Source organism: Ranitomeya variabilis, chromosome 1 (genome assembly GCF_051348905.1).
Source record: "Ranitomeya variabilis isolate aRanVar5 chromosome 1, aRanVar5.hap1, whole genome shotgun sequence".
In the NCBI taxonomy this organism is placed as follows: domain Eukaryota; kingdom Metazoa; phylum Chordata; class Amphibia; order Anura; family Dendrobatidae; genus Ranitomeya; species Ranitomeya variabilis.
In genome coordinates this window covers 476,606,970-477,760,402 of record NC_135232.1, presented here as the reverse complement: position 1 = coordinate 477,760,402, position 1,153,433 = coordinate 476,606,970, and the positions used below count along the sequence as shown (strand labels likewise).

Below are 1,153,433 nucleotides of genomic sequence, written 5' to 3'. Positions count from 1 at the left end.
CATCTGTGTACAGCACAAACGGTTGGTCGTATTCGGGGTAAGCCAGTACCTCTTCCCCCGTCAGCGCCGACTTCAAGCAGGTGAAGGATTCCTCCAGCTCTTCGTTCCAATCAAAGGGGGTTTTCCTCCCCTTGGTCTTCTTTGGTTGGCCCACCAGCAGATTTTGCAAGGGTGCGGCCTTCTTGGTGAAATCCTTAATGAATCTCCGGTAGTAACCTACCAACCCGAGGAACTGCCGGACTTCGTGGAGGTCACTAGGCTTTGGCCAGTCCTGGATCACTGTGACCTTGTCGGGGTCTGGGGCCACTCCTTCAGCGCTCACCACATGGCCCAGGTACTGCACTTTAGGTTTCAGCAGATGACACTTGGACGGTTTCACTTTTAGGCCGAATTTGGACAAGGCTTCAAACACCTCGGCCAGGTGCTTCAGATGGTCTTCGTAGGTTTTAGAGAAGACTATGACGTCATCCAGATATAGCAGCACGGTTTCAAAGTTCAGGTGTCCCAGGCAGCTCTCCATCATCCTCTGGAACGTTCCGGGAGCATTGCACAATCCGAAGGGCATGTAGTTGAACTCACAGAGGCCCATTGGCGTCGTGAAGGCCGTCTTTTCCTTGTCCGCCTCCGCCACAGGAACCTGCCAGTACCCACTGGTGAGATCTAAGGTAGAGAAATAGTTAGCAGATTTTAAAGCAGCCAGAGACTCCTCTATCCTGGGCAGTGGGTATGCGTCCTTATGTGTAATGCGATTCAACTGTCTGTAATCAACACACATCCTCATTGTACCATCTTTCTTTTTAACAAGGACTAACGGAGCCGCCCAGGGGCTACAGCTGTCTCTCACCACCCCAGCCTCCTTCATTTCCCGCAACATGTCCTTGGCACACTGGTAATGAGCTGGGGGTACAGGGCGATATCTCTCTTTTATGGGTCGATGATCTCCCGTGGGGATGTGATGTTGGATCCCTTTCACCTGCCCAAAATCTGAGGGGTGTTTGCTGAATACCTGTTCGTACTCGTGTACCACCCTGTAAGCCCCCTGTATTTGATGAGATGGGGTAGAGTCAGTGCCCACATGCAATTCCCGACACCAATCTTTCGAGTGCTCTGCAGAACCTTTGTTCTCCGCCACGTTTGACGGGCCCAAGGGTTCAGGTGTCTGTATTACACTATTATTGACAGTGAACAGTTTGGCGAGCGTAGTATACTTGGTTAGGTGGACCTCTTCCTCCCCACAATTGAGGACACGTACAGGCACTCTCCCCTGTCGGACGTCTACCACCCCCCGGGCTGTCAGAACAGTAGGCCTATTGTCTGAATATACAGGTTCTACCAAGGCCTGGTAGTCCTTACCCCTGAGGCCTATGGCTGCTCGACACCATATTAACATTTCACTCTTGGGAGGTATCGCGATGGGGTTTGAATCACTTACAGTGACACGACCAATCTCACCACCAGTCAGCTCTACCTGCTGTCTCTGCATCAGAGCTCTGATTTCCTTCTGCAGGGCACGTTGCTCACTGTGGCCAGCGTTTTCTGCCACCTGTTGCAACAAAACAATCACTTCTGCAAGACAATTTTCTATAACATTAGTACCAAGAGTCATCATGGGATTACATTCTCGACGATCAATATCTACAATCACAATCCCTTGGGCTTTCAATTCCACCCGGCCCACTTTGATGGTGACCTCCTTATACCCCACTTGTGGCAATGGCTGACCATTACTGGCGATTATGGTGAAATCATCATCAGGGCCACGAGTAATATCAGCGTCCTCCCAATACCGTTTGTAGAGCACGTAAGGTATAGTCGTCACCTGAGAACCGGTGTCCAGCAAAGCATTCAAGGGGATTCCATCAATCACTACAGGGAGAACTGGTCGTCCTCCAATATACTTGGTTCTCCAATGCTGCGGGCCTGACCGTCCTACTCCTGGGGGTTGGCCCTTTGCCCCAGGGGTTGCTCGCTTAAAGGACAGTACCTTGCAAGATGGCCCACCTGGTGACAGCGGCGGCAGATGGGTCGTCCATCCTGGTGGAAGCGATCGTCGGGCCGGCTCCTGGTCGGCGGAGTCCTCCTCTGTCGCATCCAAGGGACATCCTCCGGGCTGGAAGCCAACTGGATCTTCTCTTTGGGGGCCTCCTGTAGGGACTGCACCGTCCGGGCCAGGGCAGCAACGCTCTTGGTTAGCTCTTGCATCTGGAGACGAAGTCCTGCAGGGGAGTCGTCCTCGAAGCTCTGGGCGTCGGCCTCCGCGGCAACTGGGGTATCCGATGCCACCTCCTGGTGGTATGTGAGAGCGGGGCGCCTGGGTGGTACTGCGCGGCTGGGCTGTCGCTCCTGCAATGCCTGGATAGCTTTATCTTTAAACTGCACAAAAGTCAAGTCTGGATTTTGCATGGCCAGAAAGTGCAATTGGCCCCGCTGGTGACTGCACAGGAGCCCCTCAATGAACCGCTCCTTCAGGATTTTATCTTCATCCTGCATGCTGCCGGGGTCACTCTGCTTAATGGCCCGCATCGCTTCCTGGAGATTAAGGGCATAGTCCCGCAAGCTATCCTGTGACTTTTGTTTGCATCCATAAAAAGTCAGTTTAATCTCTGTAGCAGTGCGAGTGTCAAAGGTGGCTTTAAGCTTGGCAAAAATCTGTTGTGCAGTTCCTTTATCCTCAGCGGGCCAGGATTTCAATTCCCTCAGAGCCGCCCCAAAGAGTTGGCCGGTTATCATATGGACCTTCTGGGGCTCGGTTAGGGGATAGAACTCGAGCAGGCTGCAGAGCCCTTCTTTAAAGTCAGTGAACGTATGCGCCTCCCCAGAGTATCGTGGGAGCCAGGCCGCTCCGGGCAGGTAGGGCATGGAGAAGGGCATTATGGCTTTTGCATTAGCGGCAGTGTCCGACTGGCTGATGGGGGCAGCGGGTTCTGCGGCAGTCAGTGGTGGTATTAGGGCCGCGGCTTCGCCCGCTGCGGGGACCGGAGCTGCCCCTGCGTCCGCGGCTGCGACCGCCACCTCCTCTCCTCCCGACTCGGACATGGCCGTCCCTTCCTCCCACTAACCTGCTGGAGGTTGGAGTTCCTCTTCCGGGATTGGCGCCTCACCGCGCTTTCCGTTCCGCGCTTCTTTTGGCTGATCCCGCCCACGTAGCTAAGGCTCCTCCCTCCGCGCGCGGCAATGGCGAATTTTGGCGGCAAATGGCACAGCACAGTCTTTTTAATAAAGTACAGTCCAAGCACAATAACTCACAGTTCCAAGGCACACATGACCTGATTCTTCAGGCTTAAGTAAATCCTGTTCGTGACGCCAAGTTGGAGCGCCCCCACACCGCCGCAGGGCCGAGGGGTACCCGGAGCCGGGCCTCTAGGTCTCAGTCCTGGGGTTGTCACGGTGGCTAGACCCGGTCCGTGGCCCTGTCTGTCAATGGGGGACGTCCGGTGCAATAAGTGGTGTGGTAACGGTGCAGGTCGCGGTAAATAACGAGGACACCAGTTTGCAGTCTCTTTACCTCTTTACTGAAGATGTTGGAGACCTCAGTCCAGAGCGCTGTTAACTGGGTTTTCAGAGACCGGCCGGTCCAACGACACATCAGGAGTCCTCCTCACAGGTGGGAATCAGTATCTACCTTCTAGCGCTGTGTGTTGTAGTTCTTCCCTGCTGAGCTCCCGGGATAGTCCTCACAACTGTTTCTTTCTGTCTCTACTGTTCGTTCTCCGTCCTCCAGGTGCTATGGTAGGACGCACCCGTATGACGGGGTAGGCCTGGAGTTCTTCCGGGACTCTAGAGTCGCCCCTCTCCCACAGCTGCCTCCGTTGTCTGCTTAGGTGTTAAGTGAGACAGCCAACCTGTAATTAGCTGTTCTGCCGTGGTTTGCAATGTACTTAAAGTCTCTTACTTGCTCGGCGTTCCGGCCACCGATTGTTTGCGCCTCAGCAAGGTGCTGCTTCTTTCAACAAAACCCCTGCTGGTATTCTCCTTGTCTGTATTCCCGTTGTTTGCTGGTTAGTTCTGCTCTGAGGAGTCTGCCAGGATCCCCATCCCTGACAGGTCCTCTCACTAGCTCTTCCCAGCTACTTCTCCCTGTCTTCCTGTCCAACCCCCAGTTTTACCAGAGTTGTGAGGAGTGGCCTACTAGATAGGACCACCCCCCCTGGTGGCCGGAGTGTGAAGTGTGGTGAGAATGTACCTGGTCAGAGAAACTCCTTAGTGCAATCAGACGTACCATAGCTCCCCATAGTGGCGGAGCCACAGTACTGCAACAACCAGGACTCTGGGGTGCTGCACACTGGCCTCCCCTCAGCTAAAGATAACAGTGAACTTGGTTATACAGAATGTCTTTCGATTGCATGGGGTTCCGGATGAGATCATCTCTGACCGTGGAGTACAATTCACTTCAAGATTCTGGAAGGGGTTTTGCTCTGCACTCAATATTAATGTCTGTCTCTCTTCCGCTTACCATCCCCAGACAAATGGTCAAACTGAGCGTACCAACCAGACGCTGGAACAATATCTAAGATGCTATGTCAGCCATCTCCCGGATGATTGGTTGGAGTTGCTGCCGTTAGCCCAATTTTCATATAATAATTCTCAGAGTGCCTCCACTAAATTCACACCTTTCTTTGCCAATCTGGGTTATCATCCGTGTATTTTACCTAGGTCTCCAATTATTTCTCCAGTTCCGGCAGTAGAGGAAAGGCTGACTGCGATGAGACAAAATCTGGAGGTTCTGAAGGAATCCCTGACCACAGCTCAAGAACGTTATAAGAGATCGGCTGATAGATTCCGTAAACCTGCACCCATGTTCAAGGTAGGAGATTCCGTGTGGTTAGCAACTAAGAATCTGAAGTTAAACATTCCTTCACAAAAACTTGGACAGAAATTCATTAGCCCTTTCAAGATCAACAGTATTGTGGGCTCTGTGGCCTGCCGGCTGAAGCTGCCTAGGACTATGAAGGTACACCCAGTTTTTCATGTATCTTTACTAAAGCCTGTATCTCCTAATACCTTCCAGGGACGTGTTGTGCCACCTCCGCAGCCTGTGGTGATTGATGGGCAAGAACAATTTGTGGTGGAGGAAATTATTGATTCCAGGATTCGCAGGAATCGGCTCCAATATCTGGTAAGATGGCAGGGATATCCCCCTGAGGAAAACTCTTGGGAACCTGTGGAAAACATCAATGCCCAACAGAAGATTTCTCGTTTTCATCAGAGATTGCCTGAGAAACCAGGTCCAGGATTGTCCTGAGGCCGCTTCTAAGGAGGGAGTAATGTCAGGACTCTGAACATTTTTTACCTTTTGTGTACTACTGCCCTTTTCCAAGATGGCGTCTTTGGTCTCATGTGCACTGTGTCTTCCTGCTATAAAACTCCACCCCAGCCTTCAGTCTGTGCTAGAGTATTCTGCCTTGCATCCAGCTCCTGACCTCTGATTACTCCCTGGCTATATACCTGCTCCTGTGAACCTGTGTGGTGATCCTGCTACTCTGCGCTGAGTTCCTGCTGCATACACCAGTTTCCAGTAATCCTCCTTCATCTGCTACTCGTGTTTACTTCCATCTGCATTTGCTGGACATGTAAGCTGTTTCTGCTCTGCAAAAACCTGAGACTATTAACCAGGCCTCCCTGGTTGAGCTAAGAAATGATTTTAACTGCCTTATAAGCTTATCTATCTGTGTTTGGACTAAGACAAGGATTTATTCCTGTCAAGTATCCTCAAGAATAACTGTGCTTCATAGACTTTCTGCTTGATTGCATTTTCCTCTGAAGTTTCCTATAGACTGCTAAGCTGCGTTTAATATTTACACCAAGTGTTGTGGACTTGAGTTTCTCTCTGCACCTCTTTGAATCACCGTGTGATAATATAGACTTTACCACTTATAAAACTGTGTCCTGTAGTTGTCTTGTTCCACGCAAAGAGTCTCCTGAGTTATCCCCTATAATTATTACAGCAACGTAGTATACAGCACAGAGCCACGTAGTATATTGCCCAGCTACGTAGTATATTGCCCAGCTACGTATGTCACAGGTTAAAAAATAAAAAATAAACATATACTCACCTTCCGATGGCCCCTTGTAGTTCTGTCACCTGTATGCATTGCAGGCGGCATCTTCTGGTCCCAGGGTGTGATGACGTCGCGGTCACATGACCGTGACGTCATGGCAGGTCCTTCTCGCACAGGCGCGCATGACCTATGATGACGTCACGGTCACATGACCGTGACGTCATGGCAGGTCCTTCTCGCGGGTAGGCGCGCAGGACCTATGATGATGTCGCGGTCACATGACCGTGATGTCATGGCAGGTCCTTCTCGCGCAGGCGCGCAGGGCCTATGATGACGTCGCGGTCACATGACCGTGACATCATGGCAGGTCCTTCTCGCGCAGGCACGCAAGACCTATGATGACCTCGCGGTCACATGACCGTGACGTCATGGCAGGTCCTTCTCGCATACCATCCTTGCCACCGGAACCTGCCGCTTGCATGGAGCGTTCACCGGAGCGTCACGAGGAGCGGGAAAGGCGCCGGAAGGTGAGTATATCATGATTTTTTATTTTTTTTATTATTTTTAACATTAGATGTTTTTACTATTGACGCTGCATAGGCAGCATCAATAGTAAAACCTTGGTCACACAGGGTTAATAGCGGCAGTAACGGAGTGAGTTACACACGGCATAACGCGGTCCGTTACCGCTGGCATTAACCCTGTGTGAGCAGTGACTGCGGGGAGTATGGAGCGGGCGCCGGGCACTGACTGTAGGGGAGTAGGGAGGGGCTAATCGGACTGTGGCCGTCGCTGATTGGTCGCAGCAGCCATGACAGGCAGCTGGCGAGACCAATCAGTGACTTGGATTCCATGACAGACAGAGGCCGCGACCAATGAATATCCGTTACAGACAGACAGACAGAAAGACAGACAGACGGAAGTGACCCTTAGACAATTATATAGTAGATTGGCAAGAAGAAAGCCATTTCTCAGAGACATCTATAAAAAGTGTTGTTTAAAGTTTGCAACAAGCCATGTGGGAGACACACCAAACACGTGGAAGAAGGTGCTCTGGTCAGATGAAACCAAAATCAAACCTTTTGGCACCAATGCCAAACGATATGTTTGGCGTAAAGGCAACACAGCTCATCACCCTGAACACACCATCTTCATTGTCAAACATGGTGGTGGCAGCACCATGGTTTGGGCCTGCTTTTCTTCACCCGGGACAGGGAAGATGGTTAAAATTGATGGGAAGATGGATGGAGCCAAATACAGGACCATTCTTGAAGAACACTTGTTGGAGTCTGCAAAAGGCCTGAGACTGGGACGGAGATTTGTCTTCCAACAAGAAAATGATCCCAAACATAAAGCAAAATCTACAATGGAATGGTTCACAAATAATCGTATCCAGGTGTTATAATGGCCAAGTCAAAGTTCAGACCTCAATCCAATCGAGAATCTGCTGAAAACTGCTGTTCACAAACAATCTCCATCAAACCTTACTGAGCTCGAGCTGTTTGCCAAGGAAGAATGGGTAAGAATTTCAGTCTCTCAATGTACAAAACTGATAGAGACATACCCCAAGCGACTTGCAGCTGTAATCGCAGCAAAAGGTGGAGCAACAAAGTATTACGTTAAAGGGGCCGAATAATATTGCACACCCCACTTTTCAGTTTTTGAATTTCCACAAAAATTTAAAATAACCAATAAATTTCGTTCAGCTTCACAATTCTGTTCCACTTGTTGTTGATTGTTTACCAAAAATGTACATTTGGTATCTTTATGTTTGAAGCATGATATGTGGGAAAAGGTTGAAAAGTTCCAGGGGGCCGAATACTTTCGCAAGGCACTGTAACTAGTGTGACAGTAGGTGGGGCCATTCCAGGCGCGGTAATATCAAATGTGTACTTTTTGTGTTTTTACATAAATATACAGTTGAAACCAGAAGTTTGCATACCCTATATAAATAGACACATATTCCTTTAATTATTAATATTTGCCAAATGCCAGAATAATATGAGAGATAAAATGTTAAAGCATTTTTATTACTGCAAAGTCAAAAGTTTACATACATGTTATTAGGTACCATTACCCTTAAACTGAATGACTTGGCTCAAACGTTTGGGGGGTGGGAATTTGGGGCCATTTCTCCTGACAAAAGTGGTGTAAATGATTCAGGTTTGTAGGTCGCCTTGCTCGCATCTGCCCTTTCAGCTTTTCCCATAAATTTTCAATAGTATTGAAATCAGGGGTTTGTGATGGCCACTCCAAAACATTGTCTTTGTTATCCTTAAGCCACTTTGTTACCATTTTGGCAGTATGCTTCAGGTCATTGTCCATTTGGAAGACCCATTTCCTCCCAAGCTTTAACTTCCTGGCTGATTTTTTGAGATGTTGCTTCAGTATTATCACATTATCTTTTTTTCTCATGATGCCTTCTATTTTGTGAAGTGCACCAGTCCTGTTGTGAACTCTATTTTTGGGCTCCCTCTAGTGGTCACAAGCGGTACTGTGTAGTGTTGTCTTTCTGCAGGTTGGCTGCATCAGCTGGTTCGTTATCCTTGGTTGGTTTCCTATTTAGCTCACCTGGATACTCAGTTCCTTGCCTGCTATCAATGTATTCAGTGCTCTTCAGATTCCTTGTGATTACCTTGCTCCCAGCCTCTCCAAGACAAGCTAAGTTTTTGTCCGTTCATTTTTTGATTATCAGCATTCATCATGTTTCTTGTCCAGCTTGCTAAGATGTGATCTCCTCGCTTGCTGGTTGCTCTAGGGGACTGAGTTTCTCCCCCCACACCGTTAGTTGGTGCGGGGGTTCTTGAAATCTCAGTGTGGATATTTTGTAAGGGTTTTTTACTGACCGCACAGACCCCTTTACTATTTTCTGCTATCTAGTATTAGTGGGCCTCATTTGCTGAATCTGTTTTCACCCCTGTGTATGTGCCTTCCTCTTACCTCACCGTTATTATTTGTTGGGGGCTTCTATATCTTTGGGGATTATTTCTCTGGAGGCAAGAGAGGTCTTTCTTTCTCTCTAGGGGTAGTTAGTTCCTCAGGCTGGCTCGAGACGTCTAGGATTTTTAGGCACGTTCACCGGCTACTTCTAGTGTGTTTGGATAGGTTCAGATTTGCGGTCAGTCCAGTTTGCCACCTCCCTAGAGCTTGTCCTATGTTTGTTACTTAGCTGGAGTAATTCGTGATCCTCAACCACTAAGGATCATAACAGTATAGCAGGCCAAAAAAGTGTTTAATGCATCGCAGAAGTGGGATAAAAAGAAGACCTGAGTACATTTTTTTTTTTCCTCCCGCTTTTCCTTTGCTGCAGTCTGTTTAGCTTCTTTCATCCCCTTGAACTCTGGGTGGTTTTGAGCTCAGCTGCAGACATGAATGTTCAGACTCTGACTTCTAGTGTGGATCATCTTGCTGCACGGGTGCAAAGTGTTCAGGATTTTGTTATTCATAGCCCTATGTCAGAACCAAAGATACTCATTCCTGAGTTGTTTTCTGGAGATAGATCTAGGTTTCAGAATTTTAAGAATAATTGTAAGTTATTTCTGTCTCTGAGACCTCGTTCCTCTGGTGATTCCGCTCAGCAAGTTAAAATTGTTATCTCCTTGTTGCGTAGCGACCCTCAAGATTGGGCTTTCTCTCTGGCGCCAGGAGATCCTGCATTGCTTAATGTAGATGCATTTTTTCTGGCTCTTGGACTGCTTTATGAGGAGCCTAATCTTGAGAATCAGGCAGAAAAAGCATTGCTGGCTATTTCTCAAGGCCAGGATGAAGCAGAGGTGTATTGTCAAAAATTTCGGAAATGGTCGGTGCTTACTCAATGGAATGAGTGTGGCCTGGCTGCAAATTTCAGAGAGGGTCTTTCTGAGGCCGTTAAGAATGTTATGGTGGGGTTTCCCACCCCTACAAGTCTGAGTGATTCTATGGCTTTAGCCATTCAGGTTGATCGGCGTTTGCGGGAGCGCAAATCTGCTCATCCTTTGGCGGGACTTTCTGAACAGAGACCTGAGTCTATGCAATGTGACCGAACTCTGACCAGAATTGAGCGACAAAGTCATAGACGTCAAAATGGGTTGTGCTTTTACTGTGGTGATTCTACTCATGTTATCTCAGCATGCTCTAAACGTTTAAAAAAGATCGCTAAACCTGTCACCATTGATACTATACAGCCTAAATTTATTTTGTCTGTTACTTTGATTTGTTCTTTGTCGTCCTACCCGGTTATGGCTTTTGTGGATTCGGGTGCTGCCCTGAATCTGATGGATTTTTCGTTTGCCAGGCGCTGTGGTTTTGTCCTGGAGCCTTTGGAATTTCCTATTCCTCTGAGGGGAATTGATGCTACGCCATTGGCTGAGAATAAGCCTCAGTATTGGACGCACATTTCCATGGATTTTATTTCGGATCTTCCAGTATCTCAGAAAATGTCTGTCATCTGGGTGGTGTGTGATCGTTTTTCCAAGATGGTCCATTTGGTGCCCTTGCCTAAGTTGCCCTCCTCCTCTGATTTGGTTCCTCTATTTTTTCAGAATGTGGTTCGCTTGCACGGCATTCCTGAAAATATTGTGTCTGATAGAGGATCCCAGTTTGTGTCCAGGTTTTGGCAGACTTTTTGTGCTAAGATGGGCATTGATTTATCTTTTTCGTCGGCCTTCCATCCTCAGACTAATGGCCAAACCGAGCGAACTAATCAGACGTTGGAAACTTATTTGAGATGTTTTGTTTCTGCTGATCAGGATGATTGGGTGACTTTTTTGCCATTGGCCGAGTTTGCCCTTAATAATCGGGCTAGTTCTGCTACTTTGGTTTCGCCTTTTTTCTGCAATTCTGGTTTCCATCCTCGTTTTTCCTCGGGTCAGGTTGAGTCTTCTGACTGTCCTGGGGTGGATTCTGTGGTGGATAGGTTGCAGCAGATTTGGAACCATGTGGTGGACAATTTGAGGTTGTCACAGGAGAAGGCTCAGCGCTTTGCCAACCGCCGCCGCGGTGTGGGTCCCCGACTTCGTGTTGGGGATTTGGTGTGGCTGTCTTCTCGGTATGTTCCTATGAAGGTCTCCTCTCCTAAATTCAAGCCTCGCTTCATCGGTCCTTATAAGATCTTGGAAATCCTTAACCCGGTGTCTTTTCGTTTGGATCTCCCAGCATCGTTTGCCATTCATAATGTGTTCCATAGGTCTTTGTTGCGGAGGTATGTGGTACCTGTGGTTCCTTCTGTTGAGCCTCCTGCTCCGGTGCTGGTCGAGGGAGAATTGGAGTACGTGGTGGAGAAGATTTTGGATTCTCGTATCTCTAGACGGAGGCTTCAGTATTTGGTGAAGTGGAAGGGCTATGGTCAGGAGGATAATTCCTGGGTTGTCGCCTCTGATGTTCATGTGGCCGATTTGGTTCGTGCCTTCCACGCGGCTCATCCTGATCGCCCTGGGGGTCTTGATGAGGGTTCGGTGACCCCTCCTCAAGGGGGGGGTACTGTTGTGAACTCTATTTTTGGGCTCCCTCTAGTGGTCACAAGTGGTACTGTGTAGTGTTGTCTTTCTGCAGGTTGGCTGCATCAGCTGGTTCGTTATCCTTGGTTGGTTTCCTATTTAGCTCACCTGGATACTCAGTTCCTTGCCTGCTATCAATGTATTCAGTGCTCTTCAGATTCCTTGTGATTACCTTGCTCCCAGCCTCTCCAAGACAAGCTAAGTTTTTGTCCGTTCATTTTTTGATTATCAGCATTCATCATGTTTCTTGTCCAGCTTGCTAAGATGTGATCTCCTTGCTTGCTGGTTGCTCTAGGGGACTGAGTTTCTCCCCCCACACCGTTAGTTGGTGCGGGGGTTCTTGAAATCTCAGTGTGGATATTTTGTAAGGGTTTTTTACTGACCGCACAGACCCCTTTACTATTTTCTGCTATCTAGTATTAGTGGGCCTCATTTGCTGAATCTGTTTTCACCCCTGTGTATGTGCCTTCCTCTTACCTCACCGTTATTATTTGTTGGGGGCTTCTATATCTTTGGGGATTATTTCTCTGGAGGCAAGAGAGGTCTTTCTTTCTCTCTAGGGGTAGTTAGTTCCTCAGGCTGGCTCGAGACGTCTAGGATTTTTAGGCACGTTCACCGGCTACTTCTAGTGTGTTTGGATAGGTTTATATTTGCGGTCAGTGCAGTTTGCCACCTCCCTAGAGCTTGTCCTATGTTTGTTACTTAGCTGGAGTAATTCATGATCCTCAACCACTAAGGATCATAACACAGTCCCCCCTGTAGCCAAACAACTCCACAACATGATGCTGCCACCCCCATGTTTCACATTTGGGATGGTGTTCTTAGCCTTCCAAGCTTCTCCCTTTTTGTCCAAACGTAACGATGGTCATTATGCCCCAAAAATTCAATTTTATTGTCATCAGACCACAGAACATCTCCAAAAATTAAGGTTTTTGTTCCTTTGTGCATTTGCAAACATTAATCTGGCTTTTTTATGTTTGTTTTGTAGTAATGGCTTCTTCCTGGCAGAGTGGCATTTCAGAACATGTTGATACAGTACTTGTTTCACTGTGGATACAATCTTACCTGCTTCCCCCATCATCTTCACAAGGTGTTTTGCTTTTGTCCTTGGGTTGATATGCACATGTAGGACCAAAGCACGTTCATCTCTGTTACACAGAACCTGTCTCCTTCCTGAGTGGTATGATGGCTGGACATTCCCATTCTGTTTGTACTTGCATTTAATTGTTTGATGAACGAGGCACCTTCAGGTATCTTGAAATTGTACCCAAGGATGAGCCAGACTTGTGCAAGTCCACAATTCTCTTTCTGATATTTTGGTTGATTTCTTGAGACTTTCCCATGATGCCACACTAAGAAGCAGTGTGTTTCAGGTGAGCATTAAAATACATTCACAGGTGTGTCTCTAATTAACTCAGATGTTGCAAAAAAAAAAGCTGTCTGAAGCTTCCAAACACATGACATCATATGGGTAGTCCAGAATTGTTTAAAGGCTTAGTAATCTTAGTGTATGTAAACTTTTGACTTTGCAGTAAGTAATATAAATGCCTTAAAACATTATCTCTCTCTCTCAATATTCTGGCATTTGGCAAATCGTAATTGACCTGAAAAACTTGCATATGTGTCTTTATGTAATGTATATAAACATCTGGCTTCAACTGTACATATTTATTGGTTTAATATTTTATCTTTTTTTTTAATTATGTTTTTTAATAGTATTAAAACTTTTTTTTACTTCGTCCCTGTATGAGACTTCAATTTTTATTTTTCAGATCATTGGTCTCATGCATTACAATACACATGTGTGAAGAATATTGGAGATATAATCCATGTCAATCATCTGTATCTTATTTGCCATCTGATTATTAAACGCTTTCAGTATGTGCAGTGGTAACATGACACCTGGCCAGCTTCAAACAAAAGATTCACACCCCCACTAGCTAGCTGGTGTGCAACCTTCTACAGGAAGACCCCTTGTGGATCCAAGCTATGCGGCCTAGGTCATTTGTTCAGCCATCTAGGATTTCATAAAGGAGTTATGGAAATACTATACATCCTACATGTACATCATGTATATTTCCAAGATTCCCAGAACAGGGCAAGCACCCACCTGAGTCTTGAGCCATTCTAACATGCATGGGAAGGGAGATACATCGAACAGCCAGTAGCAGCTAGGTAGCAAAATTGTGTTTAGTCTTTGAGTACAGCAGAGTAGCAGGGGCCCGGCCAGATCTGATTGGGCCAGGACCGCTGCTCTAGGACCACCCAGAAAGGAGTTATGATCTTTTGTAGGTCTTAGGAGATTTAACACCAACCCTCCAGAGGAGGGGATTTAGGTTCAGCCCAGAGGGCAGAAGGGGAATGACCCAGAGGGTTAAATGCTTGTGTGAAGCATTTCTGTCACGATCCATGTTTGGATCTGTGGCATATCTGGTTTCCCTCTGATTAAAACCTTTTTTCCTTTCTGGTCATCGGGGGTTAATGCAGTTTCCCCCACGGTGGCCACTGGTGTTACTGCATTGCATTGCTGCTGGGTCAGCTGATGTTGGTGGTGACCACTCCCACCATTCTTCATAAGGTCACCTGATGCATCAGCTGACTGTTGGTTATACAGGTCCTTCTGGATATCAACCAAGCAGGTGGAAGTAGTTTTCTGAGTGCAGTGGTTCTTCTGCTGAATATTCATACCTGGTGCATTACTCTGCTGTGTGGTGCATTGCAGCAGGGAAAGCTAAGTGTTGTTTGCTTATACCTTGTCTGTCTAAACTTTCCCTTTGTGTTTTATTAGTGCAGCGGTGGGACCAGTGCTCTCACTAGCCAATTACCTACCCAGGGATAGGTGCAGGGCGAGCGAGGGCTAAGGTATCCTGCTCGGTGACAGGTTGAAAGAACCTGTATAGGGACGTCAGGAAGATTAGGGCACATCCTTAGGTGAGTGCAGGAGGTGTCCATTTCCCTGATCCCTATCGCAGGGCCCACCGTTGTTATTTTGTCCCTTGTGTTCCCTTGTGAGTCTCGCCACTTTGTGACCGACCACCCGTTGGGTCGTGTCACGCTTGGACAGTCACTTTGTGACAATATCCTATTGCTTTTTCTCTGGGAGTTCACGAGGACACATCGTGTGAGTAGAAGTCACATACAAAAGGGGACCACAAGCCTCCCATGTGGCAGCCCCTCCCCAGCAAGCCAGGCCTTTCATCTAGCTAGTAACTGACTATATATTCTGCTTATATCGCGATCCACCCACGCCTATTAACTAGTTAAGTGCCGCTGTCAAACTGACAGCGGCGTTTAAATTGTGCTTCCCGCCATCGGGCCGGAAATACGCGCACCCCTGACCCCCGTCACGTGATCGGAGGTCATCGGTTCATCGACATGACAACCAGAGGTCTCCTTGAGACCTCTATGGTTGTCAGTGCCAGATTGATGTGAGCGCCACCCAGTGGTCAGCCCTCATAGAAAGGCTGTAATTCTATTACATAGAGGCGATCTGAGAATCGCCTCTATGTAGCAGAAGTTGTCGAGTTATGGCACTTTCTAGCCTCCCATGAAGGCTATTGAAGCATGAAAAAAAAAAAAATGTTTTTAAAAATATTATAAAAATAAAAAAATAAAAGTTCAAATCACCCCCCTTTCGCCCTATTCAAAATAAAACAGTAAAAATAAAATCAAACATACATATATTTGGTATTGCTGAATTCAGAATTGCCCCATCTATCAATAAAAAAAGCATTAACCTGATCGCTAAACAGCATAGCGAGAAAAAAGTAAAAACGCCAAACTTAGGCTTTTTTGGTCGCCGCGACATTGCATTAAAATGCAATAGCGGGCGATCAAAAGATCATATCTGCACCAAAATGGTATCACTAAAAATGTCAGCTCGGTGCACAAAAATAAGTCCTCACCCAACCAGAGATCACGAAAAATGCTACGGGTATCAGAATATTGCGCAATTATTATTTTTTTAGCAAAGTTTGGAATTTTTTTCACCACTTAGATAAAAAACAAACATAGACATGTTTGGTGTCTCTGATCTAGTAATGACCTGGAGAATCATAATGGCAGGTCAATTTTAGCATTTAATGAACCTAATGGGGGAAATCAACAACTGTCTACAAGAAGCACTAAAAAGTAACATTATAGATCAAGAGCTAATGGAATATTTATGTATTGAATTTCCGAGAACCCCTGTATTGTATATAACCCCTCCGGGTCGACCAATAATATCGGGGGTGGATTCTGTATTCAGCAGAATAGGTACTTTTTTAGACAGGATCCTCAACCCTCTTGCCAAAAACTCAAAATTCTACATTAAGGACACCACTGACTTCTTAAATAAACTTGAGTCAATACGATTAGAGGGGGTAGTGATTTTGGCATCATTCGATGTCATCTCACTTTATACCTCAATTGAGCACAATTCTGGAGTAAGAGCAGTTGACAAAAAGTTAAATACAATTGGGATAACTGTGGAGGGCAAAATATTTGTAATAAAACTGTTGGAAATAATTTTAAGACGGAGCTACTTCCTATTTGGCGATACCTTCTATTCACACTAGTGAGGTACAGCGATGGGGGCCAATATGGCCCCCGCATATGCAAATCTTGTCATGAGTGTCCTGGAGGAAGACCTCGTCTATGTGTCCCACCACTTTCAGCATGTGCTTGTGTGGTGGAGATACATAGACGATGTCTTCCTCCTATGGAGTGGTACAGAGAAAGAATTGGAAGATTTTTACCAGTACCTGAATGAAATAGATGAGACCATCAAATTTACTTTAAATTTCTCCAGGACCAGTATACAATTCTTAGATGTCTTCATTAGACAAAAAGATGGAGAATTGACAACTACCTTATTTGTCAAGGAAACTGATAAAAACAATCTCCTTACGTATGACAGCCAACATCCCCGTAGCATGGTTAGGTCAATACCCCTTAGCCAACTCTTGAGGGTACGTAGGATTGTAAAAGAAGATATTGAAATAAAAGGTGTTATAGATACCCTAGTAAAAAAAAATTTGAATAGGGGGTATCCACAGGAAATAGTAGACATTGCAAAATGTACAGTCCAAAAAAGAGACCGAAAGGAACTACTTGGGAAGAATGGTCAGGTAAAGAAAAAAACATTAACCAGAATACCATGTGTGATGAGATATACTGAGGAGAGTGGAAAGATAGCAGGGATTATTAGAAAGCACTGGGGAATGCTTGGCAATTGTTTACCAGGCATTAAAGAATTCAGGGAGCCCCCACTGTTTTCATATCGTAGGGGCAGGAACATTAAATACTATGTAGTCAAATCAGATATTGGTCCCTTAAGAAATCCTTGCCAAACAACTATTACCGGGGTGAATCAAAAAGGCTGTTTCCCCTGCCTATCTTGCGTGAATTGTGCATACATGATAAAAGGGTCCGCCTTCAAACATCCAGACACAAATAAGATATATACAATCAAACAATATTTAACATGTAATTCTGACCATGTTATTTATTTACTAGAATGCCCCTGCAAATTGTGGTACGTGGGGGAAACGACCTGTGAATTAAAAGTACGCATAAACAATCACCGACATTCGATTAGAAAAAAGCGATTAGATCTCCCGATCTCAAAACATTTCGTAGAAATGAAACATACAGAGAAAGATCTCAAATTTAGGGTAATTGATAAGATCCCTGTCATGATCTCTGCAGGCAGAGATCATAGCAAGCCTATAGAGGGACAAGCTCTCGGAAGATGGAACTATACTGACCATGAACTAAGCCTGCCGCGCAACTAGAAATAGCCAGGTAGCATTTCCTATTTATCGCTAGATGCCCAGCTCTGGCCTAAGACCTAAATAGCTAGCAGAGGGAAATATAAGACCTGGCTCACCTCTAGAGAAATATTCCAAAGAAGACAGTAGCCCCCCACATATAATGACGGTGAGTTCAGATGAAACAACAAACGCAGCAGGAAAATAGTCTTAGCAAATTTGAGGTCCGCTTACTAGATAGCAGAAGACAGATAGTATACTTTCATGGTCAGCAGAAAAACACTAACAAAACACCATCCAGAGATTACCTTAAACTCTGGCATTAACTCATAACGCCAGAGTAGCAATCCCTGATCAACGAGAGCTTTCCAGACACAGTAACAAAACTTCAGCTGTGAACTGGAACAAATAGGCAAAACAAAACATGGACAAAAGTCCAACTTATCTAGTAGTAGTCTAGAAGCAGGAACAAGCACTGAGAGGCATCAGATAACATTGTTGACCGGCAAGAAACCACCAGAGAAATGAGCTTAAATAGCGACACCCACTACTGATGGAACCAGGTGAAACAGGAAAGAGGATGACAAGTCCAATTCCACAAGCGGCCACCGGGGGAGCCCAGAATCCAAATTCACAACAGTACCCCCCCCTCAAGGAGGGGGCACCGAACCCTCACCAGATCCACCAGGGCGACCAGGATGAGCCCTATGGAAGGCACGAACAAGATCAGAAGCATGAACATCAGATGCATTGACCCAAGAATTATCCTCCTGGCCGTAACCCTTCCAGTTGACCAGATACTGGAGTCTCCGTCTGGAAACACGAGAGTCCAAAATTTTCTCCACAACGTACTCCAACTCACCCTCAACCAACACCGGAGCAGGAGGCTCAACTGAAGGTACCACAGGTACCTCATACCTGCGCAATAACGACCGATGAAAAACGTTATGAATGGAAAAGGACGCAGGGAGGTCCAAACGGAAAGAAACAGGATTAAGAATCTCCAATATTCTATAAGGGCCGATGAACCGAGGTTTAAACTTAGGAGAAGAGACCCTCATAGGGACAAAACGAGAAGACAACCACACCAAATCTCCAACACAAAGCCGAGAACCAACACGACGATGACGGTTGGCAAAACGCTGAGTCTTCTCCTGGGACAACTTCAAATTGTCCATAACCTGCCCCCAGATGTGATGCAATCTCTCCACCACCGCATCCACTCCAGGACAATCCGAGGATTCCACCTGACCGGAGGAAAATCGAGGGTGAAACCCCGAATTACAGAAAAACGGGGACACCAAGGTGGAAGAGCTGGCCCGATTATTGAGGGCGAACTCTGCCAATGGCAAAAAAGCAACCCAATCATCCTGGTCAGCAGAGACAAAACACCTCAGATATGTCTCCAGGGTCTGATTAGTCCGCTCGGTCTGGCCATTAGTCTGAGGGTGAAAAGCAGATGAAAAAGACAAATCTATGCCCATCCTAGCACAGAATGCCCGCCAAAATCTAGACACAAATTGGGTACCTCTGTCAGAAACAATATTCTCAGGAATACCGTGCAATCGGACAACATTCTGAAAAAACAGAGGAACCAACTCAGAAGAAGAAGGCAACTTGGGCAGAGGAACCAAATGGACCATTTTAGAGAAACGGTCACAGACCACCCAGATGACAGACATCTTCTGGGAAACAGGCAGATCTGAAATAAAATCCATCGAGATGTGTGTCCAAGGCCTCTTAGGAATAGGCAAGGGCAACAGCAGTCCGCTAGCCCGAGAACTACAAGACTTGGCCCGAGCACAAACGTCACATGACTGCACAAAGACTCGCACATCTCGTGACAGGGAAGGCCACCAGAAGGATCTTGCCACCAAATCCCTGGTACCAAAAATTCCGGGATGACCTGCCAATGCAGAAGAATGTACCTCAGAAATGACTCTGCTGGTCCAATCATCCGGAACAAACAGTCTATCAGGCGGACAACGATCCGGTCTATCCGCCTGAAACTCTTGCAAGGACCGCCGCAGATCAGGAGAAACGGCCGACAAAATTACTCCCTCCCTAAGGATACCTGTGGGTTCAGAATTACCAGGAGAGTCCGGGTCAAAACTCCTAGAAAGGGCATCTGCCTTAACATTCTTAGAACCCGGTAGGTATGACACCACAAAATTAAAGCGAGAAAAAAATAAAGACCAGCGCGCCTGTCTAGGATTCAGGCGTCTGGCAGTCTCAAGATAAATCAAATTTTTGTGGTCAGTCAATACCACCACCTGATGCCTAGCCCCCTCGAGCCAATGGCGCCACTCCTCAAACGCCCACTTCATGGCCAAAAGCTCCCGATTCCCAACATCATAATTCCGCTCTGCGGGCGAAAATTTGCGAGAAAAGAAGGCACAAGGCCTAATGACGGAGCAGTCGGAACCTTTCTGCGACAACACTGCCCCAGCTCCGATCTCCGAAGCGTCAACCTCAACCTGAAAAGGCAGATTCACATCAGGCTGACGCAACACAGGGGCAGAGGCAAAACGGCGCTTAAGCTCCTGAAAGGCCTCTACAGCATGAGGGGACCAATTAGCAACATCAGCGCCTTGTCTGGTCAAATCAGTCAGTGGTTTAACGACATCCGAAAAACCAGCAATAAATCGGCGGTAAAAGTTGGCAAAGCCCAAAAATCTCTGAAGACCCTTAAGAGAGGAGGGCTGAGTCCAGTCACAAATAGCTTGCACCTTGACGGGATCCATCTCAATGGAAGAGGGAGAAAAAATATACCCCAAAAAGGAAATTTTCTGGACCCCAAAAACGCACTTAGACCCCTTCACACATAAAGAATTAGACCGCAGAACCTGAAAAACTCTCCTGACCTGCTGGACATGAGAGTCCCAGTCATCAGAAAAAATCAGAATATCATCCAGATATATTATCATAAATTTATCCAGAAAATCGCGGAAAATATCATGCATAAAAGACTGGAAAACTGAAGGGGCATTAGAAAGACCAAAAGGCATGACCAAATACTCAAAGTGGCCCTCGGGCGTATTAAATGCGGTCTTCCACTCATCCCCCTGCCTGATCCGCACCAAATTATACGCCCCACGAAGATCAATTTTAGAGAACCACTTAGCACCCTCTATACGAGCAAACAAATCAGTAAGCAATGGCAATGGGTATTGATACTTAACAGTGATCTTATTCAGAAGCCGATAATCAATACATGGTCTCAAAGAGCCGTCTTTTTTTGAGACAAAGAAAAACCCAGCTCCCAAGGGAGAAGAAGATGGACGAATATGTCCCTTTTCCAAAGACTCCTTTATATATTCCCGCATAGCAGCATGTTCCGGCACAGACAGATTAAACAAACGACCCTTTGGATATTTACAACCCGGTATCAAATCTATGGCACAATCGCACTCACGGTGCGGAGGTAACGACCCAAGCTTGGGTTCGTCAAAGACGTCTTGATAATCAGAGAGGAACTCAGGGACTTCAGAGGGAATGGACGACGAAATAGAAACCAAAGGTAAGTCCCCATGAATACCCTTACATCCCCAGCTCAACACAGACATTGCTCTCCAGTCCAAGACTGGGTTGTGAGACTGCAACCATGGCAATCCCAGTACCAAATCGTCATGTAAATTATACAGCACCAGGAAACGAATAATCTCCTGGTGATCCGGATTGATACGCATGGTTACTTGTGTCCAGTATTGTGGTTTATTATTAGCCAATGGGGTGGAGTCAATCCCCTTCAGAGGAATAAGAGTCTCCAAAGGCTCTAAATCAAAACCACAACGATTGGCAAAGGACCAATCCATAAGACTCAGAGCGGCGCCAGAGTCAACATAGGCGTCCGTGGCAATGGATGACAAAGAGCAAATCAGGGTTACAGACAAAATAAACTTAGACTGAATGGTGCCAATGGAAACAGACTTATCAAGCTTCTTTGTACGCCTAGAGCATGCTGATATAACATGAGTAGAATCCCCACAATAGAAACACAATCCATTCTTCCGTCTAAAATTCTGTCGCTCGCTCCTGGACAGAATTCTATCACACTGCATACTTTCTGGCGTCTTTTCCATAGACACCGCCAGATGGTGCACCGGTTTGCGCTCCCGCAGACGCCTATCAATCTGAATAGCCATTGTCATGGACTCATTCAGACCTGCAGGCACAGGGAACCCCACCATAACATCCTTAACGGCATCAGAGAGACCTTCTCTGAAAGTTGCCGCCAAGGCGCACTCATTCCACTGAGTAAGCACAGACCATTTACGGAATTTTTGGCAGAAAACTTCAGCTTCGTCTTGCCCCTGAGATAGTGCCATCAAAGTTTTTTCTGCCTGAAGTTCCAAATGAGGTTCCTCATAAAGCAAGCCCAAGGCCAGAAAAAACGCATCCACATCGCGTAACGCAGGATCCCCTGCTGGCAATGAGAAGGCCCAATCTTGAGGGTCACCCCTGAGCAAGGAAATCACAATCCTAACCTGCTGAGCAGGGTCTCCAGCTGAACGAGACTTCAGGGACAAATAAAGCTTACAATTATTTCGGAAATTCTGGAAGCTAGCTCTATTCCCTGTGAAGAACTCCGGCAAAGGAATTCTCGGCTCAGATACCGGAGCATGTACCACAAAATCTTGTAAATTTTGTACTTTCGTGATGAGATTATTCAAACCCGCAGTTACACTCTGGAGATCCATTATTGTCAGGTGCACACAGAGTCATACAGAGATTAGGAGGAGAGAGAGAAAAAAGACTGCAGCAAGGCAGACTGGAGGAAAAAAAAAAAAAAAATTCCAGCAGACTTCTTATAACTCTCCTTTCTCAACCTGGGTCTTTAACACTTTATTGGCCGGTCAAACTGTCATGATCTCTGCAGGCAGAGATCATAGCAAGCCTATAGAGGGACAAGCTCTCGGAAGATGGAACTATACTGACCATGAACTAAGCCTGCCGCGCAACTAGAAATAGCCAGGTAGCATTTCCTATTTATCGCTAGATGCCCAGCTCTGGCCTAAGACCTAAATAGCTAGCAGAGGGAAATATAAGACCTGGCTCACCTCTAGAGAAATATTCCAAAGAAGACAGTAGCCCCCCACATATAATGACGGTGAGTTCAGATGAAACAACAAACGCAGCAGGAAAATAGTCTTAGCAAATTTGAGGTCCGCTTACTAGATAGCAGAAGACAGATAGTATACTTTCATGGTCAGCAGAAAAACACTAACAAAACACCATCCAGAGATTACCTTAAACTCTGGCATTAACTCATAACGCCAGAGTAGCAATCCCTGATCAACGAGAGCTTTCCAGACACAGTAACAAAACTTCAGCTGTGAACTGGAACAAATAGGCAAAACAAAACATGGACAAAAGTCCAACTTATCTAGTAGTAGTCTAGAAGCAGGAACAAGCACTGAGAGGCATCAGATAACATTGTTGACCGGCAAGAAACCACCAGAGAAATGAGCTTAAATAGCGACACCCACTACTGATGGAACCAGGTGAAACAGGAAAGAGGATGACAAGTCCAATTCCACAAGCGGCCACCGGGGGAGCCCAGAATCCAAATTCACAACAGATCCCCATACAAAGAAGAGGAGGGGACAGAGTATGCCTCTTGAAAAGACAAGAACTTAGATGGATCTATGAACTTAATACTTTGAAACCGAAATGACTCAATGTGGAATTTAAAATTCATACTGACATGTAATAGCCTCGTTAGGATATACCTGTGAATTAGATGTATATGGACTCCTGGATAAAAAGCTTTGAGGCACGGTGTATAAATGATGTTTACACAGTGCTCCAATTTTAATTATGTTTTATCTTGAATTATTTTAGGGATATCTTCACGGCTAGCAACCTATATATGGCCTTCGGCATGCCGGCGCATGGAATAACTGCATGGAGGATGGAATGCATCTAAAAAAAATTATTTCTTATTTTTTTGTTATTATTATTTTTTATTTTCCTTAAAAAGAACGTTTTCCTAATTTTTTATATATTGGATAATATGCCATAACTGTTGGCCAATAATAATGATTTGCTTCTCAACAAAATAAATGCATAGAAAAAATAACCGTATAAGTAAGTCTGCTTTATAGATATGTAGATACCTGGCAAGAGATATAATCACTTATATGTATCATCCGATAGAGATGTTGCGGTCTGGAAAGGCTCCACATCAATTTGGAGGTACATTGACCAATGGAGACAGCCTGAAGAAGGTGTCGTCCCTTGAGTCAGAGTGTAAATAAAAGCTATTAAGCCAATAGGTATCTACAAGTAAGGATATATAGTGCATTGGTGGCGCTATTACAGTGTGTGCTTATCGCCATGCAAAGAGACTGCATAAGTGTACTTATGGGCTGAGCGCACAAGAAGGCATCTAGCCACACCTAAGATGGCGCCGAGGCACTGATAGAATGACAGTGCGCAAGCGCAAAGGAAAGTAAATCGCATTTGCAGTCTGATTGGCTGACAGAGTATGACAGGGCGGAACGACCTTAGGACATGCGCAGTAGGTATGATACAAAGCCGATAATGGCAGATGCAGCGTCCTCCATGTGGCTTGACCTGTATACTGCATGGTGAGGGTTATAAGTTGATATAGATGTAAATAATACGTGACATATGCTTATTAAGAAAGGAATTATGAGAGCACATTATAAATAATAATAATAACTGTGAAGATACAGGATCTTATTGACACGTTAGCACATTGCACTTTAATGTATATGGATTGCACTCAGATTTTTTGTATATGGTATGGTAAACTATGTATGTATTAATGGCTATTGTAATATGCAAGTGATTGTAGATTATGCCTATAAAAGCACAATTGTTAGCAACACCCACTGCTTGAGAAAGGCTCAGTGGAGCCGAAACGTCGCACAGAGATGTGGGTTGAATAAACTTCACACTTTTTTTCACCTTGAAAAGGACTTGGAGTGCTGCCTTCTTTTTTCTATTTTGTATACATGGTGGGTAGATGAGTGGACCATATTCTATCCAGGAGGCCAGGCACCCACTGGTGAGCATTGTGCTGTTCCATTTTTCCTATATATATATATATATATATATATATACATATATATATATATATATATATATATATATATATATATATATACAGTACAGACCAAAAGTTTGGACACACCTTCTCATTTAAATATTTTTCTGTATTTTCATGACTATGAAAATTGTACATTCACACTGAAGGCATCAAAACTATGAATTAACGCATGTGGAATTATATACTTAACATAAAAGTGTGAAACAACTGAAAATATGTCTTATATTCTAGGTTCTTCAAAGTAGCCATTTTCTGCTTTGATGACTGCTTTGCACACTCTTGACATTCTCTTGATGAGCTTCAAGAGGTAGTCACCGGGAATGGTCTTCCAACAATTTTGAAGGAGTTCCCAGAGATGCTTAGCACTTGTTGGCCCTTTTGCCTTCACTCTGCGGTCCAGCTCACCCCAAACCATCTGTCCAGATTCTTCTGGATCCGTGGAAGTGTGTATAACGCGAAACGGCCGTCGTCCTGTTTCTCGCCTGTACCATCTGCCCTGTACCTGCTCGCATTACCTTGTCCATGCAAATTGCTTGAAATAAAGGATTAAGGTTTTTTGTCACTGGGATTTGAAGTGTTGCTGCATTTTTTTTTTCTTTCTATTGGATTTCTTCATGTGCATTGCATGGCATGCACCTTCAACACTGTGACCAGTATTCCTGCATTGATGCCCGTGATTCAGAGTCCACGTTACCATACCAGTGAGTACAGCACGCCACTCAGTGCCGTTCTTATTTTCTTTATTTTTTACCACATTCACACAGTACAGCCACACTCACGCAGTACAGCCACACTCACGCAGTACAGCCACACTCAGCCGCACTCACGCAGTACAGCCACACTCAGCCGCACTCACACAGTACAGCCACACTCAGCCGCACTCACAAAGTTCAACCACACGCAGTACAGCTACACTCAGCCGCACTCACACAGTACAGCCACACTCGCACAGTAGAGCCACACTCAGCCAAACTCACGCAGTACATCCAGACTCAGCCGTACTCACACAGTCCAGTCACACTCACGCAGTACAGCCACACTCAGCCACACTCACACAGTACAGCCACACTCAGCCACACGCAGTACAGCCGCACTCACACAGTAAAGCCACACTCACACAGTCCAGCCACACTCACACAGTACAGCCACACTCGCACAGTAGAGCCACACTCAGCCGCACTCACACAGTACAGCCACACTCACGCAGTACAGCCACACTCAGCCGCACTTATGCAGTACAGCCACACTCAGCCGCACTCACACAGTACAGCCACACTCAGTCGCACTCTTGCAGTACAGCCACACTCAGACGCACTCACGCAGTACAGCCACGCTCAGTATAGGCGCACTTATGCAGTACAGCCACGATCAGTGTAGCCGCACTCAGGCAGTACAGCTGCATTCAGTATATCTACACTCAGCCAGTAAGGACAGCCACACTCACGCAGTACAGCCACACTAAGCCGCAATCACACAGTACAGCCACACTCGCACAGTACAGCCACACTCAGCCACACTTGCACAGTACGCCACACTCAGCCGCACTCACGCAGTAGAGCCACACTCAGCCACACTCACGCAGTAGAGCCACACTCAGCCGCACTCACACAGTACAGCCACACTCAGTCGCACTCTCGCAGTACAGGCACACTCAGCCGCAATCACACAGTACAGCCACACTCGCACAGTACAGACACACTCAGCCACACTTGCACAGTACAGCCACACTCAGCCGCACTCACGCAGTAGAGCCACACTCAGCTGCACTCACACAGTAGAGCCACACTCAGCCGCACTCACACAGTACAGCCACACTCAGTCGCACTCTCGCAGTACAGCCACACTCAGACGCACTCACGCAGTACAGCCACGCTCAGTATAGTCGCACTTATGCAGTACAGCCACGATCAGTGTAGCCGCACTCAGGCAGTACAGCCACACTCAGCCGCACTCAGGCAGTACAGCCGCATTCAGTATATCTTCACCCAGCCAGTAAGTACAGCCACACTAACACAGTATAGCCACACTCAGCCACACTCACACAGTACAGCCACACTCACACAGTACAGCCGCACTCACACAGTACAGCCGCACTCACACAGTACAGCCACACTCACACAGTACAGCCACACACAGCCGCATTCACACAGTACAGCTACACTCACACAGTACAGCCACACTCAGCCGCACTTGCACAGTAGAGCCACACTCAGTCGCACTCAAGCAGTAAAGCCACACTCATCCGCACTCATGCAGTACAGCCACACTCAGCCGCACTCACACAGTACAGCCACACAGTACAGCCACACTCACACAGTACAGCCACACTCACACAGTACAGGCACACTCAGCCACACTCGCGCTGTACAGCCACACTCAGCCGCACTCACACAGTACAACCACACTCAGCCACACTCACGCAGTACAATAACACTCAGCCGCACTCACGCAGTACAGACACACTCAGCCGCACTCACTCAGTACAGCCACACTCACACAGTACAGCCTGTTATGATCCCTAGTGGCTGAGGATCACAAATAGACCAGCAAGTGATTAAACTAAGGACGAGCTCTAGGGAGATGGTAACTGGACTGATCGCAAATCTGAACCTATCCAACACAACTAGAGGTAGCCGGTGAACGTGCCTAAAAAATTACTAGACGCCTCGAGCCAGCCTGAGGAACTAGCTACCCCTAAAGAGAAAGAAAGACCTCGCTTGCCTCCAGAGAAATAATCCCCAAAGATATTGAAGCCCCCAACAAATATTAACGGTGAGGTAAGAAGAAGGCACATACATAGGGATGAAATCAGATTCAGCAAAAGAGGCCCACTAGTACTAGAAAGCAGAAAAATAGAGCAGGGGTCTATGCGATCAATTAAAAAACCCTTACAAAATATCCATCCTGAGATTTCAAGAACCCACACACCAACTAACGGTGTGTGGGGAGAAACTCAGCCCACCAGAGCAACCAGAAAGCGAGGGAATTACATTTTAGCAAGCTGGAACAGAAAACATGATAAACACTGCTGATCAAAAAATGAGCAAACAAAACTTAGCCTGTCCTGGATGGACTGGGAGCAAGGCAGTCAGAAGGAACCTGAGTAGCACTGATTACATCGACAGCCGGCAACAAGTGAAAGTAAAACAGAGCTATATAGGAACCTCCCAGAGGATAATAAACCAGCTGATAGCCAGAGACCAGCAGGATAACAGACAAAGCCACCAGGGGGAGCCCAAAGCAAAAGTCACACCATACCACCAGTGACCACAAGAGGGAGCCTGAACACAGAGTTCACAACAGTACCCCCCCCCTTGAGGAGGGGTCACCGAACCCTCATGAAAACCACCAGGGCGATCAGGATGAGCCACATGGAAGGCACGAACCAAATCGGCTGCATGAACATCAGAGGCGACAACCCAAGAATTATCCTCCTGACCATAGCCCTTCCATTTAACCAAATACTGGAGCCTCCGTCTAGAAATACGAGAATCCAAGATCTTCTCCACCACGTATTCCAATTCTCCCTCAACCAGCACCGGGGCAGGAGGCTCAACCAGAGGAACCACAGGCACCACATACCTCCGCAACAACGAGCGATGGAACACATTATGAATAGCAAGCAAATGATGCTGGGAGGTCCAGACGAAATGACACAGGGCCAAGGACTTCCAGAATCTTATAAGGACCGATAAACCGAGGCTTGAACTTAGGAGAGGAGACCTTCATAGGAACGAAACGAGAAGACAACCACACCAAGTCCCCAACGCGAAGTCGGGGACCCACACAGCGACGGCGGTTGGCAAAGAGCTGAGCCTTCTCTTGAGACAGCTTCAAATTGTCCACCACATGATTCCAAATCTGATACAACCTATCAACCACAACATCCACTCCAGGACAGTCAGAAGACTCCACCTGACCTGAGGAAAAACGAGGATGAAACCCCGAATTACAAAAGAAAGGAGAAACCAAAGTAGCAGAACTAGCCCGATTATTAAGGGCAAACTCGGCCAACGGCAAAAAAGTAACCCAGTCGTCCTGATCAGCAGAAACAAAACATCTTAAATAAGTCTCCAAGGTCTGATTAGTTCACTCGGTTTGGCCATTCGTCTGAGAATGGAAGGCCGACGAAAAAGACAAATCAATGCCCAATTTAGCACAAAAGGTCCGCCAAAATCTAGACACGAACTGGGATCCTCTGTCAGAAACAATGTTTTCAGGAATCCCGTGCAAACGAACCACATTTTGAAAAAACAGTGGAATCAACTCGGAGGAGGAAGGCAACTTAGGCAAGGGTACCAAATGGACCATCTTAGAAAAACGATCACACACCACCCAGATGACAGACATTCTCTGAGAGACAGGGAGATCTGAAATAAAATCCATGGAAATGTGCGTCCAAGGCCTCTTCGGGACAGGCAAAGGTAACAGCAAACCACTGGCTCGAGAACAGCAAGGCTTAGCCCGAGCACAAATTCCACAAGACTGCACAAAGGAACACACATCCCGCGACAAGGAAGGCCACCAAAAAGACCTGGCCACCAAGTCTCTGGTACCAAATATTCCAGGATGGCCCGCCAACACCGAAGAATGAACCTCGGAGATGACTCTGTTGGTCCATCTATCCGGGACAAACAGTCTCTCCGGTGGACAGCGATCAGGTCTATCCGCCTGAAACTCTTGCAGCACACGTCGCAAATCTGGGGAGATGGCAGACAAAATCACCCCTTCTCTAAGAATACCAGCCGGCTCTGAATCTCCAGGAGAGTCAGGCACAAAACTCCTAGAAAGAGCATCAGCCTTCACATTCTTCGAACCAGGCAGGTACGAAACCACAAAATCAAAACGAGAGAAAAACAATGACCAATGAGCCTGTCTGGGATTCAGCCGTTTGGCCAACTCGAGATAAATCAAATTCTTGTGATCAGTCAAGACCACCACACGATGCTTAGCTCCCTCGAGCCAATGTCGCCACTCCTCAAATGCCCACTTCATAGCCAACAGCTCCCGATTACCGACATCATAATTCCGCTCGGCAGGCGAAAACTTTCTTGAAAAGAAAGCACATGGCTTCATCACAGAGCCATCGGAGCTTCTCTGCGACAAAACAGCCCCCGCTCCAATCTCGGAAGCATCAACCTCCACCTGGAAGGGAAGTGAGACATCTGGCTGACATAAGACCGGAGCCGAAGAAAACCGACGCTTCAGCTCCCGAAAGGCCTCCACAGCCGCAGAAGACCAATTAGTCACATCAGAACCTTTCTTGGTCAAATCCGTCAAAGGCTTAACAACACCAGAAAAATTAGCTATGAAGCGACGGTAAAAATTAGCAAAACCCAAGAACTTCTGAAGACTCTTAACAGATGTAGGCTGCGTCCAGTCATGAATAGCCTGAACCTTGACTGGGTCCATCTCAATAGTAGAAGGAGAAAAAATGAAACCCAAAAAAGAAATCTTCTGGACTCCAAAAAGACATTTTGAGCCCTTCACAAATAAAGCATTGTCACGCAGGACCTGAAAGACCATCCTGACCTGCTTAACATGAGACTCCCAATCATCCGAAAAAAACAGAATATCATCCAGATACACAATCATAAACTTATCCAGATATTCACGGAAGATGTCGTGCATAAAGGACTGAAAGACTGAAGGAGCATTAGAAAGTCCAAAAGGCATCACCAAGTACTTAAAATGGCCTTCAGGCGTATTAAATGCAGTTTTCCATTCATCACCCTGTTTTATACGCACAAGGTTATACGCACCACGAAGATCTATCTTGGTGAACCAACTAGACCCCCTAATGCGAGCAAACAAATCAGTTAACAATGGCAAAGGATACTGAAATTTGACCGTGATTTTATTCAAAAGGCGATAATCAATACAAGGTCTCAGGGTACCATCCTTCTTAGCCACAAAAAAGAATCCTGCACCAAGAGGGGATGAGGACGGGCGAATGTGTCCCTTCTCCAAAGACTCCTTTATATAACTCCGCATGGCAGCATGCTCCAGCACAGATAAATTGAAAAGTCGTCCCTTAGGAAACTTACTACCAGGAATCAAATCTATAGCACAATCACAATCCCTATGAGGAGGTAGAGAATTGAATTTGGGCTCCTCAAATACATCCTGGTAGTCTGACAAAAACGTAGGGACTTCAGAAGGAGTGGACGAAGCAATTGACACCACAGGAGCGTCACCATGAATTCCCTGACAACCCCTACTTGACACAGACATAGCTTTCCAATCCAGGACTGGATTATGAGTCTGCAGCCATGGCAGACCCAACACGACTACATCATGCAAATTATGCAGTACAAGAAAACGAATCACCTCCTGATGAACAGGAGTCATGCACATGGTCACTTGTGTCCAGTACTGAGGTCTATTCGTAGCCAATGGTGTAGAATCAATTCCCCTTAGTGGAATAGGGAATTTCAAAGGCTCCAAATCAAAACCACAGCGCCTGGCAAACGACCAATCCATCAGACTCAGGGCAGCACCTGAATCCACAAAAGCATTAACCGGGTAAGATGACAGGGAACAAATCAGGGTAACAGACAAAATGAACTTAGGCTGTAAAGTACCAATGGTGACTGATTTATCAACCTTCTTTTTGCGCTTAGAGCATGCTGAGATAACATGAGCTGAGTCACCACAGTAAAAGCACAAGCCATTTTGCTGTCTATAATTTTGCCGTTCACTTCTGGTCAGAATTCTGTCACATTGCATAAATTCAGGTGTCTGTTCAGAAGACACCACCAAATGGTGCACAGGTTTGCGCTCCTGCAAACGCCGATCAATCTGAATGGCCAGAGTCATTGACTCATTCAGACCTGCAGGCGTAGGGAACCCCACCATGACATTCTTAATGGCTTCAGAAAGACCTTCTCTGAAATTTGCAGCCAGGGCACACTCATTCCACTGAGTAAGCACCGACCATTTCCGAAATTTCTGGCAGTACACCTCTTCTTCATCTTGCCCCTGTGAGAGGGCCAATAACGCTTTTTCAGCCTGGTTCTCAAGATTAGGTTCCTCATAGAGCAATCCAAGGGCCAGAAAAAACGCATCCACACTGAGCAATGCAGGATCCCCTGGCACCAATGCGAAAGCCCAATCTTGAGGGTCACCCCACAAAAAAGAAATGATAATTTTAACTTGCTGAACGGAATCACCAGAGGAACGAGATTTCAAAGAAAGATACAACTTACAATTGTTCTTGAAATTCAGGAACCTAGATCTATCTCCAGAAAACAACTCCGGAATAGGTATTCTAGGCTCTGACATAGGACTGTGAACAACAAAATCCTGAATACTTTGAACCCTAGCAGCAAGATGATCCAGACTGGAAGCCAAGCTCTGGACATCCATGTCAGCAGCTGAACTCAGAGCCACTCCAAGATTAAGAGGAGGAGAGAAGCCAGCCACAGCAGCTAGACACACGGCAACAACACACACAAAAAAAAAATTCTCAAGGCTTCTTTTCTCCTGCTTCTGCCATGCAATTAACACTTTGCTGGCTGGCTGTACTGTTATGATCCCTAGTGGCTGAGGATCACAAATAGACCAGCAAGTGATTAAACTAAGGACGAGCTCTAGGTAGATGGTAACTGGACTGATCGCAAATCTGAACCTATCCAACACAACTAGAGGTAGACGGTGAACGTGCCTAAAAAATTACTAGACGTCTCGAGCCAGCCTGAGGAACTAGCTACCCCTAAAGAGAAAGAAAGACCTCGCTTGCCTCCAGAGAAATAATCCCCAAAGATATAGAAGCCCCCAACAAATATTAACGGTGAGGTAAGAAGAAGGCACATACATAGGGATGAAATCAGATTCAGCAAAAGAGGCCCACTAGTACTAGAAAGCAGAAAAATAGAGCAGGGGTCTATGCGATCAATAAAAAACCCTTACAAAATATCCATCCTGAGATTTCAAGAACCCACACACCAACTAACGGTGTGTGGGGAGAAACTCAGCCCACCAGAGCAACCAGCAAGCGAGGGAATTACATTTTAGCAAGCTGGAACAGAAAACATGATAAACACTGCTGATCAAAAAATGAGCAAACAAAACTTAGCCTGTCCTGGATGGACTGGGAGCAAGGCAGTCAGAAGGAACCTGAGTAGCACTGATTACATCGACAGCCGGCAACAAGTGAAAGTAAAACAGAGCTATATAGGAACCTCCAGAGGATAATGAACCAGCTGATAGCCAGAGACCAGCAGGATAACAGACAAAGCCACCAGGGGGAGCCCAAAGCAAAAGTCACACCATACCACCAGTGACCACAAGAGGGAGCCTGAACACAGAGTTCACAACAACAGCCACACTCACGCAGTACAGGCACACACCCGCACACACGCAGTACAGCCACACTCAGCCGCACTCACGCAGTAGAGCCACACTTGCACAGTACAGACACACTCAGCCGCACTGACACAGTACAGCCACACTCAGTCGCACTCTCGCAGTACAGCCACACTCAGCTGCACTCACGCAGTACAGCCACGCTCAGTAAAGTCGCACTTATGCAGTACAGCCACGATCAGTGTAGCCGCACTCAGGCAGTACAGCTGCATTCAGTATATCTACACTCAGCCAGTAAGGACAGCCACACTCACGCAGTACAGCCACACTAAGCCACATTCACACAGTACAGCCACACTCACACAGTACAGCCACACTCAGCCGCACTCACACAGTACAGCTGCACTCACACTGTACAGCCACACTCACACAGTACAGCCACATTCACACAGTACAGCCACACTCAGCCACATGCAGTACAGCCACACTCAGCCGCACTCACACAGTACAGCCACACTCACACAGTACAGCCACACTCAGCCGCATTCGCACAGTAGAGCCACACTCAGCCGCACTCTCACAGTAGAGCCACACTCAGCCGCACTCAAGCAGTAAAGCCACACTCAGCCGCACTCACGCAGTACAGCCACACTCAGCCGCACTCACACAGTACAGCCACACAGTACAGCCACACTTACACAGTACAGCCACACTCAGCCACACTCACACAGTACAGAGACACTCAGCCGCACTCGCGCAGTACAGCCACACTCAGCCGCACTCACACAGTACAGCCACACAGTACAGCCACACTCACACAGTACAGCCACACAGTACAGCCACACTCACACAGTACAGCCACACTCAGCCACACTTACGCAGTACAGCCACACTCAGCCGCACTCACGCAGTACAGCCACACTCAGCCGCACTCACACAGTACAGCCACACTCACACAGTACAGCCACACTCAGCCGCACTCACACAGTACAGCCACACTCACACAGTACAGCCACATTCACACAGTACAGCCACACTCACACAGTACAGCCACACTCAGCCACATGCAGTACAGCCACACTCAGCCGCACTCACACAGTACAGCCACACTCACACAGTACAGCCACACTCAGCCGCATTCGCACAGTAGAGCCACACTCAGCCGCACTCTCACAGTAGAGCCACACTCAGCCGCACTCAAGCAGTAAAGCCACACTCAGCCGCACTCACGCAGTACAGCCACACTCAGCCGCACTCACACAGTACAGCCACACAGTACAGCCACACTTACACAGTACAGCCACACTCAGCCACACTCACACAGTACAGAGACACTCAGCCGCACTCGCGCAGTACAGCCACACTCAGCCGCACTCACACAGTACAGCCACACAGTACAGCCACACTCACACAGTACAGCCACACAGTACAGCCACACTCACACAGTACAGCCACACTCAGCCACACTTACGCAGTACAGCCACACTCAGCCGCACTCACGCAGTACAGCCACACTCAGCCGCACTCACACAGTACAGCCACACTCACACAGTACAGCCACACTCAGCCGCACTCACACAGTACAGCCACACTGAGCCACATGCAGCACAGCCACTCTCAGCCACCCTCATACAGTACAGCCACACTCACAGTTGAGCCACACTCAGCCGCACTCACGCAGTAGAGCCACACTCAGCCGCACTCACGCAGTACATCCACATTCAGCCGCACTCACACAGTACAGCCACACAGTACAGCCACACTCACGTAGTACAGCCACACTCAGCTGCACTCACGCAGTAGAGCCACACTCAGCCGCACTCACGCAGTACATCCACATGCAGCCGCACTCACACAGTACAGCCACACTCACACAGTACAGCCACACTCAGCCGCACTCACACAGTACAGCCACACTCAGCCACACGCAGTACAGACGCACTCACACAGTACAGCCACACTCACACAGTACAGCCACACTCACACAGTACAGCCACACTCGCACAATAGAGCCACACTCAGCCACACTCAGTACAGCCACACTCAGCCGCACTCACGCAGTACAGCCACACTCACGCAGTACAGCCACACTCACGCAGTACAGCCACACTCAGCCGCACTCACACAGTACAGCCACACTCAGCCGCACTCGCGCAGTAGAGCCACACTCAGCCACACTCACACAGTACAGCCACACTCACTCAGTATAGCCACACTCAGCCGCACTCACGCAGTACAGCCACACTCATCCGCACTCACACAGTACAGCCACACTCGCACAGTACAGCCACACTCAGCCACACTCGTGCAGTACAGCCACACTCAGCCGCACTCACCCAGTAGAGCCACACTCAGCCGCACTCACGCAGTAGAGCCACACTCAGCCACACTCGCACAGTACAGCCACACTCAGCCACTCTAACGCATTACAGCCATACTCAGCCGCACTCACGCAGTACAGCCACGCTCAGTATAGCCGCACTTAGACAGTACAGCCGCGCTCAGTATAGTCGACCTCAGTCAGTACAGCCACACTCAGTATAGCCGCACTCAGGCAGTAAAAGCACACTCAGCCGCACTCAAGCAGTACAGCCACGCTCAGTATAGCCGCACTAAGGCAGTACGGCTGCGCTCAGTATAGCTGCACTCAGGCAGTGAAGCCGCGCTCAGTATAGCCACATTCAGGCAGTACAGCCTGTTGTGAATTCTGCTCTTGGGTTCCCTCCGGTGGTTGTTGGTGGTAGTGCAGTTGTCCCTGGGTTGCAATCCTGGGCAGGTGTCCCTGCTGATTGCAGCTCTGACTTGGGTATTTAGGTGTGCAGGATTCATTAGCCCTTGCCAGTTGTCCATTGTTCTTGGAGGTTTTGCATCTCTGTCTGGTTCCTCCTGACCTGCTGCCAAATCAGCAAAGATAAGTGTCTGGTTTTTGTTTCCATAGCACACATGCTGTGTGCTTTACAATTCAGTGCTATTCATTGTTTTTTCTTGTCCAGCTTAGACTGTGTTTGGATATTTCAGTCAAGTTGGATTCTCAGGAGATGCAGATATACATTCCATGTCTTTAGTTAGATGGTGGAATTTTTGTATTATCTGCTGTGGATATTTTTAGTGTTTTAATACTGACCGCTTAGTATTCTGTCCTATCCTTTCCTATTTAGCTAGCGTGGCCTCCTTTGGTAAATCCTGATTTCTGCCTGCGTGTGTCTTTCCTCTAATACTCACAGTCAATATTTGTGGGGGGCTGCCTATCCTTTGGGGTTCTGCTCTGAGGCAAGATAGAATTCCCATTTCCATCTATAGGGGTATTTAGTCCTCCGGCTGTGTCGAGGTGTCTAGGATGTGTTAGGTACACCCCACGGCTACTTCTAGTTGCGGTGTCAGTTTAGGGTTTGCGGTCAGTACAGGTTCCACCTACTCCTGAGAAAGTCTCATGCGGCTCCAAGGTCACCGGATCATAACAACAGCCGCCCTCAGTATAGCCGCATTCAAGCAGTACAGCCGTGCTCAGTATAGCCGCACTCATGCAGTACAGCCGCGCTCAGTATAGCCGCACTCATGCAGTACAGCCATGCTCAGTATAGCCGCACTCAGGCAGCACAACCACACTCAGCTGCACTCAGGCAGTACAGCCGCGCTCAATATAGCCACACTCAGGCAGTACAGCCGTGCTCAGTATAGCCGCACTCAGGCAGTACAGCCGCGCTCAGTATAGTCGCACTCAGGCAGTACAGCCGCGCTCAGTATAGCCGCACTCAGGCAGTACGGCCGTGCTCAGTATAGCTGCACTCAGGCAGTATAGCCGCGCTCAGTATAGCCACATTCAGGCAGTACAGCCGCGCTCCGTATAGCCGCACTCATGCAGTACAGCCGCGCTCAGTATAGCCGCACTCATGCAGTACAGCCACGCTCAGTATAGCCGCACTCAGGCAGTACAGCCATGCTTAGTATAGCCGCACTCAGGCAGTACAGCCGCGCTCAGTATAGTCGCACTTAGGCAGTAGAGCCGCGCTCAGTATAGTTGCACTCAGGCAGTACAGCCGCGCTCAGTATAGCCACACTCAGGCAGTACAGCCGTGCTCAGTATAGCCGCACTCAGGCAGTAGAGCCACACTCAGCCGCACTCAAGCAGTAAAGCCACACTCATCCACACTCATGCAGTAAAGCCACACTCAGCCGCACTCACACAGTACAGCCACACAGTACAGCCACACTCACACAGTACAGCCACACTCAGCCACACTCACACAGTACAGCCACACTCAGCCACACTCGCGCTGTACAGCCACACTCAGCCGCACTCACACAGTACAGCCACACTCAGCCACACTCACGCAGTACAGCCACACTAAGCCGCACTCACGCAGTACAGCCACACTCAGCCGCACTCACACAGTACAGCCACTCTCACGCAGTACAGGCACACACCCGCACACACGCAGTACAGTCACACTCAGCCGCACTCACAGAGTACAGCCACACTCACACAGTACAGCAACACTCACACAGTACAGCCACACTCGCACAGTAGAGCCACACTCAGCCGCACTCACGCAGTACAGCCACACTCAGCCACACTCACGCAGTAAGCCACACTCAGCCGCACTCACGCAGTACAGCCACACTCAGCCGCACTCACACAGTACAGCCACACTCAGCTGCACTCACACAGTGCAGCCACACTCACGCAGTACAGCCACACTCAGCCGCACTCACACAGTACAGCCACACTTGCACAGTACAGCCACACTCTGCCACACTCGCACAGTACAGCCACACTCAGCCGCACTCACGCAGTAGAGCCACACTCAGCTGCACTCACGTAGTAGAGCCACACTCAGCCACACTCGCTCAGTAGAGCCACACTCGCACAGTACAGCCACACTCAGCCGCACTCACACAGTACAGCCACACTCAGTCGCACTCTCGCATTACAGCCACACTCAGCCGCACTCACGCAGTACAGCCACGCTCAGTATAGTCGCACTTATGCAGTACAGCCACGATCAGTATAGCCGCACTCAGGCAGTACAGCTGCATTCAGTATATCTGCACTCAGCCAGTAAGGACAGCCACACTCACGCAGTTCAGCCACACTCACACAGTACAGCCACACTCAGCCGCACTCACACTGTACAGCCGCACTCACACAGTACAGCCACACTCAGCCACATGCAGTACAGCCACACTCAGCCGCACTCACGCAGTACAGCCGCACTCGCTCAGTAGAGCCACACTCAGCCGCACTCGCACAGTAGAGCCACACTCAGCTGCACTCAAGCAGTAAAGCCACACTCAGCCGCACTCACACAGTACAGCCACACAGTAAAGCCACACTCACACAGTACAGCCACACTCACACAGTACAGCCACACTCAGCCGCACTCGCGCAGTACAGCCACACTCAGCTGCACTCACACAGTGCAGCCACACTCAGAGATGGTATGTCACTCTCCATAAGGAGAAACTATACCCCTTAAACCCCAGTCCAGAGCCTCTCACCTAGCCAAATCAGTTCTCATGCTTTGCACTGACGAGGGTCAACAGCCCGAAACACCGTGTCTGCGAATTGAGATACTGATTTGGCTTTTATCCTAAGTCATATTGCACGACTCGTTAAAGGGTTGATTGTGACTTGTAGGATCGCTACTTCCAACAGGTGGCGCTATAGAGTTTAAGTCGTCTTTTTTCCCAGAGGAGGCAATTTGCATATTATATTTCCCAGAGGAGCATTGCACGGCGAATAAGCCTCCTTACCTTGACAAGCCAGAGATGGTATGTCACTCTCCATAAGGAGAAACGATACCCCTTAGACCCTGGTTGAGATAAGACATTGCTCGAACTGCCATATAAGCATATCTATCTATGTTTGGACTAAAACAAGGATTTATTCGTTTCAAGTATCCTCAAGAATAACTGTGCTTCATAGACATTCTGCGTGATTGCATTTTCCTCTGAAGTTCCCTATAGACTGCTAAGCTGCGTTTAATATTTACACCAAGTGTTGTGGACTTGAGTTTCTCTCTGCACCTGTTTGAATCACCGTGTGATAATATACACTTTACCATTTATAAAACTGTGTCCTGTAGTTGTCATGCTCCACGCAAAGAGTCTCCTGAGTTATCCCCTATAATTATTACACACACAGTACAGCCACACTCACACAGTACAGCCACACTCACGCAGTACAGCCACACTCAGCCACACTCAAGCCGTACAGCCACACTCAGCCGCACTCACGCAGTACAGCCACATTCAGCCGCACTCACACAGTACAGCCACACTCAGCCACATGCAGTACAGCCACACTTGCACAGTAGAGCCACACTCAGCCGCACTCACGCAGTAGAGCCACACTCAGCCGCACTCACGAAATACATCCACACTCAGCCGCACTCACACAGTACAGCCAGGGCCGCCATCAGGGCATTACAGCCGTGACTGGCGTATGGGGCCCGGTGGGCAGAGGGGGCCCGCATCAGGCCCCGTCTCATCTGCTCACCGGGCCCCTACCGGCAGCCGCAGGCTAAACCGGGCCCTTAGCGGCGCTGCAGCTGTTCAACGCTATTGACGTGCGGGCCCGTGCCTGCACGTCAATAGTTAACAGCCGCCAGCCAATCTTAGGCTGGCAGCTGATGTCAGTCGCAGCATGCATGTCGCCGGCGTCTGACGTCATTGTCAGTCGCCGGCAAGTGCGCGCTTCAGCTGCGTGGAGAGAGCAGGAGCACGGCCAGGTAAGCAGAACTTGTTTTTTTTTTTTATTATTGAGAGCGGCGATCCGGGGGGCCCAGGGCAGAATGCTGGACACAGGGGCAGAAAGCTGGACACAGGGGCAGAATGCTGGACACAGGGGCAGAATGCTGGACACAGGGGCAGATTGCTGGACACAGGGGCAGACTGCTGGACACAGGGGCACAAAGCTGGACACAGGGGCACAAAGCTGGACACAGGGGCACAAAGCTGGACACGGGCAGAAAGCTGGACACGGGCAGAAAGCTGGACACAGGGGCAGAAAGCTGGACACAGGGGCAGAAAGCAGGACACGGGCAGAATGCTGGACACACAGGCACAAAGCTGGACACAGGGGCAGAAAGCAGGACACGGGCAGAATGCTGGACACACAGGCACAAAGCTGGACACAGGGGCAGAATGCTGGACACAGGGGCAGAATGCTGGACACGGGCAGAATGCTGGACACACAGGCACAAAGCTGGACACAGGGGCAGAACGCTGGACACAGAGGCAGAACGCTGGACACAGAGGCACAAAGCTGGACACAGGGGCAGAACGCTGGACACAGGGGCAGAACGCTGGACACGGGCAGAACGCTGGGCACAGGGGCAGAACGCTGGGCACAGGGGCCAAACGCTGGACACAGGGGCAGAACGCTGGACACAGAGGCACAAAGCTGGACACAGAGGCAGAACGCTGGACACGGGCAAAACGCTGGACACAGAGGCACAAAGTTGGACACAGAGGCAGAACGCTGGACACAGAGGCACAAAGCTGGACTCAGAGGCACAAAGCTGGACACAGGCACAAAGCTGGACTCAGAGGCACAAAGCTGGACACGGGCAGAACGCTGGACACAGGGGCACAAAGCTGGACACAGAGGCAGAACGCTGGACACGGGCACAAAGCTGGACACAGAGGCACAAAGCTGGACACGGGCAGAACGCTGGACACGGGCAGAAAGCTGGACACAGAGGCAGAACGCTGGACACAGGGGCACAAAGCTGGACACAGAGGCAGAACGTTGGACATGGATAGAACGCTGGACACGGGGAGAATGCTGGACACAGGGGCAGAACGCTGGACACAGGGGCAGAACGCTGGACACGGGCAGAACGCTGGACACAGAGGCACAAAGCTGGACACGGGCAGAAAGCTGGACACAGGGGCAGAATGCTGTAGAGACCAAAAGAAAAAAGCATCACTCAAAATATACACACCACATATATAAAGAATAAAGACATAATACTAAATGATATGAAAACACAAAGATTTTTATTGCCACACCACATTAAAACATAATTAAAAACAACAACAAAAAAGCCCCGTCCATAACAGTCAATCAATGTTCAGTACAAAACATTTGTGCATAATGCAATACATAATATGACCTGAAACATCACATGCCTGTCCATTAACCCAAAATGAGTAAGGGCTATACATGGCCAGCTAGAGAAGCAGAACCTGGCAAAAAAAATTAATATATATATACTAGATGGCAGCCCGATTCTAAAGAATCGGGAGTCTAGAATCCATATATACTTTATTTATTCAAATGTAAGAATAATACAATTAATAAATAATAGTAAGAAAGAACAAAAAATGGCTGCACTCTGGTACCAGCTCTTGACAATTCTTGTTATTTAAGGTACAGTTACACAGGATCCATGAACATGCTTATGAGGGGAGTGATGAAAGACATCAGACAACAACTTTGCGTGTTGTGGCAAATGCCACAACAACGGTTCTTTGCTTAAGAACAATAATGTAAATAATAAATAATATGTATCAATAACTATGTATATTGGTATGTTCTATGACATTTTAAAATATTTCATTATTATGTGGAAAAGCTCTTAGTACCCATACTGGCGCATACTTGTGTGCCCATCAGGTATTTTCACAGTAAAATTTTCACCGGTGGGGCCCCTCGTCCTCCGATTTGGTGGGCGGGGACCCTCGTCCTCCGATTTGGTGGGCGGGGACCCTCGGCCTCCAATTTGGTGGGCGGGGACCCTCGGCCTCCAATTTGGTGGGCGGGGACCCTCGGCCTCCGATTTGGTGGGCGGGGACCCTCGGCCTCCGATTTGGTGGGCGGGGCCCCTCGGCCTCCGATTTGGTGGGCGGGGCCCCTCGGCCTCCGATGTGGTGGTCGGGGCCCCTCGGCCTCCGCTTTGGTGGGCGGGGCCGGGCCCCTCGGCCTCCGCTTTGGTGGGCGGGGCCGCTCGGCCTTCGATTTGTTGGGCGGGGCTCCTCGGCCTCCGATTTGGTTGGCGGGGACCCTCGGCCTCCGATTTGGTGGGCGGGGACCGGCCTCCGATTTGGTGGGCGGGGACCCTCGGCCTCCGATTTGGTGGGCGGGGACCCTCGACCTCCGATTTGGTGGGCGGGGACCCTCGGCCTCCGCTTTGATGGGCGGGGCCCCTCGGCCTCCGATTTGGTGGGCGGGGTCCCTCAGCCTCCGATTTGGTGGGCGGGGCCCCTCGGCCTCTGATTTGGTGGGCGGGGCCCCTTGGCCTCCGATTTGGTGGGCGGGGCCCCTCGGCCTCCGATGTGGTGGTCGGGGCCCCTCGGCCTCCGCTTTGGTGGGCGGGGCCGGGCCCCTCGGGCTCCGCTTTGGTGGGCGGGGCCGCTCGGCCTTCGATTTGTTGGGCGGGGCTCCTCGGCCTCTGATTTGGTTGGCGGGGCCCCTTGGCCTCCGATTTAGTTGGCGGGGCCCCTTATCCTCCGATTTGGTGGGCGGGGACTCTCGGCCTCCGATTTGGTGGGCGGGGACCCTCGGCCTCCGATTTGGTGGGCGGGGCCCCTCGGCCTCCGATTTGGTTGGTGGGGCCCCTCGGCCTCCGATTTGGTGGGCGGGGACCCTCGGCCTCCGATTTGGTGGGCGGGGACCCTCGGCCTCCAATTTGGTGGGCGGGGACCCTCGGCCTCCAATTTGGTGGGCGGGGACCCTCGGCCTCCGATTTGGTGGGCGGGGACCCTTGGCCTCCGATTTGGTGGGCGGGGCCCCTCGGCCTCCGATGTGGTGGGCAGAGCCCCTCGGCCTCCGCTTTGGTGGGTGGGGCCAGGCCCCTCGGCCTCCGCTTTGGTGGGCGAGGCCGCTCGGCCTTCGATTTGGTGGGCGGGGCTCCTCGGCCTCCGATTTGGTTGGCGAAGCCCCTCGGCCTCCGATTTGGTTAGCGGGGCCCCTCGGCCTCCGATTTGGTGGGCGGGGACTCTTGGCCTCCGATTTGGTGGGCGGGGACCCTCGGCCTCTGATTTGGTGGGCGGGGACCCTCGGCCTCCGATTTGGTGGGCAGGGACCCTCGGCCTCCGATTTGGTGGTCGGGGACCCTCGGCCTCCGCTTTGGTGGGCGGGGCCCCTCGGCCTCCGATTTGGTGGGCGGGGACCCTCGGCCTCCGCTTTCGTGGGCGGGGCCCCTTGACCTTCGATTTGGTGGGCGGGGCTCCTCGGCCTCCGATTTGGTTGGTGGGGCCCCTCGGCCTCCAATTTGGTTGGCGGGGACCCTCGGCCTCCGATTTGGTGGGCGGGGACCCTCGGCCTCCGATTTGGTGGGCGGGGACCCTCGGCCTCCGATTTGGTGGGCGGGGCCCCTCGGCCTCCGATTTGGTTGGCGGGGCCCCTCGGCCTCCGATTTGGTGGGCGGGGACCCTCGGCCTCCGATTTGGTGGGCGGGGACCCTCGGCCTCCGATTTGGTTGGCGGGGCCCCTCGGCCTCCGATTTGGTGGGCGGGGACCCTCGGCCTCCGATTTGGTGGGCGGGGACCCTCGGCCTCCCATTTGGTGGGCGGGGACCCTCGGCCTCCAATTTGGTGGGCGGGGACCCTCGGCCTCCGATTTGGTGGGCGGGGACCCTTGGCCTCCGATTTGGTGGGCGGGGCCCCTCGGCCTCCGATGTGGTGGGCGGGGCCCCTCGGCCTCCGCTTTGGTGGGCGGGGCAAGGCCCCTCGGCCTCCGCTTTGGTGGGCGGGGCCGCTCGGCCTTCGATTTGGTGGGCGGGGCTCCTCGGCCTCCGATTTGGTTGGCGAAGCCCCTCGGCCTCCGATTTGGTTAGCGGGGCCCCTCGGCCTCCGATTTGGTGGGCGGGGCCCCTCGGCCTCCGATTTGGATGGTGTGGACCCTCGGCCTCCGATTTGGATGGTGTGGACCCTCGGCCTCCGATTTGGTGGGTGGGGACCCTCGGCCTCCGATTTGGTGGGCGGGGCCCCTCGGCCTCCGATGTGGTGGGCGGGGCCCCTCGCCCTCCGATTTGGAGGGCGGGGACCCCCGGCCTCCGATTTGGTGGGCGGGCCCCTCGGCCTCCGATTTGGTGGGCGGGGCCCCTCGGCCTCCGATTTGGTGGGCGGGGACCCTCGGCCTCCGATTTGGTAGGCGGGGCCCCTCGGCCTCCGATTTGGTGGGCGGGGACCCTCGGCCTCCAATTTGGTGGGCGGGGACCCTCGGCCTCCGATGTGGTGGGCGGGGACCCTCGGCCTCCGATTTGGTGGGCGGGGACCCTCGGCCTCCGATTTGGTGGGCGGGGCCCCTCGGCCTCCGATGTGGTGGTCGGGGCCCCTCGGCCTCCGCTTTGGTGGGCGGGGGCGGGCCCCTCGGCCTTCGATTTGGTGGGCGGGGCTCCTCGGCCTCCGATTTGGTTGGCGGGGCCCCTCGGCCTCCGATTTGGTTGGCGGGGCCCCTCGGCCTCCGATTTGGTGTGTGCTCTGCCTGGGGCCACTGTGCTCTGCCTGGGGCCCCATATGCTGCCTGGGGCCCCTGTGCTCTGCCTGGGGACCCATATGCTGCCTGGGGCCCCTGTGCTCTGCCTGGGGCCCCTGTGCTCTGCCTGGGGCCCCATGTTCTGCCTGGGGCCCCTGTGCTCTGCCTGGGGCCCCATAAGCTGCCTGGGGCCCCTGTGCTCTGCCTGGGACCACTGTGCTCTGCCTGGGGCCCCATATGCTGCCTGGGGCCCCTGTGCTCTTCCTGGGGCCACTGTGCTCTGCCTGGGGCCCCATATGCTGCCTGGGGCCACTGTGCTCTGCCTGGGGCCCCTTATATGCTGCCTGGGGCCCCTGTGCTCTGCCTGGGGCCCCATATGCTGCCTGGGGTCCCTGTGCTCTGCCTGGGGCCCCTGTGCTCTGCCTGGGGCCCCATGTTCTGCCTGGGGCCCCTGTGCTCTACCTGGGGCCACTGTGCTCTGCCTGGGGCCCCATATGCTGCCTGGGGCCCCTGTGCTCTGCCTGGGGCCCCTGTGCTCTGCCTGGGGCCCCTGTGCTCTGCCTGGGGCCCCATATGCTGCCTGGGGCCCCTGTGCTCTGCCTGGGGCCACTGTGCTCTGCCTGGGGCCCCATAGGCTGCCTGGGGCCCCTGTGCTCTGCCTGGGACCACTGTGCTCTGCCTGGGGCCCCATATGCTGCCTGGGGCCCCTGTGCTCTGCCTGGGGCCACTGTGCTCTGCCTGGGGCCCCATATGCTGCCTGGGGCCCCTGTGCTCTGCCTGGGTGTAGGACACTGGTGACGTCACTTATCTCCGGACATTAGCTCCGGACATTAGCTCCGGACATTAGCTCCGGACATTAGCTCCGGACATTATCTCCGGACATTAGCTCCGGACAAAGCCACGGAAGTTGGCACAAATTGCAGGAAGTAGTATTCTCGGCAATTATATATTATATATATATATATATATATATATATATATATATATATATATATATATGTGTGTAAAGCCCTATACCACCATAGGTATGTCACAATGAGCATGGGACAACAAAATGATGCCTAGATTTATTGCAAATCCTATTTGGCTCATGGGACAAATATGTGCCAACCTAACTAATCTGTACCAGAGGTCCCAGAATGACCATATAGTGACCAAATGAGGCCCAGTAACGCCGAGAAACCCCAGAAAGTGCTGAGGTCGGTTTACCTAGTACAAAAGAGGTTGTCACAAGAAGGGTCCGTGGTTAGGCAGGTAGAAAGGACAAGGGCCAGTGCAGCCCCACGCGTATCGCCCTCACTGATAGGGCTTCATCAGGGGAGATGATAGCGTGTGTGAGGATAGCGTGTGTGAGGATAAGAATGCGCACGCATTCTTTGTGCGTGCGCGGTAAACGGAACCGCCGCTGGCTCACAGGTTTGCTGCCTTCTTTAATTACTAGGTGTATATATATACAAGGATTTAGACACACGCTACTCCCCTGATGAAGCCCTATCAGTGAGGGCGATACGCATGGGGCTGCGCTGGCCCTTGTCCTTTCTACCTGCCTGCCCACGGACCCTTCTTGTGACAACCTCTTTTATACTAGGTAAACCGACCTCAGCACTTTCTGGGGTTTCTCGGCGTTACTGGGCCTCATTTGGTCACTATATGGTCATTCTGGGACCTCTGGTACAGATTAGTTAGGTTGGCACATATTTGTCCCATGAGCCAAGTAGGACTTGCAATAAATCTAGGCATCATTTTGTTGTCCTATGCTCATTGTGACATACCTATGGTGGTATAGGGCTTTACATATATATATATATATATATATATATATATATATATATATATATATATATATATATATATATATATATATATTTTGCCAGGTTCTGCTTCTCTAGCTGGCCATATATAGCCCTTACTCATTTTGGGTTAATGGACAGGCATGTGACGTTTCAGGTCATATTATGTATTGCATTATGCACAAATGTTTTGTACTGAACATTGATTGACTGTTATGGACGGGGCTTTTTTGTTGTTGTTTTTAATTATGTTTTAATGTGGTGTGTCAATAAAAATCTTTGTGTTTTCATATCATTTAGTATTATGTCTTTATTCTTTATATATGTGGTGTGCATATTTTGAGTGATGCTTTTTTCTTTTGGTCTCTACAGTTCATTTATCACTCATTTGCACCCCATATTGTATATGGTATAGTTTATGTACTTTGCATATATGGCTGTGGTGCGCCTTGGCATTTTGTCTAGGGGCAGAATGCTGGACACTGATGCAGAAAGCTGGACACAGGGGCAGAATGCTGGACACAGGGGCAGAATGCTGGACACGGGCAGAAAGCTGGACACAGGGGCAGAATGCTGGACACGGGCAGAAAGCTGGACACGGGCAGAAAGCTGGACACAGGGGCAGAATGCTGGACACGGGCAGAAAGCTGGACACAAGGGCAGAACGCTGGACACGGGCAGAATGCTGGACACAGGGGCAGAATGCTGGACACAGGGGCAGAACGCTGGACACGGGCAGAATGCTGGACACAGGGGCTGAATGCTGGACACAGGGGCAGAAACCTGGACACAGGGGCAGAAAGCTGGACACGGGCAGATTGCTTGACACAGGGGTGGAATGCTGGACACTGGTGCAGAATGGAGAAATGGGGCATGATTGGAGACACAGGGGGCAGGATGACAGACATGGCGGCATGACTGGAGACACTGGGGCATGACTGGAGACAGATGGGGCAGGATTGGAAACAGATGGGGCAGAATGGAGACACGGGGGGCATGATTGCAGAAATGGGGGCATGATTGGAGACGGGGCAGAATGGTGATACGGGCATGATTGGATACACTGGAGGCAGGATTGGAGACATATGGGGCAGGATCATGGGGGAGGATGGGGAGATCATATGGGGCAGAATGGATACTCATTAGGGCAGGATGGGAGAACATATGGCTGACGCCAAATACGGACCGTATTTTTATATGTTGTGTGTGACTCCTGCCTCAGACTGTATAAAGTATAAGGTCCACCCTTCATCCCGTGGGAATGATGGCACCTAATTGCCAATTTTAATCATAAATATTCAGGTGGAATAACGGAGAATCAGTTTAGGACAGAATTGTAAAAATAGATGAAACAAGCTTGTTATTTAATGGAGAATACAGCTACAGTGACATGTAAAAGTCTGTGCACCCCTGGTCAAAATTACTATCATTGTGAACAATTAAGCAAGTTGAAGATGAAATGATCTCTAAAAGGCCTAAAGTTAAAGATGACACATTTCCTTTGTATTTTAGGGGAAAAATTTCTTCATCTTTTACATTTTAAAAATTACAAAAAGGAAAATAGACTGATGCAAAAGGTTGGGCACCCTTGGAGATTTGTGTGCTCAGATAATTTTGACCAAGGTTTCAGACCTTAATTAGCCTGTTAGGGTTATGGCTTGTTCACTATCATCATTTGGAAAGGGCACGTGATGCCAATTTCCCATCTTTAGAAAATCCCAGCCTCCTCTAACCTTGTGCCAAAACCAGCAGCCATGGGATAATTTAAGCAGCTGCCTAGCACTCTGAAAATGAAAATGGTGGAGGCCCACAAAACAGGAGAAGGCTATAAGATAGCAAAATGTTTTCAAGTTGTCCTTTCCTCAGTTCAAAGTGTAATTAACAAATGGCAGTTAACAGGAACGGTGGAGGTCAAGATGAGGTCTGAAAGACCAAGCAAAATCTGTGAGAACGCTAGTAATAAAATTCAGCTTCAGAAATATTCAAAAGAACATAAACAAAGCCTGATGCATTTTGGAAACAAGTCCTGGGACCGATGAGGTATGTGTGGAGAAAAAAGGGCACAAAATTTCAAGAATAAAGCATCTATCATGCGTTGGGGTTGTGTTGCAGCCAATTACATGGGGAACATTTCACAAGTAGAGGGAAGAATAGATTCAATTAAATAATAAAAAAAAAAAGCTGAAGTTGAAAAGAGGATGGCTTCTACAAATGGATAATGATTCTTAACACACATCAAAATCCACAATGGACCACCCCAAAAGACGCAAGCTGAATGTTTTACAATGACTGTCACAGTCCCCTGATCTGAACAACTTTGAAAATCTGTGGCTAGACCTCAAAATAGCAGTGTATACAAGACAACCCAGGAGTCTCACAGAATTGGAAGAATTTTCCAATGAAGAATGAATGAAAATTCCTCAAAAAATAATAGGAAGACTCTTGGCTGGCTACAAAAAGCATTTACAAGCTGTGAAAATTGCAAAAGGGGGTGCTACTAGGTACTCACCAAAGGTGCCCAAACTTTTGCCTTGGCCCATTTCCTTTTTGTAATTTTTAAAATGTAAAAAATGAAAATATATAATTTTTTGTGCCTCAAATACAAAGGAATGTGTCATCTTTAGGCTATGTGCACACGTTGTAGATTTTGATGCATTTCCGCTGCATTTTTGGACGCGTGGAATTGCATAAAATCCGCAGTGTTGTGCACAGCCAATGTTAGTCAATATGAAATTGACATTTGTTGTGCACATGCTGCGGAATAAAACGTGCGGAATCGCAACTTTTTTTTGCAGCATGTAAATTCTTTTGGAGGATCTGCAGCGTTTCTACACCCATTGACTTTCATTGAGTCAGGCACATCCACAGCAAACCCGCATTTGTAAAAAAGATCTGCAGTTTTGCTGCAGATGAAGCGCTGCAGATTGGGAGGACGGAGTGTTTGGGCGTTGACTATGTGCGTGTATGTTTGTGCATGTGCCCCTGTATGTGCATGTCTGTGTAGGCATCCATTGTCTGATAGGACTACTGCTCCTTTCGGGCAATAAATGCTCACAATGACAGCATTGCTGATGATGGGAAAGTAGTCCCATCAGACAATGGCTGTGTTCAGTAGTAAAAAAAAAATACAGCATAGAGTACATACTTACCAAACATCTAGTTCCCGAAGCCATTGATTCTCCTGTAATATAAATAACATAATAAACCAACCTATACTTACCTTTCCGCCGTAGTTCAGTTAATAACAAGTGTCCCACGACGATCTCCCATGTAGAATAGTGACATCGGGCGATGTCAGCGCTCTACAGGGGCCCTGCCATGAACTGACAGTGGGGGTAATCCTCCTGATGTATATCCCTCCACCGCTGCTGGGAGAGAGGTCACTTAAGTTCATTCTCTCAATTGCCACGCTGTGTGAGAAAATTCCCACGCAGCATTGCCGTAAAGCGAGAAAATCAACTATGGTAACTAGTGTTGAGCATTCCGATACCGCAAGTATCGGGTATCGGCCGATACTTGCGGGTATCGGAATTCCGATACCGAGATCCGATACTTTTGTGATATCGGGAATTGGTATCGGGATTAATATCAATGTGTAAAATAAAGAATTAAAATAAAAAATATTGCTATACTCACCTCTCCGACGCAGCCTGCACCTTACCGAGGGAACCGGGAGCCTTCTTTGCTTAAAATGCGCGCGTTTACTGCCTTCCGTGACGTCACGGCATCTGATTGGTCGCGTGCCGCCCATGTGACCGCGACGCGACCAATCACAAGCCGTGACGTAATTTTCAAATCCTGAATGCCTAGAATTAGGCATTCAGGACCTGAAATTACGTCACGGCTTGTTGTGATTGGTCGCGTCGCCGTCACATGGGCGGCACGCGACCAATCAGATGCCGTGACGTCACGGAAGGCAGTAAACGCGCGCATTTTAAGCAAAGAAGGCTCCCGGTTCCCTCGGTAAGGTCCAGGCTGCGTCGGAGAGGTGAGCATAGCAATATTTTTTATTTTAATTCTTTATTTTACACAGTAATATGGATCCCAGGGCCTGAAGGAGAGTTTCCTCTCCTTCAGACCCTGGAAACCATCAGGGATACCGTCCGATACTTGAGTCCCATTGACTTGTATTGGTATCGGGTATCAGTATCGGATTAGATCCGATACTTTGCCGGTATCGGCCGATACTTTCCGATACCGATACTTTCAAGTATCGGACGGTATCGCTCAACACCAATGGTAACCTCTTCAGTGATGCACTGCAGGAGCCATTGTCTCCTGTCAGTGTGTCACTGGAGGCCCTATAGAGCAGTGACATCTCCTGATGTTACTGTTCTATAGGGGAGATTGCCGTGGGACACTTATTATTAATTGGACTACGATTAATTATTTTTTATTTTTGCAGGAGATGGCTTCATGGAATAAGGCATGGTTATAATTATGGTGAAATTAAGAATATTAAAATACTTTTTTCTGGCTGTCTTTTTTAAACTATTTCACTACTATAGGATTAGTAATGGATAGGTGTCTTATTGATGCCTCACCATTACTAACCGGAATTGATGTCACCTTACAATACAAAGGTGACATTAACCCCTTATTACCCCATATGCCACCGGTACAGGGCAGTGGGAAGAGAGAGGCAAAGTGCCGGAATTGGCGCATCTTAGAGATGTGCCATTTCTATGGTGGCTGTGTGCTGGCGCTTGTAGCCGGGGGGGGGGGGGGCAATATCCATGGCCCCTTCCTAGGCTATGAATATCAGTCTACAGCTGTCTGCATAGCCTTTCTGGCTATTAATTATAAGGGAACCCCATGTTTTATTTTTTGGTGGCCCCCCTATTTTAATTGCCAGTAAAGACTATGCAGACAGCTGCAGGCTGATATTCATAGCCTGGGAAGATCCATGAGTATTAACCCCTTCCTAGGCTAAAAACATTGGCCCCCAGTCGCTGGCTTTCCCACTCTGGACTTGAAAAGTGTGCGGGAGCCCAAGCAATTTTTTTTCCATTTTTTAAAAATTAAACAGATATTGCGTTTAAGGCCAGGGTCACACCTGCGAGAAACTCGCACGAGTCTCGCACCTCAATACCAGCCACTGCCACTGGCTCTTGGGACTGGAGTGTGCGGCTGCATGTATTTCTATGCAGCTCAACACTCCGGTCCGAGTGCCAGCGGCAGTGCCGCGTATTGAGGTGCGAGCCTTGTGCGAGTTCCTCGCAAATGTGACCCCGGCCAACGCAGATTTTGTGTGTGTATGTCTTTTTTTAAGTCTTTATGTACCATTTTATTATGTTTATTACTAAACGTCGCGCTTGGTATTATCTATCTATCTATCTATCTATCTATCTGTCTATCTATCTATCTATCGATATATCTAGAAAAAGAAAACAGCAAAAAGCAGCACCAAAAGAAAACAAAGGGTGCAAAAAGTTCTCCCAGGTATGTACCAAACCTCATGCTATTATCCAGAAAAATGAAGGCAGCACTCCAATAGAAAAATGCGATGTTTCAGTCCAAGTTTCAGTTGAGAAAGGTCCACATCCTGGACTGAAATGTCGCACATCGGCCAATAAATCACATTTATTTTTCCTATTGGAGTGCTGCCTTCATTTTTATAGATCTATCTATCTATCTATCTATCTATCTATCTATCTATCTATCTATCTATCTATCTATCTATCTATCTATCTATCGATCATCTATCTATGTATATATCTATCTATAGATATATCTATCTTTCTATCTCTGTGTGTATAAATATTCTACAATGGAGTATGTAAATGAAGAGGTTGGACAAGAAATGACATCAGCTTTCAAAAACGCATACAAATCTGCATGAAAAACGCACCAAAAACGCGTCAAATACCCACGGATTTTTACCTGCATTTTCTGCCAAGAGATGCAGAATCTGCACAGAAAATTCCACAGACAAATCCGCAACATGTGCACATAGCCTTAACGTTAGGCCTTTTAGGCTATGTGCACATGTTGCAGATTTCCTGTGGATCCGCAGCTTTTTTTTTCCGCGCAGAAACGCTGGAGATCCGTAAGTGATTTACAGTACAATGTAAATCAATTGAAAAAAAAAATGCTGTGCTAATGGTGTGGAAAATTCCACACTGAAAACGCAGCGGATTAAAAGAAGGAGCATGTTATTTCTTTGTGCGTTTCTGCAGCGTTTTTGCACCCATTCCATAATAGAAATCCGCAGGGGTAAAAACTCATTAAATCCACACAGAATCCGCAGTAAATCCGCAACAAAAACACACAAAATCCACTTAAAAAATGCACAGATTTTGACCTGCGTTTTCTGCCAGGAGATGCAGAATCCGCACAGAAAATTCCACAGGCAAATCCGCAACGTGTGCACATAGCCTTAGAGTTCATTTCATATTTGTTTACAATAACAGTAATTTTGACCATGGGTGCCCAAATGTTTACATGCCACTGTATTTACTAAAAGAGGTAGAGCCTACCAGTCCTCTTTGATGACTGTTTTGACATCCTGAGAACATGAGAAATACACATTGCTATTCCCAGGTGCAATCGAGAGGTCACGTGCCCTCATGTATTCGATTTCCATACTTGCGGTCACATGCCGACTAGTCTCATCTGGCTTCTCTCAGTTCATTTCTATTGAAAAAGCCAAATTAGTGCAATGGGCATGTTGCATAATTGAGGCCACGTGACCACCTGCTTTTACCGGGAATACCAGTGAATCATGATGGCGTAGTACTGCACGCTCTCATGATTCATCCGTATGCAGTCAGTCTGGACAACCTCTCTAACACCTTACCAAAATCCACCATATATGTATGACGCAGATAAACTGCAGGTGTATGAAGCGGACTCTGGATCTGAGCCCACCCCATACTCAGCAGTATAAGGCTGCCGTCACACTAGCAGTATTTGGTCAGTATTTTACATCAGTATTTGTGAGCCAAAACCAGGAGTGGAACAATTAGGCCGGCGTCACACTAGCGAGTTTTACGGATGTATGAGAGGCTTAGAAAATACGGATTGCAAACATTACAATGATTCTCTATGGCCAGCTCCTATCTGCCGTATTATACGGTCTTGTACGGCCATAGAAAATCGCAGCATGCTGCGTTTGCCAGCGTATTGCGCAAAAAATACGCCAATGAAAGTCTATGGGGCGAGAAAATTACGGATTACACACGGACCATGCGTGTGACTTGCGAGAAATACGCCAGACATCTCCAGGTGCCAGGAAATGTGCCAAGCCCTCAATCAGGAAGTTCAGACATGCTAATTAGCTCAAAAAGCCAGACAGACATCCCGGAAGTCTGGCGCTCGCCTCCACGGAGTTGCAAGCAGCATGGCAAACATCATCAATGTGAATATGCTCCTCATCCTGGTCCAAGAAAGGCCTGAAATCTGGGACCAGCAGGATCCAAATTATTCCAACCGGGCCAGGAAAGAGGCAGCTTGGAGGACCATCTGTGGGATCCTATTCCCAGATTATGCCCAACGGCCACGTGCGGAGTAGACAGAACTTTGTAAGTACACTCATGTTGCGACATTAATTAACCTTGAAAAATGTTTTACCTACATGATTTCTTGCAGATTTTTTTTTAAAAATTTTTTTAAAAACATTTTTGTACAAAAACAAAGATCATGAACATGAGAAAGTGTTTACGTACATAGATAATATAGATGTTGTGTTGGGTACTATTTTTGTTAACGCCAGACTGGTACAGAGGGGAGTGAACCCTGTCCTTGTGTTGTTTCATTTTCTTATGTATAATGTACTTGCTGTTGTAAGCAATTTAAACTTTAGGGCAATCATTTAAGAAGGCATTTTCTTAGCATCCACACAATATGATCAATCAATGGCAATTGTTGTAAACAATGTGCAGAATGAGCTTATATAATATTTGTTAACATGTCATTGCAGTGGATGATGTTATGATACGATGGCGCAGCATCAGGGACCAATATCGGCAGGAAAAGCAGCAGCGGGCAAGAAGTGGCTCAGCAGAAACAACCAAAAAAAGAAAGTACATATACTACGATCGACTTTCATTTTTGGATCCCAGTATGGATCTAAGACAGTAAGTAAAAACCATACAACACAATTATTATTCTTATTATTATTATTAGAATTATTTGTTATTGTTATAGCGTCATTTATTCCATGCCGCTTTACATGTAAGGAGGGGTATACAGAATCAAAATAAGGTAAATAATCTTAACCAATACAAGTCAGAACTGGTACAGGATGAGAGAGGACCTTGCCCGCGAAGGCTCACAATCTACAAGGGATGGGTGGGAATTCAGTAGGCAAGGGTAGAGCTGGTCATGCAGTGGTGTGGTCGATTGTTGGTGAATGCAGGTTATATGCTTGTGGGAAGAGGTGGGTGTTCTGGCCTTTTTTTAAGTTTTCAATGGTAGGCGAGAGTGTGATGTTTTGTGGTAGAGGGTTCCAGAGTAGGGGTGATACCTAAGATAAATCTTATATACAATTGTGTGCTGAGGAGATAACAGAGTATTAGAGAAGGTTATCTTGTGAGGATCGTAGGTTGCGTGTAGCTAATTACCGTGATACGATGTCACACATGTCGAAGAAACTTATGTAAGAAAATGACTGTACTATTTTTTTTATGTTTTGATTTTATTTTTTTCATACCAGAACACAGTCCAACCTCACTGAGAGGGAGACCGGGTCGGACTCGGAGGTTGTAATAGATCCAGTTGCTGTTGATGATGAGGTGGCAGGCCCATCTTCTATATCCATCCTCCCTGGACCATCGGCTTCTGCATCACAACAGACAGCAACAAGTGTGGAAGATGCAGCTCCAACTACATCAGCAGCACCTGATCCTGTAAGCAGGAAGAAGAGGATTGACAGAGCAGCAGCCCTACTGTCCCACTGGTGTCCTCCCCACAGGCATCTGGGCCTTTACGCAGAGGCCGCAGAAGGAGAGAGCTGCAAGCCACTAGGAGGGAAGTGGACGCTGGGGTCCTCAATTATTTGGCCAGGGCAGCCACAGATGATGGTGAGGAGGCCTTTGCTCGCAGCCTGGCCCGGTACCTTCGCCCCCTTCCCCCTGAGGTGAGGCTCCGTGTGAGAGGGTGTATTCAAATCCTGATTGATTTAAGCACCGCCCCAAATGACCCCTATGAGGTTTTTGAATTTATTGAAAGAAGGCAGCTTTCACAATATAACCTCTCGCGCCTTCCACGAAATCAACAGGTGCATGGTCAATCAGGATTTGAAGCACCTCCACGTGTGCCTACACCTCAACCCCTCCCTACCCAAAATCAACCAAGGCCAACACCGCACCATATGGCAGCCTACAACCCACCTTCCCAATATGGCCACTTTTCCAGACCCAGTGCTGTAGGCTGGTCCCAACCTGGGTTTGGACGACATGGCCATTTTGGGGGTGGGTATGAGTCCAGCCAATATGTTCCTCAGCATGAGGGCCAGAGACAAATCATTTATGGCCAATACCCAACTGGCCAATATGAACAATGCCTGTATTTTGATCCGCCACACACAGCATCCAAACAGGCTGAAGGACAATTGGCCCAACAAAGGCCACCTGAGCAGGACCCTGAGCTGCCGCCATCACCCCAACCAACTTACAGAAATCTATAACCAAAATGTATATTTTTTTGTTATTTGTTACGTGTAACCATGTTTTGGTTACCTTTGTGCTGTAATTGCAGTTTGTTCTTTATTGTTCTTTACAAACAAAAAAAAAGGCAAAAAAAAAAACCATATGAAACAAATATGGTTGAAAGTTTACAACAAAAGGCTTTTGCTTTCAGTAAAAAATGTTGTCAAAAGCCAATTGACGTTTGTGGGACAATCATTCTTACATCACACACATATGCTCTGTTCATAAGCATCTGGTAATTAAGTAAATACAACACACACAGTACAGTTTCTGTATGAAACAACATTTATATGGTGCAAATATGTTTGTAAAATAAGAAAATCACAACTGAGAAACAGCATAATCTTGCCAGGAAGTAGCACCGAGGAGAAACAAAATAAGTTGTGAAAATATCTCTCACTTTGATTCCAGAAAGGGGACGGTGCGGAGGAGGGACATGTGGTGTAGGGCTAACAGCCAACGGGCAATCATGAAGTCTTGTAAAATTGTGCAAAACAACACACGCTTTTATAACTTCATTAATAGTAGCCTCACTCAGCTGAATGGCAGACTGGGGGAGACGCCATTTGGCACACAGAATCCCAAAGGCACACTCCACCAGTCTACGCGCCCTGGAAAGCCTCAAATTAAAAACACGCTGCCGGTGATCCAGGTTTCGCCTGGGATAAGGCCTCATGACATTCCTTGTCAATTGGAAGGCCTCATCCCCCACAAGAACATATGGCACCGGTTGAGCATTGGAGCGTGGGAGTTGTGGTGGTGGGAGGTCTAACTGGTTTTCACGTAGCCGCCGACTCATAATGGACGAATTGAAGACCCTTGAGTCTCCTGTTCGCCCATAGGCCCCAATGTCTAGAATTATAAACCTGTAGTTACTGTCAACTACAGCTAATAGAACTACAGAGAACAACTGCTTAGAATTGAAGAATTGGGACCCAGAGTTCGGCGGCTTACGCATCCTGATATGTTTCCCATCCACGGCTCCAATGCAGTGTGGAAAGTCACAAGTGTACTTGAAACCACGGGCTATTTTTATCCAATCACCCATTTTTGGCTCAGGCATGACCAGTTCATGTAGTTTCTCCCATATTTCAATGCATGTTGAGCGCACAATGCCAGAAATCGTGGAGCGACCAATGAGAAACTCCAGGTGTAGTCCCGCTTAAGACAAACCAGTTGACAGGATGCTGAAAGGACCAAAAAATACATATTAGTTATGTAACAATAGTGTTGAACAAACATTATAAAGCGCAAATATGTTGTTTAAGAAAAAACACTGGAATATTAATGAAATTTAGCAATATTTAACTACTGTTCATACGTACAACATTAAAAATATATCTTTATCTTGTGGTTTGCTCCTAAGTAGCACATATTTGGTCAAATAGCTGATAGCAAACAACCCTGAAAAAAAAACCATCATCAACATACAGCATTTGAGGATGTTGAATACATACCGTAAGGTAAGGAGAAGACGCTCCTCTGCGGATATGCTTTTTCACATCCTGGTGTCCTGCGACGGGGTCTGTTCCGCAGGACTGGCGCATAGCAAATGTGGTGTGTCATGTTCTCAATGGCAAGAGAACATAGCATCAGCATATATAGGAACTAGCTCTTGGAAGATGGGAACTGAGCTGACCATGAACTAAACCTAACGCACAACTAGCAGTGGCCGGGTAGCATGCCTACGTTGATTCTAGATGCCCAGCACCAGCCGGAGGACTAAATAATGCTAGCAGAGGAAAATATTAGTCCTAGCTCACCTCTAGAGAAATACCCCGAAAGGAGACAGAGGCCCCCCACATGTATTGGCGGTGAATTAAGATGAAATAACAAACGTAGTATGAAAATAGGTTTAGCAAATTTGAGGTCCACTTACTACATAGCAGAAGACAGAAAGGACACTTTCATGGTCAGCTGAAAACCCTATCAAAACACCATCCAGAAATTACTTTAAAACTCTGGCATTAACTCATAACACCAGAGTGGCAATTCCTGTTCACAAGAGCTTTCCAGACACAGTAACGAAACTACAGCTGTGAACTGGAACAAAAATGCAAAAACAAACATGGACAAGAGTCCAACTTATCTAGTAGTTGTCTAGGAGCAGGAACAAGCACAGAGAGGCTTCTGATAACATTGTTGACCGGCAAGCAACTAACAGAGCAGCAAGGTTATATAGCGACTCCCACATCTTGATGGGAACAGGTGAACAGAGAAGATGAAGACACCAGTTCAATTCCACCAGTAGCCACCGGGGGAGCCCAGAATCCAAATTCACAACAGTACCCCCCCCTCAAGGAGGGGGCACCGAACCCTCACCAGAACCACCAGGGCGATCAGGATGGGCCCTATGAAAGGCACGAACCAAATCAGAGGCATGAACATCAGATGCATTCACCCAAGAATTATCCTCCTGGCCGTATCCCTTCCACTTGACCAGATACTGGAGTCTCCGTCTGGAAACACGAGAGTCTAAGATTTTCTCCACAACGTACTCCAACTCACCCTCAACCAACACCGGAGCAGGAGGCTCAACGGAAGGCACAACCGGTACCTCATACCTGCGCAATAATGACCGATGAAAAACGTTATGAATAGAAAAGGATGCAGGGAGGTCCAAACGGAAGGAAACAGGGTTAAGAATCTCCAATATCTTATACGGGCCGATGAACCGAGGCTTAAACTTAGGAGAAGAGACCCTCATAGGGACAAAACGAGAAGACAACCACACCAAATCCCCAACACAAAGCCGAGGACCAACACGACGGTGGCGGTTGGCAAAAAGCTGAGTCTTCTCCTGGGACAACCTCAAATTGTCCACCACCTGCCCCCAGATCTGATGCAATCTCTCCACCACAGCATCCACTCCAGGACAATCCGAAGATTCCACCTGACCAGAGGAAAATCGAGGATGAAACCCCGAATTACAGAAAAACGGGGACACCAAAGTGGCAGAGCTGGCCCGATTATTGAGAGCGAACTCTGCCAATGGCAAAAAAGCAACCCAATCATCCTGGTCAGCAGACACAAAACACCTCAGATATGTCTCCAGGGTCTGATTAGTCCGCTCGGTCTGGCCATTCGTCTGAGGATGGAAAGCGGACGAAAAAGATAAATCTATGCCCATCCTAGCACAGAATGCCCGCCAAAATCTAGACACGAATTGGGTCCCTCTGTCAGAAATGATATTCTCAGGAATACCATGCAAACGAACAACATTTTGAAAAAACAGAGGAACCAACTCGGAAGAAGAAGGCAACTTGGGCAGAGGAACCAAATGGACCATCTTAGAGAAACGGTCACACACCACCCAGATGACAGACATCTTCTGAGAAACAGGCAGATCTGAAATAAAATCCATCGAGATGTGCATCCAAGGCCTCTTAGGAATAGGCAAGGGCAACAATAATCCACTAGCCCGAGAACAACAAGGCTTGGCCCGAGCACAAACGTCACAAGACTGCACAAAGCCTCGCACATCTCGTGACAGGGAAGGCCACCAGAAGGACCTTGCCACCAAATCCCTGGTACCAAAAATGCCAGGATGACCTGCCAACGCAGAAGAATGAACCTCAGAGATGACTCTACTGGTCCAATCATCAGGAACAAACAGTTTATCAGGTGGGCAACGATCCGGTCTATCCGCCTGAAACTCCTGCAAGGCCCGCCGCAGGTCTGGAGAAACGGCTGACAATACCACTCCATCCTTAAGGATACCTGTGGGCTCAGAGTTACCAGGCGAGTCAGGCTCAAAACTCCTAGAAAGGGCATCCGCCTTAACATTCTTAGAACCCGGTAGGTATGACACCACAAAATTAAACCGAGAGAAAAATAATGACCAGCGCGCCTGTCTAGGATTCAGGCGCCTGGCGGTCTCAAGATAAATCAAATTTTTGTGGTCAGTCAATACCACCACCTGATGTCTGGCCCCCTCAAGCCAATGGCGCCACTCCTCAAAAGCCCACTTCATGGCCAAAAGCTCCCGATTCCCAACATCATAATTCCGCTCAGCGGGCGAAAATTTACGGGAAAAGAAGGCACAAGGCCTCATCACGGAGCAGTCAGAACTTTTCTGCGACAACACTGCCCCAGCTCCGATCTCAGAAGCGTCGACCTCAACCTGAAAAGGTAGAGCAACATCAGGCTGACGCAACACAGGGGCAGAGGAAAAACGGCGCTTAAGCTCCCGAAAGGCCTCCACAGCGTCAGGGGACCAATCAGCAACATCAGCACCCTTCTTAGTCAAATCGGTCAATGGCTTAGCAATATCCGAAAAACCAGCAATAAATCGACGATAAAAGTTAGCAAAGCCCAAAAATTTCTGAAGACTCTTAAGAGAAGAGGGCTGCGTCCAATCACAAATAGCTTGAACCTTGACAGGATCCATTTCAATGGAAGAGGGAGAAAAAATATATCCCAAAAAGGAAATCCTCTGTACCCCAAAAACACACTTAGAACCCTTCACACACAAAGAATTAGACCGCAAAACCTGGAAAACCCTCCTGACTTGCTGGACATGAGAGTCCCAGTCATCCGAAAAAATCAGAATATCATCCAGATACACAATCATAAATTTATCCAAATAATCGCGAAAAATATCATGCATAAAGGACTGGAAAACTGACGGAGCATTTGAAAGACCAAAAGGCATCACTAAATACTCAAAGTGGCCCTCGGGCGTATTAAATGCGGTTTTCCACTCATCCCCCTGCCTGATTCGCACCAAATTATACGCCCCACGAAGGTCAATCTTAGAGAACCACTTGGCCCCCTTTATGCGAGCAAACAAATCAGTCAGCAACGGCAATGGGTATTGATATTTAACAGTGATTTTGTTCAAAAGCCGATAATCGATACATGGTCTCAAAGAGCCGTCTTTTTTTGACACAAAGAAAAAACCGGCTCCTAAGGGAGATGACGATGGACGAATATGTCCCTTTTCCAAGGACTCCTTTATATATTCTCGCATAGCAGCATGTTCAGGCACAGACAGATTAAACAAACGACCCTTTGGGTATTTACTACCCGGGATTAAATCTATGGCACAATCGCACTCTCGGTGCGGAGGTAACGAACCAAGCTTGGATTCTTCAAAGACGTCACGATAGTCAGACAGGAACTCAGGAATTTCAGAGGGAATAGATGATGAAATGGAAACCACAGGTACATCCCCATGAGCCCCCTTACATCCCCAGCTCAACACAGACATAGCTCTCCAGTCGAGGACTGGGTTGTGAGATTGCAGCCAAGGCAATCCTAGCACCAAATCATCATGTAGATTATACAGCACCAGAAAGCGAATAATCTCCTGGTGATCCGGATTAATACGCATAGTTACTTGTGTCCAGTATTGTGGTTTATTATTAGCCAATGGGGTGTAGTCAATCCCCTTCAGAGGAATAGGAGTCTCCAAAGGCTCTAAATCATACCCACAGCGTTTGGCAAAGGACCAATCCATAAGACTCAAAGCGGCGCCAGAGTCGACATAGGCGTCCGTGGTAATAGATGACAAAGAGCAAATCAGGGTCACAGATAGAATAAACTTAGACGGTAAGGTGCAAATGGAAACAGATTTATCAAGCTTTTTAGTGCGCTTAGAGCATGCTGATATAACATGAGTAGAATCACCACAATAGAAACACAACCCATTTTTCCGTCTAAAATTCTGCCGCTCGCTTCGGGACAGAATTCTATCACACTGCATACTCTCTGGCGACTTCTCAGTGGACACCGCCAGATGGTGCACTGGTTTGCGCTCCCGCAAACGCCTATCGATCTGAATAGCCATTGTCATGGACTCATTCAGACCCGCAGGCACAGGGAACCCCACCATAACATCCTTAATGGCATCAGAGAGACCCTCTCTGAAAGTCGCCGCCAGGGCGCACTCATTCCACTGAGTAAGCACAGACCATTTACGGAATCTTTGGCAGTAAATTTCCGCTTCATCTTGCCCCTGAGATAGGGACATCAAAGTTTTTTCTGCCTGAAGCTCCAAATGAGGTTCGTCATAAAGCAACCCCAAGGCCAGAAAAAACGCATCCACATTGAGCAACGCAGGATCCCCTGGTGTCAATGAAAAAGCCCAGTCTTGAGGGTCGCCCCGGAGCAAGGAAATCACAATCCTGACCTGCTGTGCAGGGTCTCCGGCAGAGCGAAATTTCAGGGACAAAAATAATTTGCAATTATTTCGAAAATTCTGAAACCCAGATCTATTCCCCGAGAAAAATTCCGGCAAAGGAATTCTCGGCTCAGATACAGGTGCATGACAAACAAAGTCTTGCAAATTTTGTACCTTCGTGGCGAGATTATTCAAACCTGCAGTTACACTCTGAAGATCCATTACAAACAGGTGGACACAGAGCCATTCAAAGATTAGAAGGATAAAATAAAAAAATAAAAAATCTCAGCAGACTTCTTATTTCTCTCCTTTCTCAGCCAAGGATTTTAACCCTTTAGCGGGCCGGTCAAACTGTCATGTTCTCAATGGCAAGAGAACATAGCATCAGCATATATAGGAACTAGCTCTTGGAAGATGGGAACTGAGCTGACCATGAACTAAACCTAACGCACAACTAGCAGTGGCCGGGTAGCATGCCTACGTTGATTCTAGATGCCCAGCACCAGCCGGAGGACTAAATAATGCTAGCAGAGGAAAATATTAGTCCTAGCTCACCTCTAGAGAAATACCCCGAAAGGAGACAGAGGCCCCCCACATGTATTGGCGGTGAATTAAGATGAAATAACAAACGTAGTATGAAAATAGGTTTAGCAAATTTGAGGTCCACTTACTACATAGCAGAAGACAGAAAGGACACTTTCATGGTCAGCTGAAAACCCTATCAAAACACCATCCAGAAATTACTTTAAAACTCTGGCATTAACTCATAACACCAGAGTGGCAATTCCTGTTCACAAGAGCTTTCCAGACACAGTAACGAAACTACAGCTGTGAACTGGAACAAAAATGCAAAAACAAACATGGACAAGAGTCCAACTTATCTAGTAGTTGTCTAGGAGCAGGAACAAGCACAGAGAGGCTTCTGATAACATTGTTGACCGGCAAGCAACTAACAGAGCAGCAAGGTTATATAGCGACTCCCACATCTTGATGGGAACAGGTGAACAGAGAAGATGAAGACACCAGTTCAATTCCACCAGTAGCCACCGGGGGAGCCCAGAATCCAAATTCACAACAGTGGTGCCAATATTCAAAAAGGGCTCTAAAAGTGAACCTGGAAATTATAGGCCAGTAAGTCTAACCTCTACTGTTGGTAAAATATTTGAAGGGTTTCTGAAGGATGTTATTCTGGATTATCTCAATGAGAATAACTGTTTAACTCCATATCAGCATGGGTTTATGAGAAATCGCTCCTGTCAAACCAATCTAATCAGTTTTTATGAAGAGGTAAGCTATAGGCTGGACCACGGTGAGTCATTGGACGTGGTATATCTCGATTTTTCCAAAGCGTTTGATACCGTGCCGCACAAGAGGTTGGTACACAAAATGAGAATGCTTGGTCTGGGGGAAAATGTGTGTAAATGGGTTAGTAACTGGCTTAGTGATAGAAAGCAGAGGGTGGTTATAAATGGTATAGTCTCTAACTGGGTCGCTGTGACCAGTGTGGTACCGCAGGGGTCGGTATTGGGACCTGTTCTCTTCAACATATTCATTAATGATCTGGTAGAAGGTTTACACAGTAAAATATCGATATTTGCAGATGATACAAAACTATGTAAAGCAGTTAATACAAGAGAAGATAGTATTCTGCTACAGATGGATCTGGATAAGTTGGAAACTTGGGCTGAAAGGTGGCAGATGAGGTTTAACAATGATAAATGTAAGGTTATACACATGGGAAGAAGGAATCAATATCACCATTACACACTGAACGGGAAACCACTGGGTAAATCTGACAGGGAGAAGGACTTGGGGATCCTAGTTAATGATAAACTTACCTGGAGCAGCCAGTGCCAGGCAGCAGCTGCCAAGGCAAACAGGATCATGGGGTGCATTAAAAGAGGTCTGCATACACATGATGAGAGCATTATACTGCCTCTGTACAAATCCCTAGTTAGACCGCACATGGAGTACTGTGTCCAGTTTTGGGCACCGGTGCTCAGGAAGGATATAATGGAACTAGAGAGAGTACAAAGGAGGGCAACAAAATTAATAAAGGGGATGGGAGAACTACAATACCCAGATAGATTAGCGAAATTAGGATTATTTAGTCTAGAAAAAAGACGACTGAGGGGCGATCTAATAACCATGTATAAGTATATAAGGGGACAATACAAATATCTTGCTGAGGATCTGTTTATACCAAGGAAGGTGACGGGCACAAGGGGGCATTCTTTGCGTCTGGAGGAGAGAAGGTTTTTCCACCAACATAGAAGAGGATTCTTTACTGTTAGGGCAGTGAGAATCTGGAATTGCTTGCCTGAGGAGGTGGTGATGGCGAACTCAGTCGAGGGGTTCAAGAGAGGCCTGGATGTCTTCCTGGAGCAGAACAATATTGTATCATACAATTATTAGGTTCTGTAGAAGGACGTTGATCTGGGGATTTATTATGATGGAATATAGGCTGAACTGGATGGACAAATGTCTTTTTTTGGCCTTACTAACTATGATACGTGAGTCCTGGACGTACTGTCTCCAACAAGATATCAAATGTTGGTATTGTCATTCGACAGTATACGTAAAACTTATCAGGATGTGCACGCAGATCTGTATAGAGCCTCTTAAAATGGCCTTTAGTGAGGCGTTGGGTCAAAAGAGGATGCACCCACATTCTTCTTCTCCTCCTTCGCGGATCTACAATCACAGGGTATGGCAGCCCAAACCAATGCGACAAGACCCAGTTAAACAAAACCAGCTGAGCTGGGGTGAAGTGTAGTAGGTCAGACATGGTGCAAACGTTAACACAACACACCAACAGATGCACAACCACAAAATGGCCATATGGTAGGGTGCCACCTGTTGTAGAGGCCTTAAATAGGGTTGCTGATGGTGATTTAAATTAATTGCAGACTCAAAAAACGTTAAATGTCCATTTTGTCAGCTTGCGTGAAAAAAACGCATTACGGATGTCATACAGATTACATACGCAACATTACATGAGCAAAATACGCGACCACACCTTGCCAACGGATTGCATACGGATCACCATTTCTGGATTTTTGATGCGTATTACGGCCGTAAAATACGGACCGTATTTCCCTACGCTGAGTGTGACGCCGGCCTTAGAGGAAAAGTATAATAGAAACATGTGCACCACTTCTGCATTTATCACCCGCTCCTGGTTTTGGCTTACAAATACTGATGTAAAATACTGACCAAATACTGCTAGTGTGATGGCAGCCCATACAGCCAGCATCTATTGTTAACCCCCTTTAAAGGGAACCTGTCAGCAGATTTTGCCACTATAAGGCCTGTTTCACATGTCAGTGCCTCCGGTACGTGAGGTGTCAGTTTTCTCACGTACCAGAGACACTGACTCACGTAGACACATTTAAATCAATGTGTCTCTGCACATGTCAGCGTGTTTTCACGGACCATGTGTCCGTTTGAAAAACACGGAGACATGTCAGTGTTCGTGGGAGCGCATGGATCACACGGACCCATTAAAGTCAATGGGTCCGTGTAAAACACGTACCGCACACAGATGCTGTCCATGTGCCATCGGTGTGCCATGCAGGAGACAGCGCTACAGTAAGCGCTGTCCCCCCAGCTTGTGGTGCTGAAGCCGCCATTCATTTCTTCTCTCCAGCAGCGTTCGCTGGAGAGAAGGAATGAAAAAATCAATGTTTTTTTTATTATTTTTGTGTTTAAAATAAAGATCCTTGTCATCTGCCGCCTCCCACCACAAAAATAATAAAAAAAAACATTGATTTTTCATTCCTTCTCTCCAGCGAACGCTGCTGGAGAGAAGGGATGAATGGCGGCTTCAGCACCACGCTGGGGACAACGCTTACTGTAGCGCTGTCTCCTGCACGGTCCGTGTGGTACTCATTCGGCACACGGGCAGCACACGGCTGCCGCCTGTGTGCCACACTGATGTGCCACGTGAGCTCACGGACACACAGACACGGATAACTCCGGTACCAATTTTTCCGGTACCGGAATTATCTGGACGTGTGAGACTGGCCTAAAATGCAGCCACCCCATTTCAGGGCTGATATACAGCATACTATAATGCTGTAGATAAGCCCCCAATCCGACCTGCAAGTGAAGAAAAATAAGTTTTATTATACTCATCCCAGGGGAACAATAAATTATTGTTGGATTTAATCAGTTATATCGTTCAGACTGTTCTCGCCTTGCGTTTTCTGTGTGTTTCTTTGGTCTCCTGGATTACAGATATCCAAAGTGCAGCCAGTTCCGGATCATGTGCTCATAGCATAATAGTTTTCAATAAATTAATCTGTTTATTTCAGTTCCATTTTTTCAGAATGTAACATTGTTACAATTAGTTGTAGACTATCCATTAACACATGCAGACAACTGCAAAAATCAATTCAGTTGAATATTTTATGAATATAAACATCCATTACTAGAAGGTCTGCACACTGTCTATAAATATAGCTTTCAGAGAGAGAAATGTGTTTTTTTATTTCCTCTGGGAAGCTCTTGACCATGCCAAACATTTACCTGATGCTTTCCAAGGTTTGCCACAACTGTATTTTAGCTGTGGCCTCACCCTCTGTCCTTAGTGACGGCAAGGCTATGAAGCTGTAAGTGAGCATATGCTTGTACTGCGGAATTCATTGGATTCTTATCTGCTGGATACAAGTTACACATAGAGTGGCATACTGTATTAACTATTGAGGATTTAAAGTAAGACTTTTCTTCTTTTTTTTTCTCCCTTGCTTCCATTTTCCCGAAAACAATATTTTTTTACATTATTTCCCTGCTAACATATTAGGGTTTTTTTTCCCAGACAAGTTGTAGGGTAAAAAAGTAGTTCCGCAATTGTTATTTGGGATTTGTAGTTGCAGTGGTGTAGTTGTGTTTTTTGTAAAAAAAAAACAAACAAACAAAAACCATTTGGTTTGTTACCATTTTTTCAATGCCGCAATGTTTTCATTTTGTACATTTAACCCCTTAGTGACAGAGTCAATTTGGTACTTAATGACCGAGCCAATTTTTACAATTCTGACCAGTGTCACTTTATGAGGTTATAACTCTAGAACACTTCAACGGATCCCGCTGATTCTGAGATTTTTTTTGTGATATATTGTACTTCATGTTAGTGGTAACATTTCTTCGATATTACTTGTGATTATTTATGAAATGGAAATATGGCAAAAAATTGTAACATTTTGCAATATTCAAACTTTGAATCTTTATGCCCTTAAATCACAGAGATATGTCACACAAAATAGTTAATAAATAACATTTCCCACATGTCTATTTTACATCAGCACAATTTTAGAAACAAAATTTTTTTTTGTTAGGAAGTTGTAAGGGTTAAAAGTTGACCACCGATTTCTCATTTTTACAAAATTTACAAAACCATTTTTTTTTAGGGATCATCTCACATTTAAAGTCACTTTGAGGGGTATACATGACAGAAAATACCCAAAAGTGACACCATTCTAAAAACTACACCCCTCAAGGTGCTAAAAACCACATAAAAGAAGTTTATTAACCCTTGACGTGCTTCACAGCAACTGAAACAATGTGGAAGGAAAAAATGAACATGTAACTTTTTTTTGCAAACATTTTACTTCAGAACCAATTTTTTTTATTTTCACAAGGGTAAAAAGAGAAAATGAACTACAAAATTTGTTCTGCAATTTCTCCTGAATACGCCGATACCCCATATGTGGGGGTAAACCACTGTTTCTCTTGGAAGAGAAGGAGCGCTGTTTGACTATGAACCCCCAACTGCTTCTCAGAAGTTTATAATGTAGAGCCATGAAAATAAAAAAATCATATTTTTTCCACAAAAATGATCTTTTTACCCCCTGATTTTTACTTTCACAAGGGTAACAGGAGAAATTGGACCCCAAAATGTATTGTGCAATTTATCCTGAGTACGCTGATACCTCATATGTGGAGGGAGGGGGACCACTGTTTGGGCGCATGGCAGAGCTCGGAAGGGAAGGAGCATCGTTTTGGAATGCAAACTTTGATAGAATGGTCTGCGGGCGTTATGTTGCGTTTGCAGAGCCCCTGATGTACCTAAACAGTAGAAACCCCCACAAGTGACCCCATTTTGGAAACTAGACCCCCCAAGGAACTTATCTAGATGTGTGGTGACCATGTTGAACTCCCTAGCGCTTCACAGAAGTTTATAATGCAGAGTCGTGAAAATATATACTGTATATATTTTTGTTTCCACAAAAATGATTTTTTTAGCCCCCATTTTTTTATTTTCCCAAGGGTAACAGGAGAAATTGGACCCCAAAATTTGTTTTTCAATTTGTTCTGAGTACGCTGATACCCTATATGTGGGGGGACCACTGTTTGGGCACACATCATGGCTTGAAAGGGAAGTAGTGACGTTTTAAAATGCAGACTTTGATGGAATGGTCTGCGGGTGTCATGTTCAGAGCCCCTGATGTACCTAAACAGTAGAAACCCCCCACAAGTGACCCTATTTTGGAAATTAGACCCCCCAAGGAACTTATCTAGATATGTGGTGAGCATTTTGAACTCCCAAGTGTTGCAGGCCCCTTCATATAGTATAATGCAGCCCCCCATAGAATACAATGTAGCCCCCTCATAGGGCTTAATGCAGCCCACCATAGAATATACTGTAGCCCCCTCATATAGTATAATGCAGCCCACCCATAGAATATAATGCAGCTTCCTCATAGAGTATAATACAGCCCCACATAGAATATACTGTAGCCCCCTCATATAGTATAATGCAGCCCCTATAGAATATAATGTAGCCCCCTCATAGGGTATAATGCAACCCCCCATAGAATATAATGTAGCCAACTCCACATTATTGTGGCCATAGTACTAACTCACTGATATATATTTATAAAAAAATAATGCTCACCTCTCCTCCTCATTCCACCACTGATCCCGACTCTGCTCCGGTCTCAGCAGGTGCACTGTTGTTTGCCCAGCATGGTACGTGATGAATTGACGTCATCACGCACTGGCAGTGTCAGAGGCAGAGGGGAATTATGGGGAGGGAGCATCATCTGACACCCTCTCCTTCATTATTGCTTTCAACTGTATAGGCATCTATGATCCCAATACAGTTGAATGCGGCGTGCGCTGGGGGGCAGCAGTAGTGGAGCAGCGGGTGACAGGAGGCGGGAGCCAGCTGCTGCAGCGAAAGCCATCGCTCGCTGCTAAAGAGAAATGAATATTCACTGCTGGAGAGGAGTGAATATTCATTCTCTTTAGTAAAGAAAATGAATATTCACTCCTCTCCACGCCCATCGATGTGGGGAGCAGTGAATATTCATTTCTCTTTAGCAATGGGCACAGGCTTTAGCCGTAGTAGCTGGCTCCTGCCTCTTGTCACCCTCTGCTGCTCCACTGGTGACATGTGGACCCCCCTGACTCACGGGCCACAGCAGCTGCATAGTATGCTGCTATTAGCAGCATCTTTAGCGTGGATAGATATTTATTCAATGTGCATCCATAGAGACAAAAGTTGAACGTTTTCGGTCCACATCTGGACCTTCAGCAGAAAAATTATACTGGTATACTGGGAAATACGTATATCCAAAACTGTATGTTAAAACTGGTTCCAACAGAGTTTTCAAAATAGCCTAGATGCGAAGAGGAATCCTGAGTATGTCCGCGCCCATGGAGGGCGACAGGAGTCGATATTCAGTCATAGGGGCGTCGCCGATCAGTCACGCTGTGACTATACAGAGCAGCTGCTGTAACCACGTCACTGGCCCTGACTGACAGCCGGCCTCAATTTAGAGCCACTGTCAGTCAGGGCCCGGGTGCACAGTTACAGCGGCCGCTCTGTATACTCATGGTGGATGTATACAGAGCGGTGAATAAACCAGCCCCGGCGCTACCCCTATGACTGAATATTAAATGCTGCCGGGGGGGAAATAAAGATAATTTAATAACCCCTGTATTCGACTGCATGCAGGCACCAGACAGCATGATAGCACTGTTAACCTGAAGATTACCCTCATATCTGCAGGTTAACAGCGTTCTACCTGGCGACAGGTTCTCTTTAAAGACATACTGGCTAAACTTGGTGATTTATTAATGTTCTGATGGTGGTTCCAAAATGTGCTTTTATGTTAAGACTTAAAAATCCTTAAAACTTAAGAGTTTTGAGATTATGGGGAGAATTTGCCAAGATTTGGCTCAGTTTCTTCTCCAAAAACTTAGTGTAAATTAATGTTTGTTAACACTTATTTTGTGGAGCAGAAAAGGAGCAGAATCTCTCCAAATCCTCCTCAAATACTCAAACTTTGGTTCTGGTGATATAGAAATACCTTCAGTGCTTCACCTTGGTTTATGCCGCATCAAATAAACAAAGGACATTCCTAAAGCTACAGTATTCCCTTGTCTATCTCAGCGTACAGCCAAATGAGCCAATCTGCCACAGGTGATGTTAGAAGGGTGAGCAGCATTCCGAGCGAACACGTGTGACGGCTACAAGAGGTACTCCATCTCCTGGGTGAAGGAAGCCACAAGCCAGCGTATGATATCAGGCAAAATGAAGGACCTGCTCAAATATCTGGTCAAGCGCAGCAGCAACAGCATCAACAGCAATTACAGCAGCAACAGATGGCTCAACAAGAAACCAGTAAGCTGGTTATACAGCAGATGCAACAGCAACACCAGCAGCAGGTTGACTTGCTCGCAAAGGCGGTACTTGGAAGGCCAGCAGCCCCTTCCCCAAGTCCAGGTGACGACACATACATCTGGAAGGTGGCAAGACGTGCGATACAAAAAATGACCACGAGTGATGATATGGAAGCATTTTTTACTGTGTTTGAGTGGGTAGCAGAGCGTGAGAAGCTACTGCCAGAGCAGTGGGTGGAGGTGTTGGCCCCTATCTAACTGGCAAACCCCAAAAGACTTATTATGATTTGGCACCAGAGTGTCGATTAAAAACGAGCCAGGGTACAGAATCCCATGAGGTCGGGGCAGTCAAATGTTTGCTACACCCAATGATAATCAGGGGTGACTTCAACCTGTTCTGGAACTTGTGGGGAAAGGCGGGGATACCAAGTGATGTAGACAAGGAGCCAGATCAATCCTGGTGAAACCCCGTCGGAGGTGGATGAGTCCCCCTTGTATATCCTGGCTGGTGATGAGGACGAGACTGTGACCAGTGAGACCAAAATTCCTGAACGGTGTGTTTCTGTGAGAAATTTTCAGACTGCTCAAATGCGGGATCTTACCATAAAAGGACATTTAAATGTGTCTGTGATAAATTGGGTTGCCCAAGAGCCAACACCAGGTTCCCCTACTTTTCAGTTAATGAGGAGTTGCTCTGTCGGTTCATTAAACAGCGAGGGGAAGTATTAGAGCAGCTGTTAGTCCCAGGACCCTATAGACGTAAGGTACTAGATCTGGCCCATGTTCATGTCTTGGGAGGGTGGGGGGACATCTAGGCATAGAAAAAACCCAAGAGTGAGTCAATCAAATTTCTACTAGCCTGGGTGTCATAGGAACATTGTTAATTTCTGCCGATCCTGCCCTTCCTGTCAACTAACTGCTCCCGTATCCCACTCCTGCAGTCCCCTAGTTCCGTTACCCATTATAGAGGTCCCCTTTGACTGGATTGCCACGGACCTGCCTTTTGACAAATTAGACATCAGCAGGATATTAGAGCTCTGTCTGGCTGTTCACATCCTCTTGACATCGGATACCTCCTTTTTGTTATAAAAAATACAAACTGCCGTTGCGTTGGTGTTTATAATTGTCTGCATCTCTGACATCACGTCAACAGCGCTGTAGCCAATCAGTTAGCTGCTGAGCTCCTAGATTGCTTACAGCGCTGTCAACGTGATGTGACATCAGCACTACAGGCAATAGCTGACCTAGGGAGAAGTCAGTAAAACACTGTTTCAAACAACCAACTTGGGGAATAGATTTCCAAAACTTGGAAAACCACTTTAACCCCTTAACCCCCAAGGGTGGTTTGCACGTTAATGAACGGGCCAATTTTTACAATTCTGACCACTGTCCCTTTATGAGGTTATAACTCTGGAACGCTTCAACGGATCCTGATGATTCTGACACTGCTTTCTCGTGACATATTGTACTTCATGATAGTGGTAACATTTATTTGATATTACCTGCGTTTATTTGTGAAAAAAATGGAAATTTGGTGAAAATTTTGAAAATTTCGCAATTTTCCAACTTTGAATTTTTATGCCCTTAAATCACAGAGATATGTCACACAAAATACTTAATAAGTAACATTTCCCACATGTCTACTTTACATCAACACAATTTTGGAATTTTGTTAGGGAGTTATAAGGGTTAAAAGTTGTCCAGCAATTTCTCATTTTTACAACACCATTTTTTTTAGGGACGGAAAATACACAAGTGTGACATCACTCTAAAAACTGCACATCTCAAGGTGCTCAAAACCACATTCAAGAAGTTTATTAACCCTTCAGGTGTTTCACAGGATTTTTTGTAATGATTAAAAAAAAATGAACATTACACTTTTTTTCACAAAAATTTAATTCAGCTCCGATTTGTTTTATTTTACCAAGAGTAACAGGAGAAATTGTACCCCAAAAGTTGTTGTAAAATTTGTCCTGAGTACGCTGATACCCCATATGTGGGGAGGAACCACCGTTTGGGCGCATGGCAGAGCTCGGAAGGGAAGGAGCTCCGTTTGGAATGCAGACTTAGATGGAATGGTCTGCAGGCGTCACATTGCTTTTGCAGAGCCCATGATGTACTTAAACAGTAGAAACCCCCCACAAGTGACCCCATATTGGAAATTAGACCCCCCAAGGAACTTATCTAGATGTGTTGTGAGAACTGTTCACCCCCAAGTGTTTCACTACAGTTTATAACACAGAGCTGTGAAAATAAAAATTCTTTTTTTTTTCCACAAAAATTATTTTTTTTAGTGGGACAGTTTTATAGGTTGGGTCGTTACGGATGCGGCGATACTAAATATGTGTACTTTTATTGTTTTATTTTTTTTAATTTAAATAAAGAAATGTATTTATTGGGACAATATTTATTTATTTTTTACACTTGTGAATATTATTTTTTTCACTTTATAACATTGCTCCGGGGGGACGTCACATTATAGTGACAGATCGCTGATCTGACACTTTGCTGTGCACTGTGTCAGATCAGCGATCACACAGGCACAGCAGGGAGGCTTCCTGGCACCTGCTCTGAGCAGGCGCTTGAAAGCCACCTCCCTGCAGCACCTGAAAGGCCCCTCGCAGCCATTTTGAATCCGGGCCCTGCAGGGAGGAGGAGGTAGGAGACCCTCGGAGCAACGCGATCACATCGCATTGCTCCGAGGGTCTCAGGGAATGACGCAGGGAGCCCCCTCCCTGCGCGATGCTTCCCTATGCCTCCGGAACACTGCGATCATGTTTGATGGGGGTTAATGTGTCGGGAGCGGTACGTGACCGCTCCTGGCACATAGTGCCAGATGTCAGCTGTAATAATCAGCTGACACCCGGCGGCGATCGGCCGCGCTCCCCCCGTGAGTGCGGCCGATCGACTATGACGTACTATCCTGTCACTGGGAATTAAGTCCCAGGTTACCTCGACGGGATAGTATGTCATATGGGATTAAGGGGTTAAAGGGTATGTGCGCCCAAGGTATTTTAAACTAAAGTAAAACCACCAGCTTTTTCAAGCAAAAGACACTGAATCATCTGTGTAGCTTTACAGTCGTTTTCTGATAAATTTGGCCATCTTTGTTTTTTTTTCTTTGTGTTTTCCCACTGTTTTTATCAAGTGTTTTTTTACTGTCATTTTCTGTGTTTTTTTTTCCATTGAATAATGAGGAAACCAATTATATTTTTTTAGCAAAAGCCTCCGGGCGTCTTCCAAGCCTTCCCATTGACCTGCATTGTAACAGAGTGTTTTTGAAGTGGAAAACTTCAGAAGAATGGACCGGTCATTCCTTTTAACAGTATCTTGTTTTTTTTTAACCTGAAGTGGTTAAAAGATGCTCAAAAGCCTGAACATGTGCACAGCAAACCGTTTTTTGATATAGATTCTTATGTTCGTTCTTTTGAGTATTTTTCATAGCGGTTTCAATGACTGCATCTGCTCCCCAAAAGTGTCATTTGGACATACCCTATGTGGTATGTACCCAAAATTAGCACCAGTGAAAACTACAGCTTTCCGTCCATCCACACCCCACCCCACATGAAAACCTCCCTATAGGTTATAGGTCTCAAAAATATAAAAAATTGTACATGATGAACATAGTATATACATTTGCTATTGTCACAATTAAATTGGCCGAATAAAAATAATATGTCAGTTATATCTTTTACATTAGAGCGCCACTCTAGTGTCTCTTATTTCAGCGCTGAAGTGGTGCCACTAATCTAAGCTCCCTGACCCTTGTATTATACTCACCAGCGATCGTCTTCAGCTCTTCCCAGCGCCGCTCCAGTCCCACGGCACCCTCTTGTGACTGCAACTTCTGACTGACAGTACATCACAGGTAACAGTCATAAGCTTTCAGTGTAAGTCTATGAGAGCCTCGTTATCCCCTCACTTTAGCTCTCATAGACATACATTGAGTTGTGACTTCCAGCTCACTCGGCAAGCACTGAAGTGATCTTGCAAGTCACAAAACTGGAGAAGCTCTAACAACAGATGACAACGGCGGCTGGTAAGTATAACGCTAGGGTCAGAGGTCATAGATTTCTGAAGTAAAATAAAAACTGCTGGAGTGGTGCTTTAAAGGGAATCTGTCAGCATGATTGTGCACAGTAACCTACAGACAGTGTCAGGTTGGCACCGTTATACTGATTAAATGATACCTTGCTTGATGAAATCCGTCTTGTGGTTGTCTAACCTGTTTAAAAAAAAAAATTGCCTCCTCAAACATGGCGCCATCGGCCCCTGCGCAGTAGCATCTATTGCCGATAGCCAGGGGTGGATTAAGGGTAGCCAGGGCCCCGGGCTGTTCAGACACTGTGGGCCCCCCCGGTCATGTGACGGGGGTCATGTGACGGGGTTGTCATGTGACGAGGGTCATGTGACGGGGGTCATGATATACCTGAACCAGATTATTCCAGAAAAATGGCCGGGCCCTACTCTACTGTAACCTATTAAATATTTGTTAAAATATGCAATACAATTTAGGTATATTTTGACCAATATCACATACAAGGGGCAAATACCACCGCACCATGACCAGACCACAAATTATAACCACAGTGATTGAATAATATCACATACAATGAACAAATACCACCGCACCATGTCAAGACCACATATTACTACCACTTGGTGACCAAATAGCACATACAAGGGACAAATACCACAACACCATTTCCAGACCACATATTACCACCACATAGTGACTGAATACTACAATACTGATCAGTAATAAAAAAAAAAAAAACAATACTATCACCATAAGTGCCAGTATTCACAGGAGATCTGTACTTAGTATGCAGTGTCTGTGTAGAGGTAATACAGAGATCACTGGTGGTATTATACACAGGAGCGCTGTATATAATGTATAGGTAATACAGTGATCACTGGTGACATTGTACACAGGACCTCTGTATATAGTATACAGTGAATAGTGTCAGTGTTTAGGTAACACTGACTCACCAGTGACGTCTCTAGGTGAAGTCCTTCATCTTTCATCCAGCACAGACCGCCATCATTTCTTCCAGCCAGGACTCGTTTCTGCAGGAAATAACACAGTTATCTCAAGCTCCGCTTGCAGAACACATTACTTAATTTTTCACAACTTCCAAATTACACCACATGAAGAAAAAAAGGCGATATAGTGTCACTCTGCACAGTAACAGGACCGCCCCCCCATTTAAAACAGTATACTCAAAAAATAAAATAAATACATCACTGCAGTAATAATATCCCTTAATTAGCCCCTATGGTAATAATATTCTCCATCCTGGCCCCGTTTATCTCATTCCTGGCTCCAGCCATATGTTCTCGCATCCTGCCCTCATGAGTATGCATTCTATCCCATATGATCTCCCCATCCTGCCCCATCAGTCTCCATCGTATCCATCCTGCCCCATGATCCAATCCTGCCCCATGTCTTTCATTCTGCCCCGTGTCTCCAATCATGCCCCGTATCTACATTCTGCCCATGCCTCCAGTCCTGCCCCCAGTGTGTCCAGCAATCTGCCCCAGTGTGTCCAGCATATTACCCCCAGTGTGTCCAGCATATTACCCCCAGTATGTCCAGCATATTGCCCCAGTGTCCAGCAATCTGCCCCAGTGTGTCCAGCATTGCCCCCAGACAGTGTGTCCAGCAATCTGCCTGTCATGGTTCCCAATGGCAGGGGAACGTCAGGACACATAAATAACGAACGAGCTCTTGGGTGATGGAATCTCGAGCTGACCGTGAGCTAAACCTACCACACAACTAATAGTGGCCGGGGGGCGTGCCTAAGTTTTATCCCTAGACGTCTCTCGCCAGCCGGAGAACTACCTTACCCTAGTAGAGGAAAAAACAGACCTGGCTTACCTCTAGGGAAATTCCCCCAAAAAGGAGACAGAAGCCCCCCACATATATTGATGGTGAGTTCAGAGGAAAAGACATACGCAGTATGAAGGTAGGTTCAGCAAAGCGAGGTCCGCTTACTAGATAGTAGAAAGATACAAAAGGGAACTGCACGGTCAGCTGAAAACCCTTTTAAAATACCATCCTGAAATTACTTTAAAACTCATGTGTCAACTCATGACACCGGAGTGGTAATTTCAGCCCACAAGAGCTTCCAGCTACAGAGAATGACTTAACTGTAAACTGGAACAAAAATGCAAACAAACTTAGGACTAATAATAATAATAATAATAATAATTTTATTTATATAGCGCCAACATATTCCGCAGCGCTTTACAACTTATAGAGGGGACTTATACAGACAACAGACATTACAGCATAACAGAAATCACAGTTCAAAACAGATACCAGGAGGAATGAGGGCCCTGCTGCTCGCAAGCTTACAATCTATGAGGAAAAGGGGAGACACAAGAGGTGGATGGTAACAATTGCTTTAGTTATTTTTACCAGCCATAGTGTAAGGCTCGGGTGTTCATGTAAAGCTGCATGAACCAGTTAACTGCCTAAGTATGTAACAGTACAGACACAGAGGCTATTAACTGCATAAAGTGTATGAGAACATGATGGAGGAACGTGATTATGTTGTTGTTTTTTATTAATAGGCCACACAGGGATAATTAGGTTAATGCGTTGAGGCGGTAGGCCAATCTGAACAAATGAGTTTTTAGTGCACGCTTAAAACTGTGGGGATTGGGGATTAATCGTATTAACCTAGGTAGTGCATTCCAAAGAATCGGCGCCGCACGTGTAAAGTCTTGGAGACGGGAGTGGGAGGTTCTGATTATTGAGGATGCTAACCTGAGGTCATTAGCAGAGCGGAGGGCACGGGTAGGTTGGTAGACTGAGACCAGAGAGGAGATGTAGGGTGGTGCTGAGCCATGGAGTGCTTTGTGGATGAGGGTAGTAGTTTTGTACTGGATTCTGGATTGGATGGGTAGCCAGTGTAATGACTGGCACAAGGTAGAGGCATCGGTGTAACGGTTGGCGAGGAATATGATCCTGGCAGCAGCATTCAGGACAGATTGGAGCGGAGAGAGTCTGGTAAAAGGTAGGCCAATTAGTAGAGAGTTACAATAGTCCAGACGAGAATGAATAAGTGAGACAGTAAGAGTTTTTGCAGAGTCGAAAGTAAGAAAAGGGCGAATTCTGGAAATGTTTTTGAGATGCAGATAAGAAGAGCGAGCCAGTGATCGGATGTGGGGGGTGAATGAAAGCTCGGAATCAAGGATGACTCCAAGGCAGCGGGCATGTTGCTTTGGAGTAATGGTGGAACCGCACACAGAGATGGCAATGTCGGGCAAAGGTAGGTTTGTAGAGGGAGAGAACACGAGGAGTTCAGTTTTTGACAGGTTCAGTTTCAGATAGAGGGAGGACATGATGTTAGAGACAGCGGTAAGACAATCACTGGTGTTTTCTAAAAAGGTCGGCGTGATAACAGGAGAAGAGGTATATAATTGGGTGTCGTCAGCATAGAGATGGTACTGGAAACCAAATCTACTGATTGTTTGTCCAATAGGGGCAGTATACAAAGAGAAGAGGAGGGGGCCTAGGACTGATCCTTGAGGAACCCCAACAGTAAGGGGAAGGTGAGAGGAGGAGGAACCAGCAAAACAAACAGTGAAGGATCGGCCAGAGAGATAGGAGGAGAACCAAGAGAGAACGGTGTCCTTGAGGCCGATGGAGCGGAGCATAGTGAGGAGGAGCTGATGATCCACAGTGTCGAATGCTGCGGAGAGATCCAAGAGAATTAGCATGGAATAGTGACCATTAGATTTAGCTGTTAGTAGGTCATTAGAGACTTTAGTGAGGGCAGTTTCAGTAGAGTGTAAAGAGCGGAAACCAGATTGAAGAGGGTCGAGAAGAGAATTATCTGAGAGATAGCGGGTAAGACGGGAGTGGACCAGGCGTTCCAGGAGTTTAGAGATGAAGGGAAGATTAGAGACAGGTCTATAATTAGCGGCACAATTTTGATCGAGGGAGGGCTTTTTAAGTAGTGGATGTATGATGGCATGCTTAAATGAGGAGGGAAAAATACCGGAAGTGAGGGAAAGGTTGAATATTTTTGTTAGGTGAGAGGTGACAGCCGGGGAAAGGGACTGGAGGAGATGCGACGGAATGGGGTCGCTGGTGCAAGTGGTCGGGCGAGAAGATGCAAGGAGCCTGCTTACTTCTTCTTCTGTAACTGGTTCAAAGTCAGAGAGTGAACTAGATGCAGTGGGGGAGGGAGGACAGTGCTTGGTATGAAGAGATTGGGAAATGATTTCCTGTCGAATGTGGTCAATTTTTTCTTTGAAGTAATTGGCCAGATCGTCAGCGTGGAGATCTGTGGTTGGGGCCTGCTCTCTTGGGTTGAGTAGGGACCAGAAAGTGTCAAAGAGACGTTTAGGGTTATTGAACAGCGAGGTGATGAGGGTGTTGAAATAGGTTTGTTTGGAGAGGTGAAGGGCAGAGTTGTATGTTTTTAACATGAACTTATAATGGATGAAATCTTCGGGCAGATTAGATTTTCTCCACAGACGTTCGGCGCACCTGGAGCACCGCTGCAGGAAACGTGTTTGCAGCGTGTGCCACAGTTGTCGCCGTCTGTGCCAAGTTGTTCTATGTATAGGAGGTGCAGCTTCTTCCAGGGCACTTTGCAGGGTTTCATTGTAATGCTTCAGAGCAGAATCAGGACAAGAGATGGAGGAGATTGGGGCCAATGAAGACTGCAAGTTCTTCATAAGTTTCTGGGTGTTAATGGCCTGTATGTTTCTATAAGTGTGGAAAGTGGGGATGACCTGAGCGGGATGGCAGTTCTTGATAGAGAATGAAAGAAGGTTGTGGTCAGAGAGCGGGAGAGGGGAGTTTGTGAAATCATCCAGTGAGCAAAGCCGGGAGAAGACCAAATCAAGGGAGTTTCCATCATCATGTGTTGGAGAGTTAGTATGCTGCAAGAGGCCGAAAGAGGAGGTTAGAGATAAAAGGTGAGAAGCAGATGGGGAGAGGGGAGAAGCAATTGGGATATTGAAATCACCCATGATGAGGGTGGGGGTGTCATAAGAGAGAAAGTGTGGAAGCCAGGTGGCAAAATGATCCAGGAACTGGTGAGAGGGGCCGGGAGGACGATACACCACCGCCACTCGCATGGAGAAGGGGACGTAGAATCTGACAGCATGGACCTCAAAGGAAGGGAATACAAGTGAGGGTACTTGGGGGATAACTTGGAAGGTACATTTGGGTGAAAGGAGCAGACCAACGCCTCCACCTGCTCTGTTGTCTGATCTTGGGGTATGAGAAAAGTGTAGTCCACCAAATGAGAGAGCAGCAGCAGCGGTGGTGTCTGACTGCTGGATCCAGGTTTCAGTAAGAGCCAGGAGATTAAGAGAGTTAGAAAGGAAGAAGTCATGAATGAAGGAGAGTTTATTACACACAGAGCGAGAATTCCAAAGAGCACAATTGAAAGAGACAGAAGGCATGCATGGAATATTAATAAGGTTAGAGGGGTTTCTGGGTGTACTGGTTGGACTAAGAGTCCAACTTAGCTGATCAGTAGTCTAGGAGCAGGAACATGCAACAGAAAGGCTCTAGTTACATTGATGGCCGGCAAGGCAATGACTGAAGAGCAGGATTAAATAGGAACACCCCACTACTGATGAAAACAGGTGAACTGAGAAAGAAAACAGACCCGAGTCACCAGTACCACTAGCCACCACCAGAAGGAGCCCAAAAGCAGATTCACAACAGTACCCCCCCTCAAGGAGGGGGCACCGAACCCTCACAAGAACCACCAGGGCGATCCGGATGAGCCCTATGAAAGGCACGAACCAAATCAGAGGCGTGAACATCAGAAGCAGTTACCCAAGAATTATCTTCTTGACCATAGCCCTTCCACTTAACCAGATATTGTAGTCTCCGTCTGGAAATACGGGAGTCCAAGATTTTCTCTACAACATACTCCAATTCACCCTCAACCAGCACAGGATCAGGAGGCTCGGTAGAAGGAACAACCGGCACCTCATACCTCCGCAACAACGACCGATGGAAGACATTATGGATAGCGAAGGATGCCGGAAGGTCTAAACGAAAGGATACAGGGTTAAGAATCTCCAAAATCCTATAAGGACCGATGAATCGAGGCTTAAACTTAGGAGAAGAAACCCTCATAGGGACAAAACGGGAAGACAACCACACCAAGTCCCCAACACGAAGACGAGGACCAACACGATGACGGCGGTTAGCAAAATGCTGAGTCTTCTCCTGGGACAACTTCAAATTGTCCACCACCTGTCCCCAAATCCGATGCAACCTATCCACCATAGTATCCACCCCCGGACAATCCGAAGACTCCACCTGACCGGAAGAAAAACGAGGGTGAAACCCCGAATTGCAAAAGAAAGGAGAAACCAAAGTGGCAGAACTAGCCCGATTATTGAGGGCAAACTCTGCCAACGGCAAAAAGGCAACCCAGTCATCCTGATCCGCAGACACAAAACACCTCAAATAAGTCTCCAAGGTCTGATTAGTTCGCTCAGTCTGGCCATTAGTCTGAGGATGGAACGCAGACGAAAAAGACAAATCAATGCCCATCCTAGCACAGAATGCCCGCCAAAATCTAGACACGAACTGGGTCCCCCTGTCAGAAACGATATTTTCCAGAATACCATGCAAGCGAACCACATTTTGAAAAAACAGAGGAACCAATTCGGATGAGGAAGGCAACTTAGGCAAGGGTACCAAATGAACCATCTTTGAAAAACGGTCACACACCACCCAGATGACAGACATTTTCTGAGAAGCAGGGAGATCAGAAATAAAATCCATAGAGATGTGAGTCCAAGGCCTCTTCGGAATAGGCAAGGATAACAACAATCCGCTAGCCCGAGAACAACAAGGCTTGGCCCGAGCACAAACATCACAAGACTGCACAAAAACTCGTACATCTCGAGACAGGGAAGGCCACCAGAAGGACCTAGCCACCAAATCCCTAGTACCAAAGATTCCAGGATGACCTGCCAATGCAGAAGAATGAACCTCCGAGATGACTCTGCTGGTCCAATCATCAGGAACAAACAGTCTGCCAGGCGGGCAACGATCAGGTCTATCCGCCTGAAACTCCTGCAAAGCCCGTCGCAGGTCTGGGGAAACAGCAGATAATATCACCCCATCCTTAAGGATACCTGTAGGTTCAGAATCACCAGGGGAATCAGGCTCAAAACTCCTAGAAAGGGCATCTGCCTTCACATTTTTAGAACCTGGTAGGTACGAGACCACAAAATTAAACCGAGAGAAAAACAACGACCAGCGCGCCTGTCTAGGATTCAGGCGCTTGGCAGACTCAAGATAAATCAGATTCTTGTGATCGGTCAATACCACCACCTGATGTCTAGCCCCCTCAAGCCAATGACGCCACTCCTCAAAAGCCCACTTCATAACCAAAAGCTCCCGATTACCAACATCATAGTTTCGCTCGGCGGGCGAAAATTTTCGAGAAAAGAACGCACAAGGTCTCATCACGGAGCAGTCGGAACTTTTCTGCGACAAAACCGCCCCAGCTCCGATCTCGGAAGCGTCGACCTCAACCTGAAAAGGAAGAGCAACATCAGGCTGACGCAACACAGGGGCAGAAGAAAAGCGGCGCTTAAGCTCCCGAAAGGCCTCCACAGCAGCAGGGGACCAATCAGTAACATCAGCACCCTTTTTAGTCAAATCAGTCAAAGGTTTAGCAACATCCGAAAAACCAGTTATAAATAGTGTTGAGCGATACTTTCCGATATCGGAAAGTATCGGAATCGGAAAGTATCGGCCGATACCGTCACAGTATCGGAATCCAATCCGATACCGATACCCGATCCCAATGCAAGTCAATGGGACGAAAATATCGGAATTAAAATAAACCCTTTATACACTTGTAGGTTCATTCTACATGAAGGAAAACAACTAAGAATAATGTAGGATGTATTGGGGGACGTGGCGGAGACATTAAAGGCACAGAGGTTTAGCCCAATCTAATAGAATAGCAGGATTTTTTTTTTTTTTTTATGACGTTCGGCGTTAGAAAGAATTTGACTATGTTATTTTTTTTTTTTATGTCAGATATTGATGTTTCACTACTTCCACGCCCTTCACCTTCTTTTTTACTTCTCCCACGCTTTCTTCTTCATTATCCTCATCATCAGCTTCTTTGACATCAACTTCTTCACCTTCTTCATCTTCTTCTTCATCTTCTACCTATTATTTTTTGGGTTACATTGTTCATATTCTTTTTATTTTACTATTATCTTCATCATATTCTACTTCTTCATCATATTCTTATTTGTGACAGGCATTCCCGTAGTTGTTATCTATAAAAGTTTGAAGATTACACCTTCCGTTCTGCCTGTCACAAAACAGTTACATTTGTCCGCGTTCAGTTTGGCCTGCAGCATCAGGCTTTATCCAGGGGCACCACGAGGAGGAACGGACTCACCCCCATACACTGCTTAGTCTTCTTCTGCTTATAATTTACATAATATTTTTTGCTCTGATATTTTGTGTTATGCTTAATGTCCTTCTGCTCTTTGTTCTGCAGCCTCTTGTTCTTCTGCTTCTCGGTCTTCCAGGTCGTCGTCGTCTCCAGGGTCGTCGTCTCCGGGGTCGTCGTCATCGGGGTGGTCTCCGGGGTCGTCGTCATCGGGGTGGTCTTCAGGGTCATCGTCTCCAGGGTCGTCGTCATCACGGTGGTTGTCGTCTCTGGTGTCGTCGTCATCTTAGGGGTGGTCTTCCGGGTCATCGTGTTTAGTCTCTTGAACTTGGAAATGCAGCAGAAGGTACAAGAAGGCTGAGAGAATGCCGAGAACCAGCTGATGGAACTGGAGCTCAGATGGCTACCCGAAGGTCCAAGAGCCAATGGAACGACCGAGGACCAGCTGACGTTACTGGAACCCGGTTACTAAGCAGGAGGTACCCGTGCTGAAAGCACTACCAAGGACCACCTGACGTTGGTGGAACTCAGATACCCAGAGGGAGGCACCTAAGCCAAAGGCTCTGCCCGGAACCAGCTGACGGTACTGGAACCAGGATGGGGAGCAGAAGGTACAAGAGCAAAAGACACTGCCGAGAACCAGCTGACGGTGCTGGAACCCGGATGGGTAGCCGAAGGTCCAAGAGCCAATGGAACTACCGAGGACCAGCTGACGTTACTGGAACCCGGTTACTAAGCAGGAGGTACCCGTGCCTGAAAGCACTACCAAGGACCACCTGACGTTGGTGGAACTCGGATACCAAAGGGAGGCACCTAAGCCAAAGGCTCTGCCCGGAACCAGCTGACGGTACTGGAACCAGGATGGGGAGCAGAAGGTACAAGAGCAAGTGTCTGCGTGGCTTTTGCAGGACACGATGCCGGCTGCACAGCAGGGGAACAGCTGGCGGTGCTGAACCCCACTGACACATTGGCTGGTGTTTTTCTCTGTGCAGCTAGCACATCTGGGCCCCAACTGGCGGTGTGTTAGAGCCCAGGGACAGCAGGAGAAGGAGGAGGAGCAGGAGCAGGGGGAGGGGAGTGTAGGCCGAAGCCTGCACTGGCGGCAGCTTTGGGTGTGTTGTGTCTGCGTGGCGGTCGCAGGACACGTTGCCGGCTACACAGCAGGGGAACAGCTGGCGGTGCTGGACCCCACTGACACATTGGCGAGGTGTTTGGCTCTGTGCAGCCAGCACTTCCGGACAGCAACGAGCGGTGTTGTAGCCCGGGCTCTGCAGGGGGAGCAGAGTGTAGGCCGAAGCCTACTTGAACCAATTTCAAAGGTAACCTTTAACCCCCCCTCAGGGGTTAGAAAGTAGAAGAGCCACAGCTTATGCAGCAGTAGTGCTGCGCAAGTCAAAGGTTGCTCTTGTAATTTTTCTCCTTGCACACGCTGAATGGAACACGTATAACATTTAGCCCTTTATACAGTCAAACTGTGTAATGGAGGCGAGAGTTCCCTTTGTAATGAGACGCAGCACAGATGTCAAGAATCCCACCTTGGTGCTGGGTGCAGCCTCCTGAGCGTTGTTATTTGCTGTACAGGAGTCTGCGCTGTCGTGTTATCCCCTGGCCTAGCGCCGTTAGCGCTGCCCATCTTCTGACATCATTTAATGTCGGCCGTTGCGGTTCGCGATCACCATGAATCCCAGCCCCGCAGTGTCTTAACATTGTTAAAACACTGCGGGGCTGGGATTCAGGGCCTGGCGCAGCACATATGTTCGCCTCTCACACGCGGGTCCTTACACCCGCTTCAGACTGTGCGGCGTCATCTGATCCCTTATCGCATGCCACGGCCATGAAGCCGCACAGTCCGAAGAAGGCGGAAGGAGAGGAGGGACAGGCGAACTGATGCACTGATCCTGCCCATCAATCACACCCTCGCAGTCCCAATAAATAAGACACCGAGGGGCGTTGTGTGGGTCAGGGCGGCCGCAGAGGCGCAGCCAGCCAAACAATGATGCCAGAAGACGGGCAGCGCTACCAAGGGGGTTGCAGCGTGTCATTACAAAGGAAAGTCACACCCCCGGGACGGTTAAATGGTCACACAGAGGACACATTTCAGACGTGTTTTCAGTTCCACATGTGCGAGGAGAATACGTTTATGAGCCACCTTGCACACATGCAGCATTACCGCTGTACAAGGTGGCTGGATAACGTAAAAACGCCTGGGGGAGGGGGGACAGGTTCCCTTCAATTTCAGTTCTTGTGTCTGCGTGGCTTTTGCAGGACACGTTGCCGGCTGCACAGCAGGGGAACAGCTGGCGGTGCTGGACCCCACTGACACATTGGCTGGTGTTTTTCTCTGTGCAGCTAGCACATCTGGGCAAAAACTGGCGGTGTGTTAGAGCCCAGGGACAGCAGGAGGAGGAGCAGGAGGAGGAGGAGCAGGGGGAGGGGAGTGTAGGCCGAAGCCTGCACAGGCGGCAGCTTTGGGTGTGTTGTGTCTGCGTGGCTTTTGCAGGACACGTTGCCGGCTACACAGCAGGGGAACAGCTGGCGGTGCTGGACCCCACTGACACATTGGCGAGGTGTTTGGCTCTGTGCAGCCAGCACTTCCGGACAGCAACTAGCGTTGTTGGAGCCCGGGCTCTGCAGGTGGAGCAGAGTGTAGGCCGAAGCCTAATTGAACCGATTTCAAAAGTCACCTTTAACCCCCCCTCAGGGGTTACAAAGTAGAAGAGCCACAGCTTATGCAGCAGTAGTGCTGCGCAAGTCAAAGGTTGCTCTTGTAATTTTTCTCCTTGCACACGCTGAATGGAACACGTATAACATTTAGCCCTTTATACAGTCAAACTGTGTAATGGAGGCGAGAGTTCCCTTTGTAATGAGACGCAGCACAGATGTCAAGAATCCCACCTTGGTGCTGGGTGCAGCCTCCTGAGCGTTGTTATTTGCTGTACAGGAGTCTGCGCTGTCGTGTTATCCCCTGGCCTAGCGCCGTTAGCGCTGCCCATCTTCTGACATCATTTAATGTCGGCCGTTGCGGTTCGCGATCACCATGAATCCCAGCCCCGCAGTGTCTTAACATTGTTAAAACACTGCGGGGCTGGGATTCAGGGCCTGGCGCAGCACATATGTTCGCCTCTCACACGCGGGTCCTTACACCCGCTTCAGACTGTGCGGCGTCATCTGATCCCTTATCGCATGCCACGGCCATGAAGCCGCACAGTCCGAAGAAGGCGGAAGGAGAGGAGGGACAGGCGAACTGATGCACTGATCCTGCCCATCAATCACACCCTCGCAGTCCCAATAAATAAGACACCGAGGGGCGTTGTGTGGGTCAGGGCGGCCGCAGAGGCGCAGCCAGCCAAACAATGATGCCAGAAGACGGGCAGCGCTACCAAGGGGGTTGCAGCGTGTCATTACAAAGGAAAGTCACACCCCCGGGACGGTTAAATGGTCACACAGAGGACACATTTCAGACGTGTTTTCAGTTCCACATGTGCGAGGAGAATACGTTTATGAGCCACCTTGCACACATGCAGCATTACCGCTGTACAAGGTGGCTGGATAACGTAAAAACGCCTGGGGGAGGGGGGACAGGTTCCCTTCAATTTCAGTTCTTGTGTCTGCGTGGCTTTTGCAGGACACGTTGCCGGCTGCACAGCAGGGGAACAGCTGGCGGTGCTGGACCCCACTGACACATTGGCTGGTGTTTTTCTCTGTGCAGCTAGCACATCTGGGCAAAAACTGGCGGTGTGTTAGAGCCCAGGGACAGCAGGAGGAGGAGCAGGAGGAGGAGGAGCAGGGGGAGGGGAGTGTAGGCCGAAGCCTGCACAGGCGGCAGCTTTGGGTGTGTTGTGTCTGCGTGGCTTTTGCAGGACACGTTGCCGGCTACACAGCAGGGGAACAGCTGGCGGTGCTGGACCCCACTGACACATTGGCGAGGTGTTTGGCTCTGTGCAGCCAGCACTTCCGGACAGCAACTAGCGTTGTTGGAGCCCGGGCTCTGCAGGTGGAGCAGAGTGTAGGCCGAAGCCTAATTGAACCGATTTCAAAAGTCACCTTTAACCCCCCCTCAGGGGTTACAAAGTAGAAGAGCCACAGCTTATGCAGCAGTAGTGCTGCGCAAGTCAAAGGTTGCTCTTGTAATTTTTCTCCTTGCACACGCTGAATGGAACACGTATAACATTTAGCCCTTTATACAGTCAAACTGTGTAATGGAGGCGAGAGTTCCCTTTGTAATGAGACGCAGCACAGATGTCAAGAATCCCACCTTGGTGCTGGGTGCAGCCTCCTGAGCGTTGTTATTTGCTGTACAGGAGTCTGCGCTGTCGTGTTATCCCCTGGCCTAGCGCCGTTAGCGCTGCCCATCTTCTGACATCATTTAATGTCGGCCGTTGCGGTTCGCGATCACCATGAATCCCAGCCCCGCAGTGTCTTAACATTGTTAAAACACTGCGGGGCTGGGATTCAGGGCCTGGCGCAGCACATATGTTCGCCTCTCACACGCGGGTCCTTACACCCGCTTCAGACTGTGCGGCGTCATCTGATCCCTTATCGCATGCCACGGCCATGAAGCCGCACAGTCCGAAGAAGGCGGAAGGAGAGGAGGGACAGGCGAACTGATGCACTGATCCTGCCCATCAATCACACCCTCGCAGTCCCAATAAATAAGACACCGAGGGGCGTTGTGTGGGTCAGGGCGGCCGCAGAGGCGCAGCCAGCCAAACAATGATGCCAGAAGACGGGCAGCGCTACCAAGGGGGTTGCAGCGTGTCATTACAAAGGAAAGTCACACCCCCGGGACGGTTAAATGGTCACACAGAGGACACATTTCAGACGTGTTTTCAGTTCCACATGTGCGAGGAGAATACGTTTATGAGCCACCTTGCACACATGCAGCATTACCGCTGTACAAGGTGGCTGGATAACGTAAAAACGCCTGGGGGAGGGGGGACAGGTTCCCTTCAATTTCAGTTCTTGTGTCTGCGTGGCTTTTGCAGGACACGTTGCCGGCTGCACAGCAGGGGAACAGCTGGCGGTGCTGGACCCCACTGACACATTGGCTGGTGTTTTTCTCTGTGCAGCTAGCACATCTGGGCAAAAACTGGCGGTGTGTTAGAGCCCAGGGACAGCAGGAGGAGGAGCAGGAGGAGGAGGAGCAGGGGGAGGGGAGTGTAGGCCGAAGCCTGCACAGGCGGCAGCTTTGGGTGTGTTGTGTCTGCGTGGCTTTTGCAGGACACGTTGCCGGCTACACAGCAGGGGAACAGCTGGCGGTGCTGGACCCCACTGACACATTGGCGAGGTGTTTGGCTCTGTGCAGCCAGCACTTCCGGACAGCAACTAGCGTTGTTGGAGCCCGGGCTCTGCAGGTGGAGCAGAGTGTAGGCCGAAGCCTAATTGAACCGATTTCAAAAGTCACCTTTAACCCCCCCTCAGGGGTTACAAAGTAGAAGAGCCACAGCTTATGCAGCAGTAGTGCTGCGCAAGTCAAAGGTTGCTCTTGTAATTTTTCTCCTTGCACACGCTGAATGGAACACGTATAACATTTAGCCCTTTATACAGTCAAACTGTGTAATGGAGGCGAGAGTTCCCTTTGTAATGAGACGCAGCACAGATGTCAAGAATCCCACCTTGGTGCTGGGTGCAGCCTCCTGAGCGTTGTTATTTGCTGTACAGGAGTCTGCGCTGTCGTGTTATCCCCTGGCCTAGCGCCGTTAGCGCTGCCCATCTTCTGACATCATTTAATGTCGGCCGTTGCGGTTCGCGATCACCATGAATCCCAGCCCCGCAGTGTCTTAACATTGTTAAAACACTGCGGGGCTGGGATTCAGGGCCTGGCGCAGCACATATGTTCGCCTCTCACACGCGGGTCCTTACACCCGCTTCAGACTGTGCGGCGTCATCTGATCCCTTATCGCATGCCACGGCCATGAAGCCGCACAGTCCGAAGAAGGCGGAAGGAGAGGAGGGACAGGCGAACTGATGCACTGATCCTGCCCATCAATCACACCCTCGCAGTCCCAATAAATAAGACACCGAGGGGCGTTGTGTGGGTCAGGGCGGCCGCAGAGGCGCAGCCAGCCAAACAATGATGCCAGAAGACGGGCAGCGCTACCAAGGGGGTTGCAGCGTGTCATTACAAAGGAAAGTCACACCCCCGGGACGGTTAAATGGTCACACAGAGGACACATTTCAGACGTGTTTTCAGTTCCACATGTGCGAGGAGAATACGTTTATGAGCCACCTTGCACACATGCAGCATTACCGCTGTACAAGGTGGCTGGATAACGTAAAAACGCCTGGGGGAGGGGGGACAGGTTCCCTTCAATTTCAGTTCTTGTGTCTGCGTGGCTTTTGCAGGACACGTTGCCGGCTGCACAGCAGGGGAACAGCTGGCGGTGCTGGACCCCACTGACACATTGGCTGGTGTTTTTCTCTGTGCAGCTAGCACATCTGGGCAAAAACTGGCGGTGTTAGAGCCCAGGGTCAGCAGGAGGAGCAGGGGGAGCGGAGTGTAGGCCGAAGCCTGCACTCGAGCAAGTTGAAAGGAAACCTTTAACACCCCCCCCCCCAGGCGTTTGTAGCTGAAAGAGCCATTGTGTACAGCACTAATGCTGGAAAAGGTAAACTTAGCTCTTTTAATTATGGTCCTTGTACATGCGGAACCAAACATTTATGAAATGTGTCTCCTCACAGCGTTAAACCGTCCGGTAGGTGGAACTTTCCTTTGTCGTGTGACGCAGCACAGCCATCATTTTTACCCCCTTGGCGCCGTGCGCCCACTCCTCAGCGTTGTTTGAATCTGTCCCGGAGCCTGCGCTGTTAGGTTAGCCCTTGGCCATGCACACATGTTGCGCTGCCCGTCTTCTGACCTCATTTGGTGTCAGGCTGGCTGCGCCTGTGCGGGTGCGCTGGCCGAGATCCCGCCTCGCAGTGTCGTCTAATGTAATCCCACCGCGGGCCTGTGATCCGTGCCCGTGCGCAGTGCATATCCTGTCCTCTCACTCCCCTCCCTACGGCTTTTTCAGACTGTGCGTTGTCACGGCCGTGGCATGCTATTAGGGACCAGCTGACATCGCACAGTCTGAAGAAGCCGTAGGGAGGGGAGTGAGAGGAGAGGATATGCACTGCGCACGGGCACGGATCACAGGCCCGCGGTGGGATTACATTAGACGACACTGCGAGGCGGGATCTCGACCAGCGCACCCGCACAGGCGCAGCCAGCCTGACACCAAATGAGGTCAGAAGACGGGCAGCGCAACATGTGTGCATGGCCAAGGGCTAACCTAACAGCGCAGGCTCCGGGACAGATTCAAACAACGCTGAGGAGTGGGCGCACGGCGCCAAGGGGGTAAAAATGATGGCTGTGCTGCGTCACACGACAAAGGAAAGTTCCACCTACCGGACGGTTTAACGCTGTGTGGGGACACATTTCATAAGTGTTAGGTTCAGCATGTGCAAGGAGCATCACGAAAAGAGGCACTTTTTCCCTTTGCATTATTACTGCTGCACAAGGTGGCTCCTTCAGTAACAAACGCCTGGGGGGGGGGGGGGTCAGGTTCCCTTACATTTAACTTGTTGTGTCTGCGTGGCGGTCGCAGTACACGTTGCCGTATACACAGCAGGGGAACAGCTGGCGGTGCTGAACCCCACTAACACATTGGCGAGGTGTTTGGCTCTGTGCGTACAGCACTTCTGGACGGCAACTAGCGGTGTTGGAGCCCAGGGACAGGTGGAGGAGGAGGAGGTTGGAGGAGGTTGGAGGAGGTTGGAGGGATTGCCACACACACAGCAGGGGAACAGCTGACGTTACTGAACCCCAATAACAGAGGAGGGACTGTTGACTGTGCGTACAGCACTTCTGGACGGCAACTGGCGGTGTTGGAGCCCAGGGACAGGTGGAGGAGGTAGGAGGAGGTAGGAGGGATTGCCACACACACAGCAGGGGAACAGCTGACGTTACTGAACCCCAATAACAGAGGAGGGACTGTTGACTGTGCGTACAGCACTTCTGGACGGCAACTGGCGGTGTTGGAGCCCAGGGACAGGTGGAGGAGGAGGAGGTAGGAGGAGGTTGGAGGAGGTAGGAGGGATTGCCACACACACAGCAGGGGAACAGCTGACGTTACTGAACCCCAATAACAGAGGAGCGACTGTTGACTGTGCGTACAGCACTTCTGGACGGCAACTAGCGGTGTTGGAGCCCAGGGACAGGTGGAGGAGGAGGAGGTTGGAGGAGGTTGGAGGAGGTAGGAGGGATTGCCACACACACAGCAGGGGAACAGCTGACGTTACTGAACCCCAATAACAGAGGAGGGACTGTTGACTGTGCGTACAGCACTTCTGGACGGCAACTGGCGGTGTTGGAGCCCAGGGACAGGTGGAGGAGGAGGAGGTAGGAGGAGGTAGGAGGGATTGCCACACACACAGCAGGGGAACAGCTGACGTTACTGAACCCCAATAACAGAGGAGGGACTGTTGACTGTGCGTACAGCACTTCTGGACGGCAACTGGCGGTGTTGGAGCCCAGGGACAGGTGGAGGAGGAGGAGGTAGGAGGAGGTTGGAGGAGGTAGGAGGGATTGCCACACACACAGCAGGGGAACAGCTGACGTTACTGAACCCCAATAACAGAGGAGGGACTGTTGACTGTGCGTACAGCACTTCTGGACGGCAACTGGCGGTGTTGGAGCCCAGGGACAGGTGGAGGAGGTAGGAGGAGGTAGGAGGGATTGCCACACACACAGCAGGGGAACAGCTGACGTTACTGAACCCCAATAACAGAGGAGGGACTGTTGACTGTGCGTACAGCACTTCTGGACGGCAACTGGCGGTGTTGGAGCCCAGGGACAGGTGGAGGAGGAGGAGGTAGGAGGAGGTTGGAGGAGGTAGGAGGGATTGCCACACACACAGCAGGGGAACAGCTGACGTTACTGAACCCCAATAACAGAGGAGCGACTGTTGACTGTGCGTACAGCACTTCTGGACGGCAACTAGCGGTGTTGGAGCCCAGGGACAGGTGGAGGAGGAGGAGTTTGGATGAGGTTGGAGGAGGTTGGAGGGATTGCCACACACACAGCAGGGGAACAGCTGACGTTACTGAACCCCAATAACAGAGGAGGGACTGTTGACTGTGCGTACAGCACTTCTGGACGGCAACTGGCGGTGTTGGAGCCCAGGGACAGGTGGAGGAGGTAGGAGGAGGTAGGAGGGATTGCCACACACACAGCAGGGGAACAGCTGACGTTACTGAACCCCAATAACAGAGGAGGGACTGTTGACTGTGCGTACAGCACTTCTGGACGGCAACTGGCGGTGTTGGAGCCCAGGGACAGGTGGAGGAGGAGGAGGTAGGAGGAGGTTGGAGGAGGTAGGAGGGATTGCCACACACACAGCAGGGGAACAGCTGACGTTACTGAACCCCAATAACAGAGGAGCGACTGTTGACTGTGCGTACAGCACTTCTGGACGGCAACTAGCGGTGTTGGAGCCCAGGGACAGGTGGAGGAGGAGGAGTTTGGATGAGGTTGGAGGAGGTTGGAGGGATTGCCACACACACAGCAGGGGAACAGCTGACGTTACTGAACCCCAATAACAGAGGAGGGACTGTTGACTGTGCGTACAGCACTTCTGGACGGCAACTGGCGGTGTTGGAGCCCAGGGACAGGTGGAGGAGGTAGGAGGAGGTAGGAGGGATTGCCACACACACAGCAGGGGAACAGCTGACGTTACTGAACCCCAATAACAGAGGAGGGACTGTTGACTGTGCGTACAGCACTTCTGGACGGCAACTGGCGGTGTTGGAGCCCAGGGACAGGTGGAGGAGGAGGAGGTAGGAGGAGGTTGGAGGAGGTAGGAGGGATTGCCACACACACAGCAGGGGAACAGCTGACGTTACTGAACCCCAATAACAGAGGAGCGACTGTTGACTGTGCGTACAGCACTTCTGGACGGCAACTAGCGGTGTTGGAGCCCAGGGACAGGTGGAGGAGGAGGAGGTTGGAGGAGGTTGGAGGAGGTAGGAGGGATTGCCACACACACAGCAGGGGAACAGCTGACGTTACTGAACCCCAATAACAGAGGAGGGACTGTTGACTGTGCGTACAGCACTTCTGGACGGCAACTGGCGGTGTTGGAGCCCAGGGACAGGTGGAGGAGGAGGAGGTAGGAGGAGGTTGGAGGAGGTAGGAGGGATTGCCACACACACAGCAGGGGAACAGCTGACGTTACTGAACCCCAATAACAGAGGAGCGACTGTTGACTGTGCGTACAGCACTTCTGGACGGCAACTAGCGGTGTTGGAGCCCAGGGACAGGTGGAGGAGGAGGAGTTTGGATGAGGTTGGAGGAGGTTGGAGGGATTGCCACACACACAGCAGGGGAACAGCTGACGTTACTGAACCCCAATAACAGAGGAGCGACTGTTGACTGTGCGTACAGCACTACCAGGCAACAACTAGCGGTGTTGGAGCCCAGGGACAGCAGTAGAAGCAGAGGAACACAATGTAGGCCGAAGCCTGATTGGAGAAAGGGAACCTTTAACCCCCCCCCCCAAGGCATTTGTAGCTGAAAGAGCCAGCTTGTGCAGCTCAAAAGATGCAAAAGGAAAAGGTGGCTCTTTTAATTATGCTCCTTGCAAGCACAGAACTAAACACTTATAAAATGTGTCCCCTGAAACCGTGAAACTGTCCCGGAGGTGGGACTTTCCTTCGTAATATGACGCAGCACAGCTGTCATTCCTACCCCCTCGGCGCCGTGCCCCGGCTCCTCATCGTTGTTTGATTCCGTCCCGGAGCCTGCGCTGTTAGGTTATCCCTTGGCCAGGCACACTTAGCGCTGCCCATCTTCTGACATCATTTGGTGTCAGGCTGGCTGCGCTTGTGCGGCCGCGCTGTCCGAGAGCCCGCCTCGCAGTGTGGTCTAATGTAATCCCACCGCGGGCCTGGGATCAGTGGCCATGCGCAGTGCATATCCTCGCCTCTCGCTCCCCTCCCTACGGCTTTTTCAGACTGTGCGCTGCCACGGCCGTGGCATGCTATTACGGATCAGCTGGCACCGCACAGTCTGAAGAAGCCGTAGGGAGTGGAGCGAGAGGCGAGGATATGCACTGCGCATGGCCACTGATCCCAGGCCCGCGGTGGGATTACATTAGACCACACTGCGAGGCGGGCTCTCGGACAGCGCGGCCGCACAGGCGCAGCCAGCCTGACACCAAATGATGTCAGAAGATGGGCAGCGCTAAGTGTGCCTGGCCAAGGGATAACCTAACAGCGCAGGCTCCGGGACGGAATCAAACAACGATGAGGAGCCGGGGCACGGCGCCGAGGGGGTAGGAATGACAGCTGTGCTGCGTCATATTACGAAGGAAAGTCCCACCTCCGGGACGGTTTTACGGTATCAGTGGACACATTTTATAAGTGTTAAGTTCTGCGTGTGCAAGGAGCATAATGAAAATAGCTACCTTTTCCTTGTGCAGCATTACTGCTGCACAAGGTGGCTCTTTCAGTAACAAACGCCTTGGGGGGGGGGGGGGACAGGTTCCCTTACATTTCAGTTGTGCCAGCGTGGCGGTCGCAGGACACATTGCCGGCTACACAGCTGGGGATCAGCTGACGTTACTGAAACCCAATAACACTGGGTCGTATGTTTTGACTGTGCAGATGGCACTTCTGAGCCTCAACTGGCGTTGTTGGAGCCCAGGAATGTAAGTTCAGGTGGTTGAAAGATGAACACAACAGGAGACCTGGATAACGTATACAGTGACCTAATTATTTAATCAGGAGGAGGAGTGGCAAATTCCTGCGAGATCCAGGCCTTGTTCATTTTCAGGAAAGTAAGCCGGTCAACGTTATCGGAGGATAGTCGCATGCGACGGTCAGTTAGTACACCACCTGCAGCACTAAAGACACGTTCCGATAATACACTGGCCGCAGGGCAAGACAGCACCTCCAATGCATACTGGCTTAGCTCTGGCCATGTATCCAGCTTTGAGACCCAAAACTTGAAAGGGGAAGAGCCGTCTGGGAGTACAGCAAGAGGGCAAGACATGTAGTCTGTCACCATCTGACGGAACCGTTGCCTCCTGCTGACTGGAGCCGTCTGTGATGGTGTAGACTTTTGTGGGGGGCACACAAAACTGTGCCACAGTTGGGCCATACTGGTCTTGCCTTGGGCAGAGGCACTGCTTCTGCTCCCTCTTTGTGCAGAGCCTCCACCACTGCCTGGACGCACTGAGCTGCTTTGGAATGCACTAGCAGCACTTCTCTCAGTTGGAATGGAGAAGATGATGGAACTGACCAGTGTGTCTTGGTACTCCCGCATTTTTCGCTCCCGGTTCAACGGTGTGATGAGGCTTTCTACGTTGTCCCGGTAGCGAGGATCGAGGAGGGTGAACACCCAGTAATCAGACATGTTGAGAATGTGGTCGATGCGGCGGTCGTTTCTCAGGCACTGCAGCATGTAATCCACCATGTGCTGCAGACTGCCAACTGCCCAAGAAACGCTGTCCCCAGCTGGAGGCGTGATCTCTGCCCGCTCGTCATCACCCCACCCTCGCTGTACACACTGAGTACTGGACAATTGTGTAACTCCCTCCTCTGGACGGATGTCTTCCTCCTCCATTGACTCCTCCTCATCCTCCTCACAAACTGTCCCCTGCCTACGCGTTTGTGAGGAACCACGTGGCGCTGACTGTCCAGAAGATGATGGAAGTGGTGAATCCTCATCCTCCACCTCTTCCACAACATCATCCCTTAGCGCTTGCAGTGATTTTTCAAGCAGGCAGATAAGGGGGACAGTCATGCTGACTAGTGCATCATCTGCACTCGCCATCCGCGTGGAATAATCGAAGGGACGCAAAACCTGGCAGACATCCTTCATAGTGGCCCACTCTGTGGTTGTGAAGTCTGTACGGCGCTGACTGCGACTTTTGTGCGCCTGATACAGCTGGTACTCCATTACAGCTTGCTGCTGCTCACACAACCGCTCCAACATATGTAACGTGGAATTCCACCTGGTAGGTAGGTCACATATGATGCGATGTTCCGGCAGGCGGTGTCGGCGCTGCAGAGCCGCAATGCGCGCTTTTGCCGTGCTGGAACGCCGCAAGTGAGCACACTCTAGGCGGACCTTGTGCAGCAGTGCATCAAGATCCGGATAGTCCCTCAAAAAACTCTGCACGACCAAATTGAGCACATGTGCCAGACATGGGATGTGAGTGAGGTTGCCGAGGCCCAGGGCTGCCACCAGATTTCGGCCATTATCACACACTACCATGCCTGGCTGGAGATTCGCTGGCTCAAACCACACATCGCTCTCCTGCTTGATGGCATTCCAGAGCTCCTGCGCTGTGTGGCTACGATTCCCCAAAAAAATTAATTTCAAGACGGCCTGTTGACGTTTGGCCACGGCTGTGCTCATGTCGGTCGTAACAGGTACACGTTCATCACGGGTCCATGTGGAGGTGGACTGTGACGGCTCCTGCAGCGATGATTCTGAGGAACTGGTGTAAGAGGAGGAGTCAATGCGTACAGAATGGATTCCTGCAATCCTTGGAGTGGGCAGGACACGTCCTGCGCCACTCGCACGGTCTGTACCCGGCTCAACTACATTAACCCAATGGGCAGTGAGGGAAAGGTATCGCCCCTGTCCATGTTGACTGGTCCACGCATCGGTGGTGAGGTGGACCTTGCTACTGACGGCGTTCAGTAGCGCGTGTTTTATGTGTCCCTCCACATGCTTGTGCAGGGCAGGGACGGCTTGCCTGCTGAAGTAAAAGCGGCTGGGCACACTGTACTGTGGGACTGCCAATGACATCAAGTCACGGAAGCTGTCAGTCTCCACCAGCCTGAATGACAGCATTTCCAGTGACAGAAGTTTGGCAATGCCTGCAGTCAGAGCCTGTGCTCGTGGGTGGTTTGACGAGAAAGGCCGCCTTTTCTCCCATGCCTGTACTACCGATGGCTGTAGACTGGGCTGGGAGTGTGTGGTTGACTGGGAAAGTGGTGCTGCGGGTGGAATTACAGCGGGTCTCTGGACAACAGGGCCAGAGGTTCTTCCACGGCGATCCTGGGAGGAAGCCGAACCAGCTGCGTGTGAGCTAGAGGAAGAGGCAACACGAGCTGAAGAGGTGGTAGCTGCCGCTGTTGGTTGGCCTAGCTCTTCAGTGTGTTTGTCTAACTCCGCCGGGTGCCTGTTGCGCACATGTTTCCACATGTTGGAGGTATTGAGGTTGGCGACTTTTTGACCTCTTTTGATTTTTTGATGACACACCTTGCATCTGACATAGCAAATGTCATCTGCAACTGTGTCAAAAAAGGACCAGGCACTGCAAGTCTTGGGAGCCCCCCTTTTGACTTTTGGAAGAGACATGCTCCTTACGGGTGCCAAAGCGGAGGCTGCAGGATCCGCAGTCTTCCCCCTCCCTCTCCCTCTTTGGACCGTACGGGGAATCTCTTCCTCAGAGCTGCTCCCACCACCTTCCTGTCCCTGACGCCAAGATGGGTCAAGGACCTCGTCATCCACACTACCCTCTGCCCCCAACTGCTCCTCCCGGGTAGTCTCAGCAGCAGAGCACGCACCAGTAAGTGGCACCTGAGTGTCATCATCAGCTGATGCGGCCTGCGATGTGGTGAACGGAGCCACTGGCCCACCCGCCTCTTCAGACTCAGAGAGAAAAAGCTGTTGGGCATCACTGCACCCTGCCTCTTCTTCCATTTCTCCAATGCTGCTTGGCTGGCCCCCTGTTTCCAAGCCAAGAGATTCAGAGAACAGAAGTAGAGACGGCTCCTGTCCTGGGCTCTCTGTCTGCCTGGGCAATTTGGCAGGTGGTGAAGAGACAGATGGCTGCTCTCCAGTGCTCTGTGTCTGAGAGGATGTGGCACTAATGGAAGTTGATGCATTAGCTGCCATCCATCCCACAACGGCTTCAATTTGGTCTTCACGCAGCAGCGGTGTACGGCGCTCGGCGACAAAGCTGCGCATGAACGACTGTTCCCTCGTGAAAGTGGGTGCTGATGAGTCACCGGTGCCCGCAGCGGGCACAGAATCCCCACGTCCCCTCCCTGCTCCGCGCCCACGCCCACGTGCCTTACTCACTGCCTTCTTCATCGTGGTTGACTGATAAAGAAAAGCAGAAAAGTACTAACGGCTTTGTGTGCTTATTCCTGAAAAACTCCTCCTAACAGGTATAAGAAACACTAATTAGCTAAAGTGTGGACTAGACTTTAATATGAGTTAATGTGGCCTACACAAATGTAAAGTGGTGTAACTGGTGTGTTTGGTGAACTTTATTATTTATTTCTTTTTTGGGGGCTGAACTGACAACGGATAGAGCTGCAGTCACACGGAGACCGTGCAGACAGACGTTAACGGCGCTGTAAGGCCCAAAAACCCTCCTCTACTTTATCCTATGTAGTGTTTTTCCACAAATTAGCTGGAGACGGGTGGAAAGACACTAATAGGATTTTTTTAAATTAATTAGCAGCAGACTACAGTACTTGAAAAAAAATTAAAATTGATTTGGCGGTATGACGCAGTTAACAACCCTGAGCTGGAGACAACCAAGCTACGGCTGCTCACAGACTACAGGGCGAGCTGCAGTCACACGGAGACCGTGCAGACAGCCGTAAACGGCGCTGCAAGGCCCAAAAACCCTCCTCTACTTTATCCTATGTAGTGTTTTTCCACAAATTAGCTGGAGACGGGTGGAAAGACACTAATAGGATTTTTTTAAATTAATTAGCAGCAGACTACAGTACTTGAAAAAAAATTAAAATTGATTTGGCGGTATGACGCAGTGAACAACCCTGAGCTGGAGACAACCAGGCTATAGCTGCTCACAGACTACAGGGCGAGCTGCAGTCACACGGAGACCGTGCAGACAGCCGTAAACGGCGCTGCAAGGCCCAAAAACCCTCCTCTACTTTATCCTATGTAGTGTTTTTCCACAAATTAGCTGGAGACGGGTGGAAAGACACTAATAGGATTTTTTTAAATTAATTAACAGCAGACTACAGTACTTGAAAAAAAATTAAAATTGATTTGGCGGTATGACGCAGTGAACAACCCTGAGCTGGAGACAACCAAGCTACGGCTGCTCACAGACTACAGGGCGAGCTGCAGTCACACGGAGACCGTGCAGACAGCCGTAAACGGCGCTGCAAGGCCCAAAAACCCTCCTCTACTTTATCCTATGTAGTGTTTTTCCACAAATTAGATGGAGACGGGTGGAAAGACACTAATAGGAATTATTTGAAAAAATGTGCAGCAGCCTGCACTACTTCAAAAAAAAAAAAAAAAAAGGACAGTATGAGGCAATGAACCACCCTCCCTGAACTGAATACAACCAGCTATGGATGGCCTATGTGGCTGCACTCAGACTAGAGAGTGGGCTGCACTCACACACACACACACAGAGAGACCTTGCAGATCGCTGTGAAAACAGCGCTACAAGGCAAAAGCAAGGTGAATAGTAGGTGAACACAGCGGTTGCTAAATTAGCCTTTGGAAAGCACAAAGAAGCAAATCGCTATCTCTAAACTGTCCCTCAGTCAGCAAACAGCGTCCTGTCACTAACTGAATTCACAGCAGAGTGATCGCAAAATGGCGCCAGCGACTTTTAAACTGCATCATGACATCATTTCAGCAGCCAATCACAGCCTTGCCAGTACTTTCATGCCCTCCATGCTAAACAGGATGTGCCCACACTTGGAATCTTTCTCATTGGCTGAATTTCTGAATTTTGAATCATGGAACTTCCGATTCCGGTATCCGATACGCGCCAAGTATCGGAATCCCGGTATCGGAATTCCGATACCGCTAGTATCGGCCGATACCCGATACTTGCGGTATCGGAATGCTCAACACTAGTTATAAATCGACGATAAAAATTAGCAAAGCCCAAGAATTTCTGTAGGCTCTTAAGAGAAGTAGGTTGCGTCCAATCACAAATAGCCCGAACCTTGACAGGATCCATCTCAATGGAAGAAGGGGAAAAAATGTACCCCAAAAAAGAAATCTTTTGAACCCCAAAAATACACTTAGAACCCTTCACACACAAGGAATTAGCCCGCAAAACCTGAAAAACCCTCCTGACTTGTTGGACATGAGAGTCCCAGTCATCCGAAAAAATCAAAATATCATCCAGATACACAATCATAAATTTATCCAAATATTCACGGAAAATGTTATGCATAAAGGACTGAAAGACTGAAGGGGCATTTGAAAGACCAAAAGGCATTACTAAATACTCAAAATGGCCCTCGGGCGTATTAAATGCGGTTTTCCACTCATCCCCCTGATTAATTCGCACCAAATTATACGCCCCACGAAGATCAATCTTAGAGAACCACTTAGCCCCCTTTATTCGAGCAAACAAATCAGTCAGCAGTGGCAAAGGATACTGATATTTGACTGTAATTTTATTCAAGAGTCGATAATCAATACACGGCCTCAAAGAGCCATCTTTTTTAGATACAAAGAAAAAACCGGCTCCTAAGGGAGATGAAGAAGGACGAATATGTCCCTTTTCCAGAGACTCCTTAATATACTCTCGCATAGCAACATGTTCAGGTACGGATAAATTAAACAAACGACCCTTTGGAAATTTACTGCCTGGAATCAGATCTATGGTACAATCGCAATCTCTGTGAGGAGGGAGTGAACCAAGCTTAGGCTCCTCAAAAACATCACGATAATCAGACAAAAATGCCGGAATCTCAGAGGGAATAGATGATGAAATGGAAACCAAAGGTACGTTATTGTGAAATTGGATTCTGGGCTCCCCCGGTGGCCACTTGTGGAATTGAACTTGTGTGCATCATCCCCTCTGTTCACCTGCTCCTATCAGGATGTGGGAGTCGCTATATAACCTTGCTCCTCTGTCAGTTTCTTGCCGGTCAACAATGTAATCAGAAGCCTTCTGTGCTTGTTCCTGCTACTAGACTACTCCCAGCTAAGTTGGACTTTTGTCCTTGTGTGTTTTTGCATTTTGTTCCTGTTCACAGCTGCTGTTTCGTTACTGTGTCTGGAAAGCTCTTGTGATCGGAAATTGCCACTCTGGTGTTATGAGTTAATGCTAGAGTCTTAAAGGAATTTCTGGATGGTGTTTTGATAGGGTTTTCTGCTGACCATGAAAGTGTCCTTTCTGTCTTCCTGCTATCTAGAAAGCGGACCTCGATTTTGCTAAACCTATTTTCATACTACGTTTGTCATTTCATCTAAAATCACCGCCAATATATGTGGGGGCCTCTGTCTGCCTTTTGGGAAAATTTCTCTAGAGGTGAGCCAGGACTGTCTTTTCCTCTGCTAGGATTAGGTAGTTCTCAGGCTGGCGCTGGGCATCTAGGGTTAAAAAACGTAGGCATGCTACCCGGCCACTTCTAGTTGTGCGGCAGGTTTAGTTCATGGTCAGTATAGTTTCCATCTTCCAAGAGCTAGTTCTCATATATGCTGGGCTATGTTCTCTCGCCATTGAGAATCATGACAGTTTGACCGGCCCAAAAAAGGGTTAAATTACTGGCTGAGAAAGGAGAGAAAAAAGAAGTCTGCTACAATTTTTTTTTTTTTTTTTTTTCCCTCTAGTTCTGAGTGTGCTCTTAATTGAATCACTTGCTAGTCTGCCTATACTGCAGCCTTCCTCTCTTTCTCTCCTTCTAATCCTTGAATGGCTCTGTGTTCACCTGTTTCAAATGGATCTTCAGAGTGTAGCTACAGGTTTGAATAATCTCGCCACAAAGGTACAAAATTTGCAAGATTTTGTTGTTCATGCACCTATGTCTGAGCCTAGAATTCCTTTGCCTGAATTCTTCTCGGGGAATAGATCTCACTTTCAAAATTTTAAAAATAATTGCAAATTGTTTTTGTCCCTGAAGTCTCGCTCTGCCGGAGACCCTGCACAGCAGGTCAGGATTGTAATTTCCTTGCTCCGGGGCGACCCTCAAGACTGGGCTTTTGCATTGGCACCAGGGGATCCTGCGTTGCTCAATGTGGATGCGTTTTTTCTGGCCTTGGGGTTGCTTTATGAGGAACCTCATTTAGAGCTTCAGGCGGAAAAGGCCTTGATGTCCTTGTCTCAGGGGCAAGATGAAGCTGAAATATACTGCCAAAAATTCCGCAAATGGTCTGTGCTTACTCAGTGGAATGAGTGCGCCCTGGCGGCGATTTTCAGAGAAGGTCTCTCTGATGCCATTAAGGATGTTATGGTGGGGTTCCCTGTGCCTGCGAGTCTGAATGAGTCCATGACGATGGCTATTCAGATCGATAGGCGTCTGCGGGAGCGCAAACCTGTGCACCATTTGGCGGTGTCTACTGAGAAAACGCCAGAAAATATGCAATGTGATAGAATTCTGTCCAGAAGCGAGCGGCAGAGTTTTAGACGAAAAAATGGGTTGTGCTTCTATTGTGGTGATTCAACTCATGTTATATCAGCATGCTTTAAGCGTACTAAGAAGCCTGACAAGTCTGTTTCAATTGGCACTTTACAGTCTAGGTTTATTCTGTCTGTGACCCTGATTTGTTCTTTGTCATCTATTACCGCGGACGCCTATGTCGACTCTGGCGCTGCTTTGAGTCTTATGGATTGGTCCTTTGCCAAACGTTGTGGGTATGATTTGGAGCCACTGGAGGCTCCGATACCTCTGAAAGGGATTGACTCCACCCCATTGGCTAGTAATAAACCACAATACTGGACACAAGTGACTATGCGTGTTAATCCGGATCACCAGGAGGTTATTCGCTTTCTGGTGCTGTATAATCTACATGATGTTTTGGTGCTGGGATTGCCATGGCTGCAATCCCATAACCCAGTCCTCGACTGGAGAGCTATGTCTGTGTTAAGCTGGGGATGTAAAGGAACTCATGGGGACGTACCTTTGGTTTCCATTTCATCATCTATTCCCTCTGAGATTCCTGAATTCTTGTCTGACTTTCGTGACGTTTTTGAAGAACCCAAGGTTGGTTCACTACCTCCGCACCGGGAGTGCGATTGTGCCATAGACTTGATTCCGGGTAGTAAATACCCTAAGGGTCGTTTATTTAATCTGTCTGTGCCTGAACACGCTGCTATGCGAGAATATATAAAGGAGTCCTTGGAAAAGGGACATATTCGTCCTTCGTCATCTCCCTTAGGAGCCGGTTTTTTCTTTGTGTCTAAGAAAGACGGCTCTTTGAGGCTGTGTATTGATTATCGACTTTTGAATAAAATCACGGTTAAATATCAATATCCGTTACCACTGCTTACTGATTTGTTTGCTCGTATAAAGGGGGCCAAGTGGTTCTCTAAGATTGATCTCCGTGGGGCGTATAATTTGGTGCGAATCAAGCAGGGGGATGAGTGGAAAACCGCATTTAATACGCCCGAGGGCCATTTTGAGTATTTGGTGATGCCTTTTGGTCTTTCAAATGCCCCTTCAGTCTTCCAGTCCTTTATGCATGACATTTTCCGCGATTATTTGGATAAATTTATGATTGTGTATCTGGATGATATTCTGATTTTTTCGGATGACTGGGACTCTCATGTCCAGCAGGTCAGGAGGGTTTTTCAGGTTTTGCGGTCTAATTCCTTGTGTGTGAAGGGTTCTAAGTGTGTTTTTGGGGTTCAAAAGATTTCTTTCTTGGGATACATTTTTCCCCCCTCTTCCATCGAGATGGATCCTGTCAAGGTTCAGGCTATTGGTGATTGGACGCAACCCTCTTCTCTTAAGAGTCTTCAGAAATTTTTGGGCTTTGCTAACTTTTATCGTCGATTTATTGCTGGTTTTTCTGATGTTGTGAAACCATTGACTGATTTGACTAGGAAGGGTGCTGATGTTGCTGATTGGTCCCCTGATGCTGTGGAGGCCTTTCGGGAGCTCAAGCGCCGCTTTTCTTCCGCCCCAGTGTTGTGTCAGCCTGATGTTGCTCTTCCTTTTCAGGTTGAGGTCGACGCTTCTGAAATCGGAGCTGGGGCGGTGTTGTCGCAGAGAAGTTCCGACTGCTCCGTGATGAGACCTTGTGCTTTTTTTTCCCGTAAATTTTCGCCCGCCGAGCGGAATTATGATATTGGGAATCGGGAGCTTTTGGCCATGAAGTGGGCTTTTGAGGAGTGGCGTCACTGGCTTGAGGGGGCCAGACATCAGGTGGTCGTATTGACTGACCACAAAAATTTAATTTACCTTGAGTCTGCCAGGCGCCTGAATCCTAGACAGGCGCGCTGGTCGTTGTTTTTCTCTCGGTTTAATTTTGTGGTGTCGTACCTACCGGGTTCTAAGAATGTTAAGGCGGATGCCCTTTCTAGGAGTTTTGAGCCTGACTCCCCTGGTAATTCTGAGCCCACAGGTATCCTTAAAGATGGAGTGATATTGTCTGCCGTTTCTCCAGACCTGCGGCGGGCCTTGCAGGAGTTTCAGGCGGATAGACCTGATCGTTGCCCACCTGGTAGACTGTTTGTTCCTGATGATTGGACCAGTAGAGTCATCTCTGAGGTTCATTCTTCTGCGTTGGCAGGTCATCCTGGAATCTTTGGTACCAGGGATTTGGTGGCAAGGTCCTTCTGGTGGCCTTCCCTGTCACGAGATGTGCGAGGCTTTGTGCAGTCTTGTGACGTTTGTGCTCAGGCCAAACCTTGTTGTTCTCGGGCTAGTGGATTGTTGTTGCCCTTGCCTATCCCGAAGAGGCCTTGGACGCACATCTCGATGGATTTTATTTCGGATCTGCCTGTTTCTCAGAGGATGTCTGTCATCTGGGTGGTGTGTGACCGTTTCTCTAAGATGGTCCATCTGGTTCCCTTGCCTAAGTTGCCTTCTTCTTCCGAGTTGGTTCCTCTGTTTTTTCAAAATGTTGTTCGTTTGCATGGTATTCCTGAGAATATAGTTTCTGACAGAGGGACCCAATTCGTGTCTAGATTTTGGCGGGCATTCTGTGCTAGGATGGGCATAGATTTGTCTTTTTCGTCTGCTTTCCATCCTCAGACTAATGGCCAGACCGAGCGGACTAATCAGACCTTGGAGACATATTTGAGGTGTTTTGTGTCTGCGGATCAGGATGATTGGGTTGCTTTTTTGCCTTTGGCGGAGTTCGCCCTCAATAATCGGGCCAGCTCTGCCACCTTGGTGTCCCCGTTTTTCTGTAATTTGGGGTTTCATCCTCGATTTTCCTCCGGTCAAGTGGAATCTTCGGATTGTCCTGGAGTGGATGCTGTGGTGGAGAGGTTGCATCAGATTTGGGGGCAGGTGGTGGACAATTTGAAGTTGTCCCAGGAGAAGACTCAGCTTTTTGCCAACCGCCGTCGTCGTGTTGGTCCTCGGCTTTGTGTTGGGGACTTGGTGTGGTTGTCTTCTCGTTTTGTCCCTATGAGGGTTTCTTCTCCTAAGTTTAAGCCTCGGTTCATCGGCCCGTACAAGATATTGGAGATTCTTAACCCTGTGTCCTTCCGTTTGGACCTCCCTGCATTCTTTTCGATTCATAATGTTTTTCATCGGTCATTGTTGCGCAGGTATGAGGTACCGGCTGTGCCTTCCGTTGAGCCTCCTGCTCCAGTGTTGGTTGAGGGTGAGTTGGAGTACGTTGTGGAAAAGATCTTGGACTCTCGTGTTTCCAGACGGAGACTCCAGTATCTGGTCAAATGGAAGGGATACGGTCAGGAGGATAATTCTTGGGTCACTGCCTCTGATGTTCATGCCTCCGATCTTGTCCGTGCCTTTCATAGGGCTCATCTTGATCGCCCTGGTGGTTCTGGTGAGGGTTCGGTGCCCCCTCCTTGAGGGGGGGGTACTGTTGTGAAATTGGATTCTGGGCTCCCCCGGTGGCCACTTGTGGAATTGAACTTGTGTGCATCATCCCCTCTGTTCACCTGCTCCTATCAGGATGTGGGAGTCGCTATATAACCTTGCTCCTCTGTCAGTTTCTTGCCGGTCAACAATGTAATCAGAAGCCTTCTGTGCTTGTTCCTGCTACTAGACTACTCCCAGCTAAGTTGGACTTTTGTCCTTGTGTGTTTTTGCATTTTGTTCCTGTTCACAGCTGCTGTTTCGTTACTGTGTCTGGAAAGCTCTTGTGATCGGAAATTGCCACTCTGGTGTTATGAGTTAATGCTAGAGTCTTAAAGGAATTTCTGGATGGTGTTTTGATAGGGTTTTCTGCTGACCATGAAAGTGTCCTTTCTGTCTTCCTGCTATCTAGAAAGCGGACCTCGATTTTGCTAAACCTATTTTCATACTACGTTTGTCATTTCATCTAAAATCACCGCCAATATATGTGGGGGCCTCTGTCTGCCTTTTGGGAAAATTTCTCTAGAGGTGAGCCAGGACTGTCTTTTCCTCTGCTAGGATTAGGTAGTTCTCCGGCTGGCGCTGGGCATCTAGGGTTAAAAAACGTAGGCATGCTACCCGGCCACTTCTAGTTGTGCGGCAGGTTTAGTTCATGGTCAGTATAGTTTCCATCTTCCAAGAGCTAGTTCTCATATATGCTGGGCTATGTTCTCTCGCCATTGAGAATCATGACAGTACGTCCCCTTGAGCCCCCTGACAACCCCAGCTTAACACAGACATTGCTTTCCAGTCAAGGACTGGGTTATGAGATTGTAACCATGGCAATCCGAGCACCAAAACATCATGTAGATTGTACAACACAAGGAAGCGAATCACCTCCTGATGGTCTGGAGTCATACGCATAGTCACTTGTGTCCAGTATTGTGGTTTATTACTAGCCAATGGCGTAGAATCAATACCCTTCAGAGGTATAGGGACTTCCAGAGGCTCTAGATTAAACCCACAGCGCCTGGCAAAGGACCAATCCATAAGACTCAAAGCGGCGCCAGAGTCGACATAGGCGTCCGCGGTAATTGACGATAATGAACAAATCAAGGTCACAGATAGAATAAACTTAGACTGTAAAGTGCCAATTGAAACAGACTTATCAACCTTCTTTGTGCGTCTAGAGCATGCTGATATAACATGAGTTGAATCACCACAATAGAAGCACAACCCATTTTTTCGCCTAAAATTCTGCCGTTCGCTTCTGGACAGAATTCTATCACATTGCATATTCTCTGGCGCCTTCTCAGAAGACACCGCCAAATGGTGCACAGGTTTATGCTCCCGCAAACGCCGATCAATCTGAATAGCCATTGTCATGGACTCATTCAGACCTGTAGGCGCAGGGAACCCCACCATAACATCCTTAATGGCATCAGAGAGACCCTCTCTGAAATTCGCCGCCAAAGCGCACTCATTCCACTGAGTAAGCACAGACCATTTACGAAATTTTTGGCAGTATATTTCAGCTTCATCTTGCCCTTGAGATAGGGCCATCAAGGCTTTTTCAGCCTGAATCTCTAAATTAGGTTCCTCATAAAGCAACCCCAAAGCCAGAAAAAATGCATCCACATTGAGCAACGCAGGATCCCCTGGTGCCAATGCAAATGCCCAATCTTACGGGTCACCTCGCAGCAAGGAAATTACAATCTTAACCTGCTGTGCGGGATCTCCAGCGGAGCGAGGTCTCAGAGAAAGAAATAATTTACAATTATATTTGAAATTCAGAAAACGAGATCTATCTCCGGAGAAAAACTCTGGTATAGGAATTCTAGGTTCAGATATAGGAGCATGTATAACAAAATCCTGTAAATTTTGAACTTTTGTGGCAAGATTATTCAAACCTGTAGCCAAACTCTGAGGATCCATTTTAAGCAGGTGAGATCAGAGCCATTCAAGGGTTAGAAGGAGAGGGAGACAAAGACTGCAATTAGAGCTGAAATGCAACTGATTCAACTATAGAGCAAACACAGAGGGCAAAAAAAAAAAAAAAAAAAAAAATTTGCAGACTTCTTTTTCTCTCCTTTCTTCTGCCAACAGTTTTAACACGTGGCCGGCCATACTGTCATGGTTCCCAATGGCAGGGGAACGTCAGGACACATAAATAACGAACGAGCTCTTGGGTGATGGAATCTCGAGCTGACCGTGAGCTAAACCTACCACACAACTAATAGTGGCCGGGGGGCGTGCCTAAGTTTTATCCCTAGACGTCTCTCGCCAGCCGGAGAACTACCTTACCCTAGTAGAGGAAAAAACAGACCTGGCTTACCTCTAGGGAAATTCCCCCAAAAAGGAGACAGAAGCCCCCCACATATATTGACGGTGAGTTCAGAGGAAAAGACATACGCAGTATGAAGGTAGGTTCAGCAAAGCGAGGTCCGCTTACTAGATAGTAGAAAGATACAAAAGGGAACTGCACGGTCAGCTGAAAACCCTTTTAAAATACCATCCTGAAATTACTTTAAAACTCATGTGTCAACTCATGACACCGGAGTGGTAATTTCAGCCCACAAGAGCTTCCAGCTACAGAGAATGACTTAACTGTAAACTGGAACAAAAATGCAAACAAACTTAGGACTAAGAGTCCAACTTAGCTGATCAGTAGTCTAGGAGCAGGAACATGCAACAGAAAGGCTCTAGTTACATTGATGGCCGGCAAGGCAATGACTGAAGAGCAGGATTAAATAGGAACACCCCACTACTGATGAAAACAGGTGAACTGAGAAAGAAAACAGACCCGAGTCACCAGTACCACTAGCCACCACCAGAAGGAGCCGAAAAGCAGATTCACAACACTGCCCCAGTGTGTCCAGCAATCTGCCCCAGTGTGTCCAGCAATCTGCCCCAGTGTGTCCAGCATATTACCCCCAGTGTGTCCAGCATATTACCCCAGTGTGTCCAGCATATTACCCCAGTGTGTGCAGCATATTACCCCCAGTGTGTCCAGCAATCTGCCCCAGTATGTCCAGCATTGCCCCAGACAGTGTGTCCAGCAATCTGCCCCAGTGTGTCCAGCATATTACCCCCATTGTGTCCAGCATATTACCCCCAGTGTGTCCAGCAATCTGCCCCAGTATGTCCAGCATATTGCCCCAGAGTGTCCAGCATTGCCCCCAGACAGTGTGTCCAGCAATCTGCCCCAGTGTGTCCAGCATTGCCCCAGTGTCTTCAGCATTGCCCCAGTGTCTCCAGCAATCATCTGCCCCAGAGTGTCCTCCAGCATTGCCCCCAGTGTCTCCAGCATTGCCCTAGTGTGTCCAGCAATCATCTGCCCCAGTGTGTCCAGCATTGCCCCAGTGTGTCCAGCATATTGCCCCCAGTGTGTCCAGCAATCTGCCCCAGTATGTCCAGAATTGCCCCCAGACAGTGTGTCCAGCAATCTGCCCCAGTGTGTCCAGCATATTACCCCCAGTGTGTCCAGCATATTGCCCCCAGTGTGTCCAGCAATCTGCCCCAGTATGTCCTGCATATTGCCCCAGAGTGTCCAGCATTGCCCCCAGACAGTGTGTCCAGCAATCTGCCCCAGTGTGTCCAGCATTGCCCCAGTGTCTCCAGCATTGCCCCAGTGTCTCCAGCAATCATCTGCCCCAGAGTGTCCTCCAGCATTGCCCCCAGTGTCTCCAGCATTGCCCCAGTGTGTCCAGCAATCATCTGCCCCAGTGTGTCCAGCATTGCCCCAGTGTGTCCAGCATATTGCCCCCAGTGTGTCCAGCAATCTGCCCCAGTATGTCCAGCATTGCCCCCAGACAGTGTGTCCAGCAATCTGCCCCAGTGTGTCCAGCATATTACCCCCAGTGTGTCCAGCATATTACCCCCAGTGTGTCCAGAAATCTGCCCCAGTATGTCCTGCATATTGCCCCAGAGTGTCCAGCATTGCCCCCAGACAGTATGTCCAGCAATCTGCCCCAGTATGTCCAGCATATTGCCCCAGAGTGTCCAGCATTGCACCCAGACAGTGTGTCCAGCAATCTGCCCCAGTATGTCCAGCATATTGCCCCAGTGTCTCCAGCATTGCCCCAGTGTCTCCAGCATTGCCCCAGTGTCTCCAGCAATCATGTGCCCCAGTGTGTCCTCCAGCATTGCCCCCAGTGTCTCCAGCATTGCCCCAGTGTGTCCAGCAATCATCTGCCCCAGTGTGTCCAGCATTGCCCCAGTGTGTCCAGCAATCTTCCCCAGTGTCTCCAGCATTGCCCCAGTGTGTCCAGCTATCATCTGCCCGAGTGTGTCCTCCAGCTCCAGCATATTGCCCCCATCAGACAGTGTCACTGACTGTCCAGCATTCTGGCCCACCCGGATTGCCGTTAGGTTAGCAAAAAAACCAATAAAAAACCGAGTTCTCCTCACCTGACCAGCGCTCCAGGTGGCGAGCTCCCTCCAGCAGCGCGCACTCGCCAGCGACTGACAATGACGTCAGACGCCGGCGACGTGTGCGCTGCTGCGCCTGCTGCCGGCTTCAGCTGCCAGCCTCCAACAGGTCACGCAGGCACGGCTGAGACACAGGGCAGGCAGGCACGGCTGAGACACAGGGCAGGCTGGTGTGGTGCATGATGGAACAGGTAGAGACCTGTTCACACAGCGGATGCTAGTACTGATACAAGCATGAAGGAATGTAGTATGGAGGAATAGGTTGGGACCTGTTCACACAGGAAGTGTAGGTACTGATGCAAGCAGGAAGGAATGAAGTATGAAGGAACAGGTTGGGGCCTGTTCACACAGGATGTGCAGGTACGGATACAAGCAGGAAGGAATGAAGTATGAAGAAACAGGTTGGGACCTGTTCACAAATGAGGAGAACCGCAAGGCTGCAGATAAGAGCTGTAGAGCAGCAAGAGGTTCTGCAGCAGCAGAAGTAAAGCAAAGCGGAACCGCAGGGCATGCGGAGAGGAGCTGCAGCAAGAGATTTCTGCAGGTTCAGAGTGGAACGGAGCAGAATCGCAGGAGTGCAGAGCAGAGTTAGAAAGTGGTACAGAGAGAACACAAGGAAAGGCACACCAGGGAAAGAAGCTACAGACGAGACATGGAGATAGAGGTAGGACAAAGTTCAGACAAGGTAATGGAACGAGACAAGGTACCAGAACAAAGACACAGGGACCAGGATATTCTGCCTCCTGGATGGCAGACAGACAAGATCAAGGCAAGGAGAAAAGCCTCCAGAGAAGGCAAAACACAGAGCAAGGCCTTTCAGCTCAGAAGCAAGACACTAACTGAGTTTAGACATTGCACAGGCAAGTTAGGGTGGAGCTGCCCTAAATACTAGAGGCCTCTTGGTAAATGGTCAGGGACACATTAGACAGGTGCACCCAGATTCCATAAGAACCAGAGAGTTCTGGTGCCACCCCCCTATGCACACAGCCAGGAAGCATGCAGAGAGCAGGCAGAAATCAAGAGACACAGCCTCTGGACACTACGCTGACAGACACAGCAAACCTTCTTGCCACAGCTCGCATTGATGTGCCATCCTGGATGAGCTGCACTACCAGAGCCACTTGTGTGTGTTGTAGAGACCGTCTCATGCTACCACGAGTGTGAAAGCACAACCAACACTCCAAAGTGACCAAAACATGAACCAGAAAGCATTGGTACTGAGATGCGGTCTGTGGTCCCCAGAACCACTCCTTTATTGAGTGTGTCTTGATAATTGCCAACAATTTCCATCTGTTGTCTATTCCATTTGCACAACAGCATGTGAAATTGATTGTCAAACAGTGTTGCTTCCTACGTGGACAGTTTGATTTCACAGAAGTTTGATTTACTTGTAGTTATATTCTGTTGTTTAAATGTTCCCCCTTATTTTATTTTTTTTACAATATATGCAATATTCATTATGTAATTCAGGGGGCAGGTTACATGAGGGATCAGCGATCTGCCAGAAGCCATACAGATGAATACCTAATTAGAGCACCACATGAAGACCCCCCACAGGCCACCCAGAAGCACGAGCATATCATTAACTCAAAACTGAAAATAAAGATTACACAACAACCACAAGATGGATTTCATCACCCCAAGTAACATTTTAATCAGTATAACGGAGCTGACCTGACACTCTCTCTGCTGACAAGTTCCCTTTAATTGTCATTGCACAAAACTTTATTTGTAACTGTTTTTGCACTGTCGTGCTTTTCATGGCAAGTTATTACTTGGTACAACAATAAAAAGATTTTATGGTTTTCTGGTAGATAGATGTATTCAATAATATTTTGAATAATATTTTTAAACTACTCAGGCTATTTCAAGTCATTGATAAAGGCATATCTGTAGAATAGGTGATCACTATTGGCTCAGTGGGTATCTGACTCTTTGCCTCCCTGCCCATCAGCTACAAGAAGAGGCCGCAGCACTATGTAGAGCGCAGAATCATCATTATCTACAGGATGGGAAGTTCTTCTCCATTTATTACTTGAGACAGCATGGCTCCCAAGCCAACTTCTGACGTATCCATCTGGACCACAAACTCTTTGCTGAAGTCTGGTGCTACCAGAACCAAATGTTTACATAGAGCTCTCTTCAGTTCCTGGAACGCCATCTCTTTGTCATCAGACCATTTAACTATTGTCGATTTGGTGCCTTTAAGAAGATCTATCAATGGCGCGGTGATCATAGCGAAATTCTTAATAAATCGCCGATAGTACCCCACAATTTCAAGAAACGCCCTCACTTGCTTCTCGGAAAGCAGAGCCAGGATGTGATACATTGCCCTCTGGAAGGTGGCCAGGGCCCACTACAGACCGAAGGACATCCTAGTGTATTGAAAGCACCCATCAGGAGTTGAGAAGACTGTCTTCTCCTTGGCACTCTGGGACATGGGGATCTGCCAATAGCCCTTCATCAGGTCCAGAGTTGTAATGTACCTCGGGCATCGGGTAAGCATCTAAACTAGAAACTTCATTCAGCTTGCGGTAGTCATTGCAAAACTGCCACTCACCATCAGGCTTCGATACAAGGATGATGGGGTTCTACCATCCACTTTTCGACTCCTCTATCACCCCGAGATCTAGCATACTCTTTACCTCATTGGATATCACCTCTTTCCTCTGCTTCTGGAATTCTATACAGTTTGAGGTTCACCCTTACGTGCTGTTCTGTCAACGTGTCATGCTCAACCACCTGTGTATGCCCCGACAACTCTGAAAATAGGTCCCGGTTCCGCTGCAACAGCTCCCGGCACTGTTGCCTCTGGGCCTGTGTCAGAGTTTTTGTAATGTGAATTTGGGGCTGGCTCTCAGGCAAGGGCTGTCCATCGATTCTTGGTCTCGCCAGGGTTTGAGCAAGTTCACATGATAGACCTGGTGCTGCTTCCTTTGCCCCGGCTGGTGTACCTTGTAATTAACTTCTCCCAGTTTTTCCACCATCTCCAATGGGCCTTGTCACTTGGCTAGGAACTTGCTCTCCACCATGGGGATAAGCACTAGCATGTGGTCCCCTGGCTGGAACTGCCTCAGCCTCGCTGATAGGTTATACACTCTTGCCTGTGCCTCCTGAGCCTGGAGAAGATTCACCTTCATGATAGGCATCACTGGGCAGCATGCTCTATGATGCTCCAGTGTGGTGTTTTCTCAGCTTCCCACATTTCCTTGGAGATGTCCAGGAGTCCTCGTGGATTTTGACCATACAGGAGCTTGAATGGCGAGAAGTCAGTAGAGGCCTGGGGAATTCTCTGATGGAGAAGAGCAAAAATGGAAGCAGGTAGTGCCAGTCTTGACAATCCTTCTCAATGACCTTTTTTAGCATGGCTTTCAAGGTTTTATTAAAGCGTTCTACTAGGCCATCGGTCTGTGGATGGTACACTGAGGTGTGCAGCTGGGAAATCTGGAGGACGCTACAGAGTTCTTTCATGACCTTGCTTATAAAGGGTGTTCACTGGTCTGTCCAAATCTCCTTTGGCAGGCCTGTCCTAACATAAATATGGACAAGTTCCTGGGCGATACTCTTAGCCGAAGAGTTCCTTAGCGGTACCGCTTCAGGGTACCGGGTCGCATAGTCCATGACCACTAGGATATATTGGTGCCCTTGTGCATACTTAACTAAAGGACCTATTAGGTCCATGGAAATTTGCTCAAATGGGATCTGTATTACCAGTAATAGGACTAGAGGACTTCGGAAGTGCGAAGAGGGTGCGGTTATCTGGCAGGTGGGGCAGGACCTACAATAATTCAGGATCTCCCGGTAACATCCCAGCCAATAGAACCTCTGCAATATTCTCTCTTGTGTTTTCTCCCTCCCAGATATCCCCCCAAAACATGTGAAGGGCCATGTTTAGAATCTTCTGCTGGTATGGCCCTGGAACCAACAGCTGCGCCACTGTTTCACCTCCCCTCAGTGTAGTCACTCAATACAACAATGCCCACATTTCCCTGGCATCAACTGGTGGGGAAGCGTGGCCCTCATCAGGGTCACCAAACTCCCAGAGTCTAAGATTCTTGATACCAGTACTCCGTTTATGGTCATGGGGCATGTCTGCGGCCCCACTCCTGGCTGATAGTCCCCACTGCAGGCTGGGTAGGCATAATACGAGCAGCACCTGTCTAAGCTACAATCCATCTGCTCGGAAGACATAGGACAACGGGCCGCTATGTGTCCATAGGGTGGGGGAGAAGGCAATGATGGTGGTAGTAGAAAAGACAACGAGGGAAATGGTGGGAATGGTAGGGAAGGAGGCAATGATGAGGGTGGTGGAGGAGAAGGCTGTGATGGAGGTGATGAAAAGGGCAATGATGGGGTGGTAGGGGAGAAAGCAATGCAATGATGGAGGTTGTGGAAATGGCAATGATGGGGTGGTGGTGGAAAAAGCAATGATGGAGATGGTGGAAAGAACAATGGTGGTGGTGGAAAGAACAATGATGGTGGCGGTGGAAAGGGCAATAATGGGGGTGGTGGGGAGAAGGAAATGGTGGAGGTGGTGGAATGGGCAACGATGGGAGTAGTGGGGGAAAAGACAATGATGGGGGTGGTAGGGGAGGAGGAAATGATGGAGGTGGTGGAATGGGCAACGATATGCGGTGGTGGGGGTGAAAGCAATGATAGTGGTGTTGTAGAAGGCAATAATGGAGGTGGTGAAGAGGGCAATGATGGGGTGGGGTAGAGGACAATAATAGGATGCGGGGGGAAGAGGACAATGAGGGGTGTTGGGGATTGGGATGGGAGGAAGGGGGACTTATAACGGACATAGGAATAGGGGGAGGTGGAGGAATAATAATCTTTATTTTTATATAGCGCTAACATATTCCACAACGCTTTACAGTTTTGCACACATTGCTGTCCCCAATGGGGCTCAAAATCTAAATTCCCTATCAGTATGTCTTTGTAATATGATGAAAACCGGTGTACTCCAGAGTGGGGTGGTGTCCCTAAAGGGGGTGGGGTCCCAAAACGGAGCGGTTAGCCAAATAATTATGGTTAGCCAAAAAGAGGGCCGAACATCCCAAAAAAGGGTGGCATCCCAAAGGGGGGAAGCTTCCCAGAAGGGAGTGGAGTCTCTAAAGGGGGTGGTGGCCCCAAAGGAGAAAATGGCCCAAAAGGGGGTGGTGGCCAAAAGGGGTGGAATCCCAAAAGGGGGCAGAGTCCTAAAAGGGATAGTGGCCCAAAAGGGGTGAAGCTTTCAAAAGGGGCAGCACCGGTTACCTCAGTGGACATGTCTGGGGAACAGTGGTGTTTGTGTTTTACTTATTCCGAGTGCGGCATAGACTTCCCGTATGATGATAGGCAGCAGGTGTGTACCGTGATGTTAGGCTGGTTTCACATTTGCATTTAAAAACGCAGCGTTTTTAACGCAAACGCATTTGGTGCAAAAACGCATGTAAACGCGTTTAAACGCTGCGTTTTTTAGACGCATGCGTTTTTGCATGTGGTAAAAAAAACGGCGTTTTGACGCGTTTACAAGCGTTTTTTCCTGCGTTTGCGTTTTTGAAACGCATGATGAGAAGTGTATGACAGCTGCCAATCATCAAAATCAACTAGAAAACCCACTATAAACAGAAATAGCTAGGGTTAGAGTTAGGGTTAGGGTTAGGGTTAGGATCCCTAGTAACCCTAGGGATCCTAACCCTAACCCTAACCCTAACCTAGGGATCCTAACCCTAACCCTAACCCTAGGGACCCTAACCCTAACCCTAACCCTAGGGATCCTAACCCTAACCCTAACCCTAGGGACCCTAACCCTAACCCTAACGATCCTAACTCTAACCCTAACCCTAACCCTAGGGTTCCTAACCCTAACCCTAACCCTAGGGATCCTAACCCTAACCCAAACCTTAACCCTAACCCTAGGGATCCTAACCCTAACCCTAACCCTAGGGATCCTAACCCTAACCCTAACCCTAACCCTAGGGATCCTAACCCTAACCCTAACCCTAGGGATCCTAACCCTAACCCTAACCCTAAGGGTTAGGATCCTAACCCTATCCCTAAGGGTTAGGGTTAGGATCCCTAGGGTTAGGGTTAGGGTTAGGATTCCTAGGGTTACTAGGGATCCTAACCCTAACCCTAACCCTAAGGGTTAGGATCCTAACCCTAACCCTAAGGGTTAGGGTTAGGCTCCCTAGGGTTAGGGTTAGGGTTAGGATCCCTAGGGTTACTAGGGATCCTAACCCTAACCCTAACCGTAACCCTAGGGATCCTAACCCTATTCCTAACCCTAAGGGTTAGGATCCTAACCCTAACCCTAAGGGTTAGGGTTAGGATCCCTAGGGTTAGGGTTAGGGTTAGGGTTAGGATCCCTAGGGTTACTAGGGATCCTAACCTTAGGGTTAGGGTTAGGATCCCTAGGGTTACTAGGGATCCAAACCTTAGGGTTAGGGTTAGGGTTAGGATCCCTAGTAACCCTAGGGTTAGGGTTAGGGTTTTCTTGATTTTTCTTGTGTTTTCTTGTGTTTTTCTATAGAAACACATGTGCTTAAAAACGCATGTGTTTACATAGACAGCAATACATTTTTTTGCCGCGAAAAAACGCATTCATTTTTTGCGGCAAAAAAAACGCCGCTAGAAATTACTACAGGTTGCATTTCTGCAACAAAACGGAAGCATAAAAAAAGCATGCGTTGCCAAAAACGCGTCAAAACGCATGCAAAAAAACGCATGCGTTTTTAATGTTAAGTATAGAAAAAAAACGCATGCGTTTCTTAGCGCTAAAACGCATCGGCAAAAAACGCAAGTGTGAAACCAGCCTTACATCGGGAAGGAGTCTCTGGACTGCTGGACTCAGTCAGGTGACTGACGGGAACTCCTCTCGTTCTCTGTCTGACCGAGAAAAAGGTCAAGGTTCGCTGCATCCATGGGGTCACTGTGGACTATACAGTGGACAGAGTGATGATTAATATGTCCAAAAGTGTCGAGTGCCATGTTGGCGGTATAACACCGAACATATTGTACCCCTTTGAGAGGGGCCGGGACTTTGTGTTCTTTGAAGATCTATGGGAAGTGGATGAAGTGTATGGTTGCTCAGAGGAGAGACGGAACGGTCGTATGGAAGCCCCACTATAGCAGCAGGCTGTGGGGATTCTTGTTAATGAGATGTATAAGGAGGAGGAGGTAGCGCCACCTACAAGCAATAGTCCAGAGTTCCGGGTGAGCGGAAGAAAATGTGGGTCCGACACCTGTTTAAGTGGGGACTTGCTGTTCCAGGATGACAGGATGAGAGGGGGTGATTCCTATTCAGACTGTGATTCAACGCAAAGGAAAAAGAGTGCAGTATGGGAAAGCTGAGTAAAAATGACAGATCTTCGTCTGGTCGCGGGGGCTGTGGAAAGGCGGGACAGGCCCGCCCTGAAAAGAGAGATGATGAGGAAGAGTCAGGGTCAGGTACAGATCAAGTTACTCTCCTTGATAAGGAGGTCACTTTGTCTGTGACAAATCCCAGCACAGAGGTAGGGCTGGAATTAAAACATACCTGAAGTAGACACACATCTGCAATGCACAGAAAGGGTGAAGTGACTAAGTATGATGAAGGCTCCAGAGTACCTGATGCTGAAGAGATGGAGATCTCTGAAGTTACCAAGAGTCGAGAGGTACCTAAGAGTGAACAGACAGAGAGCACCGCAGAGACCACAGAGGCGGATGCAGGAACAGGTGGAACTCTGAAGAGGCAGAGTATGGGTGGACAAGAGAGCCCATTTGAAAATCTAATTAAAGAACTGATGGTGCAACATGTGCTGGCCAAAAGAGAGCAGGACCATGACATAGAGCTGCTTCAAGAGACAGTCGAGCGAGAAAGATTGAGCACAGAGTGGATGAGCTGGAGAAGGGAGTCTCTGAGCTCAGAGGTCACCTACCAGCATGTCAAGCCATGAACAAGGCCATATTGAAAGATATGGAGGTGCTCAGAGAAGCCCAAGAGAAGCATCAGCAGGAGCTTCTCCGGAGAGAGGATGTGTGTCACTGCCTGGTAGAGGAGCAAGATAAAGTTCTCAGAGAGCTCAAGATAAAAAAGAATAATCCTGAGATCCAGAAATTCATGGATGACCGGGAAATCAAAATGTTACACTCTTCCGATCTGATCGCAATGAAGGAGAGTGAGGTGCAGAGGCTGACCAAAGAAGAAGCCTCCACGGAGGAAGAAATCCAGGGAAGGTGCCACGCAGATGGCCATACAAAGGATGTCAATGTCTTGGGAAACTGCACTGAGTCTAAGGGCGAAGAGGTCCAACGGTATTTTCATGAAGGTGAGCCTTCTGGTTTCAAGTGCATAATAGAGGTACCCGAAGACATGCGCGAAGCATGTGACAGTGAGGAGGTGCATGAGGCCTATAAAAAGGTGGTCGATGCATGTATGGTGCACTGGGTGCCTGAGACTCAACAACTGGTCATACTGTCGACTAGGAAAGTCACAGTGAAGCGGATGGCTGTCCTGATGGATATGCATCTACAATGCCTCGGCACAAAACAGATGATCATGCTGAAGAATGAGGAAGCCGCTCGACGTCTGAAGCCAGCGAGAGAAGCTCAAAATCGTCTCGGCTTGATGGAAGACATCATTCTAGTACCTAGAAATTTGGTGGGGAAAGTCATCGGAAGGTTTGGGAGAGTGATGTAGGAGGTTGTAAATAGATCTGGTGTGAAGAGACTGAGGATTCTGGCTGATGACAAGGCCCAGGTCATGGGTGAAGATGGGATGGTTCCATTCCTTGTTGTCGGATCCATTGAGAGTCTTGGGAATATCTGGGTGCTCCTGGGGTATCGCGTGGTGTACCTAAAAGAAGTCGAGCAGTTAAGACTTGTGTAGCGCTGTAGCGCGATATCTGTAGCGCGTAGGTGGCAGGGAAGAGAGTGGACCCTCTGGACCGCTGAAAAGATGGAAAAGACCTACCCCTGGGCGAGCTGACCTAATGAGTCCGACCCCTATACAGGGACCATCAGGGGCAAGCCCAGAGGAGCCTAAACCACAGTGGCCATACTAAGAGGGGCAGCTCTAGAGAGAAGGAAACAAGGACTGAGGGGAAAAAGCCGAAGGAGGGTGGAGAACAAAAAGGATAACAAGGAAGACAGGACCGATCCACTGGACTTGGAAGACGGACGTCAGACCGGAGTGGCTGGGGAGCCGAGACAGGAGAAGGCTGCAGGGAAAAAGAAATAATGAAGGGCTAAATAGGTACGGTGAAGTAGCTGGGAAAAAACTAACAAAAACAAACCACACAGGGACGAAGCAGACAGGACGAAGGCAAAGAGCTCAGACTACGCAGTACACAAGAGAAAGACTGAGAGCACCGGTAGAGTGAACGGGCCAGATGCACAAGCAGAGGCTATATGACAATCAGGCACCGCAAAGCAGGAAGGACAGCCTCTTATAGGAGAAGTCTTACCCAGATTGGCTGTCACTGAAGAGTTCTGGGGAAGGAGGAATAGCAGAGGAATGCATGCGTCCTTTGAAGATCCCAGAGTGCCTGCGCAAACACCGGACGCTCCTGACAGAGCGAGATACCAGAAGTGAAGAGAAGATCTGAGGATGAGTGCACTGTGGCTTGGAAGAGGAGCGGCGGGGACACGCAGTGGCAGGAGGATGGGACACCGCACCGGAAGAGAAGCTGGCGCGCTGGGACTCGAAGGAGGAGTGGTGGCGGTGGCACGCAGCGACTGGAGCGGTAACAACGTGAGAGGGAGCAGATCAATATAGAGCTGCAGGAAATGGCAAACAGATTGCCGCTACCCTCATCTCGCGGGATAGAGAGGCAAAGAGGTTCGCTTAAGACTGGAAGTCCTCAAGCTGGAGCTAACAGAGGACATAGAGATAAGTGGAAAGACTGCTCTCCAGTCTCCAGGCAATAAAGACCATAGAAGAAGTGGCCAACAGACACATAGCAGAAGGTGGCCTAAAGGAAGAGGTAGAAGTAGTGATGCCTCAGTTAGCTCAGGGCTGAGTGACCTAGGCGGGAGACTCTGTAGTGGACGTGATTACAAAGAGTCTGACCAGACAGGAGGTATGGGTACAAGGGAATCGTGACACCATACTGACCGCCGGTGATGCGGGTGGTCTGACAAGGGGTCATCTCTATCAAAGGACGTGATGAAGATGGATGACTGGTGCCTGCAAAAGGGTTCAGTAGCAGGGCCCGACTTTGACAGATGGTTTGACTGGCAGAGATGACCAAGAAGGATCTCTGGACCGGTAATAGAAAGTGCCAAGCCACACGGCTTTAGGCAGAGGGGGAATATGTGGTATGGTGACTGGTCATGTGATTAATGGGTTGTATGTATCACAGAGGTGGGTGGCCCTGTGATGGAAGCCTGGGCATGTTTTGCTCAGCAGATCTACTGCTGAGGGAAGGCTTCCAGGTGATTTGGAGAGATGGGTGGGTCCAGTCACCTACATGCCCACCCAAAGGGGTGTGTCTGAACACCTAAGATGGTTGTGTGTTTAAGGACCTGCGGTGATGTCACGATCACCTGACTAGCCATGTGCTAGGTACCTGGGTGTGGTTACAACCATGTAATGGAGGTGTGTTTGGCATATGTGAGTGAGTGTTTGGGAGTCTGCCAGTGTGGACAGACTTCCATGTGTCCAGGCTGGACGTTACAGAGTGGTCTGTGTCTTGAGAGGGAGAAGCCTTTCTGTGTCCATGGCTTCAGATAGAGCCTGAGTGCTGGACACTGCACGGCCTGTGTATACACCGGCCTGAGAGAGCAGAGCTCTGCTATGGACATTGATACTGTGTCTGCCTGATGAAAAAACTGCTTACCTTTTTGTTGGTGACTTGATGGTTTATGAAGCAATTAAACCCACTTGGCATTGAAGAGAATGTGCCTCCTGTTTCCTCCTTGCACCTGAGTGAGTACAATCCTTACAATATATATATATACAGTATATATATATATATATATATATATATATATATATATATATATATATATTGCCCCTGCCCAGGTATAAATTGTACTGGCATCTTACAGAACCAAGTACAACTGAGCCTCTGACTGCTGGGTCAGAGCGTCACGTGCAGCGTGATCAGATCATGTGATCATGCTGCTGACATCACTCACTCGCGGTGCAGAGGCGAACACTGGTGGTAAGTGTTCCAGTGTAGCTGAAGACATCGAACATTAAGTACATGGGAGGGGGACAATTTGAGTGGGGATGGGGGGATTTATTATGTGTGGGGAGAATTTGAGTGGGGATGGGGGGATTTATTATGTGTTAGGAGAATAGGAGTAAGGATGGGGGGATTTAATGTGTGTGTGGAGATTTGGAGTGGAGATGGGGTTATTTCTTGTGTGTGGGGAGATTAGTAGTGGTGATGGGGGGATTTAATGTGTGGGGGAGATTTGAGGACACAAAATGAAGAGCAAAGGGGGAGATGGGGGCATATATGAGGGAACAGTACAGGGGAATGGGGGGCATGTATGAGGGAACAGTATGGAGGAATGGGGTGCCATGTATGAAGAAACAGTATGGGGGAATGGGGAGCATGTATGAGGAAACAGTATGGGGGAATGGGGAGCATGTATGAGGAAACAGTATGGGGGAATGAGGGCTTGTATGAGGAAACAGTACTGGGGAATGGGGGCATATATGAGGAAACAGAATGGGGGATGGGTACAGACAGTATGGGGAGCAAATGGGGGAATGTATGTGGTCAAAGTATGAGTAGCGATGTGAAAAATGTATGTGGGCAGAGTACGGGGAGTGAGGGTGATGGGATGTGTGCAGACACAGTATGGGGAGTCAGGTGAGCAGGCAGTATAGAAAGTGAGGGGGTAAATATATGAGGAGACAATATGGTTAACGGGGATGTGAGAGGAGACAGTGTGAGGAAGGAGGGGAATAGTGTGAGGAGACAGTATGGGGGGAGAAAAGTGAATGGGCACAGAATAGAAACTGAGAAGTGGGGGCGTAGCATGGAGGGACAGTGTAAGGGCACAGCCAGGAGGGGACAGTATACCAAGGAGGGGGGAGTGTGATGAGAGTACAGTATAAATACTGGGTCCTATAGCGGGGTCATAGTATGAGAGGACAGTATGAAGAGGGGGCCGGTATGGAAAGGAGAGGTCAGTGTAAAGAGCATGTACCATAAGAGTGACAATGTGGGGGTCATATTTTGTGCAGACAATATAGTGTGGGGCAATTTTTTATTAGGAGCATTATAATGACACTTCTATCTTTAACCCCTTCTCGACCTGTGACGCCATGTAGGGGTCATGAAAGTAGGTGGCAATCCGACCTGCGACGCCTATGTGGCATCATGAAGGGATCGCATCCCTGCAGATCGGGTGAAAGGGTTAACTCCAATTTCACCTGACCTGCAGGGACAGGGGAAGTGATACTTCAGCCCAGGGAAGGTGGCTTTGCCCCCACGTGGCTACGATCGCTCTGATTGGCTGTTTCACTTTCAACAGCCAATCAGAGCAATTTGTAATATTTCACCTATGAAACTTGGTGAAATATTACAATCCAGCCATGGCTGATGCTGTAATATCATCGGCCATGGCTGGAGACCACGATCTGCCCCCTCCACCGACTGACAGCGGCGATCTGCCACCGCTGTCAGTCTTTCCTCCCCTCCGTTCTGTGCTCCGCTGCCCTCCTCTCCGCCTGCCCCTGGCCTCCCCTCTGACCCCCGCTGTACGATCCCACCCCCCCATTACTTACCAGTTCCCGGTGTCCCTCCCAATGTCCGTCCGTCTTCAGCGATGGGTGCCGCCATCTTCCAAAATGGTGGGCGCATGCACAGTGCACCTGCCGAATCTGCCGGCCGGCAGATTCATTCCAGGAACATTTTGATCACTGTGATAGGTTATATCACAGTGATCAAAATAAAAAAATAGTAAATAAAGCCCCCCTTATCACCCCCATAGGTATTGACAATAATGAAATAAATATATATTTATTCTTATTTTTCCATTAGGGTTAGGGTTAGAACTAGGGTTAGGTGTTGTGAATTTGGATTCTGGGCTCCCCCGGTGGCTACTGGTGGAATTGAACTTGTGACATCATCTTCCCTGTTCACCTGTTCTGATTAGATCTGGGTGTCGCTATATAACCTGGCTTCTCTGTTAGATGCTTGCCGGTCAACAATGTTATCAGAAGCCTCTCTGTGCTTGTTCCTGCTCCCAGACATCTACTAGATAAGTTGGACATTCGTCCATGTTTTGTTTTGGTATTTTGGTTCCAGTTCACAGCTGCAGTTTCGTTACTGTGTCTGGAAAGCTCTTGTTGATCAGGAATTGCCACTCTGGTATTATGAGTTAATGCCAGAGTCCTAAAGTAATTTCTGGATGTGTTTTGTTAGGGTTTTCTACTGACCATGAAAGTATGCTTTCTGTCTTCTGCTATCTAGAAAGCGGACCTCAAATTTGCTAAAACTATTTTCCTGCTGCGTTTGTTGTTTCATCTCATATCACCGCCAATATATGTGGGGGGCTTCTGTCTCCTTTTGGGCATTTCTCTAGAGGTGAGTCAGGTCTTATATTTCCCTCTGCTAGCATTATTTAGTTCTCCGGCCGGCGCTGGGCATATAGGGATAAAAAGTAGGACATGCTACCTGGCTACTTCTAGATGATGCGGTAGGTTTAGTTCATGGTCAGTACAGTTACATCTTCCAAGAGCTTGTTCCTATAGAGGCTTATGCTAGTTCTCTGGCCATGGAGATCATGACAGTTTGACCGGCCCACTAAAGGGTTAAAATCCTTGGCTGAGAAAGGAGAGAAATAAGAAGTCTGCTGAGAGTTTTTTTTTTTTTTTTTTTTTTTTTCCTCTGTGCTCTTAATTGGATCACTTGCCAGTCTGTCTATGCTGCAGTCTTTCTTTTTTTTCTCTCTCCTTATAATCTTTGAATGGCTTTGTGTTCACCTGTTAATAATGGATCTTCAGAGTGTAGCTGCAGGTTTGAATAATCTCACCACGAAAGTACAAAATTTGCAAGATTTTATTATTCATGCTCCGGTATCTGAGCCGAGAATTCCTTTGCCGGAATTCTTCTCAGGGAATAGATCTAGCTTTCAGAATTTTAGAAATAATTGTAAGCTATTTTTGTCCCTGAAATCTCGTTCTGCTGGAGACTCTGCACAGCAGGTTGGGATTGTGATTTCCTTGCTCCGCGGCGACCCTCAAGACTGGGCTTTTGCATTGGCACCAGGGGATCCTGCGTTGCGCAATGTGGATGCGTTTTTTTTGGCCTTGGGCTTGCTGTATGAGGAACCTCATTTGGAACTTCAGGCAGAAAAAACTTTGATGTCCCTATCGCAGGGGCAAGATGAAGCTGAAATTTACTGCCAAAGATTCCGTAAATGGTCTGTGCTTACTCAGTGGAATGAGTGTGCCTTGGCGGCTACTTTCAGAGAGGGTCTCTCTGATGCCATTAAGGATGTTATGGTGGGGTTCCCTGTGCCTGCGGGTCTGAATGAGTCCATGACAATGGCCATTCAGATCGATAGGCGTCTGCGGGAGCGCAAACCTGTGCACCATCTGGCGGTGTCCACTGAGAAGACGCCAGAAAGCATGCAGTGTGATAGAATTCTGTCCAGAAGCGAGCGGCAGAATTTTAGACGGAAAAATGGGTTGTGTTTCTATTGTGGGGATTCTACTCATGTTATATCAGCGTGCTCTAAGCGTACTAAAAAGCTTGATAAATCCGTTTCCATTGGCACTTTACAGTCTAAATTTATTTTGTCTGTGACCCTGATTTGCTCTTTGTCATCTATTACTACTGACGCCTATATCGACTCTGGCGCCGTTTTGAGTCTTATGGATTGGTCCTTTGCCAATCGTTGTGGGTATGATTTGGAGCCTTTGGAAACTCTTATTCCTCTGAAGGGGATTGACTCCACCCCATTGGCTAATAATAAACCACAATACTGGACACAAGTGACTATGTGTATTAATCCGGATCACCAGGAGACTATTCGTTTTCTAGTGCTGTATAATCTACATGAGGATTTGGTGCTGGGATTGCCATGGCTGCAGTCTCACAACCCAGTCCTTGACTGGAGAGCTATGTCTGTGTTGAGCTGGGGATGTAAGGGGACTCATGGGGACGTACCTTTGGTGTCCATTTCATCATCTATTCCCTCTGAAATCCCTGAGTTCCTGTCTGATTATCGGGACGTCTTTGAAGAACCCAAGCTGGGTTCACTACCTCCGCACCGTGAGTGCGATTGTGCTATAGATTTAATTCCGGGTAGTAAATACCCAAAGGGTCGTTTATTTAATCTGTCTGTGCCTGAACATACTGCTATGCGAGAATATATAAAGGAGTCCTTGGAAAAGGGACATATTCGTCCATCGTCATCTCCCTTAGGAGCCGGTTTTTTCTTTGTGTCAAAAAAAGACGGCTCTTTGAGACCATGTATTGATTATCGGCTTTTGAATAAAATCACGGTTAAATATCAATACCCATTGCCGTTGCTGACTGATTTGTTTGCTCGCATAAAGGGGGCCAAGTGGTTCTCTAAGATTGATCTCCGTGGGGCGTATAATTTGGTGCGGATCAGGCAGGGGGATGAGTGGAAAACCGCATTTAATACGCCCGAGGGCCACTTTGAGTATTTGGTGATGCCTTTTGGTCTTTCTAATGCCCCTTCAGTCTTCCAGTCCTTTATGCATGATATTTTCCGCGATTTTTTGGATAAATTTATGATAGTGTATCTGGATGATATTCTGATTTTTTCGGATGACTGGGACTCTCATGTCCGGCAAGTTAAGAGGGTTTTTCAGGTTTTGCGGTCTAATTCTCTGTGTGTCAAGGGTTCTAAGTGCGTTTTTGGGGTTCAGAGAATTTCCTTTTTGGGATATATTTTTTCTCCCTCTTCCATTGAGATGGATCCTGTCAAGGTTCAAGCTATTTGTGATTGGACGCAGCCCTCTTCTCTTAAAAGTCTTCAGAAATTTTTGGGCTTTGCCAACTTTTATCGTCGATTTATTTCTGGTTTTTCGTATGTCGTTAAGCCATTGACCGATTTGACTAGACAGGGTGCTGATGTTGCTAATTGGTCCCCTGATGCTGTGGAGGCCTTTCAGGAGCTTAAGCGCCGTTTTTCTTCTGCCCCTGTGTTGCGTCAGCCTGATGTGACTCTTCCTTTTCAGGTTGAGGTCGACGCTTCTGAGATCGGAGCTGGGGCAGTGTTGTCGCAGAAAAGTTCTGACTGCGCCGTGATGAGGCCTTGTGCCTTCTTTTCCCGTAAATTTTCGCCCGCTGAGCTGAATTATGATGTTGGGAATCGGGAGCTTTTGGCCATGAAGTGGGCGTTTGAGGAGTGGCGCCATTGGCTCGAGGGGGCCAGACATCAGGTGGTGGTATTGACTGACCACAAAAATTTGATTTATCTTGAGACCGCCAGGCGCCTGAATCCTAGACAGGCGCGCTGGTCATTATTTTTTTCTCGGTTTAATTTTGTGGTATCGTACCTACCAGGTTCTAAGAATGTTAAGGCGGATGCCCTTTCTAGGAGTTTTGAGCCTGATTCACCTGGCAACTCTGACCCCACAGGTATTCTTAAGGAGGGAGTTATCTTGTCAGCTGTTTCTCCAGACCTGCGGCGGGCCTTGCAGGAGTTTCAGGCGGATAGACCGGATCGTTGTCCGCCTGATAGGCTGTTTGTTCCTGATGATTGGACCAGTAAAGTCATCTCTGAGGTGCATTCTTCTGCGTTGGCAGGTCATCCTGGAATTTTTGGTACCAGGGATTTGGTGGCAAGATCCTTCTGGTGGCCTTCCCTGTCACGAGATGTGCGAGGCTTTGTGCAGTCTTGTGACGTTTGTGCTCGGGCCAAGCCTTGTTGTTCTCGGGCTAGTGGATTATTGTTGCCCTTGCCTATTCCTAAGAGGCCTTGGACACACATCTCGATGGATTTTATTTCAGATCTGCCTGTTTCTCAGAAGATGTCTGTCATCTGGGTGGTGTGTGACCGTTTTTCTAAGATGGTTCATTTGGTTCCCCTGCCCAAATTGCCTTCTTCTTCCGAGTTGGTGCCCCTGTTTTTTCAAAATGTTGTTCGTTTGCATGGTATTCCTGAGAATATCGTTTCTGACAGAGGAACCCAATTTGTGTCTAGATTTTGGCGGGCATTTTGTGCTAGGATGGGCATAGATTTGTCTTTTTCGTCTGCTTTTCACCCTCAGACTAATGGCCAGACCGAGCGGACTAATCAGACCCTGGAGACATATCTGAGGTGTTTTGTGTCTGCTGACCAGGATGATTGGGTTGCTTTTTTGCCATTGGCGGAGTTCGCCCTCAATAATCGGGCCAGCTCTGCCACCTTGGTTTCCCCGTTTTTCTGTAATTCGGGGTTCCATCCTCGATTTTCCTCCGGTCAGATGGAATCCTCGGATTGTCCTGGAGTGGATGCGGTGGTGGAGAGATTGCATCATATCTGGGGGCAGGTGATGGACAATTTAAAGTTGTCCCAGGAGAAGACTCAGCTTTTTGCCAACCGTCACCGTCGTGTTGGTCCTCGGCTTTGTGTTGGAGATTTGGTGTGGTTGTCTTCTCGTTTTGTCCCTATGAGGGTCTCATCTCCTAAGTTTAAGCCTCGGTTCATCGGTCCGTATAAAATATTGGAGATTCTTAACCCTGTTTCCTTCCGTTTGGACCTCCCTGCATCCTTTTCTATTCATAACGTTTTTCATCGGTCGTTATTGCGCAGGTATGAGGCACCGGTTGTGCCTTCCGTTGAGCCTCCTGCTCCGGTGTTGGTTGAGGGTGAGTTGGAGTACGTTGTGGAAAAAATCCTAGACTCCCGTGTTTCCAGACGGAGACTCCAGTATCTGGTCAAGTGGAAGGGATACGGCCAGGAGGATAATTCTTGGGTCACTGCATCTGATGTTCATGCCTCTGATCTGGTTCGTGCCTTTCATAGGGCCCATCCTGATCTCCCTGGTGGTTCTGGTGAGGGTTCGGTGCCCCCTCCTTGAGGGGGGGGTACTGTTGTGAATTTGGATTCTGGGCTCCCCCGGTGGCTACTGGTGGAATTGAACTTGTGACATCATCTTCCCTGTTCACCTGTTCTGATTAGATCTGGGTGTCGCTATATAACCTGGCTTCTCTGTTAGATGCTTGCCGGTCAACAATGTTATCAGAAGCCTCTCTGTGCTTGTTCCTGCTCCCAGACATCTACTAGATAAGTTGGACATTCGTCCATGTTTTGTTTTGGTATTTTGGTTCCAGTTCACAGCTGCAGTTTCGTTACTGTGTCTGGAAAGCTCTTGTTGATCAGGAATTGCCACTCTGGTATTATGAGTTAATGCCAGAGTCCTAAAGTAATTTCTGGATGTGTTTTGTTAGGGTTTTCTACTGACCATGAAAGTATGCTTTCTGTCTTCTGCTATCTAGAAAGCGGACCTCAAATTTGCTAAAACTATTTTCCTGCTGCGTTTGTTGTTTCATCTCATATCACCGCCAATATATGTGGGGGGCTTCTGTCTCCTTTTGGGCATTTCTCTAGAGGTGAGTCAGGTCTTATATTTCCCTCTGCTAGCATTATTTAGTTCTCCGGCCGGCGCTGGGCATATAGGGATAAAAAGTAGGACATGCTACCTGGCTACTTCTAGATGATGCGGTAGGTTTAGTTCATGGTCAGTACAGTTACATCTTCCAAGAGCTTGTTCCTATAGAGGCTTATGCTAGTTCTCTGGCCATGGAGATCATGACAGTTAGGGTTGCAATTAGGGTTAGTGTTAGAATTAGGGATAGGGTTGCAATTAGGGATAGGGTTGCGGTTAGGGTTAGAATTAGGCTATGTGCACATGGTTCGGATTGGCCGCTGTGGTTTTGTGGCAGTTTTCCATCACGTTTACAGTACCATGTAAACCTATGGAAAACAAAATCCGCTGTGCCCATGGTGCGGAAAATACCGTGAGGAAACGCTGCGCTGTATTTTCCGCAGCATTTCAATTCTTTGTGTGGAATCTGCAGCGTTTTACACCTGTTCCTCAATAGGAATCCACAGGTGAAATCTGCACAAAAAACACTGGGAATCCGCGGTAAATCCGCAAGTAAAACGTAGTGTGTTTTAACTGCGGATTTTTCAAAAATGGTGCGGAAAAATCCGCACACGAATCCACAACATGGGCACATAGCCTTAGGGTTAGGGCTGGAACTAGAGTAAGGGTTGGAATTAGGGTTACGATTAGGGTTAGGGGTGTGTTGAGGTTAGGGTTAGGCTTGTGGTTAGGGTTATGGTTGGGATTAGGGTTGGTTGTGTGTTGGGATTAGGGTTGTGGTTAGGGTTGGGATTAGGGTTAGGGGTGTGTTTTGGTTAGGATTGTGGTTAGAGGTGTGTTGTGGTTAGGGTTGTGATTACGGTTATAGTTAGAGTTGGGATTAGAGTTAGGGGTGTGTTGGGTTAGTGTTGGAGTTAGAATTGAGGGGTTTCCACTGTTTAGGCACATCAGGGGGTCTCCAATCACGACATGGCGCCACCATTGATTCCAGCCAATCTTGCATTCAAAAAGTCAAATGGTGCTCCCTCCCTTCCGAGCCCCGACGTGCGTCCAAACAGTGGTTTACCCAAACATATGGGGCATAAGCGTACTCAGGAAAAATTATACAAAAATTTTGCGGGTCTAATTTCTTCTGTTACCCTTGGAAAAATTAAAAAATGGGGGCTAAAAATTATTTTTGTCGGAAAAAAAATGATTTTTTATTTTCACGGCTCTGCGTTATAAAATTCTGTGAAGCACATGGGGGTTCAAAGTGCTCACCACATATCTAGATAAGTTCCTTGGGGGGTCTAGTTTCCAAAATGGGGTCACTTGTGGTGGGTTTCTACTGTTGAGGTACATGAGGGGCTCTGCAAATGCAACGTGATGCCCGCAGACCATTCCATCAAAGTCTGCATTTCAAAACGTCACTACATCCTTTCCGAGCCCCGACGTGTGCCTAAACAGTGGTTTACCCCCACATAAGGGGTATCGGGACAAACTGGACAACATCTTTTGGGGTCCAATTTCTCCCGTTACCCTTGTAAAAATAAAAAAGGCTAAAAATTAATTTTTGAGGAAAGAAAAATGATTTTTTTTATTTTCACGGCTCTGCGTTATAAACTTCTGTGAAGCACTTGGGGATTCAAATTGCTCACCACACATCTAGATGAGTTCCTTGGGGGCTCTAGTTTCCAAAATGGGGTCAATTATGGGGGGTTTCTACTGTTTAGGCATATCAGCGGCTCTGCAAACGTAACATGACGCCCACAGACCATTCCATTTCCATCAAAGTCTGCATTCCAAAACATCACTACTTCCCTTCCGAGCTCTACCATGCGCCCATATAGTGGTTTACCCCCACATATGGGGTATAAGCGTACTCAGGACAAACTGGACAACAACTTTTGTGGTCCAATTTCTCCTGTTACCCTTGTGAAAATAAAAAATTGTGGGCTAAAACATAATTTTTGAGGAAAGAAAAATGATTTTTTATTTTCACGGCTCTGCGTTATAAATTTCTGTGAAGCACTCGGGGGTTCAAAGTGCTCATCACACATCTAGATGAGTTCCTTGGGGGGGTCTAGTTTCCAAAATGGTGTCACTTTTGGGGGAGTTCAAAGGTTTAGGCACACAGGGGCTCTCCAAACGCGACATGGTGACCGCTAACGATTGGAGCTAATTTTCCATTCAAAAAGTCAAATGGTGCTCCTTCACTTCTGAGCCTTTCCGTTTGCCCAAACAGTGGTGTACCCCCACATGTGAGGTATCGGTGTACTCAGGAGAAATTGCCCAACACATTTTAAGATCCATTTTATCCTGTAGCCCATGAGAAAATGAAAAAATTGAGGCTAAAAGAATTTTTTGGTGAAAAAAAGTACTTTTTCAATTTATGGATCAATTTGTGAAGCACCTGGGGGTTGAAAGTGCTCACTATGCATCTAGATAAGTTCCTTGGGGGGTCTAGTTTCCAAAATGGTGTCACTTGTGGCGAAGCTCCAATGTTTAGGCACACAGGGGCTCTCCAAAGACGACATGGTGTCCGCTAACGATTGGACTTAATTTTTCATTCAAAAAGTCAAATGGCGCTCCTTCCCTTCCGAGCCTTGCCGTGTGCCCAAACAGTGGTTTACCCCCACATGTGAGGTATCGGTGTACTCAGGAGAAATTGCCCAACAAATTTTAGGATCCAATTTATCCTGTTACCCATGTGAAAACGAAAAAATTGAGGTTAAAATAAATTTTTTGTGAAAAAAGGACTTTTTCATTTTTATGGATCAATTTGTGAAGCACCTGGGGGTTGAAAGTTCTCACTATACATCTAGATAAGTTCCCTGGGTGGTCTAGTTTCCAAAATGGGGTCACTTGTGGGTAAGCTTCAATCTTTAGGCACACAGGGGCTCTCCAAACGCGACATGGTGTCCGCTTAAGATTGGAGCTAATTTTTCATTCAAAAAGTCAAATGGTGCTCCTTCCCTTCCGAACCCTGTCGTGCTCCCAAACAGTGATTCCCCCCACATATAGGGTATCGGTGTACTCAGGACAAATTGTACAACAACTTTCAGGGTCCAGTTTCTTCTTTTACCCTTGGGAAAATTAAAAAAATTGTTGCTAAAAGTTCATTTTTGTGACTAAAAAGTTAAATGTTCATTTTTTCCTTCCATGTTGCTTCTGCTGCTGTGAAACACCTGAAGGGTTAATAAACTTCTTGAATGTGGTTTTGAGCACCTTGAGTGGTGCAGTTTTTAGAATGGCATCACTTTTGGGTATTTTCAGCCATATAGACGTGTCAAACTGACTTCAAATGTGAGGTGGTCCCTAAAAAAATGGTTTTGTAAATTTTGAGTCTGCAGTCATTCTTTGTGACTGCAGACTTCTAAATTCTCACATTTCATACTGCACACTGTTAGGATTCTCTCGTGCTGGCAATTTACATACATGCAGTCATGCGCTGACTAGACATGTGTGGCCTCACTCAATGAAAATGAACTGAGTGAGGCCAGGCACTCCTAGTCGGAACGTGTTCAGAAGTATACAAATCACATGCTTGTGCTGACATGACTGTCTACCAGCCAGGGAGAATCCTAAAAGTGTGCAGTGCATTAGTTGTGAGAATTCAGAATCCTGCGATGTCAGGATTCAGCTCTGCAGGTTCCAGTAGTCATCACATGGACACTTCACTCATATGTGACTTTCATACTTATTGTCCTGTGACAAGTTTCTCTTCCTGCTTCTCTCAGTTTTTCACTGAACATTGAGACCATTAGGGAGAGGAGCTTGTAGGTACATGAGTAAGTGTGCAAATCGCCTATGTCTTTGGGGGGATTGGGGTGCCAAAATGAATTCTTGCCCCGGGTGCCAGAAAACCTAGATACACCTCTGGCTATATATAATCTTCGGCGGTTTACATTATTATGAATATAGCTCTGGGAAGGTGAAACAAAAAATAGTTTTGTCTGTCTGAACAAGCATGTAAAGGAGTATAGGTGCGAGAGCCAGAATGAAGCTTTCATAGACTTGTATTGAACTGTGACCTCCAGGCAAAGTCGGACTGGGGAGCTAAGAGCCCACCAGTAACCAACTTCAGGGCCCCACTTTTCAGCTTCATGCAAATGTGACATTATCCTCAATCAGAAATTTATATAACAATGAACTGGGTAGATTGTTAAATGAATAAGATGCTGCATGTGTCTGTATATAGCGATTCAAGTACTGTATATTGTGCCAAGTACTTCTCATATAAGAAGGTGGTAGCCCGTTCCTGAACAGGGGCCCACCGGAGGATTCTCCTGTTCTCCTATGGGCCAGTCCAAGCCTGCCTCTATGATGCTCCATGAAATAATGAAGCAGCTGGAAGGTTACAAACTGCTGAAGTACTGTACAACGCGAGTGGCGGCAGGGCTGCCACTAGGAATTTTGGGGCCCCATTCTGGCAAAATTTTCGGGTCCCCTTGAGACTCCGCCCAGGTTCCACCCCCTCGAACTGTCCACTACCCTATCACTCTCTCTTGGAAAAACTCTACTTTTAACCAATCACACATTAACAGTTCCCATCACCAGATCACACATATAGCCCGAAGCTTTTGTTTTGCCAAAATATTTTTTTAAGCCGCCACCACGATAAGGTAGACTCTTTTGGCCGAGCACTACTCTACTCTATCCTAATAATTGTTTGTTAAAATATCCAACACAATTTTGGTATATTTTTATTTATTTTTCAATTTTTAAAATGACCAATAATATCACATACAAGTGACAAATACCACCGCACCATGACCAGACACCATATTACCACCACATAGTGACCTATAATACCACATACAAGGAACAAATGCCGCCACACCATGTCCAGGCCACATATTACCACCACAGTGACAGAATAATATCACATACAAGGAACAAATACCACCACACCATGAACAGACCATATATTACCACCACATAGTGACCAAATAACAGCACATACAAAGAACAAATACCGCCACACCATGGCCGGACAACATATTACTACCATATAGTGACTGAATACTACAATACTGATCATTTAAAAAAATACTAATATCACCATAAGTGCTATTACACACAGATCTGTACTTAGTATGCAGTGTCTGTGTACAGGTAATACAGTGATTACCGGTGACATTATACACAGGAGCTCTGTATATAGTGTACAGGTAATACAGTGATCACCAGTGACATTATACACAGGAGCTCTGTATACAGTATCGGTCCAGTGATCAACAGTGACATTATACACATGAGCGCTGTATGTATTGTACAGGTTATACAGTGATCAATGACATTATACACAGGAGCTCTGTATATAGTATCAGTGTAAAGGTAATACAGTGATCACTGGTAACATTGTACACAGGACTGCTGTATATAGTATACAGTGTATAGTGTCAGTGTACAGGTAACACACTCACCAGTGACATCTCTATGTGAAGTCCTTCATCTTTGCTTTTCATCTTCACCCAGCACAGACCACCATCACTTCTTCCAGCCAGGGCTCGTCTCTGCAGGAAATAACACAGTTATCTAGAGCACCGCTTGCAGACCACATTACTTAATTTTTTCCCAACTTCAACACTACACCAGATGAAGAAAAAAAAGGTGACATAGTGTCGCTGTACACAGTAACAGGACCGCCCCCTACTTAAAACAGTCCTTAAACAAATCCTAAAAAAAAATAAAGTAAATAAATGACTGCAGTAATAATATCCCTTAATTAGCCCTTATGGTAATAATATTCCCCATCCTTGACCCCATATGTCTCATTCCTGGCTCCAGCCATATGTTATTCCATTATGGCCCCATATGTTCTCCCATCCTGCCCTCATCAGTATCTATTCTGCCCCCCTGTGATGTCCTGTGATCCTCCCCCATCTACCCCATGATATCTGTCTCCATTATATCCATCCTGCACCATGATCCTGCCCCATCTGTCTCCATCCTGCCCCATGAGTCTTCATCCTGCCCCATGATCCTGCCCCCTGTGTCTCCATCCTGCCCCATAATCCTGCCCTATTTGTCTCCATTCTGCCCCTTGTCTCCATCCTGCCCCCTGTGTCTCCATTCTTGCCCTGTGTCTCCATTCTTCCCCCTGTCTCCATTCTTCCCCCTGTGTCTCCATTCTTCCCCCTGTGTCTCCATTCTTCCCCGTGTCTCCATTCTTCCCCCTGTGTCTCCATTCTTCCCCGTGTCTCCATTCTTCCCCCTGTGTCTTCATTCTTCCCCCTGTGTCTCCATTCTTCCCCCCTGTGTCTCCATTCTTGCCCCCTGTGTCTTCATTCTTGCCCTCTGTGTCTCCATTCTTCCCCCTGTGTCTCCATTCTTCCCCCTGTGTCTCCATTCTTCCCCGTGTCTCCATTCTTCCCCCTGTGTCTCCATTCTTCCCCCTGTGTCTCCATTCTTCCCCCTGTGTCTTCATTCTTCCCCCTGTGTCTCCATTCTTCCCCCCTGTGTCTCCATTCTTGCCCTCTGTGTCTTCATTCTTGCCCTCTGTGTCTCCATTCTTCCCCCTGTGTCTCCATTCTTGCCCCCCGTGTTTCCATTCTTGCCCCCTGTGTCTCTATTCTTCCCACTGTGTCTCCATTCTTCTCCGTGTCTCCATTCTTCCCCATGTGTCTCCATTTTTCCCCGTGTCTCCACTCTTCCCTGTGTCTCTATTCTTTTCCCTGTATCTACTGCCCTGTGTCTCCATTCTTCCCCCCTGTGTCTCCATTCTTGCCCCCTGTGTCTTCATTCTTGCCCTCTGTGTCTCCATTCTTCCCCCTGTGTCTCCATTCTTCCCCCTGTGTCTCCATTCTTCCCCGTGTCTCCATTCTTCCCCCTGTGTCTCCATTCTTCCCCCTGTGTCTCCATTCTTCCCCCTGTGTCTTCATTCTTCCCCCTGTGTCTCCATTCTTCCCCCCTGTGTCTCCATTCTTGCCCTCTGTGTCTTCATTCTTGCCCTCTGTGTCTCCATTCTTCCCCCTGTGTCTCCATTCTTGCCCCCCGTGTTTCCATTCTTGCCCCCTGTGTCTCTATTCTTCCCACTGTGTCTCCATTCTTCTCCGTGTCTCCATTCTTCCCCATGTGTCTCCATTTTTCCCCGTGTCTCCACTCTTCCCTGTGTCTCTATTCTTTTCCCTGTATCTACTGCCCTGTGTCTCCATTCTTGCCCCCTGTGTCTCCATTCTTGCGACCTGTGTCTCCATTCTTGCCCCCTGTGTCTCCATTCTTGCCTCGTGTCTCCATTTTTGCCCTCTGTGTCTCCATTCTTGCCCCCTGTGTCTCCATTCTTGCCCCTGTGTCTCCATTCTTGCCCCCTGTGTCTCCATTCTTGCCCCCTGTGTCTCCATTCTTGCACCCTGTGTCTCCATTCTTGCCCCCTTTGTCTCCATTCTTGCCCCGTGTCTCCATTCTTACCCCCTGTGTCTTCATTCTTGCCCCTGTGTCTCCATTCTTGCCCCTGTGTCTCCATTCTTGCCCCCTGTGTCTCCATTCTTGTCCCTGTGTCTCCATTCTTGCCCCGTGCCTCCATTCTTGCCCCGTGCCTCCATTCTTTCCCTGTGCCTCCATTCTTGCCCCTGTGTCTCCATTCTTCCCCTCATGTCTCCCATCCTGCCCCCTGCCGCTTTTAATAAAAATAGTAAAAACTTTCCCCTAACCTTGCCGTGCTCCTGCTGCGAAGTTCTCTCCACGAAGTTGAAGCGCACACTCACTGGTGAATGGTGATGACGTCATACGCCCATGATTTGCGCACTGACTTCAGCTGCCAGCCTCCGAATAACTGGCGGCTTTTAACTATTGCCGTGCAGGCCCGTGTCTAAATTCTTGCCCCCTGTGTCACCATTCTTGTCCCCTGTGTCTCCATTCTTGTCCAGTGTCTCCATTCTTATCTCCCGTGTCTCCATTCTTGTCCCGTGTCTCCATTCTTGTCCCCTGTTTCTCCATTCTTCCCTGTGTGTCTCCATTCTTGCCCCCTGTGTCTCCTGCCCCCTGTGTCTCCATTCTTGCCCCGTGTCTCCTGCCCCATGTGTCTCCATTCTTCCCCCTGTCTCCATTCTTCCCCGTCTCCATTCTTCCCCGTCTCCATTCTTGCCCCCTGTGTCTCCATTCTTGCCCTCTGTGTCTCCATTCTTGCCCTCTGTGTCTCCATTCTTGCCCCCTGTGTCTCCATTCTTGCCCTGTGTCTCCATTCTTCCCCTTGTCTCCATTCTTCCCCTGTCTCCATACTTCCACCTGTCTCCATTCTTCCCCTTGTCTCCATTCTTCCCCCTGTGTCTCCATTCTTCCCCCTGTGTCTCCATTCTTCCCCCTGTCTCCATTCTTCCCCCTGTGTCTCCATTCTTTCCCCTGTGTCTCCATTCTTCCCCCTGTGTCTCCATTCTTCCCTCTGTGTCTCCATTCTTGCCCCCTGTGTCTCCATTCTTGCCCCTGTGTCTCCATTCTTGCCCCCTGTGTCTCCATTCTTCCCCACATGTCTCCCATCCTGGCCCCCTGCTGCTTTTAATAAAAATAGAAAAAACTTTCCCCTTACCTGGCCGTGCTCTTGTGGCAAAGTTCTCTCCACGCAGTTGAAGCGCACAGTCACTGATGAATGGTGTTGACTTGATACGCCGGTGATTTGCGCGCTGATGTCAGCTGCCAGCCTCCAATTAACTGGCGTCTTTTAACTATTGCCGTGCAGGCCCGTGTCTCCATTCTTGCCCCTGTGTCTCCATTCTTACCCCCTGTGTCTCCATTCTTGCCCCCTGTGTGGCCATTCTTGCCCCCTGTGTCTCCATTCTTGTCCCCTGTGTCTCCATTCTTGTCCCCTGTGTCTCCATTCTTACCCCCTGTGTCTCCATTCTTGCCCCCTGTGTCTCCATTCTTGCCCCGTGTCTCCATTCTTCAACCCTGTGTCTCCATTCTTGCTTCTGTGTCTCCATTCTTGCCCCGTGCCTCCATTCTTGCCCATGTCACCATCCTTACCCCCTGTCTCCATTCTTCCCCTCATGTCTCCCATCCTGCCCCCCTGCCGCTTTTAATAAAAATAGTAAAAACTTTCCCCTTACCTGGCCGCGCTCCTGTGGCGAAGTTCTCTCCACGCAGTTGAAGCGCACACTCACTGGTGAATGGTGATGACGTGATACGCTGGTGATTTGCGCGCTGATGTCAGCTGCCAGCCTCCAATTAACTGGCGGCTTTTAACTATTGCCGTGCAGGCCCGTGTCTCCATTCTTCCCCCCTGTGTCTCCATTCTTGCCTGTGTCTCCATTCTTGCCCGCTGTGTTTCCTGCCCCGTGTCTCCATTCTTGTCCCCTGTGTCTCCATTTTTGTCCCGTGTCTCCATTCCCCGAGGGCCCAATCTTGCCCCTTGTGTCTCCATTCTTGTCCCCTGTGTCTCCTGCCCCCTGTTTCTCCATTCTTGTCCCTTGTGTCTCCATTCTTGCCTCATGTTTCCTGCCCCCTGTGTCTCCATTCTTGTCCCGTGTCTCCATTCTTGTACCCTGTGTCTCCATTCTTGTACCCTGTGTCTCCATTCTTGCCCGTGTCTCCATTTTTGCCCCCTGTGTCTCCTGCCCCCTTTGTCTCCATTCTTGCCCCTTGTGTCTCCATTCTTGCCCCCTGTGTTTCCTGCCCCGTGTTTCCATTCTTCCCCATGTCTCCATTCTTGCCCCCTGTGTCTCCATTCTTCCTTTCGTGTCTCCCATCCTGCCCCCCTGCCACTTTCAATAAAAAATAAAAAAAATGTTCCCCTTATCTGGCCGCGCTCCTGCGGCGAAGTTCTCTCCTTGCAGTTGAAGCGCACACTCGCTGGCGGATGACGATGATGTAATAGGCCGGCAACGTGCGCGCTGACTTCAGTCTTGCACGCATGTTCAGTATGTGCACCAGCAGAATCCTGCTGCTGGGGCCCGATAACCAGAAGAGACGGGGCCTGATGCGGGCCCCCTCTGATCAACGGGTCCCATACGCCAGTCAGGGCAGTAATGACATGATGGCGGCCCTTAGTGGCAGTGATAAGATGAAGACGGAAGAAGGAGAGTATAAGACAGGTGCAGGGAACTTAAATTTGAAGTACCACTCCAGCATGTACAATTGAAAAAGAAAACAACCCATTGGAGTGACACTTTTAAGATTGCATTCAGAAAAATGCTATATGTTGGTAAGATAAATCTGTAGATAAATGTCTTTTGCTCATCATGATCGGTTATTGGAGATTGATAATAATTAAAAATAGCAGGAGCATTCCTTTGCTAGTGTTAAGCAATAAGAATTTTGAGTTGAGAGTATCACTAAAAATTTGGTGCTAATGCCCAGTTTATAGGTACATGGTTTACCAGGCTTTATGGACTTGTCTAGTCTCAAAATCAGGGCCGGACTGTGACAAAAAGCATCCCTGCCATACAAATCCCATCAGCTCACATACTACGGGCTGGTGAGTGGAAGGTGAGTACGAGACAGGGGGCAGCAAACTTCCATTAGAAGTACCACTCCAGTGGTGCAATAAAAAAAAATGCTGGAGTGGTGCTTCTTTAAAGGAGTAATTTGAGGAGCCACAGGTGAATGGTGCCCAATCAGAGCACCACATGAAGACCCCCCCACAGGCCGCCCCGTAGCACGAGCATATCATTAACTCCAAACTGAAAATAAAGATTAAACAACAACTACAAGACAGATTTCATCAACCCACATATTATTTTAATCAGTAAAACGGCACCAACCTGACACTTTGTGTAGATTACTCGGCACAATCCTGCTGACAGGTTCCCTTTAATTATGCTGTTTACGTCTCACAGGACACGCCGGGACACATGCACGCTCACGCACATTGCAAAACACACGCACATGCACGCTCACACACATACGAAAACACACACATATGCACGCTCACACATAGGAAAACACACTTGCACGCGCTCACACACATTGCAAAAGACACATATGCATGCTCACACATAGGAAAACACACACACATGCATGCTCACACACATTACAAAACACACACATGCATGCTCTCACACAGGAAAACACACATGCACACTCACACATAGGAAAACACACACAACGTACATAGGAAAACACACATGCACGCTCACACACATAGGAAAACACACATGCACGCTCATACACAGGAAAACACACACATGCATGCTCACACACATTGCAAAAGACACACATGCACGCTCACACACATTGCAAAAGACACACATGCACGCTCACACATATTGCAAAAGACACACATGCACGCTCACACACATAGGAAAACACACACATACACCCTCACACATATAGGAAAACACACACACATGCACACCCACACACATTAGAAAACACACACACATGCACGCTCACACACTCTACAAAGCACATGCACACATTGGAAAATGCACACACATGCACGCTCACACATTGCAAAAGACACATGAACCCTTACCCACCTGCAAAACACACACACATTGGAAAATACACAAACATGCACTCTCATACACATAGCAAGACACATACATTGGAAAAGACACACACGCTCTCACACATTGCAAAATACAAACATGCATGTTCACACACATTGCAAAAGGCACACACATGCACACCAACACACATTGCAACAGACACACACATGCACGCTCACACACATAGGAAAACACACAAACATGCACGCTCACACACATAGGAAAACACACACATGCACGCTCACACACACAGGAAAACACACACATGCACACTAACACATTGCAAAAGACACACATGCGCATTCACACACATTGCAACAGACACACACATGCATGCTCACACACATAGGAAAACACACACATGCACGCTCACACACATAGGAAAACAAATGCACGCTCACACATAGGAAAACACACACACATGCATGCTCACACACATAGGAATACACACACATGCACGCTCACACACATTGCAAAAGACACACAAGCGCGCTCACACACATTGCAAAAGACACATGCACCCTCACACACATTGCAAAAGACACACATGCAAGCTCACACACATTGCAAAAGACACACATACATGCTCACACACATAGGAAAACACACACATGTACGCTCACACACATAGGAAAACACACATACACGCTCACACACATGGGAAAACACATACACATGCACGCTCACACACTTAGGAAAACACACAAGCACACTCACACACTTGGGAAAACACACATGCAAGCTCACATGCTTAGGAAAACAAATGCACACTCACACGCATAGCAAAACACATGCACGCTCACACGCATAGGAAAATGCACATACCCACATAGGAAAACACACATGCACGCTCGCATGCATGCACGCTCACACATATTGCAAAACACACACATGCACGTTCACACACATTGCAAAAGAAACAGATGGACGCTCACACACATTACAAAACACACACACACACACGCTCACACACTCTACAAAGCATATGCACACATTGGAAAATGCACACACATGCACGCTCACACATTACAAAAGACACATGAATGCTCACCCACCTGCAAAACACACACACATTGGAAAATACACAAACATGCACTCTCATACACATAGCAAGACACATACATTGGAAAAGACACACATACACGCTCTCACACATTACAAAAGACACATGCATGCTCAGACACATGCATGCTCACACACATTGCAAAAGACACACATGCACGTTCACACACATTGCAAAGGGCACACACATGCACACTCACACACATTGCAACAGACACACACATGCATGATAACACACATAGGAAAACACACACACACATTCATGCTCACACGCATAGGAAAACACTCATGGATGCTCACAAGCATAGGAAAATACACATGCACGATCACATGCATAGGAAAACACGCATGCACACTCACATGTATAGGAAAACACACATGCACACTCGCATAGGAAAACACATACATGCATAGGGCAACACGCATACATGCGTAGGAAAACACACATGCACGCTCACACGCATAGGAAAACACACATACTCAGGAAAACACAATGTAACCTGCCATGTTTAACCCCTTCCCGACCTTTGACGCAGCGTATGCGTCATGAAAACCTGTGCCAATCCGACTTGTGACGCAGCATATGCGTCATGGTCAGATTGCGTTCCTGCAGGTCCGGTGAAAGGGTTAACTGTAATTTCACATGCCCTGCAGGGACAGGAGTTGTACTTGAGCCCAGGGGGTTGGCTTCGCCCCCCTGTGGCTACGATTGCTCTGATTGGCTGTTGAAAGTGAAACAGTCAATCAGAGCAATCGTAATATTTCACCAATGAAAATTGGTGAAATATTACAATTCAGCCATGGCCGATGCTGCAATATCATCGGCCATGGCTGGAGACTGTGATCTGCCACCGCCACCGATCTCCTCCCCTCCGTCCTCCACTGCCCTCCTCTCCTCTCCATCCTCCCCTCCGCTCCCCCTGCCGTCCGATTTCACCCCTATGGTCCGATCCCACCCCCCATACTTACCGAGTCCCGATGTCCCTCCCGTTGTCTGTCCGTCTTCTCCATGGGCGCCGCCATCTTCCAAAATGGCCGGCAGATTCGTTCCAGGTATATTTTGATCACTGTGATAGGTTCTATCACAGTGATCAAAATAAAAAAATTGTAAATAACCCCTCCCTTTATCACCCCCATAGCTAGGGAAAATAAAGAAATAAAGAAACTATATTTACTTTTATTTTTCCACTAGGGTTAGGGTTGCAATTAGGGTTAGGGGTAGAATAATAATAATAATAATTTTTATTTATATAGCGCCAACATATTCCGCAGCGCTTTACAAATTATAGAGGGGACTTGTACAGACAATAGACATTACAGCATAACAGAAATCACAGTTCAAAATAGATACCAGGAGGAATGAGGGCCCTGCTCGCAAGCTTACAAACTATGAGGAAAAGGGGAGACACGAGAGGTGGATGGCAACAATTGCTTTAATTATTTGGACCAGCCATAGTGTAAGGCTCGGGTGTTCATGTAAAGCTGCATGAACCAGTTAACTGCCTAAGTGCGTAGCAGTACAGACACAGAGTGCTATTAACTGCATAAAGTGTATGAGAACATGATGCGAGGAACCTGATTGTTTTTTTTTTTTTTTTTTTTAATAGGCCACACAGGGATAGTTAGGTTAATGCATTGAGGCGGTAGGCCAATCTGAACAAATGAGTTTATAGGGCACGCTTAAAACTGGGGGGATTGTGGATTAATCGTATTAACCTGGGTAGTGCATTCCAAAGAATCGGCGCAGCACGTGTAAAGTCTTGGAGACGGGAGTGGGAGGTTCTGATTATTGAAGATGCTAACCTGAGGTCATTAGCGGAGCGGAGGGCACGGGTAGGGTGGTAAACTGAGACCAGAGAGGAGATGTAGGGTGGTGCTGAGCCATAAAGTGCTTTGTGGATGAGAGTAGTAGTTTTGTACTGGATTCTGGAGTGGATGGGTAGCCAGTGTAATGACTGGCACAAGGTAGAGGCATCGGTGTAACGGTTGGTGAGGAATATGATCCTGGCTGCAGCATTCAGGACAGATTGGAGCGGGGAGAGTTTGGTAAGAGGGAGGCCGATTAGTAGAGAGTTACAATAGTCCAGACGAGAATGAATAAGTGAAACAGTAAGAGTTTTTGCAGTGTCGAAAGTAAGAAAAGGGCGAAATCTAGAAATGTTTTTGAGATGCAGATAAGAAGAGCGAGCCAGTGATCGGATGTGGGGGGTGAATGAAAGCTCAGAATCAAGGATGACCCCAAGGCAGCGGGCATGTTACTTTGGAGTAATGGTGGAACCGCACACGGAGATGGCAATGTCAGGCAAAAGTAGGTTAGTAGAGGTTAGAGACAGCGGTAAGACAATCACTGGTGTTTTCTAAAAAGGTCGGCGTGATAACAGGAGAAGAAGTGTATAATTGGGTGTCGTCAGCATAGAGATGGTACTGGAAACCAAATCTACTGATTGTTTGTCCAATAGGGGCAGTATACAAAGAGAAGAGGAGGGGGCCTAGGACTGATCCTTGAGGAACCCCAACAGTAAGGGGAAGGTGAGAGGAGGAGGAACCAGCAAAACATACAGTGAAGGATCGGTCAAAATTAGGGTTAGGGCTAGAATTAGGGTTAGGGTTGCAATTAGGGTTAGGGTTTCAATTAGGGTTAGGGGTAGAATTACGGTTAGGGTTGCAATTAGGGTTAGGGTTAGGGGTAGAATTAGGGTTGCAATTAGGGTTAAGGTTGAAATTAGAGTTAGGGGTAGAATTTGGGTTAGGGTTAGGGGTAGAATTAGGGTTAGGATTGCAATTAGGGTTAGGGTTGCAATTAGGGTTAGGGGTAGAATTAGGGTTAGAATTAGTGTTAGGGTTGCAATTAGGGTTAGGGTTGCAGTTAGGGTTAGAATTAGGCTATGTACACACAGTGCGGATTTGGCTGCGGATTCGTAGCAGTTTTCCATCACGTTTACAGTGCCATGTAAACCTATGGAAAACCAAATCCGCTGTGCCTATGGTGCGGAAAATACCGCGTGGAAATGCTGTGTTGTATTTTCCGCAACATGTCAATTCTTTGTGTGGATTCCGCAGCGTTTTACACCTGTCCCTCAATAGGAATCCGCAGGTGAAAACCGCACAAAAAACACTGGAAATCTGCAGAAAATCCGCAGGTAAAATGCAGTGCATTTTACCTGTGAATTTTGTCAAAAACAGTGCGGAAAAATCCGCACATGAATCCGCAACGCGTGCACATTGCCTTAGGGTTAGGGTTGGAATTAGAGTTAGGGTTGGAATTATGGTTAGGGTTGGAAATAGGGTTAAGATTAGGGTTTGGAGTGTGTTGGGGTTAGGGATAGGCTTGTGGTTAGGGTTATTGTTGGGATTAGGGTTAGGGGTGTATTGGGATTTGGGTTGTGGTTAGGGTTGGGATTAGGGTTAGGGGTGTGTTGGGGTTAGGGTTTTGATTAGGGTTATGGTTAGAGTTGGGATTAGGGTAAGGGGTATGTTGGGGTTAGTGTTGGAGTTAGAATTGTGGGGTTTCCACTGTTTAGGCACATCAGGGATCTCCAAACGCGCCACGGCGCCACCATTAATTCCAGTCAATCTTGCGTTCAAAAAGTCAAATGGTGCTCCCTCCCTTTCGAGCCCCGACGTGTGCCCAAACAGTGGTTTACTCAAACATATGGGGCATAAGCGTACTCAGGAAAAATTGCACGACAACTTTGGGGGTCTAATTTCTCCTGTTATCCTTGGAAAAATAAAAAATGGGGGCTAAAAAATTATTTTTGTGGAAATTTTTTTTTTTTTTTTCTTGGCTCTGCGTTATAAAATTCTGTGAAGCACTTGGGGTTTCAAAGTGCTCACCTTACATCTAGATAAGTTCATTGGGGGGTCTAGTTTCCAAAATGGGGTCACTTGTGGGGGTTTTCTACTGTTTAGGCACATCAGGGGCTCTGCAAACGTAACATGACGCCGGCAGACCATTCTATCAAAGTCTGCTTTCCAAAATGTCACAACTTCCCTTCTGAGCCCCAACGTGTGCCCAAACAGTGGTTCCTCCCCACATATGGGGTATCAGCGTACTCAGGGCAAACTGGACAACAACTTTTGGGGTCCAATTTCTCCTGTTACCCTTGTGAAAATAAAAAAAAATTGCAGGCTAAAAAATAATTTTTGAGGAAAGAAAAATTATTTTTTATTTTCATGGCTCTGCGTTATAAACTTCTGTGAAGCACTTGGGGGTTCAAAGTGCTCGCCACACATCTAGATAAGTTCCTTGGGGGTCTAGTTTCCAAAATGGGGTCACTTGTGTGGGGTTTCAACTGTTTAGGCACATCAGGGGCTCTGCAGACGCAACGTGACGCCCGCAGACCATTCCATCAAAGTCTACATTTCAAAACGTCACTACTTCACTTCCGAGCCCCGCCGTGTGCCCAAACAGTAGTCCCCCCCACACATGGGGTATCAGTGTACTCAGGACAAACTGGACAACAAATTCTGTTACCCTTGTGAAAATAAAAAATTGCTGGCTTAAAAATAATTTTTAAGGAAACAAAACTGATTTTTTTATTTTCAGCGCTCTGCATTATAAACTTCTGTGAAGCACTTGGGGATTCAAAGTGCTCACCGCACATCTAGATCAGTTCCTTGGGAGGTCTAGTTTCCAAAAGGGGGTAATTTGTGGGAGAACTCCAATGTTTAGGCACACAGGGGTTCTCCAAACGCGACATGGTGTCCGCTAATGATTGGAGCTAATTTTTCATTCAAAAAGTCAAATGGCGCTCCGTCCCTTCCGAGCCCTGCCGTGTGCCCAAACAGTGGTTTACCCCCACATGTGAGGTATCGGTGTACTCAGAAGAAATTGCCCAACAAATTTTAGGATTAATTTTATCCTGTTGCCCATGTGAAAATGAAAAAATTGAGGATTAAATAATTTTTTTGTGAAAAAAGGACTTTTTCATTTTTACAGATCAATTTGTGAAGCACCTGGGGGTTTAAAGAGCTCACTATGCATCTAGATTAGTTCTTTGGGGGGTCTAGTTTCCAAAATGGGGTCAATTGTGGGGGAGCTCCAGTCATTAGGCACACGGGCTCGCCAAACGCGACATGGTGTCCGCTAAAGATTGGAGCCAATTTTTCATTCAAAAAGTCAAATGGCGCTCCTTTCTTTCTGAGCCCTGTCGTGCACTCAAACAGTGGTCCCCCCCCACATATGGGGTATCTGTGTACTCAGGACAAATTGTACAATAACTTTTGGGGTCCAGTTTCTCCTTTTACCCTTGAGAAAATAAAAAAAAATTGTTGCTAAAAGTTATTTTTTGTGACTAAAAAGTTAAATGTTAATTTTTTTCGGCTGGTGTGAAACACCTGAAGGGTTAATAAACTTCTTGAATGTGGTTTTGAGCATCATGAGGGGTGCAGTTTTTAGAATGGTGTCATTTTTGGATATTTTCAGCCATATAGACCCCTCAAACTGACTTCAAATATGAGGTGGTCCCTAAAAAAAATGGTTTTGTAAATTTTGTTGTAAAAATGAGGAATCGCTGGTCAAAATTTAACCCTTATAACTTCTTAGCAAAAAAAAAAAATTGTTTCCAAAATTGTGCTGATGTAAAGTAGACATGTGGGTAATGTTATTTATTAACTATTTTGTGTCACATAACTCTCTGGTTTAACAGAATAAAAATTCAAAATGTGAAAATTGCAAAAAAATTGCAAAACTCACAGGAGCTTATCCTTTACCATGCGCTATGCACAACTGATACTTTCCCTTTCACTGCAATCCGTCTGAGGAAGGTCTAAGTTATTGACCGAAACGTCATGAATGAATTTTGGATTGCATCTGAATAAATCTAAATTGCAGACGATTTGAGTGCCGGATTGTTTTGATTATATGTTTAAAGGGGGTGGTATCCCTCTCCGAGCACCACCTGGTTACAGAGTGACGTGCATTATATTGTTACTTGAAAAATTAACATGGCCGTCAGCTGGAAAACTGTCTGGTGGCCCCCAAGAGGTGGCACACTGCGACCCACTGGGCAACTGCCCGAAAGGGCAGATTAACAATCTGGCCCTGCTCAAAACACTGCAGTGGGAAGATGTATTTGAGACACTTATGTTTTCTATTGAGATTAGAGACCGAAATAGTGGGTGTGAACAGAAAAATTGTAGGTGAATTGTTGCTTTCCTTTTTCAAGGTATGTACACTGCTCAAAAAAATAAAGGGAACAATTAAACAGCAGAATATAACTCCAAGTAAATCAAACTTCTGTGAAATCAAACTGTCCACTTAGGAAGCAACACTGTTTGTCAATCAATTTCACATGCTGTTGTGCAAATGAAGTAGACAACAGATGGAAATTATTGGCAATTATAAAGACACAGTCAATAAAGGAGTGGTTCTGCAGGTGAGGCCACAGACATTTTGTGTCAAGAGAAGTTATCTGTGAAGAGACTTTCATATATGCTGATGAAGTATTGCATGGAGAGCAGTGATTCTGTGTTGTGTGAAAAGAAGCTTGAATGAAACCCCTGTGATCAACTCTAGATCAGAACTGTGTCATAGCTGTGTGCCTGTAAACCATTACCTCCTCTCTATTGTGAAAAATGATAATTAATAGTCGCCCTGAGTAAGATTTCCCCAGGATTCTGAAAAGACCTCATGTTTCCTTTGTTTCGCCCTCATATACTGAGTGGCGTGCATACAACACTTGATCCTTGAAGATAATACACACGTATGGCTGAAAAGAACCTTCGTATGGAGGACTTAAAGATGATCTCGAGATCTGAAATGAACTGTACAAACAATAATAGCGAAAATTGAATTACATGTGTACTTCTTTGTTTTTCTTTTATATGGCAGATGCCTTTTAATAGGTATTCTAAAGAACAGGCAGAGGAAATGACATGCATAATCTGATAGAAATAAAAAAAAATTCTGTAACTGTTATTGATTTATCCTATTTAATTAATACATGATAGTATTACTCTGACTCTGTACAATAATGCATTCTCTCACTCTATTAAGCTAGAGCATTGAGGTGTGTAGGTGAAAAACTGGTAGTATGGGGCTTCCAGTTCTAGCTTTGTGAAGACGTACAGTACAGACCAAAAGTTTGGACACACCTTCTCATTTAAAGATTTTTCTGTATTTTCATGACTATGAAAATTGTACATTCACACTGAAGGTATCAAAACTATGAATTAACACATGTGGAATTATATACTTAACAAAAAAGTATGAAACAGCTGAAATTATGTCTTATATTCTAGGTTCTTCAAAGTAGCCACCTTTTGCTTTGATGACTGCTTCGCACACTCTTGGCATTCTCTTGATGAGCTTCAAGAGGTAGTCACCAGGAATGGTCTTCCAACAATCTTGAAGGAGTTCCCAGAGATGCTTAGCACTTGTTGGCCCTTTTGCCTTCACTCTGCGGTCCAGCTCACCCCAAACCATCTCAATTGGGTTCAGGTCTGGTGACTGAGGAGGCCAGATCATCTGGCGTAGCACCCCATCACTCTCTTTCTTGGTCAAATAGCGCTTACACAGCCTGGAGGAGTGTTTGGGGTCATTGTCCTGTTGAAAAATAAATGATGATCCAACTAAATGCAAACCGGATGGAATAGCATGCCGCTGCAAGATGCTGTGGTAGCATGCTGGTTCAGTATGCATTCAAGTTTGAATAAATCCCCAACAGTGTCACCAGCAAAGCACCCCCACACAATCACACCTCCTCCTCCATGCTTCACGGTGGGAACCAGGCATGTAGAAGTCCATCCGTTCACCTTTTCTGCGTTGCACAAAGACACGGTGGTTGGAACCAAAGATCTCAAATTTGGACTCATCAGACCAAAGCACAGATTTTTACTGGTCTAAGGTCCATTCCTTGTGTTCTTTAGCCCAAACAAGTCTCTTCTGCTTGTTGCCTGTCCTTAGCAGTGGTTTCCAATTAGCTATTTTACCATGAAAGCCTGCTGCACAAAGTCTCCTCTTAACAGTTGTTGTAGAGATGTGTCTGCTGCTAGAACTCTGTGTGGCATTGACCTGGTCTCTAATCTGAGCTGCTGTTAACCTGCGATTTCAGAGGCTGGTGACTCGGATAAACTTATCCTCAGAAGCATAGGTGACTCTTGGTCTTCCTTTCCTGGGGTGGTCCTCATGTGAGCCAGTTTCTTTGTAGCGCTAGATGGTTTTTGCCACTGCACTTGGGGACACTTTCAAAGTTTGCCCAATTTTTCGGACTGACTGACCTTCATTTCTTAAAGTAATGATGGCCACTCGTTTTTCTTTACTTAGCTGCTTTTTTCTTGCCATAATACAAATTCTGACAATCTATTCAGTAGGACTATCAGCTGTGTATCCACCAGACTTCAGCACAACACAACTGATGGTCCCAACCCCATTTATAAGGCAAGAAACCCCACTTATTAAACCTGACAGGGCACACCTGTGAAGTGAAAACCATTTCCGGTGACTACCTCTTGAAGCTCATCAAGAGAATGCCAAGAGTGTGCAAAGCAGTCATCAAAGCAAAAGGTGGCTACTTTGAAGAACTTAAAATATAAGACATAATTTCAGTTGTTTCACACTTTTTTGTTAAGTATATAATTCCACATGTGTTAATTCATAGTTTTGATGCCTTCAGTGTGAATGTACAATTTTCATAGTCATGAAAATACAGAAAAATCATTAAATGAGAAGGTGTGTCCAAACTTTTGGTCTGCACTGTATGTGGCACCTGCTCTGAAGCATCACACAGCAAATTGCCTCACCTACAAATTCTGTAACCATTATACTGTTCAGAAAGTTGTTTGTAGACTTCTTAAGCACCAAGGTCCAAATTGATGGATTGTTACTTGCTGAATAATGGGTCTAAGGTTCAATCTTTGTGAGGGAAAATGAAAGCACATCACTGATGAGGAAGGAGATAGCGTTGTTTTTGACCTCCACACAGATGCCCAGTCCACACAAAAGCCCAATGTCACAATAGTGTAAGTGTGGGTGTCATTGCCTCTGCAGTGGACTACAGAAGGCTGGCGACGGAGGTAGCCAGAGATCTATTGCCTTATGTTAGGGCCATACCAGAAACTACAATAGCAGATGCCTTCTGAAAGCTGCAGGAAAAGATTGAGTCTCAGGCTGCTTTCACACTAGCGTCGGTACGGGGCCGTCGCGCTGCGCCGGCCCGACGTACCGACGCATACTGTGCAAAAAATGCCCGACGTGGGCAGCGGAAGTAGTCTTACGACGCTTCCGCTGCCCCATTGCAAGGTCCGGGGAGGAAGGGGCAGAGTTTCGGCCGCGCATGCGCGGTCGAAAATGGCGGTCTCGACGCACAAAAAAAGTTACATGTAACTTTTTTTGTGGCGGTGGTGCGCCAAAACACGACGCAACCGTCGCACGATGGTTGCAACGTGTGGCACTGCGTCGCAATGCGTCGCTAATAAAAGTCTATGGAGAAAAAACGCATCCTGCGGGCAACTTTGCAGTATGCGTTTTTTATCCACAACAACGCATTGCAATGCGCAGTGCGTGCAGTGCACGACGCTAGTGTGAAAGTAGTCTTATGCCGTCTAGCTGACTGAACTAGAAAACAGGGTTTTGCTCTTGGACGTTGAGATTCAGGTAGATCACCAGTAGTTTGGCATTCTCCTGGTATAGGGACTGCAACTAAGGGACTGCATAGTTGACCTTGAGAACAAATCTCTAACCTGCGTGTGGTGGGACACCAATAAGCAATTTCCCCAAAAGAAGCTTAAAGAGTAACTGTGATATTTCGATTTCATAAATCAATAGTACACATGCAAATAAGCAACGTTAACATCTTACCGGATAAATATAAGGTACTTCTTTTACCTCCTGGATAAAGATGAGTAGATGGTTAGATTGAATTTCAAACAAGTATTGCTGAATTTTCCCAAAGAATTTGACTTGTGATGAATTACAATACTGAAAAGCCTGAAATTGACAGAAAAATGTTTCTAATGCTCTGTGTTTTTCTAGATGTCTATTGAACCTGTATTTGCGTTCTGAAATGCAAACACAGCCTTATTAATGTCTACGTGACCTCAACTTATCTGGCTAGGGGAAAACTGATGGTAAGCAGTGGTAACCAGTAGCCGATTTAAATACACACTACAGCTGCAGACTTTGAAGGCTTCAAGAAAAATTGTATAAACAGTCCAAAAATTATCACTTTTTTGGGCCAGATGCCTGCCTTGCTCGTGTTTTATATAAGAGTAGTGCAAATAAGAGAAACTGTTGCTTTTTCACATGGGGAGTGCAAAACTGATCACTGTTTGAGGAGTATCAAGAGATCTAGCTTTTTCATAATCAGTCTGAAAATAATTCCTTTATTTATGGAGATAACCTGATTTTTCTCACCATCTCGTCCATTGCCCTTGCAACATTTTGGTTTATCATACCTTTTTGACACAAGTATAATGTTTAATTCATGTTCAAAACTTTGTTACAAAACTTCGCCAACCTATGGAAAATATGAAATTTAACTGGAAACCGTCAGCATTACATGCATGAACAATATTGGAATTGGGCTAACTTTCACTGCCAAATTTAATTCACAGGGCTGCTACCATAGTACACTTTTTGTTTTGCATGTGGGAAAGGGTTCATACCTTGGAGGAGCTGTCAGTGCAGTAACATCACTGTGCACTTTCAGAGGCTATGCAGACAACTTTTTGTAGTCTTTGACAAGTTTTAGAACAGTTCAGTGCACCTTACTGCCTACTTTTGTTTTTTCCCCTCATCTATCACCTTCCTTCTCTGGCTCTATAAAGCCAGAGCTGTCAAACAAAAAAGAAGAGTGGTAGAAAGAGGGAGAAACAGGTAGGTGAAAGGTGCACTTAAATATTTGGCGATGTTGTGTAGAACCGAACGACTGTACTTGGTATAAACAGTCATTCTGTGCTGACAGAGGTCCTCTAAACAAATTGCATAGGGTTGCCTTGAAAGTTCATGTCACACTTTAGTGAATGTAGCTGGATTTTTTTTATCAGCTCCTCCTCAATATGCTCCGCTCCATCTGCCTCAAGGACACCGTTCTCTCCTGGTTCTCCTCCTATCTCTCTGACCGATCCTTCACTGTATGTTTTGCTGGTTCCTCCTCCTCTCACCTTCCCCTTACTGTTGGGGTTCCTCAAGGATCAGTCGTAGGCCCCCTTCTCTTCTCTTTGTATACTGCCCCTATTGGACAAACAATCAGTAGATTTGGTTTCCAGTACCATCTCTATGCTGACGATACCCAATTATACACCTCTTCTCCTGTTATCACGCCGACCTTTTTAGAAAACACCAGTGATTGTCTTACCGCTGTCTCTAACATCATGTCCTCCCTCTATCTGAGCCTGAACCTGTCAAAAACTGAACTCCTCGTGTTCTCTCCGTCTACTAACCTACCTTTGCCTGACATTGCCATCTCTGTGTGCGGTTCTACCATAACTCCAAAGCAACATGCCCGCTGCCTTGGGGTCATCCTTGATTCTGAGCTTTCATTCACCCCCCACATCCGATCACTGGCTCGCTCTTCTTATCTGCATCTCAAAAACATTTCTAGAATTCGCCCTTTTCTTACTTTCGACTCTGCAAAAACTCTTACTGTTTCACTTATTCATTCCCGTCTGGACTATTGTAACTCTCTACTAATCGGCCTCCCTCTTACCAAACTCTCCCTGCTCCAATCTGTCCTGAATGCTGCAGCCAGGATCATATTCCTCACCAACCGTTACACCGATGCCTCTACCTTGTGCCAGTCATTACACTGGCTACCCATCCACTCCAGAATCCAGTACAAAACTACTACCCTCATCCACAAAGCACTCCATGGCTCAGCACTACCCTACATCTCCTCTCTGGTCTCAATCTACCACCCTACCCGTGCCCTCCGCTCCGCTAATGACCTCAGGTTAGCATCCTCAATAATCAATAATGTGCCGATTCTTTGGAATGCACTACCTAGGTTAATACGATTAATCCCCAATCCCCACAGTTTTAAGCGTGCCCTAAAAACTCATTTGTTCAGATTGGCCTACCGCCTCAACGCATTAACCTAACGATCCCTGTGTGGCCTATCATAAAAAAAAAAAAAACAACCCATAATCAGGTTCCTCGTATCTCATACACTTTATGCAGCTAATAGCCCTCTGTGTCTGTACTGCTACATACTTAGACAGTTAACTGGTTCATGCAGCTTTACATGAACACCCGAGCCTTACACTATGGCTGGTCCGAATAACTAAAGCAATTGTTACCATCCACCTCTCGTGTCTCCCCTTTTCCTCATAGTTTGTAAGCTTGTGAGCAGGGCCCTCATTCCTCCTGGTATCTATTTTGAACTGTGATTTCTGTTATGCTGTAATGTCTATTGTCTGTACAAGTCCCCTCTATAATTTGTAAAGCGCTGCGGAATATGTTGGCGCTATATAAATAAAATTATTATTATTATTATGAGCGGTTTTACATAGTTGTCAACTATCCTGGTATTTTCTAAGACTCCTAGAGCCCAAAAGAGGTTGGTTTTATGTCAACCCCACCAAAAAAGATTTCTTGTAGGGTGGAGCACAGGCATTCATGGGAGGATTTGGGTTGGGGTGGTAGTGAAGAATCTGTGGAAATTCGGACAGCTATAGTTTTACAATTTGGCTTACTCTTTGCTTAACACTAGAGTATTATGGTGTAGTGCTATATACAGTGCTCAGCATAACTTGGTACACTCCAACAGATATGTCAAAACCTTACTTTCCCTTTGAGAATCATCATTTTCTAGTGGATACCATATTACAAAATACTACTGCAAATGTGGGCAAACAATTTCAAACAAGATTTGTTACTCTGCACACTCAAAAAAAACCACACAAAAAACATTTTTCCTAACAAATTAATTCAAGACAACATTGCAAAAAATGGTACACCCCAATGAAAGTCTTAAAAGCAACGCCACAGTATAGCCTACAACATTCTAATAAATAAGCATTAAACCACAAGCAAGTCTTTATTATTCATTAAATAAAAGGCTGCTACTTGACAAAAAAACCCTTCTCATTTCATGCTGTCAACAATGGCAACACATGGAAGAGAAGTGTCACAAGAAAGGTGAAGACTATAAAAAGATTCACAAATAGACATCCAAGTTCACTGCGGTTGGTTAAAGAAGTAGAATATCTAACTGGGCAAGTGTTTGCAATAACACAATATGGAGTACATTGCATTACACTGTAATGATATCAAGATCAAATATTAGAAAGGTATAAATTATAATTTTATTATTATTATTATTATTCATTTTTATAGCGACATTTCTTCCATGGCCCTTTACATGTGAAAAAGGGGCATACATAGACAGACAAGTACAATAACCATGAGCAATACAAGGCACACACAAGTACAGAGGGAGAGAGGACTCTGCCCGCGAGGGTTCACAGTATAGAGGGGAAGGGTGAGGATACATTAGGAGAGGGTAGAGCTGGTCATGCGGTGGTTCAGTAGACTGAGGATCACTGCAGGTTGTAGGCTTGTAGGAAGAGGTGGGTCATCAGGTTCCTTTTGAAGGATTCGGTGGTAGGTGAAAGTCTGATGTGTTGGGGTAGAGAGTCCAAGAGTATGGGGGAAGCAAAGGAGAAGTCTTGTATGCGGTTGTGGAAAGAAGAGATAAGAGGGGAGTAGAGAAGGAGATCTTGAGAGGATCGAAGGTTGCATGCATGTAAGTACCGGAAGACCATGTCACAGATGTATGGAGGTAACAGGTTGTGGATGGCTTTTTATGTCATAGCTAGGGTTTTGAACTGGAGCCTTTGGACAATAGGAAGACAGTGAAGGGCTTGGCAGAGAGGAGAGGCTGGGGAATAATGGGGAGACAGGTGGATTAATCGGGCAGCAGAGTTTAGGATAAATTGAAGTGGTGCAAGAGTGCTAGACGGGAGGCCAGAGAGTAGGAGGTTGCAATAGTCGAGGCAGGAGATGATGACGGCGTGCACAATTTCTTAGTCAAGGAATGTAAGGATCCGGGAAATATTTTTGAGTTGGAGGAAACAAGGGCTTGGATATGTGGCTTGAAAGAGAGGGCAGAGTCGAGGATCACCCTGAGGCACCAAGCATGCGGGACTGGGGAAAGTGAGCAGCCATCGACATTGATGGTTAAGTCCAGTGGAGGGGTAGAATGAGATGGGGGAAAGATGATGAAATCTGTTTTGTCCGTTTTCAGTTCTCGAAAGCGAGCAGAAAAGAAAGATGAAATAGCAGATAGACATTGTGGGATTTTGGTCAGCAAGGAGGTGATGTCAGGCCCAGATATGTAGATCTGCATGTCGTCGGCGTAGAGATGATACTGCAAACCATGGGATTCTATGAGCTGTCCCAGGTCGAAGGTGTAGATGGAGAAGAGTAGGGGTCCTGGAACTTAGCCTTGGGGAACACCGACAGACAGACAGGGGGCAAGGTGAGGAGGTGGTGTAGGAGAGAGACACTGAATGTCTGGTCTGATAGATATGACGAGATCCAGGATAGGGCCAATTCTGTGATGCCAAGACATGAGAGAAACTGTAATAAGAGAGAATGGTCCACAGTGTCAAAGGCAGAAGACAGGTCCAGGAGAAGGAGGACAGAGTAGTGTTGTTTGCCCTTGGCAGTTAGTAGGTCATTGGTGACTTTAGTTAGGGCAGTTTCATTTGAGTGATGCGGTCGGAAGCCAGATTGTAACTGGTCAAAGAGGGAGCAGGAGGAGAGGTGGGAGGACAGTTCAAGATGGACATGCTGTTCCAGTAGTTTTGAGGCATAAGGGAGAAGTGATATCGGGAGATAGCAAGACACAGAGGATGGGTCAAGGGAGGGCTTTTTGAGAATGGGTGTGATAGAGGCATGCTTGAAGGATGAGGGGAAGACACCATTTGCAAGTGAAAGGTTGAAGAGATTGGTTAGGTTTGGGATGAAGACTGTGACGAGGTTAGGGATGAGGTGGGTCGGGAGCGGGTCAAGAGTACAAGTAGTGAGATGTGATCTTGACAGAAGGGTGGAGAGCTGATCTTCTGTCATGGTGGAGAAGTTGGTTTTGGAAGAAAAGGGCTGAGCAATTAAGAGGAGGGGCATGGGGGGCTGCGGGACAAACCTTTCTCTGATGTTATCAATCTTCTGCTTAAAGAAAGAGGCAAAGTCTTCAGCAGAAATTAGAGGAGAGGGAGGAGGTGCTGGGGGAAGGAGTAGAGAATTGAAAGTGTTCAAAAGCTGTTTAGGGTTGTGAGACAGGGAGGATATGAGAGATGAGAAGTAAGTTTGCTTTGCTACAGTGAGCATGGACTTGAAGCTGGCGAGTAACTGCTTGTGTGCGATAAAGTGCTTGGCAGAACGAGAAATCTTCTATCTCCGCTCAGCAACCCTGGAAGCCCGTCTCGGTTCTTTGGTCAGGCTGGTCAGCCAGGGTTGCCTGTTGGTTGTACGAGTTTTGCCATGCGTGAGGGGGGCAGCCGAATTAAGTGTTGCTGTTATTGTGGTGTTATAAAAAGTGGCAGCAGCATCTGTATCATGTAAGGAAGCTATGTCTGTAAGAGGGAGAAGGGAGAAAGGACTTGGAGAGTGAGTGTAAATTGAGGTGTTTGAGATTTCTGTGAGGGTGAGTGAGTTTGTGGAGTAGGGGTTGCACACTAGGAGAGAAGAAGGAAGAGAATGTCAGGTGTTTGAGATTTCTGCGAGGGTGAGTGAGTTTGTGGAGTAGGGGTTGCGCACTAGGAGAGAAGAGGGAAGAGAATATCAGTAGGTTGTGGTCAGACAGGGGGAGGGGTGATTTACTGGGATTAGTAAGGAGACAGAGGCGGGTGAAGATAAGGTCCAGCATGTGGCCATCATTGTGAGTGGCCGCGTAGGACCATTGAGTGAGGCCGAACGAGGCAGTCAGTGATAAAAGTTTAGAGGCAGCTAAGGTGGGAGTGTCAATGTTGAAGTCACCCATGATGATAGTGGGGATGTCAGTAGAAAGGAAATGAAACAGCCAGGTGGTGAAGTGGTGGAGAAAGTTAGAGATAGCTAGTTCTGGGGGGCGGTAGATGACAGCCAGCTGGATGTTGGAGGGGGAGTATGTGGAGCGCCCCCAGACACAGGGCCGTGGGGTACTCAGTATCGGGCCTCTCAGTCTCGGTCCTGGGGTTGTCACGGTGGCTAGACTCGGTCCGTGACCCTGCTAAGGGGCGTCCAATGAAAGGTGATGGGGTATGGTGCGAGGCGCGATGAATAACGAGGACACAGGGTTGCAGTCTCTTTACCTCTTTACTGTAGGCTTCGGGATCCGCAATCCAGAGTACTGCTAACAGGGCTGGCTGAGACCGGCTGGTCCGAAGGCACATCCAGAGTTCCCTTTGCAGGTGGAAATCAGTGCCTACCTTCTAGCACCTGTGTGTTGTAGTACCTCCCTGCTGAGCACCACGGGATAGTCCTCACAACTGTTGTGTCTGTTTCTGATGTTCTTTCTCACAACTCATATCTGTTCTGATGTTCTTCTCCATCCCCCAGATGATATGGCTAGGATGCACCCGTATGACGGGTAGGCCTGGAGTTCTTCCGGGACCCTAGCGTCGCCCCTCTCCCACAATTGCCCCCTATGTCTGCTTAGGTGTTTTAGGTGAGACAGCCAACCTATAATCAACTGCCCTGCTGCTGTTTGAAGTACTGCTTGGAGCTCAATACTTCCTCGGCGTTCCGGCCACCGGCTACGCGCCTCAGTAGGATGTTGCCGATCTCGGGGCACGACTCCTACTGGCTTTATCTCCTTTTAGCTGCGATCTCGTTTGTCACTTCTCCACAATATATCTCGCTTCGTTTCCTTTCTTAAGATGCCACCGCAACGGGTGCAGGCGTGGCTCCATAACGTTCTGTCCTGTTCGCTAGGTCACTGTCAGGATCCCACCCCTTCCGGTACCGCGGGTCCCGCCGCTCTTTAATACAGGGACAGAGACGCCACAGGGCACCGGCCGTCACAGCAAGGCGCAGGAGCGCCGCTCACAACACAGCACCTCCAGGTAATGCCCTGACCCACCAGTGCTAGGACAGCCTTTGGTTTCATGTTACACATGACCGGGGCACTCTACATCATATGTTACTGGCTCACATATTACATTTCCCCCAAAGGTCTCCTACCCATGGTCCATTTGCCGTTTGCCACTACCACATACAGCGAGTGTGGAGCCACATTTATGCAGGTATTATTATTACTTTTTAACGCCGTTTAAAGCACCAGTCCCTATGCATATCTCACCTGACCCATACCTCTGTGCCTGCACAGGGCTCTGGTTTCCACTTTCTTATAGCTGCAGTCACCCACCTACTGGTACAGCCAGAGGAATCCTATTAGCAGCCTTATACCATCAGTGACTCTAGGTAATTGTCCATGTGGCCGTCTTCTGTCCAACACTTCTTTAGTATACGTATACATTTTAACCTGGCGCATATATAATAGGCAATACCAACGATACGCTGGATCCAACTGCGATCCATACTCCACACGAGGCTAAGTTTCCCATAGAGCCTACCAGGTAATACTACAGAACATGGTCTATTTTACTCACTACAAACTATTGTCACTCTAATAAATCCTAAATTATGCGCACCCTGTACAGGACTTGCTTCATGGCACAGCAGAAATACTGCAATTTTTGAGCTACAGACGTACTTCTCACCATAATTAGTAGGTAAAAACGACTCGTGGGCTACTATCATTCCGTTATGCCATCCCATGTGTCTGGCTCCACTATACATTCCTATTTCATTTATCCCTGGCAGACTATACTTGCGGTTCCTACAAGAGAGGCCACTTGCCCATTATTTATACTATTTGTACTACTTTTCAAGGCAAAACTCTCCAAAATTCTCCCTATACTTTAGAACATTTCTGCTTTTTATGTACGACCTTTACTAACATCTTTTATCCTTTATAGATATTCTTTATACCACGAGGATACTATTTTTGCTATACTACTATTCACCTTGCTAAGGTAAACGTCACTTCGGTCTCTTCTCGAACTCTCCGTCCTCTGAACTATAGGAAATCACTTCCAAACCACGCGGATTGGCACCTTCACCTTTAGGAGAGGGATCTTTTCACCTGAGACAGGATCGAATACCTGTGTTATGCTATGTCTCATATGTGTATTTGTTTATATTGTTATCCTTTTTTTCTTTTGGGTTGTTATGTGCTATTATTTTGCATGTAAAATATGTATATATTTGATGTATGTTTACTTACACTGGTTTGTTCTTTCCAGCGACCAATTTGATAAAGACTCGGGAAGAGTCGAAACGTTGTCAGTTTGACTTCTGGTCGCACCTTGCATTGTTGAATGATATGTCTATAGCACCTCAATAAATTGCTAATTTTCACAAGTGATATACTTAGAGTGTGCGGTGTATTATATCTAGTCATAGGATCCCACCCCTGACAGAGACCCCCCTGAATCTTCCCCCGCAACACCCTCTGCCACAAGATGTTGCCTGGATCCAACCCAGTCAGCTTCTGTCTAACTTCTTATCCAGCCCCCAGTTTTACCAGATTGTGAGGAGTGGCCTAATACATAGAACCCTTTGCTCCCCCTGGTGGCTGAAGTGTGAAATGTAGTGTGTGACTGCGATACCTGGTCAGGTGAACTCCTTTTGTGCAATCAGACGTAACATCACTCCCCTTAGTGGCAGAGCAACATTACTGCAACGACCAGATCTCTGGTGCGCTGCAGTCCCCCCGCCGGTTAAATCCAGTACTCCTGGACTGGGAAGAAGAACAACAATACATGTCAGCATAAGACATACAAAATTTTGGAATGCAATAAACAAGTAAATATAACAGCGCTTCCCTTTATGGGAGGTGAGGACTCTTGAACGTTACAAACAGAAACATGTTTAAATATTTTAAATAACATACTATAAATAACTTCTATTACCCAGCCGGGTATTCTGCAAAGTGGAAATTCTGAACAATAATTTAACTTTTTCCTTTAAGGGCGTATAGGCTGAACCCACTAAAGGCTTACTATAAAACTCTGAAATATAAATTAACTTTTTCTTTACTTCTCTTTTCTAAGTGCAACATTTTCCTTTTTACTCTCTGATTTTTCATATGCAGGACCGCCTGTCTATCTGCCCAGGCCTACTGTCTCTTTTCTTAGTACAGGATCAATGAACCATCTCTCTATGGCTCTCAGGAGGACTCACTAACCAACCCCCACGGGTTCACTTTATTGAAATTCGACCCGTCCTCAATCTCTAGTAACATCATTAAACATTCTCTATAACTATCTAGCTAACTACATACTACTTCTATGTAAAACATTATTACCATTCAACGTTCTTAAGACAACATTATACTCAAGTGCAACAAGTGAACATTCCCTTTAAGAGGGAACTAAGTCTCTTCGAGGTAGTGCAGACTCTCTATCTGCAAGTCCGTTTAAGGCAGGAGCTTCTGTGCTGCATTCAGGAACAGTCTCTTCAAAAAGCTCTCCTTTTTGTAAAACCAATAAAGGGCACCTTTAAGAAGGTGTGAACTATTTACAATACAGTTTGTGAACCATTCACTGTCCATGATTCGGCAGTCTTTGTAACCATTGATGAACAAAAGCAAAAATAAAAACAAGAGCAAAAATAAAAAGCAATAGAGATCCCGGGTAAACAAAGGGATCCCTTTAAGAATAACCCTAGTCGGGTTGTTGCAGCGAAACAGGACAAACAAACGAACAGTTCCAGAAAACTATTTACATACTCGTGGTTCCGAGGTTTATCCTCACAGGAGGTTACACTGCATCAGCTGGTGGCGGACACTCCCCGACCGGTAAGGCTGCGGTCCTCTGTTCTCGGCTGATGCGGGATCGGTATCATTGGTTGGCCTCCCAGGCACGGTCAGGTCACCCGGCGTCTGGATTCGAATGTCAGCTGTGGTTGCAAGTTCAGTAGCGGCGATAATACACACCGTGGCGACAGTAGTAGCGTTTGTTAAGTCAGGGTTAGCCGTGGTCAGGACAGTAGGTGGCGCCACCGCCGGTTCACATCGTTGGATATCCTGAGCGCACCACCCTTGCGCACTCCGATAGCGGGTGTAGGTCACCTGGTCCCCTTTACATAGTTGATTGTCACATCTGTTGCGGAACGGGGTCTTCACATTGTAGCTGGTAAAGAAGACTTCAGTCGGCCGTCCCGATTCCTGTATGGAGCCCCAACCCCACTTCGGGTGAAAGGCTAGTACAGTCCCCTGCCTTACCGAGTTCCTCTTATTGTGTTCAGTCTTTGGTCTTTGTACTTTTGGTGGGTCATTTGGATCTGGCTCTTTTTGGCTTTGCCATTGTAGAATTAAGCATTGTTTATATTGTTCCCAGGTGAGCGCAGCAATGCTGAGGCCTTCCTGCCTGGCCCCGTCTGGCCCAATCCGTTGAGTGTCCCATTGGAAGATCACCCCCTCTGGGCTCACATCTAGCGGTATCCCCATAGTTGTTGGTAACAGAGGCACCAGCTCCTCCATGGTGCCTGGGGTTATCACTACCAGCTCAGCGGTGAGGACTCGGTCATTGTCAGGCTGGGGAGCAGTCACGGGAGCAGGATCGGTCGGGAGAGCAGGGACGCTTTCCATACCTGCGTCTGATGTGGTTCCACCGATGCCGGTCTGTTCCGCTGACGAGGACACTGGAATCGGCTGCAGCCCGGACCGCGGTTCCTCCAGTGCGACCCTCTCGCACGGCTCCGACTTCCGTGGCTTCACAGCGGCTGGCTCCACGTTCGGGATAGGCCGGCTCGGCTCCGCCGCCTGTAGCTCCGAGAAGTCCAGATCCTCCAGCTGCGGTGGGTTCGGGTCCATCTCCGGTTGGCGAGGGCAGGCCGGGATCACTTCGCCGTCGCTCTGGGACTCGCTGGTCGCCATCCCTGCTCCGGGATCTTCTGCGGCACATGCACGTTCCTCCTCCATTTTCTGAGGGCGTAGCTTCTTCTTCCTCTCGTTCCCGCCGTTGCAAATCAGGGGGCAGTTCTCCTCTGCTTCTGGGCAGGTCGTCGTCCCGCAGCAGTAGTCGGAGGGTGCGGTCGCTGCTTCAGGCGCCATTTTGATAGTCTCCTCCCATGGCACGCCCTTCTTCTTCTTCTGCGCTCCCCGTGGCTGTTATGACCTGGTGGTTATGGAGTGGTACTGAGATGACCTGGTGGGTAAAACCAATCATGGACAAGCTCAGAGGAGGTGGCAGCTCTACAGACAGTAATCACCTATATGACCTAGTGATTACGGAGCAGCACTGAAATGACCTAGTGAGTAAACAAATAATGTACTAGCTCTGAGGAGGTGGTAACTTTACTGACCGCAATCCCTACTCCTAACACCAACACTAGAAATAGCCGTGGAGCGTTCCTATCTCTGCCTAGACGCCTCTTCACAGCCTAAGAACTAGCTACCCCTGAAGATGGAAACGGAAAACTATCTTGCCTCAGAGAAACCCCCAAAGGAAAGATAGCCCCCCACAAATATTGACGGTGAGTGAAGAGGGAAATGACAAACTCAGAAATGAAACTAGATTTTAGCAAAGGAGGCCACTACTATCTAAATAGACAAAGAAAGAAAAGGCTACTGTGCGGTCAGTATAAAAATGAAATGTCCACGCAGAGTTTACAAAAATAATCTCCACACCGACTCACGGTGTGGAGGGGCAAATCTGCAACCCCAGAGCTTCCAACTAGCCAGAATATTTCATGATGACAAGCTGGACAAAAGAGACATAACTTAAACTGAACAAAAGGTCATAGGCAGGGAAACACCCAAAAACTAGCAGAACTTATCTTAATCTGAAATGGACTGGCCAACAGAGAACTTCCAGGAAAGGACTGAATCCACAGGAAGGAACATTGACAGCTGGCATCAACTACAGCCTAAAGCCCAGTTAAATAACAAGGCCAGGGCACCGATTAGTGAAAGCAGCTGCTAAGTTCCACTTGAAACCACCAGAGGGAGCCCAAGAGCAGAACTCCCAAAAATACCATTCATGACCACAGGATGGAGCCCAAGAACGGAATTCACAACAGTACCCCCCCCCCCTTGAGGAGGGGTCACCGAACCCTCACCAGAGCCCCCAGGCCGATCGGGATGAGCCAAATGAAAAGCACGCACCAAATCGGCAGCATGGACATCGGAGGCAAAAACCCAAGAGTTATCCTCCTGGCCATAACCCTTCCACTTGACCAGATACTGAAGTTTCCGCCTTGAAAGACGAAAATCCAAAATCTTCTCCACCACATACTCCAGCTCTGTTATGACCCCAATGGCAGAGGGTCTCAGAAATAGTTACCAAGTCTGCAAACACAAAAACCAGCTCATAGGGCAGTGGTAACTGGGCTGACCATATATCTAATCCTAGCACCACAAATAACAGCAGCCGGGGAACGTGCCTACGTTGATTCTAGACGTCTCGCGCCAGCCGGAGAACTAACTAACCCTAGAAGGGAAAAGAAAGACCTTTCTTGCCTCCAGAGAAAAAGACCCCAAAAGTTGGATACAAGCCCCCAACAAATAATAACGGTGAGGTAAGAGGAAAAGACAAACGTAAGAATGAGCTAGGTATTTAGCAAAGAGAGGCCCACTAGCTAATAGCAGAATATAGTAAGATAACTTATATGGTCAGCAAAAACCCTATCAAAAATATCCACGCTGGAAATTCAAGAACCCCCGAACCGTCTAACGGACCGTGGGGGGAGAACACCAGCCCCCTGGAGCTTCCAGCAAGGTCAGGAATCACATTTAGTACAAGCTGGACAAAAAAGAGAGCAAGCAAATAACTGAAAAAACAAAGAAGCAGGACTTAGCTTAATTTTCCACGAACCAGGACCAGCAGATAGGAGCAAACAAAAAGGATCTGATTACAACGATGCCAGGCACTGGACTAAGGATCCAAGAGGTTAATATAGCAACACCCCTGGACTAACGACCCAGGTGGGTGCAAACTGAGGGAAGAAAATCCCAGAGTCATATCACTAGTAACTCACAACAGTACCCCCCTGTTGTGATCCGCTTTTTGGGCTCCCCTAGTGGTGGCTGGTGGTACTGGAGACTTGTGTGTTGTTTTCTGCCTCAGCTCACCTGCTTCCATCAGTTTTGGGAGTTCCCTATTTAGTAAAGCATAAGAAAAAACTAATAAGTACAAAAAGGGAAATCAACGAACATGTGACATAAATTCCCCTTAAAATTTTTAATCTTTAATAGAATATCTTAAAAATACCACTTCCCAGTGAGAACAGAAAACACTATTGTCATGGAATACAAAAATGCTAGGTGCACCTAACCTAGTAGATGGCCCTCCACTATCCTGCTGTCCCTGCCTAGCAGTGGAGGTTGGCACCCTGATAGAATGTTTGGCGCCCCCACTCCGCGGCGGCTATAACCTGCTGGCCCTGTTAAATCACTATCCAGCTATAGGTGAGAAAACAATGAGCGGTTTAAAGATATGAAGAAAGCAGGAGTGGAGAGACTAAGGTGCACACTAGTTAGAAACAATGTCAGCCTCCTTTTTTTTGTCTTTGAAAACCCACTAGAGACAATGTACTGGGGACGTATAACCAATTTAGCTAATAAAATATTGATATGATTGTCCTCAGTACAATAGAAAAAAAGGCATACAAACTTTGTGCATAGCTAGGGGGAGAAGAACATATTTTTGTTTTAAGAACAATAGGAGGAAGAACATAAAATATAAATGACCTGGTTCAGTCCAGATGACAAACTGTGCATACCCACACCATCTAGCAAATGTTACACATTAGTTCTGATGACTGCATATATATATATGAACACTATTGCATAAGCACCTGCAGTCAAACATAACTCAGTATAGGTGCAAATGAACGATAATAGCAGGTGATCAATAACTACACCTGACGCACAGTATAGCGGACTATAAACATAGATGATATGAAAAACAGCCAAGAGCAAGAAGGGGGGGGAATACTCCCCAAAGATAAAACACTTAGCTGTCAGTAGGACGCCCCGACGCGTTTCCCCGTTATACGGTTCCTCAGGGGGCAGGAACGGATACAATGAACCGGAGGTCAGAGATGTAGGTGCCCTGATGACGGGACAGACCTGACTGGATCCCTGGAGAGGGGACCTATATAGTGAAAAAGACCCCCCGCTGACCAATCAGCGGGAAATTCAAAGTCCCTCCTCTCCCCAGATTTCCGGAAAACACCGGGTATGGTACAGCCCAGAAATGTGGCCAAATGATGTATGTCAGCTAATAAGCACATGTCCATGTAGACAGGGAGCTCCCACCCCCAATAGTCAACAGATCATTGATAGCAAAAATAGATAAATACCGCAACAATTACTGCATCCCTGATGAATTTCATGCCACATGGAGTGCAGCGGGCGCCGCCATTACACACGCAGAGGCGCTAGACAGCGCATGCGCGCGATCCTAGTGAGAATCCAGGGAGGCGGCGTCTGTGCGCAAGTGCTGAAACACTAGAGCACAAACTCAGCGCCGCCATCTTTGGTATGTTACATTACTCTGCGCATGCGTCCGGTCACGGCAATATCATGAAGCCGGCAGAGAGTGGGCCAGAGGATAAGATAGAAAAGGCCAGTGCGCATGAGTCGTCCGCAAATCAACAGATCGGTGCAAGCGCTATATGGACACTATAAAAAATAAAAACTCCGCTGGCAAGAAAAAATAGAAGTGGCAGAATATAAATAATGACGGGAGTGTATGTGCGATAATCACAATAAGGAGATAAATACAGTTAGATATTAGTCATAATTGACAACTACAGAAGCACTGTAGAAGAATGGTATGGCGGTATAGAATCCAATAGCCCCAAGGTTCATGCACCGTGAGTCAAACGCAGTAAATGCCGTCTATTAGCATATATCAAGTGCCAGGAATATGCTGTCTTACAGAAAACAAGAATAAGTAAGGGATTCATTCAGGCCTCTCGGTGACACCGATTGCATCCGGAATATCCATTCCGCCTCCCGTTTGAGGAGGGCTTGATCAAAGTTACCTCCTCGAGTCCTAGGTTTTACCAATTCAATCATGCACAGAGTGATCCCTTTCAGGGTGCCACCATGTGTCTGGTTCATATGTCGGGCAAGCGGGGTATCCCTGTTGTGCCTGATGTCACCGAGATGTTCCCCAAATCTCGTTCTTAACTCCCTTTTAGTTTTACCAATATAGTCCAGGGGACAAGAACAGGTGATCTTATACACTACACCCGTGGATTTACAGTTGCCAAAATCTCTTATGTCAAACCGTCTGCCATTACCCGCACTTATAAAGTATTTAGTCTGTCTAACATACTGGCACCTTGAGCAGTTTCCGCATTTAAAGAAGCCCACTGGTCTCCTTTCAAGCCACGTGCCCGGTGTCTGCGGTCTTTGATAAAGGCTATGCACCAAGCGGTCCCCAATCGATCTCCCCCTTCTGTATGTGATACTCGGTATAACGGGGATAAAATCCTTCAGATGAGGGTCAGCTAGGAGTACACCCCAGTGTTTTCTGATGATCTGGTAGATTTTATCAGACTGATTATCAAAAGTCCCCATAAGTCTAACCAGATCTGAAGTCTCCCCAGGTTTTTCCCGAGTTCTTAGTAGGGTTGACCTGTCACTATCAAGTGCTTCCTTATAGGATTTGAGGAGAACTTCAGAGGGATATCCTCTCTCTCTGAATCTACGGTGTAACTCACCAGCTTGATTTTTGAACATATCTAACTCGGAGCAGTTCCTGCGAATCCGCAGAAACTGCCCCTTGGGTATACCGCGCTTAAGGGGGGTCGGGTGATGACTGTGCCACTGTAGAAGACTATTTGTTGCGGTAGGCTTACGATAGGTGTTGGTACTGATACCCCCATTCTTGTTTTTCGAGATAGTGAGGTCCAAAAAAGCGATGGTACATTCATGATGTTCAGACGTGAATCTCATACCGATGTTATTATTATTGATCTCTCTCACGAATCTCTCAAACTCGGCCCCTGGGCCAGACCAAAGAACGAAGATATCGTCAATGTATCTGGCCCAGAGTCCAATATAGGGCTGCCACCACCTCTCCTCATCCGGAAAAATAAATGTTTCCTCCCACCAGCCCAGGAACAGGTTGGCATACGTGGGGGCACAAGGGCTCCCCATCGCTGTGCCCCTGAGCTGGTGGAAGTACTTGCCATTAAAGATGAAAAAATTCCGGGTAAGGGTAAAGAGAAGAAGCTGCTGGACAAAATTGTTATGTTCAGCACATTCAATGGCTCGTGTCCTCAAAAAATGGTCAACTGCCTTGATGCCAATATCATGGGGGATGCTGCTATACAGCGCCTCTACGTCGATAGACGCCAGTATCATATGAGGTTCCATAACAACATCCTCCAGCGGGCCCAGAAGATGCAAAGTGTCCCTCACATATGAGGGAAGTGATAAAACAAAGGGCCTAAGGATCTGATCTACATAGATACCAATATTCTGAGATATTGAATCAATCCCTGCCACAATCGGGCGGCCTCTTAAAGGGTCCAAGCCCTTATGCACTTTAGGGAGGGCATAAAAGGTAGGCACACTGAGGAAAGTAGGAGCAAGAAAGGAATACTCATTTTTGGATATCAATCTCATGTCCATAGCTCGATCCAAAATAACCATAAGCTCATCAGAGTAATCTTTTGTGGGGTCTCCAGATAAAATTTCGTAGGTTTGATGATCATTGAGAAGTAAACCACACATCTGCAGATATTTAGAATGATCTAAGATGACAAGGTTTCCACCTTTATCAGATGCTTTAAAGATAAGATTGGTGTTTTTTTCCAGTCTCTTTAAGGCGATGGACTCATTTGATGGCAGATTATGATCCCTACACAGATGGCTATTAGAGATTTTACACAGATCAGCTTCAACAAGTTTAACAAAAATGTCCACACTCGTGAGATCACTAATAGGTGGCATTCTCTTGCTCCTCTTCCTCAAGGATGTAAAGGGTCCTTCCCCCCTTCCCCTCTCATTTTCGTGTAAAAGGCCTACCAGGGCATTATATCCTTCAAGGTCCTCCTCATTAAGGCCCAACTCCCTGCATTTCTCCAGATCATTTTTTTGGAAGAACAGTTTCCATTTGAGGTTTCGGCCGAAAAGATTAACATCCTTAACCCAATTAAAGCAATTATAGGTATTTGTAGGGACAAAGTTCAAACCCCTCCGTAAGACAGCATATTCCTCCCTTGTAAATGAAAACGAGGTCAAATTAATAATCTGGCCCTGTGCTATTGGGGCCGTCTCCTCAGATCGTATTTCGCTGAGGGTCTGTTGTCTAAAAAAGACGATGTTCCAAAAGATGAGGAGGAGGAAGAAGAAGCCTGGGGTGTAGAACCAGAGCCGCCCAAAGGTCCCCTTGCACCCCTTCCCCTTCCACCCCTTCCCCTCTGTCTGTATTGATTCTTGTTTGGCCGCCATTTATGAAAAGGGGGTACCCCTTGTTCTGACCGTTCTGTGTCAGACGTATCAATGTCAGAAGAGGAAATATCAACGGTATTCTGAGACTGATAATCGTAGGCCTTGTTATCCTTGAATTCGTTTAAATCTCTGGAAAACTGTGAGTGCTTCCTCTCTTTAAGCCTATTCTGAAATTTTTCCAGAGATGTTTGTAGAAAATTTTCCCTTCTAGTGTACTCAGGGTCCGATTTTTGTTTTTGGACCTGTTCAATTAATAAATTCAATTTACTACTAGATTCCTCAAAGAGTTTATTCTCCTCCACAAGTATAATCTGCATGAAACGAATAGAGGAGTCAATCGACTCCTTTGTCCAGGCTGCCAACACAGATGGGTTAGCGGTACGAGGGGAGGGTCTAATCGGAATACGCAATCCCTTGGGCACAATCCTGTTTTTAATATAATTTTCCAGCCCCTTTATCTCCCACCACGATCTAATGTTATCTTTATAGCACAGAAAGATGTCCTTAAAGAGGTTCTGAAGGGAGGGATTAGCTGTATTCAGAGGGGGAGTATCACTAATAGAAAAGACTATATCTGCGTCCTGTGCCCACACGTTGGTGTCAATTGGACCTGAGAGGAACCCCGCCATACCATAGAGTCAGTAAAGCATAAGAAAAAACTAATAAGTACAAAAAGGGAAATCAACGAACATGTGACATAAATTCCCCTTAAAATTTTTAATCTTTAATAGAATATCTTAAAAATACCACTTCCCAGTGAGAACAGAAAACACTATTGTCATGGAATACAAAAATGCTAGGTGCACCTAACCTAGTAGATGGCCCTCCACTATCCTGCTGTCCCTGCCTAGCAGTGGAGGTTGGCACCCTGATAGAATGTTTGGCGCCCCCACTCCGCGGCGGCTATAACCTGCTGGCCCTGTTAAATCACTATCCAGCTATAGGTGAGAAAACAATGAGCGGTTTAAAGATATGAAGAAAGCAGGAGTGGAGAGACTAAGGTGCACACTAGTTAGAAACAATGTCAGCCTCCTTTTTTTTGTCTTTGAAAACCCACTAGAGACAATGTACTGGGGACGTATAACCAATTTAGCTAATAAAATATTGATATGATTGTCCTCAGTACAATAGAAAAAAAGGCATACAAACTTTGTGCATAGCTAGGGGGAGAAGAACATATTTTTGTTTTAAGAACAATAGGAGGAAGAACATAAAATATAAATGACCTGGTTCAGTCCAGATGACAAACTGTGCATACCCACACCATCTAGCAAATGTTACACATTAGTTCTGATGACTGCATATATATATATGAACACTATTGCATAAGCACCTGCAGTCAAACATAACTCAGTATAGGTGCAAATGAACGATAATAGCAGGTGATCAATAACTACACCTGACGCACAGTATAGCGGACTATAAACATAGATGATATGAAAAACAGCCAAGAGCAAGAAGGGGGGGGGGAATACTCCCCAAAGATAAAACACTTAGCTGTCAGTAGGACGCCCCGACGCGTTTCTTCGTTATACGGTTCCTCAGGGGGCAGGAACGGATACAATGAACCGGAGGTCAGAGATGTAGGTGCCCTGATGACGGGACAGACCTGACTGGATCCCTGGAGAGGGGACCTATATAGTGAAAAAGACCCCCCGCTGACCAGGGCACCTACATCTCTGACCTCCGGTTCATTGTATCCGTTCCTGCCCCCTGAGGAACCGTATAACGGGGAAACGCGTCGGGGCGTCCTACTGACAGCTAAGTGTTTTATCTTTGGGGAGTATTCCCCCCCCCTTCTTGCTCTTGGCTGTTTTTCATATCATCTATGTTTATAGTCCGCTATACTGTGCGTCAGGTGTAGTTATTGATCACCTGCTATTATCGTTCATTTGCACCTATACTGAGTTATGTTTGACTGCAGGTGCTTATGCAATAGTGTTCATATATATATATGCAGTCATCAGAACTAATGTGTAACATTTGCTAGATGGTGTGGGTATGCACAGTTTGTCATCTGGACTGAACCAGGTCATTTATATTTTATGTTCTTCCTCCTATTGTTCTTAAAACAAAAATATGTTCTTCTCCCCCTAGCTATGCACAAAGTTTGTATGCCTTTTTTTCTATTGTACTGAGGACAATCATATCAATATTTTATTAGCTAAATTGGTTATACGTCCCCAGTACATTGTCTCTAGTGGGTTTTCAAAGACAAAAAAAAGGAGGCTGACATTGTTTCTAACTAGTGTGCACCTTAGTCTCTCCACTCCTGCTTTCTTCATATCTTTAAACCGCTCATTGTTTTCTCACCTATAGCTGGATAGTGATTTAACAGGGCCAGCAGGTTATAGCCGCCGCGGAGTGGGGGCGCCAAACATTCTATCAGGGTGCCAACCTCCACTGCTAGGCAGGGACAGCAGGATAGTGGAGGGCCATCTACTAGGTTAGGTGCACCTAGCATTTTTGTATTCCATGACAATAGTGTTTTCTGTTCTCACTGGGAAGTGGTATTTTTAAGATATTCTATTAAAGATTAAAAATTTTAAGGGGAATTTATGTCACGAGTTCCCTATTTAGCCTTGCTCTCCAGTCACTTCCTTGCCGGTCATCATTGTAACCTGAGTCTTTCAGTTGCATGTTCCTGCTACCAGTCTGCTGATCAGCTAAGTGGACTCTTGTCCTTTTGTTTTGCATTTTTTGTCCAGTTTACAGTTTGTCATTTCCTGTTACTGGAAGCTCTTGTGGACTGAAATTGCCACTCCTGTGTCATGAGTTGACACAGGAGTCTTAAAGTAATTTCAGGATGGGTTTTTGAAAGGGTTTTTCAGCTGACCGTGAAGTCTTCTTTTGTATCCTTCCTCTATCTAGTAAGTGGACCTCGCTTTGCTAAATCTACCTTCATACTGTGTATGTCTTTTCCTCTGAACACCGTTAATATATGTGGGGGCTACTATCATCTTTGGGGAATTTCACTAGAGGTAAGCCAGGTCTGTTCCTTCCTCTTCCAGGCGTAGTTAGTTCTCCGGCTGGCGCATGGCATCTAGGCAGCCGTAGGAATGCTTCCTGGCTACTGTTAGTTGTGTGGTAGATTTAGGTCACGGTCAGCTTGAGTTTCCATCACCCGAGGGCTAGTCTGTTATTTTGTGTTTCTGATGTTCCCATGCCATTGGGGAATCATGACAGTATGACCGGCCACTGTTAAAGTAATTGGCAGAAGAAAGGAGAGTAAAAGAAGTCTGTAGATTTTTTTTTTTTTTCCTCACATGTTTGCTACTTAGTTGGCTCAGTTGTATTTCTGCTCTATTTACAGCCTTGCCTTTCTCTCCTTCTAATCCTTGAATGGCTCTGATCTCTCCGGTTTAAGGATGGACTCTCAGAGTTTGGCTGCAGGTTTAAATAATCTTGCTACGAAGGTTCAGAATTTACAAGATTATGTTATACATACTCCTATTTCTGAACCTAAGATTCCTACACCAGAGGTATTTTCCGGAGATAGATCTCGGTTTCTGAATTTCAAATGTAATTGTAAATTATTCCTTTCTCTCAGACCTCACTCCTCTGGAGATCCTGTTCAGCAGGTTAAGATTGTGATTTCTTTGCTGCGAGGTGACCCTCAAAATTGGGCATTTTCATTGACACCAGGGGATCCTGCGTTGCTCAATGTGGATGCGTTTTTTCTGGCTTTAGGGTTGCTGTATGAGGAACCTAATTTGGAGATTCAAGCTGAAAAATCTTTAATAGCCCTGTCTCAAGGGCAAGATGAAGCTGAGATATACTGCCAAAAATTTCGTAAATGGTCTGTGCTTACTCAGTGGAATGAGTGTGCCCTAGCGGCAATTTTCAGAGAAGGCCTTTCTGATGCCGTTAAGGATGTCATGGTGGGGTTTCCTACGCCCACAGGTCTGAATGAGTCCATCACAATGGCGATTCAGATTGATCGGCGTTTGCGGGAGCGCAAACCCATGCACCATTTGGCGGTATCTTCTGAAGGGACGCCAGAGAAAATGCAATGTGACAGAATTCTGTCAAGAAGCGAGCGGCAGAATTATAGGCGCAAAAATGGCTTGTGCTTCTACTGTGGTGATTCCGCGCATGTTATATCAGCATGCTCTAAACGTACTAGGAAGGTTGACAAGTCTGTTTCTATTGGCACTTTACAGTCTAAATTTCTTCTGTCTGTAACTCTGATTTGTTCATTATCAGTTATTACCGTGGATGCCTATGTGGACTCTGGCGCCGCTCTGAGTCTCATGGATTGGTCCTTCGCCAGGCGCTGTGGGTTTGATTTGGAGCCTCTGGAAGTTCCTATACCTCTGAAGGGTATTGATTCTACACCTCTGGCTTGTAATGGACCACAGTTCTGGACGCAAGTGACTATGCGTATGACTCCAGACCATCAGGAGATGATTCGCTTCCTCGTGTTGCATAATTTACATGATGTGTTAGTGCTTGGATTACCATGGTTGCAATCTCATAACCCAGTACTGGACTGGAAAACTATGTCTGTGTTAAGCTGGGGATGTCGGGGGGCTCATGGGGACATACCTTTGGTTTCTATCTCGTCATCTATTCCCTCTGAGGTTCCGGCATTTTTGTCGGATTTTGGGGATATTTTTGAAGAGCCTAAAATTGGTTCTCTCCCTCCCCACAGAGAGTGTGATTGCGCCATAGATCTGATTCCAGGCAGTAAATTTCCAAAGGGTCGTTTGTTTAACCTATCTGTACCTGAGCATGCTGCCATGCGAGAGTATGTTAAGGAGTCCCTGGAAAAGGGACATATTCGTCCTTCTTCATCACCTTTAGGAGCTGGGTTTTTCTTTGTCTCTAAAAAGGATGGCTCGCTGAGGCCTTGTATTGATTATCGACTCCTGAATAAAATTACTGTCAAATATCAGTATCCGTTGCCACTGCTTACTGATTTGTTTGCTCGCATAAGGGGGGCTAAGTGGTTCTCCAAGATTGATCTCCGTGGGGCGTATAATTTGGTGCGAATTAAGCAAGGGGATGAGTGGAAAACCGCATTTAATACGCCTGAGGGCCACTTTGAGTATTTAGTAATGCCTTTCGGCCTTTCTAATGCACCTTCAGTTTTTCAGTCCTTTATGCATGATATTTTCCGTGAATATCTGGATAAATTTATGATTGTGTATTTGGACGATATTTTGATTTTTTCTGAGGACTGGGAGTCTCATGTTCAGCAGGTCAGGAGGGTTTTTCAGGTCTTGCGGGAGAATTCTCTGTGTGTAAAGGGTTCTAAGTGTGTTTTTGGGGTTCAAAAGATTTCCTTTTTGGGGTACATTTTTTCCCCTTCTTCTGTTGAGATGGACCCTGTCAAGGTTCGGGCTATTTGTGACTGGACGCAGCCTACTTCTCTAAAGGGTCTTCAGAAGTTCTTGGGCTTTGCTAATTTTTATCGTCGATTTATAACTGGTTTTTCTGGTGTTGCTAAGCCTCTTACGGATTTGACTAAGAAGGGTGCTGATGTTGCCAATTGGTCCTCTGCCGCTGTGGAGGCCTTTCGGGAACTTAAGCGCAGCTTTTCGTCTGCCCCTGTGTTGCGCCAGCCTGATGTCTCTCTCCCCTTTCAGGTTGAGGTCGATGCTTCCGAGATCGGAGCGGGGGCGGTTTTGTCGCAGAAAAGTTCCGATTGCTCAGTGATGAGACCTTGTGCGTTCTTTTCTCGAAAATTTTCTGCCGCCGAAAGAAATTATGATGTCGGTAATCGGGAGCTTTTGGCCATGAAGTGGGCATTTGAGGAGTGGCGTCATTGGCTTGAGGGTGCTAGACATCAGGTGGTGGTTTTGACTGATCACAAGAATCTGATTTATCTTGAGTCTGCCAGGCGCCTGAATCCTAGACAGGCGCGCTGGTCGTTGTTTTTCTCTCGGTTTAATTTTGTGGTCTCATATCTACCAGGTTCTAAGAATGTGAAGGCAGATGCCCTTTCTAGGAGTTTTGAGCCTGATTCCCCTGGTGATTCGGAACCTACAGGTATCCTTAAGGATGGGGTGATATTATCCGCTATTTCCCCAGATCTGCGACGTGCTTTGCAAGAGTTTCAGGCGGATAGACCTGATCGCTGTCCACCTGGTAGACTGTTTGTTCCTGATGATTGGACCAGTAGAGTCATCTCGGAGGTTCATTCTTCTACGCTGGCGGGTCATCCTGGAATTTTTGGTACCAGGGATTTGGTGGCTAGATCCTTCTGGTGGCCATCTCTGTCTCGAGATGTGCGTGTTTTTGTGCAGTCTTGTGATGTGTGTGCTCGGGCCAAGCCTTGTTGTTCTAGGGCTAGCGGGTTGTTGTTGCCCTTGCCTATTCCGAAGAGGCCTTGGACGCACATCTCGATGGACTTTATTTCTGATCTTCCTGTCTCTCAGAGGATGTCTGTTATCTGGGTGGTGTGTGACCGTTTTTCTAAGATGGTTCATTTGGTGCCATTGCCGAAGTTGCCTTCCTCGTCTGAGTTGGTTCCTTTGTTTTTTCAAAATGTGGTTCGCTTGCATGGTATTCCTGAAAATATCGTTTCTGATAGGGGTACCCAGTTCGTTTCTAGATTTTGGCGGGCATTCTGTGCCAGGTTGGGCATTGATTTGTCTTTTTCGTCTGCCTTCCATCCTCAGACTAATGGCCAGACGGAGCGAACTAATCAGACTTTGGAGACGTATTTGAGGTGTTTTGTGTCTGCGGATCAGGATGATTGGGTTGCCTTTTTGCCGTTGGCGGAGTTTGCTCTTAATAATCGGGCTAGTTCGGCCACTTTGGTTTCCCCTTTCTTTTGCAATTCGGGGTTTCATCCCCGTTTTTCTTCTGGTCAGGCGGAGTCTTCGGATTGTCCTGGAGTAGATGCTGTGGTGGATCGGTTGTATCGGATTTGGGAACAAGTGGTGGACAATTTGAATTTGTCCCAGGAGAGGACTCAGCGGTTTGCTAACCGCCAGCGTCGGGTTGGTCCTCGCCTTCGTGTTGGGGACTTGGTGTGGTTGTCTTCCCGTTTTGTCCCAATGAGGGTTTCTTCTCCTAAATTTAAGCCTCGGTTCATCGGTCCCTATAGGATTTTGGAGATTATTAACCCTGTTTCCTTTCGTTTGGACCTCCCGGCATCTTTCGCTATCCATAATGTGTTCCATCGGTCGTTGTTGTGGAGATACGAGGTGCCGGTGGTTCCTTCTGCTGAGCCTCCTGCTCCTGTGCTGGTTGAGGGTGAATTGGAGTACGTTATAGAGAAGATCTTGGACTCCCGTATTTCCAGGCGGAGACTCCAGTATCTGGTTAAATGGAAGGGCTATGGTCAGGAAGATAATTCTTGGGTAACTGCCTCTGATGTTCATGCCTCGGATTTGGTTCGTGCCTTTCATAGGGCTCATCCAGGTCGCCCTGGCGGTTCTTGTGAGGGTTCGGTGCCCCCTCCTTAAGGGGGGGGTACTGTTGTGATCCGCTTTTTGGGCTCCCCTAGTGGTGGCTGGTGGTACTGGAGACTTGTGTGTTCTTTTCTGCCTCAGCTCACCTGCTTCCATCAGTTTTGGGAGTTCCCTATTTAGCCTTGCTCTCCAGTCACTTCCTTGCCGGTCATCATTGTAACCTGAGTCTTTCAGTTGCATGTTCCTGCTACCAGTCTGCTGATCAGCTAAGTGGACTCTTGTCCTTTTGTTTTGCATTTTTTGTCCAGTTTACAGTTTGTCATTTCCTGTTACTGGAAGCTCTTGTGGACTGAAATTGCCACTCCTGTGTCATGAGTTGACACAGGAGTCTTAAAGTAATTTCAGGATGGGTTTTTGAAAGGGTTTTTCAGCTGACCGTGAAGTCTTCTTTTGTATCCTTCCTCTATCTAGTAAGTGGACCTCGCTTTGCTAAATCTACCTTCATACTGTGTATGTCTTTTCCTCTGAACTCACCGTTAATATATGTGGGGGCTACTATCATCTTTGGGGAATTTCACTAGAGGTAAGCCAGGTCTGTTCCTTCCTCTTCCAGGCGTAGTTAGTTCTCCGGCTGGCGCATGGCATCTAGGCAGCCGTAGGAATGCTTCCTGGCTACTGTTAGTTGTGTGGTAGATTTAGGTCACGGTCAGCTTGAGTTTCCATCACCCGAGGGCTAGTCTGTTATTTTGTGTTTCTGATGTTCCCATGCCATTGGGGAATCATGACACCCCCCCCTTAAGGAGGGGTCACCGAACCCTCACTACGACCACCAGGGCGATCAGGATGAGCAGCGTGAAAGGCACAAACTAAATCGGCCGCATGCACATCAGAGGCAACCACCCAGGAATTATCCTCCTGACCATAGCCCTTCCACTTGACCAGATACTGAAGCCTCCGTCTGGAGAGACGAGAATCCAAGATCTTCTCCACCACGTACTCCAACTCGCCCTCAACCAACACCGGAGCAGGAGGCTCAACAGAAGGAACCACAGGCACAACGTAGCGCCGCAACAAAGACCTATGGAACACGTTGTGAATGGCAAACGACACCGGAAGATCCAAGCGAAAGGAAACTGGATTAAGGATTTCCAATATCTTGTAAGGACCGATGAAGCGAGGCTTAAATTTAGGAGAGGAGACCTTCATAGGAACAAATCGAGAAGACAGCCATACCAAATCCCCAACACGAAGTCGGGGACCCACACCGCGGCGGCGGTTGGCAAAACGCTGAGCCTTCTCCTGTGACAACTTCAAGTTGTCCACCACATGATTCCAGATCTGCTGCAACCTATCCACCACAGAATCCACCCCAGGACAGTCAGAAGGCTCCACATGTCCCGAGGAAAAACGAGGATGGAAACCAGAGTTGCAGAAAAATGGCGAAACCAAAGTAGCGGAACTAGCCCGATTATTAAGGGCAAACTCAGCCAACGGCAAGAAGGTCACCCAATCATCCTGATCTGCCGAAACAAAACACCTCAAATAAGCCTCCAGAGTCTGATTAGTTCGCTCCGTTTGTCCATTAGTCTGAGGATGAAAGGCAGACGAGAACGACAAATCAATGCCCATCCTAGCACAAAAGGATCGCCAGAACCTGGAAACAAACTGGGATCCTCTGTCAGACACAATATTCTCAGGAATGCCGTGTAAACGAACCACATTCTGAAAGAACACAGGAACCAGATCGGAAGAGGAAGGCAGCTTAGGCAAAGGCACCAAATGGACCATTTTAGAAAAGCGATCACATACCACCCAGATGACAGACATGCCCTGAGACACCGGGAGATCAGAAATGAAATCCATGGAAATGTGTGTCCAAGGCCTCTTCGGGACAGGCAAGGGCAAGAGCAACCCGCTGGCACGAGAACAGCAAGGCTTAGCTCGAGCACAAGTCCCACAGGACTGCACAAATGACCGCACATCCCGTGACAAGGAAGGCCACCAAAAGGACCTAGCCACCAGATCTCTGGTGCCAAAAATTCCCGGATGACCTGCCAACACCGAGGAATGAACCTGGGAAATGATTCTGCTGGTCCACTTATCAGGAACAAACAGTCTGTCAGGTGGACAAGAGTCAGGTCTACCAGCCTGAAATCTCTGCAACACGCGTCGCAAATCAGAAGAAATGGCTGACAAGATAACTCCCTCTTTAAGAATACCAACAGGTTCTGCGACTCCAGGAGAGTCAGGCACAAAGCTCCTTGAAAGAGCATCAGCCTTCACATTCTTTGAACCTGGTAAATACGAGACCACAAAGTCAAAACGGGAGAAAAACAATGACCAGCGGGCCTGTCTAGGATTCAGGCGTTTAGCAGACTCGAGATACATCAAATTTTTGTGATCAGTCAAGACCACCACACGATGCTTAGCACCTTCGAGCCAATGACGCCACTCCTCAAATGCCCACTTCATGGCCAGCAACTCCCAATTGCCAACATCATAATTCCGCTCAGCAGGCGAAAACTTCCTAGAGAAGAAAGCACATGGTCTCATTACCGAGCAACCAGGGCCTCTCTGTGACAACACGGCCCCTGCCCCAATCTCCGAGGCATCCACTTCGACCTGAAAGGGAAGTGAGACATCAGGCTGGCACAAAACAGGCGCTGAAGTAAACCGGCGCTTCAACTCTTGGAACGCCTCCACGGCTGCAGGAGCCCAGTTAGCAACATCAGAACCTTTCTTGGTCATATCCGTCAAAGGTTTAACAACGCTAGAAAAATTAGCGATAAAACGACGGTAGAAGTTAGCAAAACCCAAGAACTTCTGAAGACTCTTAACTGACGTGGGTTGAGTCCAATCATGAATAGCTCGGACCTTGACTGGGTCCATCTCCACAGCAGAAGGGGAAAAAATAAACCCCAAAAAGGGAACCTTCTGTACTCCAAAGAGACACTTTGAGCCCTTAACAAACAACGCGTTCTCACGCAAAACCTGAAACACCATCCTGACCTGCTCCACATGTGAGTCCCAATCTTCAGAGAAAACCAGAATATCATCCAGATAAACAATCATAAATTTATCCAGATACTTCCGGAAAATATCATGCATAAAGGACTGAAACACTGAGGGAGCATTAGAGAGCCCAAAAGGCATCACCAAGTACTCAAAATGACCTTCGGGCGTATTAAATGCAGTCTTCCATTCATCTCCTTGCTTAATGCGCACAAGGTTGTATGCACCACGTAGATCTATCTTGGTGAACCACTTGGCACCTTTAATCCGGGCAAACAAGTCCGACAACAGAGGCAAAGGATACTGAAATTTAACAGTGAATTTACTCAGAAGACGATAGTCAATACAAGGTCTCAAAGATCCGTCCTTCTTGGCCACAAAAAAGAATCCCGCACCAAGAGGGAAAGAGGATGGACGGATATGCCCCTTCTCCAGAGACTCCTTGATATACGAACGCATTGCGGCATGCTCAGGTACAGACAGATTTAATAATCTACCCTTAGGAAATTTACTACCTGGAATCAAATCTATGGCGCAGTCACAGTCCCTATGAGGAGGCAGAGCACTGGATCTGGACTCGCTGAATACATCCTGATAATCAGACAAATACTCAGGAACTTCCGAAGGAGTAGAGGAAGCAATAGACACCGGCGGGGAATCAGCATGAATTCCCTGACAACCCCAACTTGACACAGATATTGCCTTCCAATCCAAGACTGGATTGTGGGTCTGTAACCATGGCAGACCCAAAACGACCAAATCATGCATTTTATGCAGAACAAGAAAACGAATCACCTCCCGATGTTCAGGAGTCATGCACATGGTTACCTGCGTCCAAAACTGCGGTTTATTTTCCGCCAATGGCGTAGCATCAATACCTCTAAGAGGAATAGGATTTACCAACGGTTCAAGAACAAAACCACAGCGCTTGGCAAATGACAGATCCATAAGACTCAGGGCAGCACCTGAATCCACAAACGCCATAACAGGGTAAGAAGACAATGAGCAAATTAAAGTCACAGACAAAATAAATTTAGGTTGCAAATTACCAATGGCGACAGGACTAACAACCCTTGTTAGGCGTTTAGAGCATGCTGATATAACATGTGTAGAATCACCACAGTAAAAACACAACCCATTCTGACGTCTATGATTTTTCCGCTCATTTCTAGTCTGAATTCTATCACATTGCATTAAATCAGGTGTTTGTTCAGACAACACCACCAGAGGATTAGCGGTTTTGCGCTCCCGCAAACGCCGGTCAATTTGAATAGCCAGCGCCATGGAATCATTCAGACTTGTAGGAATGGGGAAACCCACCATCACATTCTTAATGGCTTCAGAAAGGCCATTTCTGAAATTTGCGGCCAGAGCACACTCATTCCACTGAGTAAGCACGGACCATTTCCGAAATTTTTGGCAATACACTTCAGCTTCATCCTGGCCCTGAGAAATAGCCAGCAAGGCTTTTTCTGCCTGAACTTCAAGATTGGGTTCCTCGTAAAGCAATCCGAGCGCCAGAAAAAACGCATCAATATTTGCCAATGCCGGATCTCCTGGCGCTAGCGAGAAAGCCCAATCCTGAGGGTCGCCCCGTAAAAAAGAGATAACAATTTTAACTTGCTGAGCTGAATCTCCAGATGAACGGGGTCTCAGAGAAAGAAACAATTTACAATTATTCCTGAAATTCCTAATCCTAAATCGGTCTCCAGAAAACAGTTCAGGAATAGGTATTTTAGGTTCAGACATAGGACTACTGGTAACAAAATCTTGTATGCCCTGCACACGAGCAGCAAGCTGGTCTACACTTGTAATCAAGGTCTGGACATTCATGTCTGCAGCAAGCACAAGCCACTCAAAGGTAAAGGGGAGGAAGAGAGGAAAGAAAAAAAAACAAAAAAAAAACTCAGAATTTCCTTTCTTATTATCCCACTTCTGCAATGCATTAAACATTCAATGTAGGCCTGGCATACTGTTATGACCCCAATGGCAGAGGGTCTCAGAAATAGTTACCAAGTCTGCAAACACAAAAACCAGCTCATAGGGCAGTGGTAACTGGGCTGACCATATATCTAATCCTAGCACCACAAATAACAGCACTTGGGGAACGTGCCTACGTTGATTCTAGACGTCTCGCGCCAGCCGGAGAACTAACTAACCCTAGAAGGGAAAAGAAAGACCTTTCTTGCCTCCAGAGAAAAAGACCCCAAAAGTTGGATACAAGCCCCCAACAAATAATAACGGTGAGGTAAGAGGAAAAGACAAACGTAAGAATGAGCTAGGTATTTAGCAAAGAGAGGCCCACTAGCTAATAGCAGAATATAGTAAGATAACTTATATGGTCAGCAAAAACCCTATCAAAAATATCCACGCTGGAAATTCAAGAACCCCCAAACCGTCTAACGGCCCGGGGGGAGAACACCAGCCCCCTGGAGCTTCCAGCAAGGTCAGGAATCACATTTAGTACAAGCTGGACAAAAAAGAGAGCAAGCAAATAATTGAAAAAACAAAGAAGCAGGACTTAGCTTAATTTTCCACGAACCAGGACCAGCAGATAGGAGCAAACAAAAAGGATCTGATTACAACGATGCCAGGCACTGGACTAAGGATCCAAGAGGTTTATATAGCAACACCCCTGGACTAACGACCCAGGTGGGTGCAAACTGAGGGAAGAAAATCCCAGAGTCATATCACTAGTAACCACCAGAGGGAGCCAAAAAGTCTAATTCACAACACAGCTCCTCCCCAACCAACACCGGAGCAGGAGGGTCAACGGAGGGAACCACGGGCACCACATATCTCCGCAACAAAGATCTATGGAACACATTATGAATGGAAAACGAAGCTGGAAGGGCCAAACGAAAAGACACCGGATTGATAATTTCCGAAATCCTATAAGGACCAATAAAACGAGGTTTGAACTTAGGAGAAGAGACCTTCATAGGAACATGACGAGAAGACAACCAGACCAAATCCCCAACCCGAAGCCGGGGACCAACGCACCGACGGCGGTTAGCAAAACGTTGAGCCTTTTCCTGAGACAATGTCAAATTGTCCACCACATGAGTCCAAATCTGCTGCAACCTGTCCACCACAGAATCTACCCCAGGACAGTCCGAAGACTCAACCTGCCCTGAAGAAAAGCGAGGATGAAAACCAAAATTCCAAAAAAAAGGCGAAACCAAGGTAGCAGAACTAGCCCGATTATTAAGGGCAAACTCGGCCAACGGCAAGAAGGTAACCCAATCATCCTGATCAGCCGACACAAAGCATCTCAAATAGGTTTCCAAGGTCTGATTGGTTCGCTCCATCTGTCCATTTGTCTGAGGGTGAAACGCCGAAGAAAAAGACAAATTAATGCCCATTCTACCACAAAAGGACCGCCAAAACCTAGAAACAAACTGGGTACCTCTGTCAGACACAATATTCTCCGGAATTACCATGCAAACGTGCTGGAAAAACAAAGGAACCAAATCAGAGGAGGAAGGCAACTTAGGCAAAGGTACCAAATGGACCATTTTAGAAAAACGGTCACAAACCACCCAGATGACAGACATCTTCTGAGAAACAGGAAGATCAGAAATAAAATCCATGGAAATATGCATCCAGGGCCTCTCAGGGATAGGCAAAGGCAAAAGCAACCCACTAGCACGAGAACAGCAGGGCTTAGCCCGGGCACAGATCCCACAGGACTGCACAAAGGAACGTACATCCCGTGACAAAGAAGGCCACCAAAAGGACCTGGCAACCAAATCTCTGGTACCAAAGATCCCAGGATGACCAGCCAACACTGAACAATGAATCTCAGAAATCACCTTACTAGTCCATCTATCAGGAACAAACAATTTCCCCACAGGACAGCGGTCGGGTCTATCAGCCTGAAACTCCCGAAGCATCCGCCGTAAATCAGGGGAGATAGCAGAAAGAATCACCCCCTCCTTGAGAATACCAGCCGGCTCACGGACTCCAGGAGAATCAGGCAAAAAACTCCTAGACGGGGCATCAGCCTTCACATTCTTAGATCCCGGAAGATACGAGACCACAAAATCAAAACGGAAGAAAAACAAAGACCACCGAGCCTGTCTAGGATTCAACCGCTTGGCTGATTCAAGGTAAATCAGATTCTTATGATCGGTCAAGACCACAACACGATGCTTGGCTCCCTCAAGCCAATGTCGCCACTCCTCGAATGCCCACTTCGTAGCCAACAACTCCCGATTGCCGACATCATAATTACGCTCAGCAGGCGAAAACTTTCTGGAGAAGAAAGCACACGGTTTCAACACAGAGCCATCAGAACTTCTCTGAGACAGAACAGCTCCTGCCCCAATCTCAGAAGCGTCAACCTCAACCTGAAAAGGGAGAGAGACATCTGGCTGACGCAACACAGGGGCAGAAGTAATACGACACTTAAGCTCCTGAAAGGCCTCCACAGCCGCAGAGGACCAATTCACCACATCAGCACCTTTCTTGGTCAAATCGGTCAGAGGTTTAACCACAGTAGAAAAATTAGCAATGAAGCGGCGATAAAAATTAGCAAAGCCCAAAAACTTCTGAAGGCTCTTCACAGATGTGGGCTGCGTCCAATCATAAATAGCCTGGACCTTAACAGGGTCCATTTCAATAGCTGAGGGAGAAAAAATGAACCCCAGAAAAGAAACCTTCTGAACTCCAAAAAGGCACTTAGACCCCTTCACAAACAGTGTATTAGCATGAAGAATCTGAAATACCATCCTGACCTGCTTCACATGAGACTCCCAATCATCGAAAAAAAACAAAATATCGTCCAAATATAAAATCATAAATTTATCCAGATACTCCCGAAAAATATCATGCATAAAGGACTGAAACACAGATGGAGCATTAGAGAGCCCGAAAGGCATCACAAGATATTCAAAATAGCCTTCGGGCGTATTAAATGCTGTTTTCCATTCATCACCCTGTTTGATGCGGACCAGATTATACGCCCCTCGAAGGTCAATCTTGGTAAACCAGCTAGCCCCTTTAATCCGAGCAAACAAATCAGAGAGCAAAGGCAAAAGGTACTGGAATTTGACCGTGATCTTATTGAGAAGGCGATAATCTATACAGGGCCTCAAGGAACCATCCTTCTTGGCAACAAAAAAGAATCCCGCTCCCAACGGTGACAAAGACGGGCGAATATGCCCCTTCTCCAAGGACTCCTTTACATAAGTCCGCATAGCGGCATGCTCTGGCACAGACAGATTGAAAAGTCGACCCTTAGGGAACTTACAGCCAGGAATCAAATTAATAGCGCAATCACAGTCCCTATGAGGAGGCAGAGGACTGGATTTAGGCTCCTCAAATATATCCTGGAAATCCGACAAAAACTCAGGAACTTCAGAAGAAGGGGACGAGGAAATTGACATCAGAGGAATGCCACTATGTATCCCCTGACAACCCCAACTAGTCACAGACATAGATTTCCAATCCAGTACTGGATTATATACCTGTAACCATGGAAACCCCAGCACAACCACATCATGCAAATTATGCAACACCAAAAAACGAATATTTTCCTGATGTGCTGGAGCCATGTTCATGGCTAACTGTGTCCAGTACTGAGGTTTATTCTTGGCCAATGGCGTAGCATCAATCCCCCTTAAGGGAATAGGACTCTGCAAAGGCTCGAAGGAAAAACCACAGCGCTTGGCAAATTCTAGGTCCATTAAGTTCAGTGCAGCGCCAGAATCCACAAATGCCATTACAGAAAAGGACGACAGTGAGCAAATCAGGGTAATAGACAAGAGAAATTTAGGCTGTACAGTACTGATGGTAACCGAACTAGCAACCCTCATAGTTCGCTTCGGGCAATCAGAGATAGCATGAGTAGCATCACCACAGTAAAAACACAGCCTATTCTGACGTCGGAACTCCTGCCGTTCTGCTCTTGTCAAAACTCTATCACATTGCATAGGCTCAGAACTCTGTCCAGAGGACACCGCCATATGGTGCACAACCTTACGTTCACGTAGGCGCCGATCAATCTGAATGGCCAGAGACATTAATTCGTTCAAACCAGCAGGTGTGGGAAACCCCTCCATAACATCTTTAAGAGCTTCAGAAAGACCCTTTCTGAAAATAGCCGCCAGGGCATCCTCATTCCATTTTGTAAGCACAGACCACTTCCTAAATTTCTGACAATATATCTCTGCTGCTTCCTGACCCTGACACAGAGCCAGCAACATTTTTCTGCCTGATACACAGAATTGGGTTCGTCATAAAGCAATCCAAGTGCTTGAAAAAATGAATCTACATTGAGCAATGCAGGATTCCCTGGCTCAAGAGAGAATGCCCAATCCTGCGGGTCACCACGCAGCAGAGAAATAACAATCTTCACCTGCTGAATGGGGTCACCAGAGGAACGGGGTCTCAGAGCAAAAAACAATCTGCAATTATTTTTAAAATTCAAAAACCTAGATCTATCCCCAGAAAACAAATCAGGGATAGGAATTTTAGGCTCAGAAACAGGAGTTTGAACAACATAATCTTGGATACTCTGTACCCTTGCAGCGAGATGATCAACACGCGCAGACAGACCCTGAACCTCCATATCAGTACCAAGCTCCTGCACCATCCAAAAATCAAGGGGAAAAAAAAGACGAAACAAGCAACAAGGAAAAAAAAACAATGACTCAGAACTTTCTCTTCCCTCTTTTGAGATGCATTTAACACTTTGCGGGCCAGCTGTACTGTTATGACCTGGTGGTTACGGAGTGGTACTGAGATGACCTGGTGGGTAAAACCAATCCTGGACAAGCTCAGAGGAGGTGGCAGCTCTACAGACAGTAATCACCTATATGACCTAGTGATTACGGAGCAGCACTGAAATGACCTAGTGAGTAAACAAATAATGTACTAGCTCTGAGGAGGTGGTAACTTTACTGACCGCAATCCCTACTCCTAACACCAACACTAGAAATAGCCGTGGAGCGTTCCTATCTCTGCCTAGACGCCTCTTCACAGCCTAAGAACTAGCTACCCCTGAAGATGGAAACGGAAAACTATCTTGCCTCAGAGAAACCCCCAAAGGAAAGATAGCCCCCCACAAATATTGATGGTGAGTGAAGAGGGAAATGACAAACTCAGAAATGAAACTAGATTTTAGCAAAGGAGGCCACTACTATCTAAATAGACAAAGAAAGAAAAGGCTACTGTGCGGTCAGTATAAAAACTAAATGTCCACGCAGACTCACGGTGTGGAGGGGCAAATCTGCAACCCCAGAGCTTCCAACTAGCCGGAATATTTCATGATGACAAGCTGGACAAAAGAGACATAACTTAAACTGAACAAAAGGTCATAGGCAGGGAAACACCCAAAAACTAGCAGAACTTATCTTAATCTGAAATGGACTGGCCAACAGAGAACTTCCAGGAAAGGACTGAATCCACAGGAAGGAACATTGACAGCTGGCATCAACTACAGCCTAAAGCCCAGTTAAATAACAAGGCCAGGGCACCGATTAGTGAAAGCAGCTGCTAAGTTCCACTTGAAACCACCAGAGGGAGCCCAAGAGCAGAACTCCCAAAAATACCATTCATGACCACAGGATGGAGCCCAAGAACGGAATTCACAACACGTAGCACTGCAATGGCGGCGGTTTTGGCGGGAACTTTTGGCGGCAAGTGGCAATCCACAGTCTTTGCAATAAATCACAGTTCAAGCACAATCCAACACAGTTCCAAGGCACACATGACCTGATCTTCAGGCTTAAGTAGATCCTGTTCGTGATGCCAAATTGGAGCGCTCCCAGACACAGGGCCGCGGGGTACTCAGTACCGGGCCTCTCAGTCTCGGTCTTGGGGTTGTCACGGTGGCTAGACTCGGTCCGTGACCTGCTAAGGGGCGTCCAATGAAAGGTGATGGGGTGTGGTGCGAGGCGCGATGAATAACGAGGATACAGGGTTGCAGTCTCTTTACCTCTTTACTGTAGGCTTCGGGATCCACAATCCAGAGTACTGCTAACAGGGCTGGCTGAGACCGGCCGGTCCGAAGGCACATCCAGAGTTCCCTTTGCAGGTGGAAATCAGTGCCTACCTTCTAGCACCTGTGTGTTGTAGTACCTCCCTGCTGAGCACCACGGGATAGTCGTCACAACTGTTGTGTCTGTTTCTGATGTTCTTTCTCACAACTCGTATCTGTTCTGATGTTCTTCTCAATCCCCCAGATGATATGGCTAGGACGCACCCGTATGACGGGTAGGCCTGGAGTTCTTCCGGGACCCTAGCTGTTGTGAACTCTGTTTTCAGGCTCCCTCTTGTGGTCACAGGTGGTATTGTGTGACTTTTGTTTTGGGCTCCCCCTGGTGGCTTTGTTTGTTATCCTGCGGGTCTGTGGCTGATCAGCTGCCTCGTTATTCACTTGGGAGTTTCCTATTTAGCTCTGTTTCACTTCCACTTGTTGCCGGCTGTCAATGTATTCAGTGCTATTCTGATCTCTTCTGACTACCTTGCTACCAGTCTCTTCAAGAGAAGCTAAGTTTCCGTTTTGTTCATTTTTTGATCATCTGTGTTCAATATGTTTCTTGTCCAGCTTGCTAATATGTGATTTCTCAGCTTGCTGGTAGCTCTAGGGGGCTGAGTTTCTCCCCCCCACACCGTTAGTTGGTGTGGGGGTCTTGAATTCTCAGCGTGGATATTTTGGTAGGGTTTTTTGCTGACCGCACAGTTCTCTATCTGTTTTCTGCTATCTAGTATTAGCGGGCCTCATTTGCTGAATCTGTTTTCATTCCTACGTGTGTCTTTTCTCCTTACCTCACAGTTATTATTTGTTGGGGGCTTCCTATATCCTTGGGGTTATTTCTCTTGAGGCAAGTGAGGTCTTGCTTTCTCTTTAGGGGTAGTTTCTCAGGCTGCGTCGAGACATCCAGGATTTTAGGCACGTTCACCGGCTACCTTTAGTGTGTTTGGATAGGATCAGATTTGCGGTCAGTCCAGTTACCACCTCCCTAGAGCTTGTTCTTTGCTTAGTAACTTAGCTGGTATTTCCTGTGATCCCCAGCCACTGGGATCATAACAGTACAGCCGGCCAATAAGGTGTTAATTGCATGGCAGAAGCAGGAGAAAAGAAGCCTTGAGAATTTTTTTTTTTTTTTGCCGTGTGTCTAACTTCTCTCCTCCTCTTAATCTTGGTGTGGCTCTGAACTCAGCTGCTGATATGGATATTCAGAGTTTGGCCTCCAGTGTAGATCATCTTGCTGCAAGGGTACAAAGTATTCAGGATTTTGTTGTTCACAGTCCTATGTCAGAGCCTAGAATACCTATTCCGGAGTTGTTTTCTGGAGATAGATCTAGGTTCCTGAATTTTAAGAACAATTGTAAATTGTTTCTTTCTTTGAAACCTCGTTCCTCTGGTGATTCCGTTCAGCAAGTTAAAATTATAATTTCTTTCTTGCGTGGTGACCCTCAAGATTGGGCCTTCGCATTGCCGCCAGGGGATCCGGCATTGCTCAGTGTTGATGCGTTTTTTCTGGCCCTTGGATTGCTCTATGAGGAACCTAATCTTGAGAACCAGGCTGAAAAAGCGTTGTTGGCCCTCTCTCAGGGGCAAGATGAAGCAGAGGTGTACTGCCAGAAATTTCGGAAATGGTCGGTGCTTACTCAGTGGAATGAGTATGCCCTGGCTGCAAATTTCAGAAAAGGTCTTTCTGAGGCCATTAAGAATGTCATGGTGGGGTTCCCTACGCCTGCAGGTCTGAATGAGTCAATGACTCTGGCCATTCAGATTGATCGGCGTTTGCGGGAGCGCAAACCTGCGCACTATTTGGCGGTGTCTTCTGAACAGACACCTGAGTTTATGCAATGTGATAGAATTCTGACCAGAAGTGAACGGCAAAATTATAGACGGCAAAATGGGTTGTGCTTTTACTGTGGTGACTCAGCTCATGTTATCTCAGCATGCTCTAAGCGCAAAAAGGTTGATAAATCTGTCACCATTGGTACTTTACAGCCTAAGTTCATTTTGTCTGTTACCCTGATTTGTTCCTTGTCATCTTACCCGGTTATGGCTTTTGTAGATTCAGGTGCTGCCCTGAGTCTGATGGACTTGTCATTTGCCAGGCGCTGTGGTTTTGTTTTGGAGCCTTTAAAATTCCCTATTCCACTAAGGGGAATTGTTGCTACGCCATTGGCTACGAATAAACCTCAGTACTGGACACAAGTGACCATGTGCATGACTCCTGTTCATCAGGAGGTGATTCGCTTTCTTGTGCTGCATAATTTGCATGATGTTGTCGTGTTGGGTCTGCCATGGTTGCAGACTCATAATCCAGTCCTGGATTGGAAAGCAATGTCTGTGTCAAGTTGGGGTTGTCAGGGAATTCATGGCGACGCTCCTGTGGTGTCAATTGCTTCATCCACTCCTTCTGAAGTCCCTGTGTTTTTTTGTCAGACTACCAGGATGTATTTGATGAGCCCAAACTCAGTTCTCTACCTCCTCATAGGGATTGTGATTGTGCTATAAATTTGATTCCTGGTAGTAAGTTTCCTAAGGGACGACTTTTCAATTTGTCAGTGCCGGAGCATGCTGCCATGCGGAGTTATATAAAGGAGTCCTTGGAGAAAGGACTTATTCGCCCCTCCTCCTCCCCTCTTGGTGCGGGGTTCTTTTTTGTGGCTAAGAAGGATGGTTCTCTGAGACCTTGTATTGATTATCGCCTTCTAAATAAAATCACGGTCAAATTTCAGTATCCTTTGCCATTGTTATCTGATCTGTTTGCTCGCATTAAGGGGTCTAGTTGGTTCACCAAGATAGATCTTCGTGGTGCGTATAACCTTGTGCGTATTAAGCAGGGTGATGAATGGAAAACTGCATTTAATACGCCCGAAGGCCATTTTGAGTACTTGGTGATGCCTTTTGGACTTTCTAACGCTCGTTCTGTCTTTCAGTCTTTTATGCATGACATCTTCCGCGAATATCTGGATAAATTTATGATTGTGTATCTGGATGATATTCTGGTTTTTTCTGATGATTGGGAGTCCCATGTTAAGCAGGTCAGGATGGTGTTTCAGGTCCTGCGTGCCAATGCTTTATTTGTGAAGGGCTCAAAATGTCTTTTTGGAGTTCAGAAGGTTTCTTTTTTGGGTTTCATTTTTTCTCCTTCTACTATTGAGATGGACCCAGTCAAGGTTCAGGCTATTCATGACTGGACACAGCCTACATCTGTTAAGAGTCTTCAGAAGTTCTTGGGTTTTGCTAATTTTTACCGTCGCTTCATCGCTAATTTTTCTGGTGTTGTTAAGCCTTTGACGGATTTGACTAAGAAAGGTTCTGATGTTACTAACTGGTCTCCTGCGGCTGTGGAGGCCTTTCGGGAGCTGAAGCGCCGGTTTTCTTCGGCTCCGGTCTTATGTCAGCCAGATGTCTCTCTTCCTTTCCAGGTCGAGGTTGATGCTTCCGAGATTGGAGCGGGGGCTGTTTTGTCGCAGAGAAGCGCCGATGGCTCTGTGATGAAGCCATGTGCTTTCTTTTCAAGAAAGTTTTCGCCTGCCGAGCGGAATTATGATGTCGGTAATCGGGAGTTGTTGGCTATGAAGTGGGCATTTGAGGAGTGGCGACATTGGCTCGAGGGAGCTAAGCATCGTGTGGTGGTCTTGACTGATCACAAGAATCTGATTTATCTCGAGTCGGCCAAGCGGCTGAATCCTAGACAGGCTCGTTGGTCGTTGTTTTTCTCTCGTTTTGATTTCGTGGTCTCGTACCTGCCTGGTTCGAAGAATGTGAAGGCTGATGCTCTTTCTAGGAGTTTTGTGCCTGACTCTCCTGGAGATTCAGAGCCGGCTGGTATTCTCAGAGAAGGGGTGATTTTGTCTGCCATCTCCCCAGATTTGCGACGAGTGCTGCAGGAGTTTCAGGCGGATAGACCTGACCGTTGTCCACCGGAGAGACTGTTTGTCCCGGATAGATGGACCAGCAGAGTTATTTCCGAGGTTCATTCTTCGGTGTTGGCGGGCCATCCTGGAATATTTGGTACCAGAGATTTGGTGGCCAGGTCCTTTTGGTGGCCTTCCTTGTCGCGGGATGTGCGTTCCTTTGTGCAGTCTTGTGGAATTTGTGCTCGGGCTAAGCCTTGCTGTTCTTGTGCCAGTGGTTTGCTGTTGCCTTTGCCTGTCCCGAAGAGGCCTTGGACGCACATTTCCATGGATTTTATTTCGGATCTCCCTGTCTCTCAGAGAATGTCTGTCATCTGGGTGGTGTGTGATCGTTTTTCTAAGATGGTCCATTTGGTGCCCTTGCCTAAGTTGCCTTCCTCCTCCGAGTTGGTTCCGCTGTTTTTTCAAAATGTGGTTCGCTTGCATGGGATCCCTGAAAATATTGTTTCCGACAGAGGATCCCAGTTTGTGTCTAGATTTTGGCGGACCTTTTGCGCTAAGATGGGCATTGATTTGTCTTTTTTGTCGGCCTTCCATCCTCAGACGAATGGCCAAACCGAACGAACTAATCAGACCTTGGAAACCTACTTGAGATGTTTTGTTTCTGCTGATCAGGACGACTGGGTGACTTTTTTGCCATTGGCCGAGTTTGCCCTTAATAATCGGGCTAGTTCTGCTACTTTGGTTTCTCCTTTTTTTTGTAATTCGGGGTTTCATCCTCGTTTTTCCTCGGGTCAGGTGGAGCCTTCTGACTGTCCTGGAGTGGATGTTGTGGTGGATAGGTTGCATCAGATTTGGAATCATGTTGTGGACAATTTGAAGCTGTCACAAGAGAAGGCTCAGCGCTTTGCCAACCGCCGTCGCTGTGTGGGTCCCCGACTTCGCATTGGGGACTTGGTGTGGTTGTCTTCTCGCTTTGCTCCTATGAAGGTCTCCTCTCCTAAGTTCAAGCCTCGGTTTATCGGTCCTTATAAGATTTTGGAAGTCCTTAACCCTGTGTCATTTCGTTTGGACCTCCCAGCATCGTTTGCTATTCATAATATGTTTCATCGGTCGTTGTTGCGGAGGTATGTGGTGCCTGTGGGTCCTCCGGTTGAGCCTCCTGCCCCTGTGCTGGTTGAGGGAGAATTGGAATACGTGGTGGAGAAGATCTTGGATTCTCGTATTTCTAGACGGAGGCTTCAGTATTTGGTTAAATGGAAGGGCTATGGTCAGGAGGATAATTCCTGGGTTGTCGCCTCTGATGTTCATGAGGCCGATTTGGTTCGTGCCTTCCATGTGGCTCACCCTGATCGCCCTGGGGGTTTTGATGAGGGTTCGGTGACCCCTCCTCAAGGGGGGGTACTGTTGTGAACTCTGTTTTCAGGCTCCCTCTTGTGGTCACAAGTGGTATTGTGTGACTTTTGTTTTGGGCTCCCCCTGGTGTCCTTGTTTGTTATCCTGCAGGTCTGTGGCTGATCAGCTGCCTCGTTATTCACTTGGGAGTTTCCTATTTAGCTCTGTTTCACTTCCACTTGTTGCCGGCTGTCAATGTATTCAGTGCTATTCTGATTTCTTCTGACTACCTTGCTACCAGTCTCTTCAAGAGAAGCTAAGTTTCCGTTTTGTTCATTTTTTGATCATCTGTGTTCAATATGTTTCTTGTCCAGCTTGCTAATATGTGATTTCTCAGCTTGCTGGTAGCTCTAGGGGGCTGAGTTTCTCCCCCCCACACCGTTAGTTGGTGTGGGGGTCTTGAATTCTCAGCATGGATATTTTGGTAGGGTTTTTTGCTGACCGCACAGTTCTCTATCTGTTTTCTGCTATCTAGTATTAGCGGGCCTCATTTGCTGAATTTGTTTTCATTCCTACGTGTGTCTTTTCTCCTTACCTCACCGTTATTATTTGTTGGGGCTTCCTATATCCTTGGGGTTATTTCTCTTGAGGCAAGTGAGGTCTTGCTTTCTCTTTAGGGGTAGTCAGTTTCTCAGGCTGCGTCGAGACGTCCAGGATTTTAGGCACGTTCACCGGCTACCTTTAGTGTGTTTGGATAGGATCAGATTTGCGGTCAGTCCAGTTACCACCTCCCTAGAGCTTGTTCTTTGCTTAGTAACTTAGCTGGTATTTCCTGTGATCCCCAGCCACTGGGATCATAACACCTAGCGTCGCCCCTCTCCCACAATTGCCCCCTATGTTTGCTTAGGTGTTTTAGGTGAGACAGCCAACCTATAATCAACTGTCCTGCTGCTGTTTGAAGTACTGCTTGGAGCTCAATACTTCCTCGGCGTTCCGGCCACCGGCTACGCGCCTCAGTAGGATGTTGCTGATCTCGGGGCACGACTCCTACTGGCTTTATCTTCTTTTTGCTGCGATCTCGTTTCTCACTTCTCCACAATATATCTCGCTTTGTTTCCTTTCTTAAGATGCCACCGCAACGGGTGCAGGCGCGGCTCCGTAATGTTCTGTCCCGTTCGCTAGGTCACTGTCAGGATCCCACCCCTGACAGAGACCCCCCTGAATCTTCCCCCGCAACACCCTCTGCCACAGGATGTTGCCTGGATCCAACCCAGTCAGCTTCTGTCTAACTTCCTATCCAGCCCCCAGTTTTACCAGATTGTGAGGAGTGGCCTAATACATAGAACCCTTTGCTCCCCCTGGTGGCTGAAGTGTGAAATGTAGTGTGTGACTGTGATACCTGGTCAGGTGAACTCCTTTTGTGCACTCAGACATAACATCACTCCCCTTAGTGGCAGAGCAACATTACTGCAACGACCAGATCTCTGGGGTGCTGCATATGTGCAGACGGAGGGTGGAAGCGGAATTGGGGTAAAGGAGCAGGTAGCGGACAGGAGCAAGCCAACTCCTCCACCACGTTTGTTGCTGGGGTGAGGGGTGTGAGAAAGATTGAATCCACCATAAGAGGGTGCAGCTGGAGAGGCTGAGTCAGAGGGGGTGAGCCAGGTTTCAGTTATGCCAAGGGAGGAAAGTTTGTTGGTGATAAAGAGGTCATGGATATACGACAGTTTGTTGCAGACAGAGCATGCTTTCCATAGTGCTTCAGGTAGAGGGCCCGGGGGAATGGGGGCTGAATGAATGGGTATGAGATTATCATGGTTGTGAAAACATGTAGGGCAGTGTTTCTCAACTCCAGTCCTCAAGACCCCACAACAGGTCACGTTTTCAGGATTTCCTTAGTATTGCACAGGTGATAATTTCATCACCTGCTCAAGCATTAATTCCATCGCCTATGCAGTAGTAAGGAAATCCCGAAAACATGACCTGTTGTGGGGCCTTGAGGACTGGAGTTGAGAAACACTGGTGTAGGGGTTCGTGGCAGGTGGTTAAAAATAAGTGTGGGGATGTGTTGAGGAGGGCCAGGGACTAAAAGTGTGAACATATTCCGTATTTCTCGGATTATAAGATGCACTTTTCTCCCCCAAATTTTGGGGGAAATGGGGGTGCGTCTTACAGTGCGAATGTACCTTACCAGTACCGTTGCTGCAGGCTGGGATGAAGGGGTGTCTGGCGGTGCTGCGGGTGTCCGGCTCTGCTACCAAGTGCTCTGCGGGTGTCTCCGGTGCTTGGCGGCGCTGCGGGGGTGTCTGGCGGTGCTACTGCGTGTCTTTGGTGCTGCTGCCCGATGGTCTGCTGATGTCTCCAGTGCTACGGGTGCATGGCCAGCACTGCCCGATGCTGCTGTGGCAATCTCCGGTGCTGCCAGGCCCCACTCTGGCAGTCCCATGGTTTTCTGTGCGGTGGACCCTGGAGAATGGCTGCCGGGCAGGGTGGCACAGGAGAAGTTGGAGATCTAGGCAACGAGATCTCGGGAGATGAGATTTCAGCGCTGAAATCTCATCTCCCGAGATCTCCATATGCACATGTGCCACTCTCCCGGCAGCCATTTTCCCAGAGTCCACCGCACAGGAAATCGTGGGACTGCCGGGGCTCTGGCCTTTCACAAAATGTCGGTTGAGCCCCTGCAGCACCGGAGACCACTGCAGCAGAACTGGGCAGTGCCGTCCGGGCACCCGCAGCACCGAAGACACCAGCAGAGCACTGGGCAGCAGCCCCGGACACCCGCAGCAGGACCGCCAAACACCCCCGCGGCGCTGCCGGGCACTGGAGACACCCGCAGATCACCGGGCAGCAGCGCCAGACATCAGCAGCACTGCCAAACACCCCTTCATCCCAGCCTGCGGCCTGCAGCATCACCCCACTCCTGCCTCCTCCAAAGCAGTCATCAATGCAAAAGGTGACTACTTTGAAGAACCTAGAATATAAGACATATTTTCAGTTGTTTCACACTTTTTTTTTTAAGTATATAATTCCACATGTGTTAATTCATAGTTTTGATGCCTTCAGTGTGAATGTACAATTTTCATAGTCATGAAAATACAGAAAAATCTTTAAATGAGGTGTGTCCAAACTTTTGGTCTGTACTGTATGTTCTCCGGGGTCTCAGCTACCCCCAGTAACGGAGACCCTGGAGAATTTCTGATGCTGGGGGGCGCTATAACCTTATTTCTCAGCGCCGTTAAAAGCAGCGCTGAGGAATAAGTGCCCTTAACTGCCGCTGTAAAAAGGCGCATGGGCGTTCGTTAAGTGGATAAGAGATCCTATCATCCAGTTTCTGCCATCACTGTAATTTTTCTATTTATGTCTCACTAGTGGTAAGAGAAAAGAACTGAAGAAATGCAAAATACATGGAATAAAAGACTTTTAAAACTCTATAAATTCTTTATTGCATACAATAGCTAAAATTCAAACTTTCATGCCAGTAACAAAGAAAATAAAAGAAAAAAGAAAAGGGAAATCCACCGACACGTCCAACAGGAGAATAAAATTTACTATTTATTAGAAAAAACTTTAAAACTTGATAAAAAATGAAACCTCAGAAACCTGACGCGTCAGGTTTCTGAGGTTTCATTTTTTATTATGTTTTAAAGTTTTTTCTAATAAATAGTAAATTTTATTCTCCTGTTGGACATGACAGGGGAATACTCTTTTCTTTTTTCTTTTGCTTGTGATCACCAATGGGTGCGGCACCCTCAGGATGGATCCCGGCTGACATATGGACTTGAAATTGGCAACGTGGTGAGCTTTCTACACTTCCCCTCCCTCCTTCCCTCCTATGTTAACAAGGAAAATAGACCCTGGTGTTCTCAATTGTTTTGTTCTTTAATATCAATGTATTATATTCAGACACAGTAGAAGACTTTTGCATAGTTGTCCCTAACTGCTTCTATACTAATCACACCTAACTTCCTGTACTACAGTGCCCTCCACTGTACTAAACCCAATAATATCCTAATCTATGAACCCTATGCTTATTTCTGAATTCCTTGTTCTAATTCTTTTCCTAGACTTATTAAAATACACACACACACACATATATATATATATATATATATATATATATATATATATATATTTCGCAAAAACAGGCAGCACTCCATGGTCTTTAGGCAAATATGCAGGTGTTTATTGTGCCCACATCTTCATGCAACGTTTCGGCTCTAGCTGAGCCTTTCTCAAGCAGTGCACAGACCTCATTACAGCGTATATATAGGAATAACTTCCCATCATCCCCCATCCCCAGCCAATTAGTGAATCCCATTATTTCATAAGTGATTACATTTCATTTACATGTGCATTGGTGCCAGCGGTGTACTATTAAAATACATATAGCAGCTCATTCGTACAGTTACCTTAGGAGAGACATAACACTCATGGAGGAAGCAGCATGTGTATTCGGCGTCCTCAAAGCGCTACTGCGCATGTCAGAGCCTCACTTTGTGCATATCAACCACATGTTCGGTGGGGAGCCAATCCGAGTCCTTGTGACTGTGTGACGTCACACGCATGCACAGTACCGCTCGGACTCTCCATCTTGGATAAGGAATAGAGCGGCTTCATTAGCCCCCTGCGCCTGCGCCAAAGCCCTAATAATTGCGATCTAACTGGGGATCATACCATGGCCTCTACAGTATCGCTTGAGATACAATATACTGAAGAATGTCCATAGATATTATTAAAGTAACAGCTACCTATAGGAAAGCCGTCATAAAGTAAATACAGAGTTTTTTATATATAAAATCCTCTCCGTATATGAGAATTAATAGAGCGTTCCACATTCATTAATAATATTGTTAAAAATATATAGTATTATCAATAAACCACCTAAATATTCACAGGGGCTACCCCGCTCTTTGTATGCCATATGGACTCGTATATACTGTGCCTAGTCCTACTATGAATTACCAGGGGGTGTCTTGATTCAGACCCCCACCTGGCACTCATACGGTGTCTCAAGGCTGCTCCTCACCCCTCCGGACAATGAGCCTCCACATATGACCTCCGTATTGTAGGAGCACACTGGTCCTGGCTGATATGAACGGAAAGTGGTTTCATCTCTGAAATTACCCAAATTACATATTGCAACTACCCCTTTATGGCCATAGCATCAAATAACTAAAAAATTATAAAAGACAAGAAGGGCAATTTTGATAATTTATTATTTTGCCTCCCACCATCCATGTGCATATTACAAAATAAATTCAAAGAAAATATACTAGAAGAGATATACTCAAAAGTTATACATATATGTACTATAAATATGTGTATTTATTAGGCAAATTATTCCTCCAGGATGTATGTCTCTCCAATTAGGATCTTCCATAGCATTAAACAGCAACAGTACCTGGACAAAACATATACAGAATAAAATTAGGAACATACTTATAAACAGAGTATTCCCAAATATAATACATACAATAAATACCCAACCTTTAATTATACTATGTCAATGTAGAAACGTTATCTTATATAATAGTATGTAGTTTAAAATCTGCATTAAGACCCATTGGCCTAAGTGTGTTCAACTTGTAGATCCACATCATTTCTTTTTTACGGAGAACCAGTTCCCTATCACCCCCCCTCCTACTAATTGGTACCCTATCAATTATTTTAAATTTTAGATCCTTTTCCGAATGATTACATTCCACAAAATGTTTAGGGACCGGGAGATCGGTCCTCTTTTTCCTAATGGAATATCGATGCTGGTTCATTCGTACTTTAAATTCACACGTCGTTTCTCCGACGTACCACAACTTGCACGGACACATCAAGAGATACACTACATAATCTGAGCTGCATGTCAAATAGTGTTTAATATCAAATTTATTCTTTGTTTGCGGATGTTCAAATGTGGCTCCCTTCACCATAAAGGTGCAGTTCACACAGTTTAAACATGGGAAACAACCAGTTTTTTCTAGGCCTGTTATGGATAATTGTCTGCTCTTTTTCTTCGGACCAATATCAGACTTAGTTACATAGTTACATAGTTATTGAGGTTGAAGGAAGACTTTAAGTCCATCTAGTTCAACCCATAGCCTAACCTAACATGCCCTAACATGTTGATCCAGAGGAAGGCAAAAAAAACCCATGTGGCAAAGAGTAACTCCACCATGGGGAAAAAAATTCCTTCCCGACTCCACATACGGCAATCAGACTAGTTCCCTGGATCAACGCCTTATCAAGGAATCTAGTGTATATACCCTGTAATATTATACTTTTCCAGAAAGGTATCCAGTCCCCTCTTAAATTTAATTAATGAATCACTCATTACAACATCATACGGCAGAGAGTTCCATAGTCTCACTGCTCTTACAGTAAAGAATCCGCGTCTGTTATTATGCTTAAACCTTCTTTCCTCCAGACGTAGAGGATGCCCCCTTGTCCCTGTCTCAGGTCTATGAATAAAAAGATCATCAGAAAGGTCTTTGTACTGTCCCCTCATATATTTATACATTAAAATAAGATCACCCCTTAGTCTTCGTTTTTCCAAACTAAATAGCCCCAAGTGTAATAACCTATCTTGGTATTGCAGACCCCCCAGTCCTCTAATAACCTTGGTTGCTCTTCTCTGCACCCGCTCTAGTTCAGCTATGTCTTTCTTATACACCGGAGACCAGAACTGTGCACAGTATTCTAAGTGTGGTCGAACTAGTGACTTGTATAGAGGTAAAATTATGTTCTCCTCATGAGCATCTATGCCCCTTTTAATACATCCCATTATTTTATTTGCCTTTGTAGCAGCTGCCTGACACTGGCCACTGAATATGAGTCTGTCATCCACCCATACACCCAGGTCTTTTTCATTGATGGTTTTGCCCAGAGTTTTAGAATTAAGCACATAGTTATACATCTTATTACTTCTACCCAAGTGCATGACCTTACATTTATCCCCATTAAAGCTCATTTGCCATTTATCAGCCCAAGCTTCTAGTTTACATAAATCATCCTGTAATATAAAATTGTCCTCCCCTGTATTGATTACCCTACAGAGTTTAGTGTCATCTGCAAATATTGAAATTCTACTCTGAATGCCCCCTACAAGGTCATTAATAAATATGTTAAAAAGAAGAGGGCCCAATACTGACCCCTGTGGTACCCCACTGCTAACCGCGACCCAGTCCGAGTGTGCTCCATTAATAACCACCCTTTGTTTCCTATCCCTGAGCCAGCTCTCAACCCACTTACACATATTTTCCCCTATCCCCATTACTCTCATTTTATGTATCAACCTTTTGTGTGGCACCGTATCAAAAGCTTTGGAAAAGTCCATATACACTACGTCCACTGGGTTCCCTTGGTCCAGTCCGGAACTTACCTCTTCATAGAAGCTGATCAAATTAGTCTGACATGAGCGGTCCCTAGTAAACCCGTGCTGATACTGGGTCATGAGGTTATTCCTCTTCAGATACTCCAGTATAGCATCCCTTAGAATGCCCTCCAGGATTTTACCCACAGTAGAGGTTAAACTTACTGGCCTATAATTACGGAGTTCAGTTTTTGCCCCTTTTTTGAATATTGGCACCACATTTGCTATACGCCAGTCCTGTGGTACAGACCCTGTTATTATGGACTCTTTAAAGATTAAAAATAATGGTCTATCAATGACTGTACTTAGTTCCTGCAGTACTCGGGGGTGTATCCCATCCGGGCCCGGAGATTTGTCAATTTTAGTGATTTTTAGACGCCGCTGTACTTCCTGCTGGGTTAAGCAGGTGACATTTAATGGGGAATTTTTATCACTAGTCATATTGGCTGCCATGGGATTTTCTTTTGTAAATACTGATGAAAAAAAGTCATTTAGCAGATTGGCTTTTTCCTCATCCTCATCCACCATTTCACCCAGACTATTTTTAAGGGGGCACTGGGGACTTAACCAGAAAATCTTTAATATTCTTATTGCGTCTATAGGAATATAGCGGCGGTAGTTGCAATTCTTTTATGCCAGGCAGGCATCTGCCAAGCATGCCCCAATGTTTGCTAATCACTTTAGCTACCTCTCTACTCTCTTCACCATATGTAGTGACAAAGGGGACTCTCATTTGTTTCCTCTCACGTCCATCATTTTTCTTTTTATGGATAAGTTCAACCCTACTCTCCTTTAGTACCCTATTTTTAGTTGTTTCCAATAATTGCATAGGGTAACCCCTAGCTAGAAATTTTTTCACCAGTACATCCACCACTTCATCCACATCTTTTTCTTCCTTGACAATCCGCCTAACTCTAAGTAGTTGGCTCAGTGGAATAGATTTTACCATGGACCACGGGTGTTGGCTATCCTAAAGTAACAGATTGTTTTTATCTGTGTTTTTCACAAACAATGTGGTACTAAGTTGCCCCTCTTTCAGACTGACCAGTACATCCAAGAATTGAATTTCTTTTTTGGACTTTACAAGTGTAAATTTGATAGTATTATCTATGGTGTTTAAGTACTGAAAAAATTCTTCCAATTCACCCTGGGTACCCGTCCAACTTAGGCCAATGGGTCTTAATGCAGATTTTAAACTACATACTATTATATAAGATAACGTTTCTACATTGACATAGTATAATTAAAGGTTGGGTATTTATTGTATGTATTATATTTGGGAATACTCTGTTTATAAGTATGTTCCTAATTTTATTCTGTATATGTTTTGTCCAGGTACTGTTGCTGTTTAATGCTATGGAAGATCCTAATTGGAGAGACATACATCCTGGAGGAATAATTTGCCTAATAAATACACATATTTATAGTACATATATGTATAACTTTTGAGTATATCTCTTCTAGTATATTTTCTTTGAATTTATTTTGTAATATGCACATGGATGGTGGGAGGCAAAATAATAAATTATCAAAATTGCCCTTCTTGTCTTTTATAATTTTTTAGTTATTTGATGCTATGGCCATAAAGGGGTAGTTGCAATATGTAATTTGGGTAATTTCAGAGATGAAACCACTTTCCGTTCATATCAGCCAGGACCAGTGTGCTCCTACAATACGGAGGTCATATGTGGAGGCTCATTGTCCGGAGGGGTGAGGAGCAGCCTTGAGACACCGTATGAGTGCCAGGTGGGGGTCTGAATCAAGACACCCCTTGGTAATTCATAGTAGGACTAGGCACAGTATATACGAGTCCATATGGCATACAAAGAGCGGGGTAGCCCCTGTGAATATTTAGGTGGTTTATTGATAATACTATATATTTTTAACAATATTATTAATGAATGTGGAACGCTCTATTAATTCTCATATACGGAGAGGATTTTATATATAAAAAACTCTGTATTTACTTTATGATGGCTTTCCTATAGGTAGCTGTTACTTTAATAATATCTATGGACATTCTTCAGTATATTGTATCTCAAGCGATACTGTAGAGGCCATGGTATGATCCCCAGTTAGATCGCAATTATTAGGGCTTTGGCGCAGGCGCAGGGGGCTAATGAAGCCGCTCTATTCCTTATCCAAGATGGAGAGTCCGAGCGCTACTGCGCATGCGCGTGACGTCACACAGTCACAAGGACTCGGATTGGCTCCCCACCGAACATGTGGTTGATATGCACAAAGTGAGGCTCTGACATGCGCAGTAGCGCTTTGAGGACGCCGAATACACATGCTGCTTCCTCCATGAGTGTTATGTCTCTCCTAAGGTAACTGTACGAATGAGCTGCTATATGTATTTTAATAGTACACCGCTGGCACCAATGCACATGTAAATGAAATGTAATCACTTATGAAATAATGGGATTCACTAATTGGCTGGGGATGGGGGATGATGGGAAGTTATTCCTATATATACGCTGTAATGAGGTCTGTGCACTGCTTGAGAAAGGCTCAGCTAGAGCCGAAACGTTGCATGAAGATGTGGGCACAATAAACACCTGCATATTTGCCTAAAGACCATGGAGTGCTGCCTGTTTTTGCGAAATATATGAATTGGAAACAACCGAGGACGGGTTGTCTGGGCTCTGCACCCGAAGATAAGTAGTGGAGTGTGCTGTTCCATTTTTTCTATTATATATATATATATATATATATATATATATATATATACTGAACGTGAGTCATCATATACAGGTGCTTCTCATAAAATTAGAATATCAAAAAGTTAATTTATTTCAGTTTCTCAAAACAATAAGTGAAACTCATATATTATATAGAGTCATTACAAACAGACGGATCTATTTCAAATGTTTATTTCTGTTAATGTTGATGATTATGGCTTACAGCCAATGAAAGCCCAAAAGTCATTATCTCAGTAAATTAGAATATTTTATAACACCTGCTTGAAAAATAATTTTAAAATCCGAAATGTTGGCCTACTGAAATGTATGTTCAGTAAATGCACTTAATACTTGGTCAGGGCTCCTTTTGCATCAATTACTGCATCAATGCGGTGTGACATGGAGGCGACTAGCCTGTGGCAATGCTGAGGTGTTATGGAAGCCCAGGTTGCTTTGATAGCAGCCTTCAGCTCATCTGCATTGTTGGGTCTGGAGTCGCTCATCTTCCTCTTGACAATACCTCATAGATTCTCTATGGGGTTAAGGTCAGGCGAGTTTGCTGGCCAATCAAGCACAGTGATACTGTTATTTTTAAACCAGGTAGTGGTACTTTTGGCAGTGTGGACAGGTGCCAGGTCTTGCTGGAGAATGAAATTTCCATCTCCAAAAAGCTTGTCGGCAAAGGGAAGTGCTCTAAAATTTCCTGGTAGACAGCTGTGCTGACTTTGGTCTTAATAAAACACATTGGACCAACACCAGCAGATGAAATGGCTCCCCAAATCATCACTTATTGTGGAAACTTCACACTAGACCTCAGGCAGCTTGGATTGTGTGCCTCTCCACTCTTCCTCCAGACTCTGGGACCTTGATTTCCAAATGAAATGCAAAATTTACTTTAATCTGAAAACAACTTGGACGACTGAGCAACAGTCCAGTTCTTTTTCTCCTTGGCCCAGGTAAGATGCTTCTGGAATTGTCTATTGGTCATAAGTGGCTTGACACAAGGAATGCAACACTTGTAGTCCATGTCCTGGATACGCCTTTGTGTGATGGCTCTTGAAGCAATGACTCCAGCAGCAGTCCACTCCTTGTGAATCTCCTCCCAATTTTTTGAATAGCCTTTTCTTAACAATCTTTTCAAGGCTGCGGCTATCCCGGTTGCTTGTGCACCTTTTTCTACCACACTTTTTCCTTCCACTCAACTTTCCATTAATATGCTTGGATACAGCACTCTGTGAACAGCCAGCTTCTTTAACAATGACCTTTTGTGGCATACCCTCCATGTGGAGTGTGTCAATGATTGCCTACTGGACATCTGTCAAGTCAGCAGTCTTCCCCATTATTGTGGAGCCTACTGAAACAGACTAAGGGACCTTTTTAACTGCTTAGGAAGCCTTTTCAGGTGTATTTTAGTTAATTATTCTAATTTACTGAGATAATGACTACTCCATGCTAATTCTCCTGGGTCTCTCTGCAGCATTGGACACTGTGGATCATCAACCCCTCCTCAGTATGCTCCTCTCCATCGGCCTAAGGACACCGTTCTCTCTTGGTTCTCTTCCCACCTTCTCTGACTTTTCCTTCACTGCATCTTTTGCTGGCTCCTCCTCCTCTCATCTTCCCCTCTGGTGGGCACGGCTTGCACTCTGGCAGGCGGGCACGGCAGACACACTGGCAGGAAGGCTGGCATGGCTGGCACTCTGGCAGGCAGACTGGCATGGTGGGCATTCTAGGAAGGAAGGTGGGCACAGCTGGTAATCTAGGCAGGGAGGCGGGCATGGCTAGCGGGACTGGAACTGGTTCAGGTAGGGCAGGAACATAGACAGGTAGGAGTAGGGAACAGATAGGAATCAGTTCAGACTGAAGGGAAAGGAACTGTTAGGAACCAGTTCAGATTGGAGGGACAGGCACTTCTTCAGGAGACACGAGAACACAGGCTGGAATGAGTAGGATAAGGGAGCAGGTAGGAACTGGAGGGACAAGGACACATAGGCTGCGGAGCGGGAGCAGAGCAAAGCCGTACGATGTGGAGAGCAGGACAGAGCCACAGGAGGCGAGATGCGAGCAGAGCAGAACCGCAGGAGGCAGAGCAGAGCAGAACCGCAGGAGGCGGAGCAGAGCAGAACTTCAGGAGGTGGAGCAAAGAGCAGAACCACAGGAGGCGGAGCAAAAGGCAGAGCCACCGGAGGCGGAGCAAAGAGCAGATCTGCAGGAGGCGGAGCAAAGAGTAGAGCTGCAGGAGGTGAAGCAAAGAGCAGAGCCTCAGGAGGCAGAGCAAAGAGCAGAGCGGCAGGAGGTGGAGTAAATAGCAGAGCTGCAGGAGGCAGAGCAAAGAGCAGAAGGAGTGAACACAAGGAAACACACATTGGAACAGGAAAGGCTACACACAGGGATACAAATGGACACAGGTATAGGAATAAGTTCAGACAATGTCAGGAACAGGACAAGGCACAGAAACAAGGACTCAGACCAGGGTACAAAGCCCCCTGGGTGGCTGAAACAAGAGACACAGGACACGGGTACAGGCCAGGGTACGAAGCCCCCCTGGGTGGCTGACATGAGAGATAAAGCAAAACAGGACCAGACACTAACTGAGTTAATACGTTGCTCCGGCATCCCCCTAGAGGTGGGGAAGCCTTAAGTACCTGATACTTCTTGGCAATTGGCAGGGGACACCTTGGGAAGGTGCACAGTCTCTATAACAAACAGGAAGTGCTGGGGCCGCCACCCTAAGCATACAGCCAGGAAGTAAGCAGCAAGCAAGGACATGAGGCCCAGAGCATGGAGCCGGCAGTAGACAGAACTCACAGCATGGCTTGGAGTGGTGAGTAAGAGGGGAGATGGAAAGCCATGCAGTGATGCTGGCAGGGATGTTACACTTAGTTATAGTTTGTATAGGCAATACTAAAGTGGCAAAGTTCTTTTGCATAGAACTGCTGAAAGCTACCAGCATGTCTCTAAATAAGTTGCCTGATGCTGGTTCATCTGATGTGGTGAACTGTGCCAGTGCAATTGAAGTGCTAGATGTAGCAGAGCTGGCTGGTCCCCCTGCTGACTAGTGATAGGTCGTTCGTAAATGATCCAGTACAAAGAGCCACTCCCTGCTGTGAACGATGGCACCCCAGTGAGAGCCACTGAATTCTCTAAATGGCTCTCACTGGGCATAAAATTCCATTGTTCTATGGAGGTAACTCCGCCCACTGAACCCAAACTGCGCCCATTCATTGATGTAATTGGCTAACTGTAAGTGGGCGGGGTTTCGGCCATGTGTTGGCGGACTTTCGCCACATTCTTTTTTAAAATATGTGGTCACCTATTGTAAACACATATTTAATAGGGAACCATTTAGGATCCAAAAGAGCTGGCTCTTCTTGGTGAGCGGAGCCAAGTGAGCCGGATCACCAAAAAGAGTCGGACTGCCCATCACTATTGCTGACACTTGCAGCTCCTCCCCCCAGTCTCTGGCTATGTGCAGCTGGCTTAACTGTGGGAGAGGAAATATCCCTCCTCCTCCCCAATGGGACTACATCCTCCATGTCTGCCATGGGACTATATCTTGAACCCGGTGAGTGATTTTGCTGCAGGGAGGGACTGGGGGATCCCGTACTAACTGTGGGAGGGGAGCGCAACTCCGCTGGAGGTGTCTGGGTCATGGAGGGCAACACGCCATCCACGGAGACCCGGCTGTTAATGGAGGTCTCAGTGCCCTCCTTGCTCTGGTCTTCTGTGAAGTAAAACCTTGGTTCTTCTGATTTCTTCTACCTCGGGTCATCATGCCAGGTGTTAGATGAGAGGGATGAGCCATAAAAAGTAGAATGAACGCTGCATACGTTGCTGAACTGGCTCTGAGTGAAAGGGAGCTCAGTACTCACACAGCCATTTTAGTCAGCTGCCAGGCCACGCCCCCTCTCCAATCTGTCCTGAATGCTGCAGCCAGGATCATATTCCTCACCAACCGTTACACCTCTACCCTGTGCAACTCATTGCACTGGTTACCTATCCACTCCAGAGTTCAATATAAACTTATCACTCTCACCCACAAAGCACTCTACGGTTCAGCACCACCCTACATCTCCTCCCTGGTCTCAGCCTATCATCCTACCCATTCCCTCTGTTCTGCTAGTGGCCTAAGTTTAACATCCTCAATAATCAGAACCTCCCACTCCCATCTCCAAGACTTCTCACGTGCTGCGCCAATTCTTTGGAATGCACTATCCAGTAAAATTCAATTTAATCCCCAATTCCCACAGTTTTAAGCGTGCCCTAAAAACCCATTTCTTCAGACTGACCTACTGCCCCAACACATTTATCTAACTATCCCTGTGTTGCCCATTGTAAACTTTCTTCTAGAGGGGGGTTGTATGGGGCGCAGCTAAAAGAAAGCCCCCACATGACTGCGTTGCCATGGAGCAGTGCAGTATTTAAAAAAAAAAAAAAGAAGGAATTAAACAGGGGGTCCAGGGATTGGTTGGGATGAGTATGGGGGGGGGGGGATTTTGTGGGAATGGAGGGGGGGGGCTAAAGAAAGTGCGGGAAGGGGATCATTGCATTTGAGACAAGCGAAGTGAGTCCATCCCGCCCTCCCTTTTTTGGTGGTTTATCCAAGGGAACATATTTTAGGCGAGGTGCGTGGGGGTTACTTTGTAATTTTGTTTTTGAAATTTTCTGTTATGGTCAACTCATTGAAGGGAGGAATTTTTTGTTATTATCGTCACAGTGGCAGGTTGGCGGGGGGTGGGGTTCTTGGAGTTGGTGATGATGCTTATAGGGTTGATCTGGCTTTTGTTACGGGCTCTGGACGGGGTGTTTACCTCGGGAGCTTTGTGGTTGGTTTGCCCAAAATGGGTTACATGGTGCCCTCGAGCTGGTGGTTACGGCTGAGGGTAAATACGGGTTTTTGGTTAAATTCTGTGGTAGGCTTTCTGCCTATTATGAGTCAGATTTTTTCTTAGCTCCAAGAACCCTCCCCTCGGGGTTTTTTACATTTACAATGTTTACATGTTATTGTTCATGTATTTGTTTGTTAATAAAATGGCCGCTGTGGCCAAATTATCCAAAAGAGATTTAATGTGTTCGTGTGGATTTATTAAGTGTTTTTAAACGGAATGGTTAAAAAAGGGAGCAAGGTAGTTGGGGTGGAGGATTTCTTACGGAAAGGATCCTTTATTGGCTATACGCGGTCATGACCAGGATCCATGTTCTCACACGCTTTATGCATTTAATAGCCCTCTGTGTCTGTACTGTACACACACTGGTTGGTTACTGGTTCATGCAGCATTACTTGAACATCCGATTTCTTACACTATGGCTGGTCAGAACAAAGAAAGCAATTGTTACTATCCACCTTTCATGTCTCCCCTTTTTCCTCATAGATTGTAAGCTTGCAAGCAGGGCCTTCATTCCTCTTGATATCTGTTGTTTATGTGATTATTGTTATGCTGTAATGTCTTTTATTGTCTGCACAAGTCCCCTCTAAAATGTAAAGTGCTGCAGAATATAATGGCACTATAGAAATAAAATCATTATTAAATTCTTATTATTATTTTGGGGTTTCAATGGCTGTAAGCCATAATCCTCAACATTAACAGAAATAAACCCGTGAAATAGATCACTCTGTTTGTAATGACTCTATATAATATATGAGTTTCACTTTTTGTATTGAAGAACTGAAATGCAACCCCTGGCAAAAATTATGGAATCACCGGCCTTGGGGGATGTTCATTCAGTTGTTTAATTTTGTAGAAAAAAAGCAGATCACAGACATGGCACAAAACTAAAGTCATTTCAAATGGCAACTTTCTGGCACTAAGAAACACTAAAAGAAATCAAGAACAAAAAATGTGGTAGTCAGTAATGGTTACTTTTTTTAACCAAGCATAGGGGAAAAATTATGGAATTACTCAATTCTGAGGAAAAATGATGGAATCAGCCGGTAAATTTTCATTCCCGAAACTAACTCATGCATCAAATTAGATCTGCTCGTTAGTCTGCATCTGAAAAGGAGTGATCACACCTTGGAGAGCTGTTACACCAAGTGGACTGACATGAATCATGGCTCCAACACAAGAGATGTCAATTGAAACAAAGGAGAGGATTATCAAACTCTTAAAAGAGGGTAAATCTCATGCAATGTTGTAAAAGATGTTGGTTGTTCACAGTCAGCTGTGTCTAAAATCTGGACCAAATACAAACAACATTGGAAGGTTGTTAAAGGCAAACATACTGGTAGACCAAGGAAGACATGAAAGTGTCAAGACTGGAAACTTAAAGCAATATGTCTCCAAAACAGGAAAATGCACAAAAAACAAATGAGGAATGAATGGGTGGAAACTGGAGTCAATGTCTGTGACCGAACTGTAAGAAATCGCCTAAAGGAAATGGGATTTACATACAGAAAAGCTAAACGAAAGCCATTACTAACACCGAAACAGAAAAAACAAGGTTACAATGGGCTAAGGAAAAGCAATCGTGGACTATGGATGACTGGATGAAAGTCATATTCAGCGATGAATCACGAATCTGCATTGGGCAGGTGATGATGCTGGAACTTTTGTTTGGTGCCGTTCCAATGAGATTTATAAAGATGACTGCCTGAAGAGAACATGCAAATTTCCACAGTCATTGATGATATCGGGCTGCATGTCAGGTAAAGGCACTGGGGAGATGGCTGTCATTACATCTAATATATAATTGCCTAGAATACTACTTCCTGCAATTTGTGCCAACTTCCGTGGCTTTGTCCGGAGCTAATGTCCGGAGCTAATGTCCGGAGCTAATGTCCGGAGATAAGTGACGTCACCAGTGTCCTACACCCAGACAGAGCACAGGGGACCCAGGCAGCATATGGGGCCCCAGGCAGAGCACAGTGGCCCCAGGCAGCATATGGGGCCCCAGGCAGAGCACAGGGGCCCCAGGCAGCATATGGGGCCCCAGGCAGAGCACAGTGGCCCCAGGCAGAGCACAGGGGCCCCAGGCAGAACATGGGGCCCCAGGCAGAGCACAGGGGCCCCAGGCAGAGCACAGGGGCCCCAGGCAGCATATGGGGCCCCAGGCAGAGCACAGGGGCCCCAGGCAGCATATGGGGCCCCAGGCAGAGCACAGTGGCCCCAGGCAGAGCACAGGGGCCCCAGGCAGAACATGGGGCCCCAGGCAGAGCACAGGGGCCCCAGGCAGAGCACAGGGGCCCCAGGCAGCATATGGGGCCCCAGGCAGAGCACAGGGGCCCCAGGCAGAGCACAGGGGCCCCAGGCAGCATATGGGGCCCCAGGCAGAGCACAGTGGCCCCAGGCAGAGCACAGGGGCCCCAGGCAGAACATGGGGCCCCAGGCAGAGCACAGGGGCCCCAGGCAGAGCACAGGGGCCCCAGGCAGCATATGGGGCCCCAGGCAGAGCACAGTGGCCCCAGGCAGCATATGGGGCCCCAGGCAGAGCACAGTGGCCCCAGGCAGAGCACAGGGGCCACAGGCAGCATATATGGCCCCAGGCAGAGCACAGTGGTCCTAGGCAGAGCACAGAGGCCCCAGGCAGCTTATGGGGCCCCAGGCAGAGCACAGTGGCCCCAGGCAGAACATGGGGCCCTAGGCAGAGCACAGTGGCCCCAGGCAGAGCACAGGGGCCCCAGGCAGAACATGGGGCCCCAGGCAGAGCACAGGGGCCCCAGGCAGAGCACAGGGGCCCCAGGCAGCATATGGGGCCCCAGGCAGAGCACAGGGGCCCCAGGCAGCATATGGGGCCCCAGGCAGAGCACAGTGGCCCCAGGCAGAGCACACACCAAATCGGAGGCCGAGGGGCCCCGCCAACCAAATCGGAGGCCGAGGGGCCCCGCCAACCAAATCGAAGGCCGAGCGGCCCCGCCCACCAAAGCGGAGGCCGAGGGGCCCGGCCCCGCCCACCAAAGCGGAGGCCAAGGGGCCCCGACCACCACATCGGAGGCCGAGGGGCCCCGACCACCAAATCGGAGGCCGAGGGTCCCCGCCCACCAAATCGGAGGCCGAGGGTCCCCGCCCACCAAATCGGAGGCCGAGGGTCCCCGCCCACCAAATGGGAGGCCGAGGGTCCCCGCCCACCAAATCGGAGGCCGAGGGGCCCCGCCTACCAAATCGGAGGCCGAGGGTCCCCGCCCACCAAATCGGAGGCCGAGGGTCCCCGCCCACCAAATCGGAGGCCGAGGGGCCCCGCCCACCAAATCGGAGGCCGGGGGTCCCCGCCCTCCAAATCGGAGGCCGAGGGGCCCCGCCCACCAAATCGGAGGCCGAGGGTCCCCGCCCACCAAATCGGAGGCCGAGGGTCCCCGCCCACCAAATCGGAGGCCGAGAGTCCCCGCCCACCAAATCGGAGGCCGAGGGGCCCCGCCAACCAAATCGGAGGCCGAGGGGCTTCGCCAACCAAATCGGAGGCCGAGGAGCCCCGCCCACCAAATCGGAGGCCGAGAGTCCCCGCCCACCAAATCGGAGGCCGAGGGGCCCCGCCAACCAAATCGGAGGCCGAGGGGCTTCGCCAACCAAATCGGAGGCCGAGGGTCCCCGCCCACCAAATTGGAGGCCGAGGGGCCCCACCAACCAAATCGGAGGCCGAGGAGCCCCGCCCACCAAATCGAAGGTCGAGGGGCCCCGCCCACAAAAGCGGAGGCCGAGGGTCCCAGCACACCAAATCGGAGGCAGAGGGACCCCGCCCACCAAATCGGAGGCCGAGGGGCCCCGCCCACCAAAGCGGAGGCCGAGGGTCCCCGACCACCAAATCGGAGGCCGAGGGTCCCTGCCCACCAAATCGGAGGCCGAGGGTCCCCGCCCACCAAATCGGAGGCCGAGGGTCCCCGCCCACCAAATCGGAGGCCGAGAGTCCCCGCCCACCAAATCGGAGGCCGAGGGGCCCCGCCAACCAAATCGGAGGCCGAGGGGCTTCGCCAACCAAATCGGAGGCCGAGGAGCCCCGCCCACCAAAGCGGAGGCCGAGGGGCCTGGCCCCGCCCACCAAAGCGGAGGCCGAGGGGCCCCGCCCACCACATCGGAGGCCGAGGGGCCCCGCCCACCAAATCGGAGGCCGAGGGGCCCCGCCCACCAAATCGGAGGCCGAGGGTCCCCGCCCACCAAATCGGAGGCCGAGGGTCCCCGCCAACCAAATCGGAGGTCGAGGGGCCCCGCCAACCAAATCGGAGGCCGAGGGGCCCCGCCCACCAAATCGGAGGCCGAGGGTCCCCACCCACCAAATCGGAGGCCGAGGGGCCCCGCCAACCAAATCGGAGGCCGAGGGGCCCCGCCCACCAAATCGGAGGCCGAGGGTCCCCGCCCACCAAATCGGAGGCCGAGAGTCCCCGCCCACCAAATCGGAGGATAAGGGGCCCCGCCAACCAAATCGGAGGCCGAGGGGCCCCGCCAACCAAATCGGAGGCCGAGGAGCCCCACCCAACAAATCGAAGGCCGAGCGGCCCCGCCCACCAAAGCGGAGGCCGAGGGGCCCGGCCCCGCCCACCAAAGCGGAGGCCGAGGGGCACCGACCACCACATCGGAGGCCGAGGGGCCCCGCCCACCAAATCGGAGGCCGAGGGGCCCCGCCCACCAAATCGGAGGCCGAGGGTCCCCTCCCACCAAATCAGAGGCCGAGGGTCCCCGCCCACCAAATTGGAGGCCGAGGGTCCCCGCCCACCAAATCGGAGGCCGAGGGGCCCCGCCTACCAAATCGGAGGCCGAGGGTCCCCGCCCACCAAATCGGAGGCCGAGGGGCCCAGCCCACCAAATCGGAGGCCGGGGGTCCCCGCCCACCAAATTGGAGGCCGAGGGGCCCTGCCCACCACATCGGAGGCCGATGGGCCCCGCCCACCAAATCGGAGGCCGAGGGTCCCCGCCCACCAAATCGGAGGCCGAGGGTCCCCGCCCACCAAATCGGAGGCCGAGGGTCCCCGCCCACCAAATTGGAGGCCGAGGGTCCACACCAACCAAATCGGAGGCCGAGGGGCCCCGCCCACCAAATCGAAGGCCGAGGGGCCCCACCCACCAAAGCGGAGGCCGAGGGTCCCCGCACACCAAATCGGAGGCAGAGGGACCCCGCCCACCAAATCGGAGGCCGAGGGGCCCCGCCCACCAAAGCGGAGGCCGAGGGTCCCCGACCACCAAATCGGAGGCCGAGGTTCCCCGCCCACCAAATCGGAGGCCGAGGGTCCCCGCCCACCAAATCGGAGTCTGAGGGTCCCCGCCCACCAAATCGGAGGCCGAGAGTCCCCGCCCACCAAATCGGAGGCCGAGGGGCCCCGCCAACCAAATCGAAGGCAGAGGGGCCCCGCCAACCAAATCGGAGGCCGAGGAGCCCCGCCCACCAAATCGAAGGCCGAGCGGCCCCGCCCACCAAAGCGGAGGCCGAGGGGCCCGGCCCCGCCCACCAAAGCGGAGGCCGAGGGGCCTTGCCCACCACATCGGAGGCCGAGGGGCCCCGCCCACCAAATCGGAGACCGAGGGACCCCACCCACCAAATCGGAGGCCGAGGGTCCCCGCCCACCAAATCGGAGGCCGAGGGTCCCCGCCCACCAAATTAGAGGCCGAGGGTCCCCGCCCACCAAATCGGAGGCCGAGGGTCCCCGCCCACCAAATCGGAGGCCGAGGGGCCCCACCAACCAAATCGGAGGCTGAGGGGCCCCGCCCACCAAATCGGAGGCCGAAGGTCCCTGCCCACCAAATCGGAGGCCGAGGGTCCCCGCCCACCAAATCGGAGGCCGAGGGTCCCCGCCCACCAAATCGGAGGCCGAGGGCCCCCACCCACCAAATCGGAGGCCGAGGGGCCCCGCCAACCAAATCGGAGGCCGAGGGGCTTCGCCAACCAAATCGGAGGCCGAGGAGCCCCGCCCACCAAATCGAAGGCCGAGCGGCCCCGCCCACCAAAGCGGAGGCCGAGGGGCCTGGCCCCGCCCACCAAAGCGGAGGCCGAGGGGCCCCGCCCACCACATCGGAGGCCGAGGGGCCCCGCCCACCAAATCGGAGGCCGAGGGTCCCCGCCCACCAAATCGGAGGCCGAGGGTCCCCGCCCACCAAATCGGAGGCCGAGGGTCCCCGCCCACCAAATTGGAGGCCGAGGGTCCCCGCCCACCAAATCTGAGGCCGAGGGTCCCCGCCCACCAAATCGGAGGCCGAGGGGCCCCGCCAACCAAATCGGAGGCCGAGGGGCCCCGCCCACCAAATCGGAGGCCGAGGGTCCCCGCCCACCAAATCGGAGGCCGAGAGTCCCCACCCACCAAATCGGAGGATAAGGGGCCCCGCCAACCAAATCGGAGGCCGAGGGGCCCCGCCAACCAAATCAGAGGCCGAGGAGCCCCGCCCAACAAATCGAAGGCCGAGCGGCCCCGCCCACCAAAGCGGAGGCCGAGGGGCCCCGACCACCACATCGGAGGCCGAGGGGCCCCGCCCACCACATCGGAGGCCGAGGGGCCCCGCCCACCAAATCGGAGGCCGAGGGTCCCCGCCCACCAAATCGGAGGCCGAGGGTCCCCGCCCACCAAATCGGAGGCCGAGGGTCCCCGCCCACCAAATCGGAGGCCGAGGGGCCCCGCCTACCAAATCGGAGGCCGAGGGTCCCCGCCCACCAAATCGGAGGCCGAGGGGCCCCGCCCACCAAATCGGAGGCCGGGGGTCCCTGCCCACCAAATTGGAGGCTGAGGGGCCCCACCCACCACATCGGAGGCCGATGGACCCCGTCCACCAAATCGGAGGCCGAGGGTCCCCGCCCACCAAATCGGAGGCCGAGGGTCCCCGCCCACCAAATCGGAGGCCGAGGGTCCCTGCCCACCAAATTGGAGGCCGAGGGTCCACACCAACCAAATCGGAGGCCGAGGGGCCCCGCCCACCAAATCGGAGGCCGAGGGTCCCCGCCCACCAAATCGGAGGCCGAGGGTCCCCGCCCACCAAATCGGAGGCCGAGAGTCCCCGCACACCAAATCGGAGGCCGAGGGGCCCCGCCAACCAAATCGGAGGCCGAGGGGCCCCGCCAACCAAATCGGAGGCCGAGGAGCCCCGCCCACCAAATCGAAGGCCGAGCGGCCCCGCCCACCAAAGCGGAGGCCAAGGGGCCCGGCCCCGCCCACCAAAGCGGAGGCCGAGGGGCCCCGCCCACCACATCGGAGGCCGAGGGGCCCCGCCCACCAAATCGGAGGCCGAGGGTCCCCACCCACCAAATCGGAGGCCGAGGGTCCCTACCCACCAAATCGGAGACCGAGGGGCCCCGCCCACCAAATTGGAGGCCGAGGGTCCCCGCCCACCAAATCGGAGGCCGAGGGTCCCCGCCCACCAAATCGAAGGCCGAGGGGCCCCACCAACCAAATCGGAGGCCGAGGGGCCCCGCCCACCAAATCGGAGGCCGAGGGTCCCTGCCCACCAAATCGGAGGCCGAGGGGCCCCGCCAACCAAATCAGAGGCCGAGGGGCCCCGCCCACCAAATCGGAGGCCGAGGGGCCCCGCCCACCAAATCGGAGGCCGAGGGTCCCCGCCCACCAAATCGGAGGATAAGGGGCCCCGCCCACCAAATCGGAGGCCGAGGGGCCCCGCCCACCAAATCGGAGGCCGGGGGTCCCTGCCCACCAAATTGGAGGCTGAGGGGCCCCACCCACCAAATTGGAGGCCGAGGGTCCACACCAACCAAATCGGAGGCCGAGGGGCCCCGCCCACCAAATCGGAGGCCGAGGGTCCCCGCCCACCAAATCAGAGGCCGAGGGTCCCCGCCCACCAAATCGGAGGCCGAGAGTCCCCGCACACCAAATCGGAGGCCGAGGGGCCCCGCCAACCAAATCGGAGGCCGAGGGGCCCCGCCAACCAAATCGGAGGCCGAGGAGCCCCGCCCACCAAATCGAAGGCCGAGCGGCCCCGCCCACCAAAGCGGAGGCCAAGGGGCCCGGCCCCGCCCACCAAAGCGGAGGCCGAGGGGCCCCGCCCACCACATCGGAGGCCGAGGGGCCCCGCCCACCAAATCGGAGGCCGAGGGTCCCCACCCACCAAATCGGAGGCCGAGGGTCCCTACCCACCAAATCGGAGACCGAGGGGCCCCGCCCACCAAATTGGAGGCCGAGGGTCCCCGCCCACCAAATCGGAGGCCGAGTGTCCCCGCCCACCAAATCGAAGGCCGAGGGGCCCCGCCCACCAAATTGGAGGCCGAGGGTCCCTGCCCACCAAATCGGAGGCCGAGGGGCTCCGCCAACCAAATCAGAGGCCGAGGGGCCCCGCCCACCAAATCGGAGGCTGAGGGGCCCCGCCCACCAAATCGGAGGCCGAGGGTCCCCGCCCACCAAATCGGAGGATAAGGGGCCCCGCCCACCAAATCGGAGGCCGAGGGGCCCCACCAACCAAATCGGAGGCCGAGGGGCCCCGCCCACCAAATCGGAGGCCGAGGGTCCCTGCCCACCAAATCGGAGGCCGAGGGGCCCCGCCAACCAAATCAGAGGCCGAGGGGCCCCGCCCACCAAATCGGAGGCCGAGGGGCCCCGCCCACCAAATCGGAGGCCGAGGGTCCCCGCCCACCAAATCGGAGGATAAGGGGCCCCGCCCACCAAATCGGAGGCCGAGGGGCCCCACCAACCAAATCGGAGGCCGAGGAGCCCCGCCCACCAAATCGAAGGCCGAGCGGCCCCGCCCACCAAAGCAGAGGCAGAGGGACCCCGCCCACCAAATCGGAGGCCGTGGGGCCCCGCCAACCAAATCGGAGGCCGAGGGTCCCCGCCCACCAAATTATTCTTACATTTGAATAAATAAAGTATATATGGATTCTAGACTCCCGATTCTTTAGAATCGGGCTGCCATCTAGTCTTCAATAAATGCACAAGTTTATGTTGATATTTTGGACACTTTTCTTATCCCATCAATTGAAAGGATGTTTGGGGATGATGAAATCATTTTTCAAGATGATAATGCATCCTCCCATAGAGCGAAAACTGTGAAAACATTCCTTGAAAAAGACACATAAGGTCAATGTCATGGCCTGCAAATAGTCCAGATCTCAATCCAATTGAAAATCTTTGGTGGAAGTTGAAGAAAATGGTCCATGCCAAGGCTCCAACCTGCAAAGCTGATCTGGCACTGGCAATCAGAGAGAGTTGGAGCCAGATTGATGAAGGGTACTGTTTGACACTCATTAAGTCCATGCCTCAGAGACTACAAGCTGTTATAAAAGCCAGAGGTGGTGCAACAAAATACTCGTGATGTTTTGAAGTGGTTTTTTTTTGTTTGTTTTTCATGATTCCATAATTTTTTCCTCAGAATTGAGTGATTCGATAAATTTTTCCCCTATGCTTGGATACAAAATGTAACCATTACTGACTACCACATTTTTTGTTCTTGATTTCTTTTAGTGTTTCTTAAAGCCAGAAAATTGCCATTTGAAATGACTTTAGTTTTGTGCCATGTCTGTGATCTGCTTTTTTTTCTACAAAATTAAGCAACTGAATGTACATTCTCCAAGGCCGGTAATTCCATAATTTTTTCCATGGGTTATAAATTAACTTTTTGATAATATTCTAATTTTGTGAGAAGCACCTGTATAAAACCATTATAACCAAGGTGTACCTGTTTTATCTGGAAGGGTGCAGGGTATGAATCAAACCTGACATACGCTTACAAGCTCATTGGCTGTGTAATGTCAAGACCTAGTAAAAGAAATCTGTCTGTGAAGCAGCTGTGAGTGGCTGACACCTGAGCTGGGGTGGAAGAGCAAGTTTTTTTTTTTTCAAAGCATGCATGGTTGTAAATTACAAATGGAAGGGCCATTGTGTATCCAGAGGCAGTGTCTGCACCAACTGGGACTCATCACACCCCTACACCCTGTGATTGACTATAGCAGTCAGGTGACGTGCTCTTCTAGTCACTTTACCGCTGCAGCCGAACACAGGTTGCCACAGTGCTCTAACTTCAAACTCCAGAACTGCATGTGCTGGATCTGCGGTGGCTTTGGAAGCTCTGTCTGTTTTCAAACAATCCATTCCTAAAAAACAACAATAATATTTTACTGTCAGAAAACTCTTTAAGAAGAGACACTGAAAAATTACTACAGATATAAGAAGTCAGAAGAAATTAAGGGTTTTCCTGGCAACAATGGGAAACGACATAACTAGTAATTCCCAATACAAGGATATTGTAATTCCTATTGTTTCAAGTGAAAATGTTCTAATAATAGCCTGCAGGGATTGTGATGGCTTATAGACTCATGCACATGACCTTCTAAAGAATCTCTGTGGCACGTAATAGGGCGACGGTGGCATGCTATGGGGCCGACGGTGAAAGGCTGTGGGGTGTGAGTGCCTAAGAGTTTACATGCTCCAGCTCCGGCCATATTATGGAGCTACCCTCACAGAGACACTCAGAATTCCCCAATATTCCATCTTTACCCTTATCAGCTTTTTGGATTTATTCCAGGTTCATATAAAATTGTCTTAGTATTAGGAGCGTGTATTGTAAAAATAGCTTTATTACCTAAAATTATTATGCCGTTTTGACTTCATGCCACATACAGTCCATGTTTTCGTAGGTTGTCCTGTCATGTATTTGGGTCCTCAGGTTCTATGATGTTTTTTTTACTATTTCCTTAATATTTTGTGGAGTGTTCCTAATCATCAGACATGTGATCAGTGAGTGTTCTAGTTTTTCTGGCAGTGAAGCTGTTAAAGTGGTAACTCCCCTCTTCTCCAGTGGCACCTCTCTTCTGCCCTCCTCCTTCCCTCCTCCTCTTCAATCATCTCCCTTCCTTCTTCCCTCCTCCTCTTCCCTCTTCTCTGCACTGGTCTCTTCTGCTCTGTCTGTCTCCCTTCTCCCTTCTTTTCCTTGTCCTCCGGGCCATGGATGGGTAAGTAACTACATTGCCTTTATGTCTCCTGTGTGAAGGTGCAGGTAGTGTTTTCCTCACCAGTGACTGTAGCCCAGCAGGAGAACAGGACTTGATAATATCTTGTGCTTTTCCCTGAAATTCTAATCTTCTTTGAACATCCCTCTAGGGGATGGTGGGTGTGTATGTGTTTGTAAACCTCAGTTCAGAGGGGCGGTGGATTCCTGCCCTGGATAAATGAGTTTCCTTGTTGCTATTTATTACATTGAACTACTTACTTAATTGTATCACATTGTTTCCTTAAACATTTATCAAAGCTGACGCTACATTGTAAGATGTTAGTGGAGAAACTTAATAACTGAGTGTGTCTTTAAAGGAGCCCTCCATACTTGGTGTCGTCATATATATATATTTTTTTTATTACGCAGTTGTATACTTTTCGAAAGGTTGTATGTCGATTGTGCACCTCGTGGTGCATATACGTAGACCCAGTATCTCGTAATATTTGCATTATTAGTTTTTCTGTGGTCAGACTTGCCCGGCCTGTCATTATGCTGTGGACTTGGTTATTCCCTGTGAAGCAGAGGTGTGTGAAGTATGCAGGCGGCCCCTCCCTGTGTGTGTGCAGTCACACCTGTGTAGTTGGAAGCCACTAGGACTCTTTCTATAGCTGAAGGGACATTCATATAGATAAGTCCAAGATTTTTTTATAGGAAGCGTCTGACATCCATTTCATAGGGAAGAACTACTAAAGTGTCATTTCTAAAATTGTAGTTGCACATAAGGAGAAATAAAAATAATATGCAGATACTAATGTACTATTTTTGTAGTATACAGAGGCGAAAACATCTACTTACTGTGTCTTAAATTATTAATGGTGAGAGGGCCTCATCCGGAATTTTACTACTATTAATTATTATTATATAATGTATATATAATGTGTGTGTATGTGATGTGTGTGTGTGTGTATATGATGTGTGTGTGTGTATATAATGTGTGTGTATGTGATGTGTATGTATGTATATATATAATGTGTGTGTATGTATGTGATGTGTATATGTAATGTCTGTGTGTATATATATATGTATGTATGTATGTATGTGTATATATATATATATATATATATATATACTGTATATTGTGTGTGTATTATATATATATACATCGTAGACCTACACATATTATATATACATTATATAATTAAAGTGAACCTGTCACCTGAATTTGGCGGGACCGGTTTTGGGTCATATGGGCGCCAGCCTGCGCAAGGCAATGTTGCCTTGCGCTGGCGTGTACTCCGGAGGACAGAGAATGAACTTCAATCCAATATTGCGGCCAGCATGCAGCCAGCGGGTAAGGAAAGGGTGAATCAAACACCCGAAAACCCCGCCCATATGACCCAAAACCGGTCCCGCCAAATTCAGGTGACAGGTTCCCTTTAAGAGTAATAAAATTCTCCCCAAGGCCCCCTCCCCATTAATTATGTAATTTAAGACATAGTGAGGGAGTGTGTGTGTATGTATGTATTTTTATCACACACACATCACACACGTACACACACACACACCAGAACATCTTCTGGTGGGTAACCCTAGCAACCTATGACCTAGAGAGGCCTATAGGTTCCTCACACAATGATCCTTCCATAAAGTAGCCATTGTATGTTATATTTTAGTGCTGATACGTGTGAATTTGCTAATGGAGTATAGAAAACATATAGACTAGGTGTATTAGCCAGAGCCTTGTGAACCAGAAGTGACTAAATGCCTGAGAAACACTTTTTAGATGTTGAGTATATTACTTGGAAACATTTAATTGCAGCACCGTATGGAGGCGTGGGACTCTTCATAAGGCCTCATTCACACGTCCGTGCTTACAAGTGTATGTGAAAAAAAGGTATCGTCATCAGTGTTTTGCATCCAGGTGTGGTCAGTGTGTCCTTTTTACCATCAGTCATAAGTGTTTTCCAAGGATGGACAAGCTTCTCCTATACTTTGCAATGTTAAGTACGGACTGTACACTTAAGCCATCCATGTGCTTTATGTGTTTCTCACAGACCCATAGACTTGTAATTGCACTTTTCATACGTGTTACCATTGGAAAATTGCCATGTCTCTGTGGGATTTGCACATATACACGGTCAGTGAAAAATTGCGGGACACGTGACCAGCATTATAGATTATAATGGGTGCGTGATCTATCTGTGAAAAACACAGATACAACATGGGCGTCTGAATGAGGCCTAAAAATATAATTAGCCATATTGCTTGAGGTTGCCAACGTTCAAGTGTGACAAAAGAAATTTGCTGCACAAGTCCAATATTAGGTGCTTTTTAAAGATGTATTTATTTTTGTGTGAAATTCTTCATTTTTGGCTACAAAAAAAAAAAAACCTGGATTCTAGAGTGGTAGATAAGGCTAGTAATGTCTGTAATAGTTTTTCCACCCCCTGATCTATATGCTTTTTGATCTTTAAAAAATATATATAGATGTGAAATATTGCTGTATTTTCCACTATTTCTGCACCCGTCGTGGAGCTCGCACACATACGTAAGGTGTTAGGATATCTATATGGAGGGGAGCACAGAGGTAAGCAAAAGCCAGCTTCACAGTGCAAACAGCAATAGAAAATATTAATTCAGAGTTAATGACCTTTTGAGAATCCAGGGTCAAGAAATACTTTACTAGCAATATAAAATTGTATCGTACAAATAGACCAGTAATCCAAACCATATCTTTGCTTTCTTATTCTGTAACCCACAATAATTGAGATTTGCTCCTGTTTTTTTTTTTTTTTTGCTACATCCAGTGCATACCATCAATAAATGATTAGATATCTGTTTACTAGGCATGTTTTGGCATAGTGCCACTGGCAACCTTGCCAGACGATGAATTTCACTTGCTATAGTTGTTGCCTGTCTCGAGCCAGGGCTGGACTAATCCCAGGAGCCCGGTACTTATTACACAGAGACATTTTAAGGGTAGGTGCAGACGATCAGTAAACGCTGCGGGTTGGATGCGGCATAAAAAAAGCAGAAGATTAATAATAAACATTATAATTATACTTAACTGTCCAGCGACGCGAACTGGACACGAACTGTAACACGGGTTTTCCATGGAAACCCGTGTGTGTTCAGTACTGTCCCGAACTTTACAGTTCGGGTTCGCCCATCCCTAGTTCTGGTCTCTCATAGCAATCTGTACAAAGCTCAATCATGGCAAATGTTAGAGGTCAAAGGTAATAATTTGGGATAGGGGGCGCAGGGCAAGGAATCTTAGGAATTCAATATAAATATGTACTCTGTGAAAGATATAGCAAGATAAGACACTGATTGTGTAGAAGTGAGTATGATTGTCTTAGCAGCCCGGGATCTGTTTTTAAAGACACTGGCAGATGGGAGAGCATAAGAGAAGAAATATTGTTAATATGGCTGTTGGGATAATGTCATTGCTTTATGGTAAACTACTACAGTCAGGTACATCCAAAAGATGATGCTCTAAGGCAGGGGTGGGTAAATAATTTTCTCAAGGTGCCATGTGAGAGACTGACCATTGTGGAGGGCCGAACCAACCTGCCAAACTTAGTTCTTGTTGTTATTATAATTATTGTGTTATAATAATTTTGCTCAACATTAAGTGATAAAAAAGAATTCTGTTGATTTGCTTCTACAGATAATACATGTCACGATAGGGCTTATAATAACATGTATTCTTTGTCAGCAAATCAAAACAACATTTAATGATTTTTATAAAGTTTCTAGAAACAAAACACTAAATCATACTCATGTTCCTGTTATTTAGCCCTTTTACCTTGGTTTAACAGCTACCAACATAATATGATGCTCCCATAATCCCCTCACACAGTATGGTTTCACCACTTGGCCCCTCAAACAGTATGATGTCCTCACACATTAGGACTTCCCCACACAGCCCTTCACAGGAACTGACCATTTAAAAAAATAAAACAACTTTCCTAACCCTGTTCCCTCGTTGCTACGGTCTATGCAATGTACTGAGGCTTCTTCGTACAGCGGTAGCAATCTAGTGACGACATCACGCCTGATGTGCTCTCCAAAGCAGAGTCTCAGTGGTGGAAGCGAGCTGGCTGCTCCTTGTTCCACAGTTTGTATTTGCTATCATCTGCATCTTGTGAAATTGAGATGTTGGGCAGGGAGTCCCCGGCGGTGCAGTACGCCATTATTTCCAGCCCTCTGGCTGTCCCGGTCTGTAAGTCAGACCACAACATGCCTAGGTCTATTCTAAGATCACTCAAAAAGTGTATGATCTGACACGTTCATTATGAAGTCCAGTCTTGGTAAAGGTGCAGGTTACATAGGCCAATTGTCATTATTCACATGTTTCTGAGACCATGTGTAACTGCACCAAGAAATGAGTAATAAAACTATAATTCACCACTGGTGGTCCACAGCTCTGCAGTGACATCAGGAAAGCGGACCGTCATAGCAAGTCTCATACTGGAAACTCTTCCTTTCATTTATAATAAGCTCTGGACACAAAGATCTATGTCCGACCCACAGTTTATTCACATACTAAAAAAACATGGATTTCTTTGGAACAAGACATTGGATCGCAGATATCAAGATATCCTATTGTTCAGCTTCTTATCAGGGGGTAGAAAGGGAAACCAGGGCAGCTTGCACCCGATGTATCACGTGACGTCATATGATATTTTAGGAGGTCACGTGATGATCATACAGGTGCTCTCTTGCACATCTGTAGACCACAATTTTTTTCCCTTGCGTACAGCGCTAAATATAACAATAGAGGATACCATGTAATAAGGGACTAGGCTATACATAACAAGAGGGGATGCTATGGGAGAAGGGACAGGGCTATACATAACAAGAGGGGATGCTATGGGAGAAGGGACAGGGCTATACATAACAAGTGGGGATGCTATGGGAGAAGGGGACATTTTTTCCCTTACGTACAGCACTAAATATAACAATAGAGGATACCATGTAATAAGGGACGAGGCTATACATAATAAGAGGGGATGCTATGGGAGAAGGGACGAGGCTATACAGTACATAACAAGAGGGGATGCTATGGGAGAAGGGACGGAGCTATACATAACAAGAGGGGATGCTATGGGAGAAGGGACGAGGCTATACATAACAAGAGGGGATGCTATGGGAGAAGGGATGAGGCTATACATAATAAGGCTATGTGCACACGTTGCAGATTTGACTGTGGAATTGTCTGTGCAGATTCTGCATTTCTTGGCAGAAAACACAGGTCAGAATCTGCGCCTTTTTTTTGGTATGTGCCCACGTTGCAGATTTTTGCGTGGATTTCTTCCTTTTTTTACCCCTGCAGATTTCTCTCATGGAATGGGTGCAGAAACGCAGCAGATCTGCAAAAAGAATTGACATGGTCCTTTTTTGAATCTGCTGCGTTTTCTGTGCAGATTTTTCTACACCATTAGCACAGCATTTTTTTTGCCATTGATTTACATTGTACTGTAAATCACTTGCGGATCTGCAGCATTTCTGCGCAGAAAAAAAAGCTGCAGATTTGCAGGAAATCTGCAACGTGTGCACATACCCTAAGAGGGGATGCTATGGGAGAAGGGACGAGGCTATACATAACAAGAGGGGATGCTATGGGAGAAGGGAAGGAGCTATACATAAGAAGAGGGGATGCTATGGGAGAAGGGACGGAGCTATACATAACAAAAGGGGATGCTATGGGAGAAGGGACGGAGCTATACATAACAAGAGGGGATGCTATGGGAGAAGGGACGGAGCTATACATAACAAGAGGGGATGCTATGGGAGAAAGGACAGAGCTATACATAACTAGAGGGGATGCTATGGGAGAAGGGACGGAGCTATACATAACAAGAGGGGATGCTATGGGAGAAGGGACAGAGCTATACATAACAAGAGGGGATGCTATGGGAGAAGGGACGGAGCTATACATAACAAGAGGGGATGCTATAGGAGAAGGGACAAGGCTATACATAACAAGAGGGGATGCTATGGGAGAAGGGACGGAGCTATACATAACAAGAGGGGATGCTATGGGAGAAGGGACGGAGCTATATATAACAAGAGGGGATGCTATGGGAGAAGGGACGGAGCTATACATAACAAGAGGGGATGCTATGGGAGAAGGGACGGAGCTATACATAACAAGAGGGGATGCTATGGGAGAAGGGACGGAGCTATACATAACAAGAGGGGATGCTATGGGAGAAGGGACGGAGCTATACATAACAAGAGGGGATGCTATGGGAGAAGGGACGGAGCTATACATAACAAGAGGGGATGCTATGGGAGAAGGGACGGAGCTATACATAACAAGAGGGGATGCTATGGGAGAAGGGACAAGGCTATACATAACAAGAGGGGATGCTATGGAAGAAGGGAACATTTTTTCCCTTACGTACAGCACTGAATATAAGAGAAGACCCTATATACTAAGGGACAGTCCTTTACATAATAAGGGTGTTTCTTTTGAAAACAAAAGTATGACTCCAATCATCTCTCTGCAAATAAAAGCTGCTTTACACTGAAAGATAATCATTGAAGAAGCGTTCTTGCCAATCAATAGGAGTGCTCCCTGCTGGCGATGAGCACAAAAAAAATATTATAACAAGGACAATCTTGCCACGGGCCCCCCTGGAATCTTGGGCCCCAGGCAGTAGCCCATATTGCCTTTATTATAATCCGACTATGCCTATGACCTGCATTCCCATGTAGACTGCTTAGAAGGGTTGATCCTACTGATGGACTCCAATTAAAGACTCCTCAATTTACCTCTAAAGGGCTTGTCATTTTAAGAAGTTTTGTACATTTTAATTAGTGTATTTTATCATAGAAGAGTAGTTCTTTTAAGATTCCAAAACACAAGAGATGGCTGTGAGTCAAACAGTAAGCTGACAGCTAGCTCTCCTGACTACCCCATACATGTGAACTGAGCCCAGCTTCACTATTTTGGATTGCATTTTTTATATTTAACCCTAGAACGCATACCTGGGGCCTCGCAGGCCTGCCAGGTTACTTGTTTTCTATTTTCTGTAAAAGTACTTTAGTTAGAATTTTGAAAATCTAGGTATTCCTCAGGTATATAGTTGTTAGTAATTTCCAGTTATTCATATATTTTTATGTTTCAGACATTTCGGTATAACAAACTTTTTTTGGGACTACCCCATATTCACGCACCTGGGGCCTTTTAGGCCTGTACTAGGTTTACATGTGATACTAAGTCTTTTTGTCTGTATTGTTGCTGGGGAAGAACTTTTATGACTTTGCTATTGCTGGGAAGAGTGTGGATTCTGCATGACAACATAAAAATAATAAAAATAAGAAAAAAATTATACATTGTATGCATTATAATAAGACAAAAGGAGGTGTCGACAAGATGGATGAAATGATTGGAGAGTATTCGTGCAAAAGGCAGACTAAACGTTGGCCTGTTGCCCTTTTTTCCAATATCCTTGATGTGTCAGCCCTCAATAGCTACATTGTTTATTGTCAAACTAATCCAGAATTCCATGCCAACAGGAAAGACAAGAGACGTCTATTTTTGACAGAACTTTGTTATGAACTTTTGATGCCTACTATGATGGAGAGAAGCAGCATGATTTGCTTATCAAGGCAAATTACGGAGGCAATGATCCGATGTGGAATACGCTTTCTGGAACATCCAGAGCAAAGAGAAAAAAAAAGAAAGCGCTGCTATATTTGTCCAGCAAAGAAGGAAAGAAAATCGGAGCGTTTCTGTTCTACTTGCGGACAAAATGTATGCAGGGAACATTCAGCCGAAAAAATAATATACGAGAATTGTCGGGGGAATATGTAAAGTTACAAATAAATATTCCTGCACCAAGTTTGCTACAACCAAAAAATGTTTTCATAAAAAAATTGCATATAGAATGCCTATATTTGGCGTGCCCGTTTACTTACTTTTTTGTTGTTTTATGCACATAATTATGTTTTGAAATATACACATCTTAGGCTGTGTTCCCAGTAGCGCTGGGGTTCACCAGAAGGGGATCCATAATGGATCTGACCTCCTGGTAACTCCAGCTAAGGCTGCCGGAATGGCGGGATTCCGCCAGCCTAAAGGCCCCGTCTCACTTATCGATTTACCAACGATCACGACCAGCGATATGACCTGGCCGTGATCGTTGGTAAGTCGCTGTGTGGTCGCTGGGGAGCTGTCACACAGACCGCTCTCCCCAGCGACCAACGATCAGGGGAACGAGTTCGGCATCGTTGAAACTGTCTTCAACGATGCCGAAGTCCCCCTGCAGCACCCGGGTAACCAGGGTAAACATCGGGTTACTAAGCGCAGGGCCGCGCTTAGTAACCCGATGTTTACCCTGGTTACCAAAAAAAACAAACAGTACATACTCGCCTTTCGGTGTCCAGGTCCCTTGCCGTCTGCTTCCTGCTCTGACTGAGATCCGGCCGTACACTGAGAGCAGAGCGCAGCGGTGACATCACTGCTGTGCTCTCACTTCTCACTGTACGGCCGGCAGTCAGTGAGAGCAGGAAGCAGACGGCAAGGGACCTGACGGACATCAGAAGGCGAGTATGTATTGTTTGTTTTTTTTTACATTTACGCTGGTAACCAGGGTAAACATCGGGTTACTAAGCGCGGCCCTGCGCTTAGTAACCCGATGTTTACCCTGGTTACCAGTGAAGACATCGCTGGATCGGTGTCACACACACCGATTCAGCAATGTCAGCGGGGCCTCAACGACCAAAAAAAGGTCCAGGCCATTCCGACACGACCAGCGATCTCGCAGCAGGGGCCTGATCGCTGGTACGTGTCACACATAGCGAGATCGCTATGGAGGTCGCTGTTGCGTCACAAAACTTGTGACTCAGCAGCGATCTCGCTAGCGATCTCGCTATGTGAGACGGGGCCTTTAGCTGGGGTCACCAGCAGGTCAGATCCATTACGGATCCCCTCCTGGCGGACCCCAGCGCTAGTTGGAATGCATCCTTACCTTGCAATTGTAAAATAAATTTTGAAAAGTATTTTTATTTGAGTTATTCCGTGTTATTTGCACACAGGCCTAGCCCCAGGTGCGTGAATATGGGGTAGTCCCAAAAAAAGGTTGTTATACCGAAATGCCTATAACATAAAAATATATGAACAACTGGAAATTACTAACAACTATATACCTGAAGAATACCTAGAGTTTCAAAATTCTAACTAAAGTAATTTTACAGAAAATAGAAAACAAGTAACCTGGCAGGCCTGCGAGGCCCCAGGTATGCATCCGCCAGCCTTAGCTGGGGTCACCAGGAGGTCAGATCCATTACGAAATCCCGTCCTGGCGGACCCCTGCGCTAGTGGGAATGCATCCTTACTTTGCAATAAACTTTGAAAAGTATTTTTATTTGAGTTATTCCATGATAATTGTAAACAGGCCTAAAAGGCCCCAGGTGCGTGAATGTGTAGATTTCTATGGGTATGCGTTCTAGGGTTAATATGGAATAAGAGTGAGTCAGGAGGGACCCTATACATTGGAAGGTTAGCCAGTCCCACTGAAATCAGTGGGTATTGGTTGACTTTAATGCTCTGCATGTTCTGTTTAGCTCTTGGCAATTCTTTCCAAGTTACAAAGACTCTAAAAATGGTAAAATAGTTATTCTAGAAGTCCCCAAGTTTTCACTTTGATTATTGAACATGCATGAACGCCCCACCTTTCTCACCTAGATATGCCTTTGGGAACCGCACTGTGCTAATGAAACTGGCATGTAAAAGTTTGGGTACTTCTGGTCAAAATTACTGTTATTGTGAACAGTTAAGCAAGTTGAAGATTAAATTATCTCTAAAAGCCATAAAGTTAAAGATGACACATTTCCTTTGTATTTTAGGCAAAAATATATATATTTTCATCTTTTAAATTTTAACAATTACAAAAAGGAAAATGGGCCGATGCAAAGGTTTCAGCACTCTCCATTGTTAGTACCTAGTAACATCCACTTTTGCAAGTATCACAGCTTATAAAACGCTTTATGTAGCCAGCTAAGAATGTTTCAATTCTTGTTTGACGGATTTTCATCTATTCTTCCTTGGAAAATTCTTTAAATTCTGTGAGATTCCTGGATTGTCTTGCATGCACTTCTGTTTTGATGTCTAGCAACAGATTTTCAGTTATGTTCAGATCAGGAACTGTGAGGTCCATTGTAAAACCTTTAGCTTGCACCTGAAATTTTGTGCCCTTTTTTCTCCAAACATAGCTGATCGGTCCACAGGACTTGTTTCCAAAATGCATCAGGCTTGTTTAGATGTTCTCTTGCATGCTTCTGATGTTACAGTGAGTATGCAGAAGAGGTTTTCTTCGGTTGACTCTACCATGAAGGCCATATTTGTGCAGGTGTCTCTGAACAGTAGAACAATGTAACACAACTCCATAGTCTGCTAAATCTTTCTGAAGGTCTTTTGCAGTCAAGCAGAGGTTCTGATTTGCCTCTAGCAATCCAACGAGCAGCTGCTTCTGAAATTTTGCTTGGTCTTCCATACCTTATCTTGACCTCCACTGTTCTCCTTTTAACTGCCGTTTCTTAATTACATTTCGAACTGAGGAAAAGGCAACTTGAAAACGCTTTGCTATTTTCTTATAGCCTTCTGCTTTGTTGGCCTCCACCCTTTTCATTTTCAGAGTGCTGGGCAGCTGCTTAGAAGAACCTATGGTTGCTGTTTTTTTTCTTTAAGGCTGTGCTTTTATACATCTGGGAAATTTGCATCACCTGACCTTTCCTAATTATGAAATTGAACAATCCATAATCCTAACAGGCTAATTAAGGTCTGAAATTTTGGCCAAAGTTATCTGAACACACAAATCTTCAAGGGTGCCCAAACGTTTACATCTGCCCATTTTCCTTTTTGTAATTTTTAAAATGTAAAAAATTACAATCTATTTTTGTTTTTTGCATAAAATACAAAAAAAGTGTCACTTTCAACTTTAGGCCCTTTAGAGATCATTTACTTTTCAACTTGGTTAACTGCTCACAATAACAGTAATTTTGACCAGGGGTGCCCAAACTTTGCCACTGTATGTATGCTCCAAAGCAAAACTTGGAGCCAGACCCCCTAAATGGGTTGTCATTGATGATCTGCCATACATTGGGAGACTGGCAGGACTGTGTGATCAACGTACATGATTTCAACACTTTTGAGAAAAGAAGTCAGATTTGCATACATCACGTGACCAGCTCCCGAACAATGCCAAACAGAAGCCCAATTTTAAAAGTGAAATGTTATTTTCCTATGTTGGCAATAGATAATTTTTGGAGAATCCTTTTGAGCAGGTACTGTGAATAAGAAAAGCAAGAGGGCCACCATTGAGGTAATGGTATCAAACCATAGCAAAATTCCATCCCTGTCTATACTGAAAAATCCCTTAATTTACTGTGTGCCAAAACGCGACAATCTTAAGACCCAGGCCTAATTCAGACATCAGAGAAAAACAGGTTAAATTTAATCAGTGTTTTTAATCAGTGTCATTAGTTTAATCAGATAATGAATAAGGACAGCGCCTCACAAGTTGGTGAATTTGCATCACATTTATTCTGCCTCCTATGGCGACGTTTCGATCAAAAAACAGATGAAACTCTGAGCAGACTCTGATTAATCTGTTTTTTTTTCTTCACTACCGATGAAAAATAAAAAAATAAAAATCTGTCATTGACAAACGGATAGCACACGTATGGCATTCGAATGCTGTCATATTTTTGGTCACACTTGTATGTGAAAAACTGACGTGTGAATGAGCCCTCACAAGCCTTTCCAGATATATATTTAGAAAGTTAAATTTTAATGTTATCTAAAAGGTAAGAATGTAAATTAATATATATATATATATATATATATATATATATATATATAGCCTAACATTGCCTACAAAAGTGTGCCCATGATTCTTTTCTTTTATTGCTGGGCTGTAGTCTAGCAGAGGCACAGCCGAGTGCTTACAGCTGCAGATTGAGTAAGCCACACAAATGGTGTTTTGGCTTTTTGACAGTAGATCTGCTTTTCAGGTTTGTCTGCTTTCTAGAACTGCCAGGCTTTCATTACATGTCATGGAATAACCGCCATCATGGTTAGGCATATACATTCAGGGCCCTTTTTCATGGTACTTACCGAAAATTACATTTTGCATAACAACTCCTGGTTAACTATGGACAAGTACCTGCTCTACATGCTTTGTCTAAATTTCCTGGGGTAATAGGCTGGGGACACCTGCGGCTTAGGAATTATTTATGGCTAGGAACCAGCAATTATTCATGCTTTATCACATTGCCGCTCATACAAATCTAGCTTATGTGAGCCGCTCATTCTGACTGCATTTCTGGAGCAAGAGGCGCGCACTGCATTCAATCTATAGTTTAAAGGTCTGGGCAAGGATCATAATCAGAGAACGGACTAGCACAGTGCTCCCCCTGGCTGTCTTCTCTATGCGTTGCTCCAGGTGCCCGCACCACTCCCGGCAGTTTAACCCCCTAAATGCTGCCATCGATATCACAGCATTTAGAAGACAGGTAGAGAGAGGGGGCCGGATCGTGGCATGGTGACCTGATGTCATCATGACATCCAGGTCACCAGGCTCTAGCAAGTTAGTTAGATCATGCTCAGTGCTTGATTTAACTAACGTGCCAATACAGCACTGACAGTTATAAGACATGGCAATGTTCGTGAATTGCAATGGTTTATAACGGCAATCAGAGCTGTAAAAGTGAAAGTTCCTTAGTGAGACTAAGTAAAAGAAGTAAAATAAAAAATAAAAAAAAATTGTACACATATATAAAAAAACTCCCAGAAAATAAAAAATATATTGTATCGATTACATTTCCATTTTTATATAAATAGAAAAAAATAAACAAAAATTACACGCTTGCTATTGCCTTCCCCCTAAAATTGTCATCATACCGTCAAACAAAAAGTGGAATAAAACATAATCACTAAGATTAATGTAAATAAAAATGGTACCGCTGAAAACGTTATCTTGTCCAACAAAAAACAAGCCACCAAACAGCTCCATTAGCCAAAAAGTAAAAAAGTTATAGCTCTCAGAATAAAGCGATTCAAAAATAATTATCTTTTCTATAAAATAGTTTTGTGTAAAAGCACCAAAGCATAAAAAACTATATCAATGTGGTATCGTTGTAATGATACTGATCAGAAGAATAAAACTGCCATATCAATTTTACCACACGCTGAATGGCATAAAAAAAACTGAATTGCTGGTTTTTGTTCATTCTGCCTCACACAATTTGAAATGGAAAGTGATGAAAAAAAATGTGCTTGAAAATTGTACCAATAAAAACATCAACTGAAATATGGAAAAATTATAGCTCTCAAAATATGGTAATGCAAAATCTCTAGTTTTTGCAATAAAAAATGACTTTTAGTGTGTGACAGCAGCCAAATAGAACAGAGTGAAAAATAAAATTAATTCTTGATCAGCTGTTCATTTGCTCATTCTGCCTCCCAAATATCCTAGTAAGGCTCGGCGCACATTTACCCTGTGCTCTACACTGAGTTCTAACACCAGGGCTTCCATGTGAATCTCTCTAACATGTGTTTAAGACGGAACCGCCAGCAGAAGATTCCCTATGAGGCAGATGAAGACTGTGTATGCCATCTGGCCTATGATCCGACGTGTCTGTCTTTTTAGGTGTGCACAAAAGTGCCATCTGCCACAGTTTTGTGCACATCTGGAAAGAAGGACACCGCTGACCAGAGGCCAGAAGGAGTCCAGAGTAACTCTGCTGCCCCATTATAGTGAATGGATCCCTTGGGGGTTTCATCTAAATCACGTTCCTCACAGATTTAGATGTAAACCCCAAAGTAAGTGCTCAGCGTAGAGCACCAGATAAATGTGATTGCAAATGCAATGTAAAATGTTTTCAACAAAAGCTTCAAATCAATCCACAATAAAGCTAGTCCCCACTCAGGTCTGTTATCTGTTAATGTAAATATAGGGGGATTCTACGTTACTGGTAGCACAAAGGCTGTGGAAAAGCGAAATGGCTCCTCGTCCCCCAAAAGAAATCCAACAAATTCTACACTTCCAAATCCAAGTGCCCCCCTCCCTTTTGAGCCCCAATGTGCCTAAACCACATTTACTGTCCACGTGCTTGCAATTTCTGTAGCAATGAGAGCCCGCCTAATTTACAGGTGCGTGTCTCCAGAAGCTTGTACTGGGCTTTACAACTTACCGGGCACTACAACGGCAGTTTGCATTTCTCACTCAGCATTCCCTACTTCTTGTTTCTGGAAAACCATGGAGTCCAAATTGTCACTACACCTGTAGATAAACTCCCAAAGGGGTTTATTTTCCAAAATGGGGTTACTTGAGGGGAGATTCTGCTCTTCTGGCACTGAGGGACTCTGTATATGGAGTCCACAAACTATTCTAGGAAAATCCACGCTCCAGAAGGCAAATAGCACTCCTTTCCCGAGTCTTGTTGTATGGCCAAGCAGTACTGTACAGCCACATATGGGGTATTTCTACATTCAGCAGAAATTGTGGGACAAATTTTGTTGCCATTTTTACTAATTTTCCTGTGTGAAAATGTAAAATCTGGGGCTAAAACAACATTTTAGTGGTAAAAATGTAATAATTTTTTCATCACTGCCCAATGATATAACTTTCTATGACACACCTATGGTGTCAATATGATCACTGCACCCATAGATGAATTCATTGAGAGGTGTAGTTTGTAAAATGGGGTCACATATGGTAGGCTCTGCTGTGCTGGCACTTCAGCGGCTCTTCCAGTAGGTCATGGCACCCACCAACCATAGCAGTAAAATCTGTACTATAATATGGTGCTCCTTCCCTTCTGAGCTTTGCACTGCAAAGTAGGCATGTGGGAAATGTTATTTACTAACTACAGTATTTTGTGTGACTCTCGTTTAAGGGCATAAAAATTAAAAGTTTGAAAACTCCTACATTTTCATCAAATTTCCAATTTTTTTCACAAATAAATGCAACTCATATCAATCAAATTTTACCACTATCTGAAAGTACAATGTGCCACGAAAAAACATTTGCAGAATCAGTGGGATTCATTGAATTGTTCCATAATTATTACCACATAAAGTGACACTGATCAGAATTGTAAACTTTGGCCTAGTCATGAAGATGAAAACAGGCTTGGTGGGGGTAAGGGTTAAAATGGTATTTCTCTGAAATATATAAGCATTTCAGAGAAAAATACTTTTGACTGCAATAAGGGTATGATCTGTGCTGCCTGTTTTTTAGGCATCAGCAATTAACTAACTACAGGTTCCCTTTAATTCCTAATGAAACAGCAGAAAACGACTTGTAGTAATCAATTTCTTAGTTGCCGCATCTCAAACACTCATATAATGACTATTAAGTGGGAGACCAGCTTCAAAGTTAACTTACATTTAATGAGTTAACCTCAATCAGCAATGGAAGTGGTGGGTGAGGTATTTGATTCACCTGTATTCTGACTTGAAGGGACCCTGTCACCAGGTTTGACTTATATGAGATACGGCCACTAACTTTCAGGCCTGATAAAACAGCATTCTATAATGCTGTATATCTGCCCCCTGAAAGATAAGGAAAAGTGCTCCCTTCTTCTTGTAATACCGCCCTCCTTCTTGCTTCGTGTGGATAGAACGTCCCTATTTTATCCACACAGGCTCCCCGGCATCGTGCTCCTGCGCAGGCATACTTCTCTGCCCTGTTGAGGACAGAACAAAGTACTGCAGGGCGCAGGCGCCTGGAAAGGTCAAACAGCCACGGCGCATGCGCACTGCAGTACTATACTCTCCCCTATTTAGGGCAGAGACGTACACCTGCGAAAGAGCGCGATGCCAGGGAGACTGTGAGAATGATGTAGGGACGCGTCGGTCACCCAAAACAAGGAAGACAGTATTTCAAGAAGAAGGGAGGTGCCGGACCAAGGAGAGCAACACCGCTCAGAACGGACGCACGCAGGTGAGTATAATAAAAGCTCTTTTTCTTGTCTTGCAGTTCAGGTTAGGGGCATATATACAGCATTATAGAATGCTGTATATTAGGCCTGAAAGGTATTTGCTGTATCTCATATCGGTCAACCTTGGTGAGAGGTTCACTTTATGTACCTATGAGGCTGGAGTTTGGCACATGTCAGAGGTGCAGCTGCAAGATAGCTGCTTTCTAAAAGTCTCATTATAGGGGAATTTTAAGTGGCTTTACTATTGTTAATGGCTGCATGGTTTTGCAGACGTCACACAGCCATTAACAATATATTGCAATTTAATTCTAATGATACAGTAGAAACCTCTGTAGGAGCCACAGCTTGGACACGTAATAAAAGTGCACTGAACGCAAATTGGGAAACCAATATGATTGTTTTCTGTTCACTAACTACTGGCAGTACTAAACAAACTCTATTGACTTCAAATTCAACTTTAACATTCATGTATAGTACTCCTCCACAAACTCTGCTCTACTGTTCCTGACTGCAAGCTCATCTCTGCTGTTCCTATATGGTGCCTGACTTTTTGTTTTGTTTTTAAACTATATTGCTTGTTTGTTTGTTTTTTTTATTGTGACTAGTGATGAGCAAGTATGTTCATTTCTCGAGTTTCTCCGAGCATGCTCAGGTGGTCTCCAAGTATTTCGGCATGCTCGGAGATTTAGTTTTTGTCAACGCAGCTGCATGATTTGCGGCTGCTAGACAGGCTGAATACATGTGATGAATGCCTGTTTGTTAGGCAACCCCCACATGTATTCAAGCTGTTTAGCAGCCGCAAATCATGCAACTGAGGTGACGACGAAAACAAAATCTCCGATCACGTCAAAATACTTGGGAGACCACCGAGCATGCATATACTAGAGTAGATTTTTTATATATATTTTGTATATACTCTAGTATAAGCCGACCCGAGTATAAGCCGAGACCCCTAATTTTGCCACAAAAAAACTGGGAAACTTTATGACTCGAGTATAAGCCTAGGAAAATGCAGCAGCTACCGGTAAATGTCAAAAATAAAAATAGATACCAATAAAAGTGAAATTACTTGAGACATCAGTAGGTTAAGTGTTTTTGAATATCCATATAGAATCAGGAGCCCCATATAATGCTCCATACAGTTCATGATGGGCCCCATATAATGCTCCATACAAAAAACACCCATATAATGATCCATACAGTTTATGATGGGCCCCATAAGATGCTCCATATTAAAATATGCCCCATATAATGCTGCACAAATGTTGATTATGACCCCATAAGATGCTCCATAAAGACATTTGCCCCATACAATGCTGCACAAATGCTGATTATGGCCCCATAAGATGCTCTATAGAGATATTTGCCCCCATATAATGCTGCACAAATGCTGATTATGGCCCCATAAGATGCTTCATATAGATATTTGCCCCCATATAATGCTGCACATGGCCCCATAAGATGCTCCATAGAGATATTTGCCCCATATAACACTGCACATGGCCCCATAAGATGCTCCATAGAGAAATTTACCCCCATTTAACTCTGCAAATGGCCCCATAAGAGGCTCCATGGAGATATTTGCCCCATATGCTGTTGCTGCGCTAAAAAAAAGTCACATACTCACCTCTTGTTGCTCAGGCCCCCGACACTTGCTATACTCACCTTTCCACCGCTGAACACCGCTGTGTCTTCCCCGTCCTACGCACTGACTTTTTAGGCAGAGGGCGGCATGCACACTAATCGCGTCATCGCACCCTCTGACCTGAGCATCACTGCAGAGGATGTGGAAGACAGAGCGGCGCCGACGGTGGAGCAGGTGAATATGCCCCCATTATACTCACCTGCTCCTGGCGTGGTCCCTGCAGGTCCCTGGTTCTCCAGGCGTTGACAGCTTCTTCCTGTATTGGCGGTTACATGGTACCGCTCATTACAGTAATTAATATGCAGCTTCACCCCTATGGGAGTGGAGTCGGGTCCATATTCATTATTGTAATGAGCGGTACAATGTGATCGCTCAATACAGGAAGAAGCTGTGTGCGCCCGGAGAACCAGGGATCTGCAGGGACCGTGCCAGGAGCAGGTGAGTATTATTAGACAGCTGACACTCCCCCTTCCCTGACGACCTCTGGGAATGACTCAAGTATAAGCCGAGAGGGGCAATTTCAGCCTAAAAAAATGGGCTGAAATTCTCGGCTTATACTCGAGTATATACGGTATTACAAAATGAATGCAATTGGAAGCAGAAGGACACCTAATGGGATCAGTGTGGCTTCTGTGTTATGTTCATCATTTTGAACAAAATAAGTCTTACATGCCGTTGTCTTGGTGTCGCAAAAAAATAAAATGCTGTCAGAGACTGCTTAGCAACAGGGCAAGCCAACTGGAAACTAGTGTCCTGATTAATTTTTTTTTCTTTGCCTAAATTTTTTATTTGAATAATTAGAAATTACAGAATACAAACAATTATAGTGTGTTTTATCATACACTTAGAAAGTCATCAAATTTCATACAGTAACACTTGGTATAACAATACACTTTATAAATTCATAAATTCTAATGCTAATTGAAGAATATCAACAAGAAGAGAACTGAGAAAACAGGAATAGGGAGGGGAAAGGCAAAGAAATAAAGGAGGGAGCGGGGAAGAAGAGATGACTGTTAGGGGTCATGATAAAGGAAGTAAATCTACTATTTTATTTAGTTTAGAAGAATGGACGAACATTTTGTGGATTCTCTAAACATTATCCAACTCTGCCATACTTTGAAGAAAGTATCCATATATGTTTTATTATATGCTTTTAATCTCCATTCTACACAAAAGGTCAAATTTCTGTTGCCCAATCAAGTATATATGGGGTTACATTTGTGCGCCATTTTCTCGGGATAATAGATCTAGTCTTGCCTAGTCTAGTCTAGTTTGAGTATTCCCTGTTTGATAGATTTATAAGAGCCTAGAATCACAGAGAGTAATCCAATCTGGAGAGTGCCAGGCAGATCCTTTCATAATACAGGTGCTTCTCACAAAATCGATTATCATCAAAAAGTTAATTTATTTCACTTCTTCAAAACAAAAAGTGAAACTCGTATATTACATAGCGTCATTACAAACAGAGTGATCTATGTCAAGTGTTTATTTCTGTTAAAGTTGATGATTATGGCTTACTGCAATTGAAAACCCAAAAGTCATTATCTCAGTAAATTAGACTACTTTATAACACCAACTTAAAAAATGATTTTAAAATCCGAAATGTTGGCCTACTGAAATGTAAGTTCAGTAAATGCACTCAATACTTGGTCAGGGCTCCTTTTGCATCAATTACTGCATCAATGCGGCGTGGAATGGAGGCGATTAGACTGTAGCACTGCTCTGGTGTTATGGAAGCCCAGGTTGCTTTGATAGCAGCCTTCAGCTTGTCTACATTGTTGGGTCTGGTGTCCCTCATCTTCCTCTTGACCATACCCCATAGATTCTCAGGTCAGGTGAGTTTGCTGGCCAATCAAGTACAGTGATACTGTTGTTTTTAAACCAGGTATTGGTACTTCTAACTGAGTGGATAGGTGCCAAGCCCTGCTGGAGAATGAAATTTCCATCTCCAAAAAGCTTGTCAGCAGATGGAAGCATGAAGTGCTCTAAAATTTCTTGGTAGTCGGCTGCGCTGACTTTGGTCTTGATCAAACACAATGGACCTACACCAGCAGATGACATGGCTCCCCAAACCATCACTGATTGTGGAAACGTCACATTAGCCCTCAAGCAGCTTGGATTGTGTGCCTCTCCACTCTTCCTCCAGACTCTGCAACCTTGATTTCCAAATTAAATGCAAAATTTACTTTAATCTGAAAATAACACCTTGGGTCACTGAGCAACAGTCCAGGTTTTTTTTGGCCCAGGTACGATGCTTCTGGCATTGTCTATTGGTCAGGAGTGGCTTGACACAAGAAATGTGACACTTGTAGCCCATGTCCTGGAAACGTCTGTGTGTGGTGGCTCTTGAATCAACGACTCCAGCAGCAGTCTACTCCTTGTGAATCTTCCCCCAAATGTTTCAGTGGCCTTTTCTTAACAATCCTTTCAAGGCTGCGGTTATCCCGGTTGCTTGTGCATCTGTTTCTACCATACTTTTTTCTTCCACTCAACTTTCCATTAATATGCTTGGATACAGCACTCTGTGAACAGCCAGCTTCTTCTTTAGCAATGACCTTCTGTGACTTACCTTCCTTGTGGAGTGTGTCAATGACTGCCTTCTGGACATCGTCAAGTCAGCAGTCTTCCCCATGACGTGGAGCCTACTGAAACAGACTAAGGGACATTTTTAAATGCTTAGGAAGCCTTTGCAGATGTTTTTTGTTAATTATTCTAATTTACTGAGATAATAACTTTTGGGTTTACATTGTACATTGTAAGCCATAATCAGCAACATTAACAGAAATAAACACTTAGATAGATCACTTTTGTAATGACGCTATGTGATATGTGAGTTTCACTTTTTGTATTGAAGAACTGAAATAAATTAACTTTTTGCTGATATTCTAATTTTGTGAGAAGCACCTGTATGTGTTTGTATACTCATAATAATAATCTTTATTTATATAGCGTCCACATATTCTACAGCACTTTACAATTCAACAGTTCATATGCAAGTCATGAGTAACAATATTGAAGATAATACAATAATTAGAGCAAAGATAATGAGGATCCTGCCAGTAAGAGCTTACAATCTACAATGGGGGGGGGGGGGGGGGAGGTTTGGGCGACACAACGTACAGGGGCTTATTTACAATGATAGTCCGGCTATCTTAAAGGAATGGGGATAGATAAAGGCTGTATAAGGTTGTCACCAGCCAGTATGTGTGGAGCTTTTGGGAGTGGTGGAGTTTGATGGAGAGTCGAGTTCAGAGAAAGTGAATTTCGATATACTGTATATATATATATATATATATATATATATATATATATATTTATTTCTATTAGGGAATGTAATAGGCCGCTCGGTGTTTTTAGGGAGCGCCTTAAACTGTATAAGTTGTGGTTAGTCCTGATTTCTTGGGGTAGAGCACTTTGGAGGATTGGTGCAACTCGTAAGACGTTTTGGAGTCTGGAGTGGGAGGTACTGATTAGAGCGGACTTTAATCAAAAGTCGCTTGTAGGGCGTAACAAACAGTTAGGTCTATACACGAAAAACAAAAATGAAGGAGGACATGTAAGGGGGATGATCGGCTCTGGAGAGCTTTGTTGGTGAGAGCAAGCAGTTTAAATTGGATCCTGTAATGTATGGGCAGCCAGTGCAATAACTGGCAAAGATCGGACACGTCCGAGTACAGTTTAGCCAGATAGACGAACCTGGCTGCTGCATTAAGGAAGGACTGGAGAGAGAAAGTTGAGTGAGTGGCAGGCCAATTAATAGAGCATTACAGTAGTCAAGGTGGGAGTGGATTAGGTCAACAGTAAGGGGTTTTGTTGTTTCCATGGTGAGAAAGGGGCGGTTTCAAGAGATGTTCTTTAGGTAGGTGTAAGCAGCAAAAGCAGGCAAGAGATTGTATATGGGAGATGAAGGAAAGATTGGTGTCAAACATAACACCCAGACATGGAGCCTTCTGCCTGGGCGTTATTGTGCCACCCACAGAGAGGGAGAAGTCAGCTTTAGGGAGGTCAGTAGATGACCGGAGCAGGGGAAGTTCAGTTTTGGAAAGGTTTAGTTAGAGAGAGGACATGATCTTGGAGAATGTGGACAGACAGTCAGTGGCGTTCTGTAGTACAGTGGGGGTATGGTCAGGGCATGACGTGTATAGTTGTGTGGCATCAGCATAAAGATAATACTGAAAGCCAAATCTGCTGATGGTCTGTCCGATTGGGGTCATGTAGAGAGAGAAGAGAACCGGGCCAAGGACTGAACACTGAGTAACTCCAATAGTGAGAGGAAGAGGAGAAGTGGAGCCAGCGAATGATACACTTAAGGAGCGGTCAGAAAGATGGCAAAAGAACCAGGAGAGAACAATGTCCTTTATGCCTATTGATTGGAGCATAGAGAATAGGAGGTGGTGGTCAACAGTGGCGAAAGCTGCAGAGAGGTCAAGAAGAATGAGCAGAGAGTGGTGATCGTTAAGTAATTCTGTCAAAAGGTCACTGTAGAATGTAGTGGGCAGAAGCCGGACTGTGATGGATCTAGGAGAGGTTGAGTGGAGAGGTAACGGGTAAGGCGGGAGTAGACCAGGTGCTCTCAAGAGTTTAGAGATTATGGGGAGATTGCAGACTGGTCTGTAGTTATTTGTACAGGATGGATCGAGACAGATTTTTTTTACTAATGCAGTAATGATAGTGTTTGAAGGAGGAGTGGAAGATACCAGAGGAAAGGGAGAGATTGAAGATTTTAGTTAGGTGAGTAGTGACGACTGGAGATAGACTGGAGTAGGTGTGAGGTAAAGGGGTCAGTAGTGCATGTAGTAAGACAAGCGAAGCCTGTACACTTCTTCTGTGACGGTATCAAATGTGAAAAGTGAGCCAGAGGAGATCAGATCATCAGCACAAATATCTGTGATAGGGGCCAGTGTTTTCGGACTGAGGAGGGAGTGAAAGGTATCAACATTTTTTGGGGTTGTTAGATAGTGAGGAGATCAGGGTGGTGAAGTAGCTCTGTTTGCCGAGCAGAAGGGCAACATAAAAGGTTCCTAACATAAATTTGTAGTGGATGAAGTTTTCTGCAGTGCGAATTTTCATCCATGGGCGTTCCGAACTCCTAGAGCAAATCTGGAGAAATCTCGTTTGCGATGTGAGCTAGGGCTGTTTTACTCTCTTTGGAGGTTCTGAGGGTGAGGGGTGCTACTTGGTCCAGGGTGTTTCTGAGAGTGTCATTGTAGTCGTGTACAACCAGATCAGGACAGAAAAAAGAGGAGATTGGGGACAGTGATGAGTGTATGGAGTCTGAAAGTGTATGAGGGTTATTGGCTTGTAGATTTCTGAATGTGTGGTATGTAGAAGTGTGCTGAGGTGGGCAAGGATTTGTGAGCATGTAGGAGAGAATGTTGTGTACAGAGAGGGGAAGCATTGAGTTATCTAGGTAGGAGATTGAACAGAGCCAGACAAAGACCAGATCTAGGGTGTTACTGTCTTTGTTTGTCTCAGAGGTTGAGGGCTGTGAGAGGCTAAAAAAAGTGGTTAGAGATAGAAGCTGGGATGCAGATGGAGAAGTGGGACGGTTTATGGGGATGTTGAAGGCTCCCAGGATAAGGGTTGGTAATTCTGAGGACATGAAGTGCGGCAGCCAGGCAGAAAAATTGTCAAGGTAAAGGGCGGGTGGGTGGGTGGGCCTGGGGGATGGTACAGTATATGATAGCTACTCTGAGGGAAAGGGGATGGAAGAGTCTGATGGTGTGGACCTCAAATGAAGGAAATGAGAGTGATGGAAGGGGGGGAGGGGGGATGACCTGGAAAGTGTGGAAAATTAGAAAAACCAGCACCAAACAACTCAAAACATACCTTTTCAAGCTTACTCTGCAGACAAGCAGTATACGGCTTGCAAAATCCCAGATGCAACATCTGAAATGATCAGCGTCATACAAAGTCCATACCAAAGAGGAAAAAATAGGTGGCACTCGGTGATGCAGTAAAAACAATCCTGACCTGGACCCGTTGAAGCGTCTGATAAACGTGAAATGGCTATTGTCCTCGGCTGCACGTGCTCTCCTGCATCCATGTACTACTTGTATTGAATAAAGAAAGGATTGTTTTACTGCATCACGGAGTGCCACCTTTTTTTTCCTTTTTGGCATGTGTAGCGCCCCCACCGTCGCAGGGCCGAGGGGTACCCGGTACCGGGCCTCTGAGTCTCTGCTCTGGGGTTGTCACGATGGCTAGACCCGGCCCGTGACCCTGCTGAGGGGCGCACAATGATAGATGTGGATGGTGCGGTGTAGTGCCGGTCGCAGTAAATAACGAGGACACCAGGTTGCAGTCTCTTTACCTCTTTACTGAAGATCTCTGAGTCCTCAATCCGGAATACGGTTAACCAGGCTGTGCAAGTCCGGCCGGTCCGATGGCACCTCCAGAGTTCCCTTTGCAGGTGGAAATCTGTGCCTTCCTGCTTGCGCTATGTGTTGTGGTCCTCCCCTGCTGTGCTTACGGGATAGTCCCCACAACTGTTGTGTCTGTTTCTCGTGTTCCCTCACAACTCGATTAGATGATGTTCTGCTAATCCGTCCCTCCCGGTGTTATGGTTGGGACGCACCCGTATGACGGGTAGGCTCGGAGCTCTTCCGGGACCCTAGAGTCGCCCCTCTCCACAGGTTGCCCCCTATGTCTTCTTAGGTGACTTAGGTGAGACAGCCCACCTATGACTGACTGTCCTGCCGTTGGTTTGAAGTATTGCCTGAAGCTATATATAGAAATACTTCCTCGGCATTCCGGCCTGCCGGCTGTGCACCTCAGTAGGATGTTGCCTCGGTCTTACAGCACGACTCCTACTGGTATTCTCCTTGTTGCTTTGATCTCGTTTCTCACTCAGCACAATATATCTCGCTTCTGATCCTTTCTTAGGGCACCGCCACTATGCTGAGCAGGCACGGTCCCGTGAAGTTCTCTCTCGTTGCCAGGCCTCTGTCAGGGTCCCAAACCTGACAGGGACCCTACCGAATCTTCCCCCACAACACCCTCTGCCACAAGGTGTTGCCTGGTTCCAACCCAGTCAGCTTTCTGTCTAACTTCCTGCCTGACCCCCAGTTTTACCAGTATGTGAGGAGTGGCCTAATGAATAGTAACCTTAGCTCCCCCTGGAGGCCCGACTGTGAAATGTATTGGTGTATGTGATACCTGGTCAGATGAACTCCCTCAGTGCCATCAGATGTACCATAGCCCCCCTTAGCGGCGGAGCCACAGTACTGCAACGACCAGGACTCTGGGGCGCTGCACTCCCCCCCGGTTAAATCCAGTACTCCTGGACTGGGAAGAAAACAACAATACATGTCAGCAAAAAGACATACAATTTTTGTGAGTGCAATAACAATAAGCATATTTGAACAGAGCTTCCCTTTATGGGAGGTGAGGACACTTAAACGTTACAAACATGGTTACTTATTTTTAAATAACTTACTATAAATAACTTTTCTTACCCAACCGGGTATTCTACTAAGTGCAAAATTTTTTAACAATAATTTAACATTGCCTTTAAGGATGTACACTCTGAATCCACTAAAGACCTTCTTATAACACATTATAAGGCTTAAGCAACTGTGCTACATTCTCCTACTTTACGTCTGCAGGACCGCCTGTCCTAACTGCTCCAGACCTACTGCCTCTCCTTTCTGTTACAGGACCGCTCCTTTCCGCCCGAGCCTGCTGTCCTTCCACTACTATACACAGTATAGAACATATCATTTTTCTTTCAGTTTAAGATCACTGAGCCATATCTATATGGCTCCTAGGAGGACTCACTACTAATCCCTACGGGTTCACTTCCTGTCCTCATTCTTCTATTAACATTATTGAACATTTCTTACAATCAACTAGTTGGTTACATTTAACTTTCACATATCAACATCGTCAATACTTTCTTTTCAGGGCATTATTGCCATTCAACCATTTTAAGGCAACACTGTTCATAAGTGCAGGATGTGAGCATCCCCTTTAAGAGGGTACCAAGTCTCTATGAGGTAGTGCAACTTCTCAAGCTGCAAGTCCGTATGCAGCAAGGACTACAGTGCAGGTTCCAAGAACCGTATCTTCGCAAAGAGTCCGTCTTTTATGTAAAACCAGTAGAGAGCACCTTTAAGAAGGTGCAAACTATATACAAGGAGTTTGTATCATGCATTGTTCATGATTCGGCAGTTCTTTGATAACTTGTGCAAACGTAGAAAACAAACAAAAACAATAGGGATCCCGGGTCAACAAAGGGATCCCTTTAAGAGTTAACCCTAGACGGGTTTTAGCAGCAAAATAGCAGAGAAACAGTTAACTATGTACATTCATTAAAGCATTTTTGCTTACTCTGATGGTGGCTGTGCAGGGGGTGGTCTTCTGTCCAGGTGCCATCAGATCAGCCGGTGTCTGGATTTGGAGGCTAACCCTGCTTGCAAGCTCAGTGGCTGCTACAAGGCGGACGGTGGTGATAGTAACGAGATCTGTCAAATCTGGATCAATCGGGGTCACGGCAACAGGTGACGCTCCCTCAGGCTCACATCGGTGGACGTTCCGAGCGCACCATCCTTGTGCGTTCCGGCGGCGAGTGTAGGTCACCTGATCCCCCCTTTGCAATGGGTCACCATCTCGACTGCAGCAGGGAGTTTTTCCGTTGTAGCTAGTAACGAAGACGTCAGTTTGTAGTCCCGGTTCCTGTATGGAGCCCCAACCCCTCTTCGGGTGGAAGGCTAGCACAGTCCCCCGCTTTACCACGTCGTTCCTGTTGTGCGCAGGCTTCCTGCGTTGCATCTTCGGCATATCAGATTGTTCTGTTTCGTCTCGGTTTTTCCAGTGTTGGATCAAACATTGTTTATACTGTTCCCAAGTGAGCACAGCAAGGGTGAGGCTCTCCCCCGGAGCTCCATGCGGTTCGTTCCAGGGGGTGTCCCACCGGAGGATCACCCCATCTGGGCCCACATCTATGGGTTCCCCCATCTTGGTCGGTAGGGGAGGTACCAGCTTCCCCATCACATCAGGGGTGAGGACCACCCGTTCCACCGTAAAGGTGCGGTTATTGTTGCTGGGGTGAGGAGCGGTCACAGGAGCGGGATCGGTCAGGGGAGCCGGATCGGTCGGGAGAGCAGAATCGGCCGGGGGAGTAGGGGTGCCGTCCATACCTGCGCCTGATGTGATTCCACCGATGTCGATCGGTTCCGTTGACGAGGACACTGGAATCGGCTGCAGCCCGGACCGCGGCTCTTCCGGAGTGGCCTCTTGACGTGGCTCTGCCCTCCATGGCTCCGTGGCTGGGATAGGTAGACTCGGCTCCTCCACTGGTGGCTCCCAGGAGTTCAGGTCCTTCACGGGCGGTGGACGCGAGTCCGTCTCTGATGGGTGAGGGCAAGCCGGGATCACCTCGCCGTTGCTCGGGCACTTGCTGCTCATCGTCGCTGTCTGGCATTCGGCAGCAACGCATGCACCTGGCTCCGCCATTTCTCCGAGGTTGAGCTCCTTCTTCACCTCGTTCCCGCCGTTGCAAATCAGGGGGCGGTTCTCCTCTGCTGCTGGGCAGGTCGTCATCTCGCAGCAGGAGTCGGAGGGGGCGGTCGCTACTTCTGGCGCCGCTTTGGTAGTCTCCTCCCATGGCACGCCCTTCTTCTTCCTCTGCGCTCCCTGTGGCGCTGCAATGGCGGCGACTTTTGGCGGGAACTTTTGGCGGTAAATGGCAGCACACAGTCTTTGCAATAAATCACAGTCCAAGTATAACAAATCACAGTTCCAAGGCACACATGACCCGATTCTTCAGGCTTAAGTAGATCCTGTTCGTGACGCCAAGTTGTAGCGCCCCCACCGTCGCAGGGCCGAGGGGTACCCTGTACCGGGCCTCTGAGTCTCTGCTCTGGGGTTGTCACGGTGGCTAGACCCGGCCCGTGACCCTGCTGAGGGGCGCACAATGATAGATGTGGATGGTGCGGTGTAGTGCCGGTCGCAGTAAATAACGAGGACACCAGGTTTCAGTCTCTTTACCTCTTTACTGAAGATCTCTGAGTCCTCAATCCGGAATACGGTTAACCAGGCTGCGCAAGTCCGGCCGGTCCAATGGCACCTCCAGAGTTCCCTTTGCAGGTGGAAATCTGTGCCTTCCTGCTTGCGCTATGTGTTGTGGTCCTCCCCTGCTGTGCTTACGGGATAGTCCCCACAACTGTTGTGTCTGTTTATCGTGTTCCCTCACAACTCAATTAGATGATGTTCTGCTAATCCGTCCCTCCCGGTGTTATGGTTGGGATGCACCCGTATGATGGGTAGGCTCGGAGCTCTTCCGGGACCCTAGAGTCGCCCCTCTCCACAGGTTGTCCCCTATGTCTTCTTAGGAGATTTAGGTGAGACAGCCCGCCTATGACTGACTGTCCTGCCGTTGGTTTGAAGTATTGCCTGAAGCTATATATAGAAATACTTCCTCGGCGTTCCGGCCGCCGGCTGTGCGCCTCAGTAGGATGTTGCCTCGGTCTTACAGCACGACTCCTACTGGTATTCTCCTTGTTGCTTTGATCTCGTTTCTCACTCAGCACAATATATCTCGCTTCTGATCCTTTCTTAGGGCACCGCCGCTATGCTGAGCAGGCACGGTCCCGTGACGTTCTCTCTCGTTGCCAGGCCTCTGTCAGGGTCCCAAACCTGACAGGGACCCTACCGAATCTTCCCCCACATCACCCTCTGCCACAAGGTGTTGCCTGGTTCCAACCCAGTCAGCTTTCTGTCTAACTTCCTGCCTGACCCCCAGTTTTACCAGTATGTGAGGAGTGGCCTAATGAATAGTACCCTTAGCTCCCCCTGGAGGCCCGACTGTGAAATGTATTGGTGTATGTGATACCTGGTCAAATGAACTCCTTCAGTGCCATCAGACGTACCATAGCCCCCCTTAGCGGCGGAGCCACAGTACTGCAACGACCAGGACTCTGGGGCGCTGCACATGGACTTTGTATGACCTGGAAAGTGCATTATGGGGATAGGAGTATGCCGACTCCACTACTTTGAAAACTTTAGTCCACAATTGTTGGCTTGATGGGAATTCCCACCATACATGGAGCATAGAGCCTATGGAAGTATAGATTTTGTGTTGGCCTAGTGGACATTTATACAATCTTGGGATACGTTTATAGTTCTTTTCTTCTTGTGCTTTATAAGTTAAAGATATTTTGTGTGTACAGAAAAAAGCTTTTTTTTCATTGGTCTTCAGTAAAAACCTGTCCAGTCTCCCTTTCCCACTCCCTCATAAACCATAATGGCATTCAGTCTAAGTATGTGGAGAGAATTGAGCAGATTTGGGAGACTGGATGAACTGAAGCCAGAGTTGTTCGAAGGGCATTTGATTATGTCTGAGAACTGTCACTGGCTGGAAGGTTGATATGAAGGATCGTAACTGTAAGTAGGCAAATCATGATAGTTTGGGTTGAGATTTTTAAGTTCAGTTAGAGTTGGTAAAGGTACCTTCACACTAAGCGACTTTGCAGCGAGAACGACGACGATCCGTGACGTTGCAGCGTCCTGGATAGCGATCTCGTTGTGTTTGACACGCAGCAGCGATCTGGATCCCGCTGTGATATCGCTGGTCGGAGCTAGAAGTCCAGAACTTTATTTCGTCGCTGATCACCCGCTGTCATCGCTGGATGGGTGTGTGTGTGACACCGATCCAGCGATGTGTTCACTTGTAACCAGGGTAAATATCGGGTTACTAAGCGCAGGGCCGCGCTTAGTAACCCAATATTTACCCTGGTTACTTACCATTGTAAAAGTAAAAAAAAAACCACTACATACTCACCTTCTGATGTCTGTCACGTCCCCAGCCGGCGGCTTCCCTGCACTGAATGTGTCAGCGCCGGCCGGCCGTAAAGCAGAGCACAGCGGTGACGTCACCGCTGCTGCCGGCGCTGACACATTCAGTCAGTGCAGAAAGCTCTGAGCAGCAGCGCGTAACCCTGTGGATGCCGGGGGACGTGACAGACATCAGAAGGTGAGTATGTAGTGTTTTTTTTTTACTTTTACAATGGTAACCAGGGTAAATATCAGGTTACTAAGCGCGGCCCTGCACTTAGTAACCCGATGTTTACCCTGGTTACCCGGGTGCTGCAGGGGGACTTCGGCATCGTTGAAGACAGTTTCAACGATGCCGAAGTCGTTCCCCTGATCGTTGGTCGCTGGAGAGACCTGTCTGTGTGACAGCTCCCCAGCGATCACATAATGACTTACCAACGATCGCATCGCTGGTCGTGATCGTTGGTAAGTCATTTAGTGTAACGGTACCTTAAGTTAAAGCAAACCTGTCAGTAGGATTATGCTAATTAAACTACAGGCATTGTCTGATTGGCGTTGTTACACTGATTAAAATTATACCTGGGGTGAAGAAATCTGTCTTATGGCTCTTGTGCAATGAGTGTTAAAGGTTTTCAATTAATGAGATGCCCATGCTCTGGGGCGGGACTGTAGGCAGAGTCTTATCTTGGTGCTCTAGGCCAGAGAAACCAAGAAGAGACCTGCCCACAGGCCACCCTGAAGCACAAACACTCTGTCTCTCTGTCTCTATCATGAGGAACATGTTTTTGTTCCTGAAAAGGTTGTGCAACAAAATATTAAGTTAAGGGTACCATCATTTCTGTCCAGGCCTTTTTCATAAGTTTTATTTTTTAAAATTCTGTGGAAGCATGGTTTGAAAAGCAATGTCTGACTTTCATTTGTTCATTTTCATAAATTTTTTATTTATTATTACTTTTGTCAGATTCAAGTTATTTTTGTGACCATTGTGGGTTTTTCTGTCATTAAACGAGGGGTACCAACAATTTTGACCACGTGTGTAGTATAAAAGTTCCTTTCTGGTTATAAACTTGTTTTGGAATGGGAAACCCCAGGTGTAGGGTATATTACTTTCTCTCAATATTTCCAGGACCAGATGCAATACTCTTTGCTTTGCTAGCATTGTCCTGGATAGGTCCGCTAGTAATTGTAGTTGAGCACCATCAAAGTCCCTTTAAATTGTAGCTCATGTCATTATTTCTTTCTTGTTATTATAATAGTGGATCTGGCGTGTTAACAAACCCAGGAGCTATAATATCAATATGTCAAGGTCGGAGGACTTGGTGAGCTCTGTCAATCATGACCTCTTCCTCTAGCGGTCTGTCCAGGAAAGTGTTAAAAATGCCGCATAACATTGTTATGAGATCAATCATGGACGTAGCTTCTGGGAGACCCCGTATTCAGATATTATTTTGCCTATTGCGGTTTTCCTGGTCTTCAGTTATGCCTTAAGGTACCTTCACACGAAACGACATTATAACGATATCGCTAGCAATCCGTGACGTTGCAGCGTCCTCGCTAGCGATATCGTTTCGTTTGACACGCAGCAGCGATCAGGATCCTGCTGTGATGTCGCTGGTCGCTGAATAAAGTCCAGAACTTTATTTGGTCGTCCGATCGCTGTGTATCGTTGTGTTTGAAAGCAAAAGCAACGATACCAGCGATATTTTACACTGGTAACCAGGGTAAACATCGGGTTACTAAGCGCAGGGCCGCGCTTAGTTACCCGATGTTTACCCTGGTTACTAGCGTAAAATGTAAAAAAAACAAACAGCACATACTCACATTGCGTCCCCTGCAGTCTGCTTCCTCCTCTGACTCAGCGCCGCAAAGTGAAAGTGAAAGCAGCACAGCGGTGACGTCACCGCTCTGCTCTCACTGTACGGCGCTCAGTCAGTCAGGAAGTGGACGCAGGGGGACGTGAATGTAAGTATGTGCTGTTTGTTTTTTTTAGATTTTACGCTGGTAACCAGGGTAAACATCGGGTTACTAAGCGCGGCCCTGCGCTTAGTTACCCGATGTTTACCCTGGTTACCAGGGGACCTCGGCATAGTTGATCGCTGGAGAGCGGTCTGTGTGACAGCTCTCCAGCGACCAAACAGCGACGCTGCAGCGATCGACATCGTTGTCGCTATCGCTGCAGCGTCGCTTCGTGTGAAGGTACCTTTATAGGGATTCACTTTGTCTGGTATGTTGCTCAATAATCAGACGCTGGTCTGTTTGTTCTGGTGTCATTGTGACAGGATTCCAATTGAGAGACTCTGTCCGTAACCTTTGAGATGTTGGTGTTAAGCACTTGTATTTCTGACTTGTATAGGCTTTCCAGCCGGATGATATATCCCTCCATGTCTGACTTAGTTGGTATTTCTCCCATTTGAGATCATAGGTCCTTTATTTCTTCTATCATTGCAGCTGTGCCCTGGGAGGATGTGTCCTGCAGGAATTTATCTCTCAGGAGATATGGGTAAGGGGGATTGAGAGTGAGTGGTGGGAGATCTGGGATATCGCATCAGCTTGTGTCCCCTCGTTCTGCTGTCTCTGACTGCACCTTGTGTGTAGAGGTTGTTTTGGGGAGAGATGTCTGCGGCCATTTTATGAAATTGATCCAAGTGGTGTTCTGGATTCTCTATCAGGAACCTCTGAATACTGCCTGATCTGGAGGACGCGGGTGTTCCTGATGTAGATGATGGGCTCTGCTTTTTCTCCCTATACCCCATTCAAACATCCCTAGTTAAGTCCAATGTTTCTGTCAGCCAGGAAAATGCAACCGCGTCATATGTCTGCAGCACAATGTCCCATCTCACTGTTCACTGATCCTCCTGGCTTCTTCTCCAAGGTATCTTGTCTGCTGTGTTCTCCCCCAGATGCTCTTGGTTGTCCTTTTGGGGACTGCACACCAGCCTACGCTGCTCAGCTCTCTCATTCTTCCCATTCTGCCTCTTCACCACCCATGGTGTTTTACTTCAGGTGATGTGATTAGCTTTAGGAGAGGTGCGCACCATACCCCTTACAGTCTGCCGATGTCAAACAGGACCTCAGGCTGTCCAGTAGCATATTCCCCCCCCGCCCCCATTGTGGCTGCTTATAAACTTCAGAATCCATGAGAGAAGACTGAGCTCCAAGCAAGTGCAACCGTCCCATGTCATTGCCATGCCACGCCCCCTCCTGTTGATAATTTTTATATATGGCACATATAGTGCCAACATATTCTGCAGGTGTTTACAATTCAGGGACTACTTGTACAAAGAACCTCAGAAAGTACCATGTATCGCATCATTCAATAATATAAGAGGAGTGAAGGTCCTGCTTGCAAGCTTACAATCTATGAGAAAATGTTGACTCAAAAAGTAAAAACTGATTGCATTGTATTTTCCACCAGTCTCTTATTATTAAGGGTATATGGTAAAGCTGAATGAACCAATCAGCAGCTTGAATCTGTATGTGTACAGACACAAAGTGCTGCTGAGTATGTGCAAGACAGATGAAAGGAAGGGGCAGATTCAGAGAAAAAATGGAGTAAGGGAGATCGGAGAAGTTAGATTAGTGAGATGATGTGATAGGCCTTCATAAAAGGATGCGTATTTATAACACACCTACAATTGTGGACAGTGGAAATTAACCTGATTGTTTTAGGGTATCTGTTTCCAGAGAACATGTCCATACACATGAGAGAGTGGTTGGACAGATGATGTTCAGAAGACATCTCATCTAATGTGTGTGGTGGGGGTCTTTTTAGTTTTAGATTGTTAGTGGCAGAGAAATTACAGTTAGGGTGATAGAGATGAGGAAGGAAATTTGTGGGCTAGTGTCATAAGTCTATGTTGTATTCTGAAGCAAATGTGCAACCAATGCTATGATTGGCACAGGTTTGAGAAATCTGTGTAGTGGCCGGAAAGAAATATGATCTTGACAGCTACATTAATGATAGATTGGAGAATAGTTTATAAAGACCAATTAGAGAGTTGTAACAACAAGAATCGGAGACCATCCTTTTTGCAGTTTCAGTGATAAGAAAAGGATGGATTCTGGAGATATTCATGATGTGCAGGTGACATGATCAAGTAATTGGATATTAGGAGTGTAGGAAAGATCTGAGTTAAATGTACTCCAACACGGCGCATGTGCTGCTTGGGAATTACAGTAGTACCAAAATGTACATGACCTTTAATCATTTTAAAGCTATAGTTGCAAAATGGGTCTCAACTCCTTATTATATCAGAAACAAATGTTAGGAGAAAAAACAGGTTTTGCAGGCTTCATGCTAGCGCATACCGATGGTGTTCAATTGGGTTGAGGTCACATCTTTGTGTGGGCCAGTTAAGTTTTTCCACATCAAGCTCACCCAAACATGCCTTTTATAGACCTTGCTATGTGCACTAAGGCTCATTCATGCTGGAAACTGAAAAGGGACTTCCTGTAGATGCTTCAACAAAATTGAAAGCTACAATAGCCCTCAATGTCTTGGTATGATGAAGCATTAAGATTTCCCTTTACTGGCTCGGAAGTCTAGGCCAATCCATGAAAAAAAAATCCATTTCATTATCCCTCCTTCAACAAACGTTACAGTTTGCACAATGCAGCCATTCTCTTGGCGATCACCAAACCCAGACATAGCCATCGGACTGCTCCAGAGTCCAGTGGCTGCGTACTTTCCACCGCTCCATCCAACACTCAGCAGCAGCATGCAAGCCTTCCATCATCAAGCATAATGCTGTTTGGCCAAGAAAGCTCATAGCATGAAGTTCCTTTAACACAATTTTTGTTTGGATGTTAATGTCAGAGAAGGATTGGTGACTGTTATGTATTTTGGAACACCAGTGTGTAACTTTTATGTGGTCTTCCACTTTGTGGCTGAGTTGCTGTGGTTCCTACACGCTTCAACAGTTCAATAATGCCATTCGATTATTTGTTCAATATTTAGAAGGTTTTTTTTCCTACGGTACTGTAATATGATGACACGGTTACAATGGTGACATCCTATTATAGTAACAAGCTGTTATTCAGGTAGCTCTTTAGAATGAACCATTTTCCACAAATTTTTGTAATGGTAGACTGCATGGTTAGATTCTTGACTTTACATATTTGTGGCAATAGGATTGAATGATTAAGAGATGGTGTGTTAAAATTCGGAGCGAGGAAACGCCAGGTTCAGTTTTGGAAAGGTTCAGACACCAATAGAGAGCAGACATGATGTTAGAGGTAGTGGTCAAACAGTCACTTGTTGTAGTACTGCAGGGTTGATGAAGGGGCAAATGGCCTTCGTCAGCCTTTCCAGCTATAGTCTCATCATTTAACGTACCTAGGAGTTAGAATTTTCTTTGTGTTGTGAATAGAAAATCTGTGGTAATATAAAAAATACCATACCAATACCACATCAGCCACCCTGCTATGTCACAACAGACTTCGGCACTCTTCTTTTGTTATATGTTCATGGGTCAGTGACAAGAGTCCCTGTTCCATACAGGTGCGAAACCTGTGATTTTTTTAAAATTTTATTTGCTAAATTTGTTTTAAAAAATCTGTAAGCGTTTATCAATTTAATGAGTTACAATATTTGACGATTTATATTAAATAGTGATGAGCGAATATACTCGGTACTCGAGATTTCCCGAGCACGCTCGGGTGACCTCCAAGTATTTGTAAGTGCTCGGAGATTTAGTTTTCAGCGCCACAGCAGAATGATTTACATCTGTTAGCCAGCATAAGTACATGTGGGGATTCCCTAGCAACCAGGCAACCCCCACATGTACTTATGCTGGTAAATAGCTGTAAATCTATGTTTTGCAGTTCAAAGCCTGGGACTGGCGTGTACATTCCAATAGTTGCAATATTTTTCGCGCAACTGCTGAATAGTGCCAAAATATTGCGACTTATTAAGGTATTTATGCCAGATTTCTGGCATAAGATACTTAATGATTTGCCCCCTAAATATTTTAAATAACTTTACCATTTTCCATTAAATTTACTTGCGTAAATATTGTACCCCGAAAGCTACATAACGTTTGTTTTTTTTGGGGTAAAAACAGTAGATTCATATAATATGGCTACTTATGAACACAGGAGAACCAGAGCAATAACATTTGGGGTGCATTTCCTTTACTTTAATAGATTTCAAAATATGGTGACCTTCATGTATGTGCAGTGATGGAGACCGCCGAGTGCCATAGTCTGTCGGTCCAATAGACCTTGAATGGAGCCATACTACGCATGTGTGACCACTGTTCAATTCAAATCATGGACCCAAAACCCTTAGGCCGGGATCACACATACGCGAGATACGGCCGAGTCTCGCAGGTGAAAACCCAGCTCTGGCGCCGGCACTCCGGAGCAGAGCGTGCAGCCGCACAGCAATACATAGTAAGCTGCACGCTCCGCTCCGGAGTGCCAGCACCAGAGTTGGGTTTTCACCTGCGAGACGAGACTCGGCCGTATCTCACGTATGTGTGATCCCGGCCTTATATTGAGGATCAGTGAGGTCCCAGTGATGATACATTTATATGCTACCTGTAGAATAGTTGATAAATGTACTTAGTGGGTCATTCCCTTGTTAAAGGGTCAATAAAAGCATGTAAATGTTATCTGATGCACACACCGTGATTATTATCCTAAAAAGAAATTAAAACATTTTAGATGTTTTCATTATGAAATTAATGATGCAAATCCTCCCACGCTGCACAATTGAGACTCTGCCATAAACTGTATTTCTGGATATGACGCACAATATTTTCCCTAGGAGTCCCCAAAGAATAAGAAATACATTATGTATTAATGATTTTACAATGTCCTTGTGTATTTTTCTCTTTATTTTATCAAGTTTATTTCTAAATGTTTTTTTTAATCACCTAGACAACAATTTTAAAAAAAACCTACCAAAAAAAATCTACACTACCTTACATTTTGGCAGAAAAATTCACTGGCACGTCTCCATTTAGTCTCTCCATAGAGTGGAAGACCACCTTCTGATATTAAAGGGGTTCCAAAGTACCGCTCATTTCAGCATTCAGCATGAAACCTTCGCCACACGCTGGGCACAACATTTGCTAACTTTTCTAGATTAGGACATGTGCATGGTATCTGCTGAGCACCCAACTGTTGACTAATGTGGATAATGGTAAAGTTGTTTAAAATATTTAGTGTAGGGGGAATCACTAAGGCTAAGTTCACATTTGTGTTCGGCAGCCCTGCTTAGGGCTGCTTACTTTTTTCCTTCATGTCCGCATGGCTGCACATGCGTCCTGCGTACCTATCTTTAACATTGAGTATGCAGGGACATGCGTTGTATGCGGATGCGGCGTTTTGACGTGCCCGCCGACTGCACGGGAACGCCACTTGTTGCGCTCCCGTGCAGTCAGCAGGTGCGTCAAAACAACGCATCTGCATACATCCACATGTCCTGCGTACCCAATGTTAAAGATAGCTACGCAGGACGCATGCAGATGTATGCGGAAGTAGGCGGAGCTTAACGGAGGAAGTACGCAACCCTCCGCAAAGCCCCGAACGCTAATGTGAACTTAGCCTAAGGTGTTTACGCCAGAATTCTGGCATAAATAATAGGTTGCACAATTCAGCAGTTGTGAAAAAATATTGCAACTCTTGGAACTCTTGGGATATACGGTACTTGGCAATCCTGGCCAACTGTGCCAATATGGGCATAGCATGGACCCATCAAGTTCTTCATAAATTATGCCTCCTGAATGATGTAACTGACTCCAGAAATATACACCGGCCCGTGGCTGGCACACATCTCTGGCGGCAAAATGCTGAGGGCTAGATGCGCCTGATTCATTAAGTGGCGCATGCTGCTAAATGAATGAATCAGCTCTGTGTACTCCAGTGAGCTCTTCATTAAGACTTGTGTTGGGTATGCCAGTCTTAATGAGTTCCCCCCATGTTTTGGACAATTGTGGCCAGAAGTTTTGAGACTAACACATATTTTGGGTTTCACAAAGTTTTCAGCTTAGTGTTTTTTTGATCTTTTAGTCAGATGTTCCTCTGGTTACTGAAGTACAATTATCAGCATGTCAGACATTTTTGGCGCTCAGCACAGGAGTCCGCACCAAAGAGGGAGAGGCAACCTATGATAGATATATCTGTCATAGGTCATTAAGAGAAAATAACTTTACCCCAGTCCTCTGCAGTCCAGTTGCTGTACTTCCTGCAGAATGTTAGTCTATCCTCCTTTTTTTTTTCTTTTTTTTCCTCATCCTCCTTAGTGTTAGTATTATAAGGACAGATTGGATGGTAATATGTTTTTCAGTAATAATGTGTTAAACTGTCCTCTCCTATCAGCATAATAGAAAAATCTGTGTTCGCTGAATACTGATTTTACCAATGAATTCAGAGAGAAAGATCAGTCGAGGAGGAGATAGAAGCAGATTTCTCAGATGTATTGCAAAGTTGCTAATTTTCATGTGTAGTATTATTTATGAAATAAAAATTGAACCAATGATTACTCTTTAAAGCTATGAATAAACATATTATTTCCCAACCTGGACAAAAATATTTAAATTACTCAATTATAGAAAAGAAACGTTTGGCCTAAAACGTTTAAAGGGAACCCCGGTCACATGCTGCCTAATTCCCTTGGACCATGACTCAGAGACTGGCTGCAGAATTGTAGCCAGGTATGTGTTTTTCTGAAATCCGTGCAATGCATGCTATTGCACAATATTATTTGTCTGTTATTTATTTATTTATTTTTTTATGCACATTTTTTCAATGTTCAAGAAAACTTAACACCAAGTCAAAAGGGGGAATGTAAAATCACTTGTTCTGTCTTTGCATAGTTTTATCAACCATATTTATTCAACATTAGAAAATATTTTGTAATTTATATGGATGAAGATATAATTAAAAATGAATTATTTTGCTGACAAATGCCTACTACCATTTGGACATTAAAGGGGTTGTCCGTTCAAAATTGTATACAAGTGCATGGAGTGAGGCCGCACCCACTGGTGGGAGTATGTTTGTCTCATACATACATCCGGTCCCGGGTGAGAAACTAGGAATTACCGCAGTGCACAGTGCATGCTCTGGGGGGATTCATAAATCTGCAGTCATATACAGTGACAGACAGAGTGACTGCCGACTTATTGATTTGGACCGGACACTCCCTTTAACTTCACAATGAATTAATTGCCTAAGCATACACAATCTAGTCTGCACTTACTGTCCCATGTCATTACAGTGGGTGTAGTACTGGTATTTAATTTATACCTAATTTATACTCGCCAGTAACTCTCAACAGTCTTGCAGCGCTGGGGTCCTGAGTTCAAATCCCACCAAAGACCACATCCTCAGAGAGTTTATACTCTTGTGATTTGCACTAGTTTTTGTGTATCTAAAGGGCTACAGAATAGGATAGCGCTATATAAATTCAATGATTTTAATTAAAAAAAATAAACTGATGAAGACCTATGCTTCTTCTGGTTGTAGGTCACAAACTGTGTGTGTACGGTATGTACGGTATGTATATATGTATATACCATATGTGTGGTGGTCTCAAGTGCAAAATCCCTTGGCTGGAATTACTTGCTTTTAAAATCTTTAGGTCAAAGGTTTAGCATTTAAAAAGCATAAATGAGCAATTAGATAGGGAAATAAAGAGGAATTGAATGATCTTTCCAGGCTGCCTTGATTTTCCTGTCAAATGCACTATTGATGATGATTTAAAGGTTCATTATGAGGAAAATGGCTTCAGGAAGTTTCCTTGCAAGAAAGTCATTAAGTTACAGCGACATCAAAGCAATGTCGCATTGTGGCAGTGTAATGTTGAATTGTTTGCTGGCAAAGTCGTTTTCTCTTTCAGTGACGCACTAATATGATAAAGTAAACTGGAAGAAAAATCCATCTTTAGCCATATTATAGACTGTGTAAAATTCAGTTTGTACTGAATGACTTAAATGGAACCTGTCAGCAGGACTGTGCACAGTAACCTACACACAGCGTCAGGTCGGCGCCGCTATACTGATTACAATGGTACCTGAAATCCGTCTTGTGGTTGTTGGTTAATCTTTATTTTCAGTTTTGAGGTAATGGTATGCTCATGCTCCGGGGCGGCCTGTGGGGGACTTCATGTGGTGCTCTGATTAGGTAGTCATCTGTATGGCTTCTGACAGGTCACTGATCCCCCATCTTGCTAGAGAAAAATAAAGTGCCTCCTCTAAGATGGCGCTGGGGTGGCTAAAGTATGCAATCACGTATTTTTCATGGCCCTACTGAGTTTTCTATATTTATTCTTACACACCATATTTTTCTGAAGGATTAGAAAACCTGAAATACAGACATTCTTGCGTTTTTTTTGTTTTTTTTTTAAGATCTGATGTCTTTGGCCTGAGGAAAATTCTTTCCAACTACCAGTTTAGGCAAGAACAGCCTTCTGATTTTATAATTTGACAGAAACTGGACTTTAAAGCCAGAGAATATTTACCTAGGGTTTTAGATACTCTTTCTCTCAAAAAGTAATGCTACTAGTTGCAGAACTTGTACAAGTATATAAAAACACATATATTGGGGCCTTTTTATCAATACTGTCCAGTTTTTTAATGCAAACTTGGGGCCCTTATACCTTATACATATTAGATAGTTGTTGGTCGAACAATAATTCAGTCAACAGTTATCTCTCCTAACTCCTCCAATCATGAGGATGCCTCACAGTCTAGAGCACCCTCTTCCCAACAGATTAGACCGCTAGCTCCATCCCCTGCATTGATTGACAGTGCACATGTGCCGAACGTCACAGTATTGGTACATGTGAAGGATATGGTGTCGGCTGACGCATGGAGAAAGGCTTTTATGCACGAAGGCCAATACTGTGACGGTACAAGATTGGCAAAGTGAGCAGAAGCTGGGGGTTGACCATTTGTGCAGGCCGATCGCTCTGTCCCCATATAGCTTAAATGGAATTTGTCACCACATTTGACCTATCTAAGCTATTAATATGGGCATACAGGTTATAGACTAGGGAAAAAAGCCATCCCTGTATGTCTCATATCAGATGCCTTGTTACTGCTAAATAATCTTTTATCACTTTTTGTAAATGACATCTTCCAAGCTATGGGGAGAACGTAAGCTCTGGAGGCAGAATTCTCTTCTAGGCAGCTTTACATGAAGGCATGAAGCTTTACATGCACAATTGAACCATATTTTTATCTCAAATCGAAAAAAAGGGGTGACAGACTCCCTTTAAAGGTTTTTTCCAAAACTAGCCGCTGGATTTTTAAATTAATTCCATTCTGCATTTTTTATCTTCAGGTGTCTACACCCAAATATAATCTGTTCTGAATATTGTGGGGGTTTTTACCACTTTATTTTTAGATGCTATTTTTGTGCAGATGTGAAGCAGTGTTTTTGTTGATGAATTTTTTAAGTACATAAACCTAGTTCTAAAGGTTGAAAAAAGACTTGGGTCCATCAAGTTCAACCTTTCTCTATCAGTTATACATTCTCTATCACTATTATTTATAACCTACAATGCCATTCACAGCAGGTGCAGATGAGCAAAGTTTTGCTATAGGGCCGCGCACAGGCCAATTTTTTTTTTCTTCCACGTACAATGTCTGTCTGAGGAAAAAAATTGCAGCATGCTCGAGTTTGATCTGATATTTGGATAGCACTCAACCAGGTAAGTCGATGAGTCTATGGAAATTATTGGGCTGCACTTGGGTGATATCTGACTGCAGTCAGATTTTCACGGACTGACAGAATAGAGAAAGATGAAGACATTTTTTTCCCTCCATATTCTCATTCGAGAGAATTGAATCACATTATGCTCACACTCTGATCAGAGTGCTTATGCATAATTGGCCCGATTCCCTTGGATGAGAGAATACACAGCCATCTTTACCTGCGTACCTGCCCTTATTGTGAGAAAAGTATCTAGCACTTTTTTAAAAATTGTAATAATAGATGTGATTACTGCCTCTTACAGTAGGGTATTCCATGAACCCTTTTCTATTTAGCTGTCAGAATTGCCTTTCCTTCTCACATTATGAACGCCCCATGGTCCTTTGTAAAATCTGTGGGATGACACGAGGTCCTACAAGGAAAGGTTAATGGATCTGGGAATGTTAGGCAATGAGGAGATCTAATAGCTGTCTACAAATATCTGAAGGGATGTCACAGTGTAGAGTGATTGTCCTTATTCTTGTTTGGAAACACAAGAAGCAATTAAATGAAACTGAAAGGGAGAAGATACAAATTAGACATTAGAAAAAACTTTTTGACAGTGAGGGTGATCAATGAGTGGAACAGGCTGCCACGAGAGGTGGCGAGTTCTCCTTCAATTGAAATCTTCAAACAGAGGCTGGACAGTCATCTGTCTGAGATGGTTTAGTGAATCCTGCGTTGAGCAGGGGGTTGGACACGATGACCCTGGAGGTCCCTTCCAACTCTAACATTCTATGATTCAATGCATAGTGGACATTAGTTTTTGTGACTTCGCTTCCACTTTGCTTAAATTGTTAAATGCAGCAGGTTTTCGGCACAAACAAAAGCGGAAGAAATGTAGTGTTTATACTGATTGGGAATATATCATAACGGTGTGAAAGCCCACAAATAACTGCTTGTTTTAATTTTTTTAATTTTTTTTTTATAGAAAAAAAACTTTTAATTAAACATTGTCAAGTTTTTAAAGTGAAAAAGCTCATGAATGAACAAAAACATAATCTCAGACAAAAGGAAAAAGGGGGAAATATGATATAGAATGTTATGACCTAGCTATATCCATCTCATATATAACATGACCCAAAAGGAATCCCAAGGATACCAAACAAGGTTAAATCTGTCTACAGTATTGTCATTTAGGGCTGCCCGGTATTCAAAGTTCCTGATATCTTTGATGCGAGAATATAGCTCTAGTTAGGAAGCTGAAGAGGTTTGCTTCCAATGGTAGGCACTCAAACAGCATGCTGCTGTTAACATATGTAAAAGCAATCTAATGGATCTCTGGGATATGGATTCAGGGAAAATATTTAATAGAAAGAGCTGAGGATCTAGAGGGACTTCTACTCTGAAAACTTGCTTAATAAGTAGTTGGACTTTCACCCAAAATGGCTTAATCAAAGGGCAATCCCAAAAAATGTGAAATATAGAACCTATAGATAGGGCGCACCGCCAGCAAAGGGGAGGAGTAGATGGGTCCATTTTATGCTAAAATTCAGGCGTACGGTACCAGAGATGAAGGCTTTTGTACTGATTTTCTTTGTATGAAATACAAGATGCAGTCTTGGCTGGTCTGGTCCAAACATTTCTCCATTCTACCACAGTCAGTGTTTTACCCAGATATTCCTCCCATTTGGGCATATAAGAGTGTCTACTTAGGGTATCTGTGTCTGGAGCCTGTAGAATATTGTAAATACTAGATATTAAACCTCTTGTTGTTAAACTATTCTTGTACAGTCTCTCGAAGGAGGTAGGAATGGAGGTCTGTAGATGGTGGAATAATGATGAAGCAAAATGCCTAAACTTAATGTATTGGGATAATGTAAGAGAGTGGAGAGAAAACTTAGTTTTCAGCTCATCATAGGAATATAGAATTTGCGCTTTATAGTGGATTATGTCAGCAATGTTAAACAAGCCAGATTGAGTCCATACCACCGTGACTGAGTGGCTTAGTCTTTCAGGGAAATTCAGATGGAAAAGGAAGTAAGAGCAGAGTTTGGTGATGCCATACCGATTTTTTTATTAGAGTAGACCCTCCATATATTTCTGGTGTGCTTCATTCAACGTAATAGGTCTATTGAAGAGGGATTGTAAGCCCCATTCCAGATAAGGGAGTTGGGGTGAGCTGGGGCTAACCATAATTTTTCAATCTCCATCCATTTCGTATAGGCATGTTTAAAAGTCCACGATGGGATCTTGCGGAGGTGCGATGCCCAATAATAATGAACAAAGTTAGGTACTGCTAGGCCTCCCATCTTTTTATCAGCCAACATTACCGACTTTGGAATTCTATGATGTTTTCCTGCCAATATGAAATTTAAATTGACTGCTTGAAAAGCACGTAAATCTCTGATAGGGACCGATATGGGTAAAGCCTCAAAAAGATATAACATTTTTGGGAGGATAGTCATTTTTATTCCTGAAATGCGTCCAAATAGTGAGAGAGGGAGTGGTTTCCATTTCGTCAATAAGGATCGCATTTCTGTATATAATGGAGGGAAATTGTTCTCGTATAAAGTAGAATACGAGGTTGTGAGATTATTCCTAGGTATTTGAGAGAGGTGGTACGCTAGTGGTATTTAAAGTTACTCTGGAGGTGATCTAAATGGGAGTCATTTATGGTAAGTAGAAGGGCTTCAGTTTACTTGTATTAGTTTTATACCCTGATAATTGGCCACATTTTAAGAGGAATGAACGATGTATGAGGCTTCGTGAGTGTTAGGAGGATATCATCAGCAAAAAGGGATAATTTTAAGTATTTTTTTAACCCGAACTACCCTAATATCGGGTGATGCTCTGACAGCAGCAGCCAAAGGCTCAATGCAAAGGACAAAAAATAGGGGGGAAAAGCAGACACCTCTGTCCCCTAATTTTAATTGGTTTAGATGAGCTGTGAGGATAATATATTGTAATATTGTAGCTGAGGGACTACAGTATAATCCAAATAACTGCTTGTTTTGAAACATATTTCAAATGCAAGGAGTTTTCTGGCTGCTGAAAATAAAATAACTAGGATATTTTGTGTTTTTCCCTTTTCTCTGTACATTTCACAGAGATGCTTTTTTGTGGCTGCTGGAGATTTACAATGCAAGCTTTTAAGACTCCTAGTTCTTTGTCCGGGCTGGTGCAAAAAACATTTTTGAATGGACACATGCTTATATACAAACACAAGTTACCTTGTAAATGTTAGATTTTATTTCCCAGGCAAGGAAAAGATTAGGAGGTCATAAAAGGTGGAATGTTGGTTGCAGATTTCCCAGAAGTCATCTTCACTTATATTGTATAGCACAGAATGTCTTGTAAATGCTAGACCAGGCGCACACATGCAGCATTTGGTGAGTTTTTCTTCAGTATTTGTTAGGCCGGTTTCACACGTCAGTGATTCCGGTACGTGAGGTGACAGTTTCCTCACGTACCGGAGACACTGACACACGTAGACCCATAAAAATCAATGCATCTGTGCAGATGTCATTGATTTTTTGCGGACCGTGTCTCCGTGTGCCAAACACGGAGACATGTCAGTGTTCGTGGGAGCGCACGTTTTACACGGACCCAATAGAGTCAATGGGTCCGCGTAAAACACGGACCTCACACGGACATTCTCCGTCTGGGGTCCATGTGCGTGCAGGAGACAGCGCTACAGTAAGCGCTGTCCCCCCCACATGGTGCTGAAGCCGCGATTCATATCCTCTCTGCAGCAGCGTTTGCTGTAGAGAAAATATGAAGAATAGTGTTAAAAATAAAGATTTAGGTGTCCGCCGCCCCCCCACCCCCTGTGCGCCCCCCCCCCCCGCTGGTCAGAAAATACTCACCCGCTCCCTCGCTCCTTCCTGGTCTGGCCGCGCCTCCTACTGTATGCGGTCACGTGGGGCCGATCATTTACAATCATGAATAGTCGGCTCCGCCCCTATGGGAGGTGGAGCCACATATTCATGACTGTAAATGATCGGCCCCACGTGACCGCATGCAGGAGAAGCCGCGGCCAGACCAGGAAGCAGCGAGGGAGCGGGTAAGTATTTTCTGACCAGCGGGGGGGCGCACAGGGGGTGGGGGGGCGGCGGACACCTAAATCTTTATTTTTAACACTATTCTTCATATTTTCTCTACAGCAAACGCTGCTGCAGGGAAGATATGAATCGCAGCTTCAGCACCATGCAGAGTGGGTACCACACGCTCCGTGTGGTACCCACTCGCCATACGGGCGGCACACGTGTGCCGCACGTATGGCCTCCGTGAGTTCCCAGGCACACGGACACGGATAACTCCGGTACCGATTTATTCCGGTACCGGAATTATCTGGACGTGTGGGACAGTCCTTAGGGTGTGTACAGACGATCAGTAGACGCGTACTTGTGCAGCCTCCAACCCGCAGCGTTCAGCTGTTACATAATAGAGGATGCCCATGACATGTGGCACGTCTCTCCAGACAGCAGCATGTCAATTTCTCTTGTATTGGACGCGGTGAATAAGCACGGTTCAGTGAACACATGCAGTTTCACCTGCGTTCAATAGATGGCAGTGCTTTGGACGCAGCGACCATGCGTTGCGTCCAAAGCACTGCCAGTTCTGGAACGTGGGCACACAGCCTAAGCAACAACCAGGAGTAGGACAGTCAGAGGAAAAGCATAATAGAAGAACGTCACCACTTCTGTATTTATCTCCCACTCCTGGTTATGGATTATAAATAATGAGGTAAAAAGCTCACCAAATATTGAACATGGCCTTAAGAGCTTGATGATCAAGGTTCAGGTGTCCACCACCAGTGTCAAATGACTGCCCGAGCTAGAACATAACAGGTCTTCAACAAGCCTCGAATTTTACCACTAAAATTGTTGTATGTACTTATGTGCCTCTCGCAGTTGTTTGTTTTCCTTCCTGTAAAAGCAGAAATACAGCCTTATATTAGGCATCAGAAACTGGAGTAGATCATACCCTTTGTGTGTGGGTGTTGGGTGGGGACAGAAAAGGTAATGTAAAAGTAATGGTGTTCATTTTGCCCTTTTATAAATCTACTTTTTGTAGTTCTCTTTTACTACACAATGGCTTCTCTTAGTGAGAAAGCTTGGCCTCTAGGCAAGACTCGTAAATGGAAAGACCTCTACATGTCTTTCCACAGCGTGCAATGCAGTAGCATTAGCCATGGTAATTTCAATGATCTTTATTGTGTTTCTTTTTTTTCACGTTTTGTAAGACGTGTTCACATCTGGAGTTACCAGATCAAAGAGAGGCAACACTTTTTATAGAAGATTATGTGGGTCAGATAAATGCCTACTCAGTGTTACAAAATAAATTAAAGGGGCCCAGGATAGCCGTAGTAATTATCTGTGACCTGGGTGTTTTACAATAGCGTAAAGTAGATGTCTCTTCACGTTTTCTTTAAATACAACAGTGAGAGTTGAAGGAAAAAAAAAAAAAAAAAAAAAAAAAAAAAAATATATATATATATATATATATATATATATATATATACACTGTATATATACTGTATATATACAGTTTGTTTCACTGCAGCTATTTGGTAAATTCAAAAAGGTTAATTTTTTCACATTAATGTACAGTACACTCTGCACTCCATCTGGACTGAAAAATACAGAAATGTTGAAATTTTTGCAAATGTAATAAAAAAGAAAAACTGAAATATCACATGGTCATAAGTATTCAGACCCTTTGCTCAGACACTCATATTTAAGTCACATGCTGTCCATTTCCTTGTGATCCTCCTTGAGATGGTTCTATTTCTTCATTGGAGTCCAGCTGTGTTTGATTAAACTCATAGGACTTTATTTGGAAAGGCACGCACCTGTCTATATAAGCCAAGGCCAAGGAGCTCACGGACAGAATTGTGGCAAGGCACAGATATGGCCAAGGTTACAATAGAATTTCTGCAGTACTCAAGGTTCCTAAGAGCGCAGTGGCCTCCATAATTCTTAAATGGAAGAAGTTTGGGACCACCAGAAGTCTTCCTAGACCTCGCCATCCAGCCAAACTGAGCAATTGTGGAAGAAGAGCTTCGGTGAGAGAGGTAAAGAAGAACCCCAAGATCAAAGTGGCTGAGCTCCAGAGATGCAGTAGGGAGATGGGAGAAAGTTCCACAAAGTTAACTATCACTGCAGCCCTCCACTAGTCGGGCCTTTATGGCAGAGTGGCCCAACGGAAGCCTCTCCTCAGTGCGAGACATATTAAATGTGGTGGCAGCATCATGCTATGGGGGTGTTTTTCAGCTGCAGGGATAGGACGACGGGTTGTCATTGAAGGAAACATGAATGCGGCCAAGTACAGAGATATCCTGAATGAAAACCTATTCCAGAGTGCTCTGGATCTCAGACTTGGCTGAAGGTTCACCTTCCAGCAAGACAATGACCCTAAGCACACAGCTAAAATAACAAAGGAGGGGCTTCAAAACAACTGTGACCATTCTTGAGTGGCCCAGCCAGAGCCCTGACCTGAACCCAATTGAGCATCTCTGGAGAGACCTGAAAATGGCTGTCTACCAACGTTCACCAGAACCTAACGGAACCGGAGAAGATCTGCAATGAAAAATGGCAGAGGATCCCCAAATCCAGGTGTGAAAAATTTGCAAAAATTACTACATTTGTTTTTTTCAGACAAGATGGGGTGCAGAGTGTACATTAATGAGAAAAAAAATGAAGTTTTTTGAATTTACCAAATGGCTGCAATGAATCAAAGGGTGAAAAATGTAAAGGGGCATGAATACTTCCCGTATCCACTAATATATATATATATATATATATATATATATATATATATATATATATATATATATATATATATATATATATATATATATACATACATATATATATATATATAATCATGTCAAGATCTTGCTCCTGCTGAACCTTTAATAATGTGACAGACGTGACAGAGTCTGGAGATGCCGTGGAGAGCGATGTGCTGTCTGCAACATCCTTCAACATGACCAGTTGGGCAGTGGGTCAGTAATGGTGTGGGGTGGCATTTCTTTGGAGGGCCTCACAGTGCTCCATGTGCTCGCCAGAGGTAGCCTGACTGCCATGAGGTACCGAGATGAGATCCTCAGATGAATTGTGAGACCATATGCTGGTGCGTTTGGCCCTGGGTTCCTCCTAATGCAGGACAATGCCAGACCTCATGTGGCTGGAGTGTGTCAGCAGTTTCTGCAAGATGAAGGCATTGAAGCTATGGACTGGCCCTCCCGTTCCCCAGACCTGAATCCGATTGAACACATCTGGGAAATCATGTCTCGCACCCATCCACCAACGTCACGTTGTACCACTGACTGTCCAGGAGTTGGCGGATGCTTTAGTCCAGGTCTGGGAGGAGATCCCCCAGGAGAACATCCACCGCCTCATCAGGAGCATGCCCAGGCGTTGTAGGGAGGTCATACAGGCATGTGGAGGCCACACACACTACTGAGCATCATTTCCTTGTCTTGAGGCATTTCCACTGAAGTTGGATCAGCCTGTAACTTCATTTTCCACTTTGATTTTGAGCATCATTCCAACTCCAGACCTCCGTGGAATGTTAGTTGTGATTTACATTGATCATTTTGAGGTTTTAATGTTCCACTATGTAATGAATAAAGATTTACAACTGGAATATTTAATTCAGTGATATCTAGGATGTGAGATTTTAGTGTTCCCTTTCTTTTTTTGAGCTATGTGTGTATATATACAGTATATATATATATATTTTTTTTTTAATAATAAATAGATATGAATGTATTAAAGGTTCAGCAGGAGCAAGATCTTGACATGATTGCAGTATATCTTAAATATATAATGGTGCAAGATCATAGAATGTTAGAGTTGAAAGATCTCCAGGGTCATCGCGTCCAACACCCTGCTCAATGCAGGATTCACTATACCATCTCAGACCCGTGTCTGTCCAGCCTCTGTTTGAAGACTTCAAAGGACAACACACCACTTCTCGTGGCAACCTGTTCCACTAATTGGAATGATAAATGCCTTTATTAAGATAATATAAGCTAAATCAGGCACCAAGCTGTATTTGCAAAATAGCTAATGTGTTTGTAGAGCAAGAATTGCAAAAATAGAATCAATCTAATAACCTTATGGAATCCATTTCTTTTTGGCATATGCACAGGAAAAGGTCAATATTGAGTAATGTCAAATGCAGGTCCCACCCGCAGGACCTGCCCCTGTCTTGAGTGGGACCCATCTTGCACCACTGTAAATGGAGAAGTGGCTATACATGTGTGGATTTCTTTATTACGCAGAGCGGACCATGGGTATTTTGTAGACAAACGGCAATGCGTGGAAGAACAAATTTGTATCCTAATTGGCAGAATTTTCATTATTAGCAAAATTATGTGACCGATTAACATTGTATTAAAAATCTCTCCCACCAGGTAAGAGTGTGTACAGTTGTATTCAGCCACTGCAACGTGGAAGCGTACCCACAAAATCTATCTGAACCCACAAATTTCAGTAAGCCCACTCTCTCCATCACAGCTGATGTTCTTTTGGGAGATAAGCTGCCACTGGAGGGTTTCTTAAGGCCACAATCACATTATCAGTAGTGATGAGCGAATATACTCTTTACTCGAGATTTCCCGAGCACGCTTGGGTGACCTCCGAGTATTTTTTACTGCTCGGAGATTTAGTTTTCATCACCACAGCTGAATGATTTACATCTGTTAGCCAGCGTAAGTACATGTGGGGGTTGCCTGTTTGCTAGGGTATCCCCACATGTAATCAAGCTGGCTAGTAGCTGTAAATCATCCAGCTGAGGCGATGAAAACTAAATCTCCGAGCACTAAAATATACTCGGAGGTCACCCAAGCGTGCTCGGGAAATCTCGAGTAACAAGTATATTCACTCATCACTAATTGTCAGTGTTCGGTCAGTATTTTACCTCAGGAATGGGTGATAAATACAGCAGTGGTGACGCGTTTCTATTATACTTTTCCTCTGATTTGTTCCATTCCTGTCTTTGGCTTACATATACTGTGGTAAAATACTGAATGTGTGAACATGGCCGAACATTGGTTAATGTCTTCCCTCAATCGAGAACTCATGCACGCACAGCGGAGCAAAGGGTCAGAAGAAATGGCTGTTGGCCTAACAAGCTACCTAACATGCATGGCCAGTTTCAGTAAGTAACATTTTATAAATGAAAGTTACAAAAAGTACTGCATTTATTTATTTGATCTATGCTCATCAGTATCATTAGTGGAGCTGATTTTCAGTTTTTAACTTTTCATTGTTAATCTCCCATTGTTGCCTAACAAACAGGCAATCCCTGTATATGTTACTTCTGTTGAACAGCTGTGAGACATGCACCCACAGGGTCTCAACCATATTTTTCAAGCCCGTAGACACTCGCTTAGCACCAGAGCATGCTCGGATAAGACTTAAAGGTACCGTCACATTAAGCGATGCTGCAGCGATATCGACAACGATGCCGATCGCTGCAGCATCCCTGTGTGGTCCCTGGAGAGCTGTCACACAGACAGCTCTCCAGTGACCAACGATGCCGGTCCCCAGGTAACCAGGGTAAACATCGGGTTACTAAGCGCAGGGCCGCGCTTAGTAACCCGATGTTTACCCTGGTTACCATTGTAAATGTAAAAAAAAAAACAGTACATACTCACCTTCTGATGTCCGTTACGGCCGGCCGTAAAGTAAAAGCAGAGCACAGCGGTGACGTCACCGCTGTGCTGTGCTTTACGGCCGGCCGGCGCTCACAGTCAGTGCGGGAAGCAGACGGCCAGGGACCTGACGGACATCAGAAGGTGAGTATGTACTGTTTTTTTTTACATTTACAATGGTAACCAGGGTAAATATCGGGTTACTAAGCGCGGCCCTGTGCTTAGTAACCCGATATTTACCCTGGTTACCATTGTAAAACATTGCTAGCATTGTTGCTTTTGTTGTCAAACACAACGATACACGCTGATCTGACGACCAAATAAAGTTCTGGACTTTCAGCAATGACCAGCGATATCACAGCAGGATCCAGATCGCTGCTGCGTGTCAAACGCAATGATATCGCTATCCAGGACGCTGCAACGTCACGGATCGCTATCGTTATCATTGCAAAGTCATTTAGTGTGAAGGTACCTTTATCTAGGCACGGTCGCTCATCACTATTTACTAGTTTTATAGTGATAATCTGCTGCTGATAAAACAATGATTTTATAAAAATTATAACAAGCAGCCCAGTAAGTGACACATCACTGGAATCAGGATCTGAGGCTTATACATTATGCTGCTTTCAATTTAGGTAGCAAAAATCTGATGACAGGTTCCCTTTAAAGATGCATCTGTCCACAAGATGATTTTGATAAACCCAAATCTGAATTTTGTGCACAGCTGTGTCCTGCAGTACAAATCTCGGGTGGATGGTGAAGGCACTTTGTTACCTTTGTTAAATACAGTAGAGAAAACAGTTTTCTAATTTAGACCTTCACTTCTATGTTTTGCCATCTTTAATCTTGTTCCAGATCTTACAACAGTTGCTTCAGATATGACCCCTCTGTTTTCTTCCTTATGCCTTGACATTGTAACTGTATTTTCTCGTTGAAATGTTGTTTTTCCAGTTTAGCCATTTAAAAAAAAAAAAAAAAACTTGCTCCACCCTCCCTCATTTAACTTTTCACTCACTAGACAATTTTTTTTCCCTGCTTTTGTTTTCTCTTCCCTCTTCTTGCAAGTACATTTTTTTTAATTTTTCTCTCAACATAGCCCATAGCCATATGAGGGCTTCATTTTCATGGGTTGAGTTGTAGTTTTGAATGCCACAATTCATTTTATCATTTGTTGCACTGGAAAATAGGAAAAAGTACCAATGTAGAATTGTATACTTTATACTCCCACAATGAGTATTTGCATTTATGATGTTGCAGAATTTCTTCACCTATTAGCAGCTTTGTTTTTGATACTCCATGGTGTAAGGAGGTCGACGAGATGATAGGTACCTGCATGCCGGGTCCAGAACTAAAAGGGCTGCATCCTCTGTTTCCGAGGGGAAGCTTGGGAGATCCGGCCCTTCTTCTGCAGCCTGGGAGAAACCCTAGTGAGACCGTTTCCTGCTGTCCCAGGGGGGGGGGGGAGAACCTAAAAAGGTGCACAGCGTCGAAAGGGGAAGAGGAGAAAGCGCGCAAAGCAAGAGAGCCTGGCTCTGGCGGAGTGCAGTGCAGAGGGCAGAGCAGAGAGTAGCGCGCAGGGCGGTGAGCGGCGCTCCCTGCTTCCCCCACCAGAGGGTACTGGTGTGGAGATGGGCCATATAGAAGGAGCCCCGGTCGCCAGCAGAGAGCCGTGCTAGTGGAGAAGGTGCAGCGCGCGGCTGAGGAGAGTGAGAGATCCTGCTTCAGGGCAGCTAGCAGCTAAGGCGCGTGCCCAGCCGTGAGAGAGACGCCGGCACAGATTCTGGCGAGAAGCCCGTCGTGTGCAGGCCGGCACCGGGCATCGAGGTGCCAATCGCTCTGTAACAGTCAGCGTGTGCCGCCTGACAGAGACTGTGACTGTGACCGGGTACTGCTGTTTACTGAATCCCTGATGCATATTCGTCGGGCCTCGCCTAATTCTGACAGGACTGTGGCATATACCTTGCTGGCCACCGGAGTCTCTTTAATGCGGACTCCATGGGACATTACAAAGACTTAAATTTGCCAGCCGGGAACGGATCATCGCTTTCTTCAGAACCACACCGGATCCAAGTTGCGTCGACGGCTATTGGCGCCATTATCTACTCCGGAACCATTCCTGTCAGGAAGACGCCCGATGGATAAGTAACTTTATTGAGAAAAACTTTCTTTGTTTTACTTGCGTTGATTTTTTCCCAGCCAAACCACTGTATTCCCTATTCTGCCTACATTTTGCCTCATGTTTTCCCTATTCTGCCTACATTTTACCTCACGTTTTCCCTATTCTGCCTACATTTTACCTCATGTTTTCTCTTTCTCCCTGCGTGGAGTAATACCCTGTTTATTAAAACCTGATAACCCTTGATCTGCCTCTTATCCGTCACTGCATCCCGCAACCTGCTTACAATGGTATGTGGTTTTGACAAACATTTAGTGAGTGGATCACATGTGTGTTTTATATGATTGCGCAAGTATATAAGCCATTTTTTTTACCTGATCATTTTACACATAACACTCATGATACTCACAAGAGAACTTGGCATGATACGGATTTCAAAATCACACTTTCGGTCAGTTTTGTGCTGCCAAACCTCGCCAAACCGTTGTTACCGGTGCTAGCAGCAACCTGTAATTGTGGAATGCTGATGGAAAACAAGCTCCATCAAAACTATAGTGACCGTGGCTGAGTACTGTGGATTCACCCCCTAATCGTTTGATTAGGGGGTGGCTCTGCATGACCAGGCCATGGCCACAATAAAAATGCCGCTGTATATCTGCAGCATTCGAGAACTTCCATCCGGTAACATCCGATTGGTGGTGGTGCTGGATGTCATACCCCACAGATCAGATATTTATGGCCTATACAATGGATACTCCATCAGTTAAAAAAGTAGTGGCCAACCTCTTTTAATCACATTTGTCTTAAACTGTACTGAATGAAACCAACTTTTTATGTGATTGGATAATAAACCATTACTTATTAATAAATCACAATTATTAGCAAATGGCAGAAACACAAGATGACTGTCAGTGTTCCTTAGTATGGCGCACATGCAAGATCTCACCTCATGGGGTTAGGATCTTGAGAATGGTCAGGAATCAGCCCAAAACTCACGGGAGGACCTGGTAGGTCACACAAGGTCCCCCTGCTCACACTGGCACATGTCCAGGCCCATTTGAAGTTCACCAATGACCATCTGGATGATCCAGAGGAGGCATGGGAGAAGGTCATGTGGTCGCATGAGAGCAAAGTAGAACATTTTAGTATCAATTCCACTCGCTGTGTTTAGAAGAACCCTAATATTATTTGCCTGTTCAAACTGGAAAAAATATTTAAAGCTGGCAAAAGCACATGTACAATAAAACCTGTAATGCTTGTGGATAGTGGGCCCCCTGCGCTATGGACCAGGCTTACCCTGGAAGGGCGTAACTAAGCAGCTACCTGGTGTTCACTAGAGCCCCTGATGGTGAGGTCAGGCTTGTGCGGCAGGTAGCTGACATGTACCACTCCAGGGCTGTGTCCGGCAGTAACAGCTGACCCAAGGGGCAGAGGAATTAGTTTGGACAGAGAGTCTTAGACAGGGCAGGACGGCCTCTTGGAACAGGTACAGACTATGGCTTTGGATAGCAGACAGGACGGCCACTAGGTACTGGTAGAGATGGTGCAGCTCTGGATAGCAGACAGGATGGCCACTAGGTACTGGTAGAGACGGTGGAGCTCAGGATAGCAGACTGGACAGCCACTCTGTACTGATACAGACACTGTGGCTCAGCATGGCAGGCAGGACAGCCACTTGGTACTGGCACAGTCTGTGTGGCTCAGGGCTGCAGACAGGATACTGGTTAGCAAATTCTGGGACAATATCAGACAATGTGGACATAGGGTGACATAACTGGCAGGTTAAATACACATCAGCTAGAATGTTGCTCAGGAACAGGTGGAGGTACCTTAAGTAGTAAGTGTCTCCCAGTTTTTGGCTGGGGACAGAATATGAGACTGCGTGCTGTCCCTTTTAAGAGACCGGGGACATGCGAGCGCCCTTAGCGCACTTCTGGAAGCCGGAGCAGTGAGGGAGCCGACGTTCCTGCCGGGGGAGGGGAGCGGAGGCTCACAGGGACATTGGCGCTACAAAATCCAAAAAATGTGCCTGGTCAGGAATGGGGTAAAATGGTCCAGTCCTGAACTGATTAATGTAGAAACCTATTGAAGGCGCATGACAATGCATATGCTCAGGTTACATAAAAAAACAAACAAATCTGTATATAATATCTTTAGTACTTTATTTCTTCATTTTTTGTACATATGCAGCCTGATATCCACAGGGATGATATTTAATTGCATAGCATTGACATTTTCTGGGTTAATAGACAATAGTAAAGTTTTGCCGTGCATATTTCTGAGGGAGTGTGGTGGCTGTAAATCTGTATAATGGCGTAAATAAGATACTGCTGGACGCTGATTGAACCATAGTGAAATATCTCAAACGAATGGATTGAAATTAACTTGCACTGCAGCCTTAATTATTTGGAAACCTATTTTTCAAGCATTAGTGGAGGACATATGACAGCATTTAGGGGGAAAAAAACGATGAAAACCTGGCTTAATATTTTGTGTAATGAGGTTATTACCTAATTGGATTTTCAAAGCTAGGATCTATGCCAAAGCAAGTGAAATGAAAGAGTCTTCAGCTTGAGGAACTGAAAAGTGGATGTGTACAAGAGATTTAGACTAAAGCGTAATTGACTAGCAAGGCTGGAATTTATTCCTATACTCCTTTTGATGCATACTAGCCTTTTAGGGCATTTTAATAAAATACTGAACAGTGTATTGTATGTAGAACTGAACATTACATTATAGATAATAAATGGATTGCAATCTGAATTGATGAATTCTGTGCCAGGCAGATTTAATCAGGAAAAAGTGCTTAAAAATTTCTAAAAAGAATGGACATATGCATTATCAAAGCTACTTCTGCACATGTTGAGTCTTTTAGAGCTTCTTTTAACCGCTTCAGGCTTCCAAAGCCATGAAGGGACAAAAAGAAATGACCTGACCATTATTCGGACTGCTCACTATTTTACTATTTTATATTTGCAATAAAAAAGTCCTCCTATAAAGTGATCATAAAGATGCCACATAAGACGCTTCAAGAGAAAAACAGGCAGTATAGTATCTTCCTGAGGCGTTGTCTTCAAAAATTCCTGGTACACCAGCATCTAAAAAAGACTGTGTGCACATACTCTAAGAACTGTTTCTCATGTCCAAAATTCCTTGATGTGTGGATCAACAACATGTCTACAACGCCAAACTGAATAGTGTCATAGGCACATTCAGGTTGAGGGGCCCACATATAATCCCAATATCATGGTCAGTATTCAGACCACGTCTGTTGAAATTGTGGAACCGGTTAATACCATATTTTCACCATGTCCATGGCACCAATGTGGACTTATGTGGGAAGCTCTGAAAAACAGGATTCAGATATATACAGTTGAAACCAGAACTTTCTATACACTATATAAAAAGACACACATGCATGTTTTTCTCAATATCTGCCATGAAATCAGAATAAACCTTTCCCATTTTAGGTCAGTTAGGATTACCATAATTATTAATATTTGCCAAATGCCAGAATAATGAGAGAGAGAATGTTTTAAGGCATTTTTATTACTTACTGCAAAAGTTTGCATACATTAAGATTACTATGTCAATTCTGGACATGCCCATATAATGATGTCATGTGTAATCCACCTAAAACGGGAAATGTTTATAACTGCATGAAAAATATACTTTCGTTTTTTTTTTATTGTATATGCCACATGATAGACGAGGACAAAATTATTTTGATAAATGCTCCTTGTTAATTCAGTAGCAATGTAATTAGCCTCAAATGAACCATCTCATTACACAGAGCAGTCCATTCTTTCTTCCTTTAATTTGATGAAAATTAGATTATTGCTCAATTTACTCTGATATTTCTCTTAGAAAGCCACAAAAAAAAAAGTAAAGCACTAATAATTCTCCTATCTTTTTTCAGTTGCATAACAGAAAATTATAATTTATGGTAAAAGTGTCTTTACATCTGTATTGGCTATTTACATATCCACCCCTTCCATTATTTCATTATTCTGCTCCTAACGGTACCCAATAGAGCTAATTGACTACAATAGGGTCTTTTGAGTTTCTATAGCGGGACCGGGGAAAATACCAGACAAAATACAGCTGAATGTTGTGCTATGGTTATTTTTGAAGGAACGTACAATGGAGATTCTTAACAGACCCTCCAATACAGATGTGAATAGAATCTAAGAATGGCAAACTCATCCTTGTCCAACAATGTATAGAAGAAAAGCTACTCTGGATTCTGCAAATGACGATTTATTCTTTATGGTTTTCAAATTTGCTTTCTATAGTAACAACTCCAGTCCTTACCATTTTTTAAATCTCCGCTTGCTGTCATTCAATAGTTATTTTTAAAATACCTGAGTTCTTACAGTTACCGTTTCGGTATAAGAATTCTACATTGAAAATCCTTCCCAAAAAAATCTGAACATGGCCCAGTTTTCAGTGCCTTAACTTCTTAGTGAGCCTCCACTATGGGACTGAAAATTGACTATACATTTCTCATGTATAGTCACCCTAAGGCCGGAGTCACACTACCATACAATAAGGCCGAGTACTATGCAATAAAACATCACATAGCACTCGGCCCAGTGTTACTCTATGGGGTAGCGCAGATCAGCGATTATTTTCTCATGCCGAATCAGCATGTGAGAACAATTGCAACAAGACTCGGCTCACTCGCACCCATACAAGTCTATCTGTGCATGCAATGCAATGCACAGCACTCGGACTGATGCTCGGACTGATTTTACCTCTCGCTGCCTCCTCTGGTCAGATCAGTGTACCATTGTATGAATCACCAAAATAATGAGATACTACCACCGACGAGTAGGTGAAAATTATGACTGTAGAGGCTGTTTGATGATTATAAACTATACGAATAAGTCTACATTAGGCTAAGTATACTCTACATTTGTGGCCATATACTCAAAAGGTCAGGAGAAATCCCTAGGCGTCCATCTCCCATAGGAAGACTTAGTAAAGATCTGTATACTGGCTAGTATACTTTTTTTTAGCATCAGCTCTATGTGTAAGAGAACAGTCTTCTGTACTTTCCTATACAGTTGCACAAACTGGATCCACTCATACTTGCCAGACAGTGGCTAAAAGAACATATTTCTTGACCAGCATCTTCTGAATGGAAACTAATGTGAAGTCTATGGGAACATTACAGTATATATCAGGAAAAGGTCCGGACGTTACTGTAGGATAGATGCACAGATAGTATACACGTAGCCATAACCCCTTAACGGCCACCGATACACATTAAAATGGCGGCCGTTCAGGGACCTTATTCCTTCATTGCCATTTTAAAATGACGATTGAAAATAAGGGTATATCACCCTGCAGCGTCAGAAATTATCGGGTTTCAGCTACTGGGTGTAGTGTGGCTGAGTCCCTGGACAACACAATCAAGGATGTTTTTTCCGGTCCTCGATCACGTGATTGCCGTTATTCAATGAATAACAGTGACCATGTAATAAAACCCTGCTATTAAAAGCATTTCTTTCTTTTCTGACATGATATGCATGTCAGAGGAGAGGGATATGAGGTCCCCAAGCTCCCCGATACCCTGGCCATTCCCAGTCCCTACAGCCCCATCACTGGTCCTCCACCAACATTTCCTGGAAAAAAAAAATGGCGGGCGCATGCGCAGTGCACCCACCGAGATCTCCAGGGGATTTTTCTTATTGGTTCCTTTTGATCACTGTGATGGGCCCTATCACGGTGATCAAAAGCCAATAATTAGTATGTAATCTTCCACTGTGTCATCCTCTTAGATTAAATTTTTTTTATTTTATAATTTTTATTTCTTTTATTCTTTGCCATTAGGGTTAGGGTGGGGGAAAGGTTAGGGTTGCGGTAGGGTTAGGGTTGAAGTTACTCTAGGGCTAGAGTTGGGGTTAGGCTAAGGATAGGGTTGAGGTTAGGTTTGGGGTTCGGTTAGGGTTAGCATTGGGGTTAGGGTTTTTTCAAAAGTAAAAAAATGATGACAATATGACAACTAGTATTGAGCATAAGTGCTCGCTACTTTACTTTGCATCAGGGTTGCTTGAACACCCGCTATTCTTGGTGCATACCCGAGCACCCGATGCAAACTAGAGTAGCTAACATTTGCACTCACCACTAATGAGGACATATTCAATATGACGTCCTAATGTTATAAAATTTTAAGTAGTACCCTTTGGGTTAAAAATCCTCACTACACCCCTGGATAAAATCCTTGAGGGTGTAGTTTCCAAAATCAGGTCAATAGTGTGGGGTTTTCTCTTTTTAGGCACATCAAGGCTCTCCAAATGAGACATAACTCTTGATTCCAACCATTTTTGCGTTTAAAAAGTCAAACTTCCTTTCCAAGCCCTGTCGTGCACCCAAATAGTAGGTTTCCCTCACATATGGGATATCTGCATACTTAGGAGAAATTGCACAACACATTTTGTGCTCCATTTCTACTGTTACCTTTGTGAAAGTAAGAATTTGGGGCCAAACCAACATTTTTCTGAAAAAAAAATGAGTAAAATGTAAATTTTTTTTCTTTCCATATTCCATTAATTCCTGTCAAGAACCTGAAGAGTTAAAAAAACTTATTAAATGCGGTTTTGAGCCCCTTGATGGGTGAAGTTTTTAGAATGGTGTCACTTTTGGGTATTGTCTGTCATATAGACCCCTCAAAGTCACTTCAAATGTGATGTGGTCCCTAAAAAATCTGGTTTTGTAAATTTTGTTGGAAAATTGAGAAATTGCTGGTCAGCTTGTAACCGTTTTAACTTCCTAACAAAATTATGTTTAAAAAAGTGCGCTGACGTAAAGTAGACATGTGGAATATGTTATTTATTAATTATTTTGTGTGGTATAACTATCTGATTTAAGGGCATAAAAAATGAAACGCTTCAAAATTTTCTAATTTTTTGTTAAACTTTCAATATTTTCAGGAATATGCACAAATATCAACCAAAATTTACCAGTAATATGAAGTGCAATATATTGCGCAGAAAAAATCTCAGAAACAGTGGGATCCATTGATGCTTTCCAGAGTTATTACCTCAAAGTGATACTGGTCAGATTAAAAAAATTTGGCCTGGTCATTAAGGTAAAAAAAATTAGCTCCGTCGCTAAGGAGTTAATATGTCCAATGTTTGGTTCAATGTATTTACATCAAAAGGCTGTCTTGGCTGTATGTTGAATGAACAGCCTAAGTAGACTGACAGCTTTTTCAGTCTGGGTCTTGACAAAAGCTGTTTCTTGTTTTATGTAAAAGTCTATGGAAGCAGCATTATTGCCTGAGATGAAAGTCTAGTGCACATACATGTAGAATACATGGGTAGGGTACATGTTCTGTACTGATAACAGGTACTGTATGTATCACATAAATATACATGCTCATCTTTATCCACTGGTTGTGTATAATAATTGCCCATTTGTGTAAGCCCTTTGGAACTGGTGCTCCATCTTTACCATTGAGTCTGAACAAACTCCGAATACCCAAGTCATCCATGCTTTGTCACAAGTTTTGCTAGGCAGTATTGATTGACTTATTCATGGAAAAAGTCATCTTTCTATCTTCGTGAAGTAGAAGTAAGACAGACACGCTGTGTAGAATAAAGAGGCTTCCTTCCCTTTGTTGAGAGTGGCAGGAGACTACAGAAGCTATTGGACAAACACTTGGGAAACAAGAGCGCCAAGTTGAGGACTCCATGTTGCTTTGGTGGGAGAAAAAGCCATCCACTTCAGAATTGTATAGCTCTTGTTAATTTGGTTGTCTTTGTTATTTCAGTAACAGTGGGGTGAACAATGTGATTCTGCGCAGGGTAGTTAACATCTAAGTTGGGGGTATGAGTAGTCTTGGAAACATACTGAGAAAAGCATGTTAACTCCCACGGGCTTTTGCAAAAAGAACATTATTTTTAGTCTATTCAATATATATTTTTTATTTTTTGCTTTTTTTTAGTTTATTGACTCGGACTGAGCCAGGGGGAATTTATTTTTTCAGAACTAATCTATGCAAAATATAATGCAGATGGTTCTGCTGTACTGGGAATGGTGTATCTGCCATCAGTGACTACTAATTTTGAACCTATCAAATGGTTATTCTTCATGTCATACAGTTTTCATACATAAAGGAGTTTTGGTATCATGACTTGCCTTACATTAATCTTTATGAAATTGACCACTTATTTGGCGTGGCCAGACATTGGAGGGCTAAATGACAATTGATTTGTTTTATAAAAAGCATTCATCATACATTTTCCCCATAATTTTGGCTTAAAAATGTAATGAAACAAAACTCTTGTGCAACTGGTTCTTGCTCAAAATGTTTTGTGAGGGTTTAATGCCAGTCACAGCCAGCTCTGCCAACTTTTTGAAGTAAGCAGAATTTAACTAGCACAGTGTCGGACAAATGTATCATAATTTACAGCACACACGTCATGTAATTTACGATAGAAATATACTCTAGTCCTCGATTGGAGTATTTTTTTTCCGGTGGTCAACCACAGCGGAAAGATGCACTCATGAATGAATGAATTTGGCACATGTGACTCCAGCGCGATCTTCATTAAGAATGGAGTACAACACATCAGTCTTGATGAATTGGGACCTTTTTCATATGGATTTTTGTTGGCCAAAGAAATGAGTTTTCTTCACTTTTTTTCCCTGATCCCCTGCACTGATCATAATCAGTGATTGATCATGATCATTATTATATTAAGGTCATTATATGACTGAAACGTCTTCTTTAGTTTTGGATTGCCTGCCCATAATCAAATTATCTTCTTACAACATTTACCTGAGTGCCAAGTTTTCTACAAGATTTATATGGGAAAGGATCCTACTTGGGCACCTTACACAGAAGTGCTGTAATTACCATTTTTTAACCAATAGACCCTGCAGAGGGCTAAGAATTCGTTCGTGTTCTTTCCATATTTTTCATGAATTAATGTGTATCCATTCTCTATGGAACTTTTCGCATGTCTCGGCACTTTTTTGGAAAGGGGGCAAGTGCATTTTTTATCCAGGTCACGGATCAAAATTACCCATAAAAGTCTATGGGTCTGTTAAAAATCATTGACTGCATGCGAGTGTCCTGCATTCCTTTATAATATTGTAGAAGCTTTGCAATTTATATTTTTCCATATGAGAAAATCACAGATCTAATACTCGTGGTAAAAACTGATGCACTAACCAATTACTGATCAAAATCAGACCCAAACACTGATAAGAAAAGGTGCACATTTTTATGTATGCTTGGGAAACCTCACAGAAGTCTGAATGAGGCCTAAATTTGTTAAAAAATGATAGAATAATGCACTTGTTCTTCCTGGCGTATACACAACCGTTTTATGTCAGATATCGCTATAGTATATTTAGCATTCACAGTCTGAAAACTCAGAGCTTTATATGAGAAGGATTGTTCTATATTCTCTAAAACATTCTTGTTAAAAATACAAAAAATCATTGCTTTATGCTTCAGCCACTTATAGAATAAAACAAATTAAATTGATTTGTGTGCCTTAAGAATCAACAGTATTGATTTGACTCAATTGTGTATATGTCTACCAAATGATTAGGTTGTAAATTAGACAGTGTCTAGTATTATGGGATTTTCATTCCACTCAAAATACAATGATGGTGGTTTTGTGAAACGTTGGGAGGATTATATATTTTCCAACATCCTCCACCTGGCTCGCTGAATAAACAGAAACCATCTGCTTAGCTTAAGACTGAGTGAAAAGGCAATGTCACCTGTTCCGTTTGGAAGGCAGAAATATTAATTTGCACAATGTGCGTCTTCATTAGCACTGCACTGGCAGCTTTTAAATTACAATGTAGGATGTTGATTTTACTTTTGCAGCCAAAAATACTGCACATGGTCTTAAAATATCAGAAAGCAACTATCCATTCGTAGGATTTTTTAAGTGTTCAGAAGTGCTTCCTGCATAGTATGTAGTGAGAATTCCATTATATAGACCCAGTGTCAGGATTCCCCTGTATTACCTGTGCGGGTAGGCGATCACGTGACTGAATGTATGCGATTTGTATAGTTGAAGTCATGCGCTATTATTTCTTTTTCTTTACTCATATAGCAGCGCTTTAAAGACATTATCATCTCTGTCCCCACTGGGGCTCACAATATAAATTCCCTATAAGTATATGTTTGGAATGTGGAAGGAAACCGGAGAACCCGGAGGAAACCCACGCAAACAACGGGAGAACATACAGACTCCTTGTAGATGTTAGCATTAGTGGGATTTGAACCTGTACCCCAGAGCTGTAAAGCCACAGTGGTAACCACTGAGTCACCGTACTGCCCAGCGAGTCTCATCCTCACTAAACGGAAGCGAATTGAGAAAATCCAGATGATTCTAGTTGGCACATGAACACAAGTATGCAAATTGCCTAAATGCAGGTATGTCATCACTCACCCGCATTGGGAATACAGGGGAATCGTGACAGTGTGCGTAATGCCAACTGTCATGATTCGGCAATCTGCTTTCACATAAAGGGACTACAGACTTTACATTTCAGCCTCAACAACCCCTTTAACATCATAACTAGGGATGGGTGGACCGGTAGAAGTTTTGGATTCTGGTACTTGACCCAAACTTTATTTCGATGTTTGGGTAGGAGAACAATACCTGAACTTCAACCAGAACCCCATTAAAAATAAATGTTATCCAAGAGGGAAAGGATAAAGATATTTTCAGTGCCACAATCGCACTGTCCGGTACGAATGCTGAAGTCGTAAGTTTGGGTTTGCCCATCTCTAGTCTTAACCTGAGGACATGTGTGCACTTGGAGACATGGTGTGTATCTCCTGGAGTAACTTTACCATAGATTAACTTCTATGTCTCATTCAGACGTCTGTTTCTCACGTGTTCGTGCCATGGTGTTCATGAATAGAACAAATCCCCATTATAGTCTATGGAGCTTTTCACCTGTCCGTATTTTTTTGTGGATTGGGTGTCTGTAAAATAAAAAACCCTCACTAAGACATGTATACTGTATGTCTTATATAGTGCACAAACTGGTGCATGCTAGCTGTAAATTGTGTGAGATGAAACAGACCGTGAGTGCACCCTTCTGCCGTGATCGTTTTGTAGACAAGGAAGAGTGCTGCACCTTGCTCATTTACATTACTGATCAAACCAGTTATATTGCTACATCTTACAATCTAAAAAAGTGTTGTCCCTCCTTGGCTTAGAGGAAGAGATAAATACAGTAGAACATAGTAATAAGTTTTATAGATTAGCTATACCTTCATATTGAGGCCAAATACGCAAATAATATTATAAAATAGCAACTAAATGCTTCTCTGCAGATTGGCTCTTGAAGAGGACCTTGTACTAATTAAGGGAAGGTGCACACGACCATTTTCACTCTCCACTTTCTCCATTCTGTCAGTTCGTGAAAATTGGGCTGCATTTGGATGTCATCCAAGTGTGGTCCGATGTTTTCCATAGACCCATAGACTTGCATTCCTGATTTTTATCTGACACTCAGATCAAAATCAGACGTGTCACCAATGTTCTTTGCGCTGACCAATTGGCACCGCCCCATAGAATAACATGGGTTCTACTGCTATCCATGATAACCATGGATAGAATATAATCGTGCACAAGCCCGTATACTTATCCTCAGTCCTTGGCTGCTCCCATGATGCTCTCCAATCTGATTTTCCCGTCTGTCCAATCACCGGTCACTTTTCTAACAGGAAGATATAGGAAGGAGGCATTGTCACATGAGACAGATAAAGGACCACGCAAGGCTTTATCTGTCTCACGTGACCACGTCTTCCTTCAGGCACTTCCTTTTTAGAAAAGTGCCAGCAGAGAAGGTAGACAAGGGCCGGAAGAGTGAGGAGCATCACGGGAGCAGCTGAAAACCGAGGGCTCCTAGTTAAAGTGCTGGCACAATTTCTGATCTCAATAGGCATCAGAACTGTGGGCATTTACTTTTTCCTCCATTTATCGCTGCCTTTTTATGATTGGACAACATCATAGTTGAATGAAAATACACACCAACAGAGCTGAACAAAATGAAATGCTCAGTTTAATCACAAGAAATTTGGTGCCAGTGATTTTGATGCCCTTCACAACAGAATTGAGAAGAAAAAAAGTTTATGTATATTCCTGCCACTATATGCAGAAATGTGCAGTTTATAAGGCAAAAGTTGGTGAAAAGTCCTCTTTAAGACTACCATACATATCAGACTAAAGTTGTCCAAACCTGTCAATATCTGCAGGAGTCAGAGGCGTAGCTAGGGCTTTGGTATAGGGGGGCCAATTTCTGAGTGGGCCCCAAACCAGGTAATCTTGATTACAACTGGGTGACGCACCCTAATAGTGGAGGAAAACCTCAGCAGATGACCGCGCTGTTGCTGAAAATAATCTCCATATAAAGATTAATATTGATATTACCGCCATATGGTCAGTGGTAGACACCAGTCCTACAGAACATATAAGAGATCACAGCACAGTTACAGATAATGTCTTACAGCTGACTTTCTTTCTGATGGAGTCGTTCACTTTTCCAGTCTTTTTCATCTGGCCCAGACCGACATGACAACTTCGTTCAGCCACGACTTGGCTGCAGAGAAAACAACAAAGACACATTTCACGCCTCATATTTTCAGCACCGTCCCCAATGGGACTATTCTCAACCTGCACAAACTCCTTATCCTGCTGATACCCCAATACTGAGCAGCTGCTGCCGTATGTGACCCTATTACTGCACCTGCTGTGCGATACTGTGTGCTCTCTAAATTCTAAAGCAACACTCTATAATATAGTAATGCTGGGCGCAAGTGCCCTAGAAAACAGCACCCACATTTTGTCCCCTAAAAAGTAATAATGCCCTCTGTGTGCCCCTTTGATAGTCACAGTAACCTAAGTTCCCCTATTACAATAAGTGTCCACTTTACATTTAATAATGTCCCGAGTCTCCCCCCTTTAAAGCTACCCTCTACACAATATGATGCTCTCTTATACAGTCTAATGCCCCCTCACCACATGTATATACTGACTCCTTAGTATCCCCCAAACGGTTTGATAGCTCTAACACCAATCCCCACACTGTATGATGACCCCCTAGATAGTATAATGCAGACTCTATAGTATCATGCACTCCCCATAGACTTCCATATAGTATAATGCACTCCCCATAGACTTTATAGTATAATGCATTCCCCATAGGCAGACACTATAGTATAATGCACTTCCAACAGGCAGACTCTATAGTATAATGCAACCCCTAATATAATGCACCCCCATAGGCAGCCTCTTTAGCAGTGTTCCCCAACTCCAGTCCTCAAGAACCACCAACTGGTCATGTTTCCAGTATTTCCTTAGAATTGTCTAGGTGATAATTGCATCACCTGCACAGGCATTAATTCCATCACGTATGCAATACTAAGGATACCGTCTCACAGTGGCACTTTGGTCGCTACGACGGCACGATCCGTGACGTTCCAGCGATATAGTTACGATATCGCTGTGTCTGACACGCTACTGCGATCAGGGACCCCGCTGAGAATCGTACGTCGTAGCAGATCGTTTGAAACTTTATTTAGTCGCTGGATAACTCGCTGACATCACTGCATCGGCGTGTGTGACGCCGATGCAGCGATGTCTTCACTGGTAACCAGGGTAAATATCGGGTTACTAAGCGCAGGGCCGCGCTTAGTAACCCGATGTTTACCCTGGTTACCATTGTAAATGTAAAAAAAACCCAACACATACTCACATTCCGGTGCCTGTCACGTCCCCGGGCGTCCGCTTCCCTGCACTCCTCCTGCATCCTGTGTCAGCGCCGGCCGGCCGTACATCAGAGCACAGCGGTGACATCTGCTTTACGGCCGCGCTTACACAGGATGCAGGAGGAGTGCAAGGAAGCGGACGCCCGGGGATGTGACAGGCACCGGAATGTGAGTATGTGGTTTTTTTTTTACATTTACAATGGTAACCAGGGTAAACATCGGGTTACTAAGCACGGCCCTGCGCTTAGTAACCTGATGCTTACCCTGGTTACCCGGGGACTTCGGCATCGTTGGTCGCTGGAGAGCTGTCTGTGTGACAGCTCTCCAGCGACCACACAAGGACTTTCCAACGATCACGGCCAGGTCGTATCGCTGGTCGTGATCATTGGAAAGTTGCTGAGTGTGACGGTACCCTAAGGAAATCCTGAAAACATGACCTGTTGGTGGCTCTTGAAGACCGGAGTTGGGGAGCACTGCTCTATAGTATAATGCACTTCCCATAGGCATCCTCTATAGTGTAATGCAGCCCCTAATATATGGTAATGCACCCCCATAGGCAGCCTCTATAGTATAATGCATCCTAATAGGGAGACTGTATAGTATAATGCACCCCATAGGCAGCCTGTATAGTATAATGCACCCCCATAGGCAGCCTGTATAGTATATTGCACCACCATATGCAGCCTGTATAGCATATTGCACCCCCATAGGCAGTTTGTATAGTATATTGCACCATCATAGGCAGCATGTATAGTATATTGCACCCCTATGGGCAGCATGCATAGTATATTGCACCCCCATAGGCAGCCTGTATAGTATATTGCACCCCCATCCATAGGCAGCTTGTATACATAGTATAATGCACCCCCATAGGCAGCACGTATAGTATATTCCATATACTATACATGCTGCCTATGGGGGTTCAATATACTGTACAGGCTGCCTATGGGGGTGCATTATACTATACAGGCTGCCTATGGATGGGGTGCAATATAATATACATGCTGCCTACGGGGGTGCAATATACTATATTGCATCCCCATAGGCAGCCTCTACAGTATAATACACCCCCCATAGGTAGACTCTATAACGTGATGCACCCCCATAAAAAATAAATACAATACTCACCTTTCTTACTCCTGGTTCCTCCACTGCTCTGCCGCAGAATGTAACTGCGCCGATGCAGTTATAGTTGCGTAGCTCAGGGTGGGCCCCCTCTGAGCACAGGTCCCGGGGCGATGGCCCTCTGTTCCCTCCCGGTAGCTATGCTACTAGCAGGAGTGGCTAGTTCACGAGAACAATGGAGCGCTTCCTGTGTATGTGTGAGTTGAGCGAAATGGCTGTCGGCTGTACAATTATTTGGCAAACAGTTATTTAATGTGTGTGGTGACCTTTATTGACTCTCACAGAATAAGGACATACATAATAACCCTATGTGAATGAATGCTTTTAAAAAGTTGAAGTATGCGAATGTGAACATAAACGCTCTTCAAAGTACAAAAATGTTATATTTCTATGTGTCAAGGGGCGGAGTTTTCAAGTTTTATCCAATGTGTTAGGCCACCACTAGTATGGTGGTTCAACAAGAAACTTCATAGAATTAACGGGGACTTGACACGACACAGATGTCGGGTGACCCTGGACCAGGGGCTCCTTTTCTGGCCCTAACACTAGTGGCACCCTAGCTCGCCCTGCTCCCCGGGATACTGAAGATACCGAAGATGTTGGGGCCTCTGCCTTGCATTATCTCCTGAGTTAGCCCTATGTACCGCAGTACACTAAACCGACAAACAGGGCAACACAGACAAGGGTTAACAGAAAACTACAGACATACAAAATATGCACTCACATATAACAGAGAAATCCACCAGGGTGTGCAGGAAGGGGAAACAAACAAAACAGAGAAGGATAAGGAACTACCACGCATACAAATTAAACAACAGCCGCTAATAACTCCGTCAACTCTCCTTCTCATACCAACTGCTCTCCCTCCATTAGCCCCTTCCCTGCGCTGACACAGTGCAGGGAAGCGGACGCCGGGGGACGGGACAGACACCGGAATGTGAGTATGTAGTGTTTGGGGTTTTTTTACATTTACAATGGTAACCAGGGTAAATATCGGGTTACTAAGCGCGGCCCTGCGCTTAGTAACCCGATGTTTACCCTGGTTACCAGTGAAGACATCGCTGAATCAGCGTCACACACGCCGACTCAGCGATGTCAGCGGGTGATCCAGCGACGAAATAAGGTGCTGGCCTTCTAGCTCCGACCAATGATATCACAGCAGGATCCTGATCGCTGCTGCGTGTCAAACACAACGATATCGCTATCCAGGACGCTGCAACGTCACGGATCGCTATCGATATCGTTGTTAAGTTGTTCAGTGTGAAGGTACCTTAAGTGTTTCTAGCACCAGTAAGAAAATGAAAGGGATAGCAAGATGTGACTGGTTTGTACAAGACCCAGGGTCCTGTGCTGACGCTGCAGTTCCACGATATAACCACAAGGCTGTAGTCACACACAACATAGAAAAAATCGGTCCGTTTTAGACGGACGAGAATCGCACAAATGTTTCCTGAACATTGAACCACCTGTCATCCGATGGGAAAGCAAGGATGCACCCATAGACTTGCATTGGCGAGTCCGATCCGATAATCAGTGACAATCGCAGCATGCTACGATTTTCTCGGCCCAAAGAAAATGGCCGACAAAAAAATTCGGCTGCTGGCCCATAGATTAACATTGGTCCAAGTGCAATGCGATTTTTCATCACATTGCACTCGTCCGTTTAAGTCGCCAGTGTGACCCCGGCCTAAAGAAGTGTTATCATGGGAACACTGGCAGAGAAACTCTTCTCTGAGGTGACATGTTACTTCAGCCTATGATAACTTGAGAGAAGAGGATATTAACATTTGTAACTTACCCCTAAACATATTGAAAAGGCTATGATATACATGATCTGGTAGTTCTCCTTTAATGGGGTTGTCCAGTACTTTATATTAATGGACTATACTTGGGGTAGGTCATTAATATCAGATTAGTGGGGATGTGACAGCTGACACCACAACCGATAATCTGTTCTCAGTGCTGGTGGTGCCCACAACTGATCAGTTGCGTAACAGCACAGCTCCCTCAACTGTTCATTGGGTGTGGCCATGTTCTGTACATTTGCCCTTTTTGAAGAGTTGGATCTGCAGTACCTTGCTTGACCACTATACAAGTGACTGAGCTAAGCTGTTCTGCTCCACAACAGCACTAAGAACAGCTAATCAGTGGGGATGCCAGGTGTCACACTTCCACTCCAATGATATTGATGACCTATCTCAACGATAGGCTATCAATGTAAAGTACTAGACAACCCCTTTACAGGGATACTGACAACTGTAAAGGGGTTGTAAAGGGCAGCCTAAATCAGAGCCTGGTTGCATGATTGCCCCTTCCGGGGTTTCAGGGAAAATCTATTGTGTCCCCTATTGTGTCCCAAGTCAAGTTTTCCCAGCATTGCTCCAGATGTTTGACAGGTGTCTCCCCATGTACACACATTGAGAGATCTGTCAATCAACTAGAGAAACGTAAGGCGAATTCAGCCAGGGGTGGCACAGTGCTAGTGACTTTCAACTCGTGGTCCTCAACCAGATCTGTATCCTCTCTGAAAATACAGGAGCATTTCAGAGAAAAGTACGCCTGGTTGTAATGATGCTGCCCATGATTTGGGCAAAATGAATCAGACAGGTTCCCTTTTAATATTTGTGGGCTGGACATGCAAGCTTATTGCATGTGATTACTGTATTTCATGTGTAGCAGGTACATACACTGTCTTGACATATTTATGTTTGTTCTCCAAGCTTACTAAAATCCCTAAGGCAATTGTATGTTTGTGAACAATGTATTTGAGGTGTGACCATGAATTACTAATGGCGTCATAGCATCACTGACTCATGTCAGACTTTGCTGAGGAGGTATAACTTCTCCTAGAACCTAGGATATCAGAGCGTTACTACAGAAGGCCTCCTTAGATTTGCACTAATGCACGGATGTCCAACCTTTGTTTTGGGTCAAGGGCCGCATTGAAACATTGTGCTATTTCAAGGTGCCACAATAAAATTAAACTGCTTTTTTCATAAAACGTGTTTTTTATAGGGAAAAATCAGCCCATAGAAGTATTTCTGAGAGAATGTGACCCCTCCTCATTCATACTGATTTACTGCTGGTCTATAAGGCTGCACGTGTTTTTTTTATTTTTATTAAAGTAGCCCTCCTTTGCAGTGCTTTTTTCTCCCACTATATGCAGTGTGCATGCAATGTGTGTTAATATACTCCCCTACCACTGACTTCTCCAGGATCTAGTGCTGTTCTGCTCCTCTTCTTAGTGATCTCACTGATCTGACTCTCCAAGTAATGCTGTGCTCTGCATAACCCAGAAGTGGCTTTAAAACGTAGCGTCAGAACAAGGCTCCATAGACTTACATTGTGAAAAAAGACTTACGGCTCCCGCATAAAGTGAGCCAGATAGTCTGAAGAGTGGTGACCTCACTCAGAAGAGGAGCAGAACAGCGCTGAATACCGTAGATGTCAGCGGTAGGTGAGTATATTAACACACACCTAATATATTACATGCACATATACAGATTTATTTAAAAAAATCCTCATGGGAGTGCTTCTGTAATGAGTATGCACACTGCACACATACATTCACACAAGCACATCAATAAGATGAATACATTTGCTTTATATACATAAAGACACACTTTAAATCCCACACATACACAAACTGACATATGTGTACACACTTATTTGCTGTATTCTTTCTTTAAAGACGATCTATCACCAGGTTTTGACATGTAATCTGAGAGCAACATAATATATAGACAGATACCCTGATTCTAGCAATGTCACTTACTGGGCTGCTTGCTGTAGTTTTAATATTTTACGTTTTTATTTCTCACTTGAGGACTGATAAACCCACTGACATGTAGTCCTCCCTATTCATGAGCTCTGTATAACCCCCTCACCACCACAGATGGGCAGCTTTCTGCCTATGCACAGTATACACAGAAAGCTGTAGATCAGTGGTGAGAGTGGGGGATATACAGAATTCAGCACTCAGAGAACTAGTAGATATATAGCAGCTACAACAGTGATTTTCTCAAAAGAAGCCGAGTATGTTACACATTGCTGGAATCAGGTTTTCAGCCCTCATATCATGCTACTGGAGCGGCCCCCAAATGCAGGACAGGGGGGTACTCGATATCGGGTCTCTCGGTTCTGAGGATGTCATGGTGGCCTGACCCGGTCCGTGGTCCTGCTAAGGGGCGCCCAATAAAAGGTGTAGGTGGTGGTGTAGGTCGCAGTAAATAACGAGGACACAGGGTTGCAGTCTCTTTACCTCTTTACTGAAGGCTTCGGCATCCGCAATCCAGAGCACTGTTAACAGGGCTGGCTGAGACCGGCCGGTCCGAAGGCACATCCAGAGTTCCCTTTGCAGGTGGAAATCAGTGCCTACCTACTAGCGCCTGGGTGTTGTAGTACTTCCCTGCTGAGCACCACAGGATAGTCCTCACAACTGTCATGTATGTTTCTGTTCTTTCTCTCCGTCCCCCAGATGATATGGATAGGACGCACCCGTATGACGGGGTAGGCCTGGAGTTATTCTGGGACCCTAGAGACGCCCCTCTCACACAATTGCCTCCTATGTCTTCTTAGGTGATTTAGGTGAGACAGCCAACCTATAATTAACTGCCCTGCCGTTGGTTCAAAGTAATGCGTGGAGCCCAATACTTCCTCGGCGTTCCGGCCACCGGCTACGCGCCTCAGTAGGATGTTGCCACGATCTTATGGCACGACTCCTACTGGTTCTATCGCCTTTGTGCTGTGATCTCGTTTCTCACTTCTCCACAATATACTTCGCTTCTTGTCCTTTCTTAAGATGCCGCCGCAATGAAGTGCAGGCACGGCTCCATAACGATCTGTCTCTTGCTAGGCCTCTGCCGGGATCCCACCCCTGACACTGACCCCCCTGAATCTTCCCAAGCAACCTCTTCTCTCACTAGATGTTACCTGGGCAAAACCCAGTCAGCTTCTCTCTAACTTCCTATCCAACCCCCAGTTTTACCAGAAAGTGAGGAGTGGCCTAATACATAGAACCCTTTGCTCCCCCTGGTGGCCAGAGTGTGAAGTGTAATGTGTGACTGTGATACCTGGTCAGGTGAACTCCTTTAGTGCCATCAGACGTACCATAGCCCCCCTTAGTGGCGGAGCGACAGTACTGCAACGACCAGGACTCTGGGACGCTGCACTATATTCACATTTTAAGATATTCTCCGAATGTAGCAGGCGCCATGTCTTTATAAAGTGAACTTGTAATCCAATTTCTACATATGGAGTTAGTGGTATGGCTATATAAGCATTTGTTCTCCCCCCAAAAATGATGATTTTCTTTGCATAGATCCAATGTACTAGTCATGACTCATGAGATATCTAGTTCAAACGTTGTATGAAAATTAGAATAGAAGTGTATGACTGGCACAGCGGATCTATACAAAGAAAGGTACCCTTTTTATTGGGGGATAAATGCTTATATAGCCATACCACTAAATCTATATGAAAAAAACATGCTGACCCATTTAGAGGACCTTTTACTAGGTCGAAAATTGACAACTTTTGTTGTTCTTTTATTTCGGCTTTTTCACAGAGTATTCTGCTTTTAAAAAAAAATAAATACATTCTAATTTTTGTGGGCTCTACCAAGAGGACGTGGATCGCAGGGTGAGTAATGAGGAACAGCCTAAAGACACCTCCCCAGAGAATCTTGTGAGCCAATAAAAATTAGCACTAAATAAAAAGGCCTATATCTTTGAAACTTTGTGGCGGATTTAGAAAAAAATCAAATCTCAGGAGAGTAGAAGGAATAAAATTGGAGCAAAAACTGCCTGCTACTCCCTGGTGCTGGGGACAGGTCCTCATTAAGTGTAACTGTAGATATGCTCATAAGTTTCCAACCACTTTGTCATCTGTTGGAGAAAGGTAAGAGAACTTTGTCAGGAACCATTAATATACACACAGTCTGATCATATACAAGAGCTAGCCATTAGAAATGAATTGAGGAGCGTGGCAAGAAGAGGCAGGGAACTATTCAGGAGGAAACCATGTTCATACTGAACCACAGGTGATCTCCCAGGCAAATGATTCTGTCCAATAGGATGAGGTCCACAACCAGTGTCAGCAGAGGCCCTATGCAGCTTATGGACCACAGGTTCAGGATCCCGGCTCTAAAGCCATTTTGTCATGACAAATAAAGCTAATTACCAAAAACCAAAAACAGTCCTTTAAGACTTTATTAAAAGTAATTTTTTAGACCATTCATGATCTGTGGAAATGGCAACATATCTGATATTTTAATTCGGAAATGGTTAAATAAAACAAAGACTATTTTAATCATGACCAATACATCTTTCTACAGTGGTTAAGTCTATTTTATTTTGGCTAATCCGTTAACTGGTCCCTTATGTGGGAGATCTGGCAGTAGGTGTTTAGTTTCCTTAAAGCTCCATCATAGGCCCTATGAAATTGATTGACTGTGTCCCATGTGCAGGGAACCCAGTGCATAGGGCATGTGTTTCGTATCTTTGCTGTCACCGGTGGTGGCTGTGCCTGGTGCAGTGGTGTGCGCATGGAGGTGGCTGCGGCAATTACTGTTCCCTCACATCTGGACTGTTTGTGGCATACCCCATGACAGTGATTGTAGGGAAGAAACAGGAGAAAGCAGGAGACATGGTGTTGAACAGAAGTAAACTTTATTTTTAAGGCATCAAGTTGAAAACATCAGAGAAAGGCATGATGGTTATGTTTTATCATCAAAGAAACAATTGCTTGAGAGAGGTTCCAGTGACAGCAGAAATGGGTAAACTGGGAATAAATGGGAATGCACTAGAGTATGTTACAGGGCAATCCATAGGAGCTGCTGGTTAACCTGGAACACTAAACTAAACTCCTATTTTCCCGAATATCTTCCACTCTATATTGAGTTTCTACAGCCTAGTGGGCCTCCAGATCCCAATATCTTCTATTTGTCATTACCTGTAGGTTTGTGATCAGTCTCACCATCTGCTTTTTGATTTCTCTGAATCCTAGCAGAGTTGGGTACATCTGTGAATTAGGTCATTCCTCTTATTACAGGGGTGAAACAGGAATACTGCACTACATTTTCTTCAGATGGTCCCACTCTGTCAGCCTACTGGAACAGGGAGAAAGTTGCTCTCCTACATCCTTGGTTAATACATTTTATGATCTAAACTCCATGGATGGAACTATTTCCTGAGTAGCAGCTCAGTGGTGGGGTTAAACTATTTAACTATTCTGGGGAACGGGCAGGCTATTCTATAGCATAAATTCCTTCATCATGCAGGAACTGCTGGCACACTTCAGCCACATGAGGCTTAGCATTGCAATCATACCTCCCAACTTCTGAAGAAGGCAAAGAGGGACAAATTTTAGGCCATGTCTGTGACCACACCTGTTTCACATCTAGTCACACCCATATCCATGCCCCAACCACACCCATTTAGCACTGCTGTTCACACTGTCTCATAAACAATAATTATAAACAAAAAATATGGCCACACAGTGCCCCATACTGTATAATGGCCTCACAGCGGTACATACTGTATAATGGCCCCACATGATGCTCAATACTGTATAATGGCCCCACATGATGCTGCGTACAGTATAATGGCCCCACATGATGTTGCATACTGTATAATGGCCACACATGATGCTCAATACTGTATAACGGCCACACATGATGCTCCATACAGTATAATGGCCCCACATGATGCTCAATACTGTATAATGGCCCCACATGATGCTCAATACTGTATAATGGCCTCACAGCAGTACATACTGTATAATGGCCGCACATGATGCTCAATACTGTATAATGGCCCCACATGATGCTGTGTACAGTATAATGGCCCCACATGATGTTGCATACTGTATAATGGCCACACATGATGCTCAATACTGTATAATGGCCACACATGATGCTCCATACAGTATAATGGCTCCACATGATGCTCAATGCTGTATAATGGCAACAAAGTGCTCCATGTTTTTTAATGGCCACACATGATGCTCAATACTGTATAATGGCCACACATGATGCTCCATACTGTATAATGCACCACATGATGCTCCATACAGTATAATGGGCCCACATGATGCTCCATACTGTATAATGGCCACACATGATGCTCAATACTGTATAGTGGCCACACAGTGCTCCATACTGTATAATGGCCCCACATGATGCTGCGTACAGTATAATGGCCCCACATGATGTTGCGTACAGTATAATGGCCCCACATGATGCTGGGTACAGTATAATGGCCTCATATGATGCTGTGTACAGTATAATGGCCACATATAGTTACCCCACCACCATCATTGCCTTCTCCCCAACCCCCATCATTGCCTTCTCCATCACCACACACACCTACACACACACCTCTCAACGCGCTCCCTCACAGCAGCTGGCAGCTTCCTCTCCCATGGCGCTGAATGATGTCATACAGCCATGCCATGCCGCTAACTGCTCATGTCACTGCAGCTCTGGTACACCACTGATAAAGACCTCTCCGTGTCTCCTGTGCCAGTCAGTGTCAGAGTGAGGAGCAATATCTGCTCGGATCCAACACAGCTAGCTATCACGCTAGTAGTTTAAAGCGGCGGTATATTTGGTCTGAGGCCATGCGGGAAAAGGAGGATCCCGGCCGGGACAGCGGGACAGAGTCTCAAAATCAGGACTGTCCAGCATGGATCTGGCATGGTTGGGAGTTATGCACACGCTACTCTGCTCCATGCACAACTCCACTCTGTACACCTCGTACACACACAGCTCTGCTCCGTACACCTCATACACATGTGACTCTGCTCCGTACACCTCGTATACACGCGGCTCCGCTTGGTACACACGTGCCTCCACTCTGTACACCTCATACACACACGGCTCCACTCCGTACACATGTGGCTCAGCTCGGTACACCTCGTACACACGCGGCTCCGCTCGGTACACCTCGTACACACGCGGCTCCGCTTGGTACACCTCGTACACATGCAGCTCTGATCCGTACACCTCATACACATGCGGCTCTGCTACATCCACACTGTAAACACCTCCTGACCCTACACATAAACTTACCCTCATCCAGCACCATGACAACCAGCACAGCAGACTCCTGCATACACGGAGGCCCCTGATCATGTGACCTCTGACTTCTCCCCTGCTGTAACCTCATCACAGGTCCTAAGCACACAGAGCAGCCATCTGGATGTTGTACAAAAGCTGAAGAGAACGTTTCTAGACGTCTCTTAGCAACCAGTCTGTAAGTAATGGATCACAGTGCAGTGCGGGAAAAGTAAGATCCCGGCTGTGACAGCGGGACGATTGGGAGGTCTGTTGTAATACATCAGATGGAACCTGGGGCCCACTTCTCCTGTATATGGTCTCACAATGGGTCTGGGGATCTCAACCCGGTACCTAGTGGCAGTCAGAGTATCTCTGGCTAGCACATAGAGGGCTTTGCGGCCCCCCAGAGAAATGCCTCCCCACACCATTATTGACCCACTGCCAAATTGGTCATGCTGTAGGATGTTGTAGGCAGCATAACGTTCTCTATGGCATCTCCAGACTGTCACATTTGCTCAGTGTGAACCTGCTCTCATCTGTGAAGAGCACAGGGCACCAATGTCAAATCTGAAAATCTTGGTGTTCTCTGCAAATGCCAAGCGTCCTGCACAGTGTTGGGCTATAAGCACAACACCCACTTGTGGACGTCGGGCCCTCATACCACCCTCATGGTGTCTGTTTCTGAAAGTTTGAGCAGACACATGGATGTTAGTGGTCTGCTGGAGGTCATTTTCCAGGGCTTTGGCACGTCTCCTCCTGTTCCTCCTTGCACAAAGGAGGAGGTAGCGGTCCTTCACTTAGTTGTTGCCCTCCTATGGCCCCCTCCATGTCTCATGGTGTCTTCTCCATGCTCTCGACACTGTGCTGACAGACACAGCTACCCTTCTTGCCACAGCTCTCATTGATGGGCCATCCTGGATGAGCTGCACTACCTGCGCAACTTCTGTGGATTGTAGACACCATCTCATGCTACTGTACAATACCTCTAGGGATGATAGCAATGACAAAATGCAAAACTGACCAAAACAACAGCCAAAGGGATGAGAACAGAGAAATGGTCTGTGGTCACCCCCTGCAGAACCACTCCTTTATAGAGGTTGTCTTGCTAGTTGCCTATAATTTCCACCTGTTGACTGTTCCATTTGCACAACAGCAGGAGAATTGATTCACAATCTGTGTTGTTTCATAACTGGACAGGTTGATTTCACAGAAGTGTGATTGACTTGGAGTTACATTGTGTTGTTTACGTGTTCCATTTTTTTGAGCAGTGTAGTTAAAGGCATATTTCAGGTACAGTTCATATTATAAAAACATGAATGTAATCCCCAACTTTGGGGCTTTACATGTGTAGTCCAGGACAGAACAGGTCCTCTAAAGAGAGAGACGTTCTTGAAAGCATCTCTCCGTTCAGGCCACGAGGACGCCTTTTTCTGATAGATACAACCCATCTGGCTGGGGTCACACTTGCGAGTGCAATGCGAGAAACTCGCTTTGCACTCGCAAGTGTGACCCTGGCCTTAAGAGGATACTCTGGGTGTCACTAACAGTTGGCTTGACTGCTAGGTACCTCAGAGGCACACGTAGAAAACACAAGCAGTTTTTTATTCATCTGAAGCCAAAATCTTGCATATACCATTGTTCTATAAGTAATTGTCTATGGATACTTGTAAATCTGAAATTGTATGACTTTTTTTTAGCTTGTTTGTGGCCTAATGACAAGCTGTGATCTAATGTGTGGCTTGTGTTCCACTCCATGGGTAGTAAGAGTAGATAAGCAGTTGTGACCCATCAGTGCCTCTCCAGCTGTTGCAAATCTACAGCTGCGGCAGTCAGGGTATATTGTTTAAGAGGCCATAGACATGGCTGTAGCAACCGATAACGGGTAGCCAGGGAATTAATTATTGCCTCTGTGGTGACAAAGTAATTCATTGGACCTGGGCAAATGTATTCCTGGTTTGCACTTTTCATTTCTATGTAAATTTCTTTATAACCTATATGGTAATGAGCAATGCTGAAAATGTTCAAAGCTCCTTATACAGGTATATAAGTTTGCGATGGGAATTGTGGATCATATATATATCTATGATTTACTATACATATAACATATGTTGTGTTACCTAACAAATGAATGTATAAAGCTCAGTTATCAGATTATGTAGTTTGTAAAGAAATTGTGTAAAAGAATGGTTGTGCAACCATGTAACACATTTCTATTTTATCTTCTACCGGACGTCTTGTTAATTTGTCGCTTTGCTTTTGCTTCAATGTTTCCTTTATGAAGCCTGTGGCTTTCGGGCAGTTTAATGACAAGGTGGCTTGGCTTTTTGTTAGAACGTGGGGTATCTTATTACAAGATGAAGAGGGTCTCTTTAATTATTGATCCATTAGACAATAGGCGGCATGCTAGCTGGGCAGCAGAAGGAGGAGTATAGGCCGTCACAGCCAGCAGCTGCTCTTTCCACCTCCCAGTATCCAGACAGTCAAGGCTGATGTTGGCTTCTTACTTATCTGGTTCCCCTTATTCTCTTTCCTATACATCTACTGGTTTTTATTAAAGACCACAAACAATCTGAATCAGTGAATTTTGAAATCTTTTTTTTATAACAAACTTTTTTAGTTTTGTAGGCCTAGTAAGGTTTAGGAGAACAAATTTTAGCAAAAGGGGTAGACACCTGGACACTTTATTGGGGTTGAAGGCAATAAACCATATTGTAAAATGGCTAAACATCTCCGGTTATGCCCCCCCGATGTCCAAAATCTTTTCTTTGATCCTGACAAAATAGAAGTAAGTTTACATAAAAATATCAATTTCTTGTCAAATCCGGGAATGACCTGAAGGACCTTCCACCTGGTGCTGTTCCTTCCACCTGGTCCACGCCTTTGGTGAATGTAGGTACGGTAGCTTATGTATAGCCACATATATGCTTAGGTTAAGAAATCTCATTCCCCAGCAATCAAAACTTAATTGATTAGTGTACACAGAATGTTTGGGTTTTTTGCACCCAACATCATTGACCTCTTTGTATATTACAAGTGCTTAGTTTGTCAGCCTGTTAACACGCGATATACTCATTTAAGCGTACTCGCTCAGATTGGTAAATATGGCTTTTATGTACTTTCTATAATGGGTAACCGAAAGGTGATGGGAAAAAAATGATTCGGTAAGTAAAAAGAAGGTGAAGAAGCAGCAGGCATGGTGTGCTTGTATAGATCACCTGTTGAGGAGAGCTGGGTATTCTAGTCCCCTCCCTCCCTGCGCTCAGCTCTCATTCATCTGTGCTGTTTGCCGAAATGACAGCCCTCTTTTGTGTGAGGGTAATTTGTTTATCTACTGCGTGCAGCTCCCACTGCTTCCTCTTTTCTATCCTGCTTCCCTCCGGCTCTCTCTCTCTCTTCTCTCTTTCTGAAATCTGCTTCTCATGCTAGAGGCCTACATGGCAGCTTGTCATCTCCGCCACCCTCGGTCACGGCTGGACCGTGGTGTCACCTCGTCTGAAGACTTGCCAGGGACACGCAACTTGTAAAAGGTACTATAGCGTGGAGTTTCATGGCAGTGATACACCCAACTGCCTTACAGCAGGCGAAGGGCAGCCCTGCCTTCCTCTTCTTCGTCTTCTTCTTTCTGATACTTTTTTTAGTTGATGTATTTAAACCTGTTGAATGTCTTTTTTTTTTTTACTTTCGTCACATAATGTACCGCCGCTTCTTGCTGTGTATTGAATCACGTAGGTTATTACACTGCTTCACAAATGAAATAAATATATGCTTCCTGTTTGGTAAGTATGACATGATTGCCCTGTGTGCTACGTTCCAACTCATTTGTTGCTCTGTGTACTGGCAATTCTAGTAAGAGGCGCATTAAAGTGAGCGATTCTAGAATATATTTTGCACAGGTCATTAGGCCCCCCAGTGAAATGTCATGAAAAGGGGTTAACACCATGTTTTGAACGGTAGAAGGAAGTGAAGGGTTGCGGAATATGTTGGCTATAAAAAGGTTATTAAAGATAAATATTAGTATGTGTATGTTACACTGGATGGATTACGTTGGTTATTTTTTATATATATGTGTGCCAATAAAGTGGAACAATTAACAACTGCAGCAAAAAGAAACAATGTATTGGCCTAGTTGCATGCATCACCAACATGACTGAGTCCCTTGATAGCCTGTTACGTGTATGCGTCACCAAGATGACTATCCATGTTCCTAGGATAGCCTATTATTTTTTTTGTAGTATTTATTTAGAATTTCCCTTAGTAAATTGTGATGTTGCTGTCTATAAAATGGCATAACCCTTGATGATGGGGTGTGTTCTGGATTTTTTTTTTATTGCAGTATATTTTTTTTTAGTAAAATTTTTAGTACTAATAATATATGTGTGTGTGTTTGTGTGTGTGTGTATATATATATATATATATATATATATATATATATATATATATATATATATATATATAATGTGTGTATATGATGTGTGTAATATATACATACACAATGCGTGTGATTTTTTTTTTAGGCCACACGTCCGCCATATAGTGGACCGTATAACAGTTTTTGGAAATTGATTAGTAAACATTTGTGAATTGATTTGATTAGTTGAAAGTTAAAGTTTACAAAACAACAAAATTGCTCTGGAATTCACATTTTAAAAAACCCACTTGGGTATGTGCACATTATATCTTTTTCAGTCGGGCTTTTTCCTTAAGCGTGTGATTTTTGTTTTGTTTTTTGTATGAGCACTTTTTTGGCTTTTTTGACTGCTTTTATTTTTATTTTTTTCCATTTTTTTGCTCTACTTCCATTTTCTGAAAGGGTTTTTAACGCCATTGAGAACAATGAAGAAACCATTACCACCTTCCTATTGACTTCTCATATACAGTATGAAGCATCTTCAGAGCAGAAAAATGCTTGGAGAATGGTCCAGGAGAAACCTGACGCAGTTAAAAGATGCTTAAAGACTGAACATATGAACAACGAGTTGCATCTTTATGGAATTGCATGTGTTCTTCTTTTGAGCTTTTACAGGCAGTTTTCGATGCAGAATCCGCCTGAATAGATGTCCTATCCACAGAGCCTGCAATATTCTTGGAAATCTACACCTCTCTTAAATTTTCTCTCTACACTCGATTACAACAGGCAAAAATTATATTTTGTTGTGTCATTTCCTCTCTCCTCTCTTTAGCTGAATTTCCTTCTGGTAGGCACTCGGTACTGAGATTCGTACATGACTCTGCCTTGTAAGAAAGTCTGAGGTTAATAAATACACATCATTTGAGTTAACTTTTTTTAAACTACCGTATATATAACAGATTCATACACTTTTTTTTCCTTAGTGGAGGAATAAGAGTATGTAGATAGTTTCTAAAACTCTTGTCACTTCTGCCCTGTTCAGATGAAGCTAGTCTTATGGGCAACAAACTCTACTGGTTTCTGCAATACACTCTTTGTGCATCTGTAGGTCACAAGAAGTGAGGTGAGTGTAACACGACTATATAACTTGTAGTCACAGCGGCGTCCAGTATTACAGCTCAGTCCTATTTATTGCTATTTGTTGCTGGATTCGGCAAAGCTGCTACTTTACATACAGAGCTGGGTCTCATAGATAATGATGAAGATGCTGCTCTCTCCATAGGGCTGTGGCCTCTTCTTATAGCTGATGGGCAAGGAGGCAAAGAGTCAGATACCCACTGAGCCAATGGTGATCACCTATTCTACAGATAGGTGATCAGTTTCAAGTCCTTAATCATCATTTTAAAGGCCAGAGTAATTTAATAAAATATAATAATTGAATACATATAAACCACCCCAGAAATCAAAGTCTTTATATTGTTTTATAAAGTAATAAGTTAACATGAAAGCACAACCGTGCAAAGAACTTTTGTAAGTAAAAATGTTTAGCACAATGAAAATTAACCCCTTAGTGACAGAGCCAATGACCAAGCCAATTTTTACAATTCTGACCACTGTCACTTTATGAGGTTATAGCTCTGGAACGCTTCAACGGATCCTGCTGATTCTGAGCATGTTTTTTGATGACATATTGTACTTCATGTTACTGGTAAAATTTATATGATATAACTTGCGCTTATTTATCAAAAAAATGTAGCACATTTTGTAATTTTCAAACTTTAAATTTTTGTACCTTTAAGTCAGAGAGTGGTGTCACACAAAATAGTTAATAAATAACATTTCCCACATATTTACTTTACATCAGCACAATTTTGGAAACATAATTGTTTTTTGTTAGGATGATATAAGGGTTAAAATTTGACCAGCGATTTCTCATTTTTCCAACAAAATTTACAAAACTATTTTTTTAGGGACCGCCTCACATTTGGTCCATATAACAGAAAATACCCAAAAGTGACACCATTCTAAAAGCTGCACCCTTCAAGGTGCGCAAAACCACATTCAAGAAGTTTATTAACCCTTCAGGTGATTCACGAGAACTAAAGCAATGTGGAAGAAAAAAATGAACATTATCCTTTTTGCACAAAAAATTTTCTTTGGAACCATTTTTTTAAATTTCACAAGGGTTTCATAAGAAAATGGACAACAAAACTTGTGCAATTTCTCCTGAGTACGCCGATACCCCGTATGTGGGGGAAAGCCACTGTTTGGGTGCATGGCAGGGCTTAGAATGGAGGTAGCACCGTTTGACTTTTTGAACGCAAAATTGGCTGGAATCAATGGTGGTGCCATGTCGCGTTTGGAGACCCCCTGATGAACCAGTGGAACCCCCCAATTCTAACTCCAACCCTAACACACCCCTAACCCTAATCCCAATCCTAACCACAACCCTAATCCCAACACACCCCTTACCCTAATCCCTAACCATAACCCTAACCACAAACCTAACCCTAACACACCTCTAACCCTAATCCCAACCCTAACCTTAATCTCAAACATAACCACAACCCTAACTTTAGCCCAACCCAAACTTTAGCCTAACCATAACCCTAGCCCCATCCCTAACCCTAGCCCCAACCCTAACCCTAGCCCAACCCTAACCCTTGATGAACCTTAACCCTAGTTTTAGCCATCCCTAACCTTAGCTTTAGCCCAACCCTAACCCTAACTTTAACCCAACTCACTTTAGCCCAACTCAATCTGTAATGGAAAAATGGGAATAAATATAGATGTAACCTTATCTGCTGTTAGTATTGACATGCTCCTTAGGCCTCCTCAACACGTCCATATAACACACCTACATGATAAAGTGGTACCAGTGTCATCAGTGTTTTCAATCAGTGTGTCCGGTTTTACCATCCGCATGTTATCAGTGTTTTTCCGGTTTGGATAAAGACATAAATTACAAAACTTCTCCTATACTTTGAATCTGTGGCATCCATATGTGTTTAACATTGCAGACTTGTATTGGCCCTTGTGATCTGTGCTGCCATAAAAAAAATGAACATGTCTGTGTGTTTTGCATGGACACACGGCCCATGTAAAAACACGGACATGTACATAGCAGCATAGGTTATGAATGATGAAAACAATAAAACTTATCCTACATGTACCGGAAGCATGTACGGCGTCATATAATTCTAAAAGGCTGTCATGCTTGGGTCAGGAGACCTGCGGCCAGTCAGTGCATTGCAGTTTGTGCTTGGACCGTGTTGCACGTACGCCTACATGAGTATCATGAGTGGTTCAGTACAATAAGGATTTAGAGCATAGTCTATTTAGAGCGTAGCTATTAGTCAAATATGAACATGTGAAGTTAAACTGGCCAGGAAGGAACAAGACAAATGAGAATTCAGAGGGGTAGGAAGAGTTTTCTCTAAGGAAGCTTTGGCCTCGGGGGGACGAAGTATAATGCCATTACCGTAAAAAACGATACCGGTGTCATCAGTGTTTCTGATCAGTGTGCTATCCATTTTTTTCCAGTATGGCTTAAGAAAATCAATACCACAGCTTCTCCTATACTTTGCACTTTTAAACATGTACAGCACAGTTTTACATGGACCCTTAGGCTTATATTGGCCCTTGTCATCCATGCTGCTGGTAAAGTGGGAACCCTAGGATGTATTTTTTCTGCCTCTATGGGCACAAGGTGTCAGTGTGCTTTCTGTAGAGAAGCTTTCCCTGTTGTCATACCATTAATGGGGGCTCTGAGTGTCACTACAGTAGGGGGGAAGGGTTTGGGCTGAATGTGGCTTGTGACCATCTCTGAGTTAAATGTGACTCTCAAAGTAAGAGAGGTTGGAAACTACTCGCATAGGATAATATGATGGTATAAACTGCTGTTAATGCAACATTCCCATTTTAGTTCATTTTTTATGACCTCTAAGATAAAGGAGAAATTGGGCTAACTGTGAGTTTGTGGCACATAATCCTTGATTTTTTTTGGTCCACATGAGGTGCTTCTCTGCCTGTAAAGCAGCCTGGTGCTATGCTCAACTTTCTGATGCAGGCTGGCGTCAGGAGTGATGGAGCCGTATTGTGTAATGTGCACTGCTGGGTGTGTAACATCCTAACACTGGCACGTGTCTGGACATGTGTGCTAGCTAGATCTCTGATAACATGAGAAGGCAGGAAACAGGAGACTTAAGTAGCGTAGTCTGATTGATCATGGTTTGGGTAGAATTGGAGTATCCTAATTCCATGTAGCATGGACGGCAGTAGCTTATCATGCTGAAAGTATATTTCTCAACAGACAGAGCCCAATTTATCAAGACCAGTGTTCACAGCAATAATTATTTATTATTATAGCGCCATTTATTCCATGGCGCTTTACGTGTGAAAAGGGGTATACATAATAAAAGAAAAATACAGTAATCATGAACAATACTACTCACTGGTCCATGACTTTTAGATATGGGACGGACCCCACTCCATCTTAAAACAACTATAACTACAGTAGACCTAGGCATTGGAATAAATACACAAAACACATTATTTTGGCTGTCAAAACAGCCACAGCTTTATTTAAATTACAGTATTAAAACAATCCCAGTAGGAGTCAGATGAAGTGCTAGTACACTGGGATTCACAAGTACTGTGATATCCCCAGCTGTTTGACATATAGCACCAGGGCAGACAGCCATAAAGGGGTGGCACGCACTGGCTTGCTACTCAAGCATAGCCAGTAAACTTTCAGGGCACCAATGACCCCATTATCCTCAATCCTGTGCTTAACCACTGTGCCTGCCCCAGATTGACGTTACCCTTACAACATCCTTGAGGATGGCCACCAAAGCCGAGCCTGTTCACCACCATGAGTTTTACATCCTCTATTAGTTAAAATGAGTCCACCTTAACTTGTGCTCAACTTCCATCTGCCTTCTAAACCGCAAAGCTGTGACGTGTTAGAAATTCCAAGTCACATTTGACACTTTTAGCATTTTTTTCTTTTTAAATAAATCACTTTTGTAAACTTATAAAGTAGAAGTCCATGCAAAAGCATTAAGGGGACTAAACTTGGCAAACCTCTGACTCACAGAGTCATCCTACAGCTCTCAGGACAGGAAAAACCCTCTGTGGAGGAAACCTCTAGGGAACCATGGCTAGAGGACTGCCCTTCCCTTGGGCTTAGAGGTTATTGCTAATGATAACTCTTTATGGCCATGATAAAATTGGACCTGGTGCAAGATATACAATGGCAAGTTCAACAAATACAATAAGGCATTCATCATTATACAAGCAATAATTAAAACGTTTTAAGACTTATAACAGTGCGGGAGGGTGGGCGATGTTTCCTGAAGTTAATCCGGTGAGAGAAAGAGGGCGAGAGACAGAGTTACCTCCTCTATATAAGCCCCAGCCTCCTCACAGTAACACACCAGGCACAGACATAGTGTGCTCCTTCCTCTAAAAGCGACATCAATCTTCCTTAAAATCTACACCGCTATGCAAACAGTGCTGCAGGAGTTATAAAGGTCCACCCCTTCCAAAGTCATGACCTCCTCCATTTAGTACTCCAGTGATTTCTGGAGGAGAGAGGACCCTGCCCACGAGGGCTCACAGTCTACAAGGGATGGTTACAGTGGTGAGGGGAGAGCTGGTCATGCTGTAGTATGGTGGAGTGTGGATTGCTGCAGGTTATAGGCTCGACGGAAGAAGTGATTCTTCATGTTCTTTTTTGAAGGTTTCCACGGTGGGCGAGAAACTGATATATTGGGGTATTTGTAAATTTCAATATATACTGCATCTATAATGAAGCCACTGGCTGGGCTTTATAGAAATGCAAAGATGGGGGTGACCACTGTTGGATTGGAAATCACAGGACCCACCAAAGAACATCATTCTTGGGGCAAGACAGAAGCAAAATAAATATATACACTGCTGTAAGTAAATGAGTAAAAGCAACAGTGCATATAAATAATGTAGGGTATTTAGTAAACACAATTTTTGATTAAAAAAAAAGCATAAAAGCCATCCCACCAGCATCAAGATGTACCCAAATTCAGGATGGTCCTAACCTCTAGTATTAAAACCTTACCATGTGTCAGTGACAGTTATTAAAGTACAGTATTTTGTGGATTATAAGAGGTGCCCCAAATTTTGAGGAGGAAAATAGTATTTTCTTGTGAAAGTTCAGAGCCCCAACACTTTCCATGCTTTTCATTGCGGTGGACTCGGGGGGGAATTACGGCCGGAGGCGGCACATGCGCATTTGAGATCTCGGGTGCCAAGATCTCAGACCTGCAGCATCGCCCCACTCCTGCCCCCACCGATAGAAGCTTCCTGCAGCATCGACCCTACTCCACGTCAGATGGTAAGCTTCATTCAGATTATAAAACGCAGCTCAATCTTCCCCAAAAATTTTGTGGGAAAAATTGCGTATTATAATCTGAAAAATACAGTATTTTTTTTGTAGCACTTTATTATAGCATTAGTAATGGAGCCATCTGACATACACCTTTAAAATTATCACTGGGGTTTAGTGTATGCCAACGTTGTTTTGTTGCCTCAAAAATTGACCCTGATCCCACTATTAGTTCACTGCCTAATGCGCCACGTGATCTTTGAAGGTGTTCGTTACCCACAGAAACAGACCATCCAATGTGATAGTTTGTGCCAGGTGACTGCAAGCTATTATTTTTAGATTAGGAAGCAACCAATATCTAAGGACCTCCTATACCAAGAGGATCAGTGTCCTGGTGTTGGTTTTGCATTGACTGGTTAGGAAAATGTGTGGATCTACATAAAAAATGAGTAAATAAGTAAATTAGATTGTTTCGTATGTCAACATATTATCCTGTGGTAGCTTGAAAATGTAACCAGGGGCTCAAGAAGGCAAAAATTACCTACTTCTATTCTAAAGACTTAGAAATAAATGTTCCCAGTATAATGATCCGTTCAAATCTGCATGAATAAATAGAAAGCAAAATTAACACGGGCTCCTTTCATTCTACATAACCAAAAAAGGTAAAAATGACAGCAGCAAACTGATACTATCAGGATCGGATGGTCCGTGGATATTGGTCCCTTCACACCCTAAAAACACCAGTCAGCAGTAACTCCGGACCCCAGAGATGGCCTGACTCATTGAATGGTCCAATTCTGAGAGTAACCTGGCTCTTTTCAATGTATTTGAGCAGTTAAAGAGGTTATCTAGGATTTACATTTTTACTATGAGACTAAAAAAGGGAGGTAGTGGCACTCCGGTTTCCTCCCACATTCCAAAGACATACTGATAGGGAATTTAGATTGTGAGACCCAATGGGGACAGAAATGATAATGTCTGTAAAGCGCTGTGGAATATGTTAGCGCTATATAAAAATAAAGATTATTATTATTATTATTGCTAACCACCTGTCTGTTCTATCAATCGCTGGGACAGAGCTGTCACTGACCGCTCATGCTGTCTATTCGGCTGTTCCACGTCAGCAAAGGAGCTGTTTCATGTGACGCTGAATGACAACTGACTGACCGCAGTGAGGCAGTGGGGAGCCGGCTGTCAATCAACATGATGTCTGCAGAGCAGATGAGAAAGAGCTGCCCTTTCGACGTGATGCCAGTGGAAGCAGCAGAATCGCTGGCAAGAGCAGTTAGTGACCGCTGTGTGTCAGCAGATAAGGTTTGGTCTTAAATAATGGATATGGACATGGTAATAATTTACACCATTTTTACATCATGTAATTAATAACCGGCTGTGATTCTCACCTAGTATACCTTGGTCTCATGTTGAAGTGCACATAGAATCAGCGTTTACAAGCAGGTACAACACGAGCACTAGATTTACTTCGCATACACACTTTCAAGTATTTACAGTGCAATGTGGAAATTCCACTTTGCATCAATTCCTAGTGACAATTTTCACTGTCGATTTAACCCTTTGCATTGCATAGAGTAAATGCGCAACAAAATCTGCATGTAATAAGTGCTGTTATTGGCAACACAGATCAAAGTTGGATATGTTTCCGGGGGAAAAAAAACAGGTGAAAAAGCATATGCATGGAGTGTGAATGTTTATACTCTTGGACAATGTGTGCATAGCTGTCAGTGTGAGTGTGGGGGCCCTCATTCAGCAAGGATGTACCGGTGTTGTGGGATGGGACCCCCAGTCACCCATAAATGATTGAGGGCTCCAGCCCCCACCACCTATATAACACGTTACTGAATGAGGGCCCTCCTCACTCACACTTATAGCTATACACACATTATGTATAAGTATCTATATATACAATTGTCTAAGGGGTACTTCCGTCTTTCTGTCGGCAACTTCTGTCACGGATATTCATTCGCTGATTGGTCTCGCCAGCTGCCTGTCATGGCTGCCACGACCAATCAGTGACGGGCACAGTCCAATTAGTCCCTCCCTACTCCCCTGCAGTCACTGCCCGGCGCCCGCTTCATACTCCCCGCAGTCACGGCTCACACAGGGTTAATGCCAGAGGTAACGGACCGCGTTATGCCGCGGGTAACTCACTCCGTTACGGCCACTATTAACCCTGTGTGTCCAAGTTTTTACTATTGAGGCTGCCTATGCAGCCTCAATAGTAAAAACACTAATGTTAAAAATAATTTAAAAAAATAACAAATCATTATATACTCATCTTCCGCCGCCTGTCCGACGCTCCGGTGATCGGTCCATGCAAGCGGCAGGTTCCGGTGCTAAGGTTGGTGTGCGACAAGGACCTGCCATGACGTCACGGTCATGTGACTGCGACGTCATCACAGGCCCGGGGCGCCTGCGCGAGAAGGACCTGCCGTGAAGTCACAGTCATGTGACCGCGACGTCATTGCAGGCCCTGCGCGCCTGCGCGAGAAGGACCTGCCATGACGTCACGGTCATGTGACCGCGACGTCATCACACCCTCGGACCGGAAGCTGCCGCCTGAACCGAACACAGGCGACAGAACTACAAGGGGCCCCTCGGAAGGTGAGTATATGTTTATTTTTTATTTTTTAACCTGTGACATACGTGGCTGGGCAATATACTACGTGGCTGGGCAATATACTACGTGGCTCTGTGCTATATACTACGTGGCTCTGTGCTGTATACTACATCACTGGGCAATATACTACGTGGCTCTGTGCTGTATACTACGTCACTGGGCAATATACTACGTGGCTCTGTGCTGTATACTACGTCACTGGGCAATATACTACGTCACTGGGCAATGTACTACGTGGCTGAGCAATATACTACGACACTGGGCAATATACTACGTCACTGGGCAATATACTACGTGGCTCTGTGCTGTATACTATGTCGCTGTGCAATATACCACGTGGCTCTGTGCTGTATACTACGTAACTGGCCAATATACTACATGGCTCTGTGCTGTATACTACGTCACTGGGCAATATACTACGTCACTGGGCAATATACTACATAGTTACATAGTTACATAGTTATTAAGGTTGAAGGAAGACTTTAAGTCCATCTAGTTCAACCCATAGCCTAACATGCCCTAACATGTTGATCCAGGGGAAGGCAAAAAAAACCCCATGTGGTAAGAGTAAGCTCCACCATGGGGAAAAAAATTCCTTCCCGACCCCACATACGGTAATCAGACTAGTTCCCTGGATCAACGCCTTATCAAGGAATCTAATATATATAAGTAACATTCTACTTTTCCAGAAAGGCATCCACTCCCCTCTTAAATTTAAGCAATGAATCACTCATTACAACATCATACGGCAGAGAGTTCCATAGTCTCACTGCTCTTACAGTAAAGAATCCGCGTCTGTTATTATGCTTAAACCTTCTTTCCTCCAGACGTAGAGGATGCCTCCTTGTCCCTGTCTCAGACCTATGATTAAAAAGATCATCAGAAAGGTCTTTGTACTGTCCCCTCATATATTTATACATTAACATAAGACGTCACTGGGCAATATACTACGTCACTTGGCAATATACTACGTGGACATGCATATTCTAGAATACCCGATGCGTTAGAATCGGACCACCATCTAGTAAAAGTATAAATGCTCACACACAGTGTACCCATATACACAATAGAAGGAAAGCGGAATGTGGTAGATCCCGGGCGCTGCTGCTAATAGAGGTTAGTTCAGGTATTAAGTATAAGAGAAAAAACTTCCAGTTTACGGCAATGTGTTTCAGAGTAGAACCTACTCCTTCCTCCGGGATGCCTGGATTAACCTCGGTTAGGGGCAGAGCCCGGGATTCCTGCACTTGTTATGTCCTCTCTCCATTTGGTGTGAGTACAACTGCCGGAGCAGCAGCCACAATTGGAATATACCGTACATCACTCTTAATATAGTTGTGCGGCACCAACCCTCCAACTCACCCTTGCGTGTTGCACAAGAAGTGCCTATTTCTTTTTTATCTCTCTACATATACACAATAAGCATATATACCTTATAAATATACACACAGAAAACCTTACCTAACAGCTGAGTACTGAGTGTAGGTAAATAGTCTTTACTCAGTATAGCTGCAGTTTGTGTGCGAGGGGGAAGAATGGAAGGAGACGTTAAGGTTGCACAGGGAGTTTTATTACTGTAGTAGTGCAGGCCTCAATGTTGATGCCAGTACTACCTTAAATGATTATTATTATTGTGCTTCAGACTTCAGGTGATGTCTTCTCCAAACATACAGAAGAAAGGGGGTGGCCCACCGAAAAATGCTCCGGTGCTCTGCTAGGCCAGTCCAACAGTTGACATTGTCTTTCAGTAGGCCCCTGGCTGCGATGACAACCCATCAGCAACCACCACACAATAGCTCAAAAGGAGGCTCTGTTGTAGTCTCTCCACTTAAATTCAGCTGCTCATCTGTGACAGCAGCATTTAAAGGGAATCTGTCAGCAGGTTTTTGTTATGTAATCTGAGGACAGCGAGAGGTAGGGTTTAAAACACTGAGTTCAGCAATGTTTCATATCTGGCTGTGTGTCGCTTATTTACAATGAAGATTTTATCACTAGGACATTATCATAGCACGAGGTAGCTAGTCAGGGCAAACTCGTCCGACTCCACCCCATCCTCTGATAAGCAGCTCGCTGTCAATTGACAATATACATAGAGAGCCTGGTGGGGACAGGGGGGCAGCTTCCTGAGCTCTGCTGCATGATTCTTCTATGAACTCTGATTGTGTCACAACAAGTGCTGCACCCAGAAAACTAAGTGATACATTGCTCAAAAAGAGACCCTGACTCCAACTTAGTTATTTCCCATCGTTGTGCCTGCTATATAGCAATCTTCATGGTCAGCTACTGAGCCTGCCCCTGACCTCCACTATACATGTACGGCGAATGTCAGGAAGGGGATACATATACATATACATTTTAATATTACTAAATATATATCATTTTATGTTATTTAAATATATAATCTATGATAATGCTGAGTATCAAGTGCTTGATGTACAGCAGTAAGCGTTTACAAGCCAGTGTCCGCTCCGGGGTCTGAATTAATTTAAAGGGCTGGTATGATTTCCAAAATATCCTGACTAACCTGCATCAAGTCTGAAAAAAACCTGTGTAAACTTGTTGGCACCCTAATGGCCTAGCTAGAGACCGCCCTGTTTAAAATTTATATAATTAGACATTAAGGCCTTATTCATGCGCAAAAACCATAGTTTTTAATTAAGCCTCACCTTGAAGACGGTCAATAAAGAACAAATGGCTTCTATGTGGAGCGGCCCCCAGACGCAGGACGGCGGGGTACTCGGATCCGGGTCTCTCTGTTCTGAGGATGTCACGGTGGCCTGACCCGGTCCGTGGTCCTGCTAAGGGGCGCCCAATAAAAGGTGTAGGTGGCGGTGTAGGTCGCAGTAAATAACGAGGACACAGGGTTGCAGTCTCTTTACCTCTTTACTGAAGGCTTCGGGATCCGCAATCCAGAGCACTGCTAACAGGGTTGGCTGAGACCGGCCGGTCCGAAGGCACATCCAGAGTTCCCTTTGCAGGTGGAAATCAGTGCCTACCTACTAGCGCCTGGGTGTTGTAGTACTTCCCTGCTGAGCACCACGGGATAGTCCTCACAACTGTCGTGTATGTTTCTGTTCTTTCTCTCCGTCCCCCAGATGATATGGCTAGGACGCACCCGTATGACGGGGTAGGCCTGGAGTTATTTTATAGGGACCCTAGAGACGCCCCTCTCCCACAATTGCCTCCATTGTCTTCATTAGGTGATTTAGGTGAGGCAGCCAACCTATAATTAACTGCCCTGCCATTGGTTTGAAGTAATGCGTGGAGCCCAATACTTCCTCGGTGTTCCGGCCACCGGCTACGCGCCTCAGTAGAATGTTGCCGATCTCGGGGCATGACTCCTACTGGTCATGTGGTCAGATGAGACCAAAATAGAACTTTTTGGTATCAACTCCACTTGCAGTGTGGAAGAAGAAAGATGAGTATAACCCTAAAAATACCATACCAACCATGAAGCATTGTGGGGTGGGGGAAACATCATACTCTGGAGGTGCTTTTCTGAAAAAGGGACAGTACAGCTGCATTGCTTTGAATGGAGGATGGATGGGGTCATGTATCGTGAGATTTTAGCCAACAACCTCCTTCGCTCAGTAAGAGCATTGAAGATGGTTCGTGGTCAGGTCTTCCAGCATGACAATGACCTGAAACACACAGCCAGGGCAACTGAGGAGTGGCTTCGCAAGAAGCATTTCAAGGTCCTGGAGTGGCCTATCTAGTCCTCAAACCTGAACCCAATAGAAAATCTTTGGAGGGACCTGAAACTCATTGTTTCCCAGCGACAGCCCTGAAAACCTGAAAGATCTGGAGAAGATCTGTATAGAAGAGTGGGACAAAAAGTACATTGCATATTGTATGTCTAGGCAGCCCCACGGAAAATATACATTTGTGTGTATGTAATGTATATAATATATACATATAATATAATACACAGTGCCTTGCAAAAGTATTCGGCCACCTAGAACTTTTCAACCTTTTCCCACATATCACGCTTTAAACATAAAGATACCAAATGTAAATTTTTGGTGAAGAATCAACAACAAGTAGAACACAATTGTGAAGTTGAACAAAATTTATTGGCTAGTTTAAATTATTGGGGAAATGCAAAAACTGAAAAGTAAGACATGCAATTTTATTCTGCCCCTTTAATTTCAGTGCAGCAAACTCACTCCAGAAGTTCATTGTGGATCTCTGAATGATCCAATGTTTTCCTAAATGCCTACTGATGATAAATATAATCCACCTGTGTGTAATCAAGTTTCTGTATAAATGAACCTGCTCTGTGATAGTCTCAGGGTTCTGTTTGAAGCACAGAGAGCATCATGAAGACCAAGGAACACAACAGGCAGGTCCATGATACTGTTGTGGAGAAGTTTTAAGCCGGATGTGGATACAAAATGATTTCCAAAACTTTAAACATCCCAAGAAGCACTGTGCAAGCGATCATATTGAAATGGAAGGAGTATCATACCACCCTAAAAAGGGCAGTACCCATGTGTTATATTGACACTCGTTGTTATAACCCCAAAAATAGAAGGTGGGACTTGTTTTAACCAGACTGGGAGGTTAAATATAGTCACCTACCTATTACCTCCCACTCGCCTCTCTGGTTAGCTAATCTTAAGTTGTCCCTCCTCTCCCGGAGAGTGCTTCGTGTAATACCAAGGGGGGTGTTTCCTAAGGTTGAGAACACTGGACAAAGGAGATTTTGCTTCCTGAACACTTTTGAGCTGCTGATCACGAGCATCACCTTGAAATTTTCCTCTCGAGTACCATTTTCCTGAAATCTTCTGTTTTGAGCAATTTTTTCTTCATATTTTCATGCTGTCCATGAATTGCCCACAATATATGTGCTGTTATGTAATTTATAAGCAAGCAAAGGCATGAATTCCTTGCATTTCATTGAAGTTGCAAAACTTCAGTGAGATTGTTAGACTATACACACCTAGACCTGTCTGGACTCTGCCTGCAAAGGCTGTAAAAGCTGCTTGCATAGATTCGGCAAGTTATTTAAAACCTAAGCAGATATAAACTAATACAGTATGATCTGATATAGCTAAAACGTCTTGTCGGAACAGTTGTGATACCTTCTGTTACATTTGTGGAGCGTGCACGCTTAAGCCTCAAAGATGCACTATGACAGCTCTCATCGTGAAAGCCTATGAGCTCTATTTTGGATGCAAGATTGGTGATCAAGAAAAATCTTGGGCTCCTCAGATCTGTTGTGCAATATGTGCTGTTGATCTTAAGGTACCTTCACACTGAACAACTTAACAACGATAGCGATCCGTGACGTTGCAGCGTCCTGGATAGCGATATCGTTGTGTTTGACACGCAGCAGCGATCAGGATCCTGCTGTGATATCGTTGGTCGGAGCTAGAAGGCCAGCACCTTATTTCGTCGCTGGATCACCCGCTGACATCGCTGGATCGGTGTGTGTGACACCGATCCAGCGATGTCTTCACTGGTAACCATGGTAAACATCGGGTTACTAAGCACAGGGCCGCGCTTAGTAACCCGATATTTACCCTGGTTACCATTGTAAATGTAAAAAAAACCAAACACTACATTCTCACCTTCTGATGTCTGTCGCGTCCCCCGGCGTCCGCTTCCCTGCACTGTGTCAGCACCGGCCGGCCATAAAGCAGAGCACAGCGGTGACGTCACCGCTCTGCTTTAGGGCCGGCGCTTACACAGTGCAGGGAAGCGGACGCCGGGGGACGCGACAGACACCGGAGTGTAAGTATGTAGTGTTTGTTTTTTTTTACATTTACACTGGTAACCAGGGTAAACATCAGGTTACTAAGCGCAGCCCTGCGCTTAGTAACCCGATGTTTACCCTGGTTACCCGGGGACTTCGGCATAGTTGGTCGCTGTAGAGCTGTCTGTGTGACAGCTCTCCAGCGACCACACAATGACGAAACAGCGACGCTGCAGCGATCGGCATCGTTGTCTATATCGCTGCAGCGTCGCTTAATGTGACGGTACCTTTAGAGCTTGGCTGAGAGGTTCTCGCAAGTCAATTCAGTTTACTGTCTCAATGATATGTTGGGGGACCGAAGGCTCACTGGTTTCTCTGTCAAGAAGAAGAAGTCCATTCAATATCCCAATCTGACTTCAGCTATGAGGCCAGTGCCACATAATAACACTCTTTCAGTACCAAAGCCACCAGAGACATGTAGCCTAGAAGAGGCAGCCGATGAAGATGTTGCAGTCCATGGATCAGAGATGGGGAACCACACTGATTCCGACTTTGTGCCGTGTATGTCTGGTGATCTTCATCTTATAACACAGCCAGAATGTATTGTCTTTGTCTGGGACTTACTTTGTCAGAAGGATATGCAGAGTTACTGGCTTCAGACATCAAGGATGAGATTTGCTGTCACCAGGTACAAAAGTTTGTCTTTCGAAGCCACCAAGATGACTTAACACTGTTTTTTTTTTAACAACCTGTGCTTCCTCACTGACATTGATGGGTTGTTCACAGCTTTAGGTTGTGAGAATGAGCTGAAATAGTAATGGTTCTTTGAGGCCTCAAAGCTGTCTTGTTACACAGTGGTAATGTTCATCCTTCAATAGGTGTTGGCTATGCTGCACACATGAAAGAAATTTACAAGAACATGGAACTGTTGTTGAAACACATCAAGTGCAGCAAGTACAACTGGGACATATGTGGAGATGAAATAGTAGTGGCACTGCTGCTTGGCTTTACCAAGTACTGTTGTTATTATTAATGGGACAGCCATGCTAAGCTGTCACATTACAGTAGAAGGAAGTGGCCAATCTTGAACCAGTTGACTCCCGGGCAGAAAAATGTCGCACATAAAGTACTTGTGGACCCAACAATGATATTGCTGCCTCCATTTCACATAAAACCAGGCTGATGAAAAATGTAGTAAAAGCAATGAGCAAGGAAGGAGACGGATTTCATTATTTCAGACAAATGTTCCCAAGAATAACCAATGCCAAGCTTAAGAAAGGCATTTTTGTTGGTCCACAAATCCGACACATCATGAATGAAAAGTACTTTGAAGAACTGCTGGTGGGGCTGAGAAAATTGCTTGGAACTCATTCAAGGATGTTTCCAAGAATTTTATTGGCAACTATCGAACACCAAACTACATCAAATTGGTTGACAACCTTTATAAAGCTTACAAAGTGCCATTGAAAATTTATTTTCTGCATACACCCTAGGAATTCTTTCCTGAAAATCTTTGTGCAGTCAGCGACGAACATAGCGGACAGTTTCACTAAGTTTACCAACTATGAAAATGCGTTATCAAGGCTACTGGAATCCATCAATGCTAGCTGACTATTGCTGGACACTAATACGGGATGCACCAGATGTTGAGTACAAATGAAAATCGGCAGCAAAACACTAGACTGTGGACTAAATGAAACAGCCAAAATTAGGCTGCTCATTCAGTCATCCACTGTGCCTGTAGGCGGAAAATCCACAGAGTTTCCTTTTGGAAGAAGAAAGTATTTTCCCCATCCCTCACACAGAAGTTTTTAAAGTGCTCTGAACAGCAATGTGGCTTTCCTATTGAAATCAATAGTAATTTATCTGAGACTGTTGTTAATGTGGAGTTTGGGGCAGAATACGCCTTCTTGTTGCTTATCTATTCTTTATAAACTGCCCCTACTTTCCAAATTGCAATGTGCAAATAAGGCCTTAGTAGTTTCTGTTCCAAGCTTGGTAAGACCTGTTTGAGGCGGCAGTAGATCCCTATGGTGGATTACATTTACCTCTGTTGAACCACAAGAAAGTTGTGGATTCTGCGGATATTTGTAGATTGTGAGCCCTCGCAGGCAGGGTCCTCTCTCCTCCGGTACCAATTGTGACCTGTATTGTTTAAGATTATTGTACTTGTTTTTATTATGCATACCCCTCCTCACATGTAAAGCGCCATGGAATAAATGATATAATTATATATAATTATAATAATAATAAATAATAATATATGGATCACATAAATGAAGCCTAGTGAAAGTGACTGTTCATGCAGAGGTGTTTTTATACATAGATGTGTAAATCGACCTGATATATGGCAAAAACACTATCATGGCTGTTAGAAACCTATTGGGATGTTTTAGTTTACCTTACATTGATAATGAAATGTACAATTTAAATTTTTAGAGTCTGTGGACCTTGGCTAGAAAACCTTATACCTACTGTAGGTACACTGATATTCACTTGTAGAACATTTCTTGAATAAGTGACACCATTGTAAACGCACTAATGGAATTTACTGTATATAAGAGTTCTGGTTTGGGTATAACACTTCTGTAAACCTTCTGAGTTACTCATATTAGTCAGAAAAATAATTACAAAGATTTTTCACTTCGCCCAACCCTTTCACTCCCTTCCTGAGGTTATAGGAATTGTGGGAGTAGCATACAAGCCCTTGTGTTGAAACAGCGAGGTAAGCTGTGTGCTGCAGGCTCCACCGAGTTCTTCTTTAATATCTATTCTCTCTGGTTCCACCCTGTTAATTACTTTTTTTTTTTGTTCGTTCATGCTTAAGGCTACTGCTACATGGCGACTCTGGCTGCGAAACGGGTCACATGGCCAATGACTGCTAGGTGTCGCTGCTTCATCGTAGTGCAATGCAAGTGATTTGTCGCAGTAGCCTTGCCATCACTTATTGAGTTAGTCGCAAAAATCCAACCAGGTACGATATTCTGCAAATTGTATGTCCCTGTTGCATTACCCTCAGGGTGACAATGCGACCCCATTGACTTGCCACGATGTAGCAGCGACAGTAGGAAATCTCTTGGTTGCGTGTCCTGTCATAGTCAAGTCGCCATATAGCCCTAACCTAAAGGTACATTACAGTTGTATGATTTTGTTTCCTTAATGACTGGTTCATTTTGCAGAGAAACAGACCCCTTTAAGGCATGTCCACTTGTGACCTGTAAGCTGCAGAGTTTCTGTCGGAAAAAATCCACAGCTGCTGCAATATGGAAACAATTTGCTCTGCAATTAACACATAAATTGACCTGCATTGTATATTTTATATTCACATCATTTCAGTTTATTCATTGATTCATGCTGTCCAAACCACAGGCAACATGAATCTGGGTCTGGTTCCTGCATTCTAAACCTCTGTTTTACTCCGAAATACTGCGGCTTTTCAGAGGAAAAACTGCTGATATTGCATCCAGGGACAAAGTGACTAGCCAAAAAGTCAGATCCACACTGGCTTCTCTTCCACGCTGAGCCAGGCTCATAGGTCTCGCCCTGTATGGACAGGCCTTTCAGTCTAGCTAAGTGGATAGGAAGAATTTGGCAGGGACCTGCCTCTTGGACTAAGCACCTTGTTACCAACCACTCTTACTACAGCGTCTCAGAGAAGCATAGTCATATCTCAGAGTCAGGGATGCCAAACAATCCAGAAATTCCAGGACCATCTGTAAAAATAGGGCCCTGTCTGTAAAAAAAAAAAAAAAAAGTGTGACATCTCCTAAATTTTGTTTTAAGCTGAATAAAATTAAACAGATAATTTTGACTGTAATTATCAAAATTTTACAATGAATGCAGTTAATGTCTTATCAGAATTATGGATTGTAAGCAAATATCATTTCTAATTATAATGATTTATTATTTTTTTCTAAATATGTCTGCAAAAAAATATTGTGTCCATCATTTTTTTGATGAGCTATCCAGAAAAAATAAAAAGTCAAGTTGGCAATCCTGTTCACAGATGCATAAACATATGCTTGTAATGCAGAATCCACTATATGATTTATGCTGCCCATGGTACGGGGAGCATGGATTAGCTGAAAGGTTTTTTTATTTGTTAAAAATGTATAATTTGTAATTACCAATATTTTGTAATATCCAAAAACTTTGAATTTCCAAAAAACAGATCATAATGAGTGTAGGGCTTCTTTTTGCCTAGGACTCTTACCAGGGGATTGGCAGTAATAAAAATATGGGTTCTATTTAATACATTATGTATAGAATGAGAAAAGTTACCGATCGTACTGTAAAGAGGACATGTGCACATCCTTCTCTTTATTTCATATATGGGGAAGAAATAGTTACAGGTTCTCATAAAAGGTGATGGGGTTTACTTATCTTCTATCTTCAGAAATGCATGGCTACCCAGCTGGTCTCACCTGGGTGCTATTTAATGCTACAAGCAACCGCTATGAAGCTTGTCGAAATCAGTGATCTGGGAAGCTTCAGGACCGTGCTTGCAAGTTGTATAGCAAAATTTATAAGTAATTTCTTGTTTTTACAAGCATTTTGCAATTTTAATCACTTATAAGGATGAGCCAACACCTTCAATGGGGTACTTGTGGTACAAAGATAGTGTGTGTGTGTGTGTGTGTGTGTGTGTGTGTGTGTGTGCATGCACACGCACATACAGATTGGTGGAGGCTATAGGCTAAAAAAATGTACCAAAATCCTACTTGTGGAACAAATAGATTTCTTTTAGAAATTCCTTTAATGCACAAATAAATAATTTTGTCTAGGTGGATGGTCCCTATATTACATTACAGTAGCCACCATTACACTGACGCCAACCTGTCCTAGAATGTTAATAGAACAGGTACATGTGTATAGGGAAAATTTGCTTTTCTGACCTGAAAATAACTTATACCACATACTGTCAAGCTACTGCTATGTCACAGCAGCTGCTCAACACTCATATGGGTTGGACAGCAGTGTGAGCAGCTTTTGCTTACCCAGCATCCCTGGACCCTTCAGTATTACATCAGAAAGACAGGGTGGACACCTCTTCTTATGGCAGCTACCCTGGTATCTTCAGAATTAGGTCAGAAATATAGAGTGGACAGCAATGTGAGCAACCTCTTCTTACCCTAGCACTCCTGGTTTCTTCAGTATGAGGTCAGAAAGACAGGGTGGACAGCAGTGTGAGCAGCCTCTTCTTACCCCAGCACTCCTGGTTTCTCCAGTATAAGGTCAGAAAGACATGCTGGACAGCAGTGTGAGCAGCCTCTTCTTACCTCAGACTCCTGATATCTCCAGTATTAGATTAGAAGGACAGAGTAGACAGCAGTGTGAGCAGCTGCCTCAGACCCCTGGTATCTCCAGTATTACCTCAGAAAGATAAGGTGGACAGCAGTGTGAGCAGCCTTTACTTACCTCGGTACTCCTAGTATCTGCAGTATTAGATCAGAAAGACAGGGTGGACGGCAGTGTGAGTGGCCTCTTCTTCCTCAGTGCTCCTAGTATCTGCAGTAATAGGACAGAAAGACAGGATGTTTACATCTTTCTTGATGTGGGGGTGTGCTGGAATCAGAGGTGCCTGATTCATAAAGAAGAGCACGAATTTTATTGAATCAGATGCATCTCACCACTAGTCTTACTCCAGTTCTTTACTACTATAAGGAACACTGCAGTTGGTCATGAATTAGATCAGCAGGCATTACCACGCCCCGTCTAGCTCCAGTTCCTACCATTTTGCCAGAGCTGGCCAAAAGTGGCATGAGAACGCCACATTGCTAAATTTTTGCGCAACGTAATTCTTGTGTAATTGCTTTGATGAATCGAGGCCAAAGTATAATAAAAACACTTACAGTTTTTCTGCGTTTTGGATCCACTTTTTTGTTTTGGCTTCTGCCATGTGAAAATGGCCTTAGGCGAGGGCTACACTGAGACGTTTTGTAGTGATACTGATTAATTTTAACTATGAAAATATTACTGCAATCCCAAGGAATACATTGAGTTGTGGGTAATGTTGTAGACTGCAGCTGACATTTAATAGTTAAAATCATTCAGTACTGCTACCATAAGTCAGTGTAGCCCAAGCCTAAAGCTAAAAGATGTTACATTCCTCTGCATAGTAATTGTAGAAAGTAGAGAAAGTAATTTGCACAGGCTCAAACTATTTTAATAGACAACATCTACAAGGAGTTTGTATGTTCTTCCCGTGTTTGCGTGGGTTTCCTCCGGGTTCTCAGGTTTCCTCCCACACTCCTAAGACATACTGATAGGGAATCTAGAATGTGCTCCCCAATGGGGACAGTGATGATAATGTGTGTAAAGTGCTTCAAAATACAATAGTGCTATATAAGCAAGGAATATAAATACACATAATCTGGTTGCGAGTGACGTCTGCTTTGTTTTTGTCTGTCCTATATGTCCAGGGATCATGCCCTGAGAACCTCCCTCCAATCTAATGCCCTATTTTTCTGACCTAGTATGTCACAATTCCAAGAACACAGTGCCAGCTGCCCAGATGTCCTAAGATAGGGATACGACACAATTTCACAAAACAAGTAATTCGCTCCTTAAATTTTATAAACAAAGAAAATGTATTGTAAGAAAAATACAGATCTTTAAAACAGATGTTACTAGAAATTCACAAACATGAGTAAATGGATCTCTTAACCCTGATGAAGGTTTGTACTAACTTTTAAATCAAAATGGCTGTATAATACTTTTTGAAAGGCTCAGCTTTGCCCCTTTAGTGACAGCTCCTCAGTTTCTATTCTCTATTCTTTTTTTAACTTTTTAACTAGAATCATAAATGGCTCATGTTAATATACAGCCATTCTAATGTGATTTTAAAAGTAAGATCAGCCTCATCAGGTCTAAGATCTAATTAATAATGTATAAGTTTTCACTGTGAAATCTAATGACAGTGCAACTTAAACGGGTACGTATAATAAAAAATGCCTTACTGTTAAACTGCTTGTGGACTTCTCAATGTAAAACTGCGGGCCAGTCTGCATGTAATTTATTCCAGAACGTCACTGCAAAGTCAGCAGCTGCATGGAGATCGCACAGCAGCGGGAAGTTGGGTGTCGGATGACTAGACTTCTCGATTGCTATATATAAAGTGCAGAATACTCAATATGATTATACAGTGAGGGAAATAAATATTTGATCCCTTGCTGATTTTGTAAGTTTGTCCACTGACAAGGACATGAACAGTCTATAATTTTAAGGGTTGGCTACTTTTAACATTGAGAGATAGAACATCAAAAATAAAATCCAGAAAATCACATTGTATAAATTATATAAATTTATTTGCATTTTGCAGTGAGAAATAAGTACCGTATTTTTCGCTTTGTAAGATGCACTTTTTTACCCCAAAGTTGGGGGGAAAATGGGGTGTGCGTCTTACAAAGTGGACATGCCTTACCGATACCAAGGGTGTAGGCCACAGGCTGGGATGAGGGGGTGTCCGGGGGTGTCTCCGGCTGCCCAGCGGTTGCTGGCTGGTGCTGCGGGTGTCTCCAGTGCCCAGAGCTTCTGCGTGGCGGTCCGGCACTGCCTGGGGCTCTGCTGACACTTTGCGACAGGCCAGAGCCCCTGTAATTCCACGGTTCCCTGGTGAGATGGTGATCTCGGGACCAAGATCTCGGGAGATGAGATTTCAGCACTGAGCTCTCATCTCTTGAGATCTTGGTACCGAAATCACCATCTGCGCATGCACCGCCCCTGGCGGCGGCCATATTCCCTGAGTCCACCGCTCAAGGGGGGCTCTGGCCAGTCGCTGGCACTGGAGACACCCGCAGCACCGACCAGCAGCCGCCGGGCACCCGGAGACAACCGGCAGCAGCACTGGACATGCACAAGTCCCCCCATCCTAGCCTGTGCCCTGCAGCATCACCACACTCCTGCCTCCTCCAGCGGTGACCCTGGCACCCCGCTTCATCACACCCACTACCCTCGGTAGGCAATAAGATGCATGGATTATAAGAAGCACCACCATTTTATTAAAAAAATATTTTTTTCTTATTTTTCTCAAAATTTGGGGTGCATCTTCTAATCCGGAGCATCTTATAATCCGAAAAATACGGTATTTGATCCCTCTGGCAAACAAGACTTAATACTTGGTGACAAAACCCTTGTTGGCAAGCACAGCAGTCAGACATTTTTTGTAGTTGATGATGAGGTTTGCGCACATGTCAGGAGGAATTGTGGTCCACTCCTCTTTGCAGATCATCTCTAAATCATTAAGATTTTGAGGCTGTCGCTTGCCAACTCGGAGCTTCAACTCCCTCCATAAGTTTTCTATGGGATTAAGGTCTGGCGACTGGCTAGGCCACTCCATGACCTTAATGTGCTTGTTTTTGAGCCACTCCTTTGTTGCCTTGGTTGTATGTTTTGGGTCATTGTCTTGCTGGAAGACCCAGCCATGACCCATTTTTAATGTCCTGGCGGAGGGAATGAGGTTGTCACTCAGGATTATACGATGCATGGCTCCATTCTTTCTCCCATTGATGCAGTGAAGTAATCTTGTGCCTTTAGCAGAGAAACATTCCAAAAACATAATGTTTCCACCTCCATGCTTTGACAGTGTTTTTTGGGTCATAGGCAGCATTTGTCTTCCTCCAAACACGGCGAGTTGAGTTAATGCCAAAGACCTAAATTTTTGTCTCATCTGACCACAGGACCTTCTCCTAATCACTCACAGAATTATCCAGGTGTTCATTTGCAAACTTCAGAAGGGCCTGCACATGTGCCTTCTTGAGCATGGGGACTTTGCTGGCACTGCAGGATTTTTAACCTTTACGGCGTAATATGTTAGCAATGGTTTTCCTGGTGACTGGTTTTCCCAGCTGCCTTGAGATCATTTACTAGTTCCCCCTGTGTAGTTTTAGGCTGATCTCTCACCTTCCTTATGATCAAGGATAATCCAAAAGGTGAGATTTTGCATGGTGCCCCAGATCGATGTCTATTGACAGTCACTTTGTATTTCTTCCATTTTCTTAATATTGCACCAACAGTTGTCTTCTTCTCACCCAGCATCTTACTAATGGTTTTGTAGCAAATTCCAGCTTTGTACATCTTGTCCCTGACATCCTTAGAAAGCTCTTTGGTCTTGCCCATGTTGTAGAGGTTAGAGTCTGACTGATTAATTGAGTCTGTGGACAGGATTTTTTTTTTTATAAAGATGACTGTAAGACAGCTGTCTTTAATGCAGGTAACAAGTTGATTAGGGGCGTCTAACTGGTCTGTAGGAGCCAGAACTCTTAATGGTTGGTAGGGGATCAAATACTTATTTCTCACTGCAAAATGCAAATACATTTATTTCATTTATACAATGTGATTTTCTGGATTTTATTTTTGATATTCTATCTCTCAATGTTAAAAGTAGCCAACCCTGTCACCCCGTTTTTTCCGTATGAGATAAAAATACTGTTAAATAGGGCCTGAGCTGTGCATTACAATAGTGTATTTTGTGGACCCCGATTCCCCACCTATGCTGCCGAAATACGTTACCAAAGTAGCAGTTTTCGCCTGTCAATCAGGCTGGTCTGGTCAGATGGGCGTGGTGTCTTCCCCCAGATCTTGCTTAGTTTTCCGTTGGTGGCGTAGTGGTTTGCGCATGCCCAAGTCCAGAATCCACTGCACAGGGGAGGGAAAAGAGCGCGATCTGCGCTATTCCCCTGGTGATCGGTGGGGGCGGCCATCTTCCTGTGGCCATGCGTGCGCAGATGGAGCACTCTGCTGCCCGGGGCTTCAGGAAAGCGGGTGCGCAGATGGAGATCGCGGCGGCCATTTTCCCTGAAGCAGAGATGCGATCTCTGCTTCAGGAAAATGGCCGCCGCGATCTCCATCTGCGCACGCGCGGCATCCCGCGGCCATTTCGGCAGCATAGGTGGGGAATCGGGGTCCACAAAATACACTATTGTAATGCACAGTTCAGGCCCTATTTAACAGTATTTTTATCTCATACGGAAAAAACGGGGTGACAGGTTCCCTTTAATGTTAAAATTAACCTACCCTTAAAATTATAGACTGTTCATGTCTTTGTCAGTGGGCAAATTTACAAAATCAGCTAGGGATCAAATACTTATTTCCTCCACTGTATAGCATAGGAAACACTGAAAATGTTTTTTTCCTCCTGTTTAGTGATCACATGATTGCTGGGCAAGAACAACTCTGATCTGGAGTGATCTCAAGAGGCTGAAGCTGCTAATTTTTCTTTACATTTTCCTGATACCATCAGAATTTTTTAATATATAATATACAGTGGGGAAAATAATTATTTGATACACTTCCAGTTTTGCAAGTTTTCCTACCTACAAAGACTGGATAGGTCTGTAATTTTTATCATAGGTACACTTCAACTGTGAGAGACATAATCTAAAAACCCCCCAGAAAATCACATTTTATGATTTTTACATAATTAATTTGCATTTTATTGCATGAAATAAGTATTGATCACCTACCAACCAGCAAGAATTCTGTCTCTCACAGGCCTGTTAGTTTTTTTTTAAGAATGCATAAGTCCCATCTGAATGCTGCTTAATATGAGATACAGACCAACTGCTGACAGGGTCATTGACTATATTAACACAAAGTTCAAATCAACTCAGTCTGTGTTTTTTACTTTATTTTAAAGTGTCTGTCTGTTAAGATAGCCTGATCAAACATGGACTGCTCCGTATCGGCGCCCATGTGAACAAAACGACACGTTAGAAAAAAAAACTCGTTCATGTCAATGTAATTTTCATTTAACAATTTGTCTGAATCCTAAAAATTGGATTCCAAGGGAACATTGCATAAACACAGTGTGAACAGGGCCTTACAATTCCATTATATTGATTGCAGTATAAGCTCCACCATTAGAGTAAGGGATGGCAGTCATAAGAAATGGCAGATTTACATCTTTCATGTGTCAAGTATTTAGCTTTTTAAGGCATTAACACCTTTTTCTTTATGATTTAAAAGATTCTTTAGAAAGACCTACTTTCTGTGATTACGTTCACTAAATGTTTTTACCCGTCATTAAAAACACGTACAAATATTCCTTTTGGCATGTTTTTTCTCTTGTGTTTTTTTTTAAATTGATTTATACTGATGTACATTGTTTTATTTTTTTTTTTAGCGGGCGTCTGACAAGCTTCTCCTTTCTGGTATCGCTAACAGGCCTATTACCATGAGCCATTCCACTCCAGCTACAGGTACAGTGAGAGTCTGCGTGCTGTGCTTTGCTGGCATCTCGTACAATATTATTTTCTTAATGCAATTTATAAGAATTTACATTACTGTCAACTAAAGTCCTAGATGCATTGAAATTCTGTAACTGTTTGGAAGAGACCAATAAATAAGCTGAAAACATACTGACCTGCTTAGTATTGAAATTTACCCCAAAATTAAGTCTTCCCTCCATCAATATTTCTATGTATAGCATTGCTGTACTTTGTCTAAACTGAGATTTCAATATTCTGCTCTGGATTTAGCGGAAATAACTTCAAAATTAAGTTGGGACCCATCTTTTTTAAATCATCAGTGGTGGTCTATAAGATGATTATGATGCTTATTCGTTTTCGTCTTCCCATATGGAATAAGTGAAAATGATGATCTCTTTTGTAGAATGACTTTGGAGTTACTTGCTGGCTATTCACCTTCTTTTATTGGGGACTTATGAGCCAAAACAAGAATGTATAGGTAGTGGATGCTTACTCACTGGTCCATCTTGGAGTGGATACTCTACTGCTATGGTGTCTGCCTTTGCTTGGCTGCTTTAAGTTCAATTTAGCGCATATGTGCCTTTTATATTGCAGATGGAAGGGGATGGGAGGAAAGGAACCTGGACAATGGTTCCAGGCCGGGTTTAGTTGAGCGTATGAAAATTTTTTACTCAGAAATAACCAATAATTTTTCATCTACATTGTCGTCCTTCTGCCATCTGTATGTACTGTATGTCTTCTGTATGTCCCTTTTTTTTTTTACGTTGGGGCAACATCCATTTGTTCAGATCAGCAATTTAAAAAATAATAAAAGGTGAAATACAGTTTTGAATTTCAATATTTTATTGTATTTTTCAACATACAAAATTAGAAATAATTACTAATGCCATCCATAGCCTATGACTATACTGCTACCTGGATGAAATGACATAAGCCAACAACATTACCCCAGTGCAGGAAGGGAACTTAACAGGGTATAATGTAACTAGGTCAGGATAAACACATAGAAAAGTAGTGGCTAGTGTGGGGCAAATTTGTGTAGAGTTGATCCCCCAAAACTCACTACCCAGTTAAATATGTTTTATCTGTCTCTATATACTAGCCCTGTGATTAATGCGTTGGCAGGTGATTAATGTCCAAGGGGGTACCCCAAAAATACAGAGAATTACTTATTTAATTTTTCCTGAAAACATTAATCCCCTTCAGAATACTGTCTATTAGATGATATAAACCTTTTTATATTCTAATGCTAAGTGCCTCCAGCTATTATTTCTTAACCTTTTCTACATCCTGACAACACTTTCCATGTAGGTATCTCTTTATTTTTGGGAATAAGAAGTGGTAGGGGACTAGGTCTGGGGTGCAAGTGGGGTGACCCTGATATTTTGTCAAGTCATCACAGATGATGAATTTTGGTGTTACATTTATGATCATTAAACAAAACAGTAGTCCAGCCAGCAGAAGACAGCTTCATCGCCCAGACCAAAAAATGCATGGCAAGTGAAATCAAATTTGAAGTCCATTATGGTTTTTGTTTTTTTGACATCAACATTCACATTGACTTTGTCCCTCAAGGCACCACATAGAGCCAACATTACTATCTGTAAGTGCTGAAGAGATTGCATGAAGCAGTGAGAAAAAAATTACCTGAATTGTGTTGATCGGGGGACTGGCTGCTTCATCATGACAACACGTCTGCCCATGCATGTTTTGGCATAGGTGGTTTTCCTTCATTGGATGCTGCCCTTCCCGTGGTTGTTCCTTCCCGCTGAAAGACCTGGCTATTCATTGCTTGCGTTGAGAAACACGTGATGGTGTCTCTGTGGCTTTTTTACATGTATTTGCATATTTCCCTTTAGGGATGGAGCAGTGTTCTGGATCACTGCGTTGAGAAATACGTGATGGTGTCTCCGCGGTGTTGGATGTTTTGATCTCCCCGAGGTCATTCATCCTTAGGTTTATAACACGTCTGCCCACACAGCATTTAAAATCAATCATTTTTTGGCGGAAAATGGCAAGACAACGGTTTCTCATCCACCTTACTTGCTCAGCCTAAGCTCCTGCAACCCCTTCTGATTCCCAAAATGAAGAAAACGCTAAAGGGAAAGCTTTGTCGGGACGTAGAAAAGGTTAAGAAAACATAGCTAGAGGCACTTAACAGCATTAGTTCAGAAGAATATAATTAAATGTTTCGAACAGTGGAAAAACCATTGGGACAAGTGCATATGATCTAATGGACAGTATTTTGAAGGGGATTAATATATTAATGATGTTATCTTAAATAAAAAAAAATTAAAATCTCGTTTTTCTTTTTTTGGGTACCATATTGTAATGTCTTCGAAATGTTTTTACCTTTTGTGCCTGTCTCTTCTTGTAGAATATTTCTGTTTAGATATGACACCACTTAAAACGGTTGTCCTGGAAAATTAGACTTTTCCCAGGGACAGGATATATAAAAAATTAAAACTGTCATACTCTTCTGCCAGCACCCACGGTCTGCACAATGACGGGAGGCAGTGATATCACCATTCTGCCTGCAGGAAAGGGCAGGATGGGGAGGAAGTATGGGAATTACCTAGTTTGGAAACCTAATGGGGCAGAGAACAGGAGGGTAACTGCCTACATGCACTATAGCTAGCTGTCAGCCGAACAACCCTTTGGTTGGCTGCCATCTCTCTTTACTCCCCCATACACCGCAATGCTTGGCTGAACGCTCCGGTGTTCTCTGAGAGAGTATCCTTTGGCAGCAGCTTATCTCTCTGCCGAACAAAAGGATCCTTCTCTCCCATCTGTCTAGGAGGAGTCAGGAGGCCTCCATACACATAAGATAGGCTGATTATCTCTCTGAAGTCAGGTGAGTTTTGACTAATATGTATGGTGGCGTCAAGAGTAAATTTTGCTGGAGCACCGCTGTGGGCAATATGATGAATTACATTACATTAAATTGAGATAAGTGGGTGCGGCTCTTGGCTGTAGTTCATAAGCGGATCCCCATGCTATTATGTTTTGATATTCTAATAAATCATGATTTTTTACTTTATTTTTTTTACATTATAGTCTAGTTTGTGTTTACATTTCTTCCATTTAAACATTGTATTACCCAGTACAATTTTATAATTGAAGAGCCTTTTATATGCTGCAAACTTCAAATTCTGATTCAGCTTCACTGTACAGACGTTCCTTTGATGGAAATAGATTGTGTTACATGCTCTTTTTCTTATCTTTTCAGCTAATGGGAACGATAGCAACAAATATACAGGAGACCGCTCTCCCTGTTCCCCTTCACGTGTTCTTCACATTCGCAAGATTCCAAATGATGTTACAGAAGGGGACATCATCTCATTAGGTGTACCTTTCGGAAAAGTTACTAATCTTTTGATATTGAAAAGTAAAAGCCAGGTACTATATACTTCTGATTTACTCTTATTTTTGTTATTTTTTAGCATTTTCATTTCAGATTTTCATCACAGTATTGTTCTGGCATGTAAAACAAAATCACTGTCATTTAAGCTAATTTCTTAATGTACATGGCTGTCATTAAGTAAAGGATCATGTATTAGAAGTACAAAAGGAGAAATGTTTTTAATAATATTACTTTTTTTTTTAATTTTTACTTTATTTTAGTATTCTTGGGGATCTTGAACCTGCAATTTTGATCATGTTTAACATATATTGTACTACATCATTCTTGCAGTTTATAGTTTAAATTAAAGAAGGACTCCCATCAAAGTTTTTATCTTCGTAATATATTGCAGCCACCATGTTATATGGCACTGTGTACTTACAGTTGCTCATTTTGCCTTTCTACCCAGCTAATTCTTCTCTTTTCTCTGCTCTCTGTAGAAACAGGAAGTCTCTCTTCCTTGTATTTAGAATTCCCCTCTTAAACTCCTGACCCAGCTGTCCCCTCTTCCCCCTGCCAGGGACATTTGCAGCAACTTATGACTCATACAGTCAAAATTGACCTCCTATTTCTACATGGAGCTTAGAAGGATTCAGCTAGTCAATTTTTAATCACATGATGTCATAGACCTAATGGAAAAGAGAAGAATTACCTAGGTAGAAAGGCAACATGAGCAACTGTAAGTACACAGTGCTATACAATATGATGATTGCAATATATTAAGAGGATCCAAATATCGATGGGAATTACTAGTTATGTAGAAAGGAATGAGAGAAGTAGTTCTTTATATTAAGAGTACTGCTATTTATACATTACAGACCCACATTAAAAAGCACAAATACTTTCTATTCATTTGTCATTGTGTCTGGTGCTTTGGAAAGGATACAGAATAAGCCATTAGTTGCCATACATGTCTGCAAATAGTATTTTAATAATGAAGCAAAATGAATCATTCAGTATTATGGGTTGTATTAATGAATGAAGCAAATATGTGCTGTATTATGCTTTTATGTTTATGTTTTCATGTGTTTTTCTTTGTCAGGCCTTCTTGGAAATGGCTTCTGAAGAAGCAGCTATCACAATGATGAATTACTACACCCCTGTCACTCCTCAGCTCCGGAGTCAGCCTGTCTATATTCAGTATTCGAACCACAGAGAATTGAAGACTGACAACCTACCGAATCAGTCGGTAAGTTCCTTCTGATACTGATCCTCTACTACAGCTTTCTTAGGCTAAGGCCCTGTTCATCATATAAATGGAAGCCACAAATATATCTCAATGGGTCCTTTGGGACACTAATTTTGAATGTAAAAATAGTACAACAGGTTGCGTTATTCTGGTTATCAAAAATACTGGTACACCGGACTGTTTTAGGCCACATTCAGGTGTGGCAGATTTTCTATGCAGGTAATGCATTACAGATCTGCTAGAAATTGCTGAACTAATATAAGTGAATGGTGTTGTTAAACATCACAAAAATGTTTCTGGTGTGGATTTGATATAAAAACATGCAGCATTCCTGACCCACAAGTAATTCACAAGTTTAAGGTTGGGTTTACATTTTAAAAGATACCATTAAGGCTGAACTCTGGAAAAACAGCTAAACTCTGTTTTCAAAACAAGATGGACTACTAGCATGGTGTGCATGTCAGGTTGCACCTCCTATTATACACTCAAGTAGAGGGAAGGGGCAGGAGGAGTGATGAAACCAGAAGATTGTGTTGAGCTTTCTAACAAGTCTTTTACTTCATCCCAGAGATGGATTCACATCTACACTGCTCAGCACTGCTGTATAGTTTCCTCTGTGCTGCTGCTTTTCTCTGTGTGCTGACTAAGGAGTAAAGAGCAGGAATCTCTGTACCTATGTTGTGTACGGCAGATATAATAACAGCTAGTCTCCTCCAGCTCAGTCATTTGCAAATGAAGAGATATATACTGCAGAAGGGAAAACTAGTAAAAATACAAGATACAAGTCAAAGTCTAAGAAAATATATTCCAAGACCTGTCACTGTGCAGCGCCCCAGAGTCCTGGTCGTTGCAGTACTGTGGCTCCGCCACTAAGGGGAGCCATGGTGCGTCTGATGGCACTGAAGGAGTTCATCTGATCAGGTATCACAGACACCAATATATTTCATAGTCGGGCCCCCGGGGGGAGCTAAGGGTTCTATTCACTAGGCTACTCCCCACCATAGTGGGTAAACTGGGGGTCAGGCAGGAAGTTAGATCAGAAAGCTGACTGGGTTGGAACCAGGCAACACCTTGTGGCAGAGGGTGTTGTAGGGGAAGATACAGTAGGGTCTCTGTCAGGGGTGGGATCCTGACAGAGGCTTGGCAACTTGAACGAACGTAACGGGACCGTGCCTGCTCCGGGTAGCGGCGGTGCCCAAGGAATGATTAGAAGAGAGATAGATTGTGCTGAGTGAGAAACGAGATCATGCAAAAGGAGAAACACCAGTAGGAGTCGTGCTGTAAGACTGAAGCAACATCCTACTGAGGCGCACTACCGGTGGCCGGAACGCCGAGGGAGTATCATAATATTCAGCTTCAAGCAATACTCCAAACAGCGGCAGGACAGTCAGTCTAAGGCGGGCTGTCTAACTTTAATCACCTATGCAGTCTTGGGGGGCAACTTGTGGAGAGGGGCGACTCTAGGGTCCCGGAAGAGCTCCGAGCCTACCCGTCAAACGGGTGCCGTCCCAACCAGAACAACAGGGAGGGACGGAGGATTAGCAGAACATCATCTAATCGAGTTGTGAGGGAACTTAAGAAACAGACACAACAGTTGTGGGGACTTTCTGTAAGCACAGCAGGGAAGGACCACAACACATAGCGCTAGAAGGAAGGCACCGATTTCCACCTGTGAAGAGAACTCTGGAGGTGCCATTGGACCGGCCGGACTTGCGCAGCCTGGTGAACCGTGTTCTGGACTGAGGACCCAGAGATCTTCAGTAAAGAGGTAAAGAGACTGCAACCTGGTGTCCTCGTTATTTACTGCACTGCACCACTACAGCCTCATCACCACCATCTACATCATATCTATTATTCACTGTACGCCCCTCGGCAGGGTCACGGACTGGGGCCTAGCCACCGTGACAACCCCAGAGCAGAGACTCAGAGGCCCGGTACCGGGTACCCCTCGGCCCTGCGGCAGTGGGGGCGCTACAACTTGGCGTCACGAACAGGATCTACTTAAGCCTGAAGAATCAGGTCATGTGTGCCTTGGAACTGTGATTTACTGTGCTTTATTGCAAGGACTGTGTATTGCCATTTACCGCCAAAAATCCGCCATTACAGCGCCACGAGGAGCGCAGGCGAAGAAGAAGGGCGTGGAAGTGGGCGTGAACAAACTGAAGAGCGCGAAAGACAATGGCCGCCCAGTCTAAATATTTCAGCACCGTGAGGACGTGTCCGTCAGCAGCCGAGATCCGCCTCCTAATCCTCAATGGAGGGCGGAGACAACGAAAACGAAACCGCCCACGAAGGGGAGAGCGGGAAAAGGACCAGGAAGAAGAAGTGAGCGACATGGAGGACGCCATGGCGAGCCGCCCGGAGCCGGAGCGTGGGGTCGGAGCAGAGGACTCCCCCAGCCACCCGGAGGGGCACCGCAACCAGGCCTCCACCGCTGATGCTGAATTCCTGCAGGCCGGAGTGGACGAGCTCAGCGACCAACCCCGGCGGACGCAGCTGAGCACAGAGGCCGGGTGGAAGAAGGCCATCATCAGGAGCCTCACCGGACGTCTGTCGGCAGCCTCATCTGGTCCGGAGCAGGAAAGAAGGTCCAGCGCTCCGAAGCTGGAAAGCAAGGCCCTGCCGGAAAGCGAGATGCTGCAAGCAGAGATGACAACGCCGCAGCGCGAGGCCCTGCAACCAGCGCTACAGGCCGCAGTGGAGACGGAGCAGACCGGCACCGGAGGGACCGCATCTGAAGCAGGTATGAAGGACGACCCTGCCCTGACGACCGACACCACTCCAGTGACTGATCTTGCAGCAGCCGCTACCTCTGCTGCAGCAAATGCCCCTACTCAAGCTGCGCAGACATCCATCGCTGCGCCCGATTTAACCGTACATGCAAGACGGATTAACGGCGTTTGTCCAGCACTGGGGGTAACCCTGGACCTCACTTTTCCCAGGACAAGAGGGGTTAAGTGCCAGGTGCAGCCCTGGAAGCCGTCCAACTAAACCTCGGAAACCTGAGCATGTAAATAGTTCTTTAACTGTTTATTCGTTTCCTGTTTTGCTGCTAAAACCCGTCTAGGGTTAACTCTTAAAGGGATCCCCTTGTTGACCCGGGATCCCCTATTGCTTTTTGGTTGTTTTTCCACTTTTTGTTCCTGTTGAAAAGAACTGCCGAAATCATGAACAGTGCATGATACAAACTTTTTGTACATAGTTTGCACCTTATTAGAGGTGCTCCCTACTGGTTTTACTTAAAGAAGGACACTTTGTGAAGATACCACACTGGAACCTTTGCTGAGTATGGACTGGTAGCTTGAGAAGGCGTGCTACCTCATAGAGACTTGGTCCCCTCTTAAAGGGGATGTTCATTTGTTGTACTTGAATGGTGATATTGCTTTAAGACAGATAGCAATAATGTTTGATGAAAGAAAGTAATGATAATGTTTATATGAGAAAGTTTTATGTATTCAACCAGTTAATTGTGAAGAAATGTTGATGATGTTCTCTGAAAAGAAAAAGTGAAGGATAGCAGAAGGATGCAGTGGGCCTGTAGGGGTAGACGTGGTGTCCAGCATGCATGATAGTGAGAAAGATAATGAGAAGGCTTAATGTTCAATAGAAAATGTTTTTGATAATGTTGATAGATAATTAGGATAGAAGGTAAACCCTGAGTCCTCATAGGAGTCATGTAGAGATGGCTCAGTGCTCTTAAACTGAAGGTAATGTTATGCTCCATACTGTGTATAGTAGTTGAAAAGGCAGTAGGCCCGGGCTGAACGGGGCGGTCCTGCATAGAAGGGAGAGGCAGTAGGTCTGGTGCCGTTAGGACAGGCGGTCCTGCAGATTTAAAGAAGGAGAATGAAAAAGTTAAATTGCCTTATAATGTGATTATAAGAAGGTCTTTAGTGGATTCAGAGTGTATGTCCTTAAAGGCAATGTTAAATTATTGTTCAACAATTTTGCACTTAGTAGAATACCCGGTTGGGTAAAAGGAAAGTTAATTATAGCATGTTGCTATGATATTTAACCATGTTTGTAACGTTCAAGTGTCCTCACCTCCCATAAAGGGAAGCTCTGTTTAAATATGCTTACTGTTATTGCACTCAACAAAACTGTATGTCTTTTTGCTAACTTGTATTGTTGTTTTCATCCCAGTCCCGGAGTACTGTGTTTAACCAGGGGGGAGTGCAGCGCCCCAGAGTCCTGGTCGTTGCAGTACTGTGGCTCCGCCACTAAGGGGAGCCATGGTGCGTCTGATGGCACTGAAGGAGTTCATCTGATCAGGTATCACAGACACCAATACATATCATAGTCGGGCCCCCGGGGGGAGCTAAGGGTTCTATTCACTAGGCCACTCCCCACCATAGTGGGTAAACTGGGGGTCAGGCAGGAAGTTAGATCAGAAAGCTGACTGGGTTGGAACCAGGCAACACCTTGTGGCAGAGGGTGTTGTAGGGGAAGATACAGTAGGGTCTCTGTCAGGGGTGGGATCCTGACAGAGGCTTGGCAACTTGAACGAACGTAACGGGACCGTGCCTGCTCCGGGTAGCGGCAGTGCCCAAGGAATGATTAGAAGAGAGATAGATTGTGCTGAGTGAGAAACGAGATCACGCAAAAGGAGAAACACCAGTAGGAGTCGTGCTGTAAGACCGAAGCAACATCCTACTGAGGCGCACTACCGGTGGCCGGAACGCCGAGGGAGTATCATAATATTCAGCTTCAAGCAATACTCCAAACAGCGGCAGGACAGTCAGTCTAAGGCGGGCTGTCTAACTTTAATCACCTATGCAGTCTTGGGGGGCAACTTGTGGAGAGGGGCGACTCTAGGGTCCCGGAAGAGCTCCGAGCCTACCCGTCAAACGGGTGCCGTCCCAACCAGAACAACAGGGAGGGACGGAGGATTAGCAGAACATCATCTAATCGAGTTGTGAGGGAACTTAAGAAACAGACACAACAGTTGTGGGGACTTTCTGTAAGCACAGCAGGGAAGGACCACAACACATAGCGCTAGAAGGAAGGCACCGATTTCCACCTGTGAAGAGAACTCTGGAGGTGCCATTGGACCGGCCGGACTTGCGCAGCCTGGTGAACCGTGTTCTGGACTGAGGACCCAGAGATCTTCAGTAAAGAGGTAAAGAGACTGCAACCTGGTGTCCTCGTTATTTACTGCACTGCACCACTACAGCCTCATCACCACCATCTACATCATATCTATTATTCACTGTACGCCCCTCGGCAGGGTCACGGACTGGGGCCTAGCCACCGTGACAACCCCAGAGCAGAGACTCAGAGGCCCGGTACCGGGTACCCCTCGGCCCTGCGGCAGTGGGGGCACTACAACTGTTTCTAGCAGCATCCACCAGAATTCTGTGTACAACTCTCACTTAATCTGTAACTCAAAATTTGATTTTTTTTTTTGTCTACTTTTTTCCCTGATACATTTTCTATTGTTTTTTTTTTTTAGCGAGCACAGGCTGCCTTACAAGCTGTGAACACTGTCCAGTCTGGTGGTCTGACGCTCACTGGAGGTGAAAGTTTGTTGATCGGCCACAGTCCTGTCCTCCGAATAATTGTTGATAACCTGTTTTATCCTGTTACTCTGGAAGTCCTGCATCAGGTATTTATATTTCCACAATATAAACTCAAAGTAAGCAAATCTACAACTATCTAATCACTCTATGGCATGAAATGGAAAAAGTGTCTTAGAGCCATGAAATAAGGCTACGTTCACATTCGCGGCGGGCGCCGCAGCGGCGGGCGCCGCATGCGTCATGCGCCCCTATATTTAACATGGGGGCGCATGGACATGCGTCGCACTTGCGTTTTGCGCCGCATGCGTCGCTGCGGCGCCCGCGTCCGGGCGCAGAGGACGCAGGAAGTTGCATTTTTGCTGCGTCCAAAATCAATTAAAAAAAGGACGCATGCGGCGCAGAACGCAGCGTTGTGCATGCGTTTTGCTGCGTTTTTGTTTGCGTTGTGCGCTGCGGCGCCAACGCTGTGGCGCACAACGCAAATGTGAACGTAGCCTTAGACTTGAAAACATTAGGAATTCTGTAATGGGAATTTTAGAAGTTGAGGTGAAAAATGCCATTCTATGCTGCTTTGTCGTCCTGGTCCTCCCTTCTGATGCAGGGAAAGTGTTTTTAACACCCTAAGTATTGAGTAACAAGAAAATTTTCAGGTGTCATTTGGTGGGTAAAAAAAACAACCCCCCGTTTGATTTTGTCCTATCAAATCTGAGAATTGAATTTGTCTTTATTTTTTTTTTTTTTACCTCTGTTTGCTCACTCATTATAATTTGTGCTAGATCATAATCATCTATGTCATGAAACTTTGGATCCTTTAAACTTTATGTATTGAAAAGTACATGAGGAAGCAACTAAAAACTACTTTTCTGCCTCCCATCTTCTTGCTTGAAGGATTGCGGACGCTCGTGCTTGATTAACAGTATGGAACAGTAGTATTGTGCTGCTGGTCCGAACTGTGCGCTCCCAATCTTGCGATATCAGGCAGCTGTGCCTCTGCAGTATCAAAAACATAGTGCGATTGATGCTGGCCACGGATTTCAAGCTAGCAGTGCTCTTTAGTGATCTTGGCCAGCATCAGAGCAGTGCTTACAAGCTCGATAGTAAAGAGCTTGTAAGCACGGTGTATGTTCGGCTGGTACCCAAGGCAAAAAGCAGTAAATGATAAAAAAGAAAATTGTTAATATAAGGACAACAGGGGCAAATTTGAATTACGAGTGAATTGCAAAGTTGCTTATATTGGCAAGTACTAGCATACCATATCCATCTATGAAGATGGGAATAACTCTTAAATGAGAAATATGAAGGTAAGTACCATATGTGTATTGTAACATACATATTGCTATGTTTTAGGGCAGTACATTATTCTAATGTCACTCTTTCACCTTCTATCATCTATCTGAATAATTGTGATCAAAGTAATGGAGAAATCTTGGACACTTTTTATTTCTTCCCTGTGTCACAGATCTTTTGCAAGTTTGGAACAGTACTGAAAATCATCACATTTACAAAGAACAACCAGTTCCAGGCTCTCCTTCAGTATGCTGATCCAATGAACGCACATCACGCCAAAGTGGTAAGGAAGGCATATGACGCACATACTTATTACTGGAGATGGGCTGGTGGAGGGGGAAATATAGTCTGCATGTTTTACAGTTACTCCTGAATGTTGGCAGTCTTCTGCTGTGTATTATCAGAGTTACAAAGCTGCTTTGTGTAAATGTGCCTGGTAAACAAAGACCTTCAGTAATGAGTGAGTCTGAAATGTTCTTGGACCCCGCTCTACAATGACTGACCTATTTTACAACATCGAGATAAGTGGTAAAGCCCGTGCTGACGATCGGGAGAAAATGTATCCACCTTTTTAAGCGCTGTGTACAACCAGTTGTCTTTCATGTGAGCAAGCCTTTGCACAGGTCTGTCATTCTTCATACTTTTAGTTTTGTTGTACAGCCATGTGACTTTTGTACATTCATACTTTTTCCTTCAAAGTTAACATGGGTATTTTATGTCACATATTTTGTCACACATATTGTGTAACTTCCTTCTCTTTCTATATTAAAAGGGTTGTCTGAGACTTTCATATTGACGGCCAAATCCCCCACGAAACAGCTCTTCCCGATGCTGGTGGAGGCCAGATGCAATCAATTGCGGCTCGTAACTACACAGCACCATCAACTGCATAGTGGCTGCGGACCGGTACTGCACCTCTACAGCCGATTAAAGTTGAATAGGGATAGATATGCAGTACCTGTCCCCAACCACTATTCAGTCGACGGAGCTGTGCTGAGTAGCTCCACAACTGAACAAATCCAGCAACACCGGGAGCATCTGATTGCCTGTTGTGCCGGGTGTTGCATCCCCAATGTCAGATATTGATGACATATCGTAAGATTAGGCCATCAATATAAAGCATCAAAACGCTTTATGTGAATACTGGCTTACTTGCTTTCTGACTGGAAACTTTCCTTAACTACTTGTTCTACAGTAGTTTTATATGGTGAGCTTTATCTGGCCTTTATCAGGCAAAAATAGATCTTTGCCAGTAATAGCCACAACACATTCATGTGCCACTATTGCTGTAGTAAACCCTGCTTGAAAACACGTGGCTCTATTTCTGGTTGTCATTAACAGTTTAATGTGTTGCTTCCTTTTTGTGTTGCTCTTCACTCTTTCTTCCTGTAAGCCCCCAACATGCCTACGGGTAAAAGAACTTAAATCCATTAGCTGGAGGTCGTCCAAGCTTCATAAAGCACTGTATAAAACAGCTCTACGGAAGTCTCTAACACCTCAATAGGGCTTGCTTCTGCACTGCCTGCTAAGCTGTAAAGGAGCATGTGGAACGTAAATGGGAAATGGAGAAAAAACTGTGTGCATGTATATATATATATATACATATATATAGTCATGGCTGAAAGTGTTGGCACCCTCAAAATTGTTCCGGAGGCTGAAGTATTTCTCCCAGGAGATTGTTGCAATTACTCATATTTTGTTATGCACATGTTTATTTCCTTTGTGTATTTGAATAACACAAAAAAAGAGAAAAAAAGGCAAATCTAATATATAAAGCTGAATGTGTGTATGTGTGTATGTGTGTATGTCTGGGATTGGCATCTGAATCGTCGCAGCTACAGCCACAAAATTTTGCACAGTCACACGTCTGGACCCCGAGAGCGTCAAAGCTATGTTGTGAGGTGAAATTTTAACCCCGCGCTTTCCAATTCACTAAACAATTTTGCCCCTATCTACATAATGGGGAAAAAATGAAAGGAAAAGTGTTGGAGGCAAATTAACAGCTGCCAGATGTGAACAAGGGGGACTTAAAGAATGAGAGCGATGGCGCCAAAGAGTATATACTGTACAGTTGCTAAGGTGGGGCCCCGACATGGGATAATCACCTCACCACCACGGGGATATGAACACACACACAAAATGCGCCACACACTACCACGTGCTCGAACACATATACCACCCTCAGCGCACATTTCACCACACATACACCAACCTCGCCACATAAAAGTCAAAACACAAAAGTCGCCGCTCAAAACTCGCCACGCGCAAAACTCTCCACATGCAAAACTCGCCACACGTGCAAAACTCACCTCATGGAAAACTCGCCACACGCAAAACTTGCACATGCGGAAAAATTGCCACATGCACAAAAGTTGCAACACATGCAAAAGTTGCCTCACACAAAACTTGCACATACTCAAAAAGCACCACACATAAAACTCGCCACGCGCAAAACTCACCATGCGCAAAACTTGCTGCACAAAACTTGCTACACTAACCTGTCACATGCAACTCGACACACAAAAAGTTGCTACACGCATGTCACCACACAAAACTCATCTCACAAAAGTCGCTACATGCATGTCGCCACATGCAACTCAACACACACAACTTGACACACGAAACTCGCCCTAAAACACACACAAGTCTGGTATTATCCTTCAAAAATAAAAATCTGATTAATAAGCAGACAAACTACAAGAGCAACAAATGTACCATATAGGAATCCGGCAGCTGTCAGTCACATGACCAGTCTATTATGTGTATGTGTGAGCTAATATATACTGCCAGGGGGTGGGCTTACTGTTGGCTGGGGATTTATCAGGCTGCCAATTTAGCTTACAAATACTGAGGTAAAAATACTGACCAAATAACGTGTGAACGAGGTCTAATACAGGAGGAGATGACATACAGATATATACTATATACATGAGGAGATGACACACAGGTATATACTATTTACAGGGGAGATGACACACAGGTATATACTATATACAGGAGGAGATGACACACAGATATATACTATATACAGGAGAGATGACACACAGGTATATACTATATAGAGGAGGAGATGACATACAGGTACATACTACATACAGGAGGAGATGACATACAGGTATATACTATATACAGGATGAGATGACACACAGGTATATACTATATACAGGAGCAGATTACCTACAGGTATATAGTATATACAGGAGGAGATGACATACAGGTATATGCTATGTATAGGAGGAGATGACATACAGGTATATACTATATACAGGAGGAGATGACACACAGATATATATTATATATAGGTGAGATGACACACAGGTATATACTATATACAGGAGGAGATTACATATAGGTATATACTATATATAGGAGGAGATGACATACAGGTATATACTATATAAAGGGGAGATGACACACAGCAGGTATATACTATATACAGGGGAGATGACATACAGGTATATACTATATACAGGAGATGACATACAGGTGTATACTATATATAAGGGAGATGACAAACATGTATATACTGAGGTGAAAATGAGAGGTGTGAGGTGAAAATGAAAAGGTGTGAGTGCAAAATGAGAGGAGTGAGGGAAAATAGTGGAGTGATCGGAAAATGACAGATGTGAGGTCGAAATGACAAGTGTTAGGGGGGAATGAGAGGAGTGAGGGAGAAAATAAGAGGAGTGAGGGGGAAAATGAGAGGTGTGAGGGAGAAAATGAGAGATGTGAGGGGGAAAATGAAAGATGTGATGGGGAAAATGAAAGGCGTGATGGGAAAATAAGAGAAGTGAGGTGCTATAACTAACCACAGATATTTACTATGCCCAGGCAACGCCGGGCTCTTCAGCTAGTTGGGCATAATTTCACACAAAATCCTCCAAAAATGGGCCAGACAAAAATGTTGGAACTAGTGATGAGCGAGTATACTCATTGTTCGGGTTTTCCCAAGCACGCTCGGGTGGTCTCCGAGTATTTGTGACTGCTCGGAGATTTAGTTTTCCTTGCCGCTGCTGGACACCTAGACAGCTTGATTACGTGTTGGGAACAGTAGCAACTAGGCAACCCTCACAGGTAATAAGGCTGGCTAGCAGCCATAAATCATGCAGCTGCTTCGACAAAAACTAAATCTCCGAGCAGTTACAAATGCACGGACACCACCCGAGCAACGAGTATACTCGCTTATCAGTAGTTGGCACCTTCAACTTACTATTTGGTTGCATACTGTTTGGAATAAATAACTGCAATCGCTTCCTATAACCATCAACTATCTTCTTACACCTCTCAACTGGAATTTTGGACCACTCTTCTTTTGCAAACTGCACCAGGTCTCTCATATTTGAATGGTGCCTTCTCCCAACAGCAATTTTAAGATCTCTACACCAGTGTTCAATGAGATTTAGTTTTGGACTCATTGCTGGCCACTTCAGAACTCTCCAGCGCTTTGTTTCCATCCATTTCTGGATGCTTCTTAAAGTATGTTTGGGATCATTGTCTTGCTGGAAGCCCCATGACCTAGGATGCAAACCCATCTTTTTTACACCGGGCACTACATTGCGTCCCAAAATCCTTTGGTAATCTTCAGATTTAATCATGCCTTGCTCACAGTCAGGGCACCCAGTACCAGAAACGGCTAAACAACTCTAAAACATCTTTGATACACCACCATATTTGTCTGCAGGTAATGTGTTCTTTTCTTTGTTAGACCTCTTGCCATTTTCCGTAAATAGTAGTCATAGTTTCAAGACACTTTCCCAGAAGAATTTTGGCTTACTCAAATACATTTTGGCAAACTGCAGTGTAGCTTTATGTCTCTGTGTCAGCAGTGGGGTCCTCTTGGGTCTCCTGCCATAGCATTTCATTTAATTCAAATGTTGACTGATAGTTCGTGCTGACACTGATGCACCCTCAGCCTGCAGAACAGCTTGAATTTCATTGGAACCTGATTGGGGCTACTTATTAACCATCTGGACCATCCACATTGCAACCTTTCATCAATTTTTCTCTACCGTCCACATCCAGGGAGATTAGCCACAGTGTCATAGATTGCAAACTTTTTGATTTATGTTGAGCATCATGGACAAAGGAACATCAAGATCTTCGGAGATGGACTTGTAACCTTGAGATTGCTGATATTTTTCAACAATTTTGGTTCTCCAGTGCTCAGACAGTTCTGTTCTCCTCTTTCTGTCCTCCATGGTTAGAGTGCCACACAATGCAAATATTAAGTCAACTTCTCCCCTTTTTAACAGATTTCATCTATGATTTTCATATTGCCCACACCTGTTATGACCCCAATGGCGAGGGTCTCAGAGGAACGTGGAAGTCTGCAGAATACAAAAATCCAGCTCATAGGGCAGTGGTAACTGGGTTGACCATATATCTACTCCTAACGCCAACACTAGAAGTAGCCGGGGATCATTCCTACGTTGATTCTAGATGACACGCGCCAGCCGGAGAATCTAGCTACCCCTAGTAGAGGAAAACAAAGACCTTTCTTGCCTCCAGAGAAGGGGACCCCAAAGCTGGATAGAAGCCCCCCACAAATAATGACGGTGAGGTAAGAGGAAATGACAAACACAGAAATGAACCAGGTTTAGCACAGAGAGGCCCGCTTACTAATAGCAGAATAAAGAAAGGTAACTTATATGGTCAACAAAAACCCTATCAAAATCCACACTGGAAATTCAAGAACCCCCGAACCGTCTAACGGTCCGGGGGGAGAACACCAGCCCCCCTAGAGCTTCCAGCAAAGGTCAGGATATAGATTTGGAACAAGCTGGACAAAAATACAAAACCAAAACAAATAGCAAAAAGCAAAAGGCAGACTTAGCTGATATAACTGGAACCAGGATCAGTAGACAAGAGCACAGCAGACTAGCTCTGATAACTACGTTGCCAGGCATAGAACTGAAGGTCCAGGGAGCTTATATAGCAACACCCCTAACTAACGACCCAGGTGCGGATAAAAGGAATGACAGAAAAACCAGAGTCAAAAAACTAGTAACCACTAGAGGGAGCAAAAAGCAAATTCACAACAGTACCCCCCCCTTAGTGAGGGGTCACCGAACCCTCACCACGACCACCAGGGCGATCAGGATGAGCGGCATGAAAGGCACGAACTAAATCGGCCGCATGAACATCAGAGGCGACCACCCAGGAATTATCCTCCTGACCGTAGCCCTTCCACTTGACCAGGTACTGAAGCCTCCGCCTGGAGAGGTGAGAATCCAAGATCTTCTCCACCACGTACTCCAACTCGCCCTCAACCAACACCGGAGCAGGAGGCTCAGCAGAAGGAACTACAGGCACAATGTACCGCCGCAACAAGGACCTATGAAATACATTGTGAATAGCAAACGACACAGGAAGATCCAGACGAAAAGATACAGGATTAAGGATTTCCAATATCTTGTAAGGCCCAATAAAACGAGGTTTAAATTTGGGAGAGGAGACCTTCATAGGAACAAAGCGGGAAGAAAGCCATACCAAATCCCCAACGCGTAGTCGGGGACCCACACCGCGGTGGCGGTTGGCAAAGCGCTGAGCCTTCTCCTGTGACAACTTCAAGTTGTCCACCACATGATTCCAGATCTGCTGCAACCTATCCACCACAGAATCCACCCCAGGACAGTCAGAAGGCTCCACATGACCCGAAGAAAAACGAGGATGGAAACCAGAGTTGCAGAAAAAAGGCGAAACCAAGGTGGCGGAACTAGCCCGATTATTAAGGGCAAACTCAGCCAACGGCAAGAATGTCACCCAATCGTCCTGATCAGCAGAGACAAAACACCTCAAATAAGCCTCCAAAGTCTGATTAGTTCGCTCCGTCTGTCCATTAGTCTGAGGATGGAAAGCAGACGAAAACGACAAATCAATGCCCATCCTACTACAAAAGGATCGCCAGAACCTGGAAACGAACTGGGATCCTCTGTCTGACACAATATTCTCAGGGATGCCGTGCAAACGAACCACGTTCTGAAAAAACACAGGAACCAGATCGGAAGAGGAAGGCAGCTTAGGCAAAGGAACCAAATGGACCATCTTGGAAAAGCGATCACATATCACCCAGATAACGGACATGCCCTGAGATAGCGGAAGATCAGAAATGAAATCCATGGAGATATGTGTCCAAGGTCTCTTCGGGACAGGCAAGGGCAAGAGCAAACCGCTGGCACGAGAACAGCAAGGCTTAGCTCGAGCACAAGTCCCACAGGACTGCACAAATGACCGCACATCCCTTGACAAGGAAGGCCACCAAAAGGACCTGGCCACCAGATCTCTGGTGCCAAAAATTCCCGGGTGACCTGCCAACACCGAGGAATGAACCTCGGAAATGACTCTGCTGGTCCACTTATCCGGGACAAACAGTCTGTCAGGTGGACAAGACTCAGGCCTATCAGCCTGAAATCTCTGCAACACACGTCGCAGATCCGGAGAAATAGCTGACAAGATAACTCCATCTTTAAGAATACCAACAGGATCAGCGACTCCAGGAGCATCAGGCACAAAGCTCCTAGAAAGAGCATCGGCCTTCACATTCTTTGAACCTGGTAAATACGAGACAACAAAATCAAAGCGGGAGAAAAACAATGACCAGCGGGCCTGTCTCGGATTAAGGCGTTTAGCAGACTCGAGATACATCAGATTTTTGTGATCAGTCAAGACCACCACACGATGCTTAGCACCCTCGAGCCAATGACGCCACTCCTCAAATGCCCATTTCATGGCCAACAACTCCCGATTGCCCACATCATAATTTCGCTCGGCAGGCGAAAACTTCCTAGAGAAAAAGGCACAAGGTTTCATAACAGAGCAACCAGGGCCTCTCTGCGACAAAACGGCCCTTGCCCCAATCTCCGAAGCATCCACCTCAACCTGAAAGGGAAGTGAGACGTCAGGCTGGCACAAAACAGGCGCCGAAGTAAACCGGCGTTTCAACTCCTGGAAAGCCTCCACGGCAGCAGGAGCCCAGTTAGCTACATCGGAGCCCTTCTTGGTCATATCCGTCAAAGGTTTCACAATGCTAGAAAAATTAGCGATAAAACGACGGTAGAAGTTAGCGAAGCCCAAGAACTTCTGAAGACTCTTAACTGACGAGGGCTGAGTCCAATCAAGAATAGCTCGGACCTTGACTGGGTCCATCTCCACAGCAGAAGGGGAAAAAATGAACCCCAAAAAGGGAACCTTCTGTACACCAAAGAGACACTTTGAGCCCTTGACAAACAAAGAATTTTCACGCAAAATTTTAAAGACCAACCTGACCTGCTCCACATGCGAATCCCAATTATCAGAAAAAACCAAAATATCATCCAGATAAACAATCAAAAATTTATCCAGATACTTCCGGAAAATGTCATGCATAAAGGACTGAAAAACTGAAGGCGCATTGGAGAGCCCAAAAGGCATTACCAAGTACTCAAAATGACCTTCGGGCGTATTGAATGCGGTTTTCCATTCATCACCTTGCTTAATGCGCACAAGGTTGTACGCACCACGAAGGTCTATCTTGGTGAACCACTTGGCACCTTTAATCCGGGCAAACAAGTCAGACAACAGCGGTAAAGGATACTGAAACTTGACAGTGATCTTATTTAAAAGCCGATAATCAATACAAGGTCTCAAAGATCCGTCCTTTTTTGCCACAAAAAAGAATCCCGCACCAAGAGGGGAAGAAGACGGACGAATATGTCCTTTCTCCAGAGACTCCTTGATATATGAACGCATAGCGGTATGTTCAGGTACCGACAGATTAAACAGTCTTCCCTTAGGAAATTTACTGCCTGGGATCAAATCTATAGCACAGTCACAGTCCCTATGAGGAGGCAGTGCACTGGACTCAGACTCACTGAAGACATCCTGATAATCAGACAAATACTCTGGAACTTCCGAAGGCGTAGAGGAAGCAATAGACACAGGCAGGGAATCCCCATGAATACCACGACAGCCCCAACTTGAGACTGACATAGCCTTCCAGTCCAGGACTGGATTATGGGTCTGTAACCATGGCAGCCCTAAAACAACCAAATCATGCATTTTATGTAAAACCAGGAAACGTATCACCTCGCGGTGTTCAGGAGTCATGCACATGGTAACCTGTGTCCAATACTGCGGTTTATTTGCTGCCAATGGTGTAGCATCAATACCCCTAAGAGGAATAGGATTTTCTAATGGTTCAAGAGTAAAACCACAGCGCTTAGCAAATGAGAGATCCATGAGACTCAGGGCAGCACCTGAATCTACAAACGCCATGACAGGATAAGATGACAGTGAGCAAATCAAAGTTACAGACAGAATAAATTTAGGTTGCAAATTACCAACGGTGACAGGACTAACAACCTTAGCTATACGTTTAGAGCATGCTGAGATAACATGTGTAGAATCACCACAGTAGTAGCACAAGCCATTCCGGCGTCTATGAATTTTCCGCTCATTTCTAGTCAGGATTCTATCACATTGCATTAAATCAGGTGTCTGTTCAGACAACACCATGAGGGAATTTGCGGTTTTTCTATCACATTGCACCGAATCAGGTGTCTGTTCAGACAACACCATGAGGGAATTTGCGGTTTTTCTATCACATTGCACCGAATTAGGTGTCTGTTCAGACAACACCATGAGGGAATTTGCGGTTTTGCGCTCCCGCAACCGCCGGTCAATTTGAATAGCCAGTGCCATAGTATCATTCAGACCTGTGGGAATGGGAAAACCCACCATAACATTCTTAATGGCTTCAGAAAGGCCATTTCTAAAATTAGCGGCCAGTGCACACTCGTTCCAATGTGTCAGCACGGACCATTTCCGAAATTTTTGGCAATACACTTCAGCCTCGTCCTGCCCCTGAGACATAGCCAGCAAGGCCTTTTCTGCCTGAATCTCAAGATTGGGTTCCTCATAAAGTAAACCGAGCGCCAGAAAAAACGCATCAAGATCAGCCAATGCCGGATCTCCTGGCGCCAGCGAAAAAGCCCAATCCTGAGGGTCGCCCCGTAAGAATGAAATAACAATTTTTACTTGCTGAGCAGAATCTCCAGATGAACAGGGTCTCAGGGACAAAAACAATTTACAATTATTCACGAAATTCCTAAACTTAAACCTGTCTCCGGAAAACAGTTCAGGAATCGGTATTTTAGGTTCTGACCTAGGATTTCTGATAACATAATCTTGTATGCCCTGCACACGAGTAGCCAGCTGGTCCACACTTGTAATCAAGGTCTGGACATTCATGTCTGCAGCAAGCATAGCCACTCTGAGGTAAAGGGGAAAAAGAAAAAAAAAAACTCAGAATCTTCTTTCTTATAATCCCTCTTCTGCAATGCATTAAACATTTAATACTGGCCTGGCAAACTGTTATGACCCCAATGGCGAGGGTCTCAGAGGAACGTGGAAGTCTGCAGAATACAAAAATCCAGCTCATAGGGCAGTGGTAACTGGGTTGACCATATATCTACTCCTAACGCCAACACTAGAAGTAGCCGGGGATCATTCCTACGTTGATTCTAGATGACACGCGCCAGCCGGAGAATCTAGCTACCCCTAGTAGAGGAAAACAAAGACCTTTCTTGCCTCCAGAGAAGGGGACCCCAAAGCTGGATAGAAGCCCCCCACAAATAATGACGGTGAGGTAAGAGGAAATGACAAACACAGAAATGAACCAGGTTTAGCACAGAGAGGCCCGCTTACTAATAGCAGAATAAAGAAAGGTAACTTATATGGTCAACAAAAACCCTATCAAAATCCACACTGGAAATTCAAGAACCCCCGAACCGTCTAACGGTCCGGGGGGAGAACACCAGCCCCCCTAGAGCTTCCAGCAAAGGTCAGGATATAGATTTGGAACAAGCTGGACAAAAATACAAAACCAAAACAAATAGCAAAAAGCAAAAGGCAGACTTAGCTGATATAACTGGAACCAGGATCAGTAGACAAGAGCACAGCAGACTAGCTCTGATAACTACGTTGCCAGGCATAGAACTGAAGGTCCAGGGAGCTTATATAGCAACACCCCTAACTAACGACCCAGGTGCGGATAAAAGGAATGACAGAAAAACCAGAGTCAAAAAACTAGTAACCACTAGAGGGAGCAAAAAGCAAATTCACAACACACACCTATTACTTGCCACAGGTGAGTTTGAACGAACATCACATGTTTGAAACAAAGTTGGTTACCCACAATTTTGGGAAGGTGTTAACAATTTTTTTTCTTTCCCATTTTTGGGGTTTTGTGCAAAATTATGTCTAATTTGCTTTTTTTTCTTTTTTCTTTTGTGCTGTTCCAATTAACACAAAGGAAATAAACACGTGTATAACATTCATGTGTAATTGCAATAATTTTCTTGTAGAAATACTTCATCTTCTGAAACAATTTCAAATATCCCCACACTTTCAGCCATGACTGTATATTATACTGTAGATCTATAGATGGCTATTTTAGAAACTACAAATTCAAGCTCCTCGTCATACACTGTTTTGTACATCTTGTAGAACTAACTGCAGGGGTGACAGACTAGTATGCTCAGATAGCCATTGGGATATTTTAGTTGTGTGATTTTACCAAATTAGTCCTTTATTATGATAAATAGATTGACCTTTGCAATATTTTCTTTTATACACCACATAAAGCAGCAGTTTACCACCTCTACAGACATCAATGTCAATACTTTTTTTTCTATACTTGTGTTGAACCGTAGACATTTTTTGTTTTCTGTTTTTGACATTTTAGAGCCTTGAATAAATCTAATATATTAAAATATATAAAGTTAAAATGAAGAAGATCGGTGAAACAAGGAATCTAATCTTGACATTGTCTTATTAGGGTTATTTGGCCCCGATGTCCATGTGAGGAAGGTGCCTGTTGGTAGTGCATAAATATGTGCCATCAGCCCTTCCAGTCTCATCTTCAATGCCATTGATAATACCAGGTTATCACAAATCCTACACACCTCATTGATTTATCTAAAAATAAGGAGTGAAAGGTTGGCTTTACGGGTTAGTGTAATCTGTGTATGACTTGATATACAGCCCTTATTTGACTTGGGGGTTACAGTTCATATTCCAACTTTTTGTTTAATTAATATATATTTGATTCTAGGCTCTAGATGGGCAGAATATTTACAATGCCTGCTGCACTCTGCGTATTGAATCCTCAAAGCTGACAAGCCTTAATGTCAAATACAACAACGATAAGAGCCGAGACTTCACACGCCTTGACCTGCCTACTGGAGATGGACAGCCATCCCTTGATGCCACAATGGCAGCTGCTTTTGGTATGTACTGTTTTTGTATCGCGTCAAAGGGTTTTACCAGCCTACCAACCCTTCTCTTCCCCAAGGTCATAAAATACCCTCACCCCTTACATTTACCATTCTGTTAGTTCTGGAAATATCACATATCTACTGTTCTATAATATATGAAACATTAAATGGCTACTAACATAGCACACCTAGTGTGTATCACATTTATAATATTTCCTCTAATATTACAGTCTGTAGTCATTATATGCAACCTGCATCTTGTTCCAGGCTAGATTTAAACTATTAAATTTAAATATCGTGTTGGATAACACCTCACTTTATATTCTAATTGGTTTCCAGAGAACTTTTCCTTTCTATCACTTCAGATAAATCTCCTATTTTGTTGCAAATTGGCTGTGTAAACCAAAATCCTATAGACTGCAGTTTTAATGATGCATGTAGCCTCCATAGCTGACCGGATTGTCCACTCCCCCACTCCCATTTGAAGCTTGATGTACCAGTTTGAGGAAGATGCTAATTTCACAGCACTTTATATTCAGACTGAGATCTATTGAGTGTTTTTTTCTTAAAAACTTTTTGGCACAACTGTAAAAGGGACCTGGTTCTGAGGTCCTGCCCAGGCTCCAAGGAAGCAGGGGGTTTGGAATATGGAATTAGTGGGAAACGTACCACCCACCTGCTTCCATTAAACAGATTACAATTTGCTTTATAGGGAAGTTGAATGCATGAAGGTCCATTTGATTTCAATAGGAGCCTTCAGATAGGTTCACCTCCAGTGGCTGAAAATTTCAGTGGCCTAGGCAGTTTTCAGCTTATCGGTGTGGGTCCCGGGAGTCAGATGTCTTCCAATTTTATATGGATGGCTTGCCATACAGTTAGGCCATGAATAGTTAACTTGTGGACCTACCTAAAATAACTCTGTCTTTAGGAAAACCTGGTGGATGATTCCCCCCTTCCTGGAAGCAAATGCACCACTTAATATTTATGCCTATACAATAAACTAGTAGAAAAGACCCAAGTTTGAGAGTGCAGATATATGGAGAATCTATGGTCATGAATGCCTACCGGACTTATTTTTCAGTCTAACTGATTGTAGTATTTCAGAGAGCAAGTGGAATCGTAATAACATAATATGGAGTAAAGCTTCCAAAGGGGCCATTTATTTTTTTCAAATATTATTTTTCTAGTGATAGCTCATTCATTTCTTTATGTAACTTGACTTTACAAGCTGTCAGCATAAACGATGAATCATAGTGCTTTTTAACAAAAATTTAAGTCAATCGTAGTTTAGTCTACTTATTACTTTTTATACTTAAAAGGAAAAAGACATAAATGTCCAGGATGTGCACCTGTGTCTATATACACAATTCTTTAATTAATCACTGAGACTGTAAGGCTTTTTTAGAGGGTGTTGATAGCTGTCTATTACTAACTATTACATAGTTTATTGGCAATGAAAGGGTAAAACCCAATGACACTATTCCTTTATGTCAAATTCACTTACCGTATATACTCGAGTATAAGCCGACCCGATTATAAGCCGACCCCCCTAATTTTGCCACAAAAAACTGGGAAAACTTATTGACTCAAGTATAAGCCTAGGGTGGAAAATGCAGCTTTATGTAATGCTGCATTACATGTTCATTATGGCCCCATTATATGTTCCATATAAAACTGCCCCTTGTAATGCTGCATTACAAGTTCATTATAGCCCTATAGATGCTCCATATAAAACTGTGCCACATATAATGCTCCATACAATTCATTATTGCCCCATAGATGCTCCACATAACAATGTGCCACATATAATGCTCCATACAGTTCATTATTGCCCCATAGATGCTCCATTTAAAACTGTGCCATATATAATGCTCCATACAGTTCATTATTGCCCCATAGATGCTCCATATAATGCGCCATACAATTCATTATTGCCCCATAGATGCTCCATACAATTCATTATTTCCCCATAGATGCTCCATATAATGCTCCATACAATTCATTATTGCCCCATAGATGCTCCATATAATGCGCCATACATTTCATTATTGCCCCATAGATGCTCCATACAATTCATTATTGCCCCATAGATGCTCCATACAATTCATTATTGCCCCATAGATGCTCCATATAATGCGCCATACAATTCATTATTGCCCCATAGATGCTCCATACAATTCATTATTGCCCCATAGATGCTCCATACAATTCATTATTGCCCCATAGATGCTCCATACAGTTCATTATTGCCCCATAGATGCTCCATACAATTCATTATTGCCCCTTAGATGCTCCATACAATTCATTATTGCCCCTTAGATGCTCCATATAAAACTGCCACAAAAATGACATACTCACCTCTCGTCGCTGCCCGCTGCTCCTCGGCATCCCGTCTCTCCGCAGTAACTGTTCAGGCAGAGGGCGGCGCGCACAGTAATACGTCATCGCGCCCTCTGACCTGAACAGTCACTGCAAGAGGATGGGGAGACAGAGCAACGCCCGGCGGATGGAACGAGGAAAGGTGAATATGAAATACTCACCTGCTCCGGCGCGGTCCCTGGTTCCTTCTCCTGCACAGATGGTCTCCGGGCACGGCAGCTTCTAACTCTGTCAGCAGTCACTGGTACCGCTCATTACAGTAATGAATATGCAGCTCCGCCCCTATGTGAGTGGAGTCCATATTCATTACTTTAATGAGCGGTACCATGTAACCGCTGAACAGAGGAAGAGCTGCGGCACCCGAAGACCGTGGGACATGCGGGGACCCCGTCAGGAACAGCTGAGTATGTGACAGTCCTCTCTCCCCCTCACCTGCCGACCCCGCCGCTGACCATGACTCGAGTATAAGCCGAGAGGGGCACTTTCAGCCCAAAAATTTGGGCTGAAAATCTTGGCTTATACTCGAGTATATACGGTATATCAAATGAGTCTGAAATACGAGGAATTCTTCTTTTTTTTAGCCTCAGAGCTGCACTAGGGTGGAATATGCCGTCCTAATGTGTCTGCCTGGATACCCATTGGCAGTCAGTCAATGGGGAAGAGTCCACTGCATTGTTTCTTTATGGCTTTTATCCAAATGGCACAGTGTTTTTAATGTTTAGTGAGATGGCTCAGGTGACCTGTCTGTCTTGACATGCTGTCTTTATTCGACACCATGGAGAGAATCTCTTTTCCTGCCTTACATATTAGCAGTTCTGCTAGGTTTCTTTTTTTAACAATCAATTTTAAAGGGTTTGTCCTGGACTTTAACATTGATGGCCTATCCTTAGAATAAATTATCAACTTCTGATCGGTGGGGGTAGGACTCCCGGCATCCCTGCGATCATCTGTTACTGGTGTCTGGAATCCAATCAATAGGGGATGGATGTGCAGTGCCCAGCCATGGCCACTAATCCGTTGAAGGAGCTGTGCTTTGCAGCTCCATATCTAAGCAGTTCCGGCTGCTGCCACCAGCGAGAAAGCTGTTCAGCGGGGGTGTCGGATGTCACACCCCCTCAGTCAGACATTTATGACCTGTCCCAAAAACAAAATCTCTCCATCTTCTCCATTGTGTCAGTGAGCAGAAATTGGACTGCACTCCGATGCCATCCAAGTGCAATCTAATGATTTCCATGTCCTCATTGACTTGCTTTGCCGATTGTGATCTGAATATCGTATGAAACACTGACATGCTGGGAAAAAAATCGGGACATATGTGCAGCCCCATAGAATAACATTGGTCCAAGTGCAATCTGATGTTTTGTTGGATCGCACTCGGATGGAAAACATGACGATGTGCACCTGGCCAAAGGATAGGTCATCAGTGTTAAGTTCCAGATCATCACTTTAAGTTATTTTAAGCTTTTTGCCGCTAAAACCGTTAAAACATTTTGCAAAATATCTTTGTATGCTGAAGCATTAATATTAAGATTCCCCTTTACTGGAACTAGGGGGCCTTTGTTAACACCTGAAAAATCAAGCCCATGGCATTATCCCTCTTCCATCAAACTGTACATTTGGCCCAATGCAGTCAGACAGGTAACATTCCCCTGGCATTTTCCAAACCCAGACTCGTCCATCAGAATACCTGATGGAAAAGTATGCATGACCACTCCACAACTCTCTTTTAGGCCCTTCCAGAGTCCAGTGGTGGCATGTTTTACTCCACTCTATTCGACACTTGACATTGCGCTTAATGATGTAAAACTTGCATTCCATGCCATGAAGTTCCTGGGGCAGTTTTGTGCTGATGTCAATACTGAAGGAGATCTGAGTCAGCAGAGCAATTGGTGACTTTTATGCAATATTCACCTCAGCACTCGGTGACCCCACTCTGTCACTTTACATGGTTTGCATTTCACGTCCGAGTTACTGTGGTTCCTAAACTCTTCCACTTTTCAATGAGCCCCACTCACAGTTGATCGTGGAATATTTGTAATTGAGGAGCCAACTTTTCACAACGTGGGCAGTGGCACAGTCCAATTCAGGTACCTCTTTAATAACAACCCATTCTTTCACAAATGCTAGTAAAGGGAGATTTCGAGGACCTGGATTTTATAAACTAGGGGCAAGGGCAATAAGACTGAATGAAAACCTTGAATTCAGTGATTTGGAGGCATGTCCCAAAACTTTTGTCCATATAGTGTATTTTAGATGATTAGATGGTGGTGAGTTCTCCTTCAATGGAAGTCTTGAAACAGAGGACATCAGCTGAGATCGTTCAGTGAATTGAGCAGGGGGTTGGACACGACGACCATGGAGGTGCCTTCCAAATCTACCATTCTATGATTATTTTTATTTTGTCTTATGCTAAACACCACAAAAGCTCCTTAGGCTGCCGTCACACTATCAGTATTTGGTCAGTATGTTACATCAGTATCTGTAAGCCAAAACTAGGAGTGGGACAGTCAGAGGAAAAGTCTAATAGAAACATATGCACCACTTCTGTATTTATCACCCACTCCTGGTTTTGGCTTACAGATACTGATGTAAAATACTGACCAAATACTGCTAGTGTGACGGCAGCCTTAGATGGAGAGTCTGTCTGAAAGATTTGCACCCCATTTTCTTAGTGCTACTATTTCTACATCTTCCCTCTTCCAGATTCTTGCAAAATGACTAATGCTAAGTCAGTCCAGGAAGACAGCCCTATGAGGTTTTCAGCTATGTACTGTATATAGGAGCTGCATTTCCATTTTCCAGCAATTTAACATTTGATTTTGCATTATAGGGGATTGCACATAATGTGATCCCTGTTTGGTTGCTAAGCAACACTTTTATTATTCCAAGTGACTGCACACTTCCTTTAGTTACTGTGGATTGGATAACAAGATTATTCTGAATCCTAATGTTTCTACTTTTCCATGTAAGTTGAGATATTATCCATATTATCTAATACATATACATGTAAGAATGTACTGACTTGGTTTGAAAGGAGCGAGCAGTCATTATGAGCTCATTTTATGGTTTAAGATATAGTAAAGTTAGGGTATGTGCACACGCTGCGGATTTTGCTGCGAATCCGCAGCAGTTTTCCCAAAGTTTACAGTACCATGTAAACCTATGGGAAAAAAAACAGCTGTGCACATGCTGCGGAAAATTCCGCGCGGAAACGCAGCGGATTATTTTCCACAGCATGTCAATTCTTTGTGCGGATTCCGCAGCGGTTTTCAACCAGCACCAATAGGAAAGTGCAGTTGAAAACCCGCAGAGGAATCCGCAGAAGAAACCGCGCGAAAATCCGCAGTGAAAACCGCAGTGGTTTTGCACTGCGGATTTTCCAAATCCGCTGCGGAAAAATCCGCAGCAGAATACGCAATGTGTGCACATACCCTTAAAATAAAAAAGCAAAAATAGAAATCCGCAACTGGCTTCTATTCCCCATGACAGTTACATTTTTGACAGCTGTTTTTTCTCTAGAGGTGCTGTTAGATCTATGAAGAAAAAGTATTAGTCCTAATCTTTACCACTACTTGCGTGATTATTTTTTGGCCAAATATGAGCAGGACACAGTCCCACAGAAAAAAATAAAACATTATTGGAATTTTTGTCCAGTATTTATATTTTGTACTCAGAAATGCTCCTCATTTTAGTGGTAAAGTGATCATTTTTCTGATATGCACCTTGTCCCTCAGTGAGGATCTCCTAGAATACAGATACAAGAAGGCTCTGTTGGCAGATATGCAACAGATACAGACTTATTTGTGTGCAGGTGGAGTTTACACTTTTCTGACAGTAGATGGCGATGTTGTTACTGTTATATGCTTAGTTACTTTCTCTCTGGTAAAAGGCTCTTCAGATTTCCTGATATGCTGTATTAAGAAGCTGATGCATGTACCTCATGTTCTGTGTAGATAAAACTTGAATTACCCCATATACAGTAATCTACTCTCACAAGTTTCTTCTGTGACCACACTATGCAACAGGCTTTAGATTATTGCCTTTAGTAGCCCATAGAAATATAAGGTTACTGTAAATTATAATCCCACAGATAGCTTACTGACCACTTATGCTTTTTTATGAAAAAAATTCTTGAAATGTTGTTAGGTTGGTTTAAAAAGAAAAAAAAATCCAATCTATTATGAAAAAAAGGTCCGATTCACACTGCTCCAACAATATGTTCAGTTGGAACGGTTTAAAGAGGTTTTCCATGATAATAAATCTTTTTTTTCAAACACAATTCATATCCAAAAATGCATATTTTTCTATGTAGCTTGATCATCACTGGTCTTCTAAGATGCTTCTAACCACCTATTTCGCCCACCAGCAGGGTTCTGCCGCTCTGGCTGAACATGCGGGGGTGATATCTGTAGTTTAGCCAAGATAGGAGAGCGTACATAAGGGCTCGCTCACACTAGCACGTAAAAAAAAAATCAGTTCCATTCTCATCCAGGGGTAGTGGGACGTTTTTTCTCACTTGTCATCCGTGTGCTGTCCGTGTACAATCCATTTTTTTTTTACTCTGCTGCTATTAATCATTTACAGGACCATTTACAATTTCCCATGTTACAGAATTGTAATGTATCCGTAAAAATCAAATGCCATACTGATGCTCCATATGGCATGCCGCGATTTTTTTTCACATGTCAAATACAGCTGAGGAGTACGCAGATCTGCACTGTCTCATTGACTAACAGTGGTCCAAGTGTAATCTGATTTTTTTTATAGGATTGCATTCGTCCAATTTTTATGGTAGTGTGAATGAACCCGAACTATGGGCACAGATCCAGGCAGACAGCGGAGTTCTCACAGCGGGTGGTGAGTCCTGGGGTGGAGCATGCACAGTATACTGTTTTCAGCAGCACTGATACTACTGCTATGTGCCAATTTGAATGTCTTCCTACAGTATGGCTGACATCGCTGTGATTGCTTCTTCACTAACGTGGACTCCTGGCTTGTACTGCATATTCCTCAGTTAGGGTGCAGACAGATGGCCCTATAAATTGGACCAAGTTTGGACTACAATGAATGAACTGGTTGGCTGTTCTCCCGACCTGAGCGTGACAGCTTTATATATTTCTATGCAGGGTTGGGAGAGCCTCCGGCCAGAATGGACATTGCGGTCTAATATATGTCCGATTTATATGGTCGCCTGACTGCCCTAATACAGCATTGTTCTAAATACCTGCCTTGCTTTGCAGTACTGATGAAGTGATCACTGTGTGCTTTCGGCCATATTGCAAGCAGACACATGCACTGGATAATGCGGTCTTCCTGCCTCATAATATACGGTAATTATACACTTTAATTGGCACATAGTAGTGTCAGGCGTGCTGCTCCAAGTGATGCACTGACCATGCTCGGCCCCTGGTCCATCATCCTGCGGTGACCACACTGCTGTCTACCTGGACCTGTCATGATCTCAATGGCAAGAGAACATAGCATAAGCATATATAGGAACTAGCTCTTGGAAGATGGGAACTGAGCTGACCATGAACTAAACCTAACGCACAACTAGCAGTGGCCGGGTAGCATGCCTACGTTGATTCTAGATGCCCAGCCCAGCCGGAGGACTAAATAAAGCTAGCAGAAGAAAATATTAGTCCTAGCTCACCTCTAGAGAAATACCCCGAAAGGAGACAGAGGCCCCCCACATGTATTGGCGGTGAGTTGAGATGAAATAACAAACGTAGTATGAAAATAGGTTTAGCAAATTTGAGGTCCACTTACTACATAGCAGAAGACAGAAAGGACACTTTCATGGTCAGCTGAAAACCCTATCAAAAATACCATCCAGAAATTACTTTAAAACTCTGGCATTAACTCATAACACCAGAGTGGCAATTCCCGTTCACAAGAGCTTTCCAGACACAGTAACGAAACTACAGCTGTGAACTGGAACAAAATGCAAAAACAAACATGGACAAGAGTCCAACTTATCTAGTAGTTGTCTAGGAGCAGGAACAAGCACAGAGAGGCTTCTGATAACATTGTTGACCGGCAAGCAACTAACAGAGCAGCAAGGTTATATAGCGACTCCCACATCTTGATGGGAACAGGTGAACAGAGAAGATGAAGACACCAGTTCAATTCCACCAGTAGCCACCGGGGGAGCCCAGAATCCAAATTCACAACAGTACCCCCCCCTCAAGGAGGGGGCACCGAACCCTCACCAGAACCACCAGGGCGATCAGGATGGGCCCTATGAAAGGCACGAACCAGATCGGAGGCATGAACATCAGATGCATTCACCCAAGAATTATCCTCCTGGCCGTATCCCTTCCACTTGACCAGATACTGGAGTCTCCGTCTGGAAACACGAGAGTCCAAGATTTTCTCCACAACGTACTCCAACTCACCCTCAACCAACACCGGAGCAGGAGGCTCAACGGAAGGCACAACCGGTACCTCATACCTGCGCAATAATGACCGATGAAAAACGTTATGAATAGAAAAGGATGCAGGGAGGTCCAAACGGAAGGAAACAGGGTTAAGAATCTCCAATATCTTATACGGGCCGATAAACCGAGGCTTAAACTTAGGAGAAGAGACCCTCATAGGGACAAAACGAGAAGACAACCACACCAAATCCCCAACAGAAAGCCGAGGACCAACACGACGGTGGCGGTTGGCAAAAAGCTGAGTCTTCTCCTGGGACAACCTCAAATTGTCCACCACCTGCCCCCAGATCTGATGCAATCTCTCCACCACAGCATCCACTCCAGGACAATCCGAAGATTCCACCTGACCAGAGGAAAATCGAAGATGAAACCCCGAATTACAGAAAAACGGGGACACCAAAGTGGCAGAGCTGGCCCGATTATTGAGAGCGAACTCCGCCAATGGCAAAAAAGCAACCCAATCATCCTGGTCAGCAGACACAAAACACCTCAGATATGTCTCCAGGGTCTGATTAATCCGCTCGGTCTGGCCATTCGTCTGAGGATGGAAAGCGGACGAAAAAGATAAATCTATGCCCATCCTAGCACAGAATGCCCGCCAAAATCTAGACACGAATTGGGTCCCTCTGTCAGAAACGATATTCTCAGGAATACCATGCAAACGAACAACATTTTGAAAAAACAGAGGAACCAACTCGGAAGAAGAAGGTAACTTGGGCAGAGGAACCAAATGGACCATCTTAGAAAAACGGTCACACACCACCCAGATGACAGACATCTTCTGAGAAACAGGCAGATCTGAAATAAAATCCATCGAGATGTGCGTCCAAGGCCTCTTAGGAATAGGCAAGGGCAACAATAATCCACTAGCCCGAGAACAACAAGGCTTGGCCCGAGCACAAACGTCACAAGACTGCACAAAGCCTCGCACATCTCGTGACAGGGAAGGCCACCAGAAGGACCTTGCCACCAAATCCCTGGTACCAAAAATGCCAGGATGACCTGCCAACGCAGAAGAATGAACCTCAGAGATGACTCTACTGGTCCAATCATCAGGAACAAACAGTTTATCAGGTGGGCAACGATCAGGTCTCTCCGCCTGAAACTCCTGCAAGGCCCGCCGCAGGTCTGGAGAAACGGCTGACAATACCACTCCATCCTTAAGGATACCTGTGGGCTCAGAGTTACCAGGCGAGTCAGGCTCAAAACTCCTAGAAAGGGCATCCGCCTTAACATTCTTAGAACCCGGTAGGTATGACACCACAAAATTAAACCGAGAGAAAAATAATGACCAGCGCGCCTGTCTGATTCGCACCAAATTATACGCCCCACGAAGGTCAATCTTAGAGAACCACTTGGCCCCCTTTATGCGAGCAAACAAATCAGTCAGCAACGGCAATGGGTATTGATATTTAACAGTGATTTTATTCAAAAGCCGATAATCAATACATGGTCTCAAAGAGCCGTCTTTTTTTGACACAAAGAAAAAACCGGCTCCTAAGGGAGATGACGATGGACGAATATGTCCCTTTTCCAAGGACTCCTTTATATATTCTCGCATAGCAGCATGTTCAGGCACAGACAGATTAAATAAACGACCCTTTGGGTATTTACTACCCGGGATTAAATCTATGGCACAATCGCACTCTCGGTGCGGAGGTAACGAACCAAGCTTGGATTCTTCAAAGACGTCACGATAGTCAGACAGGAACTCAGGAATTTCAGAGGGAATGGATGATGAAATGGAAACCACAGGTACATCCCCATGAGCCCCCTTACATCCCCAGCTCAACACAGACATAGCTCTCCAGTCGAGGACTGGGTTGTGAGATTGCAGCCAAGGCAATCCTAGCACCAAATCATAATGTAGATTATACAGCACCAGAAAGCGAATAATCTCCTGGTGATCCGGATTAATACGCATAGTTACTTGTGTCCAGTATTGTGGTTTATTATTAGCCAATGGGGTGGAGTCAATCCCCTTCAGAGGAATAGGAGTCTCCAAAGGCTCTAAATCATACCCACAGCGTTTGGCAAAGGACCAATCCATAAGACTCAAAGCGGCGCCAGAGTCGACATAGGCGTCCGTGGTAATAGATGACAAAGAGCAAATCAGGGTCACAGATAGAATAAATTTAGACGGTAAGGTGCAAATGGAAACAGATTTACCAAGCTTTTTAGTGCGCTTAGAGCATGCTGATATAACATGAGTAGAATCACCACAATAGAAACACAACCCATTTTTCCGTCTAAAATTCTGCCGCTCGCTTCGGGACAGAATTCTATCACACTGCATACTCTCTGGCGACTTCTCAGTGGACACCGCCAGATGGTGCACTGGTTTGCGCTCCCGCAAACGCCTATCGATCTGAATAGCCATTGTCATGGACTCATTCAGACCCGCAGGCACAGGGAACCCCACCATAACATCCTTAATGGCATCAGAGAGACCCTCTCTGAAAGTCGCCGCCAGGGCGCACTCATTCCACTGAGTAAGCACAGACCATTTACGGAATCTTTGGCAGTAAATTTCCGCTTCATCTTGCCCCTGAGATAGGGACATCAAAGTTTTTTCTGCCTGAAGCTCCAAATGAGGTTCGTCATAAAGCAACCCCAAGGCCAGAAAAAACGCATCCACATTGAGCAACGCAGGATCCCCTGGTGTCAATGAAAAAGCCCAGTCTTGAGGGTCGCCCCGGAGCAAGGAAATCACAATCCTGACCTGCTGTGCAGGGTCTCCGGCAGAGCGAGATTTCAAAGACAAAAATAATTTGCAATTATTTCGAAAATTCTGAAACCCGGATCTATTCCCCGAGAAAAATTCCGGCAAAGGAATTCTCGGCTCAGATACAGGTGCATGACAAACAAAATCTTGCAAATTTTGTACCTTCGTGGCGAGATTATTCAAACCTGCAATTACACTCTGAAGATCCATTACAAACAGATGGACACAGAGCCATTCAAGGGTTAAGAGGAGGTAAGAAGCAGCTAGACAGCAATTAAGGGCTAGGCAGCAAAACTCTGAGGGGAAAAAAAAAAAAAAAAATTTCCCTTCAACACTTCTTTTTCTCCTGCTTCAGCCCAAACAATTAACACTTTGTTGGCCGGTCAAACTGTCATGATCTCAATGGCAAGAGAACATAGCATAAGCATATATAGGAACTAGCTCTTGGAAGATGGGAACTGAGCTGACCATGAACTAAACCTAACGCACAACTAGCAGTGGCCGGGTAGCATGCCTACGTTGATTCTAGATGCCCAGCCCAGCCGGAGGACTAAATAAAGCTAGCAGAAGAAAATATTAGTCCTAGCTCACCTCTAGAGAAATACCCCGAAAGGAGACAGAGGCCCCCCACATGTATTGGCGGTGAGTTGAGATGAAATAACAAACGTAGTATGAAATTAGGTTTAGCAAATTTGAGGTCCACTTACTACATAGCAGAAGACAGAAAGGACACTTTCATGGTCAGCTGAAAACCCTATCAAAAATACCATCCAGAAATTACTTTAAAACTCTGGCATTAACTCATAACACCAGAGTGGCAATTCCCGTTCACAAGAGCTTTCCAGACACAGTAACGAAACTACAGCTGTGAACTGGAACAAAATGCAAAAACAAACATGGACAAGAGTCCAACTTATCTAGTAGTTGTCTAGGAGCAGGAACAAGCACAGAGAGGCTTCTGATAACATTGTTGACCGGCAAGCAACTAACAGAGCAGCAAGGTTATATAGCGACTCCCACATCTTGATGGGAACAGGTGAACAGAGAAGATGAAGACACCAGTTCAATTCCACCAGTAGCCACCGGGGGAGCCCAGAATCCAAATTCACAACATGGACCCATGCACACAGTTGTGTGTGTGCTCCCCACCTCTCCGAACTACAGGTATCATCTGCACATGCTCATCCCCTGATCTAGTAGCCTGCAGTGACCACGCTACTGTCTACCTGGACCCATGCACACAGTTGTGTGTGTGTGCTCCCCACCTCTCCGATCTACAGGTATCATCTGCACATGCTTGTCCCCTGGTCTAGTAGCCTGAGGTGAGCATGCTGCTGTCTACCTGGACCCATGCACACAGTTGTGTGTGTGCTCCCCACCTCCCCAATTTACAGGTGTCATCTACACTTGCTCCTCCCCTGGTTTAGCAGACTGAGGGGAGTTCGCCCCCTGGGCTAGCAGCCTACGGTGAGCTCAGCTCCTGGTGTAGCAGCCTCCGGTGACCACGCTGTTGTGTACCTGGACTCATGCACACAGTGGTGTGAGTGCTCTCCCACTTCCCCGACCTGCAAGTATCATCTGCACATGCTCGGCCAGCAATGAAGAAGTCTGCTGATGGACATAGGTGGAGAGAAGCAAATGGGAAGACCAGTCCTAAGGCTGCATAGAAAAACCTGAAATAGAAAAAGTACCCATTTTTGGAAAATATTGATTTGAAAAAAAAGTGTGGTTTTTCCAAGAACTTTCACACAGTAAGGATTTATTAGCTGGTAAAACCGCCATTGTATTTCGCATTGCTGGGCAGTGGTATACGCTCCATGTGCTATTATGCCTGTGTGTATTCATCATTGAGATGTACTGTCGTGTTTCTGCAGCTTCTTATACTGTGTACTTACAATTTTCTTGTCATGATAATGACTACGAACATGTCAGTCATGACCGGAGTGACAGGAGTGCTTTTGGTCCGCATAGTGTAAATCAGTCCTTCCTGCTTTTCCCTATGGCGTGTACAATTAAGAACATGCCACACTTTTTGTTTATGCAGTCTCGCAGCTTTAATGAAATGTGTTCTGCTCTTCTCTACTGAGGAATCTTGTCAGGTTTATATTATCCCATTGTGAATGTGTCATCCTGCCACATGGACTGACTTTCACACGGAAACGTTCCATGCTTCCGTTATTTCATGCTACTTTATGTGCCACAGTTTATAATAATGCAGATTAATAGTAGGATTTCTATAGCTTGTTAACCGTTAGTGGTCTTGCACTTAGGCCATTTCACTACTACTACTTTCCTGCGAAAGCAAAATATTAGCTCACTTACTTACAGCCTGATATCTTTGCTATTTATTGCTTAACCCTTTTCCCGTTGCGGTCAATTCTTGTCTTTGCTCTTTTTTTTTCTTCCTCCCCTTTTTCCAAAAGCCATAACTTTTTTCTGTGTCAACATAGCCAGGACATGTTTTTTTGTAACACTAATTGTAGTTTTAAATGACCCCATTTGCAGTATTTTACCGTATAATATACCACACTTGAAAACATAATAATTCCAAGCGAGGTAAAAATATGTGATTTTTTTTATTCATTTTTACGGTGTTTATTGTGCAGTTATAAAATGAACTAGCAATATGGTTATCCAGGTCAGTATGATACCAATTGTGATAAGAAAAAAAAAATTGTTTCATTTTTAGAAACCCATTTTTTATTTTACCATATTTGTGTATTTTATTTAAGAAGGTGTGGCGACCAAATTCTAGCTTTTCAATTTTTTTTTCTTTACAGTTTTCCATGCATGTTAGTTAGGGTAATTTTAAATTTCGAGAGATTGGATTTTTACAGAAGTTTCAATGCCAAATATGCATTTGTTAATTTCTTTATTTTTAAACAGAGAATTGATTCAAATTTCTATATTTTAATTTTTTTCATAATTTTTTTTAAAAAACATTTCATTTTTTACTTTTCAATCTTCTTAGGGCACTTGAACCTTCTCTCTCTTGTTCTATATATTGCAATTCTGTTGTATAGTCAAAATGATGTTCCCCATGAAGCTAGGCTTCATGTGGGGACTAAGATGGTTACCATGGGGTCTTCAGCAGGCCTCCAGTTGCCATAACTATCCATCAGTCCCCAGTGGCGCTCGCAGGGGGTGGGGTTGTGGAGGGTGATGGCAGCAATGGGAGCAACGCAGAGAGAGAAAATGAAAGCCTGTGCACCAGTGATTGCATGGCACAATCTGCATATGTCTGAGGTGGTGTAGGCTTAGTTCCTGAGCCTGCTCCATACATGGGAATCCAATGTAAGACGTACAATTACATTTTATGTTGGAAAGGAATTAAAGACCTTCTGTACATGAGTGCTGCAAGGAGACTCATGTAGTCCCTGTGGCACCATACAGTGGAGCCATTGGCATTGCATGCCACCATATGGTGCTCCTTTCAGCACCGTATAGTGTTATGTCCACCTTCTGTAATATGGTATCCAGTGGCTGCATGAGACAATACACCACTATATATTGTTTTTTCTCATGGCATATTGAATAGTTGAGTAGTAGTGATGAGCGAATGTGCTCGGATAAGGCGTTATGTGAGCATGTTCTTGTGCTAACAGGTGTCTTCGGGGTGCTCGAAAAACATGCAGGGATTACCTGTTTATTAGGCAATCCATGCATGTGTTGGGGCTATCTGACAGCCGCGAGACATGCAGCCGAAGACGCTCGGTTAGCAAACAAGCATGTTCGGATAACGCCTTATCCGAGCACGTTTGCTCATTACTATTGAATAGTTTTCAAGTGAAACTTAGGTAATCATGAATGGAGCTCTTGGAGGCATGAGTCCTGAGTTCAGGGGTCAATGGAGGAAGTGCCATGTTCATATTGGTGTCCGTGAAGCAAGTGATGAGAGCATGTCAAGTGGCCTTGTCGAACTTGGGGCATTAGGTGACCCCTCTCTTTCTGGATTTTGGCATATTTATTATTATTTATTATTATAGCGCCATTTATCCCATGGCGCTTTACATGTGAGGAAGGGTATACATAATAAAAATGAGTATAGTAATCATGAACAATACAAGTTACTGGTACAGGAGGAGAGAAGACCCTGCCCACGAGGGCTCACAATCTACAATGTATGATACAATCTTTATCTGTATACAAGGTTAACGTATTTTAGGAGCTGTTTTTTTGAAGAGTTGCTGTGGTCATTCTATACAGTCAAGCTGGTACCTTTAAATAGTTATATGGTTTAGCCTTTCATTTTTTCACAATCATGGGAAAAAAGACAAACTCTCACTCTTGACTATACATTTTTTTTATCTTCAGGTGCTCAAGGTATAATTTCCTCACCTTATGCAGGAGCTGCTGGATTTGCCCCCACTATTGGCTTCCCTCAGGCAGGTAGGTGTACAGAAGCTATCAAGTCATGCCGGAGGTTGTAGTCTCACAATGGATGGCATGCCACAGAGTGCTAAACCCTGAATAATGATCTGATATGATGCCGGATGGATCTCATTTCGCCTTATACAATGAGATGACATGATGGTTATGTATGCGATTCTGTACAGTAAAAAATCCTTTTGGGCACTGATAATTTTTATCAGCGGTTTTATAATAAGAAACTTTTTTCTTTGAATAACTTATCTGTTGTAGATGTGGCACTTGTCCCTATCAACAGTGAATATTCTCTTAAGAAATGTGTAATTCAGATGACACATAAGGAAATGCCCAATAGAGATTAGCCATGAAGGAATATCTGAGATTTTCTAACCTATTCAGCAATCTGCTTTCTTCTTGTGTCACCAGTTCTGTTTATGAGATCATGATAAGCTATTATCACTTTTTTTTGTGAATGTGGATTTTTTTCACTTACTTTCTAAAGAGATAAGGGGGACTAAATACTGTAAAAATGTTGCTTTGAATTGGAAAAAACATTTTTTTTTTCAAATTTAAACAGAGCCACTCTTGGCTATAGAATTTGTGTAGTATTGCTGCTCATCCCTTTACAAGTGAACCGGATTTAGCTGCAATACCAGAAATTGTCCATGGGCATAGCTAATGAATTGTCTGGAATGAAGTGAAATTTGTTTGGAATCCTGGAAAAATGCTTTGTTCAGTATTGTATTTTAATACTGCCTTCTTGTTTCAGGACTGCCAGTCTCAGGCATACCAGGTGCTCTTGGACCTCTTGCTCTTACCACTTCTGCTATCACTGGACGTATGACAATACCTGGCATGACTGTGATTCCAGGACACTCCGTTTTGTTAATCAGTAACCTTAATCCTGATGTAAGTCTGATGTCTTTTATAACTTATGCTTTAAAAGTCACCAAGAACCGTACTTCAGTCCCCCATAGGCCTTAGATGGGCACTGGATGATCGTTCAGCAGGCTCTCCCATACGTCCCATACATACTTGATCTATCAAGCAATCCTGTGTTCTCTGAGAAGTCACAGCCAAATTTCTCTGTCGGCTACTTTTCTTGGTGAATACAACAAGTTTGGCAGTCCAAAATTGAATTTGCTGTATCACTAACTCAACCCAACAGTCATCTGTGGGGACCCCCATACACATTATGGTCAGAGTTACTAGATATTAACTTTGCTCTGTTATCTAGTTTGGTAATGTTATGTTATTGTATTGAGAAGGGTATTTGTTTTTAGTAGTTTGGGTAATATACTGTTTTGGTGTTAGCTGGTAATATACTTTAGTATATAACTTGTTTTGCTAAACTACCTGTCTTTTTTTAACAGGTTATTTTACCCCATTGCCTGTTTATTCTCTTCGGTAAGAATAAGTATTTTTATGTAGAAGAATTATTCATAAAATCATGTCGCCACATTCACATGTGGTGAGATGAAAATAGCACTGAATACTGAAAATGAATGTTTGACCATGTCAAGATCGGGGCTGGGAAGATTCTAGGTAATGGTCATGAGTAATGAATTTACAAAATGTCTTCAGACCCATGAAAGTTTATAGTGAGGAGATGCTCTAATCTTATGGAATGGTATTAAAAGCAAAAATAAAAGGTTTAGCCCCTGCACTGTTAGGGTATGTGTCCACGTTCAGGATTGCATCAGGATTTGGTCAGTATTTTACATCAGTATTTGTAAGCCAAAACCAGGAGTGGAACAATTAGAGGAAAAGTATAATAGAAACATATGCTCCACTTCTGCATTTATCACCCACTCCTGGTTTTGGCTTACAAATACTGACGTAAAATCCTGACCAAATCCTGATGCAATCCTGAACGTGGACACATACCCTTAGGGAAAAAAAAAAATTGGGGGTTGGAGAGCAGCTGTGGAAAGCTCAGTCTCAGCCCTTGAACGTCTACTCCAAAAGTAAAGGTCCAGCAGGGAAATACCCGCAGGGAGGGCAAGTCTATTATTTTCCTTGCTCCTCCTGTTTGATCATTCAAACGTCATTGTTTTTTCTTGAACAGCCCAATTTATTTATTTATTTATTTTTTATTCTGCCTAGAACCCGCCTAAAAAAAAAGCTCAATAAACTATAGCAATGTCAAGAAGAATTGCTATGCATATGCGCTGCCTTTTTTACCGTCTTTTAACCACTTTGGAAAGGCTAAAAGCAGTGACCTGGCCATTTTGTAGTCGGCTTCCACTTAGAAGCGATTTTAAATGTAAAATTTGAAATAATAAAGATCCTGGCAGCACAAAAATGGCTAAAAGAGAATGACAAAGACGACCTTTCAGTTAGAACATGTCTATATGATGTTGTGTGCACATACCCTAATGTGGATGAATTTACTATCCCAGATTATTAGGGTGAAAAAGGAATTGAGATTGACAGTTCGTGCTGATCTGTCCAGTGATCTATTCAAGAATTTCTGTTTAGGCAGTTTTCTTCCAGATTTTTAAAAATACCTTTAAAGTAGTAGGTACCAATGAGGTCTCCTCATAGTCCACATACTCATCATAGTCCGTGTATAGTTCATTTGTGTACCTGTATACTATCAAACACTTGTGTTGATTCTAATTTTTTCAATCTTTTAGGTGTATATGGGGATGTTCATCGCGTGAAGATTCTCTTTAATAAAAAAGAAAATGCATTGGTGCAGATGGCAGATGCAACTCAAGCACAGCTTGGTGAGAACTGAAAAATTTGGTCTAGGATTTAAAAAAACAAATGGAAAACAACCCACAAGCATTTCTATTTTGCATTGGACCTCTGAGCCCAATAGCAGCACAGCTCATTTTTTAATCTTCTCCAATTTATTTAGCAATATTTATCTTTTCATTACTGCCATTTATTCTGGTTAGAGATAGCCAAGTACAGCTGTTGGCTACTTCTGGCATCTCCACACAGAAAGAATAAAGCCAAAGGGTGTACTAAATTATCTCTGGCAGTCCTATACACATTGGATGGAGTGGAGGTGCACTTGCTCAACCTCCACTCCATTCCGACTGGGCTCAAAGGAGTGCCATTCTTGAGATCACTGGGAGTTCCAGCTGTCAGACCACCAGTGATAATTTGTGTCCTATGCTATAAATTGGGTCTAAATTACTATCCTGGGACTACCCCTTTATATGTAGACAGCATAGAATTAGACTACTTATCACTTATCAGTGGCTCATACTGGATGATGGTGGGAGCATCTTTACACACACTTATTTTTCTTAGTATCTGTTAGCTGGCTTAATTAAAGCCAGTATTCATAAATCTGCTTCAATGTGTTCTTGCTCCAAATTTGCAACTTTTCCCAAGCTTAAGGCTATCTGCCCACGTTGCATTTTTTAAGTGTTTTTGCCACGATTTTCCGTGGCGGAAATGCTGAAGAAACGCTTACAAACAGCATCCCATCCATTTCTATTGCATTCCGAATTGATGTGCCCATAATGCGTTTTTTCCACAGCGGGAACGCATCGCGGTAAAAAACGCAGCATGTTCATTATTTTTGTGGAATCGCGTCAGTTCCGCATCCATAGACATGCATTAGAAATCCGCTTGTAATCCGCTTGAAAAACTCATGGAAAATGCGGTAAATACACTGTAAAAATGCGTATAAACTACGTCTAAATCCGCTTATGCTTTTCTTTCCAAGGGTATGCAGAATTGAAGCAGAAAATTCTGCTTCTATTCTGCAACGTGGCCACATAGCCTAAAACTACAGACTTGAAACATTTTGTTAACATTTCCAGCACTTCATTAAAGGGAATTTGTCACCAGTTTTTTTCCACCTAATCTGAGAGCAGCGTAATGTAGAGGTAGATACCGTGATTCCAGTGATGTGTCACTTACTGGTTTGCCAAGTGTAGTTTTGATAACAATCACTGTTATATTAGCAGGAGATTATCATTAGATGTGATAATCTACTAGGTCCAGATGAATTATATCCTAGGGTACTGAAGGAGATGGCAGGGGAAATTATTGAACCACTCTCCATAATCTTTGATCCAAGAAGTATAATTTCTCCTTGCAGAGAGTGACATGTTAAGCATGCCGAGATGAGGAGACTTAAAGCCGCAATGCTGCTCTGGGAAATATGCAAATTGTCTCTTCAGAGAGGAAGAGGACTAGAAATCTAGTGCCACCTACTGGAAGTAGCAATTCTAACAGTCAATGTCGACCCTTTAACGAGCCTTGTCACATGACTTAGGATAAAAGCAAAACCAGAATCTCAATTTGCAGACACTGTGTTTTGGGGTACTGCCCCTCGTCAGTCCAAAGTGAGAGATCTGGTTTAGCTGTGTGAGAGGAGTCTGACCTAAGTCCAAGAAGTATAATTTCTCCTGAGTGACATATTAAGCATGATGATATGAGTAGACTTAAAGCAGCAATGGAATTCTAGTTTTCTTCCTCTCTGAAGAAACAATTTGCATATTTCCCTGAGGAGCATTGCCTTGTTCTGTAAAATCACTTCAGGAGCCAACAGGATAGAAGAGATGGATTACATACAATAAAAACACATAGAATAGGTAGATATATAGATATCAGTGACAAATACAATTAGTACAGTGTGTGTTCAACTTACCGTACATGTATTTAATTAATAAAAGATTATTTTTCTGAAAAAAAATGGCTTTGGCTCCCTCTTAATTTTCTTAACCAGCAGAGGGAAAGCCGATGACTGGCGGGCTGATGTTTATAGCCTGGGAAAGGGGTAATACCCATGGAGCTTCCCAGGCTATTAAATTGCATGGTCCGAGTTATGTGCAATTTTTGTTATTTTTTTTCCTTTTCTGGTATCCATAGGCTTGCATTGGCGAGTCTCAGCGCCAATCGCAGCCTGCTGCGATTTTACATGCACACTGGGTCGATATTTTCTTGCATAGCACTAGGCCGTATTGTATGATCGTGTGATGCCGGGCTTATACAAGTGTTAACTACTAGTCTACCATTTTTTTTTAGATTTACATGAATTGTGATGACTTGATTTTTCATGTGTGCCATGCACTAGTATAAACAATGCATATTTTTAATAATTGCTGAAAGTTATTAATTTTGATACTTTTTATGGTTTTGCCTATTTAGCTATGAGTCATCTAAATGGGCAGAGACTTCATGGAAGGGTTCTGCGAATTACCTTGTCAAAGCACCAATCTGTTCAGCTTCCTCGTGAAGGACATGAAGACCAAGGCCTGACTAAGGACTATACCAACAGCCCACTACATCGCTTCAAAAAACCAGGCTCAAAGAACTTCCAGAATATATTTCCACCTTCAGCAACCCTGCACCTGTCGAATATACCGTATGTATAAAATATGAATAGCATATTTAAAGGCGTTGTCCACTACTTTTTATATTGTTGACCTATCCTCAAGGTAGGTCATTATTATCAGACTTAAGTGGGAATCTGACTCCCTGCATCAATGCCAATCAGCTATTATAAGCTTTTTGGTGACCAGAGGTAAACAGTGTGCAAAGTGGAACTGCAACGCTCTGTATAATGAATAGTGACTCATTGCTACTGATCTGTGGCCCTCAATGACTGCCACTGAACATTGTTGGAACTGTTCTGCATACATCTGAACACCGCTGCTCTGGGGGTGCCAGGTGCCGGACCCCCACTTATCTTTTTTGATAACTTATCTTAAAGATAGGTCATCATTATCAAAGTGGTTGACAACCCCTCTAAGGGTGATGCTAGGTGTGTGATAGGCTAAAACCGTATCCAACAGTTAAAAACTAGTTAAAGCAGAATATTTAAAGTTTTTGTCAATGTCTAGTGTTGTTTATCCAAAAATTACAAATATGCATTGTGAACCGACTGGTTAAGCTAGTAAAGTCAATTATGTGACAGGAGCATGGCATTCACATTGTATGCTATGTGCACACAATGGGAAGATTTATTAAAGGGAACCTGTACCCCCCCCTGGCGTTTTTAACTAAAAGAGCCACCTTGTGCAGGACTAATGCTGCATTCTGTCAAGGTGGCTCTTTTATCTGGGATCCCTTCTATTGCTGCAATATTAATTTTTTTAATTAGCTCGCCATACCTCTAGTCTGTCCTGGGGGCATGTCTTTTCCCCCGGACACAAACGCCTCCCAGCCATTGCTCAAACCCTCCACGTGCCGGGCGCCGCCTCCTGTGCCTTCATTAACGTCCCCGGCGACTGCGCTGTAAGTTCCCATCATGTGATGGGAGTCGAAGGGCAGCGCAAACTGCGCATGCCCGAAAAAGGAACTGTCGCATTGTCTAAAAATCAGACCATATTTTCTCCATTACATTTTTGCTATATGGCATAAAAGCCTAAGCATATACAAGCTTAGCAGACAAATACAAACGTGTTAGTTTATATATTGCATTTGGTTGACGGCATCATATATACGATCATTGAACAATAATGAAAATTGCCTTTTTTAGCATCCTTGTAACATTATATAAAATAGATTTCTAGACGGAAAATGCTAAACTAATATTATCATTGACTTTTCACTGTGAAAAGTAAAAATAAACCTTTTATATAGTACATTACCAATGATATTCAGTGCAATTCTTTTATAACTGTTGTATGCTTCATTTTCTTTATTTCCGAAAGGCCTTCAGTTTCTGATGATGACCTTAAAAGATTGTTTGCCAGTACTGGATGTTCAGTCAAGGCCTTTAAATTCTTCCAGTGAGTATCTCTGTATAACTATTTGCAATAATCATTTTATTTTGCTTCTTTTTAATCCTATCTGTATACAGTGTACAAAGTGACCTGCTATAAAAGACACTTTATAGGTTTCTTAAATTAATTCTGCCTGTGTGTATTTGCTTCTGAACTGCTTAATTTGTTTAGGAATGTTATGTTGTGTCATCAAATTTACATCTGATATCGCAAGTACAGTATGTGCTTTCAAGTTCTTGTTAGTACACAGGCATATATTAATCTCTTTTCAAGAGAACCCTTTTTATTATGCTTTTAGGGTGTATAAATTACAAAGAGGGGCTAAAGTGCCTCTTAAAGAGTAACAGTTGTTTTCATTTTTATTTTATAATTCAATAGTACACTGGAAAATTAGCAACTTTGTAATATATTTCATCAGAGAAATCTGCTTCTTCTACTCCTAGATTGATCTTTCATTCTCAATTCATGGATAAAATCTGTATTCAGTGAAGACATATTTTCCCTTTATTGAGATGTGATATGATCGTTGTTGGTGCTTTAAACATTTTCTGAAGGGAAGGAGCTAGAAACAGAAACAGACATTCTGCTGCAAGGTCACCTGGAGGCGACGAAAACTATATCTCCGAGCAGGTCCAAATACTCGGAGACCACCCGAGCATGCTCGGGAAAATCTGAGCAACAAGTATACTCACTCATCACTATTAATTTTGTCATGATAAGGAACCTGTCACCTTCAAAAATGTGATTTACTTCAAGGGCGCACGGCTCAACTGCCTTCCTGTTTGCCAGGGCAATGCGCTTCTGAAAATTGCCACATCATACCAACCACTGCAGGTCCAAACTGTGTGCTTTCCCATGCTACAAGCAAAGGCAGCTTCATCTGTGTAGCATGGGAGAAGTGCTCGGAGAGGAAAGCTAACCAGATCCTACAGTGTGGCCTACTTCAGAACAGTGGATCCTACAGTGTGGCCTACTTCAGAACAGTGCTTAGCGCATACAAGCCCGTGCTCCTTGCCAAAGAAACCAGACACCACTGATGCACTTGTATAGGTAATTAGAGCAGTCTAGTTTACCAAGTTCTTGAAGGGATTTTTAATATATTGTATAAAGTTGCTCGTTTTTAAAAGAAGTTTTGCATTTTTACCCACTTAAATAGAACAGTTCATCATTTTTATGTTGAACAGTACACGTGATGTAATAATGGCTGCAGAGCAGAATAAAATGTTTTTTTTTTATTTTGCTTCGCCATTGGGGAGATATTGGGTATCAAATATTTGGATTGCCAAATAGTTTTAGTAAAGAAGCCTTTTGGGCAACTTGTAATAGTGAGATAACAGCAGGGTGTCATTATATGTCTCACACAGGAGTAGTGTACAACAGGCAAGTTACTCCTATGTGAGACTTTTGCAGGAACTTTATCTGAAAGATGTTTGTGCAGGGATTAGAAAACACAAATGGCAAAGTTAGACCATGAGAATAAGCTGTCTGTTATATATCTCGCACATGGGAAAAACTGCTCTGAGCTATTGTGGGGGCATGTACTCTTTTCTACTATGTTGCTGCCTGCCTATGAACAGCAACATACAGGGGGAAGAAGTACACACTCCCAGTTAAAACTGTCTGATAACACCCACTTGGACTTAATCCTAAACCTAATATATCCGCAATAGAAAGGGGTTATTAAAAATAAAAAAACAAACAAAACATTGTTCTGCTCAACATCAAATATTTGGCAAAAGGTCCTCTTTAATAAGGTTAGACAACCCCTTCGCGCTCAATAATAAAACTGTCTACAGTAAGCCTAAAAACTCCTTACCCCCTATTGACATTCACAGGTGGACAGCAATTTAACAGCGCTAACTGCAAGCAATTTTAAGTCTAAATGTACAGTGACTTGCGAAAGTATTCCCCCCTGGCTTTTTACCTATTTTGTTACATTACAACCTGTGTTTTTACATATTTTTGTAATCTGATTTGTGAGTGATGCATTCATCAGCACTAAATCGTTTAAGTTGGTGAAATGACAAAAAAATTGGCATAAATTAAATATACAGTGGCATGTAAAACTTTTGGCACCCCTGGTGAAAATTACTGTAAGGCTACGGTCACACTATCAGTATTTGGTCAGTATTTCACATCAGTATTTGTAAGCCAAAACCAGGAGTGGGTGATAATAAAGAAGTGGTGACGTGTTTCTATTATACTTTTCCTCTGATTGTTCCACTCCTAGTTTTGGCTTACACATACTGAGGTAAAATACTGACCAAATACTGAAAGTGTGACCGTAGCCTTATTGTGAACAGTTAAAGGGAACCTGTCACCCCCAAAATCGAAGGTGAGCTAAGCCCACCCGGCATCAGGGGCTTATCTACAGCATTCTGTAATGCTGTAGGTAAGCCCCCGATATATCCTGAAAGGTCTAAAGTTAAAGATGACAAATTTCCTTTGTATTTTAGCAAAAAAATACATTTTTTCAGCTTTTACAGTTGTAAATGAGCCAATGCAAAGGTTTCGACAACCTGTATGGTTATTTCCTAGTAGCTCCCCATTTTGAAAGTATCACAGCTTGTGCTTTTGGTAGCCAGCCAAGAGTCTTTCAATGCTTGCTTAAGGGATTTTCATCCATTCTTCCGTGAAAAATGTGTACAGTTCTGTGAGATTCCTGGGTTGTCTTGTATGCACTGCTATTTTGAGGTCTAGCCACAAGTTTTCAATGATGTTCAGATCAGGGGACTGTGATGGCCATTGTGAAAACTTCAGCTTACACTTTTTGAAATGGTCTATTGTGGATTTTGAAGTGTGTTTAGGATCATTATCCATTTATAGAAGCCTTCCAATTTTCAACTTCAGCTCGTAGATGGTGCCATGTTTGCATCAATAATTTGTTGAAATTTCAGGGAATCCATTCTTCCTTCCACCCATGAAATGTTCCCTGTGCCATTAGCTGCAACACAACCCCAAAGCATGATTGATCCACACCCATGCTTAATGGTTGGCGAGATGTTCTTTTCCTGAAATTTTGTACTCTTTGTTCTTCACACATACCTTTTGATCATTGTGTCCAAAGAGTTCTATTTTAACCTCATTGGACCACAATACTTGTTAAAAAATGCATGAGGCTTGTTTAGATGCTCTTTTGTATTGACGCTGAATTTTATGGTGAGGACACAGGAGAGGTTTTCTTGTGATCACTCTTCCATGAAGGCCATATTTGTTCAGGTGTCTCTGAACAGTATAACAATGTAACACAACTCCATAGTCTGCTAAAACTTTCTTAAGGTCTTTTGCAGTCAAGCAGGGTTTTTGATTTGCCTCTCTAGCAATTATATGAGCACCTATCGCTGAAATTTTGCGTGGTCTTTCATACCTTATCTTATCCTGCACTGTTCCTATTAACTGCCTTTTCTTATTTGCGTTTTAAACCAATGAATAGGCAACTTGAAAACACTTTGCTTATCTTCTTATAGCCTTCTTCTTTGTGGGCATCCACCATTTTCATTTTCAGAGTGCAAGGCAGCTGCTTAGAAGAACTCATGGCTGCTGCTTTTGGCACAAGGCTAGAGGAGGCTGGGTTTTTATGAAGCTGGGAAATTTGCATCGCCTGGCCTTTTCTAATGATGCTAGAAAACAAGCCATAACCCTATGAGGCTAAGGTCTGAAACCTTGGTCAAAGATATCTGACCACATAAATCTCAAAAGGTGCCCAAACTTTAGCATTGGCCCATTTTCCTTTTTGTAATTTTTAAATTGTAAAATATATATACATTTTTGTGAAAGTGTTTACCCTCTTTCTGATTTTCTATTCTTTTGCCTGTTTGTAAAACTTAAATGTTTCAGATCACCAAACAAATTTAAATACTAGACAAAGATAACACAAGTAAACACAAAATGCATTTTTTAAATGAAGGTCTTTATTAGGGGAAAAAAAAATCCAAACCTACAAAGCCCTGTGTGAAAAAGTGATTGCCCCACCTTAAAACATAAATTAACTGTAGTTTATCACATATTTGGGAAGCGGAGTTCAAATTCCCCATCCACACCCATGCCTGATTACTACTACACCTATTCTCAATCAAGAAATCACTTAAATAGGACCTGGCTGACAAAGTGAAGTAGACCAAAAGTTCCTCAAAAGGTAGACATCATGCTGTGATCCAAAAAAATTGTGGAATGAATGAGAAACAAAGTAATTGAGATCTATCAGTCTGGAGAAGGTTATAAAGCCATTTCTCAAGCTTTGGGACTCCAGTGAACCACAGTGAGAGTCATTATCCACAAATCGTGAAAACATGGAACTGTAGTGAACCTTCCCAGGAGAGGCTGGCTGACCGAAATTACCCCAAGAGCGCAGTGATGACTCATACAAGAGGTCACAAAAGACCCCACAACAACATCCAAAGGCCACACTTGCCTCAGTTAAGGTCAGTGTTCTTGACTCCACCATAAAAAAAGAGACTGAGCAAAAATGGCCTGCTTGGCAGAGTTCCAAGACGAAAACCACTGCTGAGCAATAAGAACATAAAGGCTCCTCTCAGTTTTGCCAGAAACCATCTTGATGATCCCCAAGACTTTTAGGAGAATACTCTGAGGACTGGCTAGATAAAAGTTGAAGTTTTTGGAAGGTGTATGTCCCATTCCATCTGGCGTAGAAGCAACACAGCATTTAACAAAAGGAATCATACCAATAGTAAAATATGGTGATAGTATTGTGATGGTCTAGGGCTGTTTTGCTGCTTCAGTACCTGGAAGACTTGCTGTGGTAAATGGAACCATAAATTCTACTGTCTACCAAAAAATACTGAAGAAGAATGTCCAGCCATTTGTTCGTGACCTCAAGCTGAAGCACACTTGGGTTATACAGCAGAACAATGATCCAAAACACACCAACAAGTCCACCTCTGAATTGGTTAAGAAAAGCAAAATTAAGACTGGCGTGGCCTAGTCAAAGTCCTGACCTTAATCCAATTAAGATGCTGTGGTATGACCTTAAAAAGGTGGTCCATGCTCAGAAACCCTTCAGTGTGGCTGAATTACAACAATTCTGCAAAGATGAGTGTGCCAAAATTCCCCCAGAGCGTTGTGAAAGACTCATCGCCAGTAATCGCACTTGATTGCAGTTGTTGCTGTTCAGGGTGGCCCAACCAGTTATTCGTTTTAGGAGGAAATCACTTTTTCACTCAAGGCTCTGTAGGTTTGGATTTCTTTTTCCCTTAATAATAAGGACCTTAATTTAAAAACTGCATTTTGTGTTACTTGTGTTATTTTTGTCTAATATTTAAGTGTATTCGGTGATCTGAAACATTTAACTGTCACAAACATGCAAAAGAATAGGATATTAGGAAGGGGGCAAACACTTTTTCACACAACTGTGAGATTTCCTATTCTTTTGCATTTTTGCCTAACATACAAAGGAAATGTGTCATCTTTAACTTCCCGTCTTATAGAGATCATTTTAGCTTCAACTTACTTAACTGTTCACAATAACAGTAATTTTGACCAGGGGTAGCAATATGTTTACATGCCACTGTATTGGATCAAATAACTAAAAATTGGCATGTGCATATATATTCACCCCTTTTACAATGGAGCCCCTAAAAATTTCTGATGCAACCAATTACCTTCATAAGCCACATGCTTAGTGAAAGGAAGACCACCTGTGTGTAATCTAAGTGTCACATGCTCTGTCAGTGTATATACACACCTTTTATGAAAGGCCACTGAGGCTGCAACAAGATTAAGCAATAGACACCATTAAGCAAGAGACACCACTAAGCAAACAACACCATGAAGACCAAGGAGATCTTCAAATAAGTCAGGTGCATAGTTGTTCAGAAGTACAAATCAGGGTTGGGTTATAAAAAGAAAAAAATATCCCAATCTCTGATGATCTCCCAGAGCACCATCAAATTCATTATCATCAAATGAAAAGAACATGGTTCCACAACAACCCTGCCAAGAGAGGGATGCCCACCAAAACTTTCAGCCAAGGCAAGGTGGGCATTAATCAGATAGGCAGCACACAGACCAAAGGTAACCCTGAAGTAGCTGCAGAGTTCGCAGGCAGAGACTGGAGTATCTGTCCATATGACTACAGTAAGCCATACAATCCATAGAGGTGGCCTTTATGGAAGAGTGGGCAGAAGAAAGCCTTTACTTACAAACAAAAACTGTAATGTTTGTCTTGAGTTTGCCAAAAGATATGTGAGAGATGTACGGAGGAAGGTGCTGTGGTCACAGTTATTGAGACCAAAATTTAACTTTTTGACCACCAAGGTAAACGCTATGTCTGGTGCCAAACCAACACAGCTCATCACCCCAAGAACACCATTCCAACAGTGAAACATGGTGGTGGCCTCATCATGCCGTGGGGATGTTTTTTTGGCAGCAGGGATAGGGAAAATGGTTTGAGTTAAGGGGAAGATGGATGGTGCGAAATACAGGGATATTCTTGAGCAAAACTTGTTTCAGTCTGTAGGTAATTTGAGACTGGGACGAAGGTTCACCTTCCAACAAGACAGTGACCCAAAGAATACTGCTATAGCAACACTTGAGTGCTTTAAGGGGGGAAATATGTAAATCTTTTGGAGTGACCTAATCAAAGCCCAGACCTTAATCCAATTGACAATCTGTGGTCAGACTTTAAGATTGCTGTTCACTAGAGGAAACCATTTAAATTGAAGGAGCTGGAGCAGTTTCGCCTTGAGGAATGGGCAAAAATCACAGTGGTAAGAAGTGGAAAACTCAGAGACGTATCCTAGGCAACTTGCAGCTGTAACTGCAGCAAAAGGAGACTCTACAAAGTACTGACTTTAGGGAGTGAATAGTTATACACACTGAAGTTTTCAGTTATTCTGTCCTATTTATTGTTTGCTTCATATTAAAAAGAAAACCAAATGTTCATGGTCATTGGCATGTAATTTACATGAACTGATGCAAACTCTCAAAAAAACTGTGAAATTCCAGGTTGTGAGATAGCAAAATGTGAAAAATGCCAAGGAGGGTAAATACTTTTACAAGTAACTGCAAAACCGCTACTAAATACATGTAATCGTAATCTTTATGTACAGAAAATGTATAGATTGTCAAGACTTTGCTTTATATTTTCGTAGGAAAGACCGAAAAATGGCACTTATCCAGCTTGGGTCAGTGGAGGAAGCTATAACAGCCCTAATAGATCTGCACAACCATGATTTGGGAGATAACCACCATCTGAGAGTTTCCTTCTCCAAATCAATGATCTAAGTTTTGTCTGCTATCACCTCTTCATTATTTCCTTGTAAAGACTGGACCACGATTTTGGCAAAAGTCCTCAGACAAAGACTGAATATTGTAAGACCAGCCTTGCCTCGTTTGTAACGTTGGATCTCAATGAGAAGAAGGAACACATCAGATGCCTTCTTATAAACAGACTGAGAAAATGCAGAATCATTTTAAAGCTTCGTGCTTGATTGTGGTGGTGAAATCTACAAATTCTGCATTTTATAGCAAAATCTAGAAATATTAGAGTTTTGTTTTTAATTGCATTTCCCGGTGTTCATTTTATCTTTGTTCCAAATAAACCTTACACAACATTTTTCTGACAATCATAAAGTTTTTGATATAGTTATATGACAAATCTCAACTTTTTTTCTTATTCTTTATTTATTTGGAATTTTGCTTTGCAAGAATTCAGGCCCTTGTTTTATATTTATGACTAGAGAATGTTGAAAGTGAAGAGGATGTGATTTTTTTTCCTTTTTCTGTGGGCATATCTCTAGCAAATATTTGGTTTTATACTGGTGATATGCTTATATTTTTCAATAACAAATTACGGTGGACCAAATTTATTTTATTAGTAATTTTGCCCACAATTTTTTTTCCTTTTAAATGTATATTTTAATCATTTATTTAATATACTTTATTCCTGATTCAATCTTGCGTGTTTGAGATATTTTTGTTCCTTCTTACGCTCTACAGCTTTTGGGAGATGGTTAAAAAAAATTCAATGTTACTTGAAAAATGGAGCTGCAAATGTTCCAAAGCAGTCTGTATTGTAAAGCGATAGGCTACTTATTGAGATGTGTTGTGCAATGTGCTTATTTTGGAACAAATTGTAAAAGTTCACCGTTAATTAAATCACAAACTGTTTCTTTTCCTAAAGAAAAAAGTTTACAGTCTCTCAAATAATTATTCAGGTCTATTATTTGGTTTTTGCAGATTTTTAAGAAATTATTTTTGGTAATATGTTCAACAAGACTTAAACCTCAAGGGTTTTTTTGTACCACTATAATAACTAAAATCCTTGCATCAGAATTACTGTGTACTTACCGTAATTTACTTATTATGTGCCTTATTATGTGCTTATAATGAAAAATAGGGTAGGTTATTTTTGATGTATCTTTTGAAAATTGTATTGTGGGTTTGGTGACAGTTTTTCTTTTCTCCCCCTTTAAATTTTTCTAGTTTTTTGTGTTCCATGTGAGTTTTTGTTTTCCTCAAGCATTAAACGGTTTCAATTGCATTTAGCCTTAGAAAACAGGTGATGAAAATAGAAAAAGATGCTAAAAGCATTGAAAATCTGCATACATTTACAATGAGGTGGACTGCATGAATGTTAAAAAATACTTGTTTGCCGTGTCATAATTGAGGTTTTTTGGGGTGATGGAGCACTCGGAGTTGGCCATGTTTGTTTCTACAGCCACATGTTGGGTATAACGATCTATCTCCAAAACATTTAGAGTGCTGAAAAGTAATAGAAATTTTTTAGTGAATGTCTGTCTACTACTATCTTCTTTTGTAAGCTCTGAGGCTTTTAAATGTTCCGTTTTATATCACAAATCTGCAGGAAAAACCTTATGATTCTAGAATGCTCTTCGCTTCTGTTTTTATTTTTACGTTATGAAAAAAAAAACGTCAATGACTGGCTGGAAAACTGCACATATACAAAAATAATGCAATATGTTGCATCACTGTGTATTCACTGACAAGAAATTCTGAAATTTTTGCGTGGCTGTATTTTATTTGATCTTTTTTTTAAATGTATGTTATTCGGTTACGAAATACATGTGAAAATATCCACAAGGCTCAAACCTGTATTTACCGATATGTAGCACTAACTAACACAAAATGTAATGGTTTGATTTGGTTATACTGTGATGATGACAGAAATGGCAGAATAGAATTTTGGTTTTATCAATCCATACGGTCTAGAAGAACCAACCGCGTTGCAAATGACGATCCATATAATTCAGCTTTAATTTTTAAACTATTAAAAAATGAAAGCTGCACTGCTATTGGTTGGGAGACCAATTTTCCTAGGCTGTTCGGTGCCATGTAGAATTCTGTACTTTAGAGCCACAGGTAATTCGTGTCCTACTGTACAATGCTGAGCTAAGTACAATATGTATGAAAAAATTCTTACCATTCTGATGGAGCATGCCACGAGTTATGTAAACTGAATAAAAGTGTCTCCTAATTTTGTAGGATATGGAAGTACAGTAAAGCACCATGCACCATGCAGTCCTGTTATGACTCTATACAATTTGAAGCTGTAATAAGACTTTATGCATGAGAGCTTTCACAAGCTAATCCAAATGATGTGACACCTAGTCAATTGCTAAGTTGTTCCTCCCAAAAAGGTTGTCCCCTATAAATGAAATAGGGGAAAACTTGCTGCTCACTGGGGTTCTTCTACCATAACCCCCAGCAATCCAGAGATTAGCTCTTTAGAACACCAAGGACAGCTATTTCTTGAAAGGCGTAGAGGTGCATATGCTCAGCATCCACTCCATTTATTGTCTATGGGGCTGCCAAGTGAAGCACTCTGCTAGTCTCATATAGATCATAAATGGAGCAGAGGCACTACATGCCCCATTGTCAATGTTCTAAAGCCCTGATCAAAGGATTGGACCCCCAGTGATTGGCAAGTTATACCCTATCGGATAGGGAATAACTTTTGTTTTGAGGTGGTTCTTAATTGGTAGTGACAACCAGTCTTTTTTTGTTTCCCCGGGTTGATAGATTCACAGACTGGAAACTGTTGCTACACTCAGAGTATCTCAGGATATATTTCTACTGTCTTTTGCTTGATTGTGGATTTTTATGAATGCAAAAAACAAAAAAAAAAATCTAAATCAAACATATCCTCAAGAATCTCTAACCGGCGCTGAATGTCAGCTGCTGCTTTACAAGAAATTGCAGTTTTAAGATATAGAATATAGAAAATGTGTGAGGTCCTAGCTGGTCTAAGGCCATTGTGTGGCGTTCATTGGATTCTTAACCGTTCCTTCCCCCATAACTGTGTATCAATATGTATGATCAGAATCCCAAATCTTTAGTATCTATTTAAATGGTGTTCATGGAGAAACATATCCATCAGAAAGTGCTCTAAGATGTCATTGGAGCAATTAGCAGTGTTTTATTAATATTATATGTAATTTCTAGTATCGCTTACGTCTGTTTAACTAGCATATGTGATACAGAGATGTTGAGGAGAACCGGTTATTACCTATATTGATAAGTATTAGTGATGAGCAAGCTTGCTCGAATATTGTGTTATCCGAGCATGCTTGGGTGTTATCTGAGTATCTTGGTTCTTGGGCGTGCTCGAATAGTATGTTCTAGTCCCCGCACCTGCATGTTTCGAGGCTGTTAGACAGCCACAACACCTTCAGGAGTTGCCTAACAAACAAGAAATCCCTGCATGTGTTGCGGCTGTCGAACAGGCTCGAAACATGCAGGCGCGGGGACTAGAACAGGGGTGTCAAACTGCATTCCTTGAGGGACTCAAACCATGCGTGTTTTCAAGATTTCCTTCTCATTGCACAAGGTGCTGGAATCATTCTGTGCAGGTGATTAAATGATCACCTGTGCAATACAAGGAAATCCTGAAAACATGACCTGTTTGCAGCCCTTGAGGAATGCAGTTTGACACCCCTGGACTAGAACATATTATTCAAGCACGCCCGAGATACTCTGATAACTCCCGAGCATGCTCGCTCATCACTAGTAACTATGCCTGACAGTATAATAATTGAAATTCTGTTGTGATAAAGCAAATGGTTCTAAATTAACATCTCAGATTACCCAAATGCTGATTTGTTAGCACTTTAATACTTTATTCTTTCCAGATTGTAATTGACACTTTAAAGTTTTTTGACAATTAAATTTATTATTTGAACTGTTTCATTATGCGTAATGTAGCCGGGTGTATCTACCTTTAAATTCTGTACATATATTGCAATAAAACATTCTACTTCTACTGCTGGCATACCATTTTCACCCTTTCACTTCCATAGGCAATAATTAATTTTTCATACCACAGAGCAACTTCCAGTGCCACTAAGAAAATGTAAACTTTGTGGTCAGCCTTATGAAATAGCTAAATGATTATTCATTATTAATTATCTATTAGAAAAAATATGGCATAAATATGGCGACAAGCAGCTATTATGCTTCTAAATATAAATGGTGTTTGCTTTGTATATTGGAAAATATTGTATTGGACATTGAGAACCATTCTATAGTTCTTACCCTGGAATGTGAAAGACTAGATGGCCATTCTTGTGGAAATATTTCATCATAGGGTTGCAGTTCATTTATTGCTGAAGAACTTTTCTATATGGTCATGTATTTAGTATAGATGTTGGTTAAAGGGGTAGTCTGGGGCTTTTATATTGATGACCTGTCCTTAGGATAAATCATCAATATCACATTGGTGGAGGGGCAACACTTAGGACCTGCTGCCGGTCAGGTGTGCCCAGTGCTTAAGGCATCTAGATGTGCTCAGCTGCAGAGCGCAACTGCATAGTAGCTGTGGTTGGGTATTAAACATCTCCGCCCTATTGATTTGAATAGGAGGTGAATATGCAGTACCGAGCCAAGGCCACTGAGCACATGTGTCAATGGGAAGAGCTGATCAGGGGTCCCAGGTGTCACCCACCCCATCCATTTAGATATTGATGACCTTTCTTCAGAATAGTCCACCAATATAAAAGTCCCAGACCATCTCTTTATGGAAAAGATCATTTTTGGGAACAGTAATTGAGAATTAGTACTTGCTTATGTTCATTCTTCTAGCTTGGCTTCATCAGTACATACTGGTGACATTTATATACGAGTCTGAAAAGAGATATAGTAGTAATTACATTAACAGAAATGCTCATCTTCAGAGGGATGATAATTTTTTTTTGGGGGGGGAAAGGTAACCATACTTCTAGGGTTAGCACAGTGCCTTGGCTTTGAATCGGAAATGTATAGTTTGCATCCTATGAACCTAATGGATATGCTTCAACGGTGAAGGAGGCAGCTGTCATTTGCGTTTGTTTAGTGGCAGAGGAAATGATTTTGTCTTGTAATGGCTTGTAGAATATTCAGCAAGCAAAATGGATCATCTGGATTTGTGCCCATCTACTCATTTAATCACACCAGTGTACCAAAAATGTTAACGCATGACTTAGTCAGAGATATATTGTGAGTAATGTATTGCATGACAGTATATCGAGTAATATAACGTCTGTGGCTTAATGTTGTACACACAAGCATGCTTGTGTAGCATTGATTTGAAGGTCTGTAGACAAAGGGTCACTGTTGAGACAAAGCTGTAACTCCCTTAGTTGGTGTTTGATTATTTATGTGACATTGTGTGTATGTATATAGCAAAATATATATATTTGATTTGGTGTTTTTTTTCTCAGTAGTATGCAGCCAAATGTGTTACTTTTTTCTGGTTACGAAAGGTCATGTATACCTTTAAGGCATGCAGTGAATTTGTTTTAAAGAACAATCATTCTCTTCTCTTAATTTACATAAATTGTGGAAGGTGTTTTATTGAACTGTGTTGTAAAATGTGTATTCTGGAACTCAAGTTGCATTTTCCTGTAAGATCTTGAACGTTCAGTATTTCATGTAATCCAGTGAGCCTTAATTGGTTAAAAAGTACCTATTACCAGTCTTCAAATGCCCTTTTTAAAGAGACTGGTGAGTTTTCCAAATATCTCCCATTAGCAAAAGTCACAAGGATTGCTAATGGTCCCCTAAAGGGCATGACTTTCCAACAAAACTTAGGTCTGAACTTCCATTTTGTGGGATCCCATCATGCAGAATGGGATCTCAAAACCCTCCACACACGCCCCTGCTTTGATAAAACCCTCCACACCCATCCCTGCTGTGATAAAGATCTTGCTCTTTGCACTAACCCAGCACTGTTGCATACTTTACTAAGGGCTCTTTCACATTTTCGTCTTTGTAGTTCCGTCGAGATATGTCGTTTTTTGAGAAAACGGGATCCTGCAAAATAATTTGCAGGATCCTGCATTTTCTCATAGAGTTGTATTAGCGACGTATCGCGACTGATGGCCACACGTTTCGTTCATCGTGCACTGGATCCTGTGGAATTTGATGGCCAGTCTTTTCAAAAAACATTGCAAACGTTTTTTTGTCTGCAGTGGAAAAATGTTCCCCGACGCCTCCTGCGGCATACGTCATTCCACAGAATAGGAGCCTATGGACACTGGATCCTGTGAACACTGTGAACCGCAGGAATCCAGTGACGGATGCAGTTTTTACATCTGAGCATGCCTGGAAGCATATTCCAAACAGGGGAAAAGTCTCATTCTCTCTCTCTCTCTGTAAGTCTCTCTCTCTCGTCTCCCCAGAAATGTCTCTATTGAAATTCAGGCAAGAACACAAACGACACATCTGTCAAAACACTGGATGTGTTATACACGTTTTACACTATTTTCAAAACATACATCGATCCGTCGCAACAACGCATTACGACGCCCGCCAGAAGACGGAAGTGTGAAACAAGCCCAAGCTGTTCTCGAATGGTAGCATCACTAGAGCAGTTATAATTCAGAAACCGCTTAATAGAGTATGTGACTGCACTGGGTTAGTGCAAAAAGCGAGATCTCGCAAAAACTCATGAGAAGGGCCACCAAGTGTTATAGGATCCCACTCTACATGCTGATATTCCACATCCCAGAAGTTGGGACTTGACTTTTGCTAGAAAGCCGGGTCCTTTTGGAAGACCCTGGTCTTTTGCTAAAAGGTGATATTTTGAATTGAATTTCTTAAATAAAAAGGGCATCTACAGACTGTGGATAATCCTCTTTGACTTCAGTTGAGAAGTGTTTTTTCTAACCTTTATGGCATGTTCTTCACTTATTGCGTAAGTACGTAGATCCACTATAAGCCTTAATATTTAAACACTCCAGGCCTGTTGTGTTAATTCCTGTTTCATATACATATTTCTTAATGTTTTATTCTCTAGTGTCAACATTTGATAGCATACCAAGAGGACCCTGTAACAGATGGGTAATCCTGATATGAATGTTCTTCTTTAAAGGGAGTCTGTCAGAATGACTAATGACTGTTCACACCAAGCAAGGGCGCTCGGTATACCCATGGAGTGGCAAAACAGTTCAGTGTACCTTCCTACCTACCGTACTTTATTTTTTTTTCTATCTCCATGCTTCTAAGGCTCTTGCAATGCCAAAGCTGTTAATAAAAGAAAAAGTGACATCGATATAGATGATATAGATCGAAAACAAGTAAGTAAAAGGAACTCTTTGACTACGCCAAAGATGGATCGAGCACCAGTAATCGGTTTGAACAGTCATTTTGGGCTGACGGACTCCCTTTTAGTAAATCTGTAGACCTTGCCTATGTGACAAACAGTGCTGTGCAAATTAATTGGGACAAAGCAAAAAAATTAAATGTTATAATACACTGTTACATAATAATTCTGAAAATTACCTTTTTCCACTGGCTAGTTGACCAAGATTTATTTATTAAAACTGGTTTAAATCACTGACTGGTAACCAACTTACGATTTTACTTAAAAATGCTTTGTCCCAATTAATTTGCACAGCACTGTAGTTATTAAACATCGGTTGTCTGGTTTAGAAAGCCCATTTTCAAGTACCACATTCTGGGGTGAGGGTGTGGGGTTATTGAGCACCTCATCTATTAACCAGAGATTGTAATAGATGGTGTCCTAAAATACTTACCATATCCACTTATAACATAGAAAGCCCATATCTTTCAATAAGTAATGCAAAAAAATTAAATTTTAAATATGTTTTAAGTACAAGATTCTGCCATGTTTCCTAGTGCCTTCATTCATTTATATTGTTTCTTATGTTGTTATCTTGAAAGAGGTTGTCCAGGATTAGAAAAAGTGGTCTGCTTTCTTCTGTACCAGTCCATGCCTTGCATTACAGTCAAGCCAAATTTACTTGAATAAGGATGAATGGTAACACCAAATAGAGGCCGTGAGTGAAACTGTGTCAGAAAATGGCTGATCCTTTTTTCCAAAGTCCTGACAATCCCTTTGCTACCCAAATAGAACCAATGGACACGAAACCCCATAAAAAAGTGATTACTGGATGAGGACTTCACAGTTTGGAAGAAAATAATGCAAGGGTAGTTTTATTAAACTATAGGATGCTCATTTTTGATAAACTAATTCATTCCAATACTTTAGGTCGAATTAGAAGTAGATCCAAATGTTGCTATAAATAATTCTTGTGGCATGTTATGGGCAGTGATGGGCTGAACATACTGTATGTGAGGACAATACTGCTAATGATCAATGCGTGGATTATAATCTTCCAGACTGCTGTTTTGGAGTTGGTATCAAAAAGGCAATAATGCAATCTCCTTTATCTATCGTCCATATCTATCATATCTTTGAATGTATAGTGCCCAACACTGGATATTTGCTTTCTAGCTGAAAACTTGCAATCAATTTTCTAATAACGAGCACACAGAAATTTCAGGGTTTTGCCATTGCATTTGGGGTACCGTACTACACATCAGCCATGGAAGATGCCACTGTTTCCGAACTGGTCTTCAAGTATTGATTTATTCTTAATAACCATTGACAAACAATTTTTGTCAATTTGAAAGATTCAGCTTCTTGCATGGCCGATGCTATGTTTGCCTTAATCTTTTCAATCTGTGGCCACTGCTTAGGGCTGTACCAATAAATTAGAGCTACTGCTCATTTAGTATAACAGTGTATATCTGATAATATGATATCAGTTGCAAAAGATATCAACTACAGCAGCTTTTAATAGTGTATGGAACTTTGAGCTGCGTATTAAGGTGATAAATATACTCACAGTGGACATTTTTTTTCCATGTGGAATATACCCTCAAGGGTCGTATACCGTACATCCGCTTAGATGTGACAATTACGGTTCCATAAAATCCATCTTTTTTTTTCCCCCCAGAATGCTTTTGGAGCAGACTGATAGTAATATTCTAATTTGTACGTTCTGGTAGGATTCACATCTAGATAATGTAACTGATTCGTGTATCTTTATATTTTCTTGGGGCTTGATGCAAGAATTTAAAGGACCAAAGTTTATGTGCCTTCAAGTATCCACATTTTGCTGTTTGTCATTCCGTAAATCATCAATATCATTTCAGATTGGCATGTCTTTAAAGTTTAAGTCTACAGAGTTTATCACCAGGGCAAAATGTAAGGCCTGTTAATGACATAAACACCCAACGAATGACCAATACAGGTTTCCTTGTGTAGTATTGCAGTAAAAACATGTCAAGGTTGTCACACTACATTCCCATATAAGTAATATGCAGCTATGTCTTTATTTCGAGGCAGTTAAGGTCATTCTTCATGCTTAATGGAAGGACACGGGTGAGATTTCATTACCTATTCTATGTACATTGTGGTGTTGCTAATTACAAGATGCTTTTACTCTCCAGATTCCTTGGTTCTTTTGGATGTGCGGGTGTGTTTTGCACATTTTGGTTTTAGGTCCACAGTAGCACAAGTTACAAGTGCGTTTCTGTACTGTATCTAGAATGTCACCTCACGGCTCTGACCAAAGATGTCTGTCCTGGTATTACTAAGACATTCACTGGTTGTGTGCATTTTTACTATGTTATTCAGAAATGAAAAGTGGCCTTTTCAACTCATTTTACTTTTCCTGTTGAAAAGAAAATTTCCGTTTTTTGTGATCAAATTTTCAAGGAACCTGGGACAATAGATGGCTATTTACAGTACTGTATGTATAGAGAGATTATGGACCAGGGGCATTTTTAGTTCTGCCCGTTTCCTTTATCACACCCTTTCGTCAAACCAAGAATGTTCATTTGACATAAAAGCTGTAAATATTTGTAACAACTTTTTTTTTTCTAACTAGGCAAAATGTGGTTTTTTGGGAACAATTTAAAGTATAAAGTGCTTTTATATGAAAAAGAATCACTTGTCTTGTATATTTTGATAAGCAAGAGTACCAGCTTTACTTGTGACAATGCAGAGGGTGGGTGGGCAGCAAAATGTCATGTATATTATCATGACCTGTTATCACATGGAAAGTGAAGATGAATATTAAAGAAACCATTATTTTCTAATTGCGTAGTGCATGGTTAATTTCTGTATTCTGTATCCGTTTTTTAATTTTATGTATTTACTGAAAAAATACTCAAATATCTATACTTACTCTTTCTAACAACTCTAGCTGTTTGTAGCATGCCGTTAATAAATGTCATTACATCTACACTCTCTTAATTTTCCTGCATTCTTGTCTCCTGCATCAGGGTTTACCCTTGTCTTTATTTGTGAAGCTAATGTCCTCTTGATTTTATCTAAATGCTTAACCACAAACTCCAGAATATTAAGTCTGTCAAAGCCGTCAACTCGAAAAAGCTACCTCGGACAGACTTTGCGATGACCACTCCATCTGGGAAATCCCAGCCTCCACCCTTTAATTTGTATAAAGGAATTTGGAATTACTGTTGGGTTCAAGGCGTTGCGTCCACATAGTGGCTGCGGGCTAGAGGAATGAGCCTTAGGCAAGACTAGCATTAGCTGAGTCAGAAACATGGCTTTCTCCCTGACTTTGGCTTTATTTTCTGATTTTGTCCAAAGTCAAATACAAGGAGGTTAGTAAATAACGGATTACTACAAACAGAGGTAAAAAAATAGGAGGGTTATTAGAACAGACGTGGGCAGAGTCACTAACCGCGACAGAATCAACAACAGAGAATCCAATAGTACCAGAGATCACGTAGTAATCCAAGAACAATATCTGGCACTTCCCAGCAATATTCAGGAAGTTTAAGTATGGTGTGGTGCTTCCCCATAAGCCACAGCAAGAAGCTGATTTCTCGTTCTGGACAGCAACATTCTGGTTGGGTGGAACCACAGGTCCCACTTACTCCTGTATTTTTTTCCAGGAAAATTTCTGTTCTGCTCAGAGACACTGACTGTGGCATCTCCTTCATTTTAAGCACCAAGAGATTCAAGACTGCCTGGAAGCAGAAGCGGGTAAGGGTGTAGATTTGACAGGCATGCCTTTACTGCCAGGATTCCAACTTGAAAAATGAAGGATCAGCAATGCTGGTTGAACAGTGTTGCATAATGATGCAGTCATACCATCTTTGCAGGAAAATACAACACAGCCCCATTCCCTTAAATAAAGTTCTGTTGCAGTTCCTTTCCCAGCAAGTGGCCATGAAATTAATGTACCAGTGCTGAGAAATGAGTGTTTCAAGCAAAACACAGATTTGCCTATAAATGCATTGTTCCTTTTCATTACTTATCACTCAGTGACACCTTCTTTGGTACGGATTGCAGAGGATAGATCTGTCAATCAAACACCTGGCATAGCAGAGGAAGATGCTGTCATACAAGGAGAAGCGGTTGGGCAGTAACGAATGGGGTCAATGCACTCAGAATACATTGATAAGCCATCAAGGTACTTCAAGACTAATTTGCATTTTACTTCAATCATACATTTGTCAGCACTGGCACATCAGTAATTAAAATAGGGGTATCATTTTCATTAGAACACATCTGGAAGAAACTAGTTTCTTGGCTGCATAGGACAACCTTTTAAGTTTTTTTTTCTTTCTTTTTGCCAGAACCGATGAAGGCCCTTACAGTTTTATAAGAATGTGAGCATCTATCAATCAGACCACAATCAGTATATGAAAAAACCAAGGAAGGAAGAAAATCGAGTAATGTTTAAATGGTATATTTAAAGTAGAAAGATAAGAAAGTAGTAAAAAAAATAGCCTTTATTGAAACTAAGTATAAGGGCAAATGGTGGCACAAAGGCCCACACATACAATGGAATTACATAGTAAACAGCAGAAATTGGCAAAAAATGCATATTAAAGGAATAGTATCAATCAAAAATCGGCACTTAAAAAAGTGCAATCATGCTATTGACAACCTTGGGGAGCATGAATTGTATTCATGTATGGAGTATTTGATGTCAATTCGACAAGGTAATAATCAGTTGGTACCTTTTACGTTTTGGTAAGGCCTGCATGGTGATGTAGTGTAGCCTTCCTGCTGCTAATCATGCCTCTGGTAAATGATTCATTGGACCCCCAGGGGTACAAGGTAAACAGTTACTGGATCCGTGACCCCTTCCAACAAGCATATAATGAGAGCATATATACATATATACATACTGTATACACACAGTAGGCAATAAGTAAATCACAAACAGTGAATTAATTCAATGTGTATAGTAAATGTATGTACATATATACATGCGCCTGCCTATATCATCAATAGATGGATAGTAATAGCATGACACATAATTAAAAATTGCCAGTGGCAAGGAAGTGCATACCAGAAGAGGTGGTGTGCTGATGGAGATGCATGGCACCGGACCCCGACGTGCGTTTCGGACCAACCAGACCTTCATCAGTATATGAACTGTAGCTCTGAGCTGGTTAATTCCCATTCAATGGAAACATTTTCCAGCAAATATCACAGATTTAAGCTGATCAGATTACCATTAACAACAATTATTTACTGACCCTATACTGTGCATTTGAATCAGATGACCCTCACAAAAATCAATAACCTGAATAAAGATGTGTATAATACAATTATCATATATGCACTGACAATTGATCAGGGTGAAATAGGTAAGGTATTAATTAAAAAAAACAGCAAATACGCCAAAAGAGCCAAAGGACCCACTCATGGTCTCGACTTCATCTACTGTGTATTTAAAACTTTCTTTTTTCTTTTTTTTTTTTAACATTTCCTTAGAAGGGAATTTATCAGCAAGATTTCACACTCCAAACTATGTACTGTATGTGCACTGGTAGCTCATTCAAAGAAAAGTCAAGAAATACCTTTACCTAGATAGTCTGTATTTCCGCTACTGAGAAATCAGCATTTCAACCGATATGGAAAGGAAGGCTGAAGTGCCTTTGGTGTTTGGAAGCTCTTCTCATGCCTGTGTCTCTCTGGCTCTATCCCCAACTGGCGCAGCCTATTCCTGCTTGTGTGCCACCGTGGCTGGTCCCCTGCGGTAGCGGTACAGAGTCACGGCGGTTCTGAGTGCTGGTGAGAATGACAGGGGGCGCACGCCAGTCTTTGTCAATTGTGGGGATAATAATAAAATAATAGAAAGGTTTGTGATGCCAGTTGGGATGTTCGGCCTCATATGGCCGGGCACTGATGAGGGTCCCTGGGAGTTAGATGGTGATGGACAGTGCCAGATGACTAACTCCTTCCCAACTAGGGCTGGCTCCCAGAGGAGTTGGAACAGGTATGGTGCAGAAGAGAATAATCAGCATTCGACAAGGTAATAATCAGTTGGTACCTTTTACGTTTTGGTAAGGCCTGCATGGTGATGTAGTGTAGCCTTCCTGCTGCTAATCATGCCTCTGGTAAATGATTCATTGGACCCCCAGGGGTACAAGGTAAACAGTTACTGGATCCGTGACCCCTTCCAACAAGCAGGCAGCTCAAATCCTGTGGAAAAGCACTTTCTCTTGCAGCAGTGTCCCTGATTCTATGCGCTGCTGAGTTCCTGGGCAAAAGCACCCAACAGATCATTATATGAAAACCGAGCAGTCTTTCAGTTTAGCGCAGACCCTGAAAGTCTCTATGCTGAAGACTCTGATACCCTGCCCCTTGCAGCTTGTCCTGGCAAAGAAGGCACCCTCCTCTCCTCTGCCTGCGGACCTCCATTTTGCTACATCTTTGTTGCTCTCCACATTGCAAACTCTCAGAAGCACCTCCCCCCCCCGCAGGGATGGTGCACACCTCCTGGTTTAGGCAAAAGTGCGCAATCTTCCAGTAAGAGATTGGTAAAATGTGTGGATGCAGTTTTTCTGAGCAGAGAAACCAGCCCTCACCATAGCTGGCAATACATAGGTGTATCACACATGTGGTTTTAACCCCTTAAGGACCACTGATACGCCTTTTAACGGCGGCAGTTAAGTGTACTTATTCCTCAGCAGCACTTTATAACAGCGCTGAGAAATAAGGGTATAGCACCCCCAACATCGGAAAATCTCCAGGAGCTACCGGGGGTACCTGAGACCCCAGAGAACATGATCAGGGCCAGTTTTTACCATCCCCTGTCATGTGATCGCCGTTATTCACCGAATAATGTCAATCACATTAAAAAAAATAGATTTAAAATCAATTTCTCTCTCCTCTGATATGATCTAACATATCAGTGAAGTGCCCCCATGGTACCTTAGGTACTGGATCAGTGATCAGCTGGTCCTCCGGCCGCCCTTTTTGGTGTGGTTTTGGTGCGGTTTTTGATGCAGTTTTGGTGCAGTTATGATGCAGTTTTTGATGCATTTTTGGTGCAGTTTTGATGCAGTTTTTGGTGCTGTTTTTGCGCGGTTTTGATGCAGTTTTTGGAAATAAATAAATAAACTGAAAATGTGCATGATTTAAATGGGAACATGCATGAAAAAAACGGATTCGGATTCATCATTTCACATCTCAGTTTCATACGTTTTTCGCCGGATCCGTTGCTGTGCATTTTTTCGCCGGACAGAAAAACCGTTCTTCTGTATGTGTTTTCCATCCGGTGGAAACAGCTTTTTTGATGGATCCGGCAAAAATGGATGAAACGTGTGGCCATCAGGCGCAGTCCGGCGCTAATACAACTCTATGAGAAAAAACGGATCCAGCAGAAAAAACAGATTTTTTTTTCAAAACTCGACGGATTGTGCCTGATGGCCAAAACCTGATGTGTGAAATTAGCCAGATAGATATATGGATAGAAACATCTATGTATCTATAGATATATCTATAGATAGATATATCCATAGATAGGCCAATGTTGATAAATGAACATAAAGAAAAAAACGGGAAAAAAAACGACGTGGGCTCTCGCGCAATTTTCTGCGCCAGAGGGGGAAAGCCGACGGCCGGGGGCCAATATTTGTAGCCTGGGAAGGGGGTAATACCCATGGCCCCTCCCAGGCTATGAATATCAGCCCGCAGCTGTCTGCGTAGCCTTTACTGGCTATTAAAATAGGGGGACCCCCCAAAAAATGACGTGGGGTCCCCCTATATTTTATAGCCCGAAAGGCTATGCAGACAGCTGCGGGCTGATATTCATAGCTTAGAGAGGGGCCATGGATATTGGCCCCCCCGGCTACAAATAGCAGGCCGCAGCCGCCCCAGAAATGGCGTATCTCTGCCCACTCCCGTGTAGCGGTGGGATATGGGGTAATAAGGGGTTAATGTCACCTTGCTATTGTAAGGTGACATTAAGCCGGGTTAATAATGGAGAGGCATCAATAACACGCCTATCCATTATTAATCCTTCAGTAATGAAAGAGTTAAAAAAAAATAAAGACACAGCCAGAAAAAAGTATTTTAATATTCTTAATTTAACCATACTTACCATACTTCAGCGCCTGCAAAAAACGTAAAATAATAAACCGTATACTACCTGTCCGCCGTAGTCCAATTAATAACGAGTGTCCCACGACGATCTCCCCTATAGAACAGTGACATCGGGTGATGTCACTGCTCTATAGGACCTTCAGTGACACACTGACAGGAGACAATGGCTCCTGCAGTGCATCACTGAGAGGTTACTATAGTTCACTGGTCTCACTTTATGGCATATGGCAATTTCTCACACAGCAATGCCAAAAGTGAGACTAGGGACTATTTTTTTACAGTGGCGGAGGAATACAGTGTGGAAGGTTACCTCCCTCCCGTCATTGTGTTCCTGGAGCCCCTACACAGCGGTCGCATCAGCTGGTGCTGCTGCTCTCCACGTGAGGTCGTCGTGGGACATTCGTGGATTTCTGCGGATCAGGGAGTATATTGTTTGCTATTTTAATTTTTTTTACAGATGACACTGGCTTTGGGGAACAAAGTGACAAGTGATGGTGAGTATGTACTCTATGTTATATGTACTGTATGTCTATATGTATGTATTGTATGTATTGTATGAATGTATTGTATGTAGTTTGTGTATAGTATGTATGTATATATGTATGTAGTATGTATGTAGTATGTTGTATGTATGTAGTATGTATGTAGTATGTTGTATGTATGTAGTATGTATGTAGTATGTATGTAGTATTATGTAGTATGTTGTATGTATGTATGTTGTATGTAGTATGTATGTAGTATGTATGTAGTATTTTTTTTGTACATTCAACACATTAGCCGGATGATGCGACTACTACTGTCCCATCATTGGCTAATGTGTCAATCACTGTCACTGTAGAAGGCATCGTCCGATGGGACTTGTAGTCCCATCGGACGATGCCTGCACACATGCACAGTCCCCCGGCAACCTGCACAGAGCCCCGGCAGCCTGCACAGACCCCCGGCAGCCCGCACAGAACCCCGGCAGCCCGCACAGAGCCCGGCAGCCTGCACAGATCCCTGGCAGCCCGCACAGACCCCCAGCAGGCCCGTACAGACCCCTGGCAGCCCGCACAGTGCCCCGGCAGGCCCGTAAGACCCCCTGCAGGCCCACACAGACCCCTGGCAGCCCGCACAGACCCCCGGCAGGCCCATATAGACCCCCGGCAGCCCGCACAGACTCCTGGCAGGCCCGCACAGACCCCTGGCAGGCCCGCACAGACCCCCAGAAGCCCGCACAGACCCCGGCAGGCCCGCACAGACCCCCGGCAGCCCGCACAGACCCCCGGCAGCCCGCACAGAACCCTGGCAGGCCCATACAGACCCCCAGCAGCCCGCACAGACCCCCGGCAGGCACGCACAGACCCCCGAGAGGCCCGTACAGATCCCCGGCAGGCCCACACAGATTCCACCTGCACACACAAACACGCACAGTGTCTGCCCACGCACCGCCCACACTCTTCCCCCCTCCGGAACAGGATGTAGAAGGACAGAAAGGGCTTATTTACATTCCGATATTTGTGTCCCATTGACTTGCATTGGTATCGAGTATCGGTATCGGCGATATCTGATATTTTTTGGATATCGGCCGATCCAATCCGATACCGATACTTCTGGATATCGGAAGGTATCGCTCAACACTAGTAAAGACACGTCATACAGGCAAACCGTAGCGCGTCACAGCTATTATAGACAGACAGATATCAAGGTTTTGTGATCAGTGTAGCATCACTACAGCAGCAACTTTAACAATGACATGAATATACAATGTGTGACTGAGATACAAACAAAATATGACAGAAAGTATGGCAAATAACCTATAAAATGGACCTACCCTCACTTATGTATTCATAGAAATAAAGAAATGGTCATATAAGGGTTTGGTATCCTGTGAGAAAATGAAAATATGCTAATAGGGATTACAGTAAGGTGACCAGTGCTGCTATTCAGTGAATAAATTGCCCAAGATACATACCCCGTGGTAGAGCTGATGTAGTTTCCGGAGATGCCCGGGTATAATTCTATAGGGTTAAGAAAGTGGAATCTAAACTTCAGTAACACTCCTAGGTATAGTCCTAATGCGGGAATAGTAATCATGTAACCAAATGAAGTCCGTGCGAGATTCACTTACCCAAGTCTATTGGAGTGTGCGGGTGAAAGACGCGGTGTCCACCGCTTGTCGCGTTAAGGGAGTGAGTGTCAGCGTGGTCTGTTATAACAGCGTGGTTCTCTAGATTGTGGAGATCACGCCTGGAAGAGGCTTACCGGAAGAGACGTTAGTGCAATACATTGGCCGTGATCTGCGTTCCACAGGGCTGGGAGTAGGTGGAGCTGTGTCTATTCTTGCGTTCCACAAAGAACATGCGCATTACAAGGGGACTGTGAACTAGAGCTGTGACCAGGCTGATCCATGTGTGAGAGAAGGAGGGGAGGTCAGGACCGGTCTGTTCCTAATAAAGATGGGTCTTATGCTTAATACAGTCGATTCTGTAAGAAAAATATGCACATTAGTCTTATTGTAAATCCAACATTGTCTCTGAATCTGTCAAAAATAATGGTTAATAATTGCAATCACAAAATACAAAGAACTGCGGCAACCTCAAAATCATGGCATGAATGATTGAATATCATAATCTCTATTGAGACCCTTTGGACTCAACGTCTGGAGTTCATGAATCCAATATGCCTCTCTCTTCTTAAGCAAATTAATTCTATCACCCCCCTGCGGGGTAGTGTAACAGATTTAATAACTTGAAATTTTAATTGGGCAATTGTATGTCCCGAGGTGATAAAATGATGGGGGATAGGCAGTAATAGATTTTTGCACCTAATGGTGGACTTGTGCTTTGATATGCGGTCTTTTATGGGTTGTGTTGTTTCCCCCACATAATAGAGGACACATGGACATTTGATCAAGTAAATCACAAGTGGTGTTGCGCATGTGAAAAATTCTTTAATGGCGTATGGCTTGCCAGTATGGGGGTGATGGAAAGTGCTACCTCTCTGTACGTTATTGCACTGTGTGCATTGTAAGCAGGGGAAGGTTCCGAAATTAGGATTCATCAGGAAACGCTGTTTGGGCGGCTGGCCCAAAGGGCCTAAATCTGCCTTGACTAGCTTATCCCGTATGTTGCGCGGTCTTCTGAAACATGGAAGAAAGAGTTCATTAAATTGAGTTAAATGGCAAATAGCTTTAATGGGGATAAATGTAAGGTCATGCACTTGGGTAGAAGTAATAAGATGTATAACTATGTGCTTAATTCTAAAACTCTGGGCAAAACTGTCAATGAAAAAGACCTGGGTGTATTGGTGGATGACAAACTCATATTCAGCGGCCAGTGTCAGACAGCTGCTACAAAGGCAAATAAAATAAAGGGATGCATTAAAAGAGGCATAGATGCTCATGAGGAGAACATAATTTTACCTCTATACAAGACACTAGTTCGACCACACTTAGAATACTGTGCACAGTTCTGGTCTCCGGTGTATAAGAAAGACATAGCTGAACTAGAGCGGGTGCAGAGAAGAGCGACCAAGGTTATTAGAGGACTGGGGGGTCTGCAATACCAAGATAGGTTATTACACTTGGGGCTATTTAGTTTGGAAAAACGAAGACTAAGGGGTGATCTTATTTTAATGTATAAATATATGAGGGGACAGTACAAAGACCTTTCTGATGATCTTTTTATTCATAGACCTGAGACAGGAGGCATCCTGTACGTCTGGAGGAAAGAAGGTTTAAGCATAATAACAGACGCGGATTCTTTACTGTAAGAGCAGTGAGACTATGGAACTCTCTGCCATATGATGTTGTAATGAGTGATTCATTACTTAAATTTAAGAGGGGACTGGATACCTTTCTGGAAAAGTATAATGTTACAGGGTATTACACTAGATTCCTTGATAGGGCGTTGATCCAGGGAACTAGTCTGATTGCCGTATGTGGAGTCAGGAAGGAATTTTTTTCCCCAATGTGGAGCTTACTTTTTGCCACATGGTTTTTTTTGCCTTCCTCTGGATCAACATGTTAGGGCATGTTAGGTTAGGCTATGGGTTGAACTAGATGGACTTAAAGTCTTCCTTCAACCTTAATAGTGCACCCTAACTGATCCTCATAGCTTCCCGACACTATACTGCTGTTGTGAGTAAAGTCTATTAATTGATTGGGCAGATGGACGCTGTGTGGCAGTTCCCTGAATTGGAACTCATTGTTACAAGGTTGAAACAGAGATGGGCATCCTTTCTCCAGTGTATTTGTCAGCATGCTTGTCACAGAAGATGGGGCGTGCATGCGTCCCAAGCATAAGTTTCCAATTATGACCCATCTTAGGTCTAGCTTTTGGGTATAGAGAGCATTGTGGAGTCCATTGATATGACATCTCACTTTATGAACCTGTGGAATATCTCTCCCCAACAGCAGGATTATCTGGGCCTGATGGTCGAGTTCCAGTATAAGGTGTGCTATGCGTTTCAAGTGACCGCGATGGATTGCTACATCTTGCATAGGGATTTCAGATCTGTTGTCTGGGATCTAGTTACATTCAATGATTGTAGGTAGTGGTAGGCAGAATTGTCTGTCTAAGGACTCGATTTGGTAGTCAGTAGCTGTCCTGCCTTCTGATGTCACAGTTCCTACACACATCTTTAATGAGTAGGGAGTGCTTGGCCCTTTGATGTTGAATAGGTCAAAGAATGTTGATCTAGCCAAGGACCGATTACTTTGATCATCCAATATAGCATACAGTCTTACAGCTTTGTCTCTATGGCCTTTTGAGCACACTCTGACAATGCATATTTTTGAACAGGACCTACTGCCTATTGTCCCTTTGCAGACTTCTGTACATTGTGATCTCTGGCTTAGCTGTATCAGTGTTTCTTTCCTCCCCACCATGCTCACTGTCAGCTGTTGTGTTTTGTGTACTCCATGGAGCTGGGCCAGGGTGTAGAGCAGTGTAATGATCTGTGGTGCCACATTCTGTGCATTTTACACTGACCTTGCAATACTTGGCGAGATGAGTTGCGGAAGAGCAGCACTTGTAGCAGATACCGTTTTCTTTCAGGAAGCTTGTGCGATCTGGCATAGATTTTCCTCTGAAGGTTCTGCATTTCAGGAGAGGATGAGGCTTCTGATGGAGCGGGCACTGCTATTTGTCGGGGTACTGCCCATTTGTCTCTGATTGGGAGCAGCCAGCAGACCTGTAATTAGAACCTGGAGTAGAAACATAAGTCTTGTGTACTGCCACAGACATTTGGCATGGATTTGCAGCTGGTGATGGTGTGGCATATGACATTGCAAAGTCAAAGCTGGGATCGTTTCTAATTCTCTCTTGTTGGTGCATAAAGTCTACAAAAACGGAGAAGGGAGGGAATGGAAAACTGTGTTTGTATTTGTATGTGGAAGCATGTGTGAGCCACCTCTCCTGTAGATTGTAGGGTAACTTTTGGACTATAGGGTTAACACCTCTGGCTGTGTCAAGGAATGCAAGTCCCTGTAGGTCATCTTTGTATTTGGCAACTTGGACTTCCATTAGCAAGTCGCTTAGTTCTCTAAGTTTCTGGAGACCCTTGTTAGATATTTTAGGAAAGTCATCGATTCTTTTGAACAAAGCTCTTTCTATTACCTCTGCTGAGCCATAACACTCATCCAGCCTCTTCCAGATCTCTTTGAGGCCAGGCTCAGGGTGGTTTATATTAATGTCTCTGATCCTCACTGCGTGTTTGACTGACTCTTCTCCCAGGTATTTGACTAAGAGGTCTATGTCTTCCCTGTGTTGTAGCCCCAAGTCTCTAGTGACATTTTGGAAGGAAGCTTTCCAAGCTCTGTAACCTTCAGCATGGTCAGTGAATTTCATGAGTCCCTTGGCAACCAGTTCACGTCGTGTAAAGAAGTAAGCAAATTCTGTTGTGAACCAATTGTCAGCAGCCTATACTGGTGATGGGTCGCCCTGATAGTGATGTGAGGTGCGTTTGTACAGGTTAATATCCTCTGGATGGTGCCAGCCAGTGTAGTATTGCTTCGGTCTGACGTGCGATGTGTCAGAAAGGTGATCTATGTTGGTTACCTGGTGAGGGGCAAGGTAGTCATTAGCAGAGTTGTTTTGCTCCACGTTTTCGAGTTTGTATCTGTCCTGGAGTTGAGCCTCATGACGACTTTCACTCGCTTCACTGGAGATGTCATGTTCTTGTTTTGGTACTGGTTTAGTGTTATAGTTTGAATCAGGAAGTTAATTAACGTACTGAGATGTGCATCATGGTGAATCTTGCAGTGGAAACTCCAGACTCGACATACTGCTTCAGCTATGCAGCTCAGGGTTTTTCACAGCTTCTAGCGATTCTGCTTCAGCGAGGTCTGCGGCAGCTTCTCTTTTTGCTGCCAAGCTCTCTAAGGCAGCATCCACACGTGCCTTCTCTAACTGCATCCTTCTCTCTTGGTCGGCTCTCTCTAAGCGTGACCTTCTCTCTTGGTCATCTAGGAGTGCTTTCTCTAATTTAAGTTGCATCTCTTGGTCAACAAAGCTCGCTCGCATTTTAGCGGCCTCAGCATTTGCGCGGGCAATGGTGACTTCGCTGCTCATGGATGTTGTCTTTGAGGAGACGGAAGTAACAGATCTTGAACTGTGTGATTAGTGGGACATGGTGTTTTGGGAAATGCTTGGCTGTGCAGAGATTGCTGTACCTATATTAAGTCTCTGTGTAGCCGGTGACTTGAATCCCACTAGCTCGATGGCTGCCGTTTCACTGTTCTGCCCTCACTAAATGAGGCAGGTTCATGTAACTATACAGGCAGCTAAACCGCTATACCGAAGTCCAATAAGGAGACTGTGGTTGAGTCTGTGCTTTTATTGAATATGACAGTATATGGCGCGGTGAAACTGTAAACAATCATATACATACAATCTGTGCATGGTACAGCAGAAATACACATTATACATGTTATACAATGTGCATGAAGGTTACAAACTAGAAATTGACCAGGGATGCAACTGACTATGCTAGGCTAACATTAAGACAGAAATTAATTATATAGAGCACAAATACATACGGCAATGTAATTGCAAGGGGGATGTAATGGAGGAGTCTTTCCTTGAATGCAGAGTGAAGGGAAATGGAGGGAGATGGAGGCTGAGCTACCATAATGCATTGCAAAAAATGGGAGGAGATTCAGACATAAGAAATGGGAGAAAACAGAAAATAGGATAGTGAACATGACTGGCCGCTAGAGGGAGCCAAAACACTACAAACAAATAAGATTATGAATATAAAAGTTTCTTTATACTCATACTAATGAAAAAACTACAAATTATGCAAACAGATAATCAGAGGAAAAAATTAGATGTCGGAGACAGAACAGTTGTTTATTAACTATTTTGTGTGATATAACTCTGATTTAGGGACAAAAAAATGAAAATTTTGAAAATTGCGAAATATCACAGAAATGTTACCAATATTATGACGTACAATATGTCATGAGAAAACAGTCTCAAAATCAGTGTGATCCATTGAAGCGTTCCAGAGTTTTGACCTAATAAATTTACAGTGGTCAGAATTGCAAGAATTAGCATAGTCAGGAAGATGAAAACAGGCTTCGGGTTGAAGGGGTTAAAGTGGTTGTCCGGTCTAGAATGACTAATAGTCCTCCCAGCTTGTGCTCTGTGGCTGTGGGTGCCTACTGATGCCAGATTCCTGCCTTCCTGTGGCTGCCACTTGATGCCCCGGAGGAGTAGCAAGCAAATTGCTTCAGTGCCGAGGAGATGGCCCTGTGATATGCGCATGATGTCTGCTCATTCAACACCCCTCATCTTTAGGGTATTTCCACATGTTGCAGATTTGCCTGTGGAATTTTCTGTGCAGATTCTTCCTTTCTTGGCAGAAAATGCAGGTGAAAATCCACACAGATTTGATGAGTTTTTGATGCGTTTTTAATGCGGATTTGATGCAGATTTTCATGCATTTTTTTTCATGTGGATTTGTATGCGTTTTTGTAAGCTAAATGACGATTTATTATTTAACAAAAAAAATAATTGTGATGTCATTTCTTTGTACAACCTCTTCTTTTACATATTCCATTGAAAAATAATACACACATAGATAGACAGATAGATAGATAGATAGATAGATAGATAGATAGATAGATAGATACAGTAGATGATGGATAGATCTATAGATAGATAAATATAGATAGATATGGACAGATCTATAGATAGATACATAGATAGATAGCTCGATCTATAGATAGATAGATCTATAGATAGATAAATAGATAGATAATACCAAGCCCGATGTTTAGTAATCAACATAATAAAATGGTACATAAAGAGTTAAATAAAGACACACACACACACACACAAAATCTGCGCTAGGCCGGGGTCACACTTGCGAGAAACTTGCACGAGTCTCGCACCTCATTACCTGGCAGCGCCACCAGCACTCGGACCGGAGCATTCAGCTGCATAGAAATACATGCTGCTGCGCACTCCGGTCCCGAGTGCCGGTGGCAGTGACTAGGGTTGAGCGAAACGGATAGGTCATTTTCATAAATCGGTGACTTTCGGCAAAGTCGGGTTTCATGAAACCCGACCCGATCCCAGTGTGGGATCGGCCATGCGGTCGGCGATCTTCGCCCCAAAGTCGCATTTCATATGACGCGTTCAGCGCCATTTCTCAGCCAATGAAGGTGGACGCAGAGTGTGGGCAGCGTTATGACATAGGTCCTGGTCCCCACCATCTTAGAGAAGGGCATGGCAGTGATTGGCTTGCTTTCTGCGGCGTCACAGGGGCTATAAAGGGGCGTTCCCACCGACCGCCATCTTACTGCTGCCGAGCTAAGCATAGGGAGAGGTTGCTGCCGCTTCGTCAGAAGCAGGGATAGCGTTAGGCAGGGTACATTAACCCCCAAACCGCTTGTGCTGTAGCGATTTCCACTGTCCAACACCACCTTTTCTTTGCAGGGACAGTGGAGGCTAGATTTTTCTTCATCAGCTCTGTAGCTTATTGGGCTGCCCTAGAAGGCTCCCTGATAGCTGCGTTGCTGTGTGTATGCCGCTGTGCAAACCAACTGCTTTTTTAAAAGCACAAATCCTGTTGCTCCTTCTTTTCTGCACAGCTATCTTGTTTGTTTGTCCACACTTTTGTGTGCAGCAGTCCTTTTTATTGCCATACTTTTCTGAGATTATTGTAGGGAGATAGTAATTGTAATACAGTCCCTTTTTTTTTTTCTTTTATATATCTTCAAGCCACTTTCTGCCCCTGAAACTGTGTAGTGTAAAACAGTGGGCCTGTATTTTTCTGCACTGTCCCACACCTAAAAAGGGAGATTGATATTGCCAAATCTGTGCATTTGCGCCAGTCCTGTCTGTGGTATCTGTCAGTCATTTTCTGCCACAGAAACTATACTGTAATACAGTGGGCCTGATTTATTCACTAGTCTCCCATATAAAAAAAAGGGAGATTAATATTGGCAAATCTGTGCATCTGCGCCTGTCCTGTCTGTGGTATCTGTCAGTCATTTTCTGCCACAGAAACTATACTGTCATACAGTGGGCCTGATTTATTCACTAGTCTCCCATATAAAAAAAGGGGAGATTAATACTGGCAAATCTGTGTATCTGTGCCAGTCCTGTCTGTGGTATCTCTGTCAGTCATTTTCTGCCACAGAAACTATACTGTCATACAGAAGCCTGATTTATTCAGCTCTCACCCACACATAAAAAGGGAGATTTATATTCACAACAAGTTAACATACACCTTCTACCTTGTTTTTCAGTACCATATAATGGTTGTTAGTTTGGTTACATTTTCCCAAGAATGAAGAAGGCTGGTGGAAGAGGTCGTGGCCATGGGCGGTCATTGCCATCTGGTAATGCTGATGGTGGTGGTGGTGGTGCTGGTGGAGCATCGGGTGGTAGAGGGAAAATCAAAATAGCACCTAAGTCTCGAGTTGTTGAGCCAGCGTCATCGTCCGGCTACACAAGGCCTCGAACGCTACCTTTTCTGGGAGTAGGAAAACCGCTGTTAAAGCCGGAGCAGAAGGAAAAAGTTTTGGCTTTCCTTGCTGACTCTGCCTCTAGCTCTTTCGCCTCCTCTTCGGATAGTTCAAAATTGAAAAGTAGCCAGTCGTCGGTGGATGCTCCTGGTCAGGAACAAGTTGATCCCTTGTGTCCTTCCCCCAAAACAACAGTGAAGGATGCGTCAGGCGACACAACAGGTTACTCCATGGAGCTCTTTACACATACCGTGCCTGGGTTAGAAAGGGAAATTGTTAACAGGCCATGCCCATTACAAGATGAATCGGACATGGAGTGCACAGATGCACAGCCACAGCTAGATTATTATGCTGTTCCATTGACTCAGATCACAACATTGCCCTCGCAGTGTACCGAGCCAGAATCTGACCCTGATGAGACTATGGTGCCGCCGTCCCGAACGCTATAGCACCGGCTTACACAGGGACACAGAGGAAGGTGCACAGGACATAGAAGAGGAGGTGATAGATGACCCAGTTGTTGACCCTGATTGGCAGCCACTGGGGGAACAGGGAGCCGCTGGCAGTAGCTCTGAAGCGGAGGAGGAGGAGCTGCAGCAGGCATCAACATCGCAACAGCTTTCATCTGGCAGGCCCGTATCTGGCCAAAAACGTGTGTCAAAACCAAAAACAGTTGTAGGACAGCGTGGCTGTTGTGAATTTGGATTCTGGGCTCCCCCGGTGGCTACTGGTGGAATTGAACTGGTGTTGTCATCTTCTCTGTTCACCTGTTCCCATCAAGATGTGGGAGTCGCTATATAACCTTGCTGCTCTGTTAGTTGCTTGCCGGTCAACAATGTATCAGAAGCCTCTCTGTGCTTGTTCCTGCTCCTAGACAACTACTAGATAAGTTGGACTCTTGTCCATGTTTGTTTTTGCATTTTTGTTCCAGTTCACAGCTGAAGTTTCGTTACTGTGTCTGGAAAGCTCTTGTGAACAGGAATTGCCACTCTGGTGTTATGAGTTAATGCCAGAGTTTTAAAGTAATTCCTGGATGGTGTTTTGATAGGGTTTTCAGCTGACCATGAAAGTGTCCTTTCTGTCTTCTGCTATGTAGTAAGTGGACCTCAAATTTGCTAAACCTATTTTCATACTACGTTTGTAATTTCATCTTAATTCACCGCCAATACATGTGGGGGGCCTCTGTCTCCTTTCGGGGTATTTCTCTAGAGGTGAGCTAGGACTAATATTTTCCTCTGCTAGCATTATTTAGTCCTCCGGCTGGTGCTGGGCATCTAGAATCAACGTAGGCATGCTACCCGGCCACTGCTAGTTGTGCGTTAGGTTTAGTTCATGGTCAGCTCAGTTCCCATCTTCCAAGAGCTAGTTCCTATATATGCTGATGCTATGTTCTCTTGCCATTGAGAACATGACAGTTTGACCGGCCCACTAAAGGGTTAAAATCCTTGGCTGAGAAAGGAGAGAAATAAGAAGTCTGCTGAGAATTTTTTTTTTTTTTTCTCCTTCTAATCTTTGAATGGCTCTGTGTCCACCTGTTTGTAATGGATCTTCAGAGTGTGACTGCAGGTTTGAATAATCTCGCCACGAAGGTACAAAATTTGCAAGACTTTGTTTGTCATGCACCTGTATCTGAGCCGAGAATTCCTTTGCCGGAATTTTTCTCGGGGAATAGATCTGGGTTTCAGAATTTTCGAAATAATTGCAAATTATTTTTGTCCCTGAAATTTCGCTCTGCCGGAGACCCTGCACAGCAGGTCAGGATTGTGATTTCCTTGCTCCGGGGCGACCCTCAAGACTGGGCTTTTTCATTGACACCAGGGGATCCTGCGTTGCTCAATGTGGATGCGTTTTTTCTGGCCTTGGGGTTGCTTTATGACGAACCTCATTTGGAGCTTCAGGCAGAAAAAACTTTGATGTCCCTATCTCAGGGGCAAGATGAAGCGGAAATTTACTGTCAAAGATTCCGTAAATGGTCTGTGCTTACTCAGTGGAATGAGTGCGCCCTGGCGGCGACTTTCAGAGAGGGTCTCTCTGATGCCATTAAGGATGTTATGGTGGGGTTCCCTGTGCCTGCGGGTCTGAATGAGTCCATGACAATGGCTATTCAGATCGATAGGCGTTTGCGGGAGCGCAAACCAGTGCACCATCTGGCGGTGTCCACTGAGAAGTCGCCAGAGAGTATGCAGTGTAATAGAATTCTGTCCCGAAGCGAGCGGCAGAATTTTAGACGGAAAAATGGGTTGTGTTTCTATTGTGGTGATTCTACTCATGTTATATCAGCATGCTCTAAGCGCACTAAAAAGCTTGATAAATCTGTTTCCATTTGCACCTTGCCGTCTAAGTTTATTCTATCGGTGACCCTGATTTGCTCTTTGTCATCTATTGCTACGGACGCCTATGTCGACTCTGGCGCCGCTTTGAGTCTTATGGATTGGTCCTTTGCTAAACGCTGTGGGTATGATTTAGAGCCTTTGGAGACTCTTATTCCTCTGAAGGGGATTGACTCCACCCCATTGGCTAATAATAAACCACAATACTGGACCCAAGTAACTATGCGTATTAATCCGGATCACCAGGAGATTATTCGCTTTCTGGTGCTGCATAATCTACATGATGATTTGGTGCTAGGATTGCCTTGGCTGCAATCTCACAACCCAGTCCTCGACTGGAAAGCTATGTCTGTGTTGAGCTGGGGATGTAAGGGGGCTCATGGGGATGTACCTGTGGTTTCCATTTCATCATCTATTCCCTCTGAAATTCCTGAGTTCCTGTCTGACTATCGTGACGTCTTTGAAGAATCCAAGCTTGGTTCATTACCTCCGCACCGAGAGTGCGATTGTGCCATAGATTTAATCCCGGGTAGTAAATACCCAAAGGGTCGTTTATTTAATCTGTCTGTGCCTGAACATGCTGCTATGCGAGAATATATAAAGGAGTCCTTGGAAAAGGGACATATTCGTCCATCGTCATCTCCCTTAGGAGCCGGTTTTTTCTTTGTGTCAAAAAAAGACGGCTCTTTGAGACCATGTATCGATTATCGGCTTTTGAATAAAATCACTGTAAAATATCAATACCCATTGCCGTTGCTGACTGATTTGTTTGCTCGCATAAAGGGGGCCAAGTGGTTCTCTAAGATTGACCTTCGTGGGGCGTATAATTTGGTGCGTATCAGGCAGGGGGATGAGTGGAAAACCGCATTTAATACGCCCGAGGGCCACTTTGAGTATTTAGTGATGCCTTTTGGTCTTTCAAATGCTCCGTCAGTTTTCCAGTCCTTTATGCATGATATTTTTCGCGATTATTTGGATAAATTTATGATTGTGTATCTGGATGATATTCTGATTTTTTCGGATGACTGGGACTCTCATGTCCAGCAAGTCAGGAGGGTTTTCCAGGTTTTGCGGTCTAATTCGTTGTGTGTGAAGGGTTCTAAGTGTGTTTTTGGGGTACAGAGGATTTCCTTTTTGGGATATATTTTTTCTCCCTCTTCCATTGAAATGGATCCTGTCAAGGTTCAAGCTATTTGTGATTGGACGCAGCCCTCTTCTCTTAAGAGTCTTCAGAAATTTTTGGGCTTTGCTAACTTTTATCGTCGATTTATTGCTGGTTTTTCGGATATTGCTAAACCATTGACCGATTTGACTAAGAAGGGTGCTGATGTTGCTGATTGGTCCCCTGACGCTGTGGAGGCCTTTCGGGAGCTTAAGCGCCGTTTTTCCTCTGCCCCTGTGTTGCGTCAGCCTGATGTTGCTCTACCTTTTCAGGTTGAGGTCGACGCTTCTGAGATCGGAGCTGGGGCAGTGTTGTCGCAGAAAAGTTCTGACTGCTCCGTGATGAGGCCTTGTGCCTTCTTTTCCCGTAAATTTTCGCCCGCTGAGCGGAATTATGATGTTGGGAATCGGGAGCTTTTGGCCATGAAGTGGGCTTTTGAGGAGTGGCGCCATTGGCTTGAGGGGGCCAGACATCAGGTGGTGGTATTGACTGACCACAAAAACTTGATTTATCTTGAGACCGCCAGGCGCCTGAATCCTAGACAGGCGCGCTGGTCATTATTTTTCTCTCGGTTTAATTTTGTGGTGTCATACCTACCGGGTTCTAAGAATGTTAAGGCGGATGCCCTTTCTAGGAGTTTTGAGCCTGACTCGCCTGGTAACTCTGAGCCCACAGGTATCCTTAAGGATGGAGTGGTATTGTCAGCCGTTTCTCCAGACCTGCGGCGGGCCTTGCAGGAGTTTCAGGCGGATAGACCGGATCGTTGCCCACCTGATAAACTGTTTGTTCCTGATGATTGGACCAGTAGAGTCATCTCTGAGGTTCATTCTTCTGCGTTGGCAGGTCATCCTGGCATTTTTGGAACCAGGGATTTGGTGGCAAGGTCCTTCTGGTGGCCTTCCCTGTCACGAGATGTGCGAGGCTTTGTGCAGTCTTGTGACGTTTGTGCTCGGGCCAAGCCTTGTTGCTCTCGGGCTAGTGGATTATTGTTGCCCTTGCCTATTCCTAAGAGGCCTTGGACGCACATCTCGATGGATTTTATTTCAGATCTGCCTGTTTCTCAGAAGATGTCTGTCATCTGGGTGGTGTGTGACCGTTTCTCTAAGATGGTCCATTTGGTTCCTCTGCCCAAGTTGCCTTCTTCTTCCGAGTTGGTTCCTCTGTTTTTTCAAAATGTTGTTCGTTTGCATGGTATTCCTGAGAATATCATTTCTGACAGAGGGACCCAATTCGTGTCTAGATTTTGGCGGGCATTCTGTGCTAGGATGGGCATAGATTTGTCTTTTTCGTCCGCTTTCCATCCTCAGACGAATGGCCAGACCGAGCGGACTAATCAGACCCTGGAGACATATCTGAGGTGTTTTGTGTCTGCTGACCAGGATGATTGGGTTGCTTTTTTGCCATTGGCGGAGTTCGCTCTCAATAATCGGGCCAGCTCTGCCACTTTGGTGTCCCCGTTTTTCTGTAATTCGGGGTTTCATCCTCGATTTTCCTCTGGTCAGGTGGAAACTTCGGATTGTCCTGGAGTGGATGCTGTGGTGGAGAGATTGCATCAGATCTGGGGACAGGTGGTGGACAATTTGAGGTTGTCCCAGGAGAAGACTCAGCTTTTTGCCAACCGCCACCGTCGTGTTGGTCCTCGGCTTTGTGTTGGGGATTTGGTGTGGTTGTCTTCTCGTTTTGTCCCTATGAGGGTCTCTTCTCCTAAGTTTAAGCCTCGGTTCATCGGCCCGTATAAGATATTGGAGATTCTTAACCCTGTTTCCTTCCGTTTGGACCTCCCTGCATCCTTTTCTATTCATAACGTTTTTCATCGGTCATTATTGCGCAGGTATGAGGTACCGGTTGTGCCTTCCGTTGAGCCTCCTGCTCCGGTGTTGGTTGAGGGTGAGTTGGAGTACGTTGTGGAGAAAATCCTGGACTCTCGTGTTTCCAGACGGAGACTCCAGTATCTGGTCAAGTGGAAGGGATACGGCCAGGAGGATAATTCTTGGGTGAATGCATCTGATGTTCATGCCTCTGATCTGGTTCGTGCCTTTCATAGGGCCCATCCTGATCGCCCTGGTGGTTCTGGTGAGGGTTCGGTGCCCCCTCCTTGAGGGGGGGGTACTGTTGTGAATTTGGATTCTGGGCTCCCCCGGTGGCTACTGGTGGAATTGAACTGGTGTTGTCATCTTCTCTGTTCACCTGTTCCCATCAAGATGTGGGAGTCGCTATATAACCTTGCTGCTCTGTTAGTTGCTTGCCGGTCAACAATGTATCAGAAGCCTCTCTGTGCTTGTTCCTGCTCCTAGACAACTACTAGATAAGTTGGACTCTTGTCCATGTTTGTTTTTGCATTTTTGTTCCAGTTCACAGCTGAAGTTTCGTTACTGTGTCTGGAAAGCTCTTGTGAACAGGAATTGCCACTCTGGTGTTATGAGTTAATGCCAGAGTTTTAAAGTAATTCCTGGATGGTGTTTTGATAGGGTTTTCAGCTGACCATGAAAGTGTCCTTTCTGTCTTCTGCTATGTAGTAAGTGGACCTCAAATTTGCTAAACCTATTTTCATACTACGTTTGTAATTTCATCTTAATTCACCGCCAATACATGTGGGGGGCCTCTGTCTCCTTTCGGGGTATTTCTCTAGAGGTGAGCTAGGACTAATATTTTCCTCTGCTAGCATTATTTAGTCCTCCGGCTGGTGCTGGGCATCTAGAATCAACGTAGGCATGCTACCCGGCCACTGCTAGTTGTGCGTTAGGTTTAGTTCATGGTCAGCTCAGTTCCCATCTTCCAAGAGCTAGTTCCTATATATGCTGATGCTATGTTCTCTTGCCATTGAGAACATGACAGTTTGACCGGCCCACTAAAGGGTTAAAATCCTTGGCTGAGAAAGGAGAGAAATAAGAAGTCTGCTGAGAATTTTTTTTTTTTTTTCTCCTTCTAATCTTTGAATGGCTCTGTGTCCACCTGTTTGTAATGGATCTTCAGAGTGTGACTGCAGGTTTGAATAATCTCGCCACGAAGGTACAAAATTTGCAAGACTTTGTTTGTCATGCACCTGTATCTGAGCCGAGAATTCCTTTGCCGGAATTTTTCTCGGGGAATAGATCTGGGTTTCAGAATTTTCGAAATAATTGCAAATTATTTTTGTCCCTGAAATTTCGCTCTGCCGGAGACCCTGCACAGCAGGTCAGGATTGTGATTTCCTTGCTCCGGGGCGACCCTCAAGACTGGGCTTTTTCATTGACACCAGGGGATCCTGCGTTGCTCAATGTGGATGCGTTTTTTCTGGCCTTGGGGTTGCTTTATGACGAACCTCATTTGGAGCTTCAGGCAGAAAAAACTTTGATGTCCCTATCTCAGGGGCAAGATGAAGCGGAAATTTACTGTCAAAGATTCCGTAAATGGTCTGTGCTTACTCAGTGGAATGAGTGCGCCCTGGCGGCGACTTTCAGAGAGGGTCTCTCTGATGCCATTAAGGATGTTATGGTGGGGTTCCCTGTGCCTGCGGGTCTGAATGAGTCCATGACAATGGCTATTCAGATCGATAGGCGTTTGCGGGAGCGCAAACCAGTGCACCATCTGGCGGTGTCCACTGAGAAGTCGCCAGAGAGTATGCAGTGTAATAGAATTCTGTCCCGAAGCGAGCGGCAGAATTTTAGACGGAAAAATGGGTTGTGTTTCTATTGTGGTGATTCTACTCATGTTATATCAGCATGCTCTAAGCGCACTAAAAAGCTTGATAAATCTGTTTCCATTTGCACCTTGCCGTCTAAGTTTATTCTATCGGTGACCCTGATTTGCTCTTTGTCATCTATTGCTACGGACGCCTATGTCGACTCTGGCGCCGCTTTGAGTCTTATGGATTGGTCCTTTGCTAAACGCTGTGGGTATGATTTAGAGCCTTTGGAGACTCTTATTCCTCTGAAGGGGATTGACTCCACCCCATTGGCTAATAATAAACCACAATACTGGACCCAAGTAACTATGCGTATTAATCCGGATCACCAGGAGATTATTCGCTTTCTGGTGCTGCATAATCTACATGATGATTTGGTGCTAGGATTGCCTTGGCTGCAATCTCACAACCCAGTCCTCGACTGGAAAGCTATGTCTGTGTTGAGCTGGGGATGTAAGGGGGCTCATGGGGATGTACCTGTGGTTTCCATTTCATCATCTATTCCCTCTGAAATTCCTGAGTTCCTGTCTGACTATCGTGACGTCTTTGAAGAATCCAAGCTTGGTTCATTACCTCCGCACCGAGAGTGCGATTGTGCCATAGATTTAATCCCGGGTAGTAAATACCCAAAGGGTCGTTTATTTAATCTGTCTGTGCCTGAACATGCTGCTATGCGAGAATATATAAAGGAGTCCTTGGAAAAGGGACATATTCGTCCATCGTCATCTCCCTTAGGAGCCGGTTTTTTCTTTGTGTCAAAAAAAGACGGCTCTTTGAGACCATGTATCGATTATCGGCTTTTGAATAAAATCACTGTAAAATATCAATACCCATTGCCGTTGCTGACTGATTTGTTTGCTCGCATAAAGGGGGCCAAGTGGTTCTCTAAGATTGACCTTCGTGGGGCGTATAATTTGGTGCGTATCAGGCAGGGGGATGAGTGGAAAACCGCATTTAATACGCCCGAGGGCCACTTTGAGTATTTAGTGATGCCTTTTGGTCTTTCAAATGCTCCGTCAGTTTTCCAGTCCTTTATGCATGATATTTTTCGCGATTATTTGGATAAATTTATGATTGTGTATCTGGATGATATTCTGATTTTTTCGGATGACTGGGACTCTCATGTCCAGCAAGTCAGGAGGGTTTTCCAGGTTTTGCGGTCTAATTCGTTGTGTGTGAAGGGTTCTAAGTGTGTTTTTGGGGTACAGAGGATTTCCTTTTTGGGATATATTTTTTCTCCCTCTTCCATTGAAATGGATCCTGTCAAGGTTCAAGCTATTTGTGATTGGACGCAGCCCTCTTCTCTTAAGAGTCTTCAGAAATTTTTGGGCTTTGCTAACTTTTATCGTCGATTTATTGCTGGTTTTTCGGATATTGCTAAACCATTGACCGATTTGACTAAGAAGGGTGCTGATGTTGCTGATTGGTCCCCTGACGCTGTGGAGGCCTTTCGGGAGCTTAAGCGCCGTTTTTCCTCTGCCCCTGTGTTGCGTCAGCCTGATGTTGCTCTACCTTTTCAGGTTGAGGTCGACGCTTCTGAGATCGGAGCTGGGGCAGTGTTGTCGCAGAAAAGTTCTGACTGCTCCGTGATGAGGCCTTGTGCCTTCTTTTCCCGTAAATTTTCGCCCGCTGAGCGGAATTATGATGTTGGGAATCGGGAGCTTTTGGCCATGAAGTGGGCTTTTGAGGAGTGGCGCCATTGGCTTGAGGGGGCCAGACATCAGGTGGTGGTATTGACTGACCACAAAAACTTGATTTATCTTGAGACCGCCAGGCGCCTGAATCCTAGACAGGCGCGCTGGTCATTATTTTTCTCTCGGTTTAATTTTGTGGTGTCATACCTACCGGGTTCTAAGAATGTTAAGGCGGATGCCCTTTCTAGGAGTTTTGAGCCTGACTCGCCTGGTAACTCTGAGCCCACAGGTATCCTTAAGGATGGAGTGGTATTGTCAGCCGTTTCTCCAGACCTGCGGCGGGCCTTGCAGGAGTTTCAGGCGGATAGACCGGATCGTTGCCCACCTGATAAACTGTTTGTTCCTGATGATTGGACCAGTAGAGTCATCTCTGAGGTTCATTCTTCTGCGTTGGCAGGTCATCCTGGCATTTTTGGAACCAGGGATTTGGTGGCAAGGTCCTTCTGGTGGCCTTCCCTGTCACGAGATGTGCGAGGCTTTGTGCAGTCTTGTGACGTTTGTGCTCGGGCCAAGCCTTGTTGCTCTCGGGCTAGTGGATTATTGTTGCCCTTGCCTATTCCTAAGAGGCCTTGGACGCACATCTCGATGGATTTTATTTCAGATCTGCCTGTTTCTCAGAAGATGTCTGTCATCTGGGTGGTGTGTGACCGTTTCTCTAAGATGGTCCATTTGGTTCCTCTGCCCAAGTTGCCTTCTTCTTCCGAGTTGGTTCCTCTGTTTTTTCAAAATGTTGTTCGTTTGCATGGTATTCCTGAGAATATCATTTCTGACAGAGGGACCCAATTCGTGTCTAGATTTTGGCGGGCATTCTGTGCTAGGATGGGCATAGATTTGTCTTTTTCGTCCGCTTTCCATCCTCAGACGAATGGCCAGACCGAGCGGACTAATCAGACCCTGGAGACATATCTGAGGTGTTTTGTGTCTGCTGACCAGGATGATTGGGTTGCTTTTTTGCCATTGGCGGAGTTCGCTCTCAATAATCGGGCCAGCTCTGCCACTTTGGTGTCCCCGTTTTTCTGTAATTCGGGGTTTCATCCTCGATTTTCCTCTGGTCAGGTGGAAACTTCGGATTGTCCTGGAGTGGATGCTGTGGTGGAGAGATTGCATCAGATCTGGGGACAGGTGGTGGACAATTTGAGGTTGTCCCAGGAGAAGACTCAGCTTTTTGCCAACCGCCACCGTCGTGTTGGTCCTCGGCTTTGTGTTGGGGATTTGGTGTGGTTGTCTTCTCGTTTTGTCCCTATGAGGGTCTCTTCTCCTAAGTTTAAGCCTCGGTTCATCGGCCCGTATAAGATATTGGAGATTCTTAACCCTGTTTCCTTCCGTTTGGACCTCCCTGCATCCTTTTCTATTCATAACGTTTTTCATCGGTCATTATTGCGCAGGTATGAGGTACCGGTTGTGCCTTCCGTTGAGCCTCCTGCTCCGGTGTTGGTTGAGGGTGAGTTGGAGTACGTTGTGGAGAAAATCCTGGACTCTCGTGTTTCCAGACGGAGACTCCAGTATCTGGTCAAGTGGAAGGGATACGGCCAGGAGGATAATTCTTGGGTGAATGCATCTGATGTTCATGCCTCTGATCTGGTTCGTGCCTTTCATAGGGCCCATCCTGATCGCCCTGGTGGTTCTGGTGAGGGTTCGGTGCCCCCTCCTTGAGGGGGGGGTACTGTTGTGAATTTGGATTCTGGGCTCCCCCGGTGGCTACTGGTGGAATTGAACTGGTGTTGTCATCTTCTCTGTTCACCTGTTCCCATCAAGATGTGGGAGTCGCTATATAACCTTGCTGCTCTGTTAGTTGCTTGCCGGTCAACAATGTATCAGAAGCCTCTCTGTGCTTGTTCCTGCTCCTAGACAACTACTAGATAAGTTGGACTCTTGTCCATGTTTGTTTTTGCATTTTTGTTCCAGTTCACAGCTGAAGTTTCGTTACTGTGTCTGGAAAGCTCTTGTGAACAGGAATTGCCACTCTGGTGTTATGAGTTAATGCCAGAGTTTTAAAGTAATTCCTGGATGGTGTTTTGATAGGGTTTTCAGCTGACCATGAAAGTGTCCTTTCTGTCTTCTGCTATGTAGTAAGTGGACCTCAAATTTGCTAAACCTATTTTCATACTACGTTTGTAATTTCATCTTAATTCACCGCCAATACATGTGGGGGGCCTCTGTCTCCTTTCGGGGTATTTCTCTAGAGGTGAGCTAGGACTAATATTTTCCTCTGCTAGCATTATTTAGTCCTCCGGCTGGTGCTGGGCATCTAGAATCAACGTAGGCATGCTACCCGGCCACTGCTAGTTGTGCGTTAGGTTTAGTTCATGGTCAGCTCAGTTCCCATCTTCCAAGAGCTAGTTCCTATATATGCTGATGCTATGTTCTCTTGCCATTGAGAACATGACACGTGGCCATCCGGTTACAGTAGCACAGTGTGCAATGCCTGAAAAGGTATTCGATAGTAGGAAGAGTGCAGTCTGGCACTTTTTTAACCAAGATCCGAATGATCAGTGCAAAGTGATCTGTAAGAAATGCTCAAGGACCTTTAGCAGAGGTCAGAATGTAAAAAATTTAAATACAACTTGCATGCGTAGACATTTAACCGCCATACACTTGCAAGCCTGGACTAACTACCAAACTTCACGTAACGTTGTTGCACCCACTCACAATGAAGCTAGTCAGCAACGCAACATTCCTTCCCTCACTGTAAGCCCACCGTTTACGACACCACCTGCAGCAAATGTGGAGGTATCGTCGCAAGGCCAAAGCAGTTAGGGAATCACCAGGTTCTTGGTAGGAAACACTGTATGTAGGCCAACAGCAAGAATACCATCACCAACCCTCTCTCAGTCTACCATGTCCACCACCACCAACCCCGCTAGTTCCACCATATGCAGCTCTCCAGTCCAGCTCACCCTACAAGAGACTCTCGTTAGGAAAAGGAAGTACTCAGCCTCTCATCCGCGTACACAGGGTTTGAATGCCCACATTGCTAGACTAATCTCATTAGAGATGATGCCCTATCGGTTGGTTGAAAGCGAAGCTTTCAAAGCCCTGATGGCCTATGCAGTACCACGCTATGACCTACCCAGTTGACACTTCTTTGTGAGGAAAGCCATCCCAGCCCTCCACCAGCATGTGAAAGACCGCATTGTCCATGCACTCAGGCAATCTGTCAGTAAAAAGGTGCACCTCACAACAGATGCATGGACCAGTAGGCATGGCCAGAGACGTTACGTGTCCATCACGGCACACTGGGTTAATGTGGTGGATGTAGGGTCCACAGGGGACAGCCCCAGCGCGACAGCCCCAGTGGGACAGTTCTGCCTAGCCCACGGTCTAGGAAACAGTTGGCTGTAGGCGTTCGCCACCCCTCCTCCTCGTCCTCCAGCAGAAGCGAGAGCTCATCCACAGACCGCAGTCGCACGAGGTGTCCCATTATGGAACAGCTTGTGGTAAGCGTCAGCAGGCTGTGTTGGAAATGAAGTGTTTGGGCGACAACAGACACACTGCGGAAGTTCTGGCCGAGTTCTTGCAGCAAGAAACTAAGTCATGGCTGGGCACTGTACATCTTGAGGCAGGCAAGGTAGTCAGTGATAACGGAGGGAATTTTATGGCTGCTATAGCCCTTTCACAACTGAAACACATTCGTTGCCTGGCTCACACCTTGAACCTGGTGGTGCAGTGCTTCCTGAAAAGTTATCCGGGGTTACCCGCCTTGCTCCTGAAGGTGCGAAGACTTTGCTCGCACATCCGCCATTCGCCCGTACACTCCAGCCATATGCAGAACCATCAGCGATCTTTGAAGCTTCCCCAGCACCACCTAATAATCGACATTGCAACAAGGTGGAACTCCACACTGCACATGCTTCAGAGGCTGTGCGAACAGAGGCGTGCTGTTATGTATTTGTGGGAGCATACACATACACGGGCAGGCAGTTGGATGGCAGACATGGAGTTGTCAGGTGTGCAGTGGTCGAAGCTACAAGACCTGTGTCAAGTCCTTCAGTGTTTTGAGGAATGCACACGCCTGGTTAGTGCAGACGGTGCCATCATAAGCATGAGCATCCCCCTAATGCGTCTGCTGATGCAAAGTTTGATGCACATAAAGGAGCAGGCGTCTGCAGCCGAGGATGAGGGAAGCCTTGATGACAGTCAGCCATTGTCTGCTCAGGGAAGTCTCCTGGACGAGGTGGCGGACGAAGAGGAGGAGGATGATGGGGATGAATATTTATGGGAGGAGGAAGCTTCTCAGGAGGCAATAGAAACTGGTGGTGTTGCAAGGTCAGGTACAGGGTTTTTGAGGGAGAGAAGTTATGTTGATTTGCCAGAAAGTGCTCCTCAACCCAGCACAAGCAGTGACTTGTTACCTGGAACATTGGCCCACATGGCGGATTATGCCTTGCGGATCCTAAAAAGGGACCCCCGCATTATCAAAATGATGACCGATGACGATTACTGGTTGGCCTGCCTCCTGGATCCACGCTATGAAGGGAAATTGCTAAATTTCATGCCACATGAGAACCTTGAGCAAATATTGGCTACCAAACAAGCAACTCTTGTAGACCGCTTGGTTCAGGCATTCCCAGCACACAGCGGCGGTGATGGTTCTCACACGAGCTGCAGGGGGCAACATGGCAGAGGTGTTAGAGGTGCAGAAATCTGAAGTGGCGTTGGACAGAGGGGTTTTATGCCCAGGTTGTGGAGTGATTTCGCAATGACCGCAGACACGACAGGTACTGCAGCATCAATTCAAAGTGACAGGAGACAACATTTGTCCTGTATGGTTACTAACTATTTTTCCTCCCTTATCGATGTTCTCCCTCACACGTCATTCCCATTTGATTACTGGGCATCCAAAATAGACACCTGGCCTGAATTGGCAGAATATGCATTACAGGAGCTTGCTTGCCCAGCTACTAGTGTGCCATCAGAAAGAGTATTCAGTGCTGCTGGTTCAATACTGACTGAAAAAAGGACTCGTCTGACTACCCAAAATGTTGATGATCTAACCTTCATTAAAATGAACCAATCATGGATTTCTAATTATTTTGCCCCACCTTTCCCTGCTGACACCTAGCTTTCCTGTAAAAAGGTCTTGCTTTTGGTCTCGTCTTACTGACTGCTCCAATTTCTCCATTTGCAGCTGCTGTATGTCCACCATATGCCATTTTTACACCTCCCTAAATGGGCTGATTTAGCCCACGGGGCCGTGGTCACCACTTGGCGCAAGCACCCGTGCGAGTGCCATTTGGCTGAACAGGTGGGTGTGCCCACTTTTGGGCAACGGCACTGGCACAGGGTCCGTCATAGTACAATGAAATGTCTCTGGCAGTGGTGGTGCACACCCAACGTCAGACACACCGTCGTAACATGAGGGGCCCTGGGCCAGTACCGCCACCCACGAGAGAGTGTTCCCCCCCCAACTCAAACAGTGCTCTACCACTTGCAAAATTACCTCTCACTGCTCCACCACTGTTTAGTCTGTGCTGTTAAATCCTTCAATACTTTGCGCCAACTACCACTGTCTGCAAGTCAGCAGAGGAGCCCACCCCTGTACCTAGGTATGTCACCTGTTTATTTGTGAAATTTTTTTGTGGCAGCACATTAACCTCACTTTATAATTTTGGCCTACTAACTGTGTCAGACACTCCTTACAGTTGTCCTCCACTGAACAAAGCTAGGCCGCCTGAGTCCTCCTGTAACCGATTTTTAACTGCATTTTGCCTATTACTTTTTTGGCCCTACTAACTGTGTCTGCCCCTCTGTGCAGTCGGCCTCCGCTGACCACACCAATGCTGCCTGTGTACCCCTGTAGCCTATTTAAACCTGCATAGAGCCTGCTTTTTTATTTTAGGCCTAGGAAGTCTGTCTGCGGTCCCTCCTTGCAATCGTCCTCTGCTGACCACACCAATGCTGCCTGTGTACCCCTGTAGCCTATTTAAACCTGCATAGAGCCTGCTTTTTCATTTTAGGCCTAGGAAGTCTGTCTGCGGTCCCTCCTTGTAATCGTCCTCCGCTGACCACACCAATGGTGCCTGTGTACCCCTGTAGCCTATTTAAAACTGCATAGAGCCTGCTTTTTTATTTTAGGCCTAGGAAGTCTGCCTGCGGTCCCTCCTTGCAATCGTCCTCCGCTGACCACACCAATGCTGCCTGTGTACCCCTGTAGCCTATTTAAACCTGCATAGAGCCTGCTTTTTTATTTTTGGCCTAGGAAGTCTGTCTACGGTCCCTCCTTGCAATCGTCCTCCGCTGACCACACCAATGCTGCCTGTGTACCCCTGTAAACAATTTAAAACTGCATAGAGCCAACTTTTTTATTTAACACATACTACCTTTGTCTGTCTGCGCCACTCAATACCGCTGTCCTCCACTGAAAAAGCTGAGCTTTAATCTTCAGGCTTTTGGCCTGTATTTAGAATTTTAAACTGCATTTGGCCTACTAGTTTGGGTGGGCCTAGTAACGGTGTCTGCCACACCTTGGTGTTGTCCTTCACGGAAAAAAGCTGAGCTTCAATCTTCAGGCTTTCGGCCTGTATTTAGAATGTTAAACTGCGTTTGGGCTACTAGTTTGGGTGGGCCTAGTAACGGTGTCTGCCGCTCCTGGGTTTTCTCCTGTTTGGTTTTCTTGAGCTTCAATCTTCAGGCTTTCGGCCTGTATTTAGAATTTTAAACTGCATTTGGCCTACCAGTTTGGGTGGGCCTAGTAACGGTGTCTGCCGCTCCTTGCTGTTCTCCTCCACTGAACAAAGCAGTGCCGCCTGTTTACTACTGTTACCAATTTTGAACTGCATTTAGCCTACTTACTTATTTGGGCCTACTCACTGTGTCAGCCTCTCATTACAGTTGTCCCCAACTGAACAAAGCAATGCGCCTGGTTAGTCCTGTTACCAATTTTGAACTGCATTTAGCCCACTTTATTATTTGGGCCTATATCTGTGTTTCCTCCTCATCCTGCCCATTGCCCAGCCAGTGCTAGATGAGTCTGCTGGTACATTGACCCAGACCACTACATTCCCCTTGCACTCTACATAGCCAGTATCTGACCCTGCTGAAAGTCAGGTTCCCCTTCCCGCATACTATACCACCTTACAAGGGGACAAAGAGGAAGGTGTAGATGAAAGTGCAGGTTCCTTCATCAGGTGGGGGGGCATACTCGTTGGTGACATCACTGGCACAGGGCCCCTCATAGTACGCAAAAGTGTCGGTGCCGGTGGGAGGCGCCCCCGCCGTGCAAACACACCGCCGTATTTTGAGGGGCCCTGTGCCAGTGCCAATGCGAACGAGTGGGCCCCCCCTGCTTCCTCAGGATCACAGCACTTGCAAAGTTGAAATACTTACCTCTCCCTGCTCCACCGCCGTGACGTAGTCCGCGTTTCCTGGGCCCACGAAAAACTTGAGCCAGCCCTACTCCCCCCACAACTGTTGCCAAATGACCCCCAAATTTTCAATGGCTAACTATTATTATAAGGTAAATTAAGATTGACAAGCTTAAGTAACAAGAATTGATGTTTTTTGGCATTAAAATGGGTGTTTTCCTGTCCTCCACTCACTGCCGACTTTGATTCTCCATTGACTTGCATTGGGTTTCGTGTTTCGGTCGGATCCCCGACTTTTCGCAATAATCGGCCGATTTCACCCGACCCGACTTTTGACAAAGTCGGGTTTCGCAAAACCCGACTCGATCCTGAAAAAGTAAAAGTCGCTCAACCCTAGTCATAGGGTTTGTGTCGTCCTGTGAAACTTGTGCCCGCGCAAAAACCTCCCGCAATCGGCCGGCCGGGGAATTGGTACCACTGCCAATTCCAGATAGACCATGGACTCATCTGTCCATGGATTTTATCACTGATCTTCCCCCCTCTAATGGAAAAACTGTGATCTGGGTAGTGGTTGATAGGTTCAGTAAACAAGCACATTTTGTACCATTAACTGGCCTTCCTAATGCTGAGACTCTATCTAAACTATTCATTGAGCATGTTATCCGGTTGCATGGTGTGCCTGTCAGTGTGGTGTCTGATAGAGGGGTGCAATTTATGGCAAAATTTTGGAGGGCTTTTTGTAAAAGGCTGGGCATCAGTCTGACCTTTTCATCGGCCTACCATCCCGAGACCAACGGTCAGACTGAAAGGACCAATCAGTCTTTGGAACAGATTTTACGGTGTCTTGTCACGTCTAGACAGGATGATTGGTTCTCTGCAATTCCTACAGCGGAATTCGCTTACAATAATCGTGTCAATCAGTCCACTGGTACTTCTCCATTCTTCCGCAATTATGGATTTCACCCTCATTTTGGTGAGTTTTCTCGGCTGGATTCGGGGTATCCAGGGGCTGATTCGGCCTTTCTGCGCTTGGGGGAGATCTGGAGGGAGGTTCAGAGAAACATTGGGGAGGCTCAAGGCAAATATACATTTTTTGTGGATAAACGATGTTCTGTGGGGCCGGCTTATCAGGTGGGGGATAAGGTATGGTTATCCACTAAAAATATAAGGCTGAAAATTCCCTCTGCTAAGTTGGGCCCCAAGTTTATTGGTCCGTATGAAATTTTAGAAGTGATTAATCCTGTGGCCTTTCGCCTGCGTTTGCCTCCGTCTTTGCAGATCCCCATAAGGCACTTCTGAAGCCGTCGGTGCCCTCCTCTGGTGAGTCTCCCTCGCACCCGCCGCCTGTTGTGGTAGATGGCCAGACCGAGTACGAGGTGTAACAGGTGGTGGATTCTCATATGCTCCGCCGTTCACTTCAGTACTTGGTACATTGGAAAGGTTATGATCCTGAGGACCGGTCATGGGTGCCGGCGCGTTCGGTCCATGCTGATCGCTTGGTCCAGGCCTTTCACGCTCGTCATCCAGGGAAGCCTGGGGGTCCGGTGGCCCCCCATTGAGAGGGGGTACTGTCATGGTCCAGTCCAGAGTTTATTTTCATCTTTCCTCTCTTGGGACTGGTCATGCAGGGGTTAATCTCCTCAGCCCTGTTCTTGAGCTAGCTGGGCTATTTCAGTCCCTCACAGCCTGCTGACCGGTGTTAGTGATAGTTCATGCTTCCCAGCTTGAGCCCCTGACCTGTATTCTAATTTTGGTGATCCTTGTGTATGACTCGATCTGATCTCTGGACTTCGCCTCTTGTTTTCCGTCTGTGACACCACGCTCCCCTCCTGGTTCTGACTTTGGCTTGTACCCCGACTTTGTCTTACGTCTCACGTTTTGGTTAGCACGTTCCCGGTAGGCTTTGATTTCTTGCGTGTCCCTGACTATTCTCCTGACTGCCCCTGTGTACAGTGCTGATATCTCTGTGTATGACCTTGGCTTGTCTGACTTCTCTCATTACCTGTGACACCTGTGCCTGAGCTCTGTGTTACTACACTTAGTGTTTAACCTCTCTTCCCTCACCAGCTCCCCCTGGTGGAGGTTTCACTACACCATGCTACACATCACAGAACTCACATAGTCCTTAGCACTTCATAGTATACGGCTTCGAAACGCAGTCACTAAACACGCCGGACCTCTTTGTCCAGTTACCGTGGGCGACCGCATGCTGAACAGTTCATTAATTTCCATGGAACAGAACAGGCACCAACACATGACATTAGGTTGCAGTCTCTAAACATTCTGGACCTTACTCCATCCAGTTACCTTGGGTGACCACACTGTCAGTGCACACAGTTCCCCATACTCTGGTTTACCTTCCAGGAGCTCCTGCTCCACACGCTAACTCCTGTCAGTACTCTCTCTCCCAGGGAAGCTGTGTTACTGGGATCACCGTCCTTGTGACCAGGGCACTCACAAAAGTCCAGACCCGCAGAAAAAATGGTAGCTTCCCCTCCCCAACGCAGTGCCGTCATAGACTCTGCAGACATGGCCTCTCCATGTGCTATTCAGGAAGTCCTAGTCCCAGGATCTTCCAACACAGGATGTGCTATAGACATGGCCTCTCCATGTGCTATTCAGGAAGTCCTACTCCCAGGATCTTCCAACAGAGGATGTGCTATTCAGTAAATCCTACTCCCAGGATCTTCCAACCCATAGGCCTGCAAGTCCAAGGCCTCACCATGTGCTCTTCAGGAAGTCCATCACCATCTGGGACCTTCCAACACATCGACCTTCCAGGACCTTACACACAGACCATTCAGGTCCATACACTCTCCATGTGACCACACCATGGTCACATTATATACTTGTAACCACTCCCATAGGTGGGAGGTGTGTGTGGTTAGTCAGACCCACCCAGCTCTCCGACTAACCCAGTAAGCCTCCCTTTAAAGCTACACAAACACAACTCTTATGGAACTACAAATCTCAGAACAACAATACTGGCTTACAGCGCAGACTCCCTCTGTGACACATACCGGCCATTTACAATCATGCCGGACACTGTTTCACAAACCCAGTTACGCCTCCATGCATATCCTGAGGAGCCCACACAGTGCCCCCTAGTTGCAGCATGGGTCACTGCATCACAACATGCATATTATATACATACAAAGGTACACTTTTGGGTACAGATTTCTAGAGATAACCTGCATTAAGGAGGGTAGATCTGTAGTAAAAAGAAAAGAGCCCCCAACCTTTTCCATTTATACTCCGAGCAATCACTAATAGGTATAATACTTTAGGGATAGAGATAGTGTATACATTTCTCATATATGAGATCTTCATGGTACCATTCAAAAAAGTTGAGATCCTTTGGGAGGGTCATTGAGAAGGTTTATCCAACAGCGAAGTGGTGAAGACTCTTTTTTTTTAAAATTGTAAACACTTGGCTATCAATGCAGTCTGTTTAGACTTCAGATTAGCCATAAAGAGCCACATCCACTATGGGGCTACTATAGGGAGGATGAGGTGTGGGTTAGGTAAAATAGGGGGCCATTAACCTCAATATAGGTCTTGCTCACTGTAGGCTATTACTGGTAATTCACATTGACAATTTGTTTGTGGAGTAGACAAACTGTTTTGTTAGTTTCAAGCAAAAAATCTATAAGTCCCCATTTTACAGTCTAGCAACATCTCTTCTTGTAACATTTCTATTTACTGTTAAGAAAGCTCAAATAGGTTGAGTTTTAACTTGAAATCCTTTGTTTCCTCCCCTTCCTGCACAGTGCCTTCTGCACAGATAAAAGAGCATATAGTCTTAAGTCTGAATTATTTAAGCTAGAAATTAGAGTGTGATTGAGTGTGAGTTCTGGTACCCGAACCGAACTTTGGATTAAAGTCCAGTCGAACCAGATCTTCAACGGGTCCGCTCATCCAAAATTGAAACACCTCTGTCACCCATTTGTTTTCAGAGTGAACCTGTCAAATAGATGGACCTCCACTAATTTGATACTGATGGCCTAGTATAATGCTTAAAAACTCTTTTAATAAAGACAATATAGGTGACTGGATGTAACATGACCTTTTACAGTGAGTTTGTGACATAAAATATATTTTGTTTTATAGATTATGAATAGAGAATGCTCAGGAATAATGCACACAGTGATATCACATCACTGGGATAATGCACACTTTGATTTTACAATTGAGGGATCATGTCACAGTGACGTCTCTGAACAGAGATAGCATAGATAAAAAAATCTAATTAGTGATGTTACAGCACGGGAATTATACAGTGATATAACAGCATAGAGAAATGCACAGGAATAACGTCCACAGCGATGTCACAGCACAGGCAGGTAGAACAAAGCACTCTGTAGTTTTGTTTTGATAGTGTAGGAACTCACTTGGGAAAATAGGTAAGACACTAAAAACTGCCACTGACCCTAACGGTTCCTGTACAGACTAGAGATCCTGACCCTGACGTCCCTAGTAGTTCCTGTGTGAGCTGAGATAGCCCTAACCACAGACTAGACGAACTTGGATCTATGCTGCCTGAAAGGCTGTCAAGCGCTTCATGTTCCTCCTAAAGAAGCAGACGTCAGAGCAGAGTGCAAATTACCTACAGAAGGTAGTTAAATATGTACTGTTATAGAATATACTGCCTACTTCCTAAAAAGAAACCAAAGCTAGGTGCAGTGTGAAGAACATAAACATCAGTGAGATAAACCCTAGCTGGTATTTCACTGACTGGCTTAAACTACAGCAGTATGACTGGACATGAGACTATCAAATGAGACTATCACCAGCAGGAAATATCAGCAGGGGGAAAGTATATATAACCGCACCGAAAGGTGATAGGGCAGACAAATGAATAAATAAAAACACCTGTTACCCTAAAAAGACTGAAGCAAAGATAACAGAAACTCAATACCCAGAGAAAAGGTGTATCTGCTGTGGCTTGGCAGACAGAGAAGCTGTCCACAAAGCACAGGCTCAAGGGTTCGAACACAGACCCATGACAGTTTAATTTAGTATGAAACTGATTTAAATTTTTCATGCCATATGTAGCTATCATTGAAATCAGCCCTCAGGATTTGGCCCCATAGCTGCTATACTATTCCTTCTACCCTGGTAGTTATGCCCATGATAGGTGATACATCTCCTTTAAAAGAATTGTACAACATGGGAAAATATTACTTCCTCCTAAATATGGTGCCACACCAATCCTTCGGTTGTGTCAGCGGGGTTCTACTAATGTCTTGGGCTGGATTGTCAAAAAATTAAACTACCTGTAGATTTATGTCACACTTTTTTTTAAGAAAAGAGATATGTTTTTCTAAGGGTCTAAATACTAGATTAATATATATATTTTTTTCCTGTTTTGTAATAAACATAGTATGGTTTCTGCAGCTGGATCATGCTTTAGCATTGTTGAGGTTACTGTATCTTAAAACTCTATTATCATACTTTACGGATGAAGAGTTTGTTTCATAGCCCGAACAAAGAATGGCTTTGTGATCTGTACACTCAAATCCTGTTGTTCTGTAATATTAATTGTAAGAAAAGGTCGCCCATATAAATGTATTTCATAACTGGATCCTTTCATCTGACTTGACACGACACAGATCAGTTCAATGAGTGGTGTATGATGCACCGTAGTGCAAAATCGTTTACTGCACTGAATCCTATTAAATACGCAGCAAGAAAATGGAGCTGAAAGTCCAAATGAACACGTTTCCAGGATGCTAAAACAAATGTGATTTGTCAGAACGGGTTTCTCATATTCTGGTGACCTTTTACCCATCGGAAATTGCTGTTTACAATGCGTTATTTATTTATTGACTTTACGGCTATGAATGTCACCATCATTTGTATTTTTGTCAAAACTTCTTATCTGTAATTCTACATTTTTTAATGTCATTGGATGGCAGAATGAATTATTAATGAATGGATGAGCATTAGAAATCCTGTGTATTATGTGGAGCACTAACGTATGCAGATTGCTTCCTAGGACACAAGACAGCCAAGCATTAATATCAATCACCTGAACTTTGCATTGCCATATTAATAACATTTTGCCACTGCAGCTCATAATTCAGGAAGAACCTTCTTTTAGAATGTATTCTCTAGTTGTGCCCCAGGTATGTAGCATAACAGGTCTAAATATCATCCAATGGATGCCATTGGATTACTGTAGGAAGTATCACATTACTACCAAGGCTTCCATTGTTCTTCATGCCATTATTTCTCCAGAATGGAAGAACACACTGGCCATGTGAAGGTAGTTCAGGACTTGTATTTGAAAGAGCTACATGCAGATCTAATTATTTTGGATGGGGTGTGAAATCCTGCTGACAGATTCCCTTTAAAGATATAGACTTTAGTCCAAGAGAGGATTCATGTTAGGTTCCCAGAGAGATGTAGACTGTCTAAGAGAGGATTGGCATTAGGTCCTGGCTATGAGAAATGCCTTAATGTGGCTGCCAGGTACACATGAATTGGCCAATTTATGTGCTAAGCATTCTCAATTTTTCATATTTCTAGTGCAGTCATTCAATTCAATTCTCATATATTATGTTTGCATGCTATAGCTCTACAGAGGGCTTCCTTATCTGTTTCATTGTATATGAGTTGGCGACTCTAGGTAATCACCTGTTCAGACCTAATTTATGTTTGGTTGTGACGGTCAGTTTTTTTGATATTTGTATGTAGCCTTCTGACTGAGCACTTCTCCCCTTAGCCTTAGGTGTTTTTAATTGCAGCAGGATTCTACCCCTTCACAGAGATATAGACTTTCGTCCAAGAGAGGATTCACATTAGGTTCCCAGAGAGATGTAGATTGTCTAAGAGAGGATTGACATTAGGTCCTGGCAATGAGAATTGCCTTAACGTGGCTGCCAGGTACACATGAATTGGCCAATTTATGCACTAAGCATTCTCAATTTTTCATATTTCTAGTGCAGTAATGCAATTCAATTCTCATATTTTATGTTTGCATGCTATAGCGCTACAGAGTGCTGCCTTATCTGTTTGATTGTCACACAGCTGCTACACATGTAGCTGCGGAGCAGAACAGCTGATCCAAGAAGCCGGGTTCCCTCTGCAGCTTATTTGGTAAGCGCTATAGCTTGCCGAATAAGCCCTGACCTGATAAAATTCGTTCATTTTTAGGATCAATTGATGTTGATTTGCTTTCTTAAAAAACACAGATACAAAATAGGAATTTAAAAGTTTGGCCTTCTCAGCATCATTTTTGGCCACTTTTCATGCCTTAGATTTCAGTATTCGTACAATTCATTCTTGATGTGACACAAATGTAGCCTATATTGGCCTGTGTGAACTATGTCATACACAGATAAGAGCAGACCACGATTAGATGACATGGAGATAGCACAGTAATTGACAACCATATGTACTTGTCTGATAAGAGGTATCGTGGTGACAAATCAATTGAAAACTTCTTTTCTGAGTGATATTAGGTATTATCTGTTGGAAGTTGAATGTTTGCAGAAAAGAGAGGAAATTACCGTGAGAATGGTTTTCTGTGTCGTTCATGTTAAACTGCAGATAAACCAAACATTAGACTTCTGTTGGGAAAACAAAGAACATTTTTCTTCTTCCCCTTTCTAGTTTTCCGTAAGATTTGTGTTGGAATATATCAGTGGCTATATAAGACCATCACTCTTAACCTTTAGTAGAACAATGTAATCTTTCTTGATCAATATGAATAAAAAGTCCAGCAAGTATAACATTACTTCTGTACACTGAACACAAGTAACACCCAGTGCATATTCAATAATGCCGTGTTTAAACAAGAAATAGCTTATCTACAAAGCAATGCCAACCCATCTCCTATAAAAATACTTTGTACCATACATTGGCAAATGTAGCTATAAGGAGACTCTTTATTGTATTCATGGATGTAGAACACTGTTTACTTGTGATAGCAAAAACATGAAATTCTGGATGTGACCTCCGACCTTTATTTCACCTTTTTATTCTTTTATTAATAGAATTAACAAGGATTATAAAATGGCTTTAAGGGCTTGTGCAGATGACTATATAAATTCAACCAGGGCAGGCGTTAGGGGCAATCAGACTAGGCATCTGCCTAGGACCCCCGCTACCTCAGGGGCCCCCAGTCAGTGGCATGCTGCTAACAGCGACACACCAGACGGCCACTATGGGGCCAGTGAGTATGGGGGCCCGTCACAGCCCGTAATGCAGTTGAAAGCAATCATGGAGGAGAGAGCGTCAGATGACGCTCCCATCACTCCCCCTCTGTCTCTGACGCAGCGAGCGCATGATGACGTCACTTTATCGTGCGCCACCCTGTGCCAGCAGTGCAGCTGATGAGATGCTGCAGAAGCCAGAGCAGTAGGGGAACTGGGAGAGGTAAGTATCGTATGTATTTATTTTTTATACTACTGTTGGACTGTGAGGCTGCATTTTAGTGTGTGTGTGGCTGCATTATACTGTTTGTGTGGGGCACATTATATATGTGTGTGTGTGTGGGGGGGGGTCATGCATATGGAGAGCATTGTGGAGGAATTTGCTCTGGGGATATCATACGGTTTGTGGGGATACTTTTGTTTACATCATAAGTTATGGGGACCATGAAAGGGATATTTTAATGCATAAGAACACTCGGGGTCAAAATTATTTTGTAAGTGCTGCAAAATTGTGAGATATGTTCTTCTGTGAGCTCGTCAAATGTTATTTTTTAAGGGGATGGGGGTTGGCAAATAGGAAATCTGCTATGGGGCCCCTGGCAGGCATCATATAGTTGGATTGGTTTCAAGAACATGACAACTTTCTTTCCTTTCAGTTCTCAAATCTTATTTATATGCAGCATTTTTTGGATGACCAAGAATGGGATGTTCAAAGCATGTGAGTACCTGAAACTAATTTGTGGCAACTGCAAGAAAACTATCCTGTCTGCATATACCAAGCTTTCACCAGAAAATTTTCAACAACTCCTAAATTCCATGCTTCACTGATATGCTGCAGTTCTGAAGGCCAAGAGTGGTTCAATATGCCTTTAAATGGGTGCATTTAAAAGTGGCCTCACCATTCTGTAACTTAGAATGACACACTGTGGTCAACTGGGACAGGGTGCAGTGACTTGGCATTACACGTCACTAAAGCATCCTGCTTTTATCACTGTGTATACTTCTTGGTGGTGATAGCTGTGAATTGGATTACTCCATCAGCATTTTCAGAAATATTTTGTAAATAGGAAGACTACGATTATTGTACATGTTTGTATGGTTGGTATTTTATATCTTTAGACTTTCACTAACACTTTGTGCTTTTTCTTACATGAAACCGAAGCTCCCTTACTAACTGGCCATTTTTAACATGAGCCTTATCAGACCGCTGCACCTGCACACAGTGCTGAACTTGCTCGAATGCCCTTTCCAAAGGAGCACAAGGGGACAGACAGGACTTTGCAAGATATATTTATATCTGGAGGGAAAAGATATGTCACTGTGACCGCATTACATCTGGAAATTTTCCAAGAGAGCCCCATTTTTTGTAGAATAGTCATGAAATGAGTTCCTCTATGTGCAGTTGCATTACATAGGTAATTGACAATGAAACATAATGGTAGAAATATATTAATCTGTATAGATGGAGCTTTGAGAGTTAATCGAAACAAAACAAATCATGATGTATATATTTCTTTTATTTTTTTATTTTTATTTAATATTTGATTTTAACGTTACATCACATATTTTGCTTTACGCCTCAAGCTTATTTGTCTACTAGAAGTTTCTAAACTTGAATGCTTGCTTTCTACCCCTCGCATTGCTATCTCATTCCCTATATTTAAAGCTAGCCCACCTATTCCGGCTGACAAGTTTATTAGTTAAGGAAACGCGTTGGATTCGGATGGGACCTTGTTTATTTTTTTTATTTTATTTTTTTATATTGTGAGCAGCTTTAATGAAGAATGAGTCACCCAAGTGCTTGCTTCATCCTGCCAAGGCGTTCTATGAATGTGCTGCCCACAGGAAAATGACGCCTCGTATCTGATAAAAAAGGGTTTTCTGCTCTCAACTTATTTTAGATGTGCATGGTAAGAAGTGGAGCTGCCAAGAAGTTAACAGTGGGGGGAGTGTTGAAAGACTTCATGATATGACCACACTAAGTACTGCGCACTTTGTCCTGCTGGAGATATGGCTCCTGCTCCTGTTCTGTGCTTGCGGCTCTACTGGTGAGTACAGCCCTATGTAACATTTGCTGGATTTATTGCTGTCTTATGAGCAATGAAATGTATTTTGGAATAGCTGGAATAGAAGGATACATCCCATTTTGTGCACATTGGAGTTATGTCATCAGATATTACTATTTCTATTAGAGATTATATTAATGTTAATAATAATAATAGTATTAATATTAACACATGCATACCTGAAAAATGACATGCCTTTCTTTATTCCCCTTGGTTCACCTAGGATTCTACTAGTACAGTTTACATATATGCGAATAGGAATTCAGGAATGCACAGAAAATGTGGTATAATTTGTTGAGAATTTTTTTTCTAGAACTTCTTAAATGAAAAATACTGTTGGTCTTTTTTTTGGAGCAAGTGTGAGTGCAAGTAGGGTCCTCTAAATACTGAATTGGAATATTGTACCACTTTATTTTATTGGTTTCATATGGATCATCAAAACCGACTCTACAGTGGTAACTATATAGGCTCTGTGTGCCCAATTATGCTCTATATATAAAGTCTTAGATGTCAGTAATCTTTGATATCAGAGAGAATATAATACCAACGAAACTTGTCGCCTGAGCTAAGCATGTATTTAAATGACTTGAATTACCTGAAATCTACTATTTATTTTATTTATTATACTCACTTATATAGCGCCATTAATTCCACAGCACTTTACCTACATTATCGGCACTGTCTCCGATGGGGCTCACAATCTACATTCCCTATCAGTATGTCTAAACCGGAGAACCCGGAAGAAACCCACACAAACACGGGGAGAACAAACAAACTCCTTGTAGATTTTGTTCTTGGAGAGGTTCATTTTGTGTTATAACTCAATGGTCAGAATCATCATTTGTGTTATTATCTTGTTTTGCGCCAAATTCTTTAAAATGGTTCATGAATTTTGTGCAACAAAAAAATCTTTACCTTTTTCGTGCCTTTTCAGAGCAAAAGGTGGGCATGTTAAAATGTGGCAACATTTGTGCAAAAAGCCCAGATATTCTTAGACTTACTTCATGCTGGGAGTGGAGTACATGTGCGTAACATTTTTCACAACTTATTAAAAAAAAATCATTTAAAACCGCCTGGTAACCCCCAAACTCTGCTCTGAATAATGAACAAAAAGAACCCAAACATGCGAACACATATAAAATAGGCTATAAAAAGGCACAAACAAAAACAAAGGAAAAAATGAAAAATAGGTGACAAAACTCCAAAAACTAGACAAAAAAAGGAGCAATAGGCAAAAATGAATTGTGCCTTAAGATTATTTATATTTTGGTGTATTTCCTTCATAATTTTAATCATTTAGGTTTAGTTCCTAATTGCTTGGGGAGTATTTGATGCTGAGTGTTTCACTGCAGAAAAAATGTTGCACATTACCATTCTGACAAAGTGGATGGAATTTATAGAAATCTCATGCCCATTGTGCTTTTCTTTTTTAAAGCAGCGTAAATAGACTTGCAAGGCATTTTTGAAATTTGCAACATGTCAACCTCTCTTGCGATAAATATGCATTTCATTTGCGTTTTTTTTCTTTATACTTGAATGAGATAAGGGAAATCCCCTGGTAAAAAACATAGATGCGTTTTAGTGCGCTTCTGTGACAGAAATGCACTAAAAGCTGACTTGCAATATTTGCAGCTGATTTTTCTTCAGCAAAATCCAGATTATTGGCAGCAAAAATGCTGCGTAAAATATGCACTTTTTAATGCGTTTCTGACTTTTTAATTATTTTTTTCACTTGCTTTTTTCACATTAATTTGAATTGGTGGAAAACAGTGCATACTGAAAGTATTGACATGCTGTAGATTTGAATAAATGCCTTGAAAGTAAGTTCAAATCTGCAAGAAAAAAATAAGCAAAAGTATCATGGACATGACATTTCAGAAATCTCACTCACTTGCCTGGTACTGTAAAACAAGTAGCATGTGAACAAACCCTTTAAACAGATTTAATTACCTAAGTTTTACAACTCATAGATAACTCCTACAATGCTTATTGTGCTCTGTATAAAGTAAGGATGTAGCAGGGCAAAAATTGTCTATTCACCATGATATTATGATGAGGTATTTGTGGTTTTTACAGAGGAATCTAGGGAGTCAAACAAATCTTAAAGAAAAGCGTGCAGCCATGTGCCTTAGATGAGATACATTAGACACATAACCAGGGTCCTGTGAATCGTTTTGCTCAACCCTAAAAATTACTGATCCTCATTATTGGATTTCTTACAGTTACTCGTGTAGGGTACTGGTTCTCCTTATAGTGATCCAGCTGGTGTAAGGAGTCTTACAAGCTATACTCCACAAGGAAAATATGTGAATTAGCTAGCCTAAGAGTGCACTTAGCAGTATAAGTCCTATGTGTGTTTTTTTGCGAATAGAAATCACTGCTACTATAGGCTAAGGGGATGTTCTCATGTCCGTGTATATTCATAGATTGAGTGTCCCAAACCAAAATATGGAGATTTGTCCTATTTCGATTTGAGTCATGGATCAAATTCACTAATGCAAGTCTATGGGTCCGTAACATAACCGGAGAGAACTTGGATGCGGTCTGTTTTTCACATACTGTTTAATAGGAGAAGCTGGAGAAACTCAGTTTTCTTTTTTTGCATATGAGAAAAACTGATGAAACTCTGATGGTAAAAATTGATATACTGACCAAGCACTGAAGAAAATCAAATGAAACCCACCGCAAAATTAAAAACATCTCCAAGGTCTCAGCTAACAGGGGTAGCTGTGACCCTGGAGAACATGATCAGGGCTGGATTTTCTGGTCCTCGATCACATGATCGCCGTTATTCAATGAATAACTGCAATCACGTTTAAAAAAAAAGTATGCCTCCTATTAAAATCATTTCTCTCTCTTCTGACATGACATACATGTGTGAGGAGAGAGGAATGATGTCCCCAAGCCTATCACATGGTTCTCCTGCATCATCCCCCAGCCCTCCGCTTCTTCTTTCGTCACCTGGCATCAGCAGAGATTTTTCCTATTGGTTAATTTTGATCACTGTGATAGACCTTATTACAGTGATCAAAAGCCAAAAACTAATATGTCATCCCCGTCTCATCCCCTTAGTCAGATGATTACTACGGTATTTTTTTAAATTTGTATTCCTCTCATTCTGTACTATTAGGGTTAGGTTTGGGCTTTGGGTTACAGTTGGGATTAGGGTTAGAGTTGGATAGGGCTTAGAGTTAGGGTTGGGGTTAGGATTGGGGGTATTGTTTTCTCAAAAGTAAAAAAAAGATGACTATATGACAATTGGGGCTGAGTGCAAGTGCTGTCTACTTGAGTTTGCATCAGATTCTCGGGTATGCATTGAGTAGTGCGGGTGCTCGAGTGACAAGCTCGAGTCCCCATCCAGCATGTTTTGCAGCTGTTACACACCAAAAAAAGTGGGGATCGCCCCACAATTAAAAATTTGGGGCTAAAACAACATTTTAGTAGTAAAAATATAATTATTCTTTCTTCAATGCCCAATGGTATAAATTTCTGTGAGGCACGTTTGGTGTCAACGTGCTCAATGCACCCCTAGATGAATTCCTTGAGAGGTGTAGTTTATAAAATTATATTTCTTATGAGAGGTTTTTGCTGTTCTGACACCTCAAGCAAAATCTGAACACCAATACGGTGCTTCTTCCCTTCTGAGCTTTGCACTGTGCCTCAAAAGTAGTTTTCAACGACATATTGGGTATCTGTGTCCTCAGGGGAAATTGCACAATAAATTGTATTGTTAGCCTTGTGAAAAAGAAAAATTTGGGGCAAAAAAAACATTTCTGCGGGAATCTTTTTTTCATTTTTACAGTTCAGCGTCATGAACTAATGTGAAGCAGTGGTGGGTTTAAGGTGCTCACCACAAATCTAGATACATTACTTGATGGATCCAGTTTCCAAAACGGGGTCACTTGTTGGGGGGTTTCCATGGTTTCCTCACTTCAGGGGCTCTTCAAATGCTACATGGCAGCTGCTCTAGATTCCAGCTATTTTTGCATTCAAAAAGTCAAAAGGTGCTCCTTCCCTTCCGAGCCCTGCCGTGTGCACAAACAGTAGTGTTCTCCAACATATGGGGTATCGAAGTACTCAGGATAAATTGCAGAATAAATTTTGTGGTCCATTTCCTTCTGTTATCCTGTTCAAAATAGAAAATTTGGAGCTCAAAGAACATTTTTGTGGTAAAAATTGGATTTTTTTTATTTTCACGGCTCTGCGTTATGAACTGTGAAGCACCTAGGAGTTCAAGGTGCCCACCACTAAAGATTTTTGTTCACCCTGATTCCCAAAGCAGCACCAGACATGCCCACAATGGGATTTCAGTAATTATCAACATTACACTACTCTACCCTTCCTTGAATCTCTATTATAAGGTTTGATAAAGACCAGGGACATGATCGAAACATTACCTTATGGAATAGTTTGTATTTCTCTACTGCGGTGAGGCAATTTTCTTTATTTGGTTATTGAAATAAATCCTTTTTTTGCAAATTATATGAGACTCTGAGTGCGACTGTTATCCTCTGGATTACGGTCAGTGGAATATTTTCACATTCAGTCAGCACCTCCCAAGCTAGAGTGCCTGTCTTTCCTTCTTTTTCACCACTAGAGATGAGCAAACTTGTTTGGAAATCTCAAATTCTGCATGAACATTGCACATTTTCGTCTTTGGATTCCTGAGATTTATTTACTCAAAATTGGTAAAAGTCGGCAAAAGTTCGGTAAATGATCGAGTTCACCAATGGGTCTTTCAGACGTCAGTGTTTCCTTTAGCAGCATGGGCTACAAAATGTCCCGCACACATGCATGTTGATGACACATGGATGACATCCCTGTTTCATCAGTGTGACATGTACCGGCACCTGGAAATCAGTGGTGCTGTTTGCATTGTTCCCTGGTGCCGGATGCTGGAGAAGACAGCTCACATCACTGTCCCCTGCTTGCACTGCAATAATCAGTGTGACACGTACCCGCATGGAGAGGTGCTAGTCACTGGTGCTGCGCTCACAGCAGCTATTTCCTAAGTGGTTCTCAACCTGGATTGTCACATCTTGACACGATCCAGGTTGAAAACTGTTTATCGTCAGACATGGATTTAGTTGTGGGACAGAGTGACAGGTAAAGGATATGGTTGTTTTTTATTTTTGCTTTATTACAGAAGACCATGGCTTCAGTGGAATAGGTGATGCCATGAGTATGGTTTAATTTAGATTCATTAAAGTAGTCTGTGTCATTCTTTCAATTAGAGCACTTTATTCTGGCTGTGTGTTTATTTACAACTAGCTGAAGAGCCCGGCGTTGCCTGGGCATAGTAAATATCTGTGGTTAGTTATAGCACCTCACTTCTCTTATTTTCCCATCACGCCTCTCATTTCCCCCCTCACATCTCTCATTTTCTTCCTTACACCTCTCATTTTCCCCCTCACTCCTCCTATTTTCCCCCTCACTCCTCTCATTCCCCCCTAACACTTGTCATTTCGACCTCACATCTATCATTTTCCGATCACTCCACTATTTTCCCTCACTCCTCTCATTTTGTACTCACACCTTTTCATTTTCACCTCACACCCCTCATTTTCACCTCACACCTCTCATTTTCCCCTCAGTATATACATATTTGTCATCTCCCATATATATAGTATACACCTGTGTGTCATCTCCTGTATATAGTATATACCTGTATGTCATCTCCCCTGTAAATAGTATATACCTGCTGTATGCCATCTCCTCCTGTATATTGTATATACCTATGTGCCATCTCCTCCTGTATATAGTATATACCTGCTGTATGTCATCTCCTCCTGTATATTGTATATACCTATGTGTTATCTCCTCCTGTATATAGTATATACCTGTATGTCATCTCTTCTGTATATACTATATACCTGTATGTCATCTCCTCCTATATATAGTATATACCTGTATGTCATTTCCTGTATATAGTATATACCTGTATGTCATCTCCCCTGTATATAGTATATACCTGCTGTATGTCATCTCCTCCTCTATATACCTATGTGTCATCTCCTCTTTTATATAGTATATACCTGTATGTCATCTCCTCCTGTATATAGTATATATCTGTGTGTCATCTGCTCCTGTATATAGTATATACAGTGGGGCAAAAAAGTATTTAGTCAGTCAGCAATAGTGCAAGTTCCACCACTTAAAAAGATGAGAGGCGTCTGTAATTTACATCATAGGTAGACCTCAACTATGGGAGACAAACTGTGAAAAAAAAATCCAGAAAATCACATTGTCTGTTTTTTTATCATTTTATTTGCATATTATGGTGGAAAATAAGTATTTGGTCAGAAACAAACAATCAAGATTTCTGGCTCTCACAGACCTGTAACTTCTTCTTTAAGAGTCTCCTCTTTCCTCCACTCATTACCTGTAGTAATGGCACCTGTTTAAACTTGTTATCAGTATAAAAAGACACCTGTGCACACCCTCAAACAGTCTGACTCCAAACTCCACTATGGTGAAGACCAAAGAGCTGTCAAAGGACACCAGAAACAAAATTGTAGCCCTGCACCAGGCTGGGAAGACTGAATCTGCAATAGCCAACCAGCTTGGAGTGAAGAAATCAACAGTGGGAGCAATAATTAGAAAATGGAAGACATTCAAGACCACTGATAATCTCCCTCGATCTGGGGCTCCACGCAAAATCCCACCCCGTGGGGTCAGAATGATCACAAGAACGGTGAGCAGAAATCCCAGAACCACGCGGGGGGACCTAGTGAATGAACTGCAGAGAGCTGGGACCAATGTAACAAGGCCTACCATAAGTAACACACTACGCCACCATGGACTCAGATACTGCAGTGCCAGACGTGTCCCACTGCTTAAGCCAGTACATGTCCGGGCCCGTCTGAAGTTTGCTAGAGAGCATTTGGATGATCCAGAGGAGTTTTGGGAGAATGTCCTATGGTCTGATGAAACCAAACTGGAACTGTTTGGTAGAAACACAGCTTGTCGTGTTTGGAGGAAAAAGAATACGGAGTTGCATCCATCAAACACCATACCTACTGTAAAGCATGGTGGTGGAAACATCATGCTTTGGGGCTGTTTCTCTGCAAAGGGGCCAGGACGACTGATCCGGGTACACGAAAAAATAAATGGGGCCATGTATCGTGAGATTTTGAGTGCAAACCTCCTTCCATCAGCAAGGGCTGTCATGATTCTCAATGGCGAGAGAACATAGCCCAGCATATATGAGAACTAGCTCTTGGAAGATGGAAACTATACTGACCATGAACTAAACCTGCCGCACAACTAGAAGTGGCCGGGTAGCATGCCTACGTTTTTTTATCCCTAGATGCCCAGCGCCAGCTGGAGAACTACCTAATCCTAGCAGAGGAAAAGACAGTCCTGGCTCACCTCTAGAGAAATTTTCCCAAAAGGCAGACAGAGGCCCCCACATATATTGGCGGTGATTTAAGATGAAATGACAAACGTAGTATGAAAATAGGTTTAGCAAAATCGAGGTCACCTTACTAGATAGCATGAAGACAGAAAGGTCACTTTCATGGTCAGCAGAAAACCCTATCAAAACACCATCCAGAAATTACTTTAAGACTCTAGCATTAACTCATAACACCAGAGTGGCAATTTCCGCTCACAAGAGCTTTCCAGACACAGTAACGAAACAGCAGCTGTGAACAGGAACAAAATGCAAAAACACACAAGGACAAAAGTCCAACTTAGCTGGGAGTTGTCTAGTAGCAGGAACATGCACAGAAAGGCTACTGATTACATTGTTGACCGGCATGAAACTGACAGAGGAGCAAGGTTATATAGCGACTCCCACATCCTGATAGGAGCAGGTGAACAGAGGGGATGATGCACACAAGTTAAATTCCACAAGTGGCCACCGGGGGAGCCCAGAATCCAATTTCACAACAGTACCCCCCCTCAAGGAGGGGGCACCGAACCCTCACCAGAACCACCAGGGCGATCAGGATGAGCCCTATGAAAGGCACGGACAAGATCGGAGGCATGAACATCAGAGGCAGTGACCCAAGAATTATCCTCCTGACCGTATCCCTTCCATTTGACCAGATACTGGAGTTTCCGTCTGGAAACACGAGAGTCCAAGATCTTTTCCACAACGTACTCCAACTCACCCTCAACCAACACCGGAGCAGGAGGCTCAACGGAAGGCACAGCTGGTACCTCATACCTGCGCAACAATGACCGATGAAAAACATTATGAATCGAAAAGGATGCAGGGAGGTCCAAACGGAAGGACACAGGGTTAAGAATCTCCAATATCTTGTACGGGCCGATGAACCGAGGCTTAAACTTAGGAGAAGAAACCCTCATAGGGACAAAACGAGAAGACAACCACACCAAGTCCCCAACAAAAAGCCGAGGACCAACACGACGACGGCGGTTGGCAAAAAGCTGAGTCTTCTCCTGGGACAACTTCAAATTGTCCACCACCTGCCCCCAAATCTGATGCAACCTCTCCACCACAGCATCCACTCCAGGACAATCCGAAGATTCCACTTGACCGGAGGAAAATCGAGGATGAAACCCCGAATTACAGAAAAACGGGGACACCAAGGTGGCAGAGCTGGCCCGATTATTGAGGGCGAACTCCGCCAAAGGCAAAAAAGCAACCCAATCATCCTGATCCGCAGACACAAAACACCTCAAATATGTCTCCAAGGTCTGATTAGTCCGCTCGGTCTGGCCATTAGTCTGAGGATGGAAAGCAGACGAAAAAGACAAATCTATGCCCATCCTAGCACAGAATGCCCGCCAAAATCTAGACACGAATTGGGTCCCTCTGTCAGAAACGATATTCTCCGGAATACCATGCAAACGAACAACATTTTGAAAAAACAGAGGAACCAACTCGGAAGAAGAAGGCAACTTAGGCAAGGGAACCAGATGGACCATCTTAGAGAAACGGTCACACACCACCCAGATGACAGACATCTTCTGAGAAACAGGCAGATCCGAAATAAAATCCATCGAGATGTGCGTCCAAGGCCTCTTCGGGATAGGCAAGGGTAACAACAATCCACTAGCCCGAGAACAACAAGGCTTGGCCCGAGCACAAACGTCACACGACTGCACAAAGCCTCGCACATCTCGTGACAGGGAAGGCCACCAAAAGGACCTTGCCACCAAATCCCTGGTACCAAAGATTCCAGGATGACCTGCCAACGCAGAAGAATGAACCTCAGAGATGACTCTACTGGTCCAATCATCAGGAACAAACAGTCTACCAGGTGGGCAACGATCAGGTCTATCCGCCTGAAACTCCTGCAAGGCCCGCCGCAGGTCTGGAGAAACGGCAGACAATATCACTCCATCTTTAAGGATACCTGTGGGCTCAGAATTACCAGGGGAGTCAGGCTCAAAACTCCTAGAAAGGGCATCCGCCTTAACATTCTTAGAACCCGGTAGGTAAGACACCACAAAATTAAACCGAGAGAAAAACAACGACCAGCGCGCTTGTCTAGGATTCAGGCGCCTGGCAGACTCAAGGTAAATTAAATTTTTGTGGTCAGTCAATACCACCACCTGATGTCTGGCCCCCTCAAGCCAGTGACGCCACTCCTCAAAAGCCCACTTCATGGCCAAAAGCTCCCGATTCCCAATATCATAATTCCGCTCGGCGGGCGAAAATTTACGGGAAAAAAAAGCACAAGGTCTCATCACGGAGCAGTCGGAACTTCTCTGCGACAACACCGCCCCAGCTCCGATTTCAGAAGCGTCGACCTCAACCTGAAAAGGAAGAGCAACATCAGGCTGACGCAACACTGGGGCGGAAGAAAAGCGGCGCTTGAGCTCCCGAAAGGCCTCCACAGCATCAGGGGACCAATCAGCAACATCAGCACCCTTCTTAGTCAAATCAGTCAATGGTTTTACAACATCAGAAAAACCAGCAATAAATCGACGATAAAAGTTAGCAAAGCCCAAAAATTTCTGAAGACTCTTAAGAGAAGAGGGTTGCGTCCAATCACCAATAGCCTGAACCTTGACAGGATCCATCTCGATGGAAGAGGGGGAAAAAATGTATCCCAAGAAGGAAATCTTCTGAACCCCAAAAACACACTTAGAACCCTTCACACACAAGGAATTAGACCGCAAAACCTGAAAAACCCTCCTGACCTGCTGGACATGAGAGTCCCAGTCATCCGAAAAAATCAGAATATCATCCAGATACACAATCATAAATTTATCCAAATAATCGCGGAAAATGTCATGCATAAAGGACTGGAAGACTGAAGGGGCATTTGAAAGACCAAAAGGCATCACCAAATACTCAAAATGGCCCTCGGGCGTATTAAATGCGGTTTTCCACTCATCCCCCTGCTTAATTCGCACCAAATTATACGCCCCACGGAGATCAATCTTAGAGAACCACTTGGCCCCCTTTATACGAGCAAACAAATCAGTAAGCAGTGGTAACGGATATTGATATTTAACCGTGATTTTATTCAAAAGTCGATAATCAATACACGGCCTCAAAGAGCCGTCTTTCTTAGACACAAAGAAAAAACCGGCTCCTAAGGGAGATGACGAAGGACGAATATGTCCCTTTTCCAAGGACTCCTTTATATATTCTCGCATAGCAGCGTGTTCAGGCACAGACAGATTAAATAAACGACCCTTAGGGTATTTACTACCCGGGATCAAGTCTATGGCACAATCGCACTCCCGGTGCGGAGGTAGTGAACCAACCTTGGGTTCTTCAAAAACGTCACGAAAGTCAGACAAGAATTCAGGAATCTCAGAGGGAATAGATGATGAAATGGAAACCAAAGGTACGTCCCCATGAGTTCCTTTACATCCCCAGCTTAACACAGACATAGCTCTCCAGTCGAGGACTGGGTTATGAGATTGCAGTCATGGCAATCCCAGCACCAAAACATCATGTAGATTATACAGCACCAGAAAGCGAATAACCTCCTGGTGATCCGGATTAACACGCATAGTCACTTGTGTCCAGTATTGTGGTTTATTACTAGCCAATGGGGTGGAGTCAATCCCTTTCAGAGGTATCGGAGCCTCCAATGGCTCCAAATCATACCCACAGCGTTTGGCAAAGGACCAATCCATAAGACTCAAAGCAGCGCCAGAGTCGACATAGGCGTCCGCGGTAATAGATGACAAAGAACAAATCAGGGTCACAGATAGAATAAACTTAGACTGTAAAGTGCCAATTGAAACAGACTTGTCAGGCTTCTTAGTACGCTTAAAGCATGCTGATATAACATGAGTTGAATCACCACAATAGAAGCACAACCCATTTTTTCGTCTAAAATTCTGCCGCTCGCTTCTGGACAGAATTCTATCACATTGCATATTTTCTGGCGTTTTCTCAGTAGACACCGCCAAATGGTGCACAGGTTTGCGCTCCCGCAGATGCCTATCGATCTGAATAGCCATCGTCATGGACTCATTCAGACTCGCAGGCACAGGGAACCCCACCATAACATCCTTAATGGCATCAGAGAGACCTTCTCTGAAAATCGCCGCCAGGGCGCACTCATTCCACTGAGTAAGCACAGACCATTTGCGGAATTTTTGGCAGTATATTTCAGCTTCATCTTGCCCCTGAGACAAGGACATCAAGGCCTTTTCCGCCTGAAGCTCTAAATGAGGTTCCTCATAAAGCAACCCCAAGGCCAGAAAAAACGCATCCACATTGAGCAACGCAGGATCCCCTGGTGCCAATGCAAAAGCCCAGTCTTGAGGGTCGCCCCGGAGCAAGGAAATTACAATCCTGACCTGCTGTGCAGGGTCTCCGGCAGAGCGAGACTTCAGGGACAAAAACAATTTGCAATTATTTTTAAAATTTTGAAAGTGAGATCTATTCCCCGAGAAGAATTCAGGCAAAGGAATTCTAGGCTCAGACATAGGTGCATGAACAACAAAATCTTGCAAATTTTGTACCTTTGTGGCGAGATTATTCAAACCTGTAGCTACACTCTGAAGATCCATTTGAAACAGGTGAACACAGAGCCATTCAAGGATTAGAAGGAGAGGAAGAGAGGAAGGCTGCAGTATAGGCAGACTAGCAAGTGATTCAATTAAGAGCACACTCAGAACTAGAGGGAAAAAAAAAAAAAAAAAAAATTGTAGCAGACTTCTTTTTTCTCTCCTTTCTCAGCCAGTAATTTAACCCTTTTTTGGGCCGGTCAAACTGTCATGATTCTCAATGGCGAGAGAACATAGCCCAGCATATATGAGAACTAGCTCTTGGAAGATGGAAACTATACTGACCATGAACTAAACCTGCCGCACAACTAGAAGTGGCCGGGTAGCATGCCTACGTTTTTTTTATCCCTAGATGCCCAGCGCCAGCCGGAGAACTACCTAATCCTAGCAGAGGAAAAGACAGTCCTGGCTCACCTCTAGAGAAATTTTCCCAAAAGGCAGACAGAGGCCCCCACATATATTGGCGGTGATTTTAGATGAAATGACAAACGTAGTATGAAAATAGGTTTAGCAAAATCGAGGTCCGCTTACTAGATAGCATGAAGACAGAAAGGCCACTTTCATGGTCAGCAGAAAACCCTATCAAAACACCATCCAGAAATTACTTTAAGACTCTAGCATTAACTCATAACACCAGAGTGGCAATTTCCGCTCACAAGAGCTTTCCAGACACAGTAACGAAACAGCAGCTGTGAACAGGAACAAAATGCAAAAACACACAAGGACAAAAGTCCAACTTAGCTGGGAGTTGTCTAGTAGCAGGAACATGCACAGAAAGGCTACTGATTACATTGTTGACCGGCATGAAACTGACAGAGGAGCAAGGTTATATAGCGACTCCCACATCCTGATAGGAGCAGGTGAACAGAGGGGATGATGCACACAAGTTAAATTCCACAAGTGGCCACCGGGGGAGCCCAGAATCCAATTTCACAACAAAGGGCATTGAAGATGAAACGTGGCTGGGTCTTTCAACATGACAATGATCCAAAGCACACCGCCAGGGCAACGAAGGAGTGGCTTCATAAGAAGCATTTCAAGGTCCTGGAGTGGCCTAGCCAGTCTCCAGATCTCAACCCTATAGAAAACCTTTGGAGGGAGTTAAAAGTCCGTCTTGCCAAGCGAAAAGCCAAAAACATCACTGCTCTAGAGGAGATCTGCATGGAGGAATGGGCCAACATACCAACAACAGTGTGTGGCAACCTTGTGAAGACTTACAGAAAACGTTTGACCTCTGTCATTGCCAACAAAGGATATATTACAAAGTATTGAGATGAAATTTTGTTTCTGACCAAATACTTATTTTCCACTATAATATGCAAATAAAATGATAAAAAAACAGACAATGTGATTTTCTGGATTTTTTTTTCTCAGTTTGTCTCCCATAGTTGAGGTCTACCTATGATGTAAATTACAGACGCCTCTCATCTTTTTAAGTGGTGGAACTTGCACTATTGCTGACTGACTAAATACTTTTTTGCCCCACTGTACCTGTGTGTCATCTCCTCCTTTATATAGTATGTACCTGCATGTCATCTCCTCCTGTATATAGTATATACATGTGTGTCATCTCCTCCTGTATATAGTATATACCTGTGTGTCATCTGCTCCTGTATATAGTATATACGTGTGTCATCTCCCCTGTATATAGTGTATACCTGTGTGTCATCTCCTCCTGTATATAGTATATACCTGTGTGTCATCTCCTCCTGTATATAGTATATATCTGTGTGTCATCGCCTCCTGTATATAGTATGTACCTGTATGTCACCTCCTCCTGTATCTAGTATATACCTGTGTGTCATCTCCTCCTGTATATAGTATATACCTGTGTGTCATCTCCCCTGTGTATAGTATATACCTGTGTGTCATCTCCTCTGTATATAGTATATACCTGTGTGTCATCTCCCCTGTATATAGTATATACTAGTGTGTCATCTCCTCCTGTATATAGTATATACCTGTGTGTCATCTCCCCTGTATATAGTATATACCTGTGTGTCATCTCCCCTGTATATATTATATACTAGTGTGTCATCTCCTCCTGTATATAGTATATACCTGTGTGTCATCTCCCTGGTATATAGTATATATGTGTGTCATCTCCTCCTGTATATAGTATATACCTGTATGTCATCTCCTGTATATAGTATATACCTGTGTGTCATCTCCCCTGTATATAGTATATATGTGTGTGTCATCTCCCCTGTATATAGTATATACCTGTGTGTCATCTCCCCTGTATATAGTATGTACCTGTATGTCATCTCCCTTGTATATAGTATATACCTGTATGTCATCTCCTCCTGTATATAGTATATACCTGTGTGTCATCTCCCCTGTATATAGTATATATGTGTGTGTCATCTCCTCCTGTATATAGTATATACCGGTGTGTCATCTCTCCTGTATATGGTATATATCTGTGTGTCATCTCCTCCTGTATATAGTATATACCTGTGTGTCATCTCCTCCTGTATATAGTATATACCTGTATGTCATCTCCTCCTGTATATAGGATATACCTGTAAGTCATCTCCTACATTATATAGTATATACCTGTGTGTCATCTGCTCCTGTATTTAGTATATACCTGTGTGTCATCTCCTCCTGTATATAGTATATACCTGTATGTCATCTCCTCCTGTATATAGGATATACCTGTAAGTCATCTCCTCCATTATATAATATATATACCTGTGTGCCATCTGCTCCTGTATATATTATATACCTGTGTGTCATCTCCCCTGTATATAGTATATACCTGTGTGTCATCTCCCCTGTATATAGTATATATGTGTGTGTGTCATCTCCTCTGTATATAGTATATACCTGTGTGTCATCTCCCCTGTATATAGTATATATGTGTGTGTCATCTCCTCCTGTATTAGACCTCGTTCACATGTTATTTGCTCAGTATTTTTACCTCAGTATTTGTAAGCTAAATTGGCAGCCTGATAAATCCCCAGCCAACAGGAAGCCCTCCCCTCTGGCAGTATGTATTAGCTCACACATACACATAATAGACAGGTCATGTGACTGACAGCTGCCGTATTTCCTATATGGTACATTTGTTGCTGTTGTAGTTTGTCTGCTTATTAATCAGATTTTTATTTTTGAAGGATAATACCAGACTTGTGTGTGTTTTAGGGCGAGTTTCATGTGTCAAGTTGTGTGTGTTGAGCTGCATGTGGCCACATGCATGTAGCGACTTTTGTGAGATGAGTTTTGTGTGGCGACATGCCTGTAGCAACTTTTTGTGTGTCGAGTTGCATGTGACAGGTTAGTGAAGCAAGTTGTGTGCAGCAAGTTTTGCGCATGGCGAGTTTTGCGCGTGGCGAGTTTTATGTGTGGTGCGTTTTGGGTATGTGCAAGTTTTGTGTGAGGCAACTTTTGCATGTGTTGCAACTTTTGTGCATGTGGCAATTTTTCCACGTGTGCAAGTTTTGCGTGTGGCGAGTTTTCCATGAGGTGAGTTTTGCACATGTGGCGAGTTTTGCGTGAGCCTAGTTTTGCATGTAGCGAGTTTTGAGCGGCGACTTTTGTGTTTCAACTTTTATGTGGCAAGGTTGGTTTATGTGTGGTGAAATGTGTGCTGAGGGTGGTATATGTGTTCAAGCATGTGGTAGTGTGTGGCGAATTTTGTGTGTGTGTTCATATCCCCGTGTGTTGTGAGTATCCCATGTCGGGGCCGCACCTTAGCAACTGTACGGTATATACTCTTTGGCGCCATCGCTCTCACTCTTTAAGTCCCCCTTGTTCACATCTGGCAGCTGTCAATTTGCCTCCAACACTTTTCCTTTCACTTTTTCCCCATTATGTAGATAGGGGCAAAATTGTTTGGTGAATTGGAACACGCGGGGTTAAAATTTCGCCTCACAACATAGTCTATGACGCTCTCGGGGTCCAGACGTGTGACTGTGCAAAATTTTGTGGCTGTAGCTGCGACGGTGCAGATGCCAATCCCGGACATACACACACACATACACACACACATTCATCTTTATATATTAGATATATATAGAATTAGCAATGGAGAGGAGTCTTATAGATGCCTATCCATTACTAAGACGTGGGCTTGATGTCACCAGACAGTACAAAGGTAACATCATCACCACATACTGTATATGAACCCCACATGCCACTGCCACAGGGCCAATGGGAGGAGCTAGGCAAAGCCCAGAATTGGCGCATCTAATAGATATGCCCTTTCTGGGGTGGCTTGGGGGCCAATATCCATGGCCCCTTACCAGCCTGAGAATACCAGCTCCCAACTATCTGCTTTGGTTTGGCTGGTTTTCAAAAATGTTTTAATTTATATATTTTAATAATTGAAAAATATGGCTTGGGGACCCTTCTATTCTTGACAACCTGCCTTGCCGATGCTGATAGCTGAGGATTGCAGCCCGCAGCTGGCAGTTTTGCCTGGTTGGTTATCAAAATACAGGGGAACCCATGTAAATATTTCTAAAATTATTTATTTATAGTGCAATTGATGAGTCAATTACTGTCACTTTTCCAGGTGTCTGCCCCTAATTTTTTAGCTGTTTTGGCAGCATTTTGGCCCCCCTGAATGTGTTGTTTATGCTTTGCCTCCCATTGAAGTCAATGGGGTTCGGCGAATATCGGGACATTTGCCAATCCGAACCTAACCTTGAATGGTTTGCTCATCTCTATTCACCACACATCTATATAAATTCCTTGAGGTGTTTGTTTTCCAAAATGAGGTACCTTGTGTGGGGTTTCCACTGTTTAGGCATATCAGGGGCTCTCCGAATGCAACATGACATTCGTTCTTGATTAGTGTTGAGCGATACCTTCCAATATTCAAAAGTATCGGTATCGGATTGGATCGGCCGATATCCAAAAAAATATCGGATATCGCCGATACCCGATACGAATACAAGTCAATGGGACACAAATATCGGAAGCTATCCTGGATGGTTCCCAGGGTCTGAAGGAGAGGAAACTCTCCTTCAGGCCCTGGGATCCATATTCATGTAAAAAATAAAGAATAAAAATAAAAAATATGGATATACTCACCCCTCCGACGGACCCTGGCTCTCACCGGTGCAAGCATCTGCCTCCGTTCCTAAGAATGCAGTGAGTGAAGGACCTTCGATGACGTCGCAGTCACATGAGCAGTCACGCGACCAATCACAAGACCGCGACATCATCGCAGGTCCTACACTCACTGCATTCTTAGGAACGGAGGCTGCCGGTTGCACCGCTGAGGTCCAGGGTCCGTCTTAGGGGTGAGTATATCCATATTTTTTATTTTTATTCTTTATTTTTAACATGAATATGGATCTCAGGGCCTGAAGGAGAGTCTCCTCTCCTCCAGACCCTGGGAACCATACGCACCGCACATGCCTGGGAACTTATAGGAACTTCCGATTCCGATTTCTGATATCACAAAAATATCGGAACTCGGTATCGGAATTCCGATACAGCGAATATCGGCCGATACCCGATATTTGCAGTATCGGAATGCTCAACACTACTCTTGATTCCAGCCATTTTTTGTGTTCAAAAAGTCAAATGCTGCTGCTTTCCTTCCAAGCCCTGCTGGGTGCCCAAATAGTAGTTTTACCCCATATATGGGGTATCGATGTACTCAGGAGAAATTTCACAACAAATTTTAGGGTTAATTTTCTCTTGTTATTCCTGTGAAAGTAAATTAAATTGAGGCTTTTTTGTGAAACAAAAGTAAAATGTTAATTTTTTCTTTCCACATTCCATTAATTCCTGTGGAACAACTGAAGTGTTAATAAACATCTTGAATGTGGTTTTGAGGACTTTAATGGATGCAGTTTTTAGAATAGTGTCACTTTGGGTATTTTCTGTCATAAAGGCCCCCAAAGTCACTTCAATTGTGATGTGGTCCCTAAAAAATTGCTTTGTAAATTTTGTTGGAAAAATTAGAAATTGCTGATCAACTATGAACCCTTCTAACTTCCTAACAAAATTTTTTTTAAAAATGATGTAGATGTAAAGTATCCATATGGTAAATTTTATTTATTAGTTATTTTGTGTAAACTATTTGATTTAATGGCATAAAAATCAAGAGTTTGAAACTTGCAAAATTTTCAACATGTTTGTAAAATTTGCGATATTTTCATAAATATACGCAAATCATATTGACCAAAATTTACCACTAACATGAAGTACAATATGTCACGAAAAAACAGTCTCAGAATCAGTGGGATCCGTTGAACTTGTTCCAGAGTTATTACAACACAAAGTGACACTGGTCAGATTGAAAAAATGTATCTTTGTCATTAAGGTCAAAATTAGCTTTGCCACTAAGGCTAGGTTCACATTGCGTTAGTGGGTGGTCGCTAACGGACAGCGTTGTACGGCGAAAATGTCGCAATTAACACCGTGCAATGGGTCCGTTAGCGCACCCATTGACAGCAATGTAAATTTCACCTGCAGCGCATCGCTAGCGTGTGCCTTTTTCGGCTCACGCTAGCAATGTGCCGTTCTTTTGTGGCGCGCCTCGGACGCTGCTTGCAGCGTCCGCGGCGCGCCCGAGGTCCATTCCCCGCTCTCGCAGATCGGGGATCTGCGAGAGCGGGGATGTTACCGCGACCCCTAAATGCGACCCCTACAAATACATTGCGTTAGCGCAATCCGCTAGCGCTAGCGCTAAACGGATTGCCCTAACGCAATGTGAACCTAGCCTAAGAGGTTAATGGCCCTGGACGTTTTGTACCAAGTAAGGGCAGAAAAATTCTGCTGGTGTGTTAGCTGCCTTTATATTGGGCACATGTTCTATCCCTGAAAGACATAAAAAATACGGACTTCTGAATGAAGCTTAGCATCAGAACTCAATCTTTCATTGGGAACCAGAAGAACAGACTGTCCAGCAGCTAAGGAACCAGAACTGCAATGTAAGAAATGGGTACATATTTGGTGCAAAACTGCTAGAAAGCTAAGGAAATTGTTACATTGCTACCATAACTCTCATTCACTTTCATGGCAGTTTCAGAAACAGCGTAGCTCAGCTGTGTTTGGCTGTTTTTGTGGCCTCATTGCCTATGGCCAGAGTTTGAATGCTGTTATTACAGTCCCAGGTACTGTACAGTTGTGCTCAAAAGTTTATGCAGCGCCCCAGAGTCCTGGTCGTTGCAGTAATGTCGCTCTGCCACTAAGGGGAGTGATGTTACGTCTGATTGCACTAAAGGAGTTCACCTGACCAGGTATCACAGTCACACATTACACTTCACACTCTGGCCTCCAGGGGGAGCAAAGGGTTCTATGTACTAGGCCACTCCTCACAATCTGGTAAAACTGGGGGCTGGATAGGAAGTTAGACAGAAAGCTGACTGGGTTTTGCCCAGGCAGCACCCAGTGAGAGAAGAGGTTGCTTGGGAAGATTCAGGGGGGTCCCTGTCAGGGGTGGGATCCTGACAGAGGCCTAGCGAAAAGGACAGATCGTTACGGAGCCGCGCCTGCACTTCATTGCGGCGGTATCTTAAGAAAGGATAAGAAGCAAGGTTTACTGTGGAGAAGTGAGAAACGAGATCACAACACAAAGGAGAATAGAACCGGTAGGAGTCGTGCCCTAAGATCGTGGCAACATCCTACTGAGGCGTGTAGCCGGTGGCCGGAACGCCGAGGAAGTATTGGGCTCCAAGCATTACTTCAAACAGCGGCAGGACAGTTAATTATAGGTTGGCTGTCTCACCTAAATCACCTAAGCAGACAACGGAGGCAATTGTGGGAGAGGGGCGTCTCTAGGGTCCCTATAAAATAACTCCAGGCCTACCCCGTCATACGGGTGCATCCTAGCCATATCATCTGGGGGACGGAGAGAGAAAGAACATCAGAAACAGACACAACAGTTGTGAGGACTATCCCGTGGTGCTCAGCAGGGAGGTACTACAACACACAGGCGCTAGAAGGTAGGCACTGATTTCCACCTGCAAAGGGAACTCTGGATGTGCCTTCGGACCGGCCGGTCTCAGCCAGCCCTGTTAGCAGTGCTCTGGATTGCGGATTCCGAAGCCTTCAGTAAAGAGGTAAAGAGACTGCAACCCTGTGTCCTCGTTATTCATCGCACCTTGCACCACGCACCATCATCACACCTTTCATTGGACGCCCCTTAGCAGGGTCACAGACCGGGTCTAGCCACCGTGACAACCCCAGGACCGAGACAGAGAGGCCCGGTACCGAGTACCCCGCGGCCCTGCATCTGGGGGTGCTCCATTTACATACCCCGGCAGAATTTTTGCTTTCTTTTTCTTTTTTCAAAGAATGTGAATGATAACACCAAAACTTTTTCTCCACTCATTGTTAGTGGTTAGGTGAAGCCATTTACTGTCAAATAACTGTGTTTTCTGTTTTTAAATCATGATGACAACCCAAAACATCAAAATAACCCTGATCAAAAGTTCACATACCCCATTTCTTGATACCATGTATTGCTCCCTCTAACATCGATGACAGCTTGAAGTCTTTTGTGGTAGTTGTGGATGAGGTTCTTCACTCCAGTTCCTGCAAATTCCTGGGCTGTCTAGCATGAACTGTACGCTTGAGATCTCCCCAGAGTGGCTCAATGACATTGAGGTCAGGAGACTGAGATGGCCACTCCAGAACCTTCACTTTGTTCTGCTGTAGCCAATGACAGGTCGACCTGGCCATGTGTTTTGATCGTTGTCATGTTGGAATGTCCAAGTAAATCCCATGAGCAGCTTCAAGGCTGATGAGTGCAAATTTGCCTCCAGTATTTGCTGATGATGTCCTGCATTCATCTTTCCTTCTTTCCTTCAACTTTGACCAAGTTTCCTGTGCCTTTGTAGCTCACACATCCCCAAAACATTAGCGATCCACCTCCGTGCCTTACAGTAGTAAAGGTGTTCGTTTCATCATAGGCTTTATTGACCTCTCTCCAAATGTATCTTTTATGGTTGTGGCCAAAAAGCTAAATTTTGCTCTTTTCACCCCAAATTACCTTGTTCCAGAAGTTTTGAGTCTTGTCTCTGTGCTGTTTTGAATATAGTAGGCATTTGGGCAGTAATGGCTTTCTTCTGGCAACTCGACCATGCAGCCCATTTTTCTTCAAGTGCCTCCTTATTGTGCATCTTGAAACAGACACACCGCTAGTTTTCAGAGCGTCCTGTATTTCAGCTGATGTTATTTGTGGGTTTTTCTTTGCATCCCGAACAATTTTTCTGGCAGTTGTGGATGACATTTTTGTTGGTCTACCTGACTGTGGTTTTGTTTTTACAGAGCCCCTGATTTTCCATTTGTTAACCACAGTTTGAATGCTGCTGACTAGCATTATCAATTCCTTGGATATCTTTTTATATCCATTTCCTGTTATATACAGTTCAACTACCTTTTCCCGTAGATCCGTTGACAATTCTTTTGCTTTCTCCTTGACTCACAATCCAGAAACATCAGTGGCTGGATGAAAGATACAAGAGTCTGTCCGGATCCCAGAAACTCACTCAGCTTTTATGCACACACATTGATTACAAGCAAACAGGTCACATGTGACGATGTTACTTTTAGTAGTCATTCAGACCCCTTTGTATCAACTTCTGTGCATGTTATTGGGCCAAAATCTCCAGGGTATGTGAACTTTTGATTAGGGTCATCTGGATGTTTTGGGTTGTCATTATGATTTAAAAAGAGAAAACACAGTAGTTTGACAATAAATGGTTTCACCCAACCACTAACCATAAGTGGAGAAAAAGTTTTGGTGTTATCATTCATATTCTCTAAAAAAAAGGCCAAGAAAGCAAATATTCTTCCGGGGCATGTAAAGTTTTGAGCACAACTGTATGTATGACAGACGTGGGAATAACCCTTTATACTTCAATCTCACAACTAATGTTGCCCATACAACTCTACTGAACTTTTGTGTCCTTTCAGTTTCAATGAAGGCACACAAATGTATTTTTTTACAGACACTTATTTCATTATCCAATGCCATATCATGAAGTGCTATATGGAGGCACCCAAAGTGCCTTTTGGTCTTATAATTTCTGCTTTTAGTTATTCCTTACATAAAACTGTCTTAAACTCAGCATAAATCTATGTACAAAAACAGACTTCTCTCTTTTTCTTAAATTGTGATGATTCTGCACTCATATCCTATGATATGACCACAAACAAAACATGCCCAAAATAAAGATTGGTTTTCTCTTTTATGATTTTTAGATTGCAATAAGCTAGCTTCCCTCTTTTGTTATAAAGAAATAATATTTTACCATGCTATATTATGAGACGAGCAGATCTTTTGAAATTCAAATTCACCAAATTTTCCCCACAAATTAGATTTACTTTGAATAATTTTGTGCAAATCTCAGGAGAGCTTGTAATTGCTCGTAAAATACACATGGGGCTGAGGAGAGAGAGAGGACTTACTTAGAGCTTACACTCTACTGGACAGAAGGAGAGAACCCTGCTGGCCACAAGAGCTTTCACTCTACAGAAGAGAGAGAGGACCCCGCTGATCCTAAGAACTTAAACTTTACAGAGGAAAGAGAGAGAAAAAGGACACCACTGACCATAAGAGCTTACACTCTACAGAAGAGAGAGACAGAGAACCCTGCAGACCATAAGAGCTTACCCTCTACAGAAGATACTTACTTAGTGACTGTGGAGATGGAAAACAATTCTGCCATGCAATCTCTGCTCTGCTGGGAACCACTGATCTGTGATGGCCAAGCTACTGACCAAGAAAGGATAATCTGCTAGAGGTCATAGCTACAGGGCATTATGACGAAGGCCATATGGACACACAAAATGACACTAGCCTGCTCTCTGATGAATTCTCAGTAGTGTTGAGCGATACCGTCCGATACTTGAAAGTATCGGTATCGGAAAGTATCGGCCGATACCGGCAAAATATCGGATCCAATCCGATACCGATACCCGATACCAATACAAGTCAATGGGACTCAGGTATCGGACGGTATCCCTGATGGTTCCCAGGGTCTGAAGGAGAGGAAACTCTCCTTCAGGCCCTGGGAACCATATAAATGTGTAAAAGAAAGAATTAAAATAAAAAATATCGCTATACTCACCTGTCCGACGCAGCCGGGACCTCGGCGATTGTAAGCGGCAGCGTTGTTTCTTTAAAATTCGCGCTTTTACTTGCTTACGTGAATTCCCGGCTTCTGATTGGTCAGGGCGGCCATGTTGCCGGGACTCGGACCAATCACAGCAAGCCGTGACGAAATTACGTCACGGCTTGCTGTGATTGGTCCGCGTCCCGGCAATATGGCGCCGTGACCAATCACAAGCCGTGACGTCACGGGAGGCTGGACACGCGCGCTTTTCAAAATAAGCGCGTGTCCAGCCTCCCGTGACGTCACGGCTTGTGATTGGTTAATGGCGGCCATGTTCCTGGGACGCGGACCAATCACAGCAAGCCGTGACGTAATTTCGTCACGGCTTGCTGTGATTGGTCCGCATCCCGGCAATATGGCGCCGTGACCAATCACAAGCCGTGACGTCACGGGAGGCTGGACACGCGCGCTTTTCAAAATAAGCGCGTGTCCAGCCTCCCGTGACGTCACGGCTTGTGATTGGTTAATGGCGGCCATGTTGCCGGGACGCGGACCAATCACAGCAAGCCGTGACGTAATTTCGTCACGGCTTGCTGTGATTGGTCCGAGTCCCGGCAACATGGCCGCCCTGACCAATCAGAAGCCGGGAATTCACGTAAGCAAGTAAAAGCGCGAATTTTAAAGAAACAACGCTGCCGCTTACAATCGCCGAGGTCCCGGCTGCGTCGGACAGGTGAGTATAGCGATTTTTTTTATTTTAATTCTTTCTTTTACACCTTTTTACATTAATGTTGTTTCGATACCGATATCCGATATTACAAAAATATCGGATCTCGGTATCGGAAATTCCGATACAGCAAGTATCGGCCGATACCCGATACTTGCAGCATCGGAATGCTCAACACTAATTCTCAGCGCAATTGTGTGGGGCATTTTTTTTGCGAACGGAATCTCAAAATGTTCAAATTCGAGTGAAACAACAAATTTCAGAAAACTTTACTTGAACTTGACCCTCTGTGGCTCGATCTGCTCATCTCTAATACTATACACTATTTTGTATCTTGTTGAAATACAGTAAATTACTGCAAGCGGCCAAAGGATAAGGAATAATTGCTATACAAACTAGCCTGATCAATTCAATCATCTAGACTTGTGTATATGGCTGTATTAGGGTATGTGCACACGTTGCGAATTCCATGGTCGATTTTTCTGCGCGGATTCTGCGGATACGTTTTACCTGCAGATTTCCTGCGGATTTAGTACAGATTTTGTGTGGATTTCACCTCCGTTTTTACACCTGTGGATTCCTATAATGGAATAGGTGTAAAACGCTGCTGAATCTGCACAAAGAATTGACATGCTGTGGAAAATAAAGCGCTGCGTTTCTGCTCTGTATTTTCCGCAGCATGTGCACTGCAGATTTGGCTTTCCGTAGATTTACATGGTACTGTACATCGCATGGAAAACTGCTGCAGATCCTCAGGGTCAAATGCACTGCAGATCAGCAGCCAAATCCGCAATGTGTGCACATACCCTTAAAGGATCTGTCATCACTGTTACGGGTGTGTCAGAGGCTGCAGACAGTTGCACACATCTGGATGCAGAAGCTTTCTGCGGTTGGCTTTGCAGATGCCTTTCTAGTCCTTCTGACTTTTGGACCCAGTGGCAACCTCCCCCAGCTCTACTTGACACACCTGGACTATGTGTTTATAGACTTCACTTCTGCTTCTGGGAATTGCCGGTGATATTTCCATTTCCCCCTGTTGAGGCTTGGAGCTATAACAGTAGGCTATCTTCCTCTTTGGTGCTGCCAGGGGACATCTGGATCTAGACAAGATAAGTGTTCCCCTTGACTGTCTATCCCAGCTGTGTTTAGTTGTAGTGGGTATTGACTAGTGCTGACCCTGTCCTTATCTAAACAGGGTTTATTGCCAGGGTCAGGCAGGGATTAGGTTCCTGCTCGGCGATAGGTGCAGATCCTATGTAGAGACATTTAGGGCAGACAGGGTGACTTTAGATCTGCCTAGGGTTCCCCACTTTCCCCTTCCCTAGTGTTGGACTCGCTTCCCCTCATTGTGTGGCACCTAGTCTTCCCACACTGTGAATGAAAATCACATTTGACCTACAGTTGAAACCAGAAGTTTGCATACACTAAATAAAAAGACACATATGCATGTTTTTCTCAACATCTGACATGAAATCAGAATAAATCTTTCCCGTTATAGGTGAGTTTGGTTTACCATAATTATTATTATTTTCCAAATGCCGGAATAATGAGAGAGAGAGAGTGTTTTTAGGCATTTTTATTATTTACTACAAAGCCAAAGCTTCTATTGCTAGCGTTTTGAGCTAGTGCAGTGATAGGATCTATGGTTTGAATTGGACTTGCTAAAGAGAGAATGTGACCTTGGAATCTGCTCTGCTCTGGAATGCTGTTAGAGGGGTTGTCCAGGACTTACTTATTGATGACCTATGCATATCTGCACCAGCTGATAACTGTTGAGAGGGGGCTGGTTGTGAGCACTGTATAGTGAGAACCACCTGATCTCAGTATATGGTTTAGTGGTTGCTGGCTAATAAAGATGAGCAAACTTGTTTGGAAAATGTTTGCCAATCTCAAATTCAGCATAATCTTAGCACATTCGGATTTGTGTTCAGTTTCCCGAGCCTTTTTCCTCAAAGTCAGCAAAATTCTGTCACAGATAGGTAAATGATTGCATTTCCAATCAAGCTTTTGTTTTGACTTTGTCTAGGATAGTGGTACTGTATGATGACCGGGGTGGTTTGTAAGGGAGGGGGTATGTACCGGTCAGAAGAGCGGCAGAGTGTAATTTAAAAAAAAATAACTTAATGTGTGTACATTCTGGCAGCCAAACAGGGCTCAGAAACCATCCACAACGTCATGACAAAAGGGCTTCTGTGATTGGCTGACAAAGTCACATGTCCCTCTTCATGTAAAAAGCAGACATGTTATTTTGCTAGCTCCAATTTCTCAGTGCAACAGAGCAGAGATGCCACTTCTGCTGCTGCTGCAAGTGAACTTGTCATTTAGTTAGATAGGATCCTATCCTGTGTGAAATCGATCTTCCAGCATCTAACTAGTTGTTGGTAATAGTGTTGTGCAGACAGGAGTCCACATTTCCTACTGAAAATGGTTTGGGCTAAAGCTGTGTTGCAGTCAGGAATCAGGAGGCCACATTTGCTAATCAAAATCACTAGACCTAATATTGGGGTTCAGTCAGGAGGCCCCATTTGCTAATCCAAATTGTTTGGGTTAAAACTGTGTTCCAGTCAGGAATCAGGAGGCCCCATTTGCTAATCCAAATCATATGGACTAAAACTGTGTTGCAGGCAGGAATCAGGAGGCTTCATTTGCTAATCACAATTGTTAGTGTCACGCAGATTGGGAAATAGAACCCTGAACAGACCTAATATTGGAGTTCAGCCAGGAGGCCCCATTTACTGATCAAAATTGTTAGGCCTAATATTGGGGTTCAGCCAGGAGGCCCCATTTACTAATCCAAATCATTTGGGCTAAAACTGTGTTGCAGTCAGGAATCAGGAGAACCCTTTTGCTAATTCAAATCATTAGGCATAAAATTGGGCTTCAGCCAGGAGGCTAATCAAAATCATTAGGACTATTAGTCTTGTTCAGTCACACAGTTTCAGAAAATAAATGCTGATTGATCATTTAGTGACAGGTGACTGACAGGTCTTGGCCTAAGGTTGTGAAACAGCTGGTTAAAAGAAAAGGGTACATGCAACACTAGTGGGAAAAAGCAAGGTAGTGGTGGAAAGGGGAATAGGCTTGGTGTTCGACATGTACGTGGGTTAGGTGTCAATGTTACTGAAAGCTCTATTGAAAAAAACACTGTCTCGTCCTATCCAAAGACAACTGACGACATCTGTTAATGAACGCGCTATTCGACTCCCTTTCTTTGGCAATCACACAATGGTACGCCTTGCAGATGAGACTCAAAAAGAGCATGTGCGCCAGTGGATTGCAAGCACTGCATCAAGCGGCCTCTCCTCTTCCTCCACCTTAACATCACACACATTACAATCCACAGAGGTGGCACCTCAATCACCCTTGCTGTCCCCTGCATCACAAATTTCCAACCATCCAACTGACTGTGGGGAAACCACAGATGGGCCAATCTGCAAAGCTGTTCACACATTCTATTCCATGGACATCAGATGTCTGCTCCAAAGATTCACAGAATACAGAGGAGGAAAGCACCCTTGCCCAAAATGTTTTCCTGTTGGATCCAGGGCCGTGTAAAGTAGGATCTGAGCAGAATCCTGACCCTCGTCACTAGTGTTGAGCATTCCGATACTGCAAGTATCGGGTATCGGCCGATACTTGCTGTATCGGAATTTCCGATACCGAGATCCGATACTTTTGTGGTATCGGGTATCGGGTATCGCAACAACATTAATGTAATAATGTGTAAAAAAGAGAATTAAAATAAAAAATATCGCTATACTCACCTGTCCGACGCAGCCGGGACCTCAGCGAGGGAACCGGCAGCGTTGTTTGTTTAAATTTCGCGCTTTTACTTGGTTACGTGAAGTCCCGGCTTGTGATTGGTCAGGGCGGCCATGTTGCCGGGACGCGGACCAATCACAGCAAGCCGTGACGAAATTACGTCACGGCTTGCTGTGATTGGTCCGCGTCCCGGCAACATGGCCGCCATTAACCAATCACAAGCCGGGACGTCACGGGAGGCTGGACATGCGCGTATTTTGAAAAGCGCGCGTGTCCAGCCTCCAGTGACGTCCCGGCAACATGGCCGCCATTAACCAATCACAAGCCGGGACGTCACGGGAGGCTGGACATGCGCGTATTTTGAAAAGCGCGCGTGTCCAGCCTCCAGTGACGTCCCGGCAACATGGCCGCCATTAACCAATCACAAGCCGGGACGTCACGGGAGGCTGGACATGCGCGTATTTTGAAAAGCGCGCGTGTCCAGCCTCCAGTGACGTCCCGGCAACATGGCCGCCATTAACCAATCACAAGCCGGGACGTCACGGGAGGCTGGACATGCGCGTATTTTGAAAAGCGCGCGTGTCCAGCCTCCAGTGACGTCCCGGCAACATGGCCGCCATTAACCAATCACAAGCCGGGACGTCACGGGAGGCTGGACATGCGCGTATTTTGAAAAGCGCGCGTGTCCAGCCTCCAGTGACGTCCCGGCAACATGGCCGCCATTAACCAATCACAAGCCGGGACGTCACTGGAGGCTGGACACGCGCGCTTTTTAAAATACGCGCGTGTCCAGCCTCCCGTGACGTCACGGCTTGTGATTGGTTAATGGCGGCCATGTTGCCGGGACGCGGACCAATCACAGCAAGCCGTGACGTAATTTCGTCACGGCTTGCTGTGATTGGTCCGCGTCCCGGCAACATGGCCGCCCTGACCAATCACAAGCCGGGACCTCACGTAACCAAGTAAAAGCGCGAATTTTAAACAAACAACGCTGCCGGTTCCCTCGCTGAGGTCCCGGCTGCGTCGGACAGGTGAGTATAGCAATATTTTTTATTTTAATTCTTTCTTTTACACATTAATATGGTTCCCAGGGCCTGAAGGAGAGTTTCCTCTCCTTCAGACCCTGGGAACCATCAGGAATACCGTCCGATACATGAGTCCCATTGACTTGTATTGGTATCGGGTATCGGTATCGGATTGGATCCGATACTTTGCCGGTATCGGCCGATACTTTCCGATACCGATACTTTCAAGTATCGGACGGTATCGCTCAACACTACTCGTCACCAGAATTTAACCCCAGGGGTTCAGGTGATACTCATGAGACTCAGAGTTGCACGCAGACTGTACTGTGCTGTCACAGCAGGAAGAAGAGGAGAATGACTCTCAGGGCAAGGAGCTGAGTAGCTCAGCAAAGGAGGTAGAGGAGGAGGAAGACAAGGAGGTTATGGTGCAGCTTACTGCACAGACATGGAATGGTGTAACAATGACAAGCACTGCATCCTCAGCCACAATTGTGGCTGTGGCCAGCACCGGTCTCAAGTCTGCAGTTCACAGGGGCAGCAAGGGTTGCCTAACCTGGGCCTGGTGTGAAACTGCAAAGGATGACCCAATTCACATCTGCCAAATTTTCCAAAATTGACTCAGTAGAGGCAAAAATTGCAATAATTGACTACTACATGCATCAATCGGCACATGCACGATCAACATGCCTAAGGCTACTTTCACACTAGCGTCGTTTGGAATGTGTCCCAATGCGCCGCTGTGGCAAAAAAGCGCATTCTGCAAACGTGCCCGCAGGATGCGTTTTTTTGCCCATACACTTACATTAGCGGCGCATTGCGACGCATGTTCATACGTCGCAAGCGTCGCACACTGGAAGCATCGGCCTGTTGGCACAAAAACCATTACATGTAACTTTTTTGTGCATCGGGACCGCCATTTCCGACCGCGCATGGTAGAGAACCATTTTTCTAACATTAGTGCTCTACCAAGCTGATATTTCAGCAACCTCATTGTGACTGAGTAAAAAATCAGTTTGAGGTGTTTATGAGGTATCAGGGCTTTCACCAAAGCAGGCTTACACCGATCCCCCACTCACCTCTTATTTTGAACTTAAATTAAAAGCTGTAAATGTTGGTCCAGATCCTGGCTTACAAATGGCCCATGCACGACTGCTGCTGGGCCATTATAAAATTTGTACTGCTCGTCAACTGATGCCGCTTTTCCTGGTGTCTGCCCCTAATTTTTGTAAATGTTTGGACTCCAAATTGGGTCTCTTTCATGTATGTTGCCTGAATTTGTCAGACGTCTCAGAGCACTAAGCCTACACCAGTAACTCATCCACCTGTTACTGATCAATTTTTAAGCTAGAAATGCTGGTCCAAACCTTATCCCAGGCCCTCTCTCATGCATCCATGCTGTGCAATTATACTATTTATACTCTGGGTCAATTGATGCCACTTTTCCTGGTGTCTGCTCCTAATTTGAGCTGTTTGGGAAGCTTTTTTCCCCCCTAAAGGTCTTGTGTATATATTTGGTTTTGCCTATCATTGAATTCAATAAAAGGTTCGCTCATCTCTGCTGTCTAGAACTGTGGTTTATTTTCCATTTCCTTGAATGGGAAGAGACACAGTGTATGGTGCCTCAAGCTCCTCACCTATAAAGTGTGACCAAAAAGCTTTATACAATCATTGTATTCTGTAACTGCCATGCTCTGTGCACTGTAGTGTATATGCCACTATAGTAGCCATTCTTGAGGCCTACTTGGGAGAATGTACCACTGGGCTAGTTGGCTCAATGTGAGTAGGCACTTCCAGCTTTTACAATATTTGGGCATATAGTTTTGACATCCTTACTTCAGATATGATCAGCACCTGCTAAATTTCTTTCATTTCCTTCCTATTTTCCTCATTTTCAAATCTATTACTCCTGTAAACAATGATGTTTTAAAGTCACCAGAAAGCTTCGTAATACTTCCTCCCCTTAGCACTTGACCAAATGTCATTGTACTGGTGACTGCATTCAAGATTAAACAATGCCGTTATCACATGTACAGAATTTCCCTTTTCCCAATACACTTATAAGACCATATATGATCATGAACAATTTTGCAAATGTTAAAATCATTATAATTTGTTTTGTAACTCACATATTTTATAACTCACATATTTGAAGGCAGGGATTGGTTGATCAGATGTGATGGAAGAATACAGATTCACCCCCTAACTACTATCAGTTGCCATACATACAACTCTAAAAATGGATGACATTTTGGCACAATTAGGCTGTATTCAAATCCAAGTTAGGGTCATACTTGATGTAAATAATTGAGGCTGATGCCCACTGTTGGCTTCTGAAATGGTACAGACATAACAAAGCTTTGTTGCTGGATTTTTAGCAGAAGTCAAAAACATATGTAATCAGAGCATTAGTAACACTATACACTGAGTAAGGAATTTAAAAGCCAACCGGTAGGTCATGTTACTGAAGCCCCGCCAGGGGCCTAGGGGTACTCGATACCGGGTCCGGTCATCATTAAAGGGGTGGTCACGGTGGCAGCGACCCAGTCCGTGGCCCTGGGCGTCCAATTTAAAGGAAATGTCTTTAAAAGGGTTATTGAAATAGGAATATTTGTGACGCCACCTGTGGTATTCGGTCAGGGGTGACCGATGCTGCTTAAAGGAGTCAACTGGGTTCATGTTATGGCAGCAGGGATGGTGTGGCTTCCCACAAGTGAAGTTGGGTCCCCAGGGCTCCCGGTGTAGTGGATGAAGATGGTGTTGTAAGAAACAGAGGACACGAAGTTGGAGTCTCTTTACCTTTTTAGTGTAGAGTTCAGGCAGCCACAGTCCAGAGTACCGGATCATAGGTACTGGTGCAGCGCCCCAGAGTCCTGGTCGTTGCAGTGCTGTGGCTTCGCCGCTAAGGGGAGCCATGGTACGTTCGATGGCACCGAAGGAGTTCCTCCAATCAGGTATCACAGACACCAATATGTTTCACAGCAGGGCCTCCGGGGGGAGCTAAGGGTGCTATTCATTAGGCCACTCCCCACCATAGTGGGTAAACTGGGGGTCAGGCAGGAAGTTAGAGAGAACGCTGACGGGATTGAACGGAGCAACACCCTGTGGCAGGGGGTGTTGTGAAGGGAGAGACTGTAGGGTCTCTGCCAGGGGTGGGATCCTGGCAGAGGCTTGGCATTGAAAGAACGTAACGGGTCCGCGCAAGCTCCTGGAAGCGGCGGGATTCAAGAAAGGACTAGAAGCGAGATAGATTGTGCTGAGTGAGAAACGAGATCAAGCAGAAGGAGAATACCAGCAGGGGTTTTGTTGAAAGAGGCAGCACCCTGTTGAGGCGCAATACCGGTGGCCGGAACGCCGAGGGAGTGGATTAGAATACAGCTTCAAGCCATACTCCAAACAGCGGCAGAACAGTCGGTCTCAGGCGGGCTGTCTACCACATATCACCTATGAAGTCTTGGGGGGCAATTGCGGGAGAGGGGCGACTCTAGGGTCCCGGAAGAACTCCAGGCCTACCTGACAAACGGGTGCCATTCCAACCTGAATACAGGGAAGGGGTGGATTACAGAGGAACATCAAATCGAGTTGTGAGGGAACTTAAGAAACAGACACAACCGTTGTGGGGTCACTTTCCGTGAGCACAGCAGGGAAGGACTACAACACATAGCGCTAGAAGGAAGGCACAGATTTCCACCTGAGAGGAGAACTCTGGAGGTGCCATTGGACCGGCCGGACTTGCGTAGCCTGGTGAACCGTGTTCTGGACTGAGGACTCAGAGATCTCCAGTAAAGAGGTAAAGAGACTGCAACCTGGTGTCCTTGTTATTTACCGCGACTTACACCCCACAACCGCACCGCTCCATCGCTACCATTACTACCACCTATTACACCGGACGTCCCCCACTGACGGACAGGGCCACGGACCGGGTCTAGCCACCGTGACAACCCCGAGACTGAGAACTAGAGGCCCGGCTCCGGGTACCCCTCGGCCCTGCGGCGGTGTGGGGGCGCTCCACTGGTATGGTCCGACTGGCTTGGAAACGAATCTGGAATCCCCCTAATCAGGTGGATTGGAAGCCTTCCCTTCTGCACTGTGTTCTAGTCCCTTGCTGCATTAGGCCTCACACAAGGTCCTCATGTTTTCTCTGTCCCCATTTAGGTAGGACACTAACCTAGGACAGGTAACTCAAGCCTTTTTACAGGGTCTCTCAGATGACACCGGGCTCTCGATGCTACTGTGCCTTCGGGTGTTAATGGTGGACAGGAGACCTGCAATCTGCTGTCCGCCGGTTTCTGCCGTGGTGCATAAAGTTACCCCCACAACCACGGTCTTCCGGCTACCAGTATCTGCGCTTCAGCGTGAATGGAGCCCAGTCGCAGCTCCCCTCCTTCTCCTTACTCTCCTGCATTTCTTTTCCTCCTTCACTGTCTATACAACTGTTCTGTTCCTTTCTTTCCTTTCAGGAGCTGCAGCACCTCATGAGGCTGCATGGCCCTACCTTTCCTTTCTCAGACTCTCTCCGTCTGCTTCCTCTCTCTGTCTCTCCCTCTGACAGACTCCTCTCACAGACTGACTAACTCCTCCCCCAGGCCAGAATATATATCATCTAGGGAAGCTCCCCTGAAACCGGGTTCAGAGCTCCACCTTCTGACCTGGAGTCAGATCATGTTGCATGTATGTGAATACCTGTTAACCCCTTCATGCCGCGGCCCTTTTTTCGTTTTTGCGTTTTCGTTTTTTGCTCCCCTCCTTCCCAGAGCCATAACTTTTTTATTTTTCCGTCAATATGGTCATGTGGGGCCTTATTTTTTGCGGGACGAGTTGTACTTTTGAGCGACACCATTGGTTTTACCATGTCTTGTACTGGAAAACGGGAAAAAAATTCCAAGTGTGGTGAAATTGCAAAAAAAGTGCAATCCCACACTTGTTTTTTGTTTGGCTTTTTTGCTAGGTTCACTAAATGCTAAAACTTACCTTACACCTAACATGTCTAGGTTATTTTTTATCTAAGTGGTGAAAAAAATTCCAAACTTTGCTGTAAAAAAAACAAAACGCCATTTTCCGATACTCGTAGCGTCTCCATTTTTCATGATCTGGAGTCGGGTGAGGGCTTATTTTTTGCATGCCGAGCTGACATTTTTAATGATACTTTTGTGCAGATACTTTCTTTTGATCGCCCGTTATTGCATTTTAATGCAATGTCGTGGCGACCAAAAAAACGTAATTCTGGCGTTTCTAATTTTTTTCTCGCTACGCTGTTTAGCGATCAGGTTAATGCTTTTTTATTGATAGATCAGGTGATTCTGAACGCGGCGATACCAAATATGTGTAGGTTTGATTTTTTTTATTGTTTTATTTGGGATGGGGTGAAAGGGGGGTGATTTAAACTTTTTTTCATATTTTGTAAAACATTTTTTTTACTTTTGCCATGCTTCAATAGCCTACATGGGAGGCTAGAAGCTGGCACCACTTGATCAGCTCAGCTACATAGCAGCGATCATCAGATCACTGCTATGCAGCTGAATTGCAGGCTTGCTATGAGCACCGACCACAGGGTGGCGCTCACAGCAGGCCGGCATCAGTAACCATAGAGGTCTCAAGGACCTCTATGGTTACCATCCTGATGCATCACCAACCTCCGATCATGTGACGGGGGTCGGCGATGCGCTCATTTCCGGCTACGCGGCCGGAAGCGATAGTTAAATGCCGCTGTCAGCGTTTGACAGCGGCATTTAACAGGTTAATAGCAAGAGGTGAATCGCGATTTCACCTGCTGCTTTTGCGGGCGCATGTCAGTTGTGCAAAACAGCTGACATGTCGCGACTTTGATGTGGGCTCACGGCCGGACCCCACATCAAAGGGGGAGACATGACATGCGCCGTACTAGTTCTACTAGTACTTCCTCACTTTCAAGCATGGCATCACTGTCCCCGTGAGGAAAGCAATGCCACTGCAACAACTGTGAAGAGTGAAGTTGGTGTCATTGACATTCTCCCCTGCCGCTGATGTTGTTGCCAGGCTGCTCTACGTATTCTGCATGCACTATTGCCATGCACACCCCAGGCATGAACAGAGCAGGAAGTTATACTCTTGCTGGCTTCATTCAGCACAGTACTCTCACTGCACTGCACATACCAGGAGAATATAAAGAAACAACGTGAGGTCTGGAGGAGTCTGCTGGTGACTCTAGCATTCAGAGGGATGTCAATCAAGACTGGAAGAGCTAAGTTGGAAACCAGACAGCATGGCTCTTAGATACAGTGTTCATGCCCACTTGCTTTTGCTGACTTTGAAAATGCAGAAAGAGAGGAACATCTGTCTCGTTCTCCACACCTTTTTAACAGTGGCAAGTTGTTCAACAAAATTTGAGACTTTTTGAAGAATAACACTGATGTAAAAGTTGTGGTAAATCCCCTTTCTCTCCCCTCAAACTCCACATTTTTTAACTTGTTTTTGTACTGTTTATTTTTCGGGTAAAACAACTGTTAAATAATGTGTTACTTTTGTGCCTTTTTTCAATCTACAGTCCATGTGATTCTAAAATGAGACTTTCAGTAACATGATCAATGAATCACATAATTTATAATCTAAATAAAAAAAGCCTCATATGATAACATATTTTAAAAAAATTGCTTATAAAATCACCATAAAAATTGCAGGTGCCTTAGATTGACGAAGTTAAAAAAAGTGTACGAAGAAGCGCTAAGTGGTAAAAGCAACAAATAAACTAACTTTAACATATTGACAGCTCTGTGTTTTATACCTGCAATAAATAGCCCAAATTATGTGAAATATAGCAAGTTCTTAAATAAATTATTTTATAAAATAAAATGCTCCTAAGTCTAGATATTACTGTTACATACTTGGTATGATGCCCCATGGTGTACTTTTAATTTCCTTCTAGAACATCCACCAAGTAAGCACAGTGGCGGCATGTAGTATTGTAGTTATTTATTATGCACAGTAGTTTTGTATTATTATTATTAAAGACGTTGTCCACTACTTGGACAACTTCTCAGAACGCTCGCTTGGCCCCGGTAAAATAATAAAGCTTATACTCCCCTTCTGTGCTGGCTCCATTTCCATGGTGTCGGCACTTGCTCTCCCTGGGGCTCTTGTGTGGTGTTGTGACATGTGACCCCGGTGCCCATTCAGTGTTGCCATCACTGCCCCTGCCTCCTATTGAATTGAACATGAAGAGGATGTCTGAGCAGCTGCAGCCCGGACTTTATTATTATTTTTTTATTATACATTTTTATAGCACCATTTATTCCATGGCGCTTTACACGTGGAAGGGGCAAATATAGACAAGTACAATAAACATGAGCAAAATAAGGCAGACACAAGTACAGAGTGAGAGAAGACCCTGCCCGAGAGGGCTCACAGTCTACAGGGGATGGGTGAGGATATACTAGGAGAGGGTAGAGCTGGTGAGGCGGCAGTTCAGCAGGCTAAGGATCAGCGCAGGTTGTGTGCTTGTCGGAAGAGGTGGGTCTTCAGGTTCTTTTTGAAGGTTTCTGTAGTAAGCGAGAGTCTGATGAGTTGGGGTAGAGAGTTCCAGAGTGGAAGCACGGGAGAAGTCTTTTATGCGGTTGTGGGAAGAAGAGATAAGAGGGGAGTAGAGAAGGAGATCTTGAGAGGATCGAAGGTTATCACAGTTCATAGGCGATGAACTGCGATAAGCTTACTGAGGTCACCTAAGTTCACAAGTGCCGGTTCTCACAAGTTCAGCTCAAGTGCCGGACTAATGAGTGACTGCTATGCTAAGAACTGTGATGACCTTAGTGACGTAATCACTCGTTGCAGCAGCAGGATTCACACGCTATTGTCAGTGTGTTCCGGCAGCTTGTGCTGAGCACGCTATTGTCACTGCTTAGCACTGCATCTGGATTGAGCAGAGTCAGGGATCATCTTGGGACCTCATCATTATGGATTAATGGTGGTCAGGTGAGTGCTACTTTTATTTTTTATTTTATCTTAATAAATGGGTAAAAGAGGGGATTTGCCAGGGAATGTTTTGTTCACTTAAAGGACTTTTCTCTCTGTGTGTGTTTCTTATTTTTGACTACAGGGTTAGTAATGGGAGTGTCTTATATATGCCTTTCCATTACTCACCCCTGTGCTTGATGTCAGTGGACATAAAACACCTGACATCAACCCCAAAACAAATGGTGAATCTTGTAGATGTGCAATTTCTGGAGTGGCTGAGAGCTGAAGTTATTAGTCTGGGAGGGGAAAAATATTCTTGGTCCCTTCCCAGTCTATTAATATCATCCTGCAGCTATCTTCATAGCCTTTGCTGGTTATTAAATTTAAGGGAGACTTATGTCATTTTTTGGGGGGTCCCCTTTTAATCACCAGTAAAGCCTATGCAGACAGCATTGAGCTGATATTAATAGCCTGAGAATCTTTATGGATATTGGCTCCGTCCCAGAATAATAACACCAGCCTCCAGTTGTGTTCTTTCCCTCAGGTGGCTATAAAAAATAGTGGGGACCCCATTTCATTTTATTTGGATCCCTATTTTAATAACCAGTAGTGATGAGCGAACGTGCTTGGATAAGATCTTATCTGAGCATGCTCTAGTGTTATTTGAGTATCTTGGGCGTGCTCATATATTATGTTCGAGCCTCTGCATCTGCCTGGTTTGCGACGGTTAAACAGCCTCAACACATAATTAGTGTTGAGCATTCCGATACTGCAAATATCGGGTATCGGCCGATATTTGCTGTATCGGAATTCCAATACCGAGTTCCGATATTTTTGCGATATCGGAATCGGAAGTGTGCGGTGCGTATGGTTCCCAGGGTCTGGAGGAGAGGAGACTCTCCTTCAGGCCCTGGGATCCATATTCATGTAAAAAATAAATAATAAAAATAAAAAATATGGATATACTCACCCGTTGGCGGACCCTGGACCTTAGCGGTGTAACCGGCAGCCTCCGTTCCTAAGAATGCAGGGAGTGAAGGACCTTCGATGACGTCGCGGCTTGTGATTGGTCGCGTGAGCAGTCACATGAGCGGTCACGTGACCAATCACAAGCCGCGACATCATCGAAGGTCCTAAACCCCCTCATTCTTAGGAACGGAGGCAGACGCTTGGACCGGTGAGAGCCGGGGCCGCCGGAGGGGTGAGTATATCACTATTTTTTTTTTTTATTCTTTATTTTATACATGAATATGGATCCCAGGGCCTGAAGGAGAGTTTCCTCTCCTTCAGACCCTGGGAACCATTCCGATATTTTGTGTCCCATTGATATGCATTGGTATTGGGTATCGGTATCGGCGATATCCGATACTGTTTGGATATCGGCCGATCCAATCCGATACCGATACCTTTGCATATCGGAAGGTATCGCTCAACACTACACATAATGCTATGTTATGCAGACAGCTGTGAGCTGATGTTAATAGGCTGGAAAATCCATGGATATTGGCTCCTTCCCAGAATAATAACACTAGCTTACAGCTGTCGGCAATTCTTACTAATGTGAGTTAACTCTGGGTGGGTTTCAAGGGATGGATGGATATTTATACTTGACATTGATAAGAATAGTCTACATTGACTTACATTGGTTTTGGGCTGTGTGTAGTGTTGAGCATTCCGATACCGCAAGTATCGGGTATCGGCCGATACTTGCGGGTATCGGAATTCCGATACCGAGATCCGATACTTTTGTGGTATCGGGTATCGGTATCGAAACAACATTAATGTGTAAAATAAAGAATTAAAATAAAAAATATTGCTATACTCACCTCTCCGATGCAGCCTGGACCTCACCGAGGGAACCGGCAGCGTTGTTTGCTTAAAATGCGCGCTTTTACTTCCTTCCGTGACGTCACGGCTTGTGATTGGTCGCGTTCCGCCCATGTGGCCGCGACGCGACCAATCACAGCAAGCCGTGACGTAATTTTCAGGTCCTCAATGCCTAATTCTAGGCATTCATGATTTTAAAATTACGTTCCGGCTTGTGATTGGTCGCGTCGCGGTCACATGGGCGACGCGACCAATCACAAGCCGTGACGTCACGGGAGGCAGGAGACGCGCGCATTTTTAAAATTACGTCACGGCTTGTGATTGGTTGCGTGCCGCCCATGTGACCGCGACGTGACCAATCACAGCAAGCCGTGACGTAATTTCAGGTCCTGATGCCTATTTCTGCATTCAGGACCTGAAATTACGTCACGGCTTGCTGTGATTGGTCGCGTCGCGGTCACATGGGCGGCACGCAACCAATCACAAGCCGTGACGTAATTTTAAAAATGCGCGCGTCTCCTGCCTCCCGTGACGTCACGGCTTGTGATTGGTCGCGTCGCCCATGTGACCGCGACGCGACCAATCACAAGCCGGAACGTAATTTTAAAATCATGAATGCCTAGAATTAGGCATTGAGGACCTGAAAATTACGTCACGGCTTGCTGTGATTGGTCGCGTCGCGGCCACATGGGCGGCAAGCGACCAATCACAAGCCGTGACGTCACGGAAGGAAGTAAAAGCGCGCATTTTAAGCAAACAACGCTGCCGGTTCCCTCGGTGAGGTCCAGGCTGCGTCGGAGAGGTGAGTATAGCAATATTTTTTATTTTAATTCTTTATTTTACACATTAATATGGATCCCAGGGCCTGAAGGAGAGTTTCCTCTCCTTCAGACCCTGGGAACCATCAGGGATACCGTCCGATACTTGAGTCCCATTGACTTGTATTGGTATCGGGTATCGGTATCGGATTAGATCCGATACTTTGCCGGTATCGGCCGATACTTTCCGACACTGATACTTTCAAGTATCGGACGGTATCGCTCAACACTAGCTGTGTGTTGTCTAGCCTCACACCATTCTATTAATTCCATCCTGCCTGTTGGGTAAGCTAATTAACTCAATGTTTAGTGACTAATTTAAGGGATTTAAGTCATTTTTCTATCCACATTTGTTTGCAATGCAATTGTCCTGCTCTTACCCCAATTTTACTTCCTTTTGCAGTACCCTAGCTTTTACTACAACCATTTTACAGCACCAAAGTTCGGGTCACTATTGACTTATATTGGCTTCGGGGTCAAGTTTGGGGTCACGTTCAGACCTGAACTGAAATTTTAGCTGTATATTCATTGAACCTACCGAACATCCAGGAGTCTGCTCAATAATAAGCATGATGTGTCTTTCATCTGCTACACTAAATTTCCTTGGCCAACCACTGTATTTACGGTCTTCAAAATTGCCCATTTCTTGGTGCATCTTCAAAAGAGCTTGATCAGCATATCTTGAAACCCAAATCTGCTTTGAATCCTTTGCCTGGGAGAGACATTGCTGATTCAGTTTAGCTACCTTTTGTCTTGCTGCTGTGCTTAGTCAATTTTGTGCCACCAGAAACATAAAATAGTCTTCCACAAACTCACCTTTAGGTACTGATCACACTTCCGTTTTTTGTGTCCATATACAGTCTATTTTTAAGGACACTGACGCGCAGCTCAGTGTCTCTGCTGAATGCACGGCTGAATGCTTGCACAATGCCAATGTTCAGCATGGCATCTCGATGTAGCAGAGCTAGACTTGTCAAGGGACAAATGAATTATCTTCTCATCGGACAGGTGAGGAATATGTTTTTTTATTATTTTTGTTTTATTAGAGGGGATATGGGCATCGGAGGATTATTTTCTTGTAGGATAGGTGAGGCATAGAGTTGTTCATTATTTTAATTTTTTTTACAGGGGTCATATGCGTTCAATGGATTTTAGACATTAAAGGGCACCTGTCACCTCGTTTTTTTCAGTATGAGATAAAAATACTGTTAAATAGGGCCTGAGCTGTGCATTACAATAGTGTATTTTGTGGACCCCGATTCCCCACCTATGCTGCCAAAATACGTTACCAAAGTAGTCGTTTTCGCCTGTCAATCAGGCTGGTCTGGTCAAAAGGGCGTGGTGTCTTCCCCCAGATCTTGCTTAGTTTTCCGTTGGTGGCGTAGTGGTTTGCGCATGCCCAAGGTCCCGAATCCACTGCACAGGGGAGTTAAAAGAGCGCGATGTGCACTATTTCATTGGTGATCGGTGGGGGTGGCCATCTTCCTTTGGCCGCGCGTGCGCAGAAGCGGTGCTCTGCTGGCCGCGGCTTCAGGAAAATGGCCGCGGGATGCCGCGCATGCGCAGATGGAGATCGCGGCGGCCATTTTCCTGAAGCAGAGATGCGAACTCTGCTTCAGGAAAATGGCCGCCGCGATCTCCATCTGCGCACGCGCGGCATCCCGCGGCCATTTTCCTGAAGCCGCGGCCAGCAGAGCGCCGCTTCTGCGCACGCGCGGCCAAAGGAAGATGGCCGCCCCCACCGATCACCAATGAAATAGTGCACATCGCGCTCTTTTAACTCCCCTGTGCAGTGGATTCGGGACCTTGGGCATGCGCAAACCACTACGCCACCAACGGAAAACTAAGCAAGATCTGGGGGAAGACACCACGCCCTTTTGACCAGACCAGCCTGATTGACAGGCGAAAACGGCTACTTTGGTAATGTATTTTGGCAGCATAGGTGGGGAATCGGGGTCCACAAAATACACTGTTGTAATGCACAGCTCAGGCCCTATTTAACAGTATTTTTATCTCATACTGAAAAAACGAGGTGACAGGTGCCCTTTAAGGTGAGTATAACTTTAACATAAATGTGTAAAAAGTTTTATTTCAAATAAAGGGTTTTATTCTTGCTGTGTGTTTATTTCCAAACTTACCTTACTATGAGGTGAGTAATGGGGCGTCTTATAATGCCTCTCCATTACCAACCCCATGGCTTGATGTCACCTGCCAATACAAAGCTGACATCAACCCAAATACTATTACCCCACTTTCCACCATCATAGGGCAAGTGGGAAGAGCAAGGTTAAGCACCAGATTTGGCGCATTTTATGGATGCGCCATTTCTGCGGTGGCTAAGGGCTGATGTTTGTAGCCTAAGAGGGGGGCAATATCCATGGCCCTTTCCAAGACTATTAATGTCAACCCACAGCTTTCTTTTTAGTCTTTGCTGGTATGAAATTATAGGGGACCCTAAGTCTTTTTTTCTGGAGTCCCCCGTAAGCTCACCAGTAAAGGCTAAGCAAACAGCTGTAAACCTTTTGTGATATTGTCCCTTTTCCCTGATTATCAACATCCGCCCCCAGACGCTATTATTTTATTTAATTCTTAACTTTAAATAGGATGTACACAGCTGGTGCTGACTACAGCTTCCATCATTGTTGCCTCGACGCGCTGATCACAGGTGACATGATAAGAGCTGCCTTCAGCAGCTGGCACCTGGGAACAGCACGAACTGTGCTGCTTTTCCCAGGTGCCTGTCCATGTCACACAGACACACGGAAGTGAAGCAAGGACATACGAACAGCAAACAGATACACTGATGCCACATGGATGTCACATGCAAACATACGGATGGCACACCGAAACGGACCACTGATCTCACCAGTATAAATGAGCCACCTCCCTAGTGTTCGGGTTCGGTTCGGTTCGTCGAACAGGGACGTGTTCGACGAACTGTTCATTGAACGTTCGACGAACACCGTCGAACCCCATTAAAACCAATGGCAGGCAAACACAAACACATACAAACACATGGAAAACACATAGAAAACACCTTAAAAGGTGTCCAAAAGCTGACAAACCGCTCAGAAGACACAACAAACACATGGAAAAGTCACAACTACATATAGTCATGCGAAAAGAAAAGAGGTGGAGGAGTAAAAGGAGGAGGAAACACAGATATAGGCATGCCATGCCCTTCTAAAATCAAGAAAGGCTGGAGTAAAAATCTAAACTCACTCTACCAACACCCAGACGTCTTGACAAAAAAATAAAAAAAGAAATATCTTTGGGTAGAATGGCATAGTGGTACCCCCGTTGGGAGTTGTGCCAAAAAATGAACCCAATACATTCAGACTAATCCACCATTTGTCATATCCAAGGGGCAGGTCAGTAAATGACAACATCGACGCGGAACCAAGTACAGTACTATGTACTGTACCTCCTTTGATGAGGCAATCAGGCAGGTCAAGAAGTTGGTAAGGGGCACCCTAATGGCCAAAACAGACATTGAGGGGGCGTTCCGGTTACTACCTGTGACTCCGAATAGTGTCCTCCCATTGGGCTGTTTCTGTGAAGGAGCATACTACATAGATTGCTGTTTGCCCATGGGGTGCTCCATATCCTGCTCACTATTTGAGGTGTTTAGTTGCTTCCTCGAATGTGTCGTCATGGACGTTTGTAAGGCGGCACATATTATCCATTACCTCGACGACTTCTTATGCCTGGGCCCAAAATATTCGCCACAGTGTGAAAACACGCGGTAGTCCGCCTGTGAGAAGGAGAGAGCTGGAGGGAGAGTGGACACCCCAGAGCCGAGGGGTTAGATTGAGAAAGAAAGAAGGCGGTGTAGCTTGCTTCATGGGTGGGGTACTCTGCTGAGTAGCAGAAATTGCTACTAGACCCAAAAGGATTTCCTGGGCGAGATGCCGTTACAAAATAGTAGTTAGGTAAACAGGCGGTGTAGCTTGCTTCATGGGTGGGGTACGCTGCTGAGTAGCACTAAATTCTACTAGGCCCAAAAGGATGTTCTGGGCTAGATGCCGTTAAAAAATAGTACTTAGGTAAACAGGCAGTGTAGCTTGCTTCATGGGTGGGGTACGCTGCTGAGTAGCACCAAATTCTACTAGGCAAAAAAAAGGATTTCCTGGGCCAGATGCCATTAAAAAAAGTACTTAGGTAATCAGGCAGTGTAGCTTGCTTCATGGGTGGGGTACGCTGCTGAGTAGCACTAAATTCTACTAGGCCCAAAAGGATTTCCTGGGCCAGACGCCGTTAAAAATAGTACTTAGGTAAACAGGTGGTGTAGCTTGCTTCATGGGTGGGGTACACTGCTGAGTAGCACCATATTCTACTAGGCCCAAAAGGATTTCCTGGGCCAGATGCCGTTAAAAATAGTACTTAGGTAAACAGGCGGTGTAGCTTGCTTCATGGGTGGGGTACGCTGCTGAGTAGCACTAAATTCTGCTAGGCCCAAAAGGATTTCCCGGGCTAGATGCCGTTACAAAATAGTAGTTAGGTAAACAGGCGGTGTAGCTTGCTTCATGGGTGAAGTACGCTGCTGAGTAGCACCAAATTCTACTAGGCCCAAAAGGATTTCCTGGGCTAGATGCCATTACAAAATAGTAGTTAGGTAAACAGGCGGTGTAGCTTGTTTCATGGGTGGGGTACACTGCTGAGTAGCACTAAATTCTACTAGGCCCAAAAGGATTTCCTGGGCCAGATGCCGTTAAAAATAGTACTTAGGTAAACAGGCGGTGGGTGGCTGGGCTACTCTGCTGACTAGCAGACACTGAAGCTTTGGAACAGACCTCTCAATCCCAGGCCATAGTATGAGTAAACAACTCTGCAGATGACCCCACCCACCTGGAATTGACGATGGCAACGTCATGTAAAACTCAGCAAGGGGACTAAATAAAAGAGTCTCCATTTTTTCAAAAAATTCGGCCACAGACAGCACTTAAGTCGCATCAATTTCGCCAGAGTTTTTTTAAATGGTTGGTGAGGTGATTTTCAAAAATCATCAAGCTTTTAGTCTCCCCAAGATGACACAGGGGTAGAAAAGTCCTTGCGGATCCAGGATTTGTTCATCTTGATGAACGTTAGTCTGTCTACATTGTCACTGGACAGCCGCGTGCGCTTATCTGTCAGCACACCACCAGCAGCGCTGAACACACGTTCAGAGAGAACGCTGGCTGCGGGGCATGAAAAGATCTCCAAGGCGTGAGTGGCCATTTTTCAAGATTGGAAGCCCAAAATGAGCAAGGGTCCAGTTCCACAGTCATGGCATCGATGTTAACTTGGAGATACTCTTGTACCATCCTCTCTAGGCGTTGGCTGTGCGTCAGACTTCTTGTCTCCTGTGGCCTTGCAAAGGATGGTCTAAAAAAATCTTGAAACGATTGGAAAAAATTGCTGTTACCACCAGATACGATGTTACTGTTACGGTTAGAGTGATGACTCGATAGTCCCACGGTTGGCAAGTTAGAACTCAGAGATTGACTACGTGCACCACTGGTGTTTTGTGGAAAAGCAGATGTTAGATTCTGTAACAGTCTCTGCTGATACTCCTGCATGCGTGAATCCATTACTAAGGCAGGAATTATTTTGCCAAATTTGCTTTTGTACCGGGGATCTAAGAGTGTGGCAACCCAGTAGTCGGCATTACTTCGGATTCTGACAATCCGAGGGTCATGTTGCAGGTAGTGCAGCAAGAAGGCACTCATGTGTCTTGCGCATCCAGGAGGACCAAGTCCTTGTAGTCTTGGTGGTGGCGAGGTGAGAATCATGCTTCCTTCGTCTGCCCTCTCCCCCCAACCTCGCACAACAGAAACTTGATCAAGGTCTCCCTCATCTGATGAGTCTTCCATGCCCAGCGCCAGTTCGTCCTCCACTTCTTTCTTGCCTCCTGCACCTTCCTCAACAGTTTGGCTGCTACCATGCGCCCTCGGTAATCCCTCTCCCCCAGCCTCCAATGCCAGCCGCCTTGGTGCTGCCAACCTTCTTGACTTTGGAGATATGATCTCTTTTGCATACGACTCCTCCTGTTCCTCCTCCTCCTCTTGTTCCACCACCTGACTTCAAACACTGTGTAAGGTGTGCTCCAGCATGTAAATCACCGGAATGGTCATGCTGATAATGCCACTGTCAGCACTAAACATCTTCGTTGCTATTTCAAAACTGTGCAGAAGGGTGCATAGGTCCCTGATCTGAGACCACTCCAGCAGCGTGATTTGCCCCACCTCTTGAGCTCGTTGGCCCAGGCTATACGTCATAACGTATTGCACCAGGGCTCGTCGGACAACGTATTGCACCAGGGCTCGTCGGACAGTGCAGACAATGCTCCTAGGCCCAAAACTATTAACTGGATTAGATGCAGTAAAAAATGAGATACACAGGTGGTGTAGTTGGTTTCACAGGCTGGCTACTCTGCTGACGTGCAGACACTGCTCCTAGGCCCAAAACTATTAACTGGATTAGATGCAGTGAAAATAGAGATACACAGGCAGTGTAGTTAGTTTCACAGGCGGGCTACTCTGCTGACGTGCAGACTCTGCTCCTAGGCCCTAAACTATTAACTGGATTAGATGTAGTAAAAATTGAGATACACAGGCGGTATAGTTTGTTTCACAGGCGGGCTACTCTGCTGACGTGCAGACACTGCTCCTAGGCCCAAAACTATTAACTGGATTAGATGCAGTAAAAATTGAGATACACAGGCGGTATAGTTTGTTTCACAGGCGGGCTACTCTGCTGACGTGCAGACACTGCTCCTAGGCCCAAAACTATTAACTGGATTAGATGCAGTAAAAATTGAGATACACAGGTGGTATAGTTTGTTTCACAGGCGCGCTACTCTGCTGACGTGCAGACACTGCTCCTAGGCCCAAAACTATTAACTGGATTAGATGCAGTAAAAATTGAGATACACAGGCGGTATAGTTTGTTTCACAGGCGGGCTACTCTGCTGACGTGCAGACACTGATCCTAGGCCCAAAACTATTAACTAGATTAGATGCAGTAGAAATTGAGATACACAGGCGGTATAGTTTGTTTCACAGGTGGGCTACTCTGCTGACGTGCAGACACTGCTCCTAGGCCCAAAAGCGTTAACTGGATTAGATGCAGTAAACATTGAGATACACAGGCGGTATAGTTTGTCTCACAGGTGGGCTACTCTGCTGACGTGCAGACACTGCTCCTAGGCCCAAAAGCGTTAACTGGATTAGATGCATTGAAAATAGAGATACACAGGCGGTGTAGTTAGTTTCACAGGCGGGCTACTCTGCTGACGTGCAGACACTGCTACTAAGCCCAAAACCCCAAAACGATTTACTGGGTTAGATGCAGTAAAAATTGAGATACACAGGCGGTGTAGCTAGCTTCACAGGCGGGCTACTCAGGTGACTATCAGACAATGCTACTAGCCCAAAAGGATTGCCTGAGCTAGATTACACCAAATGCTGTGACTAACACTTGCACACCACTGGCTCAGACATGCCTGGCAAACAGTGCTATGAACTGCTGTAACCTACCCTGAAAAGGCCTGATATTACAACTAGTCCCGACTCCTCAAAACTCTCTCTCTGACAATTCGCTCCAAAAAAACACTCTTAGGCCGGCGTCACACTGGTGAGTTTTATGGACGTATGAGCGCAGAAAATACACCCGTAAAATACGCATTACACACGGCCCAATGATTCTCTATGGCCCAGCTCCTGTCAGACGTATTTTACTGATCCGTATTATACTTTCTTCTATGGCCGTACAAAATCGCAGCATGCTGCATTTGTCACCGTATTGCGCAAAAAAATCACCAATGAAAGTCTATGGGGGCGATAAAAATACGGATTACACACGGACCAGCAGTGTGACATGCGAGAAATACGCACCGGTGTTCTATAGAAAAGCCGGTAATTCAATTGCCGGCTTTTCATTTCTCCTTCCCAAACCCGACATGATATGAGACATGTTTTACATACAGTAAACCATCTCATATCCCTTTTTTGCATATTCCACACTACTAATGTTAGTAGTGTGTATGTGCAAAATTTGGGCGCTGTAGCTTGTAAAATAAAGGGTTAAATCGCGGAAAAAATTGGTGTGGGCTCCCGCGCAATTTTCTCTGCCAGAGTGGTAAAGCCAGTGACTGAGGACAGATATTAATAGCCTAGAGAGGGACCATGGTTATTGGCCCCCCCTGGGTACAAACATCTGCCCCCAGCCACCCCAGAAAAGGCACATCTGGAAGATGCGCCTATTCTGGCACTTGACCACTCTATTCCCACTCCCGTGTAGCAGTGGGATATGGGGTAATGAAGGGTTAATGTCACCTTGCTATTGTAAAGTGACATTAAGCCAGATTAATAATGGAGAGGCATCAATTATGACACCTATCCATTATTAATCCAATAGTACGAAATGGTTAATAAAACACACACACATTATTACAAAGTTCTTTAATGAAATAAAGACACAGGGTGTTGTAATATTTTATTATTCTCTTAATCCAGCTGAAGACCCTCGTTCTGTAACAAAGTAAAAATAAAAAATCAACAATATCTCATACCTTCTGATGATCAGTCACGTCCCACGAAGTAAATCCATCTGAAGGGGTTAAATCATTTTACAGCCAGGAGCTGTGCTAAAGCACTGCTCGTGGTTGTAAAACCCCCGGGAATGAATGGATTGCAGGGGAATGACCTGTAGTTACCTTGAGTTGCGGTGAGGCGCCCTCTGCTGCATGTCCTCATGAACTGGAGCCTGGTAAAAGTTCCCACGCTCGAGTTCATACAGCTCGAATATGAAATTGGCAAACAGTTCGACTCGAACACCGCTCATCTCTACTCACCAGTACTGATTTTTCACATGAATCACAAGTAAATGTGAAGGAAGCCTTATAGCCAAGTTTGGCTATTCTACACTCAGTTTAACCCCCTATGTAGCTGTTTAAGTTAATAATTATACTTCTTCCACATGATGACCATTATTACATGCTTGTTATAACTGATTACTCATACACCAGACTATAATGCTACAAAATCTCTGATTTTGTGCAAGTGTATCTAGAAGAATTGATGCTTTAATACTGTTTTACAGACTGTATTTTATAAAGAATCTACATGCAAACAAATGTTCTTTCTTTGTTTCAATCTTCTAAAAACAATTAATAATCAGTGCAAGTAACTAAGAAGAGATATGAGCTCATCATTCAGGAAAGGTCCTTCATTCCAGCCCTCACTTCAGTCTACTTATAGATATTTTCTTGAATCTGTTTTCCTGTTAAACTGAATGCAAGAAGGAAGTTTGTTAGAAATTGGAAGGAAGTCCAAAACTTACAAGTGATTAAGATATACTGTAACAATGAGCATCATGTTGACATAATTACGTTAATGATTCGTATGATTAGGTCAAGGGAGGAAGCAGCAGTGTGCTCACGTCAGGATTGCAGCATCATTTTCACACTGCCAGGTGTAGAAAGCTGAAAAAAGTTTTAACATGCCTATATCCAGATTGAAGCTAGTCAAGAATAAAAGGTTTTGAATGTGCTAATTGCAATTATGTGACTGGTATCAGTCACTGCAACAGTTTGTGTATAGGATAAATTAAAGATATTAAAGTACTATGGTTTCAAAAGTGTTAATTAACTCAAAGAGTAGAGGCGGCATCAAATGTGGTCTGTGATGCTTTCAAATACTTTTCTTCTGAGATCCAATATTGGTTTTAATGCTTACACATGGAGGTAGCTCACACCATAAAAGCATATGAATGGCAACAAAACATATACAGTACATAAATGTACAACACACAAGATAACTTTTGGAGTTTTGACAAATGCCGCAATGCCCCATAAGAAATTAGCTCTTCTATTCATTATGGTTTGGTAGCACACTCACTGTACAGGGGAATTCACATTTAAGTAATTGAAATGTCCATTAACATGACCGATGTTCTACAAATTAATTGAGAGCTTTTTATTTTCAGGAAACCCCTGTTCCCATGGTGACATTTTTGTAATAAAAATGTGCTTTACTCACTCTCTACTGGTCCTTTGCTGAGTCTCTGCCTTTGTTCCCAGCATCTATTATTGCTGGCAGCGCTAATGTTACTTCAACAGCCCTGCAGCCAATAAACGGCTTTGAGTGACATATGCCGGGTACTCGGGTATAGTCGCTGCTCTCAGTGACTGACTGCAGCAGTGTCAACATGAGATCAGAACTGCAAACAATAATAGACAACTGGAGCAGTGGTGATGACTGAGAGCTGGACTCAGAGATGGTATGTAAAGTCCAATTTGTTTTCTTAAAACAAACTTTTCCTGGGAAAAGAGTTTTCTGAATACGGAAAACTCCTTTAATCCTTTAAAGGAACCTGTCACCCCGTTTTTTCAGTATGAGATAAAAATACCGTTAAATAGGGCCTGAGCTGTGCTTAAGGCTACTTTCACACTAGCGTCGTGCACTGCACGTCGTTTTGGAGAAAAAACGCATCCTGCAAAAGTGCTTGCAGGATGCGTTTTTTCTCCATTGACTTGCATTAGCGACTCAGTGCGACGCATTGCCACACATCGCAACCGTCGTGCGACAGTTGCGTCATGTTGCGTCGGACCGTCGCCACCAAAAAACGTTGCTTGTAACATTTTTTTGGTGCGTTGTTCCCGTCTTTTCCGCCCCCTCCTCCCCGCACCTCACAATGGAGCAGCGGATGCGCTGAAAAACAGCATCCGCTGCCCCCGTTGTGCGGCGCTTGCACAGTATGCATCAGTGCGCTGCAACGTCGCATTGCGACGTGCAGTGCACGACGCTAATGTGAAAGTAGCCTAAGGATGATTCTGACATTGAGTACTGCTGCTCAGCTTACTTGTAACCAGAATACCCAAGTCCTTCTCCTGTTCTGTAGTCCCAAGTATGCTCCTATTTAATGTATATGCGGCAACATGATTACTCCGTCTTAGGTGCATTACTCTTCATTTATCTACATTAAACCTCATTTGCCAATTGTTTGCCAATTCAGTCATCTTTTCAGATCGTTTTGTCATATTGTAATGTCAAGGTCAGATTTTAATATCCTACATAGTTTGGTGTCATCAGCAAAGACTGACACTTTCCTCTCTATCCCATCCACAAGGTCATTAATAAAGAGGTTAAAAACAATCGGTCCTAGCACAGATCCCTGCGGTACCACCCTTCTGACTATATCCCATTTAGAGATTGTACCATTTACAGCGACTCTTTGTTTCCTGCCTTTTAGCCTGTTCTTTACCCATCTTCAAATAGTTTCTAGCAGTCCCTGCTTCTGTAGCTTCAGTATAAGGTGGTTATGTGGTACAGTATCAAATGCTTTCCAAGGTCCAGATAAATCACATCAGCTGCATTACCAACATCTAGATTTGCACTTACCTCCTCATACATACCCAACATGGGCTTGAGAAAGGCTCATTCAGAGTCCAGATAAATCACATCAGCTGCATTACCAACATCTAGATTTGCACTTACCTCCTCATACATACCCAACATGGGCTTGAGAAAGGCTCATTCAGAGCCAAAACGTCGTACAGACATGTGGGTCTGATTAAACTTTGCACAGTTGACCAAGAAATAATGGAGTGCTGCCTACTTTTTGTTTGAATCTATGGACTTTGGATAGCCGGTGGACGGGCTTCCTGGAGGCTTTGCACCCAGAGATAAGTGGAAAGTGTTGTGCTGTTCCTTTTTTCAATTACCCAACATGTTAGCTAGACATGACTTATCTTTCATGAATCTATGCTGGCTGTCAGATATATTATTCTCTGCAATATATTTCTGCAAGTCATCTCTTTTAATGCCCTCAAAAACTTTGCACACTACTTCTAATGGGTTTACTGCAACAGCGAGGAGCCAGAAGAACACAGCATCTGAGTTCTCCTACTCCTGCACTGGTTAGAAGCACTTCACCTTCATATTAAACAGTGTAAATTTCTTTTGGCAGTGCAGGGGCTAATCTGCTCTGTTGAGAGAACCAGGAGCTAAGGCTCTCAGCTGTGCACTGTTAGCCACTCCCATCTGCTGTATAAACTGGGTCTTGGCTAGCACTCATTGTCAGAGTAGCTTTTGCTGCATGACTGTAGGTGGTTGTTGGTGGTTATTTGAGTAGGTGGTTGGTGGATTTATCTGTGATGGTTGATAGGTTTTGTGTGTGATAATTCACTTTCTTCTCCTACTTTGGTTTACCCCATCCTTCACTTCCCGATGCTTACCTCTGTTAAATGTGTGTGTATATTTGTATGTTTAGTATTTTTCATCACCCCTGTTCGTGTTACTTGTTAGTCTGGCTGGTGTATTAAGGTACACTACTACTCCCCTCTTCCTTATGTGATAGAAGGGTACAGACTGAGGGCGAATTCAGGAGCTAAGGCAAGGTACGTGACCCTGGCATGTTCACCATCAATAGTAACCTGAGGAACAAGGTGAGCTAGGGCGCCCCTAGCATTAGGGACAGGGAAAGAGCCCCTGGTCCCGGGACACCCGACAACAGAATCGTGACAATGCTGATGTCGGTAGTTGCCTGGATCCACCTTCTTACCTTTCTTAAATATCGAATCATGTCAGCCATCCTCTAATCCTGTGGCACCACCCTGGTGACAGGAGAGTCTAAGATCATGAGATACATAAAATTGTCTGTCAATTACTGAGCTCAACTCCTTCAGTATCGGTGGACGAAAGCCATCTGACTCAGGGGATTTGTCAATGTTTAATTTGCTCAGATCCAGGCATTCTTCTTTTTGTGTTAAACTAGTTATATCAGATGGTGAACTCTAATTTTTGCCTTGTTGAATGATCCCAGGAACAGTAAGTTCATCAGTGAATATGGATGAAATGTGCCTATTTAACATCTCAGTTTTTTCTTTGTCCTCTATAATTATCTTGATAACATCCTTAAAGAGAGGACTCTATATATACTGCTCCTAGCATTGTGATGGTATGTTCACCCACCCAGCTCTCCTGCTCTCCTGCTGTCTGTCTGTGAAGTGCACATAGTACATCACCCAGCTTTGCGCATAGACTTTCCTCTGCTCCTAGCATTGTGATGGTATGTTCACCCACCCAGCTCTCCTGCTCTCCTGCTGTCTGTCTGTGAAGTGCACATAGTACATCACCCAGCTTTGCGCATAGACTTTCCTCTGCTCCTAGCATTGTGATGGTATGCCTTTCAGCCAACCCCCAACTTACTCTGTGATATTTATGACCTTGTTTACTTAGTCTTGATTGTATGCATCTGGTCCACCCTTATTTCTCTGACCAAGATGAGCAGAGACCACTCCTCTCTGCTCCACACCTGAACGCACTTAGTTTTCCATATATTGCATAGCACAAGTCTGCTAGACTTCAGTCTGCAGTGTGATTTCTAGAAGTGTGTTCTAAAAGTGTGGATTACATTAGAATTAAAACCTGAATTGAACCTGAAGGGAACTGAAGGTAACTGGCCAGGCACTGCAAACAATGTTTCTGTTTGTTTTCACTTTTACCCCTATATTCTTTCACTTTCTGCTACCTCCCCCAATCCCCACACCAAGTAAGGAACCGTTCATCTCCTCTTCAATCCTCCCCATCCATCTCACCTCCTCCTCAGAACTGTTCCTTAACATACAATCCTCTGTCTCAAAGCACAGGCAGCCCCCTCACGCTCTCTCCTGCTCCCACCTGCTAACACTATCTCTGCTCCTTCTCACTGCTGGTGATATCTCTCCAAATCCTGGTCCTCCTCACCACATTCTCACAGTCATTTCTACCTCCCATCCACGCTCCATCACAAACTTCCGTAACCTCTCTAACCTTATACCCATTCGCCCAGCCCCCGCTTCCCCAGTCCCACTAACAGGAGCTCTGTGGAACGCTCGCTCTGTCTGTAACAAGCTTTCTTACATCCATGATCTTTTTGTTACTACCAAACTTTCCTTCCTCGCCATCACCGAAACCTGGCTCACCCCTTCTGACACAGCCTCTCCTGCTGCACTCTCTTACGGTGGCTTCCACCTTTCTCACACACCCCGCCCCAGCAGCAAGCATGGTGGAGGAGTTGGTTTTCTCCTGTCAGATAACTGCTCCTTCACCCCAATCCCACTGCCACACTCTGTTACCCTCCCTTCCTTTGAGGTGCACTCTGTGCGCATCTACTCCCCCTCCAACCTCCAACTGGCTGTCATTTACCGCCCCCCAGGGCCAGCCACCATCTTCTTTGACCACTTCACCACCTGGCTACTTCATTTCCTTTCTGCAGACATCCCTGTTGTGAATTTGGATTCTGGGCTCCCCCGGTGGCTACTGGTGGAATTGAACTGGTGTCTTCATCTTCTCTGTTCACCTGTTCCCATCAAGATGTGGGAGTCGCTATATAACCTTGCTGCTCTGTTAGTTGCTTGCCGGTCAACAATGTTATCAGAAGCCTCTCTGTGCTTGTTCCTGCTCCTAGACAACTACTAGATAAGTTGGACTCTTGTCCATGTTTGTTTTTGCATTTTGTTCCAGTTCACAGCTGTAGTTTCGTTACTGTGTCTGGAAAGCTCTTGTGAACGGGAATTGCCACTCTGGTGTTATGAGTTAATGCCAGAGTTTTAAAGTAATTTCTGGATGGTATTTTTGATAGGGTTTTCAGCTGACCATGAAAGTGTCCTTTCTGTCTTCTGCTATGTAGTAAGTGGACCTCAAATTTGTTAAACCTATTTTCATACTACGTTTGTTATTTCATCTCAACTCACCGCCAATACATGTGGGGGGCCTCTGTCTCCTTTCGGGGTATTTCTCTAGAGGTGAGCTAGGACTAATATTTTCTTCTGCTAGCTTTATTTAGTCCTCCGGCTGGGCTGGGCATCTAGAATCAACGTAGGCATGCTACCCGGCCACTGCTAGTTGTGCGTTAGGTTTAGTTCATGGTCAGCTCAGTTCCCATCTTCCAAGAGCTAGTTCCTATATATGCTTATGCTATGTTCTCTTGCCATTGAGATCATGACAGTTTGACCGGCCTGTAAAGTGTTAATTGTTTGGGCTGAAGCAGGAGAAAAAGAAGTGTTGAAGGGAAATTTTTTTTTTTTTTTTTTTTTCCCCCTCAGAGTTTTGCTGCCTAGCCCTTAATTGCTGTCTAGCTGCTTCTTACCTCCTCTTAACCCTTGAATGGCTCTGTGTCCATCTGTTTGTAATGGATCTTCAGAGTGTAATTGCAGGTTTGAATAATCTCGCCACGAAGGTACAAAATTTGCAAGATTTTGTTTGTCATGCACCTGTATCTGAGCCGAGAATTCCTTTGCCGGAATTTTTCTCGGGGAATAGATCCGGGTTTCAGAATTTTCGAAATAATTGCAAATTATTTTTGTCTTTGAAATCTCGCTCTGCCGGAGACCCTGCACAGCAGGTCAGGATTGTGATTTCCTTGCTCCGGGGCGACCCTCAAGACTGGGCTTTTTCATTGACACCAGGGGATCCTGCGTTGCTCAATGTGGATGCGTTTTTTCTGGCCTTGGGGTTGCTTTATGACGAACCTCATTTGGAGCTTCAGGCAGAAAAAACTTTGATGTCCCTATCTCAGGGGCAAGATGAAGCGGAAATTTACTGCCAAAGATTCCGTAAATGGTCTGTGCTTACTCAGTGGAATGAGTGCGCCCTGGCGGCGACTTTCAGAGAGGGTCTCTCTGATGCCATTAAGGATGTTATGGTGGGGTTCCCTGTGCCTGCGGGTCTGAATGAGTCCATGACAATGGCTATTCAGATCGATAGGCGTTTGCGGGAGCGCAAACCAGTGCACCATCTGGCGGTGTCCACTGAGAAGTCGCCAGAGAGTATGCAGTGTGATAGAATTCTGTCCCGAAGCGAGCGGCAGAATTTTAGACGGAAAAATGGGTTGTGTTTCTATTGTGGTGATTCTACTCATGTTATATCAGCATGCTCTAAGCGCACTAAAAAGCTTGGTAAATCTGTTTCCATTTGCACCTTACCGTCTAAATTTATTCTATCTGTGACCCTGATTTGCTCTTTGTCATCTATTACCACGGACGCCTATGTCGACTCTGGCGCCGCTTTGAGTCTTATGGATTGGTCCTTTGCCAAACGCTGTGGGTATGATTTAGAGCCTTTGGAGACTCCTATTCCTCTGAAGGGGATTGACTCCACCCCATTGGCTAATAATAAACCACAATACTGGACACAAGTAACTATGCGTATTAATCCGGATCACCAGGAGATTATTCGCTTTCTGGTGCTGTATAATCTACATGATGATTTGGTGCTAGGATTGCCTTGGCTGCAATCTCACAACCCAGTCCTCGACTGGAGAGCTATGTCTGTGTTGAGCTGGGGATGTAAGGGGGCTCATGGGGATGTACCTGTGGTTTCCATTTCATCATCCATTCCCTCTGAAATTCCTGAGTTCCTGTCTGACTATCGTGACGTCTTTGAAGAATCCAAGCTTGGTTCGTTACCTCCGCACCGAGAGTGCGATTGTGCCATAGATTTAATCCCGGGTAGTAAATACCCAAAGGGTCGTTTATTTAATCTGTCTGTGCCTGAACATGCTGCTATGCTAGAATATATAAAGGAGTCCTTGGAAAAGGGACATATTCGTCCATCGTCATCTCCCTTAGGAGCCGGTTTTTTCTTTGTGTCAAAAAAAGACGGCTCTTTGAGACCATGTATTGATTATCGGCTTTTGAATAAAATCACTGTTAAATATCAATACCCATTGCCGTTGCTGACTGATTTGTTTGCTCGCATAAAGGGGGCCAAGTGGTTCTCTAAGATTGACCTTCGTGGGGCGTATAATTTGGTGCGAATCAGGCAGGGGGATGAGTGGAAAACCGCATTTAATACGCCCGAGGGCCACTTTGAGTATTTAGTGATGCCTTTTGGTCTTTCTAATGCTCCGTCAGTTTTCCAGTCCTTAATGCATGATATTTTTCGCGATTATTTGGATAAATTTATGATTGTGTATCTGGATGATATTCTGATTTTTTCGGATGACTGGGACTCTCATGTCCAGCAAGTCAGGAGGGTTTTTCAGGTTTTGCGGTCTAATTCTTTGTGTGTGAAGGGTTCTAAGTGTGTTTTTGGGGTACAGAGGATTTCCTTTTTGGGATATATTTTTTCCCCCTCTTCCATTGAAATGGATCCTGTCAAGGTTCAAGCTATTTGTGATTGGACGCAGCCCTCTTCTCTTAAGAGTCTTCAGAAATTTTTGGGCTTTGCTAACTTTTATCGTCGATTTATTGCTGGTTTTTCGGATATTGCTAAGCCATTGACCGATTTGACTAAGAAGGGTGCTGATGTTGCTGATTGGTCCCCTGATGCTGTGGAGGCCTTTCGGGAGCTTAAGCGCCGTTTTTCCTCTGCCCCTGTGTTGCGTCAGCCTGATGTTGCTCTACCTTTTCAGGTTGAGGTCGACGCTTCTGAGATCGGAGCTGGGGCAGTGTTGTCGCAGAAAAGTTCTGACTGCTCCGTGATGAGGCCTTGTGCCTTCTTTTCCCGTAAATTTTCGCCCGCTGAGCGGAATTATGATGTTGGGAATCGGGAGCTTTTGGCCATGAAGTGGGCTTTTGAGGAGTGGCGCCATTGGCTTGAGGGGGCCAGACATCAGGTGGTGGTATTGACTGACCACAAAAATTTGATTTATCTTGAGACCGCCAGGCGCCTGAATCCTAGACAGGCGCGCTGGTCATTATTTTTCTCTCGGTTTAATTTTGTGGTGTCATACCTACCGGGTTCTAAGAATGTTAAGGCGGATGCCCTTTCTAGGAGTTTTGAGCCTGACTCGCCTGGTAACTCTGAGCCCACAGGTATCCTTAAGGATGGAGTGGTATTGTCAGCCGTTTCTCCAGACCTGCGGCGGGCCTTGCAGGAGTTTCAGGCGGAGAGACCTGATCGTTGCCCACCTGATAAACTGTTTGTTCCTGATGATTGGACCAGTAGAGTCATCTCTGAGGTTCATTCTTCTGCGTTGGCAGGTCATCCTGGCATTTTTGGTACCAGGGATTTGGTGGCAAGGTCCTTCTGGTGGCCTTCCCTGTCACGAGATGTGCGAGGCTTTGTGCAGTCTTGTGACGTTTGTGCTCGGGCCAAGCCTTGTTGTTCTCGGGCTAATGGATTATTGTTGCCCTTGCCTATTCCTAAGAGGCCTTGGACGCACATCTCGATGGATTTTATTTCAGATCTGCCTGTTTCTCAGAAGATGTCTGTCATCTGGGTGGTGTGTGACCGTTTTTCTAAGATGGTCCATTTGGTTCCTCTGCCCAAGTTACCTTCTTCTTCCGAGTTGGTTCCTCTGTTTTTTCAAAATGTTGTTCGTTTGCATGGTATTCCTGAGAATATCGTTTCTGACAGAGGGACCCAATTCGTGTCTAGATTTTGGCGGGCATTCTGTGCTAGGATGGGCATAGAGTTATCTTTTTCGTCCGCTTTCCATCCTCAGACGAATGGCCAGACTGAGCGGATTAATCAGACCCTGGAGACATATCTGAGGTGTTTTGTGTCTGCTGACCAGGATGATTGGGTTGCTTTTTTGCCATTGGCGGAGTTCGCTCTCAATAATCGGGCCAGCTCTGCCACTTTGGTGTCCCCGTTTTTCTGTAATTCGGGGTTTCATCCTCGATTTTCCTCTGGTCAGGTGGAATCTTCGGATTGTCCTGGAGTGGATGCTGTGGTGGAGAGATTGCATCAGATCTGGGGGCAGGTGGTGGACAATTTGAGGTTGTCCCAGGAGAAGACTCAGCTTTTTGCCAACCGCCACCGTCGTGTTGGTCCTCGGCTTTCTGTTGGGGATTTGGTGTGGTTGTCTTCTCGTTTTGTCCCTATGAGGGTCTCTTCTCCTAAGTTTAAGCCTCGGTTTATCGGCCCGTATAAGATATTGGAGATTCTTAACCCTGTTTCCTTCCGTTTGGACCTCCCTGCATCCTTTTCTATTCATAACGTTTTTCATCGGTCATTATTGCGCAGGTATGAGGTACCGGTTGTGCCTTCCGTTGAGCCTCCTGCTCCGGTGTTGGTTGAGGGTGAGTTGGAGTACGTTGTGGAGAAAATCTTGGACTCTCGTGTTTCCAGACGGAGACTCCAGTATCTGGTCAAGTGGAAGGGATACGGCCAGGAGGATAATTCTTGGGTGAATGCATCTGATGTTCATGCCTCCGATCTGGTTCGTGCCTTTCATAGGGCCCATCCTGATCGCCCTGGTGGTTCTGGTGAGGGTTCGGTGCCCCCTCCTTGAGGGGGGGGTACTGTTGTGAATTTGGATTCTGGGCTCCCCCGGTGGCTACTGGTGGAATTGAACTGGTGTCTTCATCTTCTCTGTTCACCTGTTCCCATCAAGATGTGGGAGTCGCTATATAACCTTGCTGCTCTGTTAGTTGCTTGCCGGTCAACAATGTTATCAGAAGCCTCTCTGTGCTTGTTCCTGCTCCTAGACAACTACTAGATAAGTTGGACTCTTGTCCATGTTTGTTTTTGCATTTTGTTCCAGTTCACAGCTGTAGTTTCGTTACTGTGTCTGGAAAGCTCTTGTGAACGGGAATTGCCACTCTGGTGTTATGAGTTAATGCCAGAGTTTTAAAGTAATTTCTGGATGGTATTTTTGATAGGGTTTTCAGCTGACCATGAAAGTGTCCTTTCTGTCTTCTGCTATGTAGTAAGTGGACCTCAAATTTGTTAAACCTATTTTCATACTACGTTTGTTATTTCATCTCAACTCACCGCCAATACATGTGGGGGGCCTCTGTCTCCTTTCGGGGTATTTCTCTAGAGGTGAGCTAGGACTAATATTTTCTTCTGCTAGCTTTATTTAGTCCTCCGGCTGGGCTGGGCATCTAGAATCAACGTAGGCATGCTACCCGGCCACTGCTAGTTGTGCGTTAGGTTTAGTTCATGGTCAGCTCAGTTCCCATCTTCCAAGAGCTAGTTCCTATATATGCTTATGCTATGTTCTCTTGCCATTGAGATCATGACACATCCCCACTATCATCATGGGCGATTTCAACATCCCCATTGACACTTCCCTCTCAGCTGCCACTAAACTTCTATCTCTCTCTTCCTCCTTCGGCCTCACTCAATGGTCTTCTGCAGCCACTCACAAAGATGGTCACACACTGGACCTCATCTTCACCCGCCTCTGCTCCCTATCTAACCTCTCTAACTCACCTCTTCCTCTCTCTGACCACAACCTTCTCACATTCTCATCTCTCTCCACTCCATATCTAGAGTCCCCACCCCACAAACTTTCACACTCTCGCAGAAATCTTAAACATCTTGACCTACATTCATTCTCTGAATCCCTCCTCCCTCTCACAGACATAAGTTCCATACACAATGCGGATGACGCTGCCGCTCTATATAACACAACAATAGCTGTAGCTTTGGAATCTGCTGCCCCACTTACACATACCAAAGCTCGCAAAATCAACAGACAGCCCTGGCACACCAGCCTGACCAAAGAACTGAGGCGAGCTTCCAGGGCTGCTGAGCGCAGATGGAAAAGATCCCACTCCAACGACCACTTAATCGCATTCAAACAGTCCCTCACTACTTTCAAGACCGCACTCGCCACAGCTAAACAAACCTACTTCTCATCTCTCATATCCTCCCTGTCTCACAACCCTAAACAGTTATTCAACACCTTCAATTCTCTCCTCCGTCCCCCAGCACCTCCTCCCTCCTCACTTATCTCTGCTGAAGACTTTGCCTCATTCTTCAAGCAGAAGATTGATAACATCAGAGACAGTTTTGGTCAACAAGCCCCAGAGCCCTTCCTCCCAACTTCCCTACCCTCCACCTCCAAAACCAACTACTCCACCATTACAGAAGATCAACTCGCCACTCTACTCTCAAGATCGCATCTCACCACCTGTGCACTTGACCCGCTCCCATCCCACCTCATCCCAAACCTCACCACAATCTTCATCCCAACCCTAACCCATCTCTTCAACCTATCACTAACAACTGGTGTTTTCCCCTCAAGCTTTAAACATGCCTCCATCACACCTATCCTCAAAAAGCCCTCTCTTGACCCATCCTCTGTATCTAGCTATCGCCCTATATCACTTCTCCCCTATGCCTCAAAACTACTGGAACAACACGTCTACCTTGAACTGTCCTCCCATCTCTCTTCTTGCTCCCTCTTTGACCGCTTACAATCTGGCTTCCGGTCACACCATTCCACTGAAACTGCGCTAACTAAGGTCACCAATGACCTCTTAACCGCCAAGAGCAAGCGACACTACTCTGTTCTCCTCCTCCTCGACCTGTCGGCTGCCTTTGACACAGTGGACCATTCCCTATTATTACAGACCCTCTCATCCCTTGGCATCACAGACTTGGCCCTATCCTGGATCTCATCATACCTAACAGACTGGACATTCAGCGTCTCCCACTCACACACCACCTCCTCACCTCGCCCCCTATCTGTCGGAGTCCCACAAGGTTCAGTCCTTGGGCCCCTGCTCTTTTCCATTTACACCTTTGGCCTGGGACAGCTCATAGAATCTCATGGCTTTCAGTATCACCTCTATGCTGATGACACACAGATCTACATCTCTGGACCAGATATCACCTCCCTACTAACCAGAATCCCTCAATGTCTGTCCACTATTTCATCCTTCTTCTCCGCTAAATTTCTGAAACTTAACATGGACAAAACAGAATTCATCATCTTTCCCCCATCTCACGTGACCCCCCCAACGAACCTATCCATTACAGTAAATGGCTGCTCACTCTCCCCAGTCCCACAAGCTCGCTGCCTCGGGGTTATCCTTGATGCTGATCTCTCCTTCAAACCACATATCCAAGCCCTTTCCACTTCCTGCCGACTTCAACTCAAAAATATTGCACGAATCCGTTCATTCCTCAACCAAGAATCTGCAAAAACCCTAGTCCATGCACTCATCATCTCTCGCCTTGACTACTGCAACCTCCTGCTCTGTGGCCTCCCCTCAAACACTCTCGCACCCCTCCAATCTATTCTAAACTCTGCTGCCCGACTAATCCACCTGTCCCCCCGCTATTCTCCGGCCTCTCCCCTCTGTCAATCCCTTCACTGGCTCCCCATTGCCCAGAGACTCCAGTACAAAACCCTAACCATGACGTACAAAGCCATCCACAACCTGTCTCCTCCTTACATCTGTGACCTCATCTCCCAGTACTTTCCTACACGCAACCTCCGATCCTCACAAGATCTCCTTCTCTACTCCCCTCTTATCTCCTCTTCCCACAATCGTATACAAGATTTCTCTCGCGTATCACCCCTACTCTAGAACCCTCTACCACAACACATCAGACTCTCGCCTACCATCGAAACCTTCAAAAGGAACCTGAAGACTCACCTCTTCCGACAAGCCTACAACCTGCAGTAACCACCGATCGACCAAACCGCTGCATGACCAGCTCTACCCTCACCTACTGTATTCTCACCCATCCCTTGTAGATTGTGAGCCTTCGCGGGCAGGGTCCTCTCTCCTACAGCCCATGTAGTATATAACACTGCCATGTAGTATATAACAGAGCCCACGTAGTATATAACACTGCGCACGTAGTATATAACACTGCCGACATAGTAAATAACACAGTCCACGTAGTATATAACACTGCCACGTAGTACATAACACAGCCAACATAGTATATAACACTGTGCACGTAGTATATAACACTGCCACGTAGTATATAACACAGCCCACGTAGTATATAACACTGCCACATAGTATATAACACTGCCCACGTAGTATATAACACAGCCCACGTAGTATATAACACTGTTCACACAGTATATAACACTGCCACTTAGTATATAACACAGCCCACATAGTTTATAACACTGCGCACGTAGTAAATAACACTGCCACGTAGTATATAACACTGCCACGTAGTATATTACACAGCCCACGTAGTATATAACACTGCCCATGTAGTATTTAACATTGCCAACATAGTATATAAAATTGCCCACGTAGTATATAACATTGCCCACGCAGTATATAACACAGGCCACACAGTATATAATACTGCCTACGTGGTATATAGCAGCCTCGCAGTATATAACACAGTCCAAGTACTATATAGCACTGTGGGCACCATATCCCTGTTAAAAAAAGAATGAAAATAAAAAATAGTTATATACTCACCCTCCGGCATCCAGCGAAGCTGTCCCTATGCGCGTGGTGCGGCCGCCAGCTTCTGTTCCCAGCGATGCATTGCGAAATTGCCCAGATGATTTAGCTGTCTCGTGAGACCGCTACATCATCATGCGACACCGCAATGCATGGCCCGGAGCGTCGCGATAAGCGGGAAAGGCGCCGGAAGGTGAGTATACACTCACCGGCCACTTTATTAGGTACACCATGCTAGTAACGGGTTGGACCCCCTTTTGCCTTCAGAACTGCCTCAATTCTTCGTGGCATAGATTCAACAACGTGCTGGAAGCATTCCTCAGAGATTTTGGTCCATATTGACATGATGGCATCACACAGTTGCCGCAGATTTGTCGGCTGCACATCCCAAAGATGCTCCATACAAGGCAGGATGGATCCATGCTTTCATGTTGTTTACTCCAAATTCTGACCCTACCATCCGAATGTCGCAGCAGAAATCGAGACTCATCAGACCAAGCAACGTTTTTCCAATCTTCTACTGTCCAATTTCGATGAGCTTGTACAAATTGTAGCCTCAGTTTCCTGTTCTTAGCTGAAAGGAGTGGTACCCGGTGTGGTCTTCTGCTGCTGTAGCCCATCTGCCTCAAAGTTCGACGCACTGTGCGTTCAGAGATGCTCTTAGGCCTACCTTGGTTGTAACGGGTGGCGATTTGAGTCACTGTTGCCTTTCTATCAGCTCGAACCAGTCTGCCCATTCTCCCCTGACCTCTGGCATCAACAAGGCATTTCCGCCCACAGAACTGCCGCTCACTGGATTTTTTTTCTTTTTCGGACCATTCTCTGTAAACCCTAGAGATGGTTGTGCGTGAAAATCCCAGTAGATCAGCAGTTTCTGAAATACTCAGACCAGCCCTTCTGGCACCAAAACCATGCCACGTTCAAAGGCACTCAAATCACCTTTCTTCCCCATACTGATGCTCGGTTTGAACTGCAGGAGATTGTCTTGACCATGTCTACATGCCTAAATGCACTGAGTTGCCGCCATGTGATTGGCTGATTAGAAATTAAGTGTTAACAAGAAGTTGGACAGGTGTACCTAATAAAGTGGCCGGTGAGTGTATAATGATTTTTTATTTTTTTTTCTTATTTTTAACATTAGATCTTTTTACTATTGATGCTGCATAGGCAGAATCAATAGTAAAAGATTGGTCACACAGGATTAATAGCAGCATTAACGGACTGCGTTACACCGCGGCATAATGCGGTGTAACCCAGCCATTAACCCTGTGTGAGCGCTGACTGGTGGGGAGTATGGAGGGGGCACTGACAGAGAGTAGGAAGGGGCGAATTCGCAGTTGGACTGATTTTTTATACGGTAAGTGTGACTCCAGCCACAGAGGTTTCGCACCTCTTCTTGGGTTAGATTGGTGATGGTGACCCATAATATAGGGTTTTCTTTGTCTCTCGCCATCTCACCTAGCATTTTATTTTCCACCGTGAATACCATGGAGAAGAACGTGTTTAATATATTAGCTTTTTCCTCGTTATTTACAACCATTGTTTCCTCACAATTTTTTAAGGGGCCTACACTTTCAGCTTCGATGGTGTCATCCTGCTTTAGTAGTTTTAAGGCTTTCTTTTTACTGTTAATTGCCCCTCTTACTTTGTTTAGCCACATTGGGTTTTTCCTATTTCTTGTCATTTTATTCCCACAAGGTATAAATTGCTTACATTGCCTATGTATGCTCTTAAACATTTCCTATTTATTATCTGTATTCTTATTTCAGAGGACATTGTCCCAGTCAACCAGATTAAGGGCATCTCTAAGCTGGTCAAACTTTGCCTTCCTAAAGTTCAGTGTTTTTGTGACTCCCTGACAAGTCCCCCTAGCGAAAGACAAGTGAAACTGTACAATATTGTGGTCGCTATTTCCTAGATGCCCGACGACCTGCAGATTTGTTATTCTGTCAGGTCTATTAGATAGAATGCAAGTCCGCAAGGACAGGGTCCTCTTCCTTCTGTACCAGTCTGTCATTGTAAATTTATTTTCTGTTAACAATATCTATAACCCTGAATGTAACCCCTTTTCTCATGTACAGCACCATGGAATTAATGGTGTTATATAAATAAATAATAATAATAATATTAATAGTATTAGGTCTAAAAGTATTGCTCCTCTGGTTGGATTCTGCACCAATTGTGAGGCTGGGGTCACACATGCGTGTTTTACGGACGTAAGAGCGCAGAAACTACGTCCGTAAAACATGCATTACATACGGCACAATGATTCTCAATGGGTCTAGTCCTATCAGGCGTATATTACGGATCCGTAATATACGGCGTTGTACGGGCGTAGAAAATCGCAGCATGCTGCGTTTGTCAGCGTATCGCGCAAAAAATACGCCAATGAAAGTCTATGGGGGCAAGAAAAATACGGATTCCACACGGACCTGCAGTGTGACTTGCGAGAAATACGCAGCGGTGTTAGTGAAAAGTCGGTAATTCAATTGCCGGCTTTTCATTTCTCCTGCCTAAACCCGACAGGATATAAGACATGGTTTACATACAGTAAACCATCTCATATCCCCATTTTTTTTGCATATTCCACACTACTAATGTTAGTAGTGTGTATGTGCAAAATTTGTGCACTGTAGCTGCTAAAATAAAGGGTTAAATGGCGGAAAAAATTGGCGTGGGCTCCCGCGCAATTTTCTCCGCCAGAGTGGTAAAGCCAGTGACTGAGGGCAGATATTAATAGCCTGGAGAGGGTCCATGGTTATTGGCCCCCCCGTGGCTAAAAACATCTGCCCCCAGCCACCCCAGAAAAGGCACATCTGGAAGATGCGCCTATTCTGGCACTTGGCCACTCTCTTCCCACTCCCTGTAGCGGTGGGATATGGGGTAATGAAGGGTTAATGCCACCTTGCTATTGGAAGGTGACATTAAGCCAGATTAATAATGGAGAGGCATCAATTATGACACATATCCATTATTAATCCAATTGTCGGAAAGGGTTAAAAAACACACACACATGATTAAAAAGGATTTTAATGAAATAAACACAGCGGTTGTTGTAATAATTTATTGTTCTCGCAATCCATTTGCAAACCCTCGCTTGGCAAAATAATAAACGCACAATATACATACCTTCTGATGTCAGATCACGTCCCACGATGTAATCCATCTGAAGGGGTTAACTAATATTACAGGCACGAGCCCTGCTAATGCAGCTGTGTGCTCGTGTCTGTAATCCCCCGGCGAATGAATGAAATGTAGGTCATTGACCTACATTTCCTTCAGTCGCGGTGATGCGCCCCCTGGTGGATGTCCTCATATGACCTGGAGCGTGGGAAAAAGTTCCCAGGCTGCAGTTCATGAGAACATCCACCAGAGGGCGCCTCACCGCGACTCAATGTAAGTACAGATCCAGCTTTCCTTTCAGCACCCGGGGATTACAGGTACGAGCGAATGGTTTATCGCAGCTCGTGCCTGTAATATTAGTTAACCCCTTCAGATGGATTACTTCGTGGGACGAGACGGTTCACCAGAAGACATGTATCTTGTGCGTTTATTATTTTTCCAAGCGAGGGTGTTCCTGATGGATTGAGAGAACAATAAATTATTACAACAACCGCTGTGTTTATTTCATTAAACTACTTTTAAATCATGTGTGTGTGTGTTTTTTAACCCTTTCCTACAATTGGATTAATAATGGATAGGTGTCATAATTGACGCCTCTCCATTATTAATCTGGCTTAATGTCACCTTACAATAGCAAGGTGGCATTAACCCTTCATTACCCCATATCCCACCGCTACAGGGAGTGGGAAGAGAGTGGCCAAGTGCCAGAATAGGCGCATCTTCCAGATGTGCCTTTTCTGGGGTGGCTGGGGGCAGATGTTTTTAGCCACGGGGGGGCCAATAACCATGGACCCTCTCCTGGCTATTAATATCTGCCCTCAGTCACTGGCTTTACCGCTCTGGCGGAGAAAATTGCGCGGGAGCCCACGCCAATTTTTTCCGCCATTTAACCCTTTATTTCAGCAGCTACAGCGCTGAAATTTTGCACATACACACTACTAACATTAGTAGTGTGGAATATGCAAAAAAAAGGGGGATATGAGATGGTTTACTGTATGTAAACCATGTCTCATATCCTGTCGGGTTTGTGCAGGAGAAATGCAAAGCCGGCAATTGAATTACCGGCTGTTCACAGATATCGCGCTGAATGAAATCTAAATACAGAACATATATATATGTGTCTCAATGACATATATATATATATATACTGTATATATGTTTTCCCTAAAATTTGAGCACATAAATCCATTAGATGTCGGTTTTGCAAGCCTGCGCGAAAATCTCGCAGTACGGATGCCATACGGATTACATACGGAGGATGCCATGCGCAAAATACGCTGACACACCCTGACTACGGATCACTATTTTGGGAACATTTCTCCGTATTACGGCCGTAGTACGGACGTATAATACGTGGCGTATTGTCTTACGCCATGTGTGACTCCAGCCTGAAAGATAATTTTTCTTGGTTATTAGCAAAAACCTGTTGCCTTTATGGGTTTTGCAGTTTTCTGTTTCCCAGTTAATATCTGGGTAGTTAAAGTCCCCCATAACAAGGACCTCATTATGGTTTGCAACTTCATCTATCTACCTTAATAGTAGACTTTCCATGATTTCTGTTATATTTTGGTGGTTGTAACAGACCCCAATGAGAATTTTGTACGGTAAGTGTGACTCCAGCCTTAATCTTATTTAGCCGGTTTCGCACCTCTTCTTGGGTTAGATTGGTAACCCTTATTATAGGGTTTTCTTTGTCTCTCACTATTTCACCTAGCATTTTATTTTCCACCGTGAATACCATGGAGAAGAAGGAGTTTAATATATTAGCTTTTTCCTCGTCATCTACAACCATTCTTTCTTCACAATTTTTTAAGGGGCCTACACTTTCACTTTTGATTCTTTTACTATTGATATCGTTGAAGAAAAGTTTGGGATTAGTTTTACTCTCCTTAGCAATGTGTTTCTCTGTTTCCTTTTTCAGTGAAGGGCTAGAAGGAAATAAGGAGCACAATAGGGTCTTATCTGGGTATAAAGAGATAAATTCCAATTAAATTTACTCACCAGATCCAGCCCTTACAAAGGCTTACAGAGACTTAAGCTACTGCAGATTGGTCTCCTCATGACCACAGCAAAGATTAAAAAAGGGATATAGAGATGGATTCTTCTCTGCGCCGCTCATAAAATTAGAAGTCCAATTGAGTAATCCAATGAAAAGTGGCTTTATTCCAACACGTTTCGGAGCACCATGTGTTGTGATCCACTTTTTGGGCTCCCCTAGTGGTGGCTGGTGGTACTGGAGACTTGTGTGTTCTTTTCTGCCTCAGCTCACCTGCTTCCATCAGTTTTGGGAGTTCCCTATTTAGCCTTGCTCTCCAGTCACTTCCTTGCCGGTCATCATTGTAACCTGAGTCTTTCAGTTGCATGTTCCTGCTACCAGTCTGCTGATCAGCTAAGTGGACTCTTGTCCTTTTTGTTTTGTATTTTTTGTCCAGTTTACAGTTTGTCAGTTCCTGTTACTGGAAGCTCTTGTGGACTGAAATTGCCACTCCTGTGTCATGAGTTGACACAGGAGCCTTAAAGTAATTTCAGGATGGGTTTTTGAAAGGGTTTTTCAGCTGACCGTGAAGTCCTCTTTTGTATCCTTACTCTATCTAGTAAGTGGACCTCGCTTTGCTAAATCTACCTTCATACTGTGTATGTCTTTTCCTCTGAACTCACCGTTAATATATGTGGGGGCTACTATCATCTTTGGGGAATTTCACTAGAGGTAAGCCAGGTCTATTCCTTCCTCTTCCAGGCGTAGTTAGTTCTCCGGCTGGCGCATGGCATCTAGGCAGCCGTAGGAATGCTTCCTGGCTACTGTTAGTTGTGTGGTAGATTTAGGTCACGGTCAGCTTGAGTTTCCATCACCCGAGGGCTAGTCTGTTATTTTGTGTTTCTGATGTTCCCATGCCATTGGGGAATCATGACAGTATGACCGGCCACTGTTAAAGCAATTGGCAGAAGAAAGGAGAGTAAAAGAAGTCTGTAGATTTTTTTTTTTTTTCCTCACATGTTTGCTACTTAGTTGGCTCAGTTGTATTTCTGCTCTATTTACAGCCTTGCCTTTCTCTCCTTCTAATCCTTGAATGGCTCTGATCTCTCCGGTGTAAGGATGGACTCTCAGAGTTTGGCTGCAGGTTTAAATAATCTTGCTACGAAGGTTCAGAATTTACAAGATTATGTTATATGTACTCCTATTTCTGAACCTAAGATTCCTACACCAGAGGTGTTTTCCGGAGATAGATCTCGGTTTCTGAATTTCAAATGTAATTGTAAATTATTCCTTTCTCTCAGACCTCACTCCTCTGGAGATCCTGTTCAGCAGGTTAAGATTGTGATTTCTTTGCTGCGAGGTGACCCTCAAAATTGGGCATTTTCATTGACACCAGGGGATCCTGCGTTGCTCAATGTGGATGCGTTTTTTCTGGCTTTAGGGTTGCTGTATGAGGAACCTAATTTGGAGATTCAAGCTGAAAAAGCTTTAATAGCCCTGTCTCAAGGGCAAGATGAAGCTGAGATATACTGCCAAAAATTTCGTAAATGGTCTGTGCTTACTCAGTGGAATGAGTGTGCCCTAGCGGCAATTTTCAGAGAAGGCCTTTCTGATGCCGTTAAGGATGTCATGGTGGGGTTTCCTACGCCCACAGGTCTGAATGAGTCCATCACAATGGCGATTCAGATTGATCGGCGTTTGCGGGAGCGCAAACCCGTGCACCATTTGGCGATATCTTCTGAAGGGACGCCAGAGAAAATGCAATGTGACAGAATTCTGTCAAGAAGCGAGCGGCAGAATTATAGGCGCAAAAATGGCTTGTGCTTCTACTGTGGTGATTCCGCGCATGTTATATCAGCATGCTCTAAACGTACTAGGAAGGTTGACAAGTCTGTTTCTATTGGCACTTTACAGTCTAAATTTCTTCTGTCTGTAACTCTGATTTGTTCATTATCAGTTATTACCGTGGATGCCTATGTGGACTCTGGCGCCGCTCTGAGTTTCATGGATTGGTCCTTCGCCAGGCGCTGTGGGTTTGATTTGGAGCCTCTGGAAGTTCCTATACCTCTGAAGGGTATTGATTCTACACCTTTGGCTTGTAATAGACCACAGTTCTGGACGCAAGTGACTATGCGTATGACTCCAGACCATCAGGAGATGATTCGCTTCCTCGTGTTGCATAATTTACATGATGTGTTAGTGCTTGGATTACCATGGTTGCAATCTCATAACCCAGTACTGGACTGGAAAACTATGTCTGTGTTAAGCTGGGGGTGTCGGGGGGCTCATGGGGACATACCTTTGGTTTCTATCTCGTCATCTATTCCCTCTGAGGTTCCGGCATTTTTGTCGGATTTTGGGGATATTTTTGAAGAGCCTAAAATTGGTTCTCTCCCTCCCCACAGAGAGTGTGATTGCACCATAGATCTGATTCCAGGCAGTAAATTTCCAAAGGGTCGTTTGTTTAACCTATCTGTACCTGAGCATGCTGCCATGCGAGAGTATGTTAAGGAGTCCCTGGAAAAGGGACATATTCGTCCTTCTTCATCACCTTTAGGAGCTGGGTTTTTCTTTGTCTCTAAAAAGGATGGCTCGCTGAGGCCTTGTATTGATTATCGTCTCCTGAATAAAATTACTGTCAAATATCAGTATCCGTTGCCGCTGCTTACTGATTTGTTTGCTCGCATAAGGGGGGCTAAGTGGTTCTCCAAGATTGATCTCCGTGGGGCGTATAATTTGGTGCGAATTAAGCAAGGGGATGAGTGGAAAACCGCATTTAATACGCCTGAGGGCCACTTTGAGTATTTAGTAATGCCTTTCGGCCTTTCTAATGCACCTTCAGTTTTTCAGTCCTTTATGCATGATATTTTCCGTGAATATCTGGATAAATTTATGATTGTGTATTTGGACGATATTTTGATTTTTTCTGAGGACTGGGAGTCTCATGTTCAGCAGGTCAGGAGGGTTTTTCAGGTCTTGCGGGAGAATTCTCTGTGTGTAAAGGGTTCTAAGTGTGTTTTTGGGGTTCAAAAGATTTCCTTTTTGGGGTACATTTTTTCCCCTTCTTCTGTTGAGATGGACCCTGTCAAGGTTCGGGCTATTTGTGACTGGACGCAGCCTACTTCTCTAAAGGGTCTTCAGAAGTTCTTGGGCTTTGCTAATTTTTATCGTCGATTTATAACTGGTTTTTCTGGTGTTGCTAAGCCTCTTACGGATTTGACTAAGAAGGGTGCTGATGTTGCCAATTGGTCCTCTGCCGCTGTGGAGGCCTTTCGGGAACTTAAGCGCCGCTTTTCGTCTGCCCCTGTGTTGCGCCAGCCTGATGTCTCTCTCCCCTTTCAGGTTGAGGTCGATGCTTCCGAGATCGGAGCGAGGGCGGTTTTGTCGCAGAAAAGTTCCGATTGCTCAGTGATGAGACCTTGTGCGTTCTTTTCTCAAAAATTTTCTGCCGCCGAAAGAAATTATGATGTCGGTAATCGGGAGCTTTTGGCCATGAAGTGGGCATTTGAGGAGTGGCGTCATTGGCTTGAGGGTGCTAAACATCAGGTGGTGGTTTTGACTGATCACAAGAATTTGATTTATCTTGAGTCTGCCAGGCGCCTGAATCCTAGACAGGCGCGCTGGTCGTTGTTTTTCTCTCGGTTTAATTTTGTGGTCTCATATCTACCAGGTTCTAAGAATGTGAAGGCAGATGCCCTTTCTAGGAGTTTTGAGCCTGATTCCCCTGGTGATTCGGAACCTACAGGTATCCTTAAGGATGGGGTGATATTATCCGCTATTTCCCCAGATCTGCGACGTGCTTTGCAGGAGTTTCAGGCGGATAGACCTGATCGCTGTCCACCTGGTAGACTGTTTGTTCCTGATGATTGGACCAGTAGAGTCATCTCGGAGGTTCATTCTTCTACGCTGGCGGGTCATCCTGGAATTTTTGGTACCAGGGATTTGGTGGCTAGATCCTTCTGGTGGCCATCTCTGTCTCGAGATGTGCGTGTTTTTGTGCAGTCTTGTGATGTGTGTGCTCGGGCCAAGCCTTGTTGTTCTAGGGCTAGCGGGTTGTTGTTGCCCTTGCCTATTCCGAAGAGGCCTTGGACGCACATCTCGATGGACTTTATTTCTGATCTTCCTGTCTCTCAGAGGATGTCTGTTATCTGGGTGGTGTGTGACCGTTTTTCTAAGATGGTTCATTTGGTGCCATTGCCGAAGTTGCCTTCCTCGTCTGAGTTGGTTCCTTTGTTTTTTCAAAATGTGGTTCGCTTGCATGGTATTCCTGAAAATATCGTTTCTGATAGGGGTACCCAGTTCGTTTCTAGATTTTGGCGGGCATTCTGTGCCAGGTTGGGCATTGATTTGTCTTTTTCGTCTGCCTTCCATCCTCAGACTAATGGCCAGACGGAGCGAACTAATCAGACTTTGGAGACGTATTTGAGGTGTTTTGTGTCTGCGGATCAGGATGATTGGGTTGCCTTTTTGCCGTTGGCGGAGTTTGCTCTTAATAATCGGGCTAGTTCGGCCACTTTGGTTTCCCCTTTCTTTTGCAATTCGGGGTTTCATCCCCGTTTTTCTTCTGGTCAGGCGGAGTCTTCGGATTGTCCTGGAGTAGATGCTGTGGTGGATCGGTTGTATCGGATTTGGGAACAAGTGGTGGATAATTTGAATTTGTCCCAGGAGAGGACTCAGCGGTTTGCTAACCGCCAGCGTCGGGTTGGTCCTCGCCTTCGTGTTGGGGACTTGGTGTGGTTGTCTTCCCGTTTTGTCCCAATGAGGGTTTCTTCTCCTAAATTTAAGCCTCGGTTCATCGGTCCCTATAGGATTTTGGAGATTATTAACCCTGTTTCCTTTCGTTTGGACCTCCCGGCATCTTTCGCTATCCATAATGTGTTCCATCGGTCGTTGTTGCGGAGATACGAGGTGCCGGTGGTTCCTTCTGCTGAGCCTCCTGCTCCTGTGCTGGTTGAGGGTGAATTGGAGTACGTTATAGAGAAGATCTTGGACTCCCGTATTTCCAGGCGGAGACTCCAGTATCTGGTTAAATGGAAGGGCTATGGTCAGGAAGATAATTCTTGGGTAACTGCCTCTGATGTTCATGCCTCGGATTTGGTTCGTGCCTTTCATAGGGCTCATCCAGGTCGCCCTGGCGGTTCTTGTGAGGGTTCGGTGCCCCCTCCTTAAGGGGGGGGTACTGTTGTGATCCACTTTTTGGGCTCCCCTAGTGGTGGCTGGTGGTACTGGAGACTTGTGTGTTCTTTTCTGCCTCAGCTCACCTGCTTCCATCAGTTTTGGGAGTTCCCTATTTAGCCTTGCTCTCCAGTCACTTCCTTGCCAGTCATCATTGTAACCTGAGTCTTTCAGTTGCATGTTCCTGCTACCAGTCTGCTGATCAGCTAAGTGGACTCTTGTCCTTTTTGTTTTGTATTTTTTGTCCAGTTTACAGTTTGTCAGTTCCTGTTACTGGAAGCTCTTGTGGACTGAAATTGCCACTCCTGTGTCATGAGTTGACACAGGAGTCTTAAAGTAATTTCAGGATGGGTTTTTGAAAGGGTTTTTCAGCTGACCGTGAAGTCCTCTTTTGTATCCTTCCTCTATCTAGTAAGTGGACCTCGCTTTGCTAAATCTACCTTCATACTGTGTATGTCTTTTCCTCTGAACTCACCGTTAATATATGTGGGGGCTACTATCATCTTTGGGGAATTTCACTAGAGGTAAGCCAGGTCTATTCCTTCCTCTTCCAGGCGTAGTTAGTTCTCCGGCTGGCGCATGGCATCTAGACAGCCGTAGGAATGCTTCCTGGCTACTGTTAGTTGTGTGGTAGATTTAGGTCACGGTCAGCTTGAGTTTCCATCACCCGAGGGCTAGTCTGTTATTTTGTGTTTCTGATGTTCCCATGCCATTGGGGAATCATGACAACCATGGCTCTTTCATCAGGATACCACATGAAATATCAATGTTAAATACATTCCATGAAAAATACAAATACATATTTTTTCGGATGACATAATAAATCACATAATATTTTTTTCTGACTCTTATTCGTCTTTATTGATGTGATGGTTCATTTTCAGATATACTAAATTCTTTTCCTCTTACAGAATATTTATCCCAATTATGAACTTCCAAGTTAGTAAGATCTCAAAGGGTTTTCCACTCCATTTCAAAGAAAAAAAGTTAAAGGGTTAACATATGCAAGATTTACACATACTTCCAAATCAGCACTTGAAACATTTTCACATGCTTATAGTTTAACAACTTCGATTTAAGTGTCACAATACACCATTAACTCTCTAGAGAAAGGAGGAACCTACTGTTCAGGCACGAACACCGAACACGCACTTCATCAGGAAGTCCGTGTTAGGCCAGTGTCACACTTGCATTGGCCAGAGCTTGCGGCTGCATAGAAATACATGCAGCTGAATGCTCCAGTCCCGAGTGCCGGCGGCAGTGCTGGGTATTAATACGAGAGACTCACGCGAGTTTCAGCATTGCACACGCAAGTGTGACACTGGCCTTACTGTTCGGTTACAGCTGCCCAAACATTGGGTGTTTGTCAAGCTATCATGTGCATTACTGCGCAGCAAACACCGCTTCTGATCGGTGGTGAAATCATTCACGCCATTGTGAGCACTCAGCTGTGATCTGAGGTATAAAGTTTACTTCCAGTCACTGGTGTCAGCGGATGAGACTACAGCTCCCATTATCCGACACCTGCGTTCCCAGCTGGGCTGAACTGTAGTGACCTTGGTGAGATCCCCACTAGCATCGTGAGGGTCACTGAGGCTGCGTTCCCAGCTGTGCTGAACTGCTGTGACCTCGGTGAGATCCCAGCTAGCACCGTGAGAGTTAGAGAGTTATTCTCACAGTGCTAGTGGAGATCTCACCGAAGTCGTGGCAGTTCAGCCCGGCTGAAAATGCAGCCTCAGTGACCGGAGGTAACCTCTATGGCGTCACCTGTCTCTAACATACATGCAATAACCATAGTGAACATTATCAGACATTACAAACACAGCACATACATTACATTACAAGTTAACACAGATCACAGCATAGGAACAAAAGGGTAATACATCAATACACAAGGCCTAAGAAGTACAGACATTGCTAAACTGGTACACTGTCCGGGTACCATATAAAATGCAGGGGCCCAGCACATAGGAGAGAGAACAGAATGACGGAGCTGTGAGGTGTCATGATCCGTTCCAGGGTTTAATCCTGTCTGCCATTTTTCCAGGTGGATCATGTTAAGGGTTAATTTTGCTCTGCCTCATTCTGGGTTCAGGTGTGCTATTTAGCTCTGATTCATCCTGCTGGTGGTGTCAGCTATAGTTCTGCCTTTGGCATGTGAACCTGACTCTGGTAGCTATTGATCTGTCCTGCTGTGATCCCTGACTTGCCCCGTGTCTGCCCTTTTCCCAGTGTTTCCCTGTATGCTGGCTTGATTCTCTGGTTTTTGATTTGGCTTGTATTCGGACTAGCTTCTGCCTTCTGTCTTTGTCTTATCCGCTTCTGACCATTGCTGAAACCCCTGGCTTGTTCCTGACCACGTATACTGCTGCTACTATTAGTACTTCTGCTTCTAACATTTGTTTTGACTCGGCTTGTCTGACCACTCTCTCGAACACTTGGTGACGTCTGTGCTGCTGCTCTGTGTGTGCAGTCTCACTTCCCTCTCAAGCTCGCCCCGGTGGAGGTTGTGCTATACTGCACTGCAGCAGCATGACATGAGGGATATTGTTTTTATTTTTGTTTTCTTACAGAAGACGAGAGCTTCGGTGGAACAGGCATTTGATGAGTATAACTGTATTTGTTATTTTTAAATAAAAAGTAAAAGTGTGTTTTGTTTTATTTCTAATAAAGGACTTTATTCTTGCTGTGTCTTTATTTACCATATAACTATAGGATTATTAATGAATAGGTGCCTTACAGTGCCTTGCAAAAGTATTTGGCTCCCTGGAACTTTTCAACCTTTTCACACATATCATACTTCAAACATAAAGATACCAAATGTAAATTTTTGGTGAAGAATCAACAACAAGTGGAACACATTTGTGAAGTTGAACGAAATGTATTGTTTATTTTAATTTTTTGTGGAAATTCAAAAACTGAAAAGTGGGGCATGCAATATTATTCGGCCCCTTTACTTTCAGTGCAGCAAACTCCCTCCAGAAGTTCATTGTGGATCTGTGAATGATCCAATGTTGCCCTAAATGCCTAATGATGATAAATATATTCCACCTGTGTGTAATCAAGTCTCCGTATAAATACACCTGCTCTGTGATAGTCTCAGGGTTCTGTTTGAAGCACAGAGAGCATCATGAAGACCAAGGAACACAACAGGCAGGTCCGTGATACTGTTGTGGAGAAGTTTAAAGCCGGATTTGGATACAAAATAATTTCCAAAACTTTAAACATCCCAAGGAGCACTGTGCAAGAGATCATATTGAAATGGAAGGAGTATCATTCCACTGCAAATCTACCAAGACCCAGCAGTCCCTCTAAACTTTAATCTCAAACAAGGAGAAGACTGATCCGAGATGCAGCCAAGAGGCCTATGATCACTCTGGATGAACTGCAGAGATCTACAGCTGAGGTGGAACAGTCTGTCCATAGGACAACAATCAGTCGTACACTGCACAAATCTGGCTTTTATAGAAGAGTGGCAAGAAGAAAGCCATTTCTCAAAGATATCCATAAAAAGTGTTGTTTAAAGTTTACAACAAGCCACCTGGGAGTCACACCAAACATGTGGAAGAAGGTGCTCTGGTCAGATGAAACTAAAATCGAACTTTTTGGCAACAGTGCCAAACGATATGTTTGGCGTAAAGGCAACACAACTCATCACCCTGAACACACCATCCCCACTGTCAAACATGATGGTGGCAGCATCATGGTTTGGGCCTGCTTTTCTTCAGCAGGGACAGGGAAGATGGTTAAAAGTGATGGGAAGATGGATGGAGCCAAATACAGGACCATTCTTGAAGAAAACCTGTTGAAGTCTACAAAAGACCTGAGACTGGGACAGAGATTTGTCTTCCAACAAGACAATGATCCCAAACATAAAGCAAAATCTACAATGGAATTGTTCACAAATAAACATATCCAGGTGTTAGAATGGCCAAGTCAAAGTCCAGACCTCAATCCAATCCAGAATCTGTGGAAAGAGCTGAAAACTGCTGTTCACAAATGATCTCCATCAAACCTCACTGAGCTTGAGCTTCAGCTCCGGTGCTCTCACTTACGGCACCACTGCGTGAGAACTTTCCCACGCAGTAGTGATGTCGTAAGGGAGATCACCGGAGCTGATCAGCTGATGAACTCTGGTGATCTCTCACTGCAGCTCAGTGATACACTGTGGGGGCGATAACCTCCTGTCAGTGTATTGCCCGCTGTCTATGATAGCAGTCTCGTCAGTGACTGTTCTCAAACTGATCAGGACATTGTGGATTATCTTCTCTGTGGACAGGTAAGGAATATTGTGGTTTATTAATTTATTTTTGTTGCAGGAGACATTGGTTTCAGTGGATTAGGCATTTGGTCAGTGTGGTTTAATTAAGATTATTAAAGGAGTCTGTGTCATTATTTCAAATAAAGGACTTTATTCTGGGTGTTTGTGTTTTTATACAATATCACTATGGGGTTAGTAATGGATAGGTGTGGGGTTGATGTCACCTGACAATACGAAGGTGACATCAACCCCACAAATATGAACTCCACTTGCCACCGCTACAGGGCAAGTGGGAAGAGCAAGGCTAAGCAACAGATTTGGCACATCTTATAGATGCGCCTATTCTGGGGCGGCTGAGAGCTGATGTTTTTAGTCTGGGAGGGGGCCAATATCCATGGCCCATTCCTAGGCTATTAATATCAGCCTGCAGCTGTCTGCCTAACTTTTGCTGGTTAGATTTTATAGAGAGACCCTATGGCAATTTTTTCTGGGGTCCTTCTGTAAACTAGCCAGTAAAGTCTAAGCAAGCAGCTGTGAGCTGATATTAATAGCCTGTGAATCTTTATGGCTATTGGCTCCTTTCCAAAATATTAACAACATCCCTCAGCCATTGGCTTTCCCTCTGCTGATTATTAAAATTACGCAGGAGCCCACGCAATTTTTATTTACATTTTTTTCTTTAAAATTAACAGTTGTCTGGTTACATTCTACGTACAATCATTCTGTTAACGCTTCTATATAGGCTGGTGACTCAATGTGCCTAAGGGTATGTTCCCACGGTGAGTAAACACTGTGGGATGGACGCTACATAAATTCACAGCATCCAACCTGCAGCATCCAGATTTTACAGCATAGTGGATGGGATTTCAAGAAATCCCATCTCCACTATGCGTCCTGAGACGCCTGAGCATTACCTGCGGATACGGACATGTGGCGCGACTTTCAAGACCACGGCATGTCAATTTATCTTGTGGAGACACTGTCCATGTATTGGATGCAGAGATTCTGCACGGTTTAATGAACACATGCGGAATCACTTGCGTTCAAAAGCCAGCAGCACTTTGGACGCAGCGGACATGTGCTGCGTCCAAAGCGCTGCCAAACACTGAACGTCCGTACATACCCTTAACCTTTTTTGTCAAGTGGTGTGAAGTTTAGATTAGTGAGCCACTAAGGTTCAGGGTACAATTTAGAGTTTACAGCTCATGGCATGTAGGTACATAGGGCAGTAATCCATATTGTACACATTGGATCCTGAAAAAAAAAACAATCATGTGAACAGTATCTATTTGTTGTTTTCACACAGATCATGTGGCATAAAATACCAACTTTGTATAATAGAGTACCAAGTATTTCTCTAAAAATGCTAGCAGGTTACTGATTATTGTCTTTGTACTTGTAGTTTCTAAGGGTACCGTCACACATTGAAATTTCCATCGCTACGACGTTACGATTTGTGACGTTCTAGCGATATCGTTACGATATCGCTGTGTCTGACACGCTACTGCGATCAGACACCCTGCTGAGAATCGTACGTCGTAGCAGATCGTTTGGAACTTTCTTTCGTCGCTTGATCACCCGCTGACATCGCTGGATCGTTGTGTGTGACAGCGATCCAGCGATGTCTTCGCTTGTAACCAGGGTAAACATCGGGTAACTAAGCGCAGGGCCGCGCTTAGTAACCCGATGTTTACCCTGGTTACAAGCGTAAACGTAAAAAAACAAACCGTACATACTCACCCGTCGGTATCCTTCAGGTCCCTTGCCGTCTGCTTCCTGCTCTGAGTGCCGGCCGGAAAGTGAGAGCAGGAATCGTGCCGTCGCAGCGATGAAAATTTCAATGTGTGACGGTACCCTAAGGATAATCAGTTTTAGATTATTCTTATAATCTTATACAGTAATCTACAAACTGAGAGATAACAAGACAATATTAGAGAAAAAGGGGCTTTTTCTTTTTCATCTAGTGAGTCCAGTATGCTTTAACTCAGATAGTCCCCACAGGTTACTCACTGTACCAGATGCATATGCATATCACTAGGTGTCAGTGATGAAAACTGCCTTCATTAATCATCCCCACAATTTTTTCACAGCAAGGCTGAATGGGGTATATACTTCCTGTTCCCCACAGATACTGTACGCATATGGTCTTATCTGATAATATATTGAATTGGAACAGTTTCACCCAGCATGTTGGTGGCTGTCCCCCCTTAGGGACTCAAGACGCATTTCATTGCTTTACTCTTCAGGGGAGTAGTTATGAGAAGATATCTTGGCCAATCAGGACCAAAAAAAATGTCATGTTGTCATCGCTCTCTTAGAAGAACCCATGGCTGCTGTTTTTTTGGCACAAGGTTAGAGGAGGCTGGGTTTTTATAAAGCTGGGAACTTTGCATCACCTGGCCTTTCCTAATCATGATAGCGAACAAGCCATAACCCTAACAGGCTAATTAAGGTCTGAAGCCTTGGTCAAATTAATCTGAGCACAAAACTCTCCAAGGGTGCCCAAACTGTCGCATCGGTCCAGGAGTGTCCGAACTTTTACATGCCACTGCATGTTGTGTTAAGGAAATTAGTCATTTTCTCCAACCCCAAAAATGCTGGATAAACACAATAAAATAAAATGATTGTCTGCTTTTGGCTATCTGGTGAATTTCAAAGACATTTTTCTAAATTCACTGTAAATAGAGATATTCTAGGCTACCAGCAGTCAACAGTTTTTACAGTAGTGCAATGTGTATACATCTCATTTTCAGGATGGGAGATAAGAAATTTTTCACTTTCCCCTTTTAACTTTTTCTGTACATCATGAAGAAATCTTACACACTTGTTCTTGTAAACAATTTTATTTTTTTATTTTAGGTTAACACCTAAGCAATTGTTGTACAAAGACATATATTGAGCTATTCCGACAAGCCAAAGGCAACTAATTGTACATTCACTGTGTGCAGAATTATTAGGCAAGTGATTACTTTGACCATATCATAATTTTGTTATGCAGATTTTCCAATTCCAAGCTGTAAAAACTTGAATGTTGATTGGATGAAGCAGATCAGGTGATGTGTATTTGTGCAATGAGGGTGGATGTGGATCAACACCATTTGTCAAGGTGTGCAGAATTATTGGGCAGCTTTTTTTCCTCAGGCAAAATGTGCCAAAATAAACTCTGAAAAGTCAAAGTTTTATAGAAGTATGCAGCATTCTTGAAATTCCTAAGATATTGTGGAATGCTTCACAGAACTGGGTCTCAAAAAGTGTGTTGAGCAAAACAGATGCACATTAACCGCTAAAGATTTGAGAAGAATTAAAACGTGACAAAACCAGGAAGCCATTATTCCTCCAGTGCTGTCATGTTAAAGAGCTGCAACCTTAATACCTTAGCTATATGTGGCTCTATGTCAGTTGCAAAGTGGATTTTGCATTAGTTTGCTATTTATTGTGTATAAGATGCTCTATTCTCCATTTACATCTGGATTTCAATATGCTTCATCCTTTGTCCCTGCAGGAGAAGAATAAATGTCTGGAAATATCTTCTCCTTTGCCCATTGACAACACAGCATATTCAGCAAAGCTAATCATGCATGATTGATTATAAGGTGTGAGGCTACCTTACTATTTGCTTTAACCCCTTAACTCCAGGACCGTTTTCCATTTTTGTTTTTCGTTCACCTCCTTCCCAGAGCGATAACTTTTTTATTTTTCGCCAATAGGGCCATGTCAGGGCTTGTTTTTTGCGGGACAAGTTGTACGTTTGAAAAACTCTATTGGTTTTAACATATCGTGTACTGGAAAATGGGAAAAAAATTCCAAGCGCGGTGAAATTGCAAAAAAAGTGCACTTCCACAGTTGTTTTTTTTATTTTTTTTTTACAATGTTCTCTAAATGCTTAAACTGACCTGCCATTATGATTTTCCAGGTCATTACGAGTTCACAGACACTAAACATGTATAGGTTCTTTTTTATTTAAGTGGTGAAATAGTAATAAAAAAGGCGACATTTTCCGAGACCTGTTGCATCTCGATTTTTCATGATCTGAGGCCGGGTGAGGGCTTTTTTTTTGCATGCTGAGCTGACATTTTTATTGATACCATTTTGGTGTAGAGATGATCAAGGTAGCTGTTACCAAAAAAGCGTAGTTCAGGCGTTTTTAATTTTTTTCTTGTTACACCATTTAGTGATCAGGTTAATATTCTATTTTAAATTGATAGATCGGGCGATTCTGAACATGGCGATGCCAAATATGTGTAGGATTGATTTTTTTTTAAATTGTTAATTAATTTTGTTTTTTTGTGAATGGGGTGAAAGGGTGATTTGAACTTTTATATTTGTTTTTATTTTTTTATATCTTTAAAAACATTTTTTTTCATTTTGCCATGCTTCAATAGTCTCTATAGAAGACTAGAAGCTGGAATACTTTGATCACTTCTGCTACACACAGACGATGATCAGATTGCCTGTGTGTAGCAGAAATGCTCACTTGCTATGAGCGCCATCCATGGGGTGGCGCTCATAGCAATCTGGCAATGAAAACCATAGAGGTCTGCTGCAGACCTCTGGATGTCATGCAGACCCATCAGTGACCCACGATCATGTGATGAGGTCACCGATAGGCGGGATTAGTGAAGCGCTTTCTGTAAATGTGAGCTAAATGCCGCTGTCAGAGATTGACAGCGGCATTTAACTAGTTAACAGCCGCGGTTGGATCACGATTCCACCCGCAGCTGTTGCGGGCAAAAGTCAGCTATCATGTGCCCAGAAAGGTGCGAGATCAGTGCTGGAGCCCACACAAACAGGGGAAGTCCGACATGTGTGTACTATAATGCCACACATCAGAAAGTGGCTAATATGTGTTAGGGTACTACTACATGTTGCCTCAACATGGACAACAGACACAACAGAAAACTGCGACAATTAACAGTAAAATTGCGTGTGGTTGAGAACACAATACAATGTGGTTACAATGTGTAACATCATCCTAAATCAGTCAATCTGGAAATTAAAGGGGTTTTCCACTTTTATAAAAGTTGACCTTAAATGATTTTATTAATGTAAAATAACAGAGCCAGATAATTATCACCCTCCCCCACTTCAGTGCCTGCTCCCCACCATTGCTCTGGTCTCTGTATTTTAGATGCAGCTGTGAAACTACAATGAAAGTCTAGTTCACCGCTGCAGCTAATCACTGAGCTCAGTTGTTTAGAGGCTGCAATAACAAAATATGATGCTTTTTACACTCTTGATATATCAAATTGTGGCTTGGAACCAACATCAATACTTCTCAAGGTCTTTTTAGTAATGCTATGGAATTATAACACACATACCTGTAGGACCAGAAATAAATTGTATGGATGACAATTCTAATACTTAATTTTTAGATGATATAAGATTTGTTTTCGATGTTTAATCTGGTATCGCTCTACTCTTTTTTTCCCCCCTTCAGATGTGCTATCAGCGGAGGTATGTAAAACATGCCATCAAAATGCCACATGTATAGAAAAAGATAACAAATATTCCTGCATGTGCAACTTTGGATTGATTGGAAATGGAAGGACACAATGTTTGGGTAGGTTAAATGAATTGTATTTATGTTTTTGTTTAATATTATTTCACTTCTATGAATGAATCACATAGATAGATAGATAGATAGATAGATAGATAGATAGATAGATAGATAGATAGATAGATAGATAGATAGATAGATACTGCCATTGAGGTAAAAAAATAAATGAATCTCTGGAGTCTGGTGCAGCGGCCACAGTTGTAGCATGGTAAAATACTACCAGGGCACTTTGACCCTCCCAGTCCATGCGCTATCCACTGCTCCTCTTTTGATTAAGTAGTCTGTATTAACATCATCATAAGTGTGCAGCGCCCCAGAGTCCTGGTCGTTGCAGTAATGTCGCTCTTCCACCAGGGGGAGTGATGGTACGTCTGATGGTACTAAAAGAGTTCACCTGACCAGGTATCACAGTCACACACTGCACTTCACACTCCGGCCACCAGGGGGAGCAAAAGGTTCTATCTATTAGGCCACTCCTCACACTCGGGTAAAACTGGGGGTTGGATAGGAAGTTAGAGAGAAGCTGACTGGGTGAGACCCAGAGAAGACCTGTCAGGCAGACAGGGAGAGAAGGAGGAACATCTGAGCTGCAGACAGAGGTCCCTGTCAGGTGTGGGATTCTGACAGAGACATAGCAAGAGATAGAACGGAGCTGCGCCTGCACCTCATTGCGGCAGCATCCTAAGAAAGGACAAGAAGTGAAGTATATTGTGGAGAAGTGAGAAACGAGATCACAGCACAAGGAGATAATACCAGGAGGAGTCCTGCCTTAAGATCAGCAACATCCTTCTGAGGCGCGTAGCCGGTGGCCGGAACACCGAGGGAGTAATTGGCTCTACGCATTACTCTGAAACAAGGCAGGACAGTTAATTCCAAGTTGGCTGCCCAACCTTTAACCTAATGAAGACAACGGAGGCAAATTGTGAGGGAGGGGCATCACTAGGGTCCCTATAAAATAGCTCCAGGCCTACCCCGTCATACGGGTCGTCCTATCCATACCATCTGGGGGACAGAGAGAGAGAACATCAGAAACAAACACGACAGTTGTGAGGACTATCCCGTGGTGCTCAGCAGGGAGGTACTACAACACACAGGCGCTAGTAGGAAGGCTACTGATTTCCACCTGCAAAAGGAACTCTGGATGTGCCTTCAGACCGGCCGGACTCAGCCTGCCCTGTGAACGATACTCTGGACTGTGGACGCTGAAGTCTTCAGTAAAAGGTAAAGAGACTGCAACCTTTGTGTCCTCGTTATTCATCGCGTCTTACAACACCCACCATTACCACCTACTCATCAAGGGAAGCCCTGGGGACATACTTCACCTGTGGGAAGGTATACCATCTAGCTGTCATTCCATCACCCCAGCGGACCCCTAGCAGCGTCGGTCATCCTGACTGAACACCACAGGTGGCGTCATGAACACTTGACAAACTACACCTTTAATTGGGCGCCCCTTAGCAGGGCCACGGACCGGGTCGGGCCACCGTGACATCCCAAGAACCGAGACAGAGGGACCCGGTACCGAGTATCCCCACTGCCCTGCGCCTGGGGGCGATCCAAGTGTATTGCACCTCAACATAATGACTACTAATCAGAAGAGGCGCCTGGGATGCAGAAGATACTCGGAGGTTTGCAGTGCTCTCGTCCAAGCGTCAATGGACTACTCACGTGGATACTGGAACCTGGACCCTGTCCTCTGAATCGTTTTGCTAAACTCTAAGAGACACATATGTAAATTCATACATATACACATACTTACTTGCGTACATAAAATGCCCCTAGCTGCTCGAAGTACAAAAAGACTGCGAGGTATGTAGTTATAATATCTCCAGTGGGTTGAGTAATCTCCTCATTACTAACACCAAACCTAATCATGGGATCAGGAGCAAATGGTAGCATTACAATGGAGACCGCCTGGAATCTGACAAGTGACAAGATATGCTTATATTTTTACAGGTTCTATTGAGCCTTTATTAGACTTAAAAAATAAATAAAATATATATTTGTTTATTTTACAAAATTAACCTAAAAGCAAATGCACAAAATATTTTTATTAATGATAACATACAAAAATTTGGACACACCTTCTCATTTAAAGATTTTTCTGTATTTTCATGACTATGAAAATGTAAATTCACACTGAAGGCATCAAAACTATGAATTAACACATGGGGAATTATATACTTAACAAAAAAGTGTGAAACAACTGAAAATATGTCTTATATTCTAGGTTCTTCAAAGTAGCCACCTTTTGCTTTGATGACTGCTTTGCACACTCTTGGCATTCTCTTGATGAGCTTCAAGAGGTAGTCACCGGAAATGGTCTTCCAACAATCTTGAAGGAGTTCCCAGAGATGCTTAGCACTTGTTGGCCCTTTTGCTTTCACTCTGCGGTCCAGCTCACCCCAAAACCATATTGGGTTCAGGTCTGGTGACTGTGGAGGCCAGGTCATCTGGCGTAGCACCCCATCACTCTCCTTCTTGGTCAAATAGCCCTTACACAGCCTGGAGATGTGTTTGGGATCATTGTCCTGTTGAAAAACAAATGATGGTCCAACTAAACGCAAACCGGATGGAATAGCATGCCACTGCAAGATGCTGTGGTAGGCATGCTGGTTCAATATGCCTTCAATTTTGAATAAATCCCCAACAGTGTCTCCAGCAAAGCACCCCCACACCATCACACCTCCTCCATGCTTCACAGTGGGAACCAGGCATGTAGAGTCCATCCGTTCACCTTTTGTGGTTGGAGCCAAAGATCTCAAATTTGGACTCATCAGACCAAAGCACAGACTTCCACTGGTCTAATGTCCATTCCTTGTGTTCTTTAGCCCAAACAAGTCCCTTCTACTTGTTGCCTGTCCTTAGCAGTGGTTTCCGAGCAGCTATTTTACCATGAAGGCCTGCTGCACAAAGTCTCCTCTTTACAGTTGTTGTAGAGATGTGTCTGCTGCTAGAACTCTGTGTGGCATTGACCTGGTCTTTAATCTGAGCTGCTGTTAACCTGCGATTTCTGAGGCTGGTGACTCAGATAAACTTATCCTCAGAAGCAGAGGTGACTCTTGGTCTTCCTTTCCTGGGGCGGTCCTCATGTGAGCCAGTTTCTTTGTAGCGCTTGATGGTTTTTGCCACTGCACTTGGGGACACTTTCAAAGTTTTCCCAATTTTTCGGACTGACTGACCTTCATTTCTTAACCCCTTCATGACCCAGCCTATTTTGGCCTTAATGACCTTGCTGTTTTTTGCAATTCTGACCAGTGTCCCTTTATGAGGTAATAACTCAGGAACGCTTCAACGGATCCTAGCGGTTCTGAGACTGTTTTTTCGTGACATATTGGGCTTCATGTTAGTGGTAAATTTAGGTCGATAATTTTTGCGTTTATTTGTGAAAAAAATGCAAATTTGGCGAAAATTTTGAAAATTTCGCAATTTTCACATTTTGAATTTTTATTCTGTTAAACCAGAGAGTTATGTGACACAAAATAGTTAATAAATAACATTTCCCACATGTCTACTTTACATCAGCACAATTTTGGAAACAAAATTTTTTTTTGCTAGGAAGTTATAAGGGTTAAAATTTGACCAACGATTTCTCATTTTTACAACAAAATTTACAAAACCATTTTTTTTAGGGACCACCTCACATTTGAAGTCACTTTGAGGGATCTATATGGCTGAAAATACCCAAAAGTGACACCATTCTAAAAATTGCACCCCTCAAGGTGCTCAAAACCACATTCAAGTAGTTTATTAACCCTTCAGTTGTTTCACAGCAACAGAAGCAACATGGAAGGAAAAAATGAACATTTAACTTTTTAGTCACAAAAATGATCTTTTAGCAACATTTTTTTTATTTTCCCAAGGGTAAAAGGAGAAACTGGAACCCAAAAGTTGTTGGCCAATTTGTCCTGAGTACGCTGAATCCTCATATGTGGGGGGGAACCACTGTTTGGGGGCACGGCAGGGCTCGGAAGGGAATGAGCGCCATTTGACTTTTTGAATGGAAAATTAGCTCCATTCTTTAGTGGACACCATGTCGCGTTTGGAGAGCCCCTGTGTGCCTAAACATTAGAGCTCCCCCACAACAAGTGACCCCATTTTGGAAACTAGACCACCCAAGGAAGTTATCTAGATGCATATTGAGCACTTTGAACCCCAAGGTGCTTCACAAATTGATCCATAAGAATGAAAAAGTACTTTTTTCACAATAATTTTATTTTAGCCTCAATTTTTTTCATTTTTACATGGGCATCAGGATAAAATGGATGCTAAAATTTGTTGGGCAATTTCTCCTGAGTACACCGATACCTCACATGTGGGGGTAAACCACTGTTTGGGCGCACGGCAAAGCTCGGAAGGGAAGGAGCGCCATTTGACTTTTTGAATGGAAAATTAGCTCCAATCTTTAGCTGACACCATGTCGCGTTTGGAGAGCCCCTGTGTGCCTAAACACTGGAGCTCCCCCACATGTGACCCCATTTTGGAAACTAGGCCACCCAAGGAAGTTATCTAGATGCATATTGAGCACTTTGAACCCCAAGGTGCTTCACAAATTGATCCATAAGAATGAAAAAGTACTTTTTTTTCACAAAAATTTTATTTTAGCCTCAATTTTTTTCATTTTTACATGGGCATCAGGATAAAATGGATGCTAAAATTTGTTGGGCAATTTCTCCAGAGTACACCGATACCTCACATGTGGGGGTAAACCACTGTTTGGGCGCACGGCAAGGCTCGGAAGAGAAGGAGCGCCATTTGACTTTTTGAATGGAAAATTAGCTCCAATCTTTAGCGGACACCATGTCGCGTTTGGAGAGCCCCTGTGTGCCTAAACATTGGAGCTCCCCCACATGTGACCCCATTTTGGAAACTAGACCACCCAAGGAGGTTATATAGATGCATATTGAGCACTTTGAACCCCAAGGTGCTTTACAAATTGATCCATAAGAATGAAAAAGTACTTTTTTTTCACAAAAATTTTATTTTAGCCTCAATTTTTTTCATTTTTACATGGGCATCAGGATAAAATGGATGCTAAAATTTGTTGGGCAATTTCTCCTGAGTACACCGATACCTTACATGTGGGGGTAAACCACTGTTTGGGCGCACGGCAAGGCTCGGAAGGGAAGGAGCGCCATTTCACTTTTTGAATGGAAAATTAGCTCCAATCATTAGCGGACACCATGTTGCGTGTGGAAGGTATGTAGTGTATGTCAGGTTGGTGTGTGTGGTGTAGTATTCACCACACACACCAACCTGACATACACTATACCAAACTACACACCAACCTGACGTACACGCCATACACACCCACCTGACACACTTCGTCAGGTTGGGGTGTGTGGTGTAGTGTACGTCAGGTTGTTGTGTGTAGTGTACGTCAGGTTGGTGTGTGGTGTAGTGTACGTCACGTTGGTGTGTGTGGTGTAGTGTACACCATACACACACACCAACCTGACGTACACTATACCACACTACACACCAACCTGACGTACACTACGCCATACACACCAACCTGACGTACACTACATCAGGTTGGGGTGTGTGGTGTAGTGTACATCAGGTTGGTGTGTGGTTTAGTGTACGTCAGGTTGGTGTGTGTGGTGTAGTGTACACCATACACACACACCAACCTGACGTACACTATACCACACCACACACCAACCTGACGTACACTACGCCATACACACCAACCTGACGTACACTACGTCAGGTTGGGGTGTGTGGTGTAGTGTACGTCAGGTTGGTGTGTGGTGTAGTGTACGTCAGGTTGGTGTGTGTGGTGTAGTGTACACCATACACACACACCAACCTGACGTACACTATACCACACCACACACCAACCTGACGTACACTACGCCATACACACCAACCTGACGTACACTACGTCAGGTTGGGGTGTGTGGTGTAGTGTACGTCAGGTTGGTGTGTGGTGTAGTGTACGTCAGGTTGGTGTGTGTGTGGTGTAGTGTACACCATACACACACACCAACCTGACGTACACTATACCACACCACACACCAACCTGACGTACACTACGCCATACACACCAACCTGACGTACACTACGTCAGGTTGGGGTGTGTGGTGTAGTGTACGTCAGGTTGGTGTGTGGTGTAGTGTACGTCAGGTTGGTGTGTGTGGTGTAGTGTACACCATACACACACACCAACCTGACGTACACTATACCACACCACACACCAACCTGACGTACACTACGCCATACACACCAACCTGACGTACACTACGTCAGGTTGGGGTGTGTGGTGTAGTGTACATCAGGTTGGTGTGTGGTGTAGTGTACGTCAGGTTGGTGTGTGTGTGGTGTAGTGTACACCATACACACACACCAACCTGACGTACACTATACCACACCACACACCAACCTGACGTACACTACGCCATACACACCAACCTGACGTACACTACGTCAGGTTGGGGTGTGTGGTGTAGTGTACGTCAGGTTGGTGTGTGGTGTAGTGTACGTCAGGTTGGCGTGTGTGTGTGGTGTTGTGTATATCAGCCTGGTGTGGGTGAGTTCTGTAGTGGAATATCAGGATGTGGCTAGTCCACGGACGTGTGATGAATTCTGAAGCATTCATTCAAACACAGTCCAGGTTTGTCGGGACACGTTTCACATTGGAAACGAGTTTCCCTTCTTATCCCCCTTTTATAGCACACCCGGCACCTTTTTTTTGCTCTCCCCTCACAGGGAAAATGTTGCCCTGGTACCACACGGGAACCTTGAGTTCCAGGGGTGCTGGGGCCCGCTCCTTCCTCGCCTCCAAACATCAGGGCCTTTATCACCACCTCCTGGAACTGAAGGAAGGTGTTGTTGGTCTGGCCTGCACATCGTGATAGCACGTATGCGTTATACAGTGCCATTTGTACGATGTGCACAGCCAGTTTTTTATACCACACCTTCGTTTTCCGCATGGCACTATAGGGCTGGAGGACTTGATCAGAAAGATCAACTCCCCCCATGTGTTTGTTGTACCCCAGGGCACAGTCCGGTTTGTGGACCTGTGCTGGGGTACCTCGAACGGTGGTGGCCGTGGTGCCGGGACCATGGATTGTGGTCAAGAAAAAGACGTCCCTTTTGTCTTTGAACTTGACCACAAGCATGTTGCCGCTACATTGGGCCCGGCTCTCACCCTTTGGGAGAACCTGCTCAATTAGCGACAAAGGGAGACCCCTCTTGTTTCTGCGCACAGTACCGCAAGCGACGGTAGCTCTGGCAGAGAGGGATTGAAAGAGTGGGATGCTTGTATAAAAGTTATCAACGTACAGATGGTAACCTTTATCAAGCAGTGGGTGAACCAAATCCCACACTATTTTCCCACTCACCCCCAGAGCGGGTGGACATTCTGGGGGCTGGATACTGCTGTCCTTTCCTTGATAAACTCTAAAGCTGAGCGTGTACCCTGAGGTACTCTCGCAGAGCTTATAGAGCTTAATCCCGTACCTTGCCCGTTTGCTGGGCAGGTACTGACGGAACTGAAGCCGCCCTTTGAAGTGGATGAGGGATTCGTCCACACAAATTTCCCTTTGGGGAATGTACACTTCAGCAAACTTGTTGCTGAAGTGTTCGATGACAGGCCGAATTTTGAACAGTCTGTCAAAATTCGGGTCACCGCGGGGAAGGATGTCAGTGTTGTCCCTAAAATGAAGAAATTTATGAATCGCCTCAAACCGTTTGCGATTCATAACCATGCCATATATTGGAGTTTGATATAAAATATCAGTACTCCAGTATTGGCGAATTTCTGGTTTCTTCACAATCCCCATGTGAAGGACCAGTCCCCAATATTTCATCATTTCTACGGAGTCAACGGGATTCCAAGTAGTAAATGATGAACTTGGGTTTTCGGCAAAAAATTGCAGGGCGTACAAATTTGTTTGCTCCACCATGAGACTGACAATTGACTCGGAGAAAAAGACTTTGAAAAAGTCTATTTCCCTGAGGTTGGCAGTCTCAAATTGGATTCCTGATTGGGGAATGAAATCAGGAATCCGTGGAGCTAAATTTTCAGGGACGGGGGTCCAGGTGGGGGCACTAGTGCTAGGTTGGGCGTGACTAGCACTAGGTTGGGGGATACTCACCCTTGGCTGTGTGTCTTCTCCCCTGGGCTCCGGCTCTTCTCCCCTGGGCTCCGGCTCTCCTCCGCTGGGCTCCGGGCGATTTCTCGTCCTGCAACATCTTGGGGGTGGCGAGTCCGTGTCACTGGAGGAGGAAGAGTGGGAGGAATACAGAAAAGTGGGGTCCTCACCCTCACTATCAGCTTCGGAGGCAAGAAAGGAATATGCCTCCTCAGCTGAGTACAGCCTTTGTGACTGGGACTGGGATGACTGGGATGAGCGGGACATTGTGTGTGTGGTGTGTGTAAAAAAACCTTTATTATAGTGTGCGTGTGTGTATGTGCGAGTGTTTGGTGAAACTTTCCACTGCAGGAGGGGGCTGTCAGGCGCGCGGGGGCTGTCAGGCGCGCGGGGGCTGTCAGGCGCGCGGGGGACTGTCAGGCGCGCGGGGGACTGTCAGGCGCGCAGGGGGCAGAGGCGATGCAGCAGCAGATGGAATCGGCGGCAGCAGCAGCAGGGGGTGATCAGGGGGGCAGGGGGTGATCAGGGGGGCAGTGGGTGATCAGGGGGGCAGTGGGTGAACACCGGGGGACAGGAGGGGGCTGTCAGGCGTGGGGGGGCAGAGGCGATGCAGTAGCAGCAGCAGATGGAATCTGCGGCAGCAGCGGGGGGTGATCAGGGGGACGGGGGGTGATCAGGGGGACGGGGGGTGATCATGGGGGAAGGGGGTGATCAGGGGGGGCAGGAGGGGGCTATCAGGCGCGAGGGGCAGAGGCGATGCAGTAGCAGCAGCAAAATGAATCAGCGGCAGCAGCAGGGGTGATCAGGGGGACGGGGGGGTGATCAGGGGGCAAGGGGTGATCAGGGGGGCAGGGGGTGATGAGGGGGCAGGGGGTGATCACTGGGGGATAGGAGGGGGCTGTCAGGTGCGGGGGGGCAGAAGCGATGCAACAGCAGATGGAATCAGCGGTAGCAGCAGCAGCAGGGGGTGATCGGGGGTGATTAGGGGGGCAGGGGGTGATCAGGGGGGCAGGGGGTGATCAGGGGGGCAGTGGGTGATCAGGGGGGCAGTGGGTGAACACTGAGGGGCAGGAGGGGGCTGAGGCAATGCAGCAGGAGCAGATGAAATCTGCGGCAGCAGGGGGTGATCAGGGGGGCGGGGGGGTGATCAGGGGGGCAGGGGGTGATCAGGGGGGCAGGGGGTGATCAGGGGGGCAAGGAGTGATCACCAGGGGGCAGGCGGGGGCTGTCAGGAGCTAGGGGAGCTGGGATGATGGAGTTGGCAGCAGCAGCGGGGGGGGTTGAAAAGGGGGGCAGGGGGTAAGATCTGGGGGGAGGGTGATCAGGGGGGCAGAGCGCAGAGGTGGATGGCAGAGAGGGGAGTACCTGGCGGCGGCAGCTGGAGCACAGGCGGCAGCGGCGGCGGCGGCAGGAGCACAAGCGGCGGCGGCACACGCGGCAAGGCAGCGGCAGCGGTGGCAATCGGCGGCGATCGGCGGGAGGTATGAGGGGAGGGTCCTCGTTCTCCAGCTTCCAGCAACAGGATGAGTCTGGAGAACGAGGACAGAGCTATTTTACTCCGCCCCTCCAGGTCTGATTGGAGAGCTAGCGTCACAAGGACGCTAGCTCCAATCAGAGCTGGAGGGGGTTAAAAAAAGGTCACCGGGAGCGGTCGTAGACCCGGGGGGGCAAAGCCACCCCCCCTGGGGTGAAGTACAGGTCCCCCTGCACCTGCGGGTACGGTGACATTTGAATGACCCCGGTCACCGGACCCGCAGGGAAGCATTCCCGCCATGACGCCACATAGGCGTCATGGGTCGGATTGGCACCGACTTTCATGACGCCTACGTGGCGTCAAAGGTCGGGAAGGGGTTAAAGTAATGATGGCCACTCGTTTTTCTTTACTTAGCTGCTTTTTCTTGCCATAATATAAATTCTAACAGTCTATTCAGTAGGACTATGAGCTGTGTATCCACCAGACTTCTGCTCAACACAACTGATGGTCCCAACCCCATTTATAAGGCAAGAAATCCCACTTATTAAACCTGACAGGGCACACCTGTGAAGTGAAAACCATTTCCGGTGACTACCTCTTGAAGCTCATCAAGAGAATGCCAAGAGTGTGCAAAGAAGTCATCAAAGCAAAAGGTGGCTACTTTGAAGAACCTAGAATATAAGACATATTTTCAGTTGTTTCACACTTTTTGTTAAGTATATAATTCCACATGTGTTAATTCATAGTTTTGATGCCTTCAGTGTGAATGTACAATTTTCATAGTCATGAAAATACAGAAAAATCTTTAAATGAGAAGGTGTGTAAAAACTTTCGTTCTGTACTGTATCTAGATACGATCCTTGGGGGGTCTAGTTTCTAAAATAGGGTCTCTTGTGGGGGGTTTCTACTGTTTAGGCACATCAGGGGCTCTGGAAACGCAATATGACACCCGCAGACCATTCTATCAAAGTCTGCATTCCAAAATGGCGCTCCTTCCCTTCCGAGCCCTGCCGTGTGCCCAAACAGTAGTATTCCCCCACATATGTGAAGCACTTGGAAGTTCAAAGTGCTCACTACACATCTAGATAAGCTATTTGGTGGTCTAGTTTCCAAAACAGGGTCACTTGTGTGGGGTTTCCACTGATTAGGCACATGAGGGGATCTCCAAACTTTACATGGTGTCCGATCACAATTCCAGCCAATTCTGCATTGAAAAAGTCAAAGGCGCTCCTTCCCTTCCAAGCTCTGCCGTGTGCCCAAACAGTAGTTTACCCCCACATATGGGGTATTGACGCATTCAGGAGAAATTACACAACAAATTTTTGGTTCATTTTCTCTTTTTACACTTGTGAAAATAAAAAAAATGGTTCTGAATTAAAATGTTTGTAAAAAAAAGTGATATGTTTATTTTTTCCCTCCACATTGCTTCAGTTCCTGTGAAGCACGTAAATAGTTAATAAACTTCTTGAATGTGGTTTTGAGCACCTTCAGGGGTGCAGTTTTTAGAATGGTGTCACTTTTGGTTATTTTTTGTCATGTACACACCACAAAATGACTTCAAATGTGAGGTGGTCCCTAAAAAAAATGTTTTTGTAAATGTTGTTGTAAAAATGAGAAATCACTGGTTAACTTTTAACCCTTATAACTTCCTAACAAAAAAAATTGTTTAGAAAATTGTGCTGATGTAAAGTAGACATGTGGGAAATGTTATTTTTTAAGTATTTTGTGTGACATATCTCTCTGATTTATGGGCAAAAAAAGTAAACGTTTGAATATTGCTAAATTTTATAAACTTTTTGCCATATTTTTGTTTTTTTCATAAATAAATGCAAGTTATATAGAATAAATTTTACCACTAACATGAAGTACAATATGTCATGAATAAAACATTCTCAGAATCAGCATGATCCGTTAAAGCGTTCCAGATTTATAACCACATAAAGTGACAGTGGTCAGTGACAGTGGTCAGAATTGTAAAAATCTCAGTCCACATCCTTGGGTGGAGATAAGGTGGACAACTTCCCACCAGCTCTATGGTTGTCCACAAAAACCCAGCCCCTAAAATGGCCTACTAACTCCTCTCAACACATAGTGTGCTGGAGCAAACTTCTGACTGTCAAATCAGTGAAGCTAATAGCCTCAGTGAAACATATCCCCCCTAAAGCACTTTGCCAGTGACTTTGTCACAAGATGATTATACATACATAAACAAATAGTACAGTATGTACCTAATTAGAGACTGCTAATATGTCATAAATTTAGCTTGTATCTCTCTGCCACATGTAATATTTGCTTTCAACATTTTAACAGATAAAGATGAATGCCAAGGAGCACATAAGATATGTGGAGAACACACAACGTGCCATAACACACATGGAAGTTACTACTGCATATGTCTAGAAGGGTACCGACCATCCAATAACCATGAAAACTTTATACCTAATGATGGTACTTTTTGTACAGGTGCGTAGCAGAACCTTTCAACATTTATATGTGGTACAGCAAATAATTAACATATATACATATGATGCTTGAACGTTTGTGAACCCTATAGAATTTTCCATATATTTGCATAAATTTTATCTAAAACTACATCAGATTTTCAAATGAGTCCTAAAGAGAACCAAATCAAACAAATTAGTCAAAATTATTAAACAATGTCATTTTTTTTACATGAAGAAAAAGATATGATATCAAATGTATATGAGTGGTAAAAGTATGTGAACCTTTAAGATTAGCAGACAATTTAAACGTGAAATTAAATTCTGGTGTCTTCACTTGATCGGGTAACAATCAGAGGTGAGTGGGTGACCTATTTTATTTAAAGAACAGGAATCTATCAAAGTCTCATCTTTACGATGTATGTTTTGTGGAAGTATACCATGGCACGAACAAAGGGGATTTCTGAGGACCTCAGGAGGAGAGTTGTTGATGTTCATCAGGCTGGAAAAGGTTACAAAACCATCTTTAAAGAGTTTTGACCTCTCCAATTTACAATCAGAAAGGTTATGCACAAATGGAGGACATTCTATACCACTATTGCCTTCTCTAAGAGTGGTTGAGTGAGTGACAAAAATCTCTCAAAGAGCGAGGCATAAAATAGTCTGCAAGGACACAAAGGTAACTCCTAAGCAAGTAAATACTTCTCTCACATTAGAGCCCACCATTAGGAGGACACTGAACAAGAATTGTGTGCAAGCAATGGTTTGCTAAAGATTTGCAGTTTGCTAAAAATCACCTGGACTAGTCAGAACACAATTAGAACAATGTATTTGGGATGGTTGACAAACTGGAAAATTCTGAAGGGTTCACAAAATTTCAAACACCTCTGTATGACCCTAGAGAAGATGTACTTGCTGATTTAGATTTAAAAATTGGTCATTACTTGTAGCTAAACACTTTCTGTAATTTCATATGTGCATTTCACATGATAGTTGGATGGTGCACCTTTGTATCTTTATACAGTTTTAGACTTTCTAGGCAGTTTTGGTAGTATTTAAAAAGAAAAAGATGTGTCTCTAAAAAGACAGCCATATGTATTTATGATGAGCATAATTCTTTTGCAAAAATATTCATGTAAAGGATGCCAGACAAGAATTTATATTATGTATAAGAGAAATGTATGTAACTTTTCTGGCAACATATGCAAAATCTACCATACAGTATTCACAAGTGTGATAATTTTGGCACATTATCTGTCTGGTCTAGGTTTGTCCTGTGCAACTTTAGGACTGTGTTAATAAATATACTGCAATATTCATACTGGGGAATGCTATATTTGATTTAGACCACATTCTGTATATTTGGACCAGTGTTGTTCTTCTTTTGACTTTTATGTGTCCATACAACTGTCGAATTCACACTACAGTATTGTAGCTCTTTTCGGGCTCTGAGTTTTAAGGAGCCATAGATCAGAACCCAGGAAAGTATTCAGACCCTTTAAATTTTTCACTCTTTTTTTCATTGCAGCCATTTGATAAATTCAAAAAAGTTCTGGTTTCACATTAATGTATACTCTTGACCCCATCATGACTGAAAAAAGACAGAAATGTAGAATTTTTTGCAAAAAAATAAAAAAAACAACGAAATATCACATGGTCATAAGTATTCAGACCCTTTGCTCAGATACTCATATTTAAGTCACATGCTGTCCATTTTCCTGTGATCCTCCTTGAGATGTTCTCCTTCTTCATTGGAGTCCAGCTGTGTTTAATTAAACAGGTAGGACTTGATTTGGAAAGGCACACACCTGTCTATATAAGACCTCACAGCTCACAGTGCATGTCAGACCAAATGAGAATCATAAGGTCAAAGGAACTGGTTAAGGAGCTCAGAGACAGAATTGTGGCAAAGCACAGATATGGCCAAGGTTACAACAGAATTTCTGCAGTACTCAAGGTTCCTAATAGCACAGTGGCCTCCATAATCCTTAAATGGAAGAGGTTTGGGACCACCAGAAGTCTTCCTAGACCTGGCCATCCAGCCAAACTGAGCAATCGTGGGAAAAGATCCTTGGTGAGAGAGGTAAAGAAGAACCCCAAGATCACTTTGGCTGAGCTCCAGAGATGCAGTAGGCAGATGGGAGAGAGTTCCACAAAGTCAACTATCACTGCAGCCCTCCACCAGTCGGGCCTTTATGGCGGAGTGGCCCAACGGAGGCCTCTTCTCAGTGCAAGACATATGAAAGTGTCATGGTTTACTGTGCTCTTGGGTCAGGTAGTTGCAGGGTTAACTCGGATGGTCTCTTTCTGGGTCCTGGGAGGCTTTTTATAGCCTCACTGTGAGGTCAATCCTTGTCGTTTATACTCTGACCCTTGGCTGAGTGTGTCTGACCCTGGTGAGCCTCTGCTTTGTGCATGTACTATTGTTAGTCTGTTTGGTTTCTGATCTGGTCCCGTCCCTGTTGTGATTCCTGCCTGCTGTTTCTGTACAGTCTATTGCCTGTTCTGGTTTTCTGATCTCTTGCTTCGTCCTGACTATTCATCTGACTGCCCCTGTGTACTGCGCCGACCTCTCTGTGTATGACCATGGCTTGTGTGACTACGTTTATTCCTGTCATCCCTTTTAACGTCTTTGGGGGTTTCCTCTCCTTCTTACACTTTCTCCCAGAGCCGCTGCAGCCCTGCTCTGCAGGCTCAAACAGCGATGCTAAGCTCTGCCCACCCCCTCTGACACGCGTTCACATGATCGCAGGTCCTGTCTGCCTGCTCTGGAGAACGGCTAGCCTCTGCAGCACTGCTGCTATCGCTCTCATTCACAGCTCCTCGGTGCCACAGGCTGTCCCTGGCACCAGACATCCAGGTTAGCCTCCTGCGCTGTTGCCGGTGAGTGCCCGCAAGGTAGCTGGTTCTGACATTATAAACGACCGTCACAGTTTTTTTTCTCTCTCTTTTTTAAGGGGGAGGTTAAGGAGTGTTATATGCATAGATCCTATGCAGGCATTAGCGGATCAGGTGAAATACCTAACGCAAATCTTCCAGAAATTGAATGTGGAGCAGCGCACAATGGCTCAGACTCAGCAGCAGCTGGTAGATACCGTTCAGGAGGCTGTCACTGCAGGGTCTCTGGGTACTGGTAGTAGAGATGTGTCGTTGGTATCTCCTGAATCTCCAGTAAAACTGCCTGACCCCTTCTCAGGGGATAAAATGGAGTTCAGAGCCTTCAGGGAGGGGTGTAAAACTTTTTTTTTCCCTGAGGCCTCATTCTTCTGGGGATAAGTTCCAGAGGGTGGGGGTCATTATTTCCCTACTTCGGGGGGCTCCACAAGCCTGGGCCTTTTCTCTATCTCCTTCTGCTCCTGAGAGGATGACTGTTGATGCCTTTTTTGGTGCCCTATGCTGCAGCTATGATGAGCCTGACAGGGTCCGTATGGCTGAGGACATGGTAATGAGTGTTCGGCAGGGCAAACATTCAGCTGAGTGGTTCTGTTCGGAGTTCCGATGTTGGGTTGCAGAGGTGTCCTGGGATGATGCCGCCCTTCGAGGGCTATTCTGCAGAGGCCTGTCTGAATGCCTCTAGGATGCTCTGGCCCTTCATCTTCCACCTGGCACTTGGAGGACGCCATAACCCAGGCCGTATGAATGCACCGCAGGTTACACGCCAGGGGTGTCATGCAGTGTGAAACTTCCCTGTTTGCTGGCAGCAAAGAGACTGGGGCTGCTCCTGAGGCCATGAAAATCAGCGTCACCTCGCTAAAAGAGAAGGAGAGAAGACCCCGCCGGGAGAAACAACTCTGTTTCTATTGCGGAGAACCTGGACATTGGAGAAAAGATTGCCCCTCCTGTCCATCATCCTCTAAGATGACAGGAAACGACAGGAAACAACTAGGTCTGAATAGTGGTCGAGGAGGCTGCCCAGACCTTCAGGTACTGTTTTCCTCATGTACTAAAGTCTTGTTAAAGGTGGAACTATGGGTAGACAATTATCATTTTTTCTCTACAGCATTGGTGGACAGTGGTTGATCTCTCAACCTGGTCAGTTCCTGTGTCATCTCCCCACACAAGATAGGGACAGTCAGGCTGGAGACCCACTTAAAATTGTGGCCATCGACTCTCCCCCTCTTACAAATACAGGGATTCTTTATGTTTCCAAAAGGTTTACTTTACAGATCAGTTCTTCCCACATGGCATGCCCGCAGGGCTAGTGCTGGGCATGCCATGGCTTCAACGCCACAACCCGGTGATTGACTGGGAAACAGGGGAGATTATTAAATGGGGATCCAAATGTATCGATTGTTGCCATAAACCTGTTTGTTGTCTGAAACTTGCAAAACCTGTCTCGTTGTCTTCTGTTAATCTGGAGGGTATTCCGGAGTACCTAAGAGACTTTGAGGACGTGTTCTCTGAAAGTGAGGCTGAGGCGCTGCCCCCGCATAGGCCATTTGACTGTGCTATTGATCTTATTCCTGGAGCCAAATTGCCCAAAGCCCGTCTATTTAATTTGTCAGGCCCGGAGCGCCTGGCTATGAAGCAATACATTGCTGACAGTCTTCATAAAGGGCATTAAGACCTTCTGAGTCCCCAGTAGCTGCGGGGTCTTTCTTTGTTATAAAGAAGGATGGTGGCCTACGTCCCTGCCTCGACTTTCGAGAACCTAATGAAATCACAGTCAGTAACACATACCCCCTGCCTCTGATTCCTGATCTCTGTAATCAGCTCTCTGGGGCCAATTGGACCTCAGAAGATCTTATAATTTGATTAGAATATGGGAAGGTGATGAGTGGAAAACTGCATTTCTTACATCGGAGGGGTTATTCGAAAATCTGATGATGCTGTTCGGTCTCACCTATGCCCCAGCTGTGTTCCAAAATTTAATTTATGTAGTTTTTTCGAACCTCATTGGTCGCTTTGTTGTGATCCACTTGGATGATATCCTGATATATTCCTCTGACAGACATTCTCATTTATCACTTGTTAAAACAGTGTTCCAAAGACTCAGGGAAAATCAATTATTTGTTAAACTAGAGAAATGTTCTTTTTTCGTTCAGGAGTAGTGTTGAGCATTCCGATACTGCAAATATCGGTTATTGGCCGATATTCGCTCTATCGGAATTCAGATACCGAGTTCCAATACTTTTGCGATATCGGATACCGGAATCGGAAGTTCCTATAGTGCAATTATGCACTATAATGGAGTGTGGGCGGTGTGTGGGTGGAGACTGCGTGTGTGTGTGCGTGGGCGGGGTCTTTCGTGACTGCCGGGGCTCTGTGTGGGCTGCCGGGGGTCTGTGCAGGCACGCACAGAGCCCCGGCAGCCCCGCACAGAGCCCCCGCAGCCCGCACAGAGCCCCGGCAGCCCGCACAGAGCCCCGGCAGCCCCGCACAGAGCCCCCGCAGCCCGCACAGAGCCCAGGCAGGCCCGCACAGAGCCCCGGCAGGCACGCACAGAGCCCCCGGCAGCCCGCATAGAGCCCCGGCAGGCACACACAGAGCCCCAGCAGCCCGCACAGAGCCCCGTCAGCCCGCACAGAGCCCCGGCAGGCACGCACAGACCCCCTGCAGCCTGCACAGACCCCCGAGAGGCCCGTACAGATCCCCGGCAGGCCCGCACAGACCCCGCCCGCACAAACAGACACACACAGTGTCTGCCCACGCACCGCCCACACTCTTCTCCCCTCCGGAACAGGAAGGACAAGGACTGAAAGGGTTTATTTAAATTCCGATATGTGTGTCCCATTGACTTGCATTGGTATCGGGTATCGGTATCGGCGATATCCGATATTTTTTGCATATCAGCCAATCCAATCCGATACCGAAACTTCTGGATATTGGAAGGTATCGCTCAACACTATTCAGGAGCTGTCATTTTTGGGTCTCATAATCTCTCCACAGGGGTTTCGTATGGATCCCAAGAAGGTGCCATCCATTATGGAGTTGGTCCAGCCTCGGGACCTTAGAGGACTCCAGCGCTTTTTGGGATTCACAAATTACTATCGCAGGTTTATCAAAGGTTTTTCTCAGATTGTAAAACCCCTCACGGATCTCACATGTAAAGGGGCAGATGTCAGGAATTGGTCCCCGTCAGCCAAACAATCTTTTTTAACTTTGAAAAACTGTTTCACATCTGCTCGTGTTCTGGTGCATAATACTACAAGAGAACAAAGAAAGAGAGAGATATTGTCCCAAATAAAATCCAAATAATTTATTATATAAATACAATTTTACTTTTGACATACATCAGTATACAATACCACATATAAACAAGGTGAAAAGACATAACTTCACAGGTGTAACACCCAGGGCCAGCAATTGTAAATGGATGGGCGGGCCAGGCAGAAATTTAAACCCACACTATTACTCACAAACGTGGTGGCACAGCCGCTAAATGGATTATATAGTAAATAGATATCAATCTTTAAAGTGCCAAGTACAAAGGAATAGATCCATATAAATAAAGTGTCTGTCTTACCAAAAACGGCTAAGCCATACCACATGTCCTACACAAATCATTAATTTGGAAGGGACCAAAGTCCTCTCAAGGGGTAATGCCAGGCACACGCCGCCTCCCAGATCCTTGGATGGTATCGCTATATAGACGATGTACTGTTTATATGGCAAGGTTCAGTTGATGAGCTTAGGTCATTTATGTCAGGTTTGAACTGCAATGACTTCAACATCAGGCTTACATATACTTACCATCGGGAGGAAATTTCCTTTCTCGATATATTGATTAAAAAACAAAATAATGGCTCATTACAAACAGACATTTTTAGAAAGGAGACCTCGGTTAACTCACTGTTGCATGCAAGCTCCGCACACTCTAGGTCTACAATACAAGCAGTACCCACTGGGCAATTTCTCCGTATGAGGAGAGTTTGCTCCTCAGATGCATCATTTGAAGATCGGGCGCGAGACCTAGGGGATAGATTTAGAGAGAGGGGCTACAGTAATAGGTGTGTTAAGAAAGGCTACTTAAGAGCCAAGGCGGCAACAAGAAACGAGCTACTTGTGTCGAATGGAAGGAATAAAGGTAAAGAGGCCCCTATTAAATTTATCTCAACCAACAATCATCAGTGGGATAATATCTGGAAGATTTTACAGAAGCACTGGTCTGTCTTAAAGACAGAACCAACGGTGGCTAAGACTCAGACTATCCGTTAATGACACCCAGAAAAAGTAAAAATCTAAAAGATCATCTTGTGAGTAGCCATTATGTGGCTAAAACTCCAAGTCTGTTCAATTCTGCTAAACAGAAAAATGGGTGTTACCCCTGTGGTGACTGTTTGGGATGTAGGAATCTGGTCCGTACAACCTCCTTCCATTCGGCAGACGGACTACGCTGCTTTAAAATATTGGATTATATCTCTTGTAGCACCACGCATGTGGTCTATTGTGCCAAGTGCCCATGTGGGTTACTGTATGTGGGCCTCACCTCACGTGAATTGAGGGTGAGGACCAGAGAACACGTTAGGGATATAATGTCTGCAAAGAATGCTGTGGACGTTAGTACTCTAAAAACTATTCCCCGTCACTTTCATATATATCATAAATGTAATCCGGCTGGATTCCAGATGTGGGGAATTGATAGAGTACGTTTGGGGATCAGAGGGGGAGATCATAAGAGGCTTCTGGCACAACGGGATTGTCGCTGGATAACGGTGCTGGGGACCCTTTCTCCAGTAGGGTTAAATGAACATATTAGCTTTGTTCCTTTTTTTATAGTATTTTGATGTCTCTGGTTTTACTTTTACTTTGTTCATTGTGTGTTCTTTAATGTTTGTCTTTATAGTTTTATATACTTGTTTGGATACCTAAGAGACCTCTGCGTAATCGTGGGTTTTCTGATCAACTGGGAGGAATCAATATAAGAGGAAGGACCCAACTGTCCTTTGGTGTGAACATCTAACAAGCCTTGGAGTTGACCGACTTATTATAATTTATTTTTTCACTATTATGTTGCATCACTTTATTATTACTGTATATTTATTATTATTTGTGTATTAATATTATCTTTTCTAGTCACTTTTTAGTGTGAGTCACACATTTTTGCACCTTTATTCATGTGCTGTCAAGATTTCACGTATATTTTATCCAGCATTGAGCACGTCTTTACAGTTATTATTTTATATAATATTTGTATTTGGTCTTTCTCCTGGAGACTTGCAATCATTTTGGGCCCTTTAGGGATTATATGGACGTGGGCATTCGTGATTTTTTGTCACATCTATTGTGGAATTAGGAGGGGTAATGTTTCCACATAGTTACGTACTCATAGGGATTCCTTTATAGTATGTTGCCCTTACCAAGTATGGTGCGTCCAGCTCCTGTCCTGTAGTTAAGATGGTGACGTGCGTTGGTGCGCATGCCTGGAGCGTGCCACCTGAGCGACGCGTTGCCTTGGTCCTCTGATGCTTCCGGTGCCGCCGACTAATGACGTCACGCGGGATTTCCCGCTCGGCGTTGCCAGAACTGAGACAATGCAGTTGCGGTGATAAGATACTCTGCGCATGCGCCGTGTGAGCGTACTAGCCCCGATTAATGCCCCTATATAACGAGCGGTAGCAGCACACAGTGAGTCATAGCCCCCCGAGGAAGCCAAACGCGAAACGCGCGTTGGGGCTGCTTCGCTCAGGTTCCAGCGTGGAGAATTATGGGTGAGTGTGCCTGGCATTACCACTTGAGAGGACTTTGGTCCCCTCCAAATTAATGATTTGTGTAGGACATGTGGTATGGCTTAGCCGCTTTTGGTAAGACAGACACTTTATTTATATGGATCTATTCCTTTGTACTTGGCACTTTAAAGATTGATATCTATTTACTATATAATCCATTTAGCGGTTGTGCCACCACGTTTGTGAGTAATAGTGTGGGTTTAAATTTCTGCCTGGCCCGCCCATCCATTTACAATTGCTGGCCCTGGGTGTTACACCTGTGAAGTTATGTCTTTTCACCTTGTTTATATGTGGTATTGTATACTGATGTATGTCAAAAGTAAAATTGTATTTATATAATAAATTATTTGGATTTTATTTGGGACAATATCTCTCTCTTTCTTTGTTCTCTTGTAGTATCTAGTATCTTGAGAGTGTTCTGAGCCAAATTTGGCACCCCTATGATGGCTGTGGCAGGGGATTGATATTAAAAGAAATGCTTACTGTTTGGGAGTTGGTGTTGCTTATCGTGTTCTGGTGCAACCTGACTCATCCAAGCCATTTGTAGTCGAAGTTGATGCTTCGGAGGTTGGGGTGGGGGCAGTGGTGTCACAGGGACCTGCTTCTCTGACTAACCTCAAACCTTGTTTTCTCAGGCTGAGAGGAATTATGACGTTGGTAATAGAGAACTCTTAGCAATTAAATTGGTGTTCGAGGAATGGAGGCATTTTTTGGAGGGGGTGGCTCACCCCATCACGGTCATCACTGACCACAGAAACCTAGAGTATATCAAATCTGCTAAAAGACTGACTCCCAGGCAGGCCCGATAGTCACTTTTTTTTCCCAATTCCAAATCTCAATAACGTTTCGTCCAAGGTCTAAAAACACTTTCTCCCAGAGCCGCTGCAGGCTCAAACAGAGAAGGCTAAGCTCCACCCACCCCTCTGACACGAGGTCACATGATCGCAGGTCCTGTCTGCCTGCTCTGGAGAACAGCTAGCCTCTGCAGCACCACTGCTACTGCTCTCGTTCACAGCTTCTTGGGGTCACAGGCTGTCCCTGGCACCAGGCGTCCAGGCTAGCCTCCTGCACTGTTGCCGGTGAGTGCCCATCAGGTAGCTGGTTCTGACAGAAAGCCCATATAGAGTTTGCTCTCAGACTATGAGAAATATGATTCTCTGGTCTGATGAGAAGAAGATAGACCTTTTTGATAATTCTAAGCAGTATGTGTGGAGAAAACCAGGCACTGCTCATCACCTGCCCAATACAATCACAACAGAGAAACATGGTGGTGACAGCATCATGCTATGGGGGTGTTTTCCAGCTGCAGGGACAGGATGACTGGTTGTCATTGAAGGAAATATGAATGTGGCCAAGTACAGAGATATCCTGAATGAAAACTTCTTCCAGAGTGCTCTGGACCTCAGACTTGGCCAAAGGTTTACCTTCCAACAAGGTAATGACCCTAAGCACATAGCTAAAATAATAAAGGAATGGCTTCAGAACAACTGTGACCATTCTTGACTGGCCCAGCCAGAGCCATGACCTAAACCCAATTGAGCATCTCTGGAGAGACCTGAAAATGGCTGTCCACCAACGTTCACTATCCAGCCTGATGGAGCTGGAGAGGATCTTCAAGGAAGAATGGCAGAGGATCCCCAAATCTAGGTGTGAAAAACTTGTTGCATCATTCCCAAGAAGACTCATGGCTGTACTAGCTCAAAAGGGTGCTTCTAGTCAATACTGAGCAAAGGGTCTGAATACTTAGGACCATGTGATATTTCAGTTTTTTTTTATAAATTAGCAAAAATTGCTACATTTCTGTTTTTTTCCAGTAATGATGGGGTGCAGAGAGTACATTAATGAGAAAAAAATTAACTTTTTTAAATTTACCAAATAGCTGCAATGAAAAATTTTAAGTGGAATGAATACTTTCCGCACCCACTGTACGTCTCCTGGGACTCTTGATGAGGAGAAGAAAGAATACCAGGTTGAGGATTCAGAAGCCCAGCCACTTGGCTACTAAGACTATACCATGTGGAAGACTTGGTGGTGCTGCTTGTCAACACACTGGAGCATTTGTCTGCCATCCAACCCACAACATCCTCACACTTCTCTGTTTTCGACAGTGGTGTAGCGTGCTGACCGAATTTTTACAGGAAGCTAGAACAAGATACAGTCACCTTCTGATCTGTCACATGGCTTTGGCGGGCGCCACCAAATCCATGTCCACGTTCCTTAACGTCAACCTTTCCCATATTGAATGCATTATGAAAAAAAATTCCTGGCTTTATTTTTCACTAGTACCCTCAGAGAGGTGTTATGCACAAATTCCCTGTATCCAGCAATGAGTGGATATTTTTTTTTCAGATATCAGCTTTACTAAACATGGCAACAGTAGACTCAGGAAAATTACAGGTAAATAGTCACATTTGCATATCTCAGCAGGCTTTGCATTAGTCGCACAACTGCTAGATAAAGATACGCTATTTATTTAACTAATAGAAAATTATTTTGGTCATATCTCATTTAGGACACATGCCAACAGCAGAGTAAGAAAAATTATTGCCACTGGTAATTTGTGACATTTGCATATCTCTGCAGGCTTTGAGCAAGACGCTATTTATGTAAATAAGAAAATTATATTCTTTTTTATATCGCCTTTATGACACACACCAACAGCAGATTCAGGGAAATTACTGGTTAAATAGTGAAGTTTGCATAGCTCAGCAGGTTTTGTGCCAGTCACACGACTGCTAGATAAATATTAGTTATTTCAGCAATAGGCAAGGAATATAATTTAGGAATTAGCTCTTAAAAAGGATGTTTGCTATATGCTGGCACTGATGAATATTATTCAGCTGTAAAAAAATGTTTTATATGCTGGTACGTAGGAACATTATGCAGCTCCAAAAAAATTTGCTGGTGCTAACTAATATTATTTGCCTCTAAAAAGAGCTGCTTTGTATATTATTGTAGCTGATGAAACCCTGCCTATCTCTCCCTAATCCCACAGTCTGTTCCTAAACTATACAATACAACGCAAACTAGCAGAGATCTCCAGCATGTACGGGTACCGTTACACAAAACGATTTACCATTACCAACGATCACGACCAGCGATACGACCTGGCCGTGATCGTTGGTAAGTCGTTGTGTGGTCGCTGGGGAGCTGTCACACAGACAGCTCTCCAGCGACCAACGATGCCGAAGTCCCCGGGTAACATGGGTAAACATCGGGTTACTAAGCGCAGGGCCGCGCTTAGTAACTCGATGTTTACCCTGGTTACCATCGTAAATGTAAAAAACAAACAAACCGTACATACTCACATTCCGGTGTCCGTCAGGTCCCTCGCCGTCTGCTTCCCGCACTGACTGAGTGCCGGCCGTAAAATGAAAGCAGAGCACAGCGGTGACATCACCGCTGTGCTCTGCTTTTACTTTCCGGCCGGCAGTCAGTCAGTGCGGGAAGCAGACGGCTAGGGACCTGACGGACACCGGAATGTGAGTATGTATGTTTTTTTTTTTTTTTACATTTACGATGGTAACCAGGGTAAACATCAGGTTACTAAGCGCGGCCCTGCGCTTAGTGACCCGATGTTTACCCTGGTTACAAGCGAACGCATCGCTGGATCGGTGTCACACACACCGATCCAGCGATGACAGCGGGAGATCCAGCGACGAAATAAAGTTCCAAACGATCTGCTACGACGTACGATTCTCAGCAGGGTCCCTGATCGCTGCTGCGTGTCAGACACAGCGATATCGTATGGATATCGCTGGAACGTCACGTATCGTACCGTCGTAGCGACAAAAGTGCCACTGTGAGACGGTACCCTACTTGCAATGTTGATAACACCCAGGTGCCTGCCTTTCACTCTCACTCGTTTTAAAACTCGCCCTAGTCCTTATGCTATCTCCACCTAACAAAAAACTAATCTTCACCCTCAGTAGCTCTTTAAAGAGCTTTTTGGAATCACAAACTCTCCGTATATGCTGCTTTCACTCTCCCTACGCTCACACTATGTTGTTTCCAGCTGCAATGTGTGCAAGATGGCACCGGCAGGGATTAAATATCCCTATGACTAGGGATGAGCAAATATATGATTCAATGTTTGGTTTGGATTACGATTGAAAATTTGCAATATTCGCCGAATAATTCGTTGAATATTTGCCAAACATAACTGAACGCTATTCAGCTCAATGGGAGGCAAAACAAACACATGCACAATGTTAGGTGTCGAGTTCCTGTCGCTGCACAGGGGTGATCTCGAACCACCTCCCATTCTTTTTCAGCCGCAGTGGAGCCTGCTTAACGCAGACATCAGTCCCAGCATCTGGCTCAGGCAAATACTGTGCGCTTGGTTACTACTGGTCTTCCAGGCTCAGCCTTTGTAACCAGCACTGTTCTGCGGCTAGTAGATGCTCCTGGGACTAAGTCCTGCTTTTCATCTACTGAGCATGCCCAAGGAACGACCTCTCATTGGAGGTCGGGGGTCATATGCTCAGGTCCTGAAGCAGTTCCTATTGGACCATTAGAATGGTCCCGGAGAGTTTCCTCTATGAAAGGATTGCATGGCCTCATAGCCATGCGCTAGTATAAACTTAAGTTCATGAGTGTATGAGCTACCTGCACTGTTAGTGAGTTGTGATCCTCTGTGAGGTTAATTGGGCACAGCGTTATCTTTAATCCCGGTGACTCTGTGAAGCAACAGAGTTCGCTCCTATACAGACCAGGTGACGGAACCCGTATCTATTCAGGCGTTGTACAGCCATATAGTGCCGCCATTTACTAGCAGCAGGTTCCACTCCTGCACGGTGGACCCCGGGCTACGAACGCACCTATATTATCCCTATATTTACTCGGTGCGTTCTGCCAGCCTTAACAGTATACTAGTGCCATGGCCTGGCTAGTAATGGCGGATGATCAGTGTCTACAGAGGTACATCCAGCAGCTGGAGTGTAGGTTGGCGGCTCTTGAACGCACAACCTGGGCTGTGGATATCACCGCAGTCGCTGTTCAGGCTGCTAGCGAAGCTCCAGCCAGTTTGTCCACTGCCACCCCTGCTCCGACTTTAGCCCATCTCCCGTTACCAGACAAGTTTGCTGGTGACAGTAAGCTGTGTTGGGGATTCATGAGTCAGTGTGCTATACATCTAGAGCTCCTGGCTGCACGTTTTCCCATGGAACAGGCTAAAGTGGGATTTATTTTATCCCTTCTGTCGGGCAGGGCACTGGAATGGGCAACGCTGCTGAGCTCCTACCTTTGCCACTCCTCTGGAATCTCCTATTCTGGCGTCCGAGTCCCATGAGGCCATGGAGGTATCTTGAGCAAGACCTAAGTCCTGGGCCGCTCGAATACTCATGGTCTGTAATGTCTGCCAACAGATAGGACATTATGCCAAGAAATTTCCCCAGCAGTCAGGAAATTACCGTGTCTAGTAACCGTAGGAGGAGGTTTATTAGACATAGCGGCGTTTTCCTCCAAACTGTCCTTTAAGGGGACAATCACCTTAGGCCCTTCCACTCTTACAGTCGAGCTTTGTGTGGATTCTGGGGCAGAGGGGAATTTCATGTCCTCAGCCTTCACCCAACGCCATGCAATACTCCTTGTGATGCTTGCCAAGCAGGTGACTGTACGAGTGGTGAATGGGTCGACACTGCCCACACAAATAACACATCAAACCATCCCATTTACATTATCTATGTCCCCATCCTATCAGGAGATTATTTCCCTCCTTGTCATTCCCGAGGGAATAGACGAGATCCTGATAGGGATACCCTGGTTACGCTATCACTCCCCTCATATAAAGTGGTCCTCAGGGAGAATTTTGGAATGGAGTGAATCTTGTGAGGGCAGATGTCTGAGGGAGTGCGTTCAGGTTGCTACTAGGGTTGAGTGACTTTTGCTTTTTTAGGATCGAGTCGGGTTTCGTGAAACCCGACTTTCTCGAAAGTCGGATCGTGTGAAATCGGCCGATTATTGTGAAAAGTCGGGTGTCCGATCAAAACACGAAACCCAATGCAAGTCAATGGGGATTTTTTTTTTCCTCTCTCTCTCTCTCTCTCTCTCTCTCTCTCTCTCTCCTCGGACTGTGTAAATCAGTACATTCCTCGGACTGTGTAAATCGCTACATCCAAAATGGTAAAATGGCATTTCTACCCCCACCCCCTGTGACGCCGCAGAAAGCAAGACAACACCTATGTCATCACGCTGCCCACACTCCTTCATTGGCTGAAAAAATGGCGGTTAAAGCGTCATACGAAACGCGACTTTGGCACGAAGATCACCGACCGCATGGCCGATCCCACGCTGGGATCGGCTCGGGTTTCAGGAAACCCGACTTTGCCGAAAGTCGCCGACTTATGAAATTGACCGATCCGTTTCGCTCAACCCTAGTTGCTACTACTGAAGTACCCGCAGATCTTTCCTCTCTCCCAAGCACTACTGGCCCTATGAGGACGTATTCTCCAAGAGGGCTGCAGAGACCCTTCCGCCCCACCGCCCCTATGACTGTCCTATTGACCTGGTGCAGAGCCTCCCCGGGGTCGAGTCTATCCCCTGTCTCTCCCGGAGACGGAGGCGATGTCCCAATACATCTAGGAGAATCTGACAAGAGGATTCATTAAGAAGTCAGTGTAACTGCAGGGGCAGGGTTCTTCTTCGTGCAGAAGAAGAACGGAGAACTACGTCCATGCATTGATTACAGGGGTTTTAACGACATCGCCGTTAAGAATAAATGCCCTCTGTCTCTGATATCAGAGCTATTCGACAGATTGCAGGGAGCGAGGGTTTTTACTAAACTAGATCTGTGGGGTGCTTACAACCTGATTCGCATCCATGAGGGGGACGAATGGAAGATGGCATATAACACCAGGGACGGGCACTATGAATACCCGGTGATGCCCTTCGGGCTCTGTAATGCCCCTGCCGTTTTCCAAGACTTTGTGAATGATTTCTTCTGGGATATGCTCTCCTCCTTGGTCGTAGTCTATCTGGATGATATTCTCATCTACTCTCCAGATATAGACTCCCACCGGAGAGATGTTTGCAAAGTCTTCAACCTCCTATGGGCAATCTCCCTCTACGCCAAGTTGGAGAAGTGTGTGTTTGAGCAGGAGTCCTTGCCTTTCCTTGGCTATATCATCTCCGCCCAGGGATTGGCTATGGATCCTGCTAAGCTACAGGCTGTGATGGACTGGCAGGAACCCCATTCTCTCAAAGCGGTGCAGTTCTTTATGGGGTTCATTCCCCACTTCTCAACTTTGGTAGCTCCCTTGGTTGCCCTCACCAAAAAGGGAGCAAATCCTAAATTGTGGTTGGAGGAGGTTTCCAGAGCCTTTCTCTCAATTAAGTCACACTTCGCTAGCGCTCCCATTTTACATTGCCCCGATGTTGATAAACCTTTTATTATGAAGGTGGATGCCTCTTCCGTCGGTGCTGGGACAGTCCTCTTCAAGAAGGATGCTCAAGGTCAGAAGCATCCTTGTTTCTTCTTCTCCAGGACCTTCACACCAGGGGAGAGGAATAATTCCATTGGGGAGAGGGAGTTGCTAGCCATGAAGTTGGCTTTCTCGGAGTGGAGACACCTCCTGGAGGGGGCTCACTTTCCCTTCCAAGTTTACATCGACCACAAGAATTTGGTCTATATACAGACTGCCCAGCGGCTAAATTCTCGCCAGGCCAGATGGTCCCTGTTCTTCTCCCGGTTCCATTTCAGCCTCTATTTTCTCTCTGGGGATAAGAACATTCATTCCGACGCTCTCTCCCACTCCGTAGTGTCTTCAGCGGAGGAGGAACCTCGGCTTATTGTCCCTCCTGAGAGCCTGAGGACCGTGGCTCCGATTTCGCTAGAGTCTGTGCCCCCGGGCAAGACTTTTGCGCCATCAAATTTACGACAGGAGGTTTTCTCTTGGGCTCACTCGTCCAGGGTGGGTGGACACTTTGGGACCTAAAGGACATCTGAGCTTCTGGCGAGGATGTACTGGTGGCCGCATATGGCCCGTGATGTTGGAGACTATATTCGGGCGTGTGTCTCCTGCAACAAGAATAAGTCTCCTCGACAACAACCAGCTGGGTTACTTTACCCCCTGCTGGTGGCAGACAGGCCCTGGGAGATGGTCGGGATGGACTTTGTGGTCGGCTTACCCAAGTCCCGTGGCTGCACCATCATTTGGGTAATCACCCACCATGTTTCTAAAATGGTGCACTTGGTGCCTCTTCCATGGTTACCTTCTGTACGGGCCTTGGCAGCATTGTTTATTAAACACATTTTCCACCTACACGGTATGCCGGACAAAATGGTCAGTAAACTGGGTCCCCAGTTTGCATCTCAGTTTTGGAGAGAGCTCTGTCGACTACTCAGCATCGAGCTGAATCTCTCTTCAGCATACCATCCCGAGACGAATGGGTTGGTAGAGAGGTCTGGTTGGTAGAGAGGGCCAACCAGACCTTGGTCACATATCTGTGACATTTTGTTTCTGCTAGGCAGGATGACTGGGCATCCTTGCTACTGTGGGCGGAGTTTGCGCTAAACAACGCCGTAGCCGACTCCACTGGACAGACCCCATTCCTCCTTAACTATGGCCAGCATCTGCAGGTTCCTGTGCCTATGCCGGTGAATTCCGCCGAATCCAGGGTGGCAGACTGGGCTGTGGAGGCACGTAACATTTGGGACCGCACTCAGGATGCCATCCGGACTTCCAAGGAAAGAATGAGGTCCTCTGCCGATGCACATCGGAGCCCCGCTCCGACCTTTGCTCCTGGCAACTTAGTGTGGCTCTCCGCCCGTAACATCAGGCTGCGAGTTGAGTACACTAAGTTTGCACCTCGCTACTTGGGTCCCTTCAAGGTCCTGGAACAGGTTAACCCTGTGGTCTACCGTCTGGCTCTTCCTCCACGCCTAAGTGTCACCGACACTTTTCATGTGTCTCTTCTAAAGCCCATTCACATGTCCCGGTTTTCTGAGTCATCTGCCGGGACATCGGGTTTATCTATGGATGATTATGAGGTGAACACTATTTTGGGGTGTAAGGTGGTATGTGGTAAAAAAATTTATTGGATGGATTATGGCCCAGAGGACTGGTCCTGGGAGCCTGCTCAGCTCATTCGGGCTCCGCAACTCATTGCTGCCTTCGAGCGTAGCGAGGCCAAAGGAGGGGGGGTAATGTTAGGTGTTGAGTTCCCGCCGCTGCACAGGGGAAATCTCGAACCACCTCCGCTGCGGTCTTCCATTCTTCTTCAGCCGCAGTGGAGCCTGCTCAGCGGAAACATCGGTCCCAGCGTCTGGCTCAGGCAGATACTGTGCGCTTGGTTACTGCTGGTCTTCCAGGCTCAGCCTTCGTATCTAGCACTGTTTTGCGGTGAGCAGATGCTCCTGGGACTAAGTCCTGCTTTTCCTCTATTGAGCATGCCCAAGGGACGACCTCTCATTGGAGGTCGGGGGTCACATGCTCAAGTCCTGAAGCAGTTCTTATTGGACCATTAGGAAGGTCCTAGAGCGTTTCCTCTATAACAGGTTTGCATGGCATCACGGCCATGCGCTAGTATCAACTTATGTTCATGAGTGTATGAGCTTAGCTACTTTGTGGTCTGTGTTAGCATGTGCTCAGGGTCAGCTGTAAGCCGTTAGAATTCTGGCACCTCCGGAGAGGAGTTTGTTTGTGTGAATTTAGGGCTGGCGTATAGCCACTAGAATTCCGGCACCTCCAGAGAGGAGTTGTTTGAGTGCTGTTGCTGACTGTATGACCACTGCTACCTGCTCTGTTAGTGATCTGTGATCCTCTGTGAGGTTAACAGGGCACAGCATTATCTTTAATCCCGGCGACTCTGTGAAGCAACAGAGTTCGCTCCTATACAGACCGGGTGACGGAACCCGTGTCTATTCAGGAGTTGTACCGCCATACAGTGCCGCCATTTACTAGCAGCAGGTTCCACTCCTGCACCGTGGAACCCGGGCTGCGAATGCACCTATATTATCTCTATATTTTCTCAGCGTGTTCCGCCAGCCTTAACACACAACACCTTATAATGGCCCCAAATGTTGCCCATACACATCAAATGAGGTACAGACACCGGGAAAATGGCCTCAATTCACCGACAATACAAATTGTAGCATGGCACTGCAGCAACCAGCCAGGCATGAGGTATCGGGGTCTGGGACAGCATTTGCAGCTTTCAGTTGAACGTCACAGTAAGATGAGGTGGGTGAGAGATCGGTGTAGGCCTCCTTTGCTGGGAGCCCTGATACCACATTCAACACCCCTACCTGTTTTCATGCTGAGCTACACTCAGGTGGCACAAATATCAGTTTTGTAGACTACCATTGTCAGAATAATTTAAGGATAGTAACACGTGTAGTTGAGTCCAAGGCAGTTGAGGCCTGATGGTCTCGGATGCATACTGCTACAGGCAACACGCATGAACGAGATCCAACCAGGAGTGTTCACATTTCCAAAAATTAGTGCCACACACTACCAAAGTGGAATCAAATTTACCACAGTAGAAATACTGATTTAAATACATTTAAACAAATAAGGGCCACAAAAAAGGCATCGATTTCCCCACAGTAGAAATAGTATAATAGGGACCGACAGGTCTTCTACTACACCCAATCCAGCAGATGGACACTCTACCAGGAGTGACTGTTCACATTTCCAAAAAATTACTGGCAGACACCACAAAAGTGGCATCAATTTTCCCACAGTAGAAATAGTATAATAGGGACCGACAGGTCTTCCACTACACCCAATCCAGCAGATGTACACTCAACCAGGAGTGTTCACATTTCCATAAATTATTGGCAGATGATACCAAAGCAGCATCAATTTCACCACAGTAGAAATAGTTATAATAAGGACCGACAAGTCTTCCACTACACCCAATCTAGCAGATGGACACCTAACCTGGAGTTTTCACATTTTAAAAAATTAGGATCTTACACCACTAAAGTGGAATAACTGTTACGAGAATAGTAATAGTATAAGTGGGACCGACACGTCTTCCACTACAGCCTAACCAGCATATGTAGACCAACCATGACTGTTCACATTTCCACAAATTTGTGCTAACATCAGCAGCATCCACAGCAGGCACAGAAGCCACACTACAGATATCACAGAGTGCTTTACGTAACATTAGTGCATCACACTAAAAAAATGCAATATCAGGTAGTCTATACAGTCTTCGATTGGGGTGCAAAAGTCCTTGGAGATCCATAACTTGTTCATCTTGATGAAAGTTAGGTGGTCTACACTTTCAGGGACAGCCAGCAGCGCTTATCCGTCAGTACACTAGAAGCAGAGCTGAAGAGCTGAAGACACGTTCTGAGATAACGCTGGCTGCCAGGCACGGTAAAACCTCCAAGGCTTGTGAGTCAAGCTCAGGCCACTCATCCATTTTGGAAGACCAAAATGTGAAAGGGTCCAAACCCTTCCTGATGGTATTGATTTTCAGTTCTAGATACTCCTTCACCATCTTCTCCACTTGTTCACCATGTATAACTCTGGACTCTGTTGTGCTGGTGCACGAGCTGGTCTAAAACATGTGTTAAAGGACTCACAGAAATTGCTTCTTCCACTTACACTGGTGCTGCTGCTAATGTTTTGTTATTTATGAATTGACGTGCCGGATGTTGGAAGTCTAGAGCTGTGAAGCGAACTGTGTGCTTCACTGCTGTCTTGGAGAAAAACTCTCTTAAGGTTGTGTAAAACCGTTTTACGATACTCCAGCATTTGTGGGTCCGTTTCCAGGGTTAGAAGCATCTGCAAAATTTGGTTTTATAATGTGGATCTAACAATGTGGCAACCCAGTGGTCAGCAGTATTTCTAATCATAAGTATAAGGGGATAATTTTGTAGATAGTGAAGCAAGAAGGCACTCATATGTCGGGCTCTACCATGAGGTCCAAGCCCATGCAGTGTTGGTGGCTGGGTAACAATGAGGCTCGTCTCCTCTGTCCCCTCCGGTCAACAATGAACAGAGAGGGGAAGATTATCCTCTTCATCTGACAGTTGCTTGCCCATCACCTCTTCCTCCTCCATTTGTTCCTCAGATCTTGCACCTTCGATAACAGTTTGTCTGTTATCACCAGCCCCCCTCGATCGCAGGAATCCACCCTCCCTTGGCCCCCACCCGTGTGATGACATTCTGAAACTTAGAGACAATGTTATCCCTTCCGCATCCTCCTATGCTTCCTCCTCTTCTTCTGGAATAACCATCTCCTCCTGCAGGCTATTCAAAGTCTGCTCTAGCATATAGATAACCGGAATAGTGATGCTGATGATGACATCATCAGGGCTAACAATCTTAGTAGCCATTTTGAAACTGTGCAGAAGGGTGCAAAGGTCCTTAATCTGTGCCCACTCTGTAAACGTGATAAGCGCCATGTCTGTACCGCATTGGCCCAGGCCATATGACATGACATACTTCAGGGTTCGATGCTGCTGCCACAGTTGCTGCAACATGTGCAGAGTGGAATTCTACTTGGTCAGCATATCAATATCGCATATCAACCTGCTAACTGGCATGGACAAAGACCTCTGTGTCGATGCAAGTCGATGATCGAAAGGGTGCGAACGGCGGAAATGAGCACACAGCCTACATGCTTTCTGGAGAAGCTCACCCAGGCCTGGGTACTGGCGGAGAAAACGTTGTACCACCAGGTTGAGGACGTGAGCCATGCAAGACACATGTGTGAGCTTGCCTCACCATAGCGACGCCACCAGGTTCGCACTATTATCGGACATGGCCTTACCTGGATGCAGGTTCAGCGGAGACAGCCATTGATCAAACTCAGCCTGAAGAGCTGTCCACAACTGTTCAGCTGTATGACTGCGATCTCCAAGGCATACCATTTTTAATGCTGCCTGATTGTGGTAAGCCTTAGCTGCGCAGTACGGAGGTGGTGGGGATTTGCTCTGCACTGTTGGAAAGCGTGTCTCATTAAGGCAGAGGTTGAAGTCGCAGGTGGAGGCCCTAGAGGAGACTGAGGAGGCAGAAGCAGTGGAGGAAGTGTTAAATGTAGAGGTTTGTCCTGCAAGCCTTCAGGATTCCAAGACTTGTGGAGCAGTACATGCCCCCACAGCCACCAAAGTCACCCAATACCCAGTCAGCGAGATGTAATGCCCTTGCCATGCTTACTTGTCCAAGTGTCTGTGGTGAAATGCACCATGGCAGACAGAGATTTAGTCAAGGAATGGGTGATGTTGTCTGTGACATGCTGGTGTAGCGCAGGCACAGCTTTCTTAGAAAAGTAATGGCAACTGGGCAATTGGTACTGGGGGACTGTGACAGCCATCAGCTTTTGGAAACCATCTGTATCTACCAGGCGGAAAGGCAGCATTTCCGTGGCCAACAGATTGGAGATGCTGGAGTTCAACCTCTTAGCTGTGTTATGCTTAGGAGGAAACAATGTTTTATGTGACCAAAACTGCAAAACCGTGGGCTGGCTGCAGTGCTGAGAGGGGGTGGAGTACGGTGATCCGGACAAACTGCTGGACCATGAGAGAGGTGCAGGCAGAGATTTTACGGTGGATTGAAAAGGTTGTGGCGTGCTTGGTCTCTGAGATAGGTAAAAAAAGCAGGCATGTCCGCTTCCGTTACAGCTGACGGTGGGCTCTCAGTCAGCGCGACTGGAGTGGGTAAAAAATCTGAGGTTCTGCGACCTGCGTCTCAGTAGTTGACATAGTAACAAGAAGAAGAAGGAAGAAGCAGCAGATTTGATTGATGGGGCAGCTGATGGTTGTTGAAGTCCACTGGTCCTCATTTTAGTGCAGTGGGATTCCCAGAGTGACACATGTTGATTGAGCATGTGAAGGTTAATACATATAGTAGTCAAATTATTGCACTTTTTACCTCTACTCAATTTTTTTTGCAAAGGTGGCAGATTATGTGAGTTGGCTCATCCTTTGCAGTGTCAAAAAAGGCCCAAGCTAGGCAACCCTTGCCACCTCTGCAAGCTGCAGACCCACGGACACTGCTGGTCACAGCCACAGTTGTGACAGCACAATACATTCCGTGTGAGCCTCAGATATCTGAGTCTCATCAGGATCACCTCCCCCCAGGGGTTAACATCTGATGACGAGGATCAGGATGCTGTTTCGACCCTACTTCGTCCTGCCCAGCATCAAATCTAAAAAAAAATTTGGGGCAACGGTGCAATTTTCCTCCTCTTGACTGTGAAGCTTTTGAGTACACTTCTGATGACCATGGCATAGAATGTGTGAACAGCTTTTCAGACTCACCCATCTGTGGTTTCATACAGTCAGTTGTACGGTTGGATACTTGGGATGCAGGGGGAAGCAAGGGGAATTTGGGTGCCACCTCTGTAGACTGTACTGGGTGTGCTGTTGAGGTGGAGGAAGAGGAGGAGAGGCCACTTGAAGATGCGCTTGCCATCCACTCTTGCTCTTTCTGGCCCTATTTCTGGCCCTCATCAACAAGGCATACCGCTGTGCATCTGCCAAAGGAAGGTAGTGGAGTAGCCCATCCAGTAACAGAAGTTGTCAGTTATCTTTGCATAGGACGTGACATTGGTTCACTAGTGCTTTCACAAACATTACCACCTACCCCACGTACACCTTGAACACTAAGCCTAATTCCCCTTCCACCACGGCCTTGCTTTTTCCCACTCATGTTGCTCAGATAGTGTGGCAGGAGCACAGCATTAGCAACAAAAAATAAGAGTTTAAATTCTGCACCAACTGTGCAAACAGCTGAATTTCAGCGGCAGTAAATTTCTGTAAATTGCTGAATTGTGTTAGTCACAGAAGAAAGAATGGATGAGGACTGTATGACAAAGAAGGCATGCTACGAACAATTTGAAAGTCAGATGTTCCCTACTGTATGACGTTAGAAACACAAGAATATTTTGTGGCCTCTGGATCAAGCCTCTATAACACAGTAGATGCTGCAAACTATTTGAAAGTAAGGTCTCCTACTCTATGACACTAGGAACAGAAGAATTTTTGTGGCGTCTGGATCAGGCCTTTCTAACAAACTATATGCAACAAACTATTTTAAAGTCAGGTCCCCTACTGTTTGACACTAGTAACAGAAGGATTTTTTGGTGGCCTATGGATCAAGCCTCTTAACAAACCAGATGCTACAAACTATTTTATAGTCAGATCTCCTACTGTATGACACTAGGAACAGAAGGATTTTTTAGTGACCTGTGGATCAGGCCTCTATAACACTAGATGTTATAAACTATGTTAAAGTCAAGTCTCCTAATGTATGACACTAGGAACAGAGGAATTTTTTTGTGGCCTCTGGATCAAGCCTCTATAACATACTAGATGCTGCAAACTATTTTAAAGTCAGGTTTCCTACTGTATGATACTAGGAACAGAACAATTTTTGTGGCCTCTAGATCAGGTCTCTACAGCTTAATTTTAACCCAACAAAATGACGAAGCGTGATACGGCGGGCTGTCTTAACTTTTTGCAACTTAATTTTTTTTTTTAATGTGCCTTAGGTCTGCAGACAGTTTCATATCACCACAGCACAAAATGACAAGGTGGGATACAGCAGGCTGTTTCACATTTAGCTAGTGAAAAAATATTATTGTCATTAATAAGGTCCACAGACAAAGCCAGCAGCTCACTTGTAGGACATTTGCCCTGCTGGCTTTGTCTGTGGACCTCATTAATGACCAAAAAACATGCTGGAAGGTAAATTTAACTGCCACACTGGACACTAGCTAGCTACACTATCTGACTGATATACAACCACCTAGCTAACTAGCTAAAATCTTGCTGCTAACAGTACCAGAGTCAGGAGCAGCCTCTCTGTGCTGTTACAGTGTAAAAATGGTGCTAAAAACAAGATGTCGGCTATTTATATGGAGAGGGACATGCGATTTAGCAGCCAATGACATAAGCCATTGTGTCAGAACATTGAGGGTGTTTCCTGTGCACTGATTGGCTAGCAGCAATGTGTACACAAAGTTAGTGAAAAAAAATTACTGTTTACTAGAACGCCACGCCTTTGAGCTCTGCAAACCCCCTCCCCTCATCAAACACGTGCCAAATGCTCATGATACACCACCATTTCCGTTGCTAAAATGCTGAAAATACTTTTGTGGCAACGCAAATATTTTCCCGAACTTTTACCGAATGTTACTGATTTTATAAAATGTTGTTTGTGTTTCCAATCACGAATCTCAATGTGCCATATTCATGCCGAATTTATGTTTGGCGATCATTTTCAGATCAAATTCGCTCATCAATACCTATGACGCTGTAAGGTCAGCCAATCACAGTAATGCCACACCAAAATGGCGCCTGCATTACTGTGATTGGCAAGCAAGCCCAGCATGTTCATTGGCTGCAAAAAAAGTGTCAAACATGCTGGGCGGGTCAGTTGAATATACAGAGACGAATAGCAAATTTCTCGTCAAGTAACAAATAGCCTGAATAGCGTGCTATTTGTGCGAGTAACGAATAGTGCTGAATGTATTTGCTCATCACTACCTATCAGCGATAAACCTCCTTTCTACTGCAGCGCCGGCGTCCCTGCATGCTTCCCTCCTCCCCCAGCAGGGACGTTGACCCATTCACAGCCGCGGCCCCAGTCCTGCACGTTCACCTCCTGCTGCTGCCCAGGGTCTTTGCTCGGGGTGCACTCTCCCACCCTCTTAAAGGGACAGTGCATGCTGTCCCTGAAGTATCCCCAGCCAATGGCTGGGAGACACTTATTATTTAAGTCATCTCTACCTGTTGGAAGGTGCCTGAGCAATGTATGCACACTGTTTTGTTGCATGCTTGCTAGTTCTTAGGTCACCTGAATCTGCTGAATCATAGCAGCCAGGGATTATGTAAATTGTGACCAGATGGGAGTTGTCAATTGCGGTACAATTGTGGTGGCTGTCAGCTTCTTCTGGGTGGGGAGCAATGTGATAATATGATACAGAAGAGCAGACAATGAGAAGACTGTTGTAATAACAAACAACTATTTATTTGGCTAACACGAATATCTACAGTTGGGCTCAAAAGTTTACATACCCCAGCAGAAGTTTTGCATTCTTTGCCTTTTTTTTTAGAGAATATGAATGATAACACCAACCCTTTTTCTCCACTCATGGTTAGTGTTTGGGTGAAGCCATTTATTTTCAAACTACTGTGTTTTCTCTTTTTAAATCATAATGACAACCCAAAACATCCAAATGACCCTGATTAAAAGGTCACATACCCCATTTTCTAATACTGTGTATTGCCCCCTCCAACATCAATGACAGCTTGAAGTCTTTTGTGGTAGTTGTGGATGAGGTTCTTTATTTTCTCCGATGGTAAAGCTGCCCACTCTTGTTGGCAAAAAGCCTCCAGTTCCTGTAAATTCCTGGGCTGTCTAGCATGAACTGAGCACTTGAGATGTCTCCAGAGTGGCTCAATGATTTTGAGGTCAGGAGACTGAGATGACCACTCCAGGACCTTCACTTTGTTCTGCTGTAGCCAATGACAGGTTGACTTGGCCTTGTGTTTTGGATCATTGTCATGTTGGAACGTCCAAATATGTCCCATGCACAGCTTCCGGGCTGATGAGTGCAAATTTGCCTCCAGTGTTTGCTGATAATGTGCTACATTCATCTTTCCTCCAACTTTGACCAAGCTTCCTGTGCCTTTGCAGCTCACACATCCCAAAACATCAGCGATCCACCTCCATCCTTTACAGTAAGAATGGCGTTCCTTTCATCATAAATCTTGTTGACCTTTATCCAAATGTAATGTTTATGGTTGTGGCCAAAAAGTTCAATTTTGGTCTCATAACTCCAAATTACCTTGTTCCAGTAGTTTTGAGGCTTGTCTCTGTGCTGTTTTGCATATGGTAGGTGAGACATTTTGTGGCATTTGCACAGTAATGGCTTTCTTCTGGCGACTCGACCATGCAGCCCATTTTTCGTCAAGTGCCTTCTTATTGTGCATCTTGAAACAGCCACAACGCTAGTTTTCAGAGAGTCCTGTATTTCAGCTGATGTTATTTGTGGGTTTTTCTTTCTACCTGACCATGGTTTTGTTTTTCAGAGCCCTTGATTTTCCATTTGTTAATCACAGTTTGAACACTGCTGACTGACATTATCAATTTCTTGGATATCCTTTTGTATCCATTTCCTATTTATACAGTCCAACTACCTTTTTTCTCTAGATCTGTTGATAATTCTTTTGCTTTCCCCATGAATCACAATCCAGAAACGTCAGTGGCTGGATGAAAGATGCAAGAGTCTATCTGGATGCCAGAAACTCACTCAGCTGTTATGCACACACACTGATTACAAGCAAACAGGTGGGGATGTTACATTTAGTAGCCATTCAAACCAAGTTGTGTCAACTTCTGTGCATGCTATCAGGCAAAAATCACCAGGGTATGTAAACTTTTGATCAGGGTTATTTGGATGTTTGGGTAGTCATTAATGATTTAAAAAGAGAAAAACAGTATTTTGACGTTAAATGGCTTCACCCAACCACTAACCATGAGTGAAGAAAAAGTTTTGGTGATATCATTCATATTCACTGAAAAAAGGCCAAGAAAGCAAAAATTCTGCTTGGGTATTTAAACTCTTGAGCACAACTGTGTATATATATTGTTTATATTGTAGCATAGCGCCTACTACGTGTCTTGGGGAACGCTCGCTTGGCAGCAGAATCAAAGCACTCTGGCACGGTTTTCTATCGAAAACAGTCTTTTCGGTTTATTTCACATAATGTAAACCACATCCACAGGAACTTGGTAACAGTTTGAACACAGTCTGCATATATTCATCTTTACCACAGTTCGTCTCTTACCCCGGTCAGCATTATACACGGTTTTCAGACCGTTACCCGTTGGCAACCTTTACGGGTTCCTGGACACCCCTTGGCCTCCGAGGTGCCCATACACAACGTCTCTCACTCTGACCCCGGTCAGTGTCACACGGTTCCTTCCCGTTACCTGTTGGTGCCACACAGGTTTCCCGGATCCCTCTTCTCCACAGAGGTATCCATCAGACGTTTCTCACTCACACTGACTTCAGGTCAGTCCCAGGTCCTCAACACAGACCTCCCAGGTCTACGGTCTCCAGGTGCTTCCAGGACGACTCCACTCGCCGGAGCCTCCAACACCAACCGTCCGTGCTATGTCCAGCACGCAGGCTCTCCAGCCTGGAATGGTCACTGTGTGCTTCCAGGACGTCTGTCCCCACCTGAGACAGTCCAGCACACAGGCCACTTTGCAGTGTCCTGCCAGGACACACGGAAGTGTGTCCACCCTGACGGACACTTACCCACTAACACTCACATTCCCATCATGTGCTCCACACACCTCCTTTACATAGGTGTAACCACACCCAGGTACCTGTCACATGGCTAGTCAGGTGAGCGTGACATCACCACAGGTCCTTGCACACCATATATATGCCTCAATGCATATCTTAAGGAGCACACAGAGTGCCCCCTAGCTGCCACAGGGGTCGTTATACCACATATTCCCCCCCTCTGTTCAAACCCGTAGGGTTGAACACTTATCACACACCATCTTCATCATCACACCTTTGTCAGGTCTTTTCCCCGCCCCCAGCAGTCAACATGTAAACCCTGAGCTTTAGCCGACAAGTCACAACATTTTTGTAACAAGGTCTCCCACCAATGTCATGTCCGTAAGTTGGGATCGTCCACCTTCTTCCCCGGTCACGCCCAACCCAGGACCGTCAACCACAAGGGCACTCTCCGCACCAACCTCCATACCCAACAATTCATTTGCCCCGGACAACAGTCCGACTGCATCACCCTTTTGGGACGCTCCGCCCCCTTTTGGGAAACCACCATTTGGCAGAACTCCCCCCTTTTTTGGAAACCACCATTTGGCAGAACTCCACCCCTTTTTTTGGAAACCACCATTTGGCAGAACTCCACCCCCTTTTTGGACTCCGCCCCTTTTAGGGACACCAGCTCCTTCCCTGGGGTACACCCAACAGTACCAGTTCACACAGTACAGAAAAAAAACCATGTCTCTTTGGGTCGCACTGGCCCTTTAAGAGTCTTCACAGAGGGAAAAAAAATGTTCTTTTTTTTTTTTTTCAACACTTCACCAGCTCCTGCTGGCAATCACAAGCCGCTGCTGAACCTCTTGCTGCAAGTGCAGCCGCACTCCACAATGCTCTGGATGGCTCCACTGCAGACTTCGTGGACCCGCCGATCCACAGCAAGACGCTTGTCACCTTCGTAATCCCGCCGAGTTACAGCAAGACGCTTGTCCCCTTCATGGACTCGCCGATCCACAACAAGACGCTTGTCACCTTCGTAACCCCGCCGAGTTACAGCATTACAGCACAAACACATTTTGCTCACTGATCCCGATCAGTATCACACGGTTGTCAGACCGTTCGACTCCTCTGGCTTAGCCAGCACCGCCCATGTGCTTCTTAGGGAACTGTTTTGCCCGCATTCTCCACCAATTGTAGCATAGCGCCTACTACGCGTCTTGGGGAACACTCGCTTGGCAGCAGAATCAAAGCACTCGGGCACGGTTTTCTATCAAAAACAGTCTTTTCGGTTTATTTCACATAATGTAAACCACATCCACAGGAACTTGGTAACAGTTTGAACACAGTCTGCATATATTCATCTTTACCACAGTTCGTCTCTTACCCCGGTCAGCATTATACACGGTTTTCAGACCGTTACCCATTGGCAACCTTTACGGGTTCCTGGACACCCCTTGGCCTCCGAGGTGCCCATACACAACGTCTCTCACTCTGACCCCGGTCAGTGTCACACGGTTCCTTCCCGTTACCTGTTGGTGCCACACAGGTTTCCTGGATCCCTCTTCTCCACAGAGGTATCCATCAGACGTTTCTCACTCACACTGACTTCAGGTCAGTCCCAGGTCCTCAACACAGACCTCCCAGGTCTACGGTCTCCAGGTGCTTCCAGGACAACTCCACTCGCTGGAGCCTCCAACACCAACCGTCCATGCTAAGTCCAGCACGCAGGCTCTCCAGCCTGGAATGGTCACTGTGTGCTTCCAGGACGTCTGTCCCCACCTGGGACCCTCCAGCACACAGGCCACTTTGCAGTGTCCTGCCAGGACACACGTAAGTGTGTCCACCCTGACGGACACTTACCCACTAACACTCACATTCCCATCATGTGCTCCACACACTTCCTTTACATAGGTGTAACCACACCCAGGTACCTGTCACATGGCTATTCAGGTGAGCGTGACATCACCACAGGTCCTTGCACACCATATATATGCCTCAATGCATATCTCAAGGAGCACACAGAGCGCCCCCTAGCTGCCACAGGGGTCGCTATACCACTATATATATATATATATGTACACACACACTGCTTAAAAAAATAGAGGGAGCACTTAAACATCACAATGTAGCTACAATTCAATCATACTTCTGTGAAATCAACCCATCGAGTTATGAAGCAACACTGATTGTGAATCAATTTCCCCTGAAGTTGTGCAAGTGTAACAGACAAACTTAGAAATGATAGGCAATTAGCAAGACAACCCCTATAAAGGAGTGGTTTTACATGGGATGACCACAAACCATTACTCCGTTCTCATCCTTTTTTGTCTGTTTTAGTCACTTTTGCATCTTGTCATTGCTCTCACCCCTAGAGGTCCTGTACAGTAACATGAGGCATTGTCTACAACCCACAGAAGTTGCTCAGGCAGTGCAGCTCATCCAGCATGGCACATCAATGCGAGCTGTGGCAAGAAGGGTAGCTGTATCTGTCACCAAAGTGTCCAGAACATGGAGCAGATACCAGGAGACAGGCCAGTACATCAGGAGACATGGAGGGGGGCGTAGAAAGGCAACAACCCAGCAGCAGTACTGCTACCTCCTCCTTTGTGCAAGGAGGAACAGGAGGAGCAGTGCCAGAGCCCTGCAAAATGACCTCCAGCAGGCCACTAACACCTATATATCTGCTCAAACTGTCAGAAACAGACTCCATCAGGCTGTTATGAGGGCCTGACGTCCACAAGTGGGTATTGTGCTTACAGCCCAACACCATGCAGGGTGATAGCCATTTGCCAGAGAACACCAAGATTGGCAGATTTGACACTGGCGCCCTGCCCAGATTCGACACTGGCGCCCTGTAGTGAGAGCAGGTTCACACTGAGCACATATGACAGATGTGACAAAGTCTGGAGAAGCCGTGGAGAATGTTCTGCTACCTGCAACATAGTCCAGTGTGACCAGTTTGGTAGTGAGTCAGGAATGGTGTGGGGAGACCTTTCTTTGGAGTGCTGCACAGCACTCCGTGTGCTAGTCTGAGGTACCCTGACTGCCAGTAGGTACCAGGATGAGATCCTCAGACCCATTGTGAGACCATATACAGGTGCAGTGGGCCCTGGGTTCCATCTGATGCATGACATTGATCATGTGGCTGAAGTGTGTCAGAAGTTCCTGCATGATGAAGGCATTGATGCTATGGACTGGCCTGCCCGTTCCCCATCACTGAATCCAATCGAGCACATCTGGGACATCATGTCTGGTTGCATCCACCAAGGCCACATTGCACCACAGACTGTCCAGGAGTTGACTGATGCCTTAATTTAGGTCTGGGAGGAGATCTCTCAGGATAACATCCACTGCCTCATCAGTACAATGCCCAGGCATTGTAGGGTGGTCATACAGGCACGTGAAGGTCACACACACTACTGAGAATCATTTCCTTGTCTTGAGGCAATTCCACTGAAGTTAAATCAGCCTGCAATTTGATTTTCCACTTTGATTTTGAGCATCATTCCAACTCCAGACCTCCATGGGATATTAGTTGTGATTTAGATTAATCATTTTTATTGTTCTCAACGCATTCCACTATGTAATGAATAAAGATTTGCAACTGGAATATTTCATTCAGTGATATCTAGGATGTGGGATTTTAATGTTTTTTTGAGCAGTGTATATATATATATATATATATATATATATATATATATATATATATATATCTTTATTACACTGTCCTCCATATTTACAATTCAAAGACTGTTATAGGTAAAACCTACTCCTAATGCTCCAACCTAATGGGTGTCACGCTCACTACTGGGCCTGTCACCGTAGTCTTTTCCTTAAGCGGCTGAAATGTCACACAGGCCCTAACGGGAGTCAATGATACTACCTGGTAGGTCGCAAGTCCCAAATTGGTAAGTTATTTGGTATATGGTATGCTCATCACACAGACCGTCTTTGATCCCTGAAGCACAGCCCCGGCCCACAATCTGTACTGTACATCTGCGCTGGAAGTAATGGCTCACAAGGAAGTCACTCTCTGCTTACTGATCGTCTTTCTCGGCCCTGGCCCTGCTCATTCGGCTTGCATTTCTTAGTTCTGGCCTCTGACCGTGTATGGCCAATATGGCTCCCATTATTATACAACCACCACCCACCAATTGTCATAAACCCAATCACAAAACAAATAAAAACATGACACCAAAATTCTTTTGGATAATTATGGCCACAGCGGCCAGTTTATTAACAAACAAACAAAAAACATTGTATTCAACATTAGCATAATTTATGCAAATTAGAGGGGAGGGTTCTTGGAGCCCACCGGGAAAAATTCTGGCTTAAATTATTTTGGCAAAACCAAAAAACATAAAACACCTCAATTTTACCCCCAGCCGTACCACCAGCTCGAGGGCACCATAATTCCCGTTTTTGGGAAAAAATTAACCACCACCAGCTCCCAGGGTAAACACCCCGTCCAGAGCCTGTAACCAAAATGCCAGAACACCAAAACCCGTTTGACTGTCCGGAATTTCCCTCAAATTCCTTCGCCGCTGAATCCGCATAAACTCCAAGAACCCCAACCCCCCGCCACAAACTCGCAGCCCTGAACACCTCAGGCCTGTGAGTGCCCCAAAGCCACCAACGCTTTTTCAATTCCTTCCTGAATGGACAAGGCCCATAAATCAATGCCAATCTCGTTCAGGTGCACCCCGTCGTCCTTCCAAAATTCACCAACACCTGACTCTAAATCGAAATGCCGCACACAAATACCTCCATTTCTGGATACAAACTTGCTAATAGCTCTATTTAACTTCACACAAGCCCTGTTGATCCCCTTTACGGACCGCGCACCCCTCCATTTTTTACGGGGGACAATATCTGACCATACCGTTAATACCCCAGGGAAGGACACCCACAACCGGAGAAAATCAGAACGAATATCCCTTATCAAATCCTTCACCGGTTTGGTGCCTAAATCATTCCCACCCAAATGAAACACCACAATATCCGGTGCTCTATCCAAGCAGGCAGCACGAGAAAAATAATGCATAGCCCTGTTCCACAACATACCCCGAAAACCGAGCCACCGAACTAAAGCATCCGTACGGCTGAAACCCAATTGCCTACCGTCAGGCCTGGCGTCCGCCCGAAGCGCCCCTCAATAAACAAATGAATGTCCGAAAATCCAGACAAGATAAGGATCCAGACCTGCAATATACAATAACAGTAACCGTTAAAATAAAGCCAGTTACAAAAAACAAACCTTTAATGCCGAATATAAGACAAATAACAGCTTGAACTCCAGCGTCCAATACGCATTATGACCTCAGGCCCCAAGCCTAGGCTATCCGGCTCCGACGCTGCCCCAATCCTGAAGGAATGCGATCCAAATTAGTCCCGCGAAAAGCCCAAGGCCCTCAAGCATCTATGCATAACTGCAATGAATTGGAAGCGGGACAAGAACACCCCATCCTGGTGGCACAACAGTGGGCCAACACGACCAGCCCATAAACTCCAATACTCCCGTAAGCATTGTTCAGGGCACATAACTGACCCCATAACCTTACCTAAAACAACCCTTTTACCGACCTCCATTTGATCTGTCTTGGAACGCCGGATCCAAAACACAATGCCCCCCGTCCAAAAATCCACATCCTGAGCCAATAAACCACCCGCAGTAACCCTGCTGCGTGACACCAACTCCCCAACTCGTAATGCCCCAAAAATGGCCAGGGAAAAAGCCAACCGAAGCAACACCGCTTCGAAATGAGAGCAACACAAATCAACCAAAACAACACCCAAACGTTCAAGAACCTGAAACGATATAGGCCTGCGCCCATCAACCCTTCTAATATCCCTACGATAACCTTTTAATGCCTGCCGCACTAAAAAATTCTTTGTCATGTCTACCGAGCCCTCCAACTTAAAACCAAATGCTAACCCAGTCACAAACTTATTAACTTTGAAAACCGACCAACCTGCCTCAGCTGCCCTACCGACCAAAAACAAAACAGCTAACAACTTGTCCTCTTTGGACTCCAAGTTCCACCTGTCCAACACCGAACTACGCCAAACCTGCCAGGAAGCTTCATATGCCGCCCAAGTCTGATTCGTAACCGAAGCCCGAATCAACCGTCCCGCTCCTCCATAGGAATCCGCCACAAGTGCGAAGGGCATACCGCTCCTGTTGCGTCCGCTTCTGGTGCCAGCTCCCGGAAACGCTCCCACTGTAAACGAGATAATGCATCTGCTAACGAATTTTGGACGCCCAGAACATGCACCGCCAAAATCCAAGTATTGATCCTCAAACACCTTGAGACCAGCTCTCTTACCAACTTTATCACTGGCGGAGACGATGCCGATAGCAAATTGATCACCGCCACCACACTCATGTTGTCACAATGAAATCTAATCCTGCGGTTCGCAAACGCGTCCCCCCAAATGAACACTGCCACCACAATGGGAAACAACTCCAACAAAGCAAGATTCTTTGTGAAACCGCTCGCGTGCCAGGAATCCAGCCACGCTCCAACACTCCAATGACCAGCGCAATAGGCCCCGTAACCTACACTGCCTGCTGCATCCGTGTAAATTTTGCTGTCAAAATTGTTAACCACCTGCTGCTGCATCAAAGAGCGACCGTTATAGTGCACCAAATAATTATGCCATACCAACAAGTCGTCCTTATGCTCCTGACCAAGTCAAATAAAGTGATGCGGAGCACGCACCCCCGCCGTCGCCCTGGACAACCTCCGACAATATATATGTCCCATGGGCAGGATCCTGCAAGCAAAGTTCAGCCGACCAAGCAAAGACTGCAACTCTTTCAATGTGACCTTCTTGAGCCTAACCACGCGACCCATCTCCTGCTTCAGAGCCAACAATTTATCATCAGGCAACCGGCATTCCATGTTTTCTGAGTCTATCAAGATCCCAAGAAAACACAAAACCGTACAAGGGCCCTCGGTTTTTTCCTTAGCAAGGGGAACGCCAAAATGATCCGCCACCCACTCCATAGCAGCCAGTAAATTCCTACACACATTCGAATCCGGAGGACCTATGAACAAAAAGTCATCCAAATAATGAATGACAGATGAGACACCAGCCACCTCTCTAACAACCCATTCCAGAAAGGTACTAAACGTCTCGAACAAGGAACACGAAATGGCACAACCCATCGGGAGACATCTGTCCGCGTAATAACTATCATTCCAAAACATACCCAACATCGGTATACTGTCCGGATGAATAGGAAGCAAACGAAAAGCAGACTCCACGTCCGTCTTTGCCAACATAGCTCCCGGCCCATACAAACGCACCCAGTGAACTGCCATATCAAATGACGTATAAACAACCGAACACAACTCCTGAGAAATGCCATCATTCACAGACAACCCCTTCGGGTATGACAAATGATGAATTAGGCGAAATTTATTCGGCTCTATTTTGGGAACCACCCCCAACGGAGAAATGATCATCCCGTCAATCGGTAAACAAGGAAACAGCCCAGCAATTCGCCCTAACTCCACCTCCTTATTCAACTTGTCACTCACCACACCTGCATGAACCATAGCCGACCTCAAATTTTTAAGCAAAAATGGAACAACATGTTCCGGGGGAGGAATACGAAAACCGTCCGCAAAACCCTGTGTAATAACACTAGCCTTTTCCCGATCTGTATACCTACTTAGAAAGGGGGCCATCTTTTCCAACCTCACCGGAGTCACCCCCTTGACCGGTACCCACTGCCGGCTTGCCTCTTGCTTTCTTAAAGCATTTGGAAGCCCCGTGCGAACCTCCGTTGCAATGGGAACACACATGTTTAAACTTGCAGGTGTTACCGAATTTACACTGGCCCTCATTAAATTGCCAGCAAGTTCCCGTCTTTTCCTTAGCTCCCTGTCCTCCCTGACCACTGCTGCTGTGTCCCGCCTGCTGGCCGGCATTGCTTCCGCTCCCATGAAAGGACTGCCCGTACCTACTTGGAGCCATCACTTTTAACCAGAGCCCTATGTCCTTCTGATCCCAACGTATCTCAGGCCGAACTGCCTTCCTCTGCCTGAACTGTTCATCATAGCGCAACCACGCCTGTCCACCATATGTACGTTGCGCCTCCCCAATCGCATCCAGATAACAAAATAAACCGGAACAATTCTCAGGAGCCTTCTCACCTATTACACTCGCTAGTATAGCGAACGCTTGTAACCAGTTAACAAACGTCTGCGGTATAAGTCGCCACCTCCTCTTCTCCTCTTCCTCTTTCTTACTATCATCCTTTTTTCCTTTATCAAGATTAAATTTCTCTAGCGGGAGTAATGAAAATATCTCCACATAATTATCGCGCCAGATCTTTTCCTTAACCTCTTTCTTCAAATGAGCCCCCAACGGCCCTTCAAAACAGACGTAAACCTCGCCTTTAGCTCTATCATCCAACTTCACCGAGTCTCCTTTATTCTTTTCCGTTTGCACGGACACTGACACACCAGACACCAATGGCGACTGCTCGCCCATTAACAAACACCCCGTATCAATTACGGACGGCTCCACCACCCCAGACCCAGGGGTCCATGCCCTGGCTGGTGATACCGCCGCCTCTCTTCCCGCCCCGCTCTGCAAGCTGCTCAAAAGTTGCGAAACACTCGCCAATACATCCCGCAGCATGGGCTCCGACAAACCACTGCTCCCCCCAATAGCAGGCGCCCGCCTCCCCGATGCCTGATCAACTCTAACCTCCCCATCAAAAGCCCCTCTGGGCGACAAACCAGACAAAGAGTGATACTCACCGAGCTGCACAGGTGCTGTGTCCCTGCCAGCCATTCGTCCTGCATCCTGCCGGTCATCACCAACATCCTGATCGCCGTCAGAAAGAGATTCTTCAGCACCGTGCTGCTCCCGGCCCGCGCCCCTGGCCTCCACGTCACCAGGGGGGACCGGAGCGTCAGCTGCTCCTCGCTCGACCGACCTTCTCCCAGACCTGGACCGTACTTGTCCTGAAGGCCTCAGCTCCCCCTCTGGCACCCGACCACTCCTCCTGCCAGGCAGGGGTACATCACTGCCCGCTGCTCTTCCTGTCCTGTGCCCGTCTGTCGTTGTCCTCTGCTCAGACGCCGCCTGCAACACAGCTTCCCCCGCCGGCCGACGTCCTGTGCGCCCTCTGGACATTCCTGCTCCTGCCGTACCCTGTCCACTGCTGCTGGAACGATCATCCATACCACTGGAGCCTGCTGCCGTAGAAACGCTGCCACTTGCTCTGGCCACCATGGTGTTCCCCCGGGGCTCCGGTCCTGCCACTGCTGATCTTCTGGTCCTCTGTGCCGGGGACCGCGCAGCTGCAGCAGTAACATCCGGCGCCGCTCCTCCTCATTGCGCTCCACTCCTGCTGCAAGCGCCAGCCAGCCGGCATGGGGGATTCCTGCCGGAGGGGACGCAGCGGGGGGACTCCACACCGCTGCACCCAGCCTCCGCCGTGCTCACCTCTGGTGAGAGTCGTTGCAGGGGCCTCGTGCGCCAGCCTCTCCTGCTGCTTGCCTCCTGAGCTCCGGCTGTACCGAGCAGCGCCGTCAGCTGCTCCTCCAGCCATCCGCCTCTCCTGGACCTGGCTGCCTCCCGGAGACGACTCACCAACGCATCCACCGATTCCATGTTCCTGAGGTAAGGCAGATATGGAGGGGTGTGCTGTTCTGTCACTTACAGAACTTCCTAACTGCCAGTGTGCCCCGTTTTCCCGCACTTTCTGCCTATATAGCCCCCCCTCACCACCCCCACTCACAAACCCCTCCCACAGCACCTAACAACCAATAAAATTTACTCAATTTTATTTAAAAAGAGCCCATGCCCAAGCACAGTCATGGGGGGCCTACATACAGCTCCGCCTATTCCTGCCCCCTCCTTTATCTCTAGCTCTGGTCACCTGAATCTGTTTTCTCAGTCCTTCACCCGCATCTGGTTACTCGGTCCTTCAGTTGCAATGGTGACTAGAAGCCAACTCCGCTGTACCGCACGTCCATACTGCTACAGGTCCATGCCCTGACTCCTCCCCTTATTTTCTTTCCCTAGTTTTTATAATTATTAACTACACCACAGCTGTCACTTTGCCCAGTGTCTTCTTTAGTCTTTTCCATCAGGGAACGTGTGTTCCGTTCTTCAGTTCCTACCATTGTCACTCTCTATTCTTTCTCTATTCCTTTGGTCAGCATGTGGCGATGTTTGCTCGTAGACTTTATTGTGTGTGTCACTTCACTCCTTCATCTCCTCACAAGATGACCATAGAACTCTTTGGAGCTGCCTTTCCAGCCTTAAACATCTAACAGAAGAACGGTCCAGTCTGCCCTGGCTAAAAGTAGTGCAGCTGTAGTGCATTCCTTTTTTCACATTTCCAAAAAGGGTAATTTCCTTAAATACTGTAGATGTAGCAATCAGAAGACCATATTTTGCTACATGTGGTTTTTAGCTCCAACCTGAAGTGTAACCCGAAGAAGAGCAATACTGTATAAATAATAAGCATCATACTTGGCCAAGAATATTTAAATTCCATTCACTTTAATTCCATATGCTTTGCTCAGCTTCATGTATTTTGTATATGATTATATTATGTAACCATTATAGACAAAATTCACAGCTGCACTTTCAATTTAAGATCGTATTTTTCCAAATGGATGTCATTAGGGCTGACTTATTCATTGAGATTCTTTGCTGGTACAAAGTGTATTCTTGATCAGTAAAGAGCCTTGTATAGGTATTGTGCGATTCAATGGCAATTTTGAAGAAACTAAATGTGATTTTAAGAAAAGATTTAATCACCTAAGTGCTTTTTATGAAGAGCTTTACGTTTTCCTGTATGCGTTTAAGCTATTACAGATATATTCCTATCAGCCACATTCACCAGCGGAAAAAAAAGTGTGTTTGATAGACGCACACCTGCCCTATACACAGAGCTTTGGCGTTATTAAGCTTTCTGCTTTGTGATATTACATATCTTTGAATACCTGTTCTTTTAAAACTTTTATAAATGCTTTCTGTAGTTTAACCCCTTAGTTACAGAGACAATTTTGCACTTAATGACCAAGCCAATTTTTACAATTCGGACCACTGTCACTTTATGTGGTTATAACTCTGGAATGCATTAACGGATCCTGCTGATTCTGAGATTATTTTTTCATGACATATTGTACTTCATGCTACTTGTAAAATTTATTTGATTTGACTTGCGTTTATTTATGAAAAAAATAGAAATATGGCAAAAATGTTGAAAATTTTGCAATTTTCAAACTTTGAATTTGTATGCCGTTAAATCAGAGAGACATGTCACACAAAATACTTAATAAATAACATTTCCCACAAGTCTACTTTACATCAGCACAATTTTGGAAACATTTTTTTTGTTAGGAAGTTATAAGCTTTAAAAGTTGACTAGCGATTTCTTATTTTTCCAACAAAATTTACAAGACTATCTTTTTTAGGGACCACCTCATATTTGAAGTGAGTTTGAGGGGTCAATATAACATAAAATACCAAAAAGTTACGCCATTCTAAAAAAAACTGCACCCCTCAAGGTAAGCAAAACCACATTCAAGAAGTTTACCCACTGTTTGGGTGCATGGCAGGGCTCAGAAGCGAGGGAGCACCGTTTGACTTTTTTAACGCAAAATTGTCTGGAATCAATGGTGGCGCCATGTTGCGTTTGGAGACCCCCTGATGTACCTAAACAGTGGAAACCCCTCAATTCTAACTCCAATCCAAATCCAACACCCCTAATCCCAACCCTAACCATAACTCTAACCACAACCCTAACCCTAATCCCAACCCTAACCCTAACCACAAACCTAACCCCAACACACCCTTAACCCAATTTCCAACCCTAACCACTACCCTAACCATAACCCTATCCCTAACCATAACCCTATCCCTAACCCTAACTTTAGCCCAACCCTTCACTTCCAAACCCTGCCGTACATCCATACAGTACTTTTCCTCTACATTTTGGGTATCGACATACTCAGGAGAAATTGCACACAAAATTGTATGGTTTCTCCTTCTGACCCTTATGAAATGAAAAATTTGGGGCTAAAAACGTTTTTGTGGGAAAAATGTGATTTTTTTTATTTTCACGGCTCAAAGTTATAAACTTCTGTGAAGCACCTGGGTTTTCAAGATGCTCATAACAGATCTAGATAAGTTCCCTGAGGGGTCTAGTTTCCAAAATGGTATCACTTGTGGGAGTTTCTACTGTTTAGGTACATCAGGGGTTCTCCAAACGTGACATGGCATCTGCTAACTATTCCACCAAATTTTGCATTCAAAAAGTCAAATGGCGCTTTTTCCCTTCCAAACCCTGTTGTGCATCCATACAGTAGTTTACCTCTACATTTTGGGTATCGACATACTCAGGAGAAATTGCACAACAAATTGTATGGTTTCTCCTTTTGACCCTTATGAAATGAAAAATTGGGGGTTAAAAACATTTTTGTGGGAAAAATTTGATTTTTTTTATTTTCACGGCTCAACATTATAAACTTCTGTGAAGCACCCTGGGCGTTGAAAGTACTCAATAAACATCTAGATAAGCTCCCTGAGGGGTCTAGTTTCTAAAATTGAGTCACTTGTGTTTTTTCTCACTGTTTAGGCACATCAGGGGCTCCCCAACACCTAATTATTCGAGCAATTTCACATTCAAAAAGTCAAATGGCACTCATTCCCTTCTGAGCCCTGCTGTTTGCCTTAACAGTGCATTTCTCCCACATATGGGGTATCGGCATGCTCAGGAGAAATTGCACAACAAATTTTTTTTATTCCTGTTACGCTTGTGAAAGTAAAAAAAATTGTGTTGCAGTTTTTAGAATGGTGTCACTTTTGGGTATTTTCTGTCACATAGGCCCCTCAAAGTCTCTTCAAATGTAGTCCCTAAAAAATGGTTTTGTAAATGTTGTTGAGAAATGAGAAATTGCTGGTCAAATTTTAACCCTTATAGCTTCTTAACAAAAAAAGATTATGCTTCAAAAATTGTTCTGGTGTAAAGTAGACATGTGGGAAATGTTATTTATTAACTATTTTATGTGATATGACTTTCTAATTTAGGGGTATAAAAATTAAAAGTATGAAAATTGCTAAATTTTCAAATTTTCATCAAATTTCCGATTTTTTCACAAACGACCATGAATAATATCAAATAAATTTTACCACTATCATGAAGTACAATATATCATGAAAAAAAAGTTGTTCAAAATTAGTGGGATCCATTAAAGTGTTCCAGAGTTATGACCTCATAAACTGACAATGGTCAGAATCGTAGAAATTTGTCTCATCAGGTAGGTGAAAACAGGTTTCGGGTTGAAGGGGTCAAAGTCTTTCCTTTCTATCTGCAGAGAGACAAACATGCTTCCATTAGTAACTAGCACCCGGCATAGACCCACACACCCCTTAAGTCTACGGATCTTAAGGATGTTTTCAGCTTTTAAAGGCTGAAAACATCCTACTTTTAAGGGCTCTCTCTTCACTGTCTCCTTCAGCATGATGAGGCAGCCTAGTTGGACCAAGCTACCTTAGCGTCCCCAATTAAAATGTTACCCAGAAAACATTGCTGAAAATATTGATGAAAGTAACAAACACATGATATGATTATACTGAAATTGCTATGATTCTACCAATGTCACACTATTAACTGTTACATTACTCAAAATATATTTATTAAATATTTTATTTTTCTTGATTGTTGTCTTGTAGATGTTGATGAGTGTGAAGATTCTGATATATGTGGTGTTAATGGAAAATGTAAAAATATTCCTGGAAGTTACGAATGCTACTGTAATGATGGCTTCAGTTTACAAAACGGTACTGGACCATTTCAAGCAAATGGTGATAAATCTTTGTGCAAAGGTAAATAAAAATGCAAACATTCAAAGCTTACTGCAAGTTATTATGGAATATTATATAACAAAGACATTTTTATTTTTATTAAAGTAAAATTTTGTTCAGTATGTTTAAAGATGACTTGCAAGTTCTCCTCAACTGTCTGTTTTAGTAAATATGTATTTTACCAATAGCTCTCATTGCTTGAGTGGTATTTCTGTATGGTACCACTGATATTTCCTTAGGAATTCAAAAGCTACGGGTTTACAAGCAGAAATCACTTCAGGAAACTCTCTTTTTTCTGGACTTTGGATGATTTTTTCTTTTCCTTGTTATCCTGTTTTTTATGTGGCTAAGAATTGACTGACATGTTGTGCTGTTCAGCTTATCATCTGCAAAGGCTTTCTGCCAATATAGGAACATTTGCCTAATGTTATACAGTATGTCTTAATTAATTCATTTATCATATATAGATATGATGGTTAACAGTGTTTCTTGTCCTTTGCTGTCATCTACTGACCATTGTTATAACTTGTTGTTCATGTATTATAGCTGTGATTTCTCATAATGCCTCTCTCTCTGCAACTCCTCCTTTCTTGTTTCCTCACATCCTATCTTTCTGGTCAGTGCCATCTTGGCATCACGTGCATGAGGACTAAACAGAGGATTCTCCTCTTACCGCAATCCTCCACATTCTATCTCATATTCATCCCTTTATCTTCCCTGACATCTTACCTTACCTCACCATGGTACTGTGAATAAAAAGGTTAAAGTTCATCAATGCCTCGTCCTTCCTAGATTTACCACATGCAGCTGATCAAGCAAGGGAGGAAAGGTTAACGAGTAACTCTATCTGCCATTGCTTGTACAGAGATCCGTGCTCATAGCCTGCTGAGACATCTCGTATATGTGCATCGGTAGCAGAATAGTAAGCTCTTTGAGATCTTCAATAAAAAGGGACAAGCGGCTCCGTACATCCTGAACACTTGATCTGGTCGTATTGAGACTTCTGGCAGGAGATCCTCTGGGTACATTGCTTCTTTAATCAAGGGAAATATGCACATCCCATTGCCAACCTTAATTGAATGTGATCAGATAACAGATACCTGATAACAGGGAAAAAAAAGTCCCACTCCAGAAGCCAGGTTTCATCATCCCCATTCCTTACTAACAAAATTCCTCCTCTGAACACAAATGCTGATGTGGCGCCCCAGGGTCCTGGTCGTCACAGTAATGTTGCTTTCCTCATCTTGGGGAGAGTGATATTACGTTTGGAGGCAAAGAAGGATAACTGCATCCAGGTATCAAACATGCAACACATTTCACAGTCCAGGCCACCAGGGGAGCTCTTGCTCCTATTTATTAGGTCACTCCCCACATAGGTAAAACTGGTCGCCTGTAGGGAAAGTTAGTTAGTTGCTGGCTGAGCTCAGCTCAGTTAGTTGGTCCCTGACAGGGGTGGGATCCTGTCAGTGAACGAAGGAGAAAGGACACGGAGCTGTGCATGCCCTCAGAGCTGCAGCTCCTAGAAAGAGACATTCACAAGGAGAACTGTATCACAGCGAGTGTGAAGGAAGTCGTAGCAAAGGAGAGGATACCAGAAGGGGACCAGCCCTACACAGGCTGCCTCCTCCTGAGGCGCAGAAGCCTGGTGGCCGGAACACCGAGGGAGTAAGGACCTTTATGCTAGGCTCCAGAGACCGGCAGGACAGCTAATTGCAAGTTACCTGTCCTCCTTACACCCAGGAGGCACGGTGGCAACCTTTGGAGGCCGGGGCATGCTAGAGTCCCTATAAACAGCCTCAAGCCACCAGTCATACGGGTTTGTCCTATCCTATATGGGGGACAGAGAGAAATACATTACATCTGTGAGGACCTTATGTGAAGCCATAGGCAGTAAGGAACTACAACACTGCAGCACAAGGGAAGGCTACTGATTTCCACCTGGACAAGAGGACTCTGGACTTGCCTCCAAACTGGCCGGACTCTGCCTGCCCTGTGATCTGGTGCCCTGGACTGTGTATGCTGAAGTCTTCAGTAAAGGTAAAGAGACTGCAACCTTGTGTCCTCGTTCTTCTTTGCACCTCTCACCTACCACCATCTACACACCGGGAAGCCCTCGGGATACACTTCATCTATGGGAAGGTATACCATCTAGCTGCCATAACATCACCCCAGCGGACCCCTTAAAGCAGCGTCGGTCACCCTGACCGAATACCACAGGTGGCGTCACGAACACAAACTTTATCCCTTTAAAGACCTTTCCCTTTTACACGGATGTCCAAGGGCCACAGGCCCGGTCAGCCACTGTGTCATCCCCCTGTGAACCGAAGGACCCATACCGAGTACCCCACGGCCCCATGGGGGCGCTCCACTGATATTCTAATCCTGCTCGGAAGGGACATTCTGAAGGTCCACAAGGTGCGTCAACAATGCAATGGCCCAGATGATGCTCCATATGCCCAAAGACTTGATCTAGGCTGGGTAATTGTGTGTGATGTAAGTTTGGATAAGAGTCAAAAGACATCCGAAGTTGACTCCTTTAAAACTTATGTGCTCCAAAATGGTCGCACTACTCACTCTATGAAGTGAACCTCTGACCTCATCCAGGAGCCTGACACCATACGTACTCTTTATGGTGATAATGCAGTGCCAGTTCCACCCTTGCATGATTGCTCGTATCTCTCTTCCTTTGGTGTATACCATCCAAGAAAGCCTAAAGAATTCAGAGAGGTGTTCGATTCAAGTGCCAAGCATCATGGTGTATCTCTGAACAACATTCTTCTCAATTATCCTAAGCTGATTAATAACCTAGGGGGAGTGTCATGAGATTCAGAAAAGAGACAGTTGCTATTACTGCTGACATTGAACAAATGTTCCATTGCTTTTTCATGCAACAAGATGTCAGAAATTATCTCAGGTTTCTTTGGCACCAAGACAACGACACCAACAAGTAAGTGGTTGAATACCGCATGAAGGTGCACGTTTTCAGAAACAGTCCTTCTCCTGCAGTCGCTACATACGGCCTACATAGGACTGTGTCAGATAGCAAATCAGAGTGCAAGAAAGGACGCCCAACAGTTTGTTGAAAAGGACTTGTATGTGGACAATGGACTCAAATCCCTGCTCAAAGCGGAAGAAACCATAGATTTGCTTAAACGGACGCAATGTATGCTTTCTAAAGCTCATCTGAGAGTGCATAAAATTGCCTCCAACAGTGCTATCATTTATGAAGGACTTTCACCCTAATGATCATGCTGCATAATTCAGAGACTTGAATCTAGGCTTAGACAATCCACCAGTACAGAGAAGTCTGGGCTTAAGGTGGAACTTGTTTAAGGACTCCTTCGGCCTTCAGGTTACTTGCGCAGAAAAAACGTTTACTAAGTGTGGGGTTCTGCCAGTGGTGAACAGTCTACATGATCTACTCGGATTTCTTGCACCCCTAACTATACAAGGCAAGCATCTGCTAAGACACCTCTCAGAATCTATTAAGCACTGGGATGCACCACTGCCTGCTTACAAACAACTAAAGTGAAGTTTTTGGAGGAATGTGCATTAGATGGGATCAACATACCTCGTTGTTATGTAAGAGTGTGACAGAAGCTGTCATGCGCATCTCCCCCTAGTGTGCATACAATTGATGGGTGGTAACGTACATGATGCTTATGTGTATGGAGAGCCCCATGGGGCTGTGGGGTACTCGGAACCAGCCCGGTTCTTAAAGGGATGTGTCACGGCGGCAGTGATCTGGTCCGTGGCCCTGGGCGTCCAATAAAAGGAGATTGAGATATGGATATAAAGTCTATGGTAGTAGTCTTCATGACGCCACCTATGATATACTGCTTAAAGGGGTCCTCTGGGGATGATGGTATGGCAGCAGAGATGGTGTGACTTCCCACAGGTGAAGCTTAATCCCCAGGGCTCCCGGTGTAGTGGTCAAAGATTTTGTAGTGCCAGAAAGAATTAGAGGACACAAGGTTGCAGTCTCTTTACCTTTTACTGGTATGAAGCAGCCACAGTCCAGGATATGGATCACAGGTGGTGGTGTGGTCAAGCTAGCCTGGAAGCGATTCAGGGATCCCCTTAGCCAGGTGGGGTTGGAAGCCTTCCTTTCTGCCCTGTGTTGTAGTCCCCTGCTGCCTAAGGCTTCCCACAAGGTCCTCACTTCCTCTCTGTCCCTTTTGGTAGGACACTACCCGCATGTCAGGCAACTCGAGCCTTTTTACAGATGTCTCTGGTTATGACTCTGGGCTCTATGTGCTGCTGTGCCTTTGGGTATTAATGGTGGACAGGCGACTTGCAATCTCCTGGCCGCCGGTTTCTGCTGTGGGGCATACAGTTATGCCCATTAGCTCGGTCTTCCGGCCACTGGTTTCTTGTGCTTCAGCGTGGAGGGAGCTCAGTCGCAGCTCCCCTCCAGCTCTTTCCTCTCCTCTGCTTCTCCTCCCCTATCAGTCTCCTACAGACTGCTCTATCTCTCCTTTCTCTTCCAGGAGCTGCAGAACCACCTGTCTGCACGGCCCCAGCTTTCCACTTCTCTCTCCTCATTCTGCTCTCACAGAGTGACCTAACTCCTCCTCCAGCGAGAATATATATAGGGAAGTTACCTGTTGTGATTTGGTTCGTGGGCTCCCCCGGTGGTCTCTTGTGGTACTGGTGTCCTGCAAGCTTTGTCTTCTCAGTTCACCTGTTCCTATCAGGATGTGGGAGTATCCTATTTAACCTTGCTCCTCAGTCATTCTAATGCTGGCCATCAATGTATCCAGAGTGATTCTGTTGCATGTTCCTGCTCCCAGTTTCCTGCTCAGCTAAGTTGGACACTTTAGTCCTTAAGTCTATTTTTGTATGTTTTGTCCAGTTTGCACTTATGTGAATCTCTGCAGCTGGAAGCTCTTGTTGGGCTGAAATTACCACTCCAGTGGCATGAGTTGTCACATGAGTTAAGGTAATTTCAGGATGGTGTTTTTAAGGGTTTTGCAGCTGACCGCGAAGTCCTCTGTTGTATCTTTCTGCTATTTAGTTAGCGGGCCTCTCTGTGCTAAATCTGCTTTCATACTACGTGTGTCTTTTCATCTGCTCTCACCGTTATTATATGTGGGGGGCTGCTATCTCCTGTGGGGACATTCTCTGGAGGCAAGCCAGGACTGTGTTTTCTTCTACCAGGGGTAGTTAGTTCTCCGGCTGGCGCGCGGCATCTAGAGACAACGCAGGAATGCCCCCTGGCTACTTCTAGTGTGGTGTGTAGGTTTAGCATCGCGGTCAGCTCTAGTTTCCATCACCCGAGAGCTTGTCCGTTTATTTTATGCTTCTGATGTTTCCTTGCCATTGGAAACCATAACAGTATGGCCAGCCTAAATGTTTAATCTATAGGCTGAAGCAGGAGAGAAAAGGAACTGTGTGAAACCTTTTTTTTTTTTTTTTCCTTCCTCTGAAGTTGCACTCCAGCTCTAATTGCAGTCTCCTGTTTTCCTCTCCTCTTAACCCCTGAATGGCTCAGACTTTATCTGTTGAAATATGGATCCCCAGAGTCTGGCTACCAATTTGAATAATCTTGCCTCTAAAGTTCAGAATATACAAGATTTTTTGTTACATGCTCCTCGGTCTGAACCTAAAATTCCTATACCGGAGTTTTTTTCTGGAGATCGATCTTGTTTTCTAAATTTTAAATACAATTGTAAATTGTTTCTTTCGCTGAGATCTCATTCTGCTGGAGATCCTGCCCAGCAAGTAAAAATTGTTATTTCTTTACTGCGGGGTGACCCCCAAAATTGGGCATTTTCATTGGCACCAGGGGATCCTGCGTTGCTCAATGTGGATGCGTTTTTTCTGGCTTTGGGGTTGCTTTATGAGGAACCAAATTTGGAGATTCAGGCTGAGAAAGCCCTAATAGCCCTCTCTCAGGGGCAAGATGAAGCCGAAATATATTGCCAAAAATTTTGAAAATGGTCTGTGCTTACTCAGTGGAATGAGTGCGCTCTGGCGGCAATTTTCAGAGAAGGTCTCTCTGATGCTGTAAAAGACGTCATGGTGGGGTTTCCTGCGCCTACTGGTCTGAATGAGTCCATGACAATGGCAATTCAGATTGATCGGCGTTTACGGGAACGCAAACCTGTGCACCAGTTGGCGGTGTCTTCTGAAGAGGCACCACAGAGTATGCAATGTGATAGCTTTCTGTCCAGAAGCGAACGACAGATTTATAGGCGCAAAAATCATTTGTGCTTCTATTGTGGAAATTCTACTCATGTTATATCAGCATGCTCTAAACGAACAAAGAAAGTTGATAAATCCTCTGCTATTGGCACTTTGCAGTCCAAGTTTATTTTGTCTGTAACTCTAATTTGTTCGTTATCTTCTATTGTTGCGGATGCGTATGTGGATTCTGGCGCCGCTTTGAGTCTTATGGATTGGTCCTTTGCCAGGCGCTGTGGGTTTGATCTAGAGCCTCTGGAAGTTCCTATACCTTTAAAGGGTATTGATTCTACACCATTGGCTAGTAATAAACCACAATACTGGACACAAGTGACTATGCGTATGACTCCAGACCATCAAGAGGTGATTCGCTTCCTTGTACTGTATAATCTACATGATGTGTTGGTGCTGGGATTGCCATGGTTGCAAACTCATAACCCAGTCCTTGACTGGAAAACAATGTCTGTACTAAGCTGGGGATGTCAGGGAAATCATGGGGACACATCTTTGGTCTCCATTGCTTCATCTATTCCCTCTGAAATTCCTGAGTTTTTGTCTGATTATCGTGAGGTTTTTGAGGAATCTACTCTTAATTCTCTTCCTCCTCACAGAGATTGCGATTGCGCCATAGATTTGATCCCCTGCAGTAAATTTCCTTAGGGTCGTCTATTCAATCTGTCTGTACCTGAACATGCTGCCATGCGAGAGTATATTAGGGAGTCCTTGGAAAAGGGACATATTCGTCCTTCTTCGTCTCCTCTTGGAGCGGGGTTCTTTTTCGTAGCTAAAAGCGATGGTTCTTTGAGACCTTGTATTGATTATAGACTCTTGAATAAGATCACAGTCAAGTATCAGTATCCTTTGCCATTGCTGACAGATTTATTTGCTCGCATTGAGGGGGCGAAGTGGTTCTCTAAGATTGATCTTCGCGGTGCGTATAATTTGGTGCGAATTAAGCAGGGGGATGAGTGGAAAACCGCATTTAATACGCCCGAGGGCCATTTTGAGTATTTGGTGATGCCTTTTGGTCTGTCAAATGCCTCTTCGGTCTTTCAGTCTTTTATGCACAATATTTTCCGTGAATATCTGGATAAATTTATGATTGTGTATTTGGACGATATCTTGATTTTTTCGGATGACTGGGAATCTCATGTTCAACAAGTTAGGAGGGTTTTTCAGGTTTTGCGGACCAATTCTCTGTTTGTTAAAGGTTCAAAGTGTGTTTTTGGGGTTCAGAAGATTTCTTTTTTGGGGTACATTTTTTCCCCCTCTTCTATTGAGATGGATCCTGTGAAGGTTCGGGCTATTTGTGACTGGACGCAACCGACTTCTCTTAAGGGCCTTCAGAAATTTTTGGGCTTTGCTAACTTTTATCGTCGATTCATAACTGGTTTTTCTAGCGTTGTCAGGCCTTTGACTGATTTGACTAAAAAGGGTGCTGATGTTGCAGATTGGTCTCCTGCTGCTGTGGAGGCCTTTCGGGAGCTTAAGCGCCGTTTTTCTTCTGCTCCGGTGTTGTGCCAGCCTGATGTTTCTCTTCCTTTTCAGGTGGAAGTTGATGCTTCCGAGATCGGAGCGGGGGCGGTTTTGTCGCAGAAAAGTTCAGATTGTTCAGTGATGAGACCTTGTGCGTTCTTTTCTCGAAAATTTTCGCCCGCCGAGCGAAATTATGACGTCGGTAATCGGGAGCTTTTGGCGATGAAGTGGGCATTCGAGGAGTGGCGTCATTGGCTTGAGGGTGCTAAACATCAGGTGGTGGTCTTGACTGATCACAAAAATTTGATTTATCTTGAGTCGGCCAGACGTCTGAATCCTAGACAGGCGCGCTGGTCGTTGTTTTTCTCCCGGTTTAATTTTGTGGTTTCGTATCTGCCAGGTACTAAGAATGTGAAGGCGGTCGCCCTTTCTAGGAGTTTTGAACCTGATTCCCCTGGTGATTCTAAACCTACGGGTATACTTAAGGATGGGGTGATATTGTCTGCTGTCTTCCCAGACCTGCGACGTGCTTTACAAGAGTTTCAGGCGGATCGGCCTGATCGTTGTCCGCCTGGTAGATTGTTTGTGCCGGATGAGTGGACCAATAGAGTCATCTCGGAGGTTCATTCTTCTGCGTTGGCAGGTCATCCGGGAATTTTTGGTACCAGAGATTTGGTGGCTAGGTCCTTCTGGTGGCCTTCCCTGTCTCGGGACGTGCGTACTTTTGTGCAGTCTTGCGATGTTTGTGCTCGGGCCAAGCCTTGTTGTTCTCGGGCTAGTGGGTTGTTGTTGCCCTTGCCTGTTCCTAAGAGGCCTTGGACACACATCTTTATGGATTTTATTTCTGATCTCCCTGTTTCTCAGAAGATGTCCGTCATTTGGGTGGTGTGTGACCGCTTTTCTAAGATGGTTCATTTGGTGCCCTTGCCCAAGCTGCCTTCCTCATCTGAGTTGGTGCCCCTGTTTTTTCAGAATGTGGTTCGGCTGCATGGTATTCCGGAGAATATCGTTTCCGACAGGGGATCCCAGTTTGTGTCCAGATTTTGGCGGGCGTTTTGTGCCAGGATGGCATTGATTTGTCTTTTTCGTCTGCATTTCATCCCCAGACAAATGGCCAGACGGAACGTACTAATCAGACCTTGGAGACTTATTTGAGGTGTTTCGTGTCTGCTGATCAGGATGACTGGGTCTCCTTTTTGCCGTTGGCTGAGTTTGCCCTTAATAATCGGGCCAGTTCTGCCACTTTGGTCTCCCCTTTCTTTTGCAATTCAGGGTTCCATCCTCATTTTTCATCTGGTCAGGTGGAGTCTTCGGATTGTCCTGGAGTGGATACCATGGTGGATAGGTTGCATCGTATTTGGGGGCAGGTGGTGGACAATTTGGAGTTGTCCCAGGAGAAGACTCAACGTTTTGCTAATCGCCATCGTCGTGTTGGTCCTCGTCTTCGTGTTGGGGACTTGGTGTGGTTGTCCTCCCGTTTTGTCCCTATGAGGGTCTCTTCTCCTAAGTTTAAGCCTCGGTTCATCGGTCCTTATAAGATTTTGGAAATTCTTAACCCTGTGTCTTTTCGTTTGGACCTCCCAGCATCCTTTGCTATCCATAATGTCTTCCATTGGTCATTATTGCGGAGGTATGAGGTACCACTTGTGCTTTCTGTTGAGCCTCCTGCTCCTGTGCTGGTTGAGGGTGAATTGGAGTATGTGGTGGAGAAAATCTTGGACTCCCGTGTTTCCAGACGGAGACTTCAATATCTGGTGAAATGGAAGGGCTACGGTCAAGAGGATAATTCTTGGGTTACAGCTTCTGATGTTCACGCTTCTGATTTGGTCCGTGCCTTTCATAGGGCTCATCCAGATCGCCCTGGTGGTTCTTGTGAGGGTTCGGTGCCCCCTCCTTAAGGGGGGGGTACTGTTGTGATTCGGTTCGTGGGCTCCCCCGGTGGTCTCTTGTGGTACTGGTGTCCTGCAAGCTTTGTCTTCTCAGTTCACCTGTTCCTATCAGGATGTGGGAGTATCCTATTTAACCTTGCTCCTCAGTCATTCTAATGCTGGCCATCAATGTATCCAGAGTGATTCTGTTGCATGTTCCTGCTCCCAGTTTCCTGCTCAGCTAAGTTGGACACTTTAGTCCTTAAGTCTATTTTTGTATGTTTTGTCCAGTTTGCACTTATATGAATCTCTGCAGCTGGAAGCTCTTGTTGGGCTGAAATTACCACTCCAGTGGCATGAGTTGTCACATGAGTTAAGGTAATTTCAGGATGGTGTTTTTAAGGGTTTTGCAGCTGACCGCGAAGTCCTCTGTTGTATCTTTCTGCTATTTAGTTAGCGGGCCTCTCTGTGCTAAATCTGCTTTCATACTACGTGTGTCTTTTCATCTGCTCTCACCGTTATTATATGTGGGGGGCTGCTATCTCCTGTGGGGACATTCTCTGGAGGCAAGCCAGGACTGTGTTTTCTTCTACCAGGGGTAGTTAGTTCTCCGGCTGGCGCGCGGCATCTAGAGACAACGCAGGAATGCCTCCTGGCTACTTCTAGTGTGGTGTGTAGGTTTAGCATCGCGGTCAGCTCTAGTTTCCATCACCCGAGAGCTTGTCCGTTTATTTTATGCTTCTGATGTTTCCTTGCCATTGGAAACCATAACAGTTACCCTCAAACCAGGTTCGCAGCTCCCCCTTCTGGCCTGGAGTCAGAACAGTGTTGTGTTCATGCTAACTATTAAAGGGATCCTTCCTCACTTCCAAGCATGGCATCATCCTCCCCGTGAGGAAGGCAATACCACTGTGACAACCAAATTCCTGGGGTGTCACATGTACCTTACTATTAATAATGTAGTTGTTATATTGTATAAGGGTTTTACATTGAATTTTATGTGTTTTGATATTGTTACAAGATTAGGGAAAGATGTAAAGGATAAGATAAGAGGATAGCTATAAATTAAAATAGGATTGGATTTACTATAGTGGGGCACAATAGTCAGGAAGCTAGGGTGCCAATAAAATAACAGTTAGGGATTTGCAAATTGGGAGGAGCAGGAGTGAGTGAGTTTTTTAGGGTACATTTCCTCATTCTAAGTCAGTCAGTGGGAGCACTGTACAGTAGTGTATTATAGTAATATTAACCACGGCACTCAAGGCTTCTTGAAGGTGCACAAGTTAGGTATCCAACCCGTCAAACACAAATAAGAAATACTTGGCACTCAGGAGATCTTATTTGCAAGATTAGATATTCATTTTATTCGGTGCATCCAGCTCAACATTTAAACGTTTGACTGATCAAAAGACCTTCATCAGAAACAGTTTTGAGTACATGAAAAGATGGAGCACCGATTAATAAACTACCCCAAAAGGATACAGGTTACAGGGTGGCCTCCCTAGAAGCGGGGACGTACGGCTATAGTGCACAGTGAGCTGCCTGGAGACCACAGTATGTGTGTATGAACCCACACAGGAGTCAGCGTCAGCTGGAGACCGGGAGAGAAAAGCGCCTTGATAAGTGTGGAGGTATGTGGGGAGAGCGCTGCAAGGAGGCGAGATGCTCGCAGAGGCAATAGCGCTGAGACCTCCGGTGACACGGACGCCGTGCTGCAGGGGTAGTGATGCTCCCGGGGCTGTAGTGTAGTGTATTATAGTTATAACATTAAGAAAGTGCTGGAGAGTGATTCAGAAGAAGGCAGACCATATTAGAGGGTCACACAGTACGGAAAGGCACAGAACAGCAGAATGCGGACGACTGCCACTTGGTACGATGGTATCCCTTAAATAATACGGGATATGGCTCGAGGAACCTTTTTCATCTCCCAGTGAAGGGGAGCCGGAGTGGGAACCAGTATGGGAAAGTGGACACAGGAATATGGGGACCTCAGAGCCAGGAAGAGCATCTTAGAGGCTAGAGGAGCAAGCATTGAGAGGGAAAGCTCAGGCTGAAAAACGTGAACTTGTGCTGTACTGAAACTGCCATAGATTATTTGTTATCAAGTAAAGTTACACTGTTAAAGCAGAATACAATGTCTGTTCCTGAGTGTGTGATATCATCCGGACATGGAAATATGGGATCAGCAGGGTCTGCAAACGCAACCGTGAGTTCTGTGCAATATTCCCACACCACACATCAGACGGGACATTATGTTTTCTTTGCGGGGTGCCAGGGTGTGGGATCAAAACAGCCCCTCGCCATGATTACCACCCTGGCCACCTCACAGTTACACTTTGGCATTTTTTGCTGCGAGTCAAAGGAAGGAGATCCATTTATTCTCTGATGCCTGCACTAAAGCTATTGCAGCTATTTGAAGGTTATAGACTCTAACAATGAAGCTCATGTTGGATTTCTATTTGGGAAGGCTAAATTGGCTCCTAAATCTGAGCACACCATACTCAGATTTGAACTCTGAGAGGCTGTACTAACCATAGAGATTGCAGACTTGTAACAGAGCGAACTATCTATCCACGTGGATGACACAATATTCTACACAGACAGCAAAGTTGTTCTGGGTTATCAATACAACCAGACAAAACGCTTCTATGTCTATGTCAGTAAGCGCATTGAAACAATCAGGAAGTCTTCTAAACCTGAACAATGGCAGTATATTCAATCCCATCTGACCCCTGCAGACCTTGGTACCTGGCCAGTGTCTGCTGATGCCTTTGCAAATTCTTCTTGGATGACAGGACTGGAGTTCCTACCAGACCAGTTCAAAGAGACTATCAAAAAAGATATTTTCAGACTTCAGGACCCGGACATTGATTCAGAGATTTGTCCTGATATCAGCACCCTCATCATCAAATCCGAAGAGAAGGTTGGCTTGGACTGTCGGCGATTTAATCGCTTCTCCAGATGGTCAATGCTTGTTCGTGCCAATGCAAGGTTAGTCCACATTGTACAATGCTATCCCAATGAGGACATTAACGCAGATTGTCACGGTTGGCACATCTGTCGTAAGCCTCTCTCAGCAGAAGACATTGCTCTAAGTGAAATGTTTGTGATATGTATTGTGCAGCTGAATATTTTTTACAAGGAAATTAAATGTACAGCTCTGGCAAAAATTAATAGACCACTGCAAAATTTTGATGAAGCTATTTAGCGAAATGGCGCTGGTTGGGCGCAGGTTCTGGTACAGTCTCCTCGGGCACTGCTGGACATTTCAGCATTCCACGGCAGGTAACACCATTTTTTTAACCATTTTTTAATCATACCACCATCTCCGATTAATGGAAGCATTTAATGTTGTGCGCACTTTTTGTAACAGCTGCAATAGCAATTTTTCAGTATATTATAGACAACTTACCATTAAGGGCCCTTTTGGTACATATGATAAGTCTATTTCTCTGTTTGCAGGCATTTATCTTACATAAGCACTTTATTTCATCGTATGTACCTTTTGCTTTTTGGTTGCTGCATGGCCTAAAAAAAGCTGCTGCAATGTGTTTTGGAATGATACTCATGTAGAGGTGTGAGTTTTTCCTCTCCTTTCTACTCAGCAGGCTTAAATAATCCTTTATTGATTTTTTCGCAAATTGCAGTATTTGTAAAAACTTTCTACCTAACTGTACCTTTTCCCTGATTTTTTGGTTTCTTTTTTTTCGTTTTTCCTTGTTTCCCCCTGTCTTTTTAAATTCAGTATTTAATTGTTGTATTTAATAAAAAGTGTTTCTTATTTTCAAATGTTCTTTTAGTCACTTTGTACCAGTGTTTATAAAAGATGTGGTATATTACCTTTAAAATATGTCCAGACCTTCTCTTCCTCGCCAGTTAAAGTTTTACTTTCTAGCTCCTTGGAGTCGCTGTGCTGAGTTGGAGGTCGTTATTGCTGCTGGAGATTGTTGCATGCTGTTTTTTAGCTGTATGCTTTCCTCATTGTCCTATTCCTATTTGGTTTGCACATTCCTACTCTTCCCTATATACTTCTTTACCTTTGGGTGAGTGTTTTGTAAGTTAGTTGCTTTCTGTTATCCCTGTTTGTCTTACATGTTTATACAGTATCATTTCTAGTATGAACATAAGTTAACCCCTAAGGCAGGTAATATGTAGGCAGAATCAAGAATAGTGATTATATAATTTATCACCTGAAAAAAACGTGCCAGGACATTGTACATAAACAGTTCAGCGACAGCGCCAAATAAATAGGAAGAACATATAAAAAAGGAACAAGCGCAAAAAGAACTTATATCAAAGAAAGGGGTAGTTTATTAAATAACATACAGCAAAATATGTAAAAACATTGGAAGGCAGAACAACACCAAAGATACAAGGTGGTGAGCCAAAATATGGCACCACCGCTGTCACAGGATATTAATTAAATATAATAAACAGCATACAAAAAGCATACCCATAAACAGGAAATCCTGCCCCATGTGGACATAAGCATGTAAATCATAAACTAAAGTGTAATAATGCATATGTACTGGCCACAAAGGGGAACCTGAGTATAGATGCATATGGCCATGTAATACAATAAAAAGACAAAATTACCTGTAACCAGCGATGGTGCCACTGCCTCTTCCCCAACGCGCGTTTCACAGTGACCTGCACAAGAAGCAGAGGAGGCTGGTGGGGAGGCAGAGAATGAGAAGAAGACCCTGTCCCCACATCTTGCGCCAAAGCACCCAGAGGCACTGAAGACGTCATTTTATGAAAACTTCATAAGATGAATATTAAACAACCACTGAGCGGATCCCTTCACATCAGGTATCAGATTAATCAGCATCACAGTGCCTTCATGGCCCTACTTTTAGTTTATAGGGCTCAATCCTGCTGACAGATTCTCTTTAAAATGCACTTTGGGGATCATGGACTCCATTAAACCTTAGCCTTAATATTTTATTCATGTATTTAAAATCATAACGTACATCCTTTGCAGTGATGGGGATAAAGACATACATGAAGAAATAATGTGTTTTCTTCTCACCATATCTGAGGTTGAAGTAAGAAGATTTGAGATAGACTGGACATTTTAACTTTACTTTTTTCTTTTTCCAAACACAGAGATTAACTGTGGACAGCCTCCATCACGTCCTAATTCTGCAACAATAGTATCTGCCAAAACCACATTCGGGAGCCAAGTGACTTATAAATGTTCATCTGGATTTAACCCTGATCGAGGAGTCAGTACATCTATTTGTACAGCCAAAGGAACATGGGAAGGTGCCACTGTAAGGTGCACAGGTAGGGCCAGCAAAGGACATTACTGTAATCATAAATACTACAGAATTCTTAACAATAGAAGTATCATATAATCATGTTATTATCAGTATTAGTTCTCACTTGTTTAGCGTCTTAGCAGTGGCATAACTAGAAAGTTATGGGCCCCGATGCGAACTTTCAAATGGGCCCCCCCCCCAACCATGCAAAAATATTTTCCACCCAAATTCAGATTTTCCCTATTCATTTTGCACACTATAGCTTTATTGCAAAGTTGTATAGTGTGATCTCAGTGGCGTAACTATCCGGTGCCCCATCCTGGTATATATCTGTCCCCGTACTGCCATTGTTATGTAATTTATAAAAGAAAATAAACCATTATACTCATCAGGGGCTTACATAGAAGTCATGGGGATCCATATAAGAATTATAATGCACCTCCATAGTACTCCTTATAATATAATGCACCCCCATAGTCCTCTATATAATATACTGCGCAGTTCATAGTCATCCATATAGTATAATACACTCTCCATAGTCCTCCATATAGTACAATAGTATAATACACTCCCCATAGTCCTCCATATAGTATTATACACTCCTCCATATAGTATAATACACTCCTCATAGTCCTCCATATGTTAAATACACTCCTCATAGTGCTCCATATAGTGTAATACACTGCTCAGTCCTCCATATAGTATAATACACTCCTCAGTCCTCCATATAGTATAATACACTGCTCATAGTGCTCTATATAGTATAATGCACCCCTCATAGTCCTCCATATAGTATACACTCCTCAGTCCTCCATATAGTATTATACACTCCTCATAGTCCTCCATATATTAAAATACACTGCTCAGTCCTCTATATAGTATAATACACTCCTCATAGTGCTCCATATAGTATAATGCACCGCCATCGTCATCCATGTCATACAATTCACTTCTCATAGTATAATGCACCCCATAGTTCTTCATATAGTATAATGTATTCTCCATAGTCCTCGATACAGTATAATGCAGCCCACATATAGTATAATGCAGCCACCCCACAGAGTATAATGCAGCCACCCCACAAAAGTTTAATGCAGCCCCACCATACAATATAATGTAACCCCCATAGAATATAATGCAGCCCCCCTCATAGTACAATGCAGCCCCTCCATACAGGTGCAGTGAGAAAGACATGGGCAAATGGTGACTATGGGGCAGGGGAGAAGGACACAAGGGGGCTAGGGGAGACAGGCACAGTGGTGACACAGGGGGGCTAGGGAGCAAGGAAGACAGGCACAAGGGGACACATGCAGGCTAGGAGGCAGGGGGGAAGGGCACAAGAGGACTAGTGGGCAAGGGAGACTGACACAAGGGGACAAGGGAGACTGACACAAGGGGACACAGGGGGACCAGTAGGCCAGGGAGACTGACAAGGGGACACACGGGGACTAGAGGGCAAGGGAGACTGACACAAGGGGACACACTGGGACTAGTGGGCCAGGGAGACTGAATAGAGGACACACGGGGACTAGTGGGCAAGGGAGATTGACACAAGGGGACTAGTGGGCAAGGGAGACTGACACAAGGGGACAAGGGAGACTGACACAAGGGGACACAGGGGTACCAGTGGGCTAGGGAGACTGACAAGGGGAAACACGGGGACTAGTGGGCAAGGGAGATTGACACAAGGGGACAAGGGAGACTGACACAAGGGAACACAGGGACTAGTGTGCAAGTGAGACTGACACAAGGGGACTAGTGGCAAGGGAGACTGATACAAGGGAGCTAGCAGGCAAGGGAGACAGGCACAAGGGGACACACAGGGACCAGTTGGCAAGGGAGACTGACACAACGGGACACACAGGAACAAGGGACACAAGCACAAGGGGACAAGGGTGACAGGCACAAGGGGACACATGGGGACTAGGAGGAAGGGGAGAAGGGTACAAGGGGGCAAGGGAGACAGGCACAAGAGGAAATAAGGGGACTCCTAGGGCAGAGTAGATAGGGACACACGGGGAGACGGAGCTGCAAGGGGACAGGGGAAAATGGGGGGAGCCTTGGGAGCAAGGAAGAAGGGGGCACATGGATTATGAGGACAGGGTAGATGGGGAACACACGGTGAGAAAGGGGACAGGGGAGACTTGAGAACAGGGCAGACAGGTCACACAAGCGGCTGCTAATGACAGGAGGACAAATGCAGATCTGAGGCTTAAGGGACCCTTCGGCAGGAGGAGGAGGAGGATGCAGCAACAGATTGCAGCTTTTTAGGTTTAGGCACTCAGCCACTCACTCAAGCAGCACCAGCTCCCTTCGACCAGTCTTTCCCTTTGGTGTAGCTGAAGGACCTGTGGATACGCCTCTCTCCAGTCACAAGGTTGGATCACGTGACCGCATTAAATCCATCTTCCCCCATGTAACTGATGGATCTGCGGTGACGCCTCCCTGCTGTAATGGTTGGGTCCTTCTCCTTCACTATTGCTGGACGGATGGGCCCCTAAGCAGTCCGGGCCCGGTCGCAGCTGCGACCGCTATAGTTACGCCCCTGCATCTTAGAGTTATATCAATATGTGTGGCTTCATAAACTTATCAATAAAGGTCAGGATATAATAACACTATAACAGCCGTTATAAAATTTAATCCAAATCATTGTTAACCCCTTAAGCCCCGAGGGTGGTTTGCACGTTAATGACCGGGCCAATTTTTACAATTCTGATCACTGTCCATTTATGAGGTTATAACTCTGGAACGCTTCAACGGATCCCGGTGATTCTGACATTGTTTTCTCGAGACATATTGTACTTCATGATAATGGTAAAATTTCAATGATATTCCCTGTGTTTTTTCCAACTTTGAATTTATATGCCCTTAAATCAGAGAGATATGTCACACAAAACACTTAATAAGTAACATTTCCCACATGTCTACTTTACATCAGCACAATTTTGGAAACAAAATTTTTTTGTTAGGAAGTTATAAGGGTTAAAATTTGACCAGCAATTTCTCATTTTTACAACACCATTTTTTTTTAGGGACCATATCACATTTGAAGTCATTTTGAGGGGTCTATATGATAGAAAATAACCAAGTGTGACACCATTATAAAAACTGCACCCCTCAAGGTGCTCAAAACCACATTCAAAAAGTTTATTAACCCTTCTGGTGCTTCACAGAAATTTTTGGAATGTTTAAAAAAAAAATGAACAGTTAATTTTTTTTTCACAAAAAATTTACTTCAGCTCCAATTTGTTTTATTTTACAAAGAGTAACAGGAGAAAATACACCCCAGACATTGTTGCACAATTTGTCCTGAGTACCCCAATACCCCATATGTGGGGGTAAACCACTGTTTGGGCGCACGACAGAGCTCTGAAGGGAAGGAACGCCATTTGGAATGCAGACTTAGACGTCTGCAGGCGTCACGTTGCACTTGCAGAGCCCCTGATGTACCCAAACAGTAGAAACCCCCCACAAGTGACCCCATATCGGAATGTAGACCCCCCAAGGAACTTATCTAGATGTGTTGTGAGAACTTTGAACCCCCAAGTATTTCACTACAGTTTATAACGCAAAGCCGTGAAAATAAAAAATGTTGTGTTTGGAGAGCCCCTGATGTGCCTAAACAATGGAAACACCCAATTCTAACTGAAACCCTAACCCAAACACACCCCTAATCCCAACCACACCCCTAACCCAAACCCTAACCACACCCCTAATCCTGACACACCCCTAACCCTAATCCCAACCGTAACTGTAATCCAAACCCTAACCCTAGCCCCAACCCTAACCCTAACCCTAGCCCTAACCCTAACCCTAACCCTAGCCCTAACCTTAACCCTAACCATAACCCTAGCCCTAACCCTAGCCCTAACCCTAGCCTTAACCCTAACCCTAACCCTAGCCCTAACCCTAACCTGAGCCCTAACCCTAGCCCTAACCCTAACCCTAGCCCTAACCCTAATGGGAAAATGGAAATAAATACATTTTTTATTTTTTTATTTTTTTTCCCTAACTAAGGGGGTGATGAAGGGGGTTGGATTTACTTTTATAGTGGGTTTTTTAGCCGATTTGTATGATTGGCAGCTGTCACACATTATAGACGCTCTTTATTGCAAAAAATATTTTTTTGCGTTACCACATTTTGAGAGCTATAATTTTTCCATGTTTTGTTTCACAGAGTCATGTGAGGTCTTGTTTTTTGTGGGACAAGTTGACATTTTTATTGGTAACATTTTCGGGCACGTGACATTTTTTGATCGCTTTTTATTCAGATTTTTGTGAGGCAGTATGACAAAAAAACAGCTATTCATGGATTTCTTTTGGGGGGGGGGGGGCGTTTATACCGTTCCACGATCGGTAAAATGGATAAAGCAGTTTTATTCTTCGGGACAGTACGATTACAGCGATACCTCATTTAGATTTTTTTTATGTTTTGACGCTTTTATACGATAAAAACTGTTTTATAGAAAAAAGAATTATTTTTGCATCGCTTTATTCTGAGGACTATAACTTTTTTATTTTTTCACTGATGATGCTGTATGGTGGCTCGTTTTTTGGCGGGACAAGATGATATTTTCAGCGGTACCATGGTTATTTATATCTGTCTTTTTGATCGCATGCTAGTCCACTTTTTGCTTGGCGGTATGATAATAAAGGGTTGTTTTTTGCCTCGTTTTTTTTATTTTTTTTACGGTGTTCACTGAAGGGGATAACCAGTGGACAGTTTTACAAGTCAGGTCGTTACGGACGCGGCGATACTAAATATGTGTACTTTCATAGTTTTTTTTAATTTAGATAATGGAATGTATTTATTGGAACAATATATATATTTTTTTTTATTTAGAATTTTTTTTTTTTAACACATGTAAAAAATTTTTTTTTACTTTTTTACTTTGCCCCGGGGGCATCACATTATATTGACAGATCGCTGATCTGACACTTTGCTGTGCACTGTGTCAGATCAGCGATCACACCGCACAGCAGGGAGGCTTACCAGCGCTTATGCTGAGCAGGCGCTGGTAAGCCACCTCCCTGCAGGACCCGGATGCAGCCCCCCGGCCATTTTGGATCCGGGCCTGCAGGGAGGAGGAGGTAAGAGACCCTTGGAGCAACGCGATCACATCGCGTTGCTCCGAGGGTCTCAGGGAAGCATGCAGGGAGCCCCCTCCCTGCTCAAGGCTTCCCTATACCGCTGGAACACTGCGATCATGTTTGATCGCAGTGTTCCGGGGGTTAATGTGCCGGGGGCGGTCCATGACCATTCCTGGCACAGAGTGCCGAATGTCAGCTGCGATAGTCAGCTATCACCCGGCCGCGATCGGCCACGCTCCCCCCGTGAGCGCGGCTGATCGCACTGGACGTACTATCCCGTCACTGGGAATTAAGTTCCAGGTCACCTTGACGGGACAGTATGTCCAATCGGATTAAGGGGTTAACCTAAAATTTAATAAGCTGGCTGTTAAATCTATAATGTTTACATATTTATGAAGGAAAGACATTTATCATGCATCCACAGAATAGGTGATAAATGTCTTACCACAGAGTATTCATTAGTGCCATGGACAATGGGACGAGAGTAGTGATGAGTGAACGTGCTCGCTATGCTCGGTGTACTCGGAGAGCAGCAAGCATTTCCGGGATTATTCGGCGGTAACTGCAGTCTCCACCCAGCAGATTTGACGGACTTTAGAGACCCAATCACGGTGCAGGGATTGTCTGCCAGGCCATGAAACGCCGCAGCCATCTTTGTTGTGGTCGTGCAGTGATTGGCTGGGCTGTACAGCACCATCCCGAGTATAAGAGACTTGGCGCCGCCCTGCTCGCCGCATTCTGTTCCTGTTTCAGCGAGAGTAGGGAGAGCTGCTGCCGAGATAGGGTCAGAATCATGGTTTTAGATTTAGTGTAGGTCTGCAACTCTTACATCCACAACTCCTGAGAAACCAACTGTCCTTTTTCGGGCTAATTTGTGGGTCCCAATATTGCAGCGCTAGGCAGGTAGGGCACAGCATATCCACATCAGTGCAAGGCCTGCAGGCACTGTATGTGCGTCTATTGCTCCCACTTCATCCTTCCCAAAGCTCCATAACTGCCTGCTGCTGCAGCTTATTTACTGTCTATATACCAATTTTTTCTTTTTCCCAAAAATCCCCCAGCCAAAAAAAATTATACAGTCTGTTCTGTCAGACTGAGGCCTGTTGAAAAGTGATACTTTGTCAGGCATACGTAGCCTAGTTGTGTGTGATACCCTTGTGCCCCCCCCTTTTTTTTTTGGTGGCTTAAATTCGCTGAAAAAGGCCTCATATATCTCTGTGCTCCAAGTTTGGTCATTGGAGGCCGGTGTACTTATTTTGTGGCTGTGTGATACTCAAATTCTATACAGCGCTATTTAGCATCCCAAAAAATTGAAAGGCCACAGATTTGCCAGTGTGGTATTTCCGTTACAGCCGTCATATATCTCTGTGCTCCAAGTTAGGTCATTGGAGGCCGGTGTACTTATTTTGTGGCTGTGTGATACTCAAATTCTATACAGCACTATTTAGCATCCAAAAAAATTGAAAGGCCACAGACTTGCCAGTGTGGTATTTCCGTTACAGCCGTCAACCGTCATATATCTCTGTGCTCCAAGTTAGGTCATTGGAGGCCGGTGTACTTACTTTGTGGCTGTGTGATACTCAAATTCTATACTGCGCTATTTAGCATCCAAAAAAATTCAAAGGCCACAGATTTGCCAGTGTGGTATTTCCGTTACAGCCGTCGTATATCTCTGTGCTCTAACTTTGGGCATTGGAGGCCGGCGTGTTTATTTTTTGGCTGTGTGATACTCTAATTCTATACAGAGCTATTTAGCATAAATTAAATTTAAGAAAAAAAAAAATTGAATACAGTCTGTTCAGGCTGAGGCCTCTCTGGTGTTCAGGGTTGAAAAATCGTAGATTTGCAGGCATACTGATCACATATTATTCCGCTAGTAGTAAAGACATTAGGTGTTGAGCATTTGAAATAGTGCAGTAGTCCATTTAAAATGGTTAAGGCAAGGGGCAAGGGACGGGGAAGTGGACGTGATGCTGATGGTGCATCCAGAGGACGAGGACGTGGGCAAGGTGAAAGTGGGCAACAACAAAGACCCACATCTTCTCGCTCGACTTTCCTGTCTCAGTTTCCGGGGGACCGCAGCACACCACTATTGAAGCCAGAGCAGTGTGGAACGGTTGTTGGTTGGATAGTGGATAATGCTTCCAGTCACTTAGCCACCACCACCAACTTTTCTACCACACAGTCAAGTCTGAGAAGCCGTGAGTGTGGCCAGGATATTCCTCACCCTGATCCTCCTTCCTCCCACCATGCCACGTGCCCTGGGACAACTGATCCCACACTTGGATACTCTGAAGAGCTGTCCAGTTTTCCATTTCAAGATTCAGAAATCTCTGCCGGTAAACTTGAAGTGGGGAAAGATGAGATCGCATGTAGAGCTGCCCAAAGCTTTGACCAGCCCCGGTCACACAAAGGCGATGGTGGGAAAGTGTCACAAGAGGTGGACGATGAGACACAATTGCCAGAAAGTCAGGAGGAGCAGGGTGCGGATGTGGAAGACGAGGTGGTGGATGACATAGTGACTGACCCAACCTGGCAGGAGGACATGCATAATGAGGACAGCAGCACAAATGGGGAAGGAGGCATATCCCCCCAACAAGCAGGAAGAAGCAGTGTGGTGGTCACAGACAGAAGGCATGCATCGATTCCCCGTAGCACCAACATGAGTGAAGTTGCCATTCCACCTGTGAGATCTTCCCGAGTCTGGCTATTTTTTAAAGACTCTGCCGATAACCCCAAACAGGCCATTTGCAGCACCTGCCATGCCCGCATCAGCAGGGTAGCAAAAGAACCAGCCTGACCACCACCAGCATAATCACATGCAAGCAAAGCACCTGACTTTGTGGGCTGAACCCCAGGCTCCAGAACCACTGCCTACTGGTCACACTACTGCTTCTTCCACCGTTTCGTGTAGAAGCCAATCCCCAGTACACCCTGCATCTGAAGATGTCTCTAGCCCTGCACCTGTTGCTCTCAGTCAAGCAGCACCATCAGCAAGCACATCCACGTCCTTGTCCCAGCACAACATTCAGTTGTCTATAACCCAGTCTTTGGAACGCAAGCGGAAATACCCAGCCAACGCTCCACAGGCCACAGTCTTCAATTCTAATATTTCTCTTCTGCTTGCGCTAGAAATGCTGCCTTTTAGGCTTGTTGAGATGGAAACTTTCCACAACCTGATGGCATTGGCCATCCCAAGGTACTCGGTCCCCAGTCGCCACTATTTCTCCCGGTGTGCCATACCGGCACTACACCAGCATGTGTTCCACAACATTACAGGTGCCCTCAACAATGCTGTTACCGGGAAAGTCCACCTAACCACAGACACGTGGACAAGTGCTTGTGTGCAGGGACGGTACATCTCAATGACAGCACACTGGGTTAAAACAGTGGAAGCTGGGACCCAGTTGGACCTTGGGATGGAACACATCCTCCCCACACCGAGGATTGCTGGCCCTACATCAAACAGGGTTGCCCCCACAGTCTACAGCTCCTGCACCTCCTCCTCCTCCTCCTCTTCATCCTCCATCTCTGAAATCAACACATCAGTCAGAAGCTGGAAGCACTGCAGCACTGCCTCAGCCAAGCGGCAGCAGGCTGAGCTGAAGCTAATCTGCATAGGTGACAAACCGCACAATGCAGAAGAGTTGTGGACAGCGCTGAAAGAGCAGTCAGATATTTGGATGACACCGCTGAACCTACAGCCAGGCATGGTCGTGTGTGACAATGGCCATAACCTGGTGGTGGCTCTGAGGCAAGGTGAGCTCACACACATACCTTGCTTGGCCCATGTGCTTAACCTCATGGTTCAACGTTTTCTGAAAAGCTACCCGGAGCTGCCGGATCTGCTAATGAAGGTACGCCATCTGTCTGCCCATTTCAGAAAGTCAGCTACAGCTTCAGCTGCACTTCCAGCTCATTGACTGTTGTGTGATGTCCCCACGCGCTGGAACTCTATGCTGCATATGTTGGAAAAGGTTTGTAGCAGAAGAGGGCCGTTGTTGACTACCAACATCAACAAGGCCGTTGAATTTTAGGTCAGACTCCACACATCAGACCTCAGGAGTGGACATGGATGTTAGACATATGTATCATCCTACAAAACTTTGAGGACTGCACCAAGATGGTGAGCGGCGATGACGCCATAATTAGCATCACCATCCCGCTTCTCAGCATTCTGAAAAACTCTCTGCTCACAATCAAAGAGGATAAATTGCAGGCGGAGCATGAGGACATGGAGCAAGGAAACATATAGGGGGATTACACTCAGCCCAGCCTCATGTCTTCTCAGCGTGGATTGGTAGGCAATGAGGAGGAGGAGGAGGAGGAAGAACAGGAGCTACTTTCATGCGCTATAGATGGTACTACAAACACATCTGTATTAGCTTCTGTTCAGCGGGGATGACCTGAGGACAGGGAGGAGGAGGAGGAGGAGGATGAGGAGGACAGCATGGTCAATCATCCTGTTGGTGAGGACACGGAAGTCTTGTCTGTTAGCAGTCTGGCACGCATGTCTGACTTTATGTTGCGCTGCATTTCACGTGACCCTCGGATTATCAAAATTTTGGGTGACACTCATTACTGATTGGTGACACTTCTAGACCCACGCTACAAGGAGAACTTTTAATCTCTTCTGCCTGAGGCAGAGAGGTGTACTAAAATGTTGCAGTACCAAAGCGCCCTTGTAGCGGAATTACTTAGAAAATTCCCATGTGAGAACGCTGGCAGCAGATGTCAGAGTTTGTTGTACAACAAAGGACTCCAAGCGAGAGAGACAGAAGTACAATCCAACTCAGGCAGGGGAACAATGGCCAAGTTTTGGGACAGTTTTCTCAGACCCTCCCATTGTGGCGGCACAGAGGCAAGGGATGCTGTCACAAGAAGTGCAATGTTTGGGAAGATAGTGAGGGAGTACCTTGCAGATCGTACAAACGTCCTCCGTGATTCCTCTGTGCCTTTTAATTATTGGGTATCCAAGCTGAACACGTGGCATGAACTGGCTCTCTATTCCTTGGAGGTCCTGACTTGCCCTGCTGCTGGCGTTCTGTCAGAGAGGGTTTTTAGTGCCGCTGGTGGAATTATCACAGATAAGCGCATCCGCCTCTCAACTGAAAACGCTGAGAGGCTGACTCTTATCAAAATGAACAAATTACTTCTGTACACCACCAAGTGAAAACAATGAAACATAACCTCAAATACATTCTCTCTTTTGGGGAGGTGAATTCTCATGCACCTCTTCACAACCACACATGGGTGTACGCTTCCAGATTTGGTCTGTTTACTTTTATCCTCCTCCTTATCCTCATCCTTCTCATCAAGAACCACTATGTTACCAGGGTGAATGGGGTCTGTACAGTGCATTGTAGCCAAGGGTGATGTGATGGCACTCTTATTTTTTTTAAAAAAGGACAAAACATTGGGGAATTGGGCATGGCATTACATTGGGCCTACTTCTTAACTCTGTCTCCTGCAATCTGTCCTGTACCTGCCAGTAGATCTCCAGGGTGATCGTGCTCTGTACGGTGCATGTTGGCCAAGGGGCCTGTGATGGCACTCTTTTATTTAAAAAATAAGGATTTTACATTGGGGAATTGGGCATGACATTCCATTGTTAGGTCTCCTGCAATCTAAAATGTACTTGCCACTAGATCACCAGGGTGAATGTGCTCAGTTATGTTTTAGGCCATTGAAGTTTGGGCTAGGGGCATGCGATGGCACTAGTGTATTTTTAAAAAAGGTACCCCCATTGGGGAATTGTTTGGCAGATCATGCACTGCATCAAATGTCTCAGAGACCGACACCACTACATTGGCCCTAATTCTTAACTCTGTCTCCTGCAATGTCTCTTCCTCATCTCCGACGACATGACCAGGGTGCACGTGCTCAGTACTGTTATAGGCCGGTGAATTTTGGGCAAGTGGGCTGTGATGGCACTATATTTTTAAGTCCAAAAAGTACAACACATTGGGGAATTGGGCATGACATTTCTTTGGGCCTACTTCTTAACTCGGTCTCCTGCAATCTGTCCTGTACCTGCCAGTAGATCACCAGAGTGAACGTGGTCTTTACGGGGCATTTAGGTCTAGGGGGCTGTGATGGCACTATTTTATGGCACCTCGTCTGATGACTCCATGATATCTCAGTTTCATCCAACCTTGAAAAGTGGCCACTTGAAGGTGTGGGTGAAACTAGAGTTACTACATAGTGTTATTCACTATATAAGACCAGAGAAACATGACTAAGACAGATGCCAAAACTGGGGTACCTGTACACGTACAGTGTGCTGACACCTGCATAATTGGGGATGCCCATGCAGTGTAGGTAATCTCCTAGGGGTTCTCTGTCTTGGTGTTGCTTCTCTGATTTTCCAGACGGATGATGTTTTAAAGCCTCTTGGTGATGATCTAACTATACTGTATGTAGTTAATCTTCATTTATATATAATCACCATATTTATTTAATCCTTATATGTACTTATTAACCTGTGTATGTTAACACATACAAAAGTGTACGCACTCACACTATTCAATCATACTGTTACTTGAATTTTGTAGTTTGCAATAAAATTGCTTTGTATTGCAAGTATTTGCCTTTGTTAAAGCCGTATCTGAATCTTAGTGTTAAAAACATGTCAAATAAAATTGCCAAATTCTCCTGTAAATAATTGTGCAAAGAGGGAACCATCATACCATTAAAAAATGCGAGTGAATTTTCCTGGGCTCTTCCAGTATGTGGGTTCCAAGGCCTAATGGGGTGCATATGACTGACTATGCAGCAGGACTCGCCTTCCTGCCAATGTATAAAACAAAGGAGTAGGGACTAGGGAGCACAAAATGCATATTGTGAAGTGAATTTTCCTGGGCACATCCACTATGTGGGTTCCAAGGCCTAATGGGGTGCATATGACTGACTATGCAGCAGGGCTCACCTTCCTGCCAATGTATAAAATAATGGAGTATGGAGCACAAAATGCATATTTTGAAGTGGATTTTCCTGGGCCCATCCAGCATGTGGGTTCCAAGGCCTAATGGGGTGCATATGACTATGCAGCAGGGCAGGCCTTGAATTCAATGCAACACTTTTTCAGGAGTCCCCCCTGGACATCTTATGACAGGGGTATTGTGGTGCGTCATATTTCTTGGCAGCCCATCTACTCACAGCATAGGCTACAACAGCTTAGGAGACCCACTGTTTCATAATGGCCCTTTAAGAAGATTAGTGCCGCCTGATGCACCAGTAAAAATAGGCCCTGTGACTTTAAGAGTCCCTCCTTCGTAAATGAAACAAGATGGGTCTGCTTATGTGCCACACACCACATGGCCAGCTAGGGGTGTTAAATGTTACAATGACATTTCTCAGTGAATGCATTTGTAGTGGTTGAAAGCAATGTTAAAGTTGAAAAACGCTCCAAACGCTTGACTATCGCAGCTGACATACGGCACTATGTGCCAGGAGCAGTCACGGACCGCTCCTGGCACATTAACCCCCAGCACCCTGCGATCAAAGATGATCGCAGCTTTCCGGCCGCACGGGGAAGCATCGCGCAGGGAGGGGGCTCCCTGCGTGCTTCCCTGAGACCCTCGGAGCAGCGCGATGTGATCGCGCTGCTCCGAGGGTCTCCTAGTGCACAGCAGTGTCAGATCAGCGATTTCCAACCCCCCCCCCCCCCCCCCGGGGGCAAGGTGTAAAAAAAAAAAAACCTAAATAAAGAGAAAAAAATATTGTTCCAATAAATACATTTCTTATTTTCTTTATCTAAATAATTAAAAAAAACGATAAAAGTACACATATTTAGTATCGCCGCATCCGTAACGACCTGACCTATAAAACTGTCCCACTAGTTAACCCCTTCATTGATCACCGTAAAAAAAACCGAGGCAAAAAACAACGATTTATTATCATACCGCCAAACAAAAAGTGGAATAACACGCGATCAAAAAGACGGATATAAATAACCATGGTACCGCTGAAATTGTCATCTTGTCCCACAAAAAACGAGCCACCATACAGCGTCATCAACAAAAAAGTAAAAAAGTTATAGTCCTCAGAATAAAGCGATGCAAAAATAATTATTTTTTATATAAAATAGTTTTATCGTATAAAAGCGGCAAAACATACAAAAATGATATAAATGAGATATCGCTGTAATCGTACTGACCCGAAGAATAAAACTGCTTTATCAATTTTACCAAATGTGGAACAGTATAAGCACCCCTCCAAAAGAAATTCATGAATAGCTGGTCTTTGTTCATTCTACCTCACAAAAATCGGAATAAAAAGCAATCAAAAAATATCATGTGCCCAAAAATGGTACCAATAAAAACATCAAAAAACAAGACCTCGCATGGGATTACCCCAACATATGCGGTATCAGCGTACTCAGGACAAGATGGACAACAACTTTTGGGGTCCAATTTCTCCTGCTACACTTGGGAAAATACAAAACCGGGAGCTGAAAAATAATTTTTGTGGAAAACAAAAGAATTTTTATTTTCACAGCTCTGCGTTATAAACTGTAGTGAAACACTTGGGGGTGCAAAGTTCTCACAACACATCTAGATAAGTTCCTTGAGGGGTCAAGTATCCATAATGGGGTCACTTGTGGGGTGTTTCTACTGTTTTGGTACATCAGGGGCTCTGTAAATGCAAAGTGTTGCCTGCAGACCAATCCATCTAAGTCTGCATTCCAAACGGCGCACCTTCCCTTCCGAGCTCTGCCATGCCCCAAAACGGTGCTTCCCCCCACATATGGGGTATCAGCGTACTCAGGTCAAATTGTACAACAACTTTTGGGGTCCAATTTCTCCTGTTACCCTTGGGAAAATACAAAACTGGGGGCTAAAAAATAATTTTTGTTGAAAAAAAAAAGAATTTTTATTTTCACGGCTCTGCATTATAAACTGTAGTGAAACACTTAGAGGTTCAAAGTTTTCACAACACATCTAGATAAGTTCCTTAGAGGGTCTTCTTTTCAAAATGGTGTCACTTGTGGGGGGTTTCAATGTTTAGGCACATCAGGGGCCCTCTAAACGCGACATGGCGTCCCATCTCACTTCCAGTCAATTTTGTATTGAAAAGTCAAATAGTGCTCCTTCCCTTCCGAGCTCTGCCATGCGCCGAAACAGTGGGTTACTGTTGTGAACTATACTTCTTAGCTCCCTCTTGTGGTCACTTGTGGTTTGGCACTTGGATTGTCTTTTCCCAGGTTGGTTCTCACCTGGTTCGTTAGGCCTGGGGTGTTGCTATTTAAACTTCCTGGATTCTCAGTCCAGTGCCTGGCATCGTTGTAATCAGTTCATTTCTGTTTGCTCCTGTCTTCAGGTCCTGGTTCTTTGCAAGATAAGCTAAGTCCTGCTTTCTTATTTTTGTTTATTTGCATTGTTCATATTTTTGTCCAGCTTGTACAAGATGTGATTCCTGATATCGCTGGAAGCTCTAGGGGGCTGATATTCTCCCCCCTCACCGTTAGTCGGTTCGGGGGTTCTTGGATATTCAGCGTGGATATTTTGCAGGGTTTTTTGCTGACCATATAAGTCATCTTACTATCTTCTGCTATTAGTCAGTGGGCCTCTCTTTGCTAAAATCTAGTTCATTCTTACGTTTGTCTTTTCTTCTTACCTCACCGTTATTATTTGTTGGGGCTTGTATTATAACTTTGGGGTCTTTTCTCTGGAGGCAAGAGAGGTCTTATTTTCCCTGATAGGGTTAGTTAGTTCTCCGGCTGGCGCGAGACGTCTAGGATCAATGTAGGCACGTTCCCCGGCTACTGTTAGTTGTTTGTGCTAGGATCAGGTATATGGTCAGCCTAGTTACCACTTCCCTATGAGCTGGTATTTATGTTTGCAGACTTTGCTGTAATCTCTGAGATCCTCTGCCATTGGGATCATAACAGGTTACCCCCACATTTCGGGTATCAACGTACTCAGGACAAATTGCACAACAACATGTGGTGTCTAGTTTCTTCTGTTACCCTTGGGAAAATTAAAAAAATGGGGACAAAAAGATCATTTTTGAGAAAAAATATGATTTTTTTATTTTTACGGCTCTACATTATAAACTTCTGTGAAGAACTTGGTGGGTAAAAGTGCTCACCACACATCTAGATAAGTTCCTTAAGGGGTCTACTTTCCAAAATGGTGCCACTTGTGGGGAGGTTTCAATGTTTAGTAGGCACATCAGGGGCTCTCCAAGCGCGACATGGCGTCCCATATCAATTCCAGTCAATTTTGCATTAAAAAGTCAAATGGCGCTCCTTCCCTTCCGAGCTCTGTCATGCGCCCAAACAGTAGTTTACCCCCACATATGGGGTATCAGCGTTTTCAGGACAAATTGGACAACAACTTTTGGAGTCCAATTTCTCCTGTTACCCTTGGTATAATAAAACAAAATGGAGCTGAATTACATTTTTTTTGTGACAAAAAGTGAAATTTCATTTTTTTTAAACATTCCAAAAATTTCTGTGAAACACCTGAAGGGTTAATAAACTTCTTGAATGTGGTTTTGAGTACCTTGAGTTGTGCAGTTTTTAGAATGGTGTCACACTTGGGTATTTTCTATCATATAAACCCCTCAAAGTGACTTCAAATGTGATGTGGTCCCTAAAAAAAAGGTGTTGTAAAAATGAGAAATTGCTGGTCAACTTTTAACCCTTATAACTCCCTAACAAAAAAAAATGTTGGTTCCAAAATTGTGCTGATGTAAAGTAGACATGTGAGAAATGTTACTTATTAAGTATTTTGTGGGACATATCTCTGTGATTTAAGGGCATAAAAATTCAAATTTGGAAAATTGTGAAATTTTCTAAATTTTCCCAAATTTCCATTTTTTTCACAAGTAAACGCAGGTAATATCAAAGAAATTTTACCACTATCAAGAAGTACAATATGTCACGAGAAAACCTTGTCAGAATCATCAGGATGCGTTGAAGCATTCCAGAGTTATAACCTCATAAAGGGACAGTGGTCAGAATTGTAAAAATTGGACCGGTCATTAACGTACAAACCACCCTTTGGCGTAAAGCGGTTAAAAATAACAAACACAGTTATACTAACCTAATGCTCATTTAATTGAATCCCTTGTCTCCTGTAATAAAACAAAAAACAAAAAGCAACAATATCCCTCACCTGTCTGACGTTCTGTACTGCACCATAATCCATGTCTGGGAATTAATAATTTTCAATGGTGACATCATTGAAGTTACCTCAGGTCACTGAGGCTGCAATCCCAGCCGGGCTGAAGTACGGTGACCTCATCACCATAAGAAAACGTCACTGGTAGAATTTACTGCCATGAATTTGAACTGCGGTGAACTCCACTCTGCACCGTGACCGACTTTTTCTCACTGTGCTAGTGGTGATCTTACCAGAGGGAGGTCACTGCAGTTCAGGGTCGCTGCTGGGAATGCAGCCTCAGTGACCGGAAGTTACCTCGATGAGGTCACCGCTGCTCACTGAAGTTGCTCTCGCAGCAGCTCATTCATCAGTGGTTCTGAGCCTGGACAGCCGCATTTTGTTACCGTCCAGATTGAAAATTATTAATCCCCAGACATGGATAACAGCATGGGACAGAACGATGGACAGGTGAGTGATATTGTTTTTATTTTTTTTTTGTTGGTTTGTGCCGCTGTCATACACATAAATTTTTTTAAAATGTCCAATAATACCACATACAAAGGACATATACTGTCACATCATGGCCAGACCACATCTTACCACCACATAGTGATTGAAAAATACCACATGAAAGGAAAAAATACAGTCACACCATGACCAGACATCAGATCAAATATTACCACCATATAGTCACAGAATAATAACACATACAAGAAATAAATACCATCACATCATGACCAGAGCATATATTACCACCACATAGTGACCAAATAATACCACATACAAGGAAAAAAAACTACACCATAACCAGACCACATATTACCACCACATAGTGACCAAATACCACAATACTGATCATTAATAAAACAATATAATATTAATATTGCCATAACTGCCATTACACAGAAGCTCTCTACATAGTATACAGTGTATAGTGTCAGGGTACAGGTAATATTGACTCACTAGTGACATTATACACAGGAGCTCTGTATACAGTATACAGGTAATACAGGGATTACCGGTGACATTATACACAGGAGCTCTGTTTATACTATATAGTGTATAGTGTAAGTGTACAAGTAACACACTGACATAACAGTGACGTCTCTAGTTGAAGATATTCATCTTCGTTTTGCTTCTTCATCCAGTGCAGACCGCCATCACTTCTTCCAGCCAGCACTCATCATTGCAGAAAATAACATAGTTATCCAGAGCACATTCCCTAATTTTTTCTGAACTTCTACAGTATGTCAGATAAAGAAAAAAAGTGACCACCCCCCCACACTGAAAACAGTATCCTCAAAAATAAATTACATCAGTAATAATATCCCTTAACTAGCCCCTACAGTAATATTGTCCTACATCCTGGCACCTTTCTGCAATAGTGCCCCCCATCCTAGCCCCCATATGTCTCATTCCTGGCCCCATGTGTCCCCATCCTGAATCCCACATATGTCCTCACATCCTGGGCCCATATATCTCCATCCTGCCCTCCCATATGTCTCCATCCTGCCCCCCATATATCTCCATCCTTTCCCCATGTGTCTCTGTTCTGCTCCCTATATGTCTGCATCCTGCCCCCCCCACATATCTCCATCCTGCCCCCCCATATGTCTCCCCATATTGTGGATTTCAGTACAAAAAGAAAGAAAAAACCTTACCTGACCCTGGTCCAGCAACGTCCTTTTCTTCAGCCATATGAGGCATAGATGCTACACTGACGTCATATGCCGGCGACGTGTGAGCCAACGTCAGCTGCCGGCTACTGATTGGCTGGTGGCTCCTATTGCAGTGCAGGAAGCTGGTCCTGGACACCAATAGATTTCAAGTGAACGCGCGTCTGAGGACGAACGATCAGTTACTGAGCGAACGGCCAAATCCTGCCCCTGGGGCTCAGTGAAGAGGGTCCCATACGCCAGTAAGGGCAGTAATGCCCTCATGTCAGCCCTGTATGTGCGTACAAAAACACACAATGTTCACATGGTAGGCAATGTGAATCCATTTAATAATGCCACTACAGTCCTAATTAAAAAAATGTATATTTTTATGGCTCTATAGATGTAACATGAAAACATTTTAAGGCCACATTAACATACATCCTGGCCTAGCCACATAAATTATGTAGACTCAATTTAGGTGGATGACAGTTTGGGAAATTATTGAACTGTTACACAAAAAAAAGTATATATCAAAGAGACTGATTACCTTTAACAATTGTTTGTTCCAGAAGTAGAGATGGAAATGTGCATTTAAAAAAATGATTAATAATATGTAATGGCATTTTGCAGTAGTACATACACTTTGCTGAACAGATCAGACAGCACTATTAGCACTCTTTAATATGAGTAAAGTTAGTACAGCTTGTTACCCCAAATGAACATCCCTGGTGCACTCACCAAACATCGCTTGCAAATATTTAGCCCAAACACTTTGTGGAAACTACTCTTCCGCTACTGCAAGCCATTTGCGCTCTATTGGCAGGATCGTGGATCGTGGTATTCCTCCACATGAATGTCCCAAAGTTCAAGGTTTTATTCCACCAGAGATATTAGGTGATCCATATCAACACAGGGGGTGGGGGGGATATTATATAAAATAAAAACAGGAGAATACCTACACATGTGTTCCATAACCTACTACTTGACCTCAGCACTGAAAAGGCCAAATAGAGTTTAAATAAAGGAATTTCCAATCAAATACTGACCACCTGCCTAATAAACAATGTTTAAAAAAACGCACATGGATGGCACAAATAAAGTTATCTGGGTGCACTTGTGTGGGAGGTATTGCAGACCTTGCTGCCAGAAAAAAATGGACATGTCTACATATTTTTCACATTGACACATGGTCCATGTGAACACATGTGGAGCGCCCCCACGTAAGGGCAATGGGGTACTCGGCACCGGGTCCTTCGGTTCGGGGGATGTCACGGTGGCCCTTTGAGGGGCGTCCAATGAAAGGTGCAGTTTGTATAATCTTCGTGACGCCACCTGTGGTGTTCGGTCAGGGTGACCGACGCTGCTTAGGGGTCCGCTGGGGTGATGTTATGGCAGAAAGTTGGTATACCTTCCCACAGGTGAAGTGTATCCCCAGGGCTTCCCAGAAGTGGCGATGGTGATGGTGGATGATGTAAGGCACAGTGAATAACGAGGACACAAGGTTGCAGTCTCTTTACCTTTTACTGGAAGCTTCAGCATCCACAGTCCAGGGTACAGACCACAGGGTAGGTAGAGTCAGGCTGGTCCGAAGGCAAATCCAGAGTCCCCTTATCCAGGTGGAAATCAGTAGCCTTCCTACTAGCGCCTGTGTGTTGTAGTTCCTCCCTGCTGAGCTTCTCGGTAAGGTCCTCACAACTTTCGCAGATGTTCTAGATGTTATTTCTTCCTCTCTGTCCCCCAGATGGTGTGGATAGGACAAACCCGTATGACTGATGGCCTGAGGCTTGTTTATAGGGACCCTAGAGACGCCCCGACCCCCACAATTTGCCACTGTGTCTTCTTAGGTATTAAGGTCGGGCAGCCAACTTGGAATTGACTGTCCTGTCAGTCTCTGAAGTAATGCGTAGAGTCAATTACTCCCTCAGTGTTCCGGCCACCGGCTACGCGCCTCAGAAGGAGGCAGCCTATTTCAGGGCAGAACTACTCCCGGTGTTTTCTCCTTGTGCTGTGACTTCGTTTCTCACTCTCTACAATACACTTCTCTTCGTCTCCTTTCTTAGGATGCTGCCGCACGTGTGGCAGGCGCAGCTCCGTAGCTTTCTGTCTCGCTAGACCTCTGTCAGGATCCCACCCTCTGTCTGCAGCTCAGATGTTCCTCCTTTTCCCCCTGTCTGCCTGACAGGTACTTACTGGGTCAAACCCAGGCTGTGTCTGACTCTCTTTCCATCCAAACCACCAGTTTTACCCTTCTGTGAGGAGTGCCCTACTAGATAGGACCGTAGCTCCCCCTGGTGGATTGGAGTGTGAAGTGTGGTGTTTGGTTTGTGATACCTGGAAACATGAACTCCTTTATTACCTTCAGACGTAATATCACTCCCCCTGGTGGAAGAACAATATTACTGCAGCAACCAGGACTCTGGGGCGCTGCACATGGACAAGTGCGCAGCCCCATAGATTATAATGGGTTTACATGTGTAAGTGTCTCCGGTAAGTGTGAAACCTGTTACCACACGTACCAGTGACACTGACGTGTGAAGGAGGCCTTTGTGATCGTGCAGACGACCATATAAATCAGACAATGATATCCGTAGTTACAGATAGCACTCGTACAAATGTTATTCTATGGGGCACATGTCTGATTTTTTCCTTGGACCGAGTATTCGGAGGAAAAAATCATTGACATGTCCAATTTTAAGCCACGTTCAAACTTCCAGTATTTGACGAAGGGGGTCGTAAGTGAACCCAGCATGTTGTTATCTTTTTATCAGTCAGTATTTTACCTCAGTATCTGTAAGCCAAAACCAGGAGTGGGTGATAATACAGAAGTGGTGACTTGTTTCTATTAGACTTTTTCTCTGATTGTCCCACTCCTGGTTTTGGCTTATAGATACTGAGGTAAAATACTGACCAAATACTGAACGTGTGAATGTTGCCTTAATTTGAGTGTCAGATGGAAATTGGCAATTCAAGTCTATGGATCTGTGGAGAACATTCTACCAAACTTGGATGACATCTGAGCACTGTTGGATTTTCACTGACTAACTGCATGGACAAACCTTTTTTTTTTTCTCCACATCTGAGAAAAAGAGATCCCACTCTGACTGAACTTGGATCAGAGTCTGATTAGAATATTTCAACCATTTTTCTCGGATACAAAGTGGATTAGGCTACAAATTTTGTTACATGTTAATTTTCGCTGAAATTTGGCTTAAGATTTCACCCGTCTGCCTAATAAAGTGCTGCATAACATTACATACACTATGAAAATCTGTGCAAATTTGAAGATTTGTTCATATAGATTTTTTTCTATTAGGCTATGTGCACACATTGCGGATTTTGCTGCGGATCCGCAAAATTTCCGCAGCTGCGGGTCCGCAGCAGTTTCCCATGCATTTACAGTACAATGTAACCTTATGGGAAACGCAAAACGCTGTGCCCATGCTGCGGAAAAAAACGCGCGGAAACGCAGCGGTTTACATTCCACAGCGTGTCAATTCTTTGTGCGTATTCCACAGTGGTTTTACACCTGCTCCATAATAGAAAACTGCAGGTGTAAAACCGCAGTGGAATCCGAACAAAAACTGCAGTAAATCCGCAATAAATCCGCAGGAAAAAAGCTGTGTTTTTGCCCTGCGGATTTATCAAATCCGCTGCGGAAAAATCCGCAGCCCCACAAATATGTGTGCACATAGCCTGAGATGTGAATTGGTTTTGAAAACTCCATTAAGGCCTGTTTCACACGTCACCTCCCATAGGGGTGGAGCCGCATATTCATCACTGTAATGAGCGGCACCACATGACCACTCACACAGGACAAGCTGCCGGCACTGAGAGGAAGCATCGCGGGAGCTGGGTGAGTATTTTAATGCAAGCGGGCGCGCGCACAGGGGGTGGGAGGCGGGAGGTGACCACGAACTTTATTTTAAACACACACAAAAAAAACCTTGATTTTTCATTCCTTCTCTCCAGAGAACGCTGCTGAGGAGAAGGAATGAATGCCGACTTCAGCACCACACGCAGGGGGGACAGCATTTACCTCTAGCGCTGTCTCCTGCACTGTCTGCATGGTCCTCAGTCGGCACATGGGCAGCACACGGCTGCCGCACGTGTGCCACGCTGATGTGCCATGTGAGCACACGGACACACGAGCACGGAATTATCTGGACGTGTGAGACTGGCCTAGCACGTATTGTATTTAACCCCTTCACAACCTTTGACACACATGTAAGTCAAAAGTTGTGTCCTTGTTTTTGATGTGGACTTGTACACAGAGCCCGCATCTTTCCCAGCACACGATGGCTGAGTTAATCAGCCATTGGGAGCCTCTAACAGGTCATGGCTGTAACATGTTAAATGCTGCTGACAATCTCTGACAGCGCCATATGGCACACGCCGGCAAGGAGGGCGGGTGGAATGACATCCAACCATCGGTATGCCTGTGACGTGATCATGGGACGCCGATGGATCGCCATGACAGCTGGGGGTCTGCTGATGACCATCGTGCTGGTCATTATGATCCTCCTGTTAAACTCCGCTGGCATTCATAAGAGATCGTGATTTTCACTATATATTTAGCAACGCATAGCACAAGCGATCCAATGACCGCAGCTTCAAGTCCACTAAGGAGAATAACAAATGCAGTAAAAAGCAGAAAAAAAAGTTTTTAAAAATATGAAAAAGATAAAAAAACACAAAAGTTCAAATCACCCCCCATTTAGCCCATTAAAAATAAAATAACTAAACAAAGTAAAGAATACACATATTTGGTATCGCTGCGTTCAGAAAGGGGGGAGTGGAATGACACCTGCCCATCGATACGCCTGTGACGTGATCATGGGGCGTCGATGGATTGCCATGACAGCTGGAGGCTCTGCTGATGACCCCCGTGCAGGTCAATATTATCCTCCTGTTAAATTCAGCTGGCGTTGATAGGAGATTGTGATTTTCACTATACTGTATATATAGCAACGCATAGCACAAGCGATCCAATGATCGCAGCTTCAAGTCCGCTGAGGAGACTAACAAATACAGTAAAAAGAAAAAAAAAAAAAAGTTTTTAAAATATGAAAAAAAACACAAAAGTTCAAATCACCCCCCTTTTACCCCATTAAAAAAATATATCTAAACAAAATAAAAAATACACATATTTGTTATTGCTGCGTTCAGAAATGTCCAATCTATTAAAATATAAAGTAAATTAACCCAATCAGTAAACAACGTAAAAAAAAAAAATCAAAACTCCGGAATTACTTTTTTTGACCACCACAATATTGCACTACAATGCAATGAGGCAATCAAAACATATTTACGGCAAAATGGTACCAGTAATATATAAGCTCATGACACAAAAAATAAGCCGTCACACAGTCCCATATCCCAGAAAATTAAAAAGAGTCTTGGAATATGGGGTCACAGGGAAGTTTTCTTTTTTACAAATTTCAGAATATTTTTTACCACTTAAATAAAAAAAACCTCTACATCTTTGGTACCTACGTACTTGTACTGACATGGAGAATCATAATGTCTTTCAGTATTACCATATAGTGAGTATGTTAAATAAAAAAAAAAAAGAACAGTTGTGGAGTGCATTTTTTTTGCAATTTCATTGCACTTGGATTTTTTTTCTGGCTTTCTGATGCATTACATGATAGAATGAATGATGTCAATCAAAATTACAAATTGTCCCACAAAAAACAAGCTCTCATAAGGCTATGTGTACAGAAAAATATAAAATTTATGGCTCTTGGAAGAAGGGGAATGAAAAATGAAAACGAAAACGAAACGAAAGAATGGAAAATCACCCGGAGGTGAAGAGGTTAAAATGTGAAAATGCTCTAAAGCTTATTCTAAATTCAGACTTCCAATATTTATGTACAAGTGCTATCCATGGTTTTTACAGATAGCACTCTTACTTGTGAGGCCATTCACATGTCAACGATTTTTCGTGGACCAAGATGTCTACTGTAAATAATGGATTGGAAACATGTCAGATTTTGATCCGACGGTCAGATCAAAAATAGCAATGCAAGACTATGGGTCTGTGAAACAAATTTGACTGCACTCGGATGACATCTGGGTGCAGTCTGATTTTCACGGGCTGTCAGAAAGGAGAAGGTGGATAATTTGTTTTTTCTCCACGTACAAGAAAAACTAATGACACTTGGACCACACTCTGATTAAACTCTGATCTGAGTCTGATCAAAATAATTGATCTGTTTGAAGCCGTTTTCACACATCCTGATATTTTCAGTAAAAACCATGTGTCCCTGTGTGTACTACGTGCGGCACATGTGTGGCAACCGTGTGCTGCATCAGTACAACACGGATGGCCGCTGGGGAAGTAGCAGTGGAGAATGAATGATAAGCTGCGGGCACAGACTCAGTAACTATATTTAATATTACAGTCATGAAGCACCAATATACTCTGTATAACTGAGTGGTAAGTACCAACTCTCTCTAGGCACTCCTCGGGTGCCCTTCTGGGACTACTCCAAACCAATACATAGACAAAAACACGGAGGAAAAAAGTCCACTTCAACATATTTAGAAAACAATATACAAAAGATTTATTAAGTAATCAATACAAATACAAATATGTAAAATACAAAACATGGGTGTATTGTTAATACCGCCATATAGCAGAAGACACATAGGAGGAAATGTGGCAATGACCAAGTCAGGGGGGGAGTTCACATATACACCTTTTGGGTGGCAGCGTCAGCTCAGAAAGTAAAGAGAATGTACGACCAAATACAATCACTACGTCTAACTCACATGGCACAAGTAGCCCAAAGTGCAAAGGTCATATCTTCATAAGCACATATAATTGCTGCTTACCCATTATGGATCAGGTGTGTTCTCCCCACCTCACTCGGTCCCCCCGGACGCGCGTTTCGCGTGGCTTTTTCAACAGGGTGTCAGTTCAAGCTCTCTCACAGTGACTTCATCACTTGCATTCTTGCACAGCCCTGAAGTCACAGGAGTTCATGACGGCAGCGAGCACAGACTCATTGATGTCACCGCTAGGTACTGAGTCTGTGCCGGCAGCCTCTCATTCATTGCCCAGTAGTTTACAGCCAGGCTGGTCACATTAGCACTGCTCCCGGTTGTAAACTGTACATTCCCCAGATATGGATTATGCCGTGGGACTGACTGTACGCCGGAAGGGTATAGGTATATTGCTCGTTTATTATTTTAATTTTTTTACAGGAGATCGAGGGCTTCGATTGGATTAGCAGAAACAATAAACATGGCAAAACTGTGTGGTGTATGATTAATACTTTATTCTTACTGTGTGGTGTTTATTTAACTTTTTACCAACTATAGGATTAGTAATGGATAGGTGTCTTATTGACACCTCTCCATTACTAAGCCAGGCTTAATGTCACCTCACAATAGGAAGGTGACATTAATCCCCCATTACCCCACATGCCACCTCTACAGGGCAAGTGGGAAGAACACTCCAGAATTGGCACATCTATTAAATGCACCTTTTCTGGGCAGCCGCAAGCTGCTGTTTTTAGGCTGGGGGGCCCATATCCATGGCCCCTTATCAGCCTGAGAATAGCAGCCCTCACCTGTGAGTTTTGCCGGTTGGTTTAAAAACATAGGGGGACCCCACATTGGGTTTTTCATTTATTCATTCTCCCCTGCTCGTGCTGCTCGCTGGCAGAGCAGGGGAGAATGGATGAAAGTCGCATTCAGCCGCCAGGGAACAGCGTTTACAATAGTGCTACTTCCCCAGCGTGCACTGTTCACATGTGCACGTGTGTGTGGCAAGTTTTGCGGCCCATGCGTCTGGGTGAAAACGGACATGTCTATGTGTTTTGCACACAGGCACATGGTCCGTGAAAACACGCTGACATGTGCACAGACCCATTCATTTGAATGGGTCGACGTGTGTCAGTGTCTCCGGTACGTGCGAAAACTGTCACCACACGTACCGGAGACACTGACGTGTGAAACGGGCCTAAGTTGTACATGAGAAAATTGCATGTCTGAATGAGGCCTTAGGATAAATTAGTTTTCTACTGGCTACTATGTTAATTAGTCCTCGAAAATACAGTTCCTAGCATATTTTTTACATTTCAACCATCATAAAAGTAATGCGTTGTTCATGCCTAATCTTCTTGAGAAGTGAAGCAGTTGGCTTGGTGGGATACTTAACTACTTTTGTGTAATTGCTTTGAACATACTAACTAAGCATTTCCTACTATTTCAACATTTTGGTCACACAATCCTAGGTCTACCTGAAACCTAAATTGTTAATGTTTAAATACATATGAAATTTTCTTTTTTTCTGTTTATAGATATTGATGAGTGTGAAGTTCCTAAAACTTGTGGTATTAACGCTCTGTGTCAGAATATCCCGGGGAGTTTTGAATGCTTTTGTAAAGAAGGCTACAAGGCGCAAAATGGCAAAAACACGTTTCAAAGCAAAGGTATCAAATTGATTTGTCAAGGTAAGAACGGAGGGAGTAAAACTACTTTAAATGAAAAGCTAAACTGGTATCAATGTATATTATTATTGAAGATTTTGTTGATCATATTAATAATAGTAGTGATAATAATAATTATGATATTCTAAATATTTTATATGAAAAAGTAATTAAGTCATATTATAAAAGTTACTTACTTATATAAAAATTCCAGTTCCCATAATTTAGCCAGTGACCCTTATTCATTGGCAATTGCAAGCAGATGTGCACAACACTGAGAAAATGCACCATATTCATTAAGTGGAATGCGCTTCTTAATAAATTTGGAACATTATCCTCCAGCGAGTCTTTCATTAAAGGGAATCTGTCACCCCCAAAATCGAGGGTGAGGTAAGCCCACCTGCATCAAGGGCTTATCTACAGCATTATGTAATGATGTAGATAAGCCCCCGATGTATCCTAAAAGATGAGAAAAAGGGGTTAGATTATACTCACCCAGGGGCATTCCCGGTGCTGGTCCGGGTTCAGCACCTCCTATCTTCATCAGATGATGTCCTCTTCTTGTCTTCAGGCTGTGGCTCCAGCGTACTTTGTCTGCCCTGTTGAGGGCAGAGCAAAGTACTGCAGGCGCTGGGCCTCTCTGACCTTTCCAGGTGCCTGCGCACTGCAGTACTTTGCTCTGCCCTCTGCCGGAGCCGCAGCGTAAAGACCAGAAGAGGACATCATCATAAGAAGATGGAAGGTCCCGGACCCGGACCGCGACGCTCATCGGACCGGACCAGCAGCGGGAACGCCCCTGGGTGAGTATAATATAACCTCTTTTTCTCATTATTTAGGATACATCGGGGGCTTATCTACAGCATTACAGAATGCTGTAGATAAGCCCCTGATGCCGGTGGGCTTAGCTCACCCTCGATTTTGGGGTTGACAGATTCCCTTTAAGCGCTCATTCACATGAGTGTATAAAATGTTATCAGATAGCACTTGGACCAGTGTTATACTATGGGGCAGCTCAGATCTGCAATTATTTTCTCATGCCGATTCGGCATCTCAACACGCTGCAATTGCATCCGAGAATCGGATTGCACTCACTCGGATGTCATCCCAGTGCAGTGCGATTACCGAGGATGCCAACAATGGAGAAGTTGGAGACATTGCTTTCTCTGTCTCCTCTGCATCTGTGCTGCAGTTCTCTCATGCGAAAAAAATCAGATCACACTCAGATGACACTTGGCCAATGCTTGCAGCAGAGTGAGTTTGAGCCGAGTGTCATTAGTCCATCATATCCGGTGTTCTTCCATCAAATGCCATACGCTAAGACCTAAGACTGACATATGAAACACCAGTGTTAATGAATCTGTCTCATCAAATTTACTTTCCTATTGTTCAGTAAAATAAATATATGTGGCAAATAAAAATGCAGGATATCTCTCAGAGTTATAAAGATTTTTCATTGGTATTGATATAAATATCTTTGAGCTATAAAGAAAAAAAGAAAAAAATTTGTGCATACTTCTTTCCCAACAAGCATCATAAAAGAAAATATTCCGGTGAGGCCGGGGTCACACTTCTGAGTTCAATGCAAGAAACTCATGCATCAAGTCCTGGCCCTGCCGACAGCAGTTGGGACTAGAGCATGCGGCTGCAAGTTCCCGTGGCAGTACCAGGACTTGATGCGAGAGACTCACGTGAGTTTCTTGCATTGAACTCACAAGTGTGACTCCGGTCTAAGGCTACGTTCACATTTGCGTTGTGCGCCGCAGCGTCGGCGCCGCAGCGCACAACGCAAACAAAAACGTGGCAAAACGCACGCTAAAACGCTGCGTTTTGCGCCGCATGCGTCGTTTTTGCCCGCAAGTTGGACGCAAAAAAAATGCAACTTGAAGCGTTTCTTGCGTCCAACGCTTGCGGCCATGCGGCGCAAAACGCAGCACAACGCATGTCCATGCGCCCCCATGTTAAGTATAGGGGCGCATGACGCATGCGGCGCCGCTGCGGCGCCCGACGCTGCGGCGCTGACCGCAAATGTGAACGTAGCCTAACTCATTGTATCTTGGCCAAATTTGTAAAGCCAACTTTTCCGCTCACTAGTAATAATTAGGTTGGTAACAAATAAAGTTCTGATTCTACAATAGAAAAAGAAAAAGCTTAATCTATATACACCTACCGCTGTTCCTCTGCACCGCTTTAAGTTTTCCGATCTGGTCTTTTTTGCTTTCCCTTCTGTTGAGGTAGACCGTGAGGTCTCTGCAGCCAAATAGTGGCCGCTAATAAGTTGCAGTCATGACATTTTATCCAAGCCAGAGGATAGGGCTAAGAAAATGTTAAAGGTGACAACGACCAGCGGTGCAAAGTTAAAAGTTAAGGTCCTGCATGGGTCTATGTTGTAGTGACAAACACTTTAATCCTACAATGAAATAAATTCCTAATATATTAGCACAGCAAAAGATCAAAAAGAAAAGTCCCAAATTGCTGAGAGATTCACAAGACAATTATACTGACTATCCCACAAATTAGTCAATTAGCTACTTAGTACACCAAGAATACCACACGCATGCTGCTATTCAAAATCCACCATTACTAATAGGTTTACTATATATTTGCCCATTCAGCTGTTGACTGTGGCCAGCCTCCTGCTCTTCCAAACACTGAAATGGTTTTGTCTGGAGCCACAACATTCGGAGGTCAAGTGACTTACACGTGTATATTTGGTTTCCTTGAAGAAGGCCACAACACATCGGTCTGCACCTCTAATGGAACATGGAAAGGCACCTCTTTGGTTTGTACAGGTAATGTTACTATATACATATGCTTCTCACAAAAATAGAATATCATCAAAAAGTTAATTTATTTCAGTTCTTCAATACAAAAAGTGAAACTCATACATTAACAGAAATAAACACTTGAAATAGATCACTCTGTGTCATGGTTTGGACAAGGTTAATGCACTGCCCTCTCAGGGTTAAATTCTGTGGCCTCCTTTTGGATCTGGGAGGGATATTTATACCCATGGTGGACTAGGATTCTCTGTCAATTATACTTTCGTTTTGTGTGCCTGACCCCCTGGTGTGCGTGTGCATACTGAGTTGTTTGTTTGCTCTCCATGTGTCCAACCTGTGGCAAGATCTTGCAGAAGAGGTGTTTACATGCTCATTTTAGTAAACTGTCATATTCCTTATGAAATAATTCTGGAGTAGCCATTCTAAGAACTTTGCATTGTAAGAAAAAACATTGACATCTGGGTGTTAGCAGTTAAGGGTGTGACCCCATAGGTGCCAGCCTCTGCAGGGACAAACTCAGACAAAGGGAATGGTTATGCCTAATTCTGATTTTTTCATAAAGAGCTATCTGCCAAATGTCTGACAGCAACTTCATGTTTTTAAATCTTAACATTAAATTATGGTTAACTTTTAGGAAATCCTGGATTCTAATGTTTTGGCGTCGTGTCCATTTTTGTCTTTCCAGCTATAGACTGTGGTCACCCAGTGGCCATGCTAAACACTGTAATTCATACATTTACTGGCACCACATTTGGGAGCATTGCAACGTTCATGTGTGCAACAGGATATATTGCAATAAATGGTTATAATTTATCAGTATGCAACCATGCTGGAAGCTGGGAAGGAGCTAATCTTGACTGTAGAGGTAAGACTGACAAAAGGTTGATAACGTCTTATGATAATCCATATAACTAAGTGGTTGTAAATAGGGGACAATAAAAAATAATAAAATGCCAAGCTGTGATAAGGTATATTGAGTTTGCCCTGCTAGAAGAAAGCCTCATGGTACAGTATGTTCATACTTGGTATTTCTGCACCAAAACCCTTCCCTCTTGGCAGGAAAAACCCTGAGAACAAAATTAATAATTTATAGCGTTTACAGTGGGGGCCCTAGGGAGCTGCTGGCCAGTATGCCAGCAGGTGTCAGTGTCCGGGCCCACTGGAGAATCCTCCGGTTCTCCGGAGGGCCAGTCCGACCCTGTATACGGTGTGTATATATACACTCACCGGCCACTTTAATAGGTACACCATGCTAGTAACGGGTTGGACCCCCTTTTGCCTTCAGAACTGCCTCAATTCTTCGTGGCATAGATTCAACAAGGTGCTGGAAGCATTCCTCAGAGATTTTGGTCCATATTGACATGATGGCATCACACAGTTGCCGCAGATTTGTCGGCTGCACATCCCAAAGATGCTCCATACAAGGCAGGATGGATCCATGCTTTCATGTTGTTTACGCCAAATTCTGACCCTACCATCCGAATGTCGCAGCAGAAATCGAGACTCATCAGACCAAGCAACGTTTTTCCAATCTTCTACTGTCCAATTTCGATGAGCTTGTACAAATTGTAGCCTCAGTTTCCTGTTCTTAGCTGAAAGGAGTGGTACCCGGTGTGGTCTTCTGCTGCTGTAGCCCATCTGCCTCAAAGTTCGACGCACTGTGCGTTCAGAGATGCTCTTAGGCCTACCTTGGTTGTAACGGGTGGCGATTTGAGTCACTGTTGCCTTTCTATCAGCTCAAACCAGTCTGCCCATTCTCCTCTGACCTCTGGCATCAACAAGGCATTTCCGCCCACAGAACTGCCGCTCACTGGATTTTTTTTCTTTTTCGGACCATTCTCTGTAAACCCTAGAGATGGTTGTGCGTGAAAATCCCAGTAGATCAGCAGTTTCTGAAATACTCAGACCAGCCCTTCTGGCACCAACAACCATGCCACGTTCAAAGGCACTCAAATCACCTTTCTTCCCCATACTGATGCTCGGTTTGAACTGCAGGAGATTGTCTTGACCATGTCTACATGCCTAAATGCACTGAGTTGCCGCCATGTGATTGGCTGATTAGAAATTAAGTGTTAACAAGAAGTTGGACAGGTGTACCTAATAAAGTGGCCAGTGAGTGTATATATATATATATATATATATATATATATATATATATATATATATATATATATATATATATATATACACACACACACACTTATTTGACATCTTTTATTACTCTTTATCTGTTTTTAACTCAAGTAAGAGACTTGGCCCCTCCTAGGCTCTATTGCTTCCATGAATTTCCATAAAGACTTTGCGTAAAGGGCTCAGTTGTGTTTCTGTGACAGAAAGCTGATTGCTATATAGTTGCTATGTTGTGTTATTTTGTATCTTTTTTGCACATTGTATGATTTTGAACTAGTTTGGATGACTAATCATTGTTTTCCTCTAAAGAAATAGACTGTGGTCAACCACCATTACTTCCAAACGCAGAAACCAAATGGAATGGAGATGCTAATCTTGGCAGTGAGGTTCAGTATACATGTCAAAAAGGCTTTCACAATCCTAAAATTTGGCATGTGTCAAGATGTACTTCAAATGAAACATGGGAAAATATAACTTTTTCTTGCACAGGTAATACATGGACTGTATCTGAGGTAATCTTGATTGTGCTTGTCATAGCTATAACCCTGGGTCATTGATACTGGAATCCTGTGTCAGCACGAACCAGCTCATACTTGTGGCTGCTAGTGCTCTGTCAATAGAGGTACATTTACTACTTTTAACCAATGTAAAAGCATTCTACATTCCAGTCAGCTGAGGTAGTCAGTAAATTATTTTGCAAATATGATAGTTAAGAAAATTGAAAACTGAAATAGGTTTGTATAAAGTATTATAGTCTACATCCATTTTCCTTTTAGTGAGACAATACAACTTGATACATGGAATTTTCTTGCCCCATGCTATACATTGTATGTATAAATAATTGTATGTTTTCTTTTGGAGAGGTTGACTGTGGGATGCCTTTTTTGATTGAACATGCTGACTGGATATGGAATAATCAGACTACCCTAAGGAGTCATGTCTATTATAAGTGTAGACCTGGATTTACTGACAGTGGCAAAAAGAACTATTCTGTATGCCTTGAGAATGCTACTTGGGATGTACTGAATATGAAATGCTCAGGTATTTTCTTAAAGTTGAAGTAAGCTGTATTTAATTGGTCACTGTTGCTTTAAGAAACTTTGCATAAATCACTAGTACAAGCAAATATAAGAAATGTTGTAATATATCTTAGCAGAATAAAATGCTTCTTCTCCATTGACACCTGATCAAACTATTCACTCTGCAAAACTGCTTAAAGGGAACCTGTCACCTGAAAAAACGCGATTAATCTGCTATTTTGTGGGGGTTAATCCGCAGGTTAATAGCATTTTGAACCTTCCCAGTGCCTGCACTAAGGCCCATGCTGCCGTGAGGAAATTAACTTTATTCCCCTCGGCAACGTTCAGGTTTCAGTCACAGGCATGGCGCAGGTTCAGTTACCGATCTGTGTATAGAGAAGGGCGGCTGTAGCCGCGTCCCAGGCACTGACTGTCAGCCAGTCCTAATGATTCCAGTCAGTCACTGACATCTATATATCTCTCTATTCTATGTGAATATATCTATTCTATCTATTCTTTCCTGTCGGATCCGAATTCTTTGGATACTTTTCAAAGGAGATCGGTGTGTAAAATTCGGACAGAACTCGCATGGTCCGTGTACTGTTTTTTTTACTCACACCGATTGACTTGCATTGGCGAGTCTTGTCCGAGATACGCAGCAAATCGCAACATGATGCAATTTCAGCTGAGAAAAAAATCTCAGATGCGATGTAACCCATCGAATAACATTGGTCAGAGTGCAATCCGATCTTTTATTGGATTGCGCTCATCCATTTTTCTCACAAATGAATATGAGCCCTTATGATCATAAATGGCCGGTCAAGTGGCAGAGCAATTAAAGCCACAAAACTTCCATATACCTCATAGTAACATTTCTCTGGACATCGACTATTATATATACAGTATATAAACAGTTGTGCACATAGCTTTATGGCATCTTATCTTCTTCCGACTCGTTTCCCCCATCTTTTGGTCATTCAGGGTTTTATCAGGGAATTCCTTCAATCAGGACAAGAAAACCACACTGCAATGAGAATAACAGCTCACACACAACCCTTACATACAATATGAGCTCATGCACAGCCTCTACATACAGTAGGAGTTCCCACATAGCTACCTACATACAGTATAAGCACCTCTTAGCTCCCTTAACACAGTATGAGCCCCATATAGTCTGTTATTTACAGTATGATCCCGCACATAGCCTCCTATATACAATATGAGCCCCCATCTAGCCACTTATATACAGTGTCGGCCCCCATATAGCTTCCTATATACAGTATGAGTCCCTATATTGCCTCCTATATACAGTGTGAGCCCATATATAGCCATATATAAAGTATGAACCTCCATATAACCACCTATATATATGATCCCTTATATAGCCTCCTACATACACTACAAGCCTGCACATAGCCTTCTATATACAGTATGAGCCCCATATCGCCTCCTATATACAGCATGAGCCTGCACATAGCCTCCTATATACAGTAAGAGTCCCCATACAGCCTCCTATATACAGTGTAAGCCCCCACATTGAACCCTATATACAGTATAATCCCCTTATATAGTCTCCTATATACAGTATGAGCCTGCACATAGCCTCCTGTGTACAGTATGAGACTCTATATAGCCTCCTATATACAGTATGAGCTCCCATGTAGCCACTTATATACAGTGTGCGCCCCCATATAGCCTCCTATATACAGTATGAGTCCCCATATAGCCTCCTATATACAGTATGAGCCACTATATAGGTTCCTATATACAGTATGAGCCACTATAAAGAATCCTATATACAGCATGAGCCCACACATAGCCTCCTATATACAGTATGAGCCTGCACATAGACTCCTGTATACAGTGTTAGCCTCCCATACACATATTAATTTAAAAAAAAAACACCCGAGGCTCCAGTTTTAGTCTGGCTAGCGCATACATGCTAGCTCGATGACGTTATCTCGCTGGCACATTATATCAGAGACAACGGGAGCTCTCCTGGCGCTGCGCTGCCATTCTGTAGCAGTGCGGGGCCAGGAAAGCTCCTTGCCGGGATATATGCACCACCACATAATGAGGGCAATCTGGCAATGGTGCTCCAGGTAGCCCAGATTGCCCTCATTATAATTCACCTATACTTGGAATAAGGAATAGAATGGTCCCCATCTATTATACCTTAGTAACACACTGTGTAAGAGAACGTTCACACTGTGGCCATTTTACAGACAAAACCCAAGAAAAAAAACCAAAACAATAAAAATTTGCATATACCCTACAACAACTAAATAGTAATAGTACAATTAAATAACATAGGGTACTTTGTTAACGCGCATGAAAGCTTTTGCCTATGTTGCACCTTCATACAGTATGTAAAATAAAATGGCTGCTTTACTAGAATAAGAGACTAACAATGTTATTTGTTCTCAGTAAAAGAAGATCTAATTAGTAACCTCATAATTTTGAATGCAACTTGTCTACAATGGCAGAAAAGTAGTGACATTTTTGGTTGGGAAATTTTTTACAAGGTAAGCAGTTGACCTTTGCAGCGGCAGGAAGAGTAAATGATGGGTAATTTCAACAGATTTGTTTCTTCTTTGTTACAACAGTTCAGTATACATGGAATTAGGTGGAATGACAAAGACTTTGTTGACAAGAAAAGTTTGAACTACACTACAGACAATGAAAATCCAGTTGTATGCTTTGATCTTCTCCCTGACACTAACTACACAATCTCTATGGTGGCTGATTCTGCCACTCTTCCAGCCATACTTCTCAACATAACAGTGAAAACAACTAGTAGGTAACCGTTTATTTTTAATTAAGGCACTACGTTCATATATTTAGTTGGACCTGTTCACACTGATCTACTACTGTAAATTAGCCTATAAGTAAATGTTGCTGAGCCCCTGAAGGACCAGACGATTTTTATAAAAAATATCAATTCTACTATTGTTTTTTGGGGGTTTGCTTTAATGATGTTGCTGTTGTGGTCTCCAGAGCAATTTTTGGCTATCATTGTGTCTAAGACAAAATTGGGACTCATCACTGAAGAGGATAGACATTCATTCTAGCCTCCAATGCCCTCTTCCTTTTTACCATGATAGCCTTTGAGAACTGTGGCGTGAGGTCAATGAAGAGGCCTTTGTGATGAAAGTCACATCTGTTTTACTCTCAGGATTATGGTGAGAGGTGGCATTATGTATGGTAGCTGGACCCGTCTAGTTATCATTCCAGGTGCGCTAGTAGCTCGGGGTTAAACTAACTTGGTGATGGAACCAATGGTACAGCCATTTCTCCCATGAGCTGTTTTTTCAACGCTGCAATGGCATTTCACTTGTGCTACTGTGAGCAGTCTGCATGGTCTAAACATGTTGCCATGACTTGCAGTGTCTCCAGGCTTGTCTCCAATCGAACATGTCTTGGACGTCATTGGTCAGCAATTGCAAAGGGAGATGACAGCAGCAGATCTTGATGATTTGAGTGCCCAAGTGCATTCAGTGTGGTAGAAAATTCCTCAGCCAACCACTAGTAACTTATTTGATAACATAACAAGGCTTGTGTGGGCATTTTTGCATGTGGTGCTCATACTCGATACTGAATAAAGAGAAGATTTTAAAGATTTGCTTCAACTTTTTCATCATCTGCAAGTCATTAATATGTCTATCCATCCTGTGATTTTTACAATTCCACGACGTTTTCTTCTTCTATATCATTATCTATACACACACAGTATAAATATGTGAGTGTGTTTTTATGTGTGTGCATGTATGTGTGTACATCTATATACAGCTCTGGTAAAAATTAAGAGACCACCACATCAAAGCCCTGTCATGAGCAGCCCAATCTCCAGACCTGAACCCCATTGAAAACCTCTGGAATGTAATCAAGAGGATGATGGATAGTCACAAGCCATCAAACAAAGAAGAACTGCTTACATTTTTGCGCCAGAAGCAGTGTGAAAGACTGGTGGAAAGCATGCCAAGACACATGAAAGCTGTGATTAAAAATCATGGTTATTCCACAAAATATTGATTTCTGAACTCTTCCTGAGTTAAAACATTAGTATTGTTGTTTCTAAATGATTATGAATTTGTTTTCTTTGCATTATTTGCAGTCTGAAAGCACTGCTTTTTTTTACATTTTGACCATTTTTCTTTGTCAGAAAAAAAATAAAAAATGTATTGCTTGGAAATTTGGAGACATGTTGTCAGAAGTTTCTAGACTAAAAGAACAATTTACATTTTACTCAAAATATACCTATATAGAGAAAAATCAGACAAACTGAACATTTTGCAGTGGTCTCTTAATTTTTGCCAGAGCTGTATATAAAGCTGAGTGTATGTATGTGTGTGTATGTATCAAGCCATGCCCACTCCACATAGCCCCAACTGGAAGTACAACTCCTGCTTCCAAATGACATTGCAGCGCCCCAGAGTCCTGGTCATTGCAGTAATGTTATTCTTCCACCAGGGGGAGTGATGTTACGTCTGAAGGCAATAAAGGAGATCTCTTTACCAGATATCACAAACCACACAACACACTTCACACTCCAGACACCAGGGGGAGCTATGCTTCTATCTATTAGGGCACTCCTCACAATTAGGTAAAACTGGGAGTCTTGACAGGAAGTTAGGCAGAAGCGAGCTGGGTTTCACCCAGTCAGCACCAGTCTGGTGGACGCTGGCTGGGCTGGGCCTAGTGAGCTGCTATCTGGGCTCCGCTCAGGTAGTGGGTCCCTGACAGGGGTGGGATCCTGTCAGAGGCCAAGACAGAAGGCCACAGAGCTGCAACTGCCCCACGTGCGGCAGCATCCAAAGAAAGAGACATTGAAGGGATTTGTATTGCAGAGAGTGAGAAACGAAGTCATAGCACAAGGAGAGGAAACCAGAAGGAGTTCTGCCCTGCAAAATGCTGCCTCCTTCTGAGGCACAGAATCCGGTAGCCAAAACACCGAGGGAGTAAGGATCTCTACGCTTTACTTCAGAGACCGGCAGGACAGTTAATTCCACGTTAGCTGCCCGACCTTATACCCAGGAGGCACGGTGGCAACTTGTTGGGGCTGGGGCGTGATAGAGTCCTTGTAAAAAGCCTCAGGCCATCAGTCATATGGGTTTGTCCTATCCTATCCATCAGGGGGACAGAGACACAACATCTGCAATAGTTGTGAGGACCTTACCGAGAGGCTCAGCAGGGAGGTACTACAATACCCAGGCGCTAGAGGAAGGCTACTGATTTCCACCTGGATAAGGGGACTCTGGATTTGCCTTCAGACCGGCCGGACTCTGCCTACCCTGTGGTCCGTACCCTGGACTGTGGACACTGAAACCTTCAGTAAAGGTAAAGAGACTGCAACCTTGTGTCCTCGTTCTTCACTGCACCTTACACCATTCACCATCTACACTCTGGGAGCCCTGGGGATATAATTAACCTGTGGGAAGGTATACCCTCTAGCTGCCATTACATCAACCCAGCGGACCCCTAAGCAGCGTCGGTCACTCTGACCAAATACCACAGGTGGCATCACGAACATTATCCCTTTAATGACCTTTCCCCCATTTATAACAGACGTGTAATAATTATAGGGGATAATTCAGGAGACTCTTTGCGTGGAACAAGACAACAGGACACAGTTTTATAAGTGGTAAAGTTTATATTATCACACGATGATTCAAGCAGGTGCAGAGAGAAACTCAAGTCCACAACACTTGGTGCAAATAATAAACGCAGCTTAGCAGTCTATAGGAAACTTCAGAGGTAGATGCAAACAAACAGAAAGTATATGAAACACAGTTATACTTGAGGAAACTTGACACGAATAGATCCTTGACTTAGTCCAGACACAGATAGATATGCTATTAGGCAGTTCAAATCATATCTTAGCTCAACCAGGGAGGCCTGGTTAATAGTCTCAGGTTTTGCAGAGCAGAAACAGCTTACATGTCCAGCAAATGCAGATGGAAGTAACACGAGCAGCAGATGAAGGAGGATTACTGAACACTGGTGAATGCAGCAGGAATTCAGAGCAGAGTGGCAGGATCTCCAACATAGGTTCACAGGAGCAGGTGCAGGTGCAAGGCCAGGGAGTAATCAGGAGCTGGATGCAAAGCAGAATAATCTAGCACAGACTGAAGGCTGGGGTGGAGTTTTATAGCAGGAAGACACAGTGCACATGAGACCAAAGACGCCATGTTGGAAAAGGGCAGTAATGCACAAAAGGTAAAAAATGTTCAGAGTCCTGACAGGACGTTCCCTAGGGCCACAGACCGGGTCAGCCACCATAGAGAAGAGAAAGACGTGCACTCTAGCTTTTTTTATGATGGTGCTGACTGAACGTGGAAGTATTCCACCAAGCTATAGTCCCAAGCATAAACAGTCGCACTCAGAATTTCTTCAGAATTTTGCCAAACAAGTGATTTTTTATTTTCAAAACACCAAAATAGAACAATTCACCGCAGTGTTGTAAGGTAACGTTTCGACCCGCTGGGTCTTTTTCAAACCTTACTGAAAAAACAAAAGAATTTACATGGTGTCAATCTAGTATAAGAAGACGAATAAAATACACAAATATGAATTTACAACGGCCCAAAAAAATAGAGTACAGACATGAAAATACACTAATAGACGAGACAACAATATTCAGGGTCCCATGCAATATATGGCGGTACTATCCTAGAAAAGGTTCTAGATATTACAAATATCACAAGTTGCAGTGGTGAAAATGCAAATCATAGCATGAGCGATACAAAGAGGACTGAGGAGAGGCTATATACTAGCACATTTATGTGAGTCTATGCATATTAAATTATATTCACAGAGGTTGCAGAGAAAAATGACCACAGAATCATAATAATATGCTGATGTCGCCCTGATGGATCACAGAGATCATACTGAGGGTAGGAGGACGTAACGTAGCCTGGTGGTGGATATAAATTACAGTTATACGGCAGTTGGTACTGACCTCATAGTACTGTAAAGACATAGGAAGAGGGCATGTTCCCAGGAGAGGTACTGTAGTCCCGTTAGCCACCGTGACATCCCCGCCGAGAACCGAAGGGCCCGGAACCGAGTACCCCATTGCCCTAACGGGGGCGCTCCAACATCATTTGGTGCAAAAAGAGAAGTTTTTTCAACTGGATTTATGCCCAAGTTCAAACTTCAAGAACAGATTTACCACTCAATTGGCTCACTGCTTCTATTACAAGGAAAAGACCCTCAATTTCTTCAACTATACTTCATGGGAAATGTAGAAGCAGAGGCTCAGCAGAGATGCTCTTTAATTCCAAACACTCGCCTTGATATTGTCCCTAACTTATAGCAGTTCCTTCACTTAAACAATCCATATGTTCAACTTTTCAAGACTGCACTTGAATGCATGCCAAGTGATGATTACAGAGTTGTAATCAGAGCTGACAAAACACCAAAATGTGAACTTCAGCGGTGTTTCAATGCCCCCACATTTGATGAGGTAGCTATTTTGATTGTAGGTTATGAGCGTCACAGCTGTGACATTGTGATTCAGAAAAGGAACAATGGTTTGCAACTGGTGGAAGAAACTCATAGGTCCTATGATGCACTGCAATATCCAATTATCTTTTGGCAGGGACAGGATGGCTATCACTTTGAAATACCTCAGACAAATCCTGAAACAGGAAACCCTTCAGGGAAAAAAGTGTCGGTCATGGACTTCTATGCCTATAGGATCATGACAAGAGTTGGTGAGGAAGATCACATCCTCAAATGCAGACATGTGTATACAATACGCTTTATTGCAATTAGTGCAATTTCTCTCAGGAACAAGTGTTTCCAATTGTATATGGAAGAGGTGCTGAAGGAGGTGGCGACTATAAAGGAGAAAAGCTGTGCTGTATGTGCCATATAATCATTATAATTTGTTATAACTAACCACAGCTAGTATATACAGTACAAAAGTTTGGACACACCTTCTCATTTAAAGATTTTTCTGTATTTTCATGACTATGAAAATTGTACATTCACACTGAAGGCATCAAAACTGTGAACTAACACATGTGGAATTATATACTTAACAAAAAAGTGTGAAACAACTAAAATTATGTCTTATATTCTTGGTTCTTCAAAGTAGCCACCTTTTTCTTTGGTGACTGCTTTGCACACTCTTGGCATTCTCTTGATGAGCTTCAAGAGGTAGTCACCGGGAATTGGCTTCCAACAATCTTGAAGGAGTTCCCAGACATGCTTAGCACTTGTTGGCCCTTTTGCCTTTACTCTGCGGTCCAGCTCACCCCAAACCATCTCGACTGGGTTCAGGTCTGATGACTGGAGGCCAGGTCATCTGGCGTAGCATCCCATCACTCTCCTTCTTGGGCAAATAGCCATTACACAGCCTGGATGTGTGTTTGGGGGTCATTGTCCTGTTGAAAAATAAATGATTGTCCAACTAAACGCAAACCGGATGGAATAGCATGCCGCTGCAAGATGCTGTGGTAGCCATGCTGGTTCAGTATGCCTTCAATTTTGAACAAATCCCCAACAGTGTCACCAGCAAAGCACCCCCACACATCACACCTCCTCCTCCATGCTTCACGGTGGGAACCAGGCATGTAGAGTCCATCCGTTCACCTTTTCTGCATCGCACAAAGTCACGGTGGTTGGAACCAAAGATCTCAAATTTGAACTCATCAGACCAAAGCACAGATTTCCACTGGTCTAATGTCCATTCCTTGTGTTCTTTGGCCCACACAAGTCTCTTCTGCTTGTTGCCTGTCCTTAGAAGTGGTTTCCTAGCAGCTATTTTACCATGAAGGCCTGCTGCACAAAGTCTCCTCTTAACAGTTGTTGTAGAGATGTGTCTGCTGCTAGAACTCTGTGTGGCATTGACCTGGTCTCTAATCTGAGCTGCTGTTAACCGGCGATTTCAGAGGCTGGTAACTTGGATAAACTTATCCTCAGAAGCAGAGGTGACTCTTGGTCTTCCTTTCCTGGGGTGGTCCTCATGTGATCCAGTTTCTTTGTAGCACTTGATGGTTTTTGCAACTGCACTTGGGGGCACTTTCAAAGTTTTCCCAATTTTTCGGACTGACCGACCTTCATTTCTTAAAGTAATGTTGGCCACTCGTTTTTCTTTACTTAGCTGCATTTTTCTTGCCATAATACAAATTCTAGCAGTCTATTCAGTAGGACTATCAGCTGTGTATCCACCAGACTTCTGCTCAACACAACTGATGGTTCCAACCCCATTTATAAGGCAAGAAATCCCACTTATTAAACCTGACAAGGCACACCTGTGAAGTGAAAACCATTTCCGGTGACTACCTCTTGAAGCTCATCAAGAGAATGCCAAGAGGTGGCTACTTTGAAGAACCTAGAATATAAGACATATTTTCATATTTTCAGTTGTTTCACACTTTTTTGTTAAGTATATAATTCCACGTGTGATAATTCATAGTTTTGATGCCTTCAGTGTGAATGTACAATTTTCATAGTCATGAAAATACAGAAAAATCTTTAAATGAGAAGGTGTGTCCAAACTTTTGTTCTGTACTGTATAAAGGAGTTGAAAAGAAAAGTCTTGAGTGAGGAAAAGAAGGGCTCATTTCTGGCTTTACTAGCAGAGGGACACAGTGTGCGTCATGTTGCCTTCATCCTTAAAATTTCTAAGACAGCAGTCCATTACAACATGGTCAAGCAGCAGACATTGGGGACAACAAAGCTACAAACCAGCAGAGGGCAAAAATGACTCTCCACTGACTGGGATGACTGTCATCTTATTCGAATGTCACTCAGCAACCGCAGGATGACATCAAGTGACCTACAAAAGGATTGGCAAATGGTAGCTGGGGTGAAGTGCATGGCAATAACAGTTCATAACAGGCTCCTAGAGGCAGGACTCAAGTCATGTAAAGCTAGAAAAATGAAAAGCAAAGGAGAGCCAGGCTGAAGTTTGCCAAAGACCGTAAGGATTGGACCATAGAGGACTGGAGTAAGGTAATCTTCTCTGATGCTTCTTTAGCCAGCACCTGGTCGTCTAATGGTTAGATGGAGACCTGGACAGGCGTACAAGCCACAGTGTCTTGCACCCACTGTGAAATTTGGTGGAGGATCGGTGATGATCTGGGGATGCTTCAGCAAGGCTGGAATTAGGCAGGTTGTTCTTTGCGAATGACGTATGAATCAAGCCGCATACAAGGTTATCCTGGAAAAACAGTTGATTCCTTCTGCTCAGGCAATGTTCCCCAACACTGAGGACTGTTTTTTCCAGCAGGACAATTTACCATGCCACACAGCTAGGTCAATCAAGGTGTGGATGAAGGACCACCACATCAAATCCCTGTCATGGCCAGCCCAATCTCCAGACCTGAACCCCATTGAAAACCTTTGGAATGTAATCAAGAGGAAGATGGATAGCCACAAGCCATCAAACAAAGTAGAACTGCTTAAATTTTTGTGCCAGGAGTGGCATAAGGTCTCCCAAAAGCAGTGTGAAAGACTGGTGGAAAGCATGCCAAGACGCATGAAAGCTGTGAGTAAAAATCATGGTTATTCCACAAAATATTGATTTCTGTACTCTTTCTGAGTTAAAACATTAGAATTGTTGTTTCTAAATGATTACGAACTTGTTTTTTTTGCATTATTTGATGTCTGCATGCAATGCATTTTTTTGTTATTTTGACCATTTCTCATTTTCAGAAGATAAATACAAAATTTATTGCTTGGAACTTCGGAGACATGTTGTCAGTACTTTATAGAATAAAAGAACCATTTTACTCAAAAATATACCTATAAAGAGAACAGTCCGACAAACTGAAAATTTTGTAGTTGTCTCTTAATTTTTGCCAGAGCTATGTATATATATATATATATATATATATATATATATATATATATATATATATATACAGTGGTGTTCAAAAGTCCTGCATAGGCGTGAAGAAAACTATATGTTTCATACTTCTGCAGCTCTACAGTGAAACTGGTGGAACATATATGTTTTTGTAATCCCTCATTGTTTGCCATACTCATTTTTGAATGTCCCAAGTGTATTAATTTTATGGCATGCGCATTTTTGATAATTTTTTTTACAGCATAACCATACCTACACCAGTACAGTGTGTAGAATGGTGAACAGGTTTCTAAGTTCATTAACTTCCAATGCAAGTTCACACAGACTTAAATTTTACTTTTTAAGATTTATTATTTTTTATTTAATTCAGAGTCCTGAAAAGGGCCTTTTGAGTGCATCTTAAGCTTCTAATACTTTATTGGCCAGCCTTTGCTCTTGAGCACCAGCTTGCATCTCTGTGGCATTGAGTGAACAAGCTTCTGCAGATGTTCACGAGTGATGATGTGGTTCCAGGCCTGTATCAGAGCCTCAATCAACTCACACTTGGTCCTTGGCTGTTTTCTAGATATCTCTAATGATACCTTGTGCCACAAATTTACAATTGGATTGAGGTCCGGGGACTGAGCTGGCCAGTCAATAGTAGCCACCTTGTTCTTCCAACACCATTGGCTGCCATACAGCCCCAGACCATTACTTTCATTACATGTTTCACAGAGAAGCTCAAACACTCTGGCTTGTACTCTTCATGTGGGAACCTTCTCACATAAGACTTGCCATAATTTCCTAAAATGCAAAAAGTGCTTTCATCACTAATTAGCACTTTTTCCCACTCCTCCTTCCTCCATTTTAAATATTTCAATGCCCACAGTTTTCTCCTTTGTCTTTGTATGGCTGTCATCAATGGCTTCTTTCGGGCCTTGCACCCTTTCAATCCTGCTTCCAAACATCTCTTCCTAACAGTTGATGTTGCTACCTTAATATTGCACTTTTCTTGCCATTCTCGCAGAAGCTGAGGAGAGGTGAGCTTTCGATTGGCAAGGGATGTTCTTATCAGTACTCTATCCTCCCTTTTAGTTGACTTTCTGGGCCGACCAGATCTGGGCCTGTCCTGGGTAATTCCAAGCTGCTTATGTTTCTGCAAAATTCTTACGACTATACTCTGATTACAGCCGACCTTCCTTGCGATCTCGGGGCCAGTATAACCCTCTTCATGTAGCACCACAACTCGCACACGATCCTCCGCTGACAAAAATCTGAAGGCTCCCATCATAAAACTCTACAGTATGATTCACTAGATAGACCAACAGATAAAACAAACAAACAAAGCAGCAGATGTGATGCAATGTAATGCAATGTGATTGGCTGCCATATCCAGGTTATGATTGGTCACAAGAACCTCATCTGTGATTGGCTAATTTTGGATCTGAAGCTGTACAATATTTAGTTGTGCTTTCAATTCCCATATTGTTGCAATAATTTCAGGAAAAACTGCTTCAAAAGCTAAAAATATTACAGGGAGAGAATGCAAAATTGTATTCTGAACAAAACCATATATAATATGTCATATTAGCATCAAAGATATTCGACAGAAAACGTTTAAAACTTGAAAAATCAATTTATCCTATGCAAGACTTTTGAACACCACTGTATATATATATATATATATATATATATATATATATATATATATATATATACTAGATTGTGGCTCGATTCTAGTGCATCGGGTATTCTAGAATATGCATGTCCCCCTAGTATATGGACAATGATGATTCCAGAATTCGCGGCAGACTGTGCCCGTCGCTGATTGGTCGAGGCAACCATTATGACATCTACGTCGATACTGTGCCCGTCGCTGATTGGTCGAGGCAAATTCGCGGCAGACTGTGCCCGTCGCTGATTGGTCGAGGCAACCTTTATGACATCATTGTCGCTATGCTGTGCCCGTCGCTGATTGGTCGAGGCCCGGCGGCCTCGACCAATCAGAGACGCGGGATTTCCAGGACAGACAGACAGACAGACAGAAAAACCCTTAGACAATTATATATATAGATATATACACACACACACACATATATATATGTGTATAAAAAGCACTGCAGCACTCTGTGAATGCCAAGATATATAGTGTCAATCAGAGGCGTAGCTAGAGGTTTTGGTTCAGGGGGGCGAAGCTTCTGAGTGGGCCCCTAACCAGGTAACCTTGGTTACAATTCGGTGACGCACCCTAATAGTGGAGGAGAACAAACATAGATATTACAGCCATATGGTCAGTGGTAAATACAGCCCTACAGAACATATAAGAGATCACAGCACAGTAACAGATAATGTCTTACCGCTTATGTTCTCTGATGGAATCGTTCATTTTTCCCGTCTTTTCCATCTGGCCCAGACCGACATGATAACTTCTTCCAGCCAGGACTTGTCTGCAGATAATACAACAAAGACACATATGACTTCTCACATTCCAGCCCCATCACCTTCTATTCTCAACCTGCACAACCTCCTCATCCTGCTGATACCCCAATACTGAGCCGCTGCTGCCGTATGTGTCCCTATTACTGCACCTGATACCCCAATACTGAGCCGTTGCTGCCAGATGTGTCCCTATTACTGCACCTGATACCCCAATACTGGGCCGCTGCTGCCATATCTGTCCCTATTACTGCTCCTGATACCTCAATACTGAGCCGCGGCTGCCGTATGTGACCCTATTACTGCACCTGCTGTGTAAATTCTAAAGCACCCCTCTATAATATAGTAATGCCGGGTGCAAGTGCCCGAGAAAACAGTGCCCATATTTTGCCCCCTAGAAAGTAATATTGCCCTGTGTGCCCCTTTGATAGTAACAGTAACCCGAGTTCCCCTATAAGAATAAGTGCCCTCTTTACATTTAACAATGTCCTGAGTCTCCGCCTGTACGGCTCCTCTATACACAGTATGATGCCCCCTCACTGTATAGTACCACCCACACAGTATACTGAACCCTTAGTAGACTTCAAACTGTTTGATGGCTCCAACACTGTGTGATGGCGCCTTCACTGTAAACCCCACACTGTGATGGCCCCATAGATAACCTCCATATAGTATAATGTATAGTGTATTAGGCAGCCCCCCATAGGAAGATCCATTAGTGTATAAGGCAGCCCCCCATAGGCAGATCCTGTAGTGTATTAGGCAGCCCCCCATAGGCAGTTCCTGTAGTGTATTAGGCAGCACCCCCCCCCCCCCATAGGCAGATCATGTAGTGTATAAGGCAGCCCCCATAAAAAAACACAATAAATACTCACCTCTCTTCCTCCTTGTTCCAGAGGTGCTCCCTGCTCCCGCTCTTGTCCTGACAGCGGGTGCCGGGCGGTGATGTCACCGCGCCCACTGTCAGTGTCGGCGTCTGAGATGTCAGACGCTGACAGGGGATGATGGGGGAATGAGCGCAGTGTAGCGCTCCTTCCCTCATCAATGCGTTCAGCTGTATTGGCTAGATGCCAATACAGCTCACCATGCGATGACGGGCAGGGCACCGGGGCCCTCCCGCCTGCTCAGGGGCCCCATAGCGGCAGAGCAGGGAGATCGATTCTCCCTGCGCTGACGCAGAATGTAGTTACTGTAGTGCGCCGATGCAGTTACAGTAGCGTAGCTCCAGGTAGACCCCCTCAGAGCGCGGGGCCCTGGGCGCCCGCACCCTCTGCCCCCCCCTGTAGCTACGCTACTGGTGTCAATGGAAATTACAACTTACAACAGCATTGTCCCTCAGCAAGATGTACTTACAATAAAAAGCTAAGGTTCTTAGCCAAAAATTGGCCAATTCATGTGTGCCCATCAACCATGGCAAGGTGACACTTCTCTGATGGGTCCTATCATAACCCTTTTCTATCCTACTGTACATGCCACTTTCGGACTAAAAAGGCTACAATGATGGACATTATGTATATATAGTTAACAAATGTATAACTGCTTCATACTGTAAATGCTTATGAAGCAGCAAGTTCAGGTCAGCAGTCCCGGCAATTCGGTCTTCTTATGAGAAAATGGTTCATGTTTCATGGATGCGTGAAACTGGCCTAAATTTTAGCAGCTCCAGCCGTTGTCCAGAAGGTATCAATAAATGTCCTATTTCTATTTCCTATTTCCTACTGAAATCAAAGAACTGTACATATAATTAATAAACATGACAGATACTCAGAAAAGGGGTTCAACCTTACAACTCAGCCAAATCAGATTTCCTGCTTTGCATTGATGAGGGGCCAGGTACCCAAAACACATGTCTGCAAACTGAGATTCTGATTTTACAACTTATCCGAAATAATGTGGCAAGGCTTGTTAAAGGTTCAAAATTGACTTTGAGGATTGCTACATTCAGTAACTGACATAGGGTTCCAGTCCTCACCTTCTCTCTGATGAGTCTATTTGCACATTCTAGCTTAGAAAAGAGCATTCCTTTTATATCTAGCCCAATGAACCCTTTAAGCATTTCAGTGTCAAATGAATATACAGCACTCTATGAATATAATTATGTGTATTTATTTAATGATGAAACAGTGGCATTAATTCTGTAAGTTATATGTACTAAATTATCATGTCTGTTTAATTAAGCAGGGAAACAAACATTTGGTGACATCACAGTATTAAATAACACATGTTTGACTTGGACCAGAAATTCTTCAGCAGCAAGATCATCTGAGGTGTATACAGTAAGTATACTATGTGTTCCTATACAAATGTGTGCATGGCTCCTTATTCCCATCCTTGTCTGCATGGCTCCTTATTCCCATCTTTGTAAGAATGGCTCCTTATTCCCATCCTTGTCTGCATGGCTCCTTATTGCCATCCTTGTCTGCATGGCTCCTTATTCCCATCCTTGTATGCATGGCTCCTTATCCCCATCCTTGTATGCATGGCTCCTTATTCCCATCCTTGTATGCATGGCTGCTTATTCCCATCCTTGTATGCATGGCTCCTTATTCCCATCTTTCTCTGCATAGCTCCTTATTCCCATCGTTGTCTGTATGGCTCCTTATTCCCATCCTTTTATGCATAGCTCCTTATTCCCATCCTTGTATGCATGGCTCCTTATTCTCATCCTTGTCTGTATGACTCCTTATTCCCATCCTTGTATGCATGGCTCCTTATTCCCATCCTTGTCTGCATGGCTCCTTATTCCCATCCTTGTCTGCATGGCTCCTTATTCCCATCCTTGTCTGCATGGCTCCTTATTCCCATCCTTGTCTGCATGGTTCCTTATTCCCATCCTTGTCTGTATGGCTCCTTATTCCCATCCTTGTCTGCATGGCTCCTTATTCCCATCCTTGTCTGCATGGCTCCTCATTCCCATCCTTTTCTGCATGGCTCCTTATTCCCATCCTTGTCTGCATGGCTCCTTATTCACATTCTTGTATGTATGGCTCCTTATTCCGATACTTGTCTGCATGGCTCCTTAATCCCATCCTTGTCTGCATGGCTCCTTATCCCCATCCTTGTATGTATGGCTCCTTATTCCCATCCTTGTATGCATGGCTGCTTATTCCCATCCTTGTCTGCATAACTCCTTATTCCCATCCTTGTCTGTATGGCTCCTTATTCCCATCCTTGTATGCATGGCTGCTTATTCCCATCCTTGTCTGTATGGCTCCTTATTCCCATCCTTGTGAGCATGGCTCCTTATTCCCATTCTTGTCTGCATGGCTCTTTTTTCCCATCCTTGTCTGCATGGCTCCTTATTCCGATCCTTGTCTGCATAGCTCCTTATTCCCATCCTTGTCTGCATGGCTCCTTATTCCTATCCTTGTCTGCATGGCTCCTTATTCCCATCCTTGTCTGCATGGCTCCTTATTCCCATCCTTGTCTACATGGCTCCTTATTCCCATCATTGTATGCATGGCTCCTTTTTCCCATCTTTGTAAGAATGGCTCCTTATTCCCATCCTTGTCTGCATGGCTCCTTATTCCCATCCTTGTATGCATGGCTCCTTATTCCCATCCTTGTGAGCATGGCTCCTTATTCCCATTCTTGTCTGCATGGCTCTTTTTTCCCATCCTTGTCTGCATGGCTCCTTATTCCGATCCTTGTCTGCATGGATCCTTATTCCCATCCTTGTCTGCATGGCTCCTTATCCCCATCCTTGTCTGCATGGCTCCTTATTCCCATCCTTGTCTGCATGGCTCCTTATTCCCATCCTTGTCTACATGTCTCCTTATTCCCATCATTGTATGCATGGCTCCTTTTTCCCATCTTTGTAAGAATGGCTCCTTATTCCCATCCTTGTCTGCATGGCTCCTTATTCCCATCCTTGTCTGCATGGCTCCTTATTCCCATCCTTGTCTGCATGGCTCCTTATTCCCATCCTTGTCTGCATGGCTCCTTATTCCCATCCTTGTCTACATGGCTCCTTATTCCCATCATTGTATGCATGGCTCCTTTTTCCCATCTTTGTAAGAATGGCTCCTTATTCCCATCCTTGTATGCATGGCTCCTTATTCCCATCCTTGTCTGCATGGCTCCTTATCCCCATCCTTGTCTGCATGGCTCCTTATCCCCATCCTTGTCTGCATGGCTCCTTATTCTCATCCTTGTCTGCATGGCTCCTTATTCCCATCCTTGTCTGCATAGCTCCTTGTTCCCATCCTTGTCTACATGGCTCCTTATTCCCATCCTTGTCTGCATGGCTACTTATTTCCATCCTTGTCTGCATGGCTCCTTATTCCCATCCTTGTATGCATGGCTCCTTATTCTCATCCTTGTCTGCATGGCTCCTTATTCCCATGATTGTATGTATGGCTCCTTATTCCCATTCTTGTCTGCATGGCTCTTTTTTCCCATCCTTGTCTGCATGGCTCCTTATTCCCATCCTTGTCTGCATGGCTCCTTATTCCCATCCTTGCCTGCATGGCACCTTATTCCCATCCTTGTCTACTTGGCTCCATATTCCCATCCTTGTCTGCATGGCTCCTTATTCCCATCCTTGTCTGCATGGCTCCTTATTCCCATCCTTGTCTGCATGGCTCCTTATTCCCATCCTTGTCTGCATGGCTCCTTGTTCCCATCCTTGTCTGCATGGCTCCTTATTCCCATCCTTGTCTACATGGCTCCTTATTCCCATCCTTGTCTGCATGGCTCCTTATTCCCATCCTTGTCTGCATGGCTCCTTATTCCCATCCTTGTCTGCATGGCTCCTTATTCCCATCCTTGTCTGCATGGCTCCTTATTCCCATCCTTGTCTGCATGGCTCCTTGTTCCCATCCTTGTCTGCATGGCTCCTTGTTCCCATACTTGTATGCATGGCTCCTTATTCCCATCCTTGTGTGCATGGCTCCTTGTTCCCATCCTTGTCTGCATGGCTCCTTGTTCCCATCCTTGTCTGCATGGCTCCTTGTTCCCATCCTTGTCTGCATGGCTCCTTGTTCCCATCCTTGTCTGCATGGCTCCTTGTTCCTATCCTTGTCTGTATGGCTCCTAATTCCCATCCTTGTCTGCATGGCTCCTTATTCCCATCCTTGTCTGCATGGCTCCTTATTCCCATCCTTGTCTGCATGGCTCCTTATTCCCATCCTTGTCTGCATGGCTACTTATTCCCATCCTTCTCTGCATGGCTCCTTATTCCCATTCTTGTCTGCATGGCTCCTTATTCCCATCCTTGTCTGCATGGCTCCTTATTCCCATCCTTGTCTGCATGGCTCCTTATCCCTATCCATGTCTGCATGACTCCTTATTCCTACCCTTGCCTGCATGGTTCCTTATCCCTATCCTTGTATGCATGACTCCTTATTCCCATCCTTGTCTGCATGGCACCTTATTCCCATCCTTGCCTGCATGGCTCCTTATTCCTATCCTTGTCTGCATGGCTCCTTGTTCCCATCCTTGTATGCATGGCCCTTGTTCCCATCCTTGTCTGCATGGCTCCTTGTTCCCATCCTTGTCTGCATGGCTCCTTATTCCTATCCTTGTCTGCATGGCTCCTTGTTCCCATCCTTGTATGCATGGCCCTTGTTCCCATCCTTGTCTGCATGGCTCCTTGTTCCCATCCTTGTCTGCATGGCTCCTTATTCCCATCCTTGTCTGCATGGCTCCTTATTCCCATCCTTGTCTGCATGGCTACTTATTCCCATGATTGTATGTATGGCTCCTTATTCCCATGCTTGTCTGCATGGCTCCTTATTCCCATCCTTGTCTGCATGGCTCCTTATTCCCATCCTTGTCTGCATGGCTCCTTGTTCCCATCCTTGTCTGCATGGCTCCTTATTCTCATCCTTGTCTACAAGGCTCCTTATTCCCATCCTTGTCTGCATGGCTCCTTATTCCCATCCTTGTCTGCATGGCTCCTTATTCCCATCCTTGTCTGCATGGCTCCTTATTCCCATCCTTGTCTGCATGGCTCCTTGTTCCCATCCTTGTCTGCATGGCTCCTTGTTCCCATACTTGTATGCATGGCTCCTTATTCCCATCCTTGTATGCATGGCTCCTTGTTCCCATCCTTGTCTGCATGGCTCCTTGTTCCCATCCTTGTCTGCATGGCTCCTTGTTCCCATCCTTGTCTGCATGGCTCCTTGTTCCCATCCTTGTCTGCATGGCTCCTTGTTCCTATCCTTGTCTGTATGGCTCCTAATTCCCATCCTTGTCTGCATGGCTCCTTATTCCCATCCTTGTCTGCATGGCTCCTTATTCCCATCCTTGTCTGCATGGCTCCTTATTCCCATCCTTGTCTGCATGGCTCCTTATTCCCATCCTTTTCTGCATGGCTCCTTATTCCCATTCTTGTCTGCATGGCTCCTTATTCCCATCCTTGTCTGCATGTCTCCTTATTCCCATCCTTGTCTGCATGGCTCCTTATCCCTATCCATGTCTGCATGACTCCTTATTCCTACCCTTGCCTGCATGGTTCCTTATCCCTATCCTTGTATGCATGACTCCTTATTCCCATCCTTGTCTGCATGGCACCTTATTCCCATCCTTGTCTGCTTGGCTCCTTATTCCTATCCTTGTCTGCATGGCTCCTTGTTCCCATCCTTGTATGCATGGCCCTTGTTCCCATCCTTGTCTGCATGGCTCCTTATTCCCATCCTTGTCTAAATGGCTCCTTATTCCCATCCTTGTCTGCATGGCTCCTTATTCCCATCCTTGTCTGCATGGCTCCTTATTCCCATCCTTTTCTGCATGGCTCCTTATCCCTATCCATGTCTGCATGACTCCTTATTCCTACCCTTGTCTGCATGGTTCCTTATCCCTATCCTTGTATGCATGACTCCTTATTCCCACCCTTGTCTGTATGGTTCCTCATCTCCATCCTTGTACGTATGGCTCCCATGAGAAAAGCAAAACAAATATCCCACTTAACTTCCCTGAGTACCATCGCAGCATCTTGTTCCGATGTCAGCAGCGCCTGCGGCTGAGCAATCATGTGTCCCCGCTGATTAAGATAATGAATATTCACCTCTCTGCATGTTTATGGGAGTGACGAGAGATGAATATTCATTACCTTAATGAGCGGGCACCCATGATAGCCCGGCAGCTACTTTAAAGTCGGCAACTGCTGCTGACACTGTGCGCGTGCTATAAGAGAAATGAATGTTCACTGCAAGTGCAGTAAATGTTAGTGATGAGCGAGTGTATTCGTTGCTCGGGTTTTCCCCAGCACGCTCGGGTGACCTCCGAGTATTTGTTAGTGTTCGGAGATTAATTTTTCATCACGGCAGCTGAATGATTTACAGCTATTAGCCAGGCTGAGTACATGTAATCAAGCTGGCTAAGAGATGTAAATCATTCAGCTGCTGCGATGAAAACTTAATCTCCGAACACTAACAAATACTCGGAGGTCACCTGAGCGTGCTCGGGAATCTCGAGCAACGAGTACACTCGCTCATCACTAGTGAATATTCTGTAAAAGAATACACCAGCGCTACCTCCCAGAGGCACTGAGCCGCAGGAACCAAGACAGAACAGAGGCTTCAACTGTCAGTAAGAGAATACAATATAAAAGAAAACTGGATCCGCGCTACAGTGCTGCAAAAACAACTCGAAATATGCACTAAATATACGCTTAGATAATGCACAGTAGATAAATCCCCAGAGGGATGATTGCTTCAATGCCCAGTAATACACAGGACACCTAATGTGTACAAATACCACGACCCGCTAGTCAGAGCTGCGACCTGAACCAGCATCAGAGATGTACCTGGAGAGCCAGTGAAAAAGATGCCGCACTAACCGTTATGAACCAGTACCCGGTAAATGATGATGGAGGTGGGTCCGGTAGAAGGTGGTGTCCTGTCGGGCTGGTGTGCGGGCAGATGGACAAAGGAGCAGGGTGCCGTGCGGAAGAGCTACGCAGAGCCAGGGACAACTCCGGCCGGTAGCGTCCCTGGATACGAGCGGGAGCTGACCAAGGGAGGAGCTCGCTGGCACAAGGCTCAGCGTGTGACGTCACTGAGCTTGGAGAAAGTACGGGGTACCGCAGGAATCAAACCGACGCGTTTCGAAGGAGCGGCGTCCTTCTTCATCAGGGTTACTGATCCCTGAGAATGCCCCGCTATTTAACCCCCCCAAGGTGTCACTCAAACTGCCCGGCCCGCCCTATACGCCCGCTACTACAATAGTGTCCATTGGAAGTACAAATAATATAGGATGTAATAAAAGATATATATATATGTGGGAAGAATGGTCTGCAAAACCATGTAATAAAGAAAGTGATATAGACCTCATAGAAGTTACAGCTCGTGTAGGGACAACCTATATGCGAGACACATATAGTGCAGGTGTAAGACAGTACTACTGCAATAAATTAAGTGAAATTTGGTAAAATGGATAAAAACAAATCTTTAATAAATACTAAGTTAAAATTAGAATTAATGTTAGATAAACACTGATTAAAACCAATAAAATAAGACAAATAAAAAGGGAAAAAACGGAAGAGGATACGAAATAAAACCAATCAAGGACCAGGGAGATGATACGCTACCCGAAGTGCGCTAGGACCCCAAAGGAAAAAGAAACAAAAAGTATTGGCCTAAAAAGCAAATATTTCAAGCCCATGATTAAGGCCTTTAGGTGCAAGGCTGTTAAGGGAAAAGATCCAATGGGATTCGGCCCTGGACATGGCTTTAATCAGATTGCCTCCTCTTAAGTTTTGTTTTACTTTTTGAATACCCCAAAATACAATGCCCCTGGTGGATTTACCATGCCTCTCACTAAAGTGACGGGAAAGTGGGTGGCCCAAGAAGCCTTTATGGATATTGGTGAAATGTTCCTTTATCCGGACCATCATGGGCCTCTTGGTGCGGCCAACGTAAAGTTTTCTGCACGGGCACTCAATGGCGTATATGACCATAGAAGAAGCACATGTAATGTTGTCTCTGATGGTATATTCATTCTTATCATCCATATCTGAAAAAGTGGAACGACGTGTCTTCTGGAAGGATGTATGCCGGCACCCGTGACAAAATCCGCATGGTGTAAACCCTGTCTTGGTGTTGGTAGAAGCCGCCGATACTTGTTTGCACTTAGAGTATTGTCTTGTGGTGGGGGCTATAGTACTGCCCAGGGATTTTGCTTTCTTAAATACAAATCTTGGTAGGGGTGGCAAAAATTCCCCTATGATTTTGTCCCCCTGAAGTATAGTCCAATGTTTGTGGATAATGGACCTAAATTTGGTGTGCCCAGCATGGAATTGGGTGATGAAGGGTAGCTGATGGATCTGGTCCTGAATATTCGTTGGCTGGTTGGTAAATTTACCTTTATGTAATATGGCATCCCTGGGTGTCTCCATGATGTCATTCTTGGCCCGTTCCAGTAATCCTCGAGGGTAACCCTTATCCAAAAATTGTTGGGTAAGGAGGGCAGAGTCCTTCTTGAAGTCTTCCAAAGTAGTGCAGTTCCGTCTGATTCTTGTGTACTGGCTCTTGGGCACATTCGTGAGCCAGACTGGAAGATGGCAGCTGGTCATGCCAATAAAACTGTTGGAGTCCACCTCCTTACGATAGCATTTGGTGAATAACTGGTTGCTCTCTATGAAGATGCTGAGGTCCAGAAAGTTTATACATGTCGTGCTAGTAGTGGGTGTGAACTCCAACCCAAAGGTGTTATTGTTTAGATTAGATATAAAAAGGTCCAGCTCGGCCTTGGGGCCATCCCAGATGAAGAGCACATCGTCGATAAAACGACGCCAAAGAACCAGACCTGTACGGAGGTTACCGGATGGAAAAATGCAGGACTCCTCCCACTTGGCTACAAAAAAGTTGGCATACGCGGGAGCAAACCGTGTACCCATTGCAGTACCACAGGTTTGCAGGAAGAAGTCACCTTCATGCCAAAAATAGTTGTGCTGTAAGATGAATTGGATGCACTCTTCGAAAAAGGAAACCTGGGTACTCGGATATATATCCAGAGTTTGAAGGTACTGCCCTGCAATTTGACAACCCATTTTTTGGTCGATTACTGTATAGAGTGATTTTATATCCAGGGTGCCTAGAAAGTAGTGGGATTCCCATTTAATTTTTTCAAGGGTACGAAGAATGTGGCCCGTATCCTTGAGGTAGGCCGGTATGAGTTGCATGCACTTCTGTAAGTGCATGTCCACATACCGGGACAGATTTGCTGTTAAGCTGTTAATCCCCGAGATAATAGGCCTACCTGGTGGGCATGTAGCATTCTTGTGCATCTTGGGGATGTGGTAAAAGATGGCCAAGCTGGGATCTTTATTGAATACAAAACCAAATTCTTTTTTGTTAAGTATACCCAGGGATTGGCCTTTTAGACACAAAGATTTAAGTTTATTGATAAACTGCGGTGTGGGGTCACTTTTCAGTTTCCTGTAGGTGGTAGTGTCACTGAGTAGACGAATTGATTCATCGTGATACATGGCTAGATCCATAATCACAATACCTCCTCCCTTATCCGCAGGGCGAATAACAATGCTGTTATTACTCTGAATGTCTTTAATTGCTTTTTTCTCAGCATTGGTTAGGTTACAGGGAATATATCTGGGCTTCACTCTTTGTAATTTCCTGATATCATTCGTGACTAGTTTGTCAAAAGTTAGAAATGCCTCGGAATGCTCATGTATAGGGTTAAAGGAAGAGGGATTAGCCAATGTAGTATGAATATACGTGTCAGGAATGGGGTTGGTATTTCTTGTGGATAATTTTTCCTTTTTGAGAAAGAATTTTTTTATAGCTAAATTCCTCAGATATTTCTTCATACTTATGTAGAGAGAAAATGGTTTCCCCACAGAAGTAGGGGCATATTTCAAGCCTTTTTGAAGAAGGGATGTCTCATTATTAGTAAGATTGTGGGAACTTAAATTAAATATTTTTTGTGGATACTTAACCATAGGACTTATTTTAGTTTTGGTGAGTTTCCTCCCCCTCCTGCCCCTCTTAGTTTTGTAGACCTTACCCGGAAAAAATCCTGATTCACCGGTAGGTGGGTCTTAGACTTTGCATGCTGTTTCAATGTTGTGCTAGCACCCCTATTTCTGTTAAGAAGCGTAGGCCTTTGTCCAATCTTAGAGGTGGTGTTCCTGGTGGGTCTAGAAGACGGGTTGCCGGACGTGCTACCACTCGGTATTATAGTTGGACCCCCAGATTGTTTCTCTGCAGGTCTAATTTGAGTAGATGTACTACGATGGGTGGCCTGTTGGGAGGTACGTTGCTGTTCACCGTTATGTGTATTATTATGCATAGTACCGGGAGCTATGTCTCCTCCATTTGTAGATAATGGGGAAAATCTGTTAGAAATATGTAAAGGGGTGATGGGCCGTGAATAGGTCTCTTCATGCGTATTAGAAATCCCATAGGTAGGTGTAATGGGGTATACCGAAACCTCCAGAGTATTGTCCTGGATATGAGTCATGGCCTCTATTGACTCCGAGGGGAGCTTATTCCTAATTGACACTGGTGTATATTGTATAGAGTTGGAATCCGCATATGTAGAAAATACCAGTGAAATGTCTGCCATGTCCTGCTCGGTAGATAGATTGTATTCATCTATTACTACAAGTTCGTCGGGTTTTTGAGTGTCGTTGTTAAATGTATCACCCAAACTTGCATCTGGATATTGGTTTATATAGAGTTCTTCTGGAATTCCATCCCTTTGGAATTTCCTGATTTTTTTGTCAATAATCTCTCTTTCTTTCTCTTTGAGTCTATATAAAATATTGTCAGCTAGGGCTTGTGTATCCTCACTGAGAATGCAGTTGTTTAGTTGCTCAAATGTCTGTTCAATGAGCCGGCTTGTTTTATTTATATTGGATAGCCTTTTGTCAATCACAAATTGCAGGATTTTTTGAGAAAAGGAGTTAAACATGCTATCCCATTCGCCCAGTATAGTTGGATCACCAAAATCCCCTGCTAATGTTTTGTGAACAGTAAGGCCTTTTGGGACTAAACGGGCTAGAGCATATTTTTCGAGGGAGGCCACCTCCCACATATCCCGCATTTCAGAAAGGAGTAATTTTTCCATGGATTTGAGTAAATCCCTAGCTCTAAGGGAATTACTGCCTGAAGGGTCCTTAAATGAAAATCTCTCCCTGATAAACAATAACCTGTGATCCCTATCTGTGCGTAAAGCATGGATAGCCATAGAGGAGCAGCTGAAGTGTATAAGCCCCTAGACACAACAGAAAATAATGTAAAAGAATACACCAGCGCTACCTCCCAGAGGCACTGAGCCGCAGGAACCAAGACAGAACAGAGGCTTCAACTGTCAGTAAGAGAATACAATATAAAAGAAAACTGGATCCGCGCTACAGTGCTGCAAAAACAACTCGAAATATGCACTAAATATACGCTTAGATAATGCACAGTAGATAAATCCCCAGAGGGATGATTGCTTCAATGCCCAGTAAGACACAGTTTGGTTTTATTTCGTATCCTCTTCCGTTTTTTCCCTTTTTATTTGTCTTATTTTATTGGTTTTAATCAGTGTTTATCTAACATTAATTCTAATTTTAACTTAGTATTTATTAAAGATTTGTTTTTATCCATTTTACCAAATTTCACTTAATTTATTGCAGTAGTACTGTCTTACACCTGCACTATATGTGTCTCGCATATAGGTTGTCCCTACACGAGCTGTAACTTCTATGAGGTCTATATCACTTTCTTTATTACATGGTTTTGCAGACCATTCTTCCCACATATATATATCTTTTATTACATCCTATATTATTTGTACTTCCAATGGACACTATTGTAGTAGCGGGCGTATAGGGCGGGCCGGGCAGTTTGAGTGACACCTTGGGGGGGTTAAATAGCGGGGCATTCTCAGGGATCAGTAACCCTGATGAAGAAGGACGCTGCTCCTTCGAAACGCGTCGGTTTGATTCCTGCGGTACCCCGTACTTTCTCCAAGCTCAGTGACGTCACACGCTGAGCCTTGTGCCAGCGAGCTCCTCCCTTGGTCAGCTCCCGCTCGTATCCAGGGACGCTACCGGCCGGAGTTGTCCCTGGCTCTGCGTAGCTCTTCCGCACGGCACCCTGCTCCTTCGTCCATCTGCCCGCACACCAGCCCGACAGGACACCACCTTCTACCGGACCCACCTCCATCATCATTTACCGGGTACTGGATCATAACGGTTAGTGCGGCATCTTTTTCACTGGCTCTCCAGGTACATCTCTGATGCTGGTTCAGGTCGCAGCTCTGACTAGCGGGTCGCGGTATTTGTACACATTAGGTGTCCTGTGTATTACTGGGCATTGAAGCAATCATCCCTCTGGGGATTTATCTACTGTGCATTATCTAAGCGTATATTTAGTGCATATTTCGAGTTGTTTTTGCAGCACTGTAGCGCGGATCCAGTTTTCTTTTATATTGTATTCTCTTACTGACAGTTGAAGCCTCTGTTCTGTCTTGGTTCCTGCGGCTCAGTGCCTCTGGGAGGTAGCGCTGGTGTATTCTTTTACATTATTTTCTGTTGTGTCTAGGGGCTTATACACTTCAGCTGCTCCTCTATGGCTATCCATGCTTTACGCACAGATAGGGATCACAGGTTATTGTTTATCAGGGAGAGATTTTCATTTAAGGACCCTTCAGGCAGTAATTCCCTTAGAGCTAGGGATTTACTCAAATCCATGGAAAAATTACTCCTTTCTGAAATGCGGGATATGTGGGAGGTGGCCTCCCTCGAAAAATATGCTCTAGCCCGTTTAGTCCCAAAAGGCCTTACTGTTCACAAAACATTAGCAGGGGATTTTGGTGATCCAACTATACTGGGCGAATGGGATAGCATGTTTAACTCCTTTTCTCAAAAAATCCTGCAATTTGTGATTGACAAAAGGCTATCCAATATAAATAAAACAAGCCGGCTCATTGAACAGACATTTGAGCAACTAAACAACTGCATTCTCAGTGAGGATACACAAGCCCTAGCTGACAATATTTTATATAGACTCAAAGAGAAAGAAAGAGAGATTATTGACAAAAAAATCAGGAAATTCCAAAGGGATGGAATTCCAGAAGAACTCTATATAAACCAATATCCAGATGCAAGTTTGGGTGATACATTTAACAACGACACTCAAAAACCCGACGAACTTGTAGTAATAGATGAATACAATCTATCTACCGAGCAGGACATGGCAGACATTTCACTGGTATTTTCTACATATGCGGATTCCAACTCTATACAATATACACCAGTGTCAATTAGGAATAAGCTCCCCTCGGAGTCAATAGAGGCCATGACTCATATCCAGGACAATACTCTGGAGGTTTCGGTATACCCCATTACACCTACCTATGGGATTTCTAATACGCATGAAGAGACCTATTCACGGCCCATCACCCCTTTACATATTTCTAACAGATTTTCCCCATTATCTACAAATGGAGGAGACATAGCTCCCGGTACTATGCATAATAATACACATAACGGTGAACAGCAACGTACCTCCCAACAGGCCACCCATCGTAGTACATCTACTCAAATTAGACCTGCAGAGAAACAATCTGGGGGTCCAACTATAATACCGAGTGGTAGCACGTCCGGCAACCCGTCTTCTAGACCCACCAGGAACACCACCTCTAAGATTGGACAAAGGCCTACGCTTCTTAACAGAAATAGGGGTGCTAGCACAACATTGAAACAGCATGCAAAGTCTAAGACCCACCTACCGGTGAATCAGGATTTTTTCCGGGTAAGGTCTACAAAACTAAGAGGGGCAGGAGGGGGAGGAAACTCACCAAAACTAAAATAAGTCCTATGGTTAAGTATCCACAAAAAATATTTAATTTAAGTTCCCACAATCTTACTAATAATGAGACATCCCTTCTTCAAAAAGGCTTGAAATATGCCCCTACTTCTGTGGGGAAACCATTTTCTCTCTACATAAGTATGAAGAAATATCTGAGGAATTTAGCTATAAAAAAATTCTTTCTCAAAAAGGAAAAATTATCCACAAGAAATACCAACCCCATTCCTGACATGTATATTCATACTACATTGGCTAATCCCTCTTCCTTTAACCCTATACATGAGCATTCCGAGGCATTTCTAACTTTTGACAAACTAGTCACGAATGATATCAGGAAATTACAAAGAGTGAAGCCCAGATATATTCCCTGTAACCTAACCAATGCTGAGAAAAAAGCAATTAAAGACATTCAGAGTAATAACAGCATTGTTATTCGCCCTGCGGATAAGGGAGGAGGTATTGTGATTATGGATCTAGCCATGTATCACGATGAATCAATTCGTCTACTCAGTGACACTACCACCTACAGGAAACTGAAAAGTGACCCCACACCGCAGTTTATCAATAAACTTAAATCTTTGTGTCTAAAAGGCCAATCCCTGGGTATACTTAACAAAAAAGAATTTGGTTTTGTATTCAATAAAGATCCCAGCTTGGCCATCTTTTACCACATCCCCAAGATGCACAAGAATGCTACATGCCCACCAGGTAGGCCTATTATCTCGGGGATTAACAGCTTAACAGCAAATCTGTCCCGGTATGTGGACATGCACTTACAGAAGTGCATGCAACTCATACCGGCCTACCTCAAGGATACGGGCCACATTCTTCGTACCCTTGAAAAAATTAAATGGGAATCCCACTACTTTCTAGGCACCCTGGATATAAAATCACTCTATACAGTAATCGACCAAAAAATGGGTTGTCAAATTGCAGGGCAGTACCTTCAAACTCTGGATATATATCCGAGTACCCAGGTTTCCTTTATCGAAGAGTGCATCCAATTCATCTTACAGCACAACTATTTTTGGTATGAAGGTGACTTCTTCCTGCAAACCTGTGGTACTGCAATGGGTACACGGTTTGCTCCCGCGTATGCCAACCTTTTTGTAGCCAAGTGGGAGGAGTCCTGCATTTTTCCATCCGGTAACCTCCGTACAGGTCTGGTTCTTTGGCGTCGTTTTATCGACGACGTGCTCTTCATCTGGGATGGCCCCAAGGCCGAGCTGGACCTTTTTATATCTAATCTAAACAATAACACCTTTGGGTTGGAGTTCACACCCACTACTAGCACGACATGTATAAACTTTCTGGACCTCAGCATCTTCATAGAGAGCAACCAGTTATTCACCAAATGCTATCGTAAGGAGGTGGACTCCAACAGTTTTATTGGCATGACCAGCTGCCATCTTCCAGTCTGGCTCACGAATGTGCCCAAGAGCCAGTACACAAGAATCAGACGGAACTGCACTACTTTGGAAGACTTCAAGAAGGACTCTGCCCTCCTTACCCAACAATTTTTGGATAAGGGTTACCCTCGAGAATTACTGGAACGGGCCAAGAATGACATCATGGAGACACCCAGGGATGCCATATTACATAAAGGTAAATTTACCAACCAGCCAACGAATATTCAGGACCAGATCCATCAGCTACCCTTCATCACCTAATTCCATGCTGGGCACACCAAATTTAGGTCCATTATCCACAAACATTGGACTATACTTCAGGGGGACAAAATCATAGGGGAATTTTTGCCACCCCTACCAAGATTTGTATTTAAGAAAGCAAAATCCCTGGGCAGTACTATAGCCCCCACCACAAGACAATACTCTAAGTGCAAACAAGTATCGGAGGCTTCTACCAACACCAAGACAGGGTTTACACCATGCGGATTTTGTCACGGGTGCCGGCATACATCCTTCCAGAAGACACGTCGTTCCACTTTTTCAGATATGGATGATAAGAATGAATATACCATCAGAGACAACATTACATGTGCTTCTTCTATGGTCATATACGCCATTGAGTGCCCGTGCAGAAAACTTTACGTTGGCCGCACCAAGAGGCCCATGATGGTCCGGATAAAGGAACATTTCACCAATATCCATAAAGGCTTCTTGGGCCACCCACTTTCCCGTCACTTTAGTGAGAGGCATGGTAAATCCACCAGGGGCATTGTATTTTGGGGTATTCAAAAAGTAAAACAAAACTTAAGAGGAGGCAATCTGATTAAAGCCATGTCCAGGGCCGAATCCCATTGGATCTTTTCCCTTAACAGCCTTGCACCTAAAGGCCTTAATCATGGGCTTGAAATATTTGCTTTTTAGGCCAATACTTTTTGTTTCTTTTTCCTTTGGGGTCCTAGCGCACTTCGGGTAGCGTATCATCTCCCTGGTCCTTGATTGGTTTTATTTCGTATCCTCTTCCGTTTTTTCCCTTTTTATTTGTCTTATTTTATTGGTTTTAATCAGTGTTTATCTAACATTAATTCTAATTTTAACTTAGTATTTATTAAAGATTTGTTTTTATCCATTTTACCAAATTTCACTTAATTTATTGCAGTAGTACTGTCTTACACCTGCACTATATGTGTCTCGCATATAGGTTGTCCCTACACGAGCTGTAACTTCTATGAGGTCTATATCACTTTCTTTATTACATGGTTTTGCAGACCATTCTTCCCACATATATATATCTTTTATTACATCCTATATTATTTGTACTTCCAATGGACACTATTGTAGTAGCGGGCGTATAGGGCGGGCCGGGCAGTTTGAGTGACACCTTGGGGGGGTTAAATAGCGGGGCATTCTCAGGGATCAGTAACCCTGATGAAGAAGGACGCCGCTCCTTCGAAACGCGTCGGTTTGATTCCTGCGGTACCCCGTACTTTCTCCAAGCTCAGTGACGTCACACGCTGAGCCTTGTGCCAGCGAGCTCCTCCCTTGGTCAGCTCCCGCTCGTATACAGGGACGCTACCGGCCGGAGTTGTCCCTGGCTCTGCGTAGCTCTTCCGCACGGCACCCTGCTCCTTCGTCCATCTGCCCGCACACCAGCCCGACAGGACACCACCTTCTACCGGACCCACCTCCATCATCATTTACCGGGTACTGGTTCATAACGGTTAGTGCGGCATCTTTTTCACTGGCTCTCCAGGTACATCTCTGATGCTGGTTCAGGTCGCAGCTCTGACTAGCGGGTCGTGGTATTTGTACACATTAGGTGTCCTGTGTATTACTGGGCATTGAAGCAATCATCCCTCTGGGGATTTATCTACTGTGCATTATCTAAGCGTATATTTAGTGCATATTTCGAGTTGTTTTTGCAGCACTGTAGCGCGGATCCAGTTTTCTTTTATACTAGTGAATATTCATTATTTTTAGCAACGGGCATAGGCTTTAGCCACAGCAGCCAGCTTCTGCCTCCTGTCGTCCGCTGCTCCGCCGCTCCCCCTCCCCTGCTGTAAACTGGGACAATGACTCCTGTATAAGCCGAGTGGGGCATTTTCATCACAAAAAAAGTGCTGAAAAACTCGGCTCATACATGAGTATATACGCTAAAAAAAAATCTGAACCTTAATTGGAATCAGTGACCAGGTTTTTGCCACCTAATCTGAGAGCTGCATAATGTAGAGCAGAGACCTTGATGCCAGTGATGTGTCACTTATTAGGCCGCTTAGTGTAGTTTTGATAAAATCACCATTTTACCAGCAGGAGATCATCACTAGAGAACTAGTAAACCTACTACCAGGTAGTCCTCCATATTCATGATCTCTGTATAACCCCACTTCCACAGATTGGCAGCTTTGTGTGTGCACTGTACATGTGCAGGAAGCTACCAATCAGTGCGGTGGGCAGGGTTATGCACAGCTCAGTATTTAAATAACTGCTTGATCTGCAGCAGAGAAAATGGGAATTTATTAAAATGACAGGTTGCTTGCAGATGGGGTATCAAAAACAATGCAACAGATTCACTTTAATATTTTTATCAGGGACACACTGGAAAAGGTGAAGTAATCACTTGGCCTAATAGATATGTTTGCCTTTGGGCAAAAGATATTCCTTGTGACATAAGGTTAGGGCTGGCGGAACGCCCCAAATAATAAGGAAGATATAAGGTGTAGTGATGAGCGAATATACTCGTTATTTGAGATTTCCCGAGCACGTTCGGGTGTCCTCCGAGTATTTGTAAGTGCTCGGAGATTTAGTTTTCTTCACCGAAGCTGAATGATTTACATCTGTTAGCCAGCATAAGTACATGTGGGGGTTGCCTGGTTTTCACGGACCATGTGTTCATGTGCAAAACACGGAGACATGTTAGTGTTCGTGGGAGCGTACGGATCACATGGACCCATTAAAGTCAATGGGTGCGTGTAAACATGTACCGCACACGGATGCCGTCCATGTGCTTTCTTTAAATTCATAGGGATAAAATTGAAACAAATTGTTTCAATACACGTACACGTACACACGGACAGCACACGGACAGCACACGGACGATAAACACTGGCACACGGATGACACACGGATAGCTCCGGGACCATTTCTTCCGGTACCGAAAATATCTGGACGTGTGATACTGGCCTAACACAGTGTCATGGGGTCCTTCTCTGGTACCGCACAATCAACAGAGCTAGCGAAGAGTGAACAATCCCAAGACCTTTATTTAGGCAAAAATACGAAAGGTCCATAGACGATCTACCACACAAAGGATAAAATAGTCCAGAACATGAATGCAGTTCAGTAACAGGATAAAAGTCCAACAATCCAGCAGACAGAGGATAGCATAGTCCATATACTCTTCTTTCTCTCTGAGATGCTGTGATCACATCATAGTTCCACACAGGACTGATTAGTGTCTCACCTCCCTGATATTTTAAGTCTCCCTCCTTATTCTCACAGGTCAGGAGGGGGAAGGTCACAGGGGCTCATTGTTTCAGCAAGCTAGGTCAACATAGCATTAGCATATTAGCAAATAATACAGTGCTGTGGGGGCTGATATCAGATGGCAGCAACAGCCATTCATCAATTAGCAAATAACTCCTTCTACAATAGAACACCATGAAAATAAGTAAAATAGAAATATACACAAAAATGATACCCATATAGCATATCACACCATCACAACCAGTATTATGGAATTATAACCAAAATCATGCCTATATATAAGACTACTACGACGCTGTGAATCATAAAGGAACCAACTTAAAATGAGTATGTTGTAGAATGCATAGAACATTGATTTCTAGGCTGTGATATGCCACACATCATTCTCCTGCAGGTGTCTATCCAAGGAAGGACTTGGTCTACAGGTGGTGTACTCCAGAGCATAATGTTTAACTTCAGCACAGATGACGTTACTCCAGTATTGTGTTTGGATTTGCCTGTTGCAGGAGAATACTTTGTGAATATTACAGAGCCATCCAAGTGGCTGTCTGCGTATGCTCTGATTAACATAACAAGTGATGGTGAGTACGGATGCCTCAAAGCATCTTTTAAAGTCTAAAATTTATATTTTGGTTTTATTCAAATAGCAGTGAATCAAAGAAAAGTGAATCCAAAACAGAAAAAAAGTTTTTTGTCTTATACACATTCCTTTATGGCCCAGAGCTGCCATCCAGAGGCAAAAAAGGTCACCAAGCAGGGTCAAAGCCAAGAGGTCACATCAAGGACAAAATCAAGGTCTATAAGAATAGTCAGAAACATAAGCCGGGGTCAAAACAGGAATACACTAGAACCAAACAAGAGCAGAAGACAGACATCTAGCGAGGGTAACACTAAGCTATATCTGGCAGCTTCTAACAGAAAGTTTGAAGCTTTAATAGGGTGTGGTGTTCCCAATTGGCAGGAGCAGGGAGGTGATAACTTCAAAATAAAGGAAATCCAACTCCAAGAACAGTGTATATTTTATTCACATAAAATGCTGAGGACAAGGACATACAGAGTCAGCAGTACAGCTTACGAGACACATGACATTGACGCATTTCAGGTGCCTATGCACCCTTAATTATCCAAAGGTATGAACAGAGATATAAACTGGTGTGCATGCAGCGTGTAAGCGCACGTTCACACTAGCCACTGAACAGCAAAAAACAAAGACAGAAACATAATGATTGAATACTCTGCAGTAAATAAATATAGTGCATGGAAATAATAAAGGGTATTATTAATATTATTATTATTTATTATTTTAGCACCATTTATTCCATGGCGCTTTACATGTGAGGAGGGATATTCATAATAAAAACAGGTACAATAATCTTGAACAATGCAAGTCACAACTGGTACAGGAGGAGAGAGGACCCTGTCCGCGAGGGCTCACAATCTACAAGGGATGGGTGAGGATACAGTAGGTGAGGATAGAGCTGGTCGTGCAGTGGTTTGGTCGATCGGTGGTTACTGCAGGTTGTAGGCTTGCAGGGTATTAGTTAACATGTTTTTTGACAAAAAAAATGCAAAAGCCATCCCGCCACTTCATGGTGACACTAACAAGGAAAGTCATAACTCTAATATTAGAGACCTTACTGTTTGTCAAGTGATATGCATGTGGTTAAGGGCTGAGAAGGACTGGGCCAAGCGAGGGGACACACAGCCATGCACATCAGTTTATATCCCAGTTCAAACCTTTGGGTGACGAAAGCCATGACTGGGTAACAAACATAGAGCATTACACTACAATTAGAAGGGACAGGAAAGATAAATAAGGTGGAGTGGTGTGCAGCTTCGTACAGTCCAAATAAACACCTTTGCTCAATGAAGACATTGAGGGGAGTTGAAGCAATGTAGAGTCACTATGGGTAATGGGGATCGCAATAACAAAAAGCTGCTAATTTGGAGTTTTCTACAAGCCTCCTAATTTAGTGGAACAGGTCGAGGATGAAATGCTGCAACAAATTAAAAAGGCAGAAAACAGTAATAGGGTTCTTATTAGGGGGGATTTTAACTATACAGACATTCAATGGGACATAAAATCTTCTGGTTGTGCTAAAAGCTACAATATCTTATCCACAATTCAGGACAATTACCTCTCTCAGCTGGTAGATGAACCAACCAGGGGAGGTAATCTGCTGGATCTGGTTCTGTCAAATAGGCCAGGTACAATTTTAGATCTACAGGTCAGGGAGCATTTGGGAAGCAGTGATCATCATAACATAGTAAGTTTCAATGTAATTTTCAATTATACATTTAAAAGGAGAAATGCCAAAACCTGGAACTTTAGGAAAGCTGATTTCAACAAATTAAGGGAAGAGCTTAATCATGTAGACTGGGACCAAATCATGGTAACTGGGGATACTGAACATAAATGGGGCATTTTTAGGAAACATTGAAGAATGAGTCGTGATTAACTAACATGTTGAGTTTCTATGAGGACTGGAGGTAAATACAAATCTGGATTTTGGTAATGCAGCTGATGTGATTTATGTGGACTTTGCAAAGACATGTGATACTGTTCATAACAGCCTTATAGTGAAGCTACAGAAGCAAGGACTGGAGGAAACTATATGCAGATGGGTAAGGAATTGGCTAAATGACAGGAAACAAAGAGTCTCTAAATGAGATATAGTCAGCAGTGGGGTACCGCAGGTATGTGTGCTAGAACAAATTCTTTTTAACCTCTTTATTAACCCCTTCCCAACCTTTGACGCCACGTAGGCGTCATGAAAGTCGGTGCCAATCCGACCCATGACGCCTATGTGGCGTCATGGAATGATCGCGTCCCTGCAGATCGGGTGAAAGGGTTAACTCCGATTTCACCCGATCTGCAGGGAGAGGGGGAGTTGTACTTCAGCCCAGGGGGGGTGGCTTTGCCCCCACGTGGCTACGATCGCTCTGATTGGCTGTTGAAAGTGCAACAGCCAATCAGAGCAATTTGCAATATTTCACCTATGAAAATGGTGAAATATTGCAATCCAGCCATGGCCGATGCTGCAATAGCATCTGCCATGGCTGGAAATCATGTTCTGCCCCCCCCACCGCCCCCGATCTCCTCCCCAGTCCTCCGTTCTGTCCGGTACCCCCCTCCGTCCCCCTGTCCGCTCCCCCGTGCTCCTGTCCGCTCCCCCCGTCCTCCGACCCCCCCCCCTGTGCTCTGATCCACCCCCCCACCACCCCCTCATACTTACCGAGCCTCCCGAAGTCGGTCCGTCTTCTCCCTGGGCGCCGCCATCTTCCAAAATGGCGGGCGCATGCGCAGTGCGCCCGCTGAATCTGCCGGCCGGCAGATTCATTACAAAGTACATTTTGATCGCTGTGGTAGGTTCTATCACAGCGATCAAAATAAAAAAATAATAAATAAACCCCCCCCTTTATCGCCCCCATAGGTAGGGACAATAATAAAATAAAGAAAATATTTTATTTTTATTTTTCCACTAGGGTTAGGGTTAGAACTAGGGTTAGAACTAGGGGTAGGGTTAGGGTTAGGGTTAGGGGTAGGGTTAGGGGTAGGGTTAGGGGTAGGGTTAGGGGTAGGGTTAGGGTTATGGCATGTGCACACAGTGCGGATTTGGCCGCGGATCCGCAGCGGATTGGCCGCGGATCCGCAGCGGATTGGCCGCTGCGAATTCGTAGCAGTTTTCCATCAGGTTTACAGTACCATGTACACCTATGGAAAACCAAATCCGCTGTGCCCATGGTGCGAAAAATTCCGTGCAGAAACGCTGCGTTGTATTTTCCGCAGCATGTCAATTCTTTGTGAGGATTCCGCAGCGTTTTACACCTGTTCCTCAATAGGAATCCGCAGGTGAAATCCGCACAAAAAAACACTGGAAATCTGCTGTAAATCCGCAGGTAAAACGCAGTGCCTTTTACCTGCAGATTTTTCAAAAATCGTGTGGAAAAATCTCACACGAATCCGCAACGTGGGCACATAGCCTTAAGGTTAGGGTTGGAATTAGAGTTAGGGTTGGAATTAGGGCTAGGGTTGGAAATAGGGTTAAGATTAGGCTTGTGGTTAGGGTTACGGATAGGGTTAGGGGTGTGTTGGGGTTACAGTTGTGGTTAGGGTTGGGATTAGGGTTAGGGTTAGGATTAGGGTTAGGGTTTGATTTAGGGTTACGGGTGTGTTGGGGTTAGGGTTATGGTTAGGGGTGTGTTGGGGTTAGGGTTGTGATTAGGGTTATGGCTACAGTTGGGATTAGGATTAGGGGTGTGTTGGGGTTAGAGTTGAAGTTAGAATTGAGGGGTTTCCACTGTTTAGGCACATCAGGGGTCTCCAAACGCAACATGGCGCCACCATTGATTCCAGCCAATCTTGCGTTCAAAAAGTCAAATGGTGCTCCCTCCCTTCCAAGCCCAGTAAGCCCACATTTGGGGTACCAGCGTACTCAGGACAAACTGGGCAACAACTGTTGGGGTCCAATTTCTCCTGTTACCCTTGCAAAAATAAAAAATTACTTGCTAAAACATAATTTTTGAGAAAAAATTATTATTTTTTATTTTCACGGCTCTGCGTTATTAACTTCTGTGAAGCACTTGGGGGTTGAAAGTGCTCACCACACATCTAGATAAGTTCCTTGGGGGGTATAGTTTCCAAAATGGGGTCACTTGTGGGGTGTTTCTACTATTTAGGTACATCAGGGGCTCTGCAAATGCAACGTGATGCCCGCAGACCATTCCATCAAAGTCTGCATTTCAAATGTCACTACTTCCCTTCCGAGCCCTGACGTGCGCCCAAACAGTGGTTTACCCCCACATGTGGGGTACCAGCACACTCACAACAAACTGGGCAACAATTATTGGGGCCCAATTTCTCCTGTTACCCTTGTGAAAATAAAAAATTGCTTGCTAAAACATCTTTTTTGAGGAAAGAAAAATTATTTTTTATTTTCACGGCTCTGCGTTGTAAACTTCTGTGAAGCACTTGGGGCTTGAACGTGCTCATCACACATCTAGATAAGTTCCTTGGGGGGTCTAGTTTCCAAAATGGGGTCACTTGTGGGGTGTTTCTACTGTTTAGGCACATTAGGGGCTCTGCAAATGCAATGTGACGCCCGCAGACCATTCCATCAAAGTCTGCATTTCAAATGTCACTACTTCCCTTCCGAGCCCTGACGTGTGCCCAAACAGTGGTTTACCCCCACATATGAGGTATCAGCGTACTCACAACAAACTGATCAACAAATATTGGGGTCCAATTTCTCCTGTTACCCTTGTGAAAATAAAAAATTGCTTGCTAAAACATCTTTTTTGAGGAAAGAAAAATGATTTTTTATTTCCACGGCTCTTCGTTGTAAACTTCTGTGAAGCACTTGGGGGTTGAACGTGCTCATCACACATCTAGATAAGTTCCTTGGGGGGTCTAGTTTCCAAAATGGGGTCACTTGTGGGGTGTTTCTACTGTTTAGGCACATCAGGGGCTCTGCAAATGCAATGTGACGCCCGCAGACCATTCCATCAAAGTCTGCATTTCAAATGTCACTACTTCCCTTCCGAGCCCTGACGTGCGCCCAAACAGTGGTTTACCCCCACATATGGGGTACCAGCACACTCACAACAAACTGGGCAACAAATATTAGGGCCCAATTTCTCCTGTTACCCTTGTGAAAATAAAAAATTGCTTGCTAAAACATCTTTTTTGAGGAAAGAAAAATGATTTTTTATTTTCACGGCTCTGCGTTGTAAACTTCTGTGAAGCACTTGGGGGTTGAACGTGCTCATCTCACATCTAGATAAGTTCCTTGGGGGGTCTAGTTTCCAAAATGGGGTCACTTGTGGGGTGTTTCTACTGTTTAGGCACATCAGGGGCTCTGCAAATGCAATGTGACGCCCGCAGACCATTCCATCAAAGTCTGCATTTCAAATGTCACTACTTCCCTTCCGAGCCCTGACGTGTGCCCAAACAGTGGTTTACCCCCACATATGGGGTATCAGCGTGCTCAGGAGAAACTGGACAACAACTTTTGGGGTCAAATTTCTCCTGTTACCCTTGCAAAAATAAAAAATTCTGGGCTAAAAAAATATTTTTGAGGAAAGGAAACACATTTATTATTTTCACGGCTCTGCGTTATAAACTTCTGTGAAGCACTTGGGGGTTCAAAGTGCTCACCACATATCTAGATAAGTTCCTTGGGGGGTCTAGTTTCCAAAATGGAGTTACTTGTGGGGAGTTCCTACTGTTTAGGCACATCAGGGTCTCTGCAAACGCAACCTGACGCCCACAGAGCATTCCATCAAAGTCTGCATTTCAAAACGTCACTACTTCCCTTCCAAACCCCGACGTGTGCCAAAACAGTGGTTTACCCCCACATATGGGGTATCAGCGTACTCAGGAGAAACTGGACAACAACTTTTGGGGTCCAATTTCTCCTGTTACCCTTGGGAAAATAAAAAATTGTGGGCTAAAAAATCATTTTTGAGAAAAGAAAAATTATTTTTTATTTTCATGGCTCTGCGTTATAAACTTCTGTGAAGCACTTGGGGGATCAAAGTGCTCACCACACATCTAGATTAGTTCCTTGGGAGGTCTAGTTTCCAAAATGGGGTCACTTGTGCAGGAGCTCCAATGTTTAGGCACACAGGGGCTCTCCAAACGCGACATGGTGTACGCTAATGATTGGAGCTAATTTTCCATTCAAAAAGCCAAATGGCGTGCCTTCCCTTCCGAGCCCTGCGGTGCGCCCAAACAGTGGTTTACCCCCACATATGGGGTATCATCGTACTCAGGACAAACTGGACAACAACATTTGGGGTCCAATTTCTCCTATTACCCTTGGGAAAATAAAAAATTCTGGGCTAAAAATCATTTTTGAGGAAAGAAAAATTATTTTTTATTTTGATGGCTCTGCGTTATAAACTTCTGTGAAGCACCTGGGGGTTATAAGTGCTCACTATGCATCTAGATAAGTTCCTTGGGGGGTCTAGTTTCCAAAATGGGGTCACTTGTAGGGGAGCTCCAATGTTTAGGCACACAGGGGCTCTCCAAACGCAACATGGTGTCCGCTAACGATTGGAGCTAATTTTCCATTCAAAAAGTCAAATGGCACGCCTCCCCTTCCGAGCCTTGCCTTGCACTCAAACAGTGGTTTACCCCCACATATGAGGTATCGGCGTACTCAGGAGAAATTGCCCAACAAATTTTAGGATCCATTTTATCCTGTTGCCCATGTGAAATTGAAAAAATTGAGGCTAAAAGAAATTTTGTGTGAAAAAAAAGTACTTTTTCATTTTTACAGATCAATTTGTGAAGCACCTAAGAGTTTAAAGTGCTCACTATGCTTCTAGATAAGTTCCTTGGGGGGTCTAGTTTCCAAAATGGGGTCACTTGTGGGGGAGCTCCAATGTTTAGGCACACAGGGGCTCTCCAAACGTGACATGGTGTCTGCTAGCGATGGAGATCATTTTTCATTCAAAAAGTCAAATGGCGCTCCTTCCCTTCCGAGCCTTACCATGTGTCCAAACAGTGGTTTACCCCACATGTGAGGTATCGGTGTACTCAGGAGAAATTGTTCAACAAATTTTAGGATCCATTTTATCCTGTTGCCCATGTGAAAATGAAAAAACTGAGGCTAAAATATTTTGTTTGTAAAAAAAAAGTACTGTTTCATTTTTATGGATCAATTTGTGAAGCACCTGGGGGTTTAAAGTGCTCACTATGCTTCTAGATAAGTTCCTTGGGGGGTCTAGTTTCCAAAATGGGGTCACTTGTGGGGGAGCTCCAATGTTTAGGCACACGGGGGCTTTCCAAACGCGACATGGTGTCCGCTAAAGATTGGAGCCAATTTTTCATTGAAAAAGTCAAATGGCGCTCATTCCCTTCCGAGCCCTGCCGTGTGCCCAAACAGTGGTTTACCCCCACATATGAAGTATCAGCGTACTCAGGACAAATTGGACAACAACGTTCGTGGTCCAGTTTCTCCTTTTACCCTTGGGAAAATAATAAATTTTTTGCTAAAAGATCATTTTTGTGACTAAAAAGTTAAATGTTCATTTTTTACTTCCATGTTGCTTCTGCTGCTGTGAAACACCTGAAGGGTTAATAAACTTCTTGAATGTGGTTTTGAGCACCTTGAGGGGTGCACTTTTTAGAATGGTGTCACTTTTGGGTATTTTCAGCCATATAGAACCCTCAAACTGACTTCAAATGTGAGGTGGTCCCTAAAAAAAATGGTTTTGTAAATTTTGTTGTAAAAATGAGAAATCACTGGTCAAATTTTAACCCTTATAACTTCCTAGCAAAAAAAAAATTTGTTTCCAAAATTGTGCTGATGTAAAGTAGACATGTGGGAAATGTTGTTTATTAACTATTTTGTGTCACATAACTCTCTGGTTTAGCAGAATAAAAATTCAAAATGTGAAAATTGCGAAATTGCGAAATTTTCAAAATTTTTGCCAAATTTCCGTTTTTTTCACAAATAAACTCAGAAATTATCGACCTAAATTTACCACTAACATGAAGCCCAATATGTCACGAAAAAACAGTCTCAAAATTGCTAGGATCCGTTGAAGCGTTCCTGAGTTATTACCTCATAAAGAGACACTGGTCAGAATTGCAAAAAACGGCAAGGTCATTAAGGCCAAAATAAGCTGGGTCATGAAGGGGTTAATGACCTTGTGGATGGGATAGAGAGTAAAGTGTCAGTCTTTGCTGATGACACCAAACTATGCAGGATATTAAAATCGGACCTTGACATTAAAATTTTGCAAAACGATCTGAATAAGAGGACTGAATGGGCAAACATTGTAGACAAATGTAAAGTTATGCACCTAGGATGGAGTAATTCTATTGCTGCATATACATTAAATGGGAGTATACTCAGGACTACAGAACAGGAGAAAGACTTGGGTATTCTGGTTACAAGTAAGCTGAGCAGCAGTACTCAATGTCAAGCAGCAGCTGCAAAACAAACAAGATTTTGGATGTATAAAAACAGAGATAAAATCCCGTGATCATAACGTATTATTACACCTTTATAAATCACTGGTGAAGCCACATCTACAATATGGGATCCAGTTTTGGGCTCCACATTTTTAAAGGGATATTCAGAAATTAGAATTAGTTCACAGATGGGCAGCTAGATTATTACAAGGGATTGTAGGCCTCAAATATGATGAAAGAATGGAAAAGGTGGGCTTGTTTAGCTAATAAAAAAGACACCTCAGAGGGGATTTACATGTATAAATATATGTGTGGCCAGTACAAAACACTGGCACATGACTTATTCCTTCCAAAGACCATACTGAGGACTAGGGGGTATTCATTACGGGTGGAAGAAAGGTGATTATGAGCAGTCAGCAGTCAGTAATGGCCAATACTATAAGGCTACGTTCACATTTGCGGTGTGCGCCGCAGCGGCGTCGCCGCAACGCACAACGCAAACAAAAACGCAGCAAAACGCATGCACAACGCTGCGTTTTGCGCCGCATGTGTTCAACGCATGCGGCGCAAAACGCTGCGTTTTTTGAAAACGCAGTTGCGTTTTGTACCAAAAAACGCAGCGTTTTGCGCCGCATGCGTTTTTTGTACAGTGAGTCATTCTTCATCCCACCCCCCAAAAAAAGGGTCTACACAATAGATAAGGACCACCAATGGCTAGAAGAGGGTTGGTGTTTATTTAATTGTGTATATATACCTTGGCAGACATGAATTCCTCCCATTTTGCTGGTATTCATGATGGAGCGTCCCATGGACAGTATTATCATGGATATGGAGATGGAATTAGCCTTTGCTCATGCCTATGCTGTTGCCTGTTGTCATCAAAGGGAAAGGGAAAAACGGAGATGGAGTCGTCGCCGCTTTTGGATACACCCTATCTTGGAAGTCCGGGAGAGCCGTGGAGCATACCATAGCTTGTTTGGCGAACTGAATGAGAACCTGGAGAAGTATTTCGAGTACACCAGGATGTCTCAGGACAGCTTCCGGTATCTTCTTCGTCGGGTGGAAGGATCCATTGGCAGGCGGGACACACAGCTCCGGAGAGCTATTTCCGCAGAGGAGCGGCTTCTGGTCACTCTACGGTACGTAGCTGAATGACTGTGATATGTTCTTCCCCCTTTTTTTTTTTTTTTTTTTGTGGGGGGGGGGGGGGGGGTTTGGTATGGTCAATGTACTTTTATAAATTACAATGTACTTTAATGTAATTTCTTTATCTTCTTTGCAGTTTTCTGGCTACCGGAGAGACCTTGAGGTCCCTTCATTTTCAGTTCCGGATTGGAGTCTCCACCCTTTCCGGAATTATTGCTGAGACCTGCCGCGCTTTGTGGGATAATCTCCGGGAGGAATTTTTACCCGTCCCTACAAGAGAAATCTGGGAGGAAAACGCACAGAAATTTCAGCAGGTGTGTTCTTTTCCAAACTGTATTGGCGCGGTGGATGGAAAGCATATTCGTATTACCAAGCCAGGGAAAAGTGGATCCATGTTCTACAACTACAAAAAATATTTTTCCACTGTGCTAATGGCAATTGCCGGTGCGGACTGCCGTTTTCTGGCAGTGGACATTGGGGCATTTGGCCGGGCAAATGACTCACGCACATTCAAGGAGTCGGATATGGGCCAAAAATTATATAGCAACAACTTTAATTTCCCCCAGCCACGACCTCTTCCCCACACCGAAGGCCCTGCGATGCCATTTGTTGTGGTTGGGGATGAAGCATTCCAAATGTCGGCCAACCTATTGAAACCCTACTCCAGTCGGGCCCTGGACCATACAAAAAGGGTTTTCAATTACAGGCTGTCCAGGGCCAGAAGGACTGTGGAGTGCGCCTTTGGCATCCTTGCCTCCAAATGGCGGATATTAGGATCCGCCATTAATCTGAAAACTGAGACAGTGGATGAGGTGGTGAAGGCGTGTGTGGTTCTCCACAATTATATTCTGACCAAAGAGAGAGTCAACGTGGAACTGGATGAACCCATAGCCAACCCATTGCCCGATTACCAGGATCATCCTCTGAGGACAAGTGTTGAAATTGCACAGATGAGGGATCGTTTTGCGGCCTATTTTGTGTCAGACTTTGGCCGTGTGTCCTGGCAAGATACAATGGTGTAGTGTTTATGTTTTACTGTTGGACTTTATTCTGGATTTAACTACACCAATAAATCCCTGTATTGTGATTCTGGTAATAAAATGATGTGCAATAAATCCGTTTTGGTTGGTTTGGTTATGTCACATTTGGCATCTACCTACAGTTCACTAATGTTAATGTGCCTTATCTAAAAATTTGTTAGCTTTCTTTTTAAAATATTGTTTAATAAAAAAAGTTTTCTCAGTTTTCTACCCTTTTTCAATGAACAAATTTATGACATAGCATATAAAATATTTATTTGTTGATAAGATCGCCGTGTATCGTTGTGTTTGACAGCAAAAACAACGATACCAGCGATGTTTTACACTGGTAACCAGGTAAAACAACGGGTTACCAAGCGCATGTCCGCGCTTAGTAACCCGATGGTTACCAGTGTAAAATGTAAACTAAAAAATAAAAATACATATACTCATCTTCGCGTCCCCTGGCGTCCGCTTCCTTCACTGACTGAGCGCCGGCCGTAAAGTGAATGCACAGCACAGCGTTGATGTGACCGCTTTGCTGTGAGGGACGTCACTCAGTCAGTGCAGGGAAGCTGACGCCGGGCGATGCGATTGTGAATAGTGTTGAGCGATACCGTCCGATACTTGAAAGTATCGGTATCGTAAAGTATCGGCCGATACCGGCAAAGTATCGGATCCAATCCGATACCCGATACCAATACAAGTCAATGGGACTCAAGTATCGGACGGTATCCCTGATGGTTCCCAGGGTCTGAAGGAGAGTAAACTCTCCTTCAGACCCTGGGATCCATATAAATGTGTAAAATAAAGAATTAAAATAAAAAATATTGCTATACTCACCTCTCCGACGCAGCCTGGACCTCAGCGAGGGAACCGGCAGCGTTGTTTGTTTACAATTCACGCTCTTACTTGGTTACGTGAAGTCCCGGCTTGTGATTGGTCAGGGCGGCCATGTTGCCGGGACGCGGACCAATCACAGCAAGCCGTGACGAAATTACGTCACGGCTTGCTGTGATTGGTTAATGGCGGCCATGTTGCCGGGACGCGGACCAATCACAGCAAGCCGTGACGTAATTTCGTCACGGCTTGCTGTGATTGGTCCGCGTCCCGGCAACATGGCCGCCCTAACCAATCACAAGCCGGGACTTCACGTAACCAAGTAAAGCGCGAATTTTAAACAAACAATGCTGCCGCTTCCCTCGCTGAGGTCCAGGCTGCGTCTGAGAGGTGAGTATAGCAATATTTTTTATTTTAATTCTCTCTTACATTAATGTTGTTCCGATACCCGATACCACAAAAGTTTCGGATCTCGGTATCGGAAATTCCGATACAGCAAGTATCGGCCGATACCCGATACTTGCAGTATCGCAATGCTCAACACTAATTGTGAATATATATATATTTTTTCATTTTACACTGGTAACCAGGGTAAACATCGGAAGTGCGCCCTGCGCTTAGCAACCCGATGTTTACCATGGTTACCCGAGGACCTCGGCATCGTTGGTCGCTGGAGAGCTGTACAGACAGCTCTCCAGCGACCAAATAGCGATGGTGCAGTGAATTGCATCATTGTATGTTTTGCTGCAGCATTGTTAAGTGTGAAGGTAACTTTACCGTATGTGTCCACGTTCAGGATTGCATCCGTATTTGCTTAGTTTTTTTCATCACCAGGAAATAATTGAGGAAAATTAAAATAGAAACATATGCTCCACTTCTGCATTTATCACCCACTCCTGGTTTTGGCTACAAATATTTAGTTTAGATCCTGGCAAATCCGGATGCAATCCTGAGCGTGGACACATACCCTTTGTGTTTGAAAACAGCTTTAGTGTTTGTAAACACCTCATACAGCAATGAGAGACACCCGAAGAAAAGGTAAAAGTAAAAAAAAAAAAAAAAAAAAAAAAAATTCTGTCTGACATTGCATATATGAGGTGTTTGAAGCACAAATAAACGGCGCACAGAGTGAATTTCCGAGAAGGATACTTGAAAATAAGAACACATATTTTACTCAAACAAATAAAGTTTTATTGGTGGCTAACAGGAAAAAAAAATGGAAAATAAAATTAGGGGAGATCAACATCCGCTATCAGCGGTGAATGGTACGGTGGGGTTTTGGAACGGGGACGACGACTGCGAAAGAAGGAGGAGGAGGAGGAGCCGCCATATTCAAGTATGCTTGAAGGCAGGTCCAAACCCCCCGCAGGGTACTCTGGGGACACCGGATCATCTGTAGGGGAGGGAGGAGGCAACACAAGCCTTCGATATTTTAGGCTTGCTTGGCCCTGGCTGCTCCTGCTGTGGCTAGAGCCACGACGAGATGTTGTCCGTACTGGAGCAGCCAGAACCTCACTTGTTGCCTCTGTGTGTCGCCTCTTTTTTTTTTTTTCCCCTCCCCCTGCGTCATCTCCCCCAGAAACACTCCTGCGGGAGGATGAGGGCCTGGCAGGAGCAGGAGTGGGCGGCACAGTGGTATGGTGCCTGTGGTGTCGTCTCCTGTGGTGGCGTCCCTCGGCACATGGACCTAGGTGGCGTGGCTGGAGTGGCTCTGCAGCAGTAGTCGGAGTCACGCTAGCCAGCGACGGCACTACGGGCAGTGTCGCTGACTGCGCGACCCGAGACTGCTGCAGAGCCCTCACATAGGAATTGTTGCAGTCCTGCATCACCGAAATCTGGAGTTCCGGCGTAAGGTTTTCCACCATGCCTTTCGCAATTGTGCTTAAAAAATGCTTTGCCGGATTTGAGAGCTCGGCTTCCAGGATTTCAAGGCGCCGTTCCATACTGGACATTTGATCTCTCAACGCCTTGAAACCGTTCTGGAACACCGTGCCCAAGTGCAAAAATTCAGGCATGACTGACCTGTCCGAGGCACGCTGGCGCTGTCGGGAATTCCCGAACGAAGGTGCGCCAGAGGCCTCGGGCAGGGGAAAACCTGATGTACCGGCAGCCGGTTCTCCAGATGATGGTGGTGCAGGCCTGCTGTCGCTGTGGGAGGGCTGTGACGGTCCAGATGGCGATCCATGAAGTTCCGCTTCACAGGGGGGAGCTCGCTGGAGGGTGCTGCTGTGTGTCCTGTGAAAAGAAAAGGAAAAAATTAGTCTTCAATTAATAACCTATCACATACGCCAACTCCTGTAAAAAAATTTACATTACATGACACATCAAAACATTACAATCCCCTGTCTCTCAGTCTGTGTGGCCTATAATAAATTGCTGATTGTTATCGTCAAATGACCATTAGGGCTCACGATAATGATCATGGACATACCGACGGCAGAAAATGACTGTTCGTTCCCGCTGCAAAAGGCAATGCATACCCCTGTCATATTTTGAAAAATTTTTGTGTCAAAAAATAACTTCAAGATGCCGTCTATGTTGCAAAAAGAATATAAAATTTAAGGTCTATAAAAACAGTTTAAAAAAAAAAAAAAAAAAAAACCTTACTTTGCTGATCTGATCGCAGGAATGTCCATGACGTTAGGATCATGTGATTCAGACGTCATCATTATTCCTGCGATCAGAACTACACTGACTCAGAACGTAACCTGTCATGGACTACAAGGACTCTCGCTTAACCTAAAAAAATTACCATTCCACTAGGGAAAAAGTTACGTGGATGGCCAATATGCTACGCTGACTACATGGATGGCCAATACACTATGTGCCTGGGAAAAGTACTATGTGGATACGTGGCTAGAACGTGTACTATGTGGCTGCGATATAGTGGCCTGCAAATCTACTATGTGTGTGGATGCACAATGTACGTGGCTGGTCAATGTACTATGTGGCTGGGCAATGTACTATGTGGCTGTGCAATATGGTATGTGGACAAAATACTTACTGTCGGCGGCCAAGGATTGGTCTTAGGAACTGTAGTGCCCTGTTGTATTTGTAGGGCACCGACTTGGCCGCAGCAGCACCACTCCTCGATTGCTCCTCCTCTGCACGGAGCCCCTTATTGAACCGGTCCTTGATGGATCGCCATCTGGTCCTCAACTTTTTAACTGTGAATGCAAAGAAAAAAAAAGGTTACATATGTAGCATTTTAAATGGATAAAACAACCGTGTGTGATGTAAAGTTTACGCGTTGATAGCATCACACACGGTTGTGTTTATCCTGGCAAGATGGGTCATAGCAGCGTCTCAGCAATACTCACTAAAGGTGCCTTTGTCCGTGGCGGAGGCACTGTCAAAGCCATCCCACAGCGACTTTGCCACCTCTGCCCACAAACGCCTGATCACCACCTGGTCCATGTGCCGGGGGTCACGGCTGTCCCACAACGGGCCACGCTCCTGGATGCAGGATATGAGAAGGTCCACATCTATTCCTTGGTCCCGTTGTGAAACCTAGAAAAATTAGAAAACAAAAAGGTTACAAATATGCAAATATAAACAACCACCAGCACCTGTCATGATATGTACCTTTGCCCTATCCTTTGCCATCTGATGTATGTATATTGATGGTTTCTACACCTGTATTTTTGAATGTTTTTGTGCAGGGAGTTCAACTGTATGTTACCTTCCCCCAATACTTGCTGCCCTGAAAAGCTATAATGTAATTAAGCTTACTAAACATCCCTAGTGAAACCAGGATGCTCCTAATGTTCCTCCCAGCAGGATGCTACTCAAAAAAAAAGATAACCCAAAAAAAAAAATACTCACTTGCCGGCCTGACGACACATCTTGGCACCGATCTCCCTGCTCCCGCCGTGTGCCTTCCCCCTCACTTGAAGAAGCCTGTAAAAAAATGTATACAAAAATTATTGTCAATGCTACAAATGGCAGTGAATAGTAAGCAACTGGACATAATTACTCACCGCACTCCCCCTCGCCGATTGGCTATGCTCAGAGTCACTCGCCATTATTGGAAGTTTTCTCTGCAATGAAAAAATGAGCAAAAAATCACATCCAAAGCGAAAAATGCCACATACAATACAACATTAAAACAACCACAATTGACTGTTGACTGATAGGACAATGCAAACTCAAAAAGCGCCACCACAACGCCATACATTGCAAGAGAAGGCAATAGAAGAAACAATACAAGACTAGACCCAAAAAAAATTAAGCAAAAAAAAAAAAACCTATGTCCAAATTTTAAAAATTAAAACCTTAAAAAATTAAAAAGAAAAAAAAAGGCACAATGAAATAGCAAACTAATGAACGACATACTTTACAATTACAACAAGACATGATCCAAAACAACACCATCTGGTGACATCTACCACAGAAATACAGAAAAAGGCGATAAATACCATTCTAGATAATAAGCAATAAACATTACAAGACAACCGCGGTTCAAAATACAGCAACACAAAAGATAAACCATAGTCAAAGAGAAAAGAGAACACAAGAAATTTTTAAAAAAGGGCCCCACCAAAAAAAAAAAATATATACTACACACTTGGCTATGGAAACATTCAAGACAGGAGATATATATATGGAAGCCATACAGAAAACCATGTACCATAATACAATTGAACATAGAATGGCATATAGCAGCACGGAACAATACAATACAAATGAAACATCATAAATGTAGCCCCCCCACCAGCAAGAAAAGACACTCAAGGAAAGAAAAAAAATGCCAACAGCATAAAACACAGCAAGACATGAGCCTAGAAAACGCCATACGGTTACCCCAACAATAGAAGCCAGAAAAAGACATGCACCACAAATTTTACAATATAAAAATCTTCCAAAAAAAAATTAATGAACAACCGCATGACACCAGAACAACCCCAAATCCATAAAACCAATCCAAAACCAAGCAAGGCCGGTGACAATAAACGCCAGCATATAACGCCAGAAGTACATCAGAACCAGATTAAAAAACACAATTTTTCACTAACAACCCACAGTGCCATAACCGTACAATAGCACAGACCAAACATTGCACAAATTAAATCCAAATCAAAAAATAACACACAGAATAAAAAATATGCAAAGAGAAATATATACTTACAGGTTTGGAAAGCAGATTCTCCTCTCAGTCTTGTCTGTAGTGAATAGCCTTGTGAAAGACAATGCCAAACCCCTTTTTTTTATATATATAGTGTTTTTTTTTTGTCTAGACAAAAGTCTAGACAATGTTTTGCATTTTTTATTGGAAAACGCATGCGTCGTACAACGCACCACGACGCAAGTACTTGCGTCGTCTGCGTTGTCAATACAAGTCAATGGGAAAAAAGCCGCATCGACGACGCAAACACGACGCAAACACGACGCATGCGTTTTTAAAAAAGTCTGCGCCGCCCAAAAAATGCAACATGTTGCGTTTGCCGCGCCCTGACAGGTGCGCCCTAACGCCGCATGCGGCGTACAACGCACCAAAACGCATGACAACGCATGTACATGCGGCGCCATGCGGCCCCAATGTTAAAGATAGGGCCGCACGCCGCATGCGTTTTGGTGCGGCGACGACGCTGCGGCGCACACCGCAAATGTGAACGTAGCCTAACAGCTTTTAAAAAAGGGCTGGATGATTTTCTTGATACACGTAACATTGTGGATTATAGATAATTTAGTGACAAATGTACACTTGGTTGAGAAAGGTTGAACTTGATGGACCTAGGTCTTCTTTCAGCCTATTTAACTACATAACTATGTAAGCCGCTTGCCTGACTCTCTTGATTCATGAAGAGGCCCATGTGCTAATTTGGCCTCCAAATTCCCCAGATCCTAATCTTATATGAGATGTCCGTAAAAAACAAGTGGCATATCTGTTACAGAAATTTCTATTGCTGCCCTAATTATCTGAATGTGGGGCAGGGACTTGTGCATGGCACTCGAGCACCCGCGATATTTGCGGCATACCCAAACACCCGATGCAAACTGGAGTAGCGAGCACTTGCGCTCAATACTAATGGCAACATATTCAATATGGCGACCTAATGTTATCAAATTATGTGTCATATCTGTGGGTTCAAAATGCTCGCTATACCCCTGGATAAAACCCTTGAGGGGTATGGTTTACAAAATGGGATCACTTGTGGGGGATTTCCACTGTTTAGGTACATCAGGGGCTCTTCAAATGCTACATGGCTTCCACTCTCGCAGCCAATTTTGCGATCAAAAAGTAAAACTGTGCTCTTTCCCTTCCAAGCCCTGCCGTGCACCCAAACAGTTTGTGGTTTTCCTCCACATACGTAGGGTATCGGCATACTCAAGAGAAATTGCACTGCTCTATTTTCTCCTGTTACCCTTGTGAAAATAAAATAGTATGAGTCTAAATAAATTTTTTGTGCAAAAAATTAAATGTTCATTTTTTCTTTCACATTGCTTCAGTTCTTGTGAAGCAACTGAAGAGTTAATTAACTTCTTGAATGTGGTTTTGAACACCTTGAGGGGTGCAGTTTTTAGAATGGTGTCACTTTGTTTTTTTTCTGTCATATAGACCTCTCAAAGTCACTTCAAAAGCGATGTCCCTAAAAAAATGGTTTTGTAAGTTTTGTTGAAGAAATTAAAAATCGCTGGTCAACTTTTAACCGTTCTAACTTCCTAACAAAAAAAAAAATTATATTTCCAAAATTGTGCTGATGTAAAGTAGACATGTGGGTAATGTTATTTATGAACTATTTTGTGTGACAGGAATCTCTCATTTAAGGACATACAAATTAAAAGTTTAAAAACTGATAAATTTTCAAAAATGTGCCAAATTTCTGTTTTTTTTTCATAAAAAAATTCACATAAAATTTTTTTTTATCACTAACATGAAGCACAAAATGTCACAAAAAACATTCACAGAATCAGTGGGATATGTTGAAACGTTCCAGAGTTATTACCATATAAAGTGACATTGGTGAGAATTGTAAAATGTGGCCTGGTCATGAAGGTCAAAATTGGCTAAGGGAATAAATGTGAAATGTATTTCAGTATGAATCACCACAACATTTATTTACCAGAGCAGCAATTAAAGACCTATCACCAGTGAAAATGGCCATGTTTTTGCCATCTATTCTTCCTGCTGCTCCCCTGAGAAATACATATCTTTCTCCACCATATGGTTTCAGATTTATGGGCCATTTCATTTAGTTATTTTTACCAATGGGGTGTTGGTTACAGAACTCTCTTGGAATGTGCTTTTACGCTGCTCTGTATAATTACACTGTGAACTATGCCTCCTTGATAATGACCAAAAAATATCATATTAGGTTCACTAAATAAAAGGGCCCATATCTCTGGACTTCTATAGCAAACAAAAAAGGATACTTGGGGAGCAGTTCTTTAAAAGACAGTGACTGCGCTCCTACTGTGTCTTCAGCCAATTGCTGGGAGACACTTAGTACTTAAGGCACCTCCACCTATTGGGAGGTGCTTTAGCAACATTTGCCTTTAGTGTTGGTGCAACTACTAAGTTGCCAAGTTCTGTCAGGGATATCCAAGGAGTCAGTTCACAGGACCAGCAATGTTGTTTTAACCCCTTTACCCCCAAGGGTGATTTGCACGTTAATGAACGGGCCAATTTTTACAATTCTGACTACTGTCCCTTTATGAGGTTATAACTCTGGAACGCTTTGACAAATCCCAGTGATTCTGACATTGTTTTCTCGTGACATATTGTACTTTATGTTAGTGGTAAAATTTCTTTGATATTACTTGCGTTTATTTGTGAATAAAATGGAAATTTGCCAAACATTTTGAAAATTTCGCAATTTTCCAACTTTGAATGTTTATGCCCTTAAATCACAGAGTTATGTCACACAAAATACTTAAGAATTAACATTTCCCACATGTCTACTTTACATCAGCACAATTTTGGAACCAATATTTTTTTTTTGTTAGGGAGTTATAAGGGTTTTAAGTTGACCAGCAATTTCTAATTTTTACAACATTTTTTTTAGGGACTACATCACATTTGAAGTCACTTTGATGGGTCTATATGATAGTTTATTAACCCTTCAGGTATTTCACAGGAATTTTTGGAATGTTTAAAAAAAATTAACATTTAACTTTTTTTCGCAAAAAATTTACTTTAGCTCCAATTTGTTTTATTTTACTAAGGGTAACATGAGAAATTGGACCCCAAAAGTTGTTGTACAATTTGTTCTGAATATGCTGATACCCCATATGTGGGGGTAAACCACTGTTTGGGTGCATGGCAGAGCTCAGAAGGGAAGGAGCACCATTTGACTTTTCAATGCAAAATTGACTGGAATTGAGATAGGACACCATGTCGCGTTTGGAGAGCCCCTGATGTGCCTAAACATTGGAACCCCCCACTTCACTTCACCAACTCAGACTATTTAGTGTTGATGCATCACGTAAAAATTACAAAAATATTTAAACACAGACTGTTATATTATATATTATTATCTTAATGCAAGCCACTGCAAAAAACTACAAATGAAAGAAAACATACGTGTACTCAGAAAGGAATACGTCACCGCATTTTAGTGGACCACCTTAGTGGCTATATACATCTTTGCATAGATTTTGTTTTCTTTTTCATTTGCTTCACGAATGCAACAGTTGAAAAATCTTCTAAAAAAAGTATTGAATTTTTTTTTTACCATTTTGCTGTTGCAGTTTTTTTTATCTACCTTAGTGATAATGCCAAAAAATTACAAGTTTGTCTGAGCTTCTACTCTGTTCTTATGGCGTTCACTGCTGTCTCCCCTCCCTTCTCAAAGTGTTAAAGATAGGGGCAATGAGTAGGTCTTACACAGAATTTCAGTGTAGAGAGGGGAGAAAGTATATCAGGGAGGGCAGAGAAAACAGGCTGCAGATCAGGAGGAAAGCACATGAAGGAGAAATAAGTGCAAGATAGTATCTGGGCTGATATATATACTTGTAAGCTAAAGAAAACAGCAGCACCCTGGATTCACACAGACCTGGGAGAGACATTCCCACAAAAGAAAAATCTGAAACTTGGAAAAACTCCTTTAACTTTCCTAAAACGTAAAATCAAGCATATTCAATGACAAATGATTGGTGAACAATTATCACATTTTGTTTTTCAGAAATGGAAAATTCTACAATGGAGCAAATGTTTAATGAAACTTGTCTGTGGTGGAATCAAAGTTTAAATGGCTTACAAGAAATATACAAAGTAAGTGATTATAATGGCGGAAGCTTATCTGCTCTGAGAACTAGAGGATGCAACAAACATGATTTTTGTCTCCCCTGGTATCATGTCGTGAGGCCCCCATACACGTGATATACTTTGTCAATCTCTCCAAAATTGCTATGTTTGGCCAACTTTACTCTGATATGCCTTTAGTACTGCGCCATGTTTGGCTATATGCTTCCCTAAGGGGGACTACCTCTATATGGCTTTTGACGTAGAATTGCACAATATACTTGTACATTTTTGTGTTGGATCCATAAGGAATCCAACAACAGAAAATTCTAAATCCCTCTGCATGCAGTCATTAATATATAGAAATAAAGTAGATCATCATAGACCTTTATATGTGCTGAATTATGGCTCTATAGAACTCGGAGTTTGTAATAGCAGGGTTGTCAACTTGACTTTTTATGTTTACTGTACGACATAAAAAAATCACAGACAGAATATTTCTTAGAGACGCATGGGAAAACCATAAAGTCATTGTGATTATAAGTGAAACTGGTTACAGCCAATAATTCTGATATGAAGACATTATCTGCATTCACTGTATATTGATGATAATTACAGTCAAAATAATTTATTTCCGTTGTTTACAGACAGGGCAAAAAGTGCCCTATTTTTATGGACTGTCCTGCAATTTCTGGATGGTTGACAACCCAGTGTAAAAGTCATAATAACAATTTATGCATGAGCCCTAACAAAGAGATCCAAATCAAACAAATTATTAACCTATTTACCTCTGAGGGTGGTTTGCACCTTCATGACCAGGCCAATTTTTACCACTGTTACTTTATGAGGTTATAACTCTGGAATGCTTTAATGGACCCCACTGATTATGAGAATGTTTTTTCATGACATATTGTACTTCACGATAGTGGTAAAAGTTCTTTGATATATTGTAACTTGCGCTTATTTGTGAAAAAAACGTAAATTTGGGGAAATTTTGAAATTTTACAGCTTTGAATAACAAAGATATGTCACACAAAATAGTTAATAAGTAACATTTCCCACATGCCTACTTTACATCAGCACAATTTTGGAAACAATTTTTTTGTTAGGAAGTTATAAGAGTGAAAAGTTAACCTGCGATTTCTAATTTTTACAACAAAATTTGCAAAACCATTTTTTTTAGGGACTACATCACATTTGAAGTCACTTTGAGGGGCATATATGACAGAAAATACCCAAAAGTGACCCAATTCTAGAAACTGCACCCCTCAAGGTGCTCAAAACCACATTCAAGAAGTTTATTAACCATTCACATGCTTCACAGGAATTTTTGAAATGTGGAAAAAAAATGAACATTTAACTTTTTTCACAAAAAGTTTACTTCAGATTCAATTTTTTTTAATTTTAACTAGGGTAACAGGAAAAGGACAGCAAAATTTGTTGTGTAATTTCTCCTGAGTACGCTGATACCCTTTTTGATGGAGAAAACCACTGTTTGAGCACATGACAGAGGTCGGAAAGGAAGGAGCGCCATTTAACTTTTTGAATGCAAAATTTGCTGGAACAATTTGCGGACGTCATGTCGCATTTGAAGAGCCTCTGATGTGAATAAACAGTGAAAATCCCCCACAAGTGTCACCATTTTGGTATCTAGACCCCTCAGGGAACTGATCTAGATGTGTAGTGTGCACATTGAACCCTGAAGTGAGTCACAGAAGTTTATAACGTTGAGCCGTAAAATTAAAAAAAAATTCTAATTTTCCCCACAAATATGTTTTTAGCACAAAATTTTGCATTTTCATAAGGGTAACAGGAGAAATTGCATTAAACAATTGTTGTGTAATTTCTCCTGAGTACGCCAATACCGCATATGAGGTAGAAAACTGCTGTTTGGGCTCAGAAGGGAAGGAGCTCCATTTGACTTTTTGAAAATAAAATTTCCTGGAATCATTAGCGGATGTGATGTCCCATTTGGAGAGCCACTGATGTGACTAAACAGTGGAAATCCCCCACAAGTGACCCCATTTTGGAAACTAGACCCCTCAAGGAACGCAGAATTTGCTGAATTTCTTTTGGATGAAGAGCCATTTCTCTTTTCGAGTGCCTTTGTGCTATCAGAAATGTGGAAGCCCCCTATATTTCAGTTAACAGATGACAGATCTGAGTGGGGCTTGCTTTTTTTGTGGATTGATTTGAAGCCTTTATTGGGAACATTTTACATAATGTTTGGGGTCACATTTATACGGCGCTCTACGCTGAGCACTTACTTTGGGGTTTCCATCTAAATCTCTGAGTGAGGTGATTCAGATGAAACCCCCAATCCATTCACTATAATGAGGCAGCAGAGTTACTCTGGACTCCTTCTGGCCTCTGATGAGTGTTGCTCTTCTTTTGAGAAGTGCACAAAACTGTGGCCGATTGCACTTTCATGCAATCCTAAAAAGATGGACACCATCAGATCACAGGTCCCATGGTGTCCACAGTGCCTCCATCTGCCTCATTATTGGGAATCTTCTGCTGGTGGTTCTGTCTTAAAGAGACTCTGTCACCTGAATTTGGAGGGAACAATTTTCAGTCATATGGGCGGGGTTTTCGGGTGTTTGATTCACCCTTTCCTTACCCGCTGGCTGCATGCTGGCTGCAATATTGGATTGAAGTTCATTCTCTGTCCTCCATAGTACAGGCCTGCGTAAGGCAAGATTGCCTTGTGCAGGCATGTACTACAGAGGACAGAGAATGAACTTCAATCCAATATTGCAGCCAGCATGCAGCCAGCGGGTAAGGAAAGGGTGAATCAAACACCCGAAAACCCCGCCTCTATGGCTGAAAATTGTTCCCTCCAAATTCAGGTGACAGAGTCCCTTTAATCATGTGTTTCAGAGATTTGCATGGAAACCCCAGTGTATGGTCTCAGCGCAGAGCGCAGAATAAATGTGAGCTGAGCCTTACTGTGATCTTTGGGAGGCAGAATTAAAAAATCAATAGCAGATGAAGAATTGTTTTTATTTTTTTATGCCGTTCCTCATGTGGTATAAGTGATTAGGTGACTTTATTCTTCTGGTCGATGTGATTACAGCAATACCAGATTTTGTATTGGGTTTTGATGTTTGATTGCGTTCACACACTAAAATATTTTGAGAGCTAAAATTTTTTGATATTTTGGTCCACAGAGTCATGTGAGGGCTTGTTTTTTGCTGTACAAGTTGACATTTTTATTGGTACCATTTTCAGACATGTGACATTTTTTGATCGCTTTTTATTCTGATATTTGGGAGTCAGGATGAACAAAAAACAGTAATTTGTTTTTAATGTTTTTCCGTGTGTGATAAAATTGATAAGGCAGTTTTATTCTTCAGGTAAGTCTGATTTCAGCGATACCACAGTTATATCGATTTTTTTATATTTTGGCACTTTTACACAATAAAAACTATTTATAACTTTTTTATGTTTCCGCTGATGGAGCTGTATGGCAGCTTGTTTTTTGCGGGACAAGATGACGGTTTTCAGCGGTACCATGTTTATTTATATTCATCTTTTTGTTTGGTGGTATGATGATAAAGCATTGTTTTGTGTCTTGTTTTTTATTTATTTTTTATGCTGTTCACTAAAGGGGTTAACTAGTTTGACAGTTTCATAGGTCAGGTTGTTCCAGACGTAGTGATACCAAACATGTACTTTTATTGTTTATATATATATATATTTTTTTTTTTTTTCATGTAAATATTTATTTAAGGGTACAATATATTTAGAGTTTTAAATTATTTTTTTTTTATATATATTTTTACAATTATATTTAAAAACTTTTTTTAACTTTGTAATTTGTCCCACTATGGGGCTATCATTTTTTCCAGGCTCATCGCTTGTATAGCATGGAGATGCAGGAGCATCCCTATACTATGCAAACTTTCAGCGCATGTGAGCATGATCAAGGAACTTTGCTAGCTCTGGTGACCCGGATGTCATCATGACGACACGAGTCACCATGGCAACGGTTGGGAACCCGCAATGTCTTCCCTCTGCCTGCTCCAGAAATGCTGCAATTGAGTTCATTTGCTGCATTTAGGGGGTTAAAGTGCCGAAAGCGGTGCGGGACCACTCCTGGCACTGAGTTCCACGTGTCAGCTGTCAGAATCAGGCAAAAAAGAAAGGTAGGAGGTCACCATCAAAAATTAAACGGGATCTACCTGAAGCATGTCAACAACTTAAGGCATCAACAAAGAACAAGAAACATACATTTAGTCAGGGACCACCAAACAAATAGCAATGTTTATTTAGAGAATACAGAACAGCCAAAACACTTAAAAACATTTAAAAAAGACCAATTAGAATACACACCCATTGATAGAATATGACCCTGCAGACAGCAATGCTCCACAGTGTACAAATCAATGAAGGTGTTGTATGGACACCAAATACAATACAGATTACTGTAAAAAGTTAATGTCAATATTTTGGCACCAAGTACAAGGTCAGACTCACTCTGAATATATGAGAGGCTTGCAAAATGAAAGCCTATTTGTGTACCTGCGTCCAGTATACAGGCCAAAGGATAGTGTGTCAGGGAAATCCTATACACAATTTACCACATATCAAAAATCTGGCATGAGTAACACAACCGCAAAGGTAACACAATGAGAAATGTAGCCTTAAAGATACAATATTAAACCTAATAGGAAAATAAATAGGAAGCATGCATATGGTGTTAGTTCCATAGATGCAACATGAATAATGTAAGCCTACCTGCGTCTGTAATGATACAAAGTCGCAATGGGGCCAAGGACAAATTGGTGCCTAAAGAACAAGAACAGAGTATGTTGCAGCCATCGGTGGGATGCGCAGAAGCCTGACGCATGTCGCCACACCAGTGGCTTCTTCAAGCAAACCCACAAATATAAATAAGGATTCCCAAATAATGTGATCCAGGTCAGCTGAGAGACGTGCTAGCTTGGGACCGGGAGTTTTATCAGTGGTCTGATATTAAGTGCCTGAATTTGGGTGCACGTGTACACTGTGCACTCTGATGTGAGCACGCGGAGAGAATGACAGACTGCACATGCGAGGGAAAGAGAAGACGTTCAAATGTTATAAGCAAAGTATGAGAAGTGTTCGACGTATGTGAATGTGCAGCGCCCCAGAGTCCTGGTCGTTGCAGTACTGTCCGCCGCTAAGGGGGGCTATGGTACGTCTGATGGCACTGAAGGAGTTCTTCTGACCAGGTATCACAGACACCAATACATTTCACAGTCTGGCCTCCAGGGGGAGCTAAGGGCACTATTCAGTAGGCCACTCCTCACAGTCTGGTAAAACTGGGGGTTAGATAGGAAGTTAGATGAGAAAGCTGACTGGGTTGGAACCAGGCAACACCTTGTGGCGGAGGGTGTTGCAGGGGAAGATTCAGAGGGGTCCCTGTCAGGGGTGGGATCCTGACAGAGGCCTAGCAACCAGAGAGAACGTTACGGGACCGCGCCTGCACGATATAGCGGCGGTACCCCAAGAAAGGATAAGAAGCGAGATTTATTGTGCTGAGTGAGAAACGAGATCAACGCGACAAGGAGAATACCAGTAGGAGTCGTGCTGTAAGACGAGGCAACATCCTATTGAGGCGCATAACCGGTGGCCGGAACGCCGAGGAAGTATAGAGCTCCAAGCCAAACTTCAAACCTACGGCAGGACAGTCAGTTACAGGCGGGCTGTCTCATCCAGACCCAGGAAGACACAGGGGGGTAACAACAGGAGTGGGGCGATGCTGGAGTCCCGGAAGAGCTCCGAGCCTCCCCGTCATACGGGTGCGTCCTAACCGTAAGATCAGGGGGACGTAGAGGGAGAACATCAGAATCGAGTTGTGAGGGAACGCGAGAAACAGACACAACAGTTGTGGGTGCTATCCCGTAAGCACAGCAGGGGAGGACCACAACACACAAGTGCAGGAAGGTAGGCACAGATTTCCACCTGCAAAGGGAACTCTGGAGGTGCCATCGGACCGGCCGGACTTGCGCAGCCTGGTTAACCGTATTCCGGATTGAGGACTCAGAAGCCTTCAGTAAAGAGGTAAATAGACTGCAACCTGGTGTCCTCGTTATTGACCGCGTCCGGCACTACACCGCACCATAACATCAGTACTATACTACCACCTTTCATTGTGCGCCCCTCAGCAGGGTCACGGACCGGGTCTAGCCACCGTGACAACCCCAGAGCAGAGACTCAGAGGCCCGGTGCCGGGTACCCCTCGGCCCTGCGGCAGTGGGGGCACTACAACTTGGCGTTACGAACAGGATCTACTTAAGCCTGAAGAATCGGGTCATGTGTGCCTTGGAACTGTGATTTATTATACTTGGACTGTGACTTATTGCAAAGACTGTGCTGTGCCACTTGCTGCCAAAATCGCTGCCATTATAGCGCTGAGGAAAGCGCAGGAGAAGAAGAGGGGCGTGGAGTGGGCGTAGACAAGCTGGAGAGCGCGAAGGACAATGGCCGCCCAGTCTAAATATTGTTGCATTCTGAGGACGTGTCCGTCAACAGCTGAGGTCCGCCTTCTCATCCTCTTTGGAGGGTGGAGACCATGGAGACGGGGCCGCCCACGAAAGAGACCGCGGGAAGAGGACACCAGAGAAGAAACGAAGATGGCGACGCCGGGAGCACCGCGTGGGAATGACCCGACTCAGCGAGAGGCTGCACAACCCGACACAGCCCCGGACACGCCATCGTTGCGGGAACTGACCCTTGCGGAGTTACCGATGGGTCGATCCCCCTTGCCACCATCCGAGGAGTGTGTGGCTGCAGCCGAGGCCCGGCAGATAGCCTACCGCCTGGAGGCCGACGCCCGCGTGATCGCCCGGCTGGGCCAACCTACGGAGATCCGCCTGTCTCCGGTGTTCCCCGCTTCTTTTATCTCGACCGCGGCGGAGTGTGAGCTGCAGGCACAGGGCCTGAGGATCCTGCCGGAGGCGGAGCACCTGCAGCGCCTGATGACAGCGTGGTGGAACAGACCCCAACCCGCAGCCCAGGTCGATCTGAGGAGCGTTGAGGAGGTTCCACCGTCACACTGGGGTGTGGTGATATCCTTTAACTCCCGGAAAGGAAGGGGAGTTATCCAGGAGATCGGGGAGCCACTACAGGTCCGTGTTGATTGGGAGGAAGTGGTGCCCTGTGGGGGAAGGTACGATTCCGACCTGGAGCCCGGCGACGCAGTGACCTATACCCGGTGGAGGAGGGAAGCTGGTGAAATGGGCTGGATAGCTCGGGGCGTCCAGCGGTGTGTCGCACTCCAGGCCGATGCCGGAACTCCGGAGGATGAGCCTTCTGCAGGGAAGGTACCGGAGCCCGTCCCCGCGGAACCTCAGGAGGTCCGGGTCCACCGCGTGCCTCTGGGTCGCGCTCACCCACAAGCAAGGCGGGCATCCCGACGAGGGATCCTGTCGCTGCTGGAGCCAGGACCGGCCCTTGCTACACCAAGGCGGCCCGTTGGCCGGGTGAGGCCTGGAAGAAGACCACCCACTGCACAGCTACAAGATGAGTAAGCAAAAATGCTTTAATGATTGTACATAGTTAATTGTTTTCACCGTTTTGCTGCTAAAACCCGCCCAGGGTTATTCTTAAAGGGATCCCTTTGTTGACCCGGGATCCCTATTGTTTTTGTTTGTTTTCTACTTTTGCACAGTTATCAAAGGACTGCCGAATCATGGACGGTGAATGATTCAAAAACTGATATTGTAAATAGTTTGCACCTTCTTAAAGGTGCTCTCTACTGGTTTTACATAAAGAAAAGGACACTTTGCGAAGAAACTGTTCCTGAAAGCAGTACTGGAGTCCTTATTGCAAACAGACTTGCAGCTTGAGAAGTTGCACTACCTCATAGAGACTTGGTCCCCTTTTAAAGGGGATGTTCATTGATAGCACTTAGAGAATGGTGATGCTCTAAAAGAAGAAGTAATAATGCTGATATGTAAAAGTTAAATGTAACAAGCTAGTTAATTGTCAGAAATGTTTAATAATGTTGATAGAAGAATGAGGACAGGAAGTGAACCCGTACGGGGTTAGTTAGTGAGTCCTCCTAGGAGCCAAACAGAAATGGCTCAGTGATCTTGAACTGAAAGAAAAATGATATGTTCTATACTGTGTATAGTAGTGGAAAGACAGTAGGCTCGGGCGGAAAGGGGCGGTCCTGTACAGAAAGGAGAGGCAGCAGGCCTGGAGCAGTTAGGACAGGCGGTCCTGCAGACGTAAAGAAGGAGAATGTACACTCACCGGCCACTTTATTAGGTACACCATGCTAGTAACGGGTTGGACCCCCTTTTGCCTTCAGAACTGCCTCAATTCTTCGTGGCATAGATTCAACAAGGTGCTGGAAGCATTCCTCAGAGATTTTGGTCCATATTGACATGATGGCATCACACAGTTGCCGCAGATTTGTCGGCTGCACATCCCAAAGATGCTCCATACAAGGCAGGATGGATCCATGCTTTCATGTTGTTTACGCCAAATTCTGACCCTACCATCCGAATGTCGCAGCAGAAATCGAGACTCATCAGACCAAGCAACGTTTTTCCAATCTTCTACTGTCCAATTTCGATGAGCTTGTACAAATTGTAGCCTCCGTTTCCTGTTCTTAGCTGAAAGGAGTGGTACCCGGTGTGGTCTTCTGCTGCTGTAGCCCATCTGCCTCAAAGTTCGACGCACTGTGCGTTCAGAGATGCTCTTAGGCCTACCTTGGTTGTAACGGGTGGCGATTTGAGTCACTGTTGCCTTTCTATCAGCTCGAACCAGTCTGCCCATTCTCCTCTGACCTCTGGCATCAACAAGGCATTTCCCCCCACAGAACTGCCGCTCACTGGATTTTTTTTCTTTTTCGGACCATTCTCTGTAAACCCTAGAGATGGTTGTGCGTGAAAATCCCAGTAGATCAGCAGTTTCTGAAATACTCAGACCAGCCCTTCTGGCACCAACAACCATGCCACGTTCAAAGGCACTCAAATCACCTTTCTTCCCCATACTGATGCTCGGTTTGAACTGCAGGAGATTGTCTTGACCATGTCTACATGCCTAAATGCACTGAGTTGCCGCCATGTGATTGGCTGATTAGAAATTAAGTGTTAACAAGAAGTTGGACAGGTGTACCTAATAAAGTGGCCAGTGAGTGTATAAAAGTTGAATAGCCTTATAATGTGATTATAAGAAGGTATTTAGTGGATTCAGCGAGTACGTCCTTAAAGGCAAAGTTAAATTATTGTTCAAAAGTTTTTGCACTTAGTAGAATACCCGGTTGGGTAAGAAAAGTTATTTATAGTCTGTTATTTAAAGTATTTAACCATGTTTGTAACGTTCAAGTGTCCTCACCTCCCATAAAGGGTAGCTCTGTTAAAAAGTTTACTTGTACTTGCATTTTCAAAATTGTATGTCTTTTTGCTAACATGTATTGTTGTTTTCTTCCCAGTCCAGGAGTACTGGATTTAACCGGGGGGGAGTGCAGTGCCCCAGAGTCCTGGTCGTTGCAGTACTGTGGCTCCACCGCTAAGGGGGGCTATGGTACGTCTGATGGCACTGAAGGAGTTCATCTGACCAGGTATCACAGACAGCAATACATTTCACAGTCTGGCCTCCAGGGGGAGCTAAGGGCACTATTCAGTAGGCCACTCCTCACAGTCTGGTAAAACTGGGGGTTAGATAGGAAGTTAGATGAGAAAGCTGACTGGGTTGGAACCAGGCAACACCTTGTGGCGGAGGGTGTTGCAGGGGAAGATTCAGAGGGGTCCCTGTCAGGGGTGGGATCCTGACAGAGGCCTAGCAACCAGAGAGAACGTTACGGGACCGCGCCTGGACGATATAGCGGCGGTACCCCAAGAAAGGATAAGAAGCAAGATTTATTGTGCTGAGTGAGAAACGAGATCAACGCGACAAGGAGAATACCAGTAGGAGTCGTGCTGTAAGACGAGGCAACATCCTATTGAGGCGCATAACCAGTGGCCGGAACGCCGAGGAAGTATAGAGCTCCAAGCCAAACTTCAAACCTACGGCAGGACAGTCAGTTACAGGCGGGCTGTCTCATCCAGACCCAGGAAGACACAGGGGGGTAACAACAGGAGTGGGGCGACGCTGGAGTCCCGGAAGAGCTCCGAACCTCCCCGTCATACGGGTGCGTCCTAACCGTAAGATCAGGGGGACGTAGAGGGAGAACATCAGAATCGAGTTGTGAGGGAACGCGAGAAACAGACACAACAGTTGTGGGTGCTATCCCGTAAGCACAGCAGGGGAGGACCACAACACACAAGTGCAGGAAGGTAGGCACAGATTTCCACCTACAAAGGGAACTCTGGAGGTGCCATCGGACCGGCCGGACTTGCGCAGCCTGGTTAACCGTATTCCGGATTGAGGACTCAGAAGCCTTCAGTAAAGAGGTAAATAGACTGCAACCTGGTGTCCTCGTTATTGACCGCGTCCGGCACTACACCGCACCATAACATCAGTACTATACTACCACCTTTCATTGTGCGCCCCTCAGCAGGGTCACGGACCGGGTCTAGCCACCGTGACAACCCCAGAGCAGAGACTCAGAGGCCCGGTACCGGGTACCCCTCGGCCCTGCGGCAGTGGGGGCGCTACAAATGTGCTTATACTTAAGGCAGATACCCCTAACAATCACATATGCAAGTGGAAGGAATAATCACCAGGGGGCAAGCGAGTTTACATCCCCATTGAGCAGACACAAATACTACAGCTGTTTTTATGGGTACAGAGATATAAACATAAATATAAGAGATGTCCAAACAATTCATATTAACCAAAACTAATGCTAGGTTGAGATATAAACAAAAAAATTAGAATAACGAACATAAAATAATAAGGTATTAATTTGTATCTATTGATTCATTATATACACTGTAACTAGGTTCCCCAAGGGGAAGAATAGGGAAAAAAGGGATTAAGGTCCCAAAATAAAAACACATATGTACCCCAGTGAATCTCACTATCAGCAAAAAGAGGGGGGATAAGTGTCGGCTCAGAGCAGATAGAGTTTCCCATATACTGAGATGTGACAAGGACAATGCCATATGAAAAATGGACATACCATCAATTAGGTCAAAGCAACAAATAAGACATCCATTACTAAGTCACATACCATCAAAATGTTAATCTAAAGCAGCTGTGGGAAACCTCAGGCCCCAGGGCCATTTATGGCCCTCGATGACCTTTTATCATGGGGTCTCAGTGGATAGCACTGCAGCCTTGCAGTGCTGGAATCCAGGGTTCAAATCCCACCAAGTACAACATCTGCAAGGAGTTTGTATGTTCTCCCCGTGTTTGCGTGGGTTTCCTCCGGGTACTCCGGTTTCCTCCCACATTTCAAAGACATACTGATAGGGAGTTTAGATTGTGAGCCCCATCAGGGACAGCAATGATAATGTGTGCAAAAAAAACCTAAAAGGCAAGGTTCACATTGCATTAATGGCAATGCGCTGATGGCATCCATTACATAGCGGCATGAACGCTATGTAACGGATGCGTTAGCACATCCATTGACTGCCACTATGTAGCGCATCACTAACGCATGTCATAAGCGGCATGAATTAGTGATGTGCCGTCATTCTGTGAAGGACCCTCGGACCTGGGCTGCAGCATTTCTGGGTCCGTCACACATAGCGCAGATGGAGCATCTGCGCTATCGCGATCGCATAACGCAATCTTAGAAAAGGCACTAGCGTTGCGCAGTCCGTTTAACGCATCAAAGTAGTTTAGACGGGGCACCACGGATCGTGGGATCACATAAAGACCTAAAATTAACCAGTAAAGCAAAAAAAGAGAAACAGACTAGGTCTATAGTATGAAGGATCACCACACAAGACTATGGCTATAATAATAGAGACACAATTTTATTCAAATAACAATATATATATATAGCAAACCACATACATTTTTTAAAAACACTTAAAAAGGCATATACTTTGCCATTCAACACAAACCCACAATAGGGTTAGTAGCCCACACTTTACTCACTAAATAAATGTAGTGGTTGTCCTAGTACGTCCTAAACTGCATAGACAGCATATCCTTAATTTTACAAATAGCCAAATACAGTGCAAAATAATTGCAAACCCTGTAGGTGAATATGCAGGGATGTTGGGGGTTAATAAAGTGCTTAGTACATAAGCCCCACCAAATACATCAATACACCCTAACCACCAATAAAGGGGCAGATATATAGCAACATGGCTAAGAGAAAAAAAAATAAACGTGTAAATAATAAAGAGGCCACAAAGGGCTACTAAGATCACTAGTATACTGAGCAGTTTAGCATGCTTATACAAAAAGAGATAGAGCCAAGCGGCCACCAGATAACATAACCACTTAATGGCGAACTGGCGTATAGTTACCAAAAAGTCCAGCAACCCCTAGTACGCAGTAAAGTCCTGCAGCTGGACTGGCTCTAAGTGTGGGCTACACAACTACCCAACGCGTGTCGCCACCTGGCAGACAGAAGCTATAGTCGGCGACGCCCAATGTTCAGCAGAACTATTTAAAGGCAGTGGGCGTGACCCAGCTTCCAATCCGAGTACCAGCTAAATTAACCCCGGACCAGCTAGATAGAATCTAGCCGACGCCACTGAGCGCATAGTGGACAAAAGCGGAATTACCGCTGTCTGTCGGACGCCCTAGTGCGAACAGCGTCCAACATGACAGTACCTTTTTGGAAGTGCATTTGAACAGCAAGGTGGCTTGTTGTTGAAGGGAAATAGAGGAAAAAAAATAAAAAATCTTTAAATCTTCAGCATAGCGAGTGTGAGCGAGCTGAGTGTGACCTGAGCGTAAGTGTGAACGGCGGTAAGTGTGACTTGTGATTCAGTGAGGAGGTATTTGGAAGGCTTTTAACAAATAACTGTGTGAATTTGTGTGAGTTGTTGAATTTGGAGTAGCTATATTCACAAGGGGTTAACTTAGGGTGGGCGGTCATAATCAAGGGTTTATAAGGGGCAGCTGTTTGGGGCTCAAGTCCTTTTTGGAAGTGCATTTGAACAGCAAGGTGGCTTGTTGTTGAAGGGAAATAGAGGGAAAAAAAAAAAAATCTTTAAATCTTCAGCATAGCGAGTGTGAGCGAGCTGAGCGTAAGTGTGAACGGCGGTAAGTGTGACTTGTGACTCAGTGACTTTGGAATCAGGGAGTTTCCAAGGGAGGAATTGCTGTTCCAAGTGTTAATTAATACTTTGTATTTTTTAATTTTTTTATTTAACGTTTCTGTCTGGTGCAATCCCCATTAGGAAATGTGCTCCACAATTGTTAATGCCATCCAGTGCACATCTTGCCACATGTATGCAGTCCTTGATCAGCCGGTCGAGGGTGCATACTGCTGTGCGAGATGTGAGCACGTTGTGCATTTGGAAACCCAGATACTGGATCTAAATGTGCAGCTGGCAACACTGAGATCCATAGACAATATGGAGAGGAGTCTTCTGCTCACAGAGCAGACGCTCAATGGGATAGATGAGGAGGGGGATGGTAGGATGGAGCTGCAGGACAGTGTGGCAGTTAGCTGGGTGACAGACAGAAGGCCGGGTAGAGGGAAGAGTGCCAGGGAGGCTAGTGCTGATCTGGCACACCCCAATAAGTTTGCTAAGTTGGCAGATGAGGGGGGTGCCAGTACAGGGGTAGCACTGCTGCAGCCAGGCGTGTCCTCTGAAAGCCGGAGGAGTGACTGCTCCAGTAAGGAGGGAAATAGGAGAGCAGGGCAGGCCAGACAGGTGCTGGTAGTGGGGGACTCAATTATTAGGGGAACAGATAGGGCAATCTGTCACAAAGACAGGGACCGTCGAACGGTGTGCTGCCTACCTGGCGCTCGAGTCCGACACATCGCTGATCGGGTGGACAGATTACTGGGAGGGGCTGGTGAGGACCCAGCGGTCATGGTGCACATTGGCACAAATGACAAAGTTAGAGGTAAGTGGAAGGTCCTTAAAGATGATTTCAGGGAATTAGGCTGCAAGCTGAAAGCAAGGACCTCCAATGTGGTATTTTCTGAAATACTGCCTGTACCACGTGCCACGCCAGAGAGGCAACGGGAGATTAGGGAGGTTAATAAGTGGCTCAAGAATTGGTGTAGGAAGGAGGGGTTTGGGTTCCTGCAGAACTGGGCCGACTTCTCAGTTGGCTACAGGCTCTACGCTAGGGATGGGCTGCACCTCAATGGGGAAGGTGCAGCTGTGCTTGGGGAGAAAATGGTTAGAAGGTTGGAGGAGTGTTTAAATTAGGGATTGGGGGGGAGGGTATTCATTTTATAGGAGGGGAAGATAGTGCAGATAGAGACCTGGGCACAAATAAGGAAGCTGGGGGTGGCGGTGGCATGGGGGGTGGGGTTAGAACAGCTAATAATTTAAGAAAGAATAGAGGTACAGAGAGGAACATCAAGTGCATGTATACTAATGCCAGAAGCCTCGCCAACAAAATGGACGAATTAGAACTAATGTTGTTGGAGCATAATTATGACATGGTGGGGATATCTGAAACATGGCTGGATGAGAGCCATGACTGGGCTGTTAACTTGCAGGGCTATAGTCTGTTCAGAAATGACCGTACAGATAAGCGAGGGGGTGGGGTGTGTCTGTATGTAAAATCGACCTTAAAACCCATCCTGCGTGATAATATAGGTGAATCTAATGAAAATGTAGAGTCCCTGTGGGTGGAGATAAGGGGAGGGGGAAAAATAATAAATTACTGATAGGGGTTTGTTATAAATCTCCAAAAATAATGGAAGCAATGGAGAATATCCTCGTAAAGCAAATAGATGAAGCTGCGACTCTAGGAGAAGTCATTATTATGGGGGACTTCAACTACCCTGAAATAGATTGGGGAACAGAAACCTGCAGTTCCAGTAAAGGTAATCGGTTTTTGACAACTATGAGAGACAATTACCTTTCACAACTGGTTCAGGACCCAACAAGAAGGGGGGCACTGCTTGACCTAATATTAACCAACAGGCCAGACCGCATATCAAATATAAGGGTTGGGGGTTATTTGGGGAATAGTGATCACTAGTGTTGAGCGATACCTTCCGATACTTGAAAGTATCGGTATCGGAAAGTATCGGCCGATACCGGCAAAGTATCGGATCCAATCCGATACCGATACCCGATACCAATACAAGTCAATGGGACTCAAGTATCGGACGGTATTCCTGATGGTTCCCAGGGTCTGAAGGAGAGGACACTCTCCTTCAGGCCCTGGGAACCATATTAATGTGTAAAATAAAGAATTAAAATAAAAAATATTGCTATACTCACCTCACCGAGGGAACCGGCAGCGTTATTTGCTTAAAATGCACGCTTTTCCTTCCTTCCGTGACGTCACGGCTACTGATTGGTCGCTTGCCGCCCATGTGGCCGCGACGCGACCAATCACAGCAAGCCGTGACGTAATTTTCAGGTCCTTCTAGGCATTCAGTATTTTAAAATTACGTTCCGGCTTTGTGATTGGTCGCGTCGCGGTCACATGGGCGACGCGACCAATCACAAGCCGTGACGTCACGGGAGGCAGGAGACGCGCGCATTTTAAAATGCGCGCGTGTCCAGCCTCCCGTGACGTCACGGCTTGTGATTGGTCGCGTCGCCCATGTGGCCACGACGCAACCAATCACAGCAAGCCGTGACGTAATTTCAGGTCCTTCAGGATTTTAAAATTACGTTCTGGCTTGTGATTGGTCGCGTCGCGGTCACATGGGCGACGCGACCAATCACAAGCCGTGACGTCACGGGAGGCTGGACACGCGCGCATTTTAAAATGCGCGCGTCTCCTGCCTCCCGTGACGTCACGGCTTGTGATTGGTCGCGTCGCCCATGTGACCGCGACGCGACCAATCACAAAGCCGGAACGTAATTTTAAAATACTGAATGCCTAGAAGGACCTGAAAATTACGTCACGGCTTGCTGTGATTGGTCGCATCGCAGCCACATGGGCGGCAAGCGACCAATCAGAAGCCGTGACGTCACGGAAGGAAGGAAAAGCGCGCATTTTAAGCAAACAACGCTGCCGGTTCCCTCGGTGAGGTCCAGGCTGCGTCGGAGAGGTGAGTATAGCAATATTTTTTATTTTAATTCTTTCTTTTACACATTAATGTTGTTTCGATACCGATACCACAAAAGTATCGGATCTCGGTATTGGAATTCCGATACCCGCAAGTATCGGCCGATACCCGATACTTGCGGTATCGGAATGCTCAACACTAGTGATCACGAAATAATAAGTTTTCAGGTCTCCTTTAATAAGATGTGTAGTAGAGGGGTGACAAGGACACTAAACTTCAGGAGGGCAAATTTCCAACGGATGAGAGAGGATCTTGGTGCAATTAACTGGGACGATATCCTGAGACATAAAAGTACACAAAGAAAATGGGAGACATTTATTAGCATCCTGGATAGGACCTGTGCACAGTATATACCGTATGGGAATAAACATACTAGAAATAGGAGGAAACCAATATGGCTAAATAAAGCTGTAAGGGGCGCAATAAGTGACAAAAAGAAAGCATTTAGAGAATTAAAGGAAGTAGGTAGTGAGGAGGCATTAAATAAATACAAAAAATTAAATAAATTATGTAAAAAGCAAATCAAGGCAGCAAAGATTGAGACAGAGAGACTCATTGCTAGAGAGAGCAAAAATAACCCCAAAATATTCTTTAACTACATAAATAGTAAGAAACTAAAAAATGATAGTGTTGGCCCCCTTAAAAATAGTCTGGGTGAAATGGTGGAGGAGGATGAGGAAAAAGCTAATATGCTAAATGACTTTTTTTCATCAGTATTTACAAAAGAAAATCCCATGGCAGCCAATATGACTAGTGATAATAATTCCCAATTTAATGTTACCTGCTTAACCCAGCAGGAAGTACGGCGGCGTCTAAAAATCACAAAAATTGACAAATCTCCGGGCCCGGATGGGATACACCCCCGAGTACTGCAGGAATTAAGTACAGTCATTGATAGACCATTATTTTTAATCTTTAAAGAGTCCATAATAACAGGGTCTGTACCACAGGACTGGCGTATAGCAAATGTGGTGCCAATATTCAAAAAGGGGACAAAAACTGAACTCGGAAATTATAGGCCAGTAAGTTTAACCTCTACTGTGGGTAAAATCCTGGAGGGCATTCTAAGGGATGCTATACTGGAGTATCTGAAGAGGAATAACCTCATGACCCAGTATCAGCACGGGTTTACTAGGGACCGATCATGTCAGACTAATTTGATCAGCTTCTATGAAGAGGTAAGTTCCAGTCTGGACCAAGGGAACCCAGTAGATGTAGTGTATATGGACTTTTCAAAAGCTTTTGATACGGTGCCACACAAAAGGTTGATACATAAAATGAGAATAATGGGGATAGGGGAAAATATGTGCAAGTGGGTTGAGAGTTGGCTCAGGGATAGGAAACAAAGGGTGGTTATTAATGGAGCACACTCGGACTGGGTCACGGTTAGTAGTGGGGTACCACAGGGGTCAGTATTGGGCCCTCTTCTTTTTAACATATTTATTAATGACCTTGTAGGGGGCATTCAGAGTAGAATTTCAATATTTGTAGATGACACTAAACTCTGCAGGGTAATCAATACAGGGGAGGACAATTTTATATTACAGGCTGATTTATGTAAACTAGAAGCTTGGGCTGATAAATGGCAAATGAGCTTTAATGGGGATAAATGTAAGGTCATGCACTTGGGTAGAAGTAATAAGATGTATAACTATGTGCTTAATTCTAAAACTCTGGGCAAACCCGTCAATGAAAAAGACCTGGGTGTATGGGTGGATGACAAACTCATATTCAGTGGCCAGTGTCAGGCAGTTGCTACAAAGGCAAATAAAATAATGGGATGCATTAAAAGAGGCATAGATGCTCATGAGGAGAACATAATTTTACCTCTATACAAGTCACTAGTGCGACCACACTTAGAATACTGTGCACAGTTCTGGTCTCCGGTGTATAAGAAAGACATAGCTGAACTGGAGCGGGTGCAGAGAAGAGCAACCAAGGTTATTAGAGGACTGGGGAGTCTGCCATACCAAGATAGGTTATTACACTTGGGGCTATTTAGTTTGGAAAAACGAAGACTAAGGGGTGATCTTATGTTAATGTATAAATATATGAGGGGACAGTACAAAGACCTTTCTGCTGATCTTTTTAATCATAGACCGGTGACAGGGACAAGGGGGCATCCTCTACGTCTGGAGGCAAAAAGGTTTAAGCATAATAACAGACGTGGATTCTTTACTGTAAGAGCAGTGAGACTATGGAACTCTCTGCCGTATGATGTTGTAATGAGTGACTCATTGCTTCAATTTAAGAGGGGACTAGATACCTTTCTGGAAAAGTATAATATTACAGGGTATATACACTAGATTCCTTGATAGGGCGTTGATCCAGGGAACTAGTCTGATTGCCGTATGTGGGGTCGGGAAGGAATTTTTTTCCCCATGATGGAGCTTACTCTTACCACATGGGGTTTTTTTGCCTTCCCCTGGATCAACATGTTAGGGCATGTTAGGCTATGGGTTGAACTAGATGGACTTAAAGTCTTCCTTCAACCTTAATAACTATGTAACTATGTAACCACGCCTTCTACGAGGGACCCCAGGGCCCTCACGACTTATAGGACCCGGTTTGTCCGGATGGCGGTGGTGAAACATACTGACCAGCCGATCCGCATGAATGTTCGAGGCTGGTACCCAAGACCTCTCCTCAGGCCCATAACCACGCCAGTGTACCAAGTACTGTAAAGTGCGGCGCACTACACGAGAGTCAACCACCTTGGAGACTTCAAATTCCAAATTACCATCCACCAAGACTGGAGAAGGCATTGGCGTCGCGTCCACAAGACCCACCACTTTTTTTTAGCAACGATCTGTGGAACACGTTGTGTATCTTATACACCGTAGGAAGCTCCAAACGGTAAGCTACTGGGTTAATGACGGCGACGACCCTAAATGGACCAATAAACCTTGGACCCAATTTAAGGGACGGTATTTTGAGTCTTATGTTTTTTGTGGATAACCACACCCAGTCATCCACACTCAGGTCCGGACCTGGCACACGCCTACTGTCAGCCACACGTTTGTACCTAGCACCCATGCTCAACAGGTGCTGTTTCACTCTCCTCCAGACTGATGACAGTTGTGCTCCTAACTGGTCTTCCTCCGGGACGCCGGAAGAGTCCCCCTGACTCAAAGTACAGAATTGAGGATGGAGCCCATAATCACAAAAAACGGAGACTCCCCAGAAGACTCCTGGCGGTGATTATTGATGGCAAACTCAGCCAAAGGAAGGAACGTCAACCACTCCTCCTGGATATCAGAAACAAAGCAGCATAAGTACTGCTCCAGATTTTGGTTCATACGCTCGGTCTGACCATTTGACTGAGGATGAAACGCCGAAGAATGAGACAACTTGATCCCCAGCCGTGAGCAAAATGCTTTCCAAAATTTTGCCACAAACTGAGACCCCCTATCAGAAACGATGTCAGATGGAACCCCATGAAATCTGACCACCTCCTGCACAAATACATGAGCCAGAGTCTTAGCATTAGGCAACGAAAGCAAAGACACAAAGTGCGACATTTTTGAGAACCGATCAACAATCACCAAGATGACCGTTTTCCCAGCTGAGGAGGGCAAGTCCATGATAAAATCCATGGAGAACTCCGTCCATGGCCTACTGGGTACCTCGAGAGGAAGTAGTGTGCCAGCAGGATGGGAGCGGGGAGTCTTAGCCCTAGCACATGTGGTGCAAGCCGACACGTATGAGACCACGTCCTGTCGGATTTTGGGCCACCAAAACCGACGTGACACCGACTCCAAAGTACCCCTAACCCCTGGATGGCCAGCCAGGACAGCATCATGATGCTCCGCCAAAACCTTTAAGCGGAGATGAAGTGGTACAAACGATTTGTTGATGGGAAGCTCAGATGGTACCTCCTCCTGGGCCTCGGCAATCTCAGCCTCAACCTTGGTTGTGAGAGCCGAAAACACAACACCCTTTTGGAGGATGGGTACCGGATCTTCCCGAGGTTCTCCCCCCGGAAAACACCTGGACAGAGCATCTGCCTTAGTGTTTTTAGACCCAGGTCTGTAAGTAACAACAAAGTTGAACCGCGTGAAAAACAATGCCCAGCGAGCCTGCCTGGGAGACAGACGCTTGGCAGACTCCAAATAAAGCAAACTCTTATGGTCGGTAATAACAGTAACCTGATGAACCGACCCCTCCAAGAAGTGTCGCCATTCCTCAAAGGCCAACTTGATTGCCAACAACTCCCTGTTGCCGATATCGTAGTTACGTTCGGCGGACGACAGTTTCTTGGAGAAATAGGCGCATGGACGAAAATTGCTCAAGGATGAGCCTTGTGACAGCACCGCCCCCACACCAACCTCAGACGCATCGACTTCCAAGACAAAAGGTTTCGATACGTCTGGCTGCACAAGAATGGGAGCCGAAACAAAACTGTTCTTAAGAAATTCAAATGCGTGCACAGCAGCCTCAGGCCAAACGGAGAAATTGGTACCCTTTTTAGTCATGTCAGTTAGCGGCTTAGCAATGATAGAAAAATCTTTGATAAACTTCTTATAGTAGTTAGAAAACCCAAGGAACCACTGAAATGCCTTTAGGTTATCTGGACGTTCCCAACGCAACACCGCTTGCACCTTAGTGGCGTCCATTTTAAACCCAGAAGAAGACACAATATAACCCAAGAAAGGCAACTCCTGAACCGAAAACACACATTTCTCAAGTTTTGCATAGAGCTTATTCTCTCTGAGAAGCTGTAACACCTGCCTGACATGATCTAAATGAGTATCACGGTCGCAAGAATATATGAGAATGTCATCTAGGTACACAATAACGAATTTCCCCAAAACATGCGAAAACACATCATTTATGAAATGTTGAAACACTGCAAGTGCGTTTGTCAACCCAAATGGCATCACCAAATTTTCAAAATGACCCTCAGGGGTATTAAAAGCCGTCTTCCACACATCACCTTGACCGACTCTTATGAGGTTGTACGCCCCCCTGAGGTCAAGCTTGGTAAACCACTTAGCACCTGCCACCTGGTTGAACAGATCTGGTATCAGTGGTATAGGGTATGGATCATGAACCGTAATCTGGTTTAACTCCCTGAAATCCAGACACGGGCGTAGTCCGCCATCTTTCTTCTTTACGAAGAAGAACCCCGCTGCCACAGGCGAGGATGAAGGCCTGATGTGCCCTTTGCTCAAACTTTCAGCAATGTAATCCTTTAACGCTTGTCTCTCCGGACCGGAGATGTTAAACATCCTCGCTTTAGGCAATTTGGCCCCTGGTTTAAACCTGATAGTACAGTCATAAGGGCGATGAGGTGGCAACTCTGAACAACCCTTCTCAGAGAAAACATCCGCAAAATCCAGAAGTGACTCAGGAACGCTTGAAGTCACAGCAGACACACATGTGGCCAGGCAATTCTCCTGGCAGAATTCGCTCCACTGAATTATGTCCTGAGTTTTCCAGTCGATAACCGGGTTGTGCATAGACAACTAAGGAAAACCCAAAACCACCTGTGCAGGAAGATTCCTGAGCACCTTACATGTAACCTGTTCTAAATGTAGAACCCCAATGTGAAGTTTCACCTCAGCCACAAACTCAGTAATCTCCCCCTGTGGGAGAGGAGCAGCATTGATGGTGACCACGCGGATAGGATGAGGCAGTTTTTCCACCCTAAAACCGGCTGTGCGCGCAAACTCCTCTTCAATAAGATTTGTGGCAGAACCACTATCCACAAAAACAGTGATTGGCTGCTCTCTGCCAGCGATAATAACTTTGGCAGGGAGCATGCATTGAGAAACCACCAAGGTGGATATGCATAAGCTCAGATTGGTCTCCTCCGCACCCTCTGAGCTTAGAAGTTTTCCGCCGTTGTTTTCTTAGACAGCAGAGGACAAATGTTAACAAAATGACCAGTTTTACCACAGTAAAAACAGGCTCCCTGCTTCCTGAGCATAGGGGCTCAATGCTTAACATGTGACACCCCTGCGATCTGCATAGGCTCTGTGGGCTCACCTGCAGCAACCTCACGTGAACCTAAACCCTCTCCCATAGGCGGCGTCTCACGCTCCCCCTGACGCAAACGGTGATCAATGCGGCCAACCAGACTCATAGCGGAATCTAGAGAAGCAGGAGTCTCATACATCAGGAGGGCTTTTTTAACCCTTCCAGAAACCCCATGAATAAACTGACTCCGCAGCGCGGGATCATTCCATTGTGTATCGACCGCCCAACGGCAAAATTCAGAACAGTAATCCTCTGCAACTCGCTCCCCCTGGCGAATAGCGCGTATCTTAGATTCTGCTAGAGCCATTCTGTCAGGATCATCGTAAATGTGTCCCAAAGCAGAAAAAAAACTCTCCACTGAGTTAAATGCAACAGAATCAGATGGCAAAGAAAACGCCCATGCTTGGGGGTCCCCGTTTTGTAATGACAACACCAGGCCCACACGCTGAGCCTCATTACCTGAGGAGATCGTGCGCATTCGAAAATATAGTTTGCAAGCTTCACGAAAAGTAACAAATTTACTGCGTTCCCCAGCAAACTTTTCAGGTAAAGGAAACTTAGGCTCAGCAACTCTACCTGTCGTTTCAGCTTGCACATTAGATACTACTAGTCCCTGTTGCTGCACTGCCCCCCTCAAGTCAGTGACCTGTAGGGACAGCGCCTCCAACTGGCAGGTTATGGAAGTCATGGGATCCATGGAATTCAAATAATACTGGCCGATTATAATGTCACGGGAGACCTAGGTAGGCAAAAGCTAACAACCCGGGCCCCTGTGATGTCCCTTAGACTAGGGAAACCCTGACTGACCCTCTCCCAGAGTTTACACTGATGGTGTGCATGTCTGGGCCTCCATCCTCACCCTGTCTCCTGTTTCAACCCTAAGCAGTAACCACCACCAACCACCCAGTGAGGAGACCACACCAAAACCCACAGTTAGCACAGACAAGGATAACGGAAAATATACCCCACGCCGCAGTCACACAGGAATACACTATAAATGCTCAGGGCAAAACAAATACAAATATAGGAAGGAGAAAATATGACAAAGGGAAATACACCACCAGATACGAACTCTTTCTCCTAGACCACCACTCCAGACCGAGATAACCAAGCACAAGACAGAAGCTATAATCGGCAACGCCCAATGTTCAGCAGAACTATTTAAAGGCAGTGGGCGTGACCCAGCTTCCAATCCGAGTACCAGCTAAATTAACCCCGGACCAGCTAGATAGAATCTAGCCGACGCCACTGAGCACATAGTGAACAAAAGCGGAATTACCGCTGTCTGTCGGACGCCCTAGTGTGAACAGCGTCCGACATGGTACTAGTGCAGTGAATACCGCCGGAAGTTGATGAGCGGCCCCGGAAGCAGATGTGGCCGTGAGACAGTGGGACGGGAAGATGCATCGCTGGACCGGCAAGTATAATTGTAATGTTTATTATTAATCTTATGCTTTGTTTTACAGCCCCCCCCTGCTCCATCCCATATCTGTAAAGTCCAAGCTCGATGTTCGGATGCAAGTTCGCATCATCTCTGGCACCAAGCTTGTACTCTTCAAAAAAACTCAGGCGAACCCGCCAATCCCGATCATTGGGTGTTCGCCCATCACTACAATTGAGTAGAAATTGACCTTATTTTAGAAGGAAGGTCATCTGATTCCAATGAAAGAAGTGCTAAATGAAGCAAACAATGGATATATAAGTTGCATACCTTATTGAATAGGCTTAATATATCTTTCCATACTAAGGTTTCTTACTATGATAAAGGTTACCTTTATGGCCAGAATTCCTTCAACATAGTTCAGATTGATTCAAAAATACTTTCTGGCACTTCACCCAAGTGAATTACCATCTTGTTAAAATTTTGTAATATGATTCATGCAAACTTGCATTTACGGAGTTTGAATATGTCATTTTTTGCTTTCTACCATCTTCTTGGAGGAAAATGGATATCGAGGTACTTTTCCCAGTTGATCATATATTTTTCTTTAGAGAATAAGAGATCAACATTAAATAAAGTATAGATATACTTAGTATTCCAAATAGCATTATTATCGGTATTATTAACAACAAAAAAAAATATTTCTTTCGTTAATCTTAATGGGAATTTTAAATTTATTTCTCAAATATTTTCTTATTTCAAGAAAAGTATATAATTCTATTTCTGGGAGATTATATTTTAATTTAAGATATTGAAAGTTGCAAAAAGAAGCTTTTTTATTCTCTTTTATTATCTTGGCTAGGTCTTTAATCCTATTATTTTCTCATAATTTATATGTAAAAATTAGGAATAGCCAATTTAAGTGTTAACATGGGATACTATCCTGTGTAATTGGGATAGTTTTAGACCTAGTAGCAATTTCCGTGCTATAACTGTATATTTCATAATCAGGTGAGTTGAAACATCCAAAGAATGATCTAAAAGATATGACAAAATTAACAGTAAAAAGGGTATATTATTATTAAATGCCTTTTCTAATACAGTTCACAACAATTTGTTAGATGATTTTAGGAAACAGTTCGTACTCTGCAGAACTAAATTGGTAGTATGGTACGCATCTAAATTCGGAACTCTCATACCTCCTCTTATTTTATGTTTGTAGAGAATCTGTTTGGAAATCTTAGGTGTTTTGGACCCCAGAGTTTGATAACATTTTTTTCAGCCTGTTCATCCAGATTTCAGAAATGTGTATGTGGATTGAGTGGAAAATGTATTGAAGCTTTGGAAGTAGTGACTAGGGATGACCAGACTCATGGAAGTTCGGGTTTTGGTACTTGACCGGAATTGTATTCCAAAGTTCTGTTCAGGTACTTTCTGGCACTTCACCCAAGTGAATTACCATCTTGTTAAAATTTTGTAATATGATTCATGCAAACTTGCATTTACGGAGTTTGAATATGTCATTTTTTGCTTTCTACCATCTTCTTGGAGGAAAATGGATATCGAGGTACTTTTCCCAGTTGATCATATATTTTTCTTTAGAGAATAAGAGATCAACATTAAATAAAGTATAGATATACTTAGTATTCCAAATAGCATTATTATCGGTATTATTAACAACAAAAAAAAATATTTCTTTCGTTAATCTTAATGGGAATTTTAAATTTATTTCTCAAATATTTTCTTATTTCAAGAAAAGTATATAATTCTATTTCTGGGAGATTATATTTTAATTTAAGATATTGAAAGTTGCAAAAAGAAGCTTTTTTATTCTCTTTTATTATCTTGGCTAGGTCTTTAATCCTATTATTTTCTCATAATTTATATGTAAAAATTAGGAATAGCCAATTTAAGTGTTAACATGGGATACTATCCTGTGTAATTGGGATAGTTTTAGACCTAGTAGCAATTTCCGTGCTATAACTGTATATTTCATAATCAGGTGAGTTGAAACATCCAAAGAATGATCTAAAAGATATGACAAAATTAACAGTAAAAAGGGTATATTATTATTAAATGCCTTTTCTAATACAGTTCACAACAATTTGTTAGATGATTTTAGGAAACAGTTCGTACTCTGCAGAACTAAATTGGTAGTATGGTACGCATCTAAATTCGGAACTCTCATACCTCCTCTTATTTTATGTTTGTAGAGAATCTGTTTGGAAATCTTAGGTGTTTTGGACCCCAGAGTTTGATAACATTTTTTTCAGCCTGTTCATCCAGATTTCAGAAATGTGTATGTGGATTGAGTGGAAAATGTATTGAAGCTTTGGAAGTAGTGACTAGGGATGACCAGACTCATGGAAGTTCGGGTTTTGGTACTTGACCGGAATTGTATTCCAAAGTTCTGTTCAGGTACCAAAACTGTACCCAAACTTGAACCAGAACCTGAAACCCATTAAAAACAATGAGGACCTGAACCTTTGAGCTGTAAAATATTCTCGTTTTCTCCCCCACAAATTCTGAACATTGCAACAGACTTCTGGGAGAAGCCAGTGTTTGGCATTTAGCACCAGAGGCTAACTGTCTGGTACGAACCCCGAACTTTTATGTTCGACTTCGGCCATTTCTAATAGTGACATCTTATAGAGGATTATTTTCCGTAACCAGGAGGATTCAATTTTCTCTATATTAGAAATGCTTCCTTGAAGACCTTTATTAATGTGAGATAAATTTATATCTAAAATCTAGCAACCAGGTTTTGTTTATTTAATTCAGAGATAATAATAAGGCTAGATTCCTCCCATGCATATGGGAATTCAATTTGAATAATATTTTTTACCTCTAGATCTTGGTAAAGATTTACATTGTAATATTTAAGTGGGCTGATCTTGTAATACGATATTTGGGAAAAGGTTTCAATAACATTACATAGTTCGCGAATAGTATTAAGTGGGTCAGTCAGTGTTAGAATTGCATCATCTGCAAATAAACCTATTTTATATTGTCTTGAGTTAGTTGAGATATCAAAAATAAGGTTGTTTATTCTGATGAATTCGGCAAGTGGTTCCAGAATACAGTCATGACTGTAAGACCCTTGAAATTGTTTCAGAAAATTAAGTATTTCTCCCAGAAAATTATTGCAGTTACATGTTTTGTTATACATGTTTATTTCCTTTGTGTGTATTGGAATAAAACAAAAAAAGAGAGAAAAAAAGGCAAATTGGACATAATTTCAGACAAAACCCCAAAAATGAGACTGACAAAATTGCTGTCACCTTTCCAAAATTGTGGGTAAACAACTTTGCTTCAAGCATTTGAAGCTCATTCAAACTCACCTGTACATAAGAGGTGTAGGTAATGTAAAAATCAAACCTGAAATCAGATGAAAAGAGGAGAAGGCGACTCAGTCTTTGCATTGTGTGTCTGGTTGTGTCATACTAAACATGAAGGACAGAAAGATGATAAGAAAAACTGACTGAGGACTTGAGAGCCAAAATTGTTCAAAAATATCTGAAGGTTACAAGTCTATCTCCCGAGATCTTGATGTTCCTTTGTCCACAGTGCACAACATAGTCAAGAAGTTTACATCACATGGCATAGCAGCTAATTTCACTGGACGTAGATGGCAGTGAAAAATTGATGAAAGGTTGCAAGGTAGGATAGTCTGGATGGTAAATATGCAGTCCCTATCAAGTTCCAAAAAAATTCAAACTGTCCTGCAGACTTTGGGTGCATCAGTGTCAGTGCAAACTATCCGTTGACATTTAAATTAAATTAAATGCTTTGGCAGAAGACCCAGGAAGACCCCACTGTTGGCACAGATACATAAAAAAGCTTGGTTACAGTTTGACAAAATATATGTGAGTAAGCAAAAATCCTTCTGGAAAAGTGTCTTGTGGACAAATGAAACCAAGATAGAGCTGTTTGGTAAAGCACATCATTCTACAGCTTGCCTAAAACAGAATGAAGCCTACAAAGAAAATAGCACAGTACCTACAGTCAAATATGGTGGAGGTTCAAAGATGTTTTGGGGTTGTTTTGCTGTATCTGGCACTGGGTGCTTTGACTGTGTGCAAGGCATCATGAAATCTGAAGATTACCAGAGGATTTTGGATTGCAATGTAGTGCTCAGTGTCAGAAAGCTGAGTTTAGTCCTATCCAGCAGGATAATAACCCCAAACACACTTCAAGAAGCACCTAGAAATGGATGGAAACAAAGTGCTGGAGAGTTTGGAAGTGGCCAGCAATGAGTACAGATCTACATCCCATTGAATAGCTGTGGAGAGATCTTAAAATTGCAGCTAGGACAAATCACCCTTCAAATATGAGAGACCTGGAGCACTTTGTAAAAGAAGAGTGGTCCAAAATTTCAACTGTGAGATGTGTAAGAAGCTTGCAAATGGTTATAGGAAGCGATTCATAGCAGTTATCTATTCTAAAGGATGTGCTACCAAATATTAAATTGAGGGTGCCAACAATTTTGTTCAGATCATTTTTGGGGCTTTGTGAGAAATTATGTCCAATTTGCCTTTTTTTCTCTGCTTTTTTTGTGCTGTTCCAATGCACAGAAAGATAATAAACATGTGTATAATAAAACATGTCATTGCAATAATTTTCTAAAAGAAATACTTCATTTTTTGGAACAATTTCAAGGAATCCAACACTTTCGAGCAAGACTGTAAGTATAAAAAGCATCGGTAAAAGTGGATATCAGTGCCTTGTACCATTGGAAATATTAAAAAAATTGAATGGGAGTTTATCTACAATTACTTTATTTGACAGATGGGCATACAAAGCAGAAATAGCTTTGAAGACTGATCCACCGAAGCCAAATCGATCCGGTTGAATGCTTTCTCAGCATCTAGAAATATCATTAATGATTGGATTTTTTTTATTTTCTATAAATGAGATTACGTCTATAGCTTTCCTAGCACCAACTATGGTTTGCCTACCTTTTACAAACCCTATTTGATCTGTGTGTATCAAGTTAGGAAGTACTGCTGATAATCTATCTACAGTTATTTTTGCATAAACTTTAATATTGGTATTTAAAAGTGATATAGCACTGTAGTTTGAGATTAAAGAAGGTTTCGTTTATTGTTGAAGTATCACTATAATTACTGCTTGAAGATTCTCAGATGAGAAATTACTTTCCTCCATAGCTTGATTAAGCAAGTTGGTTAGGGGTACACATAAAAGGTGTTTGAAAATTAAATGATATTCATTTGGGAAGCTGTCAGGCCCAGGAGCGTTATTTTCTTTTTATTTGCTTAGTACTGAGTCGACTTCCGCAGTTGAAAAGAAGCATTTAAGCAGGGTAATTAGTCTTAAGCGTTGGAAGCTGAATAGCTGACAAAAAGCGGTCAATAACTTTTTCTTTAGGTTCTGGAGTTTCTTAATTATCTTTAAGTTTGTATAAAGAATAATAGTACAAAGCAACTTCTTCTGAAATGTTCTTTTGGTGGGATTTTTTAATATGTGAGATTTTTGTTTTCGTTTTATGTTGCTTAATTTTATTTGCTATTAGTTTGAGCATCTTATCATATTCAAAGTAATGTTTGCCTTTGACAGATTGAATCATTTTGTCATAATTATCAATTGATAGAAATTTGAGTTCCAATCTAAGTTTTAGAGTTTTCAAGTGTGTAGATTTTTTCTCCCTATCAGTTTTATTTATAATTACTTTAGTTTTGGTTTTTGTGTGTTTATTATATTGGGAGTTCAGTTGAATGAGTATTTCCTTTATGACCACTTTATGAGCATTCCAAACTATTGCGGACGATATTTCATGTGATCTATTTTCTCTGAAATAATGTTTGCTATTTGGAAAATGACATTCATCTTTAATTTCCAATATGAATTGGAAAGTAAGTGTCTTTTATAGCTGTTAGAACACCCTCTTTTTTTCTAAATCATCAATGGATGATTTATAGATATTCAGAAATTTTTTATATATACATTTAGGGGGATTGATGGATGAGAATTTAGTCTCCTGAAGTCCAATTATGTCAGAGTTGGATTTTTTTGCACCTTTCCAGACAAGATATCCCTTCAGAGGACTTTTGAGTCCCTTGACGTTTAACCCCTTTCCGACATCGCGTGTAATAGTACGCTGATGTCTCCAACTCTGAGCTCGCACCTTTCCAGGCACATCAGCTGATATATACAGCTGACATGTGCCCGCAACAGCCATGGGTGGAATCACGATCCACCCACGACTGTTAACTAGTTAACAGTCTCCTAGTGTATCCTCACCCATCCCCTGCAGACTGTGAGCCCTCGCGGGCAGGGTCCTCCCTCCTTATATACCTGTGTGCCTTGTTTTTGTTTGCTAATGTTTAATGTATTTGTCTATATTTGCCCCGTATTCACATGTAAAGCGCCATGGAATAAATGGCGCTATAAAAATGTATAATAATAATAATAATAATAATAATAATAAATGCCGCTGTCAATTTCTGATAACGGCATTTAACTTGCGCTTACTGGAAGTGCGTCACTAATCCCACCCATCGGTGACATTATCACATGATCACGGGTCACCGATGGGTTGGCATGACAACCAGAGGTTTCCAGTAGACCTCTAGGGTTGTCATAGCCAGATTGCTATGAGCGCCGAGAAAGGACTCTCTGCCCTTCTCCTGCATTTTGGATTGTAGAGGTGTTCACCTTGTAGATTATTATAAGTTTAGTGGGGAATCTCCATTTGTATGGTATATTCCTTGATCTGAGCATGTTGGTCAAGTCCAAAAAGGATTTTCTCACCTTCAGAGTTTCTTTGGATAAGTCCTTGAAAATGTTGATTTCTCAAATGGAGAAGAAAGATTGGTATTCTTTCTCAAGTGTCCCATCAGAAGGTCCTTTGAATGGTAAAAGTGTAGTCTGGACATTACGTCTCTGGAAATTTCTTTGGAGAGGAATTTCGGTTTGGGTAGCCTATGAGCCCTGTCCATTTTGAAATCCAATTTGCTTGTTGATGACGGATGAGCTTTACGAATTAAGTCTAAAAAAAAGGATGTCAGATGCTTGGGGGAGATGTTTTCAGGTATGCCTCTGAACTTGACGTGATTATGTCTGTTTCTATCATGAATGTCCGTTAATTTGGATTTCAGTTGCTGTACTTCTTTATGAGAAATGTGCCCTTTTTCTAGGGTATTACGCTTGTACTCATCAACTTTTTTTTCTGTTTCTACCATTTTAACATTAATTTTATCTAAACATTTTTGTAGAGTATCCCGTCTTTTACTAATATTATGTTCAAGCTGATTGGAAGAGGCCATAACTAATTCTCTGATAAATCTCCCCGACACTGTCAAATTTTGGTTGGTGCATCTGGAACAAGAGGGGATACATTAACTTTAATGTTAATTTCCTAAGTAGAGTGGAGAATTCTTAGACCTAGACTAGGGCATTGTTTATACGGGCTTGTCTTGGTGGAATAATGTTCGGACTCTTCATCAGACTTCAATTAAAAAATGGTGCTTTCACCCATCATTCCCCATTCCCCTTTCTTATATATCTTGTAATTGACTAATTTTTATCTTGTATTTTTCATCTCTTTCCCAGTAGCTTTTCTTATCAGGTTCCCTTATAGTTACTGACCCTAAAGATTTCAGAGAAGAATAGTGCCTCAAATCTCTGGGGATACTGACTGTGTTGGCTGTATCATGTACCTGAACAGGAGCAGAAGGTTTTTAATCCATTGCAACTTCTTTCAATCTGACAGCTGTTGTGGAACTAATTCCCCCCAGTGTTCTTTTGAATATTAACTTTGTCCTTCACACCTGCCATAGTTGCCCTATGTGTTGGGTCAATAACAGAGCTTGTTTGTTATTATGTATTATGAATAGTGTTGAGCATTCCGATGCTGCAAGTATCGGGTATCGGCCGATACTTGCTGTATCGGAATTCCGATACCGGGATTCCGATACTCTTGTGGTATCGGGTATCGCAACAACATTAATGTTAAAATGTGTAAAAGAGAGAATTAAAATAAAAAATATCGCTATACTCACCTCTCCGACGCAGCCGGGACTTCAGCGAGGGAACCGGCAGCGTTGTTTGTTTAAAATTCGCGCTATTACTTGGTTACGTGAATTCCCGGCTTGTGATTGGTCAGGTCGGCCACGTTGCCGGGACGCGGACCAATCACAGCAAGCCGTGACGTCACGGGAGGCTGGACACGCGCCCATTTTAAAATGACCGCGTCCAGCCTCCCGGCTTGTGATTGGTTGACCGCGGCGCAACCAATCACAAGCCGTGACGTCACGGGAGGCTGGACACGCGCCCATTTTAAAATGAGCGCGTCCAGCCTCCCGGCTTGTGATTGGTTGACCGCGGCGCAACCAATCACAAGCCGTGACGTCACGGGAGGCTGGACACGCGCCCATTTTAAAATGAGCGCGTCCAGCCTCCCGTGACGTCACGGCTTGTGATTGGTCAGGGCGGCCATATTGCCGGGACGCGGACCAATCACAGCAAGCCGTGACGTAATTTCGTCACGGCTTGCTGTGATTGGTCCGCGTCCCGGCAACATGGCCGACCTGACCAATCACAAGCCGGGAATTCACGTAACCAAGTAATAGCGCGAATTTTAAACAAACAACGCTGCCGGTTCCCTCGCTGAGGTCCCGGCTGCGTCGGACAGGTGAGTATAGCGATATTTTTTATTTTAATTCTTTCTTTTACACATTTATATGGTTCCCAGGGCCTGAAGGAGAGTTTCCTCTCCTTCAGACCCTGGGAACCATCAGGAATACCGTCCGATACCTGAGTCCCATTGACTTGTATTGGTATCGGGTATCGGTATCGGATTGGATCCGATACTTTGCCGGTATCGGCCGATACTTTCCGATACCGATACTTTCAAGTATCGGACGGTATCGCTCAACACTAATTATGAAGTGAGTTAACTGCACACGTTTCTCCTCTGGAGCTTTCGGAGAGCCAGAACTCCTCATGGAGGTGCAGGGAGTTTTCCCCCTGATTAACAGCAGAGTCTTTTGTACACCGCAATGTACAGAGCTCTTCGTCAGCTAGTCTGCACTGCGATAAGGGGATTTTATTTAACTAGCAGGTGTCCTCTTGATCTTTCAGAGGTTGTCAAGACTTCTTTGAAGGCATTGGGTCCGTTTTCCTGTTGAAAGTTGTAGCACTCACCTTGTCTACAGTATGGGAGTCTTTGGCTGAGGCACTGTTCTTGTGTGACTCAGCCCTTTTAGGGAATCTTGCTTGTTCAGAGACATAGTTGAATCCAAATGGGTCTTTGGTATACCTGTAGGTTCCATGAAGGTTTGAGTCCACAATTGAAGTTTGTAAATCCTCTGGAGTAGCGTTGAAGTTGCTTTGCAGGCAAGGCTGTGCAGAAGCACATATGAATGCAACCATTGAGGGCTGATGATGTTTCATTAAGTGTGCTCCTGATTTTGTACATGATTTGGGGGTGTTCAGCAAATATGCTTCTGACCACTTTGTTCATGGGGAGGGGTCTTTCAACAAATGCACTCTTCCCTGTGTACTGGAAGAGTGGTGGGAAGTTGATGTGTGTTCAGAAAATATGCTCTTAACTTTGTACATGAAGGCAGGGTTATATTTGTTCTCCTCACCTTGAGCATGGGGGTGTATGGCGAGCAAATGTATTACTGACATTACACATAAAGGGGAAGGAGTGGAATTAAACAAATGAACTCCTGAAATTGTACATACTGGGTGGGGGGAAGGCAGTGGCACAATTCATATTATTACAGGGGACAATAAATTGATGGGACAATAATAAAACTCCCATTGATGTACAACGTATTATGATGATATATTGGGTTGGGGGATTGTTTTTAATGGGATGATGATTATACTCTCATTTATCTGGGGGTGGGGAACAAGAATTCAAAGATTTGCTATGGAAACCCATGATTTTAATGTATGCACCTGACTGGTTCTAACTAAAATTTCATTTGTATCCACAGCTGTATGTTCATGGTGAGAGATGGTCTCTAAAAGAATTATTTCATGACCTTCTCTACAAGATTAATACAGACCATAATATAAGTGCAATATGTTTGGATATTCCCATGGATGCTCAGCACTCTAATAATGGGACTGGAGACTTTTCCAACCTTGTAGGTAAGTCAATTACTACAATGTAAATCAATTTTATATTATATTACCCCATTAGGATTTATTAATATTCAAAATCTACTCTAACATTATCTTTGCAGTTCTCTAGTCTAAAAAAATATTCTGAGAAGTCCCATGTAAGCTATTAACATTTTCATATTATTCTTTCTATTTGTATTTTGTAGGTGGAGAACCCATTCAAAACTTAACAGTGTTCAATGAAACATGTCTGATTTGGAGACGACTATTCAAATCAAAAGAGCTATATTTGGTAAGAGCATAGATTTCTGAAACGAGAGTGGTGTTCAGTGATTTGCATGAATGTTGTTCACTTTTATGTTTCCTTAGGGCAAATCATCACAAAATGACTTGGGCTATGTTCACAAATGGCAATTTTGCTGCATTTTGTTGTGCAGATTAACTGATTTGTCTATACTACATGTTTAATAAAGTAACTTTTATTCACCAAATTGCAGCATTTTTGGACTTCCTCATTATTTTCTATGGGTAAAAAACGCGAGATGCTGCAGATTTAAAAAAAAGTTACAGTTATCAAATTCAGTAAGGAAAAAAAAGAAAACAAGTGTGTATGAGATTTCTGAAATCTCTAATTTTTGCTGATACTGTGATCATCATGGAACCCTTCAAACAAAATGTCCAAGATCTAACAGCCCATCAACTGTAATATAAGATATGTAGCAGAGATTGGGATTCAAATTCTTTGAATAGATTCATTGATGTGATGATAGTCCTTAATCTTTTGGCAGATATTTGAAGCGTCAATAATAATTTTTTTTGTCTATTGATGCAAAAATTATTACATTTGACAAAAATGATGAGAAATTACTCTGATCCTCTTCAATTTTTTTCCTTGAGTTGAGATGTAAAAAATGCATAAAAGCAATAGACATGAGCCCACCTTTTCCCATGCTATGATGGATTGTTTCATCTGTCATTTGTAGCCCCTTCACAATAGACATTCTGATAACATTTAGAATGTTGTGTCATTGTGGACACGTCTATAAAAGGAACCTGTCTTGTTAAAAAATGCTATTAACCTGCACATATGGGGTTAATATGCAGTTTATTGGCATTCTAAAGACATGCGTGCGTGAGTCCCGACACCAATTGACAGACGGCTCAGCAGTGCATCAGTACAGAGCTGACTGCCAGTCAATGCTGAGCTACAGTCGCCTCTCACTGTGTACTGAAGCCTCGCCGGCCACATCTCTATGACTGAAAGCCAGAGGCACCTGGGAGGAATAAAATCATTTTTTTAAAGTTGCCGGCTTTCAGTGCAGTGAGCAGGCAGCTTCATGATGCTATTAAACCTGTAGGTTAACCCTTTATCTACAGGTTAAAAGTGTTTTTTGACAAGACAGTTTTCCTTTAAGGACAACATGATCTATGTGTTCAGTAACCAACACTGAAGAATGAGTTGACATAAACACAATTTATATACAATGTCTTGCATTTATCAAGATACTTGTATTGCTAGTGGCATCATTGCACTGTCATACAATGTACCCCCAACCTTAAGTTGTATATTTACAATATATGAACAAATTATGTATCTTAGGTATTCTTACAATTCTACCCATTTCTTTACTTTTCAGTTCTTTATCTATGGTTATAGGAGGAATGAGAAAAGCATTGCACACAAGCTGATATTTAATGTCACCACAGATGAGAAACAACCTGTTGTATGCTTCGAGCTGCAGAAAGGAATTAACTACACAGTGGATGTGGTGTCAGCATTTTACCCTCAGTATCCTCTGCAAATTTTTATGCTTACCCTAAATTCAGGTATGTACTCAATTATCATTTCACTATTTCAGATGGAAAATACATCATGGAAATGTTCATTATCTGAGCCAAGCAACAAGAGCATTGTAAATGTCTTTTAGGTTAGGGTCACATGAGCTTACAAAAAAATTGGTCACATTTTCATCTACAAAAAGTGGGATGATTTGTTTTCATGCCTATAATCCATATGCAGTCTGTGTGCAATCCATTTTTTTACATTAGCACTATTTAACAGTGGCATAACTAGAGTCTCATGGGTCCCGATGCAAAATTTGGACCAGGGCCCCATCCTGAAAAAAATATATATAAACGAGCCCTCCATCCTGGTATATATATGCCTCATCCTGGTATATATGTCCCTCATTATGACCCCACCTTGGTAAATATATTGCCCATTCTGGTATATGTCCCCTGTTATGGGCACCATCCTAGTATATATATACCAGGTATATACATATACCATCCTGGTATATACCTTATTTTGCATATTATAAGACGCACCGGATTATAAGACACACGCCAAATTTTTGAGAAAAATAGGAAAAAAAAAACTTATTAATAACATGGTGGTGCTTCTTATAATCCACTAGATGGTGGCCTGATTCTAACGCATCGGGTATTCTAGAATATGTATGTCCACGTAGTATATTGCCCAGCCACGTAGTATATTGCCCAGCCACGTAGTATATTGCACAGCCACATAGTATATTGCCCAGTGACGTTGTATACAGCACAGAGCCACGTAGTATATTGCCCAGTGACGTAGTATATTGCCCAGTGACGTAGTATATTGCCCAGTGACGTAGTATACAGCACAGAGCCACGTAGTATATTGCCCAGTGACGTAGTATACAGCACAGAGCCACATAGTATATTGCCCAGTTACATAGTATATTGCCCAGTTACGTAGTATATTGCCCAGTGACGTAGTATATTGCCCAGTGCCGTAGTATACAGCACAGAGCCACATAGTATATTGGCCAGTCACGTAGTATATTGCCCAGCTACATAGTATATTGCCCTGCCACGTATGACACAGGTTAAAAAAATAAAAAATAAACATATACTCACCTTCTGCAGGCGCGTTGTAGCTCTGTCGCCTGTGCGGGGTGCAGGCGGCAGCTTTCGGTCCCATGGTGTGATGACGTAGCGGTCACGTGACCGTGTCGCGGTCACGTGACCGTGACATCACGGCAGGTCCTTGTCGCGCAGGACCTGTGATGACGTCGTTGTCACATGACCGTGGCATCATGGCAGGTCCTTCTGCCAGACCATCCTTGCCACCGGAACGTTCCGCTTGCATCGCGAGGAGCGGGAAAGGCGGCGTAGGTGAGTATATAATCATTTTTTATTTTTTAAATTATTTTTGACATTAGATGTTTTTACTATTGACGCTGCATAGGCTGCGTCAATAGTAAAAAACTTGGTCACACAGGGTTAATAGCAGCGGTAACAGAGTGCGTTATCCGCTGCATAACGCGGTCCGTTACCGCCGTCATTAACCCTGTCTTGAGCGGTGACCGGAGGGGTATATGCGGGCGCCGAGCAGTGAGTGCGGGGAGTAAGGAGCGGCCATTTTCTTCCGGACTGTGCACGTTGCTGATTGGTCATGGGCGTTTTGCCAGGACCAATCAGCGACTTGGATTCCATGACAGACAGAGGCCGCGACCAATGAATATCCGTGACAGACAGAAGGACAGAAAGACGAAAGTGACCCTTAGACAATTATATAGTAGATGAGTCTTATTGCTTACCGGGGGTGGTGGCTGCGGTGAAGCGGGGTCCCAGGGTCGCTGCTGGAGGAGGCAAGAGTGGAGTATTGCTGCAGGCCACAGGCTGGTATGAGGGAGAGTTTTGATGTGCGCCGTTGCCGGTGTTCCGTGGTGTGGGGGCTCTGCCAACATTTTGTGAAAGCTCAGAATCCCCGCACTTACATGGTTTACTATGCGGTGGACTCCAGGAAAATGGCTGCCAGGGGCGGCGCATGCATGGATGGAGATTTCAAGAGATCTCAGTGCTGAGATCTTATGTTACAGAACCCCCCAGCACCAAGAATATGTTATGCAGTATATGTATGTATAATAGGTTCCATGTGAAATGCATCAGTCCACAGGCTGCGCCTCTGGACAAGATATTCTCCTTCTGACCTCCCCACACCTTTGTAATTCCCAGAGTAAATATCGACAGGCAGGGCCGGACTGCGACAAAAATTCAGCCCTGGCATTTGAAGGTACACAGGCCCACTTGTCGTACGGTGGTTACACACTAAGGCTAAGTGCACACGTTCAGGATTTTTCGCGTTTTTTCGCTATAAAAATGCGAAAAAACACTCACATTAAGCATCCTATTAATTAGAATGCATTCCGCAATTTTTGTGAACATGCTGCGTTTTTTTCCAGAGCGGAAAAGCATTCCGGAAAAAAACGCAGCATGTTCATTATTTTGCGGAATCGCAGGGATTCTGCACACCTAGGAGTGCATTGATCCTCTTACTTTCCGCAAGGGGCTATGCCCACCACACGGGAAGTAAGCGGATCATGTGCGGTTGGTACCCAGGGTGGAGGAGAGGAGACTCTCCTCCATGGACTGAGCACCATATCCCTGTAAAAAAAAAAAGAAAAAAAAAAAAGAACTAAAATAAAAAATATTGATACACTTACCTTCCGGCGTCCCCCGGAGTCCTCCCGCCTCTCAACAGTGCACACAGCGCCTTCCGTTCCCAGGGATGCTGTGTGCGCAGGACCTGGGATGATGTTGTGGAGGTGTTAGTGCACGCTTAGTGGAGATTGGATTTCATAATCCCATCCACTATGCTGTAACATCTGGCTGCTGCGGATAGGACACTGCATCAAATCCACAGCAAATACGCCAAGTGGAAACATACCCTCAGCCATCAGATTTCCTTTAAGATCCCACAGGTGCCATCTATGTCCCATGGTTGACTATTAGGCTATGTGCACACGTCGTGGATTTTGCTGCGGATCTGCAGCAGGTTTCCATGCGTTTACAGTACAATGTAAACTTATGGAAAACGCAATCCGATGTGCCCATGCTGCAGAAAAAAACGCGCGGAAACGCTGCGGGTTACATTCCACAGCATGTCAACTCTTTGTGCGGAATCTGCTGCGGTAAGTTCGCTGTAAATCTGCAGGTAAAACGCAGTGCCTTTTACCTGCAGATTTCATCTGAAATCCGCTGCGGAAAAATCCGCAGCCATCAAAACTACGTGTGCACATAACCTTTTCCCTGCTTTTGAGAACTATAACTCCCAGCATGTACAGCAGCTCCTATGGCATGCTGGGAGTATAGTTCACCACAGGAGTGGTGTTTTTTTGAGCTAGTGCTGTGAAAGAAGAGTAGACACAGCTTTTTTTCTTAATTCTATTAGTGCTTGCCTCTTAGCTAGTTCCAGGTACAACTCCGGGCTTTCTGTGCTTCAGCTCCATGCACTCAGGGAATAGTTATCAGCAGCTCGTAAATCCTTTCTGTCCCTGCCACCTGGCTGGACAGGAGGAAGTGGGCGTCTGATGTCCTGACTCCTGACCCCCGGCTGCCGTAAGTGGCAGGGTCCCGTCCCAGCAGCACAGAAGAGCAGAGCGTGCCTCTCCCCCTGCCCTGTGTCTATGTTACCATGACAGCTGCCGCTGGTGTTCAGACCATCAACTTCATCCTGTCTACTGCGTGGCGGCCGCAGTGATTTTAGAAGTGCAGCGCGATCCTGTGCACAAGGCAAGCTGATGCTGCCTAGTGCGCTGGCAGGAGAAAACAGAACGCCGGCTGACAGCATGAAGGGGGCAACAGATCGAGCGGCCCACTACAGGGACCGGCCCTTCTGGCATTTGCCAGAAATGCCCGATGGCCAGTCCGGCCCTGTCGACAGGCTCCGGCCCCCTGCGGTTATTGTAATGTATGTCTGGTCTGCTGTTTTTCTATTGGCCTGCCCTCTGTATCTGTGTTATATATTCTGTGTGCTGTGAATAAAGTGTTGTTAGACTGGAAATACGTGTGGAAGCAGTGAGATTTTATATGCTCCCATGTAACCAAGGAATTTCAGCCAGCGTCCTTCATTCAGAATCCAGCCAAGGCAGAGTGGACCTCCTGAAACACGGTGTGGTACCTAAAGAGGTACTACAGCACAGTAGACCTCGTTACACTGGTGGCAGACAGCGGGATGTGAGACCCCTTCTACAGGAGGAAAGGAATGAATGGAAAACAACTACCAGATGTTAAAGAGGACTACATTAAAAGATCTGGTGGAAGCCCGAGGGTTAATCGCCAGCAACAAAGCAAAAGCAGATTTGATAGCAGCCATCATGGAACACGACAGTGCAGCACCCCCCAATGTGAACGTGGAGGAGACTGAATTCCAGAGGGAGGTAAAGAACAGACTGGCGTTCTATGGCCCAAACCCTGCAGTAGAGATCATACGAGAGGTGATGGTTGATGTGCGTACTGATCTGAAGGAAAAGATGGCAGAGCAGACCAGGATAGAGCTAGCCAAGATGGAGATGGCAGAGTGGACCAAAGTGGAGCTGGCCAAGATGGAGATGGCAGAGAGGAGAGTCAGCGAGCAGGGGGAGCTCTGGCCTCCGCCCAGGTACCTTCAACAGTAAGCCACAAAAAGATCCAGTATAATGCCTTCCGACAGTTGGGGGAGGCAGAGGAAGATATTGATGGCTTTCTGCAGGACTTTGAGCGGCAGTGTGCCCTTCATCAAGTTAAGCCGGAGGAATGGGTTCAGATTCTGGCCATCAAGCTGACAGGCCGGGCAGCGGACGCCTATCACATGGTACCTGATGAGGACTGTATGGACTATGAGCGAATCAAAGAAGTGATCTTGGCCTGGTATGCGCTGACACCAGAGGCATACCGCCAAAAGTTCCGTGGACTTATAAAACGAGTAATCTATACCCACGCTGAATGGGCCTGTAAATTATGGCAATCACTGCTACAGTGGGTACAAGGGAGCCAAGCAACAACTAAGGAGGACGTCCTCCAGCTCGTCTTGTTAGAACGATTCTTTAATGGACTAACCCCCGAGACACAGGAATGGCTTCGGGACAGGCGGCCAACGACTCTTGAGGAAGCCGCTCGTCTGGCCGATGAACATCATGATGCCAGGAGGCCTCAGTTATCCGGATCAAAGATGGTCACTAGGGGTCCACCCATGGACCTGGAGGGCCCCAAGCCACCGAAGATTGTAGGGGGACCAGCTAGAAACCCGGCCTACCACAGTTCCCCTGGGGCGCGATGCCACACCTGCCATCAGCTGGGCCACCTGCAAAGACAATGTCCCAACCGGAATCAGCATACCCAGTGGCCAAAGTCAGGAACAGCTACCTTCAGTCGGGCCGCTGTACACTGCTACCAAGGCGAAGTTGACCCGACATTGGGGGCTACGACTAACCAGGGGGTGGAAGAGATGGAGGAAGTGCTGCATGAAGTGGACCCCATGCAGGCAGCCGGGGCAGATAATCGACAACAGCATCGACAGGTTGTGTGGATTAATGGGAAACGTATGCAGGGACTAAGATTCCGGGGCAACTTTGACCCTTGTGAAGCCTCATCTCGTCCGGGACCAAGAGAAGACGGATCGGACAGTGGCAGTCCGTGTAGCAGGGAGAGCTATACATCGACTGCCCACTGCCCGGATTCACCTAAACTGGGGAGTCGGGGATGGCCTTGTTGAGGTCGGCTTGATGGAGGATTTGCCCGCAGATGTCTTGCTGAGAAATGACTTGGGGCCCATGTTGTCTGCCTTCTCGGTTGCCCTTCTGGCTGAGACATATCCTGTGACCACCCGGAGACAAGCTCGAGCTGCGGAGGCAAAATCACACTCAGAGGAGGCCCAGGTAAGACATCCCTGCCCTACACGTATTCCCAAAGCCAGGCAAATTTCTTGGACCACACCAGATGAATTTAAGAGGGAGTTACTTGAGGATCCTTCAATGGAGGGATATCGTGGGAAGGCACAAGAGGGGAGAGGGGTACTGGAAGGGGAACAGTTTATATGGAAGCAGGGACTCCTCTACCGGATCACAGAGCAGCACCACACTGGGACAAGCCCCACTATAAAATGACAGCTGGTAGTTCCCAAGAAGTACAGGCAGGAGTTACTGCGAATCTCTCATGACATACCCTTGGCCAGGCACTTTGGTGTCAATCACACCAGGCATCGTCTGACACAAAACTTCTTTTGGCCAGGGGTAACCTATGGTGTTCGTCAGTACTGCCAGACCTGTGACAGTTGCCAGCGCATTGGCAAGAGGGGAGATCGATGCAAGGCCAAATTACGCCCCCTCCCCATTGTGGAGGAACCATTTAGCTGAGTAGCGGTCGATCTGATAGGGCCGTTAGCCAAACCCAATCCGTCAGGGAAAAGGTATATATTGACAGTGGTAGATTATGCCACACGGTATCCAGAGGCGGTTGCGTTACCTAACATACTGGCAGAGATGGTGGCGGCTGCCCTGCTCCAGGTTCTCACGGGTTGGATTTCCCCGGGAGATTACCTCAGACCAGGGTACCCAACCAACTGTGGAAGCTGTGCGGCGTAAAGTCCATTAGAAGCGCTCCGTACCATCCGCAAACCAATGGGTTGTGTGAACGCTTTAATGGGACGTTAAAACAACTCATTGGGACTTTTACCAGGACTTACAGGGACTGGGAGAAATTCTTGCCTCACCTCCTGTTTGCCTATCGGGAGGTGCCCCAAGAATCCACGGGGTTCTCCCCGTTTGAACTGGTATATGGGAGACGGGTAAGGGGACCCCTAGACTTAGTGCTAGAACACTGGGAAGAGGAGGGCATCATAGAAGGGGTACCTATTGTACCCTATGTGCTGGAATTCCGGGACCGCCTACAGGAGCTGACCCAGGCTGTACGTGGGAACATGCAGGAGGCTCAGCGGCGCCTGCACGTATGGTACGATCGGAGGGCCAGAGAGTGCACCTTGGAAATAGGACAGAAGGTCCTGGTGTTAGAGCCCACTAGGCAGAACAAGTTCCAAGCTGCATGGCAGGGGCCCTACCAGGTAGTGGGGAAAATAGCCGACACCACCTATAATGTCGCCAATTGTGACGACCCCAGGGTTATCCGCATGTTCCACGTGAATATGCTGAAGCCCTACCGGGAGCGCCCTGAAGAGGTAGTGGCCATCTGTGCACCTGAAGCAGAGGATTTAGCCAGACTTCCCTTGCCTGATGTTTTAGGGGAAAGGACTCAGTCTAAAACATGGGACCAGGTACACTTGGGTGAAGACCTAGGTCCCCGGGAGAGACAGCAGGCGGAAGCGTTGTTGAGGCAGCGACAGAGGATGTTTTCAGGGAAACCAGGGTACACTCGCCTGGCACAACACAAGGTTGAGACCCAGGATCAGACCCCCCTGCAACAACCCCCTTCCGCGTACCTGAGTCTGTACGAGAAGGGATGCGACAAGAGATGTTGCGTTTAGGGGCCATTGAAGAGTCAGATAGTCCCTGGGCATCTCCCATAGTGTTAGTGCCCAAGAAGGATGGGACTACACGGTTTTGTGTAGACTATCGTAAGCTCAATGAGAAAACAATGACGGATGCGTATCCCATGCCGCGTGTGGATGAGTTGTTAGACCGGCTGGCGGGGGCAAAGTATTTGACCACCATCGATCTATGCAAAGGCTACTGGCAGATTCCCCTTAGTCATGACGCTATTCCCAAGTCGGCATTTGTCACCCCGTTCGGCTTATTCCAGTTTTGAGTAATGCCATTCGGGATGAAGACTGCCCCGGCGACCTTCCAGAGGCTGGCTGACCGGCTTCTGGATGGTCTCCAAGACTATGCTTGTGCCTACCTGGATGACATCGCCATCTAGAGCGTGACATGGGAAGAGCATCTAAATCACCTAGAGACAGTATTAGACAGGATCCACAAGGCCGGAATCACCCTGAACCCAAACAAGTGTCACGTGGGCAAAGCGTAGGTTCAGTATTTAGGGCATTGTGTTGGAAGTGGGAAACAGAGACCAGAACCAGCCAAGATTGAGGCAATAGCCAAATGGCCCACCCCACGCACTAAAACCCAGGTCATGGCGTTTCTAGGGACAGCAGGGTATTACAGGAAATTCGTTCCCAATTACAGCAGCATAGCCAAGCCCCTCACTGATCTGACCCATAAGAACCAACCCCGCCAGGTAACCTGTGCCCCAGAGTGTGAGGAAGCCTTCCGCCAGCTAAAGGACACCCTTACCAATACCCCTGTATTGGCCGCACCCGATCCAACTAAACGTTTCCTTGTTCACATGGACGCCTCTATGTTTGGATTGGGGGCAGTACTAAGCCAAGTCGGGCCGGATGGCCAAGAACACCCAGTAGCTTACCTGAGTCGGAAACTACTGCCCCGTGAAGTGAGCTATGCGGCCATCGAGAAGGAGTGCCTGGCAATAGTATGGGCACTCAAAAAGTTACAACCATATTTGTATGGACGACAGTTTTCCCTCCTAACGGACCATAATCCCCTAGTCTGGCTTAATCGGGTCTCCGGAGACAATGCCAGATTACTGCGGTGGAGTTTAGCCCTAGAACCTCTGGACTTCACCATCCACTACAGACCCGGCAAACAAAACGGTGACGCCGATGGACTAAGTCGACAAACGGAACTTGTACCAACCCCATAAACTTCGGTCATCCCCAAACCGATCCGTTAAGGATGACTGTGTATGCCGATCGCATCGCTGAAAAGGGGAGCCGTGTTACAGAACCCCCCAGCACCAAGAATATGTTATGCAGTATATGTATGTATAATAGGTTCCATGTGAAATGCATCAGTCCACAGGCTGCGCCTCTGGACAAGATATTCTCCTTCTGACCTCCCCCACCTTTGTAATTCCCAGAGTTAATATCAACAGGCTCCTGCCCCCTGCGGCTATTGTAATGTATGTCTGGTCTGCTGTTTTTCTATTGGCCTGCCCTCTGTATCTGTGTTATATATTCTGTGTGCTGTGAATAAAGTGTTGTTAGACTGGAAATACGTGGAGAAGCAGTGAGATTTTATATGCTCCCATGTAACCAAGGAATTCCAGCCAGCATCCTTCATTCAGAATCCAGCCAAGGCAGAGTGGACCTCCTGAAACACGGGGTGGTACCTAAAGAGGTACTACAGCACAGTAGACCCCGTTACATCTTATCTCCCGAGATCTTGGTGCCGAGATCTCCATCTGCACATGCACCGCCCCCGGCAGCCATTTCCCACTGCATAGTAAACCATGTAAGTGTGGGGGATCTGGGCTTTTACAAAATGTGGGCGCACATCCGAACACTCCCTCATCCAAGCCTGCGGCCTGCAGCAATGCTCCACTCTTGCCTCCTCCAGCAGCGACCTGGGACTCTGCTCCACCGTGGCCGGTAAGGTATATCCACTTTTTAAGATGCACCCACATTTTCCTCCCAAATTTTTTTGGAAAAAAGTGCGTCTTAGAATCCGAAAAATACGGTATGTCCCCTGTTCTGCCACTGTTCTTTAATGTATAGAAAAAAGTAAACCATTAACACTCACCAGGGGTGTGCATAGAAGTCATGGGGCTCCATAGCAAGCAGTATCATGCACCCCCCCATAGTCCTCCATATAGTATAATGAATCTAAGTGTTCTCCATATAATATATTGCACAGCCTATTGTCATCCATGTAGTATAATGCACTGCCCATAGTCATCAATATTAGTATAATACACAGCCCATATCCTTCATATAATATTATTATTATTATTATTTATTGTTATAGCGCCATTTATTCCATGGCGCTTTACATGTGAGGAGGGGTATACATAATAAAAACAAGTACAATAATCTTAAACAATACAAGTCATAACTGGTACAGGAGGAGAGAGGACCCTGCCCGCGAAGGCTCACAATCTACAAGGGATGGGTGAGAATACAGTAGGTGAGGATAGAGCTGGTCATGCAGCGGTTTGGTCGATCGGTGGTTAATGTAGTTTTTTAGGCTTGTCGGAAGAGGTGGATCTTCAGGCTTTTTTTGAAGGTTTTGATGGTAGGCGAGAGTCTGATGTGTTGTGGTAGAGGGTTCCAGAGTAGAGGTGATACGCGAGAGAAATCTTGTATACGATTGTGGGAAGAGGAGATAAGAGGGGTGTAGAGAAGGAGATCTTGTGAGAATCGGAGGTTGCGTGTAGGTAAGTACCGGGAGACGAGGTCACAGATGTATGTAGGAGACAGGTTGTGGATGGCTTTGTATGTCATGGTTAGAGTTTTGTAGTGGAGTCTCTGGGCAATAGGGAGCCAGTGAAGGGATTGACAGAGGGGAGAGGCCAGGGAATAGCGGGGGGACAGGTGGATTAGTCGGGCAGCAGAGTTTAGAATAGATTGGAGGGGTGCGAGAGTGTTAGAGGGGAGGCCATAGAGCAGGAGGTTGCAGTAGTCAAGGCGAGAGATGATGAGGGCATGGACTAGGGTTTTTGCAGATTCTTGGTTGAGGAATGTACGGATTCATGAAATATTTTTGAGTTGAAGTCGGCAGGAAGTGGAAAGGGCTTGGATATGTGGTTTGAAGGAGAGATCAGCGTCAAGGATTACTCCGAGGCAGTGAGCATGTGGGACTGGGGAGAGTGGGCAGCCATGTACTGTAATGGATAGGTTCGTTGGGGGGGTCGCGTGAGATGGATAATAGATAATATGCTATATAGCCCATAGTCATCCATGTATTATAATGCGCAGCTCATAGTCCACCATAAAGTACAATGCACAACTCATAATCTTCCATATAGTATAATGCACCTCATAGTCCTCCACATATCATGCACACCCCTAGTCATCCATAATGTATAACGCACCCACATAGTTATCCGTAAAGTATAATACATCCCATAGTCATCTATAAAATATAATGCACCCCATAGTCATCCATTAACCCCTTTCTGACATCTGACGTACTATCCCGTCGAGGTGGGGTGGGCCCGTATGACCACCGACGGGATAGTACGTCATACGCGATCGGCCGCGCTCACGGGGGGGAGCGCGGCCGATCGCGGCCGGGTGTCAGCTGCCTATCGCAGCTGACATCCGGCACTATGTGCCATGAGCGGTCACGGACCGCCCCCGGCACATTAACCCCCGGCACACCGCGATCAAACATGATCGCGGTGTACCGGCGGTATAGGGAAGCATCGCGCAGGGAGGGGGCTCCCTGCGGGCTTCCCTGAGACCCCCGGAGCAACGCGATGTGATCGCGTTGCTCCGAGGGTCTCCTACCTCCCTCCTTGCCGCAGGTCCCGGATCCAAGATGGCCGCGGCATCCGGGTCCTGCAGGGAGGGAGGTGGCTTACCGAGTGCCTGCTCAGAGCAGGCGCTGGTAAGCCTGCAGCCCTGCTCAGCAGATCGCCGATCTGACAGAGTGCTGTGCACACTGTCAGATCACCGATCTGTAATGCCCCCCTGGGACAAAGTAAAAAAGTAAAAAAAAAAATTTCCACATGTGTAAAAAAATAAATAAAAAATAAATTCCTAAATAAAGAAAAAAAAATATTATTCCCATAAATACATTTCTTTATCTAAATAATAATAAAAAAACAATAAAAGTACACATATTTAGTATCGCCGCGTCCGTAACGACCCAACCTATAAAACTGCCACTAGTTAACCACTTCAGTAAACACCGTGAGAAAAAAAAACGAGGCAAAAAACAACGCTTTATTATCATACCGCCGAACAAAAAGTGGAATAACACGCGATCAAAAAGACAGATATAAATAACCATGATACCGCTGAAAACTTAATCTTGTCCCGCAAAAAACGAGCCGCCATACAGCATCATCAGCAAAAAAATAAAAAAGTTATAGTCCTGAGAATAAAGCGATAGCAAAATAATTATTTTTTCTATAAAATAGCTTTTATCGTATAAAAGCGCCAAAACATAAAAAAATGATATAAATGAGGTATCGCTGTAATCGTACTGACCCGAAGAATAAAACTGCTTTATCAATTTTACCAAACGCGGAACGGTATAAACGTCTCCCCCAAAAGAAATTCATGAATAGCTGGTTTTTGGTCATTCTGCCTCACAAAAATCGGAATAAAAAGCGATCAAAAAATGTCATGTGCCCGAAAATGTTACCAATAAAAACGGCAACTCGTCCTGCAAAAAACAAGACCTCACATGACTCTGTGGACTCAAATATGGAAAGATTATAGCTCTCAAAATGTGGTAACGCAAAAAATATTTTTTGCAATAAAAAGCGTCTTTCAGTGTGTGACGGCTGCCAATCATAAAAATCCGCTAAATAACCCGCTATAAAAGTAAATCAAACCCCCCTTCATCATCCCCTTAGATAGGGAAAAATAAAAAAATTAAAAAAATGTATTTATTTCCATTTTTCCATTAGGGTTAGGGTTAGGGCTAGGGTTAGGGTTAGGGTTAGGGCTAGGGATAGGGTTAGGGCTAGGGCTATTGCTAGGGTTAGGGTTAGGGCTAGGGTTAGGGCTAGGGTTATTGCTAGGGTTATTGCTAGGGTTAGGGTTAGGGCTAGGGTTATTGCTAGGGCTAGGGTTAGGGCTAGGGTTAGGGCTAGGGTTAGGGTTATTGCTAGGGTTAGGGCTAGGGTTAGGGCTAGGGTTAGGGTTAGGGCTAGAGTTAAGGCTACATTTAGGGTTGGGGCTAAAGTTAGGGTTAGGGTTTGGATTACATTTACGGTTGGGAATAGGGTTGGGATTAGGGTTAGGGGTGTGTCAGGGTTAGGGGTGTGGTTAGGGTTACCGTTGGGATTAGGGTAAGGGGTGTGTTTGGATTAGGGTTTCAGTTATAATTGGGGGGTTTCCACTGTTTAGGCACATCACGAGCTCTCCAAACGGGACATGGAATTCGATCTCAATTCCAGACAATTCTGCGTTGAAAAAGTAAAACAGTGCTCCTTCCCTTCAGAGCTCTCCCGTGTACCCAAACAGGGGTTTACCCCAGCATATGGGGTATCGGCGTACTCAGGACAAATTGGACAACATCTTTTGGGGTCCAATTTATCCTGTTACCCTTGTGAAAATACAAAACTGGGGGCTAAAAAATCATTTTTGTGAAAAAAAAAATAATTTTTATTTTCACGGCTCTGCATTATAAACTGTAGTGAAACACTTGGGGGTTCAAAGTTCTAACAACACATCTAGATAAGTTCCTTGGGAGGTCTAGTTTCCAATTTGTGGTCACTTGTGGGGGGTTTCTACTGTTTGGGTACATCAGGGGCTCTGCAAATGCAACGTGACGCCTGCAGACCAATCCATTTAAGTCTGCATTCCAAATGGCGCTCCTTCCCTTCCGAGTTCTGTCATGCGCCCAAACAGTGGTTCCCCCCCACATATTGGGTATCAGCATACTCAGGACAAATTGGACAACATCTTTTGGGGTCCAATTTATTATGTTACCCTTGTAAAAATACAAAGCTGGGGGCTAAAAAATCATTTCTGTGAAAAAAAGAGGAATTTTTATTTTCACGGCTCTGCGTTATAAACTGTAGTGAAACACTTGGGGGTTCAAAGTTCTCACAACACATATAGATAAGTTCCTTGGGAGGTCTAGTTTCCAATTTGGGGTCACTTGTGGGGGGTTTCTACTGTTTGGGTACATCAGGGGCTCTGCAAATGCAATGTGACGCCTGCAGACCAATCCATTTAAGTCTGCATTCCAAATGGCGCTCCTTCCCTTCCGAGCTCTGTCATGCGCCCAAACAGTGGTTCCCCCCCACATATGGGGTATCAGCGTACTCAGGACAAATTGGACAACAACTTTTGGGGTCCAATTTATTATGTTACCCTTGGTAAAATAAAACAACCCTGCGGGTCGGAATGAGTCAATGTCTTTGGCCATTCAGATTGATCGGCGTTTGCGGGAGCGCAAACCTGTGCACCATGTGGCGGTGTTTTCTGAACAGAAGCCTGAGTCTATGCAATGTGACAGGATTCTGACCAGAATTGAATGGCAAAATCACAGACGTCAGAATGGGTTGTGCTTTTACTGTGGTGACTCCACTCATGTTATCTCTGACTGTTCTAAGCGCACAAAAAGGTTCGCTAAGTCTGTCACCATTGGTACTGTACAGCCTAAATTCATTTTGTCTGTTACTTTGATTTGCTCTCTGTCATCCTACTCTGTTATGGCTTTTGTGGATTCAGGCGCTGCCCTGAATTTGATGGATTTGTCATTTGCCAGGCGCTGTGGTTTTATCTTGGAGCCATTGCAATTCCCTATTCCACTAAAGGGAATTAATGCTACGCCATTGGCCAAGAATAAGCCTCAGTACTGGACTCAAGTGACTATGTGCATGACTCCTGCACATCAGGAGGTTACTCGCTTTCTGGTGTTACTTAATTTGCATGATGTTGTCGTGTTGGGTCTGCCATGGCTGCAGGTTCATAATCCAGTCCTGGATTGGAAAGCAATGTCTGTGTCAAGTTGGGGTTGTCAAGGGGTACATGGCGATGTTCCTTTGGTGTCAATTGCTTCTTCTACTCCTTCTGAAGTCCCTGAATTTTTGTCGGATTACCAGGATGTATTTGATGAGCCCAAATCCAGTGCCCTACCTCCTCATAGGGATTGTGATTGTGCTATAAATTTGATTCCTGGTAGTAAGTTCCCTAAGGGTCGACTTTTTAATTTATCTGTACCAGAACATACAGCTATGCGGACTTATATAAAGGAGTCTTTGGAGAAAGGGCATATTCGTCCGTCCTCGTCACCTTTGGGTGCAGGGTTCTTTTTTGTGGCCAAGAAGAATGGTTCTGTGAGACCCTGTATAGATTATCGCCTTCTAAATAAAATCACGGTCAAATTTCAGTACCCTTTGCCTCTGCTGTCCGATCTGTTTGCTCGGATTAGGGGGGCTAGTTGGTTCACCAAGATAGATCTTCGAGGAGCTTATAATCTTGTGCGTATAAAGCAGGGCGATGAATGGAAAACAGCATTTAATACGCCCGAAGGTCATTTTGAGTACTTGGTGATGCCTTTTGGGCTTTCTAATGCCCCTTCCGTGTTTCAGTCCTTCATGCACGACATCTTCCGAGAGTATCTGGATAGATTTATGATTGTGTACCTGGATGATATTTTGGTCTTTTCTGATGATTGGGAGTCTCATGTGAAGCAGGTCAGGATGGTGTTTCAGGTCCTGCGTGCCAATGCCTTGTTTGTGAAGGGCTCTAAATGTCTCTTTGGAGTCCAGAAGGTTTCCTTTTTGGGCTTTATTTTTTTCCCCTTCTACTATCGAGATGGATCCAGTTAAAGTCCAGGCCATCTATGACTGGACTCAACCTACATCGGTGAAGAGTCTTCAGAAGTTCTTGGGCTTTGCTAATTTTTACCGTCGCTTCATCACTAATTTTTCTAGTGTGGTTAAACCTTTGACGGATTTGACTAGAAAGGGTGCTGATGTGACGAATTGGTCTTCTGCGGCCGTTGAGGCCTTTCAGGAGCTGAAACGTCGGTTTTCTTCGGCTCCTGTCTTGCGTCAGCCTGATGTCTCTCTTCCCTTTCAGGTCGAGGTTGATGCTTCTGAGATTGGAGCAGGGGCTGTCTTGTCACAGAGAAGCTCTGATGGCTCGGTGATGAGACCATGTGCTTTCTTTTCTAGAAAGTTTTCACCTGCCGAGCGGAATTATGATGTTGGTAATTGGGAGTTGTTGGCAATGAAGTGGACATTCGAGGAGTGGCGACATTGGCTTGAGGGAGCCAAGCATCGCGTGGTGGTCTTAACGGATCACAAGAATTTGATTTATCTCGAGTCTGCCAAGCGGTTAAATCCTAGACAAGCTCGTTGGTCGCTGTTGTTATCCCGTTTTGATTTCGTGGTTTCGTACCTTCCGGGCTCAAAGAATGTGAAGGCTGATGCCCTTTCTAGGAGTTTTGTGCCTGACTCTCCGCGAGTTTCTGAGCCGGCTGGTATCCTCAGAGAGGGGGTGATTTTGTCTGCCATCTCCCCTGATTTGCGGCGGGTGCTGCAGGAATTTCAGGCCGATAGACCTGACCGTTGCCCACCGGAGAGACTGTTTGTCCCGGATAGATGGACCAGTAGAGTTAATTCCGAGGTTCATTCTTCGGTGTTGGCGGGTCATCTTGGGATTTTTGGTACCAGGGATCTGGTGGCCAGGTCCTTTTGGTGGCCTTCCTTGTCGCGGGATGTGCGTTCCTTTGTGCAGTCCTGTGGGATTTGTGCTCGGGCCAAGCCTTGCTGTTCTCGTGCCAGTGGATTGCTTTTGCCTTTGCCTGTCCCGAAGAGGCCTTGGACGCATATTTCCATGGATTTTATTTCGGATCTTCCAGTCTCTCAGAGGATGTCGGTCATCTGGGTGGTTTGTGATCGTTTTTCTAAAATGGTCCATTTGGTGCCCTTGCCTAAGTTGCTGTTTTTTCAGAATGTGGTTCGTTTGCATAGTATTCCAGAGAACATTGTGTCTGACAGAGGATCCCAGTTTGTGTCCAGATTTTGGCGGTCCTTTTATGCTAAGATGGGCATTGATTTGTCTTTTTCTTCAGCGTTCCATCCTCAGACAAATGGCCAAACCGAACGAACTAATCAGAACTTGGAAGCTTATCTGAGATGTTTTGTTTCTGCTGATCAGGATGATTGGGTGACTTTTTTGCCATTGGCTGAGTTCGCCCTCAATAATCGGGCTAGTTCTGCTACTTTGGTTTCGCATTTTTTTTGTAATTCTGGTTTTCATCCTCGTTTTTCCTCAGGTCAGGTTGAGCCTTCTGACTGTCCTGGGGTGGATTCTGTGGTGGATAGGTTGCAGCAGATTTGGAACCACGTAGTGGACAATTTGACGTTGTCACAGGTGAAGGCTCAGCGCTTTGCTAATCGCCGTCGCTGTGTGGGTCCCCGACTTCGTGTGGGGGCTTTGGTATGGTTGTCATCTCGTTACGTTCCTATGAAGGTTTCCTCTCCTAAGTTTAAACCTCGTTTCATCGGTCCTTATAAAATTTCAGAAATCCTCAATCCTGTGTCATTTCGTTTGGACCTCCCAGCATCTTTTGCCATTCATAATGTGTTCCATAGGTCATTGTTGCGGAGGTATGTGGTGCCTGTGGTTCCTTCTGTTGATCCTCCTGCTCCGGTGTTGGTCGAGGGAGAATTGGAGTATGTGGTGGAGAAGATCTTGGATTCTCGTATTTCGAGACGGAAGCTTCAGTACTTGGTTAAATGGAAGGGCTATGGTCAGGAGGATAATTCCTGGGTTGTTGCCTCTGATGTCCATGCTGCCGATTTGGTTCGTGCCTTTCATTTGGCTCGTCCTGATCGGCCTGGGGGCTCTGGTGAGGGTTCGGTGACCCCTCCTCAAGGGGGGGTTACTGTTGTGAATTCCGTTCTCGGGCTCCCTCCTGTGGTCATGAGTGGTACTTTGTGAGTTCTGTTCATGGGCTCCCTCTGGTGGCTTTGAGTGTTACGGCTGGTCTGTAGCTGGACTCCAGCTGCCTCGTTTCCTGCTAGGCTTGCTTCTTATTTAACTCCATCTGGACCTTTACTTGTTGCCTGCTGTCGTTGTATTCAGTACTGGTTCAGATCTCTCTGGGACTTCCCTTGTGACCTGTCTCCTCGTGGAGAAGCTAAGTTCATGCTAGTCTATTTCTGCTCATTGCTATTTGAAAATGTTTCTCAGTATATGATGAGTTCAGTCCAGCTTGCTTATATGCTATTTGATTGCTAGCTGGAAGCTCTGGGGTGCGGAGTTGCGCCCCTCACATCGTGAGTCGGTGTGGGGGTCTTTTTGTATTCTCTGCGTGGATAATTTTTGTAGTATTTTATACTGACCGCACAGATTCCTTGCTATCTTCTGACTATTTAGTTATTAGTGGGCCTCATTTGCTAAAACCTGTTTTCATTTCTATGTCTGTGTTTTCCTCTTAACTCACCGTCATTATTTGTGGGGGCTGCTCTCACTTTGGGGAAAATTTCTCTGAGGCAAGTTAGGCTTTGTTTCTCTCTAGGGGTAGCTAGTTTCTCAGGCTGTGCAGAGGCGTCTAGGCCGAGTTAGGAACGCTCCACGGCTGCCTATATTGTGTGTTGATAGGATCAGGATTGCGGTCAGTAAAGTTCCCAAATCCCCAGAGCTTGTCCTATTTTTTGGTTTACCTATCAGGTCAGTTCATGTGTTCCTACCACCAGGATCATAACAGTGCAGTTTTTAGTATGGTGTCACACTTGGGTATTTTCTGTCATATAGACCCCTCAAAATGACTTCAAATGAGATGTGGTCCCTAAAAAAAAATGGTGTTGTAAAAATGAGAAATTTCTGGTCAACTTTTAACCCTTATAACTCCCTAACAAAAAAAAAATGTGGTTCCAAAATTGTGCTGATGTAAAGTAGACATGTGGGAAATGTTACTTATTATGTATTTTGCGTGACAAATGTCTGTGATTTAAGGGCATAAAAATTCAAAGTTGGAAAATTGCGAAATTTTCAAAATTTTCGCCAAATATCCATTTTTTTTCACAAATAAACACAAGTTATATCGAAGAAATTTTACCACTATCATGAAGTACAATATGTCACGAGAAAACAATGTCAGAATCGCCAAGATCCGTTGAAGCGTTCCAGAGTTATAACCTCATAAAGGGACAGTGGTCAGAATTGTAAAAATTGGCCTCGTCATTAACGTGCAAACCACCCTTGGGGGTGAAGGGGTTAAGTATAATGCACTCCATAGATGAGTATAAAGTATAATACACCCCCATAGTCCTTCATATAGTATAATGCACCCTATAGTCATCCATGTAGTATAATGCACTCCATAGTCGGCCATAAAGTAAAATGCACCCCCAAAGTCCTCCATATAGTATAATGCATCTCATAGTCATCCATAAAGTATAATGCACCCCATAATCATATGATTCTATGATATGTCTTTGATGTGATAAAATACCTGTTTTTCAATGTGTTTAACAAATTCTTGCTATTTCTTGATTACACTGGGAAATCTAGACTGATCCGTGCAGTAAATGTGTAAAAGGTTGTCTGAACCTGCTCAATGACATTTTCTACTTTGCTTAGCCAGAACACATAGCATAGACTTATTATTCAGCTATATAGTACTATAACTAAATTTTAGGCCAGCATATCACAAGTCATGACATGTCTATTGACTTTGGGCACAGGTATTTCAACTGTGCCCTCTGTAAAGAAAAAAAAAAGGCTAACATTAGATATCCTGTGTTTTGATAGATACTTTCACTTTGAGTGAACATATTGTTCTTTACCAGGCAGTCTGCCTGTAGCTTGGCCAGATGCACAATGTCCTGTCCAAAGTAGTGTGTGGGCATCTAGTGTTTGGTGACCAATTGTTTGGATGCCTAGGAGAAAGCCACATAACTAACATTTATTTATGTGCTATGCACTATGTGAAATGCCGTTTTTCTCAAGTGCAGCTCTATTGCAAAATAAAGCTATGTATATATGCTGACAATCTCTCAATAGGACAGCTTACTTGACTCCTATGCATAGGGAAAATAATCAGATTTAAATGAATAAAATACAAGTTATACAGAATTTTACCAGCAAACTACAAGTCAGTCTGCTCATCTTCATTTATTCCATAATCTGCTTCATGAAGATCAGATACCATGATCAACATGACAATTTTCCTTTAAGACAATCATTTGTATTTTAGCATTATGTCCCATTTTAATTACTGTCCATTCATTACGGTATATTGTAAGAGAAAGTACACAGATTAATGCAAAAAATATCATAATCACTAATTAGCTATAATTAGCTCTCTAAAAATGGCCTTAATGATCATATGAAGATCTAATTTTGCTGCAGTGTTTGGAAATAAGCTCCTATAATGCAGCCAGCTTTATTGCTTAATTAGGTGGAAGCAAGAGTCAGTAAATAGGTTAGGAGCACGTGAAAGGAACATAAAATACAGAGAGCTGCAATTTACAAATTTTAAGTAAAAAAATCACCAGAAAATGTGTTTAGCAACACATTTTATGTGATCATATCAGGACAAAATTCTTAATTTCCCCTTTTGAGACTGAGGACAGATCTACAAATGTGAGATGCAGGGAGTTGATAAAAATAGCTAATGTTGTTATCAGCAGCCAGAGTACCAATTTGCAGTCATCCAAACATATGTTATGTCCAACATGATAAAGAAACATGTGCAAGTGAATATACAGACAGAATGGGTAACTCAGACTGCCCTACATACTATATCATAGATATACAAATATAGAAGATCTGAAGTTCTTATTTAATTCTATGGGGCTGCAAAGTTTATGCAACCTAATAATATGCAATTTCTGTCAATCATGTGTAAGCTGTGTATCAGAGTGGGTTCCCCAGGACACAGCAAACTCACGAACGAGGAAAACAACTTCAACACCAGTTCATTCATCAAAACTATTTTACTTGAATGTGTGGATGACTGTAACTAGAAAGAGGGGGAATATTTTAAGAATTCAAAGACACTCAGCCGAGGGGCCAAGACCCTTGTGCTACATAGCGTGGAGCCCTGCAATATGTGCCAACTACCAATTACCTGTTAATACCCTAGAATCCGGAACAACTGAATGAGTGTGTAGTCCGGGCTTGCCTGCAGTACAGCACAACAGCTTACAATCTTACAATGAATTAACTCTATCCCCTATCTAATTATTCCCCTGATCCAATGGGCTTACAGTGAACCCTGAGTAATGGTTCTTCCCCAACTGTACTGAGGATTAATGAATAACCAAATCTAGCAGGTGCTTAACCAGAAATGAAGTTTGAAGAATTTAAGCCAATATCATGCAACCATAATCTTTCTCGGAAGCTCCCTCCTGAGCAAGCTCAAACATGGCATGAAGTCCATCGCGTATTTTTTCAACACCTAGTTGTGAATTTAACTTTCGGACAAACATGAAATCCTTAACAAGAAAAAGGCGATGTAGCAGTGAAACCGAAAGTTCCGGATGCTGATCTTGACAGGAATTCTGGCATAGAGAAAGATAAACTTAGGCACTCAACTTAAATGAGGTGTTTTTTCAACACCTAATTGTGAATTTAACCTTCGGACAAACATGAAATCCTTAACAAGAAAAAGGCGATGTAGCAGTGAAACCGAAAGTTCCGGATGCTGATCTTGACAGGAATTCTGGCATAGAGAAAGATAAACTTAGGCACTCAATTTAAATGAGTTTTTTGTGATTTTATTGTAGTCATCAAAATAAAAGTTTCGGCCTCAATGCCTGGCCTTCTTCAGTAACAATTTCCATAGGGAAGATATAGAGGCGTCCTTTGGACGTGGTGTGAAATGTACAGCACTAGTGCAGTATATACTGCTCAGGGTAATTAAGTCCGGATAAGAATGTCCACAATAAGATATCAAGAGACTGGTGCCGGCTGGTGCTTGTGCAACGCGGTATCCACCACTAGTCTGGATAAAGCTAGTCTCGCTTTGAAGCTGGCTGGGCTATTTCAGTCCTCTGCAGCCTGTGGGCCAATGTCAGCTATAGTTCATGCTCCCCGGCTTGAGCCCCTGACCTGTATACTTGTATTAGTGATCCTTATGCCTCTGCCTCTGCTGTGTGACTCTGATCTCTGGACTTCGCCTCTTGTTTTCCATCTCTGATACCACGCTCCCTGAGTGGATTCGATTCTGGCTTGTACCCCGACTTCGTCTTACGTTTCACGTTTTGGTTACCATGTTCCTGGTAGGCTCTGATTTCTTGCTTGTCCTTGACTATTCTTCTGACTGCACCTGTGTACTGCGCTGACCTCTCTGTGTATGACCTTGGCTTGTCTGACTTCTCTTCCGTTACGTGTGGCACCTGTGCTGCTGTTCAGTGTTGCTATGCTGTGTGTACAACCTCTCTTCCCTCACCAGCACCCCCTGGTGGAGGTTGCACTATACTGTACTGCAGCAGCGCATTACACTGCATTCCCAGCTTTTGCTCCTCTGCTTTTATACAGGCTTTGATTGTCCCTCCTGATTGGCTGTGTAATGTGATTTGATTCCTGCATGGAAGTGGCTATATATATATGTATGCATATATATATATATATATATATATATATATATATATATAGTAGAGGATTGTACTCTGCTGCATGAGGTAGGCACAGTAGGCAGTACTGCTGCAACTTCCAGACAAGTTTATTTAATGTTCATAAACTGCAATAGATGGCAAAGCAAAAACATCCCTTTTCGGCACACAGTCAAAACATAAAGTAAAAAGTCCATACAACACACACAACAGGTTCGCCCGCTCAGGATAGTGTCTGATTCTCTAGGCCTTAGCATAGACCAGCACACAGGAGATCTACACCTCTCCAGCTCCAGACACTGAATGAGACCTCCAAGCTCACATCACCTCAGCTAATAGCTGTGATGACACATATCTCCCATCAAGGACTCTTCTGGCGGCCATCTTACATACCCTCCTCCTCTGCCCAATGCTCGGGAGCTTGGCACCTTCTGCCAACAAACAGTGGATCCTCGACAGAGCTTCAGCATTGTCATGCAGTTTCCCTGGCCTATGCTCCAAATGGAAGTTAAAATCCTGAAGTGTTAGGAACCACCTGGTCATTTGGGCATTGTTCCCTTTCTTCTCCCTCATCCACTTCAGTGTGGCATGGTCTGACACTAGTCTGAACCTCCTGCCTAAGAGATAGTACCTTAGAGAGTCCAACACCCACTTGATGGCATAATATTCCTTCTCCACTATGGAATAGTTTTTCTCGCAGGATGACAACTTCCAGCTAAGTTACATTATGGGGTGCTCTTCCCTTTTCACCTCTCGAGGTAAGACAGCACCCAGCCCAACATCTTATGCATCCGTCTGGACCACAAACTCCTTGGAGAAATCAGGTGCTATATATTATATAGAGTCATTATAAACAGAGTGATCTATTTCAAGTGTTTTTTTTCTGTTAATGTTGATGATTTTCTCAGTAAATTAGAATAATTAACAAAAATCACCTGCAAAGGCTTCCTAAACGTTTAAAAAGGTCCCTTAGTCTGTTTCAGTAGGCTCCACAATCATGGGGAAGACTGCTGACTTGACAGATGTCCAGAAGGCAGTCACTGACACACTCCACAAGGAGGGTAATGTCACGTGGGAGACTAGGTGGGCAAGAGCTCATAACCCGGGCCCCTGCAATTTCCCTCAGACTAGGGAAATCCTGACTGACCCTCTACCTAGAGTTTACACTGATGGTGTGCATGTCTAGGCCTCGACCCTCGCCCTGTCTCCTGTTTCAACCCTAGGCTGAAACCACCACCCACCACCCAGTGAAAAGATCATACACCAATACCCACAGTTAGAACAGACAAGGATAACGGAAAATATACACCACGCCGCAGTCACTCAGGAATTCACTATAAATGCGCAGGGCAAAATAAATACAAATATAGGAAGGAGTAAATAAGACAAAGGGAAATACACCACCAGTAACGATACTCCAACTACTAGCTCACCCCTCCAGACCGAGATAACAACGCACAAGACAGAAGCTATAATCGGCGATGCCCAATGTTCAGGAGAACTATTTAAAGGCAATGGGCATGGCCCAGCTTCCAATCCGAGCATCAGGTAAATTAACCCCGGACTAGCTAGATAAAATCTAGCTGATGCCAATGAGCACATAGTGGTCAAAAGTGGAATTACCGCTGTCTGTCGAACGACCTGGGCTGAACAGCGTCCGACATGACAGTACCCCGCTTTCTACGAGGGACCCCAGGGCCCTCACGGCTTATAGGACCCGGCTTGTCCGGATGGCGACGGTGAAAAAACCTGACCAGCCGATCCGCATGAATGTCCGAGGCTGGTACCCAGGACCTCTCCTCAGGCCCATAACCACGCCAGTGTACCAAGTACTGTAAAGTGCGGCACGCTACACGAGAGTCAACCACCTTGGAGACATCAAATTCCAAATTACCATCCACCAAGACTGGAGGTGACATAGGCGCCGCGTCCACAGAACCCACCACCTTCTTTAAAAGAGACCTGTGGAACACATTGTGTATCTTATACACCGTAGGAAGCTCCAATCGGTACGCTACTGGGTGACGGCGGTGACCCTAAATGGACCAATAAACCGTGGACCCAATTTAAGGGATGGTATTTTGAGTCTTATGTTTTTTGTGGATAACCACACCCAGTCATCCACACTCAGGTCCGGACCTGGCACACGCCTACTGTCAGCCACATGTTTGTACCTAGCACCCACACTCAACAGGTGCAGTTTAACTCTCCTCCAGACTGATGACAATTGTGCTCCTAACTGGTCCTCCTCCGGAATGCTGGAAGAGCCCCTCTGACACAAAGTACAAAATTGAGGATGTAGCCCATAAACACAAAAAAACGGAGACTCCCCAGACGACTCCTGGCGGTGATTATTGATGGCAAACTCAGCCAAAGGAAGAAAGGTAGACCACTCCTCCTGGTTATCAGAGACAAAGTAGCGTAAATACTGTTCCAAATTTTGGTTCATACGCTCAGTCTGACCATTTGACTGAGGATGAAACGCCGAAGAATGAGACAACTTGATCCCCAGCCGTGAGCAAAATGCTTTCCAAAATTTTGCCACAAACTGAGTACCCCTATCGGACATGATGTCAGAAGGAACCCCATGAAGTCTGACCACCTCCTGCACAAATACCTGAGCCAGAGTCTTAGCGTTAGGCAACGAAGGCAAAGACACAAAGTGCGACATTTTTGAAAACCGATCAACAATCACCAAGATGACTGTGTTCCCAGCTGAGGAGGGCAAATCAGTGATGAAATCCAAGGAGATTTCCGTCCATGGCTTACTAGGTACCTCAAGAGGAAGTAGTGTGCCAACAGGACGGGAGCGGGGCGTCTTAGCCCTAGCGCACGTGGTACAAGCTGACACGTATGAGACCACGTCCTGTCAGATCTTGGGCCACCAAAACCGACGTGACACCAACTCCAAAGTACCTCTAACCCCTGGGTGGCCAGCCAGGACAGCATCATGATGCTCCGCCAAAACCTTTAAGCGGAGATGAAGCGGTACAAAAGATTTGTTGGTGGGAAGCTCAGATGGTACCTCCTTCTGAGCCTCGGGAATCTCAGCCTCAACCTCGGTAGTGACAACACCCTTTTGGAGGATGGGTACTGGATCCTCCTGAGGTTCTCCCCCCGGAAAACACCTGGACAGAGCATCCGCTTTAGTGTTTGTAGACCCCGGTCTGTAAGTGACAACAAAATTGAACCGCGTGAAAAACAGTGCCCAGCGAGCCTGCCTGGGGGACAGACGCTTGGCTGACTCCAAATACAGCAGATTCTTATGATCGGTAATAACAGTAACCTGATGTACCGAACCCTCCAAGAAGTGTCGCCATTAGAGTTGAGCGACTTTCATTTTTTTAAGATCGAGTCGGGTTTTGTGAAACCCGATTTTGTCCAGAGTCGAGTCGAGTGCAGTCGGCCGATTATCGCATAGTCGGCAGTGAGTGGAGGCCAGGAAAACACCTACAGTGCCCATTTTAATGCCAAAAACATCCATTCTTGTTTCTGAAGCTTGTCAATCTTAATTAACTTTATAATAATAGTTGGGCATAGGGAATTGGGGGTCATTTGGCAAAAGTTGTGGGGGGAGTAGGGCCGGCTCAAGTTTTTCGTGGGCCCAGGAAATGCGGACTACGTCACGGCGGTGTTGCAGGGAAAGGTAAGTATTTCAACGTTGCAAGTGCTGTGATCCTGAGCAAGCAGGGGGGGCCCACTCGTTCGCATTGGCACTGGCACAGGGCCCCTCAAAGTACAGCGATGTGTGTTTGCATGGCGGGGGCGCCTCCCACCAGCAGCGACACTTTTGCGTACTCTGAGGGGCCCTGTGCCAGTGACGTCGCCAACGAGTATGCCCCCCCACCTGATGAAGGAACCTGCACTTTCATCTGCACCTTCCTCTCTGTCCCTGTGTAAGGTGGTATAACATGCGGGAAGGGGAACCTTACTTTCAGCAGGGTCAGATTCTGGCTGTGTAGAGTATAAGGGGAATGTAGTGGTCTAGGTCAATGTACCAGCAGACTCATCTAGCAGTGGCTGGGCAATGGGCAGGATGAGGAGGAAACAGATATAGGGCCAAAGAATAAAGTAGGCTAAATGCAGTTCAAAATTGGTAACAGGACTAAACAGGCGGCATTGCTTTGTTCAGTGGAGTAGCAAACCCAAGAGCAGCAGACACTGTTTCAAGGGCCTAACCACACTAGTAGGCCAAATGCAGTTTAATATCTGATAGTATAGGGCGAAAGCCAGAATGTGGAAGCTCAGCTTTGTTCAGTTGAGGACAACACCAGGCAGGGGCAGACAGACACCTTTAGTAGGCCGGAACAGCCAATTTTTTAAAAAAACAGCAGTTAGTAAGAGGCAGAAGGTAGAAGCTCAGCTTTATTCAGTTGAGGACAACACCAGGCAGGGGCAGACAGACACCTTTAGTAGGCCGGAACAGCCAATTGCATTTTTAAAAATGGTAATTTGGAACTGAAGGTTGAAGCTCAGCTTTATTCAGTTGAGGACAACACCAGGCAGGGGCAGACAGACACCTTTAGTAGGCCGGAACAGCCAATGGCATTTTTAAAAATGGTAATTTGGAACAGAAGGTAGAAGCTCAGCTTTATTCAGTTGAGGACAACACCAGGCAGGGGCAGACATTCACCTTTAGTAGGCCGGAACAGCCAATTGCATTTTTAAAAATGGTAATTTGGAACAGAAGGTAGAAGCTCAGCTTTATTCAGTTGAGGACAACACCAGGCAGGGGCAGACAGACACCTTTAGTAGGCCGGAACAGCCAATTGCATTTTTAAAAATGGTAATTTGGAACTGAAGGTTGAAGCTCAGCTTTATTCAGTTGAGGACAACACCAGGCAGGGGCAGACATTCACCTTTAGTAGGCCGGAACAGCCAATTTTTTAAAAAAACAGCAGTTAGTAAGAGGCAGAAGGTAGAAGCTCAGCTTTATTCAGTTGAGGACAACACCAGGCAGGGGCAGACAGACACCTTTAGTAGGCCGGAACAGCCAATTGCATTTTTAAAAATGGTAATTTGGAACTGAAGGTTGAAGCTCAGCTTTATTCAGTTGAGGACAACACCAGGCAGGGGCAGACAGACACCTTTAGTAGGCCGGAACAGCCAATTTTTTAAAAAAACAGCAGTTAGTAAGAGGCAGAAGGTAGAAGCTCAGCTTTATTCAGTTGAGGACAACACCAGGCAGGGGCAGACATTCACCTTTAGTAGGCCGGAACAGCCAATTTTTTAAAAAAACAGCAGTTAGTAAGAGGCAGAAGGTAGAAGCTCAGCTTTATTCAGTTGAGGACAACACCAGGCAGGGGCAGACAGACACCTTTAGTAGGCCGGAACAGCCAATTGCATTTTTAAAAATGGTAATTTGGAACTGAAGGTTGAAGCTCAGCTTTATTCAGTTGAGGACAACACCAGGCAGGGGCAGACATTCACCTTTAGTAGGCCGGAACAGCCAATTTTTTAAAAAAACAGCAGTTAGTAAGAGGCAGAAGGTAGAAGCTCAGCTTTATTCAGTTGAGGACAACACCAGGCAGGGGCAGACAGACACCTTTAGTAGGCCGGAACAGCCAATTTTTTAAAAAAACAGCAGTTAGTAAGAGGCAGAAGGTAGAAGCTCAGCTTTATTCAGTTGAGGACAACACCAGGCAGGGGCAGACATTCACCTTTAGTAGGCCGGAACAGCCAATTGCATTTTTAAAAATGGTAATTTGGAACTGAAGGTTGAAGCTCAGCTTTATTCAGTTGAGGACAACACCAGGCAGGGGCAGACAGACACCTTTAGTAGGCCGGAACAGCCAATTTTTTAAAAAAACAGCAGTTAGTAAGAGGCAGAAGGTAGAAGCTCAGCTTTATTCAGTTGAGGACAACACCAGGCAGGGGCAGACAGACACCTTTAGTAGGCCGGAACAGCCAATTGCATTTTTAAAAATGGTAATTTGGAACTGAAGGTTGAAGCTCAGCTTTATTCAGTTGAGGACAACACCAGGCAGGGGCAGACAGACACCTTTAGTAGGCCGGAACAGCCAATTTTTAAAAAAAACAGCAGTTAGTAAGAGGCAGAAGGTAGAAGCTCAGCTTTATTCAGTTGAGGACAACACCAGGCAGGGGCAGACATTCACCTTTAGTAGGCCGGAACAGCCAATTTTTTAAAAAAACAGCAGTTAGTAAGAGGCAGAAGGTAGAAGCTCAGCTTTATTCAGTTGAGGACAACACCAGGCAGGGGCAGACAGACACCTTTAGTAGGCCGGAACAGCCAATTGCATTTTTAAAAATGGTAATTTGGAACTGAAGGTTGAAGCTCAGCTTTATTCAGTTGAGGACAACACCAGGCAGGGGCAGACATTCACCTTTAGTAGGCCGGAACAGCCAATTTTTTAAAAAAACAGCAGTTAGTAAGAGGCAGAAGGTAGAAGCTCAGCTTTATTCAGTTGAGGACAACACCAGGCAGGGGCAGACAGACACCTTTAGTAGGCCGGAACAGCCAATTGCATTTTTAAAAATGGTAATTTGGAACTGAAGGTTGAAGCTCAGCTTTATTCAGTTGAGGACAACACCAGGCAGGGGCAGACAGACACCTTTAGTAGGCCGGAACAGCCAATTTTTTAAAAAAACAGCAGTTAGTAAGAGGCAGAAGGTAGAAGCTCAGCTTTATTCAGTTGAGGACAACACCAGGCAGGGGCAGACATTCACCTTTAGTAGGCCGGAACAGCCAATTTTTTAAAAAAACAGCAGTTAGTAAGAGGCAGAAGGTAGAAGCTCAGCTTTATTCAGTTGAGGACAACACCAGGCAGGGGCAGACAGACACCTTTAGTAGGCCGGAACAGCCAATTGCATTTTTAAAAATGGTAATTTGGAACTGAAGGTTGAAGCTCAGCTTTATTCAGTTGAGGACAACACCAGGCAGGGGCAGACATTCACCTTTAGTAGGCCGGAACAGCCAATTTTTTAAAAAAACAGCAGTTAGTAAGAGGCAGAAGGTAGAAGCTCAGCTTTATTCAGTTGAGGACAACACCAGGCAGGGGCAGACAGACACCTTTAGTAGGCCGGAACAGCCAATTTTTTAAAAAAACAGCAGTTAGTAAGAGGCAGAAGGTAGAAGCTCAGCTTTATTCAGTTGAGGACAACACCAGGCAGGGGCAGACATTCACCTTTAGTAGGCCGGAACAGCCAATTTTTTAAAAAAACAGCAGTTAGTAAGAGGCAGAAGGTAGAAGCTCAGCTTTATTCAGTTGAGGACAACACCAGGCAGGGGCAGACAGACACCTTTAGTAGGCCGGAACAGCCAATTGCATTTTTAAAAATGGTAATTTGGAACTGAAGGTTGAAGCTCAGCTTTATTCAGTTGAGGACAACACCAGGCAGGGGCAGACAGACACCTTTAGTAGGCCGGAACAGCCAATGGCATTTTTAAAAATGGTAATTTGGAACAGAAGGTAGAAGCTCAGCTTTATTCAGTTGAGGACAACACCAGGCAGGGGCGGACATTCACCTTTAGTAGGCCGGAACAGCCAATTGCATTTTTAAAAATGGTAATTTGGAACAGAAGGTAGAAGCTCAGCTTTATTCAGTTGAGGACAACACCAGGCAGGGGCAGACATTCACCTTTAGTAGGCCGGAACAGCCAATTGCATTTTTAAAAATGGTAATTTGGAACTGAAGGTTGAAGCTCAGCTTTATTCAGTTGAGGACAACACCAGGCAGGGGCAGACAGACACCTTTAGTAGGCCGGAACAGCCAATTGCATTTTTAAAAATGGTAATTTGGAACTGAAGGTTGAAGCTCAGCTTTATTCAGTTGAGGACAACACCAGGCAGGGGCAGACATTCACCTTTAGTAGGCCGGAACAGCCAATTTTTTAAAAAAACAGCAGTTAGTAAGAGGCAGAAGGTAGAAGCTCAGCTTTATTCAGTTGCAGCTTCTTGGCAATAATATAAAGAAGACGCGACAGGACAACACTCGGTGGATGCCATGTCTGTGTTTTCAATGGAAAAAAACCTTTCAGTTAACTACTTGCAGGAGCAAGTTTTTGTAGCTGGTGGACAATTTTTTTTAAAAAAAGCAGTTAATAAGAGGCAGAAGGTAGAAGCTCAGCTTTATTCAGTTGCAGCTTCTTGGCAATAATATAAAGAAGACGCGACAGGACAACACTCGGTGGATGCCATATCTGTGTTTTCAATGGAAAAAAACCTTTCAGTTAACTACTTGCAGGAGCAAGTTTTTGTAGCTGGTGGACAATTTTTTTTAAAAAAAGCAGTTAATAAGAGGCAGAAGGTAGAAGCTCAGCTTTATTCAGTTGCAGCTTCTTGGCAATAATATAAAGAAGACGCGACAGGACAACACTCGGTGGATGCCATATCTGTGTTTTCAATGGAAAAAAACCTTTCAGTTAACTACTTGCAGGAGCAAGTTTTTGTAGCTGGTGGACAATTTTTTTTAAAAAAAGCAGTTAATAAGAGGCAGAAGGTAGAAGCTCAGCTTTATTCAGTTGCAGCTTCTTGGCAATAATATAAAGAAGACGCGACAGGACAACACTCGGTGGATGCCATATCTGTGTTTTCAATGGAAAAAAACCTTTCAGTTAACTACTTGCAGGAGCAAGTTTTTGTAGCTGGTGGACAATTTTTTTTAAAAAAAGCAGTTAATAAGAGGCAGAAGGTAGAAGCTCAGCTTTATTCAGTTGCAGCTTCTTGGCAATAATATAAAGAAGACACGACAGGACAACACTCGGTGGATGCCATATCTGTGTTTTCAATGGAAAAAAACCTTTCAGTTAACTACTTGCAGGAGCAAGTTTTTGTAGCTGGTGGACAATTTTTTTTTAAAAAAGCAGTTAATAAGAGGCAGAAGGTAGAAGCTCAGCTTTATTCAGTTGCAGCTTCTTGGCAATAATATAAAGAAGACGCGACAGGACAACACTCGGTGGATGCCATATCTGTGTTTTCAATGGAAAAAAACCTTTCAGTTAACTACTTGCAGGAGCAAGTTTTTGTAGCTGGTGGCCAATTTTTGTACTGTACCAGTTTTTTGTTGTATGTGTTTTTGTTTTTAATGTTAAAATGTCTGCATTTGATATCTCTCCAGTATTTTCTTTTTTATAAGCAAAATACTGCAGTTTTACATCGGTTACATGGATACACAGGCAGCTTGGTGGTGAGTGGAGGAGTATTTAAAGTAGGGACCGCAGACAGGCTATCAAAGGCCTAAAATAACAAACAATAGGCTCATGGCAGCTTTACAGCGGTTACATGGATACACGGGCAGGCAGCTTGGTGGTGAGTGGAGGAGTATTTAAAGTAGGGACCGCAGACAGGCTATCAAAGGCCTAAAATAACAAACAATAGGCTCATGGCAGTTTTACAGCGGTTACATGGATACACGGGCAGGCAGCTGGTGATGAGTGGAGGAGTATTTAAAGTAGGGACCGCAGACAGGCTATCAAAGGCCTAAAATAACAAACAATAGGCTCATGGCTGTTTTACATCGGTTATATGGATACACAGGCAGCTTGGTGGTGAGTGGAGGAGTATTTAAAGTAGGGACCGCAGACAGGCTATCAAAGGCCTAAAATAACAAACAATAGGCTCATGGCAGTTTTACATCGGTTACATGGATACACAGGCAGCTTGGTGGTCAGTGGAGGAGTATTTAAAGTAGGGACCGCAGACAGGCTATCAAAGGCCTAAAATAACAAACAATAGGCTCATGGCAGCTTTACAGCGGTTACATGGATACACAGGCAGCTTGGTGGTGAGTGGAGGAGTAGTGCAAGGAGTGTCTGTCCCAGTACTCCCAAAATATAAATAGATGTTAATGTCTCGCAAAACAACCAAAACAAAAAAAAAGGTGGCATACTTAGGTACAGGGGTGGGCTCATCTACTGAGTTTCTGACATAGTAATTTGGCAGTAACTATTTAATGGTGCCAATATAGGACACAGACACAGACTACTTTAAGTTGCATCATAGATGTCTACAAATTTGTATTGTCAGTGCCAGACATTGAATGATGTCAGCGAATAGACTAAAGATTGGTGGAGCTGTGCGACATAATTTTGCACGTGGTAGAGCACATTTTGAGCTGGGGTAGGGGGGAACTCTCTTGAGGCCGGCGGGACCGCCCCAGGGCCCCTCATGTTACAACGGTGTGTCTGACGTTGGGTGCGCACCACCACCGCCAGAGACACTACATTGTACTATGAGGGACCCAGTAGCAATGCCGTCAACCAAAAGCGAGCACACCCACCTCTTCAGACAAACAGCAGTCTCACGGGTGCTTGCGCCAAGTCGCGATACCACGGCCCCGTGTGGGGAGTTTTGCCATTTAGGGAGGTGTAAACATGTCGTATGCTGTACAATCAGCTGCAGCAAATTAGACATTAGAAAAGTAATTCACAGGCAAGAGCTTTTCATAGGAAAGCTAGGTGTCGGCCGGGCAAGGTGGGGCAAAAGATTTCGAAATCCAGTTGTGGTTCATTTTAATGAATGTTAGATCGTCAACATTTTGGGTAGCCAGACGAGTCCTTTTTTCGGTTAATATTGAACCTGCAGCACTGAATACTCTTTCTGATAGGACACTTGCTGCCGGGCAAGCAAGCTCCTGCAATGCATATTCTGCCAATTCTGGCCAGGTGTCTAATTTGGAGGCCCAGTAATCAAATGGGAATGACGGTTGAGGGAGAACATCGATAAGGGATGAAAAATAGTTAGTAACTAGTGTTGAGCGATACCGTCCGATACTTGAAAGTATCGGTATCGGAAAGTATCGGCCGATACCGGCAAAGTATCGGATCCAATCCGATACCGATACCCGATACCAATACAAGTCAATGGGACTCAGGTATCGGACGGTATTCCTGATGGTTCCCAGGGTCTGAAGGAGAGGAAACTCTCCTTCAGGCCCTGGGAACCATATTAATGTGTAAAAGAAAGAATTAAAATAAAAAATATTGCTATACTCACCTGTCCGACGCAGCCGGGACCTCAGCGAGGGAACCGGCAGCGTTGTTTGTTTAAAATTCGCGCTTTTACTTGGTTACGTGAGGTCCCGGCTTGTGATTGGTCAGGGCGGCCATGTTGCCGGGACGCGGACCAATCACAGCAAGCCGTGACGAAATTACGTCACGGCTTGCTGTGATTGGTCCGCGTCCCGGCAACATGGCCGCCATTAACCAATCACAAGCCGTGACGTCACGGGAGGCTGGACATGCGCGTATTTTGAAAAGCGCGCGTGTCCAGCCTCCAGTGACGTCCCGGCTTATGATTGGTCACGGCGCCATGTTGCCGGGACGCGGACCAATCACAGCAAGCCGTGACGAAATTACGTCACGGCTTGCTGTGATTGGTCCGCGTCCCGGCAACATGGCCGCCATTAACCAATCACAAGCCGTGACGTCACGGGAGGCTGGACACGCGCGCTTTTCAAAATACGCGCATGTCCAGCCTCCCGTGACGTCCCGGCTTGTGATTGGTTAATGGCGGCCATGTTGCCGGGACGTCACTGGAGGCTGGACACGCGCGCTTTTCAAAATACGCGCATGTCCAGCCTCCCGTGACATCACGGCTTGTGATTGGTTAATGGCGGCCATGTTGCCGGGACGCGGACCAATCACAGCAAGCCGTGACGTAATTTCGTCACGGCTTGCTGTGATTGGTCCGCGTCCCGGCAACATGGCCGCCCTGACCAATCACAAGCCGGGACTTCACGTAACCAAGTAAAAGCGCGAAATTTAAACAAACAACGCTGCCGGTTCCCTCGCTGAGGTCCCGGCTGCGTCGGACAGGTGAGTATAGCGATATTTTTTATTTTAATTCTCTTTTTTTACACATTATTACATTAATGTTGTTGCGATACCCGATACCCGATACCACAAAAGTATCGGATCTCGGTATCGGAAATTCCGATACAGCAAGTATCGGCCGATACCCGATACTTGCAGTATCGGAATGCTCAACACTATTAGTAACCATACTGGACAAATGTTGTCTCCTGTCACTTTCAATTGATGCAGCAGTACCTGTCCTGTCTGCGGTCATAGCAAAATCACTCCACAACCTGGTCAGAAAACCCCTCTGTCCAACGCCACTTCTGATGTGTGCACCCCTAACACTCCTAGTCTGCTGCCCCCTGGAGCTCGTGTGAGAACGATCACGTGCGCTGTGTGCTGGGAATGCCTGAAGCAAACGGTCAACAAGAGTTGATTGTTTGGTTGCTAATATTAGTTCCAAGTTCTCATGTGGCATAATATTTTGCAATTTGCCTTTATAGCGTGGATCAAGGAGGCAGGCCAACCAGTAATCGTCATCGTTCATCATTTTCGTAATGCGTGTGTCCCTTTTTAGGATACGTAAGGCATAATCCGCCATGTGGGCCAAAGTTCCAGTTGTCAAATCTCCGGTTGTGATTGGTTGAGGGGCAGTTGCAGGCAAATCTACGTCACTTGTGTCCCTCAAAAAACCAGAACCCGGCCGTGACACGCAACCAATTTCCTGTGCCCCCGGGAAAGGTTCGGCATTAAAAATATACTCATCCCCATCATCCTCCTCGTCCTCCACCTCCTCTTCGCCCGCTACCTCGTCCTGTACACTGCCCTGACCAGACAATGGCTGACTGTCATCAAGGCTTTCCTCTTCCTCTGGTGCAGACGCCTGCTCCTTTATGTGCGTCAAACTTTGCATCAGCAGACGCATTAGGGGGATGCTCATGCTTATTACGGCGTTGTCTGCACTAACCAGCCGTGTGCATTCCTCAAAACACTGAAGGACTTGACACATGTCTTGTATCTTAGACCACTGCACACCTGACAACTCCATGTCTGCCATCCTACTGCCTGCCCGTGTATCCTCCCACAAATAAATAACAGCACGCCTCTGTTCGCACAGTCTCTGAAGCATGTGCAGTGTTGAGTTCCACCTTGTTGCAACGTCTATGATTAGGCGATGCTGGGGAAGGTTCAAAGACCGCTGATAGGTCTGCATACGGCTGGCGTGTACAGGCGAACGTCGGATATGTGAGCAAAGTGCACGCACTTTGAGGAGCAGGTCGGAGAACCCAGGATAAGTTTTCAATAAGCACTGCACCACCAGGTTTAAGGTGTGAGCCAGGCAAGGAATGTGTTTCAGTTGAGAAAGGGAGATGGCAGCCATGAAATTCCTTCCGTTATCACTCACTACCTTGCCTGCCTCAAGATCTACTGTGCCCAGCCACGACTGCGTTTCTTGTTGCAAGAACTCGGATAGAACTTCCGCGGTGTGTCTGTTGTCGCCCAAACACTTCATAGCCAATACAGCCTGCTGACGCTTGGCAGTAGCTGGCCCATAATGGGACAACTGGTGTGCAACAGTGTCATCTGCCGATGGAGTGGTTGGCAGACTGCGTTCTGTGGAAGAGCTGTAGCTTCTGCAGGAGGACGAGGAGGAGGAGGAGGAGGGGGTGCGAACGCCTACAGCCAACTGTTTCCTAGACTGTGGGCTAGGCACAACTGTCCCTAAATTGATGTCGCCTGTGGACCCTGCATCCACCACATTCACCCAGTGTGCCGTGATGGACACATAACGTCCCTGGCCATGCCTACTGGTCCATGCATCTGTAGTCAGGTGCACCTTTGTACTCACAGATTGCCTGAGTGCATGGATGATGCGCTGTTTAACATGCTGGTGCAGGGCTGGGATGGCTTTTCTGGAAAAAAAGTGTCGACTGGGTAGCTCGTATCGTGGTTCAGCGTACTCCATCAGGGCTTTGAAAGCTTCGCTTTCAACTAACCGGTAGGGCATCATCTCTAACGAGATTAGTCTAGCTATGTGGGCGTTAAAACCCTGTGTACGCGGATGCGAGGATAAGTACTTCCATTTTCTAACCAGAGTCTCATGTAGGGTGAGCTGGACTGGAGAGCTGGAGATCGTGGAACTTTCGGGTGTGCCGGTGTACATGGCAGACTGAGAGACGGTTGGAGACGGTATTGTTTCCGCCGGTGCCCTAGATGCAATATTTCCTCCTACAAAACTGGTGGTTCCCTGACCCTGACTGCTTTTGGCTGGCAAAGAAACCTGCACAGATACTGCCGGTGGTGCGGAAAATGGTGGCCTTACAGTGACGGAAGGGATGTTGCGTTGCTGACTAGCTTCATTGGCCGAGGGTGCTACAACCTTAAGGGACGTTTGGTAGTTAGTCCAGGCTTGAAAATGCATGGTGGTTAAGTGTCTATGCATGCAACTAGTATTTAGACTTTTCAGATTCTGACCTCTGCTTAAGCTAGTTGAACATTTTTGACAGATGACTTTGCGCTGATCAGTTGGATGTTGTTTAAAAAAATGCCAGACTGCACTCTTCCTAGACTCGGATCCCTTTTCAGGGATTGCAGACTGAGCTTTAACCGGATGGCCACGCTGTCCTCCAACAGGTTTTGGCTTTGACACGCGTTTTGGGCCAGATACGGGCCCGGCAGATGGAACCTGTTGCGATGTTGATGCCTGCTGCGGCCCCTCCTCCACCTCCTCTTCTGAACTACTGCCGCCTGCACCCTGTTCCCCCAATGGCTGCCAATCGGGGTCAATAACTGGGTCATCTATTACCTCCTCTTCGAGCTCGTGTGCAACTTCGTCTGTGTCACTGTGTCGGTCGGTGGTATAGCGTTCGTGGCGGGGCAACATAGTCTCATCAGGGTCTGATTGTGGATCTGTACCCTGAGAGGGCAATGTGGTGGTCTGAGTCAAAGGAGCAGCATAGTACTCTGGCTGTGGCTGTGCATCAGTGCACTCCATGTCAGAATCTACTTGTAATGGGCATGGCCTGTTAAATGTTTCACTTTCTAAGCCAGGGACGGTATGTGTAAAGAGCTCCATGGAGTGACCCGTTGTGTCGCCTGCTGCATCCTTCTCTCTTGTTGTAGTTTTTGCTGAGGAGGACAAGGAAGCGACTTGTCCCTGACCGTGAACATCCACAAGCGACGCGCTGCTTTTACATTTACCAGTTTCGGAAGAGGAGGCAAAAGAGCTAGAGGCTGAGTCTGCAATGTAAGCCAAAACTTGCTGTTGCTGCTCCGCCTTTAAAAGCGGTTTTCCTACTCCCAGAAAAGAGAGCGTTCGAGGCCTTGTGTAGCCTGACGACGAAACTGGCTCCACAGCTCCAGACTTAGGTGGAATATTTTTATCCCCACGACCACCTGATGCTCCACTACCACTACCATCATTACCAGCTGACAAAGAACGCCCACGACGACCTCTTGCACCAGACTTCCTCATTGTTTTAAAATCTTAACCAAAGTAACTTTATTTGTTGCTGTCAAACAACTTACACGGTGAGCTATAACTTCAGTATGATTTCAATATCCCTTAACAGGTTGGTGAGACCACAAGGAAAATCAGGCACAATGTTACACACTCTGTTTTCTGTGGCACAAAATCACAGAGATGACACACACGCAGGACTGTCACTCAAGCACTAATGTCAATATTAATCTCCCACCTAATTTTTTATTTTTTTTTTCTCAGGGAGACTTTAGAAACCAAATAATATTAAAAAAACCAAAAAAATAAATAGGCTTTCTATGGCCCACTGAATGAGAGAGAGAGGTGGCACACCCAGGAGTCAAGACTGGCACACAAGCTGAAAGGGCAATATTACTCTCCCACTGTTTTTTTATGTATTTTTTGTTTTTTAAGGGAGACTTTAGAAACCAAATAATATTAAAAAAACCAAAAAAATAAATAGGCTTTCTATGGCCCACTGAATGAGAGAGAGAGGTGGCACACCCAGGAGTCAAGACTGGCACACAAGCTGAAAGGGCAATATTACTCTCCCACTGTTTTTTTATGTATTTTTTGTTTTTTAAGGGAGACTTTAGAAACCCAATAATATTTAAAAAAAAAAAAAATAGGCTTTCTATGGCCCACTGAATGAGAGAGAGAGAGGTGGCACACCCAGGAGTCAAGACTGGCACACAAGCTGAAAGGGCAATATTACTCTCCCACTGTTTTTTTATGTTTTTTTTTTTTCAGGGAGACTTTAGAAACCAAATAATATTAAAAAAACCCAAAAAATAAATAGGCTTTCTATGGCCCACTGAATGAGAGAGAGAGGTGACACACCCAGGAGTCAAGACTGGCACACAAGCTGAAAGGGCAATATTACTCTCCCACTGTTTTTTTATTTTTATTTTTTTTTTCAGGGAGACTTTAGAAACCAAATAATAAGAAAAAAAATAAATAAATAAATAGGCTTTCTATAGCCCACTGAATGAGAGATAGCACACACAGCAGTGGCACACAAGCCCTGACTGAGGCCAATATTTTTCTCCCACTGATTGATGTAGTGTTTTTGTGTTGAGGTAGATTTTAGAACACAAATCAAGGAAAAAAAAAATGCTTTCTATGGCCCACTGAATGAGAGAGGTGGCACACCCTGGAGTCAAGACTGGCACACAAGCTGAAAGGGCAATATTACTCTCCCACTGTTTTTTTATGTATTTTTTGTTTTTTAAGGGAGACTTTAGAAACCCAATAATATTTTAAAAAAAAAAAAATAGGCTTTCTATGGCCCACTGAATGAGAGAGGTGGCACACCCAGGAGTCAAGACTGGCACACAAGCTGAAAGGGCAATATTACTCTCCCACTGTTTTTTTATGTTTTTTTTGTTTTTTAAGGGAGACTTTAGAAACCAAATAATATTAAAAAAACCAAAAAAATAAATAGGCTTTCTATGGCCCACTGAATGAGAGAGAGAGGTGGCACATCCAGGAGTCAAGACTGGCACACAAGCTGAAAGGGCAATATTACTCTCCCACTGTTTTTTTATGTATTTTTTGTTTTTTAAGGGAGACTTTAGAAACCCAATAATATTTAAAAAATAAATAAATAGGCTTTCTATGGCCCACTGAATGAGAGAGGTGGCACACCCAGGAGTCAAGACTGGCACACAAGCTGAAAGGGCAATATTACTCTCCCACTGTTTTTTTATGTTTTTTTTTTTTTCAGGGAGACTTTAGAAACCAAATAATATTAAAAAAACCAAAAAAATAAATAGGCTTTCTATGGCCCACTGAATGAGAGAGAGAGGTGGCACACCCAGGAGTCAAGACTGGCACACAAGCTGAAAGGGCAATATTACTCTCCCACTGTTTTTTTATTTATTTATTTTTTTTCAGGGAGACTTTAGAAACCAAATAATAAGAAAAAAAATAAATAAATAAATAGGCTTTCTATAGCCCACTGAATGAGAGATAGCACACACAGCAGTGGCACACAAGCCCTGACTGAGGCCAATATTTTTCTCCCACTGATTGATGTAGTGTTTTTGTGTTGAGGTAGATTTTTGAACACAAATCAAGGAAAAAAAAAAAATGCTTTCTATGGCCCACTGAATGAGAGAGGTGGCACACCCAGGAGTCAAGACTGGCACACAAGCTGAAAGGGCAATATTACTCTCCCACTGTTTTTTTATGTATTTTTTGTTTTTTAAGGGAGACTTTAGAAACCCAATAATATTTAAAAAAATAAATAAATAGGCTTTCTATAGCCCACTGAATGAGAGAGGTGGCACACCCAGGAGTCAAGACTGGCACACAAGCTGAAAGGGCAATATTACTCTCCCACTGTTTTTTTATGTTTTTTTTGTTTTTTAAGGGAGACTTTAGAAACCAAATAATATTAAAAAAACCAAAAAAATAAATAGGCTTTCTATGGCCCAGTGAATGAGAGAGAGAGGTGGCACACCCAGGAGTCAAGACTGGCACACAAGCTGAAAGGGCAATATTACTCTCCCACTGTTTTTTTATGTATTTTTTGTTTTTTAAGGGAGACTTTAGAAACCCAATAATATTTAAAAAAAAAAATAAATAGGCTTTCTATGGCCCACTGAATGAGAGAGGTGGCACACCCAGGAGTCAAGACTGGCACACAAGCTGAAAGGGCAATATTACTCTCCCACTGTTTTTTTATGTATTTTTTGTTTTTTAAGGGAGACTTTAGAAACCCAATAATATTTAAAAAAATAAATAAATAGGCTTTCTATGGCCCACTGAATGAGAGAGGTGGCACACCCAGGAGTCAAGACTGGCACACAAGCTGAAAGGGCAATATTACTCTCCCACTGTTTTTTTATGTTTTTTTTTTTTTCAAGGAGACTTTAGAAACCAAATAATATTAAAAAAACCAAAAAAATAAATAGGCTTTCTATGGCCCACTGAATGAGAGAGAGAGGTGGCACACCCAGGAGTCAAGACTGGCACACAAGCTGAAAGGGCAATATTACTCTCCCACTGTTTTTTTATTTATTTTTTTTTTTTCAGGGAGACTTTAGAAACCAAATAATAAGAAAAAAAATAAATAAATAAATAGGCTTTCTATAGCCCACTGAATGAGAGATAGCACACACAGCAGTGGCACACAAGCCCTGACTGAGGCCAATATTTTTCTCCCACTGATTGATGTAGTGTTTTTGTGTTGAGGTAGATTTTAGAACACAAATCAAGGAAAAAAAAATGCTTTCTATGGCCCACTGAATGAGAGAGGTGGCACACCCAGGAGTCAAGACTGGCACACAAGCTGAAAGGGCAATATTACTCTCCCACTGTTTTTTTATGTATTTTTTGTTTTTTAAGGGAGACTTTAGAAACCAAATAATATTAAAAAAACCAAAAAAATAAGTAGCCTTTCTATGGCCCACTGAATGAGAGAGAGAGGTGGCACACCCAGGAGTCAAGACTGGCACACAAGCTGAAAGGGCAATATTACTCTCCCACTGTTTTTTTATGTTTTTTTTTTTTTCAGGGAGACTTTAGAAACCAAATAATATTAAAAAAAACAAAAAAATAAATAGCCTTTCTATGGCCCACTGAATGAGAGAGAGAGGTGGCACACCCAGGAGTCAAGACTGGCACACAAGTTGAAAGGGCAATATTACTCTCCCACTGTTTTTTTATGTATTTTTTGTTTTTTAAGGGAGACTTTAGAAACCAAATAATATTAAAAAAAAAAGAAAAAAAAAAGGCTTTCTATGGCCCACAATTAGAGAGAGAGAGGTGGCACACCCAGGAGTCAAGACTGGCGCACAAGCTGAAAGGGCAATATTACTCTCCCACTGTTTTCTTAAGTTTTTTTTCTTTTATTTTCAGGGAGACTTTAGAAACCAAATAATATTAAAAAAACCAAAAAAATAAATAGCCTTTCTATGGCCCACTGAATGAGAGAGAGGTGGCACACCCAGGAGTCAAGACTGGCACACAAGCTGAAAGGGCAATATTACTCTCCCACTGTTTTTTTTTTTTTTTTTTTTTTCAGGGAGACTTTAGAAACCAAATAATAAGAAAAAAAAATAAATAAATAAATAGGCTTTCTATAGCCCACTGAATGAGAGATAGCACACACAGCAGTGGCACACAAGCCCTGACTGAGGCCAATATTTTTCTACCACTGATTGATGTAGTGTTTTTGTGTTGAGGTAGAATTTAGAACACAAATCACGGAAAAAATAAATAGGCTTTCTATGGCCCACTCAGTGAGAGATGGCACACACAGGGATGGCACTGTAGCAGAAATGCCAATCTTAATCTCCCACAAAAAAAAACAAAAAAAAAAAACAGGGACTGTCCTACAATTACTATCTCCCTGCAGTAATCTAAGCCAGGTATGGCAGGCAGCAATAGGAGTGGACTGATGCACAAATTAAATAAAAAGTGTGGACAAACAAAAAAGATAGCTGTGCAGAAAGGAACAAGAGGATATGTGCTTTGAAAAAAGCAGTTGGTTTCCACAGTGGCGTACACACAGCAATACAGCTATCACGGAGCCTTCTAGGGCAGCCCAATGAGCTACAGCGCTGAGGGAAAAAAAAAAAAATAGCTTCCACTGTTCCTGCACACTGAAGGTGGTGTTGGACAGTGGAAATCGCTACAGCACAAGCGGTTTGGTGGTTAGTGGACCCTGCCTAACGCTCTCCCTGCTTCTGACGAAGCGGCAGCAACCTCTCCCTAAGCTCAGATCAGCAGCAGTGAGATGGCGGTCGGCGGGAACGCCCCTTTATAGCCCCTGTGACGCCGCAGACAGCAAGCCAATCACTGCAATGCCCTTCTCTAAGATGGTGGGGACCAGGACCTATGTCATCACGCTGCCCACACTCTGCGTTCACCTTCATTGGCTGAGAAATGGCGCTTTTCGCGTCATTGAAACGCGACTTTGGCGCGAAAGTCGCGTACCGCATGGCCGACAAGCACAGGGGTCGGATCGGGTTTCATGAGACGCCGACTTAGCCAAAAGTCGGCGACTTTTGAAAATGATCGACCCGTTTCGCTCAACCCTAGTCGCCATTCCTCAAAGGCCAACTTGATTGCCAACAACTCCCTGTTGCCGATATCGTAGTTACGTTCGGCGGACGACAGTTTCTTGGAGAAATAGGCGCATGGACGAAAATTGCTCAAGGATGAGCCTTGTGACAGCACCGCCCCCACACCAACCTCAGACGCATCGACTTCCACAACAAAAGGTTTTGATACGTCTGGCTGCACAAGAATGGGGGCTGAAACAAAACTGTTCTTAAGAAATTCAAATACGCGCCCAGCAGCCTCAGGCCAAACGGAGAAATTGGTACCCTTTTTAGTCATGTCAGTTAGCGGTTTAGCAATGATGGAAAAATCCTTGATAAATTTCCTATAGTAGTTAGAAAACCCAAGGAACTGCTGAAGTGCTTTCAGGTTATCAGGCCGTTCCCAATGCAGCACCACTTGCACCTTAGTGGCGTCCATTTTAAAACCAGAAGCAGACACAATATAACCCAAGAAAGGCAACTCTTGAACAGAAAATACACATTTCTCAAGTTTAGCATACAGCTTATTCTCTCTGAGAAGTTGTAACACCTGCCTGACATGATCTAAATGAGTATCACGGTCGCAAGAATATATGAGAATGTCATCTAGGTACACGATAACGAATTTCCCAAAAACATGCGAAAACACATCATTAATGAAATGTTGGAACACTGCAGGTGCGTCAGTCAACCCAAATGGCATCACCAAATTTTCAAAATGACCCTCAGGGGTATTAAAAGCCGTCTTCCACTCATCACCTTGACGGACTCTTATGAGGTTGTACGCCCCCCTGAGGTCAAGCTTGGTAAACCACTTAGCACCTGCCACCTGGTTGAACAAATCTGGTATTAGTGGCATAGGGTATGGATCACGAACCGTAATCTGGTTCAATTCCCTGAAATCCAAACATGGGCGTAATCCGCCATCTTTCTTCTTCACGAAGAAGAACCCTGCTGCCACAGGCGAGGATGAAGGCCTGATGTGCCCTTTGCTAAAACTTTCAGCAATGTAATCCTTTAATGCTTGTCTCTCCGGACCGGAGATGTTAAACATCCTTGCTTTAGGCAATTTGGCCCCTGGTTTAAATCTGATAGTTCAGTCATAGGGGCGATGTGGCGGCAACTCTGAACAACCCTTCTCAGAGAACACATCTACAAAATCCAGAAGTGACTCCGGAATGCTTGAAGTCACAGCAGACACACATGTGGCCAGGCAATTCTCCTGGCAGAATTCGCAATTCGCTCCACTGAATTATGTCCTGAGTTTTCCAGTCAATTACCGGGTTGTGCATAGACAACCATGGAAAACCCAAAACCACCTGAGCAGGAAGATTCCTGAGCACCTTACATGTAACCTGCTCGGAATGTAGAACCCCAATGTGGAGTTTCACCTCAGTCACAAATTCAGTAATCTCCCCCTGTGAGAGAGGAGCAGCATTGATGGTGACCATGCGGATAGGATGAGGCAGTTTTTCAATCCTAAAACCTGCTGTGCGCACAAACTCCTCATCAATGAGATTTGTGGCTGAACCACTATCCACAAACACAGTAATTGGCAGCTCACTGCCAAAGATTATAACCTTAGCAGGGAGCATGCATTGAGAAACCACCATGGAGGATATACATAAGCTCAGATTGGTCTCCTCCACACCCTCTGAGCTTAGAAGTTTTCCGCCGTTGCGTTTTTCTTAGACAGTAGAGGACAGATGTTAATAAAATGACCAGTCTTACCACTGTAAAAACAGGCTCCCTGCTTCCTGAGCTCAGGGGCTCGACGCTTCACATGTGACACCCCTGCGATTTGCATAGGCTCTGTGGGCTCACCTGCAGCAACCACACGTGAACCTAAACCCTCTCCCATAGGCGGTGTCTCATGCTCCCCCTGACGCAAACGGCGATCAATGCGGACAACCAGACTCATAGCGGAATCTAGAGAAGTAGGAGTCTCGTACATCAGAAGGGCTTTTTTAACCCTTCCAGAAACCCCATGAATAAGCTGACTCCACAGAGCTGGATCATTCCACTGTGTATCGATCGCCCAGCGACGAAATTCAGAACAGTAATCCTCTGCAACTCGCTCCCCCTGGCGAATAGTGCGTATCTTAGATTCTGCTAGAGCCATTCTGTCTGGCTCATTGTAAATATTTCCAAGAAAGGAAAAAAAACTCTCCACAGAGTCAAATGCAGCAGAATCAGATGGCAAAGAAAACACCCATGTTTGGGGATCCCCGCTTAACAATGACAACACCAGGCCCACACGCTGAGCCTCATTACCTGAGGAGATCGGGCGCATACAGAAATATAGTTTGCAAACTTCACGAAAAGAAACAAATTTACTGCGTTCCCCAGCAAATTTTTCAGGCAAAGGAAACTTAGGCTCAGCAACTCTACCTGTCGCTCCAGCTTGCACATTAGATACTGCTAGTCCCTGTTGCTGCACTGCCCCCCTCAACTCAGTGACCTGTAGGGACAGCGCCTCCAACTGGCGGGTTATGGAAGTCATGGGATCCATGACAAAAAAAAAAAAAAAAGGATACCCCTTTTTTTTTTGTTTTAAAGGCCGATTATAATGTCACAGGGAGACTAGGTGGGCAAGAGCTATTAACCCGGGCCCCTGCAATTTCCCTCAGACTAGGGAAATCCTGACTGACCCTCTACCTAGAGATTACACTGATGGTGTGCATGTCTAGGCCTCGACCCTTGCCCTGTTTCCTGTTTCAACCCTAGGCTGAAACCACCGCCCACCACCCAGTGAAAAGATCATACACCAATACCCACAGTTAGAACAGACAAGGATAACGGAAAATATACACCACGCCGCAGTCACTCAGGAATTCACTATAAATGCGCAGGGCAAAATAAATACAAATATAGGAAGGAGTAAATAAGACAAAGGGAAATACACCACCAGCAACGATACTCCAACTACTAGCTCACCACTCCAGACCGAGATAACAGCGCACAAGACAGAAGCTATAATCGGCGACGCCCAATGTTCAGGAGAACTATTTAAAGGCCATGGGCATGGCCCAGCTACCAATCCGAGCATCAGGTAAATTAACCCCAGACCAGCTAGATAAAATGTAGCCGACGCCAATGAGCACATAGTGGTCAAAAGTGGAATTACCGCTGTCTGTCGAACGACCTGGGCTGAACAGCGTCCGACATGACAGGTAATCCACAAAAGGTTATTACTAAAGAAGCTGGCTGTTCACAGAGTGCTGTATTCAAGCATATTAATGGGAAGTTGAGTGGAAGGAAAAAGTGTGGTAGAAAAAGATGCACAAGCACCCGGAATAACTGCAGCCTTGAAAGGATTGTTAAGAAAAGGCCATTCAAATATTTGGTGGAGATTTACAAGGAGGGGACTGCTACTGGAGTCATTGCTTCAAGAGCCACCACACACAGACTATCCAGGACATGGGCTACAAGTGTCACATTCCTTGTGTCAAGCCAATCATGACCAATAGACAATGCCAGAAGTGTCTTATCTGGTCCAAGGGGTAATAGAACTGGACTGTTGCTCAGTGGCCCAAGGTGTTGTTTTCAGATGAAAGTAAATTTCGCATTTCATTTGGAAATCAAGGATTTCATTGGCTGTAAGCCATAATTATCAACATTAACATAAATAAACACTTGAAATAGATCACTGTGTTTGTAATGACTCTATATAATATATGAGTTCCACTTTTTGTATTGAAGAACTGAAATAAATTAACTTTTTGATGATATTCTAAATTAATGAGATGCATATATATACCGTATATACAGTATATATTTATTATACAAACACCCCAGCTATGTATACACTGTTCTGAAACCTTAGTTTAAAGCAACAGAGACACCAGATGCAGCATATATTAAAAAATAATAAAATAGCAATGTATATATATATATATATATATATATATATATATATATATATATACACTCACCGGCCACTTTATTAGGTACACCATGCTAGTAACGGGTTGGACCCCCTTTTGCCTTCAGAACTGCCTCAATTCTTCGTGGCATAGATTCAACAAGGTGCTGGAAGCATTCCTCAGAGATTTTGGTCCATATTGACATGATGGCATCACACAGTTGCCGCAGATTTGTCGGCTGCACATCCCAAAGATGCTCCATACAAGGCAGGATGGACCCATGCTTTCATGTTGTTTACGCCAAATTCTGACCCTACCATCCGAATGTCGCAGCAGAAATCGAGACTCATCAGACCAAGCAACGTTTTTCCAATCTTCTACTGTCCAATTTCGATGAGCTTGTACAAATTGTAGCCTCAGTTTCCTGTTCTTAGCTGAAAGGAGTGGTACCCGGTGTGGTCTTCTGCTGCTGTAGCCCATCTGCCTCAAAGTTCGACGCACTGTGCGTTCAGAGATGCTCTTAGGCCTACCTTGGTTGTAACGGGTGGCGATTTGAGTCACTGTTGCCTTTCTATCAGCTCGAACCAGTCTGCCCATTCTCCTCTGGCATCAACAAGGCATTTCCGCCCACAGAACTGCCGCTCACTGGATTTTTTTTCTTTTTCGGACCATTCTCTGTAAACCCTAGAGATGGTTGTGCGTGAAAATCCCAGTAGATCAGCAGTTTCTGAAATACTCAGACCAGCCCTTCTGGCACCAACAACCATGCCACGTTCAAAGGCACTCAAATCACCTTTCTTCCCCATACTGATGCTCGGTTTGAACTGCAGGAGATTGTCTTGACCATGTCTACATGCCTAAATGCACTGAGTTGCCGCCATGTGATTGGCTGATTAGAAATTAAGTGTTAACAAGAAGTTGGACAGGTGTACCTAATAAAGTGGCCAGTGAGTGTATATATATATGTGAGAAAAAGTGGAAACCAGTCAAGACATAAAATTAACCAAACACCAAACCCATGGAATTAGCCAAGAAATTACAGACAGGAAATAGAATAATAATTATATTTATTAAATAATAGTGGCAAAAAGATTACAAAAGGATTAGTTAAAAAGACAATATGCGCATGTTCAGGACAAAAATATATATTTCAAAGCCATATCAGAAAAGGCAGATTCTGCATATAAAGCACATGATAATAACAGCAAGTACAAAAGAATCTTAATAAAAGTGTAAAAAAGTGCAATGGATCAGAATTTTGTAAAAAAATCAATATAAAAACATAGTAATATACCTTTAAGAATAGCGTGCTTTTAAGGGTCGCCAGGTCCTGCAGCCACGCGCATTTCGGAAAAACTTCCTTCGTCAGGGGGATGAAGGAAGTTTTTCCGAAATGCAAGTCGGGGTGCGCATGGTTACAGGACCTGGTGACCTTTAAAAGCACCCTATCCTTAAAGGTATCTGAACTAAAGGTAACAGAAATAAAAAATGTACATTTTTTTTTTTTTTAAAAAGGAAAAATTATTAATTACTTTCGGGGTCTGTGGGAGGGAGTAACATTGTGGACCAGGGAGGTGTCGGGCTGTGATGGTAGGTTAGGAGTGGTTGGGGTAGTTGTTACAGGGGAAGTGTAAGACAATTGGAGGATTGGTTCAGACACATTGGGGGAAGACACATTGGGGAAGAGGACACATTAGGAGTGGAAAACAAGTTGGAAGGGATTGACACATTGGAAGGGAAAGAACGAAACGAAGGTGTGGACAGACTAGAAAACACAGACACATTAGGAGGTGAGGGTTGAGGGGGTGCGTGTAATATTTTTTCCCGGTTTTTCTCCTCCAGGACTTTTTTTGCTGCTTTTTTCCCTGGTGCTGCGTTGGTGTAGCAGAAGTGTGGGCTGCTGCACTTGGCATGATTGTGGTACAGGACGCTGGGCTGCTGCACTCGGCTGCGTGGTGGTGCATGTGGATGGCTGGGCTGCTGCACACATCTGCGTGGTGGTGGATGTGGATGGCTGGGCTGCTGCACTCAGCTGCATGGTGAAGCTGGGTATTCTTGGCAATGTTGTAATGTCCTGTGGTGGTGGTGGTGGTAGATAAGTCCCTTGGTGAGTCGGTGCAGGCGGATTCTGCCACTTATGCTGTGCTGGAGCTTGTTTCCCTGTAGGGAAAGAACTTTGTGCCTGCTGCTGATATCGGGACCGCTGCATGGCCTCGGTATAAGCATCCTGACCAGCTTCCTGTTCCCCAGCCTGTCAAGTCTGCCTGGCTGCTGCATCGCTGGTGGATGATTGGGACGGTGCCGGTTTGTTGGCTGGTTGATAAGGGGCTGCTCCAACAGAGGAAGATCTAGGTTCTACAGTGCTGCTCCAGGTTCTGTGTGGAAATGAAATAAAAAAAGATTATTACAAAAAAGAAAAAATTAAATAATAGTGAAAGACAATGCAAAAGATACTCACGTTCAGCAAGCGCTGGCTTCAGAAAAGAAAGCTCTTTATGATACTTGTATTTTCTTAGTGTTCACGCTGCACCACTTCGAACCCAAATCTCCTCTCTCGTCCTTATTGAAGTGATACTTCATTGAATGCCAACAAACTTTTATTCTCTTCTCTGTGAAGGGGGAAGGAAAAAAAATTGTTAAAAGACAGCAAAATTTACAGGAAACCGAGGCGGACAAAAAAGCTATACCAACCAAAGTCGTTTCTGACTTTTGGCGTTGCATGGTCTAGTCATCCGGCAGCAATCTGGCCACTTCTTTTCAGAGTCATTGGATCAAGACTGAGTCGAAATGATTCCGATCACGGGGTTCCCACAATGCTGCTCGTTCTTGCACGGCTTGAATCAGTAGGGCATTATCTATGTCACATTGTGGAACCTATAAATGAAATACAAAAAAAGAATTTGTTAGCAAAAATGACAACAAATTAAATAACAACTCTGATAAAGGATACTTACACCTCGTCTTTCCTCCTCAGCAACTAGAGGCCTACGACCCTGCAGTGAGAGACAGACCTTTTCAAAGCTTCTATAATTACATCCAGAGTCTTCTGCCTTCTTCCAATGTCCTGTGCACGTATCCAGAGTCTTCTGCCTTCTTCCTTCTTCCAATGTCCTGTGGGTCTTGAGAGTAATGGACTTCCTGAATCCAGGCCCCATTTTATACAGCTGGCAATTTTCAGGTGGTTACATCATTTCCAAGGCAAAATTTGTCAGAAGTATGCATGCATATCGAACGCAAGAGTACACATGTCCTTTTTTTGAACACATGCGGAATCACCGCATCGTACTCATAGACTGTGTTATTTATCTTGCAGAGACAGAGCGTCTCCGCAAGATAAATAGATATGCTGCGGTTGGTAAAGACGCGCCGCATGTCCGGATACGCAGGGCCACCGGACGCGGCCCTGCGCGCATAGTGGAGACGAGATTTCATAAAATCCACTCCACTATGTTGTAACATCTGGATGCTGCAGACTGGACGCTGCGGCTGTACGCAACGTCCAATCCGCAGCAAATCCTGATGTAATCCAGCATCTGGAAACATACCCTTAGAGTAAAGAGGTATTCACATTAGACATGTTAGTACCCATGAGTTTTGAGACCACCTTGTAATTGATTGATGGGCATGCATGAATTGGACAAATTATGTGTTACGCGTCTCATTTCTTCCTAACATCCAGAAGCAGTATTGCTATTCATATTTCATATATTTCACATGAACATGCTTTAGCACTACAGAGTGCAACTTTTTTTGTTTATTGAACTGAGATGCAGACTAGTTTGTATGCAGCATGTAAGTGAACATTCATACTGGCCACTGAACAGACAAAACCAAAGGCAGAAACATAATGATTAAATACCCTGCAGTAAATAAATAAATAGCATAGAGCATGAAAGTAATATAGGGTAGTTAGTAGGGTTGAGCGAAACGGGTCGATCATTTTCAAAAGTCGCCGACTTTTGGCTAAGTCGGCGTCTCATGAAACCCGATCCGACCCCTGTGCTTGTCGGCCATGCGGTACGCGACTTTCGCGCCAAAGTCGCGTTTCAATGACGCGAAAAGCGCCATTTCTCAGCCAATGAAGGTGAACGCAGAGTGTGGGCAGCGTGATGACATAGATCCTGGTCCCCACCATCTTAGAGAAGGGCATTGCAGTGATTGGCTTGCTGTCTGCGGCGTCACAGGGGCTATAAAGGGGCGTTCCCGCCGACCGCCATCTTACTGCTGCTGATCTGAGCTTAGGGACAGGTTGCTGCCGCTTCGTCAGAAGCAGGGAGAGCGTTAGGCAGGGTCCACTAACCACCAAACCGCTTGTGCTGCAGCGATTTCCACTGTCCAACACCACCTTCGGTGTGCAGGAACAGTGGAAGCTATTTTTTTTTTTTTTTCCCCTCAGCGCTGTAGCTCATTGGGCTGCCCTAGAAGGCTCCGTGATAGCTGTATTGCTGTGTGTACGCCACTGTGGAAACCAACTGCTTTTTTCAAAGCACATATCCTCTTGTTCCTTCCTTTCTGCACAGCTATCTTTTTTGTTTGTCCACACTTTTTATTTAATTTGTGCATCAGTCCACTCCTATTGCTGCCTGCCATACCTGGCTTACATTACTGCAGGGAGATAGTAATTGTAGGACAGTTTTTTTTTTTTTTTGTTTTTTTTTTGTGGGAGATTAAGATTGGCATTTCTGCTACAGTGCCATCCCTGTGTGTGCCATCTCTCACTGAGTGGGCCATAGAAAGCCTATTTATTTTTTCCGTGATTTGTGTTCTAAAATCTACCTCAACACAGAAACACTACATCAATCAGTGGGAGAAAAATATTGGCCTCAGTCAGGGCTTGTGTGCCACTGCTGTGTGTGCGCTATCATTCAGTGGGCTATAGCAAGCCTATATTTTTTTTTTTTTTTTTTTTTTAATATTATTTGGTTTCAAAAGTCTCCCTGAAAAAAAAAAAAAACCTAAAAAAACAGTGGGAGAGTAATATTGCCCTTTCAGCTTGTGTGCCAGTCTTGACTCCTGGGTGTGCCACCTCTCTCCCTTTCATTCAGTGGGCCATAGAAAGCCTATTTTTTTTTTTTTAATATTATTTGGTTTCTAATTCTCCCTGAAAAAAAAAAAAAAACCTAAAAAAACAGTGGGAGAGTAATATTGCCCTTTCAGCTTGTGTGCCAGTCTTGACTCCTGGGTGTGCCACCTCTCTCCCTCTCATTCAGTGGGCCATAGAAAGCCTATTTATTTTTTTTTTTAAATATTATTGGGTTTCTAAAGTCTCCCTGAAAAAACAAAAAATACATAAAAAAACAGTGGGAGAGTAATATTGCCCTTTCAGCTTGTGTGCCAGTCTTGACTCCTGGGTGTGCCACCTCTCTCCCTTTCATTCAGTGGGCCATAGAAAGCCTATTTATTTTTTCCGTGATTTGTGTTCTAAATTCTACCTCAACACAAAAACACTACATCAATCAGTGGGAGAAAAATATTGGCCTCAGTAAGGGCTTGTGTGCCACTGCTGTGTGTGCTATCTCTCATTCAGTGGGCTATAGCAAGCCTATTTTTTTTTTTTTTTTTTTTTTTTTTAATATTATTTGGTTTCTAATTCTCCCTGAAAAAAAAAAAAAAACCTAAAAAAACAGTGGGAGAGTAATATTGCCCTTTCAGCTTGTGTGCCAGTCTTGACTCCTGGGTGTGCCACCTCTCTCCCTCTCATTCAGTGGGCCATAGAAAGCCTATTTATTTTTTTTTTAAAATATTATTGGGTTTCTAAAGTCTCCCTGAAAAAACAAAAAATACATAAAAAAACAGTGGGAGAGTAATATTGCCCTTTCAGCTTGTGTGCCAGTCTTGACTCCTGGGTGTGCCACCTCTCTCCCTTTCATTCAGTGGGCCATAGAAAGCCTATTTTTTTTTTTTTTAATATTATTTGGTTTCTAATTCTCCCTGAAAAAAAAAAAAAAACCTAAAAAAACAGTGGGAGAGTAATATTGCCCTTTCAGCTTGTGTGCCAGTCTTGACTCCTGGGTGTGCCACCTCTCTCCCTTTCATTCAGTGGGCCATAGAAAGCCTTTTTTTTTTTTGGTTTTTTTAATATTATTTGGTTTCTAAAGTCTCCCTGAAAAAAACAAAAAAAACATAAAAAACAGTGGGAGAGTAATATTGCCCTTTCAGCTTGTGCGCCAGTCTTGACTCCTGGTTGTGCCACCTCTCTCTCTCTAATTGTGGGCCATAGAAAGCCTTTTTTTTTTTTTTTTTAATATTATTTGGTTTCTAAAGTCTCCCTGAGAAAAAAAAATAAATAAATTAGGTGGGAGATTAATATTGACATTAGTGCTTGAGTGACAGTCCTGCGTGTGTGTCATCTCTGTGATTTTGTGCCACAGAAAACAGAGTGTGTAACATTGTGCCTGATTTTCCTTGTGGTCTCACCAACCTGTTAAGGGATATTGAAATCATACTGAAGTTATAGCTCACCGTGTAAGTTGTTTGATAGCAACAAATAAAGTTACTTTGGTTAAGATTTTAAAACAATGAGGAAGTCTGGTGCAAGAGGTCGTCGTGGGCGTTCATTGTCAGCTGGTAATGATGGTAGTGGTAGTGGAGCATCAGGTGGTCGTGGGGATAAAAATATTCCACCTAAGTCTGGAGCTGTGGAGCCAGTTTCGTCGTCAGGCTACACAAGGCCTCGAACGCTCTCTTTTCTGGGAGTAGGAAAACCGCTTTTAAAGGCGGAGCAGCAACAGCAAGTTTTGGCTTACATTGCAGACTCAGCCTCTAGCTCTTTTGCCTCCTCTTCCGAAACTGGTAAATGTAAAAGCAGCGCGTCGCTTGTGGATGTTCACGGTCAGGGACAAGTCGCTTCCTTGTCCTCCTCAGCAAAAACTACAACAAGAGAGAAGGATGCAGCAGGCGACACAACGGGTCACTCCATGGAGCTCTTTACACATACCGTCCCTGGCTTAGAAAGTGAAACATTTAACAGGCCATGCCCATTACAAGTATATTCTGACATGGAGTGCACTGATGCACAGCCACAGCCAGAGTACTATGCTGCTCCTTTGACTCAGACCACCACATTGCCCTCTCAGGGTACAGATCCACAATCAGACCCTGATGAGACTATGTTGCCCCGCCACGAACGCTATACCACCGACCGACACAGTGACACAGACGAAGTTGCACACGAGCTCGAAGAGGAGGTAATAGATGACCCAGTTATTGACCCCGATTGGCAGCCATTGGGGGAACAGGGTGCAGGCGGCAGTAGTTCAGAAGCGGAGGTGGAGGAGGGGCCGCAGCAGGCATCAACATCGCAACAGGTTCCATCTGCCGGGCCCGTATCTGGACCAAAACGCGTGTCAAAGCCAAAACCTGTTGGAGCACAGCGTTGCCATCCGGTTAAAGCTCAGTCTGCAATCCCTGAAAAGGGATCAGAGTCTAGGAAGAGTGCAGTCTGGCATTTTTTTAAACAACATCCAACTGATCAGCGCAAAGTCATCTGTCAAAAATGTTCAACTAGCTTAAGCAGAGGTCAGAATCTGAAAAGTCTAAATACTAGTTGCATGCATAGACACTTAACCACCATGCATTCTCAAGCCTGGACTAACTACCAAACGTCCCTCAAGGTTGTAGCACCCTCGGCCAATGAAGCTAGTCAGCAACGCAACATCCCTTCCGTCACTGTAAGGCCACCATTTTCCGCACCACCGGCAGTATCTGTGCAGGTTTCTTTGCCAGCCAAAAGCAGTCAGGGTCAGGGAATCACCAGTTTTGTAGGAGGAAATATTGCATGTAGGGCACCGGCGGAAACAATACCGTCTCCAACCGTCTCTCAGTCTGCCATGTCCACCGGCACACCCGAAAGTTCCACGATCTACAGCTCTCCAGTCCAGCTCACCCTACATGAGACTCTGGTTAGAAAAAGGAAGTACTTATCCTCGCATCCGCGTACACAGGGTTTTAACGCCCACATAGCTAGACTAATCTCGTTAGAGATGATGCCCTACCGGTTAGTTGAAAGCGAAGCTTTCAAAGCCCTGATGGAGTACGCTGAACCACGATACGAGCTACCCAGTCGACACTTTTTTTCCAGAAAAGCCATCCCAGCCCTGCACCAGCATGTTAAACAGCGCATCGTCCATGCACTCAGGCAATCTGTGAGTACAAAGGTGCACCTGACTACAGATGCATGGACCAGTAGGCATGGCCAGGGACGTTATGTGTCCATCACGGCACACTGGGTGAATGTGGTGGATGCAGGGTCCACAGGCGACATCAATTTAGGGACAGTTGTGCCTAGCCCACGGTCTAGGAAACAGTTGGCTGTAGGCGTTCGCACCCCCTCCTCCTCCTCCTCGTCCTCCTGCAGAAGCTACAGCTCTTCCACAGAACGCAGTCGGCCAACCACTCCATCGGCAGATGACACTGTTGCACACCAGTTGTCCCATTATGGGCCAGCTACTGCCAAGCGTCAGCAGGCTGTATTGGCTATGAAGTGTTTGGGCGACAACAGACACACCGCGGAAGTTCTGTCCGAGTTCTTGCAACAAGAAACGCAGTCGTGGCTGGGCACAGTAGATCTTGAGGCAGGCAAGGTAGTGAGTGATAACGGAAGGAATTTCATGGCTGCCATCTCCCTTTCCCAACTGAAACACATTCCTTGCCTGGCTCACACCTTAAACCTGGTGGTGCAGTGCTTATTGAAAACTTATCCTGGGTTCTCCGACCTGCTCCTCAAAGTGCGTGCACTTTGCTCACATATCCGACGTTCGCCTGTACACGCCAGCCGTATGCAGACCTATCAGCGGTCTTTGAACCTTCCCCAGCATCGCCTAATCATAGACGTTGCAACAAGGTGGAACTCAACACTGCACATGCTTCAGAGACTGTGCGAACAGAGGCGTGCTGTTATTTATTTGTGGGAGGATACACGGGCAGGCAGTAGGATGGCAGACATGGAGTTGTCAGGTGTGCAGTGGTCGAAGATACAAGACATGTGTCAAGTCCTTCAGTGTTTTGAGGAATGCACACGGCTGGTTAGTGCAGACAACGCCGTAATAAGCATGAGCATCCCCCTAATGCGTCTGCTGATGCAAAGTTTGACGCACATAAAGGAGCAGGCGTCTGCACCAGAGGAAGAGGGAAGCCTTGATGACAGTCAGCCATTGTCTGGTCAGGGCAGTGTACAGGACGAGGTAGCGGGCGAAGAGGAGGTGGAGGACGAGGAGGATGATGGGGATGAGTATATTTTTAATGCGGAAACTTTCACGGGGGCACAGGAAATTGGTTGCGTGTCACGGCCGGGTTCTGGTTTTTTGAGGGACACAAGTGACGTAGATTTGCCTGCAACTGCCCCTCAACCAATCACAACCGGAGATTTGACAAGTGGAACTTTGGCCCACATGGCGGATTATGCCTTACGTATCCTACAAAGGGACACACGCATTACGAAAATGATGAACGATGACGATTACTGGTTGGCCTGCCTCCTTGATCCACGCTATAAAGGCAAATTGCAAAATGTTATGCCACATGAGAACTTGGAACTAATATTAGCAACCAAACAATCAACTCTTGTTGACCGTTTGCTTCAGGCATTCCCAGCACACAGCGCACGTGATCGTTCTCACACGAGCTCCAGGGGGCAGCAGACTAGGAGTGTTAGGGGTGCACACATCAGAAGTGGCGTTGGACAGAGGGGTTTTCTGACCAGGTTGTGGAGTGATTTTGCTATGACCGCAGACAGGACAGGTACTGCTGCATCAATTGAAAGTGACAGGAGACAACATTTGTCCAGTATGGTTACTAACTATTTTTCATCCCTTATCGATGTTCTCCCTCAACCGTCATTCCCATTTGATTACTGGGCCTCCAAATTAGACACCTGGCCAGAATTGGCAGAATATGCATTGCAGGAGCTTGCTTGCCCGGCAGCAAGTGTCCTATCAGAAAGAGTATTCAGTGCTGCAGGGTCAATATTAACCGAAAAAAGGACTCGTCTGGCTACCCAAAATGTTGACGATCTAACATTCATTAAAATGAACCACAACTGGATTTCAAAATCTTTTGCCCCACCTTGCCCGGCCGACACCTAGCTTTCCTATGAAAAGCTCTTGCCTGTGAATTACTTTTCTAATGTCTAATTTGCTGCTGCAGATTGTACAGCATACGACATGTTTACACCTCCCTAAATGGCCAAACTCCCCACACGGGGCCGTGGTATCGCGACTTGGCGCAAGCACCCGTGAGACTGCTGTTTGTCTGAAGAGGTGGGTGTGCTCGCTTTTGGTTGACGGCATTGCTACTGGGTCCCTCATAGTACAATGTAGTGTCTCTGGCGGTGGTGGTGCGCACCCAACGTCAGACACACCGTTGTAACATGAGTGGCCCTGGGGCGGTCCCGCCGGCCTCAAGAGAGTTCCCCCCTACCCCAGCTCAAACTGGGCTGTACTACGTGCAAAATTATGTCGCACAGCTCCACCAATCTTTAGTCTATTCGCTGACATCATTCAATGTCTGGCACTGACAATACAAATTTGTAGACATCTATGATGCAACTTAAAGTAGTCTGTGTCTGTGTCCTATATTGGCACCATTAAATAGTTACTGCCAAATTACTATGTCAGAAACACAGCAGATGAGCCCACCCCTGTACCTAAGTATGCCATCTTTTTTTTTGTTTTGGTTGTTTTGCGAGACATTAACATCTATTTATATTTTGGGAGTACTGGGACAGACACTCCTTGCACTACTCCTCCACTCAGCACCAAGCTGCCTGCCCGTGTATCCATGTAACCGCTGTAAAACTGCCATGAGCCTATTGTTTGTTATTTTAGGCCTTTGATAGCCTGTCTGCGGTCCCTACTCCTCCACTGACCACCAAGCTGCCTGCCCGTGTATCCATGTAACCGCTGTAAAACTGCCATGAGCCTATTGTTTGTTATTTTAGGCCTTTGAAGCCTTTCTGCGCTCCCTCCTTCCACTAGTCCTCCACTGACCAGACCACTGCTGCCCGTGTACCCCTGGAACCAATTTTAAAGTGCCTACAGCCAGCCCATTTTATTGTGTTAGGCCTTCGAAGCCTGTCTGCGGTCCATACTTCCACTAGTCCTCCACTGACCAGACCACTGCTGCCCGTGTACCCCTGGAACCAATTTTAAAGTGCCTACAGCCAGCCCATTTTATTGTGTTAGGCCTTCGAAGCCTGTCTGCGGTCCCTCCTTCCACTAGGCCTCCACTGACCAGACCACTGCTGCCCGTGTACCCCTGGAACCAATTTTAAAGTGCCTACAGCCAGCCCATTTTATTGTGTTAGGCCTTCGAAGCCTGTCTGCGGTCCATACTTCCACTAGGCCTCCACTGACCAGACCACTGCTGCCCGTGTACCCCTGGAACCAATTTTAAAGTGCCTACAGCCAGCCCATTTTATTGTGTTAGGCCTTCGAAGCCTGTCTGCGGTCCCTCCTTCCACTAGGCCTCCACTGACCAGACCACTGCTGCCCGTGTACCCCTGGAACCAATTTTAAAGTGCCTACAGCCAGCCCATTTTATTGTGTTAGGCCTTCGAAGCCTGTCTGCGGTCCCTCCTTCCACTAGGCCTCCACTGACCAGACCACTGCTGCCCGTGTACCCCTGGAACCAATTTTAAAGTGCCTACAGCCAGCCCATTTTATTGTGTTAGGCCTTCGAAGCCTGTCTGCGGTCCCTCCTTCCACTAGGCCTCCACTGACCAGACCACTGCTGCCCGTGTACCCCTGGAACCAATTTTAAAGTGCCTACAGCCAGCCCATTTTATTGTGTTAGGCCTTCGAAGCCTGTCTGCGGTCCATACTTCCACTAGGCCTCCACTGACCAGACCACTGCTGCCCGTGTACCCCTGGAACCAATTTTAAAGTGCCTACAGCCAGCCCATTTTATTGTGTTAGGCCTTCGAAGCCTGTCTGCGGTCCATACTTCCACTAGGCCTCCACTGACCAGACCACTGCTGCCCGTGTACCCCTGGAACCAATTTTAAAGTGCCTACAGCCAGCCCATTTTATTGTGTTAGGCCTTCGAAGCCTGTCTGCGGTCCATACTTCCACTAGTCCTCCACTGACCAGACCACTGCTGCCCGTGTACCCCTGGAACCAATTTTAAAGTGCCTACAGCCAGCCCATTTTATTGTGTTAGGCCTTCGAAGCCTGTCTGCGGTCCATACTTTAAATACTCCTCCACTCACCACCAAGCTGCCTGCCCGTGTATCCATGTAACCGCTGTAAAACTGCCATGAGCCTATTGTTTGTTATGTTAGGCCTTTGATAGCCTGTCTGCGGTCCTTACTTTAAATACTCCTCCACTCACCACCTAGCTGCCTGTGTATCCATGTAACCGATGTAAAACTGCCATGACTGCCTACTGTTTGTTATTTTAGGCCTTTGATAGCCTGTCTGCGGCCCCTACTTGCAATACTCCTCCACTGACCACAATGCTGCCTGGAGTGCCTGCCTGTGTATCCATGTAACCGATGTAAAACTGCCATGACTGCCTACTGTTTGTTATTTTAGGCCTTTGATAGCCTGTCTGCGGCCCCTACTTGCAATACTCCTCCACTGAGCACAATGCTGCCTGGAGTGCCTGCCTGTGTATCCATGTAACCGATGTAAAACTGCCATGACTGCCTACTGTTTGTTATTTTAGGCCTTTGATAGCCTGTCTGCAGCCCCTACTTGCAATACTCCTCCACTGACCACACCAATGCTGCCCGTGTACCCCTGGAACCTATTTAAAAGTTCATAGAGCCTAGTTATATATTTTATTTACTATTAATAAGGCCATGATGGACTACGCTGTACCACGCTACAAGCTAACCAGTCGACACTTCTTTTGCGAGAAAAGCCATCCCAACCCTCCACCAGCATGTAGAAGACCGCATTGTCCATGCACTCTGGCAATCTGTGAGTACAAAGGTGCACCTGACAACAGACGCATGGACCTGTAGGCATGGCCACGGAAGATTACGTGTCCATTACGGCGCAATGGGTTAATGTGGTGGATGCATGGTCCACAGGGGACAGCCTACTAAGTCTGTCTGCAGTCCCTAATTCAAATTGTCCTCCACTGTCTAAATCGGAACTTCCACCTTCTGGCTTTCGGCCTATAGTATCAGAAATTAAACTGCATTTGGCCTTCAACTTTGGTTAGGGCCTACTAACGGCTTCTGCCCCTCCCTGGTGTTGTCCTCAACTAAATAAAGCTGAGCTTCAACCTTCCGGCTCTCATTAAGTGGTTTTAAAAAAAAAATGGTGGTTAGGGCCTACTAACGGCTTCTGCCCCTCCCTGGTGTTGTCCTCAACTAAATAAAGCTGAGCTTCAACCTTCCGGCTCTCATTATGTGGTTTTAAAAAAAAAATGGTGGTTAGGGCCTACTAACGGCTTCTGCCCCTCCCTGGTGTTGTCCTCAACTAAATAAAGCTGAGCTTCAACCTTCCGGCTCTCATTAAGTGGTTTTAAAAAAAAAAAAAATGGTGGTTAGGGCCTACTAACGGCTTCTGCCCCTCCCTGGTGTTGCCCTCAACTAAATAAAGCTGAGCTTCAACCTTCTGCTCCAAATTACCATTTTAAAAAATGCAATAGGCTTTTCCGGCCTACTAAAGGTGTCTGCCCCTCCCTGGTGTTGTCCTCAACTGAACAAAGCTGAGCTTCCACATTCTGGCTTTCGCCCTATACTATCAGATATTAAACTGCATTTGGCCTACTAGTGTGGTTAGGCCCTTGAAACAGTGTCTGCTGCTCTTGGGTTTGCTACTCCACTGAACAAAGCAATGCCGCCTGTTTAGTCCTGTTACCAATTTTGAACTGCATGTAGCCTACTTTATTCTTTGGCCCTATATCTGTTTCCTCCTCATCCTGCCCATTGCCCAGCCACTGCTAAATGAGTCTGCTGGTACATTGACCTAGACCACTACATTCCCCTTGTACTCTACACAGCCAGAATCTGACCCTGCTGAAAGTAAGGTTCCCCTTCCCGCATGTTATACCACCTTACACAGGGACAAAGAGGAAGGTGCAGATGAAAGTGCAGGTTCCTTCATCAGGTGGGGGGGCATACTCGTTGGCGACGTCACTGGCACAGGGCCCCTCAGAGTACGCAAAAGTGTCGCTGCTGGTGGGAGGCGCCCCCGCCATGCAAACACACCGCCGTACTTTGAGGGGCCCTGTGCCAGTGGCAATGCGAACGAGTGGGCCCCCCCTGCTTGCTCAGGATCACAGCACTTGCAACTTTTAAATACTTACCTTTCCCTGCAACACCGCCGTGACGTAGTCCGCATTTCCTGGGCCCACGAAAAACTTGAGCCAGCCCTACTCCCCCCACAACTTTCCCCCAATTCCTTATGCCCAACTATTATTATACAGTTAATTAAGATTGGCAAGCTTCAGAAACAAGAATGGATGTTTTTGGCATTAAAATGGGCACTGTAGGTGTTTTCCTGGCCTCCACTCACTGCCGACTATGCTTCCCCATTGACTTGCATTGGGTTTCGTGTTTCGGTCGATCCCCGACTTTTAGCGATAATCGGCCGACTGCACTCGACTCGACTCTGGACAAAATCGGGTTTCCCAAAACCCTACTCGATCTTAAAAAAATGAAAGTCGCTCAACCCTAGTAGTTAGTTAACATGCTGCAGACCCTGATCACGCTGCTGACAGCTGGGTCAGAGTTTCAATTGTACAATTGTTCACTGGCAGCCGACGTGCTACACATTCTCCGAGCCAGCTGTCAACTTGACAGCTGGCTCACAGAATGGCTGACTCCCATTCTCGGGGGGCAGCAAAATGCAGCCATCAGGGGAGACACCTCGGACCACCGCATTAGACGGCATGAGCCTTCCTGCTAGCTGCCCTGGGGCAGAAGCCCTGGCTGCCCCCCACTATATATGCCTCCTTCAGCATGTTATATGAAAGTGAAGATCTTGGCTGGGTGTGTGGACTTGTGTTGTGAAGGCATTGCGCCCATGCAGGCCGCATGTAACCGTTGTTGCGGGTTTCCCAGGACCAGATGTTTCTCAGTTCAGTGAGGGAGACCACCATTCAAAACTAAACTCTTTACTGAACGGCAACTTGATGAGAGTCATATACAAGGGATTTCCTTTAAAACTTGAAGCATTTTCCACACAGTTTCCTTACTCCAGGGCTCTATATGTCCACTCTCCTTACTTCACCACAAGCCAGCTTTAACCCCTTAATGACAGCCAATACGTCTTTTAACTGACCTGAGATATAAGAGAATAGCCTCCCCATACAGGTGGCAATCCAGCAGCTGTCAGCTGTACACTATAGCTGACAACTTGCTGCATCAGCCGCGATCAGTGTTGTCACCGTACATATCTGTTTAACCCCTTAGATGCTGCTGTCAATAGTGACTACATCATTATAAATGGTTAACAGAGGGTGGGGGCTTCCTCTTTATCCAAATTGGTGCCCTCAGATCATGATTTTGTGGTCCTGATGTTTGCCATGGCAATTCATGACCAAATAGTGGCCTAAGAATCTAACAGCTGTAGTAATCTGTTCAGAAGTTAGAGACATTTAGGTGATAAAAATACACATTTTCATATCTGTCATGCCACTTTGCATTAATTCCTGTAAAGCAGCTGGAGAGTTAATAAACTACCTGACTGCAGTTTTCAATATGTCAGGGGGTGCTGATTTAAAAATAGTATCACGTTTGGGGGTTTCCCAATATATGTGACCCCTAAAGTCACTTCAAACATGGATAAGTCTCTTAAATAATAAATTTTGTAAATTTCCTTGAAAAAATGACAAATTGCTGCTACATTTGTAATCCTCCTAAAATGCTAGCAAAATAAAATAACATTTTACAAATGGTGCTGATGTAAAGCCGACATGTGGGAAATGTTATTTATTAATGGTTTGCTATGGTATGGCCATCTGGATTAAAGGGATAATCATTCAAATTTTGAAAATTGCTAATTTTTTAACATTTTTCTCAAGTTTTTGATATTTTTTATAAATAAACACACAACATATTGACCTAAATTTACTATTATCATAAAGTATAATGTGTCTCGAAAAAACAATTTCAAAATCACTGGGATTTGTTGAAGCGTTGCAGAGTTATTACCACATAAAGTGACACTGGTCAGATTTCAAAAATTTGGCTCCGTCACTAAGGGGTTAACACAGTATTGCTACATAGCCTCTCCCTCTCTGAGCTAGTCCCAACTTTTAACTCTCACTGTCCCTGTCAGGTACCTGTTGCTGGGCTTCATCACAAACAATGCTAAATATTTACTCTACACAGTCTTCAGGGAAAAGGAATGTGACAGCAGCAGTCCACCTCCTTACATCTGCAATGGAGCCTTCTAACAAAGGCTCCAATATAGATGTGAACTGAGTTTTGAATACTGCATAACCACTCTTTTAGTTGTATGAAAGATCAAAGTGACAACTTAAACAACTTTCCAGAGTCATTCTAGTGTAGGTCCTTATTCCAATCAGAATTATATCCTTGATTACACATAGATACTCTCAAAAATTCTTGGTTATAATTTCTCATAAATTAATTTACACAGTAACACATTATTCGAAGTAAAACAGCATAACTTATTGTTTTATCATTCACTATATTTTTATTAAGCAATTAAAGTATTTTTTATAACATCTGAAAACATGACATATTAAACAAATGAAAGAGACAAATACAGAATCAATTAGTCCCTTTCCCCTTCCCAAATGTTGTTTCAGCACTAACATGATGGACCAACTATGTTCATGCTACTTTGTTTGTTTTTCTTAAATGTGGAGGGAAAAAGATCAATGTCATTAGGAAATATAAATGAAGAGATATAAAGGAAAAACAGGAACTAGAAGACATAGGTAGGACAAAGAAAGAAAGAACAAAGAAAGAAAAGAGAAAGAAAGTGGACATCGAAGATCTCACATCCCAACAACCCCATTTGCCAAGGGGTCTGAGAACACAAATCTTATGATAACCACATCTGGAAGTATTGTGATTCTTTAAATTGGATCTGCAGCGCCCCAGAGTCCTGGTCGTTGCAGTACTGTGGCTCCGCCACTATGGGGAGCCATGGTGCGTCCGATGGCACTGAAGGAGTTCATCTGATCAGGTATCACAGACACCAATACATTTCACAGCCGGGCCTCCGGGGGGAGCTAAGGGTTCTATTCATTAGGCCACTCCCCACCATAGTGGGTAAACTGGGGGTCAGGCAGGAAGTTAGATTAGAAAGCTGACTGGATTGGACGAAGCAACACCTAGTGGCAGAGGGTGTTGTGGAGGAACAGACAGTAGGGTCTCTGTCAGGGGTGGGATCCTGACAGAGGCTTGGCATTGAAAAGAACGTAACGGGTCCGCGCCAGCTCCGGGAAGCGGCGGGACCCAAGAAGGGACTAGAAGCGAGATAGATTGTGCTGAGTGAGAAACGAGATCAAGCAATAGGAGAATTCCAGTAGGGGTCGTGCTGTAAGACCGAAGCAACACCCTACTGAGGCGCACTACCGGTGGCCGGAACGCCGAGGGAGTATTATAACATTCAGCTTCAAGCAATACTCTAAACAGCGGCAGGACAGTCAGTTTAAGGCGGGCTGTCTAACACATATCACCTATGAAGTCTTGGGAGGCAATTGCGGGAGAGGGGCGTCTCTAGGGTCCCGGAAGAACTCCAGGCCTATCCGACAAACGGGTGCCGTTCTAACTGTAACATCAGTAAGGGACGGAAGATTAGAAGAACATCATTTAATCGAGTTGTGAGGGAACTTAAGAAACAGACACAACGGTTGTGGGGTACTTTCCGTAAGCACAGCAGGGAAGGACTACAACACATAGCGCTAAGAAGGAAGGCACCGATTTCCACCTGTGAAGTGAACTCTGGAGGTGCCATTGGACCGGCCGGACTTGCGCAGCCTGGTGAACCGTATTCTGGACTGAGGACTCAGAGATCTCCAGTAAAGAGGTAAAGAGACTGCAACCTGGTGTCCTCGTTATTTACCGCGACCTGCACCCCACAACTGCACCGTTACAACACCACTTATTGCACTGGACGTCCCCCACTGACAGACAGGGCCACGGACCGGGTCTAGCCACCGTGACAACCCCAGAGCAGAGACCCAGAGGCCCGGCTCCGGGTACCCCTCGGCCCTGCGGTGGTGTGGGGGCGCTCCAAACTTGGCGTCACGAACAGGATCTACTTAAACCTGAAGAATCGGGTCATGTGTGCCTTGGAACTGTGATTTATTGTGCTTGGATTGTACTTTATTGCAAAGACTGTGCTGCGCCATTTACCGCCAAAAGTTCCCGCCAAAAACCGCCGCCATTGCTACGCCAGAGAAGCAGGAGGGCGTGCCATGGGAGGAGACTACCAAAGTGGCGCCAGAAGCGGTGATCGCCCCCTGCGCCTCTTGTTGCAAAGCGATGACCTGCCTCAAAGCAGAGAACCGCCCCCTGACCTGCGATGGCGGGAACGAGGTGAAGGAGGAGCTCGACCTTGGAGAAATGGCAGGGTCAGATGCATGCGTTGCCGCCGAATGCCGGACAGCGACGATGAACAGCAGGTGCCCAAACAACGGCGAGGTGATCCCGGTTTGTCCTCACCCATCAGAAGAGGACTCGCGTCCACCGCCGGTGAGGGACCTGGACTCCTTGGAGACACCAGTGGAGGAGCCGAGCCTGCCTATCCTAGTCACGGAATCATGGAGGGCGGAGTTACGTCAAGAGATGACTCCGGAGGAGCCGTGGTCCGGGCCGCAGCCGATTCCAGTGTCCTTGTCAACGGACCGGAGCGACATCGGTGGAATCACATCAGGTGCAGGTATGGACGACATCCCTACTCCCCTGGCCGATTCTGCTCTCCCGACCGATCCGGCTCCCTTGATCGATCCCACTCCCGTGACCGCTCCCCACCCCGGCAATGATCGTTCCTTCTTGGTGGAGCGGGTTATCCTCACCTCCAACGCGATGGGGAAGCTAGTGCCTCCGCTACCAACCAAGATGGGAGAACCCATAGGTGTGGGCCTAGACGGGGTGATCCTTCGGTGGGACACCCCCTGGACAGGGCCGGATGGGACCCGGGAGGATGGCCTCACCCTTGCGGTACTTACCTGGGAGCAGTATAAGCAATGTCTGATCCAACACTGGAAAGATCGGGACGAGACCGAACCACCTGACACGCCACGTAAGAAGTCTGCTCCCGGCTGGAAAGACGTGGTAAAGCGGGGAACTGTACTGGCCTACCACCCGAAGAGGGGATGGGGTTCCATACAGGAACCGGGGCTACCAACTGATGTCTTTGTCACTAGCTATAATGTGAAGACCCCCTGCTGCAGTCGAAATGGTGACCCGTTACAAAGAGGGGATCAGGTGACTTACACCCGCCATCGGAGTGCACAAGGATGGTGTGCCCGGAACGTTCGACGGTGTGAGCCTGAGAGAGCGCCCCCTGGTGTCCCGATCATGACTGATCCCGATTTGCCGGACCTCGTTCCCATCACCACGGTACGTCTTGTAGCGGCTACCGAACTCGCAAGCAGGATTAGCCTTCAAATCCAGGCACCGGCTGATCTGATGGCATCTGAGAGACCAACTACCAGTACGGGTGCCACGTTGGCTGGGGAACAGGGATCGCCCCCAGACTTAAAAGAATAAACCTCGATACCATGAATCTGTAAATAGTTACTGTTTTCTGTTGGGCTGCTAAACCCGTTCAGGGTAAACTCTTAAAGGGATCCCTTTGTTGACCCGGGATCCCTATTGTTTGTTTTTGTTACCAAAAGTTTTGCACAAGTTTTAAAAAACTGCTGAATCATGAACAGTGCATGATCCGAACTCTTTTGTATATAGTTTGCACCTTATTAAAGGCGCTCCCTACTGGTTTTACTTAAACAAGGACTCTTTGCGAAGATACCGCACTGGAACCTTTGATGAGTATGGACTGGTAGCTTGAGAAGATGTGCTACCTCACAGAGATTTGGTCCCCTCTTAAAGGGGATGTTCATTTGTTGCACGTAAATGGTGATATTGCTTTAAGACCGGTAGCAATAATGTCAATGGAAGAAAATGCTGATAATATTTACATGTAAAAGTTATATGTATGCCATTAGTTAATTGTAAAGGAATGCTGATAATGTTCTCTGAAAGAAAAAGTAAAAGGAAGTAATGAGAAAGTTTAATGTTGTGAAAAGAAGATAGTTGATAATGTTGATAAGAAAAGGGGGGGGATAGAAGGTAAACCCTGCGTTCCCCATCGAAAGTTAGTAATGTGTTACTAAGGACAGAAAGTGAACCCGTAAGGGTTAGTGGGTGAGTCCTTATAGGAGCCAAGTAGAGCCGGCTCAGTGTTCTCAAACTGAAAGAAAAGTTATGTTCTATACTGTGTATAGTAGTTGAAAAGGCAGTAGGCCCTGGCTGAACGGGGCGGTCCTGTAACAGAAAGGAGAGGCAGTAGGTCTGGTGCCGATAGGACAGGCGGTCCTGCAGATCCAAAGTAGGAGAATGAAAAAGTTAAAGTGCCTTATAATGTGATTATAGAAAGGTCTTTAGTGGATTTAGAGTGTGAGTCCTTAAAGGCAATGTTAAATTATTGTTCAACAATTTTGCACTTAAGTAGAATGCCCGGTTGGGTAACAAGTAAATTATAGCATGTTGCTATGATATTTTTTGCCATGTTTGTAACGTTCAAGTGTCCTTACCTCCCATAAAGGGAAGCCTGTTCAAGTATACTTATTGTCATTGCACTCAACAAAATTGTATGTCTTTTTGCTAACTTGTATTGTTGTTTTCTTCCCAGTCCCGGAGTACTGTGTTTAACCAGGGGGGAGTGCAGCGCCCCAGAGTCCTGGTCGTTGCAGTACTGTGGCTCCGCCACTATGGGGAGCCATGGTGCGTCCGATGGCACTGAAGGAGTTCATCTGATCAGGTATCACAGACACCAATACATTTCACAGCCGGGCCTCCGGGGGGAGCTAAGGGTTCTATTCATTAGGCCACTCCCCACCATAGTGGGTAAACTGGGGGTCAGGCAGGAAGTTAGATTAGAAAGCTGACTGGATTGGACGAAGCAACACCTAGTGGCAGAGGGTGTTGTGGAGGAAGAGACAGTAGGGTCTCTGTCAGGGGTGGGATCCTGACAGAGGCTTGGCATTGAAAAGAACGTAACGGGTCCGCGCCAGCTCCAGGAAGCGGCGGGACCCAAGAAGGGACTAGAAGCGAGATAGATTGTGCTGAGTGAGAAACGAGATCAAGCAATAGGAGAATTCCAGTAGGGGTCGTGCTGTAAGACCGGAGCAACACCCTACTGAGGCACACTACCGGTGGCCGGAACGCCGAGGGAGTATTATAACATTCAGCTTCAAGCAATACTCTAAACAGCGGCAGGACAGTCAGTTTAAGGCGGGCTGTCTAACACATATCACCTATGAAGTCTTGGGAGGCAATTGCGGGAGAGGGGCGTCTCTAGGGTCCCGGAAGAACTCCAGGCCTATCCGACAAACGGGTGCCGTTCTAACTGTAACATCAGTAAGGGACGGAAGATTAGAAGAACATCATTTAATCGAGTTGTGAGGGAACTTAAGAAACAGACACAACGGTTGTGGGGTACTTTCCGTAAGCACAGCAGGGAAGGACTACAACACATAGCGCTAAGAAGGAAGGCACCGATTTCCACCTGTGAAGTGAACTCTGGAGGTGCCATTGGACCGGCCGGACTTGCGCAGCCTGGTGAACCGTATTCTGGACTGAGGACTCAGAGATCTCCAGTAAAGAGGTAAAGAGACTGCAACCTGGTGTCCTCGTTATTTACCGCGACCTGCACCCCACAACTGCACCGTTACAACACCACTTATTGCACTGGACGTCCCCCACTGACAGACAGGGCCACGGACCGGGTCTAGCCACCGTGACAACCCCAGAGCAGAGACCCAGAGGCCCGGCTCCGGGTACCCCTCGGCCCTGCGGTGGTGTGGGGGCGCTCCAGATCCATGGGTGCCATACCGCAAACCACATAGTACTCGTCTTGTCATCAAACGTCCTGATCTCCTCCATTCGCTGCAAGACATTCATCACCTCTACCCAATCTATCTTCTTTGGAAAAACAGAAGATCTCCAAAGTCTAGGTATAATTTGACCCATCGCTATCATAAAAAATGGTAGCAGATCTTTCTTGATTTTGGATATGTCACCTGGAAAAATGGATAACAACGCTCTTTCTGGAGATGCTTCCACCTGAGTTTTAGTAATATGGTTATATAGCAGGAATATTTCATTCCAAAAGCGCTAACCCCTCGTCAGTCCCACCACACATGTAACATTGATCCAATTCCTGCATTACATCTCCAGCACATATCTGAAACCGCCGGGTACATCTTATGTACTTTTAACTGGTGTTCTGTACCAATACGTCAATATTTTGTAATTTAGCTTGTGGATCCTGCAAGAAACCGACATCCCATGTGTGAGAGCGAATGATTTAGACCACATCTTAGCTGTGACTTCTCTATTCAGATTTATTATATTCCTTTTGCCACTGAATCGCACATTTAAGTGGCCTATCTCCCATCCCCCCGGACACTATCAGACCATATATCAGGGTTATAGCATGTGACGGTCCCTAAGAAAGGAAGCTCAACTGTTCAAAGGAGGTAGAAACATGTGGTGATGCCCACCCCAGGGCCAGGGATCTAATGTAACTCTGGAGTTGAAAGTATTGCAGCCAAGATCCCAAAGCTTGTCTCCTATCTCCCAAAATGTCTTCCATGGACTTGACACCTATCTGATCAATCACATCTTTTACTCATGGTATAACTCCCTGAATGAGAGGAGGTATTATAGAAGTTGATCCTTGTTACACAATAGGGATGTGGGGATTATCTACTAAAGGAGTCAGTGGTCCAGGTATATTTGCCAACAAAAGACATTTTGCAAAACGCCTCCAAGCTAGTACTATAGTATATAGTGTGGGAGACATATCAATCTTCTTCAAATCAACATCATATGGTAGCCAGAACACTCCCTGATATAGATTTGGAGATAATTCATGTTCAATGTCCACCCATAGTTTAGATGTCCTATTGTGAAAAAGATCTAGTATGCAATTTCCAATACTTGCCGCATGATATGCCCGCAAGTCTGGAAGACCCGTCCCTCCATTGTCTTTGTCCTGATTAGTTGGGCGTGACTCAGGTGAGAGCTGCCATTATGCCAAACAAATTTCCTCAGTATTTTGCGTAGGCTATCAAAAAAGGGTTTGTCTATATTCCACAGAGTAGTCTGAAAAAAATATATTATTTTCGGTAAAATGTCCATTTTTAGGGCATTTATCCTTCCAAACCAGGAAAGTGGAAGATTCTGCCAAGTTTCAATCTCCCTTTCCAAAGCTCATTTAAGAGGGGAGAAATTAAGATTAAATATTTTCTGAGGATCCGCAGGAATACTAATACCTAAATATTTAATATAATATTGACTCCAACGAAAAGAGAAGTCAGATTTAAGCTGATTCACTTCATATTCAGAAAAAGTGACATTGAGCAATTCTGATTTCTGGAGGTTCACCCTAAAATTACTCAATTTACTGAATCTGTCAAATTCTTTCAATATAGATGGGAGACTGATTTTAGGAGAGGTAACATACAGTATATCAAGAGATCATCTGTGAACAAAGCTAACTTATGTTCTATACGCTCACTTGTATCCCCTTTATAGATGGACTCTGTCTAGGCGCGTTTGCCAATGATTCCATTACTAAGATATTTAAATATGGGGATAACAGGCATCCTTGCCTAGTCCCATTTCTTATTGAAAATGAAGCAGATAGGCGCCCATTTATCCTTACCCTAGCAGAAGGATCATAGTATAGGGCCATGATCCAATGTCTCATTCTTTGTATACCAATCGCTTCCAATGTGGCCTCTAAGAAGCCCCAATTTACCCTGTCAAATGCCTTCTCGGCATCTATTGAGAGCAGGCACAATGGGATCTTCCTAATTCAGGACCTCGAAATCAGGGAGATGGTCTTTATAGTATTGTCCCTTGCTTCCCTACCCGGCACAAACCCCACTTGTTCTCTATGAATTATGTTTGGGATATGGGGAATTATCTTAGAGCTATCAGTTTGGAATATAGCTTAATATCAACATTAATCAGAGATATCGGGCAAAAGCTAGAAGGGTCCCTTGCCTTCGTAAGGTATCACTGTGATATGTGGTTGTGTGGAATGAAACGGGAAATGACAAGTCTGCAATATGGTATTGAAAGCTTTCAACATTAACTGGGAGCATAATTCCTGGCAGGTTTTATAAAACCTGGGTGTGAACCCATCTAGCCCCGGAGTTTTCCCTACCTTCAAATTCCAGATAGCCTCCTTCAATTTCACAAACTAATTGTTTTAAATGTTTTGATACATTAGAATTTAGTAGCATCGGCAGTAAAAGTATGCTGTAAACTGTTGATGGGAACCTGACAGCACGTTTTAACACATGCGCTTAAAGACTGATTTGGACATAAAATCTACACTAGATTTCCCATGACTGACACATCTAGTAGCACAAAAAAGAAGTTAGGTTCCCAGCAAAGAAGATTGCCTTCTCGGGGCTGCTGGGCAGACATGAGTTGGCCAATTTATGCTCTAAGTATCGTCATTTTAACCTATTTTCTAGAGCAACAATGCAATTCCAGTTTCATGTATTTCATGTTTGTGTGCTATAGCGTTACAAAATGCACCTCTAATTTGTTAGTTACGCATGGAGTTGGCTACTTTTAGCTGGTTATTATTCGGAAGTGACAGACAGTCTTTGAAATACACTGCTCAAAAAAATAAAGGGAACACTTAAACAACAGAATATTACTCCAAGTAAATCAAACTTCTGTGAAATCAAATTGTCCACTTAGGAAGCAGCACTGTTTGACAATCAATTTCACATGCTGTTGTGCAAATGGAATAGACAACAGATGGAAATTATTGGCAATTATCAAGACACACTCAATAAAGGAGTGGATCTACAGGTGGGGACCACAGACCACATCTCGGTACCAATGCTTTCTGGCTGATGTTTTGGTCACTTTTGAATGTTGGTTGTGCTTTCACACTCATGGTAGCATGAGACGGACTCTATAACCCACACAAGTGACTCAGATAGTGCAGCTCATCCAGGATGGCACATCAATGTGAGCTGTGGCAATAAGGTTTGCTGTGTCTGTCAGCATAGTGTCCACAGGCTGGAGGCGCTACCAGGAGACAGGCCAGTACACCAGGATATGTGGAGGGGGCCATAGGAGGGCAACAACCCAGCAGCAGGACCGCTACATCAGCCTTTGTGCAAGGAGGAACAGGAGGAGCACTGCCAGAGCCCTGCAAAATGACCTCCAGCAGGCCAGAAATGTGCATGTGCCTGCACAAATGGTTAGAAACCGACTCCATGAGGATGGTCTGAGTGCCTGACGTCCACAGATGGGGTTGTGCTCACAGCCCAACACCATGCAGGAGGATTGGCATTTGCCACAGAACACCAGGATTGGCAAATTCGCCACTGGCGCCCTGTGGTCTTCACAGATGAAAACAGGTTCACACTGAGCACATGTGACAGACGTGACAGATTCTGGAGATGCTGTGGAGAGCGATCTGCTGCCTGCAACATCCTTCAGCATGACCGGTTTGGCAGTGGGTCAGTAATGGTGTGGGGTGGCATTTCTTTGGAAGGCCTCACAGCCCTCCATGTGCTCACCAGAGGTAGTCTGACTGCCATTAGGTACCGAGATAAGATTCTCAAACCCCTTGTGAGACCATATGCTGGTGCGGTTGGCCCTGGGTTCCTCCTAATGCAGGACAATGCGAGACCTCATGTGGCTGGAATGTGTCAGCAGTTCCTGCAAGATGAAGGCATTAAAGCTATGGACTTGTCCGCCCATTCCCCAGACCTGAATCCAATTGAACACATCTGGGACATCATGTCTCACACCATCCACCAACATCACGTTGCACCAAAGACTGTCCAGGAGTTGGCGGATGCTTTAGTCCAGGTCTGGGAGGAGATCCCTTAGGAGACCATCTGCCGCCACATCAGGAGCACGCCCAGGCATTGTAGGGAGGTCATACAGGCACTTGGTGGCCACACATACTACTGAGCATCATTTCCTTCTCTTGAGGCATTTCCACTGAAGTTGGATCAGCCTGTAATTTGATTTTCCACTTTGATTTTGAGTATCATTCCAAATCCAGACCTCCGTGGGATATTAATTTTGATTTACATTGATAATTTTTATGTTTTATTGTTTATGTGTTATTTTAGTGTTCCCTTTATTTTTTTGAGCAGTGTATATACAAAAAAATAGGAAGGCAGGGGTACTACTGGCTGGTCACTTCCTCTTGATTACTTATACGTCCGAAGGCGTGGACTGTAATGCCCACGCTGATTGGGTGCAGGCCTTACTTGACATAACCTCATGACACGAGAGCCCTGTGAACTCAAGTGCCGACACCGCTGAAATGGCAATGGCATGAGAGGGGAGTATAAGTCTTATTATTTTAATGGGGGCAAACATTCAGATTGAGAAGAGGTTGTCCTAGTAGTTGACAATCCCTTTAACTGAAAGATAATAAGCAATTATACTTTATATTTTGCTGTCCTAGTCTATTTTTGTCTAATGGACAGGTGTTATGTAATATATACTGGTTAGTTCAGATTAATAAATCAAATTATTCAGTGAAGTAATAAACATGGTGTCATAAAGGAAAGAGATCTAGAAGATAAAACTTTATTGGAACGTTAGATGTTCATAAAGTGGCTCAGTAAATACAATTACTAGTTATGAGAAGCATTCTTGACTTCTTAAAGAGAGTTTAGAGATGTCAAAGTTTTAAAATGATATCATAAGTTTATTTATTGCTATCATCCTGTGTGGACAGGCTTAAATGGTACAGCAAGTAATTGTACACTAGATGGCGCTGTGCATTAATACAATCTGTATGAGCAAAAACTAGAATCTCCAATTTTCAAATGATACTGGAAAAATACTCACAATGAACAAATATAACAAAAGCTTGGTTTTTATAGCTTCAGTGGGCTTTTCCATGATGCAGTTTCTTATTTTTTTTAAGCAACTAATACAGTGGAAGTTGTGACATGCCATCAGGAGACGATAACTGTGCTGTTCATGGTAGTCTTTAGTACGACAGAAATAGAAAAACGATAGAAAGGTAGATGGTGAAGTTACACGTTTAAAAGGGTTGTCTGGTTAAAATAAGTTATCATCATGAACTATACATTTGTATTTGTGTGTATCAAAAAAGTTCATTCTGCTATTAACTTGTTTTTTCTTTGTCCTTGTTTCCTTGAATAAATTTTAGTATATCCGTTTTCCGATGCACCACTTCCTAAATTGAAAATTGTGCCAGCTGACAGTCAGTTGCCAAAAATTAGTTTTCAAAGGAAAGATAGAAATGGACCCATCAGGTAAGTGTCCTTTCAATGTTACAGAAACTACATTCTTTTGTTGCACAATGGGACTAAACATCGTATCTCCCTTATCAGGGGAATACATAGAAATCATGGGCCCCATACTTAAAGTCCTAATTGCCCCCTAAAAAAAAGTTTTGAGGCAAATGGGTGCTGTCTCAGAAGGGCCTACCCCACAGCTTTTAAAGTCAGGAAGAGGGAAATGTATTGTGTTATGAGCACAGTAACTGTACACGTCCTGAAGCACCTTCATGTTCTCACCCACTACAATTCTCCCTCCATGGCTTCGAAGTTTGATGCAAATAAATTGCCCTCCCACACACAATATGATACTGCCACAGTGAGATCCCCCATGCAAACTGCCCTACCCAAGACATACAAGACATACATAGATGTCTCCACAGTTCTCCCAGCAAAGTATGATGTCCCCAACAGAGCATGATGCCATAAAGCCCGCAACACTGTATGATGCCCCCATAGTGACTACTTCCACAGACCCAATACAGTAGGATGTCCTGTAAGAGTCATGTCGGTCTGGTAGTCGGGGGAAGGTATATCTCGCCCAGGTATTTGTCCTATATGAATTAGACCGCTCAGTGTCTGCAGGATACTGATGGGTTAATAACTGCAGGGATAAAAGATGACCAGCTGGGGGTTGTGGGCGTCAGCCTGGGGCACACAGAATGCCTGTCTGTGTGAGACAAACGTGAGTGAGAGCTGTGCTCATGATCTGTGTAATGTTAGCTGGGAGGGAGAAGCCCCCCCCCAGTTGTTAGATAGCAACGTATTTGTTTAGTTAGCGCCGGACAGGCTAGGATTTATTTTTATGTTTTGTTTTCTGTATTTGCTTTCACTTTAATAAACCTGACCTGAGGTCAGTCAACTTGGAAACCTGCTGTCGCCTCAGAGTTCAATGCACAAACCACGTGACCTTTGACCCCAGCAAAGGCGATCCCGAAGTGTTTTGTTACATTGTGGTGGAGAACGCGGGCACTCCGTGGCACAGGCGACAGTATGGAAGACGTGGTGAAAGCCCTAGTACAGTCCACTGCCATACAGCAGCAGGCCACTGCGGCACAGCAGGAAGCTAATCGCTTGATGGCCGCACAGCTGAAGGAGTTACTGGACATGACGGCTGCAGACCGCCAGCTTCTCCAACAGGTGGCGCAACGCTTGGTGAGCATGCCTGAGGTTGACCCGGAAGCAGAGTCCAGGAGGATCCATGTGAGTCGATACTGGCAAAAGCTGACCGCAGAAGATGACGTCGAGGCGTACCTGACAACGTTTGAGCGGACAGCGTTGAGAGAGAAGTGGCCGAAGGAACGATGGGCCGATCTAATTGCTCCGTTTCTCTCCGGTGAGGCCCAAAAAGCTTACCATGACTTGGACCCGGAAGTCGCTCAGGACTTTGAGAGGCTGAAAGCTGAGGTCCTGGCCCGGCTGGGTGTGACGACAGCTGTCCGTGCACAGTGGGTACATCAGTGGACCTATCAGCAAGATAAACCGCCGCGATCGCAGATGTTCGACCTGATCTACTTGATAAAGAAATGGCTGCAACCCGAGGTACTGACAACTCCGGAGATAATCCAGCGGGTCGTTCTGGACAAGTACCTGAGAGTACTACCACCGGCGCTGAAAAAGTGGGTGAGCCAAGGAAATCCCGCGACAGCGGATCAACTGGTGGACTTGGTGGTGCGTTATTCCGTGGCGGAAGGACTTCCTGATGATACCGCTACTACCCGAACTGTACCTCCTCCTCGTGGAACTGGTAAGACTGTTCCAGGGACTGCGGGGGAAGGAAAATTGCCAAAAACTGTGGGGGAGGAACACGGGACTGCTCGCACCCCGAGATCAAGGGTGTCGGACTCTGGTTTCAATAGGGGGCTTGTTAGATGTTTCCGTTGCCATGAGAAGGGCCATGTTTCTGCGAACTGTCCTGTTACCACTGAACCCATGCAGTGCGACGTTACGGACTCTAAGAAACGCATGTCTTTGGTTACACGGCTAGTAAGTGTGAATGCGGGTCAAAATGATACAGTAAAACATCTGTGTGAATTGTCTGTAGATGGGAAAAATGTTGTGGCATTACTAGACTCTGGAAGTGTGGTGACTCTAGTGAAAGCCAGTCTGATAGCATGTCCAACTAGTCCGTCTGACAAGTTTTCTGTAACGTGTGTGCATGGTGACACCTGCTCATATCCTACAGCGGTCATATGTATCTCCACTCCCTATGGGTCTGTGCAACACAAAGTGGGACTCGTTCCCTCATTGTTACAGGATATAATCTTGGGCAGGGATTTTCCTCTTTTCTGGCAGTTGTGGGAGAATCAGTTGCTCCTTCACGGTAGCTGTGACCGTGAATCTGCTCCCATGCTACCTGGAGGTCCCGAGCTCCTGGAGGAGACCCCACAGGAAGATGCTGCTGGGGAGATTAGTGAATCTAACCTTCAGTACCCCTTCTCAGTTATGGCGGGGGAAACTGAGGAAACTGAGGAAACTCAGCGAGAGGCGGGGGCAGATAGCCATCCAGCCCCCTGCCTGCCAGATTTGGAAGTCCAGGTGGATGACTTTCACAGCGAGCAAATGAAAGATCCTACTCTGGCTCCGGCTAGGAAAAACGTAAAAATAATAGATGGGGTACCCGTAGAACCTGACACTAGGCTAGCATACCCGTATATGGTTCTTGAAAATGATTTGCTCTACCAGGCAGAAAAAAAAGGGGAGGACACTGTGCAACGGTTAGTGGTACCCAAACCTTATCGGCGGAAGGTACTGGACCTGGCCCACGGACATATAATGGGGGGACATCTGGGGGCGCAGAAAACCACAGAAAGGATATCCCATTGTTTTGTGTGGCCCGGTCTCCATAGTGATGTGCGTAACTATTGTGAGTCCTGTCCAGAGTGCCAAATCTCCGCACCTAAAACTCGGTTCCGTAGCCCTTTGGTACCTCTCCCTGTCATTGGAGTCCCATTTAAGAGAATTGGGATGGATTTGGTTGGGCCCCTTCCCCGGTCCGCTCGTGGGCACCAACATATTCTCGTCATCGTGGACTATGCCACTCGCTACCCGGAAGCCATCCCTTTACGAAACACGGCTACCAAAACGATTGCTAAAGAGTTGGTACAAGTGTTTAGTCGGGTGGGAATTCCCAAACAGATACTCACCGACCAGGGGACTCCCTTTATGTCGAGGGTAATGAAGGAGCTCTGCAGACTCTTACAAATAGATCCGTTGCATACATCTGTCTATCACCCTCAAACAGATGGGTTCGTTGAGCGGTTCAATAAAACCTTAAAACAGATGCTCCGGAAGGCGATAGACAAAGATGGGAAGAACTGGGATTACTTGTTACCCTATTTGCTGTTTGCCATTAGGGAAGTTCCCCAGTCTTCCACAGGATTCTCGCCTTTCGAGCTATTATACGCCCGTCGTCCCCGTGGACTGTTGGACGTTGCAAAAGAAACCTGGGAAGGTCAAGTCACTCCCTTTAAAACGGTGATAGACCATGTAACGCAAATGCAGGACCGTATTGCTGCTGTCATGCCCATTGTTAGGGAACATATGTTACAGGCCCAGGGAGCCCAGAGGCTAAGTTATGATAGAGGCGCCAAGGTCCGTACGTTTGCACCCGGGGATAGGGTGTTGATCCTAATCCGTACGGTGGATAGTAAATTTCTGGCGAAATGGCAGGGCCCCTTTGAGGTCGTGGAACGAGTTGGTGAAGTGAACTATAAAGTGCACCAGCCTGGTAAGAGAAAACCAGAACAGATTTATCATGTGAATCTGATAAAACCCTGGAAAGACCGCGCTGCCCTAACAGCGGATCTGCCCCGTCCGGTTTGCTCACCGACCGTACCGGAGGTGCAGATTGCCGAGACTCTCTCTGAACGACAAAAATCTGAGGTTAAGCAGTTTTTGTTACAGAACCAACAGTTTTTTTCGGAAAAACCTGGCCAGACTAGGCTAGTGAAACATGAGATTGTCACAGAGCCTGGTGTCACAGTTCATGTGAAGCCATACCGGATTCCGGATGCACGCCGTGAAGCCGTCTCCCGAGAGGTGAAGGCAATGTTGGACTTAGGAGTCATTGAAGAGTCGCACAGCGCCTGGTCCAGTCCAATCGTGTTGATACCTAAGCCGGATGGCTCTATACGGTTTTGCAATGACTTTAGGAAACTGAATGCGGTTTCTAAATTTGATGCGTACCCTATGCCCCGGGTCAATGAGTTGATCGACCGGCTTGGTAAAGCCCGATACATTACGACCCTGGATCTAACAAAGGGGTACTGGCAGATCCCTCTGGCCGAGGCGGCCAGAGAGAAGACGGCATTTGCTACACCGGAAGGGCTGTTCCAGTATTTCTACATGCCGTTTGGACTTCACGGAGCCCCAGCAACGTTCCAGAGATTGATGGATCGAGTCTTGAGGCCCCACAGGCAGTACGCTTCTGCCTACCTAGATGACATCGTAATTTACAGCATGGACTGGGAAACTCACCTCCGGAAGGTACAGGTGGTGATTGATGACCTGCGGGACGCAGGCCTAACGGCGAACCCCAAGAAGTGTCACATCGGGCTTGAAGAAGCCCGATACTTGGGCTACGTGATTGGCAGAGGAGTTGTTAAACCCCAGATCGATAAAATACAGGCAATTCAGGGCTGGCCGCAGCCAGTAAACAAGAAACAAGTACAAGCTTTCCTGGGGATTGCCGGCTATTATCGCCGGTTCATACCCAATTTTGCAGCCATGGCTACCCCCTTGACGGATCTTACCAAAGCGAGGGGTTCCGTCATGGTAAAATGGACCGCAGCGGCTGAAGAGGCCTTCCACAGCCTGAAACGGGCCTTGTGCTCTCAGCCCGTACTAGTGACTCCTGATTTCAGTAGCGAGTTTGTGGTCCAAACTGATGCTTCTGACACTGGTGTCGGAGCTGTACTTTCCCAGGTGAGGGACGGAGTCGAACACCCGGTCCTCTACCTCAGTCGGAAACTGAATGTGCATGAGCAGAGGTATGCTGTGGTTGAAAAAGAGTGCCTAGCCATTAAATGGGCTCTCGACTCCCTCAAGTATTACCTGGCAGGTAGGAAGTTTAGGCTGGTCACGGACCATGCCCCTCTCAAATGGATGCACCTCCACAAGGACCATAATAGTCGGGTAACCCGGTGGTTCCTTGCCCTGCAGGCTTACTCTTTTACGGTGGAACACCAACCCGGGGTGCAGATGGGGAACGCTGATGCCCTGTCCCGAGTGCACTGTTTCGAGGGTGATCTTGCTCGACCGGAGTGGTCTGAGCAGGGGGGGAGGATATGTAAGAGTCATGTCGGTCTGGTAGTCAGGGGAAGGTATATCTCGCCCAGGTATTTGTCCTATATGAATTAGACCGCTCAGTGTCTGCAGGATACTGATGGGTTAATAACTGCAGGGATAAAAGATGACCAGCTGGGGGTTGTGGGCGTCAGCCTGGGGCACACAGAATGCCTGTCTGTGTGAGACAAACGTGAGTGAGAGCTGTGCTCATGATCTGTGTAATGTTAGCTGGGAGGGAGAAGCCTCCCCAGTTGTTAGATAGCAACATATTTGTTTAGTTAGCGCCGGACAGGCTAGGATTTATTTTTATGTTTTGTTTTCTGTGTTTGCTTTCACTTTAATAAACCTGACCTGAGGTCAGTCAACTTGGAAACCTGCTGTCGCCTCAGAGTTCAATGCACAAACCACGTGACCTTTGACCCCAGCAAAGGCGATCCCGGAGTGTTTTGTTACAGTCCCCAAAATTACCCCCTGCACAGTATAATTCCCCACAAACTCAATGCAGTATGATATCTCCATTCAACACGATGGCCATCACTGCCTCCCACACACAGTATGACACCCTCACAACCCCTACACACAGTACGATGGTCCCCATAGACCCCCTCACAGTATGAGGCCCTTTGAGCCTCAACATACAAAGTATCATGGCTTTCAAAGCCACCTACACACATTATAGTCCCCACAGCTCCCAACAAACAGAATGATTCCACCACAGTTCTGCTCCACAACCCACCACACAGTATAATGCACCCAACACAGTTTCTTTGCCCCCTCACAGTATAATGCCCAAAGCCTCTTCCCCACAGTATGACGGCCTCCACACATCATGAGGCCCACCACAGTCACCAAACATGGAGTAAGATGTTTGCTCCACATGCACAATATGCTGCCCCAGAAAGTATAATGCCCCCTGTTGTGAATTTGGATTCTGGGCTCCCCCGGTGGCTACTGGTGGAATTGAACTTGTGACATCATCTTCCCTGTTCACCTGTTCTGATTAGATCTGGGTGTCGCTATATAACCTGGCTTCTCTGTTAGATGCTTGCCGGTCAACAATGTTATCAGAAGCCTCTCTGTGCTTGTTCCTGCTCCCAGACATCTACTAGATAAGTTGGACATTCGTCCATGTTTTGTTTTTGTATTTTGGTTCCAGTTCACAGCTGCAGTTTCGTTACTGTGTCTGGAAAGCTCTTGTTGATCAGGAATTGCCACTCTGGTATTATGAGTTAATGCCAGAGTCCTAAAGTAATTTCTGGATGTGTTTTGTTAGGGTTTTCTACTGACCATGAAAGTATGCTTTCTGTCTTCTGCTATCTAGAAAGCGGACCTCAAATTTGCTAAAACTATTTTCCTGCTGCGTTTGTTGTTTCATGTCATATCACCGCCAATATATGTGGGGGGCTTCTGTCTCCTTTTTGGGCATTTCTCTAGAGGTGAGTCAGGTCTTATATTTCCCTCTGCTAGCATTATTTAGTTCTCCGGCCGGCGCTGGGCATATAGGGATAAAAAGTAGGACATGCTACCTGGCTACTTCTAGATGATGCGGTAGGTTTAGTTCATGGTCAGTACAGTTACATCTTCCAAGAGCTTGTTCCTATTGAGGCTTATGCTAGTTCTCTGGCCATGGAGATCATGACAGTTTGACCGGCCAACTAAAGGGTTAAAATCCTTGGCTGAGAAAGGAGAGAAATAAGAAGTCTGCTGAAAATTTTTTTTTTTTTTTTTTTTTTCTCTAGTAGTTAGTGTGCTCTTAATTGGATCACTTGCCAGTCTTTCTATGCTGCAGTCTTTCTTTTTTTTCTCTCTCCTTCTAATCTTTGAATGGCTCTATGTTCACCTGTCTATAATGGATCTACAGAGTGTAACTGCAGGTTTGAATAATCTCGCCACGAAAGTACAAAGTTTGCAAGATTTTATTATTCATGCTCCGGTATCAGAGCCGAGAATTCCTTTGCCGGAATTCTTCTCAGGGAATAGATCTAGCTTTCAGAATTTTAGAAATAATTGTAAGTTATTTTTGTCCCTGAAATCTCGTTCTGCTGGAGACCCTGCACAGCAGGTTGGGATTGTGATTTCCTTGCTCCGCGGCGACCCTCAAGATTGGGCTTTTGCATTGGCACCAGGGGATCCTGCGTTGCGCAATGTGGATGCGTTTTTTCTGGCCTTGGGCTTGCTTTATGAGGAACCTCATTTGGAACTTCAGGCAGAAAAAACTTTGATGTCCCTATCGCAGGGGCAAGATGAAGCTGAAATTTACTGCCAAAAATTCCGTAAATGGTCTGTGCTTACTCAGTGGAATGAGTGTGCCTTGGCGGCTACTTTCAGAGAGGGTCTTTCTGATGCCATTAAGGATGTTATGGTGGGGTTCCCTGTGCCTGCAAGTCTGAATGAGTCCATGACAATGGCCATTCAGATCGATAGGCGTCTGCGGGAGCGCAAACCAGTGCACCATCTGGCGGTGTCCACTGAGAAGACGCCAGAAAACATGCAGTGTGATAGAATTCTGTCCAGAAGCGAGCGGCAGAATTTTAGACGGAAAAATGGGTTGTGTTTCTATTGTGGGGATTCTACTCATGTTATATCAGCATGCTCTAAGCGTACTAAAAAGCTTGATAAATCCGTTCCCATTGGCACTTTACAGTCTAAATTTATTTTGTCTGTGACCCTGATTTGCTCTTTGTCATCTATTACTACGGACGCCTATATCGACTCTGGCGCCGCTTTGAGTCTTATGGATTGGTCCTTTGCCAATCGTTGTGGGTATGATTTAGAGCCTTTGGAGACTCTTATTCCTCTGAAGGGGATTGACTCCACCCCATTGGCTAATAATAAACCACAATACTGGACACAAGTGACTATGTGTATTAATCCGGATCACCAGGAGACTATTCGTTTTCTGGTGCTGTATAATCTACATGATGATTTGGTGCTGGGATTGCCATGGCTGCAGTCTCACAACCCAGTCCTTGACTGGAGAGCTATGTCTGTGTTGAGCTGGGGATGTAAGGGGACTCATGGGGACGTACCTTTGGTGTCCATTTCATCATCTATTCCCTCTGAAATCCCTGAGTTCCTGTCTGATTATCGTGACGTCTTTGAAGAACCCAAGCTGGGTTCATTACCTCCGCACCGGGAGTGCGATTGTACTATAGATTTAATTCCGGGTAGTAAATACCCAAAGGGTCGTTTATTTAATCTGTCTGTGCCTGAACATACTGCTATGCGAGAATATATAAAGGAGTCCTTGGAAAAGGGACATATTCGTCCATCGTCATCTCCCTTAGGAGCCGGTTTTTTCTTTGTGTCAAAAAAAGACGGCTCTTTGAGACCATGTATTGATTATCGGCTTTTGAATAAAATCACGGTTAAATATCAATACCCATTGCCGTTGCTGACTGATTTGTTTGCTCGCATAAAGGGGGCCAAGTGGTTCTCTAAGATTGATCTCCGTGGGGCGTATAATTTGGTGCGGATCAGGCAGGGGGATGAGTGGAAAACCGCATTTAATACGCCCGAGGGCCACTTTGAGTATTTGGTGATGCCTTTTGGTCTTTCTAATGCCCCTTCAGTCTTCCAGTCCTTTATGCATGATATTTTCCGCCATTTTTTGGATAAATTTATGATAGTGTATCTGGATGATATTCTGATTTTTTCGGATGATTGGGACTCTCATGTCCGGCAAGTTAAGAGGGTTTTTCAGGTTTTGCGGTCTAATTCTCTGTGTGTCAAGGGTTCTAAGTGCGTTTTTGGGGTTCAGAGAATTTCCTTTTTGGGATATATTTTTTCTCCCTCTTCCATTGAGATGGATCCTGTCAAGGTTCAAGCTATTTGTGATTGGACGCAGCCCTCTTCTCTTAAAAGTCTTCAGAAATTTTTGGGCTTTGCCAACTTTTATCGTCGATTTATTTCTGGTTTTTCGGATGTCGTTAAGCCATTGACCGATTTGACTAGACAGGGTGCTGATGTTGCTAATTGGTCCCCTGATGCTGTGGAGGCCTTTCAGGAGCTTAAGCGCCGTTTTTCTTCTGCCCCTGTGTTGCGTCAGCCTGATGTGACTCTTCCTTTTCAGGTTGAGGTCGACGCTTCTGAGATCGGGGCTGGGGCAGTGTTGTCGCAGAAAAGTTCTGACTGCGCCGTGATGAGGCCTTGTGCCTTCTTTTCCCGTAAATTTTCGCCCGCTGAGCGGAATTATGATGTTGGGAATCGGGAGCTTTTGGCCATGAAGTGGGCGTTTGAGGAGTGGCGCCATTGGCTCGAGGGGGCCAGACATCAGGTGGTGGTATTGACTGACCACAAAAATTTGATCTATCTTGAGACCGCCAGGCGCCTGAATCCTAGACAGGCGCGCTGGTCATTATTTTTCTCTCGGTTTAATTTTGTGGTATCGTACCTACCGGGTTCTAAGAATGTTAAGGCGGATGCCCTTTCTAGGAGTTTTGAGCCTGATTCACCCGGCAACTCTGACCCCACAGGTATTCTTAAGGAGGGAGTTATCTTGTCAGCCGTTTCTCCAGACCTGCGGCGGGCCTTGCAGGAGTTTCAGGCGGATAGACCGGATCGTTGTCCGCCTGATAGGTTGTTTGTTCCTGATGATTGGACCAGTAGAGTCATCTCTGAGGTACATTCTTCTGCATTGGCAGGTCATCCTGGAATTTTTGGTACCAGGGATTTGGTGGCAAGATCCTTCTGGTGGCCTTCCCTGTCACGAGATGTGCGAGGCTTTGTGCAGTCTTGTGACGTTTGTGCTCGGGCCAAGCCTTGTTGTTCTCGGGCTAGTGGATTATTGTTGCCCTTGCCTATTCCTAAGAGGCCTTGGACACACATCTCGATGGATTTTATTTCAGATCTGCCTGTTTCTCAGAAGATGTCTGTCATCTGGGTGGTGTGTGACCGTTTTTCTAAGATGGTCCATTTGGTTCCCCTGCCCAAATTGCCTTCTTCTTCCGAGTTGGTGCCCCTGTTTTTTCAAAATGTTGTTCGTTTGCATGGTATTCCTGAGAATATCGTTTCTGACAGAGGAACCCAATTTGTGTCTAGATTTTGGCGGGCATTCTGTGCTAGGATGGGCATAGATTTGTCTTTTTCGTCTGCTTTTCACCCTCAGACTAATGGCCAGACCGAGCGGACTAATCAGACCCTGGAGACATATCTGAGGTGTTTTGTGTCTGCTGACCAGGATGATTGGGTTGCTTTTTTGCCATTGGCGGAGTTCGCCCTCAATAATCGGGCCAGCTCTGCCACTTTGGTGTCCCCGTTTTTCTGTAATTCGGGGTTCCACCCTCGATTTTCCTCCGGTCAGATGGAATCCTCGGATTGTCCTGGAGTGGATGCGGTGGTGGAGAGATTGCATCATATCTGGGGGCAGGTGATGGACAATTTAAAGTTGTCCCAGGAGAAGACTCAGCTTTTTGCCAACCGTCACCGTCGTGTTGGTCCTCGGCTTTGTGTTGGAGATTTGGTGTGGTTGTCTTCTCGTTTTGTCCCTATGAGGGTCTCATCTCCTAAGTTTAAGCCTCGGTTCATCGGTCCGTATAAAATATTGGAGATTCTTAACCCTGTTTCCTTCCGTTTGGACCTCCCTGCATCCTTTTCTATTCATAACGTTTTTCATCGGTCGTTATTGCGCAGGTATGAGGCACCGGTTGTGCCTTCCGTTGAGCCTCCTGCTCCGGTGTTGGTTGAGGGTGAGTTGGAGTACGTTGTGGAAAAAATCCTAGACTCCCGTGTTTCCAGACGGAGACTCCAGTATCTGGTCAAGTGGAAGGGATACGGCCAGGAGGATAATTCTTGGGTCACTGCATCTGATGTTCATGCCTCTGATCTGGTTCGTGCCTTTCATAGGGCCCATCCTGATCGCCCTGGTGGTTCTGGTGAGGGTTCGGTGCCCCCTCCTTGAGGGGGGGGTACTGTTGTGAATTTGGATTCTGGGCTCCCCCGGTGGCTACTGGTGGAATTGAACTTGTGACATCATCTTCCCTGTTCACCTGTTCTGATTAGATCTGGGTGTCGCTATATAACCTGGCTTCTCTGTTAGATGCTTGCCGGTCAACAATGTTATCAGAAGCCTCTCTGTGCTTGTTCCTGCTCCCAGACATCTACTAGATAAGTTGGACATTCGTCCATGTTTTGTTTTTGTATTTTGGTTCCAGTTCACAGCTGCAGTTTCGTTACTGTGTCTGGAAAGCTCTTGTTGATCAGGAATTGCCACTCTGGTATTATGAGTTAATGCCAGAGTCCTAAAGTAATTTCTGGATGTGTTTTGTTAGGGTTTTCTACTGACCATGAAAGTATGCTTTCTGTCTTCTGCTATCTAGAAAGCGGACCTCAAATTTGCTAAAACTATTTTCCTGCTGCGTTTGTTGTTTCATGTCATATCACCGCCAATATATGTGGGGGGCTTCTGTCTCCTTTTTGGGCATTTCTCTAGAGGTGAGTCAGGTCTTATATTTCCCTCTGCTAGCATTATTTAGTTCTCCGGCCGGCGCTGGGCATATAGGGATAAAAAGTAGGACATGCTACCTGGCTACTTCTAGATGATGCGGTAGGTTTAGTTCATGGTCAGTACAGTTACATCTTCCAAGAGCTTGTTCCTATTGAGGCTTATGCTAGTTCTCTGGCCATGGAGATCATGACAGCCCCCCACAGCATGATGATGCCCACATACAGTATCATAACCCCCACAAGTACTGAAAAAAATGAAAACTACTCACCTTGCTCAGTGTCTGGAAACTCTGTACAGCATGTGGACTGATGCTCTGAACAGCAAGCACAATCTAGTGATGTCCAGTTGTGTTGAGGCTCAGGCGCATAGTTTTCAGGCTTTGTCTTAAGCGAGGTTTGAAAAAGACCCATTACGGTGTCGAAACGTTACCTCGACACCCTTATGTTTTACTGTGGTGACCTCAATAAATGTTTGCTTGATATGCATTTGAAAATCCATATTTTGAGTGCGGCTGTTTTTCCCGAACTTACAATGGCAACCATTATGATATCATCATTGCCATGACAACCATTATGACATCATTTTCACCATGGCAACATTTATGACATCATTGTCGATACACATATATTGAATCATCATCACCATGGCAACCATTATGACATTGCAACCTATTATGACATCATCGTCGCCATGGCAACCCTTATGACATGACCGTCACCATTGCAACCTATTATGACATAATCATCGTCATGGCAACCATTATGACATAACTGTCACCATTACAACCTATTATGACATCATCTTCACCATGGCAACCATTATGACATCATCTTCGCCATGGCAACCTTTATGACATCATTGTCGCCATGGCAACCATTATGACATCATCATCGATACACACATACATACACACATACACTCATTTTTATATATATATAGATGGAGAAAATGGGGGGTGATTTGAACTTCTATATTTTGATTTTTAAAACCTTTTTTTTTACTTTTTGCATGCTTCAATAGTTTCCATGGGAGACTAGCAGCTGCGATAACCCAATCGCCTCTGCTACACACAGGCGATGATCAGATTGCTGGACGAAAACTAGACGGCGCTCATAGCAATCCGGCAATGACAACCATAGAAGTCTGCTGGAACTCCTGGTTGTCATGCTGACCCATCGGTGACCCGCAATCATGTGGCAGGGGTCACCGATGGGCAGGATTAGTGACGCACTTCCAGTGCGATCACATTAAATGGTGCGGTCAGTGGCATTTAACGGGTTAACAGCCCCGGGCTGTTAGAGGCACATGTCAGCTGCTCAAAGTAGATGTGGAAAGATGTGGGCTTAGTGCCGGAGCCCACATCAAAGGGAGGGACAAGACATGCGCACATGTCGCACATTAGGGGCACATGTCAGCTGTTCAATACAGATGTAGAAAGATGTGGGCTCAGTGCCCGAGCCCACATAAAAGGGAGGGACATGACAGGCACAGTACTAGTATGGCGCATGTCATGGAGGGATTTAAAGTAATGGTCTAACAGATGTGAGGATCCACAGGAGCACTTGGCAAACCTAGATTCAGTGGATGGTGCCACACTATGGGAAAGCCTTGGTAGGGTAGGCTTTATGTTGGAATGATGTTATTGATGTTACTTTTTGCATATATTGCATATATTTACTACTGTTTAATAGTGCAAGAGTTTCTGTCTCCAGCAATGGTGTTATGTTGCCAGTAAAGCACTGTTAGAAAAAACAAAACAAAACAAATAATATCTATGTCTGGATGAATTGGAAAGGATTCTTCTTTGAGCTAGTGATGTTTTCCTGAGCAAAAAGATACTTAGGTCCCGATTCATCAAGACTAGTGATTTTGTATGCCGGTCTTGACGAATGGGCTTGTAGGAGCCAGAGGCTCTTGATTGATAAAGAGTATGTTTCCTCGGTCAGGAAAAACTGTGGATTGGATGCTGCGTACAGCCACAGCATCCAATCCGCGGCGGCCAGATGTTACAGCATAGTGGAGGGGATTTTCTGAAATCCCATCTCCACTATGTGTTCAAAGATGCAGGTGGCAGACCTGCATATACGTACATGCGGCGTGTCTTTATAGACTGCAGCATGTCTATTTATCTTGCGGAGACGCACAGTCTATGTATAGGATGCGGTGATTCCGCATGTGTTCAATGAACACATGCGGTATCACTGCGCGTACAAAAGCTGCTCGCCGGCAGAGCAGGGAAGAATGAATGAAAGCCGTGTTCAGCACTAGCCGCCGGGGAACAGCGCTTATGCAGCGCCCCAGGGTCCTGGTCGTTGCAGTACTGTTGCTCCGCCACTAAGGGGAGTGATGGTATGTCCGATGGCACTTAAGGAGTTCACCTGACCAGGTATCACAGACACCAATACACTTCACAGTCTGGCCTCCAGGGGGAGCAAAGGGTACTATGTATTAGGCCACTCCTCACAATCTGGTAAAACTGGGGGTTGGATAGGAAGTTAGTGAGAAGCTGACTGGGTCGGAACCAGGCAACATCCTGTGGCAGAGGGTGTTGCGGGGAAAGATTCAGGGGTGTCCCTGTCAGGGGTGGGATCCTGACAGAGGCCTAGTGAACAAGACAGAGCGTTAAGGAACTGCGCCTGCACTACATTGCGGCGGTATCTCAAGAAAGGACAAGAAGCAAGGTTTATTGTGGAGAGTGAGAAAGGAGATCACAGCAAAAAGGAGATAACACCAGTAGGAGTCGTGCCGTAAGATTGAGGCAACATCCTACTGAGGCGTGTAGCCGGTGGCCGGAACGCCGAGGAAGTATTGGGCTCCAAGCATTACTTCAAACCAACGGCAGGACAGTTAATTATAGGTTGGCTGTCTCACCTAAATCACCTAAGCAGACATAGGGGGCAATTGTGGGAGAGGGGCGACACTAGGGTCCCGGAAGAACGCCAGGCCTACCCGTCATACGGGTGCGTCTTAGCCATATCATCTGGGGGACGGAAAAGAACATCAGGACAGATACAAGTTGTGAGAAAGAACATCAGAAACAGACACAACAGTTGTGAGGACTATCCCGTGGTGCTCAGCAGGGAAGTACTACAACACACAGGCGCTAGAAGGTAGGCACTGATTTCCACCTGCAAAGGGAACTCTGGAGGTGCCTTCGGACCGGCCGGTCTCAGCCAGCCCTGTTAGCAGTACTCTGGATTGAGGATCCTGAAGCCTTCAGTAAAGAGGTAAAGAGACTGCAACCCTGTGTCCTCGTTATTCACCGCGACCTACACCACGCACCATCATCTCATCTTTCATTGGACGCCCCTTATCAGGGTCACGGCCACCGTGACAACCCCAAGACTGAGACAGAGAGGCCCGGTACCGAGTACCCCTTGGCCCTGCGTCTGGGGGCGCTCCACTTACAGTAGCGCTACTTCCCCGGCGGCTGTCCGTGTGCTACTGATGCAGCACACAGGTGGCTAACTGTTTCCACTTGTGTGCCGCACATAGTACACACACGGACAAACGGATACCGATTATCTCCGGTACCATTTTTTCCGGTACCGGAAATATCAGGAAGTGTGAAACAGGCCCAAGTCAGAGTATTAGAGTACCTAGATGCCCATTCATTTAAATAAGTCCTACATTCCTAGTTATATTTCCATGATTTTTTGTTGTTTTGTTGCAATTGTGGCTGCTCTATGGGAAATATGTATGGCCAAAAAATGCCAAAATGCCATGTGTTACAGCTTTCAGACCCACAGCAATCAGTTGATTCTGGAATACTTGAGAGTTGGGGTAATTAATCACTAATAAGGCCTCTAATGATATTAGAATAGGTGATACTAAGAACAATAGTGTATTTTTTTATTGAGTGACCATGAATATTCAGTGGTATAAAGACCATCAAGCCCTAAACAAATAGGTCAGTTTCAAATGCCATCCCCCTCCATACACTATTTAGTGATCAACAGCTTTCTTTGTAGCATTCTGTGCATAGCCTAAAATTATGTAATTGCGTTAATACTGGTAAAAATCAATCATATTCAATACCTGCTGGTAACGTGTTCAATGAAAAGACAGTTAATTTTATGACTTTATCCAATATTTGCCAATTTCAGTTCCTACCAGGTATTTGTAATCCAGTTGGTCCGAGGGTGCTCGTTCACCTGTGAGTCTTTGGAAGCTGTCACTTACTTTAATAATGTATCAAAGACCCAAGGATATGTCACCGCTGAGTTTTTTCCTGGAGATGTTTCGGACCACCTGGAATTCTCTGTGGGAGACAGACAATATTATGGAGAATTCTACAATGCTCCTCTAGAGAGAGGGAAGGATTACTGCATAATACTACGAACTATAGCAAAGGTAAGACTAATGTAAAATAGGATTATCTTCTTCCAATATGCAGTTTAGAATTTATCAAATAATAATTGTATGCTAGCTATCATGCGTCTGTCACCAAATTATACAATACAAAATGTGTAAAATATTGAATAGATTTCTTAGATTTGATGAAGCTGGTGTACTTACTTATAATATCTATGTATAAATGATTTTAAAATACTTAGGGCCCATTCAAATGAGAATATTACATGGATGTGTGCTGGACATCGGCCAGTACACTGACTGATGGGATTACAGGTTTCCTTTCAAAACTATGAATACAGAAAATATGAAACTTCCATATCGCATCCGATTTTTACTGATGCATTGCCATTATTAACATAGGAAACTGTATGTGATCATATCCATTTTAAAATGACACATGTATAAATACAGATGTGACATGGATGTAAAACACGGATACACTGATGACAATGCATGAAGGACAATGCAAATGAGTTTTATGAATGAAAATGACGATTTCAAATATGCGTGTTTGACCACCATATGCGTTTCCCCCCTGCTTCAGACAGCTCACTGCTGTCGGTCACATCTTCTTGGCGCCGGGCGCAGACTCCTCCTCACCGCTGTTTTCAAAAGTAGCCGGCGCCTGCACTCTTATCCCCTGCCTGGTGCTGGCCGTCTTTCCTCATCTGCAGCCCAGCTGACTGCGCCTGCGTGGCCGCCCTGCCTGTGATTCCCAGCCCCGCAGTGACTTATGATTTATTCACATTGCAGGGCTGGGAATCACAGGCAGGGCGGCCGCGCAGGCGCAGTCAGCTGGGCTGCAGATGAGGAAAGACGGGCAGCGCTCACTGCGCCTGCACCAGGCAGGGGATAAGAGCGCAGGCGCCGGCTACTTTTGAAAACAGCGGTGAGGCCTGGCGCCAAGAAGATGTGAGTGACAGCAGTGTGCTGTCTGAAGCAGGGGGGAAACGCCGGCCTACTTGACTGAGGACCAGGTATTTCAGACAAATTATAAAACTGATTATTTCTCAAGTTACAGCACCCAGAACTAAAAGAGCCACCTTGTCAGAATGCAAAGAATGCAGCATTACTGCTGCACAAGGTGGCTTGTTGTGAATTTGGATTCTGGGCTCCCCCGGTGGCCGCTTGTGGAATTGGACTTGTCATCCTCTTTCCTGTTTCACCTGGTTCCATCAGTAGTGGGTGTCGCTATTTAAGCTCATTTCTCTGGTGGTTTCTTGCCGGTCAACAATGTTATCTGATGCCTCTCAGTGCTTGTTCCTGCTTCTAGACAACTTCTAGATAAGTTGGACTTTTGTCCATGTTTTGTTTTGCCTATTTGTTCCAGTTCACAGCTGAAGTTTTGTTACTGTGTCTGGAAAGCTCTCGTTGATCAGGGATTGCTACTCTGGCGTTATGAGTTAATGCCAGAGTTTAAGGTAATCTCTGGATGGTGTTTTGTTAGTGTTTTTCTGCTGACCATGAAAGTATACTATCTGTCTTCTGCTATCTAGTAAGCGGACCTCAAATTTGCTAAGACTATTTTCCTGCTGCGTTTGTTGTTTCATCTGAACTCACCGTCATTATATGTGGGGGGCTACTGTCTTCTTTGGAATATTTCTCTAGAGGTGAGCCAGGTCTTATATTTCCCTCTGCTAGCTATTTAGGTCTTAGGCCAGAGCTGGGCATCTAGCTATAAATAGGAAATGCTACCTGGCTATTTCTAGTTGCGCGGCAGGCTTAGTTCATGGTCAGTATAGTTCCATCTTCCGAGAGCTTGTCCCTCTATAGGCTTGCTATGATCTCTGTCTGCAGAGATCATGACAGTTTGACCGGCCAATAAAGTGTTAAAGACCCAGGTTGAGAAAGGAGAGTTATAAGAAGTCTGCTGGAATTTTCTTTTTTTTTTTTTTTTTTTTTCCCTCCAGTCTGCCTTGCTGCAGTCTTTTTTCTCTCTCTCCTCCTAATCTCTGTATGGCTCTGTGTGCACCTGACAATAATGGATCTCCAGAGTGTAACTGTGGGTTTGAATAATCTCATCACGAAAGTACAAAATTTACAAGATTTTGTGGTACATGCTCCGGTATCTGAGCCGAGAATTCCTTTGCCGGAGTTCTTTACAGGGAATAGAGCTAGCTTCCAGAATTTCCGAAATAATTGTAAGCTTTATTTGTCCCTGAAGTCTCGTTCAGCTGGAGACCCTGCTCAGCAGGTTAGGATTGTGATTTCCTTGCTCAGGGGTGACCCTCAAGATTGGGCCTTCTCATTGCCAGCAGGGGATCCTGCGTTACGCGATGTGGATGCGTTTTTTCTGGCCTTGGGCTTGCTTTATGAGGAACCTCATTTGGAACTTCAGGCAGAAAAAACTTTGATGGCACTATCTCAGGGGCAAGACGAAGCTGAAGTTTTCTGCCAAAAATTCCGTAAATGGTCTGTGCTTACTCAGTGGAATGAGTGCGCCTTGGCGGCAACTTTCAGAGAGGGTCTCTCTGATGCCGTTAAGGATGTTATGGTGGGGTTCCCTGTGCCTGCAGGTCTGAATGAGTCCATGACAATGGCTATTCAGATTGATAGGCGTCTGCGGGAGCGCAAACCTGTGCACCATCTGGCGGTGTCTATGGAAAAGACGCCAGAAAGTATGCAGTGTGATAGAATTCTGTCCAGGAGCGAGCGACAGAATTTTAGACGGAAGAATGGATTGTGTTTCTATTGTGGGGATTCTACTCATGTTATATCAGCATGCTCTAGGCGTACAAAGAAGCTTGATAAGTCTGTTTCCATTGGCACCATTCAGTCTAAGTTTATTTTGTCTGTAACCCTGATTTGCTCTTTGTCATCCATTGCCACGGACGCCTATGTTGACTCTGGCGCCGCTCTGAGTCTTATGGATTGGTCCTTTGCCAATCGTTGTGGTTTTGATTTAGAGCCTTTGGAGACTCTTATTCCTCTGAAGGGGATTGACTCCACCCCATTGGCTAATAATAAACCACAATACTGGACACAAGTAACCATGCGTATCAATCCGGATCACCAGGAGATTATTCGTTTCCTGGTGCTGTATAATTTACATGACGATTTGGTACTGGGATTGCCATGGTTGCAGTCTCACAACCCAGTCTTGGACTGGAGAGCAATGTCTGTGTTGAGCTGGGGTTGTAAGGGTATTCATGGGGACTTACCTTTGGTTTCTATTTCGTCGTCCATTCCCTCTGAAGTCCCTGAGTTCCTCTCTGATTATCAAGACGTCTTTGACGAACCCAAGCTTGGGTCGTTACCTCCGCACCGTGAGTGCGATTGTGCCATAGATTTGATACCGGGTTGTAAATATCCAAAGGGTCGGTTGTTTAATCTGTCTGTGCCGGAACATGCTGCTATGCGGGAATATATAAAGGAGTCTCTGGAAAAGGGACATATTCGTCCATCTTCTTCTCCCTTGGGAGCTGGGTTTTTCTTTGTCTCAAAAAAAGACGGCTCTTTGAGACCATGTATTGATTATCGGCTTCTGAATAAGATCACTGTTAAGTATCAATACCCATTGCCATTGCTTACTGATTTGTTTGCTCGTATAGAGGGTGCTAAGTGGTTCTCTAAAATTGATCTTCGTGGGGCGTATAATTTGGTGCGGATCAGGCAGGGGGATGAGTGGAAGACCGCATTTAATACGCCCGAGGGCCACTTTGAGTATTTGGTCATGCCTTTTGGTCTTTCTAATGCCCCTTCAGTTTTCCAGTCTTTTATGCATGATATTTTCGCCCGCAGAGCGGAATTATGATGTTGGGAATCGGGAGCTTTTGGCCATGAAGTGGGCGTTTGAGGAGTGGCGCCATTGGCTCGAGGGGGCTAGGCATCAGGTGGTGGTATTGACTGACCACAAAAATTTGATTTATCTTGAGACTGCCAGACGCCTGAATCCTAGACAGGCGCGCTGGTCTTTATTTTTTTCTCGCTTTAATTTTGTGGTGTCATACCTACCGGGTTCTAAGAATGTTAAGGCAGATGCCCTTTCTAGGAGTTTTGACCCGGACTCTCCTGGTAATTCTGAACCCACAGGTATCCTTAGGGAGGGAGTAATTTTGTCGGCCGTTTCTCCTGATCTGCGGCGGTCCTTGCAAGAGTTTCAGGCGGATAGACCGGATCGTTGTCCGCCTGATAGACTGTTTGTTCCGGATGATTGGACCAGCAGAGTCATCTCTGAGGTACATTCTTCTGCATTGGCAGGTCATCCCGGAATTTTTGGTACCAGGGATTTGGTGGCAAGATCCTTCTGGTGGCCTTCCCTGTCACGAGATGTGCGAGTCTTTGTGCAGTCATGTGACGTTTGTGCTCGGGCCAAGTCTTGTAGTTCTCGGGCTAGCGGACTGCTGTTGCCCTTGCCTATTCCTAAGAGGCCTTGGACACACATCTCGATGGATTTTATTTCAGATCTGCCTGTTTCCCAGAAGATGTCTGTCATCTGGGTGGTCTGTGACCGTTTCTCTAAAATGGTCCATTTGGTTCCTCTGCCCAAGTTGCCTTCTTCTTCTGAGTTGGTTCCTCTGTTTTTTCAGAATGTTGTCCGATTGCACGGTATTCCTGAGAATATTGTTTCCGACAGAGGTACCCAATTTGTGTCTAGATTTTGGCGGGCATTCTGTGCTAGGATGGGCATAGATTTGTCTTTTTCATCTGCTTTTCACCCTCAGACTAATGGCCAGACCGAGCGGACTAATCAGACCCTGGAGACATATCTGAGGTGTTTTGTCTCTGCTGACCAGGATGATTGGGTTGCTTTTTTGCCATTGGCGGAGTTCGCCCTCAATAATCGGGCCAGCTCTTCCACCTTGGTGTCCCCGTTTTTCTGTAATTCGGGGTTTCACCCTCGATTTTCCTCCGGTCAGGTGGAATCCTCGGATTGTCCTGGAGTGGATGCGGTGGTGGAGAGATTGCATCACATCTGGGGGCAGGTTATGGACAATTTGAAGTTGTCCCAGGAGAAGACTCAGCGTTTTGCCAACCGTCATCGTCGTGTTGGTTCTCGGCTTTGTGTTGGAGATTTGGTGTGGTTGTCTTCTCGTTTTGTCCCTATGAGGGTCTCTTCTCCTAAGTTTAAACCTCGGTTCATCGGCCCTTATAGAATATTGGAGATTCTTAATCCTGTTTCTTTCCGTTTGGACCTCCCTGCGTCCTTTTCCATTCATAACGTTTTTCATCGGTCGTTATTGCGCAGGTATGAGGTACCTGTTGTACCTTCAGTTGAGCCTCCTGCTCCGGTGTTGGTTGAGGGTGAGTTGGAGTACGTTGTGGAGAAAATTTTGGACTCTCGTGTTTCCAGACGGAGACTCCAGTATCTGGTTAACTGGAAGGGTTACGGCCAGGAGGATAATTCTTGGGTCAATGCATCTGATGTTCATGCTTCTGATCTTGTTCGTGCCTTCCATAGGGCTCATCCTGGTCGCCCTGGTGGATCTGGTGAGGGTTCGGTGCCCCCTCCTTGAGGGGGGGGTACTGTTGTGAATTTGGATTCTGGGCTCCCCCGGTGGCCGCTTGTGGAATTGGACTTGTCATCCTCTTTCCTGTTTCACCTGGTTCCATCAGTAGTGGGTGTCGCTATTTAAGCTCATTTCTCTGGTGGTTTCTTGCCGGTCAACAATGTTATCTGATGCCTCTCAGTGCTTGTTCCTGCTTCTAGACAACTTCTAGATAAGTTGGACTTTTGTCCATGTTTTGTTTTGCCTATTTGTTCCAGTTCACAGCTGAAGTTTTGTTACTGTGTCTGGAAAGCTCTCGTTGATCAGGGATTGCTACTCTGGCGTTATGAGTTAATGCCAGAGTTTAAGGTAATCTCTGGATGGTGTTTTGTTAGTGTTTTTCTGCTGACCATGAAAGTATACTATCTGTCTTCTGCTATCTAGTAAGCGGACCTCAAATTTGCTAAGACTATTTTCCTGCTGCGTTTGTTGTTTCATCTGAACTCACCGTCATTATATGTGGGGGGCTACTGTCTTCTTTGGAATATTTCTCTAGAGGTGAGCCAGGTCTTATATTTCCCTCTGCTAGCTATTTAGGTCTTAGGCCAGAGCTGGGCATCTAGCTATAAATAGGAAATGCTACCTGGCTATTTCTAGTTGCGCGGCAGGCTTAGTTCATGGTCAGTATAGTTCCATCTTCCGAGAGCTTGTCCCTCTATAGGCTTGCTATGATCTCTGTCTGCAGAGATCATGACAGTGGCTCATTTAGTTTGAAACGACTGGGGGGGGGGGGGGGTGACAGGTTCCCTTTAAGGTATTACTGGGTGGGGAAACTTTCGGAGCAGGTCTTAAATCTGTTGTATGGACTTTTAAAGCAATAATAGCCTCAATACCGTAGCTGTAGCAGGTCTGTTTATTATGGAATCTGTCATCAGGTTTTTGCTATGTAATTCGAGAGCAGTATGATGAAAGGGCTGAGATCCTTATTCCAGTGATGTGTCACTTATTGGGCTGCATGCTGTTATTTTCAGGGCCGGACTGGCCATCGGGCAGTTCTGGCAAATGCCAGAAGGGCCGGTGCCAGTAGTGGGCCGCTGTACGCCGACTCTCCCTTCCCTCCCCCAGCGTCTATGACGCCGGTACAGTTGAATGCAATGATGGAGAAGAGAGCGTCACCTGACGCTTCCTCTCCCATCATTCCCCGCTCTGCCTCTGACACTGCGGGTGCGCACGCACTCACTGTGTCCCAGGCAGTGCAGCGGCAGCTGCCGAGACCAGGAGCAGGGATCACCGCAGGCACGAGGTGAGGATCTTGTGGGTTTTTTTTTTTTACTGGACTGTGGGGCCATTCTAGGGGGGAGAGAGATGTGGGCTCTGCTGTATACTACTATGTGGGCAGTGCTGTATACTACTATGTGGGCAGTGCTATATACTACTATGTGGGCTCTGCTGTATACTACTATGTGGGTAGTGCTGTATACTACTATGTGGGCAGTGCTGTATACTACTATGTGGGCTCTGCTGTATACTACTATGTGGGCTCTGCTGTATACTACTATGTGGGCAGTGCAATTATTCAAAAGAAGGTGTCCAAATATATACTTTTTATGGTACTTCTTAATCCTACAAACAACCAAAAGATGACGGGCAAATTACTGCCCCCTTAATGAAGCTGACCATAGATAAAAATTCAAATTAATTTTATTTAAGGATAATAGAAACAAATGGACATACATGTTAAAAAAGCTACCTCTATATTAAATCAGAACCATACCCCATGGGGGAACCGTGGAGAAAAAACACACAGATTGCCATACCAAAAAATGATCAACAGGAGTACTGGAAAACAGCCTAACTACAACATGTGCCCGATAATTCAAGCCCACAGACTCACATAGATCTCATATTAGGTGCTAACCGCATCCTATCTCTATATCCATGTTAAAGTGTCTTGTGTATAAATGCAATTCATAAGGTGCAGTGATATTATAAAATGCAGTAGCGTTGTAATCCCAATGTGAACATGACTCTGATATCCCAGAACCAGTAATATGTACCCAGGCATACAAGGTTACCTATATGTAGATATCCCGTGGTGTCCGTGATCCCGCGGTTTCCCCAGCGCCCTGACGCACGTTTCGCCCATTCTGCTTTATCCGGGGGCGCGCACTCACTGTGTCCCAGGCAGTGCAGCGGCAGCTGCCGAGACCAGGAGCAGGGAGCACCGCAGGCACGAGGTGAGGTGAGGAGCTTGTGTTTTGTTTTTTTTACTGGACTGTGGGACCATTCTAGGGGGGGAGCGAGATGTGGGCAGTGCAGTATACTACTATGTGGGCTCTACTGTATACTACTATGTGGGCAGTGCTGTATACTACTATGTGGGCTCTGCTGTATACTACTATGTGGGCAGTGCTGTATAGTACTATGTGGGCTGTGCTATATACTACTGTGTAAGCTCTGCTGTATACTACTATGTGGGCTGTGCTATATACTACTGTGTGGGCTCTGCTGTATACTACTGTGTGGGCTGTGCTGTATACTACTGTGTGGGCAGTGCTGTATACTACTGTGTGGGCTGTGCTGTAAACTACTGTGTGGGCTGTGCTGTATACTACTCTGTGGACTGTGCTGTATACTACTGTGTGGGCAGTGCTGTATACTACTGTGTGGGCTGTGCTGTATACTGCTAAATTGGCTGTGCTGTATACTGCTACATGGGCTGTGCTGTATACTGCTACGTGGGCTGTGTTATCTGCTATGCGGGTTGTGCTATATACTATGGGGGTATATTATATTCTATGGGGGAGGCCGTGTTATATACTATGTGGCTGTTATATACTATTGTGGGGGGTATATTTTATTCTATGGGGGAGGCTGTTTTATATACTATGGGGGCTGCATTATATTCTGTGGGGGCTACATTATATATTATGGGGAGGTGGGCTGTAATATATTCTATGGGGTGGCTGCATTATACTCTGGGGTGGCTGCATTATACTATGGGGTGGCTGCATTATAGTCTGAAGGGTGGTGGCTGCATTATGCTATATGTGGGCTGCATTATACTGTATTGAGGACTATGGGGAATACGTTATACTATATGAAGAACTATGGGGTGCATTATACTATGGGAAGTAAATTGTACTACATGGATGACTATGGCGGGGCATTATACTATATGGAGCACTATGAGGAGTGTATTGTGCTATATGGAGGACTATGAGGAGTGTATTATGCTATATGGAGGACTGAGCAGTGTATTTTAATATATGGAGGACTTTAGGGAGTGTATTATACTATATGTAGGACTGTGGTGCACATTATAATATATGGAGGACTATGGGGTGTATTTTACTAAACAAGCAAAATGCTGCATATTCAGATTGTTTTTGCTGGAACAAAAACCATTGTTCTCAGCAGCACATCGCCAGCGTAAACGGTAGATGTGCTGCTGATAACATGATACTGTATGGTGATCTGTTAGTGATCTATTAGTGATCGCTCTGTCCCGTCATTATTCCTCAGCTGGTGGAAAGAGGCCGGGAAACAAGTGTTGAACAAACTTCAGTATTGTCAATCAAAATCATTTAGCGGCCTGAACTCAGCGCTCGTAAATACAACTGAAATGCTTTTGTGTGATGTGCAATATGTTAGCATTTGGGGCCCCATTTTAAACTTTGCCTAGGCGTAGGGCCCCACTTTGCCTAAAACCAGCCCTGCCTACAAGTGTACAAAGATATTATACAGTCACCATGTGACAAGTGGGCCTGTGTAACTTCAAATGCCAGGGCTGAATTTTAGTCCCAGTCCGGCCCTGGTTATTTTGATACAATCCTTGTTTTCTCGGCTGCAAATCTAGCATGGCTTTAAATGAAAAGCTCTGTATAACCAGCCATATCACTGATTGGCAACTTTCTATGTGCGCTGTAAATTGAGAGAAAGTTACTAACTAGTGGTGGTGGCGTGCTTGTGTAATGCAGGTGACCGAATGCAATGCACAGAAAATACAAGGCAGGAACATGCAATGCAATGAACTATTTACTTCCTCCCGATATTGCGGGAATTCACAGTGGTCACAAAACAGTGCAAAAAGCAGTAAACATACAATAGATTTCAGAATACAATTTGAAGAATGGAAACATCTCTCAGGGATTATACTTGTGTCCTTCTTAGGGTATGTGCACACGTTGCAGATTTGTCTGCAGAATTTTCTGCACAGAATCTGCAGAAAATGCAGGTACAAACCCGCATGATTTTGATGCGTTTTTGATTTTTTTTTTTTTGTGCTGATTTTCATGCATTTTTTCATGCGGATTTGTCTGCGTTTTTGTAACCTAAATAAAGATCTATTATTTAACAAAAAAACAAGAATTGTGATGTTATTTCCTGTCCAACCTCTTCATTTACATACTCATCGAAGAATAATATTTACACACACACACACACACACACACACACACACACACACACACACACACACGCACACACGCACACACACACGCACACACACACACACACACAGATATAGACAGATAGATAGCAAATAGATAGATAATAGATAAATAGGAGATAGGTAATAGAGAGATTATAGATAGATAGATAATAAATACATAATTCCAAGGCCAATGTTTAGTAATGAACCTAATAAAATGGTACATGAATAGTTAAATAAAGACACGCACCCAAAATCTGCTCGCAATATTTTTAATTTTAAAAAAAGGGGAAAAAAATGACGTGGGCTCCCGCACAATTTTCTGCACCAGAGAGGGAAAGCCGACGGCTGGGGGCCGATGTTTCTAGCCTGGGAAGGGGTTAATACCCATGGAGCTTCCTAGGCTATGAATCTCAGCCCGGAGCTGTATATTTAGCCTTTACTTGCTATTAAAGTAGGGGGACCCCCCAAAAAAATAAGACGTGGGGTCTCTCTATAATTAATAGCCAGAAAAGGCTATGCAGACAGCTGCGGGCTGATATTCATAGCCTACAGAGGGGCCATTGATATTGCCCCCCCAGCTACAAATACCAGCCGCCAGCCACCCCAGAAATGGCACATCTGTAAGATGCACCAATTCCAGCACTTAGCCTCTCTCTTCCACTGCCCTGTGACAGTGGCATATGGGGTAACAAGGGGTTAATGTCACCTTTAATTGTAAGGTGACATTAAGCCCGATTAGTAATGGAAAGGCGTCAATAAGACACCTATCCCTTACTAATCCTTTAGTAGTGAAAGAGTTAAAGACACAGCCAGAAAAAAGTATTTTAATATTCTTAATTTCACCATACTTACAACCACGCCTAATTCCTCGAAGCCATCGATCACCTGCAAAAAATATAAAATAATAAACCAACAGTATACTCCCTGGTCCGAAGCAGTCCAATTAATAGCGAGTGTCCCACAATGATCTCCCTTATAGAGCTGTCACATCAGGAGATGTGACCACTCTATAGGCCTCCAGTGACACACTGACAGGAGACAATGGCTCCTGCAGTGTTATCACTGAGGGTTCAATGGCCTCTCACAGTGCCGCAAGTGACAGTATGGACTATACTGTACTCACAGCAGCGGAGGGATACAGTTCGGAAGGATACCTTCCATCATTGTATGCTGGAGCCCCTGGAGAGCATTCGCATCTGCCAATGTGACTGCTCTCCAAGGAAGATCGTCGTGGAGCACTCGTTATTAAACGGATCAGGGAGTATACTGTTGGTTTAGTATTTTTACATTTTTTACAGATGATCGAGGGCTTTGGTGACTAGGTGATTGGTGAGTATGTAGTGTATGCTGTATGCTGTATACACTGTATGTCTATATGTATGTACTGTATATGTGTGTAGTGTGACTACTGCTGCCCCATCATCCGGCTACCTGTCACTGTAGCAGGCAAAGCCAGATGGAACTAGTAGTCCCATCGGAGGATGCCTGCCTACACACAGACCTGCACACACACACAGACCCACACACACACAGCCCCGCACACACACAGCCCCACACACCCACGCACACACACACAGATAGACACTAACACCCGCACAAACAGCCCCCCACATCTTCTCTGCACACCAGGTGTGGGCTGGGCCGGGTGGCAAAGATGCAAATGCCCCCCGGGCCACTCCCCCAGCAGCTGCTCAGGGCCGGCCACCTGGTGGTGGCTGTGCCTGTGCAGCCACACATCAAATTGTGTGCGGCCGTGTGCGCTGCACTATGACACGGCTGGCAGCAGTCACAGTCAGCGCACACGTCCACGCCGGGGCCGGGAGCTGTGCGCGGCTGTCACCTTGACGGCTGCACAGCTCCTGCTCCCTCCATGATCTCTCTACTGTGTGCTTCCGGGTCAGGTGTCGGGCTTGCGCGATGACGTCATCGCGCACGCGCCGACATGTCCCGACCAGGACGCTAGAAGCAGAGAGGCGCTGCAGGGGAGCGAGTGGTGATGTAAGTATAAAAACAACTTTTTTTTTTATTAAATGGTGGGTAACTGCAAACGAAGAAGTGGGGAGGGGTGAAAGGAAGACTGCACATGATGGAATTTGGGGGGTTAAAGGAGGCTGCACATGATGGAATTTGGAGGGTTAAAGGAGGCTGCAGATGATGGAATTTGGGGGGGTTAAAGGAGGCCGCACATGATGGAATTTGGAGGGTGAAAGGAGGACTGCACATGATGGAATTTGGGGGGTTAAAGAAGGCTGCACATGATGGAATTTTGGGGGTGAAAGGAGGCTGCACATGATGGAATTTTGGGGGTTAAAGGAGGCTGCACATGATGGAATTTGGGGGGGTAAAGGAGGCTGCACATGATGGAATTTGGGGGGTAAAGGAGGCTGCACATGATGGAATTTGGGGGGTTAAAGGAGGCTGCACATGATGGATTTGGGGGGTTAAAGGAGGCTGCACATGATGGAATTTGGGGGGTGAAAGGAGGCTGCACATGATCGAATTTGGGGGGTTAAAGGAGGCTGCACATGATGGAATTTGGGGTGTTAAAGGAGGCTGCACATGATGTAATTTGGGGGGTGAAAGGAGGCTGCACATGATGGATTTGGGGGGTTAAAGGAGGCTGCACATGATGGAATTTGGGGGGTTAAAGGAGGCTGCACATGATGGTATTTGGGGGGTTAGAGGAGGCTGCACATGATGGATTTGGGGGGTTAAAGGAGGCTGCACATGATGGAATTTTGGGGGTGAAAGGAGGCTGCACATGATGGAATTTGGGAGGTAAAGGAGGCTGCACATGATGGAATTTGGGGGTGAAAGGAGGACTGGACATGATGGAATTTGGGGGGTTAAAGAAGGCTGCACATGATGGAGTTTGGGGGGTGAAAGGAGGCTGCACATGATGGAATTTTGGGGTTAAAGGAGGCTGCACATGATGGAATTTGGGGGGGTTAAAGGAGGCTGCACATGATGGAATTTGGAGGGTTAAAGGAGGCTGCACATGATGGTATTTGGGGGGTTAGAGGAGGCAGCACATGATAGATTTTGGGGAGTTACAGGAGGCTGCACATGATGGAATTTGGGGGGTTAAAGGAGGCTGCACATGATGGAATTTGGGGGTTAAAGGAGGCTGCACATGATGGAATTTGGGGGGGTAAAGGAGGCTGCACATGATGGAATTTGGGGGGTAAAGGAGGCTGCACATGATGGAATTTGGGGGGTTAAAGGAGGCTGCACATGATGGATTTGGGGGGTTAAAGGAGGCTGCACATGATGGAATTTGGGGGGTGAAAGGAGGCTGCACATGATCGAATTTGGGGGGTTAAAGGAGGCTGCACATGATGGAATTTGGGGTGTTAAAGGAGGCTGCACATGATGTAATTTGGGGGGTGAAAGGAGGCTGCACATGATGGATTTGGGGGGTTAAAGGAGGCTGCACATGATGGAATTTGGGGGGGTTAAAGGAGGCTGCACATGATGGTATTTGGGGGGTTAGAGGAGGCTGCACATGATGGATTTTGGGGAGTTACAGGAGGCTGCACATGATGGAATTTGGAGGGTTAAAGGAGACTGCACATGATGGAATTTGGGAGGTAAAGGAGGCTGCACATGATGGAATTTGGGGGTGAAAGGAGGACTGGACATGATGGAATTTTGGGGTTAAAGGAGGCTGCACATGATGGAATTTGTGGGGTTAAAGGAGGCTGCACATGATGGAATTTGGAGGGTTAAAGGAGGCTGCACATGATGGTATTTGGGGGGTTAGAGGAGGCTGCACATGATAGATTTTGGGGAGTTACAGGAGGCTGCACATGATGGAATTTGGGGGGTTAAAGGAGGCTGCACATGATGGAATTTGGGGGTTAAAGGAGGCTGCACATGATGGAATTTGGGGGTTATGGAGACAGCATATGATGAAGGTGAGTGGGGCCGCACATGATGGAATCTGCGGGTTAGAGGAGGCTGCACATGAGGGGAGTGGGACCGCACATGATGGAATTTGGGGGTTAAGAAGACTGCAAATGATGAAGGGAATTGGGGCCAAACATGATGGAATTTGGGGGTTAAGGAGGCTGCACATGATGAAGGGGAGTGGGGCCGCACATGATGGAGTTTGAGGGTTAAAGGAGGCTGCACATGATGAAGGTTGAATTGGGCCACACATGATGGAGTTTGGGGGTTAAGGAGACTGCACATGATGAAGTGGGGGAGTTGGGCTGCACATGATGAAGTGGGGGAGTTGGGCTGCACATATTGAAGTGGGGGTAAGGGGGACTGCACATGAAGTGGGAGGTAAGGGGGACTGCACATGATGGGGGACTCGTAAGCTTGCAATCTATGAGGTTGCATAATAACCAATTATACATTGATTGTGGGTGGACCTCTGTATTCAGATGTGTAGTGTAGAAGAAAGGGAAAAAGTGGGGAATGTGTTCTGGAAGCGGTGCTCTAACTGTGTTATTTTATGCAGAGGCGAGTCCTGGCTGGAAGAAATGACGGCGGTCTGTGCTGCATGAATGAGAAAAGCAAAGATGAAGGACTTTAGCTATGGACGTCACTGGTGAGTCAGTGTATTACCTGTACACTGACACTATACACTGTATACTACATACAGAGCTCCTGTGTATAATGTCACTGGTGATCCCTGTATTACCTGTACACTGGCACTTTTTACAGAGATCCTATGTATAATGTCACTGGTGATCACTGTATTATCTGTACACTGACACTATTAAACAGAGCTCCTGCGTATAATGTCACCTGTGATCACTGTATTACCTGTACACTGACAGTAAATACAGACTTCCTGTATACAATAGCACTTAGTATTGTGTTTTTTTTTTTAAATTAATGATCAGTATTGCAGTATTCAGTCACTATGTGGTGTTAATATGTGGTCTGGTCATGGTGTGGCGATATTTGTTCCTTGTATGTGGTATTATTGGTCATCATGTGGTGGTAATATGTGGTCTGAACATGGTGCGTTGGTATTTGTTTAGTGATGAGCAAGCATACTCGTTACTCGAGATTTCCCGAGCACGCTCGGGTGTCCTCTGAGTATTTTTTAGTGCTCGGAGATTTAGTTTTCAGCGCCGCAGCTGAATGATTTATATCTCTTAGCCAGCATAAGTACATGTGGGGGTTGCCTGGTTTGTAGGGAATCCCCACATGTACTTATGCTGGCTAACAGATGTAAATCATTCAGCTGCGGCTGTTGTGAATTTGGATTCTGGGCTCCCCCGGTGGCCGCTTGTGGAATTGGACTTGTCATCCTCTTTCCTGTTTCACCTGGTTCCATCAGTAGTGGGTGTCGCTATTTAAGCTCATTTCTCTGGTGGTTTCTTGCCGGTCAACAATGTTATCTGATGCCTCTCAGTGCTTGTTCCTGCTTCTAGACAACTTCTAGATAAGTTGGACTTTTGTCCATGTTTTGTTTTGCCTATTTGTTCCAGTTCACAGCTGAAGTTTTGTTACTGTGTCTGGAAAGCTCTCGTTGATCAGGGATTGCTACTCTGGCGTTATGAGTTAATGCCAGAGTTTAAGGTAATCTCTGGATGGTGTTTTGTTAGTGTTTTTCTGCTGACCATGAAAATATACTATCTGTCTTCTGCTATCTAGTAAGCGGACCTCAAATTTGCTAAGACTATTTTCCTGCTGCGTTTGTTGTTTCATCTGAACTCACCGTCATTATATGTGGGGGGCTACTGTCTTCTTTGGAATATTTCTCTAGAGGTGAGCCAGGTCTTATATTTCCCTCTGCTAGCTATTTAGGTCTTAGGCCAGAGCTGGGCATCTAGCTATAAATAGGAAATGCTACCTGGCTATTTCTAGTTGCGCGGCAGGCTTAGTTCATGGTCAGTATAGTTCCATCTTCCGAGAGCTTGTCCCTCTATAGGCTTGCTATGATCTCTGTCTGCAGAGATCATGACAGTTTGACCGGCCAATAAAGTGTTAAAGACCCAGGTTGAGAAAGGAGAGTTATAAGAAGTCTGCTGGAATTTTCTTTTTTTTTTTTTTTTTTTCCCTCCAGTCTGCCTTGCTGCAGTCTTTTTTCTCTCTCTCCTCCTAATCTCTGTATGGCTCTGTGTGCACCTGACAATAATGGATCTCCAGAGTGTAACTGTGGGTTTGAATAATCTCATTACGAAAGTACAAAATTTACAAGATTTTGTGGTACATGCTCCGGTATCTGAGCCGAGAATTCCTTTGCCGGAGTTCTTTACAGGGAATAGAGCTAGCTTCCAGAATTTCCGAAATAATTGTAAGCTTTATTTGTCCCTGAAGTCTCGTTCAGCTGGAGACCCTGCTCAGCAGGTTAGGATTGTGATTTCCTTGCTCAGGGGTGACCCTCAAGATTGGGCCTTCTCATTGCCAGCAGGGGATCCTGCGTTACGCGATGTGGATGCGTTTTTTCTGGCCTTGGGCTTGCTTTATGAGGAACCTCATTTGGAACTTCAGGCAGAAAAAACTTTGATGGCACTATCTCAGGGGCAAGACGAAGCTGAAGTTTTCTGCCAAAAATTCCGTAAATGGTCTGTGCTTACTCAGTGGAATGAGTGCGCCTTGGCGGCAACTTTCAGAGAGGGTCTCTCTGATGCCGTTAAGGATGTTATGGTGGGGTTCCCTGTGCCTGCAGGTCTGAATGAGTCCATGACAATGGCTATTCAGATTGATAGGCGTCTGCGGGAGCGCAAACCTGTGCACCATCTGGCGGTGTCTATGGAAAAGACGCCAGAAAGTATGCAGTGTGATAGAATTCTGTCCAGGAGCGAGCGACAGAATTTTAGACGGAAGAATGGATTGTGTTTCTATTGTGGGGATTCTACTCATGTTATATCAGCATGCTCTAGGCGTACAAAGAAGCTTGATAAGTCTGTTTCCATTGGCACCATTCAGTCTAAGTTTATTTTGTCTGTAACCCTGATTTGCTCTTTGTCATCCATTGCCACGGACGCCTATGTTGACTCTGGCGCCGCTCTGAGTCTTATGGATTGGTCCTTTGCCAATCGTTGTGGTTTTGATTTAGAGCCTTTGGAGACTCTTATTCCTCTGAAGGGGATTGACTCCACCCCATTGGCTAATAATAAACCACAATACTGGACACAAGTAACCATGCGTATCAATCCGGATCACCAGGAGATTATTCGTTTCCTGGTGCTGTATAATTTACATGACGATTTGGTACTGGGATTGCCATGGTTGCAGTCTCACAACCCAGTCTTGGACTGGAGAGCAATGTCTGTGTTGAGCTGGGGATGTAAGGGTATTCATGGGGACTTACCTTTGGTTTCTATTTCGTCGTCCATTCCCTCTGAAGTCCCTGAGTTCCTCTCTGATTATCAAGACGTCTTTGACGAACCCAAGCTTGGGTCGTTACCTCCGCACCGTGAGTGCGATTGTGCCATAGATTTGATACCGGGTTGTAAATATCCAAAGGGTCGGTTGTTTAATCTGTCTGTGCCGGAACATGCTGCTATGCGGGAATATATAAAGGAGTCTCTGGAAAAGGGACATATTCGTCCATCTTCTTCTCCCTTGGGAGCTGGGTTTTTCTTTGTCTCAAAAAAAGACGGCTCTTTGAGACCATGTATTGATTATCGGCTTCTGAATAAGATCACTGTTAAGTATCAATACCCATTGCCATTGCTTACTGATTTGTTTGCTCGTATAGAGGGTGCTAAGTGGTTCTCTAAAATTGATCTTCGTGGGGCGTATAATTTGGTGCGGATCAGGCAGGGGGATGAGTGGAAGACCGCATTTAATACGCCCGAGGGCCACTTTGAGTATTTGGTCATGCCTTTTGGTCTTTCTAATGCCCCTTCAGTTTTCCAGTCTTTTATGCATGATATTTTCCGCGATTTTCTGGATAGATTTATGATAATATATCTGGATGATATTCTGATTTTTTCTGATGACTGGGACTCTCATGTCCAGCAGGTCAGGAGAGTTTTTCAGGTTCTGCGGTCTAATTCTTTATGTGTGAAGGGGTCTAAGTGCGTTTTTGGGGTCCAGAAAATTTCCTTTTTGGGGTATATTTTTTCTCCCTCTTCCATTGAGATGGATCCCGTCAAGGTGCAAGCTATTTGTGACTGGACTCAGCCCTCCTCTCTTAAGGGTCTTCAGAGATTTTTGGGCTTTGCCAACTTTTACCGCCGATTTATTGCTGGTTTTTCGGATGTCGTTAAACCACTGACTGATTTGACCAGACAAGGCGCTGATGTTGCTAATTGGTCCCCTCATGCTGTAGAGGCCTTTCAGGAGCTTAAGCGCCGTTTTGCCTCTGCCCCTGTGTTGCGTCAGCCTGATGTGAATCTGCCTTTTCAGGTTGAGGTTGACGCTTCGGAGATCGGAGCTGGGGCAGTGTTGTCGCAGAAAGGTTCCGACTGCTCCGTCATTAGGCCTTGTGCCTTCTTTTCTCGCAAATTTTCGCCCGCAGAGCGGAATTATGATGTTGGGAATCGGGAGCTTTTGGCCATGAAGTGGGCGTTTGAGGAGTGGCGCCATTGGCTCGAGGGGGCTAGGCATCAGGTGGTGGTATTGACTGACCACAAAAATTTGATTTATCTTGAGACTGCCAGACGCCTGAATCCTAGACAGGCGCGCTGGTCTTTATTTTTTTCTCGCTTTAATTTTGTGGTGTCATACCTACCGGGTTCTAAGAATGTTAAGGCAGATGCCCTTTCTAGGAGTTTTGACCCGGACTCTCCTGGTAATTCTGAACCCACAGGTATCCTTAGGGAGGGAGTAATTTTGTCGGCCGTTTCTCCTGATCTGCGGCGGTCCTTGCAAGAGTTTCAGGCGGATAGACCGGATCGTTGTCCGCCTGATAGACTGTTTGTTCCGGATGATTGGACCAGCAGAGTCATCTCTGAGGTACATTCTTCTGCATTGGCAGGTCATCCCGGAATTTTTGGTACCAGGGATTTGGTGGCAAGATCCTTCTGGTGGCCTTCCCTGTCACGAGATGTGCGAGTCTTTGTGCAGTCATGTGACGTTTGTGCTCGGGCCAAGTCTTGTAGTTCTCGGGCTAGCGGACTGCTGTTGCCCTTGCCTATTCCTAAGAGGCCTTGGACACACATCTCGATGGATTTTATTTCAGATCTGCCTGTTTCCCAGAAGATGTCTGTCATCTGGGTGGTCTGTGACCGTTTCTCTAAAATGGTCCATTTGGTTCCTCTGCCCAAGTTGCCTTCTTCTTCTGAGTTGGTTCCTCTGTTTTTTCAGAATGTTGTCCGATTGCACGGTATTCCTGAGAATATTGTTTCCGACAGAGGTACCCAATTTGTGTCTAGATTTTGGCGGGCATTCTGTGCTAGGATGGGCATAGATTTGTCTTTTTCATCTGCTTTTCACCCTCAGACTAATGGCCAGACCGAGCGGACTAATCAGACCCTGGAGACATATCTGAGGTGTTTTGTCTCTGCTGACCAGGATGATTGGGTTGCTTTTTTGCCATTGGCGGAGTTCGCCCTCAATAATCGGGCCAGCTCTTCCACCTTGGTGTCCCCGTTTTTCTGTAATTCGGGGTTTCACCCTCGATTTTCCTCCGGTCAGGTGGAATCCTCGGATTGTCCTGGAGTGGATGCGGTGGTGGAGAGATTGCATCACATCTGGGGGCAGGTTATGGACAATTTGAAGTTGTCCCAGGAGAAGACTCAGCGTTTTGCCAACCGTCATCGTCGTGTTGGTTCTCGGCTTTGTGTTGGAGATTTGGTGTGGTTGTCTTCTCGTTTTGTCCCTATGAGGGTCTCTTCTCCTAAGTTTAAACCTCGGTTCATCGGCCCTTATAGAATATTGGAGATTCTTAATCCTGTTTCTTTCCGTTTGGACCTCCCTGCGTCCTTTTCCATTCATAACGTTTTTCATCGGTCGTTATTGCGCAGGTATGAGGTACCTGTTGTACCTTCAGTTGAGCCTCCTGCTCCGGTGTTGGTTGAGGGTGAGTTGGAGTACGTTGTGGAGAAAATTTTGGACTCTCGTGTTTCCAGACGGAGACTCCAGTATCTGGTTAACTGGAAGGGTTACGGCCAGGAGGATAATTCTTGGGTCAATGCATCTGATGTTCATGCTTCTGATCTTGTTCGTGCCTTCCATAGGGCTCATCCTGGTCGCCCTGGTGGATCTGGTGAGGGTTCGGTGCCCCCTCCTTGAGGGGGGGGTACTGTTGTGAATTTGGATTCTGGGCTCCCCCGGTGGCCGCTTGTGGAATTGGACTTGTCATCCTCTTTCCTGTTTCACCTGGTTCCATCAGTAGTGGGTGTCGCTATTTAAGCTCATTTCTCTGGTGGTTTCTTGCCGGTCAACAATGTTATCTGATGCCTCTCAGTGCTTGTTCCTGCTTCTAGACAACTTCTAGATAAGTTGGACTTTTGTCCATGTTTTGTTTTGCCTATTTGTTCCAGTTCACAGCTGAAGTTTTGTTACTGTGTCTGGAAAGCTCTCGTTGATCAGGGATTGCTACTCTGGCGTTATGAGTTAATGCCAGAGTTTAAGGTAATCTCTGGATGGTGTTTTGTTAGTGTTTTTCTGCTGACCATGAAAATATACTATCTGTCTTCTGCTATCTAGTAAGCGGACCTCAAATTTGCTAAGACTATTTTCCTGCTGCGTTTGTTGTTTCATCTGAACTCACCGTCATTATATGTGGGGGGCTACTGTCTTCTTTGGAATATTTCTCTAGAGGTGAGCCAGGTCTTATATTTCCCTCTGCTAGCTATTTAGGTCTTAGGCCAGAGCTGGGCATCTAGCTATAAATAGGAAATGCTACCTGGCTATTTCTAGTTGCGCGGCAGGCTTAGTTCATGGTCAGTATAGTTCCATCTTCCGAGAGCTTGTCCCTCTATAGGCTTGCTATGATCTCTGTCTGCAGAGATCATGACATGCGGCGCTGAAAACTGTTGTGTATCCGCTTTTTGGGCTCCCCTGGTGGTTGCTGGTGGTACTGGTGACTTGTTTGCACTTTGCTTCTTCTGTTCACCTGCTTCCATCAGTGTTTGGGAGTTTCCTATTTAGCCTTGCTCTCCAGTCATTTCCTTGCCGGTCATCATTGTAACCAGAGCCTTCGGTTGCATGTTCCTGCTACTAGTCTGCTGATCAGCTAAGTGGACTTTGTCCTTTTGTTTTGTACCTTTTGTCCAGTTTGCAGTTTTTGTAATTCTCTGTAGCTGGAAGCTCTTGCGGGCTGAAATTGCCACTCCTGTGTCATGAGTTGACACAGGAGTCTTAAAGTAATTTCAGGATGGTTTTTGAAAGGGTTTTCAGTTGACCGTGAAGTCCTCTTTTGTATCCTTCTGCTATCTAGTAAGTGGACCTCTCTTTGCTAAATCTACTTTCATACTGTGTATGTCTTTTCCTCTTAATTCACCGTTATTACATGTGGGGGGCTGCTATCATCTTTTGGGGTATTTCCCTAGAGGTAAGCCAGGTCTGTTTCTTCCTCTACCAGGCGTGGTTAGTCCTCCGGCTGGCGCGTGGCATATAGGAAGCCGTAGGTATGCTCCCTGGCTACTGTTAGTTGTGTGGTAGATTTAGCTCACGGTCAACTCGAGTTTCCATCACCCGAGAGCTCGTTCGTTACTTATGTGTTTTTTACGTTCCCTTGCCATTGGGAACCATGACAGTATGACCGGCCCACAAAGTGTTAATTGTTTGGGCTGAAGCAGGAGAAAAAGAAGTGTTGAAGGGAAATTTTTTTTTTCTTTCCCTCAGAGTTTTGCTGCCTAGCCCTTAATTGCTGTTTAGCTGCTTCTTACCTCCTCTTAACCCTTGAATGGCTCTGACCTTAGCTGTTTAACATGGATGTCCAGAGTTTGGCTGCAGGTTTAAATAATCTTGCTACGAAGGTTCAAAATTTACAAGATTTTGTTATACATGCTCCTTTTTCTGAACCTAAAATCCCTACACCAGAGGTGTTTTCCGGAGATAGATCTCGGTTTTTGAATTTCAAATATAATTGTAAATTATTCCTTTCTCTCAGACCTCACTCCTCGGGAGATCCTGTCCAGCAGGTTAAGATTGTAATCTCTTTGCTGCGAGGTGACCCTCAAAATTGGGCATTTTCATTGGCACCAGGGGATCCTGCGTTGCTCAATGTGGATGTGTTTTTCCTGGCTTTAGGGTTGCTTTATGAGGAACCTAATTTGGAGATTCAAGCTGAAAAAGCTTTGATAGCCCTATCTCAAGGGCAAGATGAAGCGGAGATATACTGCCAGAAATTTCGTAGGTGGTCTGTGCTTACTCAGTGGAATGAGTGCGCCTTAGCGGCAAATTTCAGAGAGGGCCTTTCTGATGCCGTTAAAGATGTTATGGTCGGGTTCCCTGCGCCTACAGGTCTGAATGAGTCCATGACAATGGCAATTCAGATTGATCGGCGTTTGCGGGAGCGCAAACCCGTGCACCATTTGGTGGTATCTTCTGAAGAGACGCCAGAGAAAATGCAATGTGACAGAGTTATGTCCAGAAGCGAGCGGCAGAATTATAGGCGTAAAAATGGGTTATGCTTCTATTGTGGTGATTCTGCTCATGTTATATCGGCATGCTCTAAGCGTACTAGGAAGGTTGACAAGTCTATTTCAATTGGCACTTTACAAAATGTGGTTTGCTTGCATGGTATTCCGGAAAACATCGTTTCTGACAGGGGTGCCCAGTTCGTGTCTAGATTTTGGCGGGCAGTCTGTGCCAGGTTGGGCATTGATTTGTCCTTTTCGTCTGCATTCCATCCTCAGACCAATGGCCACACGGAGCGAACTAATCAAACTTTGGAGACTTATTTGAGGTGTTTTGTGTCTGCGGATCAGGATGATTGGGTTGCCTTTCTGCCGTTGGCGGAGTTTGCTCTTAATAATCGGGCTAGTTCTGCCACTTTGGTTTCTCCTTTCTTTTGCAATTCAGGGTTTCATCCGCGTTTTTCATCTGGTCAGGTTGAATCTTCGGATTGTCCTGGAGTGGATGCGGTGGTGGATCGGTTGCATCGGATTTGGGGACAAGTGGTGGATAATTTGGAATTGTCCCAGGAGAGGACTCAGCAGTTTGCTAACCGTCGTCGTCGTGTTGGTCCCCACCTTCGCGTTGGGGACTTGGTGTGGTTGTCTTCCCGTTTTGTCCCTATGAGAGTTTCTTCTCCCAAATTTAAGCCTCGGTTCATCGGTCCTTATAGGATTTTGGAGATTCTTAACCCTGTTTCCTTTCGTTTGGACCTCCCGGCATCTTTTGCTATCCATAATGTGTTCCATCGGTCGTTGTTGCAGAGATATGAGGTACCGGTGGTTCCTTCTACTGAACCTCCTGCTCCTGTGCTGGTGGAGGGTGAATTGGAGTACGTCGTGGAGAAGATCTTGGACTCCTAAGTACTAAGCGTACTAGGAAGGTTGACAAGTCTATTTCAATTGGCACTTTACAGTCCAAATTTATTTTGTCTGTAACCTTGATTTGTTCATTATCAGTTATTACCGTGGATGCCTATGTGGACTCGGGCGCCGCTCTGAGTCTTATGGACTGGTCCTTTGCCAGGCGCTGTGGGTTTGATTTAGAGCCTCTGGAAGTCCCTATACCTCTGAAGGGTATTGATTCTACACCTTTGGCTTGTAATAAACCACAGTTCTGGACGCAAGTGACTATGCGTATTACTCCAGACCATCAGGAGGTGATTCAATTCCTTGTGTTGTACAATTTACATGATGTTTTGGTGCTTGGATTACCATGGTTACAGTCTCATAACCCAGTCCTTGACTGGAAGGCTATGTCTGTGTTAAGCTGGGGATGTCGGGGGGCTCATGGGGACACTCCTATGGTGTCCATTTCGTCATCTATTCCATCTGAGATTCCGGCATTTTTGTCTGATTATCGTGATATTTTGAAGAGCCTAAGATTGGTTCACTCCCTCCTCACAGGGATTGTGATTGCGTCATAGATCTGATTCCTGGCAGTAAATTTCCAAAGGGTCGTTTGTTTAACCTATCTGTACCTGAACATGCTGCTATGCGCGAGTATATTAAGGAGTCCCTGGAAAAGGGACATATTCATCCTTCTTCATCACCTTTAGGAGCCGGTTTTTTCTTTGTCTCTAAAAAGGATGGCTCTCTGAGGCCTTGTATTGATTATCGTCTCCTGAATAAAATTACAGTCAAATATCAGTATCCATTGCCTTTGCTGACTGATTTGTTTGCTCGCATAAGGGGGGCTAAGTGGTTCTCTAAGATTGATCTTCGTGGGGCGTATAATTTGGTGCGAATTAAGCAGGGGGATGAGTGGAAGACCGCATTTAATACGCCTGAGGGCCATTTTGAGTATTTGGTAATGCCTTTCGGCCTTTCTAATGCACCTTCTGTCTTTCAGTCCTTAATGCATGATATTTTCCGGGAATATTTGGATAAATTTATGATTGTGTACTTGGATGATATTTTGATTTTTTCTGATGACTGGGAGTCTCATGTTCAACAGGTCAGGAGGGTTTTTCAGGTTTTGCGGGAGAATTCTTTGTGTGTAAAGGGTTCAAAGTGTGTTTTTGGGGTTCAAAAAATTTCATTTTTGGGGTATATTTTTTCCCCTTCTTCTATTGAGATGGACCCTGTCAAGGTTCGGGCTATTTACGACTGGACACAGCCTACTTCTCTGAAGAGTCTCCAGAAATTCTTGGGCTTTGCTAATTTTTATCGTCGATTTATAGCTGGTTTTTCTGGCGTTGCTAAACCTCTGACGGATTTGACTAAAAAGGGTGCTGATGTTGCCAATTGGTCCCCTGCTGCCGTGGAGGCCTTTCGGGAGCTTAAGCGCCGCTTTTTGTCTGCCCCTGTGTTGCGCCAGCCTGATGTTTCTCTTCCCTTTCAGGTTGAGGTCGATGCTTCCGAGATCGGAGCGGGGGCGGTTTTGTCGCAGAAAAGTTCCGACTGCTCAGTGATGAGACCTTGTGCGTTCTTTTCGCGAAAATTTTCGGCCGCCGAGCGAAACTATGATGTTGGTAATCGGGAGCTTTTGGCCATGAAGTGGGCATTTGAGGAGTGGCGTCATTGGCTTGAGGGTGCCAGACATCAGGTGGTAGTTTTGACTGATCACAAGAATTTAATTTATTTGGAGTCTGCCAGGCGCCTGAATCCTAGACAGGCACGTTGGTCGTTGTTCTTTTCCCGGTTTAATTTTGTGGTCTCGTACTTACCGGGTTCTAGGAATGTGAAAGCAGATGCTCTTTCTAGGAGTTTTGAGCCTGACTCTCCTGGGAATTCTGAACCTGCTGGTGTCCTTAAGGATGGAGTGGTTTTGCCTGCTGTCTCTCCAGATTTGCGACGTGCTTTGCAAGAATTTCAGGTGGATAGACCTGATCGTTGTCCGTCTGGTAGACTGTTTGTTCCTGACGAGTGGACCACTAGAGTCATCTCGGAAGTTCATTCTTCTACTCTGGCAGGTCATCCGGGAATTTTTGGCACCAGAGATTTGGTGGCTAGATCCTTCTGGTGGCCTTCCCTGTCTCGAGATGTGTGTGTTTTTGTGCAGTCTTGTGATGTGTGTGCTCGGGCCAAGCCTTGTTGTTCTAGGGCTAGTGGGTTGTTGTTGCCCTTGCCTATTCCGAAGAGGCCTTGGACGCACATCTCTATGGACTTTATCTTGGATCTCCCTGTTTCTCAGAAGATGTCTGCCATCTGGGTGGTGTGTGACCGTTTTTCTAAAATGGTTCATTTGGTGCCATTGCCTAAGTTGCCTTCCTCATCTGAGTTGGTCCCTCTGTTTTTTCAAAATGTGGTTTGCTTGCATGGTATTCCGGAAAACATCGTTTCTGACAGGGGTACCCAGTTCGTGTCTAGATTTTGGCGGGCAGTCTGTGCCAGGTTGGGCATTGATTTGTCCTTTTCGTCTGCATTCCATCCTCAGACCAATGGCCAGACGAAGCGAACTAATCAAACTTTGGAGACTTATTTGAGGTGTTTTGTGTCTGCGGATCAGGATGATTGGGTTGCCTTTCTGCCGTTGGCGGAGTTTGCTCTTAATAATCGGGCTAGTTCTGCCACTTTGGTTTCTCCTTTCTTTTGCAATTCAGGGTTTCATCCGCGTTTTTCATCTGGTCAGGTTGAATCTTCGGATTGTCCTGGAGTGGATGCGGTGGTGGATCGGTTGCATCGGATTTGGGGACAAGTGGTGGATAATTTGGAATTGTCCCAGGAGAGGACTCAGCAGTTTGCTAACCGTCGTCGTCGTGTTGGTCCCCACCTTCGCGTTGGGGACTTGGTGTGGTTGTCTTCCCGTTTTGTCCCTATGAGAGTTTCTTCTCCCAAATTTAAGCCTCGGTTCATCGGTCCTTATAGGATTTTGGAGATTCTTAACCCTGTTTCCTTTCGTTTGGACCTCCCGGCATCTTTCGCTATCCATAATGTGTTCCATCGGTCGTTGTTGCAGAGATATGAGGTACCGGTGGTTCCTTCTACTGAACCTCCTGCTCCTGTGCTGGTGGAGGGTGAATTGGAGTACGTCGTGGAGAAGATCTTGGACTCCTAAGTACTAAGCGTACTAGGAAGGTTGACAAGTCTATTTCAATTGGCACTTTACAGTCCAAATTTATTTTGTCTGTAACCTTGATTTGTTCATTATCAGTTATTACCGTGGATGCCTATGTGGACTCGGGCGCCGCTCTGAGTCTTATGGACTGGTCCTTTGCCAGGCGCTGTGGGTTTGATTTAGAGCCTCTGGAAGTCCCTATACCTCTGAAGGGTATTGATTCTACACCTTTGGCTTGTAATAAACCACAGTTCTGGACGCAAGTGACTATGCGTATGACTCCAGACCATCAGGAGGTGATTCGCTTCCTTGTGTTGTACAATTTACATGATGTTTTGGTGCTTGGATTACCATGGTTACAGTCTCATAACCCAGTCCTTGACTGGAAGGCTATATCTGTGTTAAGCTGGGGATGTCGGGGGGCTCATGGGGACACTCCTATGGTGTCCATTTCGTCATCTATTCCATCTGAGATTCCGGCATTTTTGTCTGATTATCGTGATATTTTTGAAGAGCCTAAGATTGGTTCACTCCCTCCTCACAGGGATTGTGATTGCGTCATAGATCTGATTCCTGGCAGTAAATTTCCAAAGGGTCGTTTGTTTAACCTATCTGTACCTGAACATGCTGCTATGCGCGAGTATATTAAGGAGTCCCTGGAAAAGGGACATATTCATCCTTCTTCATCACCTTTAGGAGCCGGTTTTTTCTTTGTCTCTAAAAAGGATGGCTCTCTGAGGCCTTGTATTGATTATCGTCTCCTGAATAAAATTACAGTCAAATATCAGTATCCATTGCCTTTGCTGACTGATTTGTTTGCTCGCATAAGGGGGGCTAAGTGGTTCTCTAAGATTGATCTTCGTGGGGCGTATAATTTGGTGCGAATTAAGCAGGGGGATGAGTGGAATACCGCATTTAATACGCCTGAGGGCCATTTTGAGTATTTGGTAATGCCTTTCGGCCTTTCTAATGCACCTTCTGTCTTTCAGTCCTTAATGCATGATATTTTCCGGGAATATTTGGATAAATTTATGATTGTGTACTTGGATGATATTTTGATTTTTTCTGATGACTGGGAGTCTCATGTTCAGCAGGTCAGGAGGGTTTTTCAGGTTTTGCGGGAGAATTCTTTGTGTGTAAAGGGTTCAAAGTGTGTTTTTGGGGTTCAAAAAATTTCATTTTTGGGGTATATTTTTTCCCCTTCTTCTATTGAGATGGACCCTGTCAAGGTTCGGGCTATTTACGACTGGACGCAGCCTACTTCTCTGAAGAGTCTCCAGAAATTCTTGGGCTTTGCTAATTTTTATCGTCGATTTATAGCTGGTTTTTCTGGCGTTGCTAAACCTCTGACGGATTTGACTAAAAAGGGTGCTGATGTTGCCAATTGGTCCCCTGCTGCCGTGGAGGCCTTTCGGGAGCTTAAGCGCCGCTTTTTGTCTGCCCCTGTGTTGCGCCAGCCTGATGTTTCTCTTCCCTTTCAGGTTGAGGTCGATGCTTCCGAGATCGGAGCGGGGGCGGTTTTGTCGCAGAAAAGTTTCGACTGCTCAGTGATGAGACCTTGTGCGTTCTTTTCGCGAAAATTTTCGGCCGCCGAGCGAAACTATGATGTTGGTAATCGGGAGCTTTTGGCCATGAAGTGGGCATTTGAGGAGTGGCGTCATTGGCTTGAGGGTGCCAGACATCAGGTGGTAGTTTTGACTGATCACAAGAATTTAATTTATTTGGAGTCTGCCAGGCGCCTGAATCCTAGACAGGCACGTTGGTCGTTGTTCTTTTCCCGGTTTAATTTTGTGGTCTCGTACTTACCGGGTTCTAGGAATGTGAAAGCAGATGCTCTTTCTAGGAGTTTTGAGCCTGACTCTCCTGGGAATTCTGAACCTGCTGGTGTCCTTAAGGATGGAGTGGTTTTGCCTGCTGTCTCTCCAGATTTGCGACGTGCTTTGCAAGAATTTCAGGCGGATAGACCTGATCGTTGTCCGTCTGGTAGACTGTTTGTTCCTGACGAGTGGACCACTAGAGTCATCTCGGAAGTTCATTCTTCTACTCTGGCAGGTCATCCGGGAATTTTTGGCACCAGAGATTTGGTGGCTAGATCCTTCTGGTGGCCTTCCCTGTCTCGAGATGTGTGTGTTTTTGTGCAGTCTTGCGATGTGTGTGCTCGGGCCAAGCCTTGTTGTTCTAGGGCTAGTGGGTTGTTGTTGCCCTTGCCTATTCCGAAGAGGCCTTGGACGCACATCTCTATGGACTTTATCTCGGATCTCCCTGTTTCTCAGAAGATGTCTGTCATCTGGGTGGTGTGTGACCGTTTTTCTAAAATGGTTCATTTGGTGCCATTGCCTAAGTTGCCTTCCTCATCTGAGTTGGTCCCTCTGTTTTTTCAAAATGTGGTTTGCTTGCATGGTATTCCGGAAAACATCGTTTCTGACAGGGGTACCCAGTTCGTGTCTAGATTTTGGCGGGCAGTCTGTGCCAGGTTGGGCATTGATTTGTCCTTTTCGTCTGCATTCCATCCTCAGACCAATGGCCAGACGAAGCGAACTAATCAAACTTTGGAGACTTATTTGAGGTGTTTTGTGTCTGCGGATCAGGATGATTGGGTTGCCTTTCTGCCGTTGGCGGAGTTTGCTCTTAATAATCGGGCTAGTTCTGCCACTTTGGTTTCTCCTTTCTTTTGCAATTCAGGGTTTCATCCGCGTTTTTCATCTGGTCAGGTTGAATCTTCGGATTGTCCTGGAGTGGATGCGGTGGTGGATCGGTTGCATCGGATTTGGGGACAAGTGGTGGATAATTTGGAATTGTCCCAGGAGAGGACTCAGCAGTTTGCTAACCGTCGTCGTCGTGTTGGTCCCCACCTTCGCGTTGGGGACTTGGTGTGGTTGTCTTCCCGTTTTGTCCCTATGAGAGTTTCTTCTCCCAAATTTAAGCCTCGGTTCATCGGTCCTTATAGGATTTTGGAGATTCTTAACCCTGTTTCCTTTCGTTTGGACCTCCCGGCATCTTTCGCTATCCATAATGTGTTCCATCGGTCGTTGTTGCAGAGATATGAGGTACCGGTGGTTCCTTCTACTGAACCTCCTGCTCCTGTGCTGGTGGAGGGTGAATTGGAGTACGTCGTGGAGAAGATCTTGGACTCCCGTATTTCCAGACGGAGACTTCAATATCTGGTTAAATGGAAAGGCTATGGTCAGGAAGATAATTCTTGGGTAACTGCCTCTGTTGTTCATGCCTCGGATTTGGTTCGTGCCTTTCATAGGGCTCATCCAGATCGCCCTGGCGGTTCTTGTGAGGGTTCGGTGCCCCCTCCTTAAGGGGAGGGTACTGTTGTGTATCCGCTTTTTGGGCTCCCCTGGTGGTTGCTGGTGGTACTGGTGACTTGTTTGCACTTTGCTTCTTCTGTTCACCTGCTTCCATCAGTGTTTGGGAGTTTCCTATTTAGCCTTGCTCTCCAGTCATTTCCTTGCCGGTCATCATTGTAACCAGAGCCTTCGGTTGCATGTTCCTGCTACTAGTCTGCTGATCAGCTAAGTGGACTTTGTCCTTTTGTTTTGTACCTTTTGTCCAGTTTGCAGTTTTTGTAATTCTCTGTAGCTGGAAGCTCTTGCGGGCTGAAATTGCCACTCCTGTGTCATGAGTTGACACAGGAGTCTTAAAGTAATTTCAGGATGGTTTTTGAAAGGGTTTTCAGTTGACCGTGAAGTCCTCTTTTGTATCCTTCTGCTATCTAGTAAGTGGACCTCTCTTTGCTAAATCTACTTTCATACTGTGTTTGTCTTTTCCTCTTAATTCACCGTTATTACATGTGGGGGGCTGCTATCATCTTTTGGGGTATTTCCCTAGAGGTAAGCCAGGTCTGTTTCTTCCTCTACCAGGCGTGGTTAGTCCTCCGGCTGGTGCGTGGCATATAGGAAGCCGTAGGTATGCTCCCTGGCTACTGTTAGTTGTGTGGTAGATTTAGCTCACGGTCAACTCGAGTTTCCATCACCCGAGAGCTCGTTCGTTACTTATGTGTTTTTTACGTTCCCTTGCCATTGGGAACCATGACAGAAAACTAGATCTCCGAGCACTAACAAATACTCGGAGGACACCCGAGCGTGCTCGGGAAATCTTGAGTAACGAGTATGCTCGCTCATCACTATATTTGTTCCTTGTAAGTGGTATTATTCAGTCACTATGTGCTGGTAATGTTGGTCTGGTCATGGTGTGACGATATTTGTCCCTTGTACTGTAATGTGGTATTTATGGTTGTTTAAAACAAAATGTAAATGTATGTCACTCATTCCCTTAAAGAAAAATCCATAAAAATATATTTATTTTTAATAGTTTAGAGTAGAGTAGGGCCCGGCCGAAAGAGTCTACCGTGTCGTGGTGTCAACTTAAAAATTCTTTTGGCCAGAACAAAAGCTGCTGGTTATTAATGTGATCTGGTGTTTGATGGGAACTGGTAATATCTGATTGGTGAGGATGTGGTGGAGAAGTTGAGTTTTTCCAAGAATGAGCAGTGGGACAGTGGAGGTGGAGGTGAAGCTGGGGTGGAGCCTGGGCGGAGTCTCAAGGGAACCCGAAAATGTTGCCAGTATGGGGCCCCAAAATTCCTAGTGGAAACCCTGGTCTGTCTCATAAACTGCAGACCGCAGCTTCCTGAGACTTCAGTGTGCTGACGCAGGCGGGGCGATGACATTATTGCCTCATGCCTCTCTGCGGACCGGAAGAGAAAAATATGGGGGAGAACTGGGGCCATCCTACTATATATAAGGGGAGAACTGGGGTCATCATTCTAGATATTTGGGGAGAACACACACAAACCCACATGCAACTTGCGCCATCGTCCTATATTTATGGTGGGAACTGGTGCCATCGCACTTCCTATAATATATACAGTATATGGGGACCATCATACTATATATTTGGGGCAGTGGGATACCTTCATACTGTATATATCATCATACATCATATGGGGCTGTGGGGCCACCATATTCCATATAGGGGGCTGTAGGGACATGATACTATATATAGAGGGGATGCGGGATCATCATACTATATATAGGAAGCTGTGAGGTACATAATATCGCAATTAGAGAGCTGTAGGGGACCATCATACTATATATAGGGGGTTTTGGTGACATACTATTTGTGGGGAGCTATAGTATATATAGGAAACTTTAAAGCCTCATACTATATATAGGAGGCAGTTGGGACATCATATTTTATATAGGGGGCTATGTAGCCATTTTACTATATATAGGGAGTTTTGGGGTCCTCAATGTATAATAAAGGGGTATTGGGGGCTGTAGGACCATCATTCTGTATATACAGAGCTGTGTGGGTGCTCAGAGGACATTATTTGTTATGAATGGGCACATTATTAGTTTTGATAGGGGCACTCAGGATCCTTTTTTTTTGGGGGGGGACAGTGTTACTTTAAGTGAGCACTCAAGGGTATTTGTTGCTGGAAGGGGGCACTTGGGATATTATATCCTTCAAAGGCCCATACATGTCGTTGCACAGTAGGGGCATTACTACTTTCTGTGGGATACTTTAATTTTGGGGGGTGGGAGTAATCCTAGTAATAACACAATTGATTAAATATTGGGGTCAGTGGTCCACACTCCAGGTGCACACAGAGTGGGGAGTTTTTGTAGGTTGGGAATAGATGGGGACGGCACTAGAAATGTGAGAAGTCAAATGTGCCTTTGTTGTAAGCTGTGCAGATGAGTCCTGGCTGGACTTGTCATGAAGTTGTCATGTCGGTCTGGGCCAGATAGAAATGTGGATGATCCAAATCAGATAGAACGTCATGTGTAAGTTACTATATATAACTGCACTGTAATCACTTGTTCTGTGGAACTGGTATCTACCAATATACGGTTACTGTTAGGTTGTAATATTGCTCTTTTTAGGTACCATTTTTTTTTATTTAGTAGCAGCTAAATGTAATTCAGTCATAGTAAAGGGTGTATGGTGGTATCATTGGTCTTTGTATAAAATGTAGTTTCATATAGAGGTAATGGTGATATTATAATATTATGTATTCGCTGTGTAGTGGTGACAGTAGTAGGCACTGTGTAGCCGTATTGTATGTATGTTTATAAGTAAGCTCCATTATGGCACCATATCTAAGCAGTAAACTTGGTTCTAGTACTGTATCAATGTAGTAATCTAGATTATGGTACCGTATGTATGCCGTAATCTCGGTTCTGCTCCAGTTTCTATGTAGCAGGCTTGGTTCCATGTAGTAGACTTATTAAGCTCGGTTCTGTTCTCTTATCTCTGTAGTAAGCTCCGTTGTGATCCCATATCTCTGTTGTAAGCTCCGTTCTGCTCCCATATCTCTGTAGTAAGCTCTGTTTTGCTCCGATATCTCTGTGGTAAGCTCGGTCCTGCTCCGAAATCTCTGTAGTAAGCTCTGTTTTGGTCCCATATCTCTGCAGTAAGCTCTGTTTTGCTCCCATATCTCTGTAGTAAGCTCTGTTCTGCTCCCATATCTCTGCAGTAAGCTCTGTTCTGCTCCCATATCTCTGCAGTAAGCTCTGTTCTGCTCCCATATCTCTGTAGTAAGCTCCATTCTGCTCCCACATTTCTGTAGTAGGCTCTGTTCTGCTCCCATATCTCTGGAGTAAGCTCGGTTCTGCTACCATATCTCTGCAGTAACCTCCACTCTGCTCCCATATATCCGGAGTAAGCTCGGTTCTGCTCCCATATCTCTGTAGTAAGCTCGGTTCTGCTCCCATATCTCTGGAGTAAGCTCGGTTCTGCTCCCATATCTCAGTAGTAAGCTCGGTTCTGCTCCCATATCTATGCAGCAAGCTCCGTTCTGTTCCCATATCTATGAACCAACCTGTTTTTAAAGCCTGTTATCTCTGCTACGTTTATGCTGTGGCCAGAGATTATTAGGGAAAAGGAGGGCCACCGCAACTGAAGGACCACTGCCTTGTGATTTCCCCCCAGGCTGAAAAATGCCAGCCAGCCCCTGCCGCACACACACAGCCCCACACACCCGCACAGACACTCACAAACACCCGCACACACAGTCTCTGCCACACTCTGCCCACACACTCTCCCCCCTCCCAATCTGCAGCGTTTCTCGCAGGCACATTCGCAGAAAATCAGCAGATCTTTTTTAAACCTGTAGTTTTGCTGCAGATGTGCCTGACACAATGGAAGTCTATGGGTGCAGAAACGCTACAGATCCGCAAAAAAATTGACATGCTGCGGGAAAAAAAAGCTGCGATTCCGCATGTTTTTTGCACACCAAATGTCAATTTCACATTGACTAAAGTTGCTTGTGCACTACACTGCAGATTTAATGCAATTCCAAAAACGCTGCGGATCTGCATCTAAATCCACAAGGTGTGCACATAGCCTTACAAAAGTTGTGTACCTATTCCTGAAGAGCTACAGCATTAGCTACTCCTGCAGCAATGGCCCTAGTGGGGGTCACCGGGTTTTCCCGCTAGGCCGCAAGTCCTTCTTACAAAGTCTGTCAAGGAATGTTGAGCTTGCTGTGTACGAACCAGTCCCCACCCCACCTATTGTACTAACCCAGGCCGACTCTTGTACCGTACATTATTGCTGGAAGAGACAAACTGGCTCACTCGTGCCTTCCTTCCACCACCACAGGCGAATTCTTCTGGGCAGCGTATCCTCAGGGGTTGCTTGACGGAAGATGGCTGTATCCCAGATCTGGGGAGAAGAGGGTTGGGCTCTAGATCTTGACTGGTGTTGTCAGGGTTTTTTATCTTGACTGGCGAAGATGTCTGGGATTCGGGCCTTGACCAGCGCAGTCTGGACTCTGAGCCTTGACCAGCATAGATCAAATCCTCGGGTCTTGACCGGCATCGTCAGGGCTCTGGATCAGACTTGGTGTCATCTAGATTAAATCTACAAGCGTCCAGCACCATGATGGCATATGGTTCCTGCTGCGTCTTCTCCTGTGCACGTCTACACCTTGTGCTCTCTTGGCACTAAAGCCCCTTAAGTAGTGTTGAGCATTCCGATACTGCAAGTATCGGGTATCGGCCGATATTTGCTGTATCGGAATTCCGATACCGAGTTCCGATATTTTTGCGATATCGGAAATCGGAATCGGAAGTGTACGGTGCGTATGGTTCCCAGGGTCTGGAGGAGAGGAGACTCTCCTTCAGGCCCTGGGATCCATATTCATGTAAAAAATAAATAATAAAAATAAAAAATATTGATATACTCACCCCTCCGGCGGACCCTGGACCTTAGCGATGTAACCGGCAGCCTCCGTTCCAAAGAATGAGTGAGTGTAGGGCCTGCGATGATGTTGCAGCTTGTGATTGGTCGCGTGAGCGGTCACGCGACCAATCACAAGCCGCGATGTCATCGAAGGTCCTTCACTCTGAATTCTTTAATAAGATGGGTAGTAGGGGGGTGACAAGGACACTAAACTTCAGGAGGGCAAATTTCCAACGGATGAGAGAGGATCTTGGTGCAATTAACTGGGACGATATCCTGAGACACAAAAATACACAAAGAAAATGGGAGACATTTATTAGCATCCTGGATAGGACCTGTGCACAGTATATACCGTATGGGAATAAACATACTAGAAATAGGAGGAAACCAATATGGCTAAATAGAGCTGTAAGGGGCGCAATAAGGGACAAAAAAAAAGCATTTAGAGAATTAAAGGAAGTAGGTAGTGAGGAGGCATTAAATAAATACAGAAAATTAAATAAATTCTGTAAAAAGCAAATCAAGGCAGCAAAGATTGAGACAGAGAGACTCATTGCCAGAGAGAGTAAAAATAATCCCAAAATATTATTTAACTACATAAATAGTAAGAAACTAAAAAATGACAGTGTTGGCCCCCTTAAAAATAGTCTGGGTGAAATGGTGGATGAGGATGAGGAAAAAGCCAATATGCTAAATGACTTTTTTTCATCAGTATTTACAAAAGAAAATCCCATGGCAGACAAAATGACTAGTGATAAAAATTCCCCATTAAATGTCACCTGCTTAACCCAGCAGGAAGTACAGCGGCGTCTAAAAATAACTAAAATTGACAAATCTCCGGGCCCGGATGGGATACACCCCCGAGTACTGCAGGAACTAAGTACAGTCATTGATAGACCATTATTTTTAATCTTTAAAGACTCCATAATAACAGGGTCTGTACCACAGGACTGGCGTATAGCAAATGTGGTGCCAATATTCAAAAAAGGGGCAAAAACTGAACTCGGTAATTATAGGCCAGTAAGCTTAACCTCTACTGTGGGTAAAATCCTGGAGGGCATTCTAAGGGATGCTATGCTGGAGTATCTGAAGAGGAATAACCTCATGACCCAGTATCAGCACGGGTTTACTAGGGACCGTTCATGTCAGACTAATTTGATCAGCTTCTATGAAGAGGTAAGTTCCGGACTGGACCAAGGGAACCCAGTGGACGTAGTATATATGGACTTTTCCAAAGCTTTTGATACAGTGCCACACAAAAGGTTGTTACATAAAATGAGAGTAATGGGGATAGGGGAAAATATGTGTAAGTGGGTTGAGAGCTGGCTCAGGGATAGGAAACAAAGGGTGGTTATTAATGGAGCACACTCGGACTGGGTCACGGTTAGCAGTGGGGTACCACAGGGGTCAGTATTGGGCCCTCTTCTTTTTAACATATTTATTAATGACCTTGTAGGGGGCATTCAGAGTAGAATTTCAATATTTGCAGATGACACTAAACTCTGCAGGGTACTCAATACAGAGGAGGACAATTTTATATTACAGGATGATTTATTTAAACTAGAAGCTTGGGCTGATAAATGGCAAATGAGCTTTAATGGGGATAAATGTAAGGTCATGCACTTGGGTAGAAGTAATAAGATGTATAACTATGTGCTTAATTCTAAAACTCTGGGCAAAACCGTCAATGAAAAAGACCTGGGTGTATGGGTGGATGACAAACTCATATTCAGTGGCCAGTGTCAGGCAGCTGCTACAAAGGCAAATAAAATAATGGGATGTATTAAAAGAAGCATAGATGCTCATGAGGAGAACATAATTTTACCTCTATACAAGTCACTAGTTCGACCACACTTAGAATACTGTGCACAGTTCTGGTCTCCGGTGTATAAGAAAGACATAGCTGAATTGGAGCGGGTGCAGAGACGAGCGACCAAGGTTATTAGAGGACTGGGGGTCTGCAATACCAAGATAGGTTATTACACTTGGGGCTATTTAGTTTGGAAAAACGAAGACTAAGGGGTGATCTTATTTTAATGTATAAAATATGAGGGGACAGTACAAAGACCTTTCTGATGATCTTTTTAATCATAGACCTGAGACAGGGACAAGGGGGCATCCTCTACGTCTGGAGGAAAGAAGGTTTAAGCATAATAACAGACGCGGATTCTTTACTGTAAGAGCAGTGAGACTATGGAACTCTCTGCCGTATGATGTTGTAATGAGTGATTCATTAATTAAATTTAAGAGGGGACTGGATACCTTTCTGGAAAAGTATAATGTTACAGGGTATATACACTAGATTCCTTGATAAGGCGTTGATCCAGGGAACTAGTCTGATTGCCGTATGTGGAGTCGGGAAGGAATTTTTTTCCTCATGGTGGAGTTACTCTTTGCCACATGGGGTTTTTTTTTTGCCTTCCCCTGGATCAACATGTTAGGGCATGTTAGGTTAGGCTATGGGTTGAACTAGATGGACTTACAGTCTTCCTTCAACCTTAATAACTATGTTATAGCCAATATACTATGTTAGGGAATGGAGGCAGACGCTTGGACCGGTGAGAGCCGGGGCCGTCTGAGGGGTGAGTATATCAATATTTTTTATTTTTATTCTTTATTTTATACATGAATATGGATCCCAGGGCCTGAAGGAGAGTTTCCTCTCCTTCAGACCCTGGGAACCATTCCGATATTTTGTGTCCCATTGATATGCATTGGTATCGGGTATCGGTATCGGCGATATCCGATACTTTTTGGGTATCGGCCGATCCAATCCGATACCGATACCTTTGCATATCGGGAGGTATCGCTCAACACTACCCTTGAGGTTTCATGTACAGGGCTTTAATATCCGGGAACACCGTCATCGAATGCACCTAACTAGGCCCTGCAGTTGAACTGTTACCCTGCAATTCTTCCAATGATGATTGGTTTCGCATGGCTTTGTCTGGCCAGTAGATGGCAGTTTTTCCTCAGTATTGCCACATCATGCAGTCACTCTTCAGGGGTACCATCGCTTCCTCTTACAGTTGAACCAGGATGTATGAGACACCTAGTCCTGTAATATTAACTCCTAATGATAAACACTGATTTTATTGAAACAGCAACACACAGCCTAGAAAGTGACACGTAACTGTAATCAAGCTCTCCACCCCTACCAGGTGATTGCTAAACATCCCATTGTTGACCTCTAAGGCAGCAATCGCTTACAGTGCCTTGTGAAAGTATTCAGCTCCCTGGAACTTTTCAACCTTTTCCCACATATCATGCTTCAGACATAAAGATACCAAATGTAAATTTTTGGTGAAGAATCAACAACAAGTGGAACACAATTGTGAAGTTGAATGAAATTTATTGGTTATTTTAATTTTTTGTGTAAATTCAAAAACTGAAAAGTGGGGCGTTCAATATTATTCGGCCCCTTTAACTTAATACTTTGTTGCTCCACCTTTTGCTGCAATTACAGCTGCAAGTCGCTTGGGGTATGTCTCTATCAGTTTTGTACATCCAGAGACCGAAATTCTTGCCCATTCTTCCTTGGCAAACAGCTCGAACTCAGTGAGGGTTGATGGAGATCGTTTGTGAACAGCAGTTTTCAGGTCTGAAAGGTTTGAGGTCTGGACTTTGACTTGGCCATTCTAACACCTGGATGCATTTATTTGTGAACCATTCCATTGTAGATTTTGCTTTATGTTTGGGATCACTGTCTAGTTGGAAGACAAATCTCCTTCCCAGTCTCAGGTCTTTTGCAGACTCCAACAGGTTTTCTTCAAGAATGGTCCTGTATTTGGCTCCATCCATCTTCCCATCAATTTTAACCATCTTCCCTGTCCCTGCTGAAGAAAAGCAGGCCCAATCCATGATGCTGCCACCACCATGTTTGACAGTGGGGATGGTGTGTTCAGGATGATGAGCTGTGTTGCCTTTACGCCAAACATATCGTTTGGCATTGTTGCCAAAAAGGTTGATTTTTGCTTCATGTGACCAGAGGACCTTCTTCCACATGTTTGGTGTGTCTCCCAGGTGGCTTGTTGCAAACTTTAAATGACACCTTTTATGGGTATCTTTGAGATATGGTTTTCTTCTTGCCACTCTTCCATAATGGCCAGATTTGTGCAGTGTATGACTGAATGTTGTCCTATGGACAGACTGTCCCACCTCAGCTGTAGATCTCTGCAGTTCATTCAGAGTGATCATGGGCCTCTTTGCTACAACTCTGATCAGTCTTCTCCTTGTTTGAGATGAAAGTTTAGAGGGACGGCCGGGTCTTGGTAGATTTGCAGTGGTATGATACTCCTTCCATTTCAATATGATCACTTGCACAGTGCTCCTTGGGATGCTTAAAGTTTTGGAAATCATTTTGTATCCAAATCCGGCATTAAACTTCTCCACAACAGTATCACGGACCTGCCTGTTGTTTTCCTTGGTCTTCATGATGCTCTCTGTGCTTCAAACAGAACCCTGAGACTATCACAGAGCAGGTGCATTTATACGGAGACTTGATTACACACAGGTGGATTATATTTATCATCATTAGGCATTTAGGACAACATTGGATCATTCAGAGATCCACAATGAACTTCTGGAGAGTTTGCTGCATTGAAAGTAAAGGGGCCGAATAATATTGCACGCCCCACTTTTCAGTTTTTGAATTTCCACAAAAATTTAAAATAACCAATAAATTTCGTTCAACTTTACAATTGTGTTCCACTTGTTGTTCATTCTTCACCAAAAATTTACAATTGGTATCTTTATGTTTGAAGCATGATATGTGGGAAAAGGTTTAAAGTTCCAGGGAGCTGAATACTTTCGCAAGGCACTGTATTTCATTTTGTGGATTGGTGATAAATGTATTCAGTGGGCAAATCCCTTCAGCTCAACATTAGTTTTTTTGGTGGCTGGAGGGACTAAAGTACATTTTATTGCACTGTATATAAACTGATCTACTATCCATATACACTAGTTAGGCATGGAAGATAAAAGCTTTGCATATGTGTGCCTTTTATTTATGTCTTTGCTCTACATTTCTTAATATATTGACTGTTAACTGAAAATATTGGACACATGTCTTTTGATGCACATCAAGGCACAAGCAAAACACAAGCTAATTTTATAGTGGAGGGTATAGGAGATACACTTAATTCTACTTCATTCCTTGTCGTTCTAACTGCTTTGTACAATATTTGGCATGAATTTGCAATGTACAGACTAGAAAGCATGTCTATCTACCTATTCATTCTGCTGCCGGTCCATCCATCTATATCCATCCATTGCAATACTTGGCAATTATCCACGTAGTTATTGATGTTACTTCACTGTTAATTTAAATCAGGTTTACAAATATGCATTTACACCATTTTCTTCCTTGATATAATTGACTTGTTATACAAATAGGAAGACTTTTTTTTCTTGGAACTGGAAAGCATTTTCAGTCTCAGGACGGGGTCACACTTGCGTGTGCAATGCAGGAAACTCGCACGAGTCTCTCGCATCAATACCCGGCACTGCCGCCGGCACTCGGACCAGAGCATGCGGCTGCATAGAAATACATGCAGCCGCACACTCCGGTCCCAAGTGCCGGCTGCAGTGCCGGATATTGATGCACGAGTTTTTCGCATTGCGCACGCAAGTGTGATCCCCAGCCTCATATAGGCCTTGTTTGGATGTACATCTTTCACAAATGTGTTTTATCCATGCTTTTCATGGCTAGAACTCATACCCTTTATAGTTTGTGGTTATTCACATATCCATGTTTTTTGATGACCACGTGTCTGCAAAAGAATAATGTCCTTTTTTGGTCCTATTCACATTTGAAGCTCACCCATTTAAAGGGAACCTGTCACCCCCAAAATCGATGGTGAGGTAAGCTCACCGTCATCAGGGGCTTATCTACAGCATTCTGTAATGCTGTAGATAAGCCACCGATGTTACCTGAAAGAGGAGAAAAAGAGGTTATATTATACTCACCCAGGGGCGGTTCCGCTCCGATTGGCGTCTCAGGTCCGGTACAGCGCCTCCCATCTTCATTCCATGACGTCCTCTTCTGGTCTTCACGCCGCGGCTCCGGTGCAGGCGTACTTTGTCTGCCCTGTTGAAGGCAGAGCAAAGTACTGCAGTGCGCAAGCGCCGGAAAGGTCAGAGAGGCCCCTCAACAGGGCAGGCAAAGTACGCCTGCGCCGGAGCCGCGGCGTAAAGACCAGAAGGGGACATCATGGAATGAAGAAAGGAGGTGCCGGAGCGGACCTGAGACGCCCATCGGAGCGGGACCGCCCCTGGGTGAGTATAATCTAACCTCTTTTTCTCCTCTTTCAGGTAAAATTGGGGGCTTATCTACAGCATTACAGAATGACGGTGGGCTTACCTCACCATCGATTTTGGGGGTGACAGGTTCCCTTTAAGTCTATTATAAATTCGGTATGCACACTGATGGCTTCCTAGTTACATCCGTGTGCTGTCCATTTTTCATGTTTGTTTGATGGGTGAAGTTTGAGAATCCTCCAGATTTTTGCACATTTGAAAACCTGATGAAACTGTGATGGTAAAAATGGACATACTGACCAATCATTCCTGAAAATCTGATCAAAAATACTGATGGAATACAGACATCTGAATGAGGCCTTAGGGTAATGCCACACAGTGCATTTTTGACACAGTTTTGGCTCCGTTGACTCCATGCAGTTTTTGCATAAACCTACTTCTTTAGTCATGCATTTTTGTATTGCATGTTGTTTAGCTGGCTGCTAGTGCTCTATATTTATTAGAGTGGTCTATTAAAATGGAATCTCACAGTCAGAATGTGCACATCTGTGCAAAAACTGCACGTGGTTTTAGGCTGCATCAAACCTGAATTTTATTGTACGCTTCTAATTAATTGAGACATTTGTGAATTTTGCTGGCTATCATATACCTGAATTTATAGAAAAGAAAATAATCAATTTATAGCACATACTTTAAAATTTATAACTACTGGGAACTACCCATTTGATCTTGATCAAGGGTCCTGATATATCTCTCCCTGGATCTGCTCCTGCTATATCTGCATCAGTCCGCAGACACTGTCCAGTCAAGGATTAGCATGGCTGAGACCTGTTGTTCCACCAGGCTAATAGGTGTGTGTGCTGTCTAGGAGCCGAGCAGGTGTTAACATCTCCCTGCTGTAGCCAATGGGGTAGTACCACACCCTACTTGTGACGCTACTCACTTCTCGCAGCTAAGCCATGAGTCAGAGTGGTCATGGAGTCCAAGGTCAGAAGCCAGGAGAGTACGTCATAAACAGAAGGAAGAGACAAAAGCATAGTCAGGTAACGTTCCAAGGTTAGAGTACTGGGAGGATAACGGATCAGAGCTGAAGGGGTTAAACAGGCAGATGGTCAGAACAAAGTCCAAGGTCAGGCAACAGATCAAGCTTTTAAAACTCAAGGTACAGGGAGCACAAACCTCACAAGATGAACATACCACCTAAAGATGAGTACAAAGTACTCATAGACCACTATAACGCTCAAGGTATAAAATCAATAAAGTTTATTGAAAATTGATTTTAAAAACACGTCATGGCATATGAGGATCTCAAAAGACTAAGCCAAAATCCATGTAAAGGTCACAGTCCTATGTACATAAATATATACCCGGATGATGGGAACTTAACATTAGGGATGTCCATGTAAAGATTATAAATCAATGCTTACCCGTTCTGAATCACAAACACCACTGCACAAAACGCCCCGACGCGCGTTTCGCCCATGTGCGCGACATATCACTGGCTTATTTGTAAATAACTAGGAACATTTAAGAAAGGTGGGGGGCAAGAGACACATTCCCCTTGAGAAAGCACGTGGGTGAAATGTGCGTCGGGGCATTTTGTGCAGTGGTGTTTGTGATTAGGAATGGGTAAGCATTGATTTATAATCTTTACATGGACATCCCTAATGTTAAGTTCCCATCATCCGGGTATATATATGTACATAGGACTGTGACCTTATAGGATATGTTGTGAACTTCATATGAGATTGGAATATGTGCATATACTATACAATGCTATGTGATATGTGTTGCTGTATCACCAGTGCTTTACATGGATTTTGGCTTAGTCTTTTGAGATCCTCATATGTCATGATGTGTTTTTTAGATTAATTTTCAATAAACTTTATTGATTTTATACCTTGAGCGTTATAGTGGTCTATGAGTACTTTGTACTCATCTTTAGGTGGTATAGTCGATTTGTCCACTATTTTTTGATTTTTCAATATAATCAATGGAGAGGCAGGCATAGCAATGCTTCTAGTTGGTAGTATTTATTTATACTGTTGGAATCTTTATTTCAAGATGAATGTACGCCTGGCAGTGGACTGGGAAAAGCTGCTCAGTTAAGTAGGCATGACAATTACCCGGGATAGTGAACAACTGAGACAGCCAATGCCTCCCAGTCACAGATTGGCTAGTTGAGCTGTCAATCAACACACCAATAGCTCAGCACGCCCCTGTACCAGACTGGATGGTCATGCTGTCAATCAAAGTACTGACAGCTTCAGCACACCCCTATACCAGATTGCAGGGCTGAGCTGTCAGTAACTGCATCCCAGACACCCTGAGGGGTGGAACCATGACACTACTTAAGCTCCCAGAATTCTGATGATGGTAGTGAGATATTATGCCTGAACTGTGAGCCCAAATAGCATGGACCTGGCTTGTTTGACCTTGGTTTTGTTTCTGTACTTTTCATTTGTGACGTTGGCTATTCTACTGACTACAGTTTAGTTTTGTGATTCCCTCCCATTAATGTCCATTCTTTGTTTGGCTACTTTTGCCTCAGGCTCACTCATCTAGCCAGCAGCCCCTCTCTGGAAGCAATCCAGGGAATACAGTTGTAAATCCAGAATTCTGAACAAGAGTTTAAAGAAGCACTCATCCCATCAAATTTTGTATCCTCTTAATATATTGCAGTCTTCATATTATATGGCACTGTGTACTTACAATTGCTCATTTTGTCTTTCTACCCAGTTAATTATTCTCTTTCCATTATGTCTATGACATCACATGATTAAAAACTGACTAGCTAAATCCTTGTAAGCTGTATGATGTAGGAACAGCAGGTCAATTTTCTCTGTGTGAGTCATGAGTCAGTCCAAAAGTCCATGGCAAGGGGAGGAAAGAGCAGCTGGGTCAGGAGATGAAGAGGGGGATGATAAATGCAGTGACTAGAGACTTCCTGTTTCTACATAGAGCAGAGAAAAGAAGAATTATCTGGGTAGAAAGGCAAAATGAGCAATTGTAAGTACACAGTGCTATATAATATGATGATTGGAATATATTAAGAGGATAAAAACTTTAATGGGAGGAATGCTTCTTTAAAGAAAGAAAGCTCAGGTTTCTCTGCGATCTCCTAGTACCAAGTTTGTCTGAGGCAGTCTTTTTTGAGCTAATGACCCTTGAATGACTTTATAGGTGCCAAAATGGAGATCGAGACAGCACTTAAGATTTTGTGCAACTTTCTTGTCATAGATTTGGTGACCTATCGTGCATCCATTCATCTGTATTTCGCTGCAATATAGCCGTAGCATATAGTAATCTTTGACCTGGTTTGCAGTCAGTCACCTAAACGTGCTGGCTCAATTGTACACCTGAATTTATATTTTTTTTTTTCAAAATCATCTATTAAAGAGGTTGTCCACTACTGTGACAACGCCTTCTCATTCAGAATGTTAGTCACCAGTGAAATAATAAGTTATACTCCCCCCTCCTGTGCTGATGTTGGAACTGCCTCTCCTGTGGATCGAGTCATATTGTTATATCATGCGAGCCCTTCGCCCCGTCAGCAGTGGCTTCACTCTCCCCATCTTTGGACATATCAGGCATCAAGAGGAAGTGATTGTCCAGCCACAGCTCTGACTTCCTCTTGATATTGGATACATCCGAAGGTGGGGAACTTGAAGCCAGCTCTGATTGGTCACAGGAATGGTGTGACATAATAATGTGAATCGATCACCGGGAGAGCCAATGCTGACACCTCTAGAATGGCTCCGGCACTGGAGGTGAGTATAAGTTTTATAATTGTACTGGGGCAAACATGCTGAATGAAAAGGGGATGTCCAAGTAGTGGACAATCTCTTAAAGATTTTATGTCTGAATAAAAAGCACTTTTGGTATGTAGAATTAGACAGTGGCGACAAACTTCTGTGATTTTTATCATAGTAAACCAAAATTAATATTCCCAGTTTCAGATTGACTCATAGTTGAATCTTCCAGGTGGGTCTGTGAGCAGGTTGCGGGATACAGTGATAGACAGGAGACAGAGCAAGGGTTAGCGTATTTACTTTAACAGAGATGTACTCCATGCAGGGAGATAAAATAGTTCAAGAGGAGTAATGTGGGTAATATGAAATAGAGGGTATGCGAGGTTGGGGTAATGCATGTTTACAATAGCAGTAAAAGTTCTTAAGGTGCAACTAATCCAGTCAGACGACTTCCAAGTTGTAGGGTTCAAAAAACAAGTGATGGTGCCAACAATGGTCAGTACGGAGTTGATCCGGTATAGTCCTGAAGACAACGTCGAGCTGGGTCCTGGCGGCAGCGGTTATTCTCTGATGCCCTCTGCGGGATCCTTAGTCCAGGGGTAAGGTACTGACCACAGCACTGTTGGGGCCCAATGTTGCCCGTCAAATATGCACAGGGAGGTCAGGGTACAGTTCATGGTTATGCACCTGGTACTTCTCAGGCGGTACGTGCGCAGCAGTCACGGGCCAGGGCTTCTGGCAGTTTGCTTTGCGGGAGCCTACGGGCACGTGGCACATCTCTGATTACTGCGGGTGACAGCGGGGATACACGGGCGCCCGCCTGCGCTGCCACGATGCTCAGAGGATGGAGCACTCACCTCCCCCTGCTGCGCGGTGTCTGTTCCCGCCGAGTCTCCTTGCTTCCGTGGTCGCTTTCTCATTTTATCCTAAAACACGCCCCCTGGTGCCAAGTGCAAAGGTTGGTCTGGTTCTTTAAGCTTTCCCCCGGACAACAGGGAAGACAGTACCGACAGTACCACACCCGATGCAAGGAAGGTACCCCCACCCTGGTCGTTCTGTTTACAGGTCCCCCAATGTGTACATAGACAGAGATTTCAGCATCTCAACAGTCACTTCACAAATGAAACATTTTATTACATAGAAGCATAGGTTGGCTAAGATGACATAAAAGAGTAGTAGACCACTCAGGGTCCACTCTCCCCAATCCCCTCATTCTCAATATTGGCAGTGGGGGGCCTCCTGCCTACAAATCATTTTGCAGCTTGTAGAAGTTTTTTTTTTAAAGGGTTTTTCTGAGACTGATATTAATGGCCTATCCTGAGGATAGGTCATCAATATTTAGTCAGTGGTGGTCCTGAATCTGATATCCTCCAGTGATCAGCTGTTTGTAGGTTCTTTGATGGCCGGAGGTATAATGTATAGAGCAGCAGCACCATAGTTTTGTACTTTGTGTCATGTCCAATTGCATGCACTATAGCTCAGCTCCCATTTAAGTGAATGGGAGCAGAGCTGCAGTACCCCGGAATGTCCACTGCACAGTGTACAGCGCTGTGGTGTTCCTGTTTCCTGTACTTTGTATATCTGTTACTTCTAGCTGATACTGGACATGCCAAGATGCTTACAGCTGGTTGGATCTGTGACTAAAAATGTAAGATTGTAAAGCTATTATCAATCAATTTCACACATTTTTGGTAAAACTGCAATGCAAACGCAACCACCTTGCCATTCAAATGTATGGAGAAAGTGTCGGCTGGGAAATTGCGAAGAATGGTCAGGTAATATCTATATGTAGCTGCAGAGTGGGCCCACAGAATCAATATTACTGGTGGTATCGTGGCACCCCAGTCAAGTCCGGCACTCCTCAAAACTGGTTTTCGGCTGGTCTCAGGGAAAACTAGGAACAGTTAGCATTAAATGTTAATGGCTGATACGTCCCTCTTTATGAGGTTAAGACTCATTGATATAGTTTAATAGGGGCGTAACTATAGCAGATGCAGAGGTAATGGTCGCGCTTGGGCTCCCCTGCCACATAAGACGTCAGCAGTGTTGATGCCACATGGTAGATCAATTGACCACAAAGGACCAAGCTTTGTCAGAAATCATTGAGAATGCATCTGTCTATGGTTAGCATACTGTGTTCTTTAGCCAGAGCTGGCTGCTTCCGCACATTCATTTATAAAATCGTTTAATTAAACAGGGAGTGTATTATCTATTGACATTTGCTGATAAAACAATTGGTATTTCTCAGAATCCAAAACAACTGTTCCCCCAAATAATAATTGTTTACAATACAGCTCTGGGTTTGATAGCTTTTTTAGAGTTATATAATTATTTTATTATTTATATGTGCACTTTTCTTTTTATTTCAATATTTCTTTTAATTGAAAAATCAAGCACTATGATATTACTATATAAGCTGTCCCACAAATTCTGAATTCCTCTATGTTCCTCACGGTGGGTGAAGAATAGGCTGAAATTTATGTTTTCAAGGGTATTTAGTATGATTTTATTGTGTTTTTTTTATTTTTAATGAAATTCTATCTGAGCGTTATGATACTTTATACCCCTGATAACTTAAAGATTACAAGTACAAAGCAAATGCTGTTGTTTTTTTTGTCTGTGTAATGTTGAACATATGGTAAAGCTAATTTTGTACTGCAATGTTGCCCATGATGCAGACCTTAGGGCTCACTATGGATAAACAGCATTCATCATGTGCAATACTGTATCTCAATAGCAGCTTTAAGCAATTTCAGTGATAAAGGTCTTTAGGCATTGTTGTAAAACTGGTATTTGGAGCATAACTATGTAGCAGTCTCAGGGTCTGGACTCTTGGGGAGCCAAAACGTTCCTCTTCCACACATACTTACATAGTTACATAGTCATCAAGGTTGAAGGAAGACTTTAAGTCCATCTAGTTCAACCCATAGCCTAACATGCCCTAACATGTTGATCCAGGGGAAGGCAAAAAAAACCCATGTGGTAAGAGTAAGCTCCATCATGGGGAAAAAAATTCCTTCCCGACCCCACATACGGCAATCAGACTAGTTCCCTGGATCAACGCCTTATCAAGGAATCTAGTGTATATACCTTGTAACATTATACTTTTCCAGAAAGGTATCCCATTACAACATCATACGGCAGAGAGTTCCATAGTCTCACCGCTCTTACAGTAAAGAATCCGCGTCTGTTATTATGCTTAAACCTTTTTTCCTCCAGACGTAGAGGATGCCCCCTTGTCCCTGTCTCAGGTCTATGATTAAAAAGATCATCAGAAAGGTCTTTGTACTGTCCCCTCATATATTTATACATTAACATAAGATCACCCCTTAGCCTTCGTTTTTCCAAACTAAACAGCCCCAAGTGTAATAACCTATCTTGGTATTGCAGACCCCCCAGTCCTCTAATAACCTTGGTCGCTCGTCTCTGCACCCGCTCTAGTTCAGCTATGTCTTTCTTATACACCGGAGACCAGAACTGTACACAGTATTCTAAGGGTACCGTCACACATTGAAATTTCCATCGCTACGACGTTACGATTCGTGACGTTCTAGCGATATCGTTACGATATCGCTGTGTCTGACACGCTACTGCGATCAGACACCCTGCTGAGAATCGTACGTCGTAGCAGATCGTTTGGAACTTTCTTTCGTCGCTTGATCACCCGCTGACATCGCTGGATCGTTGTGTGTGACAGCGATCCAGCGATGTCTTCGCTTGTAACCAGGGTAAACATCGGGTAACTAAGCGCAGGGCCGCGCTTAGTAACCCGATGTTTACCCTGGTTACAAGCGTAAACGTAAAAAAACAAACCGTACATACTCACCCGTCGGTGTCCTTCAGGTCCCTTGCCGTCTGCTTCCTGCTCTGAGTGCCGGCCGGAAAGTGAGAGCAGAGCGCAGCGGTGCTGCGCTCTGCTCTCACTGTACGGCTGCACTCAGAGCAGAAAGCAGACGGCAAGGGACCTGAAGGACACCGACGGGTGAGTATGTACGGTTTGTTTTTTTACGTTTACGCTTGTAACCAGGGTAAACATCGGGTTACTAAGCGCGGCCCTGCACTTAGTTACCCGATGTTTACCCTGGTTACCCGGGGACTTCAGCATCGCTCCAGCGCCGTGATTGCAACGTGTGACCGCAGTCTACGACGCTGGAGCGATGATTATACGACGCTGCGACGTCACGAATCGTGCCGTCGCAGCGATGAAAATTTCAATGTGTGACGGTACCCTAAGTGTGGTCGAACTAGTGACTTGTATAGAGGTAAAATTATGTTCTCCTCATGAGCATCTATGCCTCTTTTAATGCATCCCATTATTTTATTTGCCTTTGTTGCAGCTGCCTGACACTGGCCACTGAATATGAGTTTGTCATCCACCCATACACCCAGGTCTTTTTCATTGACGGTTTTGCCCAGAGTTTTAGAATTAAGCACATAGTTATACATCTTATTACTTCTACCCAAGTGCATGACCTTACATTTATCCCCATTAAAGCTCATTTGCCATTTATCAGCCCAAGCTTCTAGTTTACATAAATCATCCTGTAATATAAAATTGTCCTCCTCTGTACTGATTACCCTGCAGAGTTTAGTGTCATCTGCAAATATTGAAATTCTACTCTGAATGCCCCCTACAAGGTCATTAATAAATATGTTAAAAAGAATAGGGCCCAATACTGACCCCTGTGGTACCCCACTGCTAACCGCGACCCAGTCCGAGTGTGCTCCATTAATAACCACCCTTTGTTTCCTATCCCTGAGCCAGCTATCAATCCACTTACACATATTTTCCCCTATCCCCATTATTCTCATTTTATGTAACAACCTTTTGTGTGGCACCGTATCAAAAGCTTTTGAAAAGTCCATATACACTACATCCACTGGGCTCCCTTGGTCCAGTCCGGAACTTACCTCTTCATAGAAGCTGATCAAATTAGTCTGACATGAACGGTCCCTAGTAAACCCGTGCTGATACTGGGTCATGAGGTTATTCCTCTTCAGATACTCCAGTATAGCATTCCTTAGAATGCCCTCCAGGATTTTACCCACAGTAGAGGTTAAGCTTACTGGCCTATAATTTCCGAGTTCGGTTTTTGTCCCCTTTTTGAATATTGGCACCACATTTGCTATACGCCAGTCCTGTGGTACAGACCCTGTTATTATGGGCTCTTTAAAGATTAAAAATAATGGTCTATCAATGACTGTACTTAATTCCTGCAGTACTTGGGGGTGTATCCCATCCGGGCCCGGAGATTTGTCAATTTTAGTGATTTTTAGATGCCGCCGTACTTCCTGCTGGGTTAAGCAGGTAACATTTAATTGGGAATTTTTATCACTACTCATATTGGCTGCCATGGGATTTTCTTTTGTAAATACTGATGAAAAAAAGTGATTTAGTATATTGGCTTTTTCCTCATCCTCATCCACCATTTCACCCAGACTATTTTTAACCCCTTCACCCCCAAGGGTGGTTTGCACGTTAATGACCAGGCCAATTTTTACAATTCTGACCACTGTCCCTTTATGAGGTTATAACTCAGAATCGCCAAGATCCGTTGAAGCGTTCCAGACATTGTTTTCTCGTGACATATTGTACTTAATGATAGTGATAAAATTTATTCGATATAATTTGCGTTTATTTGTGAAAAAAACGAATATTTGGCGAAAATTTTGAAAATTTTGCAATTTTCCAACTTTGAATTTTTATGCCCTTAAATCACAGACATATGTCATGCAAAATACTTAATAAGTAACATTTCCCACATGTCTACTTTACATCAGCACAATTTTGGAACCAAAATTTTTTTTTGTGACGGAGTTATAAGGGTTAAAAGTTGACCAGCAATTTCTCATTTTTACAACACCATTTTTTTTTAGGGACCACATCTCATTTGAAGTCATTTTGAGGGGTCTATATGATAGAAAATACCCAAATGTGACACCATTCTAAAAACTGCACCCCTCATGGTACTCAAAACCACTTTCAAGAAGTTTATTAAGCCTTCAGGTGTTTCACAGAAATTTTTGGAATGTTTAAATAAAAATGAACATTTAACTTTTTTCACCAAAAAATTATTTCAGCTCCAATTTGTTTTATTTTACCAAGGGTAACAGGAGAAAATAGACCCCAAAATTTGTTGAACAATTTGTCCTGAGTACGCTGATACCCCATATGTGGGGGTAAACCACTGTTTGGGCGCATGGCAGAGCTCGGAAGGAAAGGAGCGCCATTTGACTTTTCAATGCAAAATTGACCGGAATTGAGATGGGACGCCATGTTGCATTTGGAGAGCCCCTGATGTGCCTAAACATTGAAACCCCCCACAAGTGACACCATTTTGGAAAGTAGACCCCCTAAGGATCTTATCTAGATGTGTGGTGAGCAGTTTGACCCAACAAGTGCTTCACAGAAGTTTATAATGCAGAGCCATAAAAATAAAAAATCATATTTTTTCACAAAAATGATCTTTTCGCCCCCAATTTTTTATTTTCCCAAGGGGAAGAGAAGAAATTGGACCCCAATAATTGTTGTGCAATTTGTCCTGAGTACGCTGATACCCCATATGTGGGTGTAAACCATTGTTTGGGCGCAGGGCAGAGCTCGGAAGGGAAGGAGCGCCATTTGACTTTTCAATGCAAAATTGACTGGAATTGAGATGGGACGCCATGTTGTGTTTGGAGAGCCCCTGATGTGCCTAAACATTGAAACCCCCCACAAGTGACACCATTTTGGAAAGTAGACCCCTTAAGGAACTTATCTAGATGTGTGGTGAGCACTTTGACCCAACAAGTGCTTCACAGAAGTTTATAATGCAGAGCCGTAAAAATAAAAAATCATATTTTTTCACAAAAATGATCTTTTCGCCCCCATTTTTTTATTTCCCCAAGGGTAAGAGAAGAAATTAGAACACAAAAGTTGTTGTGCAATTTGTCCTGAGTACGACAATACCCCATATGTGGGGGTAAACCACTGTTTGGGCGCATAGCAGAGCTCGGAAGGGAAGGAGCGCTATTTTACTTTTCAATGCAAAATTGACTGGAATTAAGATGGGATGCCATGTTGCGTTTGGAGAGCCCCTGATGTGCCTAAACATTAAAAAACCCCACAAGTGACACCATTTTGGAAAGTAGACCCCCTAAGGAACTTATCTAGATGTGTTTTGAGAGCTTTGAACGGGTCCCGTTGAAGCGCACGAGCGCGAAACTGCCGTCATCCTCTTTCCTCCTCTTGCACCGTTACTCTCACCAGCTGCCTCTCCACATCGTGCTAATCTCTGCATAATTTGAATAAAGGACACTATTTCACAGCAAGAATTGGGTGAGTGCTAGTGTTGAGCGATACCGTCCGATACTTGAAAGTATCGGTATCGGAAAGTATCGGCCGATACCGGCAAAGTATCGGATCCAATCCGATACCGATACCCGATACCAATACAAGTCAATGGGACTCATGTATCGGACGGTATCCCTGATGGTTCCCAGGGTCTGAAGGAGAGGAAACTCTCCTTCAGGCCCTGGGATCCATATTAATGTGTAAAATAAAGAATTAAAATAAAAAATATTGCTATACTCACCTCTCCGACGCAGCCTGCACCTTACCGAGGGAAGCGGCAGTGTTCTTTGTTTAAAATTCGCGCTTTTCTTTCCTTTACGTGAAGTCCCGGCTTGTGATTGGTCGCGTGCCGCCCATGTGGCCGGGACGCAACCAATCACAGCAAGCCGTGACGTAATTTCAGGTCCTTCAGGATTTTAAAATTACGTTCCGGCGTTGTGATTGGTTGCGTCGCAGTCACATGGGCGACGCAACCAATCACAGCAAGCCGTGACGTAATTTCAGGTCCTTCAGGATTTTAAAATTACGTCCCGGCTTTGTGATTGGTTGCGTCGCGGTCAACCAATCACAAGCCGGGAGGCTGGACACGCGCGCATTTTAAAATGCGCGCGTGTCCAGCCTCCCGTGACGTCACGGCTTGTGATTGGTTGCGTCGCCCATGTGACTGCGACGCAACCAATCACAAAGCCGGGACGTAATTTTAAAATCCTTAAGGACCTGAAATTACGTCACGGCTTGCTGTGATTGGTTGCGTCGCCCATGTGACTGCGACGCAACCAATCACAAAGCCGGGACTTCACGTAAGGAAAGAAAAGCGCGAATTTTAAACAAAGAACGCTGCCGCTTCCCTCGGTAAGGTGCAGGCTGCGTCGGAGAGGTGAGTATAGCAATATTTTTTATTTTAATTCTCTCTTTTACACATTTTTACATTAATGTTGTTTCGATACCGATACCCGATACCACAAAAGTATCGGATCTCGGTATCGGAATTCCGATACAGCAAATATCGGCCGATACCCAATACTTGCGGTATCGGAATGCTCAACACTAGTGAGTGCCACGTTCTTTTCTTCGTTTATTTGATTTGGATTACTACTATTGTGAGCACCTCCCAAAGCTGTTGACGATTGCATGCCACAAGTGATTCCTAAAAAATCCTGTTTCTGGACATTACAACGGAGCAAGTAAGCTCCACAGAGTGTAACACACTAATGCCGCATTTCTTAAATCTCATAATTCTGCGGTGAATCCGCTGCTATTTAACATCGGTCTGGTGCCATTCCACCTCCAAATACATTTTTTAATTTTTTAATTTTTCGCTAACTAAGGGGGTGATGAAGGGGGGTTTGATTTACTTTTATAGCGGGTTATTTAGCGGATTTTTATGATTGGCAGCCGTCACACACTGAAAGACGCTTTTCATTGCAAAAAATATTTTTTGCGTTACCACATTTTGAGAGCTGTAATTTTTCCATATTTGAGTCCACAGAGTCATGTGAGATCTTGTTTTTTGCGGGACGAGTTGACGTTTTTATTGGTTACATTTTCGGACACGTGACATTTTTTGATCGCTTTTTATTCCGATTTTTGTGAGGTAGAGTGATCAAAAACCAGCTATTCATGAATTTCTTTTGGGGGAGGCGTTTATACCGTTCCGCGTTTGGTAAAATTGATAAAGCAGTTTTATTCGTCGGGTCAGTACGATTACAGCGATACCTCATTTATATCATTTTTTTTATGTTTTAGCGCTTTTATACGATAAAAACTATTTTATAGAAAAAATAATTATTTTGGTATCGCTTTATTCTCAGGACTATAACTTTTTTATTTTTTTGCTGATGATGCTGTATAGTGGCTCGTTTTTTGCGGGACAAGATGACGTTTTCAGTGGTACCATGGTTATTTATATCAGTCTTTTTGATCGCGTGTTATTCCACTTTTTGTTCTGCGGTATGATAATAAAGCGTTGTTTTTTGCCTCGTTTTTTTTTTTTTTTCTTACGGTGTTTACTGAAGGGGTTAACTAGTGGGGAAGTTTTATAGGTTGGGTCGTTACGAACGCGGCGATACTAAATATGTATACTTTTATTGTTTTTTTTATTTTATTTAGCTAAAGAAATGTATTTATGGGAATATTATTTTTTTTTTTGTTCTTTATTTAGGATATTTTTTTAATTTTTTTTTTACACACATGTGGGGAATTTTTTTTAAACTTTTTTACTTTGTCCCGGGGGGGACATTACAGATCATTGATCTGACAGTGTGCACAGCACTCTGTCAGATCGACGATCTGCTGTGCAGGGCTACAGGCTTACCAAGTGTCTGCTCTGAGCAGGCACTCGGTAAGCCACCTCCCTCCCTGCAGGACCCGGATGCCGCGGCCATCTTGGATCCAGGACCTGCGGCGAGGAGGGAGGTAGGAGACCCTCAGAGCAACGCGATCACATCGCGTTGCTCCGGGGGTCTCAGGGAAGCCCGCAGGGAGCCCCCTCCCTGCGCGATGCTTCCCTATACCGCCGGCACACCGCGATCATGTTTGATCGCGGTGTGCCGGGGGTTAATGTGCCGGGGGCGGTCCGTGACTGCTCCTGGCACATAGTGCCGGATGTCAGCTGCGATAGTCAGCTGACACCCGGCCGCGATCGGCCGCGCTCCCCCGTGAGCGCGGCCGATCGGCTATGACGTACTATCCCGTCGAGGGTCAGATAGGCCCAGGTCACCTCGACGGGATAGTACATCTAAGGTTACAGAGGGGTTAAGGGGGCCAACACTATCATTTTTTAGTTTCTTACTATTTATGTATTAAAGAATATTTTGGGATTATTTTTGCTCTCTCTGGCAATGAGTCTCTCTGTCTCAATCTTTGCTGCCTTGATTTGCTTTTTACAGAATTTATTTAATTTTTTGTATTTATTTAATGCCTCCTCACTACCTACTTCCTTTAATTCTCTAAATGCTTTCTTTTTGTCCCTTACAGCTCTATTTAGCCATATTGGTTTCCTCCTATTTCTAGTATGTTTATTCCCATACGGTATATACTGTGCACAGGTCCTATCCAGGATGCTAATAAACGTCTCCCATATTCTTTGTGTACTTTTATGTCTCAGGATATCGTCCCAGTTAATTGCACCAAGATCCTCTCTCATCCGTTGGAAATTTGCCCTCCTGAAGTTTAGTGTCCTTGTCACCTCTCTACTACACATATTATTAAAGGAGACATGAAAACTTATTATTTTGTGATCACTATTCCCCAAGTGACCCTTATATTTGATATGCGGTCTGGCCTGTTGGTTAATATTAGGTCTAGCAGTGCCCCCCTTCTTGTTGGGTCCTGAACCAGTTGTGAAAGGTAATTGTCTCTCATAGTTGTCAAAAACCGATTACCTTTACTGGAACTGCAGGTTTCTGTTCCCCAATCTATTTCAGGGTAGTTGAAGTCCCCCATAATAATGACTTCTCCTTGAGTCGCAGCTTCATCTATTTGCTTTACGAGGATATTCTCCATTGCTTCCATTATTTTTGGAGATTTATAACAAACCCCTATCAGTAATTTATTATTTTTTCCCCCTCCCCTTATCTCCACCCGCAGGGACTCTACATTTTCATTAGATTCACCTATATTATCACGCAGGATGGGTTTTAAGGTCGATTTTACATACAGACACACCCCACCCCCTCGCTTATCTGTACGGTCATTTCTGAAAAGGCTATAGCCCTGCAAGTTAACAGCCCAGTCATGGCTCTCATCCAGCCATGTTTCAGATATCCCCACATGTCATAATTATGTTCCAACAACATTAGTTCTAATTGGTCCATTTTGTTGACGAGGCTTCTGGCATTAGTATACATGCACTTGATGTTCCTCTCTGTACCTCTATTCTTTCTTAAATTACTAACTGTTCTAACCCCACCCCCAATGCCACCGCCACCCCAACTTCCTTATTTGTGCCCAGGTCTCTATCTGCACTATCTTCCCCTCCTATAAAATGAATACCCTCCCCCCCAATCCCTAGTTTAAACACTCCTCTAACCTTCTAGCCATTTTCTCCCCCAGCACAGCTGCACCTTCCCCATTGAGGTGCAGCCCGTCCCTAGCGTAGAGCCTGTAGCCAACTGAGAAGTCGGCCAAGTTCTGCAGGAACCCAAACCCCTCCTCCCTACACCAATTCTTGAGCCACTTATTAACCTCCCTAATCTCCCGTTGCCTCTCTGGCGTGGCACGTGGTACAGGCAGTATTTCGGAAAATACCACGTTGGAGGTCCTTGCTTTCAGCTTGCAGCCTAATTCCCTGAAATCATCTTTAAGGACCTTCCACCTACCTCTAACTTTGTCATTTGTGCCAATGTGCACAATGACCGCTGGGTCCTCACCAGCCCCTCACTAGTAGTATAAGTGGCACATTAATGGTGCAGTACAATTAATTAATTAATGGAGCTTCAAGTGATGCCTTTGATGCCCAACTCTGTTTCTTGTGGTCATATAGTACAACCCCTGGCAAAAAATATGGAATCACCGACCTTGGAGGATGTTCACTTGGTTGTTTAATTTCGTATAAAAAAAGCAGATCACAGACATGGCACAAAACTAAAGTCAAAGTGTGATCACTCCTTTTTAGAGGCAAACTAATGATCAGATCTAATTTGATGCAGGTGTTAGTTTTGGGAATGAAAATTTACAGGGTGATTCCATAATTTTTTACCTCATAATTGAGTGACTCCATAATTTTTCCCCTAAGCTTGGTTAAAAAAGTAACCATTACTGACTATCACATTTTTTGTTCTCGATTTCGTTTAGTGTTTCTTAAAGCCAGAAAGTTGCCATTTGAAATGACTTTAGTTTTGTGCCATGTCTGTGATCTGCTTTTTTTTTTATACAAAATTAAACAACTGAATGAGCATCCTCCAAGGCCGGTGATTCCATAATTTTTGCTAGGGCTTGTACGTGTAAGATATAAAAGAATCTATATTTATACCATATGGCTCAAACCATGTAGATATTTCCCCTAATTATTGACTTCTGGTGTTTCAACCACAACCATTGTAAACAGGTGCATACAATATAGCAGGGCCAGACTGGCCATCGGGCAGTTCTGGCAAATGCCAGAAGGGCCGGTGCCAGGGGTGGGCCGCTGCACGCCGACTCACCCTTCCCTCTCCCAGCGTCTATGATGCCGGTACAGTTGAATGCAATGATGGAGAAGAGAGCGTCACCTGACGCTTCCTCTCCCATCATTCCCCGCTCTGCCTCTGACACTGCGGGTGCGCACGCACTCACTGTGTCCCAGGCAGTGCAGCGGCAGCCGCCAAGACCAGGAGCAGGGATCACCGCAGGCACAAGGTGAGGTGAGGATCTTGTGGGTTTTTTTTTTTTTTACTGGACTGTGGGGCCATTCTAGGGGGGAGAGAGATGTGGGCTCTGCTGTATACTACTATGTGGGCAGTGCTGTATACTACTATGTGGGCAGTGCTATATACTACTATGTGGGCTCTGCTGTATACTACTATGTGGGCAGTGCTGTATACTACTATGTGGGCAGTGCTGTATACTACTATGTGGGCTCTGCTGTATACTACTATGTGGGCAGTGCAATTATTCAAAAGAAGGTGTCCAAATATATACTTTTTATGGTACTTCTTAATCCTACAAACAACCAAAAGATGACGGCCAAATTACTGCCCCCTTAATGAAGCTGACCATAGATAAAAATTCAAATTAATTTTATTTAAATATAATAGAAACAAATGGACGTACATGTTAAAAAAGCTACCTCTATATTAAATCAGAACCATACCCCATGGGGGAACCGTGGAAAAAAAACACACAGATTGCCATACCAAAAAATGATCAACAGGAGTACTGGAAAACAGCCTAACTACAACATGTGCCCGATAATTCAAGCCCACAGACTCACATAGATCTCATATTAGGTGCTAACCGCATCCTATCTCTATATCCATGTTAAAGTGTCTTGTGTATAAATGCAATTCATAAGGTGCAGTGATATTATAAAATGCAGTAGCGTTGTAATCCCAATGTGAACATGACTCTGATATCCCAGAACCAGTAATATGTACCCAGGCGTACAAGGTTACCTATATGTAGATATCCCGTGGTGTCCCTGATCCCGCGGTTTCCCCAGCGCCCCGACGCACGTTTTGCCCTTTCTGCTTTATCCGGGGGCGCGCACTCACTGTGTCCCAGGCAGTGCAGCGGCAGCTGCCGAGACCAGGAGCAGGGAGCACCGCAGGCACGAGGTGAGGTGAGGAGCTTGTGTTTTTTTTTTTTTTACTGGACTGTGGGACCATTTTAGGGGGGGAGCGAGATGTGAGCAGTGCAGTATACTACTATGTGGGCTCTACTGTATACTACTATGTGGGCAGTGCTGTATACTACTATGTGGGCTCTGCTGTATACTACTATGTGGGCAGTGCTGTATAGTACTATGTGGGCTGTGCTATATACTACTGTGTGGGCTCTGCTGTATACTACTATGTGGGCTGTGCTGTATACTAATGTGTGGGCTGTGCTATATACTACTGTGTGGGCGCTGTGGACTACTATGTGGGCTGTGCTATATACTACTGTGTGGGCTCTTCTATATACTACTATGTGGGCTCTGCTGTATACTACTATGTGGGCAGTGCTGTATACTACTGTGTGGGCTGTGCTGTATACTACTGTGTGGGCTGTGCTGTATACTACTGTGTGGGCTGTGCTATATACTACTGTGTGGGTAGTGGTGTATACTACTGTGTGGGCTATGCTGTATACTACTGTGTGGGCTGTGCTCTATACTACTGTGTGGGCAGTGCTGTATACTACTGTGTGGGCTGTGCTGTAAACTACTGTGTGGGCTGTGCTGTATACTACTGTGTGGACTGTGCTGTATACTACTGTGTGGACTGTGCTGTATACTACTGTGTGGGCTGTGCTGTATACTGCTAAATGGGCTGTGCTGTATACTGCTACGTGGGCTGTGCTGTATACTGCTACGTGGGCTGTGTTATCTGCTATGCGGGTTGTGCTATATACTATGGGTGGTATATTATATTCTATGGGGGAGGCTGTGTTATATACTATGTGGCTGTTATATACTATTGTGGGGGGTATATTTTATTCTATGGGGGAGGCTGTGTTATATACTATGGGGGCTGCATTATATTCTGTGGGGGCTACATTATATATTATGGGGAGGTGGGCTGTATTATATTCTATGGGGTGGCTGCATTATACTCTGGGGTGGCTGCATTATACTATGGGGTGGCTGCATTATAGTCTGAAGGGTGGTGGCTGCATTATGCTATATGTGGGCTGCATTATACTGTATTGAGGACTATGGGGAATAAGTTATACTATATGAAGAACTATGGGGTGCATTATACTATGGGAAGTAAATTGTACTACATGGATGACTATGGCGGGGCATTATACTATATGGAGCACTATGAGGAGTGTATTATGCTATATGGAGGACTATGAGGAGTGTATTATGCTATATGGAGGACTGAGCAGTGTATTTTAATATATGGAGGACTTTAGGGAGTGTATTATACTATATGGAGGACTGTGGTGCACATTATAATATATGGAGGACTATGGGGTGTATTTTACTAAACAAGCAAAATGCTGCATATTCAGATTGTTTTTGCTGGAACAAAAACCATTGTTCTCAGCAGCACATCGCCAGTGTAAACTGTAGATGTGCTGCTGATAACATGATACTGTATGGTGATCTGTTAGTGATCTATTAGTGATCGTTCTGTCCCGTCATTATTCCTCAGCTGGTGGAAAAAGGCCGGGAAACAAGCGTTGAACAAACTTCAGTATTGTCGATCAAAATCATTTAGCGGCCTGAACTCAGCGCTCGTAAATACAACTGAAATGCTTTTGTGTGATGTGCAATATGTTAGCATTTGGGGCCCCATTTTAAACTTTGCCTAGGCATAGGGCCCCACTTTGCCTAAAACCGGCCCTGCCTACAAGTGTAAAAAGATATTATAGTGTCACCATGTGACAAATGGGCCTGTGTAACTTCAAATGCCAGGGCTGAATTTTAGTCCCAGTCCGGCCCTGCAATATAGTACACAGCCATGGAATCTCCATGGACAAATAATGATAGCAAGCACACCTTTGGTGTGTCAGAACAGTTTAAAGAACCTTCACACCTTTTTGTTTTGCTTCTATCTCCACCCTGTCTTCCCTGATTGATAATTCTGGCTTTACAGGAGTCAAAGAAGGGCATAGATAGACGAATAACAGGTAGGTGGAAGGGCTGTGAACTGTTTGGCTAGTTTAACTTCTCACACCAAACTCTTGTGCTTAGTATGAATAGCCGACAGACTTACTTCAAACATTACACTAATATAAAATAAAATGATACCTTTGTCACAAGTCACTTTTTGATATGTCTAATCTGCTGAAGTGGAAGTAAATACGAGTGATGAAACCACAAGAGATGTGTAGAGAAGACCATAATGAAATGGTTTTCTGTTGTCATACATCACCATAGACATGACTCCAATGTACATGGTAATCTTATGTTGCAACTATACTTTTATATTACCATCTTCATAAACTAAGTCTCCGATTTTTTAAAAGTCTGACACCCCAATCTTAAAGACAACCTGTCAGCAGGATTTAGTCCTATAAATTAAAGGCATGTCTATAATGGCACTGTGATGCTGATTAATATGATACCTGATGTAAAGGGATCCGCTCAGAGGCTGCTGAATATTCACCTTATAAAATTTTCAGAAAATTACATCTTGTGTGGTTCAGGGCAGGATGTGAGGGCAGGGTCTTCTTCTCGGTCTCCGTCCCTCTACCAGCCTTCTATGTTTCTTGTGCCATTCACTGATTATTCAGTGGCCTGCCTCCTTTTTAAAATTCCGAGCTGCCGCCATCATTGTGTGGGTGTACGCAGTGGGAGACGGCATCCTGTGTGCAGGACTTAAATAAAATGGAGCTGGAGATTTCTGCAGTGAAGTATGCCATGCACGCATCACACCCATATTCTGCCATACTTTGCAGAACTGGTTGGGACTGGTGTGAATATGTCAGGAGATGCTGCTAGATTATTGTGACACTTCAATTTGCGCAAAGATTTTGTGACTTGACGTGTTTTACATAAGTTGATATGTAACTTTGATATATCTACCCCTATGTCTTTCGCTAGGGGCAACATACATTATATTGTACGTTCTGGATTTTTTTCATTGTACAGTCTGGCAATCGATTTTGATAACTTCCAAGAATACTGAATTAATTACATGAACCGTCAAAGAGAAAAGCTCATAAAAGATATACTTTTCTATTGTGAAGCTACTCAAAAACATATCTTTTCCAGTTTTTCTGAATAGATCACATACTTTTCACCAGATTAGCCTCTAACCTACATAATTATTAATAATTGAAGAGATGAAAAATCAATGTAAAACCCATGAAGACGGAAACTTTATTTTCATGTAGCTTTTGCCATAATGACAAGATGAAAAACATTTAGCCTAATCCAATGTAAAAATATCTATATATCAGTAAACGGAAATATTTATAACAATTACCCTCAGGCAATAGTGACCTCTGATCGTCTCATTATGTCCTATCATTTATATATCTTTGCTTTATTTCTTTATTAGAATGCATTGCCAAAGCCATCTGCAAAACATAAACTGTTTGTTAGTTTCCTGCAGAGTTGAATTGTAAAGGGAGCTGCAGCAAAACCAGTACATGACTTGCCAGATGCTCATGGTGAAGAGAGGGACGAATGTTGTGATTGTGCAAAACTATGGGCACATTATAGTTAGAATGGTTCTGTATAAACAGTATAAAAAAATTAAGTTCAGTTGAAATTTATTTCCTGGGTAATGTCTTGTGGAGAGTGACATTCCTGATATGCCACTGAAAAAAACTTATAGGCCGTGCAATACTCATCTGGGAAATATCTGCAAATTGCCTCTTCAGAGAGGAAGAGGACTAGAACTGTAGTACCACCTATTGGAAGTAGCCTGACTCTTCCCACTTACCTTGTAGCGATGGCAAGTGGGTTTCATATTTGTGGGGTTGATGTCACCTTTGTATTGTCTGGTGACATCAAGCCCACGGCTTAGTAATAGAGAAGCATCTATAAGACACCAATCCATTACTAATCCTATAGTTACATTGTAAATAAAGACACAGAACAAATAAAGTCCTTTATTTGAAAAAACAAAACACGCTTTTCCAATTTTACTACTATGCATTCCCATTTGTGGGATGAAGAAAAATATTTTATTTTACCACTGTGTCTATACAAGCAGTGTTTCTAAAAAAAATGGTGTTTCTGTAAAATTCTGCAGCTATGTTTTGGGAGTAGAGTGTCTAAAATAAAATTTTACTCTGCAGCTGTCTCTTTCCCATTTGTGGGCTGAAAAAAAAATATTTTATTCTAACCACTGTGTCAATAAGAGTAGTGTGTCTAAAAATAATTCTACCATACAGATGAAAACATTCATTAATTCTTCCACTATGTCTCTATGGGTGAGTAAGGTTTTTTACAATTCTGCCATGCTATGCCTTCCTTCTAAAGTGGTGTCGGTGCCCAAGCAGCATTGGCATCTTCCTCCTCTGCCTAGTGCGTCTCTCAACGTGTGCTTATATTCCTGTAATTTCAGATTGTGATCTAGTGATGAAATAAAGGATGGCACATTGTGCTTGTAGTGGGGATCCAGCAGGGTGACCACACAGTGATCAGCACTTGTAACAATCTGGGCAACACAGGCACAACAGCATGTATTGTCTCGTGTGTACCAGGCTGCTCAGAGGCAACGACAAACTGGGAGATGTATCGTCTGGGTTCATCTCCAAGACATGTGTGAACGCCTAGCTTCATAATGGTGTGAATGGTCCCTGTTCCTCCTCCTCTTCTGCGACCACCTCATCCATCATCGTCTGAAGCTTTGTTTTCTTAGGAGGCATAGAAGTGGGATAGTAATGCTGTTGAAGGCATCATTAACGCCGCCCGTGTTCATGGAGTACTCGAATCAGCTCAACACAGCAGACATGTCTGCAAGGAGGTCAACTCGTTGGTCATATAGTGATATAGCAACTTACCCTTGCAAGCTGCTGCTCGAACTATAGTATCGCCTGCATCACGTATGAGACGGTGAGCGGGAAGGCAGAAGTGAAGTTGCAGCGCAGACAGGTTAGCAGGAATGCCGAACTGCGTACAGACGACCTGCAGTTTCACCAGCAGCTCTGACATATCTGTGTAATTTTTAAGGATGTTCTGCTCCATCAAATTCAACACATGTTCCAGGCAAGGGATGTGCATCAAACAAACTAGGCCCAGAGCTGCTACAAGATTTCAGCCGTTATCGCACATGACCAGGCCAGGCTTGAGCTTTAGTGGCATCAACCACAAATCTGTCTGTTCTTTGATGTCCATCCACAGTTACTGCACAGCGTGGGATTTTTCCCACAAACAGATACGTTTTATAACAGCCTGCTGTATTTTACCACTGGCTGTGCTGAAGTTGTAGGCTCAAGTGTTGCAGTGACCAGATAAGGAAGCATTGGAGGAAGCAGAGTCGGAGGAGAAGGCAACATGGACATAGAAACATGCAGCAATCCCCTGCGGTGGTTGGACATGCACCAAAACGCTTTCTGCCTCAGGCCCAGCCAGCACAGCATTTACCCAGTGGGCAGTTATAGAGAGATATACAATCTCTCCTGTGCTTACTGGTCCATGTTTCAGTGATCATGTGGACCTTTACATTGATGGCATTATGCATTGCACACCTGATTTTGTACGCAACATGTTTGTTCAGGGCAGGGATGGCCCACCGGAAGCACATACTGTGGTTCCCATGATCACAGCATATTGTTAGCCCTTTAGAAATTACTTGTGAGGCGACTAGTGTTGAGCATTCCGATACTGCAAATATCGGGTATCGGCCGATATTCGCTGTATCAGAATTCCGATACCGAGTTCCGATATTTTTGCGTTATCGGAAATCGGAATCGGGATCCATATTCATGTAAAAAATAAAGAATAAAAATAAAAAATATGGATATACTCACCCACCGACGGCCCCTGGCTCTCAGCGGTGCAACCGGCAGCCTCCGTTCCTAAGAATGCAGTGAGTGTAGGACCTGCGATGACGTCGCGGTCTTGTGATTGGTCGCGTGACCGCTCATGTGACCGCTCACGTGACCGCGACGTCATCGAAGGTCCTTCACTCTGCATTCTTAGGAACGGAGGCAGACGCTTGCAGCGGTGACAGCCAGGGGCCGTCCGAGGCTGAGTATATCCATATTTTTTACTTTTATTCTTTATTTTTTACATGAATATGGATCCCAGGGCCTGAAGGAGAGTTTCCTCTCCTTCACACCCTGGGAACCATCCAGGATTGCTCCCTATTACGTTCCGATATTTGTGTCCCATTGATTTGTATTGGTATCGGGTATCGGTATCGACGATATTCGATATTTTTGGGATATCGGCTGATCCAATCTGATACCGATACTTTCAAATATCGGAAGGTATCGCTCAACACTAGAGGCGACATGTAAATATTGGGATGGTGTGAAGATGCTCAGTGACACTGCTGGTGGTGGTGGTGGTGCTGTCACATCCTCTCTTTGTGGAGAGTGAGGTTGCCCTGTTGCTCAGGATGGGGAGGAAGAGACTGATACCACAGCAGAAGAGGGAGCAGGAGGAGGAAGAGGGAACAGGAGAAGGATCAGATCTTTCCTGGTTTTTCAAGTGTGTACTCCACCCCAGCTCATGCATTGCATTCAGATGCCTCATCATTCAGGTAGTGTTCAGTTTAAGAACATTTATGCCTCACTTCAGTCTCTGACATCACAGCATGCAAGCCACCCATGTATTTTCAGGGATGTTCTCAGTTCGTCGATGTAGTGGTCAGTAGCAGGTGACTTACTGGCTAGGGGCTGCCCATGGTGCTTTTGTACCCTGCTTCCTCTTTTGCAGTGCAGCTGGGGCAGCGTGACCACCTCCTCTTCTTCCGAACTGGCCATGTTACTTGGATGGCCTTGAGTCCAAGTGGTGTCTAGGACCTCATCATCCTCCATCACATCATCGCACCTCTTTAGTTTGTCCTTAAAGGGAACCTGTCACCAGTTTCTATAATGCTGTATATCAGCCCTGGAAGGTGGTGGCCGTAACTTATATCGGTCAAAACTGGTGACAGGTTCACTTTAACTCTGCTGTCCTACTAATCCACTTCTGTCCTTGCTACTTCTCCCCTCTTCAAGTCCCTTGTTTCCTAATTCTACAATGTATCCTCTTCAAGCTACTAACACTGACCTACAAAGCCGTTCATAATCTGTCTCCCCCACATATCTCTGAACTAATCTTCCTCCTCTTTCTACTGTTCCACCACCTGACCCATCATCGCCTGAATAATTTTTTCAAGGAAACATAGAAGTGGGATAGCAAAGCTGATGATGGCATCATCAGCGCTGGCCATGTTCGTGGAGTAAGTGAAGTAGAGCAACATGGTACACATGTCTCGCATGGAGGCCCACTCGGTGGTCTTGAAGTGTTGTTGTTTCGCAGATTGACTCACCTGTGCATGCTGTAGCTAAAACTCCACTATCGTGCCTGGCTGCTCGCACAGTTTTTCCTCAACCTTCTGCTCCACTTGGACCTCTGGTTCATGATTATAATTTGTTTATTTTTTTATTCTGTTATTTTAAGTTATTTCCCTATCCTCATTTGTTTGCAGGGCAATTGTCCTGCTCTTACCCCCATTTAGCTTCCTTTTGTTGCCCCCTAGCCCTTAATCCAACATTTTTACATCCATTTTACAGCACTGCAATTTGGGTCCCCATTGACTTGAACTGGGTTCAGGGTCAAGTTCGGGTCAAGTTTGAGTCCACCTGAACCCGGCGAACCCAAACATCCATTGGTTCGCTCATCGCTATCTTTTCTCTGCTTTCCCCTAAAAGTGTCAAGATGGCGGCCAACAGTCAAACTTGCCTTTTTGATAAGCTTATGCAGCTTATAAGCATCAGACACCCACATGCTACATCCCCAGCACATGATTGTGAAAAAGATGGCACTTGCCACTACGGAGTGGTAGAACACTTCTAACATTTTGCTGCACACATTAAACAACCTCAATTTCCTCAGGCCGGTGTCACATTTGCGGTTGTGTCCACAGCATTTCTTCCGCAATTATCCGCATGCGTTGTGTTTTCCTATATTTAACATTAGGGACCCATGTGTCTGCGATCGGTTGCGTTTTGCCGCGTTTGACGACGCATGTGTTGTTTCGTCGTCTGCGGTTTGGCGTGGTAAATGCAACATGTAGCAATTTTAGAGGCATCAATTTGCCACCTAGAAACGTATGCGGTTAGCGCAAGGAATGCGGCAAAAAAACGCATTACTGTCTATGGGAACGCATGTGTACACATGTCTTTGTGTACACATGCGTTTGTTGCGCTTGCATACTTCGAACTGCGCATGTCCAGGAACTGATTTAGACATGCCCATTAAAGACACACCCTCCTGGAAATATCAAACGCATGCGCATAAAAAGTGCAAACACATGTAAAAACGCATGCAAACGCTGCGGTTTTTTTACCATCATGTGTAAGCTGATGCGGATAAAAAACGCTGTGTTATCAGACGTTTGCATGTGTTTTTGCATGCGTTTGCGGTTGCGGATGATACGCTGCGGACTTAACCGCTAATGTGAAACTAGCCTTAGAAATTAGTTTGTTCATCCCCTTCTTGTAAACCCACTCTATATGGCACCTCAAATTAAGTTTACTGTCCAAGTAAACCCCTAAAATAGTTGTAACTCTAAACCTGCTCCACTTCCTGACTAGCAATAGTGACAGCTAAACATTCCATCTTTCTCTTGCTATACTTCACCACTAGCTCCTTAGTTTTCTTTTTCTTTAGTTGTAAAAAAGTTATCATGGCACCAATGCACAAAATCCCACACCACCCTGATATATTCCTCATCACCCTCATCACTAGTAGATCCTAGTACCACGGATAACTTCATGCCTACTATTTCTTAAGCCCCCTTCAACACACAGTTTCATGAAAATAACATAATTTCCCCCTCTTCAGTCTCATATAATATAGTCTCATGTAAGTAGACATCGCCCTTTCCGGTCAGCCTCCTCAAACATTACAGTACACTTGTTCCGTTATGTCCCAGATGAGTGAGGCTGGGCAGCACACAGAAAGTTTACCGGGATGGGGCGTGACTGTTGACGTGTATGACCTGCGGCACATGACTGCAGGAAGCGGAACTGGGGGCAGAGCCAGCCTCAAAGCTCCCGAGGAAGATAGTGGAGAACAGCGGGCACCGACAGAACTGGAGTAGGTCACATAGAAGCGAGGTCAATACCAAGCCAAATGTCAGAAACCGGAGAGGGCAGCAAAAGTACCAGGGGGACAGGCAAAACGGGTAGTCAGGATGGAGCAGAAGTCAGAAACCAGGCAAGTGAATGAGCAGTACTGAATCAATAGACAAAAGCAAAAACGGGGGACAGAACCAGGTCAGTAAAAGGATAACTTTCAAAAGCAGGCACAAGGCACAAGCACACAAGGGTCAAACTACTCAGGTGAGGGCAGAAGTATAACTGACAAAGACCAGAGCCCAGCTGAGGCCATTTAAAGCCCTCACACAGCCAGAGAGGCCAAAAAGCCTTAACCCCTGAGGTACCAGTCAAAACTTCCAAACAAACCATGACACCTCCATTATCTCCAAAAAAACCCTCTCTCCTCTATATACATTCCCCTCTTGCAGCATATCGCTCTGCTGACCTCAACCCCCTATATACAGTTATCATGGCTTGGTTTCATGATTTGAAATGTGACCTTTTGCTGCATGGTCAGTTTCCCTCTCTGCTGAGCTACAGTCCTTTTCATCTCTGTCCAAATGCTGATGGTTTATTTTGTCTTGGTTTTCCTTTCCTGATTGGCCTCTCTTCTGGTGTTTTTCAATTTCCCTTTTGGCTCTGTCTTATCATATTTTGGGATGGGATTTATATGTCCACCTTTCACTGAGCTCACTTGCTGGCTATACTTCCATGTAGCTTGGTGTTTGGACTTCTAGCTCCTCAGCTACTGTTTTACCTTGTCCAGTGAGCCCCAGTTTTTTTCCCTGCTGCAAATCCATGAATTTTTCTCCTTAGCACCTTTCCCTTATACTCCACATTTGGGAGTATGGTAAGTTTCACTTAATCTGTTTTGTTTTTGTTTGTTTTTTGGTTCTCCATATTTATACCTGACTATCCTTGTAAATGTACAGAATGGAAAGGTACATGGCACTCTTACAATAGAAGATGAGATGCCCAAGTAGGGTATCCAGCCCGTGTAGTACGGTATCAAACAGACTTGGTACTCAGAGGGTAGAATTTTGTGAGAATAATGTTCCTTTTATTGTGCATTTGTGAGGGAGTGCCAGGGCAGTAGTCGTGGCTGAGACTATGTGCTGTAGTGCATCCAGGTCTTCCATCACATGTAAACACTGTCCCACCATCAGCATACCTTCAATTATGCCTTTTGCACCCTCGGGGTCCCATCGGGCTTGTTTAGGCACAGCTGCTTGTGTTATTGTACAATGAGAGACAGAGTCCAATACGAACTTAAAACTTGGAACTTTACTTTTTCTTTCACACAGCACATCCTTGTCAGTGACAACATTAGCATCAGTTTTCACACACTTCTCTACGTTTCCTCTCTCTGCCTCCTGTCCTACGTCCCCTAGTACCGTACGTGATCCCACCGCCTCCTGTGGTTACACAGCGTCCTCCTTCAGCAAAGTCTCTGACCATGGAAGTTCCTTTGTCCATTTCACACCGGATCTAAGGGCATCAGCGCACGCGATGACCTGCCACATTTCTGAGCGACCTGCGTCCCGTGTACTATTCCGGACCTGGCTTGTGTCCTCAGCTCCAGTTTGCGGTCACACTGCCACTTCAGCTGCACTTCAGTCCTTTCCTGTGGACTCTGATAGTTGAACACTTAATCTCTTAAACGTTATGTGGTTTGCTGTGTCACTCGGGCCTCCTATCTTAACTACAGCAAACCCCTCCTATATGGTCTATGTACACTCCACAGTACTAGTGCACTAATGTGCCCCATCTAAAAGATGGTAGTCAGCACTGCACTACCCTGTAATATCTAAATTTAAATAAGGCAAACATAAGTACAAAGTACACAACCTAGATATAAATACATGCATACAGTATTTAGCAGTAAAATACTTTACGTTAAGGGGGTAGAGACGTGGCACCCCCTTACACATTAATTGTAGTTAAACATTTTCTGTCCTATTTGAAACCTTCGTCAGAACTGAATTCTGTAAAGAGTGAGGAACCCGGTTAGGCTAGCGCATGTGGTTTGTGAGCTGCGTCGCTGTGGTGAGCTCCTAACAGCGTTCAGTTCTAACGAAGGTCCTAAATAGGGCCAAAAATGTTTAACTACAATGAATGCACAATAAAAGGAACTTTATTCTCACAAAATTCTACCCTCTGAGTGCTAAGTCTGTTTCATACTACAAACCCTGGCAAAAATTATGGAATCACCGGCCTTAAAGGATGTTCATTCAGTTGTTTAATTTTGTAGAAAAAAAGCAGATCATAGACATGGCACAAAACTAAAGTCATTTCAAATGGCAACTGTCTGGCTTTAAGAAACACTAAAAGAAATCTAGAGCAAAAAATGTGGTAGTCAGTAATGGTTTCTTTTTTAACCAAGCATAGGGAAAAAATTATGGAATCACTTAATTCTGAGTAAAAAAATATGAAATATTGAAAAAAAAAAAAAAAAAACCACTCCAAAACATCACTAGTATTTTGTTGCACCACCTCTGGCTTTTATAACAGCTTGCGGTCTCTGAGGCGTGGACTTAATGAGTGTCAAACAGTACTCTTCATCAATCTGGCTCCAACTTTCTCTGACTGCTGTTGCCAGATCAGCTTTGCAGGTTGGAGCCTTGGCATGGACCATTTTCTTCAACTTCCACCAAAGATTTTCAATTGGATTGAGATCCGGACTGTTTGCAGGCCATGACATTGACCTTATGTGTCGTCTTTCAAGGAATCTTTTCACAGTTTTTGCTCTATGGCAGGATGCATTATCATCTTGAAAAATGATTTCATCATCCCCAAACATCCTTTCAATTGATGTGATAAGAAAAATGTCCAAAATATCAATATAAACTTGTGCATTTATTGAAGATGTAATAACAGCCATCTCCCCACCTGACATGTAGCCCCATATCATCAATGACTGTGGAAATTTTAATGTTCTCTTCAGGCAGTCATCTTTATAAATCTCATTGTAACAGCACCAAACAAAAGTTCCAGCATCATCACCTTGCCCAATGCAGATTTGCGATTCATCACTGAATATGACTTTCATCCAGTCATCCACAATCCACGACTGCTTTTCCTTAGCCCATTGTAACCTTGTTTTTTCTGTTTAGGTGATAATGATGGCTTTCCTTTAGCTTTTCTGTATGTAAACCCATTTCCTTTTGATGGTTTCTTACAGTTTGGTCACAGATGTTGACTCCAGTTTCCACCCATTCGTTCCTCATTTGTTTTGTTGTGCATTTCCTGTTTTGGAGACATATTGCATGAAGTTTCCGGTCTTGACGCTTTGATGTCTTCCTTGGTCTACCAGTATGTTTGTCTTTAACAACCTTCCCATGTTGTTTGTATTTGGTCCAGATTTTAGACACCACTGACTGTGAACAACCAACATCTTTTGCAACATTGCATGATAATTTACCTTCTTTTAAGAGTTTGATAATCCTCTCCTTTGTTTCAATTGACATCTCTCGTGTTGGAGTCATGATTCATGTCAGTCCACTTGGTGCAACAGCTCTCGAAGGTGTGATCACTCCTTTTTAGATGCAGACTAACGAGCAGATCTAATTTGATGCAGGTGTTATTTTTGGGCATGAAAATTTACAGGGTGATTCCATAATTTTTTCCTCAGAATTGAGTGATTCCATAATTTTTCCCCTATGCTTGGTTAAAAAAAGTAACCATTACTTACTACCACATTTTTTGTTGTTGATTTCTTTTAGTGTTTCTTAAAGCCAGAAAGTTGCTATTTGAAATTACTTTAGTTTTGTCATGTGATCTGCTTTTTTTCTACAAAATTAAACAACTGAATGAACATCCTCCAAGGCCGGTGATTCAAAAATTTTTGCCAGGGGTTGTATCCTTGTAAATTTGTTTTAGTTTCTCATGTCTCCTTGCACGCTTTCCTTTATCTTTGTTGGATTTATATTTTGACCTCCCCTATTGTTTCTCAGGAGGTCCGAGAAACACTTTGAAGGTTTTATTGAACCAAGTCCGAGGAGGTATATTTATTTGTGCTGTTAGGGCCCTTTCTACTCTGTACAGGGACCAGTTTGGTACAGGTATGGCTTTTCCCTTTGGTAGTTTTTTCTATCTTCTGTTACTCGTGTGAGTGTGCTAGTACGATCATATCATCAGTCTCTACCTTCTTGCAGGATATAATTCCTCCCAGCCTTATTATATACAAACTTATCCTGCAGTATATCATTCTCTGGCCCTATATAAAGTCCTTTCTGCAGAACATCACTCTTTTTACTCCCTGTATACACAGTCCCACTACAGTAATTTTTTTTCTCTCTGTCTCCTCTATATACAGCCCCATTTTGCAGTACACCACCCTTCTTAGCCCCCTCCATATACAGCCCCATTGTGGAGTACATAACTTTTGTCAGCAAGGGAGTCACAATCACGATCACAGAGGGTGATGGACTTGTCAACACCAGGACATACGTCAACTGGAAGTGCGTCCTCAGACCCACATTCAGCTGAAGTGTATTACAGCATAGGGGTCCATGTGCTGCAGTACATGCTGCTAGCCAGTCAGAGGCCAGCAGCTGACGTTGGCATGCACATGACTGGGGGTGCAAGGACATATATACCAAGATGTGGAACATACAAATCAGGATGTGCTCAAGATTGGGCACATTTATATATTAGGAGGGGCCCACATATGCACCACTTCTGCATTTATCACCCTCTCTGGGTTTTGGTTTACAAATAAGGAGGTAAAATACTGACCAATTACTAAAGGTATGAACGTGGAATTATACTTTTAAAGGTTTTTAAGGTTGAAAGTAGACATAAGTCCAATCGGATCAGCCTATAACCTAACATGATAATCCAGAGGAAGACAAAAACCAAATGAGGTAAATGCTTATTGTTCCACATTAAAGGGAAAATTATTTCTGGACTCCACATATAGCGATCAGACTAGTTCCCTGGATCAATATCCCATCACATAACTTAATCTGTAATATTATATTTTCTAAGAAAGGCATCCAGGCCCTCATTGAACTTTTTTAGTGAATCATCCATTGCATCATGAGAGAAAAGTTCCATAATCTCACTGCTTGCACTGTAAAGAATTGCTGTCTGTGACAATGATGATTAAAGCTTCTTTCCTTTTAGAGAGTTTCATTCTTGCAAGTCTAGGGAAAAAATGATCATTAGAGTCAGGGATGGCGTCAGCACCTGGGAAAGTGCTGGGGTCCTGAGCAGGCAGGGGGGCCCACTCGCAGTTAGGGACACTGTTGCGTTATTGAGGCTTGGTGCCTGTGCCAGTGCCAGCACCTGAGTGGGCCCCCCACTTGCTTAGGGCCCTGGTTGTCATGTCGGACGCTGTTCAGACCAGGTCGTTCGACAGACAGCGGTAATTCCGCTTTTGACCACTATGTGCTCATTGGCGTCGGCTAGATTTTATCTAGCTGGTCCAGGGTTAAATTACCTGGTGCTCGGATTTGAAGCTGGGCCATGCCCACTGCCTTTAAATAGTTCTCCTGAACATTGGGCGTCACCGATTATAGCTTCTGTCTTGTGCATGTTATCTCGGTCTGGAGTGGTGAGCTAGTAGTTGGAGTATCGTTGCTGGTGGTGTATTTCCCTTTGTCTTATTTACTCCTTCCTATATTTGTATTTGTTTTGCCCTTTGCATTTATAGTGTATTCCTGAGTGACTGCGGCGTTGTGCTTATTTTTCCGTTATCCTTGTCTGTGCTTACTGTGGGTATTGGAGTGTGGACTCTTCACTTCTTCCTCTCGAGGTACCTAGTAAGCCATGGACGGAAATCTCCATGGATTTTATCACTGACTTGCCCTCCTCAGCTGGGAACATGGTCATCTTGGTGATTGTTGATCGATTCTCAAAAATGTCACATTTTGTGTCTTTGCCTTCGTTGCCTAACGCTAAGACTCTGGCTCAGATATTTGTGCAGGAGGTGGTCAGACTTCATGGGGTTCCATCTGACATCGTTTCTGATAGGGGGTCTCAGTTTGTGGCAAAATTTTGGAAAGCATTTTGTTCACGGCTGGGGATCAAGTTGTCTCATTCTTCGGCGTTTCATCCTCAGTCCAATGGTCAGACCGAGCGTATGAACCAAAATTTGGAACAGTACTTACGCTGCTTTGTCTCTGATAACCAGGAGGAGTGGTCGAAGTTTTTTCCTTTGGCTGAGTTTGCCATCAATAATCACCGCCAGGAGTCGTCTGGGGAGTCTCCATTTTTTAATGTTTACGGACTTCACCCTCAATTTTGTACTTTGAGTCAGGGGGGCTCTTCCGGCGTCCCGGAGGAAGACCAGTTAGGAGCACAATTATCATCAGTCTGGAGGAGAGTTAAACAGCGCCTGTTGAGTGTGGGTGCTAGGTACAAATGTGTGGCTGACAGTAGGCGTGTGCCAGGTCCGGACCTGAGTGTGGATGACTGGGTGTGGTTATCCACAAAAAACATAAGACTCAAAATACCATCCCTTAAATTGGGTCCACGGTTTATTGGTCCATTTAGGCTCGCCGCTGTCATTAACCCAGTAGCGTACCGGTTGGAGCTTCCTACGGTGTATAAAATATACAACATGTTCCACAGATCGTTATTAAAGAAGGTGGTGGGTTCCGTGGACGCGGCGCCCATGCCATCTCCAGTCTTGGTGGATGGTAATTTGGAATTTGAGGTCTCCAAGGTGGTTGACTCTCGTGTAGTGCACCGCACTTTACAGCACTTGGTACACTGGCGTGGTTATGGGCCTGAGGAGAGGTCCTGGGTACCAGCCTCGGACGTTCATGCGGATCGGCTGGTCAGGTTTTTTCACCGCCGCCATCCGGACAAGCCGGGTCCTATAAGCCGTGAGGGCCCTGGGGTCCCTCGTAGAAGGCGGGGTACTGTCATGTCGGACGCTGTTCAGACCAGGTCGTTCGACAGACAGCGGTAGTTCCGCTTTTGACCACTATGTGCTCATTGGCGTCGGCTAGATTATCTAGCTGGTCCGGGGTTAATTTTCCTTATGCTCAGATTAGAAGCTGGGCCATGCCCATTGCCTTTAAATAGTTCTCCTGTACATTGGGCGTCGCCGATTATAGCTTCTGTCTTGTGCGTTTGTTATCTCTGTCTGGAGTGGTGAGCAAGTAGCTGGAGTATCGTTGCTGGTGGTGTATTTCCCTTTGTCTTATTTACTCCTTCCTATATTTGTATTTGTTTTGCCCTTTGCATTTATAGTGTATTCCTGAGTGACTGCAGCGTTGTGCTTATTTTTACGTCATCCTTGTCTGTGCTTACTGTGGGTATTGGAGTGTGGACTCTTCATTGGGTGGTGGGTTGTGGTTTCAGCCTAGGGTTGAAACAGGAGATAGGGCGAGGGTGGAGGCTCAGACATGCACACCATCAGTGTAAACTCTGGGTAGAGGGTCAGTCAGGGTTTCCCTAGTCTGAGGGAAATCGCAGGGGCCCGGGTTATTAGCTCTATCCTACCTAGATCTCCCGTGACATTATAATCGGCCAACATTATTTCCATGGATCCCATGATTTCCATAAACCGCCAGTTGAGGGCGCTGTTCCTACAGGTCACCGAGTTGAGGGGGGCAGTCCAACAACAGGGACTAGCAGTATCTAATGTGCAAGCCGGCATTACAGATAAAGTTGCTGAGCCTAAGTTTCCTTTGCCTGAAAAATTTTCTGGGGAACGCAGTAAATTTGTTACCTTTCGTGAAGCTTGCAAACTGCATTTTCGGATGCGTCCGATCTCCTCCGGTAATGAGGCTCAGCGTGTGGGCCTGGTGTTGTCATTATTAAGCGGGGATCCCCAAGCATGGGCGTTTTCTTTGCCATCTGATTCTGCTGCATTTGACTCTGTGGAGAGTTTTTTTTCCTTCCTTGGAAATGTTTACGATGAACCTGACAGAATGGCTCTAGCAGAATCTAAGATACGCACTATTCGCCAGGGGGAGCGAGTTGCAGAGGATTACTGTTCTGAATTTCGCCGCTGGGCGGTCGACACTCAGTGGAATGATTCCCCGCTGCGAAGTCACTTTATTCATGGAGTTTCTGATAGGGTTAAAAAAGCCCTCCTGATGTACGAGACTCCTACTTCACTAGATTCCGCTATGAGTCTTGTTGTCCGCATTGATCGCCGTTTTCATCTGGGGGAGCATGAGACGCCGCCTGTGGGAGGAGGTTTAGGTTCACGTGAGGTTGCTGCAGGTGAGCCCACGGAACCTATGCAAATCGCAGGGGTATCACATGTTAAGCATCGTGCTCCTGTACTCAGGAAGCAGGGAGCCTGTTTTTTCTGCGGTAAAATTGGTCATTTTCTTAATATCTGTCCTCTGCTGTCAAAGAAAAATGCAACGGCGGAAAAACTTCTAAGCTCAGAGGGTTTGGAGGAGTCCAATCTGAGCTTATGTATATCCTCCATGATGATTTCTCAGTGCATGCTCCCTGCCAAAGTTGTTGTCACTGGCAGAGAGCTGCCAATTACTGCTTTTGTGGATAGTGGTTCTGTCACAAATCTCATTGATGAGGAGTTTGTGCGCACTGCTGGTTTTAGGATCGAAAAACTGCCTCATCCTATCCGCGTGGTCACCATCAATTCTGCTCCTCTCCCACAGGGGGAGATTACTGAGTTTGTGGCTGAGGTTAAACTCCACATTGGGGTTCTTCATTTCGAGCAGGTTACTTGTAAGGTGCTCAAGAGTCTTCCGGCACAATTGGTTCTGGGTTTTCCATGGTTGTCTACACACAACCCGGTGATTGACTGGAAAATTCAGGACATAATTCAGTGGAGTGATTTCTGTCAGGAGAATTGCTTGGCCACATGTGTAGCTGCTGTAACTTCAAGCGTTCCTGAGTCACTTCTGGATTTTGTGGATGTGTTCTCTGAGAAGGGTTGTTCAGAGTTGCCACCACATCACCCTTATGACTGTACTATCAGGTTTAAACCAGGGGCTAAATTGCCTAAAGCAAGGATGTTTAACATCTCCGGTCCGGAGAGACAAGCGCTAAAGGATTACATTGCTGAAAGTTTGAGCAAAGGGCACATCAGGCCTTCATCCTCACCTGTGGCAGCAGGGTTCTTCTTCGTTAAGAAGAAAGATGGTGGACTACGGCCGTGTCTGAATTTCAGGGAGTTAAACCAGATTACGATTCATGATCCATACCCTATGCCATTGATACCGGATTTGTTCAACCAGGTGGCAGGTGCTGTGGTTTACCAAGCTTGACCTCAGGGGGGCGTACAACCTCATAATAGTCCATCAAGGTGATGAGTGGAAGACGGCTTTTAATACCCCTGAGGGTCATTTTGAAAATTTGGTGATGCCATTTGGGTTGACAAACGCACCTGCAGTGTTTCAGCATTTCATAAATGATGTGTTCTCGAATGTGTTGGGGAAATTCGTTATTGTGTACCTAGATGACATTCTCATATATTCTTGCGACCGTGATACTCATTTAGATCATGTCAGGCAGGTGTTACAGCTTCTCAGAGAGAATAAGCTATATGCAAAACTGGAGAAATGTGTGTTTTCGGTACAGGAGTTGCATTTCTTGGGCTATATTGTGTCTGCTTCTGGTTTTAAAATGGACGCCGCTAAGGTGCAAGCGGTGTTGCATTGGGAACGGCCTGATAACCTGAAAGCACTTCAGCGGTTCCTTGGGTTTTCTAACTACTATAGGAAATTTATCAAGGATTTTTCCATCATTGCTAAACCGCTAACTGACATGACTAAAAAGGGTACCAATTTCTCCGTTTGGCCTGAGGCTGCTGTCTGCGCATTCGAATCTCTTAAGAACAGGTTTGTTTCGGCCCCCATTCTTGTGCAGCCAGATGTATCGAAACCTTTTGTGGTGGAAGTCGATGCGTCTGAGGTTGGTGTGGGGGCGGTGCTGTCACAAGGCTCATCCTTGAGCGGTTTGCGTCCATGCGCCTACTTTTCCAAGAAACTGTCGCCCGCCGAACGTAACTACGATATCGGCAACAGAGAGTTGTTGGCAATCAAATTGGCCTTTGAGGAATGGCGTCACTTCTTGGAGGGGTCGATTCATCAGGTTACTGTTATTACCGACCATAAGAATTTGCTTTATTTGGAGTCTGCCAAGCGTCTGTCTCCCAGGCAGGCTCGCTGGGCATTGTTTTTCACGCGGTTCAACTTTGTTGTCACTTACAGACCTGGTTCTAAAAACACTAAGGCGGATGCCCTGTCCAGGTGTTTTCTGGGGGGAGAGCCTCGGGAAGATCCAGTACCCATCCTCCAAAAGGGTGTTGTGGTTTCGGCTCTCACTACCGAGGTTGAGGCTGAGATTGCCGAGGCCCAGGAGGAGGTACCATCTGAGCTTCCCATCAACAAAACGTTTGTACCGCTTCATCTCTGCCTAAAGGTTTTGGCGGAGCATCATGATACCGTCCTGGCTAGCCATCCAGGGGTTAGGGGTACTTTGGAGTTGGTGTCACGTCGGTTTTGGTGGCCCAAGATCCGACCGGACGTGGTCTCGTACGTGTCGGCTTGCACCACGTGCGCTAGGACTAAGATGCCCCGCTCCCGTCCTGTTGGCACACTTCTTCCTCTCGAGGTACCTAGTAAGCCATGGACGGAAATCTCCATGGATTTTATCACTGACTTGCCCTCCTCAGCTGGGAACACGGTCATCTTGGTGATTGTTGATCGATTCTCAAAAATGTCACATTTTGTGTCTTTGCCTTCGTTGCCTAACGCTAAGACTCTGGCTCAGATATTTGTGCAGGAGGTGGTCAGACTTCATGGGGTTCCGTCTGACATCGTTTCTGATAGGGGGTCTCAGTTTGTGGCAAAATTTTGGAAAGCATTTTGTTCACGGCTGGGGATCAAGTTGTCTCATTCTTCGGCGTTTCATCCTCAGTCCAATGGTCAGACCGAGCGTATGAACCAAAATTTGGAACAGTACTTACGCTGCTTTGTCTCTGATAACCAGGAGGAGTGGTCGAAGTTTTTTCCTTTGGCTGAGTTTGCCATCAATAATCACCACCAGGAGTCGTCTGGGGAGTCTCCATTTTTTTGTGTTTACGGGCTTCACCCTCAATTTTGTACTTTGAGTCAGGGGGGCTCTTCCGGCATCCCGGAGGAAGACCAGTTAGGAGCACAATTATCATCAGTCTGGAGGAGAGTTAAACAGCGCCTGTTGAGTGTGGGTGCTAGGTACAAACGTGTGGCTGACAGTAGGCGTGTGCCAGGTCCGGACCTGAGTGTGGATGACTGGGTGTGGTTATCCACAAAAAACATAAGACTCAAAATACCATCCCTTAAATTGGGTCCACGGCTTATTGGTCCATTTAGGCTCGCCGCTGTCATTAACCCAGTAGCGTACCGGTTGGAGCTTCCTACGGTGTATAAAATATACAACATGTTCCACAGATCGTTATTAAAGAAGGTGGTGGGTTCCGTGGACGCGGCGCCCATGTCATCTCCAGTCTTGGTGGATGGTAATTTGGAATTTGAGGTCTCCAAGGTGGTTGACTCTCGTGTAGTGCACCACACTTTACAGTACTTGGTACACTGGCGTGGTTATGGGCCTGAGGAGAGGTCCTGGGAACCAGCCTTGGACGTTCATGCGGATCGGCTGGTCAGGTTTTTTCACCGCCGCCATCCGGACAAGCCGGGTCCTATAAGCCGTGAGGGCCCTGGGGTCCCTCGTAGAAGGCGGGGTACTGTCATGTCGGACGCTGTTCAGACCAGGTCGTTCGACAGACAGCGGTAGTTCCGCTTTTGACCACTATGTGCTCATTGGCGTCGGCTAGATTATCTAGCTGGTCCGGGGTTAATTTTCCTTATCCTCAGATTAGAAGCTGGGCCATGCCCATTGCCTTTAAATAGTTCTCCTGAACATTGGGTGTCACCGATTATAGCTTCTGTCTTGTGCGTTTGTTATCTCGGTCTGGAGTGGTGAGCAAGTAGCTGGAGTATCGTTGCTGGTGGTGTATTTCCCTTTGTCTTATTTACTCCTTCCTATATTTGTATTTGTTTTGCCCTTTGCATTTATAGTGTATTTCTGAGTGACTGCGGTGTTGTGCTTATTTTTCCGTCATCCTTGTCTGTGCTTACTGTGGGTATTGGAGTGTGGACTCTTCACTGGGTGGTGGGTTGTGGTTTCAGCCTAGGGTTGAAACAGGAGATAGGGCGAGGGTGGAGGCTCAGACATGCACACCATCAGTGTAAACTCTGGGTAGAGGGTCAGTCAGGGTTTCCCTAGTCTGAGGGAAATCGCAGGGGCCCAGGTAATTAGCTCTATCCTACCTAGGTCTCCTGTGACATTGGTACTTGCGATACTTATGTCTCCCTCTTCCACCACTGTGGCGTCTTTCGCATCTTCTGAATGTGAAGTTTCAGGTCAGATGGCGCTATGACGTCACTATTGTGTGCCCTCTGCCTGAACAGTCACAATGCATAGAATTGCAGAGCAGCGGCCAGCAAGGAGAGGTGAGTATTTTTTTTTTATGTTTGGAGCTATGTATGGGGCCTATCATATACTGGAGCATTATATGGGCTCATCAGACATGGAGCATCATATGGGTCCCATGATCCCATCATATATGAAGCATCATATGGGGCCCAATATATATGGAGCATCATATGGGGCCCATTGTATTTGGAGCAATATATGGGGCCCATCATATACTGGAGAATTACATGGGGCCCATCATATACTATATGGGGCATTATATGGGGCCCATCATATACTGTATGGAACATTATATGGGCTCATTTTGTATGAAGCAATATATGGGGCTCATTATACTATATGGAGCAATATATGGTGATCATTGTAATGTATTGAGCAATATATTGGGCTCATTATACTGTATGGGGCCCATCATATACTGTATGGAGCAATATATAGGGCTCATTATTCTGTATGAAGAAATATATGGGGTCCATCATACTGTGTGGAGAATTATATGGGGTCCATTATTCTGTATGGAGCAATATATGGGGCTCATTATTCTGTATGGAGTACTATGTGGTGCCCATAATACTATGTGGAGCAATATATAGGGCTAATTATTCTGTATGGAGCACTATGTTGTGCCCATAATACTGTATGGAGCAATATATGGGGCTCATTATTCTGTATGGAGCACTATGTGGTGCCCATAATACTGTATGGAGGACTATACTGTTCGGTTTCTGAGCTATTTTAGAATTTACAATAGATATCACTCATGTAATGTAAGAAATATGTCAAATCTTTGGCATTGTGTTGTCTATATATTCCTCTGCTGTATCTGTGCATCGTGAATTGTGGTATGTGTTAAAGGAACCAACTGACACTCTTTCGCCTGGAGTCCGCAAAAACATGGAACGGGCACTGAGCAGAGTGATCTCTGTATTGTAATCACTATTACTTTAATAATGCAATGTTTGTCCAGTGTAACAAGCTCGCCCCTAAACCTTCATTTTTAACCCCAAATTTGATGATGTCTTGATACTGCAGACCACCCATTCCCTTCATAACCTTAGACGCTCTACTCTGCATACTCTCTAGTTCAGCTATGTCTTTCTTATACACTGGAGCCCAAAATTGTACACAATAGTCTAAATGTGGCATGACTAGTGAGTGACACGCATAGAGGAAAAATTATGTTCGTGTCATGAACAAGTATGCCTCTTTCAACACATCCTATGATTTTATTTGCCTTGGTAGCAGGTGCCTGACATTTGTCAATATAGTTGAGTGTGCTATCCACCCATACAACCAAGTCTTTTCAGTGACAGGTGTCACAGCTTCAGTGATCCAGTGTTTTACCATTTAGTACATAATTATATATTGTATTTCCTTGGTCAAGTGTTTGATCTTAAATTCATCTGCATTAAACTTCAATTGCCATTTGTCAGCACAAGCCTCCATCTTACATAAATCCTTCTGCTAAATTAAATGATCGTCATCTGTGTTGGTTACCTTGCAGAGTTTAGCATCATCTGCAAATATTGAAATTTTACTCTGTATCAAGGTCATTAAAAAATATTAAACAGAATAGAGCCCAATACTGACTTCTGTGGTACTCCTTTGTTAACTGTGACCCAATCTGAGTGTGTTTCATTAATAACCACCCTCTGTTTGCTATTACCGTTAATCCAATCCCACTTATTTTGCCATTGCTCTTATTTTGTGTATTAGCCTTTTATGTGGTACTGAATCAAACTTCTTTGAGAAGTCCAGATAGAGCACAACCACATCCGTACCTAGGTCCAATCTGGTATTTTCTAGCTGTTCAGACTAGATTGACAGGACCAGGCCCCCTTCATAAACTTATAATGATGTTGAGTGATGAAGTTATTTTTATTGAGATAGTATCATATAGCATAGGTTTTCTCCTATTGCTAACATGTTTATTCCTACAGGGTATATAATATACATAGGGCCTATTCAGTTTGCTCCAGTTTATAGCATTAACATTATCATTTAGCCAATGGAAATTTACCTTCAGGACGTTTAGTGTCCTTTTAACTCCTCTACTATACATCTTATTAACGGATGCGTGAAAATGTATTATTTTGTGATAACTATTACCCAAGCCAACCCCCAACCTGCATATTTGATACTGTATGGTCTCTTGGTTAAAATTAGGTATAGACGTGCCCCCCTCTTGTTGTGTCCTTCATCAGTTGTGAGAGGTAATTCTCTTTTATTATTGTCAAAAACCTGTATTTCTTCACTGGGCCTTTGCTGGTTTCTGTTCCCTAATTTATATTAGGGTAGTTGAAGTCCACCATAATATTTTTTGATCCCAGATTTGCTGCATCATCCAATTGCTTTATGGAGATATTTTCTGGTGCTTCTATTTTAGTTGGAGACATATAACAGTATTTCATTATTCTTTCTCAGTACCCTTATTTCTAGCTTTAAAGACTCACATAGATCCCCAGCCATGAGCAAAATGCTTTCCAAAATTTTGCCACAAACTGAGAACCCCTATCAGACACGATGTCAGACGGAACCCCATGAAGTCTGACCACCTCCTGCACAAATACCTGAGCCAGAGTCTTACCGTTAGGCAACGAAGGCAAAGACCCAAAGTGCGACATTTTTGAAAAACGATCAACAATCACCAAAATGTCCGTGTTCCCAGCTGAGGAGGGCAAATCAGTGATGAAATCCATGGAGATTTCCGTCCATGGCTTACTAGGTACCTCAAGAGGAAGTAGTGTGCCAACAGGACGGGAGCGGGGCATCTTAGCCCTAGCACACGTGGTACAAGCTGACACATATGATACCACGTCCTGTCGGATCTTGGGCCACCAAAACCGACGTGACACCAACTCCAAGGTACCTCTAACCCCTGGGTGGCCAGCCAGGACAGCATCATGATGCTCCGCCAAAACCTTTAAGCGGAGATGAAGCGGTACAAAAGATTTGTTGATGGGAAGCTCAGATGGTACCTCCTCCTGAGCCTCGGCAATCTCAGCCTCAACCTCGTTAGTGAGAGCCGAAACCACAACACCCTTTTGGGGGATGGGTACTGGATCCTCCCGAGGTTCTCCCCCCGGAAAACACCTGGACAGAGCATCCGCCTTAGTGTTTTTAGACCCCGGTCTGTAAGTGACAACAAAATTGAACCGCGTGAAGAACAATGCCCAGCGAGCCTGCCTGGGGGACAGACGCTTGGCTGACTCCAAATACAGCAGATTCTTATGATCGGTAATAACAGTAACCTGATGTACCGACCCCTCCAAGAAGTGACGCCATTCCTCAAAGGCCAACTTGATTGCCAACAACTCCCTGTTGCCGATATCGTAGTTACGTTCGGCGGACAACAGTTTCTTGGAGAAATAGGCGCATGGACGCAAATCACTCAAAGATGAGCCTTGTGACAGCACCGCCCCCACACCAACCTCAGACGCATCGACATCCACAACAAAAGGTTTTGATACGTATGGCTGCACAAGAATGGGGGCTGAAACAAAACTGTTCTGAAGAAATTCAAATGCGTGCACAGCAGCCTCAGGCCAAACGGAGAAATTGGTACCCTTTTTAGTCATGTCAGTTAGCGGTTTAGCAATGATGGAAAAATCCTTGATAAATTTCATATAGTAGTTAGAAAACGAAAACCCAAGGAACCGCTGAAGTGCTTTCAGGTTATCAGGCCGTTCCCAATGCCGCACCTCTTGCACCTTAGCGGCGTCCATTTTAAAACCAGAAGCAGACACAATATAACCCAAGAAAGGCAACTCTTGAACAGAAAATACACATTTCTCAAGTTTAGCATACAGCTTATTCTCTCTGAGAAGCTGTAACACCTGCCTGACATGATCTAAATGAGTATCACGGTCGCAAGAATATATGAGAATGTCATCTAGGTACACGATAACAAATTTCCCCAAAACATGCGAAAACACATCATTAATGAAATGTTGGAACACTGCAGGTGCGTTAGTCAACCCAAATGGCATCACCAAATTTTCAAAATGACCCTCAGGGGAATTAAAAGCCGTCTTCCACTCATCACCTTGATGGACTCTTATGAGGTTGTACGCCCCCCTGAGGTCAAGCTTGGTAAACCATTTAGCACCTGCTAAGCATAAGCTCAGTTTGGTCTCCTCCACACCCTCTGAGCTTAGAAGTTTTCCGCCATTGCGTTTTTCTTAGACAGTAGAGGACAGATGTTAATAAAATGACCAGTCTTACCGCAGTAAAAACAGGCTCCCTGCTTCCTGAGCTCAGAGGCTCGACGCTTAACATGTGACACCCCTGCGATTTGCATAGGCTCCGTGGGCACACCTGCAGCAACCTCACGTGAACCTAAACCCTCTCCCATAGGCGGCATCTCTTGCTTCCCTTGACGTAAACGGCGATCAATGCGGACAACCAGACTCATAGCGGAATCTAGAGAAGTAGGAGTCTCGTACATCAGAAGGGCTTTTTTAACCCTTCCAGAAACCCCATGAATGAACTGACTCCGCAGCGCTGGATCATTCCACTGAGTGTCAATCACCCAGCGATGAAATTCAGAACAGTAATCCTCTGCAACTCGCTCCGCCTGGCAAATAGCACGTATCTTAGATTCTGCTAGAGCCATTCTGTCTGGCTCGTCGTAAATATTTCCAAGGAAGGAAAAAAAACTCTCCACAGAGTCAAATGCAGCAGAATCAGATGGCAAAGAAAACGCCCATGCTTGGGGATCCCCGCTTAACAATGACAACACCAGGCCCACACGCTGAGCCTCATTACCCGAGGAGATCGGGCGCATACGGAAATATGGTTTGCAAGCTTCATGAAAAGAAACAAATTTACTGCGTTCCCCAGCAAATTTTTCAGGCAAAGGAAACTTAGGCTCAGCAACTCTACCTGTCGCTCCAGCTTGCACATTAGATACTGCTAGTCCCTGTTGCTGCACTGCCCCCCTCAACTCAGTGACCTGTAGGGACAGCGCCTCCAACTGGCGGGTTATGTAAGTGATGGGATCCATGACAAAACAAAAAAGGAAACCCCTTTTTTTGTATTAAAGGCCGATAATAATGTCACGGGGAGACTAGGTGGGCTAGAGTGTTATGATCCTTAGTGGTTGAGGATCACAAAATACTCCAGCTAAGTAACAAAACATAGGACAAGCTCTAGGGAGGTGGTAAACTGGACTGACCGCAAATCTGAACCTATCCAACACACTAGAGGTAGCCGGTGAACGTGACTAAAATCCTAGATGTCTCGAGCCAGCCTGAGGAACTAACTACCCCTAGAGAGAAGGAAAGACCTCACTTGCCTCCAGAGAAATAATCCCCAAAGATATAGAAGCCCCCAACAAATAATAACGGTGAGGTAAGAGGAAGGCACATACACAGGGGTGAAAGCAGATTCAGCAAATGAGGCCCACTAATACTAGATAGCAGAAAATAGAAAAGGGGTCTGTGCGGTCAGTAAAAAACCCTTACAAAATATCCACACTGAGATTTCCAGAACCCCCGCACCAACTAACGGTGTGGGGGGAGAAACTCAGTCCCCTAGAGCAACCAGCAAGCGAGGAAATCACATTTTAGCAAGCTGGACAAGAAACATGATGAATGCTGATAATCAAAAAATAAGCAAACAAAAACTTAGCTTGTCTTGGAGAGACTGGGAGCAAGGTAGTCACAAGGAATCTGAAGAGCACTGAATACATTGAGAGCAGGCAAGGAATTGAGTATCCAGGTGAGCAAAATAGGAAACCAACCAAGGATAACGAACCAGCTGATGCTGCCAACCTGCAGAAAGACAACACTACACAGTACCGCTTGTGACCACTAGAGGGAGCCCAAAATTAGAGTTCACAACAGTACCCCCCCTTGAGGAGGGGTCACCGAACCCTCATCAAGACCCCCAGGGCGATCAGGATGAGCCGCGTGGAAGGCACGAACCAAATCGGCCGCATGAACATCAGAGGCGACAACCCAGGAATTATCCTCCTGACCATAGCCCTTCCACTTAACCAAATACTGAAGCCTCCGTCTAGAGATACGAGAATCCAAAATCTTCTCCACCACGTACTCCAATTCGCCCTCGACCAGCACCGGAGCAGGAAGCTCAACAGAAGGAACCACTGGTACCACATACCTCCGCAACAAAGACCTATGGAACACATTATGAATGGCAAACGATGCTGGGAGATCCAAACGAAAAGACACCGGGTTAAGGATTTCCAAGATCTTATAAGGACCGATGAAGCGAGGCTTGAATTTAGGAGAGGAGACCTTCATTGGAACATACAGAGAAGACAGCCACACCAAATCCCCAACACGAAGTCGGGGACCCACACCGCGGCGGTGGTTGGCAAAGCGCTGAGCCTTCTCCTGTGACAACCTCAAATTGTCCACCACATGGTTCCAAATCTGCTGCAACCTATCCACCACAGAATCCACCCCAGGACAGTCAGAAGGCTCAACCTGACCCGAGGAAAAACGAGGATGGAAACCAGAATTGCAGAAAAAAGGCGAAACCAAAGTAGCAGAACTAGCCCGATTATTAAGGGCAAACTCGGCCAATGGCAAAAAAATCACCCAATCATCCTGATCAGCAGAAACAAAACATCTCAAATAAGTTTCCAACGTCTGATTAGTTCGCTCGGTTTGGCCATTAGTCTGAGGATGGAAGGCCGACGAAAAAGACAAATCAATGCCCATCTTAGCACAAAAAGTCCGCCAAAACCTGGACACAAACTGGGATCCTCTATCAGACACAATATTTTCAGGAATGCCGTGCAAGCGAACCACATTCTGAAAAAATAGAGGAACCAAATCGGAGGAAGAAGGCAAATTAGGCAAGGGCACCAAATGGACCATCTTGGAAAAACGATCACACACCACCCAGATGACAGACATTTTCTGAGATACTGGAAGATCCGAAATAAAATCCATGGAAATGTGCGTCCAAGGCCTTTTCGGAATAGGCAAAGGCAAAAGCAAACCGCTGGCACGAGAACAGCAAGGCTTAGCCCGAGCACAAATCCCACAAGACTGCACAAAGGAACGCACATCCCGCGACAAGGAAGGCCACCAGAAGGACCTAGCCACCAAATCTCTGGTACCAAAAATCCCAGGATGACCCGCCAACACCGAAGAATGAACCTCGGAAATAACTCTGCTGGTCCATCTATCCGGGACAAACAGTCTCTCTGGTGGACAACGGTCAGGTCTATCCGCCTGAAATTTCTGCAGCACTCATCGCAGATCTGGGGAAATGGCAGACAAAATCACTCCCTCTCTGAGAATACCAGCCGGCTCAGAAACTCCCGGAGAGTCAGGCACAAAACTCCTAGAAAGTGCATCAGCTTTCACGTTCTTCGAACCAGGCAGGTATGAGACCACGAAGTTGAAACGGGAGAAAAACAACGACCAACGAGCCTGTCTAGGATTCAGGCGCTTGGCAGATTCAAGGTAAATCAGATTTTTGTGATCAGTCAAGACCACCACACGATGTTTAGCTCCTTCGAGCCAATGTCGCCACTCCTCAAATGCCCACTTCATAGCCAACAACTCCCGATTACCAACATCATAATTCTGCTCGGCAGGCGAAAACTTTCTTGAAAAGAAAGCATATGGCTTCATCACAGAGCCATCAGAGCTTCTCTGCGACAAAACAGCCCCTGCTCCAATCTCAGAAGCATCAACCTCGACCTGGAAGGGGAGAGAGACATCAGGCTGACATAAGACTGGAGCTGAAGAAAACCGGTGCTTCAGCTCCCGAAAGGCCTCCACAGCCGCAGGAGACCAATTAGTCACATCAGAACCCTTCTTGGTCAAATCCGTCAAAGGTTTAACCACGCTAGAAAAATTTGCGATGAAACGACGGTAAAAATTAGCAAAACCCAAGAACTTCTGAAGACTCTTAACAGACGTGGGCTGAGTCCAGACATGAATAGCCTGGACCTTGACTGGGTCCATCTCCACAGTAGAAGGAGAAAAAATAAAACCCAAAAAGGAGACCTTCTGTACTCCGAAGAGGCATTTTGAGCCCTTCACAAATAAAGCATTAGCACGCAGGACCCAAAACACCATCCTGACCTGCTTCACATGGGACTCCCAATCATCAGAAAAGACCAAAATGTCATCCAGATAAACAATCATAAATTTATCCAGATATTCTCGGAAGATGTCATGCATGAAGGACTGAAACACAGAAGGAGCATTAGAGAGTCCAAAAGGCATCACCAAGTACTCAAAATGGCCTTCAGGCGTATTAAATGCTGTTTTCCATTCATCTCCCTGCTTAATGCGCACAAGGTTATACGCACCACGGAGATCTATCTTGGTGAACCAACTGGCACCCTTAATCCGAGCAAACAAATCAGACAATAGTGGTAAAGGATACTGAAATTTGACTGTGATTTTATTCAGAAGACGATAATCTATACAAGGTCTCAAAGAACCGTCCTTCTTGGCCACAAAAAAAAATCCTGCAACAAGAGGGGAAGAGGATGGGCGAATATGTCCCTTCTCCAAAGACTCCTTTATATAACTCCGCATAGCGGCATGCTCTGGTATAGGCAGATTAAAAAGTCGTCCCTTAGGGAATTTACTACCAGGAATTAAATTTATAGCACAGTCACAATCCCTATGAGGGGGCAGGGCACTGGACCTGGGCTCATCAAATACATCCTGGTAGTCAGACAAAAACTCAGGGACCTCAGAAGGAGTGGGAGAAGCAATAGACACCAACGGAGCATCGCCATGAATTCCCTGACAACCCCAACTTGACACAGACATAGCTTTCCAATCCAAAACTGGATTATGAGCCTGCAGCCATGGCAGACCCAAAACGACAACATCATGCAAATTATGCAGAACAAGAAAGCGAATCACCTCCTGATGTACGGGAGTCATGCACATGGTCATTTGCGTCCAATACTGAGGCTTATTCTCAGCCAATGGCGTAGCATCAATTCCCCTCAGAGGAATAGGAAATTCCAAAGGCTCCAGCACAAAACCACAGCGCCTGGCAAACGACAAATCCATCAGATTCAGGGCAGCACCCGAATCCACAAAAGCCATAACCGGGTAGGACGACAAAGAACAAATCAAAGTAACAGACAAAATAAATTTAGGCTGCATAGTACCAATGGTGACAGGTTTAGCGATTTTTTTAAGCGTTTAGAGCATGCTGAGATAACATGAGTAGAATCACCACAGTAAAAGCACAACCCATTTTGACGTCTATGACTTTGTCGCTCAATTCTGGTCAGAGTTTGGTCACATTGCATAGACTCAGGTCTCTGTTCAGAAAATACCGCCAAAGGATGAGCAGATTTGCGCTCCCGCAAACGCCGATCAACCTGAATGGCTAAAGCCATAGAATCACTCAGACTTGTAGGGGTGGGAAACCCCACCATAACATTCTCGGCCTCAGAAAGACCTTCTCTGAAATTTGCAGCCAGGGCACACTCATTCCATTGAGTAAGCACCGACCATTTCCGAAATTTTTGACAATACACCTCTGCTTCATCCTGACCTTGAGAGATAGCCAGCAACGCTTTTTCTGCCTGATTCTCAAGATTAGGCTCCTCATAAAGCAGTCCAAGAGCCAGAAAAAATGCATCTACATTAAGCAATGCAGGATCTCCTGGCGCCAGAGAGAAAGCCCAATCTTGAGGGTCGCCACGCAACAAGGAGATAACAATTTTAACTTGCTGAGCGGAATCACCAGAGGAACGAGGTCTCAGAGATAGAAATAACTTACAATTATTCTTAAAATTTAGAAACCTAGATCTATCTCCAGAAAACAACTCAGGAATGGGTATCTTTGGTTCTGACATAGGGCTATGAATAACAAAATCCTGAATACTTTGCACCCGTGCAGCAAGATGATCCACACTAGAAGCCAGAGTCTGAACATTCATGTCTGCAGCTGAGCCCAAAACCACCCAGAGTTCAAGGGGATGAAAGAAGCTAAACAGACTGCAGCAAAGGAAAAGCGGAAGGGAAAAAAAAAATGTACTCAGGTCTTCTTTTTATCCCACTTCTGCGATGCATTAAACACTTTTTGGCCTGCTCTACTGTTATGATCCTTAGTGGTTGAGGATCACAAAATACTCCAGCTAAGTAACAAAACATAGTACAAGCTCTAGGGAGGCGGTAAACTGGACTGACCACAAATCTGAACCTATCCAACACACTAGAGGTAGCCGGTGAACGTGACTAAAATCCTAGACGTCTCGAGCCAGCCTGAGGAACTAACTACCCCTAGAGAGAAGGAAAGACCTCACTTGCCTCCAGAGAAATAATCCCCAAAGATATAGAAGCCCCCAACAAATAATAACGGTGAGGTAAGAGGAAGGCACATACACAGGGGTGAAAGCAGATTCAGCAAATGAGGCCCACTAATACTAGATAGCAGAAAATAGAAAAGGGGTCTGTGTGGTCAGTAAAAAACCCTTACAAAATATCCACACTGAGATTTCCAGAACCCCCGCACCAACTAACGGTGTGGGGGGAGAAACTCAGTCCCCTAGAGCAACCAGCAAGCGAGGAAATCACATTTTAGCAAGCTGGACAAGAAACATGATGAATGCTGATAATCAAAAAATAAGCAAACAAAAACTTAGCTTGTCTTGGAGAGACTGGGAGCAAGGTAGTCACAAGGAATCTGAAGAGCACTGAATACATTGAGAGCAGGCAAGGAACTGAGTATCCAGGTGAGCAAAATAGGAAACCAACCAAGGATAACGAACCAGCTGATGCTGCCAACCTGCAGAAAGACAACACTACACAGTACCGCTTGTGACCACTAGAGGGAGCCCAAAAATAGAGTTCACAACACTGGAGCTAATAACCCGGGCCCCTGCAATTTCTCTCAGACTAGGGAAATACTGACTGACCCTCTACCTGGAGTTTACACTGATGGTGTGCATGTCCAGGCCTCGACCCTCACCATGTCTCCTGTTTCAACCCTAGGCTGAAACTACCGCCCACCACCCAGTGAAAAGATAATACACCAATACCCACAGTTAGAACAGACAAGGATAACGGAAAATATACACCACGCCGCAGTCACTCAGGAATACAATATAAATGCGCAGGGCAAAATAAATACAAATATAGGAAGGAGTAAATAAGACAAAGGGAAATACACCACCAGCAACGATACTCCAGCTACTTGCTCACCACTCCAGACCGAGATAACAAATGCACAAGACAGAAGCTATAATCGGCGACGCCCAATGTTCAGGAGAACTATTTAAAGGCAATGGGCATTGCCCAGCTTCCAATCCGAGCATAAGGAAAATTAACCCTGGACCAGCTAGATAATCTAGCCGACGCCAATGAGCACATAGTGGTCAAAAGCGGAACTACCGCTGTCTGTCGAACGACCTGGTCTGAACAGCGTCCGACATGACAGTAATACAGTGATCACCGGTGACATTATACACAGGAGCTCTGTATATAGTGTCAGTGTACAGGTAATACAGTGATCACCGGTGACATTATACACAGGAGCTCTGTATATAGTGTATAGTGTACAGGCAATACAGTGATCACTGGTGACATTGTGCACAGGACTGCTGTATATACTATACAGTATTAATTATTTAGCTTAATGTCCTAATAATACAAAAAAACATATTCAAGGGTAAGCCCACTTCTCAAAAATAAACTAAATTACAACAAAAAACCTTAGGTAAATGTAGACCTTTGGTAGAAAGAAGTGTTTCAAAAAAACTGTGTATATTCAAAAATTATTTTTATTAAATTATTAATCCAATAAAAACAAAAGAAAGGTACAGAAAAAGGATGAAGATAGAGGGACCGGAATGTACATATAAATTTTGCAGCAGGTAAGTATTTCAAACTTTCTTAAATTGCATCAAGTAGACATGATTGCATCAAAATAATTCTAGATTCAAAGTGCTTGAAAAACCTTAAGAATATCGTTTTAATTAGTAATTGAGTCATGTCTTTTGATGCCATGCCATATGAAATAAATATAAAGTTCAGGGTACAAAAATATAACTTTGAAAATCATAGTAAAGTGCAAAAGTGCTCAGATACTAATTAATTATGGGTTCATATGGTGCATAATACATAGATAATAATTCTGCATAGGCAATTTTTTAATATACACAGTTTTTTTAAAAAAACACTTCTTTCTACCAAAGGGCTGCATTTAGGCTGGTTTCACACTTGCGTTTTGATCTGCAGCGTTTTTTAAAAAATACGCAGGTGGTGAAAAAACGCATGTAAACGCATGCAAACGCTGCGTTTTTTTAGACGCATGCGTTTTTGCATGCAGAAAAAAACGCGTTTTGACGCGTTTACATGCGTTTTTTCTGCGTTTGCGTTTTTGAAACGCATGCTGAGAAGTGTGTGACAGCTGCCAATCATCAAAATCAACTAGAAAACCCACTATTAATAGAATTACATAGGGTTAGGGTTAGGGTTAGGATCCCTAGGGTTAGGGTTAGGGGTAGCTTTTTATTAGAAGAATGTCCTTGTCACCAGGTCACTGATAAGCCACCCCCCACCATCAAGGTGATAAAGGGATCCAAACCCTAACCCTAACCCTACCCCTACCCCTAACCCTAGGGATCCAAACCCTAATCCTAACCCTATCCCTACCCCTAACCCTAACCCTAACCCTACCCCTAACCCTAGGGATCCAAACCCTACCCCTAACCCTACCCCTAACCCTAACCCTAACCATAACCCTAGGGATCCTAACCCTAACCCTAAGGGTTAGGGTTAGGATCCCTAGGGTTAGGGTTAGGGTTAGGATTCCTAGGGTTACTAGGGATCCTAACCCTAACCCTAAACCGTTACCCTAGGGATCCTAACCCTAACCCTAAGGGTTAGGGTTAGGGTTAGGATCCCAAGGGTTAGGGTTAGGGTTAGGATCCCTAGGGTTACTAGGGATCCTAACCTTAGGGTTAGAGTTAGGGTTAGGATCCTTATTAACCCAAGGGTTAGGGTTAGGGTTAGGGTTTTCTTGTTTTTTTGTGTGTTTTCTTGTGTTTTTCTATAGAAACGCATGCGTTTAAAAACGCATGCAAATGCATGTGCTTAAAAACGCATGTGTTTACATAGACAGCAATACATTTTTTTTGCCGCGAATAAACGCATGCGTTTTTTTGCGGCAAAAAAACGCCGCTAGAAATTACTACAGGTTGCATTTCTGCAACTAAACGCACGCGTCAAAAAACGCATGCGTTGCCGAAAACGCTTCAAAACGCATGCTAAAAAACGCATGCGTTTTTAATGTTAAGTATAGAAAAAAAAGCATGCGTTTTTAGCGCTAAAACGCTGCAGATCAAAACGCAAGTGTGAAACCAGCCTTACCTAAAGGTTTTATGTTGTAATATAGTATACAGACTATAGTGTCAGTGTACAGGTAACACACTGACTCACCAGTGATATCTCTAGGTGAAGTCCTTCATTTTCGCTTTTCATCTTCATCCAACACATACCGCCATCACTTCTTCCAGCCAGGGCTCATCTCTGCAGGAAATAACAGTTATCTAGAGCACCGCTTGCAGAACACATTATTTATTTTTTTCCCAAATTCTAAACTACACCAGATGAAGATAAAAAGGCGACAGTGTTGCTCTGCACAGTATCAGGACTGCTTCCCCCATTTAAAACAGTTTCCTCAAAAAATAAAATAAATACATCACTGCAGCAATAATATCCCCCATCCTGGCCCCCGTGTGTCTCATTCCTGGCTCCAGCCATATGTTCTCCCATCCTGCCTCCAAGTGATGTCCATCTTGCCCCATATGATCTCCCCATCCTGCCCCATGATCCTGCCCCATCTGTACCATGATCCTGCCACATCTGTCTCATGATCCTGCCCCATCTGCCCCATGATCCTGCTCCATCTGTCTCCATCCTGCCCCATGATTCTGCACCATGTGTCTCCATCCTGCCTCATCTGTCTCCACCCTGCCCCATCTGTCTCCATCCTGCACCATGTCTCTATCCTGCCCCCTGTGTCTCCAATCCTGCCCCCTGTGTCTCCAATCCTGCCCCATCTCCATCCTGCCCCCGTGTCTCCCATCCTGCCCCCGTGTCTCCCATCCTGCCCCATCTCCATTCTGCCCCTTGTCTACATTCTGCCCCTGTATCTCCCATCCTGCCACCGTGTCTCCATTCTGCCCCATCTACATTCTGCCCCTTGTACACATTCTGCCCCTTGTCTCCCATCCTGCCTCCATGTCTCCCATCCTGCCTCCGTGTCTCCATTCTACCCCGTGTCTCCTTTTTTCCCCCGTGTCTCCCATCCTGCCCCCGTGTCTCCAATCCTGCCCCGTGTCTCCATTCTGCTCCATCTCCATCCTGCCCCCGTGTCTCCATTCTGCCCCATAGCTCCAGTCCTACCCCATGTCTCCAATCCTGCCCCGTGTCTCAAATCCTGCCCGCTGTCTCCATTCTGCCCCTTGTCTTCATTCTGCCCCCTTGTCTCCATTCTGACCCTTGTCTCCAATCCTGCCCCATGTCTCCAATCCTGCCCCATGTCTCCAATCCTGCCCCCTGTCTCCATTGTGCCCCTTGTCTCCATCCTGCCCCTCATGTCTCCAATCCTGCCCGGTAACTCCAATCCTGCCCCCATGTCTCCAATCCTTCCTCTGTGTCTCCAATCCACCCCCGTGTCTCCAATTATGCCCCCATGTCTCCATTCTGCTCCATCTCCATCCTGCCCCTAAGTCTCTATTCTCCCCCATCTCCATTCTGCCCCGTGTCTCCAATCCTGCCCCCTGTCTCTATTCTGCCCCTTGTCTCCATTCTGCCCCCTTGTCTCCATTCTACCCCCTTCCCTCCATTCTGCCCCTTGTCTCCAACCCTTCCCAGTGTCTCATATCCTGCTCCCATTTCTTCATTCTGCCCCGGGCCGCTATCAATAAAAAAAAAAGAACTTTCTTCTTACTTTGCCGCGCTCCTACAGTGAAATTCCCTCCAATGATGTCATACGCTGGCGACGTGCGCGCTGACGTCAGCTGCCAGCCTCTGTTTGGTTGGCAGCTTTAGCTAATGCCGTGTGGGCCCTCACAGCAATAGAGTAACTGAACCTGCATCTCAGATGCAGGTTCAGTTACTGCACCAGCAGAAGCCTGTGGCTGGGGCCCGATCAGCAGAAGTGACGATGCGGGCCCCTTCTGCTGATCTGGCCACATATGCCAGTCAGGGCAGTAATGCACTGATGGCGGCCCTGTATGGCCACAACAATAATGTGTACTCAATGCAGAGGCTTTTTATTTGTTCTAAATAAAAAGGCCAGTTTATAACATTTGCACTATACTTCGTACTATTGTTGAAATTAGATCATTTTTTTGAATCTGTACTCACATAAAATTTGACTTCCACTGTATTTTCTATTTTGGTATTACTACATTTGTGAATGTTTTTCCTTTCCAGGTGAGAACACAGACATGTACGGTTATGGCTCAAGTTGAAGGTAAGAATAACAAGAAAACGTACATTCTGCATATTCAAGCTCAGGAAATATAAGTTAATAAAATCTTTGCTTACAGACATTGAATAAATGTAAATCTAATGAAATCTTAAGAGATATGACATGGCTAAAGGGTCTATCTGTCTGCCAACGTGGAGGGAGGTAGGACAGCTTTTCATCCAGGGTTTCTGAAACACTCCAAATAGGACAATCTTGATAATTGTTATCTATTTCCTTGATGTTTGTATTTTTCTATTTTCTTTGAAAAAAAATTTTTTTGCATTAGATTTTCAGAAACTGACTTTATTGACATGTTCAATAAATTTTTACTAAACAAAATGCAATTTAAAAAAAAACAAAGAAAACCAAAATGAGCTATGAAGAGACATATATAATTGAAAAACAAAATGGAAAGGACCAATGACTTGAGAGAAGTACCAATAACTACAAGGAATTAATTTTTTTTATATTTTTCCACTGGTCATACAATATATAAACTTGATTGCAATCTGTACCATTATGTAGGCCACTTCGTAAGCCTGGGTGTAACTCTATTGCATTGCAATGGAATAACATTTGCGTAATTAAAATTGCTTGCATGAATCATTTGGTTCCCTTAAACCACATTTATTAAAACGTGATAATATTACATAATATTTCTTGCATCAAACACCACAAGGTGATATTAGCGTGGTTAATGCCAAACTATTAATAAATTGCAATACTTCTCCCACCAGCTCTAGCAATTACCAAATACATAAGTGAGTTTGGTGTAAAACTGGTATACACACAAGTTTGGCACATGTGAATTGATACACCAGATATCTTGCATTTAAGCCGATCATAAAAGTCTCGGTACTTGTGTGTCTTGAATGAGTAAGCTGCAGTCAAAAGTCCACAAAAGACCGTAGTCACAATCATTAGTCCAGTATATGGGCGGTGTCACACACCTGAAGAACTTGGAAACTGCAGCGCTTGTTGGGATTCGCACACAGCTTCATTGAAGACTGAATATCCTGGTAACCTCCAGTGACCCAATGCATGGAGTGCTTCCTGTTGAGTGTTTTCAATCACTTTATACGGCCTCTTCTGTACTTTCAATCATGTGGATTTGAGCTGCGTGATTTTAGTGACCATCAGTAATCCCAGGTTCATCTTATGATTTGTCTTATGCTTTAGTTACGACTGTAGCTAGGATAGTGGTGCTGTATGAACAAGGGGGAGGGGGGTCGAGGGGCTGAGGGACGTGTTTGATGAGGGAAGGGAGGTGTCTAGGTCAGAGAAGCTGTGGAGTGTGACTTTTTATTTTTTCTTTTTTTTTCTTTAATAACTTAATGTGCGTATATTCTGTCAGCCAATCAGGGCGCAGAAACCATCCATAACGTTATGACACAAGGTCTTCTCTGATTGCCGGCTGAAGTCACATGTCCCTGTGCATATATAAAATGGACATCTTGTTTTGCTGGCGCCATTTTCTCAGTGTCACAGTGCAGAGAAGCCGCTTCTGATATTGCTGCTGAAAGTGAACTAGTCAGTTAGCTAGATAGAATCCTGTCCAGTGTGAAATAGATCTTCCAGCATCTAACTAGATTGTGTTAAAACTGTGTTGCAGTCTCAGGAGGCCCCATTTGCTAATCAAAATCGTTTGTACAAAAACTGTGTTGCAGTGAGGAATCAGAAGGCCAGATTTCCTCTTAAAAATCATTAGGCCTAATATAGAGTTTCCGCCAGCAGGCCCCATTTGCTAATCTAAATCGTTTGTGATAAAACTGTATTGAGGTGAGAAATCAGAAGGCCACACTATCTAAGAAAATACATAGAGATTGTTAATTTAGTGACAGGTATCTTACAGGTGTGTCCCTAAGGTTGTGAAACAGCAGGTTACAAGAGGGGAAGGGTACATAAAACATGAACGGGGAAAAAGCAAGGTTGTGGTGGAAGGGAGATTAGGCTTGGTGTTTGATGTGTACATGGGTTTGATATTAATGTTAATAAAAGCTCATCTGAACAAACACTGTCTCATTCTATCCAAAGACCACAGACAACATCTGTTAATGGATGAGCTACTCCACAGTATGCCTTGTAGATGAGGGTGAGAAAGAGCATGTGCTCCAGTGGATGGCAAGCGCTGCATTAAGTGTCCTCTCCTCCTCTTCCTCCACCTTAACATCACATACAGTACAATCCTCAGAGGTGGCACCCCAATCACCCTTATTTCCCCTCACATCACAAATTTCCAAACCCCCAAATAACTGTGGGGAACCACAGATGGGCCATTCTGCAGAGCTGTTCACACATTCTATTCCATGAGCATCAGAGGTCTGCTCCACAGATTCACAGAATTCAGAGGAAGAAAGCATCTGCACAAATAGCCAATATCTTTTCATACTGGATCTGGGGTCAGATGAAGTAGGGTCTGAGCAGAATCAAGATCCTTGTCACCAGATGTTAACCACTGGGGATGGAGGTGATCCTGATGAGACTCAGATGCCAGACTGTACTGTGGTGTCAAGGCAGGAAGAAGAGGAGGAGGGTGACTCTCAGGGTGAGGAGTGTGAGAACAGAGAACATGATGATGAAGTTGTAGATCCCACTTGTTGTGAACCCAGAGGTACATAGCTGAGTAACTCAGCAGAGGAGGTGGAGGAGGAGAAAAATGAGGGGGTTACGTTGTGGCTTCCCACACAGACACAAAATAATGCAACCACGACAAGCACTGTATCCTCAGCCATAATTCTGGTTGTGACCAGCATCGGTCATGAGTGTGCAGCTCACAGAGGTGGCAAGGGTTGCCTAACCTGGGCCTTTTTTGAGACAGCAAAAGATGACCCAACATACATTATCTGACAAAAAAACTTGGTAAAGGCAAAAAAATCGCAATAGTTTGACAACTATAAGCATGAATCACCACATACATGATCAACATGCCTTAGTGTGGGAATCTCACTGCGCTAAAATGCTGACAAGCTGGCCTCACCAACGATCGGCCATCCTATCAACCACATCTGCTTCTTCTTCCTTCTTCATACCCATACCAAGTGTTCTCACACAGGTCTCTGGCCACAGAAAATCCACTTTTTTATCCCCTACAGTCAGGTGAGTGAGAGCTCGTCAGCGCTGTTACGAAACTGAACATGCCTGCTGTTTTTGTGCTGACTAGCACAACACATCTTTCTCAAGACACCATGACATCTTTGCCTGCACCTCACTCACAGTCCAGCAGTTTGTGCTGTTCACCCTACTTCACCCTCTCTCAGCACAGCAGCCATCCCTTGGTCCAGCAGTTGTAGTCACTTAAAAGAATGTTTCATCTTACTCATGCCAAAGCTAAGAGCTGGAACGCCACCATCTCCAATCTGTTCGCCATGGAAATGCTGCCTTTCCGACTGGTGTCTACAGACAGTTTCTGAAAGTTGATGGCCTTCGCAGTCCTCCAGTACCAATTGCCCAGTCTTCACCAGCATGTCGCAGACATCACCCTTTCCCTGAAAAATCTATGTCTGCCAGAATGCATTTCACCACTGACACCTGAATGAGAAATCATGGGCAGAGGCATAACATCTCACTGACTGGGCACTGGCTGACTCTGGTGGCTGTGGGGGCAGGTGGTCAAGGGGCTGCTCCACAAGTTTTTGAATCTGCAAGGCTTGTGAGACAAACCTCTGCATCTTACACTTCCTCCACTGCTTCTGGCTCCTCAACCTCCTCTAGAGCCTCCACCTATGCCCTCAACCTCTCCCTTAATCAGACACTTGTTCCAACAGTGCAAATAGAATTCCCCTCCACCTATGTACTGCGCAGCTATGGCTCACTGCAATCAGGCAGTGTTAAAAATAATATGCCTTTGCAATTGCAGTCACAGAGCTCAAGAATTGTGGACAGGTATCCAGGCCGAGTTATAGAAATTGCTGTCTCCACTGAATCTGGAGCTAGGGTGATAACAGTGCCAACCTGGTGGCAGCCCTATGCCAGGGCACCCTCACATATGAGCCTTGAATGGCTCACGTCCTCAACCTGGTGGTACAGCAATTTCTCCACCACTATCCCGGCTTGGATGCGCTGCTACAGAAAGCAAGTTTGCTGTGGGGTCACTTCTGCCAATCGCACCTCGCAGGTCATCGCTACAGAGATCTTTCAGCCTATCGGTTAACCATTTGATTAGCGATTTTCCACTCTGCACATGTTGTGTTGTGGCTGTGGCAGCAGTGACAAGCCCTGATGAACTATATCCTTTTGCATAGCCTGGGCCAACTCAGTACTGACGTGGTGCAAATCATGCTTGCGGAGTTGGCACAGATGAAAGTCCTCTGCACAGTTTTGCAATGGCTACTAAGATGGTTATCGCTGACTATGCTGTCATTACCATCCCTATTCCTGTCATCTGAATGCTGGTGCACAAATTGAATAGTCTGCATGAGGAGTTGGTGGCCCCAGAGGAAGAGGTGAAAGCAGAAGAGGATGCGGAAGGGATAACAATATCTCATGGGAGAGTGGATTACAGCGAACGATTTGGGCTCATAGTACCAGACAAACTGTTAGTGAAGCGGCAGGATTCAGGAGATGAAGAGGATAATAATCCCCTCTTTGTTGTCCATGGTTGGCAGGATGGGATGGAGGAGTGGTTTCCCCCAAGACAAAATTAAGGCAAACAGTGTGCAGTTCTAAATGTCTTACACCGGAAATGTCAAATGTCATCAAAAAGTATTTGTAGCAACAGTGTAAGTGGCATAAGCAATTTCTGTGAATCGTTTCACAGTTTTTTAGACCAGTCCATGCACCAGCAGAACAGAGTACAAGTCTGACACGTTGTGAACTCTTGGAGAGGGTGGAGCAGGAGTATCTAGAGCACAATATCAATGTCATGAGGGAGGGGGTTGGACCCTTTTGCATTTTGGTCTTCAAAAATGGAAGAGTGGCCTGAGCTCGCCTGTCACGCCTTAGAGATTTTGTCATGCCCGGCAGCCAGTGTTCTCTCAGAACGTGTCTTCAGCACTGCTGGTGCTGTGCTGACAGATAAGCACATCTGGATGTCCCCTCAAAGTGTAGAGCACCTATCTCTCATCAAAATGAACATGGATCTCCAATGAATTTTGCACCCCAGTCGCAGACTGGGCAGACTAGGCATTGGTGTCATTTTTAGTGTCATGCATTGAGCTTGCATTATTGCAGTCTGTGCCACCTTTGTGGTGGCTTCTGTGTCTGCTGTTGCTACTGCTGCTGATGTTTCAAACTATTTTTTTTTAATTGTGGAGACTCAAAATTGGGTCTCCATTTGGTAGGATGCCTGTAGTAAAAGGTGCTTCAGGGCCTATTATACTGTTTATACTTTGTGGAATTTGATGCCATGTTTATGGTGTGTGACAATAATTTTTTGAAATGTGGAGAATTCAAGTTGGGTCTCCTTAATGTGTGTTGCCTATACAAGTAGGGCTTTCAGACAAGCAGGCCTGCACCTACTTTCACTCAACTACCTGTGTTACTTTCCTTACATTTTTTCTACCAATAGTACTGTATCAAACTGATGTTTCTGACATCTGAGTGTGGCTGGAAAAATATTGGAGGTGTTGCATGAGGTATCAGGGCTCCCAGCAAAAAAGGCTTACACCGCTCCCTTAACCACCTTGTCTCTTCATTCAAACTTCAATTCAAAGCTGTAAATGCTCGCCCAGACCCTGATACCTCATGCATGGCTCATGGCTGACTGCTGCTGTGTCATTTGCAAACTTCTACTATGGGTCAATTGATGCCACTTTTCATGGTGTTTGCCCATAATTTGAGCTGTTTTGGAAGCTTTTTGTCATCCCTTTAGGTGTTGTGTTTGGTCTTCCATTGTAGTTAATGGGGTTCAGGTACGTTCGGCGAACATCTGAACGTTAGGCGAATCGAACCGAACCTTAAAAGGTTCGTTCATCTCTAGTACTCTTTGGATTTCATGATGCCTTGCACACATTCAAAGCCACTCATTGCCAGAGCAGGTACTGTTTTCTTTTCTTTGAAGGCCTCATTCCATTTTCGGAAAACAGTAGAATGATGTGCTTTACCAAAAAGATCTATCTTGGTCTCATCTGTTCACAAGATTCATTTTCAGAAGGATTTTTGTATTATTAAAGTACATTTTGGCAAACTGCGGTCTAGCTTTATTATGTCTGTCAGCATTTGAGTCTACCTGAGTCTCCTACCATAATGTTTAATTTCATTCAAATGTCACAAGATTGCTCACGCTGACACTGATGCACCCTGATCCTGCAGGACAGCTTGAATTTCTTTGGAGCTTGAGAGCTGCTTTTTGACCATCTGCACTATCCTGCCTTGCAACATTTTATCACTGTTTCTCTGCCATCCACATCCAGGGATATTAGCTACAGTGCCATGAGTTGTGCTACAGTGCCATGACTCATCTCCGCTTTCTGTTCTTCAAGCTTAGTGTGGCACACAAATGCACAATGCAAAGATTGAGTCAACTTCTCCACTCAATATCTGATTTCAGGTGTAATTTTCATATTGCCCATACCCGTTACTTACCACAGGTTTGTAATTACCCATTCCTCCTTTCTATGATCATTAAATCCAGGAAGGGTAACCTCTCCTTGTCAGTTTCCAAGGTAAATCGTAACCCAATTGATTTGTTATGTAAAATCTACACAAAGCTTGTGAAGTTTTCTTGCATATCCTTCCTCGGTACACCGATAATTCGATGTTCACCATCTCAAGGTTTATGATCTATATTTTTTTACCACCAGACAAGGAACAATTTAGCAAAAGTGTGGAGCACATGGGTTTCCAATTCCAGGGGGGGGCTGGAATGGGCGAAGCTATATGGAGGCCCCCATGACTGCTTTGCCATGGGAGGGTCCTTCCATATTATTTTTTGAAGGGACAATGGAGGGGATTGGTTGTAGGGGAATGGGGGAGGAGTATGGTGGCTAGGGGACGGGCGACAAAGGGGGTGGAAAGTGCGGGAAAAGGCCAGTCACGAGGAAGAAGACAGCGTGGAAAGAATTCCTAGGGGAGACCCGCCATTTTGAGCCCTTCCACAGACTTACCATGGATCCAGTCGAGGGCTTGGTGGATAGGCTGCGGGAGGTGGCGAGATCTCGCAGGGATGGATGGCTGCAGGAGCAGCTGGCCTCCTTGCTGGGCAGCGCGGAGCCACGAGGCAGCCGGACGCAGAGGACCAGACCCCCGGAGCGTTTGTCACCTGAGATCGGGACGCGCGGTAGGCAGAGGCCAAGGAGCCCCTCACGGGACCCTGCGGAGGCTAGGTGCAGATCCGGCCGACCCGCCCGGCGCCGCCTCCGGCAGGAATCCTGGCCCCCGGTCTGCTGGCGTGGGACGGCGCCGCGCCACAGGGACGAGTAGCACGGCGGACAGGCAGGTGTCGCCAGAAGTTCAGGCCGCACCAGTAGTACGGCCTGCGCCTGCGCGCCGGGGCCGGCGCAGGCTAGAAGAGGACCCAGCAGCGGCGGTGCAGCTCCGGCGAGCGCGGCCCAGCCAGCGATGGTGAGAGGGAGGCAGGCAGCTGTGGCAGCTGCAGCAGGGAGCGTGGCGGTGTCTGCTGTCGCAGGCACCAGAAGAGAGGCAGCAGTATCGGCACCTGACATCGCGAGCCGCATGCAGAGCAGGCTGAGGGGCAGGCGGCCTTCACATGCTTCACCTGGCTCTATACCCGGCGATAACAGCAGCACATCAAGTGGCACCAGGTTACGCGGGGCTGCGGCTGATTACAGATCCCGGTCAACCAGACGGTCGAGGGAGCGCGGAGGATCCCCTGCTCCGGTCCCCCCTGGTGACGAGGAGGCCAGGGGCGCAGGCCTGGAGCTGCAGGGGAACGACATCAGGAGCGATTCGGGGAGCGAGCAGCCTGAGGATGGAGCACAGCAGGAGTCTGGATGTCCGGCTGGCGGGGACACAGCACCCGCGCAGCCTCGTGAGTATACGTCCATGTCTCGTTTGTCCCAGTTGGGGGTTCGGGTAGGTGAGGTCGGGGTTGGTCAGGCTGCGGTAGTCGATAGCAGCGTGTTGGCGGGTGTAGGGGCCCCTGGGGTGTCAGGAATTAGTGATGTTTTAGCCGGGGTGTCGCAATTTTTTAAAAGTCTAGAAGGGGGAGTCGCGGAGGGGACAGGTGGGTCACCTCTTGGAGCGTGGCTGCATGGTTTGGGTATGGGATTGCGGATGGTGAACGACACAGCCAGGTCAGGGGGGTCAGCACAGGCCTCGTCGGCCGGTGTATCGGTGTCGGTGCAGACCGAGAAGGATAAAGGGGAGGCCATAAAGTTGGATGACAGAGCAAAAGGGGAGGTGTATGAATGCTTTGAGGGTCCGCTCGGTGCGCATTTAAAGAAGGAGGTGAAGGAGAAAATTTGGAAGGATGAATATGTGGAGATTTTCTCCCTCCTTCCTTTAGAGAAGTTCAACTTGGACAAGAGTAAGAAGGAGGATAGTAAAAAGGAGGAGGAGGAGAAGAGAAGGTGGCAGTTGATTCCGCAAACCTTCGTTAATTGGCAGCAGGCTTTTGCAATCCTGGCTAGCGTCATAGGCGAGAAATTTCCGGATAATTGTTCGGGTCTTTTTTGTTACTTTGACTCGATAGGTGAGGCATATCGTACGTATGTGGGTCAGGCATGGCTGCGTTATGACAAGCAGTTTCGTCAGAGGAAGGCGGTTAGGCCTGAAATAAAATGGGAGCAGAAAGATATTGGCCTTTGGTTGAAAGTTATGGCCCCGGTGAGGTATGGGCAGTTCTTTCACGGGAGCAGAGGAGCCGGGAACCAACAGTTAGGACATGCCAGCGGAGGTCAGGGGGCCCAGGGAGGCAAAGAGAAGTTAGGAACCTGTTGGCAGTTTAATGACGGCCAATGTAAGTACGGGAACTCCTGCAAATTTAAGCACATTTGTTCCCATTGCAACGGAGGCTCCCATGGAGCGTCTAAATGTTTCAAGAAAGCCAGGGGTAAGCCAGGAGTGGGTGGCAGTCAAGGGGGAGACCCCAGTGAGGCTTCAGTGAGGTCAGCGGATCTACATGCTGCGGTTGTCAGCAGTAAGTTGGCGAAGGAGGTGGAATTGGGGAGGATGGCTGGGCCTTTTAGTTCATTGCCAGTTAAAGGTATGATTGTTTCACCACTGGGTGTGGTGCCCAAGAAGGAGCCAAACAAGTTTCGGCTGATTCAACATTTGTCGTATCCCCGGGGTAGGTCAGTTAATGATGGCATAGATGAAGAATTATGTTCCATGGTGTATACTTCGTTTGACACAGCAGTGCAATGGGTACGGCGGTATGGCAAAGGGGCGTTATTAGCTAGGACAGACATTGAATCGGCCTTTCGGTTGCTCCCGGTTCACCCGGATAGCATTCCTTTGTTGGGTTGTTTTTGGAATGGTGGTTTTTATTTAGACAGATGTTTGCCTATGTAGGCTGTTCGATTTCTTGTTCACTGTTTGAGACGTTTAGCACTTTTCTTGAATGGGTGATTAGGGACGTTACCGGAGTTCATTCCGCCATTCATTATTTGGATGATTTTTTGTTTATTGGCCCCCCGGACTCTGATGTATGCAGGAATTTGTTGGCTACTATGGAGTGGATGGCTGGGCTTTTTGGCGTACCGTTGGCAAAAGAGAAGACGGAGGGACCGGGCAAGGTTTTGAGTTTTTTGGGCATTCCTATTGATTTGGAGAGAATGGAGTGTAGGTTTCCTGAGGACAAACTTTTGTTGCTGGTGCAAGAAGTGCACAGGATTGGGCGGCTGCGTAAGGTGACTTTGAAGGAGTTACAGTCCCTTTTGGGGCGTTTGAATTTTGCGTGCCGGATCATGCCCATTGGTCGGATTTTTTGTCGCAGGTTGTCGTTGGCGACGGCCGGAATCAAGGCGGCACATAATTTCGTTCGTTTGTCTAGGGAGCATAGAGAGGATTTGGTGGTGTGGCAGCATTTTTTGTCAAATTACAATGGTCGATCGTTGATCCAGTTGGATACCGTGAATGATTTTGATTGTGAGATTTATACGGACGCAGCCGGTTCGGTTGGTTACGGTGCGTATTGCGGAGGTCGATGGAGTGTCGGTGAGTGGCCAGAAGGATGGCAGAGACAGGGTTTAAATAGGAATCTTGCACTCCTGGAATTGTTCCCAATTGTGGTGTCGGTTGTGATTTGGGGTGACATCTTTCAAAATCGGAAAGTTAGATTTCACTGTGATAATCTAAGTGTGGTCTCTATCATCAATAGTCTAACTTCTTCCTCTCCCCCTGTGATTAGATTGGTTAGGGAGTTGGTATTGCGATACTTGGATTTAAATGCATACATTTCCGCAGTACACATACCGGGTGTCCAAAATTCTATAGCAGATGTTTTGTCTCGTTCACAGTTGGAGCGTTTCAGGGAGTTGGCGCCGGACGCGGATGCCTCAGGAGTGGTATGCCCTTCACGTTTGTGGAAAATTGTTGCGGACGAGGAGGTCGGTTGATTCAGTCCTCGGTCTCTAGAGCAACGTGGCTAGCTTATAAATCGGCTTGGGAAATTTGGGAAAGCTGGTCTGGTCAATGGGGAGGGTCGGAATCTGAGAGTGACAGGACGCTAGCGGTGTTGTTTTTGGTGGGCAAAGCGGAGGAGTGGGGTTGGTCCATATCAAAAGTGAATAAATTTATGGCGGGATTGGCTTTTGGTTTTAAGCTGCAGGGGTCGGTTGATATCACTAAAAGTTTTCTGGTAGTGCAGGCCCTGAAGGGCCTTCGTAGCGGGCACGTTAGCGCCGACAAGCGTAGGCCTATTTCGTTTGGATTGTTAACTAGGATGGGAGAAGTTGTTGGGAGAATTTTTTGTTCTCATTTTGAGGCTTCTTTGTTTAGGTTGGCCTATTCTTGGGCATTCTTCGAGGCTTTGAGATTGGGGGAGTTGGTGTCCCCCAACAAATTTAAGGCGGGAGGTTTGTTGGCGGAGGATGTTGTACTCTGGGCAGGAGGTATTTCTTTTTTGATTCAGCGGTCGAAAACTGATAAGTATGGAAAAGGCAAGCGGGTGGTTTTAGGGAGGGTCGACGGATGTTTGATGTGCCCGCAGAGTAGTTTGGAGATGTACTGGAGTCTGTGGTCTGGTAGGTCGGGCCCCCTGCTTTGTCACCAACACGGTACCTTTTTGTCCCGTTTTCAATTTTCGACAGTTTTAAAAAAGGTTTTAGTTGAGTTGGGATTTGATTCTGGGTTCTACGGGTCTCACTCTTTTAGAATTGGGGCCGCTACTGAGGCTGATGGTTTTGGTCTAGGGGCCGATGAGATTAAGCTGACTGGGCGATGGAATTCTAATCGTTATTTGACTTACGTACGTCGTTAGGTGTTTGTGGGGTGTATTTAGTCTGCTGGTAGGTAATTGTTGTTCTGTTTTTTAGGTCATCCCCCGTTATTGACCTGGATTTTCGGACATTCGTTCGTGTACTGGGGTGCGGAGCATGCTGACGCCAGGCCGGACGGCAGGCAGTTGGGATTTAGCCGCGATACGGTAGTGATTCGATGGTTGGGGTTCCGGGGCATGTTATGGAGGAAGCTGTTGCCCGATTTTTCCCGGGCCGCGCGTCTGGATATCTTACTGGTACACTTGGGGGGGAACGATTTAGGTACAAAGCCGGTGCGGGATCAGGGACATCCGCTTTGATTTATTGCGATTATGGGTCTCCCATCCCGGAGTTATGACGGTGTGGTCTGACATCGTGCCGCAGAGGCACTGGAGGTTGGCTCGATCATCGGAAGGCATTAACAGGGCCAGGATAAAACTTAATAGGGCTGTGGTGAAGTTTGTTTCCAGGAATTGAGGGGTTGCGGTGAGGCATTTCGAGTTGGAGGATGGTGCCGGTAATTTTTGGAGGGAGGATGGTGTGCACCTGAATGATATTGGTATTGATTTGTGGGCGCTCGGTCTCCAAGAAGGAGTTGAAAGGGCTTGGCGGGGGTGGGGCACTCACGGGGGTTCTTGGAGTTGGTGAAGTTTTATTGGAGGAAGGTCAATTGGATTGGGGTGGATCTGGCTTGTGGTTACGGGCTCTGGACGGGGTTTGTCCTCGGGAGCTTTGGGGGTTTTTTGGTCTGCCCTGAATAGGGTTACATGGTGCCCTCGAGCTGGTGCTTACGGCTGAGGGTAAATAAGTGTTGGTTAAAGAAGTTTGGGGCATTTTGCCTTTATATTTATGATGTCAGATCTTTTAGCTCCAAGAACCCTCCCCCTCAAATTTTCAGATAATGTTGTTATAATTATAATAATTGATTGTTGTTTGTTAATAAACTGGCCGCTGTGGCCAAAATTTTCCAAAGAAGTTAATGAGTTATGTTTTTATTTCATAATTTACGATAAGTTGGGGGAAGGTGGGCTTTTTGGTTCAGTTACAAGTGGTGGGTTTGGGGGAGTGACATTGGGAAGGAAATCCCAAAATGGGCTATACGCGGTCATATGCCCCTTGTGGTAGATTCATCAAACTGCTCAGCACAGTCAGCTCCAGAATCACCAGTGTTAAGGTACCTTCACACAAAACGACATCGCTAGCGATCCGTGACGTTGCAGCGTCCTGGCTAGCGATATCGTTTCGTTTGACACGCAGCAGCGATCAGGATCCTGCTGTGATGTCGCTGGTCGCTGAATAAAGTCCAGAACTTTATTTGGTCGTCCGATCGCTGTGTATCGTTGTGTTTGAAAGCAAAAGCAACGATACCAGCGATATTTTACACTGGTAACCAGGGTAAACATCGGGTTACCAAGCGCAGGGCCGCGCTTAGTAACCCGATGTTTACCCTGGTTACCAGCGTAAAAGTAAAAAAAACAAACAGTACATGCTCACCTGCGCGTCTCCCAGCGTCTGCTTCCTGACACTTACTGAGCGCCGGCCCTAAAGTGAAAGTGAAAGCACAGCGGTGACGTCACCGCTGTGCTGTTAGGGCCGGAGCTCAGTCAGTGTCAGGAAGCAGACGCTGGGGGACGCGCAGGTGAGCATGTACTGTTTGTTTTTTTTACTTTTACGCTGGTAACCAGGGTAAACATCGGGTTACTAAGCGCGGCCCTGCGCTTAGCAACCCGATGGTTATCCAGGGACCTCGGCATCGTTGGTCGCTGGAGAGCGGTCTGTGTGACAGCTCTCCAGCGATCAAACAGCGACGCTGCAGCGATCGGCATCGTTGTCGCTATCGTTGCAGCGTCGCTTCGTGTGAAGGTACCTTAAGGAGAGTTGCTGCAGCGATAAGGACAGAATAGGTGGTGTATCAGTTACTGTGGGTATACCATAATTGAATACACAAATCCAGCTAAACCAACAGTCCTTCTAAAGACTAATTATGGTGTATATAGATTGCAGTGCTAGGGAGGCAGGGAGTGTATGTGGGTATATAGATATCATCAGCAGGCAGGCATTGTATGTGGCATAATTCATTGCATACATCAAGAGGGTCCATTCCATTACTGTCTGCTGCTGCTGCCTATTACATATATTGACCATATATACATAGACCTAGGTATCATTGGCCAGGAATTTTTTTTTTTGCATCTTAATCCTGTTTATTTAATTCCAAAGCGATCCAGAGCCCACTTTTTTTTCTCCATTCGCTTGTTGGGACTGCAAAATACAGCCATGTCCTTTTCATAGTACAGAGTACAATCCAGCTATTTTAAACAGGTTTGCCCATCCCACCGGTCACATCTGAGTGCGCATAAAATTCTGCCATTTTTGTGGTACTGTAAAAAATTTTGGGAGTATGTTATGCAATTTCTTGACACCATTTTGCTGCCAAGAAATATTTAGCTGCCAAAATTTTTTTACGGTAGCTACAGGGCAGATATATTACATTGGATTTTGTCCGCCACACAGATCGCATATCATTGTGGTCAAAATTGTGCTATTTCAGGCCTCAATAGAATTATTTTTGTTGTGTCTTAGCCTACTTATTGACACAATTTTCCTGGCCAAAAGAAAAATAAAAATACAGGCCAGATATTTGAAAGTGGGCTATCTCAGTCAGAAGCCTCATCTCTCTGTGGGCTACAAATTGTGGCATTTGAGGCCTATATTTAACTGTTTTTGCTGTGTGCTACCCTAGTTAGTGACACTATTTTGCTGTAAAAAAAAACAGGCCACATATTTTACAGTGTGGTATCTCTGTCACACGCCTCATCTATCTGTGGGCTAAACATTGTGGCATTTCAGGCCTATACTGAACTGTTTTTGTGGTGTGTTACCCTAGTTCTTGACTAGTGTTGAGCATTCCGATACCGCAAGTATCGGGTATCGGCCGATATTTGCGGTATCGGAATTCCGATACCGAGTTCCGATATTTTTGCGATATCGGGAATCGGGATCGGAATGCATATTCACGTGTAAAATAAAGAATACAAATAAAAAATAGGGATATACTCACCCTCTGACGCGCCCTGGTTGTAACCGCTGCAACCGGCAGCCTCCGTTCCTAAGAATGAGCGAGTGAAGGACCTGCGATGACGTCGCGGTCTTGTGATTGGTCGCGTAACCGCTCATGTGACCGCTCACGCGACCAATCACAAGCCGCGACGTCATCGAAGGTCCTTCACTCGCTCATTCTTAAGAACGGAGGCTGCCAGTTGCAGCGGTTACAACCAGGGCGCGTCAGAGGGTGAGTATATCCCTATTTTTTATTTTTATTCTTTATTTTACACATGAATATGGATCCCAGGGCCTGAAGGAGAGTTTCCTCTCCTTCAGACCCTGGGAACCATCCAGGATCACTTCCGATATTTGTGTCCCATTGACTTGTATTGGTATCGGGTATCGGTATCGGCGATATCCGATATTTTTCGGATATCGGCCGATACAATCCGATACTTTCAAATATCGGAAGGTATCGCTCAACACTATTCTTGACACTATTTTCCTATAAGAAAATAAAAATACAGGCCACATATTTTACAGTGTAGTATTTCCGCCACCCGCCTCTTCTATCTGTTGGCTACAAATTGTGGCATTTTAGGCCTCCATTCAACTGTTTTTCTGGCGTCTTAGCCTAGTAATTGACACCAGCTTGCTGAAAAAAAAAATTGTTAGCTACAGGACAGATATTTTAAATTGTGGTTTTCCCACACACAGATCACATATAAGTTCACTCAAATTTCAGCCATTTGTAGTGAGCGTGGAAAATATTGTAGTGCATTTAAAATGGGCAAGGCACATGGTAAGGGACGGGGAAGTGGACATGATGGTGATGGTGCATGCAGAGGCTGAGGCCGAGGCTGTGGGCTAGCTGAAATTGTGCCACAACAAACACCCACATCTTCTTGCCCGACCTTCATGTCCAAATTACTAGGGGACTGCAGAACACCATTATTAAACCCAGAGCAGTGTCAAAAGGTTGTTGGTTGGATAGCGTATAATGCTTCCAGTTACTTTGCCACCACCACCACCACCCTGTCTTCCACACGGTCAAGTCTGAGTAGCCATGAGTCTGGACCTCATATTCCTCACCCTGATCATCCTTCCTCCCACCATGCCGAGTGCCCGGAGACAACTGATCCTACACTTGGACACTCTGAAGAGCTGTTCACTTGTCCATTTACAGTATAGATTCAGGCCTCTGGCCTGGTCCACTTGAAGTGGGGCAAGATGAGATCGTATGTAGCGATGCCCAAATATTTGAGCAGCCACAGTCACATGAAGGCCACGGTGGAAACCTTTCACAAGAGGTGGACGATGATAAGACACAATTGCCAGAAAGTCAGGAGGAGGACCAGAGTGCAGAAGTGGAGGACGATATAGTAACTGACCCAAGCTGGCAGGACTACATGCAGAGCAAGGACAGCAGCACATAGGGGGAGGGAGGTGTAGCACTCCAACAGGCAGGAAGAAGCAGTGTGGTGGCCGTAGACAGATGGAAGTTGTCAGGACAACTGTGAGGTCTTCCTGAGTCTGGTTGTTTTTTAAAGACTCTGACGATAACCCCAAACAGGCCATTTGCAGCACCGACCATGTCCGCATCAGCAGGGGTAGCAAAACTACCAGCCTGACCACCACCAGCATGATTAAGCACATGGCAGCAAAGCACCCGACTTTGTGGGCCAATCCCAAGGGTCAAGGAACACTGTCTGTGGATGCTTCTTCTGCTATTGTTCGTGGAAGCCAATCCACTGTCCATGGAGCCTGTGAATATGCCTCCAGCCCTGCACCTGTCATTGCCCACACTCAATTAGCACCATCATCAAGCACGTCCATGTCCTTGTCCCAGCACAGTGTTCAGTTGACATACCCCAGTCCTTGGAACGCAAACGTAAATATGAAGCCAACGCCCCACAGGCAGCAGTACTAAATTCACACATTTCTCATCTGCTTGCACTCGAAATGTTACCTTTAATGCTCATTGAGACGGAAGCTTTCCGCAATCTGATGGTGGTGGCTGTCCCAAGGTACTCGGTCCCCAGCAGCCACTATTTCTCCCAGTTTGCCATCCCCGCATTACTCAAGCACATGTCCCACAACATTAACCGTGCACTCAACAATGCTGTTACTGGGAAAGTCCACCTAACCACGGACACATGGAAAAGTGCTTGTGGGCAGGGATGGTACATCTCACTGACGGCACACTGGGTTGACATAGTGGAAGCCGGGACCCAGTTGGACCTTGGAATGGAACACGTCCTTCCGACACTGAGGATTGCTGGCCCTACGTCAATCAGGGTAGCCCCCACAGTCTGCAGCACCTTGCACCTCCTCCTCCTCCTTTTCAGCCTCCATCTCCGAAATGACCACCTCACTCAAAAGCTGGAAGCACTGCAGCACTGCCTCAGCCAAGGGGCAACTGGCTGTGCTGAAGCTAATATGCTTAGATGACAAACCGTACAATGCTGAAGAGTTGTGGACAGTGCAGAAAGAGCAGGCAGATCTGTGGCTGACATTGCTGAACCTACAGTCAGGCATGGTCATGTGTGACAATGGCCAGAACTTGGTGATGGCTCTGAGGCAAGGCGAGCTCAAACACGTACCATGCCTGGCCCATGTGCTTAACCTCGTTGTTCAATGGTTTCTAAAAAGCTACCCGGAGTTGCCGGATCTGCTTGTGAAAGTTTGCCGCCTGTGTGCCCATTTTATAAAATCAGCTACAACTTGCGCCACCCTTGCTGTTCTTCAGCAGCGTATGCAGCTTCTGGCTCACTGACTGGTGTGTGATGTCTCCATGCATTAGAACTCTACACTGCATATGTTGGAAAGGATTTGTGAGCAGAAGAAGGCAGTTGTTGACTACCAGCATTAACAAGGCCGTCGGTATTCAGTTCATACTCCACACCTCAGGAGTGGACATGGATGTCAGACATATGTACCATCCTACAAAACTTTGAGGACCCCACCAACATGTGAGCGGCGATGATGCCATAATTAGCATCAACATCCCGCTTATCTGTGTTCTGAAAAGCTCTCTGCTCACAATGAAGAAGGATGCATTGCAGGTGGAGCACAATGAGATGGAGCAAAGAACCATACAGGGTGATTACACACAACCCATCCTCATGTCATCCCAACATGGATTGGTTGACAATGAGGAAGAGGAGGAGGAAGAACAGGAGCTACTTTCATGCCCTATATATGGTACTCCAAGCACAACTGTCATACCATCTGTTCAGCGGGATGGCCTGAGGACAGGGAGGAGGAGGAGGAGAGCATGGTCAGTCATCCTCTTGGTGAGGACACAGAAGTCTTGCCTGTTAGCAGTCTGGCACTCATGGCTGACTTTATGTTGCACTGCCTTTCCCGTGACCCTCGCAGACAGGTGAACGAAAATAGTGCAGTAACAGAAAGCCATTGTTGTGGAATTATTAAAAAAATTCCCATCTGAAAACGCTGGTGGCAGAGGTCACAGTTTGTTGGAAAACCAAGGAGTACATGCGAGAGAGACACAACTCCAATCCATCAGAGGCAGGGGAACACTGACAAAGTTCTGGGAGAGTTTTCTCAGACCCTCCCATTGCACTGGCTCTGAGGCACGGGGTACTCTCACAAGGAGTGCAAAGTTTTGGAAGATGCTGAGGAAGTACCTTGCTGACCGTAAAAACTTCTTCCGTGATTCCTCTATGCCTTTTAATTATTGGGTATCCAAGATGGACATGTGGCATGAGCTGGCTCTCTACACCTTGGAGGTCCTGGCCTACCCTGCTGCTAGCATTTTGTCAGAGCGGGTTTTTAGTGCCGCTGGTGGAATTATAACTGATAAGCGCATCCGCCTGTCAACTGAAAATGCTGACAGGCTGGTTCTTATAATAATGAACAAGGGCTGTATTGGGCCAGACTTCTCTATACCACCGAATGATAGCAGCGAAACATAACCTCAAATCCAGTGTCATTTTTTGTGAGGTCTATTCCTATGCACCTCCTCACACCCACAAATGTGTATACTTTCTCCTCATCCTCACCAGCCACAACCACTAGAGAACCATGGTGACCATGGTCCTTTATGCAACAGCCACTTTATTGTGTTAAAGGGTGTTTTTGATGCACTTTGTGTATGGGCATTACAAGTATAGGAGACCCGCTCCTTTTAACTGGGAAAACATTTTTCGGAGGCCATCATCCACACTTATTCCAAGGGGGAATCCTCCAAGCCTCTTCAGACACCACCACTAGATCACCAGGGTGAACGTGTTCCGTGATGCAACAGCCAATTTATTTTTTTTAAGGGTGTTTATGATGCCCGTAAATAAAAATGTTTACACAGTATGTTGATGTGTACCCACTCGGAGGAAATGTTTGTCAGCCCGTACACTTACTGCATTGGCATTACAAGTATAGGAGACCAGCTCCTTTTAACTGGGAAAACATTTTTCGGAGGCCATCATCCAGATTTATTCCAAGGGGGATTGGGGTCCATGCAAATTTGGGGCAGGCCTTGTGTTCACTTCATGGGCAAGATTTATGGGAGCACCAAATGACTAATAACGGGAACTTTGTTTTCATGTGGCCATCCAGTACCTCGGTTCAAAGGCTTTTTGGGGTGTGTGTAACTTTGGGTGGGGCAGGCCTTGCATTCAATGCAAAAGCAAACAGTATGGGAGTACCAAATGAATAACGGGAACTTTGTTTTCGTGTGGCCATCCAGTACGTGGGTTCAAAGGCTTATTGGGGCGCTTGTAACTTTGGAGCAGAGCAGGCCTTGCATTCAATGCATAAGCAAATAGTAATGGAGTAACAAATGAATAATGGAAACTTTAATATCATGTGGTCATCCAGTGCCTCAGTTCAAAGGCTTATTGGGGTGCGTGTAACTTTGGGGCAGGGCAGGCCTTGCATTCAATGCATAGGCAAACAGTATGGGAGTACCAAATGAATAATGTGAACTTTGTTTTCTTGTGGCCATCCAGTATGTGGTTTCAAAGGCTTATAGGGGTGCGTGTAACTTTGGGGCAGGGCAGGCCTTGCATTCAATACATAAACAAACAGTATGGGAGTACCAAATGAATAATCGGAACTTTGGTTGCATGTGGTCATCCATGATGTCTGTTTAAAGGGTTGTTCAGGTGCGTCCAAATTTTGGACAGACCTGCCACTCACTGCATACGCAATATCAGTATAAGGGACCCACTGTTTAATAATAGGAACAACAAAGCATAGCCAGCTGATGGCTGTCTAAGAATAGTAAAAGCCGCCTGATAATGTGTCACACACCACATGGCCAAATAAGGTTTTAAAATGTTAAAATGCTATTTCCGAGTGAATGCATTTGTCTTGGTTGAAAGCAATGCTAAATTTGAAAAACACATCAAAAACGCTACGTATGAACATAGCCCAAATGGTGGAGGAACACTTTTGTTTTGGGTCATTTATTTTGCCTTACATACAAATCATTACCCTGGAAAGGATATTCCTTAATATATTTCCCAGAAAAATTCATTTTGGTTTCATTTTGTATGTTTTATTGAGCGCCTGTAAAAGTGGTGTAAGACTCTGACAATATTGTTCACAGCTGTGACCCGGGAGTCAGAAATGATTCCAGGGGTCTTCCCCATGATGTTTCCATGTAATTTGAGCACTGGTCCCATCAATTTCAGACATCTTTAGACCCTGAAAAGACCTCCGGGGGGGTGGGGGGTCGCAGCAAAGCTGCTCGGTTTCCCCATAGACTTGCATTGGGTCGAGCACCCGAGCATTCCAATTTGCTCGACCTGAGCAACGAGCACCCAGGCATTTTAGTGCTTGTCTATCACTACTGAGTACTTATGACCATGTGATATTTCAGTTTTACTTTTTGTCAGTCAAGATGGGGTGCAGAGTGTACATTAATGAGAAAAAAATTAACTTTTTTGAATTTACCAAATGGCTGCAATGAGTCAAAAAGTGAAACATTTAAAGGGATCTGAATACTTTCAATACCCACTGTAGGTGTTCTAAACCTGCTAACAGATATGATTTCTAGCACATAGGCACATAATCAGCATCTTTTATTCTTACATGTTCATATAAGCGTCCATTTTCTATTTATTTTGTATCTCTTCAATTAGGTCCATATCCTTAACACAATGAATGATAAAATCTGACCTTTATGTGCAATGGGTGCTGTTTCAAATACTGCTGACTGACAAAAAATATATATCCAAAAAAAAAGTTGATTGGCAGATCCCAAAAAATATATAACATCTTCAAATTTTATTCCATATATGTCACACAATATTTGTTTGTGATTATGTGTGACAGTATGACTCTGGTTTTAATCAATGAGAGATAAGATATTGAAACTCCAGTTGAGTAGATGGAAATGTTTTGGAAGCCTGGGTGACAACAACAGCAGTAGGAGTTTGAAACATGTTTTCATGATTATCTACACCGCAGAAAAATACAGCGGCGCACATCTGTGAGCCATTAATAGAAAATATTAATAAATAATGGGATTGATTGTGGAAGAAAACAGCCACCTTACAAAAGCTGACCGGGGACAAGTCTTGTATTTGCATAGGAAAATTCTTCTATAGATATCTTTATTTGCATGGCAAGTGATGAAAAAGAAGGTTTACCCTGATTAATAATGGAGAAGGTAAACAGAGATTTATCTCCACGGGGTTTACACTCCATCAAATGAACATGTATTATTCATCCAATGAAGTGGCAATGCACACAATGGATATGTAATTACTGCTGCACCCTCAAGTGTCTCCATGACGGTTCATTCTGTCAAGCTTATTAAATTCTCAGATGAGTCTTCAGATGCAGAAATCAATTGTTAAATAAGATTTTTTGGGGCCAAATCCAGTAGGATGTCTGTTCCTTATCTTATAAACAGTTCTGGCACAATAGACTGGAAGAGTTATGCTTCAGTCACTTTATAGTACATGATAGTCTAAGTGGCCATTTCATGATCTAGTTATACAGCAATTTCCCATGGTAGTTTTACTGCCACTTTGATTCTACTTATGCCATTCAGCTAGATGATAATTAGATGACTTATGCCCTTCTCGTGCCAGAGATAGACAGTAACACTATCTGTGCCTGAGAGCACCATCATTTCTTTGCTCTGTTATATAATTCTCATTCCCTTCTGATACAAAATAAACCCTGCTAGATGCATAAGGAATAAGATCAAGAACGTGTAAGAGAAAGGGTTGTAATAGGACAAACATATTTAAGCAGTGGGAAAACATTACATGAAGACAATTTCACTGTTTTCTTCATAACGTAATAATTGAATGAATGCATTTGTAACCTATGAGTGTTGTTTAGGACACCTAACAATGGCAAGCGGCACACTTGGGCTTAAAGGTATTTTACAGGCTCTGATTTCAGATTGAAGAGTCCTGACAGTGTACTCACTATAAGGATTCCCTTTTCTTTCCAATGTGAGTGGGCATATGTGATTTGTGTAGCTGTGGTTGCATACTGACTAGATTCTGATATGGGGAATCTTCTACGAGGGCTGGTATGTGTCCCCCAGGATGCACATAGAGGCATATTGAACCCGCTGGAGTGCATTATTATTACAGCTATGCCTGTGGTTATAATGTAGAATAAAGGAGAGAGAGGATTTGGACATAATATTGTACCATGTCAGACTTTAGGAAAACCCGAAATGGGCTTTTATTTTTGGAGAGATCTGCAGGATTGGTACTGGGGCAGAGCTCTCCCTCCACTCCGGGTTTTCAGAGTGGCCCATGAACACAATTCCCATTTAAACTTTTAGTTAAGGTTTGGGTGTGTCAGTGTGTTGTTTGCAAGCATCTGAACAGGGAGCTCTATGAAGGACAGGTCTGTGTGAAGACTGAAAACTGGCCAGAGAAGGCAAAGACATTGACAGAGAAGGCAAAGATATTGATGCACGAGTGTTACAGCGGTGCAGTCGCCCACGACAACAGTTTTGATACAAATGGTTATCGATGACAATGCAATCAGGAAGATAATGTTTGCCTTTATTTTGTGAGTTCTGAAAATAGTCGCTTAAGTAAAAGAATTTCTTGGATTTCTGCCTCATTGCCACATGGACATGAAAGCCAGCGCCTTACACGGGACTAAAAAATAAATTAAAAAGTTACAAACAAGTTTTAAAATCTATATAAAATAACAAAAAAATCATATCCCCCTTTACTCAATGAAGTAGAAAGAAGTTAAAATAAAAAAAAATAAACATATTTGGAATCGCCACATCTGCCAAGGTGTGATCTATCAAAATATGAAGTTACCCAAAGGTTAATTGCAGAAGAGCAAAGAAAACCCCAAATGCTAGAATTGCTGCTTTTGGGTTTCCACATCTTGTACAAAAATGCAATAAAAAGCGATCAAAAGATTAACACATCCAATAAAAGCTACAGCTCACTATGCAAAAACAGGCCTTCATTAAGCTCCATTGATGGCAAATAAAGTTACAGGTCTGAGAAAATGGTAACTCAAAACAATTTTTTTCTCATTTTGAAATTTCTGAATTTTTCACTATGTCAATAAAAAAATACTATTTTGTATGGTCATAATTGTACTGATTTATTGCCAGATAATTTTTACCACACAATGAACACTGAAAAAATCAAACCAAATAAACAATGATAGAAGTGTATTTTTTTTTTCACCATTTCACTGAACTTGGAATTTTCTCAAGTTTGCCAGTCAATTGCATCATTGCATGTTATAATGAATGGTATCATTGAAAACTACAACTTGCCCCACAAGTCATCATGTGGCTATATTGCTGGAAAATTAAAAAAAAGTTATCACTCTTGGGAAAAGTTTAGGAAAAATCAAAAGAACAAAAGTCACGCACAGTGTGGGAAAACTAAGTGCAACACGAGGGGAAAGAAGTCAAAACACTACGGACAGGGGGTACAGACCACTAGGTAGATCTAATAGCACCCTGCCTCCCCTACCATCCCTATATTGGTTCCACACCAATCGCCAAGCAGGAATCTAAGCGCTGTATATCCCTAGAGTTAGGCTCTGAATAGGGAATGGGGTTGAACACTGGTCAGTACCCACTGAACACTAAAGATAAGAAGGGAGACAAACAAGCGGGATGCAGTTTAACTTGAGCAGACTCCAGAGAGATAACACCAAACATCCTCAAACAGCACCAGAGAGGAAGTAAGCCAACTGCTATAGCTCCAAGCCTACACAAGTGAAAATGTGAATATCACCGGCGACTTCCTGAAGCAGGCTGGGAGTCTACAAACACCCAGGTCCAGGTGTGTCAATTAGAGCCGGAAGGAGGTTGCCACTGGGTCCAAACGTCAGATGGATTAAGAAGGCGTCTGCAATGCCAAACGCCGATACTTTCTGCAGCCAGATGCTGAGCGACTGTCTGTAGCATCTGACACACCCATGACAGCAGTATGTTTGTGGGTATGCCTCCCTTTTACAGAGAGTGTGTAAACACACAGTTGCCTATTCATGCAGTATAGTTCCAGGAGGAATAACATGAGACCAACACAAAAAAAATTCTCCATAATTATTTTTTTTGTGGGGGGAATAAAATAATTTACTAAAACATACAGTACATGCCAGGTGAACTGATAGATCTTCTTTAACCCCATAAGTATAATATTTTTAGACTTCAGGGCCACTGGATTTTTAAGGCATGATGTCACTTGACATGATGTCCCTGGTTAAAACTGGGGTCAGACGAGAGCATGAAAAATTGTCCAATTTTCATCTAGAAAACTACAGTTATTTTGCATTCCGCATTTCATCCGTTTCCGTACTTTACATCCATGTGGCATCCATATTTATTTACTATTTGTATACAAATTTATATACCAATAATGCCAATGTATACGTAAAAATGGGATGACCCGTTTTGCACACCCATAGACTTGAATAGGCAAGTCTCATCTGAAATTCATGAGAGAATAGTGCATGCTGAGATTTTTTTTTTATACTTGGACACTCGCTCTATGTGAAGAAACTGTCAATTGAATAACTCCATTAAATGACATTGGTCAGTTAGTTTTCTGATTTTTATTTCATAGGAGAAGATCAAAGAGTTACTTTCGCCTTCCTTCTCTGGTTAGACCAATTTGACACTTCTCCTTTGACCACTCACAAGATATTTTAAGTGAAAGAACTGATCCTTAGTAGATTTTCAATAATTTTCTGTTGTGCATAAACATCTTAGGAAGTCAGCAGTTCCTAGGGTAATATTTTTTTTTCCAGTTTGATGTTTCTCTGTACAGTGACTGAACCAGTTGTCTAATTCTACATGTTCTGATGAAATATATCGTAATTGTGAAAGTATACTTCTAGCATTTTCCCTGAGTGTATATCTAACCTCATTACAGCAAGCAGAAACCTACGTCCCTCCAATATGTGTGTAACTACAGCTCCCAACACCATGATAGCCAATATCTGTTATAAAGTTCTAGAAGTTGCATTTTCATAAAAATTTTCAAAGATTGCTGACCCCTATCGTTCTTGTATTTTTGTGCATGGTTGCTCCTAGTCGAAATGTTATTTATGTGCCTGGCAATTACTTTGGGAGATGATGGTCACATCGCTATATGCAGTATTCTTAATGTTCTGAAATGTATTTAAGTGCTAACTCTCCTTTCAATGAACTAAGGCTCAAGTGCTAGCCACTGGGTATCTCCTTTCTTTCTAACTTGCTATTTTTTGCCTGTTGTCAAGTGTAATCTGACTATAACAGCAAAGAAGCAAATGTACATTACTGGAAACAGTAAGGTGTTTTTGACCTTCTGCTCATGCTCTCCTGTCTGTCAGACTGAATGCAGGCAGAATAGAGAGGTGGGCTTTCAATTTAGGGCAGGCATATAATTGGAAATGAGCAGGCACAATGTATGATGAGAATGGAGAGGAAAGATGTTCCAGCACCTATAGTGCTGATTCTCACAAAGAACCAAACACAATGAAAGAGTTGATAGAAAGTTCATAGACAGTTTCTAGACGCATGTGCATCAAAAGCAGTTATAGTTTGTAGTAGGGTACAAGGGTGGCAAGACTATGTTTTCTACAGGTTTTTTGTGAAAGGGCAAGAATGATTTAAAAAAAAGTTATAATATAATAGCCGATGTTATGCACAATATTGAAACTGAGGAATCAAAAATTGCTGAACATCTTCCACTCGCTACCAAATATATACCTTGAATTAATTAAAGGGCTACGTTCAGTGGGGGAAATAAGTATTTGATCCCTTGCTGATGTTGTAAGTTTGCTGTTGTGAACTATATTTCTTGGCTCCCTCTTGTGGTCACTAGCGGTATTACACTTGGATCATCTTTCTCCAGGTTGGTACCCACCTGGTTCGTTAGGCCTTGGGTGTTCCTATTTAGACTTCCTGGAAACTCAGTCTAGTGCCTGGAATCGATGTAGTCAGTCTATGTCTGTTTGCTCCTGACTCCTGGTCTCCTGTTCTTTGCAAGATAAGCTAAGTCCTGCTTTCTTATTTTTGTTTATTCGCTTTGCTTCTATTTTGTTCCAGCTTGTTCATAATGTGATTCCTGATTTTTGCTGGAAGCTCTAGGGGGCTGATATTCTCCCCCCACACCGTTAGTCGGTGCGGGGGTTCTTGGATATTCAGCGTGGATATTTTTGTAGGGTTTTTGCTGACCGTATAAGTCCGCTTCCTATTTTCTGCTATTAATTAGTGGGCCTCTCTTTGCTAAATCTAGTTCATTCTTACGTTTGTCTTTTCTTCTTACCTCACCGTTATTATTTGTTGGGGGCTTGTATTATAACTTTGGGGTCCTTTCTCTTGAGGCAAGTGAGGTCTTATTTTCTCTGAAAGGGTTAGTTAGTTCTCCGGCTGGTGCGAGACGTCTAGAATCAACGTAGGTACGTTCCCCGGCTACTTCTAGTTGTTGTGCTAGGATTAGATATACGGTCAGCCAAGTTACCACCTCCCTATGAGCTGGTTTTTGTGTTTGCGGACTTAGCTGGAACTTCTGAGATCCTCTACCACTAGGATCATAACAGTTTGCCCACTGACAAAGACATGAACAGTCTATAGTTTTAAGGGTAGGTTAATTTTAACATTGAGAGATAGAATATCAAAAATAAAATCCAGAAAATCACATTGTATAAATTCTATAAATGTCTATCTGTGATTTTCATGTACGTGCAAAAAACTATGTATGAATAAGATTGTTGGCAAAAACCCTGCATTATCACTTGACATATCTGCTCTTCTTTACCAAGTATGATTGATATTCCTTGTTATAAATAATAATGATGATAGCTATCTGTCACTTGTAGCTTAAATGCTATTTAGAGTGTTCCCATTACTATAAACTAAGAAGTATTCTCCTTTTCTCTCAGAGCTATCAGGCAGTCGTCATCACCTGACTGTGGTCTTATTAGGATCAGTTGCCTTTGCATGCTTCATAGTATTTATGTCTTACTCTTTGGCACGGTAAGTAGCTTTGCACTTAATTCACATTTGCCTTAAGGTAATGCCATTGGTAAATGTCCATCTGATTTTGGATAAACTATCTAGGAGGAAAATTAGCATACACAAAGGAAAATTAACTAGTAAATCAAGTTATTTGCCTATAATATAGCACTAATGCGGGTCACATATAATATTTAGATTTAAAATTCTAAGCCAGTTATATCTTTATAGTAATTAGAGCTTCTGTTTTTAATGTAAAGATACAAATGAACAGCATAGCCAATGCTGATGTCTACATCTGCATACGTTCTGTGGCCAGCTCATTTACACGTCTTATGTTCAGCTATGTTCACATCAACACAGAGCTCTGAGCCGAGCACTACAAAGGGGGTTCTCTGTTGCAATCCCCAAATCCTGTTTTCCTAGGGGAACCCCTAATGTGGTGCTCGGTGGAGGACACTATATTAATGTGAACCTAGCCTTAGTTTGTCTCATACAATCTAATATTATTGCATGTGAGTTTATAGAAGCAGAGGTCAACCCTAAAAATGCAAGGAAAACATGCGTTCACATATAAGGAACTGCATGTACAGGAATTCCCTCATTTATAGACTTTGTTCTGGAAACACACACTTGGCCTTTGATCTATTCCAAAGTTTTTTTTTCTTGCTAATCTCAAAATGTCTTTTAACTCTAATTGTAGAAAATCTGTGTAAAACTATATGAAGGGGAACGGCATCCAAGTCGTGTGACCTTCTGGGAATTACTATCATGTGATTGTTAAAAGAGATAAAATGCTTTTGTGATATTTTAATGAAAAGAATTTCCCATTTTCTTTGCATTCTTGGGTGGTGCAAATGTCTCCAAATGTAAGCCGTGACAACTCATAAAAATGCTAATATATAATATTTAACAATTAGCAATTACCCCTCCATTAGTTACTAAGCCAAATATAAGTGTTACTGATTGGTAATTGATCAGAATCTGCTTCCTTTTTGCAGGTGCTGTAACAGCTAGCAGACACATTTTAGATGAACAGTAAGTGATGATCAGATTATTAGGTTGCTCTCTTGAAAGGAATCCTTGACCAGATTTTTGCGACCCCATCTGAAAGTAGAATGATATATAAACAAAGACCCTGATTCCAGCAATGTATCACTTACTGCGCTGCTTGCTGTCATTTCGATAAAATCACTGTTTTATCTGCTGCAGATCTACCAGGTCCCTGAAGGCTGAGCTCCATATAACCCCGCCCACATCACTGATTGACAGTTTCTGCCCATGTACAGTGTACACAGAAAGCTGCCTTTCAGAGGTAGGGTGGGGTTATACGGATCTCATGAATATACAAGACTACATGGCAGAAAGTTTACTAGTCCTCTACTGATAATCTCCTGCTGATAAAAAAAATGAAATTTTAAAAACTACATTAAGCAGCCCAGTAAGTAATCATTGGAATTAGGGTCTATGTCTCTATATTATGGTGCGCTCAGATTAAGTGGCAAAACCTGGCTACAGATTCCCTTTAAAGTGATTGTCCAAACAAAAACAAATTGTGTTCCTTTGCCCTTTTCGTCTGGCCAGTATGCACCTGCATATTGTTTGTTTGACTTTATTGAAAAGTGCAGCAGGATCCTCTTTCCTATACAGAGGGATGCTACAAAGAAACATGTGCCATGTGCTACACACTTCTTTACAGTGGGGCCCCATGGTGGACAGATGCCTCGATATTTGTCCTGAGAGTGCACACTGAGGGGCACAGCCTCCTGATAGTATGTGCCTGACAGTGGCCACAAATGCTATGTCTACCTTGCTTTAGTAATACTCACCTACTGGCTCCCACCTGGATCCAACGCAGGTCAGTCCATAAATTGTGCTGACAAAGGAATTGAAGATGTCGCTGTTCCACCAGCAGAAGGATCACTATGACTTGTGATTGGCTGCAGTGGTCCGGTGACTTGAGTAGTGGGTCATTAGAAATATATCCGATGATCTGCTGCTCAAGTTACTTGACTATTGCAGTCAATTGTAGAGATCCTGCTTCTGGTAGAGCAGTGACGTCTCCTACTCCTGTGTGTGTGTTTGCTGATAGATGACTATCACTTAATTTGATATTTTTTACACTTTCAAGCCCATGGAGAATTTTGTTTTTGCTTGAATAAAGGTTTCGAGCCTTTGATATTAAAGGATCAGGGCTTAGATGGTTTTTGGACTACCTATGGTCAGCCTGTCAACCCAGACACACTGTAGTAAAATAAGGGGCAGATCCTTTCATTCTAATCTGTGACAACCTCTTAAAATAGAAGCAATATGTTCTTAGTGTGTTTATTATATATATTTTAAATCCAAACTTTTAAAACATATTAAAAATAAGTCACTTTGTTTGTATTATAAAGTAAAGTAGTTTATTTGACTTGAGCGTGAGCTTTATTTTAATGCCTCACCTGTCTAATAAATACTAAAATTAAACTCAAAATTGTGATAAAGTGTGTGATTGGCATGAATTGTTGCCTTCTTTCCTTATGACTAGGATCATGTTCAAATTAAATCACATTTAAGGTTCCAGATTACTGCACAATGATCTGACTTTTTAACCCCAACATTATATACCGCATACTTAGTAAGGGGAACTCTTGTAAATACATTCTTGAATTTTTTTAGGGGAAAGGGATTGAAATTAGCTTGAACCTGTAATCACAAGAAACCTAGAGAACCTTAGAAAAAGTTTTCAACAAACTGTTTATACAAATCAACTCAATAGGGCGAATATACAGTAAGAAACTTTTTTAATTTGCTTTATTTTGAGAGAATTCTGCTTTTTTCCCTAACATTTTTGCTTAAGAAAAGACAGACTGCCAAGTCACAATGTTGTCAGGTTACACCTTCCGTTATACTCCATGGAGAGGGGAAGAGTAAAGAGCATAGTGATACCACCAGAAATAGGAAACACAGAAAGATTGTGTTGAGCTTTCTAACAAGTCTTTTACTTCACTCGTAAGCTGGATTCACATCTGTTCTGATAAGTATTGCTATATAATTTCCTTCATGCCGCTGCTCCTTCTGTGTGCTAACTTAAGAATGAAGAGCAGGAATCCCTCTCGATGTACTATGCTATGTGAAAGGTGAAAGGATTAAGCTCTGTCGCAATTTTATTTAGTAGAGAGGTATAATTCAAAGAGTACAATTGCTCTGGGTATCTGCCTATCTTGATTCCAATGTAGGTGATAAAGGATCTAGAGGGTTGTATGTTCAGAGTCAGACCAATTTCTCTCACCTATCCAAAGGGAGTTTTTTCCCCAGTTCCAGGATTTCACTTTTAGATTAGGTGTTAAGTAGTGTTGAGCGATACCGTCCGATACTTGAAAGTATCGGTATCGGATAGTATCGGCCCATACCCGAAAAGTATCGGAAATCGCCGATACCGATACCCGATACCAGTCCAATCAATGGGACACCAAGTATCGGAAGGTATCCTGATGGTTCCCAGGGTCTGAAGGAGAGGAAACTCTCCTTCAGGCCCTGGGATCCATATTAATGTGTAAAATAAAGAATTAAAATAAAAAATATTGATATACTCACCTCTATATCAATATTTTTTATTTTAATTCTTTATTTTACACATTAATATGGATCCGATACCGATTCCCGATACCACAAAAGTATCGGAACTCGGTATCGGAATTCCAATACCGCAAGTAACGGCCGATACCCGATACTTGCGGTATCGGAATGCTCAACACTAGTGTTAAGTATTTCCTAAAACTTTTTATAAATTGGAACAATTGTCGCAGTTGTTCTAATGGTCAATGCAAAAGCAATATAATGTTATTCACATAGAGTGCTATTCTCGTCATCTTGTTACCAACTCGTATTCTATTAAACAGGTCAGACTCCTCTATAAATTGGTCCATGGGTTCCAGGGCTAGATTAAATCGTAGCGGAAACATCGGGCACCCTTGTCGAAGGTGGCGAAGATGCCGGGGCCTAAGCCCTTGCTTTATCTCCTGAGGTAGCCCTCTGTCTGTTCTCTTCCCCCACCCACTGAAGAGGGTCGCTACTGTGCACCATAGTATACAAACCTGACAAACAAGGCAACACGAACAAGGGTTAACAGAAAACTCCAGGCATACAAAATATTCACTCACATATAACAGAGGAATACAACGGGGTGTGGCGGTAGGGGAATAAACCACAATAGAGAAAGATAGGGAATTACCAAACATACAAACCAAACAACAGTCACAGATAACTCGTCCAACTCTCCTCATATGAACTCCTCTCCCTCCTTTAGTCAGTTGCATCTGCAGCACTTGTTTTCTTTCCTCCTAGAGGAATCCTCTCTGTAACTGGTCTATGCTGGGCCCTCCTTCTTCAATGTTACTGGGCACAGTAACTTCTGGCTAGGCAGCCCAGTGAGCTGCACGGGCGCTCAGGCCCTGACTACAACTAACTAAAAGCAGGAAGCTGCACTATACTTATTCACTGTGCCCCTCCTACTCTAACTGCATGCTACAATGCCCCCTCTAATGCCCACACAATTGCCAGGCACTCCTTTTTCATCGTGGAGTAGGCCACCTCTCTCGGCAATAGCTTCCTGCTCAGGTACTGGACTAGATGCTTCTGGCCCACTGCATTGACCTGGCTGAGCACGGCACCAAGACCAAAGTCACTGGCGTCGGTCTGTACTACAAATGGCTGCTCAAAATTAGCAGCTCGTAGTATTGAGGAGCTGAAGAGAGCGGTCTTGAGTGCCTGAAAAGCGGTCACGCAGGCGACTAACCAGTCTACCGCAAACAGCAGCTTTTTCTTGGTGAGGTCCGTCAGGGGTTTGGCCAGGGTGCTATAGTGTGGAACAAGCCTCCTATAGTACCCAGTGGTGCAAAGGAAGGACATCACCTGTTTCTTGGTCCTGGGGGTGGGCCAGGATGCGATGGCTTCCACTTTCCCAGGTTCTGACTTCAGAACACCCCGCTTACCTGATGACCCAGGTAGAGGACCTCACTCATGCCCAGCTGGCACTTTTCCAGCTTGATGGTCAAACCTGCCCGTTCGATCTGCCTAAGCACCTGCATCAGATGCTCTAGGTGATCCTCACATGTGGGACTAAAGATGGCAGTACGCAGTCCCTTGAGCAGCGTGTTGACCATCCGCTGAAAAGCAAAAGGGTCATTCTTCATGCCGAATGGCATCACGGTGGACTCATACAGTCCAAACGGGGTGATAAAGGCAGAGCGCTCCCAGACTTTGTGGGTCAGAGGGATCTGCCAATATCCTCTGCTCAGATCCAAGATAGTCAGGTACTTAGCCCCAGCCAACTGATCGAGCAGGTCATCGATGCATGGCATAGGGAACACATTGGTGACTATGACAGCATTGAGCCCCCGGTAGTCGATGCAGAGCCGGGTGGTTCCGTCCTTTTTGGGGACGAGGACTACGGGCGATGTCCACATGCTGTTGGATGCCTGGATCACTCCCAGCTTCCGCATATCATCAATCTCCTGGCGCACCTGCTGCTGCACCTCAAGAGAGACCCAATATGATGACCGCTGGATCGGGGGGTGAACCCCGGTGTCCACGTGATGGACAGCCATCTCGGTCCTTTTGGTAAGGCTGCTGAACAGCTCCCAGAAGGGGCGTATAGTATCCGCAATCTGGGACTGTTGGTTGGAGAGCTGGTGGCCAACCTCTACGTTCTCAATGGATCCACCCGCCTTGGCTTGGGTGAGCAGATCCAGGAGGGTTTCGGTCTCTCCTTCCTCAGGAAGGCTGCACACAGGGAGGGCGCAGGCCTCCCGCTCATGATGGGCCTTCATCATGTTCACATGGAAGGCCTTCCTCCGTCCACGGGCATGGTCTAGGGTGACCAGGTACATGATGTCATTGAGCTTCTCATGCACAAGGTATGGGCCCTCCCAGCCTGCCTGAAGCTTGTCCTGTAGTGCGGGGACCAGTGCCCACACTTTCTGACCCATCTGGTAGGTCCTTTCACAAGCGTTCTGGTCTTACCAGCGCTTCTGGTCAGCCTGAGCCTGGGCCATATTGTCGTTCACCAGCCTCAATAAGGCCATCATTTTGTCCTGGAAACGTACGACGTACTCAATGACTGACACTCCAGTGGTAGCCAAGTCTCCTTCCCATGCCTCTTTCACTAGAGCAAGGGGCTCTCGTACATGCCGCCCATACAGGAGCTCAAAGGGGATGAACACCGGTAGGCAAATAGTAGGCGAGGAAGATACCGCTCCCAGTTGCTCCTGTGGGAGTCAACCAACATCCTAAGCATCTGCTTGAGGGTGCCATTGAACCGCTTGCACAGACCATTAGTCTGTGGATGGTACAGGCTGGCCACGAGATGTTGCACCTGTATTTGCTTACAAAGGGACTCCATCAGCTGCGACATGAACTGGGTCCCTCGGTCAGTGAGCATTTCCTGGGGAAATTTCACTCTGGAGAACATCTACAGTAAAGCGGTGGCCACCTTGTCAGCCCGAGTGGATGACAAGGCTCTCGCTTCTGGGTACCGGGTGGCATAATCCACTACCGTTAGTATGTAGCATTTCCCGGAGCGAATGGGAATGGACAGCGGTCCAATGAGATCCACAGCCACCCTCTGGAAAGGCTAGTTAGTGATAGACAATGGCACCAGTGGGGCTTTTGGGCGCCGCCCCGCCTTCCCTACTCTCTGACAGGTGTCACACGAATGGCAGTAGGCAGCCACATCGGTCCCCATTTTAGGCCAGTAGAAATGCTGGGCTAGCCTGGCCTTGGTCTTAGCGATCCCTAAGTGTCCAGTCATTGGAACCTCATGTGCGATCTGCAACAACTCTGCCCGAAATGGATAAGGTACCTGGAGCGCCCCCACTGTCGCAGGGCCGAGGGGTACCCGGTACCGGGCCTCTCTGTCTCGGTTCTGGGATTGTCACAGTGGCTAGACCCGGTCCGTGACCCTGCTAAGGGGCGTCCAGTAAAAGCTGAGAATGATGATGTGTGGTGCAGGGTGCGATGAATAACGAGGACACAGGGTTGCAGTCTCTTTACCTCTTTACTGAAGGCTTCAGGATCCTCAGTCCAGAGTACGGTTAACAGGGCTGTCTGAGACTGGCCGGTCCGATGGCACCTCCAGAGTTCCCTTTGCAGGTGGAAATCTGTGCCTTCCTTCTAGCGCTTGTGTGTTGTAGTCCTTCCCTGCTGAGCACCACGGGATAGTCCTCACAACTGTTGTGTCTGTTTCTGATGTTCCCTCACAACTGATTCTGATGTTCTTCTCCGTCCCCCAGATGATATGGATAGGACGCACCCGTATGACGGGTAGGCCTGGAGTTCTTCCGGGACCCTAGAGTCGCCCCTCTCCCACTGTTGCCCCCTATGTCTGCTTAAGTGATTTAGGTGAGACAGCCCACCTATAACTGACTGTCCTGCCGTTGGTTTGAAGTAAGGCTTGGAGCCAGTACTTCCTCGGCGTTTCCGGCCACCGGCTACGCGCCTCAGTAGGATGTTGCCTTGATCTTACAGCACGACTTCTACTGGTGTTTTCTCCTTGTTGCGTTGATCTCGTTTCTCACTCTTCACAATAAACCTCGCTTCTTGTCCTTTCTTGGGGTACCGCCGCAATGAAGTGCAGGCTCGGTCCCGTAACGTTCTTTCTGTTCGCTAGGCCTCTGTCAGGATCCCACCCCTGACAGAGACCCCCCTGAATCTTCCCCTGCAACACCCTCTGCCACAGGATGTTGCCTGGTTCCAACCCAGTCAGCTTTCTTACTAACTTCCTATCTAACCCCCAGTTTTACCAGACTGGGAGGAGTGGACTAATACATAGCACACTTAGCTCCCCTGGAGGCCAGACTGTGAAGTGTATTGGTGTCTGTGATACCTGGTCAGGTGAACTCATTCAGTGCCATCAGACGTACCATAGCCCCCTTAGTGGCGGAGCAACAGTACTGCAACGACCAGGACTCTGGAGCGCTGCACTCCCCCCCGGTTAAATCCAGTACTCCCGGACTGGGAAGAAAACAACAATACATGTCAGCAAAAAGACATACAATTTCTAGAAATGCAAAAACAAGTACATTTTAACAGAGCTTCCCTTTATGGGAGGTGAGAACACTTGAACGTTACAAACATGGTTAAATGTTTTAAATAACATACTATAAATAACTTCTCTTACCCTGCCGGGTATTCTACTTAGTGCAATTTCTGAGCAATAATTTAACATTGCCTTTAAGGACGTATAAGCTGAATCCACTAAAGGCTTACTATAAAGCACTACAATAATAATCAACTTTTCTTCATTTTTCCAACTTTACATTCGCAGGACCGCCTGTCTATCTGCCCCAGGCCTACTGCCTCTCGCTCTTTTGCAGGACCGCCTCGTTCCTCGTCTGGGCCTACTGCCTTTCTCTTTCTATACACAGCATAGGACTTATCAACCTTCTCTCAGCACAAGATTACTGAGCCATCTCTGTATGGCTCCTAGGAGGACTCACCAACTAACCCCGTACGGGTTCACTTCCTGTCCTCATTCTCTAACACATTATTAAACATTTCCTACAATCAACTAACTAACTACATATAACTTTTACATATAAGCATTATTACTACTTCTTTTAAGGCATCATTATACTTTAAGTGCTACTGGTGAACGTTCCCTTTAAGAGGGAACCAAGTCTCTTGGAGGTAGAACAACTTCTCAAGCTGCAAGTTCATGTAAGGCAGGGACTCCTGTACTGTTTCCAGGAACAGTTTCTTCGCAAAGAGTTCCTTTTCTTGTAAAACCAGTAGGGGGCACCTTTAATAAGGTGTGAACTATTTACAAAACAGTTTGTGAATCATTCACCGTCCATGATTCAGCAGTCTTTTCCAAATAGGGGGTTTAAAGGAGCAAAAAGGGAGAACAAAAGCAGAAATAAAAAGCAATAGGGATCCCAGGTAAACAAAGGGATCCCTTTAAGAATAACCCTAGATGGGTTTAAAGCAGCAAAACATCAGGAAGACAAACAGTTAACTATTTACAGGTTCAAGTTTCCGAGGTTTAGTTGGACGGCTTCAAGGGCTGCACCTGGCACTTAACCCTTCGTGGCCTGGGAAAAGTGAGGTCCAGGGTTACACCCAGTGCTGGACACACGCCGTTAATCCGTCTTTCATGTACGGCTATGCAGCGCCCCAGAGTCCTGGTCGTTGCAGTAACGTCGCTCTGCCGCTAAGGGGGGCGATATTGCGTCTGATTGCACTAAAGGAGTTCACCTGACCAGGTAACACTCACACTACACTTCACACTCCGGCCACCAGGGGGAGTGGTTCTATCTAGTAGGCCACTCCTCACACTCTGGTAAAACTGGGGGTTGGACAGGAAGACAGGGAGAAGTAACGGGGAAGAGCTAGAGAGAGGACCTGTCAGGGATGGGATCCTGGCAGACTCCTAAGAATACAACGCAATGAGTGAGCAACGGGAATACAGCAAAGAGGCAATAGGACCAGAAGGAGTCGTGCTGTAAGATCGAGGCAACATCCTTCTGAGGCGCAAACAGTCGGTGGCCGGAATGCCGAGAAAGTAAGAGACTTTAAGCATTACTTCAAACCACGGCAGGACAGCCAATTATAGGTTGGCTGTCTCACTTAAACACCTCAGCAGACAACGGAGGCAGCTGTGGGAGAGGGGCAACTCTAGGGTCCCGGAAGAACTCCAGGCCTACCCCGTCATACGGGTGCGTCCTAGCCATATCATCTGGGGGACGGAGAGAGAACGAACATCAGAGGCAGACAGAATCAGTTGTGAGGACTATCCCGGGGTGCTCAGCAGGGAAGAACTACAACACATAGGCGCTAGCAGGTAGACGCTGATTCTCACCTGTCAAGGGAACTCCTAATGTGCCTTTGGACCGGCCGGTCTCAGACAGCCCTGTTAACAGTGCTCTGGATTGACTATCTCGAAGCCTTCAGTAAAGAGGTAAAGAGACTGCAATCTGGTGTCCTCGTTATTTACTGCGACCTGCACCGCACCATCCACACCCTTCATTGGACGCCCCTCAGCAGGGTCACGGACCGGGTCTAGCCACCGTGACAACCCCAGAACAGAGACTCAGAGGCCCGGTACCGGGTACCCCTCGGCCCTGCGGCAGTGGGGGCGCTCCAACTTGGCATCACAAACAGGATCTACTTAAGCCTGAAGAAACAGGTCATGTGTGCCTTGGAACTGTGATTTATTGTGCTTGGACTGTGACTTATTGCAAAGACGGTCCTTTGTTATTGCCGCCAAGAGTTCCCGCCACAATTCGCCATCGCCGCGCACGGAGGGAGGAGCCTTAGCTTCGTGGGCGGAACCGGTCAAAAAGAAGCACGGAACGAGAAAGCGCGGTAAAGTGCCAACCCCGGAAGAGGAACTCCGACCTCCAGCAGATTAGTGGGAGGAAGGGACAGCCATGTCTGAGTCAGGGGGAGCGGAGGCGGCAGTCGCAGCCGTGGACGCAGAGGCAGCTCCGGTCCCTGTAGCGGGCGTAGCCGTGGCCCTAATACCACCACCGGTGGCCGCAGAGCCCGCTGTCCCCATCAGCCAGTCAGACACTGCCGCTACCACAAAGGCCATAATGCCCTTCTCTATGCCGTACCTGCCCGGAGCGGCCTGGCTCCCGCGATATTTCGGGGAGTCGCACACATTAACTGATTTTAAAGAAGGGATCTGCAGCCTGCTCGAGTTCTATCCCCTGACGGAGCCTCAGAAGGTTCATATGATAATTGGCCAACTCTTCGGGGCTGCTCTGAGGGAAGTGAAGTCCTGGCCCGCCGCTGATAAGGGAACTGCACAGCAGGTTTTTGCAAAGCTTAAAGCCACCTTTGATACCCGCACTGCTACAGAAATTAAACTGACTTTCTATGGATGCAAACAGAGACCGCAGGATAGCTTACGGGACTATGCCCTTAATCTCCAGGAGGCACTGCGGGCCATTAAGCAGAGTGATCCCGACAGCATGCAGGATGAGGATAAACTCCTGAAGGAGCGGTTCATTGAGGGGCTCCTGTGCAGTCACCAGTGGGGCCAATTGCACTTCCTGGCCATGCAAAATCCGGACTTGACTTTTGCGCAATTCAAGGATAAAGCTATCCAGGCGTTGCAGGAGCGACAGCCCAGCGCCTCCCAGGTGTCCCGCTCTCACGTACCACCAGGAGGTGGCGTTGGATGCCCCAGTCGCCACCGAGGCCGATGCCAAGAGCCTAGAGGACGACTCCCCTGCAGGACTCCGCCTCCAGATGCAGGAGCTGACCAAGAGCGTTGCTGCCCTGGCCCGGACGGTGCAGTCCCTACAGGAGGCCCCCAAGGAGAAGATCCAGCTGGCCTCCAGACCAGAGGATGTCCCTTGGATGCGACAGAGGAGGACTCCGCCGACCAGAGGCCGGGACGACGATCGCTTCCATCGGGACGGACGACCCATCTGCCGCCGCTGTCATCAGGTGGGCCACCTTGCAAGGTACTGTCCTTTAAACGAGCAACCCCTGGGGCAAAGGGCCAACCCCCAGGAGTAGGACGGTCAGGCCCGCAGCATTGGAGAGCCAAATACATTGGAGGGCGACCAGTTCTTCCTGTAGTGGTTGACGGTATCCCCATGAACGCTTTGCTGGACACCGGTTCTCAGGTGACTACTATGCCTTACGTGCTTAATAAATGGTATTGGGAGGACACCGATATTACTCGTGGCCCCGATGACGATTTCACCATAATAGCCAGTAATGGTCAGCATTTGCCACAAGTGGGGTATAAAGAGGTCACCATCAAGGTGGGGCAGGTGGAATTGAAAGCCCAAGAGATTGTGATTGTTGATATTGATCGCCGAGAATGTAATCCCATGATGACTATCGGTACTAATGTTATAGAAAATTGTCTTGCAGAAGTTATTGTTTTGTTGCAACAGGTAGCAGAAACCGCTGGCCACAGTGAACAACGCGCCCTGCAAAAAGAAATCAGAGCTCTGATGCAGAGACAGCAGGTAGAGCTGACTGGTGGTGAGATTGGTCGTGTCACTGTGAGTGATTCAAACCCCATCGCGATACCCCCCAGGAGTGAGATGTTAATATGGTGTCGGGCAGCCATAGGCCTCAGGGGTAAGGACTACCAGGCCTTGGAAGAACCCATATATTCAGACAATAGGCCTACTATCCTGACAGCCCGGGGGGTGGTCGACGTCCGCCAGGGGAGGGTGCCCGTACGTGTCCTCAATTGTGGGGAGGAAGAGGTCCACCTCACCAAGTATGCCACGCTCACCAAACTGTTCGCTGTCAATAATAGTGTGATAGATGACGTGGCGGAGGACAACTGTTCTGCAGGGCACTCGAAAGATTGGTGTCAGGAATTGCATGTGGGCACTGACTCCACCCCATCCCATCAGAAACAGGGGGCCTACAGGGTGGTTCACGAGTACGAGCAAGTATTCAGCAAACACCCCTTAGATTTTGGACAGGTGAAAGGGATCCAACATCACATCCCCACGGGAGATCACCGACCCATAAAAGAGAGATATCGCCCTGTACCCCCAGCTCATTACCAGTGTGCCAAGGACATGTTGCGAGAAATGAAGGAGGCTGGGGTGGTGAGAGACAGTTGTAGCCCCTGGGCAGCTCCATTAGTCCTTGTTAAAAAGAAGGATGGTACAATGAGGATGTGTGTTGATTACAGGCAGTTGAATCGCATTACACATAAGGACGCATACCCACTGCCCAGGATAGAGGAGTCTCTGGCTGCCTTAAAATCTGCTAACTACTTCTCTACCTTAGATCTCACCAGTGGGTACTGGCAGGTTCCCGTGGCGGAGGCGGACAAAGAGAAGACGGCCTTCACGACACCGATGGGTCTCTGCGAATTTAACTACATGCCCTTCGGATTGTGCAATGCCCCGGGGACGTTCCAGAGGATGATGGAGTGCTGCCTGGGGCACAAGAACTTTGAAACCGTACTGCTGTATTTGGATGATGTCATTGTCTTCTCTAAGACCTACGAAGACCATCTGAAGCACCTGGCTGAGGTGTTTGAAGCCCTGTCCAACTTTGGCTTAAAGGTGAAACCGTCCAAATGTCATCTGCTGAAACCTAAAGTGCAGTACCTGGGCCATTTGGTGAGCGCCGAAGGAGTGGCCCCAGACCCCGACAAGGTCACGGTGATCCAGGACTGGCCAAAGCCCAGCAACCTCCACGAAGTCCGGCAGTTCCTCGGGCTGGTAGGCTATTACCGGAGGTTCATTAAGGACTTCACCTTGCAAGACCTGTTGGTGGGCCAATCGAAGAAGACCAAGGGGAGGAACACCCCATTTGATTGGAACGAGGGGCTGGAGGGATCCTTCACTTGCTTAAAGTCGGCACTGACGGGAGAAGAGGTACTGGCCTACCCTGAATATGACCAACCGTTTGTGCTGTACACGGATGCCAGCAATGTAGGATTGGGGGCCGTGCTGTCCCAGGTCCAGAAAGGCCAGGAGAGGGTAATCGCTTATGCCAGCAGGAAGCTTCGTCCCACGGAAAGGAACCCTGACAACTACAGTTCTTTTAAGCTGGAATTCCTTGCCATCGTCTGGGCAGTGACAGAGAGGTTCAAACACTACCTGGCCTCAGCGAAATTCACCGTCTTCACGGAAAACAATCCGCTAACGCATCTGGATACCGCCAAACTCGGGGCCTTGGAACAGTGGTGGATGGCCCGACTGTCCAACTATGACTTCACCATCAAGTACCGGGCAGGACGCAAGAATGCAAATGCCGATGCCCTGTCCCGAATGCCCAATTTGCCAGAAACGGGAGAAGACCCAGAGGCACTTGAAGAGGTAGAGCTGCCTGCATTCCATCGCCCCAAAGCCACTCAGAACTCCCATCATGTGAAGAACAGGCACAAGAACCAACCGGATGCCATGCTGAACCCCCTGCCCCACCACGGATGGGTGGAGACCCAGGATGGTGACCCCGCGATCCGTCGGGTGACAGAGCTCTTGACGCAGGCAGGGTTGCATCCCGGCCTAGATGATCCACAGGAGACCCAACAGCTGTGGAAGGGGAGAAGTAAACTGTTTATCCATGATGGCAAGCTGTGCCGGAGAAGCATCGACCCACGTACTCACGAATTGGTATGGCAGATAGTAGTGCCAAGGCGAGATGCGCCCATGGTTCTGGGAGCCTACCACGATGGAGCCGGACACTTCGGATGGAAGAAGCTGGAGAGGCTACTCCGAGGGAGGTTCTATTGGATTGGCATGAAGAGAGCCATTGAGAAGTGGTGTCAAGAGTGCGGTCCATGTAGCCTATGCAGGAGGGACCGTGGCAGCCAACGGGCTCCCTTGCAGCCTATCATCACCAAGCAGCCGCTCGAACTGGTCGCGCTGGATCATGTGAAGCTGACACCTAGCCAGTCAGGCTATGTCTACGCTCTTACCATCGTGGATCACTACTCCAGATTTTTGGTGGTTGTGCCTGTCAAGGACCTAACGGCCAGGACGGCCGCCAAGGCTTTCCAGCAGTACTTTTGTAGGCCCCATGGCTACCCGGAGAAGGTACTGACCGATCAGAGACCAGCATTCGAAGCGGAAGTGATCCAAGATGATCAGAACCACACCGTACCATCCTCAAACCAATGGGATGTGTGAAAAGATGAACCAGGTGGTGACCGACTTACTAAAGACCTTGCCCGTAGAGGAACGGAGCCTGTGGCCAACGAAGTTGCCTGACTTGGTGGACATATATAATCATATCCCAGTAAATTCCACCAACTGCACTCCAGCGTACCTGATGCGAGGAAGGTCTAGCAAGTTACGCGTTGATCTGGACATGGGGGTCCTAACCCCCGAAGATACCTCGCCGGATGCCGATTGGGATACCGAGAGGTGGCAAAGGTACCGCAAGGTACAGGAGTGCGTGGAAAGAAGCCTTGCTCAGGCCAGGCAAAAACAGGAAAGGGACTACAACCAGCATGCCCCTGCAATTCCCTTGCCACCTGGTGAGCACGTACTCAAACGAAAGAGGAGGCTACACAAACTCGACGACCAATGGGAAGCGGAACCGTATACTGTCCTGCCATCCGATTTCGACAACACAAAGGTTTACCTCATCAGCAAGGATGGAGGGGAGACCTCGACGGTGATATCCAGGGACCACCTTAAAGCCTGCCCTGATAAGCTGAGAGCGAGGGAAATGGATCCAGGAACCTCCCCACCTGTAGAAAAGGAGAAGATGATCCACACTGTCCTTGGTGATTTTCCCCAGTCCTGGACTCAGATAAGTCAGGCCATCGTGGTACCTGTTCTAACGTTCCACCAGCCGAACCCACAAGAACCAATGGTGGTACCAGATCATCCGGCCCCGCAACCTCAACAAGCCCTACCTGAAGATGCCGTGCCGACCGTTGAACTGACAAATCCTCCCTCTGCTATCGGCGAACCTGCCGTACCCACTGTTGGTAGCAGCAGCCCTGAGACCTCCAGCCTGCCAGTGCTACCCAGACTCACTAGAAGTGTAGCTAGAAGGCAGTGCAATACACCAGCGGTAGCAAGCATAGTGGGCCCTGTTAGGCCAGCAGCAACCCCTACGCTGCGAAGGTCGACACGCAGCACCAAGAATCAAACTCCACTCCGCTACAAAACTTGGAGGTATTAGTGAGGGCTGCTATTTAGTTGAAAATGTTTGTGTGCATATCTTTTGTTGCAGGTTTTAAAATGGACAACGGAGTAATGGACAGTGATTGCTCCAAAAACTTCTAGAAGGGGACCCCTTTGTTTACCCGGGGTCCCCGCTGTTTCAACCACTGAACTGAGAGTCATAAACTGTGCATGACCTAACCTTTGCAACGTTCAAGAGTCCTCACCTCCCATGAAGGGAAGCACTGTTATGTTTAATTGTTCATGATATTTCAGAATTTTGTGTGTTTTCTGTTAACATGTATTGTTGTTCTTATTTCCCCAGTCCGGGAGTACTGGATTTAACCGGGGGGAGTGCAGCGCCCCAGAGTCCTGGTCGTTGCAGTAACGTCGCTCTGCCGCTAAGGGGGGCAATGTTGCGTCTGATTGCAGTAAAGGAGTTCACCTGACCAGGTAACACTCACACTACACTTCACACTCCGGCCACCAGGGGGAGTGGTTCTATCTAGTAGGCCACTCCTCACACTCTGGTAAAACTGGAGGTTGGACAGGAAGACAGGGAGAAGTAACGGGGAAGCGCTAGAGAGAGGACCTGTCAGGGATGGGATCCTGGCAGACTCCTAAGAGAACAACGCAACGAGTGAGCAACGGGAATACAGCAAAGAGGCAATAGGACCAGAAGGAGTCGTGCTGTAAGATCGAGGCAACATCCTTCTGAGGCGCAAACAGTCGGTGGCCGGAACGCCGAGAAAGTAAGAGACTTTAAGCATTACTTCAAACCACGGTAGGACAGCCAATTATAGGTTGGCTGTCTCACTTAAACACCTAAGCAGACAACAGAAGCAGCTGTGGGAGAGGGGCGACTCTAGGGTCCCGGAAGAACTCCAGGCCTACCCCGTCATATGGGTGCGTCCTATCCATATCATCTGGGGGACGGAGAAGAACATCAGAATCAGTTGTGAGGGAACATCAGAAACAGACACAACAGTTGTGAGGACTATCCCGTGGTGCTCAGCAGGGAAGGACTACAACACACAAGCGCTAGAAGGAAGGCACAGATTTCCACCTGCAAAGGGAACTCTGGAGGTGCCATCGGACCGGCCGGTCTCAGACAGACCTGTTAACCGTACTCTGGACTGAGGATCCTGAAGCCTTCAGTAAAGAGGTAAAGAGACTGCAACCCTGTGTCCTCGTTGCCCCCTATGTCTGCTTAGGTGATTTAGGTGAGACAGCCCGCCTATAACTGACTGTCCTTCCGTTGGTTTGAAGTAAGGCTTGGAGCCAGTACTTCCTCCGCGTTTCCGGTCACCGGCTACGCGCCTCAGTAGGATGTTGCTTCGATCTTACAGCAAGACTCCTACTGGTGTTTTCTCCTTGTTGCGTTGATCTCGTTTCTCACTCTTCACAATAAACCTCGCTTCTTGTCCTTTCTTGGGGTACCGCCGCAATGAAGTGCAGGCGCGGTCCCGTAATGTTCTTTCTGTTCGCTAGGCCTCTGTCAGGATCCCACCCCTGACAGGGACCCCCCTGAATCTTCCCCTGCAACACCCTCTGCCACAGGATGTTGCCTGGTTCCAACCCAGTCAGCTTTCTTACTAACTTCCTATCTAACCCCCAGTTTTACCAGACTGTGAGGAATGGACTAATACATAGCACCCTTAGCTCCCCCTGGAGGCCAGACTGTGAAGTGTATTGGTGTCTGTGATACCTGGTCAGGTGAACTCCTTCAGTGCCATCAGATGTACCATAGCCCCCCTTAGTGGCGGAGCAACAGTACTGCAACGACCAGGACTCTGGGGCGCTGCATACCACTAACTGTAGGTCTCTAGGTCACACCTCTGGTGACTCTTGCTGAACCAACACCTGGTGCAGCCATCCTTGGTCCCATATCACCCACTCATGGTCTGTGAAAGGCTGTGTTGCCTGCTCCTTAAGGGTCTTCAGGCTGTCGTCAGCCTCCAGTGCTGCTTGAAACCCCTGACTAGATATGGCCAGAATGGGAGAAACTGACACGTCTTCTGTCAGTTCCCTGGGACTCGTCTCCAAGCCTCTCTCTGGCTCAGCTACCACTTGGTCGGAAGGGGGAAAGCCGTCGGACTACTGTGAGCCTCCTTGGGCTCCAGCACTCCCACTCCTGGTGACAGTGGCCATGACCGCTGTAACCCTGGGTAGTGCCTGCCTTCCCTTGGCCTCCACACAAGTCACCGAGTCAGTTGGACCAGCCTGGTCTCCTGGCATCTTGGGTGTGGGGACCTCCTGCCCTGGGGCCTTACCTGGAAGCCCCACCTCTCCTGTGACAGCCCCAACCCCATTTTCACATTCCCCTTCCTGCAGCTGCGCAGAACCCAGCAGTTTTGACTCATCTAGCAGACCTACAATCCCTGCGGCAGCCCCTCCCACCAGCTCTGGTTCCGGCCTTGCAGCTACCTGCCCCCTACCTCTCCCTCTAGAGCACACTGTCTCATCACGCCTGGGGGCATTATCATACCTTCCTGTGTCTTCTGGCTCTGTCTCATCTGCACACGCTGCATGTGTCCCGTCAGTGCAAGAGTGACTCTCAGCCCCCACCTCCTCCCTTGATGCAGAAGGAACAGGCAACACACTTATGACATTGCTAGCAGTAGACAAATCAAGACACAGTGGGGGACCTGGACTTGGGGTCTCAGTAGCCACATACTGTGAAACTAGCCCCAAATCCATCCCAAGTAAAACACTTGCGGAAATATTCGCCGACACTCCCACCTCCCTCATTCCCCTCCCTGCTCCCCAGTCCAGATGAACCCTGGTGACAGGCAGCACCAGTTCGATGCCTCCAATCCCAGAGACGGCGAGGTTTTTTCCTTGTAACGAGTCCTGAGGGGACACCATCTCAGGCCGCATGAGGGCCATCTTGACGCCGGTGTCCTGCGGTCCCATAGCGGTGACTTGGTTTACAGTGACGGACTGGTAATTGTCATGGGACCTCCCACAACCCCACCCACAAATGACAGGGGAAGGTTTTGGGGATGAGGATGGGGCCTTGGGGCGCTGGGGACACATGACCCTGAAGAGTCCGGGTTGGTTGCAAAGGTGACACCTCCTGAGTAGGGTTGAGCGACCTTTACTTTTATAGGATCGGGTCGGGTTTCACGAAACCCGACTTTTTCAAAAGTCGGGTTGAGTGAAATCGGCCGATCCTATAAAAAAGTCAGGGTCGGGGTCGGGCCGAAACTCGAAACCCAATGCAGTGCATTGGATTTCCAATGGTTCCCAGGGTCTGAAGGAGCGGAAACTCTCCTTCAGGCCCTGGGATCCATATTTAAGTGTAAAATAAAGAATTAAAATAAAAAATATCGCTATACTTACCCTCTGATGCGCCCTGGTACTAAGCGGGAACCTTCCTTCCTTAGAATCAGCCTTCCAGGACCTTGCGGTGACGTCGCGGTGACGTCGCGGCTTGTGATTGGTCGCGCGGCCGCCCATGTGACCGCTCGCGCGACCAATCACAAGCCGCGACGTCACCGTGACGTCACCGAAGGTCCTGGAAGGGCTGATTCTTAGGAAGGAAGGCTGCCGGAAAGAAGCCGAGGGTGAGTATATTCCTATTAGGTATATACTCACCCTCGGACATGCCCTGCTTCTTTCCGGCAGCCTTCCTTCCTAAGAATCAGCCCTTCCAAGACCTTCGGTGACATCACGGTGACGTCGCGGCTTGTGATTGGTCGCGCGAGCGGTCACATGGGCGGCTGCGCGACCAATCACAAGCCGCAATGTCACCGCGACGTCACCGCAAGGTCCTGGAAGGCTGATTCTAAGGAAGGAGGGTTCCCGCTTAGTACCAGGGCGCATCAGAGTGTAAGTATGGCGATATTTTTTATTTTAATTCTTTATTTTACACTTAAATCTGAATTCCGATACCAATTCCCGATATCTTAAACATATCGGGAATCGGTATCGGAATTCCGATTCCAGATTCAGAAGATCGCCGACTTCATGGCCGACCCCACACAGGGGTCGGGTCGGGTTTCATGAAACCCGACTTTGCCAAAAGTCGGCGACTTCTGAAAATTGCCGACCCGTTTCGCTCAACCCTACTCCTGAGTTCTGTGTTGTGAATTCTGTTCTCGAACTCCCTCCGGTGGTTATGAATGGTACTTCGGCGAGTTCTGTCCATGGACTCCCTCTGGTGGCTGTGAGTGGAGCTGCTGGTTCTGAGGTTCCTTCCTCAGCTGACCTCGTTTAGTCCTAGGCTGGCTGCTCTATTTAACTCCACTTAGATCGTTACTTGATGCCAGCTGTCAATGTCCTAGTACTGGTTCAGTTCTCTTTTGGATCTTTCAGATGACCTGTCTACTCCAGCAAAAGCTAAGTCCCTGCTAGCTGATTTGTTTACCACTGTTTTCTTGTCCAGCTTGCTATCATGATTCTGCCTTGCTAGCTGGAAGCTCTGGGATGCAGAGTGGCACCTCCACGCCGTGAGTCGGTGTGGGGTCTCTTTTGCACACTCTGCGTGGTTTTTTTGGTAGTTTTTTATGCTGACCGCAAAGATACCTTTTCTATCCTCAAGTCTGTTTAGTTAAGTCTGGCCTCCTTTGCTAAAACCTATTTCATTCCTGTGTTTGTGACTTCCATCTTAACTCACAGTCAATATGTGTGGGGGGCTGCCTTTCTCTTTGGGGGAATTTCTCTGAGGCAAGTTAGGCCTTATTTTCTATCTTTAGGTGTAGTTAGCTCTTAGGCTGTGAAGAGGCGTCTAGGCAGAGTCAGGTACGCTCCACGGCTATTTCTAGTTGTTGTGATAGGATTAGGGGTTGCGGTCAGCAGAGCTCCCACTTCCCAGAGCTTGTCCTGTATTACTAGTTTGCTCATCAGGTCATTCCTAGTGCTCCTAACCACCAGGTCATCATAACAGTACAGCTGGCCCGTAAAGTGTTAATGCATCTCAATAGAGGGATAAAGGAAGTTCTGAGACCATTTTTTTTTTTTTTTTTCCTCTGCAGCGTGTTTTGTTTTTCTTTTCCCCTAAATCTCTGGGTGGTTCAGGACACAGGTGTAGATATGGACATTCAAGGTCTGTCCTCTTGTGTGGATCAACTCACTGCAAGGGTACAAGGCATTCAAGATTATGTAGTTCAGAACCCGATGTTCGAACCCAGAATTCCAATTCCTGATTTGTTTTCTGGGGATAGATCTAAGTTCCTGAATTTCAAAAATAATTGTAGACTGTTTTTTGCTTTGAAACCCCGCTCCTCTGGTGACCCCATTCAGCAAGTAAAAATCATTATTTCTTTGCTACGTGGCGACCCTCAAGACTGGGCATTTTCCCTTGCGCCAGGAGATCCTGCATTGCGTAATGTAGATGCGTTTTTTCTGGCGCTTGGGTTGCTTTATGATGAACCATATTCAATGGATCAGGCAGAGAAAATCTTGCTGGCTTTGTGTGAGGGTCAGGATGAAGCGGAGGTATATTGTCAGAAGTTTAGAAAGTGGTCTGTGCTTACTCAGTGGAATGAGTGTGCCCTGGCGGCAATTTTCAGAAAGGGTCTTTCTGAAGCCCTTAAGGATGTTATGGTGGGATTCCCCACGCCTGCTGGTCTGAATGAGTCTATGTCCTTGGCCATTCAGATCGATCGACGCTTACGTGAGCGCAAAACTGTGCACCATTTGGCGGTATCTTCTGAGCAGAGGCCTGAGCCTATGCAATGTGATAGGACCTTGACCAGAGCTGAACGGCAAGAATACAGACGTCAGAATGGGCTGTGTTTTTACTGTGGTGACTCCACTCATGCTATCTCTGATTGTCCTAAACGCACTAAGCGGTTCGCTAGGTCTGCCACCATTGGTACGGTACAGCCAAAATTTCTTTTTTCCGTTACTCTGATTGCTCTTTGTCATCCTATTCTGTTATGGCATTTGTGGATTCAGGCGCTGCCCTGAATTTGATGGACTTGGAGTTTGCCAGGCGCTGTGGTTTTTTCTTGGAGCCTTTACAGTATCCTATTCCATTGAGAGGAATTGATGCTACGCCTTTGGCCAAGAATAAGCCTCAGTACTGGACTCAATTGACCATGTGCATGGCTCCTGGACATCAGGAGGATGTTCGCTTTTTGGTGTTGCATAATCTGCATGATGTGGTCGTTTTGGGTTTGCCATGGCTACAGGTCCATAATCCAGTATTGGATTGGAAATCAATGTCTGTATCTAGTTGGGGTTGTCAAGGAGTACATGGGGATGTCCCATTGTTGTCAATTTCATCTTCCCATCCTTCTGAAGTCCATGAGTTCTTGTCAGATTACCGGGATGTATTTGATGAGCCCAAATCCAGTGCCCTACCTCCTCATAGGGATTGTGATTGTGCTATTAATTTGATTCCTGGTAGTAAGCTTCCGAAGGGCCGACTGTTCAATTTATCTGTGCCAGAACACGCCGCTATGCGGAGTTATATAAAGGAGTCCTTGGAGAAAGGGCATATTCGCCCGTCGTCATCACCGTTGGGAGCAGGGTTCTTTTTTGTGGCCAAGAAGGACGGTTCTCTGAGACCTTGTATAGATTACCGCCTTCTCAATAAAATTACCGTCAAATTTCAGTACCCTTTGCCGCTACTGTCTGATTTGTTTGCTCGGATTAAGGGGGCTAGCTGGTCCACTAAGATAGATCTTCGAGGGGCGTATAATCTTGTGTGTATTAAACAGGGCCACGAATGGAAAACAGCATTTAATACGCCCGAGGGCCATTTTGAGTACCTGGTGTTGCCATTCGGGCTTTCTAATGCTCCATCTGTGTTTCAGTCCTTATGCATGACATCTTCCGAAAGTACCTGGATCGATTCATGATTGTATATTTGGATGATATTTTGGTCTTTTCGGACGATTGGGAGTCTCATGTGAAGCAGGTCAGAATGGTGTTCCAGGTCCTTCGTGCTAATTCCTTGTTTGTGAAGGGGTCTAAATGTCTCTTTGGAGTTCAGAAGGTTTCATTTTTGGGCTTCATTTTTTCCCCTTCTACTATCGAGATGGATCCTGTTAAAGTTCAGGCCATTTATGATTGGACTCAGCCTACTTCTGTGAAGAGCCTTCAGAAATTCCTGGGCTTTGCTAATTTTTACCGTCGCTTCATCGCAAATTTTTCTAGTGTTGTTAAACCATTGACTGATTTAACCAAGAAAGGTGCGGATGTGGTCAATTGGTCCTCTTCGGCCGTTCAGGCTTTTCAGGAGTTGAAGCGTCGTTTTTCTTCTGCCCCTGTGTTGTGTCAGCCAGATGTTTCGCTCCCGTTTCAGGTTGAGGTGGATGCTTCTGAGATTGGAGCAGGGGCTGTTCTATCTCAAAGAAGTTCTGATGGCTCGGTGATGAAGCCATGTGCTTTCTTTTCTAGAAAGTTTTCGCCTGCTGAGCGCAATTATGATGTGGGCAATCGAGAGTTGTTGGCTATGAAGTGGGCGTTCGAGGAGTGGCGACATTGGCTTGAAGGAGCCAAGCATCGCGTGGTGGTCTTGACGGATCACAAGAATCTGACTTATCTCGAGTCTGCCAAGCGGTTGAATCCTAGACAGGCTCGATGGTCGCTGTTTTTCTCCCGCTTCGATTTTGTGGTTTCGTACCTTCCGGGTTCTAAGAATGTGAAGGCTGATGCCGTTTCAAGGAGTTTTGTGCCTGATTCTCCGGGAGTTCCTGAGCCGGCTGGTATTCTCAAAGAGGGGGTAATTTTGTCTGCCATCTCCCCTGATTTGCGGCGGGTGCTGCAGGAGTTTCAGGCTGATAGACCTGACCGTTGCCCAGCGGAGAAACTGTTTAGCTCTTAGGCTGTGAAGAGGCGTCTAGGCAGAGTCAGGTACGCTCCACGGCTATTTCTAGTTAGAACAGAACTAGGCAACATGTTTGTATGGGAAATCTAAAACACAGAATCGTGCCAGAATAACCCAAAGTCCCAAGGACAAAGAAAACTCCATGAAAATGACAGAAACAAGGAGAAAAACGGAGAAAACAAGTACTATAAATAATTTTATTTAATCATACAAAAGTTAATACAAATAAGTATAATAGCAGTATAGAATGGATGGTAAGAATAGAGTGAGTCCCCACCAGTATAATCCACCACCTGAAAGATACAGTTAAATTGCTAATAATAGGAAGGCAGCCGCCCATATGCATAAGGTTAGCCCTAGGAGACGCAGATCCATCCCCCTATACCAAGAATATTGGCAACCAAAACGGATGCTTACCGACAAAGTATAGAGGTGGTGTATACCGGGTGGGATTCAGTCCAGCGGGACCCCCGACGCGCGTTTCGCTAGCGCGGGTGCTTCAGCTTTTTCAAGGGGAATGACTGGCTATTTCTAGTTGTTGTGATAGGATTAGGGGTTGCGGTCAGCAGAGCTCCCACTTCCCAGAGCTTGTCCTGTATTACTAGTTTGCTCATCAGGTCATTCCTAGTGCTCCTAACCACCAGGTCATCATAACAGTTCTGCCCCTGGCCTGGAGAGAGAAACAGTGTGGTGCCCCTTGCATTCTAGGGGCTGGGAAAACAGGGTCAGGATGGGTCTTACCCCCTCTCCATGTGCTGTGGGTGGCCCGCTTGGCTTCAGGGGCCCGGTTATTGGCTTATTCATCTGCCAGGGTGGCTGTAGCAGTGGCCCCTTGTGGTTTCCGTTCACGGAGGTACTGTTGAAGATCTTTTGGGCAGTTCCACAAAAATTGCTCTGTGACAAACACCTCCTGGATCTCCAGGCCGGTGGTGAGCTCCAGACCCTTGGTCCAGTGCTCTGCAGCTGTCATAAGGGCCCACATGTAGTCGGCCCACGTATCCTTGGGGCCTTTTTGCAGGCTCCGGAACTTCCTGCAATAAGACTCTGGAGGAGTGAGGTTGAACTGCTGGATCAGGGCCTGTTTGATGCTTTCATAGTTCTGTTCCACCCCGGCAGGTAAGTCCCCCAAAACTTCCAGAGACTTAATCCTCAAACGGGGGCCAGGTACTTGGCCCACTGATATGAGGCTAGATGGTGCTGTCATCAGGTCCACTTAAAGGCTCACAGAAAGGAATCCAGGTCTCCGTCCTTCTCCAGCAATGGGAAGTCCTCGGCTCGAACCTTGGCTGTCTTGTGCTCCAGAGGTGCTGTTGTGGGTGGTAGGAGACCCTGCCAAGCCAACTCCAGCTGATGCTCTCGCTCGGCTTGGTGCTCGGCCACCTCTCGCTCCCACTCTGCTTGCGCCGCCTTTCGATCTGCCTGGTGCTCTGCCACCTCTCGATCTGTCTTGCACTCTGCCGCTTTCAGAAGGGCTGCATAGGCTTCCTCCCGCCCCACCTCGAGACTCACAAGGGCAGTGTGAAAAAGGGCCTCCGATCTGAGCTGTCTGGGGAGAAGGGCAGTAGGAGGGTGCTCGCCTGTGGCAGGGCAGTGCACTGGTGGTGAGGTGCTTGTGGAGCCCGAGCAGGACCCCCCTGGTTCACCCCTTCTTCGGAACCAGTGCAGTCATTCTCTGCATTACGGGCTAGCTCCGCGGCCATCATTCTTGTCCAACTTCGAGTGCTTGCAGCCAGTCTTTTCAGCCCTCGGTCACGGACACAGTGGTAACCCGAGCACCCACACACCTACTGTACTTTGCACTCAGACTGTCTAGTGCTGAGCTGATCTTAAGACTCCAGCAGCAAAAGCTACTGCTCTTAGTCCTTAGTGTCTGGGAGTAGGGATCCCACGCACACTGTTATCTTGATCCCACTGTGCTGCCACCAATCTGTAAGGGATCTCACAGGGAAAAGGGGGCATCGACTTCGCTCACCTTGGGGGAGGGGAGAGAAGGACCCAGCAGGGATCAGCTCTCTGGTAACACCACTTGCCTCAGGTCAGTCAGGGAACTGCACCGAGGGCAAATAGTCACTTGAAAGGCTTCCCTTATAGGTACGAGTTAGTGAGGCGCTCCCAGTGAGGGGGATCTATATCACCAGTCCAACCTGAAGATATATATCTAAACCTCCCGGCCATCACTGTCAGAGTTCCTCACTAAATCAGTATGGTATTCTGCCACCAGTTACTCATTTAAAATAAGCCCCATCCGACAGCAGGCTTATATCGGGTCAGGAACCAACCCTGCTGTAGCAAATAGTACAACCAACGGAGCGTGCAGACTTGGGGATTCGTGGATCGAGATAAAAGAGCAGCCCAAGATTAATTTTATATTTAATCGCTGAGGAGGCGCACTAGAAAATACAGCTATACATGCAAGAGCAAATATATACAGTCAGGAGTGTAGTACAAGGATAGGGTATAGATAGGTTGCAATTACCATGTTATGTAGCATGTGACCACAGGGAGGTGCTGATGGATCACATGTCCAAATCTTAGTTACAAGCTTTCTGGGCTGCGTCAGCAAACATATCCTTCAGCCATCAGAAAAACTCAGTCCAAAATTAGGGGCTGCCTTTTATCTCCTAGGCTGTTACTTCACACATCTGCTCCCACTCCTGGGTGGTGCAGCCTCTCTCCTCCCATCTCTGAGAATATGATTTTCTGCCTAGAACTGTGGCTGGCCCATAACTTTGCGCCCAAAGCTCTGAATGGATTGGTTGTACAGCCACTGGATTCCGCTGGATTTTATCTGTGCATAGAGACTAAATATGACTACTGAATATAATTACTGATACCTATGCTTTATAACTCTATAATCCAGACTGCTACAGGTGGCTAAATAATATGAGCATGTGGGGAAAGGAACGCCGATTCGAAATATGTGCTCGGTTCATCTTAGAAATATTGCATTTTGTTATTATAGGTCATTTTCCAGATTCCATACCTCATAGCCTTGATGTGCCATGTGCTTGGTCACACAAAGAGGTTCAGGTTGCTATAGTTGCAGAAGAGTTCGCACCCTTGTGTTAACAGCTTCAAAAGAGCTTGAGCTAGCTCTTTTAATTGAAAAAAAAACCAATGAGCCTGTGGAATCCCAAGGGTGGGGGCTCATTTCAGGAGTGGAAGGAGATGTCCTGAATAGTGTTGAGCATTCCGATACCGCAAGTATCGGGTATCGGCCGATACTTGCGGGTATCGGAATTCCGATACCGAGATCCGATACTTTTGTGGTATCGGGTATCGGTATCGAAACAACATTAATGTAAAAATGTGTAAAAGAGAGAATTAAAATAAAAAATATTGCTATACTCACCTCTCCGACGCAGCCTGCACCTTACCGAGGGAAGCGGCAGCGTTCTTTGTTTAAAATTCGCGCTTTTCTTTCCTTACGTGAAGTCCCGGCTTGTGATTGGTCGCGTGCCGCCCATGTGGCGGCGACGCAACCAATCACAGCAAGCCGTGATGTAATTTCAGGTCATTCAGTATTTTAAAATTACGCTCCGGCTTTGTGATTGGTTGCGTCGCAGTCACATGGGCGACGCAACCAATCACAGCAAGCCGTGACGTAATTTCAGGTCCTTAAGGATTTTAAAATTACGTCCCGGCTTTGTGATTGGTTGCGTCGCAGTCACATGGGCGACGCAACCAATCACAAGCCGTGACGTCACGGGAGGCTGGACACGCGCGCATTTTAAAATGCCCGCGAGTCCAGCCTCCCGTGACGTCCCGGCTTGTGATTGGTTGCGGCGCGGTCAACCAATCACAAGCCGGGAGGCTGGACACGCGCGCATTTTAAAATGCCCGCGAGTCCAGCCTCCCGTGACGTCCCGGCTTGTGATTGGTTGCGGCGCGGTCAACCAATCACAAGCCGGGACGTCACGGGAGGCTGGACTCGCGGGCATTTTAAAATGCGCGCGTGTCCAGCCTCCCGGCTTGTGATTGGTTGACCGCGCCGCAACCAATCACAAGCCGGGACGTCACGGGAGGCTGGACTCGCGGGCATTTTAAAATGCGCGCGTGTCCAGCCTCCCGTGACGTCACGGCTTGTGATTGGTTGCGTCGCCCATGTGACTGCGACGCAACCAATCACAAAGCCGGGACGTAATTTTAAAATCCTTAAGGACCTGAAATTACGTCACGGCTTGCTGTGATTGGTTGCGTCGCCCATGTGACTGCGACGCAACCAATCACAAAGCCGGAGCGTAATTTTAAAATACTGAATGACCTGAAATTACGTCACGGCTTGCTGTGATTGGTTGCGTCGCCGCCACAAGGGCGGCACGCGACCAATCACAAGCCGGGACTTCACGTAAGGAAAGAAAAGCGCGAATTTTAAACAAAGAACGCTGCCGCTTCCCGCGCTGAGGTTCAGGTTGCGTCGGAGAGGTGAGTATAGCAATATTTTTTATTTTAATTCTTTCTTTTACACATTAATATGGATCCCAGGGCCTGAAGGAGAGTTTCCTCTCCTTCAGACCCTGAGAACCATCAGGAATACCGTCCGATACTTGAGTCCCATTGACTTGTATTGGTATCGGGTATCGGTATCGGATTGGATCCGATACTTTGCCGGTATCGGCCGATACTTTCTGATACCGATACTTTCAAGTATCGGACGGTATCGCTCAACACTAGTCCTGAACATAAAATCCAAAATGGATTCTCTCTTGTCCCTCACAGAAGGACTGTTAGTTTTGCTGGATTTGTGGATTCTATGATGGTAAACCCACACTAACTAAATCCCCAAATCTGATCCTATCTCAGCAGCAGCTCTCTCTACACTGTCTTAATCCTGAGCTGAATGCGTCAAGCAGGGTGGCGCCAGGTCTCTTATAGACCTGATGACACTGTGTGGCCAGCCAATCACTGTAATACCACAACAGAGATGGCTGCGGCATTACAGTGCATGGCACACAATCCCAGCATGTTAATTGGCTCTGTAAAGAGTGCCAATAATTCAGGGTGGAGACCCAAGCAAATCCGGAAATGCATACCGCTAGTACAGCACTGCTCGGGCGATTAACGAGCATTACCGAGTATGCTCGTGCAGCGCCCCAGAGTCCTGGTCGTTGCAGTAATGTCGCTCTTCCACCACGGGGAGTGATATTACATCTGATGGTACTAAAGGAGTTCACCTTGCCAGGTATCACAAGTCACACACCACACTTCACATTCCAGTCCACCAGGGGGAGCCATGCTTCTATCTATTAGGGCACTCCTCACACATGGGTAAAACTGGTGGGTTGGATAGGAAGTCAGTGAGAAGCTACCTGGGTTTGACCCAGAGAGGACCTGTCAGGCAGACAGGGGGAGAAGGAGGAACATCTGAACTGCAGACAGAGGGTCCCTGTCAGGGGTGGGATCCTGACAGAGGCCTTGCACGAGATAGATAACTACGGAGCTGTGCCTGCCCCACGTGCGGCAGCATCCTAAGAAAGGACATGAAGCAAAGTGTATTGTGGAGAGTGAGAAACGAAGTCACAGCACAAGGAGATAATACCGGGAGGAGTTCTGCCCCAAGATCAGCAGCCTCCTTCTGAGGCGCATAGCTGGTAGCCGGAACACCGAGGGAGTAATTGACTCTACGCATTACTTCAGAGACTGGCAGGACAGTCAATTCCAAGTTGGCTGCCTGACCTTAATACCTAAGAAGACATGGTGGCAAATTGTGGGGGTCGGGGCGTCTCTAGGGTCCCTACAAACAAGCCCCAGGCTATCCCAGTCATATGGGTTGCCCTATCCATACCATCTGGGGGACAGAGAGAGAGAGAACATCAGAAACATCTACGAAGGTGTGAGGACTATCCCGTGGTGCTCAGCAGGGAGGTACTACAACACACAGGCGCTAGTAGGAAGGCTACTGATTTCCACCTGGTTAAGAGAACTCTGGACTTGCCTTCGGACCGGCCGGACTCTGCCTGCCCTGTGAATGGTACTCTGGACTGTGGACGCTGAAGTCTTCAGTAAAAGGTAAAGAGACTGCAACCTTTGTGTCCTCGTTATTCATTGCGCCTTACAACGTCCACCATCACCACCTACACATCAGGGAAGCCCTGGGGACATACTTCACCTGTGGGAAGGTATACCATCTAGCTGCCATTCCATCACCCCAGCGGACCCCTAAGCAGCGTCGGTCACCCTGACCGAATACCACAGGTGGCGTCACGAACACCAGACAAACTTCACCTTTAATTGGACGTCCCTCAGAAGGGCCACGGACCGGGTTGGGCCACCGTGACATCCCCAGAACCGAGAAGAGATAGACCCGTGCCAAGTACCCCATTGCCCTTAACGTGGGGGCGCTCCACTCTCTCATCACTAAACATAACCCTTTATTCCAATTTTTTGAAGAAGCCTTAATTGAAAGCATTGGGGTCATATATTATAAATACTATAAGTTTCTCCACCATGTTAAAAAGGGATGTGAATCCAGCATCTCTGGTCATCATGTTCCTAGGTCAGCAAGGTGTATGTGAAATGTTTGTGAAATAGAATCATCAATTCCACATGTCTTTCTTGAATTGCTGACCCCAAAACCTACCCCACCCAAAAATGATAAAATCTAAAAAGAGATCCTCTTTTAAATGTCTCCTGGAGAAAAATGATATCACAAGAAAAGTGTTTGAAATGTCGCAGGATTTTTGTTCTTTTGTTAGGTGATCTAAAACTTTTTACGTTCCTAGAAATAATATAATAATATTCATTGTTAATATTTGTTTTTATCTCACAGTACAGTAATTATAAGGGATCATGGGTCAACCTATCGGAGTATTAAAAAAAGGGGGAAGGGAAACACTAGATGGGGAATCTGTAAACACTTGACAACAAAACACTTAACAATTTATGCGCTACATTACTGCTGAGGTGTTATGGAGCCCAGGTTGCTTGGATAGCAGCCTTCAACTGGTCTGCATTGTTGGGTTTGGTGTGTCTCATCTTCCTTTTGACAATACCCCATAGATTGTCTATGGGGTTATGGTCAGACGATTTTGCTGGCCAATCAAGCACAGTGATACTGTTGTTTTTAAGCCAGGTATTGGTACTTTTGACAGTGTGGACAGATGCCAAGTCCTGCTGGAGAATTAAATTTCCATCTCCAAAAAGCTTTTCGGCAGAGGGAATCAAGAAGTACTCTAAAATATCCCGGTAGATGGCTGCGCTGACTTTGGTCTTGATAAGACACAGTGGACCTACACCAGCAGATGGCATGGCTCCCGAAACCATCGTTGATTGTGGATACTTCACAGTAGACCTTGGAAATCAAGGACCCAGAGTCTGGGGGAAGAGTGGAGAGACAGACAATCCAAGCTGCTTGAGGTGTAGTGTGAAGTTTCCACAATCAGTGATGGTTTGGGGAGCCATATCATCTGCTGGTATAGGTACACTGTGTTTTATCAAGACCACAGTCAGGACAGCAGTCTACCAGGAAATTTTAGAGTACTTTATACTTCCCTCTGCTGACAAGTTTTTTGGACATAGAAATTTAATTCTCCAGCAGGACTTGGCACCTGTCCATACTGCCAAAAGTACCAATACCTGGTTTAAAAACAACAGTATCACTGTGCTTGATTGGCCAGCAAACTCGTCTGATCTTAACCTTATAGAAAATCTATGTGGTATTGTCAAGAGGAAGATGAGAGATACCAAACCCAATAATGCAGACGAGGTGAAGGCTACTATCAAAGCAGCATGCTGATCGCCTCCATGTCACTCTGCAATGATGCAGTAATTGATGCAAAAGGAGCCCTGACCAAGTATTGAGTGCCTTTACTGAGCATACATTTCAATAGGCCAACATTTCAGATGTTATAATCATTTTTTCAAGCTCATCAACTTTAGCAGACATAAACACTTGAAATAGATCACTCTGTTTGTAAGAACTCTATCTAATATATGAGTTTTTCAATCACTTTTTGTATTGAAGAAGTAAAATAAACTAACTTTTTGATGATATTCTAATTTTTTTAGATGCACCTGTATATCAGTAATAACTATACATCAACATTGAGGCAGATTTTTAAAGAAAGCAATATTGGCCATTCTCTTTACTGGCAGGAAAAATATTATAACTTATTATATGGAGATTAAGAATGATGTCAACAATAGGGTTGAGCGACTTTTACTTTTTCAGGATCGAGTCAGGTTTCGCGAAACCCGACTTTGTCAAAAGTCGGGTCGGGTGAAATCGGCCGATCATTGCGAAAAGTCGGGGGCCGACTGAAACACGAAACCCAATGCAAGTCAATGGGGAATAAAAGTCGGCAGTGAGTGGAGGACAGGAAAACACCTACAGTGCCCATTTTAATGTCAAAAACATCAATTATTGTTACTTAAGCTTGTCAATCTTAATTAACCTTATAATAATAGTTAGGTTTTGAAAATTGGGGGTCATTTGGTTAAAGTTGTGGGGGGGGGGGGAGGGCTGGCTCAATTTTTTCTTGGGCCCAGGAAATGTGGAATACGTCACGGCGGTGGAGCAGGGAGAGGTAAGTATTTCAACTTTGCAAGTGCTGTGATCCAGAGCAAGCAGGGGGGCCCACTCGTTCGCATTGGCACTGGCACAGGGCCCCTCAAAGTACGGCGTTGTGTTTGACGGCGGGGGCGCCTCCCACCGGCAGTGACACTTTTGCGTACTATGACGGGCCCTGTGACAGTGACATCGCCAACGAGTATGCCCCCCCACCTGATGAAGGAACCTGCACTTTCATATGCACCTTCCTCTTTGTCCCCGTGTAAGGTGGTATAGTATGCGGGAAGGGGGACCTGGCTTTCAGCAGGGTCAGATTCTGGCTGTGTAGAGTGCAAGGGGAATGTAGTGGTCTGGGTCAATGTACCAGCAGACCCATCAAGCAGTGGCTGGGTAATAGGCAGGATGAGGAGGAAACACAGATATAGGCCCAAAATAAAAAAGGAGGCTAAAAGCAGAAAAAAATTGGTAACAGGAGTAAACAGGCAGCATTGCTTTGTTCAGTGGAGGACAACAACAAGCAGCAGCAGACACTGTTAGTAGGGCCCAACCAAACTAGTAGGGCAAATACAGTTTCAAATTCTAAATACAGGCCGAAAGCCTGTAGATTGAAACTCAGCTTTGTTTCTTTGAGGAAACCAAGAGGCAGCAGCAGACGTCACTAGGCCCAAACCAAGAACCAGGCCAAATGCAGTTTCATATTGTTGATAGAGGCCGAAAGCCTGTAGATTGAAACTCAGCTTTGTTTCTTTGAGGAAACCAAGAGGCAGCAGCAGACGTCACTAGGCCCAAACCAAGAACCAGGCCAAATGCAGTTTCATATTGATGATAGAGGCCGAAAGCCTGTAGATTGAAACTCAGCTTTGTTTCTTTGAGGAAACCAAGAGGCAGCAGCAGACGTCACTAGGCCCAAACCAAGAACCAGGCCAAATGCAGTTTCATATTGTTGATAGAGGCCAAAAGCCTGTAGATTCAAACTCAGCTTTGTTTCTTTGAGGAAACCAAGAGGCAGCAGCAGACGTCACTAGGCCCAAACCAAGAACCAGGCCAAATGCAGTTTCATATTGTTGATAGAGGCCGAAAGCCTGTAGATTGAAACTCAGCTTTGTTTCTTTGAGGAAACCAAGAGGCAGCAGCAGACGTCACTAGGCCCAAACCAAGAACTAGGCCAAATGCAGTTTCATATTGTTGATAGAGGCCGAAAGCCTGTAGATTCAAACTCAGCTTTGTTTAGTAGAGGTAGAGTGGGCGCACCCACCTGTCCAGGCAAACGGCACTTGCACGGGTGCTTGCGCCAAGTGGTGACCACGGTCCTGTGGGGGGAGTCAGCCCATTTAGGGAGGTATAAAAATGGCCTATTGTGGACATTCAGCAGCTGCAAATGGAGGAATTGGAGGAAAGTCGGTAAGAGGAGGAGGGCAAAAGCGGGTCATTTATCACCCAAGCTACGTGTCAGCAGGGGAAGGTGGGGCAAAAGAATTGGCAATCCATGATTGGTTCATTTTAATGAAGGTTAGATCATCTACATTTTGGGTAGCCAGACGTGCCCTTTTTTCAGTCAGTATTGAACCAGCAGCACTGAAGACTCTTTCTGAAAGCACACTGGCAGCAGGGCAAGCGAGCTCCTGTAATGCATATTCTGCCAATTCGGGCCAGGTGTCTAGTCTAGATGCCCAGTAATCAAAGGGGAATGACCTGTGAGGGAGAACATCGATAAGGGATGAAAAATAGTTTGTAACCATACTGGACAAATGCTGTCTCCTGTCACTTTGAATAGATGCAGCAGTCCCTGTTGTGTCAGCGGTCATTGAAAAATCACTTCACAACCTTGTCAGAAAACCCCTCTGTCCAACGCCACTTCGGATTTCGGCACCTCTAGCACCTCTGTCATGTTGCCCCCTACGGCAAGTGTGAGGACCATCACCGCCTCTGTGTGCTGGGAATGCCTGAACCAAACGGTCTACAAGAGTTGCTTGTTTGGTAGCCAATATTTGCTCAAGGTTCTCATGTGGCATGATGTTTTGCATTTTTCCTTTATAGCGTGGATCCAGGAGGCAGGCCAACCAGTAATCGTCATCGGTCATCATTTTGACAATGCGGGGGTCCCTTTTTAGAATACGCAAAGCATACTCAGCCATGTGGGCCAATGTTCCTGGTGTCAATTCACTGGTCCTGCTGGGCTGAGGAGCACTTTCTTGGAAATCCACATCACAAGTGTCCCGCAAGAAACCTGTACCTGACCTTGCAACGCCACCAGTTTCAAGTGGCCCCTGAGAAGCATCCTCCTCCCATACATAGTCATCCCCATCATCCTCCTCCTCATCCTCTTCGACCGCCACCTCGTCCTGGACAGTTCCCTGACCAGAAAATGGCTGACTGTCATCAAGGATTCCCTCCTCCTCGGCTGCAGACGCCAGCTCCTTGATGTGCGTCAAACTTTGCATCAGCAGACGCATAAGTGGGATGCTTATGCTTATGATGGCGTCGTCTGCACTTGCCAGCCATGTGCATTCCTCGAAACACTGAAGGACTTGACAGAGGTCTTGTAGCTTGGACCACTGCACACCAGACAACTCCATGTCTGCCATCCAACTGCCTGCCCGTGTATGCGTATCCTCCCACAAATACATGACAGCACGCCTCTGTTCACACAGCCTCTGAACCATGTGCAGTGTGGAGTTCCACCTTGTTGCAACGTCGATAATTAGGCGGTGCTGTGGAAGATTGAGCGATCGCTGATGGTTCAGCATACGGCTGGAGTGTACAGGCGACCGGCGGATGTGCGAGCAAAGTCTTCGCACCTTCAGGAGCAGGGCTGGTAACTCCGGATAATTTTTAACAAAGCACTGCACCACCAGGTTCAAAGTGTGAGCCAGGCAAGGTATGTGTTTGAGTTGTGAAAGGGCTATGGCAGCCATAAAATTCCTTCCATTATCACTGACTACCTTGCCTGCCTCAAGATGTACACTGCCCAGCCATGACTGAGTTTCTTGCTGCAAGAACTCGGCCAGAACTTCCGCGGTGTGTCTGTTGTCGCCCAAATACTTCATTTCAAACACGGCTTGCTGACGCTTCCCACTAGCTGTTCCGTAATGGGACACCTCATGTGCAACACTGGCAGCTGCGGATGGAGTGGTCGTGCAACAGCGCTCTGTGGATGAGCTTTCGCTTCTGGAGGAGGAGGAGGAGGAGGAGGTGGGGTGGCGAACGTCTACAGCCAACTGTTTCCTAGATCGTGGGCTAGGCAGAACTGTCCCACTATTGCTGTCCCCTGTGGACCCCGCATCCACGACATTAACCCAGTGCGCCGTGATGGACATGTAACGTCCCTGGCCATGCCTACTGGTCCATGCATCTGTTGTGAGGTTCACCTTCCCACTGACAGACTGCCTCAGTGCATGGACAATGCGGTCTTTGACATGCTGGTGGAGGGCTGGGATGGCTTTTCTCACAAAGAAGTGGCGACTGGGTAGGTCATAGCGTGGTACTGCGTAGGCCATCAGGGCTTTGAAAGCTTCGCTTTCAACCAACCGGCAGGGCATCATCTGTAACGAGATAAGTCTGGCAATGTGGGCGTTCAAACCCTGTGTACACAGATGACAGGATGAGTACTTTCGTTTCCTAACAAGAGTCTCTTCTAGGGTGAGCTGGACTGGAGAGCTGCCTATGGTGGAACTAGCGGTGGTGGTGGTTGTGGACATGGCAGATTGAGAGTGAGTTGGTGATGTTGGCCTACATACAGTGCTTCCTACCAATAACCTTCTGACTCCCTGACTGCTTTGGCCTAGCGACGATCCCTCCACATTTGCTGCTGGTGTCCTAACCGGTGGGCTTACAGTGAGGGAAACAATAAACACCTATAAATAGCGAATTTAATTACGTCTAAGCAATATTAATCATACACACCAAAAAGGGATGCTAGACTGCACTAATAATATAATGTCAATTTTATTAAAGAACAGGTAAAACCGAATACATAAAAAATGAGACACCACAGAGAACAGACACAACTGGAAGGGATGGCTGGAAAATAAGTGGCTAACATAGAACAACTACCTCCCAATACGATATCAAAGCAGATAGTAATAGCACTCAACCAGTTCCAAAATATAACTACCGATATGGTGACTGAAAAAGTGCAACAGTGCAATCAATCAGACAATAAATTAATAAATAATCACAAATGTGAGGTAGTACCAAGTGGTATACTATATATTATATATTATAAGAAGTATGTAAAAAGCATCAGTCAGCATATCGGAAAGTATATCAAACATCCATTAGTACATACCAGGAGGAACTTATTTACCTAATAGATGCCACCAGCCAGGGACCCGACCACACCCAACGCGCGTTTCGCTATGAAAGCTTCGTCCATTTTTATGTATTCGGTTTTACCTGTTCTTTAATAAAATTGACATTATATTATTAGTGCAGTCTAGCATCCCTTTTTGGTGTGAGTGAGGGAAACAATGTTGCGGTGCTGACTACCTTCATTCAGACCTGGTGCACCAACGGTACGGGACGTTAGGTAGTTAGTCCAGGCTTGCAAGTGCTTGCTGTTTAAATGTCTACGCATGCACGTTGTATTTAAATTGTTAAGAAGCTTCCCTCTGCTAAAGGTCTTTGAGCATTTTTTACAGATCACTTTTGACTGATCATTGGGATCTTGGTCAAAAAAATGCCACACTGCACACTTCCTACTATGGAATTCCCTTTCAGGCATTGCACGCTGTGCAACTTTCACAGGATGGCCACGCTGTCCTAAAACTGGTTTTGTCAAACGTTTTTTTGCCTGATACGGGCCTGCCAGATGACAGCTGTTGCGATGTAGATTGGTGCTGCTGTGGATAACCCTCCTCCGCTTCTGAGCTACTGGCAGCGCCACCCTCTTCCCCCAATGGCTGCCAATCTGGGTCAACAACTGGGTCATCTATCACCTCCTCCTCCTCAATGTCATGTGCACCTTCCTCAGTGTCACCGTGTAAGGTGCTATAGCGTTCGGGACAGGGCACCATAGTCTCATCAGGGTCAGATTCTGGCTCAGCAAACTGCGAGGGCAATGTAGTGATCTGACTCAATGGAACAGCATCATAATCTAGCTGTGGCTATGTATCAGTGCACTCCATGTCCGATTCTTCTAGTAATGGGCTGGGTACAATTTCCCTTTCTAACTCAGGCACGGTATGTGTAAAGAGCTCCATGGAGTAACCTGTTGTGTCGCCTGACACATCCTTCACTTTTGGCTTGGGAGAAGGACACAAGGAAATGTCTTGTTCCTGACCGGGAGCATCCACTGACGACTGGCTGCTGTGACATTTTGAACTTTGGGAAGAGGAGGCCAAAGAGCTAGAGGCTGAGTCAGCAAGGAAAGCCAAAACTTTTTCCTGCTGCTCCGGCTTTAAAAGCTGTTTTCCTACTCCCAGGTAAGGGAGCCTTCGAGGCCTTGTGTAGCCAGATGATGACGCAGGCTCAACACCTCCAGCCTTAGGTGCTACTGTGCTTTTGCCACTACCACCAGATGCAGCACCACCATCAGTACCAGGTGACAACCCCCGCCCACGGCCTCTTCCACCAGACTTCTTCATTTTTTGGGGGGAGACACAGAACCACAACTCTGGCCCTGTGGTATAACAGTAAACTATGAATGTGGCAGAAAGTGGCTGTCTGATATATATGACACACTAGCAGTACAGCAGAATATACACTGTGTGCGAATTTTAATCTCCTTTTTTTGGGGGGGAGACACAGAACCACAACTCTGGCCCAGTGGTATAACAGTAAACTATGAATGTGGCAGAAAGTGGCTGCCTGATATATACGACACACTAGCAGTACAGCAGAATATACACTGTGTGCGAATTTTAATCTCCCTTTTTTTTGGGGGGAGACACAGAACCACAACTCTGGCCCAGTGGTATACCAGTAAACTATGAATGTGGCAGAAAGTGGCTGCCTGATATATACGACACACTAGCAGTACAGCAGAATATACACTGTGTGCGAATTTTAATCTCCCTTTTTTTTGGGGGGAGACACAGAACCACAACTCTGGCCCAGTGATATAACAGTAAACTATGAATGTGGCAGAAAGTGGCTGCCTGATATATACGACACACTAGCAGTACAGCAGAATATACACTGTGTGCAAATTTTAATCTCCCTTTTTTTGGGGGGGAGACACAGAACCACAACTCTGGCCCAGTGGTTTAACAGTAAACTATGAATGTGGCAGAAAGTGGCTGCCTGATATATACGACACACTAGCAGTACAGCAGAATATACACTGTGTGCGAATTTTAATCTCCCTTTTTTTGGGGGGGAGACACAGAACCACAACTCTGGCCCAGTGGTATAACAGTAAACTATGAACGTGGCAGAAAGTGGCTGCCTGATATATACGACACACTAGCAGTACAGCAGAATATACACTGTGTGCAAATTTTATTCTCCCTTTTTTTTGGGGGGAGACACAGAACCACAACTCTGGCCCAGTGGTATAACACAACACTATGAACGTGCCAGAAAGTGGCTGGAATTATTATTTAAAAAAAATAAATAAATAACAAGCTCCCTACAATGAGCTCAGGACAAGTATGGCAGCAATAAAAAGGACTGCTGAACACAAAAATGTGGACAAATAAACAAGATAGGTAACTGTGCAGAAAGGAGCAACAGGAATTTTGCTTTTAAAAAAGCAGTTGGTTTGCACAGCACCGTGCACACAGCTATGCAGCTGCTGCACTAAAATACGACCTCCACCGTCCCTGCACAAAAAGGTGGTGTGGGACAGTGAAAATCGCTCCAGCACAAGCGGTTTGGGGGTTTATATTTCCTCCCTAACTCTGTCCCTGCTTCTAACTGCAGCAACACCTCTCCCTATGCTCAGTTCGGCAGAAGTAAGATCGCGGTCGGCGTGCACGCCCCTTTATAGCCCCTGTGACGCCGCAGACAGCAAGCCAATCACTGCCATGCCCTTCTCTAAGATGGTGGGGACCGAGACCTATGTCATCACGCTGCCCACACTCTGCGTCCTCCTTCATTGGATGAAAAACGGCGGTGACAGCATCATATGAAACGCGACTTTGGCGCTCTGATCGTGTACCGCATGGCCGATCCCACACTAGGATCGGTTCGGGTTTCATGAAACCCGACTTTGCCTAAAAGTCGCCGATTTATGAAAATGACCGATCTGTTTCGCTCAACCCTAGTCAACAAGCAATACATTTCCTGTTATGTAAGCTAGTATGGGGAACAACTTTTTAATCAATTAGAAACTCATTCCAAACAGGTAAATAGGAATGTCCAACTTGCGTGAGGTAATTACTCTTCAAGTAGGTGATCTGCCCTGATGTCTATGTTGTCTTTGGGCCCTTGTTGTTGAGTATGGTTCGTCCTCTTCCCTGTCATGAAACCCCAATGGCTAGGGATAGCACAGGATTAGCAAAGTAATAATAAATATCGGACGAGCTCTAGGGTGATGGAACCTGGGCTGACCGCTGCCCTACGCCTGACAAACGCAACTAGAGATAGCCAGGGAGCATGCCTACGTTGGTTCTAGACGCCACGCACCAGCCTAAGAGCTAACTAGTACTGCAGAGGAAACAAAGACCTCACTTGCCTCCAGAGGAATTAACCCAAAAGATATAGTTGCCCCCCACATGTATTGACGGTGAAATGAGAGGAAGGCACACACATAGAGATGATGTATATAGCTTTAGCAAATAGAGGCCCGCTGAAAACTAGAAAGCAGAATGACACAAAAGGGGACTGAGCGGTCAGCAAAAAACCCTAATCAAAAAACCATCCTGAGATTACAAGAACCCATGTGCCAACTCATGGCACATGGGGAGAACCTCAGTCCACTAGAGCAACCAGCTAACAAAGAGACATACTAAGCAAGCTGGACAAAAAACCAAACAACTGAAAATCAGCACTTAGCTTATCCTGAAAGATCTGGGAGCAGGTAGGCAGGAACCAAACAGAGCACATCTGAACACATTGATAGCCGGCAAGGGAAATGACAGAAAGGCCAGGTAAAATAGGAAACACCCAGCCTCTGATGGACAGATGGAAACCAAAGGCCGCAACCCACCAAAGTCACCCAGTACCAGCAGTAACCACCAGAGGGAGCCCGCAAACAGAATCCACAACAGTACCCCCCCTTGAGGAGGGGTCACCGAACCCTCACGAGAACCCCCAGGGCGATCAGGGTGAGCTCTATGGAAGGCGCGGACCAAATCAGTCGCATGAACATCGGAGGCGACCACCCAGGAATTGTCCTCCTGACCATAACCCTTCCACTTAACCAAATACTGGAGCTTGCGTCTGGAAACACGAGAATCCAAGATCTTTTCAACAACATACTCCAATTCTCCCTCCACCAGCACCGGAGCAGGAGGCTCGACCGAAGGAACAACAGGCACCTCATATCTCCGCAACAACGACCGATGGAACACATTATGAATAGCGAACGATGCTGGGAGATCCAAACGGAAAGATACAGGGTTAAGAATCTCCGAGATCCTATAAGGACCGATGAACCGAGGCTTGAACTTAGGAGAAGAGACCTTCATAGGGACAAAACGAGAAGACAACCACACCAAGTCCCCAACAAAAAGTCGGGGGCCCACGCGGCGACGGCGATTAGCAAACTGCTGAGTCTTCTCCTGAGATAACTTCAAATTGTCCACCACCTGATTCCAAATGTGATGTAGCCTGTCCACCACCACGTCCACTCCAGGACAATCCGAAGACTCCACCTGACCAGAGGAAAAACGAGGATGAAACCCCGAATTACAAAAAAAAGGAGAGACCAACGTGGCCGAACTAGCCCGATTATTAAGAGCAAATTCGGCCAGTGGCAAAAAAGCAACCCAGTCATCCTGATCAGCAGAAACAAAACACCTCAAATAAGTTTCCAAGGTCTGATTAGTTCGCTCCGTCTGGCCATTCGTCTGAGGATGGAATGCAGACGAGAAAGACAAATCAATGCCCATCTTGGCACAAAACGTCCGCCAAAATCTAGACACAAACTGGGATCCCCTGTCAGAAACGATATTCTCCGGAATCCCATGCAAACGAACCACGTTCTGAAAAAACAAAGGAACCAACTCAGAGGAGGAGGGCAACTTAGGCAAGGGCACCAAATGAACCATCTTAGAAAAGCGGTCACACACAACCCAGATAACGGACATTTTCTGTGAAACCGGGAGATCAGAAATAAAATCCATGGAAATGTGTGTCCAAGGCCTCTTCGGGATGGGCAAGGATAACAACAACCCACTAGCCCGTGAACAGCAAGGCTTAGCTCGAGCACACACTTCACAAGACTGCACAAAGGTACGCACATCCCTAGACAAGGAAGGCCACCAAAAAGACCTGGCCACCAAGTCTCTTGTACCAAATATTCCAGGATGACCAGCCAACACAGAAGAATGGACCTCGGAGATGACTCTACTGGTCCAATCATCCGGAACAAACAGTCTTTCTGGTGGACATCGATCCGGTTTATCCACCTGAAACTCCTGCAATGCGCGTCGCAAGTCTGGGGATACGGCGGACAATATTACCCCATCCCTAAGGATACCAGCAGGCCCAGTGTCTCCAGGAGAGTCAGGCACAAAACTCCTGGAAAGAGCATCTGCCTTCACATTCTTTGAACCTGGCAGGTATGAAACCACGAAATTGAAACGAGAAAAAAATAACGACCAACGAGCCTGTCTAGGATTCAAACGCCTGGCAGACTCAAGGTAAATGAGATTCTTGTGATCAGTCAAGACCACCACGCGATGTTTAGCACCCTCAAGCCAATGACGCCACTCCTCAAATGCCCACTTCATGGCCAAAAGCTCCCGATTACCCACATCATAATTGCGCTCGGCGGGCGAGAATTTTCTAGAGAAGAAAGCACATGGCTTCATCACCGAGCCATTAGAACTTCTCTGTGACAAAACCGCCCCCGCTCCAATCTCGGAAGCATCAACCTCCACCTGGAAAGGAAGTGAAACATCTGGTTGACACAACACAGGAGCAGAAGAAAACCGGCGCTTAAGTTCCCGAAAGGCCTCCATGGCCGTAGGAGACCAATCAGCAACATCAGCACCCTTTTTAGTCAAATCAGTCAAAGGTTTAACAATACTGGAAAAATTAGCAATGAACCGACGATAAAAATTAGCAAACCCCAAGAACTTCTGAAGGCTCTTAACAGATGTAGGTTGTGTCCAGTCACAAATAGCCTGAACCTTAACGGGATCCATCTCAATAGTAGAAGGAGAAAAAATGTACCCCAAAAAAGAAATCTTCTGGACTCCGAAGAGACACTTTGAGCCCTTCACAAACAGAGAATTGGCCCGCAAAACCTGAAACACCTTCCTGACCTGTAGAACATGAGACTCCCAGTCATCAGAAAACACCAAAATATCATCCAAATACACAATCATAAACTTATCCAGATATTCACGGAAAATATTGTGCATAAAGGACTGAAAGACTGACGGAGCATTGGAGAGTCCAAAAGGCATTACCAAATACTCAAAATGGCCCTCAGGCGTATTAAATGCGGTTTTCCACTCATCACCCTGTTTTATCCGCACCAGATTATACGCACCACGAAGATCTATTTTAGTGAACCACCTAGCCCCCTTAATGCGAGCAAACAAATCGGTAAATAATGGCAATGGATACTGGTATTTGACTGTAATCTTATTCAGAAGGCGATAATCTATACAAGGCCTCAGGGAACCATCTTTTTTTGCCACGAAAAAAAAACCTGCTCCCAGAGGGGACGAAGATGGACGAATATGTCCCTTTTCCAAGGACTCCTTAATATAATTCCGCATAGCAGTATGCTCTGGCAGTGACAGATTAAATAAACGACCCTTAGGGAACTTACTGCCAGGAATCAATTCTATAGCACAGTCACACTCTCTATGGGGAGGGAGCGAATTGAGCTTAGGCTCCTCAAAAACATCCCTATAATCCGACAAAAACGCAGGGATCTCCGAAGGAGTAGATGAAGCGATAGAAATCGGAGGTGCATCATCATGAACCCCCTGACATCCCCAGCTTAGCACAGACATTGTTTTCCAGTCCAGGACAGGATTATGAGTTTGTAACCATGGCAGACCAAGCACTAGTACATCATGTAAATTATACAGTACAAGGAAGCGAATCACCTCCTGATGAACGGGAGTCATGCGCATGGTCACTTGTGTCCAATACTGCGGTTTATTCATAGCCAATGGTGTAGAATCAATTCCTTTCAGAGGAATAGGAACTTCCAGAGGCTCTAGACTAAAACCGCAGCGTTTAGCAAATGACCAATCCATAAGACTCAGGGCAGCGCCTGAATCCACATAGGCATCGACGGAAATGGAAGACAGTGAAAAAATCAGAGTCACAGACAAAATGAACTTAGACTGCAGAGTATCAATGGCAAAAGATTTATCAACCCTTTTTGTGCGTTTAGAGCATGCTGATATAACATGAGCTGAATCACCACAATAAAAACACAAACCATTTTTCCGCCTATAATTTTGCCGTTCACTTCTGGACTGAATTCTATCACATTGCATAGTCTCAGGTGCCTGTTCAGAAGACACCGCCAACTGGTGCACGGGTTTGCGCTCCCGTAAACGCCGATCAATCTGAATGGCCATAGCCATAGACTCATTCAGACCTGTAGGCGCAGGGAACCCCACCATAATATCCTTAATGGCCTCAGAAAGACCATTTCTGAAGTTTGCAGCCAGGGCGCACTCATTCCACTGAGTAAGCACCGACCATTTCCGAAATTTCTGACAATATATTTCCGCTTCATCATGCCCCTGAGAGAGGGCTAATAAAGCCTTTTCAGCCTGAATCTCTAGGTTAGGTTCATCATAGAGCAATCCCAATGCCAGAAAAAACGCATCCACACTGAGCAATGCAGGATCCCCTGGTGCCAATGCAAATGCCCAATTCTGAGGGTCGCCCCGTAGGAATGATATAACAATCTTGACCTGTTGAGCAGGGTCTCCAGAAGAGCGAGATTTCAAAGAGAGAAACAATTTACAATTGTTCCTGAAATTCAGGAAGGTAGATCTATCTCCAGAAAAACACTCTGGAATAGGAATTCTAGGTTCAGACATGGGAGTGTGAACAACGAAATCCTGTATGTTTTGAACCTTTGCCGCGAGATTACTCAGGCTGGAAGCCAAACTCTGGACATCCATGATAAACAGCTAAGATCAGAGCCATTCAAGGGTTAAGAGGAGGTAAGAAGCAGCTAGACAGCAATTAAGGGCTAGGCAGCAAAACTCTGAAGGAAAAAAAAAAAAAAAAAAAAATTTCCCTTGAACACTTCTATTTCTCCTGCTTCAGCCCAAACAATTAACACTTTGTAGGCCGGCTATACTGTCATGAAACCCCAATGGCTAGGGATAGCACAGGATTAGCAAAGTAATAATAAATATCGGACGAGCTCTAGGGTGATGGAACCTGGGCTGACCGCTGCCCTACGCCTGACAAACGCAACTAGAGATAGCCAGGGAGCGTGCCTACGTTGGTTCTAGACGCCACGCACCAGCCTAAGAGCTAACTAGTACTGCAGAGGAAACAAAGACCTCACTTGCCTCCAGAGGAATTAACCCAAAAGATATAGTTGCCCCCCACATGTATTGACGGTGAAATGAGAGGAAGGCACACACATAGAGATGATGTATATAGCTTTAGCAAATAGAGGCCCGCTGAAAACTAGAAAGCAGAATGACACAAAAGGGGACTGAGCGGTCAGCAAAAAACCCTAATCAAAAAACCATCCTGAGATTACAAGAACCCATGTGCCAACTCATGGCACATGGGGAGAACCTCAGTCCACTAGAGCAACCAGCTAACAAAGAGACATACTAAGCAAGCTGGACAAAAAACCAAACAACTGAAAATCAGCACTTAGCTTATCCTGAAAGATCTGGGAGCAGGTAGGCAGGAACCAAACAGAGCACATCTGAACACATTGATAGCCGGCAAGGGAAATGACAGAAAGGCCAGGTAAAATAGGAAACACCCAGCCTCTGATGGACAGATGGAAACCAAAGGCCGCAACCCACCAAAGTCACCCAGTACCAGCAGTAACCACCAGAGGGAGCCCGCAAACAGAATCCACAACACTTCCCGTTCACCTCTATTTCCCTTTCTGCCTCCATATCTTGATGATTTGGAGAGGAGAGTGTCCATGCCCCTTTCAGCTTCCTGAGGTGATGTGCAAGTAATAACCTCTATGTTTTCCTTGAAAATTCGTAGTACAGCAGGATATTGGAGCATGAACTTCTTTGATGGGAACAAAGTTGGGTAAATTTTGCTAAAGGCTCTCCTGCTTTTGCCAACATCAGCTGAGTGATCTTTAGATAGCTTCATTTCTTTAATTGTCAAAGTCTGGGATCTTTTCTTGTCAGCTCTCATAATGTCTGCTTTTTCATTATAATCTAAGAATTTCATTATAACCTGGGTGGTCTTGACCCTCGACTGCAGGGATCAGATTGGTAAGAATGTAGGTCAGGTCCCACTCTGTATGCTCTTTCAACTCAGCAGCTATGGCTGAGGCCCAGTGAAAGGGGCATATCGCTCTCACAGAGATGTTGTAATTCTGAGGCAGGGACTGATTCCATTAGCCCTACTAGTCTCAAATTACTGCTTCTAGATCTGTTCTCTAGATCTTCACCTTTTTTCTGAGGCAGTTAGATTCTATTTTTGATATGTCTATTTTTGATAACCAGATCAGACCAATGCCAATGTCAAACTTTAAAAGACCAAAAATAATAAAACACCATATTTCTCACCTGTCCGCCAATAATCCATTAATGGGCATGACCCACGATGATCTGGATGGTGTGAACAGCAGTCACATCAGTGATGCAACCGGTCTACACACCAACCAGAACACACTGAGACAGGAGTGTGAGAATGCTCCTGCAGTGCGTTGCGCTCCATGTGAGAGAGGTACCCGGAACTCATAGCTGATGAATCCAGGTCACCTCACTTACTCCACCACTCGCTGAGTGAGAATTTTCCCATAATTCAAGCAGTGCTGTAAATAAGGTGACCGGGGTCTATCAGCTATGAACCCCGGTGACCTTTCTCATGTCAGCGGTACACACTGCAACGCTCCCGTCTCGGTGTGTTCCGGGTGGCATAGAGAATGGTTGCATCACTGATGTGACTACTGTCCAAACCATCCAGAACCTCATGGGACATGGACATCTATGGATTATTGTCGGACAGATGAGGAATATGGTGTTTTATTATTTTTGGTCTTCTACGGTGGGACATGAGCATTGGTCAGTGGAAAGGTGAGTGTAGCTTTACTTTTTATGCTTATTTTTTGTGAATAAATGTGTAAAAGAGGGTGGGGAGTTTTTATTTCAGATAAAGGACTTTATTCTTGCTGTGCCTTTTATTGCAATCTTAGTATGGGGTTAGCAATGGGGGCATCTTATAGACTAACCCCGGGCTTGATGTCAGCAGCCATAAAACAGTTGATATCAACCCCACACCTATTACCCTACTTGCCACTGCACCAGAGCAAGTGAGAAGAGCCTGGCAAAGTACCAGAGTTGGCGCATCTAATAAAGAGCCTTTTTTGGGGCGGCTGCGGGCTGGTGTCACTTCACAAGGTAAGTGGGAAGAGCCAGGCAAAGCACCATAATTGAGACATCTAATAGATGAGTCTTTTCTGGGGTGGCTGCAGGCTGCTATTTTTAGGCTGAGTAGGGCCATGGCCCCTTCCCAATCTAAGAATACCAACACCCAGCTGTCTTCTTTAGCTTGGCTGATTGTCAAACATGGGGGCACACCATGCTGTTTAACTTATTTATTCAAATAATAAAAAAATACACCCCTCTATTTCTGATAACCAGCCAATGTAAAGCTAAGAGCTGGGAGTTGCAGCATGTAGTTGTTAGCTTTACCTGCGCTGGTTATCAAAAATAAAGGGGAACCCAAGCCATTTTTTTTTTTAAATGTAGTTATTTATTGCACAGGTGCCAGCGGATGAATACTGTCATCAACTTATGCCTGTTCTTGCAATGAGAACAGGTGTAGGATAATGATTAGTACTCTTGTCAGCTGACGCTGGTTAGAGCTGCTGGCTCAGAGGCTGTCAACAATGTGGGAACTGCATCGCTTTGACTGAACTTACCACCGATCAAAGCCGCCGGTGTTTCTCGCTTTGTCACACAGATGACAGCATGGGAAAGACCTGATGTTCAGGCAGCTGAACCCAAACAGTTACATGGACTTCCTGGAGAAGTCCGTGTTCGGGGTCTGTTTACATTTTGATGCTTTCTTCTGCACCATATGTAGCAGATACCAATCCATACAGGGGTAGGGCATGTTTGTCGAAGTTTTTACTAGTTGATAGACTGGTTTGGACCGTTTATCAGCATTTATATCAGGTTTTGTTGGAGTCAGGTGTGGGAGCTCTCCACTCTACATCCTACATCACCAGCGCCGGAATCGGATCTGTCTATGGAGCTCCTGTGACTAGCTCATTAAGCAGCTGAGTAAACCGATCTACCTCAAAATATATATTACCGTACTAACAAACCCTGAAGCTGGAGAACCTCATGGATGATGTGAATCGATGTTTCTTACCTTTTTGTTTGATATTTTACCGTTCTATTAATGAATGTTAATGTACATTTTTTTTTTTCAGGGTGATCTCATGAGCCGTCCCAGGACCATCTTTACACAACAGCTTGAATATGTGAATTTCTGTTAAATCACAGAAAAGACAATGCATTTTAACAGAGTCAAATCTGGACATATTTGCCATGTCTTAAAAGCTTAATCTTGGATGTTATATGTATGAGGATATTGCTTTACCTGTATTAGTGTTACGGCTCAAGCAGACGACTGTATTATCGGTCTGAGATTTGACAAAACATTGGATCGTACCCAGACCAATGTTATGTGATGAGGCTGTGCACATGTCCTACTTTTTTCTCGGACAGAGACAGTATTCGGATGACACTTGGCCATGCATGTCACTGAGTATGTGGGACACCTTGAACTGTACTCGGATGACATCTGAATGCAGTCCCATTTCCATGGACTGACACAATGAGAAGATTGAGACATTTTTTTCTCCATCTTCTTCTTATGCAAAGAGAATTGGATCAAGCTCTGATCAGAGTATGATCAGAATGTGATTTGCATAATCAACCCGATTATACAGAGGAGGAAACATACGGTTGTCTCCACCTAGCCTTACTGAAAGGAACCTGCCAGCAAGATTTTAGACCTCAAACTATCATCATCTATTCAAAGTCTCTATAATTGTTGATGACAGTCATACCTTTGTTCTATAAGACTGTGGTTCTATTTTATAGAAATCCATTGATGAATTTTCATGCATATGAGCCTTAAGTGTAAGAGACTTGGCCCTGCACTTACAGCTCTCTGGCCTCTCTCCTCCTTTCTCCACCAGCTGCCAACTTCTGCTAGCGATCATCTGTGTATTGCTCCCCCTCAAGTGCTGTCATTCCCGGTGCGAGCAGTGCATGCACAGTTCAATAGTCCAGTTTGAATATTAACTATGCATGCACCACTCCAGAAATGATGGCCCTTTGCGTGGGAAAGAAGGAGAGAGTCCTGAGGCCCCCTACACATATGGCTCATTTACATGAAAATGTACAAATGGAATTCTATAAAACAGAGGTGAGGACTTATAAAACAAAGGTATGACTGTCAATGTTAAAGGTACTTTATACAGATGATGTTAGTTTGGGATCTAAAATCAGTTGACAGGTTCCCTTCAAATGTGTAATTTCTGCTAATAATGGTAAAAAATCTCATGCTGTGCCATATGTATTAAGGTACAGCTAAGTCAAGAAACTTTGAGAAAAGAGGAAATATTTAGCTAATGTAATCGGTCTATTATTACACATTTATGTAATATCCAACCATTTCTGTGTGACTTTATCTGCTGTAAAGACTCCGTCCTTTGCATTAAAAGTGATGCAGCTACCTGCTAACCTGAAAATACAGTCATGGACGAAACTGTTTGCACCCTTAAAATTGTTCCCGAAAATTAAATTTCTCCCAGAAAATTATTGTGTACTACACGTTTTGTTATACACATGTTTATTTCCTGGAACAACCCAAAAAAAAACAAAGAAAAAAAGTTTAATTGCACATAATTTCACAGAAATCCCCCCAAATGGTTCGGACACAGTTGTTGGCATCCTCAACCTAATATCTGGTTGCACATCCTTTGGAATAAAAAACAGCAGTTAATCGCTTCTTATAACCATCAACAAGCTTCTTACACCTCTTAACTGGAATTTTGGACCACTCTTCTTTTGTAAACTGCTCCAGGTCTCTCATATTTGAAGGGTGCTTTCTCCCAACAGCAATTTTAAGAACTCTTCACAGGTGTTCAATGGAATTTAGTTCTGGACTCACTGCTGGCCACTTCAGACCTCTCCAGCACTTTGTTTTCATCCATTTCTGAGTGCTTCTTGAAAAATGTTTGGGGTCATTGTCCTGCTGGAAAACCCATGACCTTGGAAGCATACCCAGCTTTCTGACACTGTGCACTACATTGTGACCCAAAGTTCTTTGGCTATCTTCAGATTTTGTGATGCCTTACACACAGACAACAAATTACCAAGGTGTGAGCAACAATTTAGAGATGAAAAATAAATATTTTTCTATACAGGTATCACTAAAGCGGCTAAAAACACACATATAGACTCCACAATGAGTCTCACCTATACAGGTTTCCTCATGGGGCTGTGGCTATAATGAATTGTGAAAATGGAGTGCTGGAGTCTTTAAAGCTTTTGATTCAACTTGATAGGTTCCAGGGAAATCCCAATCAGGAAACCTATATAAAATGGCCAATAGGAGCCCCACTTAGCATGGACCATTCAAAATTCTAAAATAAAATAGGGCATAGAGGCTTGAGAATTAACCTATCTCCAAATACTCATAGGGAGGTCCTTAGGTTTGTTCAAGGTTTGGAACAGTTATTGATGAAAAATTTTGGTTCTCAAGTCCTCAGACAGTTCTCTTCTCCTCTTTCTGTTCTCCATGCTTAGTGTGACACACATAGACACCCAATGCAAAGATTGAGTTAACTTCTCCTCTTTTTATCTGATTTCAGGTGTGATTTTTATATTGCCCACACCTTGCCACAGATGAGTTTGAACATAGTTGTTTACCCATAGTTTTGGCAACGTGCCAAGAATTTTGTCAGGCCTATTTTGGGGGTTTTGTGTGAAATTAAGTCAAATTTGACATTTTCTGGAACAATTTCAAGAGTGCCAACACTTTCGGCCATGACTGTATATTGATATTATGCCATTTTCTCATTCAGACCCAAGCTGCACTTTCTTAGGTAATATTTTTAGATGTACATTTGTATGCAAATATGTTGTCTTTTATTTATTCAATACAGTTATATTAATAAAGTTTAGTTTCAGTGTTTTAATTTTGTGTAAATCCAATTCAGTACATTTTCTATGTTTTGTAATACTATTCCTGTTATTTTGTATTTTGTTTAAATTTAATATGCTATTGATTTATATTTTAGAATTAAAATGTATGGGAAATGTTGATTCTTCACTTATCTTGTACTTTTTTTGTTTGGATTTGCCTAGAGGTTATCGTCACTCTGCAGACATTCACTTGAGTTAAGAATTTGTCACCAAGACACACCAATTTAGTTATTAAAATGCAACTGATAGATGTTATAAGGAACCCTAGTCTGTGTATGCATTTTCTGAGCTCTCTCTCAGGACTTTTTGTATCTCTTTTAGACTATTACTAAAAGTAAGCAATGGATTTTGGATGTAATATGCAGCTAGAGGCTTTTTTCTGAATTACTCATAGTATAGTAGGTTGACCAATATCTACCATTAGCTACTGCATAAAAAGTCTGGAGTCTCCTGTATATAAAAAAAATATTAGTTAATAATTCTCGATTTTTTTCTTTTAGAATAAGACATTTGCATGATAAATAGTGGTCATCAAATGGCTGCCTGAGCGACTGACCTGCCAACATGCAGCAGTATCGCTTTATAGCCAATTGTCAGATTGGGTGGAAAAGAGAACCATGGCACAAATTCTTTAACATCCACTCATTGCTTGTGTAAGTTTTTTGTCCAACAATCCTTGATATATAGCTGTCATTTTCTCATAACAGATCCCATTTAGTTGTAGATGGCAGCATACTTGCCAACTTTAGAGATGGTACCATAGCATAGGAATATTTAAGCCTTGCCCTATTCCTGCATGATAACAAACCCTAACCTGCCTGGGGACACTTATGTTCAGGAGGTGTTTAGCTAAAATTCCTTCTAGACAATCGTGGCCGAAATTTGTGCAGTTGTACCTGAAAAATTGGTACAATTCCAGCAAATTAAGGAGTTTTTTCAACTATCTGATAATAAGAATGATATGTAAATTTGTTCCATAGTTTACAATTAATTGGCAATGAATGTGCTTATTATCTGATTGTTTTTTTTATGTAGTACTTCTTTTCACATACATTGAAAATATGAATGGCATCCAGATTAACATTGACATCTTTTAGATGATGTCATTTATAAGCACTTGCATATGATATAATGAAATAATTCTAGCTGTAAAATGCTTCCCATTTATGCACAGCAGTTGGAGGGAAAGACAATGGTTGTGGATATTTATGACATTGAAATTGCTTATAAACAATGTCTAACGCAAAGCCTGCATCAAAAATAAATATCATTGGTCTCGGAATTTTTCCTGCATTCCTCTTCTTATTTGAATAAAGCTTTGAAATTCAAAGTTTTGACTTGACATTTTGCAAATAAGGCTTTGTGTTAAATGCCCTGAAACGGTAAACAATACAAAAAGGTTTTATTTTTTCCCATTAACTCTTACCCACCTTATAATGCACAAGTACATTTTTAGCTTGGTAACTGAGCACATACTGTAAAAGCGTTTCTCAGCACTTATTGTATATCAAAATATAATGAAACTGTTTTGCTTTCAAAATGAATACAGATCAGTATTATGAACCCAAAGACACTGAGTCTGCCAACATGTGATGCTTCCATATGGTATGACCTATGATAACAGTATGTCTCAATAGTATTTTCTGGGTTTCGTATGTTGGATGATCATAGTCTGACCTAGAAATCAATAAACAGCATCCTGCTCTGGAAAGATCTTCAGGGATTTTATTTTTATTGGGATGATAATCTTTGAGTTATTGAAATCTATGTTTTAAAACATATGCTTAAAGGGTTGGTCTTGCACCTAAAATGTATTTTCTAATTATCTTTACACCCTAGTCATCTTTTGTAATTAGCTTTATTACACAATACCCTACACTTTTCCCTATCTACCTAATTTCTAATTGTGTTATATTTTTACTATACTTCCTGTAACGTTTCATTTGAGAGGAGTCTTCCTGTTATGCTTCTTTTGAGAGCAATCCACGTCACAGGAGGCTGGGGCTGCACTCATTCACTGCAGAAACCACTACTGGAACAGTTCATCAGAAGTGGCAATGCTGCAGTTACTAACTAGTTTCTTGCATCGCATAACGAGTTTCTGGACCCTGTTTGATGGACCCTGCGGTGGATGTGAGTGCACCACCAACTGTGTGCTTCTATTTCTGGCATCATAGCTTCTGTTAAGGAAGACAGCTTTTCTGGGGAGCAGATAAAAACAGTGAATTATACCAGCGCCGCCATCTAATGAATTGTCATCTGAGATCATTTACTGCTTCTAATACTGCCCTCTGCTGAAGACTCATTTGAAGGCAGTGCTAAAAGTTGTTGGGTGATTCTGCCATCAATCACTGCTTCTATCTCCACCCTCTGACAATGTCTTCTTTCACAGAAGCTCGGGTGGCAGAGATAGAAGCATAGAGCTGCCTGGCACTGCACTCACATCAGCCACAGCCTCCATCACCCAGAACGTATTCAGGCAATATAAGAAACTTGTGAAGGACACCGTACCAGACTCACCACTGCACGTGTCCAAGAATGTGCAGGGGAACCCTGGAGAGGTGTCCTACAGACACAAGTGAGCACTGTTGGGAGTGTGCTACAGGTGAACAGGACCTGCAGCATGTGACTGACAGGGGAGTGCCTGGAGGCAGAGCAAGGCCCCGGTCTCCCAGGGACGATAGCGGGACAGGCAAACCTGTAGGAGTGTCAAAACTAGCTGAAGTCAGAAGCCAGAGAACAGCACAGTAACCTAAGATGAGTAGAGTGGTCAGAGACAAGCCGGGGTCAGAATTCAGAAGATAGAGCAGTACCAGAAGGACAAGTAAGAGGGAAGTAAGGGGACCTAGCCGAGGTCAAAACTAAGAGTGTAGCAGGCAGTACAGAGTCAACAGGAAGATAGCAAACGAGGAACAGACCGGGTCATTCACAGGCAAACATACAAAGACAGGCAATGCGCACAGAAACACAGGGGTCAGCTGCCCAGCCGAGAACAGACGGACATATAACTGATAACCAGCACAGCACAGGGTGGGTAGATATAGCCCTCCCCCAACCAAAGAGAGGCCACATATTAACCCTAGAACTACTGCCAAAGAACTCCTGGGCAAACATGACAAAACTTTTTAGTAACTGCAACACTGCCCCCTAAGATGTCCTGTTCCAGGAGAAGTGATAGACACTGTGTAATAAAGCAAATTACAAAATTGGTTAAGATGTATAGATAAACGTTTAACTCCATTTTAAGTGCCAGACCCCCCCCATAACAACAACAATACAGTCTGATTATAATCTGGATACCTATACTATTATTATTATTTATTTATTTAGCACCATTGATTCCATGGTGCTGTACATGAGAAGGGGTTACATACAAATTACAGATATCACTTACAGTAAGCAAACTAACAATTACAGACTGATACAGAGGGGCGAGGACCCTGCCCTTGCGGGCTTACATTCTACTGGATCGTGGGGAATGAGACAGTAGGTCGAGGGTTGCAGGAGCTCCGGTGTTGGTGAGGCTGTAGCTCCGATAGTGGTGAGGAGGCAGTGGGGTCAGGGCAGGCTGTAAGCTTTCCTGAAGAGGTGGGTTTTCAGGTTCCATCTGAAGGATCCGAGTGTGGTTGATAGTCGGACATGTTGGGGCAAAAAATTCCAGAGGATAGGGGATATTTGGGAGAAGTCTTGGAGGCTGTTGGGTGAGGAGGAAATAAGTGTGGAGGAGAGAAGGAGTTCTTGGGAGGACCGGAGATTACATGAGGGAAGATATCGGGAGATTAGTTCAGAGATATATGGAGGAGACAAGTTATGGATGGCTTTATAGGTCAGTATTAGTAATTTGAACTGGATATGCTGAGGGAATGGGAGCCAGTGAAGAGATTTGCAGAGGGGGGAAGTGGAGGAGTAGGGAGGAGAGAGAAAAATTAATCGGGCAGCAGAGTTAAGGATGGATTGGAGAGGTTCAAGGATATTAGCAGGGAGGCCACAGAAAAGGATGCTGCAGTAGTCGAGGCAGGAGATGAGGGCATGCACAAGCATTTTAGTAGATTGATGGTTGAGGAAAGGATGGAGTCTGAAGATATTTTTGAGCTGGAGGTGACAGGAGGTAGAAAGAGCTTGTATGTGCGGTTTGAAGGACAGGGCAGAGTCAAGGGTTACTCCGAGGCAGCGGACTTCCGGTACGGGGGAAGTGTGATGTCGCTAGTTGCGATAGACAGGTCAGGTTAGGAAGATGGAGATGGAGGAGGGATGGAGTTCAGATTTGTCCACATTGAGTTTGAGGAGGCGAGAGGAGAAGGAGGAGGATATGGCTGATAGGCACTCCGGGATTCTGGACAGCAGAGAGGTGACGTCTGGGCCAGAAAGGTAGATCTGAGGTCATCAGCATAAAGGTGGTACTGGAATCCATGGGACTTTATGAGTTGTCCCAGGCAAAGTGTATAGACTGAGAAGAGTAAGGTCCTAGAACAGAGCCTTGGGGACTCCATCAGAGAAAGGGTGGGATGAGAAGGTAGTGTGGGAGTGGGAGATCCTGAATGCGTGGTTGGAAAGGTATGAGGATATCAAGGATAGGGCGAGGTCTTTGATGCCAAAGGAGGAGAAGATCTGTAGTAGGAGGCAGTAGTCAACTGTGTCGAAAGCAGAGGACAGGTCTAGAAGGAGGAGTATAGAGCATTGTCTGTTAGCTTTGGCTGTAATTAGGTTGTTAGTAATTTTGGTCAGGGCTGTCTCAGTTGAGTGATGAGAGTGGAAACCAGATTGTAGATTGTCAAAGAGCAAGTTAGATGAGAGGTGGAAGGAAAGTTCAGCGTGGACGTGCTGCTCCAGGAGTTTGGAAGCGAATGGGAGCAGCGATATTGGGCGATAGCTAGACATAGTAGTTGGATCGAAGGTTGGGTTTTTAAGGTTAGGCGTGATTGTGGCATGTTTGAAAGCAGAAGGGAAGGTGCCAGAAGTTAGTGATAGGTTGAAGTGGTGGGTTAGGGATGGGATAAGAGTGGTGGTGAGGTTGGGGAACAGGTGGGATGGGGTCGAGTACACAGGTGGTGGGTTGCAATTTGGAGAGGAGACAATTAAGCTCCTCTTCAGTGACCTTGGGTAGGGAGGTTATGGGGTTTGGTCATTGAAAGGTGTTGTGGCGGTTGAACAATGAAGATTTGCCTCGTTTGGTCAATCTTATTTTTAAAGTGTGTGGCAAAGTCCTCAGCAAAAATGAGGGAGGTTGGAGGGGGCAGTAGGGGGCAGAAGAGGGAGTTAAAGGTTTTGAATAACTGTTTGGGGTTGTAGGATAGAGAAGATACCAGGGTTGTGAAGTAGGCCTGTTTATCAGAGGTGAGAGCAGATTTGAAAGCGAGTGTTGCCTGTTTGAATTCAGTGAAGTCATCTCGCAAATGTGTTTTCTTCCAACGCCGCTCTGCAACCCTGGACCCTTGCTGGAGCTTTCTAGTGGTGTTATTGTGCCAGCGTTGTCTATTGATATGTCGCACTCTGCCATGAATGAGAGGGGTAACTGTGTCAATAGCTGATGCGAGAGTGCATTGAGGAAAGCAGTGGTACTGTCTGTGTAGTGGAGTGAGGATATGGATGTCAGTGGTAGCATAGAGTCAGAGTGTGTGGGTGTCTAGGTGTGCAAGGTTTCTGCGGGGGTGCGCATGTTGCTGGTCATGGGTGACAGGTGAGGAGGACAGGGACGAGAAAAGGAGCAGATGGTGGTCAGATAGAGGGAGATGAGAGGTGGTGAAGTTAGATAGACAGCAGAGACAGGTGAAGACTAGGTCTCATGTAGGACCACTGAGTAAGTCCAAAAGATGAAGTAAGGGACAGAAGTTTGGAGGCTGTTGACTGAAGGGTATCAGTGGGGATTTTGAAGTCACCCATGATGGTGCTGGAAATGTCAGCAGAGAGAAAGTGAAGAAGCCAGGGGGAGAATTGGTTAATAAAGGCAGTGGCCGGGCCCGGAGGTCAGTATATGACGGCCACTTGGAGGTATAGGGTGTTAGTCATGTTTCTGTGAGGCTGAGGAAGGCAAGCTTGTGAGAGAGAAAAAGGTCATGAATCACATGAAGCTTATTGCAGATTGAGCAGGCATTCTACAGTGCTCCAGAGAGAGGGAGAAGGGGGGTGGGCATCAGGGGCACAGGTTTTATGTTGGAAAGATTGCAGTAGTTCATATTACATAGGGAGTGGTAGGAGGAGTAATGGGAGGCATGAGCTTTGGGGGTCCAGGTTTGGGAGATATGTCACCAGCAGTGAGGAGAAGCAGAGAAAGGGAGAGCAGGTAGGAGAAGGAGAGTGGGTGGCTTGTTTTATATTTTATTAGGAGAGATCTGAGGTTGAGGAGGAGGTCAGCAGAGGAGGTCAGGTGGGGAAGTAACAGGGAAGGGGAGATGATTATTTGGTTAGAGGGTTCTGGGGTTTGTGGATAGCGAAGGAGAGTGAGGATTAGTGGAGCAAACACTGTAAGGGCATATGTAAACAAGATGAAGGAGTAAGATGGGTTAATAGAAAAGCTAGATCCAAGTATTAAGAGGTGCTTACTCAGCAGACATACCCAAAAGAGACAAATACATACAGTGGGGTCCTGACTCCTGCTGTTGAAATAACTGCAGCGTTGTGATTAGGGTTGAGCAAAACGGATGGAACAAATTAAAAAATCGCCGACTTTCGGCAGAATCGGGTTTCATGAAACCCGACCCGATCCTAGTGTTGGATCGGTCATGAGATCGCCGATCTGCGCGCAAAAGTCGCATTTCGTATGATGCTTCAGCGCCATTTTTCAGCCAATGAAGGATGACGCAGAGTGTGGGCAGCGTGATGACATAGGTCTCGGTCCCCACCTTCTTAGAGAAGGGCATGTGTTATGATCCGGTGACCTTGGAGCCGCATGAGACGTTCTCTGGAGTAGGTGGTACCTGTACTGACCGCAACCCCTAAACTGACACCGCAACTAGAAGTAGCCGTGGGGTGTACCTAACACGTCCTAGACACCTCGACACAGCCGGAGGACTAAATACACCTATAGATGGAAATGGGAATTCTATCTTGCCTCAGAGCAGAACCCCAAAATATAGGCAGCCCCCCACAAATATTGAATGTGAGTATAAGAGGAAAGACACACACAGGCAGAAAACAGGATTTAGCAAAAGAGGCACTTCTAGCTAAATAGAAAAGGATAGGACAGAATTCTAAGCGGTCAGTATTAAAACCCTAAAAATATCCACAGCAGATAATACAAATATTCTACATCTAACTAAAGACATAGAATGTATATCTGCATCTCCAGAGAATCCAGCATGACTGAAAAATCCAAACAAAGTCTAAGCTGGACAAAAACACAATGAATTGCACTGAATTGTAAAGCACACTGCATGTGTGCTGCAGAGACAAAAAACAGACACTTATCTTAGATGAATTGACAGCATGGCATGAGGAGCCAGAAAGAGATGCAATCCCTCCAAGAACAATGGACAACTGGCAAGGACTAGTGGATCCTGCACACCTAAATACCTAGTAGAGCTGCAATCAGCAGAAACACCTGCCCTGGATTACAACCCAGAGACAACTGCACTACCACCAACAACCACCGGAGGGAGCCCAAGAACAGAATTCACAACAGTACCCCCCCTTGAAGAGGGGTCACCGAACCCTCACCAGAGCCCCCAGGCCGATCAGGATGAGCCAGATGAAAGGCACGGACCAAATCAGCAGCATGGACATCAGAGGCAAAAACCCAAGAATTATCCTCCTGGCCATAACCCTTCCATTTGACAAGGTACTGAAGCTTTTGCCTCAAAAAATGAGAATCCAAAATCTTCTCAACCACGTACTCCAACTCCCCATCAACCAACACAGGGGCAGGAGGATCATCAGAGGGAACAACGGGCACCACATATTTCCGCAATAAAGATCTATGGAAAACATTATGGATGGCAAAAGAGGCTGGAAGGGCCAAACGAAAAGACACCAGATTGATAATCTCAGAAATCCTATAAGGACCAATAAACCGAGGCTTAAACTTAGGGGAAGAAACCTTCATAGGAACATGACGGGAAGACAACCAGACCAAATCCCCAACCCGAAGCTGGGAACCAACACACCGACGACGGTTAGCAAAACGCTGAGCCTCCTCCTGAGACAACACCAAATTGTCCACCACATGAGCCCAAACCTGCTGCAACCTGTCAACCACAGAATCCACACCAGGACAATCAAAAGGCTCAACCTGCCCCGAAGAAAAACGAGGATGAAAACCAAAATTACAAAAGAAGGGCGAAACCAAGGTAGCTGAACTAGCCCGATTATTAAGGGCAAACTCGGCCAATGGCAAGAAAGCCACCCAATCATCCTGATCAGCAGACACAAAGCATCTCATACGTTTCCAAAGTCTGATTAGTTTGCTCGGTCTGGCCATTTGTCTGAGGATGAAATACGGACGAAAAAGACAAATCAATGCCCAGCTAGCACAAAAGGCCCGCCAAAACCTAGAAACAAACTGGGAACCTCTGTCGGACACAATATTCTCCGGAATACCATGCAAACGAACCACATGCTGAAAAAACAACGGAACCAAATCAGAAGAGGAAGGCAATTTAGGCAACGGCACCAAATGAACCATCTTAGAGAACCGGTCACAAACCACCCAGATAACCGACATCCTCTGGGAAACTCTGAAATAAAATCCATAGAAATATGCGTCCAGGGCCTCTCAGGGACCGGCAAAGGCAAAAGCAACCCACTAGCATGGGAACAACAAGGCTTGGCCCGCACACAAGTCCCACAGGACTGCACAAAAGAACGCATATCACGCGACAAAGAAGGCCACCAAAAGGACCTACCAACCAAATCTCTGGTACCAAAAATACCAGGATGGCCAGCCAACACAGAACAATGAACCTCAGAAATCACTCTACTAGTCCATCTATCAGGAACAAACAGTTTCCCCACTGGACAGCGGTCAGGTTTGTCAGCCTGAAATTCCTGAAGAACCTGTCGTAAATCAGGGGAAATGGCAGAAAGGACCACCCTTTCCTTCAGAATGCCGACCAGTTCAAGGACCTCAGGAGAATCAGGCAAAAAACTCTTAGAGAGGGCATCAGCCTTAATATTCTTAGAACCCGGAAGATACGAGACCACGAAATCAAAACGGGAGAAAAACAGGGACCATCGAGCCTGTCTAGGATTCAGCCGTTTGGCAGACTCGAGGTAAATCAGATTTTTATGATCGGTCAAGACCACAATACGGTGCTTGGCTCCCTCAAGCCAATGTCGCCATTCCTCAAACGCCCACTTCATAGCCAACAACTCCCGATTGCCGACATCATAATTGCGTTCAGCAGGCGAAAACCTACGGGAAAAGAAGGCACATGGTTTCATCAAGGAACCATCAGAATTCCCCTGAGACAAAACGGCCCCTGCCCCAATCTCAGAAGCATCAACCTCAACCTGAAACGGAAGAGAAACATCCGGCTGACGCAACACCGGGGCAGAAGTAAATCGGCGTTTAAGCTCCTGAAAGGCAGAGACAGCCGCAGAGGACCAATTCGTCACATCAGCGCCTTTCTTCGTCAAATCGGTCAGGGGTTTAACCACACTGGAGAAGTTAGCAATGAAACGGCGATAAAAATTAGCAAAGCCCAAAAATTTCTGAAGGCTCTTCACGGATGAGGGCTGAATCCAATCATGAATGGCCTGAACCTTAACCGGATCCATCTCTATAGATGAGGGAGAAAAAATGAAGCCCAAAAAAGAAACCTTCTGCACTCCAAAGAGACACTTAGACCCCTTCACAAACAAAGCATTATCACGAAGGATCTGAAATACCATCCTGACCTGTTTCACATGAGACTCCCAATCATCGGAAAAAATTAAAATGTCATCCAAATATACAATCATGAATTTATCAAGATAATTCCGGAAGATGTCATGCATGAAGGACTGAAAAACAGATGGAGCATTAGAGAGCCCGAATGGCATCACAAGGTATTCAAAATGGCCTTCGGGCGTATTAAACACAGTTTTCCATTCATCACCCTGCTTAATACGAACAAGATTATATGCCCCCCGAAGGTCAATCTTAGTAAACCAACTAGCCCCCTTAATCCTAGCAAACAAATCGGAAAGCAAAGGCAAAAGGTATTGAAACTTGACCGTGATCTTATTCAAGAGGCGATAATCAATACAGGGTCTCAAGGAGCCATCCTTCTTAGCAACAAAAAAAAATCCCGCTCCCAACGGTGAAGAAGATGGCTGAATATGCCCTTTCTCCAAAGACTCCTTAACATAACTCCACATGGCGGTATGTTCAGGCACAGACAGGTTGAAAAGTCGGCCCTTAGGAAACTTACAGCCTGGAATCAAGTCAATAGCACAATCACAGTCCCTATGCGGTTGAAGGGAACTGGACTTGGGCTCATCGAATACATCCTGAATATCAGACAAAAACTTTGGAATTTCAGAAGAGGAGGAAGAGGCGACTGACATCAAAGGAACGTCATTATGAACCCCCTGACAACCCCAACTAGTCACAGACATAGACTTTCAATCCAACACCGGATTATGTACCTGCAACCATGGAAAACCCAGCACAATAGCATCATGCAAATTATGCAACACCAGAAAATGACAATCTTCCTGATGGGCTGGCGCCATGCACATGGTCACCTGTGTCCAAAACTGGGGTTTATTTTTAGCCAAAGGTGTAGCATCAATGCCCCTTAAAGGAATAGGGTTCTGCAAAGACTGCAAGGGAAAACCACAATGCCTGGCAAATTCAAAGTCCATTAAGTTCAAAGCGGCTCCTGAATCCACAAACGCCATGACAGAAAATGACGACAATGAGCAGATCAAGGTCACAGATAACAGAAATTTAGGTTGTACAGTACTGATGGTAACTGAACTAGCGATTCTCTTTGTACGCTTAGGGCAGACTGAAATGACATGAGAAGCATCGCCACAATAAAAACACAACCTATTCTGACGTCTGAATCCTTGTTGTTCCGTTCTAGACAGAATCCTATCACACTGCATAGGCTCAGGCATCTGCTCTGAGGACAACGCCACAGCGCGCACAGTTCTGCGCTCCCGCAAGCGCCAATCAATCTGAATGGCCAGAGACATAGAATCACTCAGACCAGCAGGCGTGGGAAACCCCACCATAACATCTTTAACAGATTCAGAAAGACCCTTTCTGAAAATTGCCGCCAAAGCATCCTCATTCCATTTAGTCAGCACAGACCATTTCCTAAATTTCTGACAATACAATTCTGCCGCTTCTTGACCCTGAGACAGGGCCAACAAGGTCTTCTCCGCTTGATCCACAGAATTTGGTTCATCATATAATAATCCTAGAGCCTGAAAAAAGGCGTCTACATTAAGCAAGGCCGGATTCCCAGATTCCAGGGAAAATGCCCCATCCTGAGGATCGCCACGCAGCAGGGAGATGACAATTTTAACCTGCTGAATGGGATCACCAGAGGAACAAGGTTTCAGAGCAAAAAAACAGTTTACAATTGTTTTTAAAACTCAAAAATTTGGACCTGTCCCCAAAAAACAAATCAGGAGTAGGAATCCTAGGCTCTAAAACCGGAGTCTGAACAATATAATCAGAAATACCCTGTACCCTAGCAGCAAGCTGGTCTACACGAGAAGCTAATCCCTGAACATCCATGCTAGCACAAGACTCCTCAGTCACCCAGAGGAAAAGAGGGAAGGAAAGACAAAACAGACTACAGAAAAAAAAATGGCTCAACACCTTTCTTCCCTTCTTCTGAGATGCATTTAACTCATTGTCGGCCAGTTGTACTGTTATGAACCGGTGACCTTGGAGCCGCATGAGACGTTCTCTGGAGTAGGTGGTACCTGTACTGACCGCAACCCCTAAACTGACACCGCAACTAGAAGTAGCCGTGGGGTGTACCTAACACGTCCTAGACACCTCGACACAGCCGGAGGACTAAATACACCTATAGATGGAAATGGGAATTCTATCTTGCCTCAGAGCAGAACCCCAAAATATAGGCAGCCCCCCACAAATATTGAATGTGAGTATAAGAGGAAAGACACACACAGGCAGAAAACAGGATTTAGCAAAAGAGGCACTTCTAGCTAAATAGAAAAGGATAGGACAGAATTCTAAGCAGTCAGTATTAAAACCCTAAAAATATCCACAGCAGATAATACAAATATTCTACATCTAACTAAAGACATAGAATGTATATCTGCATCTCCAGAGAATCCAGCATGACTGAAAAATCCAAACAAAGTCTAAGCTGGACAAAAACACAATGAATTGCACTGAATTGTAAAGCACACTGCATGTGTGCTGCAGAGACAAAAAACCAGACACTTTTCTTAGCTGAATTGACATCAGGGCATGAGGAGCCAGAAAGAGATGCAATCCCTCCAAGAACAATGGACAACTGGCAAGGACTAGTGGATCCTGCACACCTAAATACCTAGTAGAGCTGCAATCAGCAGAAACACCTGCCCTGGATTACAACCCAGAGACAACTGCACTACCACCAACAACCACCGGAGGGAGCCCAAGAACAGAATTCACAACAGGCATGACAGTGATTGGCTTGCTTTCTGCGGCGTCACAGGGGCTATAAAGGGGCATGCACGCCGACCACCATCTTACTTCTGCCGATCTTAGCATAGGGAGAGGTTGCTGCAGCTTCATCAGAAGAAGGGATATAGTTAGGGAGGGAAGATTAACCCCCAAACTGCTTGTGCTGTAGCGATTTCCACTGTCCAACACCACCTTTTTTTTGCAGGGACAGTGGAGGCTATATTTTGTGCATCAGCTCTGTAGCTTATTAGGCTGCCTTATAAGGCTCCCTGATAGCTGCATTGCTGTTTGCATGCTGCTGGGCAAATCAACTGCTTTTTTAAAAGCCAAAATCCTGTTGCTCCTTTCTGCACAGTTATCTTGTTTATTTGTCCACACTTTTGTGTGCAACAGTCCTTTTTATTGCTGCCATACTTGTCCTGAGATCATTGTAGGGAGATTGAAATTGTACTACAGTCCTTGTATTTTTTCATATATCTTCCAGCCACTTTCTGCCACTTGCATTGTGTTGTTTTATACACTGGGCCTGAGTTTTGGTTCAGTCTCCCCAAAAAAGTGAGATTCAAATTCTCACATAGTGGATATACTTCAGTCCTGTTAGTTTGTCGTAAAACAGCCAGCCACTTTCTGCCACTTACATTGTGTTGTTTTATGCACAGGGCCTGAGTTTTGGTTCAGTCTCCCCCCAAAAAAAGTGAGATTCAAATTCTCACAAAGTGGATATACTTCAGTCCTGTTAGTTTGTCGTATGTCAGCCAGCCACTTTCTGCCACTTAGATTGCATTGTTATATACACTGGGCCTGAGTTTTGGTTCAGTCTCCCCCAAAAAAAGAGTGAGATTCAAATTCTCACAAAGTGGATATACTTCAGTCCTATTAGTTTGTCGTATATCAGCCAGCCACTTTCTGCCACTTACATTGTGTTGTTTTATGCACAGGGTCTGAGTTTTGGTACTTCAGTCCTGTTAGTTTGTCGTATATCAGCCAGCCACTTTCTGTCACTTAAATTGTGTTGTTTTATGCAGAGGGCCTGAGTTTGGTTCAGTCTACCAAAAAAAAGGGAGATTTAAATTCTCAACAAGTTTATATACACCTTCTACCTTGTTTTACAGTACCATATAACGGTTGTTATTTTGGTTAGATTTTCCAAAAAATGAGGAAGTCTGGTGGAAGAGCCCGTGGGCGGTGGTTGCCAGCTGGTACTGATGGTGGTGGTGGTGGTGCATCTGGTGGTAGTGGCAAAAGCACAATAGCACCTAAGGCTGGAGGTGTTGAGCCAGCATCATCGTCTGGCTACACAAGGCCTCGAAGGCTCCCTTATCTGGGAGTAGGAAAACAGCTTTTAAAGCCGGAGCAGCAGGAAAAAGTTTTGGCTTTCCTTGCTGACTCAGCCTCTAGCTCTTTCGCCTCTTCAGAAAGTTCAAAATATAAAAGCAGTGAGTCGTAAGTGGATGCTCCCGGTCACGAACAAGACGTTTCCTTGTGTCCTTCACCCAAACCAAAAGTGAAGGATGCGTCAGGCGACACTACAGGTTACTCCATGGAGCTCTTTACACATACCGTGCCTGGGTTACAAAGGGAAATTAACTGCCCATTACAAGATGAATCGGACATGGAGTGCACTGAAGCACAGCTAGATTATTATGCTGTTCCATTGACTCAGATCACTACATTGCCCTCGCAGTGTACTCACCCAGAATCTGACCCTGATGAGACTATGATGCCACGTCCCGAACGCTATAGCACCTTACAGGGTGACAAAGAGGAAGGTGCACATGACATTGAAGAGGAGGTGATAGATGACCCAGTTGTTGACCCAGATTGTCAGCCATTGGGGGAAGAGGGTGCCGCCTGCCAGTAGCTCAGAAGCGGAGGAGGATGATCCGCAGCAGCCATCTACATCGCAACAGCTGTCATCTGGCAGGCCCGTATCAGGCCAAAAACGTTTGTCAAAAACAAAAACAGTTTTAGGACAGCGTGGCCATCTGGTGAAAGTAGCACAGCGTGCAATAGCTGAAAAGGTATTCCATAGTAGGAAGAGTGTAGTGTGGCAATTTTTTTTAACCAAGATCTGAATGATCAGTCAAAAGTTATCTGTAAGAAATGCTCAAAGGGTTAACTCTTAAAGGGATCCCTTAGTTTACCCGGGATCCCTATTTTTGCCCTTTTTGTTTTGTTTCCTGTTTATCACTGTTGAAAAGAACTGCTGGATCATGAACACTGCATGATTACAAACTTATTGTAAATAGTTTGCACCTGCTTAAAGGTGCCCCCTACTGGTTTTACACGGAAAAGGACTCTTTGCGAAGAAACTGTTCCTGGAAACAGTACAGGAGTCCCTGCCTTATACGAACTTGCAGCTTGAGAAGTTGCACTACCTCCAAGAGACTTGGTTCCCTCTTAAAGGGAACGTTCACCAATAGCACTTAAAGTATAATGTTGCCTTAAAAGAAGTAATGATAATGTTTATATGTAAAAGTTATATGTAGTCAGTTAGTTCATTGTAGGAGATGTTTAATAATGTGTTAGAGAATGAGGACAGGAAGTGAACCCGTACGGGGTTAATTGGTGAGTCCTCCTAGGAGCCATACAGAGATGGCTCAGTGATCTTGTGCTGAGAGAAGGTTGATAAGTCCTATACTGTGTATAGAAAGAGAAAGGCAGTAGGCCCAGACGAGGAACGAGGCAGTCCTGCAAAAGAGCGAGAGGCAGTAGGCCTGGGGCAGATAGACAGGCGGTCCTGCGAATGTAAAGTTGGAAAATGAAGAAAAGTTGATTAACATTGTAGTGTTTTATGAGTAAGCCTTTAGTGGATTCAGCTTATACGTCCTTAGAGGCAAAGTTGAATTATTGTTCAGTGATTGCACTAAGTAGAATACCTGGTTGGGTAATAGAAGTTATTTATGGTATGTTATTTAAAGTATTTAACCATCTTTGTAACGTTCAAGTGTTCTCACCTCCCATAAAGGGAAGCTCTGTTAAAATTTACTTGTTTTTGCATTTCTAAAAATTGTATGTCTTTTTGCTGACATGTATTGTTGTTTTCTTCCCAGTCCAGGAGTACTGGATTTAACCGGGGGGGAGTGCAGCGCCCCAGAGTCCTGGTCGTTGCAGTACTGATGCTCCGCCGCTAAGGGGGGTATTGGTACGTCTGATGGCACTGAAGGAGTTCACCTGACCAGGTATCACAGACACCAATACACTTCACAGTCTGGCCTCCAGGGGGAGCTAAGGGTGCTATGTATTAGGCCACTCCTCACAATTTGGTAAAACTGCGGCTTAGATAGGAAGTTAGACAGAAAGCTGACTGGGTTGGAACCAGGCAACATCCTGTGGCAGAGGGTGTTGCAGGGGAAGATTCAGGGGGGTCCCTGTCAGGGGTGGGATCCAGACAGAGGCCTAGCGAACAGAAAGAACGTTACGGGACCGTGCCTGCACTTCATTGCGGTGGTACCCCAAGAAAGGACAAGAAGCGAGGTTTATTGTGGAGTGAGAAACGAGATCAACGCAACAAGGAGAAAACACCAGTAGGAGTCGTGCTGTAAGATTGAGGCAACATCCTACTGAGGCGCGTAGCCGGTGGCCGGAAACGCCGAGGAAGTACTGGCTCCAAGCCTTACTTCAAACCTACGGCAGGACAGTCAGTTATAGGCGGGCTGTCTCACCTAAATCACCTAAGCAGACATAGGGGGCAACAGTGGGAGAGGGGCGACACTAGGGTCCCGGAAGAACTCCAGGCCTACCCATCATACGGGTGCGTCCTAGCCATATAATCTGGGGGACGGAGAAGAACATCAGAATCAGTTGTGAGGGAACATCAGAAACAGACACAACAGTTGTGAGGACTATCCTGTGGTGCTCAGCAGGGAAGGACTACAACACACAAGCGCTAGAAGGAAGGCACAGATTTCCACCTGCAAAGGGAACTCTGGAGGTGCCATCGGACCGGCCGGTCTCAGACAGCCCAGTTAACCGTACTCCGGATTGAGGATCCTGAAGCCTTCAGTAAAGAGGTAAAGAGACTGCAACCTGGTGTCCTCGTTATTCATCGCACCCTGCACCACACATCATCACTCTCAACTTTTACTGGAGGCCCCTCAGCAGGGTCACGGACCGCGTCTAGCCACCGTGACACCCCCAGAACTGAGACAGAGAGGCCCGGTACCGGGTACCCCTCGGCCCTGCGACAGTGGGGGCGCTCCACTTTGCTCGCACATCTGCCGGTCGCCCGTACACTCCAGCCGTATGCTGAACCATCAGCGATTGCTGAATCTTCCCCAGCACCGCCTAATAGTCGACGTTGCAACAAGGTGGAACTCCACACTGCACATGGTTCAGAGGCTGTGCGAACAGAGGCGTGCTGTAATTAATTTGTGGGAGGATACACATACACGGACAGGCACTTGGATGGCAGACATGGAGTTGTCTGGTGTGCAGTGGTCAAAGCTACAAGACCTCTGTCAAGTCCTTCAGTGTTTTGAGGAATGCACAAGCTGGTAAGTGCAGATGACGCCATCATAAGCATGAGCATCCCACTAATGCGTCTGCTGATGCAAAGTTTGACGCACATTAAGGAGCAGGCGTCTGCAGCCAAGGAGGAATTCAGGGAACTCTCATGGACGAGGTGGTGGACGAAGAGGAGGAGGAGGAGGATGATGGGGATGAATATTTATGGGAGGAGGATGCTTCTCAGGGGGCAATAGAAACTGGTGGCGTTGCAAGGTCAGGTACAGGGTTTTTGCGGGACACAAGTGATGTTGATTTGCAAGAAAGTGCTCTTCAACCCAGCACAAGCAGTGAATTGACACCTGGAACATTGGCCCACATGGCTGAGTATGCCTTGCGTATCCTAAAAAGGGACCCCTGCATTATCAAAATGATGACCGGCGATGACGATTACTGGTTGGCCTGCCTCCTGGATCCACGATATAAAGGAAAATTACAAAATATCACGCCACATGAGAACCTTGAGCAAATATTGGCTACCAAACACGCAACTCTTGTAGACCGTTTGGTTCAGGCATTCCCAGCACACAGCGGCCGTGATGGTTCTCACATGAGCCGTAGTGGGCAACATGGCAGAGGTGTTAGAGGTGCACAAATCCGAAGTGGCATTGGACAGAGGGGTTTTATGACCAGGTTGTGGAGTGATTTCGCAATGACCGCTGACACGACAGGTACTGCTGCATCGATTTAAAGTGACAGGAGACAGCATTTGTCCGGTATGGTTACGAACTACTTTTCCTCCCTTATCGATGTTCTCCCTCACAGGTCATTCCCTTTTGATTACTGGGCATCTAAAGAGAATGGTACAATCAGTGTTCGATCTCTTCTGAGGTTTGGTAAATATCCTGCACAGAGCATCAGCCTTGCAGTTTCTTGAACCAGGCTGATAAGAATTTAATAAATTAAACCTGGAGAAAAATAAGGCCCAACATGCTTGTGCCTTCTAACAACCTATTAGCTGTACGGATGAATTCTAAATTTTTATGGTCAGTATAGACAGTCACCAGATGGTTGGCCCCTTCCAAAAGATGTCTCCATTCAGAGAAGGCGACTTTAATAGCTAAAAGTTCCTTATTTCCAATGTCATTATTCTTTTCTGCAGATGACATGGTATGAGAAAGGAATGCACATGGATGAAGTTGCATCTTGTCCCCAACTCGCTGTAATTAAACGGCTCCCGCCATGTAGTCTGAGGCCTCAACTTTTGACAGCAAATGGCATTTAAGAATTTGGATGGACTAATAATGGCACGGAAGTAAAAAGGGTCTTTAGTTTGTCAAAAGGCACCTGTGCCTCTGGGGATCAGGAAAACACTTTGGTATCTCTTTGTGAGTGAAGTAATTGGTAAAATAATTTTGAAGGGAACCTGTCAGTAGATTTTGCCGCAATAAGATGCGGCCACCGCCTTTCAGGACTTTTCTACAGCATTCTATAATGCTGTAGATAAGCCCCTGTCCGACCTGCAAGTGAAGAAAAATAAGTTATATTATACTCACCCAGGGGCGGTTCGGTCCAATGGGTGTTGCAGGTCCGGGTCAGGCGCCACCCATCTTCTTGCGAAGACGCCCTTCTGCTTCTTCATCGCTCCCCGGCATCAGCACTCCTGCGCAGGCGTACTTCTCTGCCCTGTTGAGGCGCAGGAACGCCGATGCCAGGGAGCGATGAAGAAGCAGGAGGGAGTCATCGCAAGAAGATGGGAGGTGCCGGACCCAGACCTGTGACACCCATCGGACCAGACAGCATCAGACCGCCCCCCTGGTGAGTATAATGTAACTTATTTTTCTTCACTTGCAGGTCAGACTGGGGGGCTTATCTATAGCATTATAGAATGCTGTAGATAAGACTTGAAAGGCGGTGGCCGCATCTTATAGCGAAAAAATCAGGTTCCCTTTAATGAATGTTCTGTAGAATTTTGCATATCGACCCAAGCAACGAGCCCAATGTAAGTCTATGGGAGACCCGAGTATTTTTACCGTGATCCCCCCGGGGGTCCTTTTTAGGTCTAAAAACATCTGAAAATGATGGAAACACGGCTCAAATGACACAGGAACATCATGGGGATCAACCCTGGAAGCATTTCTGACTCCTAGGTCACAGCTGTAAACAATTTTTTCCGAGATTCATGCAATTTTTCCTGGTGCAACCAAAAACACACTAAAACGAAACCAAAACGTATTTTGCTGGGAAATATGTTAAGGTACATCCTTTGCAGGTTAATGACTTGCCTGTAAGGCCAAATAATTTCCCCAGACCGAAATGTTCGTCCCCCACTTGGGCTTAGTTCAGACACAGGGTTTTTGAAGCGTTTTTCAACTTTAACATTGCTTTCAATCACTACAAATGCATTCACTGGGAAATGTCATTGTAACATTTAACAACCCTAGCTGGCCATGTGGTGTGTGACACATAAGCAGACCCATCTTGTTTCACTTATGAAGGAGGGACTCTTAAAGTCACAGTGCCTATTTTTACTGGTGCATCAGGCGGCATTAATCTTCTTAAAGCGCCATTATTAAACAGTGGGTCTCCTAAACTGTTGTAGCCTATGCTGTGAGTGGATGGGCTGCCAAGAATTACAACGCATCACAATATCCCTGTCATAAGCTGTCCAGGAGGGTCTCCTGAAAAAATTGAAAAAATGTTGCATTGAATGCAAAGCCTGCCCTGCTACCAATTTATATGCACCCCAATAAGCCTTTGAACCCACATACTGGATGGGCCCAGGAAAATCCACTTTCCAAATATGCATTTTGGACTCCATACTCCTTTGTTTTACACAGTGGCAGCAATGTCAGCCCTGCTGCATAGTCATATGCACCCCATTATGCCTTAGAACCCACATACTGGATGGGCCCATGAAAATCCATTTCACAATATGCATTTTGTACTCTGTACTCCTTTGTTTTACACATTGACAGCAATTTCTGCCCTGTTGCATAGTCATATGCACCCCATTACACCTTGAAACCCAGATACTGGATGGGCCCATGAAAATCCACTTCACAATATGCATTTTGTACATCCATAAGTCGCCAATTATAGACATAAAAGGTCTAACTTAATCTACCCAAGTGATTATTAATGGGGCTTCAGTGCAAGATTTCCAACATATCAAAGTAAATTGCTTTTCCACACCAAAAAAATTTATTACACCTCCATGCAAAGTGTGCGTTTTCTCCAAAGAAACACTTGAAGATCATTATTGTTTTTTTTGACTGTTATTGTATCAAATAAAGAAAATAATGTTGCTTCCCTGAAATCGTCTTCTGATGGAAAAGAAAAGCATTCATTGAACTGTTAAACTGTACTCAAACATCGTACATTGCAAGATAGTGGACGTTAAACAAGGCATGGTTCCAAAACATTATTTTCAAATGTCAGAAAAGTGCGTTCTTCCCCTTCTAAATCCATTTCTCAATGTTCAAATAAAAAATCACATATAAAATCAAGAGAACTGACTGCAAGGAAAAAAAAAGGAAAGAATCTGTATCTCTTCCACCAAAACTTGCTAAAACTTCAGAGTTGTGGCTGATAAAAATATCACCAATTAGTCCAAAAGTGGATTAAACAGATTACTTTAAATCCTTGCAAGACTATAAAGTTTACTAATGTGACACAAAATGATATCTGTTTTCAGTTAATCTTTTGAGAATACCCAACAATGCAGTCTGAATGATGTGATTGGAGACAGGAGACTGTTAGTTTGAAAAAAAAAATTGTGTTCCGTCAAACGTCAAGCTGTCAAACCCTTTCTTGGTTTTCAAATGGTAATGGAGTCCCGACAATATGTTGAGAGCAGGATGCACTACATTGAAGGACGATCAACTTTTTGTATTTTTTAATGGTATGATGGTTCCCTCTTTGCAGAATTATTTACAGGAGAACTTACTGAACAGTAAGGTTCAGATATGGCTTTAAAGAAGGCTAATACTTGTAATACAGCGCAATTTTATTTCAAAGTACAAAATTCAAGGAATAGTATGATTGAATAGTTTGAGTGCGTACACTTTTGTATATGTTAACATTCAAAGGTTAAGTACATATAACGATTAAATACATATAATGATTAAGTATATACTGTATAAAGATTAACTACATACAGTATACTTATATCATCACCAAGAGACTTTTAAACATCATCCGTCTGGAATATCAGAGAAGCAACACCAAGACAGAGAACCCCTGGGAGATTACCTACACTGTGTTGGCGTCCCCAATTATGCAGGTATGATCACACTGTACATGTACAGGTACTCCAGTTTTTTCATCTGTCTTAGTCATGTTTCTCTGGTCTTATATAGTGATTTACATTATGTAGTAACTCTAGTTTCACCCAGTCCTTCAAGTGGCCAGCTTTCAAGGTCGGATGAAACTGAGATATCATGGAGTCATCAGACGAGGGGCCATAAACCCTTAGAATATAAAAGCCACAAGGATTTAGATAAAACCACCACAGGCAGAGGTTCAGTAAACCTTAATGTTTTACAATAACAAACAACAAACATATATAAGCTTAGAACTGTTTGTGAAGCGAATAAACAAACATTTCTCAAGATTGTGTCACTATGAGCATTGTCTGTCACATCTGTAAATGTTTTACAAGAAATGCAGTTATGTAATTGTCTGAATGCATTCAGTATATTTCAATCTGGATTCTAAATCACCATTTGTATATTCGCACTACACTATTAACGGCAATCATACCTATATTCAGCCTTTCTAGAAAAACTTAAACTTATCCCATTGAGCACTCTGGATAATCATGACAATCTTCTTGACCAGTATCTATAGGTAAGTAATGTTAAAAGTAGCTGCTACTATGCATTGCGGAAATAAAAATGAGAACTGCAAGAATGTGAAGACGTTCTAAATCATAGCTGTGACAATGCTCAATTTTCCATAGCTGTTCCGTTTGGCTGCGTAGTAAATATTGGAGACACAATAGATGATCTGACATCCTTTCAAATAATTACTTTACAGATCAAAAAAGATCATTTATTATTATTCCTGTTTATTATCCTAGAAAGAAAAAGGGAACATGCAGTCTCCCTCATACAAGTTATCTCAGCCAAAATTGATTAAGTCCTCTGCATCTACAAGCATTCAGCCGTCACTTTTTTGTATTGAACTCTTGCCATTTGATGCAGCCAAAGTTGTGGCTCTCAAGGAGAGAAAGTAATATAGTGGACAAAGAAATATTTGTAATGAACTGAGCCAAACTAACAGCATTGCTTTATCAAATTTATATGAAGTGTATTGTGTCCAATGTGAGCAACCAGGCAACACAAAAAGGAGCTTATCAAGTGAGCTCATTAAGGTACACAAATGTTATGAAGTCATTGCCAACAAGGATGTGGTTTCATCAATGGGGGTACCTTTTTTAAAAATACACTACTGCTATCACAGCCCCCCTTGCCCAAAATTCAGTAGCCTATAACAGTACAGAACACGTTCACCCAGGTCATGTAGTCGGAGATAAGGAAGAGACATTGCAGGAAACCGAGTTAAGAAGTAGGCCCAATGTAGGCATGTGGATCTCTGAGACTTGTAATGGAGTTCATGAGCTGACAATTCCCAAATGGGGGGTACCTTTTTTAATAAAAAAAACTAGTGCCATTTCAGCCCTCCTTGCCCAAAATTCATCGGCCTATTACAGTACAGAGCACATTCACCCTGGTCATCTAGTGGCAGGTGAGGAAGAGACATTGCAGGAATCTGACTTAAGAAGTAGGCCTAATGTAGGTGTGTGGGTCTCTGAGACTTGTAATGGAGTGCATGAGCTGACAAACAATTCTCCGATGGGGGGTACCTTTCTTAATGAAAAAACTAGTGCCATCACAGCCCCACTTGCACAAAATTCACCGTCCTATAACAGTACAGAGCACGTTCAGCCTGGTCATCTAGTGGCAGGTGAGGAAGAGACATTGCAGGAAATCGAGTTAAGAAGTAGGCCCAATGTAGAGGTGTGGGTCTCTGAGACTTGTAATGGAGTGGACGAGCTGACAAACAATTCCCCAATGGGGGTAAATTGTAAAAAAAATATTTCATGGGGATCATAGACACCCTTGCCAAAAAATTGACTGTCTGTTGCAGCCCGGAACACGTGAACCTTGGTGATCTAGTGATGGAAAATGATGAGAAGTGGAGGAAGGCCTCATTAAAAACTAGTCCTACTTTATAGAAACGGGTCTCCTAGACTTGTAATGCCCATACACTAAGTGTATGGGCTAACAAACATTTCCCCATGGGGGGTAAATTTTTAAAAAATATAATATGGGCATCATAGACACCCTTGCAAACACTTGGACGTTAAGCCTGGTGATCTAGTGATGGAGAATGAGGAGACATTGCTGAAGGCCTCATTAAAAACTAAATCCTATATAGAAAATGAATACCAAAAATATCTGATAAATATACAATTAATGAATATTAAGTATAAATATAAACCCAAAAGAATATTCACCAAACAGATAATAAATAAATTATATTATTTTATTAATATATAAAAAGCGGATGACAGAATATAAATGATAAAAACAGGAATTTTTATTAAAAAAGATATTTAAAAATTAGATATAAAAGAAACACAAATAATTAAACCTGCATGTGAGGGTAGGGTACGTCAGATCATTTGGTAAAAATAAATTATATATACCGTATATACTCGAGTATAAGCCGAGATTTTCAGCCCAAATTTTTGGGCTGAAAGTGCCCCTCTCGGCTTATACTCGAGTCATGATCGGTGGTGGGGTCGGCGGGTGAGCACGGTCATATACTTACCTGCTTCCGGCGTTCCTGTCGCTTCCCCTGCCCGTCCCACGGTCTCCGGGTGCCGCAGCCTCTTCCCCTGAGCGGTCACGTGGGACCGCTCATTAGAGAAATGAATAGGCTGCTCCACCTCCCATAGGGGCGGAGCCGCCTATTCATTTCTCTAATGAAGCGGTGCCGGTGACCGCTGATAGAGAAAGAGGCTGCGGCACCGAAGACAGGCAGGGGGAAGGAGCGGGACGCCGGGAGCAGGTAAGTATCGCATATTCACCTGTCCGCGTTCCACACGCCGGGCGCTGTCTCCATCTTCCCGGCGTCTCTCTCTCCTCACTGACTGTGCAGGTCAGAGGGCGCGATGACGCATATAGTGTGCGCGCCGCCCTCTGCCTGATCAGTCAGTGCAGAGAGACGCCGGGAAGATGGCGCCGAGGAGCTGCAAGCAAGACAGGTGAGTATGTGTTTTTTTTTTTTTTATTGCAGCAGCAGCAGCACAGATTTATGTGGAGCATCTATGGGGCAATGGTGCAGAGCATTATATATATGGCACAGCTATGGGGCAACGGTGCAGAGCACTGTATGGCACAGCTATGAGGCAACGGTGCAGAGCACTATATGGCACAGCTATGGGGCAACGGTGCAGAGCACTATATGGCAGAGCTATGGGGCAATGGTGCAGAGCACTATATGGCACAGCTATGGGGCAACGGTGCAGAGCACTATATATATGGCACAGCTATGGGGCAACGGTGCAGAGCACTATATGGCAGAGCTATGGGGCAATGGTGCAGAGCATTATATATGGCACAGCTTTATGTGGAGCATCTATGGGGCCATAATGAATGGTGCAGAGCATTATATGTGGCACAGCTTTATGTGGAGCATCTATGGGGCCATAATGAATGGTATGGAGTATCTATTTCTAATTTTGAAATTCACCGGTACCTGCTGCATTTTCCACCCTAGGCTTATACTCGAGTCAATAAGTTTTCCCAGTTTTTTGTGGCAAAATTAGGGGGGTCGGCTTATACTCGGGTCGGCTTATACTCGAGTATATACGGTATAAGGAAAATAAAAATGCAGTATATATTAAATAGTATTATAAATTCCCCTAAACTAATTACGACTAATGGCTGGCAAAAAGTAAATTAAATACATATGTAAATGATAACAGTCCACAATAAAAAAGTGCAATAGTGGTCATAAGTAATATATGTGAAAATAAGGTGCTTGAAATAAATAAATAAATAATTATATTAAAGTCCCACTATAAATATGCATATATGCACACAAAATTCATTCAAGGATTGTGCTAGTGCAAAACTGATTTGAATTTGGTAATTAAAGTGCCAAAAGTGCAAAACTTAATCCCCCCAAAAAGTTTAAAGATGGGAAATTTTACTAATAAGCCAGCCACAAATACCAACCGATATGACGTGCCACTGCCCCCGCACACACCACTCCAACGCACGTTTCGCTACTGCTTCGTCAGGGAGTGATGTGGGTAGGGTGCAGCAATATTAAATAGTCAATTAAACTAAAAAAACTAGTCCCACTTTAAAGGAGTGGGTTTTCTAGACTCGTACTGCCCATACACTAAGTGAATGGGCTAACAAACATTTCCCCATGAGGGGTACATTTTTAAAAATATAATATGGGCATCATAGACACCTTTGTAAACACTTGGACTGCCTGTAGCGGCACAGAAGACATTAAGCCTGGTGATCTAGTGGTGGAGAATGAGGAGACATAAAGATGAATCATAATGAAATGAAACAAATGAATAAAGGATGTGAATCCACCCATGAAAATAAATAACAAAAGGCAGGGGCGAACACAGGTTCATATATTTGAAGCCAGAATGTGTCCAGCGAGATCTGTTTGTCCCTTGCAACAGCTCAGATACAGGGCTATAAATAAAAATATAGTATAAAAGTCTTTGAATAATTTTCTATTGTAGAGGTATACACTACCTCATTAGAGGACTGTCTAGAGATAGGTAAAGTGGAAAATATAACAATAAATAGGAATAATTGACGTACATCTCTTTTTTATGACATTTTCCCCTGTGGGAGTAACCTTTGTTTTGGTTTCCAATTAGTAACGGGCATGATAAAAACAACCTCGCACAAAAGAAAATTTGACTTAGGCATCAAGGAATCCGTTCACCCTGGTGTTCTACTGGTTGTGGATGATGAGGATAAGGATAAGGGCTTGTTTCCACATGCGAGAATCACGTCCGTGTCTCGCATGTAGAAACCAAGCTCTGGCGCCAGCACTTTGGAGCGGAGCGTGCAGCTCCATGTGTTCCTATGCGGCCGCACGCTCTGCTCCGGAGTGCAGACACCAGAGCTTGGTTTCTACATGCGAGACACGGACGTGATTCTCGCATGTGGAAACAAGCCCTAAGGAGGAGGCTAACACCAAACCGACCAAATCTGGAAGAGTATACCCATGTGTGGTTGTGAAGAGGTGCATGAGTATACACCTCCCCAAAAAACAGAATGTATTAGAGGTTATGTTTCCTTTTCTTTACTTGGTGGTGTACAGAAGTCTGGCCCAATCCAGCCTTGTTCATTTTTATAAGAGTCAGCCTGTCTGCATTTTCAGTTGATAGGCGGATGCGCTTATCTGTTATAATACCACCAGTGGCACTAAAAACCCGATCAGACAGAACTCTAGCAGCAGAGCAGGCCAGGACCTCCAAGGCGTAGAGAGCCAGTTCATGCCATGTGTCCAGCTTGGATACCCAATAATTAAAAGGCACAGAGGAATCCTGGAGGATGTTTGTACGATCTGCAGGGTACTCCCTCAGCATCTTCCCAAACATTGCACTTCTTGTGACAGCAACCCTTGCCTCTGTGCTGCCATGATGGGAGGGTCTGAGAAAACTGTTCCAGAACTTTGCCATTGTTCCCCTGCCTGAGCTGGATTGTACTTCTGTCTCTCTTGCTTGGACTTCTTGGTTGTACAACAAACTCTGACGTCTGCTGCCAGCGTTCTCACATGGGAATATTTTAAGTAATTCAGCTTCAAGGGCCCTCTGGTACTGCAACATTTTAATACAACTCTCTGCCTCTGGCAGAAGAGATTAAAAGTTCTCCTTGTAGTGTGGGTCTAGAAGTGTCACTAACCAGTAATGAGTGTCACCATTGGGGACATCACATACCAGTTGGTGAGCCGGAAGCTGCAAACGCTGCTGAAGCACGGCAAGGGTGGCTGAAGCTGTAGCTGACTTTCTAAAATGGGCAGACAGATGGCGTACTTTCACTAGCAGATCCGGAAGCTCTGAGTAGCTTTTCAGAAAACATTGAACCACGAGGTTAAGCACATGGGCTAGGCAAGGTACGTGTGTGAGGTCACCTTGCCTCAGAGCCGCTACCAGGTTCTGGCCATTGTCACACACGACCATGCCTCGCTGTAGGTTCAGCGGTGTTATCCAGATATCTGACTGGTCTGTCCACAACTCTTCTGCATTGTGCAGTTTATCACCTATGCTGCACTGTGCTGCAGTGCTTCCAGCTTCTGACTAATGTGTTGATTTCAGAGATGGAGGATGAAGAGGAGGAGGAGGATGAGGTGCAGGAGCTGAAGACTGTGGGGGCAACCCTGATTGACATAGGGCCCGCAATCCTCAGTGTGGGGAGGATGTGTTCCATCCCAAGGTCCGATTGGGTCCCCGCTTCCACTATGTTAACCCAGTGTGCCATCAGTGAGATGTACCATTCGTGGCCTCAAGCACTTGTCCATGTGTCTGTGGTTAGGTGGACTTTCCCAGTAACAGAATTGTTGAGGGTACGGGTAATGTTGTAGGACACATGCTGGTATAATGCTGGTATGGCACACAGGGAGAATTAGTGGCGACTGGGGACCGTGTACCTTGGGACGGCTGCTGCCATCAGGTTGCGGAAAACTTCCGTCTCAAAGAGCCTAAAAGGCAACATTTCTAGCGCATGCAGAATAGAAATGTTAGAATTCAGGACTGTGGCCTGTGGGGTGGTGGCTGGGTATTTCCGCTTGTGTTCCAATGACTGGGGTAGAGACAACTGAAGGCTGTGCTGGGACAAGGACGTGGACGGGCTTGATGATGGTGCTGCTTGACTGTGGGCAACAACAGGGCTAGAGGCATATTCACATGCACGGTGGACTGGGGATTGGCTTCTATGCAAAACAGTGGAAGAAGTAGTGGTGTCACCTGCAGACAGTGTTCCTGGAGCCTGGGGTTCAGCCCACAAAGTCGGGTGCTTTGCTGCCATGTGCCTGATCATGCTGGTGGTGGTCAGACTTGTAGTTTTGCTACCCCTGCTGATGCGGACATGGCAGGTGCTGCAAATGGCCTGTTTGGGGTTATCAGCAGAGTCTTTAAAAAATAACCAGACTCGGAAAGATCTAACAGTTGGAATGGCAACTTCCCTTATGTTGGTGTTAAGGGGAACAGATGCATGCCTTCTGTCTGTGGCCACCACACTGCTTCTTCCTTCCTGTTTGGGTGATATGCCTCCTTCCCCATGTGTGCTGCTGTCCTTGCTCTGCATGTCCTCCTGCCAGGTTGGGTCAGTCACTATGTCATCCACCACCTCGTCTTCCACATCCGCACCCTGCTCCTCCTCCTGACTTTCTGGCAATTGTGTCACATCATCGTCCACCTCTTGTGACATTTTCCCACCATCGCCTTCATGTGACGGTGGCTGTTCAAAGCTTTGGGCATCGCTATATGCGATCTCATCTGGCCCCACTTCAAGTTGACTGGCTGAGAGTCTGGAATCTTGAAAGGGAAAACTGAACAGCTCTTCGGAGTGTCCAAGTGTGGGATCAGTTGTCTCAGGGCACTCGGCATGGTGGGAGGAAGGAGGATCAGGGTGAAGAATATCCGCTCCACACTCACGGCTAGTCAGACTTGACCGTGTGGAAGACATGATGGTGGTGGTGGTGGTGGCTAAGTAACTGGAAGCATTATCCGTTATCCAACCAACAACCGTTTCACACTGCTCTGGCTTCAATAGTCGTGTGCTGCTGTCTCCTAGAAACTGGGACAGGAAGGTCGAGCGAGAAGATGTAGGACTTTTTTTATGGCCCACTTTCAGCTTGGCCATGTCCTCATCCTCTGCATACACCATCAACATGCACCATCAGTATCATGTCCGCTTCCCCGTCCCTTGCCCCTTGCCTTGCCCATTTTAAATGGACTACTGCACTATTTCAAAAGCTCAACACAAATGTATTTATTTGGAGCTAAATTATATCTGATCAGTATGACTGCAAAGCTACGATTTTTCCACCACTGATACACCAGGACGCAGCCTGACATAGACTGTATACATTTTTTGTTTTTTGTTGGTGAATTGTAGAAAAAAAATGAACAAGGCTAGCACAGAGAACTATGCTACGTATGCCTGCGAAAATATGATTTTTTTCCACCACTGATACACCAGTACTCAGCCTGACATAGACTGTTTAAATTTGTTTTTGTTTTTTGGTGAATTGTAGAAAAAAAAAATTAACAAGGCTAGCACACAGAACTATGCTTGGTATGCCTGCGAAAATACGATTTTTCCACCACCGATACACCAGGACTCATCCTGACATAGACTGTATAATTTTTTTTTTTTTTTTTGGTGAATTGTAGAAAAAATTTTTTTTAACAAGGCTAGCACACAGAACTATGCTACGAATGCCTTGCGAAAATATGATTTTTCAAACACAGATACACCAGGACTCAGCCTGACATAGACTGTATACATTTTTTTTTCGGTGAATTGTAGAAAAAGAAAATTAACAAGGCTTGCACACGGAACTATGCTTCGTATGCCTGCAAAAACACAATTTTTCCACCACCGATACACCAGGACTCAGCCTGACATAGACTGTATAATTGTTTTTTTTTTTTTTGGTGAATTGTAGAAACATTTTTTTTTAACAAGGCTAGCACACAGAACTATGCTACGTATGCCTTGCGAAAATATGATTTTTCAAACAGACACACCAGGACTCAGCCTGACATAGACTGTATGCATTTTTTTTTTGGTGAATTGTAGAAAAAAAAATTAACAAGGCTAGCACACAGAACTATGCTACGTATGCCTGCGAAAATACGATTTTTCAAACACAGATATACCAGGACTCAGCCTGACATAGACTGTATACATTTTTTTTGTTTTTTGGTGAATTGTAGAAAATTTTTTTTCTTTTAACAAGGCTAGCACACAGAACTATGCTACGTATGCCTTGTGAAAATACAATTTTTCAAACACAGATACACCAGGACTCAGCCTGGCATAGACTCTATAAACTTTTTTTTTGTTTTTTGGTGAATTGTAGAAAAAAAATGAACAAGGCCAGCATGCAGAACTATGCTACGTATGCCTGCAACAATACAATTTTTCCACCAACGATACAGCCTGACATAGACTGTATAATTTTTTTGTTCGTTTTTTGGTGAATTGTAGAAACATTTTTTTTTTAACAAGGCTAGCACACAGAACTATACTACGTATGCCTTGCGAAAATATTTTTTCAAACAGACACACCAGGACTCAGCCTGACATAAACTGTATAATTTTTTTTTGTTTTTTGGTGAATTGCAGAAAAAAAAAATAACAAGGCTAGCACACAGAACTATGCTACGTATGCCTGCGAAAATACGATTTTCTTAAACACAGATACACCAGGACTCAGCCTGACATAGACTGTATACATTTTTTTTTGTTTTTTGGTGAATTGTAGAAAAAGAAAATTAACAAGGCTAGCACACAGAACTATGCTACGTATACCTGCGAAAATATAATTTTTCCACCACCGATACACAAGGACTCAGCCTCAGGGCTGTCCCACACGTAGAGATAATTCCGGTACCGGAATAAATCGGTACCGGAGTTATCCGTGTCCGTGTGCCTGGGAACTCACGTAGGCCACACGTGTGCCGCCCGTATGGCGAGTGGGTACCACACGGAGCGTGTGGTACCCACGCGTGTGGTACCCTGCATTGTGCTGAAGCCGCGATTCATATGTTCCCTGCAGCAGCGTTTGCTGCAGAGAAAATATGAATAATAGTGTTTAAAATAAAGATCTATGTGTCCCCCGCCCTCCCACCCCCTGTGCACCCTCCCGCCGCCTGTGCGCCCCCTGTGCGCCCCCCCGCTGTTCAGAAAATACTTACCCGCCTCCCTCGCTGCTTCCTGGTCTGGCCGCGGCTTCTAGTGTATGCGGTCACATGGGGCCGATCATTTACAGTCATGAATATGTGGCTCCACCTCCCATAGGGGCGGAGCCGACTATTCATGATTGTAAATGAGCGGCCCCACGTGACCGCATACAGTAGGAGGCGCGGGGCAGAGAGGAAGGAGTGACAGCCAACGTGGGAGTGGGTGAGTATTTTCTGAACAGCGGGGGGGCGCACAGGGGGTGGGAGGGCGGCGGACACATAAATCTTTATTTTAAACACTATTATTCATATTTTCTCTGCAGCAAACGCTGATGCAGGGAACATATGAATCGCGGCTTCAGCACCATGTGGGGGGGACAGCGCTTACTGTAGCGCTGTCTCCTGCACGCACACGGACCCCAGACGGAGAACGTCCGTGTTTTACACGGACCCATTGACTTTAATGGGTCCGTGTAATACGTGCGCTCCCACGAACACTGACATGTCTCCGTGTTTGGCACACGGAGACACGGTCCGCAAAAAATCAATGACATCTGCACAGATGCATTGATTTTAATGGGTCTACGTGTGTCAGTGTCTCCGGTACGTGAGGAAACTGTCACCTCACATACCAGAGCCACTGACGTGTGAAACCGGCCTGAAATAGACTGTATAATTTTTTGGGGTGAATTGTAGAAAAATTATTTTTTAACTAGGCTAGCACACAGAACTATGCTACGTATGCCTTGCGAAAATATGATTTTTCAAACAAATACACCAGGACTCAGCCTGACATAGACTGTATACATTTTTTTTTTTTTTGGTGAATTGTAGAAAAAATTTTTTAACAAGGCTAGCACACAGAACTATGCTACGTATGCCTGAAAAATACGATTTTTCAAACACAGATACACCAGGACTCAGCCTGACTTAGACTGTATACATTTTTTTTTTTTTGGTGAATTGTAGAAAAAAAAAAATTTTCAACAAGGCTAGCACACAGAACTATGCTACGTATGCCTTGTGAAAATACAATTTTTCAAACACAGATTCACCAGGACTCAGCCTGGCATAGACTGTATAATTTTTTTTGTTGTTTTTTGCTGAATTGTAGAAATTTTTTTTTTGAACAAGGCTAGCACACAGAACTATGCTACGTATGTCTGCAAACATACGATTTTTCAAACACAGATACACTAGGACTCAGCCTGACATAGACTGCATAAACCTTTTTTTGTTTTATGGTGAATTGTATGAAAAAAAAATTAACAAGGCTAGCACACAGAACTATGCTACGTATGCCTGCGAAAATACAATTTTTCAAACAGAGATACACAAGGACTCAGCCTGAGGCCAGTCTCACACGTCCAGATAATTCCGGTACCGGAGAAAACGGTACCGGAGTTAACCATGTCCGTGAGTCCGTGTGCTCACGTGGCACATCAGTGTGGCACACGTCTGGCAGCCATGTGCCACCCGTGTGCAACCTGAGGACCACACGGACTGTGCAGGAGAGACAGTGCTACAGTAAGCGCTGTCCCCAGCGTGTGGTGATGAAGGCGGCATTCATCTCTTGTCCCCTGCAGCACTCGCATGAGAGAAGAGATGAAAAATCAAATTTTTTAATTTTTTTTTTAAATAAAGTTTGGGGGTCACCTCCCACCTCCTACCTCTCATGCGCCCGCCCGCTTGCAGAAAAATACCCAGCTCCCGCGATGCCTCCTCTCAGCGCCGGCAGCCTGTCCTGTGTGAGCGGTCACGTGGTACCGCTCATTACAGTGGTGAATATGCGGCTCCACCCCAATGGGAGGGGGGTGGGGAGGGGTGGGACGTGGGAGGTGACCCCAAACATTATTTTTAACAAAAAAAAATTGATCTTTCATCCCTTCTCTCCTGCAAGCGCTACTTTCAGCCAAGCAGGACAGAAGGGATGAATGCTGACTTCAGCACCACACGCAGGGGACAGTGCTTAACTGTAGCGCCGTTTCTCCTGCGGCGGTACGTGCACATGGAGGAGAGTGCACACTGTTCTCCGTGTGCACGTGTGCAAGACACTTTGCGGACCGTGCTGCCGGAGAAAAACGGACATGTCTCCGTGTTTTGCACACGGACACACAGTCCGTAAAAACACGCAGGCATGTGCATAGACTTATTCATTTGAATGGGTCTACATGTGTCAGTGTCTCCGGTACGTGAGAAAACTGTCACTACACGTACCGGAGCCACTGACATGTGAAACCGGCCTGACATAGACTGTATACATTTTTTGGGGGGTTTGGTGAATTTTAGAAAAAAAAAAATTTGAACAAGGCTAGCACACAGAACTATGATACGTATGCCTGCAAAGCTAAGAATTTTCCACCACCGATACACCAGTCATCTGCCTCAGATAACAGACTGATTTAAATGTTGCTTTGATTTTGGGGGGCACAACTAAATTGTGTAAACAAGTTGGCTAAGACACAAAAACAAAAAAGAAAAAATACATAGTTTTTGGCGCACTCACATCTGGTGTCTGGGACAAAAAAAATGGTAGATTTGCAGGGCCCCAGGGTCCTGGTCATTGCAGTAATGTCGTTCTCCTCTGGGGAGAGTGATATTATGTTTGGAGGCAAAGAAGGACAACTGAATCCAGGTATCACAAACATGCAACACATTTCGCACTCCAGGCCACCAGGGGGAGCTCTGCTCCTATTTATTAGGGCACTCTTCACACTCAGGTAAAACTGGTTGCCTGGGGAGGAAGTTAGTTGCTGACTGAGCTTCGCTCAGGTAGTTGTTCCCTGACAGGGGTGAGATCCTGTCAGAGATCAAGACAGAAGGACACAGAGCTGTGCATGCCCTGAGAGCTGCAGCTTCTAGGAAGAGACACTGAAGGAGAACTGTATTGCAGAGAGGGTGAAAGAAGTCATAGCAAAGGAGTGGAATACAGGAGGGGAACAGCCCTACTCAGGTTGCCTCCTTCTGAGGCGCAGGATCCCGGTAGCCGGAACACCGAGGGAGCAACGATCCTTTATGCCTTGCTCCAGAGACCGGCAGGACAGCTAATTTCATGTTAGGCTGGTTTCACACTTGCGTTTTGATCTGCAGCGTTTTTAAAAAAAACTCATGTGGTGAAAAAAAGCATGTAAACGCGGCAAAAACGCAGCGTTTTTTAGACGCATGCGTTTTTGCATGCAGAAAAAAAACGCGGCGTTTTGCCGCATTTACATGTGTTTTTTCCAGTGTTTGCGTATTTTAAAAGCATGCTGAGAAGTGTGTGACATCTGCCAATCATCAAAATCAACTAGAAAACCCACTAAAAACAGAAATAGCTAGGGTTAGGGTTAGGATCCCTAGTAACCTTAGGGATCCTAACCCTAACCCTAACCCTAACCCTAGGGATCCTAACCCTAACCCTAGGGATCCTAACCCTAACCCTAGGGATCCTAACCCTAACCCTAAGGGTTAGGATCGTAACCCTAACCCTAAGGGTTAGGATCCCTAGGGTTAGGGTTAGGGTTAGGATCCCTAGGGTTACTAGGGATCCTAACCTTAGGGTTAGGGTTAGGGTTAGGATCCCTAGTAACCCTAGGGTTAGGGTTAGGGTTAGGGTTTTCTTGTTTTTCCTTGTGTTTAGGGTTAGGGTTAGGGTTAGGGTTTTCTTGTTTTTTCTTGTGTTTAGGGTTAGGGTTAGGGTTTTCTTGTTTTTTCTTGTGTTTTTCTATAAAAACGCATGCGTTTTTAACGCAAGCAAACGCATGTGCTTAAAAACGCATGCGTTTACATAGACAGCAATGCATTTTTTTGCCGCGAATAAACGCATGCGTTTTTTGCGGCAAAAAAACGCCGCTAGAAATTACTACAGGTTGCATTTCTGCAAATGAACGCACGCGTCAAAAAACGCATGCGTTGCTGAAAACGCGTCAAAACGCACGCTAAAAAACGCATGTGTTTTTTAATGTTAAGTATAGAAAAAAAATGCATGCGTTTTTTAGCGCTAAAACGCTGCAGATCAAAACGCAAGTGTGAAACCAGCCTTACCTGTCCGTCCCTACACCCAGGATGCAAGGTGGCACCCCTTAGAGGCTGGGGCATGATAGAGTCCCTGTAAAACACCTCAAGCCACCGGTCATACGTGTTTGTCCTATCCATCTAGGGGACAGAGGGAGAGACATAACATCTACAACATCTGTGAGGACCTTATGAGAAGCTTAGCAGTAAGGGACTACAACACCACAGCGCTAGAGGAAGGCTACTGATTTCTACCTGGAGAAGGGGACTCTGGACTTGCCTCTGCAGCGCCCCAGAGTCCTGGTCATTGCAGTACTGTGGGGGGGGCTATGGTACGTTTGATGGCACTGATGGAGTTCATCTGACCAGGTATCACATACACCAATACATTTCACAGTCGGGCCTCCAGGGGGAGCTAAGGGTACTATTCATTAGGCCACTCCTCACATACTGGGGAAACTGGGGGTCAGGCAGGAAGTTAGAGAGAACGCTGACTGGGTTGGAACCAGGCAACACCTTGTGGCAGAGGGTGTTGCAGAGGAAGATTCGGTAGGGTCCCTGTCAGGGGTGGGATCCTGACAGAGGCCTGGCAAACAGAGAGAAAGCTACGGGACCGCGCCTGCACTTCATAGCGGCGGTGCCCTAAGAAAGGACAAGAAGCGAGATTTATTGTGCTGAGTGAGAAACGAGATCAAAGCAAGAAGGAGAATACCAGTAGGAGTCGTGCTGTAAGATCGAGGCAACATCCTACTGAGGCGTAAACAACCGGCGTCCGGAACGCCGAGGAGGTACAGAGCTCTAAGCCATACTTCGAACCAACGGCAGGACAGTCAGTCACAGGCGGGCTGTCTCACTTAAATCACCTACGCAGACATAGGGGGCAACCTGTGGAGAGGGGCAACTCTAGGGTCCCGGAAGAGCTCCGAGCCTACCCGTCATACGGGTGCATCCCAACCATAACACCTGGGAGGGACGGAAGATTAGCAGAAGATCATCTAATCGAGTTGTGAGGGAACACGAGAAACAGACACAACAGTTGTGGGGACTATCCCGTAAGCACAGCAGGGGAGGACCACAACACACATAGCGCTAGAAGGAAGGCACAGATGTCCACCTGCAAAGGGAACTCTAGAGGTGCCATCGGACTGGCCGGACTTGCGCAGCCTGGTTAACCGTATTCCGGATTGAGGACTTTGAGACCTTCAGTAAAGAGGTAAAGAGACTGCAACCTGGTGTCCTCGTTATTGACTGCGGCCGGCACTACACTACCCCCATCATCCACATCTATTACTGTACGCCCCTCAGCAGGTTCACGGACCGGGTCTAGCCACCGTGACAACCCCAGAGCAGAGACTCAGAGGCCCGGTACCGGGTACCCCTGCGGCAGTGGGGGCGCTACAACTTGGCGTCACGAACAGGATCTACTTAAGCCTGAAGAATCAGGTCATGTGTGCCTTGGAACTGTGATTTATTATACTTGGACTGTGATTTATTGCAAAGACTGTGCCGCGCCATTTACCGCCAAAATCCGCCGCCATTACAGCGCTGAGGAGAGTGCAGGAGAAGAAGAGGGGCGTGGAGTAGGTGTAGACAAGCTGAAGAGCGCGAAAGACAATGGCCGCCCAGTCTAAGTATTTCTGTCCCTTGAGGACGTGTCCGTCAGCAGCCGAGATCCGCCTCCTAATCCTTAATGGAGTGCGGAGACAACGAAAACGAAACCGCCCACGAAGGAGAGAGCGGGAAAAGGACCAGGAAGAAGAAGTCAGCGACATGGAGGACGCCATGACGAGCCACCCGGGGTCGGAGCATGGGGTAGGAGCAGAGGACTCCCCCAGCTACCCGGAGGGGCACCGCAACCAGGCCTCCACCGCTGATATTGACTTCCTGCAGGCCGGAGTGGATGAGCTCGGCGACCAACTCCGGCAGACGCAGCTGAGCACTGAGGCCGGGTGGAAGAAGACCAACATCGGGAGCCTCAAGAGACATCTGTCGGCAGCCTCGTCTGGTCCGGAGCAAGAAAGAAGTTCCAGCGCTCCGAAGCCAGAAAGCAAGGCCCTGCCGGAAAGCGAGATGCTGCAAACGGAGATGACAGCGCCGCAGCGCAAGGCCCGGCAACCAGCGTTCCAGATCCCAGCGGAGACGGAGCAGATCAGCACCGGAGGGACCGCATCTGAAGCAGGTATGAAGAACAACCCTGCCCTGCCAGCAGAGGACCTGCTGATAGGCCCTGTCACGGCACCCCCTCTCCCTGGGACCTATAGACTCCAGCGCCTTACACCCTGGGATCAAGCCCTGGGTATGGAGCACTTCTTAAAGGCCCCGATCTCGCCGATCACCTTGCCGAGCGAGGTCTATGCGGAGCTACGGCCGCCAGAGCGAGAGTAAACCTCGATGCCATGGATATGTAAATAGTTCCTTGTTTTTCTCTGCTACTTTGCTGCTAAAACCCGTTTAGGGTTATTCTTAAAGGGATCCCTTTGTTGACCCGGGATCCCTATTGCTTTTGTTTGTTTTCTACGTTTTTGCACCAGTTATCAAGAACTGCTGAATCATGAACAATGCATGATACAAACTCCTTGTATATAGTATGCACCTTCTTAAAGGTGCTCTCTACTGGTTTTACATAAAGATGGACTCTTTGCGAAGATACGGTTCTTGGAACCTGCACTGGAGTCCTTGCTGCATACGGACTTGCAGCTTGAGAAGTTGCACTACCTCATAGAGACTTGGTCCCATCTTAAAGGGGATGTTCACATCCTGCACTTATGAACAGTGTTGCCTTAAGATGGTTGAATGGCAATAATGTCTTGAAAAAGAAAGTATTGATGATGTTGATATGTGAAAGTTAAATGTAACCAACTAGTTGATTGTAAGAAACGTTTAATGATGTGTTAGAGAATGAGGACAGGAAGTGAACCCGTAGGGGTTAGTGGTGAGTCCTCTTAGGAGCCATATAGAGATGGCTCAGTGATCTCAAACTGAAAGAAAAACATGTTCTATACTGTGTATAGTAGTGGAAGGACAGTAGGCTCGGGCAGAATGGAGCGGTCCTGTAAAAGAAAGGAGAGGCAGTAGGTCTGGAGCAGTTAGGACAGGCGGTCCTGCAGACGTAAAGTAGGAGAATGTAGCACAGTTGCTTAAGCCTTATAATATGTTATAAGAAGGTCTTTAGTGGATTCAGAGTGTACATCCTTAAAGGCAATGTTAAATTAGTGTTCAAAATTTTGCACTTAGTAGAATACCCGGTTGGGTAAGAAAAGTTATTTATAGTAAGTTATTTAAAAGTATTTAACCATGTTTGTAACGTTCAAGTGTTCTCACCTCCCATAAAGGGAAGCTCTGTTCAAATATGCTTATTGTTATTACACTCACAAAAATTGTATGTCTTTTTGCTGACATGTATTGTTGTTTTCTTCCCAGTCCAGGAGTACTGGATTTAACCGGGGGGGGTGCAGCGCCCCAGAGTCCTGGTCATTGCAGTACTGTGGCTCCGCCGCTAAGGGGGGCTATGGTACGTTTGATGGCACTGAAGGAGTTCATCTGACCAGGTATCACATACACCAATACATTTCACAGTCGAGCCTCCAGGGGGAGCTAAGGGTACTATTCATTAGGCCACTCCTCACATACTGATAAAACTGGGGGTCAGGCAGGAAGTTAGAGAGAACGCTGACTGGGTTGGAACCAGGCAACACCTTGTGGCAGAGGGTGTTGCAGGGTAAGATTCGGTAGGGTCCCTGTCAGGGGTGGGATCCTGACAGAGGCCTGGCAAACAGAGAGAAAGCTAAGGGACCGCGCGAGAACATGAGAAACAGACACAACAGTTGTGGGGACTATCCCGTAAGCACAGCACGGGAGGACCACAACACACATAGCGCTAGAAGGAAGGCACAGATGTCCACCTGCAAAGGGAACTCTGGAGGTGCCATCGGACCGGCCGGACTTGCGCAGCCTGGTTAACCGTATTCCGGATTGAGGACTTTGAGACCTTCAGTAAAGAGGTAAAGAGACTGCAACCTGGTGTCCTCGTTATTGACTGCGGCCGGCACTACACTACCCCCATCATCCACATCTATTACTGTACGCCCCTCAGCAGGTTCACGGACTGGGTCTAGCCACCGTGACAACCCCAGAGCAGAGACTCAGAGGCCCGGTACCGGGTACCCCTCGGCCCTGCGGCAGTGGGGGCGCTACACCTCCAAACCAGCCGGACTCTGTTTGCCCGGTGATCTGGTGCTCTGGACTGTGGATGCTGAAGCCTTCAGTAAAGGTAAAGAGACTGCAACCTTGTGTCCTCGTTCTTCACTGCACCTCTCACCATCCACCATCTACACAATGGGAAGCCCTGGGGACATACTTCACCTGTGGGAAGGTATACCATCTAGCTGCCATAACATCACTGCAGCGGACCCCTTAAAGCAGCGTCGGTCACCCTGACAGAATACCACAGGTGGCGTCACGAACATTTCCTCTTTAAAAACCTTTCCCTTTTACACGGACGTCCCAGGATCAGCCACCATGACATCCCCCTGTGAACTGAAAGACCCGGTACCGAGTATCCCACTGCCCTCGGGGGCGCTCCAGATTTGCACGTTCTTAAATGTCAATAACCTGGCTGTAGCAGGCAGCGTTAACAAGCAAAGAAATGTTAAAATAAAAGGGGCTATGGATTGCTTTAGAATAAAAGGAGCAGGTATCAGGTGAAGAAATAACAAAAAAGCCACAGAAAAATGCAGCTAAATATATATTAAATAAGCAGCAGCAGCAGACAGTAAAGGAGCTTTTGGAGGTATGCAGTGAGAGCTATGTACGCACAAACAGTGCATGCAGACCTTGCACTGATGTGGATATGTGCACATAGACTCCTCTGCCTACCCGTGCTGCGATCTTCGGACCCCCGAATTAGCCCTAGAAAGGACTGTTGGTTTCTCAGGAGTTGCGGACTGAACAGTTGCAGACCTACACTAACTATTAAAAGCACGATTCTGACCCTATCTCAGCAGCAGCTCTCCCTGCACTCTCTAAGTCTGCAGCAGAATGTGGTGAGCAGGACGGCATCAGGTCTCTTATACTCGTGATGATGCTGTGTGGCCAAGCCAATCACTGCACGACCACAACAAAGATGGCTGCGGCGTTTCATGGCCTGGCATACAATCCCTGCAGCATGATTGGGTCTCTATAGTCTGCCAAAAATACTGGGTTGAGACCTCAGTTACCACTGAATAATCCGGGATGACGAGTACTGTGATACTCGGGCGAGTAACAAGTAGTGGCGAGCATGTTTGCTCATCACTAATGGTTAATCATGGTAGCAAAAATATTTGTAATCACAGAACAATGTCAACACAGCACTAAATGACAAGGTGGGATATGCCATGCTGTTTCACATTTAGTTAGTTAAAAAATAACATTTAGAATGGTATACTTGTGCATGGAGCACAATAGAAGCAGTGCACAACACATTTGCATGACAACTGTCTGACTTTCTTTGTCTGTGGACCTCAGTAATGGAAAAAAAAGCAAATGCAGTAAATAAATATTGCTAGATGGTCGATTTCACAGCCACACAGGACATTACCAAGCTAAATTATCTTCTGAGTAAGGCTCCTTCTCAGTTGCAGAAATACGTCCGAGTCTCACAGGTTAAAATCCTACATGGAGCTGCACGCTCTGCTCTGGAGTGCCGGCACCAGAGCAGGGTTTTAACCTGCGAGAATCAGACATATTTCTCGCAAGTAAGAAGGAGCCCTAATAAAAAGCCTCCTGGCTAAAAAGCTAAAATCTTGCTGCTAACAGTGCCAGCGTCAGGAACAGCCTCTTTGCGCCGTTAAGCTTCTTTCACACTTCCGTCTTCCAAATCTGCACTGGATCAAGACATTGAAATGACGGATCCTGTGCAGATTATGGAAAATGGGTGCACTGGGCCCATCTTTCTGACGGACCCGTCGAGGCTATGTGCACCTGTTGTGCATGTGCAGCGCCCCAGAGTCCTGGTTGTTGCATTAACGTCGCTCTGCCGCTTAGGGGAGTGATGGTACGTCTGATTGCACTGAAAGAGTTCACCTGGCCAGGTATCACAGTCACACATTACACTTCACACTCCGGCCACCAGGGGGAGCAAAAGGTTCTATGTATTAGGCCACTCCTCACACTCTGGTAAAACTGGGGGTTGGATAGGAAGTTAGGGAAGAAGCTGACTGGGTTTTGCCCAGGTAACATCTAGTGAGAGGAGAGCGTTACTTGGGAAGATTCAGGGGGGTCCCTGTCAGGGGTGGGATCCTGACAGTGGCCTAGCAAAAGGACAGATCGTTACGGAGCCGTGCCTGCACCTCATTGCGGCGGCATCTTAAGAAAGGACACGAAGCGAGGTATATTGTGGAGAAGTGAGAAACGAGATCACAGCACAAAGGGGATAAAACCAGAAGGAGTCATGCTCCAAGATCAGCAACATCCTTCTGAGGCGTGTAGCTGGCGGCCGGAACGCCGAGGAAGTAATATGCTCTACGCATTACTTTGAACTACAGCAGGGCAGTTAACTTTAGGTTGGCTGTCTCACCTTTTACACCTAATGAAGACAACGGAGGCAATTGTGGGAGAGGGGCGTCTCTAGGGTCCCTATAAAATAACTCCAGGCCTACCCCGTCATACGGGTGCGTCCTATCCAAAGCATCTGGGGGACGGAGAGAGAGAACAGAGACATACACGACAGTTGTGAGGACTATCCCGTGGTGCTCAGCAGGGAGGTACTACAACACCCAGGTGCTAGTAGGAACGCTACTGATTTCCACCTGCAAAGGGAACTCTGAATGTGCCTTCGGACCGGCCGGTCTCAGCTAGCCCTGTTAGCAGTGCTCTGGATTGTGGATGCCGAAGCCTTCAGTAAAGAGGTAAAGAGACTGCAACCCTGTGTCCTCGTCATTTACCGCAACCTACACCATCACTTACACCTTTTATTGGGCACCCCTTAGCAGGGCCACGGATCGGGTTGGGCCACCGTGACATTCCTAGAACCGAGAGACCCGGTACCGAGTACCCCGCTGCCCTGCGTCTGGGGGCCGCTCCAATTTTGGCGTCACGAACAGGATCTACTTAAGCCTGAAGAATCAGGTCATGTGTGCCTTGGAACTGTGACTGAATTGTGTTCGAACTGTGATTTATTGCAAAGACTGTGTATTGCTATTTGCCGCCAAAAGTTCCCGCCAAAACCGCCGCCATTACCGCGCAACGAGGAGCGCAGGAGAAGAAGGGCGTGGATTTGTGGGCGTGGACAGACTGAAGAGTGCGAAGAACAATGGCCGCCCAGTCTAAGTATTTCTGTACCTTGAGGACGTGTCCGTCAGCAGCCGAGATCCGCCTCCTGATCCTCAATGGAGGGCGGAGACAAACCACCCATGAAGGAGAGAGCGGGAAAAAGACCAGGAAGCGAGCCACGTGGAGGACACCATGGCCAGCCGCTCAGAACCAGAGTGTGGGGTTGAAGCGGAGGACTCCCCCAGCTACCCGGAAGAGCACAGCAGCTAGATCTCCACGGTCAGCACCGATCTCCTGCAGGTTGAGATGGAAGAATTGATCGACCAGGTCTTGCAATTACGGGTGAAAGCCAAGGACCCATACCAGGTGACGCCGGCGGAGGACCCCCCAACTAGACCCCCCAATGAGCTTACTTAGATGCATAGTTAGCACTTTGAACCCCCAGGTGCTTCACAAATTGATCTGTAAAAATGAAAAAGTACTTTTTTTTCACAATAAATTTTTTTAGCCTCAATTTTTTCATTTTCAGATGGGCAACAGGATAAAATGGATCGTAAAATGTGTTGGGCAATTTCTCCTGAGTACATCGATACCTCATATGTGGTCACAAACCACTGTTTGTGCACACGGCAAGGCTCGGAAGGGAAGGAGCGCCATTTGACTTTTGAATGAAAAATTAGCTCCCATCGTTAGCGGACACCATGTCGTGTTTGGAGAGCCCCTGTGTGCCTAAACATTGGAGTTCCCCCACATGTGACCCCATTTTGAAAACTAAACCCCCCAAGGAACTTATCTAGATGCATAGTGAGCACTTTGAGCCCCCAGGTGCTTCACAAATTGATCCGTAAAAATGAAAATGTACTTTTTTTTCAGAAAAAAATTATTTTAGCCTCAATTTGTTCATTTCCACATGGGCAACAGGATAAAATGGATCCTAAAATTTATTGGGCAATTTCTCCTGAGTAGGGTTGAGCGAAACGGGTCGATCATTTTCAAAAGTCGCCGACTTTTGGCTAAGTCGGCGTCTCATGAAACCCGATCCGACCCCTGTGCTTGTCGGCCATGCGGTACGCGACTTTCGCGCCAAAGTCGCGTTTCAATGACGCGAAAAGCGCCATTTCTCAGCCAATGAAGGTGAACGCAGAGTGTGGGCAGCGTGATGACATAGATCCTGGTCCCCACCATCTTAGAGAAGGGCATTGCAGTGATTGGCTTGCTGTCTGCGGCGTCACAGGGGCTATAAAGGGGCGTTCCCGCCGACCGCCATCTTACTGCTGCTGATCTGAGCTTAGGGAGAGGTTGCTGCCGCTTCGTCAGAAGCAGGGAGAGCGTTAGGCAGGGTCCACTAACCACCAAACCGCTTGTGCTGTAGCGATTTCCACTGTCCAACACCACCTTCGGTGTGCAGGAACAGTGGAAGCTATTTTTTTTTTTTTTTCCCTCAGCGCTGTAGCTCATTGGGCTGCCCTAGAAGGCTCCGTGATAGCTGTATTGCTGTGTGTACGCCACTGTGGAAACCAACTGCTTTTTTCAAAGCACATATCCTCTTGTTCCTTTCTGCACAGCTATCTTTTTTGTTTGTCCACACTTTTTATTTAATTTGTGCATCAGTCCACTCCTATTGCTGCCTGCCATACCTGGCTTAGATTACTGCAGGGAGATAGTAATTGTAGGACAGTCCCTGTTTTTTTTTTTTTTTTTTTTTTTTTTGTGGGAGATTAAGATTGGTATTTCTGCTACAGTGCCATCCCTGTGTGTGCCATCTCTCACTGAGTGGGCCATAGAAAGCCTATTTATTTTTTCCGTGATTTGTGTTCTAAATTCTACCTCAACACAAAAACACTACATCAATCAGTGGTAGAAAAATATTGGCCTCAGTCAGGGCTTGTGTGCCACTGCTGTGTGTGCTATCTCTCATTCAGTGGGCTATAGAAAGCCTATTTATTTATTTTTTTTTTTTTCTTATTATTTGGTTTCTAAAGTCTCCCTGAAAAAAAAAAAAAAAAAAAAAAACAGTGGGAGAGTAATATTGCCCTTTCAGCTTGTGTGCCAGTCTTGACTCCTGGGTGTGCCACCTCTCTCTCATTCAGTGGGCCATAGAAAGGCTATTTATTTTTTTGGTTTTTTTAATATTATTTGGTTTCTAAAGTCTCCCTGAAAATAAAAGAAAAAAAACTTAAAAAAACAGTGGGAGAGTAATATTGCCCTTTCAGCTTGTGCGCCAGTCTTGACTCCTGGGTGTGCCACCTCTCTCTCTCTAATTGTGGGCCATAGAAAGCCTTTTTTTTTTTTTTTTTTTTTAATATTATTTGGTTTCTAAAGTCTCCCTGAGAAAAAAAAAAAAATAAATTAGGTGGGAGATTAATATTGACATTAGTGCTTGAGTGACAGTCCTGCGTGTGTGTCATCTCTGTGATTTTGTGCCACAGAAAACAGAGTGTGTAACATTGTGCCTGATTTTCCTTGTGGTCTCACCAACCTGTTAAGGGATATTGAAATCATACTGAAGTTATAGCTCACCGTGTAAGTTGTTTGACAGCAACAAATAAAGTTACTTTGGTTAAGATTTTAAAACAATGAGGAAGTCTGGTGCAAGAGGTCGTCGTGGGCGTTCATTGTCAGCTGGTAATGATGGTAGTGGTAGTGGAGCATCAGGTGGTCGTGGGGATAAAAATATTCCACCTAAGTCTGGAGCTGTGGAGCCAGTTTCGTCGTCAGGCTACACAAGGCCTCGAACGCTCTCTTTTCTGGGAGTAGGAAAACCGCTTTTAAAGGCGGAGCAGCAACAGCAAGTTTTGGCTTACATTGCAGACTCAGCCTCTAGCTCTTTTGCCTCCTCTTCCGAAACTGGTAAATGTAAAAGCAGCGCGTCGCTTGTGGATGTTCACGGTCAGGGACAAGTCGCTTCCTTGTCCTCCTCAGCAAAAACTACAACAAGAGAGAAGGATGCAGCAGGCGACACAACGGGTCACTCCATGGAGCTCTTTACACATACCGTCCCTGGCTTAGAAAGTGAAACATTTAACAGGCCATGCCCATTACAAGTAGATTCTGACATGGAGTGCACTGATGCACAGCCACAGCCAGAGTACTATGCTGCTCCTTTGACTCAGACCACCACATTGCCCTCTCAGGGTACAGATCCACAATCAGACCCTGATGAGACTATGTTGCCCCGCCACGAACGCTATACCACCGACCGACACAGTGACACAGACGAAGTTGCACACGAGCTCGAAGAGGAGGTAATAGATGACCCAGTTATTGACCCCGATTGGCAGCCATTGGGGGAACAGGGTGCAGGCGGCAGTAGTTCAGAAGCGGAGGTGGAGGAGGGGCCGCAGCAGGCATCAACATCGCAACAGGTTCCATCTGCCGGGCCCGTATCTGGCCCAAAACGCGTGTCAAAGCCAAAACCTGTTGGAGGACAGCGTGGCCATCCGGTTAAAGCTCAGTCTGCAATCTCTGAAAAGGGATCCGAGTCTAGGAAGAGTGCAGTCTGGCATTTTTTTAAACAACATCCAACTGATCAGCGCAAAGTCATCTGTCAAAAATGTTCAACTAGCTTAAGCAGAGGTCAGAATCTGAAAAGTCTAAATACTAGTTGCATGCATAGACACTTATCACCATGCATTTTCAAGCCTGGACTAACTACCAAACGTCCCTTAAGGTTGTAGCACCCTCGGCCAATGAAGCTAGTCAGCAACGCAACATCCCTTCCGTCACTGTAAGGCCACCATTTTCCGCACCACCGGCAGTATCTGTGCAGGTTTCTTTGCCAGCCAAAAGCAGTCAGGGTCAGGGAACCACCAGTTTTGTAGGAGGAAATATTGCATCTAGGGCACCGGCGGAAACAATACCGTCTCCAACCGTCTCTCAGTCTGCCATGTACACCGGCACACCCGAAAGTTCCACGATCTCCAGCTCTCCAGTCCAGCTCACCCTACATGAGACTCTGGTTAGAAAAAGGAAGTACTTATCCTCGCATCCGCGTACACAGGGTTTTAACGCCCACATAGCTAGACTAATCTCGTTAGAGATGATGCCCTACCGGTTAGTTGAAAGCGAAGCTTTCAAAGCCCTGATGGAGTACGCTGAACCACGATACGAGATACCCAGTCGACACTTTTTTTCCAGAAAAGCCATCCCAGCCCTGCACCAGCATGTTAAACAGCGCATTGTCCATGCACTCAGGCAATCTGTGAGTACAAAGGTGCACCTGACTACAGATGCATGGACCAGTAGGCATGGCCAGGGACGTTATGTGTCCATCACGGCACACTGGGTGAATGTGGTGGATGCAGGGTCCACAGGCGACATCAATTTAGGGACAGTTGTGCCTAGCCCACGGTCTAGGAAACAGTTGGCTGTAGGCGTTCGCACCCCCTCCTCCTCCTCCTCCTCGTCCTCCTGCAGAAGCTACAGCTCTTCCACAGAACGCAGTCTGCCAACCACTCCATCGGCAGATGACACTGTTGCACACCAGTTGTCCCATTATGGGCCAGCTACTGCCAAGCGTCAGCAGGCTGTATTGGCTATGAAGTGTTTGGGCGACAACAGACACACCGCGGAAGTTCTATCCGAGTTCTTGCAACAAGAAACGCAGTCGTGGCTGGGCACAGTAGATCTTGAGGCAGGCAAGGTAGTGAGTGATAACGGAAGGAATTTCATGGCTGCCATCTCCCTTTCCCAACTGAAACACATTCCTTGCCTGGCTCACACCTTAAACCTGGTGGTGCAGTGCTTATTGAAAACTTATCCTGGGTTCTCCGACCTGCTCCTCAAAGTGCGTGCACTTTGCTCACATATCCGACGTTCGCCTGTACACGCCAGCCGTATGCAGACCTATCAGCGGTCTTTGAACCTTCCCCAGCATCGCCTAATCATAGACGTTGCAACAAGGTGGAACTCAACACTGCACATGCTTCAGAGACTGTGCGAACAGAGGCGTGCTGTTATTTATTTGTGGGAGGATACACGGGCAGGCAGTAGGATGGCAGACATGGAGTTGTCAGGTGTGCAGTGGTCTAAGATACAAGACATGTGTCAAGTCCTTCAGTGTTTTGAGGAATGCACACGGCTGGTTAGTGCAGACAACGCCGTAATAAGCATGAGCATCCCCCTAATGCGTCTGCTGATGCAAAGTTTGACGCACATAAAGGAGCAGGCGTCTGCACCAGAGGAAGAGGAAAGCCTTGATGACAGTCAGCCATTGTCTGGTCAGGGCAGTGTACAGGACGAGGTAGCGGGCGAAGAGGAGGTGGAGGACGAGGAGGATGATGGGGATGAGTATATTTTTAATGCCGAACCTTTCCCGGGGGCACAGGAAATTGGTTGCGTGTCACGGCCGGGTTCTGGTTTTTTGAGGGACACAAGTGACGTAGATTTGCCTGCAACTGCCCCTCAACCAATCACAACCGGAGATTTGACAACTGGAACTTTGGCCCACATGGCGGATTATGCCTTACGTATCCTAAAAAGGGACACACGCATTACGAAAATGATGAACGATGACGATTACTGGTTGGCCTGCCTCCTTGATCCACGCTATAAAGGCAAATTGCAAAATATTATGCCACATGAGAACTTGGAACTAATATTAGCAACCAAACAATCAACTCTTGTTGACCGTTTGCTTCAGGCATTCCCAGCACACAGCGCACGTGATCGTTCTCACACGAGCTCCAGGGGGCAGCAGACTAGGAGTGTTAGGGGTGCACACATCAGAAGTGGCGTTGGACAGAGGGGTTTTCTGACCAGGTTGTGGAGTGATTTTGCTATGACCGCAGACAGGACAGGTACTGCTGCATCAATTGAAAGTGACAGGAGACAACATTTGTCCAGTATGGTTACTAACTATTTTTCATCCCTTATCGATGTTCTCCCTCAACCGTCATTCCCATTTGATTACTGGGCCTCCAAATTAGACACCTGGCCAGAATTGGCAGAATATGCATTGCAGGAGCTTGCTTGCCCGGCAGCAAGTGTCCTATCAGAAAGAGTATTCAGTGCTGCAGGTTCAATATTAACCGAAAAAAGGACTCGTCTGGCTACCCAAAATGTTGACGATCTAACATTCATTAAAATGAACCACAACTGGATTTCGAAATCTTTTGCCCCACCTTGCCCGGCCGACACCTAGCTTTCCTATGAAAAGCTCTTGCCTGTGAATTACTTTTCTAATGTCTAATTTGCTGCAGCTGATTGTACAGCATACGACATGTTTACACCTCCCTAAATGGCAAAACTCCCCACACGGGGCCGTGGTATCGCGACTTGGCGCAAGCACCCGTGAGACTGCTGTTTGTCTGAAGAGGTGGGTGTGCTCGCTTTTGGTTGACGGCATTGCTACTGGGTCCCTCATAGTACAATGTAGTGTCTCTGGCGGTGGTGGTGCGCACCCAACGTCAGACACACCGTTGTAACATGAGGGGCCCTGGGGCGGTCCCGCCGGCCTCAAGAGAGTTCCCCCCTACCCCAGCTCAAAATGTGCTCTACCACGTGCAAAATTATGTCGCACAGCTCCACCAATCTTTAGTCTATTCGCTGACATCATTCAATGTCTGGCACTGACAATACAAATTTGTAGACATCTATGATGCAACTTAAAGTAGTCTGTGTCTGTGTCCTATATTGGCACCATTAAATAGTTACTGCCAAATTACTATGTCAGAAACTCAGTAGATGAGCCCACCCCTGTACCTAAGTATGCCACCTTTTTTTTTTGTTTTGGTTGTTTTGCGAGACATTAACATCTATTTATATTTTGGGAGTACTGGGACAGACACTCCTTGCACTACTCCTCCACTCACCACCAAGCTGCCTGTGTATCCATGTAACCGCTGTAAAGCTGCCATGAGCCTATTGTTTGTTATTTTAGGCCTTTGATAGCCTGTCTGCGGTCCCTACTTTAAATACTCCTCCACTCATCACCAGCTGCCTGCCCGTGTATCCATGTAACCGCTGTAAAACTGCCATGAGCCTATTGTTTGTTATTTTAGGCCTTTGATAGCCTGTCTGCGGTCCCTACTTTAAATACTCCTCCACTCACCACCAAGCTGCCTGTGTATCCATATAACCGATGTAAAACAGCCATGAGCCTATTGTTTGTTATTTTAGGCCTTTGATAGCCTGTCTGCGGTCCCTACTTTAAATACTCCTCCACTGACCACCAAGCTGCCTGTGTATCCATGTAACCGATGTAAAACTGCCATGAGCCTATTGTTTGTTATTTTAGGCCTTTGATAGCCTGTCTGCGGTCCCTACTTTAAATACTCCTCCACTCATCACCAGCTGCCTGCCCGTGTATCCATGTAACCGCTGTAAAACTGCCATGAGCCTATTGTTTGTTATTTTAGGCCTTTGATAGCCTGTCTGCGGTCCCTACTTTAAATACTCCTCCACTCACCACCAAGCTGCCTGCCCGTGTATCCATGTAACCGCTGTAAAACTGCCATGAGCCTATTGTTTGTTATTTTAGGCCTTTGATAGCCTGTCTGCGGTCCTTACTTTAAATACTCCTCCACTCACCACCAAGCTGCCTGTGTATCCATGTAACCGCTGTAAAGCTGCCATGAGCCTATTGTTTGTTATTTTAGGCCTTTGATAGACTGTCTGCGGTCCCTACTTTAAATACTCCTCCACTCACCACCAAGCTGCCTGCCCGTGTATCCATGTAACCGCTGTAAAACTGCCATGAGCCTATTGTTTGTTATTTTAGGCCTTTGATAGCCTGTCTGCGGTCCCTACTTTAAATACTCCTCCACTCACCACCAAGCTGCCTGTGTATCCATGTAACCGCTGTAAAGCTGCCATGAGCCTATTGTTTGTTATTTTAGGCCTTTGATAGCCTGTCTGCGGTCCCTACTTTAAATACTCCTCCACTCATCACCAGCTGCCTGCCCGTGTATCCATGTAACCGCTGTAAAACTGCCATGAGCCTATTGTTTGTTATTTTAGGCCTTTGATAGCCCGTCTGCGGTCCCTACTTTAAATACTCCTCCACTCACCACCAAGCTGCCTGTGTATCCATGTAACCGCTGTAAAGCTGCCATGAGCCTATTGTTTGTTATTTTAGGCCTTTGATAGCCTGTCTGCGGTCCCTACTTTAAATACTCCTCCACTCATCACCAGCTGCCTGCCCGTGTATCCATGTAACCGCTGTAAAACTGCCATGAGCCTATTGTTTGTTATTTTAGGCCTTTGATAGCCTGTCTGCGGTCCCTACTTTAAATACTCCTCCACTGACCACCAAGCTGCCTGTGTATCCATGTAACCGATGTAAAACTGCCATGAGCCTATTGTTTGTTATTTTAGGCCTTTGATAGCCTGTCTGCGGTCCCTACTTTAAATACTCCTCCACTCACCACCAAGCTGCCTGTGTATCCATGTAACCGATGTAAAACTGCAGTATTTTGCTTATAAAAAAGAAAATACTGGAGAGATATCAAATGCAGACATTTTAACATTAAAAACAAAAACACATACAACAAAAAACTGGTACAGTACAAAAATTGGCCACCAGCTACAAAAACTTTCTCCTGCAAGTAGTTAACTGAAAGGTTTTTTTCCATTGAAAACACAGATATGGCATCCACCGAGTGTTGTCCTGTCGCGTCTTCTTTATATTATTGCCAAGAAGCTGCAACTGAATAAAGCTGAGCTTCTACCTTCTGCCTCTTATTAACTGCTTTTTTTTTATAAAATTGGCTGTTCCGGCCTACTAAAGGTGTCTGTCTGCCCCTGCCTGGTGTTGTCCTCAACTGAATAAAGCTGAGCTTCTACCTTCTGCCTCTTACTAACTGCTGTTTTTTTAAAAAATTGGCTGTTCCGGCCTACTAAAGGTGTCTGTCTGCCCTTGCCTGGTGTTGTCCTCAACTGAATAAAGCTGAGCTTCAACCTTCAGTTCCAAATTACCATTTTTAAAAATGCAATTGGCTGTTCCGGCCTACTAAAGGTGTCTGTCTGCCCCTGCCTGGTGTTGTCCTCAACTGAATAAAGCTGAGCTTCTACCTTCTGCCTCTTACTAACTGCTGTTTTTTTTAAAAATTGGCTGTTCCGGCCTACTAAAGGTGTCTGTCTGCCCTTGCCTGGTGTTGTCCTCAACTGAATAAAGCTGAGCTTCTACCTTCTGCCTCTTACTAACTGCTGTTTTTTTAAAAAATTGGCTGTTCCGGCCTACTAAAGGTGAATGTCTGCCCCTGCCTGGTGTTGTCCTCAACTGAATAAAGCTGAGCTTCTACCTTCTGTTCCAAATTACCATTTTTAAAAATGCCATTGGCTGTTCCGGCCTACTAAAGGTGTCTGTCTGCCCCTGCCTGGTGTTGTCCTCAACTGAATAAAGCTGAGCTTCAACCTTCAGTTCCAAATTACCATTTTTAAAAATGCAATTGGCTGTTCCGGCCTACTAAAGGTGTCTGTCTGCCCCTGCCTGGTGTTGTCCTCAACTGAATAAAGCTGAGCTTCAACCTTCAGTTCCAAATTACCATTTTTAAAAATGCAATTGGCTGTTCCGGCCTACTAAAGGTGTCTGTCTGCCCCTGCCTGGTGTTGTCCTCAACTGAATAAAGCTGAGCTTCTACCTTCTGCCTCTTACTAACTGCTGTTTTTTTAAAAAATTGGCTGTTCCGGCCTACTAAAGGTGTCTGCCCCTGCCTGGTGTTGTCCTCAACTGAATAAAGCTGAGCTTCTACCTTCTGTTCCAAATTACCATTTTTAAAAATGCCATTGGCTGTTCCGGCCTACTAAAGGTGTCTGTCTGCCCCTGCCTGATGTTGTCCTCAACTGAATAAAGCTGAGCTTCAACCTTCAGTTCCAAATTACCATTTTTAAAAATGCAATTGGCTGTTCCGGCCTACTAAAGGTGTCTGTCTGCCCCTGCCTGGTGTTGTCCTCAACTGAATAAAGCTGAGCTTCTACCTTCTGCCTCTTACTAACTGCTGTTTTTTTTTTAAATTGGCTGTTCCGGCCTACTAAAGGTGAATGTCTGCCCCTGCCTGGTGTTGTCCTCAACTGAATAAAGCTGAGCTTCTACCTTCTGCCTCTTACTAACTGCTGTTTTTTTAAAAAATTGGCTGTTCCGGCCTACTAAAGGTGAATGTCTGCCCCTGCCTGGTGTTGTCCTCAACTGAATAAAGCTGAGCTTCTACCTTCTGTTCCAAATTACCATTTTTAAAAATGCCATTGGCTGTTCCGGCCTACTAAAGGTGTCTGTCTGCCCCTGCCTGGTGTTGTCCTCAACTGAATAAAGCTGAGCTTCTACCTTCTGCCTCTTACTAACTGCTGTTTTTTAAAAAAATTGGCTGTTCCGGCCTACTAAAGGTGTCTGTCTGCCCCTGCCTGGTGTTGTCCTCAACTGAATAAAGCTGAGCTTCAACCTTCAGTTCCAAATTACCATTTTTAAAAATGCAATTGGCTGTTCCGGCCTACTAAAGGTGTCTGTCTGCCCCTGCCTGGTGTTGTCCTCAACTGAATAAAGCTGAGCTTCTACCTTCTGCCTCTTACTAACTGCTGTTTTTTAAAAAAATTGGCTGTTCCGGCCTACTAAAGGTGAATGTCTGCCCCTGCCTGGTGTTGTCCTCAACTGAATAAAGCTGAGCTTCTACCTTCTGTTCCAAATTACCATTTTTAAAAATGCAATTGGCTGTTCCGGCCTACTAAAGGTGTCTGTCTGCCCCTGCCTGGTGTTGTCCTCAACTGAACAAAGCTGAGCTTCCACATTCTGGCTTTCGCCCTATACTATCAGATATTAAACTGCATTTGGCCTACTAGTGTGGTTAGGCCCTTGAAACAGTGTCTGCTGCTCTTGGGTTTGCTACTCCACTGAACAAAGCAATGCCGCCTGTTTAGTCCTGTTACCAATTTTGAACTGCATTTAGCCTACTTTATTCTTTGGCCCTATATCTGTTTCCTCCTCATCCTGCCCATTGCCCAGCCACTGCTAGATGAGTCTGCTGGTACATTGACCTAGACCACTACATTCCCCTTATACTCTACACAGCCAGAATCTGACCCTGCTGAAAGTAAGGTTCCCCTTCCCGCATGTTATACCACCTTACACAGGGACAGAGAGGAAGGTGCAGATGAAAGTGCAGGTTCCTTCATCAGGTGGGGGGGCATACTCGTTGGCTACGTCACTGGCACAGGGCCCCTCAGAGTACGCAAAAGTGTCGCTGCTGGTGGGAGGCGCCCCCGCCATGCAAACACACATCGCTGTACTTTGAGGGGCCCTGTGCCAGTGCCAATGCGAACGAGTGGGCCCCCCCTGCTTGCTCAGGATCACAGCACTTGCAACGTTGAAATACTTACCTTTCCCTGCAACACCGCCGTGACGTAGTCTGCATTTCCTGGGCCCACGAAAAACTTGAGCCGGCCCTACTCCCCCCACAACTTTTGCCAAATGACCCCCAATTCCCTATGCCCAACTATTATTATAAAGTTAATTAAGATTGACAAGCTTCAGAAACAAGAATGGATGTTTTTGGCATTAAAATGGGCACTGTAGGTGTTTTCCTGGCCTCCACTCACTGCCGACTATGCTTCCCCATTGACTTGCATTGGGTTTCGTGTTTCGGTCGATCCCCGACTTTTAGCGATAATCGGCCGACTGCACTCGACTCGACTCTGGACAAAATCGGGTTTCACAAAACCCGACTCGATCTTAAAAAAATGAAAGTCGCTCAACTCTACTCCTGAGTACACTGATACCTCACATGTGGGGGTAAACCACTGTTTGGGCACACGGCAGGGCTCGGAAGGGAAGGAGCGCCATTTGACTTTTTGAATGAAAAATTAGCTCCAATCGTTAGCGGACACCATGTCGCGTTTGGAGAGCCCCTGTGTGCCTAAACATCGGAGCTCCCCCACATGTGACCCCATTTTGGAACCTAGACCTCCCATGGAACTAATCTAGATGTGCGGTGACCACTTTAAACCCCAAAGTGCTTCACAGAAGTTTATAAAGCAGAGCCGTGAAAATAAAAAATAATTTTTCTTTCCTCAAAAATTATATTTTAGCCCTCAATTTTTTATTTTTACAAGAGTAACAGGAGAAATTGGACCCCAAAAGTTGTTTTTCAGTTTGTCCTGAGTACACTGATACCCCATATGTGGGGGTAAACCACTGTTTTGTCACACGTCGGGGCTAGGAAGGGAAGTAGTGACTTTTGAAATGCAGACTTTGATGTAATGGTCTGCGGGCATCACGTTGCGATTGCAGAGCCCCTGATGTGCCTAAACAGTAGAAACCCCCCACAAGTGACCCCATTTTGGAAACTAGACCCCCCAATGAACTTATCTAGATATGTGGTGAGCACTTTGAACCCCCAAGTGCTTCACAGAAGTTTACAACGCACAGCCGTGAAAATAAAAAATAATTTGTTTTCCTCAAAAATGATGTTTTAGCAAGCAATTTATTATTTTCACAAGGGTAACAGGAGAAATTGGACCCCAATAGTTGTTGCCCAGTTTGTCCTGAGTACGCTGATACCCCATATGTGGGGGTAAACCACTGTTTGGGCACACATCGGGGCTCGGAAGGGAAGTAGTGACTTTTGAAATGCAGACTTTGATGGAATGGTCTGCGGGCATCACGTTGTGTTTGCAGAGCCCCTGATGTGCCTAAACAGTAGAAACCTCCCACAAGTGACCCCATTTTGGAAATTAGACTCCCCCAAGGAACTTATCTAGATATGTGGTGAGCACTGTGAACCTCTAAATGCCTCACAGAAGTTTACAACGCAGAGCCGTGAAAATAAAAAATCATTTTTCTTTCCTCAAAAATGATGATTTAGCAAGCAATTTTTTATTTTTACAAGGGTAACAGGATAAATTGGACCCCAATAGTTGTTGCCCAGTTTGTCTTGAGTACACTGATACCCCATATGTGGGGGTAAACCACTGTTTTGGCATACGTCGGGGCTCGGAAGGGAAGTAGTGACTTTTGAAATGCAGACTTGATGGAATGGTCTGAAGGCGTCACGTTGCGTTTGCAGAGCCCCTGATGTGCCTAAACAGTAGAAACCCCCCAGAAGTGACCCCATTGTGGAAACTAGACCCCCCAAGGATCTTATCTAGATATGTGGTGAACACTTTGAACCCCCAAGTGCTTCACAGAAGTTTACAACGCAGAGCAGTGAAAATAAAAAATCATTTTTCTTTCCTCAAAAATTATGTTTTAGCAAGCAATTTTTTATTTTCACAAGGGTAACAAGAGAAATTGGACCCCAATAATTGTTTCCCAGTTTGTCCTGAGTACGCTGGTACCCCATATGTGGGGGTAAACCACTGTTTTGGCCACGTCGGTGCTGGGAAGGGAGGGAGCACCATTTGATTTTTTTAATACAAGATTGACTGGAATCAATGTTGGCGCCATGTTGCGTTTGGAGACCCCTGATGTGCCTAAACAGTGGAAACCCCTCAATTCTAATGCCAACACTAACCCCAACACACCCCTATCCCTAGTCCCAACTCTAGCCATAACCCTAATCACAACCCTAACCCCAACACACCCCTAACCACAACCCTAACCAAAACACACCCCTAACCATAATCCCAACCCTATCCCTAATCCTAACCCTAATCCCAACCCTAACCACAACCCTAACCCTAACACACCCCTAACCCTAACCATAACCCTAACCACAGCCTAATCTTAACCCTATTTCCAACCCTAGCCCTAATTCCAGCCCTAACCCTAAGGCTATGTGCCCACGTGGAGGATTCGTGTGAGATTTTTTCGCACCATTTTTGAAAATTCTGCAGGTAAAACTGCGTTTTACCTGTGGATTTACAGCGGATTTCCAGTGTTTTTTGTGTGGATTTCACCTGCGGATTCATATTGAGGAACAGGTGTAAAACGCTGCTGAATCCGCACAAAGAATTGACATGCTGCGGAAAATACAGCACAGCGTTTCCGCACGGTATTTTCCGCACCATGGGCACAGCGGATTTGGTTTTCCATAGGTTTACATGGTACTGTAAACCTGATGGAAAACTGCTACGAAATCAGCAGTGGCCAATCCGTGGCAGATCCGCAGCCAAATCCGCACCGTGTGCACATAGCCTAATTCTAACCCTAACCCTAGTTCTAACCCTAATTCTAGCCCTAACCCTAACCCTAGCCCTAACCCTAACCCTAGCCCTAACCCTAGCCCTAACCCTAACCCTAACCCTAACCCTAGCCCTAACCCTAGTGTAAATAAATAAGTAAATAAATAAATAATATATATATATATTTTCTTTATTTTATTATTGTCCCTACCTATGGGGGTGATAAGGGGGGGGTTATTTATTATTTTTTTATTTTGATCGCTGTGATAGAACCTTAGTTACATAGTTACATAGTTACATAGTTATTAAGGTTGAAGGAAGACTGTAAGTCCATCTAGTTCAACCCATAGCCTAACCTAACATGCCCTAACATGTTGATCCAGGGGAAGGCAAAAAAAACCCCATGTGGCAAAGAGTAACTCCACCATGGGGAAAAAAATTCCTTCCCGACTCCACATACGGCAATCAGACTAGTTCCCTGGATCAACGTCTTATCAAGGAATCTAGTGTATATACCCTGTAACATTATACTTTTCCAGAAAGGTATCCAGTCCCCTCTTAAATTTAATTAATGAATCACTCATTAAAACATCATACGGCAGAGAGTTCCATAGTCTCACTGCTCTTACAGTAAAGAATCCGCGTCTGTTATTATGCTTAAACCTTCTTTCCTCCAGACGTAGAGGATGCCCCCTTGTCCCTGTCTCAGGTCTATGATTAAAAAGATCATCAGAAAGGTCTTTGTACTGTCCCCTCATATATTTATACATTAAAATAAGATCACCCCTTAGTCTTCGTTTTTCCAAACTAAATAGCCCCAAGTGTAATAACCTATCTTGGTATTGCAGACCCCCAGTCCTCTAATAACCTTGGTCGCTCTTCTCTGCACCCGCTCCAGTTCAGCTATGTCTTTCTTATACACTGGAGACCAGAACTGTGCACAGTATTCTAAGTGTGGTCGAACTAGTGACTTGTATAGAGGTAAAATTATGTTCTCCTCATGAGCATCTATGCCTCTTTTAATACATCCCATTATTTTATTTGCCTTTGTAGCAGCTGCCTGACACTGGCCACTGAATATGAGTTTGTCATCCACCCATACACCCAGGTCTTTTTCATTGACGGTTTTGCCCAGAGTTTTAGAATTAAGCACATAGTTATACATCTTATTACTTCTACCCAAGTGCATGACCTTACATTTATCCCCATTAAAGCTCATTTGCCATTTATCAGCCCAAGCTTCTAGTTTACATAAATCATCCTGTAATATAAAATTGTCCTCCTCTGTATTGATTACCCTGCAGAGTTTAGTGTCATCTGCAAATATTGAAATTCTACTCTGAATGCCCCCTACAAGGTCATTAATAAATATGTTAAAAAGAAGAGGGCCCAATACTGACCCCTGTGGTACCCCACTGCTAACCGTGACCCAGTCCGAGTGTGCTCCATTAATAACCACCCTTTGTTTCCTATCCCTGAGCCAGCTCTCAACCCACTTACACATATTTTCCCCTATCCCCATTACTCTCATTTTATGTAACAACCTTTTGTGTGGCACCGTATCAAAAGCTTTGGAAAAGTCCATATATACTACGTCCACTGGGTTCCCTTGGTCCAGTCCGGAACTTACCTCTTCATAGAAGCTGATCAAATTAGTCTGACATGAACGGTCCCTAGTAAACCCGTGCTGATACTGGGTCATGAGGTTATTCCTCTTCAGATACTCCAGCATAGCATCCCTTAGAATGCCCTCCAGGATTTTACCCACAGTAGAGGTTAAGCTTACTGGCCTATAATTACCGAGTTCAGTTTTTGTCCCCTTTTTTGAATATTGGCACCACATTTGCTATACGCCAGTCCTGTGGTACAGACCCTGTTATTATGGAGTCTTTAAAGATTAAAAATAATGGTCTATCAATGACTGTACTTAGTTCCTGCAGTACTCGGGGGTGTATCCCATCCGGGCCCGGAGATTTGTCAATTTTAGTTATTTTTAGACGCCGCTGTACTTCCTGCTGGGTTAAGCAGGTGACATTTAATGGGGAATTTTTATCACTAGTCATTTTGGCTGCCATGGGATTTTCTTTTGTAAATACTGATGAAAAAAAGTCATTTAGCATATTGGCTTTTTCCTCATCTTCATCCACCATTTCACCCAGACTATTTTTAAGGGGGCCAACACTGTCATTTTTTAGTTTCTTACTATTTATATAGTTAAAGAATATATCACAATATAATAATAGAATAGAATATAAAACCTATCACAGCGATCAAAATGTACCTGTAACGAATCTGCCAGCTGGCAGATTCGGCGGGCGCACTGCGCATGCGCCCGCCATTTTGAAAGATGGCGGCGCCCATGCAGCACACGGATGGACACGGGAGGGACACCGGAGGTCAGTAAGTATGAGGGGGGATCGGACAGCGGGGGGGATCGGACAGCGGGGGGAGCGGACAGGAGGACGGAGGGGAGCGGAGGACAGCAATGACAGGACGGAGGATGGAGAGGAGGAGATTGGTGGCGGTGGAGGGGGCAGATTGCGATCTCCAGCCATGGCTGATGCTATTGCAGCATCAGCCATGGCTGGATTGTAATATTTCACCAATTTTCATTGGTGAAATATTACTATCGCTCTGATTGAAAGTGAAAGTGAAACGTCACTTTCAACAGCCAATCAGAACGATCGTAGCCACGGGGGGGTGAAGCCACCCCCCCTGGGCTCAAGTACCACTCCCCCTGTCCCTGCAGGTAGGGTGAAATTACAGTTAACCCTTTCACCCGGCCTGCAGGAGCGCGATCCGACCATGACGCATCTGCTGCGTCACAGGTCGGATTGGCACAGGTTTTCATGACGCATACGCTGCGTCAACGGTCGGGAAGGGGATAAAGGTGCCCCCTACTGGTTTTACAAAAAGAAGAGCTTTTTGAAGAGACTGTTCCTGGATACAGCGCAGAAGTTCTTGCATTAAACGGACTTGCAACTCGGAAGTTGCACTACCTCAAAGAGACTTGGTTTCCCTCTTTTTTTTTTGTTTCAATATGTTTATTTAAAGTTTTCATAGCAATATATAACAAAAACGACCTTCCATGTAAAAAAGATATAGTTATTTGTAGAGCATCGTGACAAAAATGTAAAAGTAACCATATCAATAAAGGTCGATCATATAAACCAAACTAGAAAGACAAGACAGGACAGACTAGGGATAGGAACAACAAGGGGGATAACATCACTTCGTTTTACCAATTATGGGGGAAATCCAACATGTCATGTCATCAGATGTTGATAATTAGGTGAGTGCTGATTTGTCGCAATATACTAATAATGTTAATAAGCTTTTACAGATATAAGATGTAAGAAATTCATGGAGACAGTAGGAGGGTTCGAGTCAGGGGGGTGCTAGAGTCGAGATCGAGCCAAGGGCTCCAGATTCGAAAAAAGGCATCCATGTCATCACATCTAGTTGCTTGGATTCTCTCGCACATTAAAATTTCATTCATTCTGTCTCTCACCATTGAAATGGACAGTGTCTGAGTTCTCCATTTAGAAGCTATATGAATTTTAGCTGCCATGCACAATGTATTCGCTAATCTCCAAAGACTCTTCGAGAATCCATGTGGCATCTTTCCCAATAGGAATACTGTGGGGTCCATTATAATTGGTTTACCAAATAATTGGATAATAATTGAATTAACTTCTTGCCATAATTTCTCAACGATCGGACATTTCCACCAAATGTGGAGCATATCCCCAGGGATATTACAACCCCTAAAGCAATCTTTAGAGATGTGCGGACAAATGGCATGCAATTTGGTTGGTACATAATATGCCCTATGTAACACCTTAAGTGATGTTTCAGTCAGAGATGTTTGATGACTACCTCTAGACAGGGTTTCACTGCATTTATGCCACGTCTCCAGGGGCAGGACGAGCTCCAAGTCATTCTCCCATTGCAGCATATAATTTAGTTTCTCTGATGTATGAGCGGCATTCATCGTGGAATATATTAGTGAGATTATCCCATTACCCATAGGGTTTCCAGAATACCTTTGTTCAAAACCAGTGAGCCGAAAAGGGGTCCCACGTGACAGATGCTGACTGGCAAAATGAAAAACTTGATTGATACGCATAGCCTCTCCAGTTGGGGGACTATGACATTGTATAAATTCTTGCTTAGTGAGTAAAATATTGAAAGGGGAGCAAAGGTGTTTTAGCATGGTAATCCCCTTCCCGATCCACCAGGAGAACAATGCAGGCTCTAACCCCGGCTTAAACATAGGATTACGAAACAATGATGTAAGGGGTGAAAATTTAGATTGAAGATTGTGCTTGAATCTCTCCTTTCTCCATATGATCAGAGAGAGAGCGGAAAAGGGAGCTATGACCTGAATGTCCGGCGGGAGTCTCACCGTGGACCACAAGAGGCCACAAAGTGAATAAGGCTGCAGGAAGTAAGATTCTAATTGCACCCACCTAGGAGTATTACTGTTAGGGGATAGTTTGGACAATTGAGCTATTTGGGCTGCTTTGAAATATGTCAAGAGACTAGGCATTGACATGCCTCCATACTTTCTGTGTAAACACATTATGTTTTGTTTGACACGGGGTCTCTTTCCATTCCATATAAATTTGGAAATAATTGACTGAATCTCTCGGAGACACTTCAAAGGGACCGCGATAGGGAGAGATCTAAATAGGTATAGGAATCTCGGCAAAGTAACCATCTTTATAGTGTGTAACCGGCCAAGCCATGAAATTTTTAAACGAGACCATTTTGCTATGTCAGTCCTAAATTTTGCAATTAAAGGGGAATAGTTCCACTTGAAAAGGGAAGATTTATGAGTCGTAAGGTTAATTCCTAAGTAGGATAGGGAATGTTCCTTTCTCGTAAAGCCGAATTGTGAAATTAAATTATCTTGATCAGCCTTAGGAGTGTTGATGAATAGGGCCTCTGACTTATCAACATTTATCCTGAGACCTGATATTTTTTCAAATGTACGCAGAAGCGAAAATAGGTTGGGTAGAGTAGAGTAGGGGTTGGACAGTGTGAGTAGAAGATCATCTGCAAAAAGGCTCAGTTTGTATTTTTCACCCATGCCTGAGGGTCCTAATATGTTTGGATTTTCTCTTATGGCTGCGGCCAACGGCTCCATTGCTAAAGCAAATAATGCTGGGGACAAGGGACACCCCTGACGAGTACCTCTTTGTATATTTATAGATAACGGTTTAGTGGAAGGGAGTTTGAGGTATGCTGATGGATTGTCATATATTAGTTGAAGACAGGAAATCAGCTTTTGAGGGAAATTAAATTTATCTAACACTGAGAAAAGATAAGGCCAAAGAACTGTATCAAAAGCCTTTTCTATATCTAGAGCCAGTACCATCAAAGGCTTCTGTGTACGGTTCGCTGAGTGGATAATGTTGAGATTTCTACGTATGTTGTCAGGTCCTTGTCTCATCGGGATAAAACCCACCTGATCCTTATGTATAAGCGAAGGCAGTATTTTGTTCAGTCTATCAGTGATGAGTGAAGTGAAAATTTTTAAATCGACGTTTAATAAAGAAATAGGACGGTAGTTTTTAACTAATAAGTGATCTCGTTTTGGTTTGGGAATGACAGTTACGTGAGCAAAATAAAACTCAGGGGGCATTTGGGAGCCAGAAAGAAGGGCGTTGCAGAAATTTTTAATGTGGGGCATTAGGAGATCTCCAAATTTTTTGTAATAAAGGGCTGACAGGCCGTCAGGACCCGGAGCCTTGCCCGACTTTAATTTTTTGATTATCATAGTAATTTCCTCAGGAAGGATTTCCGACTGAAGTTGCTGTATGGCAGGTTCAGAAATTTTTGGAAGGGAAACACCTTGTAAAAAAGAGTTCAGAGATTTCAAGGGAGTGTTTTGAGGGGAGGAGTACAATTTTTGATAGTACTCATAAAAGACTTTATAAATACCCTCTGGATGGGCTGATATACGTCCAGAGCCATCCCTTATGGAGGGTATAGAGTTTAAGTACTCTCTTGCGCGTAGTTGGCGTGCTAACATTCTGGAAGGTTTGTTTGCCTGCTTGTAAAAGGAGGCTCTGGTCCAGGCGAGGGCTTTCTCCGTTTTAACAGTGAGCAATGAGGTCAGCTGTTTTTTGACATCTGAGATTTGTTTTATTAGATAGCGAGACGTTGATAGCTGATTAGCCTGTTCGAGCTTGAACAGCTTGGTTTCCAATCTATTTTGAAGGGCTGACCTGTTTTTTTTCCTGGTGGAAGCTATCTTGATTATAGAGCCAGTTATGAATTTTTTATGAGCCATCCAGATGTTACCAGGTGAGGAGTCATTAGTTACATTAGTTTGAAAGAAAAGTTTAAGATCTTCTTTAAGTTGAGAAGATATAGTGGGGTCTGTAAGCAGGGATTCATTTAAGCGCCACTTAAAAAGGCCAGACGTGGTAATATCAAATTTAAAGACCGACAGAACAAAATCATGATCCGACCAAGCTGATGGGACATGTCGTGAGTACAGAGCCGATGCTAGAGTATTTGCAGTCGTTAACTGTAAGTCAATGCGCGAGTACGATTTGTGTACTGGTGAGTAAAATGTGAAGCCCCTTGCCTGCCCGTTAATCTCCCGCCAGACATCCACCAATCTATTCTCCCTCATCAAGTGCAAGATTTGTTTCCTATCTCTCTTGGAAACATCAGACCTCTGTACTGCACTACTGTCCTGAGTTGGATCAAGGACCATGTTGAAATCCCCACTCCAAATCAGGTGGTGGTATGAGACTTGAGAGAGCTTTGATAAAATTAATTTAAAAACCCGGATCTGGGTGTTTGCAGGGAGATAACTATTGATAATACAGATTGTTTTACCCTGTAGAGTTCCCTGTAGTATTAAAAACCTCCCTTCAGGGTCTGAGTATGATTCAGTCAAATGGAAGGGGAAGGAATTTTTTAGTAATATAGCAACACCTCTGGTTTTTCTGTCCCAAGAGGCAAGGAAGTAGCGGGAATAGCTCGAGTCAAAAAATTTAGGAGAAGATGAAGAGGAGAAATGGGTTTCTTGTAAACACAAGATATCTGGCTTGTGTTTATTGTAATCTATGAACGCTCTCCTCCGTTTAATGGGCGAATTAAGACCCTTTACGTTGTGTGAAATAACCCTACACATTAGTAAAGATACAAGTAATGCTTACAGACTCAGACACTCGACCAGTCCTGCCAAATCTCCACCGTTGGAAACTGCGAAGTGAACAATGTGTGGTAAATCTACTAGAAAACAAAGGGAGAAAAACAAAACAAGGGAAAACATACACATATAACATTAATAGAACAATAATGTGAGTTCTAGCCTCACAAAAGATGGAGATCCGGAATACCATATTAAAAGTAGACCGAGAATCGCCAAAATAGGGCAACATGTAGTAAACCCGAGGCCTTACCCGTTATGATTACTAGCCCAGTCAAGGGGGGGAGGGGGGGGTAGGGGGGAGGAAAGGGGAGGGGAGAAGAAGGGAGGTAGGAAAGGGGGGGAAAGAGGGAGAGGATGGGAAAACTGGCAGAAAAATAATAAACAGGTTAAATAGGGAGAGTAAATTGGTATGGGCATATGCAGAAAAGTTCGAAATCAGGAAAATATAGATCAGTCTAATGATCATTAACAGATAACTGAAGATAACTCAATGCAGTCAACCGAAGGAGTCTATGTAAAGCCACGTCTCAAAAATTAAATCCAGGGAATCCAGGAAACAGTCAAGTAATTCGTGAACGTTGGCTTCTGGTCGCAGGAACCTGCTGCCATTCTTTAGCTGGTCTGGGTCTTCTTTGCGGAAGTGGAGGCATAACATCAGGAAGCGGAATTCCAGCTTGTTCTAGAACCTTTTTGCCTTCATCCAGTGTACGACAAATATACTGCTCATTCTTATGTGTAAAAGATAAAGAGAATGGGAAGCCCCAGCGATATTTCACTTGCACTGACTGTAGTGCCATGGTGATTGGTTTAAGGGCTCTCCTACGAAACAGCGTGGCAGGTGCTATGTCCGCAAACAATTTCACAGAATCTGGAAGCCCAGGAAGTGTAGATAGAGATCTTGCAGCATTAAGAATTAAATCTCTAGATTCCTCATATTGCATTTTGAGGACCACGTCTCTGGGAATGTCTGTGGAACGTGTTCTGCCTAGAGCCCTGTGGATTCTTGTGATATGTAATGAGGATGGATCTGCCTGCGGCAGGAGCGCAATAAATAGAGCAGTGACTGTCTCTTTTAATGTCACATAGGATTCTGGTAAGCCACGCACTCTAATATTACCTCTTCTGGACCTATTCTCTAGGTCCTCACTGCGCAGCTCTAAGTCCATGATGCGGTCAGCATGGAGTGTGAGGGTCTCTTGATCTTCACTAAGGGCCTCTGCTGTGGCCTCCATTTTCTCCTCTAAGCATGCTGTGCGCTGGGAGATATCTTGTAGCTGGGCGGAGACTGCAGTCATGGCTGCAGAAAGTTCTGTGCGGAAGGTCTCCCGGAGGGATTTGGTGAGTGCAGCAGTTGAAATAACAGCGTCCCCTCCATTATTCAGATCCTCATCGTCTGCCCCTTCACTGAGCTGCAGCGCCGGGATGTGAGAGAGGGTGAGGACAGGCGCGGCGGCCATTTTACCTGCACCGCCGCCCGCCAAGAGTTCTGATATCGGGCGGCCAGCCGGCTGTCCCGCACCAGCTTTCCTGGGCATTGCGGACCTCGGCGCTCTCGAAGGCGAGGGGAAGCAGACTGCCGTGAAAAGGTCCCGATTCCGGTATCTAAACGGGGGGGAATCAAGCCTCGGGATGCGGAGCTCAGCCGAGCACTTCCTGCTCCATCAGAGTCCGCGCATGCGCCCCTTGGTTTCCCTCTTAAAGGGAATGCTTAATTGTTGCACTTAGCTTAACCTATAATGTGCCTTAACTAGTTAGACAGTGATAATGTTTTACGTAGTAGTAATCTGTAGTTAGAAAGATGGCGATAAGAAATAGAAATGTTGATAATGTTACGTGAATAAAACTGAAGTTAAAGTGATTAATAGAACTGATGATAGGAAGCCAAGGAAAGATGCAGTAGGCCCGTGGGGTTAGACAAGAGAGTCCTGCATATGAGAAGGAGAACTAGAGAAAAATGTTGATTTGCACTTTTAGTCTTATTGTATACCTTTAGTGGGTACCAGCCTTACGCCCTTAAAGGAAAAGTAAAATTATTGTTCAAGAAAAGTTTGCACTTAGTAGATGGTAGATAGAATGCCCAGCTGGGTAATGATAGTTATTTATAGTTAGTCATTTAATAAATGTTATTTAAAATCTTAAGCACCATGTAAATATGTATCAGTTTGTAACGTTCAAGTGTCCTCACCTCCCATAAAGGGAAGCACTGTTAAATTTTCTTTACAGCATTTCAAAATTTTGTATGTCTTTTGCTAACATGTATTTTTGTTCTTCTTTTCCCAGTCTGGGAGTACTGGATTTAACGGGGGGGGAGTGCAACGCCCCAGAGTCCTGGTCATTGCAGTAACGTCACTCTGCCGCTAAGGGGAGTGATGGTACGTCTGATTGCACTAAAAGAGTTCACCTGACCAGGTATCACAGTCACACATTACACTTCACACTCCGGCCACCAGGGGGAGCAAAAGGTTCTATGTATTAGGCCACTCCTCACACTCTGGTAAAACTGGGGGTTGGATAGGAAGTTAGGGAAGAAGCTGACTGGGTCTTGCCCAGGTAACATCTAGTGAGAGGAGAGCGTTACTAGGGAAGATTCAGGGGGGTCCCTGTCAGGGGTGGGATCCTGACAGTGGCCTAGCAAAAGGACAGATCGTTACGGAGCCGTGCCTGCACCTCATTGCGGCAGCATCTTAAGAAAGGACACGAAGCGAGGTATATTGTGGAGAAGTGAGAAACGAGATCACAGCACAAAGGAGATAAAACCAGAAGGAGTCGTGCTCCAAGATCAGCAACATCCTTCTGAGGCGCGTAGCCGGCGGCCGGAACGCCGAGGAAGTAATAGGCTCTACGCATTACTTTGAACTACGGCAGGGCAGTTAACTTTAGGTTGGCTGTCTCACATTTTACACCTAATGAAGACAACGGAGGCAATTGTGGGAGAGGGGCGTTTCTAGGGTCCCTATAAAATAACTCCAGGCCTACCCCTTCATACGGGTGCGTCCTATCCAAAGCATCTGGGGGACGGAGAGAGAGAACAGAGACATACACGACAGTTGTGAGGACTATCCCGTGGTGCTCAGCAGGGAGGTACTACAACAACTGGATGTGCCTTCGGACCGTCCGGTCTCAGCTAGCCCTGTTAGCAGTGCTCTGGATTGTGGATGCCGAAGCCTTCAGTAAAGAGGTAAAGAGACTGCAACCCTGTGTCCTCGTCATTTACCGCAACCTACACCATCACTTACACCTTTTATTGGGCGCCCCTTAGCAGGGCCACAGACCGGGTTGGGCCACCGTGACATTCCTAGAACCGAGAGACCCGGTACCGAGTACCCCGCTGCCCTGCGTCTGGGGGCCGCTCCATATGCGTCTTCGATATTGAAGCATGCAAAAAGTTAAAAGAAAGTTTTTAAAAATATAATTTTTTTAAAAAAATATAAAAGTTCAAATCACCCCCTTTTCACCCCATTCAAAATAAAACAATTACAAAAAAATCAGACATAAACATATTTGGTATTGCTGCATTCAGAATCGCTCAATATATCAATACACAAAAGGATTAACCTGATAGCTAAACGCCGTAGCGAGAAAAAAAGTAAACGTTTTTTTGGTTGCAACGACATTGCATTAAAATGCAATAATGGGCGATCAAAAGATTGTATCTGCACCAAAATGGTATAATTAAAAACGCCAGCTGGGTGCAAAAAATAAGTTCTCACCCAAACCAAAATCACGAAAAATGGAGACACTTTGGGTATCGGAAAATGGGGCAATTTTTTTTAACAAAGCTTGGATTTTTATAAAAATGAACCTAAACATGTTAGGTGTCTATGAACTCATAATGACCTGGAGAATCATAATGGCAGGTCAGTGTTAGCATTTAGTGAACATAGTAAAAAAAAGTAAAACAAAAAACAACTGTGGGATTGCACTTTTTTTTCAATTTCACCACACTTTGACGTTTTTTCCCATTTTCCAGTACACACTATGTTAAAACCAATGGTGTTGTTCATAAGTACAACTTGTCCTTCAAAAAACAACACTCACATGGCCATTTTGACAAAAAGTAAAAAAGTTATGGCTCTGAGAAGAAAGGGAGCAAAAAATGAAAATGCAAAACCAAAAATACCTCTGGTCGTTAAGGGGTTAATGCTGTGAGTTAATAAATTGAAATAAAAAAACAAACATTTCTATCACTAATTAAAAAAAACAAACTCATGAGGCATGAAGTCATGCCTTATCAGATATACATTGTCCAGTTTTCTTGTAACTTGATATTCTAATGTAAACGTGATGTAATAGTTTTGATAAATAGAGATGAAAAATATGGAGTAACTGAACATTTTATTTGAATGAATGCGAATGTGAAAAGAGTTTGTAGTCCACACACATGAAGAATTTATATATTTAATGACATAAGACTTTATAGGAGAATGTCAATTAGATGTGTTGTGAGAAATATTTAGTGTTCATTGTAAGATACCAATGAGCAATCAATAGGAATATGACTGGTCTTTTCCTTTCTCTTAAGTTAGTGTTACATTTTGCATGGTGATGGTAAAATGGTTTAAATAATGAGTTTAAAATATATGAAATTTGTCTTCCTGAATCCTATTGAATAGGTTTCTACAATTTGAATATGAATAAAATGTATTTTATATTTAGTGTCCAAACTGCCTAGATTTAATTTTCATTTTTCATTTATCTTTCTTACCTGCATACCTGATTAAAGCATTTTAAACATCGGCATTTAAGTGATGCATCAAATAATTATAGTAGCACATATTTTATAGTACTATAATCCCTAGAAATAGAGTTTGGGGGATGTACACTGTGCAGCTGAAAAGGACATTTGGGAAGTGCACTATGAAGATTTCTGAAAATGTTCTTAGTTAAAAATGGGTGAACCCAAACAGTAAAGTTCAGGGTCCGTACTGAACACCTAGTGTTTGTGCATGGACTCTGAACATAGACTTCTCCAGGAAGTCAGTGTTACTGTTCTGGTTCGGCACTCCAAACATTGGCTGTTTCCCTTGGTGTCATCTGCGTGACAGCGCTAGAAACACTGGCGGTTCTGATTGATGGTAAGATCATTACTGCCAGTCACAGGCATTGACTGATGAGACAGTACTACTCAAATCAGCCTACGCCTACTGTCACTGATACCAGAGAGCAGGTGCCACTGATGGAAGCATTCATCAGCCAGCTCCTGTGCTAGAAATAAATAAATTGTAAAAAAAAGACATGGAGTTTCTTTTATTTTCGATTACTAACGCAAGCAGAACTGACAGCTGCGGGCTGCAACCCTCAGCTGTCAGCCTTATCATGGCTCATTATCAAGAATAGAGGGGTCTCACGCTATTTTTTTAAATGATTTAAATAAATAATAAAAAAAAGACCGCGTGGGGTCCCCTCCATTTTTGACAACCAGCCAAACTTAAGCAAACAGCTAGTGGTTGATATTAGCAGACTGGTAAGGGGCCATAGATATTGTCCTCTCCAGCCTAAAAATAGCAGCCCGTAGCCACCCCAGAAAAGGTGCATATATTAGATGCACCAATTCTGGCACTTTGTCCAGCTCTTCCAACTATCCCTGATGCGGTAGCAAGTGGGATAATAGTTGGGTTGATGTTGTAAGGTTCTAGCAGGTATGCGGGATGCAGTGATAAGCAGGAGGCAGAGCAAGAGTTAATGAGTTTTTTATATAAAGTTTTCACAGCAGTAAATACTCCACACAGGGAGTATATAGAAACACAAAGTGTTAACGGTAATAGGGTAATAACAGAGGGTCAAATAACGATTTAACTTATCAGTCTCTGGTTCCTGGATGGTGGAGGATGGGAAATCCCATGATGGCGCCATAGGCGACTCGAGAAGTCTCTGAGCTGGTCCTTGAAGAAAGTGAAACACTGTGTCTGCATGGTGGCGAAGTATCCTGGCCTTCCTACATGTGATCTCGTGGTCCTGGAACAAGGTGCTAACCGAAGGGAGGTCTACAGCACCGCAGATGATGTACAAAGTCCCAGAGTGAAGGCCACAGTCTCGCTACTACAATCAGCATGCACAGTAGGAACAGTACTGCATAGTGTGTCGGTAGTTGTCAGAGGTACAGACCGGTTAGAACTGTTAAGATCAGAGGGTAGCAGGGAAAAGGTGTCAGGAGGTACACAGTCTGTATGCACAGAGAATAAAAGAGTGTAATGCAGGCCTGCAGGTTGGTGTCAGTCAGCAGAGAGGGAGTCAACCTTCTCTTGTCTCACAAGTTGGGTACCCGCCAAAAGCCCCGTTCCAGCGTGTTCAGTCCCTTTTACATCACACCTGCCCCCCAACAGTCAGGTGCAAAGGTCTGCACCGGTCAGAAAGATAGTGGCAAGGGAGACCACTATCCTGATGCATCTTCCTACAATGTCAGCTGTTTCATACCTACTGACATCAAGCCCACAGGTTAAGAATGGACAGGCTTCTATGAGATGCACCCATTACTAACCCCATAGTTAGATTGTAAAAAAAAAACACACAACCAGAAGAAAATCCTTTAATTGAAATAATGACTTAGATTCCTTTACTTGAAATAAAAAAAAAAAAGCACAGTTATACTCACCTTTATAGTTAATCCATTGAAGCCCATGTCCCATGGAAAAACAGAAAATAATACATTGTGCCCAGCTCTTGGTTCTGGAGACATGCACCTGCGGCGCCCCAGTGTCCTGGTCATCGCAGTGATGTCATTATCCTTTCAGGAGAGAAGTGATGTCATGTCTGAAGGCAATGAAAGACAACCACATTCAGGTATTACATACATGCAACATGTTCACACTCCAGACCAGAAGGGGGAGCTCTAGGCCTGTTTAGGGTGAACTCCCCTATTTACATCCTGATTTGGAGAAAAAGAGTTCAGTTCCTGTTAGTCAGAGAGAAGGAGAGGAGCTCTGCTGGCATGACGTGCTGCAACTCCTGGGAAAAGACACTAAAAGGTGAATATACTGCAGAGAGTGTGCAGGAAAGCGGAGCATAGGAGAGAAATGCCAGAGGGAGAACAGCTAGGAAAAAGCTGCTCCTTTCTGAGGCGCAGAAGCCGGTAGCCAGAAACACCGAGGGAGTAACTGTCTCCACGCCTTGCTCCAGAGGCCGGCAGGACAGTCAATTCCAAGTTGGCTGCCTGAGCTTAATACCTAAGAAGACACGGAGGCAAATTGTGGGAGAGGGGTGTCTCTAGGGTCCCTATAAATAAGCTCCAGGCCTACCTAGTCATACGGGTTGTCCTATCCATACCATCTGGAGACAGAGAGAGAGAGAACATCAGAAACATCTACGAAAGTTGTGAGGACTATCCCGTGGTGCTCAGCAGGGAGGTACTACAACACACAGGAGCTAGTAGGCTACTGATTTCCACCTGGATAAGGGGACTCTGGATGTGCCTTCAGACCGACCGGACCCTGCCTGCCCTGTCATCTGGTGCTCCGGGCTGAGGATACCATCTGAAGTCTTCAGTAAACAAGGTAAAAGACTGCAAACCTGTCTCCTCGTTCTTTATTGCACCTTGCCCATATATAAACTCTTTTACTGAACAACCCTGAGGGCCACGGACCGGGTCAGCCACCGTGACATCCCCCGAACCGCAGGACCCGGTGCCGAGTACCCCATTGCCCTACACTGGGGGTGATCCACCCATTGCCCTACACTGGGGGTGATCCACACCCTGTAGATTGTTATTTGGGTTCTCCCTTCTACAGTAATGCTAAACATGTGGCTGCTTACTGCAATTTAGGCAATGTGGGACTCAGAAGAAGGGGGGCATTTGATTTTACTGGATTATTTGTGGTGTGTTGGATGCGTGTCACTTTTTTAGAGTCTTTGTTCTACCAATACTATATATATATATTTCCAGTGACACATGACGGAATTGAGACTGGTTTTGTGAGGCCTAAATTAGAGATTTATTGGTAACATTTTGGGGAATATAACATTTTTTGATCGCTTTCAGTGTAAGGCTGGAATCACATTTTGTGTTCTATGCTCTACGCTCAGCAGTTACATTGGAGTTTCCAACTAAATCCCATAAAAATACAATTCAGACTAAACACTGTTGTGAATTTGGATTCTGGGCTCCCCCGGTGGCCGCTTGTGGAATTGGACTTGTCATCCTCTTTCCTGTTTCACCTGGTTCCATCAGTAGTGGGTGTCGCTATTTAAGCTCATTTCTCTGGTGGTTTCTTGCCGGTCAACAATGTTATCTGATGCCTCTCAGTGCTTGTTCCTGCTTCTAGACTACTACTAGATAAGTTGGACTTTTGTCCTTGTTTTGTTTTTCCTATTTGTTCCAGTTCACAGCTGAAGTTTTGTTACTGTGTCTGGAAAGCTCTCGTTGATCAGGGATTGCTACTCTGGCGTTATGAGTTAATGCCAGAGTTTAAGGTAATCTCTGGATGGTGTTTTGTTAGTGTTTTTCTGCTGACCATGAAAGTATACTATCTGTCTTCTGCTATCTAGTAAGCGGACCTCAAATTTGCTAAGACTATTTTCCTGCTGCGTTTGTTGTTTCATCTGAACTCACCGTCATTATATGTGGGGGGCTACTGTCTTCTTTGGTAATATTTCTCTAGAGGTGAGCCAGGTCTTATATTTCCCTCTGCTAGCTATTTAGGTCTTAGGCCAGAGCTGGGCATCTAGCGATAAATAGGAAATGCTACCTGGCTATTTCTAGTTGCGCGGCAGGCTTAGTTCATGGTCAGTATAGTTCCATCTTCCGAGAGCTTGTCCCTCTATAGGCTTGCTATGATCTCTGCCTGCAGAGATCATGACAGTTTGACCGGCCACTAAAGTGTTAAAGACCCAGGTTTAGAAAGGAGAGTTATAAGAAGTCTGCTGGAATTTTTTTTTTTTTTTTTTCCTCCAGTCTGCCTTGCTGCAGTCTTTTTTCTCTCTCTCCTCCTAATCTCTGTATGCTCTGTGTGCACCTGACAATAATGGATCTCCAGAGTGTAACTGCGGGTTTGAATAATCTCATCACGAAAGTACAAAATTTACAAGATTTTGTGGTACATGCTCCGGTATCTGAGCCGAGAATTCCTTTGCCGGAGTTCTTCACAGGGAATAGAGCTAGCTTCCAGAATTTCCGAAATAATTGTAAGCTTTATTTGTCCCTGAAGTCTCGTTCAGCTGGAGACCCTGCTCAGCAGGTTAGGATTGTGATTTCCTTGCTCAGGGGTGACCCTCAAGATTGGGCCTTCTCATTGCCAGCAGGGGATCCTGCGTTACGCGATGTGGATGCGTTTTTTCTGGCCTTGGGCTTGCTTTATGAGGAACCTCATTTGGAACTTCAGGCAGAAAAAACTTTGATGGCACTATCTCAGGGGCAAGACGAAGCTGAAGTTTTCTGCCAAAAATTCCGTAAATGGTCTGTGCTTACTCAGTGGAATGAGTGCGCCTTGGCGGCAACTTTCAGAGAAGGTCTCTCTGATGCCATTAAGGATGTTATGGTGGGGTTCCCTTTGCCTGCAGGTCTGAATGAGTCCATGACAATGGCTATTCAGATTGATAGGCGTCTGCGGGAGCGCAAACCGGTGCACCATCTGGCGGTGTCTATGGAAAAGACGCCAGAAAGTATGCAGTGTGATAGAATTCTGTCCAGGAGCGAGCGACAGAATTTTAGACGGAAGAATGGATTGTGTTTCTATTGTGGGGATTCTACTCATGTTATATCGGCATGCTCTAGGCGTACAAAGAAGCTTGATAAGTCTGTTTCCATTGGCACCATTCAGTCTAAGTTTATTTTGTCTGTAACCCTGATTTGCTCTTTGTCATCCATTGCCACGGACGCCTATGTTGACTCTGGCGCCGCTCTGAGTCTTATGGATTGGTCCTTTGCCAATCGTTGTGGTTTTGATTTAGAGCCTTTGGAGACTCTTATTCCTCTGAAGGGGATTGACTCCACCCCATTGGCTAATAATAAACCACAATACTGGACACAAGTAACCATGCGTATCAATCCGGATCACCAGGAGATTATTCGTTTCCTGGTGCTGTATAATTTACATGACGATTTGGTACTGGGATTGCCATGGTTGCAGTCTCACAACCCAGTCTTGGACTGGAGAGCAATGTCTGTGTTGAGCTGGGGATGTAAGGGTATTCATGGGGACGTACCTTTGGTTTCTATTTCGTCGTCCATTCCCTCTGAAGTCCCTGAGTTCCTCTCTGATTATCAAGACGTCTTTGACGAACCCAAGCTTGGGTCGTTACTTCCGCACCGTGAGTGCGATTGTGCCATAGATTTGATACCGGGTTGTAAATATCCAAAGGGTCGTTTGTTTAATTTGTCTGTGCCGGAACATGCTGCTATGCGGGAATATATAAAGGAGTCTTTGGAAAAGGGACATATTCGTCCATCTTCTTCTCCCTTGGGAGCTGGGTTTTTCTTTGTCTCAAAAAAGGACGGCTCTTTGAGACCATGTATTGATTATCGGCTTCTGAATAAGATCACTGTTAAGTATCAATACCCATTGCCATTGCTTACTGATTTGTTTGCTCGTATAGAGGGTGCTAAGTGGTTCTCTAAAATTGATCTTCGTGGGGCGTATAATTTGGTGCGGATCAGGCAGGGGGATGAGTGGAAGACCGCATTTAATACGCCCGAGGGCCACTTTGAGTATTTGGTCATGCCTTTTGGTCTTTCTAATGCCCCTTCAGTTTTCCAGTCTTTTATGCATGATATCTTCCGCGATTTTCTGGATAAATTTATGATAATATATCTGGATGATATTCTGATTTTTTCTGATGACTGGGACTCTCATGTCCAGCAGGTCAGGAGAGTTTTTCAGGTTCTGCGGTCTAATTCTTTATGTGTGAAGGGGTCTAAGTGCGTTTTTGGGGTCCAGAAAATTTCCTTTTTGGGGTATATTTTTTCTCCCTCTTCCATTGAGATGGATCCCGTCAAGGTGCAAGCTATTTGTGACTGGACTCAGCCCTCCTCTCTTAAGGGTCTTCAGAGATTTTTGGGCTTTGCCAACTTTTACCGCCGATTTATTGCTGGTTTTTCGGATGTCGTTAAACCACTGACTGATTTGACCAGACAAGGCGCTGATGTTGCTAATTGGTCCCCTCATGCTGTAGAGGCCTTTCAGGAGCTTAAGCGCCGTTTTGCCTCTGCCCCTGTGTTGCGTCAGCCTGATGTGAATCTGCCTTTTCAGGTTGAGGTTGACGCTTCGGAGATCGGAGCTGGGGCAGTGTTGTCGCAGAAAGGTTCCGACTGCTCCGTCATTAGGCCTTGTGCCTTCTTTTCTCGCAAATTTTCGCCCGCAGAGCGGAATTATGATGTTGGGAATCGGGAGCTTTTGGCCATGAAGTGGGCGTTTGAGGAGTGGCGCCATTGGCTCGAGGGTGCTAGGCATCAGGTGGTGGTATTGACTGACCACAAAAATTTGATTTATCTTGAGACTGCCAGACGCCTGAATCCTAGACAGGCGCGCTGGTCTTTATTTTTTTCTCGCTTTAATTTTGTGGTGTCATACCTACCGGGTTCTAAGAATGTTAAGGCAGATGCCCTTTCTAGGAGTTTTGACCCGGACTCTCCTGGTAATTCTGAACCCACAGGTATCCTTAGGGAGGGAGTAATTTTGTCGGCCGTTTCTCCTGATCTGCGGCGGTCCTTGCAAGAGTTTCAGGCGGATAGACCGGATCGTTGTCCGCCTGATAGACTGTTTGTTCCGGATGATTGGACCAGCAGAGTCATCTCTGAGGTACATTCTTCTGCATTGGCAGGTCATCCCGGAATTTTTGGTACCAGGGATTTGGTGGCAAGATCCTTCTGGTGGCCTTCCCTGTCACGAGATGTGCGAGTCTTTGTGCAGTCATGTGACGTTTGTGCTCGGGCCAAGTCTTGTAGTTCTCGGGCTAGCGGACTGCTGTTGCCCTTGCCTATTCCTAAGAGGCCTTGGACACACATCTCGATGGATTTTATTTCAGATCTGCCTGTTTCCCAGAAGATGTCTGTCATCTGGGTGGTCTGTGACCGTTTCTCTAAAATGGTCCATTTGGTTCCTCTGCCCAAGTTGCCTTCTTCTTCTGAGTTGGTTCCTCTGTTTTTTCAGAATGTTGTCCGATTGCACGGTATTCCTGAGAATATTGTTTCTGACAGAGGTACCCAATTTGTGTCTAGATTTTGGCGGGCATTCTGTGCTAGGATGGGCATAGATTTGTCTTTTTCATCTGCTTTTCACCCTCAGACTAATGGCCAGACCGAGCGGACTAATCAGACCCTTGAGACATATCTGAGGTGTTTTGTCTCTGCTGACCAGGATGATTGGGTTGCTTTTTTGCCATTGGCAGAGTTCGCCCTCAATAATCGGGCCAGTTCTTCCACCTTGGTGTCCCCGTTTTTCTGTAATTCGGGGTTTCACCCTCGATTTTCCTCCGGTCAGGTGGAATCCTCGGATTGTCCTGGAGTGGATGCGGTGGTGGAGAGATTGCATCACATCTGGGGGCAGGTTATGGACAATTTGAAGTTGTCCCAGGAGAAGACTCAGCGTTTTGCCAACCGTCATCGTCGTGTTGGTTCTCGGCTTTGTGTTGGAGATTTAGTGTGGTTGTCTTCTCGTTTTGTCCCTATGAGGGTCTCTTCTCCTAAGTTTAAACCTCGGTTCATCGGCCCTTATAGAATATTGGAGATTCTTAATCCTGTTTCTTTCCGTTTGGACCTCCCTGCGTCCTTTTCCATTCATAACGTTTTTCATCGGTCGTTATTGCGCAGGTATGAGGTACCTGTTGTACCTTCAGTTGAGCCTCCTGCTCCGGTGTTGGTTGAGGGTGAGTTGGAGTACGTTGTGGAGAAAATTTTGGACTCTCGTGTTTCCAGACGGAAACTCCAGTATCTGGTTAACTGGAAGGGTTACGGCCAGGAGGATAATTCTTGGGTCAATGCATCTGATGTTCATGCTTCTGATCTTGTTCGTGCCTTCCATAGGGCTCATCCTGGTCGCCCTGGTGGATCTGGTGAGGGTTCGGTGCCCCCTCCTTGAGGGGGGGGTACTGTTGTGAATTTGGATTCTGGGCTCCCCCGGTGGCCGCTTGTGGAATTGGACTTGTCATCCTCTTTCCTGTTTCACCTGGTTCCATCAGTAGTGGGTGTCGCTATTTAAGCTCATTTCTCTGGTGGTTTCTTGCCGGTCAACAATGTTATCTGATGCCTCTCAGTGCTTGTTCCTGCTTCTAGACTACTACTAGATAAGTTGGACTTTTGTCCTTGTTTTGTTTTTCCTATTTGTTCCAGTTCACAGCTGAAGTTTTGTTACTGTGTCTGGAAAGCTCTCGTTGATCAGGGATTGCTACTCTGGCGTTATGAGTTAATGCCAGAGTTTAAGGTAATCTCTGGATGGTGTTTTGTTAGTGTTTTTCTGCTGACCATGAAAGTATACTATCTGTCTTCTGCTATCTAGTAAGCGGACCTCAAATTTGCTAAGACTATTTTCCTGCTGCGTTTGTTGTTTCATCTGAACTCACCGTCATTATATGTGGGGGGCTACTGTCTTCTTTGGTAATATTTCTCTAGAGGTGAGCCAGGTCTTATATTTCCCTCTGCTAGCTATTTAGGTCTTAGGCCAGAGCTGGGCATCTAGCGATAAATAGGAAATGCTACCTGGCTATTTCTAGTTGCGCGGCAGGCTTAGTTCATGGTCAGTATAGTTCCATCTTCCGAGAGCTTGTCCCTCTATAGGCTTGCTATGATCTCTGCCTGCAGAGATCATGACAAAACACCCAGTGGAACCACACACCATAATGGGGCTGATGGAGACAATTTAGTTATCACGGGTGTGACAGATGTGACACAGACATCCGCGATCCAGCTGTAGAAGGTCCTTGCGTTTAGCTCAAGCATCTTCTTGATTTTTGCATCTCAGTTATAAAGCGATAACCTTCACCCTCTAGGACCCAATAGTTACCTCCGCCTTCTGCTGCTAATCACCCACCTGTGCTGAAGGTTTATATACATTGAACTGCTGCAGCATGGTGCGAGTGTTAGCTTATACTTGCCCCAGTCTTGTTGGAATCTCTAGCGTTCAGATTGTGTCTTCCCTGAGGACCTTTGGAGGATTGCTGATGTAATATCTTGATGGTCTTCTCATAGCTAAGTGTTTTCCCCCATCTGTCTTCCCTCTCTGTCTTTAGTTTTATTGGGGACTGACTAGTGCATACCCCATCCCCTCCCTATGTAGGGCCTATTGCTAGGGTCAGGCAGCGGTTAGGTTACTGCTCGGTGATAGGTGCAGAACCTATATAGGGACGTTTTGGGCAGACAGGGTGATTTTAGATCTACCTATGGGACTTCACTCCCCTCTCCCCTAGTGTTTGGGCTCCCCCTTGTATCTTGTTGTGCACTTACTTATCCTTCACCCAACATGAAATTATTGTTTGTTTATCATTTGTTCCAGTGCTATAAATCTTTTATTTTTTTCATGCACACCACCATTACTGACCCCATAGAAAGTTTTGAAATAAACACACAGAAGAATAACATTCTTTACTAGCAATAAATACTCCCTGATCCTCTTTTTACTATTTATTACAGTATAAATTAAAAATAAAAAACACAATATTCCTCACCTGTCTGATGATATTCCATTTGTCCCACGCTGTAATCCATCTCTGCTTCATCTAGATGCCATCTGGATGTCACTAAACCTGTGGTTCCCATGAGCAACTCATTGGGAGCCTGCCCAATGAACTGCAGTGACCTCAATGAGTTCACTGCTAGCACCATGAGAAATGTCTCATGGTCCTAGCAGTGATGTAATGAAGGTTACCACAGTTCATCAGCTGGTTCACACTAGGCTGAGTGTGGGAACAGCTGTCATGGGTGTGTCAGATGCAACAGACAGTCGCTCTACATCTGGCTGCAAAAGGTCTTTGTGTTTGGCATTGCAGATGCCTTCTTAATCCTACTGACTGATGAAAAGCTTGTTGACTGGAATTCTTAGCCATTGCTAAGGCATTGTTTGGGGTCATTTTGACCCCATATTCTTCATTCATTTTGTGTAAAATCTGTACAGCACTTTTATGGACATAAGATACTGACTTTTTCTTAATAATGTGATCAACTTTGGAGGAAGTTTTCTGTCATCATCCACTTCCAGGTTTGTCAGCTGCTCCACAACCTTCTTTTTCTATGACATAATTTCCATCTTATAAACCCTAAACCCTGTATACATTTTAAACATTTAGCTTTTATGCCCTTAAAATAGTCAAATCACACAAAATAGTTAAAGGGTTTGTCAACTACTAGGACAACCCCTTCTTGATCTAAATGTTTGGCCCCAATAAAATAAAAAGCTTATACTAACCTCCCATGCTGGTGCTGATCCAGCGGTGTAGACACTCGACGTCCTGGGGCTCTCATGCTGTTGTTGTGACACGTGACCCTGGCACCCAATCAGCACTGGCATCACTGTCCCTGCCTTTTGTCGAATTGAACATGATGACGAAATGAGCCTTAGTTATATACCAGGAAAGATCTTTGAAAAAAATATTAAACAGCATGTATGTAAATACTTGAATAAGAATACAGTATTTAACCTCAGCCAGCATGGGTTTGTAGCAAACAAGTCATTACAGACTAAACTAATTTCCTTCTATGATGGAATCAATTACTTGGTGGATCATGAAAATGTGGTAGATATAATTTACCTCAACTTCAGCAAAGCATTTGATAAAGTATCTCATACTAACCTTATTGAAACAATGACCAAGTTTGGGATTGACAAGGCTTTGGATACTTGAATTCTTAACTTGCTCAGTTATTTTACTGAAAGAGTGGTAATAAATGGCTGCACATCCAATTGGAAGAGTGTTTCAAGTCCGGTACCACAAGGCTCTGTCCTGGCCCCAGTGTTGTTCAACATTTTTATAAATGATCTAGAGAAGGGAAGTGAAGGTAAACTAATCATATTTGCAGATGATACAAAGTTAGGTGGGACAGCTAACACTAGCAAAGACAGAGAATGGATTCAGAAGTTTCTAGATAAGCTTGAACAATAGGCAGCAACTAATATAATGGTATTTAACAGGGAGAAATGCAAGTTTCTACATCTGGGCAAGAAAAACAAAAATTACATCTACAGAATAGGAGGAATAGAACTAAGCAACAGCACGTGTGAAAAAGACTTGGGTATATCAATAGATCACACATGAGTCAACAGTGGTGATGCAGCAGCAAAAAAGGCAAACACAGTTCTAGCATGTATTAAGAAAAGCATAGAGTCTAGATCACGTGAAGTAGTTATCCCCCTTTACTCCTGCTTACCCATGCCATATCTGGAATACTGTGTCCAGTTCTGGGCACATTTTAAAAAAGACATTGAAAAACTGGAGCAAGTTCAAAGAAGAGCTACCAGGATGGTGAGCGGACAGCAAACTATGTCATACAATGAACGGTTAAAGTATCTGGGAATGTTTAGCTTGCAAAAAAGAAGGCTGAGTGGGGACTTAATAGCTGTCTACAAATGTCTGAAGGGATGTCACAGTGTAGAGGGATCATCCTTATTCTCATTTGCACATGGAAACACGAGAAGCAATAGAATGAAACTGAACGGGAGAAGATACAGATTAGATATTATAAAAAGCTTTTTGACAATGAGAGTGATCAGTGAGTGGAACAGGCTGTGATGAAATGTGGTGATTTCTCCTTCAATGGATGTCTTCAGACATCTGTCAGAGATGGTTTAGTGAATCCTATGTGCTACATTGAACAGGGATTGGACACGATGACCCTTGAGGTCCCTTCCAACCCTAACATTCTATGATTCTATGATTGTACGTCCGAGCTGCAGCTGATCTCTGATGTCTTCTTTATGTTCAATTCGACAGAAAGTAGGGACAGTGACACCAGCGCTGATTGGGTGTCGGGCTCATGTCTCACAATAACCACATGGAAGCCCCAGAGAGAGCAAGTGCCAACACTACGGGAATGGCACATGCATGAGAGGTGAGTATAAGCATTTTTATTTTATTGGTGCCAAGCATGAGGCATGATAAGGTGTTGTCCTAGTAATCAACAACTTTTTAGATACGTAACATTCATCTCATGTCTACATTTTGTCATCATTTGTCAAATATAGTTTTATTTTTAGGTGATGTTAGAAAACCTCAAATTTTAGCAGCAGTTTTTTAATATTTTTAAGGAAATTTCCTAAATATCTTTAGAGATTTTTTCAGTTTTGAAGTGACTTTGAAGGACCAATATATTGGAAATTCATAAAAGTGAGGCTATTTTAAACTATTCAAATTTGCAATTAGGATGTTTATTACCCCTTCAGGGGCTTCAGATTAATTACTGTAAAATTGAATACAAAAATTAACAATTCTATTTAGTCTAATTGCATTAGACTAAAATGTCAGTTTAGCCCCAGTTTTTCACAACTGTACTTTTCTGGTCAGTTCAATTGAAGTTTTCCATCATTAAATTTCCTTTTACATCACTATATCGTGAGAGCTAATTTTTTTCCCACTATTAGAGGTCATTAAAGGATTGTTTACTGCAAAACTAATTGATGTTTTAATAATAGCATATTGGTGCACATAAAACAATTTTTGATCAATTCTTAAACCATTTTTTGAGTGGCTGTATGATCAATGTTTTTTAATTTTTTAACGGCATTCATTATATTTCCTTAACAATGTGACACTTTTATAGCTACATTCCATCCAGAGGTGGAAATCCTAATTATATGTATGGGGGGTTCATTTGTTTATTTCTATTTTTACACTGAATTTGCATTTTTCGCTGCAAAACATTTTTCCTCTCTGTTAACCATTTAGCTGGCGCTATTAACAGCAGAATCTAATGGGTTAAATGGCAGTAATTAGTGCTAGCACTGACAGTAATTACAGAAGGATGTAAGAATATTACTAGCATTCACCTGCCAACAGAGGTACATTAAATTCTTATTCCTCAGTGCTGTGACTGGCAGCGCTGAGGAATAAGTGCCAACAATTTCAGACTGGGGTGCCATTTATTAGTTAGTGTGGGTCTACTAGTGTTCAATCCACAAATCCAGATAAACCAACAGTCCTTCTTAGGGCTAATTCGGGGGTACATAGATAGCAGCGCTAGGTAGACAGGGGAGTCTAAGTGCGCATATCCACATCAGTGCAAGGCATGCAGGCACTGTATGTGAGTATATAGATATCACTGCAGACATCAAGAGGGTCCATTACTGTCTGCTGCTGCCTATTTTATATATACCTAGCTGCAGGTATCTGTAGCTAGGAATAATTTTTTTGGCCCTGAATCCTGCTAATTTTATTACAAAGCAATCCAGAGCCCCTTTTTTTCTACATTTTTTGCTTGGTCACACTGCAGACTACAGACAGGTCATTTTAATACAAGAGCATGAAAATCTAGCAATTTCAAACTGCTTTTTTTGTCCCAAGCATCACATCTGAGTGCGCAGAAAGTTTTGCCCTTTTTTTGTACTGTAGTATTTTTTGGAGTGCCAAAAAATATTTAGCTACAGTTTCTTCAGTATATCACTGTGTTTTGTCCACTACACGCATCGCATATCATTGCGCTAAATATTTTTTTTTTAGTGTCATAGCCAACTTATTGACACAATTTTGGTGGGCCCAAAAAAATCCAGGCCACATATTTAACAGTGTTCTATCTGCATCAGACTCCTGGTCTATCTGTGCTCTCCAAATAGTTGCTTTTCAGACCTACATTCCACTTTTCGGCTGTCGGCTACCCTAGGTCTATACACTATTTTGGGGTAAAAAATTTAAAAATACACATATATTCCAGTGTGGTATCTCCGTGACACGCTTCATCTATCTGTGGGCTACAAAGTGTGCTTTTGAGGCTTCCATTCAACTTTTTTTGCTGTGTGTTACCCTAGCTCTAAACACTATTTAGCAGTAAAAAATAAATATACAGGCCACATATTGAACAGTGTGATATCTCAGTCAAATGCTGGATGTATCTGTGGCCTACAAATTGTGGCATTTCAGGACTACTTTTCACTGTATTTGCTCTCTGTAACCCTATTTCTATACTCTATTTTGGGGTACAAATTTTAAAAATACAGGGCACATATTGAACTGTCTGGTATCACATTCAAACGCGAGATGTATCTGTGGCCTACAAATTGTGGCATTTCAAGGCTACATTCCACTGTATTTCTATACACTATTTTTGGGGACAAAATAAAAACACAGGCTACATATTTTACAGTGTGGTATCTCCGTGACACGCCTCACGTATTGTCATGATCCATGTTTGGATCTGTGGCAGATCTGGTTTCCCACGATCCATGTTTGGATCTGTGGCAGATCTGGTTTCCCTCTGATTTAAACCTTTTTTCCTTTCTGGTCATTGGGGGTTAATGCAGTTCCCCCCCCCGGTGGCCGCTGGTGTTATTGCATTGCATTGCTGCTGGGTCAGCTGATGTTTGTAACCACTCCCACCATCCTTTATAAGGTCACCTGGTGCATCAGCTGACTGTTGGTTATACAGTTCCTTTCAGGAAACCAACCTCGCAGTAGCAGCTCCCTAGTGTCAGCCAAGTCTGGTGTTTGGAGCTCAGTTGCTGTACTATCTGTGTTGTGGAGTCTGCAGCGGCGTGCACAAGCTAAGTTCTGAGTTTTGTTACTTTGTAGTTTGTGCATTCACCTTTTGGTATCGTGTTCCCCTCACTCTCATATTGTTTATTCCTGTGTATTTGCTTTGTGGTGCTGTTTACACTGTTCACCTCCTGGGGTGGGGGTTGGGGGTTTAGTTCAGGGTTTAACAGGAGACAGGGACAGGTCGGTGACTTGGGCCTCCCTACCTTCAAGGGTACCCCCAAGTTAAGGAAAGACAGGGCTTCCCCTAGCCTGAGGGGCAGTTCAGGGGCCCAAATTCCTCATCTCCTGTTTTCCTATTTCTGCCCCCTGACATGTATCTTTGGGCTACAAATTATTTCATTTGAGGCTTCCATTAACCTATTTTGCTGCCTGTTACCCTAGATCTATATGTTATTTTTGGGGAAAAATAAAAAAATACAGGCCACGTATTGAACAGTGTGGTTTCTTGGTAAAAATAGTTATGTTTCAAGTTTTTATGGCTGCTTCATGACTGTGTCTTAAATGCACCAACTACTACCACCATCATCATCTTCTGCCTAGAGGCAGTCAGAAAGTCTGAGGAGCAGAGGGTGAATGCTTCGACGGTGTTGTACTCTGTCTCTGTATTACGAAGGCAAAATCTTCTAGATTAAATCATGACTAGAAGAGCCAGAGCAAAAGCACGTGGAAGAGCACGGGGCCAGGGCTCGCAACTACTGAAGCCTTTTGTTCCTTGGCTGGATTCTGACAATCCATCACCTACTAATACTGAACTTGTTGCATGAGAACGTCAAAAAGGAGCCCCTGCAGTTTCTAGAACAGAAGCTAGATATTTTGACATTTCGGCTGTATTTCATGAGGTGTCCTTTGAAGAGTGTCGTGGTCGTAGATGTGACTTCTACTATATAGGTGTTTCCACTAGACAATCCATCCAACATGTTATTGAATCAAAATGTTTTTGTTCTCGCAACTCTGTTCAGCTGTGCACAAACTATGTCAAATTGGTAGCTAGACCCCGGTGTGTCTTGTCACAGTGTCATGTTGACTACAGTCCACAGATGCTATGTAAATCCCTAATCTCACCTCTACTTTACCAGCATGATGAATTAATAGGAAAAGCTTGTGGTATTGATAGAGCTGTTGTTTTCTTGCCAAAGAAACAAAATAAGATCAATGAGGTGGTTAGTCACTTACGCAATGGAGAAATAGTCAAGATGACAATTACTTTGACATTTGGGTTAACACACACTTCACCAACTGGCTTTCACTTTTACAACATTATATTCCACAGCCTTGAAGAAGAAGATGAATATATTGTGAAGCAAATAGGTATGAATAATTATCACCCAAATGATGTTACAGAAGTCAGAAAATATACAACCTATCTGTAGGGTTGAGCGAAACAGATTGGCACTTTTCAAAATCCCACTCTGGGATCGGGTCGGCGGTACACGGTCTGTAATCCAAAGTCGGGTTTCGTTTTATATATATATATATATATATATATATATATATATATATATATATATATATATATATATATATATATATATGTCATAGAGAGACACATATATATATATATATATATATATATATATATATATTTATATTTACTTCAGCGCGATAATGTTGAAAAGCCGGTAATTCAATTGCTGGCTTTTCATTTCTCCTGCCTAAACCCGACATGATATGAGACATGGTTTATATCCTCCAGATGTGCCTTTTCTGGGGTGGCTGGGGGCATATGTTTGTAGCCAGGGGGGGCCGATAACCATGGACCCTCTCTAGGCTATTAATATCTGCCCTCAGTCACTGGCTTTACCAGTCTGGCGGAGAAAATTGCGCGGGAGCCCACGCCAATTTTTTCAGCGATTTAACCCTTAAATGTAATAGTTACAGCGCCGAAATTTTGCACATACACACTACTAACATTAGTAGTGTGGAATATGCAAAAAAAAGGGGGATATGACATGGTTTACTGTATGTAAACCATGTCTCATATCATGTCGGGTTTAGGCAGGAGAAATGAAAAGCCGGCAATTGAATTACAGGCTTTTCAACATTATCGCGCTGAAGCAAATATTAAAAAAGTATGCTTCCCCATTGAATTGCATTGGGTTTCGTGTTTTGGCCGATCCCCGACCCCGACTTTTCAATAAGATCGGCCGATTTCACTCGACCCGACTTTTGAGAAAGTAGGGTTTCGTGAAACCCGACTCGATCTCAAAAAATGAAAAGTCGCTCAACCCTACCTATCTGTTGGGAAATGATTTACCACCGAAATTTTGAAGTATGAGACTAGTGTCATCTTGTGGATTGATGTGAGCCACAAAGTCCATCAAAGTGAAACTGTTCTGGATGTAAAGTACAATTTGCTCTTGAAAATTAGAACATGCCTTCTATGATGCTTGCATTAAAGAACTGATTGGCCAGATATGTATGGACTCAGGATGACCGGGCTGCGGGTGCCTGTGCTGCGCCGTGTCCGGAACTGTCAAGGCTGCGTCCCCTGTTTCCCCAAGGGGAAGGAATAAGGAAACGGACAGACCCCATTACCCAGAAAAAGGGAGCGGGATTGTTTAGACAAGGAACCTGTCCGGAAGCTATGGGAATAAACATGCAAAGCAGGAGTGAGTCCCCAGCTGTCAGCATGTGAGCAGAAAGGGGGACAGTACACTACGCACCCGAAGCGCCGGCGCTGTGACGGACTGCAGCTGACAGACCCGGTGACCTAGAGGCAGGGGGGCCAGCTTAAGCGAAAGCGGGCATGACAGCAGAGATTTTTGGTGTGGACAAGCAGTGCATAGGAGGCTGAGCAGCGTGCTCTGTCCTTAGAGCACTGGCTCTGCAAAGGACTGTTCCCGTCGGCTCACGGCACTAAAAGTGGTACTGCCAGAGAGTGAGGTGCCGTCTGCCCTGTGACCACCATAGAGCAAGGCGCCGTATGCTCCATGACCCTGAGTACAGCTCACGTCTGCAGTAGAGAGAGCCAGTTCATGCCACGTGTTCAGCTTTACTAACCAATAATTATAAGGCACAGAGGAATGACAGAGGATGTTGGTACGGTCAGCAAGGTACTCCCTCAGCATCTTCCCAAACTTTGCACTCCTCAGGGCCAGGGAGATGGTAGGGTCTGAGAAAACTCTCCCAGAGCTTTGCCAGTGTTCCACTGCCTCTGCTGGATTGAAGTTTTGTCTCTCTCAACTGTACTCCTTGCTTTGCCAATGAACTGTGTCTGTGACCTCTGCTGCCAGCGCTTTCAGATGGGAATTTTTTAAATAATTCTACAAGAAGGGCCCTCTGGTCCTCCAACATTTTAGTACACCTGTCTGCCTCTGGAATAAAAGATATAAAGTTCTCCTTGTAGCATGAATCTAGAAGTGTAATCAATCAGTATTTCCTGTCACCCAAAATTTTGAAAACGCAAGGGTGACGGAAAAGACAGCGTAACATAAACTCAACCATACGTGCAAGACTGCTAACAGTCAATACTTCCGTGTCCTCATCAAGAGGATGACTGACCATGCTCTCCTCCTTCTTTTTGTCCTCCGGCTGGAGATGTTAATTATTGCCGCTCACCATATTGGTGGACTCCTCAAAGCTTTGGAGAATGGTACATATGTCTGTAATAGTGTTACAGAATGTAAGCAGAAGCAAGGGTTTAGAACCTGCCATTCATAGCATATAGGATAGTATGTTACAGTTTTCCTCATTCAGAAAAAGGCTGACAAATGTTGTGCAAATATGTGCACTCTTCTCCTTCAGTATAAGTTGTAGTTACCTTTTATACCTTTTCTAATATCTAAATGCTATTCACCAAACAGCCATCAGAAGACCTCCTCATTTTCCTGACAGTTGTGAGACTCATACAATATGTACTAGTGCATACACATCCAGTATTGCCTGATCCTATGGAAGGGCATGTGGTGGACTGTACTTACATTATTAGCCAGCTGCTTAGGCAAGGAAGGCAATCATATCAGCTGGAAAAACTAATTCCTCCTATCGACTTTTGATTTTTAAAACTAGAAAAGGACTGCAGGAGGGAGGATTGGTGATGGTGTAACAGGCCAAATAAACCCCAGTCCAGATGAAACACAGGTATAGTTTGGTCCAGGCAAGAGTATATCTCAGGGGGATAAACTGTCTTAGGCCAAACTATACCCTGTGGTGTAAAACTGCCTAGACCAAACTATACATTCAGATGTAAAATAGCCTACGCAAAACTGTATCCCTCCAGGCTACAATATACCCCTCTATTTTATGAGCCCTTGTAAATTAGATTTTAACTGCCATTTTTTAATAACCTAAAACTGACTTACACGTAGTAGGAAAGTATTTGTTTTGTTAATCATATGATGAAGGTTGATCTTACAATACAATGTGACTGGTAAGGCTAAGTTCACACGTTGCAGAATTGCCTCGGAAATTTCCGCGGCAATTCTGCGCCTCCTGCCGCGGGTATATCGCATGCAGAATTTGCATGCATATACCCGCAGAAAACTATCGTTTTGCAAGCATAATTAGCTTGCAGAATGCTAGAGTTTTCCAAGCGATCTGTAGCATCGCTTGGAAAACTGATTGACAGGTTGGTCACACTTGTCAAACATAATGTTTGACAAGTGTGACCAACTTTTTACTATAGATGCAGCCTATGCCGCATCTATAGTAAAAGATCGAATGTTTAAAAATAATAAAAAAAATAAAAAACATGGTTATACTCACCTGCAGACCTCAGCGGCGTCCGTTCCTATAGCTGTTGTGCGGTGAAGGGCCTGTGATGACGTCACGGTTTGTGATTGGTCACGTGACCGGTCACATGCGGTCTCGCGACCAATCACAAGACCGTGACGTCATCGCAGGTCCTTCACCGCCCTGCGGCTCTAGGAACCGAAGCGGCAGCGTGCAGCGGAGAGGCCGGAAGACTGCGGGGGACATCGAAGGTGAGTATATCGCTATTTTTTATTTTAATTCTTTTATTTTTTACCAATTATATGGTGCCCAGTGCGTGGAGGAGAGTCTCCTCTCCTCTCCTCCACCCTGGGTACCAACCACATATGATCTGCTTACTTCCCGCATGGTGTGCACAGCCCCGTGCGGGAAGTAAGCAAATCAATGCACTCCTATGGGTGCAGAATCGCTGCGATTCCGCAATTTTAATGAACATGCTGCATTTTTTTCTGGAATGCGATTCGGCTCAGGAAAAAAATGCAGCATGTGCACAAAAAATGCGGAATGCATTCTGTTACATAGGATGCTTAATGTTAGCGGTTTTTTCGCTGTTTTATAGCGTTTTTATAGCGAAAAACCGCAAAAAAAACGCGAAAAATATGCTACGTGTGCACACAGCCTTACAGACAACAGTCATTACATCTGTGACTACACTGTTATCCAGTAAGATAAGTGCTTTTACCTTAGAATGCAATTATAACTTAAGCTTATCACTTCAATGGTTTTTTCACTCTGTCTATGATTGGTTGAAAATTGTGCAGCTCTCATTCTATGAAATTCAGACACACAACTGCTTTTAATGTGTAACTACTGAGAAGTGCGGTAGAATTCCTTACCTCATTATATCTTGTGGAAGTCTAGTGTTTTTTTACTGTTTAAAGTTTTTTGGTTCAAGTAATAAAAGTCCATGTGTTTAGAATTTTAAGATTTAAGTCAGTTATCGTCTCACATAACTTACCTAAAAAACCCGAACCCCCAATAATATGTTGGAAAATAAAGTAATTCTTGTATATATCCAGGGCCGCCATAAGGGCATTACTGCCCTTACTCCTGTATGGGGCTTAGTGGGCAGAATGAAAGAGGGGGGCATGGGCCCATTCCAGTCCCCCCACTTGTGCTTCAGCTCACTGGGACCCAGGGTAAAATGTACTACGCGCTGGTGAGGCTCACATCTTGGCACTGGGAGCTTTCCTGCATGGTGCTGTGCAGTCATCAATACAGAACGGCTGCGCAGCTCCAGGGGTCCGTCCGTCTCTTCTGTGGCATGCTAGTGATGGCGCGTACACAATGGCATCAGCGCATAAGTGCCAGCATGTATGAGTGCCACTCGCCAAGAGGACAGCAGAAGCGGAGCTAGGCCTGAAGGGGGATCATTTGAGAGGTAAGTTTGAAAAACTTTTTTTTTTATGAAAATAAATTAAATGAGGGTGGGAAGGAGGAGCAAATGAGCATGAATTGAGGTTGGGGTGGGGTACAGTGAGTGATGATACATTGAAACTGGGGGTGGGAAAGGGACAGCAAATAATGATTAACTGAGACTGGGGAGGGGACATCAAATGGTGATGAATTCATATTGGGAGGTGGAGACAACAAATAGTGATGAATTGAGACTGGGGGGTGAGGGAGAATAAATACTGATGATTTGAGACTTGGTGGCGGATTACAGCAAATGGTTATTTATTGTGAATGGGAGGTGGAGGCAAATAAATAATGATGAATTGAGACTGGGGGTGGAGACAGCAAATGGTGATGAATTGAGACTGGGGTGGGAGAGAATAAATGATGATGAATTGAGACTGGGGGTGGGGACAACAAAGGATTATTTGAGACTGGGGGTGGGGGAGAATAAATAACGATGAATTGAGACTGGGTGGTGGGGTACAGTAAATGGTTATGAATTGTGACTGGGGGTGATATACAGTAAACAGTGATGAATTGAGACTTGGGGATGGGATACAGCAAATAATGATTGAGTCTTGTAGTGATAGCAAATGGTGATGAATTAAGACATGGAGATAGGGTATAGCAAATGATTATGAATTGAGACAGGGGGATGAGCTACAGAAAATGGTAATGACTCGAGAATGAGGAAGAGCAAATGATGATGAATTGAGGGAGGTCCTGTTACTGTACAGGGTGGCAGTATGTCACTTTTTTCTTCATCTGGCGTAGTGTAGAAGTTGGGAAAAAGTTGGGAATGTGCTCTGGAAGCTATCAGCTATAGATAACTATGTGCTATTTACTGCAGAGATGAGTCCTGGCTGGAAAAAGTGATGGCGGCCTGCACTGGATGAAGAAGAAAAGCAAAGATGAATGACTTCAACTACAGATGTCACTGGTGAGTCAGTGGCACTATACACTGTATACTATGTACAGAGCTCCTGTGTTTAATGTTACTGATGATAACTGTATTACCTGTACCCTATATACCATGTACAGAGCTCTTGTGGTAATATGTGGTCTGGTCATGGTGTGGCGGTATTTGTTCCTTGTACGTGGTATTATTTGGTCACTAATGTGTTGGTAATATGTGGTCTGTTCATGGTGTGGTGGTATTTATCGCTTGTATGTGGTATTATTCAGTAATTGTGTGGTGGTAATATGTGATCTGGTCATGATATGGAGCTATTTTGATATATATTTGGCAAAAACAAAAGTCGATGGCTATGTATGTGATATAGTATGCAATGGGAACTGTTAATGTGTGATTGGTTAGGACGTGGTGCAGAAGTGGAGTTTTTCCAAGAGTGGGCAGTGGGACTGTGGAAGGTTCAAGGGGTGGAGGCAGAGCTGGGGTGGAGCCTAAGCAGAGTTTCAAGGGGGCCCAAAAATTGTTCCAGTATGGGGCCCTGAAATTCCTGGTGGAAGCCCTGTGTATATCACTCCACAGTGCTGATATCAAGGAGGGTATAATCTGGCATGATTGGGGTATATACTGGCCTAAGCCATTTCATACCCTGAGTGTAAATTGGCCTAGGCCATAATATATCAGGGGTATAATTAAGCCTAGGCCACTTTAACCCTGGGTATAGTCTGGACTCGGGGTATACTATGGCCTGATACACCGGGACACATATCCCATGTATCTTCCCTATAATATTAATTATAATTATATAATATTACTGTGCTTTCATGATATGATATGTATTTATAAACTTGTTTTCCTAATAAAGTAATTGTTTCTGTTCTTCACATTTTTATTTGGTTGTCTGCTACGCAAAAGGGAAACATGATGTAGTAACTTACGGAGGAGGGCTGTTTATATGACATACAGCCCTTTCATGCTTATTTGATTTTTATTTCCTCTAGTACTATTTATAATTGTTTTCTATTTGGTGAAATCTCAACCTCTCCTGCTTTTATTTTCACAGCAGAGAAAAAAAATCAAATTTCGTCCATAGAACAATAAGTATTATGAGCCAAAGGTTTTGTAATATATGAAACTTTGTAATAAATGAGATCCTGTTATTCGCTTGTTTATTTTGGAGGTGTATGTTTTCTCAGCATGTGTTAAACATTGCACACTTTTCCTGCCAGCTATTATCTGGAATGTTAGGATTTCCGATCTCTCTATATTGTAAAGAAGCACACTGCTACATTAGGAAAAAGAACCGGAAAATACAAATATTTAAGTAAAGTGTATGTAAATACAGTATGTTTAGCTCTAATTTTAAAAAAACATGTAATGAAAATCCTGATTTGATTAGTGTTAGTCTGCCAGAACTTTTATTACCAGGTGTTTATTGAAAGAAATAAACCAGCATGATAGAAGTGCCACACCCAACTACAGTGTTGCAGACAATTAGTACAAAAAAATAGTATTTATTTAGGCACATAAAGAGACATAGAGCTCAACTTTATGTGATACAAAGTGTAATCCATAAATTGTCTGAAGAGGCAGACAGCTTCATGGTTACTCTCAAACAGGGGCGTAATGATCATAGGGTATGACTTCGACTGGACCCATGGGGTCAAGAAGCCTGCTGAATCAGCCGTTTTCAGCTGAATGTAAGTCCTTTGCGCACGTGGATTGTGGCCCCACTGTGCCACTGTGTGAGCAGGTTGCAGTAACAGAATTAAGTTGCAAGAATTAAGTTGGTTTACTGGAACAGGGGTATACTCCACACAGGGAGGAGGTAGGGTAAAACTGGGGTTTAACAGTTTGGTATACGGGATGGGGTAAAGTGTATAATAGAGATAACAGCAGTTCTCAAGAGTTATCTTGTCAATCAGACGGCTTCCTTACTGAAGAGTCCACAATAGGTACTGTGGCGCCAACACGGTCAGCGCGGGATGGATCCGGTGTCGTCCTGTAGGTGTCGAATCCCGACGGCAGCGGCTTGTCCTCAGAATATTTAACGAGTTCCTTGGTCCAGGGTCTGCTGTGCAGGGTGCAGTACAGTCCACAACACTAACGGAGCCTAACGTGGCTTGGCAGATGTATACCGGGGGATGAGAGCACAGTTGTCGGTGAGTCATCCGGTCTTTCCTAAGTGGCGCGTGCGAGTTACTCACAGGCCCAGTGTGTCTGGCACTTTGGGTCGCAGGAGCCAACGGGCACATGGCAAGATGCTGATCACAGTCTTTGTGAGTTACCGCAGGAAAGAACGAGAGTGGGCCTGCGCTATTCCGGCGCTCAGTTGTCGGAGCACTCTTGTCCCTGCCGCGTGCTGTCTCTTCCCACCAAGTCTGTCTGCTTACGCGTGCTCAGCTTTTTAGCAGCCACGCCCTCTGCTCTGTCATGCAAAGATGGGTCTGTGTCTCTATGTTTCCCCCAGACAACAGAGGAGACAGCCCGGCAGTTCCAGACCCAGCACAAGACAGTTACCCCTGGTCCTGTCCTTCTTCTTACAACTGCGCCGGACTTATCAAGGAGGGGTGTGGCTAAGCAGCAACCTGGTTTTTGCTAAAGCTCCTGATGGAGAAGTTACGTTTGAGCTGCATGTAACACTCCTCGGCTGTCCCCAGTACAGCAGCTGCTGACCCAAGGGGTCAGGATCACAGACACAGACTGAACTTAGTGTAACTGGCTGGACAGGATTCGGACTCTGTTCAGGCTACACAGGTTATGAGTCCTTAGGCAGAATGGATACTGACATGGAGTCAGAGGCAGAGCTGGGTTTGGACTCTACTCAGACAACACAGGTTCTGGGTCATTGGAGAGAACAGATACTGACAAAGAGTCACAGGTATGACTGGTTTCGGATACCGGTTCTGACAGTACAGACTCTGGAACACTAACTAGTCCAGACATTGTGCAGGTACAAGTGTCAATGGAACAGTTTTAGGTTCAGTTACTGCAGATGCAGCTCCAGGGTTCAGGTGCCACTGATGCGGATTCAGGGTTCAGGTACAGCCAGTATAATTTCAGGGCTTAGGTGCAGCTTCAGCATAAGGTACCACAGGAAATGATGTAAGGGTTTAGTTACGGCAGGTATGGCTTCAGGCACAGGTACTGCAGGGAGCAGTGTCAGGGTTCACATACCGCAGGTGTGGCTTGGGCTACAGGTACGTACTACAGGGAGCAGTGTCAGGCTTCAGGTACCATGGGTGAGGTTTCAGGCTTAGGTACAGTGTATGCAGTTTCAGGCTCAGGTACCGCAGGGAGCGGTGTCCGGGTTCACGTACCGCAGGTGTAGATTCAGGCACAGGTACCACAGGGAGAAATGTCATGGTTCACTGGAGGTGAGGCTTCAGGCACAGGTACCAGAGTTGTGACTTCGGGATCAGGGACCACCATGTGTGGTTTCAGGTTCAGGGAACACCAGGTGCAGTTTTGGATTCAAGTACAGCCAGATGCAGCTTCGGGTTCAGTGACAACAGATGTCGTTTCAGGTCCAGACCCTGGCCACACAAGGACGAGGGGGTACAGGTTCAGGCCCTGGACACACAAGGACTAGGGGGTTTGACATTGAACAGGCTAACTACAGGATCAAGGGACCTGACAACTAGCTGGCAAGGGCTACTCAACTAACACTAAGGAGGACGTTGTACAGGCACCTCCTTACAGTGGAGTGTGCCTCAAATACTAGATACCTCCCAGCTATTAGCTGGGGAAATATTCAGAGTCTGCACACTGCTCCTTTAAGAGATGGGAAATGCACAAGCGCACTAGGCACTGTGCCAGAGGACCCGCATGCAATGTACTGGACCTGGGATTTGTGAACCGCAGTGGTACAGGGAGACACCGCCAAACAAATGTGGAGGTGAGTGTGTAGGCTTGCTTGCCGGGTGGAGGAAAGGCAAACATGAAGAAACGCCAGCATTAGTGTTACATCCATCATTTCCTTGTGTCCCAATAGCTATAGTGGCCATCAGCCTATCAGAGGCCAGCAGCTGATGCCCGTGTTCCTGGCGCAGGTGGCACATGATGTCATTGCCAAGGTAACAATAATAATTTCATTTTTGTGGTAAATGTGTTTGAGGAGAATGCCAATAGGGGGAACTTTATTATAAGAAGTGGCCAGGAAGGAGACATTATTTCTGGGCGGGGCCAGGATATGGGACATTATTACAGGAAGAGGGAAGGATGGGGTCCATTATTACAGAGAGGGATCAGAATGGGGGTCAGATTAGAGATCATATGAATCAACATCCTATAATGAAGGGGGATGGATGTGTGGCTATAAGAATATTGCAAAAAATATTGTTACTGTAATTTTTCTAAATACGGTAGGTATTATTTGATTTTCGTTTCATTGCATGAAGATAAAAAGATGCCATTGATTTACAAAGAGGTATAAGGACCTAATAATGAGAATTAATTTTTTTCAAGCAACCCCAAAAGTAACAAAGTATTTTCTATTGCTAGACCTTCTCATATCTTTCATCACCACTTTACTGTAAAGTTGTTTTCAGTAGTAATGGAAACCACCAAGCCACAAGATTAAAAAAGCTAATCCAGATGAACTGATTTGATTTCAGTGACAGATGCATCATTGCTCACTAATGATGATCTCTGCAATCACATTTTAGTTATTTTTTCATTTACGGTAATCTTTTTTTTAATGTTCTTTTCACAGCTCCATGCAATGCATACATTATGTGTCAAACACTCTCCTATTTTGACAAGACATATGCAATTGTTCATCCTGAGTTCCTCAATGAGTTTAATGTCCATTTTTGTTTTCTTGGATCTTACACTCACAACTCACCTGTCCAATATTATTTATTCATTCATAAAATGCTACAGCAGAAATTACTTTCCTTGGCAGATTAATAAAAATCCGTAAGGGTTAAAGTAGGTGACTTGGCAACAGAAAGCAAGAATGTTAGGCCACAAGCAAGGCTGTCACTAGGAATTTCGGGGCCCCATACTGGCAAAATTTTCGGGGCCCCCTTAAGACTCCGCCCAGACTCAACCCCAGCCCCGCTTCCACCCCTCGAACTGTCCACAGCCCCACCGTTGCCTCTTGGAAAAACTCCACTTCTCACCAACCACACATTAACAGTTCCCATCACCAGATAACACACATAGCCAGCAGATTTTGTTTTGGCCAAAAGGTTTTTTTAATCTGACACGATGACAAGGTACACTCTTTTGGCTGGGCCCTACTCTACTCTAACTTATTAAGCATTTGTTAAAATATGCAATACAATTTAGGTATATTTTTTTTATTTTTCAATTTTTCAAATGACCAATAATACCACATACAAGGGACAAATACCACAACACCATGACCAGACACCATATTATCACCACATAGTGACCTATAATACTATCTACAAGGAACAAATACCACCACAACATGTGCAGACCACATATTACCACCACAGTGACCGAACAATATCACATACAAGGGACAAATACCACCGCAGCATGTCCAGACCACATATTACCACCAAATGATGACCAACTACATTCAAGGAACAAATAACTCCACACCATGACCAGACCACATATTACCACCACATAGTGACCAAATAATAGCACATACAAGGAATAAATACTGCCACACCATGGCCAGACAACATATTACCACCACATTGTGACTGGATAGTACAATACTGATCATTAATAAAAAAAAAATACTAATATCACTACAAGTGCCATTATACACAGGAGATCTGTACTTAGTGTGCAGTGTCTGTGTTCAGGTAATACAGTGGTCACTGGTGCCATTATACACAGGAGCTCTATATATAGTGTCAGTGTACAGGTAATAAAGGGATCACCAGTGACATTATACACAGGAGCTCTGTATATAGGGTACAGTGTAAATGTAATACAGTGATCACTAGTGACATTATACACAGGAGCTCTGTATATAGTGTATAGTGTACAGATAATATAGTGATCACCAGTGACATTATACACAGGAGCTCTGTATACAGTATACAATGTATGGTGTCAGGGTACAGGTAACACACTGACACACCAGTGACGTCTCTAGCTGAAGTCCTTCATCTTTGCGTTTCTTTTTAATCCAGCGCAGACCGCCATCACTTCTTTCAGCCAGGACTCGTCTCTGCATAAAATAACACAGTTATCTAGAGCACCGCTTCCAGAGCACATTCCCCACTTTTCCCTTTCTTCTACTCTACACATCTGAATACAGACGTTCACCCACCATTAATATATAATTGGTTATTATGCAACCCACCATTCCAAATATAAATTATAATCTGCCACTGTGCCCCCACTATCTGTACATAGCCACTTTCCCCATTTAATATATAAATTAATTAGCACCTGTACTCTTTCCCCCAATTTATTTCCAGTCACTTTATCCTCAACGACCCCACTATGTACCTCCCGCTGTAACCCTTACCCCGATTCATTATAGTTACATGCCCCTTCTGCCTCAATTCATTGTCATGTCTTCTCTCTCTCCCACCCTCTATTCATTATCAACTGCTCTTCCCCACCCTCAAAATTCATTATTTGCTCTCCCCACCTTCAATACACCATTTGCTCTCCTCACCCCCACCTTCAATTCAATTGCTGTCACCGTCCCTCACACTCACTTGATGTGCAGTCCCCATAACCCCCACTTCATCATTTGCAGTCCACCTTACTTCATCATTTAGTCCCCTATCCCCCTTCACTTCATCTGCAGTACCCCTTACTTCATCATTTGCAGCCCCCTATCATTTCATCATGTGCAGTACCCCCTCAAACACAATTCATCATCTGCAGTCTCCATCACTCCCACATCATCATTTGCAGTCCCCATCACCCCACTTCATCATTTGCAGTCCCCATCATTTGCAATCCCCATCACCCACACTTCATCATTTCCAGTCCCTATCACCCCTGCATCATTTGCAGTCCACATCACCCCCACATCATCATTTGCAGTCCCCATCATCATTTGCAATCCCCATCACCCCCACATCATCATTTGCAGTCCCCATCACCCCTGCATCATCATTTGCAGACCCCATCACCCCCACTTCATCATTTGCAGTCCCCTATCCCCTCTTCACTTTATCTGCAGTCCCTCTTACTTCATTATTTGCAGCCCCTTATCATTTCATCATGTGCAGTACCCCCTTAAATTCAATTCATTATTTGAAGTCCCTATCATTTCATCATGTGCAGTACCTCCTCAAACACACTTCATCATTTTCAGCCCCCTATCATTTCATCATGTGCAGTACCCCCTCAAACACACTTCATCATCTGCAGTCTCACTCTCCCCCACCTCACCAATTTAAAAAAACAAAAATGTTTTTTATACTTACCTCAGTCGTTACCGGGGCATCTAGTATTTTCAGCAGTGAAGCAGCAGCTAGAATGTATGGGCTGCTGAGAGGACCTGAAAGGAGCCCATACATTCTAGCACATTCACTACTGAGACTGCTAGAATGTATGGGCTGTAGTCAGGACCTGCAGGGAGCCCATACATTCTAGCTACAGCTGAGCAGGAGCTGCGCAGCCAACTAGGTAAGACGGCCATGCACAGCTCCAAAAAGGCTCCTGGGCCCCAGCGCCAATGTGTGCGCCACAGTGCACAGTATTTTAGTGCACGATGGGCCCGATCAGTAGAAGCTCAACAGTGGGGCCCCTCTGTGTACTGCTGCTGACCGGGCCCCATACAGCAGTAAGGGCAGTAATGCCCTGATGGCGGCCCTGGCCACAAGTATCTTCTCTCTTGCTTTAGTGACAATATCACCTCTCAAGGGGTAAAGTATATTAGGCAGTTTCATAGAAAAAAAATTAAAATCCATAAAGACAACTCCAGAGTAGGGAGAAGAGCTGACCCTTCAGTCTCCATTGAATTAGACCTTTGCATTGAACATGTGGGATTAATTAGACCTAGGAACAGAGGGCCCCATCTCCATTAAAGTAGGGGCCTCCTGTGGTGACAAGTTAATTATAGCAGAGAAATGCTCTGGTAAAAAGACACAAGGTCGTCTGAGAGCCATATATTCAAGAGGCAGAAAAGTGAAAAGTCTATGACTTTCAGAGGTAACTCTTGTTCTCTTCAAAGAAAACCTGGACAATTGCACTTAGACATTCTGTCTCTGGTGCCCAGATATGAATATTGGGGTTTGCGTCAATCTGATATTTCTGGAAGATATTTTTTTAGGCGTTGTAGTGAAGGGACGAACATAACCCCTAAACTTAATAACAGTCTGATGGATGGTGCTACCCAGGTCAAGTTTCATCTGTATGTAAAGATCAAATCGCGATAAGAAACATGACTACAACATCTAGCATCTGGGAACTCTGTAAGTTGGGGATCTCATAACATTCTGAAAGACCTAGCACATCCCACAATAAGCACCAGTATGAGCTCATCAAAGGGAGGTATGTCAGCGTAGTATTGAGCTATTGTAACACCCCAGGTAACCGGTTGTTACAGTGATGTTGCCTTCCCTTCGGGGAGAGTAATATTATTCTTGGAGGCAATGGAATTCTCTTTACCAGGTAAGGTACCCATACACAACACATTCCAAATCCAGGCCAGAAGGGGGAGCTCAGGACCTGGATTTAGGGAAGCTTCCCTTAGCTATAGGCATCCTGGTCTGGAGGAGGAGTCAGACAGTCGGTCCAGAGAGACCAAGGAGAGCAGATGTCTAGGAGAGACGCAGAGCAGATGGCAGAGCTGGCAGCCAGGACTGAGCTGCTGCTCCAGGAGAGAGAGATAACCGGAGGGGTTGAATATGGTGGAGCAACAGAGGAAAGGAGCAGAGGAGAGATAAAGGGCTCAGAGGGGAACTGCAATCGGGCACCCTCAGAGCCAGAGCGCAGCAGCCAGGCACCAGGAGCCCGAGACTTTAGTGGGACTCTAGGACACTTAGCAGAACCGGAGGGCTAAGAACTTTAAATGATCAGCCTGCACCACACCTGAGATGCAGCAGCACCTGAGGAGCCTGGGGCATGATAGAGTCCCTGTAAAATGGCTCAAGCTGCCCGTCATGCAGGTACCTGTTCCAGGACAGGGGAAAAGAGGACTTTGCCAGTAAGCCTCAGGCAGCAGGGACCTCATACAAAAGCGCAAGTAGGAAAGGCTCACAGACCTCAACTGGGAAGGAGGTTCTCCCATTGCCTCTGAGCCGGCCGGACCTTAGGACACCTGTACCTGGTACCCTGGACTGTGGACTACTACCACCAGTAAACCAGGTAAAGACTTTACAACTTGTGTCCTCCACTTATTTGTCAGCATACAACATCCTTGCCACACACCGTGGGAGCCCTGGGGACCCCGCTTCACCTGTGGAAAGCATCCCCCATCCAGCCGCCATAACATCACCCCAGAGGACCCCTTTAAGCGGTGTCGGTCCCTACTGACCGAGAACCACAGGTGGCATCACGAACAATAGACTTTATTCACAATTCCCCTTAAAAGACCGTTCTCCTTTATGTGAGTGCCCAGGACAACGGACCGGGTCGCAGCAACCGTGACATTCCCTTTAAGAGCGACCGGACTCGGTACCGAGTACCCCACTGCCCAGGCGGGCGACTCACTATTATAAATCAAAGTTTGGGTCTCAGTCTTTGTCCATTCTCAAAGACACAAGTTCTCTGTGAGAGCGGACACCATGTCGTGTATGGAGAGCCCCTAATATGCTTAAACAGTGCAAACCCTCACAAGTGACACTATTTTAGAAACTTGACTCTTCAAGGAACGTATCTATATATGTCATGAGCACTTTGAACCCCCAGGTGATTCACAGAAGTTTATAATGTAGAGATGTGAAAATACAAAATCACATTTTACCCACAAAAATTAAATTTTAGCCCCAATTTTTTATCTTCACAAGGGTAACAGGAAAAAATTGATCAAAAATTTTGTAGTGCAATTTCCCCACAGTATGCAGATACCACATATGTGGAGGAAAACCACTGTTTCTGCACACGGCAAGGCTTGGAAAGGAAGGAGTGATGTTTTAGAACGCAGACTTTGATGGAATAGTCTGGAGGCATCATGTCAGGTTTGGATAGCCCCTGAGGTGCCTAAACAGTAAAAAATAAATAAAAAAAACACAAGGGACCTCATTTTGGAAACTGCACCCCAAAATGATTTTATCCAGGGGTATAGTGAGCATTTTGAACCTATAGGTACTACACGGAATTTGATAACATTAGGTCGTCATATTGAAAATTTTCATTTTTTTCATGAAATTGATGTTTTAGCCCCAAATTTTTAATTTTTTCAATGGATAATAGAAGAAAATGTACACCATAGTTTGTTGCGCAATTTGTCTTGAATGCAACTATACCCCATATTTGGTCAAAAACTTTTGCTTGGGCACATGGCAGGGCTAGGAAAGAAAAGAGTGCTAATTGTCTGGGATAGATTGTGAATGTCATGTTGCTTTTGAAGAGCCCCTAATAAGTGAAAACAGCAGAAACCCACCACAAATGACCCAATTTTGGAAACTAAACCCCTCAAGGAATTCATTTAGGGGTGTAGTGAGTATTTTGAACCCATGGGTGCCTCACAGACTTTTATAACATTGAGACGTGGAATTATGACATTTTAGTGATAAAAATGTAATTTTTGTATTTGCTGAAATTTTGTCAGGTACACAAGGCTTAATAGGTGAAACTAGACCCAACAATTTATTGCGCAATTGCTCCCGAACTCAGTGTTGCCCCATATGTTGTCAGAAGTTACTGTTATACTGTATATTGCATTGAATTTCCATGATATGCATTGATTTTACCCAGCTCTCCCTGGCTCCTGAATGTCTCTGTATATTGCATTGAATTTCCATGGTATGCATTGATTTTCCCCAGCTCTCCCTGGCTCCTGAATGTCTCTGTATATTGCATTGAATTTCCATGGTATGCATTGATTTTCCCCAGCTCTCCCTGGCTCCTGAATGTCTCTGTATATTGCATTGAATTTCCATGCTATGCATTGATTTTCCCCAGCTCTCCCTGGCTCCTGAATGTCTCTGCATATTGCATTGAATTTTCTATGCCTTCCCTGGATCTGAGTGTCTTGGTGCAGCACATATAATCCTTTTTAGTATGCTTTCTTACCTATCAGCCTTTTTCCATGACCTGTTCCATATATCTCATTGTGTTATTCTGGCATCTCTTTGAGTGGTCAGTCTAACCCCTCCCTCTCTTTATGACCTCTGCTTAACTCTCTACATCTGGTCTCCCATACCCAGCCACCCCCTCATTCACACCTGATTGCCCTTAGCTGGGGATATATTCACATGCAGGCATCTGCTACAGACGCAGTCTGCTGCATTTCATCTTCTAACTTCCATCTTTTAAATTACATCTTTTTAATTATGAATTTGAATTAGACTGAATTCGACTGGAATTGACTGGAAGGTAACAGAACACCAACCTCTACAATGTTTCGGTTTCTTTTCTCATTCACCCCCATACTACTTTCCTTCTTACAATCTCCTGCAATCCCTCCACCTTGTAAGGAACTAGTCATTTCTTCCTCCATCCTCCCCAGCCATCTCACCTCCTCCTCAGAACTGTTCCTCCACATACAATCCTTTTTCTCCAGACACACACGGCCGCATCATGTCCTATCCTGCACCCACCTTCTAATGCTCTGTCTGCTACTCCTCATTGCCGGTGATGTATCCCCAAATCCCGGCCCACCCCAACACATCCCCACACTCATTTCTAACCCCCTACCTCGATCCTCCGCATGTTTTCCCAACCATGACAACCTCATACCCATTCATCCAGCCCCCACTCCCCCGGTCCCCTTACCTGGAGCACTATGGAACGCACGCTCCGTCTGCAACAAACTGCCATTTATCCATGACCTCTTCATCACCAACAAACTCTCCTTCCTTGGCATCACGGAAACCTGGCTCACCCCCTCTGACTCAGCCTCTCCAGCTGCGCTTTCCTACGGCGGTCTCCACCTCTCTCACACCTCTCGCTCCACCAACAAACGTGGTGGAGGAGTTGGCTTGCTCCTGTCCGACACCTGCGCCTTCACTCCAATCCCGCTACCACCCTCCGCTACTCTTCCCTCATTTGAGGTGCACTCCATCCGCATCTATTCCCCCTCCAACCTCCAGCTGGCTGTCATCTACCGCCCCCCAGAACTAGCCATCTCCACCTTTCTCGACCACTTCACCACATGGCTACTTCATTTCCTCTCTGTTGACATCCCCACTATCATCATGGGTGATTTCAACATCCCGATTGACACTTCCACCTCAGCTGCCTCTAAACTTTTATCACTGACTGCCTCCTTTGGCCTCACTCAATGGTCCTCTGAGGCCACTCACAAAGATGGCCACACGCTGGACCTCGTCTTCACCCGCCTCTGCTCCCTTACTAATCTCACTAACTCACCCCTCCCCCTGTCTGACCACAACCTACTGACATTCTCTTCCCTCTCCTCTCCTAGTGTGCAACCCCCACTCCATGAACTCCCTCGCAGAAATCTCAAACATCTCAACTTACAATCACTCTCTGAGTCCCTTCTCCCTCTTACCGACATAGCCTCCCTTCATGACACAGATGCTGCTGCTTTTTATAACGCCACAATAACAGCAACACTCAATTCGGCCGCCCCGCTCATGCATAGCAAAACTCGTACAGTCAACAGGCAGCCCTGGCTGACCAGCCTGACTAAAGAACTGAGACGGGCTTCCAGGATCGCTGAGCGGAGATGGAAGCGATCCCGCTCTGCTGACCACTTCAACGCATACAAGCAGTCCCTCGCCAGCTTCAAGTCCGCGCTCACTGCCGCAAAACAAACTTACTTCTCATCTCTCATATCCTCCCTGTCTCACAACCCTAAACAGCTTTTCAACACTTTCAATTCTCTACTCCGTCCCCCAGCACCCCCTCCCTCCCCTCTCATTTCTGCTGAAGACTTTGCCTCTTTCTTTAAACAGAAGATCGGTACGATCAGAGAAAGCTTTGGCCCACAGCGCCCACTGCCCCTCTTAGCTGCTCACCCCTGCTCCTCCAAAACCAGCTTCTCCACCATGACAGAAGATCAGCTCTCCACCCTCCTGTCAAGATCACACCTCACCACCTGCACGCTCGACCCGCTCCCATCCCACCTCATCCCTAACCTTTCCACGGTCTTCATCCCAACCCGAACGCACCTCTTCAACCTCTCACTCACAACAGGTGTCTTCCCCTCATCCTTCAAGCACGCCAAGATCACACCCATCCTCAAAAAGCCCTCCCTCGACCCATCCTCTGTGTCTAGCTATCGCCCGATATCTCTTCTTCCTTATGCCTCTAAATTGCTGGAGCAACACGTCCATCTTGAATTGTCCTCTCACCTCTCCTCCTGCTCCCTCTTTGATCGATTACAATCTGGCTTCCGTTCCCATCACTCAACTGAAACTGCCCTAACTAAAGTCACCAATGACCTACTAACTGCCAGGAGCAAGCAACACTACTCTGTCCTCCTTCTCCTGGACCTGTCTTCTGCCTTTGACACTGTGGACCACTCCCTTCTGCTACAAATCCTCTCATCTCTTGGCATCACAGACTTGGCCCTTTCCTGGATCTCATCATATCTGACAGATCAGACATTCAGTGTCTCCCTCGGCCACACCACCTCCTCACCTCGCCCCTTGTCAGTCGGTGTTCCTCAAGGCTCTGTTCTAGGACCCCTTCTCTTCTCCATCTACACCTTCGGTCTGGGACAGCTCATAGAATCCCACGGTATGCAGTACCATCTCTATGCCGACGACACGCAGATCTACCTATCCGGACCTGACCTCACCTCCTTACTTACCAAAATCCCGCACTGTCTGTCTGCTATTTCAGCCTTCTTTTCTGCTCGCTTTCTACAACTGAACATGGACAAAACAGAATTCATCATCTTTCCCCCATCTCACTCTACCCCTCCACCCAACCTATCCATCAATGTCAATGGCTGCTCACTTTCCCCAGTCCCACACGCCCGGTGCCTCGGGGTGATCCTCGACTCTGCCCTCTCTTTCAACCCACATATCCAAGCCCTTGCCTCCTCCTGCCACCTCAAACTCAAAAACATTTCCCGGATCCGCGCATTCCTTGACCGCGACACCGCAAAAACACTAGTGCATGCCCTTATCATCTCCCGCCTCGACTACTGCAACCTCCTACTCTCTGGACTCCCCTCTAGCACTCTGGCACCACTCCAATCCATCCTACACTCTGCTGCTCGACTAATCTACCTGTCTCCCCGCTATTCCCCAGCCTCTCCCCTATGCCAAGCCCTTCACTGGCTTCCTATCGCCCAGAGACTCCAGTTCAATGACCTACAAAGCCATCCACAACCTATCTCCTCCATACATCTGTGACATGATCTCCCGGTACCTACCAACACGCAACCTCTGATCCTCTCAAGACCTCCTTCTCTACTCCCCCCTCATCTCTTCTTCCCACAACCCCATCCAAGACTTCTCCCGTGCTTCCCCCATACTCTGGAACTCTCTACCCCAGCACATCAGACTCTCGCCTACCATAGAAACTTTCAAAAAGAGCCTGAAGACTCACCTCTTCCGACAAGCCTACAGCCTGCAGTGATCCTGAACCTACTGAACCGCCGCACAACCAGCTCTACCCTCTCCTTGTGTATCATCACCCATCCCCTGCAGACTGTGAGCCCTCGCGGGCAGGGTCCTCCCTCCTTATGTACCTATGTGCCTTGTTTTTGCTCATGTTTAATGTGTTTGTCTATATTTGCCCCGTACTTCACATGTAAAGCGCCATGGAATAAATGGCGCTATAAAAATGAATAATAATAATAATAATAATACCACACGTAAGGACTGAGAAGGAAGGAGCGCAATTTGTTTTTTTGAGCACAGATATTCCTAGAATAGTTTGCAGGTGACATTTGCGGAGACCCAAAGGTGCTAGAGCAGCAGAAAAAAACAATAGTGGCCCCACTGTAGAACCTGCACCTCTTTTTCTATTTCTGTTCCTCAACCGGTCCTCTGCAGTTCCGTGCTTCTTAGGACGCCTAGCTCGGGTGAGTTGGTTTATCTTACTTTTTGAAAATGAATAAATATACATCAGTGCAAGAATAGCTCTTATTTTTATTTTTATGCCGTTCATCTTGCAGTATAAGCAATAAGGTGGATTTATTCTTCGGGTTGGGCCATTACAGCAATACCAGATTTATATATATTTTTTTAATGTTTTGCTGCTATCACACAGTAAAAATAATTTTTTTAGAAAAAGCAGAGATTTTTTTCACCATATTCTGAGAGCTGTAACTTTTTTTTTTTTTGGGGGGGGGGGTGAACAGAGCTGTATAAAGGCTTATTTTTTGAGGGACAAGTCAAACAAAATCCAGAAATTAATTTACTGTTGTTATTTTATTTTTTTTTTCGTTGTTCACTGTGCCGTAAGAGCGATAGGACCCATTTGTTCGTCGGGTTAGTGCGATTACAGAGATACCAGATTTATGTTGTTTTTTATGCTTTGCTCTTTTTACAGACTAAAAACATTATTTCAGAAAAATGAATTTGTTTTTGCATATTCTGAGAGCTGTACCTTTTCTACTTTTTTGCCGAATTAGCAATATTAGGGTATTTTTTTTGCAAGATGGTTTGAAGTTTTCACTTGTACAATTTTTTTTTTTACATATGACTTTTTAATCGCTTTTTATTCACTTTTTGAGAGTCAGTATAATGGAAAAGTGACATTTTTGGCTTGTTTTTTATTATTTTTTATGGCATTCGCCAAATATGGAATAAAAAACTTGTCAAGTTTATAGAGCGGGTCGCTACGGATGCGGTGATGCCAATTTTTTGTTTATTTTTGCAGCGTTTTGAGTGGTGAAACGAATTTTCGGGATTTGTGTGCACTTTTTTTTTTGTGTTTTATTTTACTTTTTTTTTACATATTTTATTTTACTTTTTTTCACTTTTTTACTGTGGGACATGTATAATTTTTATTTTGATCACTGGTCTCATACACTGCTGTATTCATGTACAGCAGTCACTGTTTCACTTACTGTGCTTGTGAGTCTCAGCTTACAGCGGATCTCACAGGTCACTGTACCCTGAGTTAATCACATAACATTGTAACCAACGGGACCGGTGATTCTCATTTTGGAAATCCGATGGTTACTAAGGGGGTCTTGTGAGCCCCTTGTAACAGCTGAAATACTGCTATCTCAATTGACAGCAGTATTTAAAGGGCTAATTACCCCCGATCGGGGTCGGTACTGCATGGTGTATAGTACAGAAATATAACACTAAGCCGTCAATAGTACATAAATAAAGCACCGGAACATCATCAGGAAATAAATATGTCACTAGAGTCACCATCAGTACACAAATACATCAATAAAACCATCATTAGTAAATAAATATAACACTAATATCATCATAAATACATGAATGCATCACCAGAACCACTATAAGTACTTTAATACATGAACCAAGCTTGGTACAACAATCACCGCTGTTCTCTGCTTTCACTTTACGGCGGCACTCAGTCAGAGCGGGAAGCAGACTGCAAGGGACCTGACGGACACCGGAATGTGAGTATGTACTGTTTGTTTTTTTTTACTTTTACGATGGTAACCAGGGTAAACATCGGGTTACTAAGCGCGGCCCTGCGCTTAGTAACCCGATGTTTACCCTGGTTACAAGCGAACGCATCGTTGGATCGGTGTCACACACACCGATCCAACGATGACAGCGGGAGATCCAGCGACGAAAGAAAGTTCCAAACGATCTGCTACGACGTACGATTCTCAGCAGGGTCCCTGATCGCTGCTGCGTGTCAGACACAGCGATATCGTATGGATATCGCTGGAACGTCACGGATCGTATCGTCGTAGCGACAAAAGTGCCACTGTGAGACAGTACCCTTACAGGTAACATTTTACATGCTTGGAGTTGTTCTCTTTCTGTTCATCTCCATCTTGTCTAGACATCCTGATGATTTCTCATATCCACAGCTCGTCTCTACAGACTTCCATCCTCTCTGGTTTTCTGCAGCACATTCCGACACGGTGCCCTTAAAAATAAGAATGCTATTAAACTGCCCTGTGCATAAAAACATCTGTCTATACTGTAGCCTAAATAAGCCTCTTATGGAATATGGCCTCCACATTGTTTGCCCTTATGAGCTATAACCACCCCACTGTCTGCCACTATCAGCTCTAAACACCACACATCTGCCCTTATGAACCACGGCCTTTACCATGGCTGTCCTCTCTCTCATTTTCCATTACACTTTCTATATCTTCACACTGTCTCCCCGCCAGGCTAACGCCTTTCATATTGTGCCCCTATTTCATGCTGTCCCCTCTCCATATCCATTATGTGACCCAACTTCCCCGACGATACGTGCGTGCGTCAATGTCCTGAATTCGGGACTTGTCACTGTTGGTCAATGCTGTCAGAGAAGACCTCTGATTGTGGTCTGTGTAGCATAGCGCCTACTACGTGTCTAGGGGGACACTCGCTTGGCACTGGATTAAAGCACTCGGGCACGGTTTTCGATCAAAACACAGTCTTTTAGGTTTATTTTACACAACATAAACCATATCCACAGGAACTTAGTAACAGCTTGAACAGTATCTGGACATATTCAACTTTACCACAGTTCGTCTCTGACCCCGGTCAGTATTATACACAGTTTTCAGACCGTTACCCATTGGCAACCTTCACGGGTTCCTGGACACCTCTTGGCCTCTGAGGTGCCCATACACAATGTCTCTCACTCTGACCCCGGTCAGTACAATACACGAATCTCCATTCGTTACCTGTTGGTACCACACAGGTTCTCGGATACCTCTCTTCACTAGAGGCATCCTTCAGACGTTCACACTCAGACTTTCCTTTTCTCTGACCCCGGTCAGTAATACACACGAATCTCCATTCATTACCTGCCATTGCTGCACAGGTTGTCAGATACCTCTCTCCACTAGAGGCATCCTTCCGACATTCTTACACTGACCCTGGTCAGTACAAACACGGATCCCCATCCGTTCCACAGTCTGGTGTGTGCGAGGTCCAGAGCCCCTGCCATGTGCTCTTCAGGGAGCCGCCACTCCCAACACATGGGGCTCTCTCCAGGACCTTCCAGCACAAAACCATTCAGATCCACACTCAGAGCCCATGTGACCAAACCTCAGTCACATTATATGCTACTAACCACTCCCCTAGATGGGAGTGTGTTTGGCTAGTCTGACACTCCCATCTCTCAGAACTAGCCCTGCCAATCTCCCTAGCTAAACAACACACACAATTCACTTGTCATCATCATCATCTTTGCTTCAGACTGACAGTGCAGAGTGTCTCCCTCTGCGACACACACACCGGCCATTCACCATAATGCCGGACTTTGACTCACCACCACACTTATATCTGTGATTATCATGCATTCCTATGGCCTCCATATGCCTCTATGCACACTCTGGGAAGCTCATACAGCGCCCCCTACCTACAACATAGGTCACTATACTACATTTGCTTTGTCTGGAAGGCCAACAAAAGGAGCCCTGACACTGCCCTCATGTGTGCTGTGTGTTCCCGCTCTGACTGACTGATTTCCCATGCGCTGCAGCTCATTTAACTTAGCCGTGCCCCTAAACCCGAGTGCAAAGGTCAGTGCGGAGCCTTATACTTTCAAACGTGCAACCTGGGTGACAGCCCTGATAGTTCTGGATCCGTCATGGAGTAGGTATGCCTGATCCAGGTCTTCTCCTTACATTTCCCCTCTCTTTGTGCTCGCCATTCCACGGGCAAGAGTTCTTGCAGCATGCGTTGACATTCTCCCATCCCTTGGATGATTTGTTACCTAACAAATGTTCCTGATCAAACCAGTTAGGCGGTTCCTGCTGTTGAACGTTCAGAACGTCGTATGCTAGGAGTTTCCGTCGAATTCAGTTGAGTAGTAGAATCAGGTTAGACTGACGGGGCGGGGACTGGCCCAGATTTGGTGGAACAGCCATATTGGGAATCTCAGGAGTCCAAAGGGTCTCGGATATTTGTTCTCCTTCCAGCCCTACTTACAGTAGCTTCAGATATTCTTCTCCTTCACACTCGCTATAGACTAATGGTTAGCTCTCAGCGACGCTGGGTTTTTCCACTTTCTCTAAGACAGGGTCTCTGGATACACAGTGGCGGAACACGTTTCTGTGTACTGTGCGAGTAGGGGAATTTTCTTCTCCCTCAGGCTGGACTTCGTAAACTGGTCCAGCAGGGTTGACTTGCCACTTCACCCAGTACAGTGTCTTCTCCCATCAATAGTCAAGTTTATCTTGAGGACTTTTCTCTCTTACTAACACCCTGTCTCCAGCCTGTAGACCTGTCTCTCATTGAGGAGCCACATGAGAATACTCCTGGAACTGGGTCTGCACCAGCCGATGTAGCATTTTCAGCTGATGGCGATGCTCTCGTATCCAGGTGGACACCCCCATTTGTGAGTAGTCCCCCCTGGGTCCAGTTCTAATTCTGTGATTTGTTTGCCTGATCTGCCGAAGAGCAGGGTGTAAGGAGTGTAACCTGTGGTGCGATGTACCCGGTTGTTGTACACCCACACCAGCCACGAATTTAGTACAGCGCACCTTACTGTCTTCCTCCAATGTTCTCAACATCTGAATGAGAGTCCGGTTAAATTGTTCACACGCCACATTGTCCTGAGGATGGTAGAGTGTCATCCGAGTCTTCCCAATTTGGTACATATGGTGCAGTGCCTCCATTTCTCATCCCAGAAAACAGGTCCCCTGGTCCGAGTGTATTCTCTTCGGACAGCCATACACTTGAATAAAGTTCTTACAGATGGCATGGGCCGCGGATTCTGCAGTTTGAGCTCGAGTTGAAGTCACAATGGCAAATTTGGTGAAATGTTCCGCCATCATCAAGCAGTGTTCGTATCCTTGATGGGGCGGACCAATCGTCAAATAGTCTATCATCAAGACCTACAGTGGGGCCGAGGTAACCATAGTTTGCATGGGGGCTCTCTGCTCTGGGGGTTTGGACAATTTGCAGCTCCTACAGCATCGACACACTTCTTCGACTTCCATCTTTAGTAAGGGGTGGTAGACTCATTTCTGTAGCCACTGAAAGGTCTACTCTTGGCTGAAATGAGCTCCTTTTTCATGTGCCTCTACTGCCACTTTATGCAACAGTGCTTCAGGTATCTCCACTTGCCACGTGATGGAAAGAGCTCGCTGTAGCTGAATTTTCCAGTTCAACAGTCCATTCTTTAGGTGTATTCTCTCCCATTGTTGAAGAATTTGTAGGGCCCCAGGAGATAGGGCTGCTCTCTCATCTCTGCTAGGCAGATGTTTGAGGGCCACCCACTGTCGGATTTGTGCAAGTTCTCCATCCTCCTGTTGAATCCGCACCCACTCATCACGAGGTTGTCCCAATACATATTCCTGGGTTTCTGCTTGGACTTGTCCATGGGTAGCTGCCAACATCCTGCCAAGTCTCTGAAACTCGTGAACTTCTTCAGCCTCAAGTTCTTCATCTCGGTTGGAGCCAGGATTCTCATGTGTCACTCTGGACAATGCATCTGCATGGGTGTTCTCGGCTCCCCTTCTGTAGGCAATCTTATACCGGTATTTAGCCATTCTAGAGACCCATCGGGGTTCCAGGGCCCCTAACTTTGTGTTCTCCAGGTGGGCCAGTGGGTTGTTGTTGGTGCTCACCAGCACTTCAGACCACGACAGGTATTCCGCGAACTTCTCTGTAATAGCCCACACTAATTCCAGCAGCTCCAACTTGAATGAACTGTAGTTGTCCAGATTCCTTTCGGAGTCATAGAGAGAAAGACTTGCATAAGCAATCACCTGCTCCTTCCCATCCTGAATCTGCAACAGCACAGCTCCGAGTCCGTGCAAGCTCCCATCCATATGGAGGATGAAGGGTTGAGAGAAGTCGGTGTAGGCCAGGACTGGGGCTTCTGTCAAAGACACTTTTAAGGCTTGAAATGCTGTCTCCTGGCATTCTCCCCTCTGAATTTCCCGATTTTTGGCTCCAGACGGGACTCCTCTCAGCAACTCCAATAACCGGTTCACAATGTGGGTGAAGTCTTTCACGAATCGCCGATAGTATCGTGTTAACCCCAGAAAGGCCCGTACATCCTTCACAGTCTTCGGGGTGGGCCAATCTTGTACTGCTGCAATCCTTTCTTGGGACAGACGTACTCTTCCGCAGAGACCACATGTCCTAGGTACTCGATCTGGGTGCAAAACAGATGGCACTTGGACGGTTTTACCTTCAGCCCATGTTTCTGGAGCTGGCTCAGCTAGTTCCAGACATTGCAGGTGTTCTTCGAACGTGGCGGCATGCACAATTATATCATCCAGGTAGATTAAAGTGGATTCAAAATTCAGATCGCCCAAACACCTTTCCATGAGTTGCTGAAAAGTTCCAGGAGCGTTAGCCAGCTCGAACGGCATTCTGTTGAACTCAAACAGACCCATGGGTAGTATAAAGGCCGTCTTTGCTTGGTCGGAATCAGACATTGGCACTTGCCAATATCCACTGGCCAGATCTAGTGTAGAGAAGTATCTCATGTGGCCCAGGGTAGATAAGGACTCCTCAATATGGGGTAATGGGTACGAATCTCGCACCGTGCAGGTATTTAATTTGCGATAGTCCACACAGAATCTCATATAGTGCAGTCTTTCTTTTGTACAAGGACTATGGGAGCAGCCCATGGGCTTTGGCTTTCCCGGATGACACCATTCTGTAACATTTGTGCGAGCATTCTTTTTAACCTCCTGGTACAGCTGTGGAGGAATTTGTTGGTAGCATTCTCTTACGGGTGCAGCATTGCCTGTTGCGATCTCATGAGCAATTGGAGTGGTGCAGCCAAAATCATCCTCATGACGAGCAAATATGTCTTGATAACACCCGAGTACGTCTTCCACCTGCTGTATCTGTTGTGGTGTGAGCGCTGATAGTTCAGCCTGCATCTGCTCTAAAATTCTTTGTCCATTTTTTTTTGTAGGGGTTCTGACACCGAATGGGCTTCTACAGCTACAGTCCAAGGATCTCCTCCTTTTGCTGTCAATTGGACAGTCTGAGGTGCTCTCAGCTCCTTCGGCATGCCAACAACATGTGCTAACTTGCTCCTGGGGGAAGTGTTAGTGTGTCCTCTCTCAAATTTAAACATCGCACAGGTACCTTCCCATCACACACGGTAACCAGGGTTCAGGCAACTAAGAGCCTGGTGGTAGGTTCTCCACAGCAGCTGGCTCTAGTTGTACTTCCACTCCTTCCAGAGGGGTGCAGGCCCCGACAGGAAGAGAGATCATGGTCTGCCCCTAAGGTATTTCAAGATTGTTCGCAGCCGGAATGATCACTTTTCCCAGCACTTTGCCTTCGCAGGACACTTCTTGCACTTGAGCTGTCTGAATCAACTGTTTAAATATTTTCCTTTGAGGCATGTGTGGGCTCCATTGTCTCAAGAACATGCCCGGGGACTCGATAAGCAAACTTCCAAACTCCTTAAGCACATTCATCCCCAGGGTAACAGTATATCCACGAAGTCAGTATCATGCGTTTGCAGCCCCAGTCTTTGCCGCAGACTCTAATTTGCATCCATGCCACCCCTGTGACCGGGATGGGAGCTGATTGGCGGCAATCAACTTTATCACCTGCCCACACTCAGGTCTCAGTGCTTCAGGGAAGTGGTTTCTGAAATACTTCTCAGGCATCGTAGTTACTTGGGAACCGGCATCTACCAAGCAGCTTACTTACTGTCCATCCATTTCGACCCAGACCAAAGGACACACTGAAACTAAATTGGTGGGACTTCGGGTTTTTCTTACTGGCTCTTCTGGCTCCGGATGGCATCCCCCAGCCTCAGAGCCTCCTAGTTTAATGGACGATGCTGGAGAGGCCGCCCCCTTTGCGGGCACACCCGAGTCATGTGTCCCAGCTCGCCACAGAGGAAGCAGGTAGGAAGTTCTTCCCATCTAGACATTCTTCCGCCCCATTGCAGTTCTGAGAAAGCTGTGCCCCAAGATCTGCTCAGCGTGGACACTTTCTTTTAATTTCTGTCAAGTCTTCCCTCATCACTTGAATTTCTTTCCTTAAATCTTCCACCTATGCTGGTGCAGCCACTACATTCACGACTATCTCTCCGCTCCGGATATTCGCCACCAGAACTGTGACCCCCTGTTCTTGCTCAAGCACGCGCGCCTCACTTCCAACTTCTGCAAAAGTCATGTGTGGGTTCACATGCAAGCGCTCCTGCAGAGCCTGCTTCAGCAGCGAATCTATCAATCTGGTCACTAACTGGTCAAGCAGCACCATGTCAATCGGCCCTATCTCCATGCCGTCTTTTCTGGTTATGGCAGTGTGGATCTCCTGCAACATGTTCATTTACTGTGTCACCATCTCCCCTTCTTTTTGGACCCAGCTAAACAGTGGCATGCGCAGCTCCCCTACGTCTGTGGGGTCCCCATGTGTTTCCCCTAGTATACATAACACTTTGTTAAACGTATCCCGCTGGCTGGGGGATCTGTTGTGATTTTGCTTTTTGCTCCCTCTAGTGGTCATTTGTGATTTGACTCTGGAGTGTCTGTCTTTTTCTATATCCTCACCTGGGCCGTTAGTTCAGGGGCGTTGCTATATAAGCTCCCTGGACCTTCAGTTCAATGCCTGGCATCGTTGAAATCAGAGCTAATCTGTTGTGCTCTTGTCCTCTGATCCTGGTTCCTGTTTTTCAAGCTAAGTCTGCTTCTTTGCTTTTTGCTTTTGTTTTGTTTGGTATTTTTGTCCAGCTTGTTCCTATCTGTATCCTGACCTTTGCTGGAAGCTCTAGGGGGCTGGTGTTCTCCCCCCGGACCGTTAGACGGTTCGGGGGTTCTTGAATCTCCAGCGTGGATTTTTATAGGGTTTTTGTTGACCAGATAAGTTATCTTGCTATATTCTGCTATTAGTAAGCTGGCCTCTCTTTGCTGAACCTGGTTCATTTCTGTGTTTGTCATTTCCTCTTACCTCACCGTTATTATTTGTGGGGGGCTTGTATCTTGCTTTGGGGTCCCTTTCTCTGGAGGCAAGAGAGGTCTTTGTTTTCTTCTCCTAGGGGTAGTTAGATTCTCCGGCTGGCGCAAGTCATCTAGCGATCACCGTAGGCATGATCCCCGGCTACTTCTAGTGTTGGCGTTAGGAGTAGCTATTTGGTCAACCCAGTTACCACAGCCCTATGAGCTGGATTTTTGTATCTTGCATATTTACATGTTCCTCTGAGACCCTGTCCACTGGGGTCATAACAGTATGCCAGGCCAGTATTAAATGTTTAATGCATTGCAGAAGTGGGATTATAAGAAAGAAAATTTTGAGTTTTTTTTTCCCTCTCTCATTTTTTTTTTTTCTTTTCCCCTTTACCTCAGAGTGGCTTAAGCTTGCTGCAGACATGAATGTCCAGACCTTGATTACAAGTGTGGACCAGCTTGCCGCTCATGTGCAGGGTATACAAGATTATGTTACCAGAAATCCTAGGTCTGAACCCAAGATTCCGATTCCTGAACTGTTTTCAGGAGACCGATTTAAGTTTAGGAATTTCAGGAATAATTGTAAATTATTTTTGTCCCTGAAACCTTGTTCGTCTGGAGACTCTGCTCAACAAGTAAAAATTGTTATTTCATTCTTACGGGGTGACCCTCAGGATTGGGCTTTTTCGTTGGCACCAGGAGATCCGGCATTGGCTGATATTGATGCGTTTTTTCTGGCGCTCGGTTTACTTTATGAGGAACCCAATCTTGAGATTCAGGCAGAGAAAGCCTTGCTGGCTATGTCTCAGGGCCAGGACGAGGCTGAGGTGTATTGCCAAAAATTTCGGAAATGGTCCGTGCTGACACATTGGAACGAGTGTGCACTGGCCGCTAATTTTAGAAATGGCCTTTCTGAGGCCATTAAGAATGTTATGGTGGGTTTTCCCATTCCCACAGGTCTGAATGATACCATGTCCCTGGCTATTCAAATTGACCGGCGGTTGCGGGAGCGCAAAACCGCAAATTCCCTCATGTTGTTGTCTGAACAGACACCTGATGTGATGCAATGTGATAGAAAAACCGCAAATTCCCTCATGGTGTTGTCTGAACGGACACCTGATTTGATGCAATGTGATAGAATCCTGACTAGAAATGAGAGGAAAATTCATAGACGCCGGAATGGCTTGTGCTACTACTGTGGTGATTCTACACATGTTATCTCAGCATGCTCTAAACGTATATCTAAGGTTGTTAGTCCTGTCACCGTTGGTAATTTGCATCCTAAGTTTATTCTGTCTGTAACTTTGATTTGCTCACTGTCATCTTATCCTGTCATGGCGTTTGTAGATTCAGGTGCTGCCCTGAGTCTTATGGATCTCTCATTTGCTAAGCGCTGTGGTTTTATTCTTGAACCATTAGAAAATACTATCCCTCTTAGGGGTATTGATGCTACGCCATTGGCAGAAAATAAGCCGCAGTATTGGACACAGGTTACCATGTGCATGACTCCTGAACACCGCGAGGTGATACGTTTTCTCGTTCTACATAAAATGCATGATTTGGTTGTTTTGGGGCTGCCATGGTTACAGACCCATAATCCAGTCCTTGACTGGAAGGCTATGTCAGTGTCTAGTTGGGGCTGTCGTGGTATTCATGAGGATTCCCTGCCTGTGTCTATTGCTTCCTCTACGCCTTCGGAAGTTCCGGCGTATTTGTCTGATTATCAGGATGTCTTTAGCGAGTCCAGGTCCAGTGCATTGCCTCCTCATAGGGAATGTGACTGTGCAATAGATTTGATTCCAGGCAGTAAATTTCCTAAGGGAAGACTGTTTAATCTGTCGATACCTGAACATACCGCTATGCGTTCATATATCAAGGAGTCTCTGGAGAAAGGACACATCCGTCCGTCTTCTTCCCCTCTTGGTGCGGGATTCTTTTTTGTGGCTAAAAAGGACGGATCTTTGAGGCCTTGTATTGACTATCGGCTTTTAAATAAGATCACTGTCAAATTTCAGTATCCTTTGCCGCTGTTGTCTGACTTGTTTGCCCGGATTAAAGGTGCCAAGTGGTTTACCAAGATAGACCTTCGTGGTGCGTACAACCTTGTGCGCATTAAGCAAGGGGATGAATGGAAAACCGCATTCAATACGCCCGAAGGTCATTTTGAGTACTTGGTGATGCCTTTTGGGCTCTCTAATGCCCCTTCAGTTTTTCAGTCCTTTATGCATGACATTTTCCGGAACTATCTGGATAAATTTCTGATCGTTTATCTGGATGATATTCTGTTTTTTTCTGATAATTGGGACTCGCATGTGGAGCAGGTCAGGATGGTCTTTAAAATTTTGCGTGAAAATTCTTTGTTTGTCAAGGGCTCAAAGTGTCTTTTTGGTGTACAGAAGGTTCCCTTTTTGGGGTTCATTTTTTCCCCTTCTGCTGTGGAGATGGACCCAGTCAAGGTCCGAGCTATTCTTGATTGGACTCAGCCCTCGTGAGTTAAGAGTCTTCAGAAGTTCTTGGTTTTCGCTAACTTCTACCGTCGTTTTATCGCTAACTTTTCTAGCATTGTGAAACCTTTGACGGATATGACCAAGAAGGGCTCCGATGTGGTTAATTGGGCTCCTGCTGCCGTGGAGGCTTTCCAGGAGTTGAAACGTCGGTTTACTTTGGCACCTGTTTTGTGCCAGCCTGATGTCTCGCTTCCCTTTCAAGTTGAGGTGGATGCTTCAGAGATTGGAGCAGGGGCCGTTTTGTTGCAGAGAGGCCCTGGTTGCTCTGTTATGAGACCTTGCGCCTTTTTCTCTAGGAAGTTTTCACCTGCGGAGCGAAATTATGATGTGGGCAATCGGGAGTTGTTGGCCATGAAATGGGCATTTGAGGAGTGGCGTCATTGGCTCGAGGGTGCTAAGCATCGTGTGGTGGTCTTGACTGATCACAAAAATCTGATGTATCTCGAGTCTGCTAAACGCCTGAATCCTAGACAGGCCCGCTGGTCATTGTTTTTCTCCCGTTTTGACTTTGTTGTCTCGTATTTACCAGGTTCAAAGAATGTGAAGGCCGATGCTCTTTCCAGGAGCTTTGTGCCTGATGCTCCTGGAGTCGCTGAACCTGTTGGTATTCTTAAGGATGGTATTATCTTGTCAGCTATTTCTCCAGATCTGCGACGTGTGTTGCAGAGATTTCAGGCTGATAGGCCTGATTCTTGTCCACCTGACAGACTGTTTGTGCCTGATAAGTGGACCAGCAGAGTCATTTCCGAGGTTCATTCCTCGGTGTTGGCAGGTCACCCAGGAATTTTTGGCACCAGAGATCTGGTGGCCAGATCCTTTTGGTGGCCTTCCTTGTCTAGGGATGTGCGGTCATTTGTACAGTCCTGTGGGACTTGTGCTCGAGCTAAGCCTTGCTGTTCTCGTGCCAGCGGGTTGCTCTTGCCCTTGCCTGTCCCTAAGAGACCTTGGACACATATCTCCATGGATTTCATTTCTGATCTTCCGGTGTCTCAGGGCATGTCTGTTATCTGGGTGATATGTGATCGCTTCTCCAAGATGGTCCATTTGGTTCCTTTGCCTAAGCTGCCTTCCTCTTCCGATCTGGTTCCTGTGTTTTTCCAGAACGTGGTTCGTTTGCACGGCATCCCTGAGAATATTGTGTCAGACAGAGGATCCCAGTTCGTTTCCAGATTCTGGCGATCCTTTTGTAGTAGGATGGGCATTGACTTGTCGTTTTCATCTGCTTTCCATCCTCAGACTAATGGACAGACGGAGCGAACTAATCAGACTTTGGAGGCTTATTTGAGGTGTTTTGTCTCTGCTGATCAGGACGATTGGGTGACCTTCTTGCCGTTAGCTGAGTTTGCCCTTAATAATCGGGCTAGTTCCGCCACCTTGGTTTCGCCGTTTTTCTGCAACTCTGGTTTCCACCCTCGTTTTTCTTCGGGTCATGTGGAACCTTCTGACTGCCCTGGGGTGGATTCTGTGGTGGATAGGTTGCAGCGGATCTGGAATCTTGTGGTGGACAACTTGAAGTTGTCACAGGAGAGGGCTCAGCGCTTTGCCAACCGCCGCCGCGGTGTGGGTCCCCGACTACGTGTTGGGGATTTGGTGTGGCTTTCTTCCCGCTTTGTTCCTATGAAGGTTTCCTCTCCCAAATTTAAACCTCGTTTTATTGGTCCTTACAAGATATTGGAAATTCTTAATCCTGTATCCTTTCGCCTGGATCTTCCTGTGTCGTTTGCTATCCACAACGTGTTTCATAGGTCCTTGTTGCGGCGGTACATTGTGCCTGTGGTTCCTTCTGCTGAGCCTCCTGCTCCGGTGTTGGTTGAGGGCGAGTTGGAGTACGTGGTGGAGAAGATCTTGGATTCTCGTCTCTCCAGGCGGAGGCTTCAGTACCTGGTCAAGTGGAAGGGCTATGGTCAGGAAGATAATTCCTGGGTGGTCGCCTCTGATGTTCATGCGGCCGATTTAGTTCGTGCCTTTCACGCCGCTCATCCTGATCGCCCTGGTGGTCGTGGTGAGGGTTCGGTGACCCCTCACTAAGGGAGGGGGTACTGTTGTGATTTTGCTTTTTGCTCCCTCTAGTGGTCATTTGTGATTTGACTCTGGAGCGTCTGTCTTTTTCTATATCCTCACCTGGGCCGTTAGTTCAGGGGCGTTGCTATATAAGCTCCCTGGACCTTCAGTTCAATGCCTGGCATCGTTGAAATCAGAGCTAATCTGTTGTGCTCTTGTCCTCTGATCCTGGTTCCTGTTTTTCAAGCTAAGTCTGCTTCTTTGCTTTTGTTTTGTTTGGTATTTTTGTCCAGCTTGTTCCTATCTGTATCCTGACCTTTGCTGGAAGCTCTAGGGGGCTGGTGTTCTCCCCCCGGACCGTTAGACGGTTCGGGGGTTCTTGAATCTCCAGCGTGGATTTTTATAGGGTTTTTGTTGACCAGATAAGTTATCTTGCTATATTCTGCTATTAGTAAGCTGGCCTCTCTTTGCTGAACTTGGTTCATTTCTGTGTTTGTCATTTCCTCTTACCTCACCGTTATTATTTGTGGGGGGCTTGTATCTTGCTTTGGGGTCCCTTTCTCTGGAGGCAAGAGAGGTCTTTGTTTTCTTCTCCTAGGGGTAGTTAGATTCTCCGGCTGGCGCGAGTCATCTAGCGATCACCGTAGGCATGATCCCCGGCTACTTCTAGTGTTGGCGTTAGGAGTAGCTATTTGGTCAACCCAGTTACCACAGCCCTATGAGCTGGATTTTTGTATCTTGCATACTTACACGTTCCTCTGAGACCCTGTCCACTGGGGTCATAACAGGGATCATAGCATCACTGAGTCCCTCGCCTCTCCTTCCAGGGACATCATGGTGACCTCCGCCTGTAGGGTGGGTATCATAGGATGTATCCTCATTATCCCTCTAATGCGCTCAGTCTAGCTCCACAGCATGGTATTGTTCCCATTACATTTTGGTAGGTTGTTGAACATTTCCCCAGGGAAATACTGGACTTAGGGCCCTTCCCAGAAGCTTGGTGTGCCCCATCCGTGCTGGTAGGCTGCATCCTGCCGACTGCGCCAAGCGAGAGCAGGTTGCAAGAAGCAATAACAGGTCGGAAGTAGAGCAAGTGTTAACGTGGGGTTTACTTTTACAAATATACTCCTCACATGGAGAAAATTGAAGAAACAGCATAAATAAACAAGGGTTTTGGAACTCAGGGTAAACAGGTGTAGGGGATAAGATAGAAAGTTCAGGAATAGCAAAACTTATCAGTCCGACGACTTTAGAACGCACTTTTCGTACGGTGATCATTGGCGCCAAGGCCTTGGCACTTCAGGGGTCAGTGTAGTCCTGAAGGAGATGGCGTCCTGGATCCTGGTGGCAGCGGTAAATCCTCGTGGTCCAGTTGGCGATTGGCGGGTCTAGGAGCGGTTAGCAGGAAAGAACATGGTCCTTTGCCTTGTCAGAGTCCAGAGATAATAATTGGTTGAAAGCAGGTGTAACGGGAAACCACTCACGGCGGGTGACCCAACTTCCCCGACGATACATTTGCACGTCATTGTCCTGAATACTGGACTTGTCACTCACGGTCAATGCTGTCAGAGGAGACCGGATACATCTTTGTCGGCAGTGTCTGGTCATGTCTCTCATACCCGTCTGACTGTGATCTGCTTTGTCTGGATGTCCAACAATAGGAGCCCTGACACTGCCCTCCTGCGCGCTGTGCGTTCCCGCTCTGACTTATTTCCTGCAATGCTGAAGCTCTTTTAACTTAACCACGACCCCTACACCAGCGTGCAAAGGTCAGTCCGGGGCCTTATGATTTCACCCGTGCAACCTGGGTGACAGCTCCGACAGTTCCGGATCCGTCACGGAGTAGGTATGCCTGATCCAGGTTTTCTCCTTACATAAGTGTCAGCACTGCAGAACTACATAGCATAGCACTAGCTTGAAATAGAAAAATCTTTATTTAAAGGAAGGAAGGGAGCGACAGCCGTGGCACAGGCGGTGAGTGGTGTCAGTGACTGACGCAGTTCACCTGGTGCCTGCGCCTTGGCCTTCACTGTGCTGAAAGTCTCTTTCGTCAATGTTAGTTTTGCTTGTTTTTTTCAAACTGTGCCCCTCTCAGGGAGACAAGAGGTAGCACTGTAGGTGGGTTCCTTTACCTGCCTACCCCTCATTCGGCCCTGGTTGCAGGTTTACATTTTGTACTATTATGTTGACTTTCATTGAAGAAAACATTTCTCTATGTTTCTTGCATTCAAAACTATAGCTGTTGAAATTCAGAAAGCACGCAGTGAAATAAGTAAAATCCTACACAGATATAAAGTTACTTTACTACAAGGCTACAAAATAACTTAAGCCAAGGCCACAGGACAGTTGGTCTGCATTGCATTGCCTTTCAAAGAAAAATATGACAATCATTTTCATGAACTGGCAGAAACCCACAGGCTTGTCAGGAAGCAGTGAACAGCTGTATTGAATCATAGACCAGGGAAGATTCACTGGTGCCCAGAAACGTGCACTCCTAGTCAGCCTCTGAATCCGGTAATGACTTTGTCACTGCAGAGTCCTATTACTGGATTGTGAATGTCACCTACTGGAAACCTATAAAATACTATGCAGTACACAGAGGAAACTATTTCATTTTCGCTACTGAGCCAAATGTAGTATAAAATGTTCTAGATATACTGTATAAGAGCAAAACATAATATGTAGTAAATGTAAAACTATTTTCCGATGATGAGTGTTTGGTCAGTTTTTGATGTTGTAGATTTTCTCCAGCATTTTTGCTCCTATTAGGTAAATTAAGTTACTTGCATTTTCATTGCATTTTTGAGTGCTTTTTACTTACTTGTGTTTTTATTGCATTTTTTAATTTGGTTTCTTTTACTTGTGTTTTTATTGCATTTTCGACACTGAATTTTTCTGTTTTCTGGTATGTCATGTTTTAAATAAGGTTGCTGTATTTTTGATACTGCCAGTGCCTAGTATTTGGCTTTGACAAAGCTTTATAGATACAGTCCTATGTGGATTACGTGTGTTTTTAGTGCATTTCTGCAGTGAAAATGCTCTAAAACGCATATGCATTTTTTACTTGCAGACCTTCTGCATCAAATGTAATTCTATGGGAAAAATCCACAAATAAAACTCATTGAACCTGCAAGAGAAATTGACATGTTTAGAGATTTGAATCTCGCACCGAAGGTCAGTTTACGCTGAGTAAGGCTACGTTCACATTTGTGTTGTGCGCCGCAGCGTCGGCGCCGCAACGCACAACGCAAACAAAAACGCAGCAAAACGCATGCACAACGCTGCGTTTTGCACTGCATGCATCCTTTTTTTGATTGATTTTGGACGCAGCAAAAATGCAACTTGCTGCGTCCTCTGCGCCCGGACGCGGGTGCCGCAGGGACGCATGCGGCGCAAAACGCAAGTGCGACGCATGTCCATGCGCCCCCATGTTAAATATAGGGGCGCATGACGCATGCGGCGACGCTGCGGCGCCCGACGCTGCGGCGCAGACCGCAAATGTGAACGTAGCCTAAGAAAAAGCACAGTGGGCATGAGATTTCTATAACTCTCATGCACTTTGCTGGGAATGTAAAACTTCTTAAGTTTGTGCCATCACCAAAAGTGATAACCATTCTCCTATCACAGAACTGATGAGAAAAGTGATTGGTGGCAGCATTCAGGTGACGGGAACAGCTGTCAGGTGACTACACTGTAGAACAGAGCATTGTCAGAGAGACATCTGATTTCAATACTTATTTCTCACCATTGCCTTCACTGCTCCTGAAGTGCATGACTTACCTTTCCTTTTAACTCTTCTCGTTATTGGACATAGCGGTACTTTCTATTTGCTTAACTGTTCCTGCAAATTAATGTTCTAGTACGATCAGGGGAAGGTGCGGGTACTGGAGTTGTGCCTGGGGAGCTTTACTTATGTGATAGTCCTCTAGATGCCGAGGTCAATTGCAACCGCAGAATTTAAAAGATTGTGAGAGGGAGGAGAAAATGTGATTACGGAGTCTCTCCGACTGTTATGGAAACCAGACATCAAAGAATAACCTTTATGTCTGCCAGTCATGGTGGCCTGAAAGGCCCTGCCATAAGCAGGGTTTGTGTTTCTTGAGAGATGATGCTTTCAGTTATACTAAATCACAAACTTGCGGTCATGTGGAACCCCAGTGTTGGCACCGTAAAATTCTGACAGTGGTGTGCTGTGATGCTTGACAAGTCTGCTGTCACATAGAAAGACTGCAGACTTCAGCCCCAAGTCTGGAGAACCCCTTTAAGTAAATGAACAAAAGAGAAATGTACATCAAATCACTATTTGGTATGACCACCATTTGCCTTCAAAACAGCATCAAATCTCCTAGACACACTTGCACTTGTTCCAAACATCTTGGAGAACTAACCTCAGATATTCTGTGGATGTAGGCTTGGGCAAATCTTTCTGTCTTTTCATGTAATCCCTCACAGATTTGATAATGTTGAGATCAGGGCTCTTTGGGGGCCATATTATCACTTTCAGGACTCATTATTAACACTGAATATAGTTCTTAATTACATTGGCTGTATGTTTAGGGTTGTTGTGCTGATGCAGAATACTCCTTCAGCCATTTACTTCTCCCCAGTTCCTTTGTTTTTGTGAATAGTTGAGTCGATTGTACTATTGGATTTTTGGCCGAATTCTTCCATGAGACCATTTCTACAAAAACTGTACGTTGCCCTGGTTGCTAATAGTTCTGAAGTGATGATATTGCTAGACATCTTCTGATTTCGAAGAGATGTGAGGATAATTTGTCTTTATCCTGCTGCACTGTTTCCTTGGCCGACTACTTAATCTAGGCTCCTTAACATGCCACATCCGGAGTCCACCGCTACTAACCCCATGGGGTCTTGGTCCCGTGATCCAGCAGGGGGAACACCAATATGTGTAAACAAAACTGGGAAAACATACAATCGTGGCTGTCAACTGGTGGCCACATCAGATGCTATTGTCCTCAAGGGCCATTCTAGGGCTTACTGCCCTCTTAGGGATGCACTACAGTCCCTTGCTCTGGGTGCAACCGGCACCAATATCAAGTTTTAAAAGGGACGCTCAGTCTGTGCATGGCTGTTAAATGGCATAGTGGGCCACATAGGGACCCTGCACCACCACATAAACATAAGATGAGTACCCACTGGGGGAGGAGTCCCTGCTATTTCTCTAGCTCCACACTCCCTCCAGTGGTGGTCCTGTAGCTCCTTGAGCCTCTGGCTCTGTTGACACATCTTAGGTCGCCTCACTGCTCCGAGGCGCCACTCTTTCCTGCTTAGCTTCAGGACCTGCAGCCAGGGCAATCAGCCACTCACCATGTGGGCCACCCTGCGGTGGGCTTGCCTCCCAATCGGAGGCCATCCACACGGTCACCGCATATGGAGACTCTGGGCCCCAGTTCCTTAACAAAGGCAACACGGTCCCCCTCCTGCAGAGGACCACAGAAAATCAGGGATCCGGCATTCACATATACCTTTGCGCCGGTTTCAGCCTCCTGGATAAAGCCATATCCTCTGACACGGTCAAGATGCCGGACCACACCGTTGGTCACCTGGCCAGCTGCTGCTTCCCCGCTGGGGCACTGTAACTCTCTGACAATATGGGGCTCTCATCACGTCTTTTCCCGGATTCACTGGGCATCATCTGCAACAGCCTCCCTTTGCTCCTCCACATGTTCACTGCTGGTGCCGGACAGGACAGGTGCAGGCCGGGAGTAAACAGATGTCACCAACACTGGGGAAAATGGTTGGGACGAGGGTCGAGTCTCGACTGGAGATGTTGGAGGGGCCACAGGAGGGGAAACAGCAACAGACGGGGTGGGAGATCGTTCGAATGGTCACTTACTACTCACTGCTGCTACATACAGTGACAGTCCTCCTGCATGGCAGTGGAAACCAGAGATGATGGCCGCAACCATTCACCTCAGCACAGCCTCTAATGTCTTCCGGGCTCCTTCCGGTTCTGGCTCCTTCAGTTTCGTGGGCTCCTCAATCTCCACTGGCCACCCGTCTGGCCACCAGAATGGATGCTACTCCACATCAGCAGGTAATGGCGCCTCACTAGTGCGCTGTCTGTTTCCTTCAGGCGCCACCCATTCATGGGTGGGGTCACCATCTGCTGCTCCACCCGTTTCTCTAGGTTCAACTGCGGGGTCAGGAGCTATGTCTTCACCCACACCCATATAGGGTGGGCCTCCTTTGCAAAGGGAAGTGGCTTTCCTTTTTGTGCCAAACTGCTTTGTTGATGCCCATGACAAAGAGCCTCATCCTTACTTTTCGCGCCAACAGCCGCCATCTTTTCGGTAGTGGTCGACACCATTTGCAAATCCACAACATTCGCCATCTGCAATTCTGTGATGGCGACACATCACGAATCCCAATTTCAAGGTCACAAATCTCAGGATCGCTGTCAGCCGACAGCTCCATCTCTTCTTGTTCGGGCAGCACATCATATATTTCAGATTCATAGTCCCGGTCAGCTGCAATCTCTAATCCTTCTATGGTGGACACTTCAAAATCACAAATATTACATATTCCATCCATCAATCTTTAGGCTGCGGGGGTCCGTCCTGCCGCACTACGCCAAGTGTAATAAGGATGATCGGGGGGTAGTTATGGCAGAGGTTATTTAAATGCACAGTTCATAGAGTCCACTGAGCAAATGGTCAGTAAGCATCCCCGGTCTCTTGCACATAGATAGATGGGACCAACACAGCTTTTCCCCATAGGTTACCTTCTCTTCCTCCAGCCACAGTAGTCCAGGCAAAATAGGATCCAATGAGGCAACTGTTGTCCAACAGGGAATAATATTTAATAAACAAGGATGGAAAAGAATGAAAAGAGAACAACACTGGATTTCCAGATCTCTCCTTGCACTCTCTACAGTCGCCTCCACAGCAGCTGCAGCAGACGATGATCTGCAGTAGTCCACATGCTGGAATCTGGGTACCTGAGACCCCTTCAGCGGGGGGCCCTTCCAGAGTCCTGGGGCCCGTGTTGCAGTCCTTAGTCCTGTTTAGTCCTGTGGAACCCTCTTGAGACCTGGGAGTCCTTTCCAGTTCCTCCGCGTCCTTGGAGTCCGGGGAAACAGATCAGGAGTCTGGCAGTGCCCCATCTCTTACTGCATGCCTGCTCAGGGCTGATGTTCCTCAGCTTCTGACCAGGAAGCAGCAGCTTCCTGTCACCTCTCTGCTGTTGGCCCAGCCCACATTTTAGCTAGCTCCTTTTCCTAACTCTAGCACATAGCATAATACAGAAACAAGTCATGTCCTTTACATTAATGCACAAGATATAAACAGACATATGGCGATACACAGCATAATACAATTGGTGTACTTGGCAAACATAACATATTTACATAAGATGCATGGAGGTCACACGGGAGGAGGAGAGGACACAACTGAGGGGACCTGCCACCTCATTACAGCCTCATCAACAGCATGCTCAGGTGTTGTAGTGATGCCACACACACTACTGAGCATCACTTCCTTGTCTTGAGGGATTTCCACTGACATTGGATCATCCTATAATTAGATTTTTTTCTACTTTGATTTTGAGTATCATTCCAAATTCAGATATTCATGGGATATTTTGATTTATATTGATCATTTTTATGTTTTATTGCTCTCAAAGCATTCCACTGTGCACTGAATAATGCAACTATGTAATGAATAAAGATTTTCAACTGGAATATTTTATTCAGTGATATCTAGGTTGTGGTATTTTAGTGTTCCCTTTATTTTTTGAGCAATTTATAACTGTGCTTGCATTAAAAAGATTATAAGGGGTTTTATACAGTTCTAGGAGACCTAAGATTGTTATACAGTTGTGTGAAAAGTTGTTTGCCCCCTAAACCTAATAACTGGTTGGGCCACCTTTAGCAGCAACAACTGCAATCAAGCGTTTGCAATACCTGGCAATGAGTCTTTTACAATGCTCTGGAATAGTTTAGGCCCACTCATCTTTGCAGAATTGTTGTAATTTAGCCGCATTGAAGGGTTTTCGAGCATGAACCGCCTTTATAAAGTCATGTCACAGCATGTCAATCGAACTAAGGTCAGGACTAGAGTTGAGCGACTTTTACTTTTCTCGGATCGAGTAGGGTGAAATCGGCCGATTATTGCGAAAAGTCGGGGGCCGACTGAAACACGAAACCCAATGCAAGTCAATGGGGAATCAAAGTTGGCAGTCAGTAGAGGACAGGAAAACACCTACAGTGCACATATTAATGCCAAAAACATCAATTCTTCAATTCTTATTGCTAAAGCTTGTCAATCTTAATTTACTTTATAATAATAGTTAGGCATTGAAAACTGGGGGTCATTTGGCTAAAGTTGTGGGGGGGTAGGGGTGGCTCAAGATTTTCGTGGGCCCAGGAAACGCGGAATACGTCATGGCGGGGGAGCAGGGAGAGGTAAGTATTTCAACTTTGCAAGTGCTGTGATCCTGAGCAAGCAGGGGGGCCCAGTCATTCGTAGGAAGGTGCAGATGAAAGTGCAGGTTCCTTCATCAGGTGGGGGGGCATACTCGTTGGCGACGTCACTGGCACAGGGCCCCTCATAGTACAGCAGTATGTTTGATGGTGGGTGGTGCCTCCCACTGGCAGAGACACTTTTGCGTAATATGAGGGGCCCTGTGCCAGTGACGTTGCCAAAGAGTATGCCCCCCCACCTAATGAAGGAACCTGCACTTTCATCTGCACCTTCCTCTTTGTCCCCGTGTAAGGTGGTATAGTATGCGGGAAGGGGAACTTGACTTTCAGCAGGGTCAGATTCTGGCTGTGTAGAGTGCAAGGGGAATGTAGTGGTCTGGGTCAATGTACCAGCAGACTCATCTAGCAGTGGCTGGGCAATGTGCAGGATGAGGAGGAAACACAGATATAGGCCCAAATAATAAAATAGGCTAAATGCAGTTCAAATGTGGTAACAGGATTAAACAGGCGGCATTGCTTTGTTCAGTGGAGGAAAACTGTAATGAGTGGCAGACACAGTTAGTAGGCCCAAATAATAAAGTAGGCTAAATGCAGTTCAAATGTGGTAACAAGACTAAACAGGCGGCATTGCTTTGTTCAGTGGAGGAAAACTGTAATGAGTGGCAGACACAGTTGGTAGGCCCAAATATTAAAGTAGGCTAAATGCTGTTCAAATGTAACAGGACTAAACAGGCGGCATTGCTTTGTTCAGTGGAGGAAAACTGTAATGAGTGGCAGACACAGTTATTAGGCCCAAATAATAAAGTAGGCTAAATGCAGTTCAAATGTGGTAACAGGACTAAACAGGCGGCATTGCTTTGTCAGTGGAGGCAAACTGTAATGAGTGGCAGACACAGTTGGTAGGCCCAAATAGTAAAGTAGGCTAAATGCTGTTCAAATGTGGTAACAGGACTAAACAGGCGGCATTGCTTTGTTCAGTGGAGGAAAACTGTAATGAGTGGCAGACACAGTTATTAGGCCCAAATAATAAAGTAGGCTAAATGCAGTTCAAATGTGGTAACAGGACCAAATAGGCGGCATTGCTTTTGTCAGGACTCTGAACATTTTTTATTGCCTTTTGTGCATTACTGCCCTTTTCCAAGATGGCGTCTTTGGTCACATGTGCACTGTGTCTTCCTGCTATAAAACTCCACCCCAGCCTTCAGACTGTGCTAGAGTATTCTGCCTTGCATCCAGCTCCTGACCTCTGGTGACTCCCTGGCTATATACCTGCTCCTGTGAACCTGTGGGGTTATCCTGCTACTCTGCTCTTAGTTCCTGCTGCATACACCAGTTCCAGTAATCCTCCTTCATCTGCTGCTCGTGTTTACTTCCATCTGCATTTGCTGGACATGTAAGCTGTTTCTGCTCTGCAAGAACCTGAGACTATTACCCAGGCCTCCCTGGTTGAGCTAAGATATTATTTGAACTGCCTTATAAGCATATCTATCTGTGTTTTGGACTAAGCAAGGACTTATTCGTGCCAAGTATCCTCTAGAATAATTGTGCTTCATAGACTTTCTGCGTGATTGCATTTTCCTCTGAAGTTTCCTAGAGACTGCTAAGCTGCATTTAATATTTACTCCAAGTGTTTCCAAGAGGAAAACTCTTATGAGTGGCAGACACAGTTGGTAGGCCCAAATAGTAAAGTAGGCTAAATACTGTTCAAATATAGTAACAGGACTAAACAGGCGGCATTGCTTTGTTCAGTGGAGAAAAACTGTAATGAGTGGCAGACACAGTGGGTAGGCCCAAATAGTAAAATAGGCTAAATGCTGTTCAAATTTGGTAACAGGACTAAACAGGTGGCATTGCTTTGTTCAGTGGAGGAAAACTGTAATGAGTGGCAGACATAGTTAGTAGGCCTAAATAGTAAAGTAGGCTAAATGCAGTTCAAATGTGGTAACAGGACTAAACAGGCGGCATTGCTTTGTTCAGTGGAGGAAAACTGTAATGAGTGGCACACACAGTTAGTAGGCCCAAATAATAAAGTGGGCAAAATGTCTGCCAAAAAAGTGTTCATAAATAAACAGGTGGCATAGCTAGGTACAGGGGTGGGCTCCTCTGCTGAGTAGCAGACAGTGGGAGTAGGCGCAAAGTATTAACTGGCCTAAATGGAGGCCAAGGCCCCTGTATATTTTAACTATTATCTATCATTTCAACAAATTTGTATTGGCAGTGCCATTGAAGGATTTAACAGCACAGACTACACAGTGGTGGAGCAGGGAGAGGTAAGTATTGCAAGTGGTAGACCACTGTTCGAGCTGGGGGGAACACTCTCTCACTGGAAGCGGTACTGGCACAGGGCCCCTCATATTATGACGGTGTGTCTGACGTTGGTTGTGTACCATCACCGTCAGAGACACTTCATTGTACTATGAGGGACTCTGTGCCAGTGCCGTCGCCCAAGAGTGGGCACACCCACCTGTCCAGGCAAAAGGCACTCGCACGGGTGCTTGCGCCAGATGGTGACCATGGCCCTGTGGGGGAATCAGCCCATTTAGGGAGGTATAAAAATGGCCTATGTTGGACATTCAGCAGCTGCAAATGGAGGAATTAGATAAGTCAGTAAGAGGAGGCCAAAAGCAAGACATTTTTCAGGCAAGCTACGTGTCAGCAGGGGAAGGTGGGGCAAAGTAATTTGAAATCCATGATTGGTTCATTTTAATGAAGGTTAGATTATCAACATTTTGGGTAGCCAGACGTGTCCTTTTTTCGGTCAGTATTGAACCAGCAGCACTGAAGACTCTTTCTGATTGCATCCTAGCAGCAGGGCAAGCGAGCTCCTGTAATGCATATTCTGCCAATTCAGGCCAGGTGTCTATTTTAGATGCCCAGTAATCAAAGGGGAATGACCTGTGAGGGAGAACATCGATAAGGGAGGAAAAGTAGTTCGTAACCATACTGGACAAATGCTGTCTCCTGTCACTACCTGTCGTGTCAGTGGTCACCTTGTCCAGGAGAGTTCCCTGAGCAGACAATGGCTGACTGTCATCAAGGCTTCCCTCCTCCTCAGCTACAGATGCCTGCTCCTTAATGTGCGTCAAACTTTGCATCAGCAGACGCATTAATGGGATGCTCATGCTTATGATGGCGTCGTCTGCACTTACCAGCTGTGTGCATTCCTCAAAACACTGAAGGACTTGACAGAGGTCTTGTAGCTTCGACCACTGCACACCAGACAACTCCATGTCTGCCATCCAAGTGTCTGCCCGTGTATGTGTATCCTCCCACAAATTAATTACCGCACGCCTCTGTTCGCACAGCCTCTGAACCATGTGCAGTGTGGAGTTCCACCTTGTTGCAACGTCGATTATTAGGCTGTGCTGGGGAAGATTCAGCGATCGCAGATGGTTCAGCATACGGCTGGAGTGTACGGGCGACCGGCGGATGTGTGAGCAAAGTCTTCGCACCTTCAGGAGCAGGCCTGGTAACTCCGGATAATTTTTGAGGAAGCACTGCACCAACAGGTTCAAGGTGTGAGCCATGCAAGGTATGTGTTTCAGTTCTGAGAGGGTTATGGCAGCCATAAAATTCCTTCCATTATCACTGACTACCTTGCCTGCCTCAACTGTCCCTGCAAAAAAAAAGGTGGTGTTGGACAGTGGAAATCGCTACAGCACAAGCAGTTTGAGGGTTAATCTTCCCTTCCTAACTATATCCCTTCTTCTGATGAACCTCTCCATATTCTAAGATCGCCAGAAGTAAGATGGCGGTCGGCGTGCACGTCCCTTTATAGCCACTGTGACACCGCAGAAAGCAAGCCAATCACTGTCATGCACTTCTCTAAGATGGTGGGGACCGAGACCTATGTCATCACGCTGCCCCCACTCTGCGTCCACCTTCATTGGCTGAAAAATGGCGCTGAAAGTGTCATACGAAATGTGACTTTTGCGTGCAGATCGCTGACCTCGTGGCCGATCCCACACTAGGATCGGGTCGGGTTTCATGAAACCCGACTTTGCCGAAAGTCGGCAATTTTTGAATTTGTCCGATCCGTTTCGCTCAACCCTAGACAGGACTTTGACTAGGCCTCTACAAAATTGTAATTTTGCTTTCCATAAGCCATTCAAATATAGACTTGCTGTTGTGTTTTAAATCATTGTCCTGCTGCATAACACAATTGCGCTTCAGCTTGAGGTCACAAACAGATGGCCAGGCATTATCCTTCAGGATTTTTTGATAGACAGCAGAATTCATGGTTCCATTTATCACAGCGTGTCTTTCAGGTCCTGAAGCAGCAAAACAGCCCCAGACCATCACACTACCTGCTCCATATTTTACTATTGGTATGATGTTCCTTTTCTGAAATGCTGTTACTTCTACGCCAGATGTAATGGGACATACACCTTTCAAAGAGTTCAACTTTTGTCTTGTCAGTCCACAGAGTGTCTTCCCAAAAGCCTTGGTGATCAACCAGATGTTTTTTGGCAAAACTGAGACAAGCCTTTATGTTCTTATTGATCAGCAATGGATTTTGTCTTGTAACTCTGCCATTTTTGCCCAGTCTCTTTCTTATGGTGGAGTCATGAACACTGATCTTAACTGAGGCAAGTGAGGCCTGCTTTTCTTTGGATGTTGTTGTGGGGTCTTTTGTGACCACTTGGATGAGTGTTGCTGTGCTCTTGTGGTAATTTTGGTTGGCTGGCCACTCCTGGGAAGGTACACCAATGTTCCATATTTTCTCCATTTGTGGAAAACGGCTCTCACTGTGGTTTGCTGGAGTCCCAAAGCTTTAGAAATGGTTTTATAACCTTTTCCAGACAGATAGATCTCAGTTACTTTGTTTCTCATTTGTTCCAGAATTTATTTGGATCACGAGTCACGACATGATGTCTAGCTTTTGAGGAACTTTTGGTCTACTTCACTTTGTCAAGTAGGTACTCTTTTTAAGTGATTTCTTGACTGAGAGCAGGTTTGGCCTGGGTGTGGCTAGGGAATTTGAACTCAGCTTTCCAAAGATGTGATAAACCATAGTTAATTTATCTTGAAAGGAGGGTTGCAATCACTTTTTCACACCTGGACCTGTAGATTTGGATTTCTTTTTTAACTTAGTAATAAAGTCCTTCATTTAAAAACTGCATTTTATGTTTCCTTGTGTTATCTTTGTCTAATATTTAAATATGTTTGGTGCACTAAAACATATAAGTGTGACAAACATGCAACAGAATAAGAAATTATGAAGGGGCAAACAGCTTTTCACACAACTGTACATATCTTTTCAGATAAATTGGAATGTTTGGGAAACATTTGTTGAACCAGGCAAATTCGAATTTCAAAAGATTCAATCATCTCTACTCATTCTTTGCTGAATATTACAGTTTATTAAAAATTACCTTCATGTGCTTTTAATTTATTTTTTTTAACCCCTTTCTGACATCGGACGTAATATTCTGTCCATGTGCCCTGGGCCTATTTGACCATCAACGGAATATTACGTCATTGCCATTGCTCGCGCACACAGGCGGGTGCGTGGGCGATCACCGCCGACTGTCAGCTGATTCTGACAGCTGACACCCGGCACTAAGTGCCAGGAGAAGTAACAGTCATCTCCCGGCACTTCAACCTTCGAAATGCTGCGATTGAACACGTTCGCAGCATTCCAGAAGCTAACAGAAAGCTGACAGCCCCTCTGCCTTTGGATCAGAGACTCTGCGGGGTGACGCGGGGTCTCGATTGTTGTAATGGTGACCCAATGTCATCATGACGACATCCAGGTTAGTAGAGCTAGGAAACTTGCTGATCATGCGCAGTGCATGATCAGCAAGTCTCTGTCAGTGAAGAGCTGACGGTTTCTATAGCATGGAGATGCTGCTACACCTCCATGCTATAGAAGCAATCAGCCTGCAAAAAATGATTGTCACATATTGGGACAAAGTAAAAAAGTTAGAAAAAGCAAAAAAATAAAATAAAATAATTGTAAAAATATTTGTAAAAATAATAAAAAAATCAATAAATATTCTATCTCTAAATAAATATTTCAATGAAAAAAAATTGAAATAATAAAGTACACATATTTGGAATCCCCGAGTCTGCAACGACCCGTCCTATAAAACTGTCCCACTAGTTAACCCCTTTAGTGAACACCATAAAAAAATAAATAACAAGGCAAAAAACAATGCTTTATCATCATACTGCCGAACAAAAATTGGAATAACACCCAATAAAAAAACGGATATAAATAAACATGGCATCGCTGAGAACGTCATCTTGTCCCGCAAAAACCAAGCCACCATACAGCTCCATCAGTGGAAAATTATAAAAGGTATAGCTCTCAGAATCAAAATAATAATTTTATCTATAAAATAGTTTTTATTGTATAAAAGCGCCAAAACATGACAAAAATATAAATGAGGTATCTCTGTAATCGTACTGATCCAAAGAATAAAACTGCCTTATCAATTTTACCACACATGGAATGGCATTAACCCCCCAAAAAATAAATTCCTGAATTGCTGGTTTTTGGGGATTCTGCCTCCCAAAAATCGGAATAGAAAGCAATCAAAAAATGGCATGTGCCTGAAAATGGTACCAATAAAAGCATCAACTCGCCCTGCAAAAAAACAAGACCTCACATGACTCTGTGGAAAAAATAAGGAAAAATTATAGTGATGCCACAACTATTTTTTGCTATAACAAGCATCTTTTGATGTGTGACAGCAGCCAAACATAAAATCCTGCTACAAGGTCTCTTTCACACGTCCTGATATTTCCGGTATCGGTGTACCGGTGTGTAATACTTGTGGTACACGTGTGGCATGCATGTGCTGCATCAGTGCCACACGGACTGGTGCCAGGGAAAAAGCGTTACTGTAAGCGCTGTTCCCTGGTGCTGGGTGCTCTCATCATTCTCCGCTGCTCTGCCGGTGATCAGAGTGATAAAAGAGACATCAAGCGGCAGATGATGGGACAATTACTCCCATCAGCCTACCCCTGCTGCTGCTAATAACAGCGACAGCAGGAGCGGCTGATGGGGGTATTCATCAGCCACACTCTGCACTATAAATAAATAAATGAAAAAATGGCATGGGTTCCCCTGTATTTTCTATAACCAGCTAGGCAAAACTCACAGCTGGGGGCTGCAACCCACAGCTGTCAGCTTCAGCAAGGTTGGTTATCAAGAATAGAGTGGTACCCACGTTTTTTTTTTATTATTATTTACATAAATAATTATAAAAAAAAATTGGCATGGGGTCCCCCCATTTTTGACAACCAGACTTGCTAAAGCTCACAGCTGGGGGCTGGTATTCTCAGGCTGGTAAGAGGCCATGGATATTGACCCCCAGCCTAAAAATAGCAGCTTGTAGATGCCCAGAAAAGGCACATCTATTAGAGGCCCCCATTCTGGCACTTTGCCTGCCCTGTAGTGGTGGCAAGTGGGGTTCATATTTGTGGGGTTGATGTCACCTTTGTATTGTCAGTTGACATCAAGCCCACGACTTAGTAATGGAAAGCCGTCTATAAGACACCTATCCATTACTAATCCTATAGTAGTATGGTAAATAAAGACACAGCAAGAATAAATTATTTTATTAGAAATAAAACAAAACACAATTTTCTATTTTTATTTAAAAATAACAAACACAGTTATACTCACCTAACGCCTGAAACACCGAAGCCCTCGTTCTCCTGTAATTAAGCAAAAATAAAAAACATATCATTCAATTGTCAGTTGTTCTGTCCCATGCCGTAATCCATGTCTGGGAGAAAATTAGTTTTCAATCTGGGTGGTGCCAAGATGCGACTGTCCAGGCTGAGAACCACTGGTGAATGAGCTGCTGCGAGTGCAGTGTCAGTGACTGGCGTTGACGTCAGAGGTTACCTCCAGTCACTGAAGCTGCGTTCCCAGCCAGGGTGAACTGCGGTGAGTAGGGTTGAGCAAAACGGATCGGTCATTTTCATAAGTCACCGACTTTTGGCAAAGTCGGCGTCTCATGAAACCCAACCCGATCCCTGTGTGGGGTCGGCCATGCGGTACGCGACTTTCGCACCAAAGTCGCGTTTCAATGATGCTAAAAGCGCCATTTCTCAGCCAATGAAGGTGGACGCAGAGTGTGGGCAGCGTGATGACATAGAACTCAGTCCCCACCATCTTAGAGAAGGGCATTGCAGTGATTGGCTTGCTTTCTGCGGCGTCACAGGGGCTATAAAGGGGCGTTCCCGCCGACCGCCATCTTACTGCTGCTGATCTGAGCGTAGGGAGAGGTTGCTGCCGCTTCTTCAGAAGCAGGGATAGTGTTAGGCAGGGTACAAAGCCCCAAACCGCTTGTGCTGTAGCGATTTCCACTGTCCAACACCACCTTTTGTTTGCAGGGACAGTGGAAGCTACATTTTTTTTCCTCAGCGCTGTAGCTCATTGGGCTGCCCTAGAAGGCTCCCTGACCCTGATAGCTGCGTTGCTGTGTGTGTACGCCGCTGTGCAAACCAACTGCTTTTTTCAAAGCACAAATCCTGTTGTTCCTTCCTTTCTGCACAGCTATCTTGTTTGTTTGTCCACACTTTTGTTTTTTTTGTGCAGCTGTCCACTCCTTGTTATTGCTGCCTGCCATACCTTGCTGAGATTACTGCAGGGAGATAGTAATTGTAGGACAGTCCCTTTTTTTTTTTTTTTTTTTTTAATTCTCCCTGACAAAAAAAAACATAGTGGGAGATTAAGATTGGCATTTGTGCTTGAGTGCCGGTCTTGTGTGTGCCATCTGTCTCAAATTATTGGGGCACATAAAACCTAGTGTGTCATACTGGGAATTTTTTTATTTTTGTTTAAATTCTCCCTGACAAAAAAAACATTGTGGGAGATTAAGATTGGCATTTGTGCTTGAGTGCCGGTCTTGTGTGTGCCATCTGTCTCAAATTATTGGGGCACATAAAACCTAGTGTGTCATACTGGGAATTTTTTTAATTCTCCCTGACAAAAAAAACATAGTGGGAGATTAAGATTGGCATTTGTGCTTGAGTGCCGGTCTTGTGTGTGCCATCTGTCTCAAATTATTGGGGCACATAAAACCTAGTGTGTCAGACTGGGAATTTTTTTTTTTTTTTTTTAATTCTCCCTGAAAAAAAAAAAACATAGTGGGAGATTAAGATTGGCATTTGTGCTTGAGTGCCGGTCTTGTGTGTGCCATCTGTCTCAAATTATTGGGGCACATAAAACCTAGTGTGTTATACTGGGAATTTTTTTATTTTTGTTTAAATTCTCCCTGACAAAAAAAACATAGTGGGAGATTAAGATTGGCATTTGTGCTTGAGTGCTTGTCCTGTGTGTGCCATCTGTCTCAAATTATTGGGGCACATAAAACCTAGTGTGTCATACTGGGAATTTTTTTAAATTCTCCCTGAAAAAAAAAATAGTGGGAGATTAAGATTGGCATTTCTGCTTGAGTGCCGGTCGTGTATGTGCCATCTGTCTCAAATTATTGGGGCACAGAAAACCTAGTGTGTCATACTGTTAATTTTTTTTTTTTAAATTCTCCCTGAAAAAAAAAATAGTGGGAGATTAAGATTGGCATTTCTGCTTGAGTGCCGGTCGTGTGTGTGCCATCTGTCTCAAATTATTGGGGCACAGAAAACCTAGTGTGTCATACTGTTAATTTTTTTTTTTAAATTCTCCCTGAAAAGAAAAAATACTGGGAGATTAAGATTGGCATTTCTGCTTGAGTGCCGGTCCTGTGTGTGCCATCTGTCTCAAATTATTGGGGCACAGAAAACCTAGTGTGTCATACTGTTCATTTTTTTTTTTAAATTCTCCCTGAAAAGAAAAAATACTGGGAGATTAAGATTGGCATTTCTGCTTGAGTGCCGATCCTGTGTGTGCCATCTGTCTCAAATTATTGGGGCACAGAAAACCTAGTGTGTCATACTGTTAATTTTTTTTTTTTTTTTAATTCTCCCTGAAAAAAAAAAATACTGGGAGATTAAGATTGGCATTTCTGCTTGAGTGCCGGTCCTGTGTGTGCCATCTGTCTCAAATTATTGGGGCACAGAAAACCTAGTGTGTAACATTGGGCCTGATTTTCCTTTCAGTGTCAGCCACCTATAAAGGTATATATAAATCCTACAGAAGTTTGAGTTCACCTTATAAGTTGTTTTACAGTAACAAATACCGTAACTTTGGTTACGTTTTGCAAACAATGAGGAAGTCTGGTGGAAGAGGTCGTGGCCGCGGGCGGTCATTGTCAGCTGGTAATGATGGTAGTGGTGGTGGAGCATCAGGTGGTCATGGTAAAAGCAGTACAGCACCTAAGTCTCGAGTTGTTGAGCCAGGTTCGTCGTCTGGCTACACAAGGCCTCGAACGCTCCCTTTTCTGGGAGTAGGAAAACCGCTTTTAAAGCCGGAGCAGCAAGAACAAGTTTTGGCTTTCCTTGCTGACTCAGCCTCTAGCTCTTTTGCCTCCTCTTCTGAAAGTGCTAAATGTAAAAGCAGAGCGTTGTTAGTGGATGTTCACGGTCAGGGACAAGTCGCTTCCTTGTCTTCTTCACCCAGAACAAGAGAGAAGGATGCATCAGGAGACACAACGGGTTACTCCATGGAGCTCTTTACACATACCGTTCCTGGGTTAGACAGTGAAACAGTTAAAAGGCCATGCCCATTAGAAGTTGAATCGGACATGGAGTGCACTGATGCACAGCCACAGCCAGATTACTATGCTGTTCCTTTGACTCAGACCAGAACATTGCCCTCGCAGTGTACTGAGGCAGAAACAAACCCAGCGGAGACTATGGTGCCCTGTCACGAACGCTATACCACCGGCTTACACGGTGACACAGACGAAATTGCACACGACATAGAAGAGGAGGTCATAGATGACCCAGTTGTTGACCCCGATTGGGGAACAGGGTGCAGGCGGCAGTAGTTCTGAAGTGGAGGAGGAGGAGGAGCCGCAGCAGGCATCAACATCACAACAGGTTCCATCTGCCGGGCCCGTATCTGGCCAAAAACGCGTGGCAAAACCAAAACCAGTTGGAGGACAGCGTGGCCATCCGGTTAAAGAAGCTCAGTCTGCAATGCCTGAAAAGGTATCCGATAGCAGAAAGAGTGCAGTCTGGCATTTTTTTAAACAACATCCAAATGATCAGCGCAAAGTCATCTGTCAAAAATGTTCAACTACCTTAAGCAGAGGTCAGAATCTTAAAAGTCTAAATACAAGTTGCATGCATAGACATTTATCCACCATGCATTTGCAAGCCTGGACTAACTACCAAACGTCCCTAAAGGTTGCAGCACCCTCGGCCAATGAAGCTAGTCAGCAACGCTACATCCCTTCCCTCACTGTAAGCCCACCATTTCCCGCACCACCTGCAGTATCTGTGCAGCTTTCGTCTCCAGGCCAAAGCAGTCAGGGAATCACCAGGTTCGTAGTAGGAAACACTGCATGTAGGGCACCGGCAAGAATACCATCTCCAACCCTCTCTCAGTCTGCCATGTCCAGCGGCACCACCGCTAGTTCCACGATCTCCAGCTCTCCAGTCCAGCTCACCCTACATGAGACTCTTGTTAGGAAAAGGAAGTACTCATCCTCGCATCCGCATACACAGGGTTTGAACGCCCACATTGCTAGACTAATCTCATTAGAGATGATGCCCTACCGGTTAGTTGAAAGCGAAGCTTTCAAAGCGCTGATGGACTACGCTGTACCACGCTACGAGCTACCCAGTCGACACTTCTTTTCTAGAAAAGCCATCCCAGCCCTCCATCAGCATGTTAAAGACCGCATCGTCCATGCACTCAGGCAGTCTGTGACTACAAAGGTGCACCTGACAACAGATGCATGGACCAGTAGGCATGGCCAGGGACGTTACGTGTCCATCACGGCACACTGGGTGAATGTGGTGGATGCAGGGTCCATAGGGGACAGCAATATTGGGACAGTTCTGCCTAGCCCACGGTCAAGGAAACAGTTGGCTGTAGGCGTTCGCCCCCCCTCCTCCTCTTCCTCTTCCTCCTGCAGAAGCGAGAGCTCGTCCACAGACCGCAGTCGCACAACCACTCCATCCGCAGCTGCCACTGTTGCACACCAGGTGTTCCATTATGGGACAGCTAGTGGCAAGCGTCAGCAGGCTGTATTGGCAATGAAGTGTTTGGGCGACAACAGACACACCGCGGAAGTTCTGTCCGAGTTCTTGCAGAAAGAAACTCAGTCATGGCTGGGCACTGTACATCTTGAGGCAGGCAAGGTAGTGAGTGATAACGGAAGGAATTTCATGGCTGCCATAGCCCTTTCCCAACTGAAACACATTCCTTGCCTGGCTCACACCTTAAACCTGGTGGTGCAGTGCTTCCTGAAAAGTTATCCGGGGTTACCCGACCTGCTCCTCAAAGTGCACAGACTTTGCTCGCATATCCGCCGTTCGCCCGTACACTCCAGCCGTATGCAGAACTATCAGCGGTCTTGAACCTTCCCCAGCATCGCCTAATCATCGACGTTGCAACAAGGTGGAACTCCACACTGCACATGCTTCAGAGACTGTGCGAACAGAGGCGTGCTGTTATGTATTTGTGGGAGGACACACGGGCAGGCAGTTGGATGGCAGACATGGAGTTGTCAGGTGTGCAGTGGTAGAAGCTACAAGACCTGTGTCAAGTCCTTCAGTGTTTTGAGGAATGCACATGGCTGGTTAGTGCAGACAATGCCATAATAAGCATGAGCATCCCCCTAATGCGTCTGCTGATGCAAAGTTTGACGCACATAAAGGAGCAGGCGTCTGCAGCCGAGGAAGAGGAAAGCCTTGATGACAGTCAGCCATTGTCTGGTCAGGGCCGTGTAGAGGACGCGGTAGCGGGCGAAGAGGAGGAGGAGGATGAGGAGGATGATGGGGATGAGTACTTTTTTAATGAGGAAGCTTCTCCTGGGCCAACAGAAATTAGTGGCGTTGCAAAGCCGGGTTCTGGTTTTTTAAGGGAGACAAGTGATGTAGATTTGCCTGTAACTGCCCCTCAAACCAGCACAACCGCAGATTTGACAACTGGAACTTTGGCCCACATGGCGGATTATGCCTTACGTATCCTCAAAAGGGACCCACGCATTATTAAAATGATGACCGATGACGATTACTGGTTGGCCTGCATCCTTGACCCTCGCTATAAAGGCAAATTGCAAAATATTATGCCACATGAGAACCTCGAACAAATATTAGCAACCAAACAAGCAACTCTTGTAGACCATTTGATTCAGGCATTCCCAGCACACAGCGCCGGTGATGGTTCTCAAACGAGCTGCAGGGGGCTACAGGGCAGAGGTGTTACAGGTGCACTAATCAGAAATGGCGTTGGACAGAGGGGTTTTCTGACCAGGTTGTGGAGTGATTTCGCAATGACCGCAGACAGGACAGGTACTGCAGCATCTATTCAAAGTGACAGGAGACAACATTTGTCCAGTATGGTTACTAACTATTTTTCATCCCTTATCGATGTTCTCCCTCAACCGTCATTCCCATTTGATTACTGGGCATCCAAATTAGACACCTGGCCTGAATTGGCAGAATATGCATTGCAGGAGCTTGCTTGCCCAGCAGCTAATGTGCTATCAGAAAGAGTATTCACTGCTGCTGGTTCAATATTAACCGAAAAAAAGGACTCGTCTGGCTACCCAAAATGTGGATGATCTAACCTTCATTAAAATGAACCACTCCTGGATTTCAAATTATTTTGCCCCACTTTTCCCAGCTGACACCTAGCTTTCCTATAAAAAGGTCTTGCTTGTGGACTGGTCTTACTGAGTGTTCCAATCTCTTAATTTGCAGCAGCTGTTTGTCCAGCATACAACATCTTTACACCTCCCTCAATGGGAAAACTCCCCCCACGGGGCCGTGGTCTCGCCACTTGGCGCAAGCACCCGTTAGAGTGCAGTTTGTCTGAAGAGGTGGGTGTGCCCGCTTTTGGTCGACGGCACTGCCACTGGGTCCCTCATAGTACAATAAAGTGTCTCTGGCGGTGGTGGCGCGCACCCAATGTCAGACACACCATTGTAACATGAGGGGCCCTGGGACGGTACCGCCGGCCACAAGAGAGTTCACCCCCCCCAGCTCAAACTGTGCTCTACCACGTGCAAAATTATCTCTCACAGCTCCACCAATGTTTAGTCTATGCGCTGACATCATTCAATGCCTGGCACTGACAATACCAATTTGTTGACATCTATGATGCTAGTTAAAATAGTCTGGGTCAGTGTCCTATATTGACACCAGTAAATTCTTAGTGCCAAATTACTATGTCTGAAACTCAGCAGAGGAGCCCACCCCTGTACCTAAGTATGCCACACTTTTGTTTTTTTGTTTTGTTGTTTTGCGAGACATTAACATCTATTTATTTTTTGGGAGTACAAACTGTGTCAGACACTCCTTGCAATCGTCCTCCGCTGACCACACCAATGCTGCCTGTGTACCCATGTAACCTATTTAAAACTGCATAGAGCCTATTTTTATTTATTTTAGGCCCAGTTAGCCTGTCTGCGGTCCCTCCTTGCAATCGTCCTCCGCTGACCACACCAATGCTGCCTGTGTACCCATGTAACCTATTTAAAACTGCATAGAGCCTATTTTTATTTATTTTAGGCCCAGTAAGCCTGTCTGCGGTCCCTCCTTGCAATCGTCCTCCGCTGACCACACCAATGCTGCCCGTGTACCCCTGGAACCTATTTAAAAGTTCATAGACCCTATTTATATATTTTATTTAATATTAATAAAGCCATGATGGACTACGCTGTAACACGCTACAAGCTAACCAGTCGACACTTCTTTTGCGAGAAAAGCCATCCCAACCCTCCACCAGCATGTAAAAGACCGCATTGTCCATGCACTCTGGCAATCTGTGAGTACAAAGGTGCACCTGACAACAGACGCATGGACCTGTAGGCATGACCACGGAAGGTTATGTGTCCATTACGGCGCAATGGGTTAATGTGGTGGATGCATGGTCCACAGGGGACAGCCTACTAAGTCTGTCTGCAGTCCCTAATTAAAATTGTCCTCAATTCAGGTTTTCTGGCTTTTTCAAAAAATAGGAAACTGCATTTGGGCTACTAGTTTGGTTGGGGCCTACTAGTGATGTCTGCCGCTCCTGGGTGTTCTCCTCCTCCTGGGTGTTCTCCTCCTCCTTGGTGTTCTCCTCCAGGTTTCCTTGTCTGAGCTTCAACCTTCAGGCTCTCATTAAGTATTTTTAAATGTAACACTACAGTTGCCATACTACTTGGGTTAGGGCCTAGTAACGGTGTTCTCCTCCTCCTTGGTGTTCTCCTCCAGGTTTCCTTGTCTGAGCTTCAACCTTCAGGCTCTCATTAAGTATTTTTAAATGTAACACTACAGTTGCCATACTACTTGGGTTGGGGCCTAGTAACGGTGTTCTCCTCCTCCTTGGTGTTCTCCTCCAGGTTTCCTTGTCTGAGCTTCAACCTTCAGGCTCTCATTAAGTATTTTTAAATGTAACACTACAGTTGCCATACTACTTGGGTTGGGGCCTAGTAACGGTGTTCTCCTCCTCCTTGGTGTTCTCCTCCAAGTTTCCTTGTCTGAGCTTCAACCTTCAGGCTCTCGTTAAGTATTTTTAAAAGTAACACTACAGTTGCCATACTACTTGGGTTGGGACCTAGTAACAGTGTTCTCCTCCTCCTTGGTGTTCTCCTCCTCCTTGGTGTTCTCTTCCAGGTTTCCTTGTCTGAGCTTCAACCTTCAGGCTCTCATTAAGTATTTTTAAATGTAACACTACAGTTGCCATACTACTTGGGTTGGGGCCTAGTAACGGTGTTCTCCTCCTCCTCCTTGGTGTTCTCCTCCAGGTTTCCTTGTCTGAGCTTCAACCTTCAGGCTCTCATTAAGTATTTTTAAAAGTAACACTACAGTTGCCATACTACTTGGGTTGGGGCCTGGTAACGGTGTTCTCCTCCTCCTTGGTGTTCTCCTCCTCCTTGGTGTTCTCCTCCAGGTTTCCTTGTCTGAACTTCAACCTTCAGGCTCTCATTAAGTATTTTTAAATGTAACACTACAGTTGCCATACTACTTGGGTTGGGGCCTAGTAATGGTGTTCTCCTCCTCCTTGGTGTTCTCCTCCTCCTTGGTGTTCTCCTCCAGGTTTCCTTGTCTGAGCTTCAACCTTCAGGCTCTCATTAAGTATTTTTAAAAGTAACACTACAGTTGCCATACTACTTGGGTTGGGGCCTAGTAACGGTGTTCTCCTCCTCCTTGGTGTTCTCCTCCAGGTTTCCTTGTCTGAGCTTCAACCTTCAGGCTCTCATTAAGTATTTTTAAAAGTAACACTACAGTTGCCATACTACTTGGGTTGGGGCCTAGTAACGGTGTTCTCCTCCTCCTTGGTGTTCTCCTCCTCCTTGGTGTTCTCCTCCAGGTTTCCTTGTCTGAGCTTCAACCTTCTGGCTCTCATTAAGTATTTGTTGGTAAAAATTGGTGGTTGGGGCCTACTAACGGTGTGTGCCGCTCCCTGGTGTTGTCCTCCACTGTATAAATCTGAGCTTCAACCTTCAGGCTCTCATTAAGTAGTTGTTTTTAAAAATTGGTGGTTGGGGCCCTACTAACAGTGTGTGCTGCTCCCTGGTGTTGTCCTCCACTGTATAAAGCTGAGCTTCAACCTTCTGGCTCTCATTAAGTATTTGTTGGTAAAAATTGGTGGTTGGGGCCTACTAACGGTGTCTGACGCTCCTGGGTGTTCTCCTCCTCCTGGGTGTTCTCCTCCTCCTGGGTGTTCTCCTCCTCCTGGGTGTTCTCCTCCAGGTTTCCTTGTCTGAGCTGCAACCTTCTGGCTCTCATTAAGTATTTGTTGGTAAAAATTGGTGGTTGGGGCCTACTAACGGTGTCTGCCGCTCCCTGGTGTTGTCCTCCACTGTATAAAGCTGAGCTTCAACCTTTTGGCTTTCGGCCTATAGTAGAAGATATTAAACTGCATTTGGCCTTCAACTTGGTTGGGCCCTACTAACGGTGTGTGCCGCTCCCTGGTGTTGTCCTCCACTGTATAAAGCTGAGCTTCAACCTTCTGGCTCTCATTAAGTATTTGTTGGTAAAAATTGGTGGTTGGGGCCTACTAACGGTGTCTGCTGCTCCCTGGTGTTGTCCTCCACTGTATAAAGCTGAGCTTCAATCTTAAAGCTCTCGTTAAGTAGTTGTTTTTAAAATGTGTGGTTGGGCCCTTAAAACGGTGTCTGACGCTACTGGGTTTTCTCCTGTTTTGTTGTCCCAACCTTCAATGTTCAGGCTTTCGGCTTACATTTTAAATAATTAAACTGCAGTTGGCCTACTACTTTGTTTGGGCCTAGTAACGGTGTATGCCGCACCTTGGTGTTGTCCTGTGTTATTTTCCTGACCTTTAATCTTCAGGCTTTCGGCCTTCATTTGTAATATTAAACTGCATAGGGCCTACTAGTGTGGTTTGGCCCTACTAATGGTGTCTGTCTGCCGCTCCTGGGTTTTCTACTCCACTGAACTAAGCAATGCCACCTGGTTAGTCCTGTTACCAATTTTGACCTGCATTTTACCCACTTTATTATTTGGGCCTCTATCAGTGTTTCCGCCTCATCCTGCCCATTGCCCAGCCGGTGCTAGATGAGTCTTGTGGTACTTTGACCCAGACCACTACATTCCCCTTGCACGCTACACAGCCACAATCTGACCCTGCTGAAAGTCAGGTTCCCCTTCCCGCATACTATACCACCTTACACAGGGACAAAGAGGAAGGTGCAGATGAAAGTGCAGGTTTCTTCAACAGGTAGGGGGGCATACTCGTTGGCGACGTCACAGGCACAGGGCCCCTCAGAGTATGCAAAAGTGTTGCTGCCGGTGGGAGGCGCCCCCGCCGTGCAAACACACCACCGTACTTTGAGGGGCCCTGTGCCAGTGCGAATGCGAACGAGTGGGCCTCCCTGCTTGCTCAGGATCACAGCACTTGCAAAGTTGAAATACTTACCTCTCACTGCTCCACCGCCGTGACGTAGTCCACGTTTCCTGGGCCCACTAAAACCTTGAACCAGCCCTACCCCCCACAACTTTTGCCAAATGACCCCCAATTTCCAATGCCCAACTATTATTATAAAGTTAATTAAGATTGACAAGCTTCAGAAAAAAGAATGGATGTTTTTGGCATTAAAATGGGCACTGTAAGTGTTTTCCTGGCCTCCACTCACTGCCGACTATGCTTCCCCATTGACTTGCATTGGGTTTCATGTTTCGGTCGATCCCCGACTTTTCGCGATAATCGGCCGACTTCACTCGACTCGACTTTGGACAAAGTCGGGTTTCGCAAAACCCGACTCGATCTTAAAAAAATGAAAGTCGCTCAACCCTAGCGGTGAGATCCCCACTAGCACCGTATTCATCAGCTGCTCCTGCTGTCAATGTTATTAGCAGAAGCTGGGGTAGGCTGATGGGAGTAATAGTCCAATCAGCCACCGCCTGATGTGTCTTTTATATCTTAAATATAACTCTCCTCATTCACCCCTGCTTGCACTGATCACTAGCAGAGCAGAGGAGAATGATGAGAGCTTTGTTCAGCACCTGGTGCATCTGAACAGCGCTTCCTGTAACGCTTCTTCATCTGCGACGATGTGTTTCACACGGATGACATTCATGTGTGTTATCCGTGTGCGCATGTGCGGGACGTTTTGCGGCCCGTAATGACATTAAAAAATGGACATGCCAGCGTGTTTTGCCCAAGGACACAAGGTCCATGGAAGCACACTGACATGTGCACGTTTCTTCGGTACGTGTGAAAACTGTCACTTCAAGTACCAGAGACACGGATGTGTGAAAGAGGCCTAAATCTGGTATAGCTGTAATCGCACCGACCAGAGTAAGAAATTCACCCAATCACCGACTGCTATTGCTCCAATCATTTGCAAGGGAAAATATGAGTATCACCCTGCAGCAGACTGGGAGTCTATAAACACCCAGGTCCAGGTGTGTCAATTATAATTGGAGGGAGGTTGCCACTGGGACAAAAGTCAGAAGGATTAAGAAGGTGTCTGGAAATACCAAACACAGAGACCTTCTGCAGCCAGATGCAGAGCGGCTATCTGTAGCATGTAACACACCCGTAGCAGTATTCCCCATTCTATAAGTGGCCTCTGGACACTCAGGACCAGGTTTCTCAGGATAAGAGGTGTGAAATGAACGAACCAGCCTGAGGCATTCACCTGGATTCTGAAACTGACCCAACTCCCAGGAAGGAACGCTCAACTTGATATTCCTTTTAGCCAACCACACAAAGTTATTCACATTCAGGTCCGGACCTGGCAAGCGTTTTCTATCAGCCATACGTTTTTACCTGTCTCCCATGATCTTCAAATTATTCAGAACCCCCACCATACCAAAGAGAGTGACAAAGCAAAATGTTCCTCCTCAGGAACTCCTGAAGCCCCTCCCTCGATAAAAGTACCAAACTGTGGCTGGTAACCTTATGCACCAAAGAACGGAGACCTGCCGGTAGACTCCTGACGATGACTATTAGTCCCTTCCTGACATGTGCTATACTAGTACTGCTCTGCAGGAACTGTGTTCCCGCAAACCACAGTGCAAATTTGGTGCACCGATCATGTGGCCTCACGCTGTGCGTCACGGCGATCGGGTGTGGGTGTCAGCTCTGACATCCCGCAGCAATGCCCACGATCGGTGCTAGACTGTCAGATGCTGATGTGATCAGCGATCTGATGCTTTACAGTGATGTCCCAGGGTGAGACAATGTAAAAAAGTTTAAAAAAAATTATTAAAAAGTGTAAAAATATTTTTTTAAAATACCCAAATAAATAACAAAAAAATTATATATATTTTTCCAATAAATACATTTATTTATGTAAAAAAACCCACAAAAGTACACATATTTGGAATCGCCGTGTCTGTAACGACTCGCTCTATAAAACTGTCCCACTAGTTAACCCCTTCAGTGAACACAGTAAAAAAAAGAGGCAAAAAACAATGCTTTATCATCATACTGCCGAAAAAAAGTGCAATAAAACGCAATCAAAAAGATGAAATGTGAAGAAACCAGATTGTATCTTAATTTCCCAGACAACCATGTTTTTGCAAAAACCAAAAGAACTGGCTTTTTATCTGTATATTGGCTTCTGAATTTAAGTGTTTATGTCTGGTGGGTGAAGAAGACAGACTTGCCAACTGATATACCATCTAACATACTGTGTAAGTCTGTAATAGTGACTGTACATTGAGTGTGTTAAGCTTTGTTTATTGATGTGTGCTTATATGCTAATAGTGCTACTTAATCCTATCACCATTTTTTACCTTATCTTGATGTTGGACTGAAAGACCCTGGGTAATTCTAAAAATAGCTTACATGCCTTGGGTATAAAAAGACTCAGAGGTCACTGGGAGACTGAAGTAACACAGAGCTATCAGCCAGACATTCTGCAAACCACCCAACAGACAAGAGAAAGGACTGCAGCCAATTCATCATGGCACCATCACGAGGGACACTGATCTATGATTCTATAGGAAACAACCCAGGGGTTTTCGGCTCCGGTTGGAAGGACACAGATCTGATCCAGTGACCATCTCTGAACCGTGGATCTGTTTGGAGAGCCAGGGTTGGGACCTGCTGGTCGCCTGGTTCCATGGAGATGGTCAGATAAGCCAGGTGGTGACTCTCGTGTCAACTGGCTTTGGACCTTGTATGGACTCTATGGACAGTTCTTGGTCATCTCTAGGGTTGAGCGAAACGGATCGTTCATTTTCATAAGTCGCCGACTTTTGGCAAAGTCGGCGTCTCATGAAACCGAGCCGATCCCTGTGTGGGGTCTGCCATGCGGTACGCGACTTTCACGCCAAAGTCGCGTTTCAATGACGCTAAAAGCGCCATTTCTCAGCCAATGAAGGTGGACGCAGAGTGTGGGCAGCGTGATGACATAGATCTCAGTCCCCACCATCTTAGAGAAGGGCATTGCAGTGATTTGCTTGCTTTCTGTGGCGTCACAGGGGCTATAAAGGGGCGTTCCCGCCGACCGCCATCTTACTGCTGCTGATCTGAGCGTAGGGAGAGGTTGCTGCAGCTTCTTCAGAAGCAGGGATAGTGATAGGCAGGGTACATAAAGCTACAAACCGCTTGTGCTGTAGCGATTTCCACTGTCCAACACCACCTTTTGATTGCAGGGACAGTGGAAGCTACATTTTTTTTTCCTCAGCGCTGTAGCTCATTGGGCTGCACTAGAAGGCTCCCTGACCCTGATAGCTGCATTGCTGTGCCTGTGTGTACACCGCTGTGCAAACCAACTGCTTTTTTCAAAGCACAAATCCTGTTTTTCCTTCCTTTCTGCACAGCTATCTTGTGTGTTTGTCCACACTTTTGTGTGCAGCAGTCCTTTTTATAGCTGCCTGCCATACTTTTCTGAGATAACTGCAGGGAGATAAATATTGGCAAGTCTGCCTCCGTGCCATTGCTGTGTGTGGCATCTGTCTCTCATTGTGTGGCACCGAAAACACTGTGTAATACTTGGCCATTTTTTTTTTTTGGGGGTACATTCTCCCTTTTCAAAAAAAAAAAACTAGTGGGAGATAAATATTGGCAAGTCTGCCTCCGTGCCATTGCTGTGTGTGGCATCTGTCTCTCATTGTGTGCCACCGAAAACACTGTGTAATACTTGGCCATTTTTTTTTTTTTGGGGTACATTCTCCCTTTTCAAAAAAAAAATTAGTGGGAGCTAAATATTAGCAAGTCTGCCTCCGTGCCATTGCTGTGTGTGGCATCTGTCTCTCATTGTGTGGCACCGAAAACCACTGTGTAATACCTGGCCATTTTTTTTTTTTTTTGCTAAATTCTCCCTTTCCAAAAAAAAAAAAATAGTGGGAGATAAATATTGGCAAGTCTGCCTCCGTGCCATTGCTGTGTGTGGCATCTGTCTCTCATTGTGTGGCACCGAAAACACTGTGTAATACTTGGCCATCTTTTTTTTTTTGGGGTACATTCTCCCTTTTCAAAAAAAAAAATTAGTGGGAGATAAATATTGGCAAGTCTGCCTCCGTGCCATTGCTGTGTGTGGCATCTGTCTCTCATTGTGTGCCACCGAAAACACTGTGTAATACTTGGCCATTTTTTTTTTTGGGGTACATTCTCCCTTATCAAAAAAAAAAATTAGTGGGAGATAAATATTGGCAAGTCTGCCTCCGTGCCATTGCTGTGTGTGGCATCTGTCTCTCATTGTGTGGCACCGAAAACACTGTGTAATACTTGGCCATTTTTTTTTTTTTGGGTACATTCTCCCTTTTCAAAAAAAAAATTAGTGGGAGCTAAATATTGGCAAGTCTGCCTCTGTGCCATTGCTGTGTGTGGCATCTGTCTCTCATTGTGTGCCACCGAAAACACTGTGTAATACTTGGCCATTTTTTTTTTGGGGTACATTCTCCCTTTTCAAAAAAAAAAAATTAGTGGGAGATAAATATTGGCAAGTCTGCCTCCGTGCCATTGCTGTGTGTGGCATCTGTCTCTCATTGTGTGCCACCGAAAACCACTGTGTAATACTTGGCCTTTTTTTTTTGGGGGGGGGGTAAATTCTCCCTTTTAAAAAAAAAATAATAGTGGGAGATTAAGATTGGCATTTCTGCTTGAGTGCTGGTCCTGTGTGTGCCATCTGTCTCAAATTATTGGGGCACAGAAAACCTAGTGTGTAACATTGGGCCTGATTTTCATTTCAGTGTCAGGCACCTATAAAGGTATATATAAATCCTACAGAAGTTTGAGTTCACCTTATAAGTTGTTTTACAGTAACAAATAGCGTTACTTTGGTTACATTTTGCAAACAATGAGGAAGTCTAGTGGAAGAGGTTGTGGCCGTGGGCGGTCATTGTCAGCTGGTAATGATGGTAGTGGTGGTGGAGCATCAGGTGGTCGTGGTAAAAGCAGTACAGCACCTAAGTCTCGAGTTGTTGAGCCAGGTTCGTTGTCTGGCTACACAAGGCCTCAAACGCTCTCTTTCTGGGAGTAGGAAAACCACTTTTGAAGCCGCAGCAGGAGGAACAAGTATTGGCTTTAATTGCTGATTCTGCCTCTAGCTCTTTCGCCTCCTCCTCGGAAAGTGCCAAATGTCAGAGCAGTGCATCGTCAGTGGATGCTCCCGGTCAGGAACAAGCTTCCTTGTGTCCTTCACTAAAAACAACAGTTAAGGATGCGTCAGTCGACACAACAGGTTACTCCATGGAGCTCTTTACACATACCGTTCCTGGGTTAGACAGTGAAACAGTTAACAGGCCATGCCCATTAGAAGTTGAATCGGACATGGAGTGCACAGATGCACAGTCACAGCCAGATTACTATGCTGTTCCTTTGACTCAGACCAGAACATTGCCCTCGCAGTGTACTGAGGCAGAAACAAACCCAGCGGAGACTATGGTGCCCTGTCACGAACGCTATACCACCGGCTTACACGGTGACACAGACGAAATTGCACACGACATAGAAGAGGAGGTCATAGATGACCCAGTTGTGGACACCGATTGGCAGCCATTGGGGGAACAGGGTGCAGGCGGCAGTAGTTCTGAAGCGGAGGAGGAGGAGCTGCAGCAGGCATCAACATCACAACAGGTTCCATCTACCGGGCCCGTATCTGGCCAAAAACGCATGACAAAAACAAAACCAGTTGGAGGACAGTGTGGCCATCTGGTTAAAGAAGCTCAGTCTGCAATGCCTGAAAAGGTATCCGATAGTAGAAAGAGTGCAGTCTGGCATTTTTTTTAAACAACATCCAAATGATCAGCGCAAAGTCATCTGTCAAAAATGTTCAACAACCTTAAGCAGAGGTCAGAATCTTAAAAGTCTAAATACAAGTTGCATGCATAGACATTTATCCACCATGCATTTGCAAGCCTGGACTAACTACCAAACGTCCCTAAAGGTTGCAGCACCCTCGGCCAATGAAGCTAGTCAGCAACGCTACATCCCTTCCCTCCCTGTAAGCCGACCATTTCCCACACCACCTGCAGTATCTGTGCAGCTTTCGTCGCCAGGCCAAAGCAGTCAGGGAATCACCAGGTTAGTAGTAGGAAACACTGCATGTAGGGCACCGGCAAGAATACCATCTCCAACCCTCTCTCAGTCACCCATGTCCACCGGCACCACCGCTAGTTCCACGATCTCCAGCTCTCCAGTCCAGCTCACCCTACATGAGACTCTTGTTAGGAAAAGGAAGTACTCATCCTCGCATCCGCGTACACAGGGTTTGAACGCCCACATTGCTAGACTAATCTCATTAGAGATGGTGCCCTACCGGTTAGTTGAAAGCGAAGCTTTCATAGCGCTGATGGACTACGCTGTACCATGCTACGAGCTACCCAGTCGACACTTCTTTTCTAGAAAAGCCATCCCAGCCCTCCAACAGCATGTTAAAGACCGCATCGTCCATGCACTCAGGCAGTCTGTGACTACAAAGGTGCACCTGACAACAGATGCATGGACCAGTAGGTATGGCCAGGGACGTTACGTGTCCATCACGGCACACTGGGTGAATGTGGTGGATGCAGGGTCCACAGGGGACAGCAATATTGGGACAGTTCTGCCTAGCCCACGGTCAAGGAAAGAGTTGGCTGTAGGCGTTTGCCCCCCCTCCTCCTCTTCCTCCTCCTCATGCAGAAGCGAGAGCTCGTCCACAGACCGCAGTCGCACATCCACTCCATCTGCAGCTGCCACTGTTGCACACCAGGTGTGCCATTATGGGACAGCTAGTGGCAAGCGTCAGCAGGCTGTATTGGCAATGAAGTGTTTGGGCGACAACAGACACACCGCGGAAGTTCTGTCCGAGTTCTTGCAGAATGAAACTCAGTCATGGCTGGGCACTGTAGATCTTGAGGCAGGCAAGGTAGTGAGTGATAACGGAAGGAATTTCATGGCTGCCATAGCCCTTTCCCAACTGAAACACATTCCTTGCCTGGCTCACACCTTAAACCTGGTGGTGCAGTGCTTCCTGAAAAGTTACCCGTGGCTACCCGACCTGCTCCTCAAAGTGCGCAGACTTTGCTCGCATATCCACCGTTCGCCCGTACACTCCAGCCGTATGCAGAACTATCAGCGGTCTTTGAACCTTCCCCAGCATCGCCTAATCATCGACGTTGCAACAAGGTGGAACTCCACACTGCACATGCTTCAGAGACTGTGCGAACAGAGGCGTGCTGTTATGTTTTTGTGGGAGGATAGACATACACGGGCAGGCAGTTGGATGGCAGACAAGGAGTTGTCAGGTGTGCAGTGGTCGAAGCTACAAGACCTGTGTCAAGTCCTTCAGTGTTTTGAGGAATGCACACGGCTGGTTAGTGCAGACAACGCCATAATAAGCATGAGCATCCCCCTAATGCGTCTGCTGATGCAAAGTTTGACGCACATAAAGGAGCAGGCGTCTGCAGCGGAGGAAGAGGAAAGCCTTGATGACAGTCAGCCATTGTCTGGTCAGGGCCGTGTAGAGGACGCTGTAGCGGGCGAAGAGGAGGAGGAGGACGAGGAGGATGATGGGGATGAGTACTTTTTGAATGAGGAAGCTTCTCCTGGGCCAACAGAAATTAGTGGCGTTGCAAAGCCGGGTTCTGTTTTTTTAAGGGAGACAAGAGATGTAGATTTGCCTGTAACTGCCCCTCCAACAAGCACAACCGCAGATTTGACAACTGGAACTTTGGCCCACATGGCGGATTATGCCTTACGTATCCTCAAAAGAGACACACACATTATTAAAATGATGAGCGATGACGATTACTGGTTGGCCTGCATCCTTGACCCTCGCTATAAAGGCAAATTGCAAAATATTATGCCACATGAGAACCTCGAACAAATCTTAGCAACCAAACAAGCTACTCTTGTAGACCGTTTGATTCAGGCATTCCCCCCAAGCTGCAGGGGGCTACATGGCAGAGGTGTTAGAGGTGCACAGATCAGAAGTGGCGTTGGACAGAGGGGTTTTCTGACCAGGTTGTGGAGTGATTTCGCAATGACTGCAGACAGGACAGGTACTGCAGCATTTATTCAAAGTGACAGGAGACAACATTTGTCCAGTATGGTTACTAACTATTTTTCATCCCTTATCGATGTTCTCCCTCAACCGTCATTCCCATTTGATTACTGGGCATCCAAATTAGACACCTGGCCTGAATTGGCAGAATATGCGTTGCAGGAGCTTGCTTGCCCAGCAGCTAGTGTGCTATCAGAAAGAGTATTCAGTGCTGCTGGTTCAATATTAACCGAAAAAAGGACTCGTCTGGCTACCCAAAATGTGGATGATCTCACCTTCATTAAAATGAACCACTCCTGGATTTCAAATTATTTTGCCCCACCTTTCCCGGCTGACACCTAGCTTTCCTATGAAAAGGTCTTGCTTGTGGAGTGGTCTTACTGAGTGTTCAAATCTCTTAATTTGCAGCAGCTGTTTGAACAGCATACGACATGTTTACATATCCCCCAATGGGAAAACTCCCCCCACGGGGCCGTTGTCTCACTCTCGACACTTGGCACAAGCACCCGTTAGTTACAGTGCTGTTTGTCAGAAGAGGTGGGTGTGCTCGCTTTTTGTCGACGGCACTGCCACTGGGTCCCTCATAGTACAATGTAGTGTCTCTGGCGGTGGTGGTGCGCACCCAACGTCAGACACACCGTTGTAACATGAGGGGCCCGGCCACAAGAGAGTTCCCCCCCCAGCTCAAACTGTGCTCTACCACGTGCAAAATTATCTCGCACAGCTCCACCAATGTTTAGTCTATGCGCTGACATCATTCAATGCCTGGCACTGACAATACCAATTTGTTGACATCTATGATGCTAGTTAAAGTAGTCTGGGTCAGTGTCCTATATTGACACCAGTAAATACTAATTTACTGCCAAATTACTTTGTCATAAACTCTGCAAATGAGCCCACCCCTGTACCTAAGCATGCCACCTTTTTTTATTTATAGTTGTTTTGCGAGACATTAACATCTATTTATTTTTTGGGTTTACTAACTGTGTCAGACACTTCTTGCAATACTCCTCCACTGACCACAATGCTGCCTGCCTGTGTATCCATGTAACCGATTTAAAACTGCCATGAGCCTATTGTTTGTTATTTTAGGCCTTTGTTAGCCTGTCTGCGGTCCCTACTTGCAATACTCCTCCACTGACCACAATGCTGCCTGCCTGTGTATCCATGTAACCATTTAAAACTGCCATGAGCCTATTGTTTGTTATTTTAGGCCTTTGTTAGCCTGTCTGCGGTCCCTACTTGCAATACTCCTCCACTGACCACAATGCTGCCTGGAGTGCTTTCCTGTGTACCATGTAACCGATTTAAAACTGCCATGAGCCTATTGTTTGTTATTTTAGGCCTTTGTTAGCCTGTCTGCGGTCCCTACTTGCAATACTCCTCCACTGACCACAATGCTGCCTGCCTGTGTATCCATGTAACCGATTTAAAACTGCCATGAGCCTATTGTTTGTTATTTTAGGCCTTTGTTAGCCTGTCTGCGGTCCCTACTTGCAATGCTCCTCCACTGACCACAATGCTGCCTGGAGTGCTTTCCTGTGTATCCATGTAACCGATTTAAAACTGCCATGAGCCTATTGTTTGTTATTTTAGGCCTTTGTTAGCCTGTCTGCGGTCCCTACTTGCAATACTCCTCCACTGACCACAATGCTGCCTGCCTGTGTATCCATGTAACCGATTTAAAACTGCCATGAGCCTATTGTTTGTTATTTTAGGCCTTTGTTAGCCTGTCTGCGGTCCCTACTTGCAATACTCCTCCACTGACCACAATGCTGCCTGCCTGCGTATCCATGTAACCGATTTAAAACTGCCATGAGCCTATTGTTTGTTATTTTAGGCCTTTGTTAGCCTGTCTGCGGTCCCTACTTGCAATACTCCTCCACTGACCACAATGCTGCCTGGAGTGCTTGCCTGTGTATCCATGTAACCGATTTAAAACTGCCATGAGCCTATTGTTTGTCATTTTAGGCCTTTGTTAGCCTGTCTGCGGTCCCTACTTGCAATACTCCTCCACTGACCACAATGCTGCCTGCCTGTGTATCCATGTAACCGATTTAAAACTGCCATGAGCCTATTGTTTGTTATTTTAGGCCTTTGTTAGCCTGTCTGCGGTCCCTACTTGCAATACTCCTCCACTGACCACAATGCTGCCTGCCTGTGTATCCATGTAACCAATTTAAAACTGCCATGAGCCTATTGTTTGTTATTTTAGACCTTTGTTAGACTGTCTGCGGTCCCTACTTGCAATACTCCTCCACTGACCACAATGCTGCCTGGAGTGCTTGCCTGTGTATCCATGTAACCGATTTAAAACTGCCATGAGCCTATTGTTTGTTATTTTAGGTGTCATGTTCTCAATGGCAAGAGAACATAGCATCAGCATATATAGGAACTAGCTCTTGGAAGATGGGAACTGAGCTGACCATGAACTAAACCTAACGCACAACTAGCAGTGGCCGGGTAGCATGCCTACGTTGATTCTAGATGCCCAGCACCAGCCGGAGGACTAAATAATGCTAGCAGAGGAAAATATTAGTCCTAGCTCACCTCTAGAGAAATACCCCGAAAGGAGACAGAGGCCCCCCACATGTATTGGCGGTGAATTAAGATGAAATAACAAACGTAGTATGAAAATAGGTTTAGCAAATTTGAGGTCCACTTACTACATAGCAGAAGACAGAAAGGAGACTTTCATGGTCAGCTGAAAACCCTATCAAAACACCATCCAGAAATTACTTTAAAACTCTGGCATTAACTCATAACACCAGAGTGGCAATTCCTGTTCACAAGAGCTTTCCAGACACAGTAACGAAACTACAGCTGTGAACTGGAACGAAAATGCAAAAACAAACATGGACAAGAGTCCAACTTATCTAGTAGTTGTCTAGGAGCAGGAACAAGCACAGAGAGGCTTCTGATAACATTGTTGACCGGCAAGCAACTAACAGAGCAGCAAGGTTATATAGCGACTCCCACATCTTGATGGGAACAGGTGAACAGAGAAGATGAAAACACCAGTTCAATTCCACCAGTAGCCACCGGGGGAGCCCAGAATCCAAATTCACAACAGTACCCCCCCCCTCAAGGAGGGGGCACCGAACCCTCACCAGAACCACCAGGGCGATCAGGATGGGCCCTATGAAAGGCACGAACCAGATCAGAGGCATGAACATCAGATGCATTCACCCAAGAATTATCCTCCTGACCGTATCCCTTCCACTTGACCAGATACTGGAGTCTCCGTCTGGAAACACGAGAGTCTAAGATTTTCTCCACAACGTACTCCAACTCACCCTCAACCAACACCGGAGCAGGAGGCTCAACGGAAGGCACAACCGGTACCTCATACCTGCGCAATAATGACCGATGAAAAACGTTATGAATAGAAAAGGATGCAGGGAGGTCCAAACGGAAGGAAACAGGGTTAAGAATCTCCAATATCTTATACGGGCCGATGAACCGAGGCTTAAACTTAGGAGAAGAGACCCTCATAGGGACAAAACGAGAAGACAACCACACCAAATCCCCAACACAAAGCCGAGGACCAACACGACGGTGGCGGTTGGCAAAAAGCTGAGTCTTCTCCTGGGACAACCTCAAATTGTCCACCACCTGCCCCCAGATCTGATGCAATCTCTCCACCACAGCATCCACTCCAGGACAATCCGAAGATTCCACCTGACCAGAGGAAAATCGAGGATGAAACCCCGAATTACAGAAAAACGGGGACACCAAAGTGGCAGAGCTGGCCCGATTATTGAGAGCGAACTCTGCCAATGGCAAAAAAGCAACCCAATCATCCTGGTCAGCAGACACAAAACACCTCAGATATGTCTCCAGGGTCTGATTAGTCCGCTCGGTCTGGCCATTCGTCTGAGGATGGAAAGCGGACGAAAAAGATAAATCTATGCCCATCCTAGCACAGAATGCCCGCCAAAATCTAGACACGAATTGGGTCCCTCTGTCAGAAATGATATTCTCAGGAATACCATGCAAACGAACAACATTTTGAAAAAACAGAGGAACCAACTCGGAAGAAGAAGGCAACTTGGGCAGAGGAACCAAATGGACCATCTTAGAGAAACGGTCACACACCACCCAGATGACAGACATCTTCTGAGAAACAGGCAGATCTGAAATAAAATCCATCGAGATGTGCGTCCAAGGCCTCTTAGGAATAGGCAAGGGCAACAATAATCCACTAGCCCGAGAGCAACAAGGCTTGGCCCGAGCACAAACGTCACAAGACTGCACAAAGCCTCGCACATCTCGTGACAGGGAAGGCCACCAGAAGGACCTTGCCACCAAATCCCTGGTACCAAAAATGCCAGGATGACCTGCCAACGCAGAAGAATGAACCTCAGAGATGACTCTACTGGTCCAATCATCAGGAACAAACAGTTTATCAGGTGGGCAACGATCCGGTCTATCCGCCTGAAACTCCTGCAAGGCCCGCCGCAGGTCTGGAGAAACGGCTGACAATACCACTCCATCCTTAAGGATACCTGTGGGCTCAGAGTTACCAGGCGAGTCAGGCTCAAAACTCCTAGAAAGGGCATCCGCCTTAACATTCTTAGAACCCGGTAGGTATGACACCACAAAATTAAACCGAGAGAAAAATAATGACCAGCGCGCCTGTCTAGGATTCAGGCGCCTGGCGGTCTCAAGATAAATCAAGTTTTTGTGGTCAGTCAATACCACCACCTGATGTCTGGCCCCCTCAAGCCAATGGCGCCACTCCTCAAAAGCCCACTTCATGGCCAAAAGCTCCCGATTCCCAACATCATAATTCCGCTCAGCGGGCGAAAATTTACGGGAAAAGAAGGCACAAGGCCTCATCACGGAGCAGTCAGAACTTTTCTGCGACAACACTGCCCCAGCTCCGATCTCAGAAGCGTCGACCTCAACCTGAAAAGGTAGAGCAACATCAGGCTGACGCAACACAGGGGCAGAGGAAAAATGGCGCTTAAGCTCCCGAAAGGCCTCCACAGCGTCAGGGGACCAATCAGCAACATCAGCACCCTTCTTAGTCAAATCGGTCAATGGCTTAGCAATATCCGAAAAACCAGCAATAAATTGACGATAAAAGTTAGCAAAGCCCAAAAATTTCTGAAGACTCTTAAGAGAAGAGGGCTGCGTCCAATCACAAATAGCTTGAACCTTGACAGGATCCATTTCAATGGAAGAGGGAGAAAAAATATATCCCAAAAAGGAAATCCTCTGTACCCCAAAAACACACTTAGAACCCTTCACACACAAAGAATTAGACCGCAAAACCTGGAAAACCCTCCTGACTTGCTGGACATGAGAGTCCCAGTCATCCGAAAAAATCAGAATATCATCCAGATACACAATCATAAATTTATCCAAATAATCGCGAAAAATATCATGCATAAAGGACTGGAAAACTGACGGAGCATTTGAAAGACCAAAAGGCATCACTAAATACTCAAAGTGGCCCTCGGGCGTATTAAATGCGGTTTTCCACTCATCCCCCTGCCTGATTCGCACCAAATTATACGCCCCACGAAGGTCAATCTTAGAGAACCACTTGGCCCCCTTTATGCGAGCAAACAAATCAGTCAGCAACGGCAATGGGTATTGATATTTTACAGTGATTTTATTCAAAAGCCGATAATCGATACATGGTCTCAAAGAGCCGTCTTTTTTTGACACAAAGAAAAAACCGGCTCCTAAGGGAGATGACGATGGACGAATATGTCCCTTTTCCAAGGACTCCTTTATATATTCTCGCATAGCAGCATGTTCAGGCACAGACAGATTAAATAAACGACCCTTTGGGTATTTACTACCCGGGATTAAATCTATGGCACAATCGCACTCTCGGTGCGGAGGTAATGAACCAAGCTTGGATTCTTCAAAGACGTCACGATAGTCAGACAGGAACTCAGGAATTTCAGAGGGAATAGATGATGAAATGGAAACCACAGGTACATCCCCATGAGCCCCCTTACATCCCCAGCTCAACACAGACATAGCTCTCCAGTCGAGGACTGGGTTGTGAGATTGCAGCCAAGGCAATCCTAGCACCAAATCATCATGTAGATTATACAGCACCAGAAAGCGAATAATCTCCTGGTGATCCGGATTAATACGCATAGTTACTTGTGTCCAGTATTGTGGTTTATTATTAGCCAATGGGGTGGAGTCAATCCCCTTCAGAGGAATAAGAGTCTCCAAAGGCTCTAAATCATACCCACAGCGTTTGGCAAAGGACCAATCCATAAGACTCAAAGCGGCGCCAGAGTCGACATAGGCGTCCGTGGTAATAGATGACAAAGAGCAAATCAGGGTCACAGATAGAATAAACTTAGACGGTAAGGTGCAAATGGAAACAGATTTATCAAGCTTTTTAGTGCGCTTAGAGCATGCTGATATAACATGAGTAGAATCACCACAATAGAAACACAACCCATTTTTCCGTCTAAAATTCTGCCGCTCGCTTCGGGACAGAATTCTATCACACTGCATACTCTCTGGCGACTTCTCAGTGGACACCGCCAGATGGTGCACTGGTTTGCGCTCCCGCAAACGCCTATCGATCTGAATAGCCATTGTCATGGACTCATTCAGACCCGCAGGCACAGAGAACCCCACCATAACATCCTTAATGGCATCAGAGAGACCCTCTCTGAAAGTCGCCGCCAGGGCGCACTCATTCCACTGAGTAAGCACAGACCATTTACGGAATCTTTGACAGTAAATTTCCGCTTCATCTTGCCCCTGAGATAGGGACATCAAAGTTTTTTCTGCCTGAAGCTCCAAATGAGGTTCGTCATAAAGCAACCCCAAGGCCAGAAAAAACGCATCCACATTGAGCAACGCAGGATCCCCTGGTGTCAACGAAAAAGCCCAGTCTTGAGGGTCGCCCCGGAGCAAGGAAATCACAATCCTGACCTGCTGTGCAGGGTCTCCGGCAGAGCGAAATTTCAGGGACAAAAATAATTTGCAATTATTTCGAAAATTCTGAAACCCAGATCTATTCCCCGAGAAAAATTCCGGCAAAGGAATTCTCGGCTCAGATACAGGTGCATGACAAACAAAGTCTTGCAAATTTTGTACCTTCGTGGCGAGATTATTCAAACCTGCAGTTACACTCTGAAGATCCATTACAAACAGGTGGACACAGAGCCATTCAAAGATTAGAAGGAGAAAAAAAAAAAAAAAATTCTCAGCAGACTTCTTATTTCTCTCCTTTCTCAGCCAAGGATTTTAACCCTTTAGTGGGCCGGTCAAACTGTCATGTTCTCAATGGCAAGAGAACATAGCATCAGCATATATAGGAACTAGCTCTTGGAAGATGGGAACTGAGCTGACCATGAACTAAACCTAACGCACAACTAGCAGTGGCCGGGTAGCATGCCTACGTTGATTCTAGATGCCCAGCACCAGCCGGAGGACTAAATAATGCTAGCAGAGGAAAATATTAGTCCTAGCTCACCTCTAGAGAAATACCCCGAAAGGAGACAGAGGCCCCCCACATGTATTGGCGGTGAATTAAGATGAAATAACAAACGTAGTATGAAAATAGGTTTAGCAAATTTGAGGTCCACTTACTACATAGCAGAAGACAGAAAGGAGACTTTCATGGTCAGCTGAAAACCCTATCAAAACACCATCCAGAAATTACTTTAAAACTCTGGCATTAACTCATAACACCAGAGTGGCAATTCCTGTTCACAAGAGCTTTCCAGACACAGTAACGAAACTACAGCTGTGAACTGGAACGAAAATGCAAAAACAAACATGGACAAGAGTCCAACTTATCTAGTAGTTGTCTAGGAGCAGGAACAAGCACAGAGAGGCTTCTGATAACATTGTTGACCGGCAAGCAACTAACAGAGCAGCAAGGTTATATAGCGACTCCCACATCTTGATGGGAACAGGTGAACAGAGAAGATGAAAACACCATTTCAATTCCACCAGTAGCCACCGGGGGAGCCCAGAATCCAAATTCACAACATTTAGGCCTTTGTTAGCCTGTCTGCGGTCCCTACTTGCAATACTCCTCCACTGACCACAATGCTGCCTGCCTGTGTATCCATGTAACCGATTTAAAACTGCCATGAGCCTATTGTTTGTTATTTTAGGCCTTTGTTAGCCTGTCTGCGGTCCCTACTTGCAATACTCCTCCACTGACCACAATGCTGCCTGGAGTGCTTTCCTGTGTATCCATGTAACCGATTTAAAACTGCCATGAGCCTATTGTTTGTTATTTTAGACCTTTGTTAGACTGTCTGCGGTCCCTACTTGCAATACTCCTCCACTGACCACAATGCTGCCTGGAGTGCTTGCCTGTGTATCCATGTAACCGATTTAAAACTGCCATGAGCCTATTGTTTGTTATTTTAGGCCTTTGTTAGCCTGTCTGCGGTCCCTACTTGCAATACTCCTCCACTGACCACAATGCTGCCTGCCTGTGTATCCATGTAACCGATTTAAAACTGCCATGAGCCTATTGTTTGTTATTTTAGGCCTTTGTTAGCCTGTCTGCGGTCCCTACTTGCAATACTCCTCCACTGACCGCAATGCTGCCTGCCTGCGTATCCATGTAACCGATTTAAAACTGCCATGAGCCTATTGTTTGTTATTTTAGGCCTTTGTTAGCCTGTCTGCGGTCCCTACTTGCAATACTCCTCCACTGACCACAATGCTGCCTGGAGTGCTTGCCTGTGTATCCATGTAACCGATTTAAAACTGCCATGAGCCTATTGTTTGTTATTTTAGGCCTTTGTTAGCCTGTCTGCGGTCCCTACTTGCAATACTCCTCCACTGACCACAATGCTGCCTGCCTGTGTATCCATGTAACCGATTTAAAACTGCCATGAGCCTATTGTTTGTTATTTTAGGCCTTTGTTAGCCTGTCTGCGGTCCCTACTTGCAATACTCCTCCACTGACCACAATGCTGCCTGCCTGTGTATCCATGTAACCAATTTAAAACTGCCATGAGCCTATTGTTTGTTATTTTAGACCTTTGTTAGACTGTCTGCGGTCCCTACTTGCAATACTCCTCCACTGACCACAATGCTGCCTGGAGTGCTTGCCTGTGTATCCATGTAACCGATTTAAAACTGCCATGAGCCTATTGTTTGTTATTTTAGGCCTTTGTTAGCCTGTCTGCGGTCCCTACTTGCAATACTCCTCCACTGACCACAATGCTGCCTGCCTGTGTATCCATGTAACCGATTTAAAACTGCCATGAGCCTATTGTTTGTTATTTTAGGCCTTTGTTAGCCTGTCTGCGGTCCCTACTTGCAATACTCCTCCACTGACCACAATGCTGCCTGCCTGTGTATCCATGTAACCGATTTAAAACTGCCATGAGCCTATTGTTTGTTATTTTAGGCCTTTGTTAGCCTGTCTGCGGTCCCTACTTGCAATACTCCTCCACTGACCACAATGCTGCCTGCCTGCATATCCATGTAACCGATTTAAAACTGCCATGAGCCTATTGTTTGTTATTTTAGGCCTTTGTTAGCCTGTCTGCGGTCCCTACTTGCAATACTCCTCCACTGACCACAATGCTGCCTGGAGTGCTTGCCTGTGTATCCATGTAATCGATTTAAAACTGCCATGAGCCTATTGTTTGTTATTTTAGGCCTTTGTTAGCCTGTCTGCGGTCCCTACTTGCAATACTCCTCCACTGACCACAATGCTGCCTGCCTGTGTATCCATGTAACCGATTTAAAACTGCCATGAGCCTATTGTTTGTTATTTTAGGCCTTTGTTAGCCTGTCTGCGGTCCCTACTTGCAATACTCCTCCACTGACCACAATGCTGCCTGGAGTTCCTGCCTGTGAATCCATGTAACCGATTTAAAACTGCCATGAGCCTATTGTTTGTTATTTTAGGCCTTTGATAGCCTGTCTGCGGCCCCTACTTGCAATACTCCTCCACTGACCACACCAATGCTGCCCGTGTACCCCTGGAACCTATTTAAAAGTTCATAGAGCCTAGTTATATATTTTATTTACTATTAATAAGGCCATGATGGACTACGCTGTACCACGCTACAAGCTAACCAGTCGACACTTCTTTTGCGAGAAAAGCCATCCCAACCCTCCACCAGCATGTAAAAGACCACATTGTCCATGCACTCTGGCAATCTGTGAGTACAAAGGTGCACCTGACAACAGACGCATGGACCTGTAGGCATGGCCACGGAAGATTATGTGTCCATTACGGCGCAATGGGTTAATGTGGTGGATGCATGGTCCACAGGGGACAGCCTACTAAGTCTGTCTGCAGTCCCTAATTCAAATTGTCCTCCACTGTCTAAATCGGAGCTGCAACCTTCTGGCTTTCGGCCTATAGTATCAGAAATTAAACTGCATTTGGCCTTCAACTTTGGTTACGGCCAACTAACGGTGTCTGCCCCTCCCTGGTGTTTGTCCTCAACTGAATAAAGCTGAGCTTCAACCTTCTGGCTCTCATTAAGTGCTGATTTTTAAAAAACTTGGTGGTTACAGCCTACTAACGGTGTCTGCCCCTACATTCCCCTTGCACTCTACACAGCCAGAATCTGACCCTGCTGAAAGTAAGGTTCCCCTTCCCGCATGTTATACCACCTTACACAGGGACAAAGAGGAAGGTGCAGATGAAAGTGCAGGTTCCTTCATCAGGTGGGGGGGCATACTCGTTGGCGACGTCACAGGCACAGGGCCCCTCAGAGTACGCAAAAGTGTCGCTGCTGGTGGGAGGCGCCCCCGCCGTGCAAACACACCGCTGTACTTTGAGGGGCCCTGTGCCAGTGCCAATGCGAACGAGTTGGCCCCCCCTGCTTGCTCAGGATCACAGCACTTGCAACGTTGAAATACTTACCTATCCCTGCTCCACCGCCGTGACGTAGTCCACGATTCCTGGGCCCACTAAAACCTTGAACCAGCCCTACCCCCCACAACTTTTGCCAAATGACCCCCAAGTTCCAATGAACAACTATTATTATAAAGTTAATTAAGATTGACAAGCTTCAGAAACAAGAATGGATGTTTTTGGCATTAAAATGGGCACTGTAGGTGTTTTCCTGGCCTCCACTCACTGCCGACTATGCTTCCCCATTGACTTGCATTGGGTTTCGTGTTTCGGTCGATCCCCGACTTTTAGCGATAATCGGCCGACTGCCCTCGACTCGACTCTGGACAAAGTCGGGTTTCACAAAACCCAACTCGATCTTTAAAAAATGAAAGTCGCTCAACCCTAGTCATCTCCCTATGCTTGTCGTTACCCCTTCTCTGTGCGTTCATCCACAGATGGAGTAGCGACCCTGGGAGCTCTGACATAACATCTACCATTATCTTGACGAGTCAGCGGAAGGGTGAGGCGGGATTGTTCTGTTTGCTATTGTGTGTTGTGGTTCAATAAAGTATTGCCACACTGTTTTACCTTAACCCTGTGTTGTCTGTTTAGTGTATTGCCCACTGGGAGATAGAGCGGGCGTTCAATGGTATGAGCCGTGGTCCATGCAGTCTTGCTAAAGACAGCCGGGCCAGCGGACGATAGCACCCACTGACCCCGTTTCTCCACAATTGGTGGCAGCAGTGGGACACTACTCAGCCCGGCGGAATCGGGGGAGCTGAAGGGGACTGGTGTTCTCACACACCATCTAGGGCTCCACAACAAGGGAGGTATACAGACAGACTCAGCAGACCATTGATGAGGCATGCACAGCAGGTTTTGGATGCCACTATATCCAACCCCACCAAATCGGCCTTGGGAAGAGGACCAGAGTAGCTATATGACCTCAACAAGAAACGGAAACTACAGGAGATGTTTCAGCTTCAACAGATTGAATAGAATTTAATGCAGGAGCTATGAAATGTGGAGTGTTCTCGCACTGGAAATACATGGAGAAGCAGTGATCTTTTATATGCATCCATGTAACCAAGGAGTTCCAGCCAGCATCCTTATATTCTGTGTCCTGTGAGTGGAGTGTTGTCGCACTGGAAATACGTGGAGAAGCAGTGATCTTTTATATAAGTCCATGTACCCAAGGAGTTCCAGCCAACGTCCTTATATTCTGTGTCCTGTGAGTGGAGTGTTGTCGCACTGGAAATACATGGAGAAGCAGTGATCTTTTATATGCATCCATGTAACCAAGAAGTTCCAGCCAGTGTCCTTCATTCAGACTCCAGCCAGGGCAGAGTGGGCCTCCTGAGACACGGGGTGGTGCTGAAAGAGGTACTCCAGCACGGTAGACCCCGTTACACCAGTTGTTACTCTTCAATTACATATGGAGTTTATTTTCATAAGGAGCATATGGAATATGCTCTAAGGAAACTGAATGATCGGAAGCCTATCATGTCTGGTTAATTAAGATGGGGGAGGAATGTGAAGAAACCAGATTGTATCTTAATTTCCCAGACAACCATGTTTTTGCAAAAATCAAAATAACTTTTTTTTTGTATCTGTATATTGGCTTGTGAATTTAAGTGTTTATGTCTGGTGGGTCAAGAATCTTTATCCTGTTATTAGCCATAGGTAAGTGTTCACATTAGGCAGTCAGCTCAGATACCATAGGTAAGTGTTCACACCAGGCAGTCAGTGTAGTTACCCATTCGATCTGAGATTACCTTGACGTTTTGGTGAATGGGCTCACAACGTTTGCAAATCTTGTGCTAAAAATCTCATGTGTTTTTTCATAAAGTTCATAAGCCATTATGCTATTCACATTCCACATATTTCACATTTCCTTATTTTTAGCACAGATGAGTGCGGCCATTGATCTATTTTGTATTTGGTGGGTCAAGAAGACAGACTTGCCAACTGATAAACCATCTAACATACTGTGTAAAGGTACCTTCACACTAAACGATATCGCTAGTGATCCGTGACGTTGCAGCGTCCTGGCTAGCGATATCGTTTAGTTTGACACGCAGCAGCGATCAGGATCCTGCTGTGATATCGCTGGTCGTTGAACAAAGTTCAGAACTTTATTTGGTCGTCAGACCGGCGTGTATCGTCGTGTTTGACACCAAAAGCAACGATACCAGCGATGTTTTACACTGGTAACCAGGGTAAACATCGGGTTACTAAGCGCAGGGCCACGCTTAGTACCCTGATGTTTACCCTGGTTACCAGTGTAAAATGTAAAAAAAACAAACAGTACATGCTCACCTTCGCGTCCCCCGGCGTCCGCTTCCCACACTGACTGAGCGCCGTAAAGTGAAAGTACAGCACAGCGGTGACGTCACCGCTCTGCTGTTAGGGCCGGCGCTCAGTCAGTGCAGGAAGCGGACGCCGGGTGACGCGAATGTAAGTATGTGCTGTTTGTTTTTTTTACATTTTACGCTGGTAACCAGGGTAAACATTGGGTTACTAAGCGCGGCCCTGCGCTTAGTAACCCGATGTTTACCCTGGTTACCCGGGGACTTCGGCATCGTTGGTCGCTGGAGAGCGGTCTGTGTAACAGCTCTCCAGCGACCAAACAGCGACGCTGCAGCGATTGGCAACGTTGTCGCTATCGCTGCAGCGTCGCTTAATGTGAAGGTACCTTTAGTCTGTAATACTGACTGTACATTGAGTGTGTTAAGCTTTGTTTATTGATGTGTGCTTATATGCTAATAGTGCTACTTAATCCCATCACCATTGTTTACCTTATCTTGATGTTGGACTGAAAGACCCTGGGTAATTCTAAAAATAGCTTACATGCCTTGGGTATAAAAAGACTCAGAGATCACATCCTGGGAGACTGAAGTAACACAGAGCTATCAGCCAGACATTCTGCAAACCACCGAACAGACAAGAGAAAGGACTGCAGTCAATTCATCATGCCATCATCACAAGGGACACTGATCTATGATTCTATAGGAAACAACCCAGGGGTTTTCGGCTCCGGTTGGAAGGACATAGATCTGATCCAGGGACCATCTCTGAACCGTGGATCTGTTTGGAGAAAGCCAGGGTTGGGACCTGCTGCTCGCCTGGTTCCATGGAGATGGTCAGATAAGCCAGGTGGTGACTCTCGTGTCAACTGGCTTTGGACCTTGTATGGACTCTATGGACAGTTCTTGGTCATCTCCCTATGCTTGCGGAGCGCCCCCACAGTCGCAGGGCCAAGGGGTACCCGGTACCGGGCCTCTCTGTCTCAGTTCTGGGATTGTCACGGTGGCTAGACCCGGTCCGTGACCCTGCTAAGGGGCGTCCAATGAAAGTTGAGAGTGATGATGTGTGGTGTAGGGTATGATGAATAACGAGGACACAGGGTTGCAGTCTCTTTACCTCTTTACTGAAGGCTTCAGGATGCTCAATCCAGAGTAAGGTTAACAGAGCTGTCTGAGACCGGCCGGTCCGATGGCACCTCCAGAGCTCCCTTTGCAGGTGGAAAGTTGTGCCTTCCTTCTAGCGCTTGTGTGTTGTAGTCCTTCCCTGCTGAGCACCACGGGATAGTCCTCACAACTGTTGTGTCTGTTTCTGATGTTCCCTCACAACTGATTCTGATGTTCTTCTCCGTCCCCCAGATGATATGGCTAGGACGCACCCGTATGACGGGTAGGCCTGGAGTTCTTCTGGGACCCTAGAGTCGCCCCTCTCCCACTGTTGCCCCCTATGTCTGCTTAGGTGATTTAGGTGAGAGCCCACCTATAACTGACTGTCCTGCCATTGGTTTGAAGTAAGGCTTGGAGCCAGTACTTCCTCTGCGTTTCCGGCCACCGGCTACACGCCTCAGTAGGATGTTGCCTCGATCTTACAGCACGACTCCTACTGGTGTTTTCTCCTTGTTGCTTTGATCTTGTTTCTCACTCTTCACAATAAACCTCGCTTCTTGTCCTTTCTTGGGGTACCGCCGCGATGAAGTGCAGGCGCGGTCCTGTAACGTTCCTTCTGTTCGCTAGGCCTCTGTCAGGATCCCTCCCCTGACAGGGACCCCCCTGAATCTTCCCCTGCAACACCCTCTGCCACAGGATGTTGCCTGGTTCCAACCCAGTCAGCTTCTCACTCACTTTCTATCTAACCCCCAGTTTTACCAGACTGTGAGGAGTGGCCTAATACATAGTGCCCTTTGCTCCCCCTGGAGGCCAGACTATGAAGTGTATTGGTGTCTGTGATACCTGGTCAGGTGAACTCCTTCAGTGCCATCAGACGTACCATCACTCCCCTTAGCGGCGGAGCGATGTTACTGCAACGACCAGGTCTCTGGGGTGCTGCACTTGTCGTTACCCCTTCTCTGTGCGTTCATCCACAGATGGAGTAGCGACCCTGGGAGCTCTGACATAACATCTACCATTATCTTGACGAGTCAGCGGAAGGGTGAGGCCCTGTAATGTGCACCATCTTGGGGTAATTGGTGGGATTGTTCTGTTTGCTATTGTGTGTTGTGGTTCAATAAAGTATTGCCACGCTGTTTTACCTCAACCCTGTGTTGTCTGTGTAGTGTATTGCCCACTGGGAGATAGAGCGGGCGTTCAATGGTATGAGCCGTGGTCCATGCAGTCTTGCTAAAGACAGCCGGGCCAGTGGACGAGAGCACCCACTGACCCCGTTTCTCCACATGAATGTAAATATAAATTCTCCCGCTGAAAACTACATCTTTTCTTGCAAAAAACAAGACATCATACAGCTCCATCAGCAGAAAAATCAAAAAGTTATAGCTCTCAGAATAAAGCGATGCAAAAATAATTATTTTTTCTATAAAATATTTTTTGTTGTGTAAAAGCGCCAAAACCTAAAAAAAATATGAATTGGGTATCGTTGTAATCGTACTGACCTGAAGAATATAGCTGCCTTACCAATTTTACCACAAGTGGAACGGTCTAAAAAAACAAAAAGCAATTCCTAAGTTGCTGGTTTTTGTTAATTTTGTCTCCCAAAAATTGGAATAGAAAGCTATAAAAAAATGTCATGTGCCCAAAAATGGTACCAATACAAACTTCAGCTTGTCCCGCAAAAAAAAGCCACAACATGACTCTGTGGGCCAAAATATGGAAAAAGTATAGCTCTCAAAATATAGTGATGGAAAAACTAGTTTTCATAATAAAAAGCGTTATTTAGTGTGTGTCAGTAGCCAAACATAAAAACCTGATATAAATCTGGTTTCGCTGTTAATCGCACTGACCAGAATAAGAAAGTCACCCAATCACTTATACCACATGAGGAACGGCGTAAAATATAAATAAAACCAATTCTTCACATGCAGTTTATTTCTTCATTCTGCCTCCCAAAGATCGCAGTAAGGCTCGCCACACATTTATCCTGCACTGAGCGCTTGAACCAGGGTTTCTGTGTAAATCTCTGAAGTACGTGATTCAGACAGAACCTCTGGCAGAAGCTTCCCTATGATGAGGCACATGGAGACACTGTGGATGCCAACTGACCTGAGATCCAGCGGTGTCTGTCTTTTTAGGATTGCATAAATGTGCCGTCGACCGTTTTGTGCACTTCAGAAAAGAAGGACACCGCTGAACAGAGGCCAGATGGAGTCCAGAGCAACTCTGCTGCCTTATTATAGTGAATGGATCTCTAAGGGGTTTCATCTGAATCATGTCACTCGGAAATTTAGATGGAAAGCCCAAAGTATGTGCTCAGCGTAGAAGGCCGGATAAATCCAAAACATTATGTAAAATGTTTCCAATAAAAGCTTCAACTCAATAAACAAAAAAAGCAAGCCCTCACTCAGGTCCTTCATCTGCTAACGAAAGTATAGGGGGCTTCCACGTTACTGGTAGCAGAAAGGCTCTGGAAAAGTAAAATGGTTCCTCACCCGCCAAAAGAAATTCAGCAAATTCTTCGCTCCCAAATCCAAATGCCCCCTCTCTTCTGAGCCCCACATTATACCTAAACCACATATTGTATCCACGTTTGGCATTTCTGAAGTGATGAGAGCCTGCCTAGCATATGGGTGCATGCCTCCAGAAGCACGGGTTGGGCATAATGTACTGGTGACTGCAACGCACTGGTCACTAGAGCGTACTGGACACTACAATAGCGCTTTGCAGTTTTCACTCGGCAACATGCATTGCTGCTTGTTTCTAGAAAATAACCATGGAGTCAAAATCATCACTACATCTGTAGATAAATTCCCAAAGTGGTATAGTTTCCAAAATGGGGAAACTTGATGGGGGATTCTGCTCTTCTAGCAGTTAGGGGCTCTGGAAATGAAGTCCGCAAACTGTTCTACAAAAATCTGAGCTCCAGGAGGCAAATACCGCTCCATTCCTCCCGATTCTCTCTGTGTGGCTAAGTAGTACTGTATAGCCACATATGGGATATTGCCACATTCAGTAGAAATTGTGGGACAAATTTAGGTGCCATTTTTACCCACTTCTTGTGTGAAAATGTAAAATCTTTGGCTAAAACAAAATTTTGGTGGTAAAAATGTACTTATTTTGTCTTTACTGCCCAGTGGTATAAAATTCAGTGACATATCCATGGTATCAATATGATCACTGCACTCCTAGGTTAATTTATTGAGAGATGTAGTTCATAAAATGGGGTCACTTATGCTGTTCTGGCACTTCAATGGACTCTCCCAGTGGGTCAAGGCACCAGCAAAGCATAACAGTAAAATCTGGCACTCCTTGCCTTTTGAGCTTTGCACTGTGCCTGAAAAATATTTCCCGATTACATGTAGGATGAAAAATGGACATCAGTTTGCTGTAAAAAAGATTCCTAATAGCCCTTTCAGTGGTAAAAATGTAATTTATTCTTTCTTCACCGCTCAGTGGTACAAAATTCTGTGAGGCACATGTTGCGTCAATATGATCACTGCACCCCTAGATGAATTTATTGGGGAGTGTAGCTTGTAAAATGAGTTCACATATAGGGGTTTCTGTTGTTCTGGCACCTCAGGGGCTCTGCCAATGTGACATGGCACCCTCAAACTATTCCAGCAAAATCAGAACTTCGATATGGTGCCTCTTCCCTTCTGAGCTTTGCACTGTGTACTGGAGCTAAAATAACATTTTTGTGAGGAAAATGTGATTTTATTATTTTCACTGCTCAATGTTACAAACTTCTGTGAAGCACCTGGGGGGGAAAGTGCTCACCAAACATCTAGGTAAGTTCCTTGGGGGTCTAGTTTACAAAATGGGGTCACTTATGGGGGGATTCCACTGTTTAGGCACATCAGGGGCTCTACAAACGCGACATGGCATCCGATCTCAATTCCAGCTAATTTTGCGTTGATAAAATCAAAGTGAGCTCCTTCCCTTCTGAGCTCTGCCATGCACCCAAACAGGGGTTTACCCCCACATATGGGGTATCAGCATACTCAAGACAAATTGCACAACAACTTTTGGGGTCCAATTTCTCCTGCTACCCTTGTTACCCTTGGGAAAAAAAAAATTGGATCTCAAGAAATTTTTTTGTGAAAAATAGTTAAATGTTCATTTTTTTAAACATTCCAAAAATTTCTGTGAAGCACCTGAAGAGTTAATAAACTTCTTGAATGTGGTTTTGAGCACCTTGAGATGTGCAGCTTTTTAGAATGGTGTCACTTTTGGGTACCTTCTATCATATAGACCCCTCAAAGTGACTTCAAATGTGATGTGGTCCCTAAAAAAAGTTCAACTTTTTACCCTTACAACTTCCTAACAAAAAAAGATTTTGGTTCCAAAATTGTGCTGATGTAAAGTAGACATGTAGGAAATGTTACTTATTAAGTATTTTGTGTGAGATTTCTCCGTGATTTAAGGACATGAAAATGCAAAATTGTAAAACTGCAAAATTTTCAAAGTTTTAGTCAAAATTCCCTTTTTTTAAAAAAAATAAACGCAAGTCATATCAAAGAAATTTTAACACTATCATGAAGTACAATATGTCACAAGAAAATATTCTCAGAATCACCAGGATCCAATGAAGCGTTCCAGAGTTATTGCCTCATAAAGGGACAGTGGTCAGAATTGTAAAAACTGGCCCGGTCATTAGCGCACAAACCACCCTCGGGGGTTAAGGGGTTAATGGAGCTTTTGTTTAAGGAATAAATCTTATAAGTCATTTTATACCTGCTCTTATGTCATCTTAGAAAAGCAGTAACCATGATTTTTTTTCTTCGGTAAACATAGTGAAAGTTGCACTTTTGACGAATACAATGAATTGCTTGTTACATAAAGGGAAGTCTAACTACTAATTTTAAGCCTAAGGAAACATTCACCATGTCCCTTGCATATTTTCAGTTATATTAAAAGCAGATTCTTCTAAATATGTGACAAGCACCATTTCCATAGCACAGTGGTCCCATTGTTTTATGAGCCCTACAGAGCACTTGCTCATTGAGTACTACTAACTTCACATGCACAGTGCTGGTCATTGTGTGCACTAATTAAAGGCATTCATAATAAGAACTCCGGCATGCCATTATCTAGAGCTTTTTCATTTCATCAGCTCAGCATTTCCTTGTCAAAATGAAAAAACTACATCCTTGAACACAGCAATTATAAGATGGTTGTAAATGTGACACGGGGGCAATCGTTAACTGTGTCCAGTATTTGGGATTTTGTCATACAATATCATATATAATGTATTGTACTGTACCGCATTTTTAGGCAGTGTGGAAAAAATCTGCAAAGTAAGAATAATTGAATACTTGGTGTGATCACCCTTTGCATTCAAAATAAAACAGTTTCAAAGCACCAAGTCTCCTATCTACAATTGTACAGTGTACTAGGGACGAGAAATTTCCCTATAAAATTTAGTTATTAAAGGGGGACTTTCTACATTTCTATTTGGGGTCTGAAAATAATTATTATTGTCAGTTTTGACTATTAATAAATAATATGCAACTTAGAGGTGCCTTAACATTATCTGTTCCTTATACTATTATCTAACTGAGAAAAAAATGTGTAAAAATAAATAATATTTATTATACACAAGTCTACAGTCAAATATGTGAGTGCAGGATTTATATTTATCTATCCTGATTCTGCTGTGGATATACTAAATATATTCTCTCCTGCTTTCCAAGATGGAGTTTGAGCCACTGTGTGTGGGTGTGAGATAACAGAATTCCTTTAAGAATGTCTGTATCTATCAGACTTAAGGTACCTTCACACTCAGCAACTTTGCAACGAGAATGACAACGATCCGTGACGTTGCAGCGTCCTGGATAGCGATCTCATTGTGTTTGACACGCAGCAGCGATCTGGATCCCGCTGTGATATCGCTGGTCGGAGCTAGAAGTCCAGAAATTTATTTCGTCGTTAGGTCGGCGTGTATCGTCGTGTTTGACAGCAAAAGCAACGATGTCAGCAATGTTTTACATGGAGCTAACAACCAGCGAGAACGATAAGTGAGTCGCCGTTACGTCACTGGATCGCTCCTGCATCGTTCTGGAGCTGCTGTGTTTGACGTCTCTACAGCGACCAAAACAGCGACGCTGCAGCAATCGGATCGTTGTCTATATCGCTGCAGCGTCGCTGAGTGTGACGGTACCTTTAGAGAAGACCTAACGAAGAAACTAAACCTAAAGCCGGCATCACACTACCGTAGAATACGGGCAAGTGCGATGCGAGAAAACATCACAAAGCACTCGGACCAGTGATAATCTATTGGGCAGCTCACATCACCGTTTATTTTCTCGGACATATTCAGCGTGCGTGTAAAATCGCAGCATGCTGCAATTGTACTCGTATATTGTCAGAGACTCACCAATGCAAGCCTATGGGTGCGAGAAAAAAAATCATGCAACACTCTGACCATGTAAGTGCTGTCCGATTTTTATGCACCACTGTCCTTTGAAAAGCCGGCAATTCATGTGCCGCATACAGTAAAATCACACTGACAGGTTAGAATAGAATAGATTGAATAGATGTATACACATACACTGTGTGCAGAATTATTAGGCAAGTTGTATTTTAGAGGAATATTTTTATTATTGATCAACAACTATGTTCTCAATCAACCCAAAAGACTCATAAATAAAAAAGCTTAATATTTTTGGAAGTTGGGGTGGTTTTTTTTTTAGATTTGGCTATCTTAGGAGGATATCTGTTTGTGCAGGTAACTATTACTGTGCAGAATTATTAGGCAACTTAATAAAAACCAAATATATTCCCATCTCACTTTCTTTTACTTTATTTTCACAAGGTAAACCAATGTAACTGCACAAAATTTAGAAATAAACATTTCTGACATGCAAAAACAAAACCCGATAAAATTAGTGACCAATATAGCCACCTTTCTTTATGACAGCCTCCCATCCATAGATTCTGTCAGTTGCTTGATCTGTTTACAATCAACCTTGCGTGCAGCAGCCACCACAGCCTCCCAGACACTGTTCCGAGAGGTGTACTGTTTCCCTTCCTGTAGATCTCACATTTTATGAGGGACCACAGGTTCTCTATGGGGTTCAGATCAGGTGAACAAGGGGGCCATGTCATTATTTTTTCTTCTTTGAGACCTTTACTGGCCAGCCACGCTGTGGAGTAGTTGGAGGCATGTGATGGAGCATTGTCCTGCAAGAAAATCATGTTTTTCTTGAACGATACCGACTTCTTCCTGTACCACTGCTTGAAGAAGTTGTCTTCCAGAAACTGGCAGTAGGTCTGGGAGTTGACTTCACTCCATCCTCAACCCGAAAAGGTCCCACAAGTTCATCTTTGATGATACCAGCCCATACCAGTACCCCACCTCCACCTTGCTGGCGTCTGAGTCGGAGTGGAGCTCTCTGCCCTTTACTGATACAGCCTCTGGCCCATCCATCTGGCCCATCAAGAATCACTCTCATTTCATCAGTCCATAAAACCTTTGAAAAGTCAGTCTTAAGATATTTCTTGGCCCAGTCTTGACGTTTTATCTTATGTTTCGTGTTCAAAAGTGGTCGTTTTTCAGCCTTCCTTACCTTGGCCATGTCCCTGAGTATCGCACACCTTGTGCTTTTTGTTACTCCAGTAATGTTGCAGCTCTGAAATATGGCAAAACTGGTGGCAAATGGCATCTTGGCAGCTTCACGCTTGATTTTCCTTAATTCATGGGCAGTTATTTTACTCCTTTTTTGCCCAACACGCTTCTTGCGACCCTGTTGGCTATTTGCCATGAAACGCTTGATTGTTTAGTGATCACGCTTCAAAAGTTTGGCAATTTCAAGACTGCTGCATCCCTCTGCAATTTTGGACTTTTCAGAGCCCGTCAAATCTCTCTTCTGACCCATTTTGCCAAAGGAAAGGAAGTTGCCTAATAATTAAGCACACCTTATATAGGGTTTTGATGTCATTGGATAACACCCTCCTCATTACAGAGATGAACATCACCTGATTTACTTAATTGGTAGTTGTCTCTTAAGCCTGAACAGCTTGGAGTAGGACAACATGTATCAAAAGTATCATGTGATCAAAATACAACTTGCCTAATAATTCTGCACACAGTGTATACACACACACACACATCTGTGGGGAATTATATCAGGGGGTTATTATTCATGTGGAATTCATGTAGTGGGATTATATATTTATATATATTGTGAGGTAGTGAGGGGGATCATATACGAGGGTCAGTAAGTGTCCCCCAGGATGGTGATGGAGTCATATTAAGCCCTCTGGAGAGCCTTGTGTTTACGGCAAACCGCCTGTGAATCGCAAACCAAATAAAATAAAGTGTGGATTGGGTCTAAGTAGTTGACGCCATCAGATTTCTAGGAAAACCTGACATGGGCTTTTATTTTTAGAGGGATTTGCACATTTGGTAGTGGGGTGAATCCCTCTCCCCACTCTGGGTTTTGAGAGTGGCTCTATGGCCATGATTCCATTTAATCCCTCGATTTTGGTCTTGGATGTGTCAATTTTGAGTCCTGCAAGCTGCAGAGCAGGAGGCTCTGTGCAACCCAGGCCTGTGTGAAGCCAACACAGAGCCAGGGATTTCAAAGTGGCTAACGAACCCAGGAGTTGCAGCGGTGCCATTGCCTACGGCAACAGATTGGAACAAGGACTGTTTGTGGAAACCCAGCTGTGAACTGGAAGATATCTCTTCTGATTATGTGAGTCTGGAAATAAAGACATTTTAATGTTTAACTTTCTGCGGTCACTGCCTATATGTCGCTCTTTATAAACCCCTCTGCACTATATATGTTGGAGAATGCAGACAGTTTGAACTGACGTATACCCAAAGCAAGTTGCATGTCGGTAACTAAGCCTGCGAGACTGCAGCCAAGGCCGGTCAACAAAATGGAGGAGCTGTTGAGGCAGTTGGTCCTGAGTCAGTGGCATCAGGAATTGTACCAGCAGCAGCAGATGAACAATCTGATACTGGAACAGATTGCGGCCCTACGAGAGGCGCCCTCACCACCGACCTCAATCTGTTCTGAGGCCCGGGACAAAGTCCGGTCAGCGCTGAGGAAGATGAGTCATGAGTAGGGTTGAGCGAAACGGATCGGTCATTTTCATAAGTTGCCGACTTTTGGCAAAGTCGGGTTTCATGAAACCCGACCGGATCCCAGCGTGGGATCTGCCATGCGGTACACGATCTTCGCGCCAAAGTCGCATTTCATATGACGCTTTCAGCGCCTTTTCTCAGCCAATGAAGGTGGAAGCAGAGTGTGGGCAGCGTGATGACATTGGTCCTGGTCCCCACCATCTTAGAGAAGGGCATGGCAGTGATTGGCTTGCTTTCTGCGGCTATAAAGGGGCTATAAAGGGGCGTTCCTGCTGACCGCCATGTTACTGCTGCTAATCTGAGCATAGGGAGAGGATGCTGCCGCTTCGTCAGAAGCAGGGATAGCGTTAGGCAGGGTAAATTAACCCCAAAACTGCTTGTGCTATAGCGATTTCCACTGTCCAACACCACCTTTTCTTTGCAGGGACAGTGGAGGCTAGATTTCTGTGCAACAGCTCTGTAGCTTATAAGGCTCCCTGATAGCTGCGTTGCTGTGTGTACGCCACCGTGCAAACCAACTGCTTTTTTAAAAGCAAAAATCCTGTTGCTCCTTCCTTTCTGCACAGCTATTTTGTTTGTTTGCCGTCATTTTTTGTGTGCAGCAGTCATTTTTATTGCTGCCTGCCATACTTTTCAGAGATTATTGTAGGGAGATAGTAATTGTAGTACAGTCCCTTTTTTTTTTTTTAATATCTTCCAGCCACTTTCAGCCCCTGAAACTGTGTAGTGTAAAACAGTGGGCCTGTATTTTTCTGCACTGTCCCACACCTAAGAAGGGAGATTTATATTGCCAATCAGTGCATCTGTGCCAGTGCTGTCTGTGGTATCTGTCATTCAGTTTGGGCCACAGAAACTATACTGTGATACAGTGGGCCTGATTTATTCACTTGTCTCCCATATCAAAAAAATTAAAATAAAGGGAGAAAAATCTTGCCAAATCTGTGCATCTGTGCCAGTGCTGTCTGTGGTATCTGTCATTCATTTTGTGCCACAGAAACTATACTGTGATATAGTGGGCCTGATTAAATCACTTGTCTCCCATATCAAATAAAAAAATAAAATAAAGGGAGAATAATCTTGCCAAATCTATGCATCTGTGCCAGTGCTGTCTGTGGTATCTGTCATTCAGTTTGGGCCACAGAAACTATACTGTAATATAGTGGGCCTGATTAAATCACTTGTCTCCCATATCAAATTAAAAAAAATTAAAATAAAGGGAGAATAATCTTGCCAAATCTGTGCATCTGTGCCAGTGCTGTCTGTGGTATCTGTCGTTCATTTTGTGCCACAGAAACTATACTGTGATATAGTGGGCCTGATTTATTCACTTGTCTCCCATATCAAAAAATTAAAATAAAGGGAGAATAATCTTGCCAAATCTGTGCATCTGTGCCAGTGCTGTCTGTGGTATCTGTCATTCATTTTGTGCCACAGAAACTATACTGTGATATAGTGGGCCTGATTAAATCACTTGTCTCCCATATCAAATAAAAAAATAAAATAAAGGGAGAATAATCTTGCCAAATCTATGCATCTGTGCCAGTGCTGTCTGTGGTATCTGTCATTCAGTTTGGGCCACAGAAACTATACTGTAATATAGTGGGCCTGATTAAATCACTTGTCTCCCATATCAAATAAAAAAAAATTAAAATAAAGGGAGAATAATCTTGCCAAATCTGTGCATCTGTGCCAGTGCTGTCTGTGGTATCTGTCGTTCATTTTGTGCCACAGAAACTATACTGTGATATAGTGGGCCTGATTTATTCACTTGTCTCCCATATCAAAACATTAAAATAAAGGGAGAATAATCTTGCCAAATCTGTGCATCTGTGCCAGTGCTGTCTGTGGTATCTGTCATTCATTTTGTGCCACAGAAACTATACTGTGATATAGTGGGCCTGATTAAATCACTTGTCTCCCATATCAAATAAAAAAATTAAAATATAGGGAGAATAATCTTGCCAAATCTGTGCATCTGTGCCAGTGCTGTCTGTGGTATCTGTCATTCATTTTGTGCCACAGAAACTATACTGTGATGTAGTGGGCCTGATTTATTCACTTGTCTCCCATATTAAAAAAATTAAAATAAAGGGAGAATAATCTTGCCAAATCTGTGCATCTGTGCCAGTGCTGTCTGTGGTATCTGTCATTCATTTTGTGCCACAGAAACTATACTGTGATATAGTGGGCCTGATTTATTCACTTGTCTCCCATATAAAAAAAATAAAAATAAAGGGAGAATAATCTTGCCAAATCTGTGCATCTGTGCCAGTGCTGTCTGTGGTATCTGTCATTCAGTTTGTGCCACAGAAACTATACTGTGATATAGTGGGCCTGATTAAATCACTTGTCTCCCATATAAAAAAAAATATTAAAATAAAGGGAGAATAATCTTGCCAAATCTGTGCATCTGTGCCAGTGCTGTCTGTGGTATCTGTCATTCATTTTGTGCCACAGAAACTATACTCTGATATAGTGGGCCTGATTAAATCACTTGTCTCCCATATCAAAAAAATTAAAATAAAGGGAGAATAATCTTGCCAAATCTGTGCATCTGTGCCAGTGCTGTCTGTGGTATCTGTCATTCATTTTGTGCCACAGAAACTATACTGTGATATAGTGGGCCTGATTAAATCACTTGTCTCCCATATCAAATAAAAAAAAAAAATAAAGGGAGAATAATCTTGACAAATCTGTGCATCTGTGCCAGTGCTGTCTGTGGTATCTGTCATTCATTTTGTGCCACAGAAACTATACTGTGATATAGTGGGCCTGATTTATTCACTTGTCTCCCATATAAAAAAAATATAATAAAGGGAGAATAATCTTGCCAAATCTGTGCATCTGTGCCAGTGCTGTCTGTGGTATCTGTCATTCAGTTTGGGCCATAGAAGCTATACGGTGATATAGTGGGCCTGATTAAATCACTTGTCTCCCATATCAAAAAAAAAAAATAATTAAAATAAAGGGAGAATAATCTTGCCAAATCTGTGCATCTGTGCCAGTGCTGTCTGTGGTATCTGTCAGTCATTTTGTGCCACAGAAAATATACTGTGATATAGTGGGCCTGATTTTTCCCTGCATTCTCCCACACATAAAGCGGGAGATTTCTAATGCTAGTGTGTGCATCTGCGTCACTCCTGTTAGTGGCATATCTGCCCACCTCTTTCTGCCAATCAAACTGTGTAGTGTAATACAGTGGTCCTGATTTTTCCCTGCATTCTCCGACACATAAAGAGGGAGCTTTCTATTGCCAGTGTGTGCATCTGCGTCAGTCCTGTTAGTGGCATATCTGCCCACCTCTTTCTGCCAATCAAATTGTGTAGTGTCATACAGTGGGCCTGATTTTTTCCTGCATTCTCCCACACATAAAAAAGGGAGATTCAAATTCACAACAAGTTTACGTACACCTTCTACCTGGTTTTACAGGACCACATAACGGTTGTTAGTTTGGTTACATTTTTCCAAGAATGAGGAAGTCTGGTGGAAGAGGTCGTGGCCGTGGGCGGTCATTGCCAGCTGGTAATGATGGTAGTGGTGGTGGTCGTGGAGCATCAGGTGGTCGTGGGAAAAGCAATATAGACCCTAAGTCTCGAGTTGTTGAGCCAGCGTCATCGTCTGGCTACACAAGGCCTCGAACGCTGCCTTTTCTGGGAGTAGGAAAACCGCTTTTAAAGCCGGAGCAGCAGGAACAAGTTTTGGCTTTCTTTGCTGACTCTGCCTCTAGCTCTTTCGCCTCCTCCTCGGAAAGTGCAAAATGTAAAAGCAGCGCGTCGTCCGTGGATGTTCCCGGTCAGGGACAAGTCGCTTCCTTGTGTTCTTCACCCAGAACAACAGAGAAGGATGCGTCAGGTGACACAACAGGTTACTCCATGGAGCTCTTTACACATACCGTGCCTGGGTTAGAAAGGGAAATTGTTAACAGGCCATGCCCATTACAAGATGAATCGGACATGAAGTGCACAGATGCACAGCCACAGCCAGATTATTATGCTGTTCCTTTGACTCAGATCAGAACATTGCCCTCGCAGTGTACTGATCCAAAATCTGACTCTGATGAGACTATGGAGCCCCGTTGCGAACGCTATAGCACCGGCTTACACGGTGACCCACAGGAAGGTGCACATGACATAGAAGAGGAGGTCATAGATGACCCAGTTGTTGACCCCGATTGGCAGTCATTGGGGGAACAGGGTGCAGGCGGCAGTAGCTCTGAAGCGGAGTAGGAGGAGCCACAGCAGGCATCAATATCGCAACAGGTTCCATCTGGCAGGCCTGTATCTGGCAAAAAACGTGTGGCAAAACCAAAACCAGTTGTAGGACAGCGTGGCCATCCGGTTAAAGTAGCTCAGTGTGCAATGCCTGAAAAGGTATCCGATAGTAGGAAGAGTGCAGTCTGGCATTTTTTTAACCAAGATCCAAATGATCAGTGCAAAGTCATCTGTAAGAAATGCTCAAAGACCTTCAGCAGAGGTCAGAATGTTAAAAATCTAAATACAAGTTGCATGCGTAGACATTTAACCACCATGCACTTGCAAGCCTGGACTAACTACCAAATGTCCCTTAACATTGTAGCACCCTCTAACAATGAAGCTAGTCAGCAACGCTACATCCCTTCCCTCACTGTAAGCCCACCGATTACCACACCACCTGCAGTAAATGTGGCGGTTTCGTCGCAAGTCCAAAGCAGTCAGGGAATCACCAGGTTCGTGGTAGGAAACTGTTGTGAATTCTGCTCTTGGGCTCCCTCCGGTGGTTGTAAGTGGTAGCGCTGCTGTCTCTGAATCGCAGCATTTATCAGGTGTGTTCACTTGTTGCAAATCTGACTGGGCTATTTAGTCTTGCTTCACCCTTTAGTCAGTGCCAGTTGTCCATTGTTCCTGGAGGATTCACATCTCTTCCTGGTCTCTCCTGCTTTGCAGTTCTTTTCATCAAAGATAAGTTCTGGCCTTGATTTTTTGCTGTCCACATGCTGTGGCCTTATTGTTCAGTTCTTTCCCCATGTTTTTTGTCTTGTCCAGCTTGGTCTGTATAAGGATTTGTTTAGCCAAGCTGGTATCTCTGGAGATGCAGATATACCCTCCATATCTTTAGTTAGCTGTGGAGTTTTTGTATTTTCTGTGGTGGATATTTTCTAGTGATTAATACTGACCGCATAGTACTCTGTCCTATCCTTTCTATTTAGCTAGAAGTGGCCTCCTTTGCTAAATTCTGATTTCAGTCTGTGTATGTTTTTTCCCTCTCCTCTCACAGTCAATATTTGTGGGGGGCTTCCTATCCTTTGGGAATTTTCTCTGAGGCAAGATAGTTTTCCCTTTTCTATCTCTAGGGGTAATTAGTCCTCCGGCTGTGTCGAGATGTCCAGGGAGTGCTAGGTACATTCCACGGCTACTTCTAGTTGCGGTGTTAAGTTCAGGGTCTGCGGTCAGTACAGGTACCACCTTCTCCAGAGTACTTCTCATGCTGCTCTTAGGCCACCAGATCATAACAGTACAACTGGCCTACAATGAGTTAACCGCATCTCAGAAGAAGGGAAGGAAAGTGCTGAGCCATTTTTTTTTCTGTAGTCTGTTGTTTTTTTTTTTTTTCCTTCCCTCTTTACCTCTGGGTGGCTCAAGAGTTCGGCGCTGGTATGGATGTTCAGGGATTGGCTTCTCGTGTGGATCAACTTGCTGCTAGAGTACAGGGTATTTCCGATTATATCTCTGCTGCGTGGTGACCCCCAGGATTGGGCATTTGCCCTGGAACCTGGGAATCCGGCGTTGCTTAATGTAGACACCTTTTTTCAGGCGCTTGGGTTATTGTATGACGAACCTAATTCAGTGGATCATGCTGAGAAGACCTTGTTGGCCCTGTCTCAGGGTCAAGAAGCGGCAGAATCATATTGCCAGAAGTTTAGAAAATGGTCTGTACTGACTAAATGGAATGAGGATGCCTTGGTGGCAATCTTCAGAAAGGGTCTTTCTGAATCCGTTAAAGATGTTATGGTGGGGTTCCCCACGCCTGCAGGTCTGAGTGATTCTATGTCTCTAGCCATTCAGATTGATCGGCGCTTGCGCGAGCGCAGAGTTGTGCACACTATGGCATTGTCTTCCAAGCTGAGTCCTGAGCCTATGCAGTGTGATAGGATTGTGTCTAGAGCTGAACGACAAGGATTCAGATGTCAGAATAGGTTGTGTTTTTACTGCGGCGATTCTGCTCATGTTATTTCTGATTGCCCTAAGCATACCAAGAGAATCGCTAGTTCTGTTACCATCAGTACTGTACAACCTAAATTTCTGTTATCTGTGACCCTGATCTGCTCATTATCGTCATTTTCTGTCATGGCATTTGTGGATACAGGCGCCGCTCTAAACTTAATGGACTTAGAATTTCCCAGACGTTGTGGTTTCCCCTTGCAGCCTTTGCAGAGTCCTATTCCTTTGAAGGGCATTGATGCTACACCGTTGGCTAAAAATAAACCTCAGTTTTGGACACAGCTGACCATGTGCATGTCGCCAGCCCATCAGGAAGATTGTCGTTTTCTGGTGTTACATAATTTGCATGATGCTATTGTGCTGGGTTTCCCATGGTTACAGGTGCATAATCCGGTATTAGATTGGAAATATATGTCTGTGACTAGTTGGGGTTGTCAGGGGGTTCATGGTGATGTTCCTTTGATGTCAATTGCCTCCTCCCCCTCTTCTGAAATTCCTGAGTTTTTGTCAGATTTCCAGGATGTATTCAATGAGCCCAAGTCCAGTTCCCTTCCACCGCCTAGGGACTGTGATTGTGCTATTGACTTGATTCCAGGCTGTAAGTTCCCTAAGGGCCGACTTTTCAACCTGTCTGTGCCAGAACATACCGCCATGCGGAGCTATGTTAAGGAGTCCTTGGAGAAGGGGCATATTCGGCCATCTTCTTCACCATTGGGAGCAGGTTTTTGTTTGTTGCCAAAAAAGATGGCTCCTTGAGACCCTGTATTGATTATCGCCTCTTGAATAAGATCATGGTCAAATTCCAATACCCTTTGCCTTTGCTTTCTGATCTGTTTGCTAGGATTAAGGGGGCTAGTTGGTTTACTAAGATTGACCTTCGAGGGGCATATAATCTTGTTCGTATTAAGCAGGCTGACGAATGGAAAACTGCGTTTAATACGCCCGAAGGCCATTTTGAATACCTTGTGATGCCATTCGGACTCTCTAATGCTCCATCTGTGTTTCAGTCCTTCATGCATGATATATTTCGGAATTATCTTGATAAATTCATGATTGTATATTTGGATGATATTTTGATTTTTTCAGATGATTGGGAGTCTCATGTGAATCAAGTCAGGATGGTATTTCAGATCCTTCGTGATAATGCCTTGTTTGTGAAGGGGTTTAAGTGCCTCTTTGGAGTACAGAAGATTTCTTTTTTGGGCTTCATTTTTTCTCGCTCATCTATAGAAATGGATCCGGGTTAAGGTTCAGGCCATTCATGATTGGATCCAGCCCACATCCGTGAAGAGCCTTCAGAAATTTTTGGGCTTTGCTAATTTTTATCGCCGTTTCATTGCCAACTTCTCCAGTGTGGTTAAACCCCTAACTGATTTGATGAAGAAAGGCGCTGATGTGACGAATTGGTCCTCTGTGGCTGTTTCTGCCTTTCAGGAGCTTAAACGCTGATTTACTTCTGCCCCTGTGTTGCGTCTGCCGGATGTTTCTCTTCCTTTTCAGGTTGAGGTTCACCCTTCTGAGATGGGGGCAGGGGCCGTTTTGTCTCAGAGGAATTCTGATGGTTCCTTGATGAAACCGTGTACCTTCTTTTCTCGAAAGTTTTCGCCTGCGGAACGCAATTATGATGTCGGCAATCGTGAGTTGTTGGCTATGAAGTGGGCATTTGAGGAGTGGCGACATTGGCTTGAGGGGGCCAAGCACCATATTGTGGTCTTGACCAATCATAAGAATCTGATTTATCTCGAGTCTGACAAAAGGCTGAATCCTAGACAGGCCCGATGGTCCTTGTTTTTCTCCCATTTTGATTTTGTGGTCTCGTATCTTCCGGGTTCTAAGGATGTTAAGGCTGATGCCCTCTCTAGGAACTTTTTGCCTGATTCTCCTGGGGTCCTTGAGCCGGTCAGTATTCTGAAGGAAGGGGTGATTCTTTCTGCCATCTCCCCTGATTTACGACGGGTTCTTCAGGAATTTCAGGCTGATAAACCTGACCGCTGTCCAGTGGGGAAATTGTTTGTTCGTGACAGATGGACTAGTAAAGTGATTTCGGAGGTTCATTGTTCTGTGTTAGCTGGTCATCCGGGGATTCTTGGTACCAGAGATTTGGTTGGTAGGTCCTTTTGGTGGCCTTCTTTGTCATGGGAAGTGCGTTCTTTTGTGCAGTCCTGTGGGACTTGTGCGCGGGCCAAGCCTTGCTGTTCCCGCGCTAGTGGGTTGCTTTTGCCTTTGCCGGTCCCTGAGAGGCCTTGGACGCATATTTCTATGGATTTTATTTCGGATCTTCCAGTTTCCCAGAGGACGTCAGTTATCTGGGTGGTTTGTGACCGATTTTCTAAGATGGTTCATTTGGTACCTTTGCCTAAGTTGCCTTCCTCTTCTGATTTGGTTCCGTTGTTTTTTCAGCATGTGGTTCGTTTGCAGGGCCGGCGTCAGCACCTGGCGCACCCGGGCAAGTGCCGGGGCCCTGACAAGACAGGGGGGCCCACTCACGCAGTCATAGATCCATCTGGCCGCTTTAACCCTTTCTACCCTTTCAATTTGTGCTGCCTGGCACAAGCATCTTCTCAGTCAGTGCAGGGCCAGGCACATAGGGGGTTAAGGACACAGCCAGCATGACATTGTGGGCGGAGAGTTCTCCTGCTCTGCTCTCCTGGCTGCCTGCAGTGCTGAACTAATCAGGCACAGGCAGATTCCGGACTGGAGGAGCTCCTACCGGCACCTGAGTGAGTGCCATGCTATCGTTGTATGTTCTGACAGTGTGGGTGACCTGGGGCGGCCATGGGCTGGGCGGCTGCAGCTGACATATATATATATATATATATATATATATACTACAGCAGCCGCCCAGCCCAGGCCCCCAGCACAGCCTGTATAGATACAGTGTATATAATATATATACAGGACAGGTGCTGGGGGCCTGGGCTGGGCGGCTGTTGAAGTATATACACCGCACAGTACCTCTCCCCTGTATATATACACCGCACAGTACCTCTCCCCTGTATATATACACTGCACAGTACCTCTCCCCTGTATATATACACCGCACAGTACCACTCCTCCTGTCCTGTATATATACACCGCACAGTACCTCTCCCCTGTATATATACACTGCACAGTACCTCTCCCCTGTATATATACACCTCACAGTACCTCTCCCCTGTATATATACACCGCACAGTACCTCTCCCCTGTATATATACACCGCACAGTACCTCTCCCCTGTATATATACACTGCACAGTACCACTCCCCTCTATATATACTCCGCACAGTACCTCTCCCCTGTATATATACACTGCACAGTACCACTCCTCCTGTATATATACACTGCACAGTACCACTCCTCCTGTCCTGTATATATACACTGCAGAATTTACAATAGCTATCACTCATGTAAGAAGTGAAATCTGGCATTGTACTATAGCTATATTTCTCTGCTGTATCTGGGCATCATGAATCGTGGTATGTGTTAAAGGGGGGGGGGCCCACTGAGACTCTTTCGCCCGGGGCCCTCAAAAACCTGGAGCTGGCCCTGTTCGTTTGCATGGCATTCCGGAGAATATTGTGTCCGATAGAGGTTCCCAGTTTGTTTCTAGGTTTTCAAAGTCAAAAAATCACTGCACTCGTATGGTTTTCAAATGCAAAATTCCAAAAGTTTATTAAACTTGTATCAGAGGAAAAAGGTACTTGGCGAATTGACGTTTCGGCCAACCCGTAGCCTTGTTCACAAAATCGCTGTAACAAGTAGAAGAGAAAACTATGTCACTCACAGGTAAGTATATACATATTTACAATTGAACATAAAAGAAAGAAATCCATATCACGGTGATTCAATAGCCGATAGTTGGACATATTCTGTAAAGATTAACGACTAGGAATCATATATTTCAAAAGACATGAATTACTAGACAATTGAGAGAAGGAGTTGAGAGAATGAGTTCATGTTGGATCTGGAGCAAACAATTATGGAGGAAGAACATACCCTGTTAGAACTGTATTGTATACAAAGAAAGGACCCTTTACGTTTGGTGAGTCAAATAAAACGATGAAGAAGCATAACCTGAAAAGAACAATATAGCATAAGGAGGCGGCAGAGACACAAGGTCCACGGCAGAAGGGGGGCCTGCACCTGACACATATATATATAGTATATAGTATAATGATGCCAATAATTCCCTCTTTGGAGCCTGGTTACTTTTATCTCCACCCCAAATAGAGTAGTACATCATAGAGATACTGACCTAGCAAGAGTGCTAGCGAACATAAGCCCCTGCACAAAAACCATATCAGCGGCTGGACCGAGACTTGTGGCTGCAATATATACATATAAGAACAATAAGGCCCAATGGTGTGGACTGGTTGAACTGTGGGGTATACGGAGCAATTGGAATACCTGTCCTGTGGATGCAGTCAATACTAGATGTCAGCCTGTATACGTCCTGTATATTTTGCAGTGTCCCAGACGTAATATGAGGGTATAGTGCTATGTGCGAGGAAAAAGAAGGGGGAGCAATTACACATGGGACCATGTCTCATATGGGAAATGGTACGAAGGACACGTTATAATACCTATTCAAGGTATTGCTCAGTACCTGTGTCACTAATTAATGCAGGGGACCACAAAAGTTCTGGCCACTGGTTGTAAAAGGTGTCTCCTCTGTATACTAGGAAATGCTGCCTGTGGATACAGGATTAATGCACCTGTGTAATGCACTTGTGTGATGTGCGCAGGCGCCGCTTTGCCTGCCCACACACAGTAAGGGTACTCTCGTGCGCAGGCGCCGGCGTCCCCTTGCACTTCCGGTCATAGGACCGGCTGGGGAAACGGATAAAACGCCGGGTGTCATTCAGCACGCCGAGCTGCCTCACCGCCGTGACACAGGAATGTGTCGGCTTCCTCCACTACGCCACCAACGCTTGCCCCTTACCTGCACACAGGATCAGGACGTGAGACTACAGCACAATGATCTGATAAGTATACCATCATCCTGATGAACCATTTAGCTTATATCATCATCCCTTTTACACAGGTGCATTAATCCTGTATCCACAGGCAGCATTTCCTAGTATACAGAGGAGACACCTTTTACAACCAGTGGCCAGAACTTTTGTGGTCCCCTGCATTAATTAGTGACACAGGTACTGAGCAATACCTTGAATAGGTATTATAACGTGTCCTTCGTACCATTTCCCATATGAGACATGGTCCCATGTATAATTGCTCCCCCTTCTTTTTCCTCGCACATAGCACTATACCCTCATATTACGTCTGGGACACTGCAAAATATACAGGACGTATACAGGCTGACATCTAGTATTGACTGCATCCACAGGACAGGTATTCCAATTGCTCCGTATACCCCACAGTTCAACCAGTCCACACCATTGGGCCTTATTGTTCTTATATGTATATATTGCAGCCACAAGTCTCGGTCCAGCCGCTGATACGGTTTTTGTGCAGGGGCTTATGTTCGCTAGCACTCTTGCTAGGTCAGTATCTCTATGATGTACTACTCTATTTGGGGTGGAGATAAAAGTAACCAGGCTCCAAAGAGGGAATTATTGGCATCATTATACTATATACTATATATATATGTGTCGGGTGCAGGCCCCCCTTCTGCCGTGGACCTTGTGTCTCTGCCGCCTCCTTATGCTATATTGTTCTTTTCAGGTTATGCTTCTTCATCGTTTTATTTGACTCACCAAACGTAAAGGGTCCTTTCTTTGTATACAATACAGTTCTAACAGGGTATGTTCTTCCTCCATAATTGTTTGCTCCAGATCCAACATGAACTCCTTCTCTCAACTCCTTCTCTCAATTGTCTAGTAATTCATGTCTTTTGAAATATATGATTCCTAGTCGTTAATCTTTACAGAATATGTCCAACTATCGGCTATTGAATCACCGTGATATGGATTTCTTTCTTTTATGTTCAATTGTAAATATGTATATACTTACCTGTGAGTGACATAGTTTTCTCTTCTACTTGTTACAGCAATTTTGTGAACAAGGCTACGGGTTGGCCGAAACGTCAATTCGCCAAGTACCTTTTTCCTCTGATACAAGTTTAATAAACTTTTGGAATTTTGCATTTGAAACCCATACGAGTGCAGTGATTTTTTGAATTTGATGACATGTGGGATTCAATATCCCGTTCACTGGCACCGTGAACTTCATTGATTGTGTGCTAGCTTTTCACTACTTTCTACTGTTTCTAGGTTTTGGCAGGCCTTTTGTGCTAGGCTGGGCATTGATTTGTCTTTTTCATCCGCATTTCATCCGCAGACAAATGGCCAAACCGAGCGAACTAATCAGACTTTGGAAACTTATTTGAGATGCTTTGTGTTTGCTGATCAGGATGATTGGGTGGCTTTCTTGCCATTGGCCGAGTTTGCCCTTAATAATCGGGCTAGTTCTGCTACCTTGGTTTCACCCTTCTTTTGTAACTCTGGTTTTCATCCTCGTTTTTCTTCGGGGCAGGTTGAGCCTTCTGATTGTCCTGGGGTGGACTCTGTGGTTGACAGGTTGCAGCAAATTTGGGCTCATGTTGTTGACAATTTGGTGTTGTCTCAGGAGGGGGCTCAGCATTTTGCTAACCGTCGGTGGTGTGTTGGTTCCCGGCTTCGGGTTGGGGATTTGGTCTGGTTGTCTTCCCGTCATGTCCCTATGAAGGTTTCTTCCCCTAAGTTTAAGCCTCGGTTTATTGGCCCTTATAGGATTTCTGAGATTATCAATCCAGTGTCTTTTCGTTTGGCCCTTCCAGCCTCTTTTTCCATCCATAATGTTTTTCATAGATCTTTGTTGCGGAAATATGTGGTGCCCGTTGTCCCTCTGTTGATCCTCCTGCCCCGGTGTTG

At 45.2% G+C, this 1,153,433-nt stretch overlaps 3 protein-coding genes across 5 annotated transcripts; 2 read left to right on the top strand and 1 right to left on the bottom strand.

Moving 5' to 3' along the window:
• The first annotated feature begins 217,420 nt into the window (after nt 1–217,420).
• Nucleotides 217,421–378,945, top strand: PTBP3 (polypyrimidine tract binding protein 3). 3 transcript variants are annotated; one of them, XM_077251113.1, is made up of 14 exons: nt 217,421–217,540; nt 324,443–324,518; nt 327,757–327,926; nt 328,973–329,119; nt 334,572–334,724; nt 336,098–336,208; nt 348,017–348,191; nt 364,038–364,112; nt 364,861–365,000; nt 365,465–365,498; nt 366,731–366,823; nt 369,210–369,426; nt 370,718–370,795; nt 377,899–378,945. In XM_077251113.1, exons 2-14 carry the CDS (start codon nt 324,494–324,496, stop codon nt 378,029–378,031), a joined length of 1,551 nt encoding a protein of 516 aa, XP_077107228.1. In that variant the 5' UTR covers nt 217,421–217,540; nt 324,443–324,493; the 3' UTR covers nt 378,032–378,945. The 3 variants fall into 3 exon arrangements, with proteins under 3 accessions (XP_077107228.1, XP_077107246.1, XP_077107237.1); XM_077251131.1 differs by lacking the exon at nt 217,421–217,540 and adding an exon at nt 255,511–255,564; XM_077251122.1 differs by lacking the exon at nt 217,421–217,540 and adding an exon at nt 297,662–297,802.
• Nucleotides 378,946–429,391: 50,446 nt separating this feature from the next.
• On the top strand, nt 429,392–914,733 carry SUSD1 (sushi domain containing 1). The gene is made up of 23 exons (XM_077251054.1): nt 429,392–429,753; nt 511,890–512,012; nt 523,893–524,045; nt 565,618–565,770; nt 580,389–580,568; nt 606,713–606,865; nt 609,454–609,630; nt 610,307–610,486; nt 612,061–612,240; nt 612,613–612,792; nt 615,198–615,295; nt 615,377–615,566; nt 628,186–628,280; nt 646,053–646,239; nt 666,715–666,803; nt 700,168–700,324; nt 700,504–700,589; nt 701,935–702,124; nt 775,606–775,711; nt 791,576–791,822; nt 886,874–886,913; nt 913,622–913,715; nt 914,696–914,733. Exons 1-23 carry the CDS (start codon nt 429,675–429,677, stop codon nt 914,709–914,711), a joined length of 3,153 nt encoding a protein of 1,050 aa, XP_077107169.1. The 5' UTR covers nt 429,392–429,674; the 3' UTR covers nt 914,712–914,733.
• On the bottom strand, nt 658,606–661,699 carry LOC143764934 (uncharacterized). The gene is made up of 5 exons (XM_077251067.1): nt 661,570–661,699; nt 661,415–661,489; nt 660,910–661,099; nt 660,594–660,756; nt 658,606–659,824 (listed from the first exon to the last, which is right to left on the bottom strand). The coding sequence occupies exons 1-5, from the start codon at nt 661,612–661,614 to the stop codon at nt 658,819–658,821; spliced, it is 1,479 nt and encodes a 492-aa protein (XP_077107182.1). The 5' UTR covers nt 661,615–661,699; the 3' UTR covers nt 658,606–658,818.
• Nucleotides 914,734–1,153,433: the final 238,700 nt, after the last annotated feature.

What these genes read in the sequence shown, in the direction of transcription:
- PTBP3 (XM_077251113.1), top strand. Translation starts at nt 324,494, where the DNA reads ATGAGCCATTCCACTCCAGCTACAG. An exon ending in TATTGAAAAGTAAAAGCCAG is followed by an intron (nt 327,927 to 328,972) that starts GTACTATATACT and finishes TTTCTTTGTCAG; the next exon opens with GCCTTCTTGGAAATGGCTTC. An exon ending in TATTGGCTTCCCTCAGGCAG is followed by an intron (nt 364,113 to 364,860) that starts GTAGGTGTACAG and finishes TTCTTGTTTCAG; the next exon opens with GACTGCCAGTCTCAGGCATA.
- SUSD1 (XM_077251054.1), top strand. Translation starts at nt 429,675, where the DNA reads ATGACCACACTAAGTACTGCGCACTTTGTCCTGCTGGAGATATGGCTC. An exon ending in GATCATCTGAGGTGTATACA is followed by an intron (nt 628,281 to 646,052) that starts GTAAGTATACTA and finishes ATTCTCCTGCAG; the next exon opens with GTGTCTATCCAAGGAAGGAC. An exon ending in GGTTATGGCTCAAGTTGAAG is followed by an intron (nt 886,914 to 913,621) that starts GTAAGAATAACA and finishes CTTTTCTCTCAG; the next exon opens with AGCTATCAGGCAGTCGTCAT.
- LOC143764934 (XM_077251067.1), bottom strand. Translation starts at nt 661,614, where the DNA reads ATGGCGAGTGACTCTGAGCATAGCCAATCGGCGAGGGGGAGTGCG. An exon ending in CACGGACAAAGGCACCTTTA is followed by an intron (nt 660,757 to 660,909) that starts GTGAGTATTGCT and finishes TTGCATTCACAG; the next exon opens with TTAAAAAGTTGAGGACCAGA. An exon ending in CCAATCCTTGGCCGCCGACA is followed by an intron (nt 659,825 to 660,593) that starts GTAAGTATTTTG and finishes TTCTTTTCACAG; the next exon opens with GACACACAGCAGCACCCTCC.